The sequence below is a fragment of the Sus scrofa genome, chromosome 6, assembly GCF_054392235.1.
Source record: "Sus scrofa isolate SSC_HxYL_T2T_F1_AM1 chromosome 6, Sscrofa_HxYL_maternal_Yorkshire_Landrace_v2.0, whole genome shotgun sequence".
Lineage (NCBI taxonomy): Eukaryota > Metazoa > Chordata > Mammalia > Artiodactyla > Suidae > Sus > Sus scrofa.
In genome coordinates, this window is record NC_139388.1 from 155,241,575 (window position 1) to 156,395,007 (window position 1,153,433).

Sequence of the window (1,153,433 nt, forward strand, 5' to 3'; positions counted from 1 at the left end):
CTGGTTAGATCCAGCCAGGGAGAGACCCTGGCAGGAGCCTAGGAGTAGGCGGGAAGGGAGAGAAGGACTTCGCTCTGGTTTCAGTTCCTGCCCACAATATGACAGCCGCCAAGGATGGAAGCACCAACAGCCTCCGGCTCCGTTCAGCTCCCCTGGCCCTGGTCACAGCTTGCTTCGCAGGAGTGCCACCTTCACTGGCTGTGTCCCCTCCGGGTGATCCCAGCACCAGCTGCCCCACGTCCTCTGAGAGGTTGGCGTGTGCGCCATGTGGTGCCTCCACACCCTCGTGGTGACCTTTCCCAGTAAAGCTCCAAGTATCAGCTGTGCGGGGCCCCATCCTTGGAGCTCCTAGGTTCCGGTGACCTAACCTTTCACTCTTGTTTCCCCAACTCCAGGATGATGGCTGCACTCCTGTTAGAAAATCTATTGAACCCTCTTCCTGCTTCCCAACTGAGCCCTGATACAACATCTGAAGCACTTAGAACAATATCCGGCACATTGTGAGCACGAGGTGAGTGTGAAGTTTTGTATTTGTCTAAATAGATGAAAAAAAGCCAACACTGCCCATTCGAATTCTGTGACGGGCACAAGGTGCCTGACGTTCATCAAGGATAATGCAAACTCCACAGTATAGGAAGAGGCCAGTCTCCTGGGGAAACTGCAATTCACACCCACAAGTGTCGCTCAAGCACCACCCGCCTCCCCAAGTGTGATTTAAAGCAAAAGAGGACACAGCTTCCATAGCATTAGCAATTTTTTATTTTTCCTTTTTTGTTGCATAGGAAATGCAGTACTTGCTTCCAGTAATTGTATTGTAATGTGAGAAGGTGGTAGCACTAATGGTTGAATACAAGAGTTAAACTAATCCACACCAGCTCAAAAAACCTGTGGAGATTTAGTTGAATAAGAATGGACGCCCACAGTGATTCTCAACCAATTACAAATTTTCACAGAACACAGTCAAACTAAAAGGGTAACTATGAGAGTCAATACAAGTATCCTAGAGGCACAGGGGGCCCGGCTCATAAAAAACAAAGGTCAAACCAACTTATTAACACGGGGGGTGTTTCGTTTCACAACAGATCTCTTGTCACTGGGAGTGTTTAATCCCCTTCCCCCCCAATTTGAAATGCAAAAACAATGGAGGTATCTTGAGTAGATGGATTTCCAAGGGTGGTGGGAAAAGTCCCCGGGGAACTTGGTTCTTAGAGATCAGGGCTGCAGGGGAGGAGGATCATGCATGGGCCTTTGAAAGCCTTCCGAAGGGCCTCCTGGCATCTGATAAAGCTCCAGCTCTAGGTCTAGCTAGGACCTCCCGGGCGATGCTATCAAATGCCTTTGTCGTGCAGAAAGGCAGCTGGAGACCAGGGAGAAGGGACTGCTCTCTCAATCTCCATCCCAAAGTAGCCAGTGGCCAGGTAGCCTTCGATTGAGATGTATTTTTTTTTTAAAGTGCTAAATTATAGACTATGACTAAAAAATATTTTTAAATAAGAATAACAAAATAAATTCAAAGGGGGTAAAAAAGTTTGTGTCAGTCTGAGAAGCTGAGCACAAAAACAGCAGGAAAAAGAGCCCAATTTGTCCTTGAAACCACCGTGAAAAGTCACAAATCCACCCTGCACGCCTGGGGAGTATTTTCTACCATGAAGGTGCCCTGGTTGGATTAGAGTTGGCGCTTCCATCACATACTTTTGTGGTCCAGACACACTTTGGAAATTGTGTGTGTGTGTGTGTTTAAATTAAATAGCATCAGGAGTCCACGTGTGGAAACTCGTGACGCCCGCACACAGGCGAGGTCCTGCCCCCTCATGCTGCTGCCTCCCCCGTTATCTAGGCTCTAGCGCAGATGGTCCCCCCTTATTTTCTGAGCATTTCTGGTATCTGCTCCCCACTTCCCCATCCCCCTCATTTGATTATATAACCCTGTGGGGCATAAAAGGCAGATGGGTGCTGGCTTAGGGAAAACAAAACAAAACAAAAAAATGAGATGAAACATTTAATTTGGGAAGCAGTAGTTTCAAATTTAGACCCCCAAAAAGTTAACACTTAAAAAAATCCCGTGTTAATAGCCAATTTCTTTTTCTTATGAATCGGGCCCAAAGTTTGTACAGAGTTTTATTTTTGAAGAAAATATTGCAACTGTGCATGAAACTAAATAGCCACGTGATTTCGTAAAGAATTTTTTTTTTTTCGTTTTTTTTTTCCTTTTAATATGAGGAAGTCTGGTGTGAAGACGGATCAAGCATGGGTACCTGGCTGAACACTGTCCATTAAGAAACCCCCTCAGGATCAGCAAAGCTTCCGTTGAGGGTGAAGGAAAATGTCCCTCATCTGGAAAGGTTCTCGGTGTCTTCAGAGCAGTTCTTGAAATTCCAATGGTCGATTTGAGACACAAGTCTTGCCAGGGACTGATTTCTGAAACCCAACACCCATGCTTGTCCCCTAGGAAAAAGAAAACAAAAAACAAAAAAACAAAAAACACAAGTAATACTGAATTTAAGTAAATGTATACCTCCAAAATACTGAAAACAGCTGAAATCAAGAAAAGACAGAATTTGCGTTCTCAGTGAAATACCTTTAAACCTAGCTGACAAGAACCAAGTCAGAAAAAAAGACTAACATAATTCTGAGTAATATTCATACAGTTCACTAAGCATTATGGAATAGCATGCATTAATATTGTACGGTTATCTTACATCACTTATACCAGAAGGTCCTGACTGACAGACAGCGAAGGCTACCGGTGTAGAAAAATCTTACTTCAGAAGAGCAATATAATACAGATTTCACAGGCACTACATTTTAATATATCAGGTATTATGCTGGTTTTCTTATAATTCTTTCTGTCCTAAAGCTGGCATTATAACAATGACCAAAAAGGCAAGGATTGAAGTAAACGGAGAGTAGATACCAAAGTTGATATAGTTTTGTCTTCAGATAGATTAGTGCATAGTTCTCATGCATTTACACTGTTGGAAAGCAGAGTGAATTGAGCCCAAGTTGTCACATTTGTGTAAATCATTTTGTCAGCCTGTAATAGCACCATGTAATGGATTTGCATTAAACATTAAATTGATTTCAGAATTGGTGACACAGTATTCACTACAGTTAAGTGCTATGGAATAGCTTCAATGTTACCTGCTATATATCAAAGCAATTTTCATCCCACTGCTTTTTTATTGGAAAAAATAAAAGGAAAACATACACGACACTAATTAGACGAATGCACAGCCTTGGACGTGGAGAAGGCAGAGCGGGTTTACTGTCAAACAGTAAATACATGCATTGACTTCAGGACGAAATTGGCCTTGGAAGCTGATTTGAATGAAAGCTGTGCCGGGGGGTGGGCAGTGCAGCTTTCTGAGACTGTCTTATGTCTTAGGACAGATCTCGGAGGGGGGTGGTGAGGTGCCACTGAAGCTCTCCTTACATTTCCATGCCAGTTGTGTGTTTTAAATTTGTTCTATGGAGGCCTGCTACCAGGAAAAGAAGAAAAAAAGAAAGAAAGAGAGAGAGAAAGAGAATGAGAGAAAGAGAGAGAGTGTGAGACCACCACCACGATGGACAAAAAGGTATTTCCAGAGACATGATGCAAAGGACAAAAAGTGACATTCTCAGAAACCCGTCCCTCCAAAAAAAAAAAAATCCAAGGAAAAGATATTTTTTTCTTAATCCAGGTTTCATAACTGTAACACTGTAACTACAGAGTTCAAAGCCTATGAGAATACGGGTTTGAAAAGTGAAAGACACACTTTTTGAAATGGGCTTTGCATCTGCCAGAGGGCCGCCTGAATACCGTGACTCTGGAAAGTTTGCCTTCCTTTCTATTTCAATGGTCAGCGTGTGACAAACACAAGTCTCGGGAAGGGTCCCTTGGCTTGCCCCGTAGCCCACGCCTGACTGCGGGGTGGAGCTGACACTGAGTAACTGTCATGCCAGGATATAAAGAAACAGAAAAGTGAGTCCAAACCCCCAAGGAAAGGAAAAGGAGCTGGGATGGATAGAGTGGCATTGAGGAGAGGGCTTCTGCCCATGAATGATCAGACAAGGAGCGTTTCAGTGGTGGGGCGATGAGCCAGAAAAGAAAACGTATACAGAAAAATGATATGATTTAGTGTTTGTGCCTCTGATGTCTGTCCCCAAGGTGGGGGGTGTGGGGGGAGGAGAAATGGAGAGTTATTTGAGGGACTCATCTTTGCCAGTATTGTTAATGCCATTTGATGGGAGAGAAAAAATTCAAATGTGTCTCAGAATCAAGGGCTGGGCCTTCAGACACGGATGGCCCTCAGTCTGTCAGTCTGTACACCCAGGTAGCAAAGTCTTCCTCAAACATCTTCACTTGACTTTGAGTCTAAAAAAGTTAAACACTTGTATTGTTGGTGTTTCTTTTTTCCTGCTTGATCACAACTGAACTACAGTTTCCTGCTGCTTTCTGGACAATGAAACATGAACAAAAATATAACTTAGTGTGTTTAATACTTAACCCCTGTTCGTTATCACCCTAGACTGCCTCCCTAATGTTTTAAAGCCTTTAAAACATTTTTTTTTCCTGCAAATCTGTTCAGAGTTCCCTAATTTTAGCTTCATCAAACTTAATACAACAAAATACCTTCAAAAATACAGCATACCTGTAACGTCCATTTACAATGGTTTTCAGTAGACCTATACTTCTCAAGCATAGGAATATGCTATACCATTGAGAGAAAAAAAATAACTGTATTTAAATACTTACAAAAAAAAAAAAAAAAAAAAAGGAAACAGGAAAGTTTTCAACTTAAATCCAGTTCCCAAAGGGAGGGGGGGCAGGAAAGAAAGAAAAGCCATTCTATGAACGCTGCCTTTATAATGAACAATCAGAAATTTCACTAGGCTAATTTGACAGAAATTTTTTCCTCATTTAAACAACATTACAAAAGTCCTGCATTATAAAATAGGGTAGAATAAATCAGTGTAATCAATAAAACTATACAACAATACAAATTACATATCTTCTGAGTGGGCAGTTAATCTCTCTCTTTGCAGTCATGACTACAACATGCTCACTAAAAACAACTAAAACTGCCCAAACTATTGCTTAGTTTGTTTTGTTTTAAAAAAAAGGGTGCAATTTTATTGTATATACAACCAATTTACTGGTAATACCTTAGCTTATCGCAAGGTTCTGACAAAATGTTTGTCTAGGCTTTTTTCCCTTCACTGTGAAGCACTGAAAGCTGCTATTTTTTTTTCTTTTTTTTTTTCTTTTTTCTTTTTTTAGTGCACATATGTCATAATAAAGTAATGCCCAGCTAAGTGCTATAGGGGAAGGCAAAGTATGCTGGCTGGCTAGAGGAAGTGACACCATATACTGACAATCACACCATACAACAGCGCCAAACGACTATTCAACCACTTATCAGACACATATGAAAATCCAAAATGTTTTATTTTATTTTTTTTTCCTTAAATAGAGATAACCAGTAAACAATTTCAGAACTTGGAAGTTTAAAAACGTGCATATAAAAATGGGCATTATATACTTTGTATTGAATGTGGATTGACTGCAGTCTGCTAAGAAAAATGGGGTGTGGGAGCTGAAGAAAAGGGAAGTTGTCTTTTTTTTTTTTTTTTTAAGGCTTGCTTGTGAAAGGAACAGTTGTAAAAACAAAATTGCTTGAAGCAGGGTCAGCTTAGTGCTTCACAGTTTGACTGCTTCTCTAAGAGGAGCCCTTCCTGCGCACGTGCATTCAAAAATCACAAAAAAAAGGTACGAAGACAGACACCTAAAACACACTGCGTCAAGTGCAGCACCGACTTTGGTCAAATAAAAAAAATAAAAGAAAAATTAATCATCGCTAAGCTTTTCTACACGATATAAGCAGGTATTGCATATTTTCATATATCTGGGGGTGGGAGGGGGAAATAAAGGAAGACTCCAAATAAATTGTAAAATGCAGCAACATCCAAAATACTGATATTCTAAGCATCTACAGATCTCAGAATAGCACTGCCACTGACCACAGAGGACAATAAAGACTACTCCTATCTGCGGAACAACTAACTCTCTATTTAGTTCTAGATGTTGAAACTGACGATGGCTGACATAAAAGTCACATTTACAAAAAGTGTCTCCAAATGCTTGACTAGGGAAAAACCCCTTTCAATAGAGGAGCATGTGCAACAATTCCACAAATAATCGCTATCCAGGGCAAGGCACATTGATATGGAATTTTTGTTTTCGTGCAAATTAAGGAAAAAAAACAAAACAAAACAACATTGTTTCGGGGGGGAAAGATGAGGAGCAAAGTGTCTTCCCAAGAATTTCAGTTACTTGATTGTATAGGACAGTAGTAGAACCCTTCTGAAGGGCTGAAAAACATAGTTTAAAGGCAAGTGCCTAGAGTAGGGATTACAATATTGTGTCTTAATGCACTCTACTTTATCCTACATTAACTATATAAAAATTAGTTACTAACACTAGAACATGCAGAGACTTTCTCTGATCAGCAGGGCTTGCCGACCAGAACGTATATATATGTATAGTATAGGAAACCTTCTTGAAGTTGCATGGGAAGCAAAGGGGTGCTTCGCTGTCTGGTAGAAAAATCACTTGCACTTTTTTTGTCATTTTTTTTTTGTTTGTTTTCTGTGTTTTTTTTGTTTTTTTTTGTTTGTTTGTTTGTTTTTTACATAAGATACAGGATATTTTGGGGGTGCAAACTTTTTTTTTTTTCCCTAACAAGTACCCTTGATCTGAATGGGCACCAGCATTTGTGTCAATATTGGCTTCATTATTATTATTAATATTATTTTCCCATAGCCCAGTTCAGGGGCCCAAAGGTCTTTAAAATTTCTGGACAATCTCTGGTACAATGACGTGTCTGATAACTGATAAATCCTATGTTGCTGGATACATGTAAAAATTTTCAGAATTGGCATAATCCATTATAGTGACTTCTAGCTTATAAAATTAACAGATACCATGATTTCATTTTACTTATGTGCTTTGATAACAGAAAATAATTAATTAGCATTTAATGTAGTTAACATATTGTGGTAAAAGCACCATTAGATTTGTTTTTTTTTGTTTTTTTTTTTAAATTTTCCTTCAGTTTTTAAAGGGATACAAGTTTAACAATAAAAAACATAAAAAGCAAAAATAGCTCCCCTTTTTCTTGCAAGGCTGTTTTTTACCCCAATAATTTAGAGTCCTGGGGTGGAAGGACTTGAAAAACAAAAATAGAATTTTCAACAATCTCTATCTTACAAAGATATTTAGCTATCCAATGAAATTGCACTTTACTCAATTCAAAATTCGATTGTTTTGATTGATTCCTGTCAGTTTCTGTCAAAACAGACCATCTTCCCCATTTCCATGTGAATTTGTGTGTCATTGTTGAAATTGTTGAAAAAATGTTTTTTTTTTTTTTTTTTTTAAATGTAAGTGCAGCATTTCAAAACTTTTAAAAAACTGAATAGTAGTAGTAGTAGTTTGTCATTTTCGGAATTGTTCTGCAACGTGAGTGGATTCACTGTCCTTGCGGGCCATGTTATATATTTAACTGCTGACTGCTGAACCAAACCAAACTAAAAGAAAAAATAAGAGAGGAACTTAACTGCATTTTCTTTGTCCAATATGTTACAGAAAAACATTGCCCTTTGACTGTCCCGTAAGTTATATATTGCAGATCTCAGCTACTACAAAAGATTTAGTTCTCCATGGGCCCCCTGACTGCTCAAGGAGGCTCACACCTGTGTGGGTAAATTCATGAAATACTGTGAAACAGCCAGGCTCTGTAAGGGAAGTGTGTTACAGCGGAAGTCAGTGAGCAAGGGTAGACCTCCTCCAGCCGCATCGCCTAATGCTCACGCTACCACGGAAACACTTCAAATGTTACAAAGCCCAACCATTTCCAGCACCATATGAGAAAATTACAACAGTCCCTAAAGTATTAAAAAAAAAAAAATCCCAAAAGGTTATGGCCTTTGCTGTTGGACCATAATGCTCGCTGTTTCCATGTACAAGTTGATTTGATTCTCCCCTTCCAGTGACAGTGAAGTTGTAACCGCGCTGGGTTGAGGATGCGTCCATGTTACAGAGTTGAGAAGGGGTCAGGTGGTCTGTCTGGTGGATGGTGGGACGCTGCGACTTTTATCCCAGGTACCAGGACTGGAAGACAAAAGGAAAAATGCCATGAGAGGTCCAATCTGGAAAAGAACCCTTTTTAAAAGTTGCCCTTCCAACGGTGAGATCAAAATCTACGCTAGGGATGAAGGGAAGGTTCACTAGGAAGGTAAAGGAATGACAAACCGGAGTAAATCTTGAGACCCTGAAATGGATCTTAATTTTCTGAAATTGAAATCCCACATCTTTGTTGGGGTTGGCCAATGTTTTGAGTGTGTCTTACGAAAAGTAAAGTATGCATGTCCACTAGGTGTTGCAGTCTGGGGATGGTGGCTATCGGATGGCAGGCGGGAAGCTTGATCATTCTTTTTTTTTTTTTTTTTTTTTCTCTTTTTTTTTAGGGCCGCATCTAAGGCATGTGGAAGTTCCCAGGTTAGGGGTCAAATCGGAGCTGCAGCCATAGCCACAGCAATACCAGAACCAAGCCGCGTCTGTGACCTACACCAAAGCTCACAAGAATGCTGGATCCTTAACCCAATGAGCAAGGCCAGGGATCGGAACCCACATCCTCATGGATACTAGTTGGGTTTATTTCCACTGAGCCACAGTGGGAACTCCTTGATCATCTGCTTTTTGACGGACCCCTCGGTGCCTAGCACAGTGCCTGGAATAGAAGCTCAACAAAGAAGAGGTGAATGAGTAGAGAATGGGTGAGGGGAGAGACTTGGGGTTGTGATTAATGTATTCTCTGATGAATTTCACAACATCTTTTCTATGAGAGGGTATTACAGCATTCTCTCAATAGGCATAGATGACCAAGAGTGATATAAGAGCAAGTGGGGCTAAAGTAGAAAAAGTGCTGAACCAAGAAACCTGGGCGATTTCGGACAAGTCACAGCATCTCTCTTACGCTCAACCTCCTTAGTTGTGCAAGAGGTAGATTTTATGATGTAAAATGCTCCTCTCAGCTAAATATTTCTAACATAATGTTTTCAAAAAATGACATATAATAGTGGTATCAAGATGTCACCTGATTAGCTACTGTGATTTCCAAAGGAAAAAAAATTGAGGGCACCTGCACTAGCTCTCGTTCATGCTTTTGTTCATTTGACATTTATTTAGAGCCGTCCATATACCTGCTGGGCCCAGTTACCAGTTACCTTCCCTTTCATAAATCCTTAGGTAATTAGCTTTGGGCAATAATCTGGTGATACATCACTTTATATGCCAGCACTTTTTTCTCTGTTAGCTAAACAAAGGGACCGATTATGTGACAAATTATGGTCGAATACCAGAGTCAGCTTCTCAAGTGAAGTAAAAAAGTGTATGGCTTTTGCCAACATTCCTCCAGAGATACCCTACCAAATTCACCACGATTATCAATACTCGTAGAAAACAATCATCAACCTCCCGCAAAAGTGACTGCTTCCGACCTCTCTGAGCTGACAGTATCAGAAAGGGTTACATTTGGGTTGATTCGGTCAGATGTAGGCTCATCTGCTGTTCAAGAGATTCAATTAGGTAAAGCAACGACTTATTTGATCCCAGGATAAATGGCAAAATGATAGCCACATGGAGGGTGGGATACTATTTCCTGGTCACACAAGCTACCTTTGATTTCCAGAAGACCTGGGGGGGGGGAAAAACCACCCGAAAAACTACTCATCCTGTATACTTTTAGATGTTATTCTTTGACCACGTGCTTGGAGGAACACAATAAAGCCTCTTGTGTCCTGAGAGGAAATCATCTTGGCAAATACACGCTGCCTAAATCGGACAAAAGAAAGAAGAGGGGAAAGAGAGGAAAAGGGAGTCTGATTCCAAACTGTATTTCTCGTGCGCCTCCGGGACAGCAAAGGCAGGGCCGCGTTCTCTCTTTAACAAAACTGTCTCAAACTTTGGGTGCAAGCAACAATGCTTACAATTTTTGTTCTCACACTTTCTCAGTAAGTTGTGAAACTCCAGACTTCTCCAATCTGACACTGCACTGCCTTCCGTCTTGAAGCAAGCGCCTGGGACGCAGTGAGTCAGCAGGGGGAGCAGTTTCCCATAACACAGTTTCTGGACACAACCTCAGTGCACGACAAAAATCTGCAGTGCCTCTACACTTCTCTTAAAAAGCAAAGCGAAGGGGGGAGAAGAAAGTTTCTTCACACATCTTACTATTCAGTGTGTGCCTTGCCGACAAGGTTACCCCAGAGCAGCTCTGTAATCCTTCACTGAAATAGGCTTTATTGATTGCTCTGGTCTATTGTTCTCTTTTCAAGTCCCCCAAGTTCAAGTTCATCCTGGTGTTACATCATGTCTGGTTGCTAAGAGCAACCAGACAGACCCAGACGTGACTATCATTAGCAAGAAACCCTCCGCTCTCCTCCCACCAACCTTCCAGTGGCTCTGACGTAGGAGGCCCACTGCACACACACTGAAGTATTTATTCTGCCTAATTTATGACCTACACAGCAAGCAAGACCCCCACTCCAAAAACCAACACTGTTGTATATTTAATTAATCTGTCTTTCTCGGGCACTTGGGAAAGTTAGACAAAGGACTAATTATTGTGTTTCACTCTCCACACTTTTCTTTGGAGGGGGGGATGAATATTTGCATGGGAAAGAAAACTATAAGGCCCAGCATCGCCCCCCCCCTTTTCTTTTGCCCTATTGACATTTCATGAAATACTTTAGCTGCTTAAGGGAATTAGAAAAAAAATGCGATGTGAATGTTACTCCTTCTGAGTTGGTATTCAGTAACACAAATCAACTCATGACATGTTTAAATTTAAATGCTAACCACACACTCTCAGAGTTACTTTAAAGGTTAGTTTTTAATCAATAGAAGTTGCTGACTCCGGGTTTTTGAGCTGCGCACTGCAGCTCTTGGGCTTTTGTCTAATGTTAAAGCTTTCAAACTTTTTTTTTTTTTTTTCCTTGAGATGATTTTAGCAATGATTTGCAGACACAGAAGGCTATTATGCTCTGACCAGCAACATGTCAGTAGAGGAGCGAGTTGCCCTGGGGTGGGGTGTCAATATGACTCCTGAAGGCCTGGGTTGGGGGTCTTTAATAACCCGTGAAAAAAACTTAATTAACCCTTTCAGGCCCAAACCAAAACCTATTCTTAAACTTTTCCACTCCTGTAATTTGACCATTAGTCCTTATTTCGACTTTCCACTAATCTTCAGGACAATTAACCCAGCAACTTGACCAAGGCTTTCCAGAACGGGAAGTCAGCCAGTTAGGGGAACTACACAGGGAAATTTTTTTTTTTCTGGAATGAGGGCTCTTTGATTAAATCATCTATTTGGAGAGATGGCAGATAAACATGTATATTTTAAAGAATCCATCCATTTCATCGAATGTTCTTGTGACCAGTTTGCCGCTGAAGATGCTTCTAATTCCATTATGATGAGCATGCTGCTTGCACGTGCATAAACCACTTGATTTCTAAGAACTGCCATGAACTACGAATAACATCAAAAGGACAAGAAAATGTTTGGAAAAGCCCACTTTTTTTTCTTGTGATATTTTCTCATAAAGTTTAATATTCAAGTAGTGCAAGTTTCAAAACATTACTTGACGAGTAATTCTGGGCATTTTCTCCTTGGGTCATACAAGAAAAATAGGAAAGAAATCTGAGATCCTTAAATCGTTGAATCTGAGGAGCAAATCACTGGGGAAATGTTGCCACATTACCCATTAGACAGAATTCATTTATGGAGAGTCAAACAATTGTCTTCAGGAGTTCCCGTCATGGCTCAGCAGTTAACGAACCTGACTAGCATCCATGAGGACGCGGGTTTGATCCCTGGCCTCACTCAGTGGGTTAAGGATCCGGTGTTGCTGTGAGCTGTGGTGTAGGTTGCAGACACGGCTCGGATCCCGTGTTGCTGTGACTGTGGGCTACAGCTCTGATTTGACCCCTAGCCTGGGAACCCCCATATACCGCAGGTGTAGCCCTAAAAGAGACAAAAAGACAAAAAACATTGTCTTCAGATATTTACTGACATAAGCTTAGGTTTCATATGGCTTCTGCCTTCCTATTTTATAGCCCCTTAATCTAACCTGCTGTATCAGATGAACTACAAAGGCATCTCTGTCTCTTATCTGCAGTGAGGTCCAGTATTACAATACAATATAGGATGATGTTATCTTGATACATTTACATTAAGGAAGTAAACACAGAGCTTTGATCTGGCTTTTTTTCCTTGGGAACCCTCAGCTGCCGTTGTTTTGGAGGTCCATAAATCCACACTCCCACGAAGGCTTGAGGTAAAGTAAAATTACTGTGTTACATTCCCAATTCCTACAGTTTGGGATGTGCTGGGGAGGTGGGGAGGCGGGGGTGGGGAGGGTAATTGTCCTCTCTCCGTGTTCAAGGTGAAACATCAAAAGAAATCTGCAGTCCAGGACCAGAGCTCAGCTTTCCTTTTCTCCAGTCAAATGAAGAAGTAATCTCATCAGGTTGGAAAGTGCTGACTAAGGATTTAATAAAGTGCCTGCAGATGTGGCGTCTCTAAGGTATTCGACTCATGTAATGCAAAACAGCTCCACATTCAATGTGCTTATAAAATTTCATTTAACCATTGCAGCACACTCCCCCCCCACCCCCCACACCATTCTCTAAGGAGTTTTATCACACTTCCAGCTCCTTAATTTACAGCTCCATGAAAGTTCGAATCCCATTCTGCCAGGATTCTGGAATACTCACAGTAGTCAGGTTTTATGAACCATAAACAATATCTATCCGGCTGCCTCCTAAGCAGGAAGCCTGAGGTGGCAGGAGATAACCTTTGACAGTGGCAGTCTCTTTCCTTTCTTATGCTGCAGGGAGAGGCATTAGCAAACAGAGGCTGTTTCGCAAAAATTTGGTCCTGAGTGTGTGTAAGCCAAAGTTGATGAAGACTCAACTTCTAAGTTAACACCAGACATTCTAACGTGAATAACAACTTTCAAAAAGGCTTTTAATGCACTCTGTTCACCAAGAGGGTAGGATGTGTATTTTAGAAACAAAAGGGAATACAAGTCTGTTGGAGATAGCTGTATTTTATTTTAACCCAAATGGAAAAAAAAAAAAAAAAAAAAAAAGGAGAGGGTCCTGGGTGGGGGTGGGGAGGGTGGAACAGACTGTGACGCAGCAGAATCTGTTTTTCAAGTTAAAAAGTTAAACAAAAGGCCTCAAGGGCAAAGTTGAACACTGCGGAAGGAGGTTGTTAATGTGGAATCCAGAACTGGGTGTGACACTTTGCTTTCTTCTCCGGGCAAGGTGGGTTATTTAAGGACATCCACGCACAGAAAACAGAAACATGCAAACACAGGGAGGCCTCTGCCCCGACTCTCCCACTCCTTCCTACCCAAGTCAGCCCCCAAAGAGGATGCTGCCAACCAGTACTGCAGGAGTTGGGGTCAGTGTTTCGACGTCTCTCTTGAGGAGATGCTATCTCTGCTGGGTCACGCTAATCCAGTTACTCATATTTGGCTTCCTGCTCTTATTTGGATGAGCTCAAGCCCACTGTCGAGCCGTCCTTGGCAAATCAGCGAGAAACCTGCTCGTCCTCCCCACCCTCTTCCAAGACAGTGGAAAGGGACAGGGCCTCTGGGCACACTCCTGGTTTCCCACGTTAGGCGACACCGCTTTGGAGTACTTCATTTTTTCAGCAAAATATTAGCATCCTACCGTATGCTTTGTATGCTAGGCTCTGGGGACAGAACAAGTACAAAAAATATGGCACCTGCACTTAAGGAGCTGTCCTACGGAAAGCAGATGCTGGATTGTAGACTTCTCTGTCTTTCAAGGTACCAACTACCCCTGCTTTTCTCCCAGTAGGATCTTTAAAAATATATGCCAGCTGGTGAGGCTGCGTATCCAGTGTCTGAGGGACCCAGAACCGAGTCTCACTTTTTCCACACCAGTGGTGTGATTTCCAGGAAGCAGGTCTCTGTCCTTGGGCCCCCAGAGGGCTACTGTGAGGGCCGTTCTGAAGTTTCTTTTCTTTTCTTTTTAGGGCCACACCCATGGCATATGGAAGTTTCCAGGGGAGGGGTCGAAACAGAGCTGCAGTTGCTGGCCTACGCCACAGCCACAGCAATGCGGGATCCTTAACCTACTGAGCGAGGCCAGGGATCGAACCCGAGAGTCCTCATGTATACTAATTGGGTTCGTTACCACTCAGCCACGACGGGAACTCCATTCTGCAGTGTCTGACGCCGCTTTCTTCTGACAAAGGTGACACGGCGTCCCCAGGTGTCAGTTATGGTATTGCCAGCCATGGGGATTTGATCTCTGCAGTCACTTTTCTTGCCTGATTTTGTTAATTAAAGAAAGCCTGTTTTCAATAACGCTAAACCAAGACTTGTTTATTGTACAGGAAGCTATTAAAATGTTAATGGGCCATGATTGGCCCCTGCTTACCTTTTCGGCCTTATCTCTTCACTGCTTGTACCCAACACTTGGGCTGTCTTCAACGTCTTCCAGGTGCCCCCAAGTCAAATGCTTTCTCCCTGCTGGGCCTTGGCATAGCTGTGCCCCTCTCCTTGGCTTTGCTAACACTTGTTAGTCCTTGCGTTCTCAGACTAAGTCCCTTCTTCCAAGGGGTTTTTCTCTAGGCCTTTAGTCCTGGGTTTACCTCTGTCACGGTTACTGAACTGTAATTACCTGCTTTTCCCCTCAAGAAAATGGACTATCTTCTTCTATGTGGCAAGAAGGCACCAGGCCAGTGTCTTGCCTGGTGGCTGGATAAATACTGTTGAATAAAGGATGCAAGAAAGAAACGAGGCATCTCCAAGGTTCCCGAAGCCTGAGGTCAGTTACCCAACAAGGCCTGTAGATGGGTGGCTTCTAGCGTGGCTGTGCCACATCCATGCTCTCACCTCATGTCCACGTTTCCCCAAGTGGCAGGTGCTCTCCCCAGGGAGACACAGGGCTCCACAGGCGACCCCGGGCCGTTCTGACTGAAGAGCTCTTGTGACGGGGCCAACGGCAGCCGACTGCGTCCGCAGCATGTGCAATAGTTTTGTGACGTGGACTGCTGCCTACTTACTACGAGCACAGAGGAGTCGTCCAAACCACCACTCCCTGGAGAGTGACCGTGCTGCTCCCGGCCAAGACCTCTCTTTGGTTCAAACCTCAAGACGGGAAAACACTAATCTTTTTACCCAATAAGCCATGCAGCACCTCCAAACCTGGAGAGTACACACACAATCCAATTATTCCGACTCCTGTTCCAAAGTCAGACTCTCTCATGGCATTCCAGCTTGCCCTGGTGTCTGCCTCACCATTCAGTACAGTTCTTTTTTGGATCTCCCTTTACATTTGTATCAAGTAATCTTTTACCTCGTGAAACCAAAGACTTCTGAATTAAAAACTGCACTCTGGCCCACTCACCTTGGCTCTGCAGACTTCCTGGAGGGCTGTGTGCATTGCGTGCGCTAAGAGCTTGGGCTCTGGAGTCAAGAGTTAACAGAATCCCATCACTTAACTAGTACACTGTTATGTGCTAGTTAATTGAGCTTAGGTTAAGTTAGCACCTCTGGGTCTGAGTTTTAGACTCTGTGCAATTGGAGGTAACTTGATCAGCTTTTGTGAGAACTGACTGAGCTAATGCCTGCAGAGGGACAAGGATAGAAAACCCAAAACCGGGGTAAATAGTTCTCCAAACATACAGTGTATACAGGCGTTTTTTAAAGGTCCACAGGAGACCTACGGAGGACCAGTTCCCTTGGAAAGGCATCGCTCACCAAGGAGACTTTCTCTTATTTAATGATATAATTTCTTAGTTAAAAGTAGCAGCTGTGTCAGTTCCATTTCCCCAGTTGCAAGAGAAAGTTCTTGAGAAAATAAAAATCTGTCTTTAATTGCGGTATTAAAATCAGAGCAGCGAAACCAACCGCACAAAAGGAACTGGCTCAAGTTTATGAAAGGCATTTGGGCCCTTGCCTTGCAAGGCTGAACTGCACGCCTTGGAAGTTGGGGGTGAGGCGGGGAGAGGGGAACCAGGGGTTGGGGGGGGGGGCGGGGGAGAGAGTAGTCAGGCAACCAAGTGGGACAGCAACAATCCTATTTTGGTTTTTGTTAGCGAATGGCATACTACATAGATCAGAGACTTCTTATAAAATACAAACCCCCACTGTACACAAAGCACAGGAAAATGTGAGGAAAAAAGGGAAAAACGAAAAGCAGCTTAGGGTGTGTTAACGCTGCTATTCTGTCAGCTTAAAGAGTATTTTATGCTTGATCAACAGCTCTTTTTTATTGTGCTTTTCTTTCATTCATTCAAGACATCAAAGCCGGGCACCACCAGTGTACCTGCCCTTCTGGAGCCGCTTGCGAGGGGTTGTAATGAAGCACGGCTCTGGGAGCCGGAGACCCCCGCGGACACGGCAGTTCAAAGGGAATATTTCCACAATGATTACATTTTGTAAATCTTTTTATGAAGGAGACAGCTTATTTCCTGCTTTTTCATGAAAAATAGATTCTGTCCATTAAAGTGAGCCCACACCACCGCGGAAGCTGCTTGAGATCTGAGGTGCAGCGTGGAGATTAAGGGGACAACGACCCGATGAAATCGTCCAGAGTTCCGATCTATCTGCCCACGATGGCACTGCCGGATGCTCTGGGTGAAGCCCAGACAGTGCACTGGGTGGCTTGGCTGTGGCAAACGCCAGGGCGAGGGTGTTCGGTGGTAGGTTTTTTCGCAAGGGCCCTGTGTCTGCTATTTTTTTTTTTTTTTTAATGTTTTCAATTTTGCAAAGTCCAACCAAATAACAGAAGGCATCAGGCAACCCCTTTTACTGCACAGAAGTAAGATGAATGATTTTACTTACGGGTTCATGAAACACTCTATTTTAATGCTCTGAAATGGGATGACCCCTTTTCCACGTGGGAAGTTAGCCATAAAAAAAGCTGGCTCTGGTCTGAAGACACAATACAGGCTTTCTTATTGGCTAATGTCCGCTCCCCCCCTCCCCAAATAAAGAAGGCAGCCTGGCTCTTTGTAAGTTTTGATTTTCAACATTAAAATAATCTTTCCCCGAGTATGTCTTTCCTTTCCTTTCTTTTCCTTTTTTTTTTTTTTTTTTTTTTTTGGTGGTGGGGAAAGTTGAAGGGAGCAGGGGCAGGAAGAGAATATGATTTCCCGGGGAGCTATGAAATGAGAAAAAATGTATGTTTTCTACACATCAGATTCCAATTTTAATTAAATGCCTGTCGTCTAACAAGTGCAGACAGTCACACTTGGGGCTGGCCCAAAGGTGGCCCAGGGAGGTAACCTTTCTGATTTAAAAAGAAAGGCGTGGGAGTGGAAGTCGGTGCTCAGCCGAGCGTGGCCGCATTACAATAATCGTGCCGCCGAGGGCCTCCCCACGCCTGCTCTTCTCCCAAAGTTGAAAAGCTCTTCCCAAACACAGGTGCACAGTGGATTTATCATGTAGATGTAACGCTCCAGTTGTGCAGGTAAAGTCCAGTAGAGGGAAAATAACATCGAAGTAACAAGTCTGGCCATTTCAAAAAGTCTCCCAGAGACATCCTGCAAGAGAGTGACAGCAGACCTGCTACTTGGCCAGAAATGGATTCCCAAACTGGCCTTTTCAGCCAAGGAGCCCTTTAGGCACTGGATGCCCCCTGTCACCTGTGCCCATTCCCACCCCCTCTGGTGCTTCCCTGCGTGGCCCTGAGCACAGGTCTTTGCCTCTGACCCCTTTCATCGTCCCCTGTTCCCTGTCCAGGGTCCTTCCTCCTGTCCTTCCCGACCCCTCCAGTCAATCTCTCTCTTCCTCTCCACCTGGTCTGAGCCCCCACAGGACTGAGGGCAGACCCTGACTCTCTCAAAGGCTGTGCAAACCAGAAATCCTCCCAACTCCATTCACGGGATGAAGAGAGGAAGGAAGAGGGCACACTCGACTGCAACCACAACCACCGGTCCTGGCAGCTGGGATGGAGGCTTCTGTAGTGAGCCAAAGACATGAGGCGCAGAGGTGGGTTCTGGACAGAATGCAGAGGAGGCTGCAGCAGCTCTGCTCTCAGACTCAGGGGAGAAGGGAGCGAGAGTAGAGTAAGATGCAACTCAGCCCTGGGCTGTGAGGCAGAGGTCCTGGTTCAAGTCTCAGCTCGGTCACCGGCTGCCCTGGGACTTAGATCACTCTGGTTATACTACAATGATCCTATTCCTATACTTTAAAAAAAATTATTTATTTATTTATTTATTTGTCTTTTTTCATTTTAGGGCCATACCCACGGCATATGGAGGTGCCCAGGCGAGGGGTCGAATCAGAGCTGTAGTCCCTAGCCTACACCACAGCCACAGCAACGCGGAATCTGAGCCACATCTTCGACCTACACCACAGCTCGCGGCAATGCCAGATCCTTAACCCACTGAGTGAGGCCAGGGATCAAACCCGAAACCTCATGGTTCCCCAGTCGGATTCGTTTCCGCTGCGCCAGGACGGGAACTCCTCCTATACTTGTATTGATTTTACTGGTCCAGGAGTCATCTTTTCCTTGTTCACTGTACAGGCAATATGCTGGCAGCGATACAACTGTTCATATCGCTCACTGAGGCTAGAAAGAGCTTGAGCATGGAAAAAGTCAGAGGTCTAAATTCTAGTTTGGGTGATGTCAGGGGTCCAACTTTACTGATCCGCAAAACAGGCCTCGGTACACAGGTTATTACGATATTTAGGGGGCCAAATAACAACCATAAAGAGACAAAACTTTGGAACACTGGCCAAAAGTGTGAGCAGCCTCATTATGGGAGGCATTGGTGTGATGCAGACATCATGGGATGGGGTCGGGGTTTCATCGGAGCCAAATGCCCTGGATAAAAATGCAACGATTTCCCTGAGCCCAGGCAAGCGCCTATGTGACATCCCCACAAGCACAAACCAGGGATCAGTGAACAATGCTTTCCTCCTCCTTCTGAAAACGTGGTAGGATTTAGGGTTTTATGGCAACAAAACTTGTCTTTGTTAAGACGTGACTTGCAAAACAAACCCACATGGGGGAGTCGGCAGTTTCGAACGATAGTACTTTTTTTTCTTTTAAATGCTGAAACAGCAAATGCTTTTTATGTTCAGATTTATTTCCTTCTAAATTTGTAGATTAAATTCACCGCTAAGCAATATTCACTACTACACACAATTAGACTCTTCCTGAATATTTCCAGGGGAGGTGGGTGAGGAAGCTTCTTGGTGGGGTTGGGTAGGCAAGTTCACGAAGGTGAAATCCCACGGTGTTAACAGTCTCTGTCAAGGATGCCATCGATGATGTGGCCACGAATGTAATACATGGGATCAGCAGAGCTACTTGCCTTCCCCGTCAGGAGTCTATGCTTCTTCGAGAAAGGTGGGATTTTCCAACATGGAAAATTTAATTCATTCTTACCTTTGTGGTCATGACTTTAAAGATGGTGATCTCTTAAGCAAAAATTACTGCAGACACATCTGAGGATGTGTCTTGTAAAATCAAGCATGGGAACAAAATCACCCACTTTGTTGTCAGACGAACTCTACTTGATAGTACTTTCCTAGTAACTGAGACGTAGGAACAAACTCAGAACCCGTATACACAGTGCTAATTGGGAACGGTTCCACTCCTCGCCTATTGCTTTATTATATATATAATTTTTTATTTTTATTTTTTGTCTTGTGTCCTTTTGAGGGCCGCTCCCGCAGCATATGGAGGTTCCCAGGCTAGGGGTCAAATGAGAGCTGTAGCCGCCGGCCTACACCACAGCCACAGCAACGCCAGATCCGAGCCGAGTCTGTGACCTACACCACAGCTCATGGCAATGCCGGATCCTTAACCCCCTGAGCGAGGCCAGGGATCAAACCCGCAACCTCAGGGTTCCTGGTCGGATTCGTTTCCAAGGCGCCACGATGCGAACTCCACTTTATCGTATGTTAATGAAACCATTTACAGATTGGATGAAGGTTATATGTTCCTGGGCTCTTTCAATGTGCTTTTCTCTTGTGAAGTCACCATGTGGCTAGGAGATCCTATTGCTCATTTTGCAAGAATGGTGGCAAATTCAAATGCCACGTCTTAACTTTCCTTCTGATTCTACGATCACAAAAATCTTGAAGAGATACCACCTTGTTCTATCCTAAAGGCTCTTCAGTTAAAAAAAAAAAAAAAAACTTGAAGACTTTTCCTTCTTTTAAAGAAGTGAATTGTCTGAGCTGAAATATGGCTTCCTGTTCTACCGCATCAGCCTTCTGTGTTGTTCTCCAGGAACACGTTTACGAGTTCAAGTTCAGGTTTAAACTAAATAAAACACTCCTCAGGAGTTTATAACGGAGCCTCATTTACATGTGCTCCCTCTGAACTCTGCCGGCCTTAGTACACTAGTTTCCAAGGCTTGGGGAAGGAATGTTTTACAGTTGGAATCTGCAGTGCTTTCTCAGGCATTTTAGACTCAGAGGCCAGGCAACACGGAGCCTTAGTATTAAAAGTTTCCTCAGATTTACTGTAAAGTCAAAGAAAGAGAAAAAGACAAAGCTGGCCTAGAGACCTGAATCTTCTTAATTTTCCCAATAAGGCTTTCGGGTTAACATTCCAGTTAAAAAGATTCTAGATGCATCTTCTAGAATTCCACAGTCATGACTGTGGATTTCTCTGCTATCATTTTCCACTCTTTGTGGAAAGTGGTCAATGCATATTTATTCTCTCCAGATATAAGATGTAGGGTTTTCGTGACCTCTTCCTCTGGCTTGAAAAATGCAGTTTAAAAATGTTATGAAGATAAATGTCCCCAACGCAGAAGGGATCTTTTATTACGTTTATGAAAAAAACCTAAGGGATTTTTGAGGTCGAAAAGATCTCAGGGATTTTCCAGCCAATGAAGTTAATACCAGAGAGGAAGAAATGGTGAGTTTTTGGTTTAGAACCAGGAAGGGCTGAAGTAGGGATGCTCACAGAAACCACACTGGAGAGATCGGGTGTCTTGAGTGAGGGTAAGACTCAATCTCCTTACTAAGCAAGGGTCCAGGGGTTCGGAGAAAGCAGCGATGGTCCTTGCGGGCAGAAATGGAAGGAGAGCAGACCATCAATACCGGGGACTCTGCCACGCAACTTTTCTCTGAATTTGAGTTCAGCAAGAAAGTGGGTACAGCAATAATAAACCAATGCTTCAACACCCGGGCATTCCTCTACAGCATCTCTGCCCTGCAGCAGCTCTTTCCTGATGGGGAGAGCGGAGCCAGCCTTGCTGGTTGTGGCATTCTCAGTACCGCAACTTCAGCAGCTGCCTCCCTGCAGAGTGACGGGTGGGTGAAAAGGCAGATAAGCAGTTCAGAAGGGGTGCGGGTTCAGAGAAGCAACTACCTGGCTCAGGGTAGATGAACTGAGTCCACAGTGAATCTGGCCTCAGTTTGTACCTCTGATCAAGAACACCCTCCTAGCATGGTGACTCCAAGGATGAAATGAAATAATATATGTAAACATGAAAGTGTTTTGTCTTTTAAGTTAAACTAAGCTATTAAACTAAGGTGATGCTTTGTGCGTATATGTGTGTGTATTCTTTTCTGACATGGGGAAGGCAGACACCTCATCTATGTGCCGGCCCTTATAGCTCCTTGGCCTAGGACAATGATGGGTAATCACTCTTCCTGGATAAATACAGTAAGAGCATGAGGATGCCGGTTATATCCTCTTTCTCTCAAGCCCTTGAACCTGGCCTAGCTCAAATGCTAAAAACATGAAGGATTTGTGAATATGTTCCCAAACAAAACCCTCTGCTGTGAACATAGGAATAAGGTTCCTCTATTGGACAAAGACAGGAATAAAAGTGGAATCCATGTAGATGATATTCTGTAGAAATCAATGATAAAATTCGTTTCTTTGGGGGCAGCAGTTTACTTATGGCAATTGAATGAAATCAGGGCTCACAACCCTAAGAGTTTCTCAGCCTCTGGCCAGGAATGACTAGCCAAGCTGTGGAACGATAATAACTTGCATATGAGATAGTCTCTATTTATACCATTGGTCACTCAATCCCAGATTAATGAGATCTTTTGTCTTGTTTTTAATTTCTCTGCTTTCTTTATCATAAATATGTGCCTAATTTTGACTGATTCTCTACCATCTTTTGGAATTCTGTCTTAAGAGGTGTTGTACGAAACAAACATAACTGCCGTTTGTTTTTTAAGAGTAAATCTGGAAAAAGGGTGGATGGGAGGAATTTGAAACTCAAATGCTTTGCACATTTTCCTCAAGACTTAATTTACCCATGCAGATCTTAGTTCTTTTGAAGACAAACTAATTCGAGAGTTGACTTGATAGTTCAAAAAGTTTTACATTCATTCATGTGTTGGCAGATAGATGCAGCTCTAATGTGATTTCATTTATGCTGAATCTTATGGCAGAATAGTAGTCTCATTCTTTGACAATTTTTTTTTCCTTTTTATAGCTGCACCTGAGGCATATGGAAATTCCTGGGCCCGGGGACAAACCCAGCTGAAGCTGTGGTCTACGCCACAGCCACGGCAACACCAGATCTGGGCCACATCTGTGACCTCTGCCACTGCGTGTGGCAATGCCAGATCATTATCACACTGAATCAGGCCAGGGATTGAACCTGCATCTTCACAGAGACAACATCCGGTCCTTAACCCGCTGAACCACAACAGGAAGTCCCTCATCCTTGGACAATATTAAAAAAACAGAGGGCAACGGATTTGGAAGCAGGCCTATTGGCTGGAGCTTCATGGAAGGCACAGGATGAAGAGGGCAAGCTCTTTCCTGGATGCAGGTTAGGCACTTGGAGAAGCTGCCTTCTCTCTCCCACTCCCTGGGAGTCAGCCAATGGTTACAATCCCTTATCTTACTATGGAGCTTAATTCTGTGCCTAGTTCTTATGCAAAACAAGCAGCCAGGAAAGGGTGCAAAGGACAGTCCAGATTTGACAGCACTGACCCCAGAACTGAGGTGCTTTAGTGAATTCTAGAAGGAGTGTCATTCCACAGTTCTGGGTTCACAAAGGTCACTGAGATGCAAGACCACGGGGAAGAGCCAAGCAAAGAGCCTTCCTGGAGGATGGTGGAGGTGGTGGAAAGGCGAGGAGTGACGGTATTAGGAGCGAGGGGCGAAGAGAATTTGGTATATCTTTAGACTTTGACAGGAAAAAATATTTGGGAAGAGGCCAATGGAGAGATGGCATGACCCAGCTGAACAGTAATGATGTAACAAATAGCAACATTCAGAGCTATCTGGATACCAGAGAGAACAACTGGCAGATATTAAAGTTGTTATAAGATGTGAAATGGAGCCTCTCAATGCTCCATTATCACTATATTTCATAATATTTGTCTAGAAAGCCACACAAAGCCTATCAGGTTAAATTAATCCTAATGATCAATTTTCGTTTTATTCTCATTAAACAATTTCAATTTAATTAATGCGAGCACAGAAATTAGTCAAAATTACAAATGTAAATGTTGAACTTTAAATCAAAGGTCCTCCCTACTCCCTGCCTCTTGTAGAAGCCCTTTAAAGTGTTTGCCTGTCAAAGTGGATGGGAGTTTTAACCTTTGTCTGCACCGTAAAGGACAAAAGCTGGAAAAATATGCCACCCAAAGCTACCCCGGAGCACAGAGAGATGCACAGGTTTAATATCCACTCATGCACGCCCACCCCCGCACCCCCAATACTAACTGGAAGTGTATGAAGATAAATTCCACAAGGTGAAATTTATTTTTCGTTCCTCAGGATTCTGATGCACTTGGGTTGGTCTAATGGATGTTGAGCTTTTATAAAATACCTCTGTGAAACAGAAACCACGCACCCCTATCCTAAGCCACATATTAGACGACAGGTCCTTTCCTTCCCTGGTGTGAGATGCCCTGCCTCTCAGGCCTGCTTTGCCTCTGATTGGCTGTGCAGCTCACAAGTTGTTTCAACAGCCTGGGTTTTGGGCCTTCTCGTTTGGAGGTGCTGCTTTATGAAAAGCATATGCACTTTATTCCAAAATGCACTTAAAGTCACATCTGAAAAATGATGGGGTCTGGAGTAGATAATCTTTAAGCAAATGCTCAGCTTTAGTATTCTGTATTTCTGTATAACTTCAAAAAAAAATACTGGTGTCTTAAAATAAATTTGAAAATGGTACAAGGTACATATGTCTGAGTCATCCTATAAAATATATTTAAATAACAACTTCTCTCAATAAAAAGCCAAAGGAGAAGGGATCCAGAGCTTCAAAAATCAGAGGAAGAAAAGGACCTGCAAATGGATTTTTTCCCCTAAAACGTAAAGAAAAAGACGGCCAAAATATAAAATGGGAAAAAGATAATAAAAAGAAATTCAGGTTCCTTTTTTTTAATATTTAAAAAACTTGTCCTGGTGAATCATAATTAACAGCAGCTCTGTAGTGTCACAGATTCTTGGTCTTAGAAGAATGTTATATGCACTGCTGGGTTCTACGTTCTCTCTCTTATCCATAATAGAGTCACAGCTACTTTGCCCACAAACAAGCCTTTGTCCATTATCCCCATCACGACTTGTTCACAATTGTACATGAGGATTATCTGAGAGCCATCAATCCACTATCACTGTTTGGGGAGAAGAGCAGAGTAATTTAACAATATAGCTGATTAGTATAATAATCATCATTAAATTTAGTAAGGATAGTGGGATTTCCCCTCACCTTGGTTAATGCTCATGGTCAATTCATTTCTTGACTGCCAGTGGTAGAAATGGGCTTTGAAATATTAACTTCTGCCCCATGGGAATGACACTTAGCCCACCACATTTAATTTTTGACCTTCACTGAACAGCATGATCTTAATCCCTTGATTTTATAATCTTAACTAGGAAACATTAAAATATGGATTGACTCCAGTTGGCAGGAATCTTTATGTTCTTTTCACTAAAAAAGCTATAAATCCAATGGTTGACCTTTTATTTCCAGGTCACAAATGACACCCTCTCACTTTTGTCCGTCCACACAGGATTTATGTTAGGGTCTGCAGGTAGAAGCCGCGAAAGTTGAACTTTAATGAAATGTCTTTCAAAGATGTGCACTTAACCAAAAATTTCCCACAAAAAAATCAGTGGATGGCCTTTTAAAAACATCTATTATATCCTCAGGTTCACTGCTGGCTTCAACTCAATCTATTTTTTTTTTTTTTTTTCACTTGTAGGAAGTTCCTCCTAATGGCAGCATTTTTCCGAGGATATAAATTAGGCTTCTGTTTGGGACGATAACAGTACCTCAGTTCCCAATTTAAGTTTCTAAACTGAAAGAAGGTTTCTGAAATGGTCTCTTTGCCATCACCATAGCGCATCTATCTCCAGCTGAAAAACGTTCCCTGTCCTTTATCATAGGATCAATTGTATTGATGGGAGGCGTTCCGCGTTGTCCATCAGGGAAATGTGATTTGATGGGACCCCAAAGCAATGAGATGGGGGAAGGAAGACCAAATCTGCTCAGGTCCACACCACCTGAGTGAGATCAATGTTTCCCATAATACTCTTCCTGTCATGGAGCACCCTAACTGTCACAATTAATAATGGAGAAGGAGCTGATTAACTTAAGTAAAGTGCTCTCTGCTGTGTAAACACATAAAGATCTATGAGGCAAGAAGGGGGTGGGGGCAGGAAAGAACAAAACGTCATTTTTATTTTTCATGTGGACACGTTCTCACTTTCCATTCTTCTCCTGTAACAATTACTGTATCAGCCACCCTGACGGAGTCAATAAATTGATCTGGGTCTTGATGCTGCAGCAAAGCAGACGGATCTGAGATACCATTATCTGCAATGGAGCGTGTGGGGGGTTGGGGTTGAACTCTGGTGGCAAAGGGCAAAGGGCAGAAGTCAGGAAAGGCAAGTCAGCGTTGCTCTAGATGGGTAATTAATGTCCTACATGGAGCTTCTAGAATGGACAGAGATGCGTGTATGTCTGCACACAGGTATGTGTGCACGTTATGTACGTGCATTCGTCCGTGTGCTGGGAATGGAGAAAAAAGAAGCCTTCAACTTGGCTGAAGGATGCAGCCTAAGTAATACAGTATGCACCACTTATTTAGGTCCCGGCGGAATTTCAGTCACTCACATCCATCTGCAATTCAATGAGGATCACCACCCCATTAGAACTAATCATGTCAGCTGCTGCGTATCTGACAAAATAAACATTCAGAAACTGTGCTCCTAGGTTCCTAACTTGTTTTCTGCACCAGGATTTTTTTTCTTCTCTCCCCTATCTAGCATAAAGTTTAATAGTTTTTTTAATATGAAATTATAATACACATGGAAACTCTCCATATGCATTCCTCAGCGTATTTTTCCCTCACCACCAGAAAGAACAGCTGTTAGCTGGGCTTTAACTTGCTCCTTGGGAGTATGCTAAGTATGTTCTTAATAAATAAATATCATGCCACTAGCTAATGAGAGAATTAATGGCACAACTTATGGAAAACGGACTTGGGAGGATAAGGGGAGAGACAACTCCGCTCAAGGTGAAAATTACCAGATTACCCCTGGCGTTCTCACCGTATTAACATTTCTGTGTCTCTACTGGCAATCACAGGTCCCTGGTCCCAAAGACGAAGGAGATGCATCCTGCCTTATTTCTGGTGCTGACAGAGGTCCAATCTAAGGGGTGCAAAGGCAGCAGCACATGTCAGCTTCCCCTGTGCACAGGGCAGTGTGCTGGCAGCTTTCCATTCTAATCATGTTGAATTTTCACAAAATTCTGAGCGGAATGTAGGAATTAATTTATAATTTTGTAAATGTGGCATCTAAGGATCAGAAAGGCTAAGAATAACCCCGAGGTCACTGCTGAAGTCTCCTCAGGCTCCCTTAAAATACTACAGACCAGGTGGCTTAAACAATAGAAATTTATCTTCCTGCAGCTCTGGAGGCTGGGAAGTCCACAATCAAGGTTCCAATAGATTTAGTACCTGGTGAGGGTGCAGATGGCTGTCTTCTTGCTGAGTCCTCACATGACAGAGACAGCAACCTCTCCGGTGTCTTTTCTTATAAGGGCACTAATCCCATCATGAGGGCCCCACCCTCATCTAAACCTAATGACCTTCCAAAGGCCCCATCTCCAAATATTATCACAATGCGGGTTAGTGCTTCAACATATGAAATTTTGGGAGGGGAGGTTTACAATTTAATCCATATAAGTCATGTACTGAGATAGATCAAAATCAAGTCTAGCTGGCTCCAAATCCTGTATTTTCTCTATTATGTTATATTGCCCCAAAGAGGAGAGTGCCTCATGATCATAAGTCTTAATGCTGCTTCTACCTGTAAAATCTCACACCTCATGGGTGTTAACCCAAGTTAGGGTGAGGTTTCTTCACATATAGATAGCGATCCACTCTGCCCTTCCCCCACTTCCCATCTCCTGCAGAACAAAGTCCAAGTGCTTCATCATTGTAAAAAGTCAGGTGTGTATCCCTGACTAGACGCCTTTCTAACCCCCCAGCCTCCTTACTCAACATTCTCTGTTGTTTACTTTATATTCACCAACATACCCAAGAGAGTAGAGCTCTATACACACACACACACACACACACACACACACACACACACACTCTCACCCCGCTGTTCCTTTGCATATACTGTTCCCTTCTCCTGGAAAGGAAGGATATCCACCTCCTTCAAAACCAGCTCAGGTGAAACCTCCTCTAGAATATCTTCCATGAATTCCCTGCTTCACCCCAGGATTAGCTGCTTACTCTCTGCCCGACTTGCAGATTATACATACTTCAGCTGCTTCACTTACCATACCTTACCATAATTTGTCTACTGTTCTCCTGAGATGTCTGTGCACAATGTATGGCAGGGATTGGATCCTATATAGCGGTGGACGCTTTCCACTCTAGTGTGGTACCAGAATTATAGTAGGTGCTCAATAAATTCTGGTTTCTTTTTTTCTCCCTAAGGACAATCACAGAGCTGGCGAGTGGCAGAGATGAACTAGGAATTCGGGTATTTTGATTCCTAGTCCAGTGCTAATTTTACTCTACCAAGATGTACTACTTTAGTGTTTTGTTTTGATTTTTTTTAGGGCCACAGAAGGGGCACACGGAGGTTCCCAGCCCAGGCTAGGGGTCAAACTGGAGCTGTACATGCTGGTCTATAGCACAGCCTCAGCAACACGGGATCTGAGCCGCATCTGTGACCTACACCACAGCTCACAGCAACACCGGATCCTTAACCCACCGAGCAAGGCCAGGGATCAAACCCCAGTCCTCATGGATACTAGTCAGGTTCATAATCACTGAGCCATGACAGGAACTTCCAAGAGTTAATTCTCTTATTGGACTTTTCTGCTGTACTGTCCTTCCAACCACCACTCTACCCCCACCCCCACCCTCCAATACTCTTCCACTTCTAACACACACACACACACGGCCATAGATCCATGGAAGGGGAATTGTGCTTGAGAAGGGCAAAAGCTGTGTGCCATGAAGGCTGGCCTTAAATTTCCTTAAATACGTAGGATATCCATCCTTGGAAGGCAGCGCTGTGGGGGCCTGAGTTTGCCCTGGGCTGATGATGCTTGCGCCTGGGCTGCAGCTCTATTAGCCCAACAGGGTCCAACTCTGGGGGATGGGGATAGAGGAAGGAGAGTGTGAGGGCGAGGAACACAGGCTCAGGACAGCCTGTCCTAACCCAGTGTCCCAGCTCCAACCCAGGGATCCAGCTTATCGCAAGCTCATGTGATTCATTAGTTCATGTGTAAAGCATTTGGAAAGTGAAAAGCCAATTAGAAGTGCTAAGTTATTTCATCTCTACTGTAAAAGAAGCAATGTGAAGCCTAAGGAAAAATTCTCATGCAAATATTTTGGGGGAGGCCTTCGCTGTGGAATGTAACTCAGTGAATAGGCTCCATTGAAAGGCTATATCCCAAAACAGAGGCCACAGATAAAAGAATGTGCCCTCAGTCCTCCATAAACAAACAGGAAGGTAAACAAGTGAGTGTGGGAAAAGCGGCCAGGAAGAATCCTTAAGAACTCACGTGAGATCTTTGAGAATCTCCCATTAAACAATAGGCGCTGGCCTTGAAACTGTGTGTGTGTCAGAGGAACCATCAAGGTCTTAGACTCATTAGAAGCCCTGGGAAAGCCTGTGTTTCAAAGGAACCTCTCCTAACTGGACCGGTCATTATTTAGAGTACAGAAACATTTGTTGAAGCACATTCCTTCCCAGTATGGGATTTTCACATGCAGGGGCTTTGTGCAAACTGGGAACCCCATCTGAACTGCCTTCTCCCCCCAGAGTTCACGGAGCAGGGCCAATCCGCTCATTTTCCTGTTCTCTGAACTCTGTTGACTCAAGCTCAGCAAAACCAGGCTCTTTTCTTTTGCAAAGGAAGCATCTGGTTCCAAGTCATAAAAGAGAAACCCAGAACCCATTGCTGACTGTTTGATAAGCACCCGGGGGGGTGCTCGGAGGGCACTGTTTCCCAGAGTCCCCCCTGCAATTACAAAGGCACGTGTCCTTCAACGCAGCCTTTCCAGAGTCCTCACTTACCAGGACAGCCTTGACCTAGCCTCATGGGAGCTGTTCTACACAAAACTCCAGTACTTCTGCCCCACTGCTGGACTCCAGCAGAGGGCTGAAATAAGATGATCACCTCACGCTCACACACACACATAGCATACATGTCTCCTAGACACGTAGGGGGGTGAGTGGGGAGAGAAAAGGCACTGGAGGAAGACAAGCACCAAGAAATGAAAGGAATCAAGTGAAAGAACAGGAATTGAAAAGTACATGAAACCTACCAGGGAATGGGAAAAAAGGAAGATGGCAGATACTGTGAACAGTTTACCCACTATCTATTGCCCCTTCTTTCTTGGGGCAATTTTGTTTAGGGAGGATAATAAGACCAGTCCTGGGTAATGAGTGACGATTTAGCCAATCAAGATTATTTTCTGTTGGCTTTCTATGGCATCTTTTGCAATTCAAAATTAAAATGTGACCAGTTTTAGTCAGTGAGACCTAAATAGAAATTTGCTAACAGCAAACAGGGAGGAATATGGCAGGATCTTTGCTCCCTGATATAAGATGAATAATGGGGAATGATATAGGTATGATATCTGGAGCTGCAGCAGCCATTTTGTAATAAGAGGCACCTGCATGTGGATGCTAAGAATGGTCAAGCAGTATGTTAGAAAGAACAAAGTTCTTGCTGGCTTCATGTAACAGGGTGAAACTATGCCAACAACCACTCATCATTCCTTGCTATGTGAGGAGAAAAAAAAACAAAACAAAACCAAAAAACTGATTGGCTTAAGCCACACTTAACTGGGCTTTCTTCTATGAGGTACATACTTTCATCACCTTCATTTCATAAATGAGGAGAGAGAATTTTAAAGGGTAACACATCCAAGATCACTCGGATAAATGGCACAGCCAGGATGTGAAAACAGGTCTATCCCACTCTCCAGTTCATGACTTCTTCCTTGTTTCCACAAAGAAATCAGACCATGAGTGCCAAGCATATTTCCCTTCCTATCCTGAAACTTTCACCGATCAGAAATATCATTATCAAGACCTATCTAAGGGCTGGAAATTTTGATGGCAGCTCTGCATTTGATATTATGGTTTTCTGATTTCACCACAAGGCTATTATCAAATTCTGATCTAACTCCTCTCAGCTCTTTACACCCATTCACAGCTGCTTCTTCTTCTTCTTCTTTTTATTTTTTTGCTTTTTAGGGCCGCACCTGGAAGTTTCCAGGCTAGGGCTCAAGTCGGAGCTACAGCTGCCGGCCTATGCCACAGCCACCACAAAGCAGGATCCAAGCCATGTCTGTGACCTACACCACTGCTCATGGCAACGCTGGATGGTTAACCCACTCAGCAAGGCCAGGGATTGAACCTGCATCCTCATGGATACCAGTCGGGTTTGTTATCGTTGCGCCACAACAGGAAATGGCCACAGCTTCTGTTTTTAATCTTCTGCCCACTTCGTTTTCTATGTCACTTTTCCCACAATGTCAAGGGCTAATTTAAAGTCCTTTTCCTTTCTTCCATGAACTTTAAAATTTCCTGCAAAATCACCTTTTATCTTCCCCTTCTCCACTGCCACTGATCTTGTTTTAACACTGAAAGAAGCAAGCATGAAAGAAACTACTATTTGTTGAGCACTTACTGTATGCCAGATCCCATGTAAGCACCTTAATTCTTTCAACGCTCATCAATTCACTTCAACTTAGATGTTTTCCCAAATCTTTTTGGAGCAAGCCAAAAAGCAAAGAAATAAAAAGGCTAACTGCAAACCAAAACAGGTGGTTAAACAGGATGGGATCTCCAAAATATAAGAACCGAGGGAAAAAGAGACCACTGCCTAGAACTGATGCTCTCGCTTGGCCCAGAAGTGATGTTTGCGGCTGAGGATGACTAAAATGTGCTGCCAAATTAAAATTTGAAAGACAAAAGTTCTGTTTATTGACAATCGTTATTTTAAGACTGTCTCATAGCCTGTCCATGAGTCAGCTGCCAAGTGTTTGTGAAGAGAATGTGGCAAGAACTTATAGGCTGGGCTGGCGTCCGGGCTAGGAAGCTGTGGGAACCTCTCCTGCCTACAGGAGGAGGGAGCAGATGGCAGGGGTGATGCTGACTATTCAATGCCCATGGCTGGAGCCAAGGGCATAAGAGAACCTTCTCTCCCTGAAGATTCTGGGGGTACCTTCATTTGCCACAGTCCTTAGCACCCTCAGAGGCATGGGTGCCCCTTGGGATGTCTCTTCTTCTTTGGGGCACAGTTTGGCTTAAGGCGAGCAACAGCGTGCAGGCAAGAGCACATGTGCCCAACTAAAGGAGGCTTTGGAGTACCTTTAGGGCAGATGCTCACTGGAAGAATCCATGAGATAATGATCTTGTGCAGGTTTTGTCCTAATCTGCTGGATGGTTACTTTAGAGCCAGCATCTGGCAGGCAGGTTCTGCCCATATCCATACAGCAGCCCGTGAGGACGTGCTGAAAGTCTCATACAGCCCTTCCTTGATGGAGCATGCTGAGGGGAGTGTAGCTCTGCAATCAGAAGCAGGTTTGTGTCCTGGCTCTACCAACCCCTGGCTATGTGGTTTCGGGGAAGTCACTTTTCTTTCCTTCCTCCCTTTCTTCCTTTCTTTCTTTCTCCTCTTAGGGCTGCACCCGAGGCATTTGGAGGTTCCCAGGCTAGGGGTTGAATTGGAGCTGTAGCTGCTGGCCTACGGCACAGCCACAGCAACGCCAGATCCGCGTTGCAACTACAACCTACACCACAGCTCACGGCAATGCTGGAGCTTTAACCCACTGAGCGAGGTCAGGGATCGAACCTGCATCATCATGGATGCTAGTCGGATTCGTTTCCACTGAGCCATGTTAGGAACCCCCCACTTTTCTCTCTTTTAACCTCAGTTTTTAAGTCTGTATAATGGGGATAACAATAACAATGGCTCTGCCTACTTCGAAGGGTTGCTTTTAAGATCCAACGAGAAAATATTTGGTAATACAGAAAACGTGGCTGAGATAGAAGAGTTTGAGATCAGCCAAAGAATGAGGACTATCATTTGTTTAGTGTTTAACAGGAGTAACATTTACTTTCCCTACACTAACAGAATTTAAGACTCAAAACAACCACAGGAGGTATATAAATACAGTTATCATCATTTTACAGTTAATAAACCAGGCTAGAAAAACTGAATGAATTACCAAGAAAAAAAAATTTTAATTGCAAAAAACAAAGCACACATACTACCACTTCTAAGTGATGAAATAAAGCTTTAGCCACGATCTGAAAGAAGGCTCAGGATCTCAGCTGCTCTGCTATGGGGGCTCTGGGCAGAGGCGGGCTGTTCTCACAGGGGCAGACTAATGTCATTAGCAAAGGTCTTTTTCCCAGGGAGGATGCGGGAACAAGCTCAGCCTTGATTTCACAGAGGCAAAAACTCACAGGAAACTGTGACAGGTTCTTTTAGAAGAACCAGTTGCAGCATCAGTCCCATTCCTTGATGTAAGGTGATGAGTTGGAGTTGATCTTATTAGACCACAGGAGAAAATGGTCAGTCACCTTTCACTATGAACAGTTGAGGATGCAGATAGTATTTGGGAAAGAGAGAAGCTTTGGAGACAGACTGGTTCAAATCCTAGCTACCTCGTTTGCCATGGGACGAGTGTACTCTCCGAAACTTCAGTTTCTTCTCCTGCAAAATAGGGCTAATAGCACCAAAACTTAGAGGGCTCTGAGGCCTGCAGTGAGTGCAGGCACAGAACCTGGTCCCGGGCAGAGGTTAATACGGAGTGCCCGTCTGGCCAATTAACTTTGTCCAAAGTCAGGAGTAAACGGAATTTTATCTGCCATTCCTCTCCAATCTCGAGAGTTTTCAGCCGCATGGGCTTTGTAACAAAAATGCTCAGATCTAATTCTAACAGGAAGGGGGAGGATATATATATATTTTTTCTCCCTCTAAGGAAATCTGAGTTTCTTGCCTTTGCAATTCTCCAGCTGCTCCTTGAACTTCTGTGGGGTGCCTACCCTCCTCCAGGCAGGCAGCTGGGGTCAGGGTGGGGAGGAGGCTGGGAAGGGCTTCAGCTAATTGCAGCACAATCTCAAGTGAGCTTGGTGTCCTGGGTGAGAATGTGACGCAAGGAGCGGTGTTTCTTGGAAAGGAGGGAAGGGAGGGGCGGTTCTGGCTGATAAGTCAGCATCAGGGAAGGATTCTAATTTTATCTGCTTGGTCCAAAGAAGCCAGAATTCAGTGTGTCCCTAATCTTAAGATGGGCTAATAAAGCCTTATCAACCATCGCATGGCAAAAATCGAAGGTAGGCAAAACAAAGGTAAAATGTATACAAATCAGAACCATATAGTTAAAACCAAAGTTAGACAAAGATAGAAAAACTCTCTAGCCTTTTCTGCCCCTTCCCCTATTTGGAAAGTTCTTCAATCCAACTCTGTGGTCTTGAAGCCTCTTGGGCAAATCCTTATTGCAACTGCACTGATTGCAATTAACTGTATGTATCACGCTGCATTGTTTATGTTGTTGTCATTACTATAATTTTTTACATCTGTTTCCTCTATTAGACTTTGAACAACTCAATAACTGTTATTCCCTGCATTCTGTAAGCGCTGGGAATATAGTCAGAAATGATGAGTGATTGATGAAAGGAACTTAGGAAGTTTTGCAGATTGCCTGAGCTTCAGGAATATGACACAGAATGGCAACAGATCCAAACACTCTCCCTATCCACCACCTCCCCCTGTTCCTCCTGCACCCCCACCAAAGGCAGACAAAGGGTGCTAGGCCATAATTTTTAGCTATGCAGGGACCTCTCCAGATCAGCAGGTTTCCGGCACAGTGAAGTGTGTGGCTTGTGCGTACATTTGTAAATTTCATGAAGCAAAGGCAGGCACACTGCTTGCAAGTCAGGCAGCTAAATGATTTATTAAGCAAAGGTTACAGCACCTGTGCCTTTTTGTCAACAAATCAGGCCCATGCCATGCCAAGCGATTCTTCTAATAACCCAAATGGTAATTTGGTTTTAAATAGCATTTCAGATACCACAATTCTGTTGATGCAGAACAGTGATAGATTTGGGTGGCAGGGAAGAAATGCTTGTTTTTAATATTGTTTGCACTCATTTTTCATTTTAAAGCATTAGTCCTCATTGGCGTTCTGCAGGTTAAGCATTTTATTTGAACATTCTGATTAAACTAGAACCTGAATGAAAATGACTTCCTTGCCCAGTCCTTCTGTGTGGGAATTGGTATTTCTATTTATTACCTGATGATGAAACATTAACTCTTTTTCTCTAAATACATGCCTCCTCTTAATGGCCCTCGTTTTCAGGGATCAGATTAAATTATGGGATGCAACTGAAATGGCCATTGGCTTTTAGCTGTTTAAGAGGATGGCGTGCTCTCTCACTCCGTGGACGTGCAGGGGACATAACAGTCTCCCAAGTGAAGTAAATGCTCTGTGGCCCAGAGATTTTTCTACATGTTCATATCAACTCTCATGGGACAACATGGGAAAATAGGAGCGTCAAGGTGGGCTGAGTGGTCCTGGCTTCTCAGAACAGACGAGTGTGCTGATAAGGGCTGTAGGGAAGTGGCCGCCGTCCCCTCACCCCCCCGCCCAAGTTAATGATGAGTTACAAAATGGAGAAGGAGGAGGAAAATGAAAGGCAAATCATGATAGCAGCAGAGGTAGCAGACACGTGAGGCAGAAGAATGGGACGGATAACTTGGCAGGAATGTTCAAACAGAGCCCAAAGCTGGGGGGAGATACATAGCGCAACTGGAAGGCAGTTTGAAAGAAAACTAGCTCAAGGCAAAAGGCTAAAGAGAAGGCAATTCTGTCTCAGTGAAGGGAGGAATTCTCTGGAGGAAAAAAAAAAAAAAAAAAAGAAACACAGACTAGAAGGGAAGGAGGAGGAAAAATGGCTTTCAATTATCCATGTTATCTTTCCCTACCAATCATTACAGATGATGAATAGGTGCAATAAAAGCCAATATTCAATTTTTCCAATTTACATGGAAAGAAGGCCATAATATATTGTTAAGGGAAAGAAACAGCAGGTTACCAAACAGTGTATATAATATGATCTCACTTTTGCAATATATTTGTATGCGTAGAAACGGTCTGGATGGATTTATACAGAAATGTTAACAGTAGGACTACAGGTGATTTTTATTATTTTTCCCATTTGTATGTTCTACAATTAACATGTATCATGATTGTAATCAGAAAAAAGTCATTATTTTTCAACTTCCTTATGAATCATTTAAATCCAACGTTTATCTGCTGACTACCCACTACTATGGATCGGACCCGAGAACTAGTGCTTTCAGAGAGGGCAGCCCACAATGACGTGGATTTTACTGATAAACAGTCCACCCTTCCTGGCTGTTTTACAGAGCGTTAGACTCCCAAGAGGCGAAAGAGCTGTTACCATTTATCGAAGGATTCCAATTTTTAAATTGTGGGGAAATACACATAACATAAAAGGTCCCACCATCTCCACTATTCTTAGGCGGGCAGTTTCGTGGTGTTCCGGACACTCACGCTGTTAAGCAACCATCACCCCCATCCATCTCATAGGATGGAAACTCGATCCTTTTAAACCATAACGATTCCATCCTCTCCCCAGCTCCTGACAGCCGCCACCCTACCTACATTTGACTATATGAGGTCCCTCACCTAAGTGGAGTGGCACAGCATCTGTCCTTTTGTGGCTGGCTTCTTTCCCTTTGCGAAATGTCTTCAAAGCCCGTCCGTGACGGAACATACGGCAGAATTCCTTTCCTTTTTAAGACTGAATATATGTATGATACCACATGAAATTAGAATTTACAGAATAAAATGGGTGCATCGCATTTTGTTCATCCACTTACTGTCAATGGACACTTTGGCTGTTTCCATCTTTTGGCTGTTGTGAGCGATGCTGCTAAGAACGTGGGTGTATAAATCTTTCTCTGAGACCTAGCTTTCCATTCTTTTAGATTTTAATGCAATCTCAGATTTAAAACCAGGGATTATGCCAGTGGTATTCCTGAGAGTCGAGCATCCGTCTCCGTTTGAGTATCTGTAGGGAAAGGGGCTCACCAGCTCGCCAGCCTGACAGGCAGTGCAGCACAGTGGTTAGAGAGTACAGGCTTTGGAGCCAGATAGAACTGGGGATCCGTTCTTGCTCCACTCCTCACCACTGCATGGCTTTGGGAAAACCACCAATCTCTTTACACCTCAGCCTCCACATCTATAAAGTGGAGCTAATTATATATATCCTACTGGGTGACTATCAAGATTTGCTGGATAATGTAGTAAGGTACTTAGTACAGTGAAAAGGCTCAATAAATAGAGGCTACCTGTCATCAAAGAACTCTTTTTTTTTTTTTCTTTTGTCTTTTTAGGGACACACCTGTAGCATATGGAGGTTCCCAGGCTAGGGGTCAAATCAGAGCTGTAGCTGCGGCCTACACCACAACCACAGCAACACAGGATCTGAGCTGCGGGTTTGCCACTACAGCTCAAGGCATCAACACCAGATACTTAACCCACTGAGCAAGGCCAGGGATTGAACCTGTGTCCTCATGGATACTAGTTGGGTTGGTTTATCACAGAGCCACGACAGGAACCCTTTTATTTTTTTTAAGAAAGGTCTTATGATAAACTGAAAGCCACCTACTTCAAATGTCTATGTGTTAGCTCAAATTCTATCTGCTGGAAAAAACAGAGACCATATCTAATCTGTCTTCTACAGGTTGATGCTTCAAGCATTTAAAAAGTTTTCCTTGGGAGAAAGGAAGGCCATTTTCTTTTGTTATTTTTTTTATGGATTTATGTGCAGAATATCTCCTCGGCATTTATAAAGCTCAAGCAACTGCTTGGGTGACTTCACTTTTTACATTTCAAGGTAGAAACCAGACTTACTTTCCCAGAAAACTTTTCCTGTAATTCAATTAGTACAAATTTCATGCCTCTTTAACAAAAATATTTATATAGAAAAATGCAAGTTTGTCCAGGAAATTACTAATCTGCAGGCCACACTCAAATTATTTCTTAAAAAATTCCTCTTCTGAACTGAGGTCCTCTTAATAAAATCATTTAAAATATGATTTTTATTATCTATATCTATATATGCTTACCACTTTAAATGGCTCCAGGAAGTAGTTCCTTTTTTTAAAAAAAAGAGTTAATACATACATCTAAATATTAAAATACTTAAGAGTACATAATTTTCATCTCAGGATATATTTTTTTGGGGAAAAAATTAATTCCATTAGCACAGTTTCTCATAAGACAATTGGGGATGGTTTTCTTCAAGCCAATGTGGCAGGTGTCACTGTGATGAGAAACATTGAAGCTGTTGCCCCGATGATGCCAAATATTTAACGGAAACCCAAAAAATCCAGTTCCAGATGCCAAAACTGGGTCTACATGACATCATTCATCCAGATGCGTAGAAAATCTGGACTTTTAAGAATTGCATTTTTGTGGTCAACATCATGAAGACTCAGTTTCTGGGTTAAATAAGGCATTTGTGAAACAAAGCCATGTTGGAACAGAACACGTTCTGATTATAGAGAAACAAATTGAATGGAACGCAGGGTTCAATTTCAGAGCTGTGAATCACAACTTATAGACACAATACTATATAAAATACAAACAGGACATTTCCAAACTGCATTTGTGAGGCTCTTAATGAAGTCACCCGAGTCCACTGGGGCTCTGAGAAAAGCAATCATCCAATATAAAGCCACTGTCCCCAGCTCCCCCCTTCTCACTGAACTTGACCACGTGAGCCAAAAGTACAGCAGGAAACGTTCTTCTATTTTAAAGCATTTGAGGCAGTTATTCAAATTCATCGGTTAAGGATTTGAAGATAGAGCAAAATAAGCAATAAACTTGAACAATTTTACGGGAGGTACTGAATAGGAGATGTTCATTCCAGGTGCCCTGTACCTGCCAGTTTCAGCAGAAACAGCAGAAGCGGGAAATTCAAGAGTTAACTTTCCCCCTCCCCTCTCTGCTTCCCCTCTCCTCCCAGCTGCCTCCTCTGAGGCTGTACTTTCCGTGACCCTGCTTTGGTGTAAGGAAGGCTTTAGATGCAATGCAGTTTAACCCACGCTGTCGACACAGCAATAAACTAAAACCCTTTACGGAGAAAGCAAATGGACCCAAGGAAGCAAATCTATCTCCTTCATAAGCACCTGCTCATAGTGTTACAAACAAAGATGAATAGTTATAAATTAGGCATCTGGAGATTACACACCCAGGCACAGGCACAAAATAGCTCAGAGAATTTTTTCAAACACCGTGTTGAGAACCTCAAAGAGAAAATACTTTCTGTACTTCAATCAGGACAATACACAATCATGTTCTCACTGGGAAATCAGGGAGTCGTTTCTTCCAGAACTTCATCGAATTCTACTTCACACCTCTCTAAGTATCTCTCTGTCTACTACCTTTGCCTTCCAAGCATTTCTCCATTTCTCACTTAACAGCAGCCATTTCTAAACTTTTAAAAGAGATTGTTTTTTTCTCCTTGGCCTATACTAGCACAAAACACAACTATCCGTGGAAAAGCAAACTCGAGATGTCCCGGCATACTCCTTTCCCCGTTGCCTACCTCCAAACACGACAATCCTTTCTCAGACATCCCTTCCCATCCCTCGGGGGCCAGCTAACGAACACCTCCTTCTGCACCATCACCAGCAACTTAACAGGGCTCAGGAACCCTTTCTCTTCCTCTTAGAAAGTCGGCCAGGTTCCTGTGGCCCTATAACAAGTACAGAAGAGTGGCTGGTCCCCCCCACTCCCGGCACGCACTCTGATGTCACCCCAACCAGAGCGCACTTGCCAGATTCGCTGGGGGCCTACTTCTGTCTGCTTGCACGCAGAGAGACACGAACTTTTAAGCGGGGGAAGCACACGCTACCTAGCCCTGGGGAAGTTTTCCTCCCACAGCAAAAGGAGCTCTGGCACAGAAGCCCTCCTCTTCAATACGAGAAGCAAAAATTGCAGACACTGTTTTCCACGATTCCCGAGAGCTCTGTGGCTGAAGGGCCGGGATGGGTGAGGGTGGGGAGGAAAGGGGACCGAACAGGGGCTGGGAAAAGCAGCCTGTTGTGCCCAAGACAAGTTACAATGCACCTGATGAATAAAACAAGCTGCACCACATACAGAAAAGATGAGAGCGGCCCACCTGTGTCTGTTGAGGGATATTTACAAAGCTTGGATCCCGTGGTCCAACACTGACGAATCGGTTTGCGGGGGAGGTGCTGGGTGTCGAGTAGGCTGTGAAGGGAAGGGACACATGCGTTCAGGAAGCAGCACGAGATTGCACACACAAACAACACCAAAAACACACAGTCTCCGAGCCTACGCAGCTGATTAACAAGGAAATGTGCAAACGCTGGGCTAGCAGAGGGATCTGGCTAGCAGGGGCATTTTAGACAGTCAAAAAGGGAAGGGGTGTTGGATTCCAAAGACTGTTGGAATAAAACGATGTCAAACTGGTGCTCAGAGGGGCTCTTCTCTCCTTCCCTCACACCAATGAGAACATGCAGGGTACTGCAAAGTATACTTTCTGAGTTAAACATGAGCTCGGGGGTCAGAAAGAGAAATCCTAGTCTTTAAAAGCACAGGAGAAAGAAATTAGGTAGAAAGGTAAGGAAAGCAGTTCATTTTACAACTTTGATTTCACACTATGACCCTCCTAAAGATCAGGAAACGTTCCTGTGCCTCTCTCTAAACTATGGAAAGGAGTCTTTTTTTAATTTTTAATTTTTTTTTTTTTTTTTTGCTTTTTTTAGGGCTGCACCCGTGGCACATGGACATTCCCGGGCTAGGGGCCAAATTGGATCTGCAGCTGCCAGCCTACACCACAGTCAGAGCAATGCAGGATCCAAGCTGCGTCTGCCACTTACGCCGCAGCTTGTGGCAATGCCAGATCCTCAACTTACCAGGGATCGAACCCACATCCCCATGGACACTGGTCGGGCTTGTAACCTGCTGAGCCACAATGGGAACTCCCTGGAAGAGGAGTCTCTATAGAAGGAATTGGGTTCTCCAGAAAAGGGGTGGAAAACCACCTAGAGCAGCTGTTTTTACAGGCTTGGTGGAGTGTCTAGAATTTTATGATGCACAAAATGTGCTTACAGTATTAACAAGTTTTCTCACCCTAGAACCCTTCCATTCAGGCACAAACCATCAAGATCTCATGTAAACCCAGAACCTCAGGGACCACACTTCAGCCTACCATTCTTTCCACAGCACATGAATGTTTCTGTGGTTGGTTTTTATATTTAAGAGCTTCACTGTAGTTTAGTGAGAAAAAATTCTGTGGCTTTGGTGTTTCCCTGGCTCATAAATCCAAATGAGCATTTCGTTTTTGGGTGTCCTTCCATCCATGTCTTTACCACAAAGTCCTAGGATTTATCCACATTCTTTCTTTACTAGGAGTTTTAGATAGACTATTGCTTCATTTCAAATTTCTTAACAATATCTGTAAAAAGCCTACATGTTCTGCCCTAATGCACCATCTAAGAGATGAAAAGGATTTGCATTTCTTAAAAACACAGATAATTGAGAGAATAACACCAAATCTCTTTGCCAGACTCCCCCATCCCCCACTTTTGACATCATCTATTTCTCTTCCTTTCATCTTCTGTCTCGTACAGCATGGCTCAGACTTCTTGCTTCCCTTGTTAACGACGTCTAGAGATCAAATTCCCACCAATCTGGCCCAGTCCTACTGGTCATCTGTGGTCAGAGCGAAGTCACCCACATAGAGCTGTGACGGTCATGCGGTGTGGCTGTGTGAAGTCAGCATGGAACAGAGGAGGAATGAGAAGGTCCTCTCACGTCTCTTAATAACCTTCTTTTAAATTTTTTGGTCTTCTGTCTTTTTTAGGGCCCTTTATATGGCACATGGAGGTTCCCAGGCTAGGGGTCGAGTCAGAGCTGTAGCTGCCGGCCTATGCCACAGCCACAGCAATGCCAGATTCGAGCCGCATCTGTGACCTACACCACAGCTCAGGGCAATGCCTGATCCTTAACCCACTGAGCAAGGCCAGGAATCAAACCCCCATCCTCATGGATCCTAGTGGGGTTCATTACCGCTGAGCCATGACAGGAACTCCAATGAAGAACTTTTTGTTGTGGTATTTGTTTTAGAAGAGTTTGTCCCATAACAGCTTTAAAGAAAATGTTCTAAACACATGACGAGCTCTCCTGTCTAGCAGTGTCAAGGTCCTGAGGTCTTCCGCGGCCCATCCTATGTTAGACTAACCCCAACAGATCTGAGAATTAGCTCTACATTTAGCTGTTCAGTGTGTACCTCTTACTCCCCAGAGGGGGGGGAAACTCACTTTTTTAAAAAGCTCCGCAAAACACTCTTTATTGTTTCATTCAGACTATTGCTCTGCTTTGATAATGCTTTCAGAAGTCTCAACAGAAAGTTATATATTGAAAAGGATGGGCTATAGTTGTTACCTGGTAGCGAGTTTACCTGCTTGGAAGGGCACAAAGAGGATGTGGGAGAGATAAGGAGGAAGCCAGTAGATAAAAGAACCTGTTAAACCTGTTAGTAGTTAGGAGGGAAAAAAATGTTCTACTGTAGGTGACCAGGTAGGTAGGCTGAGCATAGAAGGCCATGGAAAGTAAGCTAAGGTTTTAAGACTGAGAGATGGATGGCAGATGCTGCACCCCAAGGCCTTGGCTTGTGGTCCTGGCAGAGCAGTGCACATGCCTGCAGCGGTCACTGCAGACACACGGCAGGACTTCCTACGGCGTTTGACCATGCTGGTGCATCCGAAACAAGCATCCTGACTGATCCTGGGGTACATGGCCTTTTAGCTCTTCTTTTTGTGTGTGTGAAGACAGTTCTCCCTTGATCATACACAGCAGTCAATTTGGAAAGGTCTGTATTACATCTCCTCTATTTTTGCCGGACATAAATAATTTTGCCTTTTTTTTTTTTTTTAAGGGCAGCGCCTTTGGCACATGGAGGTTCCCAGGCTAGGGGTCAGTCGAATCAGAGCTACAGCTGCCGTCTTACACCACAGCTCACAGCAATGCCAGATCCCGACCCACTGAGGGAGGCCAGGGATTGTACCTGTATCCTCATGGATACCAGTCAGATTAGTTCCCGCTGCACTGTAACAGGAATTCCAATTTTGCCATTTTGAAAGATGGCTTAGCATTCGAATAATTTAGCCACTCAAAAGTACCATGAGGCCAACAATTGGCTAGTATCTCTTCTTTAGTCTTGAGACAGATGTTGCAGTCTGGGTTTCAAAACACCCTAGAAGGCCTTTAATGCTCTCTTAGGACTAAAACTGCTCCAAAGTTTATTCTGGCTTTTTAAAAACAGAGAAATGCTGAGAGAGGTGGTTAAAAAAAAAAAATTTGTTGGAATACTGTTGACTTACAATGTTGTGTTAGTTTCAGGGGTACAGCAAAGTGAAACCAGTTATACACATCCACATATCCACTCCTTTTCAGATTCTTTTCCCATCTAGGTCATTACACAGGATTGAGCAGAGTTCCCTGTGCGATACAGTAGGTCCCTGCTACTTATCTATTCTACACATCGCAGTGTGTATACGTTCATCTCAACCTCCTAATTTACCCCTCCCCCAACAATTTCCCCTTTGGTAACCCTAAGTTTGGTATCAAAATCTTTTTAAAAAGGACGTTACAACTACAAAAATCCGGAAGTCTCTAAGTACCCAAGTCACTGAGTGGAACAAAAAGTGTCCAGGGAAATTTATTCTATAGAAAGCTGGTTCTGGGAAAAATCAAGGACACAGGAAAAACAAGGGAAGGAAGAAAGAAAGTCTGACTCATCTTCCATTATTGTAGCTACAACAGGCAGAGTGTTCACCTATAACAGGATGTCATTCCAGGGATGATATGACATAAGTTGAGTTTGATTTTCCCAAAGAAACAGTGGGATGAGGGAGTTTGTTGAGCAAAAATCTCAGCTGAATCTTTTTATTAAAACAACCACATACACCACGGTGAATCAATTACACATGCCCAGTTAAGAGCTTTCAGCGTGAATATAAAATCAAATAAAAGGGACAATGTGGTAATTAATTATATGCAAGTGTGTTTACTATGCTATGATACCACATTCATATGCTTCGTAATTATAATTTTTGCCTTTTTACAATAGCAATAATCAAATGCTGCAGGAGGAGCTTCAGGAAATCATGAAATCCAGAAGATTTTTTGGGAAAATTATTGTAGGCATTTTCGAAGATTCTGGAGGGAAGATTCAGGGGTATTTGATGATTTTCTGATAAAGTCAACAGGGAAATCAATTTGCTTATATAATCTCTCTGTAAAAGTCCTTATGGCAAACACGACTATTAGAAATTAAACTATTGATTATTTGCCTGCTTCTGAAACAGTGTTCGCTTTTTCTAGTAGCCATTTTACCTACATGAGCAATATCACCATGGACCATTTTCCCAACATTATGGAAAAACATTCCTATAAGAAGCTTCCACCAGCTCTTATTTGGGCTAATCTGATCATAGTTTTTTCTCTTTCTAACGTATTTCTTCAGATTATCCAACAGTCTTAGCCTTAGCCACAGGGGTAAGTATCAAAATCCCAAATTAGAATCTGATCCCATATCCTTCTGTGCTGCCTACTTATCATATGCATTGCTAATTCCATAATCCTTCACTTAAGTGGAACAAGTCTGGCCTCAGTATGGTCAATTGGAAAAATGGTTCATGAACAGTTCTTTCTTTACATGTGCTCAAGCTTCTGCGGATGCTAGAGTCTATCTCTAGGGAGACTGTGGGATGGGCAGGGAGGGTGGCAGAGGTCACCCATTAGCACTGCCTTTTACAACCGAGCAGGTGTTCTCTGGAAGAACAGCCTCTATGTCCTCAGAAATGGATGTAACCGACTGAGTACAAGCCAAAGAGAATTCCAACTGTTGTTCCCAGGGTGTCTAAGTTCTTTTTTCCTCCTGAATGAGAAGGAATAAGGGATGTGTCTTGATAGAGGAATCATGGCCTCTCCAGATGCATCAGTTTTGAGTCCATACTAACCTTCACCCAACAATCATCCCTGACCAGGGTGTTAAGAAAGGGGTCAAATTCTTTTAAATAAAAGATGCTTAGAGCTTTCCTGTTTGGGGGAAAAATATGACTGAAAAACAAGATATTAGGATATTAAAATATCTGTACCAATGTCAGTTGAGATTTCTTTAAGATAATACCAAATCAGAATTTGATCCCGTATCCTTCTCCCTCTCTGCCTCTCCCTCTGACTGTCTCGAGTGTGTGAACACTCGCTCTGTGCCAGGCTCTGTGCTGAGAATTACGGGAGATAAAAAGGTGAGCCAGACATGCCGCTATCTTCAAAATGCTGGTCTGGTGGGGAGAGATGAGCCCAGAAAAATGAAAATATGAGTGCCTAAAAGTAATATAAATAAAAATCTGTGGGGTGGTAAAGGGCAGAAAAGTGACACCGGGCAGGGGAACAGGAAAAGCTCTGACATAGAGCTGGAGACGGCGTTTGTGATAGGCTGTAACAGACGTGTTGGTTGACAAGTGCAGATGGATTGGGGGCCACAGAGAAAGCAGCACAAGCAAAGGAGCAGAGGCAGGGGCCGGGGCGTCCATTTCAGAGGGAAAGGAGAAAAGATGGGACATTGCAAATGACACTTTGTCATACAGGTCGGGAAATATAAAAATGTAAGGATCACAGACTTGAATGTTTGAAAATGGAGGCGCAAAAGTCTACTGAATTTTTCTTTGAAGAGGAAGAAGTGATTTATGAAGTAAACAAAGATGCCAAATTTCCATTCTAAACACCATTAAGACCACTGGGCATCCTAACACGTGTATCTCAAACCAATACGCACTTCACCTGTGCCCTTCGTGTTCAGAAGTGCAGACGTAGTCACATGTGGGGGCTTCCCTTTAAACATACTAGTTAAAAATTCAATTTCATTCAGCTAGACCCATCGTGATTCCACTATCTGCCCAGGAATGTGCTAGTTAACGGACAGCAGTCATCTAAACAAGTTTAGGGATGCAGGCTTGCGCACATCCCTGTGTCTTCAAGCTGCCATTTTATTACAAATTTATCACTGTCACCTGACAGTGCATGAGAATGCATTCCGTTGCAGACTGAAGCAGTGAGATGACTAAATACCTAATTGAAACGGTTTCTGGACTCTTAACTGCACTATTAAATGGTACTATTAAAAAAAAAAACTGTGAGAAAATGTTCATTTCTTAAAAAAAATGTGGAAACTATTAGAAAAGGCATCGGCTAGTTTCTAACTGAAATCCATCACAATTGAAGTCATTCGGGAACTTGAGCAGCACTCTTTCTTGCCAGGTCACAAAAGAAATGCAGGAGGATATTGGAGTGTTTTTCCTTTGAAGAAATCCATCAGTATCGACAAGTTTACAGGGCATGGGTTAGCATTATTAATGTAATTATATATCGAAGGAAACACGTACAGCCTTTGCTGACACAGGACCCAGTATTCAGAGATTTAGAAATTCCCATGGGATCGAATGGATGTTGTAGTTTTCATCCAGATGTTTGGAATCCTGAAGATAACCACACTAAATTTCCATTATTTTGATCTCGTTTGTGCAGTTTCCTCATTCTATTATCTCTGTAGCTCTTTTGTCTCTACAAACAAGCTACCAACGACAGCAACGAAAAAAGACACAGCCCTCAGGGCATGAAATTAAAGCCTACTTATTGCTAGCAAATTATTACAGAATAAACATACCCACAAGCTTTCTTCCTGAAAAGCTAATGAATTCGAACTTTAATATATTAGCATTACTTAACATGTATGGTAACAATTTGCATCAAATGTTTAATGTGCCAAAAGTTCACAAAAATCATGAAAAGAATCAATTTTGGCAGATGGCTTTGCTCTGCTGGTCTTTCTGCTTGTGTTAGAGCTCTACATAGGGGGTAGGGGCTCAAGCAACATCATGATTTGGGGGTTAATCATACAGAAAGGAACGTATAAGACAATTCATGCGTGCACGCAGAGAGAAGGGGATCGGAGCAACTTGTAAACTGGAGCTGCTTTGACATCGTTACCAAAATCTGTGATAAAAGAGGCATTTTACAATGGCTGTTGCTTGCAAAAAGTCTACTAAACCTGCCTATAATATACTTTTTCATAATAATTTTAAATAAATTTTAAAGGATAGGAATACGGCTTTATTTTTGTTTCATTTAAATTTCTAGGGAAGTTTTGTCCAGATATATGCCCAAAGAGTGGGACTGCTGGGTCATATACCATATGATATCACTTATACCTGGAATCCAATATATGGCACAAATGAACCTTTCCACAGAAAAGAAACTCATGGACTTGCAGAGCAGACTTGTGGTTGCCAAGGGGGAGGGGGAGGGAGTGGGATGGATTGGGAATTTGGGGTTAAGAGATGCAAACTATTGCCTTTGTAATGGATTAGCAATAGGACCCTACTGTATAGCACTGGGAACTATATCTGGTCACTTATGATGGAGCATGATAATGTGAGAAAAAAGAATGTATACATGTATGTGTGACTGGGTCACCTTGCTGTACAGTAGAAACTTGACAGAACACTGTAAACCAGCTATAATGGAAAAAATAAAAATCATTATGAAATTAAAAAAATTATTTCTAAGGATTCATCCAAATTCTGTGTCATTTATTGTTACCAGTATGCTGTGTGTTTTTCAACTGATAGACCATATTTATTGATCAGAAGCAATAATACAGATGGGTAGGCACAAGTGAAAGTTATATTAAAGAGCCACAGGGAACAAACCCTGAATTCAGCTGGGCTTTACTAAAAAAAGAAACTTAGATCAATATATTGGATTCCCTTCCTTCTTGAATGGCTTCTGCAGCCTCTCCAAAGGCTATATAACTTTGGAAACCTACTTCTAGGACCATATCCTCGACAAACACTTAAAAGTACATATAAAGACGTATGCTCCAAGATGCTCCTTACAGCTTTACTTATGAGCGCAACAAGTCAGAACCAAATGCTCAGTTAACGTTTCAGCCATGTGTTGGAATATTGCCACCATGTTTTAAAATAATACTAACACCATGACATGCTTATCACATGCAATAAAATGAATAAAATTAGTTTATACAACTGTGTATATGTATGTACATAATATGTATATGCACACACATATATCATAATTAATTATGTTTTAAAAATATGCACAGAGTAGTTCCTGTTGTGATCCAGCCGGATTGAACCTGACTGGGAACCATGAGGATGCGAGGTTTGATCCCTGGCTTTGCTCAGCGGGTTAAGTATCCGGCGTTGCCATGAGCTGTAGTGTAGGTTGCAGACGTGGCTCAGATCTGGTGTTGCTGTGACTGTGGTGCAGGCCAGCAGCTGCAGCTCCGATTCGACCCCTTGCCTGGTAACTTCCAAGTGCCGTGGGTGCGGCCCTAAAAAGACAAAAAAAAAATAAAATAAAAATAAGTACAATAAAAAATGAGCACAGGAAACTACTGGAAAATATGCACAAAAAGTGGTATCTCTGAAGACTGTGATTATGAGTGATTTTAAAATCCCTTCCTGTAATTTCTAATCTTAAATAAAATAAAGACCAACCGAACCTGAAAATCCCAAATAATATTTTTATATTTTAGCAGTGTAATGTAGTCAATAGAAAAATGGATTTTAGAATCAGAAAATCCTGGATTGAATCCATTAAATCTCTTGCTAGAAATCTGATCTTGGCAAGCCAGTTAACCTCTCTGAGCCTCTAAATACGAAGAGTTCAGAATAATAAATAGTATTTACTCTTATACTCCTAGCTCTTTAACTAAGGGTTCATATCTAATGGGCTACTCTTTCCGTAAGAGCAAACTAGAGAGTGAACCCTAAGAAGAGGTTTAGACAGTAAGATGGGAAAATCCCAGAATTCCACCCTATTTTATATTAAAAAGGTTGAAGAAAAATGCTAAAATCATCCAATCAGAGACCAATTAAGTAAAATAATACTCAAACTCTTTCAAGGGTTAATGTTATGATTGGACTCAAATAATATGCTTTTTTAGGCTGCACCCTGGAATTCCCAGGCTAGGGGTTGAATCGGAGCTACAGCTGCCAGCCTACAACACAGCCACAGCCACACAAGATTTGAGCTGCATTTGCTATCTACACCACAGCTCATGGCAACACTGGATCCCCAGCCCAATGAGCAAGAGCAGGGATTGAATCTGCATCCTCATGGATACTAGTCAGATTCATTTCTGCTGCACCACAATGGGAACTCCTGGCATGATTTTCTAAAAAGCAATTTGGGAATTCCTGTCGTGGCGCAGTGGTTAACGAATCCGACTAGGACCATGAGGTTGCGGGTTCGGTCCCTGCCCTTGCTCAGTGGGTTAACGATCCAGCGTTGCTGTGAGCTGTGGTGTAGGTTGCAGACGCGGCTCAGATCCCGTGTTGCTATGGCTCTGGCATAGGCCAGTAGCTACAGTTCCGATTCGACCCCTAGCCTGGGAACCTCCATATGCTGCGGGGGCGGCCCAAAGAAATAGCAAAAAGACGAAAATAATAATAATAATAATAAAATAAATAAAAAGCAATTTGGTAATATGTATCAAGAGGAAAATTGCTTATACTATTAATTCCAATTCTAGAAATCTATCCTAATAAAATCATTCAAGTTGAGGACAAAAATAGATGTTCAATGATATGCTGGAACATATTCCATAGGTTGGGACAAAAGTTAGTGTTTTATGGTAGGGGAATAAGAAACAATTATTATCATTATCGTTATTTTGTTTTTTGGCTGCGCTTGTGGCATGTGGAAGTTATGGGGCCACGGATCAAACTCACACCGCAGCAGTGAAAATGCTGGATCCTTAATCCACTGAGCCACCAGGGAACTCCAGAAACAATTATTTAAAATCACATTTCATAGCTTTTTTTAAAGGGAAAAAAAAAAAGATATAACATACTAGTTAAGAAAACAACATGCAAAATACTATATTCATTAGGCCACAATCATATATGAGCGTGTGTCTATATACACAGAAACAGGTACAGAAAAAAAAAAAAAATGGGGGCAAACCAGACCAGAATGTTAAAAGTAGTTGATTATAGAAGAATATAATTTTTAATACTTTTCTATATTTTTTAAGTTTCCCACACTGCCGTACATTATCTGAGAAAATCTTAAAACTCATCTGTCATTTCTGTCATCTGAAAAAGTAAAAAATGGAGGCAAAAATAAGACCTAAATGGGCCATGATAACCTAAATGAATGCAGTCATCAGCTGCCTGTTCTCTTTTATCACTCTTTTTTACAAAGTTCATTTCTTTTTTTTTTTCCCTGCTCTTTTTCCTCTGTTTTTCATCTGATTCAATGTATCCAGAAGTTTTTATTGGAATAATAAAAAAGTTCTTTATAACGTGCCTTAGCATTTTTCAGAGGAAAGGTTGAAATACAGTAAGTTTCCTGGTGGAGTAGAAATCACCAGGTTTTAGATTCAAATCCTGACCTGGATTTGAATTCTGGTTCACTCTCAGTTCCCTCTTTTTTAAAAGGAGACCAACTAAATTCCAATTTTGCATATGAAAATACAATCCAGCGCAATTAGGGTAATGTGCATGAAAATAGCTATCAAAGTGCCCGATTTTCAATATTTTTTCTTTTTCCTTTGCAAATTTAGACATTAAAAACTTGGACTGTAACCAAAGTAGAAATACTCCACAAAAGTTATGAGTTAGGTCAGCATGTGTGCATTTGGTTTTTTTGTTTGGTTGGTTGGTTTCACTTTTTAGGGTCCTATTTGCGGCATATGGACATTCCCAGGCTAGGGGTAGGATCAGAGCTGCAGCTGCTGGTCTACACCACAGCCACAGCAACGTGGGAGCCAAGCCACGTCTGTGACCTTCATCGCAGCTCAAAACAACGCTTGTTCCTTTACTCAGTGAGCGAGGCCAGGGATGGAACCCACATCCTCCTGGATACTAGTCAGCTTTGTAACCCACTGAGCCACCACAGGAACTCCCATGTGTGCATTTGCATCCAATGGGTTCCTAAAGCAGAACTTGAGACCCAGTAATGGCTACTAAGAGTGAAAATGCTATACTTGCACTAAATTACGTGCTCTCTGTGAGGAAAAAAAAAAAAGAGTATTATTCTTTACCAGAGAGAGCACATATTTTTACCATTACATCCAAGGTTCAGGTTAGTGCAGCTAAAAGCTAGATGTATACAATTTGCCAAGAATTTTATGGACCACCTCCTTTCCTTGCTCCCAGTGTGTGAGTTGTGGTCACTATTTGACCCTCTGCGGTATAAAGAAGAAATTTAGTTCATTAGATGAATACTTTAAAAATTAAGTAAGTCATATTGGACATAAAAGGGGATTTAAACCTCAGTAGTATCTTTCATTCTCGTTGCATAAGGTACTAAAGAGCTAACCCCCAATAAACCAATTTACATCCTTCAATACACAGAATGTACTCTCTACACACTTCTTCTTAGCACTCCCCATGGCTGACTTAATGAAACTTAAAAGATTATTCTGGAGTTCCCGTCGTGGCACAGAGGAAACGAATCCGACCAGGAACCATGAGGTTGGGGGTTCGATCCCTGGCCTTGCTCTGTGGGTTAAGGATCCGGCGTTGCCGTGAGCTGTGGTGTAGGTCACAGACGCGGCTCAGATCCTGCGTTGCTGTGGTTCTGGCATAGGTCGGCAGCTACAGCTCCGATTTGACCGCTAGCCTGGGAACCCCCACATGCCTTGGGTGTGGCCCTAAAAAAGGACAAAAGACAAAAAAAACAAAAAACAAAAAAGATTATTCCATGAATTCATAGACACCTGTCCTTATCTTTAAAAGGCATATCATATTGATGGATATTTAGGTATTACCAATCTTTTATTATAATCACTGTTGCAATGAATACTTGATGTTTGTATTTGCTCACTTGTCCAGCTCTTGGGATGGCTTACACTTTTTAAAAAAGTGTGTGTGTGTGTGTGTGTGTGTGTGTGTGTGTGTATAACTACACTGTCCTCTGAAGAGGCTGAACCAATTTACAGTCTTATAACAGTATAAGAGAGTAGCTGTTTCCCATACACCTACCAGGATTGTGTCAAGATACTTTTTGATCTTTGCTAATCTGACAGGTAAAACTACCATTGAAGTTTTCATTGTTATTGTTTTTATACAATGAATGAGACATCTTTCAAACATTTTCCATTTCTCTACGTTTATATGGTTTTCTTGTCTTTCTGTTGGATTGTTGGTCTTTCTCTTACTGACTTAAAAAAAACCAAAACTATATATTAGCCCTCTTCCACATGTGTTGCAAATATTTTCCCCATCTTATCACCGTCTTTTGACTTTGTCTATAGTGTTTTCTCCCCAATGCATATATTTTTAATACTTTTAGAGTAGAAGGTATCTGTTTTTCTTTCATGAATTCTGTTGTTGTTGTTGTTTTATATATTATTTGAAAGCCCTTTCTCACTCCAATATGCCACAAAAATTTGTTCTACATTTTTCCATGTTATTTTAAGGCTTAACATATATATGCTATGTATTTTTTGCTCCACCTGCAATTTATTTTGGTGGAAGGAATTTTAGTTTTTCTGGTCAGCTACTGAGGCATCCCAATATACATTATTGAATAAATCCCTTTCCCTCTTCCAATATCAAATGCCACTATTATATACTAAGCTACTGTACTTACATGAGTCTCTAATTCAGAAGACTATCAAAAATTAAAATACAATGGGGATAGTAGTAGTGCTGGCAGAAGAATTAAAATCAATGTGGAAATACAGAGATCAAAGCAAAATAAGCACCCTGGCCCTAAGTGACAGCAGACATTGACCTAAGAGTAGATAAGAAAGAGGAGGGGTTCTTTGGAATTGTTCTGCATCGTGTCTATGGTGTTGGCCTCAAGAATCAATGATGTTATCAAAACTCACAGACCTGGACCAAAGAGTGAATTCCACTGAATGTAAATTTTTTAGAAAACTTCAAGACTAAAGGAATCATCTAGGCACCAGTAATGAAAAACTGTTTTGAGAAAGGATGCCACTAACTTAAAAAAATTCTCTCTTGTCATTATCCACTGATTCTTCTCTGAAAGAGGAAATATAATCCTTATGGCATTTAAACAATGTGCTATATACTAAAAAAAAAAGTTGGTGAAAAAGAGAGTTGTCATTATTTGATTTATCAAGAGTCCAAGCTCTAGACCCTGGGAATGAAGAAAATCTACCTTATACACCTTTAGCCATAGCTCCTGTTTTTCACCTTTTTGCTGTTTTTATCTCCCACCAAATCTTCTGCTCTCTTCCTTTCCTTGCTAACAAGAGTTAGTCTCAGCAACAGAAACCAATCCACACTAGAGTAAAAATGACCACTAACACCTTCCTTTATTCTTCTCCCATAGGGTCTGCACTGCTAACCTGAAAACTGGGCTGAAGCAAAGAAGCTCAGTAGGAAGCTATGGCCAGTGTCTGAACTTCAGGTTCAAGGTTCATGATGCTGCCATACCTCGCTGAGTGACCTTGAGAAAGTTACCTATCTCTTCACGCTGTATAAAGTACACATTTCCTAGCATTAATATGAGGATTCAAACAAGACAATACATATAAAAACAATTTTCAAGTGCAGACACATTAATAAAAGCTCAAGAGTTTGTTGTGCTGACATTAATTTCGGACAAGAGCAGGCAGTTGCGGTTCCCTGGTAACCAGAAATCATGTCATGTTGCTTTGTAATGTGGTTACAGCAGGAGCTAGTACCAAGCTCCATGGGATTCTTTTTTTTTGTCTTTTCGCCTTTTCTAGGGCCGCTCCGGTGGCGTATGGAGGTTCCCATGCTAGGGGTCGAATCGGAGCTGCAGCCACTGGCCTACGCCAGAGCTACAGCAACTCGGGATCCGAGCCTCGGCTGCAACCCACACCACAGCTCATGGCAACACTGGATCCTTAACCCACCGAGCAAGGCCAGGGATCAAACCCACAACCTCATGGTTCCTAGTCGGATTCGTTAGCCACTGCACCACGAAAGGAACTCCGATGGGATTCTAATCTTGGGAAAATAACCTCTACTTTCTAATCTCAATTTCCTTGTCTATAAAATCCTGACCTCATCGGAGTCATAGGAAGATGGAATAAGATAACATATATATCTAAAGAGCTTTGCTAACAAAAAAGCATTGAACATATATTAATTTTCATACCAGGAATTTCAATCCTGGTCACAGATTATTGTTATGTTTTTGGCTAACAGGTTCATACTCATTCAAAAAATGAATATATATAAGACTCATCAGAGATATGAAAATAAAAAAGGAAACATTATATGCTTCTAATTTAATAGAATTCAAGTTTAAAAAAATCGAAAGTTCGTGGTAAGGAGGCATGGAGAAAATTGTTTACAAGTCTTTTATGCATTTTTAAATTGAGTTTTTGTGTTCCCAATTAATTTAAAAAAGGAAAATATGCATGTTTTATCTTCCATCATAATTCAAAGTGTTTTTTTTCTTTTCATTATAATTCTAGGCTACGATGCCAATCTTCAATTTCTTTTCTGGAAAAGTCCATTTTTATGGTATGAGCTCAGTGCCAACTTATTGTAAAAAAAAAATATTGACTCTTACAATGCAATTAGGGAAATGAATAGTGCATTTTGAATCGTCATACCACAAATAGACCCAAATATAACAAGAGCTTTTTCCTGTTCTTGAGCCGTCGTCCTCAGGATTTGTAGGAATACCCATTCGTTTCATTACATGTTTGAAAAGGAGTCCCTTCCCAATTAATGAGATGGTGCATATACAAAAAACTCAGTAAATCTCAAAGAACAGCAATAGGTAGGATGTTAGTATAAATAAGTCTCACCAGAAAGATATCTAGTAGGCATCTCCAAACATAATTTGGTCAAATCAAGCTTCGGATCCCCACCCACTGCCCAGGACTGCTCTTCCTGACATTTTCCCATCTCAGTTCATGGAAACTCCAACCTTCCAATTGCTCAGGTCAACACACCTAGAAGTCGTTGACTTCTCTAGTTTTTCCCTCCCTCAACCCCCATCCAGTGTGTCTGTAAATCCTATCAGCATTACCTTTCGAACACTTACCACCCCTACTGCCCTCATTCTGGTAACAGGTCATTAGCAACTCTGGCCTGAATTATGACAACTGTGTCCCACCGCCACTCCCTAATGGTGTCAGTTTTCTCCATTGTACTTACTAGTCTCTAACTTACTAATTCACTTATTTGTTGATTACTATTTGTCTCCTCCATCTAGAGCGTAAGCTCCCCAAGGGGAGGGGACCATTTGCTTGGTTCACTTTTGGATGCCTTATGTCTAGAAGAGTGGCTGGCATGTAGAAAAGACACTCATTGTATTTACTGATCTTTTAAAAAGCCTTTTAACTGGTCCCTTGCTTTAATTTCTGCCCCCTGAAATCTATTTTCAACAAGACCTTCAAAGTGTTTCTGCTGAAACCTAGGTAGCAACACTCCTTTGCTCCCCATATCACTCAGAGCAAATGCCAAGGTCCTGACAATGGCCTGGAAGAACCTCCAACATCTGCCACCTGCCCTCTGCTCCGAGACAGGTCCACCTCCATCCACGCTGCCTCTCAGACCTGGCCTCCCCCTACTTTCACTCAGTCCTTCACCCTGGTCTCACCACACTGGCCTCCGGCTGTTCCTCAAACATGGCAGGCCGGCTGGCTGCTCCTTCTGCTTGGAAAGCTCTCCCCCCACAGCACCTACAGTCTCATGGCTCCCCCTCTCCCCTCTGTCAGACCTTGTTCAAACTGCACCTTCTCAGACAGGCCTTCTCGGAATCCCCTATTTAAGTTTGTATCCTTCCCCCACTAGTCCCTAGTCTGGGCTTCTTTTTCCTACATAGCACTTATGTACCCACCATCTTCCATCATTCCTACCTACTATTGTTGTAATTATCATTATTTCCTCTCCAAAACGAAAGCTCCACACAACCAGGGACTTTATATCATTTCCGACACAATCCTAGCATCTAGGATACTGCTTGGCACATAGTGGATGCTCAATCATTACCCACTGAATGAATGAAAGAAGTGATATTTTCTCACCGGGTATCTAAACCCACAAAAGTAGTTACTCAGCGGGGATGGAATCCATCCGTGGTGAATTACTCTTTCTGGTTATTCCTACTTTTTGTCATGGTATCCTAAAAAGAGCTGGCATTAAGTATATCAACCTTTCTTCGAACGAATCAACAATATGAACGTTCTCCTTGAGAGACAGAACTGTTATTTCCACCCTAACTACTCTGTTTTTTAAGCCACTGGTAAGGATTTCTCCCACTAAAATACATTTATTTTATAGGCAAATGTTTTCTCCCCAAATGTGCCTTTCCTCTGTTTTCCTGGCCACAGCTGCAAAGTTACATATTGGTGCCAGAGGCAACTGATTAGTTTAAAAATACATATTCTGCTTTAGGCTGGCATCCATTTGTGTGTCATTATAAGAGCACATTAAAAATGATGTCTTGGACTTTTAACTGTCTCCAGCGTAGCGCATCTGTCACCTCGGTCCAGACAATCTGCCTATGACGGTGTGTAAATTAGTATTATTTCCATTAACAGATAAGGGAGCCCGGGTCCAGAAAAACTGGTAACCGAAGATCTTGGGCATGATTTCCCACTTTTATCTTGAAAATCTTATTTTGTCACAAGTCATCTTAAACCCATCAGTAGCAAAGGCTGGCCTAGGTTATACGACCAGTGTTTTTGAAAAAGCTTCCATTTCAGACATACTGTTGGCATGTCGAACATCTGCCACGATGTTTCCTCTTGCGAAAGCTGAGCCCTAATAAACTGACAGAGACAAACAGGATCCAACTATCCTGTGGTTTTAGTTTCTAGGAAAGCACTGAATTTATGAAATGATACTTTTGCTCTAATTTTTATTCAGTGGGACTCCAATTTTAGACACTCCCTCCTTCCACCCACAAGCTGGTTTCTGAAGGGATGTTCTACCTTCTCTCTCAGACTTAAAACACCAGAATGATATTCCTGCTAAATAACTTAGAAGTCACTTCCTCCAAAAAAATCTAACCTGAGGCCCCGCCCCTGGACCAAACTCCCTCCCATGTCCTCCCACGGCACCTCTGCATCCCTCTGTCCTCATGTTGCCGTGTGAACTGCCCATGTCCCAGCTGTCTCCCGCGATAAATTCCACGTTTCTCTAGAGCAAGGATGAATCATCTCTATCTCAAGCAGCTAACACAGGCCTTGGCATATGACAGATGCTCAGCATATGAAGGATGAATAAATGAATGAAAGGAGGTAGTCATCAAAGATGAATGTCAAGGGGATAGGACCTACTTCACCCCGGATATCTTTTCCCTCCCATAGACTCTGGCCCCCTAGCCACTCCTTCACTTATTACAGGGAGTGGAAGTAGAAACTGGACGTGACTCCTCCCACCCCTTCCTCACCTCTTTCTCTTGGTGAGACAGGTGCTGGCAGGGAGCACAGGGCCACCTGGACCTCCCTCAACTCCACATGGGAGGACAGATCTCCTCCCACCCCCACCCCCTACACACACAGACACACACACACACACACACACACACACACACACACACACACACACACAAGCCTGCAGTGGTCCTGCACTGTCAGCAACTTGGGTGGGTTTGTCTAATGTTTCAGGATTAAGAGACACAATTTCCTGTATTTAAAAAATAAATTCTCTAATAGTAGAGGGTATAGTCTGGTCTTCCATCTGATTTTCTTCTTGTATTTTGTTAATCAGTTGGTTCAGCAATCAGGGAATGGAAGAGGATTTCTTTTGTGAGGGTCCTTAAATCTCTTCCCAGTGTGGACCATTGGGCTTTGAGATTTTCAATTCGAGAGGCTTCTCTCATGCTCTAAATTGCAGGTTTTCCAGACTACCACTATTTAATAATAAAGTAGAAACGGTCAGCTGATATATTGCTGTGAAGCAACATATTACTGTGAATTCAGCAAACCCCAGAAAAGACTACAAATAAGGGCTAAAATTTATGATGATAAAAACCTCTCTATGCCATCCGTAGGAAAAAAACCTTTGTTTTGTCTATATTCCTAGCATCCTAGGATTTAAAAACTAAGTATCAAATTGCGTATGTCAAACTTTGGGAGCCCTCTCCTGAAGTTCTTTCCCCCAAAATCTTTAAACACTGTGCTAGTGAACATGCAACCATTTGAACTGGATCTACCAAGACACATCCACATTTCTTCCCATCATGTTGAAAGAATGCTTGAGTCTGGGCCCAAGAGGATGATGGGTATCTTCTTACATAAGGCATTACATTCAGGCCATGGAGTGGAGGCGAGACAATGGACCTAAAGACATCAATTTGATGGAGGGCCTGAGTAGCTCCTACATGTCCTGAAGACATATCTCTTCATTAGTCAAGCCTAGAGGCTTCCACGAGATAAGGGGTTTGGCAGATAATAAAAGGCTCCAATTTATTTGGTGGTAAGGCTTATCATGGCTGATTTCATATAACCCTGCCAGCTAGGTTTTATCACCCACTTTCTACAGATGAGGAAACTGGGGTTGGAAGAGACATAGCTAGTGTTGGGAAAGGTGGGGATTTGAACTCCTATCCTTCAGACTTCAACAGTTGCACATGGTATTTCTGCTCCTCTATAGTACCTCAGAAAAGCTCCATCCCCATTACTGGAAAATGCACTACAGACACATGAGACATTGATAGTGGAGGTGAGGATATGTTTACATAGAACAGGAAGAACTTTAAACAAGCCTTTTTAAGGACTCTGCCAAAGTCCTGTACATATAGAGAGAAGATGGATAGAAAGGTGGTACCCAGAGGTATGTACAGAGCACAATAAACACGTGGTTGTCAAGATGTAAGTCCATATCCCCTGTGACTAGATTTAAATAGAGTTTGGGGATGGTTATTTCTCTGACTCGTTTAAAGAAGCTTACGAGCTTCTGATACTCAGAGGCTTCTTTTCTAAGCTGAGCTTCCAAGATCCATAGAGCAAGCCTCCTTTGCTTCCTATGTCATTGGACACTTAGGGTTTTCTCCTTTGTTGAAAAGTGTTGAACCACCTCTTACCAAGAGAAGTAAGCTTCCCTCAAATTGTCCGTGGACTCTCAACCTTTTTTTTTGCTATAAAACCAGAATCACACACAAGGCCACTCAATTCTGCATGCATTATCAAAATGAATTATGTACTGGATAACCCAAAGCTCATCCATGACCATAAAGGGCTCTAGACATTTTGGATACAGGGTTCCCCAAATTAAATTCAATGAACACAGTATCAACAGAGGCTCATTTTTTTCTCTTTGGCCCTGTCCCTCCTCTACTCAACACGGTCATGTCTCTGGTACTGAGAGGTCTGAATTATCCTTCACTATATTCATCCAAACGTTGTCTAAATCCAAAGCTTACGTCTATGAAAATCCCTTCTTGTGCTCCCCTCCATTCAGTTTCTATAACTGCTGCCCAAGTTCTTGATCTTAACACTTCTTTCCTGGTCTATGCTCATCTTTTCCTCAGCAGATTTCTAGCAACCAGCCTCACCTCCTTGAAGAACTCCTCACCTTAGGGTCACCGCCACAGTTCCCATCCTTCCCTATACTTTGATCCCTCTGTAAAGCTTGAGAGAAGGTGGTCGTCACACCCCCTGTCAAGGTTAGGTAGTCCATCCCTCAGCTGGGAACTCTGGCTCCAGCCGCCAGTTTTTGTCATTGTTTCAGGTACTAATAAAAGCCAAATTTATGTGTTCAAGCTATTTCTAGTCCCTTGTCATCTTTAAGATATCAGGAAATATCAGGAGAATTATTCTTCCTCTAATTCATGGAGCAATAATTCCCATCATCCGAAAAGATTCTGAAGTCCTCTACTGTCTGACTGCACATTCCCGGACTGTTCACAGAAGAGCCAAGAGTTTTCTCTTTCCTTCCAATTCCACCTTCTAGCTCTTCCCTCTGCCAAGCCTAGGCATGCAACTGCCATGGCTACTAGCGCTGATCTTTTGCCAGGCTCTTACTCTTGGCAAATGTTTGACACACACACCTTTAAGTTGTCACTTTGATCTAATTTTTTTTTCCTATTTGATGGAAGAGGTGTATAACCTTTGTAGCTCATCAAATGCATTTCTGTCAGATTGTAAGTTACTGGAAGGCAGGGCTCTACAAAAGTATGAGGAACTTGTTGCTGATAAGAATTCACACAAGTAGATGCTATTTGATGAGCATGAACACAGCATTCAAAGCCACTCACATAATACGCAAAATTTAATAATTCATTTCTTGACCTCAGTCCTGGGCATGCAGTTACATCATTTCATCCACCCAAACACCAGTCATTTCCATACATGGTGCTGTTGGTAGTACCCTAGAGTGCTATTTGCTTTGATCTGGTCTTGGTTCTGCAAACATACTGTCACTGGGGATCGTGTGCTCCGCTAAAGCCTATGCAGTGAGAGGCCAAGCTTAGGTGTGGATTCAAGTACACAGAGCTTTAGAAGTGACCGGCGCCTCGTCTCAGCTATACTTACTTGGTGAGGTGGGGGAGGCTGCACCTCCTTCTGTTGACGTGGTCGGAGGCTTTGTGTCTGGCACCGGCAGAGGCACAGGCCTGGCCATCGGTGGTGGCGGCGGCGGTGGCAACATTGGGGTGGGAAGGAATGGGTTGTGCACTTTGCCTTGGCTACTCCCATTGGGCTGCAGGGGTGGGAACAAAACAAAACATGCATAGGAAAAAGAAGAAACAGGAACCATTAGCTGCTTCTGAAAAGAAAAGATTCATTAGGCACCTTTTTGTATAAGTTACTAAGTATTCTAGCTGCTTGAATTCTTCCAGAAGAGCAGATGGATGAAGAATTGTGGGTTGTTTCTTAAGGCATTCCACAAAAGTACAGTCTTAGGCACACATGCTCCATGTCTCCTAAACTTATCTCCTGAATAACTTTGACCTTTGCATCTAGTTCGGTAAAATGACCTGCCAACTAGTTCTTGGAATGTTTTGATTCTGTATTAACTGTTATCTGTGTCATCCTTCTCATGATTATTAACTATTAACCTAATATATAAGCGTTTTACACAGGTTGTGGAATTATTCCATCATGCCTATTTATATAGATATAATGAAGTTTCCTAAATATGCATCTGAGATAAAAAAATATTTTATTTTCACTCTTCAAAGTTGATATTATATAACATTTAATAAATATGTTAAGTGAACATAAAAAATTACTTTCACATATTGTATAACATCAGGCACAGAAACTTTAGAATTCAGCTGTCAAAATTCTGCTAAGGAAAAATATCACTTCTAATTTTGATTTAAATTATATAAGCATATGCCATAAGAGTCATATTTATTTGGCTGCCTGATGTTAGAACAACCAAGTAACAGCTCTTGAACAAAAGAAAAGTTTCCCTCTGAAGAAAGCAATAAAATCCATTTATTTTCCAGTGTTTTGAAATGGTCCCATGAAGAGACCTGCCTGAAGCCCTATAAAATTTTGATCAAAATACACACTGCATATATAGGCTAATGTTAGGACTAGTTTTAAAAAAAAGTTAGAAATTTAAAAGCTGATGTTGGTGATCACTCCAGTCTTTTCATGGCTTCCCAAGGGTCTTTCTGCCTCTTTTGGTCAGAATACTAACAGCTCCTAGTTAGGCTATAGTCCTGAATCAAAATCCAGTTAAAGGAGAGGCTGCTGTCCTAGGCTTTTGAGCTTAGGCTTAATAATTCAGCAGAGAAAGTCCCACTCCCTCATCAACATGCACCGATATATTTAGGATTGTTCCTCAAAGACGATCTCATCTGACAGTCAGAATGCTGTGCTTTCTTGCCAATAAACTTGCCTGCGTGTTATTTCTGAGTGGGCTAAAAGTCCATAAGTGAATGCGTTAGAACAAGCCAAGTAAATGAATACACAAGCAAAAAGAAAAAGGCACCATATTGATTTGTTGTCTAGACAGAAATGTATCTGCTAACACATCACCAGACATTAGTCAAAGCTGCCTGTTCTGTCTCAGATATGCAGAATCAGGTATTTCTCCAAGGGAAGAAAATCAGTGATAGGGCAGTGTGATATAATATTCTAAATCAGGCAATAATAATTATGGCTAATCGGTGGCTTCATGTGCAGTTTAACAGGCGAAAAGGAGAACCGCATTTGGCTTTAGGCTGCGTATTATTTCCAATTCATTGTTATTATTATTGGCCTTGGGATGTAGCTATCCATTGTAAACATTTGGTTCTATATTTGAAATAAAATGTGTGATTTTTAAAAATCGCTTTTACATTAGGAAGATTATTTCAAACTGTGATTTGGTTTGTTTGAGAAAAAAGGAAGACATTCATTTGAAGCTACTGAATAACTGTTTAGCTTTATACAAAGATAAGTGGGAGAGAAAACTACTTGCAGAAATAACAAACTATAATAAACTACTTCTAGCATCTTGAGTTCAAGCACTGGTCAACTTGATCTAGAGGGTTAGAGGACTACTTTTTTAAAAAATATCAACTTAGTTGATCTGAAACATCTGTGCCCCCTCCTCCCCCTACCTCTCCCCACCACCCAAAACCATTATTTAAAAGTATTCGGTCTTTCTATTTTGTTAACTGCGTGAGCCCTCGGGTTAGTATGCATGAGGTGAAACTATCTGCCCACAGACCTTAGAAGGTTATATAGTTCACCCCTGAGATGATTTATACCCATAAACTTGACAGTTGTGAAGATAACACAAACACTGTTTTTAAACCCTAGCCAATCACTCTTAGAGTAAGTTAACTTTCCCACAATCTAGAATAAATATGACATTTGCCTGCAGTCAGTCAGCACAACATTAGAGCACAATGTCACATGGTCAGAAGGTCTCCCCTTGTTATTTTTACATTCGGTTAATATTTCCACAGAAATTGAAAAAAAAAAAAAAAGAAAAAGAAGAAGAAGAAGTTTCCTTACATTGAGGAACCCCACCTGTCCAGCCTGCTGACCAGCATCAGGGCAGACAAGTTGGACAAACTCTTTCAGCGTCTCCTGAGGGTGATAGCGGATGGCCGGGTGGGAGAAGTAAGGCCCAGGCTGCTGGATGATGGGTGATGTCGGAAAATGAAGAGTCGATGGTGTCGCGTGTGGGCTTGCTGTGGGAAAAGAAAACCTCAGGGTTAAAAAGCTGGCTTTGGGAATTCCCGTCGTGGCGCAGTGGTTAACGAATCCGACTAGGAACCATGAGGTTGCGGGTTCGGTCCCTGGCCTTGCTCAGTGGGTTAAGGATCCGGTGTTGCCGTGAGCTGTGGTGTAGGTTGCAGACGCAGCTCAGATCCCGCGTTGCTGTGGCTCTGGCCTGGGCCGGTGGCTACAGTTCCGATTAGACCCCTAGCCTGGGAACCTCCATATGCCGCGGGAAGCGGCCCAAGAAATGGCAAAAAGACAAAAAAAAAAAAAAAAAAAAAAAAAAAAAGCTTGCTTTGCCACAGCTTTTAAAGTGGATTCGACTTCCTTTACAAATTTCTTCTCCTGGGAGTTCCCAGGGTAGCTCACTGGTAACGAACCCAACTGGATTCCTGAGGAGGCAGGTTCGATCCCTGGCCTTGCTCAGTGGGCTAAGGATCCCCAGTTGCCTTGAGCTGTGGTGTAGAGCGCAGATGCAGCCTGGATCCAGTGTTGCTGTGGCTGTGGCGCAGCCTGGCAGCTGTAGCTCCAATTCGACCCCTAGCCTGAGAACTTCCATAGGCCGCGGGTGCAGCCCTAATAAAGACAAAAATAAAATAAAATAAAATTTCTTCTCTTGACCCAATTCACAATAACTGCTCATGGGATGGAATTTAACGCTGGATAGGTCTGATAGATTTTCTTCCTTAAAGCTCTAAGACAAACACGGAGGTTAGATTAGGATAGAGTTTCAAGCTGTCTTTCTATTTTCAGTGGACATGAGTTATAAAGGCATTAATAATCCTTGGTGAAGCTGAAGATTATTCATTACCTTAAGAGCCTTTTTAATGAAGCAAGCAATAAAAAATGTATTTGGTAGATTAGACCTGATTTAACTGACATTACATATGACAAATTCTAGTTTGCACATATGGATCCCCTTTCATGCTGAGCTATCCATAGACAATAATTCATTGTTAAAGCTCTTATACCCCTTTTCAAGGAAATTTCTAGGGACTAATTCAGGAGGAAGTTTTTTTTGAAGTCTGTAGTAAATGATCACTTAATGAACCCATGCTATTTGGGTGCCTCACTCTGCATGGAAAAATAATGTTGCCTTTTTTTTTTTTTTCCTGCCCTTTCAAAGCCAAACTCAGAAATGCATAGATGATAGTTGGAGGAAGGGGACCCAAAGGCTGAGGAGGCAGGCAGTGACCCCTGCTCAATTGCTGGCCCTCTGCTCATACAACTGATGACTCAGACAACTATCACTCCCTTATATTTGAACCCTGCTAAATTTCACTGATAGCAGAAGAGGACTGCATTAGGTTTTTTAAAAGTTTGTGAGGTGCTCGATAATTTCTCCTGAGAAAACTTCTGCCCTTGAACTGAAAGGGTGGCTGGTGAAGCCTGCGGGGGTGTAAGGGCGTGGGAAAGGATGAAGACCCTCAAACCAAGCAACGCCGAGATGGCAGCTCTCACTTCTCAATGAGGGCCAGAAAAACATCTCGCAAGTGAGAGCAGATGAGAGAATTCATGTTTCCTTACTTTTCCTGCAAAGAGTATTCATTTTTCCTTTCTTTTCCTGCAAAGAGAAAACAAAGGAATACCCAAATATTTGGAGAATACGCCTTTTCTGACATTGAGAATGACGAGTAAAACCGAAGAGCACTAACAAAGACAGGCCGTGCCTTCTACCACTACCCCCATGGCGTGGACGGTCAAAAAGGATGCATCACTATTGATCCCTGGGTCCTTTGTTCCCAAGTGGGGTATCTTTAGGACAACACAAGTGGGGTATCTTTAGGACTGGGGCCTTTCCTGACTAATAACTGGAGTAGCTAGGACTCTGAGGTTCAGAATGGCAACTGCAGTTTTTAAAAAGTAGAAATGGGGGTTTAGAATAGAAGCAACCATCCAGTCCATACGTTGCAGAGGACCTGATGGGATCCTTTCATTCAGCAGCCTTTAATCTATCCAAAGATATTCCTAGGCTCGGACTATGGGCTTGGGACACAACACTGATTTGGGATACAACACAAAGTTGTGTCTTCAATCATACAGTTGGGGGCACGGTGAACATAACCTATTCAAAGACAAAATTCTTGTGACCTTCGACCCCTCATACTTGTTTTTCTCTCTTCTCCATCCTAGTAAATATCTTTTCCATCCGTTTAATGATGCATTATCATATCCCCAGAAACAGTGTCTGGCATTCAGTAAGTATCTGTAGGTGGTACAATGAATGGTTAAATATAGGAGTGGTACTGAAACTAATAAGGTAATACAGATAAATATAAAATTAAAAAAAAAATTGTTTTACCCTGGCAAAGAGCGTGTAGAAAAACTGGTAAAACTCACAGCTTCATACACTGAATGTTTAACCTTGGAATCTCTGTCTCTGAGTTAAAATCTGCAGCTAAAAAGTTAAGTGGCCCTTGTCATCTCTTACTGTGCAAATTGTGCTATTGGCTTTAAACGACCAAAGGCATTTTTTCATCTAATATGGTATGGTCGTCTTTGCTGGTAGCAAGAAGCTCTGACCCAGTGCCCTTCATTTGACCGAATAGTTTCTGGCTAGAGATGGAATGTGGCATTTCCCAAATGAGGCTGGGAACGTACTGAGCATAACAAAACGATACGCTCGACTTCTGCAGCATGTCAACCACAAAGGTGGCAACTCCATTGTCAAGAGTCCCCAGGAAGCAGATCTTAATGATAAAGTGACAATGCTTCAGGTGCTCAATAGAAAGTGATGAACGATTGTTAGATTATGAAAATTGTGGTGGCCAGCAGGGAATGCTACCCAAGGGGGGGGGGGGAAGAAATCACTTGAGCAAAGACTGGGCAGATATAAGCTAAAGAAACCTGGTAAGAGGAAATAATTCCACAGGACCATGGAATCCCTCCCTTAATGGTTAATAAACATGCCTGCTCTCTTTTTGTTGTTGTCGTTGTTAAACACGTAAAAGGAAATCATTAAAAACATAAATTTAGGCCTTAGTTTCCTTATTACATTTTACGAAAAACAATGTATTCGCCTTTTCTTTGTGTCAGAGAGTTTATTTCAACACAAAACTGAGAGCACAAGGTACTATGTGGAGTTAATTCTATAATGACTGATTTATAAGGATCAATTAATTCTTAATTAATACCAGGAAATCATTTAGCCTGTAGATTCAAATTAGACAACTGCTGAGTCTGTATTTCCAAGGGTCATCCTTCACAACCCCTACTTTCTCATGCTTGCCCTGGACGTTCTGGTGTAGCCATTAATCCACTGTGGAACTGAATATAAATCATTTAAGATCCTCAGCTTTAATTTCTTCAAGCAGAAAACAGTTGTGTCACAGACGTCACAGAGTTCTGTTAAATTTTATTAAATACATGCGATTTCTCTGGATAACCTGCCAGTAGTCCTCTTTTCCTGAACACTGAGACCACGCCGGGGTCTTCCATTGCTCTGAAACGCCGACGTAAGATTTCGGCAATGTCTAAATTTGGTTTTCTTTCTTTCCTGTTTCTTGTTTTCTCTTGTTTCTCTTGGATTAGATGTTTTAATGTGCCCCAATTTTTTTGTCCAAGGACTTGCAAATTATTTTAGAAAGTGTCACTGGGGTTAAACCAATCAACCAATCATTCAATCAGCAAAATTCATTAAATGTATTTTGAGAAGGTCAGCTCAGGCCCTAGAGAAGAGAAACTACCATTGTGAATCTGGCATGGTGCTAATGCAATGCACAAAAAAAATGGTCTGAGTCCAAATTTTTGACGGAGAAAAACATCTCTTATGGATGTGTGTGTGTGAGTAGTTGACACAATAAAAAATTATAGCACATTATGTAAATGCATATTTAGATCCTTTAAAATGTGCATTATTTACTTGAGAGTCAATAAAGGCTTTTCTCAAGTGGTTACAGTTTATTGCAGGGCATCCATCTGTATCCATGTTGATGTTAATACAATTTTGTGTATTAAAAGGCACTACAAAATTGGCTGCTGCTGGGGTCTAATACTCTTACTACCCTAGGCCAGGAGTAGCAGAAAGAGTCAGAAACACCCCATTCTGGATGGATCTCACCACTAGTTTAAACTTTAACCAGAGACCAGACTTGTTTCAAACAACTACTTGGGCTTTTCACAAAGAATACAAATAAGCTGAGAAGGAAGGAAATCTGATCAGGTTTCTTTGGCTGGAATGGCTCCGCCTACACATTCTGAACAAAGTAGCCACAACTAAAGAAGCAGAGACCCAGAATTTCCCAAAGGGTGTAGGTTCAGTTATTTATTGCAAAATGATCATATTACTGGATACTTAAAAACAAGAAGGCAGGTCAGGCAGGTTGGTTTACTTGTTTGCATCTCTCTTGCCCTAATTATTTAAACGACTATCTTGGTTTTAGCTTTAAAAAGTTAAAAAATCACTGTGATTGATAATATATATTTTTAACTTAAAATTCTTCCTTCAAGGCAGAATTGCTTAACACTGGGGAAGGAGAAGGTCAAGGTCATTACTGTGCACTGGGAGACTTCGGTGGTCCAACAATTGATTCTTGGTCTGAGAGTCCACTACAGAAAGGCAGCTTTGTGGACACATATTCCAGCTCACAGAAGATGATGTCAGGGAGGCATGGCTAGATAGGTTTGGATAATGGAATTTCAGTCTAAGTCTTAAAAAGAAAAAGAGACAGAAGAAAGTCACCTCTACCTTTTCTAGCAGTTTTGGCCCAAACGCCTGCAAGAATTCTAATTAACTGTTTTGTATTTTTTTCTCAAACCAAGATTTTATGGTTGAAATATGCTCTCTATTTAGTCCTGACATGGCCTTAATTGCCTTATTTCTTGTCCCTGAAGCACTGCAGACTCTCACATATTTGGACAGAGACTTGGACTCTTCTCACGTTAGCTTCTGCTTTCCAGCATCAGCCCTTCAATCCCAGTCTCTCTTCTATGGGAGGCTCCAAAGATAAGCTGTCGGGAGAGCAGTGCAAACAGTAAAACCTAACCCTCCTTCAGGTGCAGTGTGCTCTTACCACAGCGTCACACACAGCCGTCTTCCTTCACAGAGCCAACAACCACTCCCAAGCCCTGGCATCTCACAACTTTAGTCTCACTGCTAATCAACACTGAGTCAGGGGCAACAGGAGAGATTCCAAACTGTTTCTCTTTTAGCACTGCTAGACGAAAAAGCTACGCATCTGTCTTTCACAGTAAGATATTCTTTAAACAAAAATAACCACTTCCATAGAGTACAAGGTGGCATTAAGAACTCCTGACGGCTCATATTTAGAAGTAAAGATTTTAATAAGGCAGAGCTCTAAAAGGAGCAGAAAGTGGGGAAAAGATTGCACTTAAAAAAGAAAAAAGCTTTTCATAAGGGCAAATGGTACTTGAATTGTTTGGCTTGTCAACTACTATGTAGTTTGCTTCTTTAGAAATTCAAAACCACAATATCTAACACCATGATAGCCTACCTGAAGCTGAGAAATCTATCTTAATGGTCCATAGCTATAATTTATAAATCATGCATGAGTCAGACTTGCCATTTATGAAAGCCTGGAAGTTTGGAGTCATGGGATTTATTTTAACAGAGACACAAGGAACGAGGAATTGGCAATGGTTTTCAGGCATTTAGAAGGTGGAACCTTTCCTAAATAACGTACCTTTGACCTAAGGCAAGCCAAGGTTTTCAAAACACGGAGTACATATCTTTAACATCACTGAGATGAATGTGAAACAATTTGAGTATATCAAATGAGAGAAATATATGCTACTGCAGGATGATTTGCAAAACAGCAGTATTTTTATATTATTGCTACCAAAGTAACTATATGCTACAGATTTTCAAGATAACATATATTCGATTTCATTTAAGGTAGATGTTCAGGATAGAGATCAAATGACAGCATCTTTTGGAAAAAACAAACTGAAAAAAAAAATAGAGAAAGGGGTGGGGGGCAGGCCATAGTCTTTTAAAATTCTCATTTAGATCAATTTTAGCTACTTAAAGACCTTTCTTGCTCTGATTTAGAGTCTACACCACAGCTTGGCAAACATTGTCTGTAAGGGCCAGAGAGGACAGCTTAGGCTCTGTGGGCCTCACGGCTTTTGCTGCAATTACTTGACTCTGCTACTATAGTACAGGAGCAGCCATAGAGAGGACATAAGCGAACGAGTGTAGCCACGTTCCAATAAAATTTTATTTAAAAAAACATGCAGATGGCTGGATTTGATAGGTGGGCCATAGTTTAATGGCCCCTGGTGTAGACCCACATAATTCCTGTTCACTCTCCAAACACCTGCAATGCTCTCTTGTGAGTTAAGCACTAGACAAACACTGTTCCTTCCACTTCTTTGCTACCAAACCGCATCCCTGTCCCAGCTGGCCTTTCTTTCACTTTTTTGAAGGCTTCTAAAGCATTCTTCTTGCCTTCCGTATCCCCACTAACTATCCACTGTGCCTCTTTTTTTTTTTTTTTCTTTTTTTTCCATTTTACAACCGCACCCATGGCATATGGAAGTTCCTGGGCCAGGGACTAAATCTGAGCCACAGCTGTGACCTACACAGCAGCTATGGCAACACCAGATCCTTTAACCCACTGCACCTGGCTGGGGATTGAACCTGCACTTTCACAGTGACCTGACCTGCTGTAGTTGGATTCTTAATCCACTGCACCACAGCGGACACTCCCCACTGTCATTCTTTTTTTGTTTTTAGGCGTTTTTTTGTCTTTTTACCTTTACTTGAGCCACTCTGGTGGCATATGTAGGTTCCCTGGCTAGGGGTCTAATCAGAGCTGTAGCTGCCGGCCTACGCCACAGCCACAGCAAAGAGGGATCCGAGCCGCGTCTGTGACCCACACCACAGCTCACGGCAACGCCAGATCCTTAACCCACTGAGCAAGACCAGGGATGGAACCCGAAACCTCATGGTTCTTAGTCAGATTCGTTAACCACTGCGCCAAGACAGGAACTCCTGTCATTCTTTAATTATCCTTTTCCACCATTATTTAACATGCCTTGGTTAAGTGCTGGTTTCTGATATTCATGTGTGTATATCATGTCAAGTTAAACTTATGAGCCAGAAAAGTAAAGGTAGTGGACAAACAGTTCCCGCCATGGCTCAGCAGTTAACGAACCCCAACTAGGATCCATGAAGATGCGAGTTCAATCCCTGGCCTTGCTCAGTGGGTGAAGGATCTGGCACTGCCACGAGCTGTGGTGTGGGTTGCAGATGCAGCTCAGATGTGGCATTGCTGTGGCTGCGGTGTAAGCCAATGGCTACAGGTCTGATTTGACCCCTAGCCTGGGAACCTCCATATGCTGCAGGTGTGGCCCTAAAAAGCAAAAAAAAAGTAGTAGATAACCAACAAAGACCTTTATAGCACAGGGATCTATATTCAATGTTTTGTAATAACCTATAAGAGAAAACAATCTGAAAAAGAAATATATATAAAACAATCATTGTACTGTATACCTGAAACTAACATGGCATTGTAAATCAACTACGGTCCAATTTTTTAAAAAAGAAAAGTAGAATAACACAACATACAGACCATGGGCTTCAAAGTCAGATAGACTTGGACTTAAAAACTGTAACTCTATCATTTACCAGCTATGCTTCAAGTTTCCAAGCTTATTTCAGTTGGCCACTTTTATACTGGGACTAATACCTCCTAGACTTTTTTTTTTTTTGTCTTTTTACGGTCGCACCCACCATATATGGAAGTTCCCTGGCTAGGGGTCGAATCAGAGCTATAGCCACCGGCCTACACTACAGCCACAGCAACGCCAGATCAGAGACGCATCTGCGACCTACACCACAGCTCACGGCAACGCCATATCCTTAACCCACTGAGCAAGGCCAGGGATTGAACCGCATCCTCATGGATTCTAGTTGGATTCTTAACCTACTGAGCCACAACAGGAACTCGTAGATTTGCTCTGAGGATTAAATGAGACACACATATAAGGCACATGGAGCAGTTCCCGGCCTTATGGTTGAGCAATCATCAATAAATAGCTTATCTTATTTGTAATACCATTATAGGTAAGGATGGGAATGGGGGTAAGAAGTGAATAAACTGGAATTTGCTCCTATGTGCTAGAGACCTGTCCAAACTGCAGAATATACAGGAGGAAAGGAACAGTGGAGTAAGAGGTACCTGCTGCCTATCTGTCTCTTGGACAAATGAGAACATAAATATTGATCATATGGGGCTGTCCCGCTCTAGACTCTGATTTTTACTTAGACCTGTAATCCTTGAGTGTCCATTCTGACTGCCCCTTTTACCGTGTAGACCCCTGCTACCCTGGCACACTTCTGACCTAATCAGAATTTGAGCACAGCCTCTTCACGGCCTTCCAAACCCGGATACAATGGGGATCACTACCACTGCCCTTGAACTTCCACTGCATTTGTTACTGGGAGTTGCTTATTAGAGACCCAGTACATGTTAACTGCTTAAACAGCTTTTTAGAATATCTGGGGTACTTTTAAGGAAAATTTTCTAGTTAGATCAAGAGATCTGGGTTTTAGTTTTGTTTCTGTCATGACTTGGCTTTAAATGTGGGCAATTTCGCTATCCTCTAATGTAACAATGCTGAAATCTAAAAAATATGAAATAGGAGTTCCCATTGTGGCTCAGCAGAAACGAATCTGACTAGTATCCATAAGGAAGCAGGTTCGATCCCTGGCCTTGCTCAGTGGGTTAAGGATCCGGCATTGCCGTGAGCTGTGGTGTGGGCCAACAGCTGTAGCTCCGATTCGACCCCTAGCCTGGGAACCTCCATATGCCGAGGGTGTGGCCCTATAGACAAAACAAAATAAAAGATAAAAAAATCTGAAATAAGGGAATATGTGCTTTTAAAAGAAATTGTTTTTTGAATGTTTCTAGAATATTAAGTTCTAAGGTATATCTGGACTCAGTCTCTAAGATGCTGTGGCTTTGGGAAGGGCATGATTTAAAAAAAAAATTCATGGAAGTAGAGTCGATTTACAATGTTGTGTTAACTTCTGTTGTACAACAAAGTAACTCAGATATTATATATATATGAATATATATATTTTCCATGTTTTTTTCCATTACGGTTTATCACAGGATATTGAATATAGTTCCCTCTGCTATACAGTAGGACCCTGTTGTTTATCCGTCTTGTATACAATAGTTCACATCTGCTAATCTCCAAATTCCCAATCCTTCTTTCCCCTTCCCCGCTTCCCCCTTGGCAACCACAAGTCTGTTCTCAATGTCCGTGAGTCTGTTTCTATTTTGTAGATATGTTCATATTTGTCATATTATAGATTCATAGGGCATGTGTCTTCTTCTTTCTGACATACTTTCATTTAGTATGAGAATCTCTAGGTCCATCCACATTACTGCAAATGGCATTCTTTTGTTCTTTTTATGGCTGAGTAGTATTCCATTGTGTATAGGTACCACATCTTCTTTATCCGTTCATCTGCTGAGAGACATTTAGGTTTGTTCTCATGTCTTGGCTATTGTGAACAGTGCTGCTATGAACATAGGGGTAAATGTATCTCCTCGAATTAAAGTTCTGTCTGGTTATATAAGGCTGTGATATTTTTACATCGCTCAGAGGTCCTGGGTGAATGTGCCAGTTCAAGCTCTGGGAGGCAGAGCCCCAGCCTTTGGGTCTTGACGGGAACCTCTGCTCTGAATAGACCATGCTTGTACACAAATCGCCTAAACCATCCTGATGGCTGATGTGAAATGCGCTCAAATGCCACACAGCAGCAGACTATTGGAGATATGAAGAGTGATTGTTTAATAAGGAAAGCTGACAAGACTTCAGTCCCATGAACAAAGCTTGAGCTTTCACATAATTTGCAAGCAATACTATGGGACAAGAGATGAATAAAAGACATCAGAACATCTAAGGGAAAGAAAAAAAAAACCCACCATAGATTGGATGATCACAGAGGTTAACAGAAACAAGCAGAGAATTAATTCTCAAATGACCTAGTGGAAGGGCAGTCTGCAAAAGAGAATTTCAAAAGTAAGCTCAGTGGAGGTGTTCAAGTCTGTGGGAGGGTTACTGAGTGCAGGGACCTGCGCTGCTGGCGCGTCTTTGCTGACGTTCGAATTAAAAACGGCAACACCAAACAAACAAAACCCATGACAAACAAAGCTATGGTTGAGTAGCAGCATTCCCCCCACCAAATTGTAGGACATATACTGCAGTTCAAGCCCTTGTTTCTGAGCAACGTGATAACTAACGCACAGGTTTCAAAGCCTCCTGAGTTCTCCTTACAGGATTTAAGGACTTATTCCTACCGTTGGTGGATTTCACACAAGGGGAGGAAGTATGAGAAGAATCAATCCAGTATTTAAAGTCAGGGGACCAAGTTATCAGCCCAGGTTGGGTATCAACTTAACTTTGTGTCAGCCTCCTACATACCTTGGTTTCCTGCAAAATGGAAATTATATGTCTTGAATGGTGTTTAGAGCTCTATTATTCTGGGTTTGAAATCATTCACTCTCTCTGTGAGTCTAGGAACTTAATATTTTCAAATCTGCATTACCTTGCCTGTAAATTGAGCAAAATAGTACTAATTTAAAATATTTTTCTGAGAATCAGAATTACTGTGTGTAGGTGCCTGATCCATAGTGGGTTCACTCCTTTAAAAAAAAATTTTTTTTTTTTGACCGTGCCCACTGCATGCAGAAGTTCCCAGGCTAGGGGACCGAAATTGCACCACAGCAGTGACAATGCTAGATCTTTAACCCACTAGGCCACCCGGGAACTCCTGGGCTCACACCTTTAAAAAGTATGTGTTGGAGTTCCCATAGTGGCTTAGTGGTTAACGAACCCGACTAGTATCCATGAGGATGCAAGTTCGATATACCTGGCCTTGCTCAGTGGGTTAAGGATCTGGCATTGCTATGAGCTGTGGTGCAGGTCACAGATGCGGCTTGGATCCCATGTTGCTGTGTCTGTGGTGTAGGCTCTGATTCGACCCCTAGCCCAGGAACTTCCATATGCTGGGGGCACACAGCCCTAAAAAGACAAAATAATAATAATAATAGCAATAATAATAAAAAGCATGTGTTGAGAATCTACTGTATGCCAGTCAGTATGCTTGACTCTGGGCTATTTATAATTCTTAGAATTGTGTTTTTAGGATAAATGAAAATATATGAAAAGTAACCAGGATCATACAGTGCAATGTAGCAACACAAGATAATTGAGACAAGAGGTGAATGGTTTTCGTGGACTTCCAGGTATGGACTAATAGTCAGTTTTCTAAACCTGGGTTTCAGCTGTGCTCTGTAAGCCCCAGCTGCAGCACTAGGGCACTTGGCTGCTGGGAGAGCCAAGCCCACTGCCCAGCGCTCAAGACAGCTTTGCTCTATGTCCCATACAGGACAGCGGTTAGTTTTGCCTGCCCAGCTGTCCTTCACCCTTTCTTCTAGAAGCAGAGCTCTACTGTTTCTTTGGGCAACTATCCTTCCCTCCACCTCAGCCTATGTCATTAGTGTAGAGGCAACCCGCCCCCCAGCTCTGTGGGTGGGCACATAATCCAGACCATACACCAATGAGAAACCCTATTATCTTTTTTTTTTTTTTTTAAATTTCAGGGAAGAGGCCTCTGGGCCAGGGACCCTGGGACCCCTGCTCAAGGGATCAGGACCCCCGTCTGGCCGCAGGACCCCCCAGTACTGTTGTTGCTTCATGGTCAGAGGGCAGCGACTGTCCCATGGGTAAAGGACCCTTACTTCTTCTGAGTGTGCTCAGCTACTGCATCCCTGGATCTTGTCCAGCAGGCCAGAGGTGAGAGCATCAGTGGGTTTGTAACAGTCGACCAGCAGATCCTTGACCCTGGCAGCCTGGGTATCACTGCTCTTCATGTCCAGGAGTTCAGCCACGGTAGTCTCCAACTCTGGCTTTTCCTCTTCCTGTTAGTCGTAGAGGAAAGTAGCTGCTCTAGGACACACTCCTCTAGGCTGAGGCCCTTCTATGGCTCCTGGTGGTCTGACTTGACCGTGACCTTCCTTTGGCACCTCACTGGGCTCTGGTCATCTGTGTCACCTAGCTCTGCTTGCAACCCCAGGGGATCTGAAAGTAGATGCCTAGGGTGGCCAGGGCTGCCAATGCTTCACTCCCTGCAGGGCTGCTGTCTGCCATGGCAGCCAGCCCCTCCTTGTTATCTTTTAAACATTAAGACTTTTTTTTTTTTTTTTTTTCTGGCCACACTTGAGACAAATGGAAGTTCCCGGGGCCAGGGATCAAACCCACATGGCTGTGACCTGAGCCACTGCAGTAACAACGCAAGATCCTTAAACTGCTGTGCTGCTAGGGAACTCCCAGAAAGTTTTTTTTTTTTTTTTTTTTTTTTTTTGGTTGGCTTTTTTAGGGCTGCACTTGCAGCATATGGAAGTTCCCAGGCTAGGGGTCAAATCAGAGCTGCAGCTACTGGCCTACACCACAGCCACAGAAATGCGGGACCTGAGCTATATCTGCGACCTACACCACAGATCACAGCAACACCAGATCCTTAACCCACTGAGCAAGGCCAGGGATCGAACCTACATCCTCATAGATACTAGTCAAATTTGTTTCTCTGAGCCACAACGGGATCTCCCTAAAGATTTTTTTTTTAATTTTTATTATAATTGACTTATAATGTACTGGCAATTTCTGCTGTACAGCAAAGTGACACAGTTATACATATGCATATATATATATATATATACACACACACATATATATATTCTTTTTCTCACATTATCCTCCATCATATTCCATCACAAGTGATTAGATATAGTTCTCTGTGCTATACAGCAGGATCTCATTGCATCTACTAATGCCAAACTCCCAGTCCATCCCACCCCCTCTCTCCCTCTTGCCAACCACAAGTCTGTTGTCCATGTTCATGAGTTTCTTTCTTTAGTGTAGATAGGTTCATTTGTGCCATATATTAGATTCCAGATATAAGGGATATCATATTGTATTTGTCTTTCTCTTTCTGACTTACTGCATTTAGTAATGAGAATCTCTACTGCATGAGAATCTCTAGTTCCATCCATGCTGCTGCAAATAGCATAATTTGTTCTTTTTATGGCTGAGTAGTATTTCACTGTGCATATGTACCATAGCTTCTTGATCCAGTCATCTGTCAATGGACATTTAGGTTGTTTCCATGTCTTGGCTATTGTGAGTTATGCTGCAAAGAACATAGGGTTGCGTGTATCTTTTTCAATGAAAGTTTTTTCCAAACATATGCCCAGGAGTGGGATTACTGGATCATGTGGTAGTTCTATATTTAGTTTTCTGAGGAACTGCCATGCTGTTTTCTTTTTCTTCTTCTTCTTCTTTTTGCTTTTTAGGGCTGCACCTGCAGCATACGAGTTCCCAGTCTAGGGGTCGAATGGGAGCTGTAGCTGCCAGCCTGTGACACAGCCACAGCAACGCCAACCCACATCCTCCTCATGGATACTAGTTGGATTTGTTACCGCTGAGCCAAAACAGGAACTCCCCTCCATACTGTTTTCCAAAGTGGTTGTACCAATTTACATTCCCACCAACAGTGCAGGAGGGTTCCCTTTTCTCCACACCCTCTCCAGCATTTGCTATTTGTAGACTTAGTAATGATGGCCATTTTGACTGGTGTGAGGTGGCACCTCATTGTTTTTTAAAGTAAGCAAATGACCCAAATCAAGCCAGTCAGAGACATCAGCATCCAGGAGTAGGACTTTCTCTAGATCTATTGTGAAAAAGCTGTTATCTTTCCCTTAGAATTGTTAAATTGATGGGAATTAAGCCTGGAGCGGCTCCCATCAGTAGTGCCATGATCTGAGAAGATTTAGCCTAAGAATGAGATTCACACAGAGGGCAGCAGAGCTGAGGAAGATAAAGTTACAGATTTCCGAAGTTATCACTTGAGCATCTGGATCCAGCTCTACCTGAAGCCATAAACCCTTAGGCTTATTAGTTATGTGGACGAATCCATTATTTTCTTTTGGAGAGACCAGAGGGGTTCTTTCCCATGTAAGAATGTTTCACTTGAAAGAGTGCTTATTAACACATCCTCTGTTCAGTATGAGGTATGCAACAATTCGATAACTCTTATTACAGTATTAGGAATTTGGGGATTCAGGAAGATCTAGATAGCCTGCAGGGATACCAAGGTTTTCCAAATTCATATTTCATACCAACAGAAGGGACCCACTCCCTGCTCTTCCAACTATACAAGAGTGACGGATGGGGCCATTGGGAGGGCTCATCTCTTTAAGGCTGTAAGTGAGGAGAAACACACACTCCTGGACCCACAAGAACAGATGAAAGAGAACTAGAGATGGGAATGAGGGAAGCAAGAATCCTTTCAAGGGAGCCACATAAAAAGAAAACAAAGATATGGGGACAGGGGCAATCTGAGACAACTGACATTTAGTAACATACTAATCACACGCATGGCCCTTTCCAGATCTCAGTTGGCTTCTTCCTCCTAGTAACACCTCAATGATTTGTACAGCTGGGAAAATGGGCCAGTAGAGGACAGGTGACTCGCAGGAGCTTATGTAGATCCCAAGTGGCCAGCCAGGATTTGAACTCTATTCTGGCTGACTCCACAGCTCAGGCTCTTTTCACTGCACTCTGCTGCTCCCATCGGAATTCTTTTTTCAGAGGTCAAATAGTTTATTCCCTTTCATGATATTTTCCTCACAGGTCCCTTATTACTGTAATACAACCTGGCAACTCTGACGTTCCTCACATGTGCTTTGTACATAAGAAAAATGAATTGTTTGGTGGGGGTTGGGTGGGGGAAACAACTGCCATTTAACTCAAAGATACGGCAGATGTAAATTTACTGCGGAAATAAACATTTAAAGTAACGTCCTGTACATGAGAGTGGTTACCTACACTAGTTTCAACAATGCAAAGGATGCAGCAAAAAAGGGCGACTCGCTGTGATACTGCAGCCACGTTAACAGGACTGTATGTTCCCATTTCGGGTAGCAGTGCTCACCCCCCTCTGCCTACGTGGATGATAAGCTGATACTCCATAAACATTGTTAAGGGTACAGTTCCATGCTGCAGTAATTCACTTAACTTTAACATGATTTATGGTTCTGTCAATAGGGGAGGTTGAAAATCCTGCACTGAAGCTTGAATGTGAGCCTCATATCAAAAACAGCAAGTGTGTGATGTGGTGTGGTGTGGTGTGGTGTGGTGTGGTGTGTGTGTGTGTGTGTGTGTGTGTGTGTGTGTTAGAGAAGAAAACATCCCACATAAAGAGAAGATACAAGTCCAACACTTTTTATTCTACTCTGAAAAAAGGAAATAAAGAATAAATTGAAACATGGCATCACCATTATATTAGGCTAAACTGGAAAGACCTGCTCAGGATTTATCTGATCATGTGATTTAGGGTACAAGTGATGCTCAGAAGGCTTATCATTGACAGGATTTCAAGGAAATCTTGCTCAGAACCACTGCCTTCACTGTGTCTGCATCTGTGGATTTACGGGGGTGTGTGGAAGGAGGCAGGGAGGGAGAGTGGATGAAAAGGAGGGAGAGATGGAGAGATGCAAGAGTTGGAGGGAGAAAGGGGCAAGGAATTCAAGGGAGAGCAGCTCCTTTTGTCCAGATGAGTTTAAATCGGTCCGTGTGGTTAATCACCAATCACCTTACTCTCTTCTCAGGCGCTCACCCTGGAGGCATTTTGCCTCTTTAAGAGATTAAGGAGCCAATTGGTCTTAATGCTCTAACCTGTCCTCCTTGGGACAACACAGGAACAGATTCCACTGCAGAAGAGCTCTCTTTAGAAGTTTGCTGCGGAGATGACAAATTAACCCAGCAGGGTGTCCCACACATCTATCTCAGTACAAATTATTAGTGTAATAGAGCTTTTAGTTATGCATTTATCTAGTAATTATTGAACGGTTACACAAAACCAAGCTGAGCAGCCATGGCCCTTTATGAGGCTCACTCGGTGGGTGGCCTTACAGTTAATTTAGGATACTTCTCCACTAAGCCGGGCACTTGCAGACAAATTAAGCTAAACAGCCTTCTCCTTTAAATATTTTCCATGTCACAGTGAAACTCTTCACAATACAATAAAGGTACAGTTTTAATTACACGCTTCCTGACTTTTGTTTAGTTGTAGTTTTAAAACATTTGCTGGCACTGGTTTTTCCTTTGGCTGGGCAGTAATAGCTGGTTCTAAGTATCTGGCTAATGAATCTAATAATTTCCTGAACTGGGACTTGAAGGGCCTTTGCTCAAAAGCTGATTTTCCTCTTTACCACCCAGTTCCTTCAAGTTCTATCGACAAGGTTGCCCATCAGGCTGGGTACCGGCACTTGAGCAAACCTTGACCAGCGTTCACAAGCCCTCTTGTTCTCTTTTTAGTGCCCCTCAGAGCTGGCCCTTGTAAGGTTTGAGAGTCAGTTCTGGCAATGCTGATTATAAAGACAACGTAATGTTTTCTCAAATGACACAGTCCAATGATAAAGAAACACCTTACGTCTGCTGGCAGATTATTTCAGTACCTTGTTAGCAACAGGTACTTAACTGCTTCTCATTTTCCTGAGATAATTCAATTGCACTAAACCGGGAGACAAATTAGATTCGGCTTCCTTGAAAGGAGAACTAGCATGTTCTGCCACTAAGTTAGAAAGCTTTCCTAAGAGGCAAAGAAGTTTGCCAATACGATACAAGAAAGCTAAACGACCCTACTACTTAGGTCTGGGGCCCATGCCGAGGAAGGTGCCATGGTTATGACAGCAATGAGGTACCAGGGACTACTTCTTCTGCAGTGCCCTTAGTTTCAACAGAAAAATGTATAATTGCACAGCAAATATTCCATAAAAAGGGGATCAAATCACTCTGAGCTCAGCATTTCTCTTAAGGCCCATCAAAGTAGAAGCGCTTAATTCAAATCAAGCAGGAAGCTCCTGTGTGGCGCAGTGGGTGAAGATCTGGCGTTGCCACAGCTGTGATGCAGGTGGCAATAGCAGCTCGGTTCGATCCCTGGCCCCAGAACTTCCACATGCCCTAGTTGCAGCAAATAAATAAATAAATAATTAAATAAAGTAAAATCAACCAAATGTATAATGAGTGCTTAAGCACCATTCCCCAAATGCTGAATATCTGAATACCATATTATTATCACACTTGGGGTATGGAATGAACTCCCTATTATTCCTAACCTTTGTTTGTCTTCAATCAAATCCATGTTGCTCATTCATTTATTCCACAAGTATTAGTGAATGCTTTCCTTACGCCAGGCGTGAGGCTGAGGGATACAGGATATCAGGGAGAAAAATAAAGACCTGGTCCCTGCTTTCACAGGCCCTGCCATCTAGTGATAACTGCTGCCTTCCTATGTTACCTCTTCTTCCTTCCTCCTCTAGTATTGTCTGTGAATCTACACTCTTCCAACCTTTCCTGGTGACCTCAGCTTCCTGGAAAGTTATCTTAATTCTCATAATTCTCTGCAGTGTATTTTTCTTGGCCGAACTGGGAGATATTGTTAACTTCAGACCCTCACATGTTTCATCGCTAAGAGCAGGATCCCTGTTTGGGCTTTGAGAATCATGGACTTAGAGAGGTTTACAGAGCAAGTCCAAACAGAAACCGGCAGGATTCTTCGAAAGCTGCACAATATAGCTTTGGTTTATATAGTTATTGTTTTAATACATCTTACACATGTGTTCAGAATCAGGGCAATTTGAGGTCTTCATGTATGTATATTTTTTGACCCATAAAGAAGTGGGGCTCTAGCCTTGCACTCCCATTTTGTATGTCTGGATTCCTCAGCACTTATCTATCTCAAAGCATGACTGTTTGCTGTTGCTTTGCATGCTTACAACTAGAAAGTACTCTGTTTGAGAATGGGGGGTAAGTCATGCTTGTTTGGACTTGCTCAGTGCCAAATGCCATGAGAGTTCTGTCTCAGGATGCCCCGGGCCCTGACAGCACCCCGAGTTTCCCCATCACAGATATTACTGCTAGCTTTCTGGTCTGCCATCCACAGGAAGCAAGCACACTGAGGCCAGAATCCAAGCTTATCTTGTTCACTCTAGTCAGCAAACAGCAGAGCACCCTGTACACTGTAAGTGCTTGACAAATACTTGTGGAAACAATTAATGGGCCTCTAGACAGGAATGGGAATTACAAGCTAATTTCAATATTAAAAAAAAAAAAGTCAAACTAACCCCAAAAGTTGTCTTTGAAGAGAACTCACACCTACCAGAAACCCTGGATTTACTAGCAGCAAGGATTCATGGGCTCATTAAAAAAGGTCAACGGATGTGTTTATGGCTATTAAAAAAAACCCAAAAAACCTCAGTGTAATAACATGGGTTATGTCATGCTTATCAAAAAATCTAAATGGCTATGTCATGTCCTTGACTAATAAAAACCGTGAGAATAAACTCATTGTTTAAATAAATGCAGTTGATTTCTCCCAGTGGAGGAGAAAAAAGTAGAAACTGTTGATCTGGTGAAAAAAGCACAGCACTGAGATACTAGATTTTTAGTCTTGGCTTTTGCCAGCTCAGATTTGGCATTTGTAAAAGTTAACAGAGAACTATGCTACTGACTGCTAGCCAACATATTTCTTCCTTATTTACCTACTTAATCCTAATTTTACACAGAGTGGCTATATGCTCATCTTAAAAAAACCTAGATTTTCCAGTCTCCCTTGAAGCTAGAGATGATCATGTGGCATAGTTCCGATCATGCTGCATAAGATTCTAAAGAAGGTGGCAGAATGAGCTGGCAGGCACTTTTTACCCTCGTCCTTTCCCTTCTTTCTGCTTGGAATGCAGATGTATGGCAGCAGCGCAGTGGCTATGTTGTGACCATGAAGTCACAACGTGAGGATGAGAACAACCCACTAACGCATGGATAAGAGAAGAAATCTTACTCCTTGATGGCACTTAGATGACACCACGACAGTCCTAAATCATGTATTTGTTTTTATAAAAGAAAAATACCCCCTCCTTCCTTAGTCAGATTTTCAGTTACTTACAACCAAACTCCTTCTTAGTGGATACAGGGAATGAATTAAACTGGAAGATTCCCAGAGCACAAATCTCAAATTCTGTAACCCTAGATGAAGCTCACTTAGTGCTTGTTTGCCAATTCCTCTCCACCTCTGTCTCACAATGTGTATAGTTCAGGCTCTTCCCTGCTTCCCGATTCCTAAAGCACAGAGCTGTGTTACCTAGTGCTGAGCTTTTAAATTAAGTATCATCCATTATCTCATTTTTGAAAACAGCAAAGACTTTGGACAGAAACATAAGTTTCAATAAGACAAACTTTTCAAGAAAATTTAAAATACCACTGATGAGTACTCCAAATAATTTTCAAGAGGAGTTAATCCCCTTTAAATCATCAGGCAAACCTACAACGCCCCCCCCCCCCTTTTTTGTCTTTTTAGGGCCGTACCCTTGGCATAGGAAGGTTCCCAGGCTAGGGGTCAAATTGGAGCTGTAGCTGCTGGCCTACAACACCACAGCTCACGGCAGCACTGGATCCTTAACCCACTGAGCAAGGCCAGGGATAGAACCTGCGTCCTCATGGATGCTAGTCAGATTTGTTTCCACTGAGCCACGATGGGAACTCCAAACCTACAATTCTTAAAAAGGCAGAGGAAGAAAAAAATATTTTTTCCCATTATTGTGGATAAGATCGACTGTCATTGACTGTCATGGTTAAATACTTTATCATGGTTGAAATTTTTGGTACTGGTAAAAGAAAGTTTTGGAAAGCCCAATCGCTCAGCTTGAAGTGCACAGTGATTGTAATATATATATGATTCTATATTATATATATATATTACATATATCATATATATTATGTTATATATGTATATATAAATGATCATATATAGATCACCCTTAGTTCTTCTGAAGCAATGGCAACCTGTCAGTTTCAGGGAGGAGATGAATGTCTCCTGCGCCGCTTTATGTGAAATGTGAGCATTTTTTACTGATTCAAGCAACATTTGCCATAAAACCCCCTGGGTGAGACACAAGGAAGATACCCCAAAGTGTATATTAGAGACCCTACCTCTCAGAGGTTTCGTTCTAGAAGAAGGACAAGACATGGACATTAATGAACAAAGCATGACTGGGAGTTCCCGTTGTGGCTCAATGGAAGCGAATCTGACTAGAATCCATGAGGACGCAGGTTGGATCCCTGGTCTTGCTGAGTGGTTTAAGGATCCTTGTTGCTGCGAGCTGTGGTGTAGGTCACAGACTCCACTCGGATCCCACGTTGCCGTGGCTCTGGCGTAGGCTGGCAGCTATAGCTCTGATTTGACCCCTAGCCTGGGAACTTCCATGTGCCATGAGTGTGGCACAACGCCACAAACCTACAACGCCCCCTAAAAAGACAAAAACAAAAAACAAACAACAACAACAACAAAAAAGCAGGACCAAGTGGGTGGCAGAATGTGCAGATCCTAAGGGGTCCCAGAGCCTGAGAAGTGTGAGACGACGGCGGCCTGAGAAGAGCTGAGCAGGCCTCACGTAGAAAGTGGTGCCTGAGCTGGTCTTGGGACGGGCAACGTTTAGACAGGCAACGGCAGTAGCACAGCATGAGACTTTCGAGCCCTGGATGAAAATGGGGGATTAAATCCTTTGCATGACCTGAGTGTGCACCCTTTTCCTGCACTGTGCTACTGACGGCGAATACAGATTGCCTCTACTCCTTCGAGGATACCATTCTCTTGAAGTCGGGATTAGGATCTTCCATTCATAGATGAGGAATCCGTGGCTCGGAGAATGAAAGCTGTGTGCCAGGTTCACGCAGTTGGTAAAAGTGGCGGGGACAGGACTCAAATCCCAGTCTGTTCGATCCCCTACACTTTTCCTTTACACGTTTCCAATCCCTTCAAGACCTTCTTTTTCTGCCTCAGCTTTTCCATCATCAAAGAGAGGTTTCCTTTGTAAAAGGTGGCAACCAAATTTCCAAACATAGCTAATTTTTGCAGTGAAAAATAGGGCTTTTTTTTTTTTGCCCCAGGGAGGTGATCTTGCTTTGCTCTAGCTCTGTTAAAATACCATCTCTGGGGGAGTTCCCTGGTGGCACGGTGGGTTAAGGATCCAGCATCATTAACAGGTTGCTGCTATAGTTCGGGTTTGATCCCTGCTGTGTGGGGTGGGGTGGGGGGGAGGACCACTTCTGGCCCAGGCACCGAACTTTGTTACACAGCAATCGTGATACTAATTGGTACTTGTCTCATCAAGGTAAGATTTTAAGAAATTTTAAGGAAGGCAGCAGAGTCTTGCAACCTGAGTGCTACCCAGAGGTGATTATGCCATGTGACTGAACAAGTGTGCAGTAAACAGCGTTCCCAGTGCCCCAGGATCCAGATAAAGGACACACCTTTCTCTTTTTCCAGCCTTTTCAAGGCTGATTGCCTGTCTGGATTCTCTAACGATTTACCGTTTCAGATTGTGGTAACTCCTTATGATAAAAACAACGTGTGAGATTCTCCTGTATGTACACATGTCACATTTATTCCGCACTGGCTCCCTCCAAAAGACTCTCCCTCTTCAAATCTGGCCTCATCTTCCTCAAACATCAACTCTTCGTCCCAGATGTGATGCCATTCCAAGGATTAGCTTGCCAACTAGTTCTGAGAAGAATACGAGGGAATACGATACCTGTAGCTTGCATGTCTTGAATAACAAGTGCCTGAATATCAACCTTTAAAAAGGTCTTAGCCCAAGAGTGTCTTATGTTAGCCTCTTTCAACTCTGGGATTCCGACCACAAAGATGTCAGTCAAGTATTTCATCTCAACTACACCACCTCCCTTCACGAGACCACTGAGGGGGGCAGACTGCAATGAGAAAGGGTACCTGAGCCAATTTCCCCCAAAGGAGGACTGAGGATGCTGGGAATCATCCTGAATTCTGGTGAAAACAAAGACTTTTTAGAATTCTGTATTTTTTTTTTTTTTTCTTTTTAGGCCTGAACCTAAACCCGTGGAAGTTCCCAGGCCAGGGGTCAAATCAGAATCGGAGCTGGCCTACACCACAGCCACAGCAATGTGGGATCCAAGCCACATCTGTGACCTACCCCACAGCTCACGGCAACACCAGATCCTTAACCCACTGAGCGAGGCCAGGGATGGAATCCATATCCTCATGGATACTAGTCGGATTAATTTCCACTGCACCACAATGGGAACTCCCCCATAATTCTTAAATTGGGCATCTTTTCCTGTTCCTTATCAACAATTCCATGAGTATGAATAGGAGATCAAAACTCACTGTGCTGTAGGCTACGAAGGTGCCCCCGGTTTGCGCCAGTGTGAGTCATTTTAGCAAATATAATTCTTTGTTTAGCGTGAGGAAGCTCCCAATCATGGCACTCACAGGTAAGTATAGAATCGTTTTGATAGTTTCTAGAACTATGGTTTTAAGGCAAGACACATGGAAGGCACTCAGCATTACGGAATAAATGATAACATATGCACAATGCTTTATGCTCCTCAAAAAAGTCTCTACAAATATTGTCTTATTGTAATTTCTGTATAAGCATATGAAGTTGGGAGAAAAACTTCATTCAACAGTAGTCTTGTTCCCATTTATTGATGAGGACATTAAAAAAATTCAGAAGGTAAGTGGAAAGAAACAGCTTAACCAACCATCCTGATTACCAGCAAATTATGAGGCCCAATCCTTATGGCCCTGCTGCATCATGAGTTGTTCCTTTGCCCTCCACTTATGTAAGCAGACTTTTAAATCTGACTTGAGGAGTTCCCATCGTGGCTCAATGGCTAACGAATCTGACTAGGAACCATGAGGTTGCGGGTTCGATTCCTGGCCTCGCTCAGTGGGTTAAGGATCCGCTGCTGAGCTGTGGTGTAGGTCACAGACGCGGCTTGGATCCTACGTTGCTGTGGCTGTAGTGTAGGCTGGTGGCTAAAGCTCCGATTGGACCCCTAGCCTGGGGACCTCCATATGCCGCGGGTGCGGCCCTAAAAAGACAAAATAAATAAATAAATAAATAAATCTGACTTGAGGGAGTTCCCACTGTGGCTCAGTGGTTAACGAACCCAACTAGTATCTATGAGATTGGGGGTTCGATCCCTGGCCTCATTCAGTGGGTTAAGGACCCCGGCATTGCTGTGGCTCTGGTGTAGACCAGCACCTGCAGCTCCAATTTCACCCCTAGCCTGGGAACCTCCCTATGCTGTGGGTGCAGCCCTAAAAAGACAAAAGACACACACACACACACACACAAAAGATCTGACTTGAACATTATCTACACTTCGATGTCTCTTTCTCTGATATAAAGTGAGAGATGACAGTGCACTGCACCTCATCTTCTACACGCTTATTTTCATGTACTGCACTATATGCTCTATAAGGACAGGATCCACTGAATTTCCAGTGTCTGTAGTGACAGCAAATCCTTGGTGAATGGAGGAAGGAAACTCCATAGTTCCCTCCTCTGAGCTCTGGCAGAAATGTCTGCTTTTAACGTTCCTTTAGCATTTGGAATATGTTAACCTGGCCATAAAAAGATGAGAAACATCACAGGCCTTATCTCCCTAAGACCAAAAATCTTCTGACAAAAAGGGCATCATATCTTTTAACTCTACAGTTTCAGTGCTTAATGGATCTTGACAATGGGGATTATATCATCATCCAGCCCCATCCAAAGAGACTCATTCTGGGACCATATAATCCCATTTGTTTTCTTTTATTTCTTAGGGGCACACCTGTGGCATATGAAGTTCCCAGGCTAGGGGTGGAATTGGAGCTGCAGCTGCGGTCTACACCACAGCCACAGCAATGCGGGATCCTTAACCCACCGAGCGAGGCCAGGGATCGAACCTGCATCCTCATGGATACTAGTTGGGTTTGCTAACCACTGAGCCACGATGGGAACTCCCATATAATCCCATTTAGATACAAAGTTTTCAAATTAGAAAAAATACATATATAGCTTCTCTGATTGTACCACACATACTCTCACACATAAAAATAACTAGGGGTCTTGAGAAAATTCCATCAGTGATCACATTATGTTTAAAGATGGAGCAAGTGACTTTTCATAATTGTGGTCAGAGAAACTGCTTCACACAAAAGTCAGCATACTTATTGTCTTCACTGATTTCTGCACATGTGCATTGGCCAGCCCTCTCAACTGTCCTATTTCCCTGAGGTGCACACAGAGTATTCATAAAGGGATTCAGATTTGTGGGACTACCATTGAGATTAATGCAAGAAATATCAGTTTCCCCAGGCGTATGTCAAAGTAGACAAGAGACCATAACTTCCTAGGGTGTTTTATGATACCAGCTGGTAGATCACAAACCTACCTACATGAAAATCCGATGGAAGAGGCAAACATGGTTACAATTACTCATGCTCCTACTATGGGAGTTTCATAAACAAACTAATAAATATTTTCATCTTGCATTAATAAGTTCAAGTTAAGTGATTTGCTGACATTCTCTTGAGGTTTAAGGCTTGTCTTTAATGTGCAATACAAATCATATTTCTTGTGGACACATTTTAATAATAAACTTAAAGGCACCAGAGACAAAAATAATGAAAACATGGCAATGAAAACCAGACAAACTATCTACAACTTCAAAAGGAGTGAATGAAGATGGCTCATCAACGCAAACAACCTCAACGCAAAATGACACATGCTGAAATCAGGTTTCAAAGAAAGGGAACCAGCAGGAATGAGAGAATGAAAATAAGCTGTTGCTTGAAAACAGGTAATTCACAAAAATAAACTCACCTAACACACACACACACACACACACACACACACACACACGCACACGCACACGCACACGCACCCACCCACGCACGTGTGTCACTCTGGTATGACCTGTGGGACAGATTTGATTTTGGTTTCATTCAAATTCCCTCCCACCTCTTTGCAACAACCCTCCAGTAAAGATCAGGGCTGATGCCACATCTCTTAGGTCCCTACAATTCCAAAGCAGTCCCCAAGGAGAAGAAAGAGGAACACTCACTGCCTTCAGGAGCACTCCGGGGGAGTCCTCATTCTCTCTTTTTGCTACTGTGGTCTCAAGGTCATGGGCTAAGCACAACCAAGGGTGCCTGTGGAGCAGCTCACCTCTGGGTCCTGTAATGACAGGTCGGTGATGCTGTGTGAATGCCGTTCCCAGGGAGGAGGTCTGCGAAGGGGAGGGGCTGCTGAAACCAGACTTCTCCGACTTCTTCAGTGTGGTTGGAGATGGCATTCCTGGCAGGAAGGATGGGTTGATAAGCACACTGTAATTCATGGCACAACAGCTTATGCAACCTACAAGATAACCCTTAAAAGAATTTAAAAATCTACCTGTGAATGGAAAATGTGTTTTGATTTGGTATGAACGTGTCATGGGAACAAACAGGTGACAGAACAGTCCCCTGACAGCAGCATATGGTTGCTTCTGACAGACTCTCCTAAATCACAGTCCACTGTCGTGGGCACTGATCCTCTCTCATTATAGAGTGCCACTTTCCCCACGTTTTCTGAAAGCTGCTGCATGGGCCTGGGGCCTCTGGGACCCTTTGTGAAGAAGGTAATAGAAGCATACCTCATCTGCAATCATCTCATCTTGCCAGTTTGCTGTTTTAACATTTAGAAAACCCTCAACAATGGTAACTCAGCTGCATACCCAATGAATAATTTACAATAGAAAAAAAGGTAAAAGTTAAAAAATAAAACTTAAATGATTAAATAAGGAATAATCCAAGGAAAAATTACTATAAAAGAATAATGACAATGGAAAGATATTCAATGAAATGGAATAAAGACATGGAAAGCAATTTCAAAACAGGATATTACACTGGATACCATTTTAAAATGTACTTTTTTTTTTTTTTTTTGTCTTTTGTCTTCTCAGGGCCACACCCACAGCATATGGAGGTTCTCAGGCTAGGGGTCTGATCGGAGCTGTTGCTGCCGGCCTACGCCAGAGCCAGAGCCATGCCAGATCTGAGCCATGTCTGCGACCTACACCACAGTTCACAGCAGTGCCGGATCCTTAAGCCACCAAGCGAGGCCAGGGATTGAACCCACAACCTCATGGTTCCTAGTTGGATTTGTTTCCATTGCGCCATGACGGGAACTCCCAACATGTACTTCTATGTACAGAGAAAGAACTGGAAAGAGATATGCAGACACTATGACAGTAGTTCTCTCTGCATGTTGGATTCAAGTGATTTTCATTGCCTCTTTCTGCTTACCTGCTTTATTTTTGATGGACATTTATTATTTTTATGTTAAGAAAATAAAAGCTTGTTTTTAAAAATAGTACTCTTACTATATCTAAAGGTTTCATAGCATTTCCAGCATAGGGTATGCTTTGGGAAGAAAATAATGGGAAAATGGTCCCTTGTAATTACTGCATTTGTAATGTTCTCGGCAACAACGCTGATACAGACAACTAGAGGCATCTACCAGTTTGGTAGGGTGCCAGTTAAAACGATGAAAACCTGGAAATAAAAATAAAGGAAATGACTCCTAGTCTTCACATCACGGGACAAATTGGGGCTCTCTTAAATTTGCAGCACAAAACTGATCTGACTTCATGTCGAAAGAAACAAATCTCATTTTACTTATACTTATCTACACGTGTCATGTCCTGCCTATGACCAGAGAATTATCTGGGTGAACTGAAAAAGGAAAAATAATAATAAAATGATAAGAAAAATAATAATGATATTAGTAAGAAACTATTATCAAGTAGTTGCTAAGTACCATGTACTAGTCTAAGCATTTTATTGGTATAGATCTGTTCAGAAATTTAGTTTGGCCTATAGCTCAACATGTCTTATGATTCTACAAGACAATCTTTAAGTATAACTACAGATTCTAGAAGGACAGAGACCAAGTCTGCTTTGCCCCCCTCTAATTCCAGGATACCTAACAAAGGGTTCAATATACCAAGCAGCCTGAAAAGATACGTAAACCACTTGTATAGTTTTTGGCTTTATGTGTGGCTTTACTAATAGATGCCTGGACAGAGCAAAACTTGGGGTTTTGACCCCAAGAAAGAAACAAATTGCAAATCAGTAAGCACATCTGCTTAGTCAGACAAAAGGTCAAGAATGAAGTGGTGTGTGATTTCACTCACACTTGACAAATCTACCTCAGATCTATTCTAGATGAATATCCACGCGATGAAAATTAGAAACGAGTCACTAAGTGACTTTAGCTGTATTTGTTTGCTCACTGAATCGGTAATAAGAGTCACACCAGGCCCGTGTCCTAACGTCTTTAGAATGAAGCGAGATTTTGGACTTAAGGTGCTATCATGTAATTATATCAGAGAAGAGATTTCAAGTTAAAAGATGAAAGGAAAGAAATAAGAAGCTTCAAAATGTAAACAAATCTTCCAATTCATTCAAACCTCTTCTGCGCAAATGTTTAGGCTTCCAACTAGTCCCTTGATTTAAACTCAGTTAAATGCCTGAACTATGTGTCATCCAACAGAAATAGAATAGAGAATGAAAATGTCAAAACTTTTAAGACGGCAGAATTTTTTTCAGATGATGGAATTGATTAGTCTTTGAACTAACCTATTAAAGAAACCAAAAGGCTGGACTCAAGGAAAAGTGGTCATTTCTTTGAAAAGTTCATGTTTTCCAACCCATACCATTCTAAATATTGCAGGAATGCTGACATGATTTAAAACCACTACTCACACGTTCAAAGGGGAAGTGGAAGTTAATTTAGACATTAAGCATCAAAATGACCAAGTCGGTAAAGGGGTTCAAAAGGATCAAAATTCAAACTCTCTTTGAAAGGGTTAAAGAGAAGAAATACTGTCTGCGTATAAGAAGAGCAAGCCAATCTCTGTATAATCTTCTAAATTTATCACAGCCAAGTAATATGAATCCAGCACTATCATGGATTTCAAAATTACTTTGTATTTTCAATTTGTAAAGACTCGTATTTCGCATGTTTCCTTACTATACGCTTTAATATTTTCCCACATGCCTAAAGTACATCTTGGTTAATTTGCTTCATATACTTAACTGACCAAATAAAGTTTCAAAATGCTGGTCAATGGCTTTATGTTCAAAGCCAGACAACATTCATCTTGGCTTTTATTTTTGAAATCAAATTTGGTTTCTGGACGTTCCTTTAAAAATAAACTCCTTATTAAAATTTATTTTACTAAATAGCTATGCACAACCATTACACAATTACTACACAGATTAATGACTGACTGGCCTTCTCTTAATGAATTAAAACTTTAATTCAAATGTATTTTTTAGAAGTATCAGATGTATTAAAAAGGATTGTAAAGTCATGCTATCCATTTTTCTGTAACAAACAAAACATTACTTCAGAATTCTTTTCAATATGTAAAAATAAACAATTCCATAGAACTAGAAGCAGAAATTTAGCATAATGTTTTGTTTCAATGGGACACTCCCTCCTACTGACTGCTGGAAAAAACCCAGTGGCGGTAACCAGGAATAGGAGATAAATTTCAAGAAGCATTTTGGCTTGCCATTGGTTTGCTAACCATGACACTTGCTGAATTTCTCTTCACTTAGCCATTTTTTAAAGCTACTTGAGTCATTTCAAATTGTGTTCAGTGGACAAGGCAAACATGAAATTCTAGTCTTTGGTGACTATTTCCTGGAGGCAGCTGTGAGTGAAAGTATAGGCCAAATACAGTATTCACAAAGATTCTGTTAGCTTCATCATTAATATTTGCGGTAGTCAGAATTCTAAGAGGATCCCAAGGTTCCCGGCCCCTGGGGTACATGTTTTGTATAATCCCCTCCTTTTGAATGTGGGTGGTACCTGTGAATAAAATGGATATCATTCTTATGGTTAGGACGGTACATTGCAAAGAAGAAGGAACTTCTGTGAATGTAAGGACTTTGAGTTAGTAAAGGATTATTATCCTGGGTGGGCTGAACCTCATCGGGCGAATCCTTTAACAAGCAGGATCAGGAGTCAGAGAGATTCCCCTGCAGACTTTGAAGAAGCTGTAAAAGGTCTGGGAGAGGGACACATGGCAAGGAACTGCAGGGATGTCGAGGGACAAGGTCGACAGCTTTCAGAAAGCTGGGACCTCGGTCTTAAAGCTACAAGGAATTGACTTCTGCCAACAATCATGAGAGTATTCAAGAAACCCCCGAGCTCCAGAAAAGAACACAGCCTGGACAAAATTTTGATTGCAGTTTTGTGAGACCCTGAGCAGAGGGACCAACTAAGCCATGCCTAGTCTCTTGACTCCTGGAAACCATGAGATAATAAATACGTGTTGTTTCAAGCTAAGTTTGTGATAATTTGTTACACAGCAAGAGCAAACTAACATGGTATTCAAATATAAGATATTGTTGATGCTAAGAACATGTAGATTAAAGATGCCTACTACGCACTAATTAATTTCTAGCATTCCAGACGTTTCCTTATGTCTATTTAGCAAGTCCATCCTAGGTTGACTTACGTTCACCCAAAGAAAATGGTTAAGACACCTTCTTAGAAAAGAAGCTAATAAAGGGTGATTTCCAGTAGTGTAAATGCTTTTGAAAATTTCCTCCTGATCCTTTCAAGAAACTTCAATAATAAAGCAAGATCAAATGATACGAAAAAACTCAAAAGTAATTTTTGGGGTTTCCTATAAAAAGTCAAAGGTTTTCAGGAGATAACTTTTTGCTGCAACCTGATGTAACAAAAATAATACAAAGGGAAAAATGATCATTATTTTAACTTTTTGGTCTTTTTTAGGGCCACACCTGTGGCATATGGAGGTTCCCAGGCTAGGGGCCGAATTGGAGCTACAGCTGCTGGCCTACACCACAGCCACAGCAACGCGGGATCCAAGCTGCATCTGCGACCTACACCACAGCCCATGGCAACACTGGATCCTTAGCCCACTGAGCAAGGCCAGGGATTGAACCTGCGTTTTCATGGATACTAGCTGGATTCGTCACCACTGACTGAACCACGATGGGAACTCCCTCCATCTCAAATTATGAGATTTACCAAACACTTTGACCAAGAATTTTATATGACAATTGTGAAGTAAATCCTACGGGAATGATAAGAAAGTACAATGCTGTTTTTTTTTTGCTTAAGAAAGCTTCTTAAAGGGGATATTTTAGGAGTCCAAAGAGCCGTAATATTAATGGGAAGGGAGGAAGAAGGGAAGAGATCACAAACTATATTACAATAACAATGGAACAACATGCTGGATTTTCAAAGAGAGGTGACCAGTCAGGGTTAGTGCTTATTTTGTTAGAGGCCTTATTCAAAAATTCACTGTCCTGTGAAAGTGACCCCTGGTTAATGCTGCTCAGGACCTTATCTGGTCTGTCGTAGGAGTCGGGGTGATGTAATCCCAGCTGTCAAAGAAGATTTAACTGGTATATGTTTCTTTCTTCAAAGTATCAACGTCAAGAACAGAGAGGTTAGTTTCAATACTGTCCACTTATAGTCACAATCTGTTGGGGAGAAACTCTCGAAACCAGCAAACTCTGCATTTTCATCTTAAAATCCAATACATAGGCTGGTTAGAGAGGAGCACAAAATGCTGTTTAAGTTAGCTGGTTCATGTTTAACTTCAAACATTCTCCTGTTTGTTGTCATGATCGAATTCCCAGTGACCTATCTTTATTGCTTTACCAGAAAAACTACTATACCACATCTAAAGGCTATTGGAAGCCTTCATCCACCTAGAGACCGCAAGAGAGCCAGGAGGCAGTTAAAGAGATGGTCATCAAATTCCAACATACCGATCATTAAAAAAAAAAAAAAAAAAGACTGAAAATAATAAAAGCCACAAATTATGAAGCACCTACGAAGAGCCATGTACTTACAAATAATCTCAAATCTTTACATTTTCATCTTAGAATGATAGGTATTATTAGCCTACCTAATCATAACTTGTCACAGAAACTAGATATCAAGGATGCCAAGCAACCTGCTCAAGATCATACAGCCATTATGGGATATTTCTGACCCAGGTCTTTCTAGTTCTAAAGCTTGTATATTTTGTAAAGTACCAAACTGCCTCAGTAGTTTCCCATGTATATTCTAAAAACAGTGTCCTATTTCTTAGGTCAACAAAATATATTTATAGTTGAAGCATCTAAGAACTGATTCTGATTTCCTCTCCATCAAAGAATTTATGATAATTATAATTAAATAATGTCACTGTACAATAATACAGTTATACAACTGTATTATTAATAACCATTTCTCTCCATGGTATAATGTAAGGTCTATAATGTCTTGTTTATCACATCACCTAGAATGGTGTAATGCCTATATTGAAGAATCAATAAGATGTAACAAATTGTGAGGACATATTTATATAGTTACACTATTTTTTAACCAATTTATGCATTTTATATTTTGCTTATTTCAGAGGGTGTATTATTTTTGTTATTCTTACCAGTTAAGTTATTCTTTTTATTATCAATATACAACATTTAATGGTATATAAGGCTTTCTTCTTTATAAATTTTAGTTGCATAATGTACACAATTTTAATATAATGCTAATTTTTAAAGAAAAATTGAAATGTAATAGGTAATACTAAATAGTAAAGATGAAAGCCATACAAAATGGGATAAAGTATGGAATAAATTTCCTATTTGTCTCAGCAAAAAAAAATAAAAAAAAACTCTTACAGTACTAGGAATCATCTTGTCTTATAGACCAAAAGTTTTTCTTGGCCTGAATAGGAATCAGTTAAGATTTTATTTAACATACTGAACATATTATCAGAAATTCTAACACAGAACCTCCAAAAGATAACTATCAAACAGACTTAGAAGTCTCCTAATAATGACCCAAAGATGCTAAATTGTAAAACAGTAAATAGTAAATGAATACATTTAATATGTACAATAGGCCTCTTGCCGGTTCAACAAGTCACTTTCTCTATCACCTCCTGGAAACAAAAGCAGAAAGGATCACAGTTCTTCTTTCAAGAATCATCGATGTCTTCCAAGCCCAGTCTACTGGATACGGCAGTAAAACTTCACTTAAGCAGGGTAAAGTCTAACATACACCATTATTTAGAATTTGGCAAGTCTTGACATCAAGGAAGGTCTCTAGGCTGCTAATATCAGTGTCAAAGTAGGCAGTTAAGCTGCAGCCTTTCACTCACAGGGAAGTGCAGTTTTACAGAAACCAAGAGATGTACTCGAAGGAGAAGGCTGTGATCAAGGGAGGTGAATGCTCTTGAGAGGTCAAGAATAACAAGAATAAAGGAGCGCAGGAGAGTGAGGCTCATGGAAGATGGGTCCGAATGCCTTAAAAACCAATGGGAAGCGAAGAAGCAGGGACAAGGTGTGTAGTCAACTCTCCCATGAAATTGGTCTGTAAAGGGAAGCAGCTACAGGGAGGCGGAGGGAAGCAAAGCTGAGCCGTCTGAAGGTGGAGGCAGTAAGGCAAGTTGGCCTGCTGATGGGAATGTCCAGCAGATGAGCAGGGGGCCGGGCCTCGGCAAGAGGTTAATGGAGGAAGCCAAGTCCCAGAGAAGGTGGGGGCCACACACTTAGTAGGTGGAGGAGCCAGGATTTAAACCCGAGCTCTTCCTCCTTGTGGGGTACTATTCCACCAAGTTGCCCACTTCTGAAAAAAGTTCTGATTATTTATCTTGGTGGTATACACCAAAGATGAGCTGGTTTGTTTGTTTGCTTGTTTTTTCTTTTTAGGGCCTCACCTGTGGCATATGGAGGTTCCCAGACTAGGGGCCGAATCGGAGCTGCAGCTGCCAGCCACCACAGCCACCACAGCCGCAGCAACGCAAGATCCAAACCGCGTCTTCAACCTACATCACAGCTCATGGCAATGCTGGATCCTTAATCCGCTGAGTGAGGCCAGGGATCAAACCTGCATCCTCATGGATACTAGTCAAATTCATTTCCACTGAGCCACGATGGGAATTCCAAAAGATGAGCTAGTTTAGAATGCAGCTTTTTAATGGTATGTGAATATTTTTCTTCAGCCTAAACGACATGCTAACTGCTATTGTGACTGTTCTCTGTACCTTCAGGCCTTCAGATGCCCCTGCACACCTGAGTCTAAGTGTGGGGAAAGGGTGCACCAGTCCTGTCTGTCAGACTAATGCTGTCGGCATAAATCGTGGTACCATTTCTCAAGGACAGGATGAAAGCCGAGGACCCGTACCACGTTTTGCAAGTCATCTACCACCAGCAAATTTATACTTAGACTCATCTCTTCCAGCTGAGAGCGATGCCCTGCTCTCCAGCAGCTGCCCCCAGGTGAGGACAGGACTGTTCCAGGGCCATTTCGGCTCTACCTTATGATGAAATCATCTCCAACCAGGATGCTAAATAAGGGCTATGCTTGGAATGATTAATCCTCAGTTAAAGGACCATTCTGTTCCTGGGTACCAACACGTGGTATATTATAGGAGGTGGTAGTTCAAGGTACTGTACTTAGATTTGTGTCCTAATGATAAAACCCATTACAATTCACTCTAATGTAATTTACTATGATTAACACACTGAACAATAAAAAAAGGTAAAACATTCAGACTATTTTGACTTTTTAACCTTTTTCCGTGAATAAAAATGTTTTAAAATCATTTTTATGGTGGAGAGAATAAAATGAAAGTTAATACAGTTTCTGAGGTTTATCCTTCTAACTGTATAGCCAACCTTCAAAATGAGCTAAAAGGACCCCCCCCCCCGCCCCCCGCAAGAACTACCACATCATAAAGAAGTTCAGGTAATTTAAAAGGCTTAGACACAAGTGATTTCTTCAATTTTTTAAAAAATGGGAGAATGGAGTAAAAATTATATGGATTACTCAGGAGAAAAGACATGATGAGTTCTCTAATGTATTCCAAATGTTCATTTGTGAGTGAAAATTTACAACCAGAGAGAGAAAGGATAGACACAAGGAAAATGTCATATTAAAAAAATCTGGTTTCTGGGCCAACACTAAAGTCTCTTAACGTTTTAGGGGATTTCCTCTCCTTTCGGGGTAAGTACAGATAGCCCAGTGTGGGGACTAAAATTTAAAAAATTGCTTTTCATGCTCCATATACTTAGGAGTTGGAGATTCCCTACCCATCCCATCTTCCCCAGCACCTCCCATGAGTTCAGGGCAAAACGGATTCTGGCTCAACGCAGCGATCCCACACATTCACAGAGGGCTGAGAATGAAGAAGAGATGGCTGAGAGAACCACATTATTTTCTTTGCACGGAAAATAAATATAGCACAATATAGCATAATGTTTTATTCATTCTGCCTAGATACCCAGATGAAAAGTAAAAAACTCAATCATACATATGTTTGGTTTATATCTGCCCTGTCCAATATGGTAGTTACTGGCCACATGTGATTCTTTACATTTAAATTAATTAAAATTAAATGAATTTTAAAAATGTAGTTGCTCAGCATAGCCACATTTCAAGTGCTCAAGCACCGTATTTGGCTAGTTGTTAAAGTACTGGACGGTGCATACTTAGAAAATTTGCATCACTGCAGAAAGTTCTATTAGAGAGCTTTGGTCTATAGACACTAAATCACTTTTTAGTCTTTTGGTCCTGTCACAGAACAGTGGGAAAATCTTAACTTTCACGTTTTCTTCTCAGCATGTAAATCCTCTTTAAAGTTGCAAAAGCAAAACACATGCACTATACGACACATAGCATTATACAAAGGAAAAACAAAAACAAAAAACAAAAGCTCTTTCTGTCTTCAACAAGCTGGGGGTGTAACTCAGTGCTCAAACTTGGTAAATATCCTTAGAAATACTTTTCTCCACAATATTGACTTAGATGATGCAAAGTTAAGTGTTTATGAAAATACGTTCACTTCTGTCGGTTAAAACATGATGGAAAGCTTGGAGTTTAAGGCTCCTACTGGTAGAATTTAATTAGTAAGGGATGCCTTGTCTGTGATGTTCCTTGCTTGGGATATGCCTGCCCTAGGAATCTATTAATCCTAATGTTCCTTGCACACAAGCAGAGCACCCATCACTTTATTTAAAGTAAAATTTGAAACTGATGGGAACATTTCATAGGGGAAAAAAGAAATATAATTTTAGGTCTCTTCAAATTGCTTGAACTGTGAAATCAAGTAATGAACACTAGAAAAGGTTCTGTCAGCTAGAATCTCAGCTTCGTGTAGTCAGCATTTTCTTGCTAAACCTTATTATGGCAAAGCATTTGATTTTTCATCCCTGCACTCTGTTCATCCCCACAAATAAACTACTTTGACCTCCACCTGTTACTTAGTGAAATCAGCCTGCCATCCTTCAATAACCCTATTCTCTGCCTTCAAAGGCATTTGAGTCACGGAGAAAGTGGGAAGGTAGAGCTGTGCAACGAATAGAGCGGATATCACTTTATAACTACGCGGTAGTTCACAGTTCAGGCTAGAAGCCACAGAGCAAAGGGAAATGGATTTTTTTTAAAAAGGCAATGTCTATGGATGCTGGAAGGGGGCAACATATTTCATCATTTTAACATGAAATTTTTCTCTCTTGAGCTCTTATTTAATGCCAAAAACTGGCTTTTTCCTTATAATAATAATAATAATAAACCTCTCTCAAAAAGAGGTATGCCTTCATTTTAAGAGATGAGCCAACAGGTCACTCTTTTTTTTTTTTTTTTTTTAGGGCCCCACCTGCAGCATATGGAGGTTCCCAGGCTAGGGGTTGAATGAGAGCTGTAGCCGCCAACCTACACCACAGCCACAGCAATGTAGGATCCGAGCTACATCTGCGTTCTACACCACAGCTCATGGCAACACCAGATCCTTAACCCACTGAGCAATGCCAGGGATGGAACCTGCATCTTCTTGGATGCTAGTCAGATGCATTTCCACTGAGCCACGACGGAACTCCCAACAGGTCATTTCAAAGCTTAAAAGTACTTCAGGTAGGTTCATTATTCTGATTTTTGGCAAAACAAAACCAACCGCTAAACTCAAGTGCAGCTTTGTGGATGCAAAAGGACCACACTATTATTAAACACTATGAAAACAAACAAAAACATACAATAAAAAGGAAATAGCTGTGCACAGCTACACGAACCATTTTCTGAAGCAAATGACATATCAGAAAAAAGTCTTCTGTGGAAAGTTGCGCTTCTCCTGATTAATGCTGCATTCAACAGAAGAGATGGTGTCTGTCTAATTACGTTGAATACTTATCTGAGAGGGATTAGCAGGATGTTTCTGCTCACTGTCATTCTCTGTGACAACATAATGATAGATCCGTTTACTTAGGAGTGAATTATTAAAAACCGTGCTGTTTTCTTAACTGTCTTCATATCTTGGAAATATTTTATTAAAAATTACTTATCTGACACGAAGGGTAAATGCTTGGCAACGTTTTTCATATCAATTAAGCAAATGAGTTAGTTCCATTCAGTCACAGCTTTGGATGAGTGTCTTATGCGAGTCTGGGGAAACTCGATCACTATAACGCTGTTATGTTGGAGTTAGTGATTCACCCATTTTCCTCCTTGTGTTATTTGTCCAAATCCTAAAGTTTGGTTTTCACTTATACTAAAAACTGCTCATGGCCGACATTTTCTCTGGAGTCATGATTTAGCACTTCTCCTTCATATTCACACCTTTTTTTGGAACCCAACACAAGGATCCAATTTTATACAGACAACTCCCCACGGGCCAATCAGAAAGAGATGCTAGCAAGATACCATCTCTTGCAGCTTTTTCCTACTAGGATAATTAACTTTATCCAGCACCTATTAGGAAAAGGTCTTTATACAGGATAAAAATAAAAAAGCAAACCATGTCAGGCTCTTCAAGTAAGCTGTGGACACCCTACCAAAGGACTATTTCCTCTCCTTTTTTTCTTTCTTTCTACTTACCAAAACCCCGAAACTGTCACCAACTGAATGGGAAACACAACCAAATATGTGTACTGAATGTAAGTTGCTGAACCTCTCCAGCTTTGGTCAACTTAAGACAACTATCAATTAGTCCAAGTGTCAGATAATGACATTTACAACAGACAACATCTCTGCAAAAGCCTCCAAGTGTGCGACTAGGACATGAATTTATGTGATTTACTATAATAATTATGTTATAAATTTTTTTTAAAAACTAAAGGCATGTTAAGGCTTCAGTGCCAGTGGACAAACTCATAAAAATATCAAGCACATCAAAAGAAGAAAAATGACCAGTTAAGTCTTTTGAGGATACAATTTCTTTTCCAAAGGAAAAAAAAAAAAAGAAAAAAGAAAGAAAGAAAGGAAGGAAGAAAGAAAGAAAGAAAAGAAAATCACCCACTGGAAAAAAGAACTCTGAAAAATTAAAAGCAGGTGTTATTGCTATAAAGTGATAAATATCAAAGAATAACTGGCCCTGAAAAGTATTCTTATGCATTCCATACGACTTTTAATCCTCACACGTGTATTCTGACATTAGAACATGAAATGCTGTTTATGAAAGTCCCTGAAGAGCGTTAAAACACGAGAGACGCTGCACGGCCACTTTGATAAACGGTCTCTTCACTCAGGTTTGCGAAATGTCTGAAAGGCAGATGGCAAATTCTGACTGGCATTAAGTCACAAGTAATCACGATATCCTAGAACTCATTCATCCTGGAAGCGAATCACCGGGAAGTGCTTTCTGGGTTGGGACAACTAACACTGCTGAGTCGTCTGGTACCGCAGAGGACACTTCAGATTAGAAATGGGCATCGGGTCACCATTCTTTGAATTTCTCAGGACTTGAGTGTGTTTCCAAAGGTGCTGATGAAAACTGTACCTCTCGTTAGAATCAAAGTGGAAAATCTCTAGAGGGTGGAACGTTTCTTCTAAATGAAGGGCCACAAGACGTTTGGACCACTTCAAAATCCGCAAGAGCTGGACTAGCACCGGAAGGAACACTGGCCGCTGTCTGCGAGGCCGTTCTCTACAGAGGCCGAAGGTGCTGGACCACAGCACGGAGCCCCTCACACCAAGCCAACCAGAGAACCAGGAACTAAAGCATCCAGGATTTAAAAATCCAAAAATTTCAGAGGGGCTTTTAAATTGTTACGGGAGGGAGATCAATAATACCTGACTCCGAACAGGCAAGCTGAATAACTATTTAAGCGGGTTCGGTTACTCCATCGTGGTTTACTATTTCATCGGGAGGCTTCAAAATATAGTGACTTTTTGATTCCTGAGGTGTTTTCTATTTGAGAGACATACTTCGTGATTCGGTGCTGGAGAGACCCCGCTCCACTGTAGTAGTGGTGTGCTGCTCAGGAATCCATCAGGGAACAGTCCCTGATTTACTACGTTGGTGTGAGCATTTCTCGTAATCTTCTAGGAGGTAATTCACCCATCATCTCGAAATGGGTGCCATGTCTTTGATTAATTGATGAGTTTATGATGTATTTGAAACCCTTGGATGGACAGAGTTGGATAAATAGGCATTGTTGTAATCCCCTGTTGAGTAGGAAGGCAACTGGGAAGTGCATGGCTGTGCCAGAAGCTGCTGCGCAGCATGGGCAGAAAAGCTATTGCCTCCTGAGATCTGGGGGCCCGAGGACCTCTTGCTTCCTCTAAGGGGCCCAGAGAAAGCCCCTTAATTCTAGAGTATTAAAAAAACAATTTCATTAAAAACACTGATGGCCAAAAATAGAGAGAACTCTACGCCCATATAAACCGACAGTGTTATACTTATTTAACATGTAAATAGAACCATTAGTAAGTAGGAAAAAGACAAAAACATGAGAGAGGGAAGTAAGTCTGAAATAGTGTTATTAATGATCGGCATCATTTTTACAAACTGAATATATATGTACATACACACATTATATCATATACATATGTTCATATTTTTATATATGAATAAAAATATACATATAAATCTATAACTACAGATATAAAAATTTATAGATAGCTTAGAACAATGTATGACCCATAGTAAATGCTCAATTAACATTAGCTCTTTCCAATAAGACATATATTTAAATTTTCAGCAGCATTCTGATGAAACAATACAAATAAATTTATCTTGCACTATTAGTAAGAATGTGGTATTACGTCTCTGAAATATCTACATTGTGTTCTGGTTTTTGTTTTTTGGGGTTTTTTTGTCTTTTGTCTTTCCAGGGCTGCCCCCACGGCATATGGAAGTTCCCGGGCTAGGAGTCTAATCAGAGCTACAGCCACTGGCCTACACCGCAGCCACAGCAATGGGGGATCTGAGCCGCGTCTGCGACCTACACCACAGCTCACAGCAATGCCGGATCCTTAACCCACAAAGCAAAGCCAGGGATCGAATCCGCAACCTCACGGTTACTAGTCAGGTTCATTAACCACTGAGCCACAATGGGAATTCCTACATTGTGTTCATAGAGCAGAACAGAGCAAGTAAGAACACTATTTATAGCAGTATTTTTTCTCTTTATATCAGAGGTTAAAACTACTTTGTGTTTGAGTTCTACAAATATTTATTAGTATTTATTAGATAAATAAAATGTTAGATATAGGAAAATCAAAACAGGAAATTCTTAGGTAAGCCTGATTATCTACCTATCTGCCTGTCTGTCTGTCTGTCTACATCTCTCTTTTGTTTCTCTTCTTCCAATTATACTTTCTGGTTATTTTTACCTTTGGTGAATTTGATCTCAATTCAGAATAATTCTATTTCCTCTAAGTAAATATATTTTTTAGATTCTGTCCAATTTCCTATCCACAAGTCAGAACACTGTTTTGGGAAGGGGTTGAGTCCATGGTGCAGAAAGCTCTGTCTTTTGCGGGAGTAGGATGGCCTTGGGCACTTTCTGAGGGTTTCCTAGTGCATCAGAATTCTATCTGCCTCTTAGAAATAAAGAAAGGTAAGATTCTGGTAGTATGAAAGGAAAGAAACAGGATCAGTGTTCACTGATGCTTCTTCAACAATGGAATGGCTGATGCACCTGCTCTTCAAACAGTTTCAAGGAAGGATGATGGTTGAGGCCCATGAATGGACTCCTAACCTACATGACACTAAGCATACTCGATGCCTTGTTGAACTGGATAGCCTTCCTTCCTTCTCTAGGCTGGAAGGTTTGTCTGATCTATTTTTATATGCCCTCTATCATCTTGTACAGTGTTTTCTATACCTAACAGACACACTTAATTCCATAGTATCTTAAACTCACATAGCACTTCAGCATTTTGGAAAAGGGATAGCTAATATCTGTATAAAGCTTTCTATTTATAAGTACACTTTACATATATTAAGAATACTCTATTTCCAGTGCCATGCACAGCACCCTGCACACAGCTGGTGCTTAATATATGGTAGCTCCTGTTTTTATTATCATCTCAATTGAGCTTTTCAAAGCTAGGAGGTAGGAACGCCAGGCTGTTTTATGGAACCTATGTTTACATATCAGGAAATGAAAAGCAGTTTGCTAAATTCAGGCTTGTTCATGACAGAAGACAAGAATTGGAGATTTTTGAATCTTAACTTGTACTTTTCCCATCTTTATAATACATGCTATTTCTCTCTTACTTCCTCTCTTCCCACAAGCCTATGAAGATTGTTGTGGCTGGGATGAAATTTGCTTTAAGGCACCTCCTTACAATGTGCTAAACAAGGCCACACAATGAGCCAGCTCTTTGCTACCTAAGCCATGGGGCATACGCTGAAGATGGTGACAGGAACACAGGGGAGGGAAGAAGATTTAGAATGTAAACCTAAGGTATAAGATACACGTCTCCCTTCCTTCTTTCTGGAATATTTATACAGCCTCATTTTCAAACATGAAATAAAAAATTTGGAGACTTGGGTAATTTATTTATGCAGACAAGACCAGCTGAAATGCAGCGTCTGTTTTCCTGGGAGCTTTTGGATTTACAAAACTGTGCATCTGAGATCTCTGATGCCAGTGGAACTGCACTCATTCACTTAACAAACGTATGCAGCACTCTGCCCCTCTCAAAGGACAAGATGAGACCTGCGTGGTCCCCATCTTATTATTAATTTACTCAGTCAACAACTCCTGATTCAATGGTTACCATGTGCTAGATACTATAACAGGCTTCAGGAATACAACGGTCATTTCTTTTTGATCGTGCTTTACTATATTTATGTATTTGACAAACACCCACCCACATATACATTGTAGTTGCATATATGTGAGAAGACTATTTCTTTTCTTCTAATAGGTAACCTTTTAGACTCCAATTAGAATAGGCTGTTTTAGCTCCTTTTTTTTTCCTGACTTAAAAAAATCGTCATGATAAAGAAGATATGGAGATATTCGAAGGGTCGTTAAGAGTGCTCATTTTCTATTACAGTTTTCCTGTCATAACCCCTTATTTGGATGAAAATCCTCTGCTAAAGGAGGGTCACTGAAGAGCAGGAACCCTTGTTACTGCACCGGTGCTCCCTGGTGCACCAGCCTCTAATGAGCAGGTGCCAATACTAAAGAGATAATGGGAGACGATGCTGTCACATAATGATGAGTCCCCACTGCTCTATAAATGCAGAAGAAAAGCCAAGACATTGATCCTATGGCAGTGTTCTGTAACAGTGACTATTCCTATTACCGCAGGAGATTGTGGGAGATTTAATCATTTCCCCTAATATATGCCAGTGCAGCTGAGTGTCTATGATCAATGTACTGTTGTTACTAGGCTGCTGCCTTTTTATTGGCATTGATAATGGGCCTCCACCTAAGCATCTCAGCTGCAAGTTGAAGGTGGTCAACTCCCCCCACTCTTGCAATTGATGAATGACTGTTGGCAGTCAAATTAGGACCAGCCGAGCTGAGAATTCAAGTCAACTTAATACGGAGTACTGAAAACTACACTGAACTAACATAATAAGTCTGCAAAATCCAACTCTGCTCCTAGCAGTTGTGACCCTGAACTCTGGTTCTAAATGTCCTGGGCTGCTGGTGGACAAGATGTTTACCAAGTATCCTGCAAATGTCTTTAAAAATGTATTTCTTAACTTAATAACTGTGATAAGAAAGACAGTATACTATCACAGTGCTTAATTTTAACCTTAAAAAATGAAGAGTGTTAAGTCTTTGGGAAGAAATCTATCTCTGAAAGTTATTTAAGAAAAGGACTACAGCTATACTTACTACTTTAAGAAATGTGACTTAAAAACTTTTCATTAAACTGTTTAGAACTTTCAGCATCTTGGCTAATGTAGTCTGGACCGCTAATAAGATTTTACAATCACAAAACAATTGAAGGCATGCTCAGATTCTGAATATTTTTCTATAGGAGAAAACTTAAAGAGTAAGAGGCTCTTGTTTTCAAACAGAATGAAATTTCGCTGTTCTATAATTTCATGTTTGTTTGTTTGTTTTTCCACAATAAAAATGATCTTTACCTGAGCCGAAACTGACTGGTATATATACAAAGGCAGGAACTGGTGCCACTAGTAATCCATGAAGCCCACTGGACCAGAGGATAAGTCAATTCTGGGCACATAGATAACCTGACAAGTTTCACAGGACAGCCACATCTCGCAACTTAGAAAGATTCATGAAGAATGCTTAAATTTATATCTACCAATGATTGAATGGCTAAAACATCACATCTCACTTTCAAGTGTGTGAACATTTCTCATTTGGGTTCCAATGGAAACCCAGTTTGACTGCTTCTTTTTGAGGACAGTGTCCCTAATTCTAAAGTCAGATTGAACAGCTCTCTCCTTTCACTCTTACAGAATTTAAACCTGCTAGCTTTCAACCAACACGAGCTGGGTAAGGTCCATAATCCTAACAACAGTTCACACACTTAGAGAACACTAATTTTTTTTTTTTTTCCCTATTTTGGATGTCCCATGGCATATGGGTTTCCTAGGCAAGGGATCAGATCTGAGCCACAACTGCAGCAACACTTGATCCTTAACCCACTGTGCTGGACCAGGGGTTGAACCTGTATCCCATTGCTCCAGAGACATCACCAATCCCATTGCACCACAGTGGGAACTCCAAGAGAACATTAATTTTAACGAAGGACTTTGGCACTTGGAACAGAAGTTCAAGTTTGTCATTTTATTATCGTAATTTTGTGGCAGAGATGGGGCATAAACAACAGTTCCCACATTATAAGTGGTGGCTGACAACTGAGGAAACCTGGCTTGCCCTTGAACACAGGGACTTGAGGGGGTCATCTCTGCATCTACTCTACACCACACACAGTCAGCACTTAATAAAGATTCAATGACTTGGCTTGATTTATACTGATCAGATGATCAGCTCTTCTTCATGCACTTAACCTGGAGGAAGATGAGAGAGGCAGATGAGAGAATTTTCTTTCTTTACTGAGGTATCCAAACATTGTGTGAGTTCCTGCATGAAGGTACCATCTTCTCTGATCTGTTTAAAAATAGCTTAGATTTCATCTGTTGAGAAGAGTGTTAAAGGCATTCCTACTTAAAGCAGGGAGAAACATTGGGAAACACAACACTGAAAGTTCAGGTTGCCTCAGTTGCAAGATACAAAATTAATACACAGAAATCAACTGCATTTCTATATACTAAGAATGAAAGATCAGAAAGAGAAATTAGGGAAGCAATTCCGTTTACCATTGCATCCAAAAGAATAAAATACCTAGGAGTAATCCTACCTAAAGAGACAAAAGACCTGTACACTGAAAACTGTAAGACACTGATGAAAGAAATCAAAGATAACAAAAACAGATTGAAAGACATACCATGCTCTTGGATTGGAAGAGTCAATATTATCAAGATGACTATACTACCCAAGGCAATCTACAGATTCAATGCAATCCCTATCAAATTACCAAGGACATTTTTCACAGAACTCAAACAAAATATTTTAAAGTTTGTTTGGAAGTACAAAAGACCCAGAATAGCCAAAGACATCCTGAAAAAGAAAAATGGAGCTGGAGGAATCAGGCTCCTGAACTTCAAACTATCCTACAAAGCAACAGTTATCAAAATCATATGGTACTGTCACAAAGAGAAATATAGATCAGTGGAACAGGACAGAAAACCCACGCACCTACAGTCAACTAATCTATGACAAAGGAGACAAGAATATACAATGGAGAAAAGACAGCCTGTTCAATAAGTGGTGCTGGGAAAACTGGACAGCCACATGGAAAAGAATGAAATTAGAACACTCCCTAAAACCACACACAAAACTAAACTCAGAATGGATTAAAGACCTAGATATAAGACCAGATACTATAAAACTCATACAGGAAAACATAGGCCAAACATTCTCCAACATAAATGACAGCAATATCTTCTCAGATCCACCTCTTAGAGTAATGACAGTAAAAACAAAAATAAACAGATGGGACTTAATTAAACTTAAAAGTTTCTGCACAGCAAAGGAAACAAACAAAACAAAAAGACAACCCACAGAATGGGAGAAAATATTTGCAAGTGAATCGACTGACAAGGGATTAATCTCCAAAATTTATAAACACCTTCTGAAGATCAATACCAAAAAAACAAAAAAACCCATCAAAAAATGGGCAGAAGATCTAAACAGACAATTCTCCAAAGAAGACATACAGATGGCCAAAAAACACATGAAAAGATGTTCAATATCACTCATTATTAGAGACATGCAAATCAAAACCACTATGAGGTATCACCTTACACCAGCCAGAATGGCCATCATCCAAAAGTCTACAAACAATAAGTGCTGGAGAGGGTGTGGAGAAAAAGGAACACTAGTACACTGTTGGTGGGATTGTAAATTAATGCAACCACTGTGGAAAACGGTATGGAGATTCCTCAGAAAACTAAAAATAGAACTACCTTTTGATCCAGCAATCCCACTCCTGGGCACCTATCCAGAGAAAACCATGACTCGAAAAGACACATGTACTCCAATGTTCATTGCAGCACTATTTGCAATAGCCAAGACATGGAAACAACCTAAATGTCCATCGACAGAGGAGTGAATCCAGAAGATGTGGTACATATACAAAATGGAATATTACTCAGCCATTAAAAGGAATGAAATAACGGCATTTTTAGCAACATGAATGGACCTAGAAATTATCATGCTAAGTGAAGTCAGTCAGACAATGAGACGCCAACATCAAATGCTATCACTTACATGTGGAATCTGAAAAAAAGACACAATGAACTTCTTTGCAGAACAGATACTGACTTGCAGACTTTGAAAAACTTACAGTTTCCAAAGGAGACAGGTTGTGAGGTGGGGGGATGCCCTGGGGTTGTGGGATGGAAATCCTATGAAATTGGATTGTGATGATCACTGTATAACTATAAACGTAATCAATTCATTGAGTAATAAAAAATTTTTTTTAAAAAGTTCAGGTTGCCTCTAGACAAAGCAAGGATTAGGTGATGAGAGTCTATATAAAGGAACAGTTAAGGGAAGAGCCTAGATCAGGGCTTTTCAGTTCCCAACACGAATAAGCATCACCCAGAGATCTTGTTAAAATTCTGTGGGTCTGGGATTCTATAAAGCCTGAGATTCTGTATTTCTAATAAGCTCCCAAGTGACACCATGCTGCTGGTTCTCAGACCACATGTTGAGTAGCAAGATGAGACCTCACCTGACACAGATCTCATAGAGTCTCATATGGGTGTTCCTTACACTTGTATAAGAGAAAATTTCATATGGAAAGCTGGAAATGTTCAGACATATATCAGGAAGGTTATATAAAATGTTCTACAAAAGCTTTCACTATTGGGTTTCTTTCCTTTTTTTAGTTTGTTTGTTTATTTGTTTGTTCAGCTGCACCTGCAACATGCATAAGTTTCAGAGCCAGGGACCAAACCCTCCTCATAGCAGTGACAACACCAGATCCTCAACCCACTGAGTCACCAGGGAACTCCACTATTGGGATTCTTAATATAGAACCTGTGATAATGAATTACCTTTTTCTAAAAAAGTATTATCTCCAACGACAAAAAAGTATTACCTTTAAAAAAAAAAGTTTTGATTCACTTACAAGATATCCTTTAAGGCAAGGGATACTTGTAATATTTGATATATTGCCACTTGTCAATGGGGCCCAAGATTGAGCCTTAGCAATTGTTTTGCTTACTAGGTGTTAATAATTGGATTTGACTGAATAACAGCCTGCAGACTCAGAATATAGTAAACATCCATTCTGAGAGAATTACTGATGGCAAATTCTGCTTTTAGATTTATGGAAAGCACTCAAACTCTCTGCTTTCTAGTCTTCATTCATTCACTCAACCAACATTTATTGAGTACCTATTATGTGCCAGACATTGTCACGGGTGCTGGGGGTACAGCAGTGGAAAAGACAGACTCAGCCTCAGTGTATATTCTAGAGGGAGAAGAGATGAGACCAGGAGCTGGTGGTGTGAAGAAAGGAAAGCAGGATTATGAATTATAGCAGGATGGAAGAGAAAGCAGCTATGTGAGATCATTGGAAGCCTCTCTGATGAGGTATTATTTGAACAAAGATCCGAATGCTCAGGATTATTTGATTTTATGGGCAAAAAATAATAGATATTTCACTTTGTTAACAGTTAATACTGTTGGCTCATGTATTATGTCCTATGCATATTTAATAAGGCCACATTCCTTCCCTGGCCTGGGTGCATGACAAGGGCTTGGGATAGGGATAGCGGAGGATTTTTCAGGTCTTTCTGATGAGAAATTTTTTAATTTTATTATTATTATGTTCTTAATTCCAGTAAAAAACCTAGGACATGAGACCTTAAAATAAAAGCCTAAATGTTTATGGTAGAAGAGGTTATCGGGTATGGAAGCCAAAACTTATACTCCAAAGTCAGACTGAAGTTGAAATTTGGATTCAGGATCCATAGGTTTACTATCTGTGTAGCTCTGGGCAAGGGATGTCACCTTTTATAATTCTCAGTTTTCAACTCTACAGAGGCAAACTCATTCTACTCACACTGAGGGCAATTAAGAAAAACACCCTGTTACACAGGAGGTACTCAAACAATTTGTAACTATAATCCTCACCATATATATGAAAGCACCATGCACTGTCAGACCCTGGGAGGCGCCTGACTGTTGGTTTCCTTCCTATTTATCTGCATTATCAGTTTCCCTGCAATTTTTCATTTTACAGATAAACAAGAGTTGATGGTACGTGCACTTTTGCTTGATAGAATTTCATAGGACTCATTTCATCCGTGCGTGATTAGCTTCAAAGCTTCGAATCTAGCCCAGTTTGGAGATAACCAGGAAACGAAACTAAGAGGAGGGAACAAATGCAGCCTTGTAAGAGAAGCAAAAGTCAGCTTGAGGTTGTCTGATGTTTTAAAACTAACATCATCTTTAATCTCCTATGCCCTTCTTCCCAGATAATAAGAGCTGTGCACTAAAAGTGCTGAGATAAACTAATGGGGAACAGGATACTACAAAAGACATTTGAAAGAGCCCATGTAATTTACTGCATGTCTGGTTTGTTTTACTTTCCAAAGCCTTCCTGTTGCTCCAGGAAATTTGTCTCTTCTGGCAACCTTCGGCCCTCTTTTGGCCGGGGAGTCCTGAAAAAAGCATTTGAGGGCAGGTACACAGATGCAAAGCTCTCAGAGCGAGGAGTAAGTACAGGCTTTGCTTCCAGGGTAACATCAGAGGCATAAACAACATATCCTTTTAGCACTTGCTTGAGAGAATTATCCTAAAGGTAGGGAACCAAGAGGCTGTTGGTACCTTCAGATACACACAACTCCCAACATGTCCTGAAGGTAATTTACATGCAGGAACCACTCAAAGCCTCCTACTCAATGAACTGTACCCCTGGGGAAAAGCTATGCAAGGCCGGATCAGTGTGGGAACAACATACGGGTGTCCTCAGTGCCAAAAAGGGGATTGGGCTAGATGGAAAATCCCCAAAACGGACCATCTGGCAGCATAAATTATCCATTTAAAAGGGCTGGTGTGAGTTAATGACACCAAAGTCACCACGAACATGTACAACATCCTTCAGTTCAGTTTTAATGTCCCCTCAGGCCCTGTTTCAATTATGACTTTCTTTGCTGAATATGGCCAAATGTAAATTTATCCACTGTTCCCCCACCCCGCACACATATACCATGAAACTGCATTTTTCTGTACTGAAATAGGCATAGAGAATGGAGAATCTGTCCAAGAATATAGCATATGTAATTTTTTTCTTAGAGAACCAACCCCCAATTATACATATATATGTATAGTAATACAGGTACAGTATAATAAACTATGTAAATAGTATATAAACATATGTGTATATATGTGTGGCATAATACATAGTATAATTACCATATATATATATATTTATAAAAAGGATCTAGCCACTGAAGTTTATTTAATGACCACAAAGGATGTATGTATTCAGATATTAAAATTTATGACTATTTGGATCACACTATGCAGAGAGGAACAGAATCACTCTAAATAAAAGAATCACCCAAAGTACTCCATATTTGGCTAAACTATGCCCCAAAGAAATCTACCTAAGGAGTTCCTGCTGTGGTGCAGCGGGTTCAGAATTTGGCTGCAGCGGCTTGGGTCACTGCGGAGGTATGGGTTTGGTCCTCGGCCCAGCGCAGTGGGTTAAAGGATCTGGCAAAGGTCACAGCTGCGGCTCAGATTCAGTCCCTGGCCTGGGAACTTCCACATGTACCATGGCTGGGAAGGAAGGAAGGAAAAGAGGACAGAAAGAAGGAAGGAGGAAGGAAGGAAGGGCCCAGAGAATAGTCTCGTGGTGGAGTTTGCTGTACATCGACACAATAAAGCAACCTCGGTCTGAGTAAAACTTCATCAATCTGACCCTCAGGCACCATGTCCTGAACCTCTAATGTAGATATTTTGATTCTGGTTGTCGCAGAAGCAGATAAGCTGACCAGGACTCTAATTGGCTTTTTGAAAAGGATTCAAAGAGGTTTTAAATCTTTCCATTTTTTCAGAGGACCTGAGCGTCCCATCGGCACTGTCCTGGGGTGGTGCTGATGATGCAGGTGGAGGTGCCAGGGGTCAGCACGTTCGTCTCCACCAAGGTCACTTTGCTTGAATGGCAGGAACGTGAGTGCAGAATGAAGCTCCTATCTGGCCTTTGCAGAAGACCTGCCGCACCGCGAGTACTGTGCTGGCAATATTTAGAAGACAGTAGCACCAGAGGCTAAATCCCCATCCTTGTGCTGCCCCTGTCACCACGGGATGATCATAAGTATCTGCTCCCCACCCCCGACTGAATTCTTTGAAAGCAGGGGCCCCAGCCTTCCCACTCATCCTTGAATTCCCAGAACGAAGCCTCATCCGGAGAAAGTTCCCAAGGAAAGCGTGAGTGAATGAATAAATGAGCTGGCTGAGAAGATTAGACAGAAGCAAGGCAAAGTGAAACTTCTGAATTTTAGTAAAGGGAGCAAGAGGAAGGACTCAGACCGTGGGGCCCGAGGTTTTGTTTTGTTTTGAATTATCATACAGTAAAACTGCCTGGGGGTTCAGGAGTGGAAAGCATGCGTTTCTATGAGTGTTAAAACGTGTATGGCTTCCTCCCGCCACGACGACCATCAGGATAGAGAACAGCCCCATCACCCCCCAAATCTCCAATGTACGATTTCCTGTATAGTCGCACTCTCTGAGGATTTGCCTTCGACATGTTCGGGAGGAGGGAAAGGAATTAAGATGAGATGGACTTTCTTGGTGCTACTTTGTCCGTGCAGGGAATCACGCTGAGGCATGGGCTGGGGAGAATGGTCAGAAACCCTTTGTTTCAAACTGACTGTGCCAGGTATAATTCTAAGCTAGGTCATGAATATTACCTCATTGGATCCTCAAGGGCACTGAAATAGATATGATTATTGACAGGTTATAAAAAAGGGGACACTTAGTCTCAGAGAGGTTAGGTAACTTGCCCGTAATCACACAGCCAGCAGGAGGAGCTGGAGCCAGAATTACACTCCTCCTGTTTTCTCCAAAGCTCACGGTATTCCCTATGTCATCTGACTCTGCATGTTTCGGAAGGCGCTAGAGACAATTCCCCCTTCCCCGTGTGGAGGTCCGACATTGAGAAAAGTTTCAAAAAGCCAGTGCCATCAGAATTAGTCATATTAGGAGTTCCCGTCATAGCTCAGGGGAAACAAATCTGACGAGCATCCATGAGGATGCAAGTTCCATCCCTGGCCTCACTCAGTGGGTTAAGGATCCGGTGTTGCTGTGAGCTGTGATGTAAGTCAAAGACACGGGCCGGATCTGGCGTTGCTGTGGCCGTGGCATAGGCTGGTGGCTGCAGCTCCGATTCGACCCCTAGCCTGGGAACCCACATATGCTGTGGGTACGGCCCTAAAAAGACAAAAATAATAAATAAATAAAAAATAAAAGAATTAGTCACATTAGTCAAGACAAGACTACCCTAGGAGGTTAGACTAGCTAACCTCATCTGTCTAGTTCACTAAGGATGGACATCAAGACAGCTGTTCCTTTTCTATAGAATGCTTTCAAAAGAACCATGATGAAATCCAGTAGCAGGAAAACATATTGAAAAGTCTCATTTTATAAAGATCCAAGGATAAGCTATTGCACAGGGAACCCACTGTTCCTTTCTAACATTGTCAATGCAGTTGAAAAAGTTGATAGGTTTTTATTTGGATCATTAAAAGATCAAGCTCCAGGGCAATGAGTATCGGACGAAAGGAAAGGCAGATGGGACACTGGACTGCAGTGTAGGTGAAAAGATGTAAAAGCAGAAAATCCCACACACCCTTTGCAGGCTTTCGTTTCGGCTGAACGGCAGCCTCGCGCTGTCACCCTTTCGCAGAAGCAGCTGTCAGACACGAACACGTGTTCGTGTGGAAAATGTCAAGACGTCCACTCCTCCGAGCTGCTCCTTCCCCTGACGCCCGGCCCGCCCCGCGAGGGCCCCCCCGCACGCGCCCGCCCTGCTTACCTGGCTCCACTTCGTGCCACCCGCTGGACTGACTTCCGCTCCCCGGGGAGCGGCCCTGGCCCGTGTAAAATGGCTCTTCACCAGGACTGTCCATTTCATCCTCCACAGACTTGAGGCGCTTTGTGGAGCTGAAATAACAAACGAGCACATGTTTAAGAGCCATCCCAACCTCCTTTCTCCTGGACTCGGCATCTCTGGTCGAAAGAGAGCCAAGGCAGGAAGCAACTGGGTAACTCAGTGTCGTCTGTGGACGACGCTCCCCTTGGGCTCCTGTGCAGTGCAGGGAGCCCCTGGGTGTGTTGAGCAAAGTCTCAGGTCTGTGTTGCTCCAAGTGTCTGGGGTTTGATTTTTACTGTCACTCAAGCTGCTGCTGCCGCCGCCACATCCCATTCCTTTTTCCTTTGAAGAGCTGGAGGCTGGCTCCTGCTCCTGCCTCCACCTGGAAGAGGCGCTAGTAAGCCCACATCTGTGTCTCCTCCAGCGGTGCCTGGCACGGAGTCATGTCCCTAGACCTCAATTCAGTCCCTTCTGGCACCACAGAAAGGAGAAAACTCAGGGTGCGTGACCCTTGAAGAGAAGCCCGGATTGTCTTTTGGCTTTTTGCTGTTTTTCTTATCTTCCACTCAGATCTGTTCATTTAAAAAATATTTCTTGTGCAGTGACAAGAGTCCAGGTACAGATCTAGGTATGAGAGCTAAAACAGCGAACAAACGAGACACAAAGAGAAGGAAGGGGGTACACCTCCTTGTGAGAGCAAGGGACATGGAAAAAAAGAGTGACTTCTTTTTTTTTTTTTGTCTTTTCTCTGCTCCCTTGGTATATGGAGGTTCCCAGGCTAGGGGGTCTCACCAGAGCTGTAGCCGCTGGCCTACGCCACAGCCACGCGGGATCCAAGCCTCATCTGCCCACACCACAGCTCACGGCAACACTGGATCCTTAAGCCACTGAGCAAGGCCAGGGATCGAACCCGCAACCTCATGGCTCCTAGTCAGATTTGTTAACCACTGAGCCACGACGGGAACTCCTGAGACCCAGTGACTTCTATGCCCTTCCTCTACCAAGAAATTACCCACATGAAGTTCTAGGCCATCAGGATAGGGGATTTATTTGTGTTGGAGAAATGGTCGGGAAATTTCCAGCGTGTATTCCATCTCTTCCAGCGAAAGGGCTGAATTTTTTTTTTCTTCCAATCGGAGGCTACAGGAGTTAAAATGGAGTGAAATGCTACCTGTTGTCCTGTGTTAACTGATGATGTCACTAACACACCAGAATGGGTAGATTTCATACCTGGTGCGAGTGCTTTGGGGAGATCTCTTCCTCGTGTGTCAGGGTGCAGAATTTTTAATATGTGTTCATTCATCAGACACTTACTGTCACCTCCTACATGCCAGGTGCTGTGCTAAATGCTGGAATACTGAAATGAGGCACACAAAACCCTTGCCTCCATGGGGTTTACAATCTCGTGGAGGAGGACAGAGAGGTAAACCCAGCTGTGCAGAAGAGAAACAGAGGTATGATGAACCGTGCAGAGGTTTGAGGGGCTTCCTCGCTGGAGGACAGAAGCAATAACAGGCCGGGAAGGTGTGAACCTCCCAGAGGAGGTTGTGCTGTCTGTTGAGAGAGAGTGGCAGGAGATGGGGCAGAAAGAAGGGTGGGGCAGAGAAAGCCTGTTATTCAGCTGATGCACCACTCAGGCAGCCCTTCGGGCTTTTAAAATATTGAATTATGTCTTTACCAACTGGCAAAATGCCATGGTCCCAAGTCCCATAAGTTTCCCCCAACTTGACCACTCCATCTCTGCCCTAGGACAGCCTCATGATGCCAAAGCTGAAGGGTTAAGGTCCGGCACATCAAGGGCATGCCGGGACTTGGCCTGGTGGCAGGGCAGGATCTGTCCCAACTGGTATGCTCGTGTCACACAGGTTATGGACTATTTCGAACATCACTCCGGGAGAGAGGTGCCTATCAGGCAGAAACAGCACCTTGACCAGAGTGTGACACATGCAGAGAACTGCCAGGTGTTTGCTGTGGCTGAAGTGGCAGTGGGGCACAGTGAAAGAATGGGGTGAGGGCTATACAAGATTCTGTGTGTCTGCACTTTCTCCTACAAGCAACGGAGATTCCCTGCAAAAGTCTAAACGGGGAGTGACGTCAGAGTCATCTTTTGGAAAGGTCACTCTGGTAGCTGCACAGATGATGGCTTTTGAAAAGCAAAGGGAAAAGAAGGGATGGAAACTAGAGGAAGGGAGAGAAGTAAAAGGCTGTTGTGGTAATCCAAGTGAAAAATGCAGAGCGCCCATTTCAAGGCCTGAAATTCTGGCTACTAAAGCCGGCCTTCCAGTATTCTTAGCGTTTAAGTTCTATCCTCATTAAAGCCAGACACGGAAAAGCAACATGTCTGTAGCATGCTAGCTTAGTACCCAAAGGAAAGAACCTTTAATAGTTTATTTAGTGTTCTTTGCTTGGCTTTCCTTGACGTTTGATGAAAAAGAGCCAAAGAACTTTTCTGTATTTTATGTAAAACTGCATCTAACAGAAGTCCTTTATAAAAGGATATACACAAAAATTTCTCTTAATACATAAACCAGAAAACAATATGGTCTCTTTAAATCAATTTCTATTGTTTTCTTTTATTATAAAATGCACATTCTACTACCTAGCGCTTCCCCTTATTGCCTTGGCAACCAGGAATCTCAGAGCTGAACGTGAGGCCTAACTCTGGGCTCAGGTACCTGATAAATCTCGCCTATCTTCCTATATGGTTTCTGGCTTCTCTTTGTACATTTACTATTACCTGTTGTGTTTTTTAACTGAAAGCCACTTGAAATAATTTTGAAAACAAATAAATATTTGTTGGAAACAAAAAGTGGAAACAAAATAAATACTAGATTATTGCTGGGGTTTTTTGTGTGTGTTTGTTTGTTTGTTTTAAGGGCTGCAAGTGCAGCATATGGAAGTTTCCAGGCTAGGGGTCAAATCGGAGTTACAGCTGCTGGCCACAGCCACAGCCACAACCACAGCCATGCCAGATCTAAGTCACAGCTGTGGCCTACACCACAGCTCATGGCAACGCCAGATGCTTGACCTACTGAGTGAGGCCAAGGATCGAATCTTCGTCCTCATGGATTACTAGTGGGGTTTATTACTGCTGAGCCACAGCAGTGGCTGTGGGAACTCCTGTTGTTGTCCTTTAATTTCCAGTGACAATCAGAGTGTCTGACTAATAGCAGATGCTCAAAAAGTGCTGAATTGGGCTATAGACTTAAAAACAGTTATATGGGTACTTGTAACAAGGATTCATCCAAGTGTCCTGATTCAGAGATCTCACCCCAAAGGCCACCTTCATTGCCCATCATTCTCTCAATAATTTTCGGAGTTGCTAAAGCTTTTGATTTCTTTGGTGTCCTCTAATAAAATGCAAATACCTATGTAGTTATTAAATTCTAAAGGTGAAAGAGTCTGTAGACACTAGCTGACCACTTAAGTTTGAAAGCAAGGATTGTCGGGGGTTGATGCAGGATAAATGTTTGGAGAGTGGAGATGCAGGCTGGAGGAGAGAACAAGACCCAGGAGTGAAGAAAGTCAGAAGTGCCAGGAGGGGTGGGTGGAGGGCTTCCAAGACAAAGTTTACCAACCTCATACACTTGACAGTTGGTTTATCTTGATGAAGTTCTTTGGGTTAAGAAAATATGTTTTATCTCAATTTTTACACTACCCCTTCTATGATTTTGGAGCTGTTTACTATGAAGGGACAGAACCTACAGTTAATGCCTATCAGTCTTCTTTATTTTTTTTGAACTGAGAAATGAATCCGTCATTAATTTTGGTTTTTCGCTCTTGACTTTCTAACACACTGATTCTATTCTCCCAGAATCGTTTGAGGAACCTAGGAAAGTTCCAGTAAGATCTGTACATAAGAGGGAGGAGAAATACTCTAAGTAGTGACACACCATCTCCTCTAGTGTGTGTGGGATTTGTTCTTTGGTTCTCGGTCATTCTATGTAGAAATTAAGGTAAGACTATTACCTTCATTCCAAATATTTGCTTAATTCCTGCTATGTGCAAAGCCTAGAAGTTTTACCACAGAACTGCAAAATGCCTCTTTCCTGACAGTTCCTAGTACTCTGAACTAAAAAAAAAAACAAAAAACAAAACAAAAAAAAACCAAACACTCCGTTTACTTGTCAGATGCTAGCTATTCCTTTCTGGGGGGCTTCGTATTCTATTGTTCCTTATTGAAGGAGTAAGCCCCATCCCTAAGGGGATTTAGTGTCAAAATAGCATGGTTTTAAAGTTCCAAAAGGCCTGGGTTTGATTGTAGATGCTGCCATTTACTCGATCTGTGACCTTGGGCAAATTACCTAACTTCTCTGAGCTCCGGGCTGACCCACTGTTTAATGGCAACCCTGTCTATATTGTATAATTACTGTACCAATTAACTCATATCAGGTATGTAAAAGCACCTAATACAGTGGCTGCCACAATTAATATTGGCACAGCATGAACAAATATTGATTGGTGGATGAACTTTTCTATATGTAAATCTGGGGTATTCTTCTGGGCACATTTTCTAAACCATATACAGATAATTCTGCTGAGTCTATATATCTAAAGAATAATTTTAAAAGAATCACCTTAGGAGAGCCTAATGAGAGCAAAACAAACATATTACCGACGTATTAACTACTCATGCTGTTTATACTTAGCTCCTTATCAGGGTTAGTTATTTGTAGACTCTGGCCTTTTAAATGACACCATCCTTTTAAATGACATTTATAACCAGGTTTCCACATCGAGAGTCACAACAAAAGGCAACAAAACAGCTGGGAACGTCTTAGAAAGGGTGTTTGGGATGTCCATGGTACATGCGCAGCACACGTATGAAAAACAAACAGCCCATCAACTTTTAAATTAATCACTGACTGTAAGTATTTGCAAAGCTTTTGCATGTTGACCCAGTGCAGTTGCACACAATGTCTCTTCCATCAGCAAACATTCAAAATCCTCAAAAATGTATTAACACTCGAATGTGTTCACAATATTGTTCTTTTATTGTAAATGTGGAGTTTTTTTGGATTGGAGACTTTTTTCCTGAGAAGCTGATGCTGCAGTGAACTGAGGGGAACTTTTAAACAACATGAATGATGATGGAAGGATTTGGTGGTTATATTTAGGGAATACTTTTCTTTAACTGTCTTCGAAGTACTGGTAATGACTAACCTGATTTGTTTGTTTGTTTGTTTTTCAAGTAATAATGGTTAAAATATATAAAGTCAAAGTAAGAATGAGCCTCCACCAAGGAAAATTTCCCTGGCCATTGTTTTAAATCCTGAAACCCTGGTTTCAGGATTTAAAACTTGCTTTAGGAGGAATATAACTTTGTCAAACGCTTTTCTGCAAAGTACACAAACATAAAAGATTGTTCTGCACCATTTTTTCTTTGTTGTCACAGTCCAGTGCTAAAGCCAATTTGAAAAAGAATACTCTGGGTTTGATGCCTAATCCCTTTCCCTCTTGCACAGGTTATCTAGAGACAACAGGATCTCACAAAACGCTTCATTTTGATTCTGGCTTTGAGACCTCAAGGGGATCAAGAACCCTGGAATCGTTATCTGGTTGTATTCTTTTAGATTTGCTCTTTCAGAGGTCTCCCCATGTAACAGTGTTTATGATCTGGCCCCATATTGCAGCTGGACTGCTTTCACCTTTACATCCTCCCACCAGGACACCAAAGGAGGTTTCATCTCTCAGGGCAACTTCACTAGCCAAGATTTTGAGACCTCTCAGGGACCAGCAGGAAAAGAGCTGGGACTGAGTGGCAATGTCAGCTGTGGGCTTGGGAACTAGAGCTGATGCCACCAGTGTCAACTTTCAGCCCAACAAGTCAAAGCACACACCCTTTCCCTTCGTCCAACCATGTCCTGAATGTCCTGAGGACATGCCATGTTCATCACTCATCCTTCCCCCACACCTTTGCTCATGTCGTCATCCCACCCAGAACCCAGTTCCCCGACTCTCCATCTCACCTGCCCCAACCAACACTTACAGCTTAGAGCTGAGCACAAGTCCAAAAGCTTTTTGGATAAAGCTTTTTTTTAAAACTATTTTCAGCCTATGCCACACACGTTTTTTTTTTACTGACTGGTGTACATCTGTATATACATATGCATGCTGCATGTACAGTTGCTTTCTTTCCCCAGTGAGACTGAAACATTTATTGGGGCTAAACCCATTTCTAGCATCTTCTACTACTATAGGCACACTGCTAAGTGTCTAGCAGGGCCAGAGTTAAAATCAAGGTGTGTAATTGTGAAGTATGACCTCTTTAAGAGCCGTCATTCAAATTACCTGGTAGAGGATGTGCTGGGTAAAGACCTCCTCATTGCTCCCGGACTCATGCTGTAGTATGAAGAACTTTCTAAATCTGAGAGAGAAAAATTGGGGCCAGTTCCTGCAGCTATTGGTGCTAGAATTAAAAAGAAAGAGAGAAAGAAATATCAGGTAAATTCTGTCAACAGAAGATTGAGGAGAGCATACTTCAGTGTTGCATTTAACACATTTAATTTCTGAATTTCTATGGTAAGCTTATCCAAAATAATCAGTAATGACCTCTGACCTTAAAAGAATATTGACAATAAAAATCGTCTACACCAGAAGAACATATCTTTTTTTAATCCTCTTTCATCTTTTCTCCTTTTGTAATGGTAAATTGTCACTAAGGTTGCAACATTCCTGGATGCTTTTAACAAAAAATACCTCCAGGTGTTGGTCTGAAACTTTTCTTGAATGACCAGCCAAAACATGCCTTGGGCTTTACTAACTTTGATCCTGATAGCTTCCACTTGTTTGTATTTTGGAATTAGTTCTGAACAGCGAATTCATCTTTCTAAGCCATCCAGTCCCAGGCGAGAAACGTGTGATTTCTCCTTGCTCTGAATCACCTCTGTACCCTGCATATAGTTTCAGGCAGGGTCCTTACACTATGGTTCTCGAGCCCTGATTTGCGTAGATAAAGTTTCACTGCAATAGCCACACCCCTTCATTTACACACTGTCTCCACTTCCACACGACAACGCCAGAGACAGCTGTAACAGAGACCATATGGTTCACAAAGCAGAAAATATTTATATGGAAGAATTTGCCAACCTCTGATTCAAGAGATGGTTAAAAATAACTTTCACTGCACGTGATTTTCAGAGCTGACCCTTATGTGATTCGCTGTATTTTTTTATGCCCTGGAGCCTCTAAGATATCTTGTTTACTGGAGTAGCTTAATAAATATTTCTGAATCGTTAAATAACATCTATTGATCTTAGGAAACACCTCTGTGTAAAATTAGTGGTGCAACTATGTAAGTGCAAATAACTGTTCTTTTGAAAGATTATGCAAAGTGGAGCAGGAGATGCATATACGTCTGTATTACGGTGTTAGTTTGAGAGTTTTAAGCCCATATAAGTGGTTATATAAATAAACTAAACAGAGACTCCTATCCATAAGAAGAAAGGACGGTTAGGAAAATCACGAACCCGGGACTTTGATTCTTTCAACAAATAATTACTGAGAGTCTGCTAGTGCCGAGAACCGTGCTGGCTAAGGAAGGCACTTTAATGAATGACAGGGTCCACACCCTGAAACAGCTCTGCAGGGTGAGGCTGACAGGTTAATTTCAATACAGCCTGCTAAGTCCTTTGCTAGAGTTAGTCCTAAATTGATATGGTCACACAGAAGTGGGTATCTAACCCAGCCGAGGAATAAGAGGTTCAATGGAGTAAAAGGACTTCAGCAAATATGATGCCTGGGAAAAATGTTAAAAAGACGAGAGCATCTACCCAACTGAGGGATGGAGGCATTTAAGTAGAGGAAACAGCATTAATAAAGGTAAGAGAACATAAAGTGAGTACTGGATTTCTGCTAACTTGGTATGATGTGGTATACAATACATGGAGAGGGGAGATTTAAGGTCAGGTCACAAGGAGTCTGGTAGATTTTATTTATTTATTTATTTATTTATTTATTTTGCTTTCTAGGGCTGCACCTATGGATATGGTGCATATGGAGGTTCCTAGGGGGAAGATTTAAGGTCAGGTCACAAGGGGTCTGGTAGATTTTATTTATTTATTTATTTATTTTGCTTTCTAGGGCTGCACCTATGGATATGGTGCATATGGAGGTTCCTAGGGGGAAATTTAAGGTCAGGTCACAAGGGGTCTGGTAGATTTTATTTATTTACTTATTTATTTTATTTATTTATTTATTTTGCTTTCTAGGGCTGTATCCACAGCATATGGAGGTTCCCAGGCTAGGGGCTGAATCAGAGCTACAGCTTCCGGCCTACACCACAGCTCACAGCAACACTGGATCCTTAACCCACTGAAGGAGGCCAGGGATCGAACCCGTGTCCTCATGGATGCTAGTCAGATCCGTTAACCACTGAGCCATGGTGGGAACTCCATGGTAGTTTTTTTTTTTTTTTTTAAGAAACATGAATTTGAGTTCAGTGGATTCCCCAGTTTATAAGCTATTAAAGCACTTATCACACTCCACTATAACTGGAGACTGTCGGGGTTATACTGCCAGCATCTAATCCTGGCACCAGGAGGTAGTCAGTAAGTGCTGGTCAAAAGGAACTGATTATTAGTCAAAGGAGAACCAACAAAGTGTAAGCATGCCATCATCAAATTTGCATTTATAAGCTAGACACATCACCTGTCATGAGGGTAGGAAAGGGGTGGAGAGGGGTGGCAGCTGAAGAATTTAATCCGTAAAACCATGGAAGCCCCTGGAATCTTTAAATAAGAGAAGATGGGGATCTGTTCTAAATTCAAGGGATGGAAAGGAGGAGCCTGGTGACAGCTGTTTAGGAGTTAAAATTGAGAAAATGTATTGACTTCTTGAGTGTGGTAACAACGGGAAAGGAGGAGTATGGGATAATTCCCAGGATGACTGCCTGGGAAACTGGGTGAACTGTGAAGCCATAACAGAACTATGCAATCAAAAAGTAAGAGGAGGGTTCCCGTTGTGGCACGGCAGAAACAAATCCGATTAGAAACCATGAAGTTGCAGGTTCGATCCTGGCCTCCTTCACTTGGTTAAGGATCTGGCGTCGCCGTGAGCTGTGGTGTAGGTTGCAGACACAGCTCGGATCTGGTGTTGCTGTGGCTGTGGTGTAGGCCGGCAGCTGTAGCTCTGATTCAGCCCCTAGTCTGGGAACCTCCATATGCCACGGGTGTGGCCCTAAAAAGTGCAAAAAAAAAAGTATGAGGGAACACAGCAATTTCTAAAATAAACAATTAGTGGTTTGATTAAGAGCAATTGACAAACCTTAATCAAAACTATCATTATATAAAAACAGTCGCTGTAAAGAAGTAGAAAACTCTGAAATTCACATATAATTTCTGAAATTCAAACAAATCTCTCAATGACAAGCTCTAATGGCAGGAGGCCTTTACTTCAAAAACAAATAGGCTTGACATTAAGTATAAACAGAGTTCTAATTCATCATTTTGCTAGTCATTCTCTAATTTGCTTTTTTAATTACATTTATTTGTATAATTTCCCCTTTGATTTCATAATACTTTGTGCATGAAACAGGCCATGGGGTGGGGAGGGGATTACTTCAATATGAGCCTGGATCCCGCATTACCTGTCTTAGCAATCTGACATATAATAGGGGCTTAATGTTTGTGCCTTCATGGATCTTAGGGATTCATACCTCTTGTTAACTAAAGAAAAAGATAAACATTTCTCTAATAATTAGCGATGTTGAACATCTTTTCATGTGCTTTTTGGTCATAGGTCTGCTTCTTTGGAGAAATGTCCATTTAGATCTTCTGACTGGTTTTGTGTTGTTTGTTTTTTTGGTATAAAGCTGTATGAGATGGTTGTGCATTTGGGGGATTAATCCCTTGTTGGTCACTTCATCTGCAAAGATTTTCTCCCATTCTGAGTTGTCTGGTTATCTTTTTTTTTTTTTTGATCTCTTTAAGGCTGCACCTGTGGCATATGGCAGTTCCCAGGCTAGGGGTCTGGTTGTCTTTTAGTTTTGTTTATGGTTTCCTTTGCCCTGCAAAAGCTTTTTTTTTTTTTTTTCTTTTTTCTTTTTTAGGGCCATGCCCTCAGCACATGGATGTTCCCAGGGTAGGGGTTGAATTGGAGCTGTAGCTGCTGGCCTACACCACAGCCACTGCAACTCGGGATCCTAGCCACATCTTCAAACTACACCACAGCTCATGGCAACGCCGGATTCTTAACCCACAGAGCAAGGCCAAGGATCGAACCTTCGTCCTCATGGATGCCAGTCAGATTCGTCTCTGCTGAGCCAAGATGGGAACTTCTGCAAAAGCTTTTAAGTTTAATCATATGAGGTCACTAATATGTAGAATCTCATTTTTTAAAATGACACAAAAGAACTTACAAAAAAGAACAGACTCAAAGATTTCTGAAACCAAATTCATGGTTATCAAATGGGAAACGTGGGCAGGGGGGAGATAATTTAGGGGGTGGGAATGACATATACACGCTACTATATATATAGATAGGTAACTGAGACCTACTGTATGGGACAGGTAAATCCACTCAGTACTGTGTAATGACCTATATGAGAAGAGAATCTGAAAAGAAGTGGATATATGTATATGTGTAGCCAATTTACTTTGCTGTACACCTGAAACTAACCCAACTTTGCACATTAACTATACTCCAATAAAGTTTATACGTATGTATCAAAGAAGATAAGGCTAACTGGTGTCAAGGGTCTGGATTTAGATGGGGTTGAGGCTTCGCCCAGATGGAGCACCATGGAAACTGAGTCACCTCACTCCCTCCTTTCCTCTTGGAAGGAAAGACAAAGCAAGCTGTGAATGAGACAGACTTGCTGGACCAAGAGGAGACAGGGGTAGTCTGAGGTCCTCTGCCTCTCGGTGAACATCCAGCGGCTCTTCATTTACATTACTTTATCTAACAGGTTCTCCTCTGAAGAATATCTTTAACCTTGATTATATTTTTAAAATGTCAAGGGAAGAAAAATACATGTGTGCCTGTGGTGTGTCCACCTCTCAGGGAGAATAAAAAAATCGTGGAGCCCAGAGAGATGTCCCTTACCTTGCCCGTGTATCTGCTTCCTGTGAACCGCTTAGTACACTGTCGCTGTAACCTAGCAAGTAGCATCGGGTGGCCTGGCAGCCTGTGATGCTTCCCCAAGCGTCTGTTGGATTTCTGATGACTAACATGAGGGCTTGGCAAACTGATTATGTGTGTCTGGCATTTTAAAGCCTCACTACGTTTTTGAAAGGGGAATGGATTTCACACCTGGGTTAAATAATCCTAATCATGCACAGTCCAAATGCAAGTCCGAAAAGTCTCGTAAGGAAACATCGCCCGGTCCTGTCTGTATATATGTTTCGCGTGAATGTCACCTAAGTGGGGTGGGTTCTGATTCCGTGGTACTGTGCCAACCAAAGAGAAGGTCTTCTGTCTGAAGATAAGGGTCACGGTCAAAGTGTCCTTGTACTGGGTTAGGTATTCTGAGTGACTCTGATCTAAAGAACAGGAAGAGCCTGGACAGGTAACTAAGAACTCAAAAGGTGGGCTTTTGGCAGGCTTGTCTAAGAACCTATGGGGTCATGTTTTGAGGGGCACTTTATTTATTATCTCTAAGTTAATCCCCAGAATAATCTTTTAGGAATATACATTTTCTAGATGAGGAGAACTAAGCCCTGGAATGAGGTTCAATCACTTGTCCTGGATCACAGAAAGGCAAGAAAGAGAGAGAGCGCCAGAGTTAAAATTCAAGGATGTCTGACCTAGAAACTTGTGCTTTTCCTGCCATTACCACCTTGACTTTCATGTACAATATTGGCCTTAAACTTAAGGCGATAAAAGGGTATATGGTATCTCTGTCCCCACAAGGTTTACAACCTAGCGGAATAATAAAATAATACCTGAATACCTAATACAACCCAGAATCGGCTAAATCTCATAGGAGGCTTGCAAAGAATGTGTTAGGAAAGTTCAAAGTAGTAATAGATCCCATTGGCTTGTGGGATCAGAAAAAGCATTGACTTCGGGAAGAGCTGGTGCTTAAGCTGAGCCTTCAAAGATGGTTAGGATTTAAAGAGGCCCAGATGGAGACGGGAAAAGGTTTCTAAGCAAAAGAGAGGATGTACATAAGTTTGGAGGTAGGAGGTGAGTGACTGATCTGTGGGATCCGTGACAGCTTCTGAGAAGGGGGGTGATGCTTGTTGAATCTGAAGAACATTAACACAACAAGAGACTGCGGAAGGCAGCTAAGGAGACTGACTCTGGAGGTGGGGAAATCAGTTGGTAGGTTGAGTCAGGGGTCCTGGCGAGAGGGAATGGAGGCCTAAACTACACTGTCATGGAAGGAAACAGAATTTTTACAGTTGGTATCTGTCCCCTCTTTCAGGGTGGTAAACAGGTATAAAAGACATGTTTCTCAAATATGACTAGCATTCATGAGGATGCAGGTTCGATCCCTGGCCTTGCTCAGTGGGTTCCAGATCCGGCGTTGCCGTGACCTGTGGTGTAGGTCGCAGACAAGCCTCAGATCCCATGTGGCTGTGGCTGTGGCACAGGCCAGCGGCTACAGCTCCGATTCACCCCTGGCCTGGGAACCTCCACGTGCCTCGGGTGTGGCCCTAAAAAGACAAAAGACAATAAACAAAGGCATGTTTCTAATTATACACTATGAAAAGGCATACATAAGCAGATGCTTGTGTTATTCAAACAAATAGAAACTATCAAAAAGGTGTATATAACAAAATGTGCTTCTTTGTTAATAATGGTATTACATTTTGCAAATTAGCGAAAGAAAAATTGTCAAGGATTAAATGACTTGTTAAAGTGTTTCCAGGGAAATCAAAGTTGTTAAGGGTTAAACAACGTGCCCAGGACGTCATGGTGAGCTTCTAACGCTGAGGACTAACTAACTGCCTGCTGGTGTATTACAGAGATTACGTAGCCACTGCCAATCAAACAAGGGGATTTCAAGGAAAGATTGGACCAACCACAATACTTCCTCTCTGTCCTGTATACTGTGAAACCTGATTTTGCTCCCTTTGTACGTGACCATAGACTTTGTCGTTCTTAGGTTCTTTTCTCATACCTAAGATTTTCTACCCAGCTAGATCGTGCAATCTGAGCTCTGTGAAGACAGACAGCCTAGGGCAGAGAAAAAGTGCTGGTCAGGCATGAGAGATTGTTTAGAGTTCAGCCCTGCCAATAACCACCTATGGAACTTGGTTGAGTCATTTAAACTCTTTGGACCTCATAATTCCAATAATAATTATGATAAAAATGAAACTTCACTGTCACCACCGCCAGCACCCCACCCCACCACTGCTATGGGCATCACTATTACAAAACAAGGACTACCATGTACAGGCATCATTTGCTGGCAGACACTGAGCTAAGAGCTTTTAGCACCTCATCCTACTTAATCCTCACAACACCACCAGGAAGGACTGAGGCACAAGGAGGTTTAGTAACTTTCCTAGGTGGTGAAGTCAGTGGGTTATGCCAGACGGCCTTTAATCCTATGCATCCCACAGCCTCTTTTATGTTCTGAAACAGGTGGTGATCAATAAACATGCTTTGAGTTAAGAAGAGAAAATCACTACCCTCTCCATTGGCACCCCTCTCCCAAGCTTTAAGAGATGCAAAATGACACTCAGACATCTGTAAACATACACAAGTAGCGAGAACTGGCTCCTCAACTCTCTTAAGCAGGAGTGCGATTACTTCAGCTTCAAGTATGTATGGATTTTGTTCCACTGAGGAGGTTGTCTCAAAAGGTTAACTTTTGGGAATTGTCTCTTAAGATGTTATTCCTAAGTCATCCATCCCCCTCCCCCCACCTTCTTTCCTGTCATGCAGAGAATGTAGTCTTTGTGTCACTTCTTAATAAATGGTTTGCTATTAAGGAATCATTACAGTAATGTGGGCTATTGGAAGAAAGGGGTTACTTTAGTAGCCAACCCTCTTAATGACCTGCTCTTCTGTACACATTAGTAGTTGGATAAGGTTGTGGTTATTGAACTTCTGCCATCCACCAGAGACAATCTGCCCAGGCTTGCACTGTTGGAAAGAGAAGATGATGGGGGGGAAAAAAATTCTATCCAAAATTTCAAGCTACTCTGCCTGGGAGATGACAGTGCACCGAGCTTACGACTTGCTCAATGGGAATCAATGGGGGGCAGTAACTAAATGACAGGTGTGCCCAGCCTATGGCTAATGGCATATCTTCCCTGAGGCTGCTTTCAGTGGGATTCACCAAATATGTATGGAGCAGCTTGAATGTGGCTGGTGCTGCTCCAGATGCTTGAGAACCATCAGTGACAAGAACTGTAAGAACACTTGCCCATGTGGGACTTGGTTTAGTGATTAATAGTCATTGCTGGCCCATCCTCACATCTGCAGGGCAACGGAAGTAGGTGGAATAATGGCCAATAGGCATCTCCCCAAAAAAGACTAGCAGGATTTTGTACTCAATTTCCAACTTATAAAATTACTACCGAAAGAAAAAGAGAAGTATATTTCTCTCTTGATTCCATCATCTAATGCACTCACTAAGACTTTGGGAACTTGTAAGGCTGGGGTGGGGTGGGCTGGAGGGGGAGAGTCCAACAACAGCACACAGTTCTTTGGGCCCAGCACAATTTAGCGTTGTTTTGCATTCTAGTGGCAAAGATCTTGTAAGAAAGTCCATGTCACTGGCACAAAAGGAGTGAACATGGGAAAATACTTGTTCTTCTTTCTATCAAAGGCACAGTTGTAAACGCACAATGCTATGAAAACTCAAGCAAATCTGGAATCATCGTTAAAGGGAATTAACTTGGAAAGTAATTTATAGCAAAAAAATTCAACTCCTTTGTTATCTTCCTTTTACCATAATATGCTTCCTGAACACTGCCTATGAGAGAGGGCTTTTAGAAAGAAAAAAAAAAAAGTATTGTAAAATTAACTCATTTTATCAATTTGTGCTCTCGGCCAGAGTTTCCTGACTGTGGCTACAAGGGGCTGTAAAACTGATGAATTTGCATGGAAAAAGAAACCAGTGTAAGTAATTTGTGTAAGAGGGAACGCGGACATAGACTGCTATAATTCAGACACCCTGCAGATAGCAGACTGCTGCAGCGTGAGCAGTTATGGGTTAGAAAAATGACCACACTGCAGTCAGTCTGACTTGAATGGAAATCAATCATAGAGGTACTTTCTCTGCAGCTTCTATGCCACGGTCTTCAGCAACTCCTTTGCCAAGCAGATTTCTGGTCTGTAAACTGTGTGCTGATCTCCTTTTCTCTGCTCTTCCTTTCCGAAAGCTCTGACCCAATGCAGGCTAGGAGTATGTTTTTCCGGAATGGAATGTAAAAGAAAGGCACTGGACTAAAACAAGGGTTTCCCTCTATGTGACAATGAACTTCCCTGCTATTGTAAGATTGAAGCAATGCTTTTTATGAAACGTAGTACTAGGTGCCAAAAGCCAGCAGAATTTTTAACCCCCTCGAAGGCATCTGCTAAGTTAAAGCATCGTTTTCACACATTCACGTTTCGAGACACGAGGTTTATGGTGGCAGAGAAGTTAAACAGAGGAATTTGTATTTCTTTTTTTTCTTTTTCTTTTTTGGTTTTTTTTAGGGATGCACCATCCACAGCATATGCAGGTTTCCAGGCTAGGGGTGGAACCAGAGCTGTAGCCACTGGCCTACACCACAGCCACAGCAACACCAGATCCAAGCCACATCCAGAAACTACACCACAGCTCATGAAAATGCTGGATGCTTAACCCACTGAGTGAAGACTGGGATCAAACCTGCGTTCTCATGGATACTAGTCAGATTCGTTTCCACTGAGCCACAAAGGGAACTCTGGAATTTGTATTTCTGAAAAGTGTTTTCCTTTTTACTAAAACCAGAAGGATTCACTGATACCCTCTTCCTCCCCACTGTGAACATGAAGGTGGTTTATCCTTGATAGATAATTATTGTGAGTTCAATGTGTAAATAAAGTGTATTCCGGCACTTTATTGCCATAAAGCCCAGCCTTGGGTTGCAATAAACTTACATATCTACTCTATAAAGGAAGGAACTTTCCTACTTATTCCTGCATTCTCTTCAGCTCACAGTAATATATTACACATCCAAATGTTTATTGAACTGAACTAAAATTACATAAGCTTGTTAATGAAAAATGGCTGAGAACGAATATTTATTGAGCATTTATTATACGCCAGGCAAGGAGGTAGTTGTTTTACCTGAATTATCTCATTTCATCCTTGCATGGGAACATGAAATATGTATTTGTATTATTCTCATTTACAAATGAGAAAATGTGCTGGGAGGTTAAGTAACACAATCAAGGTCACACAGTTAAATATGTGACAGAGCTGGGATTTGAACCCAGATGTCTCTAGATACCCACCTGAAAAAACAGAGGTGAAACCCACATTTCTAGTTTCCTTGTCTTTCCTTTGCGCAGGTTACTGGGGAGATGAATTCAATAAGACTTAAATCGAAAAATGGTAACTGGCAAGAGGTCTATCTCATTGTCCTCCTTATCACTTCTTTGTTTTTACAGGTCTTTAGCGTTCCCAGCGTCAGGCAGTGCTTCACTGGGTCAAGGGCCTGGTCCAGCAGAGCAACCCCAACCCACGTTGGGATGGGCAGTGCTGACGGATCTCCTGCATTAGTGGGCTCTGCCTTTGAGACTGAAATTGATTTTCTGCATTTTAGAGTATCATCTCGTCTTAGCTTTTGGCTGAGGTCAAATGTGGTACCCGTTTAGTATCTGATACAGCCTCAGCCATGGGATTAAGTCTTCCCTGACAGGGGATGGATCTGATGGCTTAAGAGGTCTTTTCACCACAATGATCTATAAAAAAGGGAAGGGCTTCTAAACGTAAGCCCCATAACCAAGAGTACGCTGGGACTATGTGACCATTAGCTATTAGGGAACCAAACCATGTCAACAGAGTCCCATCCCAGCAACCTACAAATCCAGCTGTCTTCAATAATAGTTCGCAATATTTTCACTAAGAAACTGTTTAATTTTTTTCCTCCTTCATCTACTGAAAAATCTTGGGTGTTAATATGTACTCATACCAATCACATACTGGATTAACTCAATTCCAGTATTTGACCTAATATGTAGCTTTGCACAGGATGAACCCTACCGATCATCTCATCCTAGACCTTCCTGTAGGATCATCAGCAACAGTCTTTGTAATCCTCAAGCTGGTTAGGACAATATATTCCAGCCAAAATCTCAATAATATTTGTGATCTTATTGTGGGGGCAATAAGGCTTCTGGAAATCCAAAAAATGCCTTTTAGCTCCCTGCTGTTACCTACTGCATATGAATATCTGTTCTTTAAAAATTGAGGCTATTGAGTGCATAAATAAAGATTTGCTAAAAACCACATGGGCCGCATGCTGGAATTTTTTTTGTCCATAATGTAAAGAGAAAGCAAAAATTTCAAATACTGTAGATCTAAATACTTCTTAAATACTTTAATAAACATAAGGACAATGTGGCTGGCCACTTACAAGGTTGTTAACATGTCAGCATTAGAATGAGAACCTTTAAATATCTTGTTATCCACTCTACAGCCTGGTAGAGAAATTTCCAGAATAATGCAGAAGCATAGGCTTTGGCTGAAAACGTGAGGAATAAGAATTTCCTGGCTTCCTAAAGCAGATGAACTAGATTGAGTATTGGCATGCCCTTACTCTCTCAGAATAACTAACTTTGAAGGGGTCATCACTAGAATGGTCCTTCTAATAAACTCATTTTCAGAACACGAATTCTAAAACCAGTCCTTCTTAATTTATACCATACACACTTAGCACATACAGACACACACACATACGTATTTAACAAATTTGCTGGTACTGTGGTCAGCTCAAGAACCGGCTCTAAGTGAAACATCCAGGACAGAGACTTTGTTCAATAACAATCATAGAAGTTACCATTGATGAACTTCTACTATAGGCTAGACACTTGACATTTCTCACTTCATCCTTGAAACACTCCTGAAAGATACTTCTATTTCTAGCACTCAGACTTAGACCTAGCAAACAATTGGTATTTAAGAAATCTTTGCTTCCAAAAATTTATATGGAACAGCAAAAGACCCAGAATTGCCAAAGCAATCCTGAGAAACAAAAACCAAGCAGGAGGCATAACTCTCCCAGACGTCAAGAAATATTACAAAGCCACAGTCATCAAAACAGCATGGTACTGGTATCAAAACAGACAGACACACCAATGGAACAGAATAGAGAACCCGGAAATAAACCCTGACACCTATGGTCAATTAATCTTTGACAAGGGAGGCAAGAACATAAAATGGGAAAAAGAAAGTCTATTCAGCAAGCATTGCTGGGAAACCTGGACAGCTGCATGCAAAGCAAGGAAACTAGAACACACCCTCACGCCATGCACAAAAATAAACTCCAAATGGCTGAAAGACTTAAATATAAGACAGGACACCATCAAACTCCTAGAAGAGAACACAGGCCAAACACTCTCTGACATCAACATCATGAATATTTTCTCAGGTCAGTCTCCCAAAGCACTAGAAATAAGAACAAAAATAAACCCATGGGACCTCATCAAACTGAAAAGCTTTTGCACAGCAAAGGAAACCCCAAAGAAAACAAAAAGACAACTTACAGAATGGGAGAAAACAGTTTCAAATGATGCAACGGACAAGGGCTTAATCTCCAGAATATATAAGCAACTTATACAACCCAACTGCAAAAAAGCCAACAACCCAATGGAAAAATGGGCAAAAGACCTGGATAGACTGTTCTCCAAGGAAGATATACAGATGGCCAGCAAACACATGAAAAAATGCTCAACATCCCTGATTATGAGAGAAATGCAAATCAAAACTACCACGAGATACCACCTCTCACCAGTCAGAATGCCCCTCATTAATAAGTCCACCAATAACAAGGGCTGGAGGGGGTGTGGAGAAAAGGGAACCCCCCTGCACTGTTGGTGGGAATGGTTTAAACTGGTGCAGCCACTATGGAGAACAGTTTGGAGATACCTTAGAAATCTATACACAGAACTTCCATATGACCCCGCAATCCCACTCTTGGGCATCTATCCGGACAAAACTCTCCTTAAAGGAGACACATGCACCCGCATGTTCATTGCAGCACTATTCGCAATAGCCAGGACATGGAAACAACCCAAATGTCCATCAACAGAGGATTGAATTAGGAAGATGTGGTATAGATACACAATGGAATACTACTCAGCCAGAAAAAAGAATGACATAGTGCCATTTGCGGCAACATGGATGGAACTAGAGACTCTCATACTCAGTGAAATGAGTCAGAAAGACAAAGACAAATACCATATGCTATCACCTATAACTGGAATCTAATATCCAGCACAAATGAACCTCTCCACAGAAAAGAAAATCATGGACTTGGAGAACAGACTTGTGGCTGCCTGATGGGAGGGGGAGGGAGTGGGAGGGATCGGGAGGTTGGGGTTATCAGACACAACTTAGAATAGATTTACAAGGAGATCCTGCTGAGTAGCACTGAGAACTATGTCTAGATACTCAGATTGCAACAGAACAAAGGGTGGGGGGAGAAAAATGTAAATGTAATGTATACATGTAAGGATAACTTGATCCCCTTGCTATACAGTGGGAAAATAAAATAAAAAATAAAGAAAGAAAGAAATAAAAAGAAATCTTTGCTGACTAAATAAATGATGGGTACCTATAAGGAAAACGAAGCTGGGCAGGGGGTAAACCTTTCCCAAAGTCACCTGGCAGAGCAGATGCCCAGCTCTATTATCCTGGACTATTTTATGATACCATGATGCCATCTTGCATGTAGGTATTATATATTATACATAGAAAGAATTACCTAGAAAAGATTAAAAACAGATGAATATATGAAAAGAGATCATGATAACAAAAGGGCATGTACATCAAGGTGTTAGGTGTTTTGCTCCTCCTGGAATCAAATCTTTATGATAAAGAAGTAAATTTAGCAGGAGCTTTAGCTAAGGAAAGAAAACAAGAGGTCCTCTAAATCTTGCCATGAAAACTCACTGCTAACTCTAACCAGGAAGGCTGTAGGTGTACGAGTACAACAGAAAGGGGTTTGGGGTGAGTAGATGCAAACAATTACATTTAGATTGGCGAGACAACAGGGTCCTACTGTACAGCACAGGGAACTATATCCAATCTCCTGGGAAAGACCATGATGGAAAAGACGATTAAAAAGTGTATATATGTGTGTGTGTGTGTGTATATATATATATTACATATTATATATATATATGAAACTGAGTCACTTTGCTGTACAGCAGAAATTGACATACTGCAAACCAACTATAAATTAAAAAAATAAAGGATGGGACTTCATGCATTTAGCACTGACTGATGGGTCTGCTAATGTGAAGCTTGTGCTTACTGTGGCTCTAATTTTAGCCGACACGGTGGTCATACCACTGCCAGGACATACGCCAAACACGGTATATATGCACATTTCAATTCGTAGGAAAGGGAGGGACACCTTTTACTTTATGTGATTCTTTCTCTAGTGGGTGAGGAGAGTAGGACAAATAAAAAAGAAAAAAAAAAAAAAAACCCATGTTTGGCCACACATACTGTGAGCTGGGATTCAGAAGGGAGTCATTTGACAAAAATTTCTATCACTGCCAGTTCATTCTATTTGTTGCCAGCTTTGCTGTCCAAATATTCACCCCAAATATGTCAAAGAAAATTAAAAGAAGAAAATTATATAACAAAACATCCTTCTGAACTAATTCAATTTCAGTATTTATTTTGAAAATTTATTGAATTATAGTAGAGGAAACCCACTAAATTAAGCTGGCCAGACTGATATTTTTCTTCCTACGAGTATGGCAATATTTATTATTTTATCTATGAGGGGTTGATTAAAACTAGAAAATAAAAACACTTGCAATGTCATCATATATTTAGAATAAGGTGGCTTAGGCAAAATGAAAAAATATATAGGGCCCGTCAGTATTTTCTATTCCATAAACTAACAGATTTTCTGGAAAAACTGCATTTTAGAGATCGGCATTATGATTTTTAAAAGAGATTCCTACTCTTTTGTCTGCTTCACACCAAAGCCTTACTCTGGAATAGGTGCCATTGACTTCTACAGATAGAAAATGTGTGATGCTCATTTTAAAATTACTAGTAGAGCCTGCTATTGACCATCTAATTATGCCGAGTTCCATTTATAAACATAGCTAACCACTAAGTTTATGGAGACTTTTTGTGCTGCTTTAATAGGATATTGATCGAGAGCATAGTTGGAGTGGACTGCCATTGAATTGTGTAATGGCAAACAAAAGGCAAGGTCACAGCCACTGTTCATGCTAGGGCTGCAGTCTATTTTTTATTATAATCTTTTTGTTTCTTCCTTTAATGCTCAAGCCCAAGTGGTTTCTTTTAGAAAGAAGAGCTTGCATAAGAATACAGCCTTAGTTTAAAAAATAATTTCCAGGCCATGATCAGAGGTGAACCAATGGGCCACTTGTTTAGAAAAGAAAGTTTCAAATCTGCTCTACTTTAGCAAAGACCTAAAATCCTGCACATCTTTAAATGGCATCCCAAAGGACTGGGACATCCAGAATCTCTTATCCTACACCAATTTCCTTTGAGTCCGTCTTTGCAAGAACATTTTGTAATTTTCAAGTTTGGGCTTGTTCTGTCAAAGGGCTTCATTTCCTTATTGTACCTTGGAGCCGAGTTAACTGTTGTAGAAGCTCCATCCAGGCAGGTTAGAATATTGCCAACAGCCCCTGCTAAACTGGTGGCCAGAAAACCCTAGGGTGTGGAAATGTGTCCCCAAAGACACGCAAAGGACCTAGAGCCTTAAAAGAAAACTTTAAAAATGAACTACGATTGAGATCTTGGGATTCCCGTGTGAGAACACAGAGCGCACGTTTCTAAGGCAGAAAACAGCCACTAGGGTGCCACCTCATGCCAGGCTGAGGCATACGCCTGGCTCCATTCACTCCCACTCTCCATTGACAAACAGCTCGGGAATCCTGTAGCCACCCAGCAGCTTAGCTTTGTGGCAGAGCCAGGACAATTCAGCTGCTGGATTTTAATAGATTCTGCAGCACTGCAACAGGAACCCAAAATCAGTCTGGGTAACTGAGAGTGCTTTTCACACCCAAAGACTCTAAGGCTGGCCACAGCGTACTGAGAACCCTGGCTTTTCAAAATTCCAGGGCCATGAAGTCATCCCCAGCCACGAAGTTTACTTAACCCTTGCAGCCGACTTGGGGGTACAAACCACTGCCAGAAAATTAGAACCCGCCAGGCCAGAGTCACAATGGCCTGTGTGTATTTGCGGTTTTCCTCTTTCCCAGTGAAGTATTTAAGGTTTCGGAGTCACTCCACCAACTTCAAGTCAAAGAGTCAGCACTTTAGAAGGAAATGGGCAGAAGTACTGGATTTTTTTCAGAAGGATTTTCTGGGTTTCTCCCAGGAAGGATATTTGACAGCCTCAAAGCACACACTCCGAGGAAAACACTGGTACAAAATAAACAAGCGTGGGGGCTGACAGAGAGCTAGCTAAGCGGCGTCATGTAGCAGCCAGTAGAGTGGGCTCTCTTTGCAGCAACTTCATAGGAAAGAGACCCATCTGAAAATGCTTCTAGAAGGCTTTGTTTGAAAATGCAGCATCATGTAAGAGCCATTTCAACAGATGGTTCCTGTCTCTTTCCCCAGAGTATTATGCTAAAACAACTTTAGCGATTCTGAACTTCATTGTTAGCACTTGTAAACCCCCTCCCCCAGAGCAGAGACGTCTCTCTTTCTCTCTGGCGCGGTGTCTCGTGGTCTGCATTTCGCCCTGCCTCCCCCGGCACAAAGTGATAAATAACCAGAACTATTTTCAGATGGTCCTAGCACATGCGGGAAAAGGTAGGAGGAGAATGAATATGTTTGCTTTTATGCTGTACAGTATTCTCTTTGCTGCTAAGTGAAACAGAACTCTCCTTTCTTGCCTTTCATCGACTCTGGATGATGCAAAAAATTAAAAGGTGGCTAGGCAGGAGGCAAGGGTGAGAGGGGAACAAGTGGTGGGAGCCGGCAGCAGGAGCCCCTGATTTCCCACAGCCCCCGCGCATCCGAGCAGGATCATTTAATGTCAGGCCACCTTGTCGCTTGACCCTCACGTCTCAACGTGTGAGGCTAAGCCGGCAGCTTTCTCTTGAGTTTCTCTGCCACTGCCACCCTTTAGTAACACGATTATAAACAACAAACTTAGCACATAGTTATTTCAGTAAATCCTCATGAGGAAATACCGAAATAGCATCTCCCTCCTCTATTAAAGTTAAAAGGAGGAAAACTAAAAACAGAAACTAACTGGAAACCTGGGGAAAGTCAATATTTACATTCGCAAATTTAAAAACTGAATTGGAAAGATCCAGAAAGAGGGAGGATTTTCAAGCTAAGGCCACCTTTAGTGTGAAATTTCCGGGCCGTGTATGTGGTCAGGTCGGTGTGACTGGGGGGAAGTGGGTGGAACTGGCATAGGTTAAGAGGAAGTTAAGGAGAAATCTGTGACGAAGTGGAAGAAACTCTATGACATTGAGACCCTTAGAAACATCCCGGTAAGAGGCTAAATTAGAGAAAGATCATGGGTTGGGAGGGTGGGAAGATGGCTAGCGGGAAGACAGGTGGTTTTTAAGGAAATGAGACTATTCCGCATGGTACTGCAATCATTAGATCCATTCTTCAAAACCCAGAGATTATACAGCACAAAGAATGACCCCTAACGAAAACTACAGACTTTAGGTAATAATAATGTATCAATATCAGCTCATCCATTGTAATAAACATACCACACTAACAAAACATGTTAGTAATAGGGGAAACTGAGGAGCAGTGGCTATATTGAAATTATGTACTTTCTGTTAACCTCTAACTATAAACCTAAACTTCCCTTAAAAAAAAAAAAAAAAAGCCTATTCATTAAAAAAAAAATCAAACCTGAAAACAAATTCAGGAAAAACTGTTGTAATTAAGTATTTTGCTTGTTTTGGTTTATCTGAAAATCATTTTACTTTTTTTACTACACAAATTAATAATCAGAAGGTTTATCAACTCTAACAAGAAATGCTAATTTAATAAAAAGGCAGAAACTTTGGACTTAGTTCTATAATGCACTTAGTTATAGGAGAGGTCATGACAAAACCCTCTGCAGTGAGCTAGCTGAGTATTGCAAAGTGAAAAGCGCAAATTTCTCAACTTTGTGCATCACCATGTCCTTTATCTATAAAAAGGGACAATGACAGCAGTCCAGAAGACTGAGCGAGGTCATGTTTACAAGGTGCCTAGCACAATGCCTGGTACTTGGTAAAGCTTGATAAACGCTGGCTACGGTCATTTTTCATATTAATGTTGCATCATGCTCCTACCAGGGCTCACATCACGCACTTAATCAACTGAGAGGCCACTTAGCTTATTTCTATCCCAAGGCTGCAGAAGGCACCCAGCTCACTTATCTGGAAAAAGTGTCCACTACACCTCTGAAATGGATGCTTAGCTCTTCTGCTGTGGGGAAGGGAGCAGCACTGCAAAGGAGGTTAAGGATTTTGACTCCATCATGTGGCCTGAGCTTACGTCTTTCAGAAAGATGTGAGGGTGAGGAAACACGAGCTGGGGGATCCTGCCCTGGGTGGCCAAGGCGATCTTGAGACACAGACCCCAACAACCCTGGATTAAAGATCTGCAGGAGGGAGGGGGCTCTGGATGGCAGTTTGGCCTGAAGCCATGGTTTAGCTGACACAGCCCAGTCCCACTCTTGCCAAACAGTTTCAGTCAGCACGAGGCCATGTGTGAGTGCGTCCTAGAGCGATTACACAGCAGTGTGCAGAATCGAAAAGCATTCAAGAGCCGAAGGACGCTCACGATGCCAGGCATCAGCAACACAGCTCTCTAAACGGGCCAGGAAACAGACCAGGGCCCGCTGCAGATTCAGTATGTGGTCTGGCCCCACCCCCAGGCAATCTTGAAGGCAGGTGGAGAAATCCCTTGGCAACCATGCTATGGTGGACTGAACAGAAGCCTAGTCAAGTTGGGAACTGCTAGGCCTTGGGCTTTAAGACCTTAAAGGGACACAGAGAGAGTGGAGGTGGGGTATGCTTCTGGGGATGTTCTGAGCAGTGTGGGCCGTCGCATACAAACTCCCAGACCTCAGGACACTGATGGTGACAAAGACTAAATGTAGGCATTACAGCAGCCAGGGAAGAATCAAAAAGGTCTTGTGCATCAATCTTCTTTTCACTCTTTAAGGCTATGATCAGATCCCAGGAAGGGCTTTATGAATGAACCTATGTCCCAATAATGCCATTAGGACAGGCAGACTCATCTATACACTCCCAATTACTACTATTATTAAAATTACGGGGAATACATGGGATGACGATCACTTTTAAAATTTTTTTGTCTTTTTAGGGCATATGGAAGTTCTCAGGCTAGGGGTCGAACTGGAGCTGTAGCCACCAGTCTATGCCGTGGGCACAGCAACGCTAGATCCCAGCCTCTTCTGCGACCTACACCACAGCTCACAGCAACGATGGATCCTTTAACCCGCTGAGCGAGGCCAGGGATCGAACCTGCATCTTCATGGATACTAGTTGGGCTTGTTACAGCTGAGCCATGACGGGAACTCCATGACTACTTTTTAAAAAATCTTAAAGGTGAAAAATACACATACAAATGCGTCTGTATTTGTCCATGGCAAAGGGCTGGCTAATCAGCTCTGCTTGGCACAGCACATATCCTCCCAGTTAACCAGGTACTCTCATCTCTAGCTCACTGGTTGGTACTCTGTGTACACGCCATAATATGGCAACAGCATCTTGGTTCCAAGTCATAGCCTGCTGCTCATAATGCCTCATTCTCTAGAGCTGCAACTCCCCTATCCCAGAACTTCTAGCATTAGCCCAGGGTCCCTGACTCTAGAATTCTAACACTCAGAGCTGCCTTCCTGCTGTTTTCCATCTAGTCTTGAGTTGTAGATTTCTTTAAGTTCCCTTGGGCCAGTCTAAGAGTACAGATGAGCATTACACAGACTTAGCTTAAATTCTTCCCTGCTGGTTTGACTTCAGGTAAATGACCTGACCCTCAATTTAGCACATTTGGAAAAATGAGAGCAATTTCTTATCTGGCAAGTTTATTGCAAGGATTAATGTTACATAATATACACAAACACCTAGTACAGTGCCTGGTAGATAGACTCTCTCTCCCTCTACTTCCAGATCTCCTGCCCCAACCTTGCATCTTCCTTTCTGGATTCTTAAGACATAAGAACAGACAGAACCTGAGCCTGTGTGATCAGGATGGCTCAGTTTGCTTGACCTGATATCTTGTCATGAGATTGACTTGCTTACTCGATCAGGCTTGCAAGAGTGTAATGCAGTGAGTGGAGGGTATGAACCTGAAATAAAAAATGTTTATTTTTACTCCACCTCATTCAACAAAGTATTTGATGCACTTGAAACCAATGCACAACAATGCAAATTTATCAACAAGTGGTATTTTGAAGTAGAAAGGGAATAAAAAGATCAGATTAATATTTGGTATCTTTTTTCCTTGATATTGGGACCTAGAACATTGTCAGTGTATGCTTTATTTTAACGTTAGCTAGAAACTTTTATTTTAATCCATTAATCACTACAGGCACAATGCCCAAGGCTTATGCTTTTTTCAAGGACTTGTAAAGTTGTCTGAAATGTGATGAAAATTATTATTGTTATTGTTATTTTTGGCCACTCTCAGGGCATATGGAAATTCCCTCACGAGGGATAGAATTTGAGCTGCAGCTGTGACAATGCCAGATCCTTAACCCACTCAGCCACATCAGGAACTCCATTATTATTATTTTTTTGAAGTATAGTTGTTATACTATAGATTTTGCTTTTTTAAAAAAAAATTTATCGTTTTAAATTATCAAATGCCCCCCCTTTTGTCTTTTTAGGGCCACACCCATGGCACATAGAGGTTTCCCAGCTAGGGGTCACCACAGCTCATGGGCAACGTCAGATCCTTAACCCACTGAGCAAGGCCAGGGGTCAAACCCACATTCTCATGGATGCTAGTCGGGTTTGTTAACTGCTGAGCCACGACAGGAACTCCTAAATATGCTTTTAAACAGAAACAAAGAAATGTTTTTGTAGGAAGGCAACAGTGAGTGTGTGTGTGTGTGTGTGTGTGTGTGTGTGTGTCTGTCTGTCTGTCTGTCTGTCTGTCTGTCTGTCTGTGTCTGTCTGGGGTAGGAAGAGGGAGGGGGAGAATCCTATACCTTCTCCTTGGACTGTCTGGATTATGTCATAGCAAAAATACAATCAATAAGCCTTTGATCAATGGAACAGGGTGGTGACAGGTACTCTTAATTCACTGTTGCTGGTGATTATTGACAAGCTGGTAATGATTACGCTGTACGGTGTCACTCATGCTAAGGGCATTAGCATTCTTTAAAGGTCAAAACCAAATTCTTTTAAAACGCAGAATTTCTTAGAAGTCCAGGAAGCCTCAGAATTTGTTTAAACCTGGTTCACACTATACTCTAGGGAATATGTGAGACACTCAGGGTCCCAGTTCTTTTCCTACTTCTCACATGAAAATGATCTTTCCTTTTTCCTGATTTAAATTCTTGGCTGGCAAACAAACTACGAGGCAAAATTCTTCCAATGGGCATATGATAAGGAGATTCCAAAAGCTATTTATGTCTCTAGGCGGCCTAGGCAAAAGGTAAGCAGAAACCCAAGGCAAATCTGTACCAAATCAAAGCAGAAATTATACTTACTCTGTGACACTCTTACTAGCTCAGTCACACTAAAAACACCTGATGTGACAAAACTGTCCTGGAAGCCCAAATGTCCTGGGGAAACAAAAACAAAAGAAACAAAGTGTCATAAACAGAAGACATTTGACAAGAGAATTCTAAATACTAGTTTCACTGTGATTAAAAAGGTGAAGTCTAATTTCATATTCTGCTCTAGTTAGAGTTTACGTGGGCGGGTATAGTCATTTAGTGATGTGGATGGTTTTTTGGTTTGAATCTGGAGGTTATGGAAAGCTATGACACAACAACTGGGTAATTTCTGAAATGGTTAAAAAAAAAAAAAGTTCAACAGGAAATCTGAAACAAAAGATGATTTAAAATAAATGGTTACCTTGGCTGCCCTCTGAGACCTTCACAACTGGATGAAAACAGCCTACCTCAGAATCAGCTAAGATAGCTAAATTCCATAACAGTTTTTAAACACTGGTCTCTAAAGAAACATCTGATTGGGATTAGCTATCCATTCACTCAAACCAAACAAGACTGAAACATGTTCCCTCTCATTTCTACAGGCACCAGGCAGTGAATCTTTAAAAAGCCAGAGGGCAAAAGACAAGCCCCAATCCTTGAAACCTAAGAACAAATTCTTATGAGCGCAAGTAAAAATTCAGATTTGTTTTGAGACAAGAGGTTTTTGTGGATGGGTGGGTTGAGTCTTATTATTCTTTTTTTTTTTTTTTGAGAAAAGATAATAAATGGTTCAAAATGACTTAATCTTTGAAATCTATATCTGCTTAATTTTTGCCGGATAAAATTAATTTCCTTTAGGATATCTGCTATTATATCTCTCATCAACTGCTTATTTATTTTTATGGGACACTCAACATATTTATAAATGGCAAGGAATACATAATTTATGAATATTGCTTCCCTCTCTGCCTCTAAAACGTTCTGATTCTGAGTCTTACAGAGAGAATCTAGTTGAGAGATATGCCTGTAGAGCTGGTGTAATCACCTGCTTTAAAATTAGGGTCAAAGGAGATGTTGTTGGCTTAAGGGATTTTTTGAAAAAAATAACTCTTTTTTGAAATAAAAAAACATATCCTTACGAAAGGCAAAGAAAATGGACTAATCTGAATATACAACAAACAATCTATAAATAAGATTTATGTTATTGACAAAAGCTAGATTTTTCCCACTTACTGAGGGGAAGCAAGTTTACCTACAGCATATATTATGCACCAATAAATTTGCTAAATATCAGGTACGTAAACACATGCAAAAAGTCATTACGTTTTGGAGAATTATAAATGGCACTACAGAGTATTCTTTCTCTTTGGTTACTTTGGACTTTTGCAAAAGAAAAAATTTTAGGTTGAGAATTAAAAGACAATTTTCAGTTAATTTTAATATCAAACATACATTCTATGGTATTTCAGATAAAACAGCTCTAATTTTTAGAATATGCAATAATCATAACTTGCTTTTTTTCTTTCTTTTTTTCCCCCTGTATAGCATGGGGATCAAGTTATCCTTACATGTATACATTTTTTTCCCCACCCTTTGTTCTGTTGCAATATGAGTATCTAGACATAGTTCTCAGTGCTACTCAGCAGGATCTCCTTGTAAATCTATTCTAAGTTGTGTCTGATAACCCCAACCTCCCGATCCCTCCCACTCCCTCCCCCTCCCATCAGGCAGCCACAAGTCTCTTCTCCAAGTCCATGATTTTCTTTTCTGTGGAGAGGTTCATTTGTGCTGGATATTAGACTCCAGTTATAGGTGATAGCATATGGTATTTGTCTTTGTCTTTCTGACTCATTTCACTGAGTATGAGAGTCTCTAGTTCCATCCATGTTGCCGCAAATGGCACTATGTCATTCTTTTTTCTGGCTGAGTAGTATTCCATTGTGTATCTATACCACATCTTCCTAATTCAATCCTCTGTTGATGGACATTTGGGTTGTTTCCATGTCCTGGCTATTGCAATGAACATGCGAGTGCATGTGTCTCCTTTAAGGAGAGTTTTGTCCGGATAGATGCCCAAGAGTGGGATTGCGGGGTCATATGGAAGTTCCATGTATAGATTTCTAAGGTATCTCCAAACCGTTCTCCATAGTGGCTGCACCAGTTTAAACCATTCCCACCAACAGTGCAGGGGGGTTCCCTTTTCTCCACACCCCCTCCAGCCCTTGTTATTGGTGGACTTATTAATGAGGGGCATTCTGACTGGTGAGAGGTGGTATCTCGTGGTAGTTTTGATTTGCATTTCTCTCATAATCAGGGATGTTGAGCATTTTTTCATGTGTTTGCTGGCCATCTGTATATCTTCCTTGGAGAACAGTCTATCCAGGTCTTTTGCCCATTTTTCCATTGGGTTGTTGGCTTTTTTGCTGTTGGGTTATATAAGTTGCTTATATATTCTGGAGATTAAGCCCTTGTCCGTTGCATCATTTGAAACTGTTTTCTCCCATTCTGTAAGTTGTCTTTTTGTTTTCTTTGGGGTTTCCTTTGCCGTGCAAAAGCTTTTCAGTTTGATGAGGTCCCATGAGTTTATTTTTGTTCTTATTTCTATTGCTTTGGGAGACTGACCTGAGAAAATATTCATGATGTTGATGTCAGAGAGTGTTTGGCCTGTGTTCTCTTCTAGGAGTTTGATGGTGTCCTGTCTTATATTTAAGTCTTTCAGCCATTTGGAGTTTATTTTTGTGCATGGCGTGAGGGTGAGTTCTAGTTTCCTTGCTTTGCATGCAGCTGTCCAGGTTTCCCAGCAATGCTTGCTGAATAGACTTTCTTTTTCCCATTTGATGTTCTTGCCTCCCTTGTCAAAGATTAATTGACCATAGGTGTCAGGGTTTATTTCCGGGTTCTCTATTCTGTGCTGTTGGTCTGTGTCTGTTTTGATACCAGTACCATGCTGTTTTGATGACTGTGGCTTTGTAATATTTCTTGACGTCTGGGAGAGTTATGCCTCCTGCTTGGTTTTTGTTTCTCAGGATTGCTTTGGCGATTCTGGGTCTTTTGCTGTTCCATTTAAATTTTTGGATTGTTTGTTTTGGTTCTGTGAAAAATGTCATGGGTAATTTGATAGGGATTGCATTGAATCTGTAGATTGCTTTGGGTAGTATGGCCATTTTTACAATATTGATTTTTCCAATCCATGAACATGGAATATCTTTCCATTTCTTTGCATCTTCTTTAATTTCTTTGATTAAAGTTTTGTAGTTCTCGGCATATAAGTCCTTTACCTCCTTGGTCAGGTGTATTCTGAGGTATTTGATTTTGTGAGGTGCAATTTTAAAAGGTATTTTTGTACTCCTTTTCTAATATCTCATTGTTGGTATACAGAAATGAGACTGACTTCTGAATGTTAATCTTATATCCTGCTGCATTGGTGAATTTATTAATCAGTTCAAGTAGTTTTTGGGTTAAGTCCTTAGGGTTTTCTGTGTATAGTATCATGTCGTCTGCATACAGTGACAGTTTCATCTCTTCTCTTCCTATATGGATGCCGTTTATTTCTTTTGTTTGTCTAATTGCTGTGGCTAGGACTTCCAAAACTATGTTGAATAGCAGTGATGAGAGTGGGCACCCCTGTCTTGTTCCAGATTTGAGTGAGAAGACTTTCGGTTTTTTCTCCATTGAGTATTATATTTGCTGTGGGTTTGTCATAAATGGCTTTATGTTCAGGAATGTTCCCTCTGTACCCACTTTGGTGAGGGTCTTGATCATGAATGGATGTTGGACTTTGTCAAATGCTTTTTCTGCATCTATTGAGATGATCATATGATTTTTGACTTTTGTTAATGTGGTGTATGCCGTTGACTGAATTGCGTATGTTGAACCATCCTTGTGAACCTGGTATGAACCCTACCTACCTGGTCATAGTGTATGATTTTTTTTGATATGTTGTTGGATTCGGTTGGCTAAGATTTTGTTGAGAATTTTTGCATCTATATTCATCAAAGATATTGGCCGATAGTTTTCTTTTTTGGTGTTGTCTTTGTCTGGTTTTGGAATTAGGGTGATGGTGGCATCATAGAATGTCTTTGGGAGTATTCCTTCTTCTTCAACCTTTCGAAAAAGTTTAAGGAGGATATCACTTGCTTTTTTAAGATAAAATGGCACCACGTGGGGTGATGGATGTTAACTAGACTTACTGTGGTGATGATTTCCCAATACATACAGAAATTGAATCATTGTGCTGTACACCCAAAAGTAACATAATGTCTATGCCAATTATGCTTCAGTAGGAAAAAAAAAAAAAAAAGAAAAAAAAATCATGTATGTATGCCACAGTTTTTTAAAAGGCAAAAATTCATTTGAAGAAGTCCATAAGAAATTTCACTTCTTAAAACAACCCCCATCCAAGGAGTTAGTTGACTTTTACTTGGTAAGCGCCTGAGGTGTTGCCTGGGGTTACAAGAACCGAAAAGTAAAAGTAAATACATGGGAGCTCCTGTTGTGGTTCAGTGATAACAAACCCGGCTAGCACCCATGGCGATGTGGGTTTGGTCGTTGGCACCGCTCAATGGGTTAAGGATCCAGCATCGCCATGAGCTGTGGTGTAGGTTGCAGACACGGCTTGGATCTGGCATTGCTGTGGCTGTGGTGTAGGCCAGCGGCTACAGCTCTAATTTGAACTGTAGCCTGGGAACCTCCATATGCTGTGGGTGTGGCCCTAAAAAGACAAAAACAAACAAACAAACATACAAATACATAAAAATTCTCTAACAAGGTCTTGGCAAAACAGAGCACAGTATCTCCTTCTACCATGACAAAGTTAATATCACATTTATCCCACAGACCATAACAAAGGAAATCCAACCACAATGTGCAGTAAGTTTGACTTAAAACCCATAAAACAATAGGAGATTCAGACTGAATGGGAAAATCTGGGTTGATCTCCAGCTCTTGCTCATCTTTGTCTGCGTCACTCGCTTACGGGCTGATACTTGTTTTAGTTCCAAAGTCTGAAATGCCTTATTTTAAGGACGACTTTACATGCATTTTGAACAGAGTGAACATGAATACACGTACTTTGATCCTGCTGCCAGAAAAAGCAACCAATCTATTCTGAAAACTTAGTTTAGTTCAATGTAAGGACTTGGGAGGGGAACCCCGAGTGTTCATCCATTCAAACCATCATCCTCTCTTCCTGACTGCTCCTTTTCTTTTCCTTTTTTTTTTTTTTTTGTTTTTTTTTTGTTTTTTTTGTTTTTTTGTCTTTTTGTCTTTTATAGGGCCACACTCGTGGCATATGGAGGTTCCCAGGCTAGGGGTCGAATCAGAGCTGCAGCTGCCGGCCTACACCAGAGCCACAGCAACAAGGGATCCGAGCCATGTCTGTGACCTACACCACAGCTCACGGCCACACCCCACACCGGATCCTTAACCCACTGAACAAGGCCAGGGATCAAACCCACAATCTCGTGGTTCCTAGTCAGATTCGTGAACTACTGAGCCACGATGGGGACTCCTCTTTCCCTTTTTTTATCTTTTGTCTTTTTAGGGCCGCACTCAAAGCATATGAAGGTTCTCAGGCTGGGGCCCAATCGGAGCTATAGCCACTGGCCTACACCACAGCTCACAGCAATGCTGGATCTTAACCCACTGAGCGGGGCCAGGGATCAAACCCAAGTCCTCGTGGATGCCAGTCAGATTCATTTCCTCTGAGCCAGGATGGGAACCCCATTGACTGATCCTTTTCTTTTGTCCATCTCTTAAAAGTTGTCGTTCCAGTGCTTGAGCTCATCTCTCCCTATGTATATATTTCCTATGCTATTTTCTTTATTTCCATAACATCAGCTACCAGGCTTGACTTTGATATTTGTGAAAACTAGAATAATGTTTGCTTCATTCACCACTGTGCTTGACACCTGGGACAAAGCAGTTTGTAAGTGCATATTTGTCGAATGAGTGGATGAATCAATCTATAGGCCAATGACTCTCAATTCTTTATCTTTTGCCAAGATCTCTGCCCTGGGTTCCAAACCCATAAATCAAAATGCTTATTAGATAGTTCCATCCAAATGGCCCACGGGTATCCTCAGACAGAACATGTCCAAAGTGAAGCTCCTTTTCCTCTCTCCAAAAATCCGGCCTGACTCCTCTCTGTTCCCTGCTTCAATGAACCATCCACTGTTTCATCTCATTGTCTATGTTTGGTGTCATCCCCGACTCTCGCCTCTTACAAACACCCACATCCAATGACTCCCCACTGACTGTATTTCTGTTTCTTCACTCTATGTATATCTCCATCTCTCCTTTCTGGCTGTGGCCCTGGCTCTTCTCACTTCTCACCAGCATGATGGGACAGCCTCCTACGTTCTCTATCATCAGCCTTAGCTTCTCCTCTAGTCCACTCTCCACTTTGCAGCCAGAGCTGCCTCCCTGACAGGCAAAGCTGATGATTCATTCATTTGTTCAACAGATACTTACTGGGAACCTCCAGTGTGCCAGGTATTGGGTGAGGGGTTTGAGATACAGTCCCTACCTTCGTGAATTTACACTCTAGAATTAGACACAGCTGAAAATGTAAAATAAATGAATTGTTTGGGAATAATGTATAATGGGAATAAATAATATGAAGGAAACAAATAGGAAAAGCTTTTTAGAAAAGGTGGTCAGGGGAGGTCTCCCCTAGGAGCTGACATCTGAAAGATACTAAGGAGACAGCCAGGAAAAGGAGGGGGAAGAGCTCTTAAGGCAGAGGGGTTGGCATGTTCAAAGGCCCTGAGGTAGGAAAAAACAAGGTGTTGGGGAATCTGAAAAAAATTCACTGTGTTTAGAACTCGTTGCCCCTTCAGAAATCTTCAAGAGCCCCACAGAGAGTTCAGGGTACAGTACAAACTTCTTCCACTGGCATACAACCCCCATACAGTACAGCCCCCAGGTCCTAACTCGGAGGAGCCTGGCATGCACTAAACTGTGTGTCCCTGAATGAACACAGCTCAAATTGGGCTCCATAGATTTACTTTCCTCTCTTATAAAAACGCTGAGAGAACTTCTTATTTCTGTCTCTTTTTCTCTCTCATCTCTAGCAATGTAATCTGCACTAAAACCAAGCCAACGTGCATCGGAAAATTATTAAAATGAACCATCCAAATAGTCCCTCCAAACCAAGCAGGATAAGGACAGAATGGGCAAACCATTTAGACAAAGCTTCCAGGTGAGAAGATGCTATCAGATTCTCTGATGAGAAATATCTGGGGTTGTCCTATTGTGATTATGGCTCATATTTCGAGAGACCAAATAAAAACAGAGATAAAAGGCAGCATTGTTTAATGGATGTAAAAGCTAGACAAAAAAAGCCTAGTCCCACACTTAAACTAGGACTTTTGTCATCCTGAAAAATCACTATAAATTAACCACTGGATCCTCCATGTCCTTCTAGCAACCTGCCTCCTCAAGCTTATTCTAGTAAAACGTGTGTAATTTAAAAGATGGAATATATGCAAATGTACAATAACCAGAAAAATAAAAGTAAAGAGTAGAATTATTTCACAAACCCTGAAGTAACCACCCTTTCACAGAATCATGAGATTATCAGATTGCCTTGGCTACTCTATGTTTAGAATACATCTCCAAGGAAAGGTCTGTGTAAACACTCCACGTAACTTTAAGTGACTATGAAACTGGTTTTTTGTTCCGTCACCAATTATTTGGAAACCCACTGATGAACTCCAGAGGAAGACAGCCACGAGAAACGAAACTTAAGAAATGATGGGAAAAAATGACACAGCTAACGTAATTACTAAGCGAACCTGAGTAGATTATTATTTCGTTCTCGCTAACACAAACCAAATCACAAAGAGGACTTTCAGGGAAATAACAGTAATCTGGGTGCTCTACTTTATTACAAGATGACAGAAAAGTGGAAAAAGACAATAAAAAAGCAAATTTAAGTACGTAATTCCGAATTCAGTTGGTAGCATTGAAAGATCTTCAGATGGAAAGCTGATTAAACATTCCTGAAAGGGGAGTTCCCGTCATGGCTCAGTGGTTAAGGAACCTGACTGGCATCCAGGAGGATGCAGGTTCCATCCCTGGCCTCGCCCCGTGGGTTAAGGATCTGGCGTTGCCGTGAGCTGTGGTGTAGGTCGAAGAGGTGGCTCGGATCCTGCATTGCTGTGGCCCTGGCGCAGGCTGGTGGCTACAGCTCTGATTGGACTCCTACCTGGGAACCTCCACATGCCGTGGGTGTGGCCCTAAAACGAGAGAAAGACAAAAATAAATAAATAAATAAATAAATAAAATAATAAAATAAACATTCCCAAAAGGTCCCAAGATTTACATTTTTGAATAGGGTATCTCAGAAATGAGTGCAAAAAACACATACTTTTCAAAGTATTGGGGACCTACTGAATAACACAAGGAACTCTACCCAATATTCTGTGATAATCTATATGGGAAAAGAATCTAAAAAAAAAGGAATGTGTGTATATGTATAATTGAATCACTTTGTTGTACAGTAGAAATTATCACAACATTGTAAATCAACTAGACTTCAAAAACAGCTTTAAAAAATGAAGAGAAAAAAAAAAAGTATGTCTTAGGTGAAAAGCCACACAGAGCCCTGATCTGACTTTCACTGCAATTCTGAACTATTGCTCAGGAGCAATTGTATAGGAGATTGAAATAAGGAGCAGGTCCTTTTTCATTTTAGATAAAATGGCTAAAAAAAGTTCATTCACTGAAGTCTTGTTCAATGAATTCTCAATTAGAGTACAGAGTTCAATACCCTGGAATCAGTCATACCCACAGTGGGGAAAGATTAGGCTTTCCAGAGAGGCAGAAATGTAAAAAGCTAAATTCTTTTATGGGTGGTTAGGAAAAGCAGCTCTCTTTACCTTGATGATATCAGCAGTTATTATGGAAAATGCCATTATATGGGAACCAAATCTCATCTCATGAAGGGACTGAACATCTATCTACCTCTTAAAGGAAAAGAGGTTCGATTTGCAGGTAACCTTGCAGAACTGTTCAGAGGTCAGGGAAGGCATAGCTGGGAACAAACCATCTGGAGGGCTGGCCTTGAGAGAAAGTCTGCAAGTCCAGGAAATAGAGTTAACGTACCTGAGGAGGAAAGCTGATACCTGAGGTGGTATTTTTGTTTATCCTGTTGAAATAGCAAAGGGCTCTCAGCTCTAAATGGTCAAATCTCATGGGGCTAATAATGGATGCAGGCAAACTGCAATACACAGGTCATTTCATCAGAAAGCATGTCCCGTCTGCTCTCTATAGGGGGATGCAGAACCTGTGGATACTGAGGAATGACTACATTTTATAGCAGCAGCTTGAGCATCTGAGGGTTCTGGTATCCCCGTGGGTCCTGGAACCAATATCCTGTGGACAGGAAGGGACAACTGTATCTACAGCCTCTTCTCCCGTGGTAAATGTGGTTCTATCACTAGTCAAAGACAGGTCAATGGCCGGGCTTTTGCTTTTGCATACTTGTGAGTCTGGGCTACTCAAAGGGAAAAGAGCTCCCTCCCTGTCAAGCCGTCTATGCTCCACAAGGACTTGGGATTGCCTGGGACGTGCCAGCCCTGGGCTAAAACCGGAAGACACTGCTCTCTCAGAACACACATGCTGGTGCCCCTAAAGAAAGTTCACCTCATCAACTCTGCTCCTCGAATTTTCATTTCTCCTTCAGGGAGCTGCCCACTGGCTTAGGAGCCACCTAAGAGGAGGGAACTCAGCTCCCTGCAGTGACTCCTTCCTCTTGCCTGACCTGACAGTCAGTGCATACTCATCAGCTGTGCTCAGTCAATACTGCTGAGTAGAACTTCTGCTGGACCTGCCTCCTGTCACAGCCTCTTTCTACCTTACGTGACAGTGGTTTGTTTTCCTGTCTTCCTACAGTATTCCTACAACACGCCAGGCAAGAGCCAGCAGCGTCTCTTGACTGGGACACTGCCCACAGCGCCCGGCTCGATCCCTTGTTCTAGGTGTGTAATAAAAACTGATTCCGACGAGGGACGTGAGATACCCTGATTTAGCAGCCCTCTAAAGCACAATGTAAATGATTTTCGCTTACCTCTAGTCCCATGGTACTTCTATACTCTTATTCTGGAATATCTTAGAAAACAGGTTTTTTTTCAGGTGGGGTTGGGGGATATTTCTATTGATCCGTTAAGCCCAAATTCCAAAATTTTGGTCTGTAGACAAAGACAGTGCCTATGGGATGGCAGAGCAGCAGGACAGAGGAACTTGGGTCCCTGAATGATGCTGTAGAATAGAACCACCCTGCCAACTTAGTCTTCCATCTGGAACAGTTAGAAAAATAGATTTTAATGTACTTTAACCACTTTAATTTTCTGGTCTTTGTTATAGCAGCCTCATACTTACTCTAACCAACATAAGTGCCAGTCTTTCCCTTTAGAATGGAAAGTGTCACAAATTAGCAGTCCAAGAGTCAGTTTCAGTCTGCAAACACACTGTCCTTGGCTGGCAGAGTACTATTTTTTTTTTTTGCATATGAAGATTTTTAAACAGAGCATGAGCTTCCAAATGTACCACACTCCCCAATACTCTTTATTGTACTTCATTTATTTAAATGTTCTACAAGGGCTCCATAGGCAAAGAAATTTAGAATGCCTGCTAGGTATCTTCTCTCTAACCTACTAGCACAGCAGGCAAAGAGTGCATAGATGGTTGCTCTGATAATAAAGCCGTCAGTATATCATGATTTTTTTTTTTTTTTTTTTTTTGGCTGTGCCAAAAAAAGCTCCCTGGGCCAGGGATTGACCCCATACTATAGCAGCAACGAACCCACAGCAGTGACAATGCTAGATCCTTCACCTGCTGAGCCACCAGGGAACTCCAGTATTTCATGACTTCTTTGAGAATTAAGTTTAGACTCCTTAGCCAGGTATTTAAAGCCCTTTAATATCTGACCTACACACTTTCTCAGCATTTCAGGTAGTAGTTCCAAGAGGTCCCAAAAATACACTCTCTGTGTTGCAGCTGAGACATCTCATTTGCTCTTCTCCAAATAATGATATGTTCCATCCTCTGTATGAAGGTTCCTATCATCTTCCCAAAACGTGTTATGTAGAATAGTCTACAGAAATGCTCCACCACAAATGAATTGGAAAAAAAAAAAAAAAGACACAGACATATAGATAATAAAGATGTCCATAGTAAAACTAGTTCAGACGACACTATCACACCCACCCTTGGAGTGTGACAAGGGACATTTACATGTTAAAGCCACTAAGAGTTCCTTAATATCAGTGAACTCATGATTCCCCAAATAATTTGACATGGGTAACATGTGTATTTTGGCAAATGTTTGTTGTTGATACATTATTCTGCTGTTTTTCCTATTTTCCCCACTTGGTGTAGGTACCAGTGTGCTGAGGAGAAAGTAGAATTGGAACTATCTGTGCTAATTAACACTTTTAAAGTAAGGCTCAAGGATAATCCACATTTTACACTTGCGATCTGCTTTAAAATATCTATGTTAGGAAAATGGGTCAAGCTGGTAACAGGTGCTATAAAGTTAAGCTGAAAAGTTTATCCATAGAACAACACTAGGTAGTATGAATTTTCATCAAAAGCATAGCCTTCATTTATCTAGTATTTACTGTGTTTGACACTCTGCTAAGCACTTCAGACATAGTAGCTCTAATTCTTCCTGCAACCCTTCTGTAGTTAAAAATATTCTCATTTTACAAAAAAAGGAAGCTTTAGCTCAAAGAGGTGAAGTGACTTGTCTACGATCACAGAGCTGGTGGTAGAAGCAGGATTAGAACACAGGTTTGTTTAGTCCTCTTTATATCGGAAATGACAGTTTATTCCAACATACATAATATCAGACACTTCATTATTTACTCTAGCCCACAGGCCTTATCACATCTTTCTTCCATTCTTGCAGTTAATAAGGGAAGAGTAGTATCTCATGAAATTAAATTTAATGGCTCAACCTCACATAGAGAAGGTTTATGAGTTTGAGCTACAAGTAAGCATTTAATAAAAAACTGTGCCTAATATAAATCAAAAAATGATAAAAGATTTTTACTTATTTGTATGTTTAGAAACACTGGATGTACGACATCACAAAATGAATAGGAAATGAAAGGATTTTAAAGATCATTGAGTAATGGAATAATCATTTATTAGACTAACAAAATAATGAGGTTTGATTTCTTGAAAAATTCAGTTAATATGTTTGTCTTCCTATAACCCTATCTCACTTATCCTCTGGAACAAGGAGAATAAATCTCATCTCTCTTCCAATCTGTTACCTTTCACATATTTGAAGATGGTTCCTCGGTCTCTAATTTTCTCTCCCTCAGGCTAAATAGTCTTTCTTTCGTTGATTTGCCATGTCAGCGAATTAATTTCCCCATTGTCCCTAAACATTTAGAATCGTACATTTATTAAACCTATAATAAGAAACAGGTATTTTGCAAGTGGACCCTATTACAAATTAGTTTTGTACAAGAATAGAGAAACACTTGTTTTAGGGAATTTTTTTTAAGCATCACAAAAAAAACGTTTTTTAAATAAAGAAAATTTCGTTCCATGTTAGAAAAAGTCTTCCAGTATAATTAGCATAATAAGATCAGTATTTTATAACTATTTTAAAATTAATGTTATTATTTTTAATGCACCATAAACTTAAAAGTATTTTTTAATTAACCTGGTTTTGAACTAGAAGGGGTTTTTAAGCAACCTTAATTGTTTTTATGTTCTGAATCAAAGTTTCCTCTAAACTTGGATAGTAACAACTGCTAATCTGCAAATGGATCAAACTATTTGTAATGGCTTCAGTTTATGCTTATCAACTCTTACATATGCCAGAGAAAAAAATAAGGAAATGTATTCCCTGAATATATCTGATACAGGTTACCTTAAATGAAACAGACATGAAACTGGATCACCCGAGGGCTACCCTGGTTTATGGATGTAAAACAGCAAAAAACCCTTAATGCCCATCATTCTCTTATTTCTTTTTAGGTTTAATTCACATGGCTGTGAAACCATTTACACAGACTCCCTGAGTGCTAAACCATGCAATGACAGGGAAAAAAGGCCAAGGCCATGTGCTAATTTTAAGACACTCAACACTGATTTTAGTTCGCCAAGCGTGGAAAGAAAATCACTGATGAGCCGAAGCAATGTATTTTAAAAGACCTCTTGCAATGACTTTTCCAAGGCTACAAAAAGAAAAAAAATTACAAATAGGGAGATGTAGTTTTTCAAACACATCATCAAATCAGTGAAGGTTCAGAACCACAACACACAAAGAGCGTCATCTTTTTAAAAGTCACCTGCTTTGTGCAATTCTTACTCGGCAATTACTCAGTTACTGAAGCCATAATTCACAGGGTTTATTAAATTATAGGATCTATATTATACATTTCTGCAGATACGACGGCATGCCACAAATCGTGCAGGCCACTAGACTTTGAAGTTTGCTGGCTTAGCACAAACACAAAGTATTTTAGAAGTAGCAGAAAATTCTTTGTGAAATATAACAGAAGGAATTAGACTGTTCAGGCCATGTCGTGTTAGCACAATGGGGGAACACTTTTAAGACTTTAAAGTCATGTAATACAATTCTAGGCTGGATTTTTCTTGTTAGAAAAAGTAGAATGGGAGTGATTGGAAGAGAAAAGGGCCAATATTTGACAACAGAAATCAGCATAACCTTTTAACTGCAGCAGCCATGGGTGACTGCCCTTTGACCTTGAAAGATTATGTGGGATTTCAATGACAACAGCTGGAAGTGAGCATGTGTGAATGGAGAACACAGATCTGAGGCCTGGTACAAAAGGCTGCACAATCTCTGCCCAGATCAGAGTGCTGATTAGAAATTGTTTCCTGGTCCTGGCTTAATAGAGTGTGATAATGAAAGGCTGGTTTTTTTTTTGTTTTGTTTTGTTTTGTTTTTTTTAATTCTTCCCGCAAAAACCATTGGTAGATTTCTTCCAAACCCGCTCTTCCCTTTCAGCCCCCAAATCTTCTGGGCTTTTATATGTAACAGGCCCATCTTTCTTAAGAATATAGTTTAAAACAAAACTTTGTTTCACAAGCTACTTTTCACAGACAAAATTTAAGTTTTTGAGTTCTCCCAAATTTTAAAAGACTCTCTACTGGGGCATGTCACACAGGGTGTCATTATTTTTTGTTTAAGGATCTGTGACACAGAGATACACACAGGAGCACGCGCACACACACACACACACACACATAACCATGAGAGTTCAATAAAAGTGGGAACTACATCTCATCTTTTTAATTCCACCATTTGTAGTGATTAGCACGCAGTGGACCCTCTAGATGTATGACAAAGGAACACAGAAGTGAACTATTTATTCTTATCCCCTTATTATATTCCTGAGACGTAAAGGTTGATTCCTACACAAACATTTAATAATATCGCCTCTTTCTTCAACCATTTTCACATATAAAGTAGCAGATTTTTTTGTTATATCTTTAGGTTTGTTTACACAACAAGAATTTCTGAAAAAAAAGAGATGAGTAATTTCTTTAAAAGATATGGTAACTTAACCTAGTAGAGAGAGAGATTTGACTGCGTGGTGAATATGGTCACTTCAATCCATAAGACCCTTTATGACTGATATTCATTGAGCTGAAATGCACATAAACAGATGCAGATACAATCTCAAATTCCTGTGTGGGATCCCCATACTTGCTGACATGGCTCTGAAACCACCAGAATGATGCCACATGATTACTGAAAGGACATGGGTTATGACTCATTTATGTTGTTTTGGTTTTACCATACACTCTATCTTCCCTTGCACTGCTCTGGATTTTGCTAACTCCTTTAGTTCTGGATTTTGCTAACTCCTCTAGTTTCTGCACCAAATGAGCATCTCTTTAGCTCAAGTAGAAGGTGGCCTTTCCTTTAGCAAATAATATCCTGAGTTGGGCAAAAACCCACCTGGCTGTGCAGTCTGAGACAAGCAGAGGCTGGTGAAATTGACTTCTAAAGCAGACATGGGTCGTCTGCCTACATCCTTCTATAGCAACTCTAGATGTTATTCCAAACAAGCCATGGGACAGATTGTTTTTCAGAACAGACCGAATCCATTTGCCGTTTCAAAATTCTATAAACAGAGTATTAAGGAATTCAATTCCCACAGCAACTACATGGGCGTTGGCTTCAGTTTTATGGGAGTTTCTGCCAAACTCACATATTTGTAGAACTATTGGTTTAGAATGTCCTTTGCAACTCAGAGCAGGAGGGATCATTGCTGTGATCTCAGTTCACTTTAAGGACTGGGGCTGACTGGTGACAGGTATACATGATAAATGTTCCAGAAGCCTGACCTAATTTCCCTTAAAGTGAGTGTTGCTAAGAACATTCCCTCCAACTGTCAGCTTGCAACCAAGGATTCAAACCTGCCAGGGTCCATTCTTCTTAGCGAGTTATTACCACTGCTTTGAAAGTCCACTCAAAAGGAGCTATTTCTGCCTCACTTATCAAGCTTCTCCAGACTTATTTGTGCATTTAAATAAGTTATATATCTAACTTAAAATAAGTAATTACAAAACATACTCAGTTTCATAGTTTTTAGCTGTTTGTGATCAGAAAAGCAAAACATTCTAGGCTGAATACCAACCAAGGTGAACCTGAAATGTATTTGTCTTTTCTTTTGTAAAGGGATCAATACAGTAACATGTTCATTCATCTTGTCCTTCAAAAATTACATTTGCAAGGTATTATTGACATATCACAAGGTAGGAGGGACAGTATTATAGAAATGAGAATCCCAAATGTCCTAAGCCCCAGTTTACTCAGCTGTGAAATGGCACTCATGGCTATACCTACCTCATAAATGTGTTGCTAAGAGTAATGAGAATGCACTTAAAATGCCTAGCCAAGAACCTAGAAAACAGAATGTGTTCAAAAGATGATAGCTATTGTCATAAATAATAAATACATTCTTTATATCTGAGATATCAAATCAGCAAAGTTTTCAAAGATAAAACAGGTAGAAATGATTGTTCTTTTCATATGGAAGAGTAAATAATGTCAGTATCCACATAAAAGTTGTATGCATAAATAAAAATGATGATGTCATTTTATTGGAATGAATTTTTGAGTGAAAATGAAATTATGTTCTAAAGCAAGTAACACAAAACTCAATAAAAGCAAATCTCTATTTCTTAGGTTTGTCCAAAGTGAGACAAAACAGTACTTAGTCTCCAAACTGTCTTTAAAAAATTGAGTGCAAATTTTAGGAATTTGATATTCATTAATATAGTTATACATAGTATTTATAAAAATACAATTATTTATAATACCTAAAATACTTTTAAATACAGATCTATTCAATAAATGCACATTTAACCATCTGTGTGTGTCAAGCATTATTCTAGATACGGGGATACACATTTTTGTTTCATATTTTTGGGGTGATACTTATAGATACTCCATCAAGAAATGGACCCTGCGTCATTTTTTTCAGCAGACCAAGTTTTATCCAATTTTTCAATAAACACTATATAGGAATATCTAGAGAAAGGGAAAATTTAAAATGGTGCACTTATTTTTTTTTAAGAATTTGGTTTGCTAAAAATTCTTATTGGTAACTTGGAGTTCTGTCGTGGCTCAGCTGTTAAGGAACCTGACTAGCATCCATGAGGACACAGGTTTGATCCCTGGCCTCGCTTAGTGGGTTAAGGATCTAACGTTGCTGTGAGCTGTGGTGTAGGTTGCAGATGCAGCTCAGATCCAGCATTGCTGTGGCTCTGGTGTAGGCTGGTGGCTACAGCTCCAACTGGACTCCTAGCCTGGGAATCTTCGTATGCCACAGTGCAGCCCTAAAAAATTTCTTACTGGAAACTAAATGTAAGCTGCAGGGTCTAGGAAACAGGTATTTAGAAATCTAAATTTGTTTTTCAGATGAAAACTATTTAAACCTTTAAGAAATATTAAAATACTTTGAATGGTATAAAGATGCCTACAAAATAAGCAATATTAACATCAAATATAGAAATACCTTTTGAAATGAACTACAGTCCAGGGCCTCCACACTTCAGCTTCTTACTTCAATACAGACAGAGAGCCATCAGAAAGCACCATTAAAGGTAGGGTCTTGATTCCTTACAGCTTTAAATCAATGCTAAAAGAATTCACCCTTTTAAGAAGAGTGATGGACACGTTTCTCTTTACTGACTTTGATCAGTGAAGCCCTTTATGATGCAGGCCATTTTCTTGATTTGGGGGAACAGAACCTTTGAATCACTCCCAGAGTGGACCTGGTACTTCTCAGAGCTGGCTTTAGCTAAGTCAGAGCAGTGGGTTCTTCTTAGACTTTATCAGCACTGTGAGAGGGACTCCTTTCAATGTCCAGAACTATCCTGTAGGCTGTAGCGCACTTAGCATTTCTGGCCTCTACCACTGACTGCCAGCAACATCCCCGCCTGTGACAACCAAAAAAGGTCCTCGTAGGTTCTTTTTTTTTTTTGGACCGCACCTGCAGCACATGGAAATTCCTGGATCAGAGAGCGAACCTGCACCACAGCAGTGAACCATCAGATTTTTAACTTGCTGGTCTTGCAGGGAACTCCAACCCTCATACATTTTGAACTCCCTTCAAGGAGGGGGTCATTTGGTCCCTTGGTGAAAAACACGCTCTAATGCATAAACACTGTCTTACAAATCTCATTAGTATCTGCTACTACACTATGCTGCCTGCTACTGAACTGATTGTCTCTTTAACAAGAATGCAAACTCTCATAAGCCAAGGACTGACACTTACAATTTTTTTGCAATTTCCCTTCCTCCTCAGTCATGCCCTCTATCCCATACTCTTAGCCAGGTATCTACTTCAAATATTACAGTTAGAACTTGACTTTTAAAAATTCGTTATATTTGAAATCGTATATGTTTTGTTTTGCTTGGGGGGATGTCTCTCGTATATACTGTCCATAAATATAAAACATACATTTTGGTCTTTCTGGAAGTCTTGATTTCAAATACTGACAGAATGGTCTGTTTGTATATGTGAACATGTTGGCCAAGCCTCTCTGATCTCTCTTTGTTCCTGAGAAGATACGTTCACTGTTAACTCCCAGGAATCCCACAAACAGTATTTTGCTTGTTCATGACAGCATCATTGTACCTTAAGCCCACAGACTCTACAGAAATATGAAATAACACATCAAGCTTGAAAATAAATATTCATCCTGTTCTCTGCTCTTAGCCAAAGGATTCAGGTGAAATAAAAAGAGGCACAGGGCCAAAATGACCCAAGTCCCTATTCTAACATCAAACCAACTACACTCTGAAAATAAACAGGAAACAAAACCAGGCAACAACAGGCTACATGTTGTCCAACTAACCAGGAACTGCAATGACTGCCTTTGTCTCGACTGTGTGTTTTGAAGGAGGGCAGCTCCTCCAGCTCTCTAATTTTATTTCCTCTAATCATTCTGATACTTTATTGAATACCTATCACTTTTCCAAAAGTAAGAGCCAAGAGAACCTACCCAGTGCCAGGAGGCATGGAAATCCTCCTGCTTTGTAGTTACCAAGGGGGCACTCCATTAGCTCCACTCTTGTCCCTGACAGGAGGAAAGCTATACATTTTCCCAGCTTTAGGGACAGTCACAGGCCAGGTGGGAGCCCTATGTGCATGCATGCATCCGTCTACATATATGGGTGTGTGTTTACTTCCATTTACTCCCTCAGAAACCCACATGGAGAAAAGCACTTTCTTTTCAGATGTAAACTGTCAGGGGCACCGAATCAAACATTTTTTCACTAACATCCACGGTGAGGGGCTTCAGTGTCACGTGACCACCATCACCATGAGGGACGTGATTTGTGGCTACTCTGAACATGGAACCCTTCAGGACACAGCTGGTGAAGCCAACAGCCTTCCGCTCTATTATACAGTAAATCGTTTGACAAAATTAGTAAACTCAAGAGCCTATTTCTGAGGTTCCAACTACATCAAAAGGATTAGGGAGAAGGTCAATGTAGGGGTCTTTTGGGAGGTGCTTTAATTATAAACCCCAAATTTTGTCTACAGCTTGATTTATTCATTCAACAAATGTACTGATGCCAACCTTTTTTTTTTTTTTTTTTTTTTTTGGTCTTTTTGCTTTTTAGGGCCACACCTGCAGCAAATGGAGGTTCCCAGGCGAGGGGTCCAATTGGAGCCCTATGTAGCTGCCGACCTACACCACAGCCACAGCAACTCGGGAATCCGAGCCGTGTCTGTGACCTGCACCATAGCTCATGGCAACGCCAGGTCCTTAACCCACTGAGTGAGGTCAGGAATCAAACCCATGTCCTCATGGATGTTAGTCAGGTTCACTAACCTCTGAGCCACGACAGGAACTCCTGATGTCAACCTTCGAGCTAAGTATGGAGGATGAACTTGGAACAAATATTAACACGTTCCCTGTCCTTAGTCTAGCAAAAATACCTTTCAAAGAACTTACTTGATTCACTCTGTAAAACTCAGTTCAAATGTCATCCCTCGCCTTTTGATTTCACTTCTATATCCTTAGAGAATCACAGGCTCCTACTTTGTAGGCTCAATAAATATTGACAATTGCCTGAGGGAAGAACATAAGTGATCAGACTTATGGGGATCAACAGAGATAACCCTACGCCTTGGGCGTCAAGTGTGTATGTTGGCAGCAGGGGAGACGGCAAGTATTACTGCTGGATAAAGGCTTGAAAGGATGATAGGGCCAAAATTTGGAAATTTTCAATAAATTTGGATAATATTCTACAAGTAAGGGTCAGTCCTGAAGCATAATTTATTATTATTATTAGGGGAATGTTGTCTACAGCCTATTATTTAATGTTTATAAGTGAGACACGGTTCTCATTCAGTTACCAGCTTTGTGACCTTGGCTGAACTCCCTGAACCTTCATTAATGCATCTAGACCACCTCTGTCGAATACCTATTTGTTCCAGGCACTCTGGCGGGCATTGAGAATACAGCTTTGGACCTTCAGGTACTTGCAGTCTAAGTGAAGGAGGCAGGCCAAGGACAATTACAAGACAACCTGCTAAGGGCCCTGGCGGTAGAAGCAGGCTCCAGGAAGACAGAGGAGGGCCCTGGACTAGTCTGGGACCTGGAAGGGCAGTCATGTCCTATAGTCCCCACAGACCAACGTGATGAGCATCATGAGTGGAGGAAAGTGACATGGAATCTTTGCGGGTGTAGGAATGACAATGGGGAGATGCTAGCCTCTGTTAACGGAATGCTTGCTACATGCCTGCTCTTCTTCTCAGCTTTTCATGTATTATTTTCTTTTAATCTTCAAAGTGCTCTGAAGTAGCTCCCCTTAGGTCCTCATTTTACGGAGGCACAGAGCATTGACTAAAGCCAAAGGGCACACAGACAATAATTGACAGAGTTCAGATTTCAACTCGAGCAATCGAAGAACCGCAGGCTCTTAACCATGGCACTGCCCTTAAGTGCATGCATAAGAACATCTACTCCATAGGCCCAGGCACTGAGAAAGGGCTCAGCAGATGAGGACAGATTATGAGAAGCATCGCTGTCATCAGTGTATATGTACAGACCCCTGATCTGCAGATCTAACTACAGTAGGTTCCCTTCCCACCAGATGATGGACTCAGTGGATTCTACCCAGACCAAAGCTCCAGCTTTATGGTCAAAGGGAAGTGTCCTTTACCAAACAACTGTGTGGGAAGGTTATTTCTTCCATATCAGTACTACAAAACCACAGTCTCTCAAAACAATTTGTATCCTTCAACACTATCCCTCCTACCTCTTCCCCACAAACAGGATTTTGACCCATCCTTGACTACTACTTAGTAAATCAAGTTCATCTGTGCAAGCTTAAAGCTATACCAGCTTAAGAGTGGAAGCTATGAATTAGCTATCACTTGGGGGTACAGAATTATTTAAAAAGTTACAAGGCTTCTTTTTTTTTTCCTATCAATTAAGACTTTGGATAAACTTTATTGTAAAGAAATTCCAATTTGAAATTTTTTCAGGTCAAAAGGTTGGGGAGGGGGCCAGCAGTGAATTAGAGAATGCCACCAAGAACTGCGATTATTGATTATAGATTGGCTTTGCCAATCAAGTTAGGTAATAAAGAATTCCAATACAAAACAACCTTGGAACAATGCTGCTACCTTTGTTTTCACCTGAGGGCCCATCAGGGGATGTGGATGCTGCATTTACAGAGGTCTGATGTAGACAAAAGATGAGGGCAATTATAAATTTCTTACTTGGCCATGGTTCACCTCCATGAACTCTGCTGCCCAAAACTCAAAGTGCAGGTCAGTTGTATACCCACGGTCATGGTATAACTGTGTACTTACACGTCTGCATAGCCAGACTTAACCATTATCAGATATTTATCCGGTTGCCAGTGATAGAAAGAATGCAGGTGCTACTGCACAGAATAGGTAACATATGGCTCTCCACACCTTGACAGCAGCCAAGAAGTGGCTTCTAGACAGAAGTGGGCAGCCTCTATTCCCCACTGGGTGAAAAGATTCATCTGAGAGGCCAGCAGCAAGGACAGGGCCTAGGCTCTAATGCCAGGCAGACATGCATTCAGACCCCAGCTCCTCTTGACTTAAAGGCCATGAAACCACTTTGAGCCTCAACTGCTTATTCTATTGCTGGAGTGAGGATTAAATGGAAGACACAGACCCCAGCAGAGTTCCTAAGACCAATGCAATGAGTACCATTTCCTAATACTAAGCTGATGCCATGTCTAGGTACCTAATACTTCAAAGGTGATTCCAAACAGATGAGGCAGAACAGTCTTAACAGGGACACTGTTGGCATTTTAGGAAAGTTAATTCTTCATTAGATGGGACTATCCAGAGCATTATAAGATATTTAGATCCCTAACTCCCTACTTTATTACTCCCCATACACTAAAGGGCAGTAAGATGCTTCTTCCCTTGGCATGTTGACAAGGGGGAAAGCCTCTACTCGTCTCCAACAACCTCATGGCACTAGCACTACCTGCTCCAGTGAGCTTGGTTAAAGTACCGAAGAGCCCCTGAAGAGTACGAAGCTTGCAATAATATAACCAAAGAGAAGGTGAAAACCGCAGTTCCAACTGGACGGCGGTTGGGCCCCACCACTTCCAAGGGTCTTTTACCTACTGCAACCCCATAGTCTCATCTGTGCTGCAACAGACTTGTTAAATCCGAAACCACTTCTCTGCTACCAGAAGAGGTGGCCACCAGCCCAGCACACTAAAGCGATTTCCAAAACACAAAGAAGTGCTGGACGGATTAACATTTCACCTAAGACTCATCTTGACTGAGCAATTCCGACTGGGTCTTACTTGGTAAAACATCTCCGTCCCAGGGAAACGCTAGGCATTCTTCCACGTTCAAAGCAAATGGACTTAAGAGATTTCCACTCTATGAAACAGGAAAAAAAGGAAGCAATTGCTTCTATCCATGCAATCACTCTAAGAAACAAAAAGAAACATCCACCTAAATTCCTACACCTCTGAGGTTTTTTTTCACTCCTTGAACTGAGGAGAACTTGTAATCAAGTCTTTACATACAGAAACCTCCGTGTGAATTTTCCTATCTTTCTCACAGTTGAAAGCAAGATTTAAAAAAAAAAAACCAAAAACGTATGAAGACAGAGAAGACAGGAGAGTGAACATGCCCAGAAACATGAAAAGATTTAAAGCAGGAGAGAATCTTGTAAAGATTTGTGAGTCAGGGAGCTTTCTTGGAGGGCGAGGGAGGAACCCACATTTTGTCCAAAATAGAAGAGAATGGATAATGATATTGAAGAAAGAGCTCAAGACTCTGAGATTCACAGGAGTGAATCTAGGGAACATGAATTACCACTTCTTCACATTCCAGCCTGAGGAAGCCCCTCTGCATGGACTGCCTGGCCCTGGGCTCCACTTAAGTACAGAGGATCAGAGCACAGGAAAGCAGTAAAGGACTTGTAAGGAAAATCAGAGGAAAGAGGAGCTACAGAGTATTCACGAAGAGAGAGTGAACACTTGGTGTCTCTTCTAATCGGCAGGCAAATGGAAAGATTTGAGAGCCGGGTCCTGCCGTATAGATTCCTAAAGAGTGGGATGGATTTCTTATGGCTCTTGGTGAAATGCTGGGTTGGAGGAGATTTACAACAACATTGATTCTCAATCATTCACAACAATTAGGTGTGGGTCCTACTAGGCATACAGAAGAGGGTGTCACCACCAGGGCTCCTGAATCAAGACAGCTGCAACAATAACAGCAGCAGGAACACCAGCAATGACCATTTATTGAAGCCTTGCTAGGTTCTTGACACTAAAGCCTAAAAAAAGTTGAGAGTCAGGTGTTGACTTCTTTGCTTCCCAATGGAGAAAACAAAGATAGAAAGGTTAAGCGATTGGCTTGAGGCCACATGATAAGTAAAAGACAAAGCCAGGATGTCAACCCTTATGACTTCCAGCCCACCTCCTTCCCAAAGGGACACCTTCCTTATTAGAGCAAACCTTGCTGCTAGGCAGAAAACTTCCCACCCCAACAGCTCACTAACATAAGACAAGTCCATGTTACATATAGCCTTTCAATCATGGACTTGAATTACACACACCTGGGAGGGAAATCGCATTCATTTAAAAATAAATAAATAAATCTTTGCTCTTTCCTATAGTGTAACACTCAGGGAGGCCTCAAGTCATTTTTATTATCAGTGATAACGATGATGCCCCATGGATCTTCCCCATTCATTTACTCCTTTGATCCCAGCACTAACATGGCAAAGCACATGAGAAATCGCACTCATCGTTTCATTAAAGATTGTCGCGACCGTCTCCTTTCTACCATTACCAGAGAGAAAATGCGACTTCCTTCATCTCTGTCCCCCTCTGCAACATTCATACAGAGGTAACCTGGCTGTTACCGCATTTTTCCAGCTTAAAAATTTAAAGCCAATCAATCCAAGTACCACCAGGTTATTCTGCTAGGCTTGTCCTTCATCCGGTTCAGCTCCAGAAGGGGATAATGATCTGTCATAAAGGTAAATTCATTACCATGAGATAATATCCTCGGACTCCTACTGGCCATTTTCACAGCCAGGTACACTCTGTGCCGCTGTATCTCCACTCTCCAGGGAGCAGTTTATTGCTGACATAATAATAACAACAACACCAACTTACTTTTATAGGGAAGACAAGATGGCCTACATTTTCTAACTCTTGACAAAGAACAGGTCCCAGCTCTATTTTGGATGCATCAGTTATCAGCACAAAAGGCTCAGCAAAATCTGGAGTCTTTAAAAGATGCCTGCACATGGACCTGCTAAAGGTTGATAAAAGTTTTGCTACTACAGACAGCTGACTCAATTGCCAGCTTCACTGTGCCTGGGAAAACTGGGCCGTGGTATTCTTCCAGAACAGTTTAATAAAAACACAAAAAGGAAACATGATCACATGTGGGTCCTGGAAATGATTCTTCATAGATTACGGGCTGATCCACTTGATCATTTGGGGCCCTTATCCAGGTGACTGATTTTCATTACAGGTAAAAAAAAAAAAAAAAAAATACATTTTCTGGTGTTGGACCATGGTATGGTTATTGTGGAATGCATGAATCCTTCCATATTCAGGCCACCCCATTGGATTTCTTTTTTTTTTTTTTTTTCCTAAAGGCACTGCTTTAAATGGGTAGTCTACTCTCAATTAATCAACCCAATGCTTTCTGACCTATCTGCACAGTACTGTGTTCACTGGGGGAGATGAAAGAAAGATGAATTAGAATAGGATGAAAGAAAGATGAATTAGAATAGACACACCAGGGCAGAGTGGATCCCAAACTTTGGCACAGGGCCCCTCTTAAATCCTCAGAGTCTTGCATGCTTTGGTGTGCAGAACAGGCAATGCCCGGCCATGCACACCTTGATATGGGAGAACAGATAACACTTGCCGATGCTATGGAACGAGTCCTCCAGGACTCCCAGGTCAAAATGTGGCCACTGCATGTGCCTGGCGGCAGGGGGGTGGTATGTGTGTTTGTGGGGGAGTTGCTAATGAAGATGCTCCATGCCTCCGTGAACCAGGTGATCCGGAGCCAACATCATTTTGTGCATAACCTAGTAATCAATGACGGTAAGTGGTAGAGAAGAAATACGTTTGAGAGAGAGAGAGAGAGCATCGTAGAAACAACAGCCAAGGGAACAAAGACTGCAGTTTCTATCCAAGAACAAGTCCAGGGCTTGAGGGCGAGCGGTGAAGTGGCCAAAAGGCAGGCAGGCGGGCGGGCAGGGACCAAAGAGGTAAGAAAAGCAAAGAGCAACTAAGCAACTAGATTTCCCTGAAAACATGCAGAAGACAGTGTTTTGCTAACAAAAGGGCAGCCCTCAGGGGCCAGGAGCCAGTTGCCAGGTCTGCATTCCAGTTGTGCCTTTTACCCCTGAGCCTCAGTGTCTTCATCTGCTACATGGAACTGATTCTGCCCATCAGAGGATAAGAGGGCGGGCCCTGAAGAGATGATGGCTGTCCTTTTCATTTCCATCTCCCTAAAGAAGCAGATCCCACCAGTTTGGCCCCAGGATGTGCTAAGGAAGGAATCCATGTCCTCAAATGCGTCCGTGGGGACCTGTATCAACCGTCTGGGTTATCAGAGTATCTGCCTAAAAGGTCTGCATGGATATCGGATGTCACGAGTCCCCCTGTCACAGTCACCGTGGCCAAGTGGTCTCTGCACTCTAACTTGTGACTTCTCTGATACTTCTCTTGCTGTTGCCTGTTGCCCCTCAAAAATGCAGAGACTTCTGCAGCGCCAGCCAATGACCATTGTGTGCACAAGAGAGATTCCGTGAGGTATACCTGGCCTGTTGGACCCTGGAAGGGAGCTGCCTCAACGTCCCCCTCTGCCCGGGGTAGCCAGGTTCCAGAACTTCTGGGCCTTCCCACGATGCTGCTCTTTCTCATGCCCTCCTTCCCTTTTTGTGTTGCCACAGTCTCTCTCCTCTGGCTGCCCCTCTCCTTCAAAGGGGTCAGTGCTCCTACCCTCTCCCACGCCCACCATACATCCTAACATCTGCGGCATTTCCACTGGTTCCCCTTTGCCCTAACTTTACACTATCCAGTAAAAGGGAAGGGGGTCCATGAAGTGTCAGACTTGCAAAGCCCAGAATTATTAATTTATCTACTTAAATTTCACTGTGATAATACTGACAGTTATAATTAACATTTGATTAATAGCCTTACTTGACCCCTGCTGTGAGATAAACACTACTATTATTCCCATTTTCCGGTGAGATAAAGAGACCTGGTCAAAGATGCAGTTATCCACTGGAGACAGGTGACTCCAAGTTCAACTTTCTCCTCACTGCTTCCCTTCCTAATCATGTCGCATTTCTGGGAAGGAAACAAATGCTGTGCCCCGTTTCAGTTATCTTTTTATTTATGCCTCGTAGATCTGAGTATCTCGGGGAACACTGCTACACACGATAAACAGTATTTCTTAGGAAGCTGGGACTTTGCACCTCTCCAGTCCTACCAAGGATCAGCTCATAGAGAGTTAGGAATTTGAAGGTCAACTGTGGGTTCTCTCTGACCAGCCATCCCTGCTGCCCTCCCAGGGATCATTCTGCAAAGTCCTGTGTTCCTGGGCAGATCCTTGTCAGCCCTATTGGAAAAATACCTCAATTCTGAAGCCCCCATATTTTCCATCTTTTTCATAAACTTTCAGACTTGGCAGCTCTTTGAAAAGGAATTCACACACTCTTGCTAAAGATTTAAACAAAGGAATTTTAGGTTAAACATAACTAATGCTTAGCATGCTTTTGCTTTAGAGGTCAAGCTCAAATAAACTCAGAATAGAGATAACATAGCTTAATGATGTCACCATGATCTCTTATCTGGATCACTAGTGCCCTAATTGGTTTCCCTTCCTCTGCCCTTGACTCCTACAGCCTGCTCTCCTGTGCAGAGATCCTGTCTCTCCTATGTTCAAATCTTGCCCATGGCATCCATGCATTGAGAGTAAAAACCAAAGTCTGACAAGGGCTTCAGTGGATGTCAAAGTGTGATCCCTGGACTAAGCAGCATTAGCATCATGTGAAACACAAACTTAATGGACCAGACACTCGAGGGGCGTGCCCAGTAATGTGTGTTCCACAACCATCTTCCAAGATTGTGATGCTGCTGAAGTCATCCCCAGCCCTTTACCTGGGTGCCTCTCCTTCCCCTCTCCTCCCACCCCCTTCATTCCACTTTTACTACCCTTCCCCCAGACAGCTGCCTGTCCCACTCCCTCCTTCTCCTCCCTCTTGTCTTTGCTCAAATGACAACTCCTAAATAATGCATCTGTGGCCATCGTCTTTAAAACCCAAAATACTCCTGACTCCCTATCCCACTTCCACTCTTAATTCTTCTCTACTTCTCATCAGATGACACACTATGCGTTTTTCTGATTTCCATGTCAATTCTCTGTCTCCATCAACTACAGTGTAAGCTCCTTGGAGGGGCAGGGGTTTTTGGTGCTTCATTCGCTACGTCCTATGTCACCAGAAAGGCGTCAGGTACAAAGTAGGTACTCACATAGCTACCGAGTGTTGAAGGAAGGAATGTTTACGTTCTGCCACTTAGTAGCCAGGTGACCTGTGCTACGTGTTGAAGCTCCCTGAGCCTCAGTTTCCTTAACAATATGAAGAGGATTAAGTCAGATCAAAAGCCTACACAGTGCTCAGTTCATTGTCGTCACTCCATTAACAGCAGCAATTCTCATCATCAGAATAGAAAAAAAAAAAAAAAAGGTATTTCAATATCATTAGGACCAGGTGAAAAGTAATAGTTTGAACTTTTAAAAGCATTTTTTAAAGTTTGGAGAAAATCTGGAGGGGGAACAGGGGGCTAAAGACACACTCCCCTTTCTAGGAACAGGTTGTTGGGAAAAGGAATAATCTTCCTATGCTGAAAATGTTTTCCCAAAAGGCAGCATTTTGATGAATTAAGAACAAAAAAATTATAAACATACAATTTAATTACCCTTCAAAAACAAAATACATATTGAACAGGAAACACATTGAAAACTGAGATTTGTTTGTGGATTTTTTTTTTCCAAAATATTGCAATAAAATGTTTGGGAACATCTAATAAAACTAATATGCAGCTGGATTTTCCTGCCCCCAAACTAATTTATGCTGATTACAAGATAGGTCACAAGGTCTGCGTGCTTTATTTTTGATGCATTCATTATAATTGTTACTATGGACGAAGACTAAACACAAAAAATAAAACATCCTGTTGGGGAACGATTTACCAAACACACACCACATGTTTTCTCTCCCATCATTAGTCTAAGGGGGATTTCCACAAAATTGAGATTCTTAGAAACTAAGCTTTCTCTCGTCATTGCCGCATATTCCCACTTAGTCACTGTCCTGGGACCTCCCAGTTGTTCTCTGATGAAATCAATCTGAAGTTACACATTTAAAAATGACTGTAGCCAGGAGTTAGGTATTTGGAGAACAAACCCCTCTTTTCGTGCTGTAATGCTTCACAGGATAGCAGGCAGGCTCTACGGCTCAGCAAGTTGTTAAGGTTCCCGTGCTCTGTGCAGTTTCTGCTATGAGCAAAGACTGTTCTGGAACCCCCATCCTGAGTACTTCAGTGGGGACACAAGTGCCAGCCCACACCTTTCTGCGATGAATGAACAGGGTCAAAAGAGAAAGTCTGATCACTGCAGGAGGAAACGGCAGTTGTCAAAACACACACCTTCACACCTACTGCCTCATCCCATGTGTAAACAGCCCTTTTGGTCCTAAGCAACAGTCGTGGGTCCACATTATGCTGAAAGTGGAAAAGTTCTCTCACAGAGAGTGCTCTGGCTGAAGCGCAAAGGAAAGGTCACCAGCCCATGGGGACTGTGTCCTGCCAGCGGGCACCTTCGGAAGGAGCACTGGCGTTTGCTTTTGTAGGTGACCTGGCGGGGACAGAGCCTGCCCTGTCGCTCCCCGTCAAGAAGCCAGAGTTCTTTCCACTCCGGGAAAGTGCTTTCAGACAAGAATCTGATATCAGTCATTTCTGTTTGGGGAGGAATTAAATCAACGTGTGCTCACTCTCTCTCAAAAGGCTCTGCATTCGGCATCTTGTTTCTCTCCAACCAACAATAGGCTTGACTCACTGCTAAAGGAACAGTCAAGCAACTGGGAGAGACCTGAGAGAGAGTTTTTAAAAATACTTTAAAAACAAATACAAGGTTATTTCTCCACACCTTGTGACAGGGTGCCACACTTAAGAAGCCACAGTTTCTACCTTGTGAGGCGAACGTTGCTTGTTTACGCTGTGAAGTATAAGAATCCAGTCTGTAAGCAAATAGCAGTTTTCTTAAAGCCATCAATGGGTTAATCAAAAGTCTAGCTGCAAGAAATATTCAACAGCCCAGGAAGACAATGACTTCTACCTGCTTCTATAGATTCTGTAAAGATCACAATGTCAATGTCTCTCGTTTTTAAATACATTTTCCAATGGATTAGAAGCAAGTTCTGTCATGGATCATCCCAAATAATTTCATTGAGTTAGACATTTGCATTAGTTTCCCAGCTTCTAGTTAGCGGACCCGAAAAGCAGCTCTTTGACGAAATCCTCAGCTGCATCCACTTCAATAACACCGAATGCCACTCTATCCCTCAGTGTGCTGCTCAAGTTCAACGTGAAAAACTATCAGAACGAAGAACACGAAACTCTTTCTTCCCTTGAGGAACTGGTATGAATCATCTCAGAGGTAATGAGAACCACATAATCATGTGCATTTCTCTTTTTCCTTTGGCTGCCAGGAAGTTCAGAACCAAACTTACAGCTCGATGCTATTAACTTTATAAACAGTAGGGAGGAGAATCTTGGTTCAAGTTTGTCTTTGACATTATCTTTCTACTTTAAGTATTTCCCAGTCCTCGTTTTTTACTTATTTATATTTTCCATTTTACTGCACTTATTTTTCTCCTGTTTTTCCTTTTTCGGCCGCACCCGTGGCATATGGAAGTTCCCAGGCCAGGGATCAAATGCAAGCCAGACCTGTGACCTACACCAGAGCTGCAGCAATGCTGGATCCTTAACCCACTGTGCTGGGCCAGGGATAGAACCAGCACCTCCAAAAAGACAAACTGGATCATTAACCCACTGAGCCACAGCAGGAACGCCTGTATTTATTCTTTGTAAGCCTTCCTTTAATAAAATAGAGGTTCATATACTTACAAATTACAAGTATGCAAACTATATATATATATATATATATTCATCTGTAAAGATTATGATTTTACTAGTTTATTTTCATGAGAAAGAACTATTACATGGAACAGAAATAAAATTAACGGTACTGGATTATCCATTGCAGAGAATTATTTTAACAAGTGTAACAAATTTTTGTGGGCTATCTACCAATATATAGAAATAGCTATATCCCATTTTAATGGCATTTTCTGTAATGTTATTTTATCTATTACAAATGTGGATTTAGAGTTCTTGGAATCTAATTTCTAAAATGGCTTATTTTCAAAGATTTCAGACAGGTGGCAATTTTTAAAAGTTCAATATGCTTATTACTCAGACTCCAGTGAACTGGGTTTAGATCTATTTGAACATCTTGTAATTATACCTAGAAGAAGATCTGCACAATATCCCATGAGTTAATGCATAGGAAAGTGTTTTGTAAGACTCCAGGGTATAATACAATAGTTATTATTGCCACTGTCCAGGGCATACAAAATATGATCATCAGACCTGAACTATATTTTACTGCTAGGCATGGTGATAACTGTGGAGATAGGCATAACAAATAAGAAAAAATTTGTTGTTAGAGCATCCTCAATTCATTGGCTCATTGAGAGGACCAGGCCTGCTTATGGAGGCAAGTTTTTTGTGAATTCCAGACTTTTAATGGGACTCTACAAAATAAAAATATACTCAGGAAGCCTCAGCTATTTGAAAACGCTTTGCTCTCATGAGACTAGGACTTGATATCTAATTTGAAAGTATTCTTCATATGAAACAGAGTCAAAACCTGAGAGATGAGAGAGAAATAGTCTTAGTGAAATTATTCACCCGTTTGTTTCTTCCTTTCTGGTTATTAAATACAACTGCGCTATTCACTGAGAATCCAGGAAGCAAAGAACTAAGACATTAACCAGCTTGTGTTCCAAACCAAAAGGAGGTTAAAAACACAGCATTGTAATACAAACACAGCTTATAAGTACAGCGTGTGTACCTACTGTTCTGCCATTTAAACTTTGAGTAGCTGTACAAACAAGTCTATCTTGAGGAAACAGACTGGGTAATTTTCCATTCCAACCGTTTCAGATTTCACCAAGCGCTTCAAACTTGCAGAAGTCTGTGTTGCCAGACATTTTCTTCAAATTTGTTATCTGTAGTTCTCCCCATTAAGATTTCCCTTGAACAAAAATGCTTTTCTTAAAGGCTGTGTGTGAACTGAAGACTTTTCTCCTACACACATAGAGATTTAAAAGAAACATTAAAGAGGTAGTGGCCCCGTTGGGGAATAAGTAAAAACGCTCTACTCCATCGGCCAAGATAGACCAGGACCAAGCTTTCCAACACTTGTGTCTTGTCAACATTCAGAGGAAAGTTCAAAAGATAGAAAAGGAATGTACAATACAAATCAATGAGAAGCTCAAGATGCAAAATTACAGTAAACATCAATCAATGCCAACAGTGAATTCAGGGATACAGGATGGGGATCCGTAAGAGAAGGAAAACTGCAGTGCTTAATTTTATGGGACCAGAGAAGGTCATCTTCCCTTAGCCTCTATCAATTCACTGGAACACTCAAGAAGTGTCAAGCAATGGGAAAAGTTCTATTTTATGATTATTTTAGAAATGCATGAAAGCACAATTTCATAAGTTTCAGGTCTCAAGATTTTTTTTTTTTTTTTTTTTTTGTCTTTTTGCCATTTCTAGGGCTGCTCCCACGGCATATGGAGGTTCCCAGGCTAGGGGTTGAATCGGAGCTGTAGCCACTGGCCTACACCAGAGCCACAGCAACGCGGGATCCGAGCCGTGTCTGCAACCTACACCACAGCTCACGGCAATGCCGGATCCTTAGCCCACTGAGCAAGGCCAGGGATCGAACCCGCAACCTCATGGTTCCTAGTCGGATTCGTTAACCACTGCGCCACGATGGGGAACTCAAAATTTTCAAAATATGTGTTCTACTAATACAAGTGAGTGCTTTCTTAGGATGATTTCTATTGCAAAGGAAATAAACTGGATCTTATTCCCAAATCAATGCAGCCACGTTGAACAGTGGGGGTTTTTTTTCTCAGTGCTATCAATTATCAATAACTAAAAGTCCAGTTCATTTAAGACGGATTATGACGTACCAAAATATCACTTTGAATTGTTTCCATTTTTTTGAGCACTAGCTCTAAACTGAACACTATGCTAAGCACCTTTTATGCGTTATCGCAGTTAAGACTCTTAATAGTACCTAGAAGCAGGTACTATTACTACCTCCAGTTTACAGAAGGGTAGATCAAGGCTCAGAGAAGAAAAGTTATTTATCCAAGAGCATAGCTAGTTAATGCCTGAGCCAGGAATGGAACACCGTTTTTTGGGTTCCTAATCACATGCTTTCTCCAACACTCTGATGGGAGTGATGGAGTGATAGGATGGGGTTAAGCCAAATTCTGAAAACAGTGAGTCCACCAGCATGTGTGGCGTGATGGCATCTTGGATTTACCCAGCAAGGAGAACCTACAAAGAATGCTAAACCATGAATGTCATCCTTGTAGACGCTAGGCCTTGCTGTCAGCCCTCATTTTACCTTGCACAAGTCATACCAGACTACGTGGCTATTTTCAAAGCTCACCATAAGCTTTCAGACCCCAGTAAGGCTTTGGTGGTGATTTCATTGATTTGTTCATGCTTCTTCCTCTTTCTACCTCACTTTTCTTCTCTGCTGGGTGAAATCTAACTTTCCACTCCCTGTCCGTACAGGTTGAATTAAAGCATTCTGTCTTCTACAGCCTCAGAGGATATTTTCTGCTTCACTCTGAAAGCTCTTAGTATATTTACTTTGCAATATTATTAGGAATATACGTGTCGATCGCCTGCAGGAAAAAAGCATGTCCCTTAAAGGACTGCATTCACAAATCTTGGCATCATCTATGTATCTTAAATAACACCCTGAATACAGCCGGCAGTCAATAAATGTTTCATGTACAATTAAAGTGGGAAACTCAGGTTCCCCCACTACAACATTTCTATCAAAGAAAGGACTATTCCCAAAGGAACGAAGGAGTATTTTTCCTCGCTCTTCTTTTTGAAAGGATTTTTCAGACAGCCTATCACCATTCCAAGGAAGGTAATGGGGCTATTTTTCTGTTTAGGAACCAGTGGTTTAAGTAATGTAAGCTATGGATCAGTGGTTTGCAATGATGGGGCTGATCGAAAGACAATCACACTCAGCATTGCTAAGGTTAATGGCATTGCCTCTTATGGAGGAAATATAAAAGTGGAAGATAGGGAAGAAACCAATAAAAACATTTACACACACCTTTAATGGTATGCAGAGTAGAGCCCACTTAAATGAATACCAACTAATGAAAACATCTTGAAAAGAGAGTGATTTTTAGGGAAACCTTTTATCTACAGGTCCTATATTTATAGAGCAAACCTTTTAAATGAATACAGGGTAAAAAAGGAATTAAACTAGTAATTGTTTTGATTCATTGTGGTTCATACAACTTACATCAGGCCAGTGAAATGAATGAACCATTTAACAAAGGAGGCTCTTCTCCACCAATTTATGTCATACATGTCAGATTATAAGTAAGAGCCTCCTCAGCAGGTACAACACAGGGGAAAAAAAAAAAATCTTTGGGAATGGCTGAATTTGCGTGGTCTGCTACACCACTGTATGAGCAGAGTTGAAGACTTTTCTGAGAAGAGAGGTGAGAGAATTCAGTTCAACCAGAAAAATGCATGAAAAGGCAAACGTATCACAGCCCTCCCAATATATACACTAGGTGTTTTCTTTCTATAAAAGGTATTAATAATTTCTTTCTAGAGATAAACTTTGATGTCTTGAAGACACAAGTATTTGGGGGTCAGGGATTATGAATGAGTAGAAATGGAAGCTCAAAAGCAGAGATAAAAGTTGGAATTACAAGGTACTCAAAACCTTTGGAGTTCCCGTCATGGCACAGCAGAAACAAATCCAACTAGGAACCATGAGGTTTCAGGTTCGATCCCTGGCCTCCATTAGTGGGTTAAGGATCCAGTGTTGCCGTGAGCTGTGGTGTAGGTCGCAGACTTGGCTTGGATCTGATGTTGCTGTGGCTGTGGCAGAGACCAGCAGCTACAGCTTTGATTAGACCCCTAGCCTGGGAACCTCCATATGCTACAGGTGCGGCCCTAAAAAGCAGAAAACAAAACCAAGGTACTCAAAACTTCTTTCTAAACCTCCCAGAAAATTTGCCAGGGAATTTAAAGTCTATGCCTGACAGATCTTTCAGACCAGTGGCTTAAAAAAAAAGGACACTATAAGCAATGAGATCTTCCTGTATAGCACTGGGAACTATATCTAGTCACTTATGATGGAGCATGATAATGTGAGAAAAAAGAACATACGCATGTATGTGTGACTGGGTCACCTTGCTGTACAGTAGAAAATTGGCAGAACACTGTAAACCAGCTATAATGGAAAAAATAAAAATCATTATAAAATTAAAAAAAAAATGGGCAGATCTAAACAGACAATTCTCCAAAGAAGACATACAGATGGCCAAAAAACACATGAAAAGATGTTCAATATCACTCATTATTAGAGACATGCAAATCAAAACCACTCTGAGGTACCACCTTACACCAGCCAGAATGGCCATCATCCAAAAGTCTACAAACAATAAATGCTGGAGAGGATGTGGAGAAAAGGGAATCCTCTTACACTGTTGGTGGGAATGTAATTTGGTACAACCACTGTGGAAAACAGTATGGCAATTCCTCAGAAAACTAAAAATAGAACTACCATTTAATTCAGCGATCCCACTCCCGGGCATCTATCCAGAGAAAACCATGACTCGAAAAGATACATGTACTCCAATGTTCATTGCAGCACTATATACAATAAACAAGACATGGAAACAACCTAAATGTCCATTGACACAGGACTGGATCAAGAAGATGTGGCACATGTACACAATGGAATAGTACTTGGCCATTAAAAGGAAAGAAAGAAAGGCATTTGCAGCAATATGGATGGATGTAGAAATTATCATGCTAAGTGAAGTCACTCAGACATCGAGACATCAGCATCAAATGCTATCACTTACATGGGAAATCTAAAAAAAGGGACACAATGAACTTCTCTGCAGAACAGATACTAACTCATAGACTTTGAAAAACTTACCGTTTCCAAATGAAAGAGGTTGGGGGTGGGGGGATGGGCTGGGGGTTTGGGATGGAAATGCTATAAAATTGGGTTGTGATGATCATTGTACAACTATAAATGTAATAAAAATTCATTCAGTAATTAAAAAAAAAGATATACGACAAAAAAAAAAAAAAGAGGACACGAGGATTTCCTTTTAAGACCACTAAAACTGTAACAATTTTTGGAAACAACCACATCCCTATAACTCTCACCACTGAGTGAAATCTCTCTATTTGCCCAAACAACAAACACACAGGGTTAGCGTCTATTTTGCCTCTGAGCTGACTGTCCCAGAAAAAGGAAAGTTTAAGTAAAAGCCAACTAACTAAAAGTGGGTCTGAATACCACTGCGGTGAATATATTCAATGCAAATAAGAAAAAAGTGGAGGATTCAAGGGAGTTTAAGCTGGAATACTTGAAGTCAATGTGAAGTCAAGCACTGATACAGTAACACAGCCTACAGAAAGGTATTCTTTCTGTACTTATTGAGGCACAACTTTTACCCTCTATTCTGAGCTAGGCTGGAATTCTAAAATTTTTGAAGATAATTTTAAAAAAGATAAGCATCCAATGTTACCTCAAATAGCCCAGACAAATAGGGAAGGGAAACCGACAATTTCTAATGATATTCCAGCTGGTCCAGAATACATCTAAGGAATCTTTAGACCATGTTATAGTTATGTTTTTCCGTAAAGTAGAGTTTAAGATGCTTGTTAAAATCCCAAAAGCTGGGCTTTCTTTTCACGTGTGTACTTGCTTAAGTGCTCACATGGAACCCGCTTCTATTTCACACTTGCTTTCCTTTGCTCTGCTCGACCTCTCATTGCAAAGATCCCCTCGTGTCGAAGTCAGCTTTGCCAGGTAACATGCATTTATCTCCCACTGTGACTAGTTACGCAGATTTTCTGTCCGAGTGTGGCACTCAGGGAAGCCGACAGCTGTGGGCAGATGAGGATGGTGGCAGTAGGGAGGAACAGAGAGGACCATCAAATACGGAGCCTGAAATGCCGCCAGCCCCAGTCAAGTTCCAGGGAAAACCTTTCCTCCCTGACTGGCAGCAAACCTTTCGTGCCTTGCCACAAAAGCACCTTGTTAGGTCTGCAGGCTGTGTGCATCCCTGAATATTAGAGGCTCCTACCACCATCCAGCAAGCAAATCTGCAAGCTGCGTGATGGCCATCTAAGCAATGAAACAGGAGGGGATGGGCTGGGAACTACAGGCACTAAGCAGAGGCCCCCTGAATCTGGATAATGTTGTTTATAATCTTTCAGCAGCAGACTTCTCGGGAGAGCTCATGCTGCATGTCCGCTTGGCCAGAATGGCATCAGAGAGTCATTCAGTTCTGCGTTTACGACAGGTGTTCATCCACACACTATGGGATAGGCACTAAGGTAAGTAGAAAACGGTGAATAAGAAGGGCCAGGCCTTGCCTATGGAGCTTACAATCCACATGATAATGGTGGGGGCCTCTGCAGACATTATTCAGAGAACCACACAAATAATAAACTTTACAAGTAATAACTTCAATAGCCTTTCAGGTAGATCTTTGATTTCAGTCTGTCTGGGGGGAGAAGCATAAGCCTAAGAAAAGCAGAGTAACAGAGTTCCCATCGTAGCTCAGCGGTAACAAACCCGACTAGGATCCATGAGGATGCAGGTTCTATCCCTGACCTCACTTCAACGGGTTAAGGATCCGGAGTTGCTGTGGGCTGTGGTGTAGGTCACTTGGATCCCGAGTTACTGTGGCTGTGCTGTAGACCAGCAGCTGTAGCTCTGATTCAACCCCTAGCCTTGGAACTTCCACATGCTGTGGGTGCGGCCCTAAAAAGAAGGGGGGTGGGGGGGGGAGGGAAGATAGAAAGAAAAGTAGAGTAACAATATAGGAGAAAGAAAGCTGGACAGGCGACTGGCCATTCAGGGTCTCAGATCTATTGCTAATCTGTTAGCTGAGGCGCATCTCTTTACTTCTCTGGGCTCCATCAGTCCTGTAACTAACACCTGGAATAGTCAGGCATAGCACCAATGTCTAATAAATAAATACTGGTTGAATGGATGAATATAATATGCGAAGATTTAGTGTGACTATTTCTCTGGTTCACTGTAAACATCAAGAAGTTGGAGATAAGAACAGTCAAACCACATAGATCCCTGTAATTCGCTTACACCCCAAATGATGTACTAGTAAATAGTGTTAAAGTGGCTGAGGGGCCGGCAGGAAAATGTGAGCCTGTGACTGCTTGTAATACTTTCTCACTGCATCCCTCAAGCTTGAATTTTATGACAATTTAAACTCAACAAATAGCTTTTTTTCTGATTCCGACCCAGTAGGCTAGTTCCTTGGCTAGCAAATTCACTGTGCCGTGCTAAGCCTGTTCTTCAATATTTACAGAATAAAAGGCAATTTCGGTTTTAGCTTTAAGTGCATGAGATTTTGACAGCTTGGAAATGTCATTCTCAGAGCAAGGACTTTTCACATGCACAGAATTCTGCCTCTAACTGTTCTATAAATGCAAATGCAAATATCCTTGACCAGAAAACCTTGAGCATCATGTTCTAAGAATGTTAGTGAGATTACATGAAGTTCTTTTTAACTGTATTAGTTTCCATCCAACATCCACTAAATTGAATTAGAGTAAAGTGGGGAAGGCCTAGGTTCGAAAGGTGGATGCCAAAGAAGTCACATTTTAATTTTGTCTCCATCTCTCATTTATGGATGCTTTCTATCTGTCAGCCATTCACTCAGCAAGGGGAACATGCTAGATGACTGGCCATCCAAGAATTAAACATGATATGACTATGGTGTGTTAGCAACTGTTCAGAAATACAATGCCTTCGCCAAACCGCGCCTTACGTGGTGGGTCAAATGTTCTTTTTTGCTTAATTAGGATGCTGCATCTTCCCTCTCACACAGAGAGAAGCTGTGAATCCTCTTTATTATATTATCAAGAGGACCAGAATTCATTGATTACAAAAATACATCCGGGGTCCATTTCTTATTAACCACTAAGAACATCAGTTTGCAAACATCAAGTAAATAAGATAGAGTGAAACTCCTCTGCATTTACAACTAAACAAGACCGCGAAGCAACTCAGAGGAGGGGAGAAAGGAGAAAGAGCGGGTAACAGTAGCGTGGCACAGTCGCCTCAGCGTTGTTGAGGACAGAGTTGTTTAAAATCAGTGTGTGAAGTGGTTGGTGTGTTCTGAGAGGTAACCTAAGTGCTTCCTCCCCACCCTACGACTTCACCGATGTCAACTTCATATGTAAAGTCTTATGTGTACATAGTAGAGGAATATGGAAAAGGGGTGGATCCCAACATCTGGAGCACAGGCTGTGGAAGAGAGCATTGTATGGCTTGAGAGAAGGTCTGTCAATTAAACTAAATCAGCAGGTGCAGGAACCGAGAGCCAGAAGGGAACTTTAGCCCAAAGGCCCTCCCAGAAACATGCAGCAATCCTGGGGTGAAGCTGAGTTTTCCTCGCAGTGTGGGATGGGGGTTTTGAGCTCCTTCTAAGGCACAAGTAGGCCATAGGTGACGTCTAAGAACATATATACACTCCAATACCTAGGTCGAATGTTTAATAAAGCTCTTCTATAAACACCTATAACTTAACCATCGTTGCCTCTTGCATAGCTTTTATCATTTGTACCTACATCCTTTAGGCGCCCTAAACACTATCCAAATGCCTTCAGGAGATCACAGTCACATTTTATGGCAAATACCTATTTAAATATCTATCTCCCTTGCCAGAGTATATGCTGAGCAGTGGGTGTGCATTTATCTTTATATTCTATTGCCTAACATAAGGATTAGCACATATATTAATAAAAATATGTATGATTAAGAAAGGATGAACTGGAAGGGGATAGAATTCCTTATAATTACATATTATATTCCCCTTAAAAGACTTTACACTCCTAAAACGGTGATTACCAGGGGCCGGAGGTGGGAAAACGGGAGAGATCTTATTTCAGGGTGCACACTTGCACCTGGTAGATAAATAAGTCCTGGAGACCTAATACACGGTACAAAGGTTATAAGCAACAATACTGTATTGTAAACATTAAACTTGCTAACAGACTAGATCCTAATTGTTCCCAACCTAGAAAATGATGACTATGTGATACCACAGAGGTGTCAGCTAAGGCTACAATGGTAAACGTACTTCAGTAGTGAATGTATCAAACTGATATATTAAACACACACAGTGTTGTACGTCAAATGTGTCCCAGTTTTAGAAGGAGACTTTGTCACAGATACAGAGAACAAACCCGTGGTCACCAGCAGGGAGAGGACTAGGGACGGGGGTGGGAAAGACTTTAGACTCCTGAACCTGGAGTTCCCATTGTGGCACAGCAGAAACGAACCTGACTAGGAACCATGAGGTTTCGGGTTCGATCCCTGGCCTCACTCAGTGGGTTAAGGATCCGGCGTTGCCGTGAGCTGTGGTGTAGGTCACAGACGAGGCTTGGATCTGGCGTTGCTGTGGCTGTGGCACAGGCCGGCAGCTACAGCTCCGATTAGATCCCTAGCCTGGGAACCTCCATATGCAGCGGGTGCAGCCCTAAAAGGACAAAAGGCAAAAAAATAAAAAATAAAAAAATAAATAAATTCCTGAAGGCAAGATCCACTCATTTGCTCACTCATTTATTCATTACAAAAATATTTATCGGTTGCCAGTTATGTTTGGGATACAAACACTAGTTTCCACTCTCAACGGCGGTCTCTTCTATATTATCTAGAAGAGTGGTCTCCTCAAAACACACATTAGGAGCATCAAAAGAAAACACTGGGGCTTCTAATTATGTTTATTTTGCATCTTCTAAAAACAAAAAGTATGAAGAATTTGCTATCAACGCCATCTCCCTGACGTGGCACCTATGTCAGATGATCACATGTCACCCACGGCACACGGCCGTATCCCAAGGGAAACATGGAATTCTGCAGACCCTCTCGAACTGGTCTCACTTCCAGCATACTGTGACACATTCCTCTTTTTATTTGTTGATAATCAATTAAAACAACTGACGGATTATCCCGTTTTAACTAATTCACCACCACTACCATCAAGTATATCGTCACCATTGTCATTCTCTGACCTCACGTTTACCAGTTTCCTAGGAAGAGGGGACAGGGCAGAGAGAAAATAAATTTAAATAATACAACTATTGTAACAATAATACCAATTCGTTCAGGTTCTTGTGGCTGCTGAATGTAAAGCACTCCAAAACATTTCAGAGAACCTCACTACCCATTATCTGTTTAGTGTCGGATCCCTCCCCAGGAAGACAAAGCAGTATTTCCTCTGCCACTCACTCGCTGTTGTCCATGGATGTGCCTCAACCTCCCTGGACTTCATTTTCCTCATCCTCTACCTCTTAGATTAAGCCAGTTTAGCATAACATAGCCAAACAATTTAAAGCGTCAAGGACATGCTGTTATTCAGCCAAGGTCAGTTTTCTTACCTTTCCTACTGATGCACAGACATCACACAGAAAGAGATCTGAACCCAGAACTAAAATGTTCTACACAATTATGTGTGATTAGGCTTCCCGCACTTTGCTAAGATCTTGTATTCTCAAAATATGATTTCCTGGGTCAATTTTATGTATAGAAGTGCTGAGTCTCCCACATTGAGCTGCTTTTCCCCCTGGCCCTCACTATCCATTCTGCTCTGAAAGAAGTGTTGAAAGGATGAATGGAGGGGTGCATTATGGCAGCTCCCAGACACAACCCTTCTTTCCTGGCTCTTCCTGGTACCTGCTTTACTCGTCCTCCCTCTCCTTCCAAAGGGAATGTTAAAGCCTATGATTAATCACTGGTCTACAGCAGAGACTTCTATATCTTTTCACCATTAAAGATATCCTATAATATTTTCCTCTCTTGGAGCCTCTTTCTCAAAGTATTTAATGTACCATCTTTTCCAAATAATGGAAAATTCATCTCTCTCCCACTTTTTACTAAATGAATCTAAACTAAAACTGCCAGAGTCTCTATAAGTATGAGACAACCAGTGAGGTCACAGAGTCAAAGGCAAAACTTGTCAGCTTGTGCATCTTTTTATCCAGGGAAAAAAATGCATAATTTCTTTTAAAGATACTTTTCTTTGGCTATCTTAAAGAACCCCCAGTGGGCAACTACGGGTCAAGGGTATGTGTCAGCGTGTGCTGAGTTTTACTTATGTGTGTATCGTGACAGCAATTTGCAAATCCACTTGGAACTCAAGGGACACGCATGTTCTGGGCACTGCTCCCTTTAGACGTGGCTGAGGCTCTTGACAACAAGGTGCCTCATTGTCCCCCTCTCCGCCATTAAGGATCTTACGTATGGTCCAAAGCTATAAGAATGCATTAAATGGAAACGCTTTCAGTTTGGACAGCATTTGCAATGTTAAAAGAAGATAAACCTCTCTATGGAGTTAACATGATCTGGGGACATGCTAGGAATCAGATATCCTAATGAACTTTGTCTTGCTCACTTGAAATGGAGAATTAACCAATTCTTTTAAATAATTCAGAAATCTAAAATCAAAGGCATGAAGTGCAAATTACTGTGGTACTGCATGAAAAATGTGGGGGGGGGTGGAAATAAACATTTTATATTTTCAATAAAACTACCTTCCTACATCTTTTGCAAATGAAATACTTTAAAACGTACTGGCAATCATAACCGTTTTATGCCATCCAACAAACACAATGGCATCTGCTATAATTACCTTACAACTAAGCTCATTTCATACACGCCACTTCCAGCAGGAAAATCAAATGAAAATTTAATCCACTGTTTAAAAATACCCATTGTGGAGCCATATACTAATGAAACTTGAGAGTGCAGAAAAAAGTAAAGAATGTTCATAAGAAAAATATGAACACAAATTTTCCAGAAGAATGTAATTTTGCCCCCCCCCCCAAATTTAAAACAATCAAAATTTCATCTTTGTGGAGATTGCCCTCTATACAGAGGTCATGTCCATGAGGCAACGAACGAGCCTTGTGAAAGAGAAGGTGGGCTCGGCTTTATTGTGTATCTCCTGTATAGCACTGCAAGTTCTGGGCCCTTTATACATACACACATCCACAGAGATCTAGTCATACCTATAACCTGCACAGAAACAGTCGTGTTAGTTCTGAGGATGTAATTAAGCCTGTGGGTGCCTGAGCAAGGCTGAGACAGGTAACTGGGAGGATGAGACAGGGAATAAAGAAGAGACAACCATCCTAGATGAGGGAACACCAAGCAAGGAAAGGAACTAACATAGTTTAAACTCAAAAGACAACAGCAACTAAAACGCATTCCTGGGGAAAACAAAAAACAAAAAAAACCCACGGAGTTCCCGTCATGGCTCAGTGGTTAACGAATCTGACTAGGAAACATGAGGTTGCAGGTTTGATCCCTGGCCTCGATCAGTGGGTTAAGGATCCGGCATTACCGTGAGCTTGTGGTGTAGGTTGTAGACGCGGTTCGGATCCTGCGTTGCTGTGTCTCTGGCGTAGGCCGGCGGCTACAGCTCTGATTAGACCCCTAGCCTGGGAACCTTCATATGCCACGGGAGCAGCCCTAGAAAAGGCAAAAAGACCAAAAAAAAAAATAATAATAATAATAATAATAAAATAAAATGCATTCCTGGGAAGATGGTGGCAGTTCACCTTATAAATAAGGAAACACAAGTCTAAGAGTTTAAATTACTTGCCCAAATTTACATCATCAGTAAGTTATAGCACAGGGAAATGTGTATGATTAGGTCACTTTGTTGTACAACAGAACTTGATGAAACATTACAAATGAACTACACTTTAATAATAATAAAAAATAAAAAAATAAGTTATAGAACTAGAGTTTGAATACTATTCTTTCTATAACGCAAGGTCATGTTTAAGCAATCAGACTCTGGAGTTTGGTTAAGCTGGAATACTCTGTCTTTGAGTATTCTTTCTGCCTTTTTGACTGTGGGCAAGCTACCTAAATTCTTTCTTCCTTCCTTCTTTCCCTCTCTCCCTCCCTCCCTTTTCTTTTTTAAGGGATGCACCTGCAGCATATGAACGTTCCCAGGATAGGGGTCGAATTGGAGCTGCAGCTGCAGCTGCCAGCCTATGCCACGGCCACAGTAACACCAGATTAGAGCTATAAATGCAACCTACATCACAGCTCATGGCAGCGCTGTATCCTTAACCCACTGAGTGAGGCCAGGGATCAAACCCGTGTCCTCACAGACACTAGTCAGGTTCATTACTGCCAAGCCACAACGGGAACTCCAAAATACCTAAATTCTTTTTTTTTTTTTTTTTTTCCTTTTTACAGCTGCACCTGCAGCATATAGAAGTTCCCAGGCTAGGGGTCAAATCAGAGCTGCAGCTGAGGCCTATATCATAGCCATGGCAACATGGGATCTCAGCCACATTTGCAACCAACACAGCAGCAGCAACACTGGATCCTTTACCACCACTGAGCAAGGCCAGGGATCAAACCTGCATACTCACGTGGACTACGTCGGGTCCTTAACCTACTGAGGCACAGTGGGGTTTTTTTAACCTTTTTTCCTTCACCTAAATTCTTTGTGTTTCAGTTTCCTTATCTGTAAAATGGGCACACTAATAATACCTATCTTCATAGGGTTGTGTGATGGTGAAACAAGATCACGAATCTAGAACTCTTAGCACAGTGCCTTGCTGTGGTGGCCATAAAAATGAGCCACGCATATCACTTGTTGCAAGCAGCACAGCTCCCTGACAACCGCAACTGCCCCCTCCTCTGGATTTACCACCATGTTTGTTCCAAGGAGCTTCCTCTAGGCTCCCAGTCAATGACTAAGGAACAAGATACTAATGAAGACCAGATCCTATGGATCAAAAACTTTATAAACCTTCCCAATCCGCCTTCCTTACCTCTCTCCTTTCACACGTGTCAGATCAGTATTGCAGTCTGAAGCCTCTCCAGCTTAGCTTGGCTCCCTCCCTTTATAGCTCATAGATCTTATTCTATATCCCTGCACATCTCATCCCCAAAGGGCATATTCTTCTTAGAGGACCCAAACTAACACACCAGCACACAGGAGGTCTACAATGAATGTGAGCTATTAGCATGACGGTTTTCATCAAATTCATTTTTTTTTTTTTTTGTCATTACCTGACTCTAAAGCCCTATGGCGTTTAACCCTCCTTTTCCAAAACTGCTTTCCTTGAACTTATGAACATTATCCTTTCTTAACAGAGAAGCTTACAAAGACCATACCATGTGCTTATAACATATTCAGACATGTTTTGTCATTCCTAGCAAAACAGTCCTCCATCACAAATGAAAACACATGTTACCTATGGAACATAAAAAACTACGGCACCTTCCATTTCCAGTCAACCTAAATGTCTTTTCTCTACGTTATCTTTGAATGTGGAATTTTCCAGTACTTTATTATTTGACTGATTTTCTACTTTCCCATCTTTCATGAGGCAAACAGTCTGCCAATAACTGGGTCTTGCGACAAGGTATACTTCCTTTAAAGCAGTGACTCACGCGCTGTCTCAATGCCTTACTCAATTAATATCCCACTAATTAAACTTACATGCTGACTTGTACAGGTTGAATGGCTCTCAGCTACAGTACTGCACCTATTGACTGTGCCGTACAAGTGGCTTATTGTTCCCAGATAACTCCTGGGCGAAAGTACCGGCAGATGTGGGAAGAATGGAATTTGAGCAGTCAAGTCCTTAGAACTTCAAGGTACTCTTCCCAGGGCTCATTTCCAGTGGGTTAAATTCCAGTAGCTTTGACCCTCTGTGATCACTGAAATCATCACCGACTAATCAAACCTTTTCCTACGCTGCTGTTACCATTGCCTCCATAACCTCCGCAGGTGATGTAGAGAATTAGGACCAGTGGCCAGATAAAATAGAGGACTTGGTTTAGATAAGCAATGAATCTTTGTGTGTGTGTGTGTGTGTGTGTGTGTGTGTGTGTAAGCAGAGCCCGTGTAATAGTAAATTAATTAAATAAATACATAATTCATTGTTGATCCACAATTTAAATTTCACTTGGACTCTTGCATTTTTATTTGCAAACTCTGGCAACTACTAGGGAGAAAAATCAAGTCTCATGGTCATGTACTTAAGACCTGGGGATCTGCAATGTCAAAGGCATCCTGAGATAAGGGTTAAACTGCAGCCTTACCAATTCAGACCTCCATTAAATGACAAAGGAATTGGTTGCCTGAGAGGATATGTGAAGCAACATATCCCGTGCAAGTGAGTCTGCTTTCAGTAGCAGAGGCAGCAGGGAAAACCTTTGGGGGATACTGAAAGATACTGCCAGGGCAGACAAGCCTCATTCTTTGCCAATGCATGAATTAGGCCTTTCGGCTGTGTTCATCACTGAACTTCAAGCATCTAACACAGCGTAGGGACTCAGGGCATGTCCCCCATATCAAGAAATGAATGGATCTGGTACGAACTCTCCCTGTAGAGCGTTATCAGTTTAAGGATTTGCCAAGTCCTTTCCTTGGCCTACATGGCCCAGTATAATTTGGCTCCCTGCTACCCCTACCTCCAACTGTTCCTCTTTCATTTATGCCCTAAAAGCCACAAGGACCCAGCTCTGACTACCCCTCCAATTTGCCTCGGGGCCTTTACATTTACTGTCCCTCCTTCTAGAACAAAAGGCCTGGATATTGGCATAATTCTCTTCACCTTAGCGCAAATGTCAATAGATGGGGAAGGCCTCCCCTGACCAAGCTCTGCAAAACAGCGCCCATATCCTCCACTGTTTATCCCTTATCTTGCTTGGTCGTCATAATATTTAATACTACGTGGTGTATTAAATAGAACTGTTAGTTCATTGTCTGTGTTCTCCCACCCAAAAGTAAGTGTCATAATGGCAGAGCCTTTATCTATTTGGCCCAGTGCAGTATCTGGTTCTTGGAATGCACTTGATAAATATTTGTTGATTGAACGAATGAATGAATGAATGAAGCCTTTTTCCCCCTTAGGGACTAGTAGGTCTTCCAGACAGAACAGGCTGCCTGATCCATCACTGTATTCCCTCAACGCTTCCAGTGCATAGTCCAAATGTACCCAGCAGAGTCTTAATAACTATCTGCTAAATTACTTATGAGAAAATTGAGGTACAAGTCTTTAAGTGACTTGGACAACTGATTTCCCCTTAACAGATGCTCAGCGTCAGGCATACAATGGCAGCTCTCCTCTGCTAATCTGACCCATCCGGAAGCTGTGATTTGGCTTCTCCTTGTTCATCTCTTGAGTTTACAAATGCTGCTTGCTGAGAAGCTCTCTGGTTGCAAAATACCTACAGAGATCTAAGAAAACACTGACTTTTCTTCATGGAGAGATTGTTGGAAGCTTATTCCTATTTTGCTGGGCCTCACCAAAACATCCTTTACACGTTTCTCTTTGGATATTCGCCATGTGATGCCTGTGGATAAGGCATATGAGACTCCCTCATTCCCTTTGGGTTAAAATCAACCAAGTATAGAAATGAACAACCGAGAAGGAGCAGAGTAATCTGCAGTAAATATTACCCCTCCTCCACCTCTATTTGAGATATTCCAGTAGATTTCCTTAACGACAAGGTAATGCCAAGGGAACAGAGTTGCCTGGAGCTGACTTAAACCTGAAGAAGGGAAAAAGAATAAGGAAGCTGTAGGGAGAAAAAGTGCCAAAAATCCTTGTGGCCACATGAATTTTTCTAGCAGACAACTAATCAATCTGGATTAGCGACTCCAAATCCCCAAATAAATTATTTATATTACATTCGGTTTACTAATACGATCCACAAATGGATAATTCCCTCCCCCAAATGATATACAGGCTTTAAATCAACAAATTCATACTCAAGTGTCAAATTAGACCCTGTGATTTGTGGCAAGGAAAGCTCATCACTGCTCCTGACCCAAACTAGCCTCTCTCATATTTCGCCATGCAGATTTTTCAGTGATGGAGAGAGAGGCGTGTGAATACCCTGCAGGTGGACGCTCCTTCTAAGAAGACCTCTGTCCGACGGTCCTATCAGAGCCAGTCCAGGCTTAGATCACAGGGATCCGAGAACACGAGCAGATGCCACTGAGGCCTTCTAACCACACCGTCTCCATGGTCCTGTGATTTGATGATGGCACCTCATTTGATTTCCGTTCTGAGCCCACTTCCAATACCAAATGAACTTCATACTTTTAGAATTGAGACCTACAGATATGTTTACAGAACCCCATATAAATTATAAATAAACACTTAAAAACACCTTTCTGCTTGCAATATGACATCCAAGTGGTTGTCTCGCCTCAAGCGAAAGAGGTAGGAACAAATAAATTTGAGGACAAGAAAGAAACCCCTTTCTTTATTCTTTCCTCTATACCTATTTGTGTGTGAGGGGCTGGCGGAGGGGAGGAGGGGGCAGTTCTCTGTCTGAAACAGACCACCCAGCCAGTCCATTTTAAAACTTGGAAATCAGAGAAATAAGGGTCTAAAACATCCCCTATTTTGGCTACTAGCCAACCACTTAAAGTCTATTCAGCAAGTTATCCTCTGCATGTAGACAATAAAATACCCATAATGTGCGAGGTAAAACTGCTTCTTTAAAATGACTACAAATTTCCTCCCTATTTTTCAATTGAAAAGGCTCCTTAACGACACAGGATCTTGTGGTAAAGCTCGGCATACCCTGCACTGCAGTATTACACACGTGGTTCGGGAAGCCCCCAGCCTCACCTGGCACCTCAACCTTCAAAAGGCAAGATCCAAGAATTTCCTTTGTCTGGAGGCATTTCTAAAGAGCCCTTGCAAACAAGGATGAGTCACACCTGCTAACAATATTTAAGAAAGCACAGTTCACCTGGTCTCAGGCTGACATTTTCAGATTAAACCAAATTCTAGTTCCTTGGTCTCTTAAAGAAGAGAGACTAGCTCCATGGCCTTGCTGAAAATTCATCAGTCAGAATTTAATTATACAGATCAGGAAACCAGAAGGCATTTAGGTTTTAATGTCTCCCTGAGTTGGGACCTTTACAATATTTAGAATATTGATCATTACTGTTATTGCTGCTATTTTGGTGGTCACTCTATTGTGTCTGTTCCTGCAGGGTTTTTGGAAAGAACACTGCTGAGAATAACTGTTGCTAGGTAATTGTAAAAGAAAGTCATGCAAATTATGAAATATTGACAAGTTGTATTTACAAGTCACTGGTGCTAGAATGCTCTTGCTTTCCTAATACAATGCGAACTGTATGACTGCATCGCCTCCAAAATTCCTAAAATGACCCAACCAAAAATCACAGTCATCAAAATACTTCCTAAAACAGCAGCCCATCCAGCAGTAAAAAAAATACTTAGCGTTTGGATTACGAATTTTATTTTGTTTTCTTTTAAACTGTTGCTTTCCAACTATGTACTCATCCTATAATATCACGATATATCTGCTATATATTTGAGGAAGTAGTGAAAAGAAGTTAAAACAGAGAGCCTGCACTTATTTATGAGAATATTATCAGATAAAAGAACGTTTGTCTAAAAGAAGAACAGAAATGTATAGTTCTGTTATTTCACCCCCAACTTTCAGAGTGACTCCCTCATATAAATCTCAAGTCAGGAAGTCAGTAGCCTTGGAAGGTATTTCACAAGTATGGAAATAGTCAAAATACAGAAATGAGTTAAGTGATAAGTAATGCGATATTGACCATTGAGACTGAAGTACACTCCTTGTTCATCTAGCAACATTTAGCCATGATACTTAGTTTGCTGAAACAAGATGGGTGTGACATGAACAAAGACGCCGACCATGAAAGCTACATTCAATCAGTACTCCAGGGTGATTTTCAGATTGGCAGGTAGAGCTGCAAATTTTCAAAATCTGGGGCAAGCATCATGATGAACGGCCTTCCACGGATTGCAAAGGCCCATCTGAGGGTTGACGCCACCAGCATATGTGTAATCACCAGATAAATGAGGAAGAACAAACATGATTAAAACCCAAAGAAAATAATCTAAATACCAATTCTGATTTCCTGTTATTAAGTATCACATTTTAGGAGTTCCCGTCGTGGTGCAGTGGAAACCCATCCGACTAGGAACCATGAGGTTGCGGGTTCGATCCCTGGCCTCGCTCAGTGGGTTAAGGATCCAGCATTGCCGTGAGCTGTGGTGTAGGTTGCAGACACGGCTCAGATCCCGCATTGCTGTGGCTGTGGTGTAGGCCGGTGGCTACAGCTCCAATTTGACCCCTAGCCTGGGAACCTCCATATGCTGTGGGAGCAGCCCTAGAAAAGGCAAAAAGACAAAAAAAAACAAAAAACAAAAAACACTCAGATGAGGTTATTATTATTGGCAGTGTATGCATGGCAATGAGAGATAGTAAATAGAAAAAAATAAAAACAGAAAGACAAAAAAACCATGTGAACACAGCTTTTATTTTTCTGGCAAGGAAACTCCACTTTTTCTTTTTTAGCTAAAGGTGCGTTCGCAGGGAGTCTCCGTGTGCTTTTAGAGAGCCAGTGTTGTCTATGCTATTCCCTCAGACATTGCCTCAGTGTGGCCCCACAGAGGTGTGCCCTGAATTGGGTGGGAGAGCCATCGCCTGAGCTTCTCCCTCATTAACGCCTGACCTGATGCATCACAGGATGCAAAGCTTTGGAGGACTGTTCACCGGCCCTGCACATATTGAGCAGGCACTGCAAATGCTGTGGCCCACAAATACTCTTAACAGGAGCCAAAGTACCTCCTGGGAATTCACAAAGGTGGTTTGAGTACATGGTCTACGTCGAGGTCTAACAAATAAGGTTTAAAACCTTCAGGAGCTCTAAGGGATTTCAGTAATATGGGCAAAGGATTGAATGAATGATACTCAGCCAGGATCCCATTCCCTACGGTCATCAATCATAAATGAACATGATGGTATTCCATCTCTTTGATCACACCTGCTCATTGGAGGTGGAGGTGCAACTTAATCTACTATGGCCACTGGTATAGCCCCTAGCTTTGGCTTCCTAGCACTATCAGTCATACCTGTGTATCATACATGGACCATTGCACAACCTTCCCCCACACCCAAATTAGATTTTCAGCTTCTCCAGTGTTTTGGGGATTTAAAAACACAGTTTTTTTTCTTAAAAACTTCCTAGTATATCAATAGTGAGCAAATACTCAAAAGATATTTGTGGCTAATGATGGCATATGTATCTACTTATTAATTTTAATAAATACCAGGTATGTGTCAAGTTCAAGGCATATGGAATTTGTTACGAATCTTACCCTTCATCAGCATATAGTTTTTAATAAGCCATATTCTATTTGGCTTGTGCCAGAGAAAAAACTTGGCCAAATTCAAAGACATCTAGGTGAAGTCCCTTCTTTCCAGAATAACCTGCTTCTTGAGCATTCATCCTAAAGGTTCTAGCAGCTGAGAATCACAGAGTTCTCAGCTCCTGGGAGGTAAACAGAATGTGAAGAACAGAGCTAAATAACAACTTAGCTGTGCCACTGTGGGGCCTGAGGACAGACATAAGTGACTTAAGTCTGACATTTCAGAACAGGGTAGGTATCTGCAAAAGGTGTCACTAAAGAGTCTTGGTTTGTTTCTGCAAGGCTCCTGGCTTCCGCCCTCTTGAATATGTGTATCTCATTACAGATACAAACTGTAACTGGAGAGAAGTAATGGTTACCTTCCTTTGAGTCCTCAGGATCCACCCAGCTTTACACATATTCTCATTGTAATACTCATGAGTATTTACTGATAAGAACACTGAGATTGGGGCAATACCTTATTCAAAGTCACCCAGCCATCATTTCATTTGAACTCTGGTCTGTCTGACTCTGGGGCCAGGGGTCTTGACCCCATTATATTACACCAATTTTGAGTTTCAGAGGTTCTGATATTTTCTCTCTGGGCTTCAGATAATTCCTTCAAAATTCCCATCTAATACTCTAATTGGACAAAGATTTGTTTTCTTTTACAGTTGAGTCTTAAGGGAGTACAAGAAAAGAAAGCAAAAATTCCGCAGAAAAAAACCAGACTGGCTGGACAGGGAAGAAACAGCTGCATCCACTTTAGGTAAAGTTACATGGCCTAGTTTATGGTTTTGGATGAAACAGCATGTTACCATTTGTCTATTCATTCTCCATGGTTTACTAGGAAAATACCATTCGTTTCCCATTACCTTTCTCCTCAAGATCTAGGATAAAACGAAGATTATTTCCCCTCAAATATGTACATAAAGAAGGTATAATGAGTTCCCACTTTATCTGAAGACCAGAGTCTGTCACTTTTGTATCTACCCAGATTTCAAAAGTTCTTAAGGGTTTTGTTGATACATTTATGAGAGCTCTCTTTTGAAAAACAAAAATGAAACAAACACACAAACACACACACAAGACCTTTCAGGAACTCATCTTCCATAACCTGGGGTAACGAAAATGAAAAAAACAGCCTTGATCAAAGCCATTCCAGAGAGTCATCTAATGCATGTAAAAACCTAATCCTGAAATCATCATTTATTTTCCTTGAGGGATGATATGTCTTTAAGGAAGAGGAAAAAAAATATTTTTTTCCTCAAATAACTTCATCTGAGATTGACAAAAGGCAGAAAGAGGAAACTGAGTAGGCTGATGTTCCTCTAGTCTAAGCTCCAGTTGGAATTGTCTAAGATAAAACAAGTTCTACTTCTCTTTCTCTGAAATAAATAGACACTTGAAACACAGGAATTTATTACTGTCTCTCCTGGATATTAATACCTTCTTTCTTTGAACTCACATGATCCTTCCCAAATGGCACTGTGAATCCTTGAGGTGGCACCAAGTAATCTGGGGTTAAAAATGAACTTGGCAAGGAGCTCTATGGCTTTGGCCGAAAAATCCAGGCTCAATCCCGGTTGTTTTTTGGAATGGGAAATGCACAATATCGGTATTACAGGCAGCTCCAGAAAGGCATGCCAGGCCTCTCATGCTCTCAATTTATATTTGCATGTGAACAGCTTGTCGGCCATTTTATGAAGACAGATGAATCGCAGGCCCGCTGGAGGGGCGGCCAGACCTAAATACGTGAACCACACACCCCGGCAGCCCACCCGTTCCTAACGGTGAAAATAAAGGAAGTGTCTCCGGACACAACTTCAGGCAGAATACAGATAAATACGACATATGAAAAATCCGCAACGTAGAAGAGAAGGCATCACCTATACGTCAAGTGGGAAATAAAGAGTGAAATTAATCTATAAATACCGCTTTTCAAAATGTCAACAAAAAAGAAGATGTAGCTGTTTCTGACACTAAAAACAAGCCTTCAGAGGTCTCTGTCTCTCTCTTTTTAAAAAAATTTCTGCTGTGAAAAGACAATTTTGATAAGGAAATACCACCATAATACCAGAACGAGGAGAGGAATGGCCAGATAGTCTGTATTTAATATGGGAGCCCGACACTGTTATAATTTCCCAGGCTTGGGAAATGAAACAAATCCTGAGAAATCAGGGACAGGATATCTAATGTGGTACATTCAATCCTCCACCCCACAATACTGATGTAAGTCAGTTTACCTATCTATTCCAAAAGACCGGAAAGAGATCAAAATGGAAAAATGTATGAAACAACAAAAAGAAAAAGAGTCATAAGAATGAGGTCATTCTAAGCAACTGAAAAACGGCATGGTAGAATTACACTGACTAGAAAAATAATATGAATAATATTAACAACAGTCAGCTTTTTCTATTTTTTTTTTTTGGTATAAAGTCTATGAACAATACTATGGTGATAAGTATGTTATAATTCTTCAACGTGAAAGTAATATTATTACTAAACCACTTCAAAAGTGAGGAATAAATCAATACTCCAGGGGGTTAAATAATCCATTCAAAACTACAAAGGAAAGAAAGAGTAGAGGCAGAATTTGAACACAGCTCTGACCCTACAGCCTGAGTTTTCGGCCATGATGTCATCGTTTCCTCAAAGGTCCCTCAAGGTCAAGTTCCCACTAGAGCGTTCAGTTCTCTCACCAAGGATGAGCACTTTGGAATTTCATGAGATGGTATGTATGAAAATGCATAATACAATGTTTAACGTACGATGGGCACCGTTAGTCACCTTCTCAGTTTTTACTGAAACTGATCGTTTTACTCAGGCTTAAGATTCTAACCTGTGACAGGCTTTCTTGTCCTTAGAGTGCATATAGCACACATTAGCATTTTAGTGAATATTATCATATGCATAAAGTGTGTATTCCATGTTTTATATATACATATATATATATATATACATATACAGAACAGAAATTAAGCAATTGATGACTTTAATACTGCCAGGTGTTTATTTTAGACCATTTAAAGTGAAAACTCCTTCAAAGGCAGAGATAATTTTCTTATAGCAATTATTAGCAAAGGCTTCCAAAAGGCTTCAAAAATACTTGTCAGTCAATAAACTTAAGTCGCTAGTGAAGAAGACTGTGGGCCACTTGCCACCTTAAAAGGAACTGAAATGAAAGGGAGTTGGCTCCTCACTTATGCTGTAAAAGACTCTGATCTGATACATCAACCCCACCTCTCACAGCAATCAACTTTCTTGGGAACTCGGATTCTTGGGAGTACCCTGGGAGGGTCTGTGGCTGAGAGGAAGGGCCTGGCGCTGCTGGAGTGACCCAGAAAACTCCCTGAGTCCTCAAAGTCGCTCCTACTGTGGGCCACCCAGAGGGGCAGACCTCAAAATCCTTGCTCATGGTTGGCTGCTGGCGACTGTGGACTTTCAAAGCAGCAACCGGCGTCCCAAACTAAACTTACCATTTTCTGGCTGGTCCTTAATGTCAGCGTCACTTGGCTGGCTGGGACTTTCAGATTGACTTGAATCTGAAAAACATAAAAATACAGCCAAAAATTACAGGGTCTGTGAAAGAACGTGGATCAGAGGTGCCAGACTTTCTCAAAAGGTTCAGCATGTACACGAGGAATGAGACCGTTGCAGAAGTGACATGATGACGGGAAAAAAAAGAGGAGAGCAAAGAAAAGGGAGGAAAACAGCAGCCTCAGCGGCCCATGCCTTCCGAGAGGACTTGGTTCTGTTTACACCTCCAGTGGCGCTTGGCCTGTGCCAGATCATAACTTGAAACTCTTCAGAAACCATCCTCTGACAGAGAGAGACCATTTCCAAACTGCTCTTCTCCATTATTTATACACTAGAGTCTGATAAAGACTTCATCCTTCATTACACACATCTGAAGCTTGATTCAGAACATAATAAAGTGTCAAAACATATTTTGAAGCTGGTATATAAAAGCAACCCAAACAACAGAAACAAGTTCTGTTGATATTTAGCTCTGTATTACAGCAACAGACTACGCAGACTAACACCATTAAATACTAGAATCCTAATATTCTAGTGCATTTACTTAAAAGAACAGGATCACTCAAAGGCGTCTTTCTGAAAGATACACAGTTCCCCCACTTCGTTAGGTGCTATTTTTCTCTCACCCTGATGCATTTGGAAGATCCTAAAAGAGCTTGTGAGCGAAAACAGGTTCTTGCACACCTTTATGGGATTCCATTCATTTTTTATTTAAACAAATACAATCATTTTCCAGCTAAAGAAACTAATTCAATTATTTTGTAACTTCTAACTGGGATAATTTCAAATAAAATGCCATCTAATTTTAAAATGAGATGAAACTAAATTAGATCAAAAAATTTCACAGAATTAGAAGTATATTTGTGATTCATTTTACGGGCAAAAAAAGGTCAGACAGAAGAGCTCAAGGACAGAATTTTTTACGTAAAGCCTTTTCTGAGACTTGAAACAGTATATAACATTATCGAAAAACTTTTTTTTTTTTTTTTTAAGGAAAACCTCTGTATCTGTGGAAAGCCTGACTCTGAACTTAACCTTGACTTCACAGGGTTAGAAGGAGCTGTCTGAAATTTGACCACATTTCAGCAAGAAGTTCAATGCAAGATCAAAAGGTCATGACACTTAACTGTGATTAAATTGAAAATATTACTTCTATTTCAACAGAGTTATAGCTTTACCATTCTCTTCCTTGGAGATACTGCAAAAAAGAAGTAGCACTACGAATGACCCTAGGTCAAGAAGTGCTAATTTATTACTTTAGAAATGCTCCCTGCTTTTAGGCAAATGAAGATTTTAATTATCGGGAAGTACTATTTTTAAAACATCTATTTAAAATTTTTTTCAGATGCTCTTAACCTGATGACTACAGCAAAAATTCTAGATTGAATCAAGGGTTCAAACAGCAGAAAATGTGAAAATATAAGTTTTTATTTAAGTCTGGCAAAGTGATAGCTTTTATCATAATGTAAGAATAGCCACAGTGAAAACACAAACAAAAGCAGTACAGGTTAAAAAATTTTAGAGAAATTCTTGAGAATGAACCACAAAGTTAAATCCAAAGTCTGCACTGAAAACTGGAATGCAAATTTATATTGGACCATAGGTGAAATTTTAAGTCCAAAAATTAATATTACTTTTATAACAGGTGATTTAAAAAGATGGCATGATTACCTTCTCTTTTTCTAAAGGAATACTCTGTAATTTTGCCATTAAAAATTAAAAATTTAAACATTCTTAGAAGTAACTAAACATGTTTTAGGCGAAAAAGCATACCATCATTATTTTTGCACTGGAAATTTTTAAACCCTTAATATCCACAATTAAAATTATAAAGAAAATATCTAAGTTTGTTGTAGGGAAAGTTAAAATTCTTCCTGGTCATATCCCAAAATAGACAAATAAAATTTTGCCAAACAGAACATTTTCTTTGGAGTAAGACTAGCAAACCTAACTTCCGATATCATAGCTTTGCCGATGTTCTTTTGCTAGGTCTAATATCTTTCTGAGTAATCATTTCTTCGTGAAGAAAAGGAAAAAATATTTTTAATCTCAATTAATTTAAATATACCATAGCCAATTACTGTTCTGATATTTACCTATTAATATTAAGGTTAAAAAACAATGAGAAACACCAAAAATTATTTTAATAATCTAAAGATGGACTTCTTTGTTCTTTTAAATTTTCTTTTACATTTGCCACCCTATATTTATAAAAGATAGCATAATTATAGAAAACATGGACAGCAACAAAAGATGGCGACAGGTATGTTCAGAGAAAGTGTAACGTTCCCAGCCACAGAAAAAGAAGCAAACAAGCAGCAAACGACTGAGCAGCAGGAAAACAGCTCAGAGTTGGTCTGAAAGGGGCCGCAGCACTCTTGTGAAAGCTCAGACACAAACACTGGAGGAGGAGGCATGTAGCCAAACTGAAAACGGAATTTAATTTCTCCAGTTTTATTCAAAAGCTGGAGACACTGTTAGCCACTCAAGGACCGCATACTAAAATACACCATCCTGGTAACGGATAGGGAAAGCCAAAGATCTACAAGAAAAGTTAAATGATCTGAAAACTTTAGTAAGTATTTTTCACCATGGGCCATTTAATGCTGTTTCATTTTTAAACCAACAAGGAACAAAACTACCCTGTCCCGGTGCAATTCTACGTTGAGGACTCGTGGATATTTTCTCTAGGGCTGCAAAAAGTCATCGATGCTGTTAGGTATGGAGCCAACCAGCTGACCAGAATCAGAAATTAATTTCTACCCATACATAATTGATACAAATGAAAAGATCTCTTTCCTAAGCATTTGCATTAAAACACTATCATGAAGGTGAATAACAATTCATTTATTTTTCTCTTTTACATACTTGGTAGAGAGAGGTCAGAAGCCTAAGTAACTTTTTGTCTTACTTTTGGGGACAGTTATCACACGGTCACTTGATTCCCACCACCTGAAATAATTAGAGGCTCCAGATAAAAAAATCCACTCGCACAGAACTAGATGCTCTTCTCGTATCTGAGCACTCCCCCCACACACATGGCAGTGACTTTCTCTGGGTCCCTGAATGAAAGCCAGAAGATCTGTACATTACAAGGAAGAGAATATTATTTAAACTGTGTTTAAATGATGGCACTGGAAATGCTATTGTGAGGAAGTACATTAGGGTTATCAATTTATTTTTCCCATCTAGGGGTTTGCTTTTTCTTTAAGGAAACTTAGACTTCAACCTAACCTTGAAAAGCAATTTTTCTTTTGGTTTCTAAAAAATTTATGAGCAGAAATTTAAACCTAAAATAGACAGGGTTTCCATACAGGAGGCTGGATTGAGACCTCTTAATTGAACGGGTGGCCATCTATCTATGCATTTTTATGGCGCCTACAGCTATATTGCTGGAGTACTCAGACAAAGATATTTCGCTATCAATATAATCACTGGGGAAAGGAATAAAATAAATCCTAATGCCTACCTACTAGCCTCTGTTTCCACAAGCTTGCGTGATGCAGGAACGGAAACTTTGTACTGGATTTGCTACTTTGCCAAGTATCTAGCTCCCCTAACCTCAATTCTGCTCCCTTCTGCTTGGGACCTCACAGAATACTTCTTTTGGGATGATGAAGAGTGATAAAAACATGTCAATACGGTAAAACTGATCAGGCAAAAAAGGAGACATCACGTCCATGTATTTTCTGTTCTAGAGGCACAAAGCAAAGACAGAATGTTGTTAAATCTTCCTTGTGCTCAATCCAGCATTAAACTTTTCCTCTCCCATCCCGCTTCGCGGACCATACATCTCTCACAGTATGACTTATACCATGTTGTACTAAGGTACAACGAACGCCTATGAGAATTTGAGCTCCAAAAGAAAAGAATTCCTTTCTTACTCTCGTCTTATTCCCCAAGCCCTTCCAAGGGTACCTGGCCCAGCCAAGGATTTGATAATTGCTGAACGAAAGAGATACTGTGAATTTGCACTTGTTCAGTTTTCTAATGCTAAACCACTGCCAGGGACTGAAAATATACTAAGTTCACACCTAAAAGCACATGGGAACTTAGAGAAGGAAAGAGGAAGGCAGAAAAGGTCTTTATTTCTGTGTTACGTCCCCCTTCATGGGGCCTGGCAAGGGACAGACAGGCACATCCCTCTGGTTCCTGGGTGGGAAGTCTTAGGCAGCGTTTAGAAGTTGCAGACAATCACCCCTCTGATCCCCTGGCTGACACACCACAGAGGCTCGTCGGAATAATAAGAGCTGAGGACAGTGTCTGACACATAAAAGGCCCCCCAGAAATGAGTGCCAGCTGAAATGATGGATGGCAGAAATATTTTGCACATTCGAAAAAAAACAAAAGTAAGAGAACGCTGCCATGTCCTGACGCCCGAAGAGGGCTTCAAAATCCCAACCACAGCTATTGTGAATAGCTGATAAAGGGAGGGCGGCCACACAGTGGGGAGGAACCCTTCCCACCCCAAAACCAACCAACCTGTGTCATTCCTATTCGGTCAACATGATATCAGCAAAAGTCTATGAACCATAGAAGTACAAATTCTGGTTGCACAGGGAAAATCATTTCACCTAAGTTCAACCTCGCTACATGAATATTGATTTGGCTAAAGATGAAGTCTGAAAAGCCTTTGTCAGAATTTTTGCATCCAGCTTTGAATCTCTCAAATTAAAAGGTGGCAGGAAGAAATCAGAAGGAATTCAGAAACAAAAACAAGTCAGTCGAGTGAAAGAAAGTGAAAATGTCGCCTAAAAGAGATGGAGTTGTTGTGTGTAGCTGAAAAGGAAAGGCAAAATCAGGAATGAATCCCTTCCTGCAAATAAATGAAGCGCTGGAACATTCCTGGGGTAGAAGAAAATAAGGAATGGGGTGATTATACTCTGAATATAATAAGCAGTTACCCTCCAGAATTGTAGCCCTTAAAGACATTCAAAATTTAGGTAGATTTTTGTCTCTTCCAGAGGTTTGGGAAGACGAGTAGTTTGCAAGAGTCAAGGCAAAGAATCCAAGGTTCATTTTTCTATATCCATGATGTTAACATAATTCTATTTCTGAGTGGTAGTGTAAAGCTTAGGATGACTCTATTTTGATCATTCGGTATCATAAGACGTTAATAGTAAAGACATCTAGAAAAATGGCTATGATAGTCATCTTTTGCTTATTGGTTTCATAGCTATAAAAGAAATATTATTATAAGACTTTATATAATCTTTAGGAATATTGTCTGTTTTTTCCCAGGGTCACCACAACCTTAAAGACCAAGGCATGAAGAAATATTTTTAAAAACCTTTGTTTGAGCACGTGGAATGTCACCGCACAGGTACACATATGTATATACAACCTGCAGCTTACAAGTAAACACTGATGAATACAGTGCTATCTGCTAAATATAACATTATCCATCACGGTCTGGCAAAGAACACGCAGAATTTCGAAACACCATCGTTACATCTGAACCACCAAAAATATTCGATTATTATCCACATTTTCAGAGAATGGATAGACTTTAAGCTTTCGCTTTAAGCTCAGTGAAAAACCAAACCAATATTTAATGTCAATTCATGTATACAATGGTGGCCCACTTAATACAAGTTAATATGCAATAACACAGCTTTTGAAACACGTCATGAGGTGAGTCAGACCATAAAAGTTTTCTGATCTTTTAAAATGGAAAGACTCGGTGGTTCTTTAAATAGCAAGTCTTATCTTTACCGTATACTGCAAATACCAAATTTGATCTGTGTATCTTTCCCAGTAAGCTAGAATCGCCTGTGGGTATGATAACCGCAGTAATCAAGGTTATGCACAGCAAATCCGTCTTTACCAGAAAGGAGATGGGGAGATGGGGGAGCAGGAAAACCCTCATTCCAAAAGGACCAGGCTAGTTTGCCTTGTCTCCCCTAATCCGGATTCGGATGGAGCGGGAAGGCTGTGTTCATGCAGCAGCGACTTGGAAGGGCTCCACCAGACCACCCTGGGGGCTGCCAGCTGCTCAGGAGATCCACCCCTTAGCCACTCCTGGGCATGGCATTTTCAGGGCCAGACTTCAAAGTGTTATATGATCTAGATCACTACCATTTTCTTCCCGGAAACTTTTTAAAAATGCCTTTCTGAGGAAGAATTTGTGAAATATTAAATTTGCAGGAATTAGATTTTTTGGCATTAATGCTGGTATTCAAGGCCCATCTGTTTTGTCGGGGCTGTGTATGATGATACGACTGTTTAGGTTGAAGAGTGATTCAACTGTCTTATCACCTACTCATAAACGTGTTATTTTTCTACGTGCACAGGGAGATTGTGGAATGATGCACAGTTTGAACACGCTGAGAGAAAAGTAAAATGGTGTCACCCTTGTTGTGTTATGACACTGAGGGGGAATCATTTTAAGGTTTGAAAATGACAAATTCAGTCACTCTGAAAGGAAAAACAGAATGACTCAATCTTTAAACCTTCAATCTACAAATCAGGCTGATTTCAAATCATGATCAGCTTTTTCAGTGAAATTATAAATGAAGTCCATTGCAAGAACACGGTGATTATAAAAAAAATGTGCAAGCACAATACTCTGACTTAATTTAGAATTTCTCATATTTTCTTTGACAAGGGTCTGTGACTAAAATCAGTAAAATGTTTAGGTAACCGCTTTGAATTTTGTTTTCCTCATAACAAGAGCCGCGTTAACATGTGAGGATGACCTGTTGATCAATTCAGAACTCGCACTGAGTCAAACTGGTTACCTACCCACGCATGCGTAAACAAAGACCTGCCTAAAAAGCTGTAACATCACCCCATATCGGAATTGTGCCAATTTCCCCTTTTGAGTCACTTTTTTCACAAACAAAATTAATTTTAACAGTAAGCTCTTGGGGTTCTTAAAACAGAAGAAAATACACTGGACGATTATTTATATAGTCATCTATACAGCTGGAAGTTGAAAATTTCCCTGTATACTTTTACATGCTATAAAAACAAATGTATCAACTGGAAATGATGCATAATTTAGTTATAATCTAGACACATTATTTTCCTGTATCTGGATATCTATAAAAATGTATTAAAATAATAAAATTATTTCCATTGAGGATAACCATGCTATTTAAATGGTTAGTATTTTAAGCATTAACTTTCTGTGTATTCATATTTCACAACTGAAAGGAGAATGACATGGTACAAAGACGGAGCCCTAAAAAAAAAATCTCAGCTATCTTATTCAACTGATCTAGATCCTGGGTTTTTTTTTCATCTATAAAATGAAGACACTAATGACTATTCTGCCTAATTTAATAGAATTGCTGTGTGGATCACATAAAACAATGAAAGAAAACCTGGCTTTGAAACTATAAGTTCCCCTGCAAAAGAAATATACATTTACACCTTTGCAATATAAATCTTCCCATCTGTATACATTTTTGTTTCTTAAAAAAAAAAAAAAAAAAAAAAGCCACAAAATTCAACCCCAACCCACGCATGACATGATTCTCGTGTAAAATACCAGCAATCACAGTCCTGGTTTTAAAATAAAGATTCTTAATTCCCATATACTGGGAAAGAGATTATCTCTGATAATGGAAATGTAAATCTCAGCTTGCCAGTTGTTTATTCCAGACAGACATTTGTGTGTTAAGTCTGTTTATCAGGCAACACTTTGTCTAAGCCAGGAAGTAGTCAGTCATTGTAACAAGATGTATGCAAATGAACTTCCCATGAGTCTCCACAGCAAACTGTAGCAAGGATAAAAAAAAAAAAAAAAAAAAAAAATTCCTTGTTACTTTACCAGCAAGAAGCTACCTCAAAAGTAGACTAGAGAACTATGAGCTAGACTATGCTGATGAGTTTAAACGAGTCCTAAATATGTGCTCACAGTCTGTTGCTCTTTATTCTAGGCAGACTTGGTGCATTATGTCTGTTTATCAGACAACACTGTTGGGTACTCAGGCTTTGTAACCTGTGTGAAAATCAACGGTGACCATATCCCATAAAATAACCTGTTGGAGGCAAAACTCCAAACCTCCCATCAAACTAAGAATCCTCACCAATAGATGTTTCTTTCTATGAAACCTCTGAAACTTAAAAAAAAAAAAAAAAAAAAAAAAGCATCTAACTCTAACTTTTTGCCCACCTTCTATCTTAACTTTTCTACATGCATTGAATTCCCTGATGGCAAGATAAGACTCAGGACAGAACGACGACTTTTATCATGAAATGTGGACTGATAAATAAAAACGTTTGCTAACACACTCTAGCTATGATCAACACCAGAGAGTTTTAAAAAATACTTTCTACTATAATAGCAAAATTATTCTTTTACTCTCGTATTTCCTGGATCCTCTTTTTTTAAAAAATCCTAATACAATTGACCTAACAAAAATCTATACATGAAGAGTTGAACACTGTATTTCTTTTCATTTTTATTGTTGGTTTTCTACAGCGTTTGAAAATCTTTACCAAAGGCATCAAATTGGTTGAGCTTGTCTTCCTAGACAAAATAAACACTTTAGGACTCTACTTGTTTGTATTCTCCTCAGTGGTGCTGTATGCATCAGCAGCTAAAAACAAAGAAACTTTTTAGCTGCTCAGACAAAATGCAGAAGCTTCCCAAACAAGGAGGCAAGGGAGGGGGCATGGGTTGAGGGGAGGGTGGGGGTGGAGAAGTGTGCAGAAAGTCTGACAGTCCATTCAATATAGGGATGATGGCTATAATGCATCCAGGGTCCCCTTGCTAATTAAATATGCATTGGCACAGTTTTGATCGATGCAAGCCATGGATCAGATGACACACCTGCAAAATCTTGAGCCCAGAGCTCCCAGGAAAAGGGAAAATACAGTCTTGTCTCCTTATCTTTGTTTTCAAAGGCTCTCAATTTCTGTGCTTAGATATCTAATTTAATTCTCTCACCCCTCAGCAAACTGGATTAGGGAAGTCAATACTGCCTTTGTGCATCGACAGGAAAACACAGCTTTCCTTTTATTCAATTTAGCTATGACCTTTAGACAAAGATAATGACAACTGTCTAAAAGTAAGGTGAAGGCCTCAAGAAGAAGACCCCCAGAGCTAAGGCGCCCATGGAACTTGCATGACAAGGTGGCGGGGTTTACTGGGACATTTTCCTGCTTGGAAAGGAAAAAGGAAGAACGAGAATTAAGAATTGGTGATGGAGGAAGGGGAGGAAGGGGAGGGATGGGGCACAGGGAGAAAGCATGGTGGAGGAGATTTCAACCCCGTGACTACACAACCAAACTCTCAGAGATCTAATCACTGGACCTGAACACTGTCATATCCACAGCCGGAAAATAATGCTGCCCAAAGAAGAGGGTAAGAATGGCATTTGCCTAAAAAAAAAAAAAAAAAAATGCAGACGCCTTAATGAGAAGGTTGAAGATTCTGTGGTTGGCTAAATCAGGCAGTTTGGGGGATGTTGCTTCTTTTTTTCCTTCTTTCTTGTGGTGTTTGTTTGTCTGTTTGTTTTGTTTTTCTGAAGCATTTGAGAAAAAAGGACTCTCAGTGTGTCCATGACTCCCATCACCGGGGAGAAGTAGCACTAGAGATTTTGGACAAGCCTGGGATTCTGCAGTGTTAGCACTGTTCACGCCATGACTGCTAACCAAAGGGACAATGATCCTGGAACATTCTCCTGAAAAAGCACTGCTTCCTTTTTTACTTCTTTTTTTCAACGCACCTACTCTGAGCCTTTCTCACTGTGTTCCTCCTGGAGATACGAAATTTAAAAAGGCAAGGTCTCTGCTCTCAAGGAGCTCTCAGTGAATCAGGACAATGATAATAACATCAAGATTCAGTGGCATCCCCTCTTCATTAAGTCCTGTGTCCTGGTGAAATTAATGTAGAGCAAACTGTTAACTGTGAACCCTTGTAATGGCTTTTATTCTCGTACTACCCTGTACCACTCAGACCTACAGCAATCAGACCTGTACCACTAGCTGGAGCCTTGTAGCGGAAAGCACAGCAGCCTGAATGCTAACTGTAGGTGGGAACAGTTGGGATTACTTTTTCTAGTAAGATATGAAGAGGTTTAGGCAGAGTCCTTGCAAGTGAAAAACAAGAGCTACATCACTGCATAATTAGTACTGCTGGGAATGGTGCAAAGTATCAAAATGGCTTTTCAAAACCAGGTTTTTCCCCTCTTAGAAATAGTTTCATTCATGTAATTCCTAGTCAGGCCTGGTGTCTCTTGAACAGCAATGACGGTTTAACACAGGTAGCTGTGGTAACAATGAAAAAGGTAAAGGACCTAGTATTAGAAAACCAGGGTTTGAGTCCTTTCTTGGCCATTTATATTCACTTTGTGATCTAGGCAAGCCCCTTCCCTTCTCTGAACTTCAATCTACCCATCTCCCAAATGCCTTTGAGGGTGATGACAACTGAATGGCATGATTGAAAATGCCTCGTAAATTATAGGAACTATAACTCTGACTGTACACTGCATGGAAGCAGGTTCCTCAAAGTGTTTAAACTGGTTAAAGAATCACGTCGGCTAGTTACTTTTATTTCTTGTCCCGTTATTTTTACTGCACAGAGCACAGTATCTGGAACATATAGAAACTAATAGGTTTTTGTGGAAATGGCATTAAAATCAGAAGGTGAAAAAATAGCTCTTTCACAGGGCCTATCTTGGGAGATGTCAGTGGATGCTTCTGGGTGAGTTTTCTGGCTTTGGGGAGACTATACGGCTGGGTGGTGCTAGATCCCATGTGGATTCATGGGCTTGGCTTTCTGGTCCTAAACTAAGGAGCAAAATGAGAAGGGTCAGGTATCCTGTAAGGGTTCTTTGCATCCCTGGAGTTCTAATTTGAACAGACCCTTAGCAGTCTGGCTGCTGCTGGTCTTCTTGGCTGCACTCAAGGCTAGGACCCACATTTCATGAAAAGCAACTTGGTGATGTGAGCAGCTGATCATAAGTACAATTACATATGATTTCATATGATCCAAGAATCCCAATCCTGGGCATCCATCCAGAGACAAACATGACTTGAAAAGATGTGTGTACCCCAATGTTCAGCACTACATACAATAACCAAGACATGGAAGCAACCTAAATGTCCATCCACAGAGGAATGGATAAAGAAGATGTGGCAGAGATAGACAATGGAATATTATTCAGCCATAAAAAAGAATGAAATAATGGCATTTGCAGCATCATGGATGCTGAAATTAGCATACTAAGTGAAGTTAGACAGTGAGAGACAAACATATGATATCACTTATATGTGGCATCTAAAAAAAGAATATAAGTGAACTTATTTGCAGAACAGAAACAGACTCATAGACTTTGAAAAACTTATGGTTACCAAAGGTGGAGGGAAGAGAGGGGTGGACTGGGGCTTTAGAACGTAAATGTTCTCAAATTAGGTTGTGACAATGGCTGTACAAACTGCACATATAATAAAATTCCCTGAATTATTTTAAAAAAGAAAAAATAACATGTATTCAATCATCATCATCATCATTTGCTTTTGGGGGCTGAACTCGTGGCATATGGAGGTTCCCAGGCTAGGGGTGGAATCAGAGCTAGAGCTGCCAGCCTACGCCACAGCAACACAGGATCCAAGCCGTGTCTTTGACCTACAACACAGCTCATGGCAATGCCAGATTCTTAACCCACTAAGCGAGGCCAGGGATCAAACCTGCAACCTCATGGTCGCTTGTCGGATTCATTTCCACTGCACCACAAAGGGAATTCCACAATAATCATTTTAAGTTGAAGACTTTCTCTTCTTTACCTTATAAATGACCACAAATATACCACCATGAATTGTGAATGTTTATCTTCAGTGACTCGGCCAATCCTAACTACAGAAGCCAAGAAACTGTTTATTTTTCAATCCATCATGTAATCCAGAACACCAGAAAATTTTATGTTTTGGGAGTTACTGACTAAAGTATCCTTGAAGAATTTAATATAGGTCCTAGGTCCTAGGACTGAGGACTATACTTTTTAAAAAAACATTTCAAATATACCTTCAAATAAACAGACACACACATACGCACACAGCTGACCCTTGAACAACACATTTAAACTGTGTGGATCCACTGTATATAAGTAGATTTTTTTCAACAATAAATACTACAGGTCTACATGACCCACTGGATACTGAACCGCAGACAAGGAGGAATCACATACACTGAGTGACGACTATAAGTTACACTCGGATTTTTTTCTTTTTTCTTTTTACAGCTGCACCTGCGGCATATGGAAGTTCCCGTGCTGGGGGTCAAATCGGAGCTGCAGATGCTAGCCTACACCACAGCCATCGCGACACCAGATCTGAGCCACAGCCACAGCAATACTAGATCTGAGCCGCATCTGCGACCTACCCCTACGATTATATAAAATAATCATATATATTTTGCTTCTATGTCTAATGATAGATAAAATGATTTAAATGTATTGAATCATTTCACTTTTAGGAGTTTCCATTTGGATTCTATCATGGCTTTCTCCCTGACATATGCAGTGCTAACTATTTAAAATTAATTGCAGTACAATATTTTAAAATTTCTTCACATAGTGCTAATCTCAAGTGCTTTGGATGTTTGAACCACACTTGGAAGCCATCAAGTTCTGTGTATCTTTATACCATGGAGCACTTAAACATGCTAAAAAAGATTAGTCAGTGAACCTTATAACCAAAACGCTCCTAAATTATAAAATTTCAAAAATGTGTGAGTTGATACAAATGAAAAAACTGCAAACACCCTACATAAAAAGAAAAAAATAAACCTAGATAATTAAAACACGAATTTACTTATGTAGCTTTGAATCCAGAAAAGTTCTCAGAAATCCACCATAGATCATGGATTCCTACCCATCTAAACCCAATTAGGTACCAGTTGGGCTTATGTGCTTTCACATACATTTAAAGTTCATTTTATCTGTCCTTTTTATTTTCATTTTAGGATGTAACCTATGTTCTTTAATGTGATTATGTTGGGGGGAGGGGGAATAAGTAATTCCATTTCAGTAATTCAGTATGGATGAGTAATTTGCTTAGTAACAATCCTAAAATTAAACTGTCTTCCATACAGTATCTAGCAATAGTTTGTGCAGGACTAGCCAAATGAACTATTTTCAGGATGTGTTTTTTTTTTTTTTTTTAAAGTTTCTTATTTGTTACCTGGATTTATTCTGCTTTAAAAAAAAAAATCAAGCTTTCTGGAACGTTTCTAACAGAGGAGCTATTTCAACAGTTGCTCCTCATCAAAAAGTCTAAATGGGTGACTGAAACTTTATTCTGATTTACTTTTCAAGAACTATTACAGTTAGCGATTCTTAGGGAAAGAAGCTTATTTCAGTTCATCAAACTTTTATTGATCACCTACTGTGTGTGCAAGGCACTGTAACCTTTTATTCATGTCTGAAGTAGCTCATAATGTTGACTACGAATTTGCTCATTCAACTCTGAGCATTTATTAAAGTGTACTTTGCTTGGTTTTTATTGTTTTGTTTTGGCTTTGGGGGGGCCTACCTGTGGCATATGTAAGTTCCTGGCCTCGAGGTCAAATTGGAACTACAGCTGCTGGCCTACACCACAGCTCACGGCAACGCCTGATGCCCGACCGAGGGCAGGAATCGAACCCTTATCCTCATGGATACTAGTCAGATTGGTTTCTGCTGAGCCACAAGGGGAACGTCCTCCTTTGCTTGTTTTTAAGAGTAGCTACTCCAGAGTTCCCACTGTGGTACAATGGGATCTCAGGGTCTTGGGAGAGCTGGGAGGCAGATTCGATCCCCGCCAGGCACAGTGGATTAAGGATCGGGTGTTGCTGCAGCTGCAGCTTAGGTCGAAAGAGCTACTTGGATCTGATCCCTGGCCCAGGGAATTCCATATGCCATGGGGTGGCCAAAAAAAAAGAGAGAGTGTGTGAGAGCGGCTACTTCCCACCCCCCAAGCTCCACTGGTGGTGCCCTGAATGAGAACACTTTCCTAGGTCTCCAAAAGGAGGATGGAGGAGGCGGAGAGTTCTACAAAGAGGAAATGACCTATCTGTGTGTTTTCTATTTAACAAAAATGGAAATCTCTGGGTTCCACGGCTTTTCCAATTTTTTGGTCATGATGGAAGCCTGTGGACAGGTGAAAGCTTATAGGGAAGCTGGAGCTCGAGTGTCAAAATCGAGCAGCTCTACCCAAGTCACGCCCCGTTATCACATCATCTCACCCCTGCTCTCTACCCCTGCTGGGCTTTAGGGAGCAGTGTTTAACCCCCCCGCAGCACTCACACAGTCAAGGCCCTAATGTGTGGCTCAGGGTGATGTCACCATCTCCCTGTCTTTTCAGATTTACAATTTTTAGATAAGTAAAGCATAATAAAAGGTGACTATATGATATTTGGTTTAAATCTCTCAGGAGTCCTTCTAAACTCTGTCCTATTTTACTTTTTGGTTACTAGAAAAGAATATTAAAAACAAATTTTAAGTGGGAAAAGCAAAGGAAAAGAAGAAACAGTTAAAAAAAAAAAAAAAAAGGAGGGAGTTCCTATTGTGGCTCAGCGGTACCAAACCTGACTAATATTCATGAGCTTGTGTGTTCGATCCCTGTCCTCGCTCAGTGGGTTAAGGATCCAGCGCTGCCGTGAGCTGTGGCATAGTTCACAGACAAGGCTTGGATCTGGTGTTGCTGTGGCTGTGGTATAGCTGGTAGCTGCAACTCTGATTCGACCCCTAGCCTGGGAATTTCCGTATGCCACAGGTGCAGCCCTAAAAAGCAAAAAGGAAAAAAGAACGCAGTAACAAAAAAAGTGGCATCGTTTGAACAGGGGTGAGTTCTTCAAATGAGACAGGAAATTTTATTTGCAACAGACCTGGGAAAAGTTGCAAGTAAAAAAAATCAGAGTTTATTTGGGAATTAAAGGTGACATCATACATTTCGATGTGTCTCTGAGTTTCAGGTTCGTGCTGTGGGATGGACGGAAAGAGAGCAGCAGAGGTTTTGGGTTTTGTTTTTTTTTCTTTTAACATCACGGGAACTTTTTTACATCATAGGTATGATGTAAAAGAAGAGATGGAGGCCCTCTGTGATTTTCTTTGATGCTGGCTATCACCTCCAAAAATAGCACAGAATTTACGGAATTTCAAAATGCTTTTCCATGTAGTAAATTTGGGCCAAGTCTTTCTTATTATATTTATCCAAATGATCTCCCCCTCCAAAAAAGTCACTGGGCTGGTTTTCATTTTCCATTTTTACTCTATACCTTAACAACTGATCTAAGGAGTTAATGATTTCCCTTTCTCCTCTAAATGGAAGTCCTACAGAAAGAGGAACTTTTCTAAAGTCTTAGTCAACAGAGAGGTGAGTGTTTATCATACAAAACAGACTGCCCTGTCTACACTACTGTAGTCACACGTTCTCCCACCTGGTCTTAAAATCAGAAAGTGCTTTGTTTGAAGGCTGCCATGCTGGTATTGTCCTAACATACTTAGGGCTTCACAGGAGAAGACTATAAACAAATATATTTGGAAGGGACTTCATAAAAAAACACTAGGCAAAAAAGAAAATTCTAAATGAACAGGAAGAGAGTAACATCTCACCGGTTGCACGTAGGGAAATGAATTATTCAAAACTGTATACAACCCTCACGTCATCATGAATACAGGCAGGCCCTAATGAACCTTACTGAGAAAAGCTGGTATTTGCACAGTAATTGGAAGCAAAACACAACAAAATAAAAAAGATTACCACATAAAGAAAATCTTACACACTGCTTTTCATAACCCCATCAAAACTCCCTATCGTGGCCCTCTCAAGGCATGGCTTCTGGATTTCCGTAAGGAGAGAAAAGTACAGAACAACATAAAAAAGTCCCAAGACTCTTCGAGAAGAAATTCATGCAGAATATCAAATGTTACTCAACATTTTCAAGGAACTATGATATGTCAAACAGACCACATGATGCAAGTACATTTAAATATAAGTTTCTATTTCTGTTTAAAAATAAAAAAGATCAGAAATCTGAATCTGGAAAAGCAAAATCTCTTGCAGGTTTAGAAAGCATATACAAAACCTGGCAAAAGAAAACACTGTTCACTGTCACCATCTGCTTTCTGGCACAGATGAAACTTTTTACTAACAGCAACATTTTCTTACATTAGAAAATCCACTAATTAGTTTTGTTGTAATAAGAAAAATAACCTTTGCGTGGAAGGCAGATCGCCAGCTCGCCTTTTCTGTTGGCTGCACCTTGCAGCAGGCCTGTAACATTTCCATGTGAAGTTCACCTCTGAGTTGCCCTCGCCTGGAGTACTTTATTATTCCCTGTTTGGTTTAAAGAAAGTATTCACAAATGAGAGATCAAAAGTGCGAGCAACAGAGAGGAAAAGCTTTAAGGTATTTGGCTTAATGTCCTAAAAAAGAACACCAGGTTTAGAATCAGGAAATCTGGGATCCAGAATCGATGGCTCAAAGCTCTGTAAACCTGGGTCTCATTTTCCTCATCTTTAAGGCTATTAAAGGAAATGAGCTAGCTCTAGCTTTCCCTGAAAATTCCTAAATTCTTGAAGTCTAGGTCATTTTTTTCCCAAGAATTGTACATCCCAAAAAACAAGTGATTGCAAAGGGCGAGTGGAACTTCAGATGTCACTGACAGATCAGAAATAATTTTAGAAATGTTGACATATTCTGATTAAAAGATTATAAATGTAGCAGCCAAGGAAATGGAAACATGACCTGAATTCCTTAATAATATACCCTGATCATTTAGTCGGCGTGGTATTCCACAAATAAAACCAAGAAAAATGGACTGAGCACCTACTGTGTGTCAAGCACTCTTGTGAGCCCTGGAGATGGCCATGAATAGAAGGCACGCGAGCTCAGGGCTCCCTGTGGGACAGGAAGCTTGCAGGCCAGGGAGATGATGGGCACCCCTTGCAGAATAACCCACCACAAGTCACAGCACTGCCCAGCACAGGATGGCACCTACATGGAAAGAGGCATAGCCCTGCTGCTCACCACACGGCAAGAGCTGTTTGAAAGTTCCTGGAGGAAATAAAATAAGTGGGTACAAATGCTTTCTGAGAAATTACATTGAAAATTGACATCATGTCCTTAGAAGCAAAGTACAACACTGAAAGAGCGCACATAACCTCCCTGTGAAAGACGCCTGAGGCTTATGTTGTTCAAACTGGCCCTCCGCCTTGATGAACTAATTCCTTTGGTTATCAACAACAAAAAAACCACACTACTATGAGGTACCACCTCACACCAGTCAGAATGGCCATCATTAATAAGTCTGCAAACAACAAATGCTGGAGAGGGTGTGGAAAAAAGCGAACCCTCCTGCACTGTTGATGGGAATTTAAACTGGTACAACCACTATAGAAAACAGTATGGAGGTACCTTAGAAAAACTATGCACAGAACTACCATATAACCCAGCAGTCCCACTCTTGGGCCTTTATCTGGACAAAACTTTCCTTGAAAAAGACACATGCACCCGCATGTTCACTGCAGCTCTATTCACAATAGCCAAGACATGGAAACAACCCAAATGTCCATCGACAGATGATTGGATTAGGAAGATGTGGTATATATACACAGTGGAATACTACTCAGCCATAAAAAAGAACAAAACAATGCCAAGTGCAGCAACATGGATGGAACTAGAGACTCTCATACTAAGTGAAGTAAGTCAGAAAGAGAAAGGCAAATACCATATGCTATCACTTATATCTGGAATTCAATGTATGGCACAAATGAACTTTTCCACAGAAAAGAAAATCATGGACTTGCAGAACAGACTTGTGGTTGCCAAGGGGGAGGGAGTGGGATGGATTGGGAGTTTGGGGTTAATACATGCAAACTACTGCCTTTGGAATGGATAAGCAATGAGATCCTGCTGTATAGCACTGGGAACTATATCTAGTCACTTATGATGGAGCATGATAATGTGAGAAAAAAGAATGTATACATGTATGTGTAACTGGGTCACCATGCTCTGTACAGCAGAAAATTGACAGAACACTGTAAACCAGCTATAATGGAAAAAATAAAAATCATTTAAAAAAAAAAAAAACCCACATCTTCCATTGCCTTGATTTCTTTTTCTCTAGACTCAAACTTAGCTAAATTTTAAAAACTATGATGTGGAGTGATCCACTGCAAACTCAAAAGTCCCTCCGCCTGAGGAATGAGTGACAGACAACTGCAAAGTTTAATTAACCCACTGGTATTGCACAAACCAGCTATTACTATTCTCAGTTGTATGGCAACAACATTTTGATAACTAGGACAAGTGCCCACTGGGCTTATCTACCCTCAACTGCCACTTAAAGACATTAATTAAAACTGTATCATTTTACCCAAAGCTTCGTATCAAATATTTGAGAAGATTTCAGTCATTTATACCGTTTGGGCTTTGCTTTTACCCTCTGTTTTTGTCAACCCCCTACTTAGGCACAGAAAGTAACTGCATTCTTTCCCGATGCCTATTAGTCATATTTATACAGCGCAGATCCCGGTCCTGAATTTAGAAGGTAACTCAGCGTAGAAGAGGATGAAGACAGGATACTTGCCCTTCCTCTTGGCAGAATTAATCCCTCCTTCCTCTGGCTTCCTACAGCCTGGTTACTAACAACAGGGCTCAGCTTCAATTTCATTTCTCCATGTGTATAATCCCTGTCTGCCTTCCCAACAAGTTGCAAGCCCTTGAGGGCACAAGGCCTCAAGAAAGGCTTGCCCATATAAAATGCTCAGTAAGTGACTGAATAGAGGAATCGAGGGGAGAGGCCAATCCAGGCAAGCCTTTTAAGCAAGGGCTATTCCAGAGAAATCCTATAGATTTATCTATCTCCTAGCAGAAACAGTTAGAAAACATGCTGGGTTTTTCCATTAAGGCTAAAATTCCTGAAATGGTAACACTTAAAAGAGAGACTTCCCTCTATCAGAGATGGACAAATGGCTTATCTAGTGCTCACAATAATCTTACTAGATAATTTAATATTTGAAACAAACCAACAAAAAATTAGAATGGGAGTTCCCATCATGGCTCAGCGGAATCAAATCTGACTAGTATCCATGAAGACGCAGGTTTGATCCCTGGCCTTGCTCAGTGGATTTAGGATCCAGTGTTTCTGTGGCTTGTGGTGCAGGCCAGCGGGTGTAACTCTGATTTGGCCCCTAGCCTGTAAACCTCCATATGCTGCAGGTGCGACCCTAAAAAGACCAAAAAAAAAGAAAAAAAAAAAAAAAAAGAATGCAAAAGGGAAGCAGATTACTCAAATCAGAGACAATTTTGACAACTATTTCCAAATTGACTGGGACCAGAGTCTTTTAAAAACATTTCCTATTATCTGTGGTAGAAAGAGTAGTCATAAGCTTAAAAATTTTGTTTCTTGTAAATCCTTTTTAGGTCCTTACTATAAAATATTCCTGCAGTATGTGATGACGGGCTTTTTCATTTCTGGTTTCATAATTACTGAAGACTCCTTGATGTGTATTGGAGAGCAAGAATACTTTACTAAGTGTGTGAAAGAGTGACATAACCATGTTTGGACTAGTCCATCAGTAAAGCTTCTGTCAATGGGAAGAGAACAACAACGGAAAAAGGACATCAGAAGTTACACTTAGATAATTGAAAATAAGATATTAAAAATTCCTTTTTAGTTTTCATTCCAGCATGCATTTCAGAAGACGGATATTGAAACTGTTGAAAATGTTAGGCTGAAGACTAATTCTGATAGGAACTGTGGCCTGTTTGCCATGCCCTATTTCACTCAACAGAATGGCTACACCTGTGGCTGGATGTAGGCAGAAGCTCTTAAATTCTTTTTTTAAAACCTGGCCGAAAATTGAGAATGTGGTTTCTGAAGTTAGCCAAAAGTTCTGAAAACAGCTTATTCGCTGTATATTTGTCTTTTATCAGATGCTAGATATTAACAGACTATGGTAAGGATACTCACAAAGTTACATGGTTTTGCACAGATGATAAAACAATGTAATACAAACCTTCAAGGCAGGTAGAGACATATGATAAAGGATGAGAACAAAGAATAAAGTTTAAAGATTAAATAAAATAAGATTAAAGACATTCACATAACACAGAGGAAAAAAATTAAAAGCTTCACTTAGGAGCTAAATAAAAAAATGGAAAATCCATGACCTGAGACGGTTTTTTGTTTTTTGTTTTTGTTTTTGTTTTTAACCTCTGCATTCTATGCTTATATTGTTAAGAAATTGATGACTAGTTAGCTAACCTTAGGCAGAAAAATTTCTGTCACACCCGCACCTATTCTTCTCTCATCTCTCTGGGTAACTGAGTAAAATTCTACTAAAGATATTGGATTTCCCTCTGGCGGAATTAAAGGAACTGACCTTGAAAAATGTAACCACAAAGAAATTAATTATTTGCCAATTTGCTGAAATAGGTGTACTCTAATTTAAAAAAATAACTGGTAGTCCCTTAATCACAATATTTGAATGCAGCTCTGAAGTTGGAAGGTTGTATTTCATTTACCAAATCTATAAAAACGATGTATCTTTTTCTCTCAAGCCTTGCAGTTCTCTTCCCAGGCTTGCAATAGAGCACATGCACGGTCACACAGCAGCATACAAACAGCAACATGTTAACCCGTCTTTCTTGACCAAAAAATAAAACACACAAAAAAAGTGGAGTCCGGGTTCAGAGAATTCTTATTTTTAACAACACTTAGGAGCTAAAAGGTATGCTGGAGGCTAGAAATACTTCCTCCCAGGTGTATATGTGGTTTTTCTGAGAGCAGGCCAGCTACTGCCACATCAGTTCATGTAGGAAGCTTGAATCCCAAATTAAAAATCAACTTCCAAAAGATCTGTGTTACCAAAGCTAAGCAACAAAGTACCATATTTCCACATGGAAACTCTGTGACACTAAAAAGCCTACCATCTAACATGAGGTAGGAAAAAATACCTTTCCTACTCATTCTAGCAACTGCCAGTCAGGTTCCAAGACCAAATCCTTCCAACAAAACCAAAACCTTAGGGGGTTCTGTACTCACTATGGAATACTGTAAAAAAGGACCTGAGCCTCCTAAAGCAGCTTATCTTTCCTGTGACCACATTTCAAATGGTTTACCCATCACAGTAAGAACTGGAATACATAGGCCATGTCTCCTTGGTCTGTTTCCTTCATTATCTGAGTGGTTTCATCTTTCTAAATTCCAACTTCTGCCCTATTCTAGAAGGTGAGGAGAATGTAATACATAATGCAAAAGTGTTTAAAGCAAGGCATATGATATCTGGACTGGATAACTCTTCATGGTTTTATATCAAAAGAATCACCGCAAATGGAAGATTAAACATTTTTTAAATGCTACAACACGGAGCCTTCCTTTCAAACAATTCAAAGCAAGGGGTATATTGCTGACACAGCAACACTGTGGTCTCAGAGAGACTGTGGGAAATGTCAAATTTATGGTCCTGGGGGTGATTGGTGGATGGTTTTGTGGTGTGTATGGTGTTTTGTTTTGTTTTGTGTGTGCTTTTTCTTTTCTCTTTTGAGCCTCTGACAGAAACGGAGCTCTACAAACTTTCTGGCGACCTCCCAGGAAAACAGAAGGAAGCTGTATCCTGCACTTCCCCTGGGATCTAATGAAATATACAGCCTCTGGGCTTCTTTCAATTTGGACTTTCAGATTGCTAAGCCAGTGAAAAGGGGATCCTAGCTGTCACAAACGTCACATGCTCGGGGTCACCTGCTGCTCGGGGGTTCTCATGCCAGTTGTTGACATAATAAGCACCCCTTACACTTTAATTACAATTCACAGTGTGCAAACTAAGCAATCTGCTTTAAGGCAGACTGTCTTTTAAATCAACACTAAAATTCTATTACTAATATGGCAATGAGATGTAGCAGGGGATGGGTGTGGCCTGATGACTAACTATATGCAGATATCTGCCATTTGGGGATGATATGGGCAAAATTTGCAAGGAGATAAAATGGTGTTGCTGCCCTTAATTCTGGAAGATGGGATTTTATTCTAATTCTGCTCTGAGATTCCTCTGAGTGGACCACAAAAATGAAATACAATATCCTTCATATGTCTCATTTTTATATTTGTATAACTACTACGTATTTTTTTTCACATGGCAGCTTAGCTGGCCTATGTTAATATCTTACCTACCCAACAAGACTGATCAAGGGTTAAGGGACAAGGGATTTCTACCTTCCCCCATCTTCCCCTCTAAACCTCGGGCAGTGCTAGAAATGTTTAACACCCATCCCTTCCTTCAGTTGTGTCGACGCTCTATCATTTGCTAGATCCTTGTATTTTGCTAACTACAGACCCGTGTAAGCTATATTCTTGCAATCAAAACATGAAAGGTTATTTTAAAACAGAGCCCATTTAAAATAATATGACAATGCAGGGAGCTGTTTAAAAAGTGCTAACACATAATTATAGTCTACAGTTTTCTCCAAAAACAACAGTGGAAATTAGTTATAATTATATTACAGGGAACTACTATAAACATAGGTGGGCTAACCTTTGAATGAACTGTCCCAGTGCTCTGGGAATTACAATCTCACTTTCAGTGCCACAAATGACGTAAGTTGATACACTTGCAATAAACCCATGCAAAGCACTTTTATGCTTAAAAAGTCTGACTCAAACACCTTAGCTGAGCTGCTCAGTAAAACACCACCACCATCACCACCAGTAACAACATAATAGTCAAAAACAAAAACCAAAACAAAACCGGAAATCCAAATTTACCAAAACCGTAATAATTTTTTTAAATAATGATGTATATACTTGCTTTAATGAAAGATGAATCTCAATTACAAATGCCAGCTAGACAGGTCAAATTTGTCAACAGTTATTCCATGCTTTTTTGGTAACAGGCAATACTAGATGTCAAGACAGACAACAGCAACAACAATAAAAGACAGTGTTTATCTTACTTAGACACGGTTATTCTAACACTGTAAGCAGACGGATCTTTCACTGTCCTTTCAAAAACAGCAGTTTCTTTGGGAAAATTCTCAGTCCTTTGGCTATTGGGTTTTGTCTTCATGAAGACAGACACAGAGCTATTTTATTTCCTTCCCTATCTGAACACTTGAAGTCCTCACTTGCCTCTCTGCCACCCCCAGGTAAGCCATTTGATGTTCAATTGCATGACAGTCCCAATCTCTAAGCACATCCATGGTCAGCAGACTGGAGGGGCTCTGAGAAACCCAGCTTCACTGTGGAGGGTCCCCAAGCCTCTGACCTCGTGCTCCAGTTTTGGACCAGGAACCGATGCCATGTCCTCCAACATAATCCCCACCATAAGGGTTCCATCAAAGACCCTGGCTCATTGGAACTGAAGACACGGATTTGCTTTTCCTCACCTGCTGTCCAAAAACCAAACTCTGCAGCACGGAAACCCAGGTTAGCACCTGGAGCCCTGCTACCTGCTAACAGAATTTTCTGATGCTGACCACCTGCCTGGAGGAGTGTCACCTGCCCACAGACACTTGTCCACCTTTTGGAACACTCACCCTCTGTCAGTTAGACCTCCACGTTGACCACTGCTCCACTAAGCTACCACCCAAAGTCCATAATCAGACCATCTGAAACCTCTTCTGGCTGGGTTGATTTTGGGGGTTTTTTGTTTATTTTGGGTTTTTTGGTTTTTTGTTTTTTGCTTTTTAGGGCTGCACCCGCAGCATATGGAGGTTCTCAGCCTAGGGCTCAGATCGGAGCTGCTGCTGCTGGCCTATGCCAGAGCCACAGCAACACCAGATCCAAGCCGCATCGGTGACCTACACCACAGTTCATGGCAACACCAGATCCTTAATCCACTGAGCAAGGCCAGGGATTGAACCTGAAACCTCATGGTTCCTAGTTGGATTTGTTTCTGCTGAGCCACAATGGGAAAGGAACTCCAATTTTTTTTTTTTTTTTTAATGGAACTGATCAACCTTAACTTATCGACTCCCACATAATAATTTCAGGTCCTGACCCCTTTACAAGTCTCATAGCCCAAGATGAATCTCAACTTCCAATTTTTTCTACTTTCCTTTGTTAGGCAAAAAACAGAACATACCTAAAACTCTGAAAAAAATATGAACAAGAAATAAAGTAGAAGCATTCTTCTCCAATACTGTTGGGGCTAGTAGTTGATTGGTTAGTTTTTTAAAAAATGGATAAAAATAATTTTTATGAGACATATACACCTGAAGCATTTTAAGTTTAAAGACATATATGTACAATTAGTTGGCCAATCTTTTTATACAGAGATAAGGCCTCATCTTTAATGTCTGTTAACTGTAGCATCTTTCTTACATAAACCACACCTATAAAGAAGCATCATGTAAGATTTTCAGAGGTTTTGTTTCAAGTACAAGGAGAATCTAAATACACTTCTAAACTAATCTGATGACAGGATCCTTCTATATTTTTACAAATTTGTTTACAGTTGAGATATCTCACCCCCACTTAATCTGTCAGAATTTTTTTTTGTAACTTCACCTTTAATAAGTCTTTTCAAAGCACTGGGTTATTTTCACAGTAATGACATTTTCTTTTTCATTTTGAAGTGGTATATCATCAAACACATAAGTTTAAGTGAATTATAACAATACTAATAATACTAGTATAAACAGGTCTGAGAATAACACAACTAATTTTTGGTAAGCACACAAGTAAAAACAAAATGCTAGGATGTGCCAGCAGGTAATTACTGACTATTAGCATTCAATATACTCTATGTATCAGTTAGTATGTCACAAAGAAAAGAAAGTCTTAGACAATCTTTCAAGCTGGTTAATACAGAGCTTTCACTCTGAGAAAATAAAATTCAAATAGTCATTGAGTGGATATTATGAGAAGGTATTGATGCATAACATTTGATGGTGGGACACAAGATTGAAAAAGACATCTTTCCCAGCATTCTGGCATAGTTCTAATAATCTAAGCAATAACCAGAACTTCTCAGAGTTATTGTTACTTCAAACAATATTGAAGTTAACCTGAATGTATTTAAAGAACAAGAAATATAATTGAAAAAGCTTAGTTCCTAATACAGTATTTTCAAATCATAAGCTATATTTATATTTTTGTTATTTTGTATAAATATCAGTATATCATTACTTCTGTTCTGATTTAAATTTGTCATGGGTGAAATATTTTTTGAAAAATTAGAGACTTTTATATTAACGGCAATTTTAATTTCCATTTTAACATAAGTTGGTTTGACAACTGAAAATCATGTAGATAATACAGGTTAATATTAACTAATACTTTTCATATGATGGTACTTAAGATCAATTGTTTAACAACAAAATGCCTTAATTTCAACCTTCTGCTTATTATCAGTTAACTTTTTATTATCAATTTACTTATTATAAGCTTCAAAATATATTACTTATGCTCATACATGATGATGATAATGATGTGACAGTAAGCATTTACCACCTGCATGAAAATAACACAAATGGCAGCACTGTGAGCTAAGTTATTTACATGCATGTAACTTTCCCAGCATCTTCTGTCAAGTAAACATTATCGTCCTTATTTCAGGTTGAGGAAACTGAGACAGTGCTAAGAGGAAAACATGGATCTCAAAAATAGATGGAGCTCCAAGCTTAGGCTTTCTCACTTCAACAAGCCGTGTGTGTATGTGTATATGTGTGTGTGCTTCAAGTAAACCAGAGATCATAGACTTTCCTTTCCAGCGAAACTTTTATTTGTACAGATGTGTGTATGCATGTTGGAGTGCACACATGTGCACGTGCACACACATACACTTTAGTGAAATCAATTTCATATGCAAAAGAAAGTGAGCCAGGGCTAAGTTATTAAGAGAAGGCTTTGAAGTGAGGAGCGATGATGTGTGAAAGACATACCACAAAAGTTTATTTAAACAAAGAACAAGCTCAGAGGGATGGAACAAAAGTGAAAATAAGGGAAATGAAAGCTCTCCGTCTTTTCCATCCCTTCTCTGTTGTGTGTGGGTTTCTCATACATAGAAAAGACAGAAAGAGATGTCTGGAATTCATGGAATATCCAAAAGTAAAGGACGTTTCCTCAGTCTATGGCTCAGATGAACCAAATCCACACAGATTTTCAATGAGTTAGGTCCATAATTTTGAACAATTCCTTACAAGAAAGAAATTTCAAGGTAAGTTTTTAAAAAATATTTGTATAATATATTTTTCAATGGCATGTTATGAAACCAAAAGTTTTGACTCGGCTTTAGAAAAGAGACAAAGAGAGCCGTTTTCATTTCACACTCATAATACTCCACAGAACGTTGCAATGTCCCAGAGTAAATTTCTGAGGGCAATAAACAGGCCCACCGTTTCCTTATAATTTCAATTTTTGCATGGTCATGTATATAACATTGAAAAGTTTAAGTTCAGGTTATGAAAAGAAACATATTATACGGCATAAGCCATTTAACTTCTAAGTCTGCTTCATGTATATACTTATATAGAGGTGATGGAACATTCTAATTGAGCTGTTAAATCTATACTGTCAGAGATATTCTTAAAATAAGTAAGGTAGTAAATTCTAGATTATCTCTCAAAACAAACATTCCCAAGTATTGGACCATAGCAGTCGTCTTAGCTAAAAGTGAAAAATTCAGCCAATCATATAGACACACACCATCCAGGTTATATGGTATTGACATGGTACTTGTAGAAAGAAACACTCCTTGTTTAGCAAAACAAAAACATGACTTTTACTTTGCTCTTGGGAGTAGAACCAGAAGAGTGGCCAAAAAGTTGCAAAGGAAAAAGATGGAGTTGGTCCTCCAATCTGAAGTTAAAAATAATTTTTGTCTGCTTGCATTTAAATAGACAGTATTATTAAAAGCCTTATAGAGACTCTTTGCTTACAGAAGGCATTATTGCCTTTGCATATAAATGGAAGCACATTTCTAGCACTTCTATTATTACAAATATTGAAAATGGCCTCCAGACGCTTTTAGCAATGTACTCTTTGTCTTTTTTCCAAAGAAGCAATCCAATTAAAACAATCATTTTCAACATAGATGACGAGGACAAGGACCTGTATATTTTACCCAGCATCTTACAAACTCTGAAAACAGGCTGAAAACTTCCATATGCTTTCTGAGTACTTGTAGTAACCAAAAATAGTCACAAAAATTTTCCTAGAAAGGGGGTGTATTATTTTCTGTCTCTTCTAGAAGGTATCATCCCTGATAATTTGGCCTGTATTGCAACTCATGCTTCCTTGAATTCACCATTTTACTAGTATATCTCATGTACTCAAACTTGTCAACAGGAACACGGTAATGAATGTTATTCATTTTTAGGAAATTTCCTCCACCTCTCCCTGTCACGCTTCCTGTAATAAGCATACAGAAGACATTTAATAAATGTGTTGACTGAATTCATTTTCTTACAGCAGGATTGTGTCACTGTTCATCCAAACTATAACATCTGGATTCCCTTTGAAAAGAATATATTCATTTATTTATCACGTTTTTATGTTCTAGCTTTTTTTCCCACTTAATTTCATAAATTCAATTCTTACGGTCATGTTTTTTTCAATCAAAAAATACTTATTGAGCACCTCATGTAAACTGTGATTTTTCAAATGGCTTGTGCTATAAAGAACATTAATGAAATTATTAAATACAACTATATGGTTTTATATATTTCAGCATGTCTCTCCTATAAAACATGGATGCATTCCTTTGAAGGTATTTGAATGGACAACCGAATGATTATCTACTTCTCTCTCACAGCTCAGATAAATAATTAAAAGGAGATGTATTCAGATTGGTTGCATACTTAAGAGTTAGAATCAATTAAAACAAAATTGTATGAATGCCCTTCCAATAACATATCACTTTAGGGACCATGAAACATTACCTTTATATTTGTAAAATCACTAAGGTCAGATCAGAACTGTAATGCTATCTCTCCATGAGCATTTAGAGTGGATGTGCACAGAAAGATGTAGAAATGTGGGGGAGGGGGTTTTAACTGGTGATTGTTTAGTTACTAGTATCTTTATAATTAAGCGGTTTATAAATGTGCCTTATAGCACCCCAGAAACGATCACTGAATATTTATGGAGGTTCTTGTGTAAAGTTGGTATTTAAGTTAGGACTGCAATATGGGCATCTTCCGCAAAGAAAAAACTTGTGACTGGTTTCAAATACACACTTAAATCTTCTCCATTGATTGTCTCAGAGCTTTCCTGCCCAACCCTTAACAAGAGGCTATAGCTCTCCTCCAACCAAAAGAATACAGAGTCTTAGGAAGATGCTAGTATTGCAGAAACAAAACATTATAAGGAGAGGGAGTTATCTTTAATTCAGTTCTGTGGGCAATCTCAAGTTTGGGGATTCCAGACAGCCTGAAATCCTCCCTCTGAAGAGTGTCTTAATATTAGGGGACTGTCTAATTTGTGCACTGAGAAGTTTGGTGCCTGAAGTTTTCTCAGGTCCCTCTCACTCAAGCTTTTAGTTAAAAGCACTATCTCACATTAGTGCACACAGATCACAAGGGTACCGCATTGTTGCATGCTCTTTACTTCCTTTTCACTTGAAGCACAGTCTCTTAACTGTGTGCAGGTTTGTTTCTCTCGCTGGAGTGAGACCTAGTTGAAAACACTCCTTTCTTTTCCCTGCACCTAGTTCAGTGGCTGACAGATAAGGGCTTGGTGAATGCTGGCTAAGATTTTTCAGAATTTCCTCAAATCAATGTTTATTACTTATCACCGGCACACACAAAAGAAATATGTGAAACCCTTGAAGAGGAAATTTAATCCTTTATGGGTTCAGAAATAACGACAAAAGATAACATTCTCGCAAAAAAACAAAAAGTTCAAAACCAGGAAACACTTACTTAATAAAGGAGGTCATGAGGATACTTAATTCTCTCATTTAATAAACATAAGAAAGTTCTCAGGGTCATGTTGGCAGTGGACTGTTTCTGGCCCGGAGATAAACACCTCTTTTCCAAGCTAAAATCACTGCCCAGCTGTGAAATAATGATAGCTGCTAGGAATCCAAAGGTGGCAGCAAACTCAATTCAACAGTCCAATATTCGTAGGCACCAGACAGACACTGTAGTGAAACAGCAGTGGTGACCAGATGTCAGTGACGGCCTGAGGGCATCCTCTCACCTCCCCTCACCCATGATGCTGCCTTCTTCCCCCACCCATTAAGGGTGGCATCAAGAGCAATTACAGCACGCCCTCAATGGACTGTGCCAGGCTGGCAGCTGTAACACCTGTCACAAGGTCTGCATGACATGAACAAAGACCCAGAAAGTAGCTTTAATGAGCTGACCCTACAACAGACAGCGCCTAGTGTATGTACTGACTGCTTCAAAGATACTGTTCTTGCTTGACAATTTCAGCAACCGTTTACTTTCTTCAGCACCTAGAACCGAGCTAAGCACATCTATTCTAAAAGCCCAGTCCTTCAGGGCACCACCTCTTGTCTGGAAATGAAACATAAAAGTCTGTTAAGCACACACTTTGCTCAATGTTAGCTCCATATTTTACTCATCTGAAAATATTTACCTGTGCCATTTAGGTAATGAACTTAAAGTGTGTCTTGACACTCTTTCCACGGTGGACCTGTAACTTCAGAAGTTGCAGACTCTCAAAAGACAAGAAGCATTTCTTGGTCATCTAGCTGTCTCTAGTGAGCAAAAGCTACATGTACAAAAGTGGATAGAGGGATGGTTGAACGAATGCACAGACAATGAATAGTTAATCCTCACAAAACATCATAAGACCCATAGTTAAAAAAGCAAAACGGTTCAGAGATTGAAAGAGAATCCTCATTTTGGTTAACTGTCAACATGTATGAGCAATGATTTAAGAATTCTGAATACTCAAGGACCCTGGCCTGTAACAACAGTCATCCAAAATACTTAATCGACTTAATAAAATCATCTGATATACTAAGATGCTAAGGCTGCTAAAGAAGAACTACAGAAATACCAGCGAACTAATCGATGGAGAGCACCCAGCCTCCAACGTCTAAGGCAGCGTAAGCACTGGTGTGTGATAACCATGACTGGACTTCTGATTATGGTGATGAATAAAGGAAGTTAGGTCAGAGATTTATAATGTGTCCTCTCCGGATCAGTCACCTCATCCTCACCGAGAGCGTGAGGAAAAATAACACCGAGACGGTTGTTTCTAAGGACGGGCTTTCTCAACTGACAGCAACAGCATTTCTAGATTTTTTTTTTTTTTAAGCGTTGAAAGGTCTCTAAGAAGTCTTTTTTCAGAAAGGGAAATCAATGCCCCCAAAGATTAATATACCGGTAATCTGAAGTCAGACAACTAGTTGGAAGCCAAGTGACTTAATGGATCAGTGATTCTGTTTCCTTTTTGCATAAAGGGACCAATAATACTTGGCTCCTATGAACTCAAACCACCACAGGAAGGGATAGATCGAGAGTCTTATTTTAAGTATTTGGCACAAAGGTTCAGGATAAATTCGAGGTAACATTACCCTTTCACCATAACATTCGGTATCCCCACCACTGATACCATGACTAGAAGGACAGCCATTGCTACCACACCATTTCTGTTTGGCTGACTTTCTGAGAGCTCCCGGAATATTAAGACTTGTAAGCAGGCTCCTGCTCCTCTTCTGAAACAGCGTTATTACTAGATTCTCACACCAGGATAACTCTACCTCGGTACGAAGTAGCTTATGAGTCACACCTCCCCCAAATAAAACAACTCACTTCCAAATGCAAAGTTTGCCTTTAAATTTGGGGCACATTAAAGCAGCCACTAGAAAAGAGCGGATTTTAATTAAATGCCACAGGTTTAGGTATTTTGATTCTCTGGGGTTCACACAGGGTTTACAGGACTTCACTCGGTTTATGGGGTTCAGACAAGGCTCAAAGCGAACTTCACCTGGAACTTTTCACATGGTTTGAGTATTAACCAGGGATTGAGTGGTTTATAGATCATCCAAAAGAATTTCTGTCTTGGAATCTTGCCGTGAACTCTAAGTATTTAAACTCCCAAGTAAATTTATATCACAAAGTTACTACAGGTTCTTAGTAACTATTTCTGCTTACTTATTTTTGCTATTTTATTTTATTTTATATATATATTTTTGCTTTTTAGGGCCACACCGGTGGCATATGGAGGTTTCCAGGCGAGGGGTCGAATCGGAGCTGCTGCTGCCAGCCTACACCACAGCCACAGCAACATGTAATCCAGGTCGCGTCTTCGACCTACGCTATAGCTCACAGCAATGTCAGATCCTCACCCACTGAGCGAGGCCAGGGATGGAACCTGCATCCTCATGGATCCTAGTCGGGTTCGTTAACCACTGAGCCACGAAGGGAACTCCTATTTTTGCTATTTTTAAGAGAAAATGAATGTAAAGTAGATACATGGAGAGAAGAGTTTGATAATTCAAAGTTTAAGAAAATATAAAAGAAATAAAAATATGTTTTGATATTTACATAATATTTTACAATTTAAAGGGCTTTCATATACCTTATCTTGTCTGAATGCTGACCACTGACCTTTGCAGGATGCAATTAGATCAATTTTTATCCTAATATTATCTCAGATTCTTCACCTGTGTAATTATAAATTTCCTAAATGAAATATCTATAAGGAATAACACTCAATTATTAACAGCACTTATTTTATAAACAGTGTTAAAGTCATTTTATGGCTTTCTTTTCCCGAGGAACAAAAGCTTGGACCATCATATGTGGAAAATATTTTGATGTCCCTTAGGACTTTGAACTTTGGAAAATATACTTTATAGAAATGTTTGCAGGGGATGCTATAATGAAGTTTTACTGTGTAGACCATGTTTAAAGATCTAACATAATGAATGGGTACTTAACAAAGCAAAAACTAGCCCCCTTCCATTTAATTCTGCATTACAGTTTATTAGCTTTTAGGATGGTGTCATAACTTTAGTTAAGAAAAAGCCATCTGAATTTATACAAAGTCATCAAAGGTCCAGTTAGGTCCACCTCATATTAATGTATGAAATGCCATTTTTCCCTACATTTTGAAGATTCAATTTTATCCCAGTCATCTTTCCATATGCATAATGCGTATTTGAGTTGGAAGAACCCAGAAAGAGGACATTAAGTCCAACTTATTTCAATCTATTCAAAGAATTTAAGGAAGAGAAAAGTATTTGAATCTCTACTACGTCTTAGACAACACACTAGCAGTTCATACCTCTGTGTCCACTTAGCAGTGACAACTTAAATCTAGACAGGTTGAAATAACATTTTCAGGATTATTCCTTGAAAACTATTGGGTGTGTATATAAAATAGTCTATCTGAAGCAAAATATCATGGCATTTAAAAGGCAGGGGATGGTCCTCTTTTGTTTGAGGGAAAATTCAAGATTTGGGCCTACAGCCAGAACTCATAAATAATCGAAGGTTTTCCAACAATCAATTATGAAAAGCACTAAAGCGCTGTCACGTCATTTGAATGCTACTTTAAAGTAAATAATAACTACTCTTCTGGGAATTTCTAGCCCAAATCCAGGTGATGAGAGTGTACCCGATTACCTGTCCCTTTATTTAGAATTCGTAACTGCATAATCACACTCGCAGTCACTCAAGGAGCACACAGCTCCCATCCCTCCAGCTCCACTGCCCACTGGCGTTTCGTGAAGGGCAGCCAGCTTCCCTCACCTATCCTGGCAGACCCAGGCCTCTGGCTGTGAAGAAAACCACAATGTGGGGAGGAAAGCCTACAAAAGAATGAAAACAGAAAGTGTCTAAGGCCTTGGCAGAAGGACACTAAATAAAATAGAGAGTGGTGACTCATTTTGGCAGTGAATCCACCTCAACCCCTTCAAAGCCTTTGGCAAGCGTCCTCAGAGGAGACCCCAGCCTTTTGCCAAGCCACAAAACACCACAATTATTATCGCAGCAGTCATCAACAAAACAGATTTTGTAAACTGACTTGTTGGCACATAGATTAAAGAAGCTATAAAAAGGAATAACAGCTGTTTGGGTTGCCCTATGCAGAAAGCTACTATATAGAAAGTAAATTTTATATCTCTATACATACTTGGATAGAACCAGCATACACATACACCCCATGTACTAATTAGACATGTATACTATGTAGAAAAGGGTAAAATGCCAAATACACCACAACATAAATTTAAAACACAAACAGTTCTTTTAAATTAAAATACTCACTTTGGAAGCACTAATACAAAAATTTCCGGAGGAAATCATCTTGTAATTCACTAACAGAAAATACAGACTACGTCTAACAATGGAAAAATGAATAAAATTTTTCTTAAAAATATTGAAAAGGACTGTTTTTCCTAACTAAGCAAGAATGCTGAATTCTCTGCAAATTAACAAAACTCTACTTTATTCCCCTTCTCTAAACATTGTCTGACTGGCATTTTATACTGTAAAATTTAGAATTATCTCAAGTTCCAGGCAATTTGAAAAAAAAATTTACTTGCTAATATATTCATGGTTATAATACCTTATGAACAAGTAAAAAGAATATTTTTAGGAATTTAACTTTTACTTCTATTACAACAATAATAGTCACCTAAATAAACTGCCAATGAATAATATATGATAGAAAACAATGGGAAAAATGATAAGTAATAATCAGTGCTACTTATAGTAGACTAAAAATGTACTATGATTTATTATTGTAAAGAGGCAGGAACTCCTAATTTTTAATTTAGAAAGGAAGGTTTTATTCAAGTTCCTTGTCACTGACAGTGATATATATGTAAGAATTAGCAAGAAATGCTTTTAATTAAACTACTTTACATTCATAATATCATATAACATTACAAATGTACTCTGTAAATATGTGTTAAGGGATCTGCCGTGCCACCCCTATAGCGCACATCAGTCCAGCTAACCTCTAAAAGCCTATGTAGCTCTATGTTGAAATTTCCAGAGCTGAAGCATCTTAATGGGCATTGATCTTTTACACTGAAAGATGCAGAGTTCAAATTTCAGGACTGTCAATAACATTTGGTTTCACCTACTGAATGATTGGAACTTAGCTGACAACTGCCTACTGTGGGAGAAAAGGCTAGAAAGGAACTTGCAAGAATCTTATCTACAACCACTGCTGAACAAACAGCAAAAGAACATCGGTAATAAAAAGAACTGAAAAGTCATGTTTCTTGACTACCTCTCACACCAGAGTCTACACCAAGTGTACACTGCACAACCTAAGGGCTCCATGACTGAACGAATCCTAAAACTGCAGGTTGCCAAAAGCGCAAACTATATAAACTATATCACTACAATATTACTACTAGCCGATTCCACCAGCTGACATAAAGCAAAACACCACCTTCACGACATGCAGCTTTTCTGAGTACCTACTTAAACATTAAATAAGTGCTCCAGCAATTAAAAATTATCTTTAGGAATTCAGGTTTTAATTAGAATATAAAACCTAGCCCATAGCTGATATTAAACAGAAGACCTATTTAAGGAATTCTCTGAGTAAACTGACTGCCTGGAGAAGTTAATTCAGCAAGTGTCAACAGAGAAAAATTTTAACGAGTTGTAGAAATATATTCACTATTAGATCATTTTTCAAAATACCACAAACTTCGCTGTTCTTCAGCTTAGTTTATCATTAATTATTTATATCTAATAACCAAAACATATGGTAAAAACTTCACAGGGTCTCATTAAAATCCTTTTCTCCAGGTTTTATTTTTTAAGTTCAAACTATTTTTCCTTATTATGATTTCCTCAGCTTCGCTATCTACCTTGGAACCCAAGCACATTATGGAGCCAGCACAATGAACTAACATGCCAGCAGAAGTAGTATGCTCCACCTATCCAAGAATTTTAAAAGCATCCAAGTACACACACACTGTCTCCTGTGTAGCCTGGAGATCCCTATTGAGCTCATGCCAAGTGTCTGAGAAGTTGGACCCTGCATCCGGTATTTACACTAAGCTAAAATTCTAATCAGCACTAACAGCAGTATGTTTTAATTCACCCTTATGATTTTATTTCAATCTGCTAAGTAGCACAACTGCCAGAAAGCAATTGCTATAAACTTAAGTAAACAAATGCAAAACTAAAATAAATCTTAAACCTGTTGTATATAAAGTTTGTGCCACTTTAGGCAGGCAGTACAAAAAGGCACAGCCCGAAGCCTTGGTGAAGGCTCTTGGATCTCAGCGAGAAAGCGCTTTCAAAGTACTGCCTCGCCTGGCCTCCCCCCACGCCACTCCCCACCCCCACCCCTTCCCCGAGAACTGCTCGGTGCACACGCGATCCGGTGGAGAAAACGGCCGAGTTATTTGACGGCGCTGTTTTCACCTCACGTATTCCCCTGAACAGCCTTCTGCCAAGCGTGTGAAACAAGGAGCACACGGTGACTACTTGAATCTCTGGATGACACCACAGCCACTCGTGCCAAGGCGCTGGTGCCAAGTCTCGCATCTTCGGGGTCCTCCCCCCCCCTTCCTTTTCGGGTGGGGGTTGTGTGGTGGGGGTGGGGTGGGGGGTGGCACGGGGGGAACCCGGCCGGCAAACCCCGCGAGGTTGGTCACCATTTTGAACCTGCTCAGTGAGCGCAGACCTTGGCAGCCATCTTACAGCTTGGCAACCATTTTGAAAATGTGTCTGGCAGGCTCTCAGGACTCGCTGACACCGTTGAAATAGAAGGCTAGTTAAAAATAGTCCACGTCCAACACCACCGAGTGATACCAGGTAGAAGAGCCCTCGGCAAGTCCTGCCAGGCAAACACTTCATAACGTCTTCCCCGAGGTAAAGGACATCCCAGTTTGCTCAACGTAAATGCATCACCCCTGAAGCAGCGGAGCAATCCGACGCCTTAACCCTTTAACAGACCAGTTCTGGGAAAATCCCTCCTGGAGGGACACCAGCAAGGAGGAGAGTGGAAGGGATGAAGAAGGAAAGAGATGGCCAAAACACTGCTGCAACTGACATCAGAACACACACACACACACACCTATCCACGACATAAAATCCGAGGGAGAAGGGCTGCCGCCCCACAACACAGGACGAGGCTAGAAAATGACCCCAAAATGCTAGGCTGTGTCCTGATTCATGTTCTATGAGCTCATGGAAACTACCTTGAGGAGCTTTAAGGAAATTACCTAAAAAACAGGAACAAATGTTATCTTAAGAACTACTCTAGGAGTTCCCTTGTGGCACAGTGGATAGGATTGCGCATTGTCACTGCTGTGGCTTGGATTCGATCCCTGACCTGGGAACTGCCACATGCTGTGAGCACCGCCGAAAAAAGAACTACTCCAACGAAAACAAAAAGGAAAAACTGGTACATAACATCATCTTTCCAAAACTAAGAGTTATAAATGTTTTCTGACAATGCTGTTACAGCTTTCTCCATAAGCTTCAATGTTTCGAACTCGACCAAAAATAAGACCTGTCCTTAAAAACATTTCTTGATGGCTATAAATCTGAAATAAAAACGATAATGTTGCTTTGGTGTGACTCTGGCACCCTTACCAGATTTATATAATTTTATAGAAGGTTGAATTAACTAAATGACACAGAATGATAATTTTACCACTATATGGAAAAGAAAAAATAACATTCTATCTCAAATATCTTTTCCATACCGAAATAAATAACATATAATGTACAATTTAGTGTCTTCCCTTCAGTGTTATGAATATTTAATATATTATATGGGGGGGGTGTTTCATGGCAAAAAGACCACATTGTTTATGGTTTTATGAAAAAAATCTAAACGAACTTCTTTCCCTGATTCTATTATTGTGGTTAAATCATAAACATGATGATAAAGCCTAAAGAATTCTGAATCTTGCGATGTTAAAAAGCAAAAATGGAGTCAATAAAGAATATTCCCAGCCAAGTATCTGTTATTTAAATTTTAAGATACCTTAGGCCATGATGGGTACCTGGCTTGTATTCTAGTTTTAACTGTGACGTAATTCAATACAGCACCTAAAAAGCTAAATCTATGCACTATTTATACTGTTTATTATATTGCAGGGCTTTTCAAACTTGAAGACTAAATTTTTACATTTCTTTTGAAATTCAATTCAGGAAATATTTTACTTCACATAATATCATAGAGAGTGAAATAATTAATTAAACCATGATCCAAATTGAACTTTGTCTAGGGAAACATTATGCTGAAATGAAACAGCCTAAAGTCTTGATACTATTAGATGTCTCTTTATTGAATGACAGTATCTGCAGTAGATGACGTAAACGGTGCTAGAACAGTTTGGAATGCATTGATAAATTGCTCTATCGATTCCGTTCTGCTTCACTTACCATAATTATAGCCCGGTAATGGAAGACATGAATGATATATTTTTACTAGGGAGGAAAGCCCGGAGTTTGCCTATTTCTTTATGCGATTATACCAAATCTTTTCAATTAATACAGCATGATGGATATCTAACACTGTCTGAGAATAAGAGGCCTGGTTCCACTGTTCTTGCTTAAAGACCACTGTTCACATATTTGACAATTATTTCAAATAAATGTATTTAGTACTTTAAAGACACAGCATTTGCACGGAAACATTTTCATTCCATTTAGAAATCTATCCTTCAAAACTCAAAGATATCTTACAAACACAACTCTTTCATCCTGCATTCACTGAACTGCTGCATAGATTACCCTACAGCTTCACAAAGATAATTCCAAAAAGACTTACTATGTTGAAGGAGAACAATGAAATATTAGAATGAAAGAAAAAAAAAAGATAAGCAACTTAAAACACTGTTTTTAGAAGAGAAACCATAATGATCTGCTGGTCCACAGAGCAAGAGATTTAATAAAAAGGACTCAAATGAAGACAAAAACTTTTCAAGAGACTCTATCTGTAATGACCGTTCATTATCCATAATTATTCCATAACAAATGCCACCGTAGAGTTTCAAAGAGACCAAAAGTTGCATGAAAACCACACAAGCATCATACCTGATACTGTGCCATTTTCTTCCTGACATCAACATTCCAGGGGACTGCTAAGGAGGACACCAGGTTTCCCCAAATGGAGACGTTTAAAATTAAAAGTGTCATTCCAAGTCATGCAAAAGGAATTTGAGAAATTCTGAACAGGATACAACCTGGTCTTAACTCAGAGCAAAACCTGAATTGCTTTTATTTTAACATATTCTTTAACGAAAGGGCCTCCTTTTATTAGCTTGTGCTGTTTAAAAGACATAGGGTAACATTTTCAAAGAACAATCAATTCACAGGAAAAAAAATTCCCCCCAACAACTAAAGGGTGTAAAAATTGATCCATACTTCCCCTCTCGCATTACAAAGGCTGTCACAGGGAATAAAATGTAACCCTGGAGGACTGTGGCAGCTATCAAACCTTCCCTGACACATTATAATGTCTGAAGTCCAGACACCAAAGGTTTACATCAGGAAAACTCCAGAATGTAGTGGACAACTCAAAACCAACTATCGACCATGCTATTGATTTCTTTGTGGGGAAACCGAGAGGGGAAAAGCATCAGAAAAGATAGAATTTCCCTTCTTTTTCTTTTTTTTTCCCTCATCCCCAACTTAGTGGGCTGCCAGCCTTAGGTCTTCTAGGGCTTGAGCCCTCTGAGTTTCGCACTGCACTAGCCTGGATGTCTGCCTGAGATAATTCAAGCTCAGGGCATCTGAGCTGCAGTGGAAACTGACTCTCCACAGACTTGCAACATAACCTAACTCAGACCCCAAAGCGTTTCTTGACAGAAGGGTACAGGAGGAGACCAAGGAACAACTAGAAAAAAACAAACAAACATATGATTGTCTTTTCAGATGGTGTCTGAAGGCCTATGACTTCTCAAGTTCACATATTAAACTTGACATAGTAACTGACAGGAAGCCACGACAATCAGATTTGAAACAACTTATTCGTAGAGTATGGATAAGGAGTCACGGGTAGGTGTATTTGGAAATTCCCAACTAATTACACAGAAAAGTCCAAATTCATTTTTTTTAAAGGTGTTTTTCCCCCCCGTTCATATAAATTAATGCAAAATGCGTCATTCGAGAAGCTGAAAGGCAACAAAGCAAAGTGCTTGCTTTAGCTCCTTGGGGTCTTAATCACATAATTTTGAATTGGTTGAGGATCATTTACTTGGATCATTATAATCACATCCTACAAGGATTCTGCCATTTAATTTGTGGAATGCAGGACCACAGATCATGTACATGGAAAGAATTATTAGATGCATTCATTTTACTACTAAATGTAGGGATGGCTCTGAACCATTTAAAAATAATAACAATAATAATAATGATTAATAACCATGCACTTCCATTCTGACTCACAGCACTATCTCAGGGGGTTTTTCCTGCTGTTTGCTAATGAAGTCTCGTATCCCCCTTGCTAGGAGATGAACGGGGTTAGGCCAGCTTTACACCTGAGAAAGCTGAGGGACAGCAGACTGGGAAGCGTAAAGCCAGATCCTAGAGCCTATATAAGAACGAAAATAAGAATGTGGGAAATTTACAGAACAATCCAGCTTGGGCTATTTATACCTGAAGATAGGGATTAAAAGAAAAAAAAAAAAAACTTACAGAACTGATGAAAAAGCTTTTTTAAGAAATCAAACCATGAGTTTTTCGTGTGTGTGTGTGTGTGTGTTTGCTTTTACCTATTCTGCTCGTGAAGAGAAAAACTATCTTGTGAATTTCCTGAATTTAATTTCTAATATACTCAAGTACACTCTTTTAGAGTCTTAAATGTTTATCAGTTAATTGTGAAAATAATTAATTCTTCTATTGCTAATACACCCCAACAAAGATGAGGTTCTCTTATTATCCTTGGTGTAATAAAACTACTTGGACATTTTAAAAATAAGAGTAGGTTTTGCAGAATTATGAGATCGCTTTTCCTGGAACCATGACCGTGTTAGTCTGAGGTTCTCAATAATGTGAGTTAGAAATTGCCATGATCATTGACTGTTTCTTTTTTTTTTTTTTTTTTTTTTTTTTTTTATTATTTTCCCACTGTACAGCAAGGGGGTCAGGTCATCCTTAGATGTATACATTGCAGTTACAGTTTTTTCCCCCATCTTTTTTTTTTTTTTTTTTTTTTGCCACACCCATGGCCTATGGAAGTAGGATTCCAGGCCAGGGATCAAACTTGAGCTGCACTACAGCAAGGCCAGATACTCAAGCCACTGTGCTGGGCCAGGGACCGAATCGCTAACTGCATTCCTTGAAAGTTAAGAAATGCTTTGAACTCATTCATTCATTAACACTGGGATTGGAGAAGGAGAGGGACCCTTACTGGGTACCAAGCAGTGCTCTGGGCACTCTGAACACAGCTGGAAACACCAGACAAAACTCCCTGCCCTCTGGGAGCTTACATGAGACTGTAGGTGAGGACAAGGGTTCTAAGATGCATATGAATTCATCCGTGCAACAACAATTAAACACTGGAGGCACTGGGATAAAAACATGAAAAAGCCACGGACTCTGGCTTCATGGAGTTGTTGGTTTCCTTTTCTTTTTGCAGAGGTTAATTTTCTGAAAGTTTCCTCACCGATGAAAAGCAAAAGAGTGACTGCAGAGCTCTTCAGCTGCTCAGAATTAGAGAAATGGACCATATTTGCCGGTGGACTGCAAAGCACAGAGTCTTTGTTTGCACCCTTCACACATTAATACAGCAAATGATTCCACTGAGTCATTTTAAACGAACTGACAACAGGGAAAAGAAAGAAGCCATAAAATAAACTGAATAATTCAGAAACAAGAAAGAAGTCCTTTTTAGGCAAACCACTTTCCAGGGAACCGTTAAAGATGTATCCAAGTTAGACTCTTAGACCAGGTACAGTTTGGAAAGTGTTCGCTATGGGCTTTTCTCCTTCTCTGTATGTTACAATGTTTTTATAACATCGGCGTAGGGGAAGGTCACAGTTCTTGGTTTGGATGTGATAAAATACCTTGGGACAACACACATCAAAGAGACAACGTAAAAACTATACCCAACACCAGCCTGAAAAGCACAGAACACACACTGTCTGTTATTTGTTCAAGGATAACTGGTGCCATATGCTTTGGGACCCTAACTAGCAGTACACTCCAGATACACCCTGATCTTCACACCTATTTAGCTGAAGAACTCTCTCCAATGACAACTGTATTTGCCAGTTCTACACAGAACAGCTATTCCCATGTGGACAATGATCTAGAAATAATTACCTCCCTCCACTCTTTCCCCACCTTTTTTAAAAAGATGGATATTTTCTGAAATGATAAGTATATCCTAAACTGGATACAGGTTAATTGGCCATTTCAAGATGCTTTTAATGTGTCCTGATTTAGAGTCAAAACATAAGAGCAGCCCCAACATTCTGCCAGAGGTGGGGGCTGAGGGAGGGAAGAGAAGATCAGAAACCATGTGACTAAGGGAACATCATTCCCCACTGATTCAAAATCTTCACTGTCAGACCCTATAACCTAAAAAAACCAGTGAGTCTACATAACAGCAAAGGAATTTTTCAACTGAGTGGGGAGAAACTCAGTCCTCGTGCTGTCTTACAAATGAAATTACATCGTACTGTCTTACAAATGAAATTACAAGCTGACGAATCTTTTTTTTTTTTTCACTTTTAAAAATTGCTTCTGATGTAGTAGTTTCACTTCTTTATTCACCCAACTGATCCTGCTTCTCCTGCCTACCACACCTTTTAGCACAGGTTCTAACTTCTTTTTTGGAGGAATGGCTTCTTTCTTGAGAGCAGCGTATAAGGCGTAGAAAGGGCCTGACTTGGTTCAAAATAGGACCCGCCAGGGAAAGGAAAGGACTGAAGCCAGGGAAACCAAAGACGGATGCCATAGCCATCACAAGTTTGTAGAAAGCTGGTATGGCCATCACAATTTCAGCTGTATTTCCAGGAAACAACCCAGGTGTGGTCATCTTTTAAAAAAATAAAAAGGGAACACCGTGTAACCGAAATGTGTTTCTTCTTGTCTTCTAACAAAAATCCCCTTCTAGAAGTACCCGAACTCAAACTACGTATTTGGGCTTCTTGAAAAACTTGTAAGCCATCGAAATCTCTCACCATTAAAACACACAGCAGGAAACAGAGAAATATGGTCAGTTCTATGACACTATGAACAGCACGAACGTTTTTGCCAAAATGGTTAGATGTTACACCTATTGCTGGGGCTCGACTAGCTCCCCAGGCCTCTCTGAGGGATTCATTTCATTCATATGCCAGTATTTTTGAACTGATTCCTAAGGGCAAAGTAGCATGACAGGTGTGGAGGGAAAGAGAGAAGAGCACAGATATTCTGGCTCACAGGACAGCTGGGCATCAGAGACCAGAGGAGGCAGATAGGTCTCCACATAATGAAAGAATGAATTAGCATCCAGCATTCAAAACTGCAAAACTAGGGTTTTGGTCTGAGGAACTCCTTTTTATATCAGGTCCCTGTGAAACAGGCCGTTAGAAGCTCTGGGAAGCAGGACAGACTCTTTCTGTACACATTATTTTAAATGGGAAAAAAAAAAAAAAGTTAAGCGTTCAACGATCATTTAACAACTCTCACCTATGGATTCTTGGGAGAAAATCATAAAGTATTCCAAGCAGGTATGGGAACCAATTTAATGGAACCAGCATGGAGGATACCCGACCCACAGTCACTCTCTCGGGCTCAGAGAAGTTCAGGAATTTGCTCGGGGCCATAGAGCCCCAGGATTTCAACCACCTCGTCCAATTCTTTTTTTTTTTTTTTTTTTGTCTTTTTTTTTTGTTGTTGTTGTTGTTGTTGTTGCTATTTCTTGGGCCGCTCCCTCGGCATATGGAGGTTCCCAGGCTAGGGGTTGAATCGGAGCTGTAGCCACCGGTCTACACCAGAGCCACAGCAACGCGGGATCCGAGCCACGTCTGCAACCTACACCACAGCTCACAGCAACGCCGGATTGTTAACCCACTGAGCAAGGGCAGGGACCGAACCCGCAACCTCACGGTTCCTAGTCGGATTCGTTAACCACTGCGCCACGACGGGAACTCCTCGTCCAATTCTAAATTCAAAAATTCATTCATTAATTCACAGAGCAAGTGTTAAGTATCAATGATGACATTAGTCCTCTGACTTCTCCAGTTTGAGTAGATGCCCCTCCACCGGGCTCCTTAAAACACCTGGGGCGTGTTGCTCTCACAGGACTTTTTCAAGAGTGGAGCATTATGATGCGTGGCTTATGGTGCATTCTCCCTTCACCTGTAACTGGGAGTTCTCAGTCTGTGGGCGCCCTGCCTCAGAACGACCTGGTATCTAGAAGCTTAGGTCTTTGGTTCCCATCCCTGGATCTCTGGGTGTAAGGCTTGGGAGCAGATTTCCTTAACAGGTTTGCTTAAGGTACTGTTAGGTTCACTGTATTCTAAGAACCACTTCTACATGCTCTTTTCTAAGCAGCCTTTCATCTTCAATATCCAATGTCTATTTAGGCATGAAAATAAATGGTAGGAACTACATCAATGTCTGTGGAAGGAAAGGAGGGAGAGAAAAAAGGAAAGGACATTAAAAACAAATAAACAAAAATACTAGAGGCCAGGAACAACACAAAGCACTGAATATGCTCTCTAGGAGCTCAGAATTCATTTCAGAAAGACAGTATACGTATAAGTTAAAAGCTTAAAAATGATAAACTTTAAGTTAATAGTTTAACAGTAAAACACAACTAAAAGAGTGTTTTAAAAGCAATAAAAAACATGCCAATCATTAAAAGTTTGTGTTCAGAAAAATGAGATCAAACTTAGGGGTGATATGAAGTATCTTTGGAGCTGGGGCTTGAGGGAGCTTTTGAAAAGAGAAAACTACATAAAAAGAGAAGAGAGAAGATACTATTTATACTTAGAACTGAGAAAAAAAATGGAACTAAACTAGAAAGAAATATGTTTTAAGAAAAGACCCCTATCATGAGTAGTTTTTTTTTTTTTTTTTAACTCTCCCTGCACTAATCTTTACCACAATTAATGGAACCAATATTTACAGGACAGCAAGCTTGAAATATAGTGCCAATAAAAACTTTTACAACTCTGGAAATTTCTAAAATTGGTTCTCTTTTAAATTTGTAGCATAGGCAAAATACCGGATGATGTGGTACAGTAAAAACATTTTATTGGCATTTACTTGAGATGACCTGCATAACTCACTTGTGGCTTTGCCACTTATAAGATGTCATCCCAAACTCGTGGCAATAAAATTTTGATGTAATATTGCTGTACTATGCTTTACATAAATATGTACATATATAATATATATATGGCTTACCCTCCCTTTTAGTTAAAATGGTCTAGTCTAATCACTCAGAGGAATATTTGTGAACTTAGATTAATCACTATTTCTGGAATGCCTACAAAATATCAGAGCCATGCAAACGCCACGCTTTATTATTTAGATGTAACCTACACAATATTTACTTCTATAAATGCATAAGTAAAAAAAAAAAGGAAATAACTAGAAAACTCATGGATCACTATTCCGTTTCTTGATCTTTGTGGACTTGCTCTACATTTTCTGAATTCATCAAATTCCTTTTTAGCATATTAAACTCTGTTTTGAGCCCTTCATCGGAGACTGAAAAGCTAAGTCTCAGCTTCAAATCCATCATTAATAGCCGTAATATTTGTAAAGTCACCGAACTTCTTTGAAGCTTGGTTTCCTTATCTATGAAATGAAGATGATGACACTTAGTTTCACAGGATGAAACAGTCTTATTTTTATCTTGGTCTGGCTGTTATGTAAGCAAGTCTTTTCTTCTACACAACCTTCTTAAAGACTGTGCTGATTTATTTAAAAAAAAAAACACTGAGCCAATTTATACCTTTCTAAAACATAATAACACCAAGGTCAGTCCTAAGCTTACAAAAGAATCTGAATAAATATTATGAATGGATCCAAATTTTACATATCTATGATTCTGTGTCATTTATTAGTTTAAATAAAACATTATCATATGATTGCAAATAAGCTAATGACCTTAACCTATGCATCTAATAAAGAAATGATTAGCACTGACAACATAAACACAAATTATTGCCTAATTCATAAACCTTTATTATTATTTATTCCTGAAAAAACATTAAACATCTGTCAAACTTTAGCCATGACATAAAAAAAAATGTGTGTACTTAAATTTTATGTCCAGTCATTGTTTTAGTTCCAAAATGCCACAAAGACATTTTAGAGTGACTGTCCCAGAAAACAATTATATGACTTTAAAGTTATCTCAGAAACAACAGAATTTCATGACTTTAAAACTTAGAGATTTTTTGATATTCATTTCAACACATAATATTGAGCACCTATTATGTTCCAGCCACTGTGCTGGATGTTAGAGATGCAATGAGCTACTCTACTGGGGGTTTACTGACAGTCTAGTGTGGTAAGCAAAATCAAAGAAGTACGTGAAGATGCTAAGAGAACATGGAAAGTAAGTAACTTTGCAAGAATGTGTCTGTAATGGTCCTCTAAGTGATACAATGCTTACATTGAGTGTTGAAAGAGGACCTGGTGTCTTCCAGGCTGTGGAGCATTCTCGGTAGAGGAACCAGAATATGCAGTGGCACACACTGAGGTTGCAGGACTGGGGCACTGACAAGGCACAGAACCTTGGTAAAACTGCAAGCATTTCAGCAGAACCAGACCAGAGAGCTGAAGCATGGTGTATCCATGCGTGAAAGGTGAGGTATTGGTAACGTCACCAGAGGTGTGAGAAGGGTCCGGATGATAAAGAAACTTGCATGGATTGCTGGGAAATGCAGAATTTCTATAGCAAGTGATGGGAACCAGTGAAGGGATATCAGTAAAGGAGTGATAGTTCTCTTTATGGAAAGATCACTTTGGCAGCAGGATACGGAGGACAGAGAAAGAATGAGAATAAATAGAGGAGGCTATAGAGATAGTCTAGGTTAGAAATAACAAAGGTCTAAAACTAAAAGAAGCATGGGGTAAGATGGGAATTGATTTGCATGCTAATAAGAAGGCAGACTTGGCAGAACTTGGTGGCTGATTAGATAGGAGGCACGATGAAAGTGGAGTAAGACATAACTTCCAGGTTGCAATTTTTTTTATTCCCAACATTTTTTTTTTAACAAACTCAATTTTTTAAAGACTTAATAACGATCCCTTTAGATGCCATTCCTTCCCATTCCTATAAGGTTCTAATTCAGAACACCAACTTCAAGGCAGGCCTTTTCGTCAAATCACTGCCAAACTGTTTTAAGGTTATTCCTAGATATTTTGTGCTTTTTTTTTTTTTTTTTTTTTTTTTTTTTGCTTTCCTGGATGAGATCATTTTTCCATCAGAGCTTGTCACTGGAGATGACTGTATGATGAAAATTTATTGCTTTGGGGTATTTATCTTTTAATCAGATATTCTGCTAAATTTTCTTATTAATTCCACATGTTTTGGGTTGAACCCTTTGTTAGTCTAAGTAGATAATTCTACATCTGCAAGCAGTGATAAGTTTGTCTCCTCTTTTCTTAATTCTGATCCGTATAATATGACATTGCGCATAACTTCTAGGAGAATATTAAATAATAATGGTGGTAACAGTCATCTTTGTTTTGTTCCTGATTTTAGTGAAGATGACGCCACTATTTCACGATTCAGTATGATTCCTTTTGTTGATATGACATGGATAATTTTATCATGTTAAGGATACTGTTCTCCTTCCTTACTGTTTATCAAAAAGCTTTTGATAGTTTGAAATCACTGTTGAATTTTATCAAATCCTTTTTGCCCAAAATGATTTTCAATAATGTTTTTGTATCTTTTCAATTGAAAATTCAACATTTAACCTTTTTTTTTCCCCAAGAAAATCATATTGAAAAGGTAATAAATGAGTGTTGGGGAGGAAGAAAAGCCCACATGGTTGTATTTTAATCTTCCATAGTGCAAGAATGGGGGTTTTTTTTACCACAAAGTACAGTAGGCACTCAATAAATAAATCCATAAATGATTTCTCATTGAGATGATGTCTGATTTAACACTCCAGTTTTGCTTGATAAGCTCATCTAGTTGAGTGAAATCAAATAAAGGGAATTTTGAAAAACATTGCCCCAGGATGTTTTCTAGGGCAGCAATGATGTTTGCAGGGCTCTGAGCATGGGAAAATATATAAGAGATGGGATATAAACTTCACTGCACTATAAACACCTAACAAATTTTCAAGCATAAATACAAAAGATATTTCTTTTTCTTAATATATGGCTGAGTAATTGGTTGGGGTTAATACTAGAGGAAATGACATAATAGTTTATTTTTCCAAGAATACCTCTTAATTTATAAGCTCTTTGTGATATGCTCTTTAATTTAATATAATTGATGTAGAGGTGCAGAAATATACATATGAAATTTTTGATCCAATAAAGAAAAGAATCTTGTTTTTCTTAACTCTGACCCCATGAATGACTTACTTTAGATAATTTGGATGAATTCATATGCCTATATCAAACACATAAATATCATAAATAAAAATGATATACATATAATTTTCTTATATCAAAAAGAGGGGGAGAATTTTTGCATTCTTTTGGGGGATATTTGCATTCTTGGTTATTAGTGAGTGCTTATAAGATTATTTTATGGTTCTTATAAAGAATCTTAAAAGGCATAAATAATTACGGCCTTTTCTCTGTCCAGAATCATTGGGCTTCCTGTTGCACACATACATTTTCAAAAGAAAAATTTGTATTTTGAAATGAATGAGGCGATAATAAATGCTCAGAAGCCAAGATACAGAAGATGGCTATCTAAGGCAGAAAGCTTGACTCACGAGATAAAAACACGAATCAGGGAAGACACTAGGAATAGGGTTGTCAAGATTCTTTTGGATTTAACCTTATGCTGAAAATCTTCACGAACACACACAAAAATAAACTGAAAGCCTAGTATTTCTTTCTAGCAGAACGCAGAAAAACAAGCAATGTAATGACTATTGCAGAAATTTTAGAATTTTAGACATGTCAAAAGGCTAAACCTACAGTTCGTAGACTGTAACAGTTTCCCTCTTCAAAGCTCAGCCCTGTCACATTTGGGTCATTATTATTTGAACCATACCATCCATTCCTTTTGAACATCTTTCTTCAGGGTAAGTGTTCAATACTGAAGCCCAGTCCAAGCCAAGGATGCACAGATGGGTGGTTACAGCTGCAGCTCCTCTGACAGACTGCAAAAGCCCGCTGGGACACTTCCCCCAGCTCTGTCTATCCATCTTGTGAGCTGGTGCAGCTCCACCTTCCGGGGCTTTGTTGAGTGTGTCCTAGGACTTTGGCCAAAATATTACGATTCGAATGGGTCTTATTAATGGAATGAAAAATGGGCCCCCAAAATACACACACACACACACACACACACACACACACACACCACATGTTTTTCCTGAAATGACTGACAATTCTAATCAAAAAGAACATTATAATAGTTTTTTTTTTTTAAACCCTCAGAAATAGTGTATTCAGACTCTCTTCAGCAGGGTGAATGAGTCAAGTTACTCAATAGAATCCATTCAGACTGATTAAATTGGAGCCAAGCCAAAACAGATCTTCAAGATCTGAGAGATAGTGGTCATTGAGCCAGGAAGAGGGAAATGGCATCAACTAAGAATGTACAGACCACAATACTGATGGGAAATAATAAATTGGCCAGTCCAAGGCCAGCGCAGAAATTTATAACAATGAAAGTTCCAGGCCTAAATCACCACAGCTCTCTTTATGTAAAACATGGGACAATTAATCTGAGGCACCTGCAATTATACCAGAAAGGCCCACTTAAAGATTTCAAGAAGGAAGAGAAAGCTTCTACACTGAATTTATATTTACTTATCCACTATCACACCTACATTCCCAAAATGCTTTGAGATGGTTCACAAACATATATTAAATGCACACATACACACACACATGCAAATTTAAGGCTATAAAAGAAAAAATAAGAAGGAAAACAGCAAGGCTTAAAGGAAAGAACTTATGGGGGCAAAAACTATAGGCTGGACTACTTACTAAAGTCAAGAACTAAATTTAATATCTGAGTTTCTTGGGAGCAAAGGCAAAAAAGGAAATAAGACATTAGTCTTATGAACAGGTGAAAGAGAGAATACCACCTTTTGGTAGTAAAACTTTTCCTATTGTGACTTTGGAAAACAACACATCAGTCTTCGAGATTCCATTCACAATTTTACGGTTGCCTGTCCTGCACAATTCCTGACCTAGATTGCCAAAGATTATAAAATCAGGCTTGATACATAAATTATGCAACAGCACAACTAATGTCTAAACTAAACAAAAAGGGAAAAACCAAATGAACAAACGTTTCCAAACATTTAAAAGTTAGAAACACCCAAAATAAAAATCAAAACCAGTGGCAGATAAAGTCAACCCAAATTTCAGCAAACCAGAATCACAAAACCCTATCGCTGCAGGCTTGGGAATAAAATGCTGCTTGTCAGTCAAAGTGTCTGTCTATGGCATATGGGTAAAGGTTTCAGTCTGCTATCTCCAGACTCATCTTATGGCACTGGTTCAACACCAGTGAATGGTGTTTTAAACAAAAGGAGAGCTCATTCAAAATGGGTGTTTGTGAGTTACCGGTCAGTGTAGCTGTGCCGTTTGTCTGAGTGAAAACTATTGGCATGGGAGAAATGAAGTGCAGCTCCCAGGCCTTTGGAGTCTCCTAAGCACTGAAAAGCAGCCGGGAGGTTAAAGCTGGCTGGTCGGAATGGCATACTTGGCTGAATGCACAGCCAGGTGGCTTGGGCATATTGGCAAACAACTGGCAACCTGCCCAATACATATGGCTCAGATTGCTTTGCTCTTCCCATGAAGCCTTCTTAGACTCTTGAGCAAGCATTCGTTTTAGAACAAAATGCATCTGAGTGTTAAATAAAATCTTTTAATAATATCTGTCTGATGTAAAATCCTTTTACCAAAAATAAAAATAAAAAGATGGTTGGGGAGTGGTTGCCAAATGCATAAACTACAGCATTTCTATTTTGGGCAGAGGAGACTTTGCAGATCCCTTCTCAAGCATCTTTGGACTCAATGCTTGGGACCTTTCAGTTTCACAGGGGTTAAAACGACCCCTGCAATCCCTAGGAAGCAGGGTTACCATGAAGCTTATGGAAGGCTACCAAGAGGTCAGGAGACCACAAATTCTTAATGAATACATAAAAATACAAAGTAGGTAGGGAAACAATTGGAGTGAACACCAGATACATTTTATCAAGGAACATTATTAAATCTTGATTGACAGATAACACTAAAAGGTGTTAGTATGGTCTATCGTGTAAATACATATCTGAAGACTTGTTAAAACACAGTCTCTAAGTGCTAACTATTGTGGCACATGTTACTTACCAGGCTCTACCAAGTGGCTGCCTAATGTCTATAGCATGACACAAACTTAAGGTTTAATAACCCCAGCTGGTCACTGATCTCTTGTAATGCTACCATCATACCACATTTCATATTCCACAAATACTAATTTCCTGCTGGAGTTGGACTTTCTTCTATCACACATGCTTGCTGGGTGCCTACCATTTCATTTTAGTTTACAGGATATCTTAAAAGCATTAACAACTCATACATCAGCTAATTAGGTTATATGAATTACTATCAAGATTTTGTTTCACTTACAATAATATTTAAATGTAGGTTTATGATCTCTTAAAATTGCAAGTCATTTATCTAATAAACTGTGTTAAATCCTCTGGAATTACTATAGTCTACTTGGTAAGAAGATTACAGAGTTGATGTTGTATTATGTGGTTGATTTTTTATAGACTTTTTTTTTTTTTTAAGCCTGGTAACACCTAGAACATTGAAATAAATTCACCCTATTAAAGAGGGCTCACACAATAATCTAAAATATCTTAGTTACAAACATAAAAATTATGGTAGAAAAATTATTTATGCTTATTCAGCAAATACTGAAGAGGTCAACTAGACGAGAACAGCAAACTTTTTTGGGGGGGGGTAATAAAAAAATAAAATTTCCTGCCACCGTTGCTCCATCTCTTTTCCATGCAAAGAGGTACTAAGTACATAAAAATGCATATGATTGTGTCACACTGACAATTTACTGAGTCTTAGGTTAAAACCTTCAAATCAATTTCCTCCTGATGGATTTTTTTTTCCCAAAAAAGACTGGAAGTGATAAAAAATTTTTTTTGACGAATGACGCAAATTAAAGCAGAAGTATACAAAGAATTCCTATGTCAGGAATCTTGAAAATAATACTTTTTAACCGTCTTGTTTCTTGGTAAGCATAACATAATAAAAGAGAGCTTCATTAACAAATTTTTCCAGTGCACAAAATTATGGGGTGGAAGAAAAGGAGACTTTAAAAATGGACCCTAGAGTCATATGAAATGACCTTTGCAGCATCACACTGTCACCACCTTTCCCCCCTCCTCTTGATCAGCAAGTGGTACCACTTAGAGCTTTATTAGAACATCCCTTTGCCAACTTGGAATAGCTCCAGGCAAATCTGTCTTCCAAGGACACAGTCTGAAGTACTTAAAGTAAATTGCCATGGATTGGATGGATGAGTAGGGGAGATGGGACAACCGAATCAGGTAGCATGCTTCTGAGATAAAAGTTCCCCTCCTCCCAGAGGCACTTGGTACCCAAATGGAGACTGCGGACGTATTCACTGCTGAGCAGAAGGGTCAGCAGGAAGATGATTTTTACACCCAAAGGGGCCCAAATCCTAAGTTTCTTCACTTAGAAGCAGAATAAAAGACTAAGGGCATAACTTCACCAAGTGTGGGGGATTTTCTTGAGGGGGGAGGGGTGCATATGGGTTACAAGCAAGGAGGTTCCACTAACAAACAAATTTGGGAAATGGTACATTAAAGTTCTCAGACCCTTTAATAAATTAATGTGCATTGTGACTCTTCGAAAGGGATATTATACATTTGTATTGTAAATATATTTCATAAAAAACACTTCTTCCATGGGGCATAAGATGCAAATATTGAAAACTGTGTTTTGTTATCTTAGTAAAATGATGGATTTGAGGGAAATTGTTTAAAATTAAATTGAATAGCTAAATTTGACACTAACTCAAAATGTTTTTAAAAGATGAGCTGAAATTCTTAATAATTCCCCTAATTTAAACACATGGTTTGAGCTGTTTTATATAGTAAATAAAATGCAATTCTATTAGTAGTAAAAATCCCTTCTCCTACCCACAAAAGCTCTACCTCAAGCATTTCTCTTCATATTAGGCAAGAGCCATCTGGTAATTTTGAAGTAGAGAGGCCAGTTTTCAAACAGACTGGTTTTTAAATATGGGCTTTAAACTATTTATAATGAAATTTAAAGTTGGTTTTCCTGGAAAGTTCCTCTGATGAAGGTTTAGTTGATATCCTTAGAAAAGCTCAGAATAAATGTTAATAGAATAAATGTTAATAATGTTAGCACCTCTGATTCCCTTGACTATGGCGATAGAGTTGTCTGATAAAAGAATGCGAATTTGAATAAACAGAAACACAGAGGATGGAGGAGAGGGATCATAACTATTATTCTACATGAAATTACTACTTAATATCAAACGGGAAATCCATATTTTCAGACCAAAAAATTAGAACAAACAATTCTGGAATGATGCGGAATCTAGGAAAAGGTCAAAAGGTGATTATAAAAACATTTTTTAAAAATACAACTTGAAGTGTTTATCTTAGGTTCTAAAAATAAGTCAAATTTTATGGAGCGTCCAAGTAAGTGACAATCTCATTTTATATTTTCAATTCCTGCTATCAAACTTGAAAAAGTGTAAATTTGTATAGGTAGAGTGTAAAAATTCAAATTATGTTTCCTTGCAGAACTACAGGGAAAGACTCGTCCACTCATAGCCGCCTGAAGTACCTTTCATAAAAGCTACTTTAGAAAAGTGATACAAGAATCTGCTTGGATCACAGTCCATTTTCCTGGTAAACATTTGTTCTGTCTTATTTTTGCTTTTGGACTCAGCCTATTTCCTGCCTAAGGACTAGTCTCACCTAATGGTAATAAAGGATTTATTTCTTGGTTCAAACTCCTGAAGAAAACGTCCTTTAACTAGGGTAATTTTATTTAACTTAATTTTAAAAGAGCTGCTGTTTAAAATTTCCAGTTAAAAAGAAAAATTAAACAGTTCTAAAAATAAACTATATTTGGTTAAACAAATACACAGATTTAAAGCATATGGGTAAAAATGAATGTTAGGGTAAACATACGGCAACATTTTTTTCCCTTCAAACAATCTTAGAGAATAAACCAAAAAAAATTATTTTGGTTTAAATTGTGAAGCCATTTTTAATAAGTAATCTTTTTTACTCAACAAAAAACATTTGTATAGCCTCAGAAATCTGTTTCATTTCAGTTTTTGTGTAAAACTGCACATGAAAAGTATATTTATAAAAGAAATACCAGACTTGGAATTATTTATGTCATTGTAACATACATATAATAAATGAGAGCTCACTGGAGATATACGTATCTTACACACATAAAGGTTGACTTCTGTCCTAAAACTTATACGAAAAATTTTTCTTTTCTAACTGAATCAGAATTTAAAGGTTTTTTAAAAAAAGCATTATTTCAATAGTTTTCCGTCATGCTTTTTCAAGGGTGGGTAATAGTGTGTTACCTACGTTTTAGCAAAACAGGATCTAGCTTTTTCCCAGATGTGCTACCAACTCTAAAAACACACCATTAAAGTGAGCTAGTTTTAAAATATACTGCTCTTGGCTCAGGGTTCAGTTCTCTTCCCGTTCTAAGTTAAAAGAAGGCTATGAAGACTTGAATCTTAAGTTTCTGGTAATATTTGCCCCAAAATGGGAAACTAGAGCTGTATAACTCTGCATTTAACAGATGTTTCCAGAATGCAAACAGGTTGAAAATATACTAATGAGGAGAAAAGACAAGGTACATAGAAACCCAGCTGCAAGACTCTAGCGGGTGTACTGGAAACCCTAGAAACAAAATGCAAATCACCTTACTTTCTTTGCAATCTAACACTCTCGGTTTTATATTTAATATTTTACATCATTGCTATGAGAATGTTCTTTGAAGGTATTGCTTCTGCCAGCTGAGTTTAAAAGACACAGAAGAAACACATGACACTTTTAAACTTCTCCGTAATAAAAAGGACAAAAAAGAGCCCATACTATCAATTTCTAGAGTAAAAATTGAATCAGTAGATCATTTAAAACTTCTTATAGTGATGGTGTTTGATAGAACTTTCAAAAAAGTGTCTTGTTTTAGGAAAAAATTTTGAATAAAAATGTTGTACTGAGTTCAGAGTGCTTTTGAAGCCCAGGGACCAACTGTTCAGTTTTAACAAACCAACAATGTCTGTTCATTTTGCCCAAATCTTTTCAGCTTAAATATTCACAATGTGCCATTATTACCGAATCATTATCTGCCTTTAGCTCTGACAACAGCATCATACGGGCTATGAAAGGCTCCTTTCTTCTCATGATTAGTCCCTAAAACATTTCCTCATCTTACAGTGCTTTTCAACTTCCCAGAATGCATTGCTCAATTACAGTGCTGAAATTAACTGTACGCCACTCTTATTTATTGAGAAAAGAATAATCAAGTACTCCAAACCATGTCATGGGTTGCCCACAATTTTATATCAAATTTCAAGTAATAGAAATATTAACCCTTTCCAGATGTTAATTTTTTTTTTTTTTAAATCTACTATTTGTTTATCTCTACTTTCCGGACTGCCTTACCGAAATATCAACAGTTTGGATTTCTGATGTTTAGCTTTATAATGTATAGCTTTTATGATGAATTCTACATGTTTGTGGAAGGGCTATTTATTCTTAAAATACAGATCTGAGTTTTTAAAAGTAAGTTTGGTACCAGAACCCTCTTCAAACTTAAATTCCTTCTTTCTTTGCTTAAGAAAGTAGGATTTCCTTCCACTTCTACAAAGGCACACTGTGGAATGGCTGCAAATGATCTTTCTAAAAGCAGAAAACAGAAATAAATAAAAGCCTTGAGATTAAAGTGGAGAAATGGTCCAATTCCACAGTAATTTTGTTTATACCGCTACACAGCACCTCCTCCTCCATGAAATGAGCAATCTTATCAAACGGAAAGTATGAGTGATCTTTTTACAGAGGCTCTTCTAGAAATAGGTGTGACTCTAATAGGTATTATTTTGAACACATTAAATTTGCCTGTCTTCAGATATTATTAAATTGGTTATTTCTATATTTAGGGGACAGCTATACTCAAAGCACTTAGCAAACTTCAAAATGGATTACACAGCAAACAGTGCAGTTGAAATATAATTAAAGGCTATGTGTTGGGTAAACAAAAACAAAAAGCACAGAGAACAATGACAAGGCTACGACTGTACTCACGCTGCAAATACTTGTATCAAAAAAAATGGGAAGATCTAACACATGCGGATTTGTATTTATTTGTTTTGTACCTTCAGCCAACAGAAGAATATAAATAAAAACACTTTTTAAACCTCAAAGATACTTACTAACCCATGCATACATTAATCATTCATACCGCATGATTATTGTTCAGTATTTTCTGCAATAACAAATTGGAGGGTGTGGGGGTTATTGTGGGTTTCAGCAAACCACATTCTATTTAGGCAAAGCCAAGTATTAAAGAAAGGCCTAACTTGCCAAACCAAGATAAATACATGCCATTATTATGATTACATAAAAGCCACTGTTCTCAGCATTACAATTTCTCTTATAATTGGCACTATTATAATTAAATGGATTCATATGTTTACAATTCTTCTTTGAATTGTAAAGTGATTTAGCAATGATAGTGTCTCTAATTTCTTTTAACTATACTGACAGACTTCACTTAATCAGTGGTCTAAATACCGCATTGCCACAATAAATTAGGTAAATACCCAGTAAGGCCTGAATTGCTATTGAGTTTAAGTATGTTATAATAAGGTAGCAAGTAACTTCTCCAAAGCCTGCTGCTGGACTAGCCCACAAACCCACAAATTGGAGGGGACGGGGTAAAGTATTCCAATGGCATTCAAGATATTCTATGATGAATACCGAGGCATAACGGCAGAGGATCACACATACACAGTTAAAACCCCAGAAAGTGAAAGATTACGTTAAAAAAACATAAACATTAATATTATGGGTTTTGTGGTCCCTCTTCTTCCTTAAGACCTAAGATATTCTTTACTCCCCATCACCAGGGAGACAGTGGCATAAAACATGCCCCCCTATTATTGGTGGAAAATACCAGTGGAATATGCCCTAGTTTACCCGCCACCCCCAAATGGAAGCTATTAAATGTTGATCTGTTAGAGAAAATAATGAGATAATGGTTATTTCCTTAAACATCATATAACTATAAGCTTAACAACTATATTACTCACATAGTATGTCAAAACTGCATAGCTAATAAATGTTCAAAAGCAGTTTTCAAGTAATTACAGTTAGTGGTTTGAAAAATAATTGTTTTATAAAGTGCACAAACAAGAAAATGTGCAAGGGAGGAACTGATCAATTTCATATCAGTTTTGTTTAAAAATCAAAAATTAAAATTTACACACTGCTTCTAAAAAAGATGATAAATACACAATCATGACTGTCCTATATGGATATTAACTGCCATGTTAATTAGAATAGCAAAAACTTGCAAACATCTAATGCAGAGTTGATTTTATAAATAATAGTTGATTCATATTATAAAATATAGCCATTAAAACAATACCTAATGAATGTATGATGACAGAAAAAGGTGACTGTGATACAGCAGTAAATTTTTAGAAAGGATTTTACAGATACATACATCTATTCGAAGGCTAAGTCCCAAAATGGCAAAATTTTAATAATAGTTTTCCCTAGGCAATTTTTTCCCCTAGGTAATATTATCTTCTTCTTTTTACTCAGATGTATAATGCAAATTATGGTGATGGCAGGTAAATCCTTTAGTAATAAGCAGAAGTAAGCTTTTGTTATTTTTTTTTTAAGATATGACACAAAGCACTGGGCTCTAGGCATTTTAAATCACGTCTATGAAATTCAATCCTAATAATAAATGAATTTTAGAAGTGTTAGCAAATTTTTTGTGTGGTAGTGCTAATTACTACTTGTTAAATTCTGCTAAACTCCCAAATGCCATAAGGAAGAGAGTTCAGAGAGAAAGTAGATACAGACTGCTATTAGACAATTACCATGAAATTCTCTTATCAAATTAGGTAGAAGGATAACTCCTTAAAATTTAAAAACTGTCAAGAAGGAGACCAAGAGCCTGGAAGATTAAGCAACTTTGCCCAAGGATACACAATTTAGTTAACACTCCTAGTTGAAAAGTTTATTATTAGGCTCGCGTTTACTCCTTCCTCAATGGTTTCCTAAGGACCTTATTTGTAACAGAGTTCATAAGAAGCAAGCAAAATCAGTCATATTCGGTAGAAACTTAAAACAAACAAAATGTAATGAATATGCAGAATTAGGAAAAAAGTGGCCTGTTTCACTTTTTATGTCCTCGGACATTCTAAATGAATGAGAATCCAAAGCTCTCTGGTTTGGTTTACAAGTTTCAATGGAGACACCAAATTTCTACCCCAAATGAAGCAAAATCCTTCTTAATCCCCTAAAAATTCAAAATCCTTTGAGAAATCTTCTAAAGATGGTTTTAAAAAACAGCAATTCTGTTACAAACATTTTTGCAACACATGTTTGATGTAAAACTGTAGAGGATCATGGGGTCAGGAAAAAGAAGAGCCCAGATGGGTATTTCTATTTGATATTCATCATTTTTGATGCTTGAACACTGACACAATTACTGAATTTCCCTGTTCTCTCTCATCTGTTCCCCTGGATAAGACACACTAATAATTCTCCAAAACGATACCCAGATGTGTACTCTGAAAAGCAATGAAATAATACTTGGAACCCAGAAGATCTTGCACATAGTAGTTGTTCAATACTTATACACTGGATGGATAAAGTGAACGAATGAAGCTGGAGGGCACGTCTACAGGAACCCTAAGAGTTGCATAACCAGGCATAGGAACTGTGCTCAGAGCAAAATGGCTGAGACGGCAAACACCACTAAAACTGACTTTCCAGTGGTGTCATGACTGTATTAGTAACAATGATTAAAACACAACAGACATGGACAAACCCCAGGTACAAAAGGGCTACTTCAGGTGACGTCTTGTAAGGCTGGACAATTCTAATCAAGGCAAATACAACCTTACCTCCAACTCACAAGTTTCGATGATTTCAAGCTATGTACCTATCATGATGGGTCAATTCCACAACAAACAATTTGCTTAGACTCTGTACTGGAGCCTTCCTCAAACTGGCCAGTGTCCAGCTAGTTGACAATATGTGTTATTCCTAATTTTCTCAGCTGTAACAGGGACGCTTCAAGGCAAATGGGTTGCTGGGATGTGGGTCTTTTAACCAATCTGAATCTTCCATAGCTTATCCCATGATTCATGAAATGATCATCTTAACATCACACATTTTAATGCTTTAAAAAATCTTTAATGCCTTTAATGCATGGTATAGAAACACAATACTATTAATGAATCACACTATCTACATTTGGGTGAAAGCTGTGGTTAAACTGGACAGTGGAAGGAACCGTCCATCCCTCGTTTTGGTCTTCTACCAAATTAGGGCAAACTGTGCCTGGAAAGTGTTCTAAAAATGTCTCTATGGACTTGAAGATCATAAAGGCCCCGGTTTCACTGAAATAAAACATATACCAAGTCCAGCACACAATAAATCTTCAACAGGTATCAATACCAACATTTATATCTTTTGACCAAAAAGCATAAGAAAGTCATCATTTAGATTAACATTAAACTTGTAGGGTCCCCTAACGCTTTTAGAAATGATGAAAAGCCACACCTCCTCTTCCCAAGAAAATATATATCTATTCACAAACATACACCACTTTGCCAATTCAGCAGATTCTCAGATAGTCCAAAGACAGTCCATAGATGGAATTGAAGAACCCCCATTTCAATCATAATACACCCAGAACAGCTTAAAATACACATTTTAAAATCATGAGATTTTGAGAGACACAGAGGTAAAGTAAGAATCCACAATGCATTACAAAAAAAGGAGTGGTAGCTCAATTATAAAATATGTCTCTGCATATTTTGATATGTGTTGCTCTGTCTTAACTACCCAGCAACAATGAGGTAAATAGATTTAGCAAATGTTACTGAAGTAATGAAATACATAAACATCTCCACCAGCTTTCCTCCTTAAGCTTTAGCTGAACAAGAAGGAAACTAGCATTTATTATCTTCCATATATGCCAGGGACTGTTAGACACTTTCTCACATTACCTTCTTTCTTTTTTGGGGGGTGGGGGTACTCCAGGGATGGAACCTGTGCTGCAGCAGTGATTACACCAGATCCTTTCTCCATGGAGCCACCAGGGAACCCCAGCGTGACCTCATTTCTCTGTAAGAACAATACCACAATACAGAGTTCCCGTCATGGCGCAGCAGAAACGAATCTGACTAGGAAGCATGAGGTTTCGGGTTCCATCCATGACCTTGCTCAGTGCATTAAGGATCTGGTGTTGCCGTGAGCTGTGGTGTAGGTCACAGACTCAGCTCAGATCCTGCGTTGCTGTGGTTCTGGCGTAGGCTGGCAGCTGCAGCCCTGATTCAACTCCTAGCCTGGGAACCTCCATATGCCACAGGTGAGGCCCTAAAAAGACAAAAAAAAAAAAAAAAAGACAAAAATAAATAAATAATAACAATACCACAATAAGGCACTGTCACTACCCTTTATAGAGGTGAATAAATTGAGGCTAATGGATAAACAAACAGCATGCTGAAGTTCCAAAGTTCGTAAGCAGAAGAGCTCAGACTGAATACAATGGCAGATCTTAAGCCATTATTCTGTTACATATAAGAGTTTATAAACCACTAGAATCAGGTTTATTCTAATTCTAATTCAGTAAGTGTGAGTAACCTTTCCTCTCCAAAATAAAGGTTAAGCATGTATGGGGTTGTGGGGCAAATATTTCATATCCTCCTTTGACCTATGTCTCCAAAGTTCTATTTCCCAATCTCGAGCTTTTCCCAACAAGAGACAACTTAGGTCCTGCGGGACCACCCCTCCCTGACTTTAGCTCTGCCACAGATTATGAACCTAAACTTATACTCCTGAATAGCTCCTAAAACACAGCTAAAGAAAAGCTAAAAAGAAAAAAATGTGTAGATCACCTGTCCTAGACACAAACTTTATAATTAGCTATAATTTATCTTCCAGGCATAATTATGTACATTAATATAGTTCAGACAATAGACTCAAGCTATTTCAAAGTTTAATCAGCCTCCTTCCTAGAGAACATATACACAGACAGTTAAACAAAATAAGACAGTAAAGATTACGGCTACACACCCATACCAAAGATCAGACGTGATTAATTATTCTAAACATTTGTCTCAGAGGCAATTAAGTTGCCTGAGCAATCAGTCCTGTCTTGTTGAATTGATCTTTTTTAAAAAAACTGAGCTGACGATTCATTTCAGCTGAAACAGTGAAACTTTTTCAAGTTTCAGGAGCCAACTGGAACATCATTTATGTTCCACCGTGACACTCCATCCACCTGCCACCAGAACAAGAAGTAGGTGCCTTTCTTTGAAAGTCCTAAACTTATCTCAATATTTTTCATATGTATATATACAATTTAGGGGTTATGGAGGTGGAAGGCAAGAACTAGAGCCCACAGTACTGTATTAGGAAACCCAAGAAGTTAAAAATTATGGAAGTTATGTAGATGCACCTTCCAGGAAAAGATTATACGATGACAGCACTGGATTATAACTCAAACCTCACAGCCCTTCCAGAAATGTGAACTATATATCCCCATGAACTGCATACAGTGGTGCTCCATAAAGGCCCAAACTCTCTAATGGAGTGAATGGAAAATGAACCAGGAAGTTACTATCACAGGTTTAATTATGCCAAATATCACTATGAGTGTATATGAGTACCATGCAAAGTTTATAACCATCCATAGTTTTCCTTGCACTTAGCAGCATCAGCAATTGGGGGAAATTATCGAGCTCTTGGCAAAGAAGCCATCAAGTACATCAAGAGTTTATGTAACCAAAGCAAGGTACTCGAGTGATGACCACATGTTTGTGTCCTCACGGCTTCCTGTTCAGTTTACCTGTTTGAGTCAGACGGACCTTAGCAGAGCAAAGGGCAGAATCTAATCCTGAGTCACATGGAAAAGGGATGAACAAGTCTTGAAATACTTCACACTATCATGTCACTGAAACAAGTTAATAAACAATGATTTCCTAGTGACCTGATTTGCACAGGCAATATAAAAAAGAAGCCATTTATAGGTCAGTTATTATCATTCCTGTTCAAATACAGCTTGATAAATGGGAAGCTGGTTTATCTCACCTCCTGGAATAAGTTACAGTTCTACAGTAATGATGAGGTGCATTTTCAAAGTTTTTTACACTCAGGGATCATCACTGGAAAAGACCTTATATTCGTAAGTTCCAGAGGAACTAAATTTTTAAGTTAGTCTTCTGATTTTTTGATCTGATCTTTTGATTTTTTAAACTTAGTGCTAAATGTCTCTAATCATGCTAACTCAAAAAAAAAAAGTTAGTCTTCTGTCTTCAATAGTGGGTGACTTTAATGCTTCTGATTTCAGAATGGGGAAACTTGGAACAGGCTTATCAAAAATTGACAGCATTACACAATCAGTAATTGCACAGACGTGGCCCCATCAGAATTTTCCAGCTGTATTACATATAATGAAATTATTCACATAAATGATATAAAAGATTTTATACCGCAAATTACAATATAATCATTTTAACAGTTTGTCAATGTTGAAGAATCCATAAAATGTACTTTTTACACTCTCTTCATTAAAAACACATTTTAGGAGTTCCCATCGTGGTGCGGTGGTTAACAAGTCTGACTAGGAACCATGAGGTTGCAGGTTTGGTCCCTGGCCTTGCTCAGTGGGTTAAGAATCTGGCATTGCCATGAGCTGTGGTGTAGGTCACAGACTTGGCTCAGATCCCACGTTGCTGTGGCTGTGCCGTAGGCCTAGGCCAGTGGCTACAGCTTCGATTCCACCCCTAGCCTGGGAACCTCCATATGCCAAGGGAGCGGCCCTAGAAAAGGACCAAAAAAAACAAAAAACAAAAAAAAAAAAAACCCCACATTTTAAAACAATGATACAAATTCAGTTAGATACCTGGGTTTTTTTGGTTTTTTTTTTTTTTTTTTCAGTTTTTCTTTTTGAGTGTGTGTGTTTTTTTGCTTTTTAGGGCTGCAAGTGTGGCATATGGAAGTTCAAGGGCTAGGGTCTGAATCAAAGCCACAGCTGCTGGCCTATGCCACAGCCACATCAACACGGGATTCAAGCTACAACCTACACACTGCAGCTCATGGCACACTGGATCCTTAACCCACTGAGTGAGGCCAAGGATCAAACCTGCATCCTCAAGGATACAGTTGGATTCATTTCTGCTGCGTGACTATGGGAATTCCCCTTTTTTTTTCAGTTTTGAAAGAAATATATTATCAGAGAAAGACCTAAATTTTAATAAATATTTCACCACAGCTCCAGACGTGTCATAGGACTGTCTGGTATTAGGGAGGAGAAAAGTATGTCTCAATCTTTGCAGTGCTTTGCAAACTTTGTTGCAATAATATAGTAGTTAAGTTTTCGGGAGCTATGGGAGTTTATGAGAGGTAAGGCCTATTTCACAAACTGTGTTGATTTTAGCAAGCAAAGTTTGTAACTTCAACACCATTTCCTATATGGGCTATGGAAGTATTAAATAAAATGCATTTGTAAAGCATCTTTAATTCTGCTAGAATGTCAACCATGAAATAATAAAAGACAGAGAAGTCCTTAGAAAGCCAGGCTTGGCAACAGAATACTTCAGAGGCAAAAGCACAGGGTCCAGGAACAGAGATCTTGGCATACACTCAGATTCAGACGTAATAGTTTAGCAATTTGGGGAAAATCTCATAAATTCTCAGAGCCTCCATTTTATCATCTATGAAATGGAAGGTGATATTGATAATAATGGTAATAATAATGATAGCCATTTTTCCTCATTGAACAATAATAAAGTTCAAATAAGATAACAAATGTGAGGTGGTCTACAAGCTGTTAAAGAGAGGCAAATGCAATTTACTATGAGCCCAACTTCTAATTTCCATCAGCCAAACACGACTCCCTGACTTTTCATCCCAATTTCCATCACTGAGGTCCTACAAAAGACACTAGCAAAACTCTTACTTTCCAAGATTTTCCTTTTTGATTTGAAAGGCTGAAGGTAAAGTTCCATCTACCTTAAGGGGTACAATCCAAACTGGATAAGCAGCTTCCAGCAAGGAATAGCCTGATAAACCCTAGCAGAACACAGGAGTAGACACCCTTCTGACCACAAGTTGGGATCCTCTCTCTCTGATACAACCCATACACGTACATCTTTTAATTGACTGTCTACTCCAGCCTAGGAGGGTCATGAAATGATGCCCACCACACACCTGTAAGAAAAGAGCAGCCCTATCATGGCTGTCCACCTGCAGACTTAGGTCTGACTCGGCGGTGGGGGGCACCTCCAAACTCCCATACTTCCAAAAAAAATGCAGGGGTGCTTTTTTTAGGTCAGGCAGGTCAATAGCTTGATTCTTACTTTCCTGGCATCGCTCTGTCCCTGCTACAGTCATGAAAGGTATAACTGAGTCCCTACATATGCCTGATGCGTCAACAGGCCTCATACACTGCTTGACTGGCGTGGGGGACGGGGCGGGGGGGCATCATCTGTGTGCAGCATGAGAGAGCAGGAGCTGCCAGGAGAAGTTGAGTAACATGCACTCTGACCGTATTTCAGGCCACACGAATTCCAAGGTTGCTGGTAAATGCTAAAGGGAAAAGTGGATTTTACCAGTCCTTTATGAAACCCCTAAGATCCTCTCCAAGAAACTGTACGCAAGCAATAATAAATATTTAACACATAGTTTTGGGTATCAAGGACATTTTATCCAGGGAAAACCGTAAAATAAGATCACCAAGATCTGAGATTCTTCTGAGGTTCAATATGGGTAGAAAATTATGCCCAGGTGCTAGAGCAAATTTAAACGTCGTATCGTCAACTTGAGATGAAAATGGAAAAAGAAAAAAAGAAAAAAAAAAAACAGGTTAAAAAACACAGGAAAAAGACAATGAATAAGGTCATGTACATTAGATCATCCTAGAAGAAGTGGGTTTCCAGTCTGTTCCACATAAACACGTATCTTCACAACCTTGCTCTCCTACTGTCACTGAAACACTCACGCATCATCTGCGGCAGGCTGTGCCTCTAACCAAAACGGTGTCCAAGGCGGGAGCATTAAGACGGATACATTCATGCACTCAAATATCAACTGCCCACCAGAAATTTCTAAGGGTCTGAATCGAAGCATTCAAAGCATGTGAAACTGTCGGAGGATCCCAGAGTATTTTCACATACTGTAAATATTTACATCTGGCCAAACCCAGGCCATGTTAAATTTAACATTTCATTATGACATGGCCCGCGGGTCAAACTTTCTTGATTTTCATCTTTCCTTTTCTTCTTTTGCACTCATTGCCATTGATCCAATTTCCTGAGACCAGAGAGCGTGGCCAAGTCAGGGAAAGCACTGGAACAAGCAAAGGGAGCCATGGTGAGCCTGGCTCAGCTGCCTCTGCCAGGTCACCAATGGTGAACAGGCCGCAGAGTGAAGAAGGCCAGGGAAAACTGCGCACTTGAGGAGAAAGCTAATGCAGCTGCCAAATTGAAAATAAGTATGGTCGACTTTCGATTATCCCAAGTGGTTTAACCACAGGGCTTCCTCCTTCCCGCTGCCCAACCTCAGTCTGGGCTGCAGCCCAGAGGCTGAGCAGGGTGGGGGGCGGCAAGTCTGAATGCAGTGTCTGTGTCTGAAGGTGTGGTCCCAACTCTACCAAACTGCGAATTTTCTTTTATGAACCAAGCTACAAAGTTCTCTTTTATCACTAAGTCCCGCTACAATATATATGAATGAATGTTGTTAATAAAGCCCAGGCATGTACCCTCTTTGTAAGGCTAGTAAAAGGAGGTCCTTTAAAATCATACATGCTTAGTAGAGGACAGAAGAAAACTCTAGAAGTTTTCTTCATGTAATCCCTTTGCTCGTTCATTTATTCAGAAAGCTTTATGAAGTCTTTACCACATTATCGGTCAGAACCTGCTCCAGGCACTCTGGATGTAAAGATGAAGATAATTCAATTAATTCAGTACCGACTTGTGGGCTCACAGTCCCTACTGGCTAAGGAATTCTTAGAATTCAAAAGCCATGCTTTCTAAATCTAAAATATTTTTCTAGATTCATATTTTACATCCTTGATGTGAACATAATTTACTTGGTAGCTCTATACAACAATAAGCTTTGCTATGTGTCTCAACGATGACATACAGAAAAATTTTACTGAGGTTAAATGTGAAACTTTAGCAGTAGGTGGAACCTGTGTTTGATATTCTGCCCCATCCTGTGCCCTTGCGCATGGAAAGCCCACTTGCTTGCTTGTCACTTTTCTAAAAACAAACTTCTGTTAACCATCACCCCTCCTTGAAATCTCTCACAAACAACTCCATTATCCTACAAGTCCAACAACCAGTTTGCTCACTCAAATTCCCCATAACTGTATATTATTAATGAAGACTAAAACCTCTACCAGGGTTTTCTCTTTTTTAAAAAACAGGCTCCCTTTCCAAAAATCTCTAATTGATGAAATATACAAAAGAAAGTATATTTAGTTGAGAGGAACATTTCCTGGCTTCACTTATTGACTCGATATTTATGACCTATATTCTTTTTTTTTTTTTTTTTTTGTCTTTTTTTGCTATTTCTTGGGCTGCTCCTGCAGCATATGGAGGTTCCCAGGCTAGGGGTCCAATCGGAGCTGTAGCCACCAGCCTACACCAGAGCCACAGCAACGCAGGATCTGAGCTGCATCTGCAACCTACACCACAGCTCACGGCAACGCCGGATTGTTAACCCACTGAGCAAGGGCAGGGACCGAACCCACAACCTCATGGTTCCTAGACAGATTCGTTAACCGCTGCGCCACGACGGGAACTCCTATGACCTATATTCTAAAAGAAGTTATGTAAACCCTGAAAAAATCGGGTTTCCTTGTATATAAAATGGAAATAATAATAATATAAGACTTAAAAAATGTTGTTGGGAGAATTAAATGAGATAATTCACAAAGGCATTTAGCTTGGTATATCTAACTTTTTAAAAATAAGGTGTTACTATTTATCATCATAATTTAAATATTATTAAATAACAGTTGGGCAATTCATTTCTTTCTTTCTTTCTCTTTCCTTCCTTCTTTCTTTCAAGAGCCACCAAGTACAGCATATGTAAGTTCCCAAGCTAGGGGGCAAATGAGAGCTACGGCTGCCAGCCTATGACGCCGCAGCCACAGCAACGCCGGATACTTAACCCACTGAGCGAGGTCAGGGACCAAACCCTCAACCTCATGGACACTAGTCGGGTTCGTTTCTGTTGAGCCGCAGTGGGAACTTCCAGGCAATTCATCTCTAAACTGTAACTCACCACTGATTCAAAAAGCAAGACAATCATGGAACCAAAATCTTCTCAATATTTTTAAAGCTTCATAAGATTTCAATGACTAGGAAACACAATTTTATTGCGCCACTCTAATCTTCTCATTAAAAATTTGGCTACTGCTGTTCTTTAAGTTAACATATGCAGTTCATCACAAAGCCCTAGAACTTAGTAGCTATGGGGTAGCAGTCATAAGAGGGTATCTTTAGGCTCTTAGAATGAGAGAGAGATTAGGGGAAGTTCCTTTAAAAAAAAGTCACAAATAACCAAGCAATAGTTATGGGAACTCATTTAAAAAAAAAAAAAAAAGCCTATCTTTTAATTGGCCAAACACATGAAGAACAACCAAAAGTCTCCTGAATTTAGCCCTTTCAGTTCACTCAGCCAGGGAAGTAGAGGAAGGTTGTACTAAGATACCAAGAAGCCACAAAAGTATACAAACTTCCTTCCTAATACAGCATACTCCTTGCAATCTATTTCCTTGCTTGAAATTTATTGCTATAAATACAGAGCATGAAAAATGTGAAATGATGCCAGTTCAGCCATCACTTTGGCCCCAATCCTTTGCTAAATTTATGCATCTCTCTAGCTTGTTTAAATGCCAAAGAACTAGGCAAACTTGAAGAATATTATGCTCTTCTCTTTGGTAAAGAAGTCCACCTGAGCACTGCATGCAGATGGAGATGAGAGCCAAGGGAAAAGGGATAAAAATGTTCACTTTATAGATGAGAATAATAGGTTTGAGATCGCCAATCAGGAAGGATTACAATGAAATCATCTCTCAATACAAGTGATCTCTGGAAATACTGCATATTTCTTAATGCCATATTCATTCATCTAGTCTTTGTCCAATAATAGAGAAATATACATATATGCTTATATGTGTGTGCATATGTATACATATAAAACAGAATGAAGTATGACTCAACATGAGAAAAGTCAGAGATGCATGGGCCAGGCTAGAAAGCATTTATAAAGAAAGATGTACCTCAAAAGAAAATACGATTCAGGACTGTGATAGAAGCTGCAAAAATCTGTATAGCTAACAATTCTCAATTCTCTCGTGTTCATGTCTCCCCCTCCACATCTGAAGTTAATGATAATAATTTATGCCCTAATGGGAAATGTTCGAGGGAAAAAAGCTACCTTCAAAACTTAGACTTGTTGAAACTAATGATTTTTTTCCTGAATACAGGAATATCACAGCATAACAAAATCCTTTCTCTTTCTCTCCCTCTCTCTCTCTCTCTCCCCCTCTCGCCCTTGTTCCCTAACATACAGGCAATCTGAAGATTTCTTTTGAGTTCACCCCTCTTCCCTTTATAATCTTATTCTGCTTGAGGGAAACCACTTCCCACCGCAGAGATGCGAGCACCCTGGGCTAAGGAATCCAGAGGTACCCCACCCTTGCCTGTGGTTCTTTCATCCTTATAATGATGTCCACACACTTTGCCTAGCTACTATCAGTTTCTGTCCAACAACACCTGGCCTCGGCATGGCAAGAGCTCTGAGGATCCTACATATATACACATAAGCATGAACAGCTAACAAAGTGCTCTGTACAAATAGAAAAATATCCTGGGAGTTCCCCAGTGGCTCATCAGGTTAAGGATCCAGCATTATCACTGCTATGGCTCCGGTCATTGCTGCAGCACGGGTTCAATCTCTGACCCTAGAATTTCCACATGCCATGGGCGTGACCAAAGAGAAGAGAAGAGAAAAATATCCAGAAGGAAATACACCATGATTGTAATGAAAATTATTCCTAGATGGTGGAATGGGTATGATTTCTCTTCCTCCCATTTTTCTGTATTTTCCAAATGATCTGTAATAAGCTCATATTACTTTTTATATTAAAGTCTTTAAAAATAAATACATGAATATTAATTTTGAGCTAGGTACACACCATGACTGTGTGCTTTGAAGGCTTTCTGATCCCTGCCCTCAAAGAGACTATGTGGAAAAATGAATCTTTAAAAAACAAAGAATCTACAAAAACCATTTAGGGGAGAGAAAACTGCTTAACCCTAAATGGTTAATGATGGCTTCCAGGAGAGCAAATCTAGATATAACTAACTGCTTTCACAGAATAAAGAGGTTTCAGTTTCTCCAAAGAGATATATGTAAATCTGACAGACAATTCAATTCTCTCAAGTATTTCTTTTCCTCTGAAAAGTCAACTTCTACTTAATATCATTAGAATGCAATAGATCAATTTCTGACAGAAAAAAAAAAGAAGACTTGTATTCTTTGGTCTCCTAGCTCCCTTAATTCGGGAATTCTTTGGGGTCCTTTACCCAGGGCTGCTCCGATAAAGCAGGAAATCCACACTTTTCCCAGGCAGCGCTGGGAATGACTCCTCCATCTGGTCCACTAATTAAAGGGGCTGTTACTCTTACAAGCTTCATTCAGTACTTTCTCCTAAACATGTCATAAAATAAGTATCTTAAACGACTGCCCACTGCTTAATCACCAAGAAACCAATCTTGTCTGAACCCTTTTTAAAGTCTTAAATCTAAAACTCTAGAAATGTTTATTAGGAATTCTAAATCATTTGCAATCAGAAAGCTTAATATATATTTTATGAAAACTACTAATGGAAAGAAAGACCAGGACAGCTCTGTTGCTAAAAGAAGAACAGTAAGCCTCTTGCTCTGTACAAAGCCCTGTGCTATAGACCTTACATGCAGTATCTTACTTAAACTTCATAGTAACCCTGTGATATAGTAATATTCCTTTTTTTCAGGCAGCCAGCTGTACCTTGGAAAGACTAAGCAGTTTGTCTAAGGTGACAAAATACAGCTCCAAACTCAGGTCTTCTGGACTCCAAAGACCACGCTTCTAACATATCGAACTCTGCTTCCCTTTGAATAAAAAATACTGAGTGTTTGGGTCTTTTCAAAAGTAAAAAACAAAACAAATCCAAATGCACAAAAAACCTCCAGAATACTTTTTCTCTTCATGCTTTTAAACCACTCGGTACTATTTCTCCTTCTTCTGCTAAGCTCACTCTCAGCCTGGCGTGAACGGAGATGCACTCGAGCAGAGAATGGCAGCAAGAATGACAAATGGGTCAGAACTTGCTTGCAGCAGGCATTTCAGATGCAAGATCTCACTGGTGCCCAAGAACAAGGGTTTGATCACAATGTTGTGAACAGGAAAAAAGAAAGAGATGAGCAGTTACAGGGAAGGCTTCAGAGGAGCTAAGTGGTCTCTCCTGGCTAAACATTACAGAAAGGAAGCACTCAACCTACTCCTGCTACACTGCAGTTCCACTGGGAGGTCTCACTTTTTAAAAAGTATTTCACACTGCAGATAGTGCCTTACCTTACCCACTCCTGAGAAGCTGAGTCCAAAAAAGAAAAAAGTTCGGTACGTTTTCAAGGCATACCATCATCTAGCCGTGCTGAGCAAAGCCCCGCACGAACACCAAAGTGACAACTTGGGATGTTATTGACATGGACGTATGTGCTCATCTTTTAAAAATGTGTGTGCACATAAATCAAAGTCCTTGACCAAAACAAAAGCAAAGGGAGGCAGAAACAGTGAACATCAGCCAGGGTGACACCAGCGAAGGCTTTTCGTTCATGAATTGCTTTGCTGTTGGGGCCACAAAAGTCCCACTTCACAGAAGAGAGGCTCGTGGGAATTCCATCTGGGCACATCTTAACAGGGCCTCTGTGGTCAGAGATGAATGCTCACAGCTACATATTTGCCGGGACTCCTCCCACACTTCCGACTCTCAGCTGAACTCTACATGCCCCGCGCACCCAAGTTTCTTTTTAAGACAGCGACCGGGCTGGGGAGGGAGGCACATGCCAGTGGAATCTGTGAACTGTCTAGGACAAAAATCAGAAAGTTCAAAAGGAAGAAAAAGAAAAGATGATCATATACAGTGCAGTTTCTGGCTGAAGAGTTTAACATGGCCTGACGGCCTTGTTTTTAAATCTAAAAAACATGGAGAAAGAGCACGGGCATTTGTGAAATGGGTCTACTATTTATTACTCAGGAATAATTTCCCAATGAGTGTCTACTTAAATCTGAGAAAAATGAAATGGTCGAAGAAAAATACCAGTTGCTCACCAAACCAACTATTTACTACATTTCATTTCAAAATCTTAAAAATCATATAAAATTTTGAAAGTTTTCTCATGCAATTTCCCAATCTGTCTCAGACACAAAACCCCTGAATGACTTGAGCAGAATCACCCCCTCGCAGGTGCGGGAACCCCAGCCTCTCTCTAAGTCAGTCCACTCGAGGACATCTTGACGATTATATAATGACCTTCTTCATACTGACGGGACGTCGGTCTACCTCTAAGCCCCACGTATTAATCCTAGCTATATACCTGAAGCTATCAAGAATTCACCTACTCCCTCAGAGGACAACTCTTTAGAGCAACAGGGATGTGGATATCAGTGCAAAGGTCTGCAAACTGCAGTACAGTGGGGTGTGTGTGTGCTGGTGTGTTGCAAGAGGGTGGGTTTTGGAGTATAATGATGGGCAGAGAATAAGAGTTCTGAAAGACAAAGAGGGACAGTATGGAAGTGCTTTTCAAGAATTAGTACCTGGTTCATTCATGTTTATCTAGAACACACCTCACATCTTTAAAATGACTTTTGGTAGCAACCAAAGCAGGCCAAATTCTATCTCGTCAAAGAATACACAGAGAAGGAGTCAATGTGTGTCTCTGAGGACACAAGAATTATCAAATCTGAGCAGGCGAAGGAATTTTCAGATTAACTTCTTCTTTTTTTTTTTTTCTTTTTTGTCTTTTTTGCCATTTCTTGGGCTGCTACCGAGGCACATGGAGGTTCCCAGGCCAGGGGTTGAATCGGAGCTGTAGCTGTCGGCCTACAGCAGAGCCACAGCAGCGCGGGATCCGAGTCGTGTCTGCAATCTACACCACAGCTCACGGCAACGCCGGATCCTTAACCCACTGAGCAAGGGCAGGGATTGAACCCGCAACCTCAAGGTTCCTGGTCGGATTTGTTAACCACTGCGCCACGACGGGAACTCCTTCAGATTGACTTCTAATCATGCTTTTGAGTGCGAGATGCAACATGTCAGTCACTGGTTTCAGTTTAAAGCCCACTGAATTTCAGCCAGTTTTCTGACCTGTCAAGACAGTGAACTTGGTCTGATGAGAAGCCTTGTTAGCTGCCAAGGCAGTATCTGTAGCTTTTCTTCTCAGCAATGGCTGATACCAAACCTTGAAAGCTTCTCTGCAAGAAATTGGGCATTCAATCATATAAGATTCAGTGTGCTGACCAAAGACTGGTGTTGACACTGAAACAGGGAATAGACCCCAAACCAATGGAGTTCTCATCAGCTCAGTTCAACAAATGTCTTGGTCCTGTCTCTCTTGATAAACAGGTGTTTTGAATTCTGCCCAGTAGCACAACTTTCTGACCTTCTACTTTCAAAGTTTTAAGATTAGAATCCAGCGACTGAATCATCTCCAGGTGCTGTAAAGTTGCATAATTCTAGAAATTTCCATATTTTTGTATCACTACTACAGTATCTATGAGAAAGCCTCACTTATCAGAACTCACTGTTAAGAAAATCTGTTAGGAGTTCCCGTCGTGGCACAGCGGAAACGAATCAGACCAGGAACCATGAGGTTGCAGGTTCGATTCCTGGCCTCATTCAGTGGGTTAAGGATCATGTTGCCGTGATCTGTGGTGTAGGTCGCAGACGTGGCTTGGATCTGGCGTTGCTGTGACTCCAGCGTAGGCCAGTGGCTACAGCTCTGATTCGACCCCTAGCCTGGGAACCTCCATATGCTGCAGGTGCGGCCCTAGAAAAGGCAAAAAGACCAAAAAAAAGAAAAAAATCTGTTAAATAAGCCTTCAGGGAAATTTAAGTCCTATATATTACTTAGGCTATTTTTTACAAAAAAAATCTTAGAAAACTTAAAATATTATTAAGAGTAAAGACACAGAGGAGTTCCTGATGTGGCACAGTGGATTAAGAATCCAACTGCAGCAGCTAGGGTCACTTCAGACACATAGGTTGGATCCCTGGCTGGGCACAGTGGATTAAAGGGTCTGGTGTTTCCACACCTGCACCACAGGTCTCAGCTTCAACCTGTGGCCCATTTGCCATGGGTGCACGCATTTTACAAAAAGGAAAAAAAGGAAAGATGCAGAGGTTGGCACTAGCTAGGTTCAAATTCCAGTTTTATAATATATGCCAGCTGTATGACCTTGCGTAAACTGATCTGCCCTTTTGTACTTCGGTTTCACCTATAAAATGGGGGTAAGATCAGTATTGCTTCACTGCCACAGAGTCTTACATTGTATGAACATACTACAGCTTTCAAAAAAAAGGTAGGGAGTTCCCGTTGTGGCGCAGGGGAAGCGAATCCAACTAGTATCCATGAGGATTGAGGTCTGATCCCTGCCCTCGCTCAGTGGGTCGGGGATCTGGCGTTGCCACGAGCTGCAGTGTAGGTCACGGATGTGGCGGGAATCCCATGTTGCTGTGGCTGTGGCGTAGGCTGGCAGCTACAGCTCCAATTCAGTCCCTAGCCTGGGAACTTCCATATGTGGCAGGTGCAGCCCTAAAAAGAAAAAAAAAAATTAAAATTAAAAAAAATTTTAAAAGGAAGAATTAAAAAAGGAAATGACATCCATGTGAAACAACACAGATTAATCTCACAAAACAGAGTTGAGCAAATGAAGACAAACTACAAAGGAAAGAGGCAAGCAATGAAGTGATGACCATTAAGGGTCAAGAAAATCATTATCTTTAGGAGGAAGCTGTGATCCAGAAAAGCACCCATTAGCTTCTAGGCTCCTGGCAGTGTTGTTTCTTGACTGACTGGTGTTTGCAACAGGTGGCTGTCATGACAAAAATTTCTGAATCTCTACAATTATAACGCCCTTTTCTTAAAACTTTGACTCCAAAAAAAGGTTTTAAAATAAAAAATAATCTGAAATTTAAAAAATAGTGTTCCTGGAGTTCCTGTTGCGACACAGTGGAAATGAATCCACAGTGGAAACAAATCCACTAGTCGGATACTGACTAGTACCCGTGAGGATGTGGGTTCAATACCTGGCCTTACTCAGTGGGTCAGGGATCTGGCATTGCCATGAGCTGTAGCTGTCGTATAGGCTGGCAGCTGTAGCTCTGATTGGACTCCTAGCCTGGGAACATCTATATGCCATGAATGCGGCCCTAAAAAGGCAAAAAAAAAAAAAAAAAAAAAAAGAATCAGTGTCCCAGCACTACGTTAAGCCCTCTCAACTAAGAAAATTATGTCTGACCTCACAGAATATAAAGTCAGAAGAGTGGGTTCTAAGTAAATAGTTGTTGAGTGAATGAGCAACCTCTGAGGAAAAAAAAAAAAGCTTTACCTAAATATTTTCTGTATCATCCAGCATATGTCAGGAATGCTCACACAATAATAGAATCACAGGATGGAGCTGTCCTCAACCCACCATCCCTTAGGTAAGAACAGCAGCTGAGTTGTTCTACTAAAATGAAGGTCAATGTCCAACCTCCAGAGACCTTCATCACCTCCAGTCATCAACCCCCCCAAAAGGTAGATGAAGACAGATACAGTCAAATATCCACAACTAGAAATTAAATCAAATTTTGGTGCATTTTTGCTTCTTTGTTTTTACAAGGAATGAAGACGGATACAAATAAAAGAAAATTCACTTAAACTATCTGGGATTACACAATAAAGGCACTTTAAAAAAATATATAGGTCCTCCTGCTATGTCTTTTATCAGGTATTACCTTTAGGGTCATTTACCTGCGTGCTCTAAATCCAAATAGATGTATGTATCAGAGTGGCTCAGAAAGTTCTGTGGGTCAGGACAAACCTCTTAGGAATGAGGTGTGTTGGAGTTCCCGTCGTGGCTCAGTGGTTAACAAATCCAACTAGGAACCATGAGGTTGCAGGTTCGATCCTTGGCCTTGCTCAGTGGGTTGAGGATCCGGCATTGCCATGAGCTGTGCTGTAGGTTGCAGACACGGCTCGGATCCCGCATTGCTGTGGCTCTGGCCTAGGCTGTAGGCCGGTGGCTACAGCTCCGATTCGACCCCTGGCCTGGGAACCTCCATATGCCATGGGTGCGGCCCAAGAAAATGGCAGAAAGACATAATAAAAGGAATGAGGTGTGAATCAATTCAAGCCTGAGTAACTTACAGTCCAGCAGCTAACCAGCTCCAGTCCACTAATCACACCCTCAGTTTAATTTAGGTCCTTTGAGTCTGTGCCTAAGTAGATAAGAATCTTAAACAATAAACTAATCAGAGTTTCTTTAAGACTAGATCCACTTCAAGGAGGCTACAGGAACAGGGAAGGTCACTTTGATGAGAACAATCTTACTAGAGACGGACCCCTGTTCCAGTTTTATCATCTCAAAAATTTCTAGGGAGTTAATGACAACAACAACAACAACAAAACCTTTCAGAATTTACAGAAGAGGGATTTATAGGAATATATGTAAAGAAACAACTTCTTTGGTCAAAAGTGAGTACTCACAAATATAGCACAAGGAACTATATCCAATCTCCTGACATAGACCATGATGGAAAAGAATATTTTTAAAAAGAATGTATATACATATGATTGAGTCACTTTGCTGTGTAGTAGAAATGGGCATAACACTGTAAATCAGCTATACTTAAAAAAATTTTTTAACTGAGTATTCACAGACCACAACAAATACAACACACCTTAAAAATCTACCCTCAGGCCAGACTGTCACATAGTCCATCTGGAACCCAGAAACTGGTCTTGATCCTGCAGACGTACAGATTTCCCCAAATATATCCTCACCCCTTTATGGCCTGGCTTCTACTGAAGTAGAGTTCTCTCTTTTTTTTTTCTTTAATTCAGTCCAAACCATCGTTGTTGAGTATCCACTTTCAGAAAGAACTGTCTCAAACACTAAGAAAAGAGAGCCCCAATTGTATGACCAATTCTCATTACAACTAAGTACAAATGCAAACCAGACTTAACTACCATAAGGCAAGCTAAACCATGTGCGATGGGTCAAAGGATGAAGACAACTAATCACGGGGCGCCGGGGGGGGGGGGTGTTGGTGGGAGGCAGAAAAAAAAAGTGTATTCCTTGCCTTATTCCTCAAAACACAGGAAACAGTCTGGAAGATAGGAGAGTTCCAAGAGGCAGAGGAAGAACTGGGCACCCCTGACAGAAGATCAGGTACAGACAAAGGGGAACAGCACAAGCTCTGTGCAAAGGATGTATCTATTTTATAAATAAGGCAAGTGCCCATGTAACTTTAGGCTTTAGTTTTGACATGTACACTTGAGCACTTGAAGTGTTAGCATGTGCCCTTTCTCCCTATTAATAATGTTACTGATAGGTTCAAAGTAGTCTTGAACTCATTCCAAGGTGAAATTCGCCTGCCTACAAGGTCTCTTCTACCATGTGACTCCTTCGTTTAGTCGGGGCAGGCTTTAAAATGTGGTTCATGGAGAAAAGTGAAACCATAGGCACCACTGGAACTCGGAATAAAAAACACATTTTGAAATAAAATAAAGGTTAAGCTCTCATACCAACAGACCTTGCTCGATCAGCAAAAATGTAGGTGTTACAGGAAATCGCTATATTGTGCAATCCCCATTTCACCCTCCACAAAATTGCACTATAACTCAAACTAAGTGAAGCAACAATTGGATGGATGACCAGTTTTTGTTGTTTACATAGTTTAATGCACAAATGTGCAGTTTCCATGACTTTCAGAATGACGTGATTTACATGAGGCTTTAACAATAAATAAACTTGAAGTGCTGTATATAGTTAGCATATGGTGAAATTTTTAAGCAAAGCTCTCCCGTTCCCTGCAAGACATTTAAAGTATTCTCTCCTATTGGGGAGTTTTGTCTTTAATTTACACCCTCCTAATTCTCCTCTTCGGCAAATATAAAATTTTTCTTTTATAAATAAAATCTATAAAAGGGGCAGAAAATAAAGCAAAACAAAAAAACATGTTCTTTACACATTAGTGACACAATAATCAGTAACAACTGCAGAAAGACTTTACAGATATTTATAACTTTGCCATTTTAAAAGTTAGTCATGGATACCACAAATACTTATACTACTACGTAATAATTTATGGCATTTCCATAGTCCTGTTATGTGCCATCCTTCCATAACCACCTGGCCCATCAGGATACCTAGGAAAAGATTAACAGGATTATTTGCAATAAATCCCCAAAACATACCTTCTGAGGAACAGACACAAATAAATCCTTAAAAAACAAATTGCTCTCTTGATAATTTTTTAAAATCCCTTCATACAAATCTTACATACACAAGATTTCTAGGAGACTTAGGGAACGTATTTTGACCAAGGTTAAGGTCAAGCCTTTATTGCGTCCTCCTTCCCCATTTCATCATAATGTTTTCCTTCCCTTTCACCTACTTGGACTTTATTTAAAAGAATCCTGATAAAGTTTATGGCCACAATTACATTATAGGGAGATAACACCCTAATTCCCTGACCAGAAACAGGAAACAAACCATAAAGGCAACATCTCAATCCAAAGTCACCACTGACACTTATCCTTCTGGAATATCAGGCCAGTCACTGAGTGTGCAACGCTAAGTGAGGTGTAATCGAACACGGGTGCAAGACAGGAATCACCTGAGGCCAGGGCTACACTTAGATAGTCACCAATCAACTAAAAAATGCATTGGAATCTGATTTTTCAAAAGGAGAAAAGGAGTATCTTGCCTGTGATAGCTGTTCACTAAAATCATCAGTAAGAAATACCAGTACAAGCAGTTTATTGAATACTCTTAATTTAGAAATTGCCACGGGGGCCACTTGACGGCTTTTGTTTTGAGCTACAGTTCTATGCCCACCTGCTACAAATCTTTTACCTGAAGTACTTTGTACGGAAACTCATTAAAATGCTCTCGTGAAACGAGAGCACAGCACTATTGCCTTCCCTTTGTCTAATGGCACAGGACCTCTCCCTCATAAATTCATTCTAATTAAATTATGCTTCTCAAGGTGCTCCCTCTCATGCAATCCTTATGTAATTGTACCTAATATTTTCTCCACAATTGATGTTACATTAAACAGGCTTTTACTACCTGCTATCCTCCTAATGGCCCTTATTCGTTTTCTTTTTTTCTCTTTCTTCTTTTTTCTTTTTTTTTTTTTCTTTTTAAGCTCAAAGGAGATGGGAATTTGACACAACAAACTCTATTTTAAGAGTTTGCCTTAAGTTTTCATCAAGTCCTTTATATTTTTCTTAATGACACATAATCTACACAAAGGCTCAAACAAATATATCTCTGAACATCAGTGAGAGTGTCACATTTTAAAGTTCAATGAAAAAAAGAAAACAAGTCAGTCATTAGCCAGTTTTATCTCAAGGCCATGATGCTAGAGGTGAGAGGATGTGTTGAGTAAAATGAGGATAATGAATCTCACAAAAAATTATCAACAGTCATTATTACATTTTTCATAGACGAAGTAAAAGATATTGATTCTTTAAGCTATCAGAATGTACTTTCATATGATAACTTGGGGTTAAAAAAAGCCAAATCTGAGAAAGTATGTGAAATCTTAATACATATCTTGGCTTGTGTTTCAGAGTCTCACCAGAATTTTCTATTTTTAAACAAAATGTAGAGGGAGTAGTTGTTTTCTCTTTCACACTTTGCTGTGTTTCAGCAACCCTGTGGAATACATGGAAGTTTTACAAGAAATGAATAATTTGTGGTGGAAAAGATTAGAGCTGATAGAATTTCATAACTTTGCTAAGTATGTAAATAGCCTGTCTAGAGGCATAAGTGAAGCCACTTACATGTGTGCTGCTGGCTTCTACTTCTGTTATTACCATTGTTAGAAATATTACTATCAGCATTATATACATTATTAAAATTTCTGGGCATTTTTTTTTTGGTTTGTTTGGCTTTTCTTTATCCTTTCTGTCATTACTTAGGAAGAAGCACACATTCAATACGTAGTTGCAACAATTCACTGTACGACATATGCAAACACTCCAGAGCACTTGTTGAAACATAAGTAAGTGGATATGTCTTTTCCACCTGGCATGATTGGTTATCTTTTTAAGTTTTGTGGTGATATTTTTAATTTGGAGATTCCATATACCACTTCACAGAAGAAGTTCCATCAGTGATTGCTGACTGGCAGATCCCATCCAGAGGGTGACCTGTTTTATTTAGTTAGATGCTTTTAAAAGGTCAATGATTTTGGTTTTTTTGTTTGGGGGGTTTTTTTTTTGGTCATGACCATGGCATGTGGAAGTTCCTGGACCAGGGACTGAACCTGAGCCAAAGCAGCAACCTGAGCCACGTGAATGACAACGCCAGATCCTTAACCCATTGTGCCACAAGGGAAGTCCATTGTGCCACACTGATCTTGGAGTCAATGTTTCAATATTAGATTTTTCTGTAAAATGGGTCAATTAATCTTCCTGGAAAATAATTTTTTTTTCTGTGTGAAGTGTTCAATGTGGTGATTAATTTAGCTACTACTGATTGAGTACCTCCAATGTTCCAGGAGCAGCGTTCTAAAGCGTTTTACTTTAGATTAAGTTATAACATTATTATCCTTTTTATACAGATGAGGAAACTGAGGCACAGAGAGGTTAAATGGCTTGCACAAGATTATAGGGCTAGCTAAGGGGAAGCTGGGATCTGAACCTACAGTCAGCCTCCAGAATCCACAAAATGACCATGCTGCCTCTTTACTCCGTCACCAGTCTCCTGGGCAGTGAGAAAGAAAACCACATGCACTCCTGCTTCTGTAGATGAGCGGTCTCATCATTAACCACAAGTTAGTAAGTAAATAAGTCAGTGAGATAAACTCCAGGGCACGTGTCTGGTCAGCCACGTAAGCCTGAGCAGGGACATCTTTGGCAATGATGCCCTCGATGCCCTCGTAGAGCTCAGTATTGGAGCTCGTCAGAGATTTAAACAGACCACAGGCACATCTCACCATGAAACACTACGATCCTCACCTGGCTAGAGGTGAAAATAGCTCTGGTTCGTCAACCCTGCAAATGGCGACATGGGGTTGATGTGAAATGAACTCTCTGAGATCTAGCACAACTTTCTGAACACATCAGCAAACCTTACTAAGGCTACAAACACAAGTATACATTTGGAGGTACGCCCCCTACCTAAGAAGCCAGGATTAGAAAAAAACAAAGGCGGCGGGGGGGGGGGGGCTGTACTTTCTTCCCTAATTGGAAGCAGTATAATATGCATATAACAGACCTGGGTTCCAACCTCATTTATATAACACACTGGGTGTATTACCTTGGAAAAGCTTCACAAGTAAGCCACAGCACACACCCCTCTGAGCTGAGGATGCTGGCAGCTGCTTTATGGGAGGGGTGGTGTGAGAATTAAATGAGGTGACAGAGGTAAACTGATTTGCATTTTCCTTAGCATTTTGTAAATGATCAATAAAGGGCAGCTATTAATAGACTATTAATAGCTATTAATGTGCCAGGCAGCAGTGTCTTCACTGCTACTTCCATCGAAGTTCATTGTTACTGTTTTCCAGGAGTGATACAGCTAATCCTTTTTCAAAATTTCAAATGTAAGCACACAGAGAACTGTGTCTATGCACAAAGGAGAGAAGAGCACAAAAGAAACACACGTACTTATTTATTAGCACCAGCTCAGTGTCTAATTCTAAAGTATAAATATTTATCACAATAAAAGAGCTTCCTTTAAAAAATTTTTATACTATGTTTGACACTTTCTTTTGATGGAGAAAAGAGAAGGAAAGACAGGAATACTCTGGACAAGCACTGGGTGAAAACAGGGATCTTGGTTCTGGTCTTTAGAAATCTAGTCGAGGGCCCCAGACATAATTACTTACACCCTGCCTTCTCCCCTAAAATAGGGACTATTCTTCCTTCAAAATGGGAGGTGAGAGAAAGAGAGTGATGGGTTGTTAGTGGGGAAAGGCCCCTGTCCAACCCGTGCCTATGGATGGCAAACATAATACCTCAAAGCAATGGAGGATGGGGGTGGCTGGGGTGGGGAGGTCTCTGCCTTTTAAGCAAGCCAGCCAGCAAACACAAATGCATGCGATTTGAAATTTTAATTAGGGTGCCATGTGCTGGTGACATATGGCAACACACTGACAGCTGGGCATCCAGGTTCAGGAACAGACCTGGGTTCTGAAGTCACAGTTGGCAGAAGCAAAGTTCTCCGCTTGTGCGCTAGGTGCTAGCATGCCTGGAAAGTGCCTGGCCAGCATCACCCCGCTACCAGCACTGCCTTCCCGCCGCTTGCAGGCCTGCCTGCCAGGGGCCACTGCTGCCACTCGGATAGTGAAGAACACGTGCAGGGGAACACAAAAGGTTAAAACCCCCACATCCCAGGCTCAGCTTCCAGCCAGAAAATATTCAAAACAGCACAGCCACTGGTTTCCTGTGACTTCTCAGTCAGAGACCTTGAAACTTTCTCGCTCGATGGTCCTTGCAGGGACACGCAAGGGACACCCGTCTGGGCACGGCAATCACAAACTTTGTGTTACCTGCTCCAAAGTCCATCGCGTTAAGCCCTCACACAAAACCCAATATGATTTAAAAGTCACATTTACATAGATTAGAAGATGAATCATGTTAGCAAAGTATCCAGATTGAATAAAAACATTTTAAGACAACTTGTTAAGTATTAAAGGTCAGGTTGGCTAACTCTGTTCTCCCAGAATTTTTCCCTGTGATGAATTCAATGTTGGTCACTTTGACCTTTGAAGCTTAACAAGTGGCCTGAAAATGTCTTCAAATGGGTTAATGAATTGCCTTGTGGCTTCTTCATTGGCTTTTCCTGGCCCGCTCTGCTTATTTATTCTACTTGAAGCGGGAAGAGTCCAAGTCTGCTGTTTCTAAGCAAGTCTAGGACGCACGGTAAACAGAATAAGAAGAAGCCTTCTTAGCCAAACCATGCAATATTAAGAGAACCATTCTTTATTTCCTTCTCTATCTACAGACTCCTTCTGAGCCATAAATCTTTGTAAAGAACAGGGTAAGTAAAAGTACGTGCCGAATTGCACCATCTACAACTCTGCGGAAAATCTGCGTTTCTAGTCAATAAGCAATGAAATTCTTCTGGCCTATTATACATGTGGGGTCCCCATCCTTATCTCTTCCTTGCATTCCAAATTCTGCTATCAGATCAGCCAAATGAATTTAAGGTAGAACTATCACTGGAGTGGAAATTCAAAATTCATCCATTTGATTAAAAGCCAGCACTTTACGGCTTCCCCTATTGAATTAAACATACACACTTCTTTACAGGTTTTAAACAACATGACATAGGAAATTTCACCTTATATTTTACTATCGGTATCATTATTATTACGCAGAGAAATTGATTTACATCACATTTTATTTTACGTCAACGTAATTTTTGGAAGGCAACAAAACAAAGTGAAGATTAACATCAGCCGTTTCAGGCTTCAGACGACACTGCTGCAAGCTGGAAAATACAGATACTAGAATTTACACCCCCTAGTTGTATGTAAGCCCATTAACTCGTGTGGACAGCAAGTATGTATTCTGAATACAGCTACCCTTAAAAATATATAAAGCATGCTGATAAAACAAACAAAAGATAACATAGTTTCTAAATATTAGCATGAGTTCTGAAATAAAGTACACCTGGTCAGTCATATTGCCCCCAAAATTTGCTCTACATTAAGAAGGCACTAAAATGTACCTTCAAGATCAATAGAGAAATCAAAGGCATACATATTCCCAATTCTAGATATTTCCCAAATTTATCTTAGGCTAGTTTTTAGCTGGTTCAAGTGAAGGCTCCTTTATTGAGTAAGAGTTCCACAGACCTAGGAGTTTACTATATGTATAACTAAATACTGCCTTGGGGAAGTGTATTTTTTTACCCTGTTAAAATCCTCTACACAGTTTATTCAAATGTCCTGTCCAATCCTAGGTTTTCAGTAGCACACTATAGCTACAATTTTCTCAAAAGATACCACTAAATTTCACTTAAAACCCACCAGTAGCACCTACACACAAAAGAACACACCCCCAAAGCAAATTTACCTTTAATTTTCTTCATATAATAAAAACTTACAAAAGCGTGAATTACAGAGTTTCAAATACACTGTACAAGTCAGAGAAAGAAATCTATGTTATCACTTATATGTGGAATCTAAAGTATGATGCAAATGAATTTATTTTCAAAACAGAAAACAGACTCACAGACACAGAAAACAAATTTACGGTTACCAAGGCAAAGGGGGTGGGGGGGGGGGGATAAATTAGGAGTTGGGATTAGCAGATACGAACTACTACATACACCGCAGAGAAACAGCAAGGTCCTACTGCACAGCACATATTCCATATCCTATAATAAGCCATAATGGAAAAGAATCTGAAAAAGATTTTACATATATAAACACACACGTATATATGTGTGCACCTATGTATGTATGTATGTATGCGTGTGTGTATCCGAATTACTTTGCTATACATCAGAAACTAACACTGTAAATCAACTAACTATACTTTAGTAAAACAAATACACTTTCCAATCAATACTAGCAGAACTGGAATCTACATGTGGGCAAATAAAGCAAAATCTGTCCCAAAAGACCATGTCTCTGTTATGAAAATTTCAATTACTCTATAAGAAAAGCCATCCTCATTAAAACCTGTTGGGGTATTTTACCCCAGTTCATTTATACCTGCATTTTTTTTCCTGATACCATAAAACTAAGTTAATAAAAACTGCAACTGAATTTCTAGTCTCTGAAATAATATTAAGAAGTAGCATTTAGGAGTTCCTACTGTGGCACAGTGGGTTAAGGATCCAGCATTGCCGCTGCTGTGGCATAGGTCACAGCTCAGATTCGATCCCTGGCTCAGAAACTTTCATACACTACAGGTGCAGCCAAAAAAAAAAAAAGAAGAAGAAGAAGTAGCATTTAAAAGATATATTGTTTATGGTTCTAAAAAATATCTGCTTTTAATTAAATGTAAATTTTCACTGAGTCTTTCATAGAATGGCAAATCACAGAACACCTAAAAAAAATAAGCATCACCTTTGAATAGGCTAAAACTGTCAGGGGATAAAAGAATTCATAAATCAAACACAAAAATAAAATGTTTAAATAGAGATAATATAGAAAAGGCAGTAAATTATATTTTAAATCTTCTTAACTTTTAGTGACATAATATAACCAAAAATAAGAAAAACGCAAATGTATTGAGAAGGATACAGAAAAAAGGTCAGGAGAACAATACAGTTTAGGGGAGTAAATATCAGATTTGAATTGAAATGCAAAGGATTCAAGACAATGAAGATTCAGGTGAAAGACTTACAGTGTTACATCTCACATATTGTATGTATTGGTTATTTTCTTATATGGCTATGATAATACTAACTAACATCAGTACATATTCATGATTGAATAAGACCTGGTGATCAGAGAAGTTTTGACAAAGGGATCTCAGTTGAACAAAATTAACATTCCATAGAACAGAACAGAAAGAAAATATCTGTAAATGTATATCTAGAAATACTGTAATACTCATATTGCAGAATAAATAAGAATTAATTGAATATATTTCAGGCGGGATTGTAAATCGGTGCAACCACTGTGGAAAACGGTATGGAGATTCCTCAGAAAACTAAAAATAGAACTACCATTTGATCCAGCAATCCCACTCCTAGGCATCTATCCAGAGAAAACCATGACTTGCAAAGACACATGTACTCTGATGTTCGCTGCAGCACTATTTACAACAGCCAAGACATGGAAACAACCTAAATGTCCATCGACAGAGGAGAGGAGCAAGAAGATGCGGTACATATACACACTGGAATATTACTCAGCCATTAAAAGGAATGAAATACCGGCATTTTTAGCAACATGGATGGACCTAGAAATTATCATGCTAAGTGAAGTCAGCCATACAATGAGACACCGACATCAAATGCTTTCACTGACATGTGGCATCTGAAAAAAGGACAGACGGAACTTCTTTGCAGAACAGATGCCAACTCACAGACATTGAAAAACTTATGGTCTCCGGAGGAGACAGTTTGGGGGGTGGGGGGATGTGCTTGGGTTATGGGAATCCTGTGAAATTGGATTATTATGATCATTATACAACTACAGATGTGATAAATTCATTTGAGTAATTAAATAAATAAATAATAAATTAAAAAATATTTCAGTATTGATTCCTAGCTATCATTATTTTTAAAAGTGGCAGCTACAGTCAGAGAAGCCTATGTGACAAGAGGGGATGACAGGAAGAAGCGGAGATCTACAGAATTGATTTCTCAGGGGGCTACAGAAAAAGAGCCAAGATCTTGAAAAGGGGAAATTGATATGGAACTATTACGGATTCTATGCTATACTTACTTAGGTATCTTTGAAACTGAAAAGTATACCATATCATCAGAATATCTGGATCTAATCCAGATACACTCACTAAACAGTTTTGAGAACCCTAGAAATTAAGAGCTATGAGCAACTTGTCAATAAGAGGCCAGGAACAGGGCATTTTTAATTAAAAAGAGAAGAGATCAGCATGATGTGGCGGAAAGGGCACCGAACTCAGCTCTGCTTTGCCAGCTTTGCCACTTACGACACAGAACTCAAACACTGTGCTTCCTCACCTACCAGATGAGAAGGTAGAGTCCAGGCCACCACATTTCCTGCCATTGTTAAAATTCTTTACCTCTGTGATTCAACCGCTACCTGGACCACCTCACAGGGTTTTTGTGAAAATGAAATAAGGAGTTCCCATTGTGAATCAGCAGGTTACAAACCTGACTATAATCCATGAAGACGCAGGTTCGATCCCTGGCGTCATTCAGTGGATTAAGGATCCAGCATTACCATAAGCTGTGGTGTAGGTTGCAGACACAGCTCAGATTCCGTGTTTATGTGGCTGTGGTGTAGGCTGGCAGCTGTAGCTCTGATTCGACCCCTAGTCTGGGAACTTCCATATTCCGCTGGTGTAGACCTAAATTAAAGAAAGAAAGAAAGAAAGAAAGAAAGAGGAGTTCCCATTATGGCGCAGTGGTTAACGAATCCGACTAGGAACCATGAGGTTGCCGGTTCGGTCCCTGCCCTTGCTCAGTGGGTTAACGATCCAGCGTTGCCGTGAGCTGTGGTGTAGGTTGCAGACGCGGCTCGGATCCCGCATTGCTGTGGCTCTGGCGTAGGCTGGTGGCTACAGCTCCGATTCGACCCCTAGCCTGGGAACCTCCATATGCCGCGGGAGCGGCCCAAAGAAATAGCAAAAAGACAAAAAAAAAAAAAAAAAAAAGAAAGAGAAAATGAAATAAGGTAAAACTGCAGAGAAATTATTAAATGTTACTTTTAAATATAGGGATTATTATTATGACTATTATTAAGTTGATGTGACTAAGAAAAGGAGGAATGCCTCAATTACAAAAAGATGGAGAAAATTCAGAGACCATATGATGCTTGTACTACTGATGTCTTCAGAAAAAGTGACTCACTGTTCACTCAGAAAGAAATCTGACAGCAATCTGAGACATGATGTCTTTCCAAGGACACATAGCTAAAAACCCTAGAATGTGACAAAAGGTACTTTTGTCCACCCGTGCCTTTGAACCAAGAGTGCTAAGCACGAAACATGACTGACCTCACCAATTCTCACAGCACCCTTCTGAGGTCAGTGCCATCATGCCGTTTCATTTTATTTTATTTTATTTTTATTATTATTATTTACTTTTTGCTTTTTAGGGCCACACCTGTGGCATATGGAGGTTCCCAGGCTAGGGGTCCAATCGGAGCTATGGCTGCTGGCCTACGCCACAGCCACAGCAACGTGGGATCTGAGCCACGTCTGCGACCACAGCTCATGGCAAGGCCGGATCCTTAACCCACTGAGCAAAAGGCCAGGGATCAAACCCTCAATCTCGTGGTTCCTAGTTAGAATCGTTCCTGCTGCGCCACGACAGGAACACCCATCATTCCATTTTAATGGGTGGGGGAAAACGACCCCTAAAATGTTTCAGACAAGGTCACCTAGTTAAGATGGATTTGAACCCAAGTCTCTGAAAGACGCTAAATTATCTTGTTAATCAAATTATGAAATTAATTAATCATCCAATCAGATCAGTCTTGTTAATCTTAACTACCACATTATACTGATGCTGGTCCTCTCTGCACAAGCACTTCCTCTCTTTTAATTAAATTCATCAGGCCAATCGGTTATTTGGGTCAAAAAGTTAAGTTGACTTTGGATGCATATAGACAAATCCCTGAATAAAAACAGAAGCATAAGGAGATATACTCCTAAGAATCTGTCCTACAATTATCAGTCTTTTGAGAGTAGGTTGTTTGTCTTCTGGCAACAAGGACATTAATGGGGAATTTTTTTTTTAAGGGAAAAGTGGGTAGATGATAAAATAAATGCATTAACCATCAGAACTTGTTTCTGGGATATAGCAGATGTGTAGCTTGTCCAGGAAACATATTTGTATGTCATCTTTGGTAGAAGCCAAACACAATTAACTACAGATGATGACCCTTCATCCTCTCTTTTCCACCACATTCACAGAGAAAACATTTGCAGAATAACAATGAAAAAGCTCCTACTGCGCCTTCTGTCAATAGAGAAAGAATGACTCACTTGGACTATCTATTAGAGGCCACTTATTTCTGTTATACCTCATTCAGAAGCTACTCCATCTCTCTCCGGATGGGGAGGGGAGGGGACCAAGGAGGAGACCGAACACCAGGCAGAGTAAGTTGCAGTGGTCAGTAGATGGAATCCTACTTATAAGACTTCTAAGAGTGGAGAAGCTGGACATGAAAAAGACCCTTCTCACAGCCCTCAGTGGCCAAAAGCGTGACAGTGGGAGTCACAGAAAAGCTTCTTTCCTTATACTTTCCTGCTCAATTTGATATTCACCTGTTCTGAACAGCAGAGGTTAAACTTTTCACAAACACTTGAACATTTTATAAATTGGTCCAAACCAAACACACGGCCAAGGATAACAGGTCTGGGGGGCACATTCAATGGTAACAGCCGCGGTTTTTTCCCATATCACAGAATTCTGAGAGCGCCCGCCAGTTTTGAACTCTATACCAGGCTAATCTGAAAAATACTTAACAGAAGATCTTAAGAATCTGAGTATTACTGTTTTCAAGAATAAGCAATGGAAATGCTCAAATTTTGAAATCCACGTTAGGGCCAGGTGTGGGGTCAGAGGCCAGGATACAGGATAGAAATTGTCTATGCCTCCTTGGATACTTACAGCAAGAGACAGTGCCAGGGGTGATTTATGGGACTTCCTCTTTAGATCAGAAACACTTCCAAAACCACCTCCCACTTGGTGCTTCAGCACTTCCAGTAAATGAAGTCAAAAGTGAAAATATACACAAATCCCTCCTTATTTTGACATTTCAAACCTCAATAAAGGCTTAGTTCCACATGGTGGCCTAAAATTAGACAAAGTTTAGTAGACTAAAGAAAGAGAAGGAAGTTTTTTGTTGGGTTATTTTTAATATGCTTCAAAGCTTGTTCAGTCCTTTTTTGTAAATTTTAAGACGCGGTTTAGAAAACGGAAACAGGCCCCTGCAGGGCCTAGCTTAATTCCACACTCACGTGCTCTAAAGAGGGTTATCATCACTTAGCATCTGAAAGAAAATTAATGGCTTCTGAATGATTTGCCAATATTTGTGAAGCAAGGCAGGCTTTGGATTTGATCACTGCGATCACCTCCATTTTGTGCCACGGAGGAGAGAGAGAGAGAAGGGGAAGGAGAGGGGAGAGAAGCTGATTTCAAAGTCATGCGTTGAGAAGGGATCAGAATCCGGAAAGATGCATGTCGCAGCACCCTCACGCAGGTCTTCCAAACAGAGCTACTGTCTACACACCAGAAGCGGGTGGCATCACAAACCTCCAGCACTATCCCTCGCCTGAGTTGGTGCACGTCTTGGGAGGGACCTGTTTCTCAGAACCGAAATAAGTGGTGCTGGGAGGAAGGAGGAGGACGCCAACAAGGCAGGCTGCAGGCAAACAGAACTGGTGGAACAGGCACCCAGATTCTCCAGGAAGCAAATCCTGTTGAGTCCTCATCCATCCAGGTCACGGTGAAGCCTGTATCGTAGCAACTTGAGACTTTAAATACTACTATTCATTTGGTCATTAGTTTCTCTCGGTTCCCTTTCACTTACCCCTATTTCTGATAGCCAAATCCTTAAATGAAAGCAGAGACTATGAGAATGTTGTCAAATTTCAATAACGCACAAAAGGGAAGAAAAAATCGAAAATCTCCTAATGGTTTGGTCTAACATTCTTTCTGGAGTTACCCAGTAACAGATTAATGTAGCTAAGCATTGTAACCCCGAGCTGAAGTACTAAGAAAACATGCCTGAAATGTACAAGAAGGCCTCACTTGCTAGTTAAAAAAATAATAATAAAAAATAAAAAACATTAAAGAAAACTTCCCGCATTTTCACTGCCATGTTTCTTTCTTTATTTATCTTTAATTTATTGTGGTGTCAAAACCCATGTCTGGTCTTGGAAAAATTTTGGCACAAAGTTGGCTTTTTATAGTATCAGACCATTTTAACTACAAAACCTCAATTAAAACACTGCCAGGAGGGTGCGGTATTCGGTACCAAAAATGACATAAAGCCTGCCATGGGGAAGGGAAGGAAAGGAGTTACTCTTGCAAGAAATCCAAGTCTCAGTCATGGAACTAAAATCCTAGATGCAATGGCAACCAAATATAGTCTACATTTTAAGTATATTATCCGACTCCTATTCCCGGGTCCTGATTTCACACACATTCTGATTCCAAACTTTGTAACTAAAGGTCAGAAAGCATTTTGTTTGTTTATTTGTTTCAGTAGATGCCTCCAGTCAGACCCAATCAGTTACATCACAGGATGTATAAATGATAAAGTTTGCAACAAATCGTGAGACAGATTAGCTACCACTCTGCCCTACTTGTGTGGGAATAAATGCAAATCATTCCTGGGAAGTAGCCATAAAAATAGGATACAGAGAGAGAGAGAGAGTGTGAGTGTGTGTGTGTGTGTGTTTTACAAGCACAAGACTGGAAGCCATGAACCTGGAACTTTAAATTACAATAATCTGACAGCAGCCCTACTTAGGAACATGACTTAGCCTCCAGGAGCAATGCCCTCTCCCAACCCCTGCCTAGCCCAATTCTGCTCGCACAGAAATAATAACTATCTGGCAAAGGAAGGAATCCACCAACCTCATGGTGCTGCTGTGAGGATTAATTAGTCCAAAGTACCACGAAGAAGATACTATTTTGACTGGAGATGTGTGGGGTGGTTAAGACAGGGTGGCTCTGCAGTCACCTGACTGTCCCAATCTTCCATTCAGAAAACAGGAGGAATAACAGTCCCTCCCTCAGAGGGTCCTGTGAGGATCAAATGAAATAACTGACGTAGAGGCTTTGAACACTGCCTGTCTGCCCCACGGCAGCATTCAATAAACTCTATCATATCACTATATTAAAATGCAATAGCATTATAATCCGAAATAGCCATATATTGACAGGTTCCCTTATCCTAAAACTGTAGATGTTGATGAGTTTCCCCAACTCCAGATGTGATCCAAACCAAAGCAATCCATCAGCAAGCATGTAATGAGTGCCTACGACCTAACATTCCTAGCACTCCTGTGGGCCAGCTCTCCGAGTAAGACAAGAAAGTCTTTTTCCAAATACAGGCAAATTGATTCTATACAATAAAACGTTATTAGTGAATTTACTGATCTAGATACACAGAACTTACCTGAAGACAGAGGAAGCGACCTATGGTGTATCTTTGAGCCACATTTAGAACCTTCTCTCCTTATCTGTACTCCAAGTTCTGAAGCCACATGCTACCCAGAGAGCAGAGAAGAAAGCATAACTCCAGGAGCTGATGCCCACAGAGCAGGCCCAGCCCCACACCTAAGCTTCGGGACTCCTGCTTGTCTGCTGTGGCTTCCAAACCCCCTTCTCTTTACCGTGCCTGCCCCTTGCCTGCATCCTCCTGGCCATAAAAAGCCCCCCCACCTCCTGGGCCCTTCACCTTGCCTACACCCCCAATTCAAGGACTCTGATCACAGATAATCTGCTTGGTCCTTTACTAGCCTGTCTACCTGACTAGCCATGATGCCCCTAAGTTTATGAAAGGCACCCAACTGGCCATTTTTTACAGGTATCGTGTGTCAGCTTCACAACGAGCCTGTTACGTAGGTATTACTATCCTCGTCTTGCAGGCGAGGAAACATTTACTGTACCTAGGTTAAGTAATCTGTCCCCAGAAGAAATCAGACATAGAGAGCTTTGAATACCAACTCAGGTACCAATTATTATGACCTTAAATTATCAGGGCCTTGGTGGGGGGGGACACATTAGTTATGGCCTGGTAGCAACAGTTACTATTAAAATAATGACCAAAACTGGCCTTGTTAAATAAGGAAATTTTCAGGTACACTAAATGACTGATTACTAATTTAGTAAGAACAAACTTCTATCTACCACAAATGCCCTAGATTAATTACAAAATTCACCTAAATAACAGCAGCAGCAAAGTTAAATAACTTGCCTAAAATCACACAGTACCAAGTGTCAGGGCCAAGATTCGAACCCACATTACTAAATTATCCTGTTTAAGGATCCAAGAATGAATGCATAATTCATATGAGGAAAATAAATTTTTCAAGCTAAAATTTAAAAAAAAAAGAAAGACGAGAAAAGCAAGCTCTAGTATCTTGTTCTTAGTTCCCAGTATATATTGTGCTTTTCAGAACACCACACAATAGGCGCTTTTGTTCAACTCAGCAGAGCTATTTATATGTTGTAACTCTGGGTGCTTTTGGGGACCATGTTCCTCCTTCTCTGAAATCTAAAGATGGTCAAGGAAGAAAACTTCCAGGATAAGCCCACTCTGCCCTGGTTAAACAGGCCATGCAGGATTAGGCGCCTCCGGAACCCAGAGCCCACCTCCACCCACCAGGACAGCGGATTTAAGAGGTTGGCGGGCCTCCTCCTTGCAGGACTGCCCTGTCCCGGCACAGAGACCCACTCCCACAGGAGGAAAAGGAAAACTGGGCTACGACCAGCCTTGCCTTGGTTTTCAACGGGCACAGCATGCAGGGCTTTGCAGGGAGCACTGATTGCTGCCTCGGTTTCTTGTTCCTATACGGGCCCAGCCTCCAAGACTTCAGACCTGGACTGACGTCTATCCGGAGTCCTGGAAGGAGGGCGGTCTGGGGCACCGAGCACGCGAGGGGAAGGAACAGATCTTTCCGGGGAGTCGGTGGCAATATTGAGTCTCAACGGAGCGCGTCTCGGCTCCGCGGCACCGCCACGCTCCTTACACTTCCCCGGGAAAACAAACTGCCTCACAGATGCATCGATTTGTGAGCTGAAATGCAAGACGGGAAGAGTCATTTTTAAATTAGCAAGGCAGTTCTGGCAGTTGGAAAGGCAGCTGAGGGACGACGCTAGCAACCTGGGGAGCGTGCCATTTCAGCTGCCGGGAACCTGCTCTCTTAGGAGGTGGGTGCCCCACCGCGGAGGCTGCAGGGGAAGCGGGGCTCGGGCCGGCCCGGGCATCACAGAGCAAACGTCAATATGGCCAAACAGACGACCACGGTAGTTACGGCGAACATGTGTTCAGCGCTTACCATATGCTAAGCAATATGCTAAACCCTTTACCTGAATTATCTCATTTAACTCTCATAATCACCCTATAAGGTAGATGGCTACGCTCACAGGCGACATTTTTACCAAAAAGGCAACAAGGGCTAAAGGGCTAACTGGGTGAAGCTGGCTCTTCACAGAATCCTTTCGGGGCTTCCATACATTAGGAAGGCAAAAGGGGAGCACCACAGGTTGCCAAAGGGACCACGCAGGGGCGGCCCTTATGTTCCAAAAGCAAGAGCGGGGAGCTGTGCCACCTTGGGGGAGCCACGTCACCGCTCTGTGGCTTCCTTTCCTCTTCCTTAAAATGGGAACAATCGTGCTGCTTCACAGGGCTGCGGAGAGGATTAAATGAGATATATATGTAAAGAGCTTAGAGTCTTGTGTGTTAGTAAAAAAATTACATAGGCATTAAAGTAAAAAAATTACATAGGCATTAACCACCATCATTTTATCATCCTGTCTAAGGAACATATTTACCTGAGAGGCAATTTAATCTGGCTCAATACTACTGCCCTCAAGGCCCCCTTGCTGTCTGCTGGGAGGTAGATGCTCCCCTTTCTGTGCTGGTTAATGCTCGGTTCACATCTCCTTACAGCTCCTGGCACAATGTACTGTAGGCAATTCACCTGCAGCAGGTAACTGACACAGATGTCTCCTCCACGGACTGAACAACTGAATGGAGAGGGCTGTTTCTTAGCACAAGTGCACTCCCGCTGTCAGTACTGAGCCTGTCACAACAGTATTAACTGACTACTAGCATGTTATTGACCACAGCAGCAATAGTTAACAATAGCAGCAATAGTTAATATTTTTGTGATGAGTTTTACATTTAATCGCATTTAATCTTTACAATAATCCTATAATGAAAGAACTAATTTTGGTTTGGGGTTTGTTTTTTGTTGGTTTTTTTTTTGTCTTTTTAGGGTGCCACCCACAGCATATGGAAGTTCCCAGGCTAGGGGTCGAATAGGAGCTACAGCTGCCAGCCTACATCACAGCCACAGCGATGTGGGATCCCAGCCACATCTGCAATCCACACCACACCTCAGTGCAACACTGGATCACTGAGCTAGGCCATAAGGATACTAGTCGGGTTCCTAACGGCTGAGCCACGATGGGAACTCCTAGGGAACTGTTTTAAACTCTTCTTCCTAGATGAGGAGACAGGTGTAGAGTAGACCCACTGAGGGTCCACAGCTTTGTCCTCTCTGAACCAATGTGTTCCACACGGACTATCCATAGAGAGCTGAAAGCATTAATTTAATGAGGCATTTTATAATAAAAGTTTTCTATATAAGTAATGATAAATATGACTCCTATCATTGTGGGACTGAAAACAGGTCTAAAATGAATAATCAAATAAATCAAGACCATTCTGGACTGCTAAAAGTGCTATGAAAAATATCAGTATGAAGGCTGATTTTAGATACAATGCTCCTCTACTGAGATAGCATTTGAATTGAGAGCTGAAAGGTGAGAACAAGCCACCCACCAGAAGAGCTGGAGAAAAAATGCATTCTAAGCAAAGAGGAGCAAAAAGGTTGGTAGTTTCCAAAAATCAAAAGGAGGCCAGTGAGGCATCCAAGGAGTCGACGGTATAAAAGGAGGTAGGCGAGGGGACCATGCTGTGTCTGTAGGCCATGGCAACAAGGATGGATTTTATTCTAAATCCATGGGAACTCATGAGAGGTTGTTAAACAAGGGATAATAAATAAATAAACAAACAAACCTAATTTAATTCTTTAAAGACCATTCTGGCTGGTGTGTGAAGGAACAAGAATGGAAGAAGCTGGAACACTCAGGATTCCAGAAGAGGTCTGAGGGAGGATGACGGTGGCTTAAACTAGAGATACTCCCTTTTCCCTCTTTGGATTGATAAATTTTCATACAAAAACTGAAGGTGAGTTGTATCGCCACGCCTGTTGTTTACTCAAATTCAGCTTCAGGTCCTTAGAGCTCAGAAGGATCTTAACCATCTTCCTTAACAGTCTCCATCGTACAGAGAGCTTACCTGACTTGCTAACACCACACAGGTAATTCAAAGCTGACGTCACTCAACGTCGGACGTCAGGGGGCAAAAGCATAGAAGACATGCCGAGGTACCAACTTGTCTGCTGTTCCTAATAAGCCTGCCAAGACTCCATATTTGAAATATGCAGCTATCCTTCGATTGACGTCTTTCTAAAGTGCTTAAATCTCAGGTTAATTCTCATTTGAATATTAAGTAGCCCACCATTCGGCTGAGACATATAAATGGAGCCTACAGGGTTAAAAGAATGCAAGTCAAGTCAAGTCACAGACCTCTGTGTTATGTCTGGGACAAGTTCATAAAAGCAATTTTAAACTCCTCTGTTTTCTTTCAGCTCCTTCCTTCGTGTTTATGTGCAAATTATACCTTACTCTCTAGGTTGTATTTTGCCATTTTCCTCTCGTTTCCCAAAGAAAGCTCCCCAACGTGACAATGCTCTGAAGGGGGGGCGGGGGCAGCATGAAGTTCCTCTGAGTTCCTGCTCTCTTCGAGCACGGCTCCTATCACACAATAATGTGTTATTTTGTTGAATTTTGGCATCCATCGAGCTTGTTTGGTCAGAAGCCAAAAAATTAGAGTGTGTCGGTCCACCAGTTTCTCAGCAGAGAAGCTCTCTTCTCACCCAGCGAGTGTGCTGTACCCTTGGCCTCTGGCCAAGAAGGGAAATCCATTTTACATAAAGAATGCACAAAGCTCAAGTGCTCAGAGACTTTTTACCTACTAAAATAACTTTATGGACAAATGCCAGTCTGCTAGACACATTCTGCAGGAACATTTGGCATGCAAAACAAGGTAAAGTGCTCTGTGGAGGTAGCAAGTTTTTCAGCAGCGAGGAAATGGCTGAGCGTGCCCTCGTGGCGCGTCACGTGCCGGGCTCGGCCGGCGTGATTGGCTGCGGCCGAGTAAATACAGCCGCCATGTAAGGAGCCCGACGTCGCCCAGCGCCGGCTTCTTAAAATGGCGGCCGAGTCCGCACCACGAGAGGCCGGCCGGCCCCACTCCCCACGTTCCCCCCTGAAGTTTTCTGTTTTTGTTTTTGTTGTTCACAAAACCTTACGGATTTGAGTAGAAACAGATTTCTCACAACTTGCTTCTCCCGGCTCGATTTCACAGTTCGGCATACACTCAGGCTCTGTCAAAAGCTTGACAATGTTCCAGGGAAAATATTAACTGTAAACTTTCCAAGGGGAATTAGAGGCGCAGGCAGGAATGTCAGGACGCCCTCCCTTCAGAAAGCACATCCCCAGGTTGCGCCTGGAAGCGTTTGGGAAGGACGCACGGGCAGCCCGGGCTCCAGGGACCTCCAGGATGGTCCCACTTGGCCGAGCCGCCGGGGGGCAGGGGAGGGCGGGGGCAGGACACATCCTCCCTGGCGAAGAGGCACGGAGGTCCCTCGCTCTCCCGCTCAGGCCTGACCAGTTGAACACTGCACACTCTGATGTATAAATATTTGCCTCTGGCGAAAGTTCAAGCAGCCCTGTGTGGCTGCCAGACACAACAGAAAACCAACATCCAAGGGAAAGTGTTTACTGCAGCGGTGGCCAAAGGAGCAACTGCCAGCAAAAGATCGCCTCGGATTGGCCAGGCCTGCCTGCGGTGTCCTCCTACAGCACCTGGCCACGGGCCACTGGCCGCTGGGGTGTTCCCACCCTTTGGGTAATGGTTCTGGTCTTTAATGCACAGCCTCGCCACTCACGCCACACGAGACCCACAGACATGCTGATGGTTTCGCACGTGTTCCGCCAGAGAGAGGGGCCCGAGCGAGCCAGACCACCCATATACCTGCTCCCACCGCTGCAAAACAAGTGTCTGCTCCTTGAAGCCACCTCAGTAGGGCCCGTGACCTTTTCACACCATCCCGCCTCGCCAAACCAGGGGCATTTCTCAGGCCCAGCGACTCCGGCACGCTGCCCAAGTCTCTTCCCTATCTAGTCCATCATTACATTCCTCAATCACCAGCATCTGATGAATTTAAGCACCTCTGAAATGCCTGCAAGAAAAGAAACTAGGAGACCTCTGATAGATAGCTGCAGTAAGATTTTTTAAATAAAGCCCTGCATCCTTCAAATTCTTTCTCCAAAAACCAAAACCTACATTATGCTATTTTATCGGTGCTATAGTTCTGAAACAGGTAAGAAAGCAGCTGCCCATCAGAAGTTTAAGGCCTCTAATTAGGATAAAGGAACTGAATGGGAAAAGCATCTTGAAGAAAATCTCTTCAGAAAAGTTATGCATTCATGATTTATGCTAAGCAAGTACCTAGCAGGGCAGTGTCTTTCCATGGTTTTCAGTTTTCAGTGTTCAGGGAAGTTTGACTACAACCAAGATAAGTCATCATATTTTTAAACCACTGTCATCCATGTAACATTTCTTTTTCATAAACAATAATCCATGAATCGAATTCTTCCTCAATGCTGCAACTGAAATGTTTCTGTTTCGTTGAACTGAAAACTCACAGAGAAAGTGGGCCAGAAAAATCGAAGAATATGAAGATGAGAGCTGCTTTTATGTAAAATTTTTGATATTATGGAACAATAATTTAGGTAAAGCAAGCCAAGCTATTATAATTTCAACTATTTCAAATAAACTATAAATTTCCTTAATTGAAACATTTGCCATTGGTTAAAAAGAAAGATTTTACATCCAGGCACAATTTTAGCGTTCTAGCTTTGAACATTCTTCAAGGTCCTGAATCTTGACTGATCTCAGGCTTAAAGAAACTTCTAGGAGTTCCCATCGTGGCGCAGTGGTTAACGAATCTGACTAAGAACCATGAGGTTGCGGGTTCGATCCCTGCCCTTGCTCAGTGGGTTAACGATCCGGTGTTGCCGTGAACTGTGGTGTAGGTCGCAGACGCGGCTCGGGTCCCGCGTTGCTGTGGCTCTGGTGTAGGCCGGTGGCTACAGCTCTGATTCGACCCCTAGTCTGGGAACCTCCATATGCCGCGGGAGCGGCCCAAGAAATGGCAAAAAGACCAAAAAAGAAAAAAAGAAAAAGAAACTTCTAAATACGAATTTGCTGCAAAACTAAGATATGTACAAAATAATTCCATTTCAAGTGTTGGTGCAACTTTAACGACTATATACGCCTTGTCTAATCTAATCCTTAACCAAATGTGTCAGTAAGGTTGATCTGTGTTCAACCTCAGAAGCCCAGGACTTAGAGTGTCAGGTCTGACTTCCAAGAGATCGCAGGGAATCATGGGCAAGTGGATCACAGAGGAATGTTCTGTTCCCAGCTGTGAACAAGACAGAATTAACTCTGAGAGGCTTCCTCCTGCTGCCCTGGTGGACAGAAAGGTCAAGATGGTTAGCTCTTACAGTCTCAGTACCAACCGTCAAAACAAGATGCATGTTAAAAATAGATTGTCTGTAGGCAACCAAAATACAAATGCAGAAAGAATTTAAAATAAAAATAGTTCCAATATATTTACATGCCAGCTACAAGTATTTTAAAGACCATCACGTGTAACCAGGGAGAAAAAGGACAGAACAATAATTTTCCCAAGTGCATTAACTTCACAAACTTTGAGTCTTAAAATTTTAAAAACAACCATTCTGACCCATGGATGACACTTTTCTTAGGAAATTCCTTGGATTCACAAGTAATTCATTGGGAATTAAAGCACAAGAGGCAAATTTACCACTTTTATTTGTTTATATTTTGATAACTGCATTTTTCTCAGCTCAATTTCTATGGAAATAAAAATACTGTTTACTGTCAGAGGGATTTCTTTATCTACCAGTTGGGAATAGAGCTGAAATATTATGAAGGGTTTTTTTTAATGCAATGAAATAATCAAGACATTCCAAGGTGCTATGATACATCAATTCCACATAGAAAAATAGGGGTAACTGCTGTTTTGTATATAAGTAGATACTTAAGACTTATCACCAGACAGCATGTTTAATAAAGTCTCTGGCATTAGTACGATAAAATGTTAAAACATTAATAAAACTGAACTGGTGATAAAAGTAATTCCATCTTATAGACTTTCACACTGAACAAAAAAGTACCTTCTAAATAAAAATAATGTTACAAATGTAAATATTCCTCTTAAAGCTGCTGAATGCATCACTTTACTAGGAAAGGCTTAGCTATGTTATTTGCAATTCCCTCCTTGCACAGCAATGTACATTACTGTCTGTAAGCTCTAATTTGGCATGGCGCATCATTAATGACCTGAATGGTGGCTGTTTCACACATACATATTTAATTACAACAGCTGAACAAATTACATATTTATGCTTTATAAAGGGGATTGCCAGTCTAATTCATTTGCTATGCATGCAGGTACAGGACTCCATCTGCAACAGCATCTGCACAACAAGAGCTAACAATTATCCATTGTACACCAAGTAAGCATATCTGGGGAAACCTGTAAGGGAGGCAGACATGTTAACCATTTCACTGCCGCCGGCTCCATATTTTTTCCAGGGGTCAAAATCTTTTAAAACAAAAAACTGTAGCCCTAATGTGCTCGATCAGTCATTCAACAGAACCGTCCAATCCTCTCATCCACTCTAATTTCCACTGGGTTGAAGATGAGAGAGAGAAATCAGGACTCTAAGTCCTACGCTATCCCGTAAGGCTGTAATTTATGGGGCATCGTATAGCGAGTGGACATTTTCTCGTGAGACTTCCAGCCCCGGAATTCAAGCACTGGTTCTTAGCAGCCCAATAACGGCCTTCCCCAAGTTGTCAACCAGGCTTATCTACAGCCAGGACAGAAGTTAAGTCCTTGTTACCACACCCTCTGTTTATAGAGGATGGGCCTGAAGAACTTTCTGAAAAGGAAGCACAATCTGAGCCCCCTCTGAGAATCCCAAGACCTCGGCTGAGCCATTCTGATCATCAATAACACTTTCCAGCTAAGCCACAACTAAAAGCTACTATTCCCTCTTTTGGTAATAAAGTCCTATTCACCAGTGCTGCAACCTCATCTTAAATGGCCTCAGGACTTTCGTATGTTTAATTTAATATATCCAATGAGTAATATAAATATTCTGGACCATCACTTCTACTTCAAAACCCAAAGAGGAAGAATTAAGAGTCAGCCAATCAATAGTGAGGTTTCCCATTATCATTTAAGGCTCTTGCTAGGCAATAAAGAGGCTCCATGGTGATGGCCCCTAAAAGCTCCTTACGGCGTCTTTGCCTCTTTAGGCCACAAAATCAAAGCATGAGTCAGAGGTGTGGGTTTTTAATGTTCCCTCTTGAGTGATGGAGTTCAAGCCAGGGGCTGACTGGGTGGGTGGGGTGAAGGAAAGGCAGTAACTGGCCACGGCACAGGCTGTGAGCGGGCACAACCAGGGCCATTTGTCCTCCTGGAGTGTGACCCCTGAGGACCCAGGGGGTACCAAAGAGTGGATACCAAAACAGGCTCCCAGCCTTCTATGCAGTGCTTGGCTATGTGAGGGCCAAATTCACACGTGGAGAGTCCTGATTCACCTGACATCAGCCACCTGCGGCTGAGTCAGCCTTTGCTCAGAAACCAAACTAAGTGTGAGAGATGAAAAGCTAGTATCTTCTAAAAAGGCCGATGGACTTTTAGAAGAACGAGGGCTTGATCTATGCGGTTGCAAATCCAAATCTTTCACCAAAAAAAAACCACCGGCACAGCATGGGGACTCACTGCAAGACAATCCCACGCTGGTGCAGCATCGGGATTACCAGCTCCCAGTCGACCAGAAACCACACTGAGAAGGAAGGGCCTAGGCGAGGTTTGCATTCACTGACCTTTAACTTCCAAAGTGTCAGGATACTTGAGGACAGGCTTCTGGCGTATTAAGAGGGGACTCCCAGAGCTTCACATAAAGCAAACAGCTGGGCTCAAAGTTCCACTAGCACCTAGCGTTCCATCAGGTGCCTCAAGCAGGAGCACCGGCGGGAACCACACAGAGGCTGCATACTGCTTCACCATGTACGAAGGCTTTTTAGGGACCCTGCAAGGGAGCTCTGTCCACTTTACAGATGAGAAAACTGAGGCTCAGAGAAATTAAGTGATTTGCTACCACACATTTCATAAGTGGCACAACTGGGACCACAGCCTGAGACTGGCTGACTCCAAGGCCTGTATTCCTCCCCTGGGACTAATCCCAGCTTCACTGCCTTCCCTGCTGCTTTGTTTGGCTCCTACGAGGAGGCAACCCTCTAGACCGGGTCACCAGTCTGGATGCATCTTGGTCTGCACCAAAAGCAACGGTGAGCAAAAGCCATTGCTGCCCTTTCCACACGCTGCCTGCCCCACCCTGGAGGCCACCTACAGCTTTTCCGTCTCAAACATGAAGACCTGAGGCCCTTTGCTTCTGGGTCCGAGGGGCAGAGGGGCACCGGCTGGAAGTACAGGAGAGTTACCTGAGTAACCCTCAGAGAGGCCACGAGCTGGCCCTTGTGCTACAGTCTCTCAGCCTCGGACCCTGAGGGATTGAGGCCCGACTGCTCACAGCAACAGTCTCCTCACGAAGGCGCTTCTACTGGACTTACTCCCACCCCATACTTCCTGGGATCACCTCTCAAATAAACGGCATGCACCCAAACCTTTGTCTCGGGGTCTGCTTGGGAGGAAACCTAACCTCTAAAAACGATGCTCAGCGCTATCAGCAATGTAAGCTTGGCCTCAGAGTCCACTGCTGGCGGTAACCTCGTACAAGGATTCTGTGCCTCGATTAATTTGCTAGCAGAATGTCATGCACAGTTTGGCAGCATCCTTCCAACAGTGGATCATTCCAACAAAGCTGCAGCCTTGCCAGAGGATGGTCACGGAGGCGAGTGCTGGAGAGGCTTAGTTTTGAATCCTGATTCTGCCCTCCCGGTTATGTATTCTTCAGCACACTCTTTAACCTCAGTGATGATCAGCATCTCATAGGAGCAATGAGGACACTGGCTCCTCTCTCACAGTAAGATTGTAAGAAAAAAAAAAAAAACAAGACCTTGGTAAAAGCACCTAGCAGATAGCCTAGGTACATAAAAGTTCATCATTCTCACCAGCATGGAAATAACTATGAAGCCAAAAGGATACCAATATGATTTGGACAAACATTAAAGAGGAAAAAATTCTCTAATGGTAGGATACAGGAACAAACTTCCTCTTCTACTGTCTTGTCTATCCTCTAGCTAACCTTTAATTAACTCAGCGTAATTTGAATGCTTTAGCAAACTAACACCTTTGCTGGTGTGGGTGCTATCACCCTAACAGTTATGGGTGATACTCAGTACCAGCTCTCTGTAAGTCAAGGCCACAGGCACCACGGCTGACCTTGGCAACTTTCACAGTGCAGAGCCACCCTCTAGTGCACTTCTGCCTTGATCTCTGGCGATCCCGGGGAGGTGGGCAGAGGGAATTACCAGGAACCCACGCAAGATAAATGAGCTCTTGTAAGGTGCCATATACCAATTCATGCGCTCAAAGGAAGAGATGAATGGTGCCTTGAAAGAGCTGATTTACAGTCTAAGGAGAAAGTCTCCTATAGATCTTCATTAAGAATGCTAACTTCCCAAGGTTGATTTGCAAGAGTGGCTACTGTGTGGGACAAAAGACAAAAAATAAAGTTTGCAAATGTCAAGGTCTTACAGAAGCAATAATAGAGATGGTTTATTAAAGCTCCTCTTTATTCAGAATGGCTTACATTGGAGGAAAACGATTATGGAAAGGGTAGTCTGACTAGCTTAAAAATCAAGAGAGACTTGTATATAACGCATGGCTTTCCAAAACTCACACAGGGGACAGAAAAGTTCTTACTGTACTGGAGTTCCCGTGGTGACACAGTGAAAACAAGTACGACTAGTAACCATGAGGTTTCGGGTTCGATCCCTGGCCTCCCTCAGTGGGTTAAGGATCCGGCATTGCCGTGAGCTGTGGTGTAGGTCACAGACACGGCTCAGGTAACACGTTGCTGTGGCACAGGCCAGCAGCTCCAGCTCCAGATGGACCCCTAGCCTGGGAACCTCCATATGCTGCAGGTACAGCTCTAAAAAAGAAAAGAAAAATTCTTACTATAAACATGATACTACATACAAAATAATCTTTTTAATGATTCAGAACATACCTGAGATCATGGCATAGGGCTATTTTCTCTCCGTTTCAATATTGTGGTCTGAATTAATAATAATAGGGAATTGTCAGAACTAAATGAGATAATGTATATATAACATCACTAGGTAAGTGGTATTATACAAATAATACTTTGTTGAAATCAGGGTTATTACTACTGTGTGTGTGTGTGTGTGTGTGTGTGTGTGTGTGTGTGTGTGTATATATATATATATATATACATATATATATATATAGTAGAGGAGCCTGAAGTAACTTGACCCTGTTAACATGTATTTGAAGTTATTTTGAACTAACTCCTCATAAGCTTCCTTTGAACTTTTTCGTAAATACAGAGAACTAAATATAGGTAGAGGAGAACTACAGTTATTTCTCTTTTCCAGTCTTGGAATTCCCAATAATTGTCAGAGTTCCCCACAGAGGATTTAAAAGGTTTGTTTTGTCATGGAAACATAACAATACAAATATCTCTTGAATAAGTGGATTCTTATAATTTCATCGCAGTGTGATCCTGCTTTTATTTATTTATTTATTTATTTATTTTTGTCTTTTGTCTTTTAGGGCCATACCCGCGGCATATGGAGGTTCCCAGGCTAAGGGTCTCATTGGAGCTATAGCTGCCGGCCTGCACCACAGCCACAGTAATGCAGGATCCAAGCCGCATCTCTGACCTACACCACAGCTGGATCCTTAACCCACTGAGCAAGGCCAGGGATAGAATCCGAAACCTCATGGTTCCTAGTGGGATTCATTTCCGCTGCGCCACGACAGGAACTCCCTGCTTTTATTGAAAAATGCACAGAAGGAAAGAATGGAGGAAAAAAAATGAAAAAAGGCAGAATTCATTTTAATTTTCACCTAGGTATCTTTTTTCTAGATTTTTCTATACTGAAGACATTAGCTATTTACAATTAGAAATAATATCGACACCTCATGTGAAACAAAGCTTTAAATGAAAGTAAGCAATTAGAAGGGAGAAAAAAAAATCCACAATTTTATCTCTATCCTATTAAACATTTATTGAGATGAAGGGAGGAATGTGGCAGAACTACTTTTATTTTATTTCACTGTATTTATTTATTTTTAGTAAAATGTGGACTTTCATGCTATCTTAATAGCATGTGGAATTTCCCGGGCCAGGGATTGAACCCCCACCACAGCACTGACCCAAGCTGCTGCAGTGACAGCTCAGGATTCTTCACCCACCACCCCGTAAGGGAACTCCAAGGACTACTTTTATAAGAAGGTTTAAAGGCCTCTACCATTCACTAATTCATGCCTGCCCCCCTCATCTTGCAAAGTTTATGACTCAACTTAAAATGAGAACATTTACCATAAAAACGATGGCAAAATTTTAAAGAGGGGAAAAAAAAAAAAAAATCAGAGCCTGGAAAGGTGAGACTACGGACCCCGTGGAAGCCCTACACCAGCCTCCATGGAGCTTTCCACTTGGGGACACAGCAGGCACACAGGGCTCTCCCAAGCCGCAGGCCGATCCAGACACCACTGGCCCGCACACGCTCTCTTCTCTCTAAGCTCTCCAGCTTCCTTTACCTGCCCTACTCCTTCCATCTCCTCCCCGAAACAACACACTGCCTCTTAATTTCCATTCATCCTCTAAAGCTCAGCTTAGAGGAAAGCTCTCTCAGAAAGACAGCCCCGAATACTCCGCATTTATGTCTATCACAGTTCAAGCGTTAGATATTCGCTCTTCTGTCTGTTCATGGAACAGGGCACTCCTTGATAACAGGAACATGCCTAATACATGCACGGCACATAGTAGGTGTCATAACTGTTGCACGAATACGTGAGGAAGTGACTGAGTACACAACCCAAGGAGGAAACAGACACGTGGCGGAAGGCAGTCACGTAGCAATGTACTTACCTACGAAATAACTGACTCACAAAAACTATGTCCTGTAACAATAAATAAATGTGAGAACTGCAGTTCCCTTCGTGGCGCAACAGAAATGAATCCGACTAGGAACCATGAGGTGGCGGGTTCGATCCCTGGCCTCGCTCAGTGGGTTAAGGATCCGGCATTGCCGTGAGCTGTGGTGTAGGTCGCAAACACGGCTCGGATCTGGCATTGCTGTGGTTCTGGCGTAGGCTGGCAGCTACAGCTCTGATTCAACCCCTAGCCTGGGAATCTCCATATGCCACAGGTGTGGCCCTAAGAGACAAAAAAAAAAAAAAAAAAAAAAAAAGTGAGAATCCTCTGCATAAATACCGACTTACTAGAACAAAGGCTTTCTGTCTCTCAGGTAGGTTTGTTCTGGGTTTGGTTTGGTTTGGTTTTACATAGGCTGGTCTTTAATACTGCCTTGTTGCTCGGGGAGGCAGGGGAGGACATAAGGTATCACATGGATTCAGATGAACCATGACTAAATACTACCTGGTACCCTCCTCTCAGAGCTATAATGGTGAGCAGAAATGCAGTCAGAGTTTCTCCATCTGTAATTAGATGACATTTCTCAGAATCCTGAAATAATAATAAACATCAACAAAGGAAGGCTTAGTCTAAGTCAACAGTGAAGAATGCTTTAGGGGCTGGTCTGTTAACACCCAGTAAATGCCAACTCTTAAGATATATTTTTTGAAACCCTTTATACCTGCATTGGGAAGGAGACCTCATTTTTGAGAATACCAACTCTTACACACATGCCAGCGACAGAGGGTGCTGCTCAGGGCATGCCAAGGTGGCCCTCCAAAAAGCAAGTCATCCTCTGTCAGGGCCCTGTCCACAGCTCATCCCCAAATCCAAACATTTACAATTCAAAGCGAAACTTCAGCCCCCTCGCATGTGGCTCCAATGAACCTTCTCAGGACAAGACCTGTCTCTTTCCTCCTCGTACCCGAGGCCCCTCCCACAGTGCCTGGCCCACCGCAGGCACGCAAAGGTTATCAAACTGGACCAAACCAATGTGCCCTTCCACATTCAGAAACCCACTCCTTCCCTTCTCGGTTTTCAATGCAAATGGCAGGTGCCTGGCTCCTCACTGGCTCTGGACCACGCCGTCGCAGCTTCGTCCACTCACTTCCTCCTCCTCATCCCCCACCTCACTGCCAGACAAAACTAGGAGTACAAGTTCTTCTACAAGCTGTGGGCACCATACCTCTGACCCTTGCCAGAGTCACAAGAGTGCAGGATCCCCCGAACCCATTCCATGAAAAGTCCATTTTACATTTCGGCCACGTGAAAACAAAAGAAACCATCCGTTTGGTGAAGGGTACAGGCTCGTGCGCCGCTTTCAGAGCAGGTAGCACTGCCTGGGTGAAGTCTCCCTACAGCTCTGCCAACGACCCTGGCCTGCTGAGCGCTGCATGTGTTTCAAAACTGAAGAAGGCTGGGAAGAGGCCCAGGCAGGACTTGCACAAGCACGGTCAGCCATGGACCTCTCCATCTGCATGATGTCCTCACCTCTTAGGCTGTCTTTTCTTTTACGATACCTCACCTCTGAGGAGGGGAAAAAAAAAAAAAATGAGACACATGAAAGCTGAAAGATAATAGAAGGAACAGTGTTTCCAGGGGAGAAAACAGCCAAATCCCAGAGCCAACCCTCCCTCCATCGACTGCTCTCAGCAGCTCTGCCCTCATCGTCAATCTCTATTCACTTTTTCCTAACACAGGATAATATTTACAGAGCGCCTACTGAGTGCCAATCGCTAGGCCTCCACTACCTCACTTAATCCTCATCTCTTTCGGTCTCACACTCATCCCTGCTTGAAAGAACAGAAGCTGAGGCTGAGAGAGGTCACATCACTTGTCCGAGGTCACACAGCTGGAGAGTGGCAGGGCCGGGCTATCTGGCTATAAATCTGATGTTCCTCCCGCGGCCCGGCCTCACCGCCACAGGTCATGCTTGGGAGCATCTTCACAGGCCTGCCCAGAAAGGTGAGCGAAAAGGAAACAAAGGGGAGTCAGGAAGAGTAAGGAACGGACTGAGGGCAAATCAAGCCATCTCTTGGTCTCGCCTACAGCGTAGACTTGAGGGCCCTGGAAGTGGAAAACGATGGCTTCCTCACCTCCCACCTCAAACTCAAATACTAAAAACACGCACGGTGAGCCCACCTTTCCTAAGTAATAATGCGTACCTGTCCGAGAAACCCACACAGAAAGCACGCCTCTGTCATCTTCCCTTTAGATCAGCAGGACAGGTAGGGCAGATGGGAGATGACTGTCTTTGGAGGGACTGAGAGTGAGTTCTCAGGCAGGGAGCAGGCCAGGGACTTGTCCACGATCACAGAGGGCGTGAAGGGGGGCGGGAGGCCAAGGCCCTTGACCCCCTTGGTCTTTTCACTTTTGCGCCAGTACAACTCTCTCGGCTCTGTTTCTCCCAGCAGACTTCCACGTTCCTCAGTGGGAGCTGCCAATTTTTCTTTCCTAGATGAGCAATGAACCTTCCAAGGGTATCAAAACAAACAGTGGAAAGAGCACGGGCCTTTGAGCCAGAAGAAAATCTAGGGGGCTCACGTCCCAGTCATTGACTGGTTGTGAAACCCTGGGCAGGACTCAGACGTGCTTGAATTTCAGGGCCCTCATCTGTGATGTGGAGGAACAATACCTGCCCTCTTTCCCCCACAGAGTTGTCAGAAAGATCACATGAGAGAATGGATGTGAGTTCCTTCTAAAACTGCAAATACTAGACAAATATAAAGGATTATTATTTTTGGATTCAATAGACTTTCTCAATCGAACGAAGCTCTGTGTAGCTGGATGGTCAAGTTATGTTATAAATAACCAAGAAAAATGTTCTGGTTCCTGAAACAATTTTACCAGCCTGCTCGCTCCCATGAAAGGACACTGGTTGTAAAATGAATTAAATCAGCACTCTTTGCTATCTTCTGGACATAAATTGTTACTGGCTGAGGATAGGTAGGGGAATGGCTATTTTCAAAGGCATACAGAGCTCTGACTATAAAAAGCTGACCTTACCTAGTCTAGAACACAGGGCATGGGGCAAGACGGAAGAACAAAGGTGTTACAGCAAGAATGACCCAACATGCGCTGCCTCATCTCCAACAATGGCTGAGAGGGCTCATGTGCTACACTCAGCTTCTTGTTAAATATTTCAAAGATGCTAATGGAACCAAAAGATCAACTCTGTTATGCATCAACAGGCTGGCTTTATCCTAAAACCAATTATAAATAAACTTCCAAATCCAGCCTGCTTTAAATATGCATTTAAAAAAACATATCGAATCTTCATGCCATTCGTCCCCAGCATGTATCTGTCTCGTTTAAAACCCACCGTCTTCGGGGACCCAGTCCTACGCCTCTTGTGACCATTCGCCTTCAGAATCACAGCTAGTCCAGCATTATTTCTAATAACTTGCAAAGGTTCCTTTCTCTTTAGGAAGCAGAAATTCATTGCCAAACACACTGCTTCCATTCACAAGATTATTTATGGCACTGATAATTGAATTCCGGTCACGTGACCGAGGAAGACGGGGTTCGGAGGGAAAAGAACCTAACCATAATTTCTAGAGAGATCCATAAATTACTGCTTTTCTCCCCTGGAGGTTGAAGTCCTTGGAGCTCTATGGATTCTTCCCTACCATTTATTCTAAGTTTGGAATCATCGCAGAAATTCCCCTCTCTGCACTCAGTGACAAAACGGCTAAGGTAAATCCTTTGAAATTACCCTTTGTGCCAAGCCCTGAAAACCCCTAACGGGTGCCAAGGAAATCCCCCCCTTTTGCAAGGAGCGATTGCTGCTCCATCAGGGCACACAGTTCCAAAAGGGAGAGCCGCTTAGAATTAAGGGTCTAACCCTCTTCCAGTGTTGTTCTTCCCCAACAAAAGCACACAGTCACATCACACCCACACCAGCACCGGACTGCAGCCATGATGGCCACAGAGAGGTACATTTTCTTATTCCTCCTCAAAATAGATCAGCAGGGCATGTCCCTCAATCCTTTAAGGAAGACCTCCCAAAAGTCTTTCCTAAATAAAGATCTCCTCCTCCCAAATCCTATATTCAGTGTTTTAACAAAGATGGAGCTTTAACGATTCAATGTAGCCTGCATTACAGGTAACATTTATCTCTCATTATCCTTTGACTCAACCAGAGAAGAAATGTCACTATAATTATTTTAAACATATTTTCAAATTATGTTTAAATTAAAAATACAATGAATAATGTGAGGCTAAAAGGAACATCAAACATTTTTTTTTTCCTCTAAGAAATGTCCTCTTAAATATATAACATTTCCATTTGCTTGGCTTCTTATTTCAAGGAGATGGGTTAAACACTATAATTCTATTGTAATACTTTTAGCTTGGAATAAATTGAGTATTTTGGAAAATTTTTCCACAGTCCCTTTTATTTAACAATTTCAGAAAACATAACAAACAGTTTTTTGATAAAAGATTGGGAATAGGGAGTTCCCTGGTGGCTCAGCGGGTTAAGGATCTGGCATTGTCACTGCTGTGGCTCAGGTCACTATTGTGGCACAGGTCTGATCTCTGGCCCTGGAACTTCCATATGCCATGGGTGCAGCAAAAAAAAGGGGCGGGGGTAATAAAATAAATTGATAGAGTAAGTAAATCTTCCAAGGTTAGAGACCCAATCTGGTATCCATTCAAAGGTCCTACACTAAGCATGCAAACTAGCAGACATGCGTGCACATGCACACACACACACACATCACAGAACAAAGGTAAACCCTTTGTTATCGACTTAGGTGTTATTTTCTATAAACTTTCTGTCTTTTATAGTTAGGAAAGAATTCCTCTTCTCTCGCTCTCTTTTATGAAACTGAAACAGAGTACAGTAGCTATTTTTTTTAAAAAACACAAAAACAACAAAGTCTGCTTCTTCACAAGCTTATCAAGAGCAAACACCTTTGTGGTGCAGCATCACTGATGTTGGCACAGCTTGATGATAAGTGTCCAGCCGTTAAAAATGCAGTGACAGTAATTTTTGCTCTGCTCAGACCATCACCTAAAGTCTCAAAGCAAGGAAATACTTCCTACTATACTCAGCGAGGACACAATACTGCAGGGAAGTTCGACGTGTCAAGGATGGTCATACGTGTCATTTAGAGAGCACTGTGGGTTGGGGGAGGGGGAGGGCGTATTCTCAGGCAAGAGTTCAGCTTAGGTTCAGCCTTAAACATTCAAAAATCCTCCACTGGATAGAGTATGGGGGAAATGCCAAGTGCTAGGACCAGGACCATTCGATGGCAAGCTGGGTTTCTGGGCCTGTCCTAATAATGAGATCTTGGCCATAATTTGCCCAGAAGCCCTCCAGCTTCTTAGAGGTCTTCTCAAGCTTTACTCTATACTCACATTTACAGGCAGAAATCCTGGGACACTGCTATGGATCAGAGCAGCTGTGAACCTGTCCAAATGCCACCTACTTTTTTTTTTTTAGCCACCCCGCAGCATATGGAGTTCATGGGCCAAGGATCAGATCCAAGCCACAGCTACAACCTATGCCACAGCTACGGCAATGCCAGATCTTTAATCCACTGAACCTGCATCCTGGCACTGCAGAGATGCCACTGATCCCGCTGTGCCAGAGCGGGAACTCCACCACTTACACTTTAGATCCTTCAGGGAGACAAGTGTGAACTTACTCATTTACGTAACCTCTCTGGGGTCGTGAATGACTTTGTGAACTTGACGAAAGCTCCAGCTGAGAGGGTCCAGAAGGTGTAGTCAGTCAGCTATCTATGCGTGAGGACCCCCAAGGTGGCCCTGTGCAGTCAGATGAGGAGGCAGAAAGGGTATCTACTGGTACTCAACAAAATTCCAATTGCCTGACTATGCTAGCCGTCACCAGGGCTTGCAAGAAAAATAGCAAATGCCCAAAGAGCACATGGCAAATGTAGAGGGGAAAAATCTTCCTGTATATACCACTTAAAAATCACAGTATGTTTGCAAATGGCATAAATAACACTGCTTTCGTTCTGATCCTCAAGAGGAAAGCTAATCTTTCTTCTTCAAATTCAACCCGAAGAGAACTGATTTAGTCAACCAATTTGACTCAATTTAGCGAGCAGCTATTATGTACAAGAAGCCAGGATTTGGAGAGGATACCAAAGAATCCTAAGACCTTCTATCCATTGAGAATCCAGAGCCAAGTCGGGGAGAGAAGAGACCAAGAGGTACTGACAGCACAGGCCATGTTTTAAACGTGCGGTTTCTCCAGTAAGTACTACATGTCTCGCAAAACAGGCATTTAGTAAATAAATGTCTGTGGACTACCCAACGCTACTAAATACGCAAATATCCAAAATGCAAAGCAGAAAAGCAATAACACGGAGCCAACCACAAGGTAGGTAATGTAATTGCATTGAAAAGCTGGGACCCCTTTCCAAAATAACCCCATTCTGTTGGGGAGTCCATGAAGACCTCAAGGAAGAATTGGCACTTAAAATGCAGACTGAGGAGAGAAGGAATTCCTTTGGACCCAGATGTGAGGGTAGGACGAAGAGCATTCCTGGAGGAACAAACTGAGACCACAGTGTGGAAAGTGGCCTAGAAACACACAGAAGCAATCTCGTTTGACTGGAACACACAGCGGTTTGGGGGAGTGGGGAGATAAATATTTAGAAACCTTTATTCTGTGCCTGTTACACAGCTGGAAAAACCAAGTTTCAGACTATCTATATTGCTTTTTAAGTTTGGGGGAAAAAACTTGGGAGGATTTATCTAGCAGCTTTCAAGAGCCACTAAAATTACCTTTTTTTTTTTTTTTTCTTTAGGGAGAAACCAACTCAATTTTGTAAATAAAGATTCCCTTAAACAGTCAGGGCCAAGTTTAACAAGTTGCTATTTTATTCGTTTCGACTTCCCCCAAACAGAGGCCTGATATGAGGAGCTAAAGTGTCACAGGTTTGTTCTCTGTTTTTGGTAGACCCATCTTGCAGCCAACAAAATTAGGATAAGATAGACTTTGTTTTCTAAACAAACATGGGGCCTTTCATAAGCAAAGGAAGCTAGTCTTGCTGCAAAATAAAATAAAAAAAAAAGAAAATTCTGATAAGTGGGTAAAAAAAAAAAATATTTAACAGCCATTCATAATTAAGCTTCCAAAAAACTGATCAAAGCTAAGCGCTTAGAAAAAACACCAAAACCGCCATAGCCAGAGCTTAACTTTTCAACCCCTAGAAAACAGATATGTAACCTCCATCCCAGAAGCCTGCAGTAGTCCCAGGGAACCACAAATGTAGTGTCATTTTAAAGAAATATAACAAGTGAAGTTTTCACTGACTATCTTCAAGAACTATGGCCACAGAAAATGCTAGCATCCATAATCTCCACACACCTCCAGTTTGGGGAACTAAAACTCTTCCTTAAAGGAATCTCAAAAATAGGTATTTTCAAGAGTTCCTGCTGTGGCACAGTGGGTTAAGAATCCAACTGCAGCAGCTCCGGTCCCTGTGGAGGCAAGGGTTCAATCCCCAGCCCGGTGCAGTGGGTTAAAGGATCTGGTATTACCATAGCTGCGGTGTAGATCACAGCTGCAGCTCAGATTCAATCCCTCACCCAGGAACTTCCAAGTACTGCAGGTGCGGCCCTCAAAAGAAAAAATAAAATAAAGGAAGAAGAAGAATAGAAAAAAAAAAAATTTCTCAATATATACCTATAATAGACACAGTAGATAAATATCTATTTAGGCAGAAGTAGATGTACCTGAAATTAGCTGCTATAGGAAAAAAAAAAAAAAAAAAAAAAAGGGAGTTCCCATTGTGGCACAGAGGAAATGAATCCATCAGACTAGGAGCTGTGAGATTGCAATTGCAGGTTCCACGCCTGGCCGCTCGGAGGATTCAACATTGCCATGAGCTGCAGTATAGGCTGCAGATGTGGCTTGGATCTGCTGTGGCTGTGGCGTAGGCTGGCAGCTGTAGCTCCGATGCAACCCCTAGCCTGGGAACCTCCACAGGCCACAAATGCGGCCTTTAAAAACAAAAAAAAAAAACAAAAAAAAAAAGAAAGAAAGAAAAACATAAATATAAGCCAATTTCTATACTTCCACAAAAGTGCCAGTGGTGAAAAGTCTTGCAATTGATATTTGCGCTATTGGTTAAGACCTCACAGTATGAGTACCAGTATGAGTTAATTCCACAAGTTTGTATGACTGTTAATGCCTTAATATTTAACATAAATGTGTTTGTCAAACACAAGGAAACACAGAACTCTTTTAGTAAAAAGCCCTGACAATGTTCCCCACAACCTCCAATCACGGCTCTCCCATTAGCCCTCCCACAGTCCTTTGAGCCATCGTGTAAATGCGAGGTATCAATTGGCACGAAATTTTCATAATCTTATTTTTACATCAAAATCCATTATGTGGAGAGCATCCAACACTGGAATTTAAATAACCTTTAAGATTTGAGCTGGGGGGTTTTCCAGGCGCACCCAGCAATCTCCTGGGGATAAGGATAAGCTGGGACATGCTTTTGAAAGACTGGAGGTAGAGGAAATGAAAAGGAAACTAAAAGAATCCCTAACACTTAAAACCTGCAAACGTTTTAATAGGAAATAGCACCATTTCTGGTTCTTAGAAATAACAGGATTAATGGTTGCAGATCTGTCCCTTCTACTAAGACCCTTTTTAAAACTATTTCAAATGAATACATAAAGCATTGATTTTTAAACCCAGGTAAATTCTTAGAGACAATGCAGACCGACTTAATTATAATCAATAAAATCTACAGACATTGATGCAACCCAGCAGAAACGCTGCTACCAAAAAGCCTGGCATAAAAATCACTCCGTGGCTCCCTTTGTGCGCAGCAGTGATATGACCTTAATAAATATTTCATTCCTTTCAGTGAATAACCAAGCATCAAGATGGCAAATTTTAATAGCTAGGAAATAATACCATGATTCTCCTAAGAAAATGCCTCCTTCAGATCAAAGTAAACTTATTCTAACTTGTACTCTTCATTCCTAAGATACGCTCCAAATCGCACATGGCACTGACAGAGGTGGGACCCTTCTCGCGCCTCTCCATATACAGACACGCGGCTTGTTTAGAGAGCTTGTACAGGGAACTTTTTTCACTATAGCAACATTAGAAAAGCCGTGGGAGAAACGATGGAAGTTTTTCAAGTGCAAGAACATCTTCTTTCCATCTCCACGCAAAGTAAGTGCTCGACAAAAGTTCCTGGATTGACTAACTTGAGGGCAAGGTCAGCCGTCAGGTTGAGTGACAGCCTGCACAGTAGCTCCCAGGTTTCCTTCATGAGTTGTAATTAGTAGCTAAAAGCTCATATCCTATAAGTAGTTTGGATTGTTTCTTTGCTAAGTACATTAACCCGCATTTAAGTCTCTGCTCTTTTGCTTCTCACTCGCCCAATGTGCGTGCAACTTCTGATGAAAGGGAAACCCAGACAGAGCGAGGTTCAAAGCTCGACTCCAAAATGTCCTGACTGTGTACCTCGGGCAAGTAAGTCACTTGGACGACCCCGAGCCTTGATGTCCCCACCAAGGAACAGAGGTCATGACACCCAATTTATGAAGATTAAAGATAACAAGCTTAATGAGTCTGACACAGAATCTCTCGCCTCACAGGCAAACACTAAACAGAAATGCACTACATTTTCCCCTACAAATAAGTCCCCTATTCCTTTCCTTGTCTCTAAAATAGCCCCTCATTACAACTCCAAAGCAGATTTTGCTATAGCATCTGGACAGTCTTTTTATTTTCACTCTTAAACAAATTAGAGTAGTGGGCTGTTCACTTATCTATTTACCCCTTTAAATAATTCTAAAAGATTGTCTCAGCATAGTTTCCATAATCAAAAAGTTTTGCCTTTTATCTTAGAGCTTACGGCTACTGAAATATTTAATTATCCCAGTATTATTAGAGATTCCACTGACTTGCTGAGCCTGACAAAGTGATTATACATTGGAATTATATGAATGCTGTAAAGGGTTCCATGCTTCTAGGTCCTCAGTAGGTGGCCAATTCATAGCCCCTAAACTCTACAATACCCTCCGACAATGCGGGGTAACCCTTCAGATTATCTGCAGTTGTTTTGTTTGGATTTCTTTTCTTTTCTCTTCTCTTCTTTTTTAATTAACATCAGGGTCATGAAACCCAAATTTTATAACCCTGAGGAGAAATGATCAGGCTCAAACTGGCAGAAGTATTTTCCCTCAATTTATGTACACAGGGCGGCTTCCTGAATTTGTCAAGGACACTAAGGAACAGCTAACTCAGCCGTAAGGCTGCAAAAAACTGTAAGTAAAAACATTACAAATGAGTTGATTGGCCGGCGTCAAATATATATAGTTTTCCTTAGCACATGCTTACCTGTGATTAAGAGTTCTTCAAACTTCCGTTAATTCTTGAGTTTAATTAACTAAATATATGACTGGTTTGGCAGCATTTCAACTATATCCATACATATAAAATATACTTTTAATCACTTTAAAGTGGCTGCTTTTATAAAGCATTTGGAAGAGCTTCCCAGTGTTTAAGTTAAATAAACAGATAAAAGATAGAAAAGATTTCTTTCCAATAAAGTTTATCAAAGCAGATTAGAATATTTATAAAGCATACAGTTATTTTAGAATAAAAACAATGAAAGGAAAATGTCACCTATCCATAAATTTTTTAAAATATGTGTATAGGGCAATTTACATATTTTATTGCCATGCAGTAGTCCAGACATAACATTAAGTGGTATGTTCTTTTCTAACTTCTCTACTAGAACACTAAATAAATGCCTAAAAATTAAAAAAAAATTCTTGTCATGCTCCCTCAGCAGTTTTCTTTTTGCTAGCAATGACCTATCTCATACACTGCAAAACCATTTAATTAAAAAATAAGGCTCTGGCCTTGCCCTAAATGATACTTTTCCTTTCTAAGGCCCAAATCTGGAGGGTTCTGATACACACTGGAGGTCGCAGGGTCTCCAGGCCCTGCAGCTGGGTTTCCTGTTGAGCTAGCTGCTGCCGGCAGGCACTGTGCCTGGCAAATACCACAGCCATTTACAAGCTCCTCATCGCTGCCCACTACGGGGACTGGCAAGCTGCACATTTCCCTGCAATGAGTGATCCAGTCTTAACCAGTGAATCATAAGGAGCCACCTGTGTAGTTTCTGGGCAAGATTTTCCTTCCCTGATAAACAGAACAAAGGAGGCTAACATGAGCCATCTCCCCCATCATCCTCCCGCAAACATACATATGGCAACTGTAACCTGACAAGAATTAGAAAAAACTAAGTCAACAGGTAAAGCATGTCCAGACGGAAAAACGGAAGTGCCTGGATTCTTGTTGGCATTAGCCAGCAAACAAAACCACAGTAGTTCCCGCCTCTGAACTTATCCTTTCATAAGAAAAATCAATCTGTGTTGAGATCGTTATTTTTTGTTTCTTGCAGTCAGTAGCATTCTCAAGACATAGCTGCCATTACTTAAAACATTCTTTGATTCATATAACAACCTGGATTTCTGGATTCTTAAAAAAAGAACAATAATAATCTCTGGAACACTGGGTCCTGGTTTTCACCCAACACCAACTGACTCTAGCTAAGGGGGGCTTTCAGTGGGACTCATGGATTTTTTTTTTTTTTCCTTTTTTCTTTTGTCTTTTTAGGACTGCAACTCGTGGCATGTGGAGGGTTCCCAGGCTAGGGGTCGAATCAGAGCTATAGCCCCTGGCCTATGCCACAGTCACAGCAACACCAGATCCGAGCTGCATCTGCAACATACATCACAGCTCACAGCAACACTGGATCCTTAACCCACTAAACAAGGCCAGGGTTCGAACCTGCATCCTCATGGATACTAGTCAGATTCGCTTCCTCTGAGCCAGAACAGGAACTCCATGACTTACGGGATTTTAATGGGACTCTCGGCCCACAGCCTACATCACTCCTCCTGCTGCTTCAGGAGTTTGAACCTGAGACCCCGGCATACAGCAGACAGGAGTATACAGTATGCACCACAAAAACAAAGTTTCATAATAACCAACAAAACGTTTCTTTTCTGCTGCTTAGAATCCAGATAGTCAGCATCCTTAGCCATGGTCTCACTTAGTAAAATATATTTTCTTTTTCCAACTGCTAACTTTTTTAAAAGGAACACCAATTTTGGTTTTGCTTTCAGGGCACGCCTACACAGAGGAGACAAAAACACCATGTCACCAGAGAGCAATATACGACTAGTTAGGGCTACAGACAATACGATGGTAATAATAATAATAATACCAATACTATTAACTGGGACTACACTGAGTCTAGGCAATGGGCTAAGAGCACTACAAATACAATGCCACTTAATCCTGAAAAAATACATACTAGGTAGGCACTACTCCCTTTATTTTAAAAATAGAGAAAGTGAGTTTCAGAGAAAAACTGATCCAAAATCATACAGCTAACAAAGAGTAGACAGAAAATGCAAATCTAAGTCTTTCTGATGCTAAGACCCATGTAATTAACCACAGGTTATATTGCTTCCCAAAGAAAAGACGCAAACCATCTGATATATATATATATATATATTTTTTTTTTTTTTAAGAAACGTTCCATAATCTTTCTTAGATCCTACATCTCATTCCTATGTTAACGACATTCGAACATGAATATTATGTCAAATATTTGATTTTTAATACCCATTAGTATGAGTCTTGATTCCGGTATACAGTTCTTTTTCTAAAGGCACTTCCTTCTTAAGTGTAACTGACCCAGTACAGTAACTTCTCAAGATTCAAAAGTGACTCATTTCCAAAGCTCCACACATTAGCAGCTGGTATTATTCAATCTGAGATTTAAATTTATAATGTACTCTTGATAATGTACTCCCAATACATTTTTCACTTCTCTATCTCTTGAATGACACAAGATAAAAGATCTTTAAGGTATAAATATTTTATATAAACTTTCACTCTGTTTTTCCTCAGCCATTTTCCATTTGCAAACACTAGACATCGTGCAAACAAATTTAAAAAAAGATTGAAAGAGTTTTATGGATTATGGTGGGGGGGGGGACTGAGAACTGCTTATCCATTCTGCTGTGGCAGCAGACACCACAGCGACCGGCCTAACAGTGCTTGCTGGCTAATCAGAATGTTCCACCCTAAAGGGGGTCTGATTCAAGGTACTGTTTTTCCATGGCCCGACAGTGGGCTGGAAGAGAATGCACACCCAGCATCACGCACAGTGATGAACTAAGCTTGTGCAGGGCCCTGGTAGCACCAATGGACCCTGGTACTGGGCTCCGTCATTCAACCAGAAGGGGTGGCCTCAGGGACAGCCATTCCTCCCGCAGGATACAAAACGGAGGGCTTACCAGAAACCAGAAGACCCTGACGAGGCAGGTGGCTTCTGGCAACTCATTATTAAATCCACGTCTTTCTTCTCACATTTGTAATATGAAGAGGCTGAACCACTGATGGTTTTCAAACTGTCTATACAGACCCCTCAGGCTCCGGCTACTCAAACTGTGTATATATCCTGTGTACATTTAACAGCTTGGGGGTTTCATAAAAATGCAGAGTCCCAGGCCTTACCCCAGACTTACAGAATCAAAATCTGCATGTAGCAAACTTCCCAGCTGATTCCTTGCCCTAGGGATCAATTCCAAGAGGAGCTGCTTCTGGAAGAAAGCACAGAAGGGCCAAAGCCAACAGAGATCCTGTGTGTGTGTGTGTATGGTACGTACGCACATATGTGTGTGTGTATATACACACACACATACACACACACACACACATATATATATTTAGCTTCCCCATGAATTTGGTTCTGAAGATCCCTGTTTAAAGAAAATCCGAAACCACTGGACAAAATGATCTATAAGGTCCTTCATAACTGCAGATGTCCATGGTTTTATGAACTGGTAAAGTACACACATATACCACTTTAAGGACTATTCGTTTTCTATATTAACTCATTGTGAAGAGAAATAATTTGTAGGGGATATGCTAACATACAGAAACATAATCTGATCTTCTGATCTGATCGTCTCCTGAAGACATCACTAAGAACATGAGTTACGTGAAAGAGTTCCACTGCGACAAATACCCAAAGAACTATTTTGGAATATTAGCATATAGGATACATGTGTGTGTGCATATATAAAAATAAATAGGCATACATTACACTTTGGATGCCATATTTATTCATTTACATATATGCACACATACATATACACTCATGAAGGCACTGTATATGTATCTATTCTTCCACACTGCACGCACACACATACACCTAACCTTGTATGTGTCGACTTAAACACAGAGAGGGCCTCAGGCTACTATGCACCTCCACCTCTTGTCTGCTTGACTTTTGACAGTGTCTTCAGGTCTTTTCTCACTGCTTAGCTACCAGCTAACACCTCTTGCTTGTCTCCACTTTCCAGACTCAAAGAAGCTGCCTATCATGACTTTATTTGCTGCTGTGGAGTACAAAAAAATCAGACCTGTGTAGAAGCTGCTAGGCTTCACTGAGGATCTCTTTGGAGTGGAAAGATCCTGAGCTTTAGCGCTTGAACTGAACAAAATCTAATTCGGAAAACGGAAGGTTATCGTGCTTTATTCTAGTTTACAAGTGTATTCTCAAACACAAAAACAAACAAAAACCCCAAAGCTGCAGGTATGTAAAGTCTAACAATACACGAACATGTATTTTACTCTCTGGGCTCATCTCACGCCGATCCATCCTAGGCAAATGGATGGTGATAATCTCCATGCAAGCGCTTGAAAAGTCTGAAAAATGCAAGATGGTGCTGGGGTATGATGACAACCGTCAGGGGAGCAGGAGAGGAAAGAGAAGGATGGACGAGAACCTCCCGAGTCGGCACACACATTGCTCCATCTCAATCAGCCTTTGCGGACCACGAACACAGCCCCACAGCTGGGATGAGCTAGAAGGGCGTAGGTCAATGCAGTTATAATCTGTTCTGCTTCCCGGAGAGGCGAGGCTTAAACCCCCAGATACTCACTCCTCCTTTCCAAATGCTCAGTGAACACCACGGAGAACTCCCAATTCTTCTCTGCCTGTGAGACAGGAGATCACGCAAAACTGAGACTGGGAGTCTGCATTTCTAGCAAGTTTCCAAGGGATGCTGATGCTGGTCTTGTGACCACACTTGGCGATCCACTAATCCAGGTGGAGCCCTTATTTTAAAGATGAGACACGGTCCATGCATGCCAGTGTTCACTGCAGCACTCTTTGTAATGGCCAAGACATGAAAGCAACCTAAATGTCCACAGAGAGATGAATGGATAAAGAAGATGTGGCAGATGTACACAATGGAACATTCTCAGCCATAAAAAGAATGAAATAATGCCATTTGCAGCAACATATTTGGATCGAGAGATTATCATACTAACTGAAGTAAGTCAGAGAAAGACAAATACCACTGATATGGGAAATCTAAAATGCGATACAAATGACCTTATTTATAAAACAGGAACAAACGCACAGATTTCTGAAATCGAATTTATGGCTACCAAAGGGGAAACCACGGAGGAAGGGGAGAGGGAGGGATACATTAGGAGGTTGGGATTAACATCTACACACAACTATATAAAAAAGAGAAAACTAACAAGGGCCTACTGTGGAGCACAGGGAACTGTACTCAACATTCTGTAATATCCTACAAGGGAAAAGACTCTGAGAAACAATGGATGTATGTGCATGTAGAACTGATCGACTGACTTTGCTGTACACCTGAAACTGATACAACCTTGTAAATCAACTCTACTCCAATAAAGTTTTTTAAAAAAAACATATGAGATTATGAGGGACCAGCAGGGTGAAGCGATCTGACCGAAGGCGGCACAGAGCAGGTGCATGGGCAGGAAGGAGTCGAGTCCTCCTCTCACCACTCAGGCGCTTCCGTCACAGGGCAGCTCACAGAGATTCGGATTCGAGGCAAGGTATTCAAAGAATGTCTATATCTATAAACAAAGATCCTTGCTGCCTTACACTTATGGAGTCTTTCAAAATTTCATCTACATTATCTCATATGAGCCTCATAGCAACCTGATGAGGTAGGGAGAGCAAAGATTAACATCCCTATATTAGAGATGAGGAGGAAACGGCGAGGCAGAATCTTTCGATGGTGCACCCGAAACCACAGGTTAGTTAAGTGCCCTAACGGATCGTTGGTATTCGGGGTGTGGTCTGAGGTTCTACAGCCAGGACATCCCAGGAAGCTTGTTAGAATCCTGCCAGAGAAGCTTGCAGAATCTCAGGCCGCCCAGGCCGACTGAATCCCAATCTGCAGTTTAACAACCTCCCCAGCTGACTCATAGGCACATTCAAGTTTGAAAAGCTCTGGTATAGACAGGCCCAGAAAGCAGGTCATCTAATTCCAGATCGATGTCTTTTCTCCCCTCGTTTCTCTCGCTCTCTGAAAGTACTGATCAGTGTCCTATTTTGATTTGTTTTCCAATATGGCCTAATTAAGAAGTTAACCTCACCAGGTAAAGGACATTTAAGAGTGTTCTGCCTCTAAAAAAAATATTATACCAGGTTAAATTACCTTTATTACCAGTCTTGGTAATTCCTCTGCAGTCATTTTCTTGACTGATGCATAGACCCCTATGAAATGAATCCTCTGAGAAGAAGATGGAAAAAAAACAAGACAGTGATCAATGGATTCAATTAGTCACAGTATAATTCCACCCAGATGAAAGAAGATCAAGACGCAATGCAACTACTCCAGGGTGGCTAAAATACTTCACTCAGAAAGGACACCATTTCTTTCCCACATTCTTCAACTATTAAGTTTAGGAAAGTGCAAAACAGCTGCTCCTAAGACACCTGGGAAAATAACTATAATAAATGCAAGGCTCCTCACAACTGGAAGTATTTAAATACTGTTTTAATGGTCTAGGCAACATGACAACTGCATTTCTTCACACACAGGAAGTGCTATACAGACCAATTTTTCTAATGACAGTAAAGAAACCCCTCTCGCGACACAGTCAACCAAGGATTAACTCAGTGGTTACTTTAAGACCACAACTCTGAAACATGCATGCAGCCTTTTCCCTTCAACTTTTCAAATCAATTCTTTCCATTGAGATTCTTTGTGGAACAGAAACCAGAACGCTGATAACGATGCACCTGTGAAAAGCTGTTTACTTCGGCACGGCAAAATGTAAATGCAAATGATTTCTTTTAAAATATATCAACCCGAGGCATTCGGATAAGTAAATAGAAATATAAACACACAAGGGTTTTCTTGTTTTGTTTTTGTTTGTTTGGTAATTTCAGGGTTGCTTTGTGTAAACACATGATTAGTTAATCAGGGTGGTAAGATTCCAATGATCAAAATCAACACCCAGGACACAGAAACAACCATTTATAATCCCTGAGCAGGTCAGCATATTAAATCACACCTCTGCAACAGCAAAAAGTATTATTTTAGAAAGATGCACATCTTTCTATAGGAAGATTTCTCACCTAGTTGAAAAATAAGGTGATGAATTAATAAAGCTGATCAAGTGATTTAATAGAATCCACGATCCTAATCTTATTATTTTTCAAAGATTAAAAGGCTTTTCCACCAAGAGCCAATTGTCTCCATTTGCTCAGGAACAATAAAATCTGATTGACTGTGATCTACCTACTCTGAGATAATTTGGCAGAGGCCTATCTTTAATTCTCCTTGTATTCCTTTATCAAGATACACAAAGCTGTTAGTGGTTTATCCCTCTGAAACCTGGGGACTCATGTAAATAACTTTTAACAGTGAGATCGCACATAACAATTTACAGAGAGCACTGTGGCATAATGCAATTCAAAGTTGTTCTTGATTTAAAATGTTTAAAGTCCAACCACAGTGTCAGCCTGCCCAGAGAAATCTCTTATAAAAGTTTTCACACTCTGTTGGGTTAAGAGACAGTGGGTATTAATCCTATGGCTTCTACGCCAAGCTTCCTTTTTGTGGTCAGCAGAGAAGCTATGTGGTTGGTCTGAAGGAGTCCAAAGTCTTTTTTCTGTGTTAAAACAAGGGAAAGTGGGCCGGTTACAGAGTAAAAGAAAAACCACAGCCAGCTCACTCTGCTGTAGCTTTTCCCTTAAATGTGGCCTAGAGCAATTCTGCTTTCCAAAAAAAGGTTTAATTTAAACCATACACAGTGCTGCAGGCTGCCACGTTTCCAAACTCAACATTCCTTTCTAATCTGTGCACTTCAGAACCAATGTACTCTGTTTCCAATGGTACTCAGACGAGCTTTAATAAATAAAATATCACTGCCCATCCATTTACTTAATTTGATAATAATACGCCCCCCCCCTTTTTCCCCCTCCCTCTACTGACATTATTCTAAGTGCTTATTCGCGTGTGTTGAACTGTCGTAAACATCACCTCTGCAAAAAATCAGTTCTGGTCTCTTTTGGGGAGGGGAGGCAAGGAAAAGGGCATGGCCACGGGAGGGAACTTAAAAACGTGAGCAAGTGGTCCAGAGTTCAAGAAAACCACCACTCACTCTGTGAAGAGGCGGCATGTGCCAAATATAGCTTATTATCTTTATGATTAAAAAACAAACAAAAAGATTCCTTGGGTATGACACTGGAATCTGTGCTGCTATTCAAAATGTCGCTAGGAAAGACCGCGGTCACCCTAGCTCACAGCTGCCAAACAGCCACATGACCAAAATGGGTCTCTACGCGGCCACTGGCGTGGCGGGTGCGGATCACCGCGTTGGCCGGAGGGAACAGAATGAATAGCCCACAGTCGGGGCGCTTTACATTTCGGCCTCAGTGTATTCACTTGTATGTTCATTAAGGACTCCAACCCCAGTGGGAAGTCCGGCCTCCGGTTTTCTATGTGGGTTGCCATGCTCTATTACACATGACACTTGTCAATTAAAGAGGAAACCCTTTTAAAGCAAACTGAAGTTAAGCTGGTACTTTCCTCAACGTCTGACTTACCGCTGCTGTTATCGTCCAAAAGGAAGTTTGTTTTAGAACAATGATAGCAGGAGTAATCCTCCTATTTCAGTAGGGAGGGATTTAAACACATTCAGGGCACTGGGGACCAGTCAAAAGGTTTCTTTCAGCAGAACTATGTATTTTCGGTAGTAAAAGGAAGGTCTTGCTGATGGGATAACTGCCAAGACTGGACAATTTTTCAGCCTCCCCGGTTAGAGACTATCATTTTAAACTACCTGGTGTAATACAAATGTGGCACAATAGATCAATGCAATGAATTCTCTATAGTCAGTAAAATGCTCTCCCAAATAATGGAATCCATTAATAATGATTACGGCCCCCGTGCCTCTGCCACGAAGGTAATGCCCGATGCTACATCTCAATGGCCTCTAATAAATACATACAAGGCCCACAATAAGAACCTAAGCATAACACAGCAAATGAGAGCAGATTCCAGCCAGAGTACAAATTTTAAAGCCATCGGGTAGGACCGGCCCTGTTCAAAACCCATTCTGCCTCGGAAAATACACCTTCCTTATCTGTAAAATGGGGCTTATGCCTGCGGTCCCTTCCAACTCTCTAAGTCCATGAGGGTTTAAAGTTTTCCCAATGGTTTTAATTCTTAATGCACTCATTTTAGGACGTTCCCCAGCACACCAACAATAATTAATGCTCATAAGGGCCCATGAAACTTGTGCGATGAAACTTTAATTTGGATTGATCTGGAGGGACAAGAAGATGTGAGGGAGAAGATTTCAAGTTTAGATTTTTAAAGTCAAATATCCTTTGTTTCCTGAAAAACTGAGAGCAGTAAATGTGGACTACCAAAACATACAAGTTCCTGGAAATGCAGGTAGGTGACCCTACCTGTTGTGAACACTCAGCAAAGCTATATTTACACTCTTACAAAGAACAACACAAAGCCCAGAAATACATTTCCAGTATGTCTCAGCTAATAATGATAAGGACTGTTTCTTCAATCACCAACAGGATTAAAGTCTTTGTGTGAATGATTCTCATTTATTCCTCACCACCAACCCTTACTCTCACCATTTTACAAACGAGGAAACTGAGGCTTGTGGAGACTGAAGTAACCTCTCCAAGGTGAGCAATGATAAGGAACCAAGACGGAACTAAACCTCAATCAGTGGAACCCCAGAGGCTGAGCTCTCAGCCACAAGGCAGACACCTCCTCTGCTGGTTAAACAGTATCCACGAGGTGATCGGCTTAAACCAGACTGATGTCTCCAAAAGCCCCTTCCTTTTGCATGATGTTGACTTTAGTGCCAAAAGTCAGGCTTCAAGGCTGGTTTATATCCAGGTTACTTCCATGCTATAGATCTTTAATTTGCTCTAGTTGAACGTGTGCTTTTAAATTCTCAACCGTCAATATTCAAAAGCCTCAGCTGAGAGGAAGGCAAGGCTTTTGCTTAGCTGAGGAGTCGAGCATCAAACTGTCTCCCTCTCTAACAAATCTTCCAAAATACTCTTGACTGAGGGGAGAAAATGTACATGAGGGCCTTTGGGTAAACTCACATTAGGAAGCTCTTTTCCTCTTATGGAAAATAAAAGCCAGGTTTTATAGAGACTTCTCTAAGCCGACCTGTAATGAGACAATTAAGATGTGGGCTGCATACGGAGACACACAAGTCACTTGAAGCTCTGAGAACAAGAGTAGCCCAGAAACTCACCAAAGAATAAGCTCAGCACTCAGAGTTTTTGGACCCTCACGTGTCTGAAAAGGCAGGAAGATCTAGGAGCTATTTTTATATGTCAAAACCTCAAAGAGAAACTATATACTTATCAATGAAAAAACTGCACAAGCTTGCTAAAACCCCACCCCGCTCATTATCCAAAAATTACTTCATATTCTCAACTGCCAACGGCTTGTTTGTATCTGCCTGCTCAGTTACAGGTGTCCGTTTGCTTCCAAAATGAGAAAGCAAATTAATAATTAACCAATGCAGTTTGTTTGGAAAACAAATGTTTTCAAAAATGAAATAAAAAAATAACAGCTGAGGTTCTTGGGGATAAAAGGGTTGGAAGTTAGAGAATTAAAATTACTGTCAAACGGAGTTCCCCTTGTAGCTCGGCAGTAATGAACCCAACTAGTATCCATGGGGATTCGGGTTCAATCCCTGGCCCCACTCAGTGGGTTAAGGATCCAGTGTTGCCATGAGCTGTGGTGTAGGTTGCAGATACAGCAGGATCTGGCATTGCTATGGCTGCGGTGTAGGCTGGCAGCTGCAGCTCCAATTCGACCCCTAGCCTGGAAATTACATATGCTGCAGTTGCGGCCCTAAAAAAAATAAGATTACTGTCAAAGGCATCCTCAGCTAACCGCAATCTCAGATTGAGACTCTTACTGTAACAACAAAAGATCATATTATAAATCCATAACTACAAGGAGTCATAAACACAGAGCATATAGGCAAATGGTTAAAGCAGGCTAAGGCAAAGTATTATAGGGATCGGTGGAGATTGTGGCAAACTAGAAAGCCCAGATTCCATCTAAGGGCCATCGGATTCAAACGCCTGAAGACTCTGCTGGCAGCATTCAACTCACAGAACGCCAATTTACCAACCCTGAACTCCACACATGTTTCATTGATGAGGAATCTTGCTTTCAGAGAAGTCAGGTGACTTGCCTAAATTCACTGCCTGAATTCAGTCCACCCTGTGTCAGGAGGACGGCAAAGGAAGCTCCCTGATCCCCATCCTGAAAGGCGGATACTGAACCAACCCAGTGGAAATTGGGCTAGGCTCTCCGGTAAAAGCAGGACTAGAAAAGACAAATGATTTAAGACCCCTGCCCTCGCTCTCCTTAAGAGTAGGAGACACAGATCAGGAAACACATCACAACACAGCACCAACAGGACAGCAATGCTCTGTTCGCATCAACTGCACCGAGAACACAGAGGAGGGCACGAGAAGCCACTTCAGCCGATACAGTGCTCAAATTTCAAAGGGTCCACCCTTTGTAGGTATGGACTACTATGGGATAACCTTGCTGGCCTCTATTACTTATATCTTTGAAGACACATACTCCACAAAAAGGGGAGGGGGAAAAAAACTCTCAAATCATGACATTCTTGGAAAGTCTCAGCCCAAGAAAACTTTAATGGTCTAGTTATAAATCTTCCACAATGAGAATTTCTAATAGATACACCGACAGACCTTTAATTACGGGCAGCACTATGGGGCTTTGTATAATAGAGCCCGCATATTTTCAGCTTAGGCCATTACTTATAGAATGCCTTGCAAAGGATTTTATTTACAAGTGCCTGCCTGAATCAATGAGGTGACGTTTTACACAGGGAAGGAAGTGCAAAGTACACTGTTTGAAAAAGCAGGGATTTACCTCCTGGGGTTCAGGAGGCCCAGGGACGGGGGGCTTCAGTCAGTGAATGATGATTCTGACTCCTCCAGTTTGTATAAAAGGTTGAAGTTCAGTCTGGCGCGGTGCAGCATTCCACAAGACCTGCTGCCTCTTTGAGCAGGCGATTAATCTCATGATCGATAGACCATATGATTAGGCACTAATAGCTGATAGGAGGAGAGAATAAACAACCATAAATTTGCTTTGTACCGAGTAATCCAAGTGTAAGCAGGGTCATTTAATGGCCGCAGTGGGTCATGTTACCTAAGGGGCCATATGGAATCAAAACGGAAGATGCACATACTTTTTAAGATCTTCCATCTCAGGGGATGGGACCCGGGTGGGGGCTATCTGAGAGACACCTTCTTAGTTTAGTTTTCTTGCTGACAAATGAGAAGGTTTCCATGTGCTGCGTGCAGAGGGACGATTACAGAAAGAATAATGGAAAAGTCCCATTGTTGAAATAATTCCTCTCTAAGCACCGTCGTCAACCATCCCCAGAATAACGTGAGCAGCCCTGGGTGGTCTGTCTCCTAACTCCGTGAAACACCAGGATCTGTGCCGAGAGGACAAACTAAAGAGAAACACCGCTCAGGATCCAGAACTGGGCTGCCTGTGACTCTCAATCAAAGCAGTTGCTGGACTGTTTAATTTCGCCTTTGCATGCAGATCACTGCTCCGAGTTCCAGGGCTGTTTCTCAGGGTGTCATGAACTTCCAGTATTGGGAATGGTTACGCGACATAAAAGCTGGGATCCAGAAGGTCATAAATCTCACTCTTTCTTTCCTCCTTTTTCCCTGGCTTCTTCCCTTTCTAAGACACTGACCTCCTCCATCAGCCCCTTAAAAGAAAGAAATCAATCACCCCCAGGCGAAAATGAAAACCTGAGCCTTCCCTATGCACTGGATGCTTTTCCCTCGTCTGTGACAAAATTCAAGCAAATCTGCAAAACGTCAATTCCCTCCCGAGTGTGTCCTTCTCTCCACCCTGCCCTGAGCCCTGGGAAGCAAAAAGCCCTTAAGCTCTTGTTATCAATGGCCATGAAAAAGGAAGGAAGACACTTTATTAGTCTAAAAGGAATGTGCCAGAGAAAGTAATTGCTGGACAAAAAGAACATCAACTGGTTTTGCACTGCATTCTCAGCCCCACAGCAAACTACACAAATCTCTTTTCTTTGAAAACTAGCTGGGAAACAAACCCCTCCAATCACCCTCTCCACTTCTGAATTGTTCCTCCCAGCCCCCATCCTCCTCCTCCCCCCTCCTCCCGGGTCTTACTAATATGGCCTTTGTTAATTTCCAAGCCTTTAGGGAACAACTGTTCACAACCCTTCCTTCTAGTCTAATTGTTCAATACTGCTGATAGCTCTTGAGCCCAAAGAAGAGGATTCGATCGGCTCTTTGAGAAGAAAGCAGGAGCTGCAGACACCCTGGGGTTTGTTGGGGGAATTTTTGTTGCTGTTGTTCCCCAGAAGCTGGGCAATCCATGCCCCATTCAAAGACAAGCATTATCAATACCCTGAAGAAGGCCAGTGGTAGCAGTTGCTACAAGCCAAGCCAGATGAGAATTTTAAAATTTACCCTTCTTGGTTTCCATCTATTCAAAGCCTTTCCACTCACAGAATTTCTCAGCTGGAGGCCTTTTTGGCCAGGTACACTGTACCACAGAAGGATTCTCCAAAATGTCGAATCACAGAGGATACTCCAACGTCCAGCCATGTCTCTGCTGACACTTTCTGGAACAATAAAATCAGCCCAGCTGGGGCCACCCATAATAACTCCCGGTCAGGAAGAAGCACCTGCCTGGGAAAGAAACAAAACAGGAGGGCCAGGATAATTGTGAGGTCCCCTTTGCTTGGCTCCCAGCAAAGAGACACAGAGACAGCAGGAGAAAAGGACTCAGCAGAAGGCACGGAGCTTGGCACCACCCTGTCTCCTAACATCTGTATTGTTCAAAGTTTTTCCTTAGTAACTAGCACCAGTTTCTAGCCACCTCTGAAACATCCAGAACATAAAGAAGATATTCAGGTCCTTTTTCTTCCCGGTGGTGGGGGGCACACCTGGGGCATATGGTGCAAGTTCCCAGACCCGGGATAGAACCCATGCCTCAGCAGAGACAATGCTAGATCCTTAACCCACTGTACCACAGCAGGAGCTCCTCAGTTCCCCTCTTAAACTAACCTGAAATCTCCCAGGAGGAAAAGGGGAAATCTCCACTGCGAAAGCACAGACACTATTCAAATCTAACTCAGCTGTCCCACCCTGATCTAACCTTGTCCCCACTGCAACTCTGGAGGATACACAGCCAACCTGGTTCATAGCAGTAATTGTAGTCATAATACCTACCATTTACTGACTAGGACACTTACAAAATCATTTCTAAGTGTCAAGCAACCTTGCAAGTTAATATAGTTCTCCTCGCCCCATCCCGTTTTACAAAAACAGAGATGAAGAAACTCAGAGAGATTAAACAACCTGCCCAAAGTCACCCAGCCCCTCCGCAGCAACCACAAGATCTGAGTCACATACATCTGTCTGTCACAAAAGCTGATTAATTTTCCCAGGAGATTATGCTGTTTTCCACACTGGCTTAAGAATATAAGGGGGAGACTGCCCTGTAGTTCTTAGGAATTAGCCAGTACCAGGAGCAATAGCGAGCCCTTCTAGTTGGCGTTTTTCTAAGTACGAAAGCAATACTGCCTTACACCATTCCCATGGATACCAGAGTCTCATATCACTAAGGCAATCAGAAACAAGATGAGTCAGTCTTAGCCAAAGCACTAAGTATAGACTGAGCCTAGGACTATGTGTGCAAAAAGAAGCCAAGGGGAAGAGACTATCTAAGGATTTTTGAAATCTTATTTTAAAGCCAAAAAAGGGAAAAAGTAACTCGATTCATTTATGCTTCCATCCCTAACAAATGTTGGCTGAGCACCTACTATGGGCCAAAAACTTTTTGAAATTGCATTAGAAAGGGGATGGTTCCGTTTCTCCATTTCTTTTGGCCTACCCACACACTGTGGTATGTATGAGTCAGATTACAGGTAAATGCATCAAAGGTTCTTCAGGTCCACAGCACCCTGAGACTGAGGCTCTTGCACTCATGACAGAATCCCCCGCTGACACGACCACTTCTGTTCCTGGTGTTAAGAGAGTCATGTTTTGCCCATTCCCGAATGGAAAGCACCAACAAAGTGGAGTTTGGGAGGTGTAATCCAAACGATGCCAGCATCTGACAACGTTCCACACGCTCCTGAAATGAAGGTTCCGACACGGATTTCAACAGTGCCACTTGTCAGTAGCTTCCTCTTGTTATCCACGGGTTTACAGATATGAAAAATGAAGCAGGCCTTCAATCCTAAAAGTCTTCTAGAAGGGGGCTGAGTTGGCCAGACCAAGGGGGATAGGGAGGGTGTGGTTAGAGGGGAGAGCGGATGAAAAGCACACTGGTCCAAAACAGGCAAGAGAACGTGGAGCGCCTAATGCTGCAAGTGGTATATATACTAAGGCTAGAAGGTGGGAGCGGGTAAGAAGGCTGGAGAGGTAAGCAGGGGCCAGTGTTTTTAAGGGGCTTTACACCAACGGCTGTTCCTTCCTTCTTCTATCCATTTCACAAACGCTCATGAGTGCCGACTATGTACCAGGCATGATGCTAGACCCCGGAGATACTGAGTTGGGTCAGCAATGTCTCAGGACACCTGCTACCACCACTCAGTGATGAACATTTTCTTTCGCAGCTGGTTAACGTACAACGTGTAATGTAAACTGGACCACAAGAAAACACCCCTTGCCTTTCCTCATCCACCTACTAAATCAAACCATTCACACCTGCAGGGGAAGGACTCCCTTGCACTGGTGTGCAGGGAACATGAGCCAACCCCTCCTAGGATAATGTTGGACTTTTGCCCACTCATCAATATTAATTGCCAGCATATATAGATCCGACCCTGTGTGCTCCCAGTCCTCCAATTTTAGCCCTCACACCAAGATACAGTCTTAATCCAACTGAAATTTTAGGGCAAACACTTTGATGAGGCCGAGACCATAAAAATTCACATGGTATCATTAAGCACCACTAGGTGAAAAAAAGCAAATGAAGATGACATGCTTTCCAGTAACAGAGAAAGCCTAAGGTCCATTTACAAAGGAAGAAAAAAAAAAAAAACGAAAAACAACAACAACAAAATGGCCTGAATACTATAGAAGAGGGCAACATGATTTCCCAACAACTGTATACGACTCCACATTTTTCCATGAAGAAGATTCTACTTTTGAAAATTGGAATGAAGTAAAATATCTCAATTTCCAGAAACCTGACTCCATTAGGATAACCCTAAAAGTTACGAGACCCCGGCATCTGTTCTCTGGTGTCTGAAACTAATTTTAGAATTTAAAGATTCACTCAGTCTTTCGCCTTGATTTACATCATTATTCCATTATTCAGCACCTACCTGGTTTATGGTAGATTTATGGTGACACAGAGGAAGGAACGGTGCGTAGCTTCGGGATTACATTCACTTGAAAAGAAGCATCGATAAAATCCGCTAACTCACAGCCCCGTCAGGTGTGCTAAGAACGTACATACACTGAGATAAGCCACATGACATCATGTCCTTCCTGAACTCAGGCTGGCTGACCACACTTCACTTTCACCTTCTAGTGAATACCTTGCTAAATGAAATTAAGTGAAACACACAGAGAACAAGTTATCGTAAATGTATGACAGAAGAAAAATCTCTATTCATCGAAAGATAAACTTTTAACAAGTATCTTCTATGTGCCCACCCAAAGCAGTTTTAAAGCGCAGGCCATTGAGGGGAAGGAAAAAGGATATGGGGGTGGCGGCCTGCCCACAAATCCACACAATTACAACAGGAAAGGTGCCGTCATGTAGTCACTTTCACATGGGGCACTGCGGAATCCTAAGTGATGAGCATCAAACAAGCCCAGAGTAACCCAGGAAGGCTTCCTGGGGGAAGGGTTTTTGAGCTGAGCCTTATAGAAGAAACAGGGATGATTAAGGAGGTTTTCAGGTAGTTAAACAAGTATAACTGACTCTGTCAAGTTAGCAACATTTGCATTGTAGAGTGTGTTCTGCTGGGTTGGGTTTCATAGAATGGAAGAGACTACTCGACAACATTCGCTCATTAGCCAACGATCCCAGGGACCCTGGGATCTCTGACAGGATGAAGATGGCTGAATAATGATGATTCCCCCAGCCCCGACTCCCAAAGGCTGTGTCCTAATTATAGATCCTGCGAATGTGGCAAGAAGGATTTTGCTGTCCGTGTGAGCAAGTTGAGGATCCTGAAGCAGAGAGATCCTGGACTATCCAGGTAAGCCCAGTGATGTAGTCCCATCCCAAGGTTCCTGTAGGACAGAGGCAGGAGAATCAAAGACCCAGGAAAAGGAAGAACAGACTGGAGTGACACAACTATGAGCCAAGGGATACCAAACCAGCTTCTCTAGAAGCTGCAAGAGGCAAGGAACAGGTTCTCCCTGGGGCCTCCTGGATGGACCAGCAGACATCTGACTGGTTTTTTTAGACTTTCCACCTCCAGAACTGTAAGAAAATAAATCTGTGTTGTTTTAAACCATGACTTTGCGGTAATGTGTTGTAGCAGCAATAGGAAACTAAAGCACAAGGCTCGCAGTAATGGAAGAGGAGTTGAATTAAATCAGCACTGCCTTGACCCCACAAATCCAGGCATCGTGATGTGCCAGAGCGGAGAAACGATGACAGTGACACTGACTGTAACATCACACATAAACCTTAAAACAGGTGCAAAATGCTACCAATGGTTCAATTTGCTTATATGACTCAACATGTGCTAATATATAATATCCAGGGAATTCATATCTGACTACCTTAACCATCCTACACTGTTGGTAGGAAAGTAAATTGGTACAACCACTATGGGAAAGAGTATGGTGGTTCCTCAGAAGCTAAATACAGAACTACCATATGATCCAGCAATCCCACTCCTGGGCATACACATGGAGAAAACCATAATTCAAAGAGATAATGCGGAGTTCCCGTCGTGGCGCAGTGGTTAACGAATCCGACTAGGAACCATGAGGTTGCGGGTTCGGTCCCTGCCCTTGCTCAGTGGGTTAACGATCCGGCGTTGCCGTGAGCTGTGGTGTAGGTTGCAGACACGGCTCGGATCCCGAGTTGCTGTGGCTCTGGCGTAGGCCGGTGGTTACAGCTCCGATTTGACCCCTAGCCTGGGAACCCCCATATGCCGCCGGAGCGGCCCAAGAAATAGCAACAACAACAACAACAACAACAACAACAACAACAAAGACAAAAAGACAAAAAAAAAAAAAAAAAAGAAAAGACAAAGAGATAATGCATGCCTATGTTCACTGCACCACTATTCACAATAGCCAAGACATGGAAGCAACCTAAATAAATGTCCACTGACAGATGAATGGATAAAAAAGATGTGGTACATATATACAACGGAATACTATTCGGCTATAAAAAAAGAGAACAAAATAATGCCATTCGTAGCAACATGGGTGCAACTAGAGATGATCATACAGAGTGAAGTAAGTCAGAAAGAGAAAGACAAATACGACACGGTATCACTTATATATGATATCTAAAATATGACACAAGTGTGAGTTCCCATTGTGACTCAGTGGTAACGAACCCAACTAGTATCCTTGAGGTTGTAAGTTCGATCCCTGGCCTCGCTCAGTGAGTTAAGGAACTGGCATTGCCATGAGCTGTGGTGTAGGTCACAGATGCATCTTAGATCTGGCGTTGCTGTGGCTGTGGCATAGGGAAGCAGCTATAGCTCCGATTCGACCCCTAGCCCGGGAACTTCCGTATGTCACAGATGTAGCCCTAAACAAGCAAACTATATATATACATATAGATAAACAGATAGACAGATAGATATAGACACACACACACACACACACACACACACACACACACACGATCCTATCTACAAAACAGAAAGAGACTCAGACAAAGAGAAAAGACTTGTGGTTGCCAAGGCGGAGGGGAAGGGAGTGAGCTGAACTGTGAGTTCGGGGTTAGTAGATGCAAACTATTACATTTAGACTGGATAAGCAATGAAGCCCTACTGTACAGCACGGGGAACTATATCCAGTCTCTTGGGATAGAACATGATAGAAGATAATATAAGAAAGGGAATGGATATATATGTATGACAGGGTCACTGTACTGTGGAGCAAAAGTGGCACACCATAAATCAACTATACTTTAATTTTTAAAAATGAAGGAAAAGAATTCCGCAGATTGAATGGGTAGTAGGACAAGAATATAAATACAAAAATAAAATAATGACTGAGGAAAAAAATCTGAGTGCTTCTGCCACTTCTAGTCCACCCTCAGGTTCAGATTCTGCATATAACTCACTTCTCCAGAGGTACCTAAATACAGTCCCTTGTGTGAAAAGAAAGAAAGAGAGAGAGAGAGAGAGAAAGAAAGAAAAGAAAAAAGAAAAGAAAAGAACCAAGAAGCTGGAGGGCAGGACTTTTTTATCCTGTTTCTTCACTGCTGTATCCCTAGCACTAGAAAAATGTTTGGCACATAGTAGGTGTTCAATAATATTTAGTGAACTAATGAAAGTCTGAAGATAAAAGATTATTTATAATAAACTTTAAGGTCTCAGGGTAGATAATGTTTCTACTGAAAGGTTATCTGATTGGCCAGACTCTGCAGATTTGGAGAAAACATCCTTCTCATAATTGCACTTCTGGTTTTAGCCATACAGTGTGACACGTAATAAAAAGGACAAAACAAAAATTTGGCGAGTCAGTGAAACCAGGTTACATGGCAGTATGTTAGCTCCGTGTTCCTACCATGCTTGGGGAAAGCATTAATTTCCTTGAGAGTTTTTCTATTTGGCTCAGTGCTGAAATGGCACAAAACAGGCAGAGGTTTGATTCTCTTAGATTTACTACAAATACCACCAGCATTGCGAGAAAAAAATGACTACAAGCAGATACGGAAGCACCTTAATTAAATAAAATTTTATAGGCATTGGAAATATCCCAAAGTTGAAGGCTGGAGGGGAAGCCTTCCACATGACGTTTGGGCCAGTGAGGATTAAGTAACATCAGCAGCTAAACCAAGGCAGGTCAACCCACACACAGCACAAAAGGACCGTCAGGTATGCTCTGATGACGGGTCTCATCATTCTAGTCTCTTCTGCCAAAGAGGGACAAAGGGTAGAAGCTCTGCCAGCTGCAGGCCCTGGGGGCATGGCTAACACAAAGGAAAAATATGGAGTTTCTGCGGTGGCGCAGCGGAAGCCAATCTGACTAGGAACCATGAGGTTGTGGGTTCAATCCCTGGCCTCGCTCAGTGGGTTAAGGATCTGGCTTTGCCGTGAGCTGTGGTGTAGGTCACAGATTCGGCTCAGATCTGGTGTTGCTATGGCTCTGGTGCAGGCCAGCAGCTATAGCTCCGATTCGACCCCTAGCCTGGGAACCAAACAAAAGACAAAAACAAAAACAAAAACAAAAACAAAAAACAAATGTCCATTCATTTCCTCCAAGAATGGCTCCTGAGCACTGACCCTGTGCCAAGCCAAGTACTAGATCCTAGAGACAGGGAAGCATTCTAACTAGTTCCTGGGTATTTGCTCTACATCAAGGAGCCGTGCAAAGTATGGTCCTGTTACTCTCATCCTCACTGTCCCAATGAGACAACTAGGGCTTAGAAGTTTTCGGACTCTCCTGAACTCATGTGGTTAGAACTTGGCAAAGAAAGAACCTGAATCCAGTCACCTGTGACTCCAGGATTCACATTCCTGTGCACCGTGTTGCAGGGCCTCTGCCCAGCAAGGGCCCATCACTGAATGCCACCAGGAGTTCAGACTTCAACACACACACTCAAACACCCACACTAATCAGGATAAATCTAGAGACAAAAGTTTTCCACAGAGCTGCCTGTCACCAGAACACACAAATGTTGTTTTAAGCCTTCTAGAACAGTGGTTTGTTTTAAAACAGATTACTGGGCCTCAGCGCCTGAGTTTCTGATTCAGTAAGTTTAGAATGGGGACTGAGGATCTGAATTTCTAACAAGTCCCCGCGTGAGGCTGATGATGCTGATTCGGGGACCACAGGCTGAGAACCACTGTGATTTCCAGTGCAAGAATTCTGTCTCTTTTCAAGGGGTTAATTTCCAAAATATAAAAATAGCGCATACAACTCAACAACAAAACAATCCAGTCAGAAAATGGGCAGAAGCCCTAAAGAGACATTTCTAGAAAGGCATACACAGATGGCCAACGGGCACATGGAAAGATGCTCAACATCACTAATCATTAGGGAAATACAACTCAAAACTACAATGAGGTATGTATCTTCACACCAGTAAGAACGGCCATCATCAAGAAGTCTACAAATAATAAATGGTGGAGAGGGTGTGGAGAAAAGGGAAACCTCCTACATGGTTGGTGGGAATGTAAATTGGTGCAACCACTATGGAGAACAGTCTAGAAGTTCTTGAAAAAACTAAAAATAGAGTTGCCATATGATCCAGCAACCCCACTCCTGGCCATATAACTAGAAAAAGATATACGGAAAAGATATATAGAAAAAGAAAAAGGTATATGCATCCCCACGTTCGTTCATGGCAGCACTATTTACAACAGCCAAAACATGGAAACAACCCTAGTGACAATCAGCAGGCGACTGGCTTACGATGTGGTATAAACACACACACACACATTAAATACCACTCAGCCATAAAAAAGAATGAGATAATGCCATTTGCAGCAACATGAATGGACACAGAAATAATCATACTGAGCGAAGTCAATACAGCCTAAGACAAATATTATACGCTACCACTTATAGGTAGAATCTAAAAAATAATACAGGAGTTCCCACCACAGCTCAGTGGTTAACGAACCTGACTGGTATCCACCAGGATGCGGGTTCGATCCCTGGTCTCGCTCAGTGGGTTAAGGATCCTGTGTGGCTGTGGCTGTGGTGTAGGCCAGCAGCTACAGCTCTGATTTGCCCCCTAGCCTGGAAACCTCCATATGCCATGAGTGCGGCTCTAAAAAGACAAAAGACAAAAATAAATAAATAAATAAAAAAGAATACAAATGAATTTATTTACAAAAGAGACTCACAGATATAGAAAACAAATGTATAGTTATCAAAGGGAAGGGAGGCGTAAGTTAGGAGTATGGAAATTAACAGATATACACCACTGTAAAAAAAATAGGTAACACAAGGATTTACTGTATAGCACAGGGAACTATATTCAAAATCTCATAATAACCTATAATGGAAAATAATCTGAAATTATGTATATATGTTAACTGAATCACTTTGCTGGACATCTGAAACTAACACAATATTGTAAATCAACTACACTTCAATAAAAAAAATGTCTTTTGTTCTCTGCATCTAGAAGAATACATGGTACATCGTAGATATTCAGAAAATAATTATGGAATAAATGAATCTGCTGCATACTTAAAAAAGAGATAACCTACTGTATAAAAAAGCTGGGTGCAAACTGAGTGTAAACAGGCTCTGACTGGGGCCTGGGAGACTCTCTCACGATTAAAGGTGTGAACACCTAATGAATGATATGACACAGCCTCTGCCCTCTCAGAGGTATGGTGTCAGTGTTGTCACAACCTTTCCCCACCGCGGCGATGTGGCATATTGGGCTGAACAAGGAACGGGTGCTCATTCTACACTTGATACACACAGAGTCGACACAGCTAATGCTATACAGCTCAATGTCCTGGGGCAAGTTCCTAACTTAGAAAAGCTTAGTTTTCCCTTGCATACAACGGGTCCTTGGGAAGATGAGAAAGAACACGCCTGAAGTGTTCAGCTACATGTCTGGCACACGGTAAGACTTCAGTGCTAGCTATGATCAATGCAACCACAAACATACTTCCATCAGGGCCACCACCGAAAGCTTTTTTTTTTTTTTCAGTGGTACATATATATACTCTTTTTCAGACTCTTTTCCATCAGGGTTCATCACAGCATATCGACTAGCGTTCCCTCTGCTACACAGGAGGACCCTGTTGTTTATCCACGCTATACATCACAGCTTGCATTGGCTGGTCCCAAACTCTCAACCCTCCCGTCCCTTCCGCCTCCCTCCCGCTTGGCGACCACAAGTCTGTCCTCCATGTCTGGATCACAGAGATCTCGTTCTTCAGTAAAGAGTCATTCACCCAGCAATATTTAGCAAATATTAAAAAAAAAAAAAAACTTTAAAAAAAAGGAGTTCCCGTCGTGGCGCAGTGGTTAACGAATCTGACTGGGAACCATGAGGTTGCGGTTCCGTCCCTGCCCTTGCTCAGTGGGTTAACGATCCGGCGTTGCCCTGAGCTGTGGTGTAGGCTGCAGACGCAGCTCGGATCCCGCTTTGCTATGGTTCTGGTGTAGGCCGGTAGCTACAGCTCCGATTAGACCCCTAGCCTGGGAACCTCCACATGCTGCGAGAGCGGCCCAAGAAATAGCAAAAAAAGACAAAAAAAAAAAAAAAAAAATGTAGCAAATATTTACTAAGCATGCCGTTCACTCTATGGGGCATGTTTGAGTCTCTGCTGCCACACTGAGTAATGGGTTAACCAAATCCCCTCCCTAGATTTCTTGCCACCCCAGAGGGCTTGCTCTAAAAACCCTGGGAGGAAAGGCCCAGAAGAGCATTCTGAAAGAGCTCCGGGCAAGAATCCACAGGAGTTGTGTCAAGAGACTGAAGCCAGGTGTTCCTCCTCTCTCAGGAGGCATGAAGAGGGTTGAGTCAACGGCGCTACTTGCTCTTGGGCCAAACAAGTCACCGCATGTGAGGCTCTCCTGGCAGGTGTGAGCAGGTCAGAAGCGAAGCGGCAGAGTCCGGTAGCTACAGGTGCGAAGTTCTAGCTCTGGCGCTCTCCTGGTTCTTGGCGCACATGCAGACAGCTTCTATCTGCCAAAAGCCTCCAAATCTGAAACACTGAGGGCAAGACAAAATGGCCCTCCCTCCGTGAAACTCCTTTGCAAGTTAGCGTATTTGCATCAAGTTACGCTGTTAAGAAAACTAAAATTCCAAGGAGGGAACCAGAGAGCAGAAAGTAACCTTTACGATTTCGTATTCCTGTGTTCATTCATAATGTAAAAGACTTAGAAAGGTACCCATTTGGACTCTTGGGAACAGGAAAATCCCAAAACCATAGTTTACTATTTTCAAAGGAGTTTCAATATGGGCAGAAATCAAGAATACCGTTCTTCAAGCTAAGTTTATATCCTGAAATATGCTTCTTGTAAGAAATAATTTAAAAATGTGGAATCTAAAATTAAGCAAAAATAACATACAGTATGTTCAGCTTTGAAATTTGCCGGGACTCAGCCAAGTTTACCATAAACAGAAGGCAGAATTGTCTATTTTTAACTTTACAGCCCTTGGGTGATTAAAATTTTGAGCCATAATAAACAACTTTTTTCTTCTTTGCAACATAATTTCTCATTTGAAATTGCAGTCTTTTTTGTTGTTTAGGAGATACGTATTGAGCACTTTGTGTTTTTAAATTTTTTAAACGGAAATTTCTTGCAGAGACTAAATGCATGCATTAGCATGCCAAAAGCACAGGTTTAAAAAAAAAGAAGAAAAGAAAAGGAAAGGAGAAGAACCTCACGAAAGGCCCAAAACTAAATTGCCGTCTCTTCTACATTAACTGTTGAACAATTAGCATCTTCAGCCAATAGCATTTGAGGAGGACAGAGTAACAGATCCCACTATTTGGCCTACACAAATGGAATCACCAGGAACTCCTCACCCTCACCCAGCAGATGATTTGGCATTTGGGTATGTGTGCAGATCTGTTATGTCAGCAGAAAGCATGTATCTTCCCACCAGGAAGGACAGTTGCATATGCAATAAACCAAGAGCCTTTGACATAGGAGTTAATTACACCAGTTCGCGACTATCTCCTGTGCATGATCGCAGTGTTAATGAAACGACTTTGGTGTGGAAGTGTTACAGGTCAAGACAAGTGGATGAGCAAACAGAAGGGATTTAGGGTCACACAGAATGTCAATGTGCTAAGTCACATAGAACTTAACCTTGGCCCCCGAAAGGGATACAGAATTTTCCCCTCTGCTGCAAGTAGCTAGTATTCTTCTCCTTTGACATCACTTAGAGCTAAAGAGCTCAGAACTGTTTAGAAAGCATCAAGTTTAACAGCACGGCCTCCCTAGCAAGAGCTGTTAACAACTGAGTTATTGGAGATAAACTGAAGCCTGGTACCCATGGGTGCTGACTTTACAAGCAATGTTTTTTTTTTCCTGAGGGAAAGGGATGAGTGAAAGATGATGCCCAATTTCTGGTTTGGATGACAGGGTGAAGAATGGTGACAGCCACTTATTTCGACCCACAGGAAGAGGAGCAGATTTGTTGGGAAAATGGGTCAGGCAGTGCAAGATGTTAACCCAGGTTTCTGTCTCCGTTTTTTTTTTTTCCTGTGGAGAGTATGTGTGAGCCTCCAGAGAAAGCTCTAAACTCCTACTCCTATCTTCCAGAGCAACAAAGAATATACTATAGGACATTTAAATATTTAAGCTTGTTCTTGAGGTCCTTCTAAGGAATCTCTTCTCCAGACCTCAGAGTCACACTTCCCTCACCTGAACCTCCTATGGTATCAAGTCCTGACCCATGAGCATCTCGGTTTCCATTTTGTTGGCATTCCTCTTAAACAGTCTGTGCCCAAAACTGGGCAGAAAATTCCAGCTGTGGTCAAACCACAGCCCAACGCAGCATCAGCTTTGGGAATGGCACTGTCACGCTGCTGGGCCCTATTAATCTTGTGGTCAACTTATACTCTTAGGCTGTTTTTACATGGACTGCTGTCAAACAACATTTCCTCCTGGGTATAACAAAATTTGTTTTTCTAAATTCAGGATGCCCCATTCCGAGCCGGTTTATATTTAACAGAAAATGGGGACTTTCACCTCATTTTCACTTCCTTCTTACCAATTCTGTCCCCAACTTTGCCAGGATGCCCGGAGGTATGACCTTTTGGGAATGAGCTTTTCCCTGCTACATTCCAAAGTTATCACCAGTTTCTCCTTATCCCAGGTTACTTTTATAAAGAGCATTTTTTGCTATAGAAAATATATAAAGCCATGAGGGTGCAGGAAGCACCTGCACACTGAGAACAAGATAATCTGTCATCAGCTTTGGAACAACGCAGGTCTACTATAAACTATTGCTTATTCTGGAGAACAAAATTTGTATTTTTATAATGTAAACTGAGATACTGTACAGTGGCCTTCCGCCATCCATCCACCCCCACCCCCCAAAAAAACCCTAAACCAACAAAAAACCCAGTCAGATATTTACCAGCATCCTGAAGGCCAGTAGATAATTTAGGTCTTTTCTGTAGGCAGTAGTAAGAAATGTTGATTGCATGTACTTAGCTATCAGTATATAACAGGCTGTGTAGCCTTCAGGGCAGAGGTACAGAGAAGTATAAAGGAGGGAGGTTTTTTGTTTTTTGTTTTTTTTTTTTAAAAAAAAGGAACCCTGGCCAATTTTCAGCACTTATCTCTGCCTTGCAGCCCCACTGCCTGGCTGTCTCAGGGTCATATAAGGATTCGAAGCTTAGGGAACAAGTGGTCTCAAAGCTGCTACCTCTCTGGACATTCCTATCATCATTTATTGGTTATCATTCAGTTTGGTGGAGCCTAACGTTTGGATTTCCACCAGTTCATGGAGGTGCAGGCAGAGCTACTCTTCCATGAGTTCTCAAAGCATCCTGCAAAATTTAATGCATTAGCAGACAGCAAAGTTTTTTTGGTAAAAATCCCTAAGTAAGAAGGATGCAAACAATTTTATACCACTATGGAAGATGGCAGGAGTAGAAGAAATAGGCTTAACCTGATGCTTATCACTGTTAGAAATTAGAATGAACTTCTTAATAGCACATTACATAGACTTTTAAAGAAGAATGGAATACATCTGTTTGGGGTAATTTATACGAAGTTGTGCCCGAAGGCAAGAGGAAAGACAAGATCACTTCCCAGTAACCGGCTGAGTTCATTAGCAACGCCGTCAGAGCAGGCACTGACTCAGAACTGAAACAGGAGAGAATATTATGAAATCTCAAGTTAGGGAAAAGCTGATATCTATCAGATAATAACTCCCAGACTGGCTTCCAGGGAACCACCCTGGCTCCTCTCCTAACTTTCTGGTCTGTAAAAGAGATACCCAGGAATCTCTCAGATGAAAGAAAAAGGCCTCTGTGAATAACAGCATCCCCAGTTAAGAGTCAACTGCAGGCCTCCTTGCCGTGCAGAACCCACAAGCCCCACAGAGCCTTCTTGGAAAACCCCTAATGGAGGTTCCTTAAAAATATCGGTGTTCCCGAGTTCCCACCGTGGCTCAGGGGAAACGAATCTGACTAGCATCCATGAGAACACAGGTTGAATCCCTGGCCTTGCTCAGTGGATTAAGGATCTGGCGTTGCTGTGAGCTGTGGTGAAGGTCACAGATGTGGCTCGGATCTGGCTTTGCTATGGCTGTGGCATACGCCAGCGGGTACAGCTCTGATTCGACCCCTAGCCTGGGAACCTCCATTTGCCACGAGTGAGGCCCTAAAATAAACACACATATGTATGTGAGCTGTGGTGAAGGTCACAGACATGGCCATATATATGAGTTCCCACTGTGGCATAGTTGGGTAAAAATCCAATTGCAATGGCTCAGGTTGCTGAGGAGGCACGGGTTCAATCCCTGTCCCGCACAGTGGGTTAAAGGATCCATCATTGCCGCAGCTGTGGCTCAGATTCAATCCCTGGCCTATGGAACTTCCATATCCCCAAGGGAGAGGCCATTAAAAAAAAACAATAACTAAATATAGCACTACTATATGTTCTAGCAATCCCACTCCTGGGCATATATCTGGAGAAAACCAAAATTCAGAGATAATGCACCCCAATGTTCATTGCAGCACTATGTACAACAGCCAAAACATGGAAGCAACCTAAATGTCCACTGACAGAAAAATGGATAAAGACGTAGTACATATACATACAATGGAATATTACTCAGCCGTAAAAAAAGAACAAAATAATGCTATTTGCAGCAAGATGGAAGGATCTAGGGATTATCATGCTGAGTGGTCAGAAAGAGAAAGATAAATATCATAAGATATCACTTACATGTGGAATCTAATAAAAATGATACAGAAGAACATATTTATAAAATAGAAACAAACTCATAGATTTCAAAACCAATCTTATGGTTACTACAGGTGAAACAGCTGGGGCAAGAGAGAAATTGGGAGGGTGGAAATAACATATACACACTACTGTATAAAATAGATGATTAATGAGAACCTATTGGATAGCACAGGAAAATCTACTCAGTAGTTTGTAATAACATATATGGGAAAAAAGAATGGATATATTTATATACATAACTGATTGACTTTGCTGGATACCTGAAACTAATACAATGTTGTAAGTCAACTATACTCCAACAAAACAAAAAAAGAAAGAAAATAGTTTGACAGTATAATAATAATAATAAAAAAATCAACTAAAAACAAAACAAAAATCCACAAAACAAAACAAAGATACTTGTGTCTCCTAAGAGGAGCTATCCAGGTCAAGCTCTGGACCAGCCTCTGCAACCTGTTTTTCTTCATTTCATCCTCAGAGTAACTAAATGAGTGAAGAATTATTGCTATTTTACAGATTAGGAAACTGAGACCCTGAGAATTTGAAATGACTAATTCTTTATTAGAAAGTTCAACCACAGTCGTGACTCAGCAGAAACGAATCTCACTTGCATCCATGAGGACAAAGGTTCGATCCCTGGTCTCGCTTGGTGGGTTAAGGATCCGGCATTGCTGTGGCTGTGGTGTAGGCCTGGGGCTACCACTCTGATTCCACCCGGAGCCTGGGAACCTCCAAATGCCCCAGGTAAGGCCCTAAAAAGACAGTTTGTAAATAACCTCTGTTTTATTAAAAATAAAGGAAAGGATGCCCTTACTCTTTCATTCTTGAGTGGAAAAACTGCGAGGGTGACTTTTTTTTTTTCCTCCATAATCTTCACTCCATTTAATCTGGTTTGTTTCAACTGGTAGGAAGAGAAAATGAGGTAGCTAACAGTAAGACTACAGAACACCTACTTTTCACACGCTTATTAATGCATAAGCAACATCCATCACAACTAGAGAAAGATCTCAGGCCTCCCACATTTCTTCCTCTAAACAAGCAGGAGAATCGCTGCTGACACTTAGGCTTAAATCTGGGGACACCAAACACCCCTGCCTGAGGGAGACATATCTGAATGCCCTGGCTGCACACCTGGAATTGCCAGGGGAGCTTTAGAAACTACTCATGCCCGATCCCATCTGAGGTGATGACAAAAGAGCAGCCGAGGCTGAGAACCACAGTCCGAAAGCAACAGAACCAAGAGTTAAACACAAGACAAAATAAGTGTATTGAGAAAGATGAAAAAAGAGAACTGTGTCTCACAGTAAGTTATGTGGCAAACGATTTTAAAAGTGATCTACACATTTGCATTCTATCCAACTGCCCCAAGAGCAAGCACTCTGGCTGAACCAACCCTGAGTTCCATCACGGTAACACACAGCTCACTCGGTCTTTCTGAATCTCTTCTTCCTTGTCTAAAAAATTAAGTCAATAATACCTACCATGCAGAGTTGTCTTCAATATCAAATGAGATAACAAGGCACACAAGACACTTAGCATGCAGCCCTTAATAAAGGTTTCAGCTTTCTGAAGTTTCTCTCCATTTGGCTATTCTAGGCTCCAAACCATTCATTTATTACGTCTGAGTCACCATTCATTGCAAAACCTAGGCGTTTCTGTCCTCTAGCACTTTCCCTTAAAATGATCTTGATTCATAAGACTATGTGCAGAGTATTTATATTCATAATCCAATTCTCACATAGTTAAGAGTTCACCTGAAACCACCCTTCTCAAAGAGGATGGTTCTGTTAAATATGGACACCTAAATAAGATTTTTGAATAACTGAGTAAATGCATGAGGTTCGCATAGACACTGAAATAACTATTAGTTCCTTTTCTTCAATAAATAAATAAATAAATACGAGCACCTATTTGTGAGCACCTATTATGTGCCTGGCATTGTACCAAGCATTCTATACACACAGCCTAACTGAACCTCATTTAATTCTTATAAAGCCTCCTCGGGAAAGGAATTATTTCGCTCATTTTATAGATGATGAAATTGGATCTCACGGAGGTGAAATAACTTACACACACACACACACACACACACACACACACACACACAGCAAACAGGAACTTTCTAGAGCTTGAACCCAGATCTCTCAAAAATTCCAAAGTCAGTCCATAATTGTGTCTTGCAGGGTATAAAACATTTCCAATATAAAGTGTATATGTATGTATACTTAATATACAAAGTATTCATAAAGAGCTTTGTGCATATGTGCTTTAAAAGATTTAAGTATAAATTGCATTGTAAAAAAAATTTTGTTGGAGAATAGCTGAGTTACAATGTTGTGCTAGTTTCAGGCGTACAGCAAAGTGAATCAGTGTACATATCTCTCCACTTAGAATAGCATCATAAAATTAATTTCTAAATCAATACTGAAATTCATGCAGTTTCTATGGTTAGCAATTGGTATTAATTTACCCCTCATCAGTGTTAGAAAGGTTCTACAGCCCCTCCCCCCAGTCCTTTTATACTATTCAAGCTTTTTATTAGCCCTAATGTTGATTGCCTTCCCAGGGCATCTACTGGTTTGCGTATAATTTGTCTAATTAAATTTAAAGAAGAGATGTTTCAGGGAGCACCGTTTCATCATTTCCTCTTATACTCCATGCTGTGGACTTTAATGAGGACCTAAACCCCATCTTAACTCAGCCTGGGTTTCAGCACAGATGAGCTGTGCTTGTTAAGACAGTCTTCAGTTGTCAGGAAAAATAGCTTTATTAAGGTCATGGAATGCCGAGAGTTTGATTAAAGCTAATCAAGGAAGAAAGCCAGGCAGCAGCACGGTGGACCGAGTCTCGGTACAACATGTTTAACATAACTTAACCCAGCCTATCTGTTAAAAGGAGACATAAAAAAGATCAGGTTTCCCAAAAGAATGCACGAACAAATGCAAGCACATTACATGGTGTAATGTATCTCCTGAGTTTAAGGTGAACAACTCTTTCAAAAAGCAGCATATACTTTAATAAGTCACATGGATGCAAGTGACAGGAGAGGACTGTCAATAGCCCCTGGTGTTTAAAAGGGTGGTGGTGGGGGAATTACTTGTATTCTTCAGATCTAAAAAGTGATCTACGGATATGTGGGATCTATGGATATGTCTGGCCAATAATGGCACATTAGAGATCACCCTTCTTAATCTCAAAGTCAGGCTTCCGGCTCAGACAACCTGCATGACTGTTACTAGCATACATAACATGGAGACATTCAAACTTTAACAATGTTTTGGAAAGCTTTTCTAAGTAGGGTTTTATACAACTGTTTTAGTGTTATAAAATGAAACAGTTGGGTAACAAGAAGGAATAGAAGGAATCTGGAAATCTGAAGACCTAAGCTATAGTCCTGATGCTAAAGTAACTGGTCACATAACCTTTCAAAAGCTTCCTAGCCTGGGCTATGCGGGCCTCGATTCTTCAAAGATGCAAATGAGAGTATATGGACTTCAGGATCTCTTAAAATCTAAAAGTTCTATGATGCCATGGCAGTCTCCTTTCAAATCTAAAGTTCTATGATGCTATTAAACTCTACTGCAGTCTTCACACCATTTTCTTCCTAATTTAGGGCAATGGATTAACACAAAAGGCCACCCTATATTGCTACTCAATACTGAAATTTAAGTAATCCTAATTCAAATAGTTACTGTAGGGAGTTCCTGCTGTGGCTCAGCAATAACAAATCCGACTGGTATCCATGAGGATGCAGGTTCCATCCCTGGCATCACTCGGTGGGTTAAGGATCTGGCATTGCTGTGGCTGTGGTGTAGGCCAGCAGCTGCAGCTCTGATTTGACTCCTAGCCTGGGAACTTCCATATGCCACAGGTGCAGCCCTAAAAAAATAAAATAAAAATAAAAAGTTACTGTAGAGAATGGATGAAGCCTTGAAGAATTTCAAAAATGAGAACCAAGGGTCCTGATAATGACAATGATGTCTTTTCTCTTTGTTAACACTGTTCTTACTTTTCACTTGCTCTCATTTTCCCTGCTGGGTGTGTAGGTCCAGGATGTATTATTATTAACACATATGCACACACTTTTTTTAAAAAAATATCTTAATAGCTAATTGCATGATACTCATTTTAGGCAGATTCCATGTCAAATTCATGACTATCAGTCTACAGTATTAATGACTAATAAATATTTTAGCTTAATCATCAAAGAATCTTAAAGTTATACCAAAGAGACTCCACATCCTATGTTGTATCTTGTATAGCTGAAACAGCTAAGAAACTTCATGAGACAAGTGCACTTGAGATTTTAGAGTTCCATGGAGTAAAATGGACATCAGAAAATAACAGACCTTGCTTTCCACTACAGCCTGACTCACCACCTTTTTCTGATTTACTGGAGGTAATGGGATACAGAGGCTTAGGAAGAACAGAGGAGAGCTGTGCATAATGGGATTTCAATAATCTGATTTTCCTAAGAAAAGAAATTGAGAAGCAAGAGATAAAGGATTTTCTGTATACACACACAGACACACACACACCACATACACACACTTACACATCCTTAAAGCACCCTGTAGGTCCCACAGCTCTTCTGTATCCCTTAGGTATCATGTAATCATTATTTAAAAAAAAAAAAAAAACCCACAAAGGCAAGGAGGGCAAGTACTATTATTTCCAACTTTTAAGAAATGGAGGAGCAAAGAAATTAAGTGACTCCATTAAGAAATTAAGCGCTTTCACATACTTTGTTAATGGCACTACCGCAGTACCAGAAGCAGACGCCAGGTCTTCTGAATTCTTATCTATTGCTGCCTATTTACATTCACTTTTTTAAAAAACTCAATAAATATTTATTGAGTGCCAGTTATGTGTCAAGCACTATTTCTAGATATTACGAAAACAACAGTGAACAAGACCAATAATGTCTTTTCCCTCCTAAAACATGCTAGTGTACATATGCATGTATTTACAATATGTATCATTTAATATATATGGCTTTTCATACTCTTTTCTATACCAGCCAGTTTATGAGACTCATTAAAAATTAAGATCACATATAAATATTTATTATTTTTTAAGAACCGCACTCATTAGGTCAGCACAGAACAAATAAACCCGAGCCACTCCCCCTCCCTTCCTTCCTCATTCCTCCACACAGCTAGCCTTTTAAAACAATCTAAGTAAATAGCAAAGTAACATCTATTCGAGTTACACATTTGTTCACATGCTGAGAAGAAAAAAAAAATTGACTATAAAAGTCTTTAGAAAAAGGAGAGGCTCAAAATTATGAGAGGGCTTTCTTTAAGATCATTTTAAGTACACACACAGAATCTTAAAGAAAACACATGGACATCTTGTTTGGAAAGTTCTTTTTCCCTTTCTTCTTTTTAATCTACACAAAGCACCATCTTAAAAAGCCTGAGTTTGGGGGGGGGGGGGGTCGGTCTGCCCCACATCTCTAGTTCTGTTGCTGAATGAAAGATGGACAGGAAATTAACGCAGTGGTAGGGAATTTCTTGCCAAGAGTGAACTCTGAAACAAAAGACTCACTATTGTGAAAGAAAATCTGACATCTGTACCCTCGGCCATGTTCTAAACTTCAGTAATCCTGCAGTATGATCTGTGATTTGTTGTATGTTTTTAACGTATATATCTAAAGCGCTGGGTTACTCCTTGTCTTCCGACTCCTTCTAAAAGAGGTGTTAGTTTCTTTGTTCCTCCTTTCTCTCCTGGCTTAATTGTCTTTCTAGCAGCAACAGAGTTAGTCAGTGGAGTTGACCAACTTCCTCCTTTCACCATCCAGGCCAAAAGCACACTACCTGTGAGGTTTATAGGATTTCAATTGCTCCCAAGTTACCTGAGATTACGGTACTGGCCCTTGTTTTGAGAGGAAACAGAAAAGGCTCATTTCTTGGTAAATCTGTGACCTTGACCTTGTTACTATTTCCCCATTTCAAGTAGCCTTTACAACATTAATACCATGGAAAGAATACCAAACCATGATGGTGGAAGCCAGTAATCTAAGAATTTAAAACCGGAGTTCCCGTCGTGGCTCAGTGGTTAACGAACCTGACTAGTATCTACAAGGACGTGGGTTTGATCCCTGGCCCTGCTCAGTGGGTTAAGGATCTGGTGCTACCATGAGCTGTGGTGTAGGTCGCAGACACAGCTCGGATACCACGTTGCTGTGGCTGTGGCGCAGGCCAGCAGCTGTAGCTCCGATTCAACCCCTAGCCTGGGAACCTCCATACGCCATGGGTGCAGCCCTAAAAAGACAAAAAAAAAAAAAAAGACCAAAAAAATAAAGAATTTAAAACCTAACCAAGTGCTGCTCAGGTAGATCCACTGAGCATGATCCATTTGTGAGATTAAGTTTACAGGCGAGATTCTCTTAGTAATCGTAGTGCGTTACATTATTTGACGTTAAGGGCTAATCTCTCAGAGAACTTTTCAGACGGATTTTCTTGATTTTTTGTGTGTGCCCAAAATGACATCACCAAAGCTGGTCATATCCTTCCCTGCTTTTCTCAAAAACCAGAAGGGGTCTACTTCATTTCTTTCAATCAGCTTATCTATAGTTAAGTGCTTCTAAAGAAATGTATACAATTGCGACCTACCAACACAAAATTGTGTTCCTCTGCTATCTAAATAGGTGCCAGTAAAGCCAGAAGTAGGACCAGGTCACCAATGTATCAGCTGTAGAAGTTTTTTGGGCAGGTTCCAAAAGTCTACATCTGCTTGGCAACAGCTCAGAAAAGAGATACGGTTACTCTTTCTACAGTAACATAGCTTTCCCAGGCTTCAATGTATGAAAAACAGCTTGCTCGGTATTGGAAGAAAAGCCAACTAGAACTGCAAAAAAAAAAAAAAAAAAAAAAAAATCACATAATCACTATTCTGCCCCTCAACTTAAAAATGACTGCCACACATGGATCCAAAATCATCAATGACATAGTAATCATATACTGTCCTGTTCATGTGCTCTAAAAGTCCAAGTGGGAAACCTTTTCTCCTTTTCTTTTTGCAACATAAACACTTAAGCATTTAGTGATAAAATATTAAAAGGGTGAGGCTCCAGACCCAGTGAGCACAAGTTGCTGATATAGCACCAGGCACCAAGGAAAGGTGTCAAGTATGTTAAAATATGGCTCTGGCTTAGACATTAGGGGCCCTATTCTTGCCCTAATATGCTTGCCTTGTTCCTACTGTCCACAGTTAAATGTGCGCATCAGCACTAAAATGCATCCCCTTAAAATCTAGGGAGGAAGTTCAACACATCTATGTCACTGAACAAAGTAACTGTCACATTTACTCACCACAAACAACAGATCTAGACACTGTTTTTAATTATAACATTAATTGATCTTTTGTCACCACTAATTAGAGCGATAACATCACATTTAGTTCCTTCACTAGCAGGAGTCGACTTTTGAGTTGCTGGAAAATGCATCAGCGGGGAGGAGAGCGGCATGGGCAGAAAAAGGCGAATTTGGGGGAAAAGCTATGTTATTTTCTAAAAAGAAATGTCTATCACAATTGCGAGCATTTTTATAGTTTAACGAATCTTGTTTCTTATGAAAACTTCACTTGGTCTGTGTGCAACTGGAGTTCGTACTGCTTTTATATAAAATGTTTCCTCATTGTTGGGAAATTACAGAGAAGGAAGACCAGGTTGATGACCGGAAAAGGTACATTTGTACCTTGAAAAAACAAGTTGCATGAACCTGTCATAGCCCTAGTCTGTGAGAAATGTAAGGGACTTTAATGGGTCTTTTAGTAGAACCACTTAAAATTAAGTGATGAATTGGAATGGGAAAAGTTATTCCAATAAAAGCAAACAAATTAACTAACCTGACCTTGGTCCACATAAAAGATTCATTTTCTTAATGGAAACAAACTCTTTGAGTCTAGCTCAGGTTTAACCACTGAAGTGTATGCGGAACCTAAATTAAGCTATAGAAACGTACGCCTCCAGAAACTCAGGTGTGTGTGCACAAGCAGGTGAGCGTTCTTACGGCTGCGGGATATGCCAGAGGCATGGTCTAGTATGACCCACTTCTACAATGATTACCACATGAGTCAGAAACCTGTTAAGACCCAATTAACACAAATGTCATGCATCACTGGTGCATGCTTTGTCCAGAGCTTAATTCCACTGTTTTCCTAAGTAAATTCTGTCTCTTCTATTCATTAACTTTCTCTTCCCTTGGGTACAAGAAGCAACTTCTTCCATTTTGTTTAAAAAGATTACCAAAGATCTGGAAGTTACAGGGCAATGGGTATGTCTTTTTGTCCATTACTCTACAAAAGTAAGGTAACATCTGTCCTCATCATACACGTGGCACCCCTGATGCCATAAAAACCATAGATCTTTCTTATTTCACTGGCAGCCTGAAAGATAACGTCAGGCTGAGCAAGCTGGAAATGGGTTAGTCTTGCCTCTTCCTCCGATCTCAACCACCAAACTCTTTTAATACAAAGTAGAAGTCATTACTGAATAAGTCATTCTGGGAGCCTAAGAAAAGCTTAGCGTCTAGGCTGGTGAGGCAAGACGCACTTGCTTGAAGCCCAGACACTGACCTCTGGGAGAAGAGTCAAGGAAGGTCCCTCAAAACATTGTAAGAACCATTCCACTGGGTCAGTTCCCTTGTCTATCAACCCCGTATTCTAACTCACTCGGGGGCCCCAAGAGACAGTCTGTAAGAAGGTATGGCTGGGCTCTAAATGTCCCACAACATCCTAGCTTTATTAGAGATCTTTAACATATTCATTCTCTAAACTCCCCCTGGAAAGTGTCCCTAATGTCAAATACACCAAAGAACTCACAACTTCAGATGAGAAAATATGAAAACATTCATTCCCAGTTTCAAGCAGCAACTGTCCTTTAGGGAGTTCCCCTTGTGGCGCAGTGGTAACGAACCTGACTAGTATCCACGAGGATGCAAGTTCGATCCCTGGACTCGATCAGTGGGTTAAAGGATCCAGTGTTGCCATGAGCTGTGGTGTAGGTCACAGATGCAGCTCGGATCTGGTGTGGCTATGGCTGTGGCGTAGGCAGGCAGCTGCAGCATTGATTCGACCCCTAGCCTAGGAACTTCCATATGCTACAGGTACAGTCTTTAAAAAAAAAAAAAAAAAAAAAAAACCGTCCTTTAAAACCAAGTTCTGTAGATTTTTGCTCTTACTCTGCAAGCTAATGGTGGATATACATATAATAAACTACTCCTGGGGCAACTGGGCTACTTCATATGGTCTAGAAATGCCCTTTACTTAAACTTTCAACATTTAGAAGACTAAAAAAAAGCATGAAGTAAGTACTGTTATAGAAAACAGTACTACTGTTTTGAGTGTGTGACCTTTGGAAAGTCACTTTACCATCAGGATCTCAGCTTCCTTATCTCTAAAGCATAGGGGATGTACTACCTACCTCTCTCAAGTCTAGATGTTTAAAACTCTTTTTATGTGTGTAAGATTACTAATCTCCATTTCATGCAGGCCAATGCCCATCTTATTTTTTTATTATTTTTATTTTTATTTTTTTTGTCCTTTCTAGGGCTGCACCTGCGGCATACAGAGGTTCCCAGGCTAGGGGTCTAATCGGAGCTGTAGACTCTGGCCTACACCAGAGCCACAGCAACGCGGGATCCAAGCTGCGTCTTCGACCTACACCACAGCTCACCGCAATGCCGGATCCTCAACACACTGAGCAAGGCCAGGGATCGAACACGCCACCTCACAGTTCCTAGTCGGGCTTGTTAACCACTGAGCCACGACGGGAACTCCCCAATGCTCACTTTAAACAACTACACATGAAGGGGTTATTGTTAATCAACACTTTCACTTCGGCTATACGTTTTTTATTTCACACATAATAAAGCTTATCATTTGTAACTGGGCTCTCCACTTTCCTGTAGATCACAACTCATTACGGACCATTGCGCTTCCTCTTCATTATTACATTCATTAGGTACTCAGCACAACTGCATTTTTAGGCCATTCACCCCAAATAAAGGTTGACTAAAATAAACAACCTAATACTGAAACCCTAAATAACAGGCAGTAGCGTCTCAATCGTTCCATTCAGTTCAGAAACCTTCACAGTCTAGTATTTGCCAGACATGAGCTTCGTGCTAGGGAGCAAAGGCCTTGCGGAGGCTGCCGACCTGAAGGAGCTCCCAGGCAACTGAGACGCCAACACCTACTCAACAGCAGATGAGGGCCAGGATATTCCCCAATATCCCTCTCACCTGCTTTCAAGGTTCCTGCAGAGTAAAGGGTAAGGTTTTGGAGAGTAATAATTAGGCTTACAATGGAAAACAAAGAAAAATGAAAAATAAACAACGCAAACTCCTTAAGATTTATAGTTTTTACCTTTTAAAGGACACTTTCTAAAAAAGCTCACTATAAGAGTATTACTCTTGTCCATGTTTAAGGGCATAAGTACTCCTTTATAATGTCCAGGAGTATCAAGAGAATGCAGAAAACACTGCAAATTTTCATTTGAGCTACGCATCTTATGAGACCATTTACCATGCGCCTGCTGGACAACGTAAACAGTATCGACGATGGTTATTTGAATTTACGGTCACTTGGGAAGCCCTCCTCGAAGAAGTTCGTTAATTCAACCTGGAGAAAGTTCTCGTCTTTGAATAGTTCTTAACTCTTGAAGATAACAGCTTCCTTTAAAAACCTGACAACTGTAACCAACCCCCTTCCCAGAAAAATTCACACGGAGTCTAAATTCTCCATGCGCTATCAGGAACTAGTACACAGACCACAAGTTAACCTAGCCTGTTTGTCCCGTTACTACTTTTATTAATGGCCTGAATGACGCCATACTAACAGTTGGCTGATGAATCAGGCAGAGCGGAATGAAACGAACGTATCTGCTAACACTCATCTTCTTTGAGTCTAGACCTCTAGGATTCAAAGAGAAAAAGAGCTCCATATGTTGGAAGGTGGACGGCAGTCAGTATGAGGACATTTATGTGCGTGCGTGTGTTCATTTAAAAAAAAAAAAAATCAACTATGTACAAGATGGCAGAGACCATATGGGTAGCAGTGGCTGTTAACATACCTGAATGAGGAAAGAAAATTCCATCAACTCTGTGATGTTCCTGAGGTGGAAAGGAGACCGAGGAGAGATGTTAATGAGAGGCAGATTTCAGCTAAATAAAAGAAAGCATTTTCCAGCAACGCACATCAAGATGGAAGAGGCAGCCCGGGGAGGAAGAGGGCGCTTCTCCAGCCTGGGAGGCAGGTTAGTGCGGTGCAAAACGATGGGAGGAGGTCCTAATTTCTGTTGGGCCTTAAGCTAGACACACGAGCGGAGGCAAGTCGCCTTACAGGTTGACCTAACTTAATTTCCTCATCTGTAAACTGTATGTCATAAAACCCACACGTAAGTTAAACAGGAGATGGTGAGCACGTGCCCGAGCAGTATCTCGAGAGAGGAGGTATTCAGCATCAGCCACCTTCACTCCCACTCCCTCACGTCCCTCTGGAAGTATTTACGCAGAGGCTGTTGGGGGCATCACACGGGAGTTTCTAACAGAGCAAGGCTGTGGGACGCAATGGCCTCTAAGATCCTTTTAAGTCTAGGATTTGGTTAGCACAGCTATTCTGAGGCGATAGCTCTTCTACGTGAGGCGTAGGATGTTGACAATGATTTACTTTCGTCCTTCTCCCCTCCTTGAGCAGCCACCTGAAAATCAGAATGAATGCTCTTATTTTTCTTCTTCGGTATTCTATGCTTGCTGGCTCATTCCACTTTATTTCAAAGAATTTTCCATAAGCTCTTAAATGTTTCCATATGACACCATATTCTGCAGGTAACCTGAGTTCATACCATTCCCCAAACACGAGTCCCTGTAAAAGGTTCCAGGATCTCTTTGTGTGCTCTGAATAGAATTTGTTAGGCTGCCAAATCATTCGGTCTTCTCCAGATAGCCTTGTCGTTCCTAACTTGGTTATCAAATTCTGTTATCAGCATATTTTAATCAAAGCCTTTCAAAAACAGTCTGAGGGTTAGGAAACAGCATAAGGTCTAAATGAAAAAAGGCCAGAGGCTAAAATATACCTACCAAGGGGGACAAAAGCGAAGGGCTATTCTGACTTTGCTTTAGGACACAACAACAGCGGAAGCTACTGTCCTCTTAGGAGGGGGAGAAAAAAAAATGCCAGCTCAAATGTCACATGTGAATAAATTATTGGCCGCGCATAAACAACAACAAAAAAGGAGGGGTTCTGGTTTTCTTCCTAACCCGTGAGTTTACACAAGACCTCTTTAAAAAGAGGGAATCTTTCTTTTGTCAAGAAATCATCATCTGCTGCTTGAAGAATTTAAAAATAAAATGAAACATTAAAAAAAAAAAAAGGAAGAAAATTCCCGGGCTCCGCGCCTCCTAAGGCAGCAGAGATTCACTCCTCTGGTGGTGAGAAGCAGAGATGGTGGGCGCGATCCAGAGTCACAGCTGCTTGGGAAGCCGCCGGGCGCTCCTGTCATTTCAGAAGCCTTGCTGTGCACACACATCTGAGCGGGGCCACCTGGATTCCCTCCTCCCGTGGAGGGAGGCCAGGTTACAGTCGCTCCATCCATGCCACTCTCTGGAAGGAGGAAGGTCTCTGCACAGAGTGTGTGCCACCCTCCATGCAGCCTGCTCTTTCAAACAGGGCGATAATTAAAAAGGGGGGGGGGGGGGCAAAAAAACAAACAAAAAAAAAACCCCGGCTGCCTCCTCCCATCCAGCCCCAATTTTATAACCAAAAGAAATCATTGTTTCTTTCATTATTACTTTCTTTCAACCATGACAATAAACACTCTTTGGCAAGTACCTCATCAGGGGAAAGCTATTCAAAGAATTTCACATTGATAACACCACCCGTGTGGTGCTGGAAAGAACTTTGTTGATAATTCGTCCTGAACCTCTCACGATCCAGATACCTGGAATGTCTGCTCCTTGGCCAACGGAAGTAGAAAACCTTTAGGAAGGATTCGTAATTCAAATCTTCCTGTCCGTTCTGGACAGAATGAATTTTCCTTCCTTTGCGACCCGGCATCTCTTATACGCCCCTGATGCCATTGTGCAGTTGTGAGGTCCCGTCTCCACTGCAAGACCTGAAGCCTCTTGAGAGAAGGGCCCAGTCTTTCTCCTCTAGGGGTCCCTGATGCCTCGCATAATGGTCAGCTCAGAAAATTCTCAGTTGCCTCAACCAATGGCTGATGAATTAAGTGGGATCAAAGGACACTGAAGGTCAAGAAGCTAAAAGGACTGGCCAAGGATCACAGGGCTACACCAGGAACTAAATCCCCCAGTGGGGCTCTCTCTTCTCCACCGGGACTCCCCCTGCCAAAAAAAAAGGTGAGAGGAATGGCTTAGGACTTTACCGTCTCTCAAACCCCAACTGTCCTCCTTTCAGCCCAGAAGCAACTCTTCTTCGAATAAGACACTCAGATTCAAGAAAAAGGAATCTGTGTTGCCTAGTATTAAATAATTTGATAAAAAGCTGGTAAAAACAGAAAGGTTTTACACATGCAAATCTGCCCTTGCACCCAATTTCAATTCTCTTATTTTCCTGATCTATATTCCTGCTCTCCAGATGGACCATCAGCTTTATACCAATGCCAGCAACAGCTTGCGTATTGTTTGTTTAAAACAAAGATGATGGATTAAATATCATATGCAATGTGAGGAAAGAGGTTAAGGCTAATATTCCTGTTCTGAAATATATCATAAACCCAGTCCATGAGCTTTTGTCCCCAGTGGATTCGTATAAATAAAAATTTAATTTTATTTTTCAGACTCATAAGAGGAAGCATGCATTCATCTAGAATATGGAGCCTTTCCATCGCTCCAGATTTATTCTTGTTCTAAGGCATCATTACCCTCCAAATTATACAGACTTATGTCATTTCATTGAAACACTCATTCACCCATCACATGCCCAGATCCAACAGTAACACTTTTGTTTTACAATTATGCCAAAATGAGCAAACTTGAAATTCTTTCACCTATATTTGAGTACTCTGCAAAATGTCTTTAATCATCTCAAATAAATTCCAACCAAAAAAAAAAAAAAAAAAGATCTACCATTTCAATGCAAAATATATAAACCAAAGAAATCATAGCAGAGGTCTCTTCGTACCCTCTGCATTATTCTATGAAGCTTCCTACAAAGTAGTCGCCAGTAGGGTGGACTGGGTATCAAAAACAGCCTACTATGCAGGCTTCCCACACAGTAATTTACATATTTACATGTAATTTCCATTAGAACAATAATTTAAGGGAGGGAGGCACTTGTAGAAGCCAGGATGAAAGAACTGTGCAAAATGCAAAGCTAATTCCATCAAGGGATTCTGATGATAGGATATCAGTTAAGTAGATTATCATCAACAAAAGAATACTCATTAGGATCTAGGAGTCCCAAGAGGAATATCTCTAGAAAAAGAAACCCAAGGTGCAATCTCCACTTCCTCCTGGCTACACAGAGGCGGGTACTGAGTAGACACAAGGAGCCCATAGGAAACCGAAACAAAAGCACAGTCTAATCCTAGACACAGCCTAGCCATCAGTTTCTTGACCGAAAGTTTTATTATTCTGCCATTTCTGTCACCCAGTCAGGTTGAAACTTTATTTAAGGCTGGAGTTTGGCCCTCCCCAGTTGCACCATGAAGAGAAAATATTTAGAGAAAGGTGTTTTGCAATTCCCGTGTTTGGAATGAGTGATAAAATCTGCAGTGCTACCGATGCTTTCTAGATGCCAGTTAAATGACATCCATTTTATATGTTAGGCCTGAAGAGCAGGCAGACTGTATGTCTAAGGAGACGCCCAACAGCCCTGTACAAACTCTGGGATACACGCGAGGTAGTCTCAAACTTTAAAATATGACGCTTATGGCAACCTGACTGCTAAGAGCACAATTAATCCAGTCTTCTCTTCCTACACTATAATTCATTCTTTCTCTGTTTTACAATACTAGATTGCCATTTTCTCTTGTATGCCTGCACATGTGAAAATACTAGCAAACTAAAAGACATATACAAGCCTCCAGACCAAAAAAAAAAAAAAGGAAGTGATAACACAGAATGTTCCTATTAGCCATATTAAAAAAAAAAAAAAAATAGGGTCACAAACATATCAAGATAAATAAGTGAACACAATAAATTTAACTTTTAAATATGGAAAAGCCCTATTCACAAGCACAGATATAAATTTTATCTGGGACCTTGAAGCTTAAATTTGGATTAAATGAAACCTCAGGTCCCTTACAGCTATAATGTTCTATGACTCTTTGAGTCTATTTTTATTTGTTCACTTGAATTTCTTCTTGACAGGGAAGGTAGCTTTAGCCTCCCTTTAGAATATCTTTCCACCTACACATCTTCCTACTGCACTAACACAAGTTGAGCTGAATGCACAGTTATGTAACTTTAAGATCAAAAGAAAATGGAAAAGGGAGTCCTACCCCAGCCCCACATGCTATCACTACCAAGACCCAGCCAGGGAACATTGCATTTTACCAATAAACTAAAGACAGCACTAAAATATTTGCCAAAAGATTAGGTCAAAAATTCTTTCTTTGGATTTATGGTGTGTGTGGGGGGGAATCACATCACTGAAAGTTACCTGAATGATGCTATCTACTGCTATAACTGCCTTCACAAGGCTATTTAAGAAGAGCAGAAAGAATCTTTTATTGTACACAGCTACTATGGAGTGTAAATTCTTTGCCTCATAAAGCGAACTCTATTTGTGTTGCATGTATATTCACCATTTCCTGCAAATGGGGTAAAAACTAATTCCAGATGAGTAGAAAAATGTCTTAGTTTTCACAGAAAATTAATTCCAGGGAAAAAAATGCTAAAGAGTTTTTTAAAAATCTATAACTTTGTAGATCAATATCTGGTTTCTTGCTTCTATGTTTTACTCCCCAGATTTTTTTTTTTTTTTTTTTTTTTGGAGGGTCAGTTTGTGACCTTTCCATTCTGAGCATAAGATTGCTAATTTCCATCCAGAATCCAAGAGAGCTTTCGTGTTTCCTTGCCCCAAAGAGAACACTTTTTAAAGATCAATATAATACAGCATATATCACCTGAAAAACAAGGATTCAAAAAGCCCCGGGAAGAACAGAGTTAAAGACGATCATTTAATCAACCTTAACTCACACCAGAATATTTAGCGATTGCGTCATTCCCAGTACACAAGTCACACGCTGTCCTCAGTTCACTGCATTGAGTAACAGACAATGCAACGCTTTAAATTTGATTTCCTAATGTCCTGGAGGTCGATGTGAGACCTTGCCATTTGTTAATACTTTTAAGTTTATTTGAGTTTTTTTTAAAAAACGGAACCTGGCACTATAGCTAAGAGACGTGGTTAACAAAATACAAGTCACTAATTAGACAACCCAAAATGCGAGCATTGCCATGTTAAAGTTTTAAACCTGATTTGAGTGGTTAATTTAAAAAGCATCTTCTACCCTAGAACTTTCTTTGACTGTTCATTTCCAATGTTTTCGTTTTCCTTAAATTTAGAACCGGCTACAGTGTTTAAAAAGTGTGTGCACGAGCCACTTTTCAGCTTAAAATGGACTTAAGTGCAGACTGTTAATAACTTCAAAAACATGACCTGCACGGGGTCTAGCTGGTGTTACCTTGATCACTTTTAAAGATGTCTTCAATAACATCCTTTGAGAAGGGACCAGAAATGACGTTTCCCAAAGGCCTTACTGACTGGCTGATCACTGTTGATGGAGGCTCTGTTACTGAAAACTGTCACTGTCATGGCAGATGTGAAACAAGTGGACATGGGAGTAACACCATGAACGACCAGAGTCTGCCTGGAATGCCCAACCTTGTGTGGCAACAAACGTTGATTTGGATTCTAACAATATTTCCAAACAATCCTTAAATCTGGCAGACAGAAAGAATACTAATCACCTAGATAAATGTGTTTCTTCTACGTTCTGGAGAAGCGCCATAAGAATATATCAAGTTTAGTAAAAAGCTTATGTGAGTGGGGCACTGTCCCACTTGGCATTACTTATTGAATTCCTTATCACTTTATTAGGATGTTGGTACAGCCACTGTGTAGAACTCTACAATTAAGTGAATTCAATCCTGTCACCTCACAGGATTACAAATATTACGAAGCCCAAAGCAAATCTATGGCCAAAGGTATACCACCTGATTTAGCCTAAAGAATCCTGGTTTGATCTATACGAACCAAGAAATTAAAGTAGAGGGGGAAATTCCTTTTCCTTGGCCTTGATGACCCAAACATGCCGTCTCTCCAAAGATCAGGTTCCCTTTGAGATGTGAGTATATCCTACCAACCCAACCATCTCTGGATGTAAACTTTTTCCTTCAAGAGTTTATTTTTAAAACTAGCAAAGTCAACAAGTTCACCAACAAAGGGAGCAGAGGCAAAGTTGTTAACATTCAAAGGCATTAATCACAAAAATCTACTTACCATCTATAAACTCACTATATGAGCACTAATTTTTCACTGAAATTGTATACACTCTCATCATACACCTTTCTTCCTCAAAAATGAGGCAAGCAAACATTAATGAATACACACTTCCACAATAAAGACTGTCAGTAACAATTAATGGCTCAAACCTTCAAACTTAAAGTTTTTTTTTAACTTTCCAGAGTTTTAGTCTGAATAGATGCAAAAATTTAGCAAGAAATATCACAAGAGTTATTTCTGCCAAATTATTTAATGAGCACCCATGAAATCTATGCCAAATAAAAATGAGGAACACAGTGCAATGCCAACTTCTCTGATTAATGCATCCTTAGCTTACATTTCCATACAGTTTCTCTTAATTAAAGACAAACAGAAATTTCCTCTCACTAAACACTTTTAGGTTCAAGTTTACTTTCTAGAGCTATTTCTAAAAGTGCATATTATTTGTTTTGCTGAGTAACCGAATTACTTCATACAATAATGCTATTAATTATGTGTACCTGGTCACAAAGAAAGACCACTTGTCCCAGGAACAGAGGCTAGAGAGTTTACTAGTGGTGTGGACTTTCGGAGTTGGGTAAGTGTCACTAGGGTGAGAAAGATCTACATAAAGGCAAAAACCACCAAATCACATGCAGAGATAGTTAAGATTTCATGGGAAAAGATTACCTAATAAAAAAAGTGTTCTTACATTATTTCTTTCAGCTAGAGATCATAATATATTTACCTGAAAATTAACCTAAATAATTTCCTGATTCTATCACAGGAGGAAAAGACCTACAAAATCCTTCACATTCTGCACCTTTTTAAATAGAGAATCCTGAGATATCTTCCAGTGATCAGAGCGATTTTCCTCTTGTCCTACTGCCTGTAGCAATTATTTCCTCTACTACACTTTGGCACTTACCTTGGGTGCTCACAGATGTGATAGTAGCAGAGTCTAGAATCCAGTGGACCTGGGTTCAAGTACTACTTTCACTGCCAGTGACTTGCCAGATGATCTCGTGGCGAGCAGCTCTTCCTCTCTGGAGGAACTGAGTTATCCCTGTCTAGACCACTCTTTCCTAACACACCATTATCTAACCACAAGGGCCTTCCCGTCTGCCGTCAGTGGGAGAGACACAAACCATCTCTCTCTCTCTCTCTCTGTCTCATCTGCCACTCACCTCTCTGCTTGGAAGCTCAGGTAACCATGGTCTGATCCTCCACATTCCCATCTAAAAGCAGACTCCTCATTTATTCTTTTTTTTTTTTCTTCTCTTTTTGCTATTTCTTGGGCCACTCCCACGGCATATGGAGGTTCCCAGACCCCAGGGGTCTAATCGGAGCTGTAGCTGCCAGCCTACACCAGAGCCACAGCAACGCAGGATCCGAGCCACATCTGCGACCTACACCACAGCTCACAGCAACGCCAGATCGTTAACCCACTGAGCGAGGGCAGGGACCGAACCCGAACCCGCAACCTCATGGTTCCTAGTCAGATTCGTTAACCACTGAACCATGATGGGAACTCCATCCTCATTTATTCTTTATCACCACGTGCTTCCTTTAGCATTTGATCACATTTAGAAATTAGCTTATTTGTTTACCCACCTCCGAACTGCAAACTCCATGAAAGCAGGTGCACTCCCAGTATTTAGTACAGTGCCTGGTGCATAGTGAGCAGCCAAAAGTACTTAGCTGAGTAAATGAGCTACCTAAAGCAATAGTGACTGAAAATATCATTATACATAGAATTATTTTCTCCAGTCAGATTCCCAGAGGTGATATCATTGAGTCTGACTTCCTTTCCCTTTCTTTAACCAAGGCAGATTTCATAGGTTGTGGCCCAGGGGGGGGTCCCTTAGGGACTAGGGTCTACTTTTATCATAAGATGATAGGCAATTTGAAATAAGGGCTATGCCATAGGCATTAGGCTCAGAGCCTTATACGTGGTAGATACTCAGTAAATATATTTGAGAGCTTTAATACCTAAATGATAAACTGTAGTCTGTCAGGATAATGAATTATTAAGCAATTCTTACTAGTGAGGAATATGATGACCTCTTAAAACATTCAAGTTATGTCTACCAAATAATAAATAAAACGCAAAATTATATATACGCTATACCATTACATAAGACAAAAATCATGCCTACCCATGAATCCATATGTTTCTTCTGTTCTCAACATTACAGGAGACTTGTCAACAAAAGATCAGGATGGAAAAAGTCTAGATCCTAAATAGAAGACCTTAAACTTTTAGGAAGAAAAAAAAACAATGGTATTAGGGAGACCACGTGAATCCTGTATCACAACCCAATGATTCATGACAAGCATTCTTTTCTCTGGGGCTCACTCCTCCCTCACTCTGGAAGGATTTATATCCATAACCGCCATTAACATTAATGGAAGGTAGCGACATAATTTCACCAGAAGTCCACTAGAGAGTCAGGCCTGTAAGAGAAGACGTTTCATTCATTGAATGTATAAAGAATTCCTAACATAACACAAATAGCGGTGCCTCTGATAACTGCCACGACAGGTGCAACCATGCTGAAGAGGGTGAAATAGAACAATGAAACTAACTCTGCTATATTCATAGAAAATACAGTTCCAAAAGCTACCTGACTCTTAACACCTTCCAATCCCCTCCGGTCTCCACAAAAACTATCCTTTGCTATTTTACAGTGATTCCAAAAACGGAATATTTTTTAAAAGTATTTATTGTCGTTTTTAAAAGCACATATTTAAAATGGAATGTCCTAACAAAATACACTCGCACATGCAGGAAATAAGGAATTTACAAGCCAACGCAAGGTCATTATTTAATTTTTAATTAGGTTTCACCTAACAATGGAAAACCAAGTCTTCCTTCATCCATTTAACAAAATGCTCGTTTAGAATACTCCATGGCTTAAAAAGCTTCCGAACAGATGTCTAAAATGAGAATTCAAGACTCAGGAAAATATGAAACTCACTTTACTCCGTTCTCAAGTGATCTGATAAACAAACAGCCTCACCCACTGCAGTCATGGTTGATAATTTATTTCTAGAGTCTGATGACTATATGGCAATTCACTTTGCTGATGAAACATTCTTTATTTGGGTGGGATGTACACAGATACCAACTTAACGAATGTCATTCCCACAAGATAATAGACCATAGAGAAGATGCATGCCAAGCAGTACTGCATCAAAAAACCACTTTTCACCTATCAGAAGATGCCTTAACAACCGACAGTGTTTATCAAATTCACAAAACCTCATTCCTACCAGGCAAACTTCCAAAGCCGACTCTGTTTTCTTCATTAAGGTCATCTAAACTTTCTAATATCCATGTTTTCTGCATATTTGCAGTTACCAAAAATCCTTAAATATTTATAGTTGCACTGGCAGTGGCAGATATGTACTGTGAGGTTATTGTAATTAATTCAGGGTCTCACTGAATACAACGCTTCCTCAAATCCATACGACAGTCCGACTGATAAGTGAAGAATTCCCCCCACTCTACTCCGGGTTCTCTAATTCGGGTCTTGCACTTATGCTGTTATCGCTGGGCAGCCTTGTAAGGAGAGGTGACCAGCATCAGACTTTCTTAGGCGAGGAAAAAAAAGGGACTCCTCACACCAAGGAAAAGACAGAAACTATACATGGCAGATATCCCTCAGATCGCCCTTGGAGGGACAGCAGAATCTGGCGGCAAGAGAAGGAAGGAGAAGAGCAGGCAGAACTATGGGCTTCGCAATCTTTTTATAGGCGCAAATGTTCGCACTTTAGTTAAGGGAATGTGAAATGTTAAATGAGCACTTGAACCAAACTCCTAACTATGCCAAGAATAACATGTCCGAGGTATCACATGTGGACCTTCTCCCTCTTTGGCCCAGGAGCAACCTGACAAAGTCAAGTCTGCGGAGGAAGAAGCTGGTGGAGATCCTTAAGAGCAGCCTCGCTCCACGGCTGGCACAAGGAAAGCGATGGGCAGGAGAGAAGAGGTCCCACACACGACGCACCGGGTGCTCCATCTCAGCCCTGGGCCCCTCCTAGAAGGCGCGCCATGCGTTCCCAACTCCATGCTCCGTCCCTCATTTTCTTCAAGGCCCTGCTTTAAGGCCGGCCCCTCCACAGGAGCCCTTCCCATGCTCTTCGACTCAGAATCGGTACAAGCATGCCGTGTTTCATCACGTTTCGTTTTACTAAGATCCAGAGATACTGCATGTTTTACAAATTGAAGGTTTGTGGCAGCCTAGCTTGTCAGATGATGGTTAGCTTTTTTTTTTTTTTTTTCCTGGTAATAAAGTATTTTTTAATTAAGATTTGTACATCATGTTTTTAAGACATAATGCTGGTGGGCTGGAGCTGCCTGAGCTGCTAGTCCTGCACCAAGATGCTTCAAAGCCTTATTAAGAATGTTTGGGTATATATACCACATCTTCTTAATCCATTCATCTGCTGATGGACATTTGGGTTGTTTCCGTGTCTTGGCTCTTGTGAACAGTGCTGCAATGAACATGCGAGTGCATGTGTCTTTTTTAAGGAGTTTTGTCCGGATATATGCCCAAGAGTGGGATTGCTGGGTCATATGGTAGCTCTCTGTATACTTTTCTAAGGTACCTCCATACTGTTCTCCATAGTGGTTGTATCAACTTATATTCCCACCAATAGTGCAGGAGGGTTCCCTTTTCTCCACACCCCCTCCAGCATTTGTTATGTGTGGAATTACTAATGATGGCCATTCTGACTGTTGTGAGGGGGTATCTTGTGGTAGTTTTAATTTGCATTTCTGTAATAATAATGAATGGATTAAGAAGATGTGGTATATATACACAATGGAATACAACTCAGCCATAAAAAAGAACAAAATAATGCCATTTGCAGCAACATGGATGGAATCAGAGACTCTCATATGCAGTGAAGTAAGTCAGAAAGAGAAAGACAAATACCATAGGATATCACTTATATCTGGAATCTAATAGACAGCACAAATGAACCTTTCCACAGAAAAGAAAATCATGGACTTGGAGAATAGACTTGTGGTTGCCAAGGGGGAGAGGGAGGGAGGGGGATGGATTGGGGAGCTTGGGGTTAATACATGCAAACTACTGCCTTTGGAATGGATAAGCAATGAGATCCTGCTGTGTAGCACTGGGAACTGTGTCTAGTCACTTATGATGGAGCATGATAATGTGAGAAAAAAAAAAATCTATACATGTATGTATGTGTAACTGGGTCACCATGCTGTACAGTAGCACATTGACAGAACACTATAAACCAGCTATAATGAAAAAAAAAATCATTATATTAAAAAAAAAAATGTTTGGGGAGTTCCTGACGTGGCGGAGCGGAAACAAATCTGACTAGGAGCCATGAGTTTGTGGGTTGGATCCCTGGCCTTGCTCCGTGGGTTAAGGATCCAGCATACACCATGAGCTGTGGCACAGGCCAGCAGTGGTAGCTCTGATTCGACTGCTAGCCTGGGAACGTCTATATGCCTTGAAAAAAAAAAAAAAAAAAAGAAGAATGTTTGGATCCCCATGAAGCCCTACTATACCCAAGTTTACCAGGAGATTTGGGTAGGAATGGGGTTGATGGGATTCATTGTTTATAAAATCAGGAGTGCTGATAAAAGAAGTAAAGCCTTGAAAGCTTCCAGTCCTGTGCCTGCTCACGTCCATCTCTAACCAGCTCTACTTGGATGGGACGGCGTCTGGCTGTGCTGTGGGACAGGGGGACATCACATACACTTGTAACAGTGCCTCTGCCCTGCGTGAATAAACACACCTATGGGAACCCTCCCCCCCAAAAAGACGTAATACTTCTGCATCCTTGGACTATAGTATAGTGCAAACATAACTCTTAGATGTACTGGGAAACCAGAAACGTCACGTGACCCGCTTTACTGCAATGTTTACTTTACTTCCGTAGTCTGGCACAGAACCCGGAACATTGCTGAGGTGTGCAGATGCTGTCTTCATTGGGGCCATGCAAGGCAGCACACAACGGGTTCTGCCTCTTCCCCTACCAATCTCTGAGCATCCGGGAGGGAAGGACAGCTTCTCAGTGTTCTCTTACTCTTCTACCAACATATACCGTGTTATCTTAGTTCTAGCGAAGGGTTAACATACACTTGTTGAATGTCTCGGATGAGTACTTGCATCCATGTCGATGCGTTCTACCTTCCCGTCTGAAGAGAACACTCACTTTTCTCCCAATTATACCAACATACCCAAAATGTGGTGGCTGAGGTCAAATCTCTTCTGGTCTCTTGAAGGCACTCTCAGATAATATACTATGAACAAGGTAAATACAGAAAAGTGACAAGAAGAATGATAAAGTCACCATGTACACACCATGTCCAACCTTATCAAAGATAAGCCTTTAAAAGATAAGAAGAAAAGTCCAGAACATTCCCCTGAGTAACTGTGACATGCCCTCAACTTCCAAGAAAGATCAAATATTGACAAGGGAACAATTTGGCCATACTCAAATGTGTTCCCTGAAAATCAACTTTTTAAAAAGTAGACTGGAAAATAATCTGGAAGTCATTTTCCTTTAAAAGGAGACAAATAATGTTCATTTTTTTTCCACACCTCTCTTTCTAAATCTATACAGAGAATCACTACCAAAATGAAAAGAAATAAAGTGTCTTATTTTTCAGAAGTCTATCTTTTCTAAAAAGTTTCAAGTACCACCCAGAATCAGAAATCACTTATTTCTTCAAAAGCACCCCTGCCACTTCAACTATTTAGATCACTGTATTACTCGGGGAATAGAAAATGAAAACCACTATGATTTATAATGTTGTGCTGAGACAACTACAGAAGCTCCCTGCCCTAGCTTCCTTCCATCCTCTTTTTCAAGGCTCCCTGCATGGAGCCTCCTGAGTAATCCTGCGGAAACACCTCTTGTCATATCCCGTTCAAACACTCTACAAGATTTTCTCTTGCCTCACATCTCTAATGGGGCACTCAATGCCCTCTTCCAGAGGAGCCCCAACTCCAACCAAGCTTCCCCACTTACTTACCGGACCCAGCACGAATCTTGCACATTCCTGCCTCTGCACTTGCACCCATGCTTTTCCCCGCCTTCTAGGTGTTCTCTCTACAAACCCTATCATCACCCCTCCTCACCAACTCATTCCCAAACAATCCTTCAATCCACAACGCGAGTCTAGTTTTATACAAAAGCTTTCTAGACTGTCCCAACTTTTCGTGAACTTTCCTCTACATTTCTACAAAACCTGTTCTCATTTGGTATTTATTTATTTACATATCCCCAAGAAGAATATATGTTTCATGCAAGCAAGGATTACATTGTGTGTACACATATAAAAGACTATAATCCCTCACCAAACCTAGCACAATGGCTCACATGTCGTTGACACTCAATCCGTATCTGTAAATTAACTCACTATAACTCTAAAACACTAATTCATAAACGTTACACTGTAAGATCAAATTGAATAATATATTTAAAGTTAAGACTATAACAACTAAATTAGGGTAAACTATCTATTATAAGCAAAATGCCTTTAAAACAGACAACTGCAAAAGTGAAATTTTCATTTTAATCTTATCCCTGATTTCATCGCATTTTTTAGGGCTAATAAAGCATTGACGGATATTGACTAAGCAGCCTAATTTTAATTCCTCAACCCAAAATTACCATAAAAATTAACAATAAAAAATCCTAAATCTTACTGGTGACATTTTATTTCCATATACGCATGATGTAATGAATGCCGACTCAATGGTAGCAATAACGGCATATGAAAGACATGCATATTAGACCCACAAAAGGGAGTACAGCAGAGTTTTGGGGGTTAGTATGAAAACTTCATTAATCCACTATATGCAAACATGTCCTTGATTTTAAATGCGTTGCAGAGGAGAAGACCATTTTCTGTACGAAGTTACCCCCCAGGAAGCTAACTGCATTTGGGTGGCCATTAAAACATAAATTTTCTGACTAGAGACGCAGCTCACACGTGTAGACCTTGAACATATTCTTAATCCACAATAAAAAGGCAAATACAGGGCACCGAAAACACTCGGACAATCTTAACGAGACCAACCAAGACTTAAAAACTTTGACCACGGATCATCTACAGGGACACTTGACAAATTCCTGCACACACACACTCACACGCACACACACAAGCACACACATATTCTTCATCATACATCCGAGTCATGTAAATTCTACATCACTACACATAGATGATATCGTACCCTAATTTTAATCTCTTGTTATCACTGATTTAGGAATCAGAGTGTACTGGGTACGTTGTGTGGGTTTTTTTTGTTTTTGTTTTTGTTTTCAATTTTAAAAGCATATTAAAAATGGAAGTGTCTAAAAAGGAAAGAGAAATATATTCTTAAACAAATACAAAGCATTTTATTTTTTACGTGGCACGACTCAACATACTAAAGACATACTCGAGCTGCCAGTTTTTAGAGCATGGCTTTTTTAAAAAAAATCTTTCTATTTTGGACAAATAGGATTAAGCTTCTTAGACAATTCTTTGTTGTTTTGACTTCAACAATTTATGCAAATGAGATGTTAATTAGTGTAATTGTAACTTAAATTATGCTTGTGTAAACCTCTCCATTGGTAGAAAAGTGTGGGAATCTACACAACTGGTATTTAAAGTAGCTGTACTTACTCCCTTCTGAAAGCCCAGCATAGCAAGATCACTTTCATGTCTTTACAATTTGTTTTTATGAGGTGATAACATTTTTACAAATACCATCATTTTTGGTTTTTTATATTGTAAGTGACAGTCTGACATTTTACAACTGGCTTATTGAAAACAAGAATTGAGCACTCTAGCAGTAACGGACATTAACTGCTGAATAGAGATTCAGATGCTAATGAGGTGAGAGGGGCTCCAGAAAGTTTTGATAAATGCTACACACACTCTAACTAGCTGTGAATGTGGGTTGACAAAGAACATCTACACCAGGGTTCAATAAAATGTAACCCTTTAAATTAATCATACTGGCAGTATTTAATAGAATGCACAACAATCTCCTTTTCTGTTGGCCATAAAGCTGGAGAAATGCAAAGTCTTCACAAATGAATGCTCCCACATTTCCCACTCCACACTGCTACTTTCATTTGAACGTCTACAGCTGTTTCAAAAGTACTTACTGTAAATAGCAAAGTATAAGCAGATTTCAGAGTCTGACTCTTTCACAACATAGGATATCATTTTTTTTCCTTCATTTTTAATGCCCAGATTGAAATAAAAACCCCTAAGGAAGGAAAACACATGGACGACTTAAGGGTCTGGGATAGAACCCAGCACACAGTAGGTTCTCAATAAATGGCATTTCCTGTTATAGGGAAAAATCTGGCAAGTTACCTAAAAAAAAAAAAACTATCTGCTCATTCAGGAGGAAGTAAGACCTTCTGTCTTCAAATCCACAAACTTAAAGTAGGCCTTTGTTCTTCAAGGGCTATTAGGAAACCCACTGGTATAGTTTTCCTGCAGAATTTTTATACGGAAGAAAAATTTAAATGTCCTATTAAGTGGAGCTATAATGAGTCTGATTATCACAAGGTATTAACTTATTTTATTTAATTTTTGAGGCTCACACTAATCAAACTCCTCTACTGACTGCAAACTTGTAGACTTCAACAGACTACACACAGTTCTAGAGATCACCCTTACATTTCTTAAGCAAATGCAGAACATGAACATGTTATTTCTTCTTAAAGTGACAATCCCTAATATCCTTTTTGGTTTTTGCCAATTTTAATCTTGGCAGGAAGCGGAAATCTGTGCACTCAGCAACACTGCAATCTTGCTGGCTGTCAAAATTATGTGTCAGCCAATGCCTGAGTGGTATTCTTGTCATTTCACCATGGTAAGAAACTTATCAGTCTGACATATAAAGCCTCTAAAAGCAGTGATTTATGCCAAAATGTAGATATAGCTACCCACCACCTACATTTCATGTAATTTCTACAATTATTATAACTTCCTCTAATTATATATCTCAATTGTGGTTATTATAATCAAATTTATACATCAAGGATGCTTTAAAAAATTCAAGGAATAACTATGAGTCCAATAGGTTTAGATTAAAAGACAATTAAATTTTAAAACACATACATATGTCTATACTGACACGTGTTATACATGTTAGCATGCTGGCTTGCAGATTCTGCATAATTTTTAAAAAATCATTTTTTCCCAAATAGTTTCCATGTGAACCACACACTTCCAAATCAACAAACTAATCGCTTCTCAACAGACTGCATAAAAATGTACGTTTACCCTCCAGCGAGCACTGGTTACTCTTTGACTTTTTAAGACAGAAAACTCTCACTTTAAAAAAAAAAATAAGTGAACAAGTAGAGAAATGTGTGCTATAGTTTAGAAATGGCCATTTAGCCAAATTGCATACCTGTGCTGTGTCAGCGTCCTGGCAGAGCCATCTCATCCCACTGGTCTAATGGATGGCAATTGAATTTAATTAACAAAACTCCTTTGACTTAGTTTCATACTGTGCTGAATGTAATGGAATCCTCTCTTTCTCTCTCTCTCTCTCTCTCTTCTCTTTCTTTTTCCCTCCCCCACTTCTTTTGCATGCAACTAAAAATGTCCTTAACTGCCATCCACTTTAAGAATATTAAAGGCTATACATTATACTTAAACGATGTAATACAGTCATCTCCTTCTCCATGACTTCAATTTAGTTACTGAATTATATAACATAAAATAATTAAAAAGATACTTTGATAGTGATACACAGTATAGATTCAATTACCACAATGTATCCATTAAAGATACTTTTACAGTATGAATAAAATGCAAATCCTCTTTATGGATCAATACCAGAACATAATTCTACTCTTCCTCCTTAAAAAAAAAAAAGGAAGTTAACCATTATAAATCATCTTCACGTGAAAATGGAAAGAAGGTATCCTTTTGAAAGTGTTCTGTTAATCTCAACACATTAAGAACGTTACTTTCTCTTATTACACTCGTTTTTAAACTGTAGACCTAAATTCCAGCAGGATTTGATAACCAATAAACAGAAAACTTGTTTACCATTCTTTTTCATAGTTCTCATAGTTATTTAAATGCCTGACACTAAATTCAGAGAGACATTTCTATTAATTAAATAATCTTTTCTAAATAAAATCAAGAACACACACACACCCACACACACACAAAAAAAAAGTTCCTAAGGGATTCTGAGTAAATATGACGACTCTGCCTAACTTTTGCCTGGCTGGGCACTCTAAGACAAGTTCCTATGATTGATTATTGTGGTATCTCTGAATCTTTGACTTTGAACCATAACCTTTTTTGCGAACAATGACAGTTGGGACCTACCATTTGCCATCTGTAGAGATGGAGGGGGGAAAGGGACTTCGCGTACATTAATCAACCAATTAAGAACAGACTTAAACAAAACACTAAAGCATAATAAACCCCTGACTGCTTAATAGCTTTCTACTTTTAATAGTTGTCTTCCTGCAGTCTGCTCACAAGATTAGGAGTAATCTGTTCAAGTCTTAACAAAAATTGCATAAGGAAAAGGGAAAATAAGCAAACTTGTCCAAATCAGACATTTTAAACTGTGAAAAAAATGACACTTGAGGATTCTATAGTTCAAATCAAAACTTAAGAAACTGATCTACACACCACAGTATCAAAGAATCTCAATCAATACAAAATATGGTACTTGTCACTGGAATATCTAGAATAATTTGTATATAAAAGTGAGCCTATCATTTTGAAATTTTAGATGACTAAAATTTTAATTCTTCAAAACACCACTCACCCAATAATTTACACTATTTCATGTGACATGAAAGTAATCTGCCAGGAGAATCTGAGGTTTCAATTATTGGTGACACAGCAAATCTATTAAGAAAAATTGGGGGAAAACTAACAAAACTAGGTAAGGTCTAGCTTGACCTTCCTCTAATTAAAATGTGGTCATTAAAGTAATATTTAAATAGTAAGACATTAACCCAGTCTCATTCATGAATAAAAAGTAAATAGGAAATGAAAGGAAAAAGTCAAGAATGCTCACTCTCACAGGAATTCAACACTGAATCGGAGATACCAGCCAGGATAATGAGAAGGCTAAGGAAAATAGTATTATAAGACTGGAATACCAGAAATGAAAATCTGGAATACCAGAAATGAAAATGTACAGCATAAACACAAAATAATTTACAAATTACTGGCTGAAAAATATGTAATTATAGCTAGATATAAGATCACTACACAAAAATGAACTATATTTCGATACTAGAAACTCAGTTGTACATTTTTAAACAAAATTTACAAAAGCAGCATCACAAAAAATGTCCAAGATGTGGGTGAAAAACGATTCAATTTATTGAAAGACAAGATGTCAATAAATGGAGAGACATACCATGTTCATAGATGTCGTAAGATGTGACAGTAAAAAGATGTCAATTCCCCTCAAATTCATCTGTAGACTCAACATTTCTAAACAAAATGCAAACAGGACTTTTCATTAAACTTGATAAAATGATTCTAAAATATAATTGAAATAGTAAATGGTCAAGGATAACTAAAAACATTCTTTTAAAAAAGGTGTAAAGGATGTGCCTTATTAGATATCAAAACTAAGAATATGGGCTTAGCAACTGAAACAACATGGTCTCATCAGAGTAGCCAAACTTATCATTGGAACAGAACAGAGAACCTAGAAACAGACCAGAAATATGAAAACGTAATAAGTGACAGAGATGGCACTGCAGATCATTTGAGAATAGAGAATCTATTCAGTAAATGATAGAGTGAAAAATATTATTTATAGAGAAGAAAATGAAATTCGATCCCTACCTCACACCATACACGAAAATAAATTCCAAGTGGAATACAAACTTAAATGTGAGATGACCATTTAAAGATGTATTAAAAACAAAAACAAAAACAAAAAATTTTTTTTTAAATAATAAAATTTTTTTAAAAAATGGAGTTCCCATCATGGCTCAGTGGTTAACGAATACAACTAGGAACCATGAGGTTGCAGGTTTGATCCCCAGCCTCACTCAGTGGGTTAAGGATCCAGCGTTGCTCTGAGCTGTAGTGTAGGTCACAGACAGGGCTCGGATCTGGCGTTGCTGTGGCTCTGGCATAGGCCGGTCGGTGGCTGCAGCTCTGATTAGACCCCTATCCTGGGAACCTCCATATGCTATGGGTGCGGCCCTGGAAAAAGACAAAAAAATAAATAAATAAATAAAGATGTATTAAAAACACCACACAGTTCTAAACTTGGAATAAAGAAAGATGTCTTTAAAAAGACACAAAAGCACTAGCTGTAAAACAAAGGAGTAATAAAATTTATATTAAAATTAAAAATTTTTCTTTATCAAAGATACCTTGGAGAAAATGAAAGACAAGCCACAAACTATGAAAAGATACTTGCAAACATATAACACAAAGAAACAGAATTGAGGATACATAAAGAACTCCTACAAACAAACAAACAAACAAAAAATGCAAGAAAATAGAAAAAATGAGTGATTTATTTCACAGAAAAGCTGTGCCAAAAAGATATTTAATTATTAATCAAATTACAAATGCAAACTAAGACCACAGTGAAATACCACTTTATAGCCACCAGAATGGCAAAAAGTAAAAATATGGCGATGGCAAGTGTTGGAGGAGATATGTCTCAACAGAATCTTTTGTACTCTGCGTATAAGTGGACCAGTGTACTTCAAAGCCATGTTGTTCAAGGGTCAAGTGTACACACAGTCACCCTGGAAACATGATGTTGAATGAAAATGCAATTTTAGAAGCATGTATTACGTATGTAAATGAATCTATCACTTTTATAAAACTTAATAAGCAAAACTGAACAATATATTTACTATACATAAACGTGCTAAAAACATTTCTTTTATAGGAGGGTATTGATAAATGCAATATCCATGATAATAGGGGGAATTTCTGGCTGATAGTTTTACAGAGCATGGAAGTAAATACAAAGTACTGGTAATGTTCTCTCTCTTGGGTCTGGTAGTAGGTACATGGGTCTTCATTATCATGTGTCGTAACTTACATATATTCTTCCACTGAAAAATAAAGTGAGGAGTTCCCGTCGTGGCGCAGTGGTTAACGAATCCGACTAGGAACCATGAGGTTGCGGGTTCGATCCCTGCCCTTGCTCAGTGGGTTAACGATCCTGCGGCGTTGCCGTGAACTGTGGTGTAGGTTGCAGACGCGGCTCGGATCCCGCGTTGCTGTGGCTCTGGCGTAGGCCGGTGGCTACAGCTCCGATTCAACCCCAGCCTGGGAACCTCCATATGCCGCGCAAGCGGCCCAAGAAATAGCAACAACAACAACAAAAAAAAGACAAAAGACAAAAAAAAAAAAAAAAAAAAGAAAAAGAAAAAGAAAGTGAAAAATCAGTAAGAAAGCAGGAGTTCCCTTCCTGGCTCTGGAATTCCCTTGTGGCTCAGCAGTTAACAAACCCAACTAGGATCCATCCATGAGGATACGGGTTTGATCCCTGGCCTCGCTCAGTGGGTTAAGGAACCAGCGTTGCTGTGGCTGTGGTGTAGGCAGGCAGCTGTAGCTCCGATTTGACCCCTAGTCTGGGAACTTCCATATGCCGCAAGTGTGGCCCTAAAAAGCAAAAAAAAAAAAAAAAAAGAAAGAAAGAAAAAAAGAAATCAAACCAGTTTATTATTAAAACAAAAGCATTTTTCACTGTCCTAGGACCTTTCAGCAACAGGCCTGAAAAGGTTTAAAAGGAATATGGTTGAATTTCTATTTTGAATTATTTTCATAATGCTTCTTCCCCCAAGAAAATATATGAATAATCAAATTAGAAAAAAAACTTAATTCTTTTTAGTTGACTGGTGTGAATAATTTGTATTTTAAGCCTAATCTCAGCTTCCCATGCAAAAAGGGAAGATGCAATTCTACAGGAGGTTAACTACAGTATTGACAAATCCAAAGAGAAGATAATCCACATTTCTGTCCAATTTAAAATTCACCGGGAGTTCCTGCTATGGCTCAGCAGAAATGAATCTGTCTAGCATCCACGAGGACGCAGGTTCCATCCCTGGCCTTGTTCAGTGGGTTAAGGATCTGGTGTTGCCATGAGCTGTGTGGTGTAGGTCGCAGACATGGCTTGGATCCGGCATTGCTGTGGCTGTGGTGTAGGCCGGAAGCTACAGCTCTGATTGGACCCCTAGCCTGGGAATCTCCATATGCCGTGGGTGCAGGCCTAAAAAGACAAAAATAAATAAATAAAAATAAAGAAATTCTCCAGATTAGAGTCTGTTTCCAGGGGGATCCAAAAAAAAAAAAAAAATGCATCATTCACACTTTTAACATTCCAATTCACTTCCTGACTATGCTTGGTTTCAAAGGAATGTCTATTCCTGGGAAGGGAAGGGGCTAAGAAAAGATGATGATACAGGTCTACTGTAAATAGCCAGGCAGTCTCACAATCTCACACACACACACACACACACACACACACACACACACACGCACATATCATAAATCATATACATGAGAAGAAATCAACAAGGAAGAATTTTTGTGGTTTGGCAGAGAGGAAATGATAGATGAGTACAAAGGTTCCTTCCAATGATAATATTCAATAGCTGGTTATAGACCTGAGTTCCCTATGAATAATCCCCAAAAGAAATTTTTTGAAAACCTGACCCAACATGAGTGGCATGCAATAATTCAAAGATGAACTGAAATAAACTAGAGGATTGCCTATTTCATCACAAGCCCAGTCAGAACTCAACCATATCCATTTTGTAGGTACACAGATACCCTATTCTTTAAAAAGGTATTCGCCTTCAAAACACCTTCCCAGGAGACCTGAATTAAGAAAGCGCAGGAGTTTGTGCTGTGATGCAACGGGATTGGTGGCGTCTCTGCAGGGCCAAGGACACAGGTTCAATCCACAGCCCAGTGGATTAAAGGTTCCAGCACAGCCACAGTTGCAGCATAAATTGTAACTGCAGCTCAGATCTGATCCCTGGCCCAGGAACTCCATATGCTGCAGGTCAGTCAAAAAAGTAAATAAATAAAAAAGAAAGAAATTGCTATAGCAACATCTGTCCATCCATACTTTCCCGGAATGAAGGTGATCATCTTCCCACAGAAAAATATTATCAGAGAATTAAGTAATAATTAAATGAGTTAGAATTTCACTGATAAGCTTTATAGTGTCTGATATAAAGTTACTCTCTACCAGTCAAGATCTCTCTACTCCACGTCATCTAAACATACACTCCTCACCACCTGAGAGATGTTCAACCAGCCACACAGGAAAAAGAAGATGAACATTATAGGAAAGGCCATGAATGCATTGCTATATAGCATCAACTACCTTACTTTTTTTTTTTTTTTTTTCCAGGGCCGCACACGGCAACGCCAGATGCTTAACCCACTGAGAGAGGCCAGGGATAGAACCTGTAACCTCATGGTTCCTAGTTGGATTCGTTTCTGCTGCACCATGACGGGAACTCCCTGAGCACAATTTTAAGAGAGCAAAAGAGATATTTACCACTCTAATACTCCAACAATTTTTGCATTTAAAGATAATTTCTGAGTTACTGTATGACTACAACATCTAAATAGATATTCCTCTTTCCTAAGATTCTTACTTCCCTGTAAGCAACTAGCCATACCTTGCCCTTGACCTGAATCTTACACTTTAGAAATAAGTGGAATAGCAGGAACATGTATAAGTAAATGCAGGTTTTCTCATTAGTTTAAACATATATATAATGTCTCAATCCTAGGAAGCACACTGGGAAAATCCCATACTTTATGTCACTTTGCCAAGTGCAGGCTGGTACACCATCTTCTCTGTAACTTTGAGATGCAATTAGAATGTAAGGGGGAAAACTGCATTCCAGTTTTCACTCCCCACTGGAATAATGCTGGTAACAGTAACTCACCAAAGAAGATGGGCAGAATTTGGTCCCTTTTAGCAATCTCTGAAAACACAAAAGACAACTTAATCTCGTTAAAACAAATAATTTTTCATATTTTACAAGTTTTTCTTTCTCGTTTTTCTCAAAATGTGAGTTAAAAAAAAAAAGAAAAGAAAAGAAAGAAATGTATAGTCTGTCAAAATCCTTCCATTATCCTTTGCTGAAACCAGTAGGAGCTTTTAGATAGGAAAACACGGCCAGACGGAAACACTTTCTGGGAAAGTCTGCAGTGGAATGGTTTTGATAATGAACATGCCTAGAGAAATAAAATTGTGAATGCTGTATGTGTTGGGGGAAGAAACTCTTATCTTCAGTTGGGTTCTGTTTCCCTTAGAGAGGCTTATGTTACCTACAATCAATAGGTCTCCAATTAAACAAGGAAGATTTACATATGCTGGTGCATTTTGGAGCTAATGAAATTGGTCTAACAGTTTTAATGGGAGTAAAGCATCGGATAGGAGGGGAATGTCTGAGTTCACCATAAATAATTGGGCCCAGCTCCTTCATTCTGATCTTTAACTCCTCTACCACTGCTACCCTTGGCCTCTCCCAACTTAGGATAAGCAGCCATGCCAAAATCTACCCTATTCAGACAGGACAGACGAACAAACCTGCAAATGCTCATTAGAGATAAGAATATGATTGACAGACACTTTCCCTGCTGAGCAGGATGGTATGTGATTCAAAACCAAAAAATATGTATCCATCTTGAGGAGAGGGGTTTTTTTTGCTGTTGTTGTTTTTGCTTTTTAGGGCTGCATCCACAACATATGGAGGTTCCCAGGCTAGGGGTCACATAAGAGCTACAGCTGCCAGCCTACACCACAGCCACAGCAACTCGGGATCCAGGCCAACCCTGTGACCCAAACCACAGCTCATGGCAACACCCGATCCCCAACCCACTAGGCGAGGCCAGAGATCGAACCGTATCCTCATGAATACTAGTTGGATTCGTTTCCACTGAACCATGACGGGAACTCGCCAGGGTTCCCTTTTTAATCAAGATTGTGTTCTTCACAAATTCGACACCACAAAATTAAAATCCTTTACTTCCCCTCCGAGCAGGGTAGCTAGCACATAGTAGGTACTTGAAAAATGGCTGATGATATAAAGATGAGTTCTTCACCTATAAGCGGAATAATGGCTATATTACTCTCTTGCCTCCAAATCATCTTGTCTAGGGAAATAGTACAGATAAAAGTCAAGATCAGGATCTTAGATGGAAAAACAAAGAGGCTAGGAGTTCCCTTGTGGTGCAGTGGGTTAAGGAGCCAGCACTGTCACTGCAGTGGTTTAGGTCACTGCTGTGGCTCCAGTTCAATCTCTGACCCAGGAACTTCCATATGTCACAGGTGTGGCCAAAAAGAAATGAAAAACAAATAGCCTATGTAAGTTCCTAGAAATAAGTCTGGCAGCACCAAAGTTTTATTTTCAGAATTACAGTTATTCACATGTCAGTAACTCCTTTTGAATTAACCTGAAGCTTTGGCTTTTGGTGAAAAATCAGAATCAGTTAACATGACAGAATGAGGAGGGGAAATTATTGTGACCCAAAAGCTTTAGGCTTAAATTCAATCCTGAGGCGAATACCCAAAATCTCATTATACGTTACCTAGTTTTAACATTCACAGTGTAAGCATTTCACATTTGGTTTTGTTTTGTTCAACCCAAATTCTCCACTGACAAAGACACTGAGCATGTACTAAGTTCCAGGCCCTATGCACCACTGCAAAGGGCACACAGGCACAGGCACACACACACACACACACACACATGTAAAAACTAGTCCCTGTTCATAAAAGAATCACAGCCCAATTTGGAAGACAGATTATTTTATTATGAAACAGGAAGTGCTAATGGGAGTACGAAGACAGTGCTACCAGGATGCTATGGGAACATAGGGACATGGCCCTTAGCCCAGCGCTGGGCTGAAAGAAGGCCTAAGTAGCACTGGTCAATGAAAGGTGGTGAGAATGTATCAATTAAAAGGAATAATACAAGTAATGACTCTGTGTGTGTGTGTGTAAACATATGCGTATGCGTGTGTGTGTGTGTGTGTGTGTGTGCATACACATAGAAACTTGAGAGTAGACAGACCAGGAGACAAGCTACTATATGTTCCTGCAATAAACTCTCATTTATGGCTTTGCATGTGCTCTTCTCTAGTTTCAAGTTTAGTTACATCCACTGGTTCACTCAATCCAAAAAGGTAATTTATTCATGTTAATTATCCCACATTTGTCCCAATACACCTTGCCCTTATTTAAACACTGCCGTTGTTATCTTGGTAACAAATGAGAACCTTCAATAACACACAGCATTGTGAAAGGGTCTTGTCAGAAGCATGAGTCACTCCATAACGCTAAGTTCCTTAAGTCCTAAAATCCCCTCTTAAGAGTTCAGCTCCTACCTCCAAAAAGGTTCAAAGATCCAAGGCTAAGACATCAGAGGTTACTGAAACATCACCCTGGTGGGAATCTGCAGTTGGGGACTCATTTCAAATTTAAAGATGAGCAATCCTTTTTCCAGATGTCATCCTAAGTTAGACAATGAGAATCCCGAGACAATTTCCCTCTAAATAACAGATTAAGAAACAGAAAAGGGTGTTATATTGACTCAAAGTTACAGACTCATAATTCTAACCTGAATATATATGTCTACATATAAAATTTAAAATATATAGCATTAATGAAGGTTGTTTACCATTAATGTGTTAAGTCTTACTCATATTTCATGGAGAAACTGAGAGACTAGAGAAAACAGAATCAAGGCCAAACCTATAAAAATGCCACGCAGGATTACAAGTAAAGTGAGGGGAAGGAAGGAGAGAGTGGGGTGATTCTAAAGATCAGGAGCAAAAAACAGAGGGATGTTCAAACGTGTTAAACTTTCATTATTTGGAAATAACACACTCAAAATAAAGGAAACATCAGAGACTCCTAAAGTCATCAGGTAAATTCTGGTAACTTGTATCCAAGTGGCTAATTTAATCTGAAATCAACGTGATTTTTTTTTTCCTGGAGGAACTAAACTGCCAACATCCCAGGAACTCTCTCCCAGGAACTCTTATCGAGTTTGCCTCCCTTCTCTTACTGACTGTAAAACAAAGAAATCTGTCTTCAGTTCCATGATGTCCCACATGTCACTGTGACTAATCCCCAGCCATTTTTATTTACAGAGTTCAGAATGAGTTTCTATGACAATCCCATGCCATTCTCAATGTTACACACACATTTTCTGCCTTTTGAAAATAATTACAGAACAAATCGTTTGTTCTGCGCGCCATACGAAGAAAAGCACATATATTAATGGCTGTAGAAAGATTTCAATTTCAGATTAAACTGCAAGCCAGTATAACAGAGAACAAATGTTTTCTAATATCTGGGGACCCCAGATTTTTGTTGTTGTTGCTGTTGTTGCTGTGTGCATTCCATGTATCAGACATGTAATACAGTTCTTCTCCTTCTACCACCACCTACACACACTTTCCCAGAAGACCCTCACAACTGTCCTATAACCACACCGACACACACTCACACATACAGGACCCCTTAATACATGTTTTCTTTTCACAAGAGAAAAAAAGCAAAGCAGCTGGAGACCTTGGACAACTGAAAATCCACTTCCATGTCAAAGTCTCAAGGTTGCTAACTTTCTTCGGAGATGGAGCAAAACAGAGAATTTAGGTGGCTCGGCTACTGGGACTTGGCTGCTTTTTAGTAACTACTACCAACTGCCAAGTGCATTCATCATGGCTTGTTCTCAGGGCCCTCCCTTCCTTTCTGTTTGTCACCCCCTCACTCTCCTGCTCTTTAGTGTGCCTAGAACTCTGTTTCATACTTCAGCATTACTTGAAGGATGTCCTTTAAAAAAAAAGCAGAGTTTTTTTTTATGCACCACCAGCTTTCTTTAGAGAAGACATGCTATGGTGAACTATTAAATAATAGAAACCACCTGTGCCCTGTTCTGTGTCTGCTTGGATTTTCTTTCCATTTACGGAGATATTTTTGACACAAGAAAACAAAAAACTTAACACTTAGTAGAAGTATCGTTGAATCATAGGATTCATCAACGGACACCAACTGCACAGTAAAAAGGCAGTATCGACAACTGGTTCCGCAAATGTTTAAAACTTCATATGGGCTATCAGTTGGGAGAAAGCAAGTTTTAAAAATCAAAAGCCCTTAAAAATCTTAGTTTCATGGAGTTCCCATCATGGTGGAGCAGAAACAAATCCAGCTCGGAACCATGAGGTTGCGGGTTTGATCCCTGGCCTTGCTCAGTGGGTTAAGGATCTGACATTGCTATGAGCTGTGGTGTAGGTTGCAGGTGTGGCTCGGATCCTGCGTTACTGTGGCTGTGGTGTAGGCTGGCAGCTGTAGCTCTGACTGGACCCCTAGCCTGGAAACCTCCATATGCCTCGGGTGCAGCCCTAAAAAACAAAAACAAAAAAAAAAGTTCTCAAAAAAAAAATCTTAGTTTCTGAGGAAATGTCATCTAAGATGGCATCAACTCATCTCACAGTATTTTCTTCAGGTGTGTATCTTCGTTTGGCACCTAGCACGGGGGCTGCATAGGTAGTGAGTGCTCAAAACATGTTTACTGAACAGAGTTGCCAACGACATGCGGGAACGTGTCAACAAAGGCAACCAAAATGCCTCTTCCACGCTCACACCAACCAAGAAGCATCCACCCTGGAGTTCCCCGGTGGCCTAGGAGCTAAGAATTTGGCATTATCCCGGCTGTGGTTTGGGTCACTGCTGTGGCTCAGGTTTGATCCCTGGCCCCAGAATTCCACATGCCTTGGACATGACTGAAAAAAAAAAGAGCACCCACCTTGATCCAAATGATAACAATAGGCACAACCACTCCTCCAATTTAAACAGAATTTTCTATCTCCAGATATCCTGGGATGCATGGATTTAATGCCTTCACCTGTAAAATGAAGGTTTCCTCTACGTTTCAAGGCATAAAATTTTGAATCCATTAACAAACCAGGACAAGGTCTAGCGGTTTACTGCTTTTTAAACTTCAGAGAAATCACCAGCTTCCAGCACTATTATCTACTTCCAGAGGGCACTTTTTTTTTTTTTTTTTTTTTTTTTGTCTTTTTGCCTTTTCTAGGGCCGTTCCCGAGGCATACGGAGGTTCCCAGGCTAGGGGTCTAATGGGAGCTGTAGCCACCGGCCTACGCCAGAGCCACAGCAACGCCGGGATCCTTAACCCACTGACCACAGGCCAGGGATCGAACCCGAAACCCCATGGTTCCTAGTTGGATTTGTCAACCACTGAGCCATGACAGGAACTCCCCAGAGGGCACTTTTAACCCCATCCATAAATTCGAAGGCAGAGCTTAGGGAGTCTGATATATTGGAGAACACGTGAGAGAGAAATATGGGCCATGGAAGAGCTGGACCTCGTCACTAGCCCTAACCGCTTACCAGCCACGTACCATGGACATGTTACTCAGTTTCTCCATTGCTCACCAGCATAAAGGCAATGATAAAAGCCCCCCTACCTAAAATGTAAGGTTTATGTGAAGCGCTAATAAAATAGCGTGTAAGAAGAGCCAACTTAAATATTACAGAGGTTAACAATATGAGTCTGAGGTCTGATGGATCTGGCTTTCATCCTGGCTCTGCTACTTACCACTGGCGTGAACGTGAATGAGTTACGAACACTCTCTGAATCTCTGTTTCCTGAATAACAGGAGTAAAACCACAAGAAAAGCCATCGACCATCTCTGCTCACCCTCGCCACCCAACATGCAAAATTCTCCAAGACTTGGAGACGGCCAAAAGGAAAACAAAACAGAAACAAAGAAACCCACATAAAGCCAGAGAAACTCGGATCCACAACTGAGAAAACCAACAAAGCCAATCCGAAGAAATGGCACCCAGCTATGGAAACTCCTTGCAGGGCCCAAAGTGTTTAAAGAGTCGGCCACAGAATGCACCAGCACAGAGCGAAACGCACTGTTGCAGCTGCTCGGGCCTCAGTCTTAAAAAGGTGATTGGTGAGGAAGGGCCGAACATGTGAATCTCTAACCGTCCGTCCATGTTCCTCTCCAATCTGCCTCCCTCCAGTTCTGCTGTCTCATGACCTGGCCTCACTTACTCAGCACCACTCCCAGGCCAGCACCTCCAAGGCTCAAGTGCAAATAAAGTAAAAAGCTATGCATAATCAGTCTTTATATAGCAAAATGGAAAATGTCTCTCTTTGAAGAATCACAAAGCTTTCTGTCTGAAACCTCTGACCTTTCTAGAGAAATCAGAGTCACTGCAGTCGAAAAATGTAGGTGGTAAAAGTACAAAGGATTACATTTATCCATTCTGCATGTTTGCCTTCTTTTCTGAGATGAGGGGCAAATACCTTCAGAACAATTAGTTCTTCAATCTTAACATTTCAGGCTGCAATATCCTCGTTCTCCAAAAACTGTACACATCCTGGACTCAGTGAGATGGCACTTTTCTGTTAATTTCTTCCCCCACTTTCTGTGACAGAAAATCTAAAATATACGATTCCAGAAGCTTTTTAAAAAATAAGACGTTGTACAGCAAATGAGCCAAGAAAAGAATAAAAACTCATTTGAATCTTTTTAAAAACCACCATAATCTTCGGTTGGGTCAGGAGGGTAAAGGACTTCCAAAAGAACATTTAAAAGGAAAAAAGGCATTCTTCATAAAAGTCCTTGTCACATATTAAGAGGCCATACAATAAAAGTATTGCAATGATTATCTTTCCCTGACAGGAACGTACAACAATAGTTACGCTGTTGAACAGCATCAAATTACAAAGACTTCATTCTCAGAAGTTACTTGAAACTACTCTCCCTAAGAGAACCTCCACCATTTAAAAGAGGGGAGAAAAAGCCAACTAAATGAATCAAGCCAGAAACTTTAGTAACTCAGTAATTTTTATATAAAATGCATCCGTGCAAAAATCTTTGCCACAGCCACACAAAGATGCAAGCAAGCTTTTGTCAAGTTCTTATCCAAAATCCTTGCTTCATCTTAATTGTTTGCAACCCACTTATCTTTTAACTTCCAATTATTTAATGCTAAAAATATATTTTCAGATATACACCATTTTCCGCCAATTGCATTGTGAACAGCTAACATTATTTACGAATTATATTCAGCATAAAAGATGTTGACAATTTTCCTTGTTATCTGCTATCATATCTGAGCCCATACAGCTCTGTTGAACACTACGCTATGAAGGTTTACATGCAGATGCACAGTATCTTAATTACTCATTCTACAGTAAGCTCTTTAAGCATCTTCCATTCCTCATTCATTTGGAATGTTTAAAAATGCCACAAGAAGGGCTTGATGTCATCTCAACACTGAAATCCATCTGTCTATGGCCCTCTTTTGACTTGACTCCTTCTGCAGCCAAAATTTTCACAAAAGTTGATGAGAATTTGTCAACCTAAGGACTTGTAATGTCAGCTCCTTTGAAAGGCAATGGAATATTTGAAAGTGACAATGATGGGATCCCGTACATACAATATTCACTTGATGTAGGGGCTTAAAATTAAATAACTAATCCCTTTAAAATTAAAATACACAGAACCGTAAATGCTCTCAATAGGGGACGAGGGAACAGGTAGGCACATCACACAGAAGACAGTTCTGAGTTTCCCATATTAAATAATAGGTCCCTAATTTTGAAAACTAAATGAAAACTGATGTTGTAGCACCACAGTTCCTCTTATCCACTGACGAATACTTTTCTCTACCAAAAATTACCACTCAGATAAAGCTATGCAACTCATCACAGATACATCTTCCCCCAACTGCAGGAACATGTTGCACTATCCAATCATGGGCTGGCAAAATTACAAAAGGAAATAAAATCACTCGAACCACAGCAACAAAGACAACAGCCTGACAATGGCAGAAGCAACACAGACATGCATACAAAAGGTTAAATACTACTCATTTTTAAAATATATTTTTTGCTACTTTCATTTATCTCATTTGAAACCACATGGCATTTCAAAAATAGCCACTAAGATATTTATAGGAATATATATGCTCTGAAAACTGTTTGTTTGGAAACCCATAGGCTATTGGGACCACCATAATCACTCATCAGAGGCAACAAAAGGTAGGCACTATGGAACCTGACCACAAGGATGATGGGGTGTGAGTTCTATTTTTTTTTTTTAATGCAAACATCTTTTTGTTTCCAATTTAATCACTTTTACTCACCTACCTCAGTTTTCACTTTCTGGGGTGACTGAAACTTAGATTTACTATCATTTCTTAAAAAAAGAAACTTAAAAAAAGTTACATTTCTATTTTATTCAGTATTAAGTTTAGTTCAGCAACTTTTTTTTTTTTTTTTTTTTTTTTAAATGGCCTCACCCAGGGCATATGGAAGTTCCCAGGCCAGGGACTAATGCAACAGTGGCAATGCCAGATCCTTTAATCCATTGTGCCTGGCAGGGGATCGAACCCTCACCTCTGTAGCAACCCAAGCCACTGCAGTCAGATTCCTAACCCACTGTGCCACAGAGGGAACTCCTTCAGCAACTTAAATTTTTTTTTTTGGTCTTTTTGCCATTTCTTGGGCCGCTCCCACGGCATATGGAGGTTCCCAGGCCAGAGGTCTAATCGGAGCTGTAGCCACCGGCCTACACCAGAGCCACAGCAACTTGGGATCCGAGCCGCCTCTTCAACCTACACCACAGCTCACGGCAACGCCAGAGCCTTAACCCACTGAGCAAGGGCAGGGATCGAACCCGCAACCTCATGGTTCCTAGTTGGATTCGTTAACCACTGCGCCACGAAGGGAACTCCTTTTTTTTGTTTTTTTTTTTTTTTTGGAGCAACTTAATTTTTTAACATAAACATTAGACACTGCTGTGACATGGGTTTGATCCCTGGCCCAGGAACTTCCGCATGCTGTGGATGTGGCCAATAAATAAATAAATACACAAACATTACTAGAATTAGTATATAATGAATTAATGTAATAAAGTTATAATCACTGGTCTTTTTCTCTGCTTACAATTACAAAATTCATGTAGAGTGAGGCTTTGAACTTTTGCACTGAAGTTCTTAAGAACTAATCATGCCTAAGTCTAAAGAAATGAAAATAAGGGCATCAAATAAACCCATCAATAAATAAGTCATTTAGAGACATTAAGATGAAACATCCTGATTTCCGATTTTCCTCCTTTGTGTTGCAAGTTAAAAAACAATTTTTTAACTAAAAAAATTCCATTTTTGCTTTTTGTAAGATAATTATACATAAGCCATAGTCAAAGGAACTTTTGGGAGAAAAGCAAGTTGAAAACTTTTAAATCTAATCACCAAGGGAAGTTAGAAATCTGTATCTCTTGTGCATATTAAAAATGTACAAAAGTCTACCTGGTAAAATTTTTTTTTTTTTCTGTCTTTTGTCTTTTTAGGGCCACATGTGCAGCATATGGAAGTTCCCAGGCTAGGGGTCAAATAGGAACTACACCTGCTGGCCTACACCACAGCCAGAGCAACGCCAGATCCGAGCCCATCTGCAACCTACACCACAGCTCATGGCAATGCTGGATCCTTAACCCACTGAGCAAGGCCAGGGATCAAACCCTCAATCTCATGGTTCCTAGTCGGATTCATCTCCACTGCACCATGACGGGAACACCCTACCTAGTAAAATATTACATGCAATTCTGATTTTTAAAATAATGCTTGCTTTGGAGTTCCCACTGTGGCTCAGCAGATTAGGGACTAGATGTTCTCTCTGTGAGGACAAAGGTTCCATCCCTGGCCTCAGTGGGTTAAGGATCCATCATTGCCTGAAGCTGCAGCAAAGGTTGCAGATGAGGCTCCAATTCAACCCCTGGCCCAGGAATGTCCATATGCCACAGGTGCAGCCATTAAAAGAAAAATAAAATAAAATAATGCTTGCTTTAACTCTCTGGCTTCCTAAAGCATCTAGAACCAATTCACTTAACTTTATCTTACCAAAAAAAAAAAAAAAAAAAAAATTCTTAAACGTGTGTTATAATGCTTCTATTCACTAAACTTCGACATTCTAAAAACAAGAAAGAACAAGTCATGCCAGATTTTTGACCCCAATACTAACAAGAATGAGACCCTTTCTCTCCCTCTCCTAACCAAGTGTGGCTTCAATCTGTGGCTAAAACCTGAACCACACAGTAACCTATCGCTATGGGAAGGGTTTGTATTTTGACTTTTTATTTCCCCTTTGATTCAGGGTAGGTGTGCGATACCATTTAAGTGCCATCCAACCCCGAACGACAGGATATAAAGAAAGATACAGAATGAGACCTCAAATTTTATTTTTAAGAGCATAGGATTTGGAATCAGGAGGCCTGGGCTTAATCTTGCCTTTCAAAAGTCACTTGTCACCTCTGAGACTTGATTCTCAACTATGCAAATGGACAGTGCATCACTTACTTACAATACTCCTATAAAGTTAAAAAAGAAGGAGGAGGAGGAGAAGGAGAAGAAATAAGAAGAAAGCTACACTGCAACGCAAAACTTAGTACTGTGTTTGCTGCAAAATAAACGGTAAAAGTTTTTTGCCTGCCTGCCTGCCCTTCTTCCATCCATCTCCTCCTTACTCACAATTGATCTAGGTCCAAACTATTTACCACTAGGAAAATATGTGAAAGACACCAGGAGAAATAAGTTTAGAGTTCTCAGAAAACATTAAAGCTATTCTACTTCAATCTCCAGTTATTATGACTATCCTAATCGTTTCTGGCTTGAGATTAGCAATATATCACAGCACAACAGAACACAAATGAAATACAGAACACAAATGAGCTTACTTGCCTCAATCTTACCTCATTTAGTGTCTATCACAAACAGAATGACCAAAATATCCTCTGCTACGAAGATGCCACAATTTGGTATTTGTGGACTTATTCCTTTAGCTAAGCCATGTTTATTTCACTAGATATTAACAGGACAACTAATTCCATTAGAGAAAACATACTTTTACCCTGTGGGATTATCATAGCAAACACGAAGCACTGTTTTCTAATATTTTGGGGAAAAGCCATTTCTATCTTACCAGCAGCTAGAGAATGCTGATAAGTTCAGGAACACTAGAGTTTGGATTAATCATTTTTTTCTTGTAGTTGCCATAGTGATATATGGCCAAAATGTTGACAACACTATAAGTTACTTCTTAAAAAACAAAATGGCGAAAATAATAAATATCTCAATAGCCCCTCTTCCAAGTTTATGCGTACCACAGTGTCCCTAACTGGACCCCTAAACACCTCAGAGAATTTTTGTGAAACTTCCCTTTCAAAAAATTTGAAAACAAACTCCGAAAGCCCCCAGTAGTCTCTTAATCTGAAACAAGCTGTGCAAAAAATTATGGGGAGATTGGATTATAAAATTCCCCACTTGATATCTTGCTGCTCGGGATCCTTTTACAGTCATTACTTAAACCAAAACACTTTTTAGAACATCTCCATTTGTGATTAAGTTCACGGTTTTATGTTTCTCTTAACAAAGCACGCCAGTCCATTCATTCTCCTCCTCCTCCACCTGACTTCTTTCCGCAGACCTCAGTTTCCAAGGATTTCCAATTTATAATATATTTAAAAGCGAGCTCCAACCCCTACATGCCCACGGGGAAAATACTGCTGAAATGATGATAATAAACTGGTGTTTAGCACCTTCACTGAATACAATCTGTATTTATGTTTTCTTCTTCTATCCTAACCTCAAAACTGTTTTCAATAATCTATATAAGTATTTTTGTGCATTTTGAAGTGTTTCTGTTTCTGTGCAAGCGTCAAAAAACTGGCAGGCTATTCTGCATCCTCTGGAGGAGTTTGAGGCCTTAATCAAGTAAAACACCGAGTCCTACTGTGCACAGCATCCAGTCCTACTGTGTACAGCAGTGACCACAACAAAGGCTGTGGTTTTTCCCACACGAGCCCTGAACAGCTTTAAATTAATGCTATCCATCACTGGGCGGAAAAGAAGACCAGGCAAATCCAAGCCAGCAGCATTGAGAAATTTCTTACCAACATTCAAACCTCTGAGCCATAAATGAGCTGAACTCTGTGCATAGATTTACTTCAGAAAAACCCTTTCTTCCCCTACACGCACTGCCTTTCAATTTCCATCTTTTTTACTACAATCTAGATAAAGGATATTGTTACTACATTCTAAATAGAGGATATGGTTACAATCCTGAAACTATGAAGAAAAACACTCAAGGATTTAAAAGCCATATTTAATCTCAAATTTGTTGATTGTTAGTGCTATCTCTTCTAAAGAATGAAAAGATAAGCAGAAAGATAAATGAAACTTTCCTAAACTGTGTGCATATACCAGTAAGTTACAGTAGGTCAATTAGCCACAAACTTCATCTCAAGTTTAGTTCAATGTCAGAGTTAGAATGTGAGGTAGAGTGAGACTTACTCTCTTCAATTAATACCTCTATTAGTCTTACCTCTTCTTTTCCCAAATACAGTTTGCTATTATAAATCACAGGAATTAACTGTACAACTTTCTACTAGGGAGTTCATTAAGGTACTGAAAAAGTTTAATTATATAATGTACATCAGACTTCAGTGCAAACACACATACACGAAACACCTGCTAAGAGAAATACTGAATATATTTTGGATATGCAATACTGCCACGAACTAACATGGTAACTTGCCTAAAATTTTTAAAATTATCACAAGTCTTTGGCATAAAATTATAAACTGTAACAATCTAACATTATGCATCTAAAAATGTTTGCCATTATGACTCCGTATGCACTGATAACCTTACACAGATAGTTATACTCTCCTTCAAGTACCAGCTTAAAAAGAAAAAAAAAATCATTCCCACTGCTCTAAGCAGCACTCCAGTGTGCAGTCTGGATGTGCATACACATGCACACGAAGCACACGCGCTCATGTACAGACACTCCTAATCTTACACCTGCTCTGAAGCAGTAGGAAGTGAATTCTCAATCTGTCAACATGACCATCTGGTCTATCTGCATATCACGGCTTTCTCTATTACTATATGAAGGAATGGCAATCACGAAGCCAAAATAAAACTAGAATGCACCTGAATGGGAGTCTCTTTGTTGAAATGGAATAATACGTGGCCTATCAGAGCAGAGCTAGCAGTTAATGTAAACAATTTAAAATGAGCATCCAGGACAGCATAATTAGGTGAACAATATGGTACAGGTAATATGCTCATCAGTAATACTGCTGTGAGCTTCCCAGGACAGGTACCAGGCTTCCCAGACACCTTAACAGCTCTTTCAGTAAGTGAGGGGACCTTCACTATTCCTGGCCTGAGCAACATTAAGTAAAGGTAGTAACCAGGGGAGCATGGAAGCAATCAGTAACTACTGTTAAGCAAAACCACTGTGCAAAATTGTTCACCTTCTACCTTGAAACTAACAAGTATTCCTGCTATGGTTAGGACAAGTTCAGTTCACTCTGTCACTGGCTAATTAACCATTATGGAAACTACCCAACAAATTTTGGTCATTTATTAGTATTTCAAAGGGAATTTTAGAGCCACTAAAAATACTTCCAACCTTAGAAAATTCCTCATCTGCAAAAAGTAAAGATGTCCATTGTGATTTCATGTGGGGTCTAATGCCACTTGAAAATTAGCAAAGGCCTTAGTTGAATTAAACATAATTCTATTTGTTTAATTTTAGTTTTTAAATTAACTATACATACAGCTGCCTCATCTTTCATGCTACCCCCTCAGCAGGAGCAGGTAATAACTGTAAAAAGGAAGTTGCGGCACTGTTATTTTATGACTTAGCTACAGCAACCTACCTCTTTCCAAGAGACAAGTCCTTAAAAAGTCTAACCTCTTACAAAATTTAACTCAGTTGAGACTCTTTCTAGACTCTGATTACATTACCAGAAGTTATACAGAAGCAGCTAAAAAAAAAAAAAAAAAAAAAAACCTCTCCAGAAAGTTCTCGGTTGAGTGCCTACTAATGAACAAAGGTTAACTTTATCTAAAAGGTCAAATGCCTGGTGGCTAAGGTTATGACCTTAACAACTTAAATTGTGACCTTGCCACGTGCCGGGTATATTGTAGATTCTGATACAGATCATCTGGTAAAGACTGGTCATAAATTAGCTTTACTGTTACACGCCCACAAAGAAAACCATTTGCCACAATACCATAATATCTCCACGTTGTCATACAATACATGGGAAGGACGACTCAAATAGAGACCAAAATAAGGACATAAAAGGGTTTCGCTCTCTTATACTTTTAACGAGATAAAATTCTCAGGCTTATGGAATCACTCCGATTTCATTACACTTGTTACTGTTTATCAGCCCCAAAATTCACACAGTTCTAATGCCCCTGGATTTAGAGCGGGGGAAGAAAAAGAATGCAGTTTATGTATTGCATCTTAGCATCTCGATAAGGCTTGGAATAAATCACCTCCACTTTAAAAAAAAAAAAGACTGACTCTGCATTAGCTTCCAGTATTTACATGTGTGTTCTAAGATTTCAACTTCCTTCCAAAGAAGAGGCCGAGGCATGAAGCAATAATTATTGTTTGCATTTTTGGAAAGAAAAAGAAAGATCTTCCTGTGGCCATCAAGGGGGGGAAATGGCATTTTGAAAGAAAAAAAATACATTTAAAAGAAAGAGAGGAGAGGGGAAAAAAAAAAAAAAAAAAAGACTATAGGTGAAAAGGCCACAATGGTTTTGGCATGTTTCTTGAAGCACGTTTCAGAGTCTCTGCCTCCTGCCAATACTGGCAAGTTCTCAAAAGTTTTAAGGAGGTAAAAACATTGTTTAGTGTTTACAAATCTTCAGTATTATAACAGATGCTTGTCAAATCAGTTGTATGTAAGTTGACCGATCTACCTCCTATTTGTATTGGCAGCTTCCCCTCCACAAATAACAGGTCTCTAAATCTCCTAAATCAAATCTGAAATATTTTCAGACAAAAGGCGCTTAGCCTGTTCCCTCGAACCCATCCCGGGAGCGGAGGCGGCCACGGCTGCGCGGGGACAGCCAATGGCCTGCACTTGGCCAGCGTTCAGGCCACCGAGGGATTCTGGGAGGCGCAGGAAAACCGAACCGAAAGGTAGTCTGATCCACGATGCTGTCAATAAATCTTTCATAAGCAATAAGGATGCAAACCCTCCTAAGCAACCTTCTACCTGTCATTTTACCAACATCACCCTCGAGGCCACTGAAACAACCAGCCACTGCGCTGGCTCAAGGATTTGGGACCACAGCACAGGCACAAACCGTCAACAGCGAGAGGGAATCTGCGGGAAACGGAAAGAGGAGCGACAAAGGCTGCGTCTCTTTGAATCTAAGGGAGATGTTCACATCTAAAACGTAAAAGGGACACCGTTCACACCACACACACACACACACACACACACACACACGGAGCAGGTATTTCATTTTGATGTTACCTTGTATGGAAGCACATACCGTGATAGGCATCACCCATTGGCACCTGCAATTGCCTATGTTGGTCCACTAGAGCATTTATTATAATTTATAAATCATTTACTTCTCCAAATATCAAAGAAATGAAACACGAGATCTTTGAACAGTGCTCCCTGAAAGCACGTATAATACCCACACTTTTTCTGCACCTTTCCCTAGCAGAATCTTCGCTTTTATCTACAAACGATTTTTTAAAATTTAACTCTGATTTTTCAATCGACAAAGTAACAACAATAGGGTTAACAAGTTAAGAAAGGGCCACTTGTTCCTGTTTAAAGGTCATTTTAAAGGAGTTGCCTTTTCTTTTTCACTACCCAGAACTGGCGAAAGCAACAGGCGCTTCTTATAATTAAGTATACATTTTCAAAAACCCAAATATTTGAAACACTTACAGATCACATCCTCTAAAATACTCATCTCTCCCCTGCCAACAGAATGCAAATGATGATGTGACATGCCTGCAAAGTAAATTTCTCCAGTTTCTTATGTAAGGACAGATGGATAACAAAAGTTCTCTTTCTAAATACATTGAGAAAAATAATAGAGAATAGAGTATCAGCTGCCTTTTTAAAAAGTAGCTCATACATTTAAAACTGAAAATGTTCTGCAAAACAGTGCAGTGTCACTTTTACAGGTGACATCTCTCTGCTCTGCAAAAAAAAATACATACATACATGAACCCCCAAACAACCTACTGGTAGAATTCCACAACCTTCTTTCGTCCATCTGGCTCAAGTAACTGCCATGAAGGTAATCTAGCAAGACCGATATGTACATATAAAAAGTCAACAAGTTACACAAGACCTGAGCTTTCATGTAACACAATGAGCCTTTTGTCTAAAACAGGACTAAAGGAACAAAGTAAAAAAATGCATTATTTTATCCAGTCCTCAACAGTTATATCCTGAATGTTACTCTGCATGCTGTAATATCCACAGGTAAAACATGCTTTGAAAACACCCTTGGAACAAGACAGAATTTTATTAGGAATCAAAGCAATGCAATTATCAATATCAATTTCTCAGTGTGTTCATGTGCTATACAGGTTTGGTTACTTTTAACATTAACCTTTGCATCAATTACTTAAAGAGGTGGTTTGCTTTCTCCCTTAGCTATCTTCAGCAACACCAAGTAGTCCTGATACAAAGCTACTAAGTTTGCATGTCGGTGTGATTCTTTTTCCTTCATAAATGATCAGCAATTTGATAGCAATCTTACCTCCAACCTCTTCTTAATTAGCAGGGGGTTCAAGAGGCCCCGGTAGGCTACAAACACTCCCAGAAGAAAAACAACTACAAATGTTGTCTCACTACCAAACTAAATGCTTTTTAACTAGGTCACCTGCCGGTTAAAATACACTCTTTATTACAAGGGTTTTTATGAGGCTTTTCTCACCCCTCATCAAAAAACCAGATTTAGACATATCCCATACCTGACTACCAACGCCTCTGATAATGCTACTTGTCCAAAGAACTGAACTAGGCGCCAACTGTCTCAAAGCTCTGCTTTTCCACCTGAATGACGATGGCACCTCACACCCCGGCATGTCCGGCTACTCTGCCGTTGCTCTACCTCTGACACCGCGAGGTCCACACGGCCGTGGCCGTGGCCGCGGCCTGCCGGAGGGAGCCCAGGAATGGCCCGGCACACACAGAGGTCAGCAGGAAAGAAGCACACGCAAGACAGTGGAACGACTTCTCACCAGCGCACTTACCTGCTGCATGCACAAAGTATGCCAAATATAAATCGAGTTCCTTAACAGAAACCCCTATGTGATGGGGCTGGACACAGAGCCCTGGGTTAGAGCACTGCGGGGACTTTACAAGGCGCTCGCCATCAGTACTTTCGAGCGGAATACCTTTAAATAAAATCACCATAACCAGGTCCAACCTCCAGACTTTGTCTGCCTGGCGGAGGCAGTCAATTCTTCGCATCTTGCCTTTCTGGTCTGGGTTGGAAAGAACACAACATGGCGGCTTTTTCCCTGTAACTGTAAGAACAAAATCCTCTCGGTACTCGGGTCGGATGTCTTTCCGCAACTTGGCCAGAAGTCGGGACGCCCACTTCTGCTTGACCTCTGGTTTTTCACTTAGCAACTCATCCTTCACGGCTCTCTCTTCTTCTTTTGACATACGCTTTTCATGTTTCTTGAAGTATTTTCGTTTTCGGGCCTGCAGGTTGAACCATGTGTAGGCGAAGGCTCGGACGTGGGGCAGAAGTGCTTCGATGAAAGGATGAAATTCATCCTGGAGAAATGAATGAAAAGGCTGTAACTACAATGGCAACAAAACGACACAAGAAGAACGCGGCGTCAAGAGGTGCACCTTTAAAAGTGCATACATCCCCTCATGTCACTGGAAATTTGATTCAAGCCTTACATTACCAAAATCATCCAAGAGATCCCTATGGGAAGTCTGACAGGGGTGGGGAAAAAAAAAAAAAAAAAAAAAAAAGATCAGTTTCATGTCCCACAATCTCAAAGAAGCAAATTGCTAAAAATTTTTAAATGTTTTGTTATGTTCACGGATGTGTAACAGGCTCTATTGTCAGGCCTAGGGCCCAGATCGTTCAGCTGGTAAGTGAAGTTTATCGAAATGCTTATAACAACATATAATCTTAACCCTATTTCAAGGAAGGCATATCTAATTTTGCTCCAGCCTTGACCTCACTACTTGTAGTACAGCCAGGGCTCAGCCGCCAGATTGGCAAATCCTAAACATTTAGATGCCAGTCAATGTTTATGGAAGTCTAAGAGAAAAAAATCATCTCCACAATCAATGAAAACAAAACCTTTCCCTCTAATATTATTGCATGTAAACGCTGATCTGTTTCTTAGTCGTTTTAGTAACATCTTAGTTCCTTTTCAAGTATTACGGTTGCACACAATTTTTTCAGTCGAAAACTTAGAAAAATCTGGCAGGTTCGTATACAAAAGAAGAGATGGATTTGATACTCATCAGAGTAAAATAAATGATCTATGTCCAAGACATAATTGCTGATATTATGGAAATGAAATGAAAAGGGAAAAAAAGGGAAAAAAACAAAGAAAAGCATACAAGCCAGATAGTAAACAGAATGCGTCACTGTGACAACACTGTTGCAACTAAATACATTTCACTTGCTGATATGATTGTGAAATACCTTCAGTAATAATCATCCCTAAAAAACAGAATACTTATTTAAATTTTTAAAACAGTATTTCAGACTTTCTCACAGGGAAACAGGCAATCTGGTATAGTCAGTGTTTACAAGACTCCAGGAAAACCCTCGTGGTTGCCTCGTACAATTCAAGTAATCTGAAAATAAAATTGAATTTAAAACATTTAAATTTTTCTTACTGTTTTATTGGAAATGCTCGATTCTTCTACTTGACATTTTCTTAGGAAACAGAAATACAAAATTAAGGAAAAATTAAACAGTAACCTCCACAAAGCTTTCTGAGTACATCTAACTTTTGATTAACCAACCTACACTAATCTTACATAACTTCTCTCTGCCGCACAACCCCCCTGAAAAGATAAATTATTTACTTTCAAATAAATGAGGATAAGAAAACCAGCAAGATACTTGATGACTTATTTTAAAAGGGTGTAGGACAGACAAATATTATAAACTGCATTCTTTTTTGGTTTGTAACATCCATCTAAATATATACTTTGGAGGCGCAAGTAACTGTAATGTCCAAAATATTATTATTATTAAAGCATTTATGAATTTTTAAAATGTGCAAATATAAACTGAGTGCTTAAAGTGGGTGACATATTTTAACAATCCAGCCTGTTAAAATACTGTAAATTATAATCAATCATCTAAACACTACATATGACTGGTTTCTTAGAAGCAAGTTCATATTAATATAATACATGGTAAATCATTTCAACAATGGACATTTATTTTTTCCCTCTCTGAACAAATTTCAGGCTCTGTATTTCAACTTTAGCTTTGAAAAACTGCTCGTTTTCAGTAAAAGGGCCCAAAAGAGAAAAAGTAAGCTTTTATAACGTGTGTGCCTTCTTTAAGTGGAGAGAGAGCAGAGAAAAAGACAAGAATTCTATTATTCTTTACCATACACCATTAGCACTTTAAAATTTCTGATGTTTGGGAACCTTTCCTATTGCCATACTTTGGAAGAGAGAAATGGGGTGGGGGGGAGCATTTTTCAAGTCACAGTTTATCTAGTAAGGTATACGCCAAACCGCAAAGCATTTAAACATTACTGAATTCTGAGCTCATCCTTGAAATGCTCTAAAACACATAAATTTGGGGGCTGAAACAGTCCTTCACATTGACCGATTTTCTTATATACACAGGACATGACATGCTAGGGTCCAGGGCTCTGTGGAATTATGCAAAGAACGCCCGGAGTCTACCTTGACTACAGAGTAAGCTTTCACCAAAAGGAGGATTTCATTTTAAAGTCTCAGCCCCATTTTCTAATGCAAAGAATAACTGAGCTCCAAACAATTCCTATTTATGTCAAAACGCTGCCTTATTAAAAAGCTTTATTAATGGTGATAAGCATTTTAAAATAAACTCTCTAATGTGGCATTTAAGTCTTCGGAGATACTCCCAATATGCTTCTCAGAGAACTGCGAACTGCGTTCACTCGTGTTCAAAAGGATTTTGTTTACCTGCCAACCAAATGTCCATGTATCTCATCATAAAAATCTTTAAAGGAGGCCAACTACGTCAACTAATCATTAAGAATAATCGAAGTCCCCAATTTTGCTTCAAAAGTATTTACCCCCCCTAAAGGTTTTAAGACTGTGCCAATAAAAGTACACGATATTGTGTTTAACTCTCACTCACATGCACAATTAAAGTGCAAATTCCTTTTCTCGATGCACAATTAGAAATATTCCAGAACATCAAAACTAAAGTAAAGAACATCATTCACTTGTAGGAAATGGCTAGGCATAGCATAAATTACTTAATAAAAAAAAAAAAAAAAAAAAAAAAAAACAGTATGCCCTTACAAATCATGTTGCTGCACATATCGCCATAAGCTATGAGATATTTCAAAATATTCTAGAGAAAAAAGAATATTTTACCTATGTACTTGGTGAGAAAGTTACAGGCCACCAATAAAAACAAACCTGAAAACCTGTTTCAAAAGCAGTAGGACTTTGAATCAGCATCTTCAACATTGATCTGTTTGTAAGTAAGCCAAGTTTCAGAACCACGGAACGCTGATATTTCTGGAACTACTCCTTTCAAAGGTTCACCTTATAAATTTCTGTTATCATTGTATGGCCAGGTACATGATTTGCTTATGATATGCCCACATGGCTTAAAATAAAATGTCTGGCATTTTCCTGATAAAGTTTTTAAAAATTACATACACATATGTGGAGTTTATGTTTTCATTGAGGGTACTTTCATCACTATGCTTTACTGGACTTTCTTTAACGACCAATAAACTACCAAGGTTTTTCTTTTTAAACTGGCTCTAAAGCTTTATAAATATTCCGGCAAGTTAAATCTAATTTTTAAAAGAAGAACTCATAAAATGTGTGGCCCTCATTGACTAGCAAGTGTACGTTTTCTTCACAAACTATTACACTAAATAAGCGTTTCTTAGTGGTATTACCAGAATTAGGCCTACTAAATGTATCCCTCACACTGCCAAATATATTTTTAAAAATAAACTAAAAAACCCAACTTTATTAATGTAGTCACAGCTCATGAACCAAGAGAATCCCATGTTGTTAAATACCTGACTATGCCCTGGGCCTGCATGGATACGCAGGTATCCTCATATATGCCACCATCCCAAAATATAAATTTATGTTCTGAGAGCTCACTGGAGAAGACGCTAATGTGTCTGTTAGGGTCCTTCCCCAGGACTGCAACACGCTGGTATTATCTACTAGTTCTATGTGTTGTAAACTTTTGCCAGCTAGAACTTCAGCCTTTGAATCTCAGCATTTTCACTGTAATCATAACTCATTCAAATTATCTTACACTTTGCATCTTATCCATATGCAATTGTGAACCCTGCCAAAAGTGGCTGGAAAAGTTTCATTCCATACTTCCACAAGTTACTAAAATAGGAACTTTGGAAGTTTGTTAGGGAAAAATAAAAAACTTTTACAATAACTAAAAGCAACTGCTATCCATTATTAATGCTAGGCCTAAATCCCAAACAGGCCATTTCGATATAAAAGATGCATTTAAGAGTCTTCTGAGATCAAATAGCTGGTATATTACTGTTAGATATTGCAATGAGAAGGGATGTCATGTGGGAAATAAATCCAGAATCTACAGAGGAGAGAAGAAACTATTGATACTTTTTAGCCTCCCAGAAAGTATTCCGGTTAAACCGTTATCTCCTGCTAAATGAAGGCAAGAAGTGGTAGCAGGTTTTTGAAGGGAGTGGTGAATAAACATTTTATATGAAGCATACAAATTTCATGTAAGTGATTAATGGTCAGATCGCAATGTACCAAAACAGTATGATGGCTCACACTTTTTTTCAAAAATTTTTTAGCGCAAAACCACTCTGACTTCATGCCTTTTAGTCAAAGAAAATAAATAATATATTCAAAAGGGACCAGATTTGGAGCCGTGAAGTAGCAATATTTTGCCTGGGGGTGGTGCAGGCAAGGGAGGGCACGGAAAGGAGGCGCGCTGGGGCGAGTCAGACCCACGCTCCGAGTTGAGTCGGAGGGGAAAAGTTGCCCCCGTCCTGCGCGGGGAGCTGCCGGAGTAGCGCGGCGGCGGCGGCGGCGGCTGCGGCGGCTGCGGGGGGAGCCGCGTCCCGGCCCGGTCGCCGCTCGGGCTTGCGGCCGGGATCCCAACTCCGCCCCGCGCGCCCCGGCCCGCGGCCTCCGCCGCTCGCCGCCCTGCGCAGCGTGGGCTCGTCCCGGCACCGAAACTTTCGATCGGTAAAGCGATCGGGCGACCGGCGGCGAGGACGCAGGCTCCACCCGGCCGGCGCGGGGGGACGCGCGGCTACGCAGCCCCGCTCCGCCGAGGCGCGGGGCCGGTTCGCCGCCGCCCGCCCGCGTCCGAGGGGCGCTGTCCCGGCCGGGGCCCGGGGCGCCGGCCCACGTCCCACCCGCGGCCGGACCCCTAAAGCTGACAAACAATAAACAAAAGTAAGAGTTTGGGGACGCTGCCGTGGCGCGGGCTCCGAGGGCGGGCGGCGGCGGGCGCGGGGACCCGAGTTCCCCCGCAGCCGGGGGTGCAGCGGCCCCGGGCGTGCGGAGCGTGCGGGGGGCTCCGTCCGCAGCCCCCTCCCCGGGCGCCGCGGAACTACAGACACCCGCCTCGCGGCTGCAGAAACGCTGAGTCCAGATTTCAGCGTGTCATGGACTGCAACCCCGCCGAAACACGTGCGGGGCGTCCGAAAACACCGCCGTTCCGCAGTCAATCGCCCCGATATTAATTAACGCATTAATAAGAGGGCGCCATTAGCCATGTGCCCACACAAATGGCCGTGCAAGAGGAATGCACCCGCATGGAAACAAAGTTACTTTCTTAAAGCTGTATTTCTCCGCCCCCCCCTCCACGAGCACACGCGCACACACACACACAGAAACACGCGCAGACACGGGCACACCCCAGGACACATGCCCCAGGCCCAGCTGACGCGGGGGTCCCCGGCACCCCTGGCCCGGCCCCAGGTCTGCCCCCGCCACCCCGACCCCCCCTCCAGCCCCTCCGCATCCAAACAGCTGCTTACCTGGGTGAGACAGAGCGGAGAATACATCACTGCCGGGCGGTGGGGCGTGCGTGTGCGTCTGGGTGTGCGGTTTGGAGGTGTGCGTGAGTGCGGGTGAGAAAGGAGAAAGAGGGAGAGAGAAGGAGAGAGAGAGAAGGGGGGAGAAAAAAAAAATCAAGCCTGCTTCTTGCGTTCACATTTCCAACTCGGCTCAACTGCAGCCAGCCAGCGCTATTGCCGCTCCATGAGCTGAACTTTAACCCCGCCTAGAGTTTCCCTACACTCCACTATACATGTCTACTGTACGCGGGCGTTAAAGGCATAGCGCACCCTTTCCCGCTCCCGCGCCCGCCGGCCGGGTGCCCGCGAGCTGCCCGCGCGCCCGCCTCCGCCTCCGCTCTGCACCGCACCGCACGGCCGCCGCCCGCTCGCGCCGCCGCCGCCGCCGCCGCCGCCGCCGGGGGAGGGGGGGCGTGGGGGAGGGGGCGGCTGCGGCGCCGCGCGGCCAGCCGGGTCCCGAGCCTCCGCGGCGGCTCGCACTCGCTCCTCGCTCGCTCCCTCACTCGCTCCCTAGCTGGCTCGCTCGCTCGGCCCCCAGCCCCCCCGTCCCTGCTCAGCGCATTACTGGGTAACGCAGTGAGGAGCAGTTACAGTCTGTACTCCCGGGCAGCTATAGGCTGCCACAGGATGTGCTTAAGCAAACAAAACTACTTTTCCTCGTCCCCATCCCCCATCCCCCGCCGCAGACCTTCGCGGACCTAGATGGAGGACTTGGGCAACTTTGCCAGGTTGCCCTGCACCCCTCGGTTCACCGCGTGGGCACGCAGTGCACCGCGGAGAAGGCTGGGGGGCACATTTGCATGTATGCAAATTTGTTTTTTAAAAAAACCAGACCTCCTAGGTAACTTTTTTTTTCCCCTTCTGAAATGCGGTACGACTCAAAGCATTGTAATCTCTCCAACGGAGCTTTCTGTGGGAATAGATCGTCGGCAGAGGTAATTATACACAAAATCCTGCAAACTTTGTGCAGCTTCAATCCGATGGCCTCCAGAAGCGGGGTTGGTGGGGGAAATTTTCACAAGGAAGATTCACCGGATTGGGGGGCCGGAGGGTTTTCTGGAGAAAGGGAGGCGGAAATTAATGAGCGTTCTCCCTCCCTGGACTGTGAAACTAGTGGGTTTGAACACAGACGCCATAGAAAAAAGTTCTGTCACGTTCAGAAACAACAGTGGTTTAGCCGTGACATCTTTTTCTTTTTAGGAGGAAAAAAAAAAATGTGAAAGGGATGTCCTCTTAGGGAAGGGAGATATTCTGGTCCACAAACGCGTGCCCAGAACTGGACACAGGCTATCATTACCGTCCCTGTTCCTCGGACATCTCTGGAAGGGTGCCTTTTAAGAATCCCCTCTTTTTCCCTCCCCCAGGTAATAGTTCTTAAAATGGAAAAGAGCTTCCTGCAATTATTTTAGGTTTGCTAAAGTATTGTTTTGGCAGAAAGGGGGGGTGGTTTTTAGGGTTTGGCAAGTTGCCAATAAGCCTGCTTTTCCAGTTTTTTTTTTTTTTTTTTTTAACCTCATATTTTCTCTTTAAGCTCTCCTCACTGCTGGGAAGGAGGGGGAAAAAGTATACCTCCTTCCTCCAAACCCTCATCCCATCTCTTCCTTCTCATCTCCCTCACTCTAGTTTGCAGCCTGCTACATTTTCTAATCCTTCTCAAAATTCCAAAAGGAAAGACGACTGTATCACGTTGAAAGGCTCTGGCACCTAGGGAAAGCTGCACCTTGGTAGAGGTTACACAGCTAGGGAGTCTCTGCAAAGAGGAAATTCCTGTTGGATTGACCACTCTGCAGGTGAAGGAGAGGTGACATGTTAAAGCCACTCTCATTCAGTCTCTCCCCCACCTACCCACCTCCTTTTTTTAAAGTAAGGGGTAAGAAAAAGGCTACTGGAGAAAACTCAATAAAGTCCTCTGAAATATTCTGCATCTTTCTAACGTTATTTTATGCTTGTTCTACAGTTACTTTATTGCCAAAATAAGTCCTGAATTTTCAAGAGACCATTTTCACACAGCCCCGGCTTCTAAATATCCTTGGAAATCGCTCAGATTATTTACTAAGGGGTGAGGGGACATAATAACAAACCTTTCATGAGAGAGCTCCATTGCCCCAAACTAAGCAACAGCTTTTCCTTGGTTTCTCTCGGATTTCAGTAGGGGAGAAATGTCCTAAAAGGCAAAGCCGAATTACAGAGACAACATCCCTGGCCACGAAAACCTTTGCTGGGATCTATAACTTCAACGCGCTCCAAGTTTCCTCGATAGAAGTTTCTGGCTGCCGGTTCCAACATGTAACTGAGGCACAGAGAGAAGTTATTGTTCCGCGTGTGTACTCTTGGGAAGCCTTCTTCCAGAGCAGATTAAAATCTTTCTTTTGGTGTGTTAAAAGATAGACCTCACAGCTGCCTCTTCCCAAAACAGCAAAGATTCTTACTGTTAATTGAATCTCAAGAAAAAGGGAAGGGATTTTTTTAAAAAAAGGGATTGGCACGTCGCCCTGTTTTTTGTTGTTGTTGTTGTTGTTGTTTAATGGAGGAAAGCAATTTAATGCTGATATTTCTACTTTTAAAACTTCCTTTGTTGCAGCAGTGGGTATGCCCGCGACTTCCAGCTTTCTGCGGTTAGCAGTATTATCTTAAGTAACTTTTGGCGCCCTACGTAAGACTTTTGGATATGGGACGATTGTTTGCGCCCTCTAGGCAAGGGCTGGATCCAAGTTCAGCACCAAAGCCCTTCACATCCGCTCCTGCTTTCTCTCCTATCTCCGCCAGCTCCCGCTCCCTCCCCCGCGGGAGGGGAGGGGGAGGAGGCGGGGGAAACACTACAAAGCACAGTTCCAACTACAGCCTTTGGAAACAGGACTGAGAAAAATACAGTAGAAGAGTTACAGTTACAGAGAGGCTTCTGGTAACTTTCTCTCCAACAGGCATAAATTTAAACACACGCACAAAGAAACAGATGTTCCTCAAAGGGCAGTCTGGGGGTAAAAAGCATTTCCAACTCTCTCCCCAAGTTGCAAAAGTAAATCCAAGATACTAGGATACTTGAAAGAAAGCAGGGAAGGAGGGCGAAGGATAGGAGAAAGAAGAATGTAGGAAACACAGGTGAAGTACAAAAACTACTGTACTGCAATCACATAAATGACCCATTGTTAGGAAGGATAAGCCCCTTATTGGAAATAACTGCTCCAATCATTTATTTTGCAAGTGCTAGGAGGCTGCCTTGAAATGGGATTGTCTCTGTGCAAAGGAGGCTCCTGTCATGCTCTCTGCTATCCATATTCTTCCTGGCACAGAGCCCAGCCTTGCATTTGCTGTGTTTTATTTGCAGAAATGTTACCTTGCCAGTTTTAGTGAAATCCTCTTAGATATATAAATTACGTCAATAAGATTTCACTTATATGTACATCTCAAATACCTCTAATTTTGGAGGTTACTTAATAGGAAGATCTTATTAATATGATTTACATGTTAATGCCCAAAGCAGTGAAGATAAGATTGGGGCTCATGGGTGACAACACCATTTACTAGTTCTTACCAAGACTAACTTTATTACTAGCATTTCCAACATTTTTCTTTTCTCGTTTTTTTGATGTGCAGTCACTTGTGTGCAGATTTTTCTTATATGCATATATGCTTAAATTGAATCATGGACCTGAACTGAGCATCCAAGCAGATTCTTACATCAAACTTCCAGGCCAGATTTGATTAGAAGGCCTAAAGCCTTGGGAAACAGCTCTAAGGGAATTGGATCCAAAGATGGGAAAGAGCCTATATTATTTTCCATTCACTTCTCAACAGAATTAGTTGTCTACACTGCTCAGAGGGAAGGAAGAAATGGATATATTTTAGTCACAGTCTGCCAGTTACTGTCTCCAAGACAAGCTACTGCAGTTGGTTTCCACTGGATTGGTGTCAAAGACTTGTCCAAGAGGCCAGACTCCAGCTAAGAGTTAGCAAGTCAGCAATCTTCCACACACACCCTCCACAGGGGTTGTTGTGGTAACAAGAAGAAATGTGAACTTGGCCAGTCTCAATATCCAGGTCCCTACTGACCATATGTCTAAGCAGCAAAATTCAAGGAAAATCAAGAAAAACATCCTCTTTCTCCCCCTTTTCCTTTCAAATGTACAAAACAGCTGTCAGTACACCTGTGAAACATTCTCTCTCCCTTAAAACTGTTGTTTAGAGTTCAAGAAGAGAGGCTTGTCTGTTCCTTCAAAGTACCTGAAAAGCCAAAGCTTTTAAGATAATCAGAGTAAGAAGTTTTGCAATGCTAAGTATGCAATATATCACTTCCGAGAGCTCACTACGGTCCCATAGTTTTTAAGCCACATACTTTTAAAAGCTGAATCTCACCTTCCACAACCCTTAACAACATTCCTGAACTTACAAATAATAATTCATGCAAAGTTAAACATTTCTGTAGAAGAATTTAAAAAAAATAAAAAACTTTTCCCAAAAGGCAATGGAAGAAGGCATACGATTTACGCAAACAAAACAAAACTACACCAATTAGGTTTTCTTTTCTGAAACTCGAAAACTCTTTCCTATTATGCTTGCTAAATCCGGAAGAGCCTGTAGCTTTGACAGCTTGAACCACACCATCCCCTTCAGAGCCGCAGAGAACTTCAGATCTTGTCTGCCCCGCCCCCTCTGGCTACTGCGAGCCAGTGTACACCCAAGCTTCCTCATGATTGGATAAAGCTCTAGTCAATCTCCCAGGTTGTCCCATTGATTAGAGGATCGAATCGTCAATTACTCTCCGGGTCCAGACATTTCTTTTCGGGTTAGGTTGACTGCTGAGGCCAGACGTCTTTTTACAGAACCGAGCACGTACAGGATTCCCCCCCCTCCCCTTTCTGGAACCGAGCAAGCACTTGGAGGAGAAAAAAAAATCTGTCAAGCTCAGCAATTTTTTTCAAATCTCAGGAAGAAAAAAAAAAGGAAACCCAGTCCCTAATGCACATAGCAAAATAAATAAATAAAAGCCATCCACAAAGCTACATCTTTAAAACAAAACCATCACAATAGACATTTACCCAGCAATCACGTCAGTGCATATGCAAGCTAGAGAAAATTTTAAGTCTTAGCCATTAACAAAACCATTCTACCATTATTGTTGTTTATAAAACGCATATCGTATAAACGCAAAATAGAAAGTTTAAGATGTACCACGTACCATTGCAATGTAAAAAGAGTACGTGAGAAACTTTAAAATGTTCAGACGAATTGCTTCATTTGTTGTCCCCCTTTTTTTTTTTTTTTTGCATTAAAAAGATATCTTAATAAACTTGGAACCGTTGAAAACCCGGAAGAGATTTTTTTTTAAGCTGTTGGCCAATTGCAGGCTTCTTGGAGATTTTTTTTTTTTTTTTCTCCAAATCAGGAGGCTTCTGCAATTGCAATGCGCGCTCTCTGCCTCTCTCACTGTCTCTCCTCTTTTGAAAGCGATCCAACCCGGGCTGGCTGGTTCTCAGATTCTCTCTGGTTTTGCCTTGTGTGCTTTGGATTCTACGAGACTTTGCCGAAGTTGCAATCGGTTCGCAGTCCCTCTCTCCTCTCACTACCCGCTTGTTTATTTCCGCAATCGCTGCAATTTGCATAGTAACCACGCACGGGGCGCCGGGGCTGCCTGCAGAGGGGGCCCGGAGGGGGCAGGGAAAGGCCTTGCCCCCGCTCCCTCCCCCCGTCTCTCTCCCCGCCAGTCTCCTCCTCCCCCACGGCGTGTGGCCAATAGGAGCCCCGACATTCAGCGCAAGCTCGGGTCGGGACACCGTTTGGAAGAAAAGCCCCTGTGTTACTAGGCCCCGCTCACAGGACCGTGTTTTTGGCGCAGTAGGAGTTCCCCTGCTTGCGGACCTCGCAGCCGGTACTAGGGAGATGTGAGGCTATGATACCTTTGCCTGCGGTTGTGCGGGTTTTGCACGTTTTAATCAAGTCTGCACACCTGCTTTCTCGGTTTCTTTTTCCATAGCCTCTGGTGAGTTATTAGGTTAGTTCATGATGGTTAGTGAGAGATTTAACCTTTATTTGCACTGGTGTAGACCAAGAGTTAAAGATCCTCTTTGGATCATTAAATCAAGAGAGTGCAAAATGTCACCGAGAACTTGCAGTGAAATAAAGCTTCTACTCTAGCTTCAGAAAGGAAAAAGCATTGCCACTACTCTCTGCAGATGGCTGAACATAAAAATGGTTAGGTGGGCTCCCTCAAGAATAAAGCTGTTCCTTTAAAGCAGGAGATGCAGTGAAATTCGAATGTAATTGCAAGCGTTTAATTGGTCAATATCCTTACAAAACCTGGGTTCCACAAAATTTAATGCACTTCTCCACCTCCCATCCCCCCCAAAGGAGACCTGTTTCAACATTTAAAGGAGGTAGGGGGTTAAAACCCAGTTGCTGAAACATCAAATCCTTCATTTCACTGATTCGTCTTATATGATTAATCCAGACTCTTTAAGATCAGGTGATCAGGATATTTCAGTGTCAACCTTTTATGTGTTTGTTTTATGCAACAGACTAGGCATTGGTGCAGTGGTGGTGCAAGGGAAGTATCCCTTTAAATGGAAAGCATCACAACCAGGTATTGCCTTTTTTTTTTTTTAATGTGTTTGCTTTGCATCAGTTAAGTAGCTTAGGACATTTTGCTGAATAACTGAGTGACTGGAAAATGTGTGCTTAAGCTCACTTGATAAAAATTATCCAGTAAGAAGTCAAGAGGAATAGGAAGCAACTTGGCGGTTGCCTGATTTTCTTAACTGTCCTTGGTGAAGTTACCTAATTAATTGATAACAGAACCTCGAGCAGTTAAATCAGAAGTTAGAGAATCCTCCTATTCTATTTTGAACCACATTTTTGGCTTTAGGCTTGCACTTTACAACCAGGTAACTGATGCAGCATTACTAGGAGGTACTATATTGTGACTGCCCTTGGTGTTAGGCAACATTTGCTGTTCTGGTCTGCCTCCGATAGATTCGGATATTGTCTGGCTCTAGAAACTCTGTGGCATTTTAATCCTGGCCTCCTCCACTGAACATACATTTCCACTTGGCATGGTATGATACTTTTGCCCTAGAAATACACTTGATGAAATGTAGTGGCTTAAGGAAAAAGGAAAAATAAATTTTTTAAGTAACCAAAAAAGTTCTAGGCCTAGTTCAGCTGGAGCTCGGCCGGCTGTGTGATCTTGAGATGGTTGCATAACACCTGTAACATAGGATATCTACCTAATGTGAGAATGGAGGTCTGTTTTGTCAAGAGCTAAGAGCCTTTGAAATGCACAAGAGGTATCAGCTTGTATTGCATTGCTCTGTAAATGCTATAGTCTGAGTAATCCCTAATGCGAAGCAAGCCAGGCCTTGTCAATTGGTGGTAACAGTGAGTTTTGTCTGCAATGTCTATAATTCATTAACTTAATCTAATATGGTAGTTTAGCACCATTTCCAAAGAGACCTTTCACATCTCCATCTAGTCAACAACAACATGGCTTTGGAATCCCATTTAGGTGTTAATGTTGGTCCTACAATGTGACTCCAACAGATGAATTAAACTCTGTTACTTTAGATTCCTCATCTGAAAAACGGGACATATCCAGAGAACATATATTTATTACATAGTACATTATGCATGGTCAATACACAGCTACAATAATAATACCATTTCTGTTTAATATGTACCATGTTCTAGGTACACTGAATGTGCCAAGAGCTGGGAATATACAGAATAAGATACTATCCCTGCCTCCAAGAAGCTTTCAGTTCAATGACAGAGACCAGACACGAAGGTAAATAAGAATATAATGTGATAAGCGCTAAGTCCAACTTAGATATACATAAAGGGCAATAGGATACAGATGACAGAATGACTAATTTTGCACAGATGTGCAGACAAAAAGTTAAAAAAAGAGGAAATGACCTTTGTGTTAGGCCAAAAGTGTGCATTTGTCAGGTAGAAAATCAAGAGGCAGGGCGTTCCTGTCCAGGAAAGCAAAGTGACATCTGTATGTGCAACAGGCCAGAAAATGGGGACAGGTTCAGGTGTGGCTCTTGTTCTAGCTAGTGTTAGCTTGTGTTACCATAACTAGAAAAGGAGTTAGAAAGGCAGATGGAGGCAAAATGGTAGGCTCGTGAGCCATTTAAACTTTTGCTTGAGGGACTGGGGAGGCATCAAATGTACACATTTAAAAGATTGTGTACAAAGTGGAGCTTCTGTTGTGGTTCAGCAGGAATGAACTCAACTAGTATCTGTGAGGATTCGGGTTTGATCCCTGGCCTCACTCAGTGGGTTAAGGATCCAGCATTGCCGTGAGCTGCGGTGTAGGTCACAGATGTGGCTTGGATCCTATGCTGCTGTGGCTGTGGCGTAGGCCAGCAGCTGTAGCTCTGATTGGACTCCTAGCCTGGGAACCTTCATATGCTATAGGTGTGGCCCTAAAAAGCAAAAAAAAAAAAAAAAAAAACCCAAAAAACCAAAAAACAAATAAAAAACAAACAAAAAAAAGGCTATATACAAGGTAAGATATGCAAATTTAAAAGATCATGCAAGCAATGGAAGCAAAGAGACCAGTGAGAGAAAATGAAATCTTGAACAGCAGGAATGAATGAGCAAGAGAAAGAAAGGGAGAAAAGAGTGAACGGTAGGAGAGAGGTGGGGAAGCAAGGGAGATGCACGGGTGGTATTTGTGTTCAAGGACTTTGATCAACAGGGACAATTTAGGAGTGTGGTTTTTCCAGACTCTCACCAAAGTCCAAATAGCCACACTATGTATAATAAGGCCTATTAGCAAAAGAGGCTTTCCTTAACCCTCAAACTGCCACTTCTATATCCTTAAACCTACCAATATTAAATAATTTACAAATAATAACAGTAACAATAATAATAGTTCACATAGATTGACTGTTTACAGTGGCTCTTCCCATCCCATGAATTTGTATTCCAGTAACTTCAGCCCCACTAAAAATCAGCTACACATCGAATACGGTGACTCTGAGTTGTCAACCCCACTGAAAACCTCACCTTTCCATGTAGGCTAGCTTTATGCCTTAAAAATAGTAGGCTCTTCTAGGAATTCTGCTATGTCGACCCAAATAAAAAGTTAATCCTCTTGCAGGCATTGATATGGAGACTACAACATCAGAGTCTTACAGAATTAGAAACATAAATCAAAATTGCAATATTTTTCTAATAACAAATTTAAATTTCTGAACTAAGTTGAATGTTGAACACACAAATATATTTCACATTTGCTTGATTTGCTTGGGTAAATCCTAGATCATCACAAGTACTTTTTAGGCTACGTAATCAACACTGGCATTTAGAGGATTAACATGGCAATAATATAAATGATAAATACTAGAAGCAAATTGAAGTCTGGGACTTGATGAGGCTCCCAAATAAGCAAGTTGTGGCAGACTCTCACCCCCTCTCCCCAAGCTGTTCTTTATTTTTGGTACATAGATGAAGAGTTTAGAGACTACATTTCCCAGCCTTCCTTGCAAATAGGCATGACACCTGATTAAGTTCTTCTCCATAGAATGGGAACAGAATTGCTGAGTCCAAGCTTCCTGTCACTCGCTTAAAAGAAATTTATTGTAAGGGTTTGGCCTTTCCAAAGGCTGCAATAAAGCCATGTTAGAGACCTAACTTCAATGCAAAGACCAGGACAATGCCCTGGGAGACCCGAGAGCAGCGAGATGGGCTGAACCTGGGTCCCTAAATGACCTCACGAAGCAGAGCTGCTTCTCCAGCCTAGAAGATATTTGAACTATTGTATTTTGAGGTCTCTGATATAGCAGCCTAGCCTTTACTATAACTAATAATCAAGATTATAAAACAATTTCATGGTAACTTTGGATTATTTTCTGCCCAAAATGTTATGGTTTTTTCCCAACGTGGTATAGATGACATTTGATTTTATTATTAGTCTCCTTTTTCAGACTCTCATCCTGTCTAAATGCTCTTTGCTACCCCCACATCCCAGCAACACTAAATGACTCACTCTTCTCTTCTCATCACTTTCTGAACACACCCTCTCTTCCCTTGTTTGTGTGTATGTGTTTCTGTCCAAAACTCCCTAAAAAATGAGTTCCACTCATTTTTTTTTTTCAAGAACCAGTTTAATGGTACTTCCCAGCTCCCCTGGCAGAATCTATTGGTCCCTCTTGTGTGCTCTTTAATGCCTTATACTCATTTCTAGGACAGCTCTCTTAATGTTGTATATCAGTTATTTATCTGTGCATGTTTCTCCTAGACTATGAGCGCCTTGAAAGTGCAATGACTTCATTGATCCTTGTATTCCTACAAGCAAAGTGCCACAGTAGATATTTATCTTCCATAAATATTGGGCAGATTCATGTATGAATGAATAGATCAACAAATGGTTAGCTTTCCAGCCCTGCACTCTGATGAATTGTAGGGTCAGGAGTGTGGCTGATGCAAGATGTGGAATTATCACTAAGTGGACATTTTAAATAGGAAAACAGTAGGACATTGAGTTTGCTTGTCCCAGGCCCTCCACACATTTCTCACCTTTATCCTTCCTTCTGGATAGGTCAGCCATTGTCATCCTCACCACACAAATGAGGAAACTAAGGCTCAGGAAACTGTAGGGGTTACTCGTGGTCATTCATTAAGTGAGTGGTTGAATTAAGTGCAATTCTTTTAGCATTCCTTCCCAAAGCTCTAACTATGATCTCTGCCTTGGGAAACAGTTCAGGCTCCAATTTTTTTAAAGTATTATTATAACAGTCAGTGGGCTCTAATCATAATAAAAGGCAAACACGTGGACCCATCCTTTTTTAAAAAACAGCTTTATTGAGGTATAACTGACATAGAAAGAAATGTATGTGTTTGATATATGTAATTGGATGAGCTTGGATGGATACAAACACCCATGGTGCCATCACCACAAGCAAGGTAATAGACATATCCAGTACCTCCCAGAGTTTCCTTGTGCCTCTCCCCCCCCCTCTTTATTTGTGGTAAGAGCATTTAACTTGGGGTTTATCTTCTTAACAAGTCTTCAGGAGTTCCCATCATGGCTCAGCAGTTAGCGAACTTGACAAGCATCCATGAGGATGCAGATTTGATCCCTGGCCTCGCTCAGTGGGTTAAGAATCCAGCGTTGCTGTGAGCTGTGGTGTAGGTTGAAGATGCGGCTGGGATCCAGTATTGCTGTGGCTCTGGGGTAGGCTGGTGGCCACAGTTCTGATTGGACCTCTAGCCTGGGAACCTCCACATGCCACAGCTGTGGCCTTAAAAGACCAAAAACAAATGAAACGAAACAAAACAAAACAAAAAAAAACACAAGTCTTCAAAGGGTGCAATACTTGTATTGTTAACTGTTGGCACTATATGATACAGCAGATCTCTAGAGCATTCATCTATCCTAGCCGAACTTTAACACCCATTGAATAACAGCTCTTCATTTCCCCACCTCCAGACTCATCCTTTTAATCTTGGGCACACACAATAAACTGCAGAAATTCCTCAAGACCAAAGATGATGTCACACAACTGAGCTACTAGGTTGACCAGAGAGAGGACATCTGTATCATGACTAAAGTGAAGGTGGCAGAGGTTGAGTTCCCGACGCACAGAGGGAGAGCAGAAAGGGAGCTCAGAAGTCTCCAAGCACCACATTTTACAGATGCTAAAACTGAAACTAGCAGAATGAAGTAGCTAGATCCTGGCCACACAGCTGGTAAAGAATTAATCCCCAGTTCAGTGCCAGTTTCATTACATCATGCAAAGGATATTTTGCAGGAATGGGAAAGGAGTGAATAACTATCTCTGGTATCAAAGTTGAATAGAGGCCTGGGAAAGGGAAGAAAAGCTATTAGTGGATCTGATAGGAGAAAGAAAACGGTTAATTATCTAAATCGAAGGGACAACTATAAAATCCAGGCTGGTACCTGAAAGATTTACCAAAATGTGTTCAGACAATTTTAGGATAATTTTTGGGAAACATAAAGGAGGGTAGGAGAGAACTGCAGCTTGGTGTGAAGAGCCCTGAGCCAATCTGGTTTTCTAGTCTCTGCTCTTTGTGGTCATTCAGCCTCTTCCTCTGGCTTCCTTCTCTGTAAGATGTAAACATCAGCCCCACTTACTTCTTGAAGTTTTGTGAGGATTCAATGAGATCATGAATCTGAAACTGTACAAAAATTTAGAGGGAGGGATGGATTGGGAGTTTGGATTAGCAGATGTAAATGGTCATGTAAGGATAAGGTCCTACTACATAGCACAGGGGACTATAATCAAAATCCTATAATAAACCATAATGAAAAATATTATGAAAAAGAATACATATGTGTATCACTGAATCACTATACTTACTGTACAACAGAATTTAACATTGTAAATCAACTATATTTCAATAAAATTAAAACAATTTTTTTTAAATTTTTGTCTTTTTAGAGCTGCACCTGTGGCATATGGAGGTTCCCAGGCTAGGGGCCAAATCAGAACTACAGCTGCTGGCCTATACCACAGCCACAGCAACAACAGATCCGAGCCAAATCTGTGAACTACACCACAGCTCATAGCAACAACAGATCCCTGACCCATTGGGTGAGGCCAGGGATCAAACTCACATTCTCATGAATACTGGTTGGGTTTGATACCACTGAGCCACAACGGGAATTCCCAGTAACATTTTTTTTTTTTTAATTTAGGTTTCTGTTCTGAGAAGGCCCATATTGCTCTTTGGTCTCAGTGACAGTGGCGAAGGGAATGTCATTGCTTAGAAGGCATCAGAATAGGCCACACACATTGTGCCACCACTGTGGCTCTAACGCCTACTACCATCTTCAGAAGTCGACCTGTGGCAAACGTGGCTACCCTGCCAAGCAATAGAGGAAGTATAACAAGTGTAAAAGCTAAAAGATGGAATACCACTGGGACGGGTCAAAGGAGGCACCTAAAAGTTGTATGTGGCAGATTCAGGCAAGGATTCCATGAGGGGACAACACCTAAACCCAAGAGGGCAGCTGTTGAGGCATCCAGTTCATCTCAAGGCTTTCAATAAACACACACAATAAATAAATGTTCAGGTTTTAAAAAAATTTAAAAAAAAAGAAGGCCTATATTACAAACAGTTATTTACCATACAGCACAGAATAAAGAACATGGATATTGCTTGTATTTATCCTGCCTCTACTCAGAATATTTTGGAATAGAGGTTTTGTATGTGTGTGTATCTGTGTCTATTCATCTCTATTACACATACACACACGCTAGTCAAATATATGTCATATAGTCCAATATATGTCTTATATATACATATATTTTATCATATACCTATGAGAGAGAGAGTATTAAGATAGAAATAAGGGAAAATCAAGGCCAAGGTTAGTATCCAAAATACATGCAATAAGATCCTATGTAATTTTTCTGGGGCTGGCTTGCAATTTTGACTTTGGGTTTACTTGTAATCAACTTAAAAAAGAAAGGTAAAAACATGTGAAAAATACTACTTTCATAGGATTATAAAATTTAAGAAGGGTTGTTCAAAAGCAACACAGACATAAAAATTTTCATACATAACCTCTCACCACTACCACAACCACCGCTGCCACACAGACACACAGACCAGGGTTGTCTCAAGGAGGACAAGCTCTGCTAGGCTACGTGGAACCAGGTACTCAATCTCTGGATGAGATTCCAGCCAGCATAAGGGAGAGGAAGTGGGAAGGATGGCATCTTCGAAGGTGACTAATTTAGGCACTCCTCAACTATAGCTTGAGTGCCCGGGATTAGTGGTGCTGGAGCTTCGGATACCGCTAAATTAGAATGCCCCTGGCTAGACACCAACGTGTATTGGCTCAGAACATCAGCAAAAAAGAGAGAACCAGTTAAGATTGACCCATCTGACCCTGGGATTTTTCACACTCACTCTAATATTGCTAAGACCACAACCTACTCCCTAAAAACTAGTGTGGAGTGGAAGGAAACAGGAACTGGAAAACCCCATTGGCATGGACACTGAGTTCAGACTCTCTTTTCCAACCTTTATCCTTTAGCTTCAGCCTCCCTTGACCTCTCTTTCACAAGGTGACTCACAATAGGATCAGCAAAGGGAACTCTAGCAAAAGAATTTATACAATTGGGGTTGTTATTGTGTTGGATGCACAAGCAGTAAAAGTGGGTGGCTTGCCTCAGAGCCCAGTTAATAGGCTAAGATTCAACCACAGGATTACCTGTCAACCAAAAATATTATGGGGAAAAAAAAAAGCCTGTGTGGGTCAGGGAAGGAAATAGGGCACAATCGTACACTGTATCACTAGATCACTTAGGGAAATGGTAATTAAAAAAAAAATTGTGGCAAAATGTGCATAACATTTACCATTTTAACCACTTAAAAAAATGTACAGTTCAGTGGCATTAACTATATTCACCTTGTTGTGCAACCATTTTCACTGTCCATCTCTAGGACTTTTTCATCATCCCAAACTGAAACTCTGTATCTATTACAGGATGACTTTCCATTCTCTTCTCCCTCCAACCCCTAGCAGCCACCCTTTTACTTTCTAAGAACCTGACTACTCTACTCTAGTACCTTATATAAGAAGAGTCATTCAGTATTTGTCCTTTTGTGACTGGCTTATTTCACACAGCATAATGTCTTTTAACTTCAAATATATTGTCTCATGTGCCAGATTTCCCTTCCTATTTCGTGGGGAATAATATTCCACTGAATGTATATACCACATTTTGTTTATCCACTCATCCAGTGATGAAAACTTGGGTTGCTTCTACCTTTCAGCTGTTGTGAATAATGCTGCTATGAACATGAAGTATAAATATCTGTTTTCCAAGCTCTTGGGTATATATTTGGAAGTAGAATTGCTGAATCATATAGTAATTTTATTTTTGATTTTTTGATGAGGAAATAGAAGTTTTAATTTATTTTTGGAGGAAAAAAATTGGACAAATTCTTTAATGACTTCATTTTCAGAATTGCTTTCATGAGCATCAGGAATCTTAAGATTCTAGTCTCAGTTCTATTAACTGTGTGATCTTTAAAATCACTTGAATTTTCAGGACTACTCTCAGTTTGCTCATCTGAAAAATGATATCTTTGAACTAGTTGATAGCCAAGGTCCTTTGAAATTCTAAAGGTCTCTAATTCTGCACATTTTCTTTTTTTCTTTTGTTCTTCTTCTTTTCTGGCCACACCCACAGCATATGGAAATTCCTGGGCCAGGGATCAAATCCAAGCCAGAGCTGTGACCTATAGCACAGCTGCAGCAATTCTGAATCCTCAATCCACTGTGCTGGGCTGGTTTGAAACCAAAACTTCCACAGAGACAAGCCAGATCACTGACCCACTGTGGCACAGCGGGAACTCCAGCATATTTTCTTTGGTCTGTGAAGTCAACCATTTGTTCATTCATTCATTGTTGAAATGTTTTTTGGTTTTGGGGTTTTTTTTTTTGAGGCCAGGGATCAAACCTGCATCCTCGTGGATACTAGTTGGGTTCACTGACCGCTGAGCCACAATGGGAACTCCTGAAATGCTTTTTGAATGTGAGACCAGGGATTTTTTTTTTCCCCTCAAATATAAATAAGAGTTGACCAGGGGGAATGGGACTGGGGGGGAGGAAGGATAGGGGAACGGTGAAAGAAGAAATAAAATGGACTGCAAGCTAGTGAAAGAGCTGGTACCAAGAAGAGGCCGAATATGGATCAGAACATTCTGGGGCTAGTGGCCAACTTTTAAAATTTTACACTTTATCCTGTGGTTAATGGGGAGCCATTGATCCAGCACTGCCGCAGCTGTGGCACGGGTCACAGCTGCAGCTCGGATTCGATCCCTAAAAAAAAAAATAAATTAAAAAAAAAAACAGGGGCCATTGAAAGGCTTAAAGAAGGTGGTAACAAGATCAATTTTTGTTTAGAAAAATCACTTTGAGAACAATGTGGAGAACAGATTGCAGGGATTCAAAACAAATGATCTGTTCTTTCTCTGCTCCATTGTCTCTTTTTTTTTCCTTTTGTTTTGCAAGTGGGAAAATTAGTCAAGATGTCCCAGAGCCTAACCTGGAACCAAAAGACATTTAGGTCAAACTTACTTCATTTCATCTTGGTAAATCATACTGTACTATATTTCTCTTTGCACTGAAAAATATTTGGCTACCATTTTCGCTGAACTACTCACCCTAGTTAGGAATGTATTAATGTCTTCATGCCATTAGTTTGCCAATTAACACTTTAAGACTATGACATTAAGCAATTTTAAAAGAAGTTCTGATAGGAGATTATTATCACTTTATCTGCAATGTTAAAAAATTAAATATCTCATATTAATATAATACCTATTCACAATGGCCAGTAAATAAGGTATAAAATAAAATACCTTATATATTATGAGAAAACTCATATTTAAGCAAGCAGAGTTTTTCCTTAATTGGGATGCAAATAGTCTAGTTCTGGCTTTATACAATATTCTTTATATAAATAATGTAGTACTATAAAATGATAAAAATACAGTGATGCTATTTTCCTGTTTTATATTCTTCTTATCTTCTTTACTATGAACATTATGAGTTGGGCTGCACAAGCAAACTGTGTACCTACGGAAACAATGAGTGGTCCCTGAAGGCCATTATTTGTAATGTGTGAAGAAGAGAAGTTGGTTTCTATCTTAGAGCACGCAAGTGTAGAAATGAGTTGTTTGGAAAAATACTCTAAGTTTTAGTATGCAAGATTAGTGCCTTGGTTTACTGCAGATATTAAGAGTCATTCAATCGCTCATACCTTGTTTAGTAAAATAATGCTGGAAAGAATGGCATTTGCCTTCAATAAAGTTTGGCAGTTTGGCATAGTTTTTACTTTGTGTTTACAAAGGAAAGAAAACCAAAATGAGAGCAAGGAGAACCAATTAGAAAGAGTGCTTTAGCCGGGTGAGGGTTCTTGAAATGGCCAGCTTGTTGTAAGCAGGGCCAGGCTGAGAGCCGAAAAATTGAAGTTTGTATGGTATGTGGTAAGTTTTTGGTATATTGAAAAAAGAATTGCTTCTTTCAGAAAGAAGCCAGAGAATGGTAAGTGTTTCTGGTTTTAACATTATTCTATTAGTTTGCTGGTCCTCCCAAGAGCTATAAAGTTGACAATAAATCAAATGTATTTTAATTTGTCATGAGATAGAAGATAGAAACAAAATTTTCCCAACTGGTTTTCTGCCAAAGTATTTCTACTAGCCCTATTCACTTCCAAAATTTATATTCACTGTCAAAAATTAAGAAAAAATTGAACTATCAAATAAATTTAAGTCTGGAAAACATTTACTGGCTGCTGCTGTAGCCTGGCCCTACATTATCTTCGGGGATACTCGACAAGTACATGGTGATCCGCTCTTACAAAGAGGCACGTGACTCTAGGCCAGCCTAGGTTACCTTATTTGCCAGAACACCAGGGCAGAATACCTTCTCCAGATCGGTGCAAACATATGACACATGACATTGTACCAAATAAATAGGCACATCCTACCTCACTGCTCTTCCTCTGAATCCAATGCCTTGTGTTAGGAGGACTAACTTTTGAAAATCTGTATTTGAACATCAGATTGCAATAAATCTTATGTCCTTATGTGGGCAGTGTAATATTTGAGTAAAGCCTAAACAGATAATATGGGTGATACTTGCTTCAAAATATGTTAAAAAATACAGTGATTCATGTTCAATTTAGTTTCTCAAAGTCAAAATTTGAGAATACACCTCGATTTTATATTACTGATAACTGAAAGACTCTGCAATGTCAATGTCAGGTGCTATTTAAAACACTATTTGAGAACTATGTCTAGATACTCATGTTGCAACAGAAGAAAGGGTGGGGGAAAAAACTGTAATTGCAATGTATACATGTAAGGATAACCTGACCCCCTTGCTGTACAGTGGGAAAATAAAAAAAAAATAAAAAAAAAAACCACTATTTGAATTTTCTAGGGAGGGGGGGTTAGCATGATCAAGAGAGGTTTTCTCAGTGGCTAATAACAGTGATACAGATACCTGTTAATTCCCAAGCTAAATGTTGATTGGAAAGTCTTATAAAACTCATCTTTCTAGTTCTTTTTGTTTTGTAGATTTAAATGTAAATAATAACTCCAAAACATAATTTTACCAGTGCCTGTGTTGTTTTGATGATGTTACTTGATCACGAGAGTTGTCTCAATTCAAAGTTGTCTCAAAAATTGCTTTATTTTTTCTAAAAAATGTATTATATAACATTACTATTTGTCTTAATGACTACGCTAGGTACAATAGTAATAGGCTTCCATGGACTTTAGATAAAATGATTGAATTAACTTTGAAGCCAAACAAACAAACAGAAATTTTCTGTTTTCACAACTGGGGATATGACAGTTTGACACAACAATCCTAAATTGAAAGTTGAAAAACACTTCAGTGGTAGAGCAATCCCACAATCCCAATATAAGAAAAGCTAAAGTTTTTCACTCCCAGACTTTGTTCCTTTGAAAATAAAAACATGACCAGTTAACTAAGAAAACACCATAATTAATGTTTATGGTGTTCACATATTTATTAATATCATCAAATGAAATGCCTGTTCGCTTTAGTTCTAAAGCAGCAACATATTAAGAATTTTACTAAACTCTTCCTATAATAAGAAAGCTCAGTTTGTGGGTTTTCCCCTTTAAAAAACGAAACACACAACTTTGATACCACAAACATTTTAAAAAGCTAAATCACCTGCCTGAATATGATCTCTATAATGGCAACTCATTGATATCACAAAAAAGTATTAATTCAGATCAACTATAGGGAAGCGTTTCCCAAGTTTACAGGCATGCCTTACGGCCAACAAAGACTTCTTCATTTGTTACTTTTCTTATGTCTGAGTGTAAATTAATAGATCTTGGTGTGTCACTTTTATAGTTATAAATCAGATTCATGCCCAAGTCTGCGGCCCTGGAATCTGGGTCTTTAAGAAAAAGGACAGTGGACATATTGGTGCCTGGAAAAGTGTGGGTTTCCTATGAGTTTGTAGGCCGCCTTGCTGTGGACCTAGATGTATAACTGATTTTCACTTGTCTCTACTCTAACGACCGAATTAAAATACTTGTCTATCTCCAAGTCATTATAACATGGAAAATGTACACTGTCTACACATCATGGGCTATGAAACAGCAGCCTGAACACATGACAGTCTCAGTATGTTTGAAATGTTGGAGCAAATGGGGTGGTTGGTTTTGAATTCATTTGCACTCATTTTTACCACTTGAGACACACTCATTAAAGAGCTGTATTTCAGCTATGTTATATGCTGCCCATTTAACTGAGCTGGCTTTTCACAGTACTGCTGCCTCTGGCTTTTTAATTTGCCTTGAACAGGAGTATTCTTCCATGTCATGAACAATTCAGGCAGGCTTTATCAGGTAAAGCCAAGTCATCAGCTCCTTCCACTCAGCTCCTGGGACCTCCAGGTTGGGACTGCAGATAAAGATGGGGACTGCAGATCCCTAAACCGGAGAGCTGAATCAAGCTCACTTTCTTCAGGGCAGCTGCTCAAGAGCAATCTGCTCGCACTTAAACCCTTTAAAGCTACAAACAAACTCTGGGAAAGTTACATCACCGTAAACAAAAACACAGTTGCTTAAATTATTATTATGCAACACTGTGTCATTACTCACACATCGATACTGCAATTATCTTCCCAATTTGGCAAATACCACCATAGCTTGGTAGGCAGCTTGGGGAGAAGTAAAAGTCTGGGATAAATATGTCAATGCCAGATTCACCAATGCGAAAGGTTTCCTACCCTCTTGAAAGACACTCAGGTTTTATCATGCAAACAAAGTGAGAATCCAAAGCTGTCTCCCAAGTCTTTGGAATACCACATTTTAAATGTCAATGATTAGTAAGATCCATATGCTCGGCTAGAGAGAAGAGCAATACAATCAGGCACACGTGAAAGTGAAATTCTGGATGTGCTTTTTAAAAACTCGCAGGCATCAATACACATTTGGTAACTAATTTGTTAATCAGCCTACCCCTTCCCCCGCCAGAGGTGTGTGCACCCACTGGGTTGTGTCTGCCCCAGGTCATCTCCAGTAAGGAGAATGCCCCCACCCCACGCCTGCTGCTGTTCACCGCTGCAACGCTGGGTGTTTAAAAAGACAAATCAAATGTCCCGGACCCATTTTTAGCAAAAGGATTTGGAAACCAGATGAAAAGGACCAGTTTGTAAAAAGAAGGGGAAAAACTGGTAACTACTTGTCCTAAGAAAAGAGCAAGACTGAGGGCAAATGACCGACACAAGTGCCTATGACCATTTTTCTCCTTGGGCTGTAGCAGAGCTGACAGTAGAAGGTTGGGGGTGAGGGGTGCGGGAGAGATACAGGGAAGAAAAAGGGTTTCAAGCACCGTCTCCCGGTTCGCAAAGGTCTGGCCTCCTCAGTGCTCAGGAAGAGGTGGTAGCCATTTTCTTTCTTTTCCTTTTTGTTTAACGTAAAAGGAAAATAAACCAGAAAAGGTATATCTCCCTGCACCAACAGCTCAGCTCCTCTCTCAAAAGGAAAAAAAAAAAAAAAAAAAAAAAGTATTTTAACAATCTCAGGTACAAAACCCAATCCACATGCTTCCAATGAGGCTTCTGGAGTCAACTGGATTCGATTTGGTGACCGCACTGAAGGAGACGTGATCTTGAAAAATCAATCCGTGCTCGCGCCCCCACTCCGCCTCCGCCGCCGCCGCCGCCGCAGTGGCCACAAAATTAGCGGCTCCGAGGACGTTTTTGCCGCAGTGCACGTCCGCAGTAACCGCCGAGCACTCCGGTGAATAATGCCAGTACAGTGCGCAGACGATCGGGCTGATTTATCACGTAAAATAATTCACTGCTTCAGTCTGGCTCTTGGTCCTGTCACTTTAAATCACAAACGCGCGTCTACACAGTTCTATAGGCGCCCACACATGCATGGTACACGTGTGTGCGTGTGTGTGTGTGCACGCTGCGCGCAGGGCCAAGTGGAATGATTCCAGATTGCTTCACGTATAGGAAAGGGAAAAAAAGAGCAAAAGAGCTCGTCACCCCAAACGCTAACCCCACCTTTTGCAGCGTGGACAAGTGGCTTGTAATGCAGCTTGGAGCAGAATAAAGTCTGAACAAAACTAGACTGTGAGACTAGCACGTCCCAGAGTGAAAGTGAGTGACGTTAACGCAGACTCGGTAAAGACTCGGATCACTTGCAGGCAAAACTAATCCACCCCCCCCCCTTTTTTTTAATAAAAGAAAGAAAAGAAAATCATTAATTAGGTTCAGATCTAAAATGCTGCTTTGAAAACGCACGCACATGTTGAAGACTCTGGGACTGTAATTTCTTGGGTAAACATCTGGTGAAGACATTCCAGGAACACATCTGAAAGGAAGAAAGGCGTAAGACAGCCCCTTCTTTATATATCTTGGGTCAAAAAAAGGGTTGTTTAAACTATTTTTTTTTTTTAAGTGTACTCTCAGTCTAAATACGTTTATGAACTCTAAGGGTGAATTTGGGTTGGGAGGGCTGAGCTGAGAGTGGAGTCCTGGGTCCCAGGCTCATCTGTAATCTTGGGCAGGTTTCATTCTATGGCTTTCTTTTCTCATCCATAAAATTGCAGAGGGTCAATGATTTTCTCTCTCTTTCTTTCAGTCTGTCTGTCTGTCTGTCTTTCACACACACACCATGACTCTATCTAGGAGGGAATGACGATGGGGCTTGGGGAAGAGATTTTAATGTAGAGAGAAAAAGAGGTCACATTCTTCAGGTGGCATCTGTTTAAACTGATGGTAATGAAAGTGATGAGTCCGGTATGCTGGAGTCCTTAACAATAAAGATTGTGTCTATATTAAATGCTGCTATTGTCCCAGCTCTGAAGTATATATAGCATATGATAATTACTCCTTGAGAATGATAATGTAATCTTGTAATTATATTGGGGGTGGGTAGAGACTATTTTCAAGGACCAGCCAAAAGGATTTTGGGATTGAAACGATTTTCAGTATTGTTTAAAATGTTTGTGAAATGCATTAAATTACTTAGATAATTCAGAGAATATGAGGTTTTTTAAGTGGGTAAGAGTTCTCCTGTGCCAGACTCACTGTTAAGATTGACCAAATTAATGGGATTCATTACTCCTTGTCTACTTTTTCAGAAAACATTTCCAAGCAGGGTTATAGTCAGAGACCACTGTTTGACACTTCTCTTAACTGTGCAGTAAATGGTCAGGAGTATGGGTGCCAGAACCAAACTACTAGCTGGTTTTGATATGCACTAGCTGAGTAACTATAGAAAAACTATTTAATTTAGTTCTGCCTCAGTTTCCCACATTTATATAAGGAAGATTACAATTGCAACTCATTCGCAGGGCTGTTGTCAGAACAAATGAGTTATCATATTAAAGTGCTTGGAGCAGAGCATGGCACATGTAACAAACAGCTCAATAAATGTTAGAGGTTATTATTACTCCAGTGAAAACACGGGGAGAGCAATGTCACATATAATAGAGGGATCTTTGAACTGCTCCTGGATTTCGACTAACGCCTCTGAGCACTTTATTTTATCTGGCTTTTATGATGTCGGCTTAAAGCAAGGAGCTCCAGCAGTCTTTATTATTATTAAGAATAGGCCAGAACATCCTCTACCAAAACTCCATTCCCATACATACATTCAATAGTTATGAAATTGGAGAATTCTCCACTTGATCGGATCAATGCACATGTGTAATACTGGCTCTATATGTTGAGTACATACTTTTTATGTGTGTGTTAACTATTCGGGTGGGAGGAAGCCAAGGTTTTCTTTGGAGAGAAATTTCCAAGGCATCAGTTAGTTCCTGCCTGTTCCTGTTGTGATACTTTCTTTCCTACACAATTTGTTACCTCAGGCCTAGTCTCTGTCATTGAATTATGGAGTCAAAATGATCACAAATCTCTGGCATGCTCCCTTTGTGTCATTATCAGTTTAAAGAGGAAAAGTGACATCCTGACTTTCTCTCCTCTCTTAACGACCCCCAGACTGCAGACTTGAACCAGGCTTTAGGCAGGGTCACAGGCACGGAATGCTCAAGGGAGCAATCCTGCTTGTGTTTGCAATTTGGGATTGAAGGCAAGCTGCAGTAAAGCTTTATAGAGGAAGTAGAGATTAGGTGTTTCCAGAACAAGGTGGGCGCTGGCAGGCTTAGGTCACTACTTGTTGGAAACTTAGGTCCCCCTTCTTTTCTCCTGTGGCACCTGAAGCCCCAGGTGCACTAACTATTCTACCAGGAGTCAGTGAAGAGACTGCTCCAAATAGGACTGGCAGACCTGGGGTGCCAGGGGTGACATCCAACCCTTAGTTGAGGGCGGGGTGGGGGACTTGCAGGCTCGGGGTTAAGTTCTCCATCAGCCAATGTCTTGCTGAAAGCGCAGGAAAAAAAGTTCAGCGTTCCAAGCACTAGCGTGAGCTCTCGACTCCACTTTGTCAATCTGATTAACACAATCTCCTAAACAAATAAGTCAATAGAAGAGGGTGCATAGCCTTTCACACCACCTGCTTGCCTTCTTCTTTTCCTCTTGTGGGGATTGCCACCCTCTCCATCACCCATCACAAGCGCACACCCCTTCTAAAAGAGGCGCTCGAAGATGCTGAAAGGAAACCCAAGGTACCTGTATACTTTTACAAATTTCTGGAGCCCAAGGTGGGAACGCTGGTGAGTTTCTTTCCTTCCCCCCTCCCTCCCCTCTCCGGCCCCGCAGCAACTTGGCACCCAGAAGCGGTGGGCGCTTGGCCTCGCAGAGCTTTCGGAGACGTCCGAGGAGTCCGCTAGAAGACTTCACCGATCATGGTGCGCAGTAGCCAGCGGACTTTCCCAGCTGCAGAGGTACTGGGGCAATTTGAGAGCATGTACATAAATTCGGCTCTACCCTCCGTCTACGACAGGTCCCGGATCCCCCACTCCAGGCCCTGAGAAGGCTTCGGGCGACGGCAGGTGGACGGATCCAGCAAGCGGGAGGCGCAAGAACTGCGCAACAAGGTCACGACCGCGAGGCTGCAGACCCGGGCTGCGGCGCGCGCGGGACCGGGCGCCGCCCTCTGGCCCCGGAGCTGACCCAGCCGCCGAGCCGGTCTTCGCCACTGGCCTGGCACGACCCGAGGGGAATGAAGGGGCGACCCCGCAGAAACAACCCTTGCTTTAAAGGTGGAAGCTGAAACCTGCGGGGCTCCCTGGCAAGCTGTCCTGGAAGATCAGCCGCACGGTACTACTGAACTTGAGAAGGGGCTCTCAGCTCTGCCCACCCCTCTTCCTGTGGCGACCTGCGGGAGACTTTTATCTGCTCCCCTCTGTGTCTTCGTGCCCCTGGGAACTTGGCCCAGTCGGCCTAGTTCTCCATATAAATTAGTGGTTCCATCAATTCAGCACCCTCTTCTCAGGCGGACTTCCAGGGTGTCTTGTAAGACATTACTAGACATTGAAAAAGCTCGATGCTTTTTTTTTTTCTTCTTCTTTCTGAGGGAGTTTTGTGTGAAAGTAAAATCTTCTAGGCGTTAAAAACCAAATCAAACCACAAAGCCAAAAAACAAAACATGCTGCCTTCACGTGAGTGGATTGTGAAGTCAATCCAAGCCTTCCTTGGGCCAGCCTTTGCTCAGATAGTCGGGTTCCTGAATCTTCCAGGAAAATAGAGCCCCTTCAGACACTTGGGGGGGGGGTAATAAGACTACAATATATTTCCATGCTTAAAACATTTCTTTGCAGAAGCAAGATTTCCTAAAAGTGGTCTGCCAGTGATGCATGGAAAAGCAAACCAGCTTACAGAGAGGGGCCTCTGAAGAGGAAGGGGGAGAGGCAGGACCCAGCCCCAATTACAAACCGCAGTTTCCAACTGTTGAACCACAGCACTGCTACAGTGGGACTGGTGGGATGTCCTGACTGACCCTGGAGCTGACAGGTTGCAGACCTCTGGGGCTCTTTTTCACGGTTTGCTGGAAGTGCTGGACTTCTCAGGGTAGCCCTTCCCAACCGCAGAGTTAAGCCCCCCTTTTGTGTTTTGTGGGCATATGTTTGGACCCTGCATCAAGCCTTGCTCCTCACACACTTCAGGTGGATAAGCTGTTGTTCTTCAGCTGACCATGCGTGCACCCAGGGTGGGAATGTGGGTGCCATCACAGACGAAGGTGTGTGTTTGTGCCAGTTTGTTGTCTGACACCCCACCCCTCGTCCCTGCCAGCCCCACCGCTAAGAAATGGACTTTAACACAGCGCTCCAGAAACTCTCCTAGGAGTTTCTTCCTGGGAGAAGACACCACTGAAATTCTTTTGCAACCAAGGTTTATGTGTTTTGTCTAAAGAACTCAAGAGAAGAGTTGCAAAGATTGCGAGCTGTGCAATGTCTCAGGTCAAGAGAACTTACTCAGGTCCTAGACACTCAAAACTCTGAAGGGGAAATCACCAAGAGTATTTTGCTCAGAAAGTACAGCTTTCCAGCTTCATGAGAATAAGGACTGCTTTCTGTACACCTCAAATCATTCAAACAACACAACAAGTCTCAACTGCCCCCTTTCACAAACAAAACACACACCCTCAAGTATTTCTGGTCCTCTTGTGGTTACCAAACTATTTTGTAGCACATTAATGGTGATCCCCACTTTTGCAAAGTTTCTTGCTCTTTACCCTGATAAGTTGCACTTGTTCTGGGTAGAACACAACCTTGCCTTTGAGCCCTTGACCATGCTTTCAACCATTTTAAAGGTTACATTTTAGTCTTAAGGGATAAAAATGTTCCTTTCATCCTGTACACAGAGTGCCAGGGCCCAAAGTGGGCAAGTCTGTAGGAAACCCAATCTCTTGGCTTTGCTAAGATCAGATGGACAGTTTCAACATGCCAGTTCTTGTCTGCTAAAACGCCAGGGCAAGGTACTCAGGCCACTGCGGACAGACGGATCATCTGTTTCTCTGACTCTAGCGCTGGGCAGGCTGAGCACATCTGCCAATTTTAAGGAAGAGAAATCGGCTCAGGCCAGAAAGAGCAGGAGAACCCCTTTTTCCATTAGGGCAACTTCATTAAGCAAGAGCTAGATCTTCACAAAAGGGGACACATTTTGCTTAAGCCTGTTCTTTCTTGGGAAGCATGGAGAGACCAGGCCCACCAATATCCTCAGTAAAAACTACCAGAAATGTGCAGTGCTCTAGGATGTCGGCTTGGGAGTCATTGAAGGCCAGACTGTTACAGTTAATCTCGCCTCTTTTAGTTTCCATTGCTCTCTTTCTCCTTTGGTCTCTTTCCTTCTTGGTGTTCCCTACCTCCTGTAGTTATGAGTTAATAAAAACATGTCCCTATTTTTAAAAAGATCCATAAAGTTGATGCTAAATTTGAGAGTTAATGTTGCAACTAAACTCTCCTGGAGCCACATCTTTTCTGTCTGTAATGCCAGCAACCATTTGTCCTTAAAAACTTACTATAATGATTCTTTCAAGGCCTTTGAGAAAATGTAATAAACAACTAATTGGAAAAAAAAGTAAAACCCAACTCTCACTTATTTTACTTTCTCAGATCAAGGAAACGGACTTCAAGCAAAATAATCAACTTTATGTAGTTTATTTTTAAACTCCTCTATTTTCAGTAGCTCATTTTCTTCCTTAACTGAGTCACACCGCTTTGTTCGAGTTCACATCTACCTCTCCCCACGTGTCCCCACTAACCGACTCAGTGATTCGCACCCAGCGAGACCGAAGGAGTGGAAACCGTCCTGAAAGGAGCCCTGCCGGCATTTGGTCCCAGGGTAAAGCGCTCCATTTCAGAAGTTCTGAGAAAAGTGTCTTCTTCCGAAACTACCAGTGGAGCAAATCATTTACCTAATTCATTCAAGAGCCTCCATAGGAAGGACTTTGGAGCCTGATGATCCTCATAATTCGGTACTAATGAAAACCCCTTTGGTCCTTCGCTTTCGGCCCCGCGAGAGACGGCATCCGCTCCCAGGACGAAGAAGAGCGGGCCTGGCTCGCGGCGGCCCCTCCCCATCTAACCCCAGATGGCACAACCCGAGAGCACAGCGACGACGGCGGCGACTCCAGACGCCGCCCGTGCCACCGTCCTATCCGCCACTGTGCCACTCTCGCCCCCTCTCCTCCAGCGCGGGCCCCTCCCGCTTTCCCTTCCTTCTCACCCTCCCCAGGGCTTTTTATGGGGGTAAGAGGTAAATTGGGAATATTTCCTCTGTCGCGAAACATTCTCCTTCCTCAGCCATCTCCCACTCGGGCGGATTGGAATTAAAATCCGGTAATTCAACTTTGCTGCGAAAACTCGGGTTCCTGGGGAGGGGCCGGAGGGAAGGAAGACCCCGCGGTGAATGCGCAGCCCTAGGAGGCTCCCATCCCGCCTCGCTGCCGCCCGGCGGGGAGGATGAAAGCCGAAGGCCGGGGAGGGGCTGCGCGCTCCCCCGAGGGGGCTAGGGTTTGGGGCGGAGGAGGCCGAGGCTAGGTGGCGAGTGCGGGGCCGGGGCTTCAGGGCTCGCGGGTACCCGGACCCTCTTCCCAGGCTGCGCGCTCCCGGCCCTGCAGGTGCACCCCCTCCGCCCCCTTGCAAGCCCCTCCAAGAAAACCGCCTTCCGGCCCAAGTTCGGTCCTTGGAGGCTTTGAACGTGGCCTTTCAGAAGTTTTTAAAGCTGCTCCGCCCCGCGCAGCATTCAAGGGTCACACTCCCCTCCATCCCTCCACCCGCGCTACAGCTGCAGCACCAGGGGGTGCAGGGAAGGAGTGGGGCGGGGTGTGGGGGGAGGCCGTCGGCAGGCCGAGGCTCAGGGGTCCAAGCACCGCCCAGAAGCGCCAAGCTCGGCCTAGAGCGCTTGGAGATCCGCTCCCGAGCCCAACCTCTGAGGAAGCACAGGCAGACAGCTCCTGCACCGCGCCAGCCACGGGGGGGGGTGGGGGTGGGGGTGGGGGAGAGGGGAGGGGAGGGGCAGTGGGGAGAGGAAGAGAGACCGGGCGGGGGAAGGGCACAACCACATTACCAGGGTTCCTGTGCTGAGCTGCAGCCAAGGGACTATTTAAACTGGCCTTGAGGGGAGGCAGCTGGTGACCCGCGTCCTCGCCCTCCAAGTTCCCCGCGAATCAGGGCGCCACCTACAGGCAAGTTTCGGATAGCAGGAGGGAGAAAGGGAGACAGCCCGTCAAGGAAAGCCACCCAGGGGAAGCAGGACCCTGTTTTCTCCAGGGCCATCTCTCGGCTCCTGAGTCTGAGTTCTGAGCTCCAGAGTTACGGATCTACTGGCAGCAGCAAGAGTTCTGAGGGCACTGAGAATGAGCTTTTAGGGAATGAGGAATTGAGGTAGTAAATACAGGAGTTGGAGGATTCATGGACCAAAGAAGTCCCTCTTCTAGGCTGGTCTTAGAAAATGCAGCTTGTTTCGCTGAGAAGAGTGGCTGTGTGGCCGTGGACAAGTTGCTTGATCTTTCCAATCCTTGGTTTCTTCATCCCTTAAAAGAGGTATAGTGGTGCCTGCCTGACAGGGTCTTTTCTAGAATTAAACGAGATAATGTAGATGAGAAACTGCAGGTGCCTTCTAGAGGGAGATTTCATCGATTTCTAATATGGAAAAACTGTCTTTTAACCTAGGAAATCTAACTTATAAGACTTTGTCTAGCTTCTTTCTGTTTGTTGAAGATTAGGGCCTTTGAAGAGGATAGAGAGAGTCAAAGAGGTGTGAGTGTCTGATTAGGATAGAAGGACCAGTTAGTGGAAGTTTTGACAACTGCTCTCTAGCTAACCCCCTTCTTATAGACATATAATAACATATTATATTTATGCATCACTTAGTATTGCTATTTACTATTACCTCATTTAATTTTATCACTTATATGGCATATGTTTTTCCCATATTGAAGATGTGAAAACAAAGACGTGGGGATACAAGCCATAGCTGGTACCTTTTTTTTTTTTTCTTTAAAGAAAATTTCCAACTTAGCAGCTCTAGATCTGTATTTCAGAATCTACCTTTGACATCAATTTATTAAGCACCTACTATGTGCTTGGTTATATATATTAGGAATTTCACATGTGATTCTCAGGTCTCATGTGATTCTCATATCATGTCTGTGAAGCAGGACTTCAAGATCTCCCTTCACAGAAGAGGAGAGCTCGGTTCAGGGAGACCCAGGGCATCATTTAATGTCCTACAGAGAAGTGGTGGAGCCAGGTCATGAGGAGCCCTGATCTTCCGACTATACATCCACGAACCTTCTACTGCACCAAAACTGAGCATATTCCCAACTAGCTTTGGGGCACACATACAAGTTTGGGAAAGGTCACCTGGAGAAGTGGACACCTTGATGGTTTCTCCATGTTGAAGGTGTAGTAAATGACGGCGTCTAGAACCTTTAGTAATGGTAGAGTATTACAGTGTTTCCTAATGAAATATTGACCATGGGAGAAGTGGGCAGGGGTGCAATGGAGAAGCCAAGGAATGAGTTGATCTGTATACTTTTATAAATATGAATAACATTTATTTAATGATGGAACCCACCAAATCTCATTACAACAAATACTCTTGTAGAATTCCCATTATGGCACAGCAGAAATGAATCCAACTAGGAACCATGAGGTTGTGGGTTCGATCCCTGGCCTTGCTCAGTGGTTTAAGGATCCAGCATTGCTGTGAGCTGTGGTGTAGGTCAAAGACACAAGACCGGCTCAGAACTGATATTGCTGTGGCTGTGGCATATAGGCCAGCAGCTGTAGCTCAGACTGGACCCCTAGTCTGGGAATCTCCATATGCCGCAAGTGCGGCCCTAAAAAGCGTGCACGCACACACACACCAAATAGTGTTACATTGAAAAGGTTGGTATAATGTAGCTATTGCCAAATTCTAGCATTTGACCTATAGTAGAGTGCTTTGTTGATTTGGTTACAAAAATTATTTATAATAAGTATTTTTCTGGCCTTTATCCATGTAATAGTACCAGTTTATGATGAAAGGGCTGGATTATTTAGGCAGGAAAATTGTACTCCTTTCAGTTCTTTTGTTTTTCCATGGTGTAACAATTACTCATTAGTTCCCCTTCTTACCTACCAAAGTACTGAATCAAACCAGCAGTCCTACCCAGAGCACTTCCTTTTCACTTTTGAGAATAAGGAAACATTGAAAGGGAAGTTAAATAAGGCTTTGGGTTGGGGTATTGGATGTAAATATGCACATCCCCACTTTCTTCTTTTACTGAGTCCAGCTTGATGTTTCTCTGCCAATGCAATGTCAAGAGCCCAGACTTTAACTGCATTTCACTTCTATACAGCTTCTGTACACCGAGAGCATTTCCAATAATGTAATACATTTTCATTTTGAAACAGATGCCACAGGAGATTCATTAGCAAGAAAACCCCACTGTGTAACACACACACATAAAGTTATCAAATTTAAGGTCAGAAGGCCTTGGATTGTCAGTTTTGGGGGACCAGTTGGTAATTAGGCAAGAGGGCTTTGTAAAGAAAAACCAGTTGAAACCAATACATATTTATTTTATGTGTTCCACATTGTTCTGGGTGCTAGCATAGATATGGAGAAATGCTGGGGTATTTCTCCTGGGGTTTATATTCTAAACTTTAAGGAAGAAACTTTTCCCTCTCTTCCGCTTCCTAGATCCATGCTTTAGTTCTGTCATAATAAAGCCATAAAAAGAACAGATCCTAGTCATAAGTTGAGCTAACATGTTTCTTATGAAATTATTATTTTCATCCTAGAATCTTACTCATCATCTTTAGGTATAGGTATATAAATATATGAATGGAGAAGACTGGGAAAGGTGGGACTTGTAGCTTATGGCTTCATTTTATAATGAGACATTTTATAAGAGACAACAGTATATCTTGGAGACACCTGTTTTATTCTCTGATGTGTAATTGTGCTTCTATGTCATCAAAGCACATGTTGGTTGGTATGTGTATATGGGTGTATATCTGGAGATCTTAGCCCTCACTTTTTGATAACTTTCCCCAGCAGTGAGAAATCCAGGGCTCTTTTAATAATGAAAGGGTAGAGTGGGGATGCAGTTTACACGTCATTTTGAAACTCATTAGTATTCTTCATAACACCTGTGTTGAATCAGAGCTTTTGACCTTCCCAAGTCTTTCTCTGAATGTGGGTATCTCTCCAGGTCAAGTGCAGGCCAGAGGTGGTTCTGCGTAGGCTCTGCAGTGGGAAGGCAGATGCTAAATAAAAATAAAGTGACACTTTACAACAGACAGGTGTGGGGATTGTTTGAGAAGATGAACTACTGCCCCTGTTCATGGAAATTTGAGATTTCAGCCAAAGCCATTGGCCAGAGCCTAATAAGCCCACGTTACATTGGATTGGCATTAGATAGACCAATCTGATGGGACAGTTGCTCAGAAAGTCGATTGCAGTTGAAGCGTATGGTAAAAACTCTATTTTCAAAAAATTTAGATGCTATAAAAGAGAACAGTATAGCATGGACTCTTCCGAGTGTCTGGAGGCAACAAGCTGACTGAATTTAAGCGAGGGGGCAGAGCCACGTTTCTTTGAATTGTCTTTAAAAATACCTTGAAGAAGCCTAGAGATCATAGAAACACTTGAAATGGTGAAAGAGAAGAAGGGGTTATATTGATACTGAATGTATTATGGCCAAGGACATGGTCTCATCTAGCCCTCACAACACTGAGGCATAATTATCCCATTTCACAGAGGGGAACAGACTCCTCATTACTATTTGCAAGAGGTAAAAATAAGATTTAGACCTAGTCTAGTCTGGCCCCAAAGCACAAGCCTTTCCTATTTTATCCATTCAGTTCTAGGCCCTTCAGCCTTCTCAACCTTTTTGGCTCTTTTTCTTGGTATTATCATCTCGAACTTTATCAAGTATCTGTTTGCTGCGCTGTGGCAACACAGAATCCCCTCTGTCCTGCAATTCACTTGCAGGAATGCCAGGTATAGAAGTTCCGAGACTCCAATAGCCCATTCTAATTTTACCCACCCTTTGTTTGTACACTCAGGCCTGGCTGCACCATTTAAATATTAAAACAATTTATCCCTTTTTTGAATTTTACTCTCTAATCAGCCTGCAAATTCCTTTTCTCATTCTCAGTGATTGCTGGTGCTTCACACATTGCCGACTATCTAGAAACATCTGTTGGTGGCTTGTAAGCATCCAATCTGCCCTCAGCACCGCCCCCCCCGCCCCCCCCAAAGGGCCGGTGCAGAAACAAGACAAAGGGGGTGAAGGGAGACAGGTTCAGCCAGGTTCTTCTCCCTCGGTCCCCATAGCGGCATCCTCAGACCCCAAACGTAAAAGGCTAAAGGCTCCTCTGCAGTCAGACTCCGCAGACAAAAGGCTCCACAAATCCAGACGTCCCTGTGCTCAGAAGGTTCCTTCCCTAACTTAGGCTCTCCTCCTGGCACGCGGGCTGGGAAAGAGGAAACACGTGCGTGCTGTGGGGTGTTTGGGAAGAGAGGGGAGTCGGTAGCAACGGTGGGGGCAGAACGTTTCCCTGGGAACCCGAGAGCCACATTCTTCGCGATGGGCGACTCCCAACTCTCCCAAAGAAAGCCGCGGGCCCAGCTCGTTCGTCAGTGTCACGTTTCAAAGGCAGCGCGGGGCCGGCTCGGCGAGGTGCCCGCGCGCCTCTCCGGGACGACTGGGCCCAGCGGCGATTCAGAAGGAACCTACCGACAAAGGCCCCGCGGCGGGCGGCAGAGGGACACCTCCAGGGGCAGGTGCCGGAGCCCCCGCCGCCTGGCGCCCTGCCGCCGTCCCCGCCAGAGGTTTCCCTCCTTTTGGCCTTCAGAACCCAGGGCCCCGTCTGGCCCTCCAGGCCGGGGCCTCCCAGGGGACCCCGCACGCCAGCCGGGGCAGGGCTGGAGATCTGCTTGGGGGCAGAAGCCTGGGGCGGGGGGCTGAGTCCTCGCGCGACCCCGGCGCGCTTGACTGCGGGGTCCGCGCACGGCGCGTGCGCACCGCTGCAAGCCCTTGGCGAGTCCGGCTTTCGGCGTGCTGACCCGGGGTAAAATTGAGCCGGCCGCTCCTTGTCTCTCCCCTTACCCGGCGGTCGGGAGCGGACGGCAGAGGGCGCTCTTCTAATGCGTGTCAGTTGGGACCCGCGCAGGGACAGCGGCGGGCGGGCGGCGCGCTGGCCCCGCGGGAGTCGAGGTCTCGGGAAACGCCGCGCGGCTCCCGCCCGCCTCGCTCCCCCCTCCGGTGGAAGGCGAGGGTGGGGGGTGCGAACCCCGCCGCGGGGCCCCCTTTCCCTGCTCCGTCTACTGCAGCGGTTCACGCCCCCCGCTCTTCTCACCCACGAGGGTTCCTCGCAGCCTTCTGGGGGAGGAGGAGGAGGAGGAGGAGTGGCCCCTAACTGAAGCCGTGACCCCCTCTAACTGCTAAGGAGCACGTCTGCAGGCGTTGTTGAATGGCAAACGACTAATTAATTTTCCAGCACTTGTGCAAAATACTTTAAAATGGAAAAATGAAGGTCTTCGATGAAAATGAAGCTTGATAGTGTGCACCTGCCACTAATGTACGGTGCACGGTAACTTCCCCTCATTAGAGAGATGACTTGGGTTGAGAACAAGTCATATAGTGAAAATCACTTCAACACGTGCCTGTTCATATGCATAAACTCCTGTGTACCAGATGGCAAAATATAATGACATCTTAAACAGCTAATTGCATAAACCTTGTAATGCAGATAATTGCTGTACCAAAGTAGGAGTTAATAATTTCCCAGTATTGCCTGGCTTCAGAGTAATCCTTAAGGAAAGTTGTGACAATTCTAACACACTAAAGTTCACCAAGCGGTAATTAAAACTAGCACTTAAATCATTTGACTTTCAAACCCTTAATTACGATTTGGAAGAACTGCTTTGTGGAAATCTAGAAATTATGAATAGTTAGAGGATAACATTTAATGCTTGTATTTTATCAAGTTTTCCTTTGTGGGGCTTCCTGTGGCATAATATTATAGGGAGTCAGTGGGGATATGTTCCCATTCTCTAAAATTATTTCAATAGCAGGAGCTTTGTATTTTGGGGCAGAAGTAGTTAACTCCCACTTCCAGATGGATTTGTTGATTATTTTCAACTCACATTTATTTACAGAGCCCCTGCTGTGATAACTGATTCTAAGTATTACCATGTGCCCAGCTTTGTTCTAAGCACTTTACAGGTATTATCTCATTTAATCTTCACAACAGCCATCTGAAATGGGTACTATTAATATCCCCGTTCTCCAGATGAAAAACTCCAGACACAGAGATAAGTAATTTGCTCAAAGTTAGTTAGAAGTCCTGATTCAAACTCAGTTTGGCTCCAGAGCCCATGCTGTTTACCATTATATTATACTGCCCCATGGCTAGGCCAGGGCCTCAGCAACAGAGTATTTCATTTTTACGTTCTAGTATTATTTAGAAATAAAACTAACACTTTTTTTTTTGGTCTTTTCAGGGCTACACCTGCAGTACATTGAAGTTCCCAGGATAGGGATTGATTCTGAGCCATGATATGTGATCTCCATTACAACTCATGGCAACGCTGAATTCTTAACCCACTGAGTGAGGCCAAGGATTGAACCCGCATCCTCATGGATACTGGTCGGGTTCATTACAACGGGAACTCCATGACACAATTGATTTCAACCTATCAGTTTAAATCATAACACATTTCAGAAACAGATATCTTCTATTTTCCATAGGGTACTGTTAGAACACTAAAGAAGCCAAACAAAGCAAACTTTTGAAACTCAGTTCTAATTACATTAATGCCTAGTTTAAAAAAGCATGTGTGGCTTAGGAATTCCCATAGTGGTACAGCAGAAATGAATCCAACTAGGAACCATGGAGTTGCGGGTTCGATCCCTGACCTCGCTCAGTGGGCGAAGGATCTGGGGTGGCTGTGGCTGTGGCTGTGGCATAGGCCGACAGCTGTAGCTCTGATTAGATCCCTAGCCTGGAAAGCTTCATATGCCACAGGTGTGGCCGTAAAAAGAAAAAAAAAAAAGCACATGTGGCTTAATGTTTCTGTTTAAACTTCAAAAAATTTTACAACACCTTAAGGAGGATGTACACTATTGAACATAGAACAAAATCCTCTTTATTAAATATATGGTGAAATGTGGCCTTTTTTCTCCATGTTACTGTTGTAGAGTTTCCCTTTCCTCCCTTTGGGTAGACATATGTTGCATGAGATGAAAGACACTAGATATTTCCCTAGAATGAAGGCCATAACACCTGAAATTCCACCAGTAGAGATTCTTTTCTGTAAGTTAAGCACTGTTTCCTCTGGGTTATTGCTCTTAAGAGCCTTGATTTAGTGGGAAAGATGTTGGTCTAAAAATTAAAAGACTGGCATCTCATCCTAGTTTGGCCATGAACTTGCAACATGATCTTGGACAAGTCATTCCATCCATCCCTTGGAAATTCAGTTCCTTTGCCATAAAGATAGAGACCATGGTTTATGATTACTTACGTCCCTCCCCATTTTATCATTCTAGAAGGTTGTGCAAGTACATCCCACTGTTTCCTTAGTGGGAATGAACTTTTTAAGTTGTGTTTTCTTTAATAAAAACAAAGTCTTGGCTTTGGAGAACGAGTAAAAGAATATCTACAGGGGAAGGAAACATGCTTTGTCTTTTTTTAGGCATATGGAAGTTCCCAGACTAGGGGTCAAATCAGAGCTACAGCTGCTGGCCAGTGCCACAGCCATAGCAGCTCAGAGCTGAGTCTGTGATCTACGCCATAGCTCACGGCAACAGCGGATCCCCAACTCACTGATTGAGGCCAGGAATCGAACCCAAGTCCTCATGGATACTAGTTGGGTTTGTTACCACTGAGCCACAATGGGAACTTCCAGGAAACACCCAATTTAAGGAGCATTTTTCCAGGTGCAGTGCTCAGAGTATAAAAAGAAATAAGACACAGTCCCTGACATCATAAGTTCTTAATATAGCCGGCAACGCAAGTAAACAGAGTACAGCGCAGACTGATAGATGCTGTGATAGGGAGTAACACGAAATACTATAAAATGGGAGTTACTCCTACGCCGGGACATGAGAGTCATGGGAAATTTCCTTGAGGAGTTGACATCTGAGCTGAATTTTGAAGGATAAATTGGAGTTGATAGTGAATAGAAAATTATTCCATGCAAAGGACACTGTGTCCATGGTGGAGGGGAGAGAAAGAGAGAAAGCCGGCTCTCTCTGGGAACTGAGAGGAGATCAGTATTGCTGGCTATTAAAGTGTAAGGTCAGGAAGGAGAAAGTCTAGGCAGGAAGGGCGGAGAACAGGTCAGATCTCGAAAGGTTTATTAAAGAGTTTGGACTTTGTTAGTACAGGGGAATGCAAGCCAAAGTTTGTTTTAGAGTGTTGCTTAGGTATTATACTAACTTCTGAGTTACCAAAAAGAAGTTTTCTGCTCATTCACTGTGTCTGATTTTTTAAGTAGAGGGTATGTGTGTATCAACTAGAAGGAGGAGCCCTACTCCGGCCACTGGAGGGCTGGATCCCTGGTGATTCTCAGTAAACCAGCTTTTGTACAGCCCTCCACCCACCCCTCCTTAGAGGAAATGTTTGGTCTCCAATGCTAAGCCCCTAAATCTCTCCAATCCTCAAGCTGGTGGCTTATTTTATCTGTCAGGGAAGAAACCAAAGTCACAATGATGGCAAAAGCAGGACAGAGAGCATTTAGAAGGCTTTTTATTTGTTTTAAAATGGTAAATCTCACCTATGTTGGTAAGGAAATAATTGCTCAGCAGTTTTTAATCTGATTTTAGGAGTTGAATAAAATATCACTCTCGAACACTGCTGGTAGGAAGTATACATTGAGAGTGCTCTTCTAGAAGATAGCTTGGCAATGTATATAATGCCTCATATCTTTTGACCAGCAACTCTACTTTTAGAAATTTATCCTAAGGAAATATCATGAACTGTTAGACTATTTGATGAAATAATGTTTGTGATAGTGGTTTTATAATAATGAATAATTGGAAAATTTTTTTCTGTTTTCTTTTTATGGCTGCCCCTAAGGCATTCAGGCTAGGGGGGCTGAATCAGAGCTGTGGCTGCCGGCCTACACCACAGCCACAGCAATGCCAGATCTGAGCCCCACCTGTGACTTATGCCATAGCTTGCGGCAATGCAGGTTCCTTAACTCACTGAGTGAGGCCAGGGATCAAACCCTCATCCTCAGGGACACTATGTTGGGTTGTTAACCTGCTGAGACACAATGGAACTCCAAATTATTGGAAAATTTTTGATATTCAATTCCAGAGAATTATTTAAATGAATTGTGGTATATACATATCCTAGAATACCATAAATCTATCAAGATGTGGTGTGTTAAATGAATAAATTCTGTTATAAAATAACTATAGTGTGATCTCATATTTGTTAAAAATATTTGTATATATGTAGAGAAAAAAGACAAATAGGAAATACTTTTCAGAATGGTGAAATTGTAGGTGATTTTTATTTTATTCTCTCATGTTTATATTTAAACATTTCTTTTTTTTTTTTTTTTGGCTGCACTCACAGCATGTGGAAGTTCCCAAGCCAGGTATCAATTCTGTTCCACAGCAGTAACCAGAGATACAACAGTGACAACGTCAGATCCTTAACCCACTGAGCCACCAGGGAACTCCAGTACATTAAAAAAATTTTTAACAATGGAAATGCACAACTTTCATAATAAGAAAGCATAATAAGGAAATAATGTAAGTTATTATTTACATTTAAAAATAAAACAAATGGAGCAGACGTGTACATCTATCTAATAATGGAGGGTCAGGTAATTTAAACTGATTATCTCTCTAAGGACAAGAAAAACTGATGAAAATAGAAAAAAATCAGTTTTAAGTCATTGGAGAACTAACAAGGTAGCAAAGAATGCCCTGGGTGCTGGGATCAAGAGCAGAGTGAGGCCCAGCATGTAAGCTCAGCATTTGGTCCTACTTTTCCACTAGGGGATCTCAGGTCTAGGGAGACTGGCCGAGGGCTAGGATGAGGGAGGGAGAGATTGGAAGTCCTAGGCATGACCCTAGAAAGGATACAAAGGATGGAGCCTTGGGAGTATGGATGAACCAGAAATAGGGGCCCAGCAGGGACTAAGACCAGTTTTGAATCATCTTTAAATTGGATTGACGTGATTATGGCTTGAGGACACAGACAAATGTAAATACTCTCTGGGGAATATAACCTCTCCCTTGGCCTCAAATTATTTCCATAAACACATTCTTGAACACAGAGACCATCATGTAATAAGAAATAAATAGGTAGATGAGGAGACCAGATGACAGGAATGAAAAGGAACAAAAGCAACAAGCAACAGAAACAGACTCATGGGAATTCCAGATAGAGGAGTTAGGGAACACTAAATTACAATGCTTAACATATTTATAAAAGACATACCTAGGCGCAGAAATACAGAGAGTCAAAGGAAAGGCGAGGAAAAAATATACATAATACAAGTACTAGCCAATCGTAGCTGTTATAGTTAGGTACTTTAAGTGGCTATAACGTGTTACTGGAGATGAAGAGAGACACTTTATGTGGATAAAAGATTTAATTCACGGGAAATTTGTATCTTCCTAATAGCAGGCACAAAAATATATGAAGCAGGGACTGACAAAACTAAAAGGTGAAGGGGACTAACAATCACAGTGGGAAATTTTAATCATCACTTTTAATATCTAATAGAACGTGCAGACCAAAAATCAGTAAGAATTTGAGCAACATTAGGATCACATTTGATTTAGTGGACATACATAGAATAAAACAACCAGTCATGACAAAATACACATTTTTTTTCTAAGCATATGCGAAACTTCTATACCATAAAGAAAGTACCAAAAGCTTTTCAAAAAATTTCCCTCCATGCAATTAAAGCTAGAAATCAATAATAGAAAGGTAATTGGGAGTTCCTGTTGTGGCACAGCAGAAATGAATCTGACTAGGAACCATGAAGTTACAGGTTCGATCCCTGGCCTTGCTCAGTGGGTTAAACATCTGGCATTGCCATGAGCTGTGGTGTAGGTCACAGAGGCGGCTTGGATCTGGCATTGTTGCTGTTGCATAGGCCGGTGGCTACAGCTCCAATTATACCCCTAGCCTGGGAACCTCCATATGCTGTAGGTTCGGCCCTAAAAAGACAAAAAAAAAAAAAAAAAAAAAGAAAAAAAAGGTAATTGGAAAAAGCTCAAATGTCTGGAAATTAATAGTTATATAGTCTCATAGTTCAAAGAAGTAACAATGAAACTCAGAAAATAATATAAACTGAAAAATATGTTTAAAGACATGAGATACAACTATAGTTTCAAATACTTATAAAAGCAGAAAGTCTAAAAATCAATGAATAATCATCTGATTTAATAATTTAAGGACAGAGCTGAAAACTAAACTCAAATAAAACATAAGGTAGGAGATAATAAAGAGCAGAAACAAATGAAATAGAAAATAAACATAGAATAGAAAGGGTGAACAAATCCAAAACTTAATTTGAAAAAACTAATAAAGTTGATAAATCCTTGATCAAGGGAGAGAAAAAGAAAACAGTAAACACCAGTAACCAATGTCGCAAATGCAAAAGAGGACATAATTATAGATACTACACGTACAATTTTTTTTTTTTTTGGTCTCACCTGCAGCATAAGGAAGTTCCCAGGCTAGGGATCGAATAGGAGCTGCAGCTGCTGGCCTATGCCACAGCCACAGTGACAAGGATCCTTAACCCACTGAATGAGGCCAGGGATTGAACTGGCATCCTCATGGATACTAGTTGGGTTCATAATCCACTGAGCCACATGGGAACTCCCACACATTAAACTTTTTTGATGAAAGGATAATATGAATAATTTTATGCAAATATATTTGAAAGTTTGGCTGAAGTAGCAAATTCCCTGAAAACCACAACTTTCAAAATGGGTAAAAGTAAAAAGAGAAAGTATAAATAATTTTATAACAGATAAATTGAATCTATACTTAAAAACCTTAAAAAAAAAAAAGAAACTAGAACAAGATGACTTTCCCAGTAAATTCTACCTATCTTTTAAAGAAGAAATGTTGCCGATTTTCCAAAAAATACTTCCAGGGAATTGAAAAAAGGGGAATATTACCTATTTGATTCATGAGGTCATCATAACCTCAATACCAGAACTTAAGAGGATAGTCTATAAAATTGTATGCTATTTTCTGTTGTGAGCATAAATGTTAAAATTCTAAACAAAATACAAGCAAGGAAAATATATTAATATACATATAATATATAAAAGGATAATAAATCATGACCAACTTGCATTTAGTCTAGGAATTCAAGGTTGGTTTCATATTCAGAACTCAACAAATATGCTGCATTAACTGAATAGAGACAAATCATGTGATCATCTAAATGTATGCAGAAAAAGCATCTGATAGGAGTTCTTGCTGTGGCGCAGAGGTTAATGAATCCAACTAGGAACCACGAGGTTGCGGGTTCGATCCCTGGCCTTGCTCACTGGGTTAAGGATTGGCGTTGCTGTGAGCTGTGGTGTAGGTCGCAGACACAGCCCAGATCCAGCGTTGCTGTGGCCCTGGCATAGGCTGGCATCTACAGCTCCCATTAGACTCCTAACCTGGGAATCTCCAAATGCCATGGGAGCCGCCCTAGAAAAGGCAAAAAGACAAAAAAAAAAAAAAAAAAAAAAAGCATCTGGTAGAATCCAATATCCATTTATGATTAAAAAAAAGTATATGTGTATCTTCTATATTTATTTAGTCATATGTTTTGGATCAATATGTTACTTAGATACGTCTTCCTAGTAAGAAGGTTAAAGCAGAGTATAGAGTTGCATGCACATAGTTTATAAGGTGAAGGATGATGTTGAGCATTTAGATTGTTCCAGAAATCTTGAAGAAAACCACATTAAAGGCAATGCCTATCAGGGATGGCATATAAATAGCCTTTGTGCTTTTGAATCACCATATCCCTCACCCGTGGCCAACAGCCATGACCGACAGATTAGGCCTCATTTTCCCACGGAGTCCAGCCAGCCATTCTCAACCGACCCGACTGACATGTCAGGGATGTTCCAATCTATTTTCCACCTGCTGTCTACGTATCCGGATGTACTTGGTAAAGTAAAATTATGAGCCTGGTGTGTGTATGAGCTTGGCATACTTTCCAAAGGCTCACTGTATCTTGGCATGTATGAAGACATGGTGCATAAAATTAACACCAGCTTACAGACTTAGGAACCTTCACAAGATTCCAAAGGCATAGCCTTTCCTTGGAAAGTAGCACTGAACCTCCAAAGAGTAAGTATGACTTAACAGTTCTTATGAGAAGTGTGGAACACATTTTATTGGTTTAATTTATCAAAGATAAAACTAGGCACCCCGCTAGCCACTTGGCACAAAGTGGGAACCTCACAAATCTGCTCCCTGTCCTCGTGGAGCTTGTGCCTATCTACCAGGCCCCCTCACTCTGAGTGTCATTTTTCCTGATTGTCACTCTCCCTCCCATCTCCCACTGCTGTTGTTTGCTGTCCATTGCTGTTGCTTCTACTCTGTTCTCTACCATCACGGTGCTTAGAACTGCAGACAGAATGGGAACGTGGGTCAGTTTCATTCTTCACTGCCCTTCCATGAATTGAGGGGTGAAAGATGCATGTACACATTAATGAACTAAAAACAGGGAGTTCCCATCATGGCTCAGTGGGTTAGGAACCCAACTAGTATCCATGAGGATGCAGGTTCGATCCTTGGCCCCACTCAGTGAGCTATGGTATAGGTCACAGACGTGGCTCGGATCCCAGGTTGCTGCTCCTGTCCTTCCTGACATTTGGCCCCTATCCTGGGAACTTCCACAGGCCACAGATGCTGCTCTAAAAAGCAAAAAATAAAAAATAAAATTAAATAAATGAGCTAAAAACATAAGAGTATATGGTTAAAGGGCACCCTGCCCCCAAGATGGAGAAAAACTGCTGTAAGATTTTCAAGGCAAGATGGATTGGAGAAAGTTGAAATGCACCAGGAAGACTTCACGGACAGAGTCTTTAATGAAAAGCTTTTTTTTTTTTTCTGTCTTTTTTGCTATTTCTTGGGCCACTGCTGCAGCATATGGAGGTTCCCAGGCTAGGGGTTGAATTGGCGCCGTGGGCACCAGCCTACGCCAGAGCCACAGCAACACGGTATCCGAGCCGCATCTGCAACCTACACCATAGCTCACGGCAACGCCGGATCGTTAACCCACTGAGCAAGGGCAGGGACCGAACCGCAACCTCCTGGATCCTAGTCGGATTTGTTAACCACTGCGCCACAATGGGAACTCCCAAAAGCTTTAATGTGATTAACACAAAATCTAATCTTCTAAGATGGCATAAGGGCTTTGTAACTTTAGCTCCTGATGACGTTTCTGCCTCCAGCTCCTTGTCTGTCCCATTCAGGTTAGACCCTCAGATTTAACGAAGATACCCCTTCCTTTAGGAAGTCTCTCTTGATCTCTCATCACAGTACTGAGTCTCCCTCTTTTTTTCTCATATCATCTTTCCTTCAGATAGCGTTTTTCATACCTTAGTGATCAACATAATTGTTTTTTTCTTTTTCTTGTTTTCCTTTTTGGGGCTGCACCTTCAGCATATGGAAGTTCCCAGGCAAGGGGTAGAATTGGAGCTACAGCTGCCGGTCTACACCACAGCTCTTGGTGTTACCAGATCCTTAACCCACCAAACAAGACCAGAGATCGAACCCGCATCCTCATGTATACTAGTTGGATTCACTTCTGATGTGCCACAAGGGGAACTCCCTGTAATTGTTTATTTTCCTCCGGTCCGTAACCCCAGCACATTGGCAGAGGTTTTTTACCTCCTCAGGGCAATGCGTTATAGAGGGTAAGGAACTATATGAAAAAGTACATCCAAAGTGGTGTTCATAATACTAGTACATCTGCCCGAATGTGGCAGGAGAAAGACGGAAAAACACTCCTTTCAATAGTGCATCTGGGGTCAATTCTAGTGACCAAATTCTCATCCTAGTGCACAAACCAGTACTGCACTCATTAAAAAAAAAGGAAAAACAAAAAAAACAAAAAAAAAACCCTTCCTGACATACCATCTATGCTTGGTTTTGTGAAGTTCAACATTTCTATCAATTATTTGCCTGAGGAATAAATGTTTCATTTAATCTACAGTTGACAGAAAGCTGGGAGGAATAGCTAATACCACAAATGATAGAATCAAGATTTAAGATAATCTTGACAAGCTACAACATTGGTCCAAAACCACAAGATGAAATGCCACAGGGATATATGCAAAGTTCTGTGTTTGGATTAAAAAAAAAAAAATCAATGGCACAAGTACACAGGCCAGTAGACCGGAAAAATATGTAGGAGTTTTAGTTGATCATTGAAGGAAGTTACAGGCATTAGCAAGGAATCCTCTGTCAACCAAAACCCAAAGACTTAAATCGCAAAATCAACACAATGGATGAGTGCAAATCACCATCAAGATGAGAAACTGGAAAAGCAGATAGAATGAATTGTTATGTAATTGATCATATTGCATCTAAAAGGAGACGGTGTTAGAAGGGGAGCTGGTTAGAGTGAAACATAGGAAATGAAAAGCTGGTGTAGACCAGTTAATTGGTTTGGTGTCAGAGGAGAAGAGATTTTGACATGATGTAGTCAGTGCTGCCCTGGGGTCAGCCAGCTGCCTGGGCTTTTAAACCATGTGCAAAATACTAATTATGTTATTTTGGGCGAGTTTACTAATGCTTTGGCAGTTCTCATCTCTACAATGGACAGCATGGTGATCTGTCCTTACAGAACCATGCATATGAAGTGACTTAATGTGTGATGGTGCTCGGCCCTGAGTTCATACAGGGGAGTTATTACTATTTTTCTCTTTACGGTAGGTTGACCCCCTGGCTTTTTCAGTTTCTTCATCAGTCTTTTGTGTGATCCTGCAGATGATTCTTTCTACAAAGATCTGCTTTTTAAAAAAATTGTTTAAAAAATTATTGTTGATTTAAATTATTTATTTATTTATTTATTGTCTTTTTGCTATTTCTTGGGCCGCTCCTGCGGCATATGGAGGTTCCCAGGCTAGTGGTCCAATCGAAGTTGTAGCCCCCGGCCTACGCCAGAGCCACAGCAACGCGGGATCCGAGCTGCGTCTGCAACCTACACCACAGCTCACGGCAACGCCGGATCGTTAACCCACTGAGCAAGGCCAGGGATAGAACCTGTGTCCTCATGGATCCTAGTCAGATTTGTTTCTGCTGAGCCATGATGGGAACGTGGCAAAAGTCTATGCTTTAAAAATGGCATGGATAAGTTGAAATATATCCAGGTTGCCATGGCCTAAGAATGGCTAACATGGCCTAAGAAATGCTAAAAGTAGCTGGTAGAGTTGTCTTTTATTCTGGAAGATGTGCCCTGTGGAAGAGGGCACCGAACTTGCTCAGGTCCTTGAAAGGAAGGTGCTGCCTTAGGGACAGCAAGCTTCTATCCCAGAATATGTGCATTTTGGGCCAGGAAAGAATGGCTAATCAGATGTGTTTTTTCTGTAAGTCCGAGTGAGCCCTCATGAAAATCTTGCAAAAGAAACAGGATCTAGGACTCAATCTTTGGCTTCTACATCCAAAATCCAATCTTATTTGTTTATTTTTTTTAGGGCTGCACCGTCCGCATGTGGAAATTCCCAGACTAGGGGTCAAATTGGAGCTGTAGCTGCTGGCCTATGCCACAGCCACAGCAATGCCAGATCTGAGTCGAGTCTGCAAACTACACCAGCAGTTTTCAATGCAATGCTGGATCCTTAACCCACTGATTGAGGCCAGAGATGGAACCCGCATCCTCATGGATACTAGTAGGCTTTGTTACTGCTGAGCCACAGAAGGGACTCTTTTTTTTTTTTTTTAATGTATTCTAAAGTCGCCTTCACCAGAATCACCCATCTGAGGTATTTACTGAAAGTCCAGATGCTTGGACCACATTCTTAGAGATTCTGGTTCAGTAAATCTGAGTGGGACCTAGCAAACTGCACTGGTCCAGTCCAATGTGCTTTGTGCTCTTCTGCCAAATTTTCTACTGTGATACTAATTTTAAGACTCCACTCTTTCAATGGATGTTTATAATTCCAACCATGTCCCAGACCCGATTCAGAGGTGGCTAGATACAATGGTGAATAAGACTATACAGAACTCTTCTAATTGGAGCTTCTATCTAGCGGGAGGACATGTTTGTTAAACACACAAGCCAATAAAAATCAAGAACCGTATCGGACAGTGAGAGGGCTGTTACTGAGAATAAAGTCAAACACTATTGCTGAGGGTGATCAGGTGGCTTTTCTGGATAGAAGTGTTTCTCTCTCAAAAGGAGATGCTGATCTGAGAGCCGAATGATGAGACCACCACGCAGGAGGTCAGAGTGTTCCAGCCAAGGCGCTGTCTAGTGCCAAGGCCCTAGGAGGAGAATTCTCCTGTTGTGGTTGAGGAATAGAAACAAGCCTGGGCTGGAGCATCCGACGGGAGAAGAAGATCAGGGATCAGGTCAGACAGGTTGACGGTACCCAGATCATGCATAGCTTTGATTTTATTTTAAGTGGGATGGGAAGTCATTAGAGAGTTTAGCCAAGGGAGAATATAATCTAATTTACATCTGTTGCTCAGATTCTATAGGTGTGTGATGCTCAGCTATTAAATTTACCATCACTGCCTCCGGAGAGAACTTGCTTTTTATGGCTTTCTCTGTTAACACCTATATGGTACTTTATAGTTTATAAAGCATTTTTATACACTTTTTTTCATTTGATCTTCTAAAAAATCCAAGGAGACTCATCTTATATAATCCTCATGTTACTGATGGAGAAACTAAAGGTCGTAAAGAATGGGATTCTTCTAAGGCCCCATGTCTTCTAAGACATTTGAAAATGAGGAGATTTTACATAAACGTCTGGATTTATTTATGGCTTTGCCCACAGCATGCAGAATTTCCCAGGCCGGGGATCGAACCCGCACCACAGCAGTGACCCAAGCCATAGCAGTGACAAATCTGGATCCACTGAGCCATCAGGAAACTTGAATTTTTCGCTTTAAAAAAATGAAGACAAGGATTCTCTGGTGGCTCCATGGGTTAAGGATTCGGCATTGTCACTGCTGTGACTCAGGTTCAATTCCTGGTCCTGGAACTTCTGCATACTGAGGGTACAGCCAAAAAAAAAAGTGATGTGTTCCCACTGAAGCCACATTCCTCCTTGAGAAGGTAGGCAGCTCTGTAGGATGAGAGCCATTTTCCTCTTCCCCCATCAAATCTGTTCCTAGAAGAAAGGAAAGAGAGGGAGCCTTGTGTCACCCTGGACTAATCCCCATTAGTCAGGGGATTGTGGGCCTGTTGCCCTGGAGCTGAGCCCACTGCAGCCTGGGTAATATAGAAGTTCTTTGATGTATGTGTTTTAGCTTAGAAGTTTTTGCAAAAGTTGCCTTTGCTACATAATATGACTATACTTGAGATTCTGATGCTCCAGGAAAATGAAATCCACCTTTATCCTAAGCTGCCAGTTACACTGGCTTCTGGAGGGCTGGGAAGCCCCCTAAGATTATAGGCAACATTTTGTGTCTGCGTGTTTTTGTCTAGGGAGAGGATTCATAACTTGATTCAGACTTTCAAAGGGATCTGTGATGCAGAGTGTCCTTTCTGGCATAGAGATTCAGAGTCAGAATGGGCAGGGTCAGAGCCTGGCTCTGCCATGAGTTAACTCTGAAGTTCCCCAAATCTCTGACCCTGGGACTCCTCGTCAAAAAGATGGATTTATTAATCCTGGGCTTGTTGTGAACTGATCAAACAGGATAATATGCATGAAGTGCTTCCGTGTCCGCTTGGAGGAGACCCTCAGTGGCAGGAATCAGTATTGTCATCGCTGGTGATGGATCGGCCACCTCTCATAATATCTAAGTGCTTGTTGTGCACTGAATTGTGCCCCCCCCCACTTCATATGTTGAAGCCTTAATCCCCCCTATCCCCTGTAAAGTGACTGTATTTGGAGATAGGGTTTTTAGGAAGTAACCAAGGTTATATGGGGTCATTAAGTGTGGGGTCCTGATCTAACAGGACTACTGCCCTTATGAAAAGAGGAAGAGAGTACCATCTCTGAGTTCATCCCTGGGCACCCAGGAAAGGCCATGAACACACAGAAGGAAAGAGGCTCCGCAAGCCAGGAAGGGAGATCTTACCAGAACCCACCCACGCTGGCACCCTTATCTCAGACTTCCCAACTCCATAACTGCAAGAAAATAAATTTCTGTTACCTAAACCACCTAAGGCATATTGTTATGGTAGCCCCTGAGATAAGACAATCCCCAGCACCAAGCCAGTTCCTTCTAGAACAGGGACAACAGAAAGCACTCCTATACCATCCCTGGGGGTGAGGTTGGCTGGAATTCGGTGCCTGAATTGTCCTGGTGGTCACTAAGATGCAGTGTTTTTTGTTTGTATTTATTTATTTATTTATTTATTTTTGTCTTTTTGCCATTTCTTGGGCCACTCCCGAGGCATATGGAGGTTCCCAGATTAGGGGTCAAATCGGAGCTATGGCCACCGGCCTACGCCAGAACCACAGCAACATGGGATCCGAGCCGTGTCTTCGATCTACACCACAGCTCACGGCAATGCCGGATCCTTAACCCACTGAGCAAGGGCAGGGACCGAACTCGCAACCTCATGGTTCCTAGTCGGATTCGTTAACCACTGAGCCACGACGGGAACTCCTGTTTTTATTTTTTATATTTTATTTTATTTTATTTTATTTTTTGTTTGTTTAGGGCCACACTCGTGGCTTATGGAGGTTCCCAGGCTAGGGGTCCAATCGGAGATGTAGTCGCTGGCCTATGACACAGACACAGCAATGCTAGATCTGAGCTGTGTCTGCGACCTACACCACAGCTCATGGCAACACTAGATCCTTAACCCACTGATTGAGGCCAGGGATTGAACCCAAAACCTCATGGTTACAAGTCGGATTTCTTTCCACTGCACCACGACGGGAACTCCCGTTTGTTTGCTTTTAAATGACTGTACTACACCCAGGCTTCTTGTTATCTTTCCTACTGAATACTCCACTTCCCTGTTAGCTAGAGCATAATTCTTAGCATCAGCCTTCTGAGGAAGCAGTGTGGTTTAATGATTAAATATGTGGATTATAGAAGCTGGTTCTGAAGCCCAGTTTAGCCACTCGCTATCTGTGTGACCTTGGGCCAGCTGCTTAACCCGTCTGTGCTTTGTTTCCTCACTTATTAGGTAAAGTGGTGTTAATAATAGTGCCTATATTAAAGGGCCACTATCAGGATTAAATATGTTCATCATGGGATATACTCGATTTGGGCCCTCACCCAACTTTGGTTGGCCTCCTCCTCTGATGGTGTTGGACTTTTCCTATGAGAGCAGCCACCTGCTGGAGTCCTACTCCAAGTGGATGGAGCAGGTGCTTCCTGTTGACTATAACCTCACCTGGATCCTCCAGCCGCTAACCCACACACTAAATTTGAGCCTTTTGTGGGCTGACCCCAGGGGTGAATTACTCTTTCTTATAGTGTAGTGCCCTGTCAAACCCAGATAACAAGATGAAGATATGAAGTTAAGGCTGGTAACTTGAGGCCTTTCTCTGTTCCTAAATAACAATAAAAGGGGGGTTATTTATCATATCATTATATAAGGGTTCATCTATCCAGAGGACTTATGTATCATCCTGATCCTGGGGTGAAGGGAGGAATAGAACTCTGTGGGCCCCAAATGTGGTGGTTAAGGACCAAAATCCCTTTAGGAACTCATTACTAATGTGGATCTCTAGATTCTGCAATCAGAGCTTCTGTTTCAATAGGTCTGGGGTGGGAGCTGGAAAATTTCATTTTTCATAAGCTCCTCAGGTAATTCTGATGCAGCTGTTTCGCTGACTTGGTTTTGGAAATTACTTGCCTAAATGTCCTTTCAAGGTCCCTTTTAGCCTTGGCATGTAAGATTGTAGAATGAATATAAAGAATGGGAAAGGTCAGAAAGTAACTTAGAACAAGGTTCTACTTCCTTAAAGCATTTCCCAGGTCAATAGCTGGCTGGCAGAACTACAACCAGGCATGCTTAGGTTAGGTTTCATCTAGATTTTCAGGCAAACAGGGTGCTGGATATTTCTAGTTTACAGCAACCAAAGAATTGGCAGTGACCATGTCAGAAAATGGAATCACAGGGTAATTTCATTTACTGTAAATTATGTTCTGGGCAAAATGGGGAGCTGACCCCTATGGCAATGTTCATTTGCAGGAAAAAACTATTCTAAGATCGTTCATGTACTAACTAGAATTTCAGAGTGGTTCAATCAAGAAGGCTCCTTTTAGGGAAGACTTGAGTCTTAGAAACGCCATCCTCAGGCATCCAGTGAAGACAGTCTGGGATTTGTTGAGAAAGCTAGCTGGTGTCAAGGAGGCTGCAGGTGCTGCACACTAAAAGGCATCTCCCCTTTGACGAGTGTTTAATTTGGCCTTGTAAAGTGTATGAAGTGCAGGCATTTAATTTGTTTGACAGAAGCAAGCCCAAAGCACCTCCTGCAATACGGTGCCACAGGGTTTCCCGAGTCTTACCACATGTTCAGTGTAATCCGGGCGGCTGTATGAAATAAGCTTCAAGTCGAAACCCTTATTTGACAAAGGTCTGTTTTAATTAAAAGACACAAATCTCTGTCTTCTGAGCCAGGTGGAGGGACGTAAAGGAGTCCACCATCGACCGGCTTGTCCTGAGGGAGGACGCGGCTCCTTCCCGTAAGAGGCCAAAGATGTGTTGGGGCAGGCAGCTAGGGGTCTGCCTGTGGGTTCTAGAACGTCGGGTGCTGCTGGCGTCCTGTAACATTCTCTTTCCTCCAACCATGCTGGCTGTCTGCCACGATATCAGTTATCTCTAGCTGAGACAGGAATGATCTAGGATACCACTTTTAAAAGCCTATGTTTTAACAAACCAGAATTAGGAAACTCTACAAAATCCACACACTTGGACACTCCATGCATTAACATCCAGCTGCTCATGAATCAACCATATCTGTCAAGCTTTTCTGCCACAAGTGTGTTAATGACCATATTTTAACAATCTATTAAATATTCGCCCAGCCTGAGTCTTCTGCTTGTCCCTGTCGTCTGCTTAAGCTTACCCCCCGCCCCCGCCCCCTTTGTTTGGTTTTTTAGGGCCACCCCTGCGGCACAGGGGAAGTTCCCACGCCTGGGGTCGAATCGGAGCTGCGGGCTGCCGGCCCACCCTACAGCCACAGCAACACCAGATCTAAGCTGCCTCTGGGACCTACACCACAGCTCATAGCAACGCTGGATCCTTAACCCACTGAGCCAGGCCAGGGATCGAACCCACTTCCTCATGGATACTAGTCAGGTTTGTTACCAACTCCAAGCTTGGCCATTTTTGTATGAGGAGCAGGGAGTTCTCCCCTCCTCTTAGAGAATTCTAAGCAATGACAGCATAGGCCAGATCTAACACAGGGATCCTTTTTGGGAATTGTTCATTCTGAGTTTCTATGTCCTCATAATAGGGTTTCATCTTCCATCTGCCATTTTCTCCCTTGCTCTACATGCCCAAGGGCCTTCTTGAGTTTCTTTGAAACTCAATACGCCCTCCGGCTCCAGGATCTTGGAAAGAGGGATCTCTCAACTGAGAAATCCCCACCCCTTACTGCGGTTCCTACAACCCCTTGCCCCTTCTGCTGGTTCCCTTGCTGCACTTGTTGAGGGTCCATAGGTACCAAAGACTTGAGGGGATGAAACGACTCACAACCTTCATAGAACTTACATTCTAATTGTGGGGGGGGGGGTGGTACTCAAACCAAAAAAACCTCAGAATAAATAAATAAATTGTATGTTAGAGGATGAGAATTGATAGGGAAGAATAGACAGGGGTTAGGTATACGAGAACTGCTGACAGTTCTTTAAAGAGGGTGCCAGGCCTTACTGATATGGTAAAATTTAAATGAATTCTCCATTGTCCTGAGACTTTAACTCAAATTGACAATATTCAGGGACATCTTGGAGATTAGATCTATCCGTGAGTCTTAAACGCCTGACTAGGTCATCTTCTATTATATGCTGTCATAATTCCCAATACTTTTCACTCAAAGCTCTTAGCACTATTTGTAATTACATACTTATGCGATTGTTCATTAAAGACTGTCCTGTCCACCACATGGTAACCTCTATAAAGGCAAAGATGAGATTCTTTTTGATTACGTCTTTTTTTATCTTTTAATTTTTTTATTTGGGATTTTTTTGGGGGGGAGGAGCTTGGCTGTGCCGGTGGCACACAGAATTTCGCAGGCCAGGGATCAAACCCATGCCACAGCAGGGGGCCAAGCCACAGCAGTGAAAACACTGGATCTTTAATCTGCTGACCCACCAGAGAGCTCCTTGATTACCTCTCTATCTCCAAAGCTTTATCATGACAAATGCTCATCCTATACAATTTGTTGAATGAATGAAAGGGCCTACAGAGTATGGGCCAAAAAACGTACATCCAGGCTCCTTTAAGAGAGTCAACTGAGATAATGAATAATGAATGAAAAATATGAGTGACAATGAATAAGTTCTTTTTTTTTTATTTTTTTTTAATTGTTGTTGTTGTTGTTGTTGTTATTGTTGTTGTTGTTGCTATTTCTTGGGCCGCTCCCGCGGCATATGGAGGTTCCCAGGCCAGGGGTTGAATCGGAGCTGTAGCCACCGGCCTACGCCAGAGCCACAGCAACGCGGGATCCGAGCCGCGTCTGCAACCTACACCGCAGCTCACGGCAACGCCGGATCGTTAACCCACTGAGCAAGTGCAGGGACCGAACCCGCAACCTCATGGTTCCTAGTCGGATTCGTTAATCACTGCGCCACAACGGGAACTCCAATAAGTTCTTTTTATAAATTGCAAAGTTTATAAATGTGCAGGCATCATTATTTCTGTGACTAGAAGACGCTCTTGTATCAGCATGGTTCTGTGTTCTTTGATATTATATGACCTGGAATCCCCTTTAATGGAGGCAGTGAGGTTTAGTGGATAAGAGCACAGATGCTAAAACCAGACATCTTTGCTTGGTTCTTGGCTCTGTTCCTTACCTCGTGGCCTTGTTGTGCCTCTACTTCCTCATCAGTACAGTGGGATGGCAGTGGTACCAACCTCACTGAGATGCTGTAGGATTAAAATGTGTATATCTCTAAGGTGCTTCGATGAAGGCCTGGCGTATAGTCAGTACTGACAAAAATATTATCATAACTCTGCTTGTTATTATTTGCTGGACTTTCAACTGCCATGCACAAATTGATTTATTGACTGAAATCTTTCTTGGTTTTCTTTTTAGGGATGCACAATCTAATAATTCCTAGTTTAATGAGGTTTTTTTAAACATAAGTCAGAGAGTGAAGATGACTTTCTTTCAGACCCCATCCTGTAGGTTTCGGCATCTCTTCCAGTTCACCAGTGACTTTTGTTTTAACTTGGTGGCCCTTTTCCAATTGTCTTGGCAGCTGGAAGTTAAGCTAGTGCCATTGATGGCTGAGAAAACTGGGTCTAAATCCTGGTTCTGCCACTTACTGGTGGAAAGACCATTGGCAAGATATTTAATTCTGCAAGGCTCTCACTCATCTATAAAGTGGGACTCCTAATTACTAACCCATGGGATCGCTGTGGAGCCTGAGTGAGATAACGCTCGTGAAGGACCAGCTTGGAGAGAAGTTCTGCAAATATTAGTTCTGCCTCCCTTGCCCTTTGATCAGGAACAAATCTGCCCTTTATTTATTTTTACTGTTTTATTTTTTGTATTTTGGGGCCACACCTTCGGCATATGGAGGTTCCCAAGCTAGGTGTCGAATCAGAGCTGTGGCAGCTGGCCTGTGCCACAGCCACAGCAAGGCCAGATCTGAGCCACATCTGCGACCTACACCACAGCTCACGGCAATGACAGCTCCTTAACCCACTGAGGCCAGCTGCGTCCTCATGTATACTAGTCGGATTTTTTCCCACTGAGCCATGGTGGGAACCCCCCACATCTACATTTTAAAAGGAATCTTCTGGAGACACAGTGACATTGGTCTAGGATGTGGGCTCTGATGAGCATTCTCAATCAGAAAGACAAAGTCGACACATTGGGGACTCACAACACATGCTCCAAAATGATTCATATTATTGGCAGAAATCAGTCCAATAAACAGTGTTCATTTGTAATCCTATAATCAAGAGGAAAACAGTTATCTGAATATGATTTTTAATATCTTATATGTATCCATTTACATAGAATTAGCTACATAATTAACCAACAAACTAGAAATGCCACGCCAACTATATTGTGGATTGCAGAAAATTTTTACAAAACAAATCTTCTTCTTATTTTTTTGCCTTTTTTTTTTTTTTTTCCAGGACCACACATGTGACATACGTAAGTTCCCAGGCTAGGGGTCGAACCGGAACTGTAGCTGTCACCAAATTCTTATTGTTGATTAGCAAATATCGGTTAGGGAAATATATGTGTATATTGATATTTAGGGTAAAACTGATATTCCCTAAAAAGACATATATATATATATGGCATGTGTAAGTTCCCAGGCTGGAGGTCGAATCGGAGCTGTTGCCGCCAGTCTATGCCACAGCAGCGTGAGATCTGAGCCAGGTCTTCCACCTAAACCACAGCTCATGGCAATGCTGGATCATTAACCCATTGAGCAAGGCCAAGCATCCTCATAGATACTGGCTGGGTTCATTACTGCTATGCCATGATGGGAACTCCTAGTTAGGGATATTTGATAGTACAATAGTCATAGGAGCTAAGAGGAATCTTTCTGAATGTTCAAAGTTATTGCTTGATGATTGGAATTAGGCATTGCCCCAGGTTGTGTGTGTATGTTTATGTATATGGTGTGTTTGTGTGCATATGGTTGTGACAAATAGGAAAATAGGTCCAAAATATTCCCTTCAGATGCACAAAGATTCTAGTTTTTGCTGACCTGAGCTGATGATTTTCACCAATTGTTCACTTGCCAAAAATGCTTTTCAATTTGTCAGCTAAACCCTTCAAATTCTGTTCCACTTCAAAAGAGCTGGGTTTAGTTTCCAAATCTCCTTTTTTTCCATGGTTGCGGGTTTTGATCAACAAATGTTTACTGAGGCACCACTGTCTAAGTGGCAGGCTCCCAGAATGGCTTTTCTAGTGCCCTTGGTGTTCCCGATGTTGGATAAATTGGAAATCTATGAATCTGAAGTTAAAGCAGAATCAAAATTATGTGTGAACATGAACCGAGTGCTTCCAGGGCAGCATGCTGTTCACCACGGGCAACAGCAGAATCGGAGGATTTATTTTCTGCTTATTGGCTTAAAATGTGAAATCTAGCTGTGAAGGGGGGGCCTAGCCTACCTGTCCTTAGGGACTCTTCATGCCAAAGCCCCTCATTCTAATTCATCTGGCACTCCTGTTTGCTTGGTGAATGTTCCAGCCACTCACTAGTGTTCTAGCCAGTGTCTTTGAGAGCATTTCAGGATCAAAATTTGGCATTTTTGCCTCTTCATGGTATGAATTCTGCTTACTTTTCCTGCCCTGTTTCTTTTGCTCCTCTGCTAGCTCCCACTGGTTTAGCTGAAAACTTTTGCTCTTCCTCCTCATTTGCTGACTACTTATTTTTGGCCAAGCACGGCTTCCTTAATTTTAAAGAATATCTTACTCCTGCATCTTTTCTGGGAGGTAGTTATTTTTAACCCCACTTGATAGATGAAGATACTGAGGCTCCGAGATGTCAGCTGACTTATTGAAATTCATGGGTGAGCGGGCGGATGAGGTCATAGTATAACCCAGGTCTCTGACTTCAAAGCCACAGTGCAAAGGACTCTTTCCATTGAACTAGATGCCTTCTTCCTCACAATTTGTAACACTGTCTCATTCTGTCTGTCTGTCTCATGTAGTGGCAGCATAATGGCCCCTCAAAAATATCCATGTCACAATTCCTGGAACGTAGGAACCCATCATCTGACATGTTTGCCATGGGGCATTAAGGGTGCAGATGGAACTAAGGCTGCTAATCAGCTGACTTTAAGATGGGGAGATGACCCTGGATTATCTAGGTAGATCCAATATAATAATGAAAGTTGTTAAAAGTGGAAGAGGTGGGCTGAAGAGGAGAGTCAGAGGACAGGTGAGGCTGTAAGTACAAACAGAGACAAGCAATTCTGCTGACCTCTAAGTTGGGGAAGGCTGCTGGGAACCAGGGGCTATTGGTAGCCTCTAGAAAAGGCAAGGAAATGGATTCTCACTGATGGTCCATAGAAACTTGGAAAAGAAAGTGCTGGAGAGGTTTGGCTTCGGCTAGAAGCGTGAAGTCTACTGTCCTGTGGTGCATGTTCTGTGCAGCTGCGAGGGTCATCTTTCTGAAGTGTCAGGCTGACTGTGTCCCAAGTCCAAAGCCTCAGAAACTTTTCTTCATTGTCCCAGGTTCCTCTCTATGGTGACCTGCTACTCCTCCACCTCAGGTGCTCAGTGCTTTAGCGCCTCCTTATATCCTCTTGTGGATATATTTGCTCTGGTGGTGATGCTGCCTGGGATACTCTTACCCACGTTATTTGTCTAAAGTACTTCTATCCCCTTTACAACCTAGAAGCCCTCTTTGACTTCTCCTCCATGAGTCACCCAGTCCTCCTCTGGGCTACCTGGTGTCTTATACAGATCTCTCAGTTCATTGTACATGTTACGCTAGATTAAGTGTTTATTCATCTACCTCCCCCAACAGACTAGGTGTTTCTTGGAGACAGTTTTGTGTGTATTATTCATTCCTGTGTTTCTAGCACATAATTGAGACTCAATAGATGTTTGTTGAATGACTGATTGACTGAGTAAATGAATGAAAGGCAGACAGATCTTCAGAATTTTCTAGTAGCTAACTTTTGTAAAAAGGTGGATTGGGACTCCCATAAGTAATTACACTATCACATTCTGTAACGGATTGGTGCTAGCTAGGGAATGACAGTATGTCCAAAAGGTAATGAATTAAAACCTTGCTTTGGCATATCCCCATTCAGAAGTGGGAAGAGTCTTTCAAGTGACTTGAAAAATAGGCTTCAGGAAAAGCGTAAGAAAATATATGCAATTAGACTCAATCAATAAAGTTGTCCTTGACTAATGTCTACATTTAAGGGAGTTTAATTAAATTATGAAAAAGCCTTCCTGATTTAACTGTCAGTCTGGTTTATCATGTATGTACATGAGCTCTGCATAGGGTTTTCTTTCAAGATTTTCAAACCCTCATCCAACACAAAGATATAAAGAAATATCAACACATTGCTTAGAAGGGGAGAGCCTGGTAGGTGAGTTGGGAAAGCAAGGAAGCCAAAACAATTTGTACAGGAAGATTGACAGAAACAGAAATTGAGAAAAATGCTATTTCTCCCCTCACTCATTCATTGAGAAGATATTTATCCAGCATATACTAGGCATCAGAGACCGCATCAAGTGCTGGCAACGCACGTGATGGATCGGAAAAGACAGACATCAAATACAACGGAGTGAAAAGATGGATATCAAATACAAATATAAATAATTGTAAATTATGTTTATTATGTTTACACTCCTCCAAGCCCAGAACGCCCTAGCTTCTTTATTTTGTTTATATAAATTCAACATCCTTGCGATAAATAAGAAGTAAGGAGTAATATAAAAAATATGTGGGGTCTACTGCATGTTAGCCATTGTGCTGGGAATGATGGGCTATGAAGTGGATTGGGCAGATGGAGAGAAATAAAAACTGCTACGGTTAGGAACTTCTGGACAAAGCAGAGGAGCTGCCCAGAAGCAGCAGTCCTGAAAGTTGTGTTCGCGGGGCTAAACCCTGCAAGAGAGTTCAAAGTTCACCTGGACCAGCTCCATCACACAATGTGCCCCAGGCAAAAGGGACTGGTGTCAAAGGCAGCTGCAGAACCAGGAATAGCCAAAGGAATCTCAGCTAAATTTCAAATTTGAAATCTATTTAATACGTCTGAAATAAAAGGCCACTAAATGAAATAAGTACTGAAATACCAAAAGCATCATTTTGCTTTGGATGTAATCAAGAGCCAGATCTCACAACCTGTAGTCACAGGCTGAATTTTGATTGCAGACATATTTTGCTGTTCAAGCACATTTTAGAATAAAAATGCCTTTATAGGTAGGGGAGGCTTTCTCTGTTCACATTGGTTCCGAACACTCCCTGTTGGCTCATCCCTGTGAATTGCCTGGTCCCAGAGGGCAGTTGAGGTCGCAACCTCTCATTTAGGTTGACCCCTTCCTTTTGCCAACAAGGAAGCAAAGACTGGGAGGGAAATGTGACTATAATACAGCAGAGCTAAGACTTGAATCTTGGCTCTTCCTGCAAAAGGGGCTGCCTCTCAGAGAAGCACTTTGTGAACATAGGTGCCTGGGCTACCTGAAGCAGCCATCGCCACCTGCACTCTGGAAGAACTTCCCCTTTAGAACGAATACATGCAGGCAGTGGGGTTTGGGGGAGGGTCTCTGCCATCTAAGCAACTGCTTGATCTTGTGCCCTGAGAGAAGTGACAGACTCCTCTGTGGGGTGGGCACATGTCCCACATCCCTTTAGGGTGCCAGTGCAGGTGAGAGAGTGGGTGTCTGAGGAATGGAACTCGGGGCAGGGTTTGGCTGCAGAGAGCACAGCACAGGGAAAACCCTCTGAGCCGGGGTCCCTTTTGAATGCTTATTTGCAAACTCAGATGTGGATGGGTGGGGAAGATTATGCATTAGGGCTTATCTCTCCCTCTCAGCTGGGTTTCTGTTATCCCCAGGGCCCTGTGGGGGAGGCTGGCAAAGGGGCTGACCTATTCGCTTGGCAGGTTTGATCTGCATGTGCTCATCTTCACTGTGCACAAGGCGCGAGCCTGGGGTGATGGAGGAGTCGGGGTGGGGGGGCGGTAGGTGGATTCGATCAGAATAGATAGGAAAAAGAAATCAAATCCTCCAGTCCAAACACACACTTATAAAAATATGGGGATAACTGACTGGCCCTAGCTCTTTAAGCAGGCCAGGGCTACCAGTTTAGGGAGAACATGCTTCTGGGAGGAAGGCTGATAAACTTTTTCTCTGCCCAAAGCATGCCCTTGCCCTTGGGACTTTTAAGTTACACCAGTACACAATTGCAATTGGCCCTTTCATGGCCACTAGTCATGGGGGTGGGGCGGGGGGGGGAATGTGTGGGTCCCTGGATGGGCTTTATAGGGGTGTGACTCCCTAAAAGTGGGTGCAATCTCTAGCGATTTCCCATCCAAACAGGCACTCTGAAAGGTGACAGGGAATCAGTCCATCTGTGCAAAGAAAACTGTCAATTTTCTCTTGGGCAGATTGTCACCTCCTCTGCAGAGGACTTGTAAGTCACTGCCCGTCCTCTCCCTCAGCCTTGCCACCCGCATCCAAGGACAGCTGGAGGGGAATCTCCTGACCCCTATAAATAGGCCTGGATATCTGAGTTCAGTCCCCTCCCCCTTGTGCTGACAGATGGCTTCTGAGGCAGCCTCTGTCACCAAAGCCCTGGCCCTGGAGTCTATTCTAGTGACATCTCGCATTCTCTACAGAGAGATCTCCAAGTGTTTACTTTAGCAGATTAACAAAGGATCTTATAATGAAAAAAAAAGGTAAATAACCCTTGTCCTAGAGTATGAGGTTCTTAAGAAATGATGACGTAGATCTTTGCTTTTATAGGACTTATGCTGTGCTTAACACAGGGTTGGTACCTGACAAAGGACCCTTAAATGAATTTACAGAGTGCTAATTACAGAGTATGGTATTTTCCCACCGTGCTAATAAGAACACAAATAAGGTGCATGCTTAGCCCACATAGAGCTTAACATTTATGGGGGAAAAGATGCAAATAGGGAGTTCCATTCACAGAAAAGAAGAGGCCATCAGCCTCTGTTGAATGGAAGGAGATGAGCCATTTTTCCTGACATTTACCTTCTGCACTGACTGCTCTTTGACTGATTTATGGTGAAATAGCACAAACCTTGCCCCTTGGGTTTCCCATTTCCCAGCAGAATAGTGGTGGACTGGGTCATAGGTGACACGTCTTCTATGCGGAAATCTGGCTCTGTTTCCGCTTGCTCTGTTTCTCACTGGTAGTCACTCGATCCCTTGAACTACTACTGCCAATCAGGTCACTTTGAGAAAAAGTTTCGGGCCATCTTTAGAGCTCGTTTTTTTTGAAAGATGGTCCACCTGGAGCCTGCTCCCCAGCTCTGGATGGAGGCCAGGGGATGACAGCAGCATGAACTCGCTGTGGATAACAAGTCCTCTGTTATGACTGCGAGCGTTTGCAATGCTATAAATAACTCTATCAATATTGTGATAATGGCACTTTAAAGAGGTCTATTTTACAAGTGCTGAATGTAAGAGAGACCGCAGCTGCGCTCATTAATTCTGAAGTATGCCTCCCTCTATGTACGACTTGCAGGTGTAACAATAGGCGTGTTGACTCAATGAAAGTCTAGATAATGTTCAGATTAAGAAAAAGGTTAGAGTAACATTATTAGTTTTTCCATTGTGTTTGGCATAATGAAAACAAATTATAATAGCTTAATTGGAAATGGAAAAGAAAAAGGGCAACACATAACTTGGTTACAGATTTCAGAGGCTCACAAATAGCTCCTCCCCCCTCAAGAGCAAGTATCATAATTGACAGCAGTAGATCTTTTGATAATTAATTGCAGTAAATTATCACTTGGCACAAAGAAGGCATAATTGTAATTAATTTGCAACCTTCCCAGCATAACACTGAATTAGAAATGGCACTGCCGTCATTTTTCTAAGGGAGGGGGTTGGGGAGGGGGGAAGAACGGTATGTCTTGCCTTTGATGCACGTTCAGCGTTTTGAGGCAAGCCTTGGTTGTAATTTTTCCAGTACGGTCATGACATCTCTGCGACTCTCTTGGGTTAGGGGTGTTTAATTTAGGTTGTGACTGTCGGCTCTGGGTTATGATAGTTAGCAAGAGGGGGTCCCCTGCTGAGTTCTGCCGTGGCCTCCCATCATGTTGGCCATCCGTTAGTCACTTAACCTCAGCATCTTCCTGGATCTGTCTTTCTGCATCTCTTTCCCTTCACCGGGGTGCTGAAAGACTTCATTAGTTCAGGTAATAGGTTTTGTTTCAGAAGGAAATATTATTATACATTTAATTGAATGAATTAAGAAAGATTTGCCCTCAAAATATTTTCCCTCTTTTTTTTTCCCTCAGAGCTTCTTTCGTGGCAGTGCAGATCATTATTTAGACTCTGGGCCATGGTACAATTTTATAGGGACCGCCACAGATCAAGGTTCAATCTAATTGCTCAACAATTAATTAGAAACAGAAACTATTTTCACTAGAAACTATTTTCACTAGATTCTAGGGAACTGTTTATATTTCATCAGAGTGCCTGGGAGAACAAATCATGAAGCTATAAAAGATTACATCTGGGTTTCAATTAAAGTCAAGCGGATTCATTAGGCCAAATGGTGGCCCAGAGATGACTGCCATGGTGTGTGCTACACTGTTGACCAAAGCTTTCCAGGGGTCACGGAACATTCCTTCCCTTTCTCCGTGTGTCCACTTGCAAGAATGAGGAGGAACTTACTTCTGACAATAAAGGCAAGAAACTATTCTGCATAGTGGTTGGTCATTAAAAAAAAAAAAAAAAAGATAAAGATCATGTCCCTATTTCAAGTAGACCCATACAACAAAAATAAGCTCTATTAAATTATTTTGGACACTCTTCAAAGTTCTTAAACCCATTGTTATAAATGCTGAAATAAGGTGAATTTACAGCTGGAGTCCTTCAGCACAGCTGCCCTGGCAATGAACTCAGGTTTGACCTATATGTAACACCTTCTCTGGGGGTTAACAAATCATTCAGCCTTCATTCATGCAAGTTTCCTTTCTCCAAAGGCAAAGCCTTAAGTCACCCCTGCTACCCTGCCTCCTGCCAATAACTTCCTCCAGTTGGGTTGAATTAGTCATGATGGTTTTACTGTGTGAGCTAATACACACAAGTGTCAGAGTTCAAGCCACCCAACATATTTCACAGGAGACTTCAAATTGAGCTCAAACCTTAGCCCCTAGTTGCCAAAGGCTCTGGCATTTATTTTACTGAATTCCCTATATGAAGACCTAAAATGCATAGTGAGGACACGGGAACACCACCTACAAGTGCTGTGTTCTGTGCCCTGGAATGCTGGACTCTTCAGTGGGAACAGAACTCCAGAGTTCCATCTAGAACTGACACATGATTTCCCTGGAGCGAACGGAGGAAAGAAATTTCTGAGAGGCTCTTATTCATTTACCTAGCCTCTTCCTAGAGGTGCTCTGGATGTTAGCCCAGTCTTTTATACCACTGAATCTCACACTGTGCTGCAGCTGAGGTGTAAGGAATTCTGCAAACAATGGATCACATTTCAATTTTTTAATAAATTTAAATATTTTAAAATTATGATTCAGTGCTATAGAACTACAAGATGCCAAGAAAACGTCAGTGGTGGGAGGGGCTGTTTGGGGTTGGTAGGGCAGGGAAGAAAAGCCCAGGGAACTCCTTCATGCCCAATCCTTTGATCTTCTTGGAAAACATGCACCTCCCCAACACTTCATCCCGGCCACCTGCTACCCTCTCTCCACCTTGACCCTGACGTCTTCTCCCCAGTGAAGCCTTTCCTCTCCCAGCTTTGAGAACATTGGAGATGAATACCAAGGTCCTTTCTCTGTTTCCCCAAACTCCTGGGTGTGCAACTTCCTCAAATTCTCCCTTATCTTTCTTTCTTTTTTTTTCTTTTTGTCCTTTTTAGGGTCGCACCCGCAGCACCTGGAGGTTCCCAGGCTAGGGGTCTAATCAGAGCTGTAGCTGCCCACCTACGCCAGAGCCACAGCAACGCCAGATCCGAGCCATGTCTGTGACCTACACCACAGCTCACGGCAACGCCAGATCCTTAACCCACTGAGCGAGGCCAGGGATCAAACCCGCAATCTCATGGTTCCTAGTTGGATCCATTTCTGCTGCACCATGACAGGAACTCCCCCCCTTTTTTTTTCTTTTTACAGCTGCACCTGTAGCATATGGAGGTTCCCAGGCTAGGGATCAAATCGGAGCAGTAGCTGCCGGCCCACGCCCCAGCCCCAGCCACAGCAACACCAGATCCAAGTTGCATCTACAACCTATGCCTTAGCTATGGCAACACTGGATTCTTAACCCACTGCCTGAGGCCAGAGATCGAACCGGGATCTTCATGGATACTAGTTGGGCTCATAACCTGATGAGCCACAGTGGGAACTCTCTCCCTTATCTTTCAGACTGGATCTACTTTGCTCAGCAGTGACCTGTGTCTGTCTCTAGGACTTTCCAACACCTCAGATGATCTTTTTCAGCGAAGGAGAATGTTTGTTATTGCTCTTGTTCTTGATCACTCATAAGAGCAACGAGGCTAAATATTCTGCAAACCTCTTTTCTGCTTTTTGCTTCAGAGTGAAATGATCATTCTCCCTGCACCTCCTGAGCGCACTCATCACTCGTGGCCCTACGAGAGCTAGTGGAGTTGGGACCGAAGGATTTCTGACAGTACTCAAACCCAGGCAAGCATGCATATACCAAAGAGAAAGAAATTTACTCTCATGTGTCTAGTTTGTAGCCAGAGTCAGCAAATGCTAGCTGCTTGAATTAACGACCATCGCTGTATCTTAGCTCACCCAGTCCCCTGACAGTACAGACAAAATCTGTGTTTCTACACTGTGTGAGATGCTCTGGTCGGGGGACATATAAATTGAACATCAGATGGTTTCTCCCCATGAATTAAAGGAGAGCAAGACAGACTTAGATAGCCCATTTCATGGAGCGTGCCAGTGTTCAGCTGTCCCTCAGATAGCACTGGCTGGAGCCTTCTGTTCAGGAGTCAGCTCTGGCTTTGAGCTCCAGCTTTAATTCAATCACCTCCTTTATTTTCTGACTGCATTGCCCTGAATCTGTCTGGTTCCCCCACCTCACCAGCTGAGAGATGAACTCAGCCCTTTCTCCCGACTCCCGCCAGGAAAGTCACCCACGACAAGGCATTTGAGTGGATAGAAGCCTTTCCTGAAAGCAGAGGAATGGGAGGGATTTTGATTGCAGCAGCTCAGGTAACTTAAAATTTCACGTTAGGGATTTTGGCTTTTAAAAGTCCTTCTAGTCAATTTGGCAAACTGGGCTTCAGCCTCCTGTTGTGGGTGGCAGAGCCCCTCCCTCCAACCCTGTGTCTCTCTCCCTCCTGTCCACTCCAGCACCTCTAGCAAACAAACCAAACCAAAACCCAAAATACACGTGTCCCTTTCCTCATGCAGTGAAGCTGAGTTCTCTTAAGGCTTTACCCGCTACATTCAGACCTAAACTCATCAAGGTTTTTAGCAGAACAAAAGACCTGTTATGTAACAAGATGCTTTTCTCCTTAGAAATAAAAAGCACAAAGACAAATAAAAATTGCCCTTAGTTCTGTACGGACTCTGTGTGGGGTATGGTACTCAGATGAAGCCTTTGGTGGGTGTTGGCTGGCACAGGGTACCCTAGACCCCTGGAAAAAGATCTGGGTTTCCAGGCATAACGAGGAGAGGCAAAGGGTGCGGGGTCTCTGCAGGCCGTTGCAGCCAAAGCGGCTTCTCTTCTGCTGACTCTGCATTCCCGGCTGCTGTCACCATTTGCTCTTTGGAAAGGGGACCGCAGAAAAACGTGCCCTGCTTAGAAATGATGAGCCACCACGCCTTGCTGGAGGCGGAGGATGGCTGCTGGGTGCAGGCACGTCCTGCGGAGGTTCCTGCCTGGAGCCTGCGGCCGGGACCCCATTATTACCTTCACTAATATGAATGAGTGCAATTCTGTGCTACGCTTCTGGCTGGGCTGCCTCTTTCCACTCCCCTCAAGAGATGGAAATTTGAAAGATGATTGACGGGTCTATGTTAAAATGGCAAAGCCAGAGTTCCCGTCATGGCTCAGTGGTTAACGAACCCAGCTAGTATCCATGAGGACCCAGGTTCGATCCCTGGCCTTGCTCAGTGGGTTAAGGATCTGCATTGCCGTGAGCTGTGGTGTAGGTCACAGATGCAGCTCGTAACCCCCATTGCTGTGGCTGTGGTGTAGGCCGGCAGCTGCAGCTCCGATTCGACCCCTAGCCTGGGAACCTCCATATGCTGTGCGTGCGGCCCTAAAAAAGACAAAAGACCAAAACAAACAAACAAACAAACAAACCTCCCCCCCCCCCCAAAAGGGCAAAGCCAAGTGTAAGAGGCAGCTAGAGCTGGTGGGATATATACAGGTTGGGCCAGAAGACCTTGTTCTAATCCTGGTTCTGTTTTGCCCTTACTGAGTGACCTTGGATAAGTCATTCCTCAGCCTCTGGCCTCAGTTCTCTTCCTGTAAAATGAGGGGTCTCAGTTTCCAAGTGTGTTCCTTAGGGGTTCTGTGTCATGAGGGTGGAAAGGTGAGCCGAGAAAGCGGCCCCATTCGGAACAGCTCTGGTTTTCCCTGTTTTATTGCTAGAGGGGCTAAGCTTTTCTTTGCATAAAGGATTTGGCCATAAAACAAGTCTGAAAACTACTGCTCTGAAGGATGGCCGTCAACCATCCCTTCCAGCGCTGACACCACATGATTCCAGATGGAGGCAGGAAAGAAGAATGGGTGCTGGGAAAGACGCAAGCAGAAGAAAAAGAAATTCCTGCTACAAATAAATCCCTGGCCAATCTCTCTTAATCTCTGAAAGTTTAAAGATTTAAAATCTACTTAAAAAAAAAAACCTGCAGTTCTCAGCAAATAAAGACTACTTTAAATTATTCAGGTTTGTTACACCCACAAATCACCCATACAGTACATTCTAAATAAAAAACTAATAACTCTCTTTGCAAGAAGTGTCCCTTCCAGAGGCCACGGATAAGGCATTAACCTGCACTGGGAGAAAATAATACCAGTGATTTCCAAATTACACTCATTTTAGGAAATAACTTAAATAAATGAATTTGGCCAAATGCAGCCTGCTTATTTCCTCTGCGTTGAAATGCAGGGGTAATATTTTTCTGCCAGCAAGTATTGGAAACAAAATCACTTAGAGCCATACTTAAAGAACATTTTAGAATCTTTTCACAAAATTAGTTTAGTTACATTTCCAAAGCCTTTGCTTTTTATAATGCTTAGAAGAGTTGAGGAGGGGCTAAGCTTGAGAGGGTGGGAGAAAGAGGGACCCAAGGCCTATGGGTCCAGGTCTCCAAATTCAGAAATGATAGGATTATAATAATTATAGATCAAATTATAGATCATTCAGGCCACCTCCACCCTGACCATATGCTTTTTTTTTTTTTTTTTTTGTCTGTTTAGGGGCCACACCCTCAGCATATGGAGGTTCCCAGACTAAGGGTCAAATCAGAGCTTCAGCTGCCAGCCTACGCCATAGCCACAGCAATGCCAAATCTGAGCCATATCTGTGACCTATGTAGCAGGCAGCAGCTTTTGGCAACACTGGATCCTTAACCCACTGAGTGAGGCTAGGGACTGAACCCACATCCTCATGGATACTAGTCGGGAACCTGCTAAGCCATAACGGGAACTCCTCGACCAAATGCTTCTGTCTCTAGAGTTCCTATTGTGGCTTAGTGGGTTAAGAACGCTATTAGTATCCATGAGGATTTGGCTTTGATCCCTGGCTTTGCTCCGTGGGTAAAGGATTCGGCAGTGTCACAGTCACGGTTTGGATCTGATGCTGCTGTGGCTGTGGCATAGGCAGGCAGCTGCAGCTCTGATTTGCCCCCTGGCCTGGGAACCTTCATATGCTGAAGGTGTGACCCTAAAAAGCCAGCCCCCCAAAACCCCCCAAAAGCCACCACCTTCTCTGCTTGTAACATTCCTGCCTCTAGCAGATCCCCTCCAGTCATGGCCAACTGTCTCTTCTGATAGGTCTGATTATTGTGAAACGCCTGGCACAGAGTGAGCACTCAGTGTGGGTTCACATGAATATTCCACCCCTTGCTTTCCCCCATTGGTCCTGTCTGCTGAAGCACAGGGGACAACTTTCCTTCAGAGGTGGCCCACGAGGGTCCTTTCTCGAGTCCCTGCTGACTGGCGTGGAGTAGAGCCCAGGACACACAATTTCTCCCAGCTGACTAGGGGGCACTGAATGGCAGAGTTAGTTCTGTGCTAACTCAGGTTGCAGAAATCAACAGACGTGTCCAAGACTGAATAAAGCAGGGAGGGGAAGGAGGTGAGGGCGTGGGATGGAGGCCCCGAACGGTCACCAAATGTGTCTGAACTTCCGTCTCCTCCTTTATAAAATGAGGATAACAATGTTCACTGGACAGGCAGGCAGTGAGGATTCAGTCCAGGGACATTGGTTGAGCACCTACCGTTTTACCTTGAACCCTGCAGTATCTCTGCCTTTAAGGGGTTTGCAGTCTGAGGACAAGTAAACAGAGCCCGGGGATGGAGCGCAGAAAGGCTGCGGCCAGGGTGAGCGCAGGTGCAGAGGCTGGCAGAGGAAGAGCCTTAGCCCAGCCGGGGGTGGGGTTGGGGGTGGGGGTGGGGTCAGAGCTCACTTCCGGGAGGACAGAAGGATGAAGGGAAGGTTGTGACCTGTGTTAGGGAGGAGATGAAACCAAAGCAATAGGCAGAGCCCAGATCCCGAGAGCCTTTGTGTATTATGCTAAGAACCTGGGCTACATTCTGGGTTATGGGAAGCCAGGCAAAGGTCTGGTGTTGTGATAAAGTTCACTGAGATACAGGAAAGTACCTGGCACACAGCAGACTCTTAATCAACATTCATTCAGAGCTGGAGTTGACATAATTTTTTTCCCCCTAGGAGAGTCCCTGCATGTCTTTGCTTAATGCATGTGAAGAAATTCATGATGAGACATTTAATGCTGCAGAAAGAGCAGTGGACCGGGAGTTAGGAGATGTGGGTTTGCTCGGGCTCCCTTACTGAGTATCTGTGTGATCTCAGGAGATTGACTTAATATCTCTGGCACTCAGTTTTATGATTTCTAAATTGGGATTAACATTACTCACCCAGAGGTGGATATACCCAGAGTGCTGTGAGGGTAACCTGCTGTATCAATATCCAGGTTTGCACTGCATTTTTTGTGTGTGAGTCTCCAGAGGATGCTGGGAATCTAGGATCATAGGACAGGGAAGGAGCATGCAGGCAGGGTTGTGAGGACTTAGATGTGGGAGGGGATAAATACACAACTTCTTTTACTTTCTCAACCTGCACCTCCCAAGTGAGAGCAATGCATGCTCTGTGCTTCTCGAGATGGCTGAGCAGAGTGGCTGAGGACAGAAATAGCCCTGCTGATTTATGAGCAGGAGGCAGATTTGCTTTAATATCGCAACACAAGAAAGTCGGGTCTCTTAAATAATATGGCTCGCAGATTTACGGCTGTGCTGCGTGTTCGCCTCAGTGCTGTCTCTGACCACGGACGGCGCTTTGCTCTGAAAGGCTGAAGTCAGCAACTTCCAAGACGCTGGGAAATAGATCCAGTGGCAGCAGTCAGTCCACTGGGTCAGCTGTTTTCAGCGGGCCCTTCCCCGCCCCTACCACTCTGTCATATGTTGTCAGGATCCTGGGGGACCTTCCCAGCAGGCCTGGGGTTGGTTTGGGTCTTGTGAAGCCAGAAGGCTGGCAGAGAGAAAGGGCTGGTGCTCACAGGGCACAGTTTGGGAGATGCCAGGAAGCTCATATACTACCTCTGCCCATTGCCGTTGGTTTTGGCCCCTGACATGGTGCTTCTCTCCCCTTGGGCCATTTGGAAAAATACAAGTCAGTCTTTCCCTGATATCTGTGGTGGAGTGGTTCCAGGAGCCAGGGCAGATACTAAAATTTGAGGATGTTCAAGTCCCTTATATAAAATGCTGTAGTGCAGTGAGACAGTCAGCCCTCCACATCTGTGGGGTTCACATCCGCAGATACTGAGACTTCACTGTAACTCAGGACAGGGGACACAGCAAATCACTGGTTCTTAATAAGAACATACTTATTCTAGAAATATTTGGATAGCACCTGTTATATAACCCAGGCATTATTCTAAATGCTTTACAACTATTGACTACTTTAATTCTCCTAACAGCCCTAAGGTAAGTCTGCAATTATCTCCATTGCACAGATGAGGAAATTGAAGTAAATGCCTGAAGTGAGTAACTTGTCAGGGGTCCCAGGGCTAGTGAGAGGTGGAGCAGAATTTGAATCCAATGCTCTGGCTCTGTTATCAGTGTTCATAACAGTTGATGCTATAAATAAGAGCATAACATGAATCATAATAGCTATGAATGCTCACTGGGTATGGTACCCTTGGCACTGGGCTAATGCTTTTCCTGCATCTCATTTCATCCTCACATAACCCTGTGAGGTACTAATTATGATCGTCCCCAGTGTATAGAAGAGAGAGCTGCGTATACAACTTGCTGATGATCACAGAGGGAGCAAGTGGCACGACTGGGATTTGGACCCAAGGAATCAGACTCAAGACCTCTGCTAAACGTGAATGTGGTGATTGAATTTTTTCCTTGGACTTTTGGGAAAAGAAGGGATGAAAAGAGGGAGAAAGCTGTTAAGGCTAAATGTGGGGAGACAACAACGGGACCTCTTTTGGTCTCTGCCAGCGGATGGCCCTGTTGGCCTTGCCGCTAGGTTTGGAGGATGAAGACGGACCAAGACACATGGAAACTGCTCAATGTGAGGAGCAGCCAGGCTCCTTGCACCCTTTGGTTCTCATCAACAGGGGTATTTGGCTTCCTTTCCATCCACTCCTCGTCCTAGCTTGGCAGGTGCATCAGCTCTCAGAAAGCATCCTGATCTCCACTTCCAGGTCCTTTGTCCTGCCCTTGAGACCAACCCCACCTCTTCTCTTCCAATTCTGGTACCCGAGTCCCTGACTTCTTCCTATACTCAAGCATCTGCTTTGATGGATGCTCTTACTTCCCGTAAGACCAGCCCTGGCTTTGCTTTCTCCAGCTGCCCAAATGCTGAGGCTTGCCTCAGACCTCCAGACCTGTGAATGTGTGTTGCTCTTGACCTGCTGTCAAATCTGCTCTGTGTTGATGGGATACCCTCTTTCATTCCTCCATTCATTCGGTGTAGGTATGTGGAGCTGAGAGGGCACCTACCATGTGGCAGGCAACTTGTTGGATGATAGGGATGCAGAAATGCACGAGAATTGGGAGTTCCCGTTGTGGCTCAGTGGTTGATGAATCTGACTAACATCCATGAGGTTGTGGGTTTGATCCCTGGCCTTGCTCAGTGAGTTAAGGATTTGGCATTGCTGCGGCTGTGGTGTAGGCTGGCAGCTACAGCTCTGACTCAACCTCCAGCCTGGGAACCTCCATATGCCTCAGGTGTGGCCCTAAATAGACAATAGACAAAAAAAGAAAGAAATGCACAAGAATTGGTCCCTGGCCACAAAGAACTCGCAATCCAGTGAGGAAGAGACAAATCAGCTGTTCTAGTAAGAGGATGGAGTGGTGTGGTAGGTGTGAGCACGTGGTACTGTAGGGCGGAGAGGAGGAGGATCTGAGGTCCCATGGTGTGTGTGTGTGCATGTGTCGACTGGGGGTGCTGTAGGCATGGGGAGATGGAGGAGGGTTTTGTTGACCCAAGCTGACCTCTGAAGTCGAGGGAGTGGGGGAAGAAGGAGAGGGATCACGATTTTGCCCAGAGGAAATAGCAAACATGAAGGTTCTCGAATGTGGGAGAGCAGGATAGTTTAGGTACCTCTTCGCAGTGTGAGGTCTGGTGTGGAGTCAGAGGACTCAAGAGGGGACCAGGAGCGCAGGGTGGTCACAACTAGAAGGTGGGACAGAGAGTAGGAGGGGCCTCGCGCACTGAGCATTGGGACTGGAAGATGGATGGGGAGCCAGCAGGAGATCCGCGTGCTCATTGTCACCTTTCAGTGTTGCCCACTCCGGCTCGCTGAGACCAGAACTTGTGCCCAAACCCCTGCTCTCTCCAAATGCCCCGAATTATTTTTTACATCCATTTCAGCCAAACCGTATCCTGCCCACTTGATTGGACTTTCTGGTGGTGCGTCAGATGCTCTGCTCATTCACAGCCCGGGGTGGGGGGGGGTCTGCTTCTGTGGTCTGTGACTGCCAGGCCATCTGAGGAACAGCAAGGAACCAAGGGGGTGGGGACAGAGAGAGTGGGGGAGGGGAGTCAGGGTGCAAGATCAGGAAGGTGATGAGGGCCACGCCACGGGGGGCATTGTGGACCTGTGGAAGGACTTGATCTTGCACTTTTATTGAGATGGAGAGCCACGGGAGGGTTAAAACACAGACCTGATGTAACCTGATTGATGTTTGAATAGGATCACACTAAGTGCAGTGCTGAGAAAAAACGTGGGTGTCAGGAAGGAAAGCAGGGAGACTAGTTAGGAGGCTGCTGCCTAATTCAGCTGAGACAGGATGGCAGCTTTTGCGTGAGGGAGAAAATGGGGGAAAACAGTTGAATTCTGGGTGCATTTAGGACGTAGAGGTAATAGAATTTCCTGCTGTATTGGAGGTGGAGTGTGAGAAAAGAGAAGAGCCAAGGCTGGCTCACAGGTTTACAGCCTGTGCAGTAGAAGGACAGGGTTGTCTTTGACTGAGATGGACAAGACACCTGAGTCTGTAACTTGTCTGTCAGTGTCCCCAGCAGATTTTGCATAGATGTGGTATGACAAGGGGACCAAAGAGAGGCCTGGGAGGTTAAGCAGATGCTCAGGGAGTGGCATCATGGCCATGCGGCTCCTACTGCAGGGTCTAAATTTTGCAATTTCATTACAGGAAGACTTCATTTCTGGGAAATACCAGTAACTAAGTCACTTCCGCCTATTTTCCATATTTAGATGTTTCCGGGCACCTGCATGCTGTGTCCGCAGCCCCGTTATATCTCTCAGAAGGAGCTGTCTGCTCTTGCTTTTTGCAAAATGACAGGATTTACTGTGGCCTCTTGTGTTAGGCTTAAATCAGGCTCTGTGATGTCGACGTTTTGCTAAGCAGGAGCTCTGGTGCAGGGACTCAGTAATGAATGGGTCTTTCCAGAAGCCTGGTGCATTTAATAACTGCTAGGTTATCCCCAAGTGATTTCCATGGGAGTGGACCAAAAATTGCCTATCAGTCCGAATGAAGTATGCCCCAATTTCCTTGGCTTTCCAGTTACTCTTTAATTTCAGCACCACCTGCTCCTAGTTCCACAGGGCTAGGACTCTGCCAGCATCGTCATTAAGGGTTTTGTCTTTCTGTGATGTATAACTCATCATGTCATGGGCCTGTCCCTGCTCAGTGGCCAAAAGAAGTATTTGTTGGTATCTCAGCAACCTCTGGCCTAAGAGGCAAAAAAAAAAAAAAAAAAAAAAAGAAAAGAAAAAAATTTCTGCTCCATTAATAGCCAGACAAGACTTTGAACCCACTGGCAAAATTGTACCATATTGGAAACTTCCTGGCTTGTCGACCAAAAAAAAAAAATCCACATCATTATATTGTGTGTGTGAATTTTTCTTGGCACCAGCGTAAATCCTACCAAGGTATGGCGTGTGGAAGGAGCAGGGCTTTTGGTGTCAGAAGGGACGGGGCTCAAATCCTAGCTTTATGACTTACTAAGCTGGTGACTTTGGGTAAGTTAATTATGTTAATTAAGGGCTTCAAGTTTCCCCCCAACGGTAATATGGGTATGGTACCTGCCTCATGGGATTGCCAGAGGGCATATGGGAAGCTTGAGGAATGGCTTGGCACATGGTAGCCTCCTGCTTCGTGTCAGTTGCCTCTCATTGTCTTATATGCCTGGCCTCATGAGTTTTCTCATCTGTAAAATGGGGGTAACACTGAGCACTGCCAGTGGTGGAGAGTGCCAGCTCTGGTGCCAGAGCCCTTGGGTCTGAGTCTCAGCTCTGCCTCCTACTAGTCGCAAAGTAGTCCCTACTACCTTGGGAAATTACTTAATCTCTTTGTACTCAGTTCCTCATTTGAAAAACCGAGGTAATAATAATTCAGGCCTCAAAAGATGGTTGTAGGGATTAGGTGAGTTAATCGATTCCTGGAAAAGCACTTAAAATGGTGCTGGGCACAGAGCAAGCCCTCTAAAAAATGTTAGTGCTCATTCTGTAAGGTCCCTTTTCCATCAAGGAGTTCTTTCATGTGTAGCTCATAAGCCCCTACATCAGCCTTGCAAAGTCAACTCAGATACTTGATTTCTCTTGATTCTCATAATCCTGAGAGGGAGGAGAAAAGATTTTTTTAAAACTATCATTTAATATAAAGGAAACTGAGATACTGCAATGAGGTCACAGACTAAGTTAGAGGCAAAGCCCAAGGCAGACCACGTCTCCTCCAAGCCCACTCTTAGTTCTGCCCACTGTGTGATTCTGACTCCTGTCACCAGCTGGGTGCAGCCTATGGGCCACATCTTTGGAGCGGTGGGGAGGCTGGTGGCTGATGTAACTCTCAAATCTATGACCCTGTCCTCATTCAGATTAATAGAATCACTACGGGTTTATTGAGTGTCTCCCTTGTGTCAGGTGCTTTACATGTGTTACCTTGTTAAACTCGCAGCCTTTATATCCTAGATAATAATTTAAAAAATACTTTGCAGATAGGGACTTGTGAAACAACTCTATTAACTTTTTTGAGATATAATTCACTCAACTTTATTTTATTTTATTTTTCCTTTTTTTTTTTTTTGTCTTTTTGCCTTTTCTATGGCTGCTCCCGAGGCATATGGAGGTTCCCAGGTTAGGGGTCTAATTGGACCTGCAGCCGCCTGCCTACACCACAGCCACAGCAACGCCAGATCCGAGCCGAGTTTGCAACCTACACCGCAGTTCACGGCAATACTGGATCCTTCACCCACTGAGCAAGGCCAGGAATCGAACCCGAAACCTCATGGTTCCTAGTTGGATTTGTTAACCACTGAGCCAGGACGGGAACTCCTCACTCAACCTTTTAAAGTGTATAATTCAATGGCTTTTAATATATTCACAAAGTTGTGCAACTAAAATCACAATCAAATTCCAGACCATTTTTTCACCCTCCCCCAAGAAACTCTGTAACCATTAGAAGTCACTCACTTTCCCTTCTTTCCCTCTCATCATCACTAATCCACCTTCTGTCTCTGTGGGTTTACTATTCTGGACTTTTTTTTTTTTTTAGGGCCTTACCTGTGGCATATGGAGGTTCCCAGGCCAGGGGTCTAATCAGAGCTACAGCTGCCGGCCTACGTCACAGCCACAGCAACGCCAGATCTGAGCAATGTCTCTGACCTACACCACAGCTCATGGCAATGTTGGATCCTTAATCCACTGAGCAAGGCCAGGGATCAAACCCACAACCTCATGGTTCTGAGTCAGATTTGTTTCTGCTGTGCCACAGTGGGAACTCCTATGCTGGACTTTTTGTATAAATGGCATCATACAAAATATGGCCTTCTGTGACAAGTTTCCTTTACTCAACATAATATTTTTGAGGTTTATCCATGCTGTAGGAAGTATCAGTACTTCCTTCCTTTTTACGGCCAAATAATGGTCCACTGTGTGGAAATACTGCCGTTGTTTACCATTCACTGGCTCATAGACATTTGGCTTGTTTCCACTTTTTGCCAGTTATGAGTAATACTGCAACAACATTCATGCATAAATTTTTATAAGGATATGTGTTTTTATTTTTCTTGGATACATACTTAGAAGTGGAATTGCTGGGTCCTATGGCAACACTCTGCTAATTTTTGAGGAGCTTCAAACTGTTTTCCAAAGTATCTGTACCATTTTACATACCCAACAGGTATGTATGAGGGCTCCAATTTCTCCACATCCGCACAAATACTTGTTATTATCTGTAAGGTATTAATTTTATGAGGCCATATATATATATTTTATTTTGAAAGCTTCCATATTGGATACCATTAAAAAGACCATACCAGTCAAATAGAGAGACCCTGAGAGAGAGAAAGAGAGATTCTTCAAAGTTCATGGGTACAAGAGGGAAAAAAGTATGTTTGTTTTTCTTGGATTTTAAAAATAGCTTTAATGGAAAATGATACTTAATTATGGATTTATATATTCCTATTTCCTATTTATTTATTTATTTGTTTTTTTTAGGCCTGCATCCATGGCATATGGAAGATCCCAGGCTAGGGGGCGAATCAGAGCTACAGCTGCCAGCCTACACCACAGCCATAGCAATGCCAGATCTGAGCCGTGTCTGCGACCTACACTACAGCTCACGGCAACGCCGTTCCCTGACCCACTGAGCAAGGCCAGGGATCGAACTTGTGTCCTCATGCATACTAGTTGGATTCATTTCCACTGCACCACAATGGGAACTCCCTACTATTTACTCTTAATATTTATCCTTTATACCTTCCTGTGCTAAGAAATCATTGTCAAGAAAGTGCATCTTGAAATAGATTAAACTCCATGAATATTGAGTTTGTTAGGTCTGCTGTTGCAGTAGGACTAGAAGAACTAGTAGTAGTTACTAGTATAATACTAGTGGCAGCAGGAGCAGCAGTAGTACTTACTAGTAGTATATCTCCCATGTGCCTGGCATTTACTTTAAGTGTATGGATATTGTAGATATTAACACAATCTGTACAAGTTTATGAGATGGTTGCTATTAAAATTTCTGTTACACAGATGAGAAAATTGAAGCACAGAGAGGGAAATAACTTGCCCAAGGACACACAGCAAATAAATTGGTAGAAGAGAGATGGAAATCTATATAGCCCATGTTCTTAATCATTTTCTACTGTGGTATTTATAAATTTTCATAAACTTTGAGGTCTCAACTGATTTTGGGTTGATACACTCACAGACTCCAAGATCTTTGGGCAGAGCCTGGACTTGTTGAAGTAGGTTTTCACAGACCATAATATTATTGTATGTTTGAGTAATGCTATCAATTGAAACGACAAACTAAGAGAAAATTCCAAATTAAGATTTTAAATCTTCTTCCAAGAATTCTTTGATCCCCTCATTCAGAATTACCTTCTATTCCTCATTCGTATTTTGTATGACAATTCAGTTCAACAAATGTTTTTGTACCAGACACAATAACAGGTGTTGGGCTGCAGACACGAGGTTCATTCTAGCACGTACAACAGTTTGGATTGCATTATTTGTTGACATGTTTCTCAGGTCTCTTCTTATCCCTTCTTTCTACTCCTTTCCCCTCTGGGTAACGTAAACTGAAAACAAAATGTAATTTTAGGGTGAGCATTTGTAAGCTTTTTCTTACATGCCTGTGATGATATTTTCAAACATAAATCAGGTCATGCTACTCCCTTGATCAAAGGCGGGCAATGGCTTTTCAGTGCACAGAGGAGTCAAGTCCAAACTCCCCACGGGGGGATAAGACACTCCCTGCTCTGGCTCCTGGCAACACCTTCCCCTCCTCTTCCTTCTACTCCTGCCCTGCCCACCCTCTCCGGCCTTACGGGACTGCTTACTCTTCCTTGAATTCTTCTGGAACACAGCAAGATAGTTTTGTGTCAGTGCATTTGCATTCACTGCTGTTGCTGCTAAAATGTCTTCTAACCCTCTCCTCTCCCCGAATTTAGGCATTTATTCCTTCATTTGGGCCTCTGAAGGAATGTCACTTCCTGAGTGTGGCTCCCCTGACCCTACGATACTGCCAACCTTTCTCCCTACTTCTGCTCCTCTCATTCTCTAGCCCCTGCTTATCCTATTTAGTTTATATTTGTGGCACTTATCAGAATTAAATATATTTTTATTATTTTTGCTTATGGCCGCACCCAAGGCATACGGAAGTTCTCAGTCTAGGGATTGAATCTGAGCTGCAACTGTGACCTATACCACAGCTGCAGCAACATCGGATCCTTAACCCAAAGGGTGGGGCTGGGGGTTGAACGCACACCTCCGTAGTGACCCAAACTGCTGCAGATTTTTAGCCCATCACGCCATGGTGGGAACTCCCTCTAACACATTATTTTTTAAATTGTCTCTGTCTCTTCCATTTTGCTCATGGCCCTCATGAGCAGCCTGGAACCTAGTAGATGCTCCATAAATGTTCCTTGGACTAAAGGAAAAACCGAGCATGTGTGCCTCCACTCCAACCCCCACCCCCCGCCAGCCCGTTTTCTTTTTCAGAAGTCCTATCCTTAGGATGCACACAACCTTTGCTCCTACACATGATAAGCTTTCAGGGAGCTACCACTTATCTCTGTCCTGCCACAGGGACTTTCACTGGGGAGCAACTAAGGTCATAAAGGTCTCAACTTAAATGTGAACTCTTCCCTACCTTGTCCAAAGTAGGTCACCCTCCTCGAATCTCCTTTCTCCATAAGGCTTATATTTACTCAGTTATTTGTTTATTGACTTCACACTCTAGCCTCTGCTACTATTGCATAACTACCTCATGCCAAGAACCTGACCAGGCCCTTAGAGATCTGACGTGGTCATTGCACTCAGATCGCCTTCATTCTAATTGGGGAGCAGAAGAAGCCAGAGAGACAGACGTCATGGCAGCAAAATTCTAAAGTGCTGGACAGCAGGCAGAGAACATTTGTTGTCGTTGTTCATACCAGCTAAGCTGAATTCACATACAACGGAAAGAAGGTGTGAGGCCTGGCTCTGCCAAAGACTCGCTATGTAACCTGCTTCTTTGTCTATAGTATAAAGATAACAGAAACACCTACCCTGTTGGGATAAGGCTGAAATGAAACCGTAGAGGGAAAAACACTCTCAAGTGCCATAAGTGGGTAAGACACGTGCTAACTGGCAAAGCTTGGTGTTGAAAACAAAAATGCTGGTTATTTCAAGCCAAATTTGACTCCTTCTCTTTCTGTTATGGGTGCTGCCAATTTCGTAGGTATTCGAGCAGATTCTCAGGGGTGCACGCCAAGCTGGTTATGCAGGCCCTGTGCTGCAAGGGTTTTCTCCTTCCCCACTGAGACCCTCATGGGCAACAGAGAACCAGTGGAGGATTTTGACCAGAAGAGTGATGTGACATGTTTTAAAGGATCATGACGAGATGATGGATAACAAATGAATTTTGGAGGAGGGGGCGCTCATGGGAAGAAAGATACTTGGAGACTCTTCTAATAATCCCAGGAAACGTCGATGCTGGATGGGACCCAGCTGGGAGCAGTGGAGCTGGTAAAAAGTAGATAAGTTCTCGATATGTTTGGAATAGAGAGCCAACAGGATTATCTCCAAATTATTGTTGACACCTTAAATGGAGTTAACATGATCCTCTTTTGAGGATTTTTTACAGCTTCAGTGTTTTATCTCATGTGATCCTTACGTTAATCTTGTGATGGAGGAGGAGATGGCAGCTGCATTCCTGACACAGAGAGGTCAAATTGTTCTCCTAGGGCTACACAGCCCGGAAATTTGCTGAACTGGGACTCTCAGCATCTCAGTCCCCAGCTCCTTTTCCATTCTCTCTCTTTTCTACTGGCTACCTCTAGATCTGAGCTCTTACTAGATTTTACCCTCCATTTTCTGAGCTCCTACCAATTCATCACCATCCTTAAGGGCCTTGCCCATATCCATCCAAACCTCTAAATGCAGCGACTCTACAAGGACAAACAGGGGTCAGCAGAGACGTTCTGGCTCCCGGGCCCTGGATCCCCTCCCTCCATCATCTTTCACCTCCCTCAGTTCTTTTGCTCCCTCCAACCCTGTTCGTCTGGACTGAATTCAATTATTTCTCGCCCTCTCATTACCGTCTGACCAAGATTTATGAGTTGATAATTGTCTGAAAGTAAGACCACAAAGTATCATTTGTGTTTGGGGCCAACCTTCCTGGTGACCTTTAGGATTAAAGGCAAAATGAAAAGTGTGATTTCTGCAGAGCCAAACAGGGTAACGTGATCCAACCCGGCTAATCGTCCAAAGCCTCGGATTTCCCTGGTTGAGGACACGTTAAAGCTGGCACAAAGGGGGACAACTAATCCTGCAGGTTCACTTCACAAATTAAATTTTTGAAGGCATCACCACCTCTCTTTCTCTCACCTTTGGTGCATTCTGCGTGACGTTTTCCAAACAGGATGATGACAACAGCTCACACCTCTATGGCCTCTATTGGATTATTTTTACAGGCTATTTAAAAACACTTTTTGGAGAAGCCCTAATTGAAAACAGACCTCTCCCCGCATCTGAGTTAGCAAACGGAGCATTGCCGAGGGTGAGAAGAAAATGAATCCATGGAAACTTTCCCAGGCGGGCGGGTGAGACCTGATCCTGAACTTCCCTGAAGCCCTGCGTGTGTGATCTTGGCCCTTCCTGATAGCTCTTCCTCACGTGGCCCTGGCTGGTCAAAGACAAAAGCAGAGAAAACACTACTTGGGACTCAGTCTAAAGCTTCCAACCAGCCTGAGACATTTGTGGGGCCTTTGTGGTTCCCGGTGGGGAACGTGCAGTACTGTGTCATTCTGAGTTAGAAAGCCACTTCCTAAGGGAAGAGGGCAGTTGGCCCGTGTCCCATGCACTGAATCATAAAATGAGAAGGCCTAATAAATATGAAACAGGAGTAACGTCTTGCCTCTGCTCCTGCAGGCAGTCTTGGTGTTGAGTTCCGCATGTATTTATTGTACCAGGCACTGTGCTCGGTCCTTGGGGAAAAAAGAATTCTGTAAAACTTCAAGGAGCTCACAGACTAGAATCTCCCCTCTGAGGCAAGGACCCAGAACTCTGCCAGGCTGGGCCCGGGGCTGGCGCTGGGCATGTGCTGGGCTGATGGGCACACACTGGCCTTGGAGCCAGAGGAACCAAAGCTGCTGGGTTTGGACAAAGGAGACCCAGGAAGCAAGGACTGCTTGTGGGGTCAAATCCAAGGGGTTGAGGGTGGGAGTGAAGGAATAAAAGCTGGGGTTTCCAGAGGGCAGAGACCACATCTGTATTTTCTACCAGTGCACGCACCGTACACCTGGTTTACCAAAAGATACAATCAACAAACTACTTTTGAACAAACTACTTTTTAACCAACTTTTTGAACACAGTCTGGGAAACATGTATTTATTCCACTGTGGAGCTTTTCTTCATGTGTAGTTTGTTTTATGTCTTTCTTTTCTTTTTTTTTTTTTTTTTTTTTTTTTGTCTTTTTAGGGCCACACGTGTGGCATATGGAGTTTCCCAGGCTAGAGCTGGGAACTGCATCTGCCAGCCTAGGCCACAGCCACAGCAATGCCAGATCTGAGCCACATCCATGACCTACACTGCAGCTCATGGCACCGCCGAATCTTTTTCTTTAACCCACTGAGTGAGGCCAGGGATTGAACCCGAATCCTCATGGATACTAGTTGGTTTCTTAACCTGCTGAGCCACAATAGGAACTCCTGTAGTTTGTTTCCTATAGAAATTTTAAACCAGCCCAGTCCACATTGCATAGACTCTGGAGTTCAGCTGTCTGTCCCATCTGTAAAATGGGACTATGAGTAGCAGGATCAAGCATGTAAAGCACTTACAATAGCACCTCGTCTGAGTTAAGTGCTTCATAATGATGATTAAGTGCTCATGAACAATTTTCAAGAGTATTCATTAATAAACCTGAGCTTCGCAATCTCTCAGATTTCAGTGGCGCATTCCAAAAACCTCCTCACTTGTTCCCAGCCCGTCCTCTTTGTTCTCTGTCTGACCAAGGCTTGGCCCCAAATCAGCTCTGTTCTGCACCTTCCTTCTGGACTTGGCCCCTGGCTCTTTTGGTCTGCTGTTAGTACTTTGTCTCCTCTGTGTCTGGCTTTTGGCTCCCTGTAAATTCTGGCTTGGCCTGCACCCCTAGCTCTTGCACTCCAGATGGCGTCAAGTAAGCTCTCGGCTCACATTTGGCCTCTTGCACTCCTGCCCTGGCAGTGGGGCCCTGGTCGGCCCATTGTCCAAGTGAGGTTCATCCAGTGGTGCACTGGAATAGGGTGCCACCACCTGTAAAAGTCAGTTGTTAAAAGTTGCAGGGATTTTGTGAACTGGTTGTGAAATGCAGCCACTACTGAAACTTAAATTATCTCAATTTGCAATCAACTACATGATACTTAAAGCAGAGTTAATGAGTACTCAAAATTCATTGCTACCAAATTATTTTATTACATTTTACCACAGCCACAGAAATCTAAGAGATTGCACAGCTTGCATTTATTTAGAATCTATACTCATGAGGTTATTACTTACATTGAAACTGTGTGGCAAGTACTATATACCTGTGTGTGTCGCTGTGCATCTCTCCCCAACTCTCTGTTCTGTGACATCATGTTGGTAGCTTGCAATTGGTCTCTGCAGTATTTACACCATGGGAATTGGCTGGAGCTACAAATTGGAGCTTCTCCCGTGGAGAGCTGCTTGTGAAACCCTGACCGGCATACGCCTGGATCCAGCTTTTCCAGACCGTCGTATTGAGGCTACTCAGACTTCTGATACAACAGTCATCACACTGTTGGCAATTGCTGGTATATCATCTGTGTCCCTTACTGCTCATGACCAAGTAGAGGGTAGGGACCAGCATCTATTCATCTCTCATGCCTTTTCTCCCTTTCCCCATGCTGCCCTGCCCCCAGCCTATCTGTAGAATAAAAACTTGAATGTGGGCTTACGGAAAGGTGGCCTCTGGTAACATCTGCCAACCTTTCCTGGCCCTTTCCCTTGATCTCACAGGGTGACAGGTGGAGAGAAGGTGAGTGGCAGCAAGGGATGTAACCGCATCCTCCCCATTGTGCCTGGAGGGAGTTGGTTTTCGGTTGGGGTGGAGTTCTTTGGGACACTTAGTGGCTAATCTTCTGCACCAACACATCTTGTGCCAGGCAGTTTCTATCAGCAATAATTATCTTTTCAAAGTGGTTTTATGTGTGTGTGTGTGTGTGTGTGTGTGTGTGTGTGTGTGTGTGTTAGGTAGATAGGAAGACAGTTCACATTGTTGGGCTGCAAGAGGAAGGTGAGTTGGTAAAGGGTTATTGTTTAAATATTATTTAAGGAGGCTGAACATGTTCCAAAGTTAGAAGAGTTTTTGGTCCTCAGATTATTGATATAAATGTTTGCATTCAAGGCCTTTGGCTTGAATTTGATGCCTACATTGGAAGGTCTAAATAGCGAATACCAGCTCCTTGTAACTGCGAATGACTGAGGAGCCTAGGAAATAATATATAGCCCTAGGCTTGATGCATTCATAAATTTCATATAATGATAACTAGTTAACACTTTTCAAAAAGTCCCAGGAAACAGCCCGTATGGACTTTCACATTTAAAACTCAGTTTCCCACATTTTATAATTAACCTGCCTTCCAAGTGACTTATAACCTGGGATTTTTCTTTTTTCCTAATAGACTCTCCTTGGCACCTTCTAGAACTTGGCTGTTAACCTGGGTGTCTGACTTTTGGGAATAATGCCGAATTCTGGAGAAAAAAGCCATTGCTTGTGCTCATAGAAAAACAGTCTCACACGGGAGATGCATGTTATGGGTGTCTCACTCCCCGGTAACCTGAACCACATTGTCAGGTGAGTCTGTTAGGAAGGTCATGGGCTACAGTTTCTGACTCTGGGCACAGTGAGACACCGGCACTGACAAGAGGTGAAACTGCTCTTCGGTTGAAAGTTGTCTTCCATCATGTTCTTGGGGACAGCTCAGATCTTTAGGGTCATTGATGTGAATCTGTTTTTAAAATTGCCTCAAATAATATGGCAGTGGTTTTCATTCTAAAACAGTCATTTTATCTGTTTGTTTGTTTGTCTATTTACTTACGTACTTGTAGCTGCACCTGTGGCACACAGAAGTTCCTGGGCCACGGATAGAACCCGCCCCTAGCAGCAGCCTGAGCTACAGCAGTGACAGTGCCAGATCCTTAACCCGCTGTGCCACCAGGGAACTCCCAAAATAGACATTTTAATCACGTGGCTATAAGACTATGGACGCACTTCCGATATCTGAGGGCTCTTCACTAAATCAGAGCCAGGCACTAGAGCACCTGATGGAAAATAAATGTTGTGTTTACTTAAAATAATTATAACTCTAGCTAACATTTCTTGGAGGGCTGCTGTAAGCTGGCACTTTCTAAGAATTTATGTACAATCTCATTTCATCTTCTATGGCTCGAGTGTTATTATCGTCATCCCTATTTTTACCAGAGAAGAAAACTGAGGCTTCAGGGGGTCATGGGATCCTGCCATGTAGCATTGTGAACTATGTCTAGATACTTCATCGCAGCACAACAATGGGAGGAAAAAATATGTATACGTGTGTGTGTAACTTGGTCCCCATGCTGTACAGTGGAAAAAAAATTGGCCCAAGGTCACACAGCCACTAGGTAGCAGAGACAGACCTTGAAGCCAGAGCAGAGCAGGATGGAGAGAGGAGGAGACCTGGAAGAGGAAATGAAGACACTTGGCCCAAGACGCATTGCCTACAAGAAGGTCATGTACTATTTAGGGAAATTTTATGTCAGTTCTACGTATGTACATTTGTGTGTACTGGCTTACCACGTGAAAACATGTGTTTCTTATTGTGGAGACTAGTTTAAAAAATGCAAAGAACATTTTGAAGACAGCAGGAACTCACTGGGGTGCTGACGGTGGGCAGGGTTCAAGCAGTACGTGACCAGGCGACTAGATCAGTTCTGCCACTCAGGGTGACCACCTCTTGCTGCTTTGTGCAAGTGGGGTGGGACCAAGGCCAGGCAGGTGAGTTAAGTGGCTACAATTGTCCAAGGGCTGGCTGACTGCCTCCCCATCGTGCGAAGGGTGCCTACTGTGCCTTTAAAAAATCTGGCCTATTCTTTTCTACAGAGATGCAGGATAGTATGGGCAGATGAGCATGAACTTGGGCTAGGAGTCTTGAGCAAAATGTCTAACGTCTGTCTGTCTCAGTTTCCTCATCTGTATAATGAGGGTAATAACAGTACTGGCCCTGCAGGTATGTGGTGAGGCCTGCGTCCTCAGTTAATTGAAGCCCCCAGATCAGGGCTCAATACTTGTTGGCAAATACAATTTTGAGATTGACATAAATATGACCATGTTACAATTATGGATTCATCCAGTCGTTGTCCATTTCAAAAGCCGTTTCCTGACTAACCATTGTGTGCCTGGAACTTTGCCAGGCCTGGAGATACAAGTCAGTAGGGGAGACATAGGGTGATGCTACAGAAATAATAAAAATAAACTAATTGTGAGGGTCGCTGATATTTCTTTAGGATGATGTCCCCACTAGACTATTCGCTCCACGAGGACATGGATTTTTTTGTCTGTTGTTTTTATTCTCCACTGTATTTCTAGCAATTAGAACAGTGCCTGGAATATAGTAAATTGTTAGATAAATATGCCAGCCACTATTCATATATATGAATATATATTCTTGTATATATTCATATAGATTCATGTATAGATTTATATGTAACAAGGCACCTGATTTCACAATGACCCTTTTCAGCAATGAGATAGATGAGCCCCAAGGTCACTCAGTTGGTAGGAGGTAAAGGTGGGATTTGAACCCAAAGCAGCCAGATGCCCACTGCCTCTGCTCTTAACCACTATGGTTTGCAAAAGAGACAGTGCATTAAAGATGCAGAGGGGTTCCATGGCATCTGTCATGGGCCACAATGACACACAGAGAAGGTCCACTCTGGGTAACTGTATTTGGGTCCGAATTACGGTGATGGGGGATTAGCTCACGGACACAACCCCACTCTGGACTGTGTGCTTTACAGGAATATTCCAGATAGAGCAAACATCTCAGGACCATCTGTTTGTGCACACCTCCTTTCCAAAGTACTTCAGTCAATCCAACAATCTGTTAGGTGTTTACCATGTGCTGGGATCTGTGGGGATGGATGATGGAAGAATGAGATCAAGTTTGTGCTTTCAAATTCCATCGACTCCACTTGGGGAGGAAGGAACTCTGTAGAAGGGATGGTTACCAAGGGCACAGGTGTCTGGGATGAGCTGTAGGGATACTGAGGGGGCGAGGCCACAGCCATCCCAGAGGTAGGTAAAGGCCTGAGACAGAGCTTGAAATTACACGCCTCCAAAAGCACCGTGAGATGGATGGGCCCCCTCACTATACAGCTCCATCAAGCCAGTGGTGGCCTGCTCTTCTTCTTGGCCCTGGGCCTTTACCACACAAGGGGCCCCATATCATTTCTGGGCAGTTTGCTTTCTCCAAAGCACTCTCTTACCAGCTGGGATCTGCTTCTTTTGGCAGGTTTTGGTTAAGATTAAGAATTGGAAGAGAGGATGGGGAGCCTGGGACTGGGGCGGGGGGGCGGTGGTGGGAGAAGGCCTGAGGAGGGCAGCACGTGGTACCCAGCAGTGAGCAAGCCTTGACTGAGAAGTGGATTCCCGGGATGGTAATAAATGTGAGCTAATGTCTCTGCTAAGCCGGGTGCCTTTGAAAGAGAAGGATTACGGATGTTTTCCCTTCTTATTACACACACTAATTTCCCCCCCCAAAATAACCAGTCCTGCAGGCTGACGTCTGCTGGGAAACAGAATCCTTGGGGACCATTTTCTGCGTGTAACTTCATTTGGAGTTTTCTGGGCTCTTCAGGAGGTGCCAGGTAACCCTGCCGCTCCCTGGTTCCCAGTGTTTCCCAAAACAGAGAAGCGGACCGTTTGTAAGTCTGAGAAGCCCCCTTCTGCCTCGGGCCCCAGGTCTGTACCCCATCCCACCCTGCCCCCTGCAAACCCTGGGGAGCCCCGGCGGGGCCAAGTATAAGCTGCTGAGTGGCTTGTTTTGGTTCGCTGAGCCTACCCACCAGTCACAGGGCCCCATGATTGATGCGGGGCCCGTGCTTTGGGTTAAGGGAAGCCGGGGTGTTTTCAAGGGAAAAATTTGGTCATAAGGCAAAGCCTAGCCAGATTTGAGATAAGTGTGAAAAACACATTACAAAAGGAAACCGACGCGAAGTTTCCTGACAAGGGGAAACACTTAACCCTATGTGGAAGGAGTGTGAGAAGCACTCAGGCAGAGATGCTGCACCTCTGGGCGCTCACGTCCCCCCGGGGGGAGGATGCCTGAGTGTGTGGGCCAGAGAGCGTGTGCGTGAGACTGTGCGTGTGCGGTGTGGCTGTGTCTGCGGGTTAGACACGAAGGGTGGGGGTGGGGAGGGGAGCGAGAGAGAGAACGAACGTGCCTCGGGGAAGGCAGGGGTATTAATCATGCTAAAAGCAATCTGGCCCCACGGGAATTTATAAGGATCCAACTAAAATCAATGGGAAGTTTTATGAGACAATTTTCTTCTCGCTGGCTCTGGGGATTGTTTGAACTCTCATCGAGCTTAGGGCGGCTCTGGCTCAGAGCTCCTCCAATTCTCACACCTGTGCATGAGACAATGTGCATTTTCCACGTTAGCAGCTCTGAGCTGACTCATCTCGAAAGGCTGCCAGGGAGGGGCCCCGGCCTCCCGACAGCCGGGCTCTCTGGCACAGACCGCGGCATCTCGCGAGAGGTTAGGAGGTGCCTGAGGAGGAGCGGGGCCGATGGCAGTAGGTGCCCTTGGTGCTGTCCAGGTCATGCCAGAGGCCAGCGAGAAGCACGGTTTGAAATAGCTTCAGTAGTTCTCCATTGGTTTCAGAATATAGTCTGGATACCTAGGGGGTGGCTGGATCCCACTATCCTTCCCATTCTCTTCCCCAACCCAGCATCCTTCGCGACAGTCACAGCCATGCTTTGTGCCACACCTGGGACCACTCCTGGGACAGGTTATGCTTGCGTTATTCTGTGCTCCTGGTGGTGCCATTTCCCGCCCCCCTCCCCAGCCCGGAAAGCCTACTCCTCCTCCCTGTTTCTCAGCTTGATGTTGATCTTCTAATTTAAACAGGATTAATTGAACTCTTTCAAATTTCCATCCAGAAAAGTACAGAAATTGTTTACCAGAGACTCAGGTACCCATCACCCAGCTTTAAGAGAGGTTGGTATTTACAAAACTCCTTTTCCTTTTCCCCTCCCTGGAGGTAAGCACCATGGAGAAGCTGGTGTATAATCATTCCCAAGGCACTTTTACTATATTTAAATGTATCCACAAATAATACATAACATTGTTTATGTGATTTGATATTTTGCAGAATTGTATGAATCTGCCCATGTCCTTTGGGGAGCCATTTGGCAATACTTGGTAATGGACACGCACCAGTCCTTCCACTTGTAATTGTCCGTGATGGGGAAAGATCTCAAACATGATGGAGGTGTGGACAGGAATAGTCAGTTAATAGTGCAAAATGGTAACAGCTTAATTGTCCCTTAGTAGGCAAATAAAAATATGCTGTGGTTTCATGAAATGAAATACTGTATGGTAGTTAAATAAAATCTAAATGCATTGTAGACATCACGTTAGGTTAAAAAAAGGTCAAGTTGTAAAATTGCTGATCTTTCATGGCTAAGTTAAAAACGTAGTTCTCTTTAATGAAACATTCTCTGAAAGATCCCATTCAAATGCAATGAATTGTTCTTTCTCTTCCTATAGAACTTTATTTATAATTTCACTTGCTTAAGGATTACTTTTTACTCTTCACTCTCTATCATATGGACACTGTGAATTTTTTTTTTTTTTTGGTCTTTTTGTATTTTTAGGGCCACACCTGTGGCATATGGAGGTTCCCAGGCTAGGGGTCTAATCGGAGCAGTTCCTGCAGGCCTACACCACAGCCACAGCAACGCCAGATCTGAGCCGCGTTGGCGACCTACACCATAGCTCACGGCAACGCCGGATCCTTAACCCACTGAACAAGGCCAGGGATCGAACCCACAACCTCACGGTTCCTAGCTGGATTCATTTCCACTGCACCACAACATGAACTCCTTTTTTTTTTTTTGTCTTTTTTGTACACTGTGAACTTCTTAACTGCAGAAATCTCATCTTAGTCATGTTTGTGTCCTCCGTGTCCCAGCCTGGAAGCTTTCTTGTAGTTGGCACTCAGTAAATTGTTGTGCAGAGAGACAATGCCCATGTATGTGTTTCTAAACACTTCCACAGAGTTCATGACTTTCTCATGTCTTGACATCTTTATCATCTCTTATCAACTCCATGAGGAAACTGACTCAGTACATCACATCACGTGACTCGCCTTTGGCCACTGAGTGCAGTGACAGACCAGACTCCAGGTGTCCTGTCTCTTGGCCACTGAGGGCAGTGATGGACAAGAATCTAGGTGTTCTGTCTCTCGCACCATCTCTTGCACCAAATTGCCTTGCATTAGACTTCAAAAAAGTGGGATGATTCAAATTTTATGTCACTTGCCTAGAAAGTGGAAGACTTTCTTGGAATCTTAGTGGTAGAGTGAGAAAACTGAGCCCAGAGAGGGGGCGTGATTTCATTTCAACTGAGCATAATTGAATAAATATATTTGAATATTTGTAATGTGCCAAACAATTGCTTAGGCTCACCCAGGTGAAACAGCTGGAGAACTCACTGGGGAAGTGCCTAGGACAAAAGGGTAGGCTTCAATAAGAATCAATTTCCTCTTCTCCTTTGAGAACAGATTCAGAACTAGAACCCAGAACAATAGATCCCAAGTCTGGCTTCCTTCCAACCCTGTTACGGTCATCCAGAGGCAAAACCAGGAAAATGAGTCTGTGGGGAGATACCCTTACTGGTTAAAAAAAATGATACAGTGGATTTTCTGACAGATCTTTTGCTCCGTCACTATAGCCCCCATCTCATTTTATGCTCACATGGCCATTACTCTCTATTAGCATACTAATAAATGTTTATGAGATTATACTGTATAAACTATAAACTTTTACATATTATTAATTAACCTTGTACAGTGGATTGGGAGCTCCTGAACATTTACTGACTTGTAAAACAGGAGAGTGGTGTAGTGGGAGCCATGTCTGCAAAACTGGTCCTATCTGCTCTCTCTGGAGGAAGGCGTACGTTTTCATTTGTGGGTCTCTTCAGGGCAAGCCACAGACAGCACTGCATTTAAAAACAGCAGAGCTGATCCTGACTCTTCCCAGTTGTGACCTTGGGTAAGTTTTCTAACCTCTCAAAGGCTCAGTTTCTTTATTTGCAAAATGGATGTAATAAGGCATATGGGATGCTTGATACATGGCAGGTACCCGAAGAAACAGAATAAAATTGAACCAATGCAGAACCAATGAGTGGACATGGCGGGGAGTCAGAGTTCTGTTTGTTAATGACCTGAAGACCCATAGTAGAGATTTCCAAGCATGGGTGGCCTGCCTTTCAGTGTGGGAAGTGGTGTGTTTTCATGGGAGATGTGCAAGGAGAACCTGTCTGCATGGGGCTGGGGGGTATACTACATAAGTTTTCTTCTATCCTATGATCTATGACGTTATGATCTAGGAGTCTATGACTCTGTGGTTTTTCAAGGCCAGAGAGAAAGCAAAAGGAGGAATGAGTAACACAAGAGTCTTAGATTCAAATTTTAACTTAATTGCAGACTACTTTTACATTTTGTATAGACTTGAGACACTTAAATATTCTATCATTTCCTTTATAAAATTGCTAAACAAATTCAATGTCGTGACTAGAGAGTAAATGACTAAGAGAGGACTTTTAATAATATTAAGTTGAGTTTTTAAATTTTTTTTTTATTTTTTAGGGCTGCACCTACAGCATATGGAGTTTCCCAGGCTAGGGGTCTAATTGGAGCTACAGCTGCCAGCCTATGCCACAGTCACAGCAACACAGGATCTGAGCTGCATCTGCAGCCTACACCACAGCTCATGGCAATGCCAGATCCACTGAGCAAGGCCAGGGATCCAACCCATAACCTCATGGTTCCTAGTTGGATTCGTTTCCCCTGCACCACGACAGGAACTCCCTATAAGGTTGAGTTTTAACAATTAAGGCAGTTTCACCTTCTTTGGTGTGCAGAGTTGAACATGCCAGCATTCAGCCTGTAACACTTCATAGGAGGAGCCCAGATCTGGGATTCAGAGCCAGTCCATGTTCTGCCACTAACAAACTGTGTGAATTTTTCTGCCGCTTGCGTCCCTAGTAACTGATTTCATATCTGTAAAATGAGGCTAGCAAATCTGCTGTGTCAGTATCATTGGGGTGTCCTGAAAATCAAATAAAAAATGGATTGGATTTGATTTAGTGCTTCATAAACAGGAAAGGCCTATGCCAGGGCAGGGTACAGTCAGAACACCTTGTCTTCTTTCAAATCTATGATATTCTTATCTTCTGCCTCACCAGACCATGAGACCTTTAAGGACCAAGCTGTCCTTTCGATCTTTGAATTTGCCAGTGATTCAATACACATTTATGAAACACCCACTATGGGTCAGTCTAGTGGTAAGTGTTGGGTTAAGACCTGAAAAGGATATGGCCACTGCCCCACCCCCTCAAGGATCTTACTTTCTTTTCTGGCCACACCCATGGCATGCAGCAGCCCCTGGGATTGAACTCACACCACAACAGCAATCTGCGCCACAGCAGCGACAATGCCAGATCCTCAACCCACTGAGCCACCAGGGAACTCCAAGATCTTGCTTTCTCATAGAGGAGTACCTTACAGACATATCAGGGAATAAAGTTGAGGGAAACTATTCTGAGATTTAGCTTTCAAGGGGGAATCCTCTTTGTGAATATTGCCACTTAAAGGCAGGAAAAACTTTATCCCCTCTCTGCTCTCCTAGGGTCAAAGAACTGATGGGATCCAGCTTCAGAGTTGTCGATGGCCACCTTTCTTGATAGCCAGGCCATGTTGGTTTTGTATATTTCCCTGCCCTGGGACACTCTCTGATAGAGTCCACTCACTAAGAGGCTGGATACAAAAGATTGGTGAAAGGATTTAAAGCTCACAGAGATGGGTAAGTCCCCAGGGGCTAGAAGGTACTTTCCAAGGAGGAAGAGGATGCCTCTTATAAATACAATTACTATTGATTACTGTCAGATTCTTTTATCTGATTCCTGCCCATTAGGCCCTCTCTTGTTGCTAGAAGCTCTCTCTTGCCCTCTGCCTCCTATTACCTCCAGAAGTGCCTCTTAAATGAGTCGTGTTGGAAGCCTGATGATCCCGGAATAGCTCGTAGGTGTGATGAGAGCATTTGGAAGAATACTTCAAAGCTTAACAATAAATAACCATTTTACGATTATGACATAAGTGGAAAGAAGGACCACATCTCTTTAGTGCTCCGTCTCAGAATGGTAGCAACAACAGTGAGGCTGGTTCATCTCTATACAGCTGCTTAGCAACCGGGAGGCTTTGAGTGGTGCCTGACTGTAAAGTATGTGCGAGGGAACACTTGTCGCTTTTGTGCTCTGTATATCTTCCCTTTGCTTTGGGTCACAAACTCTACTTTTGCTTTGGAAGAACTTTCCCTCCCTCATTCTCCATCCTGTACATTTGGATGCCCCAAGAGTGGACTACTTGACATAGGCATAAATCGATATACGAATTCCATCTTCTGGCCGCAAGGGTGGGCATACGATCCAGTTCAGGCCAATGAGAGAGGCTCTCGGAAGAACTTACCGGGAGAGACCAGACTGGGCTGTATGACGGGTGTCTGAAGCTGCTCGCAGTGAAGGAGAATGAGCCTGAGAATGGAGCTATGGTGGGAGGAGCAGTGCCAAGATTTGGGTCCTCGTGACCTCATCTGAGCCTGAGTCAAGCTGTGTCTGAAGCCAAATCTGCTCGCAGACTTTCCAGGACGTCCCTTTTGATAGCTTGAGCCAGTTTAGGTTGGCTTTTCTGTCTTTGCCTCCAAAATATTCCTAATGTGGTACAATATGTGATGATTTATTGCATTTTGGGGACTTATTTGGCCAAGCAATAATATATTAAATTATTGTATTTTAACTATGATGCAAGGTTAGGAGGTAAGCTTTATGATCTTGTTCTATTAATAAGGAAGCTGAATCTCAGAGAGAACAAGTGACTCACCCGATGGAACACAGCTGGCGAGTGATCGGAATGGGACAAGAGCATGGACTTCTGATCACAGTGATTGCCAAGACATATTTTCCTTAACCTGACACTTAGGGAAAGCAAATATAAAAGGAATGCAAAGGAAACCATAGGTAATGCTGATTACCACAATATATTATTTACTGGGAAGTTTCATCTAAAAATATGGGTGGTTCCTTGGAGTTCCCATTGTGACGGAGAGGAAATGAACTAGTATCCACGAGGATTTGGGTTCGATCCCTGGCTTTGATCAGTGGGTTAAGGATCCAGTGTTGCCGTAAGCTGTGGTGTAGTTCACAGATGCGGCTTGCGTCTGGTGTTGCTGTGACTGTGGGGTATAGGCCAACAGCTGCAGCTCTAATTTGACCCCAGCCTAGGAACTTCCATATGCTGCACCTGTGGCCCTGAAAAAAAAAGAGAGAGAGAGAGAGAGAATACGTGGTTCCGTGGTTCCATTCAAACTTAAAAGACCCTCCGCCACCTGTCCTATGGCCATTGCCTTGGCCCATTGGGCCTTCATCATTTCTCACCAAGTTTACTCCAGTATTTCTCTCGGTGGTCTTTCTGTCCCCAGTTTTGTTCCCCTACCATCCATCCTCCACCCTATGTTGGAGACACTTTTCTAGATGGAAATCAGATGATAGCATTGCTTGCTCACCACCCTTCAATAGCTCCCATAGATTTCAGACTGAAGTACAAATTCACTTTGTACTTTGTGATCTGACTCCTGTGTATCTCCTTAGCTTCCTCTCCTCCCTTCCTCTGGTCATAAAGAGTGAGCTATGGATCCACAAATGCCCATGCGTGGCTCTACCTTTGCGTCTGCCCTTCTCACTGCATGGAACTTGCATCCTTTAAAAAAATTTTTTTTTCCTGGCATACTCCTCCTTATCCTTTAAGGTGACCTTTATCCAGATTTGTTTCCTCTGGGAAGTCTTTTGTGACCCATCAGGCTGATTTGGATGTTTCTTCTCGGCATCCCCACTGCACCCTGGACGTAGCTCTCATCGCACTCCTCACACTGTACACTGACTGTGTATCACATGCCACTGTCTCCCAGGGACGGTGGGAAACAGTTGTGCCCTTTCTGTAAGGAGTTTTTGGGTGGATGTCAAGAAGGAAAGAAGCAAAAAGAACAGAGGGAGGAAATATACAGGCATCATATATGATGATACACATTTTATTAAATTCAGATAGGGTGCTCTTCCTGGCTTTCCTATTTGAATCAATCGCTTTGTTTTGTTTCGTAGGAGTTGTTTTAAGAGAAAGTTTCGTGGTGTTTCAAGCTAGATAAACAATGTTTGTTTTCTTCTGATCTCAAAACACTTAGGAAACATTGCATGATGAGGTGGAAGAGAGGGGTGGTGAAGGTTTTGTGGAGGGTGAGCGAGAAGCAGAGGTTAGCAGCTGAGAGCTGGGCTCTCCTGGCCCCGGTGCTAGCTGAAGCCTTTGGCAGGATGAGCATGATTTCTGTTAGGGATCTCAGAGCAACCAACTTCAGTCTCTGTGGACAGAAACATTTCCCTCCCAAGCATGTCAAGCTTAGGGTCTCGTGCTTACTGAATCTGACAGCTGGTAAAGCATCTTGTCTCCCAGGACTTGTCTTAAGTTTGCCCCTGAAAACTTCCAGGGGGAATGGCGTTTGTTCCTCAGGTTTATGCAACTCTTTCTAAGTATGTTGCTTACCTGCTGTTTCCTGTGAGTATTAAGTGTGCACCTGCTGAGCAGGAATTTTCCATGTCAGGTCTATTATTCTATGAGACTGAACCTTAATCGCTAACTCTCACCTATTCATAGAAAGTTTAAGCTTCCATCTCTCTTTTTTTTTCATTTCTTTTTTAAAAAAGTTTTATTGACGTACAGTTGATTTACAATGTTGCGATAAATTAGTAGCTTCTATTGCTGATTTGAAAAATGTATGCGTCACAAGAGGCCCTGTATGCTGGTCCCAAAGTGTGAAAGAAGCTTTTGGTAGATTGATTTCTGTTTGGGATTCCTCAGTGAAACATCGTCTATTCAGCCATCTAGCCAATAATCATTTTATGAAATCCTCTACAAGTCTATGTACTTATATAGGAGCAATAGGAAAGATACCTAAATCAGAGATACCTAAACCAGGGGATGGGTGGGAGGTAGGGGGCAGGGAAGGCTTCCTGGAGGAGTAAGTAGATGTCTAAGAGGAATGGGAGATAGCTCCTTGGCTAGGTGAGTGGATGGGCCTGAGGGACGGCTGTTCCAGAGAGATAGAACCACGTGGGTGAGTTGCACAGAGATAAGAGACAGCATGACGAGATTCAGGAACTTCGAGCAGGAAGAACAAAGCAACTTTTGCTTTTACTGAGCACCTTTCTTGTGCCGGATGCTGTACTGGGGTCATTTGGAGGGAGCTTTGCCCCACAATGACTACAGTGAAAGCCTGGTGCTGTGATGTTTACTAAGTATCACTCTTCGTGGAACATTTAATGACTAAGTTGGATGTAATGGCAGAGGCAATGGAGAAGCAAAAGAAAGAGAGACTAAATTTTATATATTGTCGACCACGCGCCAGAAGCATTATATTAAACTCCTCTGTGCTGTTCCATGTAGTGCTGTAGGAACACTCCGCATTAGAAAAGATGAAGAAATGGAGTCTTCGAGAAGACAAGCAAGTATACATGGCCAGCTCTTGGAACTAAAAAAACTGGCAGTCTTTCCACTAGGTCAGTCTGAGGATGACCAAGAAAAGTCTTCCCTTTGACTAATGGTTCTGAGGACCAGCCTCTCCCCTCTTTCCCCCCTGTGCCTGCAGAAACAGAACTTAATAATGGGAGCTATGGATACAGGGATTCCTTTCTGAAGAAGGGCCCCTAGAAAGGGAGCCTGGATAGAAAGCGGATGTCGGGGAGTTATGTCGGTTTGATGTTTTGGGCCAATTTTAACCATCATTTAAGACCCAGTTAAAATGGCCCCTCCTTTGATAACTCCCTGTTAACTCCACATACTTCCTTCTCTCTCTCCTCATCTGTTATTGCCTCACACTGATATATCTTTTTTCTTTTCTTTTTTGGCTGTACCTGTGGCATATGGAAGTTCCCAGGCTAGGGGTCAACTCAGAACTGCAGCTGCAGGATCTGCAAAGCCAGATCCGAGCTGTGTCTGTGATCCACACCAGCAGCTTGTAGCAATTCTGGATCCTTAACCCACTGAGCGAGGCCCGGGATGGAACCTGCATCCTCACGAACACCATATTGAGTTCTTAACCCACTGAGCTACAACAGGAACTCCCTCACACTGATACTTCCTCTGGTCTTGTAATTCATCTTTGTGTGTGCATGTCCCCTCTCCCCACCCCCAATTAACTCATAAACCCCTTGAGGGCAGAGACCATCATAAACATGTTTTAAATCCTCTCTTCTTCCCCCATGTCCAGTGCAAGGCTGAAGAGTAAAGGTTTAACCAGTATTTCTGGTTGTTTGTTTCATGTAAAAGGCCACTGCAGGAAATTCTGAGCAAAACGTATGCCAGAAATCACTTCACTTAGTTTGAGGACCAGGTGTTATACGTTTATGACCTGTAGGAAAATTTAAATAGTGCCACAATAATTTGAAGCAACCTCATCAAGAGGCCGTGAATTTCTCCTCTTCTTCCATCTGGGTGGGCCTTATGATTTGTTCTGACCAGTTGAATGTGGTGAGGATGATGCTGTGTGGGTTCTGAGTCCAGGCCTCAAGAACCCAGCTGAGCCCAGCAGGACTGCCCCACTGAAACCAGTGCAAATTGCAAACCCACAGGCTTGTGAGTTAAATAAGTAGTTGTTATTATAAATTCCCGAGTTTGGGGGAGATTTGTTAGGCAGCAAGAGCACACTGATATATAATCTCCTTTAGTTATCATGTCAAGCTCATGAGATACATATTATCTTCACCCCTACTTTATGGGTTTCTGAAGCAAGAGTTCAGGTCACAAGCTGCCTCGGGGACAGTGATCTCTCCGAGTGGAGAGCCTATGGTTTTTCTTCTCCATTATGCTGCTTCCCTTCTTTCATTTCTGGGGGTTTACCTTGGGCTGTGGTCCTCACCTACGGAGTGGTCCTGAGAAGACTTTCTAGGACCTTCGTTACAACCAGGAAAGCATCTACTCCAGAATGTCTGGAGCCATGTGATTGAGAAGGATTATAATTAATGTTTGAGAGCTGTGGTGAGTTAGTGTCTTTTTGCAGATGTTCCCTGGGTGGGGGACACATTAGAAGACACAGGTCTCAGCAGGAACTGGCCTGATGGGAAGGGGACAAAGGAGTGTTTGTTTGCACAAAAGGGTCTGACGGTGAAGCTTTGTCTCCCATGGGTTGAAGGAACAAGTAAGACAAAACCGAGGGGTCTTGGGTCCCTGCCTTCAGGCTGAAATGGCTAACTCGGGAGTCTCTAAAGAGGAAAATGATAATGACAAGGACTACTAAATTCACAGAGCATCTCTTACATGTCAGGGTCTGTGCTAGGTCTCTGATCCTTTCGACAGTCCTAGGAGAAGCTAAGGGGATTAAGTAGGTCACATAGCTTGGAGGTGACTGAACCAACAGTGAAACAGATGTATCTGATTCTCTAAGGAAATAACAACAGAAATAAACGTCTCCTTCAGAATATTGTCTGGTCCGTAACATGTTCTGCCTAACCTCCAGCAAACGGAATGGGTACCTATACATACTTGATGGAAAAATTCTTTGGCTGCCTTGGAGAATAGCCAAATTCAGCAGAAAACCCATGACTTGCCCCATGTTGGACACAGAGTAGTGGTTCCTTCAGTCCGATAAGATCAAGGGCCCGGCTGCAACACGATTTTTCTGATAACATTATCTGGCTTAGCAGGAGCTCTACAAACAGGGCTCTTTGGGAGGGAACTGCCTCTTCTGCTTTTGCAGTAAGGTGAGGATGGCCCTCAAGTGGGGGTCTTCAGAGACCCTTAGGAGGTGGTTTCTTCAAGACAAAATTAATCACGTCCCTTTCACTTATCTAATAATGTAGGCACTGCTTAGGCGCGTAAACATCGTGTTGAATTGAACAGCACAACACTTCCTGTGGGATTCACAGGGCAGCGTGTATAATGCCCATTTTATAACCGGAGAAAACTGAGACTCAGAAGCCGTTCCTCGTTCCTCGTCCTTCAAAGTGCTCAAGCTCACAAAGTTACCTTGTGGCTGAGCTGGAACTGGATCTGGTCTCTCTTGACTCCTAATACCATGATCTTGAGCTATTCCGTTCAAACAGTGGAGGCAACACAAAAGCTGTGACGGTGTGTGAGGCACAGGGAGTGTGGAGATGCTATAGTGGGTTCCTTGACAGAGTGACAGCAAATGCCCGAACTTGTGTGTCCCAGATCCTGCTCTGAATGCTTTGCTTTACATTTTTTTAAAATAGTTATTTCCCCAATACAATTTTTTTTTCTACTGTACAGCATGGTGACCCAGTTACATCATACTACTTTTTTTTTTTTTTAATTCTTACAACAACCCTATGAGGAAGTACAGTTATTATCCTCATTGTATGCATGGGGGAATGGAGACACAAAGCAGTTAAATAGAGCTGGGGGTCAAGTACGGTCAGAGACCTTTTCCTAACTATTGCACCACACTGTCTCTGTACTCAGGGAGGCTTCGGGGAGGGAAGGGGTATTCCAAAAGACAAGGACCACAATTACTGCCTCAAGACAGCAGTCATTATTGCTTGGGTTCAAATACTTGCCTCAGCACCTAAAGCTGTTTCACCCTGAGCAAGCTGAGCAAGTTAACTTTTTTTTTTTGTCAGCTTCTCATCTGTAAAATGGGATTACTCCGTCACAGTTAAAGAGCTGTGAAAATTAAATGGCTCTCTGTGTGCGTGTGCGTGTGTGTGTGTGTGTGTGTGTGTGGCTTAGAACAGTCCCTGGTCCTGGAGTTAATATGATCTGAGTGTGTGTTATCATCATTACAAGGGGGCCGTGATATGGCCTAATTTCCAGATGCATGGGACATCATGAGGGGAGAATTTATTTTCTAGAACAAGCTTCACTGAAGAAATGAGATGACGTCAATTGGATAGAATCACAGAATTGGGGTTGAAGCATCCATGGAACCCAATGGCCTTATTTCCTAGAAGACATTTGGGACCAGAAGGGGAAGGTGACTTCCTCTTGTTTCTCCAGCTAGTTGGGGGCAGGGATTGGACTAGAACCCAGTCTTTTGACCTCCGGAATCTGTTCATTTTGCTGTTCTCCTTCTAAGCAATACCATTCTGAATCATTCTAGGCTCTGAGTCCTATGTCTATACTGGTGCTGCCTCTTGTGGTACCAGGTCCACTCTCAGTTTCATTACCAAAGCCAGTGGGATGCTTTTTCTCTGTGATCACTTTGGGAGACATGCAACTGAGCAATACATTTGACAGTGATGGGAAGGACCTTTCACAGAAACAAGGGACCTAATCCATAAATGGTCTCAGGATAAAAGTAACTAACTTTTATTGAGCACCTACTATGTCAGGTGCTTAGTACATTTTCTTGTTAATCAAAAGAACATATGAATTCAGTTCTTTTTTTCATCTTTTCTTGTGCTTATTAGTTTATCACTTCTTTTCCTGTGAGTAGTATATTTACATCCTACCTGTTCTTCCATACTTGAATTCAGTTCTTTATACTCCTTTATATTAATAGAAAACCTAAAGACTTTGTTTTGTGGCAGCTTAGCTCAAGTAGCTTTGTCCAGGTCTCACAGTAAGAAAATGATTGAATCAGATTTAAACAATGGTCTGTCAGACCCCAAAGCCCATATTCTAACCCTGGAACAGAAAAATGGTTGCATTCTGTTTGATGATAAATAGTACCTGCCTAGAGCACTACTGGGGAAAATTGAGAGGAAAGGCCTTAAATCTGTTGGCAAGAAAACTGTGGCCGGTTAGCGACGTCTGCCACGGGTGAGAGATTGGGGCTTGGCAGCACTACAAGTGCCTTGCTGGCCCTGCTCATACCTGCTTGTCCTACCTCTTTGGAGGGCCAGAGTCCAGATTGAGGCTGTCAGTGAGAGGACTCAGTTCTTTTAGGGAGGCGTAACAGCATCTTTGCTTGCTTTATTCTTCCATCCATCCATCCATCCATCCATCCATCCATCCATCTCTTCATCCCTGATTCAGCCAACATCCATTCAGCTACCCATCCATCCGCTATCCATCTCTCCATCTGTCCATCCATCCCTCCGTCCAGAAAACCTTTATTTGGAGTGAACTGTACTTGGGTGGAATGGATCTAGGGAGATACCTAAGTATCCTGACCCCCAAGAGTTGAGCAGGGCCTCCTTGAAGGGTACTGTTGGGATAGTATTAGGGAGAAGAGTCATGAGGAAATGCTTTTTATAGATATTTGGGGAGACCACAAAAAGGAGAATCAGGTGGGTCCCTTTCTTATTCTTGCTTCTATGGCTGCAGAGAAGTGCCCAGCTGGCCAGCTGGCCACTGGCACAATCTGCCTCTTTGTGTGAAACCAGTGGAATCACATATGTGCTGCTCCCAGATGCGGCCTCAGCACCAGCACTTTCCAGGCAGGAGGTTCTGTCATGGTGTTGCCTGCCAAATCTTGTCCAGAGGACTGAGGCCACTTGGCCAGCAGCTCTGCGCCTGTGAGCAGAATTGTCTGGCTGCAGAGAAGATCAGCTGGGGGTGCGGCGGGGGGGCAGCAGGGAAGAGCAAGAGCTTGGGGTGTGTGTGTGTGCGTGTGTGTGTGTTGTGCTGGACCAAAGTGCTTTCTCCCTGCACTCTGTACTTGAGATGTTTCACTCAATGGGAGACAAAGAGGCTTTGTGTGCTCTTCAAAGTGCTTCCTGCTGACTATGATATATGCCCAGGACAAACTCAGCCCAAAGCCGTGACCTTGCCCCCCAGTTCAAACCCCCAATGCAATTTGCAGAGGTTAGAAATGATAAAGGATGGGTGGCAGGACCCAGAGGAAAAGCAGTGAAACCCAATGGACCTTAAATAGATTGGAGGGCAAGGATTTCACATTTTAGGTGAGATCTTTAAGACAATTGTAGGAGATTCTTACATCCGCACATACAGGAAAATCAAGTAGAATCTTCGTTTCATTGTCTGGCAAAGGTAAGGTCCATTTTAAATTTTCTTTGAAGATTATGGTTGTTTTTAGTATTTAGAATGTGTGTCAGGGAGAGGGACAGCGAGGCAGCTTGTCAGATATTTTTCTTCCTTTTTTGAAGGCTCACCTGCTCTTAAGAGCAACTCGCACTTGGTCAGCGGCAGAAGAATGCCTGGTGTTCGGGCTAGTGTTTTAGGTATAATTGAATTGCTGGGGTGCATTAAACATTGCCCGATTTTAAGCTGAGAAATAATTTAATGATGTGGCCTTTAGGATGGTTAATTAGCACTGTCTGTATGAACATGTAACAATAACACCACCTACCGTAAAAGCGAATGTTCTACACTTCAGAACACTCAGTTCTTTCCGGCTTCCCGCAGAGAAGCAGTCATTAACTCTTTTTTTGACAAATGCTTTGAGACACGCTCTATAGGGCTGTGAATTCACCCCTCTGGCCATTCCCTGCTTTTATCCAAGGGGCAAGCTGGCAAACTGGGAAGGTCAGGGAACTGTGAGCTCAGCTCTCGACCCAGGCACCGTGTGAGAAGGTGGTGGTCTCCCCACCCCCCCAAGAAACGTCTGAGACACTGTCACTCCAGAACCCAAAAAGAGCTTCAGACAAGGACGTGGTGAAATTGGAACCCTCATGCTCTGTTCTTAGGAGTGGAAAATGGTGCGGCTGGCATAGAAAACAATATAGTCTCCTCCAAAAATTAAAAACAGAAATACCATATGATCCAGCAACCCCTCTTCTGGGTATTTATGCAAAAGAATTGACCTCAGGACCTCAAAGAGATAGTAACACTCCTGCATTCACTGCAGCCTCGTTCACAACAGCCAAGATGTGGAAACCACATAAATGTCCATTGACGGATGAATACATAAAGAACATGTGGTTTATATGTATATACAATGGAATATTACTCAGCCTCAAAAAAGAAGGAAATCCTGCCATGTGGGATAACATAGAGGAAGCTTGGGGACGTTATGCTAAGTGAAATAAGCCAGTCACAGAAGACAAATTTTGTAGCATTTCCCTTACACAAAGTATCAGAAAACAATCAAATTCATAGAATCAAAGAGTGACCCGTGGTTGCCAGGGGTTGGGGGAGGTGGAAAAAACGACTCACTAATCAGGGGGCATAAAGTTTCAGTTAAGCAGGAGAGGTAAGTACGAGAGATCTGCTGTACAACGTGGTACTTAGAGTCAATAATGCTGTATGTTACACATATTTATATATTTATTTTGCTTTTTCTTAGGGCTGCACCCTATGGAAGTTACCGGGCTAGGAATCGAATCGGAGCTACAGCTGCTGGCCTACGCCACAGGCACAGTAATGCCAGAGCCGAGCTGCATCTGTGACATACGTCATAGTTTGTGGCTATGCCGGCTCCTTAACCCACTGAGTGAGGCCAGGGATTGAACCTGCCTGCCACGTTGGGTCCTTAACCCACTGAGCCACAGCGGGAACTCCTTTCTTGTTCTTTCTTAATATGTTCTCACATTTTCAAAGCAGCCTCCCAGAGGATAACCTGTCATTCCAGTCCTCCGAGACCACCCTGCTCCACCCCTCTGCTGTCACCTCCCCTCCTGTTTCACTGGGCGACCTGCAGAGTCCCCTCATGCTCTGCCCTCTGCCTCCCTCCTTGCTTCCCCACCTCCTGTGCACCCTCTGCTCCCTCATTGGAGAGATTTAGTAATTGCTCTGCCTGGAGTGCTGTGTCTCTCCTCCTCTTTCTCCTGAGATGCTCACTCTTCTTTTCACCCAACAGAAGCCCATCTACTTGGTTAAACCTTCCTTTCCTGTCTCCCACCACAAGCCAGCTTGGAAGTTCCCTCCTATTTCCCACCACGTATCTAGGAGGTATTTGTTAAGGTGTTTATTCCCGGAAACTGGCATCCCTCTCCTTTCTCATCTGATTTTCAGCCCACACCTTAAAAATATCTGGCCTGTGGCAAGAATTAAGTTGTATTTATCGAGTGAATGAATGAATGAGTGAATGAATTAGGAGATTGGCTAGATTTTGGGCATCTCTCAGGGTTGGTCGTCCCGTCATCCTTCCTGTGAAAGTTCCTTATCTGCACTTCTCTTTTTCAAGGATATTTATCATTTCTTAACATTTATCTGCAGCCAATTATCTATGTATGTATGAGTCAAGTCTTCTCATGGCTCGCACACAGCAGGTACCCTGGGGCAGTTGTCTAGATCTGAATCAACAACGTGTCTCCCCAAACAGCTCATCTAGTATAGCACACATGTTGTTTTCTTAATATTTGTGGAATGAATAAATCTTACGTTGTCCTTATATTACTTTGCTCAGAATATGAGCTCAATACCGGTTTGTTAAACTGAATCCAACCCTTCACCACAGACATGCTCCATATCTAGAAAGGCCTGAGAATGGACTGGATTATAAAATTCAAGAGGGCAAGGATGGCATGCTGTCTTTGTTTAATACTGTTCCTGGCAGAAGGATGAACAAATGGTAGACACTAAATAAATATCTATGGATGAAGCGACGAATGTCTTGTGTCTTACGCTTAGGGAGAAAGCAAACCCAAGTAGCTGAGGATACTTCTAGAACCACTCTGGGTGAGGTTCCCCAGAGTGGCTGGCATTTTTCTCTGAATGCAATTTTTTTTCTTTTTAGGGCCATACCTGAAGCATATGGAAGTTCCCAGGCTAGGGGTCGAATTGGAGCTGCAGCTGCCAGCCTATGACACAGCCACAGCAACTCGGGATCAGAGCCATGTCTACGACCTGCACCACAGTAACGCTGGATCCTTAATCCACAAAGCGGGATTGAACTAGTGTCCTCAGATACTAGTCAGGTTCATTAGGGCTAAGCCACAATGGGAACGCCTCCAAATACAACTAAGCATCTGAAAGTCGGGAGGGACCGTTGTTATAAGCCCCTTACTCCTGTCCCTGGTGTGCTGAATAAATTTCCTTTTGATTTGGGCTAGAGTTGGTCTACGTCCTTTTTACTGCTGATGCTCTGGCACCGTGTCTGGGTTTCCAAAACCACTAGCGCAGACTGACAGCCATGTTTTCTTTCTCGCTCAAAGCTTTTCCTTAATATATGGAGTCTGGTGTCCTAAACACAAATAGACTCCCATATGGGAGAGTGGCCGTATTTCAGCTGCAATGATGGGGTGGGCAGTGCTCTGTCAAATCAATTATGTACAAGGCCCATCTTCTTTAGGGTTCCCTTGATTTTTTCCTTTTCTCCTGACAGTTCACCTTGTGCCCAACCTTCTGTCTCCTGGAGTCAGACCTGCAGACAATTGCCTGTCACCGGCTGTCTTTCCCCCCTAGAGAATGTGACAGAGAGAAATGCTGCCTGTCACATTCTTCGTTATCCTTCAGATGAATTTCTCTTGATTTCTAGAATGTGCACTTAAACCTGTTGGTGGTGGACAGGCCTTCCTCAATATTTTCACTGGAAGGGCCCTGAGGAAAACCGGCATTTCCTAGTTGCTTTTTTTTTTTTGTTTTCTTTTTCTTTTTAGGGCCACACCCATGGCATATGGAAGTGCTCAGGTAAGGGTTGAATCCGAGCTGCAGCTGCCGGCCTACACCACAGCCACAGCCACACTGCATCTGAGCCACATCTGTGACCTACTCTGCAGCTTGTACTCATGCCAGATCCTTAACTCACCGAGGCCAGGGATGGAACCTGAACCCTCATGGACACTATGTTGGGTTTTATTTATTTTTATTTTATTATTATTATTTTTTTTGTCTTTTTGCTATTTCTTTGGGCCACTCCCGCGGCATATGGAGATTCCCAGGCTAGGGGTCTAATCGGAGCTGTAGCCGCTGGCCTATGCCAGAGACACAGCAACGCGGGATCCGAGCCGCATCTGCAACCTACACCACAGCTCACGGCGACGCCAGATCGTTAACCCACTGAGCAAGGGCAGGGACCGAACCCGCAACCTCATGGTTCCTAGTCGGATTCGTTAACCACTGCGCCACGACGGGAACTCCTATGTTGGGTTCTTAAACTGCTGAACCACAATGGGAATGCTGCCTAGTTGCTTTCAGATAGATGAGATGACCTCAGGTTTCTTCTTGTTCACCTCATTTTCTATTTCTTCTGAAACGACTGACATTTTGACCACGGCAAACAAGACAATCCATCCCTGGGGCCAGTTTAGAAAAGCAGCAAGTCCTCCACGAGTGGTTTTCCTTTCTGTCTGGGCCACCGTGAGCAGTGGTCAGGGGAGCTGTTTGGCTTCCTGGCAGGCGTTGTTTTTTGGTGAGACCTCATCAAACCCTCTCCTGGGGTGAGCAGAGGCGATGATGGCATCCCTTTCTGTTGTTTCGGTTTTCAGAGTCCAGCTTGGCAAAAGCCAGTCAAAACACAGCAAGAGTTGGAGGCAGGGGCACCCTTCTGGGTGTCAAGAAAGTAGCAGCGCTTGTCAGTGTGGGAACGTGCGGGTGACTGCCAAGGCCAGCTCTTCTCTCCAAATATATTCAGGATGTGTCCACTTCTTTATGTCTCCTGTTTATACTGAATCTGGACCATGTTTCAACTCTGGTAGGACTCCAGCCGTGGCCTCCCCACTTGTCTCCTTAAATCCTCTCTTGTCTCCTCCAAACAGCAGCCAAAATTATATTTTGAAGATGCAAATCCTTTTTTTCACGAGTCAAGACTCTAAGATTTTTTTTTTTAATGAAATGGCTTCTAGTGCACAAAACCTTCAAAGAGTTGCTAAAAAATAATTCGAATAGTAACTTCCTGCCACTATAATCTACTCCAGGTTGTTTCTCATGTTCATCCAAAGGAATATCTGTAGTCTACTCTTTTTTAAAAAATTTGTTAATTTAAACTTTATTTTTATTTTTTAGAAGACGCAAATAATTTTAAACACTTAACACCCTTCCATATCTCCTGCTCCTTCTTAGAATAAAATCCAGTTCCTATGATGGCCTGGCAGCCCTGAGGAGGCCCAGCTACTCCTCCCATCAGACAATCTCTTGTCCAACCCCCCTCCCCCTCTTCCATGGACGTGCCAAGTTCCCTTCTGTTTTATGGTCTCTGCATTATTTCACCTGCTTGGAATCCTTTTCAACTAGACTTTTGCATGGTTAGAACTTTCTTGGCACTGAAGCCTAAACTTATAAACCACTTTCTCGGATGACACCTATCTGACCACCCAATGGTGGTAAGACCCATCCACCATGCCCTATTTTATTTTCTCTCTTGTCCTCACCTCTCTCAGGACTTTTCTTGTTTATCTTATTTGTTCCCCATTTATAGTAAGCTGCCCCCCACCCAAGAATGTTATTCCCATGATTATTTCTGTATCTCTTGGCTTAGAAAAATGCTTGAGATAAGTAAGAGCTCAGTAAATATTTGTTGAGTATTTGAACAGATGGATACATTCCTTGAGTTTTTTCTAGGTCAACTTAGGTTGTTCATCTATAACTTTCATTTATTCTTTCTTCAGGGAACATCTGGGATGTCAGAGCTTGGGATCTGGAATCTGAGAATGTTGTGCTCAAGGTCTCACTTTGCTACATGCTAACTGGGAACTCGCCCAGCCTCAGTTAACCCTTCTCTATAATGGGGATAATAACAGTAGGGCAACCCCCAAGCTGGTTGTAAAGACCAAAGGGTGTAATATTTTATTGGTATCTGACATACAGCAATTGCTCAATAAAAATTAAAATTTGGTCAGTTTATATGGAGTAGAGTGGATTCAGCTCAAAACCTTGAGAGGAAAGTAGATTCCTGACAAACCCTATTTCCAAGAGAAAAATTTTAAGCGTGGGCTTTGGTGCCAGAGAGACCCGGGTTCTAACCCTAGCCCCATCATTTGAGTCACTTCATTAGTTTTAGTTGCCTCCCTTATAATATGGAGAAAATTACACATCCCTTGTTGAGTTGAGGCGAGGACTACAAATAGTGCACACAAGGGGCTGAGCCGGTGCCTAGTTTGGGACTCTGTAAGTGGCAGCCGCCTTGTCCCAGCTGCCCGGGTGGCAGGGTTCGCAGTGCAGAGAGGAAGAGAAGAGAGGAAGCAGGCAATCTGGCAATCTGGGGAAATTCTTTTCTAACACTTCTGATAAGCACGAGCCCAGGGGCTGTCTCATTTGACTTCCTCTTGCTTTCCTGTCTGGTTGGCAGTCACCAGGCTGGGAGCCATGCCATGGCCCCTCGCTGGTGGGTCAGCATGTTTTATTTCCCCTCGGTCCTCTCTAATGAAAAGCACTCGCATCCAGTAAATCTTTCCTTTGCTCTTATTAAAGCACTTGATGTTGGTTATTGAGGTCCGTTCCCAGCTAGGTGAGAATCAATAAGGTGACCTCTTAATCACCTCGGCAATCAGCGAGCTCTTTTCTTAGCTTGCACTCAGGCCAGTGCCCACAGAACTCCTGACGCTCACCAGGCCCTGGTTACCCACCAAGCGGTGCGGAGACCTCCCCCTACGTTTCCTCTCTCCCCAGCGACCTCGAGGAGTCTCGAGTCCTCTGAGCCAGCCCTGCTCTCTGCTTGTCCTCTGCTCGGCTATGTTTGGCAGGATAATGAACAACCTTGTGCTTCTGGAAAGGGAAGGGGACAGTCAATACCTGATTATAGATGGTTTTTTTTTTTTTTTAACTGAACTATTGTTGACTTATAATGTTGTGCTAGTTTCTGGTGTACAGCAAAGTGATTCAGTTATGTGTGTGTATGTGTGAGAGAGATTCATATATATATGAATCTGGATATACACACCCTCCATCCCCTCTTCCTTTTTGGGAACCATAAATTTGATTTCTGTCTGTGAGTTTGTTTTCTGTCTGTGAGTTGGTTTCTGTTTTGTAAATAAGTTCACATGTATCATATTTTAGATTTTACGTATAAGTGATATCACATGGTATTTGTCTTTCTTTGTCTTATTTCACTTAGTATGATAATCTCTAGGTCCATCCATGCTACTACAGATGGCATTATCTCACTCTTTTCATGGCTGAGTAGTATTCCATTACATATTTGATATATATGTAATATATATATAACTGATCACGTATAATAGATATACGTATATGTATATATATATATCTCACAACAAATGACCTCATTTTGGTCGTTGTGTCTTTGTTCATGCTGTGCAACTGCTTAGAATGAAAGCTATCTTGTCTCTGCAGAGTAAAGCCTTTCTCCCCCCTCAACGCTCAAATCCACCTTTGCTGGGAAGCCCTCAATTCCCCGAGGAAGTCATTTGCCCCTTGCAATGTTTTGAACAGAAGTCTACTCTAAAGCATGTTGCACCATATTTGGGTTCTCTCCTGTATGCTGGCCAGTCTGTGGTCTCCTTAAGGGCAGGTAATGTGTCTTAGTCATCTCTGAATCATCATGACCCACCTTGAAGCCTGGCACACAGAGTTCAGCTGTGTTTGTTAGAAGGAAAGTAGGAAGGCAGGAAGGCAGGAAAGGAAGAAAGGAAAAGAAGAAGGAAAGAAGGAAGGTGTTAGTTACTTTATATAGTCCTGGGAATTAGCATAGGTTCAAGGCCTGGCATTGCCAATAACTGCTGGGTAAATTTAGGCAAGATTTATAATCAATTTCAGCCTTAATTTCCTTATTGGTCATTGAAGAAGAATATCCCCTAAATTCCTTCCAGCTGAAGCATTTGGTAACCTTATGCCTCTAAGCCTGTGGTTCTCAAAGCTTTCATACCTAAAGCCACTTTATGTGACAAATATTTTGAACTCCCCTTTTGCCAACATATGATGAAATGCACCCATAGTATAACCTACATCCAATCAATTAAAAAAAATAGTGTTCTAACTGTAATATAAAAGAAAAATCATGGATGATAAAATAACATTTTTTTTTTTTTTTTAAATATAGAAGCATGGCTGGGCTCCCACTCGAAGGCCTAACGCAAGAGTCAGATGCTTGTACTTCCACAAGAATCAGTTTCAGTGACTTGCTGCTGTCATCATGGAACTGTTTTTATCCTTTTTAGGGCTGAACCGGTAGCATATGGAAATTCCCTGGGTCAGGGGTCGAATCAGAGCTGCAGCTGCGCCCTACACCACAGACACAGCAACAATGGATCTTTAACCCACCGAGCTAGGCTTTCGATCAAACCTTTATCCTCATAGGGACAACGTTGGGTCCTAAACCTACTGCGCCACGACGGGAACTCCACATGTAACTATTTTTAATGATAAAAGTTCTAAGCAAGCAGCATACCATTTTTCCAGAATTGATAGAATGGTCACATCCTAGAAAATTCAGGATACATAAAACAAAGGTATTTCTTAAGCTCGGAGAAGCTTTTCACTTATGTGAATATCTGGTGGGGCTTTCAAACATTTTTTTTGGGGAAGCAGGAAGGTTCTTCATAGTGCTGGGCTACCTCTGACACTGAAGCACTCTAGCGTCTTTGATCTACGCCCACCACCTACCAGCAGGGTCTCCAAACATTGCCCCATCCCAGAACTTCCCCACCCACCAATATCTGAAATGCCGTCTACAGAACGCTGTCATTCCCACCAAGAACCAGCACAGGATGCTTTCAAATGTTATGGTCAGGGCTGGCTTCCAGGGATGTGTGATCTGCATAGTGGCACAGAGCCCCATTCTTAGAAGGGCTCTGTGCTTGGTTTAATCTTTGTTGGCATTGTCTTAAAATTCTTAATGCTTTTTGAATAAGGGGCCCTGGTTTTCATTTTGCACCAGGCCCTGTAGTGATGGAGACAGCCCTGGCTATGTATCCTGACAGGAATCCTGTTTTCCTAAGTATCTGAACGATGCTTAGTATTTGAATGATTGGCTTGCTTTCCCTGCCAGTGCTTTCTTGCAATTAGATAAATTATCCCTAATTGTTTTAATTTATTGATTGGTGATCAATTTGTTCATTCATTAAATCAATAAATACTGAGTTTCTGTTACATACCAGGTAGACTCTAGACTGAGAAGGCCTGAATTCCAATCTTGTAAGAACTCACAAACTCTTGGGTTCTCTTTAACATGGTGTTATCAATCATAACTATTCTGACTTATTCTCTAGAATAGCTGTGAATGCAAAAAATACCGTACATTTGGAAGTAAATAGTATATTATGTCAATTGCTAGTTTTATTATTGGGCTGCTTTCCATCTCAAGGGCAGTTTTCTCCTTTTTTTGTTTTCAGTTATAAACTGAAACCCCTGAACATGGCTCTTTTAAAAATTTCAATTTTATTAACTGATTTATTTTATTTCTTTTCGGAAAAAATTGATGTACATTGACTTACAATGTTATATTAATTTCAGGAGAACAATAGAGTGATTTGATGTTTTTACACATTACAAAATGACCACCATACATAGTTATTATGGTGTTACTGATTATATTCCCTGCAGTGTACATTACATTCTTATGACATTTAATTTTTAACCGGAAGTTTGTACCTCTTAATCTACCTCACCCATTCGCTCATCTTCCCACCCTGCTTCCATCTGGTAACCAGTACTTTGCTTTCGGTGTCTATGAGTCTGTTTCTATTTTATGTTTGTTCATTGTTTTCTTTTTTAGATTCCACCTATAATTGGAGTCATAGAGTGTTTTCTTTCTCTGACTTATTTTGCATCGCATAATACCTTAGGCGTTGTGTTGTCACAAATGACAAGATGTCATTCTTTTTTATGGCTGAGTGATATTCCATTTTATGTCTATACCACCTCTTTTTTATCATGGGCACTCAGGTTGCTTCCATAGCTCGGCTACTGTAAATAAGGCTGCAGGAACATGACACTCTTGACGGCACCAAATATTAACTTTCCTGTGAAAATCAGGAAATGAGGAGAGTGATTTGATTCAGCAAAATTTATCAACTTGGGTTTCACTAGTTGGGAATTTATGATCATTCATAAAAGAATTTCACCTAATGGAGAAATTTTTTTTTTTTTGTCTTTTTTGCTATTTCTTGGGCCGCTCCCACGGCATATGGAGGTTCCCAGGCTAGGGGTCGAATTGGAGCTGTAGCCACCGGCCTATGCCAGAGCCACAGCAACGCGGGATCCGAGCCGTGTCTGCAACCTACACCACAGCTCATGGCAACGCCGGATCGTTAACCCACTGAGCAAGGGCAGGGACCGAACCCGCAACCTCATGGTTTCTAGTCGGATTCGTTAACCACTGCGCCATGACGGGAACTCCATTGGAGAAATCTTAAATTCAGTTGATCACAGAATTATGGAAGTTTTGAAATGGACTTCAAAAAATTATCCAGTGCCTGAATCTGCTCTGACACCCTTACGGAGTATTCATAGAGCCAGCTTTGGATAACTCTTGTGATGTGTGTTGCAGAAGCATGTGCTTCCTATGCTAAGAACGTTTAAAAAAGCAATTTAGCAGCCTTCGTATGCTAATTACAAATTATTCTTATCTACTCATTAAAGCAGGGCAGGGCTGCATGCCTTCTACTTGGCAACACTTACTTAATCTAGCTGTATTTTATAGTAACAAAACTGCTCTGAAAAGACAATCTATAATTCACGCTTCTCACTAATTCCGCTCAGCCCTAAGCAATTAATTTTTTTATTAGTAAGATATGACCATATTAAGAAGAAATAAAAAATATAAGGATTAACTTTAAAAAGTATTATGCTTAGAATCCACTGGGATATCGTTAATTGATTCAGAGATTATTATGCAGCAACAATTTGTGCTTTGGGGGAAGATAAAAGCCAGTCTTGCTTTAATTTGTTGGAGTCATGGGCCGAGTCCCAGTATGGTCCAGGCATGGTGTCATGTCAAGGATGATCCTAACTCATTTATGGGAAGAGGAAGGGCCATTGCACTTGGAGTTTGGAGTTCTTTCTTTCTTTTTTTCCTTTTTTGGGGCCACACCCACGGCATATGGAGGTTCCCAGTCTAGGGGTTGAATAGGAGTTGTAGCGGCCAGCCTATGCCACAGCCACAGCAAAACCAGATCTGAGCCACATCCTCGACCCCACACCACAGCTCACGGCAACACTGGATCCTTAACCCACTGAGCAAGGGCAGGGATAGAACCTGTGTCCTCATGGATACTAGTCAGGTTCATTTCCACTGAGCCACAATGGGAACTCCGAGACTGGAGTTCTTTACTTTGTTGTGCCTCTATGAAAACAGAATTGATTGGAGTAAATTCTTGCATGGCTTACTAGCTGTATTGGACTGATAACTGAGACCTCGAAGAGTAATACTTCTTGATGACACCATGGAAATGGCAGATTTTATTTAGACAGATTTTATATGCAAACCTATTTTTACACACATGAATGTGTATGCGTGTGTGTGCGTGTGCATTTGTGCTTTGAGGCATGAGAAAGTCAAAGAGTCATGTCCTCTGATAATGCTGGGTGAGGCGGGCTATTTAATAGTGTTGGAAGGATCCAAGTGCCTTGCAAGCACTTGACTCTTCCTGCCCAGTGGGGTGTGAAATCCTCCTCCTGCCACAAAATCTCAGAGAGTAGAAACAGTGCAGCTGCCTACAAATAGAGGGACAGATGCTTCAGGTTAGAGAGACAGGGAGCTGCAGTAAAATACCGAGTGTGTTGGAGGGAATCAGAGTTTTCCCCAGAAATAAATTATTTAACAATTGGTGCCTGGTGTTTACAAAGGCTGAGCTCTTAAGAAAGTATGTGGAGGAAGACCAGGGCTTATTAGGAAGGGCTTTGAAGGAAGAAATGGGCATTCCCGTGTGAAGAGTCTGGAATGAGAGTGTGGTGGGCAGGAGAGACAGCCAGTACCTTAGGCTTATTAATTGCAGCATTTTTCAAAGCCTGGCTCACCAACCATCCACACGAGACTCACTGTGGAGCTCATTAAAAATGTGAATTTCTCAGCCTCACTTCAGGTTTGCAGAATTAGGAGAATTTTTTTTTTCTACAGCACCCATGGAATGTGGAAGTTCCTCGGCAAAGAGTCAAGCCTGAACCACAGCTGTAACCAGAGCCACAGAAGTGACAGTGCTAGATACTTAACCTACTGAGCCACAAGGGAACTCCTAGGAATAGATATATTTTACAAGCTTCCTGGATCATTCTTAGTCATACTGAAGACTGAAAAATCAGTTTTCAGAAAGAATTGAATAAATATTGGTTTGAAGCCTATCTCCCCTCTAGAATATGTGTTCCTTGAGGAGTAATGATCATATTATCCAGCATATTTCTGGGACCTAGTTCAGTCAATCAACCATAAATACCACTCAATAAATAGTTTCTGAATTATTAAGTGAATGAATGAATAAAAGGAATGATTAACTGATATCATAGCCTACAAAATCTTTTATAGTTCTTTGCATTTTGGTAATGGTGCCAAAAGATTCTAGTTTTTTTGGTTTTTGTCTTTTTAAGCCCTCACTTGAGGCATATGAAGGCTCCCAGGCTAGGGGTCAAATCAGAGCTACAGCTGCTGGCCTATACCACAGCCACAGTCACATGGTCTCATGTGCTACCTACACCACAGCTCACGGCAACGCCAGATCCTTAACCCACTAATCAACGCCAGGGATTGAAACTGCATCCTCTGGATACTAGTCAGATTGGTTTCCACTGAGCCACAACAGGAACTCCAGATTCTAATTCTTTTTTTAGGATGGGATTAGACATTTTCAGTAAAATTCATTTTTTTAAAATTCCTATTTTAAAAACTTTAAAGCATTGTTGTAGAGAGGTATCTCAAGTAGATGGAATCTTCCTTTTTTTTATTACTCAAATGAATTTATCACATCTGTAGTTGTATAGTGATTATCACAGTCCAATTTCACAGGATTTCCATCCCACAATCCAAGCACATCCCCCTACCCCCCAAAGTGTCTCCTCCGGGGACCATAAGTTTTTCAATGTCTGTGAGTCAGCGTCTGTTCTGCAAAGAAGTTCAGTCTGTCCTTTTTTCAGAGTCCACATGTCAGTGAAAGCATTGGATGTTGGTGTCTCATGGAATCTTTCTGATTACAGTAAAGGTTTTGGTACCGAGTGGGGAATACCAGCCGAGTGTACCATCTCTCATAGAATTCTTTCTTAAGTTTGTTTCTGTCCCTGCTGTACACCACATACCTAGTGAGAGCAGTATTTCAAGGAAACATGTATGAACTTACAGTTAAACCCCAGAGGGAAGAGTTCAAAGACAGAGCACATCATATTGTGGTGGCTGGACCATCTTTCAACTCCCTCCCTGTTACGTAACCTAAGGATACAGAGGAGCTGCAACCTTACCCCAAGCCCTTCTTCCCTAGACAGAGGTTGTTTCATAAAATCCACTCAGGCCCTTCTTCTCAAGTTCTTCATACACTTTTCACCAGAAAAAAGAAATCATTCATATCTAACAAAGAGACGTGGATTCTTTAGATAGTTTCCATTATAAGTTTTTGGCACCGCTATTACCCTCAGCTCAAGTTACCTTTCTGATCCCCCTTCTTTCATCTGCTGAGAATGGATTATTTCCTTATTAGCTTGAATCCGTTACTGTTCACTGAGAACAGCCTGTGTATGAACAATGCTACCTCTGGAATATTCCTGGAGACCCATGGTTGCTCCGTAACTTTCCCTTAAAACTGGCTTTCCTGAGAGTGGGATGGCAAGTGTGCTTTCTGGAAAGGGCTGTTACCACCACGAAAACCTTCCAGACCTCTGCCTTGAGAAAGGTGAGCAGTGCCAGCATGTGTTGAGACATGACGGCAAAGTATTTTCTGCGGAGTTGCTCCGGGATTCTGAGGTGATCCCTCATGAGCCTACTCCATTGGGGGTGCCTAAGGTTTGTGACAAGGAGACCCAGGGGTGAGTCTCCAAGTTCTCCATACTCTGCCTCAATCAGAATCCTTCTGCTTTGAACAGCACAGGGAACTATAGCCAATCTCCTGGGACAGACCATGATGGAAAATAATACATAAAAAATGTGTATATATATATGTGTGTGTGTGTGTGTGTGTGTGTGTGTATGGCTGAGTCACTTTACTGTACAGCAGAAATTGGACAACATAGTAAATCAACTATACTTGAATTAAAAAAAAAGAGAAAAAAAGAAATTCTCCTTCTTATCTCTTATTTCCTTTGAAAAAAGGACCCCATTCCTAAATAGCTTAGAAATCACTTTTATAGGTTATCTCAGATTTGAAACATTTCTTGGGATTTCTCTGGTGGCGCAGAGGATTAAGGAATATCTGGGGCTGTCACTGCAGTAGCTTGGGTCTCTGCTGTGGCATGGGTTAAATCCGCAGCCTGGGAACTTCTACATGCCGCAGGTGGGGCCAAACATTTTTGGGAAACATTTCTTTTCTTTTCTTTTTCTTTCTTTGGCTTTTTGCTTTTTCTAGGGCCGCTCCCTGGCATATGGAGGTTCCCAGGCTAGGGGTCGAATCGGAGCTGTCGCCACCGGCCTACACCAGAGCCATAGCAACGTGGGATCCCAGCCGCGTCTGCAACCTACACCACAGCTCACAGCAATGCCGGATCTTAACCCCCTGAGCAAGGTCAGGGATTGAACCCGCCACCTCACGGTTCCTAGTCAGATTCGTTAACCACTGTGCCATGATGGGAACTCCTGGGAACATTTCTTGAGGCTCTTAACCAAGGTCCATGGATATTATTCAGGGATCTCTGACTCTGGGTGGGAAAAATTACATCTTTATGTTCACCAATCTATAACTGAAATTTATCATTTTTATTAGTTATGCTTAGCAGCAAGTCACTGTCACATTTGTAAATATTCCCACCTTTGAATTTCTGGTAATTATTAGTCCTCCAACAGAGCTGACTTTTTGATGTATTAATAAAGGAGCATTTATAGTACTGCAGCATTTTAAATATTTTGATGATTATATTTCAATATTTTAATATCTTTGATGTCCTTTATATGCATTAAAAAATTATCCTGAGAAGAGATTTATAGGCTTTACCAGATGGTTCAGAGGGTCCACAGCACACCAAAAGGTATGGACCTCTGAAAGTAACTCCGTGTCTGCATTTGGGGTGGCAGAAGATAATAAATTATGGCGAGACGTGAGAAGACTTGAAAACAGAAGGCCTGGGTTTGAGTCCCAGCTCTGCCACTTGTCAGCAAAAGAGCAGGTCATGAGCTCTTTTTTGCTGTTGTTATTGTTTTTTGTTTTTGTTTTTTTTTTTTTTTTTTTTGCTTTTTTCAGGGCCGCAACCTTGGCATATGGAGGTTCCCACGCTAGGGGTTAAATTGGAGCTACAGCTGCCAGCCTACACCACAGCCACAGCAATGCTGAATCCTTAACCCACTGAGTGAGGCCAGGCATCAAACCCACATCCTCATGGATACTAGTTGGGTTTGTAACCCGCTGAGCCGCAATGAGAACTCCAATTTTTCTTTTATTTTGAATTCCAGAGACCACGAAAGGAAGACTTGAGGTTTTTACATGACTCCAAAGACGCCCTTTACAAACGGTTGAGACGCATTCATCTACCGAGGGAAATGGATTAAAAAAAAAAAAAAAATCGAGGGTGGCAATGCCTGTGGTAAGTACTGGAAAAGCACAGAGGAAGGCACATGGCAAAGGACGATTAACTTCCTTGAGAAGATTTGGTTTATTTTCTCCTCCTGGAAGAAAATGGCAGTAAAGCCGTCACCTCTCTTCCCTTCCAGCTCATGGAGTTCCCAAATAAAGAACCGGTCTGCTGGGCCACTGAAGAAACAAGGAGGAGACAGAATCCTTTCTCCTGCTCGGCTCCTGGCTTCAGATTCTTGGCTTGTGGGAGTGGAATGCTGGCCAGAGCAGTCACTGGTTGGGGGTGGGGGGCTCTTCTGTCCATCCATCCACATACAGGATCCGAAATCCCCACAGCTCAGGGGGAGGGGCTGAGGGCAGATTGCTGGGGGCTGCGAGCCCGCTGAGTTCCAGGGGCAAAAGGGGAGAGAAGGCACCTGCCTTTGGTGAGTGCTGTGCCTGGCACCGTGCTGTGTGTCACAGCGCCTTGAACCTTGGCTCAGAAATGCAAGTTAGATACGCTTCACATTTTACAGATGAAGGAACTGAGACTCCGAAAAGCTAAGAGATTTGCTCCAATTCCAGCAGTCCTGCTGGGATTTGAACCCAGGTCAGTATGACTCCAAAACCCAGGTTCTATCTCCTCCTACAAAGAGCATGTCCTTGCTCACCCTACAGTCATTACTGGTCGAGGTGACCTTAGTTTCCCACAAAAAGGCTAGAAAATACGCTTATTCATCTTTAGCCTTATGCTTTCAGACTCATTCTTAAAAACCTTCTTTAGGTAAGTTAAGGACAAGAGGCATGCGTTTTCAAAACACTACTATCTTAGCGGTTTATAAAATGCTGTCACACAATCATCTCTTTGACACCTCATCTCCCCCCTCGATTTACAAGTGAAGAAGGTGAGGCTCAAGGTGGTTAAGTGACTTGCCCAAGGGAGAGATTTGTTCAGTCAGAAAGATGGGCCTGATCCTTGTCTACTTTGCGTTCTGACTCGAAGAGGCGCAAGACATAGGCTCAAGCGGGAGATCTCACTAAATTTCGTGTCAGATCCTCCTCTTGGTAATTTAACCCTGTCATTCCTAGTTGTATCCCTTTGGAAAACCACCACCAAGCCTTTCTCACTTGAGATTTTTATGCTAAAACGATTCCCTGTACAAACCGCCTCATTCTTTCCACGACCAACCAACCAACCAACTCAGCAAGGCTCCCCGAAGTGTGCACTGCACGTCTGGCCCTCGCCTCATCCTCCAGGCGGCTCTAGCTGCCCTCCCAGTTAGAATTTATGCAGATGTTCACAGGATAGGCGGGGGCAAGGAAGGAGGTGGCTCTCTCGGTTGTCTGTTTATCTCGTGAATGTGCGGGCTCTCCTAGACCCTTTGTCTGCGAGGCCAGGTCCCAGTTAGGGTGCAGGGCTCCCCCAAAGGGAAGGACTATTTCAGTTTTGTAAACACCGCCCTCCAAAAACCACTTGACATAAATGTTTCATGGCTCGCCTCCGCGAGGCCGCGGCTGGAACACTCAGCTGTGAGGCTGTTTATATTTGTGGAACTCTCTTGAACATTTGCTGCGGGTTTCAAACAGCTGCTCTGCTGAAGCTCTGGGGATAGGAAGATCATGAATATTCAGGTGAAGCCACCAGAATGAACAGCCGTTAATAGAATAAATGCCTAAACAGTTGTGTAAGGCTTATTAAGACCTATTGGGGCTGAGATAATAAATTCCCACTCTGACATGTTGCAACTACTGTCGCTTAAACACTTTGGACCACCTCTTCCGAACTGGAGGAAAAAATGATGTTAGTTCTCCGCGCAAACACAAAGAAACACCTGGAAGCCTTGGCAAGGGAATGAGATTTGGCAGAGATCTTTCCGTGGACCGGTGCATCCTCAGGAAAACGATGTGTCGTTCATTGTTCGCGCTGTCAAGGTTACCTCAGTCGATTACAGGCTGGAGTGGGCATGGCTCTGGCACCCGACAGAATCAGTCCCGACTCCATCAGACTGCCGGACATCAGCTGAGAGCCGACACCAACATCTGGGGCACTGAACCCAGCCCTCTGCCCCCTCCCCCACCTCAGTACCCGTGGCCTGGACCGTCTCCCTTCTCAGCCCCTTCCCATGTCGTATCGGAGGGACCAAATATACACTAACCTTGGGTTCTTTTCTCTTCTGCTCCGCCAATCCATAGCAGGGAACAGAGGGCAAAGTTTGCCAATGCAGACGTGACCTTTCCAAGGGGCAATACCTAGTTCATTAAAAAGTCCATTGCAACGACCTACTGTTTAGCACAGGGAAATTTACTTAATATTTTGTAATAACCTATAAGGGAAAAGGGTCGGAAAAAGACCATGTATAACCGATGTACTTTGCTGTACACCTGAAATTAACACAGCACTGTAAATCGAGTATACTTTAAATAAACCAAAATCCATTGCTCACGGGGCTGGCGGTGCGCGTGCTGTAAAAATGGGGAATGTGGGAGACAGCAGAGAGGTGCCGTTTTCTCCTTTGAATGTCTCCTCTTGGATGTTAGCTGTCGCATTGCATTAGGCTGAGTCAGACTTTGTGGTTCTGGCACCCAGAGTCACCAGGCATTCACCAGAGGGAAACGGAGGAGCTCACCCACGTTTGCTCCTAGAGACAGACTCCGTAACATGTGATCAGAAACCTGCTGTCAATTCAGATAAAGGCATTTGACTTCAAATAAAGGCGACTAACTTAGTGAAGGGAGCCTGTACATGTAAGGCCACATGTGCTTCTCCAGAGCTGTCACGGAGAGCTCACCCAGACGAGTCATCTTGGCTTAGTTTCCCCACCTCTGAAGACAGGATGGTGTCCTGCCAAAGCCTCTGAGTCATCAGAATTTTGGAAAGCACACCAACAGCAAAGAACTGCAAATTTCCCAATGCATCTGGGTCTACGTAGTAGATCTAAGAATGATGTGGATCTGTAGCTGAATCAAGCCTTGAGAGACCCAAGCCAAGTTATTTCGCCTCTCTGAGGCATAGTTGCCTCATCTGCGACTTAGCATTTTTCTATCTACTCGCAATCTTACTCTGAGGGTTAAAAACTTGTAAGCCACCTGATAAAGGATCCGGCCCATAGTAGTTGCTCAGTTAGTATTGTTTGTTCATTCATTCAACCATTATCCATGAGCGTGTTTACTTCTCTTCCTCCCCATTCCCTCCACCAATGACTTGCACAGGGTTAGGTTGAAAAAAATTCCCCTGCAAAGAAGCAGAGATTGGCTTCTTTCTTATGCAGTTTCAGATATTTCCACGCATTTAACTTACTGGATAAATCAGCAATTTGCATAAAAGCCAGGCAAATGGAAGGGGAAACAAATCTTAGATGCCCCCTTTCCTTCAGCCCTCCAAACTCTAGTTGGCATCAATTATGGGTGACCTGGTTATCAATAGAAGAACCAAATCTGTTTCGGAACCCTTTGTGTCATGGTTAAAGTTCCTGAGGAAGAACAGATGGAATAAATTAATTAGTCAAAGCATGCTTAACTAGAAGGACATTTCTTTCCAAGAGTGGCCAAAGGGTAGGGAGGGACACACAAGGGGCAAGTAGCAGAAGTGCCTCAGAGAGCTGGAGGGCTGGGACTGGGCATCAGTCTGTATTTTGAATAAAGATGTATGGTTTTTGTTCCCATTAGCAAGCCAGCCAGGAGGAGTCCGATGGCTGTTATTCTTCCAGAGATGGGTAGGAAAGTGACCCTGAAAATCTGTCCAAATGGCAAAACTCTTTCAGAACAGGGGGTAGGAAGTCTTTCCTTTCATGTGTTCTCAATAGAGTTGAGGCAGACGTTCGTCTATAATGATGCCTCCTGGCAGGATCTTGGATGGGGTTGGTGGACGCGTTTAGGAAGCTGCTGGCCAAGACTGTTTGCTTGGCCAAAAGCAGGGGTCTGGCTGATTTGAGACCAGATGATCATCCTATTTCTCTTTCTCTCTCTTTTTTTTCCTTCCCCCTATTTTGAGCTAAGAGTCATTTTATCACCTCCCTGCCTCCCTGCTTGGCATCTCCCAGTATCAACCTCCCTTCGTGGGTTCTGAAGTCAAGGCTTCCACTGAAGGATGGAGATCTCTCGGGAGTACTGTTGTAATATTATTGTTATTATTATTATTTTTACCACATGACAGGTGTGCACTCTGGGCAGACCCATAGGGTAGAAGACCCTTGGGGGCTCCCGGATTGTGGCTTTGACACGTTAACTGTACCCGCCCCAGATCGCTTTGTCACACGCAGCTACTTCACTATTTCTCTTTCCCTCTGAACCTGAACAAACAGTAAACAACACATGCTTCTTATTCCAATCCTGGAAAAGAAGAGCTGTTTCCGATGAAAGCCCATGCCAGGCGGAATCCTTCTTTTTCCAAGAGGTTTTGGGAATGAGTGATTTTTATTTTTGTCCAACGAGCAGGGGGGAAAAAAAAAAGAAAGCAAAATGGAGGTTGCTTCTTGGATAATCGGTGCAGGAAGGGACCTGAGCGATGACTGAGCCCAACCTGCCAATTATAGGTGAGGACACTTGGGGCCCAGAGATTGAATGGCTCCCCCAAGGTGAGGGAGGTCAGGGGAGAGTGGAGGCTGCTGTTGGAAGTAATAAGAAGGATAAATTACATGTACTAAGGACTTTGGGATTCAGGCATTGTCTTATTCCTCCTAAGATCCCTCTCTTATTCAGGGGAGGACACAAAGGCTTGGGACGCTTGGGTAACTCACCAAGGTCACGCAGATCGTGTGTGGCAGGGGCCGTTGGATCCCAAAACCGCATGCTTCCACGCTACTTTTCTTAGACCACTTCCCACCACTCCCCATTTGCAAGTGGAGTCCATGAGCCCAGCAGAGACCGGGGCGGGGGGGGGGGGAGAGTCCCTGCTTGCCAGCAAGAACAATACAACCAAATCTCCCATGTGCAGTGGCCCCAGCAGAGCCAGTGAGAGCAGGGGATGTGGGCATATGAGTGAGCCTAAGCCACTGGCTTAATCTTTTGCAATCTTTGACTCAAAAAAACTTTATTTTGCAGTTGTGGTTAGAGGTAATTTCAAATACGTTCCAGATGTAACTAGAGGCTGGTGAGCAGGTCTCAGGGCAAGAAGGAGCTGGGCCATGTGTGCATAGCACCCAGGGCTGGCTCAGGAAGTGGCTCTATCAGCTGAAAAGGTAACGTGCTTCCTTTTGCCTCTGGCCAGAGGAAATGCGGGGGTAGCAGGGGGCCGGCTGCAGCTGGCTTGAGCTGGGTGGCTGAGGACGAGAGGGCAGCTCCCAGAGGGAAAGGACCCCGCTCTTTCTGTTTCTGTGCAGCATGGTATCTGGGTTGCATGATTTCTGGACAGTTAGGTCTGCACTTTACTGGCAGTAGCTGGTAAGTAGCTCATTTCCTCTAAGCCTCAATATATCCATCTGTAAAATGGGGCTTGATACCTGCCCCTTAGGGCTGTTTTGAGAATTAGGGAGAAAGTATGCAAAGAATCTGAGACAGAAAATGTTGGCTATTATTTTTTTATCTGGGGGCCAGGAACCATCACTAAATCAACAGATTTTTTAGAATTTTTCTCCCACTCTCTCTCTTTGCTCAAAAGATCATCTGTGACCCATACCACAGCTCATGTCATTGCCAGATCCTTAACCCACTGAGCAAGGCCAAGGATCAAACCTGCATCCTCATGGATACCAGTCAAGTTTGTTACCACTGAGCCACAACAGGAGATCTGAAAATTCTGAAAAATTTTCAGTGGAAAGTTCCAGCATAAATAGTGCATCCAAATGAAAACTAATTATGTTGGATACCCACTTAACCAAATACTAACAGAATTTCTGAATATATCTAAGACTTAAATACCAAAAAAAAAAAAAAAATCAATTAATAAAAAAAAGATCCTGAAAGTTTTTTTTTTTCTTTTGATTTTTTTTCCCTTTTTTTTCTTTTTCGGCTACCACTGAGGCATGTGGAAATTCCTGGGCTGGGGATTGAATCTGAGCAGGAGCCTATGCCACAGCAGCAGCAATGCTGGATTCTTAACCCACTCTGCTGGGCTGGGGGAATCTAACCAGCGCCTCCACAGAGACAAGCCAGATCATTAACCTACTGCGCCACAGCAGGAACCCCAGTTCCTGAATTTTTAAAGAACGTGGATCCCAAGGAATATTTTTAGGTTTTCTGAGTGGGTTAGTGGATAGTGTCTCTACACATAGGAGAGACAGAGGGCCTGGCTGGAGTGGCTACAGGAGGAGAAGAAGTCTGGGGAAGAAGTCTAGGGAAGGTGCAGGGAGGGCGAGAGAGGTAGCTGCAGCCCTAGGCAAAGGAATTGGGGGAAACCAGAAGGATTTCCAAGGATGAGTTAGAGGAGGTTTGCTGTGTGACATGTCTCACTCCAGCTCCACTTAGAAGCCTTTGATAGAAAAATCTTACCCTTCAGTGCTTTTTGAATATGGTTTGTGATATCCGTTGACAGCAGACTCCAGGATAAGAGTGGCTAAAAGTGGCTCAGCTTATGTAAGCTACTTCTCAGGATCTGTGTGTTGGGTAGGGTCACTCTGGGGGTTGCCCAGTGCCATGAACAGAGCAGACCCACAGGGGCAGTGACTCGGCTCTCTGGATTGACTTGCTTTGGAGTTCAAAATGCTGTTTGACTCAGGAGTGTCTGTGAATGGGATAAAATTGGTGGCCAGGAGTTCCTGTTGTGGCTCAGAGGTTAATGAACCCCACTGGCATCCATGAGGACGTGGGTTCGATCTCTGGCCTCGGTCAGTGGGTAAAGGATCCAGTGTTGCTGTGAGCTGTGGTGTAGGCTGGCAGCTGCAACTCTGATTGGATTCCTAGCCTGGGAACTTCCATGTGCCATGGGTGTGGCCCTAAAAAGACAAAACCCCCCCAAAATTGGTGGCCATATGTGTGCATGAAGGTGATGGTGTTTAATTTGGGGCTCTCAAATCTGGAACCTTTGCAATTTTTCAAGGAAAGAGCAGCTTTTTAAAGGTATCTTCCTCAGTGCTACCTATAGGGCGGGGTGCATAAAGAAGGAAGAACTCCACGGGGCCATTTTTGTTCTGGGCAACAGGGAACATCCTAGTTGTCTGCCAGTCATGATAAGCAGTCAACCGTGTTCTCTGGTTGTCCTGCAAGGAGGTCTGCACAGAGTGGGGAGGAGACAGAGGGAGCCCAGTCCTGGAGTCTCAGCTCTGCCACTCTCCTTGCGACTGTCACCAAGTCATTCAGCCTCTCAGGATCCTCTGCCTGAGAGGGAGTCAACCATGGCCAAGCACAGGGCGCTCGGAAAGATCTAAGAAGTTATCCCTGAAGTTCGCTGTAAACTACCAAACGCTACATAAGCACACAGCATGAAACAAATACGTTAAAGCTCCAGGCTCCACCTTGTCTCTAACACTTTCTAGTTAGGTGACCTTGAGCACCTTCTGCGGCCTCTTAGAGCCTCAGTTTCTCCGAATGAAAGGAGGATCAGCAATATGGACTCTGCAGGTTTCTGCTGAGGATCCTAAGAGGTGCGTTGGCCAAAGTGTTTCATCAACAATACAGTGCTGTAAATGTAAAGGTTTACAGCAACTGCTTTTATTACTTATGAATTTTAGTATTGATTTCATGTAGATGAAAGAAAAAAAAATGAAGCCTTTATATTAAACACTATGTAGGACATAGAGAATTTTAATGCCCTGAAACACTCACTTCCAGTAAGAGGAACAAGGTAAGCCTTTCTGAAATGAAACACTCTTCCAAACCGTTTTATTTGAACTTAATTTTACTATGCAGCTAGCGTGGACAGAGTTCTGTGGGTAATACATGACTCACCCCTCAAGCTTTTCCAACAACAGCGAAAAGTACAGCTATTTGACTGCCCCAATAAAGAGTTATTAGCAGTAATAATCCGGGAGAATATCAGGTTAGGTGCGGTTCTCAGGGAGGCCTTAGGCTTGAGGACAGTACGTTCATCCTGATAGCTCACTGGCTACACAAAACCCATACAGAGACCTGGGCCTCCGAGCCCTGGCTGTGGCCACCTTGCCGAGTTAGTCCACTAGCCTCTGGCTTGGTCATCCCACCTGAGCTTTCTCCCTACCTGAGCTGATACAGCTGCTGGACAGAGGACCCTGCAGGTCTCTAAGCTCCACAATGTCCCCAAACAAACAAAGCCTCTCTTCCTCAGACCCATGCCTCCTTCCCAATTCCCTGTCTGGCTGTGACACCACCATATCCATAGATTCAGAGTCTAAGGGTTTTTTTTTTTTGTCTTTTTGCCTTTTCTAGGGCTGCTTCCATGGCATGTGGAGGTTCTCAGGCTAGGGGTCTAATCAGAGCTGTAGCCCCTGGCCTACACCAGATCCAAGCCTCGTCTGTGACCTACACCACAGATCACAGCAACACTGGATCCTTAACCCACTGAGCGAGGCCGGGGGTCGAACCCACAACCTCATGGTTCCTAGTCCGATTTGTTAACCACTGAGCCATGATGGGAACTCCCAGAGTCTCATGGTTTTAATGTTGCTATGGACTCTGCCATCTAACTTACTAAGGTCCATCATGCCTGGACTATAGCCAGCCAGGCAAATCACCTTGCCAACACCTGTCGTTTGTCACATCCTCTTGTTATGGCACCCACTGTCCCATTTCAGGCCCTCAGCATCCTCTGGACCACAGCAGTTTTGTTGGTCTTTGCTAATCTCACCTGGACCTGGCCGTCCTGCCCACGTTCATCTTTCTGTACGACTCTCTCTGCACTTACATGCATTTGGAGTTTTCTGAACACACAGGTCTGTGTATCCCACTACCCTGCTCATTAGCCCTCCATGCTCCCTACTACTGCCTGAAGAATAAGGTTTAAATTCCTGGCATTTTAAGCCCTCCACAATCTGGCCCTTTTTGATCATCCCCTGGACTTTGTTCCTTAGCTACACTCAAATACTTGCTGTTTCCTGCACACCTTTTTCTTTCCTTCTTCCCCTTTTGTTCACACAGTTTTCTCCACATATCAAATCTTTGCCCATCCTCCAAGGAGACCCCAAACTGGGGCTTCTTCCAGGAGGTGCCCTTTGCTACGGGTACACGTCTTTTTCACTCTCATGCCCACAGAACTTTGTGCATCTTAGGTTAGCCCTTATTGCATACATTATGCCATGGAACATGTCACAGGTAGGGGGCAGCACAAATGATACTTTTTCAGAGAGGGTACCTGTCTCTGAACTCTCTCTCTCTCTCTCTCTCTCTCTCTCTCTTTTTTGTCTTTTTTTTGGGGTCTTTTTAGGGCTGAGGATGCAGCATATGAAAGTTCCCAGGCTTGCGGTCAAGGTCAAATTGGAGCTGCAGCTGCCGGCCACAGCCATAGCCACAGCAACGTCAGATGCAAGCTGCCCCTGTGACCTACATTGCAGCTCATGGCAGCGCTGGATCCTTAACCCACTGAGTGAGGCCAGCGACTGCACCCATATCCTCATGGATACTAGTCAGGTTCTTAACCCACTGAGCCACAGTGGGAACTCCTGAACTCTCTCCCTTTAAATATTTCCCCATTACCCTCTTTCATAGAATCTCATTCCTTTCTACAGAATATTTAACAACATTGGTAATTTTGTATTTGTATGTATGCCTCTTGCTTAATATTTGCCTCACCTACTGCACAGCAAACTCCCTTGTTTGCAGAAGCGTGAAACACCAAGTATGTTTATATCTATCATCAGGGCTTAGCAAAAGTGCCTGGCTCATGGTATATGTTAAATAAAATAACAGGTCAATAAATAAACAAATTTAATGTCTGCAAACCTGTCTAGATCGTCAACTTCTTGAGGATATCTCTGCATTTCACCATTCCATCCAGCCCAGTCCTTCTGCTAGTAGGTGCTCAACTAACAATAACTGAATTGGGTTTTTATTTTATGTCTCTATTTCTTTCTATTGAGTAAGAAACTACTATGGCTGACTTATTGGCCTTTGGATTGTTCATGAAAGAAAAATGATGGAAAAGTATGCAATTGGACAGTCTTTGCTTGCATTCTAGCAGATCTCCACCTGGGAGACTCCCAACATACCTTCCAATAAAAAGCCTTTTCATGATAAAAGCAGATCAACACAGTGGCTGTTAGCAGCAGAAAGATAATTAAGATATTTCTGATGTGAGTCTCTTTATCCTGCTACTGTCAGGAGTAATCATGTTAGTTTAAGAGAAAATTTTGCCTTGATTCTAAGTGTTTACATGTGAAAATGTTGTCAGGCATGGATTCTGGATGTGAATTTAACATGTGTAGAGGTTATGCATGTGCTCATGCTGCAGATGACCCATGACCCTAAAGAGAGCGGGACATGATTTATTTGTGAATTAATTGATCACACAGTTCAACCATTCATCTATTTGCTATTTTGCTTATTTTATTTTATTTTTTGCTTTTTAGGGCTGCACCTGTGGCATATGGAGGTTCCCAGGCTAGGGGTTGAATCGGAGCTACAGTTGCAGGCCTACACCACAGCCACAGCAATGCCAGATCTGAGCTGTGTCTGTGACCTGCCACCACAGCTCATGGCAATGCTGGATCCTTAACCCACTGAGTGAGGCCAGGGATCGAACCTGCCACCTCATGTTTCCTAGTCGGATTCATTTCTGCTGTGTCACAATAGAAACTCCTATTATTTTGTTCTTTTATTTTATTTCACTCACATGTTTGCTCACTTGAAAAGGACCAGGGTGGTAACTGTGGCCTTAAGTAGAGCGAGGACTATAGGCAAAAACTTATAGCAGGTACCTGTACTAGTCCTCAGTGAGAGCTCAGTGGGCCTACAGTGAGCACAAAAGCCTTCGTGGAGAGAAAAAGGACTCTTCTCTTTGACCAATAAGGAAAATGGGATCTTCATTCAGTAGTTTTTTTTTAATTTTATTTTTTTCTTCCATATCACCTACGGCATATGGAAATTCCCAGGCTAGGGCTCCAATGGGAGTAGCCTACTCTATAGCCACAGCAATGCTGGGTATGAGCCACATCCACTTGCAGCAATGCCGGGTCCTTAACCCATGAAGCAAGGCCAGGGATTGAACCTGCATCTCCATGGACACTGTGTTGGGTTCTTAACCCCCTGAGTCACAACAGGAACTCCTTCATTCAGTAATTTTATAGTGCTCTTCCTTGCTGGGTCCATTTGGTCACTGCCCATATTGTATGTGTACATGTGTGTAAGCCGTGTATGTGAGTATGCATGCATTATGTGTGTGTGTCTGTGGATATACAGTGAACTAGACACACCTAAATTCTGGCTGGAGGAAATTAAAATTTCCAGGTTTTGCAATCTGTTATTTGCCAAGTAATTATTTTTTTGGTAAACTCTAGAACTCATCATTCCCATAATCGACTGAGAAGAGAGCCAGACTGCAGCCAGACCAGAGCACCGCCGGGTGGCTGGGGTGGGAGGCCCAGCATGGGTCACTCCCCCTCCAAAGAGTGTCTAGCTAGGGCTTTGAGTTATAGTATATAAAAGTTACTGGCATAAATTATTCTCTTTGTTGTCTCCCTTTCATCTTCTTTTTTTTTTAATTTTCAAAGTTTTATTTAACAGCTACATGTAAATAATATACCAGAAGCAATCAAATACAACTAGCCGTGGGCATTATTCTCCAAGCATCAGGTCCCTGCAGATATACATGGATCTACCAACACCCAGGTGAGGAAGGACTTGGCAGCTGCTAATGTCTCTAAACTTGCAAGCAGGGTCATCCAAAGGATTGCCTGGAAATTTAGTCCCAGGTCCAAAGGTAGTGATTAGATCCCTAATGTGATCCCAGGCATGTCTGAAATATTTCAGGTCCATCAAAAAGTGTACAAATCAGTGAAGTAAAGACCCCTGTGCCCACCATGAGCATAAGAATAAAATGTTATCACCGTAATGGAAAGCTGCTGGTATCCCTTCTTTAATGGCACCCCCTGTCCTCACCATGCCCCCCCCCTCCCCCACCTCTTGTGGATTTGCAGTGATTGCTTTCAGCCTGCCATCACTTTCTAAAGGCCATGGGGTCTAATTTTGTTTGTATGAACTTTAGATTCAGTTACTCAGCAAGGAGAATTTCCAATTCTTTTGCATTTTCTGCCTTGGATTATCACCAATTTTTTTTTTTTTAAATAGTTGGTCTGCCCCTTCAAGATAATTTAAACTTGACTGAGGTGTTTAAGTAGGTGATTTCAACTAGAGTATGTTGTCCCACAGAGACCAGGTGGTCAAGCACCCCATTAATTCAGTTCACTTATTGTGAACAGCGATATGATTGGGAGGAATCAGGATGATGCAGACACTGAAAACTGGGTTATTAATCCCGGGGGAAGGTTAATGAAGAGAAATTTGGGGAGCGTAATTGCCATCCAGCTACATTAGGGGCTCTGGCTCTCCTTCATACTCCTGACACCTGATTGGTCATCAAGTGTTCTCAGTTCCACTTCTTAACTATCTCTCCACCCTGCACCTTCCTCTTCACTGCATGCACAAGACCTCTGTGTATTCAGACCCTTATCCCTCTGGCCTGTTCTTTGTTTTTGTTTTAGGGACACACCTGCAGCATACGAAAGTTCCTGGGCTAGGGGCTGAATTGGAGCTGCAGCTGAGGCCGACGCCACAGCCACAGCAACAGTGGATCTGAGCTGCGTCTGTGACCTATACCACAGCTAGTAACAACGCTGGATCCTTAACTCACCGAGCCAGGCCAGGGATCGAACCTGCATCCTCATGGACTCTATGTCAGTCGGGTTCTTAAACTGTTGAGGGCCTGTTCTGTTGTAATGAGTCCTTAATACACTTCCTGATGCTGCTCTCTCCTCTCTAATTCTATTCCCTTTGTGGAATCCAGAAAGATCTTCCTAAAACTCAAATTAGAGTAGGTGACCTCATTTCTCTTAATGCCTTTCAGTAGCTGCCCATGGCCTTCAGGATAACATCCAGTGTTCAGGGTCAGGGTCCATGCCCACCTCAGGGCATCATCCCTCTATCCTCTCCACCTCCCACTCTTGCTTCAGTCGTATTGTGCTCTATTCAGTTTTTTCCTCTCCTGTAGGTGTCCCTAGGCCCACTGTGAGCACCTAGTTGTTCTTCAAGGTTTAGATCTAATGTCACTTTTTTGGGGACCCTTTCCTTGATTGTCCCTTTCTGAGTTCTCATAACACCCACAGACCCTGCCATCTTGGCCCTTATATACTATCCTATAGGGTTGTCTGCCTCCCTCTCTGGGCTGCAGGCCCTTTAGAAGGTAGAGCTGTTGCTAATTTCTCAACCCTAGCATGCCTCACCACATCTAGTCGGCCCATGTTCGTGAAATGGATGAATGTATGCACACACACGTCAAGGAGGATAACTGAGGGTCACTCCCCCACTTGCACGTAAACTCCAATAAGCGTGGGTATTCGGCTGTTTCATTCTTTACTTCTTACTTTTGCTCCAAGAACAGTGCATGGCATATAACCAGCACTCAATGAACAGATTTCTTCTGTGTGACTCCAAACAGTAGTACTTGGACAGTGGGCAGAAATAACAGGGACACTATCGGGGGGATCTAGTCTGGCCTTGTGATTTACCAGCAGGAAGCCCAGTTTCGTGCAGGCCTTGAGCCAACGTAAATCAAGTCTGGCAGCATGATTGGCACTCCCTTCCCCCTGGGTAAAGAGTTTTCAAAACACAGGCTGGGAAGCACCTGCACCAGAGTCACCTAAGTATAATACAGTCCCTGGTCCTGCCATAGACTAGCTGCCTAGAATTTCTGGAGAGGCTCGTTATCTGCTTCCCACTTGTTTCCTATGGACACTAAGAAGGTTCAACCATGGCATGGGCTACACTGGAAAGGTAAATACCCCATCACTGCAGAGGATCTAGAAGAGGATGAGCAACTTAGTTTGATAACACTAGGGATGTGTCTGACCCTCCCACTTCACCCCCTAAATAGTACATGAACCACACAGTGTAGGCATCCAGTAAAAGTTGCTAAAAAGAATGGATGGGTTCAGAGACTTGTTCATACAACATTATATAGACTCATGTAAGTGATGTTAAGTGTTCGTTGTTTATCTACATATTTAGGAAAGACGCCACAGTTTACATGAACCACCAATCAGATCTGGTTATTTTTTTTTTTTTTGAACTTGAAATTCCCTTTATATTCACGAATAACACCACAGATAGGAAGTCATGCAATTTCTCCTTTGACATTTTTATAAAAAGCGACATTTTTTTTGAGCATTACAAAATCCCAATAAAGAGGAATCCCTTAAAGTTCACTTGGAGTTGACCTGAAACAAGAAAATGGGGCTTGAAATTGAGGAACCACAGTTGTAACGACCTTAATCGATTTGCAAAACACTCACCAGGAAAGAGGATGTGAAGATATATAAACATGGCGTGTACAACATAAACATTTTATTTCATTTGGCAGGAGATATCTTTAGGGAGGGTAATGGCAGGGCTTGTTTCCCTTTCTGTTTGGCATGTTTCATCTTTAGCATTTACAAAGCATTGGCATCTTCAAAGATACCTTGACGCTTTCCTGCCTGGGCTCTTCCTTTCTAATCAATAGAAATAACCCGCAGCAGAAAGAATCAAGAAACCCTTGTTAGGCTGGGAACGTCTTTTCAAAATAAACTGGGAAACTTCCTGACTCTCACTTTTGGAATTTTCAGCAGGGGGTCATGGATTCTTTCAAGGATGCACTTTTTTTTTTTTTTTTTTTCTATTTTAGGGCTGCACCTGCAGCATATGGAGGTTCCCAGGCTAGTGGTCAAATTGGAGCTGTAGCTGCAGGCCTACGCCACAGTCACAGCAATGCAGGATCTGAGCCACGTCTACAAACTACACCACAGCTCATGGCAACGCCAGATCCTTAACCCACTGAGCAAGGCCAGGGATCAAATCCATATCCTCATGGATCCTAGCCATGAAGGGAAATCCCAGGATGTGCTTTTGATCGAGTGAGCATGGAATCATTTTTCTCCTTCTGGTTTTAGCACATTTCAATATCTGTGTTTTCTATTGATTTGGATGTTTAAAGGAGAGGATTAAAATGTTGTTACCTTGCAAATGATCATTTGATCTTCAAGGCTATAGCCTGATATTGCTCAATATTACCTTTCTGTATCATCTCTTTCACTTAATGGGGGGGACACTTAATGTTGGCTGCCCCCAAATATATATCTACTCAGAACCTGTGGATGTGATCCTATTTTATTATTATTATAAATTTTTTGCTTTTTAGGGCCCCACCTGTGGCATTTGGAAGTTCCCAGGCTAGGGGTCAAATTGGAGCTGCTGCTGGCCTACACCACAGCCACAGTAATATGGAATCCAAGCTGCATCTGTGACCTACACCACAGGTCATGGCAATGCCAGATCCTTAACCCACTGAACGAGGCCAGGGATTGTACTCGCATCCTCATGGATACTAGTCGGGTGTGTAACCTGCTGAGCCACAATAGGAACTTCTGGTTGTGATCTTACTTGAAAAAGTGGGTCTTTGCAGTAGTAATTAGGGATCTCAAGATTAGATAATTCTGGATTATCTGGGTAGGCCCAAGTCCAATGACAAGTGTCCCCAGAAGAGGAGAAGACAGACACAGGAGGAGATGATGGGAAGATGGAAACAGTGATTCAAGTGATGCAACCACTAGCCAAGAAGAAGTAAGTGTTGCTGGCAGCCACCAGAAGCTAGGAGAGAGGGGCCGTTTCTCTCTCAGGGCCTCCAGACCTGCTGCCACCTTGATCTCAGACTTCTGGCCTTCGGAACTGTGAAAGAAGACTTTTCTGTGGTTTCGAGCCACCCGGTCTATGGTGATTTGTTATGGTTTCCCAAGGAAACTACTCCACCATGATTTGGACCCAATAGCTCCAGCTTTCTGCCACCCCTGTCTGCTACAAGGTGAGATATCCTGAAGTTCAAGGCCTGCTGCTTGAGTGTCCTGAGGGATATTCCTCCACAGTCTGTGATGGGCAGCCTGCCACTGAGAACAACCACGGTCATCTTGGGGTGGGGAGTATTGAAAAATAGCTAACATGCGTTGGTCACTTGACTCTTTGTCAGATGCTGTTCTGGGAGATTTACATGCATTATCGTATTTAATCTCTACAGTTAATCTCTGAAGTTGTTTCCATTATTTTCTTCCATTTTCTAAGTGAGGACACAGAGGCTTGGAGGATGTACCTAGAATGTGCTTAGGCAAATTAGAGTGTTAAGAGTAGGGCTGAGCTCTGAAACCAGGTTAGACTCCCTCCAAAGTCTTTTCTCTGGATTTGGGAGGCTCTGAACGGTACAATTGCTCTCATCACCAGTTTCTCCAGAGCAGTAAGGTGTGGTGAGGAAAAAGTGAATTTGTCTGCCTGGGAGCTTAGCTTGGTGTCTAGTACCTAGAATGCGTATAAAATGGCAGGTGATACTGAATTGAATGGGATCACACCTCTTCGTGGAATAAGGCAATGGACATGGAGTTTTAACAGTTGGTCCTAACTTTTTCCTTCGGGAGGAAACGCTCTTTGTCCTGGAAAACAACCTTGTGATTTACAAAGGGTATGTGAGAAGATATGAGTGTTATAAGCCCAATTTTCAATACTCCCCTCCCCCCACCAAAAAAGGGGGGGGGGAATGGGCCCAACAGTTATATCTGATGAATAAGATTTTCTTTCTCCTGAGAGGGAAGAGAAGAGAGGACTACAGAGGGGTGAGGCTGAGCTGGTGGGAGAAAATGAGTGAACTACTAGAAGGCTGAGGGTAGAACACGGTGGAAGATAGTATGAGAAAAAGAGCAGATAGTACGAGAAGATAGAATGACTGGGTCGCTATGCTGTACAGCAGAAATTGGCACAACCCTGGAAACCAACTATACTTTAATTTGAAAAAAGATAAGGTTGAAAAAAGAGAAAAGAGAAGAAGGCTGAGGGAAGTGCCATTGAAACGCTCTGCTGATGAGATGGTCCAGACCTGAGGGTTTAATGCTTCACCTGACCTTGTACTGCTACATATCACTCCCTCCTCTCCCCTCCACACCCCTAGTAGTTCCTTCCAAAAAATATCTATTGAACTCACATATACTTCACATGAACTTTTAAGTAAGTGGAAATGACCTCTTTCCAGACCGGGTGGACGGAGGCCCCGGCAGAGGTGGCTCTTACCAAAGCAGCTGGGAGACCTGGGTGAGAGCGAGAACACCACCAGCCTCTCCAAGAACCCCTGAAACCTTTAGATGTCAGCAGAGCAAGTGGTGGGGAATCTCGCTGATTATATATGCGATAGGGGACCCCTGTGGACACTCTGTTCACCTCTATGGCCTGACTGTCCTTTGCGCATGGCAACTTTTCCACAGAAATTTGTTGAATAACTGAGAAGAAAAATGAAAAGAAGATCCATGTGGCTCAGACTTGAATCCCACAGGGATTCACAGAAGGGAGAAGCCCATGAGTAATGGGAGAGTAGAGAGGAGAAGGCTTGGTACAGAAAGTGTCACTTCTGATGCCTGGGAGAGCTGACACAACAGTGGCTTGTGCTGTTGTCCCTGGGTTGATGGGAGCATCTGAGTGGTGCAGCCAGCTCTGTGCCTCAGTAGAATCAGAATTTGCTACTTTGGGTACCCCTGGAGGATTCTCGGATGCTATTGGAGGGTGGTCAGAAAAGGGTCATGATGTTGCCATCACAGAGGAAAGAGCATCAGTGGGTTCATTTTGGGGGCGAGCAGGTGATGATGGTGGATCAAACAGGAGGGGGATTGCTGAGTGCCTGTGTGTTCAGAGAAGATGGGATTCAGCCACAGAGGGGTCAGCTTGCCCGTTGCCTAGGCAAGGGCACCTTGGACGCCTCTCAGTTGGAAGATATTATCTCCAGATGGAGGCCTCTGCCTGCTGGCAAAGTCAACAGCATTATTTGGTAATATTTTGATGTGCTGTTTATGTGGAAAGGGGGTTTATTGACATATCTTGCACACATCATGCACAAACAGCTCTAACTTCTCCTTTTGAAAAAGACTATGGAGGTGAAGATGGCAACTCTTGGAAAGGAACTGGGGGGCAAAGAACGGGTCGGGCATAGGTTTGTGGGCAACCGTGTGTCCTGGCCAGAGCATCCAGATCAAGGCTTGATTTGCATTCAGGCTGCATCCCTGGTTGGTGGAGCTGGACTCGCTTGTCGTCCTAACGAGTCTGGCAAAAGCTCCTGACGAGCGAGGGGTGACAATGAATGAGAACACATCGCAGAGGGCAGGGATGGGAGGGGGAGGCCTGGGAGAATTACCCTGGGGTTTCACGTCACGCATTTGCCTGTTCAGCATCTCTGTTTGGGCAACAACAACTTAAGAGAAGCAAGCAAATAGGTTCGCATTGTTTTAGTGAACCCAGAAAAAACCAGCACGTCTCTGCTGGGAAATGCATGCCTTCCCTCCATGCAGCATTTCTTTTAAGCATTTAGCTTCCCCACACAGTTGCAAGCTCATTTACCCATTTTTTTCTTTCTCTCTCCCTCTCTTTTCTCTCTCTCTCCCTTTCTCTCTCTCCCTTGTGAAATCACTTTAGTCAGCACAATTTTGGAGGCAGAACCAAACCCAGTAATAGCATATCTCAGGCTGCTATCAATTTTCCGCCAGAAGAACATTTCAGGACACAAAGTCCTTTGTCTATTTCCAGAAGCTCAATTCAATGACATTACATGAATGACTACAACACTATAGCATGTTCTGCACCGTTTCAAATTGTAACCTAAAAAAGGGAAGAACTTGGACTGCAGCCAGAGTGTAATGATTTCTGGTCTTAAGAAAATCCAGCAACCATTACACCACATTCAATATTTTCTTGCTGTGGAAATTTAAGAATTGACTCTAATCAAACAGCAACCCCACCACCCCTATCCTCCATTTTCCTATGGTTCCTGTTACAAACAGGCCTCCCACGTCTGTTTTGGCTTAAAAAAATAAATAAGTTTACAATATGTTTTTAAATATTGGGCTGAATCAGACAATTGTATATTTTAGAGAACGAAGGCAAAAACGTAAAACAGGCTAATCATGATTCCAAATTCAATCTTCAGGGCCTTAATTGATCCCATCCCAAAGGTAACATTCTATCTTAATTGACATGCTGAGATGGTTACAATTATGTAAAATAAAACTGGGCCTGTTGGAAACCCTGTGTTTTCTTGTTGAACAGGAGATGGCCAGCTTTTATAATAGTTGATTGCAAAAGGATGCAACCACTTTGCTCATATTTCCTATATTGGTTTGGCCCTTGTACATGTGCAGCGAGGTCCCTCAACCTTTCAATGAAGTATGGACATCAAGGGGGATTTGAAGTCGTTATAGTTGCCTGATCTGAAAAATCAGGAGGCCTGTTAGAAAGGGTCAATATTTTCAAGGTCTATTTTGGAAGTCAGTTAAAAAGAGAGCGAGAAAGAGAGAGGGGGGATGAAGTGGAACATTCTCCTGTTTGTTGGCAAAGTGATTTTTCTGTGCAATGGTGACCACACGCACGAGCTCAGGCTCAGCCTCGATGGGAAACAGATGGCAGTGAGCGGGTGCAGAGCACACAGAGATGACAGGATGCTCGGCCCACGGGATGGACCGGCAGCCCTTCCGGGACCCAGTGGAGTCTGAGCGATGCTCATAAGGAGCCCTCACCCCTTCTCGGACCCCTGCTGCCCTTCTGCCTTTCTGCTGAGAGCACCCTGAATGGGAGGCCAGAACTCCCTGGAGGGGGGCTGGGCTGGATGTGGAGGAGGCAGGAAGGCAGGAGGCCTGCTTATGCAATCAGGAGAAGCAGAGGCAGCCTTCGATGGGATGGAACACCTGTGCCTCTTGGCATCTTGCCTCCCTGGATGGGTGAACCAAGTGCGCTCCGTGCGTGGTGATTAGTGTTAATCACCCTGCTGCCCAGTAACGCCAGCCATGGGGGTGCCTTCCTATCATATGGCCGTGCTCATCCTCTCCCTCCCAACAGGGTCAGTCTGTCCATATCCCCACTGGTTCTGATCCAGTTCAGAGCCTCAGCCAGTCTTTTCTGCACAGTTGCGGTGGATTCTGTAGCTGGCCTCGCTGCCTCCCATCTTGCCGACTCCAATTCACACAGTAGCCGGAGTCATACAAACTAGCCTGTGTGACTTCCTTGTCTAAAACCTGCCGGGGCTCCCCAAGAGCCTCAGAATGGAACGTGACTGCTGTTGCTTACTTATTTGTGCAAGTCTTTATTTCCTGCTTCTTTAGCTGCCACTTCACTCCTGGATGCCCTGTATGGGAAGCCTTGGTAAATTTTTGTTGCCAAATAAAAATGTTTTCCTTGGAGTTCCCCTTGTGGCTCAGTGATAATGAACCCAACCAGGATCCGTGAGGACTCGGGTTGGCTCTCTGGTCTTCCTCAGTGGGTTAAGGACCTGGTGTTACCATGAGCTATGGTGTAGGTCACAGACGTGGCTCAGATCCCACATGGCTATGGTGTCGGCTGGCAGCTGCAGCTCCAACTCCACCCCTAGCCTGGGAACCTCCATATACTGTGGGTGTGCAAAAAAAAAAAAAAAAAAAAAAAAAGAGTCTTGCCTGAGCACTGAGCTAATATACGAGTATGCTCATATGGTCTTCCTTTAGCAAAATATCAATGCTTTGGTCAATATTTATCATCTACTTTAGGTCCATGGAGATAAAGGACAGAGCAAAAGAAGCCCTCTTCAGCCTGGTAGTACAGGTTGCATATGCTTAGTGTTTCAGGAAGGGCCTGGGGTCATAATGGTCTGAGAAGCAGAGAATATTATATTTTGCTATTACTTTTTGAAGACCCTCAAGACATCAGTCTTAAGTCACCTTGCTCAATAGACTAGTTCTGCAGAAGAGGAAACAGAACCCTGAAGAAATTACATGACATCCTGGGCCATCAGTGCGCAGGTACAGGCAGGGCTGAGGTGAGAACCAGGCCTTCTGGCCTGAGGCTCTGCTATGGGTTGGGAGGGAATCCCAGGTTATTTGGGAAATAAACAAAATCCCTCCACGGGCACCTCCTGTAAAGCCATTTCGCTTTTATACCCCTCCCCCCATCCATTTCCCATTTATATGTCATTTGTGCTCAAGGTCCCCATGGAGAGCCCGATTCCTGAGAAGCAAGCCTGGGACAAAGGAAGGAGAATCAACCCTGAACCCAGAATGGCCTGGGCTCCAATCCAGGCTCTGCTATTTCCTTGCTTTGTGAACAAGAGCAATTTCCTTAGCTCTCTGGGCCTCAGTTTCCTTGTGATAATAACCTCGCAGAGTTGCTATGAAGACTGTATGACAAAACATTTGAAAATCCCCTGCCATGTTGTAAGAACTTATTAGATATTTAATGCCTCTTCCTTCCCGCCCTTCTTGTACTCCACCAAAACGCCCCCATCCCCAGCTTCGGTGCCATACTCTCCGCCAAATTATTCATGCCATTGCCTGTCTGCCTTTCCTTTCTCCTGTTTTGCATCTATCTCAAGGTGATGTGGGCATTTAAGTAGAATAAAACTGGAATAATTTATAATAATTTGTATCTTTCTGTATTAAATCATATAGTATACACTATATAATTTTATTACTATACATTTCTGTTATATAAAAAAATTAAAAAAATTGGTCAAAGAGATACATAAAATACTGGGGTCAGTAGATGAAGTAGAAAGGATGTCGCCTTTGGAATCAGATGTCCCAAATGACCCATGACATGTCCTTGGGACAGTGGCTATAACCTTTGGAAGGCTCAGTTGTCTCTCCTGTAAAATGGAGCTGATAATCTCCACCTCTCAGGCCCAATGTGTGGAAGAAATGGAATGATGGCCCCCTGCCTGGTATAGGGGAGGCGCTCAGGAAAATGCTAGTCTCTTCCTTCCACCTGGTACAGTCTGGAGCTGTTGGATGTAATTCCAACAATTATTTGTTGAAGGACATTGAATCTTGAAACTGTAAAGGATTGGTTTTAAAGTGGTGTGTCATGGAGGAGAAGAGGGAATTTCACCAGTAAACATGCCTTAAATTCCACTATGTGCTAAGAAACAGAGGTTCTAGATTGCAGAGGGTCCCTTTGACCCCGTAGGGAGCTCACAACCCTGGTTTCAGCAGAACACACACGTTTCATAGTGAACAACGCAACAGCATGATTTATGCTAAAAGCCACAACTGAAACATTCTTTTTTTTTTTTTTTTTTTTTTTTTCCCCTGGGTTGTACCTGTGGCATATGGAAGTTCCTGGTTTAGGGGGTGAATTGGAGTTGCAGCTGAGGGCTATGCCACTGCCACAGCAACACCAGATTTGAGCTGTATCTGTGACCAACACCACAGTTCGTGGCAATGATGGATTCTTAATCCATTGGGTTGAGTGAGACCAGGGATGGAACCCACACAGAGACAATGTCAGGTCCTTAACCTGCTAAGCCACAGTGGGAACTCTCCTGAAACATTCTTGAGATGGAGAAGAAGGAATTTTTCCTTTGAGTGGAGATGGTGAGACATTATTTCCAGGAGGCGCTAGGGTGTGAGGTGGGCCTTGAAGGGAAGGCAACCAGTCAGAGTTTAGACAAGAACTGTGTTGGTGGCAAGGCAGAAAGGATGGGTTCACTTATAGGTCCTGAAACACATTTATCTGGAAGCAGCCTGGTTAGTTGGGTCTAAAGCTGGTAGAGTATAACTGACTGGAAATGTCCATAAGTGACATTCATTAGTACAGGTCCTCCAATTCTAAATGTCTTAGACGTCACTTTTTCAATTCCACCATGTTGGTCATGGCACTACAGGCAGAGGGGGTTGTTGAATGGCATTGAGATAGAAAAGCCATTGGTGGATAGACATACCCGTCCCGATACTTGCTTCCTTCTTCATCATTCCTTTATTCACATCATATTTTAAGCTTATTATGTACCAGGTATTGTCTTTGGCCAGTGGCACAGCTAGGGCAAGTGGAGTCCACAGCTAAGTAATATATTTGTGCTCCCTCTCCCTCCACCCACTAGGGCCATGTGGTTCAGAGGTGGTGTTTTTGGTAAACTGAGGAAAAATGTGAAACTGCTTATTGGAGTTAGCATGGAATAGAGAGAAGAGGACAGACACAAAGGGTGAAGCAAGGATGCTTTCTAGATTTAGTATAGCAGAAAATCTGAGTAACAGCAGATCCAGAACATATAAACCCTAGAATCCATAGCAATCTTGGGGAGAGTATTAGATCTGATGTAGAATGGAGTGGGGGTGGCACCTCAGCAATGTTATTAGAATCTCAAAGGACAGAGTGATCCCACTCAATGTTGAGTTGCCTATAGAATTTGTCCTGACCATTCTAAGACGCACAAGGACTTTGGGAAAGTATGTGTGGCTTTTTGACGAAAACACCAACCAAGTGCCTGGGCTAAAAATCTTACTCATTTATCCACATTTCAAAAATGTTACCTATCTGCCCACCCATCCATCCATCTACCCATCCACCCACTCATGCATGCATGCATCCATCCAATCATCCATTCATTCCCTAACCATCCAACCTTCCATTATTTATGGCTCTTTCTCACATTACTTTCCGGAGCTCAACTTGATAAAGTGAAAAAAGAAAACTGCAAGATCCTCTCTCATCCTTCAGAATTTCCACTGAAAAAGGTAGACTTTTGACCTTCTAGCCACTTTTCTTGCTTTATGGAAGTGTTTCCAGTGCTTTCAACAGGATCATTCTGAACCAATATGGTCAGCTTCTCCTTTCACAGTTTGTGATCTAGATGGATTTGGCACTTTAGGATTTAATTGGAATCTATTTTTCCCATTTTTAGAAGCTCATCTCAAATCCCTTTTTCTTGATCTGAATTTCTTGTAGTTTTCTTTTAATTGTTCTAACTGGTATAAATACTTGGGAGGTGTTTTTCTTCAGCCTTTACAAGAAAATGAACATCTTTTTCTTTTGAGAGAATCCCATTTATATTTATTATCCATCTTACTTCCACCCCAGAGCTATTTGGATAGAGTTTTTACTGTGTTAGTCACTGAGGCTCCCAACTTTGCTTTGAGCTTGTTGAGGCGAGTAGATCTTTGGGTTACAACTCCATGAGCCTGATTCTGGAATGTAAGCTCTAGGGCAAAAATCATTGTGAAAGTGGTTGAAGCCACATTTCTAGCCTGGTGCTATGAACATAGAAATCAGAGGGAGGGGTTGTCTGAAGTCGTGTCACAAAGACAGAGGCAAACTTTAGCAAGGCCATGCAGAGAGAAGCACCTGGAAGCTTTAAGGATCAGCTGGGCTTCCTTTCCTTGGAGTCCTCTAATCCCCCAGGTGCAGCCACTTCATCTGCACCTGTGGGCTCAGCCTTGGCCCAGAATCTGGATTCAATCCCTTCCCCATTTAAGGGGAGTTTAAGGAACACTGGGCCATTAGTTCAATCAACCCAAGGACCAGTTTTCAATGACTCAGATTTGCATCTGACTCTCCCTGGTTTTTCTAGGGCTTACCTCATTCTGACCTCCTGGTGATCTGTCTGAAATCAGTTTCCTGGGAACCTCTTCTCTCATCCCCCATACAGACCACCCAAATGTCTGGAAATCACCAAGGCTGTTCAGAGACTTTACTAAAACCAGGATATCACAGCTGAAGCTTCCAAATGCCAGCTGCTGCCTACATCTTCTCTATTTCAAGCCTCTTGTTCATTCATCCCTTTTACTGGGTCTGCCTGACCTCTGGATGCGGGTCCATTTTCATCTCTTTTTTTGGAAACGTCTGTGAATTGGTCACTCTACTAAATCCTGTGACTGCAAAGACAAGTAAGACAAGTCTCTGTCCTCTGGAAGTTCCCAGCCTGGCAGTGAAGACAGATTTGGAAGCAAACAAGCATACTCAGTGGATGCAGCATGTGCAAAATGCCAGGAAAGAACAAGGAAATGTTTCTCCTGGGGGGTTTGGTGTTGGCTCCACAGAGGAGAAAATTTGAGGCTTAAAGGATAGGTAGGAGTTGTTGGCTGCACGGACAAGTTAGATGCACACCTCAGTGAAAGAGCAATCAAAATCCATGTGCGTTTGGGAGCATTTCAAGCAATCTAGGGGTGGGTGGGAGGTGAAACCACGGAAGTGGATGGGGGCCAGACTAGTGATGACCTTGGACACAGCAATTATAATGACTTTGACAGTGGTAAGAGTAGAGAACAGCGTTGTTAATAACACCAGATCCAATGTTTCTCTTTAAAATATTCACATGGTATTAATATGAATAACTTCCACAATAATAATCACTGCCATTTATGACCCATACTGAGCTTCCTAGGATGTACCTGATGTTTTTTATATCCATGGCCAGATATTTGGGAATTTCTAGGGTAAAGGGAGTTACACAGATTGCTCAGAACCTTCCAGGTGTTATTGCACTTTGTGACAAGGATGTGGCCAGAAGCACTTCCCAAATTTATTTGATTACCACGTTCCCCTCCCTCCATATTGTAAGGGACCAGAGTTTTGACTGACACCCTTTGGGGACAGATCTAGGATATTCTTCACCTCTAAGAAGGCAGCTGCCGTAGGAGCCTCATTAAAAGCATGACATTAGGAATTCCCACTGTGGCACAGTGGGTTAAGAATCTGACTGCAGTGGCTCAGGTCACTGCGGAGGTGCGGGTTCAATCCTTGGCCCGGCATAGTGGGTTAAAGTGGCACTGTAGTGTAGCGTAGGTCACAGGTGCAGCTCAGATTCAATCCCTAGCCCTGAGAAGTTACATATGCTATGGGTATGGCTATAAAAAAAAGTGCAGTATTACTCATCTTCCACCCTGTTTATTCCATCATTCATCTCCTGCCTGAGAAGTTACTGCTAATCTCTTTGACATTGCACAGGATAAGGCTGTTGGACAGTCACAATTTCTGAAAGTGAAACACTGGGGGAAAAGTCAGAGTAGGAAGGCGTCAACTACAATGATGGAGAAGCACTCACGGTGGGAGAGTGAAATGGAAAAGAAACTTTAGAATGTGTAAAACACCTGCACTGAAAATTGTGTATGGAGCCCATCCCCAAATTATAGCCTTGGTTTAGAGCCTTTAGACCTGGGTTCAAAACATTTGGGGAAAAATGACCAATAATCAGTGTTTCCCAAGCCTTGGAAGGGCAAAACCTTACTGTATGCATTTTATAGCTCCAGAACAGTAAGTTAGGTGTTTTGTCCATGTACTAAATTTAGGTTTTCTCTTGGGAACCCAGCTCTTTGTTCGTAGGCCTGCTGATTCCTGGTGACATGAAAGATAACATCGCTTTGAAAACGGGGATGACCTTTGGGAGGAAGGATTGTGACTAATTTACATTTTGTTAAATATCATGCATTACTTTTATAACCAGGAAATAAAAATTTTTTGAAAGGTGCATCCCCAGTTCTCCTGTCCAGCAATTTTTGAAGATAGGAAGAATGGAAGGTTGAGGGGGTTATCTTTCATGGTGGCTCAAATTAATCACCCCTTATTTGTCAGGGAAGGATGGAGAGAAAGGTTGAAATCTTTGGACCTAGTATTTCCAAATTTTGAAGCCAGCATAGGGCTTGGCACACAGTAAGTATTCTATTCATACCTGTTGAATGAATGACTATGAGGGGAGTTGACGGAGTGTATTATTCCATTTATGCATTCATTGATTCTCTCTTCTGAAGATCTTTTCCGTAAGAGAATTCCTCCTGTGGCCTATTGGTAAGGGATGGGGAGGGGGTCAGGATCAGGGTCCTGGCAGCTTGAGTGACCTCTCCAGGCCTCTCCATATGCTGAGAGGCCAGTTGGCAGAGCCAAAGCTGAATTCAGAGACCTGTGCTCAACCAGGTCTGCCCAGTCCTATAGGTCCCCCGCCAATGAGGGCGATGCATCGCCATGGATTGCATACGTGTTGCTTTCCACGAATGGTGTTGTTGTTCGGAGCATAAGGCTGCCTTGAGCAGATCTCAAGTACAGGGAACAAAAGTAACTTTGAAAAAAAAAAATCCTCACACACTAGCACCCTTCCTGCCGGCCCTGTTGTGATTTTGCACCAAGGGTGCATTTTAATTGATGAAATGTGCTACCCAGCCCAACCACATTGAAAAGTAACAACCTTCACTTACCATTTGGAGATGTGACGGAAGTGCCAGAAGTGCAACTCTGAGGACTAAATGAAATAACAGAAGCTCCCTATCCTCTCTTGAAGAAGCTCATTAGTTTTTGCTTTCTCACATTCTGTTTGCTGTGGCCCACAGCCAAAAATGGCGACGGCAAAGATAATAAGTGAGACTTAAAAATATGTGCAGAGTGGCTGGGCTGTGTGGGACCCCAGACAGCTGGAGGAACGGCTCAGGTAGGGAGAAACCGGGAGGGGGGCAGAAGGGGAAGAAGGAAGGGAGGGGGAGACAGACAGAGAGATGCGGAGACAGAGGCGGGGTGACAGAGAAGCAGAGATAAAGAGAGACAGAAGAGAAACCCAGGAGGGTGTGGGAGACAGTGTGCACACACTCAGAGACAGAGATACACACTGAGATGGGAAAGAGAGAAAAGGAGGGGGGATACAGGAAGGAGGGAGAGACAGAGAGAGAGATGGGAGATTGAATGTGCTCTGAGCAAACATCTATACCTCAAGAGGTGGGTTCAAGGTCAAGACCACACTGGGGGGAGGAGCTAGGGCAGGGTCGACCACCTCGAGATGCTCCCGTCTCACACTCTGCCTGCAGCAGCGTTTATACACAAGGGAAATTCGATTTAATGCGAATTTCAAAGGCCGCTATGAGAATGAAAAGCAGGAGAGCGTTGCCTCTTGTCACTGAATGATGAGTGGCACAGAGTGGTCCCTCCAGCCCCTCCAGCCCCACTTACCAGCTAAACTGAGGCGCTTCTGTGGCTCATCCCATTTTATCCCCTAATCCCTGTGTCCCTAGGCCTAGCCCCAGACCTGGACGGCGCAGGAGCTGGCTGGGTAAGTGCTGGTGAACATAAGGTGTCCGGGCACCGCATTTTTCCTTCCAGCTTTTTCTTGACATCATACTGTTCCTTCAGCAAACTCCTGAGCATCTACTGCGTACCAGGCTCTGGTGAATAGGCACAGTCTCCTTCCCCAAAGAAAGAGAACTTCCATTTTACTGGGAGAGACAGACTAGGACCTCAGTACCTCCACCCCAAGCAGAGCATAGGGGCCCAGCTGGACCAATTTAGGCCAAGCTTGAAGGAACGTTCTGTGGACAGCTCTCTGACAAATGCTATCGTGTGCAGGCAGCCTGGGGTCTGAAAGGAAATATCAGAGAGCAAACCCCCCCAAACCCCCCCAAAAAACAAAGAAACAAAAAGAAAAAGAAAAGGAAAAGAAGAGGAGAGGAAGCTAAGCTAGCATTTACTCTTGTGCCAGGCACTGTCACATGTGTTATTTCACTGAAGCTACACAGTAAACCCCTGGCAGGTGCCTATTTTTATTCTTTTTTTTTTTTGTAAATACGAAAGTAGAAGTTCAGAGAGGTGAAGGGACCACTCCAAGTTCCCTCAGCTTTTCTGGGACAGAATCACGAGTCTGGGTGAATCTTTCTTCGGCCACAGACTCCTCTCCAGGCCTCGTGAAATCCCCCATCCACCAGGGAGACAAAGGGCCGCCTTTAACACTGAGCCAGGCCCAGAGCCGGCTGCCACCCGCCCCTCCATAAATGTATTTTTCAACAATGAGGTTTTCTCTGCAAGTTAGTGATTTTATGGCTCTCAGCAAAAATCTGTGACACCAGATGTTAAATGCAGCAGGAGAAAGTTATTTTCATCATCGGTGAAATCTTGCTCAGTGCGCCGAGTCTGGTCACATATCTGACTCCAGGCAACATGTGATCTGATTTTTGTTCTCCAAAAGAGGCTCAGCGAGGGCTGACAGAGACGTGAGCGGCTGTTGGGGCCTCTGGGTGTTGGGAGAGGGGGCAGCTCAGTCTTCTCTTGTGACTTGACTGGTAAACAACACCTGGCTTGTCTGCGGGACCAGCCCCCTCGGCCAGAAACCTGGCCATTCGTTTCCTGGGCCCTGCCGGTGGCGCTCCTGGAACCTGTCCATACCGAGACCGTCATTCCCCCAAGTCCCAGCTGGTTGTATCCTACCGACCCCTCCTCTGTTTCATTTCTGTCTTCTCCGTTCACTCCCACCAGCACATTCAGTCCTGTCCAGCTTTCTGGGCCAACCCTCCTGGAGACAGCAACTCTCTGGTTGGAGCCCATGAAATTGCCATTTTAGGGGGTAGGTCAGCAATAGCCAAATGTTGGCAACTGCCTATCATTCGTCTTAATATATTGAAAACCTTGGTATTATATCCAGAGTGGTACCTTCACTGTAAATTAGGGTGCTATTGGTACCTGGATCATGGGGCTGTTGAAAGTCTAAATTAGACAAATGTTTATCAAGATACCAAGGATAGTGCTTGGAAATAGTCAGTATCCAATAAAGGAAGCCAGGATTAGGCTGTCACTATTGTCCCAGGCTCCTTATCCTGTCTGCTTGCTCTCAGAGGGAACTGCCCCAAACTCCTGCTTAATGTTTGTTTCCGGCTGCGCAGCTTGTGACTGCCTGATACCCTAGCTCAAATGCCAGGTCCCCACCACCAAAGACTGTATCTCCAGCCCCTCTGTGACTCCCCTGAATGCCTTCTGTTTGCCAGCCATTGCCTGGGCTCAGGCCATTGCCTTCATGATCTGATTATCCAGAATGGCCGGCCTCTGCAACAGTCAATTTACTCAGACCCTGTTGTTACCAAGTCTTAGGTTTGCTTCCCATTGTATCTAGGAGAAATGAGACAGCAGCAGGTTTGGGGTGGGGGGTGGAGGGGCAGTGACTGCTCAGGCAGGGCTGTTCTATAAACTTAGAAACCTGATATTTGTCCTTAAACTCAGAATGGAGCGGGATTTGAGATGGATTCCTACCAGCCTGGCTTCCAGGAGATCTGTTCATGAGCTGAGCCAGTTTATTGATTTGCAAGGAGACACAGAACTGCGTGGGGACAGGAGTGCGGGGGTCCGCATATGACCTCCCTGTAGGAAATCTGCAGGGGAACTTTATGGGCTATTTGGTGAGAGTGAATCTGAGAAAAGGAGGCCAAGCCCCTCGAGGTGCTGGTAATTCCTCTGCCCACAGCAGAGTGCCAGCGCCAGTGGCCAGCTGGAGTCACTGATTAATCCCCTGACTCTTGAGCAGGGCTGGGTAAAGACAGCTCGTTCTTTCCTCCAGGTTGTTTCCCTCTTCCACTAGGACTCTTTCCTTGGATGCATACCATCTTTCAGCACACACGGCAATATTATTTGATACTATTAACTGGTTACCAGCTTCCTGAAATACAAATTAATTCCAGTTTTGCCTTCCTAAGATCATCTAAGTCATATTCGGTTCAATGCGGTGGAAGAGGACACAGCTTTATTGTACACCTACTGCATGTTAGGCCTGCCTAAGAGTTTCCAGTTCACATTAAATTCAGTGTATTCCATTAAATTTAATTTGACAAGGATTTATTTATTTATTTATTTAGTCTTTTTTTTTTTTTTAGGGCCACACCCACAGCATATGGAGGTTCCCAGGCTAGGGGTATAAATCGGAGCTGTAACTGCCAGCCCACGCCACAGCCACAGGAACGCAGGATCCAAGCTGCATCTGCAACCTACACCAAAGCTCACTGCAACACTGGATCCTTAACCCACTGTGCAAGGCCAAGGCTCGAACCTGCATCCTCATGGATGCTGGTCAGATTCATTTCCACTGAGCCATGATGGGGACTCCAGACAAAATTTTCTTGAGTTAGGCACTGTCCTAGACCCGATGGCTACAATGGTAGACAGTACATACGCTAATTTTACCTGGTGGTCTAGTTAGGGGAACTGGGCAGGTAAATAAGCAATTGCAAAACAGTCTAGAAAGGTTAGGATAACAAACTACGAAGTACATGGGAGTTATAGGAAAGGCGGCTAATCTCTATCTAAGGTTTTCAGGAGGGCTTCCTGTAAGAAGTGGCATCTGCTCTGGAGACTGAAAGATCAATAGGAGCAGGGGGAAAGTGTGCATGAGTGCTTGTGTTTGGGCATGTGCATGCACATGTGTTTGCATATGTGTTTGTGTGCATGTGTTTGTGTGTCTGTATGTGTTAGTGAGCATCTGTGTGTATTTTTGTGTGCATGTGTTAGTGAACATGTGTATGCACATGTATATGTGTGTATATGCATTTTGTGTGTGCGCGAGTGTGCATTGCATGTATATGTGTGTGTTTATGTGCATATGTAGGTGCGTGTGCATGTGCGTGTGTCCCAGTGGAGACAAGAGGTGAGACCAGGAAAGCAGGCAGGGAGGAGAGCCTGCGAGATCAGGCAGCCTGCCTTAAGGAGGTAGGACTTTGTCCTCACAGCAACCAGAAGCAATTGAAAAGTTGTAAGCAGGTCATGAAGTAATCCTATTTGTGGTTTAGGAAGATCACTCTGACTTCAGGGAGGGCTTTTCAGAATTTCGAGTATCCTCTACTAATGCATTTATAGTTACATGTCTCAATTTCTGCTTACATATGATTACATTTTCCCCATAAATTATAGATTTTCTAGTCTATGTTATCCATTACTTCCAAGTTTCTGATGGGGTGTGGCTTGGGGAACATGTTTGTCGCCCCACGAGGAGAACATGCCCCTGTTGCCCCTCTCTTCCTGCCTTGGGGTCGCTAGAAGTGACCCACGATGCCTCTCGCTTGAGACTAGAGATAAAATATTGGAGTGATGCTCACATGGAAAAAGAGGTATTTCCATTAGTGTTAAAACACTTTTTTGGAGGGAACAAAATGGCGGTCGAGATGACTTCAGAGATAAGAATTGTGAATTCTGCGTTGGTGGTTTAGGTTACTAACTGATTTCTGTGTTACAGACTCTGACGTGTGATGCTGGCGACATCATTGATTATTTCATTAATGGGGACGCTCTAGGGAAGGACAGAGATAATCCTATTAGGGAAATCAGCATGTTCTAATTGACTTAGAAGGAGTGGGAGCAGAGGGCTCAGTTCTTCTCCCTCACTTGCTATCAGCAGGTTGAGAGGCAGCAAAGCCCAGCAGCTCTGCCTGGAGCGAAGTGTTTCTGGGCCAAGAGGAGTAGGAGAGGCCTGACCTTGGCTTGCCTTGTGCAGTAACCTGATGGCTCGAGGTGGGGGAAGGGAGCAAAATGGAACTTGATACTTAGAGAGGTACTCTTCACCGTGGCCCTGGCTCTGACACAGGCAGGGATGCTTTGCCTACATTTCCCATGCTTTGCCACTTAGCCATTAAAAACCGAGTGTGTTTGTGTGTTTGACGGACATGGATGACAAGGGATGCAGATCCTGATGGGGCTGGCTCTTGACAACTTTAGAAAACAGATGAGTTTGCCCTGGTGAATCATCAGGCTCCTTGGCTGAGTGGGCCACCATCTGTGGTTCCTCTTCCCACCACGCCACGCATTCCCTAGGTGGGATATTCTTCCTTTCTTCTCCTTTCCCTCCCTCCCTTCCTTCCTTCCTTCCATCCATCCATCCATCCATCCATCCATCTTCTTTTGGGAAAGATTAATGATCTGCAGCTCAAACCCATTCCACCAACATTTCTAGAGAACCAACTCTTAGCTATCGTGATGGTGGCTACAAAAATGGGTAAGATGCAGGCCATACCTTCAAAAGCAAACTGCTAACAGTTGTTCTCTCAGGCACAATGTTCTGAGGGAGTGGGAGAGAACACATATTTAATGAGCAACTACTATTGACCAGCTACTTTACACACATTATTTCTTATAATCCTTATGAAAACCATATGAGGTAGGAATGTTAATCCCTACTGTATCTATGAGGAAGTGAGATTCAGGGGAGGTAAATAACTTGTCCAGTGTCACCGACATTGACTATGATCATAGGTCCATTTGATTTCAAATTCATGTTTATTTTACTAGCATTTCAACTTAGAGCAAAAATATATCCAGTTTTGTTAGGGGAATGGAGCTATCAGTAAAAGCTTCATAGAGAAGTAATATGGGAGATAGATATTGAAGAAATAGTAGAATACTATTTTAATTTTTTTACATAGGAATTTTATAGTGGTATAAGCTTTTTAATTAGAGAAAGAGGGGAAACATACAAGGACAATTTTCGCATGCATATGAAATGAGAGTAAGTATCAAAGTGACATGTTTCTGGGCAACAGCAAGATGTGGGGGGAATAAGCTTTGAAAACACCCAAACCTAGGTTTAAGACACAACTCCATCATTCACTAGCTTACTACATAATATTTGGCCAAATAAGCACTCTGAGGCTCAGTTTCTGCATCTGTAAAATGGGTAGTAGCATCCACAGTAACATCTGTGAGGACTGAATGAGCACATGTTTATAACATGCCTGGCACATGGTAGGTGCTTGGTCCATGTTAGCAATTCTTAAGATGAACAGCTACGCTAGAGGCCAAGTCGGTAGGCTAAGTAAGGGGAAGACATAAGAGAATTTCTAGACTCCTCTGGGTGTGGGTGAGGACTCTTAGAAGTAAACATTGCTGCCTCTAATGACACACCACTTGGCCATGTCTGGGAACATAACTATTTCCACCTTTTATTGTCTTGTTAGTAAAAGCTTTTATAGGCTTCTGTTCTCTAAGAAGGCCATTCCTGAAGCGTTTATTATCTCTGGTGCTGGCTCGCTCTTCTTTGCATCTGTAGCACGATGTGGAAACAAGAGGCCAAGTGGCGCCCTGTGGTGGGAACGTTAAATCGTTTCAGTCCATGGAGGCCAATTTGGTATGTGCAGCAGAAGCCTGTGATATTCACAGTCCAAGAAGCCTGAGGAAATGGGTCTGTGGGACACAGGAAGATGCAGCCTCATAAAAATCCTGCACCATGCCCTGCAGTACAGGGTCTTGGACCAAAGGGTCCATGTGGCCAAAGATGTGGCAAGCCCTGGCCAAGCCGCAGAAGTGAAACGATGCCCTGAAGATTCGGTTTCTTTACCCCACACCAAATCTTCCAGAACAGTCCCGCACATACTATAGCAGAACCAGATCTTGCAGCTCCCACAGCCTCCCCTCGGCTTCCATTCATGCTTAAGTACGCAGCCTGCCCCCTCCACCCTCTCTGGTCTGACCTCACCTCTTCCTATTCTCCCCTTCATTTAGCTGCTCTGTTCCAGCCACACTCGTCTTTTTGCTTTTCCTGAATCTTCCAGTCCTGCTCCTGCCTTGGGGCATGTACCATGGCTTCTCTTTTTGTCTGGAATGTTCTTTCCTGCTCACCTGTGTAATAATGCTTCCTCACACCCTAGCAAACTGAGGTTCCTCATCTGCTTTGTTCTTCCATAGCACTTACTTATTTTTATTTACGTATTTATTTTTGTCTTTTTAGGGCCACACCTGCGGCATTTGGAGGCTCTCAGGCTAGGGGTCGAATCAGAGCTGTAGCCACTGGCCTACACCACAGCCACAACAACACGGGATCCGAGCCGCATCTGTGACTTACACACAGCTCACAGCAACACCAGATCCTTAACCCACTAAGTGAGGCCAGGGATCGAACCTGCAACCTCATGGTTCCTAGTCAGATTTGGTTCCACTGAGCCACGACTGGAATTCCTATAGCACTTATTACTAAGCTACAGTGTTAGTTATATTCCTTAGTAGTAATTCCAAGTTAGAATGTTATTTTAGCCTTCTTTTAAAAAAAAGTTTTACTGAGGTATAATTGATTTATAAAGTTATGATAATTGCTGCTGCACAACAAAGTGATTCAGTTGTCCATGTACACGCATCTATTCTCTTTTAGAGTCTTTTCCCACATAGATTATCTTGCCTTTTCTAGGGCCGCACCCGTGGCATATGGCGGTTCCCAGGCTAGGGGTCTAATCGGAGCTGTAGCCGCCAGCCTACTCCAGAGCCATGGCAACATGGGATCCAAGCTGCATCTGTGACCTATACCACAGCTCACAGCAATGCCGGATCCTTAACCCACTGCGCGAGGCCAGGGATTGAACCTGCAACCTCATGGATCCTAGTCAGATTCTTTAACCACTGTGCCACGACGGGAACTCCTATCATAGCATATTGGGTAGAGTTCTCTGTGTTATACAGCAGGTCCCCATTCCCAATTATTCTATCTACCACAGTGTTATTTTAACATTCTTATGGGCTGCACTGTGTCCCCCTCAATTCATTTGTTTTTGTCCTAATCCCCCCATGCCTCAGAAAATGACCTTATTTGGAGATGCGGTCTTTACAGAGGATCAAGTTACAATGAGGTCCTACAGATGGGCTCCAATCAACACGACTGGGGGCCTTAAAAAAAGGCAAAACAGCAAAAGAATGTATGCATAGAGATACACACAGAGGGAAGAGGACGTGAAGAGACCTGGGGACAGACAGCCGTCTACCAGCCAGGGAGAGAGGCCTGGAGCACCGCCTTCCCTCAGAGCCCTCGAAGCAACCCACCACACACAGGCCTTGGTCTCAGACTCCTGGCCCCCAGCACAAGACGTTTTTGTTGCTGAAGTCCCCCAGTTTGTGACATGCTGTTACAGCAGTCCTAGCAAACGAATACATAAAATCTCTACCATTTATCTTTCCAAAATTAAATTTGTCCTTTATCTCTCTCTGCTAGAACATACACTCCACAAGGCAGAGTTGTTTTTTTGTTTGTTTTTTTGTTTTTGCTTTTTAGGGCCACACCTGTGGCGTATGGAAGTTTCCAGGCTAGGGGTCGAATAGGAGATGCTGCTGCCAGCCACAGCAAAGCCAAATCCGAGCTGCATCTGCGACCTACACGGTAGCTCATGGCAATGCTGGCCAGGAATAGAACCCTCATGCTCGTGGATATGAGTTGGATTCGTAACCCACTGAGCTGCAACAGGAGCTCTCTGTTCTTGTTTTGTTCGCTGCTATAACCCCAGGACCAGAACAATGCCTGGCATGGTGTCACTGTCCAACAAATATTTATTGCATAAATCTTTCAGAAGACAGAGAACGGGCAGGTTTGCTTCCACAGTGCCTTATGAAGCATGGGAAGGGTGGGTCTCTGCCATTACGTGTTTGCTTTTTCTGTGTGGGGCTGAGGAGCCTCGGGCCATGGGCGCTATTTTCATTACGAGCAGGTTTCAGAAACTTGAGCTATTCTGCTGAAGACCTTTAAGGATGAGGAGGGAGCAGCCCTCCTTAGCGTTCAGAGAGCAGCTCCAGATGGAGCATTTAGCACACGGCTCGGGATCCAGTTACAACCCAGCGCGCAGCAACGCGCACTAATAAGGCCCGACGACCTAATGGGCTGTCCTGCGGTGCGGCTGTGTTGGGAAGAAGTTACCAATAATAAGATTATCCTCCTGACGGTGAACTTGGCAGAGGTCAGCAGTGTGGCAGGAAGGGTTGGATCAAGGTGTGCTAGATGGGACTTGTGCAGAAATTCTGGGCTCCCAAGCCAGTTTCCAAAGGAGAACCAGCTTTCCTTTCTTGCTGGCTACAGCACTGAACAATTTCCCAGAGACACAGAAGCCCTGCTTTCTTTTCTCTGGCTCCTCTCTCCTGCGGCCTCGGTGAAGAACTGAAGGTATTGGCGTATAGAACAGCTTTTATTGAGCACCTACTATGTGGCCGGTGTTTTCCAGCAGGAGGAGACAAAGAGGTTAGAGACACACATCAGAGGTGTCATGAGAACAGAATTAAGGGAATGAAATGACATGATAAAGAATGTAAAACTCCCTCAGTGCAGGGTCTGGCTTAGAATAAGCCAACTGAAGAATGGAAGTGACCTTTCTTTTTCTCTTTTGTTGGCTTTGAGTGGAGCTAACAACTTGGCTTGGAAGGCAGAGTGTGCTGAAAAATGACAAGCATGTCTTTGGGTGTCTCATGGTTGCAAAGGCAATTATATGTTACAGGGTTTCAGAGGAGGAAGCCACCAAGGGCACAGGAATGGGCCCTGAGGCTGAGCAGAATTATGGTAAGCGGAGGTGGAGGGAGGTGTTTTGGTTAAGGCTGAAGCCTGTGAAGATTGTAGGGACAAAGCCCAGCTGTGGGAAGACACCTGTGACTTTGGGCAGCCCTGAAAGCAAAGGTTGAGACCAGAGAGGTGGAGGCCAGGCTCTGTGCTGAGGACCTTGTAAGCCTTATTCTTTTAAAAGTCACTTGCTACTATGAGCTAATCAGTTATCATCTCCTTTTTTATTTCTATTTTATTTTATTTTTTTATTTCCCCAATACATTATTATTATTTTTTCTACTGTGGAGCATGGTGACCCAGTTACACATACACGTATAAATTCTTTTTTCTCACATGATCATGCTCCAACGTAAGTGACTAGACATAGTTCCCAGTGCTACACAGCCAGAGAAGTCATCTTTTATAACCGAGGAGATGGAGGCTCAGAAAGGAAAGTAACTTGGCCGAGGTTTCCCAGGCTGTAGGAGGCAGGTGGGTCTATTTGATTCTAAAGCTTATACCTTCACCATGAACCAAACTGTCTCCTCCATTCTTTTTCAGAAAAGAGGTGTTACTGCCTTTCTGCCAAGTGTTCTTCAGGTAACGGGGTTACAGTTTCCTTACCTGGCCATGCAATTCCTTCTGGAGAGTGCAAAGCACTTTTCCGGGGGGTCATTTCATATCCCTTTACATTGTCCTTGTGTTGGCTGGTTGCACCTTCACTGAGTCTAATTGAATGTTTGGGAGTATATATTAGTGTCTGAGGGCTGCTCTAACAAGCACCACAAACTGGGTGGCTCAAGACCACAGAAATGTATTGGTGGACATTTCTGGAGGATAGAAGCCCCAAATCGAAGTGTGGGCAAGGTCCTGCTCCTTCTGAATCGTGTAGGAGAGAATCCTTCCCTGACGCTTCCTAGCTTCTGGTGCCATTTTTGACGTCCCTTGGCTTGCAGGAGTATCACCTCCGTTTCTGTCTCCATCTTCACAAGGCGTTCTCTCTGTGTGTCTCTGTCTTTACAAGGTGCTTTCCCCTTGTTATTAGGACATCAGTCCTATTGGATTAGGGTCCACCCCAGTGACTTAACTTGATTACATCAGCAGAGGCCCCACATCCAAATAAGTCACATTCACACGTGCTAGGGGACTTCGACTTATCTTTTGGGGGGGACACAATTCAACCCATAACAGCGTACCTTTGTCAAGGTCCACTACTGGCTGGGACCTCAAATTGGACTCGATTTTGAGATTTAAAACTCCCAACATTTCCTTAGTAGTGGCTCTTTCCTTTCTTCCACATTCTCTGTGTTCTTTCTCACCTCCTTGCTTTTCTTGATCTAATTCACCATCGGGACTATCCTCTTCCTTCCTTTGTCTGGGAGTCGCTCTCCTTTTTTAAGTTGCACTTTCTCTGTGATTGTCCTCCTCAACCCCAGCCCTCCTGGCTGCTTCAGTTTCTAACCCCCACAGCAATTAGGGTCATATGATAGTTAGATGGGGTGTTTTACAGTTTGCTGATTCCTGCTTGCCACTTGGTCTTATTTGCCTACCTGATTTATAAACTGATTCTCAGAGACAGAGGCTAATCATGACTTTATTGGTCCAAGGTTTAACGTAAGGTTGATCCATGGCAACGTTTCATGAATACTGGCTAGAGGAATGATGCTTGTTTGTTTTAGAGCATCCTAATTGATGCCTTGGAATAATGTGATCTTCCACCCTAGTCACATGGAGGGTTGAGCAGTGATCAGGTAAAGCTGGTGCTTACAGGAAGCCAAGCTCAGCCAGGCCTGAAATCTAGCACTCTTTCTCCTTTCACACGATTTGGCTCATCTGGATAATTGCCTTAACTTTTTCACCTGACTTAGCCTGTACCCACCCACCCAAGATTGCTAGATGTTTGGCTATTCTAAGGACTGGTAGACTGTAAGCTAAAATGATTACTGAATAGAGCATGCGCAAGTGGAAAATCTAAGGGCTTCTTTGTTCCAGGTGTCCTCCGGGAGGCTCCGCCCTGGAGGATCACATTGCAGGCTCTGATCCTGGGGAGAAGAATGCTTCTCTCTCCTCCCCAAAGACTGGCAAGGGCCCCAAGTACTGTCATCCTGTCCCTGACAGCTGTTTACCTTACCGACAGTACAGCCTCTGTGGGTCCCTGGTGTTTGCTTCCCCTTCCTCAGCACTTCTCCTGAGACTTCCCAGGGATGGCAGTGGGGCAGGACGGAACAGAACAGATGCTCCCTTTTCTTTGTTCCTAGAAGTGACTGTCCCAGTGTTCGTGACACCCAAGGAAGTTAGCAAGAAATTGAAATTGGAGACCTGACGATTTTAGGTTGGGTGGTTTTGCCCAAATGCATCTTGTTTGGGTGGAGGAAAACTGAGGCATTGAGAGATGAAGCTAAATGGAGAGAGTGTGGAGAAAAGGGAACGCTCCTACACTGTTGGAGGGGGTGTAAATTGATGCAGCCACTATGGAGAAGAGTATGGAGGGTTCTTAAAAAACTAAAAATAGAGTTGCCATATGATCCTGCAGTTCCACTCCTGGGCATATATCTGGAGAAAACTATAATTTGAAAAGATGCATGCACCCCAACGTTCATTGCAGCACTATTTACAATAGTCAAGGCATGGAAGCCACCTAAATGTCCACTGACAGAAGAATGGATACACAATGGAATATTACTCAGCCATAAAAAGAACAAAACAAAACATGTGCAGCAACATGGATGGACCTAGAGATTATCATACTAAGTGAAGTAAGCCAGGCACAGAAAGACAAATATCATAGATATAATTTATATGTGGAATCTAAAATATAAGTGAACATATTTACAAAACAGAAACAGACTTACAGACATAGAAAACAAACTTATGGTTACCAAAGGGGGTGGGAGGGATAACTTAGGAGTTTGGGATTAGCAGATACAAACCATATGTAAAGTAGTAAAACAGAAAAAAAAAAAAAACTAGGCCTACTCTATAGCACAGGGAACTATATTCAATACCTTATAATAACCTATAATTGAAAAGAATATATATACACAGTATATATATACACATACACACACACATAGTATATATACACATACATGCTATGTATATACACATATATGATATGTATCTGAATCACTTTGCTATATACCAGAAACTGACACAACATTATAATTCAACCTTACTTCAATAAAAAGATGAAGCTAAACACACTTTATGAGGATTAGGCGACAATCCAATCTTGAATCTGAGACTAGGACACAGGTCTCCCACCCAGACCAGGTGTTGCTTGCTGTCCCAGGTTGCCTTGGTAATCACTCAGCCAGGGACCCAATCAGGGACTCTGGCTCATCAAAGGAGCCTGGGGACAAGTTTCTCCCTGTGTGTAGAATTAAATCCATCCTAGCTGGTCTCTGCCCACCTCACCAGCCTCACTGTGCACCTTTCTTCCCCTTGTTGACAAAACTAGCCATCCTGGCCTTCTCTCATTGCCAAGCCCCTTCCCACCTCTGAACCATCACACATGCTCTTCCTACAATCTAGAGTAATCTTTTGCCCACACTTTCCCTGGAGTATGCCAACTCCTTTCAGTCTCAGCTTAAATGTCACTTCCTCAGAATAGCCTTCCGTGAGTTCTCTCATCTACATAACACTCACCATTAACCGCTTTCAAGAACTATGCCTTTTCTCTCACAGACCTGTCTATTTATTAGAAATCTATGCTTTTGTATCTCCCATAGACTGTAAGGCTTATGAGAGCAGGGCCATGGCTGCTTTGCTGGCTGTATAATCTTGGCCAGGCACATAGTAGGCACTCAGTACACATTTGCCAACTGAATGAAGGAATGAAAAGTCTGGCTTTTTAGAAATGAGAGGGCCAACCTGTCCATCTAGCTGAGCTTTGTTCTTGAGACTATGGCATAGAGAACCTCCTTGGCCGCGATTCAGCAGGCCTGAGACATGGGTCATGATACTCAGGTTCTCATCTAAGGCAGCTGAGGCTCAGAGAGGACAAGTCATTTGCCTGAGGTCACCCACGGTGCAAGTGGCTGAGCTTGGGCTAGGATATAAGTGTGGCCAGCTCCAGAGCTGAAGCATTTTCATCATTTATGGTGCCTCCATTGCACATCGGACACCTCTGTGTCTCGGGAATGTCACCATGTCCCTTTTGTGCATCAGGTAGTTCTGGTTGCTTTCCCGTGATCGCACTCTCTCTTTCTGGAAGAGCCAGATCTTGACAAAACTTTGCTGACTTTCCAATCAGAGTTCAGCTCTCGGGGCCCCCCTTGAATATGCTCTCTTTGGGGTCACGAAGCTTTTGGGGCACATGCTAGCAGAGTCCTGGGCTGTATAGGGCAGAAAAAAAGCCATTACAACCTCCATTTACCATAAATCCTGTTTTTCATTTTACCCCTAGTAATGGAGAACAAAGCATGTTTCACCAAAATGTTCTCCCAGTGCCAGGGGTCCCAGTGAAACTCCCGTTTTCAATCACTTGCACATAGTTAAGTGGAGACAGTTCAAACACCCTAATTACTAGGCTGGTGGGTCCCACTGACACCTGTAAGACATTTGGTGCAGTGCAGGAAGTAATGCTTCCTTTCCAGTTTACATCACCATTTAATCTAATTATTCCTTCCAGTTTAGCTTTCACATATTCCATCAAAGAAGAGATTGCTCATTTCCTCGCGAAATCATATACATCCACCGTAATGCTATTTTTTTTTTTTTTTTTGCCTCTTGTAAGTAACTTGAGATTTCCTAACCTTCTCCCCCTACTGTATTCCCTGGTTAATGTATAAACTTGGAAGAAATGTCTTGACAGAGAAGTCAAGAGGGTCTCACCTGTGGGAATAGCATTTACATTTTGGGGAACTTGAGAGTTCAAAGGGGTCTTTCACACCACCTGCCTTGAGCTCCTCATTTTCCAAATGAGGAGACCGAGGCCCACACTGGGGATGCCAATCACTCCGTGAACTGCTGGGCCTCAGGCTCCAGGAAAAAGTCGCCCCTTTCTCTGGACCAAGCCCCTGCCCTCAAGGAGCTTGTGTTGAGGAGGAGAGAGAAATGACTACAATTGAAAGTTGTGAAGGAATCCCAAATGCACAAAGCAATGTTCAGAGAAGTCCAGTTTTAAAATGGGAGAGTCCATGAGCCTGTGATGCTTAAAATGAGTTGCAAAGGATGAAGATGATTTCTAAGTGGTGGGTGGAGAAGTAGATTTCCAGGTGGAGGGAACAAGCAGAGGGTTAGGACAATGGAGACATGTTTGGAACAGCTGGAGTGGGCAGATTAAGGGCCAATTCAAGTCAAAGGAGAAGCCAGAGAGTCAGGCAAGGGCCAGTTCATGAAGCTGTGGCACCCATGTTAAGAACATCTTGAGGTCATGAATGGGTCTTCTATTTGCCCCTCTAAGTCTGCTTTCCACCCTTCTCTGTACCCTGCTCTGTGCCCTGAGAGGTGACCTAAGTTACCTCGACAGGGTTCCCTTTGCCCTCTGACTTCCAGGGGTGTTCGGCCAATAGAAGGCACAACAGGAAACGAGAGAAGGTGAGGAGAGAGGCCAGGGTATTCATTCCCTGAGGTGCCTCCCTGCTGGGCGGTGGGTTGGCAATGTTGTGTTATGGAAGGCCACAGCTTCTGTTAGGTGGCTGTCCCCTGCAGCATGCCCTTCACTTGTCCCGTCATGATTGGGGTGCTCACAGCTCTCTGCCCTTGCCAGTTGCAGGTCACTTAGCATCTCTTGTTGGTCACCCTACGCTGCCCACTCCTTTGTAAACAGTCCCTTCATTAAACTCCCTTCAATGACTCCGTCTGAGTTTTCCATCTGCTTCCCGCAGGGTCCTTTAATAAGGGGTCCTGCTCTACAGGGCAGTGTGCAAGGGAGAAGGCCCTCAAAGGAAGGGCAGACGTGACATGTACCAGTGGCAGCAGCTGATGAGGATAAGATCAAGGGAGAGGAAGCTGGGGGCTCTAGCAGGGGACCCTCTGAGGCCCCATGAAAGTGCACATAATAAAACAAGGCATCTCTCAACCCCTGCCAGTCCTGGAGATCTCAAAGCCATCTTACCAAAGTACCTATTGAGGAGGAAACTTCTACACCCTCCTTCTAGTACCCCTTCCCCAACTTTGACCCCACTCTGTGTCCTAACCACAAAAGGGCCAGATTCAGGCTAAGCAAACTCAAGGAAAAGATAGAGAGGGACATAGATAAAAATAATCACATCCAATGTGTGTGTGTGTGTGTGGGGGGGGCATGTCACATGCCTGCAGGAGCCAGCCCAGAAGACTTGAAGCATGAACTGATACAGCCTAATCTCTAAATGGAGCCACTGCCTAAGAATTTCAGAAAAGTAGAGGATTGCCTGAGTTTTCATCTAAGTAGAGGTGAATTGGAAATGAAACACCATAATTGCACTTAGGTTTATTTTTTGTGAGGTCCTACTTGTCAGTGTACTGGTTTTATAATTTTAGGATACTGCAAACTAAAGCTCCATTAGGAATTTATAATTTACCTCATTCACTTTGTTGAATCTACTTGACCATGAAACCCGCCCCCACCCCGTTTCGAGTAACTTCTGTGTAAAGGATATTCCTTGCAGTGTATCTTGGAAGATGTTGCTTTTGACACCAAATATGCAGTAAGTAAGCAAGTAAAAAAAAAAAATAGGTAGGAGTTCCCATTGTGGCTAGAAATGAACTTGGCTAGTATCCATGAGCATGTGGGTTCAATCCCTGGCCTTGCTCTGTGGGTTAAGGCTCTGGTGTGGCTGTGAGCTGTAGTGTAGGTCGCAGATAGGGCTCAGATCTGGCATTGCTGTGGCTGTGACGTAGGCTGGCAGCTGCAGGTCCGATTTGACCCCTAGCCTGGGAACTTCCATATGCCATAGTTGCAGCCCTTAAAAAAAATCTCTATCTATCTATGCTACATACATACATGCATACAATACATACACACACACACACATACATTCTTCCCAGAGTAAAATAGCTGGTTATAGCTGCTATGACAAAAGAGTCTAGCCCCCAAGCACAATTTTTTCCTAATAATATAGTTGTAAATTAAAAAAGTGATGTTCCTGGATGGACCTAGAAATTATCATACTAAGTGAAATTAGTTAGACAGTGAGACATCAACATCAAATGCTGTCACTTACACGTGGAATCTAAAAAAAGGACACAATGAGTTTCTTTGCAGAAAAGATCCTGACTCACAGACTTCGAAAAACTTATGGTTTCCAAAGGAGACAGGTTGGGCTGGGGGTTTGGGATGGAAATGATGTAAAATTGGGTTGTGATGATCATTGTAAATGTAATAAAATTCATTGAGTTAAATAATAAAAATAGGTCCATCTATGTTGCTACAAATGCCGTTATTTATTTCCTTTTAATGGCTGAGTAATATTCCATTGTGTATATGTACCACATCTTCTTTATCCACTCCTCTGTTGATGGACATTTAGCAAATGATACAGGTTGTGGGGTGGGGGATGCACTGAGGGTTTGGGATGGAAATGCCATAAAATTTGGTTGTGATGATTGTTGTATCTATAAATGTAATAAAATTCATTGGGTAATAAAAAAAATAAAAATTGATGTTCCTACCAGGAATTTATAAAAAATCATCAGAGAACACTCTGCACCCTTGGCATGCTGTATAGATGGCAAGTCACAGCAGCAATGTGGACACTTTGTATCTCTTCAGAAAGCTCTGAGCCCCATAGCTCATGATAAGTCCTGGGAGGAGCTTACTGGGCACCAAAGAGAGAGTGCTGATAGATTAACAAGGGTTTGTCTATCATATAGTGGTCATCAGAACGAAATATTATGGACTTTCCATTTATAAAGCAATATCATAATTTTATAACATTTAAAATACTTGCCAGAATCTTAGCAATAAGTCAATAAATGAAAACCAGGAAGAAAAAAGCACCCAGGGGAAACTTGCCCTAGAGAGACTTTGAAATTCACCATTGAGTGATGGCAAACTGACCAAGTGGGCCCTCTTAGACCCCTCGTGGAGTCAGTCAGACTTCCATCTTTACAATCCCCCCTGCCACCACCCAAGGAGTCAAATGCGGAGGCTTTGGAGAGCTAGTATAGCAACTACTTGAGGAAGTGTTCACAAAATATTTGCTGAATGAATGATGCAGCCCACACCTTCCTTTTATAAATGAAGATGCGAGTATGAGTGTATTAGTTCCTTCTTTTCTCTCTGCTTTCCTTTTTGTCAGGTTCCTTATAGCCAGTAGGTTTACCTCACAAAATCTCTACTAGGCAGGACTGAGGATTCTTGTTGTAGGATGAGAGGACAAGGCCCAGAGAGGTCACATGGTTGGTGAATGACAAAGTGGGACTTACAACCCTAAGGTAATAACTCAGTAAAAATACACATGTTCTTGGGGTTGTTGGATTGTTTTGTACATTTAGCCTAAGACCATAAATGTAGAGGAGACCCTGTTACCTTCCTAAAAATCTTTGAATATGAGAGTTTTGAGTCCAGTAGCTCTGACTACTTTAGGAAACCAAGCGCAATCATACTCGTTGCACATTTTCAAGGGTGTGATGTTATAAGATGCTGGAAAAGAGGTCTCAGAGTTGAGAAAGCAAATGGAGAGGAAGATGCATCTTCCAATATTTAACAATATTTTGAAATAGGCAGGGTTTGCTTTTGGTGTCCTCTCACCTCCATTTATTGCCTTCAAAAGCCAAAGCACTAGACATGGTGGAATTCCATGCACTGCAATAGACCATGGGGGCATTGTTTTTGGTGCGAAACCATAATGAAGCCCCATCCTGCTTATGAGCACGGCCTTTGGCATTCCTGTGAGGTTGTCAAGTTCATCTTCCCACTCTGGAGAAGCCTCAATTCCTGTGGTCCAGTTTTCGTTTACAAAAGCACATCTCAAGTCTTGGAGAACCAAGCTGAGCCAATGAAAGGGCCAACTGCATTCTCCTGTGATCTTCAGGCTTGTTAGTTCCTTGACTCTAGGAGAATGCCAGCACTCATATTTTGTTCCTTTACCTGGGTACATTGGGAAAGTCTCATGGAATGAAACATTTAAACATGTCTACAATCTCTCCCACTTCCATTACCCTGTTCTAGCTACATGGGCCTCTCTCATGTTGCTTGAGTACTTGGCACACTTCACCTTAAGCCTTTGGTCCTCTCTTCCCCCAGACACCAACAGGGCTTATCACTCACCTCCTTCAGCATCTTGCTCAAATGTCAACTTTTCAGACTTATCCCTTCATTTAAATTGAACCCTTTCCTCACCCAGTTCTTCTTTATCCCCCTTCTCTCTTGCTGTGTCTGCTGGACCCAGAACAATACCTGATACAGAGAAGATATTCAATAACTACTTTGAACAAATGAATGAATTTCAGTAGTCTTTGCTTTAATTGGATTTGCTGCAGCCACTCAAAATTCTGAAAGCCCATGCCTAGGTGGCCTGCCTTTACTGCTTCAACACCTCCCATTTTTATTAAGCTCCTTCCTGCTGGCCAGTCTGACTTCAAATCCTCTGACCAACATGGGTAAAAGAGGAAGATAGGCTTTCAGTGAAAATGCTAGGAATGACCGTACATTTTGAATCAATCCCGCTTTCTGCATTTCTGCCTGAAACACTTTTTTTTTTTTTTTTAGGGCTGCACCCATAGCATATGGATGTTCCCAGGCTAGAGGTTGAATAGGAGCTGTAGCTGCTGGCCTATGCCACAGCCACAGCAATGTCAGATCTGAACCACATCTGTGACCTACACCATAGCTCAAGGCAATGCTAGATCCTTAACCCACTGAGTGAGGCCAGGGATCAAACTTGCATCCTCATGGATGCTAGTCAGATTTGTTTCTGCTGAGCCACGATGGGAACTCCTTGAAACATCTTTAATAAGTCCCTTTTCATTCCAAATAGGGCTGACCAATAAGAACCAATACCTCATAGTTGGATTTGGTCTTCAGTATTGAGTCAAAACTTGTCGGAATTTATTTCGTCCATCTTTATTTTATGATCAAGAATGTGGCTCTGGAATGAGACCATTTGGGTTTAAATCCATCACATGTTAGCTTAGTGATCCAGGTAAGTTACCTCCCTCGTCAGGGCCCAGTTTCCTCACCAGTAAAGAGAGGATAGTGAAAGTTACTTCATGGGGTTAGAGGGAGGACTAACCGGGCTACCATATAAAAAGCACTTAGAAGTGTGCCGGGCCTAAGTGTTCAGTAAGTGTTAGCAATTTCCCTACTACTCCTGAGATGACAATGCTGCCACCTTCCCATTGAGTGTAAGTGGAGGAAGTGCGGCCCTCTTCTCCCTCCTCCCCTTAGTGCTCCATGTCAGCTGCTGACCCCTGCTAGGTAAGGGTAGCAAATTGCTGGGTCTTGTATCAAGGCAGCAGAGTGAGACCAGAAGACAAGCATGTTTAATAAATACATCAAAACAACCCTCAAGCCAGCTCAGTTGGGCCCCCAGGGGTCATCCCTGCCCACTGGGGCCCCTACCCACTGGTAGCCACTGTCTGTGCACTCCCTGTGCCCGCTGGCTAGAGAAAACATCACGCTTGGTGCCTTTGCCAAGTCATGGATGAGAGGCAGGCTGGTGCCTTGCCCAGCCCAGTGACATAGGAGCCTGTTGCCCCAACTGAGATAATTTTCTTGTCACCAGGCCCGAAATCCTCACTCGAAGTCATCTTCGAACTGGTGTTCTGAAACACCGCCAAGTCCCTAAGCCCGAGTTTCCAGGCATGGGAACCACTGTTCCCTGTAAGGCACCTTTCTAAGAAAAAGAAAAAACTTAATATGGCTTGCCAGGGAGAATTAAGTGTCAATGTCTTTTTTTTTTTTTTTTTTGAATGGCTATGTGGATATAGACAGGAAGCTTCAGAGTCTTTTGGAAAAACAGAAAAAAAAAAAAAAAGATAAAAGAACCCCCCCCCCACTACTTCCCCAGGGAGACATTTGAGGAATCATCAAGCCTGAGGGAAGTTTGAATGCCAAGAAAGCTGTGTTCTGAGCTAGTCAGAATGTGGACACCGTGGGCAAGGTTTGGGCAGCTGCACAGCTACTGAGCAGCTTTCTATTCAAACCCACTCTGGCAGAGGGGAAATGTTCTTTCTTTCCCTCTTTCATCACTTCGGTTTTTTTAAAGGGAAAAAGAAAAAAAAAAAAAAAAAAAAGCAACAACAAAAACTACCATGAAAGATCCAGAGACATACTGATGTCACTGAGAGGGGTGACCCAGGTCAGAATCAAAAGTTGGTTTCAGGGAAACCACCCCACCCCCACCCACCATAAAAGCCTTGCTCTCAAAGGCAGCCCAGACAATGGATCAGATGCCAAACCATGTGAAGTGCCCAGAGGCAACTCCAAAACACCCGGCCCACCAGCGAGTGGAGGCTGCCAAGGAGCCAGATGCTGTAGCTTTAAAAATATCTTCCGCTGCTTGGCATCTGCAGTTGCAGGCTGCTGCCTGGAAGAAGGGGCGGCAGGGCTGGGACAGCCAGGCGGGCGGCAGCACCCGGCGTGTAAGTAATGGAGAGCGCCTCTAACCACGGGGCTGCCCATTTGGCCTTGTTAAATCACCCCCAGCATATGGTGAGAGACATCTGCCCAGGATTTGGACCTCACAGACTGGAAGAGGAGGGCTTAACACAAACCGTCTGAGGCCTGAGAGACCGGAGGCAGCTGGGAAGGCAGTTTCAGGGCCAGGGGCCTCATTTCACAGAGGAGCCGGGATTCAAAGAAAGAAGGGATGGGCTCAAGGTCACACCAGAGCCTGCTGCCAGAACCGTAGGAACGCATTCATCTTGTTTCTTTGAGCCACTGTTTATTAATCTGTGAAATGGGGTAAATAAGCCTGACAGGCTTGATGCAAGGGTTAGAGGAAGTCATTTACACGGATGGGCCCTGCTTGATGCCTTTTATTTGACATGATTCTCAGTCTTCTATTTATTCAGGTCTAAAGCAGCCACGGACGTGTTCTGTTGTCAAGAGGCTCTGGAAAGGATCCAGTACTTTCTCAAATCCTTATCCACTCACCTAAGTGCTGCCTGACACTCACCTGCATGGGAACTGCATATTTTAATTTTTTAAAATTTTTTGACTTTTTAGGGCCACACCCTCGGCATATGGAGGTTCCCAGGCTAGGGGTCAAATTGGAGCTGTAGCCACCGGCCTACTCCACAGCAACGCGGGATCTGAGCCGCATCTGCAACTTATACCACATCTCATGGCAACGCTGGATCCTTAACCCACTGAGCGGGGTCAGGGATTGAACCTGCAACCTCATGGTTCCTAGTCGGATTCGTTTCCACTGCGCCACGACAGGGAACTCCAAAACTGCATACTTTTGACTACTCTCGAAATGCAGCCTTACTTCCATGGGTGAAAATTTCAACTACAGAAGGTTTTCCCTTGAGGCAGCTTGCTTTTTGTCATTGTTGTTGCACCTTCTGCATGTGGATGTTCCCCGGGCCAGGGGTAGGGATGGAACCGGAGTTACAACCCAAGCCGCTGCAGTGACAACACTGGATCCTTAGCTCACTGTGCCACAAGAGAACTCCTGAAGTAGCTTGCTTTTTCAGGGGTGGTAGGGAGTTAAAGTGAGTGTTTTGTGGGAAGCCTAAGCAAATAGGAAAACTAGGAGGGGAGCCAGCATCTTCACTGGAAGGCCACTCTTTTCCCCTCAAAGCCATTTAACTTCCTTCTACCTCAAACCTCAACTTCAAATGTCAAAACTATGGTTTTCTTTCTTCTTTTTTCTTTTTTTTCTCTTTTTGGCCTCCAGACTGGATTATCTTTGCACCACAACCCTCCCATTAAAAAAAAAGCCACTAGTAAGTACATCCTTAAGTGGGGCAAGGGCCCAGCCTGGAATGTAGTGGGGAAGTGTGTTCCCAAGTGGTCTTAACAAGGGGACATTCACACAGACATCCTTGTGGATCTTGGCCACGAGTGCGTGGCTGAGGCGGCTGGCGGTATACCACGTTCCCCTCTTGCATGTGAACACTTCATAAATACCTCTGAAGAGGATGACATGTCCTTGAAAGTCTCCAGTCTTTCCCAGATCAAATCTAAAGATTTCCACTACAGAGACATTATTTTTCTCTTGACTGCAGTGGATGTGCATGGCAGACTTGCCCACCTTTTTTCTCACCTGCCTCCAATCCCAGCAGCTTCTAATAGGCTATTAGAGATGCCAGGGACTCCAGGTTGCACTCTAGGTGTGGAACACACAACCCAGGTTAATTCCAGCCGTGTCTTTCATCCTCTGACCACAGTTTTGGTTTAAGGTTGGGCCATAGGACCTATGTGGGTCTAAAGTGGGACCCCTTAATTTTTCTTGGAAATGCTGGAATTCTTTCTTACTAGATATGAATGGGGAAGTAACTTGGAGAGATGCTTGCCTTAGGAGTTTAAGAAAGGCAGAATGGAGAAGCTGGGTGACTGAATTTCCTGGATCAAGCCATGACTGAAGACAGCACTATCTTTGATCATAAGAGCCATTTATAATTTATATTTTATTTATACATATATTTATATTTAAAGCCTGTTTTCCATACTTAGCAACCAAAAATACCCAGATGCATTCAGGGAAGCACTAAGAAGTTGTACTTAAGACATTTGTCCTTGGCTTATCTTCAGATTGCCAGTTAAGACTTAAGTCTTTTTGGTTTGCCACACATGTTACATGACAAAGCTATCATCCCTGAGGGCTGAGCATTTAGACTTTGCCCTTGCATCATGAAAACGATAGTTCTCCCAAGTTAGAAATAAGGATAAATGGGAGCAAGTCGTTATCTGCCACCAAAGAGTATCGTTTTGGTCCTCCATTTCTCCACTTGGATTGGAACTGAGTTGTCTTATATTAAGGTTTGCTAAACTGCAGTCATTTACCTATTATCTTTATTTTTTTTTATACTCACCTATGCCATTGCTTACTTAATAGTTTTCTTTAAATTACATCACTTTCCTTAATTTCATGTCGTTTAGGAATAAAATGTGTATCATGATAGAAAATGGAACAGCCAATATTTAATACACATTTAAATAAGTACATCATTAACATAAACATCATCAACTTAAAAATGTTTTTGTACTACCTAAAATTACCTTGCCTATGAGCAGTTAGGAAAGTCTAGGTTGATCAGTGGTTTTCAAACTGTTTTTATGGAACTACACTGTTTTGTTGTGGCAGTGTAAAATGCAAATTTCAAGCATATTTTTAACTATTTTTAAAATTGAAATAAGAATCCATGAATGTACTTAAGTCCATGTCTATGTATTTTTTATTAAATATACACAAGAAAATATATTCTCTAACTTGCAAATATATTTATATTGGTGACCACCAACATCATTATTTGAGCTACTGGGTTGCTAACTTTTGTACAGGCTCAGAAGAAAACTTCAACAATCTCTGTGGATATATTTAATTTTATTGAAAAAGTAATTCCTGGAGTTCCTGCTGTGGAACAATGGGTTAAAGACCTGGCATTGCTGCAGCTGTGGTATAGGTTGTAGCTTTGGGTCAGAGTCCATCCCTGGCCTAGGAACTTCAACATGCTGTGGGTGTGCCCCCCCAAAAAAAAATTTCTGTCAAAATTTTAACAGAAAAAGACAGATAAAAAACATAAATGGGAGTTCCCGTCGTGGTGCAGTGGTTAACGAATCTGACTAGGAACCATGAGGTTGCGGGTTCGATCCCTGCCCTTGCTCAGTGGGGTAACGATCCGGCATTGCCGTGAGCTGTGGTGTAGGTTGCAGACGCGGCTCGGATCCTGCGTTGCTGTGGCTCTGGTGTAGGCCAGTGGCTACAGCTCTGATTAGACCCCTAGCCTGGGAACCTCCATATGCCGCAGGAGCTGCCCAAGAAATAGCAAAAAAAAAAAAAAGACCAAAAAAAAAAAAAAAAAAAACCAGACTGTAGCAAAAAAAAAACAAGCAAACAAAAAAACATAAATGGATAATAATCCCACTATCTACAGACTTCTTTGATAGAAAAAAAAAAAACCAGTACATGTCTGTACATACATTCTCATTTCTTATAAATATGTCATTGATTAGAAATATTATTGCTCTGCAGTGGTCTTTCTGGATTCAGACTTTTAATCTAAAACTGTATGAGTGAGTCATAGGCACCCCAAATAAATGCCAGGTAAATATCCAATCAGCTGCTTTGGCCAATCTTTTTATCAAGGTGTAATATTTTAATTCAGCAACCTGTGAATTTGAGACATACTGAGCTCCATGAATGATTTTAGATACAACTTCAGTGTTACTGTAAGTTTTGGGATCCTCATCATTTTCATATTTATGTTAAAGAAGATAGATCATAAATGTTGTTACTGATTCAACTTTGAAACTGAAATGTCTTGCTATCCTGCCTTCAAGCTTCTGGCCCAGATTAAATGAAGAGTATCTTGAGATTGTAAATCAAGCTGTTAACAAGAAACAAACAAACAAAAAGCCCACAGATGTTACCACTTTGACTATTTATCAGTGCATCCAGAATTTTCATAAGGCCACAGAGTCAAAACAAAATACTGAAATAACGACGAAACCGAGGCTATGAGGGAAAATATCATCCATGAGCTCAAGATCAAATGATGGGGTGAATCTGAATAAACTCATTGCTCTTTTTGGTGGAGCTTGAGGAACGAAATGGTATCAAGTAGAAATTATAAAACAACGTTTGTCAAGATAATAGCAATATTTGCCTTGACACACATGCACACATGTATACGTGTACCTATAGACATAGACTCCTTCATTCTAAGACCTAGACTCCTTCATTCTAAAAGCCCGTGGACTAATTGATTTTGAGATGGTCCTCCAACTTTAAAAATCAAGTTTTCATTTCCTCCTGGGCTGACTGAACCCCAACATTGTGGTCATGAAAAAGAATGACAGGTAACACCTGCACAGTGCATTTTAGATTCACAAGGTGATTTACTTGAAGGGAGAGTATGAATTTCAACCCTGAACCCTGACCTTACCTTCTCGGTGAAGCTTTCCCACAATGCCCCAGGCAACGTTAAGCACTTCACCCTCTAGGTCCCTATGGCTCTTGCTTCTTTTCTTTTTTTTTGTCTTTTGTTGTTGTTGCTGCTGTTGTTGCTATTTCTTGGGCCGCTCCCGCGGCATGTGGAGGTTCCCAGGCTAGGGGTCTAATCGGAGCTGTAGCCACCGGCCTACGCCAGAGCCACAGCAACGCGGGATCCGAGCCGCGTCTGCGACCTACACCACAGCTCACGGCAACGCCAGATCGTTAACCCACTGAGCAAGGGCAGGGACCGAACCCGCAACCTCATGGTTCCTAGTCGGATTCGTTAACCACTGCGCCACGATAGGAACTCCGGCTCTTGCTTCTTAATATTGCACTGCCCCAGGACACCATCCTAAAGTTGTGACTTTATGAACTTGCCTCTACCCCTGGATTGTAGATGCCTCAAAGGGACAGACCAGATTCTGCCTATCTTCATATTTTTAGGGCCTAGTCTGGTGCATAATATCTGCTTGATAAAGGTTTGGATGTTTACATGAATGAACGGTTTTGTGGGAGCCAGTAGAAAAACTGAGCCCTGGGTGATAGTTTGTTGTTTTTTCCCCATCAGTTCAGCACATGTCTTTCTCATTAGGAATATTTATTAACTAACAGCATATGTGGTCTTCATCAAGGAAGGGTTCTTAAGCAACACATTTGTGCATAAATTTGGCAAGGTACCACTTCTTCCGACATCTGTCTTCTCCTCTCTGTCCTGACTATTCAAATTCATGTCTTCAAAAGCTTTTCCTGGGTCTACTTCCTTGAACTCTCCTCAGCACACATGGGACACATTCCTACCTCTGGGCCTCTGCTTGTATGTTTCTCTCCTCCTAGAGCATCTTTCTTCATCATTTTTGCACCTTCATTGTCCCCTGAGTTCAAACTCTTTCTGAGATCTGTTCTGGCCCAGTCCTGGCTTGAGGTGATAAAGTTCAGACATGCCATCTCCTGAAACTCCCTAACAGAACACACGACTCTTTTATTGCATGTCATGGTTTCTTATAAACAGGTCTTTTTACTCTTCTGGATTTTGTTCTCTTTGAGGGAAGAAGCTGTGTTGAATTAGCTTTATTAGAACACTCAAAATCTATAGTAGAAGCTTAAAAATATTCGGTACGGCCCCTATGGCTCATTTTGCTTTTCTTTGAAACAAATTACATGCTAGTCTCCATTAGAAGTGGACTAGAGTCTTAGAATCTTGAATCAAGTTCACTTCTCACATCAAGAAAACAAGAGAGGGGGAGTTCCCGTCGTGGCGCAGTGGTTAACGAATCCGACTAGGAACCATGAGGTTGCGGGTTCGGTCCCTGCCCTTGCTCAGTGGGTTAACGATCTGGCGTTGCCGTGAGCTGTGGTGTAGGTTGCAGACGCGGCTCGGATCCCACGTTGCTGTGGCTCTGGCGTAGGCCAGTGGCTACAGCTCCGATTCGACCCCTAGCCTGGGAACCTCCATATGCCTCGGGAGCGGCCCAAAGAAATAGCAAAAAAAAAAAGACAAAAAAAAAAAAAAAAAAAGAAAACAAGAGAAGGGAGTTCCCACTGTGGCACAGTGGAGGTGTGGTTTCCATTCCCAGCCTGGCACGGTGGGTTAAAGGATCGGGCATTGCCACAACTGTAGTGTAGGTCACAGCTGCGACTCAGATTCACTCTTTGGTTTGTGAACTTTCGTATGCCTCAGGTGCAGCTATTTAAAAAAAAAGGAAATTATTCCTGCTTTTTGTTGATTCTTATATATTACCAGTTGTCTGTTTGCATGCAGGTTACTTAGTTTTTCCAATTTCCCAGCTTTTCTTTTGTAATCATGGTCAAGATTATAGACCTAAAGAATGAGACGAATTAATATATGCAAAGGGCCTGGTACATGACAAAGATTGAGTTGGTGGTCACTATTATTACAAGTGTGGTTATTGCTATTGCCAAAAGATACTGTAGAAAAACCTTGTAAAAATTGGAGATTAAAGGCATGTGACTAGAAGAAGAAAGTTAAAGCTAATTTGTAGTTGATGTACCAATCTCTTGTGATGGAGAGCTCACTGAGGGCAGGTTCTGTGTCTTTTCTGTCTCTGCATTCTGAGCACTCAACACAACCTTTGGTACACAAAAGAGGAGTAGTAAAGGCTTCCCAATGGGACCATATGCGTTTCTTGATTATGTTAACAATAACTCTAGGATACTGGCTGTTCCCAAGTGACTCTAGGATACTGGCCGTTCTCGAGGTGACTCTACGATACTGGCTGTGCCCTATGTGTCCTAGATCCTTTAAAAACTGTCTCATCCACTCCATACAACATTCCTGTTAGAAATGAGCTACTCTGTTTTGTGGCAGAGGCCATGTAACTCGGCTGTGGTCACACAGCTAGTAGGTGGCAGAGCCATGATTAAGATGCAGGTCTCTCTGGTTCTAAAGACCACTCTCTCCCCCCTGGCTATTCACACTGCAGGGGTGCTCCACAATGTTACAAGATTCATGGAGGATTCCAGGCCCCAAACTGACCCCAGGTGCCAGAGGTGATGCTAAGACAGAAAAGAAGCAGCAGTCAATTGACCGTGGTGCCTGATGCCTTGGAAAGTGAAGTCAGGGTGTGGGGGTGGAAGAGGGAAATTGATGATCACGGAGAGCTCATGTTCGAGGCTAGCCAGGGAGCCAGAGAGCCCGTTTCTAGTGCTCTCCGCTGCCCACCACCCCAGGCCCAGGCCGGCTTCCCTCTTAGGTTTCCTAAGAGGCCCTGACGAAATCATCATTGGCTCACGGCAAGGCAGGCCTGAGCTGTAACAGCAGTGCTAATGGGAACTTGGCCCTGCCCCAGGCGGGTACGGAAAGCGGCTGTTGGCTCTTATAAAACTCCTTGGTCCAGGCTGGTTTTTCCACAAAGAGAAATTCACCACCCTGAAGAAATGCCATCGCCTGTTCCCGGTGCCAAACTCGAGGAAAATCAGGCGGTGAGACTCTCTCCTCTGCCTGGGTGAAATGACAGATAGCAAAAGAGCTTTCAGTTTCCTCTACCCCAAAAAAGTCTGCCAGAGATATAAATATTTAAAAACAGGAGCTAGACTGAGAGGGTTAGCTTTCACTGAGTCTTCTTTGGCAAGCTCTCCATCTACCCACCAGATATCATTTTATTCTGTGTAATGGAATGGCAGTTCTGGGTCGCACATCCCAACTTCTGACACACTGCATGGAAAAAAAAAAAAAAAACAACAAAAAACAAAAAAACACGACTGTGACCCTTGTAAACTATTTTTGTCGTTGGAAACAGAGACAGACCCAGGTTGTGAATGCCAGATTGAACATAGCTAGGAGAGGTTTAAGGGGTTGTTTTCTTTCTTTTTTTTTTTTTTCCTTTCCTGCTGTTCCCTTATTTTTATCTCCTGCTAAGAAGTCCTCTCTCTAATTTCCATCCGGTAGGATGACTTTCTTTCCTTGTTATGCAGGGATGCTTTATTTATTTTTAACCGTCCTCATCTCAAATCGGTGAGTCCAGGTCTCTACAAGGGTACAGGCTGCATTTCTTTGTTTCTCCCCGTGGCTGTCCCCAGAATGGTAGACACGGAAGACAATTCTGAGTTATTCGTATTCTTTTTCATATAGAGAAATGGGTGCAAACCTCCATGACATTAAATAGGTTTGAATCATCACGGATGACCTTCACAATCTAGGTCGTCATAATTTTAGGTGGATTAGAGGAAACTAATGAGGATTTTGAAACAAGCTTTGGACTAAAACTCTCATCATGCAAATCCACTGAAAAAACCCCAGAACTTTAAGGCACAATTAACCCATCCCCAGTCCCCACCCTCCTGCATCTGACTCCTTTTATTTCTTCTGATTTTACTTTCTTCATAAAACAACAATAACCACAAGTCTGTGATTACTTTTTTTTTCCATTTTTCATCAGATCCCACAACGCTTTTTCATTGTCTTCTTCTTTTTTTTTTTTTTTTTTTGTTCTAAATTGCTCTGTCCGCAGAGTCCTTTTTATTATGGTTTAGGACTCACAAGAGTTAATAGGCGAGACGGAGGGTGGGGGGAGGAACCCACTTGTTTTAAGCCTGGAGCCTGTCACCTTTTCTTGGCAATTACACTGCTAATGGCTGGGTCCCAAGCAAAGTGGCAAAGAATATCTCTTCTCACGTTCCCAACTCACAGTGCATTCCCAAATACCAGATGGTGTTTTTGGAATCCATTTCACTATGTTTGATATGACAATACTTTTGTATAATGTTAAATTATATATAACTATTGCAAATAGCTGAGATCAGAACAACCAAGAAGCGGAAAATTAGACACAAGAAGGAGAGATAGAAACTAAAGACTGTGGACTTTCATCTGCCCCCATTGTGTCCTGTTTCCCTGGGATTTTCTTTTAATCTGAAGAGGATTGGCAGGAGGGGGCTGGGGTGCGGGGGGAGGGGGAGGGTGGTGGTGAGGGAGAAGCGTGGGGGATGGGGGGAGTGAGAAGTAGTGCTGCTGTGTTGTTGCAACGAAATTACATCAAATTGGGATCCTCTCCCTGCTAGAGTTTGGTACACATCACGAAAAACTTGCCAGACGTTTCGAGAGTAGCGTCATCTCCTTTCCGTGGCCAAAACCCTCAAAAGAAGCCAAAGAAGACTGATAAAGCCCCACGCACAACCTTTTTGGAAAGTGTGTGTGTTTTTATTCCTTGGGGGGGGGGAACAAGTAAATGAATTACCAGATCCCAAAACCTCAGTCCCTGCCTTAGGAAGCGTTAGAAAGACAGCGGGAGGAAAAAAAAAAAAAGTCCACTGGACATGTTACAAGGGAATTCAACGGAAACAGTGAGAGGCTTTTCCTAGTTTGAGGGAACATGGATGTATTGATCTGATTTCTAAAACAGTGTGGATGGAACTGGCCCCTTGCAAGAAAAACAGCTCCAAGAATCCACCCTCGAAAAACCTGGGCCACGCCAGTGGAGCCCGTGTTTCTACCCCAGATGGCCAAATGGGGTAAACATATCACTTTGATTTTAATTTTCTGGCTATTTGACAATAGGCAACCTCTGGTCTTCTTTCCCCCACCTTCAAACAGGCCTTATCTCCACATTGCAGGACTTATTGATTTCAGCCCAGAGCGAATGCATTACAGCCAAGTGATAAATTGCTTAAAATTATTCTTAAAGGAAAACGCTGGAAACCTCCAGTGCGGCTTTTTGAATGGAGGGGTGGGCAGGGCAATTTCCAAACTGCCTGTATCAGAGATCCTTTCAGCCGATTGATTCCTTCTTCCTCAGCAACACTACTAAACCTTCCGAGCCAGGCGTCAGAACCAAGGGCTTACCCTATTCATGCCGCTAGGGTTTGATGATTTGTTTTCCCCTCCCACCCCATCCTGGCTCCGAGTCCCTCAAACCCCTTCTCTTCACAGTCACCCCTCCCCCACTTCCTTCTTTCCCCAGCATATAGCCCCATCACCCTCCCCAGAAAGCTCCTACAGCTCCAGTGACTACTACATAATTAACAATAACTTGTAGTAATGCAATTTAAGAGTCCTTTTAATGGGCAGCGATGGTAGAATGTATAGCCCATCTTTCTTTGTCATCTGAGAAAAGCGGCCCCATGCAGAGCTGCTGGTTGCTGAGTGACGCTTTGTTGTCTGCACCAGACACAGTACCAGCTGCACTGGCAGGTAGCCGAAGTGCAAGGAGGTAGCTGCCAAACTATGCTATACAAAGGGAGCCGTGCCAGAGAGAAAGGGACCTTTGCATGTGATGACCTTTGACCCCCAAGCCAGCATGGATCCCATATTCATCTCTTCCAGACAATTGCATCTTTCATTCCTCCACAAACTATGATTAGAAAGGGGCCATTTGTGATCAGGGGTTGGTTAGCTTATAAGTTCCCAGCAATGGAGTTATTACATTTTTCTTCTATTTTAATGGTGACAATATTTTCCTTAATCTGGGGTAGGAAGGTAAGTAATTAAACAAGGGACCATTCTGAAAGCAAAACAGTCACCCAACCAATGGCATGGGGCAGGAGTTCAGGGAAAGTGAAAAGCGTGTAGACAATGACCATATGGCATTTAAAAAGTCAAACGGAAATTGCACTCTCACCTGATCACTGGGAAGGAATGGAATAAAACTGCATTTTTAAGGAAATTGCTAACCTACTCCACACTGCCATATAATACTTCTTTTATTCCACCGGCAACGCTTTTGTTTGGTCAACTTAGATTAATGAGAAACTAACAGCTTGTTTTTGAATATGTCCTAGCAAGTTCACTTTTGTTCCTCTTTGGAAAACATCAGCCATCTTCGGAAAAAGACTTTTATTTTGTTTTAGAGCCATTCTACATCAGGACTTATGAAAAGAAGCCTACAGCCTCAAGTAAGGACCACCTCAAAGTCACAGCAGCCTTTTGAATGTAACTCTTGGCCATCGTGTCTGGCGGGCAGAGAAATCAGTTGTCAGCATCACGCACCCACCACAGCAGCCTAACCTCCAGTGCGCCTAGGAAACGCTCTCACAAAAGCAGGAATAGAATGAACTGGAGGTTCAAATCTGACACTTTCCAGAAAGAAAAGGGAGTCAGTGGTCTATGTGAGGGGACCCTCTGAGAGCCCTTCCAACAGCCGAGGCATTCTGGCACAGCCCTTCTTTGATTCGTTTCCCCACGGAAGGCACCGTTCCTTTGAGGCTGGGGAAAAGCGGATACCTGCCGGCCAGCCCGGCGGAGCCGCACCTGACTTCAGGCTCCCATGTGAAGCCGTCTGTTCTTTATTTTCACTCGGTATGAAGCTAATGGAATTTGCAGTTGATTAACCTCAAATCTGGAGAAGTGATCCAGTCTGGGATCGCAGCTGGCGAGGCTGAGGCTGCTTGTACTTCTTAAGTGAGTCAGACAGCAACAAGTGTTCGCCCACAAAAGCAGAGGCCTGGAGAAAAAGGTGTGAGAGGGAGAGTCTCTTGGGTCCACAGTCAGCAGGCCCAGAAGCAGTCTGCGTTAGCATCTGAGCCCCAGAAAGAAAATGCTGGTGTCTGGATGACCAATTAAAAGGAGAACCGAATCTTCTTTTAACCACACCCCCCAAAACCAAAACAAAACACCTCCCTATAACATGGAGGTTTTACCTTGTGGAGAGGCAGCAGTGTGGCAGGTCAAGCCTGGACCCTGGAGCTTTGAATTCTGGCTCTCCTACTTACTGGCTGTGTGACTTCTGGCAAGTTACTGAACTTCTCTGTGTCTCAAAAGCCTTGTATGTCAACTGGCACTGATCATAGTAATCGAGGCATTGTAAGGAAGATTAAACAAATTAATATTTGTAAAGTACTTAAGAATAGTTTCTGGCCCATTATAAGCGTACATTCATTTCTTTAAAAGCACAAGGATTTTTTTTTTCCTCCAGGACAATGTGCCAGGGTATATTTTTTTCTATCAGAGTCATTACTCTTATTCATACGGCATCAGGAGAAATTGTTTTTCTTCATCGGCTTCTAAATACAAAAGACAATCGTGGGTTTCCCGCTATTCTGCTTGACTAAAAAAAATTTACTGTACTCCCTCTCCTGTTTAAAAGAGTTGAAAAGGCAAAGACAACAAGGCTAAGGTTGTAGCTTATTGTTCTGTGTCAGACGGTAAAGGTTGCTGTTGACTTTTCTGAGGGGAAGCTTCCACATATGGTATATTTAGTGCATGAAATGTGGCAGTTGGATTCCTGCGTGTGTTTTTTTTTTTTTTTTAAATTGTCATATAAACAAATAATTCCAAACATATTTCTTCTTCGTGGATTTGTTTCTATTTTGCAAATTGTTTCAGGCATCAATAAACAGGATTACACAAATGTGCATACAACTGCAAAACGCATTTAGTTTAGCAAGTGCTTCTCACATATTCATTTACTCAACAATGCTACTTTCAAGTCATGTCAACATTACTCCTTGCTGCCTCATGACTAATACAGTGTTACTTAAACCCATTTCACATCTTACATCCAAGGAACACCACGGAACTTTTTGGTTGGTACCACCTGGTTTCTAATTCAAATCAAATTGAGAAAGAGACCTTCCTCGGTTGTTTCTGCCCCCAAAAACACACTGGTGGGTCTTCAGCAAGGGCTTAAAATATAAGATCATGAACATGTAAGCTCGTAGCAGAAAAAAGGAAAAAGTGAAAAGCACATTAGACCACTGAAAAGGCTGTGAGTGAGAGGCATATGATTAACCAACAGTGAGACGGTTTCGTTGTCTGTTCTTTTTTATCAAGGAGGGTGAAAAGAATTTTTCACTTGTAAAGTAACACATCACCAATTTCAAAAATGGTTCAAATCAGGTCTGTCACATCCATGGATGATAGAATGGGGGAAGCACAAACGGAAACCCCTCACCCTGGGCATCATCATAAGAGAATCTGCTGTTTTGTGTGTGGAGTCAAAGATTTTGAAATGTGCAACCATTCGAACCACGGCAAATAGGAAAACAATACCCGTTATTCCCTCAATTTTCTTGAGCTAGAAAAGGCGAATGATAACAACATATGCTCTAAATGTGACCCATGCAGTTTAGCTTAAAGGCAAAATAAGATAAAAGTCAGCATTGCACACAGAGTTTAAACAGAAACATACGTATCTATACACGTTCTTTCCCTCTCCATATGTTCCCCTGTGGTGGGAATTATAATACTGTGCATCACACCTTTCACTCAAGGATCTCAAGCCCCTCTCAGAAATGAACACAAACCCGTGCACCAGCCCTGGGAAGCAGGTGGTGAGTATTACTATTATTACCGTTTTACAAATGGGGACACTTAGTGTTCCCTGACTTCTAGTTCATTAACTCAAGGCACTGGCACTTTACGGGAGGGGAGGTGTGCTTCCTCTCTCTCTCTTTCTCTCTTTTAAAATTTTTATTTAGTGACAATACAAGTGAATTGTAGCACATAAAGATTCTAAAGGTTCAATGATGCCATTGGAAAAAGTTTTGCTTCTCTGCCATGGACTTCTTTTCATCCCGGAAACTGCCAAATATAACTGTCAGCAGGAAGAATAATGATCTCAAACTTTCCTCTGTGTATCTCTTTTGAATAGAGCTTGGAACGGTAACAAATGAAAGTCACAACCCAGGAGAGTGAGTTCCTGAACTGGACATTTTTATAACCAAGAGTTAAACTTGAGCAGCTTAGAATTGAAGCTGACAAGTAACATCCTCCACGATCCCAACTCCTGGGCTGTGGTTGGGGAAGTCGATTTGGACCGCTTTCCAAAGCAGCCCAAACATTAAACCCAACACAGGTAGGTGTGTTTCACAGCAGAGTTAGCCAGGGCAATGTTTCAGATTAAGCTGTCAGCTGCTAAATTTTAACCCAGGTACAAATGCTTCGGAACCTGAGGTCTAAGTCGGCACCCGTAGTGAGCAGGCTGTCCGGTGAAAGTCAGCAAGGTGGTGCCAGCTTGGGGGTTTCCTTAAAAACCATTAACTTCTTGCCAGGTTCATGTCCTCTGAAGCAGGGCTTCACTTTGCTACAACTGGAAAGCCAAAGTGTTTCTGAATTTGACACAGTAGATTCTTGGGAAAAAAAGTTTTTAGAAATTATGTAAAAAAAATCACTTTGCTTTTCAGTTTGTGTGTCTAAGGGAGAAACAGTCACTTTGTTGACATCACATTTATATTTATTTATATCCCTGATGAGACCCAGCCCGATGTGAGATACACAGAAACACTTGAGGGGGGGCTCCAGAAGTCTTTGGTTTTTTATTTTGGGAGAATCACATATAGCAAAACCCAGGAAAAAAAAAAATCAGACCTCCCTTCCCTTCCCTTGCTAAAAACAAAAACAAAGAAAAAGAAATAAAAAAATCAAAACAAATAAAGAAATAGGAAGATAATCATAGCTAACATGTTGAGTGTTTGTTATGCACCATGCACTGTGCTGAGCACTACAGGCTCACACCCTTTAAAAACTATGAGACAACAGAGGCTTAGAGTGTTTAAGTCACTTCTTCACAGTCACATAGGAAATGCTTTCGGACACTAGGTCTGTCTCTAGAGTCCATGCTTTTAATCATTGCTCACACTGTCCAAAGACAAAATATAACTTATGTGGATTACTATGACCTAATGAAAGTGGGAAGAGAATGAAGTAGTAAGTAAAAGAGTGACTTAAAATCATTTCTTTGCAAAGAGCTGCTGTGGGTAATGATGTACAACCCGTGGCTACCTGAGGTTGCCTTTGTTCCTCTGGATTAATCTCATGCCACCTTTCATCAAGCCTTCCAAAAGCCTAAGGGACAATATGATAATACGTGATAGTGGCTAGGGCAGTGCTAATCACAAGCACATGCCGCATAAAAGTCTATTGAAGGCAGAAATATATGAAATGACTAGTAGGTTTTCCAAAGGCACAATGACCTGTCAATGAATTGTTGGGGGCAACTTTTAAAATAGTGTCTAGTTTTTTCAGGCACCTAGCCAGCCGCCCCCACCCCCCCCCAGTCTTTGAGTTCTCATGGCATGCAAACACATGGATATGAAATTGAGCCAACCAGAATTAGGTCCAGGGATAGTGCTCCTTGGTGAGAGATGACACTGGGGAAAGTCATGCTATTAACAGCTAGAGGAAGAACTCAAGGGAGACTTAACTGCTCCTTTTTAAAAGGGAACTGTATCTAATCACTTATGATGGAGCATGATGGAAGATAATGTGAGAAAAACAATGTATATGTGTATGTGTGACTGGGTCACTTTGCTGTACGGCAGAAAACTGACAGAACACTGTTAACCAAGTATAATGGAAAAAATAAAAAAAAAATAAAAAAAATAAAGGGGTGCAGTGAGTGGTAGAAATTCTGGAGAAGAGGCAAAATGTTCATTCAAAATCTATCTTCAAAAAGCTGACGAAAATATGCTCAACATAACTAATCATTTGGAAAATGCTAACCAAATCACGAGATTACTAGTCATACACGTTAAGATGAGCTTTATTAAAAAACAGAAAGTAAAAAGTGTTGGCAAGGATATGAAGAAATTGGAATTCTTGTGCATTGCTTTTGGGACAGTAAAAAGATATAGCTTCTGTGGAAGACACTGGTTGATCATCAAAAAATTAAAAATAGAATTGCATATGATCTAGCAATTCCACCTCTAGCATACACTCGAAAGAACTGAACGTAGCAACTTAAACAGATGTTTGTGCACCTACGTTCAGAGCAGCATTAGTCACAATAGCCAAAATGTGCAGCAACCCAAATGCCCATTGATAGATAAATGGATAAACTATGGTGTATACATGCAATGGAATATTATTCTTCCTTAAAAAGAAAGGAAATTCTGTTGAGTGCCTCAGCATGGATGAACCCAACAACTTTATGCTCAGCGAAATAAGCCAGTCACAAAAGGAAAAACATCATACGGTCCTGCTTATACAAAGTACCTAGAATAGTCAAATTCATAAAGACAGAAAGTGAAATGGTGGTTACCAGGGGCTGAGGAAAGGGAGAATGGGGAGTTAGTGTTTAATGGAATGGATGGTTTTTTAAAAAATTGAAGTATAGTTGACTTACAATATTATCTTCTGAAGTAAAACATAGGAATTAGGTTTTTTTATACTCTATATAAGGTTATAAAATATTGAGTATGTTCCTAATGCTGTATATTATATTCTTGTATCTTAATTATTTTATACCTAGTAGTTTGTACCTCTTAATCCCCTTTACCCATTTTGCCCCTTACCTTACCTCTCTCCCCACTGGTCATCACCACTTTGTTCTCTGTACCTGTGAGTCCATTTCTGCTTTGTTTTAATCATCCATTTGTTTTATTTTTCAGATTCCACATGTGAGTGAAAACATAGTGTTTGTCTTTCTCTGTTGGACTTATTTCACTAAGCATATTACTTTCTAGGCCTATACATGTTGTTGCAAATGGCAGAATTTCATTCTTTCTTTATGGCTGAGCAATATTCCATTATGAATATATACACATACATATATATGTGTGTGTGTGTGTGTGTATGTACATACACCTATACATACATATATAAATATATATAATCTCGCATCTTCTTTATCAATTAATCTATTGATGGACACTTAGGTTGCTTCCACACCGTGGCTATTGTGAATAATGCTATTATGAATACTAGGTTTATATGTATCTTCCTGAATTAATGTTTTTACTTTATTTATTTTTTTGTCTTTTTAGGGCCACACTTGTGGCATATGGAGGTTCCCAGGCTAAGGGTTGAATTGGAGCTGTAGCCGCTGGCCTACACCACAGCCACAGCAACACAGGATCTGAGCCATGTTTGCAACCCACACCACAGTTCACGGCAATGCTGGATCCTTAACCCACTGAGCGAGGCCAGGGATCAAACCCACAACCTCATGGTTCCTAGTCAGATTCATTTCTGCTGCGCCATGATGGGAATTCCTGAATTAATGTTTTGATTTTCTTTGGGTAAATACCTAGGAATGGGATTGCTGGATCCTATAAGTTTTAGAGGAAAAAGTTTTGGAGCTGGATAGTGGTGACGGTTGCACAGCAGCGTGATTGTATTTAATGCTACTGAATTTGTACACTAAAAAAAAAGTTAAGATGATAATAATTTTCATGTTATATGTAGCAAGTATATTTTACCACAATTAAAAAACCCCTATCATCAAGAGTCAGTGGGCAGTGGGCTTGGAAGTGTGAAAACAACTGCAATCTTGGGACAGGCCTAATCTTTCAAAAAACTTTAATAAATTCCGAGTGTCCACTGTCATAGTAAAAGCATGCTTGGTGAGGGTGCTGGTGGACCCCTGGCCAGCAATCCGGGATGGAGAAGCAGGTGGCAGGTGCAGAGTCCCAAGTGTGTGGTGTTTCCCGAACCTGTTATTAGGTCCCACCAGCTGGCACACAGGGCCACAAGTTCCCAAACTCTGTTTTGAACACCTTTTGAATTTGGGCAGGTCTGTGATATGTAGCATAGAGTCTCTGGGTTAGAGAGGTGTTTCTCTTTCACCACTGCCTGTAGCTTTTAACATCATTTCCTTGCCAGGCAGAGAAATACCTTTTGTCCCCGTTTGACTTAAAGAACATTGTCCTTAGGTTACTTTCTCCCTAGTTACAATGAAGGCATTAATATCAGCTATTAGAATTAGATGCCTAATGATTTTTTGAAGATGTAGACTAATTCCTTCCACGCTAAGTGGTACTCAATATGATTGTCTAGGAATCTAGAACAGGTAGGAATCTACAGCAGAGGTGCAGAATTGAATTTTGACCTAAATTATTAGAGCTTTGCATTACATGGATAATGATATTTATCTCTTCCTGTTTCTATTGTTTTCAATATTTTATAGCATTGCTTTCATATCCACTATTGCCTTAAAGATTCTTACAAGAAATCTGCAAAGGAAACAAGGCAGAAATTTTGATTAGTTTATAGACAAGGAAATTGCTAAAAGTTTCTTAAGATCAGGGCCGGCGTCTTGTTCCTCCCTCTGTGCCCTCAGTATGTGGCCTTTCCATGCCAGCTTCGAACACAATAGGTTTTCCACAAGTTCTTGCTAAAAGACTCAACCAAAATACGGAAAACTTAGTTAACTGCGTAAGGGTCTATAGTAATGAGAGCATGTCTGGAATTCCTTCTGATTTCTTTTTCTATAGCAACATTTCGGTATAAATAGCAATTCTTCTGGTGCCAAATTCCTGCTGGAGAATCTGTCCACCTGTAAGGTTAAATACATCTTAGCCAACCAGCCACCAGCCTGGTGGACTGAATGCCTCAGTGGTTTCCCCTTAGGTAAAAGATGTACATCTTGATTGGAAGCTGGCAAGCCAATGGTACTCCTACCCGAACCCTCCATGCCACCTCGCACCTCACAGCCCCTTCTCCAGTACTGAGCTCTCTGACTGCCGGGCTTCTGTCACCCTTTGCTGCCTTTGTCAGGTAATTCCTTGCTTGCCTTCTAGACTAGCTGCTGTGGACCAGAATTCCTTTATCTTGAGGTTTTTTATCTCTCTTATCAGGCAACCCCACTCCTGTTCCATCCTTCCAGGCTTCCCTGCTGGGTTCTGGGCCTTTGGTAGCTGGGCACCAAGCAAATTGCACCCCCCCACCCCGCCCCCTCAAGGAGATGCTTCTCTCATTTCCCTTCTCTCTATCACAGTCTGCTCTGTTTCCTATTAGGGGATTGTGCATTTCAAATGTCTCAGCAGTGTCTGTCTCTGCAGCCGCAGTTCCTCTGCTCCCCCCATCCCCCATCCTCTTCCCCAAGTGAGACACAAGAGTGGGGAGCATCAATTTACAGTTTCTGTCCAGATACCAGATGTGCTGGGTGGAAGCAAATTGTCACAGAAAATGTTTGTAATTTCAGATAAAGATCAACATTATAGTCATAAGGATGGAAAGGAACAAAAAGAACTATAGTTTTTATTGTTATCATGATTGATAATAGTCCCAAGCAGTCTCCCTCCCTCGCTCTTTTTCTCTCATCCAGTTGGAAGTGATTATAAAGTTTTCTTCCAGAGCTTCCCCAGTAGACAGCCTCTATCATGCTCTCATGCACCACAGAAACACAGGAATCAGGGAAGGGATTTTTTGTTAGAAAGTGGTGAAAAGTGATAACATTTCCAGGAGAAGCCTTTGTTTCGATGACAGGGTGTCATAGACGCTAAGTGATGAAAGATAGAAGGTACCACTGAAATGAACCCATCCAATCTTCTAAGTTTGGAGGCTCATCAAAAACAAAGTAACTGGCCCGAGGGCACAAAGCAAGATTGAGAAATGGTGCATATTATAAAAATGTTCTTGGAGAATCACAAAGCACAATAGCACTGTGAAACTTAGCAATCAACAAATAAGTTTAATGCTGGCTGGTCAAGCATAGTCTTAACCTATTAAAGCATAGAATTTTTTTTTCTTCAGATAATTAGGAATTAATATTATACAGAATGTACTTTCACAGAACCTGGCTTAAGATAGTAAAGAGCAGCACCATCTCCAGTCATTTAGAAGTCTTAAAAAGATGCTTCTAAAGAAATAAGAATTATTCTTGAAATGAGTTCAGGGGGCTTGTAGAGAATGACTATTCTATCTCTCTATGTTCTTTGGAGATTGCTGGAGACATGAAACACCCACATTGGGTGACCTATGTTGATTTCATTTCCAAAGGGAGAAAACAATTCCTTTTTTTTTTTTAATGGTCACATCCATGGCATACTGAAGTTCTCAGGGTAGGGGCTGAATCAGAGCTACAGCTGTCAGTCTATGCCACAGGAGCAGCAATGCAGGATCCGAGCCCTATCTGTGACCTACACCACGGCTCACGGCAACGCCAGATCCTTAACCCACTGAGCGAGGCCAGGGATCAAACCTGAGTCCTCATGGATCCTAGTTGTGTTGTTAACCACTGAACCATGAAGGAAACTCCCAGAAAACAATTCTTTTCATGGCACATCCAATGAATGCTGTCTTCCAAAGTTAGAGGGAAAGCCCAGGAGAAAAACATTTCAAGGTAAGATTTGGTGAAACAAAGTCACCAGCTTTGAAAGGTATTGTCTGGTTACCTAGCCCAGGGGTTGGGAAAGAAGAACAATATTCTGCAATACTTAAAATGCTTTAGATAACAAACTCTATGGGTGGGTCTTTGAAAAGAGGTTAATTTGGAGCTTTATACCTCTGTTTTCCAATTGCTCCTTCCTTTTTCTTTCAGTCTTCTCTTTTCTTGCCTGGTGAGTGTGGGGTGAATGAACCAACCCAAACACTCATTTGCTCTGCCAACTCTGAGATTCCACTGGGTCCCAGGAAGAAAGGTTGATGATCTGGTAAACTAATTCACTCACTAGGTGAGGTGCCCATAGATGGCATGTCAGCTATGCGATAGCTTGAAATAGAAAGAATTTAGATTCTGCCCCTCAGATTATAGTATATAGGTGACTGCCTATTCCACCTGTGTGGGATGAATTAGAAAATAAGGTGAACAAGGTAAAATGGTAAATTATTCAGTTTTTACTGCCATGGGACTTGAAAGAGGTAGGGAGACAAATACATCTAATAGAGTACTTGCCCTCATTTTCAGGAGGGGGAGTTTTGAGCATCTTCAAATGCTCAGAATTCTGATGCACAGGAGAGACGTGGCACACTCTCAAGTCCCTGTAGACAATGGTCAGGGAAAGGCGCATGACGTGGGGGTTAAGAGATCTGTAGTGCTCACAATACCAAAGCCCATCACAGGCACTCAGGGCATAAATGAAGGAAGGGAGGAAGAGGTGAACAATCATTTAGTCTACCACGGTGTCACAGCACATAAAGTAGAGCATAGCGGGGGCAGAGAAGAGTTAGACTTCACAAAAGAGTATAACACTTGTGATAGTTTTATAGAGATTGTTTTGTGCTTAAATTCTTATTTGTGAATCTTATTTCAGGTTCGCTCATCACAGACTCCATTGAATCCACAGGACCTGTTGCAACAAGAGAATTCATTCAAAAGCAAAGTAAACACCTGATTAATCTGAACTAAATTAAATGGAAATGTGTGTTTTCTCTTGCTTTCTAGTTTTTATAATAGGATAATAGGTAGTCATAAGGACAGAAATTGAAATCAGAGTTTTTTTTTCAAATGTGGTACTTGGCATATCAAAATCAACTGGGAAGACAGTTCAGTGCATATCCTGCTTGCTCCTGCCTTGTCTGAATCTGGAGCCTAAGAGCATTTATTGAGAGAAATTCCCCAGCCCTCAGGTGTGCTGCCCTGTTTTATTTTATTTTATTTTTTTGTCTTTTTGCCATTTCTTTGGCCGCTCCTATGGCATATGGAGGTTCCCAGGCTAGGGGTCTAATTGGAGCTGTGGCCGCCAGCCCACGCCAGAACCACAGCAACATGGGATCCAAGCCTTGTCCAAGACCCACACCACAGCTCACGGTAGCGCCAGTTCCTTAACCCACTGAGCAAGGCCAGGGATCGGACCTGCAACCTCATGGTTCCTAGTCGGATTCGTTAACCACTGAGCCACAACAGGAACTCCGTGTGCTGCCCTGTTTTAGAATCATTTTTAGGGGATTTGTCTCTAGCTCAGGTTTAAAGGAAAGACCAGGGGATTTGGTAACTTCTTGGGGTAATTTTATGACATGGGGCATTTTTTAACTCTTTGAAGTCTCAGTCCTTTGGTCTGGAAAATGGGGATAACCATACCTACACTTGAAAGAATGTAGGTCAATGTGTTTGAAAATATCAGGTCACTGCCTGGCACAGAGTATAGTGTTCAAACAACATAAAATTCCTCCTGTTTCTAAACTTAAAGTCGTAAACTTACGCTCAGAACAATGCCTGTGAGCTCTGCAAATCCGTGGGCATTAAATAAAGATTACCTGTTGAGGCAGGTAAGTATGCTATTATATTTTACAAGAAATCTTAGCCTCCAGAATGGAAACCAAAAGGGTCAACTCTTGGCCAACTAGAAAGTCAAATGAAGTAGACTACCACTTCTCCCAAAATACTGATTGATAGAGATATTTTTAGAGATTTGACAAGTGCCCAGAGGATCAACTGAAGGGAACAGTTTGGTTCAGGAAAGGCAAACTGTCTATAAATAATATTAAAGGTCTCTAGATTTAACGCTTTCCAAGCCTGGAGTGTGCTTTTCTTTTTAGAAAAAAGAAGTCGATGTTTTAAGGGTTGAACTTTCAACGCAAATACATTTTTGGATGGGAAGGCTGGGTGGGGAAGGAGCTTCATTTAAAAAAATTATTCAACCCCTTGTTTCTTTCCACAGATGTCTCCTTAGAGATCCTATAATCGACTGGTTGGTTTAAAGACAGAGGAATACAAAGGAATGGAGCCCAGAAACTTCCAATGAAACTACCACTAATTAAATACCAGTTAAAAACGAAGAATATTTCCTTAACTACCTCTATCCTCCAACTACCCCATCAGCTCATCTCTCACCAACTCCTGCTTTAATCACATTGGTAAATCACACTGGATGCTTTTTCCACTCTTGGTTCATCTTGAGGCTTCTACATGTTCTGTTTACTTCTCTACTATGTTCCTACTTCTGTCTGGTGAAGTTCTATTTGGTTTTCACCATTCAGCTCAGTTCCCTCTCGTCTTCAAGTATTCTCTGATGACCCCAGACTGGGTTTTTGGCTTCTCTTTCAGCATCCTGGGCAAATGTCTGTCATTCCAGTTACCACATTCCACAGTAATTATATGTTCCCTTGTCTGTGTCCCTTAGCAGCAGGTGACTGGCGTATCATTACCATTCAATAAACATTTGCAAAATACATTTATTCTACAAATATTTATTAATCATCTACTGTGTGCCAGGACCTTTTCTAGCTAGAGGAGATACAGCAGTCCTGGAGACTATGTTCCTGACTTTCTAAAGCTTCTATTTTCATAGGGATAGACAGACACCAAGTAAATAGTAAGAAATACAAGGAAGAAAAATAAAATTGGTAAGGCGGAAAGAAAGTGTGTTTGTCTTTGTGCAGTAGCTAATCCAGCTAGAGGGGCTGGGGAAGGCAACCAGCTAGGGTGGTTGGGGATGGCATTTGAGCAGAAATCTCCAAGATTTAAGGAAAAACCCTCCGTGGATATCTGGAGGAAAAACATTCTGGGCAGAGGGAAAGGCAAGTGCAAAGGCCCTGAGGCAAGTGTGTACTTGTCCTGATGGCAGAGTAGCAAGGTGATGGAGTGAGTGAGAAGCGTAGTTGGACCTGAGGTCAGTCATCGAGGGAATGTGACATGTCCACTGGCCTGTGTCCCCTGTCTTAACTCCTTTCCATCCATCCTCCATACAGAGGAAGGAGCCATTGTTCAAAACATGAATCTCATCATGTCCCTTTCCCATTGAAAAATTTAAAATAATTCCCTGGCATTTACAAATCATCTTCAGGTGCCTGTCAATGCAAAGATCTCAGGTTTGTCACACCTACTGCGTGCCCACACTGACTGCATCCCTCTCCTGATAGACTGGTTTGTTTCCCTCATCTGGGGTTACGTGTGTTGTTTTTCCTCTGAGTAGTGACCTCTACCCCTAAAGCTGATCTTCATATAAATTGATCAACCTCCAAAATTCGGTAACAATTGTCATTTGTTCTGGGAAGTGTTTCTAGACACTGAACTTCCTTTTTACTCTCTCCCCAGCCTTATCCTTCAACCTAAGCCTGAAACTAAGCTGGATCCAAACCTTAGCTCTCTGCTAAATCCAGCCTCAACTGCACTGCTGACTGGAACCCTAACTTCAATCTAATCCTAAACCTAGCTTGAACTCCAGCCCAAACCTCACCCCTGACCCCAATCATGACTGCATGGGCTGGCCAAGGGTCCTTTTCCTGCGATGCCAGATATGTGGCTCTGGGGAAGATGGTGTGTGAGGTCCGGCAAGCCACACCAAGCTCGCTCCCCCTGAGCAAGTGCTCAGTTGACTTAGCGGTGTCTGCGGCTTCTCCAGTTTGAGAGAAATCTACCTGCAGCTCTTATTTGCCATCTGTATACCTTTGGTAAATGACTAAATCTCTTTATGACTCAACAAGGCCATCCATAAAATGAAGAAAATTAAATTGATGTCGCAGATTTCCAATGACTATAGCATAACCCAGGTATCATAGAACACAATAGGCTCTGGGAAGGTAAGCCAAAGTGGCTTCCTCTGCGACCTGGTGCTTCCTCTGAGGCCTCAGTCTTTTCTGATCCCTCTTAGGTGAGCAAGGTATCTTCTACCTTAGAAACCTAATACATTTTATTTACCGATAATGTTATCCTTGAAATTTGGTATAATACTTCGTTCTAATGAAGACGATAGTGGTTTTCATCTTACATGCATGTAGAAATTTGAAGTTAAAACATTTATTCTCCGATGTTTAAATTCCAATAAACTCCAACAAAGCAACATAAGAACAAACTACTGCAATACCTTAGACTTCTGGCATGAAGAGCATTGAACCTATAAATTAATTTGGGAGAAAACTGTTATATTTGCAATTTTAGGACAGTGTGTTTTAGTTCCACATGGGGGATATGTTTATTAAAATCTTCTTAATGATGAGTAGTTTATTCATCTAAACTATTGGCAATGGAGTCACTTCCCGTTTTATCTTTTATCTGTCGTTGTATATAATTAACTGTGGCCATTACTTAAGTAACCTATCTTATTAACTGCAAGAGTTTTTCATTTGGTTCTTTTGGATTTTCTAAGTATTTAATCAGGTCACCCGAGAACACAATGCTTTTATCTTCCTTCAATAATTATACCTTGTACTTCTGTTTCATATTTTTTGAGTTGGCCAGAACTTCCAGGATAACAATAAAATAATGATAATTTTGGGCTTCCTTACACTGTTCCTGATTTTAGTGGGCATGCTTCTTGTTTTACCACTAAGTATGATGTTGATTATTCTTTGATATGATTTTTTTTCCAGCTTCATTAAGCATGACTAGACAAGAAAGCCTGTGCAATTTCTACCTTTAGAATTTAATGTTGTGTGTGTGCCTGTCCATGCACCTGTATGACATTAGACATTTTTGTAGAACTTTTATGAATGCTTTTAAAGATGACCTATACTGTATTTGTAAGAGGTCAGCATTGTCTAATAGCCTTAATATTATTAACTATATTTATTTAAATTCTCCATATCATTATTTCTGGCTTCTCTAATTGAACTAAAGAGAGTGGATAAATCTGAGTTAACATTACATACACAAATTGTATCCTTTTCAGTTTCTCCTTAATTTTCTGAGCATTTTTGCTTTATATCATTTGATATTAGGTTAATTGCTGCATAAAGGGATTAATTACTACCATAGATTCATTATGCTATTCTCCAGTTTGTAAATATAAATAAGTAATCAATTTTTCCCTATTTAATTGCTTTTGCCTTGATGCCTACTTTGCTAGAAATTAATATTCTCTCTCCTCTTTTTAATTTCATCTTATTTAGTAACTCTTTGCCTTTCTTTTAAGTTTAGCATGGACAATTTTGTTTTAGGTATATCTTTTAGAGGCAGCAGATATTTGGATTTAATTTTTTACTCCAGTCTGAGAATCTTTGTTTCCTAATACTTGGATTTAATCACATATATTTATTGTCATATAGATGACTTTAACTTCTGTCATTCTATTCTACACAATTTATTTTCTTTTTGATTTTTTGCTCTTTTTTTGTTTTGGGGGCTTGAAAGTGTGGAATGTTGTGTGTGCTTTTTGATGTCTTGGTAATTGAGAAGATGTCTATTCTCTTTTTGACCTGACTTTTAATTTCAAAAATCCAGACTTTGGTTTATATTTTTCTAATTCTCAGAGTCAACAACGTGAATTCTATTTAGAACTTAGAATCTCTTCTGTGTGACATCAGGCATTGAATTTTCATTCCTTTCCCACCCAATTTTATAGAGAGTCTTTTTGCCATCCTGAATAGTAGGTGATCTACGTAGGGTTCTTTCATTGACCTTTGCCTGGAATGTAAACTCAGCTCAGTCCATAAATGTCTTCTGTGTGAGTTCTCTTTCTCCCCCTCTAGCTCAGAAAGTTGTTTTTTTTTTAATTCTATTATGTCTTTGATTATTGCTTCCTGTCCAATGGTCCTCTTTTCTTTGGAAGCATACTTGTAATTTTTTTTTTTTTTTTGTCTTTTTAGGGCTGCACCTGCAGCACATGGAGGTACCCAGGCTAAGGGTCGAATCAGAGCTGTAGCCACCAGCCTACATCACAGTTACAGCAACGTGGGATCTGAGCCGAGTCTGCGACCTACATCACAGCTCATGGCAATGCGATCCTTAACCCCTTGAGCAAAGCCAGGTATTGAACATGTGTCATCATGGATACTAGTCAGATTCGTTTCTGCTGAGCCACAGCGGGAACTACCATCCTTGTAATTCTTGACTTGGAACTTTAGTTTCTGGGATAGGTGTCATTCTCTGTCATATGAGCTTTACAATCACTCTGCATGATTTGGGTCTGTCTGGGAAAGTTATTGAAAGTTTGACTCTGAAATTACTGGACCAATTTTCACAGTATTAATTCTGTCTTGCAGCAGGTTTAGCACAGCTCATTTTCTTGAATTACTACCTGCTTTTGTCAATCTCTTTCAAAATTTTATCTTCTGGTTTTTATTTATTAATTTTTTTTCAAATGGCTTTCTACTCCTGTTTTGGAGAGCAGAAATTTTTCTTTTTCTTTGCTTTTCTATCCTTTATGATTTTCAGATTTTTTCTTCCAAGTCTTCCCTTGCTCTTGTTCAGCAGCATTTAATGCTTCTTATTTTGTACGTGGTTTTTATTTATCCATCTTCAAATAATAAGAGACCTAGCTGGATCTGTTTTTTTCTTACTCATAAGGCCTGTCTATTGCTTCTGATACCACTTCCTCTCCAATTGAGTTCTGTGGAAATCTTCTTCCCAGATCTATAATTGTACATCCAGTTGATGTCTTGGCTTGGTTTCCAGTGTATTAGCATCTTTCCACTATTTTGCTGGTCTGTGATAAGAATTTTCTTTCTTTCTTTTTTTGGAGGGGGGTGTTGCTGTACCCATAGCATGTGGAAATTACCTGGTCAGAGACTAAACCCACACCACAGCAGTGATAACATCAGATCCTTAACCCACTGAGCCACCAGGGAACTCCAAGAGTTTTTTCTTATCCCACTGCCTGACTCTCTAATATTCAGAGCAGATGAAGTACATAAAACTACAATTCCCAAGGACAATTCTACAAGGACACTGCAGCTTTCTCCATTTCTTCTCCAGCCTTTTGGGTGTTACTAATGGGACCACACTTTTGAGACTGCATTGGGTCAACACTAGCTTGCTCGCCCCCCCTAATCAATTGTTTTGTGGTAGTAATATTTTTTCAACAATATAGAAATATGAGTGGCAAAAGAGTATTGGCAAAGGGGATGTGCTAAATACATGTTGTCTATTGTTATTATTATTTATTTATTTTTGTCTTTTTGCCTTTTCTAGAGCCGCTCCTGAGGCATATGGAGGTTCCCAGGCTAGGGGTCTAATCGGAGCTGTAGCCACCGGCCTATGCCAGAGCCACAACAACCCGGGATCCAAGCCACGTCTGCAACCTACACCACAGCTCATGGCAACACCAGATCCTTAACCCACCGAGCGAGGCCAGGGATGGAACCCACAACCTCATGGTTCCTAGTCGGATTTGTTAACCACTGAGCCACAAGGGGAACTCCTGTTATTATTTTTAATATTACTATTGAATACACTCTTATAGTTTCCTAATATAGTTTTCTTGAATAGAGGGACAGTGCCACTTTTTTTTTTTTTAATACCGTGGCTTGTAGTAATAGATAAAACTCATGAGTTAGTTGTACCCAGGCCATGGTTCTCTCCCAAGGGACTAAGAGGCCACTGATATTCTATGGAAACTGTTGAGTAAAGGTGGCTAAGGTGAATTGAACACGTGAAAATTCCAAGTGTAGAAAGCACACTTGTATTTCAGCATGAATTTAAGTGACACGGGGATCCTCCCGTGGGTCTCTCTCACTAAATATCTTGGGAAATGGAATTATATCTTGAGAAAGGAGCACATTTGCTTGCATGAAATTTTATCACAAGATATGTGATTTCCGCAGCATGGGATGAGGTTATTGTTAGTAGGATGTTCTTTCATATATTTTTTCTGTTTCTGAGGTGTCTAAGCCACATGACCCTTGTGTTGCCCGAACTGAGTTGATAGGGCAGGGTAATCCAGCATGTTAGGGGGGCAATTTCTTTGCCTCTCAAACCAAATATACCATCTTGGGGGAATGCGTCTGTTTCGTGTGGTTTAACTGCCTTGCTATCTTCCTACGCCCCCTGGATATTGATCTCCTAGAAATCGATAGCTATCATCGCTGATGATGATGATAGTAAAGACAAAAATAATTATAATTTTTTTTTTTTGCTTCTTCTTCTTCTTTTTTTTTAATGGCCGCACCTGCAGCATATGGAGGTTCCCAGGCTAGGGGTCAAATTGGACCTACAGCGGCACAGCCAGAGCAACATGGGATCCTAGGTGAGTCTGCTGTCTACACCACAGCTCATGGCAATGTCAGATCCTTCACTCTCTGAGAGAGGCCAGGGATTGAACCTGCATCCCCATGGATCCTAGTTGGCTTCGTTAACTGCTGAGCCATGAAGGCAGCTCCCCACAATAATTATAATTTTAATGAAGTTTGAAATGTGTCAATGTTTTATACAGATTACATAATTTAATCTGTATAGCAATCCATGATGTAAGCATTATCTTTTGTCCTACTTTACAAATGAACAGATTAGGCCATTTTCCTGAGACCACACTATTTGGGAAGTTGTGGAGGAGAGATTCAATATGGAGATTCAACACAGATTCAATTCAATTCTCATTCTAAAATGTCTGTTCTGAAACACACTGTCTACACTCACACATGGACCTTCAGTTATCAACTACTTGAAGTCACTGTTGAGCAGCTGTGTTGAACCCCACTCTCATTCTCCCCACATAGTCCATCATGAAGAGAAGATATAGCAAAGGCCATGAGAGTTTTGGTTGAATGGGTTTATTTGGCACCTGTGCTTCTTAGGTTTGTTCATAGTGGTGTCTTCCATATCTCTTGCATTTAATAATTTTCAGAGAAAACTTTCCCACCTGCTAATTTATTTGATTCTCAAAACAGCCCCGTGAGCCATGTGAGGATGACAGTATTATTCTAAAGATGATGAAGCCGATAACCAGAGAGGTTAAGGGGATTTCTAAAGGTCGCACAGATTATTAGAGGAAGATTTGGGATTAGCTATAATAATGATAATAAATCGTTCACTCAGTGTTTACCATATACCAAGTACCATGATAATCACATAAGATGCATTAACTCATTTAACTCTCAACCACCAAAGATGTTAAATCAACGACCAAGTTTCACTCCTAAAGCAGGACAGGGCCAGAAAGAAAGCCCAGGTTGGGGCTCTCAGCTCTTAAGTCCCCACTTCTCTAATCCTTTTATCAGGGAGAAATACATTTTCTCTAAAGACATTATATCTACTCTTAAATACCTATCTGTATGTGTAACATATTAAGATAATAATAACTCAGACTATTATTCATGAGGACACGGGTTCGATCCCTGGCTTTGCACAATGGATTGAGGCTCAGATCTGGTGTTGCTGTGGCTGTGGTGTAGGCTGGCAGCTGTAGCTCCGATTAGACCCCTAGCCTGGGAACCTCCATATGCTGTGGGTGCGGCCCTAAAAACACAAAAAACAAAACAAAAAACCCCAAAACTTTTTATTAATAGTCAGGGAAATGCCATCTAATACTGATCTTGGCAAAAATCAATGTCTGACACTATCAAGTGTTGATGACAGGGTAGTACAATATGAACTTTCATCCACTGATGGTAGAAACATAAGCTGGTGTGATCTCTTTGTATTAAGACTGAGCCAAAACCTAGTAAAATTAAAGTAAAATTGCATATACTTTATAGCCATGTTTTTCATTCTGGCTGGAGAATGTTTAGGGAGAAGAGGAGTGGTCCCAAACAAGCTGAAGAGACAACATCATGCAGGCCTTATTAAGGATTTTCCTTTTATCTAAGAGAAAGTGTAACCTATTGAAATCACAGATTACTTGTGTTTGAAAAGATCCTTTAGCCTTATGTGTGAAGAATAAATTACAGGGGGCAAAGATGCATCCAATGAGACCAGTTAGGAGGCCACTGAGGCAATATGGGCTAGACAAGATGGTAGCTTCGACTGAGGGAGGACGGTGGAAATAGAAAAAAACAGATGGATTTAGAAACTATTTAGGAAGTAAATTCATGGAATAGACAAGAGGAAGGTGTTAGAATGTCCCCCCAGGCTTCTGGCTTGTGCAATATGCACTGTTTCATTTAATCCTCACAATAGCTCTCTGATGATCACACTTCCCAGTTTTAGGAACCTGATTCACAATTTTTTAGTCACTAGCCATAGTCACGTGGTCTGTCCAAAGCAGAGCCAAGATTCACTCAAGTCCACCTGAATCTGAAATCTTTGCCCTTGACTGCTATGCTGCACTGGGGGATGGAAAGATCCACACGACTCATTACAAGAAAGAGAATCTTAAAATCAGCAGTTAAGTATGGAAATTAATGATAAAAGGGCATCACTAAAATTTGAAAATATGCATATCCTCAGAGCCCAAGACCCCATGATGCCCATGAATCTTTCCATTAGTGCTACTTACTGTTTTCATGAGACAAATGGGAAACAAGATGAATATCTTGAATGAGTATGATTTTGTTACATATAATTTTAATAGATAAAGAAATACATGTTCACTGTAGAAAAATAAAAAAATACAGGCTAATAGAAAAACAATGAAAACTCTTGTAATCCTTTGGGGTGGGGGAGGGGATAGGAATACTTGCTTGTATTTCATACATTGATGAATTTTATTATTTATTTATTTATCTTTTGTTATTTTAGGGCCACACCGGAGGCACGTGGAGTGTTCTCAGGCTAGGGGTCTAATTGCTGACCTATGCCACAGCCACGTGGGATCTGAGCCGAGTCTGTAACCGACCTACACCACAGCTCACAGCAATCGCTGGATCTTTAACCCACTGAGCAAGGCCAGGGATCGATCCTGTATCCTCATGGATGCTAGTTGGGTTCGTTAACCATTGAGCCACCATGGGAACTCCTACTTGCTTGCTTTAATTCATCAATGCCATGCACTATAATTAACCACCACAGGTTTCTAGTAGAAGGATTGATCACTAGAGACCGCAGTTTTCAACCCAGCCTTTGTGATGATTTTGACTTCAGAAGGAACTTTAGATTCTGGGGCTTACCCTTAGTACAGTGGAGTGAAACTGCCCCGATCCAATGATCACAGTCTTTTGTTGAGCCTGAGTCAGGGTATGGCAGTGCTGGGTATACTAGTTCACTCCAATGTAGGAATGAAAGGCACAGCTTCAGAATTTCTCCAGCAACTCACTGGCTTCTTCACCTCCACTCGGTATCCTCCTTGGTGGAGTGGAGGTGATGATATTGTGTCACGGGAGATTTTGAGGATTAGCCCACAGGAGGGCAGAGCACTTGCCGAGCGCAGTCCCTGTGCCTGGCAAGAAGTGGAAAATCTCCACAGAAACATGGTGGACAGCAGGGCCGACTGAACACTTGTGCTGGGGGGGGGAACAGAGCCAAGGAGGGCCCGCAGGTTCTCATTGCTCTCACTTCGCCAACTGCTGTCCTGAGTAAAACAACTCCTTTTTTTTTTTTTTTTTTTTTTTGGTGGGAGGTACTTGCCTCAGGCTTTTTATCTCTTTAATTGCAGGTAAAAAAGAAATGTTAAGATCTAGGCTTTGTTCTTAAGGAACAAGCAACATGGCGGAGCTGGATAGTAAACAGAAAGACTCCAACACCATTTCACCAGTGTCCTAAGACTGGGAGCAAGGGGCTGTGGGGCCAGTAGGGAGTGGGGAAGTGACTCACTTTGCCTCTGGGGACCTGGGAAGGTTGCATTTGTCCTGGACCTGGAGGGAGGGTAGGATTTACTGGATGGAGAAGAAGGCTGGTGTGCCTGTGAAGAATTCCTTTCTGGAACTCAGAGTCCATGAGAGCTTAGGGATGTCAAGGCCACTTTGAGAAAACTTGGGCTGGAGTGGAGGGAACTGAGGTGAGCAGTGGAGGCTCAGCAAGGCATATCTCCTGTCTCGGCACCCTCTCCATTTCCTCTGATATCCCCTCACTCCCCTCTCTGCTAACTGCTTTTCCTGCTTGAGGACCCCTCCCCCTATTTTGGATATTTACAGGGTCCTTGCCTTCTACCTCCCACCCACAAAAGCCTGCCAGGGAAAAGAATCAGATGTGAATGGTTGAACCTGCAGTGTCGTTTATGTAGTTTACATTGCTGCGATCTTTTCCCCAGGGGTATTTGCCTTTAAGTTCCTTGTTTTTTGTGGAATGAAACACTTTGATGCTGGAATCCCACTCTATCTTCTGATCCACAGTCTGTGCTCAATAGCTTTAGGCCCCCGGGGTGGAGGATGCGTTTTGTCTGGTTAGAGCAGTGTTGTTTTTACTGCTGTTGAGGGGTAAATATGTATCACTCTCCAGTTTCTCACAGATGCACCCCCCATCCCCACTAATTTATTACATTCTCATTGTCTTACACTTGGCTGACCTGCCTCATCTAAGATATTTGTGTATATGGCCTCCAGTGCGAAGCTTTGTTATTTCTTGGCTTTTCATTGAGCAATTACATCAGCCCCTTCTCTAGTAATTTCCCACCTCAGTTTTTTTCCTTTCTTAGGCAGTGCTACCCACAGTACCGTACCAACTTGTACCCTGGTGTTGGGCAGTGGGTTACAAATGTTCAAGGATTTCCTTCTCTTCACTAGGAGAGAGTCTAGACTTTAGCACCTGTTTCTAGGTTTTCACATGCTTACAAAAATGAGAATGGAGGCTGCTGTTTTTCTTAAAACACAACAAAACTGCTGTTTTTCTTAAAACATAACAAAACAATTTATGATGATTTTAATTGATTCTTAAATGAACGGGTGAAATCAATTATTTAGCCCACAATGTTTAGCTTTTCAACATGTGAAGGAAGCTTATCAAACCCAGCTGCTAAGGCATTTCAGCCACATAACTAGAGTAGTGTAGCTGAGGGGTGGGGAGGGTGGATGACGATGATTTGAGGGTTCTCATACCCTAATGAGTAGAGATGTTGTCTACACCTGGGAGAGGGTACATGTAGTGAGGTACCTACTGAGAGAGGTGAGATGGATCAGCTACATCCATTGAATGTCTGATTCAGCTCACAAGTGCCCACGCCCCCCCATGACCCTCTCTGCACTGCGACTTTGTGGAGGGCTGATCTGCTCAGGATTATGCCTCCCCACCTCTGACCTGGTCATTATTCCCAATTATCATCAATTTCAAACAGTCAGCAGAGCAATAGCATGCGCACATCAAGGATCACAAAAGAAACTGGGATTATGAGGAATAGAAAAATCTGTCCAACATGTGGCATCATTAAAGAGCTCTGGCTGAGACATATTGTTTATAGTCAGCAGTTGTCTGGGAAATAGATGTTTACTTATAGGGAGTATATTAAGATCTTTGCCATTAGGTATCCTTCATTGTATCTTCTCTTACAGAAAACTATGGTGGAATAAACTTTTAATTAGTGATTCTTGTGGCATAAAAAATATTACGTAGCAATAGTGTTCTATGTTGGTGTTTCTGCTTATTAAAGACAAACAGAGAAGAGAGGGAGGAGAGGAGGCAGGGTGGGGGGAGAGGGAGGAGGGGGGAGAGAGAGAGAGGGCGCACTGGGAAACTTTTTTTTTTGGAAGGATGGCCTTTTAAAAATGGTATGATCCATTTAAAACTGCAAGTGAGATATTTGCTAAATATAGATTACATTACTTAGGGGAAACAAATTCATAATATTCAGCAAGAACTTAAACACACTAGGTTTCCTTGAGCCATCCATCTTCTGATGAAAGATGTATTTTATTTAATTTATTAATTTTTGTATGCCCTCACCCATGGTATATGGAAGTCCCCCAGCCAGGGACTGAATCCGAGCTGCAGCTGTGGCCTATACCGTGAGATCCTTTAACTCACTGCATTGGTCAAGGGTCAAACCTGCTCCTTGGCAAGCAAGCCGAGCCGAGCCGAGCCGAGCCGCTAGAGTCTTAACCCACTGCACCACAGCAGGAACTCTTTAAATGTATATTTTAATAAGATGAGGTGTGCTCTTTGAATCAGACTCTCTCATGAGTTTCTTTAGTCCATGGTGATACAAAATATTTCTCTTGAAAAGTAGGAATTTTTCTTTGCACAGCTCTTTCAGAACAGGGAGTGGGCATCACAAGACCCATGTCCTATCTTGCTTTTAATACAGTGTAATTTCTCTGCCTCTGATTTCTTAGCAAACAGATTTGTGCACCCACAATACCATCATACAAATGGATGGATGATCCTGATTCCATAAAGTTCTGAATTCCCTTACATTTTAGTGCAAAAGGAATCAATTTGTTTATGACAAGTTTGGTCCCAGATGAAGCCAGTGGGCAGGCAGCGCAAGAGCAGCTCATTCTACATGTGTGCCTATCCTTGGGCAGTGTGCCGCCTTTCCTAAGTCCTGTGTATAGAAAGTTGGGCAGTGACACTTACGTCATAGTTTATGGTGAGGATGAAATGAAAAAAATTATGTAAAGCACCTAGGACAGATTTCTAAGCGACAGTTGGTGGTCAACCAATAGTAGCTGTCAGGATGAACTTTTCAGTTAGCTACAGAGGGGTTGGCTTCCCAGGGCCTTTAAAGCTTGAATGATGGCAGCTGGCAGAAGCAGCATTTGATTCTCACCCCTCTCCATCCCAGGGCCTTAGTTGGGGCTTGGTGCATATGTGGAGAACGAAAGATGCACCTCTAGAACAAGCTCCTAAAATTTAATTCCCAGATCTACCCTGCTAACTGACCAATTCATTTTGCCAGATCATATATTCCACATTTGTTTCATCCGTTTTCCTCAGTAGACAACCGACCCACCCCCCCGTCCCATTTCAATCAGAAGCAAGAAAAACTGTTAGATACTATCCTGGAGCCCTCTTAAGCCAAATTAATGAATGTGAATTGAGGGCAAGACAGGTGAACAGAGTGGAGTCAGGAAAAAGAATTCTCAGCATGATTTCTAGAACACAGCTCTGTGAATATGTATGACATGGTAAAAATCTAGGTCAGTGGTTTGTTTTTATTATTTATTTTAAAATTTAAATGATCTAATGGCATGAGACGACTCCTAACCTTCTTGTCCTGATTTGCTATTTCATTCCCTGCCAGACACTCATTTCACAATATAAGATCACCTGGAATATTCAGACCTGCTGTCCCAGTAAGAGAGATTACTTTCTCAACTGGTGCCAAGGGGATCTCGAAATGGTTCTGGGTCTCTTAGGTTAACCCTCTCACTCACCTTCCCTACCCGTTCAGTCACATGGGTATTGGGAATTTGGAGCAGAACCCAGGGGAGATGAACTGCAAAAGGGACCACCATCTAGTTTCCATTTCCAAAACAGGGCATCTTGCTTCTTCCCTTATAGCATTTCCTTATTTGCTTAGTTCCTCATAGCTGTTTTAATAAGAAAGTTTGGAGAATATCCTGGGATTACAGACTTTGAATGAACTTTCATGCCCATAGTATAAGCCCCTTTGGTTTAAAACTATCCCACTTAAAAGCATTTACTTATAACTAACAGCTGCTGGTTCTTCTCTTTTCATACTTGCGATGCACACACAAACACATCTAGCATGAACATGTACACACACACACTGTATATATGTAAACATCCAGAAGGAACAATGCATTGTAAAAATTGTCCTATTGAGTTTGTAATCCAGTGTGAGTTACTGAGTGCTGATAAGTAAAGGAAGTTCAACCAGACAGTTTAATCCTCCAATTTCCTGTCTTCTAATCAGCCCCTGATTCTTTTGGTTTTAAATTAGAAACATTCCTGACAATATTCAGGACAGGTGAAGGAAAATCAACTAGAAAATAAGTAAGGACAAAGCACTTATTTTACTGTTTAAAGTTCACGGGAGAAATATGAGTGTAATAACAGGAAATCAAGATTTTAAAAAAGATAGGAGAAGTACATAGGCTGGCTTAAGTAACCAATCACATTTCTGGATGGAGTACATTTGGATCATAATTTGATTTAAAGAAAAAAGATAGGAACATAGTTTAATGTATCTGTTTCTCCCTAAGTATAGTAAATGGTACTTTGAAAAATGTTACATAAGGCTAACCAAAAAGAAAGTGATAAGGATATTTTCTTAATGTATATGGGAGAAAAATTCTACTTCATTCAGTCAATCATTGCTAATACTGTGAGAAAATAATGTTTGGAGCATACAGAAACTTTGAAGTTAATACATGTTCTTAGACATTAATAGAGTCACACGTTTATAATGCTGGATAAAAATAAGACAACTGTGTGTTTAAAAATAAGCTCAAGTAGACTGTATATGCTTGAAATAGAACATGTGTAAGTCTGTTTATCATGGACACTCTTTTAAAAAATACTGAATTCTGAGAATACAATAAGATTTATTATTTACTGAATTTCCTCTTTTAATTCTTTTTATTTATAGCCATTGTAGCAGATTCCAAGTTATTTTAATCATCATGAAAGAGCTAGTGCAAATGAATAGAAAAATCTTCATTAGGCAATGTTTTCAAAGGAATTCAGAGAATAATCACTACCAAAATTTGTTCAATTGAGAATTGACATTTAAAAAATTGAAATGATAAACACAACTTAAGACGTGAATCCAAGCAAATAACAACAAAAGGTTTGCATGAAATATGAGTTCTTAGGTTTGAAGCCGTTAGAGCTGCCAATCATTTGGAAAGTAGGCTGGAGTTGAGAGTTTTTTTGAATTGTTGAACACAGTAAGACAGCAATTCATACAAGTACCTTGCTAATTTATATCTATATCCCTCTATCTGCATATAGATATATGTTTAAAGGCATTTACATCATAAGGCATAGCGTATCCTTCTTGCCCAAGTCTTTTCCTGGCATACAAAGTCTGAGTTGTAAAAATTTGGATTAAGTGATGGATAGTTCTTGATTGAAAAATTGTATAGTAATTTCTAAAGAGAATACTTCCAAACTAAGTACTTGGGAAACTAGCATGGGGTGAGGGAGTTGCAAGATGATTTAATAGCTTTCATTTCATAGTTGCTATGAGTTTTTGAATTTGATCGCAGAAGACAAACGTATTTTATAATTTACATAAAAATAGTCCCATAATATCTTGTTATCAGTAAATCATTAGGAAGAGGAGAATGTTTATTCTGCCTTTATTTTAATGCCATGTGGGTAGAATGAAAATAATTCCACTGGATAGAATTATATTTTGAAGCATAGACAGATATTCAAGGTGCTTCCATTTCATCTGGAGTGAAGAAAAATTTCACAAGGCTTTCCCTTGGTTTTATGCCGGAAGGTTTCAAATAGAGATGTCACAACATAGCTAGATTAAGTTGATATGTAATATCTATTTCTTGATTTGCATGATTAAAGCATTAGAAAAGTGGCTCAGATATCAAAAGATTTCTCATAAGTGGCAGCGCCAAATCTAATTACTGTTAAAATGTACATGCTCGAACCCTGGTCTCTTGTTAACTTCTAAGCTGTTTACAACTTCTTGAGATGGAGTCAAAGTTTTCATTTGACTTTTGGATATCAAGATCCCTTTCTCACTCCATTTTGATATCAAAAATGTATTTATCAATTCTTATATCCTATGTCCCTCAAGGCAACATTAGCTTCAACCAAAAAAAGAAAAGTGATAGAAGATAGAAAAAGGACCTTTTCAGTATTTATCATTTTAAAACCCGTTTCTTAAACAAAAGTAGCCTTTAAAAGACAAAGCTAAAATGTATACTAAAAAAAAAAAGAGCCCATTGATGTAGTCAACTGAGCTCCAATTAGTTATCCGAAAGTGCAGTTCAAACCCTACTGTAAGCCAGGGTGCATTATGAGAGGGGGTGGGGATAGAGAGGGCGAGAGGAGAGAGGTTGTTATTCTCAGTCTTTTATTAATCGGGTTCTTTCATTCTAGTGGGGTCTTTATTATTTGGAAAAATAAAAATGATCTGGGGCTCTCTCCATTCTCACCCCAAATTTTGGAGTAGGTAATGGCTGTCTACCACCTGGTCCAACATATGCCCCCAAACTAAAACAAACACACTCATTTGCCATACAAATTGTTTACGATTCATTAAAAAGCAAAATTGCATATCCCTGTGCTGGCCGCTGAGGCCGAGCCTCCACGGCGGAGGGGGCATTCACTGAGTTGCCTTTGTATGCTGGGAGGACCAAGCCGCTTCCCACTCTGCAGCCCGGAGGAGCCTGTGTAGCCAGATGACGCATGAGGTAATTTTAAAGCTTTATTTGCCTTTAGTGTGAAACTCGGATCTTGTACTGTTCTTTGGTGAAAGAAGCATATCAGCCAGGGGCAAGTCTAAATTTTTTTTTGAGTTGGGGGGAATCGTTTGGGATAGTGGGGGGGGGGTGTGGAGCCAGAGGAAGTGAATGCTATTCAAGGAAAGACCAGAGCTAAGAGAAAATGCAAAATTTATCTTAATTTTAATGACTCCTTTCCCCCTTCACCAGAGTTCTCAATTTCCCATCAATAATGGGAGGTTTACATTAGAATTATTTGTAACTGGCAGATCTAAAACGCTGTGGTCTGTGGTCACCTTTGAGGGAAATAAAAAATCGATTTATTCTCTATGGTACTTCCACAACTTCTTTAAAGAGCATTCTGATCTCTTTCCCCCTTTCAAAGCAAAGATCTAGAAGTACTGAAGTTGAGAACCTTCCTGTAGTATGCAGTCTAAACAGCAGCATGTGAGCTTACGGCATTGTTTATTTTTAGTCAACTGCATTGCTAAGTGTTTCCACCACTTTTATATTTTATATTCCCGGCGGTAAAACATCTGTAAAATAATTTTAAATGAAAAGCAACTTCCAAGTAAACTTTACATAAAAGAAATGACAGTTTTCCAAGTTAAAAAAAGAAGAGCATTTGGTGATCTTTGCAAGAAAGTAAAAAAAAAAGATGACACAATTTGCCATAAAAAGTAACAGTCTATAAAATCTATGAACTCTTGCAATACAAGGAAGGAGAATGTCACGCAGAATATGACATCAGCGCGCAGTTTTTTTTTTTTAACTTACAACTTAGAAAATAATAGCTAAACCAATCAGTATATTCATTTCTGGTGTTTAACAAGCTGTATAAGGCAAAGCAATAGGCAACATCACAGCATACAAGCAAACCTTGTTCTTGCTGGCAGAAACTCTAATGGGAAAATAAGTGCCCTGAATAAAACTTCAGGAGCGAAGTGCATAGTCTCCTGCTAGTCTAATTAACCATAAGCTGAATCACCATTGTCCTGAGATCACTGGTAAGGTTTCTAAAGTCTAGTTAAGAAATTACAAGTTAAAACACACATGTGCACACATACCCACAACCACATTAAACTCAACTGTCCTTAGAATGGACCCCAAGAAGCACCCCAAGAAGCAGCCAGATAGAATCCTGCGGAAGCTCACTTTTAATAGTCTCCCAGTCCTCAGAATTCCTAAAAACTTGCCAAAATGATACCACCACTGGTCCAGGAAGGGGAAAGGAGAACTCTTCCCCGCAGATGATACAATGAAACCGACATGTCCCGTCTTGTAATTCCATTTGCCAGCCTCCCCTTCAACGCCACTCTCTCTCTCTCCCTTTCTCTCTCCCTCTTTTTTTTTTTTTTTTTTTTTTTTCTTCTTCTTAAACTGATATCTATGTGAAATGAGCTGAAGTTCACGGTCCAGTTAGGAACGGATAATACATTCATTGTCCTGGCAGCAAACTTTTTTTCACTCCCTGGAAGAATTCACGCTTGCCGCAAGAATAATAATTACGGAAAACTAAAAATGCACTGCTAACGAATTAATCCTTAACGGACACCATCCTAACGAGGGCGGTAATGATTTGAGGACACTCTTCCTCACAGGACTTGCATCTCCCGTGACAATAAGCTTTTGTGCATCCTCCCAACTCGCCCTACCTCTTATAGATCCAAGATGTCAAAGGTTGTCTGGCCTGGTTGACCGTGACATGTGAGTTAACTCGTTCTGTGGCCGCATGGCGGAACTTTTACTAAAACTTTATCTGTGCCCAGAATATCGAAAAGATGGGCTGCGTGGGTCTTTTCCAACCCAGCGCTACTGTTCCTAAGAGACTTAAGAGACCTGCTCTGACAAACAAATGGGGAAAGTTAGATGAGAGATGTGGGTCCCCTGATGGAACACAGGGAGTGGGAACCCAGAGCTCTCGCACAGGTGACTTCAGGCAACCCAGTTAACGGGGCAGGACCAGAGCGCGCCCAGGGTTTGGTTCTCCCCAGCGTCCTCAGAAAATACCACAGTCAAGGAAAAACCGTGCACCTCCTAGTCCTTGAAAACAAAAGTAAAGGAGACATAAAGCTAGAGAGAGGGAGGAAAACCTGAGGGAATAGCTCATCTTTTACCCCAAGACCTGCTTGATTAAAACACCTACCTCTACCTTAAAACTTCTGACACTCTTAAAAAAATTTTTTTTTTTTTAAAAAAAGCAATTCCTATACACTGTCCCATGGAAAACCAGGACAAGCCTTCCTGGGAACTCAAGTCGCAGAGTGGCAGAGAGAGGATGGTAAGAGGAAGCAGTGTGAGGCTGCCTCACTGAAGAGTGTGAAAAAAATCAAATGTGAATTTGATGAATGTGAGGTCTGGGACATTTTGTCAAAGAGGGAGGGAAAATAGAAAAGGGAAAAAAAAAAAAAAAAAAAAAAAAGCAGCCCCGGCTGCCAACTCACCATCCACCAAGTTCTGGCCGAGATGTCGTAGCAGAGCTGCCATTTGATGGAGCCGTCGGAAGCTTTCCCTGCCATTACGCTGTCAGCAAGCTTCATCTGATGCTAACTCACGGGAGATAAGACACCTAATTGAGAAAACATTTGCAGTGGCATGTGGGGCAACATGTAGTCCGGTCCATACCATATGGAATCATGGGTAAAAAAAAAATCTCCTTGACAATGAACCAATCTCTCACAGACCCAGTGGCAAGGTGAAGTGGAGATGAAAAGTCTGCTCTTAGCACTGTCTTCTCTCTCCTTTTTAAAAAACAAGAACCCACTGCTACACATCAAAGAGAGGCGGTTAAAATTAGGGCTTCATCACTCAGATGATTTTGGTCTGCAAGGTTTTTCCTTTCCTTCCAACAACCAATCCCCCCTCTTTTTTTTTTTTTTTTTTTTTTTTTTAAGGAGAATAAAGAGATTTAATAGGACAAAGGCAGGTAGTGGACTGCGGAGGGAGATCGCCACAGGCTATTAGCCTAAAATTTCTGCTTGACAGATGGAACTGCTTAGAGACTATCATGCAATGTTTTGGGCTTTTTTTTTTTTTTTTTTTTTCTTTCTCCCCACTCCCCCCCGCCCCCTTCGACTTTAAGTCTGATTCAGTATCTGTTTTTCACAGCCACTTTTCTCAAGAACGTGAGCTGTGCCTTTTCAAAAGTGTTTAGTTCAGTTTTCTTGTCTTACACATCTCATTGGAAGCAAAGCGGAAAAGTCTAAAACTAAATCTGGAAACAGCTGAACAGGTTTTCCAAGGATTTAAAAAAACAATTCTTAGGGAAAAGATTTCTCCTTCCTTACCTTAAAAAAAATTCGTTAGTTGATTTGGTTGTGTAATATGGAACGTAAACACGAAAGGACAGTGTTCAAGTCCCTTGATTTTTGGTTTGGCTGATGTTGTTTTTACATGTGTGTTTTTCTGTGAGGAAATACATTACTGATATTTCACAAGTTCTAATCTAGGCTAGGTGCCATCTCTCTATTGTTTGGTATACCTTTAAAAAATAATTCTGGGGCTTTTCTGTTCTTTGTAAGTAGAAAGATCAGTTGTTTTCAATCCAGTTTAACAGAGTTCAGGCTAAACTTGACATGAGCACTTCCTTATTCAGGGAGAATCACATCTGATTTCCTTACTGTAACCAAGCCATCTTCTTCACAGGGGTTTTTAACCACACATCCTCTCTTTAGTAGGAAAAATAAACCACAACATGGACCCACCAATAAGAATGGCTGTAAAAATGATTTTTTTCAAAAAAAATTTAACTGAGAAGAAGTACAAGCAACTGCTGAATTTCAAGTCATCTGACTTCAGAACTAAGAGGGGCGAGAGAAACAGGGAGAATGCCTTGTATTTGTTATATTTTATTCTTGCTAATGGTGTGAAATTAGGAACTGCAGAAATACCTTTATAAGAGCAGGGCACCAAACCCATCCTCGTTTTTTTTTTCTTTCCTGAATATAAGCGATTACTTCATCTCCAAGAACCTAGCAGTAATATTATAATTCTTTACACGGCAGGTCTCCTATATAGGCACCCGGGAGCATGTGAGAATTTATCTGCGGTATTTTTCAGGGCAACTGAACTGTGATTATTTAAAAAGTTGTGCATTTACAGCCCAGTTATCCAGCGGATTTTCTTCTAGTCACGTTTTCGATGGAATAATGTTTAGATGAACTTATACAGGACACGTTATAAGTTCCAAAGAGGTTAAATTTGATAGCTTTTGCTTTTCAATTTCTGACCTCTTCCTTAGTTGGTTTTATTTTAACCATTTAGCATCAGGAAAATAGCTGTTTTGACAAAAATATCATTTTAGCAAAGCGGATTTTATTCAGTTGCACCTGAAACGTTTCATAATTTAAAGCATGATCCACAGATGGCGTCTATGGGATGAACCACCAATACAATAAATAAGGCATTTTTTTTCCTTCTCATCTCTCATTTAATGAATGAGAATTTAATTCTGATAATATGGGGTAGGAGGCGGTATCAGGAATGATCATCAAATATGGATATTGCCATTACTCTTAGAAGCATCTTTGTAGCCTTTATAATTCTGGTGTCACCTCTCTATTCAGAAAAGGAGTGGGTAGCAAGGAAGTGCTAAGTTATCCAGTGTCCATGAGCAAACAGACCTTCTGCCAGGACCTTGCTCTGAGCTTGCCGGTCAAAAGTGTGGTTGCCTTGTGTAACTGCTGCGTGAAATGACCTAGCCTTCAGCTTACCGTTTAGCGGAAGAAAGAGAAGAAAGTTGAAAATGCTACATAAATGTAAAATAGGCTACACCGGGGTAAAAAAAAGGGAAAAGGGAAAAAGAAAGGAAATGGAGTAGTATTGTCTTTGCATCAACCTCTTGTTCCATTTTATTCTTCCCAACTTGTCTCTGACAAGCAGACAAAGCCAAAGTCTCCCCAGCCTTCTCCTATGGCATGAATGCACATGGCTATTTTCGACATGTGGGTCCAAAATTGTGGGTCCAATTTCTAAGTTTGTCCTGCTGCAGCCTCCGAAGTTGGAGGCATCTCTTATCTGAGCCGCTGCATTTCTGCAACTCAGCTTACCCTATGCGTGCCCATTATTTATGAATGAATGGGACATAAGCTAAACTGGAGTCCAGATTTCACTCTGTGAATGATGGAATACTTGGGAGCATTTTACAGGAGATGGCACAGTAGTTTTGAAAAAAGAAATGAGAAATATTATTGGATAATAGTGTTTTAAATCCAGAACAATTAGTTGCATTTAACTTTATCATTGTTCTCTAAGAGGCTGGTGGAAACTGTCCTTTCCCATATAGCAATCAATCTTTTCACAGTGTGGCCCATTGTTAATAGCCTTAAAACAAGATTAAATAAAACATGTTAAATATTGCAATTATTGTGGGAAATAAAATTATTTGGTGAGCATAATGGGGAGCAATTCAAGCATTTAACATGATCCAGGAAATGCTACTCCAAACAATTGCATTTGCTTTATGCATTTTTTTCCCCTTTGATTGCTGACAGATGCCTTTTTGGAAACAAACATCTAAATGGTTTGCTTTCAGTCAGAAAAAAAAAAAATAACAGAAAGCGGCTACATGTTTTGAATTTAACTCGTCATTTGAATACTTCTTCCCACTGCACGTGAATGAATCTGAGGCAAAAACAGCCCTCTCATCAAGAAATAAGTCCATCAGGGTTTGGACTTGCTTACATTCTTTGGATATGTTTTCTAGGAAGTAGGAATCCCCTAGCTATGAAGTCAAGTGATGGGCTAAACTGCTGGGCATGTATGAGGAATATGGTCCGGGTGGCTATGGGGGAACGTTAGACAGGGAACTGTTTTGTCATAACATGAGGCCCCCTGGGATAAAGACAAGTCATGTTCCAGCCTTTTTCCGGCTGTCGTGGCCAATGCTACCGAAATCAACCTCCTACCTCCCTTGGGTGAATGGGAAGAACCCAGGAGAGCTGAGGGGATGGGGGATTCCCATCTGGGTCTTTGCTTCAGTGCGTTTGGATAAAGGCCTCAAAGACTCTGCTGCCAACAGGTGTATGATACCAAAGACAGGCTTTGGTTTTTGTCTTATGTTGTTAAAAACCAACATGAAATAGAATATTAAATGATTTTTCAGAGGCTGGATAGTAAAGTCATTGAAAAGACAGTTTCTGAAGTCCAATTGCACAAATCCTGGCTTGTTTGGTTACTGTGTGACCCCTCCTAGGTCACTTAACCTCTCTAATTCTCTGAATCCTAATCAGAAAGATAACTTGTTATCATATATAACTATATATATATGACTAGCATTTACATATACTAGTTAGTAGCAAAAGTATGCATAAAGTCAATAGTTCTGATATGCAGTGAGTTTTCAAGCAAAGTCATTATTTTGTTATTGACGTTTTGTTATTATTAATTCTCCTCCATTGAGAGGAACCCCCTTTCTCTCACCTCTGGTCCTGCCCTGTGAGGCTGGGTTAGGTCCCTTCACTCTGCTCTTTGATAATAATTGGTGCCTCACTCCATTTCACCTCTTAGCCCCCTTTCCTAGAAGCAATCTGCCTCCCAGTTGGCCTTCCAAGAAGAACCATGAGATGCTTGAGGTCGGGGACCATGCATTGTCTTAGTAGCTACAAGTTCAGGCTCAGTGCTGGGCAGACAGTAGGGGCTCCCTAAATTGTGAGAGAAAGCTAGTATAAAGGCACAGAACCTTAGGTGATTTGAAATTTGATTGCATTCTTCTCACATTTACACCACCTGTTCATTTACCTTGGCTTGAACTATTGTCCCTCCTAGTACAACATCTGCCTTTTACAAGTTAACACCCTTTTCCAAAATCCTAGTCGGCAGGGATCTCTAGCCCCTTTGAATTTCCGTTGACTTCCTTATCTCTGTCATCCACTGGTACTTCACATAGATCAAATATATTTTGCCTTTAGCGAACATATGTCATTCATTCATTCATTCATTCACTCATTTAACAGAAACTTCTGCGATGTAGGCAACTACATTTTTTTTTCTCCTTTTCAAGATTTGTTTCGAGGGCCATTGGAAATTTGAAACTCTAGGAGAAGAGCAACTTGATTTTGAATGCAACATGTAATAACAGCTAACATGTATTGAGTGCCACCCATTAGCCAGGTACTGTTCTAAGATTTTTTTTTTTAAGATAGGTCCTTATATGGTAGGGTTTATTATTGACCCATTTTGTAAGCAAGAAAACAGGCTCTGAGAGTTTAAGCAACTTGTTTAGGGTCCTGGAGTAGAGACGGAAGAAGGATTCAAGCCTAGGAATTATGACTCCAGAGCTTCACCAGCTGGTGTTGCCTCCAGGCTTTTGTGCCTGCTATGTGCCAGACCTTTATCAAGGTGCTTCCAGGTATGGTGTATCATTTAACCTCTGCAGCAACCCTAAGAAGTTGGTATTATTCTTTTCAAATTGCAGGTCAGAGTCAAAGGTCAGAGTCTTGCATAAGGACACATATTAAAAGCAGTCAACCCAGTATCTGTTTGAAAAACAAGTTCATGCTTTTCCTGTTCCAGTTAGTTAGTACTCAGAAGACTTTTTAAAAAATTCTTTTGTATCATTGGGTGTTGGGCTTAATAAATATGTGTGGCTTTGAATCACCAGGCTCTTGAAAATAATGAAATTAGAATTGTACCCTGTTGCAGAAAATGCAGAGAAGTTCCGTTTAGGGCAATGGGGCATCGAAGACTTTTAAAAACCCTGTATTGAAGAGGGATTATTGACTATTAAAAGACCTAGGTCTTTTTCTAACCTTGATCAGGTGGAAAATCCTAAAATGATGTTCAGGACATCACTGTCTAACATGGAAAATAAGTGTGTACTCAAACATAAGCTTGGGAATTGGAAGAAGAATCTACACAAAAGTTTGGATAACCTAGTTCTCCCAAAGCCCAGAAAAATGCCAAGGTCTCTGGTGGGAGCTTTAGCCCTTTTGATGAAATCAGCAAAGTCTTCTGCACAGGTACTCATTACTGGGCATGAGTGTGGTGACTGAAAAAAAATCAGTGTCCCAAGTCACCTGGCATGGTTTTCTCACCGTATGGCAGAAGCAAATGCTGCAAAGCTGCAAAGGGCAGAACTGAAGAAAATGCCAGGGGGTCCAGACAGCCCCATCAATTTTAATGATCTGCCCAGATTTTTGATCTAGGATATATATATATTTTTCCTGAGAAAAAATATTGATAATTTTTTTCAGCAGAAACTCACCCGCCATGCCCTGCAAAGAATTGGTTTTCTCCCTAGTGGCAGCTCTTGTGCCTTGTTGCCATTTAGAAATTCTCTGACTTTTACTTTCTCTGCATTTTCTGTTAACCAGCTGCCACCCAAGATTGGACTAAACCCTCTGCCCCCTGTTAAAAAAGAGAAAAAGAAAAGATGCATACAACATAACCCTCTAATAAGTTTATTCACAACTTCTATGCAAGGCGCTTAAGAAAACTAAAAGGTTAATATATTCTAACTAGATGTTGGGTATAGAATGTCAGATCTGTCAAATTTCATTATAACTTGCTGCTCATTGGAAAAGATTTGATTTCTTTTGCCACTGTCCTACTATGTTCAAGTCACAGACTGCCAGCAGCAGCTCACTGAAGACCACAGGCTGGCAGTGAGCGGGCTCGAGTGGGAAACCAGCCGCAAGGACCATCTGTTTCCGATTTCTAGCTGAGCCAAGATGTGCAGTGAAGTGCATTCCATTCACCAGGCCAGCTTCTCCCCTGCTCAAGTTATTAGTGTTACAAGTGAAATTATCTTTTCCAAACAGCAGGGGAGCTATAATCCTTATGGAACAGGACTTTAAAACATACACACACACACTCACAAAACACACACCCACATATACACACACAACATTCAGACATCCTTTGTTCAAGTTGTGAGGAGAGCGCCTTGTAAATTTAATTACAGCCTTCACAGGATTTATAAAGTATGTTTTATTAAGCATGATAACCTCTGAGGCAGCCGTGTATACATTGGCCTCATTTAGTCTAATTGAATGATCAAATATCTTTAAGATGCTTTTTGTGGGCATGGTTAAAAATGACAAGATGGATAGATTTAAACCATCTTAAAATGTAACGGCTTTCAGAAGCGTTAATGGCTTTATAGGAATGATCAGTGAAACTCTTGCTCAGCTGGCCCAAGTGAGCCAATCGCGTGCAAATAGACCCAGCTGAGGCTAGGTAGCCAGCTACCAAATCTCAAAGGGGCCAAACAACAGGTGTCCCCTTATAAGTGGGGAGACTGTAATAAACTACCTCTTTGTGATTTGGGCTTGATCTTCTGTCTCAAGATGGATCATTTTTAGAAATATGTGCAGGTGAGGAAGCAAAGCTGATTGTGTGATGGTGTGGTAGAAATAGCAAGAGAAGTCAGGAGGTCTTAATTAATGTTAGAAACATGAGTTTAGTAACTACAGATGCTTGCCACTGTGCTAAGTACTCAGGGTACAAACGAAACATGGGACCTGCCATCAAGGAGCCTTCACCTCTAGTTGAGGAGACAAAGGAGCAGTACTGCTATTACAGTGTGATGGAACCACGGTGGGTCCTAGCTTTTGTTCTTCCACATTCCCTGTGCATGAGTCTGGTTTGTTACGTGTTATCTGTAAAACGGAGAGGGCAATAGCCTACTTTCAGGGGGTGTTGTTGGAATTAAATAAACTATGTAAAAGTATGAGTCAGTGATAGGATCTTAGCAGGTACTCAACATATATTATGATTTTTCAGTCCCCTCTAATGATCTCCTGAATACATAAGAATCTTATCATTGAAGAGTGGCTTCTCCATCGTGGATGAGTAGCACATTGAATCCAAGGAAGCTGCCTCTTCTGTGGCTCCCTGTGCATGTCAGCCAGCCTCAGACCACAGGTTTCTGAGGACCATGCCTGCAGAGGGTGCCATAAAGAGCCATGAGTAGTTGGGCATCTAACATGAGCTTTTGGTTCATATTGAATGAGACCACTTTCTCCAAAAATAATCTTTCGTTTTCCAAGCAGAGGTAACATGAATTTATTTAAAATAAGGAGAGGAAAGGAACATGACAAAGCCTTTTATTTTGTAGATTAAGAAAATGATGGAGTTCCCTGGTGGCTCAGTGAGTTAAGGATCACAGTGTTGTCACTGCTGTGGCTCAGGTCGCTGCTGAGGCACAGGCTTGATCCCTGGCCCCAAAACTGCCACATGCCACAGGTGCATTCAAAAAAATAAAGAAGAAAGAAAGAAAGAAAAAGAAAATGAGGGCCAGCAAGTTAGCGGCAGAGTCAGGACTCCAACCTAGAAACCCTAATATTCAGTGTCTCTGTTCACAACTCTACCAGTTGTTTCATAGCATTTGAAGAGCTGTACCCTGGACTACGTAATTCAGTTGTGTTCAGAGGCGCATGAACCCAGGCGCTATCTCTCCTGATTATATTATACAGCTGGCACTTGGGCCATTGTACTTTATTCGTGTTTACAGATAGAAATGGAGGCATCTAGCACAGTCCACTTATTGGATGGATGGAAAAGCTAAGGACTAGTGTCCCAGGTGGGTGGTAAACTTTGAGTCTTTGGTAAGCTTGTGGAAATTTGCATGTAAGGATTTTATTGAGGTGGCTGTCAGGGTCAACACCTGCAGGGAAGTAAAAGAAGGAGAATTGGGCAGAGGGAGGAGTTAAAAACCCATGCAGTCCCAACGAAGGCATAGCTAGGCTTACAGAGAACCCAGAAGCTGGGATGGCCCTACAGAACTTTTCCAAATTGGTCAAGGGGGCCAGATCTTTGTACTCTTGCAGTGATCATCCAGTCATTAAATGTAGCTTTGAGCTACATGCATATTTCAGCCAAGACAAAATCCAGTGGGGTTTTCAGCTGAGAACTGTCAACTTCCAATGTTCCCAGTAGCTGCATGGCATCTGGATGGTGTGCCACAGGATCCATCTGAACTCAGAAGTCAAATGGCTTACTCAAGGACACCTGCCAAGTTAGTGGCAGACTTGTTAGTGGGCCTGGGCTTCATGAGTCTCAGTCCATAGCCTTATTCATTTCCCAGATGGAAGGGGGAAGGCATCATGCCTTCTTTAGGCAGACTCTACCCAGGACCTCTCTTGTTTTTAAGAGCAGTACACCTCTTTAAGAGAACTTTGTAAACTGCCATATTCATTGCCACAATGACTGCTTGGGGAATTATTAGTTGAAAAATCATTGTGTGGTAATATATAAATGTGGAAAGAGAAAGTCCTGTCTGTGAGTGAGAAAAGAAAGCTGTGAAGGAATAGAAACAAGCTGTTGCCAGTACACATCCAAGAGCACCTCTTCTCATGGAGATAATGAGCAGGGAAAGGAAGCCAAGACAGTGAGACCAATGTTGGGCAGTTCTTGTTTTTTTTTTTTTTTTTTTTTCTCTACCTCTCCAGCGACAGCCGTCTTTCTTGGCATTTGCAAAGGCTTCAAAGAATGAATGAAAGAGGGATTTGGACTGTGACTCAACACATGCAGTCAGATCTCTCTTTGCACTTCCCAAGAATCTCTTGGTAGAAGCACTTGTTGGCATCTCCCTGGAGGGCGGCACCAGCAGAGAAGAGAATCCGGGTTAGGGGAGGAGGAAGCAAAGTGTAGCAATGGAGTGAAAAATTGGTGTTTCCTTATCTCTATATTGTCATCTCAAGGAAGCTCTCCTACAGTGTACCTGGTCAAGAGATTAAAAACAAAAAAACAAAAAAACCCCCAAAACCAAAGCATCCAAACCTGAAGCATTGATGGTGTGGGATAAACTCTTAGCTTCAAAGGAGAGTTTTGGAGAACAAATCAAAGTTCCAACAATCTCTTGAAAAGAGCAAATTTGTCTAAAGCTAAAAGAAGACTTTTAGATATCCGCTTCCCCATCTCACCTTTGACTCTTTAATGTCTTTTTCTTTTATGACTTCAGTAGGATTCTTATACTTGCTATAATATTAAAAAATAAAATTATAACATTAACATTTTATTTAAATACATATAACATTTAATTAAATACAATCATAACATTTAAAAATTTAGTTTTTAAAATTTTATTGGAATATAGTTGACTTAACAGTGGTTGTATTATTTTCAGGTGTACAGCAAAGTGAACCAAATATATACATATATCTATTTTTCCCATATAGGTTATTACAAATTATTGAGTAGATTTTCCTGTGCGATACAGTAGATTCTATTTTCTATTTTATACAGTAGATTCTATTATCTATTTTATACAGCAGTTTGTATATGTTATTCCCACCCTCCCAATTCTTCCCTCCTCCCAACGGTTTCCCCAACCATAAGATCTGTTTTGAAACCTGTGAGTTTGTTTCTGTTTTCAAACCGTTGCCATTTCTACATTCCAGAAATACCAGAGAGCATGACATCTTCCATGGGACACCCAGAATGTCTAAGGTGGTGCCTTTTCCTTAGGCCTTGATGGGACAATCTAAGAGATTTTTTTCTGCCTTTCTTTCCTGACCCCGTATAATGCGCAACTGCTTTTACACAGGATCGTGGACTACTCCTCATGAGAAGCAGAAATAGAGTTTCCACATCCACTTCAGGCAATTTTTCTTCCACTTCTCTCCTCATGGTTTGGTGTCAGCTTCTCCCCTCAACTCCTGCCTCTCCATATCCCACTCAGAGCCTGTATTTATAGTTAAGTACTTCTATCATTTATCTTTTTCCCTTTCCCTACTTTCTTTCCTTCCTCTTATCCCCCTTTTCAACATTTATTGGGCTCCTCTTTCAAACACTGTGTTAGTTTCTAAGGAGGTACAATTATAATCAATATAGGAACCTGCTTTCACGGCACTTGTCTTCGGAGCAGGGGAGCAAGCAATTCCAAGCCAGTGTGACAGATGCTATGATGAGAACACATAGGGTGCTAAGGGAGAACAGAAAAAGGCCACCAAACGTAGTATGGGGTTGGGAGTAGGAGTGGGTGGGTTGCCTTTCCTGCAAGAAGTAACAGCAAATTTTGTCTTAAAGTATGACAAAGAGCATGACCGATAAAGGCAGATGTTGAGAAGGGGGATGGTGGCAGGACTTTGCAGTGCAAAAGAATAACATAGCAAAGACCCCAGGGAGAGACTGGGAACCTAAAAATAGCCCAATGTGCCTGGAGAGTCTTGTGTTACCTGATCATCACATTCTCTCTGTAGATGGAAATGCAGCCTACCATCTGTTTTTATATGATCCACAAACTAAGAATAGTTCTTACCTTTCAAATGTTTGGAAAAAAATGAAAAAAAGGAATCATATATTATGAACTACAAAAATGATTTGAAATTCAAACTTCAGTGTCCATAATAAAGTTTTATTGAACATAGCCACACTCATTTGTTTCGGTGTTGTTTATGGCTGCTTTTATGCTGCAATGGCAGAGAAGAATAGTTATGTTTGAGACCATATGGCCTGAAAAGGGTAAAATATTTATTATCTGGCTTTTTACAGAGAAAAGTTTGCTGACCCCTGGCCTAGTGAATGAAGCTTAGAGCTTGAAGTTTTACAGGCTTGGATTCAAATTCTGATCTTACATCTACGGGTACGACCTTCAACAAATTTGTTAAACTGTCTATATGTCAATTTGCTCACTTGAAAAATAGTCCTGATAATACTTCATGGGCTTGTGAAGATTGAAGGAGATACTGTCATATAGAGCTCCTGGGAATGATAAGTGCTGAAGTAAAATTATTTATTAAAAATAGGTAATGACAATTTCAACCCTTTTGAGCTCTTAATAACATTTGTGATAAGATAAATATGTTAACATTGTGAACTGCCATATTAATTCCAGGATGATTGCTTTGGGAAATAATCAGTTAAAAAAGCACTGTCTGTCAGTAGATAAATGGAGAAAGAGAAAGTCGTATTTGTGAGTGAGAAGAGAAAGCTGTGAGGGATCAGAGACAAGCTGTTGCCAGAACTCCTCAAACAATTTAATATAATCATATCTCAAATTGATGGAGTGCGTACTATGTTACGTTTCTAAGTACTTTACATGCTTTGGCTCATCTGATCGTCATTTCAACCTATGAAGTAGTAACTATTGTCACACAGTTTTGCATATGAGGAAGACTGAGATTTAGAGAAGTTATCTAAATTAATCCAAGCCCCACAGCCCATGGGGAGTAGCGTCAGGACTTGAACCTGGAACGTCCTGATGCTAAAGTTTCTGCCTGAACCACTGTGATTTGGGAACATTATCTGATGAGAGCAAGGGTCCCAAGTCGCTGCAGTTCCTGGTGAGTGGCAGGTCCGAGCATCACTGTGAGCTGCGTTCTGCAGCAGGACCATTTTGGGAAAATGTTGAAACTGCCTGTATCCATTTGAGAGTCAGTTTCTCAGAGGCTTCCCACGAGAACTACAACCAGGGTTACATCTTGAGACTTGTCCTATAAGGGGTGGTCCTGCATGTACTCTGTTACTTGGATCTGGCGTTGTGGATATGGTGGAATTGGTAGTGGATGAATGCAAATGTTTGGCTGTGTGACTGGGATAAAATGCTGGGATTAATCAAATCCGGTCTTCAAGTATTATTTATTCACATGGAAATGTCCTCATAAACTATTCTACCAAAACCCAAACCTAAGCACAATGATCTTAATTTGGTTAATTGTGTTTGTATATGTATATGCTTTCAAAAAGATGAGGTAGGACTATGCCAGGATATTCAGCAGTTGTTTGTCTCTGGGGTCTTTCTATTTCCAAAATTCTGAAACCGTGTTTATATAATTGTGCATGAATAAGAAAATATATAAGTGATGTGGAACTATGCACCACAAAACTTAAAAATCTTAAAATTTAATGCCATAATTTCACCTTGGTACACTATCAAGTGTGGATCAGTGGTTGATAAATGAGGATCAGCCATTTTATACATAGATATGTGTTCATTTTAACACAATTTGAAATAGTATAAAACTAGAAAAAATGTTCTGTATAGTACAACTATTTGCAAGCATATTATGTAGCTATGAAAGAAACTGTTTACAAATGGAGAATGCTTATGATATTGAAAATAAGCAGGATTCAAAATTGAACATGCAGAATGAGCCTGGTTCAGTGAAAATTTAGTATTATTTAAAAACAGAAACCCCACATTCAAATGTTAATGGTTGTATATATAACTGGTAGAATTATAATATTTTCTCTTTTTTTTCTGCATCTCTGCAGGTTCAAAAGTTCCTTTAATGAATGAGTATTATTTCTATAATGGAAAAAAAAATAGGCATACAAAACTTGTTGACATTGGAAATCTATGTCTACTGCTGATTAATTTTAAAAATCCACCCCTCCCTCCATAGCTGACTGCTTCTCTGTTGCTTCTGGTTAGCTGGATATTTCCCAGGTTAGTCACAAGGAACTTAAATGAGAACGCCAACTGGGAATGAGGAGATGTGGATTCTAGCCAGGGCCATGCCACTAACCCACCACATAATCCCGGATGAGTCCCTTTTCTTCACAGGTTCTTTATCTGAGGTTCTATATCTTTATTATAAAATGAGGAGAGCTTACATGAAACTTGGGTACCTCGGGTTTGGGCTGAAAGGGAGAGAGAAATCAGGGATAGTATGTGTGGTCCAAAATCTGGATCCCTTCCCTCCAACCCAACTCAACACAAACAGTTCTACTTTTATAATTTCCTCATTGAGTTTACGGGAAAAATTTTAAGTGAACAAGGATTCCAATGGTAGTAAAATTTTCGAAACTGCTGGACTAGACAATTTAGATTATCCATGTCTAGATCATTACCTGCTTACAGAGTGTAGCTGCTGTCCATAACTCTCCTTTTTATTTTTAATTTTCTATTGTGGTAAAAACATATAATATGAAATCAACATTCTTAAGTCTTCTAAGTACAGTATTGTTAACTATCTGCCCATTGTTGTAAAGCAGATTTCTAGAGCAGAGGAAGCTTTCATGACTGAACCTCTATACTCAGTGAACAACACCATTTCTCCCTCCCCCTAACTCCTGGCAACCACCATTCTTCTTTCCGCTTCTAAGGGTTTGACTGCTTTAGACATCTCACATAATTGGAATCATGCAGTATTTATCCTTTGGTGACTGGCTTAACTCACTTAGCATGATGTCCTTCCTCGAGGTTCATCCATGTTGTAGCATATGACAAGATTTCCTCCTTTTTTAAGGCTGAGTAATATTTCATTGAGTGTATATATTATATATTTTTATCCATTCATTTGTTGATAGACTTTTATTTTAAAAATTTTTTTAAATAAATCAATTTTTGTTTTTTCCATCATATCTTGTTTATAGTGTTTTGTCAGTTTTGTACTGTACAGCAAGGTGACCCAGTCACACATACGTATATACATTCTTTATTATTTTTTTAAAAATGATTTTTATTTTTTCCGTCATAGCTGGTTTATAGCATTTGTTGATAGACTTTTAGGTTGTTGCTACCTCTTGGCTGTTATAAAAATTGCTGTAATAAACATGGGAGTGTAAATATCTCTTCAAGATTCTGAGTTCAATTCTTTTGGATAAATATCCAGAAGTGGGGTTGTTGGATCATATAGTATTCTATTTTTAATTTTTTGAGGAAACTCCCTTCTGTTTTCCACAGCAGCTGTCACCTACCAACAGGTCACAAGTGTTCTACTTTCTTCACATCCTTAAAAGAACTTGTTATTTTCAGTTTTTGTTTTTGTTCTTTTATAATGGGCATCCTTACAACTATTAATTGATATCTCCCTGTAGTTTTGACTTGAATTTTCCCAATGATTAGCAATGTTGAACATCTTTTCATACAGCTGCTGGCCACTTGTATGTCTTTGTCTAAGTTCTTTGACTGTTTTAAAATTGGGTTACTTTTTTTTTTTTTTTTTTTACTATTTGAGTTGTAGGATATATTTGGGTATATTTAGGATAATATTAACCCATAGGATATATGGCTTCCATATATTTTATCTCATTCTGTAGATTGCTTTTTCACACGATTTTTTTCTTTAGATACACAAGAAGCTTTTTAGTTTTATGTAATCCCACTTGTCTATTTTTGCTTTTGTTTTCTGTACTTTTAGTGTCATATCTAAGACTTGCCATCCAGTGTATAGAGGCTTCCTTCCCCTATGTTTTATTTTGGGAGTTTTATATTTTTTGGTCTTACATTTAATGTCTTTAATTGACTTTGAGTTGATTTTTGAATATGATATAAGGGTCCAATTTCATTTTTTTGCATGTAGATGTCCAGCTACCCTAGCACCATTTGTTGAGATCATCTAGTCCCCATTGTTTGTTTTTGATCCTTTGTCAAAAATCATGTCATCATAAATGCATAGGTTTATTTCTGGGCTGTTTGTTCTTTTCTGTTCATCTACATGTCTGTCCTTCTGTTGAGGTGCCACACTGTTTTGATTACTTTGGCTTTGTAATATGTTTTTAATCCAGAAAGTGTGAAGCCTTCATCTTTGCTATACTTTCTCAAGATTATTTTGGTAATTTGGGGTCCTTTGTTGTTCCACATGAATTTTAGGATATTTTTTTCCTACTTTTGCAAAAAATTCCATTGGGATTTTGATAGGACTTTCATCGAATCTTAGATTGCTTTGGGTAGTATCAATATTTTAATAATATTAAGTTTCCAATCCATAAACTTGGGATCTCTTTACATTTATTAGTGTTTTTAATTTCTTTCAGTAGTGTTTTATAGTTTTCAGTGTTTAAGTTTTTTACTTCTTTAGTTAAGTTTACTACTAAGCATTTTATTCATATTGATGCTTTTGTAAATGGGATTGTTTTCTTAATTTTCCTTTAAGATTGTTTATTGCTACACAGTAAAAACACAACTGATTTTTGCATGTTGATTTTGTATCCTGCATCTTTGCTGAATTTATTTAACAGTTGTGTGTGTGTGTGTGTTTGAATTAAATTATTATGGTTTTCTACATTTCTGATCATGTCATCTGTAAACAGAGACAGTTTTACTTCTTTCTTCATGATCTGAATGCTTTTTACTTTTTCTTTTTCTTTTTGGCTGCCTTGCAGCATATGGAGTTCCTGGGCCAGAGATCAGATTTGAGTCACATTTGTGACCTACACCACAGCTGAGGCAATGCCAAATCCTTAACCCACTATGTTGGACTGGGGATCGATGCACTCCAGAGACACCACCAATTCCATTGTGCTACAGCAGGAACTCCTGCCTTTTACTTCTTTGTCTTACCTAATTGCTCTGGCTAATATTTTTAACACTGAGACCAATAAAGAGGTGAGATTGGATATCTTTGTCTAGTTCCTGTTCTTAGAGGAAAAGCTTTCAGTTTTTTGATGCTGAGAATACTAGCTGCAGGCTTTTCATATATGGCCTTTATTACAATGAAGTAATTTCCTTATAGTTTGTTGAGTACTTTTAATATGAAAGGATGTTGAATTTTGTCAAATGCTCTTTCTTCACTTATTGAGATGATCATGTGATATCTATTCTTGATTTGTTAATGTGTTGTGTCTAATTAATTTTTGTATGTTGAGTCATTTTTGCATCCCAGGGATAAATTCCACTTGGTTGTGGTGAATGATCTTTTAATATACTGTTGAATTTGGTTTGGTAGTATTTTATTGAGGATTTTGGCATCTATATTCACCATGGATATTAGCCTGTAGTTTTCTTTTCTTTTTTTTTTTTATATGTTTTTGTATGTTTTTGCTGTCAGGGTAATACTGGCGTCATACAATGAGTTTGGAAATATTTCCTCCTCTTCAATTTTTTGGAAGAGTTTGAGGACAATTGGTGCTAATTCTTCTTTGAATGCTTGGTAGAATTCTCCAGTGAAACCATTTGGTCCTGGGATTTTCTTTGTTGGAAGGTTTTGATTAGCGATTCAAAATTTGTACTGTTTTTAAGAGATTGACTACTTTAGATAGCTCACTTAAGTGGAATCATGAAGCATTTTTCCTTTTACAGTTATAGGTCTGTTCAGATTTTCTATTTCTTCATGATTTAGTCATTGTAAATTGCAGGTTACTAGAAATTTATCCATTACTTTTAGGTTATCCAATTTGTTGGCATAATAATCTCTCATAAACCTTATTATTTCTGTAGCATCTGTTTTAATGTCTCCTCATTTATGGTTTTATTTTATTCTTTTTTTGTTAGTTTAGCTGAAACTTTTAAATTTTGTTGATTTTTTTAAAAGCCTACTTGGTGTTGCTGAATTTTTCTATTGTTTTTCTATTCTCTTCTGTTTATGATTTAATATACAATTTCCTTCTGTCTGTTAACTTTGGGTTTAGTTTGTTCTTTTCAAGTTTATTGAATTATAAATTTAGGTATTTGAGATTCTTTTCTTTTTTAATGTGTGTGTTTAGCACTGTTAACTTTCCTCTAAATACTGCTTTTATTGGGCCTCATAAGTTTTAGTACATTGTTTTTTCTTTGCCTCAAGTTAATTTATAACCTCCTTTTTGATTTCTCCTTTGACTCATTTGTTGTTCAAGAATGTATTGCTTAATTTTAATATATTTGTAAAATTTCCAATTTTCTTCTATTTATTTCTAGTTTCATTCCATTGTGGCTGGGAAAAAAATACTTGGCATGGTTTCCTTCTTAAATTTGTTAAGATTTGTCTTGTATGAGGAGGTATTAGCTCAAGGGTAGGGCATTTGACTGAAGATTTGTCTTGTGACCTAATATGTGATCTATCCCAGAAAATGTTCTTCAGTTTAGAAGAATGTGTATTTTTTTCTATTGTTGCTGTTGGTTGGAATGTTCTGTATATCTATTAAGTCCATCTGGTCTACAGAGTTGTTCCAGTCCTCTGTTTTTTTCAATTGATCATTGTCTGGATGTTCTTTCATTATTGAACAATGGTAATGTTGTCTGTTTATCCCTTCATTTCTGTCAATGTTTGTCTTGTATATTTGGGTACCCTGATATTGGGTGTAAATATATTTAATAGTTACACCTTCTTGGTGAATTGATCATTTTATCAATATACAATGTACTTCTTAGTCTCTTTGACAGTTTTTGACCTAAAGTCTATTTTCTGGTATAAATATGGCTACTCTTGATCTTTCTTGGTTACTATTAGCATAGAATAGCTTTTTTTATGTTTACTTTCAGCCTATGTGTGTCTTTAAATCTAAATTTACACACACACACACACACATATATATTTTATTTTTTCTTATTCTTTTTAGGGCTGCACCTGTGGCATATGGAAGTTCCCAGGCTAGGGGTCGAATCAGAGCTGTAGCTGCAGGCCTACACCACAGCCACACCAATATGGGATCTGAGTTGCTTCTGCAACCTACACCATAGCTCATGGCAATGGTGGATCCTTTTTCCTTTTTTTTCATTTTTTTTTATTACTCAAATGAATTTATCACATCTGTAGTTGTATAATGATCATAACAATCTGATTTCACAGGATTTCCATCCCACAGCCCAAGCACATCCCCCCACCCCCCGAATGTCTCCTTCAGAGACCATAAGTTTTTCAATGTCTGTGAGTCAGCATCTGTTCTGCAAAGAAGTTCCGTCTGTCCTTTTTTCAGATTCCACATGTCAGTGAAAGCATTTGATGTTGGTGTCTCATTGTATGGCTGACTTCATTTAGCATGATAGTTTCTAGGTCCATCCATGTTGCTAAAAATGCCAATATTCCGTCCTTTTTGATGGCTGAGTAATATTCCATTGTGTATATGTACCACATCTTCTGGATCCACTCCTCTGTCGATGGACATTTAGGTTGTTTGCATGTCTTGGCTATTGTAAATAGTGCTGCAATGAACATTGGAGTACACGTGTCTTTGTGAGTCATGGTTTTCTCTGGATAGATGCCCAGGAGTGGGATTGAGCAATGGTGGATCCTAATGCACTGAGCAAAGCCAGGGATTGAACTTGCATCCTCATGGATGCTAGTCTGTGGTTCTTATCAATTGCACAGTTACCCTTTCTGCCTTCTTTGATAAGCCATCTCAACTGCCGTTGACTTATTTTGTCTGCAGACCTTGCCTGTGTTGCCATAGCTTTCAGTGACTACTACTTCTATAAATTTCTTCTAATTTTAACACCTATACCCATCAATGAGTACAGGAACAATGCTCTATCCATCTCAATGTCCCATCACAAGGGATGTCTACCCATGGCAGGTTTTTAGGAAATGCTGTTGCCAGTTGTGCTTTCCTTAAGGAAGGTGGGCAGATTTCACTTTCTGGAAGTAGTGAGGAATTGAAGGAACTCAAACTCTCATTTATCTTTATTTTTTTTTCTTTTAATTTGAGGCATCTTTAGAGTGAAGTTGAGAGCCCAAGCTATTGGGAAAGATTCTACCTGTATGGATAAGGTTTTCCATTTTAATATCTCCTTCCCTTTTTGTGCCATGGTGAGGTATTATATCAGGCACAATGTTTAATATAATGACAAAGAGCTTAAAACAAAAATCACTGCCAGAGTGGGGGCCTGGACTAGACCTTAACTTGGAAATATACATCTTGTTTCTGGATCTCCTTTGGTATTTTCTAAACATCTCTTGTTTTTTTTTTGTTTTTTTTTTCTTTTTAGGATCACACCTGTAGCATATAGAAGTTTCTGGGCAAGGGGTTGAATTGGAGCTGCATCTGCTAGCCTACACTACAGCCACAGCAACACCAGATACAAGTCACATCTGCAACCTATGCCACAGCTTGCAACAACACATGATCCTTAACCCACTGAGTGAGGCTAGGGATTGAACCCCCATCCTCATGGATTCTAGCTGGGTTGTTAACCCAGTGAGTCACAATGGGAACTCCTTTCTAAACATCTCTCGATGTTCCCTTACTTGGAAAAGGAATCTTAACTTTATTCCAAAACTCATGTGAAACTTTTGATATTCATTCATTCATCTCTTCATAACTCATTTGTTGAGTACCTAGTGTGCCAAGCCCTGCTTCAGGCCTGTGTAGCCTCAGTAGGGCCAGTCTGCTAATTAAGTGCTTACAACTTTCCGAGCTGGGGTGTAGAGAGTAATAGTAATTCCTTAAAAGTTTGCCTCCTCCACTTTATTTAGTAAAATGGTGCAAATTAAGCACATCTAGAAAAATGAAACATACCTGAAATAGAAAAATATAATCATTGCAAATGTTTACAAATACAAGGTAAATAGATCCAAGATTCATGCAAACACAGAACTATAAATATAAGGCACATGTGTGTACAATGTGTTCCTAATGCCTATGCAGACCCTTGTAAGTTGTCCATTTCAACACCAAATATTAAAATCTCCTTAAAGATGTCAACAAGTTGCTAATTCATGGTAATATCATTCCACTCTAAAATCTAAAGTTCCAAGTATAACTGGTACATAATTTTCATTGCTGATATTGAAGCCTCAAGTAATAAATTGGATAATTACTGTGAAATTACATGGCTTTTGGTTTCTATACACACTGATAGTGACTAAAGGAGGGATGGTTTCATTTTGTATATTTATAAATTATTCACCTGTTCTGCTGGAGTTCTTGATTTTGCATTCATATATTCAAGTAATATCTCATTTTTGTGAGCATTTGCCCATGGCTGAAAAATAATAGAGCCTAATGAAAACAAAACCAAGTTATTGGTGTTTGCTTTACAATGTTCTTGAGAAGTGAATCTCATTTAAAATTGTCATTTGTAATCTCTAGATCTTTTGGTGACCTAACCAATTCATTTGAATTTTGGAGGTTAAGCCTTTTCTTTTTAAGATTTCTGGGACTATGACTTAGGTACAACACGCATAATTCCGAGGTAACTTGAAAAGGAATTTACACAGAGCTATATTGGAAACATGAGCAAAGGAAAATTATACCCAGCTTCTGATGCTATTGCTGCTTGTATAAAGGATAGCAGAATTTTTTGCTTGTTCATTATCCCTTCTAGCTTCTGAGGGTCATTCTCTGCTCACGATGTATTGTATCCTGGCGGCAATGTCAGCAAGGTACTCTGCCACTCCCAGCCAGAAGAAGAGAGCTCTCACTAATCTACTCCTGATGTTATTCTTGGAAATTTGAAAACTGACTGGAATGGAGGGATGAAAAATGGAGCTGACTCATTGTATAAGCAGTGTCTAAAAGGACCACCCTAGTGCTTATATTCTCAAATAGTCGTATGTTTCTGATGTTTCCAAAGTTTTGTTATTAATGTTTTCCTTGGATTCTATACCTTTTCATATCATTTCAATACATTCCCTTTTTCTGGGAGGCAGAGTCTGATGTTATACTGAGCTTGTTTGTTAATGTTTGCAGTCTAAGAACCCTAACAGAACTTGGGATTTCAGAGGTAATCATAGATTCATAGAGACTTTACATCTGTAATATACCCAAGAGATCATTTAGTCCAAACTTCGCATTTTACAGATAGAGATAGAAGCCTAGAGAAGAGCTGACTTGCCTAAGGTCATAGAAATATTTGTCAGTAAAGCAGGAAATAGAATTAAATTTGTTCAGTTCTACCAGTATGGACTAGAGTTAGATCCATAGATTTGAAAGATATAAAAAAACAAAGAACTTACCTATAAAACAGTAGTAACACATTATCTTACCATTTACCCAATTTAGATGTGTTATTACTGTTTTATAGGTGAGCTGAGATTCCAAACAATTGTGACTTACCTGGTTTTGTGGATATTAGATGGTTTTTCTTTAAGATCCATGCTCATTCATATTTTTCTTTGGGGAACTCTCTCTCAAACTCTTAGTCTATGTGTTCCAGTGGGACTGATCATACTCCTGGGGGTAGATTCATGAAGCGGATGTACCCAATCAAAACATTGCATTTCCATGGCCACAATTATTGGCAATTGTACAACTAAAGCTGTATAACATGGAAGCCAATAAGCATCAGCCCTGAGACTGTTTGCTAAAACTATTGGGAAAGAGAAATTCTCCTTCCGTTGGTCTATAAATCAGTGTCTCGACAGGAACTAAATGAGACATTCTAATTTGAATGATTCAAGGGAGGTCTATTTACAAAGGGACTTTTAACAAGAGTGCTCCAGGAGACACTTCAATATCCTAAGGCTAGCAATATTGGAAGAACTGTCTCCCTGAGGCAAAGAGATGAGAAGAGGAGCAGGTATAAGTAATCAGAGAGAATCATGTAGAATAGATCACGTTGGTCATGGGACACAGACAACTCAAGGTGATCTTTTAGGAAGGGAGTCAGCCAAATGAATACCACGCCCACCTCTCTTTCCTCTCTCCTCCTTCCACGGCATGCTATTGGCCAAGTCTATCCCAAAAGCATGGGAGTAATTTGAGGTAGTCTATGCAAGACACTCTTTTAGGCACAGACCAGGGTGAATAAGGGTGGAGAATGGGCATGAGGGGAAGTTGGAAGATATTTGTTGCAGCTGCAGATACTACACTGAAAAGATGATTTTTTTGATAGGAGTCTCCTCAGTTTTTTCAACTTCTTTGAGGTATAGTTAATAAAATTGTAGGATATTTAAAGTGTAGTGTGTAATGATTTGATGTATGTACACATTATGAAAGGATTTCTTGCATTTTTCCATTTCCCCAATTTCTTGACAGGTTTTCTTTGTGTTTAGGTTTGGAAAAGCATACCTTTATCAAGAAAGTCCAGGAAAGAATTCTGACATGGAAACAGTAGTATCCATACTAACTGGCTCTCGATTTGCTCCTAAAGACTAGGTAAAACAAATCCAAGCCTCCTATATTAGCTAGCTCTTTGCATAATTAGAGTCAAATCTCTTGTTCTTACTTGTGTATTCTTTCCTAGGCAAAGAAGTCCTATTTATAGCAATGTTCTGATGCTTTTTAATCCCTTCACCGTCCTTTTCCCTAAAACAATATATTAAGAAGGAGGTGTTGTTTTTACTGACAAGGGATGCTCAGAAGAATCGGAGCTCGTGGTCCTCAGTTTCACTGGAATCTGCTCATATGCATCATCCTCATTTTGAGGGGCTTACCCCTTTTCATTCAACATTTTAACCTTAATGCAAAACCCTATGAGCTCCTGATGCATTTTGCATTATAATTCAGCTACCTTTAATATTAGATTTTTTGCTTTGGTTTTCTGAAATCTCCACCTGTGCCTATAAGAGATAATGATTTCTTTAAGTGTAGTCATAGCCGCTTTCTCGTTCCTTAATCAAACTTTGAACTTGGAATTTAAAGCACTAAGTTCATCTTTTCTCCCCAGGTTCTCCTTCACTCTTAGGAACAACCTATCAATTCTTTATTTTTACTGAAATGTTCTATAGCAGCAGCTATTTGGTCACTCGAGGACTTCTCTTGTATAGGCACATGATTCTGAGTGCTACAAATAATTTATGTAAAAATTTTTCCACTTCAGCTGTGGATAATCAGTGTTCCTTCTATCACTGGCAACTGGGTCATTAATGCCTTTTGATCTAGTCAGATAGAAGAACCAGCTTCTAGAGGGGAGAGAGATGCATACGGTACAAAATTTAAAGGGAGTGCATAAACAACCCTGAGAGTGAGTGCCTTTTTTAAAAATGATGGTTGATTTACAATGTTTCTTCAGTTCCTATTATATAGCAAAGTGACTGAATCACACACAGTTCCCTGTGCTGTACAGTAGAGCCCCATTGCCCATCCATTCCAAATTTAACAGTTTGCCAATGTCTGAATATTTGCATTCTAGATAACTTGCTTGCCTCACGCTAGTCTCTGTACTCCAAATAATCAATTCCAGGTTTTCACTTTTAAGGTTTTGTTTCCTTGAAACACCTTAGCTTTCCATTGCTGTACAACAAGACACCTACAAAATCAGCCGTATATTTATTTGTCATTCTGTGGGCTGGCAGTTTGGACCAGGCTCATCCATGTGATGGCTGGGCTCACTCATGCATTTAAAGATAAATGGTTGGTTTTCTAGGGAGTGGCTGGTCTATATGACCTCACTTACATATCTAGGACTCAATTGGGATTCAACTGGAATGGCTACAACAGTTGGGACGACTGATCTTGTCTACTTCTTCATGGTCTTGCTCACCATGTGGTGTTTCATTCGCATAGGGGCTAGCCTGGGGTTGTTGATAAAGTGGCAGTGTTCGGAGACAGTAAGAATGGAGGTAGTACATGCACAAAGGTGAGAGTAGAACTAAGAGGTCCTACAACATCACTTTTACTTTCTATTGTCAAAGCAAGTCACATGGCCATCCCAGATGAAAGAGCAGGGAAACTGATTCTCTGTCTTGATGGTTGGAACTTCAAAGAATTTATAGTGATTTTTACTCCCATCCCTCCCCACCCTGCAGTATATCCTCTGGTCATACTTACATTTTTCCCACATACAAAATACATTTATCCTCTCATAATGGGATAAGATCTCCCAAAGCTTCATTCCATTATTGCAAAGGCTTGAAGCCATTATCTCCCTATCTTTATCAGGGCTACATGGAGATTGAAGTTCCTCTAATGCAGCTGCTTGAGTAAAGAGAACTATTAATTAAAAAGAGAGTTATCTCTCTCTCATGCACATAGCATACAGTGGTGAGATAGAGAAAAGATAACTGCAAAAGACACATTCAAAAAGAGGAGGATTGGAGTTTCCTTGTGGGGCAGCGGGTTAAGGGCCTGGCATTGTCACTTCAGTGGCTTGGGTGACTTCTGTGGTGTGGGTTAGATCCCTGGCCCAGGAACTTTCACATGCTACAGACACACCTCCACCTGCATCACCCCCCCAAGAGAGGAATGTTGCGAGGTAAGGAGTAAAGAGTTTCCATAGAAATTCTGTAATCTAGCAGGGCACATGTCAGAGCTCCCTACTCCAGTGCTGGAACATGTTCATTGACATGGGTTTAGTTTTCAACCTGTGTGTGATTCTCTAACCCACTGTTCTCCTTTGTTCTCCATTCTCCTCTGTTTTGATAAACTCTCTGAGCTTTTTTTTTTTTTTTTTTAGTAAAAGCTGGCCTGTGTTTGTAGCTGAGTGCATTATCAGCCTACTTTCTGCCCAGAGAAAGTTCGGAGTCCAGAGGACTTTTTTCATTTTGAATAATTTCGACTCCTTTTCATCCAGTTTTGTAGTGTTAGTACAAGTTTCTTAAAAATTTTGTGGATTTCTATGTATCTCATTGAGTTTAGTTCAGATCCAAAATCCATATCATAAAATCTTTTTGGGAAATACATCTCCTTACCTTATGCTGCAAGTCAGAGACCCTTAAGATTTTAAACTTCTTTTTCCTTACTGAAAAGACTTAGTTATTAATTTAAAATTTCTGGAGGTCTTATAAAGCTTCTTACAGTCATAGTTTTAGCTTTACTCAGACACTGATTCTTAATTTAAGAAGTTTTTGCTGGCTGTAGAGACTAGAGAATGAGAAATTAACTTTATTTCCTAACTCAGCAAATCCTAAATTGCATATGTATCTCTCTCTCTCTCTCACACACACACACATACACAGGTGTTTACTTATAGCAGTCTTATTTGCATATGTAATTTAAATATTCTGCTGGAAAATTGGTCGTTTCTCTTTTTAGCTCATATTTCTCTTCCTAAAACTTGTATGTAGATCAAAGATGCCAATTGACACTTTCAGAATTCTGCTTGAAAATGTTTTGGGCAGATCCACCAGTTTATTTGGTAAATTCTCTATCTTCTGAATCACCACAAGTGACAGTTTTGCCAATTGTTTAATCACTGTATAATACTGATTGTCCTCTTTTCTGGCCTCCAGTTTACTCATTGCTCTTTTAGCCACTGCAAACTATGTCCTAGTTGCCTTTCCAATCTCTACTTGCTGCTGTCTAAAAGGCAATGGCACATATTGTCAAGTTTATGCTATGGCCGTTTCTGACTTCTATGCAGAATTTTCTGTATTTATCAAAGATCAGTCAGGGAAGCAGAGCTCCCTGGATAAGGGATTGATCAGAGGAATTATACCTGATACAATAATGGAGGAGCTGTTGATGTAAAGGTCCAAAAGAAAAGTTGAAGTAGCTGAGAAATATATTGCTAACCAATCTTTTTCGAAGTATTGATGCAAAAGGACAAGTTGGAGCTTCCAGGGGTACCTGGGAAGTCAAGTATGTCCAGCTGCTAATGTGGGACCTAGAGGGAGCAGCTCATGGTGAATGAAGTCAATGAGAAGTTGCTGTCTCTGAGGAGCTACTGCCTGTGTGGGTCTTCTGTTAAGTGTCTGGTGCTGAGCCTGGGACCTGCTGTTGTTCAGCAGAGCCAAGGTATGGAAGAGGTGTGAAGCATATAGAGAAGTAAAGACACGCTGGAAACCACTGGGACCTCTGTGTCTGCCACTGACCACAATAAGACCTTCAGAGAGTAATGGCCTCTGCTGTACTTCTGCTCCTCAGATTACACACAACTTATTCTTTTGGTGGATTTTCAATCAGAATCATATATGGAAGGGAATTTGGGGAAACCAACTTCCTGGTTTAATCAAGTTGAAAATTTAACAATCCAGCATAAACCCTTTCGTATCTTACTCCATCAATAGTTCCAAGATGCACATACAATTAGAAAATTTTGATACTCTTTTTATTCCAACTGCATTATCTTCTCCCTCCTTTTTGTTTATACATCAGTTTACTACGGCTCATGTTTCCTACCAGAGAAGAATTATTATCCCTTATAAGAGCACTGTTTAAATAGCCTATTAATTTTACAAACTCCAACAGTGGCTCTCTGTGTACCATGTACACTCTGTTGGTGTTCATTTAATTCTGGACCCATAATAGGAATGTCAGAAAGAGCTTCTTACTATAAATTAATTGAAAATGAAACCATCTTACGGGGAGAGTTTCCTTCTTTTTTCATTTCCTCTGGGGGGAAGCTACACGTATTTTGTTGTAACCAATTCCTCCTTTGACCCAAAATGTTCTAGGGGATTTGATGCTTTTCTTTGTTCTATAGATGAAGAAACTGAGATCAGAGTTGAAAATAACTGCTCAAAATCACAGAGCTATATTTTAACATAACTGAGAATAGAATTTACCTACGGCAACTGTGGTTTTCAAGCACTTTTTTTAGTTATGAAAGTCTTTGTTGAAATGAAATTGTATCTAGCCCACGACATCAAATTGTTAGAAGTAGAACTGCTGTGATTGTTATTGTTGGTGGTGTTGGCAGGGGGAGAAGGAGGCAGATATAAAGATCTGGAGCTGCGCCTGGTCCTCCCACCCACCCTGTCCTCTGTTTCCAGCTCTCAGGGTCTCCAACCCTTGGAAGAGTTCCATGGAATACAGTTTGCAAAACACTGTGCTACACTCTGCCCCTTGCTTTCTCTTTTTGCTCTATAAATGGCTAAACAAATTCACAAAGGAACAAAACAAAATCACACACACACACCCACTGCCCCCAGCCCCTCCCCTAAGCAGGAAGTTTTGTCCACTTGGGAACCCCAGTGGGGATCAGAGGAGTCAGTGTCATTTTCAGCCCAGCAGTACAAAGTGCCCATTCTTGCACTTTGAGTGATGGCAGCACAGCCTGGTGGGTCTCCTATGGCACATCTGAAGGGCTGTATCTCACAGGAAGTCGTGCAGCTCTTCAGAGATAAGTTTCACTGGGGGAACAAAGAGGGGTTTTGTTCACTGCCTCAAGAATGATGCATTGAACCTGGACTTGGCTTTTCAATTCATGTTGCTGGAAACAGGGCAAAAATGACCCAGTGTGCTCTTTTCTTCTTTCCAAGTCAGGCAGAGTGGCATCCTTCTTGCATTCCAAAGGGATTGAGAAAGAACTCTCCCCTCTTCACCGTACCTATCATTTCTGCTACACCCACCACATTCCCTGAAATCAAGTTTGAACATTTATAATTGTGCTTATCTTACACATTTCTCCTGTTTGGGGAATCTGGGCAGTTCAGATTGACAATAAGATGCTCCAAACCTTGGAAGCTATTGTTAAGGGTTTTTGACCCTAACAGTTCCAGCCAATTCCCGTTGAGTTACTGTTAAAGCTTTTCCATTTATGGGCGAGCATGCTTGTGAGTTAGGACAAACAGACTTGTGTTTGATGTCTGGATTCCCTTTGACTAGATATTTGATTTTGACCTTGGGCAATTTTCTAATGTCTTTGTACCTGACTTTCCTCATTTGCAAAATGGGAATAATGACACCCCCCTAAAGAAAAAACATCAATCCCAGAAGGATGGAGTATTTGGTTTAATGTCTCAGAGCAAGTTAGTGCCAAGAATACCTGGGTGAAGCTTCCAGTGTGAGTTCAGGAAGCTGGACTGCTGGTGTGGCAAGCACCAGCCTCTCACCTTTGGGTCCCCCTCCCAGCTTCGGAGCCTCAGGTCTGATCACATTTGACTTTCCAGAAGCTGTATATTTCCTGTGAGATAATGAGGTATGGTATGGAGGCAGGCAAGATTTATACGGCAGTTAAATGTAGTTTGGTATAAAAAATATGATTGCATTATTCACTGTGGCATAGCAAAGATCACCTCTGCCCCCTTGTTTTTGACTGGATCAGCAGATATAGACCACGATTAAGGAAACACTGTCAAATATTTCTTTATAGTTTTAATTTTCCTCTTACTCTCCACTGCCTGCAATGCCCTTGCCTTTGGGGAAAGTGGCAAAATAAACATGGTCTTTCTTGTCACTTTTGTCCTTTCTGCTTTTAGGGAGTGATTTAAGAATTCAGACTGGCTCTGGTGGTGGATTGCCATCTTTGGCATGTTGCATCTGGGAATGAGTTGGCTGAGAAAAGACTGAGAATCTCCACTCAAAAGAAACCAAAGGCCATTTGGCAGCTGAGAAAGTTCAGAGATCAGAAGATCCTTGGCCCCCTGAAGCAGCCCCCCATTTCATTTCTGGAATGCTTTCATTGTTAGAAGCAAATACTTTCTAACAATCAGAGATGTTCCATGATGGGTCGGGTCAAATGTGGCTTTTGAGCTCTCAGTCTTAGAAAGTGGTTGAACATAAATTAAATGTTCCCCTTTCAGGAGAGCTATCAAAGAGATTGCTACATTAAGATTAGCCAGTCTTGGGCTTAAAGATTAACCTGCAGTTTCATGCTCTAAACTCTGAGTCTCAGTTTCTGCATATGTTAAATGGAGCTAATAATGCTTACCTCACTGTGTTGTTCAGGGGTTAAAGTGAGATCGTCTTTATAAAATGCCTGGTGTATGATAGGTTCTCAACAAATATTCCAGGTCAGTTTGGAGTCCTGTGACGCTTAAGAGAGCATCAGTGGTCCAAAGAGTCTGAGTCTCTGTTAAGGGATGGGGTATTTATATCAGTGGCGATGTCGTGGACGTGGGTTAGATTGGATAGGAGAGTGGAGTGGTGAGAGGCAAGGGTTTTGTGAACTTATTAAACTTTCTACCTTCCCAGGAAGAACATCTATCTTTGGTGTTCCTGCATTACAAGACTCTTCTGAGGAGACTTGGTATTGACTGGTGTCTTCTCCGATAATTTATGAACTCCATGAAGGCAGGGGCAGAGGCCCATTTACCTTTGAACTTATAGCTCTCAACACAGGGCCTGACCCACAAGTACTCAAAGAACATTTATCAACTACTCTTCAGGTTAAGAATGTGAGCTCAAATGTTGAACTGTCTGGGTTTGCATCCTGGATCTGCCACTTGGTATGTAATTATGAATGAGTTAGTCACTTAATCTCTCTATACCACAGTTTCCTCATCTATAAGCTGGGTATATTAATGGTACCTATAATGTTTGGGGACATAATGTGATAAACAATAGGTGTAAAACATCTAGAGTATACCTGGAAAATGATGAGAGCTTAACAAGGCTAGTGATCATGTAGTTATTGATAATATGAGACCCCAGAGAGCAGAAGTGAGGTCAGAGGTTCACAGTAACATGAGGTATTTTTCAACACAGAGTAAGGAAGAATTTTCTAACAGGTGAGGGGGGATATCGGAAGGCTAGCAAACTGCTTAAACACATTGAAATATAGTAATCAAAACAGAGTGGGAAAGGCATAAAGACAGAAACCAAATAAAATTGAGAGTCCAGAAATAAAACCATACACATACAGTCAATTGATTTTTGACATAGGTACCATGATCATTTAATGGAGGAAGAATAGCCTTTTCAACATTGGTGTGAACAGCTGGATATCCACATGCAAAAGAATGAATTTGGACCCTTCCCTCCATAATAGCATATACAAAAATTAACTAAAAGTGCACAAAGACCTCATTATAAGAGCTAAGACTATAAAACTCTTAGAAACTATAAAACTCATAGAAATAAACTTCATGATTTTGGCTTTGGCAATTTTTTTGTTAGACATGACACCAAAAGCACAAGCAACAAAAGAAAAATAGATAAATTGAACTTAATCAAAATTAAAAACTTTGTGACATCAAAGGACACTATCAAAAGAGTAAAAAAACAAAACTGGAAAAGTATTTAAAAATCACATATCCATTCATAATCTAGTTTCCATCATATAGATAAAGAATTCTTACAACTAAACAATGAAAACACAAACAGTCCAGTTAAAAAGTGGGCAAAAGGCTTGAATAGACGTTTATCCAAGAAAACATACAGATGACCAACAACCACATGAAAAGATAATCAGTGTCATTAATTGTTAGGAAAATGCAAGTCAAAAGCGTAACCCATTATCTCTTCACACCCACTAGGATGGCAAAAATGAAAGACAATAGAAAATAACAAGCCTTGATAAGAATGTAGAGAAGTTGGAAACTTCATACATTGCTAGTTCAAATGTAAAATGGTGCAGCCATTATGGAAAACAGTTTGATGGTTCCTCAACAAGTTAAACAGAATTACCATATGAACCATCAATTCTATCCCTGGGTATGTACCCCAAATAATTGAGAACAGAAGTTCAAAAATGTGTATAGAACTATTCATAGCAGCATTATTCACAGTAGCCAAAAATAAAAATAACACAAATGGCCGGCAACTGACCATTTGTGGATAAATAAGATATGGGTATATCCATTACATTGGAATATTATTTAGTCATGAAAAGGAATGAAGTGCTGATACCTGCTAATACATGGATGACCCTTGAAAATATCATACTAAGTGAAAGAAGCCAGACACAGAAGGCCCATTTTGTATGACTCCATTTAGATAAATTATCCCATTTCATATGGTTCTATTTAGATGAATTATCCAGAACAAACAGATAGTAGAGACAGAAAGTAATTAGTGGTATGGGAAAGGGGGGATGGGAATGATTGCTTAGTTGGTGAGTGGGTTTCCTTTCGAGGAGATGAAAATTTTCTGCAACTAGATTGTGGCCATGGTGGCACAATCTTGTGAATATAATAAATGCTACTGAATTGTATTTTTTGAAGTGGTTAAATTGGTAAATTTCTATGTTATGTGTATTCTGCAATGATAAACGAAAGAGTGAGATTTCTTGGTAGCAGATATTCAAACAGAGGCTGAAAAGCCACTGGCTGGGGATGCTGTCCAGGCAGCTTCATAGGGAATAAGGGTTGGACCAGGTGAATTGAAGGGAAGTCAGTGAACAGCAAGTGAACAGAGCTCTGCTTGTGGGTTGGGCAGGGTGGGGAGCCAGTGTGCCATGTCCTGGCTCTGCGACCCTGGTCTTTACTTAAACTTCTCTGAGTCTCAGGTGTAATGTGAGGACAATAATTACAGGGATTTAGGGTGAGAACACAATGCCTGACACATGGTAAGTGCTCCCAAAAGGCCAATCCCTTTTCCGGTTTTGGGATTCTATAATTCCTTAAAGGAACCTTCCTAGTAATAAAACATTTATTGTTGAGATAATCAAGAGGAATTTTGTGTGCTGTGGGAGGCTCACAGAAATTAAGATAATGTGAAGGCAAACTCTACCTTTCCGATCTTCTCCCAAAGGAAATCCCACTACCACTAGGTCTGTTTATCAGGCCTGGAAGATGTTTTGTTCCTCGTCTATCTCTGCTCCATTTTCTTCAGCATCCATCTCTGAATGAGAAGGGAAACTGGACGAAGTCAGTGTCTAGCCTACGAGGAGAACCCCCTCTTTAACAACTGATTTCTGGAAAATATCTCTAGGTCCAGCTTGCTTTGTGGGTCCCAGCCTTCCCTGGATTTTGGCTTCATAGTTTCTATAATACTTCAGTTTGTTACAATTCTGCCTGTATATGGTCAATCATCTTGACTTTCTCTAATTTCATCCACCAGGATTTCCAAGGCCAAGCACTTCCATAAGCCTGTGGCATTTTCAAAGAGCTCACACTCAGGGATTTTCCAGAAAGCTACAATGGATTAAAAATACAAGCATTCCCAAACTATTACATTTAGAATGTAAAAGAAATGAGGTCCTGCTGTATAGCACAGGGAACTATATCCAATCATTTGTGATAGAACATGATCGAAGACAATATGAAAAATATATATATTTATACATATAGTTATATATATGTATAACTGGGTCACTTTGCTGTATACCAGAAAGTGACAGAACATTGTAAATCAACTATAATAAAGTTAAAAAAATTTTAAAAACAACAACATAAACATTCCTTGACCTCTGAATACCCCATTTACAGGGCAAATATCCACAGAGGCTTGGCCCTTGCTGGGTATGGAGCTGGGACAGACTGGAGAGGAGAAAGAGTTTCAGCTGTCATCCATCTTGTCTTCTTACTGTAGAGGCTCTAGTAGAGGAATTAGTGAAGGGGATTGGGAGTCAGGGGAAGAGAAATGTTCTCAAGAACCCTTCTTCTTCACAGGTGAGGCATCATGGTCATATATTCAGAGCCTGAATTTGAGAATCAGAACTGGCTCAGAAATCTGGCTCTAACTTTTAAAAAGTGCCTTTTATAAGGGTGTTTCCCACAGCGAATTGCCTAACCTTTGTAGGTTTCAGTTTCTTGATCTATAGAATGGAAGATAAATATATTTACCTTGAAGGGTCGTATCAAGGATTAAATGAGATAAGATATATAGCATGTTATCAAAAATTGTTGACAGTTATTGAATACATACTATGTGTGTGGGACCTGTCTCTTTTTGAAGTAGTAACTTATTCACAACATCAATAGGTTACTACTTAAATTCCCATTGTATAGATGTGGAAACTGAGGCACAGAAGAAAGGAAGAACCTTGTTCAATATTCAGAGCTAGCAAGTATTGGGAGATAGGAGTCAAACTAGGTAATCTGGTTCTAGTGCCCATTCTATTGAATATGAAGCTATACTGGCTTCTCAGATAGTCTCTTCATAAAGGCTGTATTCCTGCTATTCCATGGCTTTTGAAATAGTAATCAGGATTGCGAGGGAGAGGAAATGTATTTCTGGTGTTTCTGAGATTCATGGGATCTTGCCTTAGTGCTTAGCTGTAGCACTGTTCTACAGCAGCATCATGGCTTGGCTTGGCTTTTAAGGGTCCTACTGGGAATCCAACTTTTATTTACAATGTTGTTGCTATGGGACAACACATTTGACATACCAGGGGATAGATTCACACAAGGATATTTTTCACTATTACTTGCAGTAGTGACAACGGTATGGTAAATAATTTTCCTCACTCGTGGCAAAGGCTGAGATACTTAACATCTCTTTTTGTTGTTGTTCTTGAAATGTTTATCATGCGATGGAGAGGGGCATTGGAAATTTGGTTAGGGTTTTCTTTTCTGAAAGCAGAAAACAATATAATTAGGAGAACATTTACCCATAATCTTGATCTTCAAAATCTTCTGCCCTTTCATTCCATTAAGATTGCCTTTTTTTTTTTTTTTAAAGGAAGGAAGAAAATGCATAAATAGCCAGTCTACTAAGTTCTCTTTAATGACTGAAGCTAATAAGAAATGGCTCTGGTATTTCATCCAGCCTCTCAAATAATGGCTCTGTTGTTTTGATCTCAGAAGTGTAAGGGAATCTTTATATTCAGAGATGGGCGTCCCTGTCTCAAGCACCTGAGAGGCTGCATTATATATTTGAAAACCATTTTACAATGTCCCTTCCCAGAGTGTGAGGCCATTGATGCTTTGATGTGGTTAAGTAATTTAGTACAATCATGTGATAGATTAAATTAGATTTCAGCTTCCCTGAAATTTTTGAAGAATACACATGAAATGAGTGCACCCATAATCTTGTAGCACTGGAAGCATTTCTATTTTTCTATTTTGATTCTTCTGCAGCAAAGTGCAGGTAGAGATGGCAGCAGAATTTCTTCTCTTAATCTTGGGTAGAGGCAAAGGAGAAATTGCTGAATTTTGTTTTGAAGTACCTATTCCTGAGTGAGAGAAAAGAAAGGAGTGTGAGGGGAAGAAAAGAGGGAGGGTTTTTCTAAGACACAGAAAAACTTTATTTTATGCTTTATTTTCCATAAAATAAATGTTATGTGGGGTTGAGCGAGTGGGAGGTGGTGGGCAAAAACAAAGAATTTGCAAGGGATTTGAAAATAGGCAGATTTGGATTTTTAGTCTTTATTCTACAATTTCCTTGTTTTCTTACTTAAGCTTCCTGAGCTTGTCCCCTAATCTGAAAAACTGGAATCACAATATTAAAGCTGACCTGTTACCATGGGATTAAATGAGATGCTGTAGATAAAATGTCTGGCAGAGTCAATGCTTAATAAATGATTGTTTTCCCTTCTGATTCCAAGTCAGTCAGTTAACATATACATATTGAATTTTTACTTTGAAATGTACACTGTACTGAGTACTGGATATCGCATTGAATAAAACATAAATTTCCCACTTGACATCTCCAATTGGATGATTTCTCTTCACTCACACTTAAAATATCCCCGGATGAACTCATGGTCTTCACTTTTGCCATAAGCCCCCAGCTTCAGCAAAGGGCACAAGTGGCTCTCCACAAAAGAGAACTGGGAGTCGTCTGTGAAATCTCCCTCTGCTTCACTCATGAACAATTCATCCCCGAGTCTTACCAATTTTTTTCTAAAATATTTTTAGATCCTTTAATTTCAGAGAAAGCACTCCAGTGGTAGTCTTGTTAGCCATTTCCAAGCAATCCTACCTCTCTCCTGAATTTTAGCAATAGTCCTGTCCTCTTCCTCTTGCATTCACCCCTGTCCTCCCTCCTCTGCTCTGTTCCTTACAGAGAGTTTTTACAAATGCAAATCTTATCATGTCACTTCCCCCACTCGAACACCTTTAATGATTTCCTACTGCTCTTCTAAAAAGGACAAAATCTTTTTGTTCATCACTGTATAGAAGCCACCTAATGTTAATGAGTTGCACATAGTATTAACTAAATATCTCTTTAATGACTGATTTTTTAAAAACACAATACTGGTCTAGCTGCTCTGCAGGAAACGAAATGGAGCAAATAGGAGGGCGATTGTAAGAATAAGAATATTAAGAAGAGAAGAGATAAGGATATTCCAGGCAGAGGGGGGAATACATGGGTGAAGGATGGAGTAAGTGAAATGGGAGAAAAAGTTGAAGAAATAGTGTAGGACTCTGAAACTATACTGAGGCTGAGGTGTAAAGATCTTTTGGGTATCTTTAGGGTAGTGGCTATCAATGTCTTAGCTGTGGACCATTCACCCTGCATGTTCTCACTTCTCAACTCTCCACGATTTTAATGCTAATAAATTATAAGAGGAATGTATAGAAATAAATTAATTTCCAGTGAAAAACTTTCATGCATGCTTTAATATTATAGGACAGGAGTTCCTGCTGCAGTGTGCCAGGTTAATGATCCAGTGTAGTCTCTGTGGTGGCTTGGATTCGATCCCTGGCCCAGGAATTTCTCTATGTTGCAGGTGCAGTCAAAAATAAAATATGATAGTACAATGCCCAATGACCTCAAAATAACTGAATAATTTATTAAGCTTTGTTACTTGTTTTCTATTTGTTCTCTATGATGTTTTGTTCCTTTGTTCTTCTTTTGGATTCTTTGATGATTTTTTTTTAGAATTCAATTTCAATTTATTTCTTGTCTTTTTAGTTATAACTCTCTGCATTATCTTTTTAGTGGCTGCTCTAGGGATTAAAATTTACTCCTTAAGATTAGTAGATGCAAACTATTGCATTTGGAGTAGATAAGCAATGAGATCCTGCTGTATAGCACAGGGAACCATGTCTGTTCACTTGTGATGGAACAAGATGGAGGGTAGTGGGAGAAAAAGAATGTATATATACGTATAGCTGGGTTACTTTGCTGTACAGCAGAAATTGACAGAGCATTGTAAATCAGCTATAATAAAAAAGGTAAATTTTACTCCTTAATTGTAATATTAATATTTTACCACTTCATGCCAAATGTGAAAATATTGCAACTATGTTGGTCCATCCCACTCACAGCTACCTGATATGCTATTCAAGGTTAAACCTATAAAAAAGTGAATCTTACCCTTCTCTCCAGAATCTTTCTCTTTTTCACTCTCCTGTAACTTCAGATGGGTTTTTCTTTAATCCATATTTGTCTTGACTATGTAGTTATCTGATCAATAGCTGGTTCAGTTGGATTTATTTGCCAGGTGGGAAGCAGAACCCTATTATGTCAAACTTCGAATGGCTCGATTTCACAGGCAACACCAATCAAGTGTTACCACATATTAAAAAAAATTGTCATTATGTATACATATGCCTTACATATGAAGTATGGATGATTCATATTTGACCCATAATGTATGCACGTCAAAGCCTAGTATTAGACCAGTAGATAACAGAATATGCACATGTCCATAATTATATCCTGAAGGGTTAACCAAACAACTTATAATAAATTAAACTGAGTGAGCTCCAGGCACTGAGGCATTTGTATTTGCTCCCTTTGGTACATCTTCTTTGCTTTTGGCCAAGAAGGTGAGATAGGTCAAGGAGTTGCTCCTGCTGTCAGAAAATGTGATTTCCAGGGCAAAGAGATTTATAGAGAAATGAGAATTGCTTTAGTTTAATATCATATCTATTACAATCAGGCACACAGTAAATGTATAAGGACTACTTAAAAAAAAAAGAATTCCAGGAGTTCCCATCATGGCTCAGCAGTAATGAACCCGACTAATACCCATGAGGATGTGGGTTTGATTCCTGGCCTCGTTCAGTGGCTTAAGGATCTGGCATTGTGGTGAATTGTGGTGTAGGTCGCAGACGTGGCTCAGATGCCATGTTGTTGTGGCTGTGGGGTAGGCCAGCAGCTTAGTTCCCATTCGACCCCTAGCCTGGGAATTTCCATATGCCACATATGAGGCCCTAGAATGAATAAATAAATAAATAAAGGAATTCCAAGAAAAGTGATCTAATAAAGAACCTTTAGTCAATGCGATCATCTGTGCATCGTCTACTTATTTTTATTTATTTACTTTTTTTACGGCCACATCCACAGCATATGGACATTCCCAGGCCAGAGATTGGATCTGAGCCACAGCTGTGATAATGTTGGATCTCTGACAGATTGCACCAGGCTAGAGTTGAACCTGTACCTCCACAGTGACCAGAGCCATTGCAGTTGGGTTCTTAACCCACTGCCATCACAGCGGGAACTCCTGCATTTAAAAGCAAAGAAACCAAAGTGAAGACGGTCCTCAAATCCCAGCTCACCGTGGAAAACAATCATTCTGAATACCTGTGAATGATGCCTTCTGCATGAAAGCCTCTGACTGCAATGTTCCCTAGGAGCATCCTGTCACTCTCGTAGGAAAATAAGTCCAATGTGGAATGGCTTTGAATGATTTTATGCAAATTAACTGTCAGAATTGAAATCAGAGTGGATGGAACCACAACCCTGCAGCATAAATAAAATGGTGGTTTTAAACCTGGTGATTCATCAAAAATAATCTCACTTTTCTTTTCTGGATAACCATAGATCTTAGGATACTCATTAGGGCCTTATGTGAGCTCTGAGGGTTAGAAGAAGTAGAACCGAGATAGAAATCTGGGTCTAACTGACATCAAAGTCTCATACCTGACTATCCCATACCAAATTGCCAGGAAATCTGTACTGAACTATGTATAAGTCAAGCAGCTAAACTCTAATCCCCACTCTGATAGTATGTGTTTCTGTGGTATTAGCTATGTCTCTGGGCCTCAGTTTCCTCACTCTTTATAGCCTCAGTGTTATGTGAGGATATGGCTCTATTTTCTCCAGTGATCTTTCTTCTACTTCTTCTCCTCCTCCTCTCCCTCCTTTCCTCCTCCCCTGCCCCCTCCTCCGCCTTCTCCTTCTTCTTTTTTATGGTCACACCTGTAGTACATGGAAGTTCCTGGCTAGGGGTCAAATTGGAGCTGCAGCTGCTGGCCTACAACCACAGCAATGACAGATAGAAAGGTTGCATCCGTGACCTGTGCTGCAGCTCGCAGCAACACTGGACCCCTAATCCACTGAGCAAGGCCAGGGATTGAACCTGCATCCTCATGGACCCTATGTCAGGTTCTTAACCCATAGAACCACACTGGGAACCTCTGTCCAGGGGTCTCCTTCTTAAATATCTAATGAAAAACATTGGACCACAGAAAGAATATCTGTGGGCAGTGAGTCTGGCATCTGAGGGTCACATGTTTTCTTCTCTTCTAAGTAACTGTCTGAAGTCAGTATTTAAATGTTTAAAAAGAATTCTGTTTTCCTCATCTGTGCAGGTAGCTTGAGACAGAAATCCAGTGTGAAGAAGACGGATTGGCATTATTTATTTACTTATGTAGTTTAGAACGTTCCTGGTCTCCTGCCCTTGAAGTAGGGCCATATATATTAATACCAACAGAATCTCAAGGGACTTATTCAGCGAAACTAGAAAAATAAAAAATGCTCTCACATTTGCTATGGCTATTTGCTTTCTGCATTCCCAGATAAATGATGTCTAACCTCAGGGACCCTCTATGTACCAGCAAAGGCTAAGGGCCTTTTTTCCTAGATGCTCATTCTATTTATAACACAGGCTGCCTCCTTCTAGAACTAAATGACTCTGGGAAACATTAGCAATGGCATCTGGGCAGCCAGGAGATTTCTGGCAGCCCTTTAAGCCACCCATACCTAGGCTCACACCATCCTCACGTGACTGAAGCCATGACCTAGGAGGCATACTTGCATGTCCTTCAATGTGACAAGGTTTTTCTGAATAATTTCCTCAGTTCTGTGGCCCTTCCAGACTTAGCATTAATACCCCGGGTTTTCTTGAGGTCCTGGCTTGACTTCCTCTCTTTATTTCCTTGCATCCTGATTTCCTTAGCAAGATCCTCACAGGGTGCTATCCATGGCCAGCATTCAGCATGCAACACTTCAGTGGTGACTGGCCCTGTTTGTACCCCCTTAACCATTGCAGGATAAGATGGATGAGGGCTTTAAAAAAGATTGGGCTGACCACACGCTGGTTTTCCAGGAATGATCTTTGTTTACTTCTTTATACCAGTACAATTATTAGTAATGTTCCTTTTAGCTTACAAAATGGTCCTGATGTGAATGATCAAATTATATTGTCACTTCATAGGTAATGTTCTCTGTCCCAAGGAAGTAGTCCTGCAGTGTCACACCCAGTGTCCACAAGACACGGAATTATACACCAAATAAAAAGCTGTCAAGATCTATGCCAAAGGAATCCCCAGCACATGTTTCCCACTTGGAAATAAAGTCCTAAACTCCTCTGACTAACTTATGTCTTCCATTTTCTACTGCCCGATTGCCATACTTACTAGTTTTGTGACTCATTTTTAGGTAAAGAGAAGTGAGTGTTAAAATGACAGATGCTGCTGCTGCATAAAACAAAAAATCGAGAAGTCTGGATGTAATAAATGTAACAGAAGTCATCTAAAGTAAAGGAGAAGAGAATGCCCATGAGAAGAATGTCTATTGGGATTTTATAAGTGATGATTATTCAATAAGAAGGGGAATTCAGGGTGGAGAGGATGGGGAAGATTGAAAGGGCGCTAAAAGTTCTTTTCTATTGCTATCTGTTTTGAGACGTCTAGCTACAGGGAAGGTCTCTGTGTTTCAGATGATGTAGGAAAAAGAGCTCTCCCATCTTGGGCCCCAAGGAAGTGTGCACTCACTGCAGCAGCCAGATCCCAGGTCTTGGAATGAATGGTAAGCCTTGGAGCAATCACGTGTCCTCTGCTAGGAATGCATTCCTAGGGATCTGTGGTCTCTCCATCTGGGCTGCAGGTGGTGGACTGGGATCAGACCAGGGAGGAGGGGAAGGCCCAAGAGGGGATCCGAGACCCTGGGCTCGACAGGAGCTTTAGCTGGATTAACACGAAGACTGCAGTCATAGCCAGGCAAGGGGCTTTTCAACTCCCCAAAGTAGTACTCTTGGGGACAGTGTGGGGTGGGGTGGGGACAGATCCTGGGGGTCTAAATGATACTGGAGGAACATCTGAGTTTGAAAGTAAAGGACAGCAGAAAACTTTTTAAGCAGCCCAGGTCAGAGGAGCCAGGTCACAATACATAGACAAGAGCAGAGATGGAGGACAAGGAGTTGGTCATAAAGAGACAGATTTTGGCATGACATTAGCTGCTAAGTACTTGAGTAAAGATCAGAGTCTTAAATATATGAGACGGCATGGAAATGAAGGTCAGAGTTTCTAAGTGGAAGTACTTTGTTCTATACTCTGACTCAGAAGGGTTGATTTAGAAAAGACAAGACTGTACTTGAAAAGACTGGGTTCAAATCCTAGGTCTACCCTTAACTTCTTATATATATTTGGACCTGTTCCATTTTGCCTCCTTTTCTTCATGTAAAAAATGGACTCTAGACCTTTGCTATCTAACTTGGAAGCCACATATGATTACTTAACTTTAAATTTAAATGAAAAAATTCAGTTCTTCAGTCACCCTAGTCACATTTCAAGTGATTAAGAGCTACAAGTGGTTCATAGCTACCATATTGAAAAGGGCAGATAGAGAAGCTTTCCATCATTGCAGAAAATTCTTTGGAATGAGTTTGCCTAGATTATCTTTAGGCACCTTCCATCCTGGATTTTTTTCTGAGTCAATTTGGGAACTAGAAGGAAAGTTACTGTCTGTCAGTAACTTTCTGAGATTCTTCTAAGAGCAATCTTTGCAAGGAAGCTCCCCCTGGGCTGGTGAAGATTTTCTCAGAGTTGAACAATAATCCGAGGCTCTTTCTGCCTGATCTTACCATACCCTCCTCTCCTTTCGCAGATCTCAGATCTGCTTTGCAGCATTGCCTGCTGCTTCTCCTTCTCTCTTATCTTTTATAAGCAGCATCCTTGATAAATCCCTTGTACTTCTAATTCCATCTTGGCATTTGTTGTTTGGAGGACCTGAACTGACACGCGAGGACAGGTTCTTCATGATAGACAATCAGGATCTCCAAAGAACATGACTGCAGGTCATGGTCTGAATAGGCAGCCAGGCCTGTCTGATTTATCTCAGGGGTCTTCAGAGCTCTTTTCTCAGCCATAAGCTTCCTGGAAACATCTTATGAAAGATTTCTTGACCTTAACCTTTCTCATCTCTGCCTTCTGGGTCCTCTAACTCTGTCTTAATTCTTCCCTTGGAGCAGACTCCATCATTCAGAGCTCGTATCTGATCTCTGGCCACTGCCTGGAGCTTGATAATTTTGACTATACTTGGATTCAAGGCCCAACATTGCTCAGGATAGAGATCCTGGGGCTTCTTTCCTCTCTACTCCGTAATCTCTGCCACTTGGATCATTCCCAGCCTTGGGTTTTTTAAATCCTAGCTTGGGCAAATCAGTGGCCATGCTTTTTTTGCCTGAAAGGTAAACTGGACAAGACTGTATATGAAACTCAATGCTGGAAATTGGGATATTCCGTCAGGTGGAAGTCAGGCATGCAATGCCTGGGAGTCTAGTTGAGTTGCAGAATCTGGAAAGGTACAAATCAGTCAATAGGATTCCTTGACAGTCCTCCAGTCTTTGGAGAGAGGCTTGAAAAAATAGGAAAGGCTCTTAAGAGGGCAATAGTGGAATATAACATTTTTCATTCACTATTTTTTTTGTTTTAATATTTAATCAGTATTTGTGCTGTGCTTGGTCCAATGATAAATGAGAGTGGAAATATGAACTAATGGTGTCTTTGCTTTTGGATGTTCATTGTCCAGACTTTAGACTTGGAGTGGGAATTCAAGAACTTTATTTGAGGAAGAAAACCAGCAATGGAATGGGCAAAAAACATCCTAGACCAACTAGGATAAGCAAAAGAGAATTGAAGCCAAGATCTAGGAAGTGGCTCTGAGGCTTCTCACACTCTCCTATCTTAGAAGGCTTTGGGGTTTAGATTGAGACTAAAGCAGCTCCTGCCTGGAGGAGAAAAGTTCGGTAGAGGGCGGTATCCAGGAAAAGTCCAACACAGGCCTTCCTAGATAAAGACTACAGATTTCAGGCTGCTATGACCTTTGAGTGGCATGCAAACTATTAGATGGCTTGCAGAAGGCTCAGAGAGGCTACTGATTTGAGTGGCATCTTTTCATAATATCCTGTGTTTGTAGATCTCTTCTGTTTGGCATATTTGTCAATTGAAATATACAGAATTTATCTGGACAAGCAGCTGTCACTATAGGCATGTATAAAAGTATAAGATATGGCTGCATATAACAGAGATCCAAGATAGTACAGTCAATCAACTGTTGTATAAATGTCCTGATGCTAGGGTGGCTCTGCTTTATGAATTCATGCAAGAAGGACCCTTGCTTCTTTTCTAATGTTTCTCTGACATTCCTAGGTGATATTCTCAACCACGTGGTCCCAGTTGGCTCATTACCATGCCTTCAGAAGGAAGAGGGAGAGGGAAAAGGGTGGACATGACTTTCCCTTAAAGGTAGAGCCTGGAACATCACAAACATCACTTAAGCTCAGATCCCACTGGTCACAATTTATTCTCAGGGTCTCTGGAAGAGGCCATGTGCCAAGGCAAAGACGGACACTAGGGGATAATTTCCATCAATCCCGGGTGCATACTTAATTTACAGAATGTGGCTCATTTCCAACACTCTCCCTGGCGGCGGCAGAGGGGCGGGTTCTAAACCTTCTTTTTGCTGTCACTATCCATTGGACTTACCTCTATTAATACTTTTTTTCACCATAGATGGTAACCCTGTGTTTATTTGTATCTGTGAGCTTCCTGCCAAGCAGAAACTATTCATATTTATTTTGTGCCAAGCCTGGCACAAAGTAGATGCTCAAAACACAGGATATCTGGCTCAGTAAAGGCTTGAATGGGTGAAATCCTTTAGAGATGAAATGTTACAAAATTCCTGCATGAAAAGGGACATTCAACTAAGGACATTCCTCCTGTAAGGACAGGCTGGGCTTGTACTTTTTTTTCCTGCCATTTTTTGAGATGACTTGAAAAAAAAATCTATTCACATTTCATACTATTTACTGGAGAAATGACTAAATAGGTGCAGAAGATACAGATTTGGCATTCCCAGAGGCAAAGTTCATTGTGAATTTCAACCTCAGGTCTCTCTAAGCCAGCAGATCACACCATTCCTCTGTGGCTAGGAACTGGCTCGGTGATACCAAGTGGAAGGAACGCCCTTTCCCACCCCCTGCCACATCAAAGGGGCCCTGGGAGTAGGAAGGAGTGTTATTGTGGCTTTTCACTTCAGGAAGCAAGCATAATGATGCTATTCACTGCATTAACTGCAAAAAACTATCATTAAGTCTTTGAATGTCTTATAATCATGGGGAAGGGAACAAATACTTTGGAGCTCCAAATATGCCAGATGCTGAGTAACCACCATCTCTTTTAATTTTCTCAATATTCTAGGAGAAAGTAAGTTTGAATCCCCATTTTACAGATGGGAATCATCTCAGATAAAAATAACATGCCCGATGTTATGCTGGGTTGAAACTAGGATCTGTCTCTACTAAAGCCTGCACTCTTGCCATGATATCAAGCAGCTGTCCTTATTTTCCTGGGTTACTTTTTAATGCATAAAGTACCTTTATAACATCAACTGTCTTGGCCCTGACCATCATCTTGTGGGGTGTGGGAGGTGGGAGGTGGGAGTTTTGGTTCCAATTTTGTAGATGATGGACAGAAGTTCATAGGTTATCTGACTTTCCCTGTGTCACACTGCTCCTAAATGATGGCTAGATCCAGGTCTTCAGGTCTAGGGCTTTTTACCCTGTCCACACTCACCTTATGCAGAGGTTCTGAGTGATCAAGCATAAAGAAGTTGATTTCTTAAAGTCATCAAACACTGTCATAATGGAGTCCAGGAGAGGTGACCGACTTGTCTTGATTTTCCTAGGACATTCCTGGTGTGAGTACAGAAATCTTGTGTCCTGAGAATACCCTCAACCCTGGGAAAACTGGAGGGTTGGTCCCCCCGATCAGGTAGATTTTCTTGAATTTCACAGAAACCAATAATTTTCTTTGACAATGTTAAGGCAAGGAAATAGTATTGTAATAATATCAGATTTCTGAATAATGAAATTATTCATTTAAAAAAGTTAATCCCAGTGGGGAATTCCAATATCTTTAAGTTCAAGGACTTACCCCTGCTGAGATGTAACTTGTGATTGCACTTCTGCCCCATCAATCATCCTCTTAGAACCAAGACCACTTTGCCCTAATCTTGAGTATTTAGCTATCGGTGGTTCTCAAAATTTATTGTCCATAGAATCACATGGGGAGCTTGAAGAACTAGTTGTCCCAGCCCTAGAGATTCTGATTCCATAGGTTGTGGGGCTGTCAACTCGCACTTCTAACAGGATCCCAGGTAATGATGCTGCCACTTTGTAGAGCACACTTTGAATAGCACTTGGTGAATTCAGTGATCCCTAAAGTGGGGATGCCAAGCAATCCACTGGGGTGTGGGAAGAAAACTGAACATTTATATATATTTTTAGTAAATTTAAAAAATTTGTGCTTTTAAAATATTAAATGAGATAATGTATTAGTATAGCAGTATATGTAAATAATTTATATGTAATTTTTTTGTAAATAAATACACATAATTAGGGCTGCATGTCAAAAAGAGCTTGATAGAATTAACCACTTGGCTTTTCTCCAGTAGGGCAGAGGGCACCTCACTCATCAGAGTCGCCTCTGAGGATCTGAACTGTGTCAAGGGAAGAAGTAGGGATTGTATGCTCAGTAGGCTACCCAGGTAATTCTTTTGGCCACACCTGCACCAGATGGAAGTTTCCAGGTCAGGGATTGAATCCGAGCTTCAGCTACTAACTACACCACAGCTGTGGCAATGCTCCCGGCTGGGGATTGAACCCGAACCACTGCAGAGATAACCCTGGATCCTAAACTCGATGCATGACAGTGGGAACTCCACCCAGGTGACTTTTTTTCCCACCCCTGCACACTTACACTTGGGAATCTGGATCTACATTCTGAGGTCTGTGCTCTGGGCCAGTGTTTCTCCTGGTGTTGTTCCAAAGCATTGGCTTTAGAATCATCTGGAAATTTGTTAGAAATGCAAATAATCAGGCCCCACCTCAGGGACAATGAATTGAATGCTTTGAGGTCCCTTCCAGCAATTAGTGATTTAACCAGCCCTCCAGGAGATTCTGATAAAGTTGAAGAAACACTGCTTTCCAGAGGAGAACTTTAAGGGAATTAGGCTGTCTGAAAACAAAACCTATATCCCCTAAATCATAGCACATTCAATACTCATTCCTCATTCTGGTCTCATCATTAGAGAGCTGACCTTTGCTTATCCCTTATGGGTCCCAAGGTCCCTTGGGGTAGCTTGTCTCCCCTGGCCGCAAGCTCTGGTTTGGACTCTGCCGTAAGGGACGAGCCATATTCTGCTGGAGTCAGCTGCTGCCAGAGGCACATGAGAGTCTGTAAATATCACTGCTTCACCCCAGAGCAATTGCGTTTCTGGTTCTGCCTCAAACCCCATCTGAAAGTCTAGCTTTTAAATACTGTGCTTTCTATTTTCAGCACATGCCCATGCAGGCTGCCTGTGGAGCCTGTCCTATCTGCTCCCTTAGTATTTCAGGCTTACTTCTCTTGAATTCCTTAAAGCAGTGAATTGTAGGCAGCAGGTGTTGTTGGATGCCCACCACCTCCTTCTCCTTGTTGTGAGATGCTGATTGTTTCATCTGCCCTCTTCTTTCCCATGAAATTTAGGAGAAGTGACCCATTCCAACTCTAGGAATAAGTCATAACTGTCTATTCATGGCAGCCGTGTTCTTCTTTCTAGTCATTGATGTAGGGAGAGGCATATCACACAGTGATGGCCAAAGCTGAGAAGAGAAGTCTTCTGAGGGCTTCTGGGAAAAGGCTTTTCACTGACAAAGAGATGGGCAAGAAGATATGTTCCTGTTTTCGTGGCTGCATGGTGCTGCTCTACACGTGTGTTCTTAGAACTATGGCAGCCACGTTGTGTCTGTGATAAGAGTTAGCCTGTGGCAATGCCAATGTGCTGGGAATGGAACGATCTTGAGTTTTTATAACAGTATTGAGCCATGCATGCACCATTCTTGAAGGAATTCCATCTTAGTCTGTCCAGGTTTCTGTAACAAAATACCATAGCCTGGGTAGCTTGTAGATAACAGAAATTTATTGCTCACAGTTCTTACTTATGGCTGAGAAGTCCAAGATTAAGGCACTATCATGGTTGTGTTTGGTGAGGGCCCCTTTATAGCTGGTGCCTTCTTGCTATGTCCTCATATTGTCACGTTGTGGAATGAGCCAGTGTCTCTCCGGAGCCTTTTTTTTTTAAAATGGAACTAATTCACTCTATCCTCATGACTTAGGCACTTCTTGTTTTTTTAGGGCTGCACCTGCAGCATATAGGTTTATGGGCTAGGGGTTGAATCAGAGCTACAGCTGCTAGCTTACATTGCAGCTTGCGGCAATGCTGGATCCTTAACCCACTAAGTGAGGCCAGGGACCGAACCCACATCCTATGTCAGGTTCTTAACTCACTGAGCCACAATGGGAACTCTGGCTCAAAGACCCCACTTACTAACATTATCACTTTTGGGGGTTAGGACTTTAACACATGAATTTTGGGGGGACACAAACATTCAGATCATAGCACCTACCTTGAAATTTTTGTTGAATGAAGTGATAAAATCTCCATTGATGTAAATTTATGCTTCGAATTGGGGTTTGTATTCGCATTATCTGCAGCTGACAACATTGTAACTGACACCTTGAAACTCTGTGTTTCTACACTGGAATGTAGGGATTTGTATCTTGTTTAAAGATTTTTCTTTAGCATCTAGTATTGTAATTTTGTACTGCACACATAGGAGGTGCTCATCAAATGCTTGCTAACTAGATGAATAATAGCTCTGTCAGAAATTGGAAATGCAACACTCTCTCCTGGGAGGCAGTTTGAAATCAAAGCTTGAGGAGACACAGTGTGGACCAATAAAAATTTATGCTGGATAATCTCCACATGGAGTTTGAGTAGAAATCTTAAATATCAGACCAGGAAGCGGTCCTAAACCCAGCTATCCCAAACTGTATTTTTTTTTTTTTAAGATGAAGAAAATAGGCCCAAAGAAGGCAAGTCGCTTGTCCAGGGTACTTATTATGAACTTAAATGTTTGTGTCCCCACACCCACCAAAATCAGATGTTGCGGCTCTAGCAGCCACGGAGAGTATATTGGAGATAGGGTGAGGTTCAATGAGGTCAGACAGGTAGGGCCCTGATCCAGGAGAATTAGTGTCCTTAAAGAAGAGGACACATACTCTCTCTCTGCCATGTGAGGACACAGTGAGGAAGAGAGCCCTCCCTAGAAATAGAATCAGCTGGCACCGCGATGTCACAGAACTGTGAAAATTCCTGTGGCTGAAGCTACCCAGTCTGTAGTGTTTTGTTACAAAAGCCAGAACCAACTAAGTCAACATGTATATATTTCATGGTTCCGTTTCTTTAAGCCATCCCTATCCTTTCTTGCTCTGATACTTGCTGTGTGACTGGGGCCCATCACACCTGCCCTTGGAGCCTCTTTCTGACATAGGTAACAAAGGGCAATGATTCCTATTTGCTCACTTCCTAGGTCCATGGTAAAGATAGAGGCTGTGATAGAACTGGACACATTTTGCGAATTGCACAATTCCAAGCCAGGTAATTTGGCTATTACACTAGATACCAAATATATGTGTATTGAGGTGAAATGAGAGGAAGAGCTAACCGGGGTGGTGGCTTTATAGCAAGCACAGAAAAAGGATTAAAGGGGGAGTAAAGAAAGACGTTGGATTGCCAAGTTGCCAGCCTTTGAAAGCTTGTGTTTGTGCCAGGAACAGTGCTAGACACAGCACATCTATTATCTTTGTATAATCCCCACACTAATCCTGAAAAACAAGTGGTCGGGTTTTTATGGACAAAGAAACGGAAGCTGTGAGAGGTTCAGGGGGTTGTTGAGGTGATGGGTAGTCAAGCAGGAGTCAGACCTTTATCACTTAGTTCAGCATCCTTGCTCTTTCTGTCACTCCACTGGCCTCTTCAGAAACTTGAAGGTGTCCATCTGGATGACCTAGTCTGAGGTCCTTCTGCCTCTATCACATCAAGGCTCTCATTTTGCTATAGGTCCTTCCTTGCCTGAGCAGGCAGATAGCACCAAAGTGGCTTGGATAGCGAAGGTTCAGAGGTCATAGTGCAAATGATCACCCTCTATTTTCCACAATGATATTTCCAATAGGTCTTTCTCAATATTTTTTTGCTTTTCCCCTCTCAGCTTTGTTTATCCCTCCAAATGGATTCTTTCGTTCTTAGCCTCTCTGTCTCTGTCCCTAGTCTCTCTCTATCCAGACTCCATCCCTGCCCTATCTACTGTACAAAAGGGCTCCTTTTCCCCCCAGACTTCTTAAATGTGGTTATATAGACAACTGTGTCTGCCCTGAGTTTGTTTCCAGTTCCATTCAGCGTCTATCCTACCCCAGGAATTTTTGAGGCCAAAACATTTGGCTGTGGAAGTGGCTCCCCATGGTATCCGTTGAGGTATGTCTGAATTCTGCAGCCAGTGGCCTTTGAAGCCCTACAGAGCCTCTGGTTGAAAATGTTTTTGGCCAAAAAGGAGCTCAATTATCTATGCACTTCCCCTCTGCCCCAATCTATCTTTCAATCTGTTAAAGACATCCAGATTTCTTGGGTTCCATTTAGAATGGCAAACTACAACTACTTAGGAACTTTGATAGAAAAACCCTTTGCTGGCTCCTCATTGCCTACATAATGAATGCTATAGCACTGCAAGAAATCCAGGGCCTCTGAGTCCAGCCTCACATACAGCCTAAAATCAGGGGTTCTTAACCTGGGGTTTGGGAATCCCTTGAAGTTCCAAGCAAAATTGTTTATATGCATTTTTTTTTCTTTCTGGATACAGAGTCCAAAGCTTTCATCAGTTTTTTGAAGAGGTCCAAAACTCAAAGTAACTAAGTATCCATCAATCTTCTAGTCTTGCCCTTGAATCAGGCAACTGGTACATCAAAATCATTTTAATAGACTTTTGTTGAACCTCTTTTTCTGCTGTGCCCCTACCTACTGCTTTCTTAGCCTATATCTTGCACTTGCTCTTACTTTCCTACTTACTGTCTCATATCTCCTCTGTTTCCTTTTATAGCATTGTCCCAATCATCAAAACTGATCACTGGGTTAATTTTCTTGATCATGACTTAGTTTGTCATTAACGATAATTTCCTGATAGTACCTCAGTTTGACTTCCCCTCAGAAGCTGACCAGTGAGGCTGTCAGGTGTAAATGGAAACCTAGGTAAGGAAGTGGAGAAGTTAAGACATGGTAGAGAAGGAAGCTGATAGAGAATGATCAGACAAGCTAAAAATGTGGGCAGCTGGAGCCTAGTCCTGTTGGGCAGCACATGCCTCAGGATCTCTATAACTGAGGTAGGCGAAAAGGGGTATTTATTCACCACTAATCATTGCTTTGGGATGGGGGAGAGAAGATATATACTTTCTTACATGCTGCCCTGCCTAGCATGCAGGCACAGTAGGTTGTAGCAGCTAGAGTCACAAGTGAGCGAAGTTGGGAGGTGGGTTGACATGGACAGAAGAGGTGCATGATGAAGGGATATAGCTGGGTCCCAACAGTGTCTGCTACATGACCTCAGCTCCACTTGATTTAGTTTTATCTTCTGACTGCTTGGTTTTTTTTTATAGCTGTGGGCAAACACCCCTCCCAGTAGAGCTCAGGCTATGGGCCACCTCTCCTTACAGGAGGCACTCCTCTTAGGTTTGCTGCACCAGACTCCTTACCAGCTCCAAAATATGGACAATCTGGTCTTGTTTTCTCAGTCTGTTCCGTCTAGGATGTCCCTGTCTCCTGCTGAAGACTTAGTCATAATTCAAGGTCAAGATTAAATATTCTCATTTCCACAAAGCCTTTCCAGATCTAACTAAGTTGGAATCAAACTGCCCCTCTCATCTCATCTCTTAACATTTCAAGTTTGCTCCTATGAAAGTGGCAAAACATCACAGGTGGATATACTCTTTCCTGTCCTGGAAAGTGGAGTCCTGAGGTCAGGGGTGGGTTTAGTAATCTTTGTGTTTCAGAGATGAATCAAATGCTTGGCACACAGTAGATATATGAAAAAGAATTGCTGAGGTGACATAAACAGCATCCAAGAATACAGTTCTTAACTGTCATGCTGTTGGATATGGACCGTTTCATTTGGCCTCTGAAATCTGACTCTAGATTCAATTCATTCAAGGGAAAAAGTTCTTTTTCTTTGCATCAGTTTCTTGTGATATCTTCATCTTAAGTTGCCTCTCTGGAAATCAGTGCTTTAGGATTGCCCTAAAATTGTCCTATGGAGAGGGATGTTGATTAACACAATGAATATTTACCAAGAACTAACTAGATTCTAAGCACTGTAAGCACTTACCTGAAGGTGCTTTCAAGGAATTCTCAGTCTTGTCTATCACTTCCTGGTCACTTGAGCTGCTGCCTAGGTTTTCTCAAAGAGGATTAGATTCACTAGCTTTAGGAGTCTGTTTCTAACTCCGTGATGCGCTGATGTTCTTGATGAAAATGATAAAGATAATTTTCTTTGACTCTTTCAGCTTCTGCCTCTTCTCTCTCATCAGCACTAAACTAGAACTCATACAGTTGGAATCACAATGTCAAGCCCATATCTACAGTCTTGGAGAGATGCCTGTAACTGTTATGTGTGTACAAAGAAGTTTTTCTCTATGACCAGATAGTAAATTCCTTGTGGAAATGTCCCAGAACATGGGTACTACATTAGGCTATTGTAAAATAATGAAGGACAAATGAAAATCTTTTGGGTAGCTTCAGGCCCATCTCAAAGATTCTTACTCAGCCTTCAAACTCAGCTCAGAGGTTTCCTCAGGAAGCCTTAGGGCATTCAAGTTGGGTGAGGTGCCCATGCAGTGGTCTTCTAGTATCTGGTGCTTGTCACATTACATTAAAATTGTTAACTCTCTTCACCTAATTGACTGTCAGTTCATCGAGGTGAGGAGCTGTACTTTGGCTTCTTCTTGAATGGAATGCCTGAAAAAAAAAGAAGGTTCTTAGTTAGTGTTTGTGAGTGGAATTGAACTCAGTGGTACATGTTTTCTTGTTTTGGATGGAAAATCTATGGTAATTCCAGAGGGGGGTGATTTTTACCAGTAGGCCTTCCTCCAACATCCCCTTCTTCCTCAGATCTGTTCAGTTTTTCATTACCTTCTCTGACTGAGTTGTAAAACAGGTTACATAAAAACTCTAAGGAAGCCACTTTTTTTTTTTTTAGGGCCACACCCACAGCATGTGGAAGTTCCTCAGGCTAGGGGTCAAATTGGAGCTGTAGCTGCCAGCCTATGCCACAACCACAGCAATGCCAGATCTGATCCATGTCTGTGACCTACACCACAGCTCAAGGCAATGGTAGATCCTTGAGGAGTGAGGCCAGGGATTGAACTGCATCCTCATGGATACTAGTCAGGTTTGTAACTTGCTGAATAACAATGAGAACTCCTGAAGCCACTTTTTTTTTTTTTTTTTTTTAATGGTACTTCTGGAGATTGATCTACTTATTTAGCTTCTAGAGACAATTATTCACTCAGGCTCTCATTTCACCTTTTGTTGCTTTATTCAGAGGTGGAAATGCTTTATGCCTCCTGTGGGGTGCGAGAAGTTCCAAGTTATTTAAGTTGGTTAACATAAAAATTTGGCCACAGTAATGGGCATGAATATCCCATGTCTGTTTTCTGGGAGGAGTTTGTAATTTTAGAAAACCATCAGATGGATTTTTAGTTCTTGATGTGTCCTTAATCATTTTTTATGGCCTTTTCTAGATGCTTTCTTTTATTTTAATTTACTCTCTATTGATTTTTCCTGCCCTCCAACATTTTGGTGCTGTATTGTTGGAAAGCAGCTTCAAGAGTTCAAGGATGTGTCAGGGCCTTGCCTCTTACCAAAGGATGAGATTGATAGGGGTCTTTTACACAGGGTAGCAAAGAGGTCCAGGGCTGGGGAGCAGGGATGGGTTACCCAGGGCAGCTAGAAACAAGGTATCTGGCTGAGAGAAACAGAGCAATCCATCTCCCAAGTAGCCTGAGTTCTAGACTATAAAACCACAGGGTAAGTGGAAGAGCGGAGGGAGACAACATGCCAACACAGCAAGTTAAGCCATTTCTAAAGCACTCTCTGTTGAAACAGTGTGAGATGTGAGCTACAGAAAACAGAAAGTGATTAAGGAAGTTGTGAGTGAAGGAAGACACCAAAACCACCCATTTCACTGATGCCTCTTATTAAAGTAGAGACAGGTGTGGCACGTTAAAGATTGCAGTAGTCTGGATGGAAGCTGTAGACAAAAGGTCCCTGTTAATTGGTTTTGCCTTTACCTCATAACACTTTCAAGCCCCTGGAAACTTCCAGAGTGGGATTGTACTATATGTGGAGAGAAAAAATATCTCAGGCAATCATGCCTTTTATGATTTTTCACTAACATCTATTTCCCATTCATTTGGATTTTACTAAAAAAAAAAAAACCAAAAAAACAAAAAAAACCTCAACTCACAGACCTACCATGCCTGTACTTCTCCTGTGTGGTATGTGAGCCTGTGGGATAGCTATGACAAGTCAAATAGGAAACAGGTGCCCAAGTCCTGGAAACAAGAGACAGTAAGAACAAATTGATTCCAGTACCATGCAAGAGACACCTTCAGCCCAACTCAACACTAACAGCCACCCTGCCTCTTGTGGCTTTGACTCTCTTGTACAGATGCTGCATATTATGGTGTTGTACCACCGACAGGAACTGGTTTCTATGCAGTTCAGCCCACTGCTTTCCTCTTATACTCATGCTAGCATATCCACTCGAAGAATAAGTCCATTCTCTCAACCCAAATGGACCACGATACCATATGACTCTTTTAAGATTTAAATTCTTACAAAATGGTTGCCAAAGAGCAAGCAAGCCTTACACTCATTCACTACAACCTTTGTGAACTATTTACCACGATCAATTCCAACTGTCTATTTCATAAAAGGTACAGATTGAAATCAAATGACTGAAAAGCATGAACTGAAACTCAAGACCCTCCATTCAATATGTGTCTTAATTTTATAAGGGAGGTGAAAGGAATGGAAAAATGCATGGCTGGCCACAGGAAGTATAGTAGCTAAAGTGATTCAATGCACATATTCTAAGTGCTGACAGTGTTAGGCTCTGCTGACGGTATTAGGACAGCAGACATAGTTTAGATGTTGATCCTGGCCTTGAGAAGTTCACAGTCTAGTGAGACAGACATTAAAGGGCATTGTCAGCTGATATAACATGATTTATTCCATTCCTTTTTAAGGTACAAATTAAACATTTCTGAGTCCCAATTCCATTTATTGCAATGAGGCCTGTCTTCTCAACTCAGAGTCACTACTGTAATGAAGTCAAGGATTCCCAGGAACTTGAAATAAGTTCAAGAGGTCAGTCCTGATTACTATCATCTTGCAAAGAAAACAAGAAATTCAGAGCTGTGGCTTGCACTGGTCCTGTTATGCGCTGCACTTATTCTCACAGGGATTTGCCCCTCAAGATCAGGCTCTCTCTTGTCATGTGGCCTGACAATTGCAGAAAAATTTTCAGAGATTCAGACCCAGTCACAGAGACTAGGTGTGCCTGCCCACTGGGAGGTCAAGCAGTCAGGTGCAAGGAGCACTAAAAATACAGATTTGTCCCCATGCTTCTGCCATTGGTGGCTAAAAGGACATAACCCTGTCTTTGGTTTGGAGTTTATAGAATGACTAAGAAAGTGTTTTGGTGTGTTTTCCGTGTTAATATTTAAGATGTTCTATTTGATGGAATTGTTAGGATGAAATTTCTGTGGATTTTTGCAAGATAGAGATATCAGAGAAGGTGCAGAACTGGGGAGAGATAGCCCTAAGTTGAGTTTTGGTCATGTTGATTCTCGGCCCTTCGTGAGACAAATTTTATGTGAGCATTTGGATATAAAGGCCTGGAGCTATAAGAGTGGCTGGAGATATAAATTTGTGTATCATCATCATATTATTATTATCCTACATTGAAGATGGGGTTAAATAACTTGGTGGAATCACTCCTACATATTACATGATCTCTCTCTCTCTTCTAATTCTGTTTCTCTTTCTCTCAATCATTCCTGTAACCCTCTGTGCCTAGAGCTGAGTCTTGTTCCTAGAGATGCTCAGTAAAAATTTTCATCTATCCAAGGGCTCCCTAGGTAGGCATCTCAGACCCACTTAAAATCTGCTGGCGACTGGTCATTTGGAAGAGTTTTGAAAATGTGAGCTTTCTGATGGCTGTACTCTGGGAGACAACAGACGAGGAAACGCGCGGTGAGACTGCTAATTGCATTTACTGGATCACATGCCTTTTCTGCTCTCGGAGGAATACACACTTCCAAGAAATATGAGGTTTGTCTGAGGTTCAAGGGCACTTAGACAATGGAGAAAACATGTCCTCCAGGTTGTGGTAAATGTCTCTGCCTGTCTCAAGACCAAACCCACTATGGCCTTATTTACATTCCAAACCAGTGCTTCAGGATACTGGTGTTTAGATTTCATGTATACAAATGTAAGATTTTTCTTGGTTTGCTAAATATCTCCCTGTCCAGGGCTTTCATGCTCTTAATGTGAATTGGATGTGGGTGTCTGGATTTGGAGACTGAAGACCAGGCTGTGTATGGGGCTTCTGACCCCTATAAGCATGTGACTTGGGCCAGTAACTTTAATTGTCTGGGTTCTGTTTTCTTTACTCATAGCAGGGATTAACATTACCTGCCTCCTTGGATAGTTGTGAAGGTTCAGTGAAATGACAAGTGTGAAAACATGTACCACGTTTATTTAAAAATATCTGGCAGGTGTTAGCAAAGCCCACTTCTCCTAGTCTTTCTTTCTTTCTTTTTTTTTTTCTGTCTTTTTAGGGCTGCACATGTGGGTGGCATATGGATGTTCCCAGGCTAGGGGTCAAATCAGAGCTGCAGCTGCTGGCCTACGCCACAGTCACAGCAACGCCAGATCCCAGCCACGTCTGTGACCTACACCACAGCTCATGGTAAGGCTGGATCCTTTAACCCCCTGAGTGAGGCCAGGGATCGAACCTGCGTCCTCATGGATACTAGTTGGGTTTGTTACTGCTGAGCCATGATGGGAACTCCCTCCTCCTCGTTTTTTGAAGACTTCAGATTTCTTTCCTGTCTTCAGTTGGAAAGAATCTTTTTATCCCACACTTCACCCTATCAGTGGATAAATAGAGCTATTCTACTTCAGAAAATACCCTGACATAATATTTTAAACCACTGTGGCTTATGCAAATTGCTTTTGAGCCACTTCTTTGGGGATAGATTTCTCTTGCCCTGATGAGGTGTTTGGAGGGAAGCTGCTTGTTCTCAGATCCTGTGTTTGACCAGAGGAATTCATCATTAGCTCAGGCCATTCACAGTTCTGGTCTTTTAACCACAGTTGTCAATCTAGGAATATGCACACTACCAACTGGACCAATCCCTTTCTCTGGAAGTTTAAAATTATTACTGACCCTGGGAGAGACACATTTTCTTTCCTTCCAAAATAGAGCAGACAACATGGGAGAGAGAACTCTGTGAACCACATCAGTTCCTAGGCTATTATTTTTGAGGCCAACTCAGCCCTGCTCTTTCCAAATTCATGAGTCAATAGATTCTCCTTTTTGCTTATGCTAGTTTGATTGGAGTTTTGCACTTGCAGTCATCTTAATTGTTACCTACTATTCATGACAAACCACCTACAAATCTAGTGATATAAAACAAACTCTATGGATGGTATCATAGATCCTGTGAGTTCTGGAATTCAAACAGGATACCATGGAAATGATGCCTTTCTTCTCCACAATGTCTGAAGCCTCAGCTGATAAGGTTTGAATAGCTCGGATGCTGGCACTGGAGGAATGAGGCTAAAGGTGTTCTACTCAAATGACTCTTGCACACACACCTGTGCCACCTGGGCTGGGATGATGCCATGGCTGAGCTCACCTGAGACTGTTGTTTGGCGTACCAGTGGGTGGTCTCTCTATGTAACTGGGGCTTCTCACAGCATAGTGGCAAAGTTTTAAGAGAGAGGGTTCCAAGGAGAAGCATTCCAAGACTACCAGGAAAAGCTGTATAACCATTTATGATCTAGACTCTGAGGTCACACAATGTCACTTCTGACATAGTCTACTGGTAGAAGAAATAAAGGAGAGGTGACGTGGACCCCACCACTTGATAGGAGGACTATCAAAAAATTTCAAGGTCATTAAAAATACAGTCATACTGATCTGAATACATAACCTATTCCCTTTCTTCTACCCAGGCTCATCACTCTAACCCCTCCTGTCAACTCCTACTCTGATATCTTCAAAACTTACCTCTTCCAGGAAGCTCCCCATGGCTTTCCATATTTTACTCAGAGCAACATTTTAATCCTTTGGTAAAAGAAAAAAAATGTTAGAACCAAAGAGAAATCAGAGTATCCTTATTAATCATTGTCTCCTTAGTGGTTGGCGATGGCCATTTCTAGTATAATCACAGGCACATCTAGGCATCACGGAGCTGTAGAGGTGGAAAGCTGAAAGAGATGTGAGAGATAATCTAGTTGATACTCTTAATTTCACAGATTTCATTTAAATGATCTTTATTAAGCTTAACTCTGTGCCAGCCATTGTGCTAACAGAGAAGATAGAAAGTTTTTGCACAGGAAAACTACATAAGCAATTTATAACCCAGGGAGCTATTTCCTAAAGCATCTTTTGAAAAGTTGGTTTCAATAGAATATTATTTCAGGAAGAAAAAAAACTATGTCATCAAATATTTTAGAAATGCAGAGTTCAACCAAATCAAACCTGCTCTTTATTGTAAGGCTTTTGTGGGCCTTAAATGTGGATGTATTAATCCTGAACAAATGTTTGTCAAATGAAGGTTGGATGAACACACACCATATACCTCCAAGGTAGAAGCAGGATTCTCTGACTTCAGAGCGTCTTTCCTTAAAACTTACATCTGAACTACTGTACTGTGGAGAATATTTTAGGAATGAAAACAGAAGAGGATATCAAAGCATTTCTTTTCCAGCCGTTTTTCCCCCACTTCAAGTTGGTCTTGTCTAAGACCTGGACTTCTGCCTCAGTTTCCCTGTGTGCATTCCTGTTTCCTGATGAAACTTCAGTCTGCTGGTCAAAAAACTGATAACCATTCTTATCTTACTAGGATTGCCTTCTGGAAGCTGTTTCCTTTGACAGCACTTCATGGACAGACATTCTGCTTCAAATGGACTAAAGCCAGTATTCACTGGAATTTGAGAATATCCCATTCATTAGATTGGACCTTAAACACTGCCTGCTGGAAGCAGGCCTGAATTAGTTGGTTTCTTCTTGGCAATGCATAATAAGACTAGTTACCATTTACCAAGGAATTTCGTTGGGCTAAGTCCTGGGTGAAAGTATTTGGAATACTTTATATCAGATTGAACCACACCAAATTACCATTTTTGTAGGTCAAAACAGTCAAATATAGGCAATTGCATGGTTCCATCTAACGTCACTTAATCCTCACAACATTTCTATTAGTTAAACATTAGCTGGTGCAGAGCAAGGCATGTGGGCATCATGGTAACTGAATAATTTGTGCCCTTTCAAATCAATCATCTTTAAAGTTCTAGTACTTATAAAAAGGCTAAAGAAAGAGGGTAAGTAGGCAAAGAGGATTCCCATTAACCATGCCAGCCATTCTTCTACTTTACAAAATAATTAAGCTCTGACCCAAGATTTCATAAAGAACTCTGCTAAACAAAAGTCCTTCTGTTAAGCAGACACACCTGTCCTTAGAAGGTGGGTGAGCAACTATTTATTGTTATTTAATATTGTCTTCCCCACACTCAGCAATTGATTAAAATATTCCTTCCTGCCACATGTTTTACTCTATGTGAAGGAAGTTATGGAAAAATACCCTTTTTTTGCCTTCTTTCCCTATTTCATCTTCAATAATGTTTGGATGCATCATAGATATCTGCCTAAAAGTCTTGATAGACTTCATCTGGCTCTGGGTATATTCTCCCCATTTTTCACATGGGGAACCACAGCTCAGTGAATTAATGAATGCGTTAAAGTTCCTACTGCCAGTATGTGCCAGAGTTGGGATTTGAACTCAGATCTAGATGATTCCAAATTCAGTTTTCTTAACCACTACAGGGTCCAGCTCTGGCTGCCTTCAGACACAGTTTCCCTAGTTAAATTAGCTAAAAAACATTGTCTTAAGGGTGTGACTGGCCTGGGCTTGAATTCTGCTTTGCCACGTACTAGGTGTATAAGCAGGATAAATTACTTAATTTCTCTGTTTCAGTTTCCTCATCTGACCAATGGCATATGTATTCAAAACTGAGTCATATGTACTCAAAACTTCTTCATTCATATATGAACAGTTTCTGGCCATGTCTGGACTTAGGGAAATCCTCAATTCTGCTTGGATTCATGGTTTCAATTAAGATATTTCATCCTTTAAGATATTGTGATGATTCAATGACTTTAAAATACTAGCTCTTGCTATCATTTATTATCTCCTATCCCCATGACACCTGTTTCCATCTTCCTTGCGTTTTCATTGGCTTGTGTTACTGAAGATCCAGTATGACTTAGTCTGGCTCTTATTTAACCTGGAGCTGGCCTATGTAAGAGCCCATAAAAGCTGCATTCTCATCCCCAACTGATGCTCAAGAATTCTAATTGGCTAACATTAGGGGACTAGATGGTACATATTAGACAGCCACCAATAATCCCCTAGTGATAGATATTTAGATTGTGCCAAACTTTTGCAATTATAAACACAAAGAACAGGGACAATTGGTGGGAAATGAACTAGCAAATTTGAAAGACTGAGAGACTGACTATATAAAGAGTTGATAGCAAGACCATGTATGACAGGGGAACTCTAACATCCATCTTACCCATGAGATAGAGGTGCAGGCCACAGCAGAATTGAAACCATGCCCCCAAGCTGAATTAAGGATTTCCCCAAGTCCAGACATGGCCAGAAACTATTCATATAAGAATGTTGAAGTTTTGAGTACATATGACCCAGGGTTACCTGACCTATAGTTAACTTTTACACATAATAATTGGAACCTTAAATGCTTATCCTGGGTGACAAAAGAAACTGGAATGACCCAGAAAGGGACTGACCCAGAAATGGATCCCTCTTTCCAAAGAAAGGCCTTGAAAGTAAGCAAAGTCTCCTAAAAGCCAGACCTGAAATATATCCAATAAAGACTGATCGGATCATAATTTAATCATGCAAACAGAAAAACTAAAACTGTAGGAGATTTTGCGATAGACCAGAAAATAATTCCTGACAATGGGGAGTTAAAAAGGCACTGATATAACAGCAGCCCTTTCACTGGAGACCTAAAAAGGAAACAGAAATTAGAATGGGGGAATAACCCTTTTACCTGAACTACAACACCTGGTAGAACATTTTGAAAAGCTTCAAGAACATTGATTGAGTTCATACTAAAAATGAGGCATTGGAGTTCCCATCGTGACTCAGTGGAAACAAATCTGACTAGCATCCCTGAGGATGCAGGTTTGATCCCTGGCCTTGCTCAGTGTGTTAAGGATTCGGTGTTGCTGTGACTGTGGTGTAGCCCAGCAGCTACAGCTCTGATTCAGCTCCTAGCCTGGGAACCTTGATATAGGTGTGGTCCTAAATAAGACAAAAAAAAAATATGCAGTGCACTCATGGCTTTTATATTCATCATATCATTTAATCCCCATAATATAGTCCCTGTGGTACAGGTCATATAATGGAGTTTTGGAAAGCTGAAATAGATGGTCTACAATCACATGGCTGGTGGGAAGCAGAATCTTCTTAATTCAATGTGCTCTTTCTTCTCCATCATCACATCTTCCCTGATTTCCCATGCACATGCCTCCTCAAAGTCTCTGGTCACACTTTCTTCTGACTCTGTAATAACAACCATGACAAAGAAATAACAATAGCAGGTAAATTTCTTTGAGGGAGATTTCCTCTCTCCTTCATATCTATTCTTCTTCTTTTCTGCCTTTTTAGGGCCACACATGCAGCACATGGAGTTTCCAGGCTAGGGGTCAAATAGGAGCTGCAGCTGCCAGCTACACCACAGCCACCGTCACGGCAATGTGGGATCTGAGCTGCATCTGTGACCTACACCAAAGCTCATGGCAAGGCTGGATCCTTAACTCACTGAGTGAGGCCAGGGATAGAGAAAAATTCCATGAAATATATTTTCCTTGGTTCACAGATGGAGATCAGCAACTTCTCAAAACTGGAAATTGGCAAGTCCAGCATAAGAACTCTGTTTTCCTAACTTCTAATTCTCTAATGAGAAATTTATTTCCTGGTCAACATTTGTTTAATTAACACAGGAGAATATTTTCCTCTCTGAATCTATGTACAGCTGCCAAGTCAATTCTGACCAACAGAAGTAGCTGAGACTGGATTGATGGTTTTGGAGGGAATATCAAGTTCAATGCAATGAATCCTGTTAAAGCAATATGGATTGGTGTCCAGGAAATATCAGAAATGCTGGTGCTTTGTCAACAGCTTGGCTATCAGGCTGAAGGCCACCTGGATTCCTCTTTAAGGAGTTTCCCAAATGAAAAATGGCTTCCCAGAACATTTGACTCTTGCCTAAAGTTCTGGGCAGGACAAAGCCACTGTCTTTGGCTGACATGTCCCAAAATATAAATACTGAAGCTTAGGGGTAGGAAAATTTCTAGTTTTTTAAAGGCATGTATTGAAAGAGAGAATTCAAGACTATTCTCACATGATACCACTGGCAACTCTTTAGAATTTTTCCTTTTGCAGCCTCGTTTTAGGCGGTCTTTTGGTTTGACTTGAGGTGAGCTTATAAAGGAACAGGGCACTTGTCTCTCAGGCTCCCACTTGACCAACCTGTGCTGACAGAAGTGTTGGGGGCCACAGAGCAGGCTTGAGGGGAATCTTTCCTCTGGTTTGATGAGGAAAGTGCTGTGAGAGCCACAATACTGCTTGACTCTGTCAGGATGGAATTTTGCAAACCTAGATGCTGAAGTACAGCTAGGGAGAGGTGAGGAAAGGAGAGGAGGGAGAGTAGGGGAGTAGAGGAGAGGGAGGGAGAGGAGAGGAGGGGAGAAGGGAGGGGAGGAGAGGGAAGGAGGGAAAGGAAGAGAAGGGTAAAGAAGAGGACACACCTACTTACGTCCCTAGGTGCTGGTTCATTCCTGTGCCTTAGATGCACATGAGTCTGGGAAAGCAAGTATCTAGCATTTCTGCCTCCTACAAGACCCATGCTAGGTGGCCAACATAAATGGCTAATGTCCACGAGGGCCTCCTGCCGCAAACTCTTGACTTCTGAGGAACTCTAAAGCAGCATCCTCTGTGGAGAACACTCTGAGTTCAGAATCTTTTCCTCTTCATCTTCGACCCCTCAGATCCCTTCTCTCTCATAACAAGCTTCATGTATAAACCACAGAACCCTAGCATCATTGTCACAGAAGCAACTGAATGGCTATCAGATTAGTGCTTTCAAACATGCTCTGAGGATCCACAGGGCTTCCTTAGACACTGCACTGAAGATCCCGTCCCCCCTTCCCCACCATCCCCTCCACACACAACCTGTTTCAATTTGGAGCAGCTCAGCTCAGAATTGTGTTACACATTGGGCTTTTGTCTTTTTGAGGGAAGAGTCCAAGGCTCAAAAATGTCTGCTCATCACTGGTATAGCCCAAGCCCCTCTATATGTCTTGTTCATCTTTGTAGCCCTGGTGCCTAACACAGCCCTGGTGCAGTGGAGCTGCTTCATAAATATTTAGGAACAAACACCAACACATATTTCATTCATTCACCTAGTCACTGGAGAAACACTTGTCCATCTGCTGTGGGGTTGTGAGGAGCATTTGCCCAAAACTTCTGTGATCTTCCTGACTGCCAGTCTTTAGTTTACTAGTGCATGTGGCTAGAAAGCATCCTTTTCATCCCTCACCATCTCTGTGGTACCCATGCTTTATCCTGGGCCGAATCAGCCTGAGGGTTAAAAGTGAGGTCATAGTAACAGGAACAGACATTATTTTTTTGGCTTTACTCCCAATTCGTTATTGCACATTTTCTCTCCTTTGCTGGCCTCATTTCTCTTTGAGACATGTTCTGGCTGTAAGCTTTGTCTCCTTCCTAACACACAAGATAGAAGTGGTGGGAAGAGGCTTTTTCTTCAAAGATTATGGCGCTTTAATAGAATGTATATCTGAAAGTGCTTTGAGCAAAGGACTGCTCTTCAAGGGTCAGAGGTTGATATTAAATAAGGCTGCCTGCCAGCCAACTGGGTGCTTATGAGAAATTTAGGATGCCAGTGAGAAGATACTCACCCAGAATAATTGATGCCCTTGTTAAAAAAGCACTTTGTGGTCAAGTCTCAGCCAAATCTTTGTCTTCGCCACAGGGAAAAAAACACAGCTTGTTGATTGTGTCTCTGTGTGGTACTGTTACTATTCTGCGAGTTATTTAAGGTAGATTGTGGCCCTTTGCTTCATTTGGCTAATATTTAATGAGTTTCTTTTAATGTTTTATTTATCTATGCATCCATCCATGCACCTGTGCTTGCATGCATCCATCCATTCATTCACTGGTTCATTCAGCAAATGCTTACTGAGTTCTCACTATGTGCTAAGGATAAATGAAAGAATCAAGGGTTTTTTGGAGTTTACATTCTAGTGGCGGTAACATTTAAGTGAAAAGAGAGAGATTGAATCATAGAAATATATGGAGCATCAGATGGTGAAAGAACTGAGGAGAAACATAAAAGCAGGGAAGAGAGAGGGAGGTAGTGTTTGGGGGATGAGATTACCATTTTACTCAACATGACCTAGGTAGGAAAGATCACAAAGACGATGGAAAATCTATGAACCAGGTGTTATTTCTATTTTATGGGTGGAGCACCTGGGCTCAGAACTGTGAAGTGACTTGGTTGACAAGGTCGCATAGGGACTTAATGGCTAAGTATGTATTTGGACCCAGATCTGGGTGACCTTAAATCCAGGCTATTTCTACAATGATGCACTGTCTGGTTTTTCATTTATAAACACAGCGGTGGGCTAAGTCAAGACATATAGAATCCTTTCTTTCTGACATGCTCTGTGCCAGTAGTCTTTTGTGAGGGCTATACAATATTCTTAACTGCTGTCAGTAACATCAGAAATAACTGACCTTATATTACCCACTTGCCTGCTCACTTTGGAGTAATTATTTCTAGTTAGAGATTTGGTCTAAAAGTTAGACAATCCTGAAAAGTGAAAATGAAAGGGACTTCCTGCTGCTGCATGATGCTGCTAAAATATAATCCACGTAGGAGGTATTGGTATTATTTATGATAAATATTAATTATTTGATTTTTAAACAATGTTCAAGAAAGTTCTAGAAATATAAAGCTGAAGAAATCTAAACACATGGGATAGCAGAGAATTCTGGAGGGAGGTTGTGGTGGTGTGTGAATGTGTGGGGCTAGTAAATTCTATGGATTCTAAAGTAAGTATGTTGCTACGTAAAGTGCTCTGAGGACAGAGCCTCTAGGATCATAGGCTGGATCTTATAGCTAAGTTCCTACAACAAAGGCAGGGATTGCCTCCTCATTCTCCTGAGTGTGTAAGGCTGGACCCAGTACCTAACTGATGTTTCAATATATGTTTGCTGAATGAGTAAGTGTATGATGACAAGGAGATTTGAAACCATATAGACGAAGAATAGGCGATAGAATTGAGAATATACATAGTCTTATCGACTTTCCCTCATCCACCCTTGAACTTCACTCTGTTCCCTCGGACTACCTCTGTATTTTCTAGAGTTGTGGTGAGAAATACAACAGATTGGGTGGTTTAACAGAAATTAATTTTCTTAGGGTTCTGGAGGGGAGAAGTCTAAGATCAAGGTGTTGGCAGGGTTGATTTCTTCTGGAGCCTTTCTCCTTGTCTCCTTGACTTGTAGATGGATGTCTTCTCTCTGTCTTTACATGGTCCTTCCTCTGTGGATGTCTGTGTCTTAATCTCCTTTTCTTATAAGAAGACCAAGAATAATGGATTAAGGCCCATTCATATGACTTCATTCCACCTTATCTTTTCTCAAAGGGCCCATCTCCAAATATAGTCACATTGTGAAATATTGGGGGTTAGGACTTCAACATGTGGATTTGAGGGAACATAATTCAGCCCACAAAAACCTCTTAAAGAGATTACGTGCACGTAAGTCCTACTCTCAGTTCTGCTTTTGCAAGGAAACATAAGCTAAGCTATGGAACTCTTAAATCTCTCTTTCTGTTCCCTCTTATCTTAATGCATGCATCCATATATTATCTATCTACTTGTTTTATTTTTTTGTTGTTGGTGGTGGTGTGTGTGTGTGTGCGCATGTGTATATATTTATATGAAATTGCATCCAAATACATAATCTGCTCATCTCTTCATGACATTTTGTTAAGAAAATTGTAACAGTGTCTGAGAAGAAATAGACCTTTTTTTTTTTTTTTTAAGCCTGATGTTTAAGCTGCCTTAATTGTCTAGTGCTTTCAACAATGCTCTGCTGATTCCTGGTTGTCATATGCTATGTAAGCCCCATTAAAGGCTATACAAACCCCTTTTGAGCTTTCTCATAGCTAAGTAATTATGCCTTGATTGATGGAAAAGTAAGCACACCTTGATTGCTTATGTAATTTTGAATTAATTACATTACTTTCAGATTTGTGTGCTATTGAGGAAGGTACTTATCGACTGATTCTAATTAATGTATAACAACTATATGATATACATGGAAGTTTTAAACACTTAAGATATTACAGCTCCCAAGATTCAATCCATTCATTCATTCATTTATTCATTCATTCATTCAACAAATACTTATGGAAGTTTTAATATGTAGACGGTACTTTGGGAGTTGGTGTGGTAAGAGAAAATGTATAACACTTGGTGCCTGTTTTGTAAGGTAGAAATGACAGGCACACAAATAATTGCAGAGTGAAATAGAAATATAGGGAATATGGAGTTCTCATTGTGGCTCAGCAGGTTAAGAACCTGCCATAGTCTCCATGAGGTTGCAGGTTCGATCCCTGGCCTTGCTCAGTGTGTTAAAGATCCTGTGTGGCTGCAAGCTGTGGTGTATGTTACAGATGTGGCTTGGGTCTGGTGTTGCTGCGGCTGTGGCATAGGCCTGAAGCTGCAGTTCCGATTCAACCCCTAGTCTGGCAACTTTCCTATACTGCAGGTGCAGTCATAAAAAGAAAAAAGAAGAAATATAGGGTATAGTTATCCTAGCTTTCTGTTGTCGTCTTCACTTATGTCAGTCTAATTGGAAAAATAAAAAAAACACTTTAAGGGAACTGGCTACACAGGTACTAGAAAAGGTGGAGAGCCAACAAGGGATGGTAAGGCGGCAACACAAAGATCTATAGCAGCAAGAAGCCCCTACCCTCCCAGTTTAGAGGGGCCAAGGGTGGCAAGGGTTTCTGAGACCCAAGGGCAGGTTTCACAGGGAGAATCCTGAGGATGGCAGGCCTATCAGATGGGATCTGTACTATGGAAGTGACGTGGCTCTAGGGCACAGAGAAGGGGTGGAGGATGCTCCAGTTTCCCTTTTCTTCTTGCCTCCTTGATCTGCTCAGAACCTCTCCTGGGAGATGCAGGCTGTAGAGGTGAGTCCCTGCTGCGATACAGCATGGGGGAAGGGTGACGAATGGATCCAAAGGCAAACTGGCCTCAGCCTTGAGAGAACTCTAGGATTTATTGCTACCTAAGGCACATTACCCTCATATATAGAGAAATTATTTATATCACCCAGAAAATGCATAGAAAGTTTGCTATTGGCAGAGGGAACTCTCAGGATGTATGTAGCTGCATGTGTGTCTGGTGTGCACACCTTGGTGGGTGGGAGTGGGATGGGGTAGATGGCTTGCCTGGGAGGAAAGGGAAAGACAGATTCTTCCCAAGTAGTGGATCAGTGGGAGATGGTTAACTGTAGGCTAGCTTCCATCAAAAGGTAAGATATTTGGTAAGGGGGCCAAAAGATTGGGGCTTATTTCATGGTTGATCTAGGGTTAGCCTCCCTAGGAAGCATTTAGCAGAGGTTAATCCATTAACTAATTAATTCAGCCATCATCATTAAAAGCCAGTTATGGACCAGGTGCTAGTGGTAATATGGTGTACAAAAATAGATTTGTTTCTGGCCTTTGGGGTTTTATAGTCAGTGGGTGGGAAAGATATTTATTTTTCAATAAGTGATAATTGCAGTAAGGAAAGAGTACAAGGAGCTCTAACGGTATACTGTAGGGGATACTGGTCTAGCCTGGGTGGTTGAGGATGGCTTCCTAGAAGAGGCAAGCTATCCGAGATGTTTAAGTATCATAGAAGTAGAACTAAAACTAAAAAGAAAGAGAGGGTGTGGGGAGACATATTCTAGAGATATAGAAGAGCCTTACAAAGGCTCTAGGAGGGGAGGGAGCCTTCCAGTGAGATGGTTTATAATGGGAAGTAGAATCTTTTGGTGGAATTTTCAAACAAATCAATCAACTGTAGCCAAGAGGAGTCACACATCACACATTTCCATAACCTTCCTATCCTAAAATTACAAGATTTACAGCATTTAATTACTTGGGTTCAATCCAGGGAGAGCTGCTTCGAGAGATAAAACAGTAAGAGATAGAACAGTAAGAGACAAGGTGCTTTGGTGAGTAGAACCTAATGGGCCAACAAATTGAGTGACCATATATGACAGCATATAATTAAGGACCACAATGATAGGAGTGTCCAGGAGGGTTGGAGGTAAGGGGAGAGAGCAAAGTGGGATGGGGCTTCCTGTTGTCATGTCTCCTGATCAGACAGCTGGAATTCTTCACTCTGCAGAGTGGAGTCTGAATGAGAAGGAGAATTCTTGGCAGCCAGTAGGTAATCCCTACACCAGCTGTCAGCAAGCAACTCTCAGGAATGAAGAAAGGATGCTGGGAAACAATTGCTACTTTGTAACATATGCTTAAAGGGTATTGTCTCAGTCTTCACACCAACTGTATGAAGTATTATTATTCCCATTTTATAGACAAGGGAGCTAAGATTTGGTGATTTAGAGAACATGCCCATGGTCACACCTTTAGGCAGTGACTGGGGTTAGGTCACTGGGGTTAGGTTTGCTTTATTCCTTATACTAGAGTATATGTTCTTAATAATGGAAGGAGAGGAAAGAGTAGGGAAAAGAAATAATTTATTTGAAAAATCTGCTCTTTACCAAGCAATATACTTGCTAATTCCATAGAATATTTCACTTACTGCTCACCGCAAACTGTACGCTACATGTTATTCTTCTCATTTCAAAAATGAGGAAAATGAGTTACGTGTTGTGTCGATGACCATTCATATACCAAGGCAGCAGAGGTGGGGTTAGATTGCAGGTGTGCTTGCATGCTCTTTATAGCCCATCACATTAGCCTCTGGGGCCCTCTAAGTCGAGGTTATATTCTGCATGGTGTCATGTGCCTTCTAATGTTCAATAAATATTTGCTCATTTATTTACTTTTAAAACAACATTGTGCACCATTTTGTGCTGGAAATGTAGTAAGCCCAGAGAGCGTTAAAATTCTTTTAATTCCTTTTTAGTCTTATGCTCAGTACCAAACTGTGTGATATTTAATTGTTCTCATACTCTTTCTTGGATTTTCCTCAATGGATATTAGAATTGAAAGGGAAATTAAAGAACGACCAGTCAATGCTTTTGTATTTTAAAAGATTCTTGTAATCAAGATGCGAAAGTTCCAAATAAAACATTAGCTGGCGGAACCCAGCAGTATATTAAAGAATATTGCACCATAAGGAAGAGGAGTTATTCTGGGAATATAATGATAAATCAAGATAAAATCATATATTAATAAAATTATTCATCATAATAGATCTAATGGCATAATTTCTATGATGATATTCCAGAGCTAGTGAAAGGCAACTGATTGATGCAACATCCCATATCTTTTATGTATTTACAAACTATATGCATCTGTAATATATTACATACACGTATAGAAGCAAGCACACACCTGTTACTTGATTATATGTGTATAACACACATATAAGCACACACATACTTCTGAAATTTGACAAAAGAGCTGAAAAAATAGAAAGCATGTACTAAGTTCTTAGGTAAGAAGACTCAATGTAATAAAGCTGCAATTTTCCCCTGCCTTAATTTATAAATTGAATGTAAGTCTAATAAAAATACCAAAATAATTTTTGGAAGTTCTTGTGGAAAAAGAAGCAAATAAGAATAGTCAGAAAACACAGAAAAAGAGATGTAATAAAGGAGTACCTGTTCTAGAAGAGATTAAAAGATATCATACAGCTTTAACAAATCAGCGAGGTATTGGCTAATAAATAAGACCAATGGAAAAGAATAGAATATCCAAATATAGTTAGGATTCAAATATATATATAGAAATTAGGACCTCAGCAAATTTAAGAATATAGAAATTATTTCAAATATCTTCTCTAACCACAATGGCATTAAACTAGAAATCAACCACAGGAAAAGAAATGAGAAAAAACTAACTACAAGGAGACTAAACAACATGCTACTAAAAAACCAATGAGTTAATGAGGAAATTAAGAAGGAAATTAAAAAATATCTCGAGACAAATGATAATGAAGACACAACTATTCAAAATCTATGGGAATTGCTGAGGGAAATTCATAGCAATACAGGTCTTCCTCAAAAAAGAAGAAAAGTCTCAAATTGACAACTTAACTCACCACCTAAATGAATTAGAAAAAGATAATAAACAAAGCCTAAAGTCAGCAGAAGGAAGGAAATCATAAAGATAAAGAGGAAATCAATAAAATAGAGATTAAAAAAACAATAGAAAAACTCAATAAAACCAAGAGCTGGTTTTTTGAAAAGGTAAACAAAATTGACAAACCTCTGGCTAGATTTACCAAGAAGAGGAGAGAAAAAAAAGCAAATAAAATAAGAAATGAAAAAGAAGTCACAACATATACTACAGAAATACAAAAAACCATGGCAGAATACTATGAACAATTACATGCTAACAAATTTGATAACCTAAAAGAAATGGACAACTTTCTAGAGACTTACAGCCTGCGAAAACTGAATCAAGAAGAAATAGATCAATTAAACTGACATCACTAAAAATGAAATTGAATATGTCATAAAAACATTCCCTAGAAATAAAAGTCCAGGACCAGATGGCTTCACAGGTGAATTCTACCAAACATACAAAGAGGAACTTATACCCATCCTCCTTAAACTTTTTCAAAAGGTTGAAGGAACACTCCCAAAGACATTCTATGTTGCCACCATCACCCTAATTCCAAAACCAGACAAAGATACCACCAAAAAAGAAAACTATAGGCCAATATCTTTGATGACCATAGACACAAAAATTGTCAAAAAAGAATTTTAGCCAACCAAACCCAACAACATATAAAAAAGATCATACACCACGACCAGGTAGGAATCATCCGAGGTGCACAAGAATGGTTCAACATATGCAAATCAATCAACATTATACACTGCATTAACAAAAGAAAAGTCAAAAACCACATGATCATCTCAACAGATGTGGAAAAACATTTCACCATGACTAACATCGATTCATGATAAAAACTCAGCAAAGTGGATATAGAGGGAACATAACAACAAAATCAAAGCCATTTATGACAAACACACAGCAAATATACTACTCAATGGAGAAAAGCTGAAAGCCTTCCCACTAAAAATCTGGAACAAGACAGGGATGCCCACTCTCACCACTCTTATTCAACATAGTACTGGAAATCTTAGCCACAGCAATCAGACAAACTAAAGAAATAAAAGGCATCCAAATAGGAAGAGAAGAGGTAAAATTGTCACTGTATGTAGATGACATGATACTGTATATAGAAAACCCTAAGGACTCAACCCCAAAACTCCTTGAACTTATCAACAAATTCATCAAAGTAGCAGAATATAAGATTAACATTCAGAAATCAGTGGCATTTCTGTATACTAACAATGAAATATTAGAAAAGGAATATAAAAATACAATACCCTTCAAAATTGCATCCCAAAAAATCAAATACTTGGGAATACACCTGACCAAGGTGATGAAAGACTTATATGCTGAGAACTATAAAACATTCATCAAGGAAATTAAAGAAGATGTAAAGAACTGGAAAGATATTCCATGCTCCTGGGTGGGAAAAATTAACGTTGCAAAAATGGCCATACTAGCCAAAGCAATCTACAGATTCAATGCAATCCCTATCAACTTACCCATAACATTTTTCACAGAACTAGAACAAACAATCGAAAAATTTATATGGAACCACAAAAGACCCAAAATTTCCCAAGCAATTCTGAGGAACAAAAACCAAGCAGGAGGCATAACTCTCCCAGATTTCAGGCATCATTACAAAGCCACAGTCGTCAAGACAGTGTGGTACTGGTACCAAAACAGACAGACCAATGGAACAGAATAGAGAACCCAGAAATAAACCCAGACACCTATGGTCAATTAATCTTTGACAAGGGAGGCAAGAACATAAAATGGGGAAAAGACAGCCTTTTCATCAAGTATTGCTGGGAAACCTGGACAGCTGCATGCAAATCAACGAAAGCAGAACACACCCTCACAGCATGAACCACAATAAACTCAAAATGGCTTAGAGACTTAAATGGAAGGCAAGACACCATCAAACTCCTGGAAGAGAACATAGGCAAAACATTCTCTGACATCAAGCTTATGACTGTTTTCTCAGGTCAGTCTCCCAAAGCAACAGAAATAAAAGCCAAAATAAACCAATGGGACCTCATCAAACTAACAAGCTTCTGCACAGCAAAGGAAACCAAAAAGAAACCAAAAAGACAGCTTACAGGATAGGAGAAAATAGTTTCAAATGATGCAACTGACAAGGGCTTAATCTCTTATACAACTCAAAAGCAAAAAAACAAAAAACAAAAAGCAGAAAACAATAACCCCATTGAAAAATGGGCAAAAGACCTGAATAGACATTTTTCCAAAGAAGATATACAGATGGCCAACAAGCACATGAAACAATGCTCAACATCACTGATTATTAGAGAAATGCAATTCAAAACTACCACAAGATACCACCTCACACCAGTCAGAATGGCCATCATTAATAAGTCCACAAACAACAGATGCTGGATGGGGTGTAGAGAAATGGGAACCCTCCTACGCTGTTGGTGGGAATGTAAGCTGGTACAACCACTATGGAAAACAGTATGGAGGTATCTTAGAAAAGTATACATAGAACTACCATATGACCCAGCAATCCCACTCCTGGGCATATATCTGGACAAAATATTCCTTGAAAAAGACACATGCACCTGCATGTTCATTGTGGCACTATTCACAATAGCCAAGACATGGAAACAACCAAAGTGTCCATTGATAGATGATTGGATTAAGAAGATTTTTTTTTATATACACAATGGAATACTACTCAGCCATAAAAAGAAAAAATAATGCCATTTGCAGCAACATGGATGGAACTAGAGACTCTCATACTAAGTGAAGAGAAAAAGAAAGACAAATACCATATGATTTCACTTATATCTGGAATCTAATATATGGCGCAAAGGAAGCTTTCCACAGAAAAGAAAATAATGGACTTGGAGAATAGACTTGTGGTTACCATGCTGTACGGTACAAAAAAAGTAATGTATTGGGGAAATAAAAAACATATAAAAATATAAATAAATTTTTCATGTGATGAAATTAAAAAAAGAAATTAGGATATAATAAAGTTAACAAATCAAATCTGTTTGTGTGTGTTTGTGTGTTGTGTGTATGTGTGCGTGTGTGTGGAAAGGACAGGAAACAGACGAGTCCGTACAGTCTTAGTGGGAAAATAATTGAATTCGCATTTACACTGTAAACTAAAATTAATTCCAAATGGTTTAAACATTTAAAAGTAAAACATTAAATCATAAAAGTCATAGATGAAGACATATGAGAGTTATTTTATTAACTGGGAATGGGAAAAATCTTTTCAATTATTAAACAAAGTGCAAAAGACAGAAGAGAAAAAAAATCACTTTATGTATTTAAAAAAATATGTATGCAGAAATGTTCTAAGTAGAGCCAAATGAATGACCCTTGGCTGAATATCTGCAATTTATCACTGACAAAAGGCTAAAGTCCTTAATATACAAATAGTTCTTACAGAGAAATGTAGAAAAGATCAAGCCATAAGAAAAATGGGCAAAGGATATGCATAGACAGCTCAGAGAAAAGGAAAATCCAAAGCTAAAGATTCCATAAAAGGGACAATCAATTGATTTTTTTGCATAACAAAAAAATGAAAATTTAAATTATTCTTATATACCATTTTCATCTATTAAATTGGCAAACATTCAAACATTTGATGACACCTCATGTTGCCAAGTGGCAACATTTTTTTTTTTGCTGTGCTTACGGCATCCTGGCCCAAGAATTGAACCCACACCACAGCAGTGACCAAAGCCACAGCAGTGATAACGCCAGATCCTTAACCCACTATGCCACAAGAGAACCCCCTTTGTGGAAACACTTTTATATGCTGTAGTAAGGAAATAAATTGTTATAGTTTAAACAATATCAAACAAAATTACAAATACATCCATTTTTGACTCTATAAATCTACTTCCAGGAAATTATACTATGGATATATTTGTGCACATTAAAAATGACATTAGCAATATTATCCTTCACAGCAAAGAATTGGAAATAACTTAAATATTCATCAACAGAAGACTGGTTAAATGGAATTATGCAGTTGAAACTTCTTAGGAACTGATATTGAAAGATCTCAAAGTTTCATGTTTTAATGAAAAGTCAAGATGTGCGACAGTGTATATGGGATGGATGAAAAATGGAGAAAAAAGAATAAATATTCCTATTGGCTTCTATAGTCATTAAAATATTTCTGATAGGACACACAATGACTTTGACTTAATGACAATGATAACTTTGTTGTTGTTTTGTTTTTCTTTAGAACAGAGGTTACCAGGTAGCTGTGGGATTCGAATAGGAGAAAGGTTTTCATTTGATACATCTTTCTACTTTTTGCGTTTTTTTTTTTTTTTTTGCTACACCTGCAGCATGCAGAAGTTCCTGGGGCAGGGAATGAACATGTGCCACAGTAGCTACCCAAGCCACAGTAATGACAATGCCAGATCCTTAACCCATTGAGCCACCAGGGAACTCCTACTTTCTGAATTTTTTAATAATATAATATATATAATATCATTCCATACATATTATATATAATGTAGTATACAATATATTATGCAAAATTATATGTAAGTATTATACGTATAGGATATGCAGATATGATATAATTTTGAATCATGTATAATAAAATTATTTTCAGAAACACAATATCTATAAAACAGATTAATGAACAAACCCCAGTTTTTCAGGTTCTCTTTCTGGATGAAGTTGGGAGGGCACACCCAATGAACCTTTTCATTTCTCACTGACCTTTACAGCATCGTTTGGGAATGCTGTATCACGTGGACAGTTTGAAAACCAACTTTTAAAATCCAAGAGTTAGTGACACAGAGCATCTCTAAAAAGCCAGGCATATAGTAATTATCTTGGCACATGTTAAGCATTATTTTTATTTCTATGCTTTGTAGGTGAGCAAACCAAAGCACACAAATAGTCAGAAATAGTCAATGAGATTTTAAGATCCTTTTTTCCCCTTACTTTATATGGTGATTTTTGATGTATTGACATACAGTAGGTAGTCAACAAGCACGTGGTGATGGATTGACTTTATCTTGTGGTACCTTCAGTGATTAACAGAGGTCGTACAACTGGTGAGGGCCTGTGGGTGTGAGGGTAACAGGTATCAGAATATGGTAGCTTGTCCTGTTGCAGGACTGAGGACCTTCACCTCCTGAGAGAAGAGCATTCAGGAGGCACAGCCTATGAAGGCAACATGGCATGATGGAAAGCACATGGAATTTGGAGTCAAAAGTTCTAGTTTAAATTCATGATTCGTCCACAGGGTAGCTTAATAGACTGTAAATCAATTTTTGCAAGATCTGTCCTCCTATCTTCGTAAGGCTGTTCTAAAGCTTGAAGAAGCTAACTAAGTTTGAAAACGTTTCAACACTAAAAAAGTAGCACAGAAGTGTGCAGCATAATACACGACAATTTCATAATAATGTCAGGCCTGTTTTCTCTCTGCATAAGTGGTAGAGGATTTGTGGCTGGTAAGGACAGTGTTAAATTTACAGAGCAACCCAAGGAGAGACTCGCTTGCCATAAGGGGAGACCCAGGACTGATGGTAGGCACTTAACAGCATGTTCCAATTACAGCATTTAAATCTAATTGCATACTCTGTTAATCTCTGTCAGTGCGGCATCATTTAATATCATCTCGGCAGCCTCTAATATCGTAAGCAATGTGAGCTGAGCTGAGACTATTGAAAAAGTTCAGTCCCAGGTCTTCATATCCCCTTTAATTCTCTCTGTCAATTATGCCTCAGCCAAGAGTTCAAATAAAGGTCTTGGAATCCGGAGTTGGAGCTACCTTTTGAAGGAAAGCCTCTTATAAATATACAGATTATATCAGGAGCCTCTAATTCCTTGTCCTGGTTACTTTTGATGGGTTAGTTGCAGTGACTAGTACCTAAGGTATAACTTACTACGGTTTATTTCAAACAAATATTGTAAGTGCAATCTATTCTATGAATTACAGTTCTAGAAATAATGTAATACCACTTTCATATGTATTTTTTCTCCTGCCCAACCCCTGGCTCAAATAAGACTGATGGGGAAAAAACCCCAGACTCCTTACTTAGCTCAGTTTATTGCACATAGTAAGCTTTTTATTTTGTTTATTCTTATTATGAATGACATTGATAAAGATCCAGCCTAGTGGATAAAGATCCATTATTGTCACTGCTGTGGCTTGGATCACTACTGTGGCATAGGTTTGATCCCTGGCCCAGGAACTTCTGTATGCCATGGGCACAGCCAAAAAAAAAAAAAAAAAGATAGTTGATTAGCATGAAACCTCTGGTCACATACTTAGTTTAAAATGTAATCAGAAAACTAAAATTTAGGGATACTCCTGACTTTATTTAAATCATACTTTAGTTAAGAGTTGTTTATTCAGTCAACAAACACCAGATGAAATAGAGCCACTTGTGCCAGGATTGTGCTGGAACTCTGGCTGAGGAGTTGTGTTCTTTCTGAAAGAATTCTGGGCTCCAACTCCAGCTCCAAGTTTTACAAGACATATGGTTAGGTAATTTTCTAAACTTCTCTAAGTCTAAACTTACTTTTTTGTAATATTTTAATACTGTTGCATCCCCTGGAGCACCTTATGGGAGATTAAATGAGATAATGTATGTATAGTACCAGGTACAGTTTGGGGACTTTTTATGAATGTTTAGTTTTTGTTAATAGTTAACGAGTAGTTATCATCTGCAGTCAAAGGGCTAAGCCTCTTCCATGAGTTATTCTTTTATTTAATGTTTTTAGCAGCCCTATAGTTAGATACCATTATTAATCCCATTTTACAGTTGAAGAGACTGAAACACGGGGAAATTAAGTATTTTGTTTGTGGTGCCACAGCTGCGATGTAGAGACCAGGAATTTAAACCTAGGGAATGAGAATCCACAGATGTGTTTTCTAAGACCACAGTGGGTTTGATTCCATGCCTTAGAGGAGATTTTCTTTTTCAAATCTCACCAGGGAGATGAGATGCACAAAAATCTATAAACTAGTTAGCCAAACAGAGCCATGTGAGTCTGCCTGCCTTATTGGAAAGACCTGAGACCAAGTGCAGGCTGAGCTGCTCAGAGACTCAAAGTCACATAATGGAAATGACAGAAATACCTCTCCCTCAAGGAGTCATCCAAGGATGTGGTCCTGGGATGCCCAGTTTCATCTGCCATCTTCACATGATGGTTGGGTCCGAGCCAGCTGCTCTGTTTGTTGCTGGTGTTGAGTCCCTCTTAGCTGGGTGGACACATGGGACAGTGTAGCGATTAAGATCTCTGTCTCTTTTTGTGGGAATTTGGGCAGGGCGTTTACTCCCTGTGCTGCAGTTTTCTCACCTGAAAAACAGGCATAATGATAGAGTTAATGATGTAATCGAAAAAGATTTAGAATAATGCTGGGCACATAGTGTTATATTGTGTGTGTGTGTGATTATTATATGCATATAGTGGGCTCTCAGTATTTGCCCATCAGTTTGTCCCATGAGATGGTTGTCCCCCTTTCTGGAGATGCCTAAAATGAGATTACTCACTGGAAATAAATGAGGTTTGTAATCTCCTTCACTTGTAATTCCTGCCATGGAAAGGGGGACCTAGACAGAGACTAGAAGAGACAGATAAAGATCAACCCACAACGCAGAGTGCAGGGCAGGCTTCTATGCCTGCAGAGAGAGGGGATGGGGAGCAGTCTGGGTGAGTGATGGGACAGCTGTACCCTCTGGTAGAGGCGAAGGATTGTTCCATTTTCCCCTTCTCTTCTTCACTCCTTGAGAGGACATAAACTCTGATTTTAGTCAAGGACCTACCATGGGCCACGGAATAGGCAGGGATACTCTAGGTTTTTTTTTTTTTTTTTTTTGGCTGCATTTGCAGCATGTGAAAATTCTCAGGTCACGGATGGAACCTGGGCCACGGCTACAACAGAACCATGGCAGAAACAATGCCAGGTCCTTAACCAGCTGAGCCACAAGGAAACTCCATCTAGTGTTCTTGACAGTCCTTCTTTGGAAGGTCTTACCTAAAATTTCTGCAAACATATTAAATGCAGCCACATTTCCTATTTCCTGTAATTAAAAATAACCTTATGAGTAGAGGTGTAGTCTAGTAGCTGACAAAATGTTACATATATGTACATACTTAATTCAAAATTCATTCATCTTGATTTGTAGATTTTGTTCTTCATTTTGGATCCCATACATATTTTAAAAATTTATTTTTATTGAAGTATAGTTGATTTGCAATACTGTGTTAATTTCTGCTGTTCAGCAAAATGATTCAGTGATTCATTCTTTTTCATATTATTTTCCATTATGAGCCATCACAGGATGTTAAATAGAGTTCCCTGTGCTATATAGTAGGACCTTGTTGTTTATCCATTCTGTATTTAATAGTTTGCATCTGTTAATCCCAAACTCCCATTCCATCTCTTCCTTACCCCCGCCCCCTTGGCAACCACAAGTCTGTCCTCTATATCCGTTGAGTCAGTTTCTGTTTCACAGAGAAGTTCATTTGTGACTCCTGTGTGTTTTTATGCATGCGGGTCTAAGGCCCTGAGCTCACTGTATTAAATAGATGAAGTAGCCTTGGCACCAGTGGTTAGGAGCAGATAATTTGGTCTAAACAAGGAATTAGTTGAAATGATGATTTTTGCTTTCCACTGATTTATTTTTGGAAATTTTACACAAAACTTTTGTGGTTGGAATTTCTTATTCATGGAATGGGAGAGAGAGGTCACAAGCTCCTTGGACTCTCCTCCTTTGGGGACTGTTCTTCACTCTGATGGTGAGATTAGGTAGTCTGTGGCTTCTTCTCACTGAGGAACTATCTTCAAAAGCATCTCAATATCAAGATGAGGCTCAGCTAAAGGACCCAGAAATGAGTGCTTAGGTCTAATGCTTAAGTGGGGAAAATATTCTGAAAATCTCCAGGCCAGATCGTTAGGGTAGGGATAGGACTTTAATAGTGGTGTGACCTTCAGCAGGGGCTGATGAAATCATGGATGGTGAATTCGGAAGATTTGGGACCAGGGGTGCCGGTTGAACATCTGGCTAATTCCAGTGCACCCCACTGATTATGACCAGCAAAAGGCTTTGCAAAGTTATCTTTATTTGTTCCATGAGGGCCCAGAAACTTCTGGGCAGTCAGTGTGAGTCACTTAATTCCTAGCATCCTGGAAGCTGTGACCTTTCCTAGGGCCAGAGTTGGGAGAATCTCCATAAAACAGATACTATTCTTACCTTACTGGACCAGAGAAAGATTTGCAGGAGCTTGCTAAAATGCCTTAAAAGTTTAAACATCTCCAATTGGCTGTTTTTGTTTTATGGTTTCATTTTTTAAAGTTTTATTGATGTGCAGTTGACTTAGAATGTTGGGATAACGTTCTGCTGTATAACAAAGTGATTCAGTTATATACACACATCCTTTCTTTTTCAGATTCTTTTCCCGTTTAGATTATGACAGAATATTGGGTAACTTCCCTGTGCTATAGAGCATATCACTGTGACCAATTATTCTACATAGCACAGTGTGCATCTGCCAATCCCAAATCCCCGGTCCCTCCCCGCTACCACCTGTAGCCTTTGGTAACCATAAACTTGTTGTCAAAGTCTGTGAGTTTGTTTCTGTTCTGCAAATAAATTCACTTGTATCTTTTTTTAAAGATTCCACATATAAGTGATATCATATGATATTTATCTTTTGGTGTCTAAGTTCACTTTTTACGATCATCTCCAGGTCCATCCATGTTGCTGCAAATGGCATTTTATTCTTTTTATGGCTGAGTAATATCCCATTGTACATATGCACCACATTCTCTTTATCCATTCCTTTGTTGATAGACATTTATGTTACTTCCATGTTTTGGTTATTGTAAATAGGGCTGCGTTGAACATTGGGGCGCATGTATATTTTCAAATTATTGTTTTCTCGAGATAGATGAGCAGAAGTGGGATTGTATGGTATGGTGGTTCTACTTTTAGTTTTTTGAGGAACCTCCGTACTGTTTTCCATAGTGGTTGCACCAGCTTACATTCCTGCCAACAACGCAAGAGGGTTTCCTTTTCTCTGTACCCTCTTTAACATTTACTGTTTGTAGACTTAAAATTTTTTTATTATAGGTGATTTACTATATTTTATTATAGTTATTAACTATAATTAAATCAATTTACTGTATTTATTTCTGTCAATTTTTGCTGTACAGCAAAGTGACACAGTTATACATTTATATACATTTTTTTCACATTATCCTCCATCATGTTCCATCACAAGTGATTAGATATACTTCCCTGTGCTATATAGCAGAATCTTGTTGCTTATCCATTCCAAATGCAATAGTTTGCATCTGCTAACCCCAAATTCCCAGTCCCTCCCACTCTCCACCTTCTTTTTGATGATGGCCATTCTGGCTGGTATAAGTTTTGATTTGCATTTTTCTAATAATTAGGGATATTGAGCACCTTTTCATGTGTTTTTGGCCATCTGTATGTCTTCTTTGGAGAAATGTCTATTTAGATCCTCCCTTTTTTTTTGTCTTTTTTTTTTTTTTCAGAGCTGCACCCACAGAGTATGGAGGTTCCCAGGCCAGGGGTCTAATCGAACTGTCGCTGCCTGCCTACGCCGGAGCCACAGCAATGCCAGGTCCAAGTCGCATCTGTGACCTACACCACAGCTCATGGCAATGCTGGATTCTTAACCCACTGAGCAAGACCAGGGATCGAACCCGCATCTTTGTGGTTCTTAGTCAGACTTGTTTCCACTGCGCCACAATGGGAACTCCAGATCTTCCCATTTTTTGATTGGGTTGATTTTTTCTTTTCATATTGAGCTGTTTGTATATTTTGGAGAACAATCCCTTGTCTGTCATTCATTTACAAATATTTTCTCCCATTCTGTAGGTTGTATTTTTGTTTTGTTTATGGTTTCCCTTACTAGGCATACGTTTTTAAGTTTAACTAGGCACCATTTGTTTATTTGTGCTTTTGTTTTTACTCTAGGAGGTGGATCTGAAAATATCTTGCTGCTGTTTATGTCAGAGAATGTTCAGCCTATGTTTTCCTCTAAGAATTTTATAATATCTGATCTATATTTAGGTCTTTAATCCACTTGAGTTTATTATTATGTATGGTATGAGGAAATGTTCTAATTAATTCTTGTAAGTGTAGCTATCCAATTTTCCCAGCACCACTTATTGAAGAGAATTTTTCTCCTTTGTGTATTCTGCCTCCTTTGTCATGAATTAGTTGGCCATAGGTGTGTGGCTTTATTTCTGGACTTTCCATCCTGTTCCATTGATCTATATTTCTGTTTTTGTGCCAGCACCACCCTATTTTGAAGATGTAGTTTTGTAGAGTACTCTGAAGTCAGAGGGTCTGATTCCTCCAGCTCCATTTTTCCCCCCCTCAGGATTGCTTAGGCTATTCAGGGCCTTTTGGGTTTACACACAGTTTTAATTTTTTTTTCTAGTTCTGTGAAAAGTGCCATTGATAATCTGTTAGGGATTGTGTCGAATCTGTAGATTGCCTTGAGTATTATAGTCATTTTGATGATACGAATTCTTCTAGTCCAAAAGCATGGTATAACTTTCCATCTGTTTGTGTCATCTTTGATTTCTTTCATCAGCATCTTGTAGTTTTCAGAGTACAGATATTTTTGTCTCTTTAGGCAGGTTTATTCTTAGGTATTTTATTATTTTGTTGTTGGATTCGGTTTGCTAGTGTTTTGTTGAAGATTTTTGCATTTATGTTCATCAGTGATATTGGCCTGTAATTTTCTTTTTTTATGGCATCTTTTTTCTGGTTTTGTTATTTGGATGATGGTGGCCTCATAGAATGAGTTTGGGAGTGTTGTTTCCTCTGCAATTTTTTGGAAGAGCTTCAGAAGATTACGTGTTAACTCTTCTCTAAATATTTGACAGAATTTGCCTGTGAAGCCGTCTAGTCCCAGACTTGTTTTTTTGGAAGTTTTAAAATCACAGTTTCACTTTTAGTATTTGTGATGGGTCCATTCACCTTTTTGTATTTCTTCCCAGTTCAGTGTTGAAAGATTGTACCTTTGTAAGAATTTGTCCAGTTCCTCTAGGTTATCTATTTTATTGGCATATACAGTTGCTTATAGCAGTCTCTTATGATCCTTTGAATTTCTGCGATGTCCATTGTAACATGTCCTTTTTCTTTTCTCGTTTTATTGATTTGAGCTCTCTCCCTTTTTTTTCCTTGATGAGTCTGACTAAGGGCTTATCAATTTTGCTGATCTTTTCAAAGAATCAGCTTTATGTTTCATTGATCATTTCTATTGCTCATTTCTATTTCATTTCATTTTCTTTCTTTCTCTTTCTTTCCTTCCTTCCTCCCTTCCTTCCTCCCTCCCTCCCTCCCTCCCTCCCTCCCTCCCTCCTTTCTTTCTTTCTTTCTTTCTTTCTTTCTTTCTTTCTTTCTTTCTTTCTTTCTTTCTTTCTTTCTTTCTTTCTTTTCTCTCTCTCTCTCTCTCTCTCTCTCTTTTCTTTCTTGCCACACCTGCAGCATATAGAAGTTCCCAGGCTAGGGACTGAACTGGAGCTGCAGCCACTGGCCTACACCACAGCCAAAGCAATGCCAGATTTGAACCACATCTGCAACATACACCCCGGCTCATGGCAGCACGAGATCCTCAACCCACTAGAGTGAGGCCAGGGATTTAACCTGCATCCTCATGGTTACTAGTTAGATTCGTTTCCACTGAGCCACAGTGGGAACTCCTATTTCATTTATTTCTGCTTTGATGTTTATAGTTTCTTTCCTTCTACTCACTTTGGGTTTTGTTTTTTCTTCCCTCTCTATTTGCTTTAGGTGTAAGGTTAGATTCTTTGAGATTTTTCTTGTTTCCTGAAGAAGGTTTATATTGCTATGAAGTTCCCTTTTAGAACCACTTTTACTGCATCCCTTAAGTTTTGGTTTGTTGTGTTTTCTTTTTCATTTGTTTCTAGATATTGTTCGGTTTCCTCCTATCCTTAAGTGACATTGTTTTGTCTCTACGTATTTGAGTTTTTTGCAGTTCTTATCTTGTAGTTGATTTCTAGTATCATTGCATTGAGATCAGAAAATGTGCTTCATATAATTTCAATTTTCTTAAATTTACCACAGCTTGATTTGTGGCCCAGAATGTGATCTTTCCTAGATAACGTTCCATGTGCACTTGAGAAGAATGTTTTCTGCTGCTGGAAGGCAGGCTCATTAACCTTTTTTTTTTCTTTTTTTTTTAAGGACTGCACCAGTGGCATATTGGAGATTCCCAGGCTAGGGGTCCAGTTGGAGCTACAGCTGCTGGCCTATACTACAGCTGCAGCAACATCAGATCTGAGCCACGTCTGTGACCTAAACCACAGCTCACGGCAATGCTAGATCCTTAACTTACTGAGTGAGGCCAGAGATCGAACCCACAACCTCATGGTTCCTATTTAGATTTGTTTCCACTGTGCCATGATGGGAACTCCTCATTAGCTCCTTTTGTTATGAAGGTTTTTATAATTGATAACTGCCAAGAAGCAGATAAAGGCTCATCAAAACAGCCAACAAGGAAAGGGATTCCAGACAAGATGGCAGAGTAGAAGGACTGGTCTGCACGTTTATCAGTGACTATTGCAGATATTGAAGATATGGGGCTGGAGTCAGACTGAAGAAGTCCTTGAATGTCTTAGAGTACTCGAATGCCATAGGACCATGTCCATGACTCAGTGCCCACCTATCTCAGGTGAATACAGAGACTATGAGTATATTGGTAACAGGAGAGATGGGGAAAGGTCACTGGAACTCCTAATTGTGTCCCTCACATTTTCCTGGGAAATAGACTGCTCCTCTACCTCCAGCACTGAAATGTTAGCCAGTCTATGAGGCAAGGAGGAGAAAAAAGAAGCACAAGAGCATGAGAATGAATGGTCAAGGGTGAGCAGGCCATACTCCTCTCCTTTCCCAGTGGTCCCTGCAGCTGCTTCATGGGAAATGCAGGAATAGGGGATGGTAATTCCTTTGCAAGAGTGAATTTTTGCCTGGAATGAATCAGAGGATCAGTCCACAAATTGCTTGGTTGAATCATTGGAAGGACTAAGGTATTGTCAAATAGTTATTTCATAACTTTAAGGGATGATCAAATCCTTTCCCTCACTGCCCTCTCCACTAATATGTGACAGTGGCGGTACTTGAAAAGCAATTGGAATATCAACAAAATGTTATAGAATCTCAAAAAGAATGGGTAGTCTTATGTATGGCTGATTCACTTTGCTGTACACCTGAAAATAACACAAGATTTTAAGTAACTGTACTTCAATAATATTTATTTAAAAAACAAAATATTATAAAAGAATGGGAGAATAGTGTGGTAGAGGTAATTAGGGAATACCAATGGATACATAATCCATTGGAGAAAGTAAGGACTAAGCCTATGGAGAATGTGTGTGTGTGTATGCAGTGGTGTAAATATTGAAGAATGACTCTCTTAAAGAAAAGACTATGATTTGTAGCATTTGCCAATATCTGTGTTGTAAATACACCTGCTATGGCAATCAACAGGATGTTACAAAGTAACAAGTTGAGAAAAAATGTGCACAGTCAGCTCTAGTGAGTATTCCCATCATCTCTAGCTCACTTGTGTGTGGCTGTGTGCATGTGTGTGCATCAGTGAAGGCTTTCTGGGAGAAGGGATCCCTGACCTAATTCTGAAAGGATGAGTAGGAAATAACCAAATGGGAGTTCCCTTTGTGCTCAGCAGTTAAGGAACCCAACTAAGATCTATGAGGATGTGAATCCGATCCCTGGCCTCACTCAGTGGGTTAAGGATCCAGTGTTGCAGTGAGCTGTGGTATAGGTCACAGACGTGGCTGAGATCCTGCGATGAGGTAGCTGTGGTGTAGGCTGAGAGCTGTAGCTCCGATTTGAGCCTCCTAGAGTGGGAATTTCCATATGCTGAGGGTGTGGCCCTAAAAAGCAAAAAAAAAAAAAAAAAAAAAAAAAAAAAACCAAAACAAAAAAACCCCAACAACAAACCCCAAAAAACAAAAAAAAAGGGAAATAGCTGGACGAAAAAAGGCAGGAAGGATATCCCAGGCAGGGGAACAGAATGAGCAAAGGTAGGAGGCTCCATACGGTATGCCACTCAAGGACAGAGCATTCAGTTCACTTTATTGTGATTATCGAAAGTCAGCATGTGCTGGGTTCTGCTCTGCTTTTTTTTTTTTATTGTTATTGTTATAAACAACATGTATGTTATGCAAATAAATGAACTTAAATTACTGTCACATTTAAGTCTATTCTTTGTATTTTTATCATTCATTTGTCAATCACAACAAACATTTATGAGAGCCTACTCAGTGTTTTATCCTAAAATGATTTAAAAATGAGTAGAACATGAGCCATGTCCTCAAAAAAAAAACCCTATAGTGTGGTTGGAAACAAAGTAAACAGATACATAAACACAGCATGGTTAAACTATGCATATGTTATTAGGCATTATGGGAGGCTGAGAAATGTGGATGCCTTAATTCCTAGAACCTGTGAGTACATTTCCTTACATTGCTAAAGTTAAGGACCTTGAAATGGGTAGGTTATCCTAGATTATTTGGGTGGGTCTTGAAATGTAATCACAGGGATTTTTATGAGAAGCAAGATGTAAGGATGGAAGCAGAGGGAGCAAGAAGATGCTGTGCTACTGGTTTTGAAGGTGGAGGAGGGGCTATGAGCCAAGGGATGTCAACAGGTTTTAGAATCTGGAAGAAGGCAAGAAACTGGATTCTCCCTTGGAGCCTCTAGAAGGAACCCAGGCCTGTCACAACTTGATTTTAATTTACCGAAACTTGACTTCAGACTTCTGACCTAAAGACTGTAATTCATACTGTTTTAAGCTACCAAATTTGTAGTAATTTCTTATTGCAGCCATGAGAATCTAACACAGAGGAATTAAAAGGAAAGATGTAACAAGGTGATTAAGAATCTTAATTTGAGAGTCAGAGTGCCTCTTTTACAAGCATGGCCTTAGCTGTTAATAATTCTATGATTTTGGCAAGTTACTAACTGCTTCATGCCTCAGTTTCCTCCTCTGTACAGAGAGACAATTAGACCTAGTTCATAGATTTAGAGTGTAGATGTCATGAAATTATATACCTATTGTAGTAAGTCCATAGTGAGCAATCCGTGAATGTCAGCTACACTTTTCCTTGACATCATTAAGTTTCCTTTCTCTCTCTGCTCTCTGATTAGGTTTGTGAGTATAACTGAATATGCTGAAGATTAAATGGGATTTTGTGGTCTGGCCTGGACAAAAGACTGCTATTTACGATCTCATTTCTCTTGGAATAAATATTCACATTTGATCAGCCAATAAAAGGGTTAAGAGTTTGTATCTTTTCCATCTCCCTTCCACCCCCTCAACACTCGCCCCACCAATAAAAATCATGTTTTGTGCACCCTTTCTTTGGCCCGAGTATTATTCTCTGCTCTGTGATTCGGAGTCAGCCTGTCTGTCTCCTGACCGAGCAGGAGCAGCTGAACAGCTGTGAAAACAATGCAGAAGCCGAGAAGAGCTATGATTAGTGGGGGAAGCTGGGGAAATCTGGGACCCACCAGGCCCATTTCCCACGTCAGCACACAGCCTGCAGAATCTGGGTATCATGTGGGCTGGGCACAACCTTGGCAGGCTCCCCCCCAAGCTGGGGCTCCCCGTCACGGGCAGTGCCCTTGCTCTCTGGCACCCTCTTTCCAGAAATAAGATTTTTTTCTCTTATTCCCTCCACGTCCTTGGGACCATTGCATAAACATAGCGTTGCTAGGCAGCCCTCAAGCCTCTTTTCATTCTTGATCCCAGCAAATTCTGTCCAAGCAAATTCGGAGGAGTGTACTTACAGCTGGCGTTGTCCACCAAACCAGCTCTCCACTCTGGGCCTGGGTTTCCCTGTCAGCAATCCCTCAGCCTCTGCTTTGTGCATTTGATTTTCTAGATGCATATTTAGGCGAGTTTAGAGATGCTCCCCACCCCCCATGTCCTTTTCCTCCTGCTGTTAAGGGTCCCTTACTCCCAGGCTGTGCATACAACAAGTCTAACTTAATCATAGCCCTTTTCAAGTCAGTCCAAGATTACTGGAGAACAAAGAACTTTGCTTACTTCCCAAATGAAACACCTGGTGACCTCCTGGCAGCGCTTGCCATTTTCACTCCACTTTTTCAAACTTCCTTCTACCAGCGGCTTCCAAGTGCCCACCCTCTTCTGGTTCCTTTCACCTAAGTGACAGTCTTTCTTTCTTTGGCCTTGTGTTTCTCTTCCTAGTGACAGCCGTGCTGCATTCATCTTTATAACCCCAGCAACAGCACAGAGCCTGGTACACATTGAGCTCAGGAAGCATTTGCAGGATGAAGAAATGATGAAATCATATAAATGGCCTCTCACTTTTTTTCCCCCTTGGAAATTAATTTAAAAAATCTGTTACTATCATTTTTTTTCACTTATAATGATTTTTATTTTTTCCACTATAGATAGTTTAGAGTGTTCTGTCAATTCTCTACTGTACAGCATGGTGACCCAGTTACACATACATGTATATATTCCTTTTTCTCACATTATCATGCTCCATCATAAGTGATTAGACATAGTTCCCAGTGCTGGAGAGCAGGATCTCATTTGCTTATCCATTCCAAAGGCAATACTTTGTATTTATTAACCCCAAATTCCCAATCCATCCCACTTCCTCCCCTCCCCCTTGGCAACCACAAGTCTGTTCTCCATGTCCATGATTTTCTTTTCTGTGGAAAGTTTCATTTGTGACTTATATTAGATTCCAGATATGAGTGATATCATATGGTATTTGTTTTTCTGACTTATTTCACTTAGTATGAGAGTCTCTAGTTCCATCCATGTTGCTGCAAATGGCATTATTTTGTTATTTTTAATGGCTGAGTAGTATTCCATCGTGTATATATACAACGTATTCCTAATCCAATCATCTGTCAATGGACATTTAGGTTGTTTCCATGTCTTGGCTATTGTGAATAGTGCTGCAGTGAACATGTGGGTGCATGTGTCTTTTTAAAAGATATTTTATCTGGATATATGCCCAAGAGTGGATTGCTGGATCATATGGTAGGTAGTTCTATGTATAGTTTTCTAAGTTACCTCCATACTGTTTTTCATAGTGGTTGTACCAGCTTACATTCCCACCTATAGTGCAGGAGGGTTCCCTTCTCTCCACACCCCATCCAGCATTTGTTATTTGTGGACTTATTAATGATGGCCATTCTGACTGGCGCTAGGTGGTACCTCATGGCAGTTTTGATTTGCATTTCTCTAATAATCAGTGATATTATCACTGAGCATTTTTTTTCATGTGCTTGTTGGCCATCTGTATATCTTCTTTGGAGAAATGTCTATTCAGGTCTTTTGCCCATTTTTCAATTGGTTTTTTGCTGTTGAGTTGTATAAGTTGTTTATATATCTTGATCTAGGTTTAATATTTTCTCTTCTGGATTGAATCATCACTATAATTATTCTTAGTTCTCATTTGACCAAAATAATCTCCATACATTATAAATGCTGACAGTTCATTATTAAACCTAAAATGAGAATTTCATTGAAGAAGCATCTCTCAACAATGGAATTTTTCCTGAAGTTTATGGATCTGTGGAGGACTAACAGTTATTCTTAGAATTACAATGGCTTCTATGTTAATTGTCTTCCAATTTTCTGTTTTTAAAATATTTTATATTATTAGAGACTTCAAAAATATACTAAGTGGAAAGATTAGTATAATACAGTTATCATTTGATTTTTCCATGGTTGTTGCCTGCAAACTGCACTTTATAGCTGCATGTGAACTATTTAGCATGTGTCAGTCTTTGCTTAGTCAACATTTATTGAATGAATGGTGTGGGCATCTGTCCTTATTTGACTTCTGTACTTGTTATACACAAAATATTACTCTCATTTTTATTAGGCTTTTGGAATGTTGACTGTACAACTTGTGCAGCATCGCTGTTTCTTGAGAGCCATGGCAAACTGACTAATCAATCAAAGTATATTTTTCTGCTGAGCCTTGATGTAACTCAAAGTCCTTATTAATATGGTACTTTAGGCAATTCTACTAACCAACCAGAATGGGCATGAAAACTGAAATAAATTTTATGTCCTTTGTATCTTTTTTAAAAAAGAATTATGTCTTTATTATATTTGTAAATCTGGTACCTAACACAAATAAATGTCAAGCAGTATTGAAAAGTTCATAGAAGAAAGTAAAATCTCACCACAAATTCCTCCATCCATATATTAGCGTTGGGAGCTTGAGAATGTATTATTTTACACACTTCTTTTACTACACGCAGACCTAGAGATAAAGCTCTGTGGAAATAATTACATGAAAGTATAGTCATTATATGCATCTCACTTTTAATAAAAATATTTTTTTTCTTGAATCTAATAGAAGAAAAAACAAAGAATTGCTGAATCTCAGATTGTCTCTTTTCAAGACGTTTATTCTTTTTTTTAAATTTTTTTTTTAAATTTTCCCACTGTACAGCAAGGGGGTCAGGTTATCCTTACATGTATACATTACAATTACATTTTTTCCCCCACCCTTTCTTCTGTTGCAACATGAGTATCTAGACATAGTTCTCAATGCTATTCAGCAGGATCTCCTTGTAAATCTATTCTAAGTTGTGTCTGATAAGCCCAAGCTCCCGATCCCTCCCACTCCCTCCCCCTCCCATCAGGCAGCCACACAATGGAATACTACTCAGCCATAAAAAAGAATGACATAATGCCATTTGAAGCAACATGGATGGAACTAGAGAATCTCATACTGAGTGAAATGAGCCAGAAAGACAAAGACAAATACCATATGATATCACTTATAACTGGAATCTAATATCCAGCACAAATGAACATCTCCTCAGAAAAGAAAATCATGGACTTGAAGATGTTTATTCTTAAAAGATCATTCAAAAGTTAAGAAAAACTATGAAATACATTAAGGGGATGAGGAAAAATTGCTTTCAAATTACATGCTTCAAGATGGGCAGTATCTATTAGAGCCTTTTTGAAATATGAGAATAGTAGGTCATCTATGACTTCACATCCTTTCCTCACATCTCTCATTTTTTTCCTTAGTGAAATTATTTTATATTGTTAGAATTCATAATATAAATATTCTAATTTATAACCATAATTTCCAGTTGTTTAATCTTAACTAATATTCAAATCCATTTAGTGCTCACTACCAGCCTTTTTACCATGACTTTGCCATTGCAGAATTCTTTTGTTTTGAAGCATCATTGATTTGGTATATTTTGTTATCAGGCACCTTTTTCACCAAAGGCTCATAGGTGTTGTGTTTCTGAGTTTTTAACGTACTTGAGAATGCTCTCATCTTTGTGCTTGAAAGGTAATAATTAAATTGTCTTTATGGTTCTGCTATCCAGACAACCAGATGATGCTACTATTTCTTTGCAGAGTGACTTAAAACCAGCCCACATCTCTAGCATCTAGGTGTCTTCTGGAAGCCCACCCAAGGTCTGGGAGGATAAACTTTTTGCTCACTGCCATCATGGTGGTACCCAGGAGGCCCCTTTTGCCTTCTCTGTGTCACTTCATCTCTCTCCAATCCCTTCCTGCTCTTGGCCTAGCTGAGTACCTTTTCCTTGTTTACTGTGTGGATCATAATTCTGGCCTTTGTCCATCCTCTGTGAGATTTAATTTCTTTAACACCTGCTCTGGAAAGAAGCTGTTTCTCACAAAATTTCCTCTTTCTTACTCACAAGGAAAATGCCTTATATCCTTGGCACCTCCGAAAATTGAGGTAAATGACTTCCCTACATCTTCCTGCAGGTTTTGTTTCTTATTCCATTAAGGTTTTCTGTGTCATCTCTCTCTCTATTATTTTGTAGCCCAGTGTTTCTTCAGTTCAGGATATAGCTGCTTGCTTTGAGCAGTTCTTTATTGTATCTAAAAATGAGGTGTTTATTAGAGACTTATTACCCTACAGTGCTATGATACTGACTGGTTCGAAGCCTGATAACTGATTAGCAACATCTCACTTGGTTTCGGCCTTCATCTCTTGCCCACTAAACTAAACAGCAGAGACCACTGTAACAACGCTTTTTATTAGTGTAGTATAAACACAAAGTCTCACTAATTGTGGTTGATTCTAGTTTGTGGAGAGAACACACAAGGCAACAGTTTCAATATAATGTGAGTTTTGGTTTTAATTGGGTGAGAGGAGGAATGATAGGAGAAGATGGTCTGAATCAGAAGGGCTTCAGAGAAGACTTTTCAAAGGATTTGGCTTTTGAAGGAAGATTTGAAGATCAGTTTAGAGTTTGTCAGGAACTCAAGCCCTTGGAGAGAGTTCAGGAGAGAAATGGCAACACATTCAGGAGAGAAAAGCGTGGGTGGCCATGGGAACTGGAGGAAGGTTAGCACAGCCTGGAGGGTCCAGGATTGGAATCAGTGGCTGATAAGGTAGACAGATCTGTACTGGTCCATATAGATGAGTTTCCATTACAGTGTTTGTGATGGGAAGTCAGGGAATTCCAAGTTTGAAGGGCAGGGTTTTCTATAATCTAATCTGCATGTCGTGGGAGTAGCTCTGGCAGTTGTGGGGGCTGTTGTAAGAGGGTGAACCTAGAGGCAAGGAGAAAAAAGGCAACTATAAATGCACAGTTGAGACGGCAGTCATGACTTGAGCTTGACTGACTAGGAAGGCAGTGGATATGAGGTGGAGAGGGGGCTGCCGTGACAGAAGAGATGTCTTGGATGATCCCAAAGACAGAGAGCGAGTCCTTAGAGAAAAGATCAATAGCTCTGGATGCATCCGAACTGGTGGGACACTCCATCTGTCTCTTACTGGCTGTATGATCATGGGAGAGTCACTAAACAACCTTTTTTTTTTTTTTTTTTTTTTTTTTGTATGGCCGCACCCACAGCATATGGAAAATACCAGGCTAGGGGGCATATCAGAGCTGTAGCTACTGGCCTGTGCCACAGTCACAGCAATACTAGATCTGAGCTGCATCTGTGACCTACACCACAGCTCATGGAAACGCTGGATCCTTAACCCACTGAGCAAGGCCAGGGATTGATCCTTCATCCTCATGGATATTAGTCAGGTTCATTACCACTGAGCCACAATGGGAACTCCAGTTGGGTATTTTTGATGATCTGGGTCAGGCTTGGCTGGTGTCACCTGGGCTTAAACGCTTGCGTCTGTGGTCAGATGGAGGCAAGGCTAGTCTTGAATGGCCTCTCTCCATGGTCTTCTCTGGCTGTTGGCTGGCTGTCAACTGGAGCAGTGAGAGTGACTGGGCCTCATTAACCAGCAGGCCAACCCAGTTCATACACATGGCACAAAGGGAATGTTCCAAGACCCAGAGTAGATACGAGCAAACACTTTTGATCCAGGTTCAGAGTGTTGTTTCTGCTATAGACTTTTGTTCAAAGCAAGACAAAACCGATGCAGACAGAAAGGATGAAAAAGTAGGTTCTACTTCTTGGTGGAAGACGTGAAAAGAATTGCAGTCATTTGTGCTATGCACCACACAGGCCTATGTATGGCTTTGAACTCCAAAGCCTATGATCCTTAAGTGAAAGACATTATTTTTAATCCTTATTTATGGATGAACAAACTGAGACCCAAAGATATTAAGCAATTTGCTCAAAGTCCCTAGACTAGAGACTACCTGAACCTTGGTGTAGATCCTGGCGTGTCTGAATCCAAAGCCAGTGAATTTGTACTGGACCTGGATGATGACACTCAGGGTTCAGAGTCTGTGAGATATGAAGCCATTCACTCTTGGGGGTGGAGAAGTCATTAGAGGTTGTCTGGTCCATTAGCTGATAGGCTTTTAAATTTCCACGGGTCACTACAATTTCCAAAGATATTTTGGCAACCAACACAGATTTCTCAACCTGCTATTCTTTGCTGAGTCAGGGCACTATAAAAACCATCTCCTCTCATCCTCATGTCATTAAAAAATTAAATTTCAACACTGAAAACATAACTTTATAATTAAGAGCCATGGTTAAATTGAATGAATTCATGTTTGTGAAAACTTACTACTTTGTCTTTATTTTTGCTTATCTGTGGGCTGGGGATGTCTTTACATTGGTCCAAGGACCAGCATTATAGAAACCACTCATCTAGCCTTTTCTCTTCATTTTTGGTACTTGAATCTCCTCTAAAACATTCCTGACTTGTGGTCTTCTATTTTTGCCTCCCTTCTAGTGACAGAGAGCTCACAATTCATTCCATCTTTAGATAGCTGTACCAAAGAATAGTATTCTTTTGTTATGTTGAATACAAATCTTTCTCCCAGTGACATCTACCCATCGGCTGAAGTTCATCTTTTGGGGCTCACCTAGAAAAATTGAATGCACAAAGGCATTTGAATATAGCCATGGCACCCCTGAGTTGTCATTATACCTAGTCCCTTTGGTCTCCATTGAGAAGTTGGCTTTGAGAGCCATCAGCTCTCAGACTCCATCCAGTTTGACTTCGTCTGCTTTTGCGTAGATGTAGAAGTCCATTTTTATCTCTGGGCCTAGCCTGATCAGCTCCAATAGATTAGGTCATCCATTTTCTCTTTCTACATATGATTCTTTTGTTAACGTGGTTTAAGATCACATTTGCCTGAGCAGGAAATCTTATTAAGCTGTTGACTCAAGGCTCAAGGTTAAGCCTCAATTTCTATAAGAATAAAATGAGAACATTATAGAGGTGTTTCAAAAGCTCAAGAGATATTTCTCAAAACCCAATACAACCTCAATAGCATTTAAAGAATATCTATCATGGACCAGGTGCTGTGATAGAGGCCGGGAACATAAAGAAGAAAGGACAGCTTCTGTTCTCAAGGAAGTCAGAGTCCAAAAAGTAAAACAGACATGCCAAACAATAATACAATAAGATCAGTTTTTTGGGTGATGGGTATCAACTGAGATGGGAAAATGGGAAAAGCAGTATCAATGCCTCCCTGGGGTTCAAGGAAGACTTTATAAAGGATGTAGCATCAGAATCAAGAGCTGCCAGGTAGAACTGGTCTCTCGACCTTTGGGACAGTTTTTAAATCCTAGAGGTTAAGAAGCACAGGCTTTGGGACCAGACCATCTGAACCACAGTCATGACACTGCCCCTTCTCATAGGTTAAAGCCCCTATATCTCAGCATATTTCTCAAGGACATTATTGCTCCCTTCGCAGTGTTATGAGTATTGAATAAGATTACATGCATAAACTTCTTGGTATAATCCTGGTACGTAATGTGGTAACTATTCTTATTCCAAATGACCCAAGATAACTCAGGGTCCAAGCCTGATCAAGGGTTCCCTTTAACTTCCTTCAATTGCTGTCTTCCTGATACAATGAGGAATAAACCCAGGATGCACCCTTGCTTATCAGAGTCTGCAGGAATGACTTTAAGAAGGGTACAAGGGTGGGCCAAGAAGCTGCTGATACTCACTGGGGTAGCAGAACAATCTGAGAAATTCACATTTCTCTTATGAAATATAATCACTGAAAACCCAATCCAACATTAAATGATTTTTTAAATTGGAAATAATTTAAAACTTAAAGAAAACTCATAAAAATAAGAAAAGTACAAGGATAGCTATATGCCCTTTACTCAGATTTTCTATTGTTAACATTCTGCTCCATTTGTTTTATCATTTCCACACACACACACACACACAAACACACACATATATATTCTGAATCATTTGAGGGTAAGTTGCATAAATTATGGACTTGATTCTAAATATTACAGTATCTATTTTCTAGGAACAATGATATTCCCTTCCAAAACCACAATGTGGTGATCAACTTGAGTAAACGCTGAAGAATACTTTGATGATAATCTATTGCCCTTATTCCAACTTTATCAACTGGCCCAATAAAATCCTTTACATCATTTTTAAAACCTCCATTATAGAATCCAAGAGTCGAAACTATATAAAAAGTTATGCTCAGAGGAGTGTCACTCCCTTACCTCCCTTCCTCCCTGTTTCCTTACTCCTATAATATCCAACTTAGTCGTTTTCTTGTTTTTATCCTTTTTTGCGGTGGGGGGGGGCAAAGATAAGCAAAGATTTGTGTGTTTTCTTACTTCCCCTTTTATTTTACATAAAAGCTAGCATACTATGTATGTAATTTTGGATTCTGATTTTGTCGGTTAACAGCATTTCCTGGAACTCGCTCTGTGTCATTATATAGTGATCGCTATTCTTTTCTAAAACAGAATAGTACTCCATTGTGTAATACTATGGATTATTGAACCAGTCTCCTATGTTTGGATATATAAGTAGTTTCTGGTGTTAGGAAATAAAAATGATACTGCACTGAATAGCCTTATGTATATGTAGTTTTTTATTATTAGAGGTTGATGGTAATTTCGTAAAAGTAATACTCTGGGTAGAAGAGTAAATACATATGCAGTTTTGTTATTTATTGACAAATTGCACTCCACAGGGTTGATGTTGTTTTGCATTTCCACTGGTAAAAGAGTGCCTGGAAAACCAACATTTCGACTTTTATTTTCACATGATGATAAAGTAGGGATTCAGGAGCCAGGACAGAATGAAGATCAAAGGCCAGGTGCTGCACAAAGTGAGAAAAAGATGCCCAGCACAAAATCGATACACAGAATGCTTTTCCCAAACCTTGGACATCATTTGCTTAAGGGGAGGGCAGTGTTATTTAATTTTTCTCTTTAGGGCAAGGCATCTCTCACAAGAGATCTTAGCAAGATGCCTAGCACATTGTAGATGATCTATAGATATTGACTGCTGAAATGAATGAAAGAATAAACTGGGAAAAACTTGGCATTGCCCCCTGGAATAAATAAACCTGGCTGGGACATTATTTTAAAAGAACAAATCTCACCTCTTCTTCTCCCCTTCCATTCTAGACAGACGCTTCCTTGTACAGCTGTTCCTGGGGATTGAGCAGTTTGAAGTTTCCAAAGATGAAAACATGTAAGCAGTCCTTGCATTAGGAGATGGGGTTGCACAGAGGCCTATTGTCTGCAGGGACACAGGGAGCTCTGTGGTGGAAGGGGAGTGTCCTTCACGGCAGCCTGGTCTTTTCAGCCTGAGCATTGCCTTTTCTCTCTGGAATGTAATATTCTACCCCTGCCCTTGGAGTGGCATTGTGCAGTCGCAGGGTCAGCAGTGGGGGGGCACAGGCAGGGAAATGATCTCTGTACGGGCAATCTAATAAGTCAGAGGCAGCATCAGAGGGCACGGCCAGGACGAGGCCTCTGAATGAGTGCTTTGTGCAGGTCCTGGTGGCAGTGGCTGGAGAGGCACCTTCCTCTTGCAGCTCACCTGGTAGCTGAACAAAGCTGCCTTTCAGGCCTAAGGCCCTGCAGCAAACATTGCGCAGGTGATAGACCTGCTTTCCTGCCCTGCAGTGGCCCAGGGATCACATTTCTGGCTGGCATTTCTTGCGGGTGGCCGCTAGGGCTCCTTCTCCCTCTAGGCTCTTGAAGCAGCAGAAATCACCCAAGAGAGGATGGGCCACCTGTTCTGAGGCCAGAAGGGTCACTGCCACTCTGAGGACTTTTTCTTCAGAGTCACAGGGGAGCAGACACGGCTAATCTAGGTTTCCGCTGAATTTTGGCTCAGTCCACACTAACAAGCACTCTTTGTCTAGCCCTCAGCATTTATAAAATTCCTTTTCTCATTTGATCCTCATGATGGTTTTGAGAGGTCAATGGAATAACTTTTACACTAGAGAAGATGGAGCCATGATGAACTGAAGTGGGTCGAGGTGGTAGAGTTTTCCAACTCCAGATTCAGAGTTCCTTCCAGGACTCTATTTCCACAGAACATGGGAGCTAGAGTGATGGTAGGGGCAAAATACTATGCTGCAACATGATTTTGAATTTCATTTCAGCTGCTAGCCATACTTGAAAGAGCAAGGTACTTTGATATAAAAGCGACACCTCTGTTCTGAGTTTGGGTTCCTTGTCTAAGGGATTGTTTATATATTTTTAAAATTATTTAAAATTTTTATTTCTTTTCCTTTTTAGGGCCATGCATGTGGCATATGGAAGTTCCTGGGCTAGGGGTTGAATCGCAGCTGCAGCTGCAGGTCTATGCCACAGCCACAGCAATGCCAGATTTGAGCTGTGTCTGCGACCTATAACCTGCAGCTCATGGCAAAGCCGGATTCTTAACCCACTGAGTGAGGCCAGGACTCAAACCCTCATCCTCATGGATACTAGTTAGGTTCTTAACCCGCTGAGTCACAGTGGGAACTCCTAAAGGATTGCTCATAGTTTTTATCTGTCAGAGCTGAAAACAGAAATTGTGAAGCACTCATGATTCTATTTGGGCTTATAAACTCACAGAGAGAGGCTGGTTCTATGGTTCAAGGAAACAAAAGGGGTTTATCTAGAAGTGGATGGATTTCCCTTTCTCTGACTCAGACAGGGTTAGTTAGGATTTAGGGTGTTTCTTTAAGTGGCAGAGATCCATGACCTATGTAAACAGAGCACCAAATAAGGGAAGATGTCTATGAGAGGACTGCTAACACTGAGGCTTTTAGAGCAGGTGTCATATCCGTGGCTAGGCCTATGTGGGGTGAGAGAGCACCACTGGGGAAATGGGTGCCACTCCTGGGGCAACCTCACCTGCTAGAAGGTGGAGGGCTGTTTGCCCAGTTGTATCACTTACAGGATGGATGCAACTATAAGGATGGAAAACACCATGGGGTGTTCCTTCATTCGGTGCATATTCTATAAACCTCCAACATCATTTTGAAAACCATAGGCAGGGAAGAAAATCACCCTCAAAAGTGACTGAAATTAAATCCTCCCTGCCCCTGGCCAAAAGGATCTCAGAGCTAAATTTAATTTGCATAAAGAAAACGAAAAATTTATTCATTCATTCATTTATTCATTCAACAATTTTTATTGAGTTATTACCATGAGTCAGTAGGATCTCTAAGAACGTCAGTATGTCTTTCTCTGGACAGCTTAACAGAATTTGTTTAAAATGGATTATTTTGATATTTGGCCTCTATAATGATTCTGTTTTCTCTGTCATGCTTTCTCTTCATGAATCATTTGTTTTAGTGTTTGCATAAATCCTACTCTGCCTTCAAAATATGGTTCGAATGCCTCCTTTCCCACAGATACTTTTTGTCCCACCTAACCCATAAATTAAGGTGTAGCTGGGTCTCAGCTTGAGCACGGGCCATGTCTACTCATGGATCTAGGCATGTCTGAGGGTGTCTGGAAAACTGCAGCCTCAGGCCTGATGGAACTCTATTTTGGGGGATATGGAGAATCCTCCTCTGAAATAAATCATGTCTCTACTTATGGGATCCAAACAGATACATCTCAGCATGTCTGGAAAACCAATAGAGTGACCTCAGTTTTTAGGAAGTGGATAGCATCAGATTCCCAAGGGAAAAATATTATCCTTTAGTGAGAAGGCATCCCACTTAAAGCTCTTAATAGAGTGACAAACTTCACCTTCACAGGCCAGAGAGAGAGAGTGCTCTGAATACAGCACAGGGGTTGCCATTTGGGTTTGTCTCCTAGCTTGCAAAGCTGTGTCTTGGGAGCACAGAGTTGCCATATATGAAAACAGAACTAACTACTTTATTTGAATCTCTGCATTTAAACATTTTGGTAACACCCCCAACCCTTCATTCTGGGAAATTTACGCAAAAGGAATAGAAATACTCTCCTCCATTTGACCACAAACTTGTGTTGAAGCTTTGGCATGTTCAAGTCTCTGGGTCACTGAAGGTGAGCCTGGGCAGTAAAACAATCATGAGCCTGGGTCTAGAACTTGATTGGATATCATAGAGGAGCCATGAGCCCTGGACTGCCTCGTGCCCAGGTGTAGAACTATGCATGAGTGGATTTGTTCAGGAGTTAGACCTGCCTGTGGATTTACAGAACTTACATGAAGAAGTCTTAAAGGTAGCTGGTGTTAGTCCGACAGAGGCAAAATATCACACAATTTTTGGCTCGTCACGTAAGTGTGATCCAGAGGCAGACGGAGTGAGTGGAGAAATGATGGAGACAAGGCTGAGGAGGGTGATGGGGGAAGATCATGGGCAAACTTGTAGCCAGTCCAAGGGAGCTTGACTTGATTGTGAAGACAGGTCAGATTGTGTTTAGAAAAGGTCATTTTGGAGGCTGGTAGATAACCGATTGGAGATAGGTAAAACTGAAGGAGGGGAAACTAATTACATGTCACTATTCTCAATAGCTCTAGGACTGTTGCTGACTATGGAACATGCCTGGTCTTAGAAGTGGTAGAATTTTTTCCCCAGGTCCTCTATTTGGATGGGCTAACTGTCTGGGGAGTAAAGTGAAACTTAGTCTTTATCTTGAAGTATCTTTTGATGACTATTTTCCAGTCATCAAAGAGTCAGTTATTTATTTAATATTTATTTATTTATTTATTTTGCTTTGTAGGGGTGCACCTGTGGCATATGGAAGTTCCCCGGCTAGGGGTCAAATTAGAGGTGCAGCTGCCAGCCTACACCATTGCCACAGAAACACCGGATCTGAGCTTTGTCTGTGATCTACATCACAGCTCATGGCAATGCCAGATCCTTAATCCACTGAGCGAGGGCAAGGATTGAACTCGCATCCTCCTGGATACTAGTCAGGTTTGTAACCCACTGAGCCACAACGGGAACTCTCCAAAGAGTCCTTTAAATTAGATACCTTTGTTGAAGAATCTTTCATTTTATGAGCCTTGATAATCAAAGCTTATGTATCAAGAACTAATTTCTGCCTTTATTACAGGCTTCTAGAAGACCTGATTATTTGGGCACAGTAGTTAATAAAGAAACAGTGAATGAAATCTGATCCACTGATATTCTCACCCCTTCCATGTTTTCTTCATTTTGCGCTGAAGTAATAAGAATACTCTTTTGCTTTAAATTTGTTTGCTTTTTAGTGCACCTAGTAATGTTTAGTAACAACATTACACCTGGTAGTGTTACAACCATCAGCTCTCCTTTGATTGAAACACATACCCCCCCACATCACTTACATACCATCCCATCAGAAACAGTAGTTCATTACGGCAGAAAATCAGGATCTTTAAAGAAGTAACAAGTTATGCAGTTTGAAAATTTTCACATAGAAATGTTATTCTTTCTAGAAGGGCTTACAGGATGGAGGCCCATTATCCCTTTGTGTCACCTTCAGTATCCACCTATGTTGGCCTTTAAAAAAGGAAAATATTTATTTGATCACTATCTCTGTACTACACATGGAAATTTTGCATGTGTGGCAACGAGAACACTAAATGGGAATCCAAACACAAAGAATTACTCTAAACAAATGTATAATTGATGTTATTATTGTCATCCATTCGAAATGCCACTGGGATCGTCAGAGGATGGGAGGGTGGTTGTCATGGCTGATTGTAGTGATATAATGAGGGAATTGCTGGTAACTGATGAATTTATTGTAGTTTTTAGCTACTTACATGTTTTTATGACTAATAGCTATTTTAAGAGATTGAATTGAAATTGGGCCATTATAATATTATCTTCGAAAAAGATAATTGAGCTCCTTAATGCTTTAGATATATCAACTTTAAGAATATCATCCAGCTGATTTGTGGTCATATAATTTTTCAGAAAGCTTTTCTCCAAACAAGATTATATATGTAAAGAAATGCTCAAACCTTCCATAGAGCTTCAAATTCTCTCCTACTCAAATGCCACATTTCCTCAGAAATAGCTTAACAATTTATGGTCAAGCCATAGGCAAAGACTATTCTTTTCATACTTCTAGGAAAGAAATCTCCTCTGTCTCATTTTTATTTGTACAAAAAATGGTTAAAATGGGACAATACTGTTTTTTTACCCTGAATGGTGACTGCCAGCTATTAAAATGCTAATTTCCCCCAAAATACAAAAAACACCCAAATAGGAGAGCCAAAGACAGCCAGGAAACAAGAGAAATGAAGTCTATGGAGTGATTAATCATTTGATTAACCAGGTAAGTCTCTGGCACATTACTAATTAGCTCACTTACAAAGCCCTGGACTGAGAATCCCTGGTTTGATTAAAGAGGTGCTGAGCTATTCAAACCCTGATGCTTGAGCTCCTTTCATAAAACAAAATATGACTTTCATGCTAAGCTCATTTCTTTAATCCAGCTGTGATTTCTCAGGCCTCTGACACTCAGGCCTAGGCACATAAATCAAAAATTAAATTCCACGCTGTCCTCGTGAATGTTCAGAGACTAGGATCTATATTTTAGGACACTTTTTTTTTTTTCTAAATTGAAAAGGGGTGTTTACATTCAGAGGTTGCAGGAATTACCTGTTGGCTATCTCAAAGCTATTGTTTTCGATGGCACTTTAGGTTATCTGGAGGCATGGGTAGAAGAAGACTTGGCCTTGGGAGGACGTATAAATCTGCCCTCTCTCCACTCTATTCTTCTGGGAGGGTTTATGACCTGTGAGAAAGGATACTTGACATTAATAACAAAGATCTCAACTTTACTAGGGAGTCTGCCTTTAAAATATACTCAAAGATGATTGCTTCTTTTTGTTTGTTTGTTTTTCAGTGCTGCATCCATGGCATATGGAAGTTCCCAGGCTACGGGTTGAATTGGAGCTATAGCTGCCCGCCTAGCCACAGCCACAGCAACATGGGATCTGAGCCGCGTCTGCAACCTACACCACAGCTCAGGGCAACACTGGATTCTTAACCTGCTGAGTGAGGTCAGGGATCAAATGTGCATCCTCATGGATCCTGGTCGGGTTTGTTAACCGCTGAACCATGAGGGAACTCCAGATGATTGTTTCTTGATGAAATATTTCTGTTCTTAGTCACGTGAAAACTTTTGTTTTTCCCCCTAGATTGAAACATCCATCTTCTCTGTGGTATTCAGTGAAGGCCACCCTTACAACTTAAAGGACAAGAGGTATAGTGGATTCTTCCTGATTTTACTTTGAATTCTCATACAGGATATTTGCTACTTTACTCTTAAGTTTGCTTAAAACATCTGAAGATACTGTGTCAGGTACTCTCCCTGTACTAATGAATTCATCAGGTCTAAGGGAGTTTTCTTTGTGATTATTGCAAGAATAGAGAAACTAAAAGAAATGTATGGCTAGATTAGCTGAGGTATAGGGGTGAGACCAAATCCAAATTCTTACCCTATGATATTCCAGGTTGATCACATCATGTCTGGATAGTGTCTCCATTGTGGGTGATATGTGTGTGTATATATATATATCTAGAGAGAGAGAGAGAGAGACAGAGACAGAGAGACAGAGACAGAGAGACAGAGACAGAGAGACAGAGAGAGAGATACACACACACACACACACACACAAGCACACAAATACTCCTTCCCATATATATATATATATATATATGCATACACACACACATATATATACATACACACATACCTCTTTTATTTTTTATTTTTATTTATTTTTTAGATTCTACATATAAGTGATACCATATGATATTTAGGTTTCTCTGGCTTACTTCACTTAGTATGATAATCTCTATGTCCACCCATATTGCTACGAGTGGCATCATTTCCTTCTTTATTATGGCTGAGTAATAGTCCATTATATATATGTACCACATTTTCCTTATCATTCATCTGTTGTTAGACATTTACTTTTCTTCCATGTCTTGGCTATTGTAAATAGTGCTGCAATGAACATTGTGGTCCATGTATCTTTTTGAATTGTGTTTTTCTCCAGATACATGCCCAGGACTGGAATTGAAAGATCATATGGTAGCTCCATTATTGGTTTTTAAAGGAATCTCAATACATAGGTTCTACATAGGTTCATTTACATTGTGGGTGACATATTTTGAAAGGGTATTGAAAAAAATAGCTCACCTAGTGAAGACCAGGAAAGAGAGGATTATTTGGGGGAAGTTTTGTCCTTGGGGGAATAGCTAAGAAACCAGAGGAGACTGGAGTGGAAGTGGAGGAACATGGCACTTACCTTTAAATGGCCGAAAGGTGTTGTGTTACATTGTATGAAGTATATTCTTATCCACATGAATCCCCAACAGGTAGCACAGTGCCTGGTAAAGAGCAATTATAAACAGTAATCACCATTTTTTGAGCACATACTATGCACCAGTCATTGCAACTGTGTTTTGCTTGCCTTGTCTAAGTCAGAAATGATTATTATCTTCAATTTATAGCTGAGGAAATCCAGGCTTGGAAAGATCAAGAAACGTATCCCAAGTCGCTTAATAAATACCTAAGTTAGGATTTAAGCAAAATCTGTTTCCGGGCTCTGAGTCTTTGTCTTCATGGTGCTCTCCTTCTCAAAGGACCTCTCCTGATGCATCAATGAGGATGATATCACTGGGATCTTGGATGGGTGGCCAGATTCTATCACTGCTATCTTTTCCCTTGTGGATGAGGAAATGAGGTTTGGGGAATGGAGTATCCACAGCTAGTATGTTCAGAGGTAGCATTAAAACCTAAACTTTTGTGTACAAAAATCCAGCCTCTTGATCATTATGTTCTACTATCCTTTTGGTACAAACTTACACATGCTTGTTTATAATTTTCCCTGAGTGAAATATTACTATTTCAAGTCTGAATCTCCACTAGATCTACCCTCTTTGGCTTAACTTCCAAAAACTAAGGATTCCCTTGGCTTCTGTACCAGAGTTTTTGGTTTGCTCAGTTCCTCCCTGGATCCTTCATGGACTCTTCTCCAGCTGACCTTCCTCCCTGATGGTGGTGAGGATAATATAACCTAAGTTTATGAAGTGATTTGTCACTGTCAAGATATCAGATACAATACTGAGGCTTATTTAAATGTGGAATTTAAATATTTAAATATTCTTTAGATTTAAATGTTCCTTATAATATTTAAACTTTCCTTGTAAAAATCCCATGAGTAGAATTATTATTGCCTACCTTTCACAGGTTAGCAACCATTGTCTCAGAGAGGATATATAAGTTTTGCCAGTTTTACAACTAGTTACTTGATAGCCAATTCAGACTTATAATATATATTCATTATATATACTCATTATATATATTCTTTTTTTTTTGGGGTTGGGCTTTTCCTTTCTTGTACTATCAGGAATTTATGAGCATCATAAAATGAGTCAATATTCCTTTCTTTTCTTTCTCTTCTCTCCCTCCCTTCATTCCTTCCTTCCTTCTTTCCCTCCCTCCTTTCTCTCTTCCTTTTCTCTTTTCCTCCCTCCCTCCCTGCCTTCCTTTTCTCCCTTTCCTTCTTTTTTTTTATTTTCCCACTGTACAGCAAGGGGGTCAGGTTATCCTTACATGTATACATTATATATTCTTGATAGAACATGCATGTGAAGAATTTGCTTCACACTTCTCAACTTTGCTTGCTAACTTTTTCCTTCTTCCCCTGCCCCAAAGAGTATGAAAATCCCAGGGCATTACCAGATAACTATCATCCTTTTTATCATCATCAATTTAAGTTGAAAACTGTAGAAAAATATAAATAACACTCATTCTGTTCTTTAAAGATAGGAATTCATTATAAAGAAAAGAAACAGAGTCTTATAGAAATGAAGTGACTTTCTCTTGGTCTTCCAACTATATATAATGGGAAGGTATATGGTGAGAAGGCTGTGCCTTGATTTCAGGGCATTCAAGGTTGGATGGCATATATTTTGATGCAAGAGCAGATAAATAATCCAGATGTTAGTGGAGAAGGAATAGACAAAGATGGAAAAATGTTTAAGAAATCTACAAAAGTAGTAAAAAGTCATAGAAGTGCCATGGAAGCCTTGGTAAGGCATCTGATATAAAATATAGATGAGTTGCAGATAAGTTGTAGGTATACGTGGATAAAGAAGCCCTTTTTAGTTCAGAGAAGATTTAGTTAAGTGGCCCCTCGATTAAGGGAATGAATTTTTTTTTTTTTTTTTTTTTGCTTTTTAGGGCAACACCAGTGGCATACAGAATTTCCTGGGCTAGGGGGTCGAATTCGAGCTGCAGCTGCCGGTCTTTACCACAGTCATAGCAAGGCCAGATATGAGCCATGTCTGTGACCTGCACCGTAGTTCATGGCAATGCCGGATCCTTAACTCATGGAGCAAGGCCTGGGATTGAACCTGCCTCCTCATGGATCCTAGTTGGTTTCATTACCTCTGAGCTACAATGGGAACTCTAAAGAGTCTAAATCTTTATAGGGTCTCCAAGGCCCTCTGTGATCTGGGCTCTAGTTGCCTCTCCTTCCTTATTTTCACTCTCCCTATTTGGTTCTTGATACTGCAGCACACTGGCCTTCTTGACATTTCTCAGCTATAGGAAACATGCTCTGATTTCAGGGATTTTGGATTTGCTGTGCTCTCTGCCTCAAACTTTCTAAATCCAGATGTCCACCATGCTTGTCTCCTTGTTTCATTCAAATCTCATCCACCTTAAAACTTTATGCCTTGTCTTGTTTCTCTGCCTTGCACACATCACCATCTGACATGTTTTCTCTCTTTTGTTCAGGTGCCTGTTATCTGTTTTCTTCAACTAGAAATATGAGCCACTGTGTCCCTTTTGCCTGGAACAATTAGTGGACACCTAATGGGCACTTGTAAATTTTATTAAATGAATGAATAAAATGGAGTGTCTGAGCCTGTGAACTTGGTCAACCTATGGGTCTAAGCGATTGTGTCCCTGGAGGTGGTGAGGGGTGAGATGTTGGATAAACTGTCTGTCAGGTCTTACAGGCCCAGCTTTCAATAGTGACACCATGTGGCAGGAGAGACAATGCCAACCAAGGGCTGACTGCAGACCTTCCAGTTTTCAGTTGGTCTGGTATGTTTAAGTAGGACTGAGTAAACCCCAGGGATCTTGGACAATTTCAGGTGGTGTGTTCTTAAGACTTTAACTCAGTCTATGTTGCAGTAAGGTGAGATAATGACATGGTTTAATATGCAAAAATAGCATAAGGTAGGTAGTGAGGGGGTCTTCCTCTCACCTCTGCCCTTGGTCACCCAGGAACTCTGCTCAGAGGTAACCGGTGTTATCAATTTCTTGTGAGGCCCTCTTGAACTATTTATGCAAGTTTAAACAATTCCATGTAGAGACCTGCATACTTTTTCTCTTTTGCTTATTTTGTACAAAATACAGAATGTTATGCACACTGTTTTGCATCTTGTTTGTATTTTTAAAATTAAGGTATAAGGTGTAAGGCACAGAAATCTTGTGTACAGTGTGGTGAATTTTTCTCCCAATATATGCCAAAGTAATAACCTGGATTGAGACATGTGTTACCGAGACCCCAACAACTGCCCTTGTGCCTTTCCCAGTCACCCTCTGAGATCATTGCCAGCCTTACTTTTATCATTATCTATTATTTTCTCCTGGTCAAAAAGGCCATATGGATGGAATCATGTAGTATGTGCTATTACATTTCTGACTGTTTCCCTCAAGATCGTGTGCTTCTTTAAATATAAAAACACATCTTGGGAGTTCCCGTCGTGGCGCAGTGGTTAACGAATCCGACTAGGAACCATGAGGTTGCGGGTTCGGTCCCTGCCCTTGCTCGGTGGGTTAACGATCCGGCGTTGCCGTGAGCTGTGGTGTAGGTTGCAGACGCGGCTTGGATCCCGCGTTGCTGTGGCTCTGGCGTAGGCCGGTGGCTACAGCTCCGATTCGACCCCTAGCCTGGGAACCTCCATATGCCGCAGGAGTGGCCCAAGAAATAGCAACAACAACAACAAAAAAAGACAAAAGACAAAAAAAAAAAAAAACAAAACAAAAAAACAAACAAACAAAAAACACATCTTGATTGTAGGACATAAAATGTTTTCTTGTCCTTTTTTATGATTACGTGGTATCCCATTGTAAGAATGCACCATGTTCTAGTTAACCACTCAGTCCTTATTTAGATGGGATTTGCAATAAAAAGCACAAGCGTATGTGTAGGTATATCTGCTTGATGAATACAAGGAAGTGGAATTGCTAGGTCAAATGGTATGTACTGGTGTAATTTTGAAAGGTACTTCCCATTTGTCCTCCCGTGTGTTTATAATAATGTACAATTCCATCAGCAATATCCAAGAATGCTTCATTTCCTTACCATCCAAACATATTTTCAAAATATGGATCATTGCCAATTTGCAAGAGAAAAATGGTGTCCCAGTAATTTTCTCACATGAGTGACATTAGCATTATTTCTTATTTTAAAAACCCATTTGTATTCTTCTGTAAACTATGTACACTTGAGCATTTTCTGTGGGATTAGAGATATTTTCTACTATTTTTCTCTGAACACTCTTTATATGTTTGGAAAAACAGCTCTTTGATATGATATGAATTGCAAACATATTTTCCCAAAAATTTCATTTGTCTTCTGACTATTTTTAGCCATTCATAAATATTTTATTTTTATGTGGTCAAATTACTGACCTATTTAAAGTTTCAAGGTTTTGTGTTATTCTTCGTAAAGGCTTCCCTACTCCTAGATTGTTAAAATAAATCATAAATTTTCCTCTAGTCTATTTTAGTTTCCTTTTAAATTATTGAAAACTTTGATACTTCTGGAATTAATTTGTGTGTAAGGTATGAAGTAGGAACTAAAATTTTCTCCCATTATAACCTATCACACTAATTCTATTTATTCACTGATAGTTTTCCTAAAACTGAAATGCCACTTATTATATACTATCTGTGCATTTGGGTTTATTTCATAATTTCATATTGTTCTATTTGTGTTTGCCACTCTAAGTTATTGTAGGTTTACTATGCTTAATGTCTGGAAGGCTTATAAATAGAAGCATGTCAATACAGAGGTACTGTCTTATTCTTTAATAATGGCAACAGTCTCCATAGCAATCAAGTATGATGATAAAAGAGATATGATTATATTTCATCTCAAATTAAGGAGAAGAATATTGTAGCTTAGAGAAGAATAAAATGTAGTCATGATAAGGATCTTAGACTAAGATTCTAGAACATATTCCTATTACCCCTAGCTCCAGTATACACATACACTTAGTGAGTAACCTGCCTGGAACAGATGGAACCATTTGGCTTGAAGATTGTGAGTGATAAACTCTAACCTAAGTGATAGGTTAGAGTTTGATTGTGGAAGCTTTGCTTTTATTCTCAGTCTTTTAAAAGTAATAATGTAAAGAATAGATTTTATAACTATTTTTTAGAATTTCATTTTGTCTTAATTTATGATTTAAAATTTGTTTACTGAAAAAATATTTGTGGAGTATGCATCCATTAGAATGGAGAAAATCCAAAACACTGACAGCACAAAATGCTGGTGGGGAAGTGGAACAATGGGAACTCTCATTCATTGCTGAGGAGAATGCAAAATGGCACAGCCACTTTGGAAGACAGTTTCGTAGTTTCTTAGAAAACTAAACATACTCTTACAATATGATTCATCAGTCACATTCTTTGATGTTTATCCAAAGGAACTGAAAACTTATGTCTACACAAAAACCTGAACACAGATGTGTATAGCAGCTTCATTCATATTGCTGAAACTTGGAAGCAACTAAGATGGTCTTCAGCAGGTAAATGGATAAGTAAACTGTGGTACCTCCAGACATTGGAATATTACTCAGCACTAAAAAAGAGCTATAAACCTATGAAAACAAATGGAGAGACCTTAAATGTATGCTATCAAGTAAAAGAAGGCAATATGTGAAGGCTACATGCTGGATGAGTCTAACTATATGGCATTCTAGAAAACGCAAAACTATGGAGACAGCAAGAAATCAATGGTTGCCAGGTGTTGTGGGCAAGGGAGGGATGAATAGGGTGAAAGATAAGAATTTTAGGACGGTGAAACTATTCTCTATGATGCTAAAATGGTGGATACATACATGTCATTACACATTTGCCAAAACCATTAGACTGTACGACACCAAGAGTGAACCTTAATGTAAACTGTGAACCTTGGGTCATGATGCTGTTTCAGTGCAGGTCCATTGATTGTAATAAGTATCCACTCTAGTGTGAGATGTTGATGGTGGGGGAGCCTTGCACTGGGGGGATAGGAGGTATATGTACCTTCCTTCAATTTTGCTGTGAACCTAAAATTATGCTAAAACATAAAATATATGAAAGAATTTTTAGAAAAAATCATTGAGTACCCACTGTATTTTAGATACTTTAAAAGTAGTAGTTGGAATTAAATAATAGTCCCTGCCCTCACAGATTTGGGAGTACCAGCCTAAATGTTATGTGATGCCTGACGAGAGTCCTAAACATTCTTAGAGGGGAAGCTGTAAGAGTTGAAAGGGCTTTGGTGCTAGTCATGGGTGGATTTGAATTCTGACCATGCATCTTATAAGCACAACTTTGGGCATATTTTCGAGACTAATTTGCTCAGTTGCAAGAAGAAGAGAAAATATTTCTCTTGTAATACTTTTTCTCAGGATTAGCTGATAATTGTAAGGGGGATGTAGCACCTGACACATAGTAGGAGCTTACTAGAAAGTGTGTCCTTTCTTTGCTTCTGTGTGCAATTCACACTTGGGCAGACCAAAGGGCAACTTAGCTCAGTGAGTGCCAGCTAATGCTTTCTAAATATATCAAGTGCATACCTCAGAGAGAGCTTGCTTGGCCTTGGCAGTTCCCTCCATAATCTTCCCAAATTGCATATGTTCTTTGCAGACTATTAGACACAGACTAAACATTCACCCTCTGCTTCCATCTACCTTTCCTTGGGCTTCTTGTGTTTACTCTCTCCTCTGGCTCTGGGCTGAAAAATCGACTTTGTAAGAAATTTCCACATAAAATGCTCTTCTTTTTAACTAAGAAAATAGATGCTTTTGACAACTGCACATCATTATGATAGTTATACTATGTATAATATTCCTAACATCTGCTTCTCTGTCAGCTTCCCAAGGCCTAACTGACTAATAACATGATGGGCTGATACAAAATCAGCTGTGTCGGTTTCATGCACAGCTCTGCTTCATGGGATGTGGGGGGAGGCACTGGAGGTCAGAGCTGAATATTCACTTTAGGATTAGCCTGAATGGAAACTAAATTTTGTAAGCCAGACAGGAAAGCATGCTGTTCTCAGACAACCAGGCTGGACTATATGTCCTCCTTCCTTGCTCCCAAAGCACCTTGTGTGTTTTCCTCTGGACAGGGAGTGCTGGGCTGTGGAATCTGACTGCCAGGAGATCCTGCTGTGTGGCATTGGGAACTATGTCTAGATACTTACGTCACAACACAACAATGGGAGGAAAAATTATGTATACATGTATGTGTAACTTGGTCCCCATGCTGTACAGTGCAAAAAAAAATAAAAATTATAAAAATAAAATAAAAGATACTGCACAGTCAAAAAAAAAAAAAAAAGAAAAAAAAAAAAAGAAAAACGAAAAAACAAAGCATTCCAGATCTGTGTTAAATTGCTCTGTGCCCTAGCTTTTTCATCTGTAAAATGGGCTTTAATAATAGCGCTTATGGGGTGTTCCCATGTGGCTCAGCAGATTAAGAACCTGACTAGTATCCATGAGGATGTGGGTTTGATCCCTGGCCTCACTTAATGGGTTAAGGATCCGGCATTGCCACAGCTGTGGTGTAGTTTGCAGATGCCGTCTGGATCTGATGTTGCTGTGGCTGTAATGTAGGACAGCAGCAGCAGCTCCAATTTATCCCCTGGTCTGGGAACTTCCATATGCCGGGGGCGTGGCCCTAAAAAGAAAAAAGAAAAAAAAATGCTGAATTGTCTTTCTATTTCTAAACAGTTATCCCATTGAATTTGAGATGTATATTTACTTGTGTTTTTATCCCACTAACCCATGAGGTTTGGATGGCAGGAAATGTGTCTTTGTTGCTGTATCATCAGAACTTGGTGTTGGACTTTCATATAGTATGTGCTCAATATTTGTTTAAAAAATAGCAACATAGATGTCTCTATAGCAACATGTTTCTGTCTATTCACACTATACTGCCTCAGTCCCCACATGATTACTACATCAATGGACCAGAGTGATGTATTAACCATTTGTCCTTTTTAAAAGTCTTTTACTCGAGATATAATTAATACACAACAATCTGTACTTGTGAGGGCTTAACTCTGAAACCCAAGACTTTTCATTATGAAAAAAATATGTTCTTATTGTTTAACAAGATTTATTTAGTAGAATTACTTCTCGTGAAATAAGAAAGCACAGCTAGAAGTAAATGGTGAAAACTGCAGGGAAAAAGACAATGAATGGTCTTTCAATAATATGTGTTCCAAAACATTTAGTACAGTTCAAGAGTATCTGTTATGGACAAAATATGGACATTTTGACTTAGTCCAGTGGCAAAATACATGCATTTAGACAGGGACCCAATAGTAAATAGCCTGACGGACTTTCCTAAAATGAGAGACTGTTCTAGAACTCTTAGGAAAATAAGTTTATGTTGCTTGCCTCAGGTAAAAATCAGCTTTATATTTGTTTTATTAATAGCCCTCTTTGAAAATATGTCCTATTTAATTTCACACTGATTGACCTTCTACTATTTTGCGACCTTGAACAGGGTTCCTGAAGTTCCTTGTGGAATGACACAGTTTCTAAAATGGCCCCTGTAACAGAAAAATGTGTCTAGAACTTAAATGGCTCGATATCAAGAACATGTTTCATTCGCTCAAATTTCATCTCTATTTGGGAGACAATTTTAGAGTCATAGCAGTGAACTTACAGGAGAATGGAAATCAGACAGTGACTACTTTCTCCTGTGGAATCTTTTATTCAGAAATGCTAGGTACTGGATACAAAGGTTAAACAATATGAACAAAGATTAATGTAATCGGCGTCCATAGAATCAACACTTCAAAGTCATGGGGGCAAGCCTAAGAGCGTCAACTAAGTCAGAATTTCAGGAACAGGAAAGTTTACCAGAGAAAGTGGCATCCAAGATGAGATGCAAAGGTCAAGGCAGAGTTAGCCAAGTGCAACCTGGGCATGGAGGGTCCTGGCCAGCATGTATACCACCCAGAGGAGAGAGAAAGTTTGAGTGCTGGGGAATGTACAGGTCATTTCTTATGACCGAGTTTGAATGAGAGAAGAGTGTCTCTAGATGAGTATCCAGGGGTGAGGTCACGGAGGGTCTTGCTAGCAATTATGAGAGTGGGCTTTCTAATAAGGGCAGTGGAAAATCACTGAGGGGGTTTTAAAATGGATGGGGGCATGAGAAAGTGTTTTCTTTAGAGTGACCTTTCCGACTACAGTGTGAAGAATGAGTAGAGAAAGAAAGAGAAGAGGCAATGAGATCACTTAGGAAGTTATTGCAATAAAGTTGCCAGGAGTTGGTGATGACTCACATGAACACTATGCTCTTAGGGATGGAGAAGAGAAGATAGATTCTAGAGATATTTTAGAGGCTTAATGTATGGAGCTCAATGATTTATAGGGTATAAGGAGTGAGAAGGCAGTGAGACATCCAGATTTAAGCAATTGGGTGATGTGGGTGTCATTAATTAAGGAAGAGGAGAGGAGTGTGTTTTTTGGGAAGGAAAATAAATTCAGTTTAGGACATGGTCTAGCCAATCAAGAAGAAAGCCAAGAGATACTAACACCAAAGTCAAGGGGAGAAGGTTTTTCTAAGAGAAAGGAATGGTTAAAATATAAATGCTGGCAAGAAGTCAAATAAAAAAGAAATAAATTAGAAAAGTCTACCAGGGAGATCCAGGTTTCAGTTAGGAAAAACAAAACTGTAGAATTATTAAATAGGTTCTTAATGCAAAAGAGTGAGGTTTCCATGAAGAAGTGTTTCCAGTGCAGAGGTGTGGGAGAGAGGAGCACAGTGGAAAATGGGTTTATGGAAAGTAAAACAGCAACATCAATAATATTCATATTAGTGTGTAACTTGAAAAGTGCTTTACTAGCATTACTGAATTTTATACTCTAACTGTCCCCTGAAATTGGCACTCTCACAAGGTCCCTTTCATAGATGAGAAAACTGAGGTACTGAGAGGCTAAGCAAATTTCCCTAAAGTCACATATCTAGCAAATAACATATCCAAGATTTGAACACAGATCCTGGCTCAGACTCCTGTTCATAATTACAAGTTATGGTGTTGTCTAGGTGTCATGCACAAAACACTATAAAGAGCAGAATATAGGAAATAACAGACGACCACAAAGACTTGAGTCTTATGAGAGTTTGACCTTGTGAGTTGCATGATTTGGGATCCCTTGCTGGTTGCCTTCGGATTGGGCTCAACCAATGGGTTATTAGTGGGCAGAAGGGGAGGAGAAGTCACTCCTGTTTTGGCATCCCGTATCTGGCAAGAGCTGTATCCCTCTGGCAGGGCCCTCCTCCTTTAGGGCTCCCATCCACGCTGAGCTCTGATAGAAGCTTCTACTCCGTCCTTTCACTCTGTAGTGGGGAGTAACAGCTGTTGCCGGCCTCGTGGTACCTCACCATTCCTTGCTTATTCCCTGAACATTACCAACACTTTTCTAAGTAGGGGCTTCATTAGAGCCTCCTTATCTGAATCACCTGGAAGTGAATTATGTCTTCCTGAATTATGGAGACAGTAGCCAAGAGGTAATGGGGACATGAAGACTGAAAGATTTAACTGGCTGCAAAGCCTATTTGTTCCATCACCATAAATAACAATGATGAGGGTTGCAACACTCACTCACAATTGTTGGCATTTTACAATTTATAAAGTGCTTTCACATGTTCTATCATGTGAGTCAAGAAATAATCCCAAAGAGGAGGTGCTATTTTTTACATTTTAGACACGCAAACGGAGGCTCGGAAAAGTTAATTTGTTCAGGGTCTCCCAGTTGACAGAGTGGAGCCTCCTGAACCGGGCCTCCTGAGACCAAGACCAGCATTCTTTCTACTACATCTCGTCTGCTTTCCATTAGTTAGTAAGATGACAGGATGCCTTCCCTGTATAAAGCCTCGTGCAGTGGGCAGGCAAAGAATGTCTAAATCATGTCAGGAATCCCCAAGGACTCAATGCATTTCACACATAGCTAGCTTCACCAGAAACAAAACTTCCCTCCACCTCCTGGGATCTGTCTCAGTGTGTGTAGGTTGATGAAGACTAGTAAAGCATGCCAACTTCACGAACAACATCAGCATAGAGTGGGAACGGATGAAAGGTCTCTGGGGGCGGAGAATACCTGGACAAGGTACTAAAAGTCCGCGCACAATGCCAAGAGATCATGCCGATGACTTCATTGGGCTTATGCCTTGGGTCTGCAGCCCTTTCCCAACATATCTGGCCTTTCCCATATGAATACTGCTTATTTCTCAAGTTCCATGCAACCTGATTGGAGATTCAGATTTGATAAGCATCTTCTGAGGGCCCACTCTGTGCCAGATGTTTTAAAATGAAGGATCTTATTTTAATTCACATAGCAGATCAGACTGGGACTGCCATCTTTGCTCAAGGCTATAGGGCTGATGGGAAGGTGAAGTAAAACCCAGGTCTCCCAGTTCGTTTCATGATTGAATTCTCTCAATTCTGCTACCATAGTTTAGGAAGCAGTTCCTGTAATTTCTTCCCCTTTCTTCACCTTTCCTTAGATATGCCCGGTGGAAAATTAAAGAGGAATCACCTATGATTGTATTCCCATCAATTTCTCCTTTTATGCCTGTTAGTATTTGTTGTAGGTATCTGGGTGCTCCTATATTGACGATTGTAATATCCTCTTCTTGAATGGATCCTTTAACCATGAAATAGTGTCTTTCTTTGTCTTTCTTTATGGCCTTCATTTCAATGTCTATTTTGTCTGATATGAGTATTGTGTAGCTGGGCCACCATGCTGTACAGTAGAAAATTTACAGAACACTGTAAACCAGCTATAATGGAAAAAAATTAAAATCATTATATATATAAAAAAAGAGGAATCAAGTCTATGGCACTGAATCTGTTAATTCAGCCTAAGGGTGTGTGAAGGGGCTCTGCTGAGTAAGTAGGGAACAGGGCTGGTGGCATGGAGAGTTATGGCATCCCCAAATCAAGTCGTCCCTTTATCTTTCCCTAGATGCATACAGAGAAAAGAAGAGATCCGAAATTGTTTTTCTGGATTCTGAAGACGTTGGCCTGGAAAACCTCTCCAGTAAAATGGCCTTTGAGAGGTTGTATTCTGATCCAGTGCTCCAGCCTAGGAGTGACTGTGACAGTGACAATCAGTATATACCAGCCATTGTTCTTTTTATTATCATTTGTTGCCTAAATTATCAGCATAGTGTATCAGCCTCAGAGGTTACATCCTTAATAACAAATGACTCATTTAGACTGCCATCCTTTCGTTTTTATTTTTTTTCATCTTTTGTCTTTTGTCCTTTCAGGGCCACACCGTGGTTCCTGGAGGTTCCCAGGCTAGGGGTCTAATCGGAGCTGTTGCCTCTGGCCTCTGCCAAAGCCCCAGCTACGCAAGGGCAGGGATCAAACCCGCAACCTCATGGTTCCTAGTCAGATTCATTAACCACTGAACCACGATGGGAACTCCAAGACAGTCATTCTTGATAGGAGTCTTCAGTTTCCAAGTGTGACAATAACAGCCTGAAGTAGGCAGTGGCAATGATATTATGCAGAGAAGGAGACATCGAGTAAATTCCTAGACATTTTGTATGGAGTTTGTCTTCTCAGTTTGACACAAACTTACTCTCTTGTCATGCAACTTGCTTATGATTCTCTTCCATGCACCCTAGGTTATGGTTGCACCAAATTGCTCAAGCTCTTTGAACACACCATACTTTCATGTCTCTGTGAAGTTTTCCTGCAATGAACTTCCATTGTTTTCCATTTGAGGAATGTCTGTGTTTATTTTAGGACTCATCTTCTTTCTGGAAACTTCTATGGTCTCCTCTTCTCATCCCCATTCTAGAAATGTTCATTTGTTTTCCTATGCCTCATAAGTAATGATGTCTTACCCTTAGTACAGGGCTTATCACTTTATGGAAACAAAGCTATTTGTATTCTCAACACTCTGATACACTCTTCTCAGGGGAGATGGCCATTCCAATGTGAGCACTCAGTGGAAGCTGATGCTCGGGTAAGGGATCTAATTCTCCTTCTATGTGTTGTGGATTCTGAGATTTGATCATTCTCTGATCCTCACAAAGCTTTCCAGATTGTGGTTACACAATGGCAATTTATATCTCTGCTTTCAGATGGGACCAAGCTTTGGCTGGATGCCTAACAATATAGTGGACATAAATTAACATTGAAGCAATTTACAGTCTGTCATGTCTTATTGCTTAATGAATTTGTCAAAAATCATATTACTCTGAAAATTATGGCAAGCAGGGTCCATGGGGCTTATGTCTTTAAGAGCAAGATTGTTCCAGCCTCACTCAAGCAAAACTGCCTCAGTAGGCTCCTCTTTGGAACATGGATACCAGAATCTCTGAGCACTTCTGTTTATTTATCAAATCTCCATTAACATTCATTTTGCATTAGGGCTACCAGGGATGACCTTGGCCAGTTTGCAAATCCCCAACCCCTGTCCACCTGCTGTCAGAGCCAAATAGGATTTAGGGGTCTCTCTAAATGGTTGATTCTGTGCTAATATGATGTCATCCATCCCCAGCTTATGCTCATCCTAGACTTTATTACTCATTTTTAAAACAAAGCTAAAGCCCTGTCCTTTATCATGAGGGCATCAAGCAGAACCCCTTTTTCTCTCTTCCCAACTTCCCCTCTCCCTTCTTTCTGTTTTCTTCTTCTTTCCCTATCCATTTGTTCCCTGAACCTCTCCAAAACTTTGTCCCTCTCTGCTTCTCAGGAGATATCCCTGAGAAACTCTTTGCTATTTCACAGTGTAAAAACTTAGATAGACTTGAGTTTCTCTGGGCATGGCTTTTCTGATCTATAAAATGAGATTAATAACAGCTAACTTATCAAGCCACGTGAGTATTAGAATGTCTGGTATCCATCCATCCAAAACATTTGTAAATATTATTTGAGTACCTAAAATGGGTGAGGCCCAATGCTTGGCATTTAGCATACATAGTTGAATTCTATGCTCTACTGTCAAGGACCTAGGAGTCTACTGGAGGAACAAATTAAAAGATAACTAAAAGTAAGGTGAGGAGTTCAGTGATTGAGATGTGCTCAAACAAGATGACAATTTCACAGCGATCTTCACAGGGCTCCTGGGAGGTGTGTGGAGAGCTGCCAGGGCTCTGTTCTGGGGGGAGGGTTACCCTTAGGTTTGAGGCCATAGTTAATACTCAGAAATGATGATGGTGCCACTTGTGGGGATGGCAGCACTGGCAACAGTAGTTATTATAATCTTTCTCTTTTCTCTGCTTCTTTTTCAGTTTCTTTCTGTGTCTTTCTTTCTTTCTGTGTCTCTCTGTTTTCCTTCCTTCCTTCCTTCCTTCTTTTCTTTCTTTCTTTCTTTCTTTCTTTCTTTCTTTCTTTCTTTCTTTCTTTCTTTCTTTCTTTCTTTCTTTCTTTCTTTCTTTCTTTCTTTCATTTTACATCTCTGCATTTCTTCTTTCACACCCTGCCTATCTTATAATTCTTTTGGGAGCATATAACTATGGATTAACTGATGGCTGGCTAGAACACAATTGGATCTTTTTAATACATGTTTTTCCTAAGGAAAAATTGCCCCAGTGGCACCTGAACATATGGAAGAGCTATGGCTGGGTTGCAAACCAGTGGGGGCTGCCCCACGGAGGTGACAGATGCCCCAGGCTCATCCCATGATCTGTCTAGTTGGCCAAATGGAAGCAGGCCAGCCACCGAACAGTTAACTGTGATTCTTTTTTTCCCATTTCATTTCAATCTCTTTGTTCCATGCAACCAAAGAGCTAATGGCTGGCGAATTTATTATGACCCATTGTTTGGCTCGTGGAATAAACTGATTCTTCCCCTTTCTGTGTTCTGACTCCCCCCTTTGTCTGCAATTTTATTTTACAGTTCTTTTTGCACACATCCAACACATGCTGAGGTTATTCAAAAGCACAAATTACAGAGAATTCAATTTGCATATCTATTGAGGGTCCAATCCCAGAGTCCTTAGTCAGGCAAAATGCCCAGTGACTCTTACCTCCTTTACTCTGCTCCTTCTTGGCACCAAAATCTGCAGGCTGCCCCTCTGCTGCCTCTAGCAGACCTGGCAAATGGCCTTTAAGAACGATGGAAGCCGAGTCACACTGTAGAGGAAATGAGTTGGGCTTTTGCAAAGTTCCAGCAAAGTTACATGGAGTGTCTTATAGAGCAAGGTGGAGAAGGGGCATTCTGACAAGAGCAAAGTGGGGCCAATTTAGTACTGGTATGACTGGGAAAGTACAGGTGCTGGAGTCACACAGGGTTATGGGTGAATGAATCCCTGCTCTGCCAATTACTTGCTTTAAAAAAAATTAAACTTTTTATTTTGAGATACTTGTAGATTCACATGTAAGAGATAACTCATGTACCCTATACCGTGTTTCTCCCATCAGTTGGTTTTGACCTCTTAGGTAGTTACTTAATGTAACTAAGCCTTCTCTTCCTCATCTGTAAAAGGAGCATAATAATAGTACACACCCACATGAGACTGTTTTGAAGAGCATCTGAAATAACATCTCTGGGACATCCCAGCACAGCACTGGTACCCAGCCTGTTCTCAATGAACAGATAGTCTCCTCAGAACTAATTGAGGGTAGCTAAATAATTCTGATTAATGGAGGAATCTTGACCTGAAAAGAATCTCTAGCAGTATATTTATTATTTTGATCTAAATTCTGTCATGAAATATAGCATATATTTTAAAGTTTAATATAGGAATGATGTTTTGTCAAAAAAAAATTTAAAAAATGGAGTAACATAAAATAACTTATCATCCTATAACACCAAGTTAAAATTATTGTTAACATTTTGTTGTATTTCCCTCATCGTTGTGTTCAAAGCAAGAAAAATGTGATCATGTGTGATCAGTGTGATCACCTCTCATAGGTACCACATTAGATGGTTGTGTCTAATGTAACCATTATAAAAAGGCAGCTGTCTTAGGGCTGCACAAAACTGTCCAGAAAAGGAGTACATTTTGTATTCACTTTTGGGGGTGCCCTGTGTCTTGCTGCTGGGCAACCAATTTCTTTCTTCTTCTCCTTCAATTATTCTGCCTTCTCTTCTTTCTGTTCCTCCTTCTTTTTCTACTTATAAAGAGATCTGTATTAAACATGCTTGTAATCTTTGCACTCAACTATGGTTATTTCCTCAGAGTCCATTTCTAGGAGTGAATTTTTATGGTTCAAAGGGGCAGCACATGTTATGGGTTTTGGTACGTAGTGAATCACATTATTACCAGTTATTTAAATCAGCGATTCTTTAATCAGGATGCATATCAGAAATCATCTGGGGAGATTTTTAAGCCTATACTTCACCAGGATCAACCTCTGGAGGTTTTTATTTTAGGGCTGTGGCACTTTTAAATGCTCCCAGAGGATTCCCATATGCACATCTGGTTGGGTACCACTGGCTGAGAGGAAGACAGGGGTAAAATGTCAACAAAATTTTCAGATTACAGGAGGCTGGAGAGAAGAATTAATTAATCAGGTGGTAATATCAGTTTTCCCCAAGATGTCCATATGCTAGAATAATGAGGGAATGTGCTGAGGGGACTTGCCCTACACTCTGTAGCTACAGCAGGTAGATTATTTGATGGTTGCAACAACCCAGTCAGGAATGCATTCTCTTATTTTACAGATGAGGGAATTGAAACTCAGGGAGTTATTTACTTGCCCAAGGCCAGCATTTGCAGAAGCAGGTTTTGAACACCAGTCTTCTTGTCTCCAAAGACTGTGATTTTTTTCCCCTTTGCTGCAATTTTGCATTGGTGAATTTAAGAGGAATTAATACAAAGTTATGAACTTTGATCCTAAAATCCAAATGCATGAGAACACCATTAGGAGCTAAGTTTTATCTAAAGCATCTGTGGGAAAGGCTTAAGAAAGCATTCTCAAAGTACAGGCTAAAAATCACCCAAACTAGAATTATTAATGAGGGGAATTGTTAAAAATGCAGATTTTTGAGTTCCACTGTAGATCTACTGTATTAGGTTCTCTTAGTTGGGACCCAGAAATCTGGATTTCTAACAAACACCCGGATGATTCACATGCACACCAAAGTCTGAGAACCAGGGGCTAAGAATTTTAATTAAATGTAGGTTTAACATAAATTGATGGCACAATATTTCTGAAAAGAAAGATAAATCTGAATGTGAGCCAAATTTACATTAAGGAGCAAACACACCCATACAGTGGAAATCACTTTTGAGCAACTTGTTTTAAGGACACTTAAAATTTGCAGTGTGCACAGAGAAAAGCAATCAGCGTGGTGATGGTTGGTGTTCTTGACATAGTTGAGGGCACTGTGACAGCTCAGTCTGGAGAAGAGAAAACTTGTAGACAAAATAGCATTGCTATTTTTCAGTTCTAGGTAGGTGATGCTATTTTCAATTTAGTGTAAACCAGAACTCAGCTTCTAGGAATATCAAAATTAGACATTAAACTCACATAGCAAATCCTAGATTACTGCTTTCTCAAATAACTCATTATGTTAAACTATATGTAGACTGGATGAACTGGTCAGTCAAAGGGCTTACTTTTTCTTGAGTGAAGTTTTGCTTCCAGCATGCTCTCTTTTGCTCATAAGAATAAAGTTTATTGACAGTTTTTTTTTTTAAAGACTGGTATGGATGTTGAGTCTTTTTGGTAGAATCAAGTCTTTAAAACTTACATATAAGCTCTTAAAACTCAAAGGAAGGTTGACCAAATATTTCTTAAGATTAAAAAAGTACTTATAATAGAAAAGATTGATACATTGAAATTTACTAAAATTAAGAATTTCCATTCATTAGACTGTGGTTGCCAGGAGGGAGGGGGGTGGGAGTGGAATGGACTGAGTGTGGGTTTAGTAGATGCAAACTATTACATTTATAATGGATAAACAATGTCCTATTGTATAGCACAGGGAACTATATCTAGTCTCCTGGGATAGACCATGATGGAAAATAATATAAAAAGAATATATGTATAAATTATTGAGCCATTTTGCTGTACAGCAGAAATTGGCACATTATAAATCAACTATACTTAATAAAAAAGAATTTCTGTTCATTAAAAACCCATTAAGAGAGTGATTACACAAATCACACACTAGAGTAGAATGTGTACAATACATATCTATAGAAAGATCTTTTATCCAGAATATACCAGGAATTCCTACAGATCAACCAAAAATAAAAGACAAATACCACAGTTAAAAAAGGCCTTAAAACTTGAACAGATATTTCATAAAGACAGACAAATGATGAATACACATTTGAAAAGTTATTTAACATCATGACTTATCAGCCAAATGCAAGTGAAATCACAGTAATATTTCATTATACAACTCAAAAGCAAAAAAGGCAACAACTCAATTTAAAAATGGGCAAAAGACCTGAATAGACATTTCTCCAAAGAAGATATACAGATGGCCAACAAGCACATGAAAAAATTCTCAACATCACTGATTATTAGAGAAATGCAAATCAAAACTGCCATGAGGTACCACCTCACACCAGTTAGAATGGCCATCATTAATAAGTTTACAAATAATAAATGCTGGAGAGGGAGTGGAGAAAAGGGAACTCTCCTTCACTGTTGGTGGGAATGTAAATTTGTACAACCACTATGGAAAACAGTATGGCGGTACCTCAGAAAACTAAATATAAAACTAGCATATGACTCTGCAGTCCCATTCTTGGGCATATATCTGGACAAAACTTTCATTGAAAATGATGCATGCACCCATGTGTTCATTGCAGCGCTATTCACAATAGCCAAGAGATGTAAACAACCTAAAGATCCATTGGCAGTTGAATGGATTAAGAAGATGTGGTATATATACACAATGGAATACTACTTAGCCATTAAAAATAACAAAATAATACCATTTGCAGCAACATAGATGGAACTGGGGACTCTCATACTGAGTGAATTAAGTCAGAAAGAGAAAAACAAATACCATATGATATCACTTGTATCTGGAATCTAATATATGGCACAAATGAACCTTTACACAGAAAAGAAAATCATGGACTTGTAGAACAGACTTATGATTGCCAAGGGGAAGGGGGAGGGAGTGGGTTGGATTGGGAATTTGGTGTTAAAAATGCAAACTATTGTCTTTGGAATGGATTAGCAATGAGATCCTGCTGTATAGTAGCATTGGGAACTATATCTAGTCACTTATGATGAGGATAATGTGGGAAAAAATGTATATATCTATGTGTGACTGGGCCACCTTGCTGTTCAGGAGAAAATTGACAGAATACTGTAAACCAGCTATAATGGAAAAAATAAAAATCATTTATTTAAAAAAGAGTATTTCAGTACCATCTAGTTGAGTAAACTGGCTAATGAAAAATGTTGGTGAAAGTGTAGACCTCTTATCAGTTTCTGCTTGGAATATGTGTATACATAAGTAGGAAAACTGATTGGCCAGACATACTTAGGATAAAATATGTTTACCTTTAGACATTCCTAGATACATACCCCAGAGAAATGAATACATATGTGTACCAAGAGACATGTAAAAGAATGTTCATACAGCAGCTTTATTCCTTATAGCCAAATAAAACAACTCAAATGTCCAGTGACAGTGGAAAGGATTAATACAGTGTGGAAAATTCATACAGTGGAAAAGTATACAGCAAGTAAAAATGGGGAGTTTGGGCTGTAGGGCAGTGGAAACGAATCTGACTAATATCCATGAGGATGTGAGATCAATCCCTAGCCTCACTCAGTGGGTTAAGGATCCTGCATTGCTCTGAGCTCTGGTGTAGGTCACAGACGTGACTCAGATCCTGTGTTGCTGTGGTTGTGGTGCAGGCTGGCACCTGTAGCTCCGATTTGACCCTCTAGCCTGGGAGCTTCCATATGTCACACCTGTGGCTCTAAAAAGCAAATAAATAAGTAAATAAATAAATAAATAAATAGATAGGAGTTCCTGTTGTGGCTCAGTAGAAACGAATCTTACTAGCCTCCATGGGGACTCCGTTTGATCCATGGCCTTGCTCAGTGGGTTAAGGATCTGGCATTGCAGTGAGCTTTGGTGTAGGTCACAGGTACGGCTCAGATCTGGCATTGCTGTAGCTGTGGCGTAGGCCAGGGTATACAGCTCCCATTTGACCCCTAGCCCGGGAACCTCCATATGCCATGGGTATGCCCCTAAAAAGACAAATAAATAAATAAATAAAATTGGAAACATAAATTAATACAAATTAAAAAATTAAAAATGATGTATTGCTGCACACGGAAATATGGACAAATCTTCCATATTTCTCTATCACGGAAATATAGAAGGATCTTGATTTAAGACTGCACACTTCAAGATTCCATTTGGTGAATGTCATGAATAAACAAAACTAACAAATAGTGATAGGAGTCAGAGAGTGATTATCCCTGGAGGGGGTGATGGATTGAGAGAAACTATCAGTATTAGGAAAGTTGTATGTATTGAGCTGTGTTGAGGTTATAAGGATGCACATATGCACTTCATATAGACATTATCTAAGATTTAGAGTTTACTGTAAAACTTCAATAGTAATAATAAGAAGAAAATGTAAAGGAAGTACACTAGCATTTCTGAAATCCTAATACAAGCCAGACACTGTAAAGAGAGCTTTTAAGTGACATAGATAGGAACAAACAGAAAAACTACCACCATTTATTAAGTATTAGAGACTTTATTATCTTATTTAAAACCACAGTGATCCTATGAGACGGGCTTTATTATTTTAGAAATGAATAAACAAAAAGTGAGAGAACTTAGGTCACTGTCCTGTGATCTGTGAAGCTAGGGTTCAAAAGAAACTTTGTCATAATCTATTCACCTGTAGACTTTAAGTTTCATAGAGGAAGATGACGTTTCTGTTTTGCTCACTTGTGTATCTCTAGTACCTGGCATAAGGTACTCAATAAATAGAGTTGGGTAGGTTACTGTTAAATGAATGAATAAATGGTCATGTTCCTTCCCCTGTACCAGCCTAGGTCCCTCTCTGCTGGTGATAACAACATTAGTGAAGATCAAAACACATTTTTTCAGATTTGGCTGGTGTGATGACTGGAGTCTCAAAAGCAGTTCAGAACCAGGAACGCTTATGGAATGGGGATGTCATGGGGATCCCAGACAATCCTGAAGTGCCTTGAATTGGTGGCTGTCTCTTCCCTGCTCCACCTCCCTCCACTCCCGCACACCTTACTAAAAGGATTCCTGCAGATAAGCAATTACACCTGTTCTCTATGGCCTGGGGGCTTAACTTGGACCAGGACTGATGCGCAGATGGTATGCACTGTGAAGGCTCTGCAGGTTGTCGATACTTGGAATATCAGCCTAACTTGAGACCAAAGGACAATAAGCTTCCTAGAGGGACTGATCACTGCTTAATGCAATGAAGAAATTTCTAACACTTAAGGTGACACGAACTTTCTGCAGTAGCCATGGTCCCATCAATGGGGATGTCAAGCTCCTTGGACAAGTTCCTGCAGATGCTGTAAAGGAGATTTGAACGTCACCTGAAAGCATGGACAAGATTTGTGATTTTCAAACTATTTATTTATCATTAGTGGCAGAAATGTTTCTGAATGGAAATCTTAGGTGGAAACTGCATCGATGAAAGAGATAAAAAGATGATGAGTCAGGGCTTCCTTCTTACCCTGCCCGCCAGACACTGGCAGTGTAGCTGAAACCTTAGGATGGGGAATTCATGTTCTCTTCAGTAGAAACTTTCATCTCTGAGATGTTTGTAGCATTCCCTCCATAGCCTGCTTTGGTGCAGTGGATTAATGATCCAGCTTGTCTCTGTGGAGATGCCAGTGGGTTAAGGATCCGGTGTTGCTGCAGCTGTGGTATAGGTCGCAGCTGTGGCTTCCATTCAATCCCTGGCCCAGAAACGTCCATATGCCACAGGTGGGACCAGAAAAAAGTCTCTCCCTAGCAGGAAGAAGGCCTGTCACAATAACATGGGACTAATAGCAGCTCCTCTCCACTGTTGCAGGAAATTGAAGATTTCTTCTGTCAGGCTGTCCTCATTGTTTTTGTTAGTTTAGTAATTTCACGGTAACAGAGAAGCACCCTCACTCCGGTCCCATTCTGGAGGTACTGCCATGTTCATCAGTCACCTCCTTCCCCAATAATGTCAGTTAGGACGAAATGACAGAATCTTGGCTTCAGCATCAGGGGAGATGGATTTGGCCCCAAGTGAGCAATTAAGCAGGTGGTTGAGGCAGAATGTGCAATCTCTCTGCAGTGTTTCTATGTCTGTAAAATACTGATCATTGGGGCTACTCTGCTTCATCATAGTATTGGCCAGGGCCAAATTAAAAAAAAAGGCAATGACAATGACATAACCATAAAACACTATACACAAGGACCTCTGTATAGCACAGGGAACAATATTACATACCTTGTAATAACTTACAATGGAAAAGAATCTGAAAAAATATGTGTATGTAAAATAAATACATACATAAGATTGTTTTTAAAACTATACAGGAGTTCCCGTTGTGGTGCAGTGGTTAACGAATCCAACTAGGAAACATGGGGTTTCGGGTTCAATCCCTGGCCTTGCTCAGTGGGTTAAGGATCTGGCATTGCCGTGAGCTGTGGTGTGGGTCGCAGACACGGCTCGGATCCTGCGTTGCTGTGGCTCTGGCATAGGCCAATAGCTACAGCTCCGATTAGACCCCTAGCCTGGGAACCTCCATATGCTGCGAGAACGGCCCAAGAAATTGTAAAAAGACAAACAAAACAAAACAAAACCAAAAAAAAAAAAAAACCCAAAACTATACAAAGTCAGATATTAATACAATTCCTATGACAGATTTTATTTAATTAAACAATTAATTAATTATTTTGCTTTTCAGGGCCACACTTGTGGCATATGGAAGTTCCCAGGCTAGGAGTTGAATCAGAGATGCAGCTGTTGGCCTATGCCACAGCCACAGCAACGCTAGATCCGAGGCGTGTCTCACAGCTCATGATAACGCTGGATCCTCAACCCACTGAGGCCACGGATCAAACCTGCATTCTTATAGTTCATAATCTGCTAAGCCACAATGGGAACTCCCAGTTCCTATAACAGATTTTAAATACACATGTTTAAACATCTATATTGTTTGCAAATAATAACATTTAACAAGAATAATAACAATAATTTTTTGAGAAAAAATATTGTGCATTAACCTTAGCGCAACTGTAGCAAAACAGATTATGCTAAAGTAAGAAGGATTGGAACAAATTAACTATAACAGTATTTGTCCCTTTGTACAAGCCCTGCTTTCTATCTTTACAGGTTATTGTGAAGACCATGTGAGTACATGCATAAGGAAGGACCATGAATATACAATATGGTTTAAGTGCCTCGGTTACTATGTTCCTACCACAATCCTTTAGGAGCAGCCATTGCAAGCCACCTGTTTTACAGGTTGAGGAAACTGAGGTCCAGAAATTGTAAGCATTCTGCTCATAGCAGTCATTGGCAGCTCTTCCTGGAGGCAATTGTTGGTATTAAGGCAGTTACGAGTTGGGGGGAGGTGATTGTATTTTTCTTCTCTGTTGTCATTGGTGAAAAAAGGTCTCATAATTTAGGTCCGATGGAGAGTTAAGGAAGTCTCAGGAGCGGAGAAATCCAATAAATAACACGGGTCTGGGATGGCCTTGAGGCAGGTTGATCTTGTCTCACATGCATTTATGGGGTTCCTGCCCTGAGTCACATACTCCACTAGTTGCTGGTGACACAGCCAATAACACACGGTTCCTGCAATTCCAAGGCCCTTAGTACTTGTGTAAATGGATTACATTTATGCTTTCTTGCCATAGCTTCTGCTTCCTGCCTCCTCCCTCCTTTTCTTTCCTCAGTTCCCAGCCTATAAACACACTGCAGAGACAGACTTTGGCTCTTCATCCTCCTCTCCCTCACTCTCACCCTGTGCCTTCCTCTTAGTAATAATTTCTTTTACCCTTACTATGTTCCAGACATCGTGCTGCACATTCATACAAACTATCTATCTATTGTAGTCTGAATAATATTATGGCATGTTTAATGATTTTATTTTAAAAAATTAATCTGGGATGTTAAGTAATGTATTCAAAATAGCCTGTTGTAGCCAGTAAGTTTCTGAGCTGGCTGTTAAGGCTGGGTCTTTGGACTTCAAGTAAATCACACTTAAATGATACAATAGCTGCCTCTCTTCGGCATGCATTTATGTTTTCTGTTGACATTGATAATCACTTCAGTAGATGTTAAAAATAAAATAATAACAGCCTCTGGAAGCCATGTTTGAAGAGAGTTGATGTGCTATACGTATAGATAAGAAGTATAAGTAAAGATCATATGTCTTAGAATTATCCCTTTGTATGCAGAAGTAGAAGTGGCTACTGACAAGCTATTAAGAGACTACAGAGTCACAAAAGTTGGATTTCAGTCTTGATTCTAGCATTTTTTGACAAGTGCCCTTAGAAATTTAATTTGGCTAATCTTCATCTATATAACGGGATTCAAACATCCAGCAATTATAGAGATTTGAAGCATGGCCTGATTCCTAGTTTACAGTAAGCGCTCCATATTGTTGTTTTATCATCATCATTATCATTATGACCATCATTGCATATTTCATGTTTTTCGGGTACTCTCAGAGGTCTTATAGAGGATATTGTTATTCTTCATTCTTTTATACTTAATAAATGTAGAATAGATGGAACGTTGGTGAGTTATTCAACACTGTTAGAAGGGAACATCTTTTCCCTACACCTTGCTCAATTCATACGCCCTATTCCTTTCTTATGGAAGTGCTCTGTCCTGGGAGAGGTGTCAAGAGATTATGAAAAAATTAGGTAAGAATAACTGGAGGTTCTCTGTTCTTCTTTTTCCTGTTAATTTCTCCCCTAACTACACCATGAGTGACACCTGAGCATGACTTTCCTGGCTAATGTGCTGTACACGAGCCTCCGTTTCCAGGCTTTTGTTTTCAGTGCTCCAAAAGCCATGTTGATTCTCCAATTTATCAGCCCAAGCACTAAAGTTGAACTTTTGAACATCATTTGCTATTCTTTTGCTTATTTCTCAATGTGTCCAGGACTCAGGAAGAGAAGAGGGGTGGAATATATTGCAGTCACCCTCAGAGAGCCCCCAACAACCACCTTTCACTTAATTTGGCAATATTCTATTGGACAAGTCAAGTGATACCCACAATGCAAGAAGCTGGTAAGTCATGGATGAAAAGGGATTATGGTGCAAAGGCAGAATTTAGCCTTGGGAATCCCACGGTCCCAAATAACAATGTGGATGGTGTGGGTGATGTAGTCAAACAAGGGGAGAGTAAAAAGAGAACTGATATGGGCCAGAATTGGTGGGTATGTGGGCCTTGAGATGATGTCTGGAAGGATAGAAAAGATTAGGAAGTTGGAGGATTCTTGGCAGCCCTTCCAGAGAGCAAGAGAAAATTAATATTAAGAAAATAGCTGGGCCCTGGAGTTTGAGAGACTGCCCAAATTGAATGTGGACTTGGTACAGGGATAGGGTGGGGGGAATCCTCAGTTTTTCCTTTTATTCACTGAATGAGCTTGGACAAGTGAATTCCCCTGTCTGAACTTTGATTTCATCATCCTGAAAATGAGGACAATAATTTTGTCTTTGCCTGGTAGTTGTGAGAACTTAATAAGACTGGATAGAAGGCATACAGCCTATTGCCTGACACATAGTAAATGAAAACTCGAAACATTTATTTGTGACGACTGAAGATAAACTGAGGTGTGTGTGAATGAAGTGACTTGCCTGCAGTCACCTAGTGTTGTCTTTGCTTTCCATAAAACCATGTCAGAATCCTTTGGACTCTGAAAGCAAAATACCCTAATTTTTAAATGGATATAGTCATTATTCAATAGACCTGAATTTCAACCTTTAGCTTGTCGTTGCAAAAGTCTTTAAGCTCTGGTCCTTCTTCAATTATTCATTTTCGCTAAATTTTTAATAAAAGAAATGTAAATATAGAACCAACCTGACCAAATTACAGTGCTGATGTTTTGTACCAATTATTGTATGTTTGCTTTAAATATTAAAGAACAGGATTATGATGGAAGACTTTATGAAGTCAAGTCTCACTAGAGTTTTCATCTGCCTCTATTTCTTATGATAGATTCTCCATCAAAGTCCTATTTCCTGTCGGCAACTCATATTATTTTTATAGGCTTTGGAATACTACAAACATGGCCTTTGGGTAAAAACTGCCATATCCTCAGATAGCAGTTAGTACACAGAATAACTAGCAGAGTAATAAATATTCTATAGGAAATGAGGAATAATTCTTGACATGCAACCAGAACCAGATGTGTAATTTGAAGAGCACCTCTGGCCATGTCACATGGCCCACATGAGTCACCTACTTGGCAACCACTGCCGTCTGTACACAGATTACTTCCAAGTCTAGATCTCTGGCATAGAACTCTCCTTTTCTCCACATCCACCTGCCCATCTCCTTGCTGGGCATCTCCTCCATGACGTTACAGGTGCTTTGGTTAACATGCTCCCAATAAACTTGGTCTTTCTCCTATCAGGATGTAAATGACATGACTATCCATCCAGTAGCCATCTAAGCCAGGCACTCTCGGCAGTCACTCTTAGCAGCATAGTGTTATCGGTTATAGTGTCTGTGGTTAAGAACATAGACTCAAGGGGAAGACTATCCATTCATGAGCTGTGGGACCTTGGGTAAGTGACTTAACCTGTCTGTGTCATATTTATCACATCCTTAGCATAAAGATAATCATTCAAACATCATAGGTTTGGTGTGATAATTAAATGAGTTAATATTTTTGAGTGCTTAGAATAGGGCTTGGCACATAGTAAATGCCATGTAAATGTTTGTTAAATACATATATCACACATAGCACTCCCTGAAATGCTATTAACTTCACACATTCCTCTCCATCTCCATGGAGGCTGCCTTTGTTCGAGTCTAACTCCTCTGGCATCATATAGTGATCTTCATTTCTCAGTGAGATCCCACCCCCAGTTCTGGGCTCCTCCAAGCTGTGCTCCCTATGGTAGCCTGAGTGATGTTTACTGAAAGCAGAGCTGATTGTATTTATCCCCATCTATAACTTTGAGAGAATCTTTACCATCTCACCCAGGCTGACTTAGCTTTAATAGTCTGGCTCCTACCAGCATCTCCTGCAGCCATTGCTTTCCACATCTCCCTGTGTCCTATGCATTACCAACTAAGATGTTTCCTTAAGCCTGTCTTTATTTGCTCTGCTCCCCACTGGTGGGGAGCCCCTCTCAGCTTTATTCACCTTCAGATCCAACTTTAGCATCTCTTTCTCTCTGAAGGTTCTCTAATTCTTCAACCAGAAAGAATACCTTCCCTTGAGTTTCCCCTGTATAGGTGATTCTTATTGCACACTGCATTTATTTGTCTGCACATCTGTCTCTCCAACCATAATGTGAACTCCTGAGAGCATGGAGCTTTACTCTGTCTGTCTGTCTCCCATTTAATTTTAATGAACATTTAAAGATTTTTACGCCAGTGCCTTCCACAAGGTCTGGCACAGGGTATATACTCAATGTGCATTTAATGAAAAAAGAAATAAACTGAACGGCATCTTATTGACCATTTAACCGAACCCCTAATTTTATAAATGAGAGAACAGATCTTGGAGAAGTGAATTACTACCTCCATCTAGGTTACTCATCTGGGCAGTGTTAGAATCTAGACTAAAAGCGACTTTCCATCACTTCCCATTACTACATCGCCTCAATTATTAAGGTCCTTTCAGATCAATTACACCATTTGGAATTCTAGTCTGAGAAAGCAAAGTGCTCCCTGACCCCTGTTCTTCTCACCTGTGCCCATTAGCAGTACCTCTCTTGATCCTCTGGATTCTGACTCTGTGGACAGGAATGGTAGCTGAGTCTCCAAATCATCAGGTTCTAGGGCAGGAGTAAGTCTTGCCTACTGCCCAGGTGCTGGAAGTGACCTGCACTCTTTACCATTTTACTTTGGGTTGGGGTTGGTAACTGGGACCACTTTTTGAAATTTAAATGTAGGAATTCTTTTTCAAACAAATTATTTTATCCTTGAGAAACTGTGTGTGTGTGTGGTGGTGAGCAAGGGGTGACTGGTTACTGGAGAGAGTGGTTCAGAGGGGAGAACTGGGGATACTTGGGGTTTGCGTTCCAGTTGAAATGTCATTAGAAAAGAGTAAGGTCAGCTCTGAGTTCTGCCAAGTTTTGCCTTCGGTGCTACAGAGCGAAATGAGGTAATGTAATTTATGAGCTGTGAAGAGCTACAGAAATATGAAGCATTTTTAGAATCGTTGATTTATGGAAAAGGAAGGTCTATAGAAATGATGTGGCCCTCTCAGTTCCTCACTTCACAGAGAAGGGAAGCTACTCTCCCAAGGTCATGGCTAGAAGGTCACAGAGTTGGGCCCTGCTTTCCTCTTTGGCCCGTGGCTCACCCTTCCCCCCAAGGGCTGTCCAATCTTCCCAATCACTCTGTCACGTGATACAGGCAGGACACTTCACTCCTCTGTGCTTTTGCAAATGCTGTTCCAAATTCTGGGATACTATTTCTTTCATGGCCACCTGGACTACCTCCTCTCCTTGTGAGATTCTGGATCTCTGTCATGTCCCAGCTCTGCTTCCCAGCTCTGTAATCCCAAAGCCTGGTGACAATATAAAAAAGTCATGAAGTTTAAAGGAAGTAGTTACCTTGGGGCCATATGAACTCCAAGCTTTCATCTGCCTCTAACATTCTTGAGTCAATGGCAGAGTAGCCATCCCATCTCCAATATCATAGTTTGGGGTCCTTATCCCACAAAGTGAAGAAGATGGTTTTTTCCTGTGGACCTCCAGAGATACGGTGTTTTAATCAAGATAAGAATGACCAAGTGAAGATTTTTCGAAATGAGAGAAAAAGCCATAGGTGTGGTGTGGGTGTATATATATGCATGTGAGTATAGAGAGAGCAGAAAATATAGAAATAATTTTTCTTATCTTCTTCATCTTTTCCATCTAATGATACTTCTGGGAACATCCATTTAGCACACGTATATTGAGCACATTCAGTATCTCAGTTTCCAAGCTAGATGCTGGGGGTTCACATTAAAAGATGAATAAAATTTGAACGTTGTTCTCAATTTTCTCAGCTGGAAGGGACAGATGAGAAGGACAAGACAGATAGCCTTCCCACTTCTCTCACTTAACCTGAGCTGGTTTGATGGCTCAGTATGTACCTAACAAAATATATTACTTTATTCTTCACCTAAAAATGGATTTTCATGTCCACATATTTATTTAGAGTCCCTTTGAAGGACTTATAGAATATGAGTCTGCCAGAGTCCCAGAAAGAAACAGATGGCATACTCAACCTGGATGATTAGAGAAGAATTGAATAAAGGATTCATTTATAAAGGTAAGGACAGGTTGTATGGAAGCCACAAGGATAATCCAATGTCCAAGGGTTGATAGAAGCTGGCTCCTTTTACCCTTATGTGCAAGGGATAAAAGGAGGGGCAGTTACTAGAATCTTGAGATCTAGAAAATAGAGGGAGAGGACCACCTGGAAGGAATTGTGGACTTCTGCCAAGGGTTTAGCAACCTGAGATAACTCACTTCTCTCTGATCTCCTACAATGCTCTTCATTACTTACCCATCTGGAAGTCAACGGGGGAGCCCTCTGATAGAGTTTAAACAGGCCACCCTCCCAGGGTACAGAGCTGGTGACAAGGTTGTTGGGGGTGGATCTGGGGGAACAAACTAAAGGTAGTTCACTCTATCAGATACGGTGAGCCTTCAGCCCTGCAGAGACACACACTCAAGGGTTCCTCTCTGATCCACTCAATCACACACACACACATGCATCCTTCCATCTCTCCAGGTTTATTTATTTGCTTTTTAGGGATGCAGGTGTGACATATGGAAGTTCCCAGGCCAGGGGTCAAATCAGAGCTGTAGCTGCCAGCCTATGCCACAGCCACAGCAACGCAGGATCAGAGCAATGTCTACGACCTATACCACAGTTCATAGCAACACCAGATCCTTAACCCACTGAGCAAGGTCAGGGATCGAACATGCATCCTCATGGATACTAGTCTGGTTCATAACCGCTGAGCCACAACAGGAACTCCATTTCTCCAAGTTTATGAAACTTGCTGGTGTCAGCTGCTGCATGAAACACATCATCTACTTCACTTTTATTTCAACCTCACAATTATGTTTCAAAGTAGGTGAAGAGAGGGTACAAAAATGAGAATAAAATCTCTCTGACTCCAATGCACATGCTCCATACCGAGTTCCTGAGTAGAATGAGCACACTGGCTTCAGGCAGCATCTTCAGGAGACCATCTCCCTTCTGCTTGGACACCCTTCCAACCTCATCTCCTTGTCCAGTCATGATTCTTTACCTCCTGGTCAGTTAGGTTTTCTCTTCTAGAAAGCTTTTCTAGAATCGCCAAGCTGTGGCGTGTCCCTCCCTTGTGCTCTGTGCCCACTGGCCTCACTTCCCATGTGGCACCGATCATATTGAATGTAATCATCCTGATTGTCTTTCCTGTGAGACTGTTAGGTCTTTGAGATCAAGGATCATTTCTCTTTCATTTAACTGTCTGTACAAAGCACAGTGTCTGCCATGCACTAGGGATCAGTAAATGTCTCTTTTTTCTTTCTTTCTTTCTTTCTTTCTTTCTTTCTTTCTTTCTTTCTTTCTTTCTTTCTTTCTTTCTTTCTTTTTTTTTTTTTTTTGCTTTTTAGGCCTGCACCCATGGCCTGTGGAAGTTCCCAGGCCAGGGGTTGAAACGGAGCTGCAGCTGCCAGCCTACACCACAGCCACAGCAACATGGGATCAGAGCCATGTCTGCGACCTATGCCACAGCTCATGGCAACACTGGATCCCTGACCCACTGAGTGAGGCTAGGAATTGAATCCACATCCTCATGGGTACTAGTCGGATTTGTTTCTGCTGTGCCACACTGGAATTCCAGTAAACATTTCTTAACTGAGTGATCGAAAAATAAGATCTTTGTTCATACAGGTCAGAATGGCCATTATTAATAAGTCTACAAACAAATGATGGAGAGGGTGTGGAGAAAAGGGAACCCTCCTTCACTGTCGGTGGGAATGTAAATTGGTAAAACCACTATAGAAAACGGTATGGAGATTCCTCAGAAAACTAAATATAGAACTACCATAGGATTCAGCAATTCTACTCCTGGACCTATATCCAGACAAAACTACAATTCAAAAAAAAAAAAAAAATACACGCACTCTTTTGTTCATAGCAGCACTATTCACAATAGCCAAGACATGGAAACAACCTAAATGTCCATCGAAAGATGAATGGATTAGGAAGATGTGGTATATATACACAATGGAATACTGCTCAGTTATAAAAAGAACAAAATAATGCCATTTGCAGCAACATGGATGCAACTAGAGATTCTCATACTATGTGAAGTTAAGTCAGAAAGAAAAAGACAAATACCATACAATATCACTTATATACAGAATCTAAGATATGGCACAAATGAACCTATTTACAAAACAGAAACAGACTTACAGACATAGAGAACAGACCTATGATTGCCAAGGGGGATGGGGGGAAAGAGTGGTGGGATGGACTGGGAGTTTGGGGTTAGTAGAGGAAAACTATTACATTTAGAAAGGATAAGCAATGAGGTATAGCACAGGGAGCTATACCAATATCTTGGGACAGAACACAATGGAAGATAATACTAAAAAAGGGAATGTATATATATATATATATATATATATATACACACACACACACACACACACATATATATATATACACACACACACAGACATGTATATATATATATATATATACACACGTGTATATATATATACACACATACATATATGATTGGGTCACTTTGCTGTACAGCAGAAAATGGTATGACATTGTAAATCAACAATACTTCAATAAAATTTTGAAAAATGAGAAAAAAGGAAAAATAAGGACTATGTCTATAACTAAAAAAGATCAGGTGGAAGGGAGCTAGGAAGATAAAATACAGAATATCTTTCATTCCTCAAGGTTTCAGGAACATTCAATATTCAGGTAGGTTCTGTAACCAGATAGACCAAAGTCAAGTCATGAAAATTCCACTGTTGTCACCCCAGAGAACTCTATTTCAGTTAATGGAAGCAAATGTACCATTTAGTACTTTAAATCACAAAGCAACATAACTGACTTCTATTTGTGGCGACCTTCTGGTGCCCTCATTATTTTCTCCCTGTGGATGTCGTGCCTGATCTTGTTGATTCAGCATAAGGAGATGCATCCACAAGCCATAGGTGAGGTGCTGAGAGTTTGGAAAGTGGAGGAAGGAGGGTTCTGGACCACGTGAGGTGTGGCAAAGGACACCCTTGATTCCCCCATTCTCTTCCTCACAGCTCTTAGCACGTTCACTGTAGGGCTTTACATGTCTCCCCCAAGATCATGAGCATCTTGATGGCTGGTCTCACACTGACTTCATTTCTGCGTCCTCAGTGTCTGGTGTAGCATGTTGGGAAAGGAGAGTCTCGGTGTGTATGTTATATACATGACAAATGAGGGAGTGAATGATTCAAGGAAGGACTAGGTTCTTTCTAGCCTCTATTACTGATTCAGAAATACGGCTGAAAAGAGTGAGAGTGAGTTAAACCTGTGTGAAGATGATAATTGAATTTTTTTGGTGGGGGGTGCCTAGACAAAGAACCATTTGTTCTGATGCTCTTCCCTTTCTCTCTGACAGCCCCCTGACTCCTTGATGTTGACATTCATCACTGTAAGATATGGCACCATATAGATATCCTTCATGCATTGTCTTCACCAAGATAAGTACCATATTTGCTTGATTCAATGTGATATTCTCACTGTTTTTCACAGTGCTTGGTACATAGTTATAGCTCAACAATTATTTTTCATAAAATTAAAATCTCCCTCTTGGAGATTTTACTCCTCTTCTCATAGTCAGCCCCTCTTACCTTCCCTGCCTCCACCTCCAATGCTGAGTACATACTCTGAGTGACGTTGCCTAGGGGACTTTTAAAAGTGAAATGGGAAGGGGACTAATCTCTCATGTCATAAAACTTTCCATTTTACAGACAAGGAAACTGAGACCTAAAAGGGAAGAAGACTTATCTAAAGTCATAAGGAGTATTAGAGCATTAGAAAATGAAGCCCTTGTCTCCTTTGTTTGCCGTCATATTATAACCCCAACTTTAGATTTTGATTCAGTGTCTTTCAACCTTTTTTTTTTTTTTTAGGGCCCTATGTGCTACATATGGAAGTTCCAAGGCTAATGGTTGAATTGGAGCTGCAGCTGCTAGCCGACACCATGGCTACAGCAACATGGGATCCAAGCATCTGAGACCTACGCTGCAGCTCAAGGCAATGCCGGATCCTTAACCCACTGAACAAGGCCAGGGATCAAAACCCCATCCTCATATGGATAACAGCTGGGTTCATTACCGCTGAGTCACAAAGGGAAATCCTCAACCTTTTTTTTCTTTTAAACTAGGAAACTCTTTGTTCAAAAAAAGTCTTATCTAGAAGCTCAATATGGATGAGCAGATAAAGTCAGTGCTGTTTGAGTATCAGTGGAGGACCTTATTCCCCCAAACACACATAGTAATATCTCCTAGGGTGCTTGGAATAGCAACCTAATGTAACAGGGTGCATGAATCTTAATCAGAGCATTCTGGTGAGGGGAAGGGGTCAGCAGAGATTGGGCTCTTCTCCATAGCTTTGTGGGAGTCTACATTGTTCAGTGGCAGATACAAACCAGCTATGCCTCATAGAGGGGGATCAAAAAGGAGAAGCAGAGGAAGGACAATTTGGAACAGAGATTCCAGGAGCAAAGCCCAGAGCTGCCAATGACTAAAGACAAGGTTTTTTTCTTTTTCTTTAGCTCCAATTCATTTTTTTTGGTCTTTTTTGCCTTTTCTAAGGCCGCTCCCGCGGCATATGGAGGTTCCCAGGCTATGGGTCGAATTGGAGCTGTAGCCACCAGCCTACGCAAGAGCCACAGCAACGCGGGATCTGAGCCATGTCTGCGACCTACATCACAGCTCACAGCAATGCTGGAACCTTAACCCACTGAGCAAGGCCAGGGATTGAACCTGCAATCTCATGGTTCCTAGTCAGATTCGTTAACCACTGCGTCACAATGGGAACTCCTCCAATTCACTTTTTTAAAAAAAGAAATTTTATTGGAATATAGTTGACTTAGAACATTGTGTTAGTTTCAGGTGTATAGCAAAGTAAATCATTTATACATATATCAGTTCTTTTTCAGATTCTTTTCCTACATGGGTTATTACACAGTATTGAGTAGATTACCCTATGCTATATAAGTAGGTCCTTGTGAATTATCTATTTTATAGATAGTAGTGTGTATATGTCAGTCCCAATCCCCTAATTTATCCCTCCCACCCCACATTTCCCCTTTGGTAAATGATGAATTTGGTTTCAAAATCTATGAGTCATTTTCTATCTTGCAAATTCTTTTGTATCATTTTTTGTTAGATTCCTTGTATCAGTGATCTCGTGTGACATTTGTCTTTATCTGTCTGACTTTCTTCATTTAGTATTATAATTTCTAGGTCCATCCATGTTGCTACAAATGGTATTATTTCATTCTTCTTTTATGGCTGAGTAATATTCCATTATATATATGTTCCACATCTTCTTTAGCCAGTCTTCTCTTGATGGACATTTAGGTTGCTTCCATGTCTTGGCTATTTTAAATAGCATTGCAATGAACATTGGGGTGCATGTATATTTTCAAATTACAGTTTCCTCTGGGTATATGCCCAGGAGTGGGATTGCTAGATCATATGGTAGTTCTATGTTTAGTTTTTTAAGTCACCTCCATACTGTTCTCTACAGTGGTTGCACCAGCTTACATTCCCACCAATGGTACCAGAGGGTTCCCTTTTCTTCACACCCTCTCCAGCATTTATTGCTTGCAGATTTTTTGGAGATGGACATTCTGACTGGTGTGAGATGATACCTCATTGCAGTTTTGATTTGCATTTCTCTAATAATTAGCAATGTTGAGCATCTTCTCATTTTTTTTTCTTGCTGTCTATATATCTTCTTTGGCGAAATGTCTAGCTGTTGTGCCCATTTTTGATTGGGTTGTTTGTCTTTTTGATATTGAGCTGCACTCTGATCCATTCTTGATTTCTTCAAGATATAAATGAAGCTTCATAATGTTCATGGTGAACAAGCTATTCCTTTTCTAATATGATTAATTCAGGAAATGAAAAATGTTTAAGTGCCACTTATTTTAAAAAATTCAATGTGAAAATAACTATTGAGTTCTATAGAAAAATTATATTCTTATAACCTATATTGCCTCCTTTATTAAATAGGAGACTTTCAATGACGAACTTGAAAGCTTTTGAAGGTACTAAAATTAAATCTTGGCATACTTGAGAAATGGCAATATAGAGACAATTTCATAATATTCCATCCTGATGCTGTAATTTAGCATTCACATTTGTTCACATGCATTATCTCTATTCATTAATGAAAAATCCTACAATATTAGCTATAATTGATGGGGAGACTCAGAGAGGTATAAAGTATTTTCTTTATCATCCAAGTTTACCGCAGAGCTGGGACTCAAAATAGTTAACCCCAGTTAATGCAATGTTTACTAACTTTATTAATAAAGGAAGATATAACATCTGCAATAAGTAAGACTCCAAAATATAATGCCTAATGCTAATTTTTTTTTTTCTATCTAAGACACCACCGTGTTTGCTTATGGTTAGTGGGTCTCTTCTAAGCCGAGATTCAGAGAGCCAAGCTCCTTTCATCTGTGGGTCTCGAGTTTTAAACACATGGCCTCCTGGTTACCTGTGGGGGGTGGTGGGCTCATCTCAATTCCATTCAAATGGCATGGGAGAATTGCATGAGAACATTTCTATGAAGCAGGTCTGGAAATGATACACTACTTTCCAGTAGTTACGTCCATCACGTGACTGTTGCTGACTGCAAGTAGTGTGGGAAATAAACTCTCACTGTGTGCTGGTGAGGAAAGGGGCCTGATGATCCAACACACTGGTATTGTGAGCACCTTGGGGACTAGTGACGGGTCTTATTCATCTCCCCAAATAGCACAGTATTTTTGCATGTGAATAATGTATTGAAAAATCTTCCCACTGTTGAAATCTCCCTCTGTTTTTGTTGAGAGGGCTTTCTATTGGCAAGACAGAGAATAAGATTCTAATTCCTGTCCCTTCCTCTGATAGTATCCCCCTCTTTTCAAAGGGATACAGTGGGTTTGGCATACTGTTGAACATAACCTCGCTCCTCCCGATATAGTTGATCGGTGAAGGGGTAGGTACCATCCCAGGCTCAACCAAAGAGAATCCTTTATATGGACCTTACTCTAGGACTTTTCCAAGCTATAAACTTACTTCTCTGAAGGCAGAATCTTTGTAACATGAGGCCCAGGGGCTGTTGGTGGCCATGTTTTTCACCTTGCAGCAGAAGGAAGTCTGTGGTGATAGACAAGGAAACCAGCAGTGCAAAACCAGGGGTGTCAAGAAAAGAGATGAGACACATCCTTCTGGTCCACACCCCCAATTTTAGTTGCTGCAAGGCCCAATTACAAGCCCACATTCTTGTAGTTTGATCCAACACTTCCACCCATGTGAGATAGTGCAGTATCCTTCTGGTAAAGTCTCCCTTTGCCTGTCCTAGTGTGAGTTGGGTGCATATCTAGGCAGTCACTAGAGACACGATTATGTGGTTTAATAGCACACAGTGAGCCTGAGCGGAGTTCTCTCTTTCAGAAGTGGAGTCTTTCTCACTCCAGTAGGCTGCAATGAGCTCATTTCCCACCATGCAGGCTTTTCCAGCCTCAGTAGGGAAAGCCACGGTCCCTCCCATGGGATTCCTTTAGGAGGGTATGTGCCTGAGGATTCTAAGAAAATGTTCTGTGAGGTTGTCTTTCCCTTTCTCTGTCATCTGCCTAGTGCCACCTGAATGGACAGGTTTTCAAGTAGATTGAAGTTCTCCTCTGGAAGCTAGGTGGTCTAGTGAGGCCCCTGGTTCTGGGCTCACTCAAATCCACACCAGATGATCTGGGAGCTCCTCTCTGTCTCTGAGCTTTGTGCCTGTGGCACACATGGGCTGAGGGTGGAAAAAGTACTTATTTTTGTAGTGCCTCTCTTTTTACAAAGTGATTCCCCGACCCATTTCTCTTTTAAGCCTCTAAGGAGATAAGTGACTTCATCACACATGAGTTTGGTAGCCTAGTAACCTTTAGGATTTCAGTTTTCTCATTTGTGAAATGAGTGATTAGTGAGGATTAAATTACGTGAATGGACACAAAACACCCAGCAAAGGAAAAGGAACCTACTAAGTGTTAGTTTCTCCCTCCCATTTCACATTACCTACCTCCCACACTCAGGGCTCTGAGCAGCAGAGGGAGCTTAAGACAAGAGGGATACAGTGGTTTTGTCCACATTCCTTCAGGAACCACCACTGAGCCCCCTAACTTGCTCCCCTTGGCCCTCTTCTCCTTCCTCCCTCCAGATGCCTCTATTTCTCCTCTCCTTTCCCTTGCAGTGTCTTTGTTTTCTCCTGAGATCCCTCCCCTCTCCCCCATGCTCTCCCCTCCTCCTGCCCTCCCGCCCCAGCTGCTGGTGTGGCTGGCTGTTCTGCAGCTATTGATTTTGTTCTATAAAAGATTGCTCAATTCATTTTCTCCACTGCGGCCCAGTGCCAGACCTCAGGGTAGGCCCCATGATGACCGAGTTGATTATGTGTACGGCTTCCCCTGAAGGGCTGCAACCACATTCCCTCTCGATGGCCAGGCAGGATAAGACAGTGAAGGTGAACATGATTCATAAACTCAAAGGAGCCAAGCAGAGAGCAGTGGACCCTGACTCAGTCATCTCCATATTTACAAGGCCGAGCACGCAGCCTGGCATGGAGTCGGTGTTGATAATGTTGGTGGAAATGAAATGAATCTCTTTTCTTAGCTTCATAGCATTCTAGGCATGCAAGGAGAGTCTCCATTGACTTCTGATTGCCTGCAGCATTGATTCACAGCCTGTGGGTGCACATAAGAATCACCCGGGGAAATTTGAAAACTCTGATGGCCAAGTCCAATTAACTCGGAAATGCAGGCAGTGTGGCCTGAGAATTGGCACCTTCTGAGAGCTGGACAGGTGACTCTGATATGCACTTGTGGGCTTACAGGATAAGACTGGGTTCCTTAGCCTGGAACTCAGGGTCTCCATGTCTCTGCTCCTGCCCTGTTTCCAGCCTCACCTCCTTCCACTCTATTCTACACACTCAATGTCCTAGCTACTTGACACTCTAGCTCTTCCCCTTGGATGTCACTGTGCCTTTGCCCTGCTGTTTCCCCTGCCAGGACACCCCTCCCAGGACTTCCCTTCCCTATCATGTCTTCTTGGCAAGTTCCCATTCAGACTCATATCAAAACTACCTCCTCTGAGGAAAGGTTTCCAGCTGTTTCAAGACTCCTGGGGCTCCAGATTTTCATTGTGCATCATGTGTTCTTTTGTGATTGGGTTTTGCCTGATACCACCAATGTGTGTTCTGATGCCCTGGAGTTCCTTTCACACTAGACCATCCAGTCTGATAGTCCAGGCGGGTTTTTCACTTGGCCTTGTACTCTAGCTTTGTCCTTGGAAATGGCTCTTTGGGGTCTTACTTGGCTCTAAGCTTTGAGGTCCACTAGCTGGCCCTCCCCAGTATCCTTTCTCTCCTTCAGAACCCCTGCCTGGATGCAAAGCTGGGACCCATGTATGTCTCTGGGAGAGGCATTTTGGTACAAATTGTGCTGAGTAACAATGGCCTAAATTTATTGAGTGTTTACCACATTCTATGTTAAAGTCCTTCACTACATTATTTCGCATAACCTTTTATAGGTGAATCACTGGGACTCAAAGACCTTAAATAAATTGGTCCAAAGCAAATAGGCAGCAAGGGCAAAGCTGGATTTCCCTGGACTAAGTCTCCCAAGTCCACATCTTTTGTGCTTGTGTGATACTTTAATGCTTCTTCTCTGTGTGTTTGACTTTTAACTCTGCTGTTATGTTTCAGAGCAGAATTAAATTTATTGGTTGATGTGTCTTGCCTATCCCACTAAACTGTGACTATCTCAAGGTCAGGGATTGAGGTGTTCAAGAGTCTATATTCCTAGCACTTAGCAAATTGCCTGGCATGGAACAGAGGCCCAGAAAATGCTTGTGGCCTGAATAAATAAATGGCCACTATAGCCTGAAGGGAGACTGGTAGAAAAAAGGAAATAGAACAATCTACACCACAGTCGGACCAAAAAGCCCCTTCTCCTCTGGCCCTGCTTAGTGAGATCTCTGCTAGCAGGGAAGGCAGATGGGTGGAGGAGTGGGGGCAGCAGGCCCCAGGGCGCCTTTCCCTAGTTCCCTTGAAATCCGGCGTCTGTCCTGTCCTGTCACCCAGCAGCCAGAGAACATTTGTTCCCCAAAGGGCCGGCGCTGTGCCAGCAGCAGGTGGCGGCCCGTCCACTGGGAGGGAGGGAGGCAGCAGGCAGAAGCACTGATGTGTGCCGGAGACAAGATGCTGCATATCTGCCGTGGCCCGCCAGTGACAGCAGCTGGGATGGGGGTACAAGTTACCACTCTGTAACCATTAAAAACCAGTGGCTGTCTCTTTCATAATAATAAATTAAAATATCACTCCATATCATGCTGGTTTCAGAGAGCAAAAAGAAAAATAAAACTCAAAAGACAAAAAAAAAAAAAAAAAAAAAAGAGAAAACAACAAAAAGAAAATACCAAGTAGTGCTGGACCATCTGTTATCAGTTGGGTTGTCTATAAAATGGATAGGTTTCTTGGTAATTACAGAAAAGCTTTATGGCCGCTTTTCAAGATGCAATTTTTCATTTCCTTACAGAAAAAAGAAATAACAACCTACCATCGACCAACATATACATTTGGAAATAAGATAAGGACAGTAGTGGCAAAGTATTCCTCTCTGTTTCTTTGGTTGCTGGAAAAGCTTAGGTGTCACTACTAAACCAAGTCATCAGTATCCTTCTTCAAAACCACCTGAAAACACACAGTTTTATGTACACAGGACCTGAGTGGAAGCCTGTGCCATTGACCCTCATGGACCCATGTGCTTTGGCCTTCTGCAGGCTACTTGTAATTTAATAACCTGGAAGTGAAGTAACCTGGGGCAGCCCTCACATCTGTAATGGGCAGCCCAGTGTCCACCTGAAGATTTAAAGAGATTCATGTCACAGTTCCTTATGATTCCTTTGCTGTGAATTTTGGTTTCATGATCAACCAGCTCACACTTTGCCTCTTGAGGCTGCCCTTCTGCCTCTACCGCTCTGTCTTATTTGTTGATGGGAGTTTTCTCCTTCATTTCTCCAAAGTATCACTGATGGGAGGGAAGGCAGTTATATGCAAAAGACTTTTGCTAAAAATGTAGGGATGACCACAGGGATTAGAGAACAGAGCAGGAGCTAAACTAAAATGCAAACTAGATTCCTAGATGTCCCTCAAACTGCCAGCCCTCCTACCTGCAGGGAAAGCCTCACTTGCTGTGTTTATGTTTACGGATCTATGCTTGTAGATGTGTCTCATTAGACCACAGCTACAAAATTCCTCTTACTCCATGTGCAGAGCAAGTCATCTCTCTCTTTTTTTTTTAAACAAATTCTTACCCAACCAGAACAGCATAGGAGAGACCTGTTGTGTACAGACCTATGTGTGTGTGGGTGTGTTTAAAAGGTAAACAGTCTCTGAATTTTATTCTCTATGAAATAGGAATCTAGCTTTTGTCATAGTAAGAGAGGGAATCTGACTGGATAATTTTGAAAGCAAATTCATCCTATAAAATATTGCTACTGGAGTTCCCGTCGTGGCACAGTGGTTAACGAATCCGACTAAGAACCATGCGGTTGCGGGTTTGATCCTTGCTCAGTGGGTTGGTGATCCGGCGTTGCTGTGGGCTGTGGTGTGGGTTGCAGACACGGCTCGGATCCTGTGTTGCTGTGGCTGTGGCGTAGACCCGCAGCTACAGCTCCGATTAGACCCCTAGCCTGGGAACCTCCATGTGCTGTGGGAGCGGCCCAAGAAATGGCAAAAAGACAAAAAGACCAAAAAAAAAAAAAAAGCTACTAATCTTACTATTAAAACTACCATGACTCTAAACAGAAAAAAGTTGGAAAGTTTTATGCCACTTTGTCTTAGTGGCCCTGAACTTATGTTCTGAGCTTTGATCCAAGCAGGCTAAGGAGAGTGGCAGGGTGACAGTGCAACTGTCAGCAGAAACATCACACACAATGTGCTTTGAGTGATTTCCTTAAGTGGAGGCTGTGAGGGTGGCAGATATTTAGATCATCAGGCCGTTTTCTGGTAGGGTAGAGCTGAGTCTTTGAGTTAAGGGGGTGGCACTGATATCCTGGCTGTGAACTCAATACTTTGCTTAGTAAAAGGAAGGAGGAATATTACTCGGTGTTAAAAATGGCCTCTTCCACTGTCGAAATCATAGCAACTATAGGAGAGTATTTGTGAGGTCTTGTTCCTGATGGATCAAAATTAGTTCTTCAAGGCAGTAGCAGTAGATGGCAAGATTTTACATTCTCCATTTTGGAAACTTCTATGGAAATGTACAGAATATTTGGAATATTCTGAGCACGGTATTTGCTAAATCAGTAAATGCAACAAATGGCATAGTCTGCCAACTAACAACCCTGACATGGGTTATTCTTGCACCTTGGAATGCTTCATACTTCCCATGAACTTCTCTCTCTCTGTTAAACACACACACACACACACACACACACACACACACACACACCCCCACCCCCACACCCCCATACCTTCCTCTCTTAACGTGGCTGATTCCTACTTATCTTAGTCCCTTGTTGTCTATGTAATATTACTTGTTAAATTTGCCCCTTTTACACTGTGTTCTCATCACATTTGCAATGGTATTGTTTAAATATGTGTATTCATATGTTGGGTGATTACTTGTTGAAGCTCTGGATTTTTCTCCATACATTCAGCTCCCTGAGGGGAAGCCATGTCTGGGTTGCAAATGCTGTCTTTTCAATGTATGGCCCAATGCCTGGACAGAGCAGGCACTTCTGGCAGAAACAGAGTAGCTTCCGCTGAGCTTGTTTCCTTTTGCTCATGGACATGAGCCGGCCTCCATTTCCTAGTCTCACTTGCAGATGAATATGGTCATTTGATGGAGTTCTGGCCAGTGGACTGCAAGTGGGAATGACATGTACCACTTCCCAGTCTTGCCTTTAAAAATCTCCCCTGTGAGAACTTCCATGCTCGTCCCTCATACCACTGGCATGTGGGAGTCAAGTACAGTGCTTTTGGAAGCTGTATATTGAAGACATTGAAGCCAAAAGGTGGAAGGAATCTGAGTTCCTGAGTCATCACTGAGAATAAAGCCATCACCAATCAGGGTTACCTGTATGGACAATACTTGAATGAAAAGCTTTTGTTCTATTTGAGCTTTTATATTTTTTATGTATTTGAGCTTATTTGTCACAATGGCTAGCATTACCTCAATTAATATAATACTCATTCTTTTTAATTTTATTTAAAAAATTATTGGGGTATAGTTGATTTACAATGTTGTATTAGCATTAGGTTTACAGCAAAGTGAATCAGTTAGACATCTACACATATCTATTCTTTTTTTCCATATAAGTTATTACAGAACATTGAGTAAACCTCCCTGTGCTGTACAGCCGGTCCTTAATACTCATTTTGTGTGTGTGTGTGTGTGTGTGTGTGCATGTGGAATTAATAGATGCACACAGAGAAACAGATATCTAGGTACAGATTGTATCATTAGATATGTGGAGGCCATATGATGCCAATCTTCAAGGTATGAAAAGATAAATGATTCCATGGGTAGGAGTGAGTTGGTATACCAGCAATCTAAAATTCCCTTGCAGCCATGAGACACATCCCTCAGACTGAAGTTAACAGAAGCTTGATCTCCCTTTGCAGCTATAAATCTATAAATACCCTCTCTTCTTTAAGACACCTATCGTTCCCAGCTGCTATAGACTGAATGTTTGTGTTCCTCCCAAATCCATTTGTTGGAATCCCCAATGTGTTGATATTGGGAGATGGGGCCTTTGGGTGGTGACAAGGTCACGAGGGCTTCACCCTTACTATAGTACTTTAACATGAGAACTTGATATCTGTGGGGTTAATGCCCCTACAAATCAGGCTGCAGAGAGTTCCTTCATGCTCTCTTCCACTTGAGGAGATGGCTGTCTATGAACTATGAAGTGAGACTTCATCAGACATGCTTAGCTGTTGGTGTCTGTATCTTGGACTTCACCGCCCCAAGAACTGTGAGAAATAAATTTCTGTTGTTTATAAGGCTCTCATTCTCTGGTATTTTGTTACAGCAGCCTAAACATACAAGAACGAGTGCTCTCTATTCAAACACCATCCTCCCTTCCTGTGCCATTTTACCAGGTATTAATCCAACATTTTACCAGGTATTAATGATCTTTTTTTTTTTTTTAATTTTCCCACTGTACAGCAAGGGGGTCAGGTTATCCTTACATGTATACATTGCAATTACAGTTTTTCCCCCACTCTTTCTTCTATTAATGATCTTTTGAAGCCAACTTGTATGGAGGAGTAAACCACTGCTTTCTGCTTCATTTTTCATAGGGAGGATATGCATTTTTAGGAAGAATGGCAATAATTGGTCTTTCATTGCTGAAATTTCAGGAGCAAATTAAAATGGAGCAAAGATTATTAAGCAGCAGAAGGCCACTTATACTCTCATCACCCCAAAGTATTTGCAATACTCTATCCAGAATGCAGAGCTGAATGATAGTGGAGGTCTCAGATCTTGATAAAAATATAAAACCTCCTTCTCGGCCCTAAACTTCAACCTCTGGGCTTCTGTTATTGAGGGGAAAATAATTCTTAACTGAAATAGGCACCAATGTCTTATGACCATGTACTGCCTTCCAGCATCATGGATGCTAAGTGACAGAGAGGAGAAGTAGATGTTATAGGGCCAGGAAAACTTTTTAGAAATGCTTTGTCATGGATTCAGTTTGACAAAGATGTAAGAGATGAGGCAACTGAAAAAAATTCTACTCCACCTGGGACCTTTCTTCTTAGAAGGGTAGGACCTGGTGATGAAGCCCAGACCTGATGGACCAGAAGAATCTGCAGTGACCTTGCCTATATCCCCCACTCCCAGGCCTAAGAACTAAAGACAGCCCATCTAGTATATCAGGACATTAAAGGACCAGTTCTTGCTGTGAATGAGATCTGGATAAAGTGTGTTATTCCCAAGCAAGGTTTAAAGTCCTGGATGAATATAGCATCACTGCTGCCTCCGTGAGTCCTGGGCTGTTGCCTTCTCTCCTCACCCTCACCATCTGTGGCCTGTCTGCTTGAATAACTGAGGAACTTCATTCTAAAGTACCCTTAGGATTAAAACCTAACTCTACATCTCAAGATGGTTAGTTGGGATTCAAGGCTATCTTATCCTGCTATGCCCCTTTCCCATAGAGCTAAATTCAGATAGACTTTCTTGACTCATAGCTGAGCCACCTACTCAGCAATGGCCAGTCCTTTCCTAAAAGCCCTTGAATCTTTTCTCCAGCATTTAATTTCATGTGCTTATGCTGCTCTTCACGGTAACCTGCCTTAAGGTCCTGGGCAATGTATTATTTACCACCATATCCCCAGGGCTCAGCATGGAGTTTGGTGCAGAGAAGGTCAATTTTAAGTATACACTGTCTATGTAAATGATTTGGTGGTTTGGAAAACTGATCCATAGTGGAGAAAAGACCAACTCATGCTGCTCTGATTCATTTTCTTTCTCCTGTTTGTTTCCACCTTAGGCCACATAACCAAAGCCATAACCCAGAGTTTGGCCAAGTGTCACCTATAGATTTTTCCCAACTGAGGATATGGGAAGTAGGAAGTGTCAAACATAGTGAAACATAGTGTAGTAACCTGCTACTACTGTTAGAGATAGAGTAGGCACAGGTGGTTGTAGAAGTCCCAGTAGGGGATCATAGATAAAGAGGGAAACCTGGGGGATGTTGGGAGACCACTGTAAGTTCAGGAAAGCCATCAGAACAAGGCAGGCTTGCTTAACTAGTGGAGGTGTGAGAATTGCCTCAGGTCATTGAGTGGGGGATGGGATGAGCCTGCCTCCAGATTCAGACCAAGGCCAGAGTTTGAAGACTGCCCTTCAGCTGATTTCAAGACACATCTTACCTGATACTAAGGAGGAGCTACTACTCCCAGAAAGGAAGAGGCAGGCCTTTCTCCTCTTGGAGGATAAAACTGTGGCCCACTGGCTCCTCAGGCAGAGCTTCCTTGCCTGCCCACTTGCATCTCTTATAAGCATCCTAGCCTAACAAATCTATTTCTTGCCTATCACTTTATCTCTTGCTGAATTCCTTCTGGGTGGAGGCATAAAGAACCTGAACCTTAGTGAGTCCAGACAGAGGGTGAGTAACTCGAATTTAAAACCATGGGTTTAAATGTCAATCGACAGATGATTGGTTTAGGAAGATGTGGTATATATGCAAAATGGAATACTACTCAGCCATAGAAAAGAACAAAATAATGCCATTTGCAGCAACATAGATGGAACCAGAGACTCTCATCCTGAGTGAAGTAAGTCAGAAAGAGAAAGACTAATACCATATGATATCACATATCTGAAATCTAATATTTGGCACAAAGGAAACTTTCCACAGAAAAGAAACTCATGGACTGGGAGAATAGACTTGTGGTTGCCGAGGGGGAAGGAGTGGGATGGATTGGGAGCTTGGGGATAATACATGCAGACCACTGCCTTTGGAATGGATTAGCAATGAGATGCTGCTGTGTAGCACTGGGACCTATGTCTAATCACTTATGATGGAGCATGATAATGTAAGAAAAAAAATGTATACATGTATGTGTGACTGGGTCACCATGCTGTACAGTAGAAAATATAAAATAAAATAATTTCCTTTATAAGAAAAAAAATAATAAAGCCATGGGTTTAAGTCCAAATCTGGCTTTAGGTTGTGTTCAAGTCCCGGCATGTGGATTCAAGTTCCAGTCTGGGTTTTGGCTGGGTTTAAGTCCTGGCATGTGGGTTCAAGTCCTAATCTGTGTTCTGGCTGTCAGTTTCACTACTACTAAAAGTTTTGGGCAATAAGTTTTTTTTTTCCCCCCTAAGGGAATATAGAGCTGGCAGAAATTTGACCTCAGGGAGATGAGATAGTTGATCACACTGGAAAGGACTAAAGAATGAAAAGTAGATTGCTTTAAATCTAAGGTTCTGAAATACACGGAGCACAACGTGGCCACTAAATCCTAACAATAGTATTTCAGTAGTAATTGTAGGAGTAACTGTGGTGACTGCAGCAATTATGATCATTGCCATCTTGTCATCACTATCACCACCTATTAGTATTCGAAGGTCCTTCCAGGACTCCTGCTGCCATAGCTGTGCCCCAAGGAAACAATTCTCGCATTCCCTCTGCTTTGTTTCTCCAGCTGTAGAGTCAGAGCCTTAGAAAGGGGAAAGAGACAGATGGAGACCAGGTTATACATCCACACCTCACATGCCAGGCAGCTGGGAAAAGGAAATCCTCCATTTCCATCTCTGAGGAAAGTACGAGATGTGAATCACTTTTTCCATATTCCACATATAAAGGATGGTGGACCTCTCCGAGGATGTTTGTATTTGAATGAAGCTGGAAAACTTTCACCACACTACATTGACTTTACAATATTTTGATGCTTTTGTTTCCTATTTCCCTCTGTAAACATATAAAATATCTTACTTTCCATCTAATTCATGTGGAATATTACTGAATAGAAATAATCAAAATAACAAAAATTGGTAATGTCTAAAACTTTGCATGATTAAATATGTTTCAGGTGAAGGAGTTCCCATCCTGGCACAGCAGAAATGAATCTGACTAGGAACCATGAGGTTGTAGGTTTGATCCCTGGCTTTGCTCTGTGGGTTAAGGATCCAACGTTGCTGTGAGCTGTGGTGTAGGTCACAGATACGGCTCAGATCCTGTGTTGCTGTGGCTGTGGTGTAGGCCAGCAGATGTAGCTCTGATTTGACCCCTAGCCTGGGAACCTCCATATGCCATGACTGCGGCCCTAAAAAAGAAAAAATTGAGGAATCAACTGGGGAAATAATGTTTTCTGGAGAAATAATGAAACCATTATAGGCTAAAACTAGATAAAGTAAAAAATTGACAAGACATTAATAAGTAAATAAAATAATTTAGACATAATTTATAGATGCAAAATTGAGTTAAGAAAATTAGACTTTGGGGAAATAATGGCCCCCCCCAAAAACTTCCCATGGCAGTTTAACACAGATGAAAAAATAAATAGGGGTTCCCATCGTGGCTGAGTGGTTAATGAATCTGACTAGGAACCATGAGGTTGAGGGTTCGATCCCTGGCCTTGCTCAGTGGGTTAAGGATCCGGTGTTGCCGGGAGCTGTGGTGTAGGTTGCAGACGCAGCTCGGATCCCGCGTTGCTGTGGCTCTGGCGTAGGTCGCTGGCTACAGCTCCGATTAGACCCCTAGCCTGGGAATCTCCATTTGCCACAGGATCAGCTCAAGAAATGGCAAAAGAGACCAAAAAAAAAAAAAAAAAGAAAGAAAAAATAATTAAAAGCTCTATTGTAAAATATAATGGAAAACAGTGGATATTCATGAAAGTCATTTTAGTGAGATAGAAATAAAGATGGAAAATATTACTAATAGAACACTGGTCAAAGAATTAAAATGACTTAGTCATACCAGAAAAATAGTTTTTTTCCTTAGGGAAAATTCACCAATATTAGGATAATTCTTGGGACAGGTTTGTAATTGCGAATATTGAAGTCAATTTTAGGGTCACTACATCTTGATTGAATTGAGCCATTGTCAACCAGAAACTATACCACTCATTTATTGGCAGTGGCCGTATAAAACAACTTATTAGAAAAACAACTTTTGGCTGAAATATGTCTCTGAACCCAAGATAAAAGGCAAAGACTCATGAATTTCTTCTGATTTGATAATTAGATTCCAAGAGCAGACTGCTATACAATGTGTCACTAATATGAGAGGGGTGTCATTGGGGAGGACAGCAGACGTCATTCTGTACTACATGGAAGCTTACAGAAAAGACTGCACTCGTCAGAGGCACTGGGTGGCCAGCAATCAAGTACAGCTCAAAAGAAGCTTCTGGGAAGGTCCCAAGGAATTTCCAACTCCCTTAATCTCTTTTGTCATCTCCTCAAATGATTTCTTTTCCATTTCTGGGAATAAGAATAGGACGAAAGGATCCTGAGTCCTGTTTCCTGCAGTTGACAATGCATTGCCATGCATAAGACGTAGGGCTTTGATGTTGAGAAGTAGGACACAAGGGACATTTCCTCAGTGTAGCCCCTGGACACTGCTGGCTGAGATCCCTTTCTGCATCCATTATCAGCAGCGAAATCATTTACTAAGATCTCTCTGTGCATGTTTCATTGTGACACTGGACACAATGAAGGGAACAGATGTGGCGGGCCAACCTCCAGGGGTTTGTAATCCAAGGCAGAAGGATAGGCAGTGTGAACACAGATGAGCGCTCAGGCATAACCTGTGAGCCAGGACACAGGTATGACAGTTGGGATTGACACGGCCCAGGAGCCCAGGCAGAGCTTCTCCCTTTATATAAGAATGCTTCTTCTCACCACAGGGGTCTCTCTAGGGCTCCTTTGAACAGCCGGCTTTCTTTGTGCATTTCTAATAAGATCCGATTTACAAAAATATCTTGAAAGCAACTTATGTGGGAGCATATTGACTGCATACAGCTCATGATGTTGGTACAAAGAGACCAAGCCAAAATCAAACAGGAAGGTAAAGAAAAATATGAACTTGTATTGACATTATAAACAATCTGAGGGGCTCCTTCCAATGTGCAGAAACATCAAAAACCCTGGTTCAATTCTGTGCCTAGATGAACACCTGGCATGCGGTAGATGGTCAACTAATGTTTATGGGGTGAATGATTTAAAACAAAATACCTACATCATTCATGGGGAGATAGATACAGCTCATTCCCATTTTCTACTTTTTTTCTTCTCCATTTCCCTCTTACCCTTTCTCTTGCTTCCCTTCTCCTCCTCTTCCTTTTTTCTATTCCTCTTCTTAAAACTTATCATTTTACTAAGAATGCCATATATTTTTGTATATGGTATAAGATGAGACTTTATAGGTTTTTTCCCAGAGTATGAGTAAATTCCCAATGATGTTTGCTAAATAGTCCTTCCCTTGCTCACTAATTTAAGCTTCTTCAGGAGAGGAACTCTGCTTTACTGATCTTTATCTCTCTAGTACCTGCTGCAGGGCCTAAAATATACAATCTTTTTATTGAGTGTATAATATATTTGTATTGCCACACTTAGCTCCTGTTATGGACTGAATTGTGTCCCTCCAGTGTTTCTTTGTCCAGTCAATTTCTCACAAATTTATTATTCCTTTGCCTAAAAAGTATAAAAGCTGCCTGCTTTGGCCACTTCTTAGGTTCCATTTCTATGAGACCTTCATATGAATAAAGTTTATTTCTTTTTCTCCGGCTTAAAAAAACTCATACACTGAGTACTTTAGTACCTAAGAATGTGGCTGTATTTTGATATTAGATCTTTAAAAGACAGTTAAGTTAATATGAGGTCATTAGGAGTAACTCTAATCCATATATGATTGGTTTCCTTACTAGAAGAAGAAATATGGACACAGGCATATCCAGAAGGAAGAGCATATGAAGACAGGGGAGATAACTGTCTATGAGCCAAAGAGAGAGCCTTCAAAAGAAACCAATCTGGCCATCACTTTACTTTCAGGTAAAATCGAGCCTCTTAGCCTCCACAACTGTGAGCAAAGAAATTTCTGTTATTTAAGCCATCTAATCTCTCATTCTTTGTTATGATACCCTAGGAAAAAAAATAAAGCATCTACAAAATATACATGTTTCTATTAGAGTCTATTTGTGGGTTATCTTCTTTATGACCTTGAGCTATATGACTATGCATTCAATGGAATTATTGTATGACTTCAAGTATGTAACATATGCGTAGGAAAGAAAACAAAGGTAATTGAGCAAAATATTAACCGGAGTTAATCTCCAGGAGTGTATTGTGGGTTGAAGTATGTTGTTTCTTTATGTCTTTCAATATTTTACAAATTTTGTATAATGAACATGAGTTACTTTTCTAAATAGGAATGTAAGCTATTTAAAATTTATATGAAGGTGTTAGTGTGTTTATAAATTGGTGACCTAACTGTGATATACAAGTGAGGTTGGGGTGTAGATGAGTTTTGCAGTCTCTGGTTCTCTTTATCCATTTTTAAATTGATGTACCGTAGGCTTATTCTGTAAAAATGCTTATTTCTGAAAATAGTGATTTGTTTGGAAGAGCCCCTCCCCTTTTTGTCTTTTTATTTTACAGTCACGATGGGAAGGCATTATTCACAGAGACTAGCATAGTTCATACTATTCCTGTCACTGACAGTATTATTTGCAACTGCTTTTTTTAGCCTTTTCTAATTTCCACACCACCACTTACTGTATTTCATTAAAGCTGGTTTAGAAATGCAAGGCATATAATTAGATTGAGAAATATGCTATCGATTTAGTTTTCCATTATGATGTTATCACACACACAAAAAAGTCATTTGGTACAATTGTTATGATTAAAACCACAAAAGAGATCTATTACATCAGACTTAGTTTTCAGTGCTTGATGCGGTGTAAAATATGAAAGAGAGGGGTTAATCTGTTTTTATTAGAGCTGCATATGTCATGTATCCATAAATGCCTATAGGCTAATAATTTTAATTGAATCTTTGGTAGACAAGAGGTTTTTCAGGAAGTTATATTAAATAAAAGTAAATCAATACTTAAATACCCAATTTTTAAGGTTGCTGAGGATAATAATCCTTTTTCAGCTCTGCACTGTGCAAAAACCACATGCCTCAAGGCAGTTTTGAAGCATGAACAAGGCACAAGGCAGCTTTCTATTGAAAGAAGACTATGGAAGGCAAAGAGCATAGATTTTGGAGTCAGACATAAGTGGAGTCAAATCACAGTCCCATTGCTATTTAGATCAAGGTGGGGGTTACTATTTATTAAGTATATACCATGTGCCAGGCTTTTAGAAACATTATTTCAGTCAGTTCCTATAAAGTTACTAGCCCAAGTTCATAACTAGTAATTGACCTGACTTTAGTCCCTTTCACCCCAAAGTCCCTGCAGTTTCCACAATAATACTCTTTCCTTCTGTTGAGTGATTTTGAATAGTCTCTGAGCATTAGTTTTCTCATTTGGTAAACAAAGATAATAATATTTCTTCATAAGGTAGGTTTTTTTAATTATTAATTTTTAAGTTATTTCCTCAATAAATTTTTTTTCTACTGTACAGCATGGTACCCAGTTACACATACATGTACACATTCTATTTTCACACATTATCATGCTCCATCATAAATGACTAGACATAGTTCCCAGTGCTACACAGCAGGATCTCATTGTTAATCCATTCCAAAGTCAATAGTTTATATCTATTAATGCCAAGGTCCCCAACCACCCCACTCCCTCCCCCTCCCCCTTGGCAACCACAAGTCTATTTTCCAAGTCCATGATTTTCTTTTTGGTGGAAAGGCTCATTTGTGCCATATATTAGATTCCAGGTGTGTGATATCATATAGTATTTGTCTTTCTCTTTCTGACTTACTTCACTCAGTATGAATCTCTACTTCCATCCATGTTGCTGCAAATGGCATTATTGTTATGGCTGAGTAGTATCCCATTGTGTACATATACCACATCTTCCTAATCTAATCATCTGTCAATGGACATGTGGGTTGTTTCCACGTCTTGACTATTGTGAATAGAGCTGCAATGAATATGCGGGTGCATGTGTCTTTTTTAAGGAAAGTTTTGTCCGGATATATGCCTAAGAGTGGGATTGCTGGGTCATATGGTAGTTCTGTGTATAGGTTTAGAAGGTTTAGAAGGTATATCCATACCAATCTCCATAGTGGTTGTACCAGCTTACATTCCCACCAACAGTACAGGAGGGTTCCCTTTTCTCCGCAGCCCCTCCAGCATTTGCTATTTGTAGGCATATTAATGATGGCCATTCTGACTTGTGTGAGGTGGTATCACGTGGTAGTTTTGATTTGCAATTATCTAATAATCAGTGATGTTGAGCATTTTTTCATGTGCTTGTTGGCCATATGGATATCTTCATTGGAGAAATGTCTATTCTGGTCTTTGACCCTTTTTTCCATTGGGTGATTGGCTTTTGTGCTGTGGAGTTGCACAAGGATGGTTCAACATACACAAATCAATCAACATCATACACTGCATTAATAAAAGAAAAGTAAAAAAGCACATGGTCAACTCAATAGATGCATAAAAAGCATTTGACAAAGTCCAACATCCATTTATGATAAAAACTCTTACCAAAGTGTGCATAGAGGGAACATACCTTAACATAATAAAAGCCATTTATGACAAACCCACAGCAAATATAATACTCAATGGAGAAAAGCTGAAAGCCTTCCCACTAAAAATCTGGAACAAGACAGGGATGCCTACTCTCACCACTCTTATTCAACATAGTACTGGAAGTGTTAGCCACAGCCATCAGACAAACAAAAGAAATAAAAGGCATCCAAATAGGAAGAGAAGACGTAAAATTGTCACTGTATGTAGATGACATGATACTGTATATAGAAAACCCTAAGGACTCAACCCCAAAACTCCTTGAACTTATCAACCAATTCAGCAAAGTAGCAGAATATAAGATTAACATTCAGAAATCAGTGGCATTTCTGTATACTAACAAAGAAATATTAGAAAAGGAATACAAAAATACAATACCCTTCAAAATTGCATCCCAAAAAATCAAATACTTGGGAATACACCTGACCAAGGAGGTGAAAGATTTGTATGCTGAGAACTATAAAACATTCATCAAGGAAATTAAAGAAGATGTAAAGAACTGGAAAGATATTCCATGCTCCTGGGTGGGAAAAATTAATGTTGCAAAAATGGCCATACTACCCAAAGCAATCTACAGATTCAATGCAATCCCTATCAACTTACCCATAACATTTTTCACAGAACTAGAACAAACAATCCAAAAATTTATATGGAACCACAAAAGACCAGAATTTCCCAAGCAATTCTGAGGAACAAAAACCAAGCAGGAGGCATAACCTTCCCAGATTTCAGGCATCATTACAAAGCTACAGTCATCAAGAAAGTCTGGTACTGGTACCAAAACAGACCTACGGACCAATGGAACAGAATAGAGAACCCAGAAATAAACCGAGATACCTATGGTCAATTAATCTTTGACAAAGGAGGCAAAAACATAAAATGGGAAAAAGACAGCCTTTTCAGCAAGTATTGCTGGGAAACCTGGACAGCTGCATGCAAATCAACGAAAGCAGAACACACCCTCACAGCATGAACCACAATAAACTCAAAATGGCTTAGAGACTTAAATGGAAGGCAAGACACCATCAAACTTCTGGAAGAGAACATAGGCAAAACATTCTCTGACATCAAGCTTATGAATGTTTTCTCAGGTCAGTCTCCCAAAACAGCAGAAATAAAAGCCAAAATAAACCAATGGGACCTCATCAAACTAACAAGCTTCTGCACAGCAAAGGAAACCAAAAAGAAACCAAAAAGACAGCTTACGGGATAGGAGAAAATAGTTTCAAATGATGCAACTGACAAGGGCTTAATCTTTAGAATATACAAGCAACTTATACAACTCCACAGCATAAGGTAGTTTTGATGATTAAATGAATTAACATCTGTATAAAACTGAACATCCTGCTTGGAACATAGTGCCAGTTAATGCATTCACCATTTCCTTCTGGTAACCTGAGTTAACCTGCAAGTTGTAGCAGTTTGGAGGAAAGATACTAATACTCCTTACCTTGCATATGGAGGTAATGAAAATGCAGGCTGAAAAAAATATGACTTGATATAAAAAGTTCTTATTCATTAGAATAGTCTGGGAAGTAGCTATAAAGATTATCTTATGGTTACATTTCTTATGTATTTTCAAAAAGTCCTTATTTTTAGAGCAGTTTTAGGTTTATAGCCAAATTAAGAGGAAGTTCAGAGTTTTCCCAAAAGATGCCCAGTTTTTCCCATTGTCGTTGTTTCCCACCAAGTGGTACATCTGCTGCAATTGATAAACCTACCTTGACACATCTTGTCATCTGGAGTCCATCATTTACATTAGGCTTCATGCATGGGTTCACCATTTCCTTCTGGTAACCTGAGTTATGGGTTTGGACAAATTTGTAATGGCATGTATCCATCATCATCGAACCATACTGATTAATTTTACTTCTCTAAAAATCCCCTGGCCTTCACCTATTTATCCTTCTCTCCCTCCTAACCTCTGGCAACCACTGATCTTCTTGTCTATTTTTCTCCACAATCTCAGCTTTACCAGGACATCCTACTGTTGGAATCATACAGTCTGTATCCTTTTTCAATAGCCTTATTTTACTTAGTATATGCATTTAATGTTTTTCTGTCTTTTCATGGATTGATAGATATTTCTTTTTAGTGCTGAATGGTATTCCATTGTCTAGATGTTACACAGTTTACTTATCCAGTCACCTACTGTCATCTTGCAAATCCAAGTTTTGACAATTATGAAATAAAGCTGCTATAGACATCCATGTGCATGTGTTTGTGTGAATATATTTCAACTCTTTTGGATAAATACCGAGGAATATAATTGCTGGATCATATGGTGAGAGTATGCTTAGTTTTATAGAAACCACCAAACTATTTTCCAAAGTGGCTGTACCATTTTGTATTCCTTTCAGCAGGGTATGAAATCTCCTGTTGCTCTACATCTTCACCAGCATTTGGTGTTTTCAGTTTTCTGAATTTTAGGCATTTATTAGGTGTGTAGTGGTATCTCGTTTTAATTTGCACTTCTCTGATAACCTATGATGTGGAGCATTTCATATGCTTATTTGCCATGTTTATCTTCATTGGTGAAGTATCTGCTAAGGTCTTTGCTCTAGTTTTTTTTTTTTAATTAGGTTGTTTGTTTTATTATTGTTGGGTTTTATGTATATGCATTGTATCTTCGTGTACAGTTTTTGGAAATTCTGGATAACTGTCCTTTACTACGTATGTCTTTTGTAAACGTTTTCTCCCAGTCTGTGTTTTTTCATTCTTTTGACAATGCCCTTTGTTCAGGGTCTGCTTCTGGGGAACCTAACCTAAGGGATTTCATTTGTCAACAACTGCAGCAATAGTGCTGAATAAAAGATGTCATCAAAATTTCAGGAGTGTACCACATCAAATATTTTATTTTTACCAAGAAGCTGGCTAGGGAAGCTCTACTTCAGAATATAGATTGAGTATAACTTTTGTACTCTGTGACCCAAATCTCCCCACTCCCCCCAGAATCCAACTCCTGGCAACCATCGTTATACTCTCTTTTTCAATGAGTTTGGCTTTTCTAGATTCCAAATGTAAATGATATTATACAGTATTTGTTTTTCTCTGTCTGATTTATTTCATTTGGCAAAATGCCTTCAATTTCATCCATGTTCCCAATAGTGGGATTTCTTTTTTTTTTATGTGGCTGAATTCCATTTTTTATGTATAACACATTTTCTTTATCTACTCATTTATTAATGGACAGTAAATTTGCTTCCATGCCTTGACTATTGTGAAAATGCTGCAGTGAATAAGGGAGTGCAGATGTCTCCTTGAGAGAGTGATTTCATTTCCTTTGGAGATACACTTACAAGTGGGACTATATGGTTGTCCTACTTTTAATTTTTTGAGGAACCTCCATACTGTTTTCCATAGTGGCTATAACAGTTTCCATTCCTACCCATAGTGCCTCCTCATCCTTGACAACATTTATCTCTTGTCTTTCTGATGACAGCCATTCTAACTGGTTTCCTAGTGATATCATTTTGATTTAGTGATTGTGATTAATGATGTCGAAAGTCTTTTCATGTACCTGTTGGCACTTTGGATGTCGTCTTTGGAAAAAGATCTAATCAGGTCCTCTGCCCAGTTTTAAATCAGATTATTTGTGTTTTTGTTGTTAAGTTGAATGAGGTATTTATATATTTTGAATATTAATCTTTTATCACATGTATGGTTTGTAAAAATTTTTTCCCATTCCATAGGTTACCTTATCATTTTTTGGTTGCTTCTTTTGCAGAAGCTTTTGCAGAAGCTTCCCAGTTTGATGTTCTACTTGTTTATATTTGCTTTTGTTGCTTTATTTTGGTATCATAGCCAAAAACACCCATTGCCAAGACCACTGTTAAGGAGCTTTATTCCTACGTTTTCTTCAAAAGTTTTACAGTTTTAGGTCTTCCATTTATTGTTAATCTATTTTGTATTAATTTTTGTGTATTGTATAATGGTCTAATTTTTTCTTTTTTTGTGTGTGGGTATCTGATTTTATGAACATTTATTGAAAAGACTGTCCTTTCCCCATTGAGTCTTCTTGGCTCCCTCTAAAAATATTAGTTGACTGTATATGTGTGGGTTTGTTTGTGGGTTCTTGATTCTTTTCCCTTGGTCTATGTGTTTGTTTTAATGTCATTGCTATACTGTGTTCTTTGCTACAGTTTTTGTGCTACAAGCTTTAAATACAGTTAAGTGATGCCTTCAGTTTTGTTATTCTTTCTCAGGATTTCTTTAGCTATTTCAGGCCTTTGGTTGTTATGAATTTTAGGATTGTTTAATATATTTCTGAAAAAATGCCATTTGAATTTTGATCGGGACTGCATTTATTTAATTGATGACTTTGGGTAATATGACATTTTAACAATATTAATTCTTCAAATGCACAAACATGGAATATCCTTCCATTTATTTGTATCTTCTTAAATGTTTTTCATCACAGTCTTACAGCCTTTGGTGTACAAATCTTTCATCTCCTGGGATAAATTTATTCCTAAGTACTTATTTGAAGCAATTATAAATGGAATTGTTTTCCTTTTTTTTTTCAGATAGTTTGTTGTTAGCGTATAGAAACACAACTAATTTTTGTATATTTGTTTTGCATCCTGAAACTTTACTCAGAGTTTTATTGTTTATAACTGTTTTTTTGGTAATTGTTATCTAGGATTTTATATGTATAAGATTATGGCATCTGCAAATATAGACAATTTTACTTCTTTCTTTCCAATTTGTATGGTTTTAATTTCTTTCTCTTGCCTAATTGCTCTGGCTGGGACTTCCAGTACTTTACTGAATAGGAGTGGTGAGAGTGAGCACACATGTCTTATTCCTTATCTTGGAGGGAAAGCTTTTAATCTTTTTTGCTAAGTATGGCATTAACTGTGCTTTTGTCTCATATATGGCCCTTCTTTTGTTGAGGTATTTTCCTTCTATATACAATTTATTGAGAATTTTTATCATGAAAAGATTTTTAATTTTGTCAAATGCTTTTTATGCACCTTTTGAGATGATTTTACACTTAGTCTTTCATTTTATTAATATGGTGTATTATATTTATTGATTTGAAAACGTTGAACCATCCTTGCATTCCAGGGATAAATTGTACTTGATTGTGGTGTATGATCATTTTTATTTACTGTTGAATTCTGTTTGCTAGCATTGTTTGAGAATTTTTGCATCCATATTTTTCAGGGATACTGGGCTGTAGTTTTAGTTTATTGTAATCTCCTCTTCTGACTTTGTTTTCAGGGTAATACTGGATTCATAAAATGAGTTTGTGAATGTTTCTTTCTCTTCATTTTCTGGGATGAATTTGGGGAGCATTGACATATATTCCTCTTTAAATGTTTTGTAGAATTCATAAGTGAAGATCTGTTAATATTTGCTTAATACATTTAAGTGCTTTGGTGTTGGATGCATATATATTTACAACTGTTTATTCTCTTGATAAATTGAGCCCTTTATCATTACACAGTGACTTTCTTTTCTATTTTTATAATTTTTGCCTTAAATTTATTTTTATGATAAATACAGCTATCTCTACTTTCTTTTAGTATCTATTTGTATAGAATATCTTTTTTACATCCCTTCACTTCGGATTTACATATGTCTTTAAAGGTGAAGTGAGTGTCTTGTAGGCAGCATATAGTTGGATCTTATTTTTTTTTTTAATCCATTCAGACACTCTATGCCTTTTTATTGGAGAATTTACTTCATTTTGCATTTAAAGTATTTATTGAAAGAATGCATTTAAAGTATTAATTCAAGGCGTTACCAATGCCATTTTATTAATTGCTTTCTTGGCTGTTTGTAGTCCCTTATTCCTTTCTTCCTGTTGTGTTATCTTCCTTTGTAGATTGATGATTTTTCTGTAGTAGTATGCTTTCATTCCTAATCATAATCTTTGGTGCATCTACTTTAAATTTTTGCTTTGTAATTACCAGAAGCCCACATAAGATTTCCTAATGATGTAATAGTCCCTTGTAAGGAGCTGACAACTTAACTTTGATCATATGTAATACCTTATCCTTCATGAGTCCCATTGTGGCTCAGTGGTAACAAAACCTGACTAGTATCCATAAGGATGTGGGTTTGATCCCTGGGTGGGTTAAGGATCACTCAGTGGGTTAAAGATCTGGCATTGCCACGAGCTGTGGAGTAGGTCACATGCAGCTCAGATCCTGCATTGCTGTGGCTGTGGTGTAGGATAGCAGCTGCAGTTCTGATTTGACCCCTAGCCTGGGAACTTCCATATGATCCAAGTAAGGTCCTAAAAAGCAAAAAACAAAACAAAACAAAACAAAACAACCCCACAAAAACAAAAAATAAAAAAACTTTATCATTTTACTTTCCTTTACATTTTTTTGATATCACAATTTATATCTTTATATATTGTGCATGCATTACCAAGTTATTGTAGCTATATTTTTAAAATACTTTGTCCTTTAATGTTTTCACTAGAGGTGAATGATTAACTCAATATTGTATTACTGTATCAAAGTATTCTGAATTTTGCAGTATGTTTGTCTTTACCATTGTGTTTTGTATTTTCATAAGTTTTCATGTTACTAGTAAGCATTCTTTCATTTCAGCTTGAATATTTCAACATTTCTTGTAAGACTGGTCTAGTGTGGATAAATTCTCTCAGGTTTTGTTTGCCTGGGAAAACCTTTACTTCTCCTTTATCTCTGAAGGACAGCTTTGCTAGGTAAAGTATTCTTCATTGGAAGCTTTTTTTTCTTTCAACTTTTATTTCTTTCTTTGAATAAATCATCCTACTTTCTCCTCACTTGCAATGTTTCTGCTGATAAATCAGCCTTATAGTGGTTCTTTTGAATATGAGAAATATTTTTTATCTTGCTGCTTTTAATATTCTCTTCATCTTTGATTTGACAGTTTTATTATAATGTGTCTTGGAAAATGTCTCTTTGAGTTGAATTTGGGAATCTATGAGTTTCATTAACTTGGATATCAACACTTTCCCAGATTTTTGAAATTTTCAGCCATTATTATTATTATTTTTTTTGTCTTTTTACTATTTCTTTGGGCCACTCCCGTGGCATACGGAGGTTCCCAGGCTAGGGGTCTAGTCAGAGCTGTAGCCACCGGCCTAAGCCAGAGCCACAGCAACGCGGGATCCGAGCCGCGTCTGCAACCTACACCACAGCTCACGGCAACGCTGGATCGTTAACCCACTGAGCAAGGGCAGGGACTGAACCTGCAACCTCATGGTTCCTAGTCAGATTCGTTAACCACTGTGCCACGACGGGAACTCCTCAGCCATTATTTTTTTAAAGAAACTTTCTTCCTCTTTCCCTTTCCTTTGCCTTCCCCTCTTCTTCTGGTGTTCAAACAATGCATAGATGATTTCTTTTCATGGTATCTCATAATTCACATAACCTTTCTTTGCTCTTTTTTATTCCTTTTTCCTCTGGTTCTCTTTTGACAAGATAATTTCAAATGGCCTGTCTTCTGTCTCACCAATCCTTTGTTCTGGTTGACCAAATTTGGTGTTGATTTTTCATTTCGTATATTGTTTGGTTCTTTTTAAAAATGATTTTTACCTCTCACTTAAACTTCTCATTTTATTTGTGAATTGTTTTCTTGATTTTGTGGAATTGACTTCCTGCATTTTCTTAGCTCACTGAGCTTCCATAAAACAATTATTAGGCAAATCATAGATCTCCATTTCTTTGAAGTAAGTTACTGGAAAGTTAACATGTACTTTTGGTTTATCATGCTTCCTTGATTTTTAATGATCTTGAAATCATGTGTTGCTTTTTATGCATTGAGGAGGCAGTCATCTCCAGTCTTTATTGACTGGTTTCAGGAGAGAAATATCTTCCATTAGCCCTGTTAGGATTTCTGAGGACCCCTTCAAACTTTTCAATATGCATAATCTATACCTTTGTTCTTTCTTGTGGAAGAATTCCTAAAATTGTATACTTTACCTTGATCTTGCAGAGCCAGCTCAAGAGTGGATCTCTCATTTGCTTTACCCAGTATGGTACTGAATGCTCATTTGTAGGCTTTCCCAATCCTGCAAAATTGGGCTGACTCTTTATGCATACTCACTGGCTGTCTGCAAAGACTGTCTATTACTGTCTTCATGGGTCTACACAATGAGCCAAGCATGAGGTGAAGGTGTGTGTAGGTCAGGCACATTGAACATTGGTATGCTGATGGGCCAGTTCAGGCTTCCTGATGTAGTCTACTATGCAATTAGTAGAATCTACTCCCATCTGATACACTCTGAAAGGCCTGGTGTTTTTCTCCCATTGGCACTCCTTCTTTTAGTTGTGCAGCACATCTCAGTATTCTAAATGGGGCAGGAAAAAAGTGGGTATTTTTGGAAGCATCCTGTACACCTGGAGAAGCCAGCTGCTCACTCACATGCTCTCCACTTTTGTAGCAGAAATCAAGATCCTAAAAGTTCTTTTGGGTGTCAGGTACTGGAAATTTATCATGTTCCTTTGGTACTAAGCTATACTACCTTCTGGGAGGGGTGATGCAGGTAAAGGGAAACTGTTCCTTTTAACCTCTTCAATATATCCAACATCATCTTTTCCACCCCAATTGTGTGCTAGAATTTCTCTGATGAACAACTGTACTTCTACAAATACACTCTTGTGCATGGACAAATTTCAAAATTGATATTCTTTGGGGGTGATATGGTAGAAAACCTGATTTTACCATTTTGGTGACAATTATCTTTGGTTTTTGTGGTAGAGCTACAGGTTTTACAGCAACTTGTGTAGCACACCCAGTAATGTGTTCCTTGGGAATAAAAATAACTGTGCTTCTAAGTATGACGTTATAGACTGAATTTTGTAATACCCCCCCCAAATTCATATTCTAAATCTTTAACCTCCAGTGCTATCACATTTAAAGGTAGGGACTTTTTGGAGGTAATTAACGTTAAATGAGGTCATCATGGTGGAGTACTAATCAAATGGTAGCTGGTGTCCTTATGAGAAGAGAAAGACACCAGAAGCTCACATAGAGAAAAGGCCATGTGAAGACATAGTGAGAAGGTTACCATCTACAAGCCTCAGGAGAAAGAGAGGCCTCAGGGGAAACCAACCCTGTCAGCACCTTGATCTTGGATTTCCAGACTCAGGAACTGTGAAAAAACAAATTTATGTTGTTTAAGCCACCTAGTCTGTGGTATTTTATGATAGCAGTCCTCACAGACTAATATAGATGCCATCTTGCCTCTTTTACCCTTATGGGGGCTTCAAATAATATTTTTCTTTCTCAAAAGTTATGATAATTCATACCTTTTATAATGGTAAATACTAATATTTATTTAAAGAAACAGTTACTGTGTAGATTAAATTGTTGGGACTCAAATCAGTGTATCTTTTCATACCATGGAAAAGAGCTGGAGAAGGAGAGGTCTGAAAAATGAGTAGGCAAGGAGGAAAATGTGCTGCAGAGAATGGCCCATTTTTTTTTTTTCTGACACTAAATGTGAACCTGATATATTTTGATATTTTGCACATAAATATGGGTAACAGCAGGACCTCTCATATCCTGAAGACCTTTGAGAGGAAAAAAATGTGTGGGGAGTAATTTAACTAGCAAAGGAACCACACATTCCCCTCAAAAACATAAGGAAATTTCAGGTAGGCAAGTATATAGTATTTATTGAAACCTAACGCTGTGCCATGCAAAATCCTGAGCGTTTTTTGAGTTATATACATTATTTCATTTGACTGCAGCGATAATCATATGAGTTGAGTTTCATTTTACTGCACTCATTTATTTGTATATATCCTTGGCACCTGGCAAAGTTCATGGGCACATTGTGAGGACTCAGTATCTATTGATTGAATACATGCATGGACTGTTGGATGAATAACTACTGGTAAGTATCTACAAGGCCAATTGCATGTCATATTGTGCTGAGGAGAAAAATAGAGTAGGAGAAGAAGGGTTGAGGAAATAGACTTGTGGGTTAGGTGGGGGATAGAGGTTAGGTGCTTGACAGTAAACTGACCTTCAGTTGAGTATTTTCCTATTCTAGTCAATAAATTCAAGCACAATTCAGGTATATGTGGTTTGGTGCTATAGTTCAAGCAAGTGATGAGTAGATTTCCAGAGTTAAGAAATCTGGGAGTTGTCCTTCAGATATTCTGGGCAGGTACTTGTAAATCTGTTGGGCTAGACATTTCTGGTCTACAAAGCTGCTGATTTGGTAAAAATGTATTTAAATGTATAATTTAAATATTTTAAAAATGTATTTAAAATGTTTGGTTACCTAAGATTGAAAATAATCAGAATTTTCTGGCTAATGTCAGCATTTTTTTAAAAAAAACATCAGATGCACACAGATTTAAGTTAATCATCCTCCTCAGTCTGGTTGATTCTCATCATCAGCCTTTGCAGGTGCCCTTGTTTTTCTGTTATATTTTTTGTACTTTCTCCCTTCATTCTCTTTCCCTACCTCTGCTATTTCCTCCCTCTCCACAGTTGTCACTCAAATGGTATATTTGATCTATGCCTTTCTAAGCCACATAAGAGGCAGTAGAGTATACTATGTAAGATTGTAGGCATTGGAGCCTGGAATCAACTGCTCATTCTGCCCATTGTGACCTTGCCCATTGTGTTTAGTCTCTCCATGCTTCAGTTTCCTCATTTGTGTATCACTATTTGATAAATACATTTATATATATATATATATATATATATATATATATATATATATGGCATAAAATTCATGCCTGGCATAAGTGCTTATAAACCTTTGAATATGTACACATGGTTTGTGTTTTAAATAGATACATTTATAAATCGGTAAATCACATTTAGTTTGCTTTCACTGCTGCTAAGGACTATGGGCACTGACAAATGTATGGTGGCATGAATCCACCATAGTACCACACAGAAGAGTTTCACTACCCCAAAAAATCCCTAATCAATCCCTGCCCCCACAAATCACTGGTATCTATTGATCTATTCTCTATTTCTATCATTTTGTCTTTTCTGAAATGTCATAAAATGAAATCATAGAGTTTTAAGTCTTTCAAACTGGCTCCTTTCATGTAACAATATGCATGTAAGACTCATTGGTATCGTTGCAAGGAGTAATAACTTAATTCTTTTCTGTCACGCCCTCGTGTTCCAGCACTGTTTATCATTCACCCGTTAAAGGACATCTTGGTTTCCAAGCTTTGGCAATTATAAGTTACTAAAAACATTGTCAGGCAGATTTTTGTGTGGACATTGCATCTATTTTTAAAATTGAAATGGGCTTGTATTTTTATTTTCATTTGACATCTGAGTTTTGTATCAAATACATATTATTTTTTTAAAATGAGTAGAGTTGTTTTACCTCTTTTTATATTCTTAAAAAACTTGTTCAAGATTGGAATATTTATTTCTTGGAAATTTAGTAAAATTCATCTGAAAATACGTTTATGCCATGGCTGTTCAGGTAAGCAGATGTTTTTGGTTATCACTTCATTTTTAAAAATAATTACTGATTCATTAAAAATTTCTAATTTTTTTATGTGCCAGTTTAGTATTTGATATTTTTCAGGAAACGTATCAGTTTTATATAAGTTCTGAGTCCTACCTAATTTTTTTGTAGAACCTCTGTACTGTTTTTTTTATAATTCTAGATACTATTTTTTTATTAATGATTTTTATTTTTTTCATTATATCTGATTTACAGTGTTCTGTCAATTTTCTACTGTACAGCAAAGGGACCCAGTCACACATACATATATACATTCTTTTTCTCACATTATCCTCCATCGTACTCCATCCTAAGTGACTAGATACAGTTCCCAGTGCTATACAGCAGAATCTCATTGCTTATCCAGTCCAAAGGCAATAGTTTGCATCTATTAACCCCAGATTCCCAGTCCATCCCTCTCCCTCCCCCTCCCTCTTGGCTACCACAAGTCTGTTCTCAAAGTCCATGAGTTTCTTTTCTGTGGAAAGTTTCATCTGTATTGTTTTGCATAGTGTCTGCAACATTTTACATTCCTTTCAAAGTACATAGAGGCTCTAATTTCTTCATATCTTGACAACACTTGCTATTCTCTCACTTCTTTCCTCTCCCCTTTTAATAATGGCCACCCTAACATTTATGAGGTAACATTTCATCGTGGTTTTTGATTTGCATTTTTCTGTTGATAAGAAATGTTGAGTATCTTTTTTCATATGCTTGTTGGACATTTGTATGTCTTTGCATGTCTTCTTTGGAGAAATGTCTATTTAAGTTCTTTGCCCGTTTTCATTTTTTAAATTTTTAACTCAAGTGTAGTTCCTTTACAATGATTCTTCAATTTCTGTTACAGAGCAAAGTGACCTAGTTATAAATATATGTACATTATTTTTTTTTTCATACTCTCTTCCATCATGTTTGAACCCAAGAGATTGGACCTAGTTCCCTGTGCTGTCTTTGCCCATTTTAAAATCATATTTTTTTTTGCTGTTGAATTTTACTTCTTTGAAGCTCATTATTGAATACTTAGTTTATTTGTTTTCATTATTCCTTATTTTTTAAATAATTTTAGTCAGAACTAAAATGTTCCTTTTAAATACTGCCATAATTTTATTTCACAAATTTTATCATATAGTTTTTATTGTCCTTGAGCTCTAAAATTTAATAATTTCCTTCTGACTTAATTTTAACCCTTGTATTATTTAGTAGTATTATTTAACTAATAGATATGCAAAATTTCAAAATTATCCTTATGTCATTTATTTATGATATTACAGTATAGCATATAGAAGACATAATTTGCTTAATTTTGATTCTGTTTCCTTTTAGAAATTCAATATTTGTCTGCATTCCATGAATGTTCCAAGCATGCTTGAAAAACAAAATATGTAATCTTTATTAGTATAATGTTTTCTCTTTATATTAGTGCAATGTTAATCATGTGCTTTTTTTAAAATTTTTTTCTCAGAAATCTTTCTTTTAAATGTTTTTATTGAAGTTTAGTTGGTTTATAATGCTGTGTTACTTTCTGGTGTACAGTAAAGTGAGTAAAATTTAAATATATATATACACACACACACGTATATATATATATACATATATATACACACACACACGTATGTATATACATACATACATATACATATATGTATGTGAGTGTGTGTGTGTGTGTGTGTGTGTGTGTGTGTGTGTGTGTGTATTCAGAGTTCCTGCCGTGGCACAGCAGAAACAAATCCGACTAGGAACCATGAGGTTGCGGGTTCGATCCCTGGCCTTGGTCAGTGGGTTAAGGATCTGGCATTGCCATGAGCTGTGGTGTAGATTGCAGATGAGGCTCGGATCCGGCATTGCTGTGGCTCTGGCATAGGCCGGCAGCAACAGCTCTGATTAGACCCCTAGCCTGGGAACCTCCATATACCATGGATGTGGCACTAAAAAGACAAAAAAAAAAAAAATATATATATATATTCATATCCTCTTCCATTATGATTTATTACAGGATGTTGACTATAGCTCCCCATGGTATACAGTAGGACTTTGTTTTTTTTTTTATCATGTGTATGTATATATATATATGTGTGTGTGTGTACATATACATGATATCATATATATGATATAGTAATTTGTACTCTATATTTAGTAGTTTGTATCTGCTAGTCCCAAACCCCTTATTTATCCCTCCCCCCAGGCCCTTTCCATTTTGATAACCATAAACTGATTTCCTACATCTGAGTCTGTTTCCATTTTGTAAATAAATTTATTTGTACCATATTTTAAATATTCATATTAGTGATATCATTTCATATTTGTCTTTCCATTTCTGACTTAATTCACTTAGTGTGATAATCTCTAGGTCCATCCATATTGCTGCAAATGGCATTATTTCATTGTTTTATGACTAGTAGTATTGCACTGTGTGTGTGTGTGTGTGTGGTGGGTGTCTGTGTATTGATTACATCTTCTTTATTCATTTCTCTGTCAATGGACATTTAGGTTGCTTCCATGTCTTGGCTATTGTAAATAATGCTGCTATGAACATTGGGATGCATGCATCTTTTTGAATTAGAGTTTTCTCTGGATATATGCCCAGGAGTGGGATTGCTAAATGATACAACTCTATTTTTATTTTTTAAAGGAACCACCTTACTGTTTCCCATAGTGGCTGCACCAGTTTACTTTCTCACCAACAGTGTAGGAGGGTTCCCTAGTCTATGATGTTTACATTTTTTGTTTACCTTATTTCTCAGCTTCTGTGATAAAGACAATATTTACAAATTTTCTTTTATCTGCTTGTGCCATCATGTAAGTTGTTTTCAGTAGTCTGAAACTATGCTATTAAGTGCATATAAGTTTATGACTTACATATAGCTCTGTCCTATAAAATTGCTTTATATACTTTGATTTTATTTTGCCTGTTTTAAATGCTGTCTCATAGTAAATTTGGTGCTTAAATGTTCTATTCTTCAATATTTGATTTGAATAAATTTCCATCTCTACTTTTAGCTGTTTTGTTTCTTTTCAATTTAAATCTCTCTTATATTCAATATATTACTGGATTAAAAACTATTCTGAGAATCCCTATCTTTGGATTAATTAGTCTAAGCTATTTTTGTTATTTAAAAAATGTCAAGACTTCTTTATACCATTTTTTTTGGTATTTTCTAGTTGGCATATTTCTTTTCTTTCTTTCTCTCTCTTTTTCTTCCTCTTATTCCTTCTCCTTCACCCTTTTTGATTCAATTCCCCTTACTAACATGTTTTCTTTTTAAAAAAATTTTTATTTTTTCTATTATAGTTGATTTACAATGTTCTGTCAATTTCTGCTGTACAGCAAAGTGACCTAGTCATATGTGTGTGTGTGTATATATATATATATATATATATATATATATATATATATATTCTTTTCTCACATTATCCTCCATCATGTTCCATCACAAGTGATTAGATATAGTTCCCTGTGCTATACAGCAGGATCTCATTGCTTATCCACTCCAAATGCAATAGTTTGCATCTACTAACCCCAAACTCCCAGTCCATCCTATTCCCTCCCCTTCCCTTTGGCAACCATAAGTATGTTCTGCAAGTCCATGGGTTTGTTTCTTTTCTGTGGAAAGTTTCATTTGTGCAACATATTAGATTCCATAAGTGATATCATATGGTACTTGTCTCTTTCTGACTTACTTCACTTATTTTTAGAACCTCTAGTTCCATCCGTGTTGCTGAAAATGGAATTATTTTTTTCTTTTTTATGGCTGAGTAGTATTCAATGTGTATATACAGTATTCCATTGTATATATATACCACATCTTCTTAATCCATTCGTCTGTCGATGGACAGTTTGTTTACATGTCTTGGCTATTGTAAATAGTGCTGCAATGAACATACAGGTGCATGTGTTTTTTTCAATGAAAGTTTTATCTGGATATATGCACAGGAGTGGGATTGCTGGGTCATATGGCAGTTCTATATTTAGTTTTCTGAGGTACTGCCATGCTGTTTTCCATAGTGGTTGTACCAATTTACATTCCCACCAACAGTGAAGGAGGATTCCCTTTTCTCCACACCCTTTCCGGCATTTGTTTTTTGTAGACTTGTTAATGATGGCCATTTTGACACTTTACTAACATATTTTCTAATGCATTTCAGAAGTTGTGTAATGTTCATCCTCATATATAAATGATAATTCATTTAGATAAAATTTTGTCTTAATTTTTTTTTCTTCAACATAGAAGTGCTATATCATGTTCTTATATTCAGTGTAGATGTTGAAATTTTGGATGTCAATTTGATTCCTCTCCTATTTTAGGTGAATTGCTTTAACTCTCTGCAATTAAATTTCTTCTCTTTGAGACTAGCATGTTTTGAATACTCTTCTTAATAAACCTAGGCATTTAAAAATCTATTCTGTGTTGAATTGCATGAGCCTTTTAATCAGAAGTGTTGCATGTCTTTTTATTTTGGCAAATTATCATTAATTGTTCTTTAAATATTTTTTTCTCCTTTTATTTCTCTCATTCTGATAAAAACAACCATTAGATATTGATATCACTATATCTTTTTTATATGTGTCAACTTTTTATTTATTTTTATACTAAATTTTTTTTTGTCTTTTTGCCATTTCTTGGGCTGCTCCCGTGGCATATGGAGGTTCCCAGGCTAGGGGTCTAATCAGAGCTGTAGCTGCCAGCCTACGCCAGAGCCACAGCAGCGCAAGATCTGAGCCACGTCTGCAAGCTACACCACAGCTCACAGCAATGCTGGATTGTTAACCCACTGAGCAAGGGCAGGGATGGAACCTGCAACCTGTGGTTCCTAGTTCGATTTGTTAACCACTGCGCCACGATGGGAATGCCTACATTAAATTTCTTAATACCTTCTGGGATGATTCTTTGGATCTTTTGGCCAACTAAATAACTTTTTATTCTGTAGCACACTATTCAGCCTATCCATTGAGTTCTTTATTATAGCAATAATGTTTTCATCCCAACAAATCCAATTGATTATTTTTCATACTTGCTTATTTCTGATTTGTTTATTATGATTCCCTTTCTCTTTGTAACTATTGAATTATAATTTAAAAATTATTGTTCTATTTGCTTCATTTATTCTGCTGCCTCTGTAATTATTGTCTTGTCATTGCCCCCTATACGCTGTTTCCTTGGGACTCTGTTACTTTTTTTGTACATTATCTTTTCTCTCCTGAATATTCTTTTTTTAATTTTTTAAAGTTTTATTGAAGTGTAGTTGATTTACAATGTTGTGGTAATTTCTGGGGTACAACAAAGTGATTCTGTGATACATATATACCCATCTATTCTTTTTTTTCTTCTTTTTTTAGGGACACACTTGTAGGATATAGACGTTCCAAGGGGTCAAATCAGAGCTGTCACCAGCTTATGCCACAGCCACAGCCACAGCAACAGCAACGGCAGATCCTAGCCACGTTTCTGACCTACACTACAGCTCATGGCAATTCTAGAGGCTTAACCCACTGAGCGAGGCCAGGGATCAAACTCGCATCCTTATGGATACTAGTTGGGTTCGTTTCCACTGAGCTGCAATAGGAACTCCCCCATCCATTCTTTTTCAGGTTCTTTTCACATATAGATTTTGTAGACTTTCCTGTGCTATACAGCAGTTCCCTGTAGGCCAGTCATTCCATATGCCACAATGTGCATATGCCAACCCCAAACCTCCAGTCCATCCCTCTCCCCTCCTGTCCCCTTTGCTAACCATAAATTCATTTTCAAAGTCTATGAGTCTGTTTTGTTCTGCAAATAAGTTCATTTGTATCCTTTTTTTTTTTAGATTCCACATGTAAGAAATATCATAGGATGTTTATTTTTTTACTAACTTCACTTAGTATGATCATCTCTAGGTCCACAAATTTTGCTGCAAATGGGAGTATTTCATTCTTTTATATGGCTAAGTAATATTCCATTGTATATATGTACCACATCTTTATCCATTCTTCTTTTGATGGACATTTAGTTTGCTTCCACATCTTGACAGTTTTAAATAGTGCTGTAGCGAACCCTGGGGTACAGGTATCTTTTTGAATTATGGTTTTCTCCAGATAGATGCCCAGGATTAGGATTGTTGGATCATATTATAGTCCTATTTTTAGTTTGTAGGAACCTCCATACTGTTTTCCATAGTGGTTTTACCTATTTACATTTCCACCAACAGTAAAAGGGTGTTCCCTTTTCTCTACACTCTCAACATTTATCGTTTGTAGACTTTTAATGATGGTCACTCTGGCTGGTGTAAGGGAATACTTCATAGTAGTTTTGATTTGCATTTCTCTCTGAATTAGTGATGTTGAGTATATTTGCATGTGTTTTTTGTTTGTTTTTTTTTCCACCTGTAATGTCTTCTTTGGATGGACTCTGTTACTTTAATTACCAATGGGTACCTAGAAGAGGCTTCATTTGAGCCCACACTTGTTACTTTCCAAATAATCCTTTTTTGGACTAGTGATAGGGAGAGCCTCTGTAGTTGCAATCCAGACTTAACCAGTGCCTGTTTGCAGCTCTTCCTGTCCTTGTCTGGAGACCCTTCCCCTTAAGAGATCTTCTAAGCAGTGCTATTTTGGAAGGCTATCACTCTCTGCTATATTTTTTAGCCCTAGAATAGGTTGCAGAGGAAGTAGGGAGGGTATCATGAATTTGAGAAAATAAAAGAGACAGAGGGAATATGAATGAGTCAGAATGATCACAGCTCTAAGTAGCAGTGCTAGGTATATCAGATCAGACCTGTGGTTTGCCTTGGCTATGGCTATTTCCCAGTCCAATTTTCCACCCAGGCTCTCATACGAATCTGTGAACCTTGTTTTATCTACCTAACCTATCTATCCATCTATCTATCCAGTTTATCTATCTATCTATCTATCTATCTATCTATCTATCTATCTATCTATCTATCTCATCTATCTATCCAGTTTATCTATCTATCTATCTATCTATCTATCTATCTATCTATCTATATCATCTATCATGATCTATCTATTTATCCATCCATCTAGCTATTCATCCGCCTATCTAGCTAGCTATCTAATATGTTTATTTAGGAAAAAAAGAGTAATTATCTTTTGAAAGTGCCCATGAATTCTGGCTAGAACAGTATGTGCTTTAACCTTTTAAAATGCAATAAGTTTAGAAATTGAGAACATATACTCCTTGGGCTTGTTAACTCAAACTTTTCATATGCAGTAAAAGATTAAAATGCAATCTTTTTTTTTATTCTGTAAGAGAAGAAAACAACTGAATTCGTGAATCTATTGCTGGCAAATGATGACTTTGAGTAAGATACGGAAAACTGATTACAAATGAGGTTTTACTTTGAAAGCCTGTGTCCTCCCCCTAGTGAGTAAAATTGCTTAGTTTCCAGTGGAGATTTTGCTTCCCAAGTGAAAGGGGAATGTCTAAGACATTTTAAAGGGTTTAGCTGTTTATTTTATTTATTTATCTCTTGGTTGTCTTTCCTAATCATAGAAAAACCTCTGTCTGATTAATGAACAATTTTTGGCTCTGTTTCAGAATCTGGCTGCCATGCATTTGCTATTTGATATCGGAGAGATGTACAACATGTTCACAGCAAATTCTCCAACTGAAAACAGTAGAGTTCAAATAAAGTCAATTAATTCACAGAGTGAATGGATTGAAGCCCAGAATCGCATGTCTCGTGGAGGCCTTTTTGATTCACTTGCCAAAAGATATCTGTTTATAAATGCAGAACCATTACTCTTTGGTACTGTGGCAGTTACAACCTGATGTGATTTTTTCCCCCTATGTTATGGATGATCTCAGATAATTAAGTTACATTTTACCTACATTTCTAACGTTTTTTGCATTTTCTCTTTCCTAATAATTGTGTTTTCCTGCTTTAACATATCTATCTTCCTCTATTTTCTGTCATTCTCTGTCACATTTCTACCTTCCTCTTTTTTGTCCCCCCCCCCAAATATTTTTCCAGTTCTCTTATTCTTTATGCTTCCCCCCCCCTTTTGTTGTTGTCTTTTTAGGGCTGCACCCACAGCATATAGAGGCTCCCAGGTTAGGGGTTGAATCAGAGCTCTAGCCACTAGCCTGTGCCACAGTCATGGCAATGTCAAATCTGAGCCACATCTGTGACCTACACCACAGTTCATGGCAACGCCAGATCCTTAACCCACTGAGCGAGGCCAGAGATCAAACCTGTGTCTTCATGGATGCTAGTCAGATTTCTTTCCGCTGAGCCATGACAGGAACTCCCTCCATGATTTCTTCTTTATCCAACCTTCTTCCTTTTTCCTTCTGTCTTTTCCTCCCTTCCCTTTCTCCCTTCTCTCTTTCAGCTCTCTCAGCCTGGGTCCCTGAAACTGCTCCCCTGTAGGCTCATGAACCCAGTCTCTCCCAGGATATTAGGAGCCTCATTCTCTTTGCACTTCTGTTTCCATCATCCTCTCACACGGTAATCTGGGGCTGGCTCTCAGCAATGAATGCCACTGAGGTCTTGGCTCTCATCTAACTTGCCTATATGCCTTGGTCCTATACCTCTACCTGCTTTGTTATTGTTTGATTTTTTTTTAAAACTGTATTTCTCTCTCTCTCTCTTTCTCTCTTTTTTTCCGCTCCTGTTCAATACTCTATATGAGCCCCCTGGCTTAACTCTTGGCATGCTTGGCTAGTGATCAAACATCTCTTTTTAGGTTTCATTTTTGAATTTGGATGCAGTCCCCTACACACACACTCACACAGACACACTTCATATTCTGAAAAGTAGGGTAACCAGGATTCTGAACAAATCTTAACTTTGACTTCAAGGATAACAACCTGCCTGGAGACTCTTGTACCTGTGTCCTTCCCAAGATATTGCATGATATTTTAGCCTTTCTTATACACTAGAGCCATCCCTCATCTGACCTTGCTAAACCCTGCCAAGTACTCTATACTGAACTGTGAGATCCCCTAATTAGAAACCACCAAACAAGATGCCTCTGGTCATTCTTGTGTCAACAAAGCCCTACTTCCCTCCTCTATCAAATCATGCCATTCATATTCCCCCTACCCTGTCTGTATCTCCAACCTTGCATATTTCTTCTTCCTTCAGTAGGGAGATGGGCAAGAATTTGAAGCAGGAGAATAGTCGAACTTCAATAGTCGATCTTGAAATATGATTTTTTTTTGGCTTTTTAACCAAATTTCATTTTTTTCAGCTTCTTTATTCTTTTCCTTTTCGTATTTCTTACATCTCTTCTCTTCTGAACCTTGAAATATTAGGGTTCAGTGGGCTTTGGAGCCCTTTTCTCACTCACACACTTTCTTGCACTGATCTCATCCATTCTTACTGTTTCACATGACTTTTTTGGGGGCCGGGCTGTACCTGCAGCTTGTGGAAATTTCCCAGTCAGAGGTGAAACCTATGACACAGTAGTGACCCATGTGGCAGCAGTGACAATACCAGGTCCTTAACCTGCTGCACCACAAGGGAACTCCTCATATGACTTCTTTTTAAAAAAAGTTTATTTATTTTTTTTTTAGGACTACACCCGTGGCATATGGAATTCCCAGGATAGGTGTTGAATCTGAGTTGCAGCTACCAGCCTAAGCCACAGCCACAGCAATTTCAGATCTGAAACACATCTGTGACCTACACCACAGCTCATGGCAATGCTGGAGCCTTATCCCACTGAGCAGGGCCAGGTATCAAATCCGTATCCTCATGGTTATTAATTGGATTTATTACCACTGAGCTACAATGGGAACTCCCTCATATGCCTCCTTAATGGTAATTTTGACTAGTGATTTTCTCAGGAAATCTAGTTTTGTTCATTCTGTATGCTTAATATTTATGGATTGTGTTCTCAACTTAGTAAAAGTAATATTTTCTTTAAGTGCTATTGTGAGCTCTCAATGATATAGTGTTTGCAAAATTTCCCAGTAAAAATAAAACAGTAAATAATAGCTAAAATTTATTAAGAAAATGTATTTCAGCAATTCCTTTAAGCATTTTATATGCCTCCTTTAGTTGAATCGTCACAGTTTCCTATAAGCAGAAACTGCTATTTTTTCCACTTTATAGACAAGGTAATTGATGCCAAAGAACAGTGTATTAGTCTCTTAATTTTCAAAATAAAGAAACTTTGTCTGATTTAGGAGAAAGGAATTTATTAAAGAATGGATAGATTGATTGGAAAATCAGGCTCAGAGGCTACTTCCAACAACACTACCCAAAATCAACTCTGAAAGGCTGGTCCATGAAGGAAAACATTGCTGCTTCTGGCACAGAGCTAGAAATGAGAGGACACTGGAGACCAACATTAGAGCTGGAATGTTATTTTTCAATGGTAATCTCTAAAGGAGGAGATTCTCCATGGCTCTGAAACTTTGGGTTAGAGCATCCACTTCAAAGCTCATGGTGAATGCTGCCAATTGGCAGATTCAAATGCTCAAGTCCTGTCTGTGGGGAGGCTAAGGAAGCAAGCACCCAACTTCTTTATCCTCTATGCTGAGAATCAGGCAATGCTCTAACCAAGATTTGTACGGCAGAAAATATCCCAAAAATGTGGAAGGAGTTAAGATAATAAGTAAAAAAGAGAGTAGCAAATGTCCACTATTAAGAATTTCCCCAAAGTCCCAATGCTGAGATGTTAAAGGAAGATTTGCTAAAACCTAGGAATGAACTTTTCCACAATGCTGCCTCCAAGGCTAGAAATGGGAGATGGTGGAGAAAACTGTTTAAGCAAAAGCAAAGAATTCTAAAATACAAGTGTTGGATGGCTCCTTAGAGTTGACCTAGGTTGAAATTCCTTGTAGATGCCCCTCTTCACATCCTTCAGACACACTGTCTTCATTATTCCGTGTGCAGATAATTGTGTTCCAGCAGAGTGGTGTGGCGCTACCTGATTTTCACCCCTGCTTCCTGATCTTGGCATCCGAGCTTCTAGTTTGGCATCTCTCTTTTAGATTTCTGAGTTTTGGCTTGTGTTGCCTTTGGCTCCTGCTGCTGCTTCCTGCTAGATAATATTCCTTTTTAAAATTATATGTGTATTACAAACATATAGTGAACTCCTCTTATATCTCAGGACCTTCCATCTATATTATCTCATTTATCCTTGTTAATCCTTATGAAAAATTTGTAAGGGAGGCACAATGATTGCCATATTGTACGTAAAGACATTGAGGTATAAAGAAATTAATTAATTTGCCCCCATTTGCCACATCTTATAAATAGAAGATTTGGGATTTAAACCCAGCATGGTGTGACATCTGAGGGTGTTCCTAGCTCAATTTGATATCTCATTCTATCTTCTAGTCACTCTATTTCACTGAACACTATAGATCAGGGAGTTCCTTCATGCTCAGAGGGCTCCTCTCAACCTCATTCCCTTCACAAATTTACCTGACATCTTGCTGTTTTTAACTTTTTATATTCTAACACATACTTACATCTGAATGGTGAAGATGTAATTTTTCATCATCCTTTTGGATGGCAACTAAGGAAATGGGATTCTTCCAAAGGCTGATTTTTAAGTAGAGCTGACAGGATGGGGGAGACCACAGCAGGTGTGCCATTCAAATTACTGGGGAGGAAGAACTGCATAGAAAGTGAAATCCAGAGGTCTGTAGATCTTCCTTGAGTCTTTAATTCCATGCAGACAACCAAACCAAGGATAAGGAATTGCCTTTGTAGTGAAAGGCTTGGAATTGCTCTGGCTTTCAGACTGAGCACAATGTTTGCCCAAACATTGAAGTTTAGCTTAGCAAAGTTTAACAATCATGTGAAGGATGTGAACTTGGGGACTGTGGCTATTTGGGTAGTTTCTGGTGTATAAGTGCTTCAGTGGCAACTCTGACCTCAAGGAACTCACAGCTTAATATGGACAAGAGGTTCTAGCTACAGATGATTTCAATACTGTTCCACATGTGCTAAGCCCAAGGGCTGCAGGGGTACAATTGAAGCTTCCTAATTGTCCTGGTGAAGAAAATTAAAGAAGGCTTTTAAGAAGTTGTGCCTAAATGCTGAGCTGAGTTCTCCAGTGAAGAAAATGGGAAAGGTATTTCATTGGAGTCATCTTCATTCAGGGAGGGATTAGTTAGTCCCTGGAAAACATCCATAGAAACAATTGTTTGATACCATCATTCCTGCATCCCCTGTGCTTCCCAATTTGAACTCATAACAACACATGTTTCGAGAGGTGATCATAGGTGTTGTACTTTGAAAAGAAAACAACACCCAATCAAAGGGATGAAGCAAATTTGAATATATATATTTTATGGCTTTCTCAGAGTATCTGATATCCTAATGTGACTTGTTAGTATTCAGGTTGGATGTAAACAGAGTATGCGGCATTTTACAGACTTATCTGATGACAGAACCCTTTTTTTTATGGAACCCCTATAAACATCTCAAGTCTGTGTTCTGGGAAAGTTTAGAAAACATTATTGTATTCTATGTGTTACTTAACTTTTCTTTTGGCATCTGTCAAGGATATTGAAAAGATATGTGCCTATTCAACTTCTGGTTTTCATTCAAACTCTCTCAAATGACCAAAATCTCATGCTGAATTGGTTTCAGACTTCCGAGGGGAGAAAACCTATCATTTCCCCACAATATTGCAGCAATCACACAACAGCCTGGATCTGATTAATCTGTCCAGTGCCGCCATCTCTCCACAGCCAGGCAATAGCCGTGGGGCATTCTAAGAGGACGTTGGGCTCAGACAGAGTTCAGTCTCTTCCCAGCTCAACCAGCTCCTGTATCTCAAAATCTCAGAGTCCACCCCTGAAGCACCCTTTCCTTCCCCAGATCCCACCATAGAGCTTTGTAGGAAAAGAATATGGGCACCCAACTCCTCATGAAGGGCCCTGATGTTCATCCTCTTGCAAATTTTCCTTGAGACTCTGAGCAAACCTGAACACACATATTAGCCTCTGTTTGTACGCTATTGATTTTCTCTGATGTTTTCTGTTGCTTACTTCCTAAGAGGTAGAGATTACTAGTCTCCTTATCAAAGGAGAAACTAAAGCTTAAAAATGATTAGATGATTGTCTCAGAACTTAGAGTGGCAGAAGTGCACCCAGACCCAGATATAAATGACCCCCAAATTTGTGCCCTTCTGTTGTCACTGGATTCCAAATGCACATGGCCAGCCAACATTTGTCTTGTTTTTGAAAGAGAAGCCTCTTCCCTCTCCCCATTTGAATGTCCTACAGTTTAGCTCAAAAAAATCTTTCCTTTCATTTTTCCCTTTGTAAAAAGGACACACTCCAAGAAATCACCTTGAGGATACCTCACATCATGCCAGATCCAAATTCTAAGTAAAGAAACATTTTGAGTTTCAGTGATTATTTTCAGCACCACATTAAAAGGTGCCCTCTAAACTTTGTATGTGAGTTGAATGTCCTCAAGCACACATTCTGAACATTGATAAAGCACTTCCCTGCATACACCCTGGGAATGGTGTCCTCTTACAATCCCTAGACACTACTGCTCAGATATTCCAAAATTTAACCCAAACAATCACTTTGTTGGATGGCTATTAGCATTACGCTATTGATAAAAACCACATCTGACCAGCACTTTTACATGTTGTTGTAACTTAGTTTATTATTCCAGATAATAATAATAATTTCTGATGATATATTCCTACATTCTTCACGTCCTTCTATGTCAGAAACTTCTGCTGTTAATCAGATCCCTCTGAGTATTTCACATCTAGTTTTGATCCCTATACCATATTTTTACAAAATGTCAAAAACATGTAGTTTTAATTTTACCATGATGGTTACTGTTTGAATAGAATTTTTAGACTTTGGGCATTCTGGTTATTTAAATGGACTCAGGCAGTATAAACCAGACTCTCAATGGCTTCTGGCAAGCACCTGCTCAGTTCTGTACTGAACCTTAATTAAATCAGATCCAACATACCAGTTCTTTAGAATTACATGCAAGGTCACAGCACTTTAATATAGAACATTACAACGTGAGGCCACAATACCTACGGCTATAACCTCCTCTTGAATAAGCTTCCTTCCAATCATTATTTTCTGGAATACTGTCATCTTTTCATAGATCTCGGTCTTTTGTAATACTATGGGCTTCTACTGGTTGAGTGGCCTCTTTGCATCAGATATTTTGAATTTCTTTTATCCTCATAATATATCTAGAAGCGAGATAACATCAACTCCCTTTTACAGATGAGGAAACTTCAACTAAAACAATAAGTGACTTACTCATTGACTGCTCTTAAATGGTATAACTAACGTTTAAACTGGCATGTATCATGTATACACAATGAAGATTTATTCTTAACATAAATTCAGCATTTAGTAAGTTCTAATCACTGTTCTATTGGCTTGAATCAGATGAAATTGCTGATCTTTTACCTACAAAAAAGAAATTTCATATGATTTAACCTAATATTAGTTGAATTTGATCCTAACAATGGCTTTACAAAGCAGCTACTGTTAATGTCATTTTGTAAAAGAAGAAATTGTAGCTTAGCTTGATTATATTATTGCACCAGGTTAAACTGTCAATATGTGCAATAAGTAGTGTGCTTTTTTCTTTTTTTTTTTTCTAGCAGGCAATTCTTCACTATGAACTGGTGACGATGATGAAGTAATGTGACACTTTTATGTCCCTGGTGGTGGCAATTCTGAGTTTGTTACTTCACTGAATTCATTCTATGTATTCAGCAATGCTATGTACATGAATCATATATATTCAACCTGTGATGGAACAATGAGTTGCGTCATTAAGCTAGGTAGTCCAGATTTGGGTTGAAAAAAACAAAAAGCCATTGGAAATAGATTTTTTTTTAGGTTTCTTTTTTTTCTTTTCTTTTTTTTATTATTTATTTTTTTCCCCACTGTACAGCAAGGGGATCAAGTTATCCTTACATGTATACATTTTTCCCCCCACCCTTTATTCTGTTACAGTATGAGTATCTAGACATAGTTCTCAATGCTACCCAGCAGGATCTCCTTGTAAATCTATTTTAGTTGTGTCTGATAAGCCCAAGCTCCCAATCCCTCCCACTCTCTCCTTCTCCCATGAGGCAGCCACAAGTCTATTTTCCAAGTCCATGATTTTCTTTTCTGTGGAGATGATCATTTGTGCTGGATATTAGATTCCAGTTATGCTGATATCATATGGTATTTGTCTTTGTCTTTCTGACTCATTTCACTCAGTATAAGATTCTCTAGTTCCATCCATGTTGCTGCAAATGGCATTATGTCATTCTTTTTTATGGCTGAGTAGTATTCCATTGTGTATATATACCACCTCTTCCGAATCCAATCATCTGTTGATGGACATTTGGGTTGTTTCCATGTCCTGGCTATTGCGAATAGTGCTGCAATGAACACATGGGTGCATGTGTCTCTTTTAAGTAGAGTTTTGTTCGGATATATGCCCAATAGTGGGATTGTGGGGTCATATGGAAGTTCTATGTATAGATTTCTAAGGTATCTCCAAACTGTTCTCCATAGTGGCTGTACCAGTTGACATTCCCACCAACAGTGCAGGAGGGTTCCCTTTTCTCCACAGCCCCTCCAGCACTTGTTATTTGTGGATTTATTAATGAGGGCCATTCTGACTGGTGTGAGGTGGTATCTCATGGTTGTTTTGATTTGCATTTCTCTTATAATCAGCGATGTTGAACATTTTTTTCATGTGTTTGCTGGCCATCTGTATATCTTCCTTGGAGAACAGTCTATTCAGGTCTTTTGCCCATTTTTCCATTGGTTGATTGGCTTTTTTGCTGTTGGGTTGTATACGTTGCTTATATATTCTAGAGATTAAGCCCTTGTCAGTTGCATCATTTGAAACTATTTTCTCCCATTCTGAAAGTTGTCTTTTTGTTTTCATTTTGGTTTCCTTTTCTGTGCAAAAGCTTGTCAGTTTGATGAGGTCCCATGGGTTTATTTTTGCTCTTATTTCTATTGCTTTGGGAGACTGATCTGAGAAAATATTCATGATGTTGATGTCAGAGAATGTTTTGCCTGTGTTTTCTTCTAGGAGTTTGATGGTGTCCTGTCTTATATTTAAGTCTTTCAGCCATTTGGAGTTTATTTTTGTGCATGGTGTGAGGGTGTGTTCTAATTTCATTGCTTTGCATGCAGCTGTCCAGGTTTCCCAGCAATGTTTGCTGAATAGACTTTCTTTTTCCCATTTTATGTTCTTGCCTCCCTTGTCAAAGATTAATTCACCGTAGGTGTCAGGGTTTATTTCTGGGTTCTCTATTCTGTTCCATTGGTGTGTCTGTCTGTTTTGATACCAGTACCACACTGTTTTGATGACTGTGGCTTTGTAATATTTTTTGAAGTCTGGGAGAGTTATGCCTCTTGCTTGGTTTTTGTTTCTCAGGATTGCTTTGGCGATTCTGGGTCTTTTGTGGTTCCATATAAATTTTTGGATTGTTTGTTCTAGTTCTGTGGAAAATGTCATGGGTAATTTGATAGAGATTGCACTGTAGATTGCTTTGGGTAGTATGGCCATTTTTACAATATTGATTTTTCCAATCCAGGAACATGGAATATCTTCCCATTTCTTTACATCTTCTTTGATTTCTTTGATTAACATTTTATAGTTCTCAGCATATAGGTCCTTTACCTCCTTGGTCAGGTGTATTCTGAGGTATTTGATTTTTTGAGGTGCAATTTTAAAAGGTAGTGTATTTTTGTATTCCTTTTCTAATACTTCATTGCTGGTATACAGAAATGCAACCGACTTCTGAATGTTAATCTTATATCCTGCTACTTTGCTGAATTTATCAATCAGTTCAGAGAGTTTTGGGGTTGAGTCCTTAGGGTTTTCTGTGTATAGTATCATGTCATTTGCATACAGTGACAGTTTTATCTCTTCTCTTCCTATATGGATGCCTTTTATTTCTTTTGTTTGCCTAGTTGCTGTGGCTAGGACTTCCAAAACTATGTTGAAGAGCAGTGGTGAGAGTGGGCATCCCTGTCTTGTTCCAGATTTGAGTGAGAAGGCTTTCAGTTTTTCCCCATTGAGGATTACATTTGCTGTGGGTTTATCATAAATGGCTTTGATTATGTACAGGAATGTTCCCTCTATACTCACTTTGGCAAGGGTCTTGATCTTGAATGGATGTTGTACTTTGCCAGGTGCTTTTTCTGCATCTATTGAGATGATCATATGATTTTTGACTTTTCTTTTGTTAATGTGGTTTATGATGTTGATTGATTTGCGTATGTTGAACCATCCTTGTGAACCTGGAATGAACCCTACCTGGTCATGTTGTATGATTTTTTGGATATGTTGTTGGATTCGGTTGGCTAAGATTTTGTTGAGAATTTTTGCATCTATATTCATCAATGATATTGGGCGATAGTTTTCTTTATTGGTGTTATCTCTGTCTGGTTTTGGAATGAGGGTGATGGTGGCATCATAGAATGTCTTTGGGAGTATTCCTTCTTCTTCAACCTTTTGAAAGAGTTTAAGGAGGATGGGCACCAGTTCCTCTTTATATGTTTGATGGAATTCACCCATGCAGCCATCTGGTCCTGGGCTTTTATTTGTAGGGAGTGATTTTATGAACTCTTCAATTTCATTTCTAGTGGTCAGTCTGTTCAGTTGGTCTGTTTCTTCTTGATTCAGTTTTGGCAGGCTGTAAGATTCTAGAAAATTGTCCATTTCTTCCAGATTGTCAAACTTGTTGGTGTATAGTTGTTTATAGTATTCTCTTATGGTTTTTTGTATTTCTGCTTTATCCGTTGTGATTTCTCCTTTTTCATTTATAATTTTGGTTATTTGGGTTCTTTCTCTCCTCTTTTTAGTGAGTCTGGCCAGGGGTTTGTCAATTTTGTTCACCTTTTCAAAGAACCAGCTCTTGGTTTTATTAATTTTCTCTATTGTTTTTTGAGTCTCTATTTTATTGATTTCTTCTTTGATCTTTATCATTTCCTTCCTTCTGCTGACTTTAGGTCTTTTTTGGTCTTCTTTTTCTAATTCGTTTAGGTGGAGGGTTAAGTTGTCAATTTGGGATCTTTCTTCTTTTTTGAGAAAGGCCTGTATTGCTATAAATTTCCCTCTGAGCACTGCTTTTGCAGCATCCCATAGATTTTGAGAGCTTGTGTCTTCATTATCATTTGTTTCAAGGTAGTTTTTAATTTCCTTCTTGATTTACTCATTGACCCACTGTTTTTTTTTAGTAGCATGTTGTTTAGCCTCCATGTAGTAGGTTTTTTCACTTTCCTTTTCCCATGGTTGATTTCTAATTTCATGGCATTGTCGTCAGAAAAGATACTTGAGATAATTTCTATGCTCCTAAATTTATTGAGGTTAGCTTTGTGTCCCAGTATGTGGTCGATTCTTGAGAATGTTCCATGTGCATTTGAGAAGAATGTGTATTCTGCTTTTTTTGGATGTAGTGTCCTGAAGATATCAATTAAGTCTAACTTTTCTATTGTTTCCTTTAGGATCTCTGTTGCTTTATTGGTTTTCTGTCTAGAGGATCTGTCCATTGATGTGAGGGGGGTATTAAAGTCTCCTACTATGATTGTATTCTCATCAATATCTCCCTTTATGTCTGTTAATATTCATTGTATGTATCTGGGTGCTCCTATATTTGGGGCATATATGTTGACGATAGTAACATCCTCTCCTTGGATGGATCCCTTAATCATTAAGTAGTGTCCTTCTTTGTCTTTCTTTATGTCTTTTGTTTTAAAGTCTATTTTGTCTGATATGAGTGTTGCGACTCCTGCTTTTCTGTCATGTCTATTGGCATGAAATATTTTTTCCTACCCTTTCACTTTCAATCTATATGTATCCTTTGTCCTAAGGTGAGTTTCTTGTAGGGAGCATATTGACGGTTTTTGCCTTTTTATCCACTCAGCCACTCTGTGTCTTTTGATTGGAGCATTCAGTCCATTGATATTTAAAGTGATAATTGATAGATGATTATTTATTGCCATTTTGAACCTCGTGTTCCAGTTGATTCTATGGTTCTCCATTCTTCCTTTCTTTTTTTTGGTTGCATGTTCTCTGGTTATTTTCTGTTTGAGTGTTTTTTTTTTTTTTCATGGAAATAGATTTTCTTAATTGCCTGTGTAGATAGACCTTGAGGATTTTTCCTAAAGTATTCAAAGATTGATTTTTCTTGAAAGAATATGTAGTGTTTCCAAGTTTTTATTGATGAAGTAACTACACCCTTTGGATATTGTAATTACACCTTGTGGATAGGGTAGGTTTGTTAAATAGTCTCTTTTACTGTTTTTTTTTCCCATTTTTATTTTATTTTTAAAAATTTTTTAAATTGTTATTTCTCCAAAACAATTTTTCTTCTACTGTACAGCATGGTGACCCAGTTACACATATACGTATACATTCTATTTTCTCACATTATCATGCTCCATCATAAGTGACTAGATATAGTTCTCAGTGCTACACAGCAGGATCTCATTGGTAATCCATTCCAAAGGCAATAGTTTGCATCTATTAATCCCAAGCTACCAATTCACCCAACTCCCTCCCTCTCCCCCTTGGCAACCACAAATCTATTCTCTAAATCCATGATTTTCTTTTCTGTGGGAAGATTTATTTGTGCCATCTATTAGATTCCAGAAGTGATATCATATGATATTTGTCTTTCTCTTTCTGACTTATTTCACTCAGTATGAGAGTTTCTAGTTCCATCCATGTTGCTGCAAATGGCATTATGTCATTCTTTTTTATGGCTGTGTAGTATTCCACTGTGTATATACACCACATCTTCCTAATCTAATCATCTGTTGATGGACATTTGGGTTGTTTCCATGTCTTGGCTAATGTGAATAGTGCTGCAATGAACATGTGGGTGCATGTGTCTTTTTCAAGAAAAGTTTTGTCTGGATATATGCCCAAGAGTAGAATTTCTGGGTCATATGGTAGGTAGTTCTATGTATAGTTTTTGAAGGTACCTCCATACTGTTTTCCATAGTGGTTGTATCAATTTACATTCCCACCAACAGTGCAGGAGGGTTCCCTTTTCTCCACAACCCCTCCAGTATTTGTTATTTGTGGAGTTACTAATGATGGCCATTCTGACCTGTGTGAGGTGGTATCCCATGGTAGTTTTGATTTGCATTTTTAATAATCAGTGATGTTGAGCATTTCTTCATGTGATTGTTGGCCATTTGTATATCTTCCTTGGAGAAATGTCTATTCCTGTCTTTTGCCCATTTTTCAATTGGGTTGTTAGCTTTTTTGCTGTTGAGATGTTTAAGTTTTTTGTTTATTTTAGAGATTAAGCCCTTGTCAGTTGCATCATTTGAAACTATTTTATCCCATTCTGAAAGTTGTCTTTTTGTTTTCATTTTGGTTTCCTTTTCTGTGCAAAAGCTTGTCAGTTTGATTAGGTACCATTGGTTTATTTTGGCTTTTATTTCTGTTGCTTTGGGAGACTAACCTGAGAAAATGTTTGTAAGGTTGATGTCAGAGAATGTTTTGCCTGTGTTTTCTTCTAGGAGTTTAATGGTGTCTTGTCTTATATTTAACTACTAACAGATATAAAAGGAGAAATTGATGGGAATACAATCATAGTAGGAGACTTTAACACCCCACTCACATCAATTGACAGATCCTCTAGACAGAAAATCAATAAGGCAAGAGAAATCCTAAAGGATACAATAGAAAAGTTAGACTTCATTGACATTTTCAGGACATTACGTCCAAAAAAATCAGAATTTACATTCTTCACAAGTGCACATGGAACATTCTCAAGAACTGATCACATACTGGGGCACAAAGTTAGCTTCAACAAATTTAAGAGTATAGAAATTATTTAAAGTATCTTTGACCACAATGGCATGAAATTAGAAATCAACCACAGGAAGAGAAATGAGAGAAAACTTCCTACATGGAGACTAAACAACATGCTACTAAAAAAATCAATGGGTCAATGAGGAAAATCAAGAAGGAAATTAAAAAATACCTCACAACAAATGATAATGAAGACACAACCACTCAAAATCAATGGGATGCTGCCAAAGCAGTGTTCAAAGGGAAATTCAAAGCAATACAGGCCTTCCTTAAAAAAGAAGAAAAATCTCAAATTGACAACTTAATCCACCACCTAAATGAATTAGAAAAAGTAGCACAAACAAAACCTAAATTCAGCAGAGGGAAGGAAGTCATAAAGATCAAAGAGGAAATCAATAAAAATAGAGATAAAAAAAACAATAGAAGGAATCAATAAAACCAAGGGCTGGTTCTTTGAAAAGGTAAACAAAATTGACAAACCTTTGGCTAGACTCACCAATAAGAGGAGAGAAAAAACTGAAATAAACCAAATAAAAAATGAAAAAGAAGTCACAACTGATACTACAGAAATACAAAAAAAAAAAAAAAAAACCATGAGGGAATACTATGAACAATCTTATGCCAACAAATTGGACAGCTTAGAATAAATGGACAACTTTCTAGAGACTTACAGCCAGAATCCCCTATTTCTAATCACAAGATTTTTGAAATCTTAGCTCAATGGTCACTTTGTCTTTAAGGCTCCTGCACTTTTGTCCAGCTGCAAATGCCTCTCATTGCATTTTGTTCTCATTTGTCATAGCACCTTTCTCCTACATTATGTTTATTTGCTTATCAACCCATCCACTCATCCTTTTGTCATTTACTATATTTTCGTAAAGCTTTAGTCATGTAATAGGTCCTAAAGATATAGGGATAAAAAGGCAGTTCCTCTTGAAAGGACTGGCAGAGAGACAGATAAATGAACAGAATATTTCAATACAACTATTGTTCTCTAATTCCAGCTCAATACTTTTGAAAATGCACCCATATCAGTAAGAGTTACTCATGATGGCTGTGGTTCTGGTGGATGATGAAGACCAGTGGGAGGGAAAAAGGAGAACGAAGGGAAGAGCTATGTTGTATGGCCCATGCCCACCCACCAGAATGGAGTTGGAGAACATATGATGTGTATCTCTCCTGCTCAGCCTCAGTGGGGGACTAGTGTTTCAGGTTAGCACAGGTGTTTTTGTTACAGAGAGGAGGTATGCTTATCCCACACTTGAAGTGTCCTCACAGGAGGTGCAGGGACAGCTTCTAGGAGCTGAAGTTTGAGCTAAATTATGAAGATGTGTTTACTACATGAGAAAAGAGGGAAGGAAAGTCAGGTAGAGGGGATAGTTAACACCTGAAAAAGTATGAAGGTAAAATACAGAATGCTCTGTGTGTGTGTGTGTGTGTGTGTGTGTGTGTGTGTGTATGAGAGAGAGAGAGGGGAAGGAGAGAGAGGGAAGAAGGGAGTGGGAGAGAGAGAGGGAGAGAGACAGAGGCAGAAGTCTGATATGACTATGTTATAGAGCAAGTTGGGTGAGAATTGAGTGCCAAGTGCAAGTAGTGTCCAGATGATGGTGTTTTTTAAAAAGTCACACGATGGTTTGGAGAATGGGAAATATATACATATCTTACATCCATATTTAGACAGTGATATACCTGAGGGCAGGGACACTGATACAGTCCATTTCCTGGTATGCCAGATTCCTAGAATGTCACTCTAGAAATTTTAGAATTGACTGCACTATAGCTACATCTTAAATCTCATCTCTTGACTTTCATTCTTGGATGGCCAGGTAGCAAGGCAGTGAATTTCAGGAGATATTGTTAGTTTTGGGTGGACACTGGGAAGACAGAGGCACTGGGCTATAAGTGAGAGGTCTGCTTGGAAGAAATAAAAGAGGCTTAAATCCATTATCACAATGACACTCAAATACAGCATTCCTTCTCTGAATAGTATTTGTTCCTGTTTACTTTCTTCCTTGTGGCATCGAGCTGGGCTGCATTTGCCATTGAGGCATAATTACTATTTTATTATTTTTTTTTTTCACAGATAAGTGGAGCATTTGAGCACAGCTGAATTGCTGGGAGCCTCAGTGGAAGAAATCTATTAGTGGTATGGCTTGAAACAATACACAAAAGGCCCCTGCGTGTGGTCTGCCCTCCACGCTTTCAACTTCCTTATGTGGAACAATAAATCTCCAAGTCAGCTAGAATGCAGACTCCCATCCAAGGAGAGGGGAGCTGCATTTTATCTTTTATTCATTGGCAGGAACATTAGCTGTAGGAGGTATTCAAATCACACTTTTATTTAAACAAACACAGCTGGATCGCAGCCTCTTAATATAGCAATTCTCTAATGAAAAATAACAACATAGTATTTATCTCTTTTCTTTTGTGTGACTCTCAATTTGCTAAAATTAGGCAGACTTCAATCCCATACAAAATTGGCATGTTTTCATGACCAGAGCTCATCGCAACTAACTGCAAAATTATAATGGGGATGTAATTATAGGAGGGCATGTGAAATACACATCCTTTTGCTGCTGTAAGCTATATGGGGTTATACAATTATGTTGTAATAACATCATTTATCTTAAAGGAGTCAGACAGCTGACTTCATTTATTTAACTTGAGCACTCCAATTATGTGCTGGGTCAGTTTAACATAAACGTCTTGCCCAAAGAACATGGTGTAATAATAATGGTAATAGTAATAGTAATAGTAATAGTAATAGTAATAGTAATAGTAATAATAATAATAATAATAATAATAATAATAATAACACATTCGTATAAGGCTCTGTGGAACACAAAGCCTTTTTACAACTGTGATCTTGCTGGGGCATCATGCTCTATAAAGTAGGCATCTAGGACTGTGATTATATTTGCCCCATTTAACTGGTGAGAAAACTGAGGTTCTGTGGTTCAGAGATGTGAAGTAAGGTTGTCAAGATTTAATGGTTGACAAGTGGTGAAGTAAGAGCTTCAAACTCAAATTTCCTGATTTTGATGTTCAAGGATCATTCAGCTGCTATCCACAAGGGTACCAGATTTTGGCCAGTGTGACAAGATTTACTGGCATCTCATCCTATTTTATCTCACAACCACTGTTTAAGGCATGTAGACCACCAGTGGAGGGAATCATAGGTATTAATTCTGTGATCTTAGGAAAATTAATTTTTTATATCTCAGATTCTCTGTTAGAAAAAAAAAAGATTATAATACCTACTAAGCAGATGAGCAGAGTCGTAAGAATTAAGATAATGCTTGTAAAGTCCATAAGTAAGTGCTTAGAAGATGAGTTTGTTCTCATTTTCTGCAAATGAAAATTTTTTTTCATTTTTTTTCCTCATGTAAAATGAAGAAATTAATGTCTGTTTTGCTTAACTGACCTGCTCAACTCACCAAGCTAGTATCAAGGTAGTGAGTGAAATCCACACCCTCCTTTTTCTAATCTACATGTTGTTATTTTCAGTGAGATTGGAATGCCTTTAAATACTCGCCATTATTTTTCAGCTCTTTTTCAATTCTTTATAAATGTGCTTAACACACTCAAAGATGGAATAAAATGCTTGTTTTTTATTTGAACTGAAATCTCCAGGCCCTTTATCTGAGTGGGAGAGACCACAGGTGTGGAGAGAGCAGATGTTGGAATCAGGAAGCTTCATGGAGTTCCTGGCTGCTAATCTTCTGTCTTCTCTTGGTTTAGGTCAGAGATAAATGTTATTTCAATCTGAATTTCCTGAGAGGAAAGATGAAGTACATGGTGTTTCTAGGAGAGAAGGAAAAGGTTTTAAAACAATAGCTTCCCCCATGCTAGGCACTGTTGAGTACATTGCTCTGCAAACACTGTCTCATTGAACAGTGATATTTTTCCTGTTTTACACATGAGGAAATAGAAATTGAAAGGCTTGGCAAAGAGTTATAAGGTTTGTACTTGGGTGAATTCTACATAATGGTTCAGGGGACCTAATTTTCAAGTTTCTTAAATAATTAAGTAGGTACATGGGAGAAGGTGGGTAAGGTCTCTTTGGATGCCTTCAGTTTACAAAATAGAGTTTTATAAACTTTATCATGAGTCTTAGAGGAACCATTGCAGATATGGCTACTGTTTCTAACTGAATCAGCAAGGATGTAGTTTCTTAGGAAAATTTTACTTAGTGGAGGCATTTCAAGTGTCTCACCTAATCCAGCATCAGCTAAGGGGATCAGGTATTTTTAGATGGGCAGATGAAGGCACAGAAAGATGAAATGATTTGAATATGAAGTAAAACAAATGAACAAACAAACAAAAAACCCAAGATTTTATGTCTATGTCAATTTTTAAAATAATGATTTTAATTTTTTTCATTATAGCTGGTTTACATTGTTCTGTCAATTTTCTACTGTACAGCAAGTTGACCCAGACACACATACATGTATATATTCTTTTTTTCTCACATTACCATGCTCCGTCGTAAGTGACTAGATACAGTTCCCAGTGCTATATGACAGAATCTCATTGCTTATCCATTCCAAAGGCAATAGTTTGCCTCTATTATGCCCAAATTCACAATCCATCCCACTCCATCCTCCTCCCCCTTGGCAACCACAAGTCTGTTCTCCAAGTCCATGATTTTCTTTTCTGTGGAAAGGTTCATTTGTACTGTATATTAGATCCCATATATGTGATATCATATGGTATTTGTCTTTCTCTTTCTGACTGACTTCACTTAGTATGAGAGTCTCTAGTTCCATCCATGTTGCTGCAAATGGCATTATTTTGTTCTTTTGTATGGCTAAGTTGTATTCCATTGTGTCTATATACCACATCTTCTTAATCAATCCATTTATTGCTTCTTCTCCCCCTACCCTTATCCACTCATACATTTAATTTGCTAAGTTTTAATTTTTAAAAAAGTCCTGTTCAGTAGCTTACCAGGTGCTTCCAGTATATTGGGGAGATGTCCAGGTGAAAAAGCATTATAGTGCAATGAGATGTCACTAAGACAGAAGCAGTGTCAGAGGTTTAATGTTGGTGCTAAAGAGGAGATATCAATTCCACTTAGAGGATGGAGTCAGGGAGAATTCACAGATGATTCCTTTGAGCAGAATTTTATTTTCAGATGCTTTTAATTGTAGGTGATATAAAACCTATATAAGTGATTTTATCTCAAAGTTAGTTTTTGTTGTAGAGATGCAAGGGTGTATCAGAATTTTAGAGAGACTTTATTTACCACTCTGAACTTAATGGTTCCTAATACTCAATAACTTTCTGGATGAAATTTTGTGACAATTACAAATATGATTTCATGATGTTGTAGAGTCAACATATCAACATTTGAAAGCTCTAGATGGCTAAAGAAATATTTTAGAAATGACTCATGCATTGATGCTGCAAAGACCATAGATGAAAGATACATTCAGGGTTGACCAATAGATTCCAGTGTAACAGAGTATTAAAAAGCTCATTAGTTTGGTTTCAGATTCTACATTGCAGCTAACCTTTGATAAATTACTACTTACTGAATGTTTGCTTGGTTTCAAAGAATAATATGCATAAAATTCTCCAAGTTTCTTCATATACTTCAGCCAAATAATATATCAAAGTAGATGAATATGGACACTGATACAAAATATCTTCTTTTATGCCAGAAAAGTCTTCTATTAAGCCAGACACTAAAGAAATTTTCATAAATATAAAAAAGCCACTCATTAATTTTTTAAAAATAGTTATTTTTCATAAAATATTTTTATATGTTAGTAAATAATATTGGTAAATAAATATGTAGATATTCAAAATTGTTCTCATTTAAAATTTATAAATGGTAAATATTAATATATGTAATTGACACAAGCAAATGAATTTTTGGTCCTCAATAATATTTGAATGAATCTGATTCAGAGACTAAAATGTTTGATGCCTTTTGCCCTAGATACTCACCCTGGTCTTTAAATATGGATAAGAGCAAATAGATGGGTGGGAGATGAAAGAGCATTCTAGTGGAATGACAAGGAGGCATGAAACAGTATGGCACATTCATGACCTTAAGAAGGGATGCAGGTGGAAAATGGAGTATGTGAAGTGGATGATGGAGAGAGAAGGATGAAAAAGAAAAGTTCTCTGCCAGTCGATCAGAAGCTTTTGAAAAATTTTAAGTAAAAGAATGATGTGATTTGATTTGGGTTGAAACATGGCACCTTGTTGGCAGTATGAAAACTGAGTAGGTGTCATAAATGGAAATTCCTTCCATTCATGACACCTTCCCCCCAAATTCATATGTTGAAATGCTTATCTCCAGGGTAATGTTATCAACAGGTGGGACCTTTGGGAGATGCCTAGGTCATAAAGATGGTGCCTTCATGAATGAGATTAGTGCCTTACCAAAGAAAGTCCAGAGAGATACTTTGCCCTTCCCATGATGTGAGAACAAAGAGAAAACTTGCCATCTGTGAACCAGGAAGTCGCCTTCACCAGACACGAACTGCTGGTGCCTTGATCTTAGACTCCCTAGCTTCTAGAACTGTGAAAAATAAATGTTTGCTGTTTATAAGCACCCAGTCTTTGGTATTTTGTTATCACAACTAGAACTAAGAAAATAGGTATGGTGTGGTGTATGGGTTGGCAAAACTGAAACAGGAAATGAATTTGGAAGTTGTGACAATATTTCAGCACATAAAAAGATTAGAAGCTCAAGTAAGGCAATGGAGTAAGGATGGAAATGAAGGGGTATGTTTTGAGATTTTAGAAAGCAAAATTGAAAACAATGTCATCTTAAGGGAGGCTGTAGGGAGTGGATTTCATAATTTGAGCACCGTTAAGAGGTGGAAGTTAGGCTAGATAATACCACTGGAATTCTTTAACATGGATGGTCTCCTCATAATTCCTTTAAAGGAGTTGTTCCTAAATCTCAGGTTCCCAAGGTTTATTTTGCAAAATTGCATGGTCAGTTAGGATTGGGTTCAGTTATACATAATAGGCAATACCGATAATGACTTAACAAGAGCAGAGTTTGTCTCTCATGCAAAAGATAATCAGGGCCAGCCATTTTCTACTTCGTATTTCTTTCATTCTTAAGGTCACCTCACTGTCCAAGAGGGCTGCTCGGACAATATCATATCTGCATTCCAGGCTGGCATCAGGAGGAAGTAGTACAGGGGAAATGGGCTCAGTTTCCAGCTGAGTCGGCTTCCTTTAGCAGCTTAAGTGATTTCTACTTACTTTTCATTACTTAGATCTTTTAAACTTTACCACACTCAGCTGCAAGAAGGCTAGGAAATGTAGTCTTTTATCTGGGTTCATAGCCATCTCAAATAATGAAAAGATTATTTTACAGGGAAAAATGTTTATCATATGACATCATATGGAAATATTGGAAATGTTTATCACGTGACATCAGTAATCTCTGTCACAGAGGTCTAGATTCCTACCTTCTCTTCCCAGAGATGCTGTAATTCAGAATTGTTTATCTTTTCCTTTTAAATGGGATATTCTAGGAAAGGGAAAGAAACTTTCTTTCTCATATGAAGGCTCTTATCTGGCAACCCCGAGTTTCCATAACGCAATCTGAGGACTAAGAGTAATAAATGAGTCTATACTATACTGTAAATTTGACTGTAGTTTGACACTATATCTCTCTTAACTGCTTGTCCCCATTTATTTGCATTTCAATCCCATTCTCCCTATACACTGTGGCAAGATTATTTTTTCTAAAGAATATTTCACATTATGCTATTTAATTTGTAAGGAATATTAAGTCCTCATACCCTCATGAACATTCACAAATGCCTGAAGAGCTTTCAAAGCCTTTTAGCAAATTTACCCAAAGCAACACTTTCCATACTATACACTTGAGCCAAAGGGGATCTAACCCACTTTAGGAACTCTAACTTCTGTGGTTTTGTTCAAGCTGCTTTACATTTTAGAATTTTAGCTCTGCACCTATAAGGGCCAGGGAAACCTACAGGGTATGTATAGGATTTCTTGAATTCCAGTCTTCTCTCAATACCATCCTTTGATGAGACATGATAAGACCCAACTCTGTAAATATTACATTCCACATTTTATGCTTTAAGAACATGTTCCTTCAATCCATGCTCACCCATCTATAATAGTCACAGGGAAGGAAAGATTGCTTAGAAGTACAAGAGTCGGGCATGTGCCTAAGTGTTGCCTCTATATCTCTTATAGAATTCTATATTATGTTCATAACCTGAGCCGTGAACTTACTAAGTGGACAGTTTTTGCTGTTGTTAATGTTATTGTATTGTTATTCACTATTTTTTATTTGTTTCCCCTTTGACCTCACATTTTTTTTTTTTTTTGCCTTGAAAGAAGACACCTCAGCATCAACTGTACACATACCTTTCTCTTTTATCTGGCATAAAAAAATAACCTTACATACTAACCATCTAAAGAAATAAAAGACTTTGGAGGAGTATCAAGTGCCAGGGGGTTCTTATTAATACAGAAAACTTTGTGTTCACATTGGAAAACTGATTCTCTCCTCCTCTCCTCTGGGCTCCTTTGAAAGGTTCCAGGGTACTCAAGTCCTTTAAAACATGCCTCTTATCATTTACTCCTGTCTGCTACCACTGGAATTGTGTTGTGGGAACAGTGGACAAGAATAAGGATACATTAAATCTCTTCTTCACCTTTGCCCAGGAATCACACCAAAGTGTAATATAAATTTTGTAGGCAGTTAATTCAGGGTCTTATTCAACTATGTGTACTAGACAGTTTGTAGGACATTGACCCAGTGCTACATAATCCTATTAAAGAGCTATATTTTGAGTCTGAATTTCCTCACCAATATATGGAAAATGGCACTTATAGAGCAGTTTATTTTTCATCTTGGCATCAGTCCTTTAAGAAAGTTGGGGCATTTACTGTTAATTAGTTCCAATTAAAAAGCTCAGATATGGTAAATAATTGTCTTAACATTGTTTTCCATTTCAAGTAGGTAAATCTCATTCTGAGATTTCATTCTCTCTCTCTTGGTTTCAGCTTTATCCATAGAATAGGTGCATAAAAATGTTCCTGTATTGAGAGTCAATATGGAGCACTAAATGAGATGAAAGATGTGAAAACTTCTGGCATGTGGTATATTCTCACTAGGGATGGTTTTGAGAAATCTAACTCCATCCTTGATCATTCTAGAGTTTCCTCATCTTTGGCTTGTATTTTAGCTAGTCTGATTGGCTTCATGGTGGGGTAACAGACATCTTCATCTCTGATGGGAAGGAGCCCTCAATTGCCTGATTCATATTGGGTTGTGGTTGCTGTCTTTGCCCATCAATGATTATTACTTGGCATGGAAATATTAAAAGACCCTTCAGTGAATCTCGAGTTCTACACACCATCTTCCCTGCTGCCCTCATCATGCAGTAACTCTCTCTTTTGCCCATTGGTCCAATGGAAGCATGTACCTAAAGTAGCCAGTTCACAGCACAGTGTTTCCCGTTCAGTGGAATCATTGAGTCCCTTGATGGATGTTTTCCCCTTTCCCAAGAACAACACTGTGAAGGCAGGAAGCACAGTTCTTCTGCTACTGGGTCCCTGGATGTGAGAGAGGCCACACCTGCTTCCACTTGATACCTGACTCCTGAACTGTAACAGTTGCACACATAGTACCATAAACTGTTCTTTGATTCAATGCATATTCCATATTCTGGAAGTTGGGAAGCAAGGGAAGGTGCTATATTGCTCATTATCCATTGCTTCATGAAAGCCACAAATATGACCCCTGGCTTTCTCACAGTTGGGTTTGCTTCATCTCATTGAACATTTCCAGTCAGGCTATACCCAGATCCCAGCTCTCCAAAGACTCCAGAAGAAATGAAAAGGAGAGAGGTCCTATTTGTTTGGCTTACTCTGATTTTCTTTATCTCATTGGTTAAAGTTAACCTCACTGGGAATTAACACATGCAGATGTCTAGGTTGTATTATCCATTCATTTGATGGATACATTATTATTAGCAGTATAGTCTTATTAGTATGTTATTATGGTCATTATTACTAACCTATGACAGAGGTACATTAATTTATATATATGTTATATGGATCTCTATATCTATCTATTTATCATAGTAAATGCAATGGCAAATATATTTAATCAGGATGTCAGATCACTGAGCAAGGAGAATTAATCCTCTTGGGGATCAGAGGAGCTAGCTAGGAAAAGGAAAACGACTTGCCTGGAAAATGAATTTCAGTTGCAGAAACAGCATGAACAAAGACTTTGAGTCAAGATACAGCATGAAATGTGCAGGAAGCAATTTACTACTGTTGAAACATGAGTTTTGTTGAAATTTGAGGCAAGGCTGTCAATTCAAGTAGGGACAATATGGTATAATGACCTATTAAGTCTTTTGACAACCTTGAAATCTTTTCAAATACTGGTAACTTGCTAAGTTGTTACCCTTCCTGTTCTTAAAATTCCTTATATGCATAACAGGAATAATAACAATACCTACCTCACAGTTTTTTTGGTAAGCTGGTAGCAAGCATTCAGTAAACCTTAGCTAGGATTAGGTAGCAGGGAGCCACGAAGCATTTTCAGTGACAGGATGATAGTGTCATGTTGTTGACATTGGTATAGAGAATGGATTGGAGAGACTTAGGGATAGGAGCAGAGAGACAAGTTATTTGCTGATATGATACTATAATAACCCAAGCAGTAATGGTGGCCTAAACTAGATAGGGTCAATGGTAAAATAAAACATTTAGAAGGTATATGGTCATTCAAAATGGCTGCTCTCTTGATCTCTGTAAATCCCCTAGTCGACCAGGCCCCGCTTCCCTTATATGACTATCCAATCTTCTTCATTAGAGGGCTTAATTAGTCCCTAGTGACTGAGGAGCCCACCTGATGTCAATTCCCCTATAAATAGTTTTCTCCTCATCCTGCCAGAAGTGAAGCCTGCTGCCATGTCCTGTCTGCCATTGGCTGTGCACGGTTGGGTGTGGCTCCAGGACCTTGTTTCAGACGTGTGAGATCCCCCGTTCCAAAGACCACTGACATCTTTGTCATTGTCTCCAAGCTCTTTCTTCAGTCTCAAGGCTGGGCAACTACAAAACTTGAAGGCGTGTGGGGTGCAGCCCAAAAGAAGGTAAAATAACCAGGACCTGGGGTAATTGATTAGAAGTGGTGGGTAAGGGGGAGGGCTGACTGAAAGATCCCACCCACGGTTTTGGCTTAGGTGACTCAGTAACTGTGATGAAAGCAAGTAGGACAGGAAATACGGAAGGAAAAGAGCAGAGAGTTTTAAGGAGGATGTTAACAATAGTGTTAAACTGGAGAGGCCAGTAAGAAAAATGACAGAAATGCATCCATTGCATCATTATTTGTGATCTTAATGATAGTACTTTCAGGGAAGTAGTCATTTTTTTTTTTTTTTTTTGTCTTTTGTCTTTTTTGTTGCTGTTGTTGCTATTTCTTGGGCCGCTTCCGCGGCATATGGAGGTTTCCAGGCTAGGGGTTGAATCGGAGCTGTAGCCACCGGCCTACGCCAGAGCCACAGCAACGCGGGATCCGAGCCGCGTCTGCAACCTACACCACAGCTCACGGCAACTCCGGATCGTTAACCCACTGAGCAAGGCCAGGGACCGAACCCGCAACCTCATGGTTCCTAGTCGGATTCGTTAACCACTGCGCCACGACGGGAACTCCCGGAAGTAGTCATTGTTATCTTCTCTTTACAGAAATGAAAACCGAGGCTCAGAGTTGTTGTGAGGATCCACTCCTATTACTGAGTGTTTCCCATGTAGCAAGCACTGTACTAGGTACTGGGAACCTCATTAAATAATTCACAGTTCATGCCTTCAAAGAGCTTATAGTTTTGGGAGCCATGGGAAGAGAAAATTGTCCATTTATAACAAATCTGTGCTCAGAGTAAGGGGGTAGTGGGCACAAAGATGCGTGCTTGTGCTAGAGATTTGCAAAAGATTTCGAAGTGCTAAAGTTATTTAGTTATATTTCTTTGCTTGGGTGAGTTGGGGCAGAAAGGGAGACAGAAGGAATTTCAGATTTGGAAACAACAGGTGCAAAGGCAAGGAAGTGAGATAGAACCTAGCATTTCCAGAAATCACAGGCAGTTCAGTAAGGCTAGAGGAAGGCTGAGGCTGATTAGTGTTTGGAAAGCCTTACCAAGAATTTTAACCTTATCTTGCAGACCAGAGGTTCTTAATTGGTGGGCTTCAGAAGGTCTCTTAAGTCCCTGAAATCTTACTTATAATTTTCTTTTTTATTGATGTATAGTTGACCTACAATATTTTACTAGCTTCATGTGTACAATATAGTAAGTTGATTTTTTTGTAGATTATACTCCATTTCAAATTATTATGAAATGTAGCTATATTCTATGTGATGTACATTGTATCCTTGTATCTCATTTTATACCTAGTAGTTGGTCCTTCTAATCCCCTTCCCCTATCTTGCTACTCCTCTCGTCTCTCTCCACACTGGTAACCAATAGTTGGTTCTCTGTGTCTGTACATCTGTTTCTGTTTTGTTATCAATGGGCATTATGCTTAGTGAAATAATTCAGACAGATAAAGACAAATACTGCATGTTTTCAATTTTTTGTGGAATCTAGAAAATAAAACGAATGAATATTACAATTTCTACAGATCTATGTGGTCTTAGACGCTGAGGGAGGAGTTTCAAGGAGGTAGTGATTGTCAAATATCAAATTCCAAAATAGATATTCATTTTATTCTTCTCAGGAGGTAATTGTATGTTGTAGGAGAAAAGCCTGTGTAATCGTCACATGACTGAATACTTCCTATTCTAGCGGTCAGTGCACCTTCTCTGTGAATAAGTAATTAGATGTACCAGAGTTATTGGAGGAAAGACTTGCAAAAGATAAAGGGATGGGGACTGGGAGTAGGAAGGAAGACATTTCAGACCATAATTGCATTCTGACACCTGTGAATGAAGTGAAAGAGGGAAGAGGTGTTGAATTGGAAGGTCCTTAGACGATATCATGGTTCGGAGGGTGATTTGACTGGGCTGAGGGGAAGTTATTTAGAAAAGGTTGTCCATTAGAGAAATCCTGTTTGGGACATTAATGGTCTGGGTCTCACACCTTTTCAATCACGCCCGGTTATTGGATAGGAACAGCTTGGACGAAGTGTGGTCTTTTTTTTTTTTTTTTTTTTTTTGTCTTTTGTCTTTTTTGTTGCTGTTGTTGCTATTTCTTGGGCCGCTCCCACGGCATATGGAGATTCCCAGGCTAGGGGTTGAATCGGAGCTGTAGCCACCGGCCTACGCCAGAGCCACAGCAACGCGGGATCCGAGCCGCGTCTGCAACCTACACCACAGCTCACGGCGACGCCGGATCGTTAACCCACTGAGCAAGGGCAAGGATCGAACCCGCAACCTCATGGTTCCTAGTCGGATTCGTTAACCACTGCGCCACGACGGGAACTCCCGAAGTGTGGTCTTAATGTGAATACCACATCAAATTCAAAGGTGCCGTCACAGGAGGCTGCCCGCCAACTATGCTCCATGCAGTGAATTCTCTAAAAGGGAGGTCTGGTTGGGCCACAATATTTTAGATTCAGGGAGAAAAATGATGAAACAGAATGTTGATTGGTTATGTCTATTGCCAGAATTATTGAATAGGGTCTGAGTTGAGGACCAAGATTCCAGTTCCTCACATTTTAAAATAATCAGATCCCTTCTCTCCTCAACTCCATCTAAGGGAAGCATAGTGTTTTCAATTATATTAAAAATACGCTATTTCTGTAGAGGAAGTTCCTTTTCATCTGAAAGCTAGGAGTAGGGGTGGGAGTGAGAAGTACCTCCAAGGAGTTAACTTGCAGAGATGAGACTGGCATTGTTCTCCCTGGCTGAATGGACTTCTTATGCTGAAGAATCTTTAGCCTTATTTGGATGTTGTCTTGGGAACGTGGTGAGAAGGTTTTGGGGCGGGTTTAATGGGTATATGTTGAAGTTGAGAAGTTTAATTGGTATAGAGAATGCTATCTTTTTTCTTTCTGGGGTTTCCTGAATGTAAGATGCTTACTGGAGCAAAATGAACTAAGAAGCCAAGGAGAGATTAGAAGGCTATCTAACTGGGAAGAGAAGAAAAATGGTTGTTCGGTCCTAAGGGATGAAAAGGAAAGACTTAGCAGATCATACTGATCCATGTGAAGGAGCCCAAAGAGTAGAGAATAGCAGAAGCTACAGCGCCATCCAGGAGACTACCAAGCATAGGGATATCCATCTAGAGAGGACGTTTGGGAAATGTACCACTGTTATGGTTGAAGGAGACATGACTGTATCTCTCTGAGGGGTTCTTCAGGGATGCAGGAAATGAGGAGAAAGCCAAACAACACTCCAAGAAAGCCCCAAATGTGCCCCAACAGCATAAAGTTCGCTGTATCCTCCACTTAGTAGATGGGACTGTATGTAACTTACTTAATCTCATTGTCACAGGTTCCTTGTCAGTAAAATGGGATAATAATCATAGCTAATCTCGCAGTATTATTGTATTGGATGAGTTATCACAAGTAAAGTGCTTAAAACTGCACCTTGCACATTGTATATTTCATCAATTCGCAGAGGCCAGTGTTATATTCATTGTTAAAGTCCCATGAAGAAAAGACAAAAATTCTGACAATTAAACTGTAATAGATCATCAATCATAAATCACATTGCGATTTTATTTTTTATTTCTTATTAAAGTATAAATGATTTACAGTGTATCTATTTCTGCTGTACAGCATAGCGAGCCAGTCATACATACACATGTATACATCCCTTTTCTCATATTATCTTCCATCATGTTTACCCCAAGAGACTGGATATAGTTCCCTTGCTGTACAGTAGGACCTCATTGCTTATTCATCCTAAATGTAATAGTTGCATCTACCAACCCCAGTATCCCCCTCCATCTCACGCTCTCCTCCCTTCCCCTTGGAACCCACAAGTCTGTTTTAGAATATGAAAGAATATATTTTAGAATTCATGAAGGATGGTAGTGAGTACTCAAACATTATATGTTATATCATTATAATTATAGTTACTATCTGTTTGATTGTTGTTATTGTTATTCGTGGATATCACTTGGAGAAGAGGAACCAGACAAAGTCGGGCAAGATCAGAGATGGCTTCCTTTCACTAATAACATGACTAATTACATAAGATGACACCTACTTCCTCTATTTTTCTTTCAGTTTTTGTCAAATTCTGATAGAGGAATTAGAAGACAGTGTATTCAGGGCTTCCATCTAAGGCTGTGAAGATTTTATACTGGATAACACAAGGGAGGGTCACATGGTGTATTTTCTGAATCCTGCTCCCCAGAGTTGAGCATTGCAAACCCTTCCTGGATTTCAGAGCCCAGCCTGCCTAGTCTATCAGCCCAAGGCTTAGCTGGAGAGAATAGGAAAGATGGTTTTAAATAAATTTTGAGATTAAAGTTTTAAACTGTACTTTCAGTTACAAGAAAAAAACTAGAAATGATAAAATCTGCCCAGGAGATTGTCAAGAAACTGCAAAGGGTGATTTGTCAGAATGTGGTTGAAGGTATTGATGGCAAAAATAGCAATATATTCCTGCTTTTACCACACTGTATTGAGAACCCTCAATAATCTGGTTATATAAAATTGAAAAGTAGATAGGTCCCCTACCCAGAGGAACCTCTACTTTTCCTAAAAGAAAAAAGACAGGTGATAGTGAGCTAAGTGGTATTGGAAAGGAGAGTTCCAGGAGGTGCAAAGAGGAGACAGGTATTGGCCCTGCAGGGGCAGGAGAAGAGACTTCTTTGAAAAGTTTTGAACCTACCTAAAACATGATAAATGGAATCTAAAGCCATCTATAATTTCTGTAAATGGTGAAAGAAGAAAAATCCATTAGTAACATGTATGTTGTGGACTGAATATTTGTACCCTCCCCCCCATTTATACATTGACGCCTTAACCCTCAACATGACTATAGTTGAAGATAGACACTATGAGGTGATGGTGAAGGTTAAGTGAGTTCATAGGGGAGCAACCCTAATTTGATAGCACTTGGTGTCCTTGTATGAAGGGAATAAGGCACTAGAGAGACCTCTCTGTCTGTTTGTGCTCAGAGGAAAGGGCATCTGAAGCCAAAGAGGTGATCTGAAAGCCAGGAAGAGAACTCTCTTCAGAAACCAAGCCTTGCCATACCTTAATGTAGGACTCCCAGTCTTGTGACCTGTGAAAAAAATAAATTCCTGTTAAGCCACCCAATTTTTGTTTTTTTATTATGGCAGCCAGATACAGACTAATACACTGTGTCTACTCTAATTCAACTTATTCTAGCCCTCGGTTGTAATCTTTATCTATAATTTTCCAATCACACAGCTTAGCTTAGCTTTTGCTTTGCTTTTTATCCATAAAATTTCATTAAATTCTCAGAATAGTCCAGGGAAAGTTATTTTCCCTTTTATGATAAAAAGATACTGAGACTCAAAGAGTTTCAGCTAAGTTGCCCTAAGTGTCTTGCTGTTTCTACTCAAATCCAAATAATGTTTTAAGGTCAGGGCAAGGGTCAGGAGCTTGGCAACCCTAGATTACGATAGGCACATTGCCCCTCTTCAGTTGTATGCTGTGGCAGTTTCTCAGGAAAAAAATTAAAGTTTTTGTTTTGCATTTTGTTTGTTTGTTTGTTTTTTAGAAGAGTAAAGCTTCCAGAGTTTTTGCAATTTTTTGAAGTCTTAATACAAGAAAGTTGTTGATTTGGCGTGGGGGGAGGAAGGAATGTATGGAGAAGCAGTTATTTTATGACTGCAAAGAATAATCCTAGAACATATTTGATTTAGCTTCTATTCAAACTATTCTTTCCAAGGATATGTTTTCCAAGTAATTATACTAAAACATCAATTAAAAGCCTTATCAGGTATGGTAATGCCTCAGGTGCAATTTGAAAAGTGCAATTATTAGAGTGTAAAGACGGCTTCAAAACCATCAAGCAATCACACTCAGTTGTGGTGTTGAAGCAAAAATAGCAGCAATTGGCATTTGGAAGTAGTACCTGGAGACTCTTATTTGGGTTGATTCGGGAGTCCAATTTCTACAGCAGAAATGAGAACTCCACCTCCAGAGGGCTTGCCTCCTCCCACCAGATTACTGATCATCTCCAAACTAACTCACAGTCCATCTCTCTAGCCCCCTTGCCCCTTACGCACAGAACCTCAGCAGGGTCCTTAAACACTCCGTGAGGCCACAATTCTCCACTAATCCTCTCCTACAATGTTTTTTTCTTGCCATTTTTCAAACTGTATTTAACATTAATTTGTCATCTGGATTAGTTATTGATCACATTGGAACACTGTGGGGAACTGGTTAAGAGATCCTGTTCTTTAAAAAAGTTCCCTTGTTTGAATTTACAAAGGATGTTAGTAGGTCTGAACTGCTGGAACAGAACTTAAGGAAACACAGTCTTGTCTGAGAATAACCAGCAATGCACAGCAGTACTTTTTAGGTGAAAATAGAGAAAATGAACTACTTTCAATTACATGGCCTTGTGCTATTTAACAAAATACTTCTACTGGATCTTAGTTTTTCTCCTGTCCTCTTTTTTCCTTCCTTTTTCCTTGGCTCTTTCCCTGCTTTGTTCCTTCTCTCCTTTCCTGCTTGCTTTCCACCTTCCTTCCCTCCTTGTTTTCCTCCCTCCCTTTCTTCCCTGCTTCCTTTCTTCCTTTCCTTTTCCTTCTCTTCCCAGTCTTTTTGTCTGCAAACACTTAATGACTGCTGGGCATGGTGCCAAGAACAGGATCAAAAGAATGTTAGTTTTAAAGGGCTCTGTGTTTGTGGGACTGACAGCAAGAGGTGATTCTAATACAGATTGATAAGGGCTGTGGTTGGAAGCACAAAATGTTTCCTGGACAAGAAGCCCCTAATACAAAGTGCTCTGGGGGCCAGGGTGAGGGTGAGGTTAGGAAGGACTTTATGCAAAAATGTAGCACTTGCCTGAGATATTTCTGAAAAAAAGAATTCAATTTAGATGAGGGACGAAGGGGAGGAAGAGTTTTCTAGGAAAAGGGACCAACAATGCAAAGGACTGCAGATAGATATATCTGGTATTGACAGTAAGAGAGGTGGCAAAAAGTGTTAAGCTGAAGGTTAGGGAGTGGGAAGATGAGGGTCTAGTCAGAGAGACAGTGATGAAATCATGAAAGTTCTTGTGTATCTCACAAAGGAATCTACATTTAATCTCAAAAGCAATGGAATATTCTAAGAAGGGAAATGTTGCAGTCTGGTTAAACTCTAATAAGATATTTAAGTTTCTTGTCTGCCTTCAAGATTCAACAATGAAAGTTCTTGTGTATCTCACAAAGGAATCTACATTTAATCTCAAAAGCAATGGAATATTCTAAGAAGGGAAATGTTGCAGTCTGGTTAAACTCTAATAAGATATTTAAGTTTCTTGTCTGCCTTCAAGATTCAACCAAATTTTCAGAATGTTGTTGTCTTTTTCACACTTCACCTGACCTAGATGCTGCTGTTGCTTTGTAGAAAGTTGGAGAGCAATTGCTGAATCAGCACTGCAGGGAGGAGTTAGGAACATGGATTATTCATGGGGCCTGTGCAGTGTTCCAGGTTTGCCCTGGACTGGGACCATTTGTAATGCAAAGGCATGGCAAGAAAAATCCATTTTCTCATTATCAGAGCTGATTTTATCTCCATGCTCCTGCCTATGTTACAAACTTAGGCTGATAAAGCAAAACATGAGGCAGAAGAGCAAAATGGAATTTCTGACTACTGTTTGCAAAAGGATTTCTTAAATGTCAATTTATAAACTCCCTTATTTGGAAGGAAATCATTCAGAGAATACATCTTGAGGTCTTGTGTTATAAAACAAGGGAGAATGTTTTGAAGTCATAAAAATCTGAATTTGAGTTATGTAACCTTGAGCAAGCCAGCTATCTTCTGTGTACCAAACTTTCTTTGTCTGTAAAATGTGCGTAATGATGCTAGGGGAAGTGAAATTATTGGCTCCAGTTTTTTACTTCTTCCTGGATCCTTGAATTTGACCTTGTGACTGCAGTTTTTCCACTACAGGAAAATCTCATGGGATGTATATTCCCTGTCCTTTTACTTTGTCTTTAATTATATGACTTGCTTTGGTCAATGGGATATGCAGCAGGGGCAGCAACAATATGATAACCTTAAAAGTATCACATGGTTCTTTTCCCTTTCCTCATTTCTGCTATTGCCAGGGAAAGAACCTGCCTAGGATTTTTCAACCTCCTCAGCCTGGGCTCCAATGATGCAAACTTACACTGAATCAACAGCAAGGAGTCAAGCCCAGCAGGATGGGTAGCTTGAATCAGATGTTCAGCTGTGCCCTGTTAACTCACAGACATATAAGCAATAATGAATAATTTTCACTTCAAGTCATTGAGCTTTGGGGTGACTTGTTATGCAGTGATAGCTAACTGATACAAACACAGTAGTAGGCTGCTTCTGAAATGGCTCCCAATAATCCCTTGCTCATAGAGTCTCTCCCTTGTGTAATATTTTCTCTTTATGTATGGGCTGGATATATTGACCTAGTGACTTCCTTTTAACTAATAGAATAGGCAAAAGTGGTAGGATGTCTCTCCTGATGTTAGGTTGTACAAGGTTATGACTTCAATTTTGCTGACACTTTCACTCTCTCTGCTTACTCATTTTTTTTTTTTTTTTTGGTCTCTTGTCTTTTTAGGGCTGCACCTGCAGCATATGGAAGTTCCCAGGCTGGGCGTCTAATCAGAGCTGTAGCTACCAGCCTACACCACAGCCACAGCAGCACCAGATCCGAGCCATGTCTGAGAGCTACACCACAGCTCAGGGCAATACCGGATCCTTAACCCACTGAGCGAGGCCAGGAATCAAACCTACAACCTCATGGTTCCTAGTTGGATTCGTTTCCTCTGTGCCATGATGGGAACTCCTGCTTGCTCATTTTGAAGAAGAAAGTTGCCATATGGAGAATCCCACCTAGACAGGAATGAAGGGTGGCTTATGGCTAACAGCTGGGTGGAACTGGGGCCCTCTGTCAATAGACTATGAGGAACTGAATCCTGCTAGCAACCATGTTGTGAGCTTAAAAGCAGATCTGTCCTTTGTCGACCCTTCAAGTGAGACTGCAGCCTAACTGGATTATAGCTTTGTGAGAGACCCTGAAATGGAGGATACAGCTGAGCTGTATGTAATAAATGTCCTTGTAGGGAGTTCCTATTGTGGCTCACCAGGTTATGAGCCTGACTGGTATCCATGAGGATGTCTGTTTGATCCCTAGCCTCCCTCAGTGTGTTAAGGATCTGGCATTGCTGTGAGCTATAGTGTAGGTTGCAAACGTGGTTCAGATTCAGCATTGCTGTGGCCGTGGCATAGGCTGACAGCTGCAGCTCCAATTTGACCCCTAGGCTGGGAACTTCCATGTGCTACAGGTGCAACCCTAAAAAGCCAGGAAAAAAAAAGTCACTGTAAACTACTTTTGGGGTGATGTGTAGTACAGCAGTTGATAATGAATACACCTGCCTTGGGCATTTCCTGGGAAAAATAAGTGCAATCACATGCTTAGGTTGTCATATGCAGAATAATGGCACCACATATGAGCCCCAGTGAAAGGAACCTTACATGGCAAAAGGGACTCTGCTGGTGTGATTAGTTGTACAGATCTTAAGGTAAGATTTTCCTGAGTTAGTTATCCTGATCTAATCCCATTAGTCCTTAAAAGTAGAGAATATCTTCCTGCTGTGATCACAGAGACACAGAGAGAGTGAGAAAGAGAGAGATATGACAATGGAAGAAAGGTCAGAGACAAGCAAGGTGAGAAGGAAGAAACTTTCTTTTGCAGACTTTGAAGTTAAAGAAAGGGGGTTGTGAGCTAAGGAATACAGCATCTGAAAAAGGCCAGGAAACCGTCAGCATCTGAAAAAGGCCAGGAAACCGTCTCCAGAATGGAATGCAGCCATGTTGGTACCTTGGCCCACTGAAGCCTGTTTTGGGGTCTGACCCACTGAGCTGTAAGATAATGCATTTACATTGCTTTACATACAAAACTGTGGTAATTTGTAACAGCAGCAATAGTAAAGGAATACATAGAGTCACCTATCTTATCTTAATGCGTATGGATTTTCTACTCGCTTTTACTTTCCTTATTCACCTTTGAAACAAGTGGATTCAACTCTGTAAGAGGAATTTGTGTATAAACTTCATAGCATTGTTTGAGGATTACTGAGAGAATATCTGTAAGCCCTTAGAACAATGCACATTGTAAGTGGTCAGAGGTCAGAGGTTAGTTATTATCATTATGATTGTTATTGTTTAGAGTCTCTAGTTCTCTATTCTACTGGAGAATAGAGTGTTCTTTATTCCACTAAGGACCTAAGGTATAGGCAACAATGAAAAGTGTTGGACAGTTGACTTTTTCCCCCTGAGAATCCCAATGCTCAAACTTAAAACTTTGCTACAAAAAGTTTAGTATCATTTATCACAAACTACTGTTTTCCTGAAAAATAGTCACAGTTGTAAGCATGTCCTATTGTTGCCAAAACAAAGTCTCAGGACATAAGAACTGTCCTCAGATATCTCATGGGGTGTCATATGGAAGCAGGAGCAGATTTTGTTTCTTTTCTGTATGATCTCATTGGGTAGAAGTGGCAATGCATAGAAGGTTTGGGGAAGGAGAAGTAGGATTACTGTAGCTGCCTAGAACTGCAGAACCCCTAAAAGGAGACTTAAGAACTATGAAATGAGCAAAAATTAGAGCATGTAATGCTATCACAGATATGGTCAAATACAACATTTCTTTTTTTAAATATTTTTTTATTAAAATATAGTTTATTTACAGAATTCCTATTGTGGCTCAGTGGAAACAAATCTGACTAGTATCCATGAGGACACAGGTTTAATCCCTGAAGTGCTCAGTGGGTTGGGGATCCAGCATTGCTATGAGCTGTGGTGTAGATCACAGACACAGCTCGGATCTGGCATTGCTGTGGCTGTGGCATAGGCCAGCGGCTGTGGCTGCAATTTGACCCCTAGCCTGGGAACCTCCGTATGCCACATGTGCGGCTCTGGAAAGACAAAAAAAAAATATAGTTGATTTACATTACTTCAATTTCTGTTATACAGCAAAGTGACTCAGTTACATACAGTTCCCTGTGGTATACCAGAGGGCCCCATTGCCCATCCATTCCATGTATAAGAGTTTACATCCAAAAACACTGAACTGCCCATCCATCCCACTCCCTCTTCCCTCCCCCATGGGAACTACAGGTCTGCCCTCATTGGCCATGATCTGTTTCTATTTTGTAGGTAGGATCATCTGTGCCATATTTTAGATTCCACAAATAAGTGCTATCATATGGTATTTGTCATTTTCTTTCTGGCTTACTTAGTATGAGAGTCTCTAGTTCCATCCATGTTATGCAAATGCCATAAGTTTATCATTTTTTATGGCTGAGTAGTATTGCATTATGTATGTTGTACTTCTTAATCCATTCATCTGTCAATGGATATTTAGGTTGTTTCCATATCTTGGCTATTGTGGATAGCACTGTGATGAACTAGGGGTGCAGGTATCTTTTTCAGTGAAAAAGTTTTGTCCAGATATATGCCAAAGAGTGGGATTGCTGGATCATATGGTAGTTCTATATTTAGTTTTCTGAGGTACCTCCATACTATTTTCCATAGCAGTTGTACCAATTTACTTTCTCACAAACAGTGAAGGAGGGTACCCTTTTCTCCACATCTTTTCCAGCGTTTGTTATTTATTGACTTGTTATTGACCATTCTGACTGGTGTGAGGTGGTAACTCATTGTAGTTTTGATTTGCATTTCTATAATAATTAGTGATGTTGAGCATTTTTTAACGTGTCTGTTGAATTGTATGCGTTTATTTTGATAACTGAAACTTTGTAGTTTTGTCTGAAATCAGGAAGCTTGATTACTCCTTTTTTTTCAGTATTGCTTTGGCTATTGGAGGTCTCTTGTGCTTCTAAACAAATTTTAAAATATTCTGTTCTAGTTCTGTGAAGAATGTCCTTGGTAATTTGATAGGGATTGAATTGAATCTGTAGATTGCCTTGAGTAGTACAGTCATTTTGACAATATTGATTCTCCAAGAGCATGGTATATCTTTCCATCTATTTGTGTCATCCTTGATTTCTTTCATCAGTGTCTAATAGTTTTCAGAGTATAGATCTTTTTTTCTCTTTAGGTAGGTTTATTCCTAGGTATTTTATTCTTTTTGATGTGATGATAAATGCGATGGTTTCTCTGATTTCTCTTTCTGAACTTTTGTTGTTAGAAATGCAATTGATTTCTCTATTAATCTTGTAGCCTGGAACTTGGCCAAATTCACTGAGTTCTAACAGTTTTCTGGTACTGTCTTTAGGGTTTTCTAGGTGTAGTGTCATGTCATCTGCAAACAATGATTGTTTTACTGATTTTCCAATTTGGATTCCTATTATTTTTTCTCCCCTGATTGCCATGGCTGGAACTTCCAAAACTATGTTGAATAATACTTGTGAAACTGGACATCCTTGTCTTGTTCCTAATCTTAGTGGAAATGTTTTTGATTTTTCACCATTGAGAATGATGTTAGCTGTTGGTTTTTCATATATGGTTTTAATTATGCTGAAGTAGTTTCCCTCTATGCCCACTATGGAGAATTTTTATCAGAAATGAGTGTTGAATATTTTCAAAAACCTTTTCTTCAATTATTAAGATTATCATATGGTTTTTATTTTTCAGTTTGTGTGGTATACACATTGATTGATTTATGGATATTAAAGAATCCTAGCATCCCTGGAATAAATCCCACTTGATCATGGTGTATGATTCTTTTAATAATTTGGATTTGGTTTGCTAGTATTTTGTTGAGAATTTTTGCATCTATGTTCATCAGTGATATTGGTCTGTAATTTTCTTTTTTTTTTGTGGTATCCTTGCCTGGCTTTGGTATCAGGGTGATGGTGGCCTCATAGAATGAGCATGGGAATGTTTCTTCTTCCACTATTTTTTGAAAAAGTTTCAGAAGAATAGGGTGTTAACTATTCTCTGAATGTTTGATAGAATTTGCCTCCATAGCCAGCATGTTCTGGACTTTTGTGTTTTTGGAAGTTTTCAAATCACATTCTCAATTTCAGTATTTGTGATTGGTCTATTCAAATTTTCAGTTTCTTCCTGGTTTGGTCTTGGTAGCTTGTACCTTTGTGAGAATCTGTCCATTTCTTCTAGGTTGTCCATTTTATTGGCATATAGTTGCTTATAGTAGTCTCTTATGATCCTTTGTATTTCTGTGTAGTCAGCTGTATTTTCTCCTCTTTCATTTCTAATTTTATTTACTCAAGCCCTCTCCCTTTTTTCTTGATGATCTGGCTAAGTGTTTATCAATTTTGTTGATCTTTTCAAAGAACCAACTTTTGGTTTCATTGATCTTCTCTATTGTTTTGTCTCTAATTCATTTATTTCTTCTCTGATATTTATGATTTCTTTCCTTCTGCTAATTTGGGGCTTTGTCTTTTCTTCCTTCTCTAGTTGTTTTAGGTGTAAGGTTAGGTTGTTTGAGTTTTTTTCTTTCTTCCTGAGATCAGATTGTATTGCTATAAACTTCCCTCTCAGTACTGTTTCGCTGTGTCCCATATGCTTTGGGTTGTTTTATCTTCATTGTCATTTGTCTCTAAGTATTTTTTGATTTCCTCTTTGATTTGTTCAATGATCCTTTGGTTGTTCAGTAGCATATTGTTTTGCTTCCAGCAACTTGTGTTTTTTTTGCTGTTTTTTTTTTCTTGCAGTTGATTTCTAGTTTCATAACATTGTGGTCTGAGAAAACACATGGGACAATTTCAATTTTTCCAAGATGTGATTTATCCTGGAAAATATTCCATATGCTCTTGAGAAGAATGTGTATTCGGCTGCTTTGGGATGGAAAGTTCTATAAATATCAGTTAAATCTATCTGGTCTAGGGTGTCATTTAAGGCCTGTGTTTCCTTGTTGATTCTCTCTCTGGATTATCTGTGCCTTGATGTAAGTGGGATGTTAAAGTCCCCCACTGTTACTGTGTTGCTGTTGATTTCTCCTTTTATCACTGAGCATTTGCCTTATATATTGAGGTGCTCCTATGTTAGGTGTTTATATATTTACAATTGTTATATCTTTCTCTTGGATTGATCCTTTGATCATTATGTAGTGTCCTTCTTTGTCTCTTATGATCTTCTTTATTTTAAAGTCTATTTTGTCTGATATGAGTATTGGTACTCCTACATTCCTTTGATTTCCATTTACATGTAATATCTTCTTCCATCTCCTCACTTTCAGTCTGTATGTGTCCATGGGTCTGAAGTGGGTCTCCTGTAAACAGCATATATATGGGTCTTGTTTTTGTGTCCACTCAGCCAGTATATGTCTTTTGGTTGGAGCATTTAATCCATTTACATTCAGTATAATTATGGATAAGTATGTATTTATTGCCATTCTGTTAATTGCTTTGGAGTGTTACTTTGTGTCTTTTTTTCTTCCTTTCTTTTGTTGTCTTCTCTTGATTTGTTGACTATCTTTAGTGTTGTGTTTGGATAGCTTTTTCTTTCTTATGTGTGTGTCTATTATAGTTGTTGGTTCGTGGTTCCCATTAGATTTGGATATGTTCATCTATGTGTGAAATGCACACTTGCAATCCCCAGAGTGGCATATTTATTCTACAACCTAGTCTCACAAAATAATCAAAAGTGCAGACAATGTTATGCAGCTAATTTTATTGCAGCATTAGTTATAGTAGCCAAAAAAAAATGAAACAATAAGAAAAAGAACCTAATTTCCCATTAGCTAGGAAGAAAGATTGAGTAAATCAACACATATCCACTTACTGGCATATTACACATATATTAAATATGATTCAATGTGAAGAGCTTATATTTCCTGTAAAACTTGGTATAATTTTAAAGGTGAAGAATCAGCATAAGGCACTTTAATATAACAAACATGTAAAACAAAAGTATGTTCAAAAAGTGGAAAACTGTAATAACATATCTCACTAATAACAAACATGTTCTTTTGCGAGAGGAACTCTGATTAGTTCTCTTTCACTTTTACGCTTCCGTTTTTTTTCAACATATTTTCATAGTGTGCAAATAATATTTTGGACTGAGAATATAATATACTTCATTTTTAAAAAAGGGAATAAAATATTCTTGCAGAATTTGTTTTTTCCCCATATATTTTATTGTCCCCAAGGGCCTCCAGAAACTCCTTTGTGTTCACATACACCCAACTGGCAAAACTCACTGTGCAAGTTATTCAAAATTATAAACATTTACTCATAAAAATATATACAAATAAAGAAGGAAGGTCCATCTTTATCAAGTACTTACCAAATTATGAGTCATGAAAGTGTTAATAATGAGATCTTTCTTCATTATTGAGCAGTAGAAGTTGATAAAGTACCATTTTCTGAGTGTTTACTATGTGGTGGACACTTTACATATGTTCTCTTAAATAATCTGCACAACATGCAAATTAAGTATTATATTTTCAATGCTATGATGAACAAATTAAAGCTTACCCAAGATTGCCCAAATAGGAACCTTTCCAGACAGGAGTGTAAACCATGTCTATCTATTTCTAAAGCCTATGTCCTTCTCACTATCCCATGACATTCATACAAAGACTATGCAATGCACTATTTTCTCTACTCTGACCAAACCATTAGCTTTGTCTTATTATGAAAGTGGGTGAATCTTCTCAGTTAGTTATGTTTTTTTATGACTCCTCTGGCAGTTCTGCAGTGGATTAGGCTTAACCTCTTTGAAGTTGAATATTCTGTTCCTTAAGGTGTTTGGGTTCCCCCACTATTTTACTCTCCTGGCCTGTTTTCCTCTAGACTCTATGTAAATATATAATTCATAAGACAGATATACTTTACCCTTTTAAAAATTTTGTGGGAGAGTAATTTATGAAGCACGCTTCCTCATAGGACAGTTGCCCAAGTGAGCCTAGTAGACTGGTACAGCTGAAGGAGGCAAGGGTGGATAACTGGCTAGAGGGCAATCAAGGGCCTAGCATAATAAATCTACCCAACAGGTATCTTCATCAACCAAATGAATCAGATCTGACCTCAGCAAACCTGAATGTGATACATAGAGAGAGAGAAACAATGGTTAGTAGTGAAGGCAGAAGCCATAGAGCACACAGAGAATGGGAGTTACTGGAAGTTTGAGTACAAAGGTGTGAGTAAACAAGAAGACTAACCAGGAATTATTGGTAGCAGTAGCAGAATGGGTGAGTCACAGTAATGGCGAACATCAAAGAGGGATGCTGGACGTTTACTGCCAGTGCAGCAGCTGCAGAGGGTGGTCACTAGAATGACTTCCCAGTTCTCCATCCACCGGAAGGCTGGGATCTGTGGCAATTGAAACTTACCTCTCTGAGTATTCTCAAAGAAATAAAAAACCCAAGCAAACAAAACTTATTAATGTCATGTGTATGTGTGCCTATTTCTGGTCATTTGAAAGAGCCTAGCCATCAATTCGCATCTGGCTGAAGGGTACAAGACCTTTAAAAGAGCCCAGAAGGTTGACAGTTAAGGAACGGATAACTGATAATGCTTAGCCAAGAGAGGTTCCTTCAAAATACCTAATTCTGGACTCCATCTGATGAGGGTAGAGGGGAAGAAGAAACACCAACCATCTCCTGTTCTCATTTATTTCTAAATCTTGGACTTTCTCATTTTTTTTCACTAATATAGTGAATAGTTGATGCAGATAATAGTTCAAATACTTCAGATTACAGTCATATCTGTCTCTCAGACAGATTTGGTTATGTGGTGGCAAGGCATATAGGATGGAGGAGTCAAAAACTGAAAGGGATGCCCTATTAGTGGCATATTAGCCAGGTGATTTCTGGAGAAGTTCTCCAGATTTCAGTTTCTATATCCATTAAGATAAAGAGAATAGTAATAATAATTCCTGATTTCTTAAACTTAAGGACTACTCTGAAAGTTTAAGAAGATAATGAATTTGAAAGCTACAAAGTAATTGAAATAGCTAGTGTTTTTCTTACCATCAATAATAATACACTACTAATAGGCCAGTGTGTTTTCTCAATTTGAAGAGTTTTAGTGAAAACTCGTAGATATGTAAACCTCACTGGTTAGGCTTAGAAAAACTGTTAAAAAAATCTTGTAGACCATTTGCTGGAAGAGCTATCAGTTTCCCAGGCACTGCCCACAAGATGTAGGTGGCATTTGGAATATATTAACAACATCTGAAGGCAGCTGTTGATGGTGTGTGGTTTGCTAATGATCTTGTCTCTCTTCCATGTCTCTAAGTGTTTAACAGAGAAGAAAGGGGCACTAAATCATCACTGACAAATGTGTCTGTAACATCTCAACAACAACCAATCCAGTGGCTGGTCAGGAAAGGAAGCTGCTTCTTTTATGTTGACTCTAGAAGCCAAAGGCCTTTATCTGAACAGCCACATACAGTCCTTGTTTCCTCTTTCCAAAGTCTTTGGCCATGGGGTTGGCTCATCTTAACTAACTATCTATCAAGGCACACCTCAAAAGCCAAAAATGCAATCATGAAATTTTTCCTGGTTCCCCTTAAGTGAGAATGATCTCATTTCCTTTTTAAATTTCTTAATGCTTTACCCATTCTGCTTTTATGGCACTTGGAACATTTTGCATTGAATTTGACATATAATGTAAATTTAATGTGCAAATATGGCACATTTAATTTCTACAAGTAAACTGGTATGTTACATGAAGGTAAGCTCTGTTTCTGATTCATCTTTTTATGCTCCAGCCTGCAATGCTTCTATGGCACCCAGAGAAATTTCTCAGAAAATGATCATGGAACATGTGTGTATCAACCCACAAGAAATAAGAAAATAGAAGAATAGTCAGTCTAACTTATGAACAAAATATCTTTTGAAAGTACAAGTCAGCTCTTTGAAATCTAGAACTTCATTTCCCATTGAGAATATTATAAGTAGTGAGTAGATTACTACATCAGTCCTTTCTCTCTTGGCTAAAAAAATTTCCAGTTTTTGTACCTATTTCATCTTTTATCATCTGAGCCTCTTTCTTCTTTTTGAATTCTATTTTCAACTATTTCTTTGAAAACCCTAGAAGTTAGTTTAACCCTGATGTTCTATGGATAGAGTAGTGTGTATAAACCTCCACTTCACTTCTCGTTGACTTCCCCCAAGTTGACCTCCCTATACCTTACTGGGCCCAAAGAGCCTTCTACCAGATGACTTAGCTTTGCTCTAATTCCCAATAAAAAATCAAACTAAAATAGTCTCAGCCTCAATAAAAGAAACAGCATCTTGGGAGTTCCTGGGTGGCTCATCAGGTTAAGGATCCTGCATTATCACTGCTGTGGCTTGGGTCACTGCTATGGTATGGGTTCAGTCCCTGGCCCAGGAACTTCTGCATGCTGTGAGTACAGCCAAAAATAAAAAAGGAAAGAAAGAAAAAAGAAACAGCTTCTAGGTTTAGTCACTGATCCTTTATTTTTTTTTCCTGTTAATATATCAAGTACTGGTAACATGACAGCTACCATATATTAAATACTTGTGTACCATGCACCATGCTAGAATCACTGTAAACTCTGTTTCATTTAATTTTCATTGCAAATCTCTAAGTAGATAATGCAGAGATCCCTATTTTACAGAAGAAGAAACAGATTTGGGTTAAAATTTTTTTTTTAGCTTGCCAAATTAGTTAATGGTATAACCAGTCTTCAAGCCAAGACTTGACTGCCTCCAAAGTCATTTTTCAGTCCTCATTTTTTTTTTTGGCCAAGTCCTTGGCATATGGAAGTTCCCAGACTAGGTATTGAACCTGTGACATGGCAGTGACCAGAGCCACAGCAGTGACAGTGCTGGATCCTGAACCTACTGCACCACAAGAGAACTCCTCCAAAGTCATTTTTAGAATCACCATGCTAGTTCATAAGGGATGGGCAATACTCTTTTGGGTGTGTGGTAGGTAAGGGGGCAAGAGAATTGGTTAGATGACATACTTTTGTGTCTGACAGAACTGGCTTGGCATGTGAGTTCTTTGGTTTCCTACCACTGAGATCCTGGACAACAAATTTAATCTCAGTGAATTGGTTTCCCTTAAAATTGACATAACTAAAACCACTCCATTATGAATAGTCCATGAGATAGTATATTTGAAATGTTTAGGTCATTTGTTGGTGAAACTATTCTTCAAATAATTAATTTTTTCTCTTTCAACCTTTTCCTCTTACCCTTCTGTTTATTTTAAATGTGCTGACATAAGTGCCTGTTTTCTAATACACATAGGAGCACTTGCCTTCACTCTTTGTTTCTTATCATGAAAGTATAGTTGATTTACAGTGTTATGCCAATTTCTGCTGTACATCAAAGTGACATATATATATATATATATAATTTTTATAGTCTTTTCCGTCATGTTATGTCCCAGGAGATTGGATACAGTTCCCTGTGCTATACAGTAGGACCTTGTTATTTATCCACTTTAAATGTAATAGTTTGCATCTACTAACTCCAAACCTCAAGTCTATCCCATTCCCTCTCTCTTCCCCCTTGGCAACCACAAGTCTGTTCACTATGCCTGTGAGTCTGTTTCTATTTTATAGATAAGTTCATTTGTATCATATTTTATTTTTAATTTATTTTTTTTGTCTTTTGTCTTTTTGTTGTTGTTGTTGTTGTTGCTATTTCTTGGGCTGCTCCCGCAGCATATGGAGGTTCCCAGGCTAGGGGTTGAATCGGAGCTGTAGCCACCGGCCTACGCCAGAGCCACAGCAACGCGGGATCCGAGCCGCGTCTGCAACCTACACCACAGCTCACGGCAAGGCCGGATCGTTAACCCACTGAGCAAGGGCAGGGACCGAACCCGCAACCTCATGGTTCCTAGTCGGATTCGTTAACCACTGCGCCACGATGGGAACTCCTGTATCATATTTTAAATTCCGCATATTAAGTGATATCATATGGTATTTGTCTTTCTCTTTCTGACTTTACTTAGTATGAGAATCTCTAGTTGCATCCATGTTGCTGAGAATGGCATTATTTCATTCTTTTTAATGGCTGAGTAGTATTCCATTTTATATATGTACCATGCCTTAATCCATTCAGCTGTTGATATTTAGGTTGTTTCCATGTCTTGGATATTGTGACTAGTGCTGGTATGAACATATGTTCATCATTGAAAGTATAATTCAAAAAGATACATACACCTGTATGGTCATAAAAGCACTGTTCTTAACTACACTTTGCTCTTAACTAGGTCCACATCTGCACGCAATGAATTATATGGTCATGTTCTGGATGGTGGTAGTATTCTTGTCGTCATTCTCCTCATCCAGTGGAATCTTTCTAATCACAAATATGATTGCATTTTTCTTCTGCTTAAAACTCCTTACCTTACTACCATGGAGATAAAATTCAATGCCCTCACAGTGATGTATGAGACCCTTCATGATCTGAACCTGCTGTATTTGTATTCCCTTCTCATACATACCCCAGACTTTTATTCTAAGTGCTGTTCATAGCAACTACCTGCAGTTTCTTCAAAAATCTTTGCTGTCTATTGCTTCAATGTCTTTGCAGTTGTCTTCTTGTGCTTGGAATATTTTTAATTCATGTCATCATTTTTCTACCATTAGGACCCTTTTCTAAGTGTAAGAAATCCTCCACTTTGAGATATGTTGTGAGACAGACTATTTTACTGCATAGTGGATGAATATTATTACTTACAATACAAACCTGCTTTGTATCTAAGATGTGAGTACATGATCTAGGCTCTGCCCATCAGCATTTGGCTCAGGAACTTGTGACCAAGAGGGAAGGAAGAGACATTGCCTCTTAACTTTCGCAAAGAAACAGCAGCAATAGAAGCTTCAAGGTCAAAGAGCCTGAGTCCAAATTCTCTCTACTTTAGTTTCTAGTTGTGTAACTTTACACTAGCCAAACACCTCTTTACATCGGTTTCATCTTCTGCAAAATAAGGATATTAATAATGCCTACTTCAAATAGTGCTTGGAAGGATTACACATATATGCAGTATAATTGAAAACAGTGCCTGGCACACAGTAAATGCTCAAAAATGTTAGGACCTATTACTATTTCTGATGATAGTAATAATAGTAGCAATAATAGTAAGTTACTTTCTAGAGCATCAACTTTTATTTTTTTGCATCTAAAAATGGTGATGAGTGCATTTCCTTCTAACTAGGTTAATTTGGACTTATGCTTAATGTCTAAGTAAGATTTTTACCACCCGGAACCTTTTCCTGAGCTTACTGCCACATTAGAGATGACTTCTTTGGACTCACATGTTGTTGTTATTAGTAGCAGAGCACCTATCATGCTTTATTTTAATGCCCAGTCTTTGCTATTCTCCCCAACTAGACCATGAACTTCTAGGAAGCTCTCACCACTCCCTCAATCTTGGATCCCTAGAGTTTAGCTGAGGCAGTACCTTGACACTTGGTAAGGGGTTCAGTAAACATTTACTGGATGAATGAGCAAATCTCCTGCCACCCCCTGAGATCCTGCAATAGAAGAGTCAGCCAAGCAGGGGAGTCACTGATTTCTGTTCACCTGCTTTAACTCTTGCTAGGGATTTTTCTCCCTGTAACCGTATTTAAGATTGTGTCAATCAATATTCATATTTGCACTGATGATCCTGAAATGTCCTTGACAATCTCAAGAGAGTCACAATCAGTGTATTTCATTGCTGCAGCTCTCCTGCCTCCCAGGTTTGGCTTAGGAGATGGAACTCACCCCAGAAATTTGAGTTCAATCAATGCTATTGTGCTTCCCTTGAAGAGTATCTTATTAAAGTCAGGAGGATGCAAAGCAGTTTTCTAGATCTGGGATACAAATGTGTCATAAGAAACTAGATGTTCCCATTTGCTCTCTTCATAATCAGTGACCTGAGTCAATACCATGCTATCTTCTAACCAAATAGAATTACTTGGTGTTCTACTCAGGACTGGGCTGAACATTTACAACTTCTTGCCTTTGCATGTACTATTATTTCAGTTTTCTGTGGTTCCTCACTTGAAGTATAAAGCCATAATGTAATGACTTAGCAGGGCATTCAAGGCTCCTTACAAACTGAGCTCCACCTTTCCAATTTTATCTCTTACCACATACTCATCAGATTAATCATTCATTCCAACCTTCATCTGATTAATCATTCATTCTTTTCATATCTTTAACAATAATTTATAGGTTATGCTGTGGCCATGGTAACTCATGACATTGAAGTCTAGTAGTAGAAATAGACATTTAACAAATAATAGAAAATAAAAATATAATTACAATGGAATCCCTGAAGTTAAATTATAACAGGGACTAAGAATGCCAAGGGACTAGAATGCAAGAGGCCTGATCATGGAGGGGTTCTTAGGAAGTTAATAGACATTAAGAAAGCCCTTCAGAGATCTGTTGAATCCAGGAATTGCTCGGTGTCATTGCTTTATGAACAGAACTTAGCACCAGGCCCAGGGCAGAGCAGACATGCAATAAATAATCAAATAAAGGTGCGAATGAAAATATCGACATTGGTAAACGATAAGTTAATCTGCACACTGTCTCATGACCAATTCCCATTTTCCATTCTCGTATAACAGTTGATAAAAGGACACACATGGAGTTCCCGTTGTGGTGCAGCAGAAACGAATCCAACTAGGAACCATGAGGTTGCGGGTTCGATCCCTGGCCTTGCTCAGTGGGTTAAGGATCTGGCGTTGCTGTGGGCTGTGGTATAGGCTGCAGACTCAGCTTGGATCTGATGTTGCTGCGGCTGTGGCATAGGCCAGCAGCTGTAGCTGCAATTAGACCCCTAGCCTTGGAACCTTCATATGCCACAGATGCAGTCCAAAAAGGACAAAAAAGACCAAAAAAAAAAGACACATGCACATTTGTCTGGGAGCAAATACTATATAATTATTCACCAATGTCTCAGTGAATCACATAGAATCATTAATGCAGGAAGGTAAAATTCTTATCTTTATAAGAAATCAAGTCTATGAGAGTGTTGCCCAAAGTGAGTCATCTAGTAAGTGACAGAAATTGATACACTACTTTGGTCTTTTGACTTCAAGTCAGGGCCCTCATTCTTCTTTACTTACAAAGATTTAAGTGTGGGATGATTTCAATAACATAGGACTAACTCAACACTTTACTGGATAAAATATTGAACAACTTCTAGGAGAAATAGGAACGCTATTAATGTAGTGAAGAACTACAGGGTCAGATTTGGAAGAAGGGAAACCCAGAGAGTTGACTTTGATAGGTGAAGCTCCTGGTCATCCAGGAATAGGCAGCTGAGAGCTTGAGGTCCAAAACCCATTTTGAATGGGGAACCCCAGTAAATCATTCATGCTTTGAGTTGGGAATCCACAGTCCTCCACTCCAGATAGGCCAGAAGGAGAGAAATAGGCTCTCTAGAGACCCAATCACTAAATGGCTTGAGGTGACGTTTCCTTGAGAATGCCCTTTGCCACAGCCAGAGGCAAATCTAAGCACTTCTCAGAGCAGGAAACATCATCTAGACCTCAGTTATTTCCACAATTAATCTTTTAATATAAACTATTCATAAATCACTAAAATATAATCTGAAGGGAATAATTCTTAGATAAATTTCTTCCCTCAAATGTCGTTTTGTCCATGGAGTTGGGCTTTATACTAGGGCCATTAAAACACTTTAAGGGGGAGACTGAAATGCTTGAGTGTATTTTCTAAAAAGAAAGTCTAAAAGCTATGTGAAAGTTGGTTAATATTCAGGTAGAATTATCTTTTTTTCCTTCTTGGCCTTTTTTGCCTTTTCTAGGGCTGCTCCCATGGCATATGGAGGTTCCCAGGCTAGGGGTCTAATTGGAGCTGTAGCAGCCAGTCGACACCAGAGCCACAGCAATGCAGGATCCGAGCTGTGTCTGTGACCTACACCACAGCTCACGGCAATGCCAGATCCTTAACCCACTGAGCAAGGCCAGGGATCGAACCCACAACCTCATGGTTTCTAGTCGGATTCATTAACCACTGTGCCACTACGGGAACTCCAGGTAGAATTATCTTAACCAGCTTACTTAAGCGGTTGACTAGATTAACCAACTTGCAAAATTAAATGCTATTTTATTCTTTTCCTTAATGAAACACTCTGATGAATATCTAGAGCATACTTGTGGCCAGTAGGCAGTTCTCTAGTACCTGCATGTACTTCTGCTCCAATCAGTGACTTGCATGTTTGCAAAGAGTCACTTATGTTAGTTATCAAATGACTTATGTCAACTAGAGTTCTTACTGTATATAGAATTTGAGTAAATATTATGTAAGATAATAAAATATTCCTTAAAAAGGACAGTCTTTGTTTCAATGAAAGTATGTCGAATGCTTTAGAAAAACTCAGTAGAAGCACATACTAAAGAATTAGCACCAAATAAGGTGTGAACAAGAGAGTATAATGATTGAAGAAAAATGCAAAATTTTATAAAGGATCTATATTTAGATTATTTTCCAAATATTTTAAAGACTTTATTTAAGTGGAAATAATATATGGAGGTAATGGATACTTACTGTCATGGAAATTACATTCTGGCTTCCAATGGAATTCCGATACCTGAAAGATTGGCATTATAAAAGGATTTATTGGGAGTTCCCATTATGGCACAGTGGAAACAAATCCAAATAGTATCCATGAGGATGTAGTTTCAATCCCTGGCCTTGCTCAGTGGGCTGGGGATTTGGTATGAGCTGTGGTGTGGATCCCAGATGCAGCTCGGATCTCAAGGTCCTGTGGCTCTGACATAGGACGGCAGCTGTAGCTCTGATTCGATCCCTAGCCTGGGAACTTCCATATGCCATGGGTGTGGCCCTAAAAAAGCAAAAACCGAAACCAAAACCAAAACCAAAACAACGAAAAATGCTTTATTATACATATGTTACTACTATTTATCAATAACATGCAATCAAATGAAATTATTTCCATAGTAATGAAATGACATATAAGGTTATATCATTGCATTTATTACTATAGCAGTAATATTACATGATTAGTATTATGTTATATATTTACATATTTTGTTAAATAATGTCATAATACTTTATTTTAATATTATTTAATAATAGCAAAATAATGAATGTGTATTCAGTTTTTCAGTTATTTAATACATAAACATTTTGTATCCTTAATAACTAGCTCACGGCTTTTACAGAGTAGGCACTCAAGATTACATAATGAATGAATAAATCAATATATAACCTTTTAGTTTCATAATCATCTTTCTCTGGTATCACCCAAATTTGTCAACATCTGTTGAAAAATGTGAATCCCACAAATGAACACAATAGTTGCTATGCTCTTGCAAGCAATGGTCCCATTTTCTCATAAAACTGGCTCTTATGACACTTGTCATCCAATAAACCTATAAGTCTGTTGCTTTTTATAACCTCAGAATAAGAATCTGTGCTTATTATCTTATCCATTTATTAATCCCACAGTCATTTATAGAGTGACTACTGTGTGTCAGATGTTGGCCTAATCACCTCTATGAATTGCCACTTTATTAATTTTGGCCTACTCATTAAATTGCTTGAGTTATTTTGTGCTCTTGAGCCTATCATATAAAATATTAGCTATTTAGACAAGCTGTTTGTCACTTGCAAATTTGACAAGCATGTTGCCATGTAATTATTCAAGTCATTGAGGGAATATATTGAATAGAGCAGAGCCAAATAAAGAAGATAGTAGAAACTATTGGAATATTCCTTCTAGGTTTTCATTCCTAGGAGAATTCCTATTCTCATTCAGCTGAGGCTGCATATGGAAAAATCTGATAAGGCAGAATTTCAGATAACTGATATGATTTAGGGATGATAGTGGTACATTTTTATAATGTTTGAGGCTATCCAATACAATAAATGTGGAAGTTCTTCCCTAATGTCCAAAGGATATCTAAAAGAGAAGCAACTATGAATATAACTGGGTGAGATCTAGGAAGTTCCCAAAAGCAGAGCTTCCATGTCCTCTGCCCATGGAATCAGGGTATGTATTACCCTCCTGGCATGTCTTGTTTTCACCAACCAAGAAGCTCACCTAAGCCTCAATGTCCTGAGTTTTTATTTGGGTTTATTATGTGCATATGATTTCTATCAAATATAAACTAATATATGTTACAATTAAATGTTTTTATAGTGACTGCAACATAGAATAAAACCCTGTATAAGTAAACTTATGAAAAAAAAAAAAAGGCAAGAAGAGACAAGGGAAAGCCATCTTCAGGTTCTTAGAAATAGAAGGTAAGTTTTAGGAATTCCCTGGGAAACAGTAGGTGGCCATGACAAACTTTTTAGACAATCCTATGTGAGTGTGCCAAGCACTTTTCATGGGAGTAAAACTGAATGGAGATAGGTTGATATCAATCTACAAATCAACCTCTTTATCCTAGTTAGTTGTTAATTATTTACAAGAGTAGGGTTCCTTGATTCCCCAAACCAAGAAAGAAAAAACCTGCTATTGAATCAATATCCTTCCAGGGCTGGAGATGAATAAAGAGAATTGATGCTTCCTTCCTAAAGGGTCAAAAAGCTTTTCTGATGCTCTCAATTGGTGTCTAATCTACAATTACCTTGTTTTCAGCCCTTGGTCTCTTTGTTCAGGTTTCTGTAATGGCAAGAGTTTCTCTGTCTTGGTGGGAGAAGGCAGAGTTCTCATTGCCTTCAGCCTAGGATATGTGAACAAGGTGCAAGTGGGGAAGGTTCTAAACTGCATTAGTTCAACATATATTTATTGACCACTATGTTCCAAGCATACTTCTACATGTTTGGGGAGTATCAGTGAGAAAATAGACAAAGGGCCTCGTCTTCATGGAGCTATTGTTCTAACAGAGAAAAATAAATAATAAACACTAAAACCAGTCAATGAGTAAGTTAGGTAGTTTATTAGAAGATCACAATAACTATGAAAAAAGGGAAAATAGAAGTGTAATAAGAGATGAGAGGAGGGCAAAATAGAGTGAGAGCTGCACAGATCATCTGCATCACCATACTGGACACCACAGCTTGAGACACTCGGGTGGGGGCTTGATGCTGAGACTTAGGCTCCGGAGGTCAGTTCTGGGGAGAGGACTAGGGTTGGCTGTGTGGGGACAGCCTGGGAGGCTAAGGAGCTGTGTGTCATGGGCTGGGGAGTGGTGTGCTATAGGCTGGAGAGCAGTGTACTACGGGCTGGGGAGTAGAATGCCATGGCAGAGGAAACCCAGGAGAAGGTCTGGGTCTGCAGGAAAAGCAAGGCACCATTGTTGGGGAGAGAAAGAGGAGGAGGAGAGGCCCTCCATGGGAATCTCCCTGTGTGCACGTGCATGGGCTCTCAGAGTGTAGGGTGCCTCTGGTGCAGGCTACTGTTGGCGAGAAGCCACTTGCTCTGGCTATGGAAGACTGGGCGCTTCTTGTTCAGGCTATGGGTGGATGGGCACCTCTTGTGTGGGCTAAGGGCAGCAGGGGCTAAGTGTGAAGTGGTGCCTCTACAGGTGGCCAGGACAGACTGTGACAGTCATCTTGGGGGCCAGAGGGAGGCATGGCCTGCTACCTCTGGGGTCCTGTGAGGAGGCTCCACCTGCAGCCCCAGTCACCTCAGGGGTTGGAAAAAAAAAAAGAGGGCACTGCAACCAAGCACCACGCATTGTTCCTCTCACTCCACTGGGAACACCCCCCACCCCACCACAGCTGCCACTGCCGAACATTCTGGGCAGCATGCAGATGCTTGATTACTGTCCCTTGCCAAGACTCTACAATGAGGAGCAGCTGGTGCAGCACCTCCGGAATGGGTTAGGTGGGATGGGGTGCTTCTTGCATGGTCTGCATGTGGCAGGGGCAAACCACCACAGTTATCTCTGACTCCAGAGGTGAGTGTGGTTCACTGCTGATGGGTATCCCTGAACAAGAACCACTTGCAGCCCCAATCACCTCAGAGGGCACCACAGAGGAGGACATTGCAATGAAATACCACCTGTTGTTGCTCTTACTGCCCTGGGAGCACACCTGCTCTGCTGCTGCCACTGCCAAACACTCTGGGCAGTTCCCAGACGCTTGATCACTGCCCCTTCCTGGGAACCTACAACTAGGAGCAGCTGGTGCAGCACATTCTGTGGGGCTAAGAGGAATGAAGTGCTTCTTGCATGGTCTATAGGTGGTGGGGGCAAACCACTGCAGTAATAGCTGACTCCAGAGGTGGGCATGGCCACCACCACTATGGGTCCATGAACAAGCACCACTTGTGGCCCCAGTCACCTCAGGGGCAACCACAGAGGAGGGCACTGTGACTGAATACCATGTGTTTTTGCTCTTGCACCCCCAGGAACACACCAGCCCGCCCTCTGCCACTGCTGAATGCTCCAGGCAGTGCCCACATGCTTGATCTCTGTCATTTCACAGGATCTTGCAACTAGGAGCAAACTTTGCAGCACCTCCTGTGTGGGCTGAGTGAGATGTGGGTGATTTTTGCATAGTCTGCAGGAGGCAGGGGCAAACCACCACAGTTATCACTGACTCCAGAGGTGGTCATGGCCCACTACCACTAGGGGTCCCTGAACAGGCACCACCAGTGGCTCCAGTCATCTCAGAGGAGGGCATTGTGATTGAACACTAATTGTTGTCCCCTCCCCCACCCTGGAACACACACACCATGCTGTTGCCATTGCCAAATGCTCTGAGCACCTTGTAAATATGCCTAGGGCTCATCGCCACTTCCCAGGGCCCTGCAACTAGGAGTAGCCTGTGCCACCTCTCTACAGGTCCTTGTTGCTGTTAAGAGCCCCATCAAACATGCACTTACTGCCAGCCCTAGCCATTGCTTCCTTCTCCCTGGAAACACACTCAGCACCCTGGAGTAACAGCCTGCTCACACTGAAGAAACAGAGAGCTAATATTCAAACTCCCATGCTAAAAATAAATAGTAACCCCCCACACACACAAAATACAAAGGGGTGCTCTTGCATAGAAGTAGCCCTCCAAGACTACAGTTTGGCTTCCCTAAACTAAGAGACAAAGAAAGACTTAAGCTAGATGAAGAAGCTCAGAAACAATTCCCAGTTAAAGGAACAGGAGAATTCATATTAAACAGCAAATATGAAACAGACCTCTGCAGTCTGATAGACACTGAGTTCAAAAGGGAGGTAGTGAAAATACTGAAGGAATTAAGGCTGAATATCAAGGAATCAAGAGAAGATATGAACTGTAATGCAGATTCCTTTACAAAGGAACTATAAAATATAAGGAGGGACATAGAAAAATTAGAAAATTCATTTACAGAGACACAAACTGAGCTAAAGGCACTAAAGAGCAGAATGAATAATGCAGAAGAACAAATTAGTGACTTGAAAGATAGAATAATGGAAATCACTGAATCAGGACAGCAGACAGAAAACCCAATGAAGAAACATGAAAGAAATATAAAAGATCTAAGAGATAATATAAAGCAGGCCAATCAATGCATAAGAGGAATTCCAGAAGGAGAAGAAAAAGAAAAGGGGATTGAAAATATATTTGAAGAAATTATGTCTGAAAACTTTCCAAATCTAAAAGAAACTGCTATCAAGGTATAGGAAGCACAGAGGACCGCAACAAGTTGAACCCAAACAAGACCACACCAAGACGTATTATAATAAAAATGGCAAAAGTTAAAGATAAGGATTCTAAAGGCAACAAAAAGAAAGCAAAGCATTAATAACAAGGGAACCTCCATAAGGCCATCAGCTGATTTCTTTACAGAAACACCACAGGCCAGAAGGGAGTGGAAAGATATATTCCAAGTGCTGAAAGGAAAAAAATTTCAAGAATATCATTTAAAATAGAAAGGGAAATGAAGAATTCTCCAACAAACAAAAGCCAAGACTACAGCAATAGTAAACCCATTCTAAAAGAAATACTGAAAGGGCTTCTCTAAACAACAATAAAAAAAGAAGAAATAGGATGCAGGAAACCACAATTGGAAAGCAATCACTTAAATAAGCCAGCATACAGATATAAACATGAAGATGCTAAAAAAAATGATTTCAAAATTATGCCAAGTTGGGAAGGAAAGTAAGAAAATATAGATTACTTTTTTTATTTTAATGATGTGTTTGGGCCTATATGACTATCAAACTAAAGCAAGCAGGTATAGGAAGGGGTTAACATACTTAAAAAACAGGGCAACCACAAATCAAAACCAAACATTACATTCACAAAAACAAAAGAAAAGTACTAAAGCATAAAATAAATGGAAACCATCCCACCAAAAACGAAAGGAAGAAAAGAGAAACATAGAATCAACCGGAAAACAAGGTTTAAAATGGCAATAAATACATATATATCAATAATCACCTTAAATGTCAATGGACTGAATGCTCCAATCTATTCACAATAGCCAAACAGGGAAACAACCCAAGTGTCCATCGACAGATAATTGGATTAAGAAGATGTGGTATATATATATATATACACAATGGAATACTACTCAGCCATACAAAAGAAAATAATGCCATTTGCAGCAACCTGGATGGAACTAGAGACTGTCATACAGAGTGAAGTAAGTCAGAAAAGGACAAATACCATATGATGTCACTTATATCTGGAATCTAATATACAGCACAAATGAACCTTTCCACAGAAAAGAAACTCATGGACTTGGAGAATAGACTTGTGGTTGCCAAGGGGTGGGGGAGTGGTGTGGATTGGGAAGTTGGGGTCAATAGATGCAGACTATTGCCTTTGGAATGGATTAGCAATGAGATCCTACTGTGTAGCACTGGGAACTATGTCTGGTCACTTTGATGGAGCATGATAATATGAGGAAAAGGATGTATACATGTATGTGTAACTGGGTCACCATGCTGTATAGCAGAAAAAAGTTGTATTGGGGAAAAAACAAGTAAAAAAAATAAAGTTGGAGAAATAAAAAAAATGGTACAGGAGAAAAAAATGTTAAGTTTATGATTAGAACACATTGATTTTAAAATCATTGCTAGTAACTAATACTATTATCCTAGCAAACACCTTTATAGTAATTAATATTTTCCAGTCAATATTCTCTGTCCTCACAATAACCTATCACTCTTTCCATTTTACAGATAAAGAAAAGGAAGTGTACTCTATTTAAGCATATTATATAAATTTATACAGTTAGTGAGGAGACGTAAAGAATTAAATATTGACACTTTGGTTCCAGAATATATATTCTTAATCTTAATATCCACTTGATTGCTTCACTTCATTCTAGAATTTCCAGAAGTTAAAGGAAATTAACCTATTAGACCAAAGATTATATTATGCCACATAATATTTCACGTTATCATCCTATATAAATATGGGGTTCCCTGAATTTCCATAAAGACTAGAGAATGTTGCTTCATTAATGACTTCAAAATTCAAGAGGTTTTATTGTAGCCCAAGCCTTATATTTAATTAATTAATTTATTTTTATAATGACTTTTATTTTTATCATTATAGCTGGTTTACAGGGTTCTGCCAATTTTCTGCTGCACAGCAAGGTGACCCAGTTACACATACATGTATACATTCTTTTTTCTACATTATCATGCTCCATCATAAGTGACTAAATATAGTGCCCAGCACTACATAGCAGGATCTCATTTCTTATTCATTCAAAAGGCAATAGTCTGCATCTATTGACCCCAACTTCCCAATCCATACCACTCCCTCCCACTCTTCCTTGGCAACAAGTCTATTCTCCATGTCCATGGTTTTCTTTTCTGTGGAAAAGTTCATTTGTGCCGTATATTAGATTCCAGATATAAGCGATACCATATGGTATTTGTATTTTTCTTTCTGACTTTACTCAGTATGAGATTCTCTAGTTCCATCCATGTTGCTGCAAATGGCATTATTTCGTTCTTTTCTATGACTGAGTAGTACTCCATTGTGTATGTATACCACATCTTCCTAATCCAATTATCTGTCAATGGACATTTGGGTTATTTCCATGTCTTGCCTATTTTGAATAGTGCTGCAATGAACATGCAAGTGCATGTGTTTTTTTCAAAGGAAAGTTTTGTCTGGATATATGCCCAAGACTGGGATTGCTGGGTCATATGGTAGTTCTATGGATAGTTTTCTAAGGTACCTCTCCATACTGCTCTATGTAGTGGTTGTACCAGCTTACATTTCCACCAACAGTGCAGGAGGGTTCCCTTTTCTCCTCACCCACTCCAGCATTTGTTATTTATGGACTTATTAATGATGGCCATTCTGACTGGTGTGAGGTGGTATCTCGTGGTTGTTTTGATTTGCATTTCTCTAATAATCAGCGATGTTGAGCATTTTTTCATGTGCTTGTTGGCCATCTGGATATCTTCCTTGGAGAAATGTCTATTCAGGTCTTTTTCACATTTTTTCCATTGGGTTGTTGGCTTTTTTGGTGTTGAGTTGTATAAGTTGTTTGTGTATTCTAGAGATTAAGCCCTTGTCAGTTGCATCATTTGAAACTATTTTCTCCCATTCTGTAAGTTGTCTTTTTGCTTTATTTTTGGTTTCCTTTGCTGTGCAAAAGCTTTTCAGTTTGATGAGGTCTAATTGGTTTATTTTCGCTTTTATTTCTGTTGCTTTGGGAGACTGACCTGAGAAAACATTCATAAAGTTGATATGAGCGAATGTTTTGCCTATGTTCTCTTCCAGGAGTTTGATGGTGTCTTGTCTTCCATTTAAGTCTTTAAGCCATTTTGAGTTTATTTTTGTGCATGGTGTGAGGTTGTGTTCTAGTGTCATTGCTTTGCATGCAGCTGTCCAGGTTTCCTAGCAATTCTTGCTGAATAGACTTCCTTTTTTCCACTTTATGTTCTTGCCTCCTTTGTCAAAGATTAATTGACCATAGGTGTCAGGGTTTATTTCTGGGTTCTCTATTCTGTTCCATTGGTCTGTGTGTCTGTTTTGGTACCAGTACCACACTGTCTTGATGACTGTGGCTTTGTAATGGTGCCTGAAATCTGGGAGAGTTATGCCTCCTGCTTGGTTTTTGTTCCTCAGAATTGCTTGGGAAATTCTGAGTCTTTTGTGGTTCCGTATAAATGTTTGGATTGTTTGTTCTAGTTCTGTGAAAAATGTCATGGGTAATTTGATAGGGATTGCATTGAATCTGTAGATTGCTTTGGGTAGTATGGCAATTTTTACAATATTAATTTTTCCTACCCAGGAGAATGGAATATCTTTCCATTTCTTCACATCTTCTTTAATTTACTTGATGAATGTTTTATAGTTCTCAGCCTATCAGTCTTTCATCACCTTGGTCAGGTGTATTCCCTGGTATTTGTTTTTTTGGGGTGCAATTTTGAAAGGTATTGTATTTTTGTATTCCTTTTCTAATATTTCATTGTTAGTATACAGAAATGCGACTGATTTCTGAATGTTAATCTTATATTCTGCTACTTGGCTGAATTTGTTGATCATTTCATGTAGTTTTTGGTTTGAGTCCTTGGGATTTTCTATATATATCATGCCATCTGCATACAGTGACAGTTTTATCTCTTCTCTTTCTATTTGGATGCTTTCTATTACTTTCGTTTGTCTTATTGCTGTGGCTCGGACTTCCAGTACTATGTTGAATAAGAGTGGCGAGAGTGGGCATCCTTGTCTTGTTCCAGATTTTAGTGGGAAGGCTTTCAGCTTTTCTCCATTGAGTATTATATTTGCTGTGGGTTTGTCATAAATGACTTTGATTATGTTAAGGTATGTTCCTTCTCCACCCACTTTGGTAAGAATTTTTATCATGAATGAGTGGTAGACTTTGTCAGATGCGTTTTCTGCATCTATTGAGGTGATCATGTGGTTTTTGACTTATCATTTGTTAATGTGGTATATGATGTTGATTGATTTGCATATGTTGAACCATCCTTGTGCGCCTTTGATGAATCCCACCTGGTCGTGGTGTATGATCTTTTTTGTATGTTGTTGGATTTGGTTGGCTAGAATTTTGTTGAGAATTTTTGCATCTATATTCATAAAGATATTGTCTTGGAGTTTTCTTTTTTGGTGATATCTTTGTCTGGTTTTGGAATATAGGGTGATTGTGGCATAATAGAATGTCTTTGGGAGTGTTCCTTTTTCTTCACCATTTTGAAAAATTATATGGAATGTGGGTATAATTTCCTCTTTATATGTTTGGTAGAATTTGCCTGTGAAGCCATCTGGTCCTGAACTTTTATTTGTGGGGAGTGTTTCTATGACATATTCAATGTCATTTCTAGTGATGGGTTTCAGGTCAAGGAGTTTGTATTCAAGTTCCAGGTAGTACAACAGATAAAGGAAAATACATTAAAATCACAAAAACTTGAAATTGCCTTGTCAGTCTCCCATTATTTGCAGGTGATATGATCATCTACATTGAAGTTCAAAAGGATTTATAGAAAAAATATTGGAGAAAATAAACACTTAGCTCAGCAGCTAAATCAATGTTAAAAGTTGCCTTCGGGATGGATTAGCAATGGGATCCTGCTGTGTAGCATTGGGAACTATGTCTAGTCACTTATGATGGGACATGTAATGTGAGAAAAAAGAATGTATACATGTATGTGTAACTGGGCCACCATGCCATACAGTAGGAAAAAATAATAATAAGTGGTTAAAAAATAAAGTTTATTTAAATATGACATTAAAAAAAAACCACCCTTTACTGCCTTTATATATACCAAAATAAATGTTAGCCCCTGTTGTGTTATTAGATACATATGAGACCTTGATCAAGTAATTTCATCTCTCTGGGCTTAGGATTTTATCTTGTTTATCAGTTTTATCTCTCTAAACGGAGGTCATTTTACTTAGTCTCTGCTCTGGTCCTTTCTAGTTCTAATATATGATAGGTCATCATATTTTCTGCCTTTCTTTTCTTTGTCAGTGGCGATTTTCAATTGAAAAATATGCTCCAACATTTGCTAAGTGCAACATGTTATTTTACATAGTAATTTTTATATACTTCTTGCCTCCACTGAGTTTATAACCTTGTAAAACAGAAATATTGGTACCTAGCATTTTCTTAGCTCATCAAAGTTAATAAAGGGCTTTCATTCATATGATGAAATATTTCATGAATATATTATAAGCACACAAATGATATGAATAGCATAACAATGTAAAAATAATATGAATACTGTACAAATTGTATTAACCTCAATAAAAGAGGTAAAAATGAAGTAGTATTTGGGAGAACTTCAGTTAATGTTGGCTGACTGGCCTTTTCTTACTTGATTTTAATAAAAATATAGTAAAGAATTAAATTTAAAAAATAGAGTATCAGCTCATGGGGATAATGATTTATTCTGCATTATTTAGTTATGTATTCTTAGGACATAGAAAAGTATCTGGTACTTGGTGTATAGTTAATACATGTTAGTTGCATGAATGACAATCCAGATTGGATATTTCATCAGATGGTGTATCTCAATAAGTTTATGAAAAACAAATGAGATATTTCAACAATTTATGATGGATGATATAGATAGAAAAGTCCATTTTCAATTATACTTCAGATTAGATAACCTAACTGACTCTCCTGCTGAAAAAAAAAACAACTAGAAGTTCTAGATTTTAGGTTAGTTTTTTAAAATAAATTCATTGAATAGCAAGAGAGGAGGCCAAAACCAACATGGAAATAAGAACCCTGAGTGATAAACTCAGCACTGCATACTGCTTTCAGTCTAAAAGGTTATTTAGTGAACACTGATGAACTTAATTGCATGGCTTTTAAAGGCACCATGGGCAGATCATGTCTATGGTCTGGGAACTCTAACACAGGACAATCCTCCTTCTCTTACTTTTTAAAAAAATTTAAAATTTTTTTAATTTTTATTTTTCAATAGTTATTTCCCAAGTACAATTTTTTTTTTCTGCTATATAGCATGGTGACCCAGTTACATTTACATGTACTCATTCTATTTTCACACATTATCATGCTCCATCATAAGTGACTAGACATAGTTCCCAGTGCTACACAGCAGAGTCTCATTGCTAATCCATTTCAAAGGCAATAGTTTGTATCTATTAACCCCAAGCTCCCCAACCACCCTGCTCCAATCTCCCAACACCCCACTCCCTCCGCCTCTATAATTGAGAATACTTCCCTATACCACCTTTCGTTAAACCTGAACATTCTAACCCTTAGGAGATAGCAAGGAAAAATGTCTGTTTTTTTTTTTTTTTTTTTTTGTGTGTGTGTGTGTGTGTGTGTGTGTTTGTTGGAGAGAAAATCTATTCTAAGAATTTTAACTATAAAATAACTATCATTAAAATTTGTAACCAGTGGAGTTCCCACTATGGTGCAATGGGTTAAGAATCTGATTGCAGTAGCTTAGGGTGCTGTGGAGGCACAAAATCTATCTCTGACCTGGCGCAGTGGGTTAAAGGATTCCACACTGCTGAAGCTGTGGCCTGGTTCACACCTGTGGTTCAGATTCACTCCTTGGCCTGTGGATTTCCCTAGGCTGCTTGTGCAGCCATTAAAAAAAGACAAAATTTACATTACAGGGTTGTTTAAAAAAATCTCAATTTGAGAATTTAATTAAAAGAGCTCTATATTTGCAGTAACCAAAATACCTGGTGGAAACAAATATAACTACTCTTTTCGGAAATCCTCAAACTGGGCGTTAATGAATATGTAAAGTTTCAAAGAATATAAATTAATGGTGAAAAATTACAAAACAAAGAAGATGCAAACCATGAGTAAGAGCTAGCACAAACTACAGATAAAAGAATCATATATAGGAATTCCCATTGTGGTGCAATGGGTTAAGAATCTGACTTCAGTAGCTCAGGGTACTGCAGAGGTGTGGGTGTTACCCCTAGCCTGGTGCAGTGTGTTAAAAGGATCTAGTGTTGCCACAGCTGTGGCATAGGTCACAGTTGCAGCTTAGGTAACAGTTGCAGCTTGGATTCAATCCCTGGCTCGGGAACTTCTCTATGCAGCAGATGTACCCATAAAAAACAAAACAGCCAACCAACAAACAAGAATCATATTCAATCCCCCAGATTTCAGATACTGGAATTGTCAGGTAGAATATCAAGTAAATGTATAAATAGGTTTTACATAAGTCTGTAAAGCAAATTACATCAAAATTCAATGGCTTAGAAAAATAAGCATTAATTTCTTGCTAAGAATTTGTGGGTAGGGATATGGCTCTAATTGTTCATTTTACTGGGGATATAATGGGCTTGACTGAGCCTGACTTCAAGCTAAAAGTTGGCTTCAGGTCTATTCCATGTGCTTCTAATTCTGGAACTCAAGCAAAAGATATAGTAGCTACCTGGAATTTTCTTTTCTTATGGTGGATTGTAGTAGTGCAAGAGGACAAAGCAAGTAATGCAAGCCCTGCTTAAACATGTTATGTCTTATCTATTCACATTCCACTGGGCAGAGAAAGTCACAGCCAAATCCAACATCAGTGTTGCGAGGATGAATACTTCCTGCACTGGTTTGTGGGGAGAAGACAGTGAATATTAAATGAACAATAATGTAATTTACCAAAATAAACATTATCAGTATGCTCAAATAAGATATTAAAAATATTAATTGTAAGCAGACCATAAAAATGACTAAGCAAATTTAAAAAGAATACAATAAATGTATAGGAGTGAAATTTTAATATTTAAAATAATGAGTCAATGGAAATTTTATAGCAAATTAGACATAGCTGAGGAGAGAACTAACATACTAGATTTTTATATCTGAAACATCAGAGAGAAATTAAAATTTAAAAAAAGTAAGAAGGAAAGAGACAAGGATAGAGTGAAAATCAAACAAACACTTAGAGAATGAAAAATGGGAAATGTCTCAGGAAATTATGGCTGGGCATTTTCCAAAACTTAAAGAAGATAAAATTCCTTAATTTTAGAAAGACTAATTAATTTCAAGCAGAATAAATAAACATAATTCTACACTTAGATACATGATGAGTAAAATTCACATCATCAAAAAATTTCAGAGCATTAAAGACTCAGTATGGTTAAAATAGCTAGTGAATAAAAAAAGCAATACTAATTATTCTGGCATCTGACTTATGAACAGCAGTGATGGACACTAGAAGACAGTGAAATGATAGGTCCCATATGCTGAGGGAAAATACTAGTCAACTCAAAATTGTATAATAAATGCAACTACCTTTCAATAATGAAAGTGAAGTAAAATTCTTTTTCAAAAAATTTTGAGTTTAATAACAGGTCATTATTGCAGGAGATTCCAAATTATGAACTTCAAGAATACAGAGACATCTCAGATCACAGGCTTGAGGTGTAAAATAGGATGATAAACAATAACAAAAAAAGATGATCAAATGAATGAATATTGGCTTGTTTAAAACAAAAATGTTTTAGTGGCATTGAATTAAAATAATGCAAAATTAAAATACATGGCAATAAAAGCATATATAAATTGAGTGAGTATTAGTAAGAAGCATAAAGCACTGAAAATATTAGGACATTGGTAAATAAAGTATGCATATTTTAGGGTGAAAACTAAAAGACAAAAATTGAGAAAAAATCAATCTAAAAGTAGATAATAAAAAAGCAAAAGAAACATTGAAAATCCAGGTCAATGAGGAAGCACAAAATGTCATAGTAATACATTCAGAGAAATCACTATTATGATAAATATAAATGGACTACATTCTCCATATGAAAGACAAAAGTTATAACGGTAGCTATATTATTATTTTATTTTCTATTTTCATTGAAGTAAAATTGATTTACAATCATTCAGGTGAATAGCAAAGTGATTCAGTGACATATATCTATTCTTTTTTATGTTCTTTTCCATTATGGGTTATTATAAGATATTGAGTATAGTTCTCTGTGCTTTACAGTAGGACCTTGTTGTTTATTTTATACATAGTATGTATCTGTTAATCCTAAATTTTCAATTTATCCCTCTTCCCCTTTCCCCTTTAGTAACTGTAAGTTTGTTTTCTATGTCTGGGAGCTTGTTTATGTTTTGTTAGTAAGTTCGCTTGTATCATAATTTTAGATTCCACATATAAATGATATCATATGATATTTGTCTTTTCTTGTCTGGCTCACATCACTTAGTATGAAAATCTCTAGGTTCATCCATGTTGCTGCACAGGGCATTATTTCACTCTTTTTTGGCTAAGTAATGACCATTGTGTGATCTATCTATCTACCTATCTATCTTCCACATCTTTTTTTATCCATTCATCTGTTGATGGGCATTTAGGTTGCTTCCATGCCTTGACTATTGTAGCTGCTGAGGATAACTACATTAACAAATAAGATAAATACTGCTCATAAGAGCCATATATAAATTTCATACACAGATATGAAAGATTGAAAGTTAGTGGACAAAAAAAGATAAACTCACAAATATAAAAAAGGGTGTCTAATATTGTTGCTTCATTTATGATATTTGACAAAAATTACTTGCTCCAAATTTCACTGGGCACTAGAGTCAAATTAACTCTCTTTCTTTAAATGTGTATCTGGCCAATAATTTCTTGTTGTAACTATTGACTCTTCTCTTGATGAGATGGGATTACCTTCTCCAATATAGTGCCATGGGCTATCTTGGTGAAACACTGCCTGGTGGAACCCTGTCCTTATAATCCTCTACCTACATTCAAGTGTTTCATGGGAAAGCCTCCTGTTACTATCATTTTGGTAAATGGTCTCCTACCCTTAGGATGGATTTCATATTTTTACACCGGCCTTACTTCAAGTGATTTAATGTAGCATTTCCATGCATGCTGTTGTGAAAAAGATTTTAAGAATCGGGTATTTTGGAGCTTTATGGTTCATCAACTAGTAGTGATGATTGGGTCTTTTGTCTTTGTGTTAAGCTATCTATGATTGGGGAGTATACATTTTTTCCATTACCATCCCTTGACATTCCTCACCCAGCTGAATAGGAGTCACTGCTTTTGTTTTGCTCAGTTTCTGAGTCGAGTTTCATCTACTAACTGCCCATTGCCCTTGTGTATGTGAGGAAGTGGCTTACACTGTTTTGGGAATGATTACTGGGCTTGCAGCTAGGCTCAATTAATGGATTGAGGGACTCATTTATACATCAGTATCTCATAGAGCATGTGATTTGAGTTCATACCTCAATAAAATGAGAAATTCTTTGTACCAGGGACACTGTAGCTGTCTCATGAATAAGTAAAAATGTTAACGTTAAATACACAGATGCTAAGATTTTGCTGACCCTTTGCTGCTGCTTGTTCTTTTTGAGTCTCATGTCACATTTTCTATTGGTTATGAATATTTTCCCAAATTCTTTCTCTTTCCTTTGATTAATTCCACATGTACCCACCATGTTAATTTTCCTACAGCCAAGTTCTGATCATGTTACTTTGGCTTAAAAACCTTCCACTATTATTTGGTGCTAAAAAGACAATACTCAAATTACTTAATCTAGTCTCCAGATCATGAGTTAACTGTCAAATCATTCTTTTAAAAATGTTTATCACATCTCCTTTTTTTACCATAAATTCTAAAGTACATATCCTATATTTCCAGCTTACTTGTCTTTGTTCATGTTGTGCCTTCTGCCTGGACTGCCTTACTCTCATTTCCATAACAATCACTTTTTTTTTGTCTTGGTAAATAAGTACTAGGAAAAATGATGCTTATGTATTATGATGTGTAGATAAAGACTACTTAAATTTTATAGTCAAAATCATGACAGGAGTGGGGGAAAACTAGCCAATTCTCTAAGGAGAATTCCTCATTAGCTAGTTTATTTGTTCCTGGATGCATTGGATGTTACTTTAGGCTCTAGCAGTGTGTGTGTGTGTGTGTGTGTGTGTGTGTATCAAAGAGAAAGAGAGAGAGATCTTGGGCACACATGTGCATTTGCAGACATCTCACCAGGCCTGAACATCTTCCCTTTATAGTGTCTGATTTCAGTGGAGGATGCTAAAGGTAATTCAGGACATAAGTATGTTTCCCCAGCCAATCAAGGGAATTTTTACCTAAACCTTTAGAAAGTAAGGTGAAATAGACTTTTGTTTGCCCTTTTTTATATGCACACAGGATATATGTTGACTGGCACACAACATGAAACTCAACATTAACGAGTCTACAAAGCAGTGTGGACCTGGCCAAGTCCAGAGAAAATGTCCTTGGAAATAGATACATTTTGTTAAGCGAATGATCTCCTAATGACCAGATCTCATTCATTTAAACTGCTCTCTTTTCATTGTTGACTTAATTCTAGTAAACAGAAACAAACACAAACCAATGAGAAGTGCTGGTCAATTCATCGTGATATTTGAGGAGGTTTGCTTGATATGGGTGATGATGTGGACCAATGATTTTCACATTTTCTCCATAGATGCTTGAGGTTTCTTAAAATGCCTTACAGACCATGTAACGTGTAGGGAAGAATATGTCATATGCTAAATTATATCTCTCCAAAACTTGTATGTTAAAGACCTAACTTCCAATGTGACTGTATTTGGAGAGAGGCCCTTTAAGGCGGTTATCAAGGTTAAATGTGGTCAGAAGGATGGGACCCTGAATCCCTGGGACTGGCATTCTTATCAGAAGAGCAAGAGACACCAGGAGTGTATGTACACAGAGGAAAGGCCACATGAGGACAGAGTGGGTTTCTCATCAGAAACCAACCCTGTGGACACCTTGATCATGGATGGCAAGCTCCAGAACTATGAGAAAATAAGTATCTGTTTGAATAACCTTTCTTGAATGCCTACCACTTGCCTGCTCTGTGTCAAGGACAATCGTAGGTACTTCCTCATTTGAGGTCTCATTTACTACTAAGATAGATATTACTCTTATTTATGATTTACCCATATGGAGATGAAGATTCAGAGGAGCTAACTCTTCATTGTTCCACATCTCACAGCTAGTAGGTGGCAGAGCTGATACCTTGATTCCAAGACAGATTTCAAAGCCCATGTTCTTTCCACCAAAATGTGCTGTCTCCTTTATTAAGTGTCGGCTGATGCCCATCCTAATTGTGATGATGGTAGGTAACTGGGGCATCAAATGGGGTCTCTAGTAGCTCAGAGCACTAACCATCTGGACCTGATGGTAATTGGCCATACGGGTTCATATCTGACTATTCATCCTGTAAATATATGTTTCTCTGACTTTAATTTTTTTTACATAGATTAAGCACATAAAAGCAAAAGGAAATGATATGGAATAAAATGTATAATTCAAACTTAAATGCCCTTCTTATTATCATTATACTTTTAGTTACTTTTAACTCCTCGTGCCCTGGTTTTCTCATATGAAATATGAAAATACCATTTCCAACCTACAGGATAATGCAAAGATCAATTGAGATGTGTAAACAGAAATCCGCATTAGTAGTTGTTATAATAACAGTGGGAAACAAGCAGGAATGATATCCAGTAACAGCTAGTTAATTCTAATTTAGTGTGTGTGCCAACATCAAGTAAATATTCTCTTTGTAAAATCTCTGAATAGAGAATAATCTATGCAATTAAGAGGATACAGAAATTTGTATGGAGATAAAAATGATTCAAACTAATTAAGGAAAAGCAAACTCTTCATGGAAATCTTTAAGGATTTTTAAAGCCTGCACAGTATGATTTCTATTACTAGAGGATTTCTGGCACAGGTTTATATATTGTCTAGGAGGTGAAAGAGGTCATTTTTGAATGAGTTGGTGTCAAATTTACTTACATATTTAATATACACGACCATATGTGGTATGTGTGCCTTTAGAATGGGATGAGAGAGGCCGGGGGCCTTGGTCAGCTCCCATTGCTATAACAGAGTGCCTTGGACTATGTGGTTTAAATCACTGAAATTGATCTCTCAGAGTTCTGGAAGGTGGACGTCCATGGTGAATGTGCCAACTGATCTGGTTCCTGGCATGCAGTATTGCTGTGGCTCACATGACAGAGAAAGATCATTAATTCCTTGATTTCTCTTGCTAAGGACACTAATACCATCCTGAGGGACTCGACCTTCAGGAGCTCATTTGAACCTAATGACTTGCCAAAGGCCCCTCCTCTATCACACTGGGGGTTGGAGTTCAACAGATGAAGTTAGGCAGGGGAGAGGACAGACACATCCAGTCCATAGCACTGGGTACAATGAAATCAAGAGACATGTGATACCTTCTTTCTGCCATCAAGATAACGCCTCTTCCAATGGTGTGGCCAACCAAGTGTCCAGGAAGACAAGGAATGGAGACTAATGAAATTGGAAGGGGAGAGGCTTTATAGTTAGAGACACAATATGAAACCAGCACTAGGAAGAAATGTTTCTGTGACAATACATGGATGAATTACTATATAATCTTATATCTATTTAACTACCTTATATTTTATTTTATTTCCCCAATACATTATTTTTTTCCTACTGTACATCACTGCCTAATTTTTTAACAGCAAAACATTTATTTAAAAGTGAAAGAAAAAATCTTATATAAAACTCCAATATATTAAAAGCAGGAGCAGAATAAATGAAATTTATTTTATTTTTATTTTTATATTTGTTTTTTTAGGGCCACACCCACAGCATATGGAGGTTCTCAGAATAGGGGTCAAATTGGAGCTGTGGCTGCTGGCCTACCCCACAGCCACAGCAACACAGGATCTGAACCATGTCTGCAACCTACACCACAGCTCTCTGCAACACTGGATCCTTAAGCCACTCATTAAGGCCAGGGATTGAACCTGCATCCTCACAGAGGCTAGTCAGATTCGTTTCCACTGAGCCACAATGGGAACTCCCAAATCCAGTTTAAATGAGGATGCAAGGACCAGACTTTATTTTTCTTGGTCTCTGTATTCATCTGCCAGGGATGCCATAACAGAATGCCATAGCAAATTAGTATAAAATTCGGTCTCTCTCTCTCTCATGGGGGTTTACAAGCTAATTGGAGAGACAGTGAAGGACAGCAGAAAGGTAGCAAAGATCAAGTGCCAAGTGAATGAAACTGTGGCAGGTCAGAGTCAGAGGAGGTTTTTTTAGGCCTAAGACAGTTAAACACCTGACATCTTTTAGGATCAAGCTTTTGAAGCCAGGCAAGCTCTGATAGACAGGGAGTGGGGAACATGCATATGGCAGAAAGGGAGAAATGACTCAAATGTATATGATTGCATACTAGAACACTTGATCATTGCGGGTGGGGCAAATATACTGCAAGCTGGTTTGTATATTGTACTTTACAGTTTACAAAAAATTTTGTCTTATTTGAGCACCTCCATCCCAGATCTAAGGGGAGGAGAGGACAAATTCCTTTTAAACAGGGACCTGCTCTATAGCACAGAGAACTCTACCCAATATTCTGTGATAACCCTTGTGGGAAAAGAATCTGAAAGAGAATGGATGTGTGTACATGTATAATTGAATCACCTTGTTGTATAATGGAAATTAACACAACATTATAAATCAATTATACTTCAATGAAACTTTAAAAAATGAAAAGGAAAGAGAAGAAATAAAGATGAAAGAAAAACTCAGAGAGGTGAAGTGACTTGGCTAAGGTAATACCTCTAATATGTAAGAGAATCGGTCCCCAAACTCCAATTTGCAGCCTCCCAAGACTGAGTAAAGTGGCAGGAGGAGTGATATGACTAAAGAAGTTAGAGAAAAATTTGTAACTTTGACACTTTTAGTGGTTTAGGATTTTTATTCTGCAGGCATAGTAAAACCACAAAAGCTTGTGACCAAAAGTGCATGTGCAAAGAAATATTTTTGAAAATTAGCCTGGCAGCAAGACTTGGGGTAGATTGTTCAGATAGGACAGTGTTCTAGAATCTCTCTCCTCTAAGACCATCATCCAAGTGAATTTTAGGCCAATGAGGGCTTTGTTCTTTATGCCATCTTGGAGAAGTCCCTCTTAATCAGAGAAATGGAGCCATTAGCACACTGGCAGCCTTTTCTGTTCTGCATTTTAAATTGCTAATTCAATTTATTTCTGGATAAAATATCTGTGTAAATCAAGCCAGTTTGCAAAACTGACAGCTCCATGAAAAAATGTTGGGGAAAAAAGATTATATGCATGACTAAGCTATATATTAATTTAAGCAAGTGTTCTGATTAAATCATAAAGGGAATAAAAATGGCATAACGGGAACATTGTAACTCACCGCATTGGGGTCAGGTTCATCTCCCAGATAATACCACTGCAATGCAGCACTGGGTCTGGTGGAAAGATTCACATTTTAGAGCAGGTCAGATCTGGGTTCAAATCCTGAATGTAAGCTCCAAGAGGTCAGGAAAGTTTTGCCCACTGTTATAACCTCCGTGGCTATGACAATATCTGACTCAGAGTGGATGTTGCACAAATCTTTGCCAAAATCAAATAAAATGAGAATTCAGCCCTACTACTTACCAACTGGAGAACACCAAAGAGCTTTCCCCTTATGGCACCTCTGTTTCTCATCCATAAAACAGAGATAATGATATTTACCTTGTAGAATTATTGTAAGGGTTAGCAATAATGAAAGTAAGCAAAATATGGGCATGTGGAATGGGGTGGTATGGATACCCATCCCTGAAGCCCGACCATAAGCTGTGTTTTTCCTTTCATGTGCTTCCTAGCGTGCTTTGCTAGGCTGGGGCAGTGTCCTGAAAGGCCCAGAGTCAGACATTACTCAGGGTTGTATCCTTCTTGGGGATTAGCAGAGTACCTTTACTAATAGGTGCTCAGTTGTTGACATTCAATTTTCTAGGGTGGTAGAACTTCGAACCAAATTATTCCTAATAAGCAATTAGTTCATTTAGGAAGATGATGGATGCCCACACAATGGACAATTTTTACAAATATTCTATTGTCTCAAACATTAAGGGATACTGGATTCTTTTGCCTCATCTTTTTAACACCTACAACAAAGCCCCTTCTGAAGTATTCCCAGCTTGAAGATGAGGAAATATATTTGGAGAAATCAAGTGATTAACTCCCAGTCACATATTAAACAAACAGCAGAGCTGACATTTGGTCCAGGACTTTTGGGTTCAAAGCCACTGTACTTTATGGAGGTATCTCATATACATTTGTTGATTGAATTAATGGGCAAAGGCCAATCATATCCAGCTTCAACTTTCCTTCAGTCACAAAATGTTCTTTTAGCTCCTGCCACAAAGATATTAAAAACAAGAAATCTGGCTTTGGTTCAGTTGCTAAAAGCCTGTGTAGTCTGGAACTGTTAGATTTTTGTTAGACTATTCATAAGTATATATCAGGCTTATGAGAGCAAGGGCATCCTTTCGATTTATTATGTACCCTCCCTTCCACCAAAAAAAAAAAAAAAGAAATGAAATAAAATATAATGAAAAGGGCAAGGTAAAGAGGCTATGAATTTAATGTCCATAGCGGCAGTAGCGAACATTTATTGTATACCAATTATGTAACGGGCCTTGTGCTATGTGCTTTACATAACATTATTTCACAACGGACCTCTCAAGGCCTATTGTCCGCAAGTTGTAAAATAAGAAACAACTCAGAACTCTCCACTGGCTTCCTATTTTGCTCAGGAGGGTGCCTGATGTCCTCACCATGGCTCACAGAGCCCTCCATAAACTGGATAATCATAAATGGAGTGTAGGAATATTGTGAGTGACATGAACACCTGTAACGTCTGCACTACTACAGATACAAGAATGCAAAAGAATTGCACAGGAATATTGTGGTCTCCGGACCTATGCCCCAGGTGAGGAATCCTACTTCAGTTCAGGCTCCAGCCAGGAGAAAGAGTTAGCTGGGTCAGATCTTCCCAGCTCCATATAGATATAAGAAAACCCTTCCAAAAAAAAAAAAGGCAGACTATGGCCCCAGTGAAGGAGAAAGTGAGGCTGCAGTGCTACCAAAAGACAAAAGACCCACTCCCCCACCAGGGAATAAATACTAAGATGTTGTCACTGTTTGGGGCATAAATGAGGACACAGCCTGCTTCAAGGAGACTTTGATTACAAAACAAAATAAAATAAATTCTGTAGCTAAAATGGAGCATGAAAAGTCATAGAGAAAAAGCTTTCTTGTGGGAAAAGAGATGGAAGGCGGCACCAGGCTGTGAAATGTTCATGGCCCTCTAGGAGGTCAGTTTTGCCTTCAAGAGGCTCCTTACCTCTTGGAGAGGTAACTGGCTAACTGTGAGTTGGCATCCAGGAGAAATTTGATTTGAACTCATGTTACTCATACTTGCTTTGAGACCATGGAGAAGAGGATATAAGAGGTGGAAAAGAGAAGCATCTCATACTCCTGGTGAAAGTTGTGCTTATCTAACCCTCCTATGTTGTGAGCCTTTCTGCAGCAACTAAGGACTATGCCAGGCAGTCAGCGGTCATGGGTATGGTCTTACCACCAGCTCTTAACCTCTATCCTTTACCCACTCCCGACAGGTAGAAAGCAAATTTGCATAACAAACCATTTAAACATTCAATTGTGATCCACCTTCAAGGCACTCTTTGTCCTCAGCAGTTCTAATGGTTAGTGACCCCTTCAAAAATCAACATAATTTGTCAAATCAAATTAGGCTTGTTACTGACTGCAAGGCAGTGACATTCATCTTTTTGATGCTTTCAAACCAGTCTGAGGTAAAGTTCTCTTATGGAATTGAGCTTGGTATGCTGAATGAATCACTTCCTCAATGAGGCAATTGTCAGAAAAATAGGAGACTTAGCTTGAAGGTAAATATTGTTGGGTCACTTGAAATGTATGCAGATTTGACATTTCCCTTCTGATTAGCATGTCTACACATTAAAAATTTTTTGTATGTCACATCTGATAGTTCAGATGCCAGGGTAATGTCAGTGAGCACTTGATAGAAACTTAATTTTCTTCCCTTTTGTGATGAAAATGGGAGGATTAAGGGAGAAACATAAGGTGGGAACCTCATTTGGTGACACATGTATAGGAGGTACTCAAAATAAAAAAAATACTGGGAAGGGAAGTAATATTATCCACTGTGTGTCAGTATATATATAAATATACATAATATACTAATCCTTTAAGGGTTGTGATCCCCTTTAAATAAGAGACAAGAAGCAATTGGCTGAATGTCAAACAGTAAAATAGCAGAACTAGAATTTCTAACTCATGCCTATTTGATGGCAAAGTCCAGGATTCTCCTAGTGTAGCATGCTGCCTCCTTAGGAAAAATGCTCAAACTTATTATGGCAGAAGACTTCAACTCAAAGTATTAAGCAGTATCTAGGCATCCTGGTTCTGTCCTTAGTTTGCAATATAAAATCGCTAACTCAGAGCATTTCCTGGTTCAATTTTACAATCAGTTTATATCCAGCCTCCACTTGAACACATCTCATGGCCAGGAGCTTACTATTTTACCACTCATCCATCTATGTCTATATCTATTCCTATACTGCTGCGTTTATTCATAAACTGATAGCCCTACTTATGACCTTATATGTGTAAATGTACAACTGTAGCTACATCTAATTATGGCTTTAGAGACTGTGCTGGGTCTTTCATTTATTATATGATTTGTTCATCCCAAGAAGCCAACAAGATATGTCCTTTTATTATGCCTATTTTATAGAAAAATTGGATTTAGGAGGCTAAGCAACTTGCCTGAGTCACATAATTAAGAGTAGTAAATCAAAGTAGTAGAACACCTCTAAGATTCAGCTGTTTCCCTAACATGATGACAATCCACAGCCTGTAGTATGCAAGGAGAGCATGGTCAGGAGAGGAGATGCAGATTTCACCTTCAATTTGCAGTTGGCTATCTAATCTACCTTCCTATTTCGTGCTGTCAAAATCTTTTAAAATGTAGTACCTGTCTAAGAGCAATGAAAAAGTGGTCCAGATAAGTCTAGGCTTTCGGCATCATCTGTCCACAAACTCTACCACTGGAGACCTTTCTCACACCTCGCACCATACATTAGATCAGGACTTGGCCAACCATGGCCCACAATCCAAATCCTGTTCTTTTTCTAATTTAAAAAATAGTTTTTCTTTTTACAGCTGTACTTGTGGCATATGGAAGTTCCTGGGCTAGGGGTCAAATCAGAATGCAGCTGCAGCCTATGCCACAGCCACAGCAGCACCACATCTGAGCCACATCTGCAACATATGCGACAGCTTGCATCATTGCTGGGTTCTTTACTCACTGAGGGAGGCCACTGTGTTCGGTTCTTAACCCGCTGAGCTGCAACAAGAACTCCTGTTTTCTAATTTTTTTTAAATAAACTTTTATTGGGACATGGCAACACTCATTCAATTTATTGGAACACGGCTATTTTCTCATGACAAGGGCAGAGTTGAGTAGTTGAGCCAGAGACTGTATAGCTCACAGGGCCTAAAATATTTACTCTCTGATCCTTTAGAGAAAGTTTGCTAACTTGTGCATTAGGACTCTTGCATAATTCCTTCATGTCACCTACAGAAAAGGTATATAGAGGGAATACCAGGATATCATAGGGTGGCTATATGAGAAATTGCAAAATAATAGCCAAAAATGTACTGTAAGCCAGAGAACCAAGACAAAGAAATGTTATCTAAACCATATTTTAGTTCAAGCCTCTACTATTAACACACGGATTCTAAAATGGCTCCTCTAATCCTTGCTGAGGCACTACAGGATATAACTTTATTCACTTATCCTAACTCTGCCTTTAGAGCAGTGATTCTCAAACTCAGATTCACCTGAAGAGACTAACAAAACACACGCACACAGCTTACTGCATCATGAATAGAAATCCCACAGCCACTGAGTCGAAAATGCTTAGAACAGAGCCAGGGCATTTATATTTTCAAAATGTTTTGTCAAGCAACCAAAGTCTGATATCTTTGCCACAAACAACTACAAATGGATCTGCTTCATCTTTCTGGAAGCACTTGAGGATAAGTTATCATTCCCATGGCTTAACATATCATTTATATGTCAGTTACTTTACCTTGACCTTTCTCTGAGCTACATACATATTTTTTTCTCTCTGTCTGCTTGGTATTTGGGCATGACATCTCAAATGTCACCTGCCCCAATCTAAACTTGATTTGTCCACCAAAGTCATCTTCATCACAGTTAACAGCACCCGCTCTTCAGTTCTAGAATTCTAGAATGGGTCCATGATTCTTTTTTTCTCCAATCTTTCATTGGTAAGTCCAAAATAAATCTGGAATCTGTTTACTTCCCCTGTCCTATCCTATGCCACAGTAGGTTCAGTCACCACCATCTCCCACCCGGATCACTGTAAGAGAGCCACTTTTCTCCCTGATTAGATTTTTGAAGTATAATTCATAATCTTTTCTCTCCATGGCAGTTGTAGTGATATTTCAAGAATTATGTCAAGCCACTTTCCTGCTTAAAGCTCGTTGATGATGTTATACTACATTTTAAAAATAATGCAAATGTCTTACTCTGTCCTGCAAACTCCGCATGTTCTGGCTGTTGCCAGAATCCATCTTTATCACTTTCTCCTCCATCCTCATGAGTCTTCTTTATGTTCCTTGAACACTAAACTCATTCATTTCCCAGGGACTTTGTGTTTGCCATTCCTTGAGCTTGAACACATTTTCATGTCTAGATCCTTCTTCTCATGTGGGATTCAGCTCAGAGAAGCTGTTTCCAAATACTCTAAGGAAGCCGCTTTAAAGTAATATATCACTTTTATTGAATGGTCTTATTCTATTTCCCATATAACTCTTATATATGAAATTATCATGTTTGCTTATTACCTATCTTCCTACCAAAGAATACAAGGTACACAGGAATATACCAAATGCCTAGGACAATGTGTAGAGTGTAATTTTTGCTAAATTTTTAAACTACTGTTTTTCTCCTTCCTTTTTTTCTTTTCCAGGCCAGATCTTCCTATGCTTTCAAACACTTAGTAAAGTTTACTATGTGAACACAGTGTGAGTTCATTAACTATAATCTATACTGCAGTCACAAATAATCTATTCTAGCCAACTTGCTATGTATTTGCTCAGAGCAGAAGATGGTCTTCACCTTTCTTTGAAAGCTTCCTATGCATTTTTACAATGTTGTGTACACTGTGGGTATTGAGTAAACGTTGATGAATGGAGTATATAATGGGCTTTTGGCTCCATACATCAAGATTTTCTTGAAGGACAGATAATTACTTCTCCTTTATATCTGACATTTTAATATAACTGGTTGTGATCATTATCCTCTGGAATTGCATTCTAGTCAATTCTTTTAAAAAAAAAAGAGGAAAATAAGGCAAAATTACCTTGTGAGCAATCCACAATTGGATTTGCATTTAAAAATTGCCGAGTGAGCACTCCTGCCTGATGGCCAAATGAAATTAATCTCTTGTAACTCAAGGTCTCATCTTCTGGGGGTGGGTGTGGACTTAAGGAAGACTGTAGGCTTCCTGGATGGTAAAAGTCATCTCTCTCATTATTTATATTTATAGGGTGTCTGCAATGTTCTCCCACTAAGCTAGCCAGTGGGAGTATAAAGGCAATTAAGCTACTGTCCCTATTCCTGAGGAGCTCTCCATCTCTAGTTTACATGGTCAAGGTTCCTATCCAGCCTGCACACTGCCTGTTGAAAGTGTCCCCCATTGCTGATGATCGAAGGGTCAGGTGTCCCTGTTAGTAATAGTTTATTCCCAACACAGCTGTTGGTCCATGGGTAGACACTTAAATTGGTAGAGTCAGTTTCCCAAAATTTTGAATCAAAGGATCAAATACTGTGGGAATTGGCCCCTGAATTGTGTAAATGGTAGGGTGCAGGCATCCATGAATTTCTTCTGCTCTGTTTCCAAGGAAGGCCTCCCTCCTGGCCTGAGACCTGTTAGTTCATTTTTGGTTTTGGATTTCAATGAGGCCTTAAGAGCATTTGAAGAGGCTTCTGTTTCTTGCAGCAAAATTTTCACAAATATAGTTAGGTAGATGACCACACAGCATGATCACTGCTATGGTAGAGGTTTGTACAGCTTTCTATGTCAGCAAAGTGGGGGAGCCTTTAACCTGGCCTAAGAAGGTCAGAGACATCTTGCTGGAGATATCACCTCAACTGAATTATGGAGAGTAATAATCAACTTGGTGAAAAACAGTGGACAGAAAAAAAAAGATGGAGGTTTTTGCAGCATGAAAAAATCCAGGGATCTATAAAACAGCAGGTATATTTTGAAAAATACAAGTTTAGGATAATTGAAGCTCAAAGTATAAGGTGATGAAGTGGCAAGGAAAGCATCTGAAAAAGTAGGTAGAAGCCAGACTAAGGGATGTTTTTAAGAAGATGTTTGAACAGGTGAAAAAGCACAATGTGAGAGTTGTGAGTTAAGTTTTACTTGTGGCAAAATGAGGACTATAGCTCAGGAGACAGTGTCTCAGATAGCTCTGCAAAAATGATCCATTGAGGTAAGGGGGAAGGTCAGTATTACACAGGAATTTAATGAGGGAAATATGCACATTCAAGGACACATTTTTGCAGAAGGTGGCTGCTAGTCTCGTGAAGGTTACTGCTAGTCAGGAGGAGCAGATGTCTCCATTAATGATTTTAATGCTTCTCTAGATATGAGGACAGGCAAGAATTTGGGCTCGTAATATCTTCTCCTGAAAATATCCAACAGTCTGAAGGCCTGTTCTGCCAGTTTGTCCCAGAGCACAGACTGCCTCATTCCTGATCTTCACCCTGTAGTTCTTTCAGGGTGTGTTGAAGGTCAGGGACTGCAGTGGCTATTGCATTAATCCTTATGGAGGCAGATGATAAGTGTCAGTTTTAAGGCTGGCAGATGCTAAGGAGTTTGGGCTTTACCTTGTAGATTTCTAATTCATTAAATGACCAGTTTTAATTCTTTCTCTAAGAACGTACAGACTAAATCCTCAGTGACCCTCTAACTCTTTTACAACTCCTTTTTAGGAGTAACCCAGACAAACTTATGAAAAGAACACAGGGTATGTAGAAAGAAGCCAAGATTCAAAATCAGTAGTCCAGAGGTTGAGCCTCTGCTCACCTGCCTTCTAGCTGAGTAATACTGAACAAGGAATTTAATTCCTCTGAGCCTCTGCTTCCTCTGTATAAAATGGAAGTTACAAAATACCTACCTCCCAGAGTTGTAGTGTAGATCCAACATGTGTTCTTGGTACCCTGCTATATGTTGGTTTCTGAACCTGCTCTTTTCAAGGCAGTATCTCAATGAATTACAACCATATGCTGCGGTAAATATTATTGTCTCATTCAAAATGAGAAAGCTGAAGCTCAGGGAGGTAAAGGATCTGCTCAGTTTCATAAGTCAAATATAGAAGTGCTGATATTCAAAATCATATTGTAATAGAACAGGACTCTATGCGGGCTTCCTAGGACAGCTCCTCTCCCAGAGACTTTGCCTTAGCTCCCCACTGAATAATAGTATCTGACACATATTTCTTGAGTTGTTTTATAGATGCTAAAACCTCACCAAATGGATGACATTAACTGCTTGATGACGATGTGCAAGTAGCCCCTGGACTTGCAGAGCCTAAGGACTGATGATGTTAACCCCCATGGCACTACCCTGTTACCTCACCACCAACCAGTCAGAGAAACGTGTGACCACAGGCCCTGCGGTGTCTCTCCCTTGCCTTGACGTTCAAAAACACTTTGCTGAAACCCATTGGGGAGTTCCAGATTTTTTGAGGACTAACTGTCCCAGACTCTGTGTATGGTGCCCTGTGATAAATGCTACACATTCCTTCACCACAATTCAGTAGGTTGTCACTAGATTGGCTTTTCAGCACATGTTTGTTTCGGTAACAATATCTGTTGGATTTAAAATTCAGTCCTTTCCCCTCAAACTACAGTAGCTTACTTATAAAGAAACAAATGAAAAAATTTAAAATAACAGTATTTTTGGAGTTCTCTGGAAGTCTAGTGCTTAGGATTCAGTACTTTCACTACTGCAGTATGGGTTCAATCCCTGGTCTGGGATTTGAGATCCCATACAAAGCCATTGCATGCCACAAACAAAAACAAAACAAAGTAAAACAAACAAAAAATCTCCCCAGTGTTTTAGTGAAAAAATATTGTAGATATAGGGTGCTTTTCAGTGGATGAAGTCATTGTCTGCTGAACTTCCACCTCCTTTTTTAGGAGGACCTCTGTCACTCAAGTGCCCTGTGTCTCCTTGAACTTGCTTCTTGTTATAGGCAGAATGCTTCCAAACACTTTGGCCTTTCTTCCACATAGGCTGCCCACCAAGCAATCACCTGGTGCAATGTCCACTCTGTCTATCTGTCTAAACTGGTCCTTTTCTATTCTATTGTATTAGGGGATTTCTAAGAACCTAAAAAATTTCACCTGATTAATTGATTTATCCTAAAGTAAAGAAGACTTTCTTTATGCTTATTTTATTTCCCTGCATTGTGTATTTCCTTTTCAACAGAGGATCCTTGGAGACCTTGTTTCTTCATCCAGCATGTTTTAAAACTGTCTAGGGATGTTAATGCAAGAAGACAGAGTATTTAAAAAGAATTCTTGAGAAATACTGAATTGATTAACATCATAAAGGCTCTGAGGAGTCCTGCAGATTAAAAAAAATTACTTTTTCCAATTTAATGATTCTCCTTTGTTTGACTCCCAGTTCTCTTTTTGTGGATCACCTGCTAATATCTCATAAAATTAGCATTTATGCAGAACATGCTTTGGGAAACAGTGCCTTAATAAAAAACTCTCTTTGCGGAAATTCTGGCATTGTACTGCGTGGAAGAGGTGATTTTGTGTAAGTAGAATCATATGAGTATAACCTCAAAATACAGCATATAAACACTATTCTTAGGGATTTTATGGATCTTGATTTTTTTTTTTGTCTTTTTTGCCTGTTCTAGGGCCACTCCCGCTGCATATGGAGGTTCCCAGGCTAGGGGTCTAATTGGAGCTGTAGCTGCCGGCCTATGCCAGAGCCACAGCAACACGGGATCGGAGCCGCATCTGCAACCTACACCACAGCTCACGGCAACGCCAGATCCTTAACCCACTGAGCAAGGGCAGGGATCGAACCCGCAACCTCATGGTTCCCAGTCGGATTCGTTAATCACTGAGCCACAACGGGAACTCCTGGAACTTGAAGATTATAGAGTTTGTGTGGGACTCCCTAATGAAATGAAACTAAAATTATGGATCAAAACTAAGTTCTGGAGGTTACTTCTGCAAATGAAGAGCCCTACAGCTTATATTTCATCCTTCATTGTCAATCCACAAATGTTTGGCCTTTTTCAAATTAGTGTATGCCCAGTCTGGCTTGTTTTCATGCAGTAAGTGAAGGAATTGTGGGCCAGGTAAAGGAACACTTATATTCTTGTCCAGAATTGCCCATTTTATTCTCATTCACCAGATTCTGTAAAATTGGATAAGCCTCTTTTTTTTCCTCATCCTCATGAACTTTATTTTTTAAATTGAAAAAAATATATTTTTGTTTTTTAATTGTCCCATTGATGTTTAAGAATTATGTAGAAGAGGGGAGTTCCCGTCGTGGCGCAGTGGTTAACGAATCCGACTAGGAACCATGAGGTTGCGGGTTCGGTCCCTGGCCTTGCTCAGTGGGTTAACGATCCGGCGTTGCCGTGAGCTGTGGTGTAGGTTGCAGACGCGGCTCGGATCCCGCGTTGCTGTAGCTCTGGCGTAGGCTGGTGGCTACAGCTCCGATTGGACCCCTAGCCTGGGAACCTCCATATGCCGCAGAAGCGGCCCAAGAAATAGCAAAAAGACAAAAAAAAAAAAAAAACAAAAAAAGAAAAAAAATTATGTTGAAGAAATAATGGGAAAGCATTAAAAATATTGCTAGGTAGCTTTATACAAATATAGGTTATGTTTCATGTGAACATGCTTAATTCTCAGCATTATACATATGTTAACAGTCATTAATGTTATTACCACTGTGTCAGATAAAGAACAAATCTGAAAGGAACTTTATTCAAAATGTGAACTGGAGATGGGCACTTGCCATCTGCCTCTACATGGACTGACTCATGAGCCACTGCAGCTGCTGACCATCAGCAGCCCCTGAAAGGAGCTCAGGGTGGAGATCAGGAGGGAGGCACTCTGTGCTCTGAGAAAACTGGGTGGAACAGGCCTTCAGATAATTAGATATTTTCAGGAGAAGCTTTTATGAGCCCAATTATTATATCTCCTCATATCTAGAAAATCATCAAAATCCTTCATGGTGACGTCTGCTCCTCCTAAATATCAGCAACCTTATATGAAAATGTGTGCTTGGTTTCATGCACCTCCTCCTTCACCAAAATCCCATATATACTGACATTTCCCGCTGCCTCCTTGGAGTGGTTTTTCAGAGCTGCCTCCTGGGCCATAGTCTTCATTTTGCCCCAAGTAAAACATAACTCTCAACTTTTAGTATGTGCGTGTTTTTTTGACAGAAAAGAATATTACCGTAAAGAAAGTGAGACTGCTGCAATAGAGAGAATTTTTTTGACTATAAGATCTGTAAACATCTTAGACAGAAAAGGGATCTTCTTTTACAGAAGGGAGTAAACAGCAGTGAAATCAGCTGCTTCTCAGGAGAGGTCTTTCAGGAGGGGTTGTTCCAGATGGCTCATTGGTGGGCCAAAGTTCAGAGATCTGGGGGAGAGTACTCTGAGCAAAGTTTGGTCAAGTCAAGTTATGGGCAAGTTGACCAAATCAGTCAGTGAAAAGAGGCTGTTTGAATAATCATAAATGAGATAAAGAATGGAAATTTGGAAGTCTGAGTCTGGTCTTGTCCTAGATAAACAAGATGTCATCCATGAGTCATATGGAAGTCACAGGGAATGGAGATTTTTGCAATAAGCCATTTTGAGGAATATAAAAGAAAAGGAAGGGGATTTCTTGACCATTGCTGTTTTCCAGGAGCTCAAAGCTTACGTAAGTTTCAACATTGTCAAATATCATCATTATCATAGTTTTCCTTGTGTCTAGTTAGTCCTTCAAAATATAGTATCTTTAGGCAAGATGCTTAATTGCTTAGACCTTCAGTTTTCTTATCAGAAAAATGGGACTAATTATAACAACTAATTAACTAGGATGCTGTGAAGCTTACTGACAAAACAAATGCTTTACAGCTATAAATATTGTAGAAATACTGTTTACTATTTTTCACTATGATTATAGTGGCTCCATGGGCTCTGCCTCCTTATACTTCTTCTTCTTTTCTTTCTCCTCCTCCCTCTCCTCCTCTCCTTCTCCTCCTCCTTCCACCTCCACATCTCCTCCTTCTTATTCTCCTTCCTCCTCTTCTCTTCTTCTTCCAGTTTAATAAGGATAAATCTCATCTTATGCAGCAGAAAAGGGGAAGGCATCAGGCATGTCTAGAATAAACGTTAAGCGCCTGAAACAGGACTACTCATTACTCACAATGAAATCCCAAGATGTGCACTTAGTGTCCTCATTTTACAACTGAGTTAACAGGCTCAGCAAGGTTTTTGTGCCTAAGTTGATACGATTCACAGGTGATACCCACTTTTATCCTAGGAATACTTAAAAGAGATGGAGAAAGACACCTCAGCTATATATGCATGTGAAGAATTTATTTTATTCTGAAAGCAATGAGCCTAGTCTCTTGTATAATTTGCTTTGAAAAAGGCAAAGATAAAGAGGAGAAAGGGAGAGAGAAAGAGAGAGGAAGAGAAAGAAAGAGTGAGAGAGGAAGAGAGAGAAAACACCAACCCATCAAGTCCATATTGCACATTGGCTGCCAGCAATGTTTCTTTTAAAAATAAAATAAAAATGTTCAGTTGTAGATTTTTTTTCCCTTTTGGAGAGATACAGGAATTGCAAAGAGAGTGCCAGACAGCACTAGCATATGCTTATTTTTCTAACTCAATGTGGGCAGCCTTTCTTAAACATTTTGTATAAATATATTTATTCTCCCACTGAGACCTTGCCTGCCAGGTTCAGGAACAACTGAGCAAGCAGATGAGTTATAAATCGGGGAAAGAAAAGGAGGGATTGCCATGGAAATGCTGATGGCCCCTTTATTCCAGCTGAGTACATTGCCCTGGTGTAATAAATTACTGGCTGATGCGTTGATGATAAATCTATACTGGTTTTCATATTCAAAGTAAAAGATATTTCACTCTGTCTTTGCTGGAGATGTAGTCAGAAAGCAAGGAAATGTTGACATCCGGTGGGCAGGATTGAAAACACACACACACACACACACACACACACACCCTTTGGTGCACAACCCACATTTGCAAGCTGTCTGCATTTCTTGTATTGGCCTCAGCTTTGACAAATGTAAAAAAGTCACTAATATTTTGACACTCTCCCTGCCCAAGTCTGATACCAGCTGGCTGCGAAGCCACATACTCATTGTTCTGCTGGATTTTAAAGACTGGGTCCCAGCCAAAGGACTGGACTGGATCCATTCATTCATTTTCAAGATTGAAGTTGCAGCTTAACTGTAATGACCATTTCTCAACTCAATCTGGAAACCTCTTCCAAATCCAACAGATGCCTGAGAGGCAAATGTGCATTTGGATTAGAAACCATTCTCTCAGATAAAGAAACAAAAGGTGATCTTTGAATCTGAAAACAATACCTTGTTTTAAGTACAATTAATACTCTGTATTAATTATGTCATACTTTATAAAGTGCTCATGTTTTAGAACCTTAGTAAAAAACACTAATTTTACCATGTTAATTGAAAATGAACATTTAAATTGCAGATAAAGTATGACAACAATTATGAACAAATATGCCCGGAAAGAACTTGGAAGAAAACACCCCATATGTCAAAAATATTAAGGTTAGGGTGTTTTCTTTCTACTTTTATGTAGTTTTCTTCTATACCAAGTTTTAAATTTATAATTGGAGAAAAAAGAAAAATAAACTACTTACTCTTTTGAAAACATGCTGTTTCTTTTACTGTATTTTCAACCCCAGTGACCACATTGTTCTAGTAATCATAAGCAACTATTGCTAAAGTGTACTACAACCATGGGAAATAAAACCACTTGATAATCTACAAAAAATTTTTGCTTTGTATGTATAAAAAGTGCTCCCCTGCCATGTGTTCCTGCTGTCCCATTTTTCCAGTCACTTAATAATTGGAGACATTAAACCTGATCATTTGCAAATTTTCCATTTAAATTTATTTTCAGGTAAGCTGATGCGTGAGAAAACTGCTATCATACGGCTGTAGGAGAAAGGAAGCCATAACTTGAACCTGAAATCATTTGAGGGAATTATTCTCAAGGCATGATGAGAAGCCTGTATTTTTTAGTGTAGTGTGAGAAGTAACTTGCATTAACATTTTATTATAAATACAATTTATTGTTTCCTTCTATGTGTCAGATACTATATGAAAGACTGTCCATATGTGCTATTTCATGTAACCCTCAGACAACCGTATGAACTGTATTCCTTCATCATATACAGTTCAGTTGAGGAAACATATATGTTTAAAAATCTGAACCTACATCAGTTTGAGCTCAGCTCATGCATTACTAACATGTAAGCTATTGGGTTTTGTCATAGAAAGACTTGCTTTTTGATCTCACTGCCTCCATTTAGAAGTTGGTGGTTCCAGCTAATCACTGTACTTCTTTAGGTCCCAGTTTCCCTGTCAATAAAATGGGGTTAGTAAAGCTGAAGACAGGGCATTTTCAAGGATTAAAGCTGTCATCAGCATCTACTGGAGAAAAACTCTCTCATTCCAAGACATCCCTTCTAAATAAAATCTGCTGAAAATGAACAGAGATAGGCTTCTTTGGAAATGTTTCTTTATCCTGCCTGTAAAAAATTGACAGTATTTCTCCACAGCCTGTAGCCATATTCAACTCTCTGGCTTGTGCTGCACTGATTAAAAAATGGATTGCCAGCAGTCATCTGTGATTGTCTACCGCGGAAGTGCCGCTCTTCTTTTCCTCCATCCAATTGTCCCATGCACTATTCATGAGTTCTACAATATTCCAAACTTTAATTTCCACAGATTAATTCTCACTAATTATTCACCATGTGAACCTTCGCAGGAGAATTCCAGTGAATGTTCTTCCATCCCGAGGCAGGGAAGGCAATGTCGAATCGTTTTCTGATTTCAAGTGGAAAACAAACTAATTATGTGGAAATATGATAATAGATTGCGCTGCAGGGACCAGTCCTCTGCAGGCTTCAAAATGTTTGCTTATGATCGGCTCCTTGTGTTATTTCTTCCAGGAGGAGCTGCCCTTTCATAATGCATCAACATTATTGACTGGCCTGTGATTCCTTACTAGAGTTAAGATAATTTGCATAATTGTATATTACTTCCGTCTGGTGGAAACAAACAAGATGTTCGGGTGCTAATGATCAAGCAGGCAGCAGTGGCTGCTGGGAAAAATAGCATGAGTTAAGTCCAAAAACAAGGAAGAGCAGCTTCTTTCTTTGGCAGCTTTCACCAGGTTCCTTTATCCTAGCTCTCTAGTTCACTTGACCACAGGCATTGTTCTTTTCTCCTTGTCCAAATTTTGGAGGTTGCTGGGGTTCGTCCTGTATTCCAGATATGTAAAAATATCAAGCATCCATAGGCTGTGAATTTTCATACTTATTTGTATTTGTTCAGGTTATTTATTCTACTCGTAACGTCTTCTTTCTTCTTATTATCCTTCAGAATCCAGCTCAACTGCTGCTCTCCTTTTGATGTCACTCAACTCTCCTACTTAGTATGCATTGTTCTCTAAATGAACACATAGCAAATGAACATGATAGATACTCTCCAAATTCATTCTCATTTCTTTGCTTAATAAATTTTTTTTCTTTATGTTTCACTAGTTCTATTCTAGGCTCTGCCTAGAGTGAACAAATAAGAAAAAATCATTCTTTCCTTCAGTTCTGTAAAGCTCCTCTTCTCTGTAGCAATTCCTACTTCTACTTAATAATTATTCATTCTTCCTTGTATTATACCTAATGGACAGGTCATAGCTTACTTATCTCTATAATTTACTGTATTGACCAGATACATAGTAAGTGCTTAAATGAATGTCTGTTGAATAAATGCGAAGTTTGGGAAGAGTGGATCATGCAAACTGTTTGACTAATTACATCAGGGTTGTAAAGGCTTGCCAGCTCCAGGTGACCTGTAGTGGCTGCATGAAGTACTGAGGAAAGGATTTTGAGTCTGGTTATCCTTGGTGGAAAGGTTCGATTAGTCATGTCTGTAATGGGATAATAGCAAACCACATACCATGTATTTGCATTCTCTTTACAGAGGTTTAACCTTGGGCATCTTCAAGATACTCAATGAGTGTAAGTGTGTACATTTTGTGGTGAAGTTGATGAGTTTATCATAGTGTTCAACTGTTAAATGGGCTATGATCTACCAAGAAGATTGCAACATTGTGGTTTTGAGCATTAAACCCTTGAAATGAAACATTTTGATTTACTTTTTCAATGGAAGTAATAAAATCTATCATCATTGGCTAGATACTTTCCATATACTATTCTCTTTAATTTGTCCCAGCAACACTGCATATTAGGTCACGTTAGCTCCATTTTAAATGTAGAAACTGAAACTCAGAAACTTGACCAAGATGAAATGGTTGTGAATGGGAAATCCAAAATTCAAGTTTAGTTTGTCCTGATTCCAAAGTTCATGCTTTTTTTCTGCTCAATACAAATTGACATTTAGCTCTAGTCTAAAGCATACTGCTTTAGTCTTCTGAGAAAGGAGCCACTTTGACTTAGTGGATAATGAGACAAATGTTTATGAGGCATTCCAATGATTATGGTCTTTGTGTCTGTAAGAGGAGCAGGGACCTGTGTGAGAGTGTATGTGCAGACAGACTGAAAAGCAGAAGTTGCTCCAGATGGAAGAGGTTGAAAGTGGAAGACTACACCTTTTCTTGAGTGTGTTTCATTTGCCAGCCACTGTATTTCATGCTGAACGATTTTCTTTCTTTTTTTCTTTTTTTTTTTTTTGTCTTTTTGCTATTTCTTGGGCCTTTCCCGCGGCATATGGAGGTTCCCAGGCTAGGGGTCTAATCGGAGCTGTAGCTGCCAGCCTAAGCCAGAGCCACAGCAATGCAGGATCGGAGCCGCATCTGCAACCTACACCACAGCTCATGGCAACGCCGGATCGTTAACCCACTGAGCAAAGGCAGGGATCAAACCCGCAACCTCATGGTTCCTAGTCGGATTCATTAACCACTGCGCCAAGATGGGAACTCCTAAACGACTTTCTTGAACACCTTTAAAGATGAATATTACCAGCTCCACTTCTCAAAATAAGAAAATATAGGCTCAGATAAATTAACTAAATTAATGACAAGAAAGATAAAGCTTGTCCTACTTGTTAAGTATTATATCCCTAATTCAATATTGTGTCTTTTGCTTACCATAAATTAGACTCTAAAGAAACAAATAAGTACATAGAAATATATTTTTGTGATGGTTAGTAAGAAAGGACACCAGATTTTAAACCTAAGTCTGTTCACTCTAAAGCCTGTGCTATTTCTATTATGCCAGGCTGCCCTTGAGAAGTTAAAAATGTGCTTGAGACTTTGAAACCAGCTCCATTTTTCAAGGATAACTTCTTATACAGCTGCCTCAATGCAGCTGGCCCTTTGGAAAAAATATTTATAAGAAGGCTTGGCAGGTTTCTTGGACATTAAATATCTCTTACAAAATAATATTTTGATGGATTACATGTAAATGAATCAGAAACATATGGCTTCCATTTCCTTTAGAATGCACACACAGGATGATTTTATGTGTTTGGAAAAATGGATTTTCCTGAATGCCACCTTCATGTGCCCCCCCTCTTTCCTCCCAGCACATTGTGCCCAAAAGGACTGAACGATCTTCTAAGAATCCCACAAAAACATGGATCCTTTTATCTCTGCTTCTAACTCCACAATCAGACATAGGTCATTTTCCCATTTATTTCTGAGAACAGAGGCAGCTGCTATTTAGTAAGGCAATCTAGTAGCCTGCCCAGGGCTTCCCTAGCACATGAGTCTCTCATCACAATAGATACCCATTTACCTATCTTGGGAATGCTGAACATTCATCATTGCAAGTGAAGAGACTTCCTCTTTATGTACACAATGTTAAGTCATGTAAACTTTATAATATAAATGTGTACATATTTTGAGCTTTTTAAAGAGACTTTGTGCCTGGGGGCACTTCATCTGAAAAATCCACTGGACTGGGCACCATCAGATATTTATTTAGAACAGATAAAAGCTATTATGTAGTCCGTGAAGTATAAAACACACCATCATGATTTCATAGCAAGGGTAGTAACCACAACGTACACACTCGTGAAGTTGTAGAACAGACTGATGACCAACGGGACCACAAAGAAAGTCAAGAGGGCCCATTAGGCTTTGGAAGAGCTTTTTATACCATTCTCAAAAGCCAGCATGTAAATTATAATGTTTGACCTTAATATTTGACTTTGCTCAATTGAAAAAGTGAGGTATCTGGCCTAGGTGATTTTTTACAAAAGGGTTATTATAACATTCAAATGTTCATGAGTTGGAGAGAACAGGGCCAGGGCAGAAAAGATGATCCTATTCAAATTGCAAAAGCAGTAACTTCAAAAGAAAGTAAAGTATACAGGTTTCATCCAAGTTTATAGATGTCACAGACTTACATGCCTCAGGGATCAAATCAGTGAATGAACACAGGATAAGAGCCTATCAGATTTGTAGGAGGCTGTGAGAAGCAGGATTGAGCACAATCCTCCTGTAACATATAAAAAATGCATAATTTAAAAATCACTGCTGGTGTTCATGGCTAAGTAGGTTAGGAATCCAACGTAGTATCCATGGGTATGTTGGTTCCATCCCTGGCCTCGTTAGGTAGGCTAAGAATCCAGCATTGCTGCAAGCTGTGGTATAGGTTGCAGATGAGGCTCCGATCTGGCTTTGCTGTGGCTGTGGTTTAGGCCTGAAGCGGCAGCTCCAATTCAAAACTTCCTTATGCCACAGGTATGGCTGTAAAAAGAAAGAAAAAAATAAAATAAAATCACTGCTTACAGATATATATCCTTGAATCACAGAAATTGATATATCTCATTACCTGGTTTCTAACCTCTTTGACAAGTCACTTCCTGGCAAATCTATTTCTCTTACACCTGCAAACATTTGTTCTTCTCCACCATCCTTTACTTTACTTCCTCCGACCTGCCTTGATCTACAGATGGAATGACTGGATTGGCGGTTGGGAGTTAGCTTGCATTTACTCTTGAAGAAAATTTGCCAGTAGTGAAGTTCTGACAGATTCCCTTTCCACCATTTCCTCTCCTTCTTTTCTCTCATATGATTTCTGTTTTCAGGAAGGCAACCTGATTCTATTCAAAGCAAAAAGGAAGTTTATGTTGAACACAAGATAGTACCAGAGTTGTGTTTTCAGATGCTGGGCAAAGCTAGAATACAAAAGATCACAAGCAGGAAGATCAATAATAATAGAGGTGGAGAAAAGGGGAGGATACTATTGACTGAAATAAGTTTAATATAAAGAATATATTTTTAGCTGTTTGCTTAGGTTGTTTTCAATTTATTATAGGCCCATGTCATGTCAGTTGTCACATATTCTCTGTAGCACTTATCTGGGAAAGTACTACATCCTGTGTTACAGATTTGTCTCAGTAAGAAGTAGTATGATGTAATGGCTGAGATCACTGGCCTCGGAGCCAGATATCTGTGTTTGAATCCTAGATCCCCAAATTTTCTTAAGGTCGCATAGCTTGTTACATCGAAATGTGTTACTTGGTATTAATTCAAAATATTTATTGAATAGTCATTTTGTATACTTCAGATTTTTCAAAGTACTTTTACATACTTCATTTCATGTATCCTAAAATGCTCTTATAATGTAGAAAGGGAAAAAATAAGGAATGTCATTGTTCCTCTTTGGGAGATGTAAATGCAGAAGCTCATAGAATTTATTTGACTTGCTTAGGGGCACAAACTAGTAAGTAGTGGAGCTGAGACAAATAATTCATATCTCCTAACTCTTAGACTGCCTTTTACCCCCCGCCGCCAACACTATACTTCACCAACAGGCTGAATTTAAAATATGGATGGATGGCTGCTTAAAATCCTATAAAATGAAGGTAAATCAAAGACTTGAGGATATGTGAGACAATGAAAATATTTTTTACATGCAAAATGGTTAATTATTTTTGTGGACTTCCCAGGTCTCTATAGCTACAAAAAATAGATTTCTGCTGTTTAAGCTACTTAGTCTGTAGTGTTTTGTTATAGCACCATGACCTAAGAAAGGTATCTTATCAAATACAAAATCTCTCTAGATTTCAAATATGGAAAATTTCACTATAGAAGCAAGTCTGTAAAATGATTAAACAGAAAGTCCACAGTGAAAGACATAATTATTGAAATTCAGAAGTAAATAGAATAGTAACAGAAGTAAGTTTAAAAGTAGATTGGACACAGAAGGAAAGAGCATACATGACTGGAAGAAGTTAGTAAAAAAGATAAAAAACAGAAAAATGAGAAATATAGAAAAGAGAACAAATATGAAACATAGATAAAAGGTCTCACAGATGCATATTTCAAAACCTAGTTGGATATGGGGATAAGACGGAGGAAAAGGAGTGTTTGAAGAACTATGGACGAAGAATTGTCCAAAACTATAAAAGACATTAAACCACAAAACTGAAAAAATTAATAAACCTCAAGAAGTATCAATAAAAACAATTTTTGTGTTTCACAAATATTTCATAGAAAACTGCTGAAAATCCAGACAAAGGAAAAAGATCTTAAAAGCAGTCGGATTAAAAAAATTATATAACTTTCAAAAGCAAAACAAGACTGATAGCTGATTTGGAAAAAAAATGTCGAGGCCTAATTACAGTACACTATATTGCACATAAAGTATACAATTAGACCAGTTTCAACATATGCATATACCAGTGAAACCAACACAATAAAGATTCCAAACATTTCTGTCACTCCTAAAAGTTCCTTGTGTCCCTTTGTAATCCAGTCCTCCCTTCACCGCATCCTCAGACAAAACTGATTTGCTATCTGTCACTATAGATTAGTTTAGATATTTTATAATTTTTATATGAATGGAACAATATGGTGTAAACTCTTTTTGCCTCACTTCTTTTACTAAAGTCAATAAATCTTAAGATTGATTCTCACGTTGTATGTGCAAGTAGTTAATTCCTTTTTATTTCTGAGTAGTGTTTCATTTCTTGATTATTCCAGTTTGTTTATCCATTCACCTGTTGATGGACATTGGGGCTATTTTCAGCTTTTGTCTATTACAAAGAAAGCTGCTGTGAATGAAGTTTTGTGAAAAAGTCTTTATGTGGACATATGTTTTTGATTATCTCTCTCTCTCTCTGTTTATGAAAGTGTCAAACTGTTTTCCAAAGTGGTTGTAACATTTTGTATTCTCAACAGCAAGGAAACAATCCTTCCACAAGTTCTACATTCTCATCAACACTAGATAAGGTTAGTTTTTAAAAGCATTTTAGTCTTCCTTATGGATCTGCTGTGTATTTTATTATGGTTTTATTTTGAATACCCTAGATGCCTAATGGTGTTGAGCATGTTTTCAAATGTCTATTGAAAATATGTCTTCATTCATAGAATGCTTGTTTAGGAGATCCCGTTGTGGCTCAGTGGTTAATGAATCCGACTGGGAACCATGAGGTTGAGGGTTCGATCCCTGACCTTGCTCAGCGGGTTAAGGATCCAGAGTTGCCATGAGCTGTGGTGTAGGTTGCAGATGCGGCTTGGATCCTGCCTTGCCGTGGCTCTGGCGTAAGCCGGCAGCTACAGCTCCAATTAGACCCCTAGCCTGGGAACCTCCATATGTTGTAGGAGCTGCCTCGGAAAAGGCAAAAGGAAAAAAAAATAAAATGCTTATTTAAGTTTCTGCCCATTTTCTTAACTGGTTGTTTGTCTTCTTGTTATTGGTTTGTAAAAACTCATAACCTATTCTTGATAGGAGTCCCTTGATATATATATATATTACAAATAATTTATCATACTTTGTGACTTGCATTTTGACTTTCTTACTGATATATTCTTAAGAGCAAAACTTAAATTTTGATGACATGTGACATTTCTTTATGGCTCCTTTCATTTCTTTATGGCTCCTGTTGTCTTCTGTCTAAGAAAATGTGTGTTTTCCTTTAATGTTGGAAAGATTTTCTCCTATACTTTCTTTCAGAAGTTTTACGGATTTTGGTTTTACATTTAGTTCTACGATCTGTTTTGAGTACATTTTATATATGGAATAATATTGAGGTTTGCACTTTTGTGGGTATCTAGTTGATCCAAAATCATTTATTGAAATGAGTTCTTTCCTCATTGAATTGCTTTGACACCCTTGTCAGACATCCATTGACCACACATGTGCAGCTCTATATCTGTGTTCACTCTTCTCTTACCTTGATCTACATATCAGTCTTTTTAGCCAATATCAATCTATTTTGAATACTAAAGCTTTGCAGTAAGTCTTGAGGTCAGAGAGTTTAAGTGCCACAATTTTATTCTTCATTTTTTAAAATTATTTTGGTTATTTTAGCTCATTTGCATTTCTGTATAAATAGTACAATTGTCTCACTGATTTCTACAAAAGAAGCTTGCTCGAATTTTAATTAGAATTGTGTTGAGTATACTGATCAATTTGATGAGTGAGAATTAACTGATGGAAACTAGAAGATAATGGGGTGTCATTTTTATAGTGTTCAGAGAAAATAAGAGTATAGAATTTTAATCATGATGAAAATATCCTTCTAAAATCAAGGGGAAATTAATACATTTTCAAAGAAACTTACTGAGATTATTCATTGCCAGTAGATCTACCAAAAGAAGACACTGAAGTGAGTTATTCAGGCAAAAGGTAGATGGTCCCAAATAGAAGTATGGAAATACAAAATGGATTAAAAGGTAGTAGAAAGGGTAAATTTCTGCGGTGAATATAAATTAATATAGGCCATATAAAACAATAGTTCCTACTCATTGTATTTAACATATACGCAGAATTAAAGTCCATAGATAGAGTAACAAAAAGGAGGATGAGGATGAATTGAATTAAAGTACTCTAAATTTCTTGAATTGCCTAAATGGTAAAAGTACTGATTTAGAGGAGATTGATAAGTAAGGATATATGTTGTGATCTAGAATAACCATAAAGAAAAAATTAAAAATATATGCTTAACACACTAATGGGGAGGGAAAAATATAATAAAGGAATATATCATAAATCCAAAGAAGAAAATATGAAGAGAAAAAGAAAAAAAATGCAAAAGATAAAGAGAAAAAAAACTGGGGCATAGCAGATTTTTAACCCAAACATATCAATAAGCATATTATTACATTAAATGTAATCAGAATAAATATTCCAATAAAAAGTAAAAATGGGATAGTCAACTACAGGCTGTTTATAAAAGATGCATCTTAAATATAAGGACTTAGAAAGTTTGGAGACATGAAAGAGGATGTGCCATGCAAATATTTATCATAAGAATGCTAATGTAGTTGTGCTAATATCAGGCAAAGTTGGTTACCAGGTAAAGAATATTGTTAAGCCAATTTTTTTTGGTAACTATATAAAGGAGTAGTGTAATCCCACCAGTAAGATATCACAATTCTAAATTTGTATATACCTAAAAACATAGATTGAAAAACATATGACCCAGACACTAACAGAAATAAGAAGAGAAGTAGTCAGATCCATAATTATGTTACCAAGACCAAGCTTGTACTGCTTGTTGCATGACAAGCCAATATATCAAGAGATGAGTTTTGGGGGCAAGGAATAAGATAGCAGACTGAGAAGAGGATGGAGTAGTGTCTCAACAAACTATCTTGCCCATGTTTGGATGCTAGCTTATTTTATAGAACAAAGAGGGGATCAAAGATATTTTAGCTTATTGCTCAGGCATGGGAGACAGGGTTCCCAAAGCTATGGGCAACATCCCTTTAGTGATTAATGTAGCAAAAGCAATAGTATACAAATGTTAAAGAAACAGATTCAATATGGAGTCAGATTGTTCTTTCCTGATACAACTACAGTGGAATGTTTTTAAATGAACATTTCTTATAAATAATAGAAACAGACCAAAATCAGCAGCATATAAAATAACTAAACAGTACACTAACAAATATTACATAAATGACTTATATGATACACTGGGTAGAGTCCATCCCTCCAGCAAGGAACATTTCCTATGATTCCAGACAAGAGGCCCTCCATAGTTAATCACCCAGCATTGACAAGAGAAAGTTACTTGATTGTATGTTTTCTCCTTTTGCAGTCTCTTCCTGTAGGTGGTTGGTGGTAACACTCTTGTATCTGTATTCAATGCAGAGTCAGTCCCTTAAGTCTTTATGAGAGTTTGGAGATAAATACCAACAATCTCTGTGAAATCACATAATGATAATGGATAATAGAAAGTATTAAGGCCAAGTCTCATGTTTCAGTTGAAACAAAAGTTCAGCTAAAGGCTGCATGATGTGAATACCGTGGGCTTGAGAGCCAGACACACTTAGTTCAAGTTCCAAAACTACCACAGCCTAACTGGAATGTCAAGTCACATATTTAACCTTTCTGAGATTTTGTTTCTTCATCATGAAAAATATTACTATCCATAAGGATCACCTGCAGAGGGACAGGTGATCAGAAATGGCTGAGCTCTAGAATGTTCTAGACTGGTCTAATAAAGATACTTGGTGAGAGTAAAGATAAACATGGTGTTTTTGTTGATCTTATGGATACAAAGCCCTGAGATCAGCAAGCTGACAGTTGCAGTCAATTCTTTGCAGATGTAGCAGAAGTAGAAAGAGTATATTAGTTTAGTTACTTAAAGGTTTCGAGACAATGGAAATAAATGAAGAGGAAAACTCTAGGCCAAGTACTAGAGTTCTCATTAAAGATGAGTTCTCAGGAGGTCAGCAGATGATGATAAAGAAGATGAGGTCTGAATATTACAGTGAGATTAATATGTGCATTCAGTCTTCTTTAATAGGCCACGATCTCTTGTAGCTCTGTGCCTTTGCACAAACTTGTCACTCTGCTGAGAATGTTTTGTCCTTCTTTAATTGTTTAACTTCTTCTTCTTCAAAAATAACTAGATGCAATTACCAGGTGAGTAGTGGTACTATGTATAAATCACATTGCACATTCCTGGGCGTGCTTGTCAGGACTCCCAGTTGCAAGTGATAGAAATCCAAGCGAAATTGGCTCAAACAAAAAGCTTTTAGTGGCTCCTGATACAGGGATAGTGGTTGTCATGGACCTGAACCTCAGGGTCTCTGCCTGTTTGTTGTTGTTGTGGAATTCAGTTTCATGCTAGCCCTGCCACCAAAAACTCCAGGGTGTAAAAATACTACCGCTTCAGCAACCATGATGAAAGAGCTCTCCCTTTCTCTCTTCTTTCCTTCTTTTCTTCCTTTTTTTCTTTTCTTTTCTTGTCTTTTCTTTTCCTTTCCTTTCCTTTCCTTTCCCTTTCTTTCTTTTTCTCTCTCTCTTTCTTTCTTTCTTTCTTTCTTTCTTTTTCTTTCTTTCTTTCCTTCCTTCCTTCCTTCCTTCTTTTCTTCCTTTCTCTTTTTCTTTCTTTCTTTCTTTTTCTTTCTTTCTTTCCCTTTCTTTCTTTCTCTTTCTTTCTTTCTTTCTCTTTCTTTCTTTCTTTCTTTCTTTCTTTCTTTCTTTCTTTCTTTCTTTCTTTCTTATTGATGTATAGTTGATTGCCAACACTATTATTTTATTCCCATCAGTTTCTACCTTTAGATCTGTCAATGTTTGTTTTATGTATTTGGGTAATCCTGTATTAGGTGCACATATGTTGACGAGTGTAAAATCTTCCTCTTGTATTGATCCTTTTATCATTATACAGTGTCCTTCTTTATCTTTCTTTAAGGCATTTGTTTTAAAGTTTATTTTGTCTGATATGTTTATTGTGACCCCTACTTTCTTATCACTTCCTTTTGCATGAAATGTCTTTTTCTATCCCCTCACTTTCAATCTATGTGTGTCCTTTGCCCTAAAGTGAGTCGCTTTCAGGCAGCATATTGTAGAGTTTTTTTTTTAATTTTTTTTATTCCTATCTGACACTCTATGTCTTTTGATTGGAACACTTAGTGCGTTGACATTTATGGTGATTATTGACAAATAGGTATTTATTTTCAAACTGGTATCCAGCTCATTCTGTTATTTGTACCTTTATTTTTCTTTTTATCTTTGTGGTTTGTTTCATTTTATGCTTGTGTTGTCTTCTTTACAGTTTTCATGAATCTATTATATAGTTCTGATTTGTTGTTACATTGTTTTTCAAGTGTTTTAATCCCATCCTCTATCTACTTGCTTTAGTCTGATAGGCATATAGGCTCAACCACATTCTAAAAAAGTTACATTTTCTTACTTTCCTCCTCCACATTTTGTGATTTTGATGTTCTCTTTTATATCTTTCTGTTTTTCCTTTTGCTTTTCCTTGTGGTTATCACTGTTTTCACAGTAAATTTTTTAAAAGTTTTATTGAAGTATGGTTGATTCTCAATGTTGTGATAATTTCTGCTGTAAAACTAAGTGATTCAGTTGTATATATACACACATCCATTCTTTTTTAGATTATTTTCCCATATAGATTATCACAAAATATTGGGTAGAGTTTCCTGTGCCATACAGCAGTTCCATGTTGGCCAATCATTCCATACGCCACAATGTGCATATGCCAGTCCCAAACCACCAAGCCATCCTCCCCCACTACATGTCCTCTTTGATAACCATAAGATTGTTTTCAGGGAGTTCCCATCATGGCTCAGCAGAAATGAATATGACTAGCATCCATGATGATGCAGTTTCAATCCCTCGTCTCCCTCAGTGGGCTAAGGATTTGGCGTTGCCATGAGCTGTGGTGTAGGTGACAGACATAGCTCAGATCTGGCATTGCTGGGGCTGTGGTGTAGGCCAGCGGCTACACTCCAATTTGACCCGTAGGTTGTGAACCTCCATATGCCATGGTTGGGGCGCTAAAAAGAAACACACACACACAAGAGTTTGTTTTCAAAGTCTGTGAGTCTATTTGTTTTCCAAAAATAAGGTCATTTATACCTTTTTTTTTAAGATTCCACATGTATGTGTTATTATATGATGTTTGTCTCACTGTCTGACTTCATGTAGTATAATAACTCTAGATTCATCTGTGTTGCTGCAAATGGTATTTCATTCTTTTTTATGGCTAAGTAACATTCCATTGTATATATGTACCACATCTTTTTCAGGTTGCACAAGTATATTCTTTCTTTTAATTTGTAGGTTTATGCATTTTTTTAGTTTTTTCTTGTCTGAGAAATTCTTTATCGCTCCTTCTATTTTAAAGGATAATCTGGCTGTATGGAGTATCTTCAGTTACAGATTTTTCTCTTTCAGGACTTTGAAAATATACTGCTCCCTTCTCAGCTGTAGCATTTCTGTAGTGAAATCAGCTGATTGTTGATAGCTGTAACTAACTGTTTTCCTCTTGCTGCCTTTAGAATCCTCTCTTTAACTTTTGCCATTTTTATTATAATGTCTTGGTGCAGGTCTGTTTGTGTTTATCCTGTTTAGGACCCTCTCTGCTTCCTGTGTCTGGGTACCTGCTTCCTTCTTAGATTTGGGAAGTTTTCAACCATAATTTCTTCAAATACATTTTTGATTACATTTTCCATTTTTTATCTTTCAGGAATCCCTATTGTGCATAGACTGGTGTCTTTTATATTATCCCTTGGACTCTTATATTGCTTTTTATTTTTATTTTTAAATTTGGCCTTCTGTCTGCTGTTCTGATTTGTGTGATTTCTGTCTTCCACATCACTTTTTCATTCTTCTGTAGTATTCATTCTGCTATTCATTGTCTTTAACTCAGCTTTCATTTTGGAAAATAAATTTTCTAATTTTTCCTGGTTCCTCCTTATAGTTTCTAGTTCCTTTTCAGAGTAGTCTGTATTTCTGTAGATAGCCTTTCTTAATTCCTTCAGTATTTTTAATATCTCCTTTTTGAACTCAGTGTCTATTAGACCAAAGATGTCTGTTTCATTATTTGTTCTTTCAGGGGCATTCTCTTGGTCATTTGGGAATGGTTCCTCTGATTCTTCATTTTGCTTGTATTTCTCTTACTCTGTGGGTTTAAAAGAAACAATTATCTACTGTGGTCTTGGAAAGTTATTTATTATTTATTTATTTATTTAATCTTTTTATAGCAGCCTCTGCAGCATATGGAATTTCCTAGGCTAGGGGTCAAATCAGAGCTGCAGCTGCCAGCCTATGCCATAACCACAGAAATGCCAGATCTCAGCTGCATCTGTGTGTGACTTATGCCTCAGCTTTCGGCAATGCTGGATCCTAAACCCACTGAGTGAAGTGAGGGATTGAACCCACATCTTCATGGATACAAGTTGGGTTCACTTTCACTGAGTCAGAATGGGAACACCTACCAGGGCTCTTTTATTATTGATGTCTTCCATCTCTTTCCTCGTCATGCTTTGGCCATTATCCATCGATATGGAATGTGGAGATGTACTAGCTTTCACACAGCCCCGGAGCCCATGGTGGCTGTCTTGCATGTACTCCCAGAGTTGTAAGGAACAGTGGCAGCTGAAAGCTCTTCCCTGGGCCAGTGGCGGCAGATCACATGCACTCTTGCAGCCTGCAATGGTGGAGACAGTGGTTCAAATCTGTTCCTATTTCTCTCAGTGGCAGTGTGGCAGCTTGCACTTCCCCCTGGATTCTGCAATGGAAGTAGCTCACATCCACCCCTGGGGCCATAGGCAGTGGCTCATGCCTACTCCTGGAGCTTGTGTAGACAATGTCCTATTGACTGAGGGTGCATGTGTGGGGAAGAGTTTGCTATGGTGGTCCTGTTCCTCCCTTCATGCATCCCCCTCTGTGGCAGGCCCAGGCTTCTTCCATATACACCCTCTGCTATGGCCGCACCACACTACAGCCTCTTCAGGCTGTCTCTGCCCAGCCAATCCCAGTCCTCTCCCTGATTCTGATCTCCAAAGCCCAAGTTTCAGCACTCAGCCTCAACCTGCACCAGAAGATGTGTGTCTCAGGTTGGGGATTGTAGAGGAGCAACACTGACCATCTGAACAAATCTTGCTCCATTTTTTCTTTCATTCACCAGTTGCATCACACTCTTCTCAGGTTCTGAAGCTCTTCCTCTTCCTGGCTGATCTCCTCACCATAAGGGGACTTCCCAGAGTGTGGGAAACTTTCCTCTTTCTCAGCTCCCTCCCAGGGACACAGGACCTATCCTATCCTGATTCCTTTCTCTCTTTCTTTCTTTCTTTCTTTCCTTCCTTTCCTTCCTTCCCTTCCTTCCCTTCCTTCCCTTCCTTCCCTTCCTTCCCTTTCCTTCCTTCCTTCCTTCCTCTCTTTCTTTCTTTCTCTCTTTCTTTCTTTCTTTCTTTCTTTCTTTCTTTCTTTCTTTCTTTCTTTTTCTTTCTCTTTCTTTCTTTCTCTCTTTCTTTCTCTCTTTCTTTCTTTCTTTCTCTTTCTCTCTTTCTTTCTTTCTTTCTTTCTTTCTTTCTTTCTTTCTTTCTTTCTTTCTTTCTTTCTTTCTTTCTTTCTCCCTCTCTCTTTCTACTTTTCTTTTGTTCAGCCCTATAACATGGAGATTTTCCAGAAGTCTGGCATCTTCTTCCAGCATTCAGTAAATGTTCTGTGGGAAATATTCCATGTGCAGATACATTTTTGACATATATGTGAGGGGAGGTGAGATCCATGTCAACTGCTCTGCTGTCTTGATCAATCTCCAAGTGCTCTCCTTTCTCACTCATTCCAGCAGAAGTTCTAGGGCCAGTGTGGGCTGAGTGTACATCACTAACCTAATTTCTATGGGATAGTGAGACATGGTACTTTAAGTGGACAGGCCTGGGTCTTGAGCCCAGGGATGATGTTATACTTCATGGTTATTTTTTGACCATGTTTCTCCACTGAACTGACAGTTCCCCAAAGCTCATTACATTTAGAGAGCTCACAGAACTGTGTAGAGACAGCAGAGAGCTCTACTTAGGTTGGTAGGGCAAGAGATGCAATGGCTCAGGAACAGACTCCAGAGTCAGACGGACTTGGTCAGGATTCAGGATCTGCCACCTCCCAGCTCTGTTAGTTTGCGTTAATGACTTATTCTTTCTGAGCCTGTTTCCCCATCTCTAAAATAGGGATAATAGTAGAATGTTCCTTATGTAGCAGTGAGTACTAAATGAATTAATACATGCGCAGTATTTAGGACAGTGCCTAGTACTTTTTGATTTCATATTTATAAATATATATACATATATATGTGTATATATGTAAGCTGTATATTTTAAAACACTTATCTTTGTATCTAGCTTAGTTCCTGGCACATGGTATGTTCTTATATGTTTTTAATAAATAGATACCATTTACTCTTCCTAACAATACTATGAATTTAGTGTTTTGATTCTCATTTTGCAGATGAAGGAAAAAGAGGCCTAAAGATGTTAGGTAACTTACTGAAGGTCATATGGTTACTGATTATTTAAGCTGGGATTGATCTTAGATTTTCTGATTGCAGAATCTGGGCTCACAAATACCTTATTAATCAGCTTTAAAGACTTAGCTTCACTGTGATCTCTTCTGGAAGAATTTCCTTAATGCTGGCAACTGCTACTTAGAGGGAGGTTCTTTAGTATGAGTTTCCTCTATTTGCCTGTCTGTGTACCTAAGGGCAGGGTCTGGGTCTTGTTCATATTTGAGTCTCCAGTTTCCACCACACTGTTAGTTAATTAAGTTAATTGTTAGTTAAATAAATGAATGTTAAACACTTATATGAAAGGATTCTGGGAGTTTGAAGAATAAACTAAACCCTCCTCTTTTTAAAAGAAAAATGGCATGCAGAAATTGTTTCTTTTTGGAAGAGAATTGCAAAGGAGGTTGTGTCTCACACGCATTTGCTCACAACAGACAAGGTCGTATAGATTAGCAGGCCATGGGACTGGCAGAAGGATCAGCTGGGCAGGATCTTAGAGATTCTGAAGCCCAATTCTTCACTTTACAAACAAGGATGCTGAAGCTCAGAGAACAGAAGGGATTTCGTCACACAAGTCTGGGGAGAGCCAAAGTGAGAACCCAGTTACCTGATCCCCCATTACAGATTCTTTCCACTATCTCATATGATGAACAGTTTGGGGATATAGAACAGCCCAGGGGAAATAAAGAGCCACTGGCCACTAGTCTTATGGAAAGGGTTTGAAAATGAACATACATTAAACAGAAAATTAAGAAAAATGCACCAACAACTGCAGCAGGAAAAGAGACAGGGAAGAATTTATTAACTTAATATAAATTAGGTTGAGACCAATCTGGTGCTGGGTCCCGCTTTGTAGCAGGAAAGGAATTCTCAGTTGCTTTTGAGTAGAATAGATAACTTGCTGCTCTGAAACAAGTACAGGTAGATGACAATTGTGAACTGCCTAAACATATTACAGACCCCAAGACTCCCCTTACACTTTCCCTTGGAGTAGAGGCCACTTGTTTCTGAGTGCAGACCTGCGCTCGCTCTTCCCGGTGCCATGGAAAGACCACAGATGCTGCATCTCACTTGACTTTTCCATTCTCTGTGTCCATGGCATTGGGCGATGTACTTAATTATTCTAAGCCTCTGTTTTCTCACTTATAGAGAGTGTCTGTTAATCTTTAAATAAGAGGCTGTGGAGGCTTAAGTGAGATAGTCTATATAACATTTCTGGCATAGAGTAGGCATTCAGCAAATGGCAATTACAGTAATTACTTCAAGGATGATGGTGCACATATACAGAATGTGGACCCATTTACCTTAGAAGCAAACCAGTAAATGAGACAAAGGAAAATTAGCCTTATTCAACATTTTCTACAATTCCTTTTCTTTTTCCACTATAGCTTCTATTCTGTTGGAGTGGAGGAGGCATAGTGTTATGGTGGCCCTATTCAGGACTTTTTTTTGTGTGTGTATGTCTGATACAAAGAGGTCTCCCTTGAGGTCGAAGTGAGATTTGGAGTTTTCAGAGTGAATTGATATCTTTTTTGATAAGCTAAAAAATGAAGTGTTAATTAGCCTATGCTAATTTATTTCCCCTTTGCTTTTCTAAAATGATGAAAATGGCATGTTAGAAGCAGTAAGTGTATTTAAAGCTACAGACAAGGAAAAGGAAAACCATGAATAGCAGAAGCGGAATAATAAAAGCATAGCCTTCTGGGTCACTTCATATGTGGTAAAATAGCCAAATATATTTAATTAGTTTCTGAAGGCAGAGTATAATCTTTGATGCTCATAAGGATTTTCTTAAATTATCAATTAAAGCATCTCTCTAGTCTAGTACTGAATGGACAAAAGATACATATTTTGGGATGCAAGCAAGAACAAGTTCTATATCTGTGAGAGGAAACCGTGTCTACCTCCGAGGCAGTGATACATGGAAATCTGAGTTTCCACATTCATAGGTGCTATAGCTTCTCAGAAATCACAATCCTGTTCTGCTACAGACTGGATTTTGTTGCCCTCATATTCATACATTGAAGCCCTAGCCCCTGAATGTAACTGTATTTGGAGATAGGCCTTCCTTTAAGGAATAATTAATGTTAATGAGATTCTAAGCAAGGGCCCTCATCGGATAGGATCAGTGTCTTTATAAGAGAAAGAAGAGACACTGGAGACCTCTCTCTCCACAAGTACACAGATGAAAGGCCATCATGGACACCATGAGAGGCCGCCTGCAAACCAGGAAGAGAGCTCTCTCCAGAAACCAGCCCTGCAGGCACCTTGATCCTGGACTTGAGGACTCTAGAACTGTGAGAACTATATTTCTCTTGTTAACGTCACCCAGTCTGTGATGGGTGTCTAGCAGCCCAAGCAGACCTGAACAAGTTCATTAGTGAAAATTAGCAAGCAATACATATTATAATAATGTGTTTTACTGCTATTAATATTAACAGTTAATCCTTTCCAACCAATATACTGTCTGTGGAGAGAAAAACAATGCCTCTAAGGTACAAAACTTTCTTTGTGTTACACTCTGACTCTAAGACGTTTGTGCAAATTCACAGTGGAATTCAGGAATGTCAACAGCTCTAAACGAAGTGCTCCCTTGAGGGATATAAGCAGCGAAGAGATTCAGATTAAACAAAATGCTTTCTACTCAGGGACTTTTTTTTGTCTTTGTAATACGTGTTTACTACAACTTCCCTCTTCTCCTTCATTTTGGAAGTCTTTTAAAATAAAAACAAAGTTTTCCTCCAACATGCATGGAAATGAGTCTAAAGTGAAATATTATTCCCTCATTGGAAGTGTTACTTTTCCTTTTATGTATTAGATGAAGGCCATTCTTGAAATGTCCCTGCCAGCAAAAGTCCTGCTCATCTTTCAAGTATACTTAAATGCTACCTCTTCCAAGAAGCCTCCTCTGATATAACTTCTGTCAAATTAGAATTCATTAATCCCTCCTACCTTCTGTGTCTGACACCTGTCACAGTCTGATTTGGGACAGTCCCTTCTTGCTAGATCATGAGATCCTCCAAATCAATGACAGTTACTTTTAGTCCTGAACTCATCCCTGCCCCTGAAGCCAATGGGGGTCCCATACTTAGACGAACTTCAATATATGAGTTGAAAGTAGTGTCACCTGTACCTACTAAAACACACACACACACACACACACACACACACACACACACACACAGACTGAACCTTTCTGTTTGGAATTTTTGTCTTTTAGCTGAGTTTAACATATGACCAAGAAATGAGTGAAACATTCTAGGGAGTTTCCACTGTGGCTCAACAAGTTAAGGACCAAGGACCCAACATTGTCTCTGTGAGGATACGGGTTTGATCCCTGGACTTGCTTAGTGGCTTAAGGATTCAGCGTTGCTGCAAGCTGCTGAGCTGCAGATGCAGCTTGGATCTGGTATTGCTGTGACTGTAGTGTAGGCCAGCAGCTGCAGCTCAGATTCAACCCCTAGCCTGTGAACTTCCACATGCTGCAGGTGCAGCCATTAAAAGAAAGAAAAAAATGAAACATTTAAAAGTCAAAACCTGATATCTTATCCTGACCCCTCTCATCATGAACATTTAAACCTCGATGGACCCATGCATAAAACCCCATCTCTGGCAGCCATTTAAACTCAGTGGTGGGGAGTCTGGATGTGCCTGTGGCAATCACCTCAAGCCCTTTTGACTTGGTCCCTCACTCCTAGCACTATATTCCATCTTCACTAGACTGGCATCCCATTTTGCTCTCTTTTTTCTGCATCTTGAGCATGATGACTGATTTGACTTTCCTGGTTTAGACTAACAGCACTGATTTTCCTCTTTCAGGCTGTCAGAGTTTTAGACCTCAGCACTTTGCATTGTATACTGGAAAAGTGTTTTTCAAAGTGTGATTCCCGGACCAGCAGCAGCAGCCACACCTGGGAATATGTTAGAAGTACGAATTATACAGCCCCACCCCAGAAATGCTAACTCAGAAACTCCAGGTGGTGGGGGAGGTCATACCCAGCAATCTGTGTTTTAATAGCCTTCCAGGTGATTCTTAAGATGCTAAAATTTGAGAATAATCACTAGAGAAAATTTACCTCATTTCTTCGAGTCCTCAGCTTTTAACTCTGTGGGTGTAATTTTCATTCTTCAGAGTGTTTTTTTGTGACTTAATAAGTCCTAAAGTCCACTAAGTGCCCATGGAAGGTGCTAAATAAACAGAGCTGCATCTGAACCTACTAGTACAGTGTTAGAGCCTGGGGTCTGAGTAACCGCAATTTCACTTCACAGGGCCTTCTATTCACATGGGCTTTTGTGCACCTGTTTCACAAGATGGCAACACTCCTAACCGCACTGTGGCAAGCTCTCCATCACCTGGCACATATGCTGCTCCGAGTCCCATCACACCTTGGTGAAGAAATACACGGGCCCATATGTCAGCTGAGGTGTTTATATTCTTTTACACAGAAAGAGGAAATATGTTTCACAATAAGTGTTTGCATACTTTGGAGCAGATTTTTCTTTAAGGAGAAAGAAAGAAAAAAAAAGAGAGAGAGAAACTTTGACTGGAGCTAGTTGAAGCTTTGTTCCTTTGCAATTTTTTTTATCACCCAGCCTTGAAAAGAGGCCTGCATATTTGCTGGGAAGTCTGTACTGAGGTGTGGGTTCCCTGGGGCAAGGGGTGGGGGGAGAACAAGGATGAAGTGTGCTGGTTGAGTCAGTTCAGAGGAGAAGAGTCAATGGGTTAGAAGTAAGAACTCTCAGAATCCAGGCAGGGAAACCAAAACTACGATATGTGAAAGCCCTCAAGCTAAAGGGCAGGAGCTGCAAGGATATAGGAGATAGGGCATCAATAATTTAAGATGTTGCCAGAGTTCTTGGATACTTCACATGTATGTACACAATAGAAATGGATTGATTTTAGGGATGATAAAGAAATATTTGTTTATCAAATTAATTGTGATTCAATCATAATGGTAATCCTAACGGTGATGATAATAATAGTATGTTTCAATACAGCAGCGTTACAATACAATAATCCAATGTGATTCTTATTTCTCCTTTTCTTGTGTGCATATATTCAACCCTTTGACATTCTCCCACAGAGTCTCTGACACAAGAAGTGAGTATTGCTGCAAATAAAATAAAGAGTGAATAATAATAGTGATTATAAAATTATTATTTTTATGTTAAAAGCAGTTTAGGTGTAACAAGAGAGATATTTGGAAGAGGATGAGACCAGGAAGATTTTGCCCCAACCCTCCTTCCATATCCTAGACTCCAGGAAACAAATTCACTAGAGTTATGTCATTCTCCAACTATGGAAGAAAGAGAAGTCAAAGGACATAGAATGCAAAAATTAGCCACCATAGAAAGCCTATCTTGTTCCCGCTCTCCTCTAGCTACAATAAGGAGGAGGAGCCATAGTACCCTGAAACATGGGCACCAAAGAGTAGCAGGAGCCCATGTTAGCCTCCTGCCCATAAATCTGAGAAAGAAGATTCACACATGGTCCTCTACATCATGCATCTGTCTAGTACAGAGTTATGCCAAGTTTGGTGCTCGGTTCTCTAAGTTTATTTTTCTGAAAACAATGCTGTAGTATTAGACATTTTTAACCTTAAAATTTTATTTTATATAGGTGATATGTGTTAATTTCTGCCATACAACAGGGTGATTCAGTTACACATATCCATACATTCATTCTTTTTCGGATTCTTTTCCCATATAGGTTTTCATAGAATATTGAGTAGAGTTCCCTGTCCTATACATCAGGTCTCCATTGACTATTCATTCCATATACAACAGTGAGAATATGCCAGTCCCAAATTCCAAATCCCTTCCTTCCCCTGACCTTTCCCCTTTGGTAACCATAAGTTTGTTCTCAAATTCTGTGAATCTATCTGCTTTGTAAATATGATATCACTTATATGTGGAATCTAAAAGAAATGATGTAAATGAACTTACAGATTTTTTTTTTTGTCTTTTTGCCTTTTCTGGGGCCGCTCCTGCAGCATGTGGAGGTTCCCAGGCTAGGGATCGAATTGGAGCTGTAGCCACCAGCCTATGCCAGAGCCACAGCAACGCGGGATCTGAGCTGCACCTGCAACCTACACCACAGCTCATGGCAACGCCAGATCCTTAACCCACTGAGCAAGGCCAGGGATCAAACCTGCAACCTCATGGTTCCTAGTCGGATTCGTTAACCACTGCGCCACGACGGGAACTCCTGAACTTACAGATTTTTTTAAAGAGAAAAAATGACTTCGAATTAATAGTCCGAAAACGGAAGAGCAAGTACTTAGGCGAGGTGGCAAACAGATTCAGGCAAGCAGCAGATGGAGAATGAAGTCCTTGGTGAATGTCAGAGTTCTGCTTCCATGACAACCTATGTGAGTGTGGACAGAGTACTCAATCTTTCTTAATCTAAAGAAGTATGTGCATTTACTTTGGCTATTCCATTGGGTCCTGAAGAGGATCAGCAAAATGGAGCATTTAGTATTTATGTTGGGAGAGCCACTCTGAGATTCTTGGATCTGTGGTTTAATGTCATTTTTCTTTTTTTTTTTTTTTTTGCAAAATTTTTGGCCTTTATTCCTTCAGATATTCTTTCTGCATCATTATCCCTGTCTTTCTTTTCATTCTAGGATTTCAGTTACATTATGCTGGACTATGTGATACTGTCACATACCTTTCGAATACTCTGTTCTGATTTTCTGTGTGTGTGTATTTTATCTGTTGGTTTTCACTTTTTTCTCTTTCTGTTTTAATTTGGGTAATTTCTAATTGATTCATCTTCAAATTCACTTATTCTTTCCTTGATTGGGTCAAATTTAGTGGTGAGCCTGACAAAGGAACCCTTCATCTATAAAAGCAGTCATTTTAATTTTTCTTATTGCCATTTGGGTCTTAGGGTTTTCATCTATCTGCTGAAATTTCCCACTGATGTTTATATTTTACACCTTTTCACTAAATTCTCTACATAGTAACCACGGTTATTTTATTTTATTTTATTTTTATTTTTTTTGTCTTTTGTCTTTGTTGTTGTTGTTGTTGTTATTGTTGCTATTTCTTGGGCCGCTCCCGCGGCATATGGAGGTTCCCAGGCTAGGGGTTGAATCGGAGCTGTAGCCACCGGCCTACACCAGAGCCACAGCAACGCAGGATCCGAGCCGCGTCTGCAACCTACACCACAGCTCACAGCAACGCTGGATCGTTAACCCACTGAGCAAGGGCAGGGATCGAACCCGCAACCTCATGGTTCCTAGTCGGATTCGTTAACCACTGCGCCACGACGGGAACTCCCAAATACCTTACTAACCACGGTTATTTTAAAGTCCAACACTTGTTTTTTTTTTTGTTTTTTTTTTCTGATTTTGATACTGTTAAGTTGTATTTTTAACAATGGGTTGTTTTAGTGGGTTGTTATAATTTCTCAGTTGAATGCCAGATGTCTCATGCAGAATAAGAGACACTTGAATAAAAACTATTATCTCTGAAAAATGGGCACACATCTTGTCAGGTCAATAATGTCGAGGTTTGAGAAAATCTAGTTAGGAATTAAGCAGGGCTTGTGTTTTGTCGTTGCTGTGATTCCCTTTAAAGTACCACAAGCTGTCCTCTAAAAATGCCTCATGCTTAGAATGGGAGTTGTGGTGCTGGAGGGTTTTTGTCAGAAAAGATACTTTATCCTTATCGTTCAGCTTTCCTTGTGACATCTGCCACAGAGTGGGGCTCTTTAACCAAGTCTTTTCATCTTCCCAGTGGAATATTTTTGTTGCTTGCTATTTGGTGCATGTAAGGCTGGGGAAGGAGGGCAGAGGGGTTTCTGGTCTAGCCTGTGTCTTAGGAAAATTCTATGTGCCTTGACCTTCCTTTCCTTTCTGCATGCACCAGAAAGGGGCTGCTCCTCTGTCTGGGCAAGAGCATGAAGATAATGTGGATCAGAGAGAGAGGTGACCCTTGTTGTCAAAGAAATGTGAGTGAGGGATACCTCTTTGTCACTGCAAGCCAATAAGATGTTAGGGCCTTCTATTACTAAATAATAATTGAGCCTGAGATGACTGATATAACCCTAAAGTACTATTTTTCCATTCAGGCAATTACAAATATTTGTATCCAATCAGAGACTTTTAAAGTTCAGGGAAATGATACGTTTGGTTACCCAAATATTCTAATTACTTGAAAAACAGATCTCTTTAGCATCTTTACTGTTTAAACGGTATAGGCAGGGAGTGGAGTAGGGTCACATAATACAATTGGGTTAAATTTTAAGTCAAAAGAAATGAGTTTGATTTTTTACTTCCTTTCCTCTATTTAAAGTAAGAGAGTTAGACTAAAATCTGCTTCACTGTATGCAAAGTTTGGACTGAATTTAGTAATTTTCAACTGGTGGGACATGGTATGCTGAGTAGCCTTGTAAAGGGTTTGCATGTCCACATAAGCCTGGATTTTATTTATAGCATGGGTAACTAATATTTTTCCCATACTGTTATGAGTCAAATTCCCTCCATCCTAAAAGGTATGTTGAAGTCCTAACCCCCCATGCCTCAGAATTTGGTCTTATTTGGAAATACGGTCTTTCTAGAAATAATCAAGTTGAAATGAGAGTGATCCCTAATCCAATATGACTGGTATTTTTACCAAAGGGGGATATTTTGTCACAGATACAGGCACAGAAAGAAGACAGTGTAGAGGCACATGGGGAGAAGAGAGATGTGTGACTGAAGTGATGTGTCTGCAAGTCCAGGAAACGCCAAGGATTGTCAGCAAATACCAGGACCTGAAGGATCTAGCAAGAATTCTCCCCTAGAGCCACCTGAGAGAGCATGGCCCTGCTGTGACTTGATTTCAGACTTCTAGCCTCTAGAACTGTGAGATAATATCTGCTGTTTCAACCCAATTGTGAAATGTGGTTACAGAAGCCCTAGGAAATCAATACAGATTTTAGTACTGGTGGGGGTGGGGGGAGCGGTTGCTGCTGTAACAAATGCCCAGAAACGTAGAATGGACTTTGGAATTGGTAATGGGGGAAAGGATGGTAGAGGTTTAAAGCATTTAATAGAAAAATCCCTGACTAGTTGAAGGGATTGTTGGTGAAAATGTGAATGTTAAAGTTGCTTCTAGTGAGGTCTCCAATGGGAACAAGCTGAAACTGGAGGAAAGTTGATTCTTGTTATAAAGTGGTAGAGGATTTGATGAATTATGTTCTACTAAGTAGAAGGTAGAACTTATAAGTAATGGACTCAGATATCCAGGTGTGGAGATTTCTAAATAAAGTATAGAAAATACTGCCTAGTTCCTCCTTCTTGCTTATGGTCTAATACAAGGGAAGAGAGAAAATTTAAAGACAAAATCTTGCTTCAAGACTGCAACACAGAAGTTCTGACAGTCTCCAGCTGGCTGGTCTTCCCCATGGATTTCAAACTCATGACATAATTCTTACATGAATTTTCAGCTGGCTGATATACATAAATATGTGATTCCACTCAAATCTATGTAAATTCTGTATTAATTAATATAAACAAAGTCACTTAAAAGCGTTATCTTTCCTTTTTGTCCCAGTGTAAGCACTGAGTCCCTTGGTCATGGGCTCATCCTATACCTCTCACTGTGAAGTGGGTCCATGCTCAGATACATGTCTGGGATTCCATGCTTGTGAATCAGACATTCTATAGGCACTAAATTGCAATGCTTGCTAAAGCTTTGTAGGAAGCAGGAAAGTCAACCTATAGAATCTATATCTATCCCTGTGAAAACTCCTACTACATCCAGGGTGGAAGGAGTCCAATGCAGTTAATTTGCTATGACAAGGCTCTTTGGGTGGGATACTCAGAGTCAACAGAATATATAGATTAGCTCTGGTAAAGAGGAATTCATGCTGTTTGGATCATTTGTGGCCTCTACTTCTGCCTCTGTGGCTGTTCCATAAATGTATCCATCATACCAGTTCTGGAGTGGCTGATTAAAAAGGATGGATTACATCAAATAGCCAAGTGATTTTGTCTACTTTGTTCTTCCATGCCTCTTCCATGGTGGGTTGTGTCTGGTGTGCATTAATAGGTGATACAAAACTTTTCATACTTTGTGGTCTTTCACATGCCTCTACCCTAGACCTTCCTATCTCTAATTTTCTAGACTTTTCCATTAAGGTCCCTATAATCTGGTCAGATGATTATCTGTTGCTCTGGAAGCTATATATAATCTCACCTTGGAACATGTTTCCTTCCACATAATGTCCATGAATAGGTTCATTGGTCATAGCTCAGAGTGAAGATTTTCCTTATCTGCTGTATTTCAAGTCCACCTCTGAATCTGGCTATAATGTAACCCCTTGTTCATCAAGTTCCATTTTGTTGTCTGCTTCTCATGGGGTCTAAACTGAAAACAAGATGGTATCAGAGTGTCTTGAGAAGGCAGAGTTTAGGGACTGGCTCACTTGGTGACCAGCTGGCAAGAAGGACCCCATCCTGAGTGGAATGTGGGGGCAGATAGTTCCTGGCATAAGATTGTGCCATAATTGTTGATTTCACTAGAGTTGACCTGGGGGAAGACATCCTAGAGAAGGAGAATGCCTGTGTTACAGTGGGCCTGGCTTCCGGTGTGTAAGTACCATCACCTAAATTAATAGGGGTCCAGCATGCCCATGGCTATTAAGACACATGGTCCTGAGACCCTCTTGTACTTTCCACATTGACCTGTGAAAGGTACCACCACTGCACTGCTTAGTGATGCTGATGCCTGTCTAGCTAGTACATTCTTTATTTTTAATTTATTTTAATTTTTAAAAAATTTCTTGAAGTATACTTGACTTAGAATGTTGTGATAATTTCTGATTGTGATTGTGATTCAGTTACATATGTACATACATCGATTCCTTTTCAGAACCTTTGTCCACATAGACCATCACAGAATTTTGGGTAGAGTTCTCTGTGCTATATAGCAGGTCCCTATGGCCAATCATTCCACATACCACAGTGTGCATATGCCAACCCCAAACCCCAAGTTCATCACTACCCCTACCACCTGTCCCCTTTGGTAGCCCTAAGTTTGCTTTCAAAGTCTGCGAGTCTGTTTCTGTTCTGCAGTTAAGTTATTTTGTATCCTTTTGTTAGATTCCATGTGTAAGTGACAACATATGATATTTGCTTTCACTGTGGACTAACTTCACTTAGTATGATCATCTCCAGGTCTGTCCATGTTGCTGCAAATGGCATTATTTCATTATTTTGGCTGAGTAATATTCCACTGTATATATGTAACACATCTTTTTTTTTTTTATGTTCCACTGTATAGCAAGGGGATCAAATTATCCTTACATGTATACATTACAATTACATTTTTTTCCCACCATTTGTTCTGTTGCAACATGAGTATCTAGACAAAGTTCTCAATGCTACTCAGCAGGATCTCCTTGTAAATCTATTCTAAGTTGTGTCTGATAAGCCTAAGCTCCCGATCCGATCCCTCCCACTCCCTCCCCCTCCCTCTTGGCAGCCACAAGTCTTTTCTCCAATCCATGATTTTCTTTTCTGAGGAGATGTTCATTAGTGCTGGATATTAGATTCCAGTTATAAGTGATATCATATGGTATTTGTCTTTGTCTTTCTGGCTCATTTCACTCAGTATGAGAGTCTCTAGTTCCATCCATGTTGCTGCAAATGGCATTATGTCATTCTTTTTTCTGGCTGAGTAGTATTCCATTGTGTATATATACCACCTCTTCCGAATCCAATCATCTGTCGATGGACATTTGGGTTGTTTCCATGTCCTGGCTATTGTGAATAGTGCTGCAATGAACACGTGGGTGCATGTGTCTCTTTTAAGTAGAGCTTTGTCCGGATAGATGCCCAAGAGTGGGATTGCGGGGTCATATGGAAGTTCTATGTATAGATTTCTAAGGTATCTCCAAACTGTTCTCCATAGTGGCTGTACCAGTTGACATTCCCACCAACAGTGCAGGAGGGTTCCCTTTTCTCCACAGCCCCTCCAGCACTTGTTATTTGTGGAGTTATTAATGATGGCCATTCTGACTGGTGTGAGGTGTATCTCATGGTAGTTTTGATTTGCATTTCTCTTATAATCAGCGATGTTGAGCATTTTTTCATGTTTGTTGGCTATCTGTATATCTTCCTTGGAGAACAGTCTATTCAGGTCTTTTGCCCATTTATCCATTGGTTGATTGGCTTTTTTGCTGTTGGGTTGTATAAGTTGTTTACATATTCTAGAGATTAAGCCCTTGTTGGTTGCATCATTTGAAACTATTTTCTCCCATTCTGTAAGTTGTCTTTTTGTTTTCTTTTTGGTTTCCTTTGCTGTGCAAAAGCTTTTCAGTTTGATGAGGTCCCATGGGTTTATTTTTGCTCTAATTTCTATTGCTTTGGGAGACTGACCTGAGAAAATATTCATAATGTTGATGTCAGAGAGTGTTTTGCCTATGTTTTCTTCTGGGAGTTTGATGGTGTCCTGTCTTATATTTAAGTCTTTCAGCCATTTGGAGTTTATTTTTGTGCATGGTGTGAGGGTGTGTTCTAATTTCATTGCTTTGCATGCAGCTGTCCAGGTTTCCCAGCAATGCTTGCTGAATAGACTTTCTTTTTCCCATTTTATGTTCCTCCCTTGTCAAAGATTAATTGACCATAGGTGTCAGGGTTTATTTCCGGATTCTCTATTCTGTTCCCTTGGTGTGTCTGTCTGTTTTGATACCAGTACCACACTGTTTTGATGACTGTGACTTTGTAGTATTTCTTGAAGTCTGGGAGAGTTAGGCCTCCTGCTTGGTTTTTGTTTCTCAGGATTGCTTTGGCGATTCTGGGTCTTTTGTGGTTCCATATAAATGTTTGGATTGTTTGTTCTAGTTCTGTGAAAAATGTCATGGGTAATTTGATAGGGATGGCATTGAATCTGTAGATTGCTTTGGGTAGCTTGGCCATTTTTACAATATTGATTTTCCCAATCCAGGAACATGGAATATCTTTCCATTTCTTTACATCTTCTTTGATTTCTTTGATTAAAGTTTTATAGTTCCCAGCATATAGATCCTTTACCTCTTTGGTCAGGTGTATTCCAAGGTATTTGATTTTGTGAGGTGCAATTTTAAATGTATTGTATTTTTGCATTCCTTTTCTAATGTTTCATTGCTGCTATACAGAAATGCAACAGACTTCTGAATGTTAATCTTATATCCTGCTATTTTGCTGAATTTATCAATCAGTTTAAAGAGTTTTGGGGTTGAGTCCTTAGGGTTTTCTGTGTATAGTATCATGTCATCTGCATACAGTGACAGTTTTATCTCTTCTCTTCCTAAATGGATGCCTTTTATTTCTTTTGTTTGTTTAATTGCTGTGGCTAGGACTTACACAACTATGTTGGAGAGCAGTGGTGAGAGTGGGCATCCCTGTCTTGTTCCAGATTTGAGTAAGAAGGCTTTCAGTTTTTCCCCATTGAGTATTACATTTGCTGTGGGTTTATCATAAATGGCTTTGATTATATTCAGGAATGTTCCCTCTATACCCACTTTGGTGAGGGTCTTGATCATGAATGGATGTTGGACTTTGTCAAATGCTTTTTCTGCATCTATTGAGATGATCATATGATTTTTGACTTTTTTTTGTTAATGTGGTGTGTGACATTGATTGATTTGTGTATGTTGAACCATCCTTGTGAACCTGGGATGAAGCCTACCTGGTCATGGTGTATAATTTTTTTGATATGTGGTTGGATTTGGTTGGCTAAGATTTTGTTGAGAACTTTTGCATCTATATTCGTCAAAGATATTGGCCTATAGTTTTCTCTTTTGGTGGTTTCTTTGTATGGTTTTGGAATGAGGGTGATGGTGGCGTCATAGAATGTCTTTGGGAGTATTCCTTCTTCTTCAACCTTTTGAAAGAGTTTAAGGAGGATGGGCACCAGTTCCTCTTTACATGTTTGATGGAATTCACTCGTGAAGCCATCTGGTCCTGGGCTTTTATTTGTCGGGAGTGATTTTATGACCTCTTCAATTTCATTTCTAGTGATCAGTCTGTTCAGTTGGTCTGTTTCTGCTTGATTCAGTTTTGGCAGGTTGTAAGATTCTAGAAAATTGTTCATTTCTTCCAGATTGTCAAACTTATTGCCATATAGTTGTTTATAGTATTCTTTTATGTTTTTTTTGTATTTCTGCTGTATCCGTTGTGATTTCTCCTTTTTCATTTATAATTTTGGTTATTTGGGTTCTTTCTCTCCTCTTTTTAGTGAGTCTGGCCAGGGGTTTGTCAATTTTGTTCACCTTTTCAAAGAACCAGCTCTTGGTTTTATTAATTTTCTCTATTGTTTTTTGAGTCTCTATTTTATTGATTTCTTCTTTGATCTTTATAATTTCCTTCCTTCTGCTGACTTTAGGTCTTTTTTGTTCTTCTTTTTCTAATTCGTTTAGGTGGAGGGTTAAGTTGTCAATTTGGGATCTTTCTTCTTTTTTGAGAAAGGCCTGTATTGCTATAAATTTCCCTCTGAGCACTGCTTTTGAAGCATCCCATAGATTTTGAGAGGTTGTGTCTTCATTATCATTTGTTTCAAGGTAGTTTTTAATTTCCTTCTTGATTTACTCATTGACCCACTGTTTTTTTTTAGTAGCATGTTGTTTAGCCTCCATGTAGTAGGTTTTTTCACTTTCCTTTTCCCATGGTTGATTTCTAATTTCATGGCATTGTGGTCAGAGAATATACTTGAGATAATTTCTACGCTCCTAAATTTATTGAGATTCGCTTTGTGTCCCAGTATGTGGTCGATTCTTGAGAATGTTCCATGCGCATTTGAGAAGAATGTGTATTCTGCTTTTTTTGGATGTAGTGTCCTGAAGATATCAATTAAGTCTAACTTTTCTATTGTTTCCTTTAGGATCTCTGTTGCTTTATTGGTTTTCTGTCTAGAGGATCTGTCCATTGATGTGAGGGGGGTATTAAGGTCTCCTACTATGATTGTATTCTCATCAGTATCTCCCTTTATGTCTCTTAATATTTGTTGTATGTATCTGGGTGCTCCTATATTTGGGGCATATATGTTGACGATAGTAACATCCTCTCCTTGGATGGATCCCTTAATCATTAAGTAGTGTCCTTCTTTGTCTTTCTTTATGTCTTTTGTTTTAAAGTCTATTTTGTCTGATATGAGTGTTGCGACTCCTGCTTTTCTGTCATGTATATTGGCGTGAAATATTTCTTCCCACCCTTTCACTTTCAATCTATATGTATCATATGTAACACATCTTTATCCATTTCTCTGTCAATGGACATTTAGGTTGCTTCCATGTCTTGGCTTTTGTAAATAGTACTGCAGTGAACGCTGGGGTGCATGTATGTTTTTGAGTTATGGTTTTCTCTGGATAGATGCCCAGGAGTGGGTTTCTGGATCTTATGATAGTTTTATTTTTAGTTTTTTGAGGGATCTACATACTGTTTTCCACAGTGGTTGTACCAATTTACATTCCCACCAGCAGTATAGAGGGTTCCTTTTTTCATGGCTATTGCATTCTTTATGGCCCTGAAGAATGGCAGCAGGACCAGGTGGCGGTGCAAGATATCCTGCTACTTGTGCAGAGCCTATGGAGTTATAAATGTCAGTGGTAGGAAAAGATGTAGAGAGTTTATGATGAACCCTGTTGGGAAATGCACAGCACAGGCCCCCAAGTTTCTGGAACAAGGCCGTTGTTCATCTTTCATGGAGAATTATATGCCTTTTGAGCAACTATTCCTTGTGTTTAACTGGATCCTAGTAGAAACAGAAGCCTTGTTCATGGGGTACCAAGAGCACATGTACCTGAAATCACCCATTTTGGGCTGGATTGTCTCAGAGCCATCAATTTTAAGTTAGATGGGGTCAAGGATAATCCACAAGAGAGAAAGTGGTAATTCAGGATTGATCTTAAGTGTGTCAATGATAAAGAGAAGGCAACAGAAATAGGCAGAGTGAGTCTTCAAACTACTATGCAGATATCTGAAAGCTATGGGAGGGGAAAGGGAAGGAGGGAGGATAAATAGGAAGAGCCTTAGACCACAGTGCAGTGGTAAGAAAATTTTGGCTGGGTTGATGGGAAGTCTCTAAGCAAAGGTTACTTGTTAGAGGCATCTCATGTCAAGTGGGAATAACCTGGCTCCATTATCTCCACTGTGCTTAGTCACGGGTTGGGAGAAGCCTGGCAAAAGCCTTGCTTACTATAATCACTGTGCTGGATCCTAAGTGTTGGCTGAGGCTGCAGTTAACCATGCTTCTTAGAGAAATTTCTTTTAAATGGAGATCTAAGTGGTGCTCTTCTATTGCTTCCATATCTACTATGTTGTAGAATTGATTTCCCCTTGTTTCTCTTTCTGTAACTTGCACTGTACCCTCCTTCTGCAGAGTCCTAACACATGCTTTTCCCTCTGCTTGGGAAACTCTTCTCCTCCCATCACTCAATTCACTCTTCAGAATACAGTTCAGATATCACTTCTTCAGGGAGGCTATCTTTGAACCTCCAAAGAGATTAGATTCCTTATGATATGATTCCATACCTTGCTGTACTTTTTATCCATGATACTTATAAACGTTTGTAGGTATGTTAACAAACTGATTTTTTAAATGTCGTTAGGCTATATGTTCTGTAAAGGCAGAGTCTTTTCTATTCTGTATCCCTAATACCTATCAGGGTACCTGGCATATAGAATGTGTGTTGAATGAATAAATGAGTGAATTAAGTCTCAATTGTCTTCATTAATTTCAGTCCTCTTTTTTTTAATAATTGAGAAACTCTGAGAGCCTTAGGTTCATAAATCTGGACATAAATTATCAGTCTTCTATGTGTAGATGCAAGTATAGAACACTTCAAAGAATTGATGCCAGGAAGTTATATTTTGTGAAACCAAAAAGAATTGGCTCTTTTTCCTGAATCTGGAGCTTAACAATAAGAAATATATTGATTTTTGGAGAATTTTACATATTTGGTTTCTTTTTTTAAATACATAATGATTGTTATTTTTTCCCATTATAGCTTGGTTTACAGTGTTCTGCCAGTTACACATACATGTATACATTCTTTTTTTCTCACATTACCATGCTCCATCATAAGTGACTAGACAGAGTTCCCAGTGCTACACAGCAAGCTCTTATTGCTAATCCATTCCAAAGGCAATAGTCTGCATCTATTAATCACAAGTTCTACAGGTGGCCAACAAGCACATGAAAAAATGCTCAACATCACTGATTATTAGAGAAATGCAAATCAAAACAACCACGAGATACCACCTCACACAAATCAGAATGGCCATCATTAATAAGTCCACAAATTACAAATGCTGGAGGGGTTGTGGAAAAAAGGGAACCCTTCTGAACTGTTGGTGGGAATGTAAGTTGGTACAACCACTATAGAGAACAGTATGGAGGTAGCTTAGAAAACTATACGTAGAACTATATATGACCCAGCAATCCCACTAAATGGGCATATATCCAGACAAATCTTTCCTTAAAAAAGATACATGCACCTTCATGTTCATTGCAGAACTTTTCACAATAATCAAGACATGGAAAGAACCCAAATGTCTATCGACAGATATTTGGCTTCTTGGTCGTCAAGACTTTATAAATGAGCATTTAGTTAAAAAATTCTAATAGGAATATAATTATAATTTAATCACTCTTTATTATGTGCCATATATTATACTAAGTTTCCTATATATACTACTTCACTAAATATTCTTAACATGATATGCTAGGTATTACCATTATTCAAATTAGCACTTAGTGAAGTTACTATTTGCTCAAGGTCTCCGACATTAGCATTTATGAATCTAGGTTTAGATCCCTCACATCTGACTCAAATGACCATGGCTTCATTCACAATCATATAAAACTGTTTAAAATTTGCATCTCTTACCCAAAAACTGAATTATTCACTTTTATCTTTAAGGTTATCTAAATAATAAGAATATTGAAATCTTACCTAATTTGATTCTTGATTTAAATCATCTTTGAGCCTCAGATTCTTCTCAGCAGGTTGAAATCTCCCTGATGAGTACTCTACGCTCGCTCCCGCCCGACTCTTACCCATTCTCCACATGGACAACTTTCTTGTTTTCTCCTCTGTCACAATATGTACAAGGCAAAACAGTGTTTGAATTTCATATCACTCTGTTTCCTTGGTTTGTTTTCTTTTAATGGCGTTGGTGTAATACTAGTGGGTGGATGCCTTATTTGTTTCCTCTATATTCCCAGGCCTCCAGGTTAGAAATCTCAAAGCTTCTCATTCTTTTCCCAAACAGTATTTACTGTGAGTTTCTTGAGAGTAGGAGTATTGTCTAGTATCTCTCTGTGTGTATCCTACAGAGTATTTGGCATAGAGGAAGTGATCAAGAAATAATGATAGACTATTTTCTTCTCCCTAGCCCAGAGCATTCACTGGAGATAAAACAGGGTTAAATGCAACATAGTTCTCCAGTGAGAACTAAATTCTGTTAACTGCAGTGATTTTTAACTTGAGTCAAATGAAGTGTCAGTCAATCATTTGAAAATATTGTGAAAAATGTTTGTGTATGGGTATACATTGTCATTTTGTAAAGAAAAGAGCACATGCTTCAAAGAGTTAAAGAATCACTCATCCTTGGAATTTTGCAAACTTCAAGAGCAATTTCAGTGAGCAGTACAGGAGAAATCAGATTTCAGAATGCTAAATGAGTATAAACTAAGAAATTGAGAACAGAGAGAAGTGGGCTCAAAAGAGAAGGAAAAAATTAAGATGGATATAAATTAAAAGGATGTTATGTTCCAGGAAGGGAGAGCTTTGAATTGGAGGGGGCTAGGTATAAGAACTACATTCATTGGATATTTACTATATTTTGATTGCTGAATCATGTACCTTACATAAATTGGGTATTAGTTTATTGATCAAGTCAGATCTTGAAGATGATGGAACTGGGGGAAAGGTCTAAGGAAAAAAATGAACAGAGGAGTTGGCCTTGGGTAGCACAAGGGATTCCTCATTCTCCGAGACTCAAAAGAGTGGGGGAAATAGGGGTACAGATATAGATGAGGGGAAACAAAGGCTAAGTTTATTCATACAGATGGCCTCAGTTTTTTTCTATCAACTATAAGGTATTAGACCTTGAACAAAGATGAGTGGTAAAGCTGGGTATGGGACTTGAGGAAATTGGGAAGATTTTGAAAAATTACTGAGAGGCTTTTCTTCTTTATTCAATAAGTAATTGTTAAACACCTATCATGTAGGTACTGAGAATACATGGTCCTTTTTCTTTAGGAAGTTGCCACATTTAATAAATTATATGCTTCTGAAGGGTATAGAGCATGTTATAATCATTTACATATTTCCCAATGGTGCATAGCCTAATACTTTGAGCACAGTAGGGAAATATTAAGGTTTTAGGTCAACTGAATTAAATCCAAAAGAACTCTTTATTTTACACAAAGCCTGAGGCTCTTGGGCCATGGACTGTTTTGGTGGGAGTCCTGTACAACTCAACAGCAGACATGTACCAGTTGGGAATACAGATTGCAATGTTTAAGAACTGAAAATACATTTAGATTGGGGTTTCTCAATGTCAGTGCTATTGACATTTGGATAACTCTTTGGGGAGCTGTCTTGTATGCTGCAGGACATTTAGTAGTATTTCTAGTTTCTGCTGACAAGATTCTGGTAGCACTCCTCAACTCCCACCCAGTCCTGACAAAAATATCTCCAGACATTGCCAAATGTCCTCTGGGAAGCAAAACAGCCCTAGATCGATAACCTCTGATTTAGAGTATTGATAATTAATTTGTGTAAAAATAATTCTGCATGACAAACATGTGAGTTCATTAAACCCAATTATCAGGTGGAGATTAGCTGGGCTTAGCTGCTCCCCCTTTGCTTACTGACTGGTGTTTGAACAATCTCCACTTCTCCAGCAGGGAGAAATGAGGGGACTCATGTGATAGTTGTTCTCACCACTTAGAAGCTTTAAATGGGAGGTTGCCCATTTTCTTTGATCTCTTTCTTCTTGATCTCTTCCTTTAGAAGGTTGTCCTTACCACTAATACTTTCCAATGATTGTACCTATGTTCATACAGCACCCACAATGCGTTGCATCAGATAATGTTGGAGTTGGAACCAAATGTCCATGGTTTAAAACAAACTTAGCTATATAACCTTGGCAAATTAACTGCATTATTTTGTTCTTCCATTCTTATAGAGTTGTTTTGATAATGATATATGAAGGGTAGAACTTTGTAAACTATGATGCACTGTGAAAAATTGAGAATTCACAGCTCTTCTTGCCATGGTGCTTGTGTTCAAGATGATTCCTCATTTGAAGATAACTGATCAGGAAGACACTTTAAAGAGAAAACTAAAAATATTTGACTTTTTTACATGTTGGGGATGAGAGAAAGTCAAAGATGCCAAATTTTCTAGGGTTAGTGAATGTGACAGCAATGAAGTGAAGGTGTCATACATTGAAATAAGGATCACTGAAAAGAAGATTTTTTAAAAAATTGGGATATAATTTGTATAACATAAAATCCACTCTTTTAAACTGTACAATTCGGTGGTTTTTTAACATATACATAGAGTTGTGCAACCATCACCACTATCTATTTTAGAATATTTTCATCACCCAAAGGAAATCTCATATCTACTAGAAATCACGTCCCATCCTCTCCTACCTTTCTCCTTGGGAACCATTAATCTATTTTTCTCTTTATGGATTTGAATATTCTGGAAATTTCTTATAAAGTGTATTATACAATTTGTGTCTGTCTTATTTTACTCATCACGATGTTTTGAAAATTCATCTATGTCGTATCATATATCTGTACTCCATTTTTTATGGCTGAATAATATTCTATTGTTTACCCACTCATCAATTGGTGGAATTAGGATTGTTTCCACTTTGGGGCTATCCTGAATAATGTTCCAATGAATATTCACACACAAATTTTAATGCAGACATTTGCTTTTATTTCTTTTGGGTGAATATTGAGGAGTTTAATTGCAAGGTATATGGTATCTCTATATTTGAAATTTTTAGGAACTGACAAACTATTTTTCAAAGTGGCATAAAAATGATTGAAGGAAAATCTTATTTAAGAGTTAACTTGATTTTGTACATGTTAAATTTGGAGTGTTTGCAAGATCCACAGAAGGCTATTTTGGGGAGACTGATAGCTAGTTATATGGGTCTTAGGCTTAGAATAGTATGAATCTGAGATGTAGATTTTGGCATCATCAACATGTAGAACTGAAGAAAAAAGAAAACAAGAACTCACCCAAGGCAAGTATTTAGAGAGAAAATAGCGGGAAAATAAAAATTTGAACATAAGGAAGAACTACATTGCTAAGGTCAATTCAGTAAGTATGCATGGTCTGCAAGCAGGAGCAAAGGAAAAAAAAGGGGAGATGAATTAGGGCTTGACAGGTAGAGGTTCAGCTTTTTTTTTTTTAGGGCTACACCCATGGCATATGGAAGTTCCCAGGCTAGGGGTCAAATTGGAGCTGTAGCTGCAGGCGTATACCACAGCAGCAGTAATGCCAGATCCGAGCTACATCTGCGACCTACACCACAGCTCACAGCAATGCTGGATCCTTAACCCGCTGAGCAAGGCCAAGGATGGAACCTGTGTCCTCATGGTTACTAGTCGGATTCATTTCCTCTGAGCACAACGGGAACTCCAGATTTTTCTCCTGATAGCAAGAAGATTTGCATGATGGGAAGGATTTCACTGGCTGAGATGGTCATACCGAGAGCAGAGAATGGCATTCTGATACAGGGTAACAATTAGATGTTGAGGGATGAAGAGGAGTCTACTAAGCACAGGAATGTGGGAAGGGTTTCCCATGTACAGAACATAGTGTGCATATAGGCACCATTTTTCAAAGTGTCTGATGAGTTCAGGATAACTAAACAACCTTAATTGGGTGGTTATTTTGTGCCAGCACTGTACTAAGTTCTTCCCAGGTGATTTCATTTAAAACTTATGACAGCTTTCATTTTAGAGATGAGGAAGTAGACTCTGGGATATTTTATAATGACTTAGGTTAGACATCTGAAAAATGGTAGAGTCCAGCTATGAACTGGGTAATTTGATTCCAGAGGCTTAATCTTACACAGTGAAGGAACTCATCAAAATATTTGTTGGTATTAGGTATGAAGTTATCAGTGTTCAGTGTCAATGGTGCACTCCTGATAGCTGATTATGTGCTTCCAGTCCTGGTCTTCACCTGATGATTTGATGGATCATTTGGTATGTTCTTCATCATTCTTAATTCTAGAACAGGGATTCAGAAACATCAAATTCATTTGGAAAGTACTTAACAATATTGATATTTGAGCCTTTCTGTAAGATTACTCATTTACAGTTTTCAAGATGAAGCCCAAGACTTATGACTGAGTACCCCTCAGGTGATTATATTGTCTCCAGTCCGGCTTCTGTACTAGATCTGTCGTACAGTAACTATTACCAAGATTTCTCAGATATTCAAACTGAAAGACAGTACTTCCTGACTTTCCAAGTTGCTAAAATAGTAGAAAATGCTAAAGATGATTATTCTGGCTATGCTAGATCTTATTTAACCTAAGGGTTTTTTTTTTCTTCTTTTACACTTATTGAATATACTTCATATGCTAGGTACTTGCACTGACACTGACTTATTTACTTCTCAAAATATCTATGAGATGTGTCATGTTATTCCCGTTTGACATTAGAAGAAACTGAAAGTCAGAAAACTTAAATGACTTGATCCTGTTCATGGAACTAGTAAGAGCAAAAATTTAAGCCCAGAGATTCAAAATTCAAGTCCAGGGCCCTTTTTACCATCCCAGACAATCTCTCCCATGGGAGATATTTAATAATATTAGATCATTTACTAGCTTGCCTTTAATATATTCTTCATTTTCACAATGTGCATACTTGAAAGGCTATGTATTAGAAAACCCCAAGCTACATACTACTCACACTTCATTATGTGACCTATATGTTTTGGAAGAAAATTTTAAAAGTTTGAATTCCTCCTTCTTAATATGCAAATCATAGCCATCATATGGTCTGAGGACACCGTCCGTTGAAGGATCATGGACCTTGCTGGCAGAGGAAAATAAACCCCAACAGTTGGAGCTGCAAGCCATCTGTCTTTAGCTATTTCACATTTTGTCAAAAATCATCAGCATAGTTGGAAAATAGCAGTGACCAACTAATATTACTAAAATGTAAAGTGTGATTAAATGAAATACCCAAACTGTTTATTCAGAGATAAAATATGTATCCTTTGACATTTTGGAAGAACATTAAGAATTATGGAAGATATTTATATTGCAAAGCTATTACAGAACATTTGACATTTTGTTGGAAGAAAATGGATTTATATTTACATATATATATTTTATAGGTACAGAATCTTAGTTTCTTACACTAGAAATGTAATTGAATTTAGAGACCATTTAACTGAATTCCTTTGTGTTATTGGTGAGGAAATTGAGACCAAGAGAGGTTAAATTGGTTGTCTGAGATAATAAATTGCTGAAAGAAGATGACACCTAAGTCTCATTATGTGAAGAGAATCATACAATTATTACCATTACTACCACTACTACTAATAGATCCAATTTATTTCTTCTGATTTCGAGGACTTTACATATATTAACTTATTTAAGGAAGAACTGAGGGTGATGAAGTTTAAGAAATTTGCAACATGGACTCTATACAGATATAAGGATGATGTAAATAAATAAGCCAATAAATAGACGAGGAAGAAGTAAAAGCTCTTCCTTGGATTAGAGGGCCATCTAATAAATGACAAAGGAATGATGAAATCAGAAAAATCACCACTTAGCAGGTATGATATTTTTCATTGCTTAAGGGAAGAATCATGATACGGATATCAAATACATGATAGTACTTGTGGGTGAAACAGTAATGAGACAGATTTACAAAGACCCATAAGTTTTGTCTTATAAAATAATTATTGATTACAAATTAAAAATAATTTTTCAGTGGTGATCTAGCAGATACCATCTCAACTAATGATCAAAGTTAATATCTACATGAGTAGGATGAGCAATAACCTGTTCCTTCTGACCTCATGTACTGAAGGAGCAGCATCACCTCTGGGGTATTTCTGTCAAAAGTGTATAACCTGAAACGAATCGTGTGACAGCTCAAAAATGAGGGGCATTTTAAAATACATCTGACTAGTTTTCTTCAAAAATATCAATGTCATGAAAGACAAGGATTGAACACAACATGTGACTCAGGATTTTCTTTTGATGTAAAGGGCAATCTAGGAATAAGTGAAAAATATGAATGCCACCTGAAATATAGATAATAGAATTAGCTAAATGTTAATTTTCTGATTCTGTAATTGTGCGATTGTTATGTAAGAGAATGTCCTTGTTTTTAGAAAATATACGCTAAATTACTAAGGGTCATCATGTGTCACTTACAAATGGTTCAGAAAAACTATGTGTGTATGTTTGTGTGTGTGTGTGTGTGTGTATGAGGAAATAAATGTGGAAACGTTAACATTTGAAGACTCTAGGAGAAAATCTAAGGGAATTCTTTGTACACTTCTTTGTATGATTTGTATTATTGTATAATTTGTACTATTTAAGAAAACTTTGTAAACTTTCCTTAAATCTAAAATCATGCCAAAGAGATGTTAAAGGAAAACAAAATTTGCAACAAATCACATCCTCAAGTTTGGGACACTAACCCCAGCCTGCCGAGTTCAAAGGCTCCAGTCTCAAGCATCAGAGTGTGCGGTTTAGCTCCTGTGGATGCTGTGTATTGTCTCATCTTGACAGAGGGGCTCTCATCTCATCTGTAAATCCTCTTACTTTTTACTATGAGGCAAAGGGTTCTATTTACTTCTATTATCTCTCTCATGTAATTTCTCTAACAATGACTTATCTTCATCACACAGCAGCAGTTCAGATGTGAAGTCTTGATCCTATTAATTTCCTCATGTGAATTTCAATTTCCTCATCCAAAAGAGGGTATAATAACACCTGTATCAAGAATTATTGTGAAGATTAAATATAATCATGAGAAGAAAAGACCTGTATTTTGAAGAATGTAGTAGTCTTTACAAACAATGTTAATTTTGTTTTCCTTTTCCCTTTGGTGTCTACCATGACATGTGGATTAGGCAGAGATGGGCTAGGGAATGGACTGGATGATCACTAAAGCTTTTCCAGAGGTTAAACTATACCAAATTGCCTCCTCTAGTTTTCCATCTCTGTAAGACATGTTTGGTTATCTTTTATGTACTCTGTGGCAAGTGTTGCAGGAGAGAGTTGAGACTGAGTTCACTTCAAGCAAAGGAAGTAAATAGGAGCTTTCTTTTCTGAAAGCTCTTTATCCTTATATTGCACATTTACAGGATACAAGACAAGGTCAAGGTTCTGTTCTCTGATAGTATTTTTGAGCCAAGAGCTGCCAGGAAAATCTTAAGTGGCAACAGGTTGTCATTGAAAAAGGGATATTGGGTTTGGAATTTGAGATTGTCAGAAACCATTATAAAATACATATTCTATAGTGAAATAAAATAAAAAAAATTAAGAGTCTACTGGGGCACACACTTAAAGGTCATTTAAACCAAGCTGCATGTTTTACAGTTAAGGAAAGCAGACACAGACAGGGGAAGTGACCTGCTGTGGTTGCAGAGGTATTTAGTGAATAATGGGATGAGATTGTTTCTCTTGACAGTTAGACAATAGAACCATCACATAAAGGTGGTTTTGCAATCTTTTGCACTTTGGTCAGTTTCTCTAAGCCACTGAAAGTGGGCGGTAAAATTTTTATTTTTCCTACTTCCAGTATCGTATACTAGATATACAGAGTAAACCCCCACCTAAAAAATTTTAAAAACCTAGTATATTAAATAAAAAATAAAACTTTTGAATGCACCATTGATGTAGCTAGAAAATAAGAACTCCTAAGAGGCATAAAGAAGAAGTTAAAGCAGGTATCCAGGATGATAAGCTAGCAAAAATTTAAGGAAAAATACAAGGAAATTATAAAAGATATGTTATTCATTAATGCTGATCATCAAATATTTCTAATTCTCAGACTTCTTGGTGCATAGTAAGATTGTACTTTTTGGATTGCTATGTAAACAATTCCGGCCAGTGACTTTTGAGTGGAACTGTCATGTACCTCTTCTAGGCTAAACATTTAATTCTCAGTGAGACCCTCCAATACTCTCTTTCTTTTTTCTAGGATGATTGGAAATATTCTACATTACTGTCTTTTTTTGTCAACCTGAGTTCTGTAGTAAAATTGACAAGCAACAGTGATAGAATCAACTCTTGTAGGAAATGTAGCAGAAGTGAAAAGAAACACAAAATCAAGAACATAAAGCTTTGTTTCAAAAGCATTAGGATTTCACTTTGTTACTGAAGCATATTTTAGCCTACCCCATACAGAAATAATAAAAATTAGTAGTATCAGTGGCAATCAAAATAATACTAGCAAATATTAATGTAACTGTTAATGTGTGCCAGATACTTTCTAGGTTCTTTACATGTATCAACTAATATAATCTTCTCAATAATTATATGAAGTAGATATTATTATTTATACTTTCTTTATGAAGAAACTGAGACCCAAATGGTTTAAATAATTTGCTTAGGTTCACAAAGTTAGAAAGTGATGGAATAGCTATTTCCCTCATAAGAAGTAAAATTATCCCTATTAGAAAATCTAGTATGCATAAAGATGTTGATACATATGGAGATATATTTAAATAAGAAGTAATTATATAAAGCTACAAATAACTATTATAACCTCCCAATAGTTATAAAGACAGAATATAACAAAAATGTCATAGACAGAAGGTAAATTGGATATTTATCAGTATTTAAAATAGGACAAATATATTGATAATTTTAAACTTTCTAAAATAATCTGGCAAAACATTTCTAAATAAAACAGTATCTATACTGGAAAAATAAGTTGAATTTATATCTCTCTATAAAAAAGCAATCTTGGATTAAAGACTCAAATTTGGAGTACAATAAAAATTTAGACAATAATATATGAGAATATCTATGTGATCTTGGGTTAGTGGACAATTTTATAAACAAGGCACAAAAGCATTACCATAAAAACTAGTTTTTATGCATTTAACTATTTTACAAAATACACCATTTTATATTTGCTAGAATGGGAAAATTTTAAAGTCTGCGAACATCGTTTGTTTGTTTTTTTTTTTTGTCTTTTTGCTATTTCTTGAGCCGCTCCTGTGGCATATGGAGGTTCCCAGTCTAGGGGTCTCATCAGAGCTGCAGCCACTGGCCTAAGCCAGTCTGCAACCTACACCACAGCTCATAGCAACGCCAGATCCTTAACCCACTGAGCAAGGGCAGGGACCCAACCCGCAAACTCATGGTTCATAGTTGGATTCGTTAACCACTGCGCCACGACGGGAACACCCAAGTTTTAATATTTACATAGACTAAACACTCGTGAGTTGGTATTTACATTTTACAAACTATTTGGAAAACAGTTTAGAATTCTCTCTCAATTTGAAGATACACCTACCTCACAAACAAGCAATTTATCTCCCAGATTTACACCTTAGAGAGATTCTTGCACATGTACATGATGAGTCAAGAGAGAAACAAAAACAAAGAAACAAAAAACAAATACCTCCAAAGAGGAAACAACTCCACTGGCCAAAGAATAGAAAAATAAATTGTAGTTTACTAATGCAATAAGTTAATAAACAGCAGTCAAAAATCTACTGAATGGACTGAAGCTATATGCATGATTAAATGACAGAAGAATTCATACAATATGATCCCATTTACACAAAATACAGTATACTTTTCAAGAATATATAAACAATTTATAAAAACTATCAAGGAAAGGAAAGGAATGCTACATATACAGTTCAGGGGAATGATAACCATTAGGAAGTAAGGAAGGAATGGGATCAGAAAGAAGTACAGGAATTGTCAAAGCAATGTATAATTGTGTACCATGTTGTGGTAACATTTTTTAAAATTAAGTTGGATGGTGGTTATGTGATTGCTTATTTTATTTAGTCTTTTACATAATTTTGTTATAAATATTCAGATTGGAGCAAATTTCACCTATATCATCTATTCAAGCATGGATTTTCATCAAAAACCTAAATAAAATTTTGTCTTATTAAAAAGTCATTCTAAACAATATTTTTCATTTAGTTTCTATTCAAGATACCAGATGAATGGTGATCTGTTTTAGATTCAGCAGATTTATCTTTTGGTCAAAGTTATCCATCTTTGGCAGCTTAAGTAAATTTCCATTCCCAGAGTATTGAAAGCAATTTACTATAACCATATTGGAAATGGCATCTGAAATTGTTGGGGCTTCCAGTGTGGCCTTTTTGGTGGAATTTCTCCTTATTCTCATTGGCTCATTTTCACTTAGCCCTGAATCACACCCACCCTTGAGCTAGCAGCAAATCTCCAACCCTATTTTTACCATATCCAGTGTTGAACCATTGATTGTCGAGATCCCAAATCAATGGATTTGCAAACAGCTGATGTGAATTTGTGACTTGCCTAGCCACTCACTACCTATTGATTTGATCAAAATTAGTTTCAGGTGAAATAAAGTGGTGAGATGATGGATACTCAGTAATCAGCAAGAGGAGAAAATCTAACACATTTGCTAGATTTTCTATACTGGACACTGTGGTAGGCATAATAATGACTCCCCAAAGATGTCCCTGTGTTGATCCATGAAAACTTAGAAGATGTTACAGAGCAAAAGATATGCTACAGATGTGATTAATGATCTTGAGATGGGAAGATTAGCATGGATCATCAGGTGAGCCTAAAGTACTCACAAGCATCCTTTTAAGAGGGAGGTAGGCGTGCCAGAGTTAGGAAAGGAAATGCGATGGCAGAGAGGGAAGTCGGAGTGAGGCCATTGCTGGAAGGGTTCCCTGAGCCAAAGAATAAGAACAGCCTCTAGAGCTGGCAAAACAGGAGGTGGATTTCCTCCTAGAGCCACTGGAAGGAATGGAGCCCTGCCAACCCCTTCACTTTAGCCAAGAGCCATCTTTGAACTTCTGTTCCCCAGCACTGTAAGGTAATCGACTTGTTTTAAGCCACTAAGTTTGTGATAATGTGTTAAAATAGTGAGAAGAAACATATGCATTTGTATATCTTCTTTGGAGGAATGTCTATTCAGGTATTTTGCCCATTTTCAATTGGGTTGTTGGCTTTTTTTTTTTTTTGCTGTTAAGTTTTATTAGTTGTTTGTATATTTTAGAGTTGTCAGTTTCATCATTTGAAACTATTTTCTCCCATTCCATAGGTTGTCTTTTTTGTTGTTTTTGTTGTTTTTAATGGTTTCCTTTGCTGTGCAAATCTTGTCAGTTTGATCAGGTCCCATTGGTTTATTTTTGCATTTATTTCTGTTGCCTTGGGAGGCTGACCTAAGAAAATGTTTGTAAGATTGGTGTCAGAGAATGTTTTGCCTATGTTCTCTTCTAGGAGTTTTATGGTATCTTGTCTTACATTTAAGTCTTGAGGCCATTTTGAGTTTATTTTTGTGCATGGTGTGAGGGTGTGGGTCTAACAAGCACATGGAAACAATGCTCAGCTTCACCAATTATTAGAGAAATGCAAATCAAAACTACTATGAGGTACCTTACTACCTCACACCGGTGAGAATGGCCAGCATTAGCAAGTCAACAAATAACAAATGCTGGAAAGGTTGTGGAGAAAATTTTACCCTCTAACACTGTTGGTAGGAATGTAAATTTGTGCAACAGTTACGGAAAACGGCATGGAGGTACCTCAGAAAACTATATATAGAAATAACATATGACTTAGCAATCCCCCTCTTAGGCATATATCCAGACAAAACTTTCATCAAAAAAGATGCATGCACTCCTGTGTTCATTGCAGATTCGCAATAGCCAAGAAATGGAAACAACCCAAATCCCCATCGATAGATGAAGGGATTAAGAAGATGTGGTGTATGTATACACAATGGAATACTACTCAGCCATAAAAAAGAACAAAACAATGCCATTTGCAGCAACATAGATGAAACTAAAGACTCTCATACTAAGTAAGGCAGAAAGAGAATGACAAATACCATATGATATCACTTATATCTAGAATCTAATATATTGCATAAATGAACCTCTCCACAGAAAAGAAACTCATGGACTTGTAGAATAAACTTGTGGTTGCCAAGAGGATGGGGGAGGGAGTGGGAGGGACTGGGAGCTTGGGGTTAATAGATGCAAACTACTGCATTTGGAGTGCATAAGCAATGAGATCCTGCTGTGTAGTACAGGGAACTATATCTAGTCATTTATGATGGAGAATAACATGAGAAAAAGAATATATATACTATATGTGTATATATATATATGTATATATATATATATGACTGGATCACTTTGCTATACAGTAGAAATTAACAGAACACTGTATATCAAATATAATAGAAAAAATAAAAATCATTAAGAAAGGAAATAAATGCAGATGCTCTTGTGTATCATTGAAAATCCTTGTGGGCTTCATCGTTTGCCCAACTGTTGCTGTACTGACCAGTTCTGACTAGCTTTGTGAAGCTGCAACCTGATGGACTTGCCCTTTGGATTTTGCTGAAGGTGCCCCTGGAAGCTCCAGGAGCTCCCTGATAAAAATATATAGTCTGAAAATGCATGCCCTAGGGATGCCCTTGATTGGGGGGGGGGGTACAGGGGATGGTTGCTGATGAGTAAGTATTTTCCTCTTTTTCCCCTTGGCAAAGAGTCCTTAGGTGTATTTCATAATCCTCTGGGGAAAGTAGGTCACCCATCTTTCATCTGCACTAGTGACAAATTTGATAACATCCTTGTATTGGTTTTCCCTTCTTCCTTAGTCTCCTCCCTGGACTTTCACTCATGGTTTGGGAGATCACTTCCAGAATAAACCATAAGAAACCCTCAGATTTTGGTTTTAGCAGTGTTCCAGATTAACAGGAGCAATGCTGATTGCTCTACTTGCGTTTTCTCATTTAATTAAAATATCTACCCAGTAATATATTTATTCATACCTCCATAATTTTATTACTCAGTAATAATTTGCAGAAGGTAATATAAGAAACAGACAGTTGATGGAACCTTGACCCATCTTACAAGTTAGGCTGGTTGAAAAACCTGCATGTTTTCTGATATATTGCTAAAAGTCTCAAATGCTGTTGGGAGAGATTAAATGAGATCATATGTGTGAGAATTTTGGTATAGTTAGTTCTCTAAAAAAAGGCTTTCAATCTGTAGAATTCATTTCCTGTCTTCAGGAAAGGAAAATACTCCACACTCCATTTCACCCTCAAAGAAATATGGAAACATTCAGTTGAGACTCCAAATCTCAAGTTCTGTGCTTCTTAAACTATTTTGTTCCTGCAGAAAAGAAACTTTGAAGAATTAGTATCAGTCAAAAATGCTGCAGGGGGAAATAGAAATCAGTCCATCACATTATGCCCCAAATGCAGAAGAGCAGCCAAATCTGATTGCCCTGCACATTTAAGTGCAGTGAAATTCTGGGAATTGGGATCATCTGTCACTTCAGACTTGTCATATTCTGCTGAAATAAAACATATAGTCTAATTTGCAAAGTTCTTTTGTGGAAAGAGTCTTAAAAATGTATATAACCTCTGTCCCAGTAATTCCATTAGGAATTAATCCAACCCAAAATCTAAGCAGAAAAAGATCTACATGTTGGATGCTTATGGCAGCATTCTTTAAAATTATAAAAATTGGAAACAACCAAAGTCTCCAAAACAGACTAATGGTTAGGCAATGTAATACATCCATGCTATGAAATGTAGCAACTGAATATTCAAAGTATATTTTATATGGGAAATTATTCATGGTATAATATTTGGATAAGCATGGAATGAATTATATTGTATTTTTAAAATGAGTACCTCCATATTTTTATGAGCCTGAAGGATGAGACAGTAACATTTTTATCATTTTTCTTCAGTTGTTGGGGCAATTTTAATTTTCTTAAAACTTTTTGATCTTTCAGTTTTTATAAAGATCTCTAACATAACTTATAAAAATATGTTTAAAAGTTATTTTTTATTCTCAAGAATAAAATTATGTATCAACAATATTTCTGCAAGAATCCTAAAATAAAACCCAACAACTATAATTAAATCATTTGGTACACGTAGTCTGCCTATTTTAAAGAGGAGTGGAAGGGAAGACGGGAGGTAATACAATCAAGTCTACTGCTAGGCATATAGACCCTGCCCTTTACCTGTTTCCTTTTCCTTGCATGTTTTCTTTCTGCTTGGTATTTTTGATGCTTCATAATCTACCTCTTGTGGCCACAGGAAACTTTCCATTATACAAGTCTAACCATTATATGCCTCTGAAAAAGCCCTTTGGTGGCTCTCCATTGTCATCAGGATAAAGTCATTGCTTGTTTCATTTTTATTTTTTTTGTCTTTTTGTCATTTTAGGCCCGCACCCGCAGCATATGGAGGTTCCCAGGCTAGGGGTCGAATTGAAGCTGTAGCCGCCGGCCTACGCCAGAGCCACAGCAACTGAGGATCCAAGCCGCGTCTACGACCCACACCACAGCCTATGGCAACGCCAGATCCTTAACCTACTGAGCAAGGCCAGGGATCAAACCTGCAACCTTATGGTTCGTAGTTGGATTTGTTTCCACTGCGCCACGATGGGAACTCCCATTGCTTGTTTTTGTTAAGTCTCTCTCAGCTGAAAATATAAGACAATGTCAGTACCCTAACAAAAAAGGGTAATTGACTGCTTTTTATTCCTCAGAATAAACCTGGAAAGCTAATAGAATTGAAGAAAGATCTATAGGAGATAAGTCCTCAGGTAACAGAACTGGAATTTCAATGCTACCTTAACATTGTATGGGGTTTGTATTTCTACTGCCCCAGCTTTTCTTTTATGAGAATATAAGCTTTATTTTCTACTACTATTCTCAGGTGTTCTCCATGTGGTAGGGAACATGATTACTCAAGCCCCAGTTTAGCAACTTTAACAGAAAGGGCTTCTTCATATCAACATCTATATACTGACCTCATCCAAGAGGGTTCCAATTGCACCTATTCACATCCCGTGCCCCCACTTAGGTCACTCCCTGTGTCCAAAGGACTAGAGTGCTATGACCAAACCTGGTAACATTATTTCCTCCAGCCGGTAGCAAGAGTGGAAGCCACCTGCAAAGAGAAGTGTGCTGGAAGATACAAGGTAAAAAGTAAGGTACACTATCCAAAAAAGTCCTTGATAAATAGACCCTTTGTCTACTTCTCAGTTCTTACCTGCTGTCACACTTTGACCATGCCATATAGAACTATAGGCATTCTAAAATATTCTATGCTGGTTTGTAAGAGCAAAATATTCTTATGCTGCTTTTTTAAAAGATCTCTTTACTTTGGAAACACCATGAAATCATCCACATTTCCCAACTAGAAAATATTTGTTATTTTAGTTTCAGTTCCTTGAAGAAACTTTTCTTGAATCTTAGTAAATATTAGTTTTTTATAACTTCCACTGTTAGTTTTTTGTAAGTTCCACTGTAAGTGTATTCTGATTTCCCACTATACTGGAGGCCCCTTGACAGTGTTAGGAGAGGTGGTCTGTATTATCATTTAATGTTTATATCCCCCAAATTAAGCAGGTTCCTCAATATATAAAGACTATTTTAAAATGTGATGAATAAATCATCAGTTTTCTAAAAAAAATCCATGATAGGGAATGAAAGGAATTAATTACTTGGGAAAAATGGTTATTTACACATACAGTAAATTATTGGCTCATGCTATATACAAAATCAACTTCAGAATGTTTAAAAACTTAAATGTCAAAAAATTAATTTAAAAAACAAAATTAAAAAAATACTGGAAATACAAATATCTCTCTGTGGGGAAAGAAATGATTTCTTAATGAGATTTTAATAAAGGGAATCCATAAAAGACTAATGAATTTAACTCCATGAAATTTAAATAGTATTCCTCAGAAGATATCTCAAAGTATTCAAGTTGAATATCCTAGAAGGAGGACCTAGGTAGATTTTGTGCAAGTGGTTTGTCGAGGACATGCTCTCTGGAGTCCCTTTTAGGGAAATGAGAAAAGGATAGTGAGGAGAAGTTTCTGAGAAAGGATGTGATTTCAGCTGGAGTCTAGCATCAGCCTAATCCCACAGGAAGCTCCGGAGCATGAATTGTATCATAAAGAAAGTCCAGTCTTGAGGTAGGGGTTCTTATATAAGTTATTGGCTGCAAGCTTACTGCCAGGGTTTGGGTGAGGCAGATCCATTGGCCAAGAACAGTTCTTTTGAGAAGGACGCAGTTGTAAACTATTAGCAGTTAACATTCATTTACAAGCAATATCTACTAGGAAAGTCAAAAGACAATATAGAAATCAAGTGAATATACCGACAATGCATATAACTGACAAGATTTATATCACAAATATATAAAAATCTATAAATAAAAAATACATAGGCTAATGTATGAAGATATTCTCAACCTCATTAGCAAGTGAGGATATGCAAATCAACACCATAATGAGATACCATTTTACATCTACTTGATTGACAAAATATAAAAAGGCTGACAATTATTACAGAAAATGTAGATCATCAGCATCTTGTTGGTGGGTTTGTAAATTGTTATAATCAATTTATAAAAGAAACTTGGCATTTTCCTGTAAAGTTAAATATTTACATAACTTACAACCCAGCAATTCTCCCAGGTATATATTCAAAAGAATATTTAAATATTCATGGCGGAATTTTTCATAATAGCAAAAACAAAAAACCGAACACGACCCACACTTCTATGGCTAGAAAAAGTTATAGTATATTCATAAAATGAAATATTATTCAGCACTGAAAATTAAGGAACGGCACAAAATAGCGTGGATAAATACAGTGATGTTGAATTAAAAAATCGTGTTCCGTAGCTGTGGCCAAAAGATACAAATTAAAGATTCCTTAGGATTAGACAGTAAATCAAGAGTTGGCGAGGTATGGAAGGAGAAGCATGCAGATGTGGATGGCTAATTACAATGTTTTCATTGTAGGAATGAGTGGTGAATTCAGGGGTATTAGTCATATTAAAAATGAGTATACATACAAAAATATCTGGGATGAACTAGTAATGAAATATCATGCATGAACTCATGATGACCATGATAAACCTAGGGTGTGATTGATCCAATTGTGTACTTGAGGCATGTTTAAATAAAAGGAGAGTTACAAGGAATAAGTTGATAAGCACATGTGTCTAAAATTTTTACTTAATTGACCATAGCATATTAGAATTGAAGTTACAAAAAGGGAGTTGATTTTCTGTCTCCTATTTCCTGTGGAATACCAGACAAGACTTCTCTGAGTCTGTCTTGTCACCTTCCTTATCTGAAAAGTAGGATTAAAGATGGCTCTCCTTCTAGTCTTATGTAGTTATCTTGAGATTCAAGAGAGATCTTACATGTGATCTTACAGTATAAATTATAGACACAGATAGAGATGCATACATACATATGGTGGTGATGATGATTGAAGAAGTATAATCACATAACAAAAAGTATTTATTCCGTGCATCAGGCATGGAACTAGGCAAGTCCAGCTGTTGAGACATACATATAGATGGTAACTGTAGTGAAAATTTAAAAATATTTATATAGGGGTATGATCAAAATGTTGAGTCACAGAAGTAGGAACAATAGAATGAATCAGAAATGACTTCACAGGAGATAAAATCATGGTGCATCTTGAAGGATGAGTAGTTTACCAAAAGAGAAGAGAGGTAGGAATTCCAGGTAGCTTGAATAGCATGTGACTTTAATGAGTTTAAGATTTGTAGGGTTTTTATATTTACAGGGATAGAAGGCTGCAACCCAAGAGAAATTCAGCCGGGGACAAAGTAGGGATCAGAGTTTAAATTTGAGAGTAAAGAAACTTATGATTTTTTTTAAAAAAGAACTCATTGCATTTAATTTATCCTAAGCCAAATCTTTTCCCAAATACTCATGAAATCCTTTTCCAGATAATAAGCAAATTACTGAAATATACTTTATGAATCTAAGGAGCTTTGAAATCAATTCATAATTAACTTTTTTAAAAAGAAAAAAATATTTCATAATCTTACAAATACCATTTGTATTGTCACTGTGAGATCACTTCCTTAATATTAAGAGAATAAACTTCAGGGTTCTATCAGATCCACTCGATCTATTAAAACTTGTCTTTGATTTTTAAGAAATATACCAGGTTTTTCCTCACTTCAAATACTCACCAGATGTATTCTTCAAATTAGCCCCGAGTATCATATTCGTTAAACTGTTTGAAGAAAACCACAGGGACCACAGTCACTGGATAACTTCCACTTATGAGCTTCAAATATCCTCCCACCAATGGCAACCAAAAGATGATTATATTACTTCTTATTGTTGTATCATAGGGCCTTTTAGTGCCTCATTTTATTGTAATGATATTGGACTAATGTTGGACCTGGACAAATGTTTTCTTGTTTAACAGAGGCCTATGTTTTGGATGCTTAATTACTTTAAAAGATGAGTAGAGTGTCTGGCTATCCCTTACTGTATTAAAGAAAGGGTGAGAAATATTATTTAAAAAGGTACTCATCAAATTTTTAATTCTTTATTATTTTTTTCTCTATTGCTTCAAAATTGGTATGCCTTCTAGATTCAGACAGCTTCACCTTGCAGAGAAAGTAAACAACGTCTGGAAGAGCACAATATGTCATAAGGCTAACCCAGGGTCTTTTAGGGCTTCATTCAGTGTCTTGAAAGACCAATGCCACTAGAAAAGATGGATAGGATAGATAGGTAGTTAGGTAATACATTGACAGTCTTTCCTCTACATTCCTTGTGGTTTCTCTCTTGTCCATATTCTCATCTCACTTTCAAGGCATTTTGTGGGTTATCTCATATACGCTCATAATTATTATCACCATCTCTAAACTAATTATTTTAAAATTTCTACATTGCCCCAACCTTTTCCTTTAGCACTAAATCTGCATATCTAAAATTTAATATCAATTAGAATGTCCTCAAAGCATCTCCATCTTATCACTTTCAGAACAAAATTCATCTTTCCCATCCTTCCAACTTACTCTGCAAAACTGTTTTCTAATATTTACTTAATCACCTCCAAGTCTTAGAGAGGGTTAGCCCTAAAGATTTAAAAAATTACATTCCTTTGTATTTATTCCCATGACAAGTTCCTTAGTTCTAGCCTTTATTTTCCATGTTCCCATTACTACCATGCCCTCTCAAGTAAGCTCCTGCTTCTGTCCTCCACTTCTTCACATGTACACTTCATATCCCTGCAGGAGAGAACTATTGAAAATAAAAACATAAATGTCTCTCAGCTGCTTAAAACCCTCTACTGGTTTCATATATTGATTTTAGGAAAAATAAATCAGTTAAGAATGGCAGACATAGGCTATCATAGCCTGGCTAGTTATCTCTTCAAGTCCATGTCTTATAACCAGCATCTTTACATTCTAGGACCAAGGCACACTGGTCTCCTGGCAGGTCCCTGGGCTCCCCAGACTCTCTTGCCTCAGTGACTATGAATGTTCTTAGGGCCTGAAATATCTTTCCTTCTTTTTCCATTTGTGATATCTGTGCCCTTTCTTTAACAGACAGCTTATGCTTCATTTCCTTTTAGATGATTTCACTTATCCCTGGAGAGAATTAACCCTTTCCTCATTGTCTGTATCCCATCTTTTGGTACTTTACTATAGCATCTACAAAACTGATGGCGAGTCACATTTATGTCCCTCATTTAATTGTGAGCATTTTAAGAATAGAAGCCATGACTTATATATCCCGTTCCTAGCACCCCCATCAGTGCCTGACCCAGAATAGGAGTCTAGTAAATGGATTTCTTGAAGAAACAAAAGAAGAGCCCCCAAGTAATAATAGTAATAATAATAGTAATTGTCTCTCTTCCTGTCCTCATTTCAGTACAAAGGTTGCGTTCTTCCTAGGATGAATGTGAAAATGCCCTTATTTTTTATGAAAAACTCCACCTTTCACTGGCAAAGGTACTGTCTAGTTCTATGGCCACAACTAGATAATGATACAAGAGGGCAACAGTCCGACATCAATACTAACTCAAAGGCTCAGGTATTTAACTTCAAATTTACCACTTGCCTAAGGTCACAAAGCTAGGAAGGGATGGAGCTGCAATTCAAATCCAGTCCAGCCTGAGTTATGCCAAACCCACACAACTCTTTCATCTAGTTTCTCTTCCAGTTTGCCTTAAATTCTGGGCCTGCATTTCTTTTCCTACAATCATGGAGTCTCCATTACTAATCTCTTTTGATCAAATACAAGCATATGCATCTTGGTCAAAACAAGTAATAATTTGCAGCCTAAACTGCTTAATAAATAAATCTCTCAAAGAAGCAACAAAATATGCAAAGAAAGCTTTGTTAAAACATACATTCCATTTGCATTGTCAAAAAGCACATTTATCCATTTAGTCAAAAACATATGTATTCATATTATTTCATATTTTCTTCAAGAAATGGATAGTAATGGGGTGGGTGGAAAGTAGTTATGTTACATTTGCATAGCTAAATATGTGTATCCAGATGATTCTTCCCACAACAAAGTAATGATATGTTTCAAATTTAATTAAAATACCTACCACTTATAAAATAGAAAAGCTCTGATATTACTTTCTAGAAATGTCCATTTTTTAAAGGTTTTAAACCAAAAGACTTAGTCAAAATAATTCAGAACAAATGAATTAATGAAAAACAATGCAATGCAATAATAATAGTCATAATAACAAGGTCATAATAACAATGCCAATATTAATAATAATAGAGATATTTGCCAAGTTTATTTTTAAGTACTTTCATATGCATTGATCTATTTAATCCTCTGTGGTAGGTACAATTATTTCCATTTTACAGGTAGAAATTACTTTAAGGTTTCATTATGAGAGAGTTTGTATAGATGTATGACTGGGCCATTTTGTTGTACAGCAGAAATTGACAGAACAATGTAAATCAAGTATAATTAAAAATTAAAAAAATAAAATACTGAGATGCAGAGATTGTTACTTGCTTATAGCCACATAGTAATAAGTGATAGTGCTAGGATTCAAGTTTTGGAAGTCTGGTTTCATAATCTATCCTCTTAACCACTACAATATAATGCCTAAATGAATGATAAATACAGATGCCATATTATAAAACACATGTATATGTGTATGCATGTACTCAATTCTCAGATCATAATGAACATAAATTTGTATATACATAGTTGCACATTTATATGCATACACCATATATATAGACACATTCTCACATGTGTTATATGGATATACATAGAGAAATGGAGACATACATATTTATATATACACACAAATATGAAAATATACAATATGTGATAAATATAAAATAAAACTTCAGCAATAGCTTTAGTAACTTTTCCTACAAAAATCCAGTTGGACCTCCTAAATCCAACAATATGAAAATGAGAAAAAAAGTTTCCCTCACAATTATATTTAGCAAATGTTTTCCAAGAAATATTGTTTAATCACTTCAGGGAAGCAGAACTTTCTAAGGCTGCAGCCAAGTTAAACTTCTGAAAATTGTTTTTGTAATGTTTACTCAGTGAGATCATATTTTCATTGCCCTGATGAAATACAGGTGCAAAATCTAAATACATCAGCCCCCATAGTGCAGTTTCCTGCTGAGTTCCTTTCTTAGCATGGCTGAAATGCTTCCACCTCTTTTTCTTGTACCTGTGTCCTTCATCCCAGAATTTTTGGGACTCATGTGATTCTAATAATACCAACCAAAAGGAAAAACAGAAGGAAAATACTATTTCCTGAATACCTACTATGTGTCAGTAACTTGAACAAGCATTATTTCATTTCACTGACTCAGTGACCTTGTATGGTATGTCTTAAATTTATGGAAGGACAAACATGGGATCAGAGAAGTTAAGCAAGATACTTAGGGAAACAAAGCTATTAAAAGGTAGAGCCAGAAACTTGTGGTGGTCCCTTTGAGTCATAGAATAAGTAAGAACAGAATTGTAGAATACCATTGTTAGAAGGGACATTATCCTGTTGTGATTGTCTGTTTACTATATATTCCTGGAGGGAAATTAATAATCTTATTCATATTTGAATCCCCAGCCATGTGCATTGTGCTGACACAGAGAGTGAACTGGATACTGTTTTTCGTTTTTTTGTTTGTTTGTTTGTTTTTTTAATGATTTAAAAAGTATACTGCAATGTCCAGGGGCTAACATGTGTCAGACATTTTGCTGTCTTTGTCATATATCTTCTCTTCTTTAATAGATTCCAGCATAGCCTCCTAACATTGCATTTAGGGAAACTGAGGCCCAGAAAAATAGAGCAGTTTATCCAATGGCACCCAATGAGTTTGAAAGTAATCATTTTGAATTACTTCTCTTTGCATGCCACAGGAAATAATTCTTCATTACTGGTAAGCTTGGTTTAGATGATTTGAACTAAACAGATTTGAACCAAACAGAAAACTGTAGATTTCTTGCCCATCTAAGTTGCCAATGTCAGTTCACAGACCAGATGGAAAGAATGTTTACTCCTAATAGCGCTTGGAGGTTAAGGCATCATTTTTGTTTTCATAAGCAGGGCGGCAGCACCCTCTAGCTTGGAGCCCATCCTCCTGTGCTGATGTGCCAAAGCTGCCAACCATGACCCAAAAAGGTAACAGCCTCTGCTGGGGATTCAGACCCACATATCCCTGCATGGAAGAAAATCTTTTTTGCTTCTTAATTCAATCATATACCCAACTGGCAATCTTGCATATCAAAATGGGAATCCTGGGAGGCTGTTGGAATATGCAGATCAACAGAAGCTAATTAGCATTAACTTGCAGCCATCCTGAACTGATTGGCAGCACAGCTGTGGGAACCCAACAAAACATGCTGAGTCGCATGTTTGTCAGGCCACCTGCCACTTGGCGGAATCCAAAATAGTGCAAACCACCATGCCATAATAACTGGGTGACCTTAGTTTGGGAGAAGTAGGGAATAGACACATTTGGATCATGCAGTAATTAGTACTGCCTTCACCTGACACGCATTCAACAATAGGCTTCATGGTGTACCTTCCTTCTTTGACATGTTGATGTCTTAATTGAGGTTGACAGCTTCTTCCTGAGGCTACCAGTTCTCCATAAAGTTTGCCATTTTTCTCAGGATCACTGCAGGCTATACACACTGAAATGCCTACAATTTCATTTCCAGCCTCCTGGAGCCTGGCTCTTTATTTCTTAAATCAAGAATATATTTTAGGAATAAACGCGAAAGACGTTAGGGCAGGTACAGAGAGTGTGGGAGCAGATCTGGCTGGGCGAGCTTGTGTAAGTTACCTAACTTCTTAAAACTCAGGTTTCTCATCTGAATTGTGGCACCTTATGGAATTATTGTGAGCATTGAATAAGGTAACGTGTGAAAAGCTCTAGCACAAAGGAGGTCTCAGTAACTGGCATCCATTGATCTTTTATAGGAATTAAAACGCACATCAGAGAACAGAGAGGCTGAGAATGAAACTTTATAATGTACTTTGCAAATTTCCCAAATGAAAGCAATAGTGCATTGATTCAATTTTTATGACATGCCAATGGAAACTATTGCAACAATACTTATGAATCAATACACTATTGCTTTCATTTGGGAAATTTGCAAAGTACGTTATAAAGTTTCATTCTTTTTCAAGTCTCTACTTTGTAAGTATAAGTAAACTAATAAAGAGGACAACTGCTAGCATATATTGAGAAATCACTGTATTGTACACATCTGATGTGTACAAGAGATGAGTACTACTAACCTAAAATTTAACCCAGGAGATGAGTGCTACTAACCTAAAATTTAAAATGAAAAAGCTGGAGTTCCTATTGTGGCTCAGCAGAAACAAATCCAACTGGAACCATGAGGTTGCAGGTTCAATCCCTGGCCTTGCTCAGTAGGTTAAGGATTTGGCATTACCGTGAGCTGTTGTGTAGGTCACAGAGATGGCTTGGATCCTGCGTTGCTGCTGCTGTGGCATAGGCCAGCAGTTGTAGCTCTGATTTGACCTTCTGCCTGGGAACCTCCATATGTTGCGAGTGCAGCCCTAAAAAGCAAAAATAAATAAATAAATTAATTAATTAATTAATTAAAAATATGAAAAAGCTACTTGAGGATTTGCCCAAGGTCAACCTTGAATCTAGTACTTCTTAATCTTCCTGCAGATTTTAGGAAACAATAGTTATATTTTGCACTTGGGTTGTACTTAATTCCTATTAGGGAATTTAGCTCCCTATTCAGAACTTCTGCAAGGAGAAATTAAATATTCTCTTTGTTGTAGAGAGGATGTTTGGAGCTAGCACAAGTTTGGGGAAATTTTTAGATTTCAACTTGCTCATTTTAAGCTCCATTCCAAATCTGAGAGACTCTAATCAGCATGTTTATTATGTTTTTATTATAATTAAGTGAAAAGTTATGTAGAGTTTCTTTCAGTTCTAGTAGGTGAGACAGGTAACATAATAGCAGCTTCAGTTTTAACACAGTTTTAGTGGTGGTAAACCTTGGAGAGTAGGGTTGGGGGATCTGAAATTTGAATGGAATAATTACTCTTTTGGGGATATGGCAATATCAGTTCCACCAATGTACTTCTTGCAAATATTCTGGTGCATTGTGGGCTTTGCTTTTGTTGGATTTTCAGTTGCTTTAAAAAATCCAAATTCCCTCTGATGACCCATTAGTGGATATTTTTCCATTGACCGCTAGAGTGAGGTTAGTTCACTATGCCAGGAATCCTCCTAATCACATCTACCCCTTCCCTCACCTCCACTGCTAGTAACCCCTGCTACCTTTACACAACATCTCATAAAATGTCTTAAAGTGTATTACCCTTGGAATGGATAAAACACCAAGTCTGAGATGGCCAAATAGGTTTCAGCTTGTATCTTGGCTCTGATCTTTTGGTAATAGCAGCTAGAACACTGGATGGAGATAGCTTTGAAGCCTCCTTCTGGCTCCCTAGGAAGGGATGAAGTGATGAGTGAAAATGAAATCAATGAGCCATGAACCAAGTAAATGTCACTTTCCTCAAGCTCCTCTTAACTATTGACTACCTTCTTACAGTAGGTTTATGTTGGAGAGTGGCAGGCAGAGAGAGCATGAAGGGCATCCATACCAGGAAGGAGAAAATAGAGTCATGAAGATAATTTTAGCTGGGGTGTCCCTTATGGTCATTATCAAACAAGGAAGCAAAAATAAGCAACTGATATTTGAAAGCATCTAAAAAGAAATACTGGAGTTCTCATTGTGGCTCAGGGATTAATGAACCCGAATAGTATCTATCCATGAGGATGCAGATTTGATCCCTGGCCTCACTCAGTGGGTTAAGGATCCAGTGTTGCAGTGAGCTGTGCTGTAGGTTGCAGACGTGGCTCAGAAATGGGGTTGCTGTGGCTATGGAATAGGCTGGAAGCTGCAGCTCCAATTCAACCCCTAGCCTGGGAACTTAGGCTGCAGGTGTAACTCTTAAAAAAAAGAAAGGAAGAAAGGAAAAAAGGAAGAAAGGAAGAGAATTGCCTTTCCTGGTGAGCTATTGTAGTCCTTGCCTGGGAGCTGGGGGGAGAGGAACTTCCATCACACTGAGCATGTGTGGAGAAGGAGGGTGTTGTGAATCAAATGCCACAGAGTCTAGTTGAACTTACCAACATTTGGTAGATGTTCTAGCACATAGTAACACAGTCCTTTGACAGATGAGGAAAAACTGAAGACTCAGAATTGGACCAGATGACAGAACTAGCTCGTGATGGTGACAAGTAGAACCCAGCCCTCATTTATGCTCATGCTTATTATGCTCTTTTCTAAACGATTCCATTCCTTGGCCTTGAATGCAAAGATGATCAGTGAAAGAAAGGAGCAACATAGAAGATTACAATGTGATACAGAGGGTTTTAATCCCCTCTCTGTTATCAGTGACCCTAGACAAGTCACTTATCCTAACAATATTAAAGCTACATTTTGTTGAGTCAGAGCATGCAAAAAGCATTCAACATAATTTGCTTGTTTAATTCTTACACTGCTCTATGAGGAAGATGTGATTAACTCTTATTTTTACAAGCAAAGTTAAATAATCTTTCCAAGAAATACCTGGTGAATATCTGGGGTACAAGTCCAGGTCTGTCAGGCTCCAAATCCCAGCTCTTAACAAATCTATCATGGAAGCTCACTTATAAAATTTTAGTTTCTAGAATAAATGAGTACTTTAGTGAATTCACTCGTATGAGAGGTAAATTGAAAAAGGTGCAATAGGCACAAATCAAACTATATACAAAACAGGGGAAACAAAGTCACAGACAAAGAGAATGGACTAGAGGGAGGGGGGAGGGCGTGGGATGGATGGGGGTTTGGAGTCGGTAGATAAAAAAATATTACATTTAGAATAGGTGGGCAATGAACAGTGATGCAAAGCACAGGGAACTATATCCAATCTTTTGTGACAGAACATGATGGAAGATAGTATGAGAAAAAGAATATGTATATATATATATATATATGTATGACTGGGTCACTTTGCTGTAGAGCAGAAATTGGCAGAACATTGTAAATCAACTATAAAGAAAAAAAGTAGAGATAGGAATTTGGGAGACCAATGAGAAGGGTATTGTATTGGTAAGAGAATGGATGGTAGTTGGTGAAAGAAGTAAATTCTGTAATGTATCTAAAGTGCCTATACATAGTGAACATCACCAACTCTGGGTTTTGCCTTCATGCCCCTGTCTATTCTATGGCCCTGAGGTTTTGACCAGCAAGACAGGGGAATATCAACTCTCAGACTCAGTCTTGGTTCTTTGATGAAAGCTCCCTATCTTGTCAGCTAAGGCTGCTATTACAAAATACATAAACTATGTGGTTTATCAAAAGTTTATCAAGAAATTTTCTTACTTTTTCTTATGAGGACACTAATGCCAGTCATGTGAGCTCCACCCTCATGATTTAATTCCTCCTGAAGTCCCCACCTCCAGATACCATCCCATTGGGATTAGGGTTTCAGAATATGAATTTTAGAGGAACACCAACATACGGTTCTCCCCCTGAAAGGTCTTTGGGGGTATTGTCTGGGTATAAACTAGACTGCCTGCTGCCTAAGAGCATGTGTGGGGAAGCAGCAGTAGGAAGAATTCCAGGTTAAAATAATCAGGGTTTTCTGGTTTAATAGGAAGCCACCACTGGGTCCACTGAAAGGAACTTGACCACTTGCTCTATGCAGGAAGAGCAGCATTCAGGAAGGATTCTGGGAATTCTCAAGTCTAGCAACCTGATGTAATACACCTAGAATATTCTATGGGACTTCTTTTCAGAACCTACTGGGTCTGTGAGAACACCATGGAGAAGAAGGCTCCAGGGGGACAGACTCAGAAAGGCCATGGCTCCATGTGAAATTTCAAAAAAAATAGTAATAGCCATCAGTTATTGAGCACCATGTGCCAAGTGATTGACATAAGAACTCTGGGAGATCATGAAATTACCTACATGGCAGGGAAGAAGAAACCGAAGCTCCAAGGAGATGCATGACCCCTCAAGGTCCCATATCTAATAACCAATTTCTGCCTGAAGTGTTGGATTCTAGTAAGAATAGTTCTCTTGGTTTACTGTCCTCAGATTTAAGGGAAATACAATTGAGTTGGCATTACATACTGAAATTAATAAGATGTTTCTACTCTTGAGGAGTGTTTAATCATGTATTTGTATACGAGGGGGCAGTTGTGAGTGCAGTGCAAGGGATAAACGTGAAGTGTAAGAAATAACTTTATTCCTTGTCATAATGTCCACGACAGGAGCCTGCACTTCGGCAGCTCACCTCACAGACACCAGTGTCAGAGCAAGGAAGACCTTCACCATTGGTCAGAAATTCTTCAAATTGAGACTCCCAATCTGGTTTTGTTTTTCTGGAATTTTGATTTCCAGCGCCTCCTAAAATATACCCCATTGTGATCTCCATTATCAGCAGTTTCCTAATATCTCTCTATTATGCTCTCTCTACGCTTGGTCTGTTATGAACTGTGAACTGCTTTTCATGTACAAGTTTGGGTGGACATATGTTTTCATTTCTCTCACATAGATGCCAAGTATAGTAATTACTGGGTCATATAGTAAATCTAAGTTTAACATTTAAAGAAACTGCCAAACCATTTGCCAAAGTGGCTGCATCTTTTAACATTCCAATTTCCAGTTTCACCATGTCCATATTAACATTTTGTTTTGATTTCTGTTATCGTCATTTTAGTGAGCATGAAGTGACATCTCATTATGGCTTTAATTTGTATTTCCCTAATTTCTAATGATGTTAGGCATTTTCCATGGGCTTACTGGGTGTTCATATATCTTTTTAGGTGAAATGCCTGTTCATTTTTTTTTTACATTTTTTAATTGTTTTATTTATTTTCTTATGGTTGAAGTATAAGGATTTTTCTATTCTTGGTACAAGTCCCTCTACAGATACATGATTTGTAAATATTTTTTCTTATTCTGTGACTTGTCTTTCACTTTCTTGGAAGTGTTTTCTGCTGTGCAAAAGTTTTAAATTTGTTCTCTTTTTTGGCTGCACCTGTGGCATGTGGAAGTTCCTGGGCCAGGGATCAAAGCTATGCCACAGTAGCGGCCTGTGCTGCTGCAATGGCATTGCCAGATTCTTAACCTGCTGAACCACTAGAGAACTCCAAAAAGCTTTTAATTTAGATAAAGTCCAATTTGTTTGTCTTTTTGTTTTTTTAAAGGACCACAGGTGTGGCATATGGGAGTTCCCAGGCTAAGTGTCAAATTGGAGGTGCAGCTGCCAGCCTATGCCACAGCTGCAGTAACACCAAATCTGAGCCGTATCTGCAAACCAGCACAGCTCATGGCAATGCTGGATCCTTCACCCACTGATCAGGGCTAGGGATCAAACCCGCATCTTCATGGATACTTGTCAGGTTTGTTTCTGCTAAGCCACAAGAGGAATTCCCAGTTTATTTTTCTTTTATCCCTTGAGGGCTCTTCTTTCCTGGAGAGAAAGGATTTGGCTCTCATTTTGTATTTGTTGCCAATAAATATTCTAGAAAACTTTAAATATATCATTTTGGAGAACTTTGGCTGCTCAAATTTTCTTTGATAGGCTGATGATGAGCACATTCAAATAAATTCTAATATATGGAATTTCAAAATTCATCTACAGATTGTAATTTTAAAAGTATCCTTTTTTGGCATATTTAAGGAATTTTTTTTAGGATTGTTTTAGAGCTTCTTTTTTTGTTTTATTTATTTATTTATTTTTTCTTATCAAGTAGTCTTAATTGCAGTAAATCGTTATTTCCCCAATACATTAATTTTTTTTTCTACTGTACAGCATAGTGACCCAGTTACACATACATGTATACATTATTTTTTCTCTCATAATCATGCTCCATCATAAAGTGACTAGGCATAGTAAATCATCCCTCATAATACTCCCTTCTTAATACTCCTATGGGCTCAGGAGAGTATTCCATACATCTTCTTGTCAACTTCCCTGCAATTGGACAGATATAACTGCTTTGATCACAGTTTGATTCCATTGTTAAAACCCCAAGGCAGGACTTGTTTTGATGGCTTCCAAGGCTCTCTGTTCTGTGTTTTGTGATTGAAGGCATAGGGTGGAACAGTTTTGTCTGTGATACTGCTGAGTTCTTATTTTTCTTCTCCAGAGCAATTTAAGAATTTGGGAGTGAAACCATAAGTATGACATTTTGTTTTTATTGCCTTGTTTATTGTATTGGTAAATCAAGAGTATGTTTTATGGGATTTAAATGCTAAACGAACACCAAAATTGAACACCAAATTGCTGTAATCTCGATGATAAATTTTAAAGTTCTTTTTCCTTCTCTGAGAATATTTTGAGATTGTACCAGGAGATACTTTAGGATTCCATAGACTCAAACAATATGTGAGCCAGGCTATAGAGCACATCTTATTTCAACATCAAATCCTGAATATCCAGCATAATACTGGGCATATGCTAGGGCTTAAATAGAAAACATTTTTTCTTGGCATATTTCTCCTTTGTTTTCCTTCTCTTTGCTTTTTTCCTTCTCAACACAAAGGTCTCTATACAGCTCGGAGTTTATCAAGTTTTACATGAAAAAATGCAACTATTGCTGGATATAGTGATCAGCCTTCCCCTCATAGGGTGGGTTGAGTAGTCCTATGATGCTGGAAAAGACTTAAGGTCCCTCTCTGGTTATGATGTTGCAACCATTCAGGAGCTAAGTCTGAATTCTTTTGTTGGCTCCTTATTTTGGAAGTGCCTCTAAATTTGAATGCCAGAAATCTAGGCCACCTGGGCATTTAAAACATTCACATGTGAGTATTATAAGGTGTAATTTTATTTGTTTAATCATTCAAGAGATAAATATAGAGCACCTACCCTGTGCAAGTCCCTGTGAGCGGAACTGGGAATAAAAAGATGAAGACAGTCTCTGTCTTCAAGAGGCTTTCCGTACAATTGGGCAAGGAAAACACGACAGACTTGGACACGTCTGGGGAAAGCTATGTTAGAAGAATGAATAATATGCTGTGGGACGTGAAGAAGGTAGTGAAAAACGTTGCCTGGGGGTTGGGGAAGTGTGTTTGTTTTATTGGTGTGTACACTATTTCATCACTGGAAGCCCTGAGGACAATTTTTACACATACTCATTTGGCAAGATAATATTTATAAAATATTTTACTGCCCTCAGATCATAAGGGAAATGATTCATATGGCATAGCAGGACATGAAGCATCAGTGTAACACTGGATTAATACTTTCAAAGTATTTACAGTCATCACTGTGAAATGACCTAGATTCTAATTACTTTGTGACAATGGATGCAAAATGAAGTTTCCTGGTCAAACAACTGTTTATCTGACCAAGAATATCTTCTCCCTAATTTGCTAATGTTAATAAAACCCTTTCTTTTCTCCCTTCCCTTGTGCCTCCCTGCTCCCTCATCCTCTCCCCGCTACCTTCAACTGTTTTTTGAGTACTTGCCATGTGTTACTGAACATACAAAGATGGCTAAAACAGTCTAGCAGGGGAGACAAAGAAATAAACAAATCAACTCTATTCACTAGGACACAGTCTGTAACGGAAGAATGCACAATATGATGGTGGTACTGCAAGAAATAGTAATTCTATCTGCCCCAGGGGAATCCAGCAAGGCTTCTGGGAGGAGGTAATATTTGAACAGGGTCGTGACAAGCGCACATTGCCTGTTTCATACATAAGGTTTCACTCACGACCTAATTAGTGTCTGGACAGTTGTAGCAATCTATGCATTTATGAGTTGTCTTCATAAAAATAATGTACAAATTAGCAATTAAAATTCTATCCTGGAACTAGAATAGATTTAAATATATTTAATATAAAAACTATTTCATGAATGTTCTTTTGAAGCATTTTTTAATGAAAGCTGGATTAGATGAGGCTAGTTGGAAATAAATTTGATGAAACTGGGATTAACATTCTTTGAGCTTGATGTTCTTTGAAGTACAAAGGGCACTAAAAGTTTTTGAAATACAATTCTAATGGAAGGGTAGTTTCTACAGCAATCACTTAGGGTCATGCAATGTGCTCAGGCCCATCTCCAAGCCTCCAGGGGTGCTGTTCAGAAAGAAAGACTGTGATAGGAGTGATAGGAATCTTCTCTTGTGGGGTGGGCAATGCCATAGTCCTGATATTTCTTTGATCTCATATTTATTTCCACTCTGTCTTTTGCATATGTATGGATGTATTCACACATTCTTATGGACATACATGTACATGCATATATGTATATACATTCACAAATAAACACATAGACGTGTGTATATACATTTAAAATGTTTTCTATATTTACATATATATGTGTATAATATATATGTAATGTATGTATATTAAATATAGAATACATATATTAAGTGTATAACTCATTCAGTTATCAAAAATGCAGCTATGTAATAAACATGCAGACAATAAATAAAAGGTTACCATGACATTACTGTAAAGTTGCCTTATGCCAGTTCTAGTTTTTACTCCTATGAAGTTAATAACTATCCTGATTTTTTTTTGGTCTTATGGCTTTTTAGGGCCGCACCCATGTTATGTGGAGGTCCCAAGGCTAGGGGTCCAATCCGAGCTGTGGTTGCTGGCCTACACCACAGCCACAGCATTGCCAGATCCAAGCCGTGTCTGTGAACTACACCATAGCTCACGGCAATGCCTGATCCCCAACCCACTGAGGAGGGCCAGGGATTGAACCCACAACCTCATGGTTCCTAGTTGGATTCATTTCCACTGTGCCACGACAGGCACTCCCATAACTACCCTGATTTTGAACAGCATTGTTTAGCTTTGTATATGTAATATGTATGAGCTTTAATTAGCTGTATCTCTTTATTTTTTAATATTTGCTCTAAATTTGATATATGCATCTTTATTTCAGTCTGTTTTAATATTATACCTTTCCATTATAATATCAAAACCTTATGACAGTATACTTTCATTTTTCCTTTTTTTATTCTGTTATTGTTAGAATTTGTATATATATATATACACACATATTTTAAACTTGCAAATATAGAATTATTATTTTTTAAAATAATTATCTTTTGAAGAAAATAAAAAATGAGAAAACAAATATCTTTGGGATTTATCTCATATTTACCCTCTCTAGCTGTCTTTATTTCTCTGTACAGATTCAAATTTTAATTTTGTATCATTTTCCTTCAGTGTGAAGAATCTCCTTTAATATATATATATTTTGTGGTGTGGGTATGCTGGTGATGAATCCTTTCAATTTTTGATTTTCTGAAATCATACATACAGACCTCCTTTTATTGTGCTTTATTTTATTGAGCTTCCCAGATACTGTTTTTTATAAAGTTGAAATTTTGTGGCAGCCCTATCAGGAAAGTCTATCAGCACCATTTTTTTCTGACAGCATTTGCTCACTCATGTCTTTATGTCTCATTTTGGTAATTCTCACAATATTTCAAACTTTTCCATTATTATTACATCTATTATACTGATTTGCTATCATTGATCTATGATATTATTAATACAACTTGCCAAAGGCTCAGAAGATGGTTAGAATTTTTTAGAAACAAAGTATTTTTTAAGTTAAGGTATGCACATTGTTATTTAAAAATTTTTAAATTATTAATGTATTACTTATGGGAGTTCCGGTTGTGGCTCAGTGGTAACGAACCCATCTAGGATCCATGAGGATGCAGCTTTGATCCCTGGCCTTGCTCATTGGGTTAAGTATCTGGCATTGCTGTGAGTTACAGTGTAGGTTGCAGACGTAGCTCAGATACTGTATTGCTTTGGCTGTGGTGTAGCTGGCAGATGCAACTCTGATTCGACACCTAGCTTGGGAACTTCCATATGCCACAAGTGTGACCCTAAAAAAAGCAAAAAAAGTATAATTTATTTACAATAGTATGTTAGTTTCAAGTGTACAACATTGTGATTAACATTCTTATAGATTATATTCCTTTTAATAGCTGTATTTCCCTGTGATGTGTAAGACATCCTCCTTGGTGTCTATTTTATACCTAGTAGTTTGTGTTTCTTAGTCCCATAGCCCTATTCTGTCACTCCCAACTTCCCTCTTTGGACTTGTTCTCTGTATCTATGGGTCTATTTTTATTAAATAGATTTGTTTTATTTTATAGATTCCATATATAAGTAATAACATAAGTATTTTTCTTTCTCTATCTGACTTATTTCACTAAACATAATACTCTCTAGGTATGCAGTTCATTCTTTTTCATGGCTGAGTAATAGTCAACTGTGTGTGTGTACATCTTCTCTACCTTCTTTATCCATTCATCTGTGGATGGATACTTAGTTTGCTCCCATATTGATTACATTCTGCTGTGAACACAGGCTTGCATCTATCTTAAATTTGTATTTTTGTTTTTGTTTTTGGATATATACCCAGCAGTAGAAATCCTGGATCATATGGTAGTTCTGTTTTTAGTTTATCTGAGGAACTTCCATGCTGTTTTCCATAGTGGCTGCACCAATTTATGATCCCATCAACATTATACTGGGTTTCCTTTTTCTCCTCATCCTTGCCAACATTTGTTATTTGTAGACTTTTTGATGATAGCTATTCTGTCAGATGTGAGATGATATCTCACTGTGGTTTGATTTGCATTTTCTGATGATTAGTAATTTTGAACATTCTTTCATGTGCCTGATGGCCCTCTGTATATTTTTGGAAAAATATCCATTCAGGTCTTCTGCTCATGTTTTAAGTGGGTGGTTTGTTTTTTTGATATTTGACTTGTATGAGCTGTTTATGTATTTTGGATATTAACCTCTTATGGGTAATGTCATTGACAAACATTTTCTCCCATTCAGTAGGTAGTCTTTTTGTTTTCTCAATGATTTTATTTGCTGTGCAAATAAAGTTTTTGACTTTAATTGTATCCAATTTGTCTATTTTTGTTTTTATTTCCTTTGCCTGAAAAGACATAAAAATTGTAACAGCGTGGAGCTGTAATATGAGGCAAGGGTTCTGGAGGATTCACTTGACTCAGGCTAGGGTGGGAGCCAGAGCTATTTCAGGAAACCAGTCAGGCACATGTGCATTCTCAATCCACTTTCTTTGTCCTGCTTTTGGTGCAAGCAAGCATTTGTGCACTCCTCATTAGTGGAATCTAGTTTTATCACAATCCTCCTTTTAGTCCCACTTGGCCTCTAATCAGCCAAGTGAGAATGTTTTCCCATTGTTGGACCCCAGGGTTGGGGTGCCCGGTATGAAGCTTTAATTGTTAACTTCCCAGGGAATATAATCTCCCCTGTCCTCTGAGTTCCTGCCCAGGAGCACAGGTCCTAACCTGGTCACTTCTTTCCCTTCCTACCAATTTTGTGTGGCTCTTTCTTATAGCCTTAATTATACAGGAGTCTGCCAGTCTCCAGCTAATTTTCAGTAAGAATTATTCCACATGTAGATGCATTTTTGATGGGTTCGGGGGGAGTTGAGTTTCACGTCATCCTACTCCATCATCTTGATTCAATTCTGTACATTAGAAAAAACTTAATGTTAGTGCACACTTAGTAGACCACAATATAGTGTAAAAATTACTTTTAAATGCACTGAGAAATCAAAAAAAAGTATGATTCAGTTTATTGTGTTATTCAATTTACTGAAGTGCTCTAGAACAGCACCCACCGTATCTCTTAGGTTTGCATATATATATAATATATATGCAAAATATATATATACATATAGGTTTGCATATATATATAATATATATGCAAAATATATATTATATATATAAAGGTTTGCATATATATATATTGCATATATATAATATATATGCAATATATATATATAGGTTTGCATATATATATAATATATATGCAAAATATATATAATATAAAGGTTTGCATATATATTATATATATGCAAAAAATATATATATATAAAGAAATATATATATTTCTTTTCCTTTATTATTGAAGGGAACTTTTTCTGGGTTATAGAATTCTAGGTTAATAGTCTTTTTAAGTTTCTTTATAGCACTTTAAAAATATTGTTCCATAGCCTATGGTTTCCATTATTGCTGATGCAAAATTAATATGTTCCTCTATATGAAGTGTTTTTTCCTAAAACTTATTTTAAGATTTTCTTCTTTTTGATATGGAGCAATTTGATTATTATATGTCTTATGATTTTCTTTGCATATATCCTCCTTTGGGTTTGTTTAACTTCTTGGATCTTGGATCTTCTTAGTTTTATTTTTTAAATTTTATTTTGTATTTTTATCAAAGTATAGTTGATTTATAATGTTCCAATTTCTGCTGTACAGAAAGGTGACCCAGTAATATATATATATATATAAAACCTTTCTTATATGATCTTCCATCACAACTATCCCCAGAAACTGGGTATAGTTCCCTGTGCTATAGAGTATGACCTTATTGCTTATCCATTCTACATGATAGTTTGCATCTAATAATCCCAAATTCCCAGTCTGTCCTACTCTCTCCCCCCTTCCCCTTGACAGGCACAGTTCTGTTCTTTATGTCTGTGAGTCTGTTTCTGTTTTGTAGATATGTTCATTTGTACCATATTTTAGATTCCATATGTAAGTGATACCATATAGTATTTGTCTTTCTCTTTCTGACTTAATTCACTTGGTATGACCATCACTAGGTCTATCCATGTTGTTACAAATGAACATTATTTCATTCATTTTTATGGCCCAGTAGTATTCCATTGTGTATATGTACCATATCTTCATAATCCATTCACCTGTTGATGAACTCTTAGATTTTTTCCATGTCTTGGATATTGTTAATAGAGCAGCTATGAACATATGGGTACATGTATCTTTTTTTGTTTGTTTCTTTCTTTGCTTTTTAGGACATCTGCTGCATATGTAAGTCCCCAGGCTAGGAGTCTAATTGGAGCTACAGCTGCTGGCCTACACCACAGCCACAGCAACACAGGATCTGAGCCACATTTGTGACCTACACCACAGTTCATGGCAATGCTGGATCCCTGACCAACCGAGTGAGGCCAGGGATCAAATGCATGAGTCCCTCCAGCCAACAGCACTCTCAGCATCAGGAGCTTGGGAAAATCGGACACCCACGGAAGATGAATACCCTCAGCTGGATTTGTTTCCACTGCACCACAGTGGGACCTCCAGTATTTTTTTGAATTGTAATTTTGTCTGGATATATGGCCAGGAGTGGGATTCCTGGATCATATGATAGTTCTATATTCAGTATTCTGAGGAACCTCCATACTGTTCTCCATAGTGATTGTACCAATTTACATTCCCACCAACACTGTAGGAGGGTTTCCTTTTCTCCACAGTCTCTCCAGAATTTGTTATTTGTAGATTTATTAATGATGGTCATTCTAACTGGTGTGTGGTGGTACCTTATTGTGGTTTTGATTAGTGATATTGAGTATTTTTCATGTGTTTATTGGCCATCTATTTTCTTTGAGAAATGTCTATTTAGGTCTTCTGCCCATTTTTCAATAGGGTTCTTTGTTTTTTTGCTGTTGCGTTGCATGAGTTATTTGCATGTTTTGGAAATTAAACCCTTGTTGGCTGCATCATTTGTGATTATTTTCTCTCATTCTGTGGGTCGTCTTCTTTTATGCTTTCCTTTGCTGTGCAAAAGCTTGTCAGTATGATCAGGTCCCATTGGTTTATCTTTGTTTTAAATTTTATTGCTTTGGGAGACTGACCTAAGGAAAACGTTTGTACTGTTGATGTCAGAGAGTGTTTTGCCTGTATTCTCTTCTAGGAGTTTTATGGTGTCTTATGTTTAAGTCTTTAAGCCATTTTGAATTTATTATTTTACATGATGTGAAGGTGTGTTCTAATTTAATTCATTTACAGGCAGCTGTCCAATTTTCCCAGCACTCTTTGCTGAATGGACTCTGTTTTTCTCATTTTACGTTCTTAACTGCTTTGTCAAAGATTAATTGACCATAGATGTCTGGGTTTATGTCTGAGCTCCCCATTCTGTTCCATTGGTCTATATGTCTGTTTTGGTACCAGTAACACACTATATTTTTTTATATATAATGATTTTTATTTTATTTTCATTATAGCTGGTTTACAGTGTTCCGTCAATTTTCTATTGTACAGCATGGTGACCCAGTTACACATACATGTATAGACTCTTTTTTTCTCACATTATCATGCTCCATCATATCTCATGCTCCATCATAAGTGACTAGATATAGTTCCCAGTGCTACACAGCAGGATCTCATTGCTTATCCATTCCAGAGGCAATAGTCTGCATGTATTAACCCCAAATTCCCAATCCACCCTGCTCCCTCCATTTCCCCTTGGCAACCATAAGACTATGCTCCAAGTCCATGATTTTATTTTCTGTGGAAAGTTTCATTTGTGCCATATATTAGATTCCAAATATAAGTGATATCATAAGGTATTTGTCCTTTTCTTTCTGACTTAATTAACTCAGTATGAGAGTCTCTAGTTCCATCCATGTTGCTGCAAATGGCATTATGTCATTCTTTTTTATGGCTGAGTAGTATTCCATTGTGTATCTATACCACATCTTCCTAATCCAATCATCTGTCACTGGACATTTAGGTTGTTTCCATGTCTTGGCTATTGTGAATAGTGCTGCAATGAACATGCGAGTGCATGTGTCTTTTTTAAGGAAAGTTTTGTCTGGATATATGCCCAAGAGTGGGATTGCTGGGTCATATGGTACCACCATAATTTTCTAAGGTACCTCCATACTGTTTTCCATAGTGGTTGTATCAATTTACATTCCCACCAACAGTGCAGGAGGATTCCCTTTTCTCCACACCCCCTCCAACATTTGTTGTATGTGGACGTATAATCATGGATGTATAATCATGACCATTTTTTCCTGCTGTTGAGTTGTATAAGTTGTTTGTATATTTTAGAGATTAAGCCCTTGTCAGTTGCATCATTTGAAACTATTTTCTCCCATTCTATAAGTTTTCTTTTTTTTTATGGTTTCCTTTGCTTTGCAGAAGCTTGTCGGTTTGATGAGGTCCCATTCATTTATTTTTGCTTTTATTTATGTTGCCTTGGGTACTGACCTGAGAATACATTCGTATGGTTTATGTCAGAGAATGTTTTGCTTATGTTCTTTTCTAGGAGTTTCATTGCATCTTATCTTATGTTTAAGTCTTTAAGCCATTTTGAGTTTATTGTGGTGCATGCTGTGAGGGTGTGTTCTACTTTCATTGATTTACCTGTGGCTGTCCAGGTTTCCCAGCAATACTTGCTGAAAAGACTGTCTTTTTCCCATTTTATGTTCTTGCCTCCATTCTCAAAGATTAATTGACCATAGGTGTCTGGGTTTATTTCTGAGTTTTCTATTCTCCTCCATTTTTCTGTATGTCTGTTTTGGTACCAGTACCTTACTGTCTTGATTACTGTACCTTTATAATAGGGCCTGAAGTCTGGGAGAGTTATGCCTCCTGCTTGGTTTTTGTTCCTCAGGATTGCCTTGGCAATTCTGGGTCTTTTGTGGTTCCATATAAATTTTTGGATTGTTTGTTATAGTTCTGTGAAAAATGATAGGGATTGCAGTGAATCTGTAGATTTCTTTGGATACTACGGCCATTTTTACAATATTAATTTTTCCAACCCAGGAGCATGGAATATCTTTCCATTTCTTTGCATCCTCTTTAATTTCCTTGATGAATGTTTCATAGTTCTCAGCCTATCAGTCTTTCACCTCCTTGGTCAGGTGTATTCCCAGGTATTTGATTTTTTGGGGTGCAATTTTGGAGGGTATTTATTTTTGCATTCCTTTTCCAATATGTCATTGTTGTACAGAAATGTGACTGATTTCTGAATGGTAATCTTCTATCCCACTACACTGCTGAATTTGTTGATCAGTTCAAGTAGTTTTTGGGTTGAGTCCTTAGGGTTTTAAATGTAGAGTAGCATGTAATCTGCATACAGTGACAGTTTTACCTCTTTTCTTCCAATTTGGATACATTTTATTTCTTTTGTTTGTCTGGTTGCTGTGGCTAGGACTTCCAATACTATATTGAATAAAAGGAATGAGAGCGGACATCCTTGTCTTGTTCCAGACTTTATTGGTTAGGCTTTTAGCTTTTCTCCATTGAGTATTATACTGGCTATGGGTTTGTCATAATTGGCTTTGATTATGTTATGTTCCCTCTATATCCACTTTGGTAAGAATTTTTATCATGAATGGATGTTGGACTTTGTCAAATGCTTTTTCTGCATCTACTGAGATGATCATGTGGTTTTTGCCTTTTCCTTTGTTAATGTGAGGTATGATATAGATTGATTTGCATAAATTTAACTATACTTGTGCACCTCTGATGAACCCCACCTGGTTGTGGTGTATGATCTTTTTGATATGTTGTTGGATTCAGTTGGCTAAAATTTTTTTGAGAATTTTTGAGTCTATGTTCATCAAAGATATTGGCCTATAGTTTTCTTTTTTGGTGGTATCTTTGTCCGGTTTGGGAATTAGGATGATGGTGGCATCATAGAATGTCTTTGAGAGTGTTCCTTATTCTTCAAATTTTGGAAAAGTTTAAGGAGGATGGGTATAAGTTCCTCTTTGTATACTTGGTAGAATTTGCCTATGAATCCATCTGGTCCTGGACTTTTATTTATAGGGAGTATTTTTTATGACATATTCAATTTCACTTCTATTGACTGGTCTGTTCGGTCTATTTATTCTTGATTCAGATTTGGCAGGCTGTAAGTCTCTAGAAAGTTTTCCATTTCTTCTAGGTTGTCAAATTTGTTGGCATACAATTGTTCTTACGGTTTTTTTGTGTTTCTGCAGTGTTTGTTGAGATTTCTCCTTTTTCATTTCTTATTTTGTTTATTTGGGTTTTTTGTCTCCTCTTCTTGGTGAGTCTGGCCAGAGGTTTGTCAATTTTGTTTACCTTTTCACAGAATCAGCTCTTGGTTTTACTGATTTTTCTGTATTTTTTTAATCTCCATTTTATTGATTTCCTCTTTGATCTTTATGATTTCCTTTATTCTGCTGACTTTAAGTTTAGTTTGTTCTTTTCTTTTTAATTTATTTAGTTGGTTGGTTAAGTTGTAGATTTGAGATTTTTTCTTCTTTTTTGAGGAAGGCCTGTGTTGCTGTGAATTTCCCTCTGAGCACTGCTTTTGTGGCATCCCATAGATTTTGAGTGGTTGTGTCTTCATTATCATTTGTCTGGAGGTATTTTTTAAATTTCCTTCTTGATTTCCTCATTGTCTCATTGGTTTTTTAGTAGCATGTTTTTTAGTCTCCATGTAGGAAGTTTTTTCTCATTTTTTTTTCCTGTGGTTGATTTCTACTTTCATGCCTTTGTGGTCAGAGAAAATATTTGAAATAATTTCTACACTCTTATATTTGTTGAGGTTAGCTTTGTGCCCCAGTGTGTGTTTGATCCTTGAGAATATTCCATGTGCACTTCAGAAGAATGTATATTCCAGTTTTTGTCTAGAGGATCTGTCCATTGATGTGAGTGGGGTGTTAAATTCTCCTACTGTGATTTTATTTTCATCAAATTCTCCTTTTATGGATGCTAATATTCATTGTATGTATCTGGGTGCTCCTATATTAGGGGCGTATATATTAATGATTGTAATATCCTCTTCTTGAATGAATCCAGAAGAGGGAACCCAGGAGAAGGTCCAGGCTCACAGGAGAAGCAAGGTGCCATTGTTGGAGAGGGCGAGGAGATGAGGGGCAGACTGTCATAGGAAACTTCCTGCACCAGAGCATGTGCATGCTTGCAGGCTCTCAGAATATGGGATGGCTCTGGCTCAGGCTATGGGTGGCAAGAAGCCTCTTGCATGTTTAAGGGAGACTGAGCACTTCTTGTTTAGGCTACTGGTAACCAGGTACCAATTGTGTGGGCTAAGGGCATCAGGGGGCTAAGTGTGATGTAGTGCCTCTTGCATGATCTACAGATGGCAGGGAGAGACCATGGCAGTCATCTCAGAGGCCAGAGGGAGGTGTGGCTTACCATCACTGGGGGCCTGTGAGTGGGCCCCACCTGCGACCCCAGTCACCTCAGCAGCTGCCAAAAGAGAAAAAAAAAAGATGGCACTGTAACCAAGCACCATACACTGTTGCTCTCACTCCCTTGGGAACACACCCACCCTGCAGCTGCCCCTGCCAAACACTCTGGGCAGCATCCAGACACTTGGTCACTGTCCCTTTCCAACACCATACAACTAAGAGCAGCTGGTGCAGCACCTCCTGTGTGGACTAAGTGGAAGTGGGTGCTTCTTGCATGGTCTGCAGGTGGCGGGGGCAAACCACTGAGTTATCCCTGATTCCAGAGGTGGGTGTGGCCCACTGCCACTGGGGATACCTGAACAAAAATCATTTGCAGCCCCAACCACCTCAGAGGGCACCACAGAGAAGGACATTGCAATGGAACATGTTGTTTCTCTCGCTCCCCTGGGAGCACACCCGCCCTGCTGCTGCCACTGCCAAACACTCTGGGCAGTGGCCAGACGCTTGATCACTGTAGCTTCCCAGGATCCTACAACTAGGAGCAGCTTATGCAGACCCTCGTGTGGGGGCTAAGCAGGATGAAGTATGTCTGGCATGGTCTACAGTAGGTGGGGGCAAACCACTGCAGTTATCTCTGGCTTCAGAGGTGGGAGTGGCTTGCCACTACTAGGGGTCCATGAACCTGCAGCCCCATTCACCTCAAAGTCACCACAGAGGAGGGCATTGTGACTGAACACGAACTGTTGGTGCTTTCGCAGCCCTGGGAACACACCCGCCCTGCTGCTGCCATTGCCAAATGCTCTGGGTGGTGCCCACTCACCTGATCTCTTGTCACTTCCCAGGATCCTGAAACTAGGAGCAGCCTTTACAGCACCTCCTATGTGGTCTAAGTGAAATGGGTTGCTTCATGCATGGTCTATGGGTGGTGGGGTGAAACCACCACAGTATCACTGACTCTAGACATGGTCATGGCCTGCTCCCACTAGGGGCCCCTGAACAGACACCACCTGCAGTTCCAATCACCTCAGAGGAGGGCATTGCAATCAAACACAAACTGTTGTTGCTCTCACTCCCCTGGGAACTAACATATCCTGATGCTGCTACTGCCACATGCTCTGGTCACCTTGTAGATCTGCTTAGAGCTCAATACCATTTCCCAGGGCCCTACAACTAGGAGTAGCCTGTGCCACCTTCCTGCACATCCATATTGCTGTTGAGAGCCCAATGACCAGGTACTGACTGCTGGCCCTACCCATTGCCTCCTTCTTCCTGAAAACACACTGAGCATCCTGGGGATAACAGCCTGCTCACACCAAAGAAAGAGACAGCAAATATTCCAACTCCCACATCAAAAATTAATAGCAATGCCCCCAAAATACAAAGGGGTATTCTTGCATAGAAGTAGCCTTACAAGACTACAGTTTGGCCTCCCCAAACTCACAGGAAAAGAAAAACATGAGTAAGATGAAGAAGCTCAGAAACCATTTCCAGTTAAAGTAACAGGAGAATTCAACTAAAGTGGTCAACAATGAAACAGACCTCTGCAGTCTGACAGATTTTTGAGTTCAAAAGGGAGATAGTGAAAATACTGAAAGAGTTAAGAGAGGATATGAACGGTAATGCAGACTCCTTTAGAAAGGAACTAGAAAATACAAGGAGGATCCAAGAAAAACTAGAAAATTCATTTGCAGGATGCAAACTGAGTTAAAGGCAATAAACACCAGAATGAATAATGCAGAGGAATGAATTAGTGACGTGGAAGATAGAATAATGGAAATCACCAGGACAACAGAAAGAAAACCAAATGAAACAACATGAAAGCAATATCAGAGACCTATGGGATAATATAAAGCAGGCCAGTCTATGCATAATAGGAATTCCAGAAGGAGAAGAAAAAGAAAAGGGGATTGAAAATATATTTGAAGAAATTATGGCCAAAAACTTTCCAAATCTAAAGGATACTAATATCATGACACAGGAAGCATGGAGGGCCCCAAACGAGTTGAACCCAAACAGGCCCACAGCAAGACATGTTATAATAAAAATGGCAAAAGTTAAAGATAAAGAGAGGATTCTAAATGCAGTAAGAGAAAAGCAAAGCGTTAATTATAAGGGAACCCCCATAAGGCTACAAGCAGATTTCTCTACAGAAACAGTACAGGCCAGAAGAGAGTGGCAAGATATATTTAAGGTGCTGAAAGGAAAAAATTTGCAACCTAGAATACTCTATCCAGCAAGAATATCATTTAAAATAGAAAATGAAATAAAGAATTCCTCCAATGAACAAAAGCTGAGAGTACAGTAATATTAAACCCATTCTAAAAGAAATACTGAAAGGGCTTCTCTAAATTAAAAAAAGAGTTAGGATGGAGGAAACCACAATTGGAAAGCAATCACTTAAACAGGCCAGCATACAGATCTAAACAAGAAAATGTTAAATAAATATATTAAAAAAACACATCAAAACCATACAATGTGGGGAAGGAAAGTAAGAAAATTTAGATTCTTTTTTTTTAATTTTAATGATGTGTTTGAGCCTATATGACAGGCTAAAGCACACAGGTATAGGAAGGGGTTAATGTACTTAAAAACAGGGCAACCAAAAATCAAAACCAAACATTACATTGACAAAAACTGAAAGGTACTCAAATATAAAATAAATGGAAACCATCCAACCAAAAAAAAGAGAAACATAGAATCAACTGGAAAACAAGGTTTAAAATGGCAATAAGTACATATCTATCAGTAATCACGTTAAATGTCAATGAACTGAATGCTCCCATCAAAAGACACAGAGTGGCAGATTGGATAAAAAAGCAAAAATCTTCAATGTGCTGTCTACAGAAAATTACAGGGCAAAGACACATATAGATTGAAAGTGAGGGGATGGGAAAAGATATTTCATGCCAATGGACAAGACAAGAAAGCAGGAGTTGCAATACTCATATCAGACAAAACAGACATTAAAATGAAGGCCATAAAGAAAAAGAAGGACACTATTTAATGGTAAAAGCATCCATTCAGAAAGACGATATTACAATCATCAATATATATGCCCCTAATATAAGAGCACCCATATACCTACAACAAATACTAACAGACATAAAGGGAGAAATTGATGGAAATAAAATCATAGTAGGAGACTTTAACACCCCACTCACATCAATGGACAGATCCTCTAGACAGAAAATCAGTAAGGCAAGAGAGATCCTAAAGGACACAATAGAAAAGTTAGACTTAGTCGACATTTTCAGGACATCACATCCCAAAAAATCAGAATATACATTCTTCTCAAGTGCACATGGAACATCCTCAAGGATTGATCACATTGATCACAAAGATAACCTCAACAAATTTAAGGGTATAGAAATTATTCCAAGCATCTTCTCTGACCACAAAGGCATGAAAGTAGAAATCAACCACAGGAAAAAAAATGAGAAAAAACTTCCTACATGGATACTAAAAAGCATGCTACTAAAAAACCATTGGGACAATGAGGAAATCAAGAAGGAAATTTAAAAAATACCTCCAGACAAATGACAAGACACAATCACTCAAAATCTATGGGATGCCGCAAAAGCAGTGCTCAGGGAAATTCATAGCAATATCAGCCTTCCTCAAAAAAGAAAAATCTCAAAATGGCAACTTAATCCACTACCTAAATGAATTTGAAAAAGTACAACAAACAAAACTTAAACTCAGCAGAAAGAAGGAAATCATAAAGATCAAAGAGGAAATCAATAAAATAGAGATTCAAAAAACAATAGGAAAAATCAATAAAACCAAGAGCTGGTTCTTTGTAAAGGTAAACAAAATTGGCAAACCTCACCAAGAAGAGGAGACAAAAAACTCAAATAAACAAAATAAGAAATGAAAAAGGAGAAGTCGCAATGGATACTACAGAAATACAAAAAACCATGAGAGAATACTATGAACAATTGTATGCTAACATTTGAAAACCTAGAAGAAATAGAAAACTTTCTAGACTTACGGCCTGCAAAATCAAGAAGAAATAGATCAATGGAACAGACCAATCACTTGAAATGAAATTGAATACGTCATAAAAACACTCCCTACAAACAAAAGTCCAGGACCAGATGGCTTCACAGGTGAATTCTACCAACATACAAAGGGGAACTTGTACCCATCCTCCTTAAAATTTTTGAAAAGTTTGAAGAAGGAACACACCCAAAGGTATTCTATGACACCATCTTTATCCTAATTCCAAAACCAGACAGATACCACCACAAAAGAAAACTATAGGCCAATATTATTGATGAATATAGACACAAAAATTCTCAACAAAATTTTAGCCAACCGATTCCAAGAATATATCAATAAGATCATACACCACGACCAGGTGGGATTCATCCCAGGTCCACAAGAATGGATCAATATGCACAAATCAATCTATATCATACACCACATTAACAAAGGAAAAGGCAAAAACCACATGATCATCTCAATAGATACAGAAAAAGCATTTGACAAAGTCCAACATCCATTCATGATAAAAATTCTTACTAAAGTGGGTAGACAGGAACATAATTTAACATAATCAAAGCCATTTATGACAAACCCACGGCAAATATAATACTCAATGGGGAAAAGTTGAAAGCTTTCCCACTAAAATCTGGAAAGAGACAGGTATGCCCACTCTCACCACTCTTATTCAACATAGTACTGGAGGTCCTAGCCACAGCAATAAGACAAACAAAAGAAATAAAAGGCATCCAAATAGGAAGAGAAGAGGTAAAACTGTCACTGTATGCAGATTACATGCTACTCTACATTTAAAACCCTAAGGACTCAACCCAAAAACTACTTGAACTGATCAACAAATTCAGCAGTGTAGTGGGATAGAAGATTACCATTCAGAAATCAGTCCCATTTCTGTACAATAACAATGAAATATTGGAAAAGGAATACAAAAATACAATTTTAAAATTGCACCCACAAAAAGTCAAATACCAGGGAATACCTGACCAAGGAGGTGAAAAACTTATATGCCAAGAACTATGGAACATTCATCAAGGAAATTAAAAAGAATTCAAAGAAGTGGAAAGCTACTCCATGCTCCTGGGTTGGAAAAATTGATATAAGAATGGCCGTATTTCCCAAAGGAATCTACAGATTCAATGCAATCCCTATCAAATTACCCATGACATTTTTCACAGAACTAAACAAACAATCCAAAAATTTATATGGAACCACAAAAGACCCAGAATTGCAAAAGTAATTCTGAGGGACAAAAACCAAGCAGGAAACATAACTCTCCCAGACTTCAGTCACCATTACAAAGCCACAGTCATCAAGACAGTCTGGTACTGGTACCAAAACAGACACACAGACCAATGGAACAGAATAGAGAACCCAGAAATAAACCCAAACACCTATGGTCAATTAATCTTTGAGAATGGAGGCAAGAACATAAAATGGGAAAAAGACAGTCTTTTCAGCAAGCATTGCTGGGAAACCTGGATAGCTGCATTCTAATCAATGAAAGTAGAACATACCCTCACAGCATGAACCACAATAAACTCAAAATGGCTTAAAGACTTAAATATAAGACAAGACACCATCAAACTCCTGGAAGGGAACATAGGCAAAACATTTTCTGACATCAACCTTATGAATATTTTCTCAGGTCAGTCTCCCAAAGCAACAGAAATAAAAGCCAAAATAAACCAATGGGACCTCATCAAACTGAAAAGCTTTTGCACAGCAAAGGAAACTGAAATGAAAGCAAAAGACAACTTACAGAATGGGAGAAAATAGTTTCCAATTTGTAACTGACAAGGGCTTAATCTCTAAAATATACAAACAATTTATACAACTCAAGAGAAACAACGCCAACGACCCAATGGAAAAATGGGCAAAAGTCCTGAATAGACATTTCTTCCAGGAAGATATATAGATGGCCAACAACCACATGAAACAATGCTCAACATCACTGATTATTAGAGAAATGCAAATCAAAACTACCACAAAATACCACCTCACACCAGTCAGAATGGCCATCATTAATAAGTCCACAAATAACAAATGCTGGAGCAGGTGTAGAGAAAAGGGAACCTTCCTGCACTGTTGATGGGAATGTAAGCTGGTACAACCACTATGGAAAACAGTATGGAGGAACCTTAGAAAACTATACATAGAACTAGCCTATGACCCAGCAATCCCATTCTTGGGCATTTATCCAGACAAAACTTTCCCTAAAAAAGACACATGCACCTGCATGTTCTTTGCAGCACTATTCACAATAGCAAGACACGGAAACAACCCACATGTCCATCAACAGACAACTGGATTAGGAAGACGTGGTATATATACACAGTGGAATACTACTCAGCCATAAAAAAGAATGAAATAATGCCATTTGCAGCAACATGGATGGAACTAGAGACTCTCATCCTGAGTGAAGTAAGTCAGAAAGAGAAAGACAAATATCATATATCACTTATATCTGGAATCTAATATATGGCACAAATGAACCTTTCCACAGAGAAGAAAACCATGGACTTGCAGAATAGACTTGTGGTTGCCAAGAGGGAGGGGGAGGGAGGGATATCAATGGGGTGCTTGGGGTTAATAGATGCTGACTATTGCCTTTGGAATGGATTAACAATGAGATCCTGCTGTGTAGCACTGGGAATTGTGTCTAGTCACTTGTGATGCAGCATGATAATGTGAGAAAAAAGAATGTATACATGTATGTGTAACTGGGTTACCACACTGTAGAGTAAAAAAAAAAAGTATTAGGGGAATTAAAATTAAAAATAATAATTAAAAAATTAAAGAAAAAAAGCAGTATGCTTTTGGCATTAAGTTAGAAACATCGATTAATGGAATGGAATACAGAGGCAAGAAATCAACCCATACATCCATGAGCAATTAATTTATGACTTAGGAGCTAAGTATATTCATCTGGAAAAGGACAGTCTCTTCCAAAATGGATTTTATGAAAACTGGGCAGCCACATGCCAAAGAATCACATAGGTGATAAAATCATTGATATCAATCTTGACAATTTTTTTTGGATTAGATTCTATAAAGGCAAACAAGTGAGGCTGCACAAACCAAAAATCTTCTGCACAACAAAGGACATGTCAAAAAAATGAAAAAACAACCTATTGAATCACAGGCAATATTTACAAATCATGTACTTGATTAGGTGTTAATATCCAAAATATTAAAGCACCCATACAACTTGATAGCAAAAAGAGAAATACTGCAATTAAAATTGGAATAATACCTAATAGACATTTTTCCAAAGAAGACATAGAGATGGCCAATAGGCACATGAGAACAGCTCAATATTGCTAGTCATCAGGGAAATACAAATCAAAACTAATGTGAAATATCACCTCATACTCATAATGGCCATTATCAAAAGTGCAAGGAATTACAATTGTTGGTGAAGATGTGCAGAAAAAGGAACACTTGTGCACTGTTGGTGTGAATATAAATCAGCATACCACTATGAAAAATAGTATGGAGGCTCCTCAAAAAATTAAGAATAGAACTCCCTTATGATATAGTAGTTTCACTTTTTTTTTTCTGTCTTTTGTCTTTTTGGGGCTGCGCCTCCGGCATATGAAGGTTCCCAGACTAGGGGTCTAATCAGAGCTGTTGTTGCCAGCCTATACTGGAGCCACAGCAATGCCAGATCCAAGCCGCATCTGCATCCTACACTACTGCTATGGCTAGGCCAGATTCTTAACCCACTGAGTGAGGCCAGGGATCGAACCCTCAACCTCATGGTTCTCAGTTGGATTCATTTCCGCTGCACCACAATGGGAATTCCCTAGTTTCACTGTAAATATTATCTGGGTAAAACAAAAATGTGAATTCAAAAAGATGTATGAACCTCCTGGTTGTTGCAGCATTATAAACAATAGCTGAGATGGGGAACAATCTTTCAATAGATGTCTTTCACTAGATGAATGGATAAAGAAGATGCTGTATACATATATACAATGGAATATGCTACTTAGCCATAAAAAGAATGAAATCTTGCCACTTGGGACAATCGAACACACACTGACAGCGTAATGCCACGTGAAATGAGTCACACAAAGACGCATAGTATATTATTTCACTTGCATGTGGAATCTAAAATAAAAATATAAATAAACAAGCAAAAAATCCCTCATAGACACAGAGAACAGATTTATGGTTGATCAAGGGGACAGGAACTTGGGTGTGGGCAAATGAGGGAAGAAGATCAAGAGGTAAAAGTTTCCATTATAAAATGGAATGGTGATGTAATTATAGCATGGTGACTCTAATCAATAACATTTTATTACAAATCTTGAAAGTTGTTATCACAAGAAAAGTAATAGCAACTTCGTATGGTGACAAATGTTAACTAGACATTCTGGTGATCATTTCACAAGGTATACATTTTTGGATTATTATACACCTGAAACTAACATTTTATGTCAACTACACTTCAATTGACAAAAAAGGAGACACCCTGTGGAATTAAGTCTTTTTGTTTAAAACCTCATTTCACTTACATGTCAAAAGCTCCCTTATTTTTGTTTAAAATACATGCAATTAAATAGCTGAATTTATAATGTGCAACTTACTATCTTGCCTATGACTGAGAATTTGGGAGTTGACGTGTATAAAATCAGTATATTTACCTCTTGCTTCTCTATATGCTGTGATTTGAGGAATATGAAATATTTTATCAAAATTAAGTTTAAAATTTATCTTAAAATTTTATTTGCATTTCCTATTTTATTTGCTATTTATTATTTTATGTAACTGTGGTCATACAATAAGCACCACAATAGATGGCTTCTTTCATTCGGCATTATATTTGTATAATTCATCCATAGTTTTCTATGCAATAGAAGCTTGTTCACTTATTATTTTATAGTATTCAATTATGTAAATATACTAGAAACATTTTGTTTCTATGCTACTTTTTATGGGTTGCCTATAGGTTTTAATAAATTAAAAAAAAGAAAACTAACGTTTACTGAACAAGGGGCTAAGTTATTTCTTCACAATATGCCCAATATGCACACATGATTGATATGTACCAGTCATTGTCTAAGTACCTTATATACATTAACTCATTTATTCAGAACTTTATTATAAAATAAGTGATGTTATTATTATCATCTCAACTTCCAGATTGAGATACTGAGTCATGATTAAATTCCTAGGCCAAGGACACAAATAGGAATAGTGTAACTTGGGATTTGAGTGAAGACAGTCTGACTTTAGAGGACATGTTTTAATTTTGCCATGTTACCTCTGCATAAATAAGCCATCACATGTATTCTCATTTAATTGTTACTTAAGAATAGATCAGATCTCCATTTTATATCTTAATAGGTACACATGTGGAGAGTTTGTCCAGTGTACAAGGCAGGTCTCTCACTATTAATGCCTATTTCCTACTTTTATATTTCTAAGTCTTTTTTTTTTCTTTCACTTTTTGTTTTAAAATAATTCTAGATTCAAAAGGAGTTTTAAAGGTAAAACAGAGAGGTCCCATGCACTATTTGTCTTGTCTCTTCAATAATAACATTTTGTTTAATCACTCAAAATAAAAAAAAAAATGATGCTGGTGTGGTTCACAAACCAATCCTGATTTTATAATAGCTTCCAAATATTCCAACATTTCTGACACACAAGAGTGAGGCAATTAGTTTCTTTTCTATAGATGAAGGGAAATTTGGTTGAAATAACCAAAACGGTATAGTGATTCTGCAAATCAAACACTTTAAAAAAAAAAAAAAAAGCTAGGCAGGGGTAAGATATGCATTAATGGTGGAACTTCCCAGCAAAATATTCCAATACAATGTAAATCATTACCTACTAAAAAACTCAGTTCCACAGAAGGAGATGAGCCATATTGGGAACCTGTAAGAATACATGCTTACATCATCTTCAATGCATGAAAGCAGTATCTATATGAGAAATTATTGAATGAGATAGCAGATTCTGAAACATATTACAAGAGAATTGCTTGTCCAGTATCCCTCAGAAAATTGATGGCTGGCCTCTCTCTAAAACTTTTCCACTCACTCTCTGCTAGAAACTTATGCTCTGAAGCATTACAACTCTAAAAACCTTTTCATGGAATTCACTAGAAACTTAAATTCATTGCTCAGAAATGAGTGGAAAACCACTTAGCCTGTAAGTATAAGGCAAGAGAGACCTGTATTTGCTCTTGTTGGGCCATAAAGCAATCTTACCTCAGGTACTCCAGTAACTACAACTGCATGAGAATGAGAATTGTGATATGTTCACAAAAATAAATCTTTGCAACTTTTCCCAAGGTGGAAGACAGAGACCCATCCCACGTTCCTTTTAAATTTGAATCCAGATTCTTGCCTCTGTTTAATCCAGAGCCTATGCTGCTGTGCCCAGTCCATCCATTTATTTATTTATTACATTTACATAGCACCTTTCCTCCAGAGCAACGTCTTTGTCAGAGCTGGCTCCTGGGGGAACAATTGATCACAGGGATGTTGTGGAGCCTGAAGAGTAAGCAGAATATCAAACACTCTCTTATATTAGAAACAGGGATGACTTCCCAGGATTTTTACTGTGCAGATGCTTATTTCGCTTCATTTTTAAAGGATGGTTACTATAGGAAATTTCTAAAATCTTGGAAGGGGTAAAATTTCTCTGTTTTATTCTATTTATAGCCCTAAAAAATAATGCCTATCCTACCATTTTGTCACAGTCTGATAACGAATTAAAGTAGGTAAATTTTCTTATTTGCCAGTTTAAATAAGGTAGGAGAAAAGTAGAAATGTCTCTTGTTCATTGGAATTGGGCTTTGGCAGATTCATAGACATTTTGATTTATAGATATATCTTTCAATCTTTTCTGAGCTGTGTCATACCTTTTTATCTCAGTACACTTAAAAAAAAAACAGGCAACGGTTAAAACATTGAAAACACATTGCAGGTTATATTTGTGTTGGGAGTGCATTGTCCTTGACCCATATGATAACAGTTAGGATGTACTAACATAGAGCTGCTGATAGTCATGTTTCTGTACTCTAGCCATAACAACACATTACCATGTTTCTTCACAGTGGATAAACATGGAAGTGCTTTAAAACAATGCCATAAGAGGTTGACGGAACAGGTGAAGACATATTATTGCCAAAAGAGCATTAAGGTAAGGTCGGGAAAATTGACTTTCAGCCTAAGATTCATCATTACTTGCTGTGTGACTTTGGATAATTCATTTGCTATTGATAATTCATTTGCTATCTCTGACCCTTAGTTTCCTCATCTATACACTAAAGTGGAAATCCTAGACAATCTCAGGTCATTTCCTCAATGAGTCTTCTTGGAAACTTGAATCAGGTTCTCAGAAGTCCTTGGTAAAGATAAAGTAGGTGGTAGAATCAAACCTTGTGACCATATTTGTTGCCTATATTTGTTGTATATTTACTACATGCCAGGTGTCATGCTAGGTAACACAAATGTAAAAAAGAGGCTTCTCAGTGAGAGAGAGCTTATATTCCAGGGAGACGGAAATTAAATGAAAAGGTGCTTATATACTTACAACTGAGATTTAAAAAAAACTGTGCAACAAAAAATACAGAATGTTATTGAGAGGTTATAATACAATTTAGTTATCTAGCTTTGTTGGATTTTGTTAAAAATTTCCAAGGAGCATATTTTTTTTCACGCATGTGTTTTAGGGAGAGTCATACCGCAGGGCTACAATTGATGAAGCATCTTTCAGAGCATTTTTTATATCCTGAAACAGTAAAAGCAAGCAGTTAACTATATTATAAGAGCCACCCGAAATTATGCTGAGTCTCTTTACAGCAAAACATGGAACATCAATATGGTTTTCTAGCTTATTTCAGTGACTTTAATTCTGGACTATCTTTTTAAAGATATTGGTACAGTGAAAACTCTTGGAAGATAGAGATAGTGTTTCCTATCAGAACAAATGGTAAAATTGCTCATAGTCTCAGAAGACAGGCTTGCTTTGCTGTGCAGTATAATAAAGATAATGATTCCTCACTCCCTGGAGAAAGGGGAGGCATATTTATCACCCATTTTGAAAGATTTGGTTATTCTAGGATCACATTCCTCTCCTGGGACACAATCCACTATGTTAATTGTGCTAATTCAAACATGTAAGTAATATTTAGCCCTCTTCCTGTCATGCTATAGGGATTGGAGCTTTGGGAGCAATGCAAAAATTACTGGTACTCTGGCTGCTGATATCACTGCAAATAATAAACTGTCCTTTGTCTTATGATTTATAACAGCATCCATGAATTTGTGGCAGGATAATTTGGTAGTTTTCAATAATGTAGGACTTTTAATAATAGCTAATGGAGAGAAAGGAACAAGGTTTTTGTTTGTTCTATTTTCTTTAGGATGGAAAAACACGAAAGCACATCCACAGCTACTAGTTGAATCTGGCTTGAAACAAACAACTGTGACTTGGAAGAGCTTATTACTGTTGTTTTTAAAAGAATCTTTCTGCATAAAGGATTGTTTATTTTAGTGGTAATAATAATATGTATGCTCTTTATTGAGTATGTATTACTTTCCTAATACACAGATCACTTCTTTTAAGGGCTGCACCTGAAGCATATGGAAGTTTCCAGGCTAGGGGTTGAATCGGAGCTGCAGCTGCCAGCCTATGCCACTGGCATAGCAATGCCAGATGTGAGCCGCATCTGCCACCTATACCACAGCTCATAGCAATGCCAGATCCTTAATCCACTGAGCAAGGCCAAGGATCAAACCCACATCCTCATGGATACTAGTTGGGTTCACTACCACTGAGCCACAGTGGAAACTCCCATCAATTCATTTAATCCTCAGGGAGAAAAAAAAAAAAAGAAGAAGAAATAGGATACACTTGGGCTCACACTTTTGCCAACCTGCCTACTGTTAATTCTCATTCTTGCTGTAGCCTTTTTGGTCATTCCACTCCATACACCATGGTCACTCTAGTTCTCACTTTATCCATATAGAAACTTGAAGCTCTTGGGTTCTTGGTAATCTAGGACTCAAACTGCATGGTGCCATTTTTCCTCCACTGACTATGGCACTCTGTGGAGGATGCTCCTTCTGTCAGCATGCACAGAGACCATTAACTCCCAGCCAGGTTATACATTATTTAACTTTAATTCTGTCCTTAATGACCTCAGGCCAAAACATAAGTCCATATCATCCCCAGACAGACCAAGAGTCCCTCTTTCTCAAGACTAATTATTTGTGGTTACAGAAGAATGGGAGTATTGTATTGCAGCCAAGTATATTTGGGGATCAGTTTTCTTAATTTTTGAATATAAATATTACTAGTAATAAGTGTCTCTATGTGTCTAGCAATGACCGTATATAATCTTGAGTCTTCATGATAATCCAAAGAACTGAAACTAAGCTTCACAAGATCAAGAAAATTTCAGTATAGGATAAGCAATAAGTAGAATATAGTTATTAAAAACTTTGGTTCTGGGGAGTTCCCACTGTGGCTCAGTGGGTTAAGAATCCACGTGCAGCAGCTCTGGTCACTGCGGTGGTATGGGTTTGATCCCCTGCCTGGTGCAGTGGGTTTAAGAATCCCATGTTTCCACTGCTGTGGCTTGGATTCAATACCTAGCCCAGGAACCTCCATATGCTGCAGGTGCAGACATTAAAACAAGAACAAAAACCAAACAAAAATTTTGGCTCTGGAGTCAGGCCAACTACAAATTAAAATTCTGACTCTACCTTCTCCTAGCTTTGGCCTAATTGTTAAGCCTCAGTTTCCTCTGTGCATAAGGAGAATAATAAGAGCATTTAATTTATAAGGATATTGTGAGGATTTAATTGAAGTGCTGCCATATGTTTTGAAAAATGTCAAGTGAATAGTAACTGCCCAACAAATACCTGCAGTTATTGTTATTAATCCCAATTTAAGGTAAAAAGTGAGCGAGTGGTAGTACATGACTTGAACTCAGGATAAGATTACCAGGAAAGGAGTTCCCGTCGTGGCGCAGTGGTTAACGAATCCGACTAGGAACCATGAGGTTGCGGGTTCGGTCCCTGCCCTTGCTCAGTGGGTTAACGATCCGGCGTTGCCGTGAGCTGTGGTGAAGGTTGCAGACGCGGCTCGGATCCCGCGTTGCTGTGGCTCTGGCGTAGGCCGGTGGCTACAGCTCCGATTCAACCCCTAGCCTGGGAACCTCCATATGCCGCGGGAGCGGCCCAAGAAGTAGCAACAACAACAACAACAAAAAGACAAAAGACAAAAAAAAAAAAAAAAAAAAAAAAAAAAAAAAAAAAAAAGATTACCAGGAAAAATGCAAGACACACAGTTACACTGAATTTCAGATTAAAAAATAATTTTTTTTTGGTATAAGTAAATTCCAAATATTGCATGGAACATCCTTGTACTAAAAATTAGTCATTTTTTTCTGACATTAAAATTTAACTAGACATGTTATAGATTTCCTAAACTTGATAACTTTAAATCAAGTTAAATTAGTCCTAAAACCCATGCTTTGTGCACTGTACTAAATTAAAGAAAATTGATTATTTCAATATTGTCTATATTATCTCCTTTTTTCCCCCAAAAATCTGTATTTCCTGTGTTTCTTCTTATTCTCAACAGTCACTGGAAAGTAGTTGAGAGAAGGGAGAGATAAAGAAACTCAAATCACATATTATTGTTATCCTGACAGAATTTAAGAAAATATAAGCTGAATTAAGTGATAAAGGTGTCAGGGACTAGCTCTTTTGGGGAAGCCTGCCTTGAGTTCATGCTGGATTAATTAGCCTCTTTTGTGCTTCATGCCATGCTAGGAAATGTCCCTCTACCAGGCCACTTCTCACACTCACCAGGGCAAACATGGACTCTCATCAGAATCACCTGGAGGGCTTATTAAACCAGAGGTGTCTGGGTCCCACTGTCAGAGATTCTGACCAAGTAGATCAGGGTAGACCATGAGAATCTGCCTTCTAACCAGCTTCCAAGTGATGGTAATGATGTCAGTCCAGGAGACATACTTTGTCGACTTTGACTTTACTGTAATCATCAGTTTACTCCTTTGTCCTCTGATTAGGTGGTGAGATCGTTTTTTTTTTTGTTTGTTTGTTTGTTTGTTTGTTTTTTTGGTGGTTGTTGTCTTTTTGCCATTTCTTGGGCCACTCCTGTGGTATGTGGAGGTTCCCTGGCTAGGGGTCTAATCAGAGCTGTAGCCACCGGCCTATGCCAGAGCCACAGCAATGTGGGATCCGAGCCACATCTGCAACCCACACCACAGCTCATGGCAATGCCGGATTCTCAGCCCACTGAGCAAGGCCAAGATCAAACCTGCATCCTCATGGTTCCGGGTTGGATTCGATAATCACTGCACCACCACGGGAACTCTGAGATCTTTGATAGTGAATCTAATGCTAACTTCCCCAAATTCAATTTTCCAAAATTCAGCTCACCAAAGATTAATGCTCATCAACTCCTTGCAGACTTGTTCTTGGTATATTTGGTTTGCCCCAGCCCAATCTCTATTCTGCTTTTGTTCCTGCCCAACCCTGGCCCTGGAGATAATCTGGCTGTGGTGAACTCAGCTAGACTTCGCGTTTTTCAGACAGCCTCTGTGTTTGGCCCAAAGGTGGGGCCAAAGACGAAATATAGACAGGGCATATATCCACTAGACAGAGGTTAAAGTATCACACACAAATAGACAAGGAAAAGCACATTCAATCTCCATTCACCTAAACAGGGCAGGAACAAAGTAAGTGTGAAAGTTAAATAAATAAATACAATGAAATAGCTTTTCATTGAGTTAGTCACTTAGTGAATTAATATCAGGAGACTTTTTTTGTTGTTGTTCATGAATTGCTATTTAACAAATTAACTTTGATCTTTCTTTGGGGTAGGAATCATCTTGTTTAACATTAAATAATATATAGTACTTCTAAGTACTTAATAATTCTCATTCAATTATTGAATAAATGAATTTGTAGAAGTCAATTAGCCATGATACTCTTGAGCCTTATGACGAGTGAGAGGATTACTTAAATATCAAATTGGAAAGAGATTAGCAGGTTTTTTTTTCTGTAAGATGTATCGGATTTAATGCAGTATCTCCAAATGAAAAGTGTGTCTCTTGAAAGTAGCAGCTGTTCTTTAAGACTATGATTCAGTAAATTCTAATTTTTCTTCTACTGACAATTTTTTTTACTGACATATAGTGCAAAGATATTACAGAAGTTAGAAATAGTATTGAGAAAAAAGGCAAAGTAAGCTTGTCTGGATTATTACTATGCCTCTTGAAGCTAGAGTAATAGGGGGTCTTTCTGTTGAGCTGAAAAACTTTTGGTTGTTGTGGAAATATGTTAAGGAAATGCTGATGATCCTGATTCATTTTAAGGAAGCTTAATTGACACATGATTGGAAATGCAGAAGACGGAACTACTATCTGCCTATGTTCTAGAAATTAGGTATTCCTATATAGTTTAGGAGTAAAGTATTTATTATATGGTCTGAATATCTTTTAAGGCTGAATATCCTTTTCAAAGTCATCTTACACCATAGAATCTTATAATTGGAAAGGACTTGAAATATTACATGGTTAATATATACACTTAAAACAGTTGCTAGGAGTTCCGTTGTGGCTCAGCAGTTAACAAATCTGACTAGTACCCATGAGGATGTGGGTTCCATCCCTGGCCTTCTTCAGTGGGTTCAGGTTCTGGTGTTGCCATGAGCTGTGGTGTAGGTCATAGATGTGGCTTGGATCTGGCATTGCTGATGCTGTGGCCTAGGCCAGCAGTTGTAACTCCAAATTGACCCCTAGCCTGGGTACTTCCATATGCTGTGGGTGTGGCCCTAAAAAGCAAAAAAAAAAAGTTCATTTTAAATTATCCCTGCCTATTTTTCCTTTACATGGCAGGGAGCTCACTACTGCACAAAGTGAGTACACTAGATGTTTGGTTGCAAGGTAATTCTTTTTTTTTTTTCCACTGTACAGCATGGGGATCAAGTTACACTTACATGTATACATTTTATTTCCTACCTTTGTTCTGTTGTGATATAAATATCTAGACATAGTTCTCAATGTTACACAGCAGGATCTCATTGTAAATCCCTTCCAAGAGGAATAGTTTGCATCCAAAAACCCCACGCTCCTGATCCCTTCCACTCCCTCCCTCTCCCCGCCCCAGGCAGCCACAAGTCTATTCTCCAAGTCCTGAATGTCTTTTCTGTGGAAATGTTCATTAGTGCTGTATATTAGATTCCAGTTATAAGTGATATTATATGGTGTTTGTCTTTGTCTTTCTAACTGATTTCACTCAGCATGAGAGTCTCTAGTTCCATCCATGTTGCTGCAAATGGCGTTATGTCATTCTTTTTTATGGCTGAGTAGTATTCCATTGTGTATATATAGCACATTTTCCTAATCCAATTATCTGTCAGTGGACATTTGGGTTGTTTCCATGTCTTGGCTTTTGTGAATAGTGCTGCAATGAACATGCGGGTGCATGTGTCTTCCTTGTTTTGTGCTAAAATCAAATTTTACTAGTACTGTCAAACATCAATGTTAAGATAATTTATTCACTTATTTATTTTCTCAATATGTAAAATCACAGTCATTTTCTGAGTTTGGAATAGATAGTGTGATACAAAGCTGTAAAGCTATGGTTTTTTTTTTCTTTCAAAGATCTTATAGTTTAATGGAAACAAATACAGGAAAATAATTATAATGCAAAGAATATTGAACTGATGATGGTACAAACTGTAGCACTAACTTTGGAGAAGAGGCTTCTACATTAGCCTTGGGAGTTAGATCAGGTATCATGAAGTCAGTAATATTTTAATTCATACTTAAAGGGTAAGTTACATTGGCGGCAGGGAAATAACATGTACACAAGCCAATTATGTAATTCACTGTTTCTGGAACAGACTGGATGCATGTGTGGAGGGTAGAAGAAAGGCAATGTTAAAAGTGGAGACTTATAGGTAATGTTAAAAGTGGGACATATAAGGAAGGGCAGAATGTTCACATGAGTTTATACTTTACCCTATAGGGCCCACTAAAGAGTGTCAAGAAGTGACATGATCATATTTTCATGTTGAAAGAGGTAATTTGGGCAACACCCTCTAGGATAGTTTAGGATTATATAAGACCAAGTAAATGTCCATCCCAGACTAGAAAAAAAAAAGTGGAAAGAAGAGGGGGAATAGATTCGAGAGTTATTTGTTGATAAATACTTAGACTAATCGATAATATTTGGTTAATGGTTATTTTTGAAGAAAGGTAGATGAAACAAAATGTCATATGAATTCAAGTGTTGTGACTTAGACCCTTATCCCTCATGGAGAAGCAGCATTGGCATTATCAGAAAACTTTTAAAAAATGTTGATTCTTAGATCTCACTCTAGACCTGATGAATCAGAATTTGCATTTTAACTGGATCCCCAAGTGATGCTCTTGCAGATTAACATTTGAGCAGCTAACTGAGCAGAAGGGTGGGTGAGAATGGCATGCAATGAAGCACAAAACCCCAGAGGAAAACATTGTTGGCTCTTTGGTGGGTGGGTTGTCCAAGCGGGAGAGGAGAGGAGATAATTTCAGTTTAGGCATACTGAAGACTTTGATCTGTCTTTGGAAGATCCAATTGAAAGAACCACTATTTATAGGGTTCTAGAGCTCAGAATGGAGACCATTTCAGCAACCATCAGAGTATAGGAAATAGTGGAAATTATGGGATTAGTGGAGATTGATCAAGAATGTAGGCAGGCTAGTAACAAATTACCTATGATGTTGACTTTAGATTCCTAATCATTGGAAAGATAGAACATTTTCAAATCAATTTCCTCCATTTGAATCATTTGGGACCACATTGGAGGTAGCTAATTTCCAAAGATTGCCTCAAACAATATTTCTCTCTTTGAGTGCATACTCCTCTTCATATCAAGAGGTGGGGGTTATTTATCTTCTCCTTGAAATTGGACTGTTCTTAAGACTCTGATAAAGAGAAGGCATCAGAAATGACATTTAAGGACTTTGTGGCCCAGGCCAAAAGAGGATGAACATCTTCTATTTCCTTTCCCTCTAAGTCCCAGCAACATATAGAGGCCGGGTGGAAGAGAATTGAGGCTGTAAATATCCCCACCTGCACTCCCAGCTGACAGCCAGCACCAAGGATAGACATGTGATTGACCTACCTTGGATGTTCCAGCCCAGTCAAGGCCCAGATGATTGCAGTCCCAACTGACAGGTCATGTGAAGTAGAACTTCCATACTGACGTAAGTTCAGTCAACCTACAGAATTGTGGCATGTAATATGGGTTGTAATTTTAGGCAGCCAAAAATTAGAGGTATGAGGGTGTTCCCATTGTGTCTCAGCGGGTTAATAACCCAACTAGTATCCATGAGGATATGGGTTTGATCCTTGGCCTTGCTCAGTGGGTTAAAGTGTCTATAGCCACCAGCTCTGGTGTAGGTCGCAGATGTGGTTTGGATCTGGTATTGCTGTGACTGTGGCATGGGTTGGCAGCTACAGCTCCCATTTGACCCCTAGCCTGGGAAGCTCCATATGCATGGGTATAGCCCTAAAAATACAAAAAAAAAAGAGGTATGGGAGTTGTCTTGTAGTTCAGTTGGTTAAGGATCCAGCTTGTCACTGCTGTGGCTGGGGTCTCTGCTGTGGTTTTGGTTTGATCCCTGACTGTTGGAACTTCAGCATGTTGTGGGCATGCCCCCCCTCCAAAAAAAAAAAAAAAAAAAAAGGAATAGGGGATGGTTTTTTACACAGCAGGATGTAATAGAAATAATATATCTCCTCAAAATATTTTTCTTTGGGCAGCTGGACACAAGGCAGATGTCCATTTGAATGTTAATAAAAACAGATGTACATATAAATACATGATGGACAAAGAGGAAAAAGTAGTTTAATTGGCAATATTTGTTACTTATGATTAAATACCTAGATATAAATAAGGGAGAATCTCTTTATATTATTAGCTGATATTACCTGTGCCCCCCCACCATTGTCTTTTCTTCTCCTCTTATGTCTCTACTCTTGTTGCTATTTAGTTCCATCTGTTAGCTATTATACAGTGAGAATTTACACTTCAGTTTTGTTGGTTTAGTCATTCTCTTAACGCCACCAGAGTGATTTTTTAAAACTGATTTGAACAAATATTCCAATGTTGTAAACAATCAATGGATCGCTGAAGAAATCAAAGAGGAAATTAAAAAAATATCTAGAAGCAAATGGCAACAAAGATACAACACTCCAAAACCTGTCGGATGTAGCAAAAACAATTCTAAGAGGGAAGTTTACAGTAATACAAGCCTACCTTAGGAAACAAGAAAAAGCTCAAATAAACAACCTAACTTTACATCTAAAGTGCTAGAGAGAGGAACAGAAAAGACCAAAAGTTAGCAGAAGGAAAGAAATCATAAAGATCAGAGCAGAAATTAATGAAATAAAAATGAAGAAAACCATAGAAAAGATCAATGAAATTAAAAGCTTGTTCTTTGAAGAGATCAACAAAATTGATAAACCCTTATCCAGACTTATCAAGGAAAAAAGAGGACTCAAATCAATAAAATTAGAAATGAAAAAGGAGAAGTTACAATGGACGTCACAGAAATACAAAGGATCATAAGAGACTAATACATGCAACTATATGCCAACAAAATGGACAACCTAGACAAAATGGACAAATGCTTAGAAAAGTATAATCTTCTAAGACTAAACCAAGAAGAAATATAACAGATGAACGGACCAAGTACTGAAATTGAAAGCGTGATTAAAAAACTTCCAACAAACAAAAGTCCAGGACCAGATGGCTTCACAGACGAATTCTATCAAACATTAAAGAAGTGCTAACACCTATCCTTCTGAAACTATTCCAAAAAATTGCAGAGGAAGGAACACTCCCAAACTCATTCTATAAGGCCACCACACATCACCCTGATACCAAAACCAGACAAAGACACCACAAAAAAAGAAAATTACAGGCCAACTGCACTGATGAACACAGATGCAAAATCCTCAACAAGATATGAGCAAACCACATCCAACAAATACATTAAAAGGATTGTATATCATGATCAAGTGGGATTTATCCCAGGGATGCATGATTCTTCAGTATCTGTAAATCAGTCAGTGTGATAAACCACTTTAACAAATTGAAGAATAAAAACCATGTGATTCTCTCAATAGATGCAGAAAAAGCCTTTGATAAAATCCAACACCCATTTCTGGTAAAAACCTTTCAGAAAGTGGGCATAGAGGGAACCTACCTCAACATAATAAAGGCCATATATGACAAACCCATAGTGAACATCATTCTCTGTGCTGAAAGCTGAAAGAACTCCCACTGAGATCAGGAACAAGACAAGGATGTCCACTCTCGCCACTACTATTCAACATAGTTTTAGAAGTCCTAGCCACAGCAATCAGAGAAGAAAAAGAAACTCTTAACTCTTCATGTGTTTGGTAGAATTCCACTGTGAAGCCATCTGGTCCCAGACATTTGTTCACTGGGAGGTTTTGATTGCTGATTCAATTTCAATACTAGAAAAATTTTGTTCATATTTTCTATTTCTTCCTGATCAGTCTTGGAAGATTGAATATTTCTAGAAATTTATAAATTTCTTCTAAATTGTCCAATTTCTTGGCATATAATTATTCAGAGTAGCCTCTTAATGAACATTCATTTTTCTGTGACATTTGTTGTAATTTCTCCTTTTTCATTTATGTTGTTTACTTGCATACTTTTTCTTAATTAGTTTAGCTAAAGGTTTATCAATATTGTTTATCTTTAAAAAACAGTTTAGTTTAGTTTTATTGACATTTATTGTTTTGCCTGTATTTCCTCTATTTTATTATTTTATTTTATTATTATTTTATTATTCTCTTTGTTTTCAGACTTTGGGTTTTGCTTCCTCATTTTTTATCTAATTCCTTTAGATGGTAGGTTAGGTTAGGTTGTTTATTTGGATTTTTCTTGTTTCTTGAGGTGTATCTGTATTGCTATAAATTTCTCTGTTATAATTGTTTTTGTTGCATCATATGGGTTTTGGAAATTTGTGTTTCTATCTTTATTGGTCTGGTATTTATGATGTCCTCTTTGATTTCTTTATTGACCCATTTATTTTTTAGTTAGCATGGCTTTCTTCTTCACTAGTTTTTATTTTTTCCTATTTTTACTTCCTGTCATTGATTTTTGGATTTATTTTTTAAAGGAAAAAATACTTAATATAATTTCTATCCTAGTAAGACTTATTTTATGGTCTAGTATGTGATCTATCTTGGAGAACATTTCACATGTATTTGAACACAATGTGAATTCCACAGCTTTGATATGGAATGTCCTGTAGATATCAGGTCCAACCAGTCTAATATATCATTTAAGAATATTGTTTCTTTATTGATTTTCTGTGTGATCTGTCCATGGATGTAAATGGGTTGTTAAAGTCCCCTGCTGTTACTGTGTTATTGTGAATTTCTCCCTTTATGTCTGTTGATATTTGCTTTATATATTTAGGTACAAAAAATGTTAATGCATGTTATACACTCTTTTTGCATTCATCCCTTTATCATTATATAATGCCCTTATTTGTCTTTTATAGACTTTGTTTTAAATTCTACTTTTATATGAGTATTGAAACCCCAGTTTCTTTTTCATTTCTATTTGCATAGAATATCTTTTTTGATATTCTCATTTTCAGTCTCTAGCTCTTTAGAGACTGTGTGTGTCTTTAGCTCTGAAGTGAGTCTCTTTTAGGCAGCAAAAGATGGGTCTTGTTTTTTTTAATTGAATCAGTCTACCCTTTGTCTTTTGATTGGAGCATTTGGCCCAATGACATTTAAAGGGACTATTGATAGGGAAGTACTTATTGTCATTTTGTTGTTCATGGTTGTGTTTGTAGTTCTTCTCTGGGCTTTTTTTTCTCTTAGTCTATTCCCTTGTTGTTTGATGATATTCTTTAGGGTTTGTGTTTCTTTCTCTCTAGTTTTTGTACATCAGTTGAAGGTTTTTAATTTGTGGTTACCGTGGAGTTCATATATGTTGACCAGCTATATCTATTGGATTAAACTGATAGTCATTTATTTAAATTCAAACATTCTAAAAGCTCTACATATTTATTACCCTTGCCAGTTTTGTTTTTGATATAATATTTTACATCTTCATGTCTATCCCTTATATGTTTATTGTAGTTAGAGTTGATTTTATAATTTTGTCTTTTAACCTTTTACTAGCTTATTTAGGTAGTTGACCCATGGCCTTTACCATACATTTGCCTTTATCAGTGGGGTGTTTCCCTTCATATTTCCTGTTGGAATCTTTTCTCTTTCACTTCAAGGAGACTCAACATTTCTGTAAGGTAAGTTTACTATTAATGGAATCTTTCAATTTTTTATTTCTCTGAGAAGTTCTTTATCTCTCCTTCAATTGTGAATGATAACCTTCCTAGATAGAGTATCCTAAGTTGTAGTTTTTTCCTTTCAAAACTTTAAGTACATCATGCCATTCCCTTCTGGCCTGCGAAATCTGCTGGAAAGCTTATAGTCTAATGCAATTCCCTTGTATGTGACTCTTCGTTTTTCTCATGCTGATTTTAAAATTCTCTCTTTAATCTTTAACATTTTAATTATGATATATCTTAATGCATATCTTTGGGTTCATCTTATGTGGGATTACCTTTGATTCCTGTAATTGGATGTCAGTTTTCTGGGTTTGGGAAGATTTCCACCATAACTTCATTAATACATTTTCAACCGTTTTATCTCTCTGTTCTCATTCTGGGACCTCTATGATGTGAATGATAGTACGCTTAATACTGTTTCAGAAGTCCCTCAAACAATTCTTTTTTTGTTTTGTTTTAATTTGTTTTTCTTTTTGCTGTTATGATTGGGTGATTTCTAGTTTTCTGTCTTCTAGTATGTATAAGCATTCTTCTGTATCTTCTAGTCTGATGTTCATTACTTCTAGTGTGTTTGTAATTTAAGTTGTATTCTTCAGCTCTGACTAGTTTTTTTTTTATATTTTCAAGATTTTTTTAAAATTCTCACTTTGTTCATTTATTCTCTTCCCCATTTCTGTTATTATTATGACAGTGAACTCTTTATCTGATAAGTTATTTACCTCTGTTTTTTAAAATTCTTTTTAAAGTTTTATTGTAGTGTAGTTGATTTACAATATTGTGATAATTTCTACTGTACAACAAAGCAATTCAGTTATATATGTACACACATCCATATGTATCACATTTTCTCTATCCATTCCTTTGTTGATGGACATTTATATTGCTTCCATATCTTGGCTATTGTAATAGTGCTGCAGTGAACATTGGGGTACATGTACTTTTCGAATTGTGCTTTTCTTTAGATAGATGCCCATGAGTGGGATTGCTAAATCATTTGGTAATTCAATTTTTAGTTTTTTGAGGAACCTCCATAATATTTTCCATGGTAGTTGCACCAATGTACATTCCTACCAACAGTGTAAGAGGAGTCCCTCTTCTCCAAAGCTTCTCAAGCATTTATTGTTTGCGGAGTTTTTGATGATGGCCATTCTGGCTGATGTAAGGTGGTACCTCATAGTACTTTTGATTTGCATTTCTCTAATAATTAGTGATGTTGAACATCTTTTTATGTGTTTTTTGGCTATTTGTATGTCTTCTTTGGAAAAATGGCTGTTTAGATATTCTGCCCATTTTTTGACTGGGTTGTTTTTGGTTTTGTTTTGATATTGAACTGTAGCAGGTGTTTGTAAATTTTAGAGATTAATCCCTTGTCAGTCACTTCATTTGCAAATATTTTCTTCTATTCTGTGGGTTGTCCTTTCATTTTGTTTAGGGTTTCCTTTGATGTGCAAAAAATTTTGTTTAAATAGGTTCCATTTATTTATTTTTGTTTTTATTTTCATTACTCTAGGAGGTATATCTGAGAAGATATTTCTGTGGCTTATGTCAGAGAGTGTTCAGCCCGTGTTTCCTCCTAAGAGTTTCATAGTGTCTGGTCTTATATTTAGGTCTTTAATCCATTTTGAGTTTACTTTTGTGTATGGTGTTATAGAATGTTCTAATTTCATTCTTTTACATGTAGCTGTTCAGTTTTTCCAGCACCACTTATTGAAGAGACTTTCCTTTCTCCATTGTATATTCTTGCCTCCTTTGTCTTAGATTAGTTCACCATAGGTGCATGGATTTATTTCTGGGCTTTCTATCCTATTCCATTGATCTGTATTTCTGTTTTAGTACCAGTACTGTACTATTTTGATGACTGTACCTTTGTGGTATAATATAAAGCCAGGGAGACTGATTCTTCCAGCTCCATTTCTCTTTCTCAAGCTTGCTTTGGCTATTTGGGATCTTTTGTGTCTTCATACAAACTTTAAAATTTTTATCGTTTAATTAAGGTTTCTTTAAGTTTATTTTCCTTGTTCTTTCATTTGATGTATACCATTATGTCTTCTCATTTTGTTTAACTTTCTTTGTCTCCATAAAATTAAGTGAATCATTTACTAATCCTGGTTTTGAGGTTATGCATTTGCATGGGAATGTTCTTATGCAGCCCATGTGTGTCTAGTGGCTCTGGTGAGAGAGCTGGTTCTTAGGTACCAGTTGTGTCTTTCCCAAGGGTGCTCTGGCAGCCACTGCCTTGGTAGGAGGTATGGGTGGAGTTTGAGAGGCTAGAGCCAGAGCTGGGTGCCAGCTAGCCTGCAATTCCTGCCCTATTGGGGGTGGGGTTCAGGCCAAAGAGACTGTAGCAAGAGCCCTGACAGAGTTAGGTTTCTCCTGGATGTGACAGTAGTCTCCACCTTTGTTTGGAGAGTGGCTGAGGCTTGAACTTCTGTTATGGTTTCACTCCCTTCTTCCCCATCATGTGAATGTCTTGGTTAAAGGCTAAATTGGGGCTGGAGGGGCTGGTGCCACAGCACTGAATGTGCCCCATCCCCTCTCAAGTGTGCACAGGAATGTGCACTCCTATAGTGAATTTCCACTCAAGAACTATCTTCTCCCCCTTCGGAATTTGTGTAGGGACACACAAGCTAGCAATGATTGCCCCCTCCTGATCAGAGGGAGGGCTGTGATCCAAGCCAGCTCTGTTCCCTTCAGGTAGATGTACTCTCATTGGAAATGGAAGCTTCTGCCTTAGTGGGGAGAAGGACTAAAGCAAGTACCTGGTGTGGGCTGGGGGACACTGAGTTGATATTGCAAGCCAGCCAGAGCTCCAGGCAGTTTTCAATCTACTGCCTCCCCACTGTGGCTGGAACTAAGCAATTCTGTGTGTGAACTCTTCACAGGCATTGGAGTCTTAGTTTTTTTACAGCCCTCTTTAGCCCTACTGGTTTTTAAATCAATTAAGAGTGCTCAACTTCCTGGTGTCAGATCCCAGGGTAGGGGGACATAATGTGTGGCTGAAACTCCTCCATCCCCAGGGAGGATCCCCTAGCCTATGATATCCTCTCCTCTTCTGTGTTCCCCACTAGGGAGGTAAGGATTGACCAGAGCACTTCTCCTCCCTTCCTACCAAATTCTATGGATCTTTCTTTATAGTCTTGGATCTAGAAGAGCTGTTCCACTAGTCCCCAGGTTGATATCAGTGAGAGTTGCTTGATATATAGTTGTATTTTTTCTGTGTTCATGAGGGTATGTAAACTTAGTGTCCTCCTACTTTTGCTGTCTTGATCCCTCTTCACATACAGTGTGTCTCAATGCACAAAGCAACCAGCAGTAAAACACAAAACCTTGAAACAATGTTACTATTTACATTTCATAGATAATAAAATTGAGACCCAAGGGATTATATAATTTGCCCAAGGTCATGGTATTGTGAAACTGCAGAATTAGAATTCTAGTCCAGACTCATTAGACTCCACTGGCTGAAACTGTAAACACCAAATTATGTTGTCTTTTTCAGTGGCACACAGCTTAGTCTTATTGGTGCCTTTATTAATAATTGAAGTTCTGTCTCCTACTAGACTTTAAGCTCAGAGAGAGAGAGAACTCCCACAATTCCTGCACTTAGCAAGGTTCTCACTACTTCTTTGCTCAGTGATTTGCTAAGCTGATATAGTTTGACTCAGGGTTAGAGGCATACCATTTTAAAGAACTTCCTATATGCATAACTTAAGGTGCCAAAGGTGAGAGAGAAGAAAGATTACCCTCAATAATCTCTGCCTTAAAACTAACAATAGGAGTTAATGTTGTGGCTCAGTGCAAATGAATCTGACTAGTGGCAATGAGGACACAGGTTTGACCCCTGGCCTCACTCAGTGGGTTAAGGATCCAGCATTGCCATGAGCTCTGGTGTAGGTCGCAGATATAGTTCTGATCTGATGTTGCTGTGGCTGTGGTGTAGGCTAGTGGCTATAGCTCTGATTTGACCCCTAGCCTGGGAAATTCTACTTGCTGAGGGTGTGGCCCTAAAAGCAAAAAAAAAAAAAAAAGGCAACTAAAAATAAAACCTGAAAGGGAAGATAGATGTTATTACCATCCCACTAGCATAGATGGAGTTAAAAAATTCTTTAACAAATCTCCTTTCCAGTTAATCACCCTCTGTGCAAACATTTCTCTCATGTATTTTTCTATGCCTTCCATGTTAATGGGGACCAATGTTCCCAAAGTTGATAAGCATTGTGACAGCAGGTGTTACCCAAGAAAGGAGTACAAAAGCACTTTCTGCATGGTAAAGTCTAATAATAGGCAATTTATTCACCTGGTACTCACTGCATTAACATTTGGAATGAGCTCATTGTTTTGGCAATCAGCACGCTGCTACTCCTAGGGAAGAAATAAATAACAGTCTCCTTCCTTTTCACATTTCCCTGCTCCCCATCCTCCAACCTCATGCATGTTCTTCTTCTATCCTAAGTGCTAGCAATGATAATTTTGCTAATGTAGGAATTACATTGTAAATTACCAGTGACAATATGCAATTTGGGATACAGAAGCATTGAAAACAGGAATACTCAAGGGTATTCCATTATCTTTACCCCACAACTCACGTTCTATCTACCACACACACACACACACACACACACACACACGTGCGCACACACGATGTTCTAATTTCCAGAGCTTATCCTTAAGAAAAATGCCTACCGACATATTTTTATGGTTTCAGTGGAATTGTTTTTGAACCTACAGAAGGTCCAAGGACTTCCTATTCAGAGTCATAATTTTAGTGATTAAAAAAAGTCTTTCGATGGCATAAAAGGCCCTTCCTTTCTCAATCTAACAACTTGTCCTGACACATTTCTGGCCATGTATCACTCTTCACTTTATGACCTTGCAACTTCTGAGCTTTTTGATAGTTTGTAGAACTTTGGGGTCTCTTGTGCCTCCGTATATGATCACTCTCAGATCTCCAAGGTTTGTCTGCAATTCATACCCATCACCTAACTTTAAGATGAGACTCAAACACTAAGTCCTCTGAAATTCTTTCCAACATTCAAGACCAATTTAGCCTTTTCTTTTTGCATATTCTCAACAAGTCTTATAGAAATGAGCATCAAATTGGACTGTAATTGTTAGCCTATGTCCTCAATGCTCTTTAAGGCAGAAACCTTTTTTCGTATATTTTTATATTCCTGTGACTTACTAGGTAAAGAAACTTGCCAGATTTTCTGTTCAACAAGTGGCAGGAATGTAGCTCTTTTTTCAATAGCTTTATGGGTTCTGCTTTCAGATCACCTGAGTTGATACCCCAGCTCTAACACTTAAAGGGTGGTGTGATGTTGAGTAGTTCACATGTCCTTGCAGCTTCCCATGACTATATCTTGAACCAACTCCGCATATGTTCTTTGCGTGTCTTAATGAAGATGCAAACTCCTGGAAGAAGGCATTGAATTGGCTGAATTTAAGTCATCTGGCATCTGCTGAATTATTTGGGCAAGGAATGGAAGAGCTACTGAGAAGCAGCCATTTCCTGCGGGACCACACAGTCTGAGGGATTCTGAAAAGGGGAGAGAATGCAAATAGGGGTCTGGGAGAGGGGGGAATGAAAAGTTATTGTTTAATGTGTACAGAGTCTTAGTTTTGCAAGATGAAAGAGTTCTGGACATAAACGGTGGTGATGGTTACGCAATGATGTGAATGTAGTTAATGCCATTCTAGTGTACACCTAAAAATGCTTAAGATGACACATTTTATGCTATTTGTATTTCATTACACTTAAAAAATAAGATAATCAAGTCAAAAACAAACAGAAGTATGCAATTAGGAAAGAGAGTAATTGGTAATCAAAAAATGGTAAGTGTCCGTAACAGGGGCCAAGAGGACAAATACTTAGAAATCACTTTCAGGTCTGGAGGCTCCACACATACTTTGATGTTGCGTGGCCTTAGGAAAGTCACTTTACCCCTCCAAGGCACAGAGTAAGACCAGCTTACTCCTGGTCAACCTTTGTTCTGTTTTGGCTGCCTGACCCTGGGTAGCTCTTTTGGTTTCTTTATTTTCCAGGTCTGATTTTCCAAACTGCTGTTAATGGGATGGGTCCCTAATAACATTCCAGTAAATTTCTTTCCTATTTAATATAGCCAGAGTCTGTCTGTCTATTTGGTTTTGTTTGTTTGTTTGCTTTTGTTTTTTTGCATGTAATGTAACCAAGGACCCTGAGTAATAAAGATTTTTACTTAAACAAATTTCACTTCAAGGAGAAAGCCTGGAAGACATTCTAAGAGGTGAGAAACATCCAAAAGAAAATTTGGGATTCTTGTGAAGTTGTTTCATCCCACATAGAGATACATACCTACTTTAATTATTCCTTGGAAGAGCTAAGGTTTTATTGAAATTATGTTTGTATAAATCATCCTTTAAGATTTATCACCTTTCAAAATTTTCATACTCTGTTCATGCCTTCCCGGACTTCTGCTACCACCGTGATGCTTTTCTGACATCTCCCACCATCCTCTCAGTAATTAACAAACTTTTCACCAGTGCTCTGTTTACCTTATGTCCCTGATTCAACTATTGTTTCTGTGAGAACATACATTATCTATTAAACATATATATACCCCTAGCACCTAGGGGTTCCCAGAATATGGTTAAGTCAGTAATAAAAGAACTAATGAATGAGGAGAAAATTGAGTGAATGAATTGCTGAGTGTAGTCAGTTTGGTCTGGAAGAACTCTACTGGATTCTGTTCTCATCTCAATTGATTTCCCTTTCCCCCTCAAGCTTTCTGGACTGCAGACATTCTTTTTGAAGTCCCATTACCACAGTCAACATTTGCACCATGGCTAATAAATTAGCATCACTTTGAAAACAAAAATGATTCCATTTTGCACTTGGAATGTGGTCTGAGAATTAGAAAGGGCAGGGGTGTTACTTGCCCTGAGGCCTGGAAAGTCTCTTGGTGTTTTATTAGGTAACGAATTCTGTTTTTACTGGATTTTCTGGTTACTAACTAGCCCCTGGGAGCCTGAATGAATGCCAAGAGTGAAAAGAAAACAGCATGCTCCCTACTACCTAGAGACCAAATAACCTCCTAACCAAGAGGTATCTACTATTAAAATTGGAGGCATCTATGATTGAAATTCTGAGCATGGACTTCTTAAAGGGAAAAAGCAAGGAGAAATAGGTCAGCATGAATAAATTGGCTAGAAGTAGTTGGTACTAGGTTCCCTTCTTGCTGGTTCTGCTTATGGGGAAGTCCTAGAAATGAGGGAAATAGATTTGTTTCTCATGATGACTCTCAGTTCGAAAGCCTGTATCTCACAAAGGCCACCAGAAAATGGATTCTCTTTTCAATGCTGTGTGAGATTTAGGAAAGTGGTGGTAATATATCAGAAACTTTAGGGGTGATTTGATGTTATAGTCATGGTCATATTACTTGTTAAAACCCATATCGGGCTCCTCCATGAATCATATATTAGAAACCAGCACAGATCTGTGTCCTGGAACAGTATAGTTGTTGAACTATGGCAGGAGTTAGAAGTTGAGGTACATTTCCTGTCTACCTTTCACAGATAGATGACCCTGGCTGAGAAAGTTGATATTTTCTGAGCTTTGATTTCCTGACATGCTAATCAAGGATGTTGATGGCTGTCCTACTTAGCTCCCTACCTACCTACTCATGCTTTTCAAAGCCCCAGAGAATGCAAAGTTTGTCAAAGTATTTGGTAGAATGAAAGAGAATATAAGGATACAGTGTGGCAAAGGAAAGGTTATTTTCTCCTTGGCTCTCTAGTTGACTTCCTCACAACCTCCAGAAAACTTCGAAGCTTCAAGGTGAAGCTATAGAAAGTGTGGAGCAGAGAAATAAGCCCAGGGCAGACTTTGATGGACAGACCTGATTCAAATTGTTACCAAGTCCAAGCTTGTACTGCCTGCTGCATGGCAGGTCAGTAAATTGAGATATGAGATATTGGGGCAAGACAAGTAACTACAGACAGACAGACAGAGAAGATGGTGGACTACTGTCCTGGAGAAGCATCTTACCCAAGTCAGAATTCAGATTTCCTTTATACTAAAAGGGGAGGGCATGCGGCTGGTTGTTGCAAACTTCTTGGTGCAGCAATCCTTTGTTCTTTCAGCTGTCCCTGTAGGTCTGATCACAATGTTCTTATAAGCCTCCAACAAGACTATAATTTTTTCTGTTCTGCAACTTTTTATTCTATATGATTGGAAACTGTTATACTATTAAGGGTAAGAGCCTTAAGATGGGCTATCATATGTATTTTAGGCTATAGGCAATATTCTTTTACAAAAGTGGGGAGCCAGCATGGCTAATCACAGGCAGCAGAGCACAAGAATTAGAACTAAAGGAATAGATCTAATATGAAGTCAGATTTGTTCTTCTCTGATACCAAAATCACTCAAGGAATCTATCTTTTCTGAACCTTGATTTCCCCATTTGTAAAATAGAAATGTTGGTGGGGTTCATATGATTATGATGAAATAATAGATGAACTGTGCCTGAAACATGGGAAGTCCTTGGTTCTCTCTTTCTCTCTCTCTCAACTCTTAGGATTTTAAAGAAAATACACAAGAGGAATTGATAAAAATTATGGAAGTCCTTTTTATGTGTTATCCATGGTCTCTATAGAAGCTTTCCCCATTAGTGTTACTGGTAATTGAAGAATACTGAGAGGATTTTCCCTGAGAAATCATAAATGTGGCAAAAAAATCTGTAAAACTAGTAAGATCAAAAATTAATTAGAGCACGGATATACAAAGTCATTCAAAAAAGATATAACAATTTTCCAGCCTAGGGCTGTGACACTAACCTGATTAAATATATTCACATAGTTAAGGGAAGTGCTTCCAGAGTTTAAGGGATATTGGTCAGGCAACAGAAGTATGTAGGGAAAAAACCCCAGAATTATGTAGGTGGCCAAAGGTGGAGCCCATTTTAGCTTTGTCCTCTAATGAAAAACTTTTGGCAATGGGACTGCAGTTATTACGGCTGTATTGGCAAGGCCACCTCAAGTTGTGGAGGGCTGCATTAGTCTCATAGCAGGCAGCTCAGTGTAGTAAATAATAGGCACTGCTCTCGTTGCAGATTGTGGTTCAAATCTTGGCCCTGGCATTTACTAGTAGGGTAACTTTAGCCAGGCTATTTAACTTTTCTAACACTCAGTTTTCTGATCTACAAAATGGGGATCATATTATATCCAACTCATAGGGCTATTGTGAGGATTAAATGCCAGAATATATGTAAATTATGTATCATAGTGATTGGCTTCTAGAAAAGAATAAATGTTAGCCTTTTAAAAAATTGTTATTTACATTAAACACCGGTACCATTCAGCTAACTCTCCTGGGTTTTGCTTGCCTGCTTTTGAAGTTTCTTGACTTCCCCAGGTCGGTCTCACTATAGAGGACATGCTATATTATTATTATGGTTTATGTGATAGTTATATTTATTATAAATTAAAATTTGTTGTTCTCACTTACCTCTCATTTTCTCTGAGCCCAGATAATTTTAATTCATTCTTGAGGTAATACATGCAGAAATTTGAGGTTGACAAACATCAGATTTCTGGGTTTATACAACTCAGATCCTGGTCTGTGTTAAATTCAACATAGAAAACATCTCTTAAGAAACATACTGCAAGTCATAAAACTGGGAGTTCCAGGCTGCACCCCAGTAGGCCCATATGTGCCATCAATGAGCAATTCAGAAGGGGAAACTTGGTAGGGTTTTCATGGTCCCATCTGGCTGGTTCAGAAATTTCATTAATCTCTTAGACTAAATTATAAGCATGTTTCTGGAACTAAGCATGAATTAGAATCACCTGAAGGGCTTATTGAAGCTCAAATTCCTGGGCCCCACCTGAAGAATTTCTGAATCAGGTCTGGGACGGGGCTCAATTATTCACATTCCAATAATTTTTCAGGTGATGCTTCTGTTCCTAGCCTGGGGACCGTATTTTTAGAATCACTGCTCTGAAGTGTTTTTAGACTATCAAGTCAGGACAATCATTTTTAATGTAAAAACATCTGCCATATTCAGACACCATGCTAGGTTTTGGATATATAAGAATAAGCACCTACCAGGAAATAGAGAAATAACCAGACTGCCAGTAACTGGAAAAATTAAATTGGCAAGCCAATCAAACTACTTCATTTGGTTGGTCTTTCAACCAACCAAAGAGACTCTACATGGGAATTCAATCCATCTGAGTAGCTTGTGTGGGAAATCTGTTGGGACAAGAATGTTGAGTAAAATCAACCAGCAGGGCTGAAGCAGGGAAGGAATGCCCAGCTCTATCTACTTCTCTAAACTTCAACCTGCCTCCTTTGTTGCTTATTCCCCACAAAGGGGTTTTTAGACAATTGGGTCTTTTTGTTGCTACTGCTTAATAAAAAGTTGCATATGTGTAGCCTTTTTTCCTGTTCCTGCATTGTTCTTCCAGGCATTTGGTTTAAAAGGTAAACAAAGGCTTGTTCCTTAGGACATATCCTGCCACCTTGATTTTTGGCTAAGAAGGAGAGAAAGATCTTTGTTGACTTTGAGGCTGTAGCAGGTGTTCCAGCCTAGGATCCTCAGAGCTTTACACTGGGAAATATTGAGAACCACCCCAGTTAACCATAACATAGTGCTTTGTTTCCCATTATAACATTAATTAAAAAAAAGACTTACTTATTAGAGTGGTTTTAGATTTACAGCAAAATTAAACAGAATGCACGGAGAGTTCCCATATACCTGCCCTTCCCAGTGGCAAAGCCTCTCCCCACATTAATGTCCTGCACCAGAGTGGTACATTAGTTACGACTGATGAACCTACATTGACATGTCATTGTCACCCAATGTCTGTAATTTACATTAGGATTCACTCTTGTATATTCTCTGGGTTTTGATAAGTATATAATGGCATGTATCTACAATTATGGTATTATAAAGGAGAGTTTCACTTCCCTGAAAATCCTCTGAACTCCACACATTTACCCCTCTTTCTCCACTTGCCCTGGCAACTGCTGATCTTTTTACTGCCTCCATAGTTTTGCCTTTTCCAGAATGTCCTATGCGTAGAATCAACACCATTAAATTTTATATGTTTGGATGCTTCAAGAACATTATGGGTGCTTTTCTGGAAATATTTCATGTTCTTTGTATACCCTGGACAGGTAATATTTTCCAGAAAAACATTTCTATACAGAGAAAATATGAGTAGCCACTAGGCCATATCCCAAGGCCTTGCTGAAGAAAATACAATGTCAATTTTTTACACTCTTTTGAATATAACTCTGGACTCTGTGGAATATTTGCCTTCCGTTAGTCTGTCCTTTATTTCTATGATCAGAGTAGGGCTATCAAAGTGATGGTGGGTAATTCAACAATGAATAAAAATCTCATTGGAGGCCTCTCTGCCCCATGATTGGAGCTTCCACCACAATGGATGCTATTTTCAACGGAGACATGGAGCCTTTGGAAACATCCCTTAGACTTTAAAGTCTAGGATGGTGTTTAATAATTTTGGTGTCCTGGACTCATTACTAATCTTACAAAGTTAATGAATCCCCTCCCAAGAGATGACTATCAATAAAATTTTCCATAAAGTGTCAGGGACTCCACTGAAACCTGAAGACCACTGACTCAATGTAAAAATACTGTAAAACAAAACCAACAACAGCAACAAAAAACCCTTAAAAGACTGATATTCATTTCTGAAGGGATGTTATCTAACTCAACCAGGATGTGATTGGCTGAATTTGGCTGCCATGCCCCATTAGAATAGATGGTGATTGGTTGTCCTGGTACAACTTGAAGGTCAAATGAAAATTATAAAATGCTTCCTTGGTGATTATGGAAATAGCTTCAAGTCCCTGGTATTTTCTGCATGAGGGTCTATAGTCACTGAAATTCCTAACTATGCCATACATTTTCAAGTAATTTATTAATGCAAGTATTTCTTCAAATACTGGTTCTTAGAAATACATGAGTCCTCTTACTCTTTAAGGATAAACAGCAATAAACTCCATCACATAGTTAGTTAATTTTCAGCTTTCTTTGTTTCCTGTGGCTCTAAGAAAAGTGAGATGCTCTAGGAATATATGTTAGACTTGGGTTTTCTCCTAGAACTTTGTGGCCATCTCTCAAAGGAGCTAACTTTTATGTAAGTTCTTCATTTAACACATTCACTGAGGGTCTATTCAATGCCCCAGCACTGTGCCTTGGGGTACATGATAGAACAAGCTGAAATAGTGAAAACAGAGCACAGTTTGGAAATAAACACCCATACACACACACACACACACAAATCCCATTCATGGAACTTACTATTTTTCACCTTGAACAAGTTATTTAGTATCTGTCTTTAAACCTAAGTTTTCACATCTGAAGTGAAAAGGAGTAGTAATGATTACGTGTAGCTTGGTGATACAGATTATGTTGCAGCCTGAAATGACCCATTTTATATTGGTTTTAGGGAATTCTTGTTTTATTTTTTTTTCCATTATAGCTGTTTTACAGTGTTCTGTCAATTTTCTACTGTACAGCAGGGTGACTGAGTCACACATACACATATATATTCCTAATTCTTGCTTTAAACGTGCTTTTTTCCCTGATCTTGTCCCTACAGACGGGAAGTCTAAACCTCAGTGTAGTTGCAGTGAAAATTTATATGTATATATATAAACTTATATGTGTGTACATATTATATATATAAGCATATATATATATGTACACACACATATATATAAATTATTGCTGTTAAGACATACCTCCCTCAGATTTTTTCAGCCTTTTCTCATATCCATCCAGTGTATACACTTCAGGGCAGAGTAGGATATTTTTCTACTATTACAAGCAAGAAAAAAAATATTTTGCCAAGAATTTGGCTCTGATGTGCTTGGCAGAACAAAGCAACAGAAAGAGAAATGAATGGTCACTGCAATTATAAATGGGTTAACATTCCACTGTACTCCAGAAGAAAAGATTTCCGGCAAGGCTTCAAAGCGAGATTGAGGGGAAGGGGCAGTGTACAGCTGACTCCATTCAAACATGGGAACAAACCTTTCTAAGAATGATTACAAAATGAAACACCTGCTATCCAAGTCTTCTCATAACAGTTTGGCCCAAATACAGTGGGCAATTTGGAATAACTTGTATTCCCACTTAAAGGAACTGAATAAGTGAACTACACAGATGAATCTGAGAATGGACTTTTATAACTCTGACTATTATTTAAAACTGATAGAGCAGAAGTCAGAATTTAGAGCTCATCTTCATCTTGTATCTCCAAAATATGGTTTTTTTTTTTGTATCAAGATTTAGTTTGGCCTCTTGAAAAATTATAGAATTCTGGCTAGGATCCTGACCCTTCAGAGCTCTTCTCTCCTCTTTTCTCAGCTATTGGCAGTGTAATCCCAAACCGCTGGCTCAGATTCTCCCCATTGTGGGGGACCATTATTTTCTTTCCCTCATTTTTTTTCCTTCTGCACCTGCCCTCTCTCCCTCCTTTTCTTCCTCCATGCTTTTCCCTCTATTTTCTCTTTTCTTTTGATTAGAGTATAATTTTCATACAATAAAATGTACAGATATCAGGTATACATTTAATTAGCTTGATAAATGCAGTTAGCTGTGTAACCCACACACCAATCAAGATACAGAACACTTCCATCATCCTAGATGGCGCTCTTGTGTCTACTCCAAGTCTGTATCAACTGCCCAGAAACAACCAAGGCCAACCCATTTTTTTTTTTTTTTTCATCAAAGATTAGCTTTACTGGCACTAGAAATTTAGAAAAACTAAACATAGTGTATACTCTTTGTATCTGGCTTATATTTTTAGAATTCATCTTCGTTGTTGCATACATTGGTAATTAGTTGTTTCATTGATTATTTTTTGTAATGTATAAGTATACCACAATATATTTATACTTTATCCTATTGATAAATATTTGGGTAGTTTTTAGTTCTGTGATTTTGTAAATAGAACTGCTGTGAGAATCCCCTAAATATATTTTATTGATGCTATCGTAAATGGTATTGTAATTTTATTTTTCAAATGCTTGTTAGTATACATAGACAATAAATTATCCATATCCTGGTATTTGCTATATGTACTTATTATAGTGGCTTTGTAGATTCCTGAGAATTTTTTCTCAGTAAATAATGATGTCTGCAAATGAAGACTGTTTTACTTTTTTTCATTTCCCAGTACAATACTAAATAGAAATTGTGAAAGTCGATATGCTTATTTTACTCCCTGTCTCTCTCAATTAAGAATGATCTTGTTGTGTTTTTTTTTTTTTTTTTTTTTTTTTTTTTTTTTTTTCTATATATGTTTTTTGTCAGGTTTAGGAAGCTTGTATGTATTCTTAGTGTGTTCAGCGTTTTTTTTTTGTTTTTTTTTTTTGTCTTTTTGCCATTTCTTGGGCCGCTCCCGCGGCATATGAAGGTTCCCAGGCTAGGGGTCGAATCGGAGCTGTAGCTGCCAGCCTACGCCAGAGCCACAGCAACGCGGGATCCAAGCCTTGTCTATGACCTACACCACAGCTCACTGCAACGCCGGATTGTTAACCCACTGAGCAAGGGCAGGGATCGAACCCGCAACCTCATGGTTCCTAGTCGGATTCGTTAACCACTGCGCCACGAAGGGAACTCCTAAGTGTTTTTTAAAATCATAAATTTAAAATCATAAATTTAGGGACGAATTTGGTTAAATGCAAAATCTGTATCTATTGAGATAACCATTTTTTTTTATTATGTAATTTCACTCTTGCAATTTATATTGGTTGACTTTCAAGTGTTAAACTAACCTTGCATTCCTGGAATGAACATCTCTCTCTTATGGATATGGTAAGACTTGCCTATGTTCCTGGATTTGGCTGGCCAATACTATGTTATGGATTTTTGTAACTATGCTCATGAGGAATATTGGTTTGCAGTTTTGTTCCCTGTAATGTATTTGTCTGAATTTGATATCAGGTTTATGATAGCCAGATAAAATAAGTTGGCAGGTGTTCCATTTTTTTAATTATAATGAAAGTTATTTTTAAAATTTTAATGAAAAGACTTGTAGTATTTTTTGCTGAAATGTTTGACAAAATACTAAAGAGAAATAATCTGGTGTTTTCCTTGAGAGAGAATTTTTGTTAAATTTAATGTATCAAATAGTCTATTTTTATTTTCAATGTCTTATATAGGTTATGTACATCCAGGAATTTGTACATAATCTCCAAGTTGTTAGAGTGTTGACATAAAGTTGTTTATGTTAGCCCTTTATTCCTCTTTTTCTCTGTATGTGGGAATTGGATTAATGAAGTAACAACACATCTTTATTCATGACATTGATAATTTGTTTTCTCATACTCATGCTCTTTTTTCTAATTTGATCATTTTAAGCAGGATTAAATGTACATATATTTTCAAGGAACTAAATTTTTGTTTTGAGAGTTCTATCATACATTTTTATATAATTTGTTCATATATTATTATTTCTACTCTACTACTTTATATTTTATTTTTTTAAATCCTACTTTAAGTGGATTTTTAGAATATAAATTTTAGAGATTTATTCTTTTCCAATATAATATTTAAACATACATGTTTGCCTTTAATCAATGCTTTAGCTACATGGTACAAATTTTGATATTTTGTGATTTCATTATCATTTTGAATTTAAAGTATTTTCCAAATTCTTTGGTGTTTCTTCTTTGACTCATGGACAATTTAGAACCATATTATTTAATTTACAAGTATTTCAGGAATTTTCAATCTGGCCATAAAACAATTTTTAAAACATTTAGTAATATTTAAGTAATATGGAGGATGTTCCCTGATAAAAAAGTAAAAAATAAGCAAGAAAGAGGGTTTGTTTGGAGGGGAGGGTTCTGTTTGCTCCCTTAAGTACTGAAAAATTTGTTTTAAAATCTCCAACTATTAATATTAATAATATTTATAGTAATTATATTTGTTATATTAACTTATTACATTATTGTTAATTATGTTAATTATCCTTACTCTAATAATTATTAATTATAACATTATATTAATGTGGATTAATTTATTTCTCAATTTTGTTCTTTTAAGTTTTGTTTCATGTGTTTTGAGCTCTTTTATAAAGTACATGGATATTTAAGATTGCTGTTTTTTTTAATGAATGGACACGTATCATAACAAAATATTTCCCTTCATCCTGAATAGTACTCCTTGTCCTGAAGTCTCCTTGGTCTGTGTTATTAGTAGAGCCAATCTACCTTTCCTTAAATTAGTGTTTGCTTGGTCTTTTTCTACACATTTATATTAATCTGTGGCTTTATATTTTCAGTGCATTTCTTGAAGACAATATTTACTAATTTTCTTGCTTTTCATGTAATCTAATATTGTCATTCTCTTAATTGAGGTAGTTTATTTATATATAACATAATTGTTGATACAAATGTGCTTAAATATACTATCCTGTGGTATGTTTCCTAATCATCCCATTTCTTTTTGCTCCCTTTTTCTTCTTTCCTTGCCTTCTTTTAGAATAATTAATTGTATTTTAGTATTTAATTTTATCATTAAAATTGACTTTTTTGGCTATACCTCTGAATTTAATTTTTTTAAAAGAATTTCTAATCTATCACTTTATATATAATACATGAATCTTACAATTGTTCACTTCCTATCATTTGCACTATTCTTGTCACATTCTTTATTTCTATAATTATCATAAACTTTATAATATAATTTTGCTTTGTATGGTAACAAATCTTTTAAAATATTAAAAAAAATATTTTACATTTACCCACATATTTACCTCTCCCCATGTTCATTATATAGATATAATTCCAACTATTTTTTTCCCTCAGCCTGAAGAACTTCCTTTAACAATTCTTGTTCTTACTGTTGACTGATTCTCTTGAGTATTTATGAAAAATTTTAAGTTCAATTTCATTTTTAAAATTTGTAAACTTAATCCTTGATCTGGCACTCTAAAACCTGTCTCTTGCTATTTGACTTTTTTCAAGCTCTTTCAAGGCCACCGTCTTTGCCCAGTAGAGTCATTCTATAACAAGAGACGCTCACACCTTCTTCAACTGAGTAACTTCCAGGCTTCTGTTATTACAAGTTATTCGATTTAGTCTCTGTAGCTTCATTCAAGTTATGTAATACTATTAGCCAGTTGTTTCTACTATAGGTCATTATTCAGTATGTATTTATGCTTTGATCAGTAAAAACTTTTTGAGTTCCTAATAACTGCAAGATCCAGAATAAATTTCTCAAGACACTATATTAGAAATAGCATGGAAAATATAAATACACACCATGGGACTAAAAAGTAGATCTGGGAGTTCCTATCATGGCTCAGTAGATACAAATCCAGCTAGTATCCATGAGGATGTGGGTTTGATCCCTGTCCTCTCTCAGTGGTTATGGATCTAGTGTTGCTGTGGCTGTGGTGTAGGACTGGTGGCTCCAATAAAACCCCTAGCCTGGGAACCTCCATATGCCGTGGGTACGGCCTTAAGAAGAAAAAAAAATAGGTCTGGGTGCTAGTCCTCAATCTTTCAATAATTAGCCTCAGCCCCCGAACATCTCGGGCCTTGATTTACTCATTGTTTTCTCATCTGTACAATGGAGATAATACATATTTCATGAGGTTGTTATGGAACTAACTAACAGTATAGAAAAGTGACAAATCCACTACCTGATCTCAATCAGTCATTGCTGAACCTGAACGATTTATATGAATGTGATATGAAAATACCCAAAGAGTTACTTACATAGAAATTGTCAAGATGAATTATAACATACTGGCTGGATTCCTATCCAGACACAAATAACTTCTGGGAATTTAGAGAAAGGAAAATGATTTGAAAGGGCTAGTTTTAAGTAAAATACTGGTAGGGTGGGGGTGTGAAGAGATGCTGCTGGAAAGTTTAAATAACGTCTCATACAAATCAATTTAATTCATATCGATTTATTTCAGTTCCTTCTAAGTATCAAAGTCTAATAACTCAGATGTGAAAAAAAAAAAACTCTTCCATCAAGGAACCCACAGTTTAATGAGAAACAGGTAACATATTTAGTAAGACATTGTAGCATTTGGTCTAGATACACAGACTCAGACCCTAAACTACCTGATTTAGAATCCTCGCATCACTATTTACTAGTTGCGTGACACCTGACAAACTACTTTACATCACTATGAGTATTTGTTAAGGTATTGCTGGATATCATGAACGACAAACTCTCAGTGCCTGGACATAACAAATTTATGCTTTTGCTCTTGTAAAATCCAAATGTTGGTTGGGTGGGGTGAGGTGTGGAAGCTCTGCTCTATGCCTTCATTCAGGTGCCCAGGATGAATGATGACTGCTTAAGACACTAATATCCAGCTAGTAGATGGGTAAGAGAGATGGTGGAGGATCACATCAGAGGTTTGCATAGGTCAGACCTGGGAGCAGAGAACATCTTACATTCTGTTGGCAAAATTATAAAAAGACAGGAAAAGGGAACCTAAGTGTGTGCCTAGGCTGAAAGGGAAATAGGTTCAGTAAAGAACTAGCCAGTCTCTGCTATATTGTATTTCAGTTTTCATATGTTTAAACTGTGGATACTAATAATAGTATCCATCACAGAGAGTTCACAAAGAGCTCAGTGAAATAATGCATGTAAAGCACTTAGCCCAGTGTCTGAATTAAGCTAAGTGCTGATAATTATTAGCTACTTTTACTGTAAGTGTTATGACAAAAGTAAATAGTAGATTCTATAAGAACACGAAGGAAGGTATAATCAGTTGCAACTAGAATATCAGGTAAGGCTAAACAGAAGTTGATAGGGCTAGGACTGTTAGTTGTGTTGCTTCCTTAAATCACTGGCTAGAATATGCAAAACTTCATGCTGCAATTATGTATTTTCAGAGTCAGCTGCAACCCACCAGCTACCTATTTGCCCTTAGGACTTTATCTTGCATTTTGGTTCCTTTTCACCCTCTGACAAGGGGAAAAATTGCTAAAACTGAGAAGATTTTTCAAATAGGAAACAAATTTTACTCATTGTCGGCCATCTCTTTAGGGATATGTTGAATTTGCTTTTGTTGAGATCCAACCTATAATATTTGTGTAGTGGGTACTATATTTTTAAACCATATTCTCCAGTATGCAAAACTTGTAATGTTCTTTATTTTACTATAGTTCAACTTAATCCCCATTTAAAAGCCACATTTTGTCTTTTGGCAGAAAATGCAATTTTAGTCATTTCACGTAAATTCAGTCATTTCAAATTTAAATTCAATCTTTTTTGGATTCCCTTCTCTCTCTTTGTTCTCCCAGGTGATACCTAAATTTTGAGGGTGCCTTCAGAACATTTTAACCCTTGTGGTTACCAAGTGTCCACATGTGGCATGTGCATGATCCTGCCTGGTTCTTATGTTTTACATTCCCCCACACTGGCATCTGCTGGACCAGAGGGGCCATATACCCCTATCTGCCCAAGACAATCCCAGCTACACCTATAGTCATGGCATGTTTTCACAATTACTGTCTCTTTTCACTCTTGAAATTGCCTTAATTTGGAAAATAACTAATACAGTCAAGTTAGTTGAGGTTCTGCATTGCCAAGTGGCCACTTTCCATTCCAAATCTATTTGCCTGGGCCTTCATATCCCTTGAAGCACATCTGCCATCCCAGTTGCCCACTTCTTAGGGAAATGGGAAGATTTGGCTGATTCTCCACTCAATTTCACTCCAATCCATATCCAGGACCTGGGCTCTCTCAACTCTGAAACCTCCATGCCGTCATCTCTTCTTCTGTAAGTCACTTAATTTTTGTCAAGCTTCTGCTTCTTGGTGTTACAGTTTAAAGTAACTCAAAGTTGTATCCTGATTCCCAACCCTTTATAGCATATGGGAGCAAAAATGAGACATATCTCTGAGTGTGGCCCTCTATTCAGTAATATTATTTGCATTTATTTCTTACTTCATCTCTAAACCTTTTCTCACTTCACCTGGCCCAAAAGAGAAGTGGGAACTGTCTTTATAGAAAGTCTTTTTTTTTTTTAATTGAAGTATAGTTGATTTGCAATTTTGTGTTAGTTTCTGCTGTACAGCAAAGTGATTCATATATTTTTTTCTTTTTCATATTATTATGGTTTATTACAGAATATTGAATATGGTCCCCTGTGCTATACAATAGGACTTTGTTACCTTGTTGTTTTATCTATTCAGTATATAATAGTTTGCATCTGCTATTCCCAAACTCCAAATCCAACTCTCCACCTTCCCCTACCCTTGGCAACCACAAATCTGTCCTCTGAGAGTCTGTTTCTCTTTCATAAATAAGTTAATTTGTGTCATATTTTATTTTTTTAGGGCTGCACCCATGGCATATGGAAGTTCCCGGGCTAGAGGTCAAATCAGAGCTGCAGCTGCCAGCCTATGCCATAGCCAGAGCCACGCCAGATCCGAGCCGCATCTGCAACCTACACCATAGCTCATGGTAATGCTGGATCCTTAACCCAATGAGCAGGCCAGTGATTGAATCTGCATCCTCATGGATACTAGTAGGGTTCTTAGCTTGCTGAGTCACAATGGAAACTCTATTTTGTGTCATACTTTAGGTTCTACATATAAATAACAACATATGGGATTTGTCTTTCTTTCTGTCTTACCTCACTTGGTATTATAATCTCTAGGTCCATGCATGTATAGTAAATGGCTATTTCATTCTTTTTTATAGCTGAGTACTATCCCATTGTACATGTATATACGTATGTGTATATATATACACACACATCAGGCATTATTGATTTCATGTCTTATTTATCCATTCATCTGTTGATGGACATTTAGGTTGTTTCTATGTCTTGGCTGTTGTAAATAGTGCTGCTGTGACTACAGGGGTGCATGTATCTTTTTTAAAAAATTTTTATTATATCTTATTTACAATGTTCTGTCAATTTCTTCTGTACAGCAAAATGACTCAGTTATACATTTATATACATTCTTTTTTTTTGCATTATCCTCCATTGTGTTCCATTACAAGTGATTAGATATAGTTCCCTGTGCATGTAACTTTTTGAACTAAAGTTTTGTCCAGATATATTCCCAGGACTGGGTTTGCTGAATCATATGGTAATTCTACTTTCAGTTTTTTGAGGAACCTCCATACTAATTCTCCTTAGCAGCTGCACCAATTTACACTCCCACCCACGGTATAGGAGGATTCCCTTTTCTCCACACCCTCTCCAGCATTTCCTATTTGTAGACTTCTTAGTGATGGCCATTCTGACCTCTGTGAAATGATACCTCATTGTAGTTTTTATTTGCACTTCTCTAATAAGTAGCAATGTTAAGTATCTTTTCATGTGCCTGTTGGCCATATGTCTTCTTTGGAGAAATGTCTACTTGGTCTTCTGTCCATTTGTTCATTTGTTGTTACTGAGTTGTATGAGCTGTTTGTATGTTTTGGAACTTAAGTCTCTGTTGGTAGCATCATTTGTGAATATTTTCTCTCATTCCATAGGTTATCTTTTCATTTTATTTATGGTTTCCTTTGCAGTGCCAAAGCTTATAAGTTTGATTAGGTCCCATTTGTTTATTTTTGCTTTTATTCCTATTGCCTTGGTAGAATGACCTAAGAAATCATTGGTACAGGGAGTTCCCATCATGGTGCAGTGGAAATGAATTTGACTAGGAACCATGAGATTGTGGGTTCAATCCCTGGTCTTGCTCATTGGGGTTAAGGATCTGGTGTTGCTGTGAGCTGTGGTGAAGGTCGCAGATGCAGCTCAGATCCTGCATTGCTGTGACTGTGGCATGGGCTGGCAGCTGTAGCTCCGATTAGATCCCTAGTCTGGAAACCTCCATATGCCACAAGTGTGGCCCTAAAAAGCAAAAAAAAAAAAAAAAAAAAAAAAATCATTGGTACAATTTATATCGGAGAATATTTTGCCTATATTCTCTTCTAGGAGTTTACAGAAAACCTTTTTACACATCAGGGATGGCAATCAAATGAAAGTATTTCAATGTTAATCAAAGTAGATATAGCACTACAAAAAACCAAAGAAATTTTATTTAATGGAAGGAGATTCATGTTTTGTTGAAAGTAAGAAAAGGGGGTTTAACCTTTTTTTCATGGACAAAGTAGTAATGAAACTTGAAGTAAATTTGGTTTGGGTTTTGGTGGCTGGCAGTTAAAGCATTCTTGGTCATTGTGAGTAGATAGATGCAAAGCTGTGGGGCCACAAGTTTTATTCAAATAAAGGGATACAGAGCATAGAACTGAGAAGTTAGGAGCATGGGATTTAAACTGCGACAGATCTCAGTTTAAACTGTGCCTCTATAATTTATTAATTCAATGACTTTTATAATTTATTTCACCACTGTAAGCCTCAGTTTTAAATAGCAGGTGAATATGAAACACATAGAATATGTTTGGTGAGAAATAAATATTGTTTGTGTCCTTGATAGTGAACAGTTTTGGTTAATAGTTAATACTTCTGTAGTTAATTCAGTCAAGAAATATGTTAGTAGGAGGGTAGAGAAAATAATCTAATTTTTATTTTGTCTCTGATTCCCAACGTTAATTTGCCCAAGAATCCAGACACAGTCCAGTAACCCAGGGCATTATGGTACAGGGCTCTGGTGGGAAGTGGTTTTTCTGAAAGTGAAGCTACACTTGATTTTGCATGTCACTTGTCTCTTGCCATTGGAGAGATGAGAGACTTATTAGGTGAATCCTAAATCACTTTCCAGATAAACTACAAATGGAATTTATCCTGTCAAGTGTGTCTTAATTGACAACAAATACTGTGATCAGATCCAAGTGTGTTTTGGAAAAAGGATCTTAAAAAGTTTTTGTGAGCATGAATGATCACTGCCTCATGTAACAGGGTATCGCTTTCTGGACCACCAAGCTTTCACAGTTAGTGCACAGCCTTTGCTGGTACAAAACCTGGTGTATGTCATGACCTTGTTACTTTGGAACTCTGAAACTTGGAAATGCATATAATAAAAATATCTATTCTGTAGATTTGCTGAGAAGATAGAGCTAGACAGATAGGTAACTTTTTACCAAGCTTGTACTTCTTAGTGTTACAGAAGTAGATATACATTTAATATATATATACACACACACAACCACATGGCATTTTGCTCAGTTCCAGACCAACCCATGTTCAAAGAAGGGCGCTTGTTATAACAATTATTATTACTAGCTGAAAAGCAGTGGAATCTATACAATATTTGCCATAAAATTTCTCCTGTGAAACTCATTGCAGTTCTTTAATTCACATTTGTTTTATCTATAATATGACAATAAAGATGTTACTTCATGATATGTTGACTGTATAGTGACAATAATAGTGTTTTGAGCTCCTGCTTTGGATCAGACTCTTGTCTACATGTTTTTCATTTTGACAATAATGCTAAGAAGTGAAGCTCATAATCCACCATGAGAGGCTGGATAGAAAATGGTAGAACCAAGCTTTGAATCCATGCAATATTGTATGAAAATAAAGTACATACAGTATCTCACACAAGCCTGACAATGGAGATACTCTGAGTCATGCTAGGTAAGAGAATTTTATACTCTCTCCTCTTTTATTAACAGAGGCAACAGGGTGGTAAAGGGAAATAGATGGCTTTACCCTTCTATAGTGGTGTGTATGAAGGCCCTTCACTTCCCTGCCACCTGGGAGTATGTGACTCACACTCAGGCCTGGGTTCCTGATGTGACTCCCTGGAAGTTCATGGACCAGGGATTTTGACACTTGTTCTTCCAGCCTCATTTTCTCTTATTATCCAGAGGCATAGGTTGTTTCTCTGGGTGCCATGGCCAGAGTCCCTACTCTAAATTTCCAGTTAGTGATCTTGCTCTGTTTCTGACCCTGTCCACCCCTTTCTCTGTAGGATGGCTGTATACATCTTATCACTGCTGGCCCTGGTCATACACCAGGCTCTCTGCTGCCTCTAAATACTTCCTTCCAGCTTCTCTTCTCCACCTTGAGTTTCCTAAGGCTGCGGGAACTGTTGGATCTGGTGGGGTGAAGTCCTGGCTCCCTGCCTTATTAATAATGTATCCTTGTCCAAGTCACTTAACTTCATTGAGCTCTGTAGTATGATAAAACTTTACCAGTAAATATAATGTCAATTTTATTCAAAATCACCTCCAGACAAAGCGAAGGTGCAGTTCATCTCAGCCACTTTCCTTTCCCATCAACAAAGCCTTGGTTTCAGCTTTCTCTCTGTTGCAGTGCTGGGCTTTCCCCGGCCTTCTACCTCACTATCTTGACCTGCTTTAATGAAAACCCATGGCTTCTACTGTACTATCCTCTGCTCCTTTTTCCTTTCCACCTTTATTTATGTTTCTAGTATTTCATCACCTCCAAGACCTTCTGGTTTTAAAAAGCTTTGGTAGAGTGGTTTTTACTATAACATCACATGCCATTCATATGGACATTTGAGGTCCCCAACTTGAACTTTCCTGATCCTTTTGAATTCTTCACCATCAGTTCATTGAATAATCAAAGGTCTGTCAGAATTGCATGCAATAGGATTTAACAAAGGCCCATCCACAGTGGACTAGTTGAGTTTCATTTTTCTCAGAAACAAGCAGTTGAGGAGTGGCCTGTCAGAGGCAAGTGATAATGCTGGCCTGAGTCACAAAGGACTTAAATTCTTTCTAGCTTCCTGCTCTTGCATCCTTGGAAGGTGCTATCATTTTTACAACTGCAAAATGGGAAGAAATTGGAGATCCATGAACAAAGGACGTATATCAGCTAAGTCTGTTCCATCTTAACAGGAAGCAGTAGCTTTCCCAGAAAATGCTCTTCACTGGTGGCCCAGTGCCTTTTGTATTTATCTCATTAATCAGGATTATGTCACCTGACATCCTCCAACTTCAAAGAATGAAAGAGTTATTTTAATTCCTTACTGTCCTCCCTAAAATTGAGGTTATATTCATAAGGGCAAAGAAGAAAATCAGTATAAGGCACAAAACTTGAAAGGTTTGTGATGCCCCACTATACCAATTTTATTTCTTACATATTTCTTTACTTCTCCTCTTTCCTGTTGTTCTCCTCAGTGCTTGTCTGGATGGTTACAGTTGCCTAGGAAGTGGGGAACTCTCTGTTCCCCCTGTATTCTTTTAAAATCCATTTCCTTTTTTTTTTTTTTTTTTGTCTTTTTGCCTTTTCTAGGGCCACTCCCACAGCATATGGAGGCTAGGGGTCTAATCAGAGCTGTAGCCGCTGGCCTACGCCAGAACCACAGCAATGCGGGATCTGAGCCACGTCTGCAATCTACACCACAGCTCACGGCAATGCCGGATCCTTAACTCACTGAGCAAGGGCAGGGATCGAACCCGCAACCTCATGGTTCCTAGTCAGATTCCTTAACCACTGTGCCATGATAGGAACTCCCTTAAAATCCATTTTCTACCCATCACAATTTTTCTAAAATGAAGGTCTGTTGTACCAGTCCCTATCACCTCTCCAGTAGTACTTTATCACTTATCAGGCAAAACTCACACTCCCCAGTATGCTCTTCAGTTTCCCATGTTCCGTCTCTATTCTTTCCTTCTCACCTCCTATGCATTCTGGGGTTTCTCATTCATTTACCCAGAAATACTGGGAGTTCTTGCCTCCTCCTCTTTCTTGCCTCTATCACATGTCCTCTCCCAGTTTCTTATTATTTTCCAAACTTCACGGAACCTCACCCTTCTCTGAGCCATTTCTATCACCAACAGCATAAACATGGAACATGTATCATATGCAGGACAGGCTCCATAACTTATAGGGTCCAGTGCAAAATGGAAACGGTGCCTCTTATTCAAAACTTTCAAATAGTTATACTGTGAGCCACACGAGATGCTGTACAGTAGAAAAAAAATGTATTGGGGAAATAAAAAAAAAAAACTTTCAAATAACAGCAGAGTATTAAACCAAACAAGGGCCCGATGCAAATCATATGCCCTTGCAGCTCGCCCTGCTTCTATGTCCCATGGACCTCATGCTTCCTATGTTATTATAACTATTGATTGGCTTGTCTCTCCCACTAGACTATGAACCTCTTGAGGACAGTGACTGGGTCATAGTCATCTTTGTATTACAGACAATGGAATGTGCTTAGAGGAAATAGAGGATGCTGGACTCTGTTTTACTTCCCACTTATCAAGTAAGCAACAGAACATTTTCAAAGGACTGGTCCAGTGGGCATCCCTCCCCCTACCCCTGTTGGGAGGAACTGATTAAAAGTCTGGAACAGGGACCAGCTCTTTGCATGGTGGCTCCTGCCTGTGGGACATATTTTAGTAGTTCTGCATTGGTTGGGCTCTGTGAACTCAGGATTAGCAGCCTGTGGGGAAACCTCTACATGTCCTTTAGACCTAGTTTCATGACAAACAGTAGAACTATTGAGCAAGTACTTCTAGGAAATGAGAAGAGATTGTGAAAAACGGTGTAAATTGCAGGAATTAGATACACTGGTAACAGCATGACTGTAACAGGTGAGAAAGAAGGAAAAATACAGTAACATGAGTCCTGCTGCACTTGAATGAACATGGGCTCCATGCAGGTGCAGGCTGGGCACTTGTTTAGGGCTTGCCTTCATGTGTCTTGATAGAAGGAGCACTGACCCAGCATCTAGACCTATGTGTGTATCCTGGATCTTTTGCTCAGTAGCAAGTTGGTCCTGGGAAAACTGTTAAACTTTTGGTTTCCTAGATTCCTCATGTATAAAATCAAGGAAATAATACTGTTTTAAGTGACATGATTAGACTGATAAAATAATCTAAGGTAATTACTGGAATATAGAAAGCACATAATAAGCCTTCTCTGTTGTATGTATTTTGGTTACACACTTAAACTACTATTTTTCTGAGTTTATGTAACATTTTCCATTTGTTTTCCAGCTCCCATTTTCTGGGGATTCTAATTATGGGTCTTCTTTCAGCATGGCTCCTTGGTATCTGTTTGTCCCTGTCCTAATCTGCATCCCATCCCATCCATGCTACTGAAGATGATCAGTAAGAGTGTACAGAGATTTAAAGATAGACAGACTTTATTCTACTCTTCAAAACTATGTGCTTTGGGGCAAGCAGTTTGAAGTTACTGACCCTCAGTTTTCTTATATGTTTTAGCAAGGATTGTTTTAGAGTTACTGTGAAATTTTTATAACATGATGCTTATAAAGCCCCAATACCTTGCACGTGGTTAAGTGCCTCATGAAAGTTATTTTTATTGTCATTCCAGCACCAGTTGATCCTACACTAGAGTGGCTGCTGAAAGGAGTGAATTTGAGTCCTTACTGGTTCATCTATATCTGTGTGACACTAAGAAAGCTGGTCAACATCTCCAGGCTTGTGGAAAAAACTAGAACATCTATAAAATTCTTTCCCCATGGGAGTCCTGATATACTAGCTAGCATTTAATTATTGAGATAACCACACAACTTAGGTATTATTATGGCTCTCTTTCACAGATGATGTAAAAAGGCTTAGGGAGATAGAATAAGATTCACAAAATGAGCAAAAAATGAATTTGGGTTCCCACTCAAGCCATCCCTCTGCCTCCATAGCCTGGTGATTGAGCTATATGTATCTTGAGGCCCAAGAAATCATTCTAGGAAAGGATCCTTTGTTCTGCAACTCTTCACCTCTCTTTCTTATTTTTTAAACACCCATCTATGAGCTAGAGTTTTTGGAACCTTCAAATGTTTCCCTGGACCTTCTGCAAACATAAAATTCACCTGTTATTTATTTATTTTTTTTACAAAAATAACAAGAATAAGCATAGCTATGGAAGATCAGGTCAACCCTTATGCCTGAGAATGAAATATACCTCTATCCTCTTTCTAAATCTACTTAGTTTGGCTGAGTAGCATTTTGTCACTGCAGGAGGCTTTGTTTCCCATGGCAGTGAAGATGAAGGCACAAGTATCCAACACTTCCACCTCAAAGGGTCTCCAGAGGGCTGATTACCAGCCATGAAAAAAAAGGGAGTTGAGAAGTGTTTATGTGGTTTTTGCTTGTTCAGCATCCATTTCTTCTTCCTCTGCTCACAATGCCCTGATTTACATATAGAGAAACACTTCCCTCCTCTCTTGGCACTTGTGATTCTATTAGCGCTGGTCCTATATGCTGGCTCTGGGCATGAGCACAGGAACTTGGTCAGGCCTATCAGAATCAGCCAATCCTGGGATTTTTGATAAAACTGTTGGGGAATAAAGCCCTCTTTATTTGAGAGAGAAACTTTCCTCTTTTCTTTGAGTCCCTTAGCTGTTAGCATAGGCATCTGGGACTGCTGGTGGCCATCTTTCCTGCCTACCTGCCCAAGAATGAAGAAAACTCAGAGGAAAGCAGAGTCAAGAATCAAAAAAGGGAAACATTCCTGAAGTTGTTTGAATACATGGAACCAACTGTGCCTAAAGCCATTACTTCTATGGTGGTACAAAGTTTAAGATGTGTAAGGAAGGACACCTAATTCTTTTCTCAAAAAAGTTCTTCTAACCTTATGGTACCATTGAATCCAGCTATTATTCTCTCCCAATGTGTGGCCGGCAGGACCTGTGAGGGTGTCATGTTATATGGCAAAAGGGACTTTGGAGATATAACTATTCAAGGATCTTTGAGATGGAAGAATATCCTAAATTATGCTGGTGGACCTAATACAATCATTAAGGTCCTCATAAAATGGATGCAGGGAGTCAGAGTCAGAGAAGGATACACGATGACTGGAACAGGGGTTAGAATGATGAAATTGGTATGAATGTGGAGAAAGGAATGTGGGTGGCTTTTAGAAGACAGAAGGGGCAGAGTTCCCGTCATGGCACAGTGGTTAAGGAATCCAACTAGGAACCATGAGGTTGCGGGTTCGATCCCTGCCCTTGCTCAGTGGGTTAAGGATCCGGCGTTGCCGTGAGCTGTGGTGTAGGTCACAGATGCGGCTCGGATCCAGAGTTGCTGTGGCTCTGGTGTAGGCTGGGGGCTATGGCTCCGATTACACCCCTAGCCTGGGAGCCTCCATATGCCACGGAAGTGGCCCTAGAAAAGGCAGAAAGGCAAAAAAAAAAAAAAAAAAAAAACCCAAAAAACAAAAAGAAGACAGAAGGGGCAAGCAAATGACTTCTGTCCTAGAGCCTCCAAAAAGGAGTGCTGCCCTGCCAACACCTTGGATTTAGCCCAGTGAAACTTGCTTTGGACTTTTGAACTACAGAACTGAAGAATAATAAATTTGCATTGTTTTGAACCACTTAGCTTTTGGTAATTAGTTACAGCAGCACCTGGAAACTAATATACAATTTGTATAGCTTATGCTTATCTTTCATATAATGTGAGTAAGGGCTATCAATTATGAAGAAATGAACAAGTGCCCAGAAATATTAGTTTGTTTTTTTTTTTTTTACATAGTTCATCGTACATTCTTATAACAGCTCTGAGACAGATAAGGATAGGCCATTAATGGCATCTGCTACAGCCTAGTCAGCCTGTGACAAACTGATACTATCACATCACTCAGTGTGTCCATTTCATTGCTTTGGGTTGCAAGTAATAGAGGGAAAAAAGTAAAATTGACCTAATAAGAAAATTTATCTTATGTAGTAATTTTGAACATAGGGAGATACCAGCATTTATTAAATCAGTAGTTCAGTGATCTCATCCTAGACCCATTCAGGCTTTTATCCTGAATTGTCTCTCTGTGATTTCAGGTCCATAGCAGGTTCAAGCACCACCACTTCCTCAGCAGCCAGAGGCACAAATGAGAAGCTTTTTTTTCATGCAGGAATTTTAATTTCAAAGCAGAAAATCATTCCTCTAAGTTCTCCCTCCTAACTCACCTTTTTTTGAAAACATAATTTTACTCTACTTTTTCTAGGAAATGCAACCATCTTTTACATTGATAAAACTATGCTTTGGTTTTCCAGAAAGGTGCTGAGATTTCATCACCATTTCTGAAAAACTCTGTTGTTGATGGCAACATTGCTCATGGAATTTGAGTCACCAATGTAACATTTGTATATTAGTTTGCATTTATACCTATTGCAATCACTGTGAAATACATGCGCACTATGCGTAGATATAAGCAAATAGCTACTTTATTATATTTTCAAATGTAGTCATGCTTGAGAAGCCATTCTATATTGAAATGCATATTATTTTATTATAAATTACTTTTATTTCTCCCTTATATTATGGTCAAGACTCTATTCATATGTACAAATATAAATTTACATTATGACATGTAATATATAGTAGGTATATGTGCATATGTAAATAAATGTATGTATGCATGTAGGAGTAGATTATAGTAGCTATGTATTTTATATATTATTTATTTATTTTTTAGGGCCACATCTGCAGCATATAGAAGTTCCCAGGCTGGGGGCTGAATCCGAGGTATGGCTGCCAGCCTGCGCCACAGCCAATACCACAGCTCACAGAAATGCCGGATCCTTAGACCACTGAGTGAGGCCAGGAATCGAACCTGCATCCTCAGGGATACTAGTCTGGTTCTTTACTGCAGGGCTACCATAGGAACTCCAATAAAATACATAGCTATGTATTTTATTTCAGCATAATAAAGTAGGCACTACAAAATATTCGTTAGAAAAAGAGAAGCTTTGATAGGATTGAAAATGACTGCCACAACTCTTCATACAATTTACAGTTTCAAGAGTATATTACATTTCTTCAAGTCTCTGGGACTTTATAGAAATGTTCCTTCTGTCTAGAAGAATCTTATCCTGATTGTCTGCATGATACATTCCTTGCTTATCTATTGAAAAGGGTGTGAATCCTTGACTGTGCTCTGTTTTATGACATAATAGTTCATCTGCTTATATCAGAGGACTCATTCCATGGTGTCATAATCATGCATGTCTACCTCTGTATGAATCTCCTATGGCTGCTGTAACAAATGACCAAAACCTTAGTGGCTTAAAACCACCTGTATTTATTATCTCACAGTTCTGTGGTTCAGAATTCTGACAGGGGTCTCACCAGGCTAAAGGCAAGGCATAAACAGTACTGCATCCTTTGTGGAGGCTCTAGGTTAGAAGGATCCATTTCCTTTCCTTGCTTGCAAGTGCTACCTTCCACAAAACACCAGAATAAGAACATGTTTCAGCGAAGTTCTTTGCCACTTCATAATAAACATCACCTTTCATCCAACTTCCAATAACATGTTCCTTGTTTCTGCCAGAGACCTCACCAGAAGGGCCTTTCATGCCCACATGCTACCAACATTCTGTTTGTGATTATTCACACGTTCTCGCAGAAGATGGAAGCTTTCTTTCTGACCTCTCCCCAGAATCTCCCTTAATGTCCATAATTTTAGCATGCACCTCAAAACCTCTCCAGCCTCTACCTATTAATTGGTTGCAAAGATGCTTCTACAGTTGAGCTATTTGTTACAGCAATACCCTACTTCTTGGTACCAAAATCTGTCTTAGCTCAAGTTATGTAACAAAATACTACTTATGAGGTAGCTTAAACAACAGATGTTTATTTTCTCACAGTTCTGGAGGCTAAAAGTCCATAGTCAGGGTGTCAGCAAATTCGGTTTCTGATGAGATCTCTCTTCCTGGCTTGCACACAATCACCTTCTTGCTTCTGTGTTTGGATTGTTGGGGGAGAATTCTCTCTCTCTCATTATTCTCATAAAGCCACTAATCCCATCAGAAGGTTCCCATGCTCCTAATCTAACCCTAATTACCTCCCAAAGGCCCCATATCTAGATGCCATCGCACTGGAAGTTAGAGCTTAAACATACAAATTTGTTAGGGAACACATTCTGTCCATACAGTCCATAACAGGTAGTATGTGATAAAACAAGTAAAGTATTAAGTGTAGAATTTAAGTGGCCAAAGCATGGGTGTTCACAGTAAAATTTTTAACTTTAGTGTGTATTTAAAACTTTTAATAAGTTGTTGTGGGAAAATGTTAATGCAGGCCTCAGCATACCAACCTACCTCTATAAATTAGTTGTTGAGAGATGGGTAAATTTAGTGGAAATCTGCTTGCCAGTTAGCTCTGAGGTTAAGACGGAGATCAGGACAATCTGTCCTTTTCAGATTTCTGAGACACTGATCCTTTTCTGGAAAGCATTAAGCAGTATGATCAACACTCCATTTGGAGGTGCTTATGTGCTGAAGGCGCAGTTGCTGCAACAAGCCTGGTGATTAGAAGCCCCTGTAGCTAGTCCCAGCAATCTGGGCTATTGTTGACTGTGGGCTGTAAAGCAGCAGGTGTCTTGTTATCTGGAGTCTTCTGGGAGCCCTAAGGTTACTGTGCACTGCAGAGGATGGATTTTATCCAGGTATGTACATGATAATCATATGGAAAGAGAATGCGGGGGAGGGTAGTTCAATGATTTTCAAGTCCAATTCAATTACAAACATTAAATTGTATGGTTTGTTTATGACCTTATCTAAGAAAGTAAATATATTCTTTGGCGGGGAATAAGCCAATAATTATTTCATTTAGTCATTTAACATTGTCTGAACACTTATTACAGGCCAGGCCCTGGGTTAGGTACAGTGATGTGTGTAGTTAAATCAGCGGCAGGACTTGGTGTTGGTCACCCACTCTAATCTCTAGGCAGATATCCAGGCCTACAGCTCCCCTCCACTCTTCCTCACACCCGACTGGTAGTAGGTAGAGGAGCTATTCTGATTCAAGAAAAAGACATATTCTTAAAGGATGAACAGTGGAATCACCGTAAGCCCTTTCCAGTAGAGCTGGACTTAAACTTGGATCCACTCTCTCAGTCTGAGGTCATGGTAAGATGAGGTCTACCAGTGACATCCCAGGAACCACATTTGCCCTTGGAAGGACAAAAGTAACAAGGGGAGTCCCAGCTAGATGAGTGCTGGAGTGGCTATTTAGATCAGTTCTGCTCTAGATAACGGGGTGGTGAGATATGAAAAGAAATGAAAAGGATTTCAGTTATTTAGCCTGGCATTGCCCAGTAGAGGAATCACCTGGGGTTTTAGGCTGAGGATGGCACTAGTAATAAAAAGGAGATGCTCTTTTCTCTAGAGCATCCTTCATATAGGCATGCGTTCCTGAGAGACTAGAGTCTCTGTCAAGGTAAATATCTCATCAAGACCTAAATCTCTACCTATCATTTCTCAGAAGACCTATATTACACTTAGCTCAAATAGCTTAAGTTTTAAAAGGGGAAATAAGATGTGCACTCCCATAATGACTGATCGTGCTAATTATACCTAATTGGAATCTTAGTAAATATTACCTTACATTTGTTTCCTTTACCAGTTTGAAATATTAAGATCAGGAACTATTATTTCTTCATTTTTCTATTCCCAGTACAGAGTATCATAGGTGCCCTGTTGCTTAAAATTTTTTTTGAATGAATTAAAAAAATAATTGGTAGGTATTTGTGTGTTGAATGTTTATGTCCCCCCCCCACTATATGTTGAAGCCCTAAACTCCAATGTGGCTGTATTTGTAGATAAGGCCCTGAAATAGTAATTAAGGATAAATGAGATCATAAGGGTGGGGCCCTGATCTGATAGGATTTGTGCTTTAGAAGAAAAGACACTAGAGAGCTTGCTGTCTCTTGCACACACTCACAAAAGGAAAGTGACTTGTGGGGACACAGTGAGAAGACCACTGTCTGTAAACCAGGAAGAGCACTCTCAAAGAAATGGAATCAGCTAGAACATTGATCTTTGACTTCTAATCCGTGAGAAAAACATTCTGTCGTTTATGTATCCAGTCTATATTGCATTTTGTTACAGCAACCTGAGATGACTAATAAAGTAGTCTTACCAAAGTGCAGAAAATTCTACAACATTTAAAAGGATAAAGACATCCATTTTGGCTGAGGGAAGGTGGATCATGTCACTGAGGACGTGGCATCAGAGAACCTTGTAACATAACAGATACTTTTTCCCGTAAGTGGGAGCATGATGAACAAAGCAGATAGAGGTGAAAGGACAGGCCATCAGAGGACAACAAGGAGATGCCTTGTCTGAAAAATAGGGTTTGAGGAATACTAGAGGATAATTTTACATCCAGTTAGGGCCTTTGCATTTATTTTATACACGGCATAGAATGATCAAAATTTGAACAGAGCTACTAGCATGGCCAGAGAAATGCTTTGAGAGGGACTGTTTTCACGTTCAGGTTTCCTGTCTGATAGTAGGCATGACTTCACCATTGATGCTCCTAAAGGGTAATCCTATCTTGTACGTAGTACATCAGCCCCTGAGGTCATATGTGATGATCACTTAGCTGCAGGGGAGACATTACTTACATTACCCCTAATATGAAGGTTAGTTTGAGCAACTTATCTGCCCAGGGTCACAAGGAATCCACTGCAGGATAAAACAGTAGCTCAGCAACCTCCTTAAATTTACTGCAGGATTTATTTCCAATTCCTTTGTAATCTCTTCCTTAAAGCAGTAAATTCTGAGCTCACAGGGCTTTGCATTTAATTCCAGTATTTGGATCGTGAGAGCTTTTAATACCTGTGGACTTGGCAGTTGCAGAGAGTCAAATGCATCCCCATTAATCAGAACTGGACTTAGTCATGTTACACAAACCATAGATCTCTACAAGAAAATTAAAAGGCAATATCATTTCACTTCTGCTAAATGTTTTCTTATGATTCAGAGGAAGAAATGGGACACTCTATATTGTGTCCAATGACGCTGCCAAAAATATATCACCAAGAGACACGACAAATGAATGTATAAATAGGAATTGCTCAGAAGGGGTTAGTCATAAATCACTAAATGAGCCAGAACCCATGCTTCTTTTTTTGTGTTGCTTAAAACGTGAAACATTGCTGGTGACTTCTAGAAAAACAATTTGATTTTTGTACAGTATTAGAAGGGGGTGGGAAATAGGGAAGTACAATTTCCCTAGGTGAAGTCAAAGGCAAAATACAACATTCTTCTGGTGACTCTAGGAGCTCATAAGCTATTTTGAAAAATGGAATGGAGTTTGTTAAATCACAGCAATAGTGTGGTTTCTACAATCATGAGTTTTCATCTTGAACATTTAGAAATCTGGGATACGGTGATGGGCTGGATTTGGGTCAAAAATGCACTATAAAAATTGGATTGAGGCAGCAGCAACAATTATGGGACTTATCTGCTGGGGTCTTGTAACTCCTTCTTAATACTTACTCCTAGAAAACGTTTCTTCATATTTTAAAAGAAACTGCTTTCTGATGTCCTGAGTTACAGTCCAAACAGTGTTTTTTTTCTTAGGGGGGAAAAAGAAACCACGTTTCTGTTTGTTCTAAAGATATTAAAGTAGAAACAAGGAAGCTATCGCTAAAAACAGTAAGACCTTCACAGAAATGCTAAGCATTTTCATAAAAATGCAGAAGTTAATGCTAAATGGATGTTAAAGTTTTTCTTACATATACAATTCCTATGACATCAGTTATCTTTTTGGTTAAAGGTAGTACTCATCTTTTTGCTTGGGAGCACAGTGGTTGAGACTGCTACTTTTGTTCTCACAAATCCTCTAAAGAGGCTCAGAGGGTCCTTAATTTGTTCAAGCATCAAGCCCAATACAAAATCCTTTAGAAGACAGAAGGTAGTGGAGATGTTGAAGGCATTGATATGATTCCCAAAGTGATATAACTTCTCAATGGCCTGATTTTGAGTTAACATTTTTCCTGTATAAAAGCTATTCTGAAACTTGGTGGCGTAAAACACTTATCATTCACTAACTCATGATTCTGTGAGGTTGGCATTTGGTCTGAGCTCAGTGGGGTGGTTCTTTTGTGGGTCCCATCTAGACTCACGTATGTGGCTGTGGTCAGCTGGAGGGCTGGTTATAGTTAGCTTGCTGGTCCCACATATCTGGAGTTTGGCTGGCGTAATAGAGGCAACTGGACCACATGTTTCTAACATCTTGTAAGCTAGCTCTGGCTTCTTCCTATGGTGGCTGGGTTCCAAAAACACCAATGAGGTAAATTTCAGTGTGAGATCCCCTTCAAAGCTTCTCTTTCATCATGTTTGCCACGATCCCATTGCAGATTCAAAGGATAGAAAAGTGGCCTCCAACCCCAGTATTATTTGGCTTTTCCTCTTTATAGGTTTGCTGAAAATAATATTAGAAATATTACCTCCTGAGCTCTTGAAGAAAGAAGCTGCAGCATATTATGGCTGTGTGTGTGTGTGTTGGTCAATCTATCTTATCCAACCTTTTCTCTTACAATATAATCCCAGTGGTAGATAGGTATCCTAGCTCTACTACTTGCTGTATGATTTTGGGAAATGTCCTTACCCTCTTCATTCCCCAGTTTGCTCATTGACTCAAGGGACTAAGAATAGTATGTATCTCATAGGTATATTTTAAGAATTGAATGAGTTAACAATTGTAAAGCTTGGAAAAATGCCTGGAACACAGTGTACACTCAGTAAATATTAGCTGTTACCTGTTTTGGTCCTATACCTCTGTACCTCTGTATTAGTCTTTTTTTTTTATTGCTGATGTAACAAATTGACTTTGTGGCTTAAAACAGCTCCTTTATTATGTTACAGTTCTTGAGGTTACCAGGTAATCTCTGGGTTTCACTGGGCTAAAATCAACATGTCAGCAGGACTCTGTTAACATGTTTGCTTGTCTTTTTTAGCTTCTAGAGATTGCATCCATTCTTTGGCTCATTAGGCCTTCTTTCAATGCCTTTATTGGTTGGTTAAGTTTTTCTCAAATAACATCACTCTGACTTCTGCTTCTGTTATCAAATATTTTCTGACTTTACTCTCCTCTGCCCTCTTTCTCTTATAAGGACCCTTACCTGGGGCTCAAGCAGGATAATCTCCCCATCTCAACATCCTTAATTTAATAACATCTTCAAAGTCCCCTTTTCCATGTAAGGTAACATAGGCACAGGCTCTGTGGGAATCTTTGGTGGACCTTTATTCTGTCTGTCCCAGTATTCCCCCTTCTGGACTTGGATCATTCATCCATGAAGAAAAAGATGCTGGGAAGGCTTTGCTCAGTCATAGATGTTTAGGAAATTTTTCTGGTATGAATGAAGAAATTCTTTGAGAACTGAGATTATCTTTGAGATTGAGAGTACTTTTTTCCATCCTAAACTACCAAGAGGGAGAATGGATATTTTGAGTTATGAGAGAAAAATGGCTATCATACCACCTATCACTTAGAGGTGTGTGATGGAGAAATTGCCATATATTCACAAAACTTATTTATTTCCTCTTTGGCATTTAGCTTTAATATCCCTGTTGCCTCCATGTGTGATCATGAGACAAATTCTGATGAATGAAATGAAAATGGCAGTGATCATTGTCACATCTGAGGTGAGGCAGTTAAGAAAAACTGTGCCTTCTCATGGTAGCTTCTTTGTTGGGTGCCTACACATAGTAGGTTCATTAGAGGGCTCTGAGGCTCTCATGGTCAGGATACAAAATAAAAGGATCCTGGGTGACTGTGCGGTCCAAAGCCCCATCTTCCTGTTGTTAAGGCACCAAGGGTTAGGTTGCTTCCTTTTGCCTCCCATGACTAGTACGAGTAGTTACCCAGACACTGGTATGCAGAAAGACTCTCCATTCTCATACCTGAAGCCTCAGTGGGCAGGGACATATTTTGTGCTTTATATTGACCTTATTCATTTCCTTCTCACTCCTGGACTACAAGCAGAAACTTTAGATACATCATTAAACTATAATATAATTTGAATTAGGAAATACTAAAAAAGGGGGTTAGCTATTCATCTTATCATGTTTCTGGCCAGCCTGATCTTCACTATATTTAAAGAGCCAGAAAATCTGTTAATAACCTTCTCATCTTGTCTCCTTACTGAACAGATGAGGAAATTTAGGCCCATAAAGTTTCAGTGATTTCTAAATTTCATATTGAAACTCAGCAGAAGACCTGGGGCCTGAATCAAATAGAGCACTGAGCTCAGCACTCAGCATAGTGCCTGGTGTGCCAGGAGATTTGTGAGCTGTTGTCAAATAAATGAATGGATGAATGATGCACTCATTCTTCAATGTCCAACGCAATGCCACCTTCTCCATGGGACCTTTCTTAAAAGCTACCATTCGAAATTGACTTCCTCGGTTCTCTCTTCCTGAGAGATGATATCGATCCCCTGTATAACATTTAACAAAGCGTGCCTGAAATATTAATTTGCATGCATCTCTCCAACTGTAGGTGACAAATAGATTTTATTTCATGTGCCAGATTGGATTGATTGGTGGTAATACTGGATCACAATATTGAAATGGAGAGCAAGAATGTCCAGCTCTGTACCATAAATGATTAGTAATGTCTGCCATGGGAAAAGGATTAGAAAATAATGAAATAAGTGCCATGTGTTTATCAATCTACTGTTTGTTAGACTAAAAACTTCTTTAGGACAGAAGTACATGGCTTTTTCCCCATTTGTATCCTACATGGTGCTGAGAAGAGTGTTTTGTATCTAAGATGCAGATGTCTAATGTTTGTTGAATTAAACTTACGTAATACTGAATCTATAGTTGTTGGTTATCGTAAACCTTGTATCTGTCCCTCCCTTACTTATTTTTTTCTTCCTACATATTCTAAGATTTTTTTGAGGAGTTCTCTGAGTACATGGTTAATTTCTACTTAGTAATGAACCTCTTGGAAATGTTTACTTGAAAATATTTACAAACTTTTTCTTTTCTAGTCTTTATATCACATAAGGATATTCAAACTAGTATATCTTTCTACAAAAATATAATAGAGTTAGTAACCCAGAGGAGTATCCTGTTTTACCAACTAGGTTTGGCCAGTCAAACCTACTTATTTAAAGATGTATCTTCCTTAAAAAAAGTGGTAGATATGAAACAGAGGTGAAAATATTAACTAATGTTGCTTGAAACACAAATGAAGAATGACTAAAAAACAGCAACAATAACAAAAGCTGGGGAAGTAGCTAGATGTACTATCTGACATATTTTTAAAATCAGGATAGATGAGTTTATGCTTTAGTATCCAATTTACATGCTTTCCTAGAGAAAATGCAAATTATTGGTCAGGGTGTTCTCTCTAAATAATTACTCTACAAGGAAAGGAATTGACTTGGAGGCCCAGGGCTGTGCGGGAAATATGCTATAATAATGTAAAGTATATACTGACTCTTCACTTAAAAGCAAGAATAGAAGAAGCTGGAATGCATTATCTGGGGTGTTCAGGAATTTTAAATGGTGCTTAAGCACTGAGATTTTACCCTTGCATCTGCCTTTGAAGGTTAGATCCATATGCCCATTTTTGTGATCCAAATTCATTCCTCAGGGCATTTGAGAAAATGACAGTGTGGCTTTGGTCTTCCATTTGCAACAGCCTATTGAATACTTCCCCCTAAAGGTCCCAAGGGACCTCAGACATAGCCTGCATAGCACAGAGCTCATTGCTACCAGGAAATCCATTCCTTCCTATTCCTGTGCCCTCACTTCTGCTAAAGAGATGACCAAGCTCTCAGTTATCTAGGCTTATGTTTATGGCTCACCTTTTGCTCTTCTTCTTTTCTTTTTTGGTGATGAAATCATAAATTGATATTCATATATATATTTCAACATTTTGAGGTATAATTGACAGTGGAATTGTAAAATATTTAAAGTATACATTTTCACTCCTCATTCTGAAATATCACACCCCCTTTGAACTGAGTAACTGTTGCACTTCCTACCTCCAAAGCATGAGAGCAAGATCTCTAGAGATGGTCAGATTCAAATCCAAGGTTCATTTCTGCCACTTAATTGGTGTGATCATGCGTAAGGCACTTAGAGCTCTAGGCTTTCATTTTTAAATCTCTTAAATACCTCAGTAAATTGGTTATCTGGGTTTTCAATGATTTAATTAATATAAAGTACTGACACTAGGCCTCTTACAAGTCTCAATAAAACCCAAGAATGACCAATAATTGCTACCATTATTTAAACTTATATTATTCATTCTGCCACTACCATCCTTTGCTGTCTAGATTTCTGCATTGCTGTTCCTCAGTCAGGACCTCTCACCTAAGACCTTGCACTAGGCTCCCCTCTGCTCCCCCAACCCCAAGGCTGATGCTCCCATGCATTTTTTCCTATGGATTTCATTCTTATCTTGCTGATACTTAGCTCTGGCCACATCACCTGCCATTCAAAAATCTTCTGTGCATCCCACTCGCATGTCTCCAGTTCTCACCTTATGAGAATCTTCCAAAGTAGGAAAGAGCATTTCACAGAAAACTGTACTTTGCGATTGGTACTGGTTCAGCAACTCCTATGAAGAGAGACCTCAAATACTTGGAAAAATAAAAATCTGAGTTATAGTCCAAGTAAAATCTCAGTCCCTTGAAAGAAGTAGAGACAGGGGTCAAAATCCAAGTGTAAAAATGATGCCCTTCTGCCAGGAGCGGAAATGCATGTGTCTGTGTGTGTTGGGGAGTGGTAATAATAAATGGCCCATAAAAACACCAGTTTCTTGATTTGGGATCCATTTATTATCCATTGTCCTCATGGGATCCCAAGGCTCTAGGCAGAAGAAATGGGTTAAATCTTACACAAGAGCCAAAAAATATCTTCAAACCCCACATATTCAGCCTAAGTTACATGGGAACACTTTGCAGGACAAAGCCTTATGGTAATAATTTGAAGTTCACTGTGGTGTTCTGGACTTATTAGGGGTCTTTCAGGTGACTTCAGTGCTGGTAGCAACTAGTAGGGAATTCATGGTTTTGGAGCCCTAGTTAAGTGGTTTTCTAATTCATCACAAGCAACAAAGGAACTTTGTTAATTCAATTCAGAGTATAGTCCTGGAGCACTTCCTCTCTGGCAGCCACAGCACATGGCCTGGGATATAAAGATAAGTAAGGGTCCGTCTTTGTCCTTGAAGCATTAAAACTTAAAGGAGAGACAGACACATAAATAATAATGATACAGCATGAGGCTTTCTATAGGAAGAACATATAAATATCTATGGAAACATAAATGAGAAAGCACTTAATTCTGTCCGTGAGGATGGTTATACTTTCCAGGAAAATTAATCAGGATGCCTGAAGACAGAGGAGTGTAAATGCAGAGTGTCTAAGAACATGAAGGAGGCTTGCATGTGGGGATGGGGTACTTGGGGCCAGGCAGTGTGGGGAGAGAGTTTGACTAAAAATCCAAAAAGAATGTTGAGTTAAGTAGACTAATGGATTGTGGGTGAATTTCTACTTTAGTTTTCTGTGTTGTCTGGGCAATCCACCGCTAGAGAACCATTACATTAACTATGGGACACTTAGACATTTTATTCTTTTAATGCATGAAGTGATATGGCCAATTCTGTGTCTTAGAGAGATAATATTGGTGGTAGAGTGGGCATAAACTGAGACCACTGAGAAGATTTTTGTACCAACTGAAAATAGCTGATGAAAGCGAAGGAAAGGGAAGTGATAATGAGTAAACAGGAGAAAAATGATGTGAGAAAAGTTTCAGTGGTTTCAATGCAAAGAGTTTATAATTGACTGGCAGAGATACTTTAAGAACAACAGAGATTTTTTTTTTTTGTATTTATCATCCTCAAGCCTTTAGTTTTCAAATAGTTTTACTATTTTCGTATAAGTATATATGAATATATTGTTGAACTCTGGTTATTCTGAACTCTTTGTGAATGGAATCATGTGTTTCTCCATTTGTTTTCATCGAGGGTTGTATTTCTTTCTTTTTTTTTTCCACTGTACAGCATGGGGACCCAGTACACATACATGTATACACTCTTTTTTCTCCCATTGTCGTGCTGCGATGTAAGTATCTAGACAGTGTTCTCAGTGCTACACAGCAGGATCTCATTGTAAATCCATTCCAAGAGCGATAGTTTGCATCCGTTAACCACAAGCTTCCAATCCCTTCCACTCCCTCCCCCTCCCCCTGGTCAACCACAAGTCTATTCTCCAAGTCTGTAATTTTCTTTTCTGTGGAAAGTTTCATTTGTGCTGTATATTAGATACCAGATATGGAATGATATCATATGGTATTTGTCTTTCTCTTTCTGACTTATTTCACTCAGGATGAGAGTCTCTAGTTCCATCCTTGTTGCTGCAAATGGCATTATTTTGTTCTTTTTTATGGCTGAGTAGTATTCCATTGTGTGTATGTATGTATGTATATATATATATATATATATATATATATATATATATATATATACCACATCTTAATCCCATCATCTGTTGATGGACATTTGGGTTTCCATGTCTTGGCTATTGTGAATAGTGCTGTAATGAACATGCAGGTCCACAAATAACAAATGCTGGGGGTTGTGGAGAAAAGGGAACCCTCTGGCACTGTTGGTGGGAATGTAAACTGGTGCAGCCACAGTGGAGAACAGTATGGAGGTACCTTAGAAATCTATACATAGAACTACCACATGATCCAGCAATCCCACTCCTGAGCATATATCTGAACAAAAGTTTCCTTAAAAAAGAGATTTTTAACATTGACAACTGAATTGGGGAGATGAAAACAATATAAACTATATAGCAAAGGCAGGCAAATCAAGTTTAGGAAGGAAGGTAATGATTTTTTACGTATTGAATTTGAGTTTTTGTGAACCTTCTTATGAGAAATATTGGCTGGGCAGCTAGAAATGGAAAATGTAGAAACAGGTTAGGTCTTGGAATATGGATCTACCATAAAGGTTTAGCATAAAGGATGCATTTGAAAGGGTGGGGTGATTGAACTGAGCTGAGAAAGAGTAGGTAGAGAAAGAAAAGAAGCAAGTTAGGGACAGAATTCTGGGAGGCACAGCCTTTCAACGATGAGCATTGTTTCTCTGCTTCTTTAATAATCTCTTCATTCCTGGATTCTTGCGTCTCTCCATTGACTTGGCGTACATCTTGAATTTCATGCAGTATTTTACTTCAAAAAAGATTAGAGGAGTTCCCATTGTGACGCAGTGGTTAACGAATCCGACTAGGAACCATGAGGTTGTGGGTTCGGTCCCTGCCCTTGCTCAGTGGGTTAACGATCCGGTGTTGCCGTGAGCTGTGGTGTAGGTTGCAGACGAGGCTTGGATCCTGCATTGCTGTGGCTCTGGCATAGGCTGGCAGCTACAGCTCCAATCTGACCCCTAGCCTGGGAACCTCCATATGCCACAGGTGTGGCCCTAGAAAAGCCAAAAAGCCAAAAAAAAAAAAAAAAAAAAAAAAAAAAAAAAAAAAAAAAGATTAGAGCTATTTCATGAAAAGTCTATAGCAAATCTATTTCCTTTTCTCTTCTGAAAAGCCTGGTAAACTCCTATGTGGTAGGTTTGGAACATGATATAAATTGAGCCCCAATTTCCACACAGACACAGTTTAAATGGGCCGGATCCACAGGCATCATTGTTAAACAACATGTAAATTATGCTAGGCACAAAGAAGTGCATAGTGTGAACACACAAATGACAACCCATTGGTTTGCAGCCCATGAAATACTGTCAGCAGGCAGCACTGCCATCTGCTAGGGGGTAACCTGTCTACAAACTTGCCCAACACTGAAGGGCAATAGAAATGGTGGCAGTTGCAGGGCTGGTTTTTCCTGAGATAAAAGACTGATTCTTAGGACTGCTGAAGGGAGAGGCTGCCCTCCAGCAAAGAGCTGGAGCCTGATCTGGCTCAGGAAACCCCAAGGACCTGAAGAGACCTTGAAGAAAAGGGAATCTTCACAAGTGAGAAGAGGACGCATCTTTAGGAAGGGATGTGTCTTTGGGAATTTTACAGCAGTAAAGGGAAAGCACAGATGACACCCATAATAACTCAAAGTGTCATTACTAATATCTCCCAAGAGACCAGGATACCCCGTCTCCCTGTGCCACTGGACCTTAACCCTGCACTCTGAAATGTCTTATCCTTTGAGGGTCTGAAAGAAGCTGGTTTCTTGTTTGTAAGTGGGTGGGATATTTTGAAAAACAGCCAAATACTGAATCCAAAGCAAGCAAACATCCACCTCTTCCTAATGGCACTGGGTTGGGGCAGAGAGGTGGGAGCGCCCTGCAGTGGTATTTCATGTGCCTCTTGCCAAAAGCCACAGGCTTTTCTTTCTCATTTATTTTAAATCATTCTCTCTAAACTCACCTCATAGTTCACATTGCCAAAGCCCTTAAGTTCTAGCAGTCTGCTTTCCTTTTCTCACACCCTTCTAAAACATATTGCGGTGTTTGATCTAATGCCAAAGACTGACCACTGGGGAAATTTAGAAATGGAGCCACTCAGTATTTTGTAACCAGAAGGGAAGAGGGGAAATATATAATTTCAGCAGTGTTGCCTACCCAGACGATTTCATCTAGTTTTTGTGGAATCTCTGTATTTCTAGAGAAATGCATAAAAGTGGAAAGGGAAAGGAGTAGAGCAGCACCCCAAAATCCCACCCACGACCCTATTTTCCTGAAGCCACCTCTGTTACTGATATCTAGCCATGTTTTCTTTCTGTCATTTTAGTCTTTATTTCTAGCATGGTTCAGCATTGATGGTCATTTCCTTTATTCATTCATATACACTTCCCAAATGTTTTTAATGAATCGTTTGCATTTTATTCTTCTAAGAGATAGGTAGCACCATTTTGTAGATGGCTTCATAGCTGGGACCCAAAGAGGTTAGAGGACTCACTGAATGTCAGTCAGATAATGGAGAGTCAGGCTGGAATATGAGCCCATTTTCCCAGGCTTCATATCTACAACACAAACATAGCTGCAGAATTATCTTGCAGAAGTTGTTTAGAAAGTTAAAACAGCCTAAATTTTAACTGGCATGTTAATGAAGAATACAGCCTGGACAGATTAATATCTATAGGTGCTGAGCTTCAGTAAGAAAGCTCCAGCTTCCTTTATCTCTGACAACTTTGTCTGAGAATAGTATTCCAAGCTTTTTTAAAAGAGTTAACCTACCTTGCTTAGATACCCAGTTTTCTACCACTGAGTTGCTGACATGCTTTTAATGCATTCTGACACAAACTGAATGAAAGATTACCCTTCATCTTGAGAAATAGATGGAAAATAGATAGCTATTGGACTTTATGAAGAGAAGTGTTTGGCCTTTGTCTTAAAACTCTTAATTCTTAATTTAGATCCTGTTGATTATTAATTCAATCTGCTAGTATGGTTGACCTGTGTTTGATACCTTGATCTTTGTTACTGTTTCTTTGTTAGCAACACACTTTTCTTGGAATTAATACAAAATTAATCATAGCTTTGAAAACCATAAATAAAATTTACTTATTTTTCAGAGGTAAAAGCTTCCAGAACAAGATAAGATGTCTTATTCCAAATTCTAGTCAAGTCTACATTTTTGTATTGAGTTATGACTCTGTAATAGCTGAGTTCTGTGATGGGAAATTCAGAAACCACCTTTCCATAACATATATCATGCATATGTTGTTCAGAAAAAAAGTTAATTACCTAGTTCCTCCCTGGAATGTCATAGTGGTACTCATCATCACTCATTAGAATTGTTGAAAACCACTGATGAGACCAGAAGCACTTCCAAACCCTTTCCTGTCCTGGCTCAAAGTTTCTCCATTCAAGTCCTCAGTTGCAGCTAAAAATGTGTCTTCCATTATCCATCACCTAATTTGTGTCTCCTAGAAAAGACTGTGTCTCTTGACAACAGACTGACTCTCTTTTGGATGGGATACACTGAAAGTGGGATACTCTTTTTTTAAAAAGGTACTAAAAGGGTACTTTACCTTTTTACTTTCCTTTCATTATGACTCTATAAACTAGGTTAGAAATGTCCCAGAATCATTAGTTCATTCAGATTCTGCTCCAGATCAAGTAAATCAAACTTGTACCTATGGCTTATTACCATTTGGGCTCACTTTTAAACTTGACTCAGCTTAGCTCTATGACCAAAATATTGTACATAAATTCATACATAAGAAATCACACATATACATTTAAAACAAAGGTAAATTCGTCGCATTGTAGAATACTTGACAAATACAGAAAGATGAAAAATCTTAACATGTTTTAAAAACCTGGTAATTTTTGTGTCCTTCTAGTTTTTTGTATTTGTATGTGTGTGCATATGTTTAAAACATCGTATTGCATATACATACATTTTCAGATAGTATAAGCATTTTTATGTCTTTAAAATATTATAAACAATTGTTGCTTAATCAAGTGCACGATTTACTTCATTCTTTTCTCCCGTTCTTGGCTATTTGTTTTTGGACATTTAACTATAAATGAGATTTTGTTAATTTAGAATTAAATACCAGAAATGATTAAACATTTATGATCAGATTTATTTATATCAGTGAAAGTTCAGAGAATATTCACTACTTTAGCAAAATGTAAGCAAACAATAACATAATCTTTTGTTTTATAAATCTTATTGTTTGAGTTATTGTCACTCTCAGAAGACAAGGGTTAAAAAATTGATTTGAAGTCAAAACTGTCTTAGATTCTGATCTTTGTTCAGCTATTGATCCTCAATATATTAGTTCTGTGACTTAGGTTGTCAAAATTCTCCAAGTTTCTTAATCCTCTTCATGAATTGGAGTTAATGATAACTATTTGATAGGAGAGCTGTGACAGTTAAGGAGAAAATGTAATGAGGCTCAGCATTAGGAGTGGTGAGCAAGACATATATATAAGCAATATATATATGCAGTATATATAAGCAATACAAAGCAGCAGCAGCAGTGATAAGGAAGGATGAGTACTGTGTCTTACAGGCTTATACAGGGGAGGCACCAAACTCAGAGAGGAAGGGTGGGGGCAGAGATCAGATAAGGAAAGGCTATTTGGTGGATGAGTAGGAGGTAACAAGGACTAATAATGCAACTCATTAAGGGCCAAAGAGAAGCAAGAAACAATTTCACAAGGAGAGGACTTAGGGAAAGCTAAGACATTCATAAACAGTATTTGGGGCATGTGTTGAGTCAAGAGCACTATAGGATTTAATGATCTCTAGGCGTGAAGTCTCCAGAAGGGATTAATAGCCATGTCTAACTTATTGATGGATCAGTTTGTATCTCTTCCTGTTCTTCCTGTGAAAAATAGAAGAAAATACTTATAGTCCCAAGATCTGAATGTAATTACTTTCACATTTTGAAATTTGGGGAATACTTTCCCCATAGTGATTGTTTTGATATGGTGTGATCATTTCTGCATATAATTGAGCATCATCACCCCCAACACACACACAACTTCATGTTACACTGCAAACATCATCTTCTCATATTCTTGTCAACTCTGTAGAAACACAATTTTTAATAATTGCAAATAGTCAATTACAGAAATTTACCATAATGTACTTCATCCTTCTCCTGTCTAAGTCTGTTGCCATTGTTTTCTAGTATTAATAGTGTTTTGTTAAGTATCTCTATTGTCTTTATTCATCTTTTACCAAAAATCCTCAGGACAGATATTATGGACTGAAATTACTGTGTTATTGACAGAGAGAAGATTGCACTCAATTTTTCTGTGGCCCTGCCTCGCTTATCCTCTGCTAAATCTCTCACCACATTTGTGGCTGAGATGGTTCATTCTGTGGATACTTCAATTCATATTGCACTGACAATATTTCACCTTAAATGTACTACTCACCTTTGCTTTTCACGTCACCTTACACATATTGCATACCTTTGCTTTTCTTCCCTCCGTAATAGGAGACTGGCATTTGACATGTACACATATGAAGTTCATCAGTGTCAGGGAGTGATCACCCCCCTCCCCAGGCAATCCTTGGCCAAAGATTTACTATAGGGTGATATGATAAATGCACCCATGAATTTTGGATAGACAATTTAGAGTAGCATTGTGTATGCTTCTCAAGAATGGGAATTTCTGACAGAATTGTTGCCCTTTTCCCACTAACCTTGGCACTGCTCCTGGAGCCTGGCTTTTCCTCTTTCTCAGTCACACTCTGACTAGTCCCTTATTCCTGCTCCCTGGAATCACTTTTCTGTGCATGAGTTCTTATCAAGCACTGCTTTAAGAGAAACCTAAGATAAGGCAGAGGTTTTTAAGGATTATAATATATACATGTTATAAAATTGCTTTCCAAGATGTTCAACATTCCTTGCTTTATTCTAGTGAAATCTGATTATCTTCCTCTGAGGGTGGAACTCTGAAGGTTAAAACTATACTTTGAGTAAGAGCAGAAAAATAAACACCTACTTTACTCCATCCGAATATGAACAATGATGATGTATCCTTTTCTTTTTTTCTTTTTAAAATCATTTTATTTTATTTTGTCTTTTTAGGGCCTCACCTGCAGCATATATGGAAGTTCCCAGGCTAGGGGTCAAATCAGAGCTGTAGCTGCTGGCCTACACCACAGACATAGCAATGCGGGATCCGAGCTGTGTCTGTGTCTGGAACCTACACCACAGCTCATGGAAATGCTGCATCTTTAACCCACTGAGTGAGGCAATGGATTGAACCCATGTCTTCATGAATACTAGTCGGGTTTGTTAACAATTGAGCCATGACGGGAACCTTGTGATACATCCTTTTTAAGTTCCATTGCATCTCAGCTCAAAAAACAATGTGAGCCAAAACAAGTAATACATAAGGAGCCCTGCCTCTACCAGTAGACAATGTCTGCGAAGAGTTTGTTGCCATATTCCTAGAACCCAATGCCTGGAGGAAACAAAGCATAGTGCCTTTGCAGCCATGGGATCCCAACAACCTGACCTTCCATCCACTTTGAATTTTTGAATCTTACATTCCACTCATGGCCCTGCTTTCATCCTGAAAGCAAGAATCCCACAGAAGACCAAACACAGTTTCTTGGGTTTTGCTCCTTTTACCCACAGCCCAGATGGTTCCAGGGACTACCTCTGACAGTATTCTGCTTCAGGATTCTCAGCATTATTTCATCCATAGCTTCCTAATCCAGGATTTGTGTTCACTTACAACTCAGGATCCCCTGTGTTGACATCAGCTTGATTAGAATTGTATTCATCTATTTGAAATACATTAACCAAGAACCCATCTGGAAGACTATTTAAAAAGAAGTTTAGAGGAAATGAAACAGACAAAGATAGAATGGAGATATGAATCTGGGTGAAAAATTAAGTCGGGGGAAGCCCAGGACTGAAAATTCTAGGATCCTTTTGATGTTCTCTTCATCAATTAGGTGTCAGGCTTTCTTCACCAAAGCCCATTTAGGTCTGAAGGTGAGAAGCACAAGCCCCACCCCATTCTAAGAGGAGTCTGAAATGCCCTAGGTTAAGACAACTCCTGAAGGATAGCTAAAAATTACATATGACATGCTTTAAATTTTACTGACTAAAAGGCAATACTTAGTTCACACATCATGGTACTCTCCAAGATGAATAATCTTAATTCTTTCATTCTTGCTTCGTTCATCCCTCCCTTCCTCCATCCCTCTCTTCTCCCTCTTCGCTCCCTTCATCATTCATTTAAGAGCTGTTTAGGAGAGTGTGAAGAGGCCACATTCTTTATAGAGATGTCTCTCATCTGATAATAGTTTACATAACTGCAGACATGTGGCCTTGATGGGACCTGATGACACTGAATTATTCATCATCACAACTTAAAGCTGATTTTTTTTTTATCTAGAAATCCAATTCTTGTCTTGCACGTAATCTGACTAAGTACTTTAGAGACGATGATATTATTTATTCTTCCAGTTACCTGAAGTCCACTTCTTTCACCACTGGTTGCAAAAGTATTTACATTTTTCTTAATGGCTTTGCCTAATTTTTTTCCAGTTTCCTTTCCTCCAATGAGTAATAAACTTCAAATGGAGACAGTTTCAGTTGTTATTCTGTACCAGGTAATCTCAAATCTTGGATGTTCTCTGCTGTCAATGTCATTCACATTATTATTAATTCATTTATTTAGCAAGCATTTATTGAATGTTTTGCCAGGCAATACAACAGGGAAGAAAATTAATGTAGCCCCTGTTCTCATAGAACTTATGCTCTTTTTTGACATAGGATCTAACTTTGGGTTTAGGAGGGATATTAATCTAACTGGACCATGAAGAAGTTGGAAAGGGAGTTTGGAACCAGCATTTAAACTTGGAAATCCAACAAGGGATGCTCATCCTCCTAAGTACATGTGCAAATTGTCAAGGAATTGTTAAACTCCAGTTAGTTCCAGGAAGTATATCGGGTTTTCTAGTTATGTAGGGGAGAAAGAATACTTTCTCCCCATCTCTGTGACCTTGGCCAACTACTTCATCACCTTGAACTTCATTTTGTTTCAAGTGTAAAATTAGGAAGATAATTTTTTTTCATAGAGTTGTGACTATTAAAAGGTTAATTACACGTAAAGCTCTCAGAACAGTTAATGGCACTTAATAAACACTCAGGAATATTAGCTTTGGTTGTTGTTATTGATGATGCAACAAAGAGCCTTGAGAGATCAATACCTTGGATTTGGGAATCAGGGTTCAAATATGCAGTTATCATCCATTAGTTTTGTTTAAAGGTAATATGATGTTAGCGTTGTAGTTCAGCTAGAGGATAAGCATAGTTCTAATGAGAGAGGATGAGAGCCTTGAATAGAAGCAGTTCAGGGCAACGGGGAAGGAAAGTGTTAGAAAGTCCTGTGAGAAAAAGGTACCTATACCAGCACTGCTAAGCAAGACTTCCTAGAAGAGATGTACGCATTGATTTCAGAAAATAAGGAGGATTTAGCTATGAAGAGAAGGAGATTATAGCTATTGGGAAAAAGAGTAAGGTGTTTGAGGAACAGCAAGTCATTTATTCTACCTGGGGTATAGAGTATATTTTGAGCAATGATGAAAGAAGATGCCGGAGATGAAAACAAAGCCATATATGTAGATCGTTCTTTGAAAACTACTAGTTAGGGAAGGCAACTCATGATAATGATCCCATACTATTAATGGATTAACCCAGAATAAGTTTACTTCTTGATCAGTTAACAGTTGAATGTATTTATTTTATGAGAGATTTTCCATTCAGAGATCCAGCGATCCACAATCTTCAATTTTGTTGCGTCATCATCTTAGATACCTTAAGTATTGGAGTATTCTGCTGAATACTTGCATCTGGGCTGAAGACAAAAAGAGAGAGAGGGTCATGGGAGGGTTTTGGTTCTTAGGCCTGCAGGTGGTGAAGATCACTTCAAGTGATGTTCCATTGGCTAAAACTGGGTCACGTGGTCGTATCTGATTGCTGGGGAGGCTGAGTCATTCCATGGATCCAGGAGGAGCACATAGCAATCTCATCCACTACAATGAATATTTTTTTTTTTAATTTTAAACTGACAGACTGAAAATACATTAGTTAGAAATGTGAGTTTCATAATCAGGCATTATTAGTCTTAAATGTTGTCTCTGCTACACACCAAACCTCAAGTAATTTACTCAGTTTCTCTGGCTTTCAGTTTTTCCAACTATAAAGTTCAAATAGCAGTCATACCCATCTCATAAATGCATAGAATAAAAATGGCTTAACATCCCTACCAGTTCATTAAATATTTTCCAAGTTTCATGCTCTAAGATGGCTCTTAGGGATATATTATTTCACCTGCTCAAAACTCATAAAATCAATAGTTTTGGGGGCTCAAAAATGGAGCAATAATGTATTTCTGGGAGAATGGTAGGAAGGAAAGATTTACAGCAGGACTGCTTTGGTTCTTGCATGTGAAGACTGAGTGTGAGTAGTCAGACCTGCAGGGGTAATGGTGTCCTCCAGGTAGAAGGAAATGCGCGTACATTCGTTAATTTACTAATTCATTCAGAATTTTTTTTTTTTTTCGTCTTTTTGCTATTTCTTGGGCCGCTCCTGCGGCATGTGGAGGTTCCCAGGCTAGGGGTCGAATCGGAGCCGTAGCCACCAGCCTATGCCAGAGCCACAGCAATGCGGGATCTGAGCCACATCTGTGACCTACACCACAGCTCATGGCAACACTGGATCCTTAACCCACTGAGCAAGGGCAGGGATCAAACCCGCAACCTCATGGTTCCTAGTCGGATTCATTAACCACTGCGCCACAATGGGAACTCCCATTCAGAAAACATTAATTGAATACAATCGTTGTTCTAGACATTGGAGATTCAGCAGTAAACAAAGTGCACATTTGCCAACTTCATAGAGGTTATAGCCTAATGGAAGAGATAAAAACAAAGGCAAGTAAATATATAATATCAACTACCAATACGTGTTAAGAAAAATAAGAGGCTGATTTGGAATTATATGATTTGTTATGGAGGAATGTACACAATAGTTTTGAAGGTAAAAAGCAGAGTATTACAGAGTAATATAAATAGTATTGCCTTATTTTAAAAGGAAATTCTATAACTAAGGATATGTATTTTTATGAGTGTTGAGGAAAACACATCAACTTCTTAACATTAGTTATCTCAGGGATCTGGAGTTGGTGAAGGGGAGAAATACAGGGTATTAAGTTTTTAAAATACATTCTCAAGTAATTTGAGCAATTGGTAAAGTAAATCCAATCACTAAAAAAATTAAGCCTGGAGTTCCCATCGTGGCTCAGTGGAAACGAATCCAACTAGGAATCATGAGGTTGCGGGTTCCTAGTTGGCCTCGCTCAGTGGGTTAGTGGGTTAAGGATCCAGCGTTGCTGCGAGCTGTGGTGTAGGTGCAGATGTGGCTCGGATCTGGCATTGCTGTGGCTCTGGCATAGGCCGGCAGCAACAGCTCTGATTAGACCCCTAGCCTGGGAACCTCCATATGCCGCCGGTGCAGCCCTAAAAGGACAAAAGACAAAACAAAAACAAAAACAAAAAACAACTAAGCCTATGATATTCATGGTCTATCTCCAATAAAATTGTGTCACCAATAGTCTTGCAAGAACAAGTAGCAAAAGAGGAGGACACCATAAGGTTTAAGCTGAAGTCCTGTATGTGCCCCTGGTGTCATATCCATTAGTAGCTACACTGACCTGAGTAGGACCACTTGGACTAATGGAATAAGCTCTTTGGGAAGGTGGGGGTGATTGGTAGGTGTCATTAAGTTCACCCTTACCCACTCCCCTCAATAAGCCAGGCTGTTTTGTTATTCTAAGAGCCTAAAATCAATAGCAACTGAGCTGTCTCTTGTGACCTAATTCAGACTTGGACCTCTGCCCTGGATTTCAGAAACATTACAGACTCATAAAAATTAAACATCAAGGGCTCTGATTTCATTTAGAGCAACATAATGACAATTTCTCAGATCTGAGGCTTAATCTATGACTCTTAACAGCTTTGACAACTTTTAAAAGTCAAGTTTAAGGAAACACAACAGTGCAAACTACAAAATGTTGTTGTGAGGGTAAAATGAGATTATGTAAGGGCCAGTGAGCATATAGCACACATTAATGACTGCTAACATTTATTGAGTACTAACTACGTGCCAGGTACTAGGCTAAGTGCTTGACATGAGCCAGGTGTGCTTATTAAATAAAGTACAAATGGATTAAAGGAACATGGTTCTAACTTATGTAAGTGGTCAGACTATACTACACTGCATCCCAGATAATTAGCAAGTCACTACATACCTAGTTTTTTTTTTATTGTTATTGTTACCTTCATTTCAGGGTTTTTCTAACACATCTGTTTTGCTTTGATCATGTAGATTTTGGTCTCTTTGGGGACTGTGCTTACTCCATCAAACATTCCTTCCCTTCGGTTGTCACAGTGAATCCCAAAATAGAGACAAGTCTTGGAGCAAGGCTTCCAATGTTATTTATTTTTATTTTTTTGTCTTTTTTTTTTTTTTTTTTTTTTTGGTCGGGGGCCGTATCCATGGCATATGGAGGTTCCCAGGCTAGGGGTCTAATCAGAGCTGTTGCTGCCAGCCTACACCAGAGCCACAGAACACGGGGTCCAAGTTGCATCTGCAACCTACGCTACAGTTCACGGCGATGCCGGATCCTCACCCCACTGAGTGAAGCCAGGGATCGAACCCGCAACCTCATGGTTCCAAGTTAGGTTCATTAACCACTGATGAACCCAACTTGGAACCATGATGGGAACTCCTCCATTGTTCTTTCTTAACTAGTATTATAACCTTATAAATTAGGAAGTGTTTCTCTAGTTCTTAGGAGGGAAACAGTGGCTCAGAGAGTTCAGTCACATGGCCAGGGTCACAGTGCCAATAATTACATCTCATTCTAATCCCCATGATATTTCCACTTCATCACAGGTTTATGTGTTTAGAATGCCATTCCTCAGATTAAGTACACTAAGCCTTCATTTCTCAAACTGTGTGCTAAGGCACCCCAGAGTGCTGCAGCTAACTCACAAAGGCTTTTTATTTTTTTTTTCAAGAAAAACTCAGTGATATTCAAACATCTTTCAGACACTGTGTCAACTACTAGTTCTGCATAGTTCATAGTTTCCATAGTAGATCACACTACACTTCTGATGTCACATCTTTGCAAAGCTAGTATTTTTATTTAAATATCAGCACCAGGTGTGTGGAAGGAGGAGGTTTATGGGAACTCCCCGTATTGCCTACCCAATTTTGCTGTGATCCTATAACTTTAAAAAATAAAGTCCACTACTGTTATTCATACTGAGAATGACATACAGCCTATGATATATCACTCCTTTTGCCTGTGCCAAACAATTCATCACTTAATTTTGTTTGTTTATAATTGTTTTTTATTATTTATAATTTTTTCTCCTAATCTGTACAATAAAGCTCTTGAAGGAGTGAATGTCCTAGGCTCTCGCATGACATAAATTTGCTCTAAGTATAGGAAAATCTAGATGGCTATACACTTTACTGTTACTAATGGTTTCTCTAGGGGAGTTCTTTTATATACATTTTAAGTCATCAGATTATAAATAGGCTTTATTCTGGTTTTTTTTTTCTGCATGATTTTCAGCATTTTCCAAATAAGCAATTTTTAAGATATTTTGATTAATAGATATAGCTTATGTGAAGAATCCTTTCACCATTTGCACAGAAAAATGTGGAAACTATTTCTGGAATAAAGATTTGGGATGACTTCCTCAGAATTGTTCTCAGAAATCAAGCCACATTTTATTTATCAACTTCTGTATGCCAGGCACTGTGCTACTTTCACATATTATTATTTACTTCTCACAACTGTCTCAGGAGGCATTTTTGTCTTGAACATGAAGGAAATGGAGGTTCAGTTCAGAAATCTTGGATTCTTGTTTGGTGACATCAAAGATTTAAAACCCAAACTCAGTCCAGTTACAGAAACCACACAGTATATGCTTCTATTTATATGCAATGTCTAGAACAGAGTCAAGGAAGTATGTTTGTGATTGTCTGGGGCTGTGTGTGTGTGTGTTTGTGTTTCTGTCAGAGGTGAGTGTGGTGGAGGAATGAATAGCATCTGTTAATGGGTTTGGATTCCTGTATCTATGACACTACAAAGTTTGATGAATTGTTCACTACAAAAAGCTGAATTTTACAATATATAGATTATATAATTTATTTTTTATTAACGTGTAGTTGATTTACAGTGTGCCAGTTTCCACTGTACAGTATAGTGACCCAGTCATATATATAAGGATATATATACTTTTTTCCCTCATACTATATTCCCTCATGTTCTATCACAAGCAATGAAGTTATTTAAAAGAAAAAAATCAACAACAAACCCAAGATCTCTATTGTATAAGCCTCAAGGGCAATTTTAATAGTCTAACAAACTTCATGTTATTTCTTTATCCAAAGAATTCAGAAAGATTCCAGGAAATGCTTAAAGGCAATACAGTCTACCTATAAGAAGTATTTCTTGTGGGATTATCTATTTCTCTTGGAAAAGGATCATGGCACAGCCTAAAAATATAATGAGAAATTGGAATATTTTGAGTGCAGAAAGGCCAGGCAAGAGGTGTCAAGTCAATACATCTTGCATCTAGCACAGGACTAACATGTAATGCCCACTCAACAAATATTCATGCCATTGAAAGTATATTGGTGACATTCAGTGAACATGGTCTTTTCCCCAGAAGAAAAACCCTTTTATAGAAAGCATGGCTTGTTTTCCTGAGATAGTCTGAAAGAGGCATATTACCTATTTGTGTTTCTAACCCACTCATTTCTGTTCCAGATACATTACTGGAATCTTTTTTTGTCATTATTGTTTAATTACCATGGAACCTCTAATCCAGGCCAGAAATTCCTCACTGCCCACATTTCTTTCTACTTCAGAATGCGTATCTAATAGCAACCAATTACTTTTCCTATTTTCTCACTTGGAATCTGTTTGGTGAGCTGGGAATTGCTATCTAACAAAATCGGGAACATCTGTGCTGAGGGGCAGCCTAGTGGGAAGAGTTAGCTGGCTAGACAGATTTCCTGAATGGTAATATTCTTTTCCCCTGCAGGGATTGATCTTGGGACAGTTACTTGTAAGGCCTCCTCTGACTTTTTGAATATCTCTCTATCCCTTCCTTCCCATCCTTTTTCTCCAAGTGGGAAAAAAAGAGTTTTGTGTTTAAGAGGTCAAGTGACTTAAAGGAACCATTCCAGCCTTCTGAAAAGTTTCCGTTTCAAACACATAAAAAATACTTCCAAAGGAACAACCTCAACTCTTCTTTGCTTCCAGGTATGGCTTTGATTTTTGTGTTGGCATGCATTGAACACTATTTTAACTGGTCTTCCAAGAAGTCAGGCTTGGTGCCTGAACACTGTGCTTTTTCACATTTGGCTCTAACAGAGCTGATGCTGGAGCTTTAGAAGATTAGAAACCACATTAATTCTTATACTCATCCTTAAACTACATGGCTATCAGTCTTCTATCATATTCAGAAACACAATTTTGTGCTTGGAAAAGATATCCTAGATGGAATGGTGTTGGATGATTTTAAGAAAACAGGAGAAAGGTAATGAACTTTTAAACCTTTGAAATGTATTACATTTTTTGTAGTCTTTTCATTTATATATATATATATATATATATATTCTGTGTTCTTTGACTCAACTGGTACCTTGATACATCTACAATTTTCAGAAAAGACAAGTTCAAGGGTGAGAAAGATGGGGGAAATTCATTTTTTGATATTGAGCAGCCTCTCTGCTATTTGGGCGGACAACAAAGGTATCATGATCTGGTTTAGAGAGCTGCTGATAAATTATTCATACCTCTAATGATGACTCTGGATCTTCTCAGGGAATGATGACTTTGTTTTCTCTGTAAAAGATGAAACCACTTTTGTAGACATTGCTAGCACACCTGCATGCTTGAGGCAATCAGGTGTGATATATTCCTGACACACATCCCTTTCCTCCCATTTTCCAGGTTATGATTTTAAAATAGAAACCTCTGGATATCTGGCCTTCTTTTGTATGATAGACATAATTTCTTAAATGAATTCACCAGGTTGAGGGAGAGGGAAGTCACTTACCGTAAGCTACTTATGATTAAGGATCTGACATCTTTGCTCACATTAATATCTAAATTGCCAGCTGCAGGTGCACATGCCTTTGAAACAGTAGAAATGTTAGAAGTTTAGGTAATATTAATGAGAAGACAAAGCTATTGAGGTGAAACTTCATGAATAGTCTTCATTGAGAGTTTACTCAGTGCTAAGTACATGGGGGGCACATTATCTCATTTAATCCTTATAACCATCTTATTTTGCTAGCAAGGAAACTGAGTCTAAATAGATTAGGTTTTGGAGTTCCCGTCGTGGCGCAGTGGTTAACGAATCCGACTAGGAACCATGAGGTTGCGGGTTGGGTCCCTGCCCTTGCTCAGTGGGTTGATGATCTGGCGTTGCCCTGAGCTGTGGTGTAAGTTGCAGACGCGGCTTGGATCCCACGTTGCTGTGGCTCTGGCGTAGGCCGGAGGCTACAGCTCCAATCTGACCCCTAGCCTGGGAACCTCCATATGCTGTGGGAACAGCCCAAGAAATAGCAAAAAGACAAAAAAAAATAGGTTAGGTTTTTATTTTATTTATTTATTTTTTCAGTGTCACTTAGCTACTAAGTGGTACAACTAAAAAGGGAATTGGGAATATTACTCCAAACCCTATGCTGTTAACCACACAATTGTTTCCTATGTATTCTAATGTGGTAGGCAGGATGCTAAATATTGGGAGTATAAAGGCAAAGAAATCACTTCTCCTGCCTTTGGGCATTTTACATTTTAGATTCATATCCTTGGATTATAGTATTCATTCTGTGGAAGAAAATTAACTGAATGCCCATCAAGAAGCTGTGCCAGCTTCTATGTCATTCAGTGACTGGTGGGGTGACTCTCTTCAGAAACAAAATCTGAAGCATGCCATCACCTGGAATCTGAATAATGAGTTAGGCTGTAATGGGAAGGAACATTTGATTGGGATGTTTTGGTGCTGTTTATGAAGAGGAAGAAAGAAAAGGAGAGGTGAGGCAGCCAGCCATCAGTAAAAGAGTTGCTTCTGAAATCAAGAGAATGACTGCCTCTGTGGTTTCCATTCTGAAGAAAACTAGGCCATGTCCAGATAAGATAGCTTCTGGCAGCTTCATGCATAAAAGAAAGTCTTCATTTGGACACAAGATTGGCAAGTAGAGAAGCTGGAGGACAGCAGAAGCCAAAGCTCTGCCAAGGACTTTTGTTGTTGGAAGCCTGGCAGTTGGTGAGTAAGGAACCAAAGATGAGACAAGCACAGGGATTCCCTTCTCCTTGCTTGGAGCATCTGTGTAAAGGACCAACCCAAGGGTGAAGCAGGGAGAGGTGTACAGTTAGGGCTTATTGCAACCACATCCCACCCCTTCCCATACTGAGTGGCTAGAGATACTATCTATGCTATTTTGATATTGCATATGACATTTTTAACTGGAAATATTTGTGTAGGAAGACTGCTGGCAGATTACTGTTGTGTGAATATGATAGTTTTCTGCTGTTTAACAGTAGGAAATGTCACTTTGTTGTTAAGAACAAATTTTTGTTGTAGTTTTTGATTCTGATTCTTTTATTGGAAGAGGAAGCCTAAGTTCTTCAGTGAGAGGTCTTTTTTTTTTGGTTGTTGTTGTCTCTGCTGCCCAGTAGGTCATTAGTGCTCAGTGTGTCATTAGACAAACTACTTTTTGCCACAGGATGTAGAAAATTAGGAGGGAAACATTTCTCTCTCTCTCCAAGGAAGGCAAAGAAAATGGAGATTAAACAATTACAAGTACTTGTCTAATCACAAGAGGCAGTTGGAGAGGAGGCAAATTTGCTTTAATTCAAAGATAGGCAAAGTTAGCCTGATGTCCTCCTGGTGAGGCTATGTTTTTGCAAGGAAATTAATTCAACATATTAGACTTTGATTCTGTGTTGGACCCTGTGCAAGATAATGTGGTATGAATTAGGACAGACTAGGTTATGTGCAATACGAAACAATCCTTAACTCTCAGTGAGTTAAAACCAAATGGTGGAGTTGCCCAGTGGCTCAGCAATTTAAGGATCTGGCATTGTCATTGCTGTGACTCAGGTGACTGCTATGGAGTGGGTTTGATCTCTGGCCTGGGAACTTCCACACGCCACAGGTGTTGCCAAAAAAATAAACAAAAACCAAAATGGTTATTTCACACTCAAGGTATTTGTCTGATAAAAGTTGACAACAGAACTTGGGTCCTCAACATCAGGGGTCCTTGCTGACATGTGCCTCACAGTCACCCCCACAGGAAAGGAGACTTGGTGAGTTATTAACACTGGATCTTAATGTGTGTTCCCACAGGTGACACACATCACTTTTGCTCCTATTGCCTGGATAAAGGAAGCCAGCTGTAACTACAAGGAGGCAGGGAAATGAAATCCTATAGTGTACTTCAAAAGAGAACCAGAAGTATTTGGTGAAAATTCTTTTCTTTTCTTTTCTTTTTTTTGCCATTGAGTTTTTTTTTTAAATTTATTTTTTCCTCTGTACAGCATGGGGACCCAGTTACACATACATGCATACATAATTTTTACTCCCATTGTTGTGTTGCGATGTACCTATCTAGACATAGTTCTCAATGCTACACAGCAGGATCTCATTGTTAATCCATTCCAAGAGCACTACTTTGTATCTGTTAACCCCAAGCTCCCGATCCATCCCACTCCCTCCGTCTTCCCCCTGGGCAGCCACAAGTCCATTCTCCATGTCCATGATTTTCTTTTCTGTGGAAAGGTTCATTTGTGCCATATATTAGATTCCAGATATAAGTGATATCATATGGTATTTGTCTTTCTCTTTCTGACTTACTTCACTCAGTATGAGAGTCTCTAGTTCCATCCATGTTGCTGCAAAGGGCATTATTTCATTCTTTTTTATGGCTGAGTTGTATTCCATTGTTTATCTATACCACATCTTCCTAATCCAATCATCTGTTGATGGACCTTTGGGTTGGTTCCATGTCTTGGCTATTCTGAATAGTGCTGCAATGAACATGTGGGTGCATGTGTCTTTTTTAAGGAAAGTTTTGTCTGGATATATGCCCAAGAGTGGGATTGCTGGGTAATATGGTAGTTCTATGTATAGATTTCTAAGGTACTTCCATACTGTTCTCCACAGTAGATGTACGAGCTTCCTAAGATAGAGATGATAAGGCATATTTTTTTTGTTGTTGAGGAAGAAATTTAATGTATGTGAATATCCCAGCTCTTGTGGGAGTTTCCTTTGTGCTTTTAGAAACTGTCCAAAGAAGTTTGTGGTTCTTTCCACTTTGGTGGGTGTTATATAAAATACATTAAAGAATAGCTTTTTATGCTTTAAAGAACTGGGGTGATGACTCTGTTGCTTAGTAAACACCCCTGAAGTGGGTGGAGCACATGCATATGAAGAGCATGAGCATTTTCTCATTTGGTTGGACAAAAGTGACATCTCCCCTTCCTTTATAGCTTTACAGAATGGATGGAGGGGCCAACAGCACTTCATTTCTTCTCACCAAGCCTGACATAGACTATGCCTGCTTTCATTGCTTTCAGAAATAATTAGGTGTTGAAAGCTCTGACTAAAAGGATTAGAGATACGAATAACAACTTGACAGATCAAATCAAATACCTTCTGATTTTATTACATTACTAAGTCAATTATTATTTCTTGTCACATTAATTATGGCAGGAGTTATAAAAATGTGTCTTCCAATAATTCCCTAACTAAATCATTATGGGCATAGTCTTGTCGTGAATCTGTGTAACATCAAGGGTACCACTTTGTCCAACAGTGGAGGAGGGACTGGAAAGAGGGATGGAGTTCTATATTAATTTTTGTATTGATTATTCATGAAGTATCCACTCTGTGTTAGGCACTGGACCTATTAAAGATACTGGGGGTATGAAAATAAAAAGATTCAGCTACTCTCAAGAAGCTCACACCTCTGAGGGTGAGGCAGGCCTACAAATAGATAAATCCATTTTAAGATGGAGTGAAGTGAAGGGCTCAGGAAGTGAGTGAAGGAGGCTTAATTATGATGGTATATTCAGAGAGGTCTTCACAGAGGATTTCCTGTTTGGATCTCCTGCTGTTATCACATAGTATATTAATTCTAGTCAGTTTCTGGGTAGAAGATATTTTGCTGAACAAGATCGTTGCTAGTAGAATAAATGACCCAGGAACATGCTGAAAAGATGCATCAAGACCTAGAGAACAATCACATTGTTACTCTGCCCCCAACAATACACATGCCCAAAGTTTTTAAATGAGACCAAGGTTACTTAATGTTGAATCAAAATATTAAGGTTTACTTCAGTGTATGACATGCACTTAGAGGTATACTTGAGCTTGAGTGTCCTTCTCATGAGCCAAGCTTGAGGCTAAGCACATCCTACCTGAGCTCATTTAACCCTCTCATACTCCTCTTGAAGAAGACATTAGTCTCAATGATTTGCAGATAGGATGTTTAGAATTAGAGGGATTGAGTTACCTACTATGATCACACAGCTAGTATGCAGCAGTACTAAGGTTCAGACTTGTTTATCAATGATTTAAAAGATCATTCCATTGTGATATGGAGCAATGTAAAATACAGACATCGTTTTTCACAAGATGGGTCAGAATAAATAAATGACTTGCTCTAGATGATAAAGCAACTTAGTGGCAGAGCTGTAATTTGGACTCCAAATATACAAACTGCCACCAGGTAACTTTATTCTCTTTTCAAAGGATATTTGAAATCACAGTGTGTAGTCCTGGGCATCTTATAACCTATGCATATATGATACACAGAGAGTGCAGCAGAGTCCCCCCAAAAAAACAGTACATGAAAGAGCCTGTAAGGTAGAACTTCTACAGCTAACTATATGTGTTCAAATCTTGTTTTAGCTCCTTTCTATCTGTGTGACCTTCAGTAAACTATTGATCTTTTCTGAGATGAACCCTTTCCTGATGCTCATTACATTAAGAAGGACATTCTACCTCCAGCCATGGCCTCATGTCTTCATATGACCCATATGCCACTCACAGAATTATCATACACTGCCTAATTCTTTTGAGTACCCTCCCAAACTGGCTGGGACAGCGTCACACACAATTTCCCACTTGGGATGGGAAACTTTCTTGTGACTTAAAGAATCTGCTCAGATTCTTGATTTCCATGAAGATCACAATGAGAGAAGACAAAGCCTGAGCTTCTACACTGACCACGTGACACTGACTCTTGTTGAATTCACTCAAGGAAGAGTTCTACCCTGTTCATGGCCCCCACAGCTCTCTGCTAACCTGGTTTCCTTACCTTTCTCAGCTCCTGCCCAAGATACAAGTTATTTTCTATTGAATGTATGGGAGTTACTTATCACTTCAAGTACGTTGATCACCAGCCAAAGACAGTCCAGAGGAAGTTTTCTAGTGTTCTACCTTTGGACTTCTCTTAACCAGTATTTTGGTTGCAACATTTCTGTCTCTGGGTAAGATTATAAAAGGCATGAACCTAAGACTCTAGGAGATATTTAAAGGTAAATTAATGTACTGGATAAAGATGGAATTTGGATGATAACTAAGATACCCCCCCATTTTAGGATCTCATTTTGTATAATTCTACTTATTGCAATTTTCTGAGAACAAATTAATTCATTCATAAAACAGAATTGTAAAACCTTAGTGTTTGAAGTTAGAAGATCAGTAAAAACAATGTCCTAGGACTTCATCCAATTCTAGGTTGTACTATTATGGGACTGACAGTTTTAGTTTTTGTGGTTTTTAATGACTGCTGTTGGCTCAGCCTACTCTGGAATCCAAGATTATGTAGCTAATGCTCACTCACTTTTTAGTATTTACATAATTGGTCCCTAACAGAGTTAATTTTGTTCTAATTTGCCAGATTTTATACTCTAATTATGTATTTTGCCAGAAGTTGAAGATTTTTCCAGTAATCTCTACTCAAGAGGGAGGCAGATCTTCCTATATGCAGTGGCTGAAACAATTTGGCCCAAATGGTTGATGCCACAGGCAAAATATACAAAGATTGTTCACTTGAAAATTATGACTCTTTTTCAGTATTTTACATTGAATTATTTGTTTTATGGACTATTCAGTATGCATTGCACCAACACTAATTACTGTACTAATAAGTCAGCGTGTTACCAAGATGTTTTGCCATTATAATCACAGCCACATGTTGTTGTCCTTCTCAAATAGTCCAGGCTTAATTGCATCATTTTTCAGGAGGATTTATGTGGTGTAGCTTAATTCAAAATTAGTACATGAATAAATGAAGTGCAAACTATTTTCTGCACTGACTCACATGCAGAATAAATGTTCCAGAGAGTAGAGTAGCCAAAATTTCATGTTCCCAGTTGTCTGTGTAATTTCCATGTTGAGCCTCCAGTAGTCATTTATGGAATAGAGGCTCAAAAAATGGCAGAAGAATCTCAGTGAATATGTAGAAAGAGCATTATGCAAAGTACTAGGAACATGGGTTCTTGTCCCTGCCATTCATTTGTCATATGGCTCTTAGGGATTATTTTTCTTTTCTGAGACCTCAATTTCCTCATCTAAAAATGTAGCAAGTTATTCAAATGATCTCTGATTCTCTTTACTGTCTTCCATAATAATGTTTTACTTCCATTAGTGTAGTTCTATGAAGGTAATATTAAAAACCTGCCTGCCCTTAAAAGAATGCCTATTCTTTCCCATGCTAAAATTAACGATGGTGCCTAAAATGGAAATAACATAATCATTTGAATTCTACATTCTTTAAGTTGAACCATTTCCAACATTAGCCTATATAACACCTTCCTTACACTTTCATTACTTTAATTATTTTTTTCTGTTAACCTCTTCCTTTTCCTTCCTGTGTTCATAACCTGGCATTTACATGTATGCACATATTGGTATTCTGGTTTTTGGGAGTTGGGCCTTCACTGAAGATAGCTTTGTATATTTGTGTGGAAGAATGTTCAGTTTAGGCCCCTGGCCCTGTACTCTTAGATTTTCCTTTAGTTTGTGATGTTAAGTTCTAATAATTTAAACTAAATTCTAGATGATGTAAAACTTGGCCTAGAAGACACACTCTTCTGCTTTCTTGCATATAACACTCAGGCAGGGTAGCAAGCTGTGAAGAGTACCACAGAATTCTTCACAAAGAAAACCAGCCCTTGCCCTAGATGTTCCTATTAACCACTCATGTTTTGTTTCTGCAAAGAACCTGGATTAAAGGGAGATTTTTTTTTAAAGCATAGGACTACCTATAAAGACTGGGAGAATGGGAAGAGAAAAATAATTATCAAGGGTTATATGTTATAGAGGGCTTCAAATCGCATCTTGCTTCTGCCCTATTCAGGCACATCTATGAAACTTGTTTTCTTCATCTATAAATTACTTAAATGACTAAATGAGTAACATATAAATCAGTCTCTCAAACCCCTAAAAAGTAATGGTTTCCTATGTACTTAAAGGCAACCTAATGAATACATGTGGTTGGTGGTGAGAACATTTCAGGTTGTGATAAGGGCATCAACAAAAAATGCGGAGGTGGAAAAGCAAGGTGTGCTTGGAGGTCCCCAAAGTGGAACAAAAGCTTCAAAAAGAAGTAGAATAGTATAGAATGAGAGATGGTGGCCAGATCATAGGGGTCTCTGGATATCAAAAGGTAGAAGTGAACTTTATATTGGTTCTATGAGAAAGGATTAAATGATGGAATCTTGAATTCACAGTGAGGAGTTTTCACGGTCTCCACCAGCCCAGGAAACATTTTTGTGCAAATTAAGAAAAAGAATCACACCTTCCTCTAGATACTTCTTCCATCAGTCAGAAGTTTACGGTACATATACAATTCTATGGTTTTTATGATGTGAGTTGGTCTCTCCTGAGAGAGAGTACCTCGTGTCATGCCCACGAACAATTACAGGAGACACTGAGAGCTTTTGGCCTCTGAAATTCCTTAATTCCCAATGGGGAGTGGAGCAGAGAGTGATGGATTCTTTCTTTCAAAAATATATTCCAAAGGCCTCTTAACTGCCATTCAGGGGGTTAGGCACTGGAGGTACAGAAATAAAAATTCATATTCCCTGATTTTGATGAACAGAAAGGCTCTATTAAGACAGGATAAAATACCTTGATTGGTCACAAATTTGCCATAATCAAGAAGGAGAAGTGATGACATTCATGGTAAGTATCTGGCATTCTCGGTTTAATGCAATCTTTTTCAATCAGGGATGATTTTGCCCAGTGGGGATATTTGACAATGTCTGGAAACATTTTTTGGTTGTAACCACAGAGGAGAATTCTGTTGTCATCTAGTGGAGAAAAGCTAGGGATATTGTTAAACATCTTACAAGTCACAGAACACCCTTCCTGTTACCACTCAACAAGCAATTATTCAGCCAAAATGTCTATAGTTCAAAGTTTGAGAAATGTTGATCTAAGAAAATATCCATCATGTTGCTATAGGAGTTCATGTCGGAGACAATAGAGCCTGAGATAAAGTTATAGCAACAGCACAACATAGGAAATGAATGTAAGAAAGAAAATGAAATCATAAAAAAGAATAAGAAGAAAATTAATGGATTGGAAATGGAGGTGAAGCAAGGGAAAAGAGTCAAGGATGTGGCTAAGGGTTATAGGTTAATGACAAAAAGGATGGTGATAACATTGCTAGTTATATATTGGCTGTAGAGGAAGGAGAAATGATAGCTTTGGGTTTTCATATGTTGTACTGATAATAGGGCCATCCAGTGCACACAACTAGGAAGGGACAGAATGAAGGCAGTTGGTGGGGGGGACAAGTTTAGGCCACTGGAGACCCCAGAGCCTGGGATGCATAGGAATTGTACTTGAAGATGTGAGAGTGAATTGCATCTTCAGACAGTCATTCTGCACATGTCACATTCAATGAAAAGAAATGCCCCGTAGGCAGTGGTTTTAGTGGCTAGAGAACTTGGACATTTCCCTTCCCCCACTCCCTTCCCCCAAAGAACTGCAACATCTTATGCCTTTCTGCACCCACATTTGCTCCCTTCCAGGCTAAATTCCTTTGAAGTTAATGGGTACAGTGAATGGGGAGATGTGGGGAAGGCGTGGAATCTGTCCCACACTTCTTCAATTTCCATTAAATTACATGGGTCTTGAAAGATAAAAGGAAAAGGTCTGGGGGCAAAACACATTTTAGGTTTCCTTGAACCACATTTTGGGTTTCCTAATCCAGGGCATTGCATTCATTCAGCCAGGCTGTGAAGCCAACCATTTCAGGGCTAGAATCACTTGTGTGGAATCTGGGACCCACAAGTCCAAAGTCGGGGATTGTGTGTCTCCCTTCATCCTGGAGGAATGTGGCACTTGCGTTTTATGAATGTTTCCACTTTTATGAGATTAGAAACTGACCAAGGAAGAGATAGGAATAGAAGTAAACCTGTCTGCCTATCTTCTTTCCTTCCTGCTTTCCCTCCCTCCCTCCTTGCTTCATTTTCCTTCTTTCAAGAAACATTTATTAAATAGTGACTACAGAGTATTGTTTTCATTTCAAGAATAGAAAGATGATGTTTTATTGCAGTTGAAGCAATTTTGCATATTCCTGTTATCTGCCCCTCACTACCACTCTCCACAATGCAGTACAGGTATTATTATCTTCACTTTGCAGACAGGAAACTTAGAATAGTTGTATCTTGCTTAAAGCTATATAAGCCGGTTCATTATATACTCAAGACTAGAAGTTAGGTTTCCTGATTTACTAATCTGAGTAAGAGTAGCAAAGGAAACTTTGCAAAGGGATCTGTATGCTTTGCGAAAGCTAAAAGCCTAAGCATGTAATGAGGAGGAGATGGTAGGCAGTAAGTCTTGTAATGGAATTGAGTAGCTGAGTGAGATTTCTATGGGTTTGGTTTCCTCACCTGTAAAATGGGATTGCAAGATGAAATAAGTGGCTTTTGAACTTTATGGTTTTTTTTTTAAACAGCTAAAATACATTTTCAAATGAAATGCTCTTTGAGACCTTGATACATATAACAGATTAAAGTGGGGATCTTCATTGGAGTGGCAGCAAGGACCCCAGAAGAGCCCTACTTGGTTCCTAGTTCTATCACCCTCATTGTACCACCAGTGGCTTCTTAGACATCTGTACATCTTAGGATTCTGCAAATCACAATGTGAAATCCCAGGGGCTACATCTTGCTGACCTAACATTCTGTGTTTCTAGTTTTGATTATCCCTTGTCTGGTATGTACACTGATTTCAGATCCATCATTTCATATTACAGTTGAGGAAACTGAGGGCATAAACAGCTAAGCAACTTTCCCAAGATGCTTCAACTAATGTAACATGGCTCTACCTAGGCTCTTTGTACTTCTTGGAGCTGCCTCCCGTTGATCTGAAATTTCCTGCTATAAAAAGGAACTTGTGTACAGTGGCTACGGTGTGTGGGACTGAAGGCCTAGGTAGTTGGTCAGCTTACCTTCCTTCTCTGTGAAGGAAAAGGCTCTCTGCATTATTCCCTGTGGTGCAGCATGGCATGCCAGCCCATCCCATGATGCTATTTTAGGTATTATATATATCAACAGGAAAAAAAAAGATTTGGGGCCTTTTATCAGGCTTGAACCATAAGGTTATGACAGGGTAAGAAGGAAGAAGTAGGAAGATTTATTCACTAATTCATTCCTTCACTGTTCACGCAACAATATACTATGTGTTAGTTATTATATACACCTATATATTCTAGGTACTGCAGTATGGGTGTAGGCACAAGAGATATGGTGCCTGCCTCAAGCTTATAGTCCAGTGACAGAAATAGAGCATTAATCAAATAGTTACGTGTGACAGAAGAAATCAGAAAGTGATAAGAAAGATGATATTTCTATGAGAATATTCAACATTTGAACAAATGAGACAGATCAGAAAAAGCCACCTGGAGGAGGCGGGATTGGAGAAGAGATGCAAAGGAGGAGAGAGAATGTAGGATTAAGGTGGAAAGTGGTACAGGGAGAGGAAACAGCAGCATTATGGGGAAGGAGATGAGTGCGCCTGGACTGGGCAGAACATGTGTATGGCCTGAGATGGGCTGGAGAGACCCAGTGGGTGCCTGGCAGGCTGCATGAATGGTTTGGATTTCATCGTGAATGCAATGGGGAAACTATCAAAGGGTGAAAAATGTAGTAACAGGATCAGGTTAGAGATTTTAAAATTCTTGGGCTACTGCATGGAGAATGGGGCACTGGCCTGAAATATTCTAGATCCTTCTTGCCTTAAAAATTATCCAAAACCACCAAGCAAGTTTCTGAAACAGTCACATAGGATCTAACCTAACATTTAATGAACACACAATGAAAGTGAACTTTTTAGTACTTCAGAAGTTAACATGTATATATGTAATTAAAAAAAGATCTGATTTTAAATCTGGGTTCATTATTGGTGTGATATCAGACTAATTATTTCACTCCTCTGTGCTTCAGTTTCTTCACCTGCCAAAAATAGGTAATACTACTTTAAAGAAGTGTTGTAATATAAAAACAATATTTTAAAAGGGTAAGATACCCGACCCTGAATATTCATTCAATACATATTAGTGATTTATGTATAATTTAAGTTTTAGGTTGTAAGCAGATAATTCCTTAGTTATTAAATGAATTAAAGGGCTGCCTGACACCCAGGTGTTTACATAAGAAAATTAAACTGGTAATTAAAAATTGTTTATTGACCTGAACAATGACAGTTGATATTACATATGTTAACAGGTGCTTAATTGCCACTTCCTGCTCGAGAAACACGTTCCCAGGAGCAGTCTACTCCAGCAGGTTCCTGAGGCTGTACAGGTGGAGCCCTCCTTTAATGCCTCATCTAGTAGTGCCAAGTACATATTTCGGCAATCTAAGCCCAAAGTGCCCCAACATTTTCAGTAAGATTCAGAGCCAGAGCCTCTTTTGCAAAAACAACCAAATTAGTTTAAAGCTAGAGGCTATGCTGACCTAGAAGAAAGACAGCCAATATTCATTTCGCAGCTGGAATACACATCCAGTTCAAAGCCAAAAGGTTATAGCCCCATCCACAAAGGGGTTTAACCATTGCATCCTAGCTCTTCCAGGAAGGATGCTCCTTGAGTCTGTGACTACAATTTGCTAACAGCATGGAGCTTCCCCCTTCCTTAGAGAAATGTCCTTGGGTCCTAGGACAGTATGCCCCCTCATACCCTGGGAGAAGACTCCTGAAAATGAATGATTGACATAGGGCTGCAGAAGGGTGGCCCCTTGCCTGAAGATGGGGCTAACTCTGTGGCATAATTCATGCTCCAGAGATTGCTGTAGGATCAGGGTGAAGTTAGTTTTCAGTGGAGAGCATATCCTTAGCTTTTTCCCTACTTCCTATCCTGGTCCTCACATTCCCTTTCTCTTGAGAATAAGCCCTTCAATAAATTATTTGCACAAGCTTCTCCATATCAGATTGTTTCTAAGGGATCCAATCATGTTTCAAACACTAATTTTTTTCTTGGGAGCCTATCAAAGAGTCATGGTTAAAAATAAGAGCTGCTGGGTCAGACAGATCTGAGCTTACATCCAAACTCCATCACTGACTGGTTGTGTGACCTCAGGAATGTTTCCTTACCTCTCTAAGTATCATTTTTCCCATGGGGTAAAACCAGATAAATCGATCTAACTCAAAGTACTGTTGTAAGGGTAACAGTTTGAAAAGAGCTTGACTTTTGAAATTCTCTGTTAGACTGCCTTTTATACAATACAATTGCTCAGTAAATATTTGTTCATCTATAGATTTAATAAATTATTATCATTTGCTTTTATTTTTTTTAGTTTTATTAAAGTATAGTTGACTTAAAATATTGTGATAATTTTGGCTGTACAACAAAGTGATTCAGGTATATATATACACATACCAATTCTTTTTCAGATTCTTTTCCTACATAGATCATCACAGAATATTGGGTAGAGTTCCCTATGTTATAGAGCAGGTCCCCATTGGCCAGTCATTCCATATACCACAGTGTGCATATGGCAATCCCAAACCCCCAGTCCATCCCCCCCTACACACCTGTACCTTTTGGTAACCATAAGATGGCCTTCACAGTCTGTGAGTCTGTTTCTGTTCTGCAAATATGTTCACTTGTATCCTTTTATTAGATTCCACATGTAAGTGATATCTTATGATATTTGTCTTTCACTGTCTAACTTCACTTAATATAACCTCTCTAGGGTCATCCGTGTTGATGCAAATGGCATTGTTTCATTTTTTATGGCTGAGTAGTATTCCACTGTATATATGTACAACATCTTTATCCATTCCTGTATTGATGAACATCTAGGTTGCTTCCATGTCTGGTCATTGCAAATAGTGTTGCAGGAAACATTGGGTGCATGTATGTTTTTTTTGAATTATGGTTTTCTCCAGATAGAGTAGAATTGCTGTATCATATTTAGTTCTATCTTTAGTTTTCTGAGGAACCTCCATACTGGTTTTCATAGTGGTTCTACCAATACATACCCACAAATGGTGTAGGAAGGTTCCCTTTTCTCTGTACCCTCTCCAGTATTTATTGTTTCTGAAAGTGTAAGGTGGTACTTCATAGTAGTTTTGATTTGCATTTCTCTAATAATTGGTGATGTTGAGCATATTTTCATGTGTTTTTTTTTTTTGTCAGCTATATGTCTCATTTGCTTTACACCAGGAATTGTGTATGGACTAGATATGGAGACCACTTCTAGGCAGATGGACAAAAATTATGAGAGTGTGAAGTAGCACAAAGGGAGGGTGACTAACTATGCTTGGTGGCTATGAAAATATATTTCAGAGGAAACAATGTAAATATTTTATCATGTTTCCACATGATGATATACTTTTGGAACAAAAGTTTACAACTTGGGTTAAAAGATGACTATGACTAGCAACCCTAGGATAGTAACATGCTCCAGGGAGAGTTAGAGGTTTACCTCACTGAATCTAGGTATTTAAGTTTCAAAACCAGGAGCTATTTGGTACATTCCAAAGTGTTGTAACAAACTTGAAGCCTTTCCAGAGAGTTATTTATTTATATGTAAGTGAGGTAGCTATGCAGCAGTTCCTTTGTGAGTTTCCAAATTCATAATTTGGAGCTTCTTCTAAACTTGCAGTGTGACATCACTCTCGTCGTTTTGCCCTTAGGGGCTGAATGGGGGCTTAAGGAACCAATATAGTTACTATTGTAAATGATAATAAGCCTAATATTTGATTCATAAAACTGATACTTGCTTTCAGAATAAAATAAATACACATATTTAAAATTTATCATTAGAATAAGTTATATTAAAAATCACAAATGGATTATTTATATGTCATGAATAATGACCTGGGGTTCACTGGGTGGGAGTGAAGAAAGAGGAGACAGAGGAGGCAAAAATCTCTAAAAGATGGATACACAAAAATAAAATTTGGTGATACTGTAATATATAAACATTTCAACTGCTTATCATTTAGGATCTGTGTTTATTCTGCATTAGGCATGACCCATCTTCATTTTGCTCTTTTAAAGTAATAGTTTTGGAACAAATAAAATAATAGTCTTGAGCCTTCATTAGTAATGTCTCAGTGGTATCCTATTTTAGGAAGGAAAATATTAAGCAAATGTTAACATGATGTCTTTTTTTAAAATTATAGTTGATTTATAATGTTCCAATTTCTGCTGTACAGCAAAGTGATACAGTCATATATACATATATATTCCCTTTCTTCTGTTATCATTCATCGTGATCTATCCCAGGAGACTGGATATAGTTCCCTGTGCTATACAATACGACCTCATTGCTTATCCATTCTAAATGTAATTGTTTGCATCTACTAACCCCAAACTCTCAGTCCATATGTCTTGAGGTGATATGTTATAGAGGGTAGAATATTCCTTCTTAAGTATCGAAAGCAATGTGAATTGAAATAGAGAAGATTTTCTTGCTCAGGGGGCATTAAGATCTAGCAAGGTGCCAACATGTACACATGCATGGACTAGAGCATGTTGGTCCCCACAGCCCCGGTAAGAGAGATTACCATCTATAGAAACAAAGAAAGTGATTCAGAGGAGGAAAATCCGGGAACATACTAAACACAAGGATTGAAGAAACCCCAGTGATGTCTGGTGTTGTTTTTCTCCACTTTGGTCCTAATTGTTGCTGCCCAGGGCTAGGGATTTCTCAGAGGATATTTCTGTGGTTAAGAGGATTGAGGTTATTTAATAACATATTTGGAGAGCTTTCTAAAGTTGACTCTAAATGAAAAACATTAACTTAATGATATAAGAAGACAGACTTTACTCTTTAAATAATATCATTTTTTGAAGTATGAAAATACCCATACAGAGTTAGGATGTTGGCAGGCGCAGTCACAGAGATGCCAGAAGCAGATCTCTTACTTCAAGTAATAAGAGTAACACCTTTCATCTAAGTAGCACTTGCAGTGTGAAAACACGGTATCATTAGTTTCTCCCACAGTCTTTTGAGGAAGGCAACCTGGAATTAAGAGAAAAATATGAGTTCATGAATGGGACTGACTTGGGTCCAAATCTAGGCTCTTCGTCTGCCTTGTTAGTTTCAGCAAGTTTCCTAATCTCCCATAAAGATAGGAAAACAAATAACCTGGAGGTCAGTTGGAAGATGAGACAATAAATGCAGCTTTAACCCAACATAGGCCAGCAGAATAGGTTCTTAAGAACTTAATTTTTTGTTAGGTGCAGATAGATTGATAATAGCTAGTTTAATGAATCTTTTCTTGGGAAGAAAACAAAAATGTAAAAGAGATAAGTAGTAGTACCAAGGTCTTCAAATAGAAAACAAATGAGTTTAAAACCAAGCAGTTATATCCTTAAAACAAATCCTACCCATGACACTGTGCTGCTAAACATTCCTGGTTGTGTCAACTTTTTGAGCAAATCATTTGAGGGCAAAGGAAGTGTGTTTGTAAGATTAACTTGCACAATGTTGAATAAACCCCCCTCCCCAGAAATGTTCACATCCTAGTTGCCAGACCTTGTGAATATGTTACCTTACATGGCAGAATAAACTTAGCAAGTGTAAGTTCAGGATCCTGAGATGGGGGATTATCCTGAGCTATTGGGTTGGTCAGATATAATCATAAAACTCTTTATAGGAGTTCCTGTCGTGGCTCAGCAGAAAAGAATCTGACTAGCATCCATGAGGATTCAGGTCTTGCTCAACCTACACCATAAGCTCTGGTGTAGGCTGCAGATGCAGCTGGGATCCCGCATTGCTGTGGCTGTAGTGTAGCCCAGCAGCTACAGCTCCAATTTGACCCCTAGCCTGGGAACCTCCATATGCTACAGGTGCGGCCCTAAAAACATATACACACAAAAAAAGAAAATATGAGAAAAAAATAGATATATATTTATGACTGGGTCACTTAGCATTACAACAGAAATTGACAGAAAATTGTAAATCAACTATAATTTTAAAAATTAGAAAAAAAATGAAGGCAGTAGGTAAGAGAGAACATAGGCTACCATGCTGCTGGATTCACAGGGCCACAAGCCAAGGAAAGTACGCAGCCTCTAATGTTGGAAAAAGAAAGAAAATAGATATTTCTCTTAAAGCCTGCAAAAGAAACAGAGCTCGCCTGATTCACTTTAGACTTCTGATCTCTAGAACTATAGGATGCACGTCTTAGGTTGTTTTAAGTCACTAAGTTTATGGTAATGTTATGGCAGCAATAGAAACTTTTAACCTGGTGAGTGGTGGGGAGAAGTAGACTTTCTGAATCTAATTTGCACATATATGATCAGAGGTGATATTTCAAAAGTAAATGCCTGATACATCCTCTCCTGCCACTTTTCAACACAATTCCAGGAAAATACAATTGTGTATAAGACTCATTTCCCTCAACTGTACAATGGAAACAATGATAGTGGGTGTTAGAAAACAAAATCAGATAATGTAAGTTGAGGTGCTTTATGAATCACCATACAGTATGTTAAAGTCTGTCATTATTACCTATATGAGACTTAGAGGTGGTAAAATGTTCAATATTAATAGTCTAGCTGGTTTAGCTCTGGGATAGAAGGTAATATAAGGAGTCCTATAGATCAACTTACATGATAGAGATTTTTAGTCACTCCAGAGAAGATAAACCTTCTTTCACAATTGGTTAAAGTCATTTCAGGCCATTTCTGGACAAAACTTTGTGAGGTCTGGTTTAAGTACATTTCTAAATAAGAGTTGGGTACCATGTTGGAGTTAGGAATTAATGCTAAGAAAAATAGGCAGAGTCCTTATCATCACGTAATTCACAGTCCTGTGGACAAGATGGGCAATTAAGCAAATACAGTACAATGTGGCGATTGCAGATGAATGGACCCAGCACATGACATGTAGAAAAGCAGGAGAGGAAAGGCTCGACTCCTGAAGTTTTGGCTCCAAGTCTATGTTTTGTTTCTTACAATATGAAGCCTTTTCTGGATGGTAATTTATTTACCAAATTATCAAGGACTGAGCTATCCATGAACCTCATTTGCCTGTTTTCCCCTTCTTCTTGAGAGTGTGTATATTGAAAGCTAAATAAATGGCAGAGGCAGTACATAATTCAAAAATCACTCCAAAGAATCCTATTGAAGATAAGGATCCTGACGATTTTTAGAGATCCCTAGTATAATAAATTCCTTATAACTAAAACTTCTTGAAATAATCAAATTAGATAAGCTCAAATTAATTCCTGGTATAGGTAAAGGGAAAGTATAGTTTTCTAAAAAAAGTCTAGTTTCTATTATGAGGCATCACTACTTTGCGTGAAATTGTACTATGTCAAAGAGTTGAGAGAAGTGATTAATTCCATAAAGTTTGGGCCAGAATTATTCTTACTCCAATTGAAACTAGAAGCAAACCATAAATCACAATGTTTCTTGAGCATATTTCAGAACCTGGAAGAATATTTCATTCCCTTTTGAGTGTTGTGTGTGTGTGAGAGAGAAAAGAGAGACAGAGGGAGGGAGGGAAAGGGGGAAAAGAGAGAGGGAATATATCAATCAACTGTTTTCCTTCATTGTGGAAAATGTTCCTTTTTTTCCAGTGACATGCTTTCATACTTTGCCATATAAGCCTAGGGAAAATGCTTTTTCATGAGCTTCACTCTGAAAGTTTTTTCTGGAATTGGGACTTGGATATCAACATCTTAGCCCCACTTCTCCACCCTCATATTAATGATACTTCCATTCAGAAGAAGCTAAGGAGCCAAAAGTGCAGATTTTAGTTCCAAAGTTCATTTGAAGTATTGACCTGACCGCTTCAGGAGATGAAAAGGAGGAGAGAATAGACAGTAGGTAGCTGATTTGAAATCATGAGATTCTGTGTTGAAAAGATCATCTCTTGAGATCATCTCTGGTGTTTAATTACCCGACCTCCAGGCTTTCTCTAAAACCTCCATCAGGGCACTGTTTTTCACCCTTGACCAACCTTCTTTTCATTCCTTCTTCATCTTATGAGCTTTTCTCCCCTGGTTCCCCTCCTGTCACTGTTTGCTCCTTCTTTATCTCTTTTGCTGGTTCCTCTTTCGGTCCTTCTTCCTTGAATCTCATCTTTGGCTCTTAGAGAAATTCCTCTCTGCTTGTTCATTAAAATATCACATACAACATGGTTTAAAAGCATGAATAAGAATCTAGAGTTAGACTGTCAAAATTCTGGTTCTACTACTTATCAACTCTGAACAATTGAGAAAGTTACTAATTTCTCATTCTTTCCATTTCACCCTCTGTAAAATAGGGGCAGATGTCCCTTATAGCTTTAATGTGAGGATTAAATAAGATACTGCGCATGAGTCATTCAGCAAGTGGTAACACATAGAAAGAATAAAATAAGGATCTATCATTGTCAACAGTGCCATCAACATCAGCAGAAGCATCAGCATTATCATCACCACTTTCTTCTCTGGAATATGGCCACAACCTATAGCTCTAGGCTTGGCCACCATCCTGCCACTTTCCCATCTGTCAGCAGAAGCTCACTGGGGATTTCCACTGATGTCTTCAAATCCACATGCCTGATTTCCAATCTCATTCCTCCCTTCAGTAATTCTACTTGGATCTGAATTCCTAGATGCTTGGGCTCAAGGATAACTGGACCCTAGTAATAGTTGAGAACTTGGTTCTAGGAGTATCTGCCTAAATAGGATTATGGATAGGAAGTGAGAGAGTGCAGACTTCTTGAGGGAGGATTTAATAACCACAGGCAATGTGGATGGATAGACAGGGCAGAAATGACATTGTAAGCAGTTTGACTGAAGAGGATTTTATTTCTCTATCTGAGGTTCTTCCCAATGAATTATTATCTGAATTTAGGCCACAAAGCAAGGCACAGTGCAGACTAACAATCAGGTTTCTCACAAGTAATTCTCTTCTTTCTGTGATTTAGGGTGGTTTGCCTCATTTGTAGCCACAGTCCTGGGGGTAATTGTTGAGATATTTCTAATTCCCATTTTATGATGTTGGCAAGCCTTCTTGGCCCCTCACATTAGGCACGAAGCTGAGTACCAGCTCTGACCCATCTAGAACACTAATACCCTAACCTCTTTTTATTGATTTATTTTTGTCTTTTCTTATTTACTTTGATTGATTAGTTAAAATGTTGTAAAATTATAAATTTGAATGCTTTTCATATATCTGTGATTATATGTCTGTACATATAGAAAACTGTTAATCCACACTGATCAACTTAACCCCAATCCAACAACAAATGGCCCATTCTATTTTATTCTTGTCTGTGTTTAAAACTCTCTTCTCCAACAGTGAGTTATCTGGCTTCTATTATTCTTAACATGTTTTCATTTTTTTTTCAGTCAAGCAAGACAAATAACTTTATTTTTATGAGAAAACATTTTATTTTTAAGTGAAGTAATATGAATTTATAACATTAAATAGAAGTATAATATTGTACACATGAAACAACATATTTTCTTACTCATCAATTCGTCTGTTGCTGCCAGTCTCCTGTTGCCATGGACCTCTTCCTCTCCATGAGGATGTCCTTTCCACTGCCAGAGCTTCAACATACTGTTCTTGGTCTCTGCTGCCTCCAATTCATTTGAATCTTCAGCATATACTCACCTTATTCTCCCAATATGGGCAGACTCTCCTCAGCATGCATAGACTCTGACCCTTTCCTTGTTGTCTGTTCCTCCCATGCTCCTTACTATGCGTGGTCTCTAATACCACAAACCAGGCATCTATCCCTTAGGGACACATGCAAGCTCTGATACTCTGCACTAGACCACCTTTCTGGGTGGTGGTTCAACCCACACAGGCTCTGACACTCCATGCATCCTCCTCACTGTGCTTGAGCTCCAACATCACATACCAAGCTACCCACTTGCATGCATGGACATCCTCTTTACGCACTTGGATTCCAGCTCCCGGGTCTGGGTTCCCTCCCATACTTAAGTCCTTTTCAGCCTCTTTGGGCTTGAATAGCCTATACAAACCCACTACACAAACTAACCTGCTTAGTTTCTGACCCCCTAAACAGACCATTCCCAAATGTAGAAGCCATCCTCGCCTGGCTCAAGTTCCAGATTCCTATGCAGGTTCAGCCACCTCCCATGACACCCTCTTTACCCTCTTGGGATTCAACAGCCATAATTAGATACACCCCTCATTCTGCTTGGGCACACTCCCTGACCCTGGGTCACCATGGCAACCCCTTGTTCACCAAGCCTGTTCACCTTACCTGAAGGGTTCCCAACTCATAGTTATAGGAGTGAACTGTTAATGAAGGGAAGGAAAGGGAAAGAGGAAAGGAGAAGGAAGGGGAAGGAACCTTAGCCCTTCAGATGACTATGGAATTCTGATCCACTGTTGAGCTGTTGAGCTTTAGCTCTTACTTGCTGTCATGGCTTTGAGTCTCTTCCTTGATTCTTATAGTTGGAGAAGGAAGTACAATATTAAGCCTGTATTATTTAAATAATAGCTGTGATTTATCTAACATATTTTTGTGTGTTTTGACTAGAAGCAAAGTGCCCTGGTCTCTTGCATTAAACATAACATTGTAAATCATATACCCCAATAAATTTTTAAATAATAAAATAAAATAGCAATCCCACCCCCAAAGCCCTAATCCCCTTCACTACATACTACTTAGTTACCTTCTGACATACTATTTTTAACTTCTTTGTTTATCCTGTCTCTCACCACAACTAAAATAAAAGCATACTGACAAGATTTCTTAAAAAGATAATAAATTTGAGTGGAAATAAAAAGAATGGGTGAGGAGTTAAGAGGATAAAACAGGGAAGGAAGACCATCAGGCAAATGTGAGGGTGGAAAGTAGAAGTTGGGATCATTATCGTTGAAATCGGGAGTGAAGGAGAGAGCACAGTTCAGGCTGGAGCTGGTGAGGTAGGAAGGACCAAGCCACCAAAAAACCTAAAAGCAAAGAGAGACTAGATCTTATTTTTTGAACACTTTAAAAGCCATGGGATGACTCTAGCAGTGAGGTTTTGCTTCATTCTACCAGATAACTAGGCCAATGAAATCTGGTTAAAGCAGTGGCAAATGCCTAAGGAAAATGCAGCAGATATTTTTTTTTGTGCCAGGTACTCAGATTTTTGTCTTCAATTCTCCCACCTGTTCCTGATTCTGCCTTGTTTCTGGAACTCAGCAGATTTATGACTTTTCAATATCTTCTTAAATGAACTCTCAGGGCTGATTTGACTGTCTGCCCCAGTGTTGAGTCTGTGACCTCAGACAAAATGTGTTTCCCAAACTCACATTCCCACTTCAACTTTGGGCTCCAACCAAGTCCTGTTACGCTTAGATGAAATTTCACTCAACAAATTTCAGCTGGCAATACGGCCCTATGAAACAAATGGCATTTTATGTCAAATCGAGAAGTTTTTGTCATCATTAATAAATGCTTTTAGTATCATATGAGGTATTATGGTGTTTACACTGTGTTCATTTGGGTTTTTATGCTAACTGGAACTTCAAGTCATTGATGGTACCTTTCCAAAAATCCCTTCCATCTTCTATTTTTTTTCCAATCAGAAAGTCTTAAAACAGAACTCATAGGGAAGTGTGGATTGTGCATATACACTGAATCTCATCTGAAGACAATTTTAATTAACAAGCATCTATAAATAGTCAGCAATGGCTAAAATGCTTGCAGACTGTGCCATGAGGCATGAATACAATTAATTACAGAAGTGGTTTTTTTTTTTAAGAGGTATGAATTGGAGAATAGAGTAATGACCAAATGTGTAGCACCTCAACTGTGTCCATATGTTGAGAAATTCAGAGAAAGTTTTCAAAGTGAGATTGAACACTCTTGAAGTGGCTTGTAAAAACTTGAAGAATCAACAGTAGACTGATCTCCCTTCCACAAAGGAGGAAAGCACAGTGGGAAACAATACCAGCTGTGACAATTTCATTTTCTGATCCTGGTTTCTAGCTGTGTTATTAGAAGTAAGTTACTTAATTGCTTCAAGTTAGGAAACATGGATGTAAAATGTGGAAGAATATTCTAAATGATTAGCAAAAGTGCCATGGGGTATGCTCCCAATGAATAGTAGCTTTATCTCCTTTGTGTGGGCCACAACTAAAAACTCACTTGATCATACTTAAAAGTTTAAATCAATTATTGAAGCTGTCCTTTGGGAAAGGATAAACACTAACTTTGCCTGATTAATTCCATAAAAGGAGACAAATTCCTTTAGGTACCAGTGGCTTTCCCAGTTTTTGAAAAATCTTTCAGCCAATATATATAGATTAAGCAACAGAATATATATATTAAGCAATAGGTATGTTAAGCAACAGAAAGCTTTACTTCTCCAAACTATATGCCTCCCTGCCCCCAGTCAAGGCTCATAGGAGCTGAAATACAGTCCTGAAATTAGAAAATGGGATGTAACTATGTAACTGCTCCTATCCTTCCAATTGGCTACAGCACAAGCCACAGGGTGTGACGGTTTCTTCTTCCAAGTGTACAACTTTCTCCTTAAATAACATTCATGAGTTTTTTTTTAGAGCAGGATCTAATGATGTACTTGCTAATTCAGTATCATTTAAAATGTTAGTTGTTTTGGATTATAAAAATAACATTCACTAATTTTAGAAAATTTCAAGAACATAGAATATCCTCCATAAGGATGTAATTAACTAAAATCCGACCAGACAGAAAGCTTTTTCCTGCAAAAATATTCATTGAATGTCTAGTCTATACCAATGTTTTGCTAGGTACTGAGTATCAGCCATAAACTAGACATTTATGGTCATTGCTTTTGGGGTATTTGTTTCAGTAGGGATAAAAAACATGCAAATAAACACATTAATTATACATTGTGATAAAAGGTGTGACCAGAATAATAAGGTAGTGTTTTGGAAAGTAATAGTGCATTAGATATGGTTGCCAGGATGGGTTTCTAAAGTGGCTTCTGTCTGAGTGAAATCTGAAGATGAGAATGAGATGGCCATAAGAAAAGTTATGGGAGTTCCCGTCGTGGCTCAATGGTTAGGGAATCCGACTAGGAACCATGAGGTTGCAGGTTCGGTCCCTGGCCTTGCTCAGTGGGTTAAGGATCCGGCGTTGCCATGAGCTGTGGCGTAGGTTGCAGACATGGCTCAGATCCTGTGTTTCTGTGACTCTGGAGTAGGCCAGCAGCTACAGCTCCGATTCAACCCCTAGCCTGGGAACCTCCATATGCTGAGGGTGCAGCCCTAGAAAAGACAAGAAAAAAAAAAAAGAGTTATGCACAGAGTTTCCTGGCCCTATTGTATGTTAAGAGATGGAAAGAAGCTTGGTGGGAGAGAAAGAGGAGGTCAGATTGAATGGAATGTTGTACATGGGGGGATGTAGTATAAAATTATGATGTAGGAAATGAACATTTGGTACATATCCTTCCAGTCTTTTTTCTATGCATGACATAACATTATGTTGATTATTTTCTCATGATATATTCTTTTCCTAAAATGACTAAAGACCTAAGCCAACCCAATAGGAGCTCCAGAATAAATACTGCCTGCTGGTTTTGTCCTTTGTGGGTACAGAATAATTTGCTCCCTCACTGAATGTGAAATATACTGAGAAGAGTGTGACCTTGGAGGAGGTGACCCTGGGGTTGCTGACAACAGCAGAATGTTATCTGTTGATTGCACTGAAGCATAGTTTAGAGAATCAGGAATTAGATGAGGCACTATGTTAAGAAAGTGTGTAATGTGAGAAAAAGAATACATACATATATATATACATGTGTGTGTGTGTTACTGGGTCACTTTGCCATACAGGAGAAATTGACAGAACATTGTAAATCAGCTATAATAAAAATTTAAAAAAGAAAGTGTGTAATGGTAAAACTTTAGACAAACACTAGCTAAATAACTAGAATAGTAATAAATATCCCTGATGTGTTCAGCTTTAAGGTTTATTTGGTATCAGCCAAGATGTATCAGTTAGCTTTTGCTGCCTTATGCACAATCCCTAAAAATACTGATTGAAAACAACAATAACCATTTATTGTGTTCCTGAGTCTATAGCTCTGCAACATGATTCTTCTGGTCTGGGGTGAGCTTGGCTGATTTCTATTGGACCTGCTGTGCGTCTGCCCTCAGCTGGTAGGGTGGCCAGTAGCTAGATGGTTCAGGATAGCTTTACATGTCTAGCAGTTAGCAAGCTAAAAGCTGGAGTGTTGGGTGACTGGGCTGCATGTCTTTTGCCATCCAGCAGACTAGCTTAAACTGTTCACATAGTGATGATCACAGAGTGCCCAAGAGCAGTACAGGGTAAGCCACAGTGTTTACAAGCATGTTTTAAGTTCCAGCTTACATCATGTTTGCTAACCTCTCATTGGCCAGAGAAGTCACAAGGCCAACCGAGACTCAAAAAGTGGAGAAACAGGAGTTTCCATCATGGCTCAGAAGCAATGATCCACAACAGATTCCATGAGGATGTGGGTTCAATTCCTGGCCTTACTCAGGGGGTTAAGAATCCAGTGTTGCCATGAGCTGTGGTGTAGGTTGCAGACATGGCTCGGATCCCATGTGGCTATGGCTGTGGTGTAGGCTGGCAGCTGTAGCTATGATTCGACCCCTAGCCTGGGAACTTCCTAATGCCACAGATGCAGCCCTAAAAAGCAAAAAAAAAAAAAAAAAAAAAAAAGAGAGAGAGAGAGAGAGAAACAGACTTACCTTGTAATTAAAGAAGAACAATTGGAAAGATCCATATTTTGTAATATATATCACAAAAAAGACTCCTTCATGTGAGTGTACACCAGCCAGCTGTATCAGGCAGTATCCTAGATGGAAGCCAATTCACCCCAGATGGTTCCAATGAGCAGAATCTAATAAAAGGACTACTTGCAGAGACATGGGCAGGGTTAAAGAAACAAACACGGGATCTGAGGGACCCAGAGGATAGCAACATCAAGAAACCATTGTCACCTCCAGGGTCGAAGGGACAGGGGAGAAATGGAAATACTGATTGCAGTGAGAGCTGAAGTCCTGGAGATGGCACTGAGTTGTGTGGAAGCAGAAAAGAAATATTTTGTCTGAGGTTGGTTTTCTTAAGAGGCAGAGCCCGATACAGTGCTCTGGATACTCTTGATTCACTGGAGGCATGAACTCAGGAGAAAGCATATGGGAAGTAGGATGAAGCTGGAGAGGAGTTGAGGAAGGCTATGCTAGAGTCTAGCTTCACTCTGATCCCACAGATAGTTCTAGAATAAAAGCGACAATCCCATGTTGAGACACAGGCTGCCCTGTCAGCCTGCTGGTGGATGTTGAGTAACCACTGGGTGGGATGTAAGCTTTTATACTACGTGGCCTTCCACTAATCCAAGAATGATGCTCTGAAGAAAGGAGCATCGATGAGTCATAAGAAGCCAATCCTTACAGAGCTCTGTGGGCACCCCGCCCAGGATTGGGATCCTGGTTGGGGTACCCACAGAGTCTTTCCACACTCCAATTTCCCTCCAAAACTCGGAGGCTGAGCTCAGCTGAGGCCAGCCAGACATGCAGAAGGGATTTGCTTTCCTGTCATACCGATTTGAATAAAAATGTATCCCAAATATCTAGGAATTGCACTCAGGACAAACTTTGTGTTCAGCCTTGGACACCGCACCTTCAGAGAGATTTTGATATAAATTAAACTGTGATCATTGAAAAAAAAAAAGGAAATTTTCAAACACTCAAATGCATTTGAAGGAACTACTGAAATGTATCTGGAAGAAATGAATATTTAAGGGACATTAAAAAACTTTTCTTCCTACATCTCATGCCTAAGTCATGTCATGTGAAAGAGAACCTTTTTGTTCTACATGACCTTGAAAGTGAAGAACTGAGACCAAGGAAGAGGAAAAAAAAACAAAACAAAACAAAAAAACAAAAAAAAACCTACAAATTTCTGCTCAGTGTTGCAGAGCACTTTCTTACGGATATCTGGAGTTTAACTTTGCTTTGCCAAGAAGAAAAAGGAAGGGGTTAGAACACAGCACTGGTATTAAAACAAAACAAAACAAAACAAAAAAAACGTATTTAAGTGGAAAGATAAAGTGGATGCGAGGGGAGGAAAGAAATTTAACTCACATGGGAAATCCTACTGCTGTCAGGTTAATTTAAAAGGATCCTCTGTGACTCATCAGAGGAGGACTCCATACCTTATTTATTTAGATTATTTGTCAATATATGAATATAAAAACCGCCATTTTTTTTTTTTTTGGCCCTGCCCACAACATGTGGAATTTTCCAGGCCAGGGATTAATCCAGCACCAGAGCAACAATCCAAGCCACTGCAGTGACAGCTCCAGATCTTTAACCCACTGTACCACAGGAGAACTCCCCAAACCAGCAGTCTTAAAATTATGACGTATGGCCTTACCTAATTCTTAAAAACATATATTTGTTTCTGGCAATGCTAAATATAAAAACATAAATTTTATTTATATTGTTTATGGAAGAATGATAACCTAGAGTTAGAAGCCTTTAAGATAATTTGGTTCAGCGTCCAGTATTAATTAATACGTTTCATCTACAAATGGCAGCCTAGCCCCTGCTCACACACTGATGTGATGTGATAGGGAGATCCATACTGCCTGAGGCAGATTGCTCCAACTGATAAGGATGATCTTCCAGCTTAGTTTATCATTCCATCTGCTTGAGAACAGCCTTTGTTGCAGTCAGGATGTTTTAGGCTGCAAAGAACAGGCAGCTCTCCTCAACATATCTCAAACAATAAGGGCAATTATCATTTCCCACGAGAGGAGTCCTGTTGGTTATTTCAGTGATTTGACAATGTCATCAAGATCCAGATTCTTTCCATCTCCTGGCTCTCGATCCTCATCAAGGCTGTTTCATTCTCAGGCTGACAAAAAGATGTTCACCACAGTCCCATGCATCACATCCTGATATAACTACATATAGAGGAAGAGAGTGACTTCTTATGGAGAGTGCAGAATCCTTTCTCAGAAGCAACTCCAATAGACCTCCTCTTATATTTCAATTGTCAGAATTAGAATTACCTTTATTGCCTTAGACCAATTACCTGTGGGAAAAGGGGACACAGGGAAATCAAACCTGTGGGCCTTGTTTACTTCCCTTCTAATTCACCTGTACCCCTTCACTGTACATAGATATGTTTAGGAAAGGAGAGTTTGTGTGGAAGGAGGTAAAGGGGAAAGTAATTATGTAGGGTCTTTTCCTTCAATTCAAGCATCAAAGGTCACTTCTTCACCTGGAAATATTTAGCACATATTAGGTATGGTGATGTGGTTTGGACTTTGGATAATGGAGTCCAACTATTACAGTTTGATTTTCAGTTCCATTTTTCAGTAAGCTGGATGATGTTGTAGAGTTGCTTAACTTCTCTGTGCCTCTCTCTCCTCATTTGAGAAGTGGAAATAACAACTGTCTCTATTTCAAAAAATTGTTCTGGGGATGGATACATAAATGAATCCTATGGTGCTGAGAACAATGCCTGCATCTTGTAAATTGTCAATAAGTGCATTATTATTGTCTTTTCCTCCATGGAGAACTAGCTTTTACAAACAACCCCTCTCATTCTTGTTATCTAACAAAATGAGGATGATATTACAAGTACATTTCCTTCAGAGTGGTTGTCGGAATGAAATTTAGTGTATGTAATAACCTGAACTAAGTTCATGTTCAATGAGTTGAGTAGATAACACAAAGTAGTGGGGCAAACATGAACTTTGAAATCTGATGGATTAAAGAGTGTGAGTCCCAGCTCAGTATCTTCCTGGGGGCAAGGCACTCCTCTCGGAGGCAGTGCCCTCATTTGTAAAATATAGAAAATGGTTTTTCTCTCTCAGACATGTTCCAAAGGTTCAGTGAAATCATGAATCTAAAGTGACTTCCTCGTGGCCTGCAGTGAGGCCTATCAAATATGCCAGGTGACAGTGCATGCTGGCTTACACTTAGATGGGTGTTTGATCAACTCTCTTTTGCTGAGTGTCGATCCAATGACTTTCCCAGTCTCTGTGGGGAACACCAAGAAGTAGAAGACACGAAAGGTATGAGCCTGCTGAGAAGGGCTTAGTGCTAAATTGTGGTGTCATTTTTGCAGATTCCCAGACTGAATATTCCCAAGAAATTATCCAAGCCCTATCTGCAGGCACCTTTTTGCTTTTTTTAGACTCTTTATGTGAAGGTCATAGTGAATATCAAAGACATATTTTTATTTCTTCTCCTTTAACATGGCTGCCAGTGTTCTCTCAAACCAGAGCCTAATGAAATCTAAACCAGTTTTTCCAGGGTTTGCAGCTGTATGAACTGTCATCTTCCAGAGGATCATCATCTTTTACCCCCTTTTGAATACTTCTAGAGCGGATTATTTGGGAAGACCTGGGCAGACCCTAGTCCCTGACCATGGCTCCTGGCCCTGTCCACACAGAGACAGGTCCTGGAAGGGGTCCACCTGGTATCCACACAGCTCTCTGCTCCTGTTACAGGGCTGTGCACGCTCTGCTTTTCTCATGCCCACATCTTAAAAGTAAAAGAAATGCACTACAGAGAGCTCAGCTCTTCTGCCTCAAGCCAGTTCCTGAAGATGGTAAGATGGGAGACTGGCAGAGCCAGAAAAAGAAGCCGCTTTGACTCTGCCAAGCACGTGTTCCTGCTGCCAACTGCAACTCTTTGTGTGTAGACAGTCTGCGCAGCAGATTAGGACCCGCTTCAAGCACTGCATCTGCCCGGGGCTCTTTCCCAGTATAGTTTACTGCTCTCCATCCCACCCATGAGGATATCACCTCCCATCCCCTCCCAACCCTCCGTGACAGCTTCCTGTCAATTGACTCTCCCCCACAAGTCTTTTTTGACAAATCTCAGAGATGCAACAGCTGGTCACCCTTCAAGACTTCCACATGTCTCTGTTGCCACTTATGCAGATTTCTTTCTTCCTCATTGATTTTTTTCCATTTCTCCTCTTCTGTTCTGTGCGTATCAACTAACAGTTTACATTCTCTTGTATTGCTCAGTCCTCTCTATTTAAAGTTTCTACCTTGTGGCAACTTCTGCACATATGGACCTTCCAATTATAAAATTATAAGAAACAATAATAGATACTAACTTGTCTCTATTTACATTCTGTTCTGCTGATCCAAAAGTTTTTGCACAAGTTTTTAATACAAGGTTGTATTAAAACTTCTCTCTGAAGGTAGCACCTCTATCAAGAGGGGTTTATTTTTAAATGTTTGTGAATGATTGAATAGTAGCAAAATAATAATTATAGCCCATGTTTAATTAACAAAAAAGAAGCACCCATGCACCTACCATCAAACTTACAAGATAGAATGTTATCCACACCTTTCAGTCCCCCAGAACCAGCCCTCCATCTCTATTCCCCCCTTCCTGTCACCCCCAGACATCACCAACCTTCTGGATCTTGGGTTCAATCACTCCCTGACTTTTCTCTAGTTTTACTGTATATCATGTATCCCTAAATAATATAGAGTTTAGTTTTGCTTACTTTGAATGATGGAATATAAATAGAATTTTACTGTTTTCATCTTCCCAAAATGTGATGTTCAATATAATGGCCACTAGCCACGTGTGACTATTAGCACTCTAGAGGGAGCTAGTCCAAGTTGAGGTGTCCTGAACATATACACACCAGATATTGAGAATTCAGTATAAGATAATGTCCTTTATTGATATTTTTATATTGACTACATGTTGAATGGATAACTGGATAAATTAGGTTGAATAAAATATGTGGTTAAAATTAAAATTGTTTCTAATATGGTTACTAGAAAATTTAAAATTAAATATATTTCTCACATATTTCTAGTGGACAGAACTACTCTAGAACTTGTATTTTTGATTGCTGCTTTCTTCGTGAGATTCACCAGTGTTGGTCTTCATAGCGATATTCACTGTGTGTTATATTTCACTTTATTCTTCCATTCTATTGTTGGTGGACATTTGGACTTGTTCCATTTTTAATTCCCAGTTGTACACAGCTTTGTTCAAGTAAGCAAGTGTTTCTCTAGGTTACATCTATGTCCTGGGGTTTGGACCTGTTCATTTTACTAAACAAAATTGTTTTCTGAAGTGGTTGTATCATTTTCACTCTTACAAGTACCGTAAGAGAATTATTTTGCTCCATATCAGGGGTCAACAAACTTTTTCCATCAAGAGCCACATATTAAATATTTTTGGCTTTAGCACTAAGTGGCAAAACTGAGCAACTATTCTCCATGAAAGGCTAATGGTCTTTTTAACAGTCTTCATTTAAAAAAAAAAGTAAAAAACATTCTTAGCTCATGGACTGCACAAAAGCAGATCATAGGCCAGGTTTGGCCCATGAGCTGGACTTTGCCAATTCTGCTCTATACCACTGTCAATGCTTGATATTGTCAGATTTTAATTTTAGCCAGTCTTATGTGTGCAAAGTGATGGCTCACTGTGGTTTTAGTTTGCATCATCCTGATGCCTAAATAAGATGAGCATCCCTGCATTGGTTTATTAGCCTGTCATGTTTCCTTTTCTGTGATGTGCTGGTTTAATTGTTGCCAATTTTTATTGACCTGGCATCATTTTTTAGGCCATGAAACTTCAACTGCCTGATAGAAAAGACCACACAACTGCTCTAAGATCACATAGGAAGGAACAGAGAGTAGACCTACCACTTTTTCCTCTAATCATAAAGTCTTTCATACTTCCATTAAAAATAAACAAAAACTCTAACAGTATTATAATGATTTATACTCTTATTACCACTTATGAAATGTGTTTAATAATTTCTGATGTCTTATTAAGACACTTACGATGTCTTTTATTCTTAGCTTTGAATAGGTTTCATAGTGATAAGAGTAGCAACTTTTTTAATGTTTGAGTTTGCTCTAGGACCCTCACATTGCTGGAATTGTGTAGCTGATTTTCTCAGGGCTGATTTCAGAATTTATCATTAATCGAGAGAACCTGTTAATATAGACAGAATACTTTGCTCAGTTGAAAAACTTGATAGTGAAGGCTGTCTTGTGGCTTTTGGTGGCTGGATGACATACATGGAAGCCCATTAAGTGGGGCTTCTGGAAAAATTATTGCTCTCTTGATAAGAGGGTATAGATTCAGCTGGTACCAGCCTTTGATCTTTTCCTGCTTCTGCTGGAATTTAGCCTCAATGCCCAATAGTGAAATAGTAGTCTTGCAATCATAGAACCAATCCTGGGTTCTCAATGGCTTCCTTAAATACCTGGAACCAACCGTGGACTATATCCTAATGTCTTATTACTGAAGAAAAAACCTCTTACCATTTAAATAAGTTATTGTACTCAGGTTTCTGCAAAAGCAACTAAGTCAACTCTAATTGATGAAGGCAGAAGCATAGACTTAACAGAAGGTTTGTCTCATATTTGAATCACTTGTAGTGAATGATTTTTCAGGAAGAAATGATAAATTCCAGAGAAGATACATCATAGAACATCTTTCCAAAATTGTTTATCCTATGTTGCAGTAAAACTTCTCCCACTTCCTAAACTACATTTCATTCTGTGAAAATATGATTACTTAATTCTTTATTTATCTACTAAATTAACTATAGAAGACTGTAATAAGAGTATCCCTAGAATCTGAGCTAGGGCACCAGGTCGCCATCCAAAATCATAAAAGGACATTAGTTTGGTATATGAGGAAAAGCATGGGGTTTTGAGTGTGATCAGACATATCTGTATTCAAATTTTGACTGTGCCATTTACAAGATGTTTGGTCTTTGGCTTTCTGGGTTTTATTTGGTCATCGATAAAATAAGGATAATAACAGTGTCTTCATAACAGAACTCTTGTAAGACCCTGGCATCGTCCCATACATAGAAAAGCACTAAATTCCTTAATTTGAGTTAGCTAGGTTTCTTTTATTAACAGTAATCTTTTGTTCCAACTACCTGCCCTTTGTTGCAAAACTCCTACATATCCTGGCTGCCTGCTGGCCCCCTCAGAGCAGTTTTCTCAGGGTTATCTGAGATGCTGCCTGACTGACTTAAGTCCCCGATTTTGTCCACCAAATAAAACATAACTTTCAACTTTTAGGTTATGAATATTTTAATAGACATATGCAGGGCCAATCCATGTAGATGATAGCCAAGAGAGTTCCAGGTTAGTTGCTTGCACTGTAAATTGACTTACTCAAGGAAAACGGCTTAACTGTAGACAACTGCATTGCATGAAGCCAAGGAAAAACACAGAGTAGAAATGTGTCTATTTCTCTCCTGTACCTCTCGTGGGAGTGAGAGATCTTTGAATAAGAGACTATAAAGCAGAGTTAACCCTATAATTTAGGATTTGAATATTCCTTTGATGAAAAAGCACTATTTCTTGAGCAGTATTTCTGATGCTTAGCAGTCATCCTTAATGGAATAAACGTGTCTTTTGTAGATGAATTACCCTGAGACTCGAACCATATATTAATATAACATTTATATGAATTTAAAAAATAAAAGTAAAATGATAACACTATATTTATGTATGTATACTGGTAAAATACAAATCAATAGACTAAAAGAACATTTTCTATCTCAACATTAATATTTATATTAATAATATATATTAATAGACTGTTTCACATTGAAATTTTTGGCAAAGTTAGAGTAATTTTTTCAAAATGTCTTTACCCAGAATTCTAAGCAGAAGAGCCCACACAGATGCTCTAGTGAGCTCCTCTCTGTCCTAGTTACCTGAAGACTCTTCCCATTTAGATGATGATCATGATATCCCTATAACTGAAGAAAAAAAATTTGTCAAGTTTGGGAATAAAGGCTAAAGACTGATCATACCCAAGAATCTTTAAAAATTCTTTTTTTTTTTTTTTTGTCTTTTGTTGTTGTTGCTATTTCTTGGGCCGCTCCCGCGGCATATGGAGGTTCCCAGGCTAGGGGTTGAATCGGAGCTGTAGCCACCAGCCTACGCCAGAGCCACATCAACGCGGGATCTGAGCCGCGTCTGCAACCTACACCACAGCTCACGGCAATGCCGGATCGTTAACCCACTGAGCAAGGGCAGGGACCGAACCCGCAACCTCATGGTTCCTAGTCAGATTCGTTAACCACTGCGCCACGACGGGAACTCCCAAAAATTCTTGATAAATATATTCTGTTAAGAAGAGTCTGAGGAAGAAACGTACTTGATGGACTTGGGACCTTTTTATCTCTAGAGGAATAAAAATAGGACCAGCCCATTAGCAAGCAGATTGCCTAGGAAATCTCAAATCTTTCAAAATAAACTTCGACTGGATTGAAGATATAATTGTAACAAAACATAAAATAATAAATACAAAGGAAAATAGAGGTAACCTTTAAAAATCTTGTCAGGGTTGGAAGGTTTTCTAAGCTTAAAAACAGTTTAGTTAGGAACAAAAACAGAATAATGGAAAAGAAGAGTGATGTCAGAAAGGTCCCAAACAAATACAAATTTCTAAAAATTTGAGGATGACAATTTAAGAGTTTTGAAGGAAGTGTATTTATTTAAACCTCTACATTCATTATTTTACTAAAATGAATTCTAGATAGATACATATATAATACATACAATATCATAAGTGTATTAGAAGATAAAATTGATAATATTTTAATTTAGTAATATTAGATGATTCAGTAACATTTTGTATCCTTAGAATGGGGAAACCTATTCTAATTATGACATTCCAATTATTTAAAAAAGAAGGATAACTCTGACTCCATATAGATTAAAAATAAATTGTGTATAGAAATAGGTATCATAAATTAAAAGACAATTACTAATGAGGAATTTTTCAACACTTAAATCAAAATACTAATTACTCTTTAACATATTTTTACAAATAAAAACCGAACAATTCAGCTTTAAAAAATGATCAAAGGACATAATTCTAAAGCTCCAGAGTTTAAAAAAAAAAAAAAAGCTAAATGGCTTTAAAATCTCTGAGTAGATGTTCAGTCATATACAAGACGAGGGGGTAAGCAGATTAAAGCAGAATAATTTATTTTACCTACTAAAGTAACAAAAATGAAAAGCTTGAGAAAACCAGTGTTGGTTAAAAAGCAGGGAGACAGTTACTCACCAATGCAGAAGTAAAATTGGTATAATCATTGTGGAGGGCAATTTGGCAATCCCTGTTACATTTTAAAATGCATGCATATCTTTTGATTTAGCAATTTATTTTTAGAAATTTTAACGACAGATATAACAGATATATTCACACGTGTAAAATATATATTTACAAGGTTTTAAATATATCTACAAGAATGTTTATTGCAGTTTTTATGAAATAAACTATGACTGTTAATAATGTAATGACCATAAATAATTGTGGTACAACCATATTATAAAATATTACACTGATATTTAAAATGAAATTTATAAAATAACTAGACTACTGTATTATGCTTACTATATGCCATTTAGTCTTCATGACAGTTTTATGAAGTATGTACTATTATTTTCCTCAATTTATGGATAAGAAAACTGAGGTATTGATAGATTAAATAATATACTAAGGTTGCAAAATCTATTAGGTCTTGAAGCCAGAATTCAATTCAGGCCACTTGGCTCTAGATTCTGGGCCACTACCACAAAATATGCTATGAAAATTATAATGCTTATTTATACTTTTTTTTATAACAAGGTCTAGAATATGGTTATCATGAGCCCATTTGTATCAAATACACACATGTACACTTATGTTTCTAAAATAACAGACACCTCTGGAAAGACACACAGGCAACTGGTAACAGCAGGTATCTCTAAGTACTATGTTAGTAACACTTGTGTTTATTATTATAGCAAAATATTGGAAACAACCCAACTTTCTGAAAATATTTAGGTTACATTCTCATTATAATACCCACTATTTTTTTGGTTTAAAATAATTCATAATAGTGTGAGAATCTACTTCCATTATCATGTTAACACAAAAATGGCATATATATCAATGACCATAAAAGTTTACATAAATTCATTAGAGTAATGTAGGCACAAAAAATGTTAACAGTAGTCATTTGGGGGCAGTCTAATAAGTGTCTCCCATCTTCCTACTTTTAAATATTTCTGAATGTTCTGTATATACTATATGTACTACATATGTAGTAAAATGCATTTGTTTTACAAACATAACTTTGGAATAATCAGGCTTACAAAGCAGAGGGTTAGCCTTGAGATCACAATGACCTCATTAAGTTCTATTAAAGATGGTATCTGGTCAAGGGATTTCAGCAGTACTTGGCTCCCTCAACCCTGCAAAATAGACCCTCCCCACAAAATCTCGGCTAGAGGAGAGGAATCTACCTACAAGGAACTATGGCTATGCTCTAAAAACCCTAGCTAAAATCCGTTAAAGAGAGGAAAGAAACCCAAGGCTAACATAAAACATCACAGAATGCACATTTAATTTGGACAACATGTGTTGGACTAGACTGGTGTAGAAGATCGTTAGAACAAACGGAATGCCAGTGAAAAATAAGGTTGAAGAACATTCTCCATGGTCCCTTTCAAAAGTTCTAGGGTAGGTTCTGGCATTAATTGTGCTTTCTTTGTTTTGTTACTTATTAGAGCGGCATATGGCTGTTTTGTTAAAGCCACACAGACACACGTCTGCTCAAATAAATTAGCGTTCCCATCTCAACTGAATGATTTGGCAGGAATAATACACTCACCAGCCAATGTGTAGACTGACCCACATGACTCCCCCACTGAAAGATCTAAAGTGGAACATTGTATATTTAACTAATAAGCAGTTAGAGGCAGTACAATTTTCTTTTAAATATTTTTTCATAGTAACATCTACTGACCTTTATCTAGCATCCTGTATAATGCACATGTGTTAAAATCTTAAAATGCAGAAGAGATGCTGGGGAATGATATACAATTTAGGAAAGGTGCACAAGAGGCATTTTTCAAATTAACAGGATGAAAAAATTGACATATCAATACTTAACAATAAAGGAAACACACATACATATGTTTATACATACCATTTTGTAACTGTCAGGTTACCAGGAAAGTCTGGAAAACTTTCCAGGTCTATGTAATTGGAAAACAAGCACAAATATTTTGTGGTAAGCAATTTTTATCCTGTTTGACCCTTCTTCAATCCCTTCCACACATCATGGCAAGATTAAGCAACCTAAAGTATCCTCTGCTCCCTTAAGGGAGTATAGAGGTATTCTATAGAAATGGAATGTTCAGTTATCTATTCCACTATATCACCAGAAATTGAAACATATGACTTTCCATATGCAAACACATGTATACTGTATGATCTGAGAGGTTTAATTATATTTTACAAAAAGTAGAAGTTTTGCTGTCAAACCTCCATTATAGCCCACTACAGGGTAGCAAAATAGTTGAGAGAGTGGACTTTTAATTCGTTCCAAATTTGGGTTCAAATTCCCACACCTTTCCTCATCAGCTGTGTGGTCTTGGCAATCAGTTTATTCTTTGAACCCATTTCCTCATCGGCAAAGGAGGATATTCAGACTTATCCCAGAGGGTAATTATCAAGATATATTAAAGCACTTGTCAAAATGCCTCACACAAGATGATAATTCAGAGACAGGATGGAAGGCCTGGTAGTGAGCACAGTACATTTGAAGAGTAAAGATATTGAAGGACATGTGGGCCTGGAAAATTAGTGGCAGTGTTCAGGATTCTCCACTTTGGAGATTTGACTGTCCTTCAACTTGGTTAATAAGATGTTAAGGATTTTGAACTTGATCCTAGTGGTATGAGGTAGCTATTAATGTACAGGTATTTTCTTTTTTATTGAAATACATTTCATTTACAATGTATTAGTTTCAGGTATACAGCAACGTAATTCAGTTTATATACATATATATTTTATATATAAAACTGAAGATACATATCTATATGTCAGATTCTGTTCTATTATAGATTATTACAAAATATTGAGTATAGTTCCCTGCACTATACAGTAAATCCTTGTTGTTTATTTTATGTATAGTAGTATGTATCTGTTAATCCCAAACTCCTAATCTATGCCTCCCCCTCTCTTTCCCCTTTGGTAAACACAAGTTTCTTTTCTATGTCTGTGGGTCTATTTATATTTTGTAAATAAATTCAATTGTATCTTTTTTTTTAGATTCCACATACAAACAATATCATATAATATTTGTCTTTCTCAGTCTGGCTCACTTCACTTAAGAATATACTTGAGAATATTCAGGTATATTCTCATAAAGGCTCTGTGCAGACAATATTAAAAGGTACCTAGCCAGTGATAATGCTTTTCTAGGCACTATGGAATTTAAGAAAATCCATCATCCAGGAAATCTTCCAAGTTGTCTGAAATAAAATTTTACCTGTTATTTCCAGTTCCACAATTTACTAACCGTTTTGATATTACCAGACACCACTTATCAGCAAGTTTATATTCACATTTTAAAACCAGTTTTGATTTTGTGTTTGTATTATAAAACACCTCTCTGTCTTTGATTCTCTGCCCCTCTCTCTCTCTCTTAATCCCCTCCTTCCTCTTCCTCATGAGATACATGTCCTCCATGTGATAAAGCCAAATATCTGCCATGGTCTTTGGCTGTTGATAGAGATGTGGTTCTGATGTACTATGGACCCAGCTCTGTCTACATAACTTTGCTTGAGATAACTGTTAGAGGACTGGGGATTTGTATGTGGGATTTTTAAAAATTCTTAGATGCTGTTCTGGTGCTTAAATAATATTTTATACCTCAATGCTTTAGATTCTGAAAGGTGAGGCTCTTTAGAAACTTGGGGTTATAATGACTCAACTTCAAAGCTTCAGAAACTGCAGCTAATGAAGAAATGATTCTACCTACCTCAGTGGCTTGAGACTGAACAGAAAAGTAAATTTAGGAAAGGAATTCTTCAGAACTTAAATATTTTGAACTGTGATTAAAAGGGTAATTTAATTTTTGGAATTCCCTTTCACTCTAAATTTAATGATTGATTCATATTGTCCGAATCAGGGGGACCTTTGGTATTGCAGCCACTGCATTCATTTATATATTTTTATACTGTCACTTAGACTCATTGCATAACCTCTGGTGCACTCTATTGGACTAGGTGCCTGTGTTTGATTTGAGATGGGTCTCAGAATAGGGAATGTGGTTCCAGCCTGGGGTGCAATGTGGCCTTTAGTCAACAAAATTGCTGTATTATACTGAACCATATCCCTGAGCCTTCTGGTTGGAAGGTTGCTGTGTAGGCTGTATGGATTGGGAGTGGGAGCCCTGTTGACATGGATGGCCATATGAATGACACCACCCAGAGGACAACCACCATGGCTAGCCCTCTGCTTCTGGGGATACGAGCTGAATTGCCCACCCTCCCAGGAGCAGAGGTCACTCTTGGTGGGGAACACTCTAAAAGCATTATTGCCTTGCTCAACTCCAGGCCTCTGCCTTCAAGGAGGAAAATCCTCTGGGCATTGACTTGGGCATGAGTGTTACGATCAACAAGCTGAGGAAACAAAAATTCAGATGTTATGGGAAACAATATCCCTCTTCCTCTTTTTTCCTGCTTCATCCCTTAAAAATAGGAACCTCTCCCCTCTCATAAATATTGGGAAATGGTCCGGTACCTTCTTTCTCTCCTGCCCCATTTTCCCCTCAGGTTCAATCCATTTTCTCAACTACAGTTTTATCTATAGTAAGACTGACATTTTGATCATTAAAAAGTCATGCATATTTAAAAGGATATATGTAAAACTCAAACATTTTAAACTCCATTCTGCTCAAAAAAACTCAGACACACTCCTTCTAGAACATTATCATGTGTAGAGAAGTGCTTTCATACATATAAAACCAACTTATGAGAAGTGTACCTACAATGTATGAGAATCCTTAATCCTCAAGGCCTCATCAGATATAATCTAATTAGAATGGTAATAAGCTGTTCTAAAAGAAAGTTGATTTCTGAGATGAGATGTTATATAAACTAGAAATGATTTAGGACATGTGAAACAAGTTAAGGTGCTATTACCATTCCCACTCTAAAGATGAAAAAAATGAGGATCAAGGAGGTTAAGTGGCTTTGTTGAGGCTCAAGAGGCTGGTAAATGACTAGAAACCATGACTTCTAAAGCAGAAAAATTATTAGCACTATCAGATTGCTTTTCCGTCTCTGCACCTTCTCCTTGAACTCATGGAACAATCTGGGAGGCACAAAAAATATGATTCTGATGTTATATTTCATATTTAGCTAAATTTGCCTCCATGTAGTTCAGCCAGGTCTAACTTGAGAGAGAGCTGAGCAATAAACTATGTTTGAAGCTATTTGCTGTTTTATGTAATTCATCAAGAATAGGGGTCTTCTGTTACAACCTTTCTAGCATATCATTAAAGGGCTGAGATATTTATGAGAAGCTGTTACTTCTTTTAAAAGAAGAGTTGCTTTTGAGAGATCACTGGGCTCACAGCATTTTAGGTACATGTCTTCTCACCAAAATGGTTTATGCTGCAGCACCTGTTGGTGGTGGAGCAGGAAACAGTTGGCAGTGAACTGCAAGTGTAAGAATTTGAAGGTAACTGGGTCTTATTACCGTATGCCTGTATAAAAATATTATTTCCCTACTGTGGATGGAGGAACAGAAGCCTTGTGTCTGCAAAGATATGAACATTTGCTTGGGAAATTTATGTTGATATATAACAGCATATGGTCTTTTTCATCATGGATTTATGTACAGGAGGCAAGCTTCATGTTCACAGTTAGAAGCATTAAAGATGGAGCCACATGAGTGACCCAGAAAGTGGCTGTCTTGGCATCTGCGATGAGACACACAATGCTTGGCACACATATACTAACACCTTCTTTCCCAAAGAGGAGAGGCCAACACTTCTGATAAAGGTGTTGATCTCTGAACTTATCAAAGGGAGCTTGGCACCACCCTCAATTATGGACCTAGTGAGGACTACATAATCCTAGTGCATTGAAGTTGCCATGATTCAGAGGGTCCTCAAGTGCAATGCCCACTCCCCCCCCCCACCAAAAAATCATATGAAAGCTAGCAGGAGCAAAAATACAATACAATACCAGATCTTTTCAGTGATTTTAAAATACCCTTTAGAAGGGTATTTTCTACCTTTTTTAGAAGATAGAAAATGGGACTTAGAAGATCCCTTGGCAAAATAAAATTGCCAATGCTTGCGGTTAAAAAGCTTTAGGCTTTTGGTATGATTTTTACTGGTTTTCTATTATGTACTTACGTTTTATCTATCTATGTATGTAGATTCACTTTATTAGTGAATTTAATATTTATTCCCATTTCGTTTTTCATATTTATGCCATTTAACCCACAAATATCTGTGGTACTGAGAGATGATCAGGTTACATTTAGAGGGCACAAGTCTTGAAATTCTTCTGGTTTAGCTATTTCCAGTAGAATCTGTGAGTAACTTATGAACTCAAGACTTGGTTTCACTATCTAGGTGGTGAGGTTAATCATTGCCCTGACTTCCTGTACAGTTGTGTTGGTTTGTTGCTTAGGGTATCATAGCAAAATACCCCCAGACTAGGCGTCTTAAACAACATAAATTTACTTTCTTGCATTTCTACAGACTGAAAGGTTCAGCAGAGTTGACATCTATTAGCCTCTCTCCTTGATTTGCTGATGACTATATGACTGTCTTTCTCACTGCGTCCTCAAATTGTCTTTCCTTTATGCCCATGCATTCCTGGGGTTTCCTCTTGTGCCCAAATTTCCTTCTCTGATAAGGACACCAGTCAAATTGGATTAGGGCTCACCCTAGCTGACTCATTTTAAATCAATCACCTCTTTAAAGGTCCTATCTCCAAATATTGTCACATTCTGAGATACTGGGGTTTAGGGTTTTAATCTATGAATGGGGGGATAATCCAGTGTATAATAATAACTGCATTTTTTTTCCTTCAGAAACCGTATTTTAGAACTTCAAGTTTTGTGTAGAGTTTTGGTTTTTTCCTTTTTCATCATTTATAAAGTATAGGGACTAGGCCACATGCTCCCTTCTAATTATTCCATTCTCTGATAGTAGGATTAAATTAGTTATATTGAGATACAAGTGAATGTGGAAAGAAGATGGTAGCTTCACCAAATTATAGGAGAAAAGGCACAAATGTATAAATATTGTCCCACCTAGTACGTTTCTTGAAGTCTTGTGAATCCTATTTGAGAAAGAATATAAGAGCTGTATCAGAAGTTTAGCAGTAATGATTTTAATGATAAAGCACCTGCTCTTTTCACTGATTCGCTCTGTTTGATGGCACTTTGCTAACTCTCATCTGCCTCTCATCCTTTTGTTCTATTCTTCTGGTTCTACAACTGCAGGCTTCTTTCCCTAGATCCCCATCCCATACCTCCTGTTCCCCACATCACAGCACATTCTTTGATAAGTTAAGTTGACAACTTTCTCCATCATTTGGCACTATTGTCTACCTCTCTCTCTCATTTTTTTTTTTTTTAGGCCACACCTGTGGCATATAGAAGTTCCCAAGCTAGGGGTTGAATCTAAGTGCCTGCCTCCATCACAGCCGCAGCATAGCAATGCAGGATCCTTAACCCACTGAGTGAGGCCAGGAATCTAACCCACATCCTCATGGATACTAGTCATGTTCATAACCTGCTGAGCCATAAGGGGAACCACCCCAGCTCATTTTTTCTTTATGGCTAGAGTCTACTGAGCACAGCCTGGTCCCTAGTGTTGGTCTAAGCAATTATCTAATTTCTATTTACCTTCATGTATATCATGTGAAAGGCTAGCATATTGTGACATAATACGCACCTGTAGTCCCATAGATATTCATTTTTTTTTGCCCCCCCTTCAGCATATGGAATTCCCAGGCCAGAGATCAGATCTGTGTCACTGTTGCGACCTACACCTCAGCTGTAGCAACACCAGATCCTCTAACCCACTGTGCCGGGCCTGGGATGGAACATGTGTTCTGGTGCTGCAGAGATGCTATCAATCTGATTGCACCACAGTAGGACCTCCAAGATCTTCTTGACAACAACTTCTTCCCCAGAATAAGTTCCTATACCCTTACCTTGTATCTCTGTTGTAATGGCAGCTCCATGAGGACAGGAATTCCATGATTATCTTCTTCATCGTGGTTTCCTTTTTACTTAGCCCAGTGCTTGATGTCAGTAGGTATTAATAAACCTTCAAATAACAGCGTGATAAGAGTGGTCTAGAACATCCTGGAAACTGCCACCATTTTTGCCAGTGTGGTCTTGGGTAAGTAACTCAGCCTGTATGTAATCTCTAAAATGGAGATAATAATAATGCTTCTCTCAGAGACGCGTGAGAATTCATGAGCTAATATATTTAGGCATTTAGAATAATCTCTTGTGCATAGAAAACTTCAGAAAGGGTTGGCAGTTATAATTGTTATTAGCAGTTAAATGACTGAATGATGGTTAGTTGGATGAAGAGATGAATGGGTGAATGCATTTTAAACTGACATTTGGCAATAAGTTGCCAAGTCAGTATCACCAATCAAGCTTGAGCCATGTTTTTCCCCGTTTAAATATACATTAGACATTTAAGATGTCTTTAAAACATGGTTCATTTTTGCTTTACTATCAGATTTGTCTTGTCAACAATGATAATATGGGCTCTGTCAGAATCAATATTCTGGCATGAATTTTTAAGAGGGAATGGGCTAACACAGTTTTCTCACAGCATTTCTGACAGCATCTGGGAATATATTCACATCAGAAGATTTCTTTTTATCATATGTTGACTTTTCATTTTTTAACAACTATCTTTCCCTCCAGTGCTGGCACATAGCAAGGCACTCAATATTTGTTGGATGAGTGAATGAATGGCATAGGGCAAACAATTTGATGAATTTGTATTGTTCATCAAGTTCACTGCTAGAAAAATACTGGAAAATTGCTACTGGAAAATAACTGGAGGCTAAAGAATAGATTCTTTATGGTAGGATTCTTTATGCTGTTCTGTATGTGCTCTTGCTTTACATCATAAGGCAAACTCTCACAGTGATATAGTAGAAATGTCCCTAGACTCTAGCTTTTCACATATGTGTAGTCATTTAGGTTCTATGAGCCTCAGGTTTCTCATCAGTAAAGTGAAGATAATTATATTCATCTTATGATAATATGTAGATTAAATTATATAGTTACAATGAAATACCTTTGTACCATGGTGGCACTATAAGTGTTTTCACTTCCTTTCCTCTGATTAGTCATCAGCCAAATGGGGACATATTTTTCAGTTTTCATTGTCACAAGGGAATGGTGATGATTAATGAGTCACTGCAGTTATAATCAACTTGGTAGGAAATTTCCTTTCCTAAGTCTCTGAAAGCATTCAGTAAAAAAAATTTCAAGTTAAAAATGTCAACTTTATGATGCAAAAGGAATGCCAACATTGGAAAGCATTGTCCAAATTATTAAAAATGCATACAAATAGTTGAAAGTTCAGTCCTCAAATAGTTAGTAGATATATAGGCCAAAGAGTATCTGCAAATTTGTTTAAAACTGGAGGCCTCCAAATTGAAACAAATTGTTGTAAGATCATTACAGCTATAGACATTTCTACCAATCATCTAAGTAAGAAGTAAAAAATGGAATTCATTGGATTTGAATTGTATTTACATTTTGACCTATTTCTTCTTTAATTTGTGTAAAAGACTTATGTAGTTATACATGTGCAACTGTCAGTTTTTGATGGCTATTTTTGTATATTAGAGAACACTGGAAGGGTAGAGATATGGGTCCTAGTCCTTGGCTTATTCTAATTGACCATGTACCTTTGTCAGGTCTCAACATCCACCTGATGACCAGCATGAATCTAAAACAGACTTTGTATAAGAAATAGCCAGCCCCACTAATATATTCCAGAAGAGGCAAAGGCTATGAGAGAAGTGGTAATTTTAATAGCAACTGGTTAGGCTCATTTGATAATAAATGACACAAGGAAGGAACCATATCAAAAACCATTAATCTGATTTTTGTTGCTGAACTCATTTTTTTCTTTGAATTCTGAGGTAGCATGGTGAAATGGAAAAGGCATAAAGTAGAAATCAAAAGCATATTTCCTTGCTGGACCTAGGTTTACCATTTTTTTTAACATGTAGCTTTAGGCAAGTCATATAATTTTCTTCTGATTTTTTTTTTTTTTTTTTGGAAATGAGAATAAACTTCCAGCCCTAGCTAATTCGTGAGTCCTTTGTGATAACCCAACCTAACTGAACTTAGCAAAAACTTGTGTGGTCTTACCAAGTGCCACACACTCTTCCTTTATGTTTCTTATTCTTACATTCAACAAATTGTTCTTGAACAACTACCATTTCCAAGATGTTGTGTTGGGATTTAGCCTACTGTCTTTTTTTTTTTTTTAATTTGTGTAGCCTATTATGGCATACTTTATTGTTATTTGCCATTAGTGCATGTTAAGGAAGAGTAATTACTTCCTTAACATGGACTAATTAAGGAGATTACTCTTGCTTAACATGTGTTTTTTCTTTTTAATGATTTTTATATTTTTCCATTATAACTTGTTTATAGCATTTTGTCAATTTTTTACTGTATTGCAAGGTGACCCAGTCACACATACATATATACATTCTTTTTCCCACATTATCCTCCATCATAAATGAATAGATATAATTCCCAGTGCTATACAGCAGGATCTCATTGCTAATCCATTCCAAAGGCAATAGTCTGAATCTATTAAGCCCAAATTCCCAGTCCATCCCACTCCCTTCCCCTCCCCTTCCCCTTGGCAACCAAAGTCTGTTCTCCATGTCCATGATTTTCTTTTCTGTGGAAAGGTTCATTTGTGCCCTATATTAGATTCCAGATATGTGATATCATATGGTATTTATCTTTCTCTCTCTGACTCACGTCACTTACAATGAGAGTCTCTAGTTCCATCCATGTTGCTGTAAATGGCATTATTTTGTTCATTTTATGGCTGAATAGTATTCCACTGTGTATATATACCACATCTTCTTAATCCATTCAACTGCCAATGGATGTTTAGGTTGTTTCCATGTCTTGGCTACTGTGAATAGTGCAGCAGTGAACATATGGGTGCACATGTATTTTTCAAGGAAAGTTTTATCAGGATATATGCCTAAGGGTGAGATTGCTGGGTCATATGGTAGTTCTATATTGAGATTTCTGAGGTACTACCATACTGTTTTCCATAGTGGTTGTACCAATTTACATTCCTACCAACAGTGCAAGAGGGTTACCTTTTCTCTACACACACTGCAGCATTTGGTATTTGTGGACATATTAATGATGACCGTTTTGACGGGTGTGAGGTGGTATTTCATAGTAGTTTTGATTTTCATTTCTCTAATAAGCAGTGATGTTGAGAATTTTTTCATGTGCTTGTTGGCCTTCTGTATATCTCCATTGGAGAAATGTCTATTCAGGTCTTTTGCCCATTTTTCAACTGGGTTGTTGCCTTTTTTGCTGTTGAGTTGTATATGTTGTTTGTAAATTTTAGAGATTAAGCCCTTGTCAGTTGCATCATTTGAAATTATTTTCTCCCATTCTGTAAGTTTTCTTTTTTTTATGGTTTCCTCTGCTGTGCAAAAGCTTGTCAGTTTGATTAGGTCCTATTGGTTTATTTTGGCTTTTATTTCTGTTGCCTTGGCAGACGGACTTGAGAAATCATTTGTAAGGCTGATGTCAGAGAATATTTTGCCTATGTTCTCTTCTAGGAGTTTGATGGTGTCTTGTCTTCTGTTAACTCTAAGAAATTTTGAGTTCATTTTTGTGCATGGGGTGATGGTGTGTTCCAGTTTCATTGATTTACAGGTGGCTGTCCAATTTTCCCAGCACCACTTGCTGAAAAGACTGTATTTTTCCCATTTTATATTCTTGCCTACTTTGTCAAAGACTACTTGATCATAGGTGTCTGGGTTTATTTCTTGATTCTCTATTCTGTTCCATTGGTCTGTCTGTCTGTTTTGGTACCAGTACCACATTGTCTTGATGACTGTGACTTTGTAATGATGCCTGAAATCTGGGAGAGTTATGCCTCCTTCTTGGTTTTTGTTCCTCAGGATTTCTTTAGCAATTCTGGGTCTTTTGTGGTTCCATATAAATTTTTGGATTGTTTGTTCTAGTTCTGTGAAGAATGTCATGGGTAATTTGATAGGGATTGCATCGAATCTGTAGATTGCTTTGGGTAGTATGGCCATTTTTACAATATTAATTTTTCCAACCTAGGAGCATGGAATATCTCTCCATTACTTTGAATCCTCTTTAATTTCCTTGATGAATGTTTTATAGTTCTCAGCATATGTCTTTCACTTCCTTGGTTAGGTTTATTCCCAGGTATTTGATTTTGGGGGGTGCAATGTTAAAGGGTATTGTGTTTTTGTATTCCTTGTCTAATATTTCATTGTTAGCATACAGAAATGTGACTAATTTCTGAATGTTAATCTTATATCTTGCTACTTGACTGAGTTTGTTGGTCAGTTCAATTAGTTTTTGGGTTGAGTCCTTAGGGTTTTCTATATATAATATCATGTCTTCTGCTATGGTGACAATTTTAACTCTTCTCTTCCAATTTGGATGCCTTTTATTTATTTCATTTGTCTGATCACTGTGGCTAGGGCTTCCAATACCATGTTGAATAAAAGTGGTGAGTGGGCATCCTTGACTTATTCCAGATTTTAGTGGGAAAGCTTTTAGCTTTTCTCCATTGAGTATTATAATTGCTGTAGGTTTGTCATAAATGGCATTGATTATGTTAAGGTATGTTCCTTCTATACACACTTTGGTAAGAATTTTTATCATGAATGTATGTTGGATTTGTCAAATGCTTTTTCTACATCTATTGAGATGATAATGTGTTTTTTTACTTTTTTCTTGTTAATGTGGTGTATGACATTGATTGATTTGCATATGTTGAATCATCCTTGTGAACCTGGGATGAATCCCACTTGGTCGTGGTGTACGATCTTTTCTATATATCGTTGGATTCAGTTGGCTAAAATTTTGAGAATTTTTGTGTCTATATTTGTCAAAGATATTGGCCTATAGTTTTCCTTTTTTGTTGTATCTTTGTCTGTTTTTGGTAATAGGGTGATGGCGGCATCATAGAATGTCTTTGGGAATGTTCCTTCTTAAACCTTTTGGAAAAGTTTAAGGAGGATGGATGTAATTTCCTCTTTGTATGTTTGGTAGAAATCACCTGTGAAGCCATCTGGTCCTGGGCTTTTTATTTGCAGGGAGTTTTTTTTTTTTTTAATCACATATTCAATTTCATTTCTAGTGATCAGTTTGTTCAGTTGGTCTATTTCTTCTTGATTCAGTTTTAGCAGGCTGTAAGTCTCTAGAAAGTTGTCCATTTCTTCTATGTTGTCAAATTTGTTGGCATACAACTGGTTCATTGTATTCTCTTATGGTTTTTTTGTATTTCTTCAGTATCCATTGCGATTTTTCCTTTTTCATTTCTTCTTTTGTTTATTTGGGTTTTTTCTCTCTTCTTGGGGAGCCTGTCCAAAGTTTCGTCAATTTTGTATACTCTTTCAAAGAACCCTCTGTTGGTTTTATTGAGTTTTTCTTTTGTTTTTTAAATCTCTATTTTATTATTTCTCCTCTGATCTTTATGATTTCATCCCTCTGCTGACTTTAGGTTTTGTTTATTCTTCTTTTTCTACTTCATTTAGGTGGTGGGTTAAGTTGTCAATTTGAGATTTTTCTTCTTTTTTGAGGAAGGCCTATATTGCTCTGAATTTCCCTCTGAGCACTGCTTTTGTGGTATCCCATAGACTTTGAGTGATTGTGTCTTCATTATCATTTTTCTCAAGGTTTTTTTAAATTACCTTCTTGATTTCCTCATTGACCCATTGGTTTTTAGTAGCATGTTGTTTAGTCTCCATGTAGGAAGTTTTTTCTCACTTCTTTTCCTGTGGTTGATTTCTAGTTTCATGCCATTGTGGTTAGAGAAGATATTTGAAATAATTTCTATACTCTTAAATTTGTTGAGGTTAGCTTTGTGCCTGAATATATGGACAGTCCTTGAGAATGTTCCATGTGCACTTGAGAAGAATGTATATTCTGTTTTTTTTTTTTTTTTTGGATGTAATGTCCTGAAAATGTCTAAGTTTAAGTCTAAGTTTTCTATTGTGTCCTTTAGGATCTCTGTTGCCTTATTGATTTTTGTCTAGAGGATCTGTCCATGGATGTGAGTGGGGTGTTAAAGTCTCCTACTATGATTATATTCCCATCAATTTCTCTTTTTATGTATGTTAGTATTTGATGTATGTATATGGGTGCTCCTATATTAGGGACATATACATTGATGATTGTAATATCCTCTTCTTGAATGGATCCTTTTACCATTAAATAGTGTCCTCTTTGTCTTTATGGCCTTCATTTTAAAATCTATTTTGTCTGATATGAGTATTGCAACTCCTGCTTTACTGTCTTGTCCATTGGCATGAAATATCTTTTCCCATCCCCTCACTTTCAATCTATATGTGTCCTTTGCCCTAAGATGAGCCTCTTGTAGACAGCAGATTGTAGGTTTTTGCTTTTTTATGCAATCTGCCACTCTGTGTCTTTTGATTGAAATTTCAGTCCATTGACATTTATGGTAATTATTAATAAACATGTATTTATTGCCCTTTTCAACCTTGTTGTCCAGTTGATTCTATGTTTCTCCTTTCTTCCTTTCTTTTTTTGGTTGGATTATTTCCACTTATTTTATGTTTGTGCACTTTTCTTTTTGGTTCTTCTGAATGTAATGTTGGTTTTGTTTTGGGTTGCCCTGTTTTTTAAGTATGTTAACCCCTTCCTATACCTGCTTGCTTTAGCCTGATAGTCATATAGGCTCACATTATTTAAAAAAAAAAAAAAAGACTCTAGATTTTCTTATTTTCCTTCCTCACATTCTATGATTTTGAAGTCCTTTTTAACATTTTCATGTTTGTCCTTTTGGTGTTCTTTGTATTTATCATCACTTTTACAGTATTTTTTTTTTTCACTTTTAGCTCTGTGCCCTATGTTAACAGACCACACCTCCCTCTGGCCTCTGAGATGACCACCACAGTCTGTCCCTGACACCTGTAGATCATGCAAGAGAAGCCACATCGCACTTAGCCCCCCGATACCCTTAGCCCACACAAGAGGTACCCAGCCATCCGTAGCCTGCACAAGAAGTGCCCAGTGTCCTGTAGCCCAAGCAAGTGGCTCCTCGCCCCCTGTAGCTTGTGCCAGATGTGTCCCACCCTCTGAGAACCTGCATGTTCACAGGGAGATTCCTATGATGGTCCACCTCCTGCTCTCGCCCTCCCCAACAATGGCACCTTGCTTGTCTTGTGGGCCCAGACCTCCTCCTGGGTTTCCTCTGCTGTGGTATTCTACTCCCCAGTCCATAGCACACCACTCCTGCTCCCATGGCACACTGCTCCTTGTCCCCTTGGGCTATCCCCACACAGCAACCCTAGTCCTCTCCCTGGAACTGACCTCCAGAGCCTGAGTCTCAGCCCCCTCCCAAGTGTCTCAGGCTGTGGTGTCCAGGGCAGTGGTGCATATGATCTGTGTGGCTCTCATTCTACTTTGCCCTCCTTAGTCCAGTTGCTGTGCTTTTCTCTGCAACTTTGAGGTCCCTCCATTGCTGATCTCCCCATTGGTTATGGGTTCCCAGGATATGGGTTCCCTTCCTCTTTCACAGCTCCCTCTCAGGAATTCTAGTCCTGTCCTGATTCCATTTCTCTCTTTCTTTTTTTCTTTTGTCCTACGAGTTATGTCAAGAGTTTATTGCCCTTTCTGAAGGTTTAAATTCTTCTGCCAGTATTCAGTAGATGTTCTGTGTGAATCATTTTACATGTAGTTTTTTTTGTCTTTTGTCTTTTGAAGGCCACACCTGTGGCATATGGAGGTTCCCAGGCTAGGGGTCCAACTGGAGCTGTTGCTGCTGGCCTATGCTGCATCTGAAACCTACAGCACAGCTCACAGCAATGCCAGATCCTTAACCTACTGAGTGAGACCAGGGATTGAACCCACAACCTCATGGTTTGTAGTCGGATTCATTTCCACTGTGCCATGATGGGAATTCCTAGATGTGTTTTTTTGATGTGTTTGTGGGAGAAGGTGAACAAGACCTCTTATTCCTCCACCATCTTGATCCTTCCTCCCAGCCTACTGTCTTAGAAGCTGAATTCTTGTGGGACATGATGCATGAAATCTACTGAGGTGTTCAATACAATGCTAGAAAAATGACTGTATTACTATAGGAAAACAGATGGTTAACTCTGTTTGAGGTAATGGCCAGGTCACCAAAGGTCTCAGAGAAGGATTTGACACATAAGTTCAGTCTTGAAGCACAAACAAGTTTTCTCTAGGTGAAGAAGAGATTAGCACTACGGGGAGTAGGCACAGAAATATTTGGCCAAATATGAAACTGTGATAAATGATTGCTATTATTTGTAACACCCTTATAGTGTGCTGAAGATATTGCAAATGACAGTGATTTTAAACCTATCTTAATTAATCAACTTGTCAGGAATACAAAGGAGAAAAACCAGCTCTTGTGGCCATTCTTTTTCTTTTCTGTTTAGCATTCCATGTGTGATCACTGTTTTGAAAATGGTTACACGAATTGCTTCACCATTGCTTCCTTAACATCTATGAGGTACCTACTACGTGCATAGGCTATATGCATAGGCTTTGTGCCAATCACTTGGTGTACATCTTTTTACTTCATGATAAGTAATGACAAAGTGATAGAGATATTATTATAATTACATAAATAAAATTGGATCTCAAGTGTGGATTGACTTGACTTGTCTGGTGACACAGAATTTGGCAGTGGTGGGATTCTAAAACTGATGTGTCTGTGTCCAGTGCTAATTCCCTAAAAGATTAGGGATATGGGATTATGGCCCAAAATATTGATACTGTTTGTTATTATACATAAATATTTCCAGCAGAGCCTGGTGTATATTAGATATTTCTTTGGGACCTGTATGATCTATAGTGGCCCCCTAATTCTCTCAGAATAATCCCATTTACAGAAGTTAGAGCCCATGGTCAAACCTGAATTGTATGATCCTATCCCTCTGACCAAAGCTGGCAGTTCTAGGAATGGGTTACTGATGTAAAATGGACCAGTAATAGTTTTTATTCCTTTGAATGTCCTTCATGCTGTTTGAACTGGATAAGGTAAAGAGCCTCTTGTAGGCAGAGCCACCATATATGATGCCTGTAATTGCCAGAGCCCATTTACTTAACCTGGAGATGAAGCTATTGTTTGCCTTTCTTGTTTGTTTTTTAATAATAGCTTTGAGGTATAATCAGCATACCATAAATTTCACCATTTTTGTCTTTTTAAAAAAAGTTTTATTGAAGTATAGTTAATTTATAAGGTTGCGATAATTTCTTCTGTACCACAAAGTGACTCAGTCATAAACATATCCATTCTCTCTCAGATTCTTTTACCCCATAGATTATCACAGAATACTGGATAGAGTTCTCTATACTATATAGCAGGTCCCCATTGGCCAATCATTCCATATACCACAGTGTGCACATGCCAATCCCAAATTCCCAGTTTATGCCTCCCACCCCTCCATCTATCCACTTTGGTAACCATAGATTTTAAAAGTCTGTGAGTCTGTTTCTGTTTTGTAAATAAGTTAATTTGTATCCTTTTTTTTTTTTAAGATTCAACATATAGCTGATATATGATGTTTTTCTTTCACATTCTAACTTCACTTAGTATGATAGTTTCTACGTCCATCCATGTTGCTACAAATGGCATCATTTCATTATTTTTATGGCTGATTAACATTCCATTGTATGTATGTACCACATCTTCTTTATCCATTCCTCTGTTGATGGACATCTAGGTTGCTCCCATGACTTGTCTAATAGAAATAGTGCTACTATGAACTTTGGGGTGCATATATATTTTCAAATTATGGTTTTCTCTGAATAGATACCAGGAGTGGGATTGCTGGATTGTATGGTAGTTCTATTGCCAGTTTTTTTGAGGAACTTCCATACTGTTTTCCATAGTGGTTGCACCAATGTACATTCCTACCAATTGTATAAGAGGAATGCCTTTTCTACATACCCCCTCCAGTACTTATTATTTGTAGACTTTTTGATGATGGCCAGTCTAGCTGGTGTAAGGTAGTACCTTATAGTAATTTTGATTTGCATTTCTCTAATAATTAGTAATTTTGAGCATCTTTTCATGTGTTTTTTGGCCATCCATATGTCTTTGGAGAAATGTCTATTTAGATCTTCTGCCCATTTTGTGATTTGGCTGTCTTTTTTTTTATATTGAGCTGCAGGAGGTGTTTATATATTTTGGAGATAAATCCCTTGTCAGTTGCTTCATTTGCAAAAATTTCCCCCCATTTTGTGGGTTGTATTTTGTTTTTTTTATGGTTTCCTTTTCTATGCAAAAACTTTCGATTATGTCCCAGTTGTTTATTTTTGTTGTCATTACTCTAGGAGGCGGATCTGAGAAGATATTGCTGTGGTTTATGTCAGAGAGTGTTTGGCCTATGTTTTCCTCTAAGAGTCTTATAGTATCTGGTCTTATATTTAGGTCTTTAATCCATTTTGAGTTTATTTTTGTGTATGGTATTAGGAAGAGTTCTAGTTTCATTCTTTTACATGTGGATGTCAAGTTTTCCCAGTACCACTTATTGAAGAGGCTGTCTTTTCTCCATTGTATATTCTTGCCTCCTTTGGAGCTTTGTCTCTGTGTGTGATTATAGGCAGCTATGTGCCTAGGGTGACTTTAGGCAGTCTGTTTGCTGATGGGTGGGGCTGTGTTCCCACCCTATTTATTGTTTGGCCTGGTGCTTCTTAGGCCTGATGTGTGGTGCCATAATTTTTCAAAATGGCAACCTCTAGGGGAGCTCATGCTGATGAAAATTCCTGGGACATCTGCATTAATGTTCTGCCTCCACAACAAGCCACAGCCACCCCTTGCTTTCCCAGGATACTCTCTCTTAAGACGTGCAGGTAGGTCTGACCCAGATTCCTATGGAGGCCCTGCTTTGCCCTGGGAACCAGTGTGCATGGGATCCTGTGTGCACTGCCAAGAGTGGAGTCTCTGTTTCCCCCAGTCCTGTGGAGCTTCTGCACACATGCCTTACTGGCCTTCAATGCCAAATGCTCTGGGGTCTCCTCTTCACAATGCCAGACCATCAATCTGGGTAATGTGATGTGGAGCTCAGAACACTCACTCCTGTGGAAGAGCATCTGTGATGTAATTATTTTACAGTCTTAGGGTCACCTACACAGTGGGTATGGAATTTCCTATATCATGCAAGTGCCCCTCCTATTGTCTCAATGTGGCTTCTTCTTTGTCTTTGGGTGTGGGATATCATTTCTGGTAATTTCCAGTCTATTTTATTGATAGTTGTTCATCAGTTAATTGTAATTTTGTTGTTTTCATGGGAGAAGGTGAGCTTAACTTCTTCTACCTTGCCATCTTGTCCCCAGGTGGTTCATTAGAATTTAAAAGCCAAATTTCACCATTTTAAAGATTACAATTCAGTGATTTTTTAGTACAAGGTTATACACATATTATCACAGATTCTAGAACAATTTTATCATCCCAAAATAAGATTTTTATTTATTAGCAGTTCCTTCCAATCCCCCGCCCCCTATAAACCACTCCTCTTTATCTCTGTGATTTTTCCTATTCTAGACATTTTATGTAAGTGGAATCATATAAGGAAGCCATTCTTTAGCAGAAGCGACTAAAGCTGACACATTAAAAAAAGAGAGAGAGAAAGGGAGGAAGAGCAGATTAACTCATTTAACTTATTTTATCTATAAGTCTTCCTAGACTCTCACCCACTAGTCAGGAGGGAAAAAATATCCAGTAATTTTAAAGATTAGTCAAATATAATGATATAAAACTTTGATTCAGCAAAAGATCAGGTTATTTTGAAGAAATTGGCAAATCCTTGGTAATATGAATCCTTCTTTGATTTAGCAGACAGAGGCCATGCTTTGGGATCAGAGTATACTAGATTTAAGTCCATGATCTATCATCAACCAGCTACGTCACCTTGGGCTAGTCATTTCCTTCCTTGAATTCTCAAATTTCTTTTTCTGATAAATCAGGATAATAATTTACAGAGCTTTTGGAAATATTAAGTGAGATTACATATGAGAAGAATATAATACTCTTCCTGGAATAGGTGATACGTTCCACCCCAGGCATATGAGGAATGGCACAATCTACCAGAAAAGAGTAATTTCCCTTCTATAGTGTGGAGATATTTCTGGGAGAAAGCTTCCCTACCGGTGACTAAATTTTTCAACTTCACTTGTGTGAAGTGGTGGTGAGCTACATCTCTCTAGTGGTATGTAAGTGCATGGGATGTGTATTGCTCTGGGCAAGGGCTTTTTTTCTTTCCTTTTTTTTTCCTCTTATTATTTTGTATTATTTTATCTTTATTTTTTATCACTTTATTATTATGTATTATTAACCTGCTGACTTTTCGAAGTATGTATGATGATTGTGCTTACCTTTAGGTCTTTGTTGCTTATCAGATATATATCACATAATTAAAATTTTTTATCTCTTTCATACTAAACTTGGGAAAGTCTATTTCCACATAAATGTCTAAGCACCACAACTGATATTATTTTTAAGAGTACAGAGACTAAATGAGCTTGGAAAAGATGGCAGAATAGCAAGAACTTGAAGCTCACCCTCTCTCATACAAATATTTGTAGAAAAACTGTTGATGAGAAAGACTAATATAGCAGAAGAGATCTTCTACAACTAAATAATATAAATGAACCACAGCAGGACAGATAGGAGGGATAAGTCATGGTAAAGTCAAGACCCATACCACTGGTTGGGCAACCTGTAAGCAGAAGGATAATTACAATTGCATAAGTGCTCCGTAATGAGCAGTAGGTTTGAACCCCACATCAGGCTCTTCAATCCAGGGTCTTCACACCAGGAACATGAGCTCCCAGAGTGTTTGGCTTTGAAAGCTAGTAAGGCTTACTTTTAGAAGGTTCAGTGGAAAATAGAGACTCTACTTTTAAAGGTCACAAAGATCACACACTAAGGGACCCAGGGAATGAGTGGCAATTTTAAAGGGGCCTGGTCAGATCCAATTACTGGTCCAATTGGACCTCTAGCCTGGCAACCTCCATATGCCATGGGTACAACTCTAAAAAGACAAAAAAAGTTTCCTGGAGAGGCAAGAGATAACTTCAGTTCACCAAGGGTACATAGACATGGCAGCAGTCATTTGTGGGAACTCGTTCTACCACGTGGACAATGATATTGATGAGTGCCATTTTTGGATTCATCCTTCTAGCTTTATGGTACCAGGCTACAGGTATCCCCACTAATCAGCTTGTAGGCATCAGTATTGGGACACCTCATGTAAAGACCCTGGATCCACAACCACCCAACAAAGAATCCATATCTGCCCACCAGCGAGCCAGCACTAGCCCCTTAACTCCCAGGTCTCCATAGCCAGTTGTCTTATGACATGGCCCTGCCAACCAGTGACTGACAATCTCTGCCAAGGCAGAGCCTTGCATATAATTAGATCAGAGGTCAGCCACACATACAAGACTGCCCACAGTAGTCAAGCTGCCACAATAGAAGGACCCATGCCACCCATATAGGGGGCAATCTTAGAACAGATAATTCTGATAACTATAGGGGAGTGCAATGCTGGGACGCATAGGATGTTTCTCCAAGGTCAGAAAATGTAACCAACCTACCAGATAAATAGAAATAAAAATGGCACATTAGGCAAATGAGGTGACAGAGGAACACATTTCAAACAAAGGAACAAGATAAAACTCCAAGAGAAAAACTAAGTGAAGGGGAGATAGGCAATCTACCTGATAAAGAGTTTAAGTTATGGTCATAAAAATGATCAAAGAGCTCAGGAGAAAAATGGATAAACATGGTGAGAAGTTACAAGTTTTAACAAAGAGATAGAAAAAAAGAACAACTAAATTGAAATCAAGAATACAATAACTGGAATTCCCATTGTGGCATAGCAGAAACAAATCTGACTAGGAACCATGAGGTTGTGGGTTTGATCCTTGGCCTCGCTCAGTGGGTTAAGGATCCAGTATTGCCATGAGCTTTGGTGTATGTCGCAGATGCGGCTCAGATCTGGCATTGCTGTGGCTCTGGCTTAGGCTGGCAGCTTTAGCTCTGATTAGACCCCTAGCCTGGTAATTGCCATATTCTGTGGGTGTGGCCCTAAAATGCAAAAAAAAAAAAAAAAAAAACTGAAAAATACACTAAAAGAAATGAACAGTAGATGAAATGACATAGAGAAAAGGATCAGTAAGCTGTATCCATCCATAGAAAGAATGGAAATCCCTGAAGTTGAAAAGAAAAAGAGAATTCAAAGAAATGAGGATAGCTTAAGAGACCTGTGGAAAAAAACAAGCATACTAACATTCACATTATAGGGGTTCTATAAGGAGGAGCGAGAGAAAGGGGCAGGTAATATATTTTAATACATAAACTGAAAACTCCCCTAATGTGCAAAAGGACACAGACATCCAGGATCAAAAAGTACAGAGATCTAAACAGAATAACCTAAAGAGGAACACCCTAAGCCACACTGTAATTTAAAAGACAAAAATTAGAGATAAAGAGAATATTAAAAGCATCAAAGGAAAAGAAACAAGTTATGTACAAGGGAGCTCCCATTAGGCTATGAGCTGAATTTTCAACAGAAGCTCTGAAGGCCATAATGGAATAGCACAGTATATTTAAAGTGATGAAAGGGGGAAAAAACCCTACAACCAAGAATATTCTACCTGTCAAGGCTTTCATTCTGATTTCATGGAAGGATCAAAGTTTTACAGAAAAGCAACAGTTAAATTAGTTCAGCATCACCAAAACAGCTTTGTAAATAATGTAAAAGAGATTTCTCTAAGTGAAAAAGTAAAGACCACAACTAGAGACATGAAAATTATAGAACAAAAAAGCTTATTAATAAAGGCAATTATACAATAAAGGTGGTAAATAAGTAAGGTACAAAGATAGTAGGAATGTTTAAAAAGGAATTAAATAATCTATATATATATATATAGTTAAGGGATACACAAACAAAAAGATGTAAAATATATCAAGAATAGTAATCATGGGGGAAGCAGAGTAAAAATGCAGAGTTTTAAAAGTACATTTGAAATTAAGTGTTCAGCAACTTAAGATAATAATATATGTGTGTTTATATATAATATAAAATATGTATAATAATTAATATGTATAGCTACAAAGAAAGCTCATTAGAACCACAAATCAAAAATTTGTAATAGATATACAAACACAAAAGAGGAAGGAATCTAAACATAACATTAAACAGGGTCATTAAATAACAAAGGAAAATAAAGAAAGGAAAAAATAAAACTAATGCAAAAACAAACAAATAGTAATAAGTACATATCTATCAATAATTAAATGTAATGGACTAAAATGCTCTAATGAAAAGGTGAAAACTGAATGGATACAAAAACAAGATCCAAATAAATGTTGCCTACAAGAGACTCACTTCAGGTCTAATGACACATAGAGACTGAAAGTGAGGAGATGAAAAAATTTATTCCATAAAAATGGAAATAAAAATAAAGCTGGCACAGCAATTCTTAGACAAAATAGATTTTATAACAAAGATTACAATAAAAGACAAAAAGGATTTTAGGTAATGATCAAGGGCTAAACCCAAGAAAAAAAATAGATAACAATTTAAAATATATATGCACCTAACATAGGTGCACCTAAATACATAAAGCAAAACGTTAACAGATGAAGAGATCAACTAACAATACAAAAATAGAAAGGGACTTTTAACACCTCACTTACATCAATGGGCAGATCATCCACAGAGAAAATCAATGAGACAACTATGGTCTTAAATGACATCAGAAGAGTTGGACTTAATAGATAGCTACAGGACATTCTATCAAAAAATAATAGAATACTCATTTTTATCAAGTGCACAGGTTAGATCACCTGCTAGGCTATAAAACAAATCTCAACAAATTTAAGATGATAGAAAATATAGCATTTTTTCTGTCCACAATTTTATGAAACTATAAATAAAATACAGAAAGAAAAATGTAAATGCATGAACATGTGGAGACTAAACAACATGCTACTAAATGTGTCAATGAAGAAATTAAAGAGAAAATTGGAAAATACTTCAAGACAAATAAAAATTAAAATAAAAGTTTCTGAAATATATGAGATATAACAAAAGCCATTTTAAGTGGGAAGTTTATGGTGATATAGGCCTACTTCAAGAAAAAAGGGAAATCTGAAACAAGCTATCCTACCATCGAAAGTAACTAGAAAAATAAAAGAATAAACAAAGTCCAAAATCAGCAAAGGGAAGAAAACAAATATCAGAGGAATATAATAAAATAAAGACCAAAAAAAATAAAAACAAAAAATATCAATGAAACCAAGAGCTTTTTTTTTTCTTTTTTTAAGACAAACAAAATTGATAAATCTTTAGCCAGGTTCACTATGAAGAAAAGACAGGAATCGAATAAATAAAATAAGAAATGAACGAGGATAAATAACTACTGATACCACACAGCTCCAAAAATGTCCTAAAAGAATACTATGAACAGTTATGTGCCAACAAATTGGACAACTCAGAAGAAATGGACACATTTCTAGAAATATACAACCTGTCAAGACTGAATCAGGAAGAAATAGAAATTTTGAAGAGACTGATGACTAGTAGTGAAATTGAACTTGTTTTAATAAAAACTTTCTCAAACAAAAGTTCACGACTGATGGCTTCACACAGCAATTCTACCAAATATGTAAGAGCTAATACCTACCTTCCTCAAACTATTTCAAAAAATTGAAAAGGATGGAAGACTCCCAAATCATTCTATGAGGCCACCACTACCTTGATACCAAAACCAGAGAAAGACACAGACCAATATCACTGATGAACATAAATGCAAAAATTCTCAACAAAATAGTATTAAGCCAAATCCAACAATGTATAAAATGGATCATACACCATGACTAAGTGGAATTTATTCCAGGGATGCAAGGATAGTTTGTTATTTGCAAATCAATCATTGTTATACACTGCGTTAGAAAAAGGATGGATAAAAATTCATGAGCATCTCAGTAGACACAGAAAATTTGTTTGACAAAATTACACATCCATCCATGCTTGAAACTGTCACCAAAGTTGGTATAGAGTATACATGTCTTAACATAGTAATGGCCATTTATGACAAATCAACAGCTAATATCACACTCAACAGTGAAAAGCTGAAAAACTCTCCTCCAAAATCAGTAACAATACAAAGATGCCAGCTCTCACAGTTTCTATTTAATACAGTAGTGGGAGTTGTAGCCACAGTAATCAGACAAGAAAAATAAAGAAGTCATCCAAATTGGAATGAAAGTAGTAAAATAGTCATGATATGCAGATGGCAGATGGCATGATACTACTTAAAGAGAACCCTAAAGTATCCACCAATTAACTATTAGAACTGATAAATGAATTTATTAATGTTTCAGAATTCAATATTACTATACATCAATATTGTTTTTCTATACACTAATAATGAACTATCAGAAAGAGAAACCAAGATAACAATTCTGTATAAATTACATCAAAAAGAATAAAATAACTAGGAATAATCTTAACCAAGGTAGTAAAAGACTTATACTCTAAAAACTATAAAATATTAATAAAGAGATTTGAAAGTGATACAAAGAAGTGGAAATATATCTCATGCTTTTGCTTGGAATTAATACTGTTAAATGTCTCTTCTGCCTTAAGCAATCTATAGTTTTAATGCAAAATATCCATGACATGTTTTAAAAAGAACTAGAACAAATAATCATAAAATTTATATGGAACCTCGAAAGACAACAAATTGCCAAAGTAATATTGAAAGTAAAGAAGAAACCTGGAAGTATCAAGTTCTTGACTTCAGTCTTTACTACAAAGCTATATTAATCAAAACAGCATGGCACTGGCACAAAAAGAGACACATAGACCACTGGAGCAGAAGAAAGTGCCCAGAAATAAACCCTCACACCTCTGGTCAATTAACCTATATCAAAGGAGACAATAATATACCATGGAGAAAAGACAGTCTCTTCAAAATATGGTGCTGGGAAATCTGGGATGCTACATGTAAAAGAATGAGATTAGAACATTTCCTCACACCCTATAAAAAAGTAAACTCAGAATGGATTAAAGCTCTAAATGTAAGACCTGAAACTATAAAACTCCTAGAGAAGAACATAGGCAGAACACTGTTTGACATAAATCTTAACTATATACTTTTTGTATTATCTCCTAAATCAAAAGTAATGAAATAAAAAATAAAAAATTGGGACCTAATTAAACTTAAAAGCTTTCACACTGCAGCATAAAACATCATCAAAAGACAACCTATTAAATGGAGAAAATATTTGAAAATTATATGGCTGACAAGGGTTAGTATCCAAAATATATAAACAGTTTATACAACTCAATATCACAAACCCCAAGCAACCCAATTAAAAAATGTGCAGAAGACCTGAATAGATATTTTTCCAAAGAAGACATGCAGATTGGCAACAGGCAAATGGAAGAAGCTCAACATCACTAATCATCAGAGAATTGCAAAGCAAACCACATTTAGGTATCACCTCACACTAGGCAGAATGGCTATTGTCAAAAAATTCTACAATTAACAAATGTTGGTGAGTGTGAAGATAACACTAGTACACTATTGAAAACATAAATTGGTGTCGCATCTATAGAAAACAGTGTATAAGTTCCTCAAAAAACTAAAAATAAAACTACCATATGACCCAGCAATTCCATTCCTAAGTATATACCCAAAGAAACTTAAAACACTAATTCAAAAAGATACATGCACCCCAATGTTCATAGCAGTATTATTTACAATAGCCAAAATATAGAAACAATAGCCAAAATATAGAAACAAACTAAGTATCCATCAATGGATGAATGGATAAAGAAGATGTGTATATACACATACACTCACAAAGCACACCAGAATACTACTCAGCCATAAAGAATAATACATTTTTTTCCATTTGTGACAACATTAATGACCTGTAGGGTATTGCTTAGTGAAATAAGTCAGAATAAGAAAAATATTGTATGTTAGCAATTATTTGTCAAATCTAAAAAATAAACAAATGAATGTAACAAAACAGAAACTGACTCCCAGGAGTTCTCATTGTGGCTCAGCGGAAATGAATCTGACTAGTATCCATGAGGACATAGGTTCAATCCCTGGCCTTGATCAGTCGGTTAAGGATCTGGTGTTGCCATGAGCTATGGTGTAGGTCACAGACATGGCTCGGATCTGGTGTTGCTGTGGCATAGGCAGGCAGCTACAGCTCTGATTTGACCCCTAGCCTGGTAGCCTAGGAACCTCCATATGCCATGCATGTGGCCCTAAAAAGACAAAAAAAAAAAAAAGACGCTGACTCCCAGGTATAGAGAATAAACTAGTGATTACAGTGGGGAAAGGGAGAAAGGGGTTTGTAAGATTGGAGTAGGGGATTAAAAGGTACAAACTACAGTGTATAAAAATAAATGAACTATAAGTATATATTGTACATCACAAAAAATATAGCCAATATTTTGATCCCTGGCTTGGGTACTTTCTTGTATTGTAGACATGGCCAAAAAAAAAAAAAAAAAGAGTACAGTGACTGCCCTCAGAAGTGGGATTTTGCAGAAAGAGTGAGGCTTTGAAACCATTGACATTTATATTCAAATCCTGCCTTCAATCTTTCTGAGATTCATTTTCTCCATTTGTAAAACAGGAAATTTAATGCCTATTTCATAGGGTTTTAAAGAGGATTTTAAGTCATTTATACACAGATAGGAGTAATGTAGTAAATTTTCACTAAAAAGAAAGAGGTATGATTATTGTCCCCAAGAAATCCCCATCTAATTCAATAACTCAGAAATCTCATGACCTTATGAATGACAAACACTACTGTGTGATTGGTCTTCTCTCCCTCTTCCACATTCTCCAAGGCCTCTCTGACCAGGTCTGAATCCAGTATGTGGATGTTTCCACATGTCTGCACAATTGCACATACATACCTACACAAGCATGCACAAACACAGTGCATACACACACATGCACACACACACATGAACACACATACTCTTATACATTTTTCTTCTGTCAGGCTATTCATGATGAAAGGCGGCTTAATTTAATCAGTCTGAAGGTTCTAAAGAGTCTGTTATTTCTGCCTACACTAAGAAGATTCTACTCAGTTTTCTGAATGAAATTCATTCATTTATTTAGCAAGTACCCATTTTAGGTTGTTTATTAGTATTTAGTCCCACAGAGGAGCAAAAACTCAGTGCATCTTACTCAGAAACAAATGCTCAGAATTTTAAAGAGTCATCTTGAGCAATAATCTATAAATAAACTAAATTAGAATTATATAAAATGATCTGATGTTTCTGGAAAATTTTTTTTCTTTCTAGCCACACCCACAGCATATGGAAGTTCCCAAGCCAGCTGAATCTGAGCCACAGCTCTGACCTATGCCACAGCTGGGGCAATGCCAAATTCTTAACCTACTTGGCTACAGCGGGAACTCCTCTTTCTGGGACTTTTTCAAGCCCTAATACAAATTGAATATGCCTGTGTTTTCTGTTAAAAACACTTGAGTAGGTAATATGCTTAATAAACTTTGATCTTTCCTCTGAAAATATATATTTGTCTGAGTTGCTCTCAGCTTTTTGTGTCCATGTTACTGAGAAAGAAAAAAAAATGTGGAGTAGATTTAATGGAAAGTTTTTTTTTCCTAGTTGGGAAAGACATGTTTAAGAGGTTTAAGGCAAAAAAATGCTGGGTTCAGCACTAATTTCCCCTCTCCCTTAACTGCTTCAGTGCACGAGTATAGGTTGAGTCTGATGCTACTTTCAGATTTAGGAAAGGTTATTAAATCACTCCCTTAAATGTGAATGAAAGAAACCATCTGCTCTTTTCTGGTTTTTGCCCCTACAAACAGTACCATCAACAAAACAAGTTTCAGAGGAGTGAAAAATCATCGTCCTAATGACAGGGGTAGCAATTACTAAGTAGGCATCAATAAAGTTTGAGCATCTCATTTAACTCAAAAATGCTCTGAGGTAGGTACTAATATTATCTGTGTGTATGAGTAAAAAAATAGAGACGCAGACTAAATACATTGTCAAGTAACAGAGGCAGTCATGTAACAGAGGCTTGAACCCAGGCAGTTGGGTTTTTGACAGGTTGCCTCTATTGGCCCTCAAAAGCCCGTGCCTAGAGGCATCTGTGGAGTTATTAGTGGGAGGCTGTGTAATCCGGGTTCAGTAACATGGATTATGGTGTTTGATGTCTATAAATTGTGACCATGGATCTGACATGTATGAGCTGTGTGTGACCTTGATCAAACTAGCCAATCTCCTTGAGTTTTCTCACTAGTACCAAGAGGTAGATACCACCTATCTGATAAGATTCCTTAGATGTTTAAAGGAGTTTATATGCTGAGCACTAAATATATGTAATCTATTGTGATTATTTCTCTCCCACTAGCTTGTCAGGTTCTCAAGGGCAAATAGTCTTGTCACTGCTGGATTGCTCAGTGCCCAGTACCATGTTTGGCAGTTCAACAGAGGTGGGATGATAGAAGAAAAGAACACTTCTGTGTGGATGGGTTTCACTGGCTTTTGAGCATGTGCTCCTATCCCAAGGGTTTTCTGAATTTGTTTCTGAGAAGAAGGCCACTGGGATGTTAAAGTTATAGAGGCCTTCAAGCAAAAATAGACCCTTTGTATAAGTAGCTCAGGTTATTTTCCCTCTAGGAGGGCTCACACACGGACGAGAAGTTCCCCTGGGCCAGATTTCATGAAAAGTGGTATGCTGGCTGGCAGCAGACGCTAGCTGAGACAAAAATATGCATGGATCTCTGGGCCGTTTATTTGGTCAACAAGTGTTCATGAAACAAATTTTGTGTGCCTGGCTCCTCTTCACATCCATGGATGTGGAAACAAGTGACATTAGCTCTCTCTCCACAGGGAGTCTGAAACTTGGGCTAAAGATGGCAAATATATATTGCCATGTTGTTGCTATACTTGGGCCAAGCAGTTACTAGAATAAAACTTCTTAGCAGTGGACTCTCTATTTTGTTCACTGTGTTATCCCAAGGTATACAGAATACCTATTATGACCATAACTTTTGGTTGCTGAGGAGGAGAGGGAGGGAGTGGGATGGATTGGGAGTTTGGGGTTAGTAGATGAAAACTATTGCATTTGGAGTGGATAAGCAATGAGACCCTGCTGTATGGCACAGGAAACTATATATAGTCACTTGTGATGGAACATGATGGAGGATAATGTGACAAAAAGAATATATATATAACTAGGTCACTTTGTTGTAGAGCAGTAATTGACAGAACATTGTAAATCAACTATAATAGAAAAAGTTAACATCTTAAAAATTAGGTATTCTGTATATATACTTGATAAATGATGAAATTAAACCCAGCTGGCACCAAGGTGAAATCTGTTAAATGTTTGATTCTAGGGAAGTTGTGATTCTGATTATGGGAATTATCAGCTTAGCCAAGGAAAAACAGTCTTGTCCTTTGGATTTATAATCAGTAACCCTTTCCAATAAAGACCTTTATGTAATTTAGTTTAGGAAGGGCAGATCCTGTTTCCTCTCTACATGTTCCTAGGGATATATCTGTATTTATTTCAGGTTGTATATGCTACCACCTTTACTTCACCTTTAGTATTAATAGAAAAATGGAATTAACAGTGTCCCAATATGTGACAAACACATCAGTTACAAGTAACTTTGAATACAAAAAAATCTGGCACAGCTATAGACCCTAAATGTCATAGAGTGGCAGAGATTCTAGAATCTAGGTTGGTAGGCCATGACCCACAACTAAACTGTTGTAAAATGGAATATTTATGGAATATTAAAGGGGAAAGAGAAGAGGCTTTAGAGACAGCCAGAGCATGGTTTGCTTCCAAATGTTGCTATGTGGTCTTAAGCAAGATATTGAACCTCTCTATACTTTGCTTTCTTAAACTGAAAAATAGCCATGATCCAGCAATCCCACTTCTGAATATACATACAGAGGAAGTAAACTTGATATCTCGAGAAGACATCTGCATTCCCATATTCATAGAAGTATTATTCACCATTGGCAAGACACAATGGGCAAGTGTTCATCAATAGATGAATGGATTGAGAAAATTATACACGTATACATACATACTACATATACATGCACCCACACACATATACACACATAGGAATATTATTCAGCCATAGAAAACAAGGAAATCCTGCCTCTTGGGACAAAGTGCATGAATCTGGAGGACATTATGCTAAAGGAAATAAGTCAGGCACAGAAGGCAACTGCTGTATGATCTCACTTATATGTGGAATCTAAAAAAGAGTCAAACTCACAGAAGCAGAGAGTAGAACGGTGCTTGCCAGGATCTGGGTGTGTGGGAAATGCTGAGATGTTTGTCAAAGGGTATAATCTTTCAGTTATATAAATAATTTCTGGGGGTCTAATATACAGCCTGGTTACTATAGTTAATAATACTGTATTTTATACTTAAATTTGTTGAAAGAGTAGGTATTAAGTTTTCTAACTACTACACATACACAAAAAGGTAACTATTAAGGTATTGGAAATGTTAATTAGCTTGATGTGGTAATTATTTCACAATGCTGATCAAATCTGCACATTGCATGTCTTAAATGTACACATTTTTGTCATTACACCATAATAAAATTAGAAGAAACTAAAACTGAAGTGAAAAATTAAAGTAGGGTTAATACAACTTATTCCATAAAATTCTTATGATAATTATATGAGATCATGCAAACTGAGAACCTAGTTCATTGAAAGGCTAAATAATTAGTTAAGTTCTGTCATAGCTATTATTTACTGGATTCATTTTTACATCACAGTGAAGCCAGTAGAGGACAATGTGCTTAATGTATGTACCACTTTTCTAATTGCCTGCTGGTATGTGATGCCAATTACATGAGTTCCAATTATGCTGCACTTGAATTACAGGCAGGTTGGGGAATTGAATTCTAATCAGCAAAAATGCCTAGTTCTATCCAGTGTGTGTCTGTGTCCTGTGATTACTTGCACTTGTTATCTTAGGAGCTTCTACTGGCAATGTTTGATTTCCTTCGCTTCCAGCCTTAGGCTAAGACTTAGGCATCTTAGACAACATTCTTAGAGTGGTGAGGTAAAGTAAGTACATTATAGTTATTATAATATAAAGAAAAGGCTATATTTTTGAATGAGAAATATCTGGTTTCAAATTCTGCCTCTGTTACCAGGGGAAGTCGCTTAACCTCTCTCAGCATCAGTTTCTTTCTCATCCCAAACATGTGGCAATATAATGACTACTTAAGAAGGGGTCCTTGACTTCAACCCTTAACCCTTTGAATTTGTATTCTAGTTTATTCCTGAAATGATCATTCCAAAGGAGAAACCAGATCATGTTTCCTCCTTGCTTAAAGTCTTCAAAGACTCGCTGAATCAGAAGTAACTGCTATCGGTGGCAGTGGGGGGTGCTGTTGAAAATACAGGTTCTCGGCTTCCCCCCCACCCCCTCAACCCCAATTTAGTAAATCACAATCTCCTAGCATGAAGCCAGTTATGCATAATTTCATGTGGTTTACCTTCATTAGCCTATCCTCTCCAAGATCCAACCCAGCCTCCGCTCAGCATTATTTCACAGCCCCCATGTCACAGGCTATCTGCAGCTGTATCAACTGCTGACAGCTTTCCTAACATGTTATATGTCTGTCCTTGCTCTTATAGCTTTCCCTGCTGGAAAAACTTTCAAATCTGACTTTTCTACTGGATAATCTCACACACATTTTATAGCACTCAGATGAACTCTACCATTATAAAGATTTTTTTCTGCTCCACACTCAAAAAGAACCAAATACTCTTTCGAGCCCCCAAATATGCAGCACAGACTTGGAAAGCAAGTGGCTGACTCTAAAACAAACAGTCATGTTCTTGCCTTTAAGTCTCTAAATGGTTTCTTATGATTTGTCTCATTTATCCTTGTATCATTAGCACCTGCACATACTATACAGTCAAAAAATTTTGATGGGGAAATGAAACCCATTTTTTGAAATTACGAACTCTGGTACAGAGATGTGTAGCTTTGATGAATGAGAACACAGAACTACAAGTTGTAAATGATCTCTTTGTCTTTGATATGGTAAGAAACAAATCAGTGTCTCTCTTTGGATCATTAAACTTGGGCCATTTCATCTGGGGCTTTGGAGGAGCTGTTTCTGTTGAATGCTGCCTTCTATTTTCCAAGGCAGTTGGTGGTTTCAGACATTGGCCTGCAGCTGTGGCATTAAAACAGATGCTAACATGTCAGTATGCCCAAGGAGCAAAGCCTTTTTGGGTGGGAAGATTACAAAAGCTTTTCGTTTCAGTCCAACCCGGAGATTCAGGGATGATATAAATAGCACAGTGATTTATCTGTCTGTGATTGCCCAGGGAAGTGTGCTGTACTTTATGGGCAACCTGGTAGCAGGATATATATTGTCCAGTGGTTTTTCTACCTGCTATTGATTTATGATTGAAGGTCAGGTATATTATGTCCCACCTGCCAATGCTAACTACCTTTCACAAAATTATGGTCCTGCTGAATGGATGAATGCCCCTTAGTACACACTTTCCATCAGAGTTATGTAGGTAAGAGTTACTGATGCCAGTTGGTTCTTGGCAATAGCATTAAACTTCAAGCCATAGACAATGAGGACCCTTGGACCTTCTGATGTGTGGCTCAGCCCTTAAGATCTTTACAGGGAATACAAATAGTGACGCTAAATCAGGTTGATCATTCTCATACACTCCTTAAGCTTCTTTTCCTCTCCAGTGTCACGTTCTGCTGCTGTGAAGAAGTTAAGAGTCTGTCAAACAGGTATTTATTCTTTGCTGAGTCAGGGACTCACTCTATAGCTGTGTATTTTTCATTCCTTTTCTATCTGGGAGCCGTGATTTGGGGCTCCAGTTAGGTGATGAATTCTGTAGAAAAATCCTTATAGGAAGAGGGTATATCCACATTACATTCTAAGCACCCAGTTGGCTATTGCCCAGAAAATGAGGTATATAGGTGTGCAGTTATATACCTCATATTCCTTCAGTTCTTGACCTCCTATAAGATGTTGCCACTTGCGATCACAAAGTGGTACAGTAGAATGTTGAGAGAAAGTACGCTAAAGCTAGATAGCACTGAATTTGACTGCTGTTGGTCATTATAAGTCATTGGCCTTGAGATTTTCTCTGTGATCCTGGGGATAATGGTGACAAAGTGCTATTGGGCAGCATATAGTAGACATCCAGTAAATATTAGCTATTTTTATAGTTTTTATTAGCATTTTAGCTAGTGAATATATTAAGGCCCACCTTCTTTAGTGATCATTAATAATAATATATTAATCCTTAGTGTATGTCTCTGCTTTAGCATTTTATCAAGATAAGTGTTCTCTAAAAGTCATCTTACCTATCGTTCTCTGAAAATATTAATATTGGAATTTTAGCAAAACACTTATTATCCTTTAGTATAATTTTAATATTTTAGTATTTTTCTAGAAATACAAATTCTCTACAAATAGCTTCTTGGAACATGTTGTCTGAAAAAGTATGTCACCTTAATAATTTCCTACTAAGAAGACTATGTACTAAGCCTAAGATGTAGTGAGATAAGGGAGAGATTGAAAGCATGAGTTCAGGATACAGCAGGACAAGCAGCAAAGCTATGCTTTAACTCCTTTAGTTACATGCTGAGTGAATTTGGGTCAATTATCCTCTCCTAGTCTTACTTTCCTTTCTTATGTAAAATGAGTATAACAAATATAAATAACAAAATTTATAGGAATTTTTATGACAATGGATAATAAAACACAGTGAAATAATTAAAACAGTATCTGGCCCATAGAAAGCACTTATGAAAACAAACTCCTATCCCAATAGAAAACTTGACCTGAAAATGTCCAAAATCTAGTACCTAGAGATACAGACAAAATAGGGGGGAAAAAATCTTATCAAGTAGGAATCTATAGGAAGTAGTCACTGTTATTTTCTAGTATAATTCTGAAGAATTTCTGTTCACCCAACAGCGTTCCGGAGAAATAGCAAACTGCAGGCATAGTACTGTTTATGACCTGTTTGAAACATTTTTCATCCATAGCCTCCCCTATAGTGACATTCTGGGGAAAGTGAGGCAGCACAACTCAGCACTGCAGGCCGCATGGTCATGGCTACCTGGAAAAGAATAAAAACTGAACCGTGGTAATTGACAGGCATTTAAAGTTGCCTAGTTGAGGGTCTTTGACATAATCAAGTAATAACATTGACACTGAATAGTCCATATTTTTAATCTACTGAGACTAATGATTGAGTCCCTTGAGTACAAAGATGATCTCTTCTTTGGCTTAGCACAGCAGAACATAAGGCTCAAAATCTCAAGAATTGCTGTTGACTTAATTGATGGATGAATGCAGTTTGGAGATATTCAACAAAATCTGATTTTATCATGTGCCTTGCATAAGACAGGAATCCAGAAAATGGTTAATTATTTAATTGGGATACAGTTAGGGGGTAGGTAACTCATGAACCCCAGTGACTCAGGCATAACTATAATTTTTCTTCAACATTTCAGAGCATTTCAAATATCTTTTACTTTTTCTAATAAATGATTTTGAGATCTTTCCAAATACTCACTAGCCAAAAACAGTCAGCATATTTTCAACAAACTGGACAGAATTACAACATATAGAAAGAAAGGCAGGCTAATTTTTTAAATGGAGTATCAAATGTTCCCTGTGGGGGAATATATTGCCCCGAGTTGTAATTCTTTGTGATTGATATAAAAAAAAAAAAAAAAAACCTTTGATGTTGAAAATAAGGATTTTTTTTTTTTTTTGGTTCTCACTCTAGCCACTAACCACACCAATATGCCTAATTCTCCCTTGCTTATAGTCCCCTAAGAAAAGTTTCCTTATATGACATAGACCAATAATACATTGACTCATTAATCTCTTCCTTTTTAGCTTTCAGTTGTTCTGTAGATTAGAACTTTGAAGTGTAGACCTTAGGCCACATTTAAGACATAGTATTTCTTCAGCTATTACAAATGGTCATGAACCTTTTGAGTAGTCTTCAAGCATTTGTGGAAGCATGGACTATTACATCTTAAAGTATCACCTAGCTGTCTCAATATTTTGAAAATGATTTAAGGAACACAATATAGGACTGCAGTATGGGCCATTCCATGGCACTGACTCCCAAGAAGCACATTTTCTTTTAATTCCCATCACTTGTAATCATAAAGCTATCTGGGTCTAATTGTTTTCCATACAATATTCTCTTAGAAAAATATTCCTATTACTAAACAAAGTCAGCTTAAACTTTGGATTGTTTTCTCTTATTGGATTTGATATATATTCTTGATTTGCTGAGGTTTTTCCACCCTTATTCAGAAAGTCTCATTGATTAACTTTTTAATACTAAAAAAATTATTGATGCTGCATCATAAAGGCCCTATATATTTTAAGAGTTAGCTGAAACACAAGAGATGCTATGGTTGTTTCATCATTGTAGAGTCTACAGCAACATTATCCAAATGTGACTACTTAAAAATGTTATTTAGTTAAAACTGTTAAAGAGAAAAACAACAGGACGAAAGTGGTGTCACTTGAGCTAAAGCCCAGGATTCCAAACCAAGATATAATACCTAAACTAATTGAAGTTTTGATCTTCACCATAAATTTAATCTTAATCATCTGGAATTTTGGGTCAACACCAAAGAGATAATCAACCATGTGAGTCCTCTCTGCCCCAGGGATGAAGAGGTAATTTGTACAATATAACCCTTGCCTTTCCCCCAACACCCCCCAAAAAAGATGTCCTGGCCTACAAATAATCTTTTATTTTCTTTTGCTAATTGCCCCCTTCCCCACCCTTCTTCTGATAAAAAACCTTCCATTTTGTACAACTCCTTAGAGCTCCCATATAATTCGTAGTTGGGATGCTAGCCAATTTATGAATTGCCTAATAAAGCTAATTAGAGTTTCACATTTTTCTCCATTGAATTCTGTTTTTTAACAATATTAAAATTTCAGTGTCTCAGTCGCAATGGTCATTTTTTTAAGTGCTCAATAGCTGCATGTGGCTAGCATTTTGGACAGCACATATGTGGGACATTCTAATCATTGCCGAATATTCTACTGGATAGCACTGGTCTAGGGTGATCAACAAAGTTACCTCAATTACAACAGACTTAATTGATGTCTGCAGGGTAAGCTGCATGGTGTTACACTAGTCTCCATTAGCTCAGTAAGTCAGAAGGAAATGTGTTTATCCCGGATGACATATGAAATCCTCCATAGTCAATTACTTCATTTGCGTTTCAGGCTTCTGAAATTCCATGTCACTATTTTTTTGCCTCCTGCTCTACTCCCATTTCCCCAATTAACTCTTCATTTCTCAAATATTCTTTAAGCATGGCGGCACACTGTCTGGCTGGGGGTAAGGAGAGAAAGGAAAAAGGATTAGAGAACATACTGATGTCTAAGCAATAAAACCCTGGCCTTCTGGGTTTAGAAGTTCTCACGTTGTAAGAGGTTCTAAAGTTTCACTTTAGAAAATGAAGGAGCCTTTAAAAAGTTGATTTCTGCTTTTTCTGGCAAACCTTAACTTCCTGGTTCAAAGAAAAGACGTGTATAAATGAGGCCCACAAGGCTTCCTTGACATCAAATCGCTCTTACAGCACAACATTTTGATGAGTTAAGTGTAAATGAACCAGAAACATATGGATTAAATTTCCCCCCTGATAGTAAGAGGTTAGAAAAATTGAGGTGGAAATGTGCCTGGGAAAATGCATTTGGGGTCTTGCTGGGCCTTCAGTGCTTGAAACTCAGAGCATAACATTTTGCTGGGAGGAAAATGTAAAGTGGAATCAGTCACCTTGGTTCTGTGTCTTATTCAAAGTTTCTGAGGGAAACTGGAAATGACATTTAGATTTCCCTTTTAGGTGATAGGTCTATAAGCTATACTGAGGAAGTGTTCCTGTCCATACTTGGCAGAGTGGTGGGGGAAGGGGAGTGTGTGTGGAAGCCGAGGCTGCTTCTTTCCCTATGCCATGAGCAGAGTCAGCTGATCAAGTGGGGTGGCCTGCCCCATCCAGGCCTCTTAGGAAAATGACATTTTCTGAAGGATAGGTCCTTTTGTGTTTTAATACATCAGCCTGCTTTTTGGGGAGCCTCTGCAAGGTTTGAAATGGAGGAAGAGCCAGGATCAGACCATCTGGCAGCCCTGCAGAGAGTATATTCAGAGGAGGAAAGATGTTAAGTGAAGGAGAACAAGTCAGGGAGGGTAGACATGGTGTGACCCAGAATTCAGGGGCAAATTTAAATATTTAGGAAAAAAGAATGTTAGGGCTTTGCAATCCACTTGTATGGAAAATGAAATGTGGTAATGAGATAATAAACAATAAAAAATGTTTATTAGTCACATAACTTCTTTCACACCAAGGTCTTTTTTTACCCCCAAACTTTCTGACTTACATAAACAAGGCAACCAAGGATATTCATTTATTAATTCAATCATTGATAAGTATTTATTTTGTACATATTATGTGTAAGATATTGTGTTAGGTGCTGGAAATAATTACTGCTGTGGTACAGAAATCAACTCTACTAGTATCTTATGATATTGTTGCTTGGGGATAATTACTGCTGTATTAGAGAAGTCAACTCACTAGTATCTTATGATATTCTTTTCTAAAATTATTCCTGGAGACAGACCAGATACCAGAGAAAACTGTCACTCATAATCTTAACTAGACTCCTTCAGAACCTTTGCTATTCTACTTTGACTTGAAGTTTTTGAAATAAGCTTGAGTTGAGGGAGGACTACCTGCTTTTTCCAAATCATTTAGTCCATTTGTAATGAGCCCTTGGCCAGTGTCACTTGACAGGCAGCAGTGTGAGACATTAGAGGCAATTGCCACTGTTGATGTTTATAGACTTTTATAAATCACTACCTTCATGCATGTTCTTAGACCAAAATATACCCAGTCAGGACATTGTCCCAAGGAAGCAACCCATTCCTTCAAAAGGATGACATATCCCCTTGTGTAGAGGGTGGAAAAGATAGCCTTTCTGTTCATGGCTGGCCTTGGCCAACAACAACAAAAAAATCCCTGTTTTTCTTTCAGTTCAAGATCATATGGTTTCACGAATTCCCATGATGAATTATTGTTTAACATAAAGGCTGGAGGGATGAAAGGAGGAAATGGTAGGATTACTTCTCAGAAATTATTGCACTGACCCATGTACTCACTCAGTGAAAAGTGGTGGAGCTGAGATTTTAACTGAGGTCTACCCACCTCCCTAATCCATGTTCTTTCCACATCACCTGAGTTACAGGGTTGAGGGTAAGTAACCCTAGTTAATCAAGTTAATCATCTCTCCTCCACATTGTCTATGAATAGATTCCACAGAGAGAGAGAGAGGATAGAGAGAAGACAGTGTGCAGATCAGGAAGTAAAGAACCCAAAATTTGTCAGCACCCTGAAAACTACAGACCCCTATAATCTACTATAGGATTTCTAACACAGGTTAAGCTTAAATGTTAAAGACATGATGACTTTCTATATTGGCTGAGAAACTTATGATGATTTTGGAATATATACCAACTGGGACTTTGTTTGCTGTGTTTTATGAAAGACTATAACTTTTGGGTTACTGCAAGTTATTAATTACTGACTTCAGTGACTGAGTTCATGTTACCTATATGCTCTCTGCGAAATGAATAAAGTTTTTCTTTTCACACATAAGAAAGTAATGCTAGTGAACACTAAAGATTTATTCACTTAAAGGAAGATGTTATAATTTCCCTTTTTTCTAAAATTTCCAAGGGTAACCTATTGTTTTCATTAAAAAATTTTAAATCTTTTATAGTGTCATAGCTATTCATGAATGGCTCATGTAAGAGAGGAAGCAGATGTTAGTGGTTAAGAGAAAGATCTGGAAATAACCTGAGTTTGAACCTGGGCTTTGCCAGTTCCCTGTTGTATAAACTTGGTCAACTCACAATCTTTCTGCATCTCAGTTTCCTTATATAGACACTGGGAAAATAACACTATTACCTCCTAAGTATGTTTAAAGATTAAATGATTTATTATCATTAGGATCTTAGTGCCTGACGTATTGTTAATACTCAGTAAATGTCAGCTATTATTTTCTTTCTCTCCTGTGTTAACTCCAAGCTATCTCACCTTATATTTTGACTACTGCTTCTTGGGAGTTTATTTTACTTCAGGCACTGTGCTTTATTGGCATTATCTGCCCTAAGTCTTATAAAAGCCTTAAGAGCTAAGTACTATTCATTCGTATTCAGTCAGGGATTTTTGTGCATGTCAACATCCTATGCACTGAGAATACAGTAGTTAGTAAAACAAAGCACCTTTTCCTTGGAATGCAAAAATAATAGTAGTCTTTCCGTGGATGACATGATGTGTAATGTGTATAATATGAAGCCTGAAACTGCTATAGCCATTTTTGCCTCCATGAGGGAACCCAGTGTAAAAATGAAGTCAACCCATTGAGGCAGGCAGAGCTAAGAGCATTTTAGAGAAAAGACTGGAGTCTCAATGATATCATGAACCTCTGGTTCAAACTATGCCTTCAGAAATATGCTGCCATATTTCTGAACTTGTAAGATTTACAAGGCAACATATTCTCTATTTGTAACTAGTTTGACTTTGGTCATCTGTGTTATTAACCGTTGTTTTGTTGTGAGCTGTAACTAAAGCTCAAGCAAACAATAGACAAAGCAAAGGTCAGCACCAGATTTTCTCCTTGTCCATACTCAATACTTTTATCTCTCCATCATCCCTCTTCATTACTTTTCCTTCTTTTACTCCTCTTTATTTCCACTTTTTCCTATTTCCCAGGCTTTTCACTTTTCCAAAATTCATATGGCTCCTATCAACACCACTGGTAGAAACATTAACAGACATAATAATGCGCACCCAAAATATTTATTTCATAGAAAAATATGTTAGGCTGGAAGGGACTTTGAGACATAATGGATTCCAGCCCCTTCCTTCAGGCAGATAAGCCATTATTATTTTCAGGAGGCAGATGAAGTCCAGAAATACCAAATGACTTGTTCAAGCTAGTTAATGTCAGACTGGCGAATAAACACCAAATCAAAGGGTCAGAGACTCACAGTGCTCAGAAACTATGAGGATTTCAGAGATATCTGACCCCAACCCACTCACTTTATAACTGGGGAAACCAAGTATTAATAAGGGTTAGTGACATGTCCAAGGCCACATTGCTAATCTGAGGCAGACCTAGGAGAAACACAAACTTTCTTAATTCCTCTTTATGCTATTTCCACTATGCTAAACTGCTTCTGCCTTTCTAATTCATTTTAAAGTGTTGGGTAATTATCAAAATTAATATGCCAATACTTGAATTTCAATGCTCTATCCAAGTGGCTTGTTAAATCCTCTGCATTGCCTTGGTCTCGGTAGAAACTGTATCTCTTCATATCATAGGACTCAGAAATAACTTTAACCTTAATCTGTAAATACTTTCTTCCTCTTTTTGTTGAAATCAATTGCTGTAACAAAGTATTTCTAGCTAGTTTTTAATACAATATTTTCTTCCTATCAAAGCTCACTCTCTGGCATTCATAGCAGGAAAGGGACTTGACACTAAAATCTTGTGTCTCCAAACCTTCCCTTACATGGAGCAGTCTGGATTTTCGTTATAAGAATTTTCTACCAATAACTTCCAGGATGGTATTTTTTTTGGACACTAAAGCTAAAAGAAGCTGAGGGTTTCAACAGCTATAATGAAAGCAAATTTCCCATGTCCCTTACCCAAACAAATATTTTTCCAACCTAGTGGCACAGGCAGCTGCCACCAACTTGCTAAAGGTTTTTTTTTTTTTTTAATGTTTATCTTTTAGGGTCCAATTTAATAGCTCTTCTCTTCATTGCATTTTCATCTGAGACTAACTCAGACATAGGTAGGTCAAAGGCTTTACCCAATCATCCTTCTAAGCCCTCAATTCTGTGGGTGGGCATTGGAGAGCGACTCCTCCCCTCACTACCTTTCCCAGATATTTTTGACACTACTCCCTAAGGAGACAAAGTTAAGTATCTATAATTGTGTCAGCCAGGATTTTAAGGTTATGCTTCCATATTAAGAAAACTCCAAACTCCCAGCAGTTGGATAAAACAAAATGGTTTGGATTCCTCCCACCCCTCCTTACTCATTCTGCATTTTCATTGTGGGTCAGCTCAAGATTGCCCTCTGTGTCCTCCTTGTACTTATGAAGACCTAGGCTAAATGAAAAACTTGATATTCCAGTGGCAGAAAGAAAAGCGTTTTAGAGGATTTAGCCTTAGCAAATAGATTCTCTAGCCCCCAAGTAGTACATACATAACTTGTGTTCAAATTCATTGGCCAAAAAGTCACATGATCATATCTAATTATAAATGGAACAAAAGAAGAGGAAAAAGCCACAACATATGTGTGAGCTGTGAAGACCTAAAGACCACACTACAGCATTTAAATTACGTGATCTCTCAAAGAAAGTTGTTTGATTGAGGAAGAAGGGGAAGAGGAGCAGGGAGGGCATAAAGGGTAGTGATCTTTGAGAATTTACATATAGTTTTTAAATATTGTTTTCTCCCCTATCTAGACCCTTCCATGGCAGCCATGTAACATAGAAAGAGGCAGAGCCATCGATCTATCCTGCTTTAGAATATAGACTTATTTTGTTGTCTAGGAGATGGAGAGAGGTGGAGAACCCACAGGATTAAGTTCCAAACATTTGTAAGTAACCAGTCAGGGTCTTTATGACGTGGGTCCTTCTTGTCTCTTTTTTTCCTGTTCATAGCGACACTCTAGTCAAATAAAATTTCTTGAATTCTTTCTTTCTTATTATCATTCTACTTTTTCAATAATTGTGTTCCTTACTGTACATGATTTTTTATTCAGCAACTGAATGATTACATTAAAATCAGCCCAGAACTTCTACCACTGAAGTTGTCCATCCTAATCTAATGTTTGTTTCATAAAGCCCATGATCAATAAAGCACTGTAGACCTTCTTGGACTAAAAATAATCTATTAAACATACTCTTTTTTGAATATTATTTTAAATTATAAAAACCCCAAAGTTTATAGATTAAACCCAATACTTTTCCATCTGCAATAAAGGTGATTATCTAAAAGAAACTTTTTCTGGCACTTTATTGACCCTAAAGTAGATTATTTTAATCTTTGAAGATCTGTTGAAAATTTAAAACTTTTGTAAATCATAGCGATAAATGAGCTTATGCCGGTGGCACATTTTCTTTAGGTAGTACTCATTTTTCTTGTCTGTGGATTACTGTTGGTGTCTAACTTTTCCAGTAAAATTATAGCTTTTGTTTTATCTGGTAGCTTTAAAATGGAAAATATCTTCCTATGGTAAATTTTCAGTTTTAAAAACTAAAAGCCATTTGATATGGAGTCATAGTTTGGAAGCAATATTGTCACTTATCTCTTTCAAATTCTCAATCATGCAGAAGCAGCCTCTCCAGTATGAAGAGGAAATAGCCACCCAACCCCTTTAAAACTTGTCTAGTAATGGAGAGCTTACTAACTCAAGCAGCCAGTTTATTCTTTTGGGGAATGCCTGGCAGGGAGGCAGATTGAGGTAAGTCATAATGTTGAAATGTCACATTACTTATATTTATATTTAAACAAAAATCCCTGTCCATGTACCTCCATGCATCCATCTTATTTCTTTTCTTTTTACATATCTAGAAGAAGTGAAACTCCATTTTTATATTTATTCTTTATATATTTGAGGTTAGCTGCATTGGCTTCTAAGCCTTTTATTAAACTTATCATGTCAAGAGCCTTCAGATGTTCTTTATATGAGATAGATTACAGTTTTTATTGTTCTTCTTTGAGCATAGTCATTTGTCACTGTCACTCCTTAGGGCATAGAGTTGTGTGTGGGAATCTTCTTTTACTGGAATTTCACAAGATGTTGCATGATGAGTTACTCTCCATCATGCTTGAAGTAAATGTGCCTAAGACAAACTGAGTATAAATGTGCCTTAGATAAATTTTTGTGGCCAAATAAGAAACAGACCAATTTGTTTCAAAAGTTGGTACGAATGTGGATGCATTTTCTAAGCATAAAAATGGAATATAGATAATAGGAATATCAATCATATGTCTGAGCCTTATAAAGATGGAACTACATTTATAATATAATAATAATTCCAGTAATCATATGACACCTTCTGTAGCGTCAAAGGGCCCCTTTAGCAGTTCTTCTCTCTTTAAAATTAGGCATTGATTTACTCTTATATTGGGGCTCTCCATCTCAGTTCTATTTTTTTCTTTTTTTTTTATTTTTTAGAGCTGCACCCATGGCATATGGAAGGTTCCAGGCTAGGGGTCGAATCGGAGCTATAGCTGCTGGCCTACACCACAGCCACAGCAGTGTGAGATCTGAGCCATATCTGTGACCTACACCACAGCTCATGGCAATGCTGGATCCTTAACCTATTGCGGGAGACCAGGGATCAAACCCACATCCTCATGGATCCTAGTCAGGCTCATGAACTGCTGAGCCATAAAGGGAACTCCCCTTTTTTTTTGGCCCCAATTAGCTCTTTTCTTGTGTATGCTTTCCATGATGTATTCCCTTTTTCTCTTCTACCAGAATAAACTAAACCAAACAATCAGCTCCTCATGTTGATAGCTGATTCCCAGAGAAATTTATTCGTTTCACAAAGTCATCATTACAAGAGCTTTTGCACCAGTGTATATATGGTGAATCGATCAATAGTCTTTCCTTGGATTAGATGGCCATCCCTGGACCAATCAGGTATGAGCAGGAGAAATTCAGGTCACATCATATAAAATGTGATTCTCTTTTAATAGGGAAATGCCTATGATTGCTATCTAATCAAGAGTACTAGTCATTGTGACATCAAGCACTTAATGGATTCCTCTTTGGAATCAAAGGAAAATGGGTAAAAGAACCCAGCTATACTCTTGCATAAATGTATTGACTTAATGTGGGAATAAGATAATTCTTTAGGTTCTTTTTGGGGACAACGGTTTTAGGGCTTGTGATTTGGGAAGCTTCTATCTATAAATAATGAATTGCTGATTAGAAAATTACCAGTTAAGGGTGCCATTGCTTGATACATGAAAAGCTTCATGAAGACAGGGACACTGAGACATATTTCTTTAAAAACAAAGTCCAGTAATACTGAGCACATAGTAGATCTCCATAAATGTAGACTGGTAAAAACCCCTTAAATGAACAACTGAAAGAGACCTCAGGATCACTTTTTTTTTTTTCTTTCTAGGGCTGCACCCACAGCATATGGGATTTCCCAGGCTAGGCAGCCACAACAATGTGGGATCCCAGCCACATCAGTGACATTCACCATAGCTCACGGCAATGCCGGATCCTTAACTGACTGAGCAAGGCCAGGGATTGAAACTGCATCCTCATGGATACTGGTTGGGTTCATTACTGCTGAGCCACAACATGAACTCCCTCAGGATCACTTTAAATAGAGATCTCTGAAGACAGGAAACTATTTTCCCCAGAAAGTGTAGACATTGTCCAACTGAGAAGCAGGAGCTAAGACTCTAAGACTTCTGATTACTTAGCAGGCCAACATAAGCTTATTTTGATTAAATATTTTCCATTTTTAAAGAGAAAAGTCAGATAATTTGGTTATCTTTGGGCATAATCTTGTCAATATTTTTCCATCTTAAAGATTAGGCTCACTTTGTGTCATCAAAAGTACAACTTGGGACAATAGAGGTTAAAATAAGCCTGCTTTCCCTTAGATTACAGAAGAGTTTTTAATTGCCAAGCTTTTCACAGATTAAAAAAAAATCAGCATTTTAAGAGTAGTGATTCCATTTTTAGAAGACTCCAGGGGATGTCCACCTGGCATACATATGGTGAAGTGAATCCCACCATCAAATAAATGCCTTTTAAAGTCCTTCCTGAGCTTCAGTGATTCATTTTTCCTTCTATCTAGATTCACGCTGCTTTTGTCTACATCACTGAAGGCAAATACCTGACCCAAGAACTGTCAATCCCTATTCTATGCCCATTATGGACATCACTAACCAATTATAGCCCTTGCCTGTAGGGTGGGTGGAGTTACCACTGCACTGCAGATAAGACTTTTTTTTTTTTGATAACCTCAGACTTAGATCATATCTGATTCTGTAGCCTCATTGTCCTAATGTCATGATTTGGCAATTAGGTCAGGTATTAATACCAGGCTTCAAATATCTCTATTTATAGCTTTTCCTGGGTACAAGTCAAATTAACATTTTGCCATGAAATCATCAGTCTGGGCAGTATCCAATTCAGTTATTTTGCTTTTCAACCTGTTATTCCTTACCTATCTGGGGAGGGTACCTTTTTTTTTTTAATCTTTCAGGATTACCCTGAAATTAAAACTCATAACCAAACATTTAGAACTCAGACTTATTCCCCATATTGTACAGATTTTATAGAGCATGGATTGAATGAAATATAATTGAAAATCTCATTTAGCCCAAGCACTAAAGAAGTATTTCTGTTCAGAAATGAATTGAATGAAAAAAAATCAATTGACCAACAAGGAAATTCATTCAACCGATCACCAGTAAAGAAGAGATCTACCTGTGTAAGAGGCATCTAATCATAAGACAGAGAATTTCAGTAATTCCTGACCTAGTTCTTCCTAATTATACAACATACACACCTGCTATTTAGCTCCATCTGCATATTTCATAGAAATTTCCAAACCAATTCATCAAATGTAGCATTCATCAGTTTTCCCTCTTTAAACAATTTAATCATCTTGCATTTTTTGTTATTCACTGACTCATCAATTTTTTCTGTTTTTTTGTTTTGTTTTGTTTTGTTTTTGTCTTTTTAGGGATATACTCAAGGCATATGAAGGTTCCCAGGCTAGAGGTCAAATCAGAGCTATAGCTGCCAGCCTATGCCATAGCAACAACAACACTGGATTGGAGCCTCATCCACTATCTACACCAGAGCTCATGGCAATGCTGGATCCTTAACCCACTGAACAAGGCCAGGGATTGAACTTGCGTCCTCATGGATGCTAGTCAGATTCATTTCCGCTGAGCCACGATGGGAACTCCAACAATGAATGTTTATTGAGCACCCACATGTGCTAGGAACTATGCAAAATGCTGTAAATACATCAAAGGATGAAGAGGTCTAGTTCTTGCTGTCATGACATTGGCAATGTAGTAGAATGAAAAGATGTAGAATAAGCAATTATACAAGGGATTCCTCACTAAATCCAGGAAGAGAATCATACACAGGTCTGTCTTGTACTCAATCCTATCATTTAATAAATTACTAAATCCCTCCTGATTTCCTTGTCTAATTCTCTGTTGAATCAGAATCTTTCTGTGCCTTCCTACTTCCACTACCAGAGTTCTTGCTTATTATCTCTCTCTCCTGTACCAAAGGAATAACTATTGTTTTCTTTTCCTTCAAATGAATTTCTCCCATATCCATCACCAAAATGTTCTAAAATACAAAACCACCTTGAAAACTCCTAGACTATAATTTCCAAGATCATTTACCCAGTCTACAGAACCCTCCAAAGTTGTCTAACATGTAATTCCATACCTATCACTCTTTAATCTTTGCATTCATATTCTCACAACAATAAGTATTTAATAAATACATATATTAAGTGCCATTGTGATTTTCCTCATGGCATATCTTCTGCCTAGAATGCCTTCTCTCTCTGTTTGGCTTTCCTAACTCTTAACTGTCTTTTAACATTCAAGATTTTGTTATGAGATTGTCTCCAACTCCCCAAGGATAAATCAGGAATTTCAGTGTACTTCCAAAACACCTGGACATGTCTCAAACATTGTACTAACCTCTTTGTACTATAATTGTCTGTTAATAAATATGATACCATGACATGACTCTGGGATCCTATAGGGCAAAGACTCTATCTTCATCATCATTCAGGCCTCAGAGACCATTTTTAGAGTTTGACACATAGCAGGGACCTTAGAAATGTTTGTTTAATGTGTGGATGGATTAATGGTCTACAAACAAAACATCCACATTTTGGGGATAAAATATTTGTTGGTCAAAATATACCCACATCTTTCTCACAACCTCTGCTTGTCTGTCCTGCTAAACCATTTGACTTACTCACATGCATAATAAATCAAGACTTGATGGCTAGATTGCATCTAATCCAATTAATAGTAGCTATGCAAGCAGGGCTGCTTTTTGGTTAATGCAAACACTTCGTCTGGCTAAACAATTCCAGTTGATGTTAAAAAAAAGAATGTACTTTAACAGCTGGTTTAAGGCAGCATCAAAGCTCCAGGCTATCCCACATGTTACACTGACTGACTTGATCCATCACCACACTCTGCTTTAAGTCAAAACTCCATCCTGCTACAAATCCCTTCACCAACACTGCCACATTGCCCTCATTTCTGAGTTGGTCTTTGAATCTATTTTGCCATTCAAGCATGTACTATTTTGATATTTCTCTATAAATTTACCTATCATAGGGGAAATAGGGTATGAAGGCCATAGATAGTTGGTAGAGTCTGCTTTATTCTACCTTCTTTATATGCATTATTTCTAATTTTACCAACAACACAAGAAAGTTTACATAAATCATATTAAAGATAATAAAACAGATTTATACATGTGAAATAATTTTCTTAGTAATATAAAACTAGTAGTGGTGGTGGCAGGACTTGAACACAAATGTATCTGATTCCAATGTTCCCCTGCCTTTGTCAGTTTCATTGTGTGTATGTAGTTTACTTTCCTCTTTATAAGATACAGATATGCAATAGAGGTATTGGGGCCAAGTAATGAGGCTGAGCTACTATGAAGCAGATTATTGAATACTAAAGGTGTTTTCATAGGTGTGGAAGGATAGAAGAAATGTGTTTTAATAGGTGTGGAAGGATGGAAGAAAGGAGACCATGAGGATTAGTCTGAGAAAGGAAATGGACTAACATCAAGGAAACAGCCACTATGTGTAAGAGATAGTGTATGTTTCAGTGTGTATTATATGTAGCAAATCTTTGTGAAATTCAACTGTTATTATCTCCATTTTGTAGATGAGGAAACTGACCAAAGACATTACGTATCTTGAATGAAATCAAACACATAAGAACTTAGATTTGCACCCTTTACTCTGACCCTCAAATCTGTTTTTCATCACTTCAGCAAACACTTTATACAAAGAGCCATAAAGACTGTAGTTAACAAGATGTCCACAAACACACAAGGCAGTGTCACTTCATCTCTGCTTCTGAGAGCCACCCTGCAGCCCACCTACTTGCCTTTGGTTCTCGCCACACCTAATTATTCCTTCTATGATTGAACTGCTAGGCCAATAGGTAGCCCTTTTGAGGACAAAGTTAAGAAAGCTTGGGAGAGAAGTTAGTAAACTATCCTCTAGTATCCACTCACATTTATCTTTGAGATGTTAATATATGTCTTTTAATGTACAAAATTTTCTCCAAGTAAACAGCAAAATGACTGAGTGATCAGAATCAACCTATTTTCTGAAGGAGAACAGTAGTTAACATTTTTTCTCTCATTTGTTTTTTGCTCAATTTTAGTTAGCACTGTGCTCAGAATTTCACATAGATTATCTTATTAAATCATAAAATGAATACTATGTGTTATATACTATTTACCCATTTTACAGGTGAGAGAACTGAGACTTAGTAAGATTAATATATGTAGATGATAATTCCAGAAGCTTTGTCAAAGAAGCCCCATTAAATGCAAGCAAAAGAAATAGGTATTAATCAAGAAACTACTTGTGAAATCCATATTCTTTTATCAGGATAATATCTAGCACGTGTAAGAATTCAGAGACATAAATTAAAGAAAATTCAGAGTAATTGATAAAAAATATCCTTTGATACAGCAGAATAAATGAATTATTATAACCCATTTTAAAAAATCATTTCAGCTAGTAGGTTCATTATAAACATTAAGACTTCCTGGTTGGTGAAGCAGGGTACCTTTCCCTGTGAAAATCAAATGATATTTAATGTTAAAGCACTTTGTAATATGTTGAGTCCAAATAAACATTTAGGAAATTATTATTGTATATATATATGTGAGCCACAGTTAACTTGATGAGATCTTGAACTTTCCTTTTTTGAAATATTATACTTAGAAAAAATTATCAAACATTTGGAAAAGAATAGAAGTTTTGTACTTGATGTAAGGTAGTATTTGTACTTGATGTAAGGTAGTATGTAATTAATTTCAGTAGGAATTTATGAAAGATTTGGCAGTGAGCAGAGAATCTTACCAAATGAATTATGGTTTTATTTTAAGCCTATTACTTATCTGCCAAGAAAATAATTTCAATCATATATATATGATTGAATATATACATATATTTATGTTTATTTTCATTTCTCTATTATACATGAATCTGTCATCTAGTGATTTTTTCATGATATTAGTGTAGCTGTCTAATAGTTTCAACAATAGAAGCTTCACATTTGTGTTTAATACTTTTGTTATTGTTGGTAATACAATAACAACAGAATTGTCCAACATAATTTTATAAATTTTGATTGTAAATGAAATTTCTTTTTGAGTAGTAACAGATTTATCATCTTTTTTTCAATCCAAGTAATGTGATACCCAGTCCAGCTAGGGAAGATGAAGACAAAGGATGGGTTCTGAAGAGGTAGTCAAAGCCAGAGTGACAGAAATATTGGACACTTTGTCCTGAATTAGAGACTGTAGTTTTAGAAATCAGATTTACAATTGCTAAGACTGGATTTTCTTCCCACTTCCCTCAGTTCAAGATATATTGACATGAAACATTATGTTAGTTTAAAGGAAGAGATCAAAATAGCAGAGAACTGGGACCCAGAAATTATCCCCTCCCATAAACACACCTAAAATGCATCTACATGAGAAACAGTTCTCACTGAAAACTAACTGGACACTGGTAGGAAGACTCTTACACATCTAAGACTATAATAAAGTTCCACAGGGAATCTGGTAAGAAGGAAAGAGAAAGATCAGTTTGGCACCTACGCTAATGAGAGGGCACTCAAAAGAGAAGGGGGATTACATGGACAGAGATGTTCCCTTGTTGAGTGAGAATTTTGACTATGTATGGGAAGCCCTAGCTCTGAGGTCTGACCCATGCCAAGTGCTAGCACTGGCTCTTCCTGCTCTGTGACCTAGATGTACACCATAGTGAGGGCAGCAGCAAGTGAAGGGAGAGCTCAGCTGGGAGGGGGGAAGGTGGCACAGACCCAGAATATCTGATCATGACAAGGACAACTGCTATTGGTGCTTACTCAGACAGTACATTAGAAACAGTCTGATCACTGAATACAGCCCTGGACCATGCCCACACCCATACCTGGTGCCCATACCCATCCCTCCTGCAATGGTACTACTCCGCCCTGGAGCAAAAATGCTGGTGCTAGGATAGAGCACCCACTTAATGGGAATGAAGCCCAGCATATAAACAACTCTCAGGACTTCTGCTCAGCAATTTGGGACCTAAGTGCACCATGATAAGGCAGTGACAGCCACTGAAAAGAAAACAAGCCCAAGCCCTTGCATAGATTGATCTCCCTTTAGCCACTCAATCTCTAGTACCACAACCAATGAAGGTAATAGCTGAATAGTTGCCTGCATACCCTGGGGAAAGATGTGATTTGTGTTCATATCAAATCCTCCCACCAAAGCCAGTGGGAAAATGTGGCCTGGATAGAAATGCTCTCAAACAAGGACACCCATTCAAAACTACAATAGGTAACTGTTTCACCTAATTTCACAGGGACAAAGAAAGTTAAACAAAGTGAGAAGACAGGAATTAATTTCAATTGTAAGAAAAAGAAACCCCTGAAAAAACAAATAATTAAACAGAAGTAAACAATTTACCAGATAAATAATTCAAAGCATTAGTAATAAGAATGCTAACTGAATTAGGGAGGCAAATAGATGAACACAGAATTTTAACAAGGAATTAAAATATGAAAAAGAACCAGTCAGAATTGAAAATTACAATAAAGTAAAATGAAAAACACACTAGAAAGAATTAACAGCAGACTAGGTGATACAGAAGAATGTATAAGTAACCTGGAAGACAGAATAATAGAAATCACTTAATCAGAACAGCAAAAAGAAAAACAACTAAAAAAAAAGTTCAAAGTTCAAAGAATATACAGGGCAATATTAAGCATATTAACACTTGAATTATAGGGGCCCCAGGAGGAAAAGAGAGAGAGGGAAGTGGGTCAGGAGGAAGAGAGAGAGGGAAGGGGGTCAAACAGGTATTTGATAAAATTGTGGCTGAAAATTACCCAAACCTGAAGAAGAAAATAGATATCCAGGTATAGGAAGCACAGAAGTTCCCAAGAAATATAAACCCAAAGAGACCCACAAGAAGACACATCATAATTAAAATGACAAAATTTAAAGAGAATTCTAAAGGCCAGTAAAAGAAATTCAAAGTTGTATACAAGAAAACTTCAATAAAGCTATCAGCTGATTTTTCTGCAGAAATGTTATAATCTATAGAAATGATTAAGTGGCATGATATATTTCAAATGCTGAGAAAAGGGAAAAACCTGCAATCTAGGATACTCTACCCAGAAATGTTATAATTTATAATTGAAGGAGAGATTTAAAAAAACTTCCCAGATAAGTAAAAACTAGGAGTATTAAACTAGTATTTATCAATACTAAAACTACCCTAAAAGATGTAAATTATATATGTGAAAGGGGAAATCTTACTACTAAAGGTAAATATATAGGAAAAACTGAGGATCAACTACTTAAGCTAGTATGAAGATTAAAAGAAACAAAATTATAAAAACAAGAGTAACTGTAATATTAAGTAAAAGGATAAACATGAAGTTGTATAGTATGATATAAAAAGCATAAAATGTGGGGCAGGGAATAAAAAAATAGATATTTTAGAATGTGATTCAACTTAAGTGAATACCTGTTTAAACAAGTAGATGATGTAGTTATAGGTCTCTCTCTATATATATATATATGTACTTCATGGCAACCATAAATCAGAAACCAACAATAGAATACACGAAAACTAGAGAGTAAGGAACACAAACATATTCATGAATAAAGTCATCAAACACAAAGGAAGAAACAAAAAAGAAAAATAACATAACTACAAAACCAATCAGAACACAAGTAACAAAATGGCAATGAGCACATGCCCATCAATAATCACATTAAATGTAAATAGACTGAATACTTCAATCAAAAGACATAGAATGCACTTTTAGATTAAAAAAAAAGGAGCCCAATCTACATGCTGCTTACAAGAGACTCACTTCAGAGCTAAACACACACACAGACTGAAAGTGAGGGGATGAAAAAATGCAAATGGAAACATGAAGAAAACAAGGTAGCAATACTCTTATCAGGCAAAAGAGACTTTAAACAAAAATCCATAACAAAAGACAAAGAAGGGTTTCATATAATAATGAAAGAATCAATACAAGAAGAAGACACAACATTTATTAAGATATAGACACCTAAAACAGGAACACCTATGTGGGTAAAGCAAATAGTAACAGACATAAAGGGAGAAATTGACAATGATATAATAATAGAAACTTCAAATGATTTGCAACCTAACTAAGGAGGCTTAAAAAAATAAACAGGCCCAATAAAAGGCCTTCATGTTCAAATTAGATCTACATAATGGAGAAGGCATGCAGGATAGAAAAAATATTTTAGTCTGAAAGTGGATTTTGACCAAGAAAGTATTTACCAGGAAAGAGGGTTAGTCCTAATAAACACCAGGGAATGGCAGTACATAATACATTTCTAAACATTTATCTATTTCTGTAAAGGTCATGGAATAGGATGCATATAAGAAAATGTGGAAATGTGGTCAAAAATGGGATTGGGGAGAGAGTTAGCAGATAGACCCTGAATAGCTATCAATGTCATTCTAAGAGTTTGTGCTTTATTTTAAATGAGGTAGAGAAACTGTATAAGTAGAATACTGATAGAATGAGACTTGTTTTAAAAGGTCTCTTTTGCATCAGAGTAGAGGGTGTATTAGAAGAGGTCAAGAAAGAGTCAAGTAGACAATTTAAGAGACACTGGAAATACTCCAGGAAAGCTACAAAATAAATGAAGATTTGGAGGTTGGTAAGGGTTTAAAATAGGAGATAAAGAGAAAAAAAAACTTAGAATTGGAGTAACTTCAATGTGGTAGCAAGAGGTTGAGAGAGAACAAATAGTTCCTTTTCCACTTCCTAAAGGTCTAACCTCATTCTTGAATTATAGAGATAACCTAACAAGATGTCTGTAGAATGACTGAGTAAAAAAGTAAATGGAGCTTAAATACAATCATTACTATCTCATAATCAATACTATAACTGAAAGCTTATTAGGCACCATGTTCTTGTTATATAGATATAAGAACACACTGAACACTTACAGTAAACCTACGTGATAGGTTTTATTATATTTTCATTTTATAGATGAGGAAAATGGGGTTTGCTTAAGTCACTAAGAAAGTGAAAGAATTATAACTTGGTCTCAGGAGTATAACTTGGATATTTTATTTTCTATAGCATCTCAGAAAGTTGACATTTATCCGTTGTTTTTTGAATTTTCACCAATGCTATATTAAAAAAAAAAACTAATCTTAACTTCCCAAGTAAATTGTCTTCTATAATTTACCAAGAGCCCCAGATATTTGTTTCAGAGAAGTAGGCAGGTTGGAATGTCATGGAAGATAGACATTTATCTGTGGTATGACTTTATGATGCTATGGTGACAGGACTATAAAAACCCACCCTGGATTTTTACAAAGCATATTGAGGTTATAGCCACATGGAGTTTACAATAAAGAATTCTGTATCATTTGTATCATTATCCACCCCTTCCTGCCCCCTCCTACACACACACCTTCTTTCTGAGAGTTGGTGTTGACCACTGTGAGGAAAAAAAAAATGCCTAGATTAGACAAGATGGAGGAGTTTAAGGACTCAAGCTCATCTGCTTTTACAAAAATATAAAAACTACAACTAACTGCTGAACAACCATCCAAAAAATAGACTGGAAGCTACCAAAAAATGCATCTTATACCTAAAAGCAAAGAAGAAGCCACACTGAGATGGTAGGAGGGGTGCCTTCATGATACAAGCAATGCCATACCTGCCAAGCAAGTGACCCACAGACAGGAAAATTACTAAATTGCAGAGGCTCTTCCATAGGAGTGAGAGTTATGAACCCCACATCCAGTTGCCCCAGACTGATTGTCTGGCACTGGGAGGAGGAGCCCCAGAGAATTTGGCATTGAAGGCCAGTGGAGCTTGAGGGCTCCACAGGGATTGGGTAAACAGACACTCCACTCTTGGAGGGTGCACACAGGGTTTCATGTGAATGGGTTCCAGGGCAAAGCAGGGATTCCATAAGAATCAGGATAAGACCTAACTGTGGGCCTTGGAAGTTCTCCTGGGAAAGCAGGGGGTGGATGTTACTCACCATGGGGGCAAGACTTTGGAGGCAGGATCACAGGATATAATAATCAGTGTGAGCTCCCTTAGAGGCAGCCATTTTGGAAAAATCTGGCCCAACCCATCAGAACTGAGAAGACCCAGGCCAAACAGAAAACAAGGTAGGAACACAGCTCCCTCCATCAGTAAACAGGTTGCCTAAAGTACTCCCAGTCACACAGCCACCTCTAATCACACCCAGAGACAAAGCACCACCCACCAGAGGGAGAAGACTCACTCAATCTACCAGTGGGCAGGCATCAGTCCCACTCATCAGGAAGCCTGCCACAAGCCTCTGTAACTATTTTACCCACAAGGGTACAGACAACAGAAGGAAGAGTGACTACAATCCTTTAGCCTGCAAAAAAGAAACAACACAACAAGCTATACAAAATGAAAAGGCAGAGAAATATGAGACAGATAAAGGAACAAGACAAAACTCCAGAAAAACAACTAAGTGAACTGGAGATAAGCAACCTCCACAAAAAAGAAAAAAAAAATAGAGTAATGATGGTAAAGATGATCCAAGATCAGGGAAAAAAAAAAACTGGAGGCAAAGATCAATAAATTACAAGAAACATTTAGCAAATATATAGAAGATTTAAAGATTAAATAAACAGAGGTAAAAAATACAGTAACCAAAATACAAAATTCACAAGAAAGAACCAATAGCAAAATACAGGTGGCAGAAAAATGAATAAGTGAGGTGGAAGACAGACTTGCAGAAATCACTGATGCAGAGCAGAATAAAAAAGATTATTAAAAGAAATGAGGACAGTCTAAGAGAACTCTGGGACAATTTTAAACATACCAACATTCATAGGGGCACCAGAAGGAGAAGAAAGAAAGGACCAGAGAAAATTTTTGAAGAGATAATACCTGAAAACTCCCCCAATGTACAAAAGGAATCACTCGCTCAAATCCAGGAAGCCTGATGATTACTGTATAGAATAAACCCAAAGGGAACACCCAAGACACATATTAATCAAACTGACTAAAATTAAAGACAAATAGAATATATTGGAAATATCTAGGGAAAAGCAAAAAATAACATTCAAGGGAACCCCAATAAGGTTGCCAGCTGATTTTTCAGCAGAAAATCTGCAGGCTAGAAGGGAGTGGCATGATAAAATGATAGAAGCAAAAAGCCTACAACTAAGGATACTCTACCAGCAAGACTCTTGTTCAGATTTGAAGGAGAAATCAAAAGCTTTACAGACAAAGAATAGTTAAGAGAATTTGGCACCATAAAAACAAGCTTACAACAAATACTAAAGGTACTTCTCTAGGTAGAAAAGAAAAGAACACAACTAGGAGTTCCCATGGTGGCGCAGTGGTTAATGAATCCGACTAGGAACCATGATGTTGCAGGTTCGATCCCTGTCCTTGCTCAGTGGGCTAATGATCCAGCGTTGCCGTGAGCTGTAATGTAGGTTGCAGACATGGCTCAGATCCTGTGCTGCTGTGGCTCTGGCATAGGCCAGTGGCTATAGCTGTGATTTGACCCCTAGCCTGGGAAACTCCATATGCCGCAGGAGCAGCCCAAGAAATGGCAAAAAGACAAAAAGAAAAAAAAAGAAAAAAAAAAAAAAGAACACAACTAGAAACAAGAAAACTTAATGGTAAAGCCAAACATATGGTAAAGGTAGAAAATCATCCACACACAAATATCCTATCAAAACCAGCAATTGTGAGGAGGGTATGAATGGAGGATACTGAATATGCATTTGCAATTAAGAGACCACCAACTTGAAATAATCTTTTGTGTATATATATAATTTCTATATCAAAACCTCACGGTAACCATACACCAAAAAGCTATAACAGATACACACACAAATAAGAAAAATTAAATCAAATATAACAAAAAATAGTCATCAAATCATAAGAGAACAAAAAGAAGGAAAAAAAAAAGACTAAAAAAAAAATCCAAAGTGGCAATAAAGATATATATATATATATATATCAATAATTACCTTAAATATAATTGGACTAAATTCTCCAATAGACCTTTTGAATGGATGCAAAAACAATTTTCATACATATGCTACCTACATGAGACCAACTCCAGTTCTAGTGACACATACAAACTGTGAGAAGATAAAAAAAGATACTCCATGCAAAATGTAAATAAAAAGAAAGCTAGAGTTGCAAAATTCATATCAGATGATTTAGACATTAAAGACAGATTAGACAAAGAAGGTCATTACATAATGATCAAAGTATCAATCCAAGAAGACAGAACAACTATGTATATATATATATATATATATATATATATATATATATACACACACACTCCCAACATAGGAACACCTCAATGTATAATGCAACTGATAATATGCATAAAATACAAATAATTAACAACACAATAATAGTGAGGGACTTTAACACCTCACTTACAGCAATGGACAGATTATTCAGACAGAAAATAAACAAAGAAACACAGGCCTTAAAAGATGCATTAATATAGATCAGCATAATAGATATTTATAGAACATTTCATCCTAAAGCATCAGAATACACATTTTTCTCAAGTGCACACAGAACATTTTCTAGGATATATCACATTCCGGGCCACAAATCAAGCCTTAATAAGTTTTAAAAAACTGAAATTATATCAAGCATCTTTTCCAACCACAATGCTATCAGATTAAAATTAACAAGAAAAAAATACACAAACACAAACACGTGGAGGCCAAACAATATGCTACTAAATAAAAAATGGATCACTGAATAAATCAAAGAGGAAATAAATACCTAGGGACAAATGATAACAAAACTGAAACTATCCAAAATCTATGAGATGCAGCAAAATCAGTTCTAAGAGGAATTTACTATGATAAAAAAAACCTACCTCATGAAGCAACAAAAATATCAAATAAACAACCTAATGTTACACCTAAATCAACTAGAGAAATAAGAACAAACCCCAAAGTTAGTAGAAGGAAAGAAATCATAAATATCATAGAAGAAATAAATGAAATAGAAACAAAGAAAAAAGTATAAAAGATCAATGAAACTAAAAGCTGGATCTTTGAAAAGATCAGCAAAATTGATGAGCCCTTAGCCAGGTTTTTTGAGTAAAAAAAAGGGAGGGAGAGGACTCAAATCAATAAAATTAGAAATGAAAAAGAAGTTACAGTGAACATCACAGAAATATAACGAATCATAAGAGACGACTACAAGCAACTATATGCCAATAAATTGGAAACCTAGAAGAAATGGACAAAATTTTAAGAAAGTTACAATCTTCTAAAATTAAATCAGGAAGAAATGGAAAAGATGAATGAATTGATAACACGTACTTAAATTGAAACTGTGCTGAAAAAACTTCCAACAAAGACCAGGACCAAATGGGTTCACAGGTAGATTCTATCAAATATTTAGAGAAGAGTTAACACCTTTCCATCTGAAACTCCTTCAAAAAATTTCAGAAGGAGTACTCACAAACTCATTCTATGAGGCCACCATCACCCTGATACCAAAACCAGACAAAGATACCTCAAAAGGGGCAGGGGGATTCTTGTTGTGGCTTAGTGGGTTAGGAACCCAAATAGTATCCATGAGGATGTGGGTTCAATCCCTGGCTTCATCCAGTGGCGTAAGGATTTGGCATTGATGTGAACTATAGTGTAGGCTGCAGACATGGCTCAGATCTGGCATTGCTGTGGCTATGGTGTAGGCCTGCAGCTGCAGCTCTGATTAGCCCCCTAGCCTGGGGACTTCCATATGGCATGGATGTGGCCCTAAAAAGACAAAAAAATATTTTAGCCCAATATCACTGATTAACATAGATGCAAAAATCCTCTAAAAATACTAGCAAATCAAATCCCACAATACATTAAAAAGATCATACACTATGATTAAGTTGGACCTATCCTGGGGATGCAAGGATTTTTCAATATCCACAAATCAATCAGAGTGCTATACCACATTAACAAACTGAAGAATAAAAATCTTATGATCATCACAATAGATGGCAAAAAAAAGCTTTTAGCAAAATCCAACACCCATTTCTGATAAAAACCCTCCAGAAAGTGGACATAGAGGGAATTTGCCTCAACATAATAAAGGCCATATATGAGAAACCCCACATCTTCTATCATTCTCAATGGTGAAAATCTCAAAGAATTCCTGCTAAGATCAGGAACAGGACAAGAATGTCCCGTCTCAGCACTTTTATTCAACATATTTTGGCAGTGCTAGCCATGGCAATAAAGAAATAAAAGGAATCCAAGTTGTAAAGGAAGAAGTAAAACTATCACTATTTTCAGATGACATACTATACATCAAAAATAAAAAAATACCTAGGAATAAACCTAAAGGGACCAAAGATCCCTCTCTGAAACAGAAACTCTGAAAACTAGAAGATGCTGATGAAATAAATCAAAGGTGACACACATATGGAAAAATATACTATGATTTTGGATTGGAAGAATCAATATTGTCAAAGTGACTATACTACCCAAGGCAATCTATAGATTCAATAAATCCCTATAAAATTACCAATAGCATTTTTCACAGCACTAAAACAAAAAATTTTTAAATGCGGATGGAACACATACACTAGAACAGCCAAAGCAATCTCCAGAAGAAAAAATGGAGCTGGAGGAATCAGGCTTCCTGACTTCAGATTATACTAAAAATTTACAGACATCAAAACAGTATGGCACTGGCACTAAAACAGAAATACAGCTCAATGGAACAGGGTATAAAGCCTGGAAATAAACCCATGCATCTATGCTCAACTAATCTATGAGAAAGGAGGTAAGAATATGCAATGGAGAAAAAATAGTCTCTTCAATAAGTGGTGCTTGGAAAAATGGACAGCCACATGCAAAAGAATGAAATTAGAACTTCTCTAACACCATACACAAAAATAAACTCAAAATGGAGTAAAGACCTAGACATAGGACTAGAAATTATAAAACTCTTAGAGGGAAACATAGAACGTTATCTTACATAATCTTCAGCAATATCTTATCATAGTCACCTCTTAGAGTAATGAAAATAAAAAGTTAAATAAATGGGACCCCATTGAAATTAAAAGTTTTTGCACAGTAAAGGAAAACATAAACAAAATTAAAAGACAACACACAGAATGGGAGAAAATATTTGCAAATGAGACACCTGACAGGAGATTAATTCCACAATATACCAAAACCACATGCATCCTAATATATAAAGTAAAAAAATATTAAAAAAATGGGCAGAAGACATAAATAGACATTTCGCCAAAAGAAACCTCCAGATGGAAAAAAAGAAAAACACATGAAAAGATGCTCTTGATAACTATTTGAGAAATGGAAATTAAAACTACTATGAGCTACCACCTTACACCAGCCATAATGGCCATCATTAAAAAGTCTACAAACAAATGCTGGAGAAAGTGCTGAGAAAAGGGGACCCTCTTGCACTACTGGTGTGAATGTAAATAGGTACTACCACTATGGAAAACAGTATGGATTCTCCTCAAAAAAACTAAAATATGTAACTACCATATGGTCAAACAATCCCATTCCTGGGCATCTAGCTAGAGAAAATCATAATTTGAAAAGATATGTGCACCCAAATGTTTATTGCAGCACTATTTAAAATAGCTAAGACATGAAAGTAAACTAAATGTCCATTGACTGCTGAATGGATAAAGGGGTGGTGCATATATACAGTGGAATATTACTCAGCCATAAAACATTATAAAATAATGTCATTTTCAGCAACATGGATGGATTTTCATATGAAGTGTTATCAGACAGTAAAAGAAAAACACCATATGATATCACTTAAATATGGAATCTAAAAAATAATACAGATGAACTTATTCACAGAACAGAAAGACTCACAGACTTTGAAAACAAACTTAGGGTTACCAAAAGGGACAGGTGGTGGTGGGAGGGATGGGCCAGGAGTTTGGGATTGGAACATGAATACTGTGATAAATGAATTAATTGGTCAATGGGGACCTGCTGCATAGTACAGGGAACTCTACTCAAAATTCTGTGATAGTCTATATGGGAAAATAATTTGAAAAATAATGGATGTGTATACATGTATAAGTGAATCACTTTGCTATACAGCAGAAATTATCTCAACATTTTAAATCTACTATATTTCAATAAAATATAAAAGAAATTGTTTTTTATTCTTCTGTTGAAGATTTATTTCTGATGAAATAAATCATCAGAAGCAGAATCCATCAGTAAGGATGGATGGCTAAACTGCAAATCAAAAAGTGATGGCCAAGGGCAGATACAGAAAATTCAGTACAGCAGGCTGAATTGTGGGGTCCCTTAACTGTACCTAAACATTAGATGTAGAAATGAAGAAAGAACTTGGGTATATATAATTCTAAGAATTCATACTACATGTGGCCTCCAAATTAGAAAAAAGCAGGATTACGGAGAACCCTGGAGCATGTGTTTTCTCCTTTTTTGAATTGAGTTTTTAGGTTTTTGTTGTTGTTGAGTTTTAGGAGTTCTCTCTACCTTCTGGATATTAATCCCTTGACAGATATATAACTTGCAAATATTTTCTTCCATTCCTTACATTGCCTTTTCACTCTGTTGATAGTGTCCACTGATAAACAATATTTTTAAATTTTCATGAAGTTCAGTTTGTCTATTTTTTTCCTTTTGTTGCTTGTGTCTTTGTGTCACATCTAAGAAACCACTACCAAATCTAATAAATATTTTGTCCTGCTTTAAGAGTTTTATACCTTTAGTTGCTACAATTTATTTTTTGTACATGATACTAGGAAATATCAAATTTCATTATTTTGCATGTAGATTTTCCATTTTCCCATCACCATTTTTTGAAAAGATTATCATTTCCCCCATTGAATGATCTTGGTGAACTTGTCAAAAATCACTTGAACGTAAGTATGAGGGTTTATTTCTGGGCTTTCTAGTCTATCCCTTTGGTCTATATGTCTGTCCGATGTCAATACTACACTGATTTGATTTTTGTAATAAGTTTTGAAATCAGGAAGTGTAAGTTCTCCAAATTTGCTTTACAGCTGTAGGGGGATATGCAACAAAGGAGGAAGGGGATGCAACAATGGCTACCTAAATCTGTTTCTGAACTTCATTGAAGTGCAGAAGCAGCAATAAGTAATCAATACATCCTTGATTTGGGGGCAATTGGGTCCTTACTTCCTACCCTGGCTCCCCAAGCTGTATGAAAAATGCTCTTGGAACATGTGCAAAGCTGCCTGTGTGGGGTTGCAATGTAGGAAATAGGTAGATGCTACTGACCCAAGAACTGAAATTAATCACAATTTAGTAGTCCAAAGCTTCCCCCTGGGAATTTGAAGGATAGACTCCAGAACTAAGAATCCGATTTAACTTGCATTTTCTTCATTTGAGAAAATTATTTTATCCTTTATACTGTAACATAGGAAGTTCTCAAGCTGGATATTCAGGAGAAATGGACTGCAGCAAAAGCCATTTTGAGAAGAGTCAAGTGGTATTTGTGAATGATAGAGTACTGAGGAAAATAGGGCTGCCAATCTTCTATACTTCCAAACATGTATTTAGGGCAGGCCTCATCTTTGACCAATCACCCAGTTTAGATCCAAAAGATAATGAAAGCTAGACTCAAGTATACATTTCAGAATATTTCAACTCTGAGAGAACCAAAAAGGCACTTGGCCCCAAACATCAATTATTTGATTTGGCATCAAGGCAATGCAATAAAAGATATATTGCAAAAGTAAATGAAACTAAGTAGTATTTACAGAACAGAGGCATAAAGACCTTCACAAATATGTTCCTTGAAATAAGCAAAGATAACACTTGTAAACATATCAAAATAACTTTTCACAACTCTGGAAACTAAAAATATGATGTATGTTATTTCAAGATAAGAGTGGTATCATGGTAAGAATAGCAAGATTTGTGGTGTTTTTACTTTCTCTATTCCCATCCCTATCTCCTCAGCTGCACAATAGCCTTGAAAACCAACAGCCTTGCAACATCAGTAGCTGTGTAAAGTAGTAGTGTTTCAGCCATTGGTAGGGTCATATTTCCTCTAAAAACCCCATGTCCAGTGAATTGTCACTATTTGATTTATACTGACAACTTCCAGAAGGCTGTACTCTCAGATTTTGTCTTTATTTCAAGTGATTCAGGGCTTTCTTTGTGTTAATAGACCCATTTCCAGGATGTTTGTCATAAATAATCAGTGATGATTGCTTAGCATTTCAGCTGTCTGCATTTGTAGTACAAGTTGAGGCTAACAAGAGACTGACAAAAAAACTTAAAAAAAGAAATTGGAGAATGAGATGTCCATAGGTTGGCTTGAAAATCTCTGACATAATCCTGGGAATCCAGAAGCCCACATGGTCAGGAAAGATCATAGAATGCCATAATCTCTCACTTCTAACTGACCTTGAGGCTCTGTATAAACAGATAGCAAAAACTAAAACAATATAAATTTCCTGCCAGAGCCTTAGAGGTCTGTCCCAATACACACAACAACCCTCTGCCAAGGCTGGCATGTTTGCCAGTTTCATGTATTTAAGAAAATACGTTTAATAATTAGCTGATCATTGAAATAACCAAGAAGAAATATCAGTAACTGCACATGATAAAGAACACAAACCTTAGAGAATTAGACCAAAAAGTCACTAAACAGCATTTTTTTAAAAAAAAGCAAAAAATAACAACAAAAAGCATGCTGAGGAGAAGGTAATCTGTTTTCTATAGTTGCCACATTTAGTACTTAAAATATGCAGTTTCAAAGAAAATAGTAAAACATTAAAAAAAAAAAAAAAACACTTGGAAAATGTGGCCCATATACAGAAGAGAAAATGCGGTCCATAGATATTGTCTCTGGAAAAGCCCAGACATGACTTAGTAAAAATTTTAAATCAGGTATTTTATTTATATTTAATTTATTTTTTATGGATATATCCATGGCATATGGAAGTTCCAGGGCCAGGGATTGAATCTAAGCTGCGGCTGTGACGTACACCACAGCTGTCAAAATGCTGGATCTAATTTTAACCCACTGTGTTGGGCCAGGGATTGAAATCACACCTCCATAGCAAACCAAGGCCCTTCATTCAGTTTCTTAACCCACTGCATCACAGCAAGAACTCGTAAATAAGGTATTTTTAATATAAAGAAATCATGTCTAATGCATTAAAGGAAAATGTATGAGAATCCTATGTTATCAAATAGAAACCATCATTGAAAAGATAGAAATTATTTTTAAAAAATGGATCTGATAGAAATTTTAGAATTGAAAAGTAAAATGTTAAAATTAAAACTTCATTAAAGAAATGCAAATCAAAACTATAATGAGATACATGGAGTTCCCATCATGGCATAGCAGAAACGAATCTCACTAGGAACCATGAGGTTGCGGGTCCCATACCTGCCCTCGCTCAGTGGGTTAAGGATCCAGTGCTGCTGTGAGCTGTGGTGTAGGTTACAGATGCAGCTTGGATCTGGCATTGCTGTGGTAGGCCAGCAGTGGTAGCCCTGATTAGACCCCTAGCCTGGGAACCTCCATATGCCATGGATGCAGCCCTAAAAAGCCAAGAAAAAAAAAAAAAAGAAAAACCCAAAAAAACTATAATGAGGTACAACTTCACACACGTCAGAATGGCCATCATTAAAATGTCTGCAAATAACAAATGCTGATGAGGGTATGGAGGAAAGGGGATTCTCCTACACTGTTGGTAGAAATGTAAATTGGTGCATTTACTATGGAAACCAGTATGGAGGGCCCTTAAAAAACTAAAATAAAGTTGCCATATACCATACACCACTCCTGGCAAAACTATAATTTGAAAAGAGACATGAACTCCAATGTTCATAGTAGCACTCTTTACAATAGCCAAGACAAGGAAACACACGTCCATTGATAGTTGAATCTTTAAAAAAATGTGGTATATATACACAGTGCAATACTACTTGGTCATAAAAAAAAATGAATGCCATTTTCAGCAACATGGATGGATCTAGATAATATCATACTAAGTTAAGTCGGACAGAAAAAGAGAAATACTATATATCACTTATATGTGGAATCTAAAATATGAAATAAATGAACTTATCTTCAAAACAGAAACAGATTTACAGACATAGAAAACAAATTTATGGTTACCAAAGGGGAAATAGGAGGGATAAAATTAGGAGTTTTGGATTAGCAGATCCAAACCACTATACATAGATGGATAAACAGCAAGATCCTACTGTATAGCACAGGAACTATATTAAATATGCTGTAATAAACCATGATGGAAAAGAATATGAAAAGGAAAATGCATATACATGTTTAACTGAATCACTTTGCCGTATCCCACAAACAAACACAATATTGTAAATCAATTATACTTCAATTTAAAAAAATCTCAATTTAAAAAAATAAAAATTAATTAATGGAACACAATAGCAGAGTTGAGCTGGCAGAGGAAAGAATCAGTGAATTTTTTGAAGAGTCAATTGAGATTATGCATAACAAAAAGCATGATTAAGACCTTCAGAGGCTTGTGGAACAACATTAAGCATACAAAAAACAAATAGTAAGGGTCCCAGAGGAAAGAGGAAGAAAAAGGCAGAAAGAATACTTTAAGAGATAATGGCCCTGGAGTCTCTGTCATGGCACAGTGTAAGTGAATCCAACTAGGAACTATGACGTTGTGGGTTGGATTCCTGGCCTTGCTCAGTGGGTTAAGAATCTGGTGTTGCTGTGAGCTATGGTGTAGGTTGCAGACATGGTTTGGATCTGGTGTGGATGTGGCTGTGGTGTAGGCCAATTCATAGCCTGGGAACCTCCATTTGCCATGGGTATGGCCCTAAGGAAAAAAAAAGAAAGAAAGAAAGAATGGCCCCAGACATCCCAAATTTCCCAAATTTGAGGAAAACATTATTGTGCACTTTCAAGAAGCTCAATTAACTCCAAGTACAATAAATTCAAAGAGATGCATACCTAAATACATCATAATCAAACTGCTGTGAGACAAAACAGAGAATTTTGGAATCAGCAAAAGGAAAGCAACTTATTAACAAGGGATATTCAATAATATTAATAACTGACATCTCATCAGAAACCATGAAGGACAGAAAACAGTAAGATGACATATTTGATGTGCTTTGTCAACCAAAAATTCAATATTAAACAAAACTATCCTTCAAAAATGGATAAATGAGCATATTTCCAAATAAATAAAATGTGACGGAATTCATCACTAGAACACTTTCCCTACAAGAAATACTAAAAATAATCATTTAGGCTGAACCGAACAGATACTAGACAGTAACTTGAATCTATGTGAAGACAATAGATAATAAAACACAGCATAAAAGTAGTTTGTTTGTAAGCCTTTTCTGTTATCTACTTTAAAAGATAACAACTAAAGCCAATAGTTACAAAATTGTGTTTATAGGCTTATAATGTATAAATATGTACATTGTATGACAATAAAGGGTCAATTAAAGTGAGTATATACTGGAGCAAATTGTATGCTATTGAAATTAAATTGGGAATAATTGAACTAGATTGTTTTGAGTGAAGATGTTAATTGTAATCCCCAGGGAAATTACTAATAAAATAACTTAAAAATACAGAGTGAAAGAATCAACAGGGGGATTAACTGGTATACTATATGTTTATTTAATGCAAAAGAAGACAGTAATGGAGAAATGGAGGAAGAACAAAACAGACATAAGACATAGAAAACAAAAGGCTAAATCTACTTCAAGGGTAGAGTTAGATGGAATGGAATAAAACATGATATGGCTATACATTTTATCTTCAAAGACATACTTTAAAGAGATTTTAGATTCAAAGACACAAATACATACCATGCAAATAGTAACAGATATAGAGTGCTTATACTAGCATCAGATGAGAGAGACTTTATGACAAGAATTGTTATTCTAGTTTTAAAAGGGTATTTTATAATAATAAAAGGTTAACCCATCAAGAAAACATGACTATAAACAAGATGTAGCTAACAGCAGGGCTCCAAAATACATAAAACAAAAACTGACATAATTGAAGTGAGAAACAGATAATTCAACAATAGAAGTAAGAAACTTCAGTACCTCACTTTCATTAATAGTAGATCTAGTTAGAAGATCAGCAACTAGATCTAACAGACATCTTAAGTTCACTTCAACCAACAACAGGAAAACACAGTCTTCTCAAGTACATATGGAAAACCCAACGTTCTATTGTGATAAAAGCCAATTGACACATTATAAATAGAAGTAAATTTCTTCAACTAGATAAAGGTCATCAATGAAACACTGACACCTAACATTGTATAAAAGACTGAAGATTTCTCTCCTAAGATTAGAAACAATACAATGTTGTCCACTTTTATTCAATACTGTACTAAGGTACTAGCCATAGCAATTAGGCAAGAAAAAAAAATGCATCCAGTTTGGAAAGGAAAAAGTATCTGCAATTCTTTTATATGGAGATATCTAAGGAATCCAGAAGAAAACTACTAGATGCATGAAAATGTTCTGCAAGATATAAGATCAATGTAGAAAAAAAAAAAAAAAACATTGTTATTTCTAAATGCTGGTTATAAACAATCTGAATATTAAAGAAACAACTTTAGCTATGATGATATCACAAAGAACAAAATGCTCAGGGACAATATTGACCGAAGAAGTTCAACTCATGCACACTTAAAACTATAAAACAAGGGAGTTCCCTGATGACCTAGTGGTTAAGAATTCACTGTTGTCACTGTTGTGGTTCAGGTTACTGCTGTGACTTGGGTTTAATCCTTCATCTAGGGACTTCTGAATGCCATGGGCAAGGCAAACAAACAAACAAAAAAACACAAAAAGTATAAAATACTATTGATAGAAATTAAGTAAAACCTAAATAAGTGAAGAGACATCTCATTTTCACAAATTGGAAGACAATTAATCAACAGATGCATTGCAATCTCTATCAAAATCCAAGATATCTTTTCTGAAGATATTGACTCTTATCAATCCTAAAATCATAAAAAATAAAAGAGGCCAAGAATATCCAAAACAATTTTGAAAGAGGACTCTCATTTCCTGATTTCAAACTTACCACAATCTATAATAATCAAGAGTGTGTTACTGTCCTAAGAATAGACATATAGAGAAATGGAATCAAAATTAGACCCCTAAACTGAACCCAGATATTATAGAACTCCATTTATATAAACTGACTAGAGTACACAAATTAAAAGAGGTAGAAAGTAGATTAAGGGATGGATGTGGGAGGGAGGCTGATGAGCAGTGAATGCTAATAGATACTGGATTTCTTATGAGCATGATAAACATGTTCTAAAATTCAATAGTGATGGGAATTGTACAACTCTGTGAACATACTAAATACTAATGGATTTTATATTTTAAAAGGTTGAATTTTATGTTATATGAATTATATCTCAATAAAGTTGTTATTAAAAAAGTAAGAAATAGTCTACATTTCAGTTATGAATTTTTTAAAAGATGATGTCCGTGGAATGTAGAAAATTAAATATTTCTCTAGATTTAATGTGACAAATCACAATAGACTTTTCATAGAGTTTTATTTGCCTTTTCCATATTTCTCAGATTCTTGTTCCATCTACTCAATGAGTTTCCCAGAGACTCATCTCTCCTGCCTTTTCTTTTTCATGAGGATTTATTTAATACTTCTATAACAAGTATGGCAGGGGAATAGTATCTGATTGTTATTATTTTTTTAAAATATAAGCTGCCTTTAAAATTTTTCATCATTATTCACAATAGCCAAGACATGGAAACAACCTAAATGTCCATTGACAGATGATTATATTAGGAAGATGTGGTACATATCCACAGTGGAATACTACTCAGCCATAAAAAAGAATGACATAATACCATTTATAGCAACATGGGTGGAACTAGAGACTCTCATACTGAGTGAAATAAGTCAGAAAGACAAAGACAAATACCATATGATTTCACTTATAACTGGAATCTAATATACAGCACAAATGAACACTTCCACAGAAAAGAAAATCATGGACCTGGAGAAGAGACTTGTGGCCACCTGCGGGGGAGAGGGAGGGAGGGAGGGAGAGGGATCAGGAGCTTGGGGTTATCGGATACAACTTGGAATGGATTTACAATGAGATCCTGCTGTGTAGCCTTGAGAACTATGTCTAGATACTTATATTGTAACAGAACGAAGGGTGGAAAAAAAAATGTATACATGTAAGTGTATCTTGGCCCCCATGCTTTACAGAGGAAAAATAAATTTATTAAAAAAATAAAATTTTTCATCAAAGAATATTCCCTGAAATGATTCTTTTTTTAGGAACAACCACTTTACCTGTTAATATGAGAGGAGGTGGAGGGCAAGGGAAATGATGGAAAAGGCATAGTATAGGAGTCCCCATTGTGGCTCAGCAGTTAACGAGCCCAACTAGAATCCACGAGGATGTAGATTTGATCCTTGCCATTGCTCAGTGGGTTAAGGATCTGGTGTTGTGAAAGTTGCAGAAGTGGCTCGGATCCTATGTTGCTGTGGCTCTGGCTTGGCTGGGCAGCTACAACTCCAATTGGACCCCTAGTCTGGGAACCTCCATATGCCACAGGAATGGCCCTAAAAAGACAAAAAGACAAAAGGCAAAGGCAAAGGCATACTATAAATTATCAAAGTAAAAGCAAAAGTGTTTCATTTTCCATTTAAAAAATAATTAGTAAAAGAAAGAAAGCACTGCTCATTGTTAGTAAGCAAATTGATGTTCACTTCTTTTTGAATTATGAAAATACAGTCAGAGGTAAAGAAGGCGGGTAAGGAAAGTGATTCAAACAACACCGAGGTTGAAAAGGACCTCAATATCTTGTTCAACCCCTCATTTACAAATGAAGAAACCAAGGACTAAGGACAAAGCAACCTCCCACAGGGACCAGGTAAGTTACTGAGGTCTTCTGGTTTCTTATTCAGTGCCCTTTCTACTTTGTCCTTATGGCAAAGAGGGTGATTTCCCCAGTATCCATTATATCTCCTTTACATTTGGAGAAATAATATTTTAGTTTTTAAGTTTATATGACCTACTAATAAAGATTCTCCTTTTCCAAGCATGGGAGTTGGGAAATGTGCAATGTAAGCATTTCTTCCCTAAAGAGATTGCCTGCCTTTTGTTGCTTTTTTTCTTATACTGAACTCTGATGAGGAAGAAAACTTCCTAGAGAATTACGGATTCATAGTTAGAGGAAATTTACATGTCTATGTGATTTTTGTAGGGCAGAGGTTCAAACAGCCCTGGATTACTTATCTCCAAATTGTTGTATAATACAAAGAGACTTCCATATTACATAAACCACTGCATTTTTGGAGTCTTTTGTTACAGCATTTTAACCTGTACCTAACAAGTGCAAACATGAAAGAAAGATTTTTTCTGAAGGACCTTTACAGTCCAAGAGTTTAACAGACACGTGTTCAAAAAAGAACTATGCAATAAAGACAAGAGTGAAAACAGGAAAGGCCAGAAAGAGGAAATCATGCATTATTTGTATGTATTGTAGTTGGGATTATTACAAATTACCTGCATATCATGGAAAAGGGCATCCACTCTCTACAAAAGTTGTATTTTCAGAAAACACAGGCAGAATACTCTTTGACATAAATTGCAACAATATACTTTTGGATCCACTTTCTAGCATAATGAAAATAAAAACAGATAAAGAATTGGGACCTAATTAAACTTAAAAGCTTTTGCACAGCAAAAGAAACCATAGACAAAATGAAAAGACAACTCACATGAGTGGCTTAAAATATTTGCAAATGAACTGAACAACCATGGATTAATCTCTAAAATATATAAACAGCTCATGTAGCTCTGTATCAAAATAAATAAATAAAATGTCAGAAGATCTAAATTGGCATTTCTCCAAAGAAGACATACAGATGGTCAAAAAACACATGAAATGATGCTCAATACAACTAATAATTAGGAAATGCAAATAAAAACTACAATGAGGTATCACCTCACACCAGTCAGAAAAGCCATCATCAAAAATGCTACAAACAATATTATTTAACCTCCCTATACCCCAGTTTTTCATTCATAAGATGCAGAAATGAGTAAAGATTATTAAGATATTTTCTATGTCAAATTATTTCTCCAAAAAAGCTTTCAGACAGTGTTGAAATTTTTAAAAATCTTGGCTACAGTTAGCCATAAAAGCAAACACAGTTTAGAATGCATACCCACCATTATTCTATTTTGATTTTAATAAGTAAGCAGATTGAAGTTCACTTCACAATAAATGCTGAAGAGGATGTTAAGAAAAAGGAAACTTCCTACACTATTGGTGGGAATGTAAATCAGTAAAACCACCATAAAGAACAGTATGGAGTTACCTTAAAAATCTGGAGAAAACCGTAATCCTACGAGAACCCCAATGTTCATTGCAGCACCGTTTATAGCCCAGTGTTCATTGCATGTGAACACATATGCACCCCAAATGTTCATTGCAGCACCATTTACAATAGCCAAGAGGTGGGAGCAACTTAAATGTCCATCAACAGAAGAATGGATAAAGAAGATGTGGTACATAAATACAGTGGAATATTACTCAGCCATAAAAAGAATCAAATAATGTCATTTGCAGTAACATGGATGAGTCTAGAAATCATCATACTAAGTGTAGTAAGTCAGATAAAGAAATATCATATGATATCATTTATATGTGGGATATAATAAAAATGACACAAAAAACTTATCTACAAAACAGAAATAGACTCATAGACTCCAAAAATAAACTTAGAGTTACCAAAGAGGAAATGTATGGGGGAACATATTAGGAGATTGAGATTATCATATACACATTACTGTATTTAAAATACATAACCAAGAAGGACCGATCTATAGCACAGAGAACTATACTCAATATTTTATAATAATCTATATGGGAAGATAATTTGAAAAAGAATGTATATGCATATATGTGTGACTGAATCACTTTGCTGTACACTTGAAATTAACACAACATTGTAAATCAACTATAGTCTAATAGTATTTTAAAAATAAAATTCAATACCAAATAGAAGTTATGTTTTCCTTCAGGCTATGAGAAAAGGTTTGTCAGAATATAGACAAACCAGACCAGCTAGACATGGTTAAAAAGTAGGTGACTGCAGCCAGCAAGAAAGAGCTCTAGTTCCTTAAGACTCCTTATGGGGGGCTGATGAAGATGCTCAAACCCTCTTTCCTCACCCAAAATAAGAGACCTATAACATGCCAGAGAGATCAGGGCGGTGTTCCATTCTGGCCCTAGAAGAGATCTGTTATCACTCTAGAAAGTACATCTGTATTAATATCTAGCTGGTGAATGGCAGTGCCTTGAAGAGAGCAAAACTGGAAGAAAAAAAATTAAACGAAGGCAACAGTGAAAACCTAATGCCCAGAAAGTTATTTTATGAAAGGAGGACTTTAAGGTACCTATCAATTAATCTCAGACATCCTTGGCTACTAATGGATTGTTCCCCGGAGTAAATGTCTAATTATTTTAACCAGGCTACTTTTAAATGACTGTAGTGGAGAGGGTTTTTACAACTTCCATTGGGGGAGAGTTTTCTGCGGTCTGATACACATCGCTGTTTCGAACTTGTTGGTTTGGTACAAGAATTTCCTTTTAAAATGTATTTGTTTTGTTATTTTCCACCAAGAACCTACTACATAGGGAAGAACTGGGTTACCACATGCTGGTTTCCTATTCTATTTATTTCACTGTGAATCTCTGTTCTCAGAAAACTCCAATCAGACTTCTGGACATCACAGCCTGCTACATCAATCCTACCTGGGCCTAGGAACCTCAGGTGAAATTCCCTGGGGAGACACTCACAGTTGCCATCAGGAATAATTTTGACCAGCATCTGGGGGCCTCCTTCTGGCTGATCCATCCACTTGTCCCCCCTTCCTCCAACTCTAAAGGCAGATCCGCTCAGTTTTCCTCCTTCCTCATTTACAGATATGAACCTAACCCTTATCATTAACTACTCTGAACAATAGTCTGTGATAAAGTTTTCGAATTTTTTAATACAATGAAAATATAAATTACAAAATCCTTTGTAGTAAACATTATATATAGTACTCTGAACTGAAGTGTATGTCATGTATTGTTTACCGACTCTCTCTAACCCAAATGTTGTGTCAGGAACCATGTCTTTTCTCTGTATCCCGAGGTTTTCAGAGTCTAGTTTTGTGTCTGACATGTAGCAGGCATGAAAGACTTAGTTTTAAAAACATAACTGAGGAAATGATTATCTGGACTTTTTAAAAGATTTTTATGATGAGCCTCAAATTTTCTATATACATGTATATAGAAAAGCATAGTTGAACTGCGTCACCGTAATAAAATAGCCAGTATGTTGCTGTCATCAAAATTAATTAAGTTTATATATTTTTAATTAAATTTGCACTTATATGTACCACAGTCAATCCAATGAGTTGTCATATTGTAATAAAAAAATGCATGGACTTTAAAGTCAAACAGTCTGTGGTTTGACTCTTCATCACTTGTTATCTGTCTAAAATTGGGTAAGTCATCTAACCTCTGAGCTTCTGTTTCCTTGTCTTCGAAGTGAGAGTAGCAATAATTCTCATGGCCTTGTCTTGCAGATTAAATGGGATCATTTATTTGAAGGTACTTAGTCTGGTGCCTGGCCTATAGTTCTCAAGCTGAATCAATTAGGATGCTTTAGCACAAGAAACAGAAAGCCCAACTGAAAGTGAATTAAACAGCACAAAAATATTTTTCATATTACAAAAAGTATACATTAGGGCAGTGTCTCATTTTGGGTTGCCATAACAAAATATCATAGACTGGGGTGGCTTAGGCAACAGGTATTTATTTCCCCAAGTTCTGTAAGTTAGGAAGTCCAAGGTCAAGGTGCCAGGGGATGCGGTTTCTGATGAGGACTCTCTTCCTAGTTTGCACATGGCTGCCTTTCCACTGTGTTCTCACTTGTCAGAGAGAAAGGAGGACTTCTGGTGACTCTTCCTCTTCTTATAGAGTACTAATCCCATCCTGGGATCCCCACTCTCATGACTTCATCTAAACCTAATCACTTCTCAAGGGCTTCACCCTCTAAATATCATCACATTGGGAGTTAGGGTTTCAACATGTGAATTTGGGGGAAAGAGAGACTCAGTCTATGAGAGGTAGATTCAAGGTTGGTAAATTCAATGGTTCAACAATGCTGATCATTGTGCTTTGTAATTTTGTGTCACACCATCCTCATGTGATTATGACTTCTCTGCTAAAGGTTGCAGATTGGTTGCTAAATAAGTTGCTTAAAGACATAATCATACCTATCAAGTAGGAGAAAAATTATGCTGTGCTAGCAAGGAATCCAGGAAAAGCAAATTCATGTAATATTTAATCTCTGTAAAAAGGAGTAGGATCTGCTAGAGACTATGAAACTGGGGGGAAGTCCTCTGAGGGGAAAGACTAGTGAGGTAACAGCCCCTTTCTCCTTCCACTGGATCTATGACATGTCCTAATCAGTAAGCATACCATAGATTCTTGGTAGTTGTTTTAACGCTTATCAGTTTTACTCTGTACATGGAGACATGAGGCAGATGGTTATATAGGAAACACAGTCAACCTGAGTTGTAAACTAATCTCAAATGTGTAATGCAGAAAAGAGCTCTGGAAGTATACATTTGAATTATTTATGTGCCTACATATCTTTGCAGCTGTGTAACACTGGGGGCGTGTCCTTTAGTCTCCCTGATCCTCTTTCTCCCATCTATACCAGCAATCAAATAAAGCCCTAGTCTTTATTTTGAGCTTATAAATCAGGTTACATTCATGAAACCATCTGAAATAACTGACATATTATAGACTTGCTCTCACTGTGGATTCAAATCAAATCTAGGTGATCTTTTAAAGGTGTTTGCCTTTTTCCCTTTATTGCAGCTATTCTGAAAATTAAGTGCACTAATAAAAAAATCAATTTTTAAATTTTGTATTCCATTTTTAAATGAAGTACAGTTAACTTACAACATTGTTAGCTTCAGGTATACAGATATATATATATTTATTTATACATATATATAAAATTTTTGTTAGATTATTTTCCATTATAGGTTCTTATAAGACAATGAATATAGTACTGTGTTATTTAGTAGGTCTTTGTTGGAAACAAGTTTCTTGAGGACTCAAACTCTGTCCCTAGCTCCACTATTGCTTTTTCCTGTGATCCTAACAAATTTGTTCCTCCTGTTTGAAAAACTGGTCCTCCCTATGTTATAGGGAATCACAAGAAATCCTATTGACCAATCACTATGTCTGTCACATAATAGGCATTCAGTTAGTGAATGGACAGCATCTTTAAAGCTTTTGTTTGGTTTTTCATTGGTAAGAAAGATGCAAGGATGCCAGATGTGAGGGCATGGAGAAACTAGAACCCTCATACACTACTGCTGGGAATATAAAATTGTACAACACTTTGGAAATTAGTTTGAAAGTTTCTAAAAAGTTACACATGGATTATCCAGGCATTTTACTCCTAGACATTTATCAAGAAAAAAAAGGACCTACTTATCTATATAAAGACTCAGTACACAAATATTTATAGCAGCTTCATTTATAATTGCCCCAAACTGAAAACAACCCAAATGTCTATCAACTAATGAACAAATTGCAATGTATATCTATACAGCAAAACACTACTCGGCAATCAAAATGAACTTTAAAAATTATTAATCCATGCAAACACATAGAAGAATTGCAAAATAATTACTCTGAAAGAATCCAGACATACATATATATGATTTCATTTTTACAAACATATAGAAAATGTTAATTAATTGATAGTGGCAGAAAGCAGATCCAGGGTTGCTAGCGATAAGGATCAGGAAAGGACAGGAGGGAAGCATTAACAAGGGACATGATGAAACTTCAGTAGCTGATAGCAATCAAGATAGTAAACATACCTGTGATAGTTTCATAATTATATACTTATGTCAATAGATAGCAATTGTACACTTTAAACATATGCAATTTATTGTATGTCAATTATACAGAAAAAGGGCTATTTTGCTTTAAAAGATGGTAAAAGTCATAACCCAGTAGGTGCACTCTTCTGAAGCATAGAGATACAACCAAATGATTAGGTTAAGTGGACCAGGAACAATTACCATGTAAATGCATTTGTAGGTCAATGACTAACTGAAGTCTAATGAATTATTTTAACCTACATGAGGGTTTTCAAGTAAAAGCGGCTTTGGAGCTAGGATGTGGGTCTCAATTAGAATCTTAAGCAAAATAGGGCGTGCCTGGACTCACAATTCTCACCTTGCTTAATTGAAGTGAATCTTGCTTTTGCAGTGGAGCTGGAAGCTTGCTTGTGCTTTCCATTGTCCCCATTTTACTTGATCCAGCGCTCTTGATTTATTTCTAATCCCTCCACCCCCTTGCAATTTGATGGCCATGTTCTACTTCTCAAGCACCTCTCTAGCTTATTATTTCTTTAATTGCACCCCTTACCCATGCTGCTCTCCTTGGTCATATTTGCTCAATTAGCTTCTTAATTTTAGATCAGGGACATCACAGCCTCATGCTGCAGTTTTTTTTTTAAACCATACTGACACTCATGATAAATGATACTGTAAATATTGTTAACATAAGGAGTTGCTCCCACTCTAATTCTAAGACAAATTTTTTATCTTATAGATGGTCCTGTCATCTAGCATCTTATTTTTTAGAGGAAAAAAGTAAATAGAACAGAAGAAATGTAGCCTTCAAGGTGGCCTAAGTGGAAAATATAGGGGAGGAAAAAAGGTTTGATTTCAACTGTAGGAAAACATGCTATGTGTGGAGCTACATATTTTGTGCTCAGAATTGCTGAACTCTTTCTGCCTTGGCTATTCCTTCTTTCTATTCCAGATGTGCTTTATGCTGGTCATTTACTTTCAGAACAATTCTTGTATTCCTTTTCTTCTTGTGGCAATAAATTGTGGTAAAGAAAAGAATGTCAAGCTTCTGAGCAGAGGTAAAGAAAGATTATTTAAAAGCCAGAAAAAAAAAAAAAACAAACAAGGAGGCAAATCAGTGCTAGGGATGCTCAAATGCACCTCTGGTTATTTCTTGCTCCACATGCTGGGTGTCATCTTCTACCACTCAAGAGTCTTGGGAGAGAGAGATGTCTTATGAGGTTAGAGTGTGGGGTCTTGAGTTCTATTAGAGATGTAGGAGTCCTCATTTAATTCAATCTTTCCATTTTACAGGTAGAAAAGAAATGAAGCTCAGAGAGGAAAAAAATGATTTGCCTAAGTCACATAGTTAAGAGGAACAGTAGTGAAAGCTGGGAGATAGGCAAATTTCTCTGTGAAATAGAGGAGTCAGACAGTGAGCTGGACCCATGACAACAGGATGTGTAAACAGCAGCCGAGGCCTCAAAAAAAGTGGACAAAAAAGAGCATTTGAGTGGCTTTAGAAGCAGGGGTAGCAGAGAGGCTGTGGAAGATTGTTGACTGGCTTAACCTGCTGCTGGATGGGTCTCATTGAATGCGGTTTCTTAATCAGCCGTCACTAGTGGACTATGTACAACCAGGGCAAACATTCAAAATTCAAACAGAAAATTGTTTCCTTTGGGGTGGCAAGGCACAAAATCAAAAAGATCTGTAAATCTGGACTCACATATGTGGTTCTCAGCTGGTGTAAGTCCTGAATGAATTACATGCGGCCAGAGAAATTAATGCTACACACATGGCGGCCCAACTTAAAAGGAGGAATTGCATCTGAGAAGATTCTGCCAGGCACTAAGGAACTCTGGAAAGCAGACAGAGTCCACATTGATATGATATGCTAGCTACAGAGGACCCCCAGTGACATTATGATCAAGCAGAGGAATCACGTATAATAAATGAGCAAGGACACAAATTGAAAGAAAAGCAAAAAAGCAATAAAGGATACCTTACCATTCAGCCTCCTCTAGTTGGATGAAACTAGGTGGGTGTTAACTCTCACTTTCCTGCCCATCGGAAATGCTGCCTTGTTCTGAGTGCTCTTTACCCTGGTTAAAGCCTGTAGCTGAGTGATTTAGGATGACCCCTTTTCCTCCTGGCCTCATACTAATTGACTTGAGAGTGAGTTACTGTCCCACGAGAACAGCAGTCACACACTGGGTTTATTTTTAATGTCAATTTCTGTAGGAGCTTTTACATAAGGAAACTATTGTAACAGTTATTCTCTCTATCCTGGGCCCTAGGATAGATATTGATTTTTAGCACATTAAATGGAGGATAAATGGGTATATGTAAATGCAAAATGAAATGACAGTCACCTGGGTCTTTAGGTAAAGCAGTGATAGCCTGGTAGTTGGGGGTTGTGATTTTTTTTGACCCCTTTTTAGAGAGTCCTGTGGATTTGGACAATGGAGAAACAAGAAGGCTAAATGGTTTTTTTTGTATGGCTATCATCATAGGACTGGAAGGTAGAATTGAAATTTGTAAACTCAGAAGTAAGGGATATCAACAAATGATTTCAGAGATGCTTTCTTTTTTCTGTCACTGATGATAGCTTTTTGGATTGATAATTCAATTCTAAAATTTAGGATAACTCAAAATTTCCAGGAGAGAGAATTGCCATAGTGTCCAACTTGAGCACAATTGCCTGGAATGATCACAAATGCTCAGTTGAGAACCAGACCCTGCATTGCAGTATAGAAGAGCATAACGTAAGAATGCATTTGAAAGATGTAGTATTATAATATGTTAAAATAGGAATTAAGTTTACAAAATTTGAAAGTAATTTATTTAAAAACTAAGGTTGGTTGATGATTTACCTCTATAAAGACAATTATATTTGGATTTGTTTTCTTATGTGGAAATGAAAAGGTAAAATACATTATGTAAATTTTGGTCAGAGGAAATAAAAACCCCTGAGTTATTAAAGCAGACAACTTAATTCTGGCCAGAGAAGTCCGCGCCCCAATTAATAGGGACAGGCATTGTGAAAGAGAGAGAAAGCCAGAACATTCTTCAGAATTTCCAAAGGTCTGTGTCTAAAGTGGCTGAAGTACCAAGTCTTAGAGGTCAGTTAGGAAATCGGCTTCAGAGAAAAAAACCTCAATTTCACCAGTAATCAAAAATTGTAAAGTCAAATGTAAGTGAAATGCCAATCTTTTTTATTACATCTGCAATGATTTTATAACACCCACCGTTCATTCATTCACTAAGGGAGGTAGTACTAGATAGCTCACATTTGGAAGTGAGGAGATGGTATTTTTTTATCTTGCTGATATCACAAAGTGTCGTAACCAAGCCAAGAACCAAAGCCTTCTGTTTCACCATCCATTTACGATAAAAACTCTCAATAAAATAGGTATAGAGAGAACATATATCTCAACATAATAAAAGCCATATGTGATAAGCCCCCAGCTAACATCATACTCAATACTGAGAAGCTGAAAGCTTTTCCTCTAAGATCAGAAACAAGACAAGGATGTCCACACTCACCACTTTCTATTTAACCTAATATTGGAAGTCCTAGCTACAGCAATCAAATAAGAAAAGGAAATAAAAGGCATCCAAATTGGAAAAGCAGTAGTAAAACTGTCACTGTTTACAGACGGACGGATTGATATTGTATATGGAAAAATCTAGACGCCACCAAAAACTGTAAGAACAAACCAGTACAGCTGCAGGATACTGACAAGGCCTGCTTGTCAACCAAGGTCCCAAAGTCAGCGGTGCCACAGAAATAAGAAGAGACACAGAAATAGAGAAGGGATCCGGGGGTTACTGCCTTCAAGAGGCAATAGCAACTCTCTGAGCCAGCTCATGGTTTTTATTTACTATTTTCTACTTCCTTGTACGTGCAGAGGATACATCGGTATTTTACTTCAAACAGATTGGAAGCAAGATATGCTAAGACAGTCATTCCTAAGCACATAAAGTAATCATAGATGTTTTAGCCCTCCCAGGCCAAAATTTGTTGTTTGCTTCAAGCCATCTATGGCCTCTCCCAAAAATCCTCCAAGGCTCCAGTCCTGAGAATGTCAGAGCTGATGGTTTTCCATCAGCAACATCAATGCTTCAGCAATCTTGTTTTCAAGATGCCATTCTTTGACATTGTTCTCATTCATTTTGCCCCAAGGGTCATGAGAGAGTCACAAGACTTTGCAAAGTATAGACTGACCTTCTACAGTCACTCTGTGGCGCCAGTCTTTTCTTTTCATTCTTTGGCACATCGCATATTCATGCCTCCAACAAGATACAAAATCAATATACAAAATATCTGCATTTCTATACACTGATACTGAATTATCACAAGAAAAATTAAGAAAAAAAATCTCATTTATAATTACATCAAAATAATACCTAGAAATAAGTTTAACCAAAGAGGTAAAAACTTGTACACAAAAACTGTAAGGTACCAATGAAAGAAACTGAAAACACAAATAAAGGAAAGATCTCCCATGCTCATGGGTTGGAAGAATTAATATTGTTAAAATATTTTTAAAATGTCCATACTACACAAAACCTACAGATTCAATGTGATCCCTATTAAAATCTCCAGGAGTTCCTATTATGGGGTTAGGGTTAATGAACCCAACTAGTATCCATGAGGATGCAGATTCAATCCCTGCCCCACTCAGTGAGTTAAGTATTCGGCATTGCTGTGAGTTGTGGTGTACATTGCAGACATGGCTCAGGTGCTACCTTGCTGTGGCTGAGGCATAGGCCGGGGCTACAGCTCTGATTTGACCCCTAGGCTGGGAACTTCCATATGCTGTGGATGCAGCCCTGAAAAGACCAAAAAAAAAAAAAAAAAGAAATCCAATGACATTTTTCACAGAAATAGAATAATCCTACAATTTTTATGGAACTGCAAGGTCCTAAAGAAACAAACCAATTTTCAGAGAGAACAATAAAACTAGGGGCATCAGGCTCCCTATTTCAAACTATATTACAAAATGTAAAGTAATCAAAACAATATGGTATTGGCATAAAAACAGTCACGTAGATGGATAAAATAGAGAGGCCATACATTAACTGACTATATTCACGTCTTTATTGATGACAAAAGAACAAGAATATACAATGGGGAAATGACAGTTTCTTCAGTAAATGGAATTGGGAGAGTTAGACAGCCACATGCAAAAGTTATACAAGCTAATATCTTACACAACACACAACAATTAACTCAAAATAGGTTAAGGACCTGAATGTGAGACCTGAAATAATAAGCACCTAAAATAAAGAGCAGTAAGCTCTTTGACATCAGTCTTGGCAATGATTTTTTTTTTTTTTTGGATCTGACTCCAAAAGCAAAGGTAACAAAGCAAAAATAAATGGGACTGTATCAAACTAAAAATCTTCTGCACAGCAAAGGAAATCATCAAAAAAATGAATGGGACTTTATCTCCCGACTGAATGGGACAAAATATTTATAAATTATATTTGATAAAGCATTAATATTAAAAACATATAGAGAACTCATACAAGTCAAAAGCAAAAAAAAAAAAAAAAGGCACCTGATTAAAATGGGCAGAACACCTGAATAGACATTTTTTCACAGAAGACATACTGATGGCCAAGACATATGCGAAAAGATGCTCCACATCACTAATCAGTAAAATGCAAATTAAAACTACAATGGGATATTACTTCACACCTGTTAGAATGGGTACTTTCAAAAAGATAAGAAATAAATTTTGGCAAAAATGTAGAAAAAAGGGAATCATTGTGTACAGTTAGCGGGAATGTAAATTGCTAAGGTGCTATTAAAAAAAAAACAGCATAGAGATTCAAAAAATTTAAAATAGAACTATTATATATTCCAGAAATTCCACTATGGGTATTTACATAAAGAAAAAAAAAACACTAATTGGAAAACATATCTGCACCAGCATGTTCATTGCAGCATTATTTACAATAACTAAGACACGGAAGCAACCTAACATCTATTGATAGACAAAAAATTTCTAATCATCAGGGAAATGCAAGTGAAAATCATGATGAGGTATAACCTCCTAGCTTTTAGGATGGCAGCTATCAAAATTAATAGAACGTAAGGGATGGTAATGATGTGGAGAAACTGAACACTTGCACACTGATAGTGGGAATGTAAAAGGGTGCAGCTGCTATGGAAAACATTATGGAGGTTCCTCAAAACATCAAGGACCATCCTTACATAAAAAATGTGGTATATATACACAATGGAATACTATTCAGCCATAAAATCCTGCCATCTGCCACAACTGGATAGACCTTGAGGGCATTATTCTGAGTGAAATAAGTCAAACAGAAAAAGACAAATAGTGTATGATCACTTATATGTGGAATTTATTTAAAAAAATAAACAATGAGCTCATAGATAACAGATCGGTGTTTGCCAGAGAGAGGCAGGAGTAGGGGGTGGGTAAAATGGGTAAAGAGGGTCCAGAGGTACAAATTTCCAGTAATTAAAGTCTGAGGGTAATATATGTAACATGGTGACTATAATTAATAATACTGTGTTGAAAATTTGAAAGTTGTTGTGAGAATAGATCTTAAATATCCTCATTACAGGAAAACTAATTTTTGTAACTATGTACAATGATGGATGTTAGACTTATTATTGCGATTATTTTACAATGCATACAGACATCAAATCATCATGGTGTATAGCTGAAACTAATAATACATGTCAATTGCACCTCAATTTAAAAAGAATCAAATCCTTCTGGCTTCTACGTTGTGTGATTCTTCTTGTCTAGCACAGTCCTCTTCCCACCCTTGACAGATCAAATCTTTGGCACATCACAACCTCACCCTCCTCCTGGATCCACAGTAAGTTTTTATCACCAGCCAGGACTTTCTTTAGGATAAAGCCCATATCAGCCTCAAGTTTCTTTTCTGAACAGCCTTGAAGCAGCTGTTGTCATCTGTTTGGGATTGTTAATGAAACAGTTGTCATTTTTGCCTTAGACTAAAGTGCCTACGTAGTTTAAAACCAGGTTAACTTTTTTGCCCTTTTCACTTGGTTTAGATAATAGAACTAGATTGGTCAGCATCATTTGTGCTGATTTTACTTTGCACCACTCTTACCAGCCTGGAGTTTTGCTGGAATCTATGATGCAATGGGGAAAAGTTTAGCTCTTAAACAGTATTTCATATATCCTGGAGGGAAACTTGGAAAAGGGTAGGGAGAGGGGAGGCAGTATCTTCTAAAATTATTTCTCTTCAAGGGGAACAAAATCTCCTCTTAAAGAATCATATTGTAAACCTGAGGTTTTATTTTTAATCTTCTTTTAGCATCATGTGAAATAATCGCTGTCCATGCCTTGCGTTTCTCTGCCTGAACCCTACCTCAGCTGGTATTTTCATTGACATTTGAGTACTTCTGAATGTGTTTTATTTAAAAATAAATAGCTGATAAAGTATTATGAAGACAGGTAATAAAAAGTGATAGAAAGGGGAGATAGGGAATGGAGAGAGAAGAACCAGGGTTTACACTGGGAACTGAGTCAGCCTTTTTTATCCGAATAATAAGAAAGACAATGAGGATCAAAGTGAAAATGTTTTATATCCTATATGTAAAGAGTTATCATAGTTATAGTTATTATTTACTAAACTATCGCTTTATCAAAATCATGAGAAAACTGGGGGCAATGGTTCTCCTGTGAATACCAGAAGATAGGCTGGGGTGACATTATCCCCGTCATTATCCCCGATAAAGAAGCCCAGGCTTAGAGATGGTGTCACATTCTTAGCCAACGGGGAAGTTGGAATGTGAATCTACATTCTCTGAGTGCAAACTCTTGGCTCTTTCCATTATGTCTTCATAGTTCTTGAAAACCACCTGGATCTCTTTTTAAAATATAAATTCCTGGACACCATACCAAAACTTCCAAATTGGTATCTCCCAAAGTAGGATTGATGTATCTAGGTTTTCATCTAGTTCTTTAAATCATGATCATCCAGGGTTAAGAAACAGAGCTGAAGAATTTCTTCAGGCGACCTAATTATGGCTTTAAAAGATTCTTCCCCATTCTGCTCATATCAGGCAGGATGACCATACATAATTCCTCACCCCTTTCTGGGTCTCTGTTTTTTCATCTGTAAACTGGGTAAGATAAACAAAGTATTTTATTAAGAACTCTTCCCAGTATTGAAGTCAAGATTTCCTGAAAGTAAATCAGGAACAAATTGTTGATTTTATTTAGTGTGCTCTAATAAAACAAGATGTATGTTATGTGGGTCCTTTGAGGCATGGCCCAAAGCAATATCTTCCTTCCATGCTTTTTACTATTCTCCAACTAGAATGATCTTCTGTTTCTTGAACATCCCAAGTCCTCTTTTGTTCCAGGAACTTTGCACTATTTGACCTCGCTCCCAGATATAGTGTTCCAGGATCTTTGCAGGACTGGCTTCTTCTCATCATTAAATTTTTTTTATAATTTTTTTTTTTTTTTTTTTGTTCCCAGGCTAGGGATTGAGTTAGAGCTACAGCTGCCAGCCACAGGCACACCAGTTCCAAGACATGTCTGTGACCTAAACCATGGTTCATGGCAATGCCAGATCCTTAACCAATTGAGCGAGGCAGGGATGAAACCCACATCCTCATGGGAAGTAATTGGTCTCATTTCCACTGAACCATGATGGGAACTTATCATTAAACTTTCAACTTAATAAATCACTGAATCAGGGAGTTCCCATCATGGCTCAGTGGTTAGCAAACCCGACTAGCATCCATGAGGATGAGGGTTCGATCTCTGGCCTCGTTCAGTGGGTTAAGGATTCAGCGTTGCAGTGAGCTGAGTGTAGCTCACAGACACGGCTCTGATCCAGCATTGCTGTGGCTCTGGTGTAGGCCAGCGGCTACAGCTCAGATTGGACCCCTACTCTGGGAACCTCCATATGCCAAAAGTGCAGCCCTAAAAAGATTAAATAAATAAATCAATGAATCAATAACTCTATCCCGATTACAAATGGCCCTCTTTCAGTGAATCTCTGAATCATTACCTTTTTGTGATTTTTTTTTACAGAGAAGTTACCTCTACAGAAAGTAATTATATTGATTTTTTTTTATTTTTTTACATGACTTGTTGAAAATTAGACTCTGTGAAGACAAACAACTTGTCTTTTTTTCCTTTTTTTTTTTTTTTAACAAATCTCAACATCTGGAAAAGCCAGGCATATAGAAGTTATTCGTTAAATATTTGTTAAGTCAGTGATAAATAAGTGTAATCTTCTTTACATTTACTTTAATATGTTAATTAGCACATTACTCATTCTGATTGGCCTTTTTCATGTCACTGATTCTTATCTTTTGGTCTTCCATGCTTACTGATGTTTAAACTGGAAGACCTGAGTAACGCATATGGGTTTCCTTTGCTATTATACAATTAAATCTGAAATCCTCTGGAGAAATTTCTGTACTCAGACAGAAGGAAAGCAAGGGTCCATGGAGGATTGTTCAGGGCACTTCAAGGTCAGGCTGCAAAGCAGCAAACATCTCTTCAGCCCACATTCTCTTGTTAAGAGCCCAATCAATGACCCAGATTTAACCACAAGGGAAAGGGAAACAAAACTTTCCAATATGCTAGAAAGTAGAAACATGATTGGACATCACCTGGCTAATCTAGCTACACGCTTCATTTGTAATCCCAGAGTACTATATAATAAGCAGCAACATCTCCATTTACTGTATTCACTGAACTTCTCCCAGTTTCTCTTCTTTCAAAAATGTATTAAGGGAGTTCCCTTGTGGCACAGTGGGTTAAGTATCTGACTGAGTTTCCACTGCAGTGGTTCCAGTTGTTTCTGTGGAGCAGGTTTGATCCCTGGCCTGGGAACTTCCATATGCCATGGGCATGGCCAGAAAAGAAAAGCAAAGAAATGTATTGAAGTACTTTGTCCCATTTTCCTTTGCTGTAAATAGACTTGTCCTTTTTGGACTCCTATTTAATCTTAGTGGGATAAGTTTTAAGAGAGATAGAAGCAAATGTTTAGTGTATACTCCCTCACCTTGAATTGCAAGATCTCTCTCCATTTTCAAAGTCTTTGAGCCCTGCCAACACTGAGAATTTCTCAATGGCTATATTTCACCCTCTAAAATGTTGGCTTTTTCATCACTTTAGCATTTTTTTTCATGTCACTCCTTAGCCTCTCCATCTTTTTCTCATCTCCTTTCTCATCTGACCACCCCAAAATTCTTCATAGTTTATTAATGACACAACTCAACTTTCTAGATCATTGTCCTGGGACTTATTTTCCCACTATCAAAGTGATCCATAGCATTTGTCCCCTAAAGAAACTGTGCAACTCCATAGAGAGGTAAGAAAAAAAGGATGTGTGAAGGCCCTGGAATTAAATCACAGAGAGATGTGTGTGTGTGTGTCGAGACACATGTGCACATGCACTAAAGAGGAGGCAAAAGGTGAAGAGGCTGTAGGGAAAGAGGTCTCAGCTCCTGAACATGGTTCTCTAGTTCTAGTTGAAACAGAACCAAAAGAAATATGCCAGAATTTGATATTAGAAGCTTAGATTATAAAAGGAAATTATACATTATAGAAAATTATGCTATACATTTACCCATTTTCTCATTTAATCCTTCAGCCTTGTGAGATGAATATCATTAAGCTTTCAAAACATGAGAAAGTTAAGACTCAAATAATTGATCAAATTTTCTAAGCCATGCAGATAGTTAATTCCAGGTTTTCTGTTTCTGCGCCTGTGGATGCCCTCTTCGATACATTTCAACATGTTGCCTAGGAGTCTAAAGTTTGCCTTTCTAGACTGGTATTGAAAGGTGGTAAGAATGTTGAAGAGCTGCAGCCAGAAGACAAGTCTCAGTTTTGGAATTTTGAATGACTTTGAGTAAGTGGCTTAAGCTTTTTAAACTTCTGTTCCTTCACCTTTATTTTTTTTCTTTTTTTTTAAAATCACTCAATGAATTTATTACATGTATAGTTGTACAATGATCATCACAATCAAATTTTATAGGATTTCCATCCCACAACCCCAGAGCATCCCCCCAGCCCTCAGTTTCTTCACCTTTAAAACTGTGAGAATCGTAATCACATCATAGTTTTGGGATGGGGAGTAAATGAAATGTAGACTGGCTACCCTAGTTCTAAGATCAAGTGGCTACTCAATAAATATTAGCTATTATTATCACTTTCATCCTAGTATCGGTTTTTTGCACAAAGAATAGAAATATCATGGTCGAAGCCATAATATATTTGATTAAAGGGCTAAGTTGGAATCCGTAGCAGTATCACTATACACATTCCAATGCTGCTTTCTTTCTTAGCATCTTGAAAAATACAGTTTTTTCAAGATACAGTTTTTTTCTTTCATTAGAAAAAAATACAGGAGTTCCCGTGGTGGCGCAGTGGTTAACGAATCCGACTAGGAACTATGAGGTTGCGGGTTTGGTCCCTACCCTTGCTCAGTGGGTTAACGATCCGGCGTTGCCGTTGAGCTGTGGTGTAGGTCGCAGACGCGGCTCCGATCCCACGTTGCTGTGGCTCTGGCGTAGGCTGGCAGCTACAGCTCTGATTCGACCCCTAGCCTGGGAACCTCCATATGCCGCGGGAGCGGCCCAAGAAATAGCAAAAAAAAAAGAAAAAAATACAGTTTTTTCTTTCATTAGCATCTTGAAAAATACAGTTACTTGCCATTGCTGTAAATACTGAGCTACAAGAAATTTGGTGAAACCATTCTTTTCCATGGACTCATCCTTAGAAATAATTTAACATTGTTCTTATCTCCAGAAGAATGTAAATGTCAACCTTTTTTGAAACATGAATTCCTGGTAAATGAATTTATAAGTACATATGCAGATCTAGGAACATGAGCCTAAATTCACAATAGACACAAAATGATTTAAAATTTGATTGGATAGGTATATTTGTTGAGCATCAGGGCCTATAACCAAAGCATTTTGCCTTAAAATATTTCTTTACAGGGTTAGAAGAATTGAAACAACAACAACCACACCCCATACTTTCTTTTCCTAACAGTCCAAGGTATACACAAGAATTGCCTGCCTATTCCCACACCCCCCATTCTCAAACAATTCATACATGCTTTTGGCAGAAAGAATGAAAATCCTACTAAAATCTTTTTATCCCTTTTCAGTGAGTAGCTGTCTCTAACTGCTTTCTGGAATTTTTATTAAAAATTATGAGGTTCATCCTAAACATTAAAAAGTTAATCCTGTCAAACTTAAATATTGAGAAACTTGTAAAGTAAAAATAAAAGCATTAGAGAAATTTAGCCAACATCAACTTACCAAGTTAACAGTGTAGAAATATGGGTATTGAAATGGGAATCATACATTTGGGATTTGAGACATTCCATAAGTCTAACTAGCTACTCTTGAGCAATTCCCATCTTTTCTAGGCTTCAGTTTCCTCATTTGTTAGGAGTATACTAGTAATTACTACCCTATAAAGATTTTGTTAATGTATAATTGACATATAACAATAGTTCTAGGGCACAAGATGATAAGTATATATATTGGGAAATAATCACAAGTCTTGGTACATATCCATCATTTATGTAGTTACAAATTTTTCTTATGAGGACTTTTAAGATGTACTTTTTTAGCTTTCAGACATATAATACACTATTTTTAACTGTAGCCACTGTGCTGTATACTTTTATAAATGGCAATTTGTATACTTCAACCACCTTCACCCAATTCAAACACCTACCCTATTGCCTCTAATAGCCACCAACCTGTTCTGTCAATGAACTTAGTTTTTTGTTTGTTTTTAAAAATTAGATATTTAAGTGAAATTATACAGTTTTTCTCTGAATGACTTATTTCACTTAGCATAATGACTCAAGAGCCATTCATGTTGTTGCAAGTGACAAGATTTCCTTCTACATGGGTGAATAATTTTCCACTACATGTAATATACTATTTTGTTTTCCACTAATTCATTAATGGACACAAGTCACTTCCCTGTCTTAGCTTTTGTAAATAATGCTGCACTGAACATGGGAGTACATATATCTTTTTCAGTGAGTGTTTATTTCCTTTAGATAAATACCCAGAAGTGGACCTGCTGATTATATGTCTGCCCTATAGCATTAATTCTATCAAAAATTTAATGCCTTCCAAATTTCAGTCACTGTGTTAGTTTTACTGATATCATATGAAATAAGACAAAAAATTCTCTAAAGTAGCTCGCAGGCTATTGGAGAAGAAAGCACATAAATTAAGAAGTACTGTGATAAAGGCATATCCAGAGAGCATATGGGATTAAGGACATTTGAAGGGATACACATGCTATCAGTGCATACGTGCTAGATGAGAGGTGGAGGTGGGGCTAAGCTGAGGTGTAGGTGATGTGTTCCACCATTATCTGGGCTTCTAATAGAGCTCAAGTTGCTCCTGTCTAGTCCTGTATGGCCTTGGCCAGGGTCATCCTCCTATATCCATGGCCTCACACTAAATTAGGGATTTACAAGTGCTCTGGAGCAATGGAAATGGGTGAAAAGTTTGTCTCTGTGGTTGAACAGACTGATGGGGTGATACATTGCTAGACAGTGGTCAGTGATCTAGATTCTGTAAGCAAACCATCCTTATCTAACCATGATTAGAAGACTCAGTTATCTTTTAAGTAATGCACAGTACTTTCTCAAACAGAAAATGCTATCCCAGAAAGCCCTCACATGGTTTTGTGCTGCTCTCCAGCACCAGCAATCACAGGATATTTGCTCCCAAATATCCTAAACTCCCTCTGCACACTTGACTTCTGCCCACATGTCCATCTGACTGTGAAACCTTCAAACAGTCAAGGGAAATGGACCAAATTTCTTGAACTTACATCTTTATTTTTAGGTATGCACCCATGGCATATGGAAATTCCTAGGCCAGGGGTCAAATCGGAGTTGTAGCCACTGGCCTACAGCCTACACCACACCACCAGCAGATCCCAGCCACATCTGCAACCTACACCATAGGTCATGCCAACACCAGATCCTTAACCCACTGAACAAGGCCAGGGATTGAACCTGCATCATCATGTATCCTAATCAGGTTCATTAACTGTTGAGACATGAAGGGAACTCTGATCTTACATCTTGACTATGAATTTAGTAGTTTATCTTGAACAGAGAATTTAGCCCCTTTGTCCCTTTTTCTTTCCTTGTCTTTTTGCTATTTCTTGGGCCGCTCCCGCGGCATATGGAGGTTCCCAGGCTAGGGGTCGAATCGGAGCTGTAGCCACCGACCTACGCCAGAGCCACAGCAACGTGGGATCCGAGCCGCGTCTGCAACCTACACCACAGCTCACAGCAACGCCAGATCGTTAACCCACTGAGCAAGGGCAGGGACCGAACCCACAACCTCATGGTTTCTAGTCGGATTCATTAACCACTGTGCCATGACGGGAACTCCTGTCCCTTTTTTCTTATCTGAGAACTTCTGCTGGGATGAAGAGTACAAGGAAAAGGGACAGGAGGCTGGGGTAAGCGAGGCTTGAACACAGTGGTTGATTCCCACTGTGCTATTTCTGGAAGCCAGAATTGTGCCGTCTTCTTTAGAAACCCATTCTGCCTCTATGTCCCAGCTTTAAAGTGGAACGAGGCACATTTCACAGTCTCTAAGTAGCAAATTTTGAAAAGTAGAATGATTTTTTCAAATTCACACAGCAGAGCCAAGCCTGGATTTCACATCCAAGTTTGGGGTTCTTCCCAGACCGATAACTTTCCATTGTTTTTTTTTCAGGCTGACATTTTATTACTGTCACTGCTTTGTTTGTTGCATAATCATTAAAGTCAAGACTGTTTTCTTATTCCGGCCCTACCATTTGCTCGCTGGGTGAATTTGAACAAATCACTTATCTGAGACTCAGATTCTCATCTGTTAGAGATTCTCATCTGGGGGAAATAATACAAACATACATACATACATATGTGCCCTTTATAAAAATTGTGAGAATTATATTATTTAATCCATATAAAGCTTTTTATCACAGTGGTTTTCATATGATAATTGTTCAATTATTTTTAAAAAAATTTTTAGATATAGTATTTTTCAAAATGCCTCTCTGGTCTTTGGTTTCTCCTTCCTTTATAATTACGTATTAAGTGCTACTATGTGCTAAATACTATGCAGGGAGTATTTTTGGAAAACAAGATTATAAAGAGATATTCTCTGGATTTTGTGAATAAAAAGGAAAATACCTAAAATTCATCTTCCTAATATTTTACTATATTTTATTATTTATGTACTTAGGTTATTTATGTCTGTTTTAACAGTACAGTAGAAACATTACATAATGATGTACTACTGTGTTATCTCTTCCCCACTCTGTTCAGTGATGCTACTTTGATAGCTTAAAGTCTATGGTGGGAACCTTGGAAATGGTAATGCTGTAAATCAAAGCTTGCTTTATTGTTTTGTTGATTTTCCTAGACTTGAATTGATAGGTTAATAAGGAAAGCTAAATTAAAAATGTGCAGTTTCTATAATAGTGTAAACACAAATAGTTGCGGAAATATATATTGGTACTCAAATACTCTTAGAGATCTATCTCATGTCATTAACAAACATATGAAGTTTCAATATATGCCTTTATTATTTCATTTTTTTCTCCTTGTTAACATAAATGAAAATATTAGGCAACATCCATGTCATCACCACATTCATTCTTCAGTGAGGTGAGTGCCTTCTTTGTTGAGCCAGATAGAAATCAAGCATATATTTGCAGTCTGATTTTGTCAAATCAGGATTGAATTACAAAAATAGGAATTCACCAAAGTCAACTAAGGTATTCTGTGAGAATCCAATGGCTATATGGATTTATAATAAAGATTCTTATATGTTTTATTATGTCTAAATTATGTGATATGCATCCTGTACGATCAGTAAAATTTATAGTAAATATACACAAACAAACACACAGAGGTACACATTTTTCTCTCAGAGAGCTTGCTGTTAACTAACTAACATCAAACCACTGCCCCAAAATACATTTACCTTCTACTTATTACTTATTTGGTTCCTAACGTAACATAAATAAACTCTAGGGTTCAAATACTTAGCCAATACATATCCCAAACCCCATCATACGTCTCAGAATATATTTTCCCAGAAGGACCTTGTGTGAGCTAGAGTCACTAAAACCTAGCTCTCTTGAATTGCTCTAGGCAAAAAAAGAATTATTCCTTATTAACATAAACAAAAGTCTTTTTCAGGCCCTAAACTTGTAAATAAAAGGATTAAGAAAATTCGAAATTCGCTGACATTCCTGTAAGCTCCTTGCTTAAGAAAATTGTGGGGTTCATCCCTTCCAGAACTCTTGTCTTTATGGAATGAGTATCATAACAGGCTAATCTCAGGCTTGTTTCAGTACTTCATCATTTTCCTTCATCATCCCTAGGGCTGAGCTGGCCTAGGTTTCCCTTGTCTGGGCCGTGGATGTCCCCTGCTGGAAACCAGAGCTCACTGCAGCTGAGGGAATTGCAGCAGCGTGACAGCAGTAGATGGTCTATGTGAAGACGCTCTTGCTCTCTGCCTACACAGAGCTCAACAGGAGACCACTCGGAAGATTCACTCTCTTGTCCTCATTTTACAAGCTTGTCCTCATTTACCAGTTTCATCAACTACATTAATAATAATCACTATTTATCAAGTGTTTTGCATAGGCTCCAAGGCATGATAAATTCACAATAAATATTTATTGAAAAAAAATGAGCATATGCTTAATCCTTGTCAGATACATTACACATTATCTTATTTAATCCTCAAAACAACCAAACGAGTTGGGATATGTGATTAACTCTTTTTTTTTCCAAGATAAAGGAACTTGGGCCTAAAAGAGGTTAGGTAACTTGCAACAGCCAAGCTCTGTGACCTTAAGCAGTGTCAGAGTTAGCACGGGAATTATATCTCCCACTTTGCTGCTACACCATGCCACAAGACTTTTCTCCAGTCTGCCATTTATGAGCAAACTTCCTATTCTCACTTGCTTCCTTACTCCTCCCCAAGAATTCACCAGGGATCAATCTCTTCCTTTGTCCTGCTTGGTATCTTGGCTGAATTCCTTCTGTTTTCAGAGCCTGAGTTTTTTCATCAGACAAATTAAGGGGGTGGATTAGCTGACTCTTTGAGCTAGTGTTTCTTTCTTCCTTTCTTTCTTTCTCTTTCTTTCTTTCTTTCTTGTCTCTTGTCCTTTTAGGGCTGCACCAGCAGCATATGGAGGTTCCTAGGCTAGGGGTCTAATCGACCTGTTGCTGCCGGCCTATGCCAGAGCCACAGCAATGCCAGATCTGAGCCGTGTCTGTGACATACACCACAGGTCACGGCAATGCATCCTTAACCCGCTGAGTAAGGCCAGGGCTCAAACTCGCAAACTCATGGTTCCTAGTCAGATTTGTTTCTGCTGTGCCATGACGGGAACTGGATTAGCTGACTCTTAATTTTCCTTACAATTCTAAAATGCTGATGCTTCCTGAATTTAGTTTCAGAATAAACATGCTGAAGTCCAAATTGCTGGGGATTTCCTCTCTGGCTAAGGAAGCAAAACTCAGTTATGTACTACTTACAGGTTTCTATCAAGAGGATGAAATTTAACCCCAAGTCCATTCTGCCCTTTGGGAATATTTTTCAGATCAGAAACCACTGATCACTTATAGAAGAGGTTATCAGTAGATGGACAAAAAGTGCTATTTCTCCCTTCTCTCTAGTGAGCCAAAGCATCGTTGGCAATTCAGACAGCCAGTTGAGAGTTTTCACCATGTGACAAGCCCAAAGGCATTTCTGAAGCTGCCAGCACAGAGGCCTGTCGAATCTGCTAAGGAACCAGATGCAGAAGATAAAATATCTTCCACAGTTGGCATCTGGGGCTTGTGCTTGCCAGCTGAGAGAAGGCTCTGGGTTGCACAGGGCTACGGGTGGGGATGGAAGAGAGAGAGCAGCAGAACAAATCAAACACTTTCTCATTAAAGTAGGAGAGAAAGCAAATCTAGAGAGAATTTCACAATTCTGGAAAAAAACTGGATTAAATGAAAGTGAATAATACCTAGATTTTATATAAAAGTCTAGATTATAAGTAGGCCAGTCATCTGTTGTGACCTTGGACATTATTGTTTTATCGAAAGTCTATTACTATTTTATATTTCTAGAATACAACAGTCTTTTTGTTACTGACTCAGTGTGACTGATTTCATCAAGGCAATCTTTATTTATACATATCTTGTATATTAGGTTCTAACCCCCAATAGAAAATACAAGTTTAATGATTTAATTATCTTAAATTGTCAAAAGCATTAAATGACTATATGTTGGGCTATGTTTCCCAATTTTGTTTTTCAGAAATATGTTTACTATGTAGATTCCTCAAATGTTATTCATTCGATTGCATTCCTTTCTTTTCATCACATATTGACTGAATAGCTACATTAATAAGTGTCATGATTAAAAAGATGAAGTGTTTGTCTTCAAGGAGATTACGACTTAGAGGATCAGAGGAGACATTGCTCCTACAGTCAGTGTGGGGAGTAGGTGTGGGAAGGTGCAGAAGTAGAACAGTAGCTAAATTAAGGACACCTTTCTGTGTGTCATGGTGTTGGTAGGTGGACTTCATACTTTCTAATACAAAGGACATATGTGTGCGTGTGTACATACAAACACCCCTATATATATATAATAATATATATATTGTATTATATATACAATATATATAATTATATATTGTATTATATACATTGTATTATATGTATAATTATATATATAATTATATATTATATATATTGTATTGTGTATATATATATATATATATATATATACATATTTCCCTTAGTTGCTTTGATTTTTCAAATAACAGATACTGAAAGGGATTTTTATAACTGTCAAAAGTTTTTTCAAAATAAATCTGTTGCATATTTGGTTTTAATACATTTTATGGATATATCAAAATTACAAAAACATTGGAAGAACGTTACCTATAGCTCTATTCTATATTAAAATCAATGTTAGTTTCTCCATGTTAATTTCTAGAACCTGCTTTTTTAATGTGCTTTCATGACATCATGGATCTTCCAGTTTTTCCATTTATCTAATGCCAATTATTCTTCTGGGGTCTTCTGCCATCACTTTTCTTTATGCTTATACTTCTCATTTTATACCACCACCCCAAACCCCAGAAAAATAAAGAACTACCTGGAACCTATATCTTTCCCTACCTGTCTCCATAGTCAAGCACAAATCCTAAACAATCAGTAATTTTTATATTTGTTTTTTCTAAAATAAATGTCATATCACACACTATCCCCTTCATCTTACATTTCTCCCTTAACCAAACCATTACCAACAACTAGTGATGGACACTATTTTCAATCAGGGTATTTTAAACTAAAACTAATGCTGAAAAGACTATTCTATATATACAGAATATACTTTTCTCTATGGAATATATTTTCAGAAGTAGGATTACTAGACAAATGGTATATATATATATATATGTATATATATGTGTATATATATATGTATATATATGTATATATATATATATATAAAGTAGCTATTGTTAAACTGTATTTCAAACTTCCATCAGTAATCTATCAGAGTGATTTTCCTCTGCATCCCCACCAACACTGGTTATTATAATTCTTTAAAAATTTGGCCTATTTAGTGAGAGAAACAGAATCCTATGATTCATTTAATTTACATTTTTGTAACTGCAACTGAAGTTGATTTTTTTTGCAGGTTTTTGGCATTTTTGGATTTGCTGTCCCTTGGATTGCTTATTCAGGTTATACAATTTAAACAAACCCAGAAATCTCTCACTATGTTAATTGTATCCTCTCACTCAATTTTTTTTTGGTAGAATAAATTGTTAGGTTCCAGGATATATATGAAATAAATTTTAAGGCCAGAGTATCCATCAATGCCACGGACACCACAATGCTCGAGTTGGAAACTTTGTGATCATGTAACATTCACTCACTTGAACAGCTCACTAGGAAATACTTATTGATTTAAGTGACTGACACAATCCTAGGCAGTAGAGATGCAGAGAACTAAAAATGTGAAGGAATATATGAGGTGAGATAAAGATGGCAGAGTATGAGGAAGTAGAACTTGCCTCTAAAAACACATCTACATGCAAGACGTTCTCCCTGAAAACTAACTGGAGAATAGAAGAAAAACTCCTTTACAACAAGGACTGTCTGTAAGCAAGATCCATATGAGACCAGGTAGGAAGGGAAAAAATTGATCAGGTGGGATTCTGGGAGGGGACTCAGAAAAGGAGGTGGGATTGTATGAGTGGATATCCTCCCTGGGGAATGCAGGTCCAGGCCACATACTAGACACCTCAGCCCTAGGGTCTGGCACCAGGAAGAAAAGTTCCTTTCACTGGTTTGAAAGCAGATTGAAACAGCAAGGGATGGGGGTGAGTTTCCTGTAACCATTCTGACACATGGCCCAGACTGAGCCAAGCACCCTCTCTGATCCTACTTACTTCATGGTACAGCTCCACGCTGGTGTGAGGGCTGCCATGGTGGAGGGAAAAGCTCAATTTTGAAGGGCAAAAGTTTCTCAGACCCAGAGCAGAGTGTAATTAGCCATGTTTGATGCTTATGAAGGCAGCGCATCAGAAGTGGTCTAAGTTTCTGACTATGATTGGGGCCACCAAAGCCCATAACTTGCCCATGAAAAGCACCCACATAAGCCCCTCTTTCTCTAGCACTGCTCCCTTCTGATGTGTGGGAGCTCATCCTGGGAGAGGGGAAAGAACACACTTAAATGGAATGGAGCCATCTCAGATCATCTTTTAGGGCTTCTGGTCCAGAAATGTGGAACATAACCTCATGTGCAATTGGATGATGCTGGGCACAGAGCAAAGGAAAAACCCAAGCTCAATCTGGCTCCAGCCCTCTCCTTCCCATCTCTAGTCCCAACTTCTACAAAGGTAATAGCTGTCAGATGACATTGGGGGAAGATGTGACTCATGTTCATATCAGATCCAGCTCTCTCACCAAGTCACTGGGCACACAGACTATTTAAGGATGCTTCCATAGGGGACACCTCTTAAAGAGTGGAATGGGTAACTGTTTTACCTAATTTCATAGAGACAGAGAAAATTAAGCAAAATAAGAAGACAGCGTACAAGAACAAGAAAATTGAAAGAACAAGGAAACCTCTGAAAAAAACAACTAATTAATCAGAAGTAACTTACCATATATATAGTTCAAAGCATTAGTAAGTATGCTAATTTCATTAGAGTAAAAAATAGATAAGCACAGTGAGAATTTTAACAAGGAACTAGAAAATACAAAAAAGAACCAGTCAAAACTGAAGGATACAATAATTGAAATAAAAAACACATTAGAAGTAAACAGGCAATTAAGTGATAGAGAGGAATACATAAGTGATCTGGAAGACAGAATAACTTATCAAGTCACACTAAAAGAGAAAAAGTGAGACCAGGTTAAGGGAAATCTGGTACAACATCAAGCATACCAACATTTGCATTATAGGGGTCCCAGAAAGAGAAGAGAGAGAAAAGGGGTCAAAAAATATATTTGTTTAAATTATGGCTGAAGAAGAAAACAGACAGGCAGGTACATAAATCACAGAGAGTTCCAAACAAAATGAATCCAAACAGACCTACACCAAGACATATCATAATTAAAATGGCAAAATTGAATATTCTTACGGCAGCAAGAGAAAAACAAAGGGATTCATATTCAAAGGAATACCATAAGGCTATCAGCCAGTTTTTCTGGAGAAACATTACAGGCCAGAAAGAGTGGCATGATTTATTCAAAGCATTGAAACTGAAAAACTGGTGACCTAGGATAATCTACCCAGCAAGTGTGTCATTTAAAATTGAAAGAAAACTAAATATAGAACTACCATATGATCCAGCAGTCCCACTATAAGGCATATATCTGCACAAAACTTTCATTCAAAAAGATATATGCACCTCCTTGTTCATTACAGAACTACTCACAATAGCCAAGACATGGAAACAATTTAAATGTCCATCAACAGATGAGTAGATTAAAATGTGGTACATATACACAATGGAATACTGCTCAGCCATAAAAAGAACAAAATAATGCCATTTTGCAACAGCACAGATGCAAATAGACATTTTCATACTAAGAGAAGTAAGTCAGAAAAAGACAAATACCATATATCACTTATATGTGGAATCTAAAATAAAGCACATATGAACCTATCTACAGAGCAGCAACAGACTCATAAACATGAAAAACAGACTGTGGTTGCAAGGGGAGTTGAGGAAGAGTGGGATGGACTGGGAATAAATGCAAATCCATTACATTTAGAATGGATAAACAATGAAGTCCTGTATAGCACAGTGAACTATCTCCAATAGTTGTGATAGAATATGATAGAAGATAATATGAGAAAAAGAATATATATATATATATATATGTGTGTGTGTGTGTATATGACTGGGTCACTTTGCTGTACAGCAGAAATGGATAGAACATTGTAAATCAACTATACTTTAATAAAAAATAAAAAAACAAAATTGAAGAAAAGATAAAGAAATTTTCAGGTAAGCAAGAACTAAAATAGTTCATCAATACTAAAACTACCCTAAAAGAAATGTTAAAGTATCTTCATTAGGGGAAAAGAGGAGGCTACAAGAAGTAAGTATATACAAGAAAGGGAAAATCCTACCAATAAAGGCAAATATACAGTAAAGGGTGAAGATCAACTACTCAAACTAATACAAAGATGAAAAGACAAAAGTGTAAAATTAACTATAACTATAATAATCATTAAAGGGATAAACATGACAATGTCATCTTACATTAAAAACACAAAAGGCTAAAGAGCAGAACAAAAAAATGTATTATTCAGAATATGTTTGAACTTAAATGACTACCAATTAAAAATCAGTAGGTATAGGTCAACATATAAGAACCCCATGGTAACTACAAATCAAAAACCTATAATAGATACAAAAAAAAGAGAGAAAAGTACTGAAACATATTACTAAAGAAAATAAAACTACAAGGTAAACTAAAATATAGAATAACTACTAAACAGGAAAATAAATAACAAAATGACAATAAATACATACCTATAAACAATCACTTTAAATATCAATGGACTAAACACTTGGTTTAAGAGATATAAATTTGGCTGATGAGATAAAAATACGAGACCCACCTATACTCTACTTACAAAAGGCTCACTTCAGAGCTGAAGACATATACAGATTGAACGAGAGGAATTAGAAAAAAGCATTTCATGCAAATTGAAGTGATAAGAAAGCAGAGATAGCAACATTCATATCATATTCAGATGCACCTAATACAGGACAATCTATCTATATAAAGCAAATACTAACAGACAAAAAAGGGAGAAATTAACAATAATACAACAATAGTAAGGAAACATAACACCCCACTTTCATCAAAGGGCAGATCAAATAAAAAAATCAGTAAGCTAACAATGGTCTTAAATGATACATTAGACCAGTTAGATTTAGAGAGCTGTAGCACATTCCATCCAAAACAAACAAACAAAAATACACATTCTTTCCAATGCACATTGAATGTTCTCCAGGTTTAAAGCAATCTCTATCAAAATATAATTTTTTCCACAGAACCAGGACAAATAATCCTAAAACTTATATGGAACCACTTAATACCTCAAATAACCAAAGCAATCTTGATTTAAAAACAAAAAAAAAAAGAACAAAGCTGGAGGTATAATGTTCCCTGATTTTAGACTCTACTGTAAGGCTACAGTAATCAAAACAGCATGGAATTAGCAAGGAAAAAAAAAGACATATATTTATGAAATAGAATATAGGGCTCTTATATAAATCCACACACTTATGGTTAAGAAAAAAAATGACAAAGGAGGCAAGAATACACAATGGAGAGAAGACAGTCTTTTCAATAAGAGGTGCTGAGAAATCTAGACAGCCACATGTAAAAGAATGAGATGAGAACATTGCCTCACACCATATATAAAACTAGGCTTCAAATGGACTAAAGACCAAAATATAAGACTAAAATATAAAAATCCTAGAAGAGAACATAGGCCTAACACTCTGACATAAGTTGCAGCAATAGATTTTTTTGGATTAGTCTCCTAAGTCAAAAAAAAAAAAAAAAAAAAACACAAGCAAACATAAATAAATGGGACCTAAATAAACTTAAAAGCTTTTGCACAGCAAAGGAAATCATCAACAAAACAAAAATACAGGGAGTTCCCGTTGTGGCACAGTGGTTAACGAATCTGACTAGGAACCATGAGGTTGCAGGTTTGGTCCCTGCCCTTGCTCAGTGGGTTAACGATCCGGCATTGCCGTGAGCTGTGGTGTAGGTTGCAGAAGTGGCTCGGATCCAGCGTTGCTGTGGCTCTGGTGTAGGCCAGTGGCTACAGCTCCGATTAGACCCCTAGCCTGGGAACCTCCATATGCCATGGGAGTGGCCCAAAGAAATAGCAAAAAGACAAAAAAAATAAAATAAAATAAAACAAAAATACAATCTACTAAATAGGAGAAAATATTTACATTTGATATAACTGATAAGGGGTCTATATCCAAACTACATAAATAGCTCATATAAGTCAATATCAAAAAACACCACGATTGAAGTTGGGCAGAAGACTTAAATAGACATTTTTGTAAAGACATAGTGATGGCCAATAGGCATATGCAAAGACGTTCAACATCACTAATCATCATAGAAAATCTGCAATGAGATAATCACCTAACACAAGTCAGAATGGTTATTATCAAAAAGATCACAAATTACAAATGTTGGTGAGGATATGGAGAAAAAGAACACTAGTACACTGTTGGTAGGAATGTGCAGCCACTATGGAAAACAATACAGAGGTTTCTCAAACTAAAATCTACCAAATGACCCAGCAATTCTACTCCTGGGTGTATATCTGAAGAAAACAAAAACAATAATTTGAAAAGGTATATGCATCCCAATGTTCATAGCACCATTATTTACAATTTCCAAGATATGGAAGTAAACTAAGTGTCCATCAATGGTTGAATGAATAAAGAATATGTGATACACACACACACACACACACACACACAGATGCAATGTAGTATTATCCAGGTATAAAAAAACAATGAAATTCTGCCTTTTGCAACATGGATGGACCTAGAGGATATTATGCTCAGTGAAATAAGTCAGATAAAGACAAATAATTTATGATATCACTTACATGTGGAATCTAAAAAATAAAATAAATGTATATAACTAAACAGAATCAGACTCACAGATATAGAGAACTAGTGGTTACTAGTGAGAAGAGGGAAGGTGGGGAGGGTTAAGAGAGAGTTAGGGGATTAAGAGATACAAACAACTATGTACAAAATAAATAAGAAACAAGGATATATTGTACAGCACAGGGAAACACAGCTATTATTTTGCTATTATTTTGCAATTACATTAAACGGAATATAATCTATAAAATTATTGAGTTGCTACACATCTAAAATATATTGTAAATCAACTATACTTCAATAAAAATGTTAGGGATTAAAAATTTTTTTTTACTTCTTTTTTTTTTTTTTTTTTTTTTTGTCTTTTTGTCTTTAGTTGTTGTTGTTCTTGTTGTTGCTATTTCTTGGGCTGCTCCCGCGGCATATGGAGGTTCCCAGGCTAGGGGTCGAATCGGAGCTGTAGCCACTGGCCTACGCCAGAGCCACAGCAACGCAGGATCCGAGCCGCGTCTGCAACCTACACCACAGCTCACGGCAACGCCGGATCGTTAACCCACTGAGCAAGGGCAGGGACTGAACCCGCAACCTCATGGTTCCTAGTCGGATTCGTTAACCACTGCGCCACGATGGGAACTCCTTTTTTTTTTTTTTTTTTTTTTACTTCTAAATAGGATCCATTATATATAGAGAATAGACACATAAAGAGAAATTGTTATAGAATAGAGTAATTGCTAAAAGGCTACCATATATAAAAGTTTTGAAAAACAGAAAAGGCAGAGATTATTTTTGTCTGAAGAGGAACAGAAAAGATTTTTCAGAAGATATTGATTTATCTGAATCCTAAAGGATAAGAAAGAAAGATTTCACCCAGACAGGAGGCCAGGAAAGGGGGTACAGAGGAGAGAGTTTATTTCTAAAAAGAAGAAACAGTGAGGCAAAGTTAAGGTTGTATGATGTGCATACTGGTTATGGAGTGGCAAATGTCAGATGATGTGATGATGACGTTTCTAGGGCCAAACCCAGAGAGCCTTTAAGATGCATTAGCAGTCTGTTAAAGCCAAGACAGAGCCAAGACAGGATTAAGATGGTGGAATAAAAGGATTGGAGCTCAATTTCTCTCCTAAAAACAACAAAATTTACAATCAAATACTGAGCAATCTTCAACCAAATGGACAAGAAACTTTCAAAAAGATATCCTATTCCAGACGAAAAAGAAGAGGACACATCAAGAGGTAGGAGGAGCAATTACACAATATAAGCAACCCCCTACCTCCCAGGTGGGAAGCCCCACAGACTGAAAAGTAACTGTTTCACAGAGACTCACCTACAGGAGTGTGAATTTGGATCCCCACATCAAACTCCCACATGTGGGGATCTGGCACAGGGAGAAAGAGCCCCCCAGAGCATCTGGCATTGATGGCCAGTGGGGCTTGTGCACAGGAACTCCATGGGAATGGGGGAAATGGCGATCCCATTCTTAAAAGGTGCACACAGACTTTCACGTGCACCGGGTCCCAGGGCAAAGAAAAGTCTCCATAGGAATCTGGGTCAAACCTGACTGCAGTTCTTGGAGGACCTCCTGGGAAAACAGGGGTGAATGTGGCTTGTTGTGGGGGAAGGATATTGGAAGCAAAGCTCTCAGGAGTATGCAGCAGCATGCCTTTCTCTGGAGGTGGTCATTTTGGGAAAACCCGGCCCCACCCATCAGTGCTGAGAAGCCCCATGCCAAACAACAATACGGGTGGGATCACAGGCATGCCCATCAGTAAACAGGCTGCCTAAAGACCCCCCCTCCGCCAGGCATGGAGCTGCCTCTAACCTCATGCAGAGACAAAGCCCCACCCACCAGAGGGATAGGAATCAGCTCCACTTACCAGTGGGCAGGCATCAGTCCCTGCAATCAGGAAACCTACAGCAAGCCCCTGTACCAACTTCAGCCACAAGGGGGACAGACACTAGAAGTAAGAAAGTCTACAACTCTATTATCTGTAAAAAGGTCACCACACCAAAAACCTATAAAAATGAAAAGACAGAGAACTATAACTCAGATGAGGGAGAACAAAAAACCTCCAGAAAAACAGCTAAGTGATCAGGAGATTATCAGCCTCCAGGAAAAAGACTTTAGACTGTTGATGCTGAAGATGATGCAAGACATTGGAAATAATCTGGAGGCAAAGATGGATAATTTAAGGGAAACACTGAGCAAGAGATACAAGATATAAAACTTAAACAAGAAGAGATGCAAAATACAATAACTGAAATAAAAAATTCACTAGAAGCAGCCAACAGCAGAATACAGGAGGCAGAAGAATGAATAAGGGAGGTGGAGGACAGATTAGTAGAAATCACAGATGCAGAACAGAAAAGAGAAAAAAGATTGAAAACAAATGAAGAGAGTCTCAGAGAATTCTGGGACAACGTGAAAAGCACCAACATCCGTGTTATAGGGGTGCCAGAGAAGAGAGAGAGAAGGGTACAGAAAAAATATTCCAAGAGCTAATAGCCGAAAACCTCCCTAACACAGGAAAGGAATCACTCACTCAAATCCAGGAAGCACAATGAGTATCATATAAAATAAACCCAAGAAGGAATACACTGAGACACATATTAATCAAACTGACCAAAATTAAAGACAAAGAAAATCTTCAAAGCAGCTAGGGAAAAGAAATAAATAACATACAAGGGAACCCCAATAAGGTTATCAGCAGATTTTTTTTCAGCAGAAACTCTGCAGGCCAGAAGGGAGTGGCATGATATACTTAACATGATGAAAGGAAAAAACCTCCAACCAAGATTACTTTACCCAGCAAGGCTCTCATTCATATTTGAAGGAAAAATCAAAAGCTTCACAGATAAGCAAAAGCTAAGAGAATTCAGCAACACTAAACCAGCTTTATAACAAATACTAAAGGAACTTCTCAGGACAGAAAAGAAAAAGCCACAACCATAAACAAAAATACCACATGACAAGGCTCACCAGTAGAGGTACATATACAGTAAAGATACAAAATAATCCATGCACAATTATGCCACCAAAATCAGAAATCATGAGAAGAGGTGGGTACAAATGCAGGACACTGGAGATGAACTTGCAATTAAGAGAACAACAACTTAAAACAATCTCATACATATATAGCCTCATATCAAAACTTCAGAGTAACTGCAAACCAAAAATCTACAATTGATACACAAACAAATAAGAAAAATCAACTCAAATACAACACTAAAGATAGTCATCAAACCACAAGAGGAGAGAACAAGAGAGAAAGGAAGAAAAATGAGCAACAAAAACAAATCCAAAGCAATTAATAAAATGGCAATAAGAACATACATATAATAACAATAACCTTAAATGTTAATGGACTAAACACCTCAACCAAAAGACATAGACTGGCTGAATGGATACAAAAACAAGACCCATATATATGCTGTCTTCAAGAGACCAACTTCACTTCTAGGGACACATACAAATTGAAAGTGAGAGGATGGAAGAAAATGTTCCATGCAAATGGGAATCAAAAGAAAGCTGGAGTAGCAATATTCGTATCAGACAAAATAGACTTTAAAATGAATACTTTAAGGAACAAAGTCACTTCCTAATGATCAAAGGATCAATCCAGGAAGAAGATATAACAATTTTAAATATATTCTCACCCAATATAGATTCACCACAATATATAAGGCAACTGCTAACAACATTAAAAGGACAAATCAACAATAACACAGTAATAGTGGGGGACTTTAACACCCCAATTACAGCAATGGACAGATCATCCAGACAGAAAATCAATAAAGAAACACAGGCCCTGAATGAAGCATTAAAACAGATGGACTTAATAGATATTTATAGGACATTCCATCCAAAAGCATCAGATTGCACATTCTTCTCAAGTGCACATGGAACATTCTCCAAGATTGATCACATCCTGGGATACAAATCAAACCTTGGTAACTTTAAGAAAATTGAAATGATATCAAGCATCTTCTCCCAACACAATGCTATATGACTGAAAATCAACAAGAAAAAAACTGAAAAAACACAAACACGTGGAGACTAAACAACATGCTACTAAATAACAACCAATGGATTACTGAAGAAATCAAAGAGGAAGTTAAAAAATACCTAGAAGCAAATGACAACAAAGATACAACACTCCAAAACCTATGGGATGCAGCAAAACCTGTCCTAAGAGGAAAGTTTATAGCAATACAAACCCACCTCAGGAAATAAGAAAAAGCTCAAATAGACAACCTACCTAACTTTACATCTAAAGCAGCTAGAGAGAGAAGAACAGACAAGACCTAAAGTTAGTAGAAGGAAAGAAATCATAAAGATCACAGCAGAAATCAATGAAATAAAAATGAAGATAACCATAGAAAAGATCAATGAAACAAAAAGTTGGTTCTTTGAAAAGATCAACAAAATTGACAAACTGTTAGCCAGACTAATCAAGAAAAAAAAACAGAGGACTCAAATCAATAAAATTAGAAATGAAAAAGGAGAAGTAACACTGGACATCACAGAAACACAAAGGATCATGAGACTATTATATGAAACTATATGCTAATAAAATGGAAAACCTAGAAGAAATGGAAAAATTCTTAGAAAAGTACAATCTTGGAGTTCCTGTCATGGCGCAGTGGTTAATGAATCCGACTAGGAACCATGAGGTTGCGGGTTCAGTCCCTGCCCTTGCTCAGTGGGTTAACGATCCGGCATTGCCGTGAGCTGTGGTGTAGGTTGCAGACGCGGCTTGGTTCCAACATTGCTGTGGCTCTGGCATAGGCTAGAGGCTACAGCTCCGATTCGACCCCTAGCCTGGGAACCTCCATATGCCACAGGAGCGAGCAGCCCAAGAAATAGCAAAAAAAAAAAAAAAAAAAAAAAAAAAAAGAAAAAAGAAAGAAAAAAAAGAAAAGTACAATCTTCCAAGACTAAACCAAGAAGAAATAGAACAGATGAATGGACCAATGACAAGTACTGAAATTGAAACTATTAAAAAACTTCTAACAAACAAAAGTCCAGGACCAGATGGCTTCACAGGCAAATTCTATCATTTAGAGAAGAGTTAATACCCATCCTTACGAAACTATTCCAAAAAATTGCAGAGGAAAGGACACTCCCACACTCATTCTATGAGGCCATCATCACCCTGATACCAAAACCAGACAAAGATCCCACCAAAAAAAGAAAATTACAGGCAAATTTCCCTGATGAACACAGATGCAAAATTCCTCAACAAAACATTAGCA

At 40.0% G+C, this 1,153,433-nt stretch overlaps 1 protein-coding gene, 6 long non-coding RNA genes and 1 pseudogene across 39 annotated transcripts; 6 read left to right on the forward strand and 2 right to left on the reverse strand.

Moving 5' to 3' along the window:
- Positions 1-741: 741 nt before the first annotated feature.
- NFIA (nuclear factor I A) lies at positions 742-599,483 on the reverse strand. Of its 29 annotated transcripts, none has more exons than XM_084964867.1 (12): positions 397,948-398,502; positions 395,828-395,885; positions 389,855-390,386; positions 195,465-195,530; positions 141,375-141,449; positions 119,872-119,989; positions 113,524-113,651; positions 87,835-87,963; positions 62,552-62,730; positions 60,128-60,293; positions 39,746-39,837; positions 742-8,152 (listed from the first exon to the last, which is right to left on the reverse strand). In XM_084964867.1, exons 1-12 carry the CDS (start codon positions 397,965-397,967, stop codon positions 8,135-8,137), a joined length of 1,581 nt encoding a protein of 526 aa, XP_084820993.1. In that variant the 5' UTR covers positions 397,968-398,502; the 3' UTR covers positions 742-8,134. The 29 variants fall into 29 exon arrangements, 27 of the variants coding, with proteins under 27 accessions (XP_084820993.1, XP_084821004.1, XP_084821002.1 ...); XM_084964878.1 differs by lacking the exon at positions 397,948-398,502 and adding an exon at positions 396,701-396,848; XM_084964876.1 differs by lacking the exon at positions 397,948-398,502 and adding an exon at positions 396,565-396,768.
- Positions 75,729-83,814, reverse strand: LOC146402924 (uncharacterized). Its single transcript, XR_014808139.1, has 2 exons — positions 82,973-83,814; positions 75,729-82,232 (listed from the first exon to the last, which is right to left on the reverse strand). It is a non-coding gene; the product is annotated as an uncharacterized LOC146402924 (long non-coding RNA).
- On the forward strand, positions 361,228-361,386 carry LOC146402925 (ATP synthase F(0) complex subunit j, mitochondrial pseudogene; annotated as a pseudogene).
- On the forward strand, positions 372,075-381,047 carry LOC146402926 (uncharacterized). The gene is made up of 2 exons (XR_014808140.1): positions 372,075-376,932; positions 377,982-381,047. It is a non-coding gene; the product is annotated as an uncharacterized LOC146402926 (long non-coding RNA).
- LOC106507659 (uncharacterized) lies at positions 417,125-423,113 on the forward strand. 3 transcript variants are annotated; one of them, XR_014808138.1, is made up of 3 exons: positions 417,125-417,246; positions 419,584-419,672; positions 419,768-422,343. It is a non-coding gene; the product is annotated as an uncharacterized LOC106507659 (long non-coding RNA). The 3 variants fall into 3 exon arrangements; XR_002345466.2 differs by lacking the exons at positions 419,584-419,672; positions 419,768-422,343 and adding an exon at positions 422,379-423,113; XR_014808137.1 differs by lacking the exon at positions 419,584-419,672.
- LOC110261418 (uncharacterized) lies at positions 494,614-512,573 on the forward strand. Its single transcript, XR_002345468.2, has 3 exons — positions 494,614-494,710; positions 510,033-510,163; positions 510,291-512,573. It is a non-coding gene; the product is annotated as an uncharacterized LOC110261418 (long non-coding RNA).
- On the forward strand, positions 596,816-740,613 carry LOC110261419 (uncharacterized). 3 transcript variants are annotated; one of them, XR_014808134.1, is made up of 8 exons: positions 596,816-596,878; positions 610,343-610,433; positions 693,773-693,839; positions 699,717-699,781; positions 724,099-724,256; positions 725,882-726,009; positions 733,563-734,107; positions 734,791-736,515. It is a non-coding gene; the product is annotated as an uncharacterized LOC110261419 (long non-coding RNA). The 3 variants fall into 3 exon arrangements; XR_014808136.1 differs by lacking the exons at positions 610,343-610,433; positions 693,773-693,839 and adding an exon at positions 706,258-706,359 and having other exon boundaries at positions 733,563-734,099; positions 734,783-740,613; XR_014808135.1 differs by lacking the exons at positions 610,343-610,433; positions 693,773-693,839 and having other exon boundaries at positions 733,563-734,172; positions 734,857-740,613.
- A 3,604-nt stretch (positions 740,614-744,217) lies between these two features.
- LOC146402927 (uncharacterized) lies at positions 744,218-965,206 on the forward strand. Its single transcript, XR_014808133.1, has 5 exons — positions 744,218-744,307; positions 750,584-750,707; positions 942,479-942,564; positions 950,470-950,659; positions 960,140-965,206. It is a non-coding gene; the product is annotated as an uncharacterized LOC146402927 (long non-coding RNA).
- The last annotated feature ends 188,227 nt before the right edge of the window (positions 965,207-1,153,433 follow it).

Coding starts and splice junctions, on each gene's coding strand:
- NFIA (XM_084964863.1), bottom strand. CDS start 599,448: ATGAAGCTTGCTGACAGCGTAATGGCAGGGAAAGCTTCCGACGGCTCC. Junction 119,990..141,374: donor GCTAGTAAGAGTGTCACAGA/GTAAGTATAATT, acceptor TTTTAATTCTAG/CACCAATAGCTGCAGGAACT. Junction 60,294..62,551: donor GACAGGTGGGGTTCCTCAAT/GTAAGGAAACTT, acceptor CCACCCCTGCAG/CCCAATGGGAGTAGCCAAGG.